Source organism: Gobius niger (assembly GCF_951799975.1).
Source record: "Gobius niger genome assembly, chromosome: 19".
Classification (NCBI taxonomy): Eukaryota; Metazoa; Chordata; class Actinopteri; order Gobiiformes; family Gobiidae; genus Gobius; species Gobius niger.
This window is the reverse complement of record NC_136870.1, coordinates 18,207,856-19,139,255: the sequence shown is the minus strand read 5'-3', so window position 1 is coordinate 19,139,255 and position 931,400 is coordinate 18,207,856. Positions and strand designations below refer to the sequence as shown.

The following is a 931,400-nucleotide window of genomic DNA, read 5'->3' as shown; positions in this document are numbered from 1 at the left end:
CTGGCATTCGCTTTTGTCAGACATCGCCGTTACGGTATTTGAAGGGACTGCTTTGTTAGGCAAGCTTCTATGGTGTTTTTTCTCCTTCTGTTCTACGGAGGACGGGTAAGCTGTGCTGCCAAGTGGAAGCTGGGCAGGGGGTTGGAAGCTTCCTGGTTGTGTAGGGAGAAGCCCAGGGGAAAATAGGAGCAATGTTAAAAATAAAAAAGACAATTTGATTTACATAGCGCTTTTCATAGACACAAGTCACCCAAAACAATTCAGGACAATATTGTCTCACTCCATACTCACTGGATTTAAGCTACTTAAAGGAACAGGCCACAGTTCTTCCATACTGTGATATGTTCTTACCTGAGCTTAGACGGGTTAGACGGGTACATACCTGTCAGTCTTTGTGCGTGCCCGTGGAAGAGCGTGGTAGCTTCCAACCTCACCCCCGTTTGGAGTTATAGGAATACATTGGGAGGAGCCAAGTGCTAACCACAACTTTGGTCGTTTTGCGTGACTGAGCGCATGCGTAAAAAACAGACAGGTACGTATCAACTCGTCTAAGCTCAGGCAAGAACATATCTCAGTATGCTCCCTTAAAGCAGTACTAAGTAACTTCTTTACCTGAATAAATCCTTTTCGTGGTCCCTCTGGGGGTAATACAAGTGTTAATGGGATGATTGGGGGGTCTTTCATGTCCCCCTGGTGTCTCTGGCCAGAAAACCACAATTGCAACTTTGCTGCCACCGGGTAGGTGCCACCAATACACATTAATCGAATCACCAAGAAGAAGCTAACAGGGCTAACCGTGTCATTGGGTTGTGGCACAATGTACAATATCCCTCTCTCCCTTTGTCTTTTCTGTCAACGTCGTATCTACTCCCATGGACCATTAATGAGAAAAAACCGTAACATGCTACGACACCTGCAGTGGCGCTTACGGCCTCGAGGGGCTTACTTAGTTCTGCTTTAAGAATAAGAATTATTAATAAGGAAAATAGGAGAAATGGTAAGGCATAAGCGTGGAGCGAGTTGGCAAGAATTGCAATGGCGAATTTGTGGTGCCTAAATGAAAAATCCAAACTAGCCATTTGAATAAGTTGTTGTTTTTTTCCCATTTAGATTCAGACCGAAGTGTGACAGTTGTGCACTGGGTGTGAAGTGCCGCAGCTGTGGTTGTTCAATGTGCATGTGTCCACTCAAGCGCTGGATTGTTGCAGTAATCAGTCGTCTCCACGGGGGGCGGAGACTATTCTGATTTCAAACAGGGCTGTCTCCTACCTCAAAGACGCACTGGGGAGAGCGCAGGGAAGCTCTTATAAAGTCCTGCAGCGGATTTTCAATTGGTTACGGGATAATGATGCATCGTTTGTCTTAAAAGGTACAGAGTGTGTTCCTTTCTGGTTGCGCTGTACTTTACAGCACAATAACTTTGCAAAGGGATAGAAATCACACGATAACAAGGGACAGCCATGGGTAACGCTTTCTGAAGCTCTGTGTCCATCTTATTGAATACACTAACTGTGTTTCCTGCTAAATTGGCAGTCTTTGTTATGGCTTAGGGTTAGTTGCCCCTGGCTCATGGACCAGAGGGATCCATGAAGGAGCCCATTTTCTATTATTTCAGTTATGAGGGGCTTCCTGCAAGTCTGTCAATGGCCCTGCTTACATCTGCATCGTCTGTAGATATTTAAGATTCATTGCTTTGCCAAACTGAAAACAATTGTGAAAGAACCCTAAAGTAATTTACCAAAAGTTATAGAAAGGTCAAAACTATCCCGTGGCACACACCCTGTTTTCCTGTGAAGAAAGTTAAGGAAGAAAGAGACACAGCAGAAGGTACTTAATCACAGACAAATGTTGCTGCCAAGGCACAATCCCCAATCATGTTATCTGCTGAAGTAAGCACATAGGGTGGTCCCGGGTATTCCCTTCATCATGACAGCAGACAGCATCTCATGTTGGTATAATGTTGCTGAGCTCTTTTTCTTTCAGATCAAGACACAGGAAACTTCAATCAATCTCGCAATGTACATACTGTAGAAGTGCTGATCCCATTTGTCCAAACTTCATCTTAATTACTTTCTGTTCGCCTCACAAGTCTGACCCCATGTAACGTTTCCCGTTGGTTTGGTCAGGCCAACGTGGCAGTTTGAATAATGCCTGCAATAAATTTTAGCACCGCCTCAACCCAAGAGTGTCGGAATTATTTTCTTCTTTTGTATTAAAGCATAAAAAAGTTCAGGAATAATACTCATTGGTGACTTTCACAACTGCGGCGACTTTGGGCTTATCACAAGGACACTGTGGCCTTATACAAGATATGCCCATGACATATTAGTTATGGGTCAAATTTAAGTAAAGAACCGCCGCAGTTGGGAGTATAGTGGTCAGGGCTGCTGTCATGTACTGTTCTGACCTCAGTGCTAGATGTCTCTCCCCACTCTTTGCACCCTTTCATCCCATATGCCATATAAGCAGTGGCACATTCTTTTAACTTTTTATTGTAAGACATCTTGCCGTGAATCCCAAAATGACTGGAACCCTTATCCATTAAATTTTAAGGGCCACTTTAAGGATTGCACACCTATAAAGCACGGGACTCTACTTTTAAATTGAAAGAGATTCTACAGTCTACCTTCCTTGCCCCAACTCTGCCGTAACGATGAGCAATCATTTTCTTTCAAAGTTCTCCAAACTCGCCTTTAGCCTGGACTCCTGCTGTCTTTTCAAGTAGCTGCTTTGTATTGTGCTCACCAAGCATTGTCCCGGGACCTTTTTGAGAGACACAAAATCTTTAGGGTTTTAGCAATGCTCTTGTCTAACCCGGTTCCTGTTTAATTATGTCCACTGCATAAAGCTCTGTTTTGGTGAATTTTAAGTAACGCTCACTGGGGGCTTGTCGGACCTCACTGGTGATGGATTTAACTTCCTATTCACTTGTCAAGGTGACTCTGTCCGCATACATTTGGTAGCTCTGTTTCAGATGGATATAAAGCTGTAGCTGTTGAAGTTGTGCCACAGTATGGACAGTTCCCTAGCAGATTTATCTACAATCTACGTCATAAAGGATTACTGATGCTTTATGATGCCAAATTGTTTATGTGTTAACTTTCAACTTTGAAGGCCTTGGTTATTTACTTGGTCATTTACTTATCTATATCTTGTGTGAGTGTAGTGATGGGGGATACCACTAATCTTGAAATCAATACGTTACCAATACTTTTGGGATCATTTTAGTTCATATCGATACTGGCCATTTCACATTGGTGAGTGATTATAAATTAATATATACTTCTACGTAAATCTGGTTATTAAAGCTGTATTAAAGCAGAACTAAGTAACTCATGCCCCTAGAGGCCATAAACGCCACTGCAGGTGTTGTAGCATGACAGAAAAAAACAAAGGGACAGAGGGATATTGTACATCCAATTAAACAATGGAGATTTTTTTTTTTCACTCAAACTTGGCTGTAAATACTGTTTAAGTGGCGCTAGCCCGCAGTTAGCTTTGCCCGTTAGCCTGTTAGCTTCTTCTTCGTGATTCTATCATTGTGCATTGGGGTCTCCGACATGGAGGCAGTTAAGTTGCAACTGTGGTTTTCTGGCCAGAGACTCTGACTACCTTTTAAAAAACATTTGCTACACTAGCCAGAAATTTATCAGCAACATTTTACCAAAATCTAAATGCACTGATATGCAAATGTGTCCATCGTTTTTTGGAGCTAAAACAGCTGGGAAAAATTTGCAACAAATTAATCTTCCTGGCATACTTTCGGTGACTCATCTGGGTGTTGAATTAGCATTTCAGAAAAGTTAAATCTGTATTATTAATCACACAATTTATTGGCTCACTGCAATTTTGTGCTAATGCCATCCTCACATTTTTCCAAGGCTTTAGCTGTTCCACCTTTTCGCTGTTGTGTTTCTGCATCTTAAAGTCAAACTAATCATTTATTGCCTGTCTCAAGCAAGGGAGGGCAGCCAAAGTAACAACAGATTTATGACATACCAAAATAGAAAAACAGAGGCAAAAGTCCAAATAGTTGCAGTCTTTGAGCAAAACATCTACAGAATACTTCACCCCTTTACAGTTCATTGTACAGAGCATAAATTGCCAGACGTTGTGAATGTGAGGCTTTCAGGGAAGTAAATGAGACATTGCAAACTCCAACTGCCTGCTAATGCATGCCCTTGTACTAGCACTTTGCAGAACGTCAGAATATATATGCTTTAAGTCGATTTAAGAGTTGTGTCTGGACCGTCTTGTTATTGGCAATAAAGACCTTTCGTTTCTGTCTAACTTTGTTCATGGTGAGAAAACTCTAAGCAATAGGTATTATTCCATTACTGTCAGAATCATTCACTTTACAATGGCATTGCTGGAGGAGGTTTAGCATTTCAAAAGATTTCTTAATTAGGGATTTTTCTTTTTTTGTTTTTGTCTTAGCATTGGGAAAGCTGTCATTGCATGCATAAACACACTACGTAAGAGAGACATACCCTACAATTTAGTCACTCTTTCACAGTGAAGAATGGAAAATCGTTTGAGTATAACGTAATCAATAGTCATAAAGACCAGACCATGGCACGCTACTCATTTATGCTAAATAAATTAATTTCAATTCTGTTTTCCATCATTAATGTATGTGAAGTGTCTTGCCCAAGAACATCAGTAGCCACTGTGATCTGAACAGGAATAGAATGGCCCCGCTTTAGTGGGCAACCTTCGGTGCCGTTATATCGGTGTAATGTCAGTCATCTTATGTTCACAAGCAGGATCACACCTCGCACTAGCCTTCTCTGGTCTCTACCATATAAATATCCCAGGTCCCACTCCTTCTTTCACTCGTCTGCCTCCAACCCTTCGCTCTTTCTCTACTTTCTCATTCCTTCTATCCTTCGGGTATTCGGGGGGGATGAAAAGCCTGAGAGCTCATCTATTTTCTGAATTCCCACAACAGCCATCACCTACAGCTTCCTGCAAGTTTTTTTTTATAATCATCATCCAGTAAATACAGTGAGAACCAGATGTTTACATACACTTCATAAAAAGACACGCATTTTTTTCCCCTCACTTTCAGGTATGAAACCAGAATTAAATTTTAGTTATTTTTAGTTCAATTAGAGTTTTAAAAACATGTCTATTAGTCAAATGCCAGAAGAATGAGAGTGATAATTTACTACATAAATTTCATTAATATTTGGTAGCCTAGCCTTTAAACTGTATAACTTGGGTCAAACGTTTTGGATTTCCGTCCACAGGCGTCTCATAGTAGTTGGCAAGAACTGGTGCACATGCCTTTTCAGCTCTGCCCGTACATTTTCAACTGAATTGAGATCAGGACTTGTGATGGTCACTTCAGAACACTGACTTTGTGATCCTTGAGCCACTTTGTAACCAGTTTGGCAGTATGCTTTGGGTCATTATCTATTTGGAAGACCCATCTGCACCCAAGCTTTAACTCCCTGGCTGATGTCTTGAGATGTTGCTCCGATATTTCCACATAGTGTTCTTTCTTCATGATGTCATCTACTTTGTGAAGCGCATCAGTCCCTCCCACAGCAAAACAGCCCCACAGCATGATGCTGCCACCCCGTATTTCACAGTTGGGATGGTGTTCCCAGGCTTGCAAGATTCCCCCTTTATCCTCCAAACGTGACGGTGGTCATTATGGCAAAAGCATTTTTTCCCCCGTTAGATCACAGGATATGTCTCCAAAACTTAAATTCTTTATCCTTTTATTATTTGCAAACTCCAAACTGGCTTTTCCATGTTTCTTTTGGGAGCTTCTTCCTGGCAGAGTTCCCTCTCAGCCCATGTCGGTACAATACTTGTTTCATTCTGGATAATGACAAACTCTTTCCAGGCTCAGCATCTTCACCAGGTTTTATGCATTTTTTCTTGGGTTGATATTCACATTTCAAACCACAACACGCTCATCTGTGGATCTCGCCTTCTTTCCAATCTGTATGATGACTGGTCGTTTACATCATTGTTTGAACCAATGAACCTGGCACCTTTAAGTGTCTTATAATTGCACCAAAGGATGAACCAGACTTGTGCTTCCAAGGTCATGTAGGCTTTCCCAAATTGTTTAAATATATAGTAATATTAGTGTATGTAAACTTTGGGTTTTGTAAAAAGTAATACAAATCTAAATTATGACCAACCTGGGGGTAAACCATGTCTAAAAAAAAATCAGAATTTAAATGAATCACTATGGAATGAGTGGAAAAAATGCATTTGTTATTGTGTACATGAAGCATTTTTTTTTTCTTTTTTATTGCAAGCAACCCATTATCAGCCTCCTATCATAATCACCTGTGTCATATTTTGAGGGTTTGCGGAAAATGGACAACAAACAACTTCAAAACCCTCACGGGAATGACTGTTTAGTTGTAACAAGCCTCAAGTGGCGGAGTTAGCCACTGATAAAGATAGTGTTTAGAGAATAGAAAGAAATATGAATCCAAATTTGCTCCAAAAACTACTTAGGCAGTTACTCAACGAGGCTGACGCTGTGTAACGTCATTATCTGTTGGTCATTTGTACTTTAGCGGGGAATTGAATCTAAGTTTGGCTAGTGTCAGAAAGGGAGTACATATCAGGTAGAGCCCTTGATCTCCACAGCGCTGCTACACCCTAATTGCCATGTAGCGGGGACCGCGGCGAACGCGCCAGTCCCCCCTTTATCCGCACAAAGCTTCTCATTAGGAGGAGCGCGGACAGCGGGCACAGTGCCGAGGTGACCATGCAGGTGCTCGGATGCCCGCTCTAATTGACAACACAAGAAGAAAGCCATGAGATACTTTATGAAATCCACTTCTGCTTTCTACTCTCTCCGGCCCGCTGTATATTAGATCTGCCGGGAAAAAGTTGGGAAGTCGTTTGAGAAAGCTATACTCCTCGCAAACTTTCTCTGTCCCTCCTAAAATTACGATTTCCACTCAAAGAAGTGACAGTATAGAGAGTTTTCTCGTGAGGACTGTTGACTAATTAAATCTAAATCCCATGAGTTGGACTCAAGTGTTGAGTTTTAAAATGTTCACAGTTTCAGTTGTAGAATAATCTCTGTGATAAAATTGGATTATGTCTTTTTTTTATGAAAACAACTTTTTTTTTTTACTACAGTCACTTTTGATGCAAAGCTCACCTTTTGCATAATGACGTATCATGCATGATCAAGTTCTCTGAGCTCTCACCAAAAACATTATGTGCAGTATGTTGCTTCATTCATGCAATTTTGAGTCCTTTCTTAAAGGTTGGCTGTTGTCTGATCTGTATTCCTGTATTCTGTTGCGTATACAGCAACAGAATACAGGAATTATGTTGCTGTGTAAATAGATGCGTTTATCACAGCACCACCTATTGTCAGTGTTGGGCAAGTTACTTATAAAATAGTATATATTCTATATTAGTGATTACAGGTTTAAAAATGTATGTTTGTATTACATATTCATGTTTGAAAAATGTAACTGAGTTACACTACATTGAGTTACTTTTGAGTTACTTTTGGCAAAATATAAACTGAAAATAGTAATAATGCCACCAAGAAAACGTACAGTCGGAGATTCCCTTTTCCTTCACTTTCTCCATTCGCTCATGTTTTGTTTTGACGACATTAACTACAGACTTCAGATCTTATGCAGCAACCTCCAACTTGATTTGGTGCTGCATTTTATTTGGTGGGAGTTTGGCATTTTTTCATTCATACATTTTAATGCGCTTGTAACTCGAGTTACTTCCCTTTCCGTATTCTGTTTAAGTAATATGCTACAATCCTTAGTTACTGAAAAAAGTGATATATTTTTGTGACTCGTAACTCTTGAAATACGTTACCCCCAACACTGCCTTTTGTTAGCATGCCTTTGGCAAAAAATGGAAGCTTGTGTTTACTCCCCCTGCAGCTCGCAGAGAGCGGTCCAAGCAACATACACGATTCTGCTGAGAGAACTTCTTTTTTTCAAATTTCTGTTTCTTTTGGCCTTGAAAGCACCATCATGCTGAGTATGTGTGTGTGTGTGCGCGCGCGTGCATGTGTACTTGTACACTCATTGTTGTAATGCTATCTTAGTGAGGACACTCATAAACATAATGCATTACCCAGACCCTAAGCGCCTAACCTTAAAGGAATAGGCCACCGTTTTTACATACTGAGATATGTTCTTACCTAACCTTAGACGAGTTAATATATACCCGTCTGGTCTTTGTCCGTGCGCTCTGTCACGCAAACGGAGCACATACGCAGCCTTTCCCACATGTCATATAGCTCCAAAAAAGCTCACGATAGAAGCTACCAAGCTCTTCCATGTGTTCCCTATTTAAATAAAGTTACGTGAAGTGTTTTCATGCGAAGTATATTTACACAGAAATGTAACTTGTCGATTTTATAAGCAGATAAAAAGGGGTTCTATATTGTGAGGAGGAGGATACAGGAGCACAACGTCCGCGCAGTAACTCCTGAAAACACTTCACGTAACTTTATTTAAATAGGGAACACGTGGAAGAGCTTGGTAGCTTCTATCGTGAGCTTTTTTGGAGCTATATGACATGTGGGAGACGCTGCGTATGTGCTCCGTTTGCGTGACAGAGCGCACGGACAAAGACAGACGGGTATATATTAACTCGTTTAAGGTTAGGTAAGAACATATCTCAGTATGTAACAACGGTGGCCTGTTCCTTTAACCTTAACCCAATTCTAACACTAAACCTAATCCACATCTTGACCCTTAAACAGTCCTTCAAAGAAGTGAGGACCACCCAAAATGTCCTCACTTTCCAAAGATGTGCACGCGCTAAGGCTTTCTTGTATTATCTTTGTTTATTTGTATCTACTCTGTTCTGTTCTATTTTCTTTGGACATGATCCTGAGAACCCCCTTGAAAGCGAGATGACTCAACTCATGGGGTTGATCCTCCAATAAAATGTTCATAAATAAATCAATAAATACACACACATTCAGTTCAAGTATAGGTTTTCAGAACATCAGAAGGAAAGTTTTTTTTTTCCGTCAACATTCATTCGGTGAACAGTGTATTCCTGAAGGAGGGAGGAGTGTGTGTTTGAGTGTTGTCTCACGTGTTGTTTAGTGTTGTGCAGCAGGTTGATAGATCCGGTGCTATGCAGAACTGACTGAACCGCAGCTCCCTTTGCTTTGAATGGTGTCTATTTATTTGAAGTGGTGGCTTGAATCTGTGTGAAAATCATGCACAAAAGTACTAATTAATGAATATTTCGCCCGTCGACAGTGACAGAAGAAACCATTTATATCAAGCTGCTTCAAAGTGATTTGTCCTTTGCTCGTATCAAAGATCAGACATGTTGGGCCACTTTGCCTCTTTCGCTTTATTCATATCAATAATTCATGATATTTGTCGAAACGATTTCTGAAAAAAAAAAAAGCTTTACAATTTAAAGCAGACAGCTGAATGGCAGTGACAGAAGTGCTGTAGTTCTCAAACCCCTTCAGAACCTTTCACTTCACAAAACCTTGATTTTTATAACCAGTTTAAACTTTTCAGATCAGTATCAATGTTATTTCAATAATTTGTTATCTATTTTCCATTTGAAAATAGTTGTGTGTGGCACTCGAAAGCCTTCATGTGATTAGGAGCACATACAGCATTATTATTACATATTTACTTATGTTTAGGTTTATGGCTGGACAGTATAGTATTTTTTTCTGACAATTACCCGACTTTGTGCAGTCTTTGTATGTTCTCGAATGAACCTAATATATACACAGGAGTCGGATTCTATACCTGGTTCAAGTTTAAGTGATGGATCCCGGGCGCTGCTCTGTGGTCGCCCAGTCACCCTCAGGTCTCCGCTGGTTGCCCCACTGCACTTGTTCAGTCAAATGCAGCATGGCATATTTTCCTAAGGTCATAAATAAGTCTTTTTATTTATTGTTTATTGTGGGTTATAAGACAGGTAGAGACAGACAACAGTGACAGCAAAATAAGTCTAAATGCTACATGCATGCAAACAAAAGAAGGGGGGGAAAGCGTTCCCAGAGCCTGAAGCTTAAGTCAAAAGACCTCTTTCGTAAAGGATTAAATCAATGCTTTGACATTTTTTAAATGAATACACCTCTTAATAAACCTTGAAAGGTCTTTGCTGCAATATAAAATATCGATGCTTAAATACTGATTGCATCAGATGTGTTTTCTTTTTTCTTTTCTGCAGAAGAGTGTCAAATAAACACTAAAAAGTGACTGACTTTAAGATGGGTCTCACCACATCCGCTCTAGATTTGTTGGCACCCCTGCTCCCCAGAACGCCATTGACCATGGGTGGTATGAATTATAAAGACATCTTTGAAAAGTTGCATAGCTTGTTTCACTTACTTTCAGATCCATTTTAATTGAAAAAGTATTGCACTCTACTTCAAGCACAAGCACCTTTGCTCTCTTCTCATGGCAACCATCAGCAGCACAGTTTGCTTTGTATGAAGTCATCTTGACTTCTTGACATCTTCTAGTGTCAATTATTTGATCACATATTTGTGTTATTAGAAACTTAGGTTATCAAAGACAGTGTGGTCAGGTCAATGGCAACTACCACAGCACTGATAGAAGCTGCACATTCTGTACCTCAAAGGCACTTAGTCTTTTGTGTGTGGTAGAATTTTTCATGGGCATTTACAAGTTAAACAACAGTTCTTTGAATAGACTGTATACAGCATAATTTAGTTTAACATTTGACACATTCCTAAGCCTTGCTAGAACCACCGCAGATGCTGAAGACATGAATCCATTACATTCTCTGTTTCATTTTAGTTTTCGTAATGGAATATTTGACAATTATTCTACCAGGTCTAATAACACTAACAGTGTTTCAAGAATAAAACAATTTAAAATCAGTGTCAAGTTAAAGTCTGTGAAGAGGGCAACACACAGTGCATGAATGCATTGCTTAACAGTGCCTGGTTTATATTCAATGCAAAAATAAGGCATTAGCATTTTGACTTGAAGTGTAAGTCTGTGACAGGGAAATATCTTTTGCCATATTGCTTTAAAACTTTCTGAACTCATAACATCACGGCAGAGGGTCACAGCTGCTGTAGACACACTTAATGATTTCCCTTCACGTTTTATTACACCAGGTCTCAAAAGTTTCCCATCTGACATCTGTTAAATGTCAGCTCTACTCAGAGACTTTGATTTGGAAGAGTTTGGAACCCATGCAAACAAGTTATGAGGTCTTTAATCATTTAGCAATCAGGCCAGACAGTTTTGAGTTTCACTATTTCACCAATGTTCCTACCTCGGACCATGTTTGATCGACGGCGGATCGAGACCACCCCACAAGAGCTGTATAGTCTTGGAGATCATCTCAACTAGTCATTAAGCTTTTGCAATTTGTGCTTTTGCAACTAAGCTTTTGCAAACTAGCATTGCCACATTGGACATCTTCTACATCGCCTTTAAGCACTAAATCTACACGTGTGACATGATGTCATTCATTATGAGAAATGCCATTGGCCTTATCTTACAAATGTAAATGAAGAGTTCATTTGCAAAAGGCTCGAGATCAAAAGTACATGGCCAATGGTACCACAAAGTGCGTTTTCAGTCGGTTAAGCGGCACTGGCGGAGTCAGCACCAATTGGCCAATCATGGAAGAGACACAGACAAAATATCACCATCTATCACTACACTCATGATGGATATATTGTACAGCGACATGAACGGCAGCAGCACATAAGGAGTGTGTTCACATTTGTTAACAACCTATATGAAAAGTGATATATAAATAAAGTTCTTCTTCTTCTTCACTTGTTCGACAACAATGGGGACGGGAAATATGTCTTTTTCACTAGCTAAAATCTGCGTCAGCCCAAAGACATATTAATAATAGACACCGTCTGCTTACCCCTCCCCGTTTGCCATAATAACCCCGCTGGAGGGGGAAATCATGGCGGATTTACGGACTCCTCCTACCCTGCTGTGACGGAGCATGTTCCTAAAAATGGCATAAGGGCGGGACCTTCCCTGTAGACTCGGCCCTCGATTGTAACCGCGCCTGCGCCATTAGCTTTAATGCTAACGGTCTGTCAATCAAAGTCCGGCCCTCATTAGTATACCAGATTTCTAAAATTGTTCTTACGAAAACCAGCCTGGTTTCTTTAACACACACATCATTATCACAGGAGCAATACCTTGCTGTATAGAATTAAAAAAAAAATAGAAACCAGGCTTTACAATTGCCTTGTGTTGAAAGTGCAATGCTAGCTAATGGAAAATTAGCTTGTTTTGCCACCCACATATGGGGCTACTGCAGCAATGGCAGACAATGTTGGCTCCTAGTGCAGTCATTACACAGTGTAACCAGTGGTCATTGCATCAGCCACATAAAACTTACAACTTGATGTTGCTGCTTTATAAAATCCCTGTGCATCCGTTTTCAAATAAAGGACTTCTTTCGCCGCTGCTGCTCAAGGTGCTTCCTCCTTTTCCTTCTCTGCTCCTCACTCCCTCCGTACACCTCAGATTTTGGGTGACAAAGCGGAGGATTCTCTCCTCCGATTGGTCAAAGAGCCGTCTTCTTATATGAGCGTGGAGCTAAACCTGGTCCAGAGCAGGTTTTGCGCTAAGGGCATGTTTCCATGGAGATCTACCCAGCTTTGCAATACGGCAAAACCAAGGTTTAACCGGATCTTACCCCACTAACTCTGTAATCCAGCTTCATAATACACCCCTCTGGTCAGCTGTTGATACTGACAGTCACTATGCACTACACTACAATAGACTCTATTGTCTATTAAACAAGCTTAGCCCCCCTGGATCAATATATTTTCAACCTGCTGCTAAAAGATCAATAGCTGCTTACAAAGCTTCTTGACTTGAGCTGTCAAATATCCTCAACACCAAAGAAACCCACAACAAATGCCATCTTAAGAACTTTAATCTATGTTGAAAAAGTACAAACATCCATATAGTATTTTACAAAAAACGTCATAGGCTTGACCCAATTCCCTGATCTTCTTCAAAACATCGAGCTTTGCCATTACTCTGGATGTGCGCTTAACATCCCCACACATACAAGTCAGACAGTATTGCACTTTGCCTACAAAAGGGCACAGAAATCCATACTAAGGCAATCAGAGCCGGGGAAAAAGTGCGGCTCTACACAGGCACTGACATTATAAAAAGTACATTTAAGCTGTGCCAGGGTGCATTAGACAACAAGGACTATTTCCATCTACAGACAAAAGGTCAATACAGGGAGGACAGAATGGATGCAGTAGGGTGCAGCAGCAGCAGCGGTCACAGACAGAGACAAACTGTGGTGCCAGCTATCAGCACACAGGCACCCGCGATCGGAGCGAGGGATCAATGTAAACTACTCCCACTCACTACGGGAAAGTCCATAAAGGTGACAGCGGCGGCGGCTGCAGGGCACTTCTGTGGAGATCAAATTTACCGAAGAAGAGTAAAGGTTTAGAAGAATGGCATTACTATATTATTGTGAATGTAACTTTATTGTTTTGAAGTCTTTCATGGTATGCGTTGGCTATTTATCCAGTTTAAATCAATTTCATCAAAATGTGGAAGGTGTTAATGTTGGCTTTATTCATCATTCACAGAAAACTTGCATAACCAGGACACACAAAAACTATAGAAAACTATTTAGTATGTAGTAAAGAAAACCATTTTGGCCAGAAGTGCTACTTCCTTCCAAACTTTTCCCGGGTAAACATCCCCACTATAGCAGCACTTGGCACTGAGTTGGAAAGGTCTTGGACACTTGGCACTCATCAAAATGGAGGTCCACAGCTGCCACTCAAACTCCCACAGCGCTGGTGAATGGTGACAACTCCTCCATAGTTTTGCATTGGGCCGCTTGAGGACAGAGGCCAGAGCAGAAAACCCTAGAGGAAATATGGAAAAATCTCTATCGCCGCCGCTGGGGAGAGATGCTAAACAATCCTCGTGTCTTTCGAGAAGTTTGTATTCTCTCCTCATGACTGAGTGGGTCCCCTCCGGGTGCTCCGGTTTCTCCAGTCAACCGAGATAACCTAAAACACTCACAATAGGTACTACTAACCAAACTATATCCAGAGATAGGCCTGTGTATGGGAAGGTGTGGAAAGACATAAGAAAAGTGTCTAGCACCTTTTGGCTTGAAGGTGAAGGTTTTGGCTCAATGTTTTTCCAAATTGTGGAACATGTACCACTCATGGTCATGCAATTCATACTTTAATCATGTTAATTAGAGATAATTTCATCATGCTTTAGTTATGCATTTGGTTTACACATCAGATCTCTTTCAGACACTTATTTTACTCCTGATTTAATCTTGAGGCCCAGTGGTAAATTAAAAATCTATTGCTGTTAAAGGTTTGAAAGGTTAGAAACTGGATTTTGACTTGGCCAAATGTACACTACAGTCCAAGGCTTTTCGTATCTCTCAGAAACAGAAAGAATTGCGGTGTTTACATTTTTGACGAATGCGCTCGCCTTGATGGGAGACTCACCTGAGAAGCGATTGCATCTGGCTGCATCAGCCACAGACTCCCGCATCTCCCTTTTCTCCCCAAACGTTCAAGAGACTGCAGAATAAATGATGAGGCTTTGACTAGAATCTATTTTCCTTAAAGGGTTGCCTCACCATTACGCTCTATACATATGTTTCAAAAGACAGATGGAGCTGAAGAGATTTGAAGAGAAATCCCAGTGCACTTAGGGAAAACTTTTGTGAAATGATTTGGAAGACAGTTCTTTCACGGAACAACATTGACTCATCAGTTTGTCTTGTTCCTGACTTTACAAAAAGTCTACATTGTCTGCAGGTGGATGTACTGTCATTACATAAACAGAGTGGGTTTGCATTTGCTCCGTTGTATCACTGTGCGTTCTGGCAGGGTGTGACTTTCGATTCAGTATGGAAATGGTGCAATTTGCTACGATCACTCTCACAATCTACCTTCTGGCAGCGCCTTCATAGAGCTATTCAGAGTTTTCCGTGACATTTGAAAAGAAGCAACACTGGCAACACATTGTATACCTTCATTCATTGATTTATTTGACATAGACAATGCAATCAGACGTAGTTACAAAGCTGCTTATCCTCTTTTACACATGCTACTCGTTCATTCATTCATCCACCCACCCACACCGGTGAAACACTTTCTAAAACCCTCGCATCCAATGACCCAAGACTATCCATGAGGTTAAGTCTGCTGTTAACTGTTCAAGCCTCAGCATTGCGAGATCCGCTTTTGGCTCCGACGATGTGCTGAATCTCTTTCCGCTCGACAAATCTGAAAGTTGAAGATATCTTTAGCAAAGGATAGACCGAATTGCCTTTGCAGACAAACGCGTTCTTTCCATCTGACCCATTCCACATAGCTATAGGAAGAGTCGAAAACCACTGTGCAGCAACTTCATACAATGGCGGGATCGTGCCAACTGCTACTGCCTTCCAGCTTCTATTGCTTCTATTGCATGTTTAGCCTTTTTCTGACCTCTCTTCCAGTTTGGCAATATTGCTTTTCCTCGGTCCGCTCTATAGGATTGGCCATGTTTATTCCTGGTTCTTTGACCGGCTGCCACACCGCACTGACCATGTAAACTCCATTCAGACGCGTTCAACTGCATCCTCCACAGTACAGAGGAGCGCCAAGGAGAAATTGGCACCACTTAGAATATTTCTGTTCTGTTTTGACCATCTGTCTTCCCTTTTTTCGACTGATCTTCTCTCTACTATTGGATTTTCCTTTTCTGCTAATCTCCATCTGCCAAACGCTCGGCTTTAATAGATCTGTACATAAATTACTCCACTGTCCATTTTTCCCTATTTTTTTTTCCCCGTTTGTTTTTGAATGAGAGGAGAGCATTGCAGCCAGTGAAAGATTTTCTTTCAAGGGTAGGCTTTTAAATTAGCAACGGTATTCAATGGAGGCCGTCAATATCCACAAACTTAAAAATCTATTGGCAATTACCCTCAACAAGGACAGCCAAGAGTCCAGGCCCAGCATTACAACAGTGCTACTTTACAATTGCTAATACTTTTACATTTTTCATGTATTTGTTTGCTTAGTTTAGCTTATTTGAGCTACATTGTAAGACGCATACATACATACATTATCATTAACACACTAACTGTGGATTCTATAAATAGCCTATAATTTAAACAGCAAGGTAGCACATATTTCTTTTATAATTAGCACCGTCACATACTGTATAACTTAAGGCGAGACACTGCAGGTGAATAGGGAAAAAATGTATATTTACAGATATCAATTTGAAACTTTAGCTGTCGATCACTGGCATAAATGTGAGAAAAAAATACAATGCAAGTTTTCTGTCATTTTATCTTTTCATATAAGAACAAGGTGTTTTATGCCTAAAAATGCCCCAAATTTCCCATCTTTTCGGCGACGAAATCTGAATAATGGATAGAGCTACATTCAAATTTATTGTTTCACTTTATTGATGAATGAGTTACCAAGACTTTCTCAGGGGGGATTTTGGATTTCTTGTTTAGTTTTAAAATAAGCTGTTTTTTAGTGGAAAAATTCGTAAAAATGTACTTTTCGCCTTATTTTTTGACATTCAAAACTCAATAAATGGGGCTTCGGGATTAAATAATAAAAAATCCCTCTGAAAAAATCTTCCAAATATTGTTCAGTCCAAGGCTGGAAAATCTGAAGTCTTTAGGTCCGACTGACGTGGACATAGTGTCGCCACAATGACAGAAAGATGTGTTTTGAGAAAAAGACCCTCCCATATAAGTCTATGGGGGAACATTGAATCAGCGCAATATTTAAACATGTTATTGTGAAGATTAGCTATATTTTCTGTTTCCGGGTGAAAGCTTGTATGTTCAGAGACCAATTTGGCCCAAAACCTGAAAACTGAAAAAATTTAGTTTTGCCTGTAGTGTCTCCCCTTAACATAAAAAAATGTTTGACATATAAATATAATACATAAATGGCTAGTTGAACAGGGGTAGTTGGATGCCAATCCTGGCACAAGGTCTGGTGTAGAGAACAAGAAAACAAAGCTGCAAATACAATATATTCTCGATTGTGCCCCAGGTTGGGTGTCCCATGTCAAACAGGTCCTAGGTGACGGGTAACCCTAACCTCTAATCCTTATGAGAGGCCGTCCTTCTGTTGACCCACCACCTGCAGGAGGCGCCATAAGGGGCAATGGAAAAGTGTAAGAATATGAATGGATGGATATAACCAATACCTTGTCTGGTGAGAGCCACAGCTGTAGTTTTGTTTTTACTTATTGGAGATTTTGTTGATATACACATTAGGAGTGTGACAATACATCAATTTTCCGATATATCGCGATATTTTGAGGGATCATACTTTTTATTCCGATATCGATACTTTTGATGACATTATGCATATTAATGAGCAACATCATGGATATTAATGAGGCAGCAGTGCTTTCACAGTCAATAGAGGCCAATAATGGTCAAGAATTCATTAGTACTGCCAATAGAGGGCAGCACTACTGAACTAAGCACTACTATTCTAAGCACTTGGGACCAAACACTCACACAAATATGTTACTTATAATTACAAAAAAGATTAATTTGGGGTTGACTGTGGTTTCTTGTTTATATATATATGTATCGATTATCACAGTATTGGTGTGTCGTGAGATTATCGTTATCGTAAGCCATGTATCGCGTATCGAATCGTGAGGTACCCAAAGGTTCCCACGCCTAATACACGTACATATGTACACACTTAAGATTTTTTTTCATCATTTCCGTTGAACCCTGTTTCCCATCATATCCATTCATCTTCTTCAGCTCCTCCTTTGAACAATTTGTGAGAAGGTAAAAAAAAAAAAAAATCCTGCCAATTTTGTTAAATAAACCCAAATGCCTTGTCAGTGCACCCAGATTTAGCAGAATCTACATGAACTTGTTTGCATTCAGATGGTCAGCCGAGAGCGCAAATATCCATCAGCTTTAGCCTATATGACAGATCGCGCCTGTAATTGGCCTTAGAGGTAATAAGCTACACTCATCACCCCACTGGTCTCCCGCCGAGCGCCCGATCTCCATTATAGAGCCTTGTTCCAATCCATTAAACCTGAAGCAAGACGACAAGCAAGAGAGGGTGCGATAGTGGTGCCTCATTCTCCGCATTTATTTTGGTTACATCGAACATCTCCGCAGCCCCCTCCTGTTTCGTCTGATGATGCCTCCCTCCAAATGAGCGCTAATTGATAGAGAAATGCTAATGGCCTGTGAAGTGTTTGATAAATACTAATGAGGCCTCTTAAGACCGACACTTAAATCGCCTCGACCTCGGCGGAAGCTATTTGGCGTTTTCTGAAAGATTGTCGCTAAAAGGATCTAGAACTAAAGGCAAAGTACAGACGAAGGTTAGCCCCGGAACAAGGCGCATTTCGAACAACATTTCATGAAAGGATGGCTGTGTGCTAAGAAGTTACATGCCTGTCGTACAATACAGAACTCAAGGAGAAGCTTTTATTACAGTACCGTAAAATAAAGTTATTTAATTTCTATTGAAGTGGAAGTCAGGCTCAGTTAATGCATTAGGAGAATAAAAAATCTGTTGAAAATGATAAAGCCAGTTCAGTTTTGAATGTATGACTGAATAGGTTTCACCATCTACTGTATACTGGTCAGTGTAAATGTGAGAATTTGGAGTAAAATGACAGTTATTTCATGTTCTGTCTCTTTAGTTTAAAAAGAAACAACAACAAAGAAGTCTGAAATTTTAGTGTCTTTGTATGGACTGAGGACCAATTGTGGAGGCAATATACAAAACATGAGTGTGATGCTGGTACAACATTTGTACATTTTGTTTCTGGGGGTTTCTTGCAGGAACTGTCTCTCTCCCGTGGAGTTGCCCTCCATCTGAGATTGTGACATAATTGAGTTGAAGAACATGAACGCCATCTATCAATAACTACTGTTTCTCCCCAGCCTGGGAATACCCATGCTGCCCCCCCACAAGTAACCCTCCCACCCCGACTCTTTATTTTATTTTATTTTGTGTTTATGTTGATTGTCCATGGTCAAATTGACACTGGCGGAGTAGTTTGTATTTATTTTTTATTTTTTTTATGTCTTGTCTCTTTAATTTGAAAAATTGTTAATGAATGAAAGAAAGACAGAAAGAAAGAAAGAAAGAAAGAAAGAAAGAAAGAAAGAAAGAAAGACAGAAAGAAAGAAAGAAAGAAAGAAAGAAAGAAAGAAAGAAAGAAAGAAAGGTATTGTGACTGTAATTGCATATTTACAACAATATTTTTATCTTATTTTTTATTGTTATTGTTATTAGATGGAAAATGTGCCCTATGCAAGCAGGAAATGACAAGTATAGGACTTATTCTTTTATTTTTTCCCCACATGCATGTGCCTGATGTCCTGCTCCTGAGGCATAATACCACTGGCAGGGAGTGGCCACCCCATCCAATCTCACTCTATCTCACTCTCTCCCTCTATCATACATCTTTATATTGCATCTTTGGGTCTCACAACTATGTGAAAATCCACTGCTGCCTCTGTAGGCAACAAGGGATGACTGTGCATCCCAAATAGAAAATTACAAAAGTAAATCATACGTTAACCTGTCCTATAAAATACATAGTTTGAACCTTTACACATAGCTTCATCATTTATTTTCTGAGGCTTTCTCCTGTTGCGGAGGGCATTTCACAGAAGCTGATGGTGGAGGTGTGCAGCTCTTATGTCCGTGGGTTGCCTGGCTCTTTGACATATTTAACCCCTCAACCATCTGCAGCCTCCACACTCTTCTTGCTTCTTACTTTCCACCTTGCATGCTTCTTTTTTTTCTTCTGATCTTCCTGTATCTCACGGGCTCCCCTCATGGCCCATAGTAGGTGAGTAAGATGACTTTTGAATGTATCTCTCATGACTTCAAAAGCATCTTTATTCTGCAAGGATGATTTTTTTTCTTTTCCTTCTGTGTTTACCTTCCCCTCTCGCACTCTTTCTCTGCCCTTAGAAGATGCTCGTTGCCTTAAGGTTTATTGATGAAATTGTAATCGGAGAAGGAGCTCTGTTGTTTTATCAGTACAAGCTCGAGAATCCACTTTCGAGTTTTGAGCTCGTTGCAGCAGCACGACTGTGTGTCAAAGATAGCTCCAACAAAGAAACGTGCAGGTTTTTGTTTGATCTACGCACAGACCTAACACACTATAACAACATATCGATCTCCCTTATCCACTAAATTGTTGAAGCTCTTTAGATCTGTGAATGCGTTGCCAATATACTATGCAACAACTTAAATTGACCAGCCGTCAGTCTGTTTCAAGTGTGGAATATATTTAACTTTAATTTAACCAAAAACCTGTCCATAAAATAAACCGATGATTTAACTTTTCAACGGTGGATACTCCCTGGATGAGCTTTCACAAACATGTTGCATACAATTTGTGCCTGGACGTAGGATTACTGCTAACCAGTGTTTCCTCAGTACTTTTCCCATACCCATTTTTTTTACCCGTTTTTTGGTAGGCTTATAAGTAAAGTAAAAAATTGTATTCGTCCCAAAAAGGCAATTACAGTGGGAGGAAAAAGTATGTGAACACTTTGGAAGTTCTCACATTTCTGCCTAAATATGTCATAAAATCGTATTTTCATCAAAATCATAAGAATGATTAAACAGTGTCTGCTTAAACTAATACCACCCAAACAATTCACAGGACAGCGTGGAAAAAGTAGGTGAATGTCCAGAAATCTAACTGAACTGCAGCAGTTTTGTCAAGACGAATGGTCTAGATCAGGGGTCACCAACCTTATTTCAGCTGAGGGCTACTTTAAGCGCATTAAGTTGTTCGAGGGCTACCAGTTAAAAACAAATCCTAAAGACTTAAACGTGCACTGTTCACTGATATTGACCCCATTTTATATTAAAATAGCTTTATTTTAAACTCATACCGAGTCACAAGAACCGAAATAACTGTAATTTTAAGAATTAGATTCAAGAAAATGAAGTGTTTTACACTTTAGAAAAAGTCCCAAGGGCTACTGGACATGCCCCAAAGGGCCCCTGGGCGCCCGCGGGCACCACGTTGGTGACCCCTGGTCTAGATCCTGATCGTTGTGAGCGTCTCATCTGCAACTACAGAAAAGCAGTTATTGCAGAGTCAGCCAGCTATTGAATACAAGGTATTCCACGCTGTTGTGATTGTCTCAGGTTTTTCTGCAAAATATCTTCAGAAACTTGTGAATAAATTCTTCTATTGATGATAGCACGTTGTCCAGGCCCTGAGGCAAAAAACAGCTTCAAACCATAATTTTCCCTGCACCATACTTCACAGTGAGCATAGTGTAAAGATGTTGGTGCTGTTCCATTTTTCCTCCTCACATGATGTTGTACTATATAGACTATTCAACTCTGGGTCCAACAGTCCACTGAATATTTCTCCAGTAGTACTGTGGAGCATCCAAGAGCTCTTTCGCAAACCAGTTGAATAGTTGGGGAGGAACACACAGCACATTAATCCCAAAACCGTATGCTCACTGTGAAGTATGGTGCAGGGAAAATCAAGGTGTGGGGCTGTATTGTTGCCTCAGGGCCCGGACAACGTGTTATCATCAATAGAAGAATTTATTCACAAGTTTATGAAGATATTTTGCAGAAAAACCTGAGACATTCACAACAACGTGGAATCCCTTGTGTTAAACAGCTAGCTGACTCTTCTTTTGCAGCAATAACTGCTTTTCTGTAGTTGCAGATTCTTGCAGGTTCTTTACAAAACTGCTGCCGTTCAGCGAGATTCAGGTGGTGTACTTACTTATTCCACGCTCTCCTGTGAATGTTAACATGCTATGGCCAATAAAAAATATGATCAAATGTAAATGTTTGGGTGGTATTAGCTTAAGTAGACACTGTTTAATCATTCTGAGGAAGATCAGACCACATTTTATGACAAATTTAGGCAGAAATGTGAGAAATTCCAAAGCGGTCACATACTTTTTCCTCCCACTGTATGTTTGTAATACTTGTATTTGATAATAAAAGTGTTTTTCTACAAGGAATATATATTTTTTTTTTCTGAACAATGTTTACCGCAATTCAATGTCAATATGTAATAAGCAAGAATGTAATTACCTGGACTGAATGCAAAGATTACAATCTGCTTTAAATAAACTATTCGCAACCCGACGGCTCTTCATAATTGCATATTCTATTATAGCCTATTTTATAGACATTCACATCAATTCAAGAGCATCTTGCATATTTTTTGTACTGCGCTGAAACTGGTCTACCTTCTTGTGCCAAAAATGTCCAAGGCAGAATGTAATAAGGTCCCCCAGTGTGAATGCCAGTTTCTTAAACCACTTGCAGCCTAACCCTAAATTACCATTAGCAATGGGGTGTGTGATGTAAAAAGCTCTGTTGTGAAAGTAAAGAGAGCTAACACGCTAAGCTGCTTTAGCACCTGCTAGCAAATGCTCAGCGGTGCAGACACCTGGTGGCATCTGCACAGGTTCAAAATGGACGAGTCTCAGTAGCCAGCTCTCTCGCTGTTTAACACAGGGGTGAGCCAAATTACTCCCATGCAGTGGCAGTAGGTACTTTTAAGGTGTCATGGTAGGGAGTCATAATGGCTGCAGTCTGCACTTCCTCCAATGTCCTCTGAGCCTATATTTGTATGTGAGAACGGCAAAAACACCTATGTCAGAATATAATGAATTCAACCATGTAGCTGTCAGGATAAATGTTTTATCCATTTTTTAATATATATATTGCATTAAAAAAAAACTATTATTATTTGAATCAATGTTCAATAATTATAGGATTGTGATTCTGATGCAATGCCGAAAACCAAAGCACTTTACTTTAAAAATGAGCAGAAACAACAAAGACTTTAAATGTTGTCAGAATCGTTAATCTCGTTGACTGGACTTGGTTGATTGAGTTGAGGATGTTTCACTTCTTCAGAGGCTTCTTCTCACTTTGTATTGAGTTTGTAAAACTAGGACACGCGAGGCTACTCATACTGCTTCTTAGAGGAGTGATCAGGGCCGAGTTCTGCATTGGAGTGGAATTGGGATTGGTAATTTCTCACATTTCTGCCTAAATTGATCACTAAATGTGGTCTGATCTTCATCAAAATCATAAGAATGAATAATGCTGCTCCAAGTGCCGAATAGTTTGGGAGGAACACACAATGTCATGTGTGGAGGAAAAATGAGAGAGCACACCAACATCAAAACACTATGCTCACTGTGAAGCATGGCGCAGGGAATATCACGGTGTGTGGCTGTTTTGTTGCCCTGAACAACGTGCTATCATCAATAGAAAAATTATTCACAAGTTTATCACGATATTTTGCAGAAAAACCTGAGACATTCACAACATGCATGGAATAGGTAAGTACATCCCTGTACTAAAGGGACTATACAGAGTTCAAAAATGTTAAAATAATGTATTTTCGTCCCCCTACATGTTCTAGCAATGTTCTAATGTGCAGAATGAGCCCAGAGCTGTTCACCACAACTGCCTCTAAAATCCTGCACTGTCACTCAAAAAGTTATTACTTCGGGTCCGAACTGCCGTCATGCACGAGCTTGTTATAGAAGGTGCAGTTACACGTATGACCTGAGGTGGCAGTAGTGAGTGTAAAATGGCCCACTTGCATCTAGCCCCTTTAAATAGCTGGCTGATCCTTCTTTTCCAGCAATAACTGCTTTTCTGTAGTTGCAGATTAGACACAACGATCAGGATGAATCTTTACAAAACTGCTGCAGTTCAGTGAGATTCAGGCGGTGTACTTACTTATTCCACGCTGTCCCGTGAATGTTTACATGCGATGATCACTAAAAATGGGATCAAATGTAAATGTTTGGGTGGTATTAGTTTAAGGAGACACTGTTCAATCATCCTCATGATTTTGATGAAGATCAGACCACATTTAGTGACCAATTTATGCAGAAATGTGAGAAATTCCACATGGTGTACTTACTTTTTCTCGCCACTGTATACAGGAGTCAGTGAGTTATGTGTCTTTCCCAAGGACACAACAACAGTCTGCACCAATCGAGGCCACTCTATCAACTGAGCCTCCACTTTTTAAACCGTAACTAAGACCAACTACTACCAACTGATGTAAATATAGTTCCAAATTGGTATCTGCATATGTCTCAGTTCTGAGTCCTTGATCGGTTTACTCATCGTTTTTTTTCTCATTGTGTACTATGCATTATCTTGTCTGAATTTGGCAATGCAGAACATTTACTGAAGGTCTCATTGCAGCGTTGGAGCCCCTCTCCCATCATTCCGCAACTCCCCTGTTATTAACTTCAGTGTATATGGTACATTTGTGCATAAGAAGGACAAGCTCAATGGAGAGCTCACATCACGCTGAGAAACAACACAAGCCATTACTGCGCTGTGTTATTTGCTCTGGGCCCTGTGGTGGTTTAGATGAGACTTGCCATTTACAAAAAAGGGGGGGAAAAAAAAAAACACCACCACATTACTAACATTAAGCTCTCCCACTCCGCTTTTCTCTCTGGCAGTCATTTTTATAGACAGGGACATTTGCTCACTCACTCTTTTTTGGCCTTTTACTTTGGCAATTTTGTTGCTCCCAAAAAGCTAAATTTCCCTTTTATTGCGCGTCCTTCACGAGCCTGCTCTTGCTCTCAAAGTGAAAGGACAAAATTGAGTCCGCACAGAAGCATTCCTTCATCTGTCTATTAGGTGTATTTATGTAGCTCAACTACAGTTGTAGAGCCGTAGTGGAAATTTCAAGTGTAGGTTTGCAGAAGGCAGCACGGGCTAGAGTTTGCAATACCAAAACATCTATTTTTCAGTGGTTGGTGGCTGCAGGACAGGAGAGGAGCTAAGACATCTATTACAATTGAATCTGAATTTAGTAAAAAAAAAAAAAAAGAGTAGCGGCTTAGCATCTAGACAAGCTTCTCAGAGCACTACAGTGTGTTCATTCATTTATACTCACAGCTGTCCTGGTGGTAACCGACGGAAGCAAGGCTGACAATCCCTCTAACTCCCACCAACCACTCAAATCAAAACATGAGTGAGGCACTGCAGGTGAATAGGGAAACCTTTTTAAATTTAGAGATATTAATTTTAAACGTTTGCTGTAGATTACTGGCATAACTACGAGACAAACATGTACTGCAAGTTTTCTATCATTTTCTGTTTTCATATTAAAAAAAAAAGACAAATATTTGGAGACAAACTCTATCAAGTAAATGTTTTGGATTTCGTCTTCAATTAAAATGTTTATTAATGGAAAAATCTTACCTTGAAAGTTCACCTTTCAATTCAAAACTCAATAAATCAGACTTGGAATTAGATAACTACACCTTATTTAGCCTTAATAAATAATGAATTAACACATATTTCACCATGAACAATTCATTAGTTAAATGTGACTAACACACACAATAACTCTTAAAGCAATAAGATGCAAGTTGGTCATTTTATACTCACTACTGCCACCTCAGGTCTTACATGTAACTGCAGGTTCTATTCTAACCTCGTGCATGATGGCACTTCGGACCCGAATTAACAACTTGTCGAGTGACAGTGCAGGATTTTAGAGGCAGTTGTGGTGAACAGGTCTGGGCTCATTCATCACATGTGCGTGGAGGAAAATACTTCATTTTAAAATGTTAAATTCAATTTTAAAGGAGCTATACATGACTTTCTTTTTGTAAGGTAAAATTATTTTTGTCCCATGAAAGTATGTCGTACAAGTAGTCATTTGTGAGAAAAAAAAATCAGCCTGGTGCTTGAAGTTTGATTTGTTGATGTATTGTCAACCCAAATAGTCAATATGTGACGAAAAGGGGTTTACATAAAGACTCCGAAGGACGGCCGTGACAGTAAAAACACCCATTTCTTCACATTTACACTAAAAATGTTCAAAATTAAGTATTGTCCCTTTGACTACTACAGTTGATGCCACACTTAAAGGAACAGGCCACCGTTTTTCCATACTGTGATATGTTCTTACTTAAGCTTGAGTTGAAAGACCTGACTGGTCTTTGTGCGTTCCCGTGGAAGAGCGTGGTCGCTTCCGACTTCACCCCCGTTTGGAGCCATAGGAATATTCAGGGAGAGGCCAAATGCTAACAACATCTTTGCTTGTTTTGCTTGACTCAGGGCACGCACAAAGACCAGACAGGTACGCATCAACTCGTCTAAGCTCAGGTAAGAACATATCTCAGTATGGAAAGACGGTGGCCTGTTCCTTTAACTAATGAATTGTTCATGATGAATTAAGTGTTAACTCATCATTTATTAAGGCTAAATAAGGTGTAGTTATTAAAAAGTGTTGCCAAAAACGTCCAAACAATATTATTTTTCAGTGCAGGGCTTTTGGAATTACAATTTCCCAAATAAATCCATTGCGAGACATTGAATCAGTGACATAATTAAACATGCTATATACTGAAGGTTAGGTTTTTCTTTTTGTTTCTAAGTGAAAGCTTATACAGGTATGTTAAGAGACCAATTTGGCCCCAAACCTGAAAAAGAAAAGAAAATAGTTTTTACCTGTGTCTCCCCTAAATAAATGAAAAAGCAAAGCAAAGTGTGTGCTTTTAAAATATCATTCTATGCTCGATTGTGCTGTGCAAAAGCCATTTCTGAAAGGCCTACGTCTGATACTTTCTGATATTAACTGGACATCCACAATAAACCGAAGAATCATTCACACCTGTGTGTTTTATATTATGATTATGAAAGGTAAAAGTGGCTTGTAGGTTTAGATTCATATTGTAACAAGATATAGGTTAAGTGACATTGCACAGCGCTTTGAAAATTAACCTGCGTCCTCAATGATCAAAGGGAGTGTAACTCTGTTAGTCCACACATGAGCATTATCCTCAGACAACAGCCCTCTCTGACGCCTTTGAAACACGAGCCCAACACGCGTCCTTTATCATTCTAACAAAAAGGGCCACGTTCTCTGCACCTTGATGTAAGCCACACACAATCCTCTTACACCAGTTTCTTTTTCCTTTTTTCTCGTGCGACGGACACTCACGCTGCGCTCCCCTGCTCTTCCGCGTGGTGGCGACGCGCACTGCTCTCCCCCTCCTCTCAGCCTCTTTTGCCCACTCCGCCGCTTCCTCCTCCAAACACAGAACGCCAAACCATCCTCCGTGGCTCAGCACCGGTCCGCGCGCGCACACACACGCCGGCTGGCAATGGCTCCGTGACTGCACGCTGCTTCAAGTTTCCCCTTCAATCCCTTTCTCCCTTCCTCCGTATCATCCCCTTTTTGACACACACGCGCGCGCCGCCGAGGAAGAAGGGAAGTTCTCCTCCGAGCCTCGGACCGCCAGACCGATTCGCCGACCTTGACAGCGCGCGCTACGGGGGGAGCAACTTTTACGCGGAGAGTGGATGTGTCTCGCTCGCCGCATGTGACGGTCCTCTGTAGAGAGAACTGAGAGGCGGAGAAGAAGAAGAAGAAGAAGAAACTGCGCGGCGCGAGGCTGTCGCTACTAAAGGGAAGTTTGAACAAGGCAAAAACACCGGTGGAAAGACTTTTTCTTTACGCTCGGATGGACTATTTCTGGATTTTGCTTGGAGCAGTATTGAGGAACTGAATTGACAAAAAAAAAAAAAAAAAAAAAAAGAAGCTGCGCGTTACTGACTTTTTCGATCCCACACGGACCAGGCAGCGAGGGAAACCGGATCTGGACAGTGTCTTCTCTCTCCACGGAGCACCCGGGGGCACTTGTTGTGTCCACTCCCCCCCCCACTCTAGACACTGATGCACGCTTCTTCACGCGCTGGGACCATGTCGGCGGGATCAATGTGGCGCGCCACATGGATTTTAATTTTCTCGTCACTCATCCGCTCCGCGCCAGCTCAAGGTATGGCACACGGACCACGGTCCACGCGCGCAATGAACGGCAATTTGGCCTCGCGAGGGTCTCCAACCCTTTCCCCCCCGTGTGCTACTTTTACCAAATAAAAATGTCAGTGGGCTATTTGTTAGAGAGACTAGTGTAACTGTCTAGGTGGAGAACACAGGACAGGTAATGCCCAAGCTGATGATAGAAGAATACCTCAATGTCTGCGTATAGGTGCTCCAGGAAAAAATGCCCCTTGATCGGCTACTAGTTGTTGTTTGCCTCAACAAGCCACGGCAGAAGTGTATGAAACCTTTTGGGGGAGCTTGTTTGGACTGATGGCTTCCGAGCCTCGTGCTCCTCCAGTGCTCGCTTCTCGGCTGTCCCTCCTCCTCCTCCTCCACTGACTGTGCTCATTTTTGCCGTCTGAATTCAGTAAAGTTGATAATAATTGCTTCCCATCTTCGCAAATATCTACCCAGGATTGCTTCCCCCCATTACTGCTGGGGGGAGCATGTGTTGCCAATATGTCAGCGCAAGCACGCCTCTTAAAATGTTAATATGGTTAATAACCGCTAATGGATGCATCAGGCGGCTTCTATGGAAATTCAGCTTGGTGGTGTAGACACAAACACATGCATAATGATTCATGAAGCGCAGGGCAATTAATGCGTGTAATCAGTGGCTCATCTAGGACTGTTTTTTTGTTGTTGTTGTTTTTGTTTTATTGCTTTGTAGACTAAACAAGTGGCTCTTTGGTTTTGAAGAGGCGTTTTGGATTGGTTTTGGCCAGAGTTCCTGGCTTGGTGGATGGAATCCTCATGGGATCTTTTTCATTTGGAGACTCGAGTGCGTGTGGCGCCCAGTAGAGAAACTGCCTTAACCTCAGGATAGCTTTCCCGCGCAGAGTAATATACCGGTATATGTTTTTGTAAGTCTTGCAATCACTTTGATTTTGTTCTATTGAAGGTATCAAAAACATAATTTAAGAATGCAATTGATATTGATCGACTCTATATTAACATTAGTGGAAGTTTCCTGCTGAGCGTAAATGCTAGATGAATTTTAGACAAAAATAAATACAGTAAAAAATAAAGTAAATACAACTCTTGCTATGTGTCCATGTCCTGCAAAAATCAGATCTGATCTTTACATGTGTCATTGAACACAAAAAAAAAGCCAATTTGATTAAAAAAAAAAGCACTATTTCTCTGCGTATGGCACCTGTAGTGGTTTGTGCATAGTCTTATGTAGTGTGATGAAGAGCCAGTGCCTGGTTTGAGATCGCTTGACTCCCATTGCTTAGTCCGAGGCAAAGTCTTCTTTAAAGGAATAGGCCACTGTATTTCCATACTGTGATATGTTCTTACCTGAGCGGAGACACTGTCTGGTCTTCGTGCGTGCCTGTGAAAGAGCGTGGTAGCTTCTAACACTACCCCGTTTGGAGCCATAGGAATATATACTGGGAGGGGCCAAATGCTAACATCATCTTTGGCAGGTACGCATAAGGTTAGGGTTATGTCTTATTACATTATGTACCTTCAAACTACTAATACATATTCTTCCATTGTGTATCTAAACCGTATGGTACGCATCAACTGGTCTAAGCTCAGGTAAGAGCATATCTCAGTATGTAAAAACGGTGGCCTGTGGTGCCAATTATGGTTATGTCCTGTTTTTTTTTTTTTGGAAACCCTTCTCATCCCTGATATTTCCAGGTGCTCCTTAATTCAGCTCACTCTAGTGTAATTGATGATTAAACATGCACATTTTGAAACATTTCATCTCGCGCACTTCGAGATCCGTTAAACTACTGGACATCGCGGACTCCGTTCCCAAGCCCTGTCCATTTGAACCTAACCGTCTGCTGCCACGTGGGTGAGGGGCTGCTCCGGTTCCCCTGGCGCTCGCCGGGAAATTGCGATTCAGCCACGGCCACCTCTGTAAAGCAGGGAGAATTACGTCTCAAGCCCTGGGTGGCGTCGAGTCAATAATACAATGTAGAGGAGATGGAGGAGAAAAACACACAAACAAGGGGAGCAGATATCCATCATTCATGAAGGCATCCCGGAGCCTGACATTTACAGGATAACCCAAGTGTTCAGGGGATTAACCCTTGTGACATTGGAGACTGCCATATCTATCTTCGGGTTGAAACTCCAAAAGTTTATGCAGTTGTATTTGGTTCCTTTTGTCTTCTTTAATTGACTCAACTGTACACATTTATTATTTGGATAATATAATCTGTGCCAATGATGACATAGCTTAGAAAATACATTATTGGATCAATCCTCTCCCTCCAGCATCGCATATTACTGTTTCGCTCCCCCGCTGTCATTGCACTGTTGTGTTTTTGTAAGCTCCCAGACGTCCAGAAACGTTCCCTCGCAGTGAATATTTTTCAAAATGATCAACTGGACTGGGACGCTGGAGTTGGAAGATTCGCCACTTCTCAACAAAAATATACTTGTCTGTCTTCTCTAGCACAAATTGAGGGGCACCTTTCGCAATATTGGTAGTAACATGTTTGTGTAGTCCAGGAGTTTTCCATTGAATTAGAGGCGAAATGTGCTCAACCCAAAAAACCCAGTCCAGCTGAGGATTATAAAAAGTGTTTTGAGCTTAAAGGAACAGGCCACCATTTTTCCATACTGAGATATGTTCTTACCTGAGTTTAGACGAGTTCATACGTACCTCTCTGGTCTTTGTGCGTGCCCGTGGAAGAGCGGGGTAGCTTCCAACTTCACCCCGGTTTGGAGCTATAGAAATACACTGGGAGAGGCCAAATGCTAGCAACATCTTTGGTCTTTTTGCGTGACTGAGCACACGCAACAAAGACCAGACAGGTACGCATCAACTCGTCTAAGCCTAGGTAAGAACATACCTATGTAAAAACGGTGGCCTGTTGCTTTAAATTGAGGCTTTTTATCATTGCGAGATGGAACTATCGCCTTGGTAGGGGTCTGTAAACAACGCCATTACTGTTGCATGTGTAATTATCCCTATCTTTTCATGATGATCTTGCATGTAGGCCTGTCACGATAACAAATTTGAAGTTCGATATATTGAGGCAGGAAAGTATCGCGATAAACGATATTATTGACTATAACGATACTAGATACTGTCAACTAAAAATGGCAGTAAACCTTTCTTCATATCCTAAAATACCACACAAGCTGCAATAAACATGAAATATAATGTAAATAAAACTGTGAAATTTCACAAAGGAAAAATAGGGGGGGAAATACACATGTACAGATGATAAATAGTGAGCAGGAAAATGTATAGTTTGTATGTTATATATTGAACCTACTTGAATGTCTTTTATTTGTAAGTTTTGACCAAACATTAAGCCTTTGTCCTGTTGACATGCTATGTTCGCCACATTCACACATATGCGCCCCCGCAGGCTAAAGTCCTGGTTAAATCAGGGTTTTCTTCCAAAAATGTTACCAGGACTTAAGCCTGCTGGGGGCGCACGTGTGAATGTGGCTATTCTTTTTTTTTACGTATTTCTTTACCTGGAAGACTCCACTTAGACGACTCTGGCACAATTTCGGCAGAGAATGTTTAAAACTCGATATCCCATCTTATCTGACGACACAGACCGACTCGATTTTAGCTCAAATGATTCCAATCTTGAACTTCCAAAGGCTGATGGTGATCAGGGGATGCGGAAAAGTTTCCACCTTAAAAAAAACAACCTTGCCCACTTTACATGCTAAACTGTTTTTAACCGCACCTAAAGTGAAATCTTTTAATTACACTTGATATCTGCTCCTCCCTAAAATCCCTCGGTTTCCTTTGCCCCCCGTGTGTGTGTTCTTTTTTTCTTCCCTTTTACTGAGCAGGTGGGCTCGCAACGCCATTCTTTATTTACAGCTGTTGAGGGAGGCTTTCTGATTTGCTATTCTGATGGGACTGTGGCTGTGCATTTAGTGTGTGTGTGTCTGTGTGTGTGTGCGACTTGGCAATGGACCTCGCCAGTCATTTTCTCCGCGCATCTGTCCCGCTAACCCCCCCACCCTCGCCCGTCTCTCCGCTTGCATTACGTCCGTGGCTCGTGGGTCAGAAAACGTGGGATCTAATTGGGCTCTCTTCAGACCGTTCGGAGAGGCTGCTCGTTGAAAGTGTGACCCCGCGTGGGCTGTTGTCCGCTCCACTCTGCGGCCCGATGATTAAAGAACATGATGAGGCCGGCGCGATGCCTTCTGGATGGACATGTCTTTGCCCGCCGCCTCGTCCGCAATTTAATGACCGGTCGAGCGAAACGGCTTTTTAACGACAGGAAAACAGCCTCCATCAGAGCGCGGGGCTGTGAAGTCGAGCTGTAAGGATTTTGCCGAGCCCGAGGGAGGGAGGGAGGGAGAGAGATTTTTGCTTGTTTGGCTGTATACATCATCATTGCGAAAAAAAGTTTCATTGCGTTTGTGAAGATCTAAAGACTGCATACACAGGAGTGGGAGTCCCTATGTTAAGCTTTGAATCATCTGAACATTAAGAATCCAAAAGGAATCGAATGACAATAAACTGCAGCCCAACTATAATTGTTAAAGTGCATTTATGTAATAGCGCAGGTGATTAATCCTGGCTATATTTATCCGCTCAATTACACTTCATTGAAAGTAGAGCAAAATAGTATTCTGGGTGTATGGTTGTTGGTGTGATTAACACTGAAGCAGTGCACGAACACCGTTTATTCAGCAATTAAATTTCACTTAATTTTAATTTTATTCATTTGAGTTTTATTTAACCAGGAAAGTCCCATTGAGAATTAGAATCAGACGTGGGGAACACATTCCAATGCTACACAGAGAGGCCCCGATCGTCCCGGGACCTTCGTTTTGCGCATAAATGAATGAATGAATAACTTGATTGTCGTTATACAATGCAAGGAAATTGCGTAGATCAGATGTTGGGTTAGTCCTGAGCCGTTGCGCCTCCGCTGTGGGCCAACCTGGAGCTAACCGAGCACCCGGGGCAAACCTATACTCAAACACGGGGATCACATGCAAACTCCAGACAATCAGGTCTCACAGCTTGACATCATTGTGTTACACGCTGAAAAAAATGGACTCCTGATGAAGCTACCAGGTTATAAGACCGGGGTCCTTCCCACTACCACGCTTGTGTGGCTCAGCTGCGAGTCTTGCCCGGATAGCTCGTTGTTTCCCCCTTTTTTGATTCCTGAAAGCCTATTGAGCAAGTCATTTCTGATTTTCTGGGGTCATAACGTGAAGGGAGGTTTTGCATTGTAACTATGAATGCTCAAATGTATGATCATGTTGCTCTGCTTGTTTGGTCATTATACATCTGTGTGACGTTTTCATGCTATCATCCTGTGAACCTAGTGTCCAGAGTAGCAAAGGCACTGTCATTTCTTTGCTGGAATTCTTGCCTTCAATCTGGACTGGTCTATTCCTGGCAGCTGACAGAGGGGCCGACACTTGCTCAAATGGGCTAAAACAGGCCCCTCTGCAGTCAGCCGCGCGGATGTTTAGTTTAAAATGACAGTTATAGAGGCTGCCTGCTCGGCCCATTCATTTCCACCGGAGTTGTACCAAGACGGTGCCGCGCCCGCCTGCTGCTTTTGTCATTTGTTACACTGCTATTTTGAAACCACGGGGGGGGGGGGGCTCGGAGGAAAATGGCTGTGTCATGTTTGGCATACATGCTCCATATCGATTTGGCCAACTGAGGACATAGCAGTGGAAGTCTTCATTCTGTCACCAGTGGGTAACATAGCAATGGCTCTAGATAGATAGAGATAGACAGCAATGAAGTACTTCTATTCTAGTATAGTAGAGTGGTAGTATTTCTGTGAAGTACTAGTAGCTTTTATAGCATAATTAATTGGAGTATATTTGCACACGGGTAGTAATTTACAACCTCAGGGTTTACGGTCACCAGAACTGCATAGAGGGTCGACAGAGCCTCTGAACAGTCCCAAACAAGGCGTACAGAATTATAATCAAGAAACAACACTTAATGTAATTTATATCGACTATTATTTTTATGTATTGTCTGTTGAAAGTCACCCAAGGCTCTAACACTTTGTTTTACACTACCTTGATACACTGTACTAAACTGAATTTAGTACATTGTAATCTGCTTTGTAACAACCTGTAATAATTTGTACCTATGTAGTATCACTTTATACAACTTTATACAACTTTATATCACTTTATATGCCTATACATCTGTAAATACAATCCTACAATACCATGTCACTTTTCATTTTATTATATGTATGTAATATTCTTAATGCATGCCCCATAGCCTTATAGGTGTTTAGTTTATTTTTTGGATCTTAATTCTGTGTTATATGTTGGTAACACTTTATTTTACAGTACCCTTAATACATTGTACTAAATTCAGTTAGGCACAATGTATGTATGTAATGCTCTTTAACAATATGTATTAACTTGTACATATGGTTTAGATACACAATGGAAGAATGTGTATTAGTAGTTTGAAGGTACATAATGTAATAAGACATAACCCTAACCTTAAGCACTAACCCGTAGGGTCTCGTGTCGTATTACATTATGTACCTACAAAGTACTAATACAAGTTACTCCATTGTGTATCCAACCCATAGGTACAAGTATGATTCTGCGTTATTTGTTCTATGTTGCACGATTATACCGAGAAAACTTCCTAGTTCGTGAAACTGTTCTCAAACAATGGCAATAAAAACTATATTCTGATTCTGATTCTACTAAATTTGGCAGGTACAATGTGTCAATGGTAGTGTAAAATAAAGTGCTTCCCATAAGTCTTATATGACTTTCAAAATTGATTATAGAAAAAAAATCTTTTCGATGAAGAACACAGTTTGGGACGGTTTGTGTTCACTGAGAGAAAAAAGTTGGGACATACTGAGCAGTAGCAAATGTATCGATGCTTAGGCCTGTATACTACTTGATTATAATTGGTACTTTTGTAATATTTTTGACATCCTACTCTCCCCACCTGCAAACAGTTCATTTCACACTGTCATTTGTTGCCTGATTTTTTGTTCAAGCTGTGCTGCATGGGACACTGACGTCGACAGAGCGAAGTCAAGGATGTCATCTTCATTTGGAATCTCTTAGAAGATTGAATTGAAATTGTGCAGTGGGGATAAAACGCGTGCACTTTGTGAGCACCCCTCGACTGCTTCAGTGGGAAGAGGCAAAATTGGATGCAGTCTTATCAGAGGCAACAAAATAGGGCACATAATCATCAACAGGCAGCGGAATATTTCAGCGAGACAGCCAATGCTTTCAACTGGCAGCAAGAGTCTGGTGCAAGGAGAGCGGCAATACTTTTGTTTTCTCTGCAGTTTTTACCCTTCTCCACCCAGCTCCACCATCCAAGGCAGTTTGACACAAATTTACTGGACCACAGGAAGATGCCCTGGCTTGAAGCACTATTTGCACAAAAGACATTTTGAAGAAGAGCGAGGGCTGAGCAGTTAATTGATTTTTAATCGAATTGCAATCTGAGCTATGGTGCAATTATTGCCATGGGGGCTTTTTGAAGATGGCGTAATCAATTTATTTTCTTGTTGCAGAGTACATTTCCTTTGCTACTACACTTTGGAAACAGAGCATTTTGTGGAAAGAAGAGATTTGTGTGTTGAGATGAGGTTTATTTGGGTTTTAATATGACAAAAATAAAGAACGTTTGATCAGTTTGAGGGAAAATGACTGATTTTTCTAGCCATATCGCCCAGCCTCAAGTTATCTGGTACAAAAATGACAACAGCCACATGTTCTTTATGCATGAAAGGCATAAATTTGGAATATTGCGGTTTATGTTGTTCATTACTGGATGAAATGCAAGCACATGCCCTTTTTACTACAGGAGAAGGTCAAACATGCTTTGGATTTTCCATAGTGGTGATAGGCTATAGGACATGGAACCAAATGCTTCCATTGCTTATCGGGTGGAGAAGGTTCGGATGATTCTACGTTGAGGTGTGGATGGAGAATGTTTTGCGGAGGCAGGTGATGGGGCAGTTGTTGAGTTGCCGGTGACTTGGTGAAAAGGTTTAAGGCAGTGATGAGGTGGAGAAGAGTGACATTTTCTGCTCATTTGCTTATGAGGCAAAGAGGGCTCACACTTTGTACCCTGGGATAGGCCTATATTGGAGGCGTTTACTCCTCACAAATGGAACAGAGCTACAATTTTAAGGCCTCAACCAATATGAGACATACATAAATATATTTGGTGGTATGTACATTTTCTATGTCCACAATCACTGAAGAGCGAGGCAGCCGGTAGAACGTTTGGTGTCATCCACAGCAATCAATGTCTCTCCCCCAGAACTTTCGAATGTTCAATTATATGTGAAACAGTTTCTCAGTCAAATCGACGTCCAGCTCGATACACCAGCGCCATAATATTTAGTTTAATTAACACCTAAGTGAGCTTCCCGCTAACTCATCAAGAGCGCCGAATCCTGCAACGTTACCAAATAAACGCTGTCCCTTTTACAGCCATCTGAGTTTGATCGAGATCACTATTAAACAAAAATGTCGACGTTGCACAATTTGGGAAAATCTTTTCGAGTAGGGAGTTCCTAGACAACTGAGAGCCTTGGCCTGCACAAACATTTAGCTGGAAAAGTATGATGTTTTCCTTTCTACTCTTCTGCCACAGTATGATTCCTCCAGCTTCTAATGCGCTTGGAATCAGAAAGTTTTCAAATAGCCATTACCCCAATGTCATCATGTAAGTGGTCTTGTGGAGGTCTTTGTTGCGGGATTATCCGTCTCTCCGGGCGCGCATTGGGAAGACGGTGCAGGGAGGGGGTCTGCTCTACACTAAAGCACAGGCGAGTGGAGCACTGGTACACAAAGTGATTGGTCTGTGAGTGATTCGTGCAGACAGTGGGGTTGACTGGCTGTCTCCAGACTACAAATGCTCCCATTTGTCACTCATCGTAATTGACAGACAAGAGAGCTCCGGTAGCCACGGCGGTACAATGCGCAATGATTTGCAAAAGAAAGAACGGAAGGTGGGAGGGGGTCTCGCTGTGCCATATTGCCACAGCTCTTCAATAAAGGTCACGCCGTAGAATTATTTCGATTGTGGTCTAAGAATAGTGAGAGATTTTTTCAGAAAGAATAAAAAAAACACAATAACAACAGCAAAAGGATATCTTGGAATGAATCAAACAAAGTACATGAGCAGCTCTTTGTCCGTTGAGTTCTTAGGAGTCAACCTGTTTTACCTCTCAATCTTTTCAATCTTCACAATCTAATGCCTTTATTGCGAGAGTGCTTCTCATGTATTCATGTATGTGCTCTTAGACTTAAAGTACTATACAGGTGTTGTATTTTCTTGCTAACTGTATAGCGAAAGAGCGCGACGGTGCAGGTGTGAAAAGAGAACAGATAAACGTTAAATGGAGCTGATAATTGCGTGTTGTTTCAAAAGTTTATATGAAAATTTTCCCCTTGACACTTGTGATGCACGTTTTATCTTGCAGGCTTCTATGGTTTGAGACAGACAACTCAGGAGGTTGTGGGTTCAATCTTCGGTATATCCTCCTTCATTTGTGTACTTAGTGCATGGTCTCAATAATTGGTTCATTGTTTTATTGCTAGTACGTTTGCTTGTATTTTACCCACTTATGTTTTCAAAGGAATGTTGTTTTAGTGAAGGAAATCATCATTATTTAATTTTCTTTATGGCAACTTGTCTGTTATTGAAGACATCGTTGAGTACATTTAGAACTAAAGTTTATTCTCATTTTCATGCTTTAGGTTTACTGTTTCTGTGACTGAAATGTGATGTTAGAAGGCTTCAAATGTTATTGTGACAGGCCTAACGGGAGGGGGCGATGTTGACACAATGGCCATCCCTTGCAGGTACCATATTTTCCAGACTATAAGTCGCACTTTTTTTTCATAGTTTGGCTGGGGGTGCAACTTATACTCCGGTGCGACTTATATATCAAAATATATAATTCCACAATGCTTGTTATTTAGTATCTACTACCTCTGTACCACTGAGGATTTAAAAACGGGTAAAAGCAGAAAGCAGAAAGAAAGCAGAATAACTTGTGAGGGACTGGTGAAAAGCGGAGGTTACTTTTACTGCCATGAAGAAAACAAAAAAAGCTAATCGTGGGCTACAAATTAGAGGAACGAGTTCGCAAATGAGTGCTTGAACAACGTACTACTGGGAGAGGCCCAGGTAGTTGCCATGCCTAGTGTGACTTATACTCCGGAACAACTTAGACTCTTGGGCGACTTGCATATGTTTTTTTCTTCTTCATTTTGCATTTTGTTTATACTCCAGAGCGACTTGTATATGTTTTTTTCTTCTTCATTTCGCATTTTTTGGCTGGTGCGACTTATACTCCGGAGCGACTTAAATATGTTTTTCTTCTTCATTTCGCGTTTTTTGGCTGGTGCGAGTTATACTCCAGAGTGACTTAGATATGTTTTTTTTCTTCATTTTGCATTTTTTTGGCTGGTGCGACTTATACTCTGGACTTATTGTCTGGAAAATACGGTTATTACCATTCTGTTGTATATATGCTTTGTCATCAGGGACACAGTCTGTATCTGGTCTAACTGAGGGTCATGGTTCACGTTTCTTATTGAAGTGCTACACTGTTATCTCTCTCTGTCTGAGTGATGCCACTGGCAAAGCCGCGGGGTGATCGCTCTTAAAGAAAACATCTGAAGGAACTACAGTATGTGCGAACGCCCGTAGCCCTCTGATGACCATAACAACTGCAGCACAGACTCTTTTCATCAGTAACTAAGAAACTCAAGTAACTTTCTCCACCGAATACTTATATTTTCTAAAGGTTTCTGACTTAAATATTGTGGATTGCAGCGGCACAGTGGTGAGCACTCTTGACTCTCAGCTAGAAAGTCGTGCTCTGTCCTGAATCTGGTGATAGTTATTGAGCCAATGCAACAGCGGATGCATTCTGCAATCAAAGTTAAAGGCAGTCCAACGAAATACTAGTGACGAGGCAGTGTAAAACAGTTGCTCCAGCTTGGTACTCAGCTTCCCCATTGAGAGGATGTTCAAAGCGCAAAGAACAAATTCCTCAAAGTGAAAAACGAAATTGCCGTGTTCTTTTATTCTATTATGAAACGTTAAAGATGCAATTGAAAGTAGCCCTTGATGAAGAAAGCTTTTGTTATTTATCAGAGCACCTTCTTCTTGTTTAGTGATAAAGTCCACAGTGTGCGAGACAAAGCCCCAAGAAACACGGTGTTCTCCATTATTGAGATCAGCGCGCGAGTGTGTATCGCAATGCAAAGTGCTGAGCAGGCGCTGTCCTCGTTTTACCAAGGTGTTTGTAATAATGCGGTAATGTAAATTCATGGAGGGGGCTGGAGAAACACGCGTGAATCTGTGTCAAGCCTTTTTGTCTGGAGTTGATCAAAATTTAATGAAACAACTTGGCAACTTCAGTCTAATTTACCATCATTCATTATTCTGCGAAGACGACATCCAAGACGCAACCTCAGCAAACCCCGAACCTTACGCGGTCCTAAATGCATCTCACTGGAATTGCTATGAAATTTGTTTAGGCAAAGTGTGCTGCCGGTGTGACGGATCTTCAAAACTATGGTCCACGTCCTGGTGAAGATTACTTAGGGACAGTGCAATGGTTCACTTGCTTAAACTTAGTGTATTTACTGAAGGGTAAATGCGACAAGGTTCAAGGCAATGTACATTCTGTGTACTCTGAGCGTATCGCAGAGCCACAATGTGATAGTTTGGGAATGTGCAAAGCGAAAACGAAGGACAAAATTGTTGTGACGTTGGCAGTCCTTGCTGTTAGATTCAGTCGTCAATTGTTGCTTTAACATCATAGGGATGTAAAGTCCTCGACTATAAAAAGGCTTTAGCATTAGCGATAATACTGAAATGCCCAGACGCAGATAAGGTCAGCTAAAGTTAGTGGTGATAAAAGTGGAGATAGAGGCTCCTGAGAGGGTGACAATGAGAGGATAATCAGTCTTCTGTCTGCACTGCAAAGTGACCATACAGTGACCCTGTCTGGTATGACAGTTATTCTTGTTATCTCGTATATTAAAATAACAGATTTCTTGAAATCAGCTGAACCACGTCAAGTCAGGGATTGTACATCTCTGTTAATACGTGCTCTTTCACAAAAATAAGAGTTTGAATTGGAAGCAACACATGAACAGGTGGAAAAACATCCAAGTACATCCTGATATTGATTTATAAATAATTACGTTTTTTCACCTTACGAAAAGCTTTCAAAATGAAATATGGCTGGATGTCTGAGCGAGTGTGTTTCAACCATCTTGATTCATACATTTTACATTTAAACTTCAATAAATCCTCTGTTTCACACCAAGCAAACACAGCAAATCCTCCTTATTTTGGCAGTATAGTCAGACTCAGGCTTACATCGAGATAAAGCTTTTTTTTTTTTTTTTCCCCTCCACAAATACTCTCCTTTCCCGTCGCTGTCATCTTGCCCGTGCACTGTCTGGAACATGTCACAATGGAGTGTAGTCCTCCGTGTTTGCCAGGACTGTCCTATTTTGCCTGTCCATGCTTATTAATGTAGGCAGTGTTCTCATTGTGGGACAGAGCGGGGAAAAGAGGCCACCCAGACCAACCGGAACAGGGCACAGTGTGTTTTGATGGACAGAACTGAGAGCAGAATGACCTAAAATTCGGGGACTATTTGTTTACGGTGAAAACAAAGGCTGTGTTTGTTTGGTTTGGAAAGTGACAGGCTGATTATCACTGCCCGAGTGAAGTGAACTACATAGATTGTCTCTCCATTAAACAAGTGAGTAATATCCTTTTCCCCCAAAGCATGCATGCAAAAGGGAAATATTGTTAGAGCGAGAAGACTTGGGACTATTTTCATCCTGAAAACCATTGCATTGTTACCTGGGGTATGGCATTTTTGCTTCATTCATGTGGTTTTGAGTTGAGCAGCCCAGTCTCCCACTCCTTTTTGTGTTTTTCTTTACATAGACTGGCGAAATATAAGCCCCGTGTGGCAGCCCCATATGAAAAGAAAGACTGTTCTCAGGCAGATGCGATCACACATTGTGAAGTCCAACAGCAGCGACTTTCTAGATGAGCAAAACCGCCGACTGCAACGTTCTAAATAATAAAATTCAGGGACCAAAATGAGATGTCAACACACCACTGGACAAGAAAAGTGGTCCAAAGCACACACAATGGTAAAGAAACATTGATTGATCCAATCCATTTGAACCACAGCAGCTCAATTGTTGATACCTAAAGCTAAATTTGATAGAAAGGAGTCAGAATAGACAAAATACCCCATAGTTTGTTGCATAGTAAACCAACTCTTATAACACTACTTTACTGTATGTAGCCAATAATAAGTGGGTGGTCATAATGTTTGCCTGATCAGTGCAGTATATCCAGGCATTGCTCTTCTGACTTTCACGGATAATTCACGTTCCTTTCCTGTCTTATTGCTGGGAATAATCTCGACCGCTCTTTGATCATTCAGCTCCACGCAAGGCCAGGCAGGATTATTTGCTCAGGAATTACTGCTTTATCTGTAATGGCAACTGTATGTACAACAGGCTTTATGTTAAACTAATACATTTTCTCCATAGAGGCTAGGGCCCCATGTGCAGGTGGGAGAATTTACCCTTTGATGTACTGATGGAGATAGCGTGCATGTTGGTTCTGCTAAGCTTTTCAGGAACTGCAAAGCGTATCTTTTTACATTTGAAATCTGCGGATTAGGCCGGATTAGTTCCTTGGTGAAGTTGTCGTCAAATAAATGCTCAGCAAAGGAATGTTTTTTTGCCTTTTTTTATTGGACTGGTATAGTTACAAAAGAGTCTCTCAAGTGTTGTGTTCATTTCATTCGAACTTTGCTCGTGTGCTCGTTGTGTCCCTGGATAGATTCAGGAGGTTGTGTTATACTCAAAATTATGCCGGGTCGACTTCAACAACATTATGTGCCAAAAGAATGAGGTCGCTTGACTGCCTGAACATCCTTAATGACTAGGTTATTCTATCAATGGATTAGTTTCCTTCCCTAATGGCATGAGTGTATTTAAAGATGACAATTCCAGGATTCATCAAACTCTAGTCGTGAAAGAGTGGTTCAGGGAGCACGTGGCATAATATGGATTGGTCCAGACCTTAACCACGAGGAGAATCATTGAGAATCATGTTGTGGACAAGGATTTGTGAAGTGGTCTGTCGCTCTCCCATGACCAATGCAATATGTCGGGGAAAAAATAATGCAACACTGGTCAGAATAAACTGTCTGACATTGCAGAACCGTGTCAAAGCAATGCCCCAGCGAACACGTAACATAATCAAAGCTATGTGTGTGACTTTGTGGCCGGGCTGTGTAGTATCGCCACGTTGAATATCGCTGGTAATGCAGTGCTCGTAGTATTGCAAACATTATTATTACCGTAGATTCCGGACTATTGAGCACACCTGAATTTAAAACGCACTAACAAAATTCATAAAGATTTTTATATAGGCCACACTGGTCTATAAGCCGCAGCTGTCCAGTGTCCACGCTGTTCCAAGCGGATTTGAAGCCCCATCAGCCACTGGAAATACTGGACTTTTCCCGGTGTTTGAAGCTGCTCTGAGCTGGGTTCGTGGTGACCGCTTGAGGCTGGCCTCTGATACCCGTGCATCGCCGGACCCTCCATAATATTTCAGCAGTGAGAGAATTCAACACACTTATCGCAGGGTGGCTGGGCGCACCCTTCGAGATTGGGTGAGGAGCTCAGTCACCCGGGAGGAGCTCGGAGTAGAGTCGCTGCTCCTTCACGTCGAAGGAGCCAGCTGAGGTGGCTAGGGCATCTGTTTCGGATGCCTCCTGGTCGCCTCCCGTTGGAGGTGTTCGAGGCATGTCCTATTGGGAGGAGGCCTCGTGGAAGGCCCAGGACACGCTGATGGGACTATGACTACGCCTCGGGGTCCCCCCAGAACAGCTGGAGGAGGTGTGCATGGATCGGGAAGTCTGGGCATCTCTGCTGAGACTGCTGCCCCCGCGACCCGGCCCCGGATAAAGCGGAAGAAAGTGGATGGATGGATGGACGGATGGATGGATGGATGGATACAAATCTACCTAGCAAGCTGTAAGGTTCAAAGTGTGGGAAAAAGTAGCGGCTTATAGTCTGGAAATGAAAAATCTATTATGTCATTCCTTAAAATTTGATCAAACCCCAGTCATGGTCTGTGATTTCAAAATGATGTACTCCGTTGTATAAATTCAAATGTTTTGTTGCCTAATGTGCGATAACATAGTATTACAACACTTGTGAATCCATCCTTGTTATATGTACTATTTAAAACTGAGCTGTGCTTGTCAGCCACCGCTCTCCATGTCCCTGGAGAATGTCCTCTATAATGATCTCTAAAAATAATAAGGCTCGGGCTGAACATTTGATTGCTCGACTTGATCTTTTCCCCGCTCTCGGAGAAGGCCATTACGCATGCTGCGACGGGCAGGGGGCACTCCACAGTCCACTCTTGTTTACCTGCTACATCCCTCATTTGGCCCAACGAAAATGAGCACGGACCTTATCCTGACTCTTGAGCTTTGGGGAGTCCACTAGTCAGCACAGCGGTCTTGCTATGCCACATGCGGTGTGTGTTTATAATAGAAACGCACTCATTTGCCGGAGGAGCTTGGGAAATAACCTCTGACCCTTGTAATGGCTGTTCCCTTTGGGGGATGTGTTTGGGGTGATTGAGTGTGCAGTGGTAGCTTAAGCCAGGGCAAGAAAAAAAAACAACATTAGTGGTTTGAGGGGACAGGCAGGAGAGTTAAAATGCTGCCCCGAAGTGGGAGAAAACCTTTGGGAGAAGGAATGGATCGGTGACAATAGGTAATGGTTCTTAATCTGTTCTCATTACGAGTGCACATGTACCAGTGTTTGGTCAATGCCTCATCTTGTTCCACTGATGGGGACTATCTATAGCTCTATCAATATACTTGGCAATATTGACCGACCGGTTAAGCCATAAATCTTACCGCTAATAGACTTGTATGGCCTCTGTATTTTACAAGTTTTTCTCAATTGGGGAAGACGTATGGGCAATACAATAAATTCAATGACCAGGTCGTCTTCTCTCTTTCTGCTTCTTGACGTATCATGGTTCAATTAAAAGTTTTTGAGTTGACTCTCCTTACAAATATTTGCTGCGGAACACCTTGTGTCAGATCCTATATTATTGCTCTCCAATTAAAATTAGTTTGAGATTGCCGGCTTGTTCTCATCAACATTTGACCCATCCCTCAACATGCAAGCCCCGGCTGTGGACCACCTCCAGATCATGAGATTGAAAGATAGACTATTGTGCATATTTTTGGACCGATGGTAGCAACTGGAACACCAGCTTTGCTCGCTGAGAACAGGCAAACTACACAGATGAAGATCTACACGGTCCGGAATTTGAAAGCCTACTGTGACTCAAGAACACTCAGCCACTCTGTCGTTAGATACACACTTTATCTTCCTCTTGAGTCATCCAATTATAAACTGGTCGTGAAAAGTTGTATATCCATGCATACAAATTCTTCTAAAACCTGCATGTTATTGTTTGGTGGCAGAAGCAGGAGTGAGAGATAATGAATGGACTAAAGGATCTGCGCTGTCTGAATCTACGACCTCAGAGCAGAGAGGCAAGAGGGCAAACCACTATGCCAGTGTGCATCTTCATCATATAGATTTGGTTCGTCTAAGCTTCTTCTCAAATCCATATATGCATCCCTTTAACTATCACAGCTACACGGTCTCTCCCATGGGCTGTAACGGCTTCCTTTCATCGTTTTTTTTCCCTTGAACAAAACAAGACGCTGAACTAAAAACCTTTGCAACTCCAACGGACATGAAAATGAAAATGCACACGGCGATGCTTGGTCAATAGATGCAGCCCAAATGCTCCTTTTAGTTTAGCATATAACGGTTTTGCTCTCTCTTCCCCCCCAGAAGACGCTGGGGGACATGGAGATCAATTTAATAGCTACCATAGGGGCGTGTAGGGTTTGGATCGATCTCGAAAATTACCCCATCTTTAACAGACGTCCCATCAAAGGCCCATTCCAGGCTTCTCTTTTTTCGCAATCCCATTACCCTATCTATCCCAATGGCTATTTTCTCCTATCCCATGCAAAGGAATGATGCCGTCTTCACCCCCAGTTGGATTAATCAGCCATAACCATATGCTACCGTGTGCAATTACGTGGCAATTTTGACCAAGGGAAACAGCTGTTGCCATTTGAAAGGGTGGAATAAGATTGTAATTGCCTTAACTTTGATTTGTAGGGTGCTTTGATTTGATGAGGGAACATGTTTTATGCTTTACATAATAATAAGCGCGAATGAAGAGAAGTATTAGAATGGTTGAATTTTCAGCGTCTGGAGCCCGCAGATGCGTTGAAAGGATAACCTTCCTGTTCGACGCCATTACTCCCACATTATGAAGCAAGCGCCGTATGTTTGTTGGCTTGGCGGTGAATGGGCTCGCCGCGTTTCGGGTAGCTGTTTCGGGATGAGTTGCAAAATGACAATGCATTTCAGTACAAGAAAATTCTCTGTGGCTGTTGAAATACAAGACAGTGTACTCAGTTGATACCGAATATTGAAACCATACCATTTGTATCCCTATGGTTAATTAAAAAAACATGTTATTCCCTTCTATGGATTCATTGTTTTCTCAATTGATACTGATGTAATTGCTTTTATATTCATTATTTCTGACAGTTTCAGGATCCTTCTCGTCTAAGCTGGGTCCCACTGTAACCTTGACTGTATTGTATTGCATTAGAAAAATGTTGTGAAGACATTTGTTTCATGCAACCTTGCAACTGCTCTCTACCTACTTGCGGGAGAGGCTGTTTTGATCTTCCCCCCTGGGTCAAAAAAAAAAAAAAAAAATTGTGGGGGGACCAGTGGAAGTCAGTGGAAACATCAAGGCTGCACCAGTTCATTGAGGACCCCACAGATGTACCTGATCAGCATGTGCCCCGTATGCAACGGACCACAATCGCCTCAGGCCAGACGAAGAAGCATTAAAATCAAGTAGTACTAGCAGCGGAAATCAAGTCAGTATTGGCAGAGTAGTATTCATGTATTATGGTTTTACGAATCATGATTGTTGAGTGTGGTAAATAGTCTCAACTTATATAGACTAGAGCTTAACCTTCATCGGGCCCAAAGCGCTTTACAGCAAGGAACCAGTCACCCACACACACTCTCATTCATAACCAATGTATGCAGATACTGGAGGCAAGGAGGGTCAAGGAGGGATTCGAACCCCCGACTTTCCCATCATGAGACAGCCCGCTCTTGTATTATTACTTACAGCTAATAGAAACAGTAATTACTATATTGTTGGCCTCGTACCACATCATAAAATACTTGACCTGACAAGGACCAGCAGGTCATACCGCCTTCGCTCAGCCCGATCCCGTCAGATCTCGGAAGCTAAGCAGGGTGAATGTAGTGTGTGGGTGAGTGGGTCCACGCATTAGTCAACAACCCATTGGTGCGACGTCTCATTATTACAAAAATGAATGTGTAAAACTGAAATTGTCCTTTCCAAAATTAGGTTAAGGCAAGAGGCCACTGACCTTAAGGCTAGAGCCAATGGTTGTATATGGCTCTCTAATCCACAACACAACTGGGTTAAACTCATACCGCCTATGCTATGCCCAATCCCGACAGACCTTGGAAGCTAAGCAGGGAAGGGCCTGGTCGGTACTTGGATGGGAGACCGTTTGGGAACACCAGGAAGCCTAGCGAATGTAGTGAGTGAGTGAGTGGTTGGTGGTGGTCGGAAGGGCCGATGGCGCAGACTGGTTGCCTCGCTTCTGTCAGTCTACCCCAGGGCAGCTGTGGCTACAATAGTAGCTTACCACCACCAAGTATGGAATGAATGATTAATGCAATGTAAAGCGTCTTTGGGTGTCCAGAAAAGCGCTATATAAAACCGATGCATTATTATTATTATTAAACTTAACGGACTAATGGCACCTCTGCTCTGTGGTAACTTTCGGAATAATGAGGCGTCGGACTAATGGGTTGTCGGACCAACGACATGGCACCGGTCGGAGGGGGCGATGGTGCAGATTAACAACCTCGCTTCTGTCAGTCTACCCCAGGGCAGCTGTGGCTACAAGGATAAGCTACAGCTTATCTCCACCCTGTATGGAGTGAATGAATAATGCAATGTAAAGCATCTTTGAGTGTCCAGAAATATATAATGTATATAAGCAATGCATTATTATTATTATTATTATTAGATCACAATTAAATAAATTCTAAAGCAAGTCTATAATAACACATATTTTTGTCAAAACCAGAAAGAGAAAAAGTGTCACTAAAGCATGAAATTTGCAGATGACCCTGTACCGTCTGAAGAAGCACTTATCACAGTTTGACTATGAGCTTTTTTTTTGTAGATACTTAAGTTTATGTGATAGATTTTTACTTTGTACAAAACACAGCACTCTATTCGATTGGTGACTTTGGGCACTGCTTTTAAATGCACTTTTTTCCCCCATTATTCCTTTAAAGTCTGAGGACATTGTCACAAATGCAGATTAAAGATACTTTCAAGAATAATGTACACCAGACCCAGCAGAAGCACACTAACGGGTAATGGTTTGTGTTATTACAAAGGAGTCGAAAGGGCAATGTCCCATAATGCACCAGGGTAAAAGGTCCACTACTTTCAAACTGTTAGAGGCTACAGTGCGTTGAGTTTCCAGCTGTGAGATACTGTATGTACTCATGTAATCATTAATGCTGTTGACGGGGAAACGCGCAATTTTCCCGCGAACTTGTCTCTTTTCCCTGTAACCAAACAATGAACTTTGCGCTCAGTTTGTTTGAGATATTAATATGAGAAAAACAAGATGTGTTTTAGTTGTAATTCAATTTGAAGTTGAGTTGTTTGCTTGTCCTTGTCGACACAGCTGGACAGGCTCCTAATTGAAAATGCCTCACATCACCAGAAGAAAAAACAGGGAAATGCTAATATCTGCGGAATTTGATCATGGCCGAGTGAGATGTTGTTTTTGAAGTGTTGATTTTGACTCCTGCCACCCAACATGTAAAATAGTAACTTTTCTTTTTGTTCCGTTCATTGCGCGTTTACAGATTGGACAGACGAGTAAGACTGAGCCCAAAAAGAAACGAAAGGCAAGTTTGTAGTGCTATTTATATGGTTGAAATTTTTTTTTTTTTTTTACTGTAGTCTTCTGGTATATTGAGTCATCTAACCTCCTACACACAATTTACATTCATGATAGCGAGTTATTTATTTTTCAATCTGTTCATGCCCAATGAACTACAACATTGGGTCTATTGAGTTACAGGATTCGGATATACATTCATAATTCAGAGCATAATTTGTTATTGCTGGCACATTAAAGCTATTTACACAGTGTTCTCTGTTTGTTGTAGGGCTGGGCGATATGGACTAAAAGTCATATCCCAGTATATTTTGGTTGAATATCGATATACAGCATATATCCCGATATTTTTTTCCGCAAAGTGAGAGCTGTGAAATGAAATGTTAAGTCAAAGCCAAATACGAGTAGTTTTATTGAAGACTCGCTATAAATTGTAAGCATAAACGCTGTATAACAAAGCTCTATATGGTGCACATTTAAATAAAAAAAATATCTTGAACAAAAATAGCCTAGAAAATAAAATAGGGCAATCTTTTTCTGAGGGCAGCATTTACATATAAAGAGATAACAAAATAAAGTGCTCAGTTTAAGGTAAACTTTTTAAAAATTAGCTTTAGATTACCCGTTTCTTTTTGTTAGCTTAATAGCTTATCTGAATTTGAACTATCCCGATATATGCGATATGGTCTAATTCCATATCTCATTGAAAAATATATCGATATATCTTCAAAACCGATATATCGCCCAGCCCTAGTTTGTTGTAGTTTTATAATCATTTTGTAATAATCACCTTTCGCCACAACCGTTTGCTACAATTAAAATGCTCACAGATTGATCTTGAAATGATATGCCCTCTAACCGTATTTTTGCAAGTAAAGCGACGCCTCTTCAAATTTAAGAGCACTCTCCCTAGCACCTTGTTAGCAACCCCGTAATTATATACGTTCCGCTAACACCTTGATTGTCATTTGCTCAGATGCACTTCACACTTGACCAAGCCACTTAGCGCCCGAGCTAATTGGAACGACCCAAAGATAATGCAAGGTGACAGACTTGAGATGGATGTTTAGAATGGGCCCGCTGTGCCCCGCGACCCCCGTGACCTCTGAATGCTACGCGCTAACCGAAGCTAAACCCGCGCTTGTTTACGTTAAGCGCTTTCCCACAGCACCGCCCCGCACACACACACAGAGGAGCGCGCGGACCCCCGTGACACCGGGATAATCACTCTTCAAAGCCATGCGAACTGCCAGGAAGTGCCCCATCCGTCTTGGTTTGTCAATAGTTACCATTTTAATTACACCTGAGTGCTGTCCGCCTGCCATGCTCAGTGTGGGGGGGCTATCGATTCGCTTTGGCTAATTTATTAATTGCGGCGTTTAAATGGGAGGCTTCTCTCTTTGACCGCAACAGACTCCAATCTATCTCCACTGCGTTTTTCCACCTGCAAGCAGATACGTCTACCAGGTGCATTTAAGAGCATTGAATATACTAATTCAATAGTTTTTATAAGTAGATTGTGTTTTAAAGTAGATTGTGTCTGCATAAGTTTACTATATGTACTCTACTCTGCCCTGAAAAAGAGATTTCAGTTGCAATTCTCTAAATATAACTCAAATAAACTAAGTAGTAGGGGAGACCGGGGCTATTTGTCACGTGGGGTAATTTGTCACATTGCTCTTTATAGCCATACTAGAGGGCGCTGTACACTGGTGCTGATATAAAGTATGTATATTGGTATTCCTCTTCTCTTCCAATAATAATTTTCTCATTTGGACTGAATTGTTTTTATGCCTTTTCCCAAACTTTAATGTCTGGGTTATTTTTGCAGTGAGAGCTTTCCTCTAGTTAGTGCCTTAAACCAGGGGTTCCCAAACTCTTTTTGGCTGGGACCCCAAAATTGACAGATAAACAACTTGGGGCCCCCATTGTATAAAGCTATTGACTCTTACGCTGCTATACTGAAGAAAAAAAATCATGTTATAATCAAGTTAATATGTATCTAAAAAGTTTATTTAGAGTAATTGAATGGATTTCACCAATTATAGGCTAGTTTACACTAAAAAACGTACTAAAAACAAATCTTCTTCTTCCATCTTGAAATCATTTGGGGACCCCCACCCACGGCCTCGCGACCCCCTGGGGGGTCCCGACCCCCACTTTGGGAACCACAGCCTTAAACAAAAGACACGCATCTGAAAGACAGAGATGTTAGCTTTGATTTGAGCCATTTTAGAGCGAGCATGCTAAAGCCGTTTTTTTAGCTAGCTTACATTGTTGGTAAAGCGGACCCTTGGGGTTATTTGTCACACGGGGTTTAAATTGTGGGACTTTTTTTTCTTTTGTGTCTAATATGTGTTTATGATCACTTGATTTTAACATTAGCTTTCATAGAGGCCCATAGGTTTGAGTCATTTTAGTGAATTTTGTACATTTAACACCAATTTGCAAAAAAAAAGAAAAAAAATCAACAGTTCAAATGAGCGTTATGAGCACATCTGGCATTGCTTTGCAACTGTTTTAAAACATATGTTGTCCTTTTATCTCAAAAAAGCCAAAAAGTTACAAAAGTTTATCAAATTTCATCATAATTAACTTAAAACTTAATTTACTTTTTTATTTAACTTAAAAATAATAGTGACAACTAACCCCACAGTTATTGTTGTCACATTAACTTTCCCCGCATATGGGGCACATTGTTACAGTCAATTTCATTGTGTTTGACGGTTAATAACAATTTATCACAATATGATCGAAAAGGTGCGAGGTCTCCTTCAAGCTTTCATTAAATGCAGGTCTGACTCTTGTGGGATTTTCTGTTGATGAGCAGTGAACTCTAGTGAAAAAAAGTGTGACAAATAGCCCCGGTCTCCCCATTTTAAGTACTTCTCCCACCCCTTCTGCTGTGAGAACCCTTTTGTTTTCAAAGCTTGCCTGTAAAAACGGCCTATCATACTTTTACAGAATAGCAGCGGCACATTAGCGAGGACAGAGTGCTGCATCCAAAGCGCTACATCACCGCTCCCCGCCGTGTGACAGTTACAGGGGTCTGAAAGATTAGGGGCCAATACCAAGCAGGGACCTCTCTGCTTACGAGCCATGTCTTAAAATTGCCGACTGCCTCTTACAATAGCCCGCTACTTTTTAAATGCCATTTTCGCAGGCGATGTACACCCCTCGCGATCTGAGGAGTGCGGACAGCTTATATTGAATTGGCTCGCCTTCTGTAAATCTTAACTTTCCCTCTGGCACCGGTGTTTTCAGGCACTCAGAAAAAGGGACAGAAGTTTGAAGCTTGCGGCGTATCTTGGCCGAACATACTCTTCCTCATACCTCAGCAGCTTGCATGAAAAGTGACATCCGCAGGAGCTAATTTTGTTTTAGTTTCTAAAAAAACCTCGAAAAACTCTAGAACTCATAAACTTTCTTGGATTTGGATTTGGGTGCAAACCATGTATAGTCGAAGTCAAGATATTGCGAGGTTGCCGTTTAAATTTATTATATTTTTATTGTTTCAAAGCTGTGTTGGATACTTCAACCTTAGTTCCTGTCACTTTCTTCTAGCTACTGGTCATAAACTACGCTGTGTAATTAGTGCCTATATAAAAAGCGTTCATTTTGACCTCTAACCAGCAGAGTTCGTGACTCGCCCTATGCGTGTGGCCAGCTGTAGCATGCATATGGCGGCCTGTAAATACCACTCTGGTCTCTTAACTGCATGTTATAGGCTCATATTTTAGACGCAGATGCTGTAGACTCAGACTGTGGAGGTGAAATTATATCGCGCAGCAGGATTCTGTTTTATTATGATGTTTACACTTTCACTGTAATGTGCCTCTTAACAATAGCAGTTGATTGAATAATGTCGGATTGGTGTATGTTGTTATATTTTCAGAGTTGTTGTGTTGTTGTATTGGATCTTGCATCAGTATCTCATGTTTGGTGTGAACAACATCATCGGACATACAGTATGCGAAGCTTGTTTGAGTTTCATGGAGCTAGTTTTTGCAGATTCTTTGAGTCTACGTCTCATGTTGCCACACAAGGAATGCTTAAACTACAATAGTAGCTTACCACTGCCAAGTATGGAGTCAATGAATGATGCAATGTGACATTTTGACATCTTTGAGTGTCCAGAAAAGCAGTAAGTAAAATGGATGCATTATTATTATTATTATTATTATTATTATTATTCACTACAACAACTACTCCAATTAGGGCTGAGCGATGGATGGATGGATGGATATTCATGCCAGATATCCCGATATCGATTCGATACGATATAACAATGGGTTTGGCGAAAACCAAGCATTTTTCACAATAAGAAAAACATAATACAAAAGAGTGCAGTTTTATTGATGAAAATCTATATGGTTTATATCTTGCTTTTTCGATTTTAATATTTTGAATGTTCATATCTCGATATCAACACGATAACGATACATTGTTGCTTTTTCGATATTAATATCTTGAATGTTCATATTTCGATATCGATATGATTACGATATATCTTTCAGCCCTAACTCCAATGACTTTGTGTGCTGTCGTATTTCTGTAGCTCCTTCTATATGATTACAAATGCAAATCCTTTTAGATTAACTACTACTAGCTTTAGTAGTAGTTAATTTTGTGACTTTGACTACCATTTAATGGTATACACCCTAAACCTATTAAAATGACTACAGAGAAAAATAGATACATATAAAGTCTCGCTGGTTTCTTTTAAACATATAGCTTGGAAAAAATGGAATGAAGTTGCAAGGCAACCCACTACCTGTATCCGTGTGTGGTTGTTGTTACGCATAATGGTTTTCTATAGTGTCTCCACAAAAAACAAGACAATTAGCATAGGTAGTAGCCTCTATATCGGCGGGTATAGTTGCTTCACTCAAAACAAGGCGATTTTCCGAGTCCGCGAGATATCCTACTGTAGCCAATTATCCTTTCTATATTCCCGCAGGAAGCTGGAAAAGTCAACAAAAGGCCCATATGTGCGATATATCCTTTGTAATGCACACAGGCAATTGACATGTGCTCACGTGAAAAATACTGAAGAAAGGTGGGTGGTGGTACATTTCTGCTAGTTATGTGGGAAAGCTTACGAAACATACACGAGGCGTTGTGATTTGAATATTCCTGCACGCACATACTTTACATAGGAGTCTGTATTTCATGTTTGCCCTAATGGTAGATTTGTACAACGGGCATGATGGCTAATGGAAAGTCAAGTGTATGTCATATCTCTACACTTGCAAGTAAGTATGAGAGTTACCAGCATATTTCGAACAGAGAGGCAACAAAATGGCTTCATATATTACTTAATTTTCATATTTTCGTGAAAAATATCTAAGCGGAGCAAATAAGATCAGAGTTAGTATGAGTCCTTAAAGGGATATTTCAGGATTTTTGACATAGGGCCTCATTTCCTAGTTATCAACAGTGTTGTTGATTTCTGGAGATTATAAATTGTTTTAAATTCATGCAGTCCTTATATTTGAAGAGTTCAGTGATGCTAGGCTAGTGCTAGGCTAGCGCATGTCTATGGTAACTAGTAGCCTGCATTAAAAACCTTTTCATAATCATCGAGTAGTCCTCCAAATGTTGCCATAATTATTCAGTCAACACAGACATTTATATCGGTAGTCTGTTGTTATAAGTGATTTGCCTCAGGTGCACTGTGCTTGGGTGAGACTGTTTTTAATGCAGGCTACTAGTTACCATAGACATGCACTAGCCTCGCACCAGTTCAGTTTTACCCAACTCTAAAAGGTTAGTGGAATGCCTCATTTGAAAGCTAAGACCTACAAAACTCATCTTAACTGTTTTTTTTCCTTGTGTTTATTCAATTTTTTACCATTGCTTTTTTGTTGTGTTTTCATTAAAAAAAAGTATCACATTTTCATTGCTTTTAGTCACTTCTCCGTCACTATTTTGTTGCTTTTTTGTCACGTTTCAGTTGCTATTTTTTGTCTTTTTGGTTGTTTCTGTCACATTTTTCGTCACGTTCTTGTCCCTTTTCTACTGCTCTTGTGTGGCTTTTTTGTCGCTCTTTTGCTGCATTTTCATCCTTGTTTTCGTCTCACTTGTGTTGCTATTTTGACACTCTTTTCAAGAACCCTTAGAATTGGGTAAAGGCAGCCTATTTTTGTTTAACTCGTACTAGACAGAAATCAATTTTAGCCCCGAGTCCTGGTTTCATCTTCGGCATAGTTTTGTTAAAGCCTTGTTTTTTTGTACAGGCCTGAAATGCTCCCGGTTCGGTTTGGCTGTGATTTAATACGTTTTAGACGTAGTTTGGAACTCTGCAAAAGACTTTCTTATATGGTCTTAGCCACATGCTGCATACAAGCAGGCAGAAAGCGTAGTCCCTTTTGTCAAATGTAGCATGCTCAGGCAGACAGCAAGCCGCTCAGTTCCCCATCTGTTCGCCTCCCTCCTCTGGGATGCATAGAAACGATTGTACGCGGATATGGTGGTCTTTCCAAGCCATGGAAACATTTGCACTTGCTTATACGAGGAGACAGAATAGAGGCTTAATCCCAGAACAAAACTCATCCTCCTGTGCCACTTTGAATTTTTTGAAACATTTTTATTTTCTGATTTTTTCTTTTTTTTTTTTAATGAAGACGCGGTACGGAAAGCTGAATACTTTGGGGAAATTTTCAGACTCTTCAAACCGCAGTGAGACGGAGAAGATTGGTATCTGGCACACGGGGTTTAGCGCTATTACATAAACGTCCTACATAAACAAGTGGCTGCCTTTTGGAAAGTATCGCGCCGGTTCTCTGTAGTATTATATATATTTAAATCATTTCAATAATTCAGGATTCTCACGTCTATTAAGTGATAAAGCTAAAGTCGCTTCCAGTGTAGCAATATAAAAAATTCGTAAAAGCAGACGCCGTCACAATGAGGAAGAGAAGCTTTTCTGTAGCACGAGGTGAAGTGAGGCAGAGTTTATTCCCCCCTCAGGGAAATTTGGTGTATATTGACTCCACCCACCATGTCAATACTACTTGGGTCTTAAGCCACCTCTATCTATGTATCTGGAGGCTTATTAGCAGGGGGCGGACTGGGACTGAAAAAACGGCCCTGGACTCTGACCAGCCTGGCTCAAATTAGCGTAAATGCGACACTTCCACAAAGACACATTTTAACCTCTTACCCCTCGTCTTAAAGGGATATTTCAGGATGTTTGACATAGGGCCTTGTTTCCTAGTTATCCAGAGTGTTGTTGATTTCTGGAGATTTTTTCTTTTAATTCATGCAGTGCTTATATTTGAAGAGTTTAGTGGTGCTAGGCTAGCACATGTCTATGGTAACTAGTAGCCTGCATTAAAAACAGTCTGACCCAAGCAAAGCACACCTGAGGCAAATCACTTATAACACCAGAATACCAACATAAATGTCTGTGCTGACTGAATAATGTTTGATATATAACCATTTTGCATTTAAAATAACTTGTATTTGAGCAGCATCAGCTTCCTGGTTGTAGCTACGCAGCGGCGGAGTGATCTGTTAGGTTACCGGATCTACAGTAGTTTGTTTACCTGCGGCCGGCATTACTACACGTGGAATTCACGAAGGAGCTTTCTACAAATCAGATATGGCAACGTTTGGAGAACTACCTGATGATTTTGAAGAGGTTTTTAATGCAGGCTACTAGTTACCATAGACATGCGCTAGCCTAGCAATAGCCTAGCACCACCAAACTCTGCATGAATTTAAAAAAAATATATATACATCTCCAGAAATCAACAACAACAAATAAGGCCCTTTGTAAAAAAATCCTGAAATATCTCTTTAACCGAGTCCATTTTCTCCAGTTCGGCTTCACCCAAATCTAAAAATGTCTTGCCTGGAGAGCAACAGCCTCATTTGAAAGCTAAGATCCACAAAAGTGAACTTTCTGTCACGTTGTCGATGCATTTTTGTCACATTTTTTGGTCATGTTTTTTATTGCTTTTTCATCGCTTTGCCATCGTGTTTTCGTTGTGTTTTCATCATGTTTTCATCACTTTTTTGTCACTCTTTTGTCACGTTTTTGTTGTTTTCTGGCATATTGTTGTTCCGTTGACCAGTGGCCCTAAAGCCAGTGGCCCTTCTGTGCTCTTCCAGAATGGGCATATGGCCAGTCCGCCCCTGCTGTTGGGCATGTTTTAGGTTGCAGAAGGGAAAAAATAAGGCTAGACACAGAAAACATGCACTAATGGCCATTTGCAAACTCCACAATAATACAAAACGTGTATTATCTTACTTACCGCTGTCACAAAATCAGTTATAATGACAAACTACGACGTTGTATCATGAGTTCCTATAGGTAATGCCAATGGAAGTGAAGACAAAAGTTTGCGCCTTTGATATAAGTTTCTCTAAATCCATTGTCTACAAAACAGTATAAGACACAGACTCTTCCAAGGAAAACAGTAAAACAGTACCTGCACAAAAAGGCCGCTTTAATAACTCCATCAGAGAACGCCTAATGCTTTCAGAGGGGCAGAGTGTGCGGGCCCGCCTTTGATCTTCCTGCTTCTCCCTCCACGGTCTGCAGTAAAAGTGAACACAGAAGACAGACAGACAGCGGAGAGGAGAGGACTCAACAAATCCCATTAAAAAACTGTGGACAGAGAGACTCGAAGCCTTCAGGCAAAAGAAATCAAGCTGGTTCTTTCCTCGCCTGACTGTACATACAATGGACAGTTGACAGCCGACCAGTGCCTGCTGCCCGGGGAAGTGGAAACGTGGATTTGCCTGAAGATGCCACCAGCCACCGTGCGACAGATTGTCTCCCCGAGCAAGACAAATACAGGCTGTCCGTCCTGTCTGTCAGTCCAGCTGCCGAGCGCTATATAACTGCGTTTAACCCAGCGCCGCAGCCCGAGAGAAAAAGGGAGTTTTTCTGATCAGAGCTGCCAATCAAAATGTGAAGAGGGGGGATATCCATGCGCGGCGATCAGAGGTAGAGGAATGCCAGTCAAAGGGAGAGCGGAGTGGAACTTGTGTTTGTCAGCATATCATGTTGTATAGATGATGAAGTCTTTATCGTTGAAAGCATGTCAGACTAGATCAGTTGTGCTGGACCGACGGTAACACAGCTATCAGGTCTCACCTTGCACATTCAGGACTGTTCCAGAGGCTGTTTTTTTCGATGGCATTATCTGTTATCGCGTGTATCGTCCGTAGCTTTACCGTGAGGCCTGGCGTCGCAGTTTCCACGGCACCACCCTCTCCCGATTCAGACATCCCTCTCTCCCTCCAGCCGAGCGGAGTGCACCGGGACCTGCCCTCTGTTCCATGTCACTTCGGTTTTGTTCTGATCTCCCTGTGCTGCAGCTTCACACCGACGCGGTGGTGCGGCGGCTCGGAGGCCCAGAGTGGAACTGTGTCACTAACTATAAGTGCAGCGTGCATGTGCAAAGGTCGCCAACCACCTGCTGCAGAGAGACATAACTGCGTCTATGGCAGCTACCTGTGAGAATAGGAGGTCTGCGATGGGAAATGCAGTACCTGTAGTCATGCATTATGAGAATAAAGCTTAGACAGTGTGTGAAACCTGTTTGTGATGGTATATTTGTCAGCATCTAAGCACTTACCGAAGTGTTAGAACTGGAAAACCTTTGTTGTTACCAGTCTGCAGTGGCCAGTATCTTCCAAAAAGAACAAAGATGAGCAAAATACTCTCTACAAATGTTTTGATGTTTCCACAATCTTGTATTTGCAATCGCCGCAGAGCAAGCGAGTGATTGGGAGTGAAATTCTTAAAAGTAAATATTTATAAATCATTACTTAAAAATACACCAAAGCTGGCTGGTGCAACATGTGCAGCGCTTGAGATCTATGTTTGATTTGACGTTTGCCAGAACACAATGTGAAATGTGCGAAGGATTACCAGTGGATTTGTAATCGACTCTCCGACTCTGTGCCTTAATTTGTTGTTCAACCACACAACAAGCAGCTCTATTCTTCAAAATCAATTTGAGTACATACAAAGTACTGATATAATGTCTTTACCATTATCGCTGCTGTTCTGCTACTACGCTCCATGACTTCCGTAAATGTTATTGTATCAGAGATAAGGAGCTTTTTGTATAATTTATCGATGTTTATTTATCACGAGAAAGCATAAAAAACGGAATTGTTCACAACCCTTTCAAAATGATGTTAATTTTATTGTCATTTTTGTTTTATTTATTACCCTGGCATTGCGTTGCTAAATTGGCTGGCATTACATCTGTGGTGGCATATGTTGTTTGCGGTGCCAGGGCTGGAATTGGACGACGACAAACAACATGGCAACGGGCATCACGAGGCGTCAGCGGAGCCATTAGCTCACACCTGAATGTTTGAATCGCTTCTCAAAGTCCATTTGTGCCACAAAAATAGATATCCCTTGTGTGCTTCTCCCCCTCAACCCCCCCTCGCTTCTTATACATGGGCTGTTGCCTCGCTCATTTGGCCCGCAGTGGTCCTCAGCTGACGGACGATTTCCGATTTCGTACGCATGTCTATGGCATGAAATTCGAGCCCACACAAGTTGACTCCAAGAAGGGGGTGGAAAAAAAATGTTGCTCGCAAGATGGAGGGATTGAAAGATTGAGAGAGACAGGAGGAAAAGGAGGGAGGAGTGCGCACAGTAACCGAATCTATAAAGGATGAAAAGAGGCCTTGGCATGAGTCTTAAGGGGCTAATAAAGTAAAGTTCTCTCAGATTAGTTAGCTAATAGAGCTGTAACACAGGGTTGCGCCTTAATGCTATGGGGGAAACGGGGTCTCCTGTGTGTGTCGAAGAGTGGGGTTGTGCTGGGACTGATGAGGCAGGCAGAGTGGGCTATTGGGAGGGCTGGAGAGGTGGTGTGAACAGAGCCCCAGCTGTGAAGATGGACTAAAGGGGTCTGGGGAGACTGGCACAAGAGCCAACTCAGTAAAGAAGTGACCAGGCGGCTGCATACAGTATGTGGTTTCAGTGTTTGTTGTTACGGTTTGTCATCCATTCATCCATCCACCCATTTTCTTCTACTTTTCCGTTGCCAGGTTGTGGAGGCTTCTGTTTTTGTTTTGCTGCCCAAATCACATTGCACCAGCCCCATATGGCTCCTCTTGCAGGTGGTGGGTCAACAGAAGGACGGCCTCTAGATTCAAACTGGGCCTGTTGGTCTCTCTTTTGAACCGCTCTTTGTCTGACCCGTCACCTAGGACCTGTTTGCCATGGGAGACCCTACCAGGGGCACGAAGCCCCCGACAACAGAGCTCCCAGGATCATTCGGGTGCTCAAACCCCTCCACCACGTTAAGGTGGCCGTTCCAGGAGGGGAGGTTTGTCATCCATGAATCACAAACATCTCCGTAGAAGACATTTCCGTCCAAGTTTGCTTCAGCAGCCCATGGGTTTCAAGTGATACCAAATTACTGCCACGTCGAAAGAAAATTCAAAACATTGCTTTTCCTTTTTTCAGCCGACGCAGTTTACATCGACTGTTCAGTGAAAAACACCTTTTCGTTGGCGATGCAGGTGCTTTCTGGTCATGTAATCCTTGTACTGATGTCAACCAGCCTCTCTTCTTGATACAAGAAGGGATACCAAGAAGTAGCATTTCAAGGTCTGCTCTCGAGTAGTTTGAAGATGGTTGTTTACTGTTTTTCCCTTCCTTTCCTTGCTAGTTTTTTTTTTTATATTTTTCTCTCTCTTCACTCTGCCGCAGACCGGGAACATCCCAGAAGAGATGTCATTTCAAAGATGCTGTGACCCAGTTAACTTCAGCCATTAGAGTTTGCCCCTTTTGCCAAAGTTCTCCCACGTCTATACCCCCGCAACGGAAACTTCAAGGACACATTTTTGCCGCTTCATTCAGTCTGCACGCTATATGGTACACAGCAATTATAATAATCTAGATCAGTGATGCTTGTTTTATATTCAGGTCTGTTAAATAAGTACAGATTACTCACATACTCAAAATGCTTTTATCGTTCTTGTTAGGGAAATTCTAAAGGAGTCAGGAGGAGATGTGGATGGAGAGACGGGACACAGTCTGGATGTCTTACATGGAAGAAGTTTATTACCGTATTACAGGCCTGGAGACATTTGAACAGTCAATACAGTGTTCGGGGCATTGATCATTCCGAGTCTGGCCATACTTCCACATGAAGAGAGTTAAATGGCCTCGGTTACAGTCTACCTCACAGACAATGTGCCACGTTGACGAGGCCACAAGTCATTTAGAAGGTCGGCGCCCAAATGTTCCCCATTTGACACTACAATATGATAAGGTTTGCAAGGCATGTGTTCAGGCCGAATTAACCCTGTAATTCTCCATCAGTTCTATTTTCTTCCATTCTCCCTTGTCCGAGCATTTTGAGAGTTCGCCATCCTCATGTGAACAATGGGCTGTTTTTTTGTGTGTGAAACAGTTAAGCACAGTTGAGAGAGCCTCCTGTGTGTGGTCTTTTTCGATAAAAGACAATTCCACGTGGGGTATTCTTCCCGGTTGTTGTTATGCACGAATCGATCAAGCCATCTTCGTCACTCTTCCTCTGCTCCGTTCTAACAGCTTGAATATATATAGTTGGGTCTCTGTCCCACTTTCGAGACCAGGCTGCCTGACTGCCACAGCGGGTGAACAGTGGGTGGGCGGCGCTCCTGGGTGGCGTTGCACTCAGCAGCGCCCCGAGTGAGATAATGGGAAGAGGGCGCGAGATGGGGCTTGAGAATAGAAGTACCTTGTCTGTGATAACACAAGCGCGAGCGGATTCGTCTGTGCTGTCATTATAAGTGAGAATAGTTAATGAGCACCCTCCAAGTGTAGAGACTGATTGAGACAGAGTGCCATCTTCATCTTTTCACCATCTCCTCATCCTCCTCTACGAGCGCGGTTCGCCCGGAGCTGACTGATTTCTAAGGCTCTTGTTCGTAATACGGTACTATGCAACAAAGCTTTGAAGGTGTCTTCAAGAAGGCCGATCATGCAAACTCGACTTTTTATTTGATATTATTAGGCTTTTAACCATGTTCCCTAGTCTAAAACATACCTGGAATATTTCACATCTGTCTTGCAATATTGATTTGTTTTTTGGTAGTAATTTCTTAAATGCCTGTGTTTTTGCATCCGAACAGTGATCTACTTAATACAAAAAGTAATCAATATGTCTTTAACTTATGATTGATCATTACGGGAATTGGTTTTAAAAATGTCGCTTTCATTTTAAGAAATCAGCTCTGTGCTTTCATGTCTTCCTATTGACTGCACTCCCTATTTTTGCTGCCTTTAGTGGATCTCTTAGAATAACCGTCCAAATGTGTCAGTGTGTCTCTGTACCACTCTAAAGCAAGCTTATTTATAGTTGCATTATCCTTCTTTAACAGCCACTTGAAAGTGGAACCAATATAGGGCTGTAATCTTTCGGAAAATTAGGTCACTTTATTTTACGCAGAAAATGGAACACCCTTTTACTGGAGTTCAGCACAAACATTGTGCTTACAATAACAGGCATTGGGTAAACAGTGTATCATTTGGAAGGATGATTGACGACTTGTAACAAAAGGCATCCATTTTTCAATAACTGTGTTGTGGTTGTGGGTATAAAATACACCCGTATGTTCTTTACCACATTTCCCCAAGCTTGTCACAATTCAATGATATGGTTTTGTTTTTGTTGACATCATTATAATTAATTCAAGAAAGCCACCATTGACATTTTTAGATGTCTGCATTTTGTCCAAATGTATGTACAAAGTAGCTGTGTCAGGTTTTATCTGGCAGATGAGACAGACCCCATAGTAACAGCTGTGGAAGACTATTACTTCTAAGTAAGTAACGAAGGATAGAAGTCACATTACTTTTTTTGTTTTGTTTTTACTATTATTGAACAAGAAAAGTCGCAATAAGTAAGTAAGTGCTTTATTTGTCATTGTACAACCATACAACGAAATAGTGTTCAGGTGTTAGTCCTGAGCCACTGCGACTGAGCCGCACCACTACTGTTGGCCAACCTGAGCAGCATGTTTTTGGAAACCATAGCACCCGGAGGAAACTTGGCTGGCTGCCTTCAGTCTCCTCTGATCCTCTGAAACGATGCAGAGCCTCCTGGGTTTGTCCCTGTTTCAGAGCGTGGTGTCCTGCACTGGTCAGCTCCTTCACATCCTCCTTCTTCTTCCTGCGCAGCTCCCTCCGCTCCCCCCTCTCCACAACAGTCTTTCACCGTCAATCTGTTTTATTCTCCAGTCAACGGCCATTAGCTAGAATAATAGAAGGCATGTGTGGCTTAGCTGTGAGTCTTGTCGGGATACCTCCTCATTTGTCCCTTCTTTGTTTCCTGTAGCTAATCTTGTGACACCTCCACTGTGCTGCAGGTGTGGGGGGCTCTTGGTGCCTTCAGTTTTCAGTTTGCTTCTGATGATCCTCATTTTTAGGGGAGTCTTAGCCCCAGTGAGGACCCTATTGTACATATTTTTGATGGTAGGAGAAGAAGAATCCTATAGACATGGGGAGAACATACAAAATCAACCCGGTATGATAATCAAATTTAAGGCCCAAGCCCATCGGAAGAGGACGGGCATGTGGCATAATAGAACACACCCCATCAGATTTTATACACGCCAATATAATGTGCAGTCATTTTGGCCTTTATCTTACAAAGGGAAAGAGGTTTCTGTACTCGCTTCGATGACCTCTGAAAGAAAGTGAAAAGATTCTAAGCGAGACAAGCTTAAAAAAAAAAAAATGAGTTAAACAAACTGCTTATGCACTACCAAACTTTGCTTGGGGCACACGTCCTAAAATAGCTCTTTGAAAATTACAGTTTTCTGCCACCACATGCTTATGCAAAACCGTTTCCCCCGAACTACACATTACATGGCTTTGCGGCCCCTTATCTAAAGTGCCGAGCACCACTTTGCCAGCCCCAGATGTTCCCGCAACTGCCTCCAACAAACCCCTCACCTCAGCTGCCCCCGGGGCTTTTGACGGATGGGGCTAAAACCAACCCTGAGCTTGTATTTTAAGACAAGCCCTCCCAATAAAAAGAGATGATTGGAAACTCGGCGATGAAATCCTAGCAGTTGTTTTATGTGGCCCGAGAAATACTCACCCCGTACACACTGCCTTTATATGTGAACAAAATGGAACAGCAGCAATTTACAGCTCCACGCTCAAATCACTCTGTAATCACTGAGCTCTGGGCTACTCCAGGTTTTTCTATTTGCCACTTCCACATTTCTTCCCCCCCCCCCCCCACGCGTCCCTATCCCTCTCTTCGCGCCATTGCAAATATGATAAACGCTGCCCTTTTCTTGCATTGTACGGCACCAAATGAAAATTAGTAGAAGCGTGCAAAAGGATCAATAGCAGAGAATAACCGGGCTGAAGCTACCCAGGGCTGTGAAAATAAATCGACTTTTTTGGGGGAGGGGGTTTCAAAATGAGTGCAGAAGCTAGTGTTTTTGTGTAATGTGCTGTTTTGGTAAAAGAGAGAGAGACAAAAGTAGAAAAGAACAATTTGAATTCGCATGCACCTGCGTCTAAGAGCAGGTGCCAAAGCGCTCACAGAGATAACTGAGGGGATGGGATTCTGACTGTGAATAAGAATAGACTATGTGCAGTGGCATGCTAAACAAGTAGTTTCACCACGAGAACACAGCAGAGCATTTGACTATTTTGTCCTGCGATAATAGCGCTTAATCGAAGTCGAGGAAAAAGCGACAGGGGGACTACCTTGGTGCAATCATTCTACTGGAATAAGCATCATTTTGATTTACATTTGCAATTTACATATTAAAATAGAGATTGGGTTTGGAGTGCACACTTTCACCACAGGGTCCGAACACCCAGGCCACCGACTGGGCTTCCGAAGTGATTTCCAGAAAAATGACTCTGCTTTCATTTGAATAAAAGTTTTTTTAAAGGGGTTATACAGGGTTTAAAAATGTTAAAGGAGCAGGCCACCGTTTTTTTCCATACTGAGATAGGTTCTTACCCGAGCTTAGACGAGTTGATGCGTACCTGTCTGGCCTTTGTGCGTGCCCTCAGTCACGCAAAACAACCAAAGACATTGTTAGCATTTAGCCTCTCCCAGTATATTCCTATAGCTCCAAACGGGATGTTAGAAGCGACCAAGCTGTTCCACAGGCACGCATAAAGACGAGATAGGTACGTATCAACTCGTCTAAGCTCAGGTAAGAATGTATCTCAGTATGTAAAAACAGTGAACTATTCTTTAAGATTCTGTATTTTCCTCACATGTTCATGCAGTGTCCTAATGTGTAGAATTAGCTCAGACCTGTTCACCACAACCGCCTCTAAAATCCTGCACTGTCACTCAAAACGTTGTTAAGTGCTGTCATGCACGAGCTGAATATAGAAGCTGCAGTTTCGTGTAAGACCTGAGGTGGCAGTAGTGAGTATAAAATGACCAACTTGCTTCTAGACCCTTTAACAATCAAACAATCAAATACAAAGAATGAATATGATTTTTATTGTTACGCTGCTTGAAATGATTACTTTTTGCTCTTGTTACATGTGGGTCGCGGGTTATTGGCCATATATCTTGTAGAAACTACAGTATAAATTTTAGGCTTAGCAGGTTTAACATGTGATATTTCCATATAAAGATTATGTTAAGCATATCATTGCCTTAAGTCTTATTATTTGCAAAAAGCTAACCACACTCTCTCCCGAGTATCTGTATATGCTCAAAAATGATATTCAACCATCGTATCGCTTTTTTTTTTTATATGCAGGGCATTCAGAACTTTAGATGAATTGCAGTTTTGCTGTTACTTTGCATAATAATTTTCATAAATCTTCAGATATTTCGCTAAGTCTTGAAGCAGCGCTATGAATAATTTGAATTCATTTAGAAGATCTGTTTTACAAAACAATTCCGAAAGCTGTGGCAATAGAAACGATTGTCATTGCTCATTGTCTAACATGCCGCTAATACCATTGCAATGCTCATATACATATATGCATCGCCGCTATGTCCTAATTGTAGTAAATTTCATAAGGCTAAGAAAAGAAATGCAAAATAACCTCCTTAAGCACTTTAAATGTGTGTCAATGATGTCTTCGCTGCATATAATTCCCTCGCCTCCAATGCCCAGCCATTCCCCCCTCCTCTATATTTAGCTAATCCTTTATCAGAGAGAGATGGTGTCTTGCTAGAGCGGATTAGCCTTATTAGAGCTGCCGGGGCTGTGCTGGTCGCTTCAAAACTAAATTAATAGAAAGCATTTGCGCTCATTAATAGCTGGGGAACAATGGAGGTTAGTCAAAGCGAGAATGAGAGGAAAGGTACAAGACAATGACAAGACAACGGAGGGATAGACAACAGGGGATTTTTCGACAAAAGGCTTTTTGGATGAGAGGCAAAACGTCACATGTTTGAAGTATGGTAGTGCCGGGGCAACATGATGTATAGTGCACAACGGTGGGTCGGTCAAACTCGCTTATGGACATTTACACTTGAGAGAAGGTGCGAACATCGACCAAGAATCATGCCTTTCAGAACATGTTTGGAGATGTCGTCACTTTAGTGTCATCAAGTCTTATCACAGGGCCCCATTGGAGACAGTTTCTTTTCCGTGAAGGATATTCCGCTTTCAAAATAATTGCAGTCTTGCACTTTGCTAACTGCAATTTACAGTCATTTGCGATTAGTAATTGTGAAGTCCTAATGAACACTCTTACCAGCTGAGCCACTGCTGCTCAATTGATGGTTAATGAAGATGAGCTGTGGATCAAACTCAGAATGACGTCCTCAGTGGGCCAGCTCCTGGAGTAGTTTTAGTAAAAGAGTCAAAGAGGCCAGACTGACAAGGTTTGGACTTGTTAGGATGAGACACAGTGGATACCTTCGCTGAGTTTGAAGGAGGAATTAACCTAGAAAGGGAGGTGGTATTTGGCGATTTGGAAGCCTGTGAGGGAGTTGGAGCAAGAGCCTGGATTTCGGACTGAATGATGCTAAGGCTAGAGCTGGAAGACAGCAACATTTTGGAGAGGCCGTGAAAGAGCATAGATTGATTGATGCAGACGATTCCCCCATTGCAACCTTTGAAGTGCCTCAAATAGAAATCATAGGAGCACCAAGCGGCTTCGGCTTTAAATACCCCCTTGACCACTCCGCTCCGTGACCCGGGCGTCGACCTTGGCCGCGTCGCGCTCCACCACAAACAGCTTTAAGTGGACTGCCATTAATAAAGACCTGGATGCGCAGCTGATGTTATGGTGATAAATGGCTGCCCTGTATTGGCCGGAGCGGCGGTATCTCCCTTGTATTGGCCTCTTGATTACGACCGGCTGGGTCACACATGACTAATGGCTCCAGGGTCTAATTTATCCATCTGCCGAGCCAGGCCATGCGGAATAACTACTGCGAGTAAGAGGCCTAGCTTGGATGCAATGATCCTAATTGTGACTACACTGAAAAAAAAAAATATATACACTTGTTTTTATAAAGAATTACACAAAATCCAAATATGTTCATCATGATCATAATATGATGGGGTTTAGGTCCACAAACCAAACTCCTGCTTATTTTGTTCTGTTGTCCAGAATTCTGCCTTTGAATAAAGTCAAAAGCTTTTCCCACTATTGTGAGAAAATAATACTACTTCAGTTCATTTACTTGGAAAGAGAAGACTTTGAACCACAACAAGCTCCTAGGTTTGATTTCAAGCAAGGTGTGGCCATTTTGTGTGGTGTTTTCATGTTTTCCAAGTATCTGCGTAGGGTTTCTTTAGGGTGCCGCGAAAAACATGTACAAAAGGTTCCCTGAAAAAGAGATTCGGAAATCTTAGTGGTATTTTCCTGGTTAAAAACATGGATGACTGTTTTTGCAGTGCATGCCTGTGACATTGCCCCACTGTTTACATGCCGCTCCATAGTCTTCCTCCATGTGGCTTTATTGGTCTTACAATGTGCCTCCAAGCCCTCGAGGGGACCACCATTTCTCCACAATTAAGATTGCAACATCAAAACAAGCCAATGCCGCGACGCCTATACTTTGCAAAAATACATAGCCTTTCCCCGTAGGGTTTTCATTCATGAAATATGGCTTTGTGTACTCATTATTGTTTGGTTTGTGTAATAATGCTTCACAGGAAACAAGCAGTGGTTAATTTGAAAGAACGTTAGTCGTGGCCTTTGCTCCTTCAGAATGGATTTGAAGAAATTGATTTATGTGAATACACATGAAGCCGTAGCTGTGTAGTTTTTTGCCTCGAGAGTCAATCCAAGTTCTTTCATGGGTTGAGTAGCTCTATAGATTTCTGTTATTTCGATTTTTCCCGGTGGCTTTTTGACTTTCAAAAGCGGCATAACGTTTTGGCCGTATTCATACATGTACACAACTAACAAGCCTTCGGGAAATGAACCGAACCATATTGTTACTGACCAATACACAGAGAATAACAGTCAAAAAGCTGGGCAGGATATTACATGGATACTTGGATATTTATGTCCGCTGTATCATTGTTAAGGCGATTCCATCAAGTTGTGACAGAAGCATATTCAGACGCAGGGCACATCCACATGTAAGCCATGAAGCCCACTAATGAGACCTATAGGAGTAGCCCGAAATGGCAAGGTTTTGAATGCTTACAACAAAAGCCAGCGTGAAAGCCTCATCCCCCAAATCTTTCTTTTTTTCTCCTTGTTTCATCGTTTTTTCTTTTTTTTTTTCCTTCCTTCCCCGCCACAAACCTGTTATTCTTCCCATCTGCCTATCCCCCCTCTTATCTCTCTCCATCCTTTGACTTTCAGTATAACAAGCTCTCTGACTTCCACTCCGCGGTGCATGTCTTTTTTTTTTTTTTGTCCACGGGGGTGACAAATTAGCCCAGTAGAGAGCCACGCTGCCACCGAGCTGTAAACAACAAGACCATCTAAGTAGAAAAATACAGGTTTTTTTGTGAAGGGAGCAGCGAAGGGACGATCCCCAAATCCCCTCCCCACCCCCCGCACTGTCACCGCCACGGCCCACTTGAGTATAGCCTGTCTCTTGCCCCAATGATTCCACATGGCTAGTGCCCAGTAAGTGATGCCACGGTGCAATGAGCCACGGCCTAACACCATCTTGGATACTGGCAGCGAGATTGGCACAAAGGAAGGCGGGTAAGTGGAGCGGAATGATAATGATGATAATGCGAAGGAGCCCAAATGACAAGTCAACAGGCCGGAGAGTGGGCGGTGGGTAATGAAACAGCGGTGGATTTTGTGGATGGCGAGGGAGCCAGTTGTCGCACACGGGAGGAAGATGTTGACCACACGGGGCCGAGTGGGGGATTTCTTAACTAAGCTGACCAGAAGCACCACGTTACAGAAGACGTATAATGAGTTGTTGTTGTTCTTAGAGAATAGAATGAAACTCATGACGGATGTTGCATCACAAAGTTGTTTTCTTATAAGTATTGTTAAAGATACACACACATCTTTCCACTTTCCAACCCAGTTACGCCGTGATCCCGGCCCCCACATTGTTCTAACTCTAGTGAAATCCCTTTCCCTGACCCTAAGATTAACCCTATCCTAACCTTAACCCTAATCCTAACCTTAACCCTGACCTTAACCCTAACCTTAACCTTAATCCTAACCTTAACCCTTACCTTAACCCTAACCTTAACCCTAATCCTAACCTTAACCCTAATCATAACTTTAACCCTAACCTTAACCCTAATCCTAACCCTAACCTTAACCCTAATTTTAACCTTAACCCTAATCCTAACCCTAACCTTAACCCTAATTTTAACCTTAACCCTAATCCTAACCCTAACCTTAACCCTAGTCTTAACCTTAACCCTAATCCTAACCTTAACCCTTACCTTAACCCTAATCTTAACCTTAACCCTAACCCTAATCCTAACCTTAACCCTTACCTTAACCCTAATCCTAACCTTAACCCTAATCCTAACCTTAACCCTAATCCTAACCGTAACCCTAACCTTAACCATAACCCTAGCCTTAATCATTTGTAAAACACCAATACTAACTTAATAAAGCCAAATGAAAAGCTGCATTTGGAGTGACATCCAATGAGAATTCGCGGGGGCGAGTATTGGACCACTTCCTTCTTGGAGCTTCTAACACTGAGGCTGGAAAAAAACATTTCTTGTACTTTTTCCTTGTTTTTGAACCGCCCACCAATTATATTAGTGCGATTTCATATTGAATAAGGGTAAATATTGTCCCCAGTGTAGGCATATCGCATTTACACACAAAGAAAGATAATTTTCCAGCCATCCCATTTTTTCCAAAGCTGTATATTTTCATTCTCTGCATCTCCCTCCTCTTCCTTCCCTTCACTTATGTTCTCATTTCACGCCTCCATTTCTTCAAGGACTTTAGCTGGTTGCTTTTTCTCTGTCTCTCTCTCTTATCAGTGAAGTATTTTCTTTTCTTTTCGCCGCATAATGAAAGAAAAACCTCCTCTTTTTGCCAGTGAGGTTTGAGAACACAACATGTTGTGCTGGCAGGGGCTGTCTATAGAAGTTACACAGTGTGTCTCTCTGAGGTGAAAGCATGATGCCTGTCTTAGGTGCGAGAAAGGCAGACCCACCTGCGGTTGTGGCTAATGAGTCACTTGCTTACAATGGTGAGATGGCCGAAATGAAACAGAAGTGATCAGTCACACAGAGGATTGAGGAACAGCGCCACCTTCTGCCAAATCAACAGGTGACTCTCGATAAACTCTTGTTAATTACGGAAGAAGTTAAAGATTCCCTCTGAACGAAAAGGTATTTGGTATACCGTTAGTCCTCCCATTTGTGGGAGTAAATGATTTGCTGTGTTCCAGGTCCCAGATGCTTCTGCTTTTGAAACAGAAAGTAGGAGTGTTTCTCTGTCTGGACTAATGTGTGTAATGCAATGTGCAGGTGCAGCATTTTTAATTGTTTTATGTCCCATTGCATTAAGACAGGCAATGCGATATATTAAGACAGTGAAGCAATGTACGCAAAGCAATTCAACATGCCGCGGCTTGAGGTTAGCAGATCTGGATGCCGACAATTTGCCAAATGGCTCGCACAATGTGGAGAGGGTCAGAGCGCTATTACGTGTTGTACTTCAGCTTAAATTACATGTTTGACTGTTACCTTGAGCTGCATTAACAGCACCTGCCTCGACCGCGCTGCTAATGCCTTAGACGCAGAACAAAATAGAGTATGTGGAGCATTAAATAGAGCGATTCCTGCATTGCTGTTTCTTATTTTTATTCCCAAGACTTAAACATGAAATCTCGTTACTGGATACTGGAAAAAATACGATAACGGGTATCGGCTACAAATATCCCATACTGAACCGATGCCAGTTTTGGCTCTCAACGCCTTAAAAACACTACTTTTACCACTTAAATCTAAGTGAATATGGGCATGCTGTATATCATTGTAAATAATAGCCAGGAGAATTCATCGCTGAGCTAGTTTTGATCGCCACGCAAAATGCAGCGCTAGTAATAGCATGTTAAAGCTAGCGAAAACTAATCAAGACTGGGTCAGAAACTATAATAGAAATGCCTAAAGTAAACAAATACAATAATATAACCACTGCTGAAGCCAAGTGTTTGTATTTTAGTTTAAGAAATAACTGCTCTAACATATTTGCAATGATAACTTCATTGCTTATATTAATGTAACCTAAAGCTTGTCATTTACCCAAGGACAACTAGTGTTTGAAACATCCAGTGATCCTTGTTAAATGTTTATCCATTAGTTTATCAATAGATATAATTGATATTTGATCCGTAATATCATGACAATATAATATGACTTTATTGATCTTAAAATGGAGAAAAGGGTCCATTACATTTTTCACTCAGAGAACGCTACTTTTAAGAAAGTCTCTTGGTATCAGTAAATATCGGATATCGGCAGATACTCAAAACCCGGTAAACTCGGTGCATCTCTAACGAAATCCACAGTATTTTGTTTAATTAAACAGTTTTAATACATATCTTTTATGCAAAAAACAGAGCACATTCTGAAGCACATTTCTCGTTTGGAGCTGTTGGAGACACACAATTACAAAAGAAGAGGGTTTTTTCCCCCCATAAATCAATTGTGCTTTGAAGAGTTGAGTTGAAGTAGCGAATCACAGCAAGACACAACTCTTCCTAATTGAAACAAGAAATGGCGAGGGCCACATGAAAGATAGCTGTTATAAATCTCTCCCCAAGCTGCAAACTTCAGTTCTCTTTTTGCGGTCAAGGCCTTAAGACGGCCTACACGAATCATCTGTTCAGTTCTTTCTGACTGGAGTACACAGTATCATACATGAAATAACCTAGCAAGGCGCAAAGGTGACTGAAAATCATTGTAAAGACCCAGACACTGCACCGAAATGGGAGTTGTACCCATTCAGCAAAGTGTAATTAAACTCCGGTTTGATGATACCCAGAGTAAGACATTGCCGGGCTAATTCATTTACATAGAGAAGAGTGCGCATATTAAAAAATGAGCTTTGGATTCGTGCGGCGCTGATAAAAGGGTCAGGTGAGCTCGGCGTACTCCGTTCTACAGTGCACACAGACAAAAGGCACATTGATTAATATTGTTATTCATGAGAAGGAGCCCAGCTAAGCGGCACTGCCAGTCTTAGATACTACATGTACCAAAATTCATGCAAAACCAGTGGGGGAAAAAAAAAAAACCCTCCTCTCAAGAAACAATTGAATAATTATGTACACGCTGTTCTGAAGCCATCATGGGTCTCATTTAAATTGGATGTTTTATTACAGACGTGTCAAGTATTATAGTCATGCAAATTAGACCCAGCACTGTCTGTCATTCGGCGTCGCTATCAGGATATTGGGAAACGTAAGAAGCCTGTCTTCTTTTTTTTCTATGGCGCTATATAGGCTTCTGCTGGGGCTGTACAATAGTTTGCCATCAATTCAAATACACATTTTCTATATATAATGTAATGTAATGTATTTTTTTTTACATAAGAAAAATATGAATTCAAAAGTCTCAGTGTCAATATAAAAAACAAAGGGAGCTCGACACATATGGTTTCTTAAAAGTTAATTTATTAAACCTTTACTGCAAATTTTGTGTTCATAGTTAGTCAGAATTTGAACCTCTTGACCCCCGCCTTAACCAAGGGCATTTTCTCCAGTTCAGCTTTACCCAAATCTAAACTTTTACAGCCTGTAAGCCAGTGTAATGCCACAACGAAGACCTACAAATGTGATTTAAACTGATCTATTCCCTCACGTTGTTGTCACTTTTTTGACTTTTTTTTTTAAATCTTGCATTTTTGTCACCTTTTTGTGATGTTTTTCTTTCAATTTTGTCCCTTTTTTTTGGCATTTTCATCACACATTTTTGTCGCCCTTTGTTTTTTTGTCTTTAGTTGATCCGTCCTTGTTTTCATCCATTTTTTTCAAGAAGCTTTTAGATTTGGGCAAAGCCAAACTTGAGAAAATGTGATTGGTTCAGGTGGGGGTTAAGAGTTTAATGTATACCTACCCATTTCTAGCAAAGTATATACTTGGCAAAACGGTAGTTGTGAGAGACAATATTTATTAATGACGTGGTGGCATTCTTCCTCCAGTCTCAAAATCACGTGGCATTGGCTGTTTATGCGTATGGCAGTGTTGACATCTCCCAGTGGTAAGTAGTTAACCGATTACATGGCCTTCAGTGGTTTCTCGAAGTTTTCAAAGTCAGACCTCCATGAGAGCGGGCCTCCCAAACGCCCATCTCCAAGTTTGCCGCCTCTTACCTAAACCAGTGCGGTTTGGAGGTTGGTTGGCAGTGGGTGGTCCAAAAAGAAAAAACAAAACGATTTACTAAACTTACCTAGCTCTAAACTTACCTAAAGTTCTGTTTGATATGTATTCTGGGTATTAAATTGTCATCTTGATATCTTGAACATTCTGAAAAAATTGTATCTGTAACATAGTGAATTTCCCCTTATATAGTATATGTCCGAATCTGAATACGAGCATAACAAGACCACAATGCACCTTTACATCAAAGTAAGTTATTATTAACATTTATCTTCATCTTCCACTTACTTTTATCCAAACAACCATTGGTGGATAGGTGGATTCAATCATAAACAGTGGCTGTAGTGCAGGTAACACAATATCCACCACTCTGTCGCCCTCTTTCCGATCTGTATAGTTAGTATTTTGACCCCTCCGGCCCTCCATACGGGCTTCTAGGCTTTTTTAGCGTCACTTCAGCCTCCCTTCTCATCGAAACACAAACACATTTTTCCAAACATCTCGCTGCTGACGTCCTGTTTCGTCTGTCTTTCCCGGAGTTAAATAAACACTTGATAATAGATGGTCACCCAGCCCTGCACCACATAGCTGTTTGTGGTCAGGAATGTACACACCAGCTCCTCTGGGTGTGGGCAAAGAGAGGGAAGTCACACCAGCGGTTACGACTTCATTGTTTTCTTTGGATGAAAACGGCCGAGTCGGTAGAAATATATGAGATATTTGACTAAAACACTGGTGTCTTTGTCTTTGAGTTTCTCAAAGTTTTACCATATGACAGCAATGTGGTATGAATGACCCCGTGTTGTTTTTAAGTTGAAAGTATTTGAATGAAAAGGATTATTAAAAGTGTTACTTAGATCCCACGTAACTTAGACATGTTTTTCAACTTACTGAAGTATAGTTAGAGCTGTGGAAGGACGATATCCAGACATGTTTGAAGGGAAAACAGTCAAAAGGTGGTACATCATGGCCATACTTAGAGCACATTAAAAAATAAGACACTGCTTTTATTGAACCAGGTTCAGAACAAAGTAAATGGGTTCATCCACGCAGCTAAATTGCAATGACGAATGAACATAAATCATTAAGCAAATTAAATGTAATAACAGCTTTTGATGGATAGCTTTATGTAGACCCCCCAGTGCAGTATTGATTCGCTTTACCATTACACACTGAGGTGCACACTGTTACAACGTCAGCCATTAGGGTGATCACCTCGTATGGTTAAACCGCACAGCCATTTAGGTCTTTGTCGCTTTGTCCCACTCTTTTATTCCCCCTTTTCAATAGCCAAGTGATTGGTATTTTTATCAGCTTACATAAAAAACATTATGTTCATATTCCATACATACCAAATGAACCTGTTACCTGCCATATTAGGGTTAGGATTAGGTTTAAGGGCAGAGTTAGGGTTAGCAATTGTGCATATCCAAATTTTGAAGCGTATTGACTTGAGACCTTACAGCCTATATGCCAGTGTGATACCTCAGTTGAAAGCCAAGACCTTCTAGTTTCTAAAACTATGTTTAAGAGCTGTGTGAGTGAAACACAACTTACATCACATTTGCCGTTCCTAACCCTTATCGTAACCCTAACCCTAGCTCCCTGATAAGGGGGGACGGCAATCAACGGGTTAAATGATTCCTCAGTCCATCCTACCATTTATGTATTGACTCACTGGAAGTGAAACACCTTAATGTGGTGGAGGGGTTTGAGCAGTTCAGACGCCCCTTATGAGAGACCAACAGGCCCGGTTAGAACCATGAGGTCATCCTTCTGTGGACCCACCACCTGCAGGAGGAGCCATAAGGGGCTGGTGCAATGTGATTTTGGCAGCTCCAATAGCTGCCCCCACAACCCGGAAACGGAAAAGTGGAAGAAGATGGATGGATGGATGGAACGAAGTGATACACTAAAAACGTCAATTGTAATGCTTAAAAACACAACTGAAGCGGGGGATTGAACCACCAACCTTTTGGTGAATAAACTGGCTCACAATATCACAATATCAATTCATTGTCTGCTTAGGAATATTGTCTATCTCTTAATTGTCGTTCCAGATTTGATAACAAAATGCCGGCATAACTCTTCATATAGCAAACTCTTCTCACTGTGCATGTCTTTGCTTCATGTTGACCTAGTGGGAGAGCGGCATGCTGTCTCTGGCTCATATCTTCAGCTGCCGTAACCTGGGGCTCCTTTGGACCTGGATACTGCCCTAGTAGGTCAATGAGATGCGTTCCCATGTATGCCGGCACGTATTGGCAGGGCCCTGGCACCTGTCCTGTCTGGGGGTGTGTTCTGCCGCCCTCGTGCCAACCCGCCGTAATGAGTGCCCAAGAACAACAGAAGCAGATGGAGCCGGCCACTGGGATGTTGAGGCAGGAAGACGGTACAGCAGGGGCGGTTTGGGGAGCGATTTAGTGCCATGTGGTGATGTGGTGGTGGCGTGCCCGTTCCGCCCTCCGGTCATCTCTTGCAGCTCTTGCTTGGTGGTCATCCAAGCGCACACTGGCCTGCCAATTAAAGACGGGCCCAGAGTCAAGCCCGGAGGTTTCTTAAAGCTCGCCTGTCTTCATCTCTCTCTCTCGCTCAGCTCTTTGCATCTCCCCAGCCAACACCCCACTGTGTGTTCAGCTTTGTGTCTGATATCTAACTCAAGGGATCCAAGAGAATTCATTAAGCAGATTTTTCCCCCAAACCCCAATAACTTTCTGCAGGCTGTAAGACAAACTTATTTCTGACAAACTTGTCAAAACTTTAAATCAACATTTTGTATCTGTAGACATTTAAACACCTAGACCTCTGGTTTGAGTGTTTAATAGTAATACTATAAGAGAGCGAGAAGAAGCTTCTGAATCCAATCCAACTTTATTTGTCGAGCACTTTAAAAACAACAAAGTTAACCAGTGCTGAAAAGATAGAAGATGAAGACAGAACTGAAGCATCCTCTATTCGACTAAACTAGTCCAGTTGATGATAGTTGATCATCTCTATGACAGGGAAAGGCAAGTTTGCTTGGTGGAGGGCCGATCACTTTGTTGTACATAATATGGCCTAAGAGGGGTTCTGCTGAGAAATGTTAAAACAATTGGCAGTATTTTTCACACACTAGAGTACTTTAAAAGGCATTTTTATCAATCATACACTTCTCAAACCGTCAAAGTAGCCATTTATTCACCCACTCACAGTGTTTGTTGGTGGAAAGCTGTTGCTTAAGCTACAACTGCCTGACAGATATGTGGGTGATCTGATGTGATCTTTAGGAAAGGCCGACTTTCATGGGAGTCCTGGCCTTACATTTTGGATTTCAGATGCCCTTCCACAGAAACATTTTCACTGCCGTAGATTGACACATTTACAGCTCCATATAAAACCCCAAACCCTGTTCAGAAACAACTAAAAATACTGCCTTTGGAGCGTTTTGACCCTTCTGAGAGCCCTTAGTCCATGACCAGGGTTTAAGCAGTCAATGCCGCATGTCACAGGTTACTGTTCTGCCTGGCTTTACTCGAGTTGATAACCTGTGAGAAAAGGTCTACAGAGGGGGGATGTATAAAGGAGGTAGGAAGCCGGAATCAGGCCACTGCTGTGTAGGGGCTGTCAGCGGAGCGGAGAAAACAGCTGAGTGCGGGAGAATAGGAGGGATCACAGGGATTAGGGAGCCTTGTTAGGGAGCCTCCACAGTCCAACCTCACTATCTGCGCTTGTACCTGCCTGAGGGGGGAGAGATAGGCCCCGCCGCATTTCCATATAAAACATGGCAGCGAACATCAAGGGGTAAACAGAGTGACAAAGATTTACGCCCCCGAGTGTCCCCATACTACCTGAGACAGCCTGCACGAAATGTCAGTAATGTTTTGCCACATAGTTTTTCCGCCGAAAAGCCTCCGTGCTCGAAAAGAGACCACTGTGACGGAAGGACACATCAATCACTCAAGGAAAAGCACCGTTTCTTCAAAGTATAATTAACTTTTAAGGTTCAATAAAAGTGTTACTTTCAAAGGCTGCAGCACTTACTAGATTCTTCCCAAAAAGTAGACGTAATTTCTTTTATTTAAATTGCGGTTCAAACAGATTCTTTACGCTCCAAATGTGAATAGCACTTCTACGGTTACTACTACTGCTACACTTCTTGCATTTATCTCTACAATTAATTGCAAAAAAATATCAAAGACTGTTTCCCCGCTTGTCTTATGTGTGTTCTATACTTTAGTTGATGGATGCCGTGCGTTCCACTTCTCAGCGCGTCCACAGAGACCTGGATGCTCTCACATCTGTCCCGTCCAGATGCGGAGGAACATCAAGAGCTCTGATCTGATCTGGAGTTTCCTTCAGAAGGCGAAGGGACATCCACAGCAGATGTCTCCTGTTTGGATGACATCTCGCGCCTTTGACAGACGCTGCATTTAATTTCTCCATTGGCCTGTGGGAGTGCATAAATGAGGATAATGCAAAAGCTTCGGATTTAGTCATTTTGTGTAATGATTTTTAGGCCTGACAGTTAGACGGTAGAGTGAATATGCAAAACTGAACGACTAAATACTTTTTTCATCATACACACGAATTACAATAAATCAATACAGAGCTAAATAAAGGGATGATGAGTGTTGGACTTCCGTATGGGGGTGAGTTGTATCGATGCCCTTCCCACTTCTTTTCTTTAATGATTCATAAAGGGACCATTTACTCTGACTCCAAGAAAAGACTAATTATTTTAAGAATGCAAAAAGAGACTTGGGGACTGTCTGCTGAGATTTGAGCTGAAGCCTCGAGGCTAAGGCAAAGATATTTGTTTTTGATCGCGTCACGGCTCGGATCGTTTTGCGAGCAGAGCTGTAATTAGTCATTTAAATTGCCACAAAAGAAGTGTCAAACTGTGTAAAGACAAATCGCAGTGGGGATAAAATTAGTGATCGCAAGCTGTCACTTTAATGTGTCTTAATAGCTGTCGATGCACCTGCTGGAAAATAGCTGCAACAATGAATGACAAGATAGACAATGCAGTACCCTTTTCCCAGGAGATTGGATGGGAGTTTTGGCAGTTTTGCTTTTGTAGTATTGCCTTTGTAGTAGAAGTTTGCAAAATTAGGTCACTTTTGAGTCACAAAGTTTTCGGTATAGATCCGTGCGTGAATATGTTAAACTTTAATGCTGTAAACCATACTGCATTTTGGTAAATAGTATCAAGATTTGGGAGTATTTGACCTTGTAGTGACCCAGCGGTTGAATGCGTGGTCAGCATGGCGCCTTTACTTTCGATCCCAGAGGTCTCTACAACGCTCCGGGATCAATTGTTTTGTAGGTTTTCTGGTGAGAGGGTCCGTCAGCAGTGAAAACCTGCCAAACAATTGCTCCTGGAGTGTCCTAGAGACCACTGGGATCGAAAGTAAAGGCGCCATGCTGACCACACAAACAACCGCTGGGCCACTACAAGGTCAAATACACATAAATGTCAACTTTTTTTATCCACATAAGAAGTTGCATAATGCACCTTTAACGTCACAAATGGCCTCATGTACTCCCTTCAGCATTTATTAGGCTGCATCATTTTCAAGCTCTCACAGAACAAACTACGAATTTCATTCCACTGTGAGTTCAACACTGGCCGTGTTCCGAGAGAAAGAGAACATACCGCTGGCTCTGGTATTGAAGAGAGCCGCACGGGACTCTACACGCCGCAGAAACAACAGCATCAAAGCACTAGCACGTGCGCCCCCCACCTCCCCATTCACCCCTCCTCACCCTCCCCCACCCTACTCCATGGAAAACACTGGTCTGGAGGAAGAAAAAGCTTGGGGAGGGACCGCTGTTTTACATGACTTTGCCATTGGCCTTGGGTGTCTGTCCAGCCCATGTACAGCCCCCGTTCTACCCACTTAGTGAGTTTAATCTGGAGTTGACAACTACACAAAGTCCTCCTCTTCAGCGCAAAAGTGTAGTCTAGAGTCTGTAGTCCAGTACAAGATGTCATAGTACAGCAGTAATTGGCCTAAACGCAGTATTTGTCATTGTAGTGGCAAAAGCAATACCAACAGTAAACCCAATGGCACATTTTGTTTTGTAAATAATAGAGAGTATGTCTACATCACCGCCAGAGAAATAAATAAGTAAAACAATGAAAGATTTTTGGTTATGTTTTCGATATTTGGGACACGGATTTTACAACTTAACAAATGGTTTGTGTAATTCATGACATCTTGAATATATCATTTTAAACTGACAGTTAAGTGCCCTGATTGCAACTGGAGTCAAAATCATTTCCATCTGCATATTGTACGCATTTGCAGAAACACAAGTCCTTTTATCGAGCAGAGGCGTTCATGACTAGCTCCTGCGTCTTCTCGCCATTGATCGCCGGCTGAAGCAGAATTGCGTGAATTGATTCAAGTTGACAAAGTGAGGCTCCGTAATTATGCCGGTGACACACGGACTGTCATCGGGATCTGCTTAAGTTACAACCAACTTCCTTCCGGTACCGTATTGTTTTCTCATGCGGAGGAATCCTTAGGCCCAAAGTACAAACCCATCCATCACTCTGATAGAAAGCAGTATCTTATTTTTACGGAGGAAGATTGCTTTAAAATATCTTTTGGTTGGACATCGGCGCAAGAATGGCCCAAAGGGGCGGCCTTGAAGTGTCTTGAGCTGTTGTATTTTAGAATGTATTGGAAAAGGTGCCAATTTTGAGGAGTTTTTGTCAAAAGCCATAAGAAGTCTAAAGTTCAAAGATCAAGGAAAATCTCCCATTTTTGCTTGGAAATGCCATTACTATGTATTCAATTTAAAACTTTTCCTGCCTCAAACTAAACAGCTTCTTCGTTTACGCGTTCTTTCAACAGCGTTTGCCGCAAAAACAGAGGCGTGATAGTGACAAACTTGTATCTTTAATGATGTTATGAAACTGTCTATGTACTTTGGCTCCTTTTTGTGCACCATGTTGATGCAGAACGTAGGTTATGATGCATACGGAGTAGTTCTCAGGAGACCATAAAAAGATCTGTCCTTTTGATCTGAATCTGCCTTTGCTCCTCTCGCAAGTAGCATCTTTAAAATGGGGGCGCATATTTGTTTACGAATGAGGGGGCTGACTTAAAAAAGACTCCCAGCCAATCACGTTTGCTTTTTTTTTGTCTGTTCTGTCATGAGCTGTTGTCATCTTAACACCGCGGTTCAGCCTCCTGCAGTGGCTTTGAAAGATTAGAACTTCAGACAATAAAAGAGAGATGTTTCGGATTATAACAGTCTCTGCTTATTGTCAACAAGAATGATTATTGTATTGTTTACGCAAAAATTGCAGAATAAACCTGTCATTTGTTCGAAATGACATTGTGAGTATAAAACAACACGACTTACAGGTGGTGGATGGTAGGGTTGGGCGATGTTCCCTTAATTGGCCGTTGACGATGTTTACAGTGAACCATCGTGATGGACGATGATATCGTCCATTTCTCATTATAAGCATTTTTTTTAAAGACATTTACATAGCCTATATATGCTACATATTACTATGTATGTTAGGAAAATGTGAGATTGCAGGATAAATGGATCTAAACTAAACATGATCTGAACAGAGTCACGGAACACGACTTTTGCAAAAGAAATGTGTTAAAACTCGTGCGTAAAGTCTGAGAGGAGAACGACTTATTCAGCGCGTGAACTCCAAGGCTCTTATCACACTAATACAAATGTAAATCGGAGCTTTTTTATTTGCATTTGCTCAATTTTAACGTAATGTTTAAGAAACAGTGGGTGACCGGGACAATATTTTGAAGTTTGCGTCGTAGCCTACATTTTTTAAGCCGCTCCACGCGCCGCCCGGTCCGTGTGCTCTAACCTCTTAACTCTTGCACCGCGCCTTTCTCTCTCCTCTCTCTTTCTTCTCTCGGTCCTTCGTGAGAATAGTCCGTGCGCTCAGCTAGCTCCGATGTGAGAGCCATCTCATTTTAAAACGGTTTAAGTTTCAATACGCAGCAAAGCAAAACAAAACCACGCGCTGTTAAACTCTGAGCTGCAGAGAGAGAGAGAGAGCCCCGCGCGTCATAAACAGAGCAGCTGCGTCTTTACGTTAATAATTACGGCTAACACATCGTGGCTTCTGGCAGGCTACTGACGCTAGCGCGCATATTATATCCGTGATTTAATTTACAGTGCAATCCCTGCAAAGTTTGTAGGTTTACAAGGCCTACAGAAGACCAGTGCGTGTTTTTGACAGGAGGGGGCGTGGCATCACGATGGTGGCTCTCCATCGTGATGTTGCTCGTCCATCGCCAACCCTAGTGGATGGCAGGTAACTGAACAATGCAAGGAACTGCAGGTGAAATGGAAAATGCACCGATCTGATACTGGTATCGGATATCTGAGCCGATACCGGAAAAAAAACTATTTCGGGTTTTGGCTGCAAATATCCGATACTGAACCGGTGCCAGTTTTGACGCCTTAAAAACACAACTTTTGCCACCTGAATCTAAGTGTATATGGGTATGTTGTATATCGTTTTAAAGCTAAGAACCTGGAACCTCCGCAAATGTATTTTTGATCGCCATGCAAAATGCCACGCTAGCAATAGCATGCTAAAGCTAGCGGGTGAATGCTAATGCTAACAAAAACTAATCAAGGCTGGGTCAGAAACTGGGTAGAATACATAAATAGTAAATAGATTTTTTTTTATTTTTATAGAAAAATACCGTAAGAAGCTTAATACAATAAAATAACCACTGCTGAAGCCAAGTATTTGTATTTCAATAAATAACTGATCCAACATATTTGCAATGATCAGATCACTTCATGTGAGTTGTTTATATTAATGTAATATACCCAAGGATAATTAGTGTAGAAAGGTCCAGTTATCCTTGTTTAATGTTCATCCATAAGTTTGTCAGTATATATTTGATAATTGATCTGTAACATCATGATAATAAAATTTGACTTTATTGATCTAAAATGGAGAGTCAAAGAGAGTCAATTAAAAAATTAATTCAGAGAAAGACACTTTTAAGAAAGTCTCTTGGTATCAGTAAATATCGGATATCGGCAGATACTCAAACCCCAGTATTGGTATCGGTAGCAAAAAAGATAGATTGGTGCATCTCTACTTTGAATTATGTTGAATTAACATATCCTTTTGGACACTTTCATACAACGCTTTGCCTCATGGGACTTGCATGCATCATGAATATTCCCCTATAGGACTTTGTGCTGTTCTGAGAATAAAATAACAAGCAGCTCCTGTCGGTCCCACTTTGTTCATGTGCTAAAATCAAGAAAGATAGTGCACATTCAGTACCTGTTAAATCCAATGTTACCCATGAATTAGACTATACAGTGTAAAAGTAGTGCTGTATAAAGTAGACTGTAAGAAAATCAATATGTTGTATTAGTATACGAGTTCAACACATACATTATGTGGGGATCACATGTGGAGATATAGGCAGCGGTGCATTATGGGTGACTGAGGCAGGGGGCTTTGAGTTTAATTAAAAATGAAATTGAAGATTAGAGCACACGCACTGAAGATTGCGACACGATTTATTTAATCCCATTTGAAAAATAATTACATTCACAGCACATTGTTAAGAGCAAAGATTGATGAATGGGAACCCTGAGCTTAAGAGATTTCATTTGTGCCGAGCAGCTTCTGTTGGTAAAATTACGGCTTTGCAGTTTTAATTTACATATGGAATAAAAGGAAAGATATTATATATTTTCTTAAATACGCTGTTTTAACACTGCTAATTAACGGTATACCATTTGTCCGCATGAAGGGAATTGAGTGTGACTTTGTGGTCGGAGAAACCGCTAACGCAGATGGCTGCAACTTTTCTCTTCTATTCAGCCCAAGGGAACTGTGGCTATAGGGTTTGCCCTTACATCGTTTTCATTCTCAACGTTCAGGATTGAGCTTCAAAGAAAATATAACACATTTCATACCTCTACTTTGTTACCATGCTTTGACAACATCTGCGTAACTTTTAAAGCAGTAGCCGACCACCACTAGGGTGGATCTGATATCACCAATGTTAGGGTTAGGGTTAGGCGGATTGGCTGGCTGACATTTGTCCTGGGAAAACAACTATACATTGGCCCTGGACTCTTAATTACTTGGTAATATCAGATCGACCTCGGTATAGGAGTAACACAATGAGACAGCTCCATAAATTGGATATGAAATGAAGAAATATTTCAAGTTTTTACCTGTTTTAGTTCATTTAGTTTGACATTAGAACATACAGTGTAAACAGTCATTTATGTAAGTATAACCAAAAGTTTTTAACCAAAAGTTGTATATTGAAAATATGTTTATATACATTGAAAATTATCTTCACCACTTGTTAAATACATACAGAGAGTACACTCAATCCTCTTTCCAAATATGAACCTCCAAGTCTATGAAATTGTATAATGACGTTTGAAGCTTTCTCTCATGGACACTGCAATAGTCATCACCATAAAAGACACACTTGATCCAGGATTACCCGGGCTCTCATGTGGTTTGTATGTCTCGACCCAAATCGCTGACTCTTCCTGAGAGTCCAGCCGCTGTGGCCCGTTTGAAGAGGGACGGCCGCAAAGTTTTCGTGCGCTGCGACCGACCACTTTCTGCGTCATTTTCATCTTGGTCAGCTTTCTATTTGCTCTCTGTGGAACTTGTAATTATTATAGCCTGACTTTCTAATAGACAACCACTGCAGTATTTCTGTGTTGACTTGAACTTTTAGAAGCAGTGGACGAGTAGAGGATTGATTGAATGAAATAATCTCCAAATACATGAACAGCCACTAAAATTCACTGTCAAGAGAGAAGCTTAAAATAGCTTCTCTCTTGTTTACCTGTTGTCTTGACCTACCGTGGAGTGTACAATGAAATAATTCCAGTCCTCGAGTACCGAACCATGCCATATTAAGCAAAACCTTTCAATTAGCGACTCGCGTTTGAGACACATGGGGCGGGGAATGGACTTTAATCTCCACGGCAGCGGGAACGCAATGAGACGAGCGATTTAACACATGGCCGAATGAAAACCTACTGGACCTTGTAACGCGAAAATGCCGTTATCGTGTCTTCGTTGGACGGAGGTGTTGCATGAGTGAGCCCAGAGACGCTGCTAGTTTGATTTGGTAAAGAAGATGGAACGGAAGATAGGCTCAGTTGCTGCTCGGCTTTATGAGGAAGTCAAATGACAAAATGGAATTGCATATTAAAACTCCGGGTGTAGAGAGTTTGTCTCTGCAAAAATATCTGCACTAGTTTGGGAAACTGCAGGTCCCTTGATGCACTGAACCCTTAAGAATCACTGGACTAGTAATATAAAACTGAAAAATTGCTAAGTTGTCCCCTCCTGGAACCGCCCCCTTAACGTGGTGGAAGGGTTAGAGGACCCGAATGATCCTGAGAGCTCTGTTGTCGGGGGCTTTGTGCCCCTGGTAGGGTCTCCCATGGCAAACAGGTCCTAGGTGACGGGTCAGACAAAGAGCGGTTCAGAACAACCTTATGAGAGAGACCAACAGGCTCGGTTTGAACCATGAGGCCGTCCTTCTGTAGACCCACCACCTGCAGGAAGAGCCATAGGGGCTGGTGCAATGAGATTTGGGTTCCAACAGCTGCCCCCACGACCCGGCAATGGACAAGTGGAAGAAAGTGGATGGATGGATGGATGGATGGATGGATGGATGGATGGATGGATGGATGGATGGATGGATGGATGGATGGATGGATGGATGGATGGAATTGCTAAATTGTGGGTGGACTTCTAATTCTTACAAAATATGTGGCTGAATATATGCCTCAAATCCATGTTACAGTCATTTCATTTTGCCAAACAATCAACAATAAAAGCAACATTTCATAAGAACAAACATGTGCTTTGTTCAGTACCCATGACACTGAGATCCACGCTCATTTCCACATGGCAGTTGTCGTCTTTTAAAATGTACATCGGATTGCCCTTCTGGCTGTGATCTCTGCTATTTCCGAATGTCGTAGGAGCCCATTACTCAAATTAGAAGCACAAAGACTGCTGACAGTGGTCCAGATGTCAAAGGCGTCTCTAAAAAATCCCTAATGTGATTCAATCTGATGCCTCCGACAACGCGCTCTCGTGTTTCGCACAAACACAATCAGAGACGCGCTGATTGCCGCTGCTCCGCGCCTCATTATTGACAGATAAACAGCGCAGGCAAACGGCTGACAGCAGCACAGACGTAATACAATAAAACCACATGAGTGTCAGAAGCACTTGCCTTATCAAATGTACTGTAAGGGGCGGAGATGTGAGGTAGTCATTTGGCAGGGGAGGCTTTTTGGAAGGACATCAAAGTCTAAACAACATTTTCAAAAAAACAAAAGAGGTCACAAGACACACCGCACCGTGCAGGTCCTAAGCTTAGATAAATGAAGCGTTTGCATTAAGAAGGGTATTCATCAAGGTTTTCCTCAGTTGATGGAACACGGCTTCTGACACATACAGCACACATTTCCCTAAACAATACAATTTCACAAAGCACTCAGTCAGGTTCACGATGTAGTTTCGCTGGATTGTTGTGGAGAGTATCAAAACTATACATTTTTGAAAACTGCTCCGATACGTAAAACAAAGGTCCGATAACGGCACTAATAAATTCAATGAACATATATGGGGAGTAAAAAACGTAGTTTGGCGGAAATGTACAAAATTTGGCAGAAAGTTCCATTTGGTCGTTCCAATCAAAAAAGTCATTGAAACCCTTGTCATATGTTTCATGGCGTTACCGTAGCGATGACCAGAACTCCCCCATTTACTCTAGTGGGCAGTTATGACAAGGGCAAATGGAAACAGTGTTTTTCTCATTGCTTATACCATAAGGTTTCCAAAAAATATATAGTTTTTATTCTCTCCACGGTTTGGGATCTGTGTACAAACCATAAATGGTGCGCACGATTTTGAGAAAGTAGTTCATGTTCAATATCATTTGGTGTTTGAAATTAATTAGACCAGTTTTGATAGACACTGACTCTGATCAAGGATGATGATTCTATTAATATTTCCTGTTTCGACTTTGATTAAAGGAACATGTAGTTACTGCCCATTATGAAACGTTGCCATGATGAAGAGGACTTTGTTCATGTCATCTGTCAGTGGTCGTAATGTTTTGCCTGATCAGTACAGGAGTACACTCTCACGAGTCGCTCATCTTCACTATACCTGCCCTCCAGCGACACACATTGCATGGCTTCAAAGTCGATTGTGATAAGATACATTTTCTTTGATGGATCTCCGAGGAAATTGCACAGGACACCAAGCCCCACCTTAAGTACTGCTCCTGTTGTTTTACCGCCACTTACTCCCGAGGCATTTTTATAGACCGCCGGTGCTTTCTGACACGGCTTTTCCAGAAACTCTTCTTAAAATCCACATTTTTTTTCTCGACCCTACCCTGTCCACGCGTTGTCTTCTCTTTTTTCTTCCCTCTCGCGAATGCTCATCTCCATATTTCCGTCAAACCTCTTATGGCTTTCCACAAATCCACCAGCCGACATGCCGGCGAGCGAAAACGCAGGGACAGCGCGGCGCACGGGACCAGCTGCGGGGCTAAATGAGAACCATTCATCACTGTAAACTGATTTAAGAAACCCAATGCATATGCTGACACTGCAGATATGCCGATTAGCTCAATAATGCCCCGATAAGACCAGAAAGCCCCATGCGGAAAGATGTATTTTTGTCCGAGATTTGAATTTCAGACAAAATATGAAAAATGTTCACGGCTCTCGAAAGATGTGACTGGGGCTATCATAAAATATAAATGACAGAGAATAAGTCAGAGAGCTGCAAATGTGTCGCCGGCTAAGTATAGCTTCATCTTGCTCTTTGGCATTGTTCTGGGCTATAATCATATTAAGGAAGTGGCTGGCTTTACTGGCTGTTTTAGGGTTTGGGTTTTGAGGTCCCGGCACCGTACGGCCTTACATGGGGGTGAAGGCTAAACCATGCGATTTCATCTCCATATTTAGTCAGGCAGCTTAACCGTGGTGTGTGGGTAGACTGGCTGTCTGGAGTGGACTGGGTGTGGCGGCAGCGTAGAGCGGGGCAGGAGAGGCTAGAGAAAAGTCACGGAAGGCTTTCTCTTTCAAAGCACCTCAGTCACTAAGTCAACATGGGTATCTAATCATTTTGGACTTCCTGCATATTTCATAGCACAGAGCTGTGACTTTCTTTGGAGACCACATTGGAAAATATTTAACTCGCAAAGTTGCATGACATGGAATGAGCCTACCGTTCACAAAAGAAGTAAGAAAAATCAAGAAATACAAAACAGGACCTCACTAAAAAAAAAAAGTCAAAAGCAAACACAGAGAATAAATGAAATGTTGCTTTTATTTTGTCTTGTTAATACTGAACCAAGCACAAAACCAAAGTGACACCATGGGACTGAATAATGACTGTACCAGGATTGAAATTGATTTCCAACTGAATTGCATCTCACTACAATAGATGACTAAGGAGAGATATTGCAATATTAAGGACACACCGCGGAACATTCCAAGTTATTTTGAGGTTATATATTGCTCTGTGATCATCAGCTAAACTGTCATAAGATTCACAGAAAATGCTATTTTTAATGTGAGTTATCAAAAATACAATAATTGTTAGAGGAGCTAATAAAAACTATAGCCTACCTTGTGTTTGGCTCCTGTAAAAAAAAGGGAAAAGCAAAATATCCATGGAGACAAGCTGGTGACATCCCACTGCCTGCACTGCACTTTTGAAAATTTTAAATTATTTGCTTTTAATGGCAGACTGTTTTGGTGCTTCTCGATCTGGCTGCAGCCTTTGATACAGTGGATCATGAGATTTTATTATCACGCTTGGAATCCTGTTTTGGGATTAAGGACACGGGTTTAAAATGGTTTCAGTCCTACCTCACAGGACGGCAAATCTCTGTCAGCCTTTTCATCTGCAAAAGCCCCTCTCACCTGTGGAGATCCCCAGGGCTCTGTTCTAGGCCCAGCTTTGTTCTCCCCTTATATGTTGCCACTGGGCTCGATGTTTAGAAAACATGACATTTCCTTTCATTGCTTTGCTGATGACGTCCAAATTTACATGCCTTTTGAGTCAGAAAGCAGTTCTTTGCAGAGATGCCTCCAAGAAGTGAAAGACTGGCTGAAGCTAAACTTACTCAACCTAAATGAGAGCAAAACTGAAATTGTTAAGTTCGGCAGTACAAACCAGACCTTTGATCTTGGTGTTCTCTTCAACTCCCACGTAAAAAATCGTGGAGTCATGATTGATAGCTCTTTTAAACAAATCAACTAAATATAAGCTTGTATTTAATCCTATTTATGAGAGGAAATGTGACATAGTATGGCTTTAAAGTGAAGTTAAAAAAGACTAAACTTCAACAGTGACAAAAGGCCTCACAAATCGAACAGTTACCGACAACCACCGTCAATTATGGGAAAGACGCTGTTGAAGGAATCCAGTGGAACGGACTTTGGACCAGAGGAATGCCTAATTGGATTAAAATATGAGAACATGAGTTGTGGGGTTTTTGCAGGATGACACATTGGAGTCTGGAATCCATCGGCTTTGAACGAAGTCACACACACTTGGAGTAAAATGAGAAGCCCATTGTGATACGGCTGGGCTAGATCACACACATTATAATGCCCCAGCTGTTGTGACAGGAATAGGCTGCTGAGGATGAAAGCCGTCTGCTGGAGGTCCCATAGAGGCGCCATAATCTCCCCCAGTGTCCCCCCCCCTCCTCCCTCTCGGTGCCCCTGTCCCATTGCCCTCCCCCCCCCCCCCCTCTCCCCGCTCATGTGCTAATGCCCAGTTGGGATGGGATGCCACAAGGGGCCAAGGTTAGTGTCGTGAAATGGAACAGCGGGGTCCCTTGAGAGGACAGCACTGGATTGCGTGTTCACTCCAGCAGCAAAGATAGCACACTTCCACGGCCGATTTACTGTAAGCCTGTTATTTACTATGCAGTCAGAGGTTCACTTTAACCTCTTAACCCCCACCCGATCCAAGGCACATTTTCCCCAGTTTGGCGTCACCCAGATCTAAAAGCTTCTTGAAGAAAGCGGCGAAACAGCGACAAAACACGAGAAGAAAACGAATGAACCGAAGAAACTGGGGCAAAAAAGTGACAAAAATCCGGAAAAAAATTACAAAGACTCAACAAAAAAACAAACTCAACATACAAGTGACAAAAACTCAACAAAAAACCCACAAAAACTCAAGAAACAAGTGACAAAAACTCAACAAAAAAAGTGAAAAAAACTCAATAAACAAGTGACAAAAAAGAGTGACGAAATCTCAACAAAAAGGTGACAAAACAAACAAAAAAAATTGACAAGGACTCAACAAAAAAAGCCACAAAAAGTCAACAAACCAATGACAAAAAATAGTGACGAAAACTCAACAAAAAAAGCGACAAAAACTCAAGAAACAATTGACAAAAACTCAACAAAAAGCAACAAAAAGTCACAAAAACTCAATAAACAAGTGACAAAAAAATAGTGACGAAAACTCATACAGTCAAGAAGCTTTTAGATTGGGGTTAAGATGAACCCCAATCTAAAAGGTTGGGGTTAAGGCGAGTATTAAGCATGTAGCAAAATCTATTAGGTCGATGGGAGGAAACCAGATCACCCGAGGAAACCCATGAGACACAGAAAGGTCTCACCTAGTCTAGTCATTGGACCTGGGACCTTCTACCCATTATGATTGCTACTTTTGTATTATATCCAGCTTTTTGAAATGCACATGACTAATATCCCTGACGTTTTTCATCCGTGCTTCCAGAAAGCGGGTGAATTTGGTTGCACATCTTACAAGTCACTTACGGTAACCTCCTTTGGGGAAAAAAAGGGCACCTATAACAGAAACAGCATTTTGAATAACCTCTGCCCGTGAGAACATTGAAATGTGTGACAAAGTTGCCAAGGAAATTGTACCCCGCTAGACAAGATTACATTGGATGGGGTCGCGGGGGGGGCGCGCCGGGAAAAATAAAATGGCACCCAATGGCAGTGCTATGGAAGAAGAAAAAAATAATACGTCGAGAATAAGTGATTTCTGCCTGGCGTAAATTCCAGGTGACGGGAGCTCATTTGGTTCCCCTGCAGCCTATGAATTCATAATGCCCCTCTCCCTGCACCTCGAGACGTCAAGTAGCGGATAGCTGTGCCAGTTTCAGCCAATACAAGCCTCCCGCAGTTATAGTCCCTATCTCTACCAATCCTTAAAACACTGCTGCTGCCAATACTTATTCCCCTTTGAAAAAAAAAAGGTTGGCATACGCTTTAATCCCTTTTTGGAACGGGGTGACATTTTACAAGTCAAGTTATAAGGCACTTTTATCCGCCGAGGCACAGAGCAAGTCGACACGCTAATTCTTGCTAGTTTATGAAAGTTGTCTCCGCTGTCGGCTGCTGTCTCTACGCTTGTCGTCTCGGAGACTTTACTGGAAAGAGCCCCGGGGAGAGGGGTGGCGCGAAGAGAGGAGATGAAAAGTTCACATGCCAAGTTATTTCGAGGATATGCATTCAGGGACTTCTTAATTCTCTTTTTGCATCGTCAATCAGTGCGTCTTCTTTTTTTATGTAGCAAGTTGTACAAATTCGCTCTGTCCCTGTAACTCGTGTGACCTCCAGTTTTGGGATTGTCACTTTCAAATGGTATTTAGTGCGAGTGTTATATATTTACGATCTTATTGAAGTTGAAGTCAAAGCGCAGTATGAATACTAACAAATGAGTCACACGTCCTGTCAACCGAAGGGCATTCAAAGAAGGAAAGCTTAGCCCCGTGGTTGACTCCGATAGGGCAGAGAATCACACTATGTTCACGTTATGATGGACTACTAGGATCTAGAAATTTTAAAGAGGTAAAACCAACAAGAACTAATACTACCTTATTTTTCTAACTAGAAGTCGCACCAGCCAAAAATGCATAATGAAGAAGACAGAAACATATATAAGTCGCTCTGGAGTATAAGTCGCACCAGCCAAAAAATGCATAATGAAGAAGAAAGAAACAAATATAAGTCGCCCCGGAGTATAAGTCGCACCAGCCAAAAAAATGCATAATGAAGAAGAAAGAAACATCTGTAAGTCGCTCTGAAGTATAAGTCGCACCAGCCAAAAAATGCATAATGAAGAAAGAGACATATGTAAGTCGCTCCAGAGTATAAGTCTCACCAGCAAAAAATGCATAATGAAGAAGAAAGAAACATATCTAAGTCGCACCAGCCAAAAAATGCATAATGAAGAAGAATGAAACATAGATAAGTTGCACCGGAGTATAAGTTGCACCAGCCTTGGCAACTATCTTGGCATGGAGGCATAACTGCACCGTTTTACAAGCCTCTCCCGGCAGCAAGTTGTCAAGCACCCATTTGCAAATGCTAGCTGTGGCCATCGAGCTTTTAGCCCGCAGTTAGCTTTTTTTGTTTTCTTCATTGCAGTAAGAGTGACCTCTGCTTTTTGCCAGTCCCTCACAAGTTTCTCGCTCACTCCAAACTTTACTGTTTTTTTTATTTTCAGTGATACAGTATAAGTAAGTGCTTTATTTGTCATTGTACAACCGTGCAGGAGTAGCAGATACTGGTATACAGTCCTAGAGTGCCTTCTAGCAGATGTCAGTGTGAAATTAACACAACGTTAAATTATATTTTTTTATATAAGTCGCACCTGAATATAAGTTGCAACCCCAGCCAAAATATGAAAAAGAGTGCGACTTATAGTCCGGAAAGTGCAATACTACTTCTACTGCAACTTGCCCTATAAGTCAAAACTTTTACTTCCTAGCGAAAAGAATAATTGCATGAAGGTACCATTTCTACCTTTGCTGTTTGTCATTTTTACATATGACCTCCATATTGGTGTTCCTTCTCTTTCTGCTTGAATGAACAGCTTGTACAGCTCGGCATGTGCCTCCACTGAACGTGCATGCATTGTATTGATTGTGAGGAAGTCATCGGTGAAATTAGAGTGGTGTGCATACTGTACATGTGCGCTGAATTGAAAAAAAAAAAAAAAAAAAGTCAATGCAGCTGCCCGAGAGAAGCCGCGTGCATCTCATGGGTTTGTGCTCTCTCTCTCTCTCTCTCTCTCTCTCTCTCTCTCTCTCTCTCTCTCTCTCTCTCTCTCTCTACGGCTAAGGCTTTCTCAATACAGCCAAAGCAAATATGTCTTCCCAATCTCCAATCCCAGCTTTTCAAGAATATACTTTAGAAAACCAAGCAGTGGCGAAACAGGGCCAATGACATGCAAAGAGGTATGGCATGTTTTTCTTAAGCCTCAAAATAAGCAGTGGGAATTGAGGTTGGGGTATTGATGCGGCAATATTAAACGGCCTGCACACTTAGTTCTGACAAATCATCCAAGCCAAAAAACATGCGGAGGTGGTAGAGAGGCCATGTTGTTATAGCAAGGTGTGAGGTGAGCATCAATAAAATAGAGCATTAAGGGAAAGGCAATCTTAGCCAGGAAGGCATTTACAATGGAAGAGATGGAAACTTCGGGCCAGATGAGAGCTGAGTTCCTTCACAAGTGTCTTCTTCAAAATATGTTCGTGCTCGGATTGTGACTTGATGGTTTTTGTAGCGGGATCTCAAATGCTTTTGGCGTTCCTGTATTTTGCTACTCATTGGGTGACTTTCTTGCAATGCTTGAATAAGATGTACAGATTTGAGTTGATTTTCTATAAAAGCAAGCAAGGACATTTAGACATAAAGGGAAGGAAATTCTTGAAAAATGTCGATGTTTCACCATTTTATATAATTTATGCCTATAACACTTGCAAAATGCTGGATTTGGCATATAATAGTCAAAAAGTTACATGCTACTATGTTTTATCACTTGTTAATTTTCCTGATGTTCATGTAAGCCAGGCGTGTCAATCCATTTTCCCCTCCTTTTCCAAATAAACACGACAGAGAGCTATAAAACTTCTGCTTTAGGATGCTTGAGTAACTTTGGGACTTAACTGGAGTACATCCTTACAGTATGTCACAAAGATGGTATTTTAACACAAGGTTGAAAATCAATTTACTTTCTTCTTAGTAATTGATTGATTTTTGATTTTGTGATATGAAAACATAATCCTCAGGGGAACAATGTGAAAAAGCATCTGCAAATCGGACTCATCAAGCTTATGTAGGATTTTATTATTTTACAGGACACCAATATTAAGGCAATTGGAGTGACTGCCTTTTTTGCAACTCAATTAAGTTAAAGGTACACTGCGTAACATTTTGGACTATGTTGTTCAGAACAAAACATGTTCCTAATGAGCAGCTCGACACAGGATGCTATTACTGCAGTGAGAAATCAATGAATGGATTTGGATGGCAACCTAACCTGTTTAAATCTCAAATTCTGCTGCCTTTAGTTGACATCTCCATGGAAACGAGCTGGAGACGTACCCACTCCCTGTAAAGTTATGTCATGTCTTAGGAGAGCTGAGCCGCTCACAACAAAATTACATGTTTGTTTGAGGTATTTTTCAACGCTGAAAAGATCTGTTATAAAGTAAAAGCTTGTATTTCAATTTTATTTTTTGGGGTAAAATTCTACGCGGTGTGGCTTTAAGTTGTACTTTTTTAATCTCTGTAAAGAAATCTCTGCATTTGACCCATCCTCAATGCCAAACTGGAGAAAATGTGCTCGGTTCAGGTGGGGATTAAGACGTTAAATTGTCAGTATAACAGAGTAAAGACGAAAAGTCACCAACTCTCTTCAGTCCCTAGAAGTGATTTAGCCTCTGACTACACTATATATCAATGGGAGTTTTCCACTCTGCGGCTTGTTAGTCCCTTATTTTCTCCACACTTCAGACTGCCCTAACCTCTGCGAATTATTCCCTAAGGTCCCAAGGCCAGCCACTTCAACTCCCCGTGTGAATACAGTCTTTCCCCCCACACCACATGGGGCCCTCTAAGTACCGCATTGTACCGCTGGGGCCGTTGCTCTACATGTTTAGGAGGTCAGTCTTCTTGGCACAGATGTTTCCTCATGGACCTTTTTTGTGTGTTTTTTCTCCAAACAAACCTAATCCTCCAAGCAGCTCCGCTCGTCTGGCAGTAGTCGACTCCGCCAAATTTACTCAGGTGCTGCTGTGGTTTCTGCATTTACTGCCAGGAATGCAGTTAAAATCCCACCCCGACACACATTTTTCCGCACGGAGGGGAGAACGCGAGGAGATAGATGGATTTGCTAGCTTGCTTTTTTTTAAGGTCCCGGGGTTAAACGCGGTCTAAAGAGACACGCTTTTGAAATGTAAATGGCCGTGTTGCGGCGGAGCGGGCGGCGAGTTCACTACAAGTGTGAGCAGTGATCGTGAGGTCTTTAAACGGCGCGATGGGTGAAATAAATTAAGAACTATGGACTTTCTGCTGACTGCTCTAATCGGATTGTTAAAGCCATGAATGGCGATGGGGAAAGATAGTTGGACACGGTCTGCTGCTTCTCCGTGATAAAATATAAGGCTGTGACGATAAATTTAAGATGCTTACTTGAGATAGTATCACGTTAGAGTGGCGGTAATTTCATAAACTTCGGCTGAGTGGCCAACACAATAGTGAACGGGCAATTTAAAAGCCAGCCAAATAATTATTAAAACCAGATGACGGAATAGATAATGACAGAAAAATGTTGGTAATTCTGAATGACTGCTCATATTCGATAATTGTCAGACTTCACTTATTATTGGCACCCACAGCTTAGTTTAAGTTGGATTTAACTAGGACTGGGTACCATTAAATGATACCAGTATGATATTGAAAAATGAAAGTACCAAAAATAAATCTTCTATCTTTTGATACAAGTTTTGATGCTGATGGTCCAGGCACACCATTAAAGGAAGTGACTTGGTTGTATCAGCTCAAATAAACACACACTTTACTTTTACACAATCTCTCAGAATTTCTCCCATTTCCCCCCAAAAGTATTTCCCATTTTTCACACATTTCTTGACATTAGAGATGAACCCAATATTGTAAATTTGCATATTTTCCGGTTCTGTATGACCAACACTTTCTGAAAAAGTCTTGTTCAGGTATCGGTATTGAAAACCAAATATTGTTAAAGTACCGGCATTGAAAAAACGGTACCCATCCCAAGATTAACGGTATTTTCCAGACTTTAAGTCACACTTCCTTTCATAGTTTGGCTGCAGGTGCGACTTATAGTCAGGTGCCACTTATATATCAAAATATAACATTTTACATGTTTGTTATTTTCACACTGACAGCCGCTAGAGGGAACTCTAGGCTTGTGTACCAGTATCTTCTACTCCTGTATCAACGATATTCGAGCAGCAGAAAGAAAGTTTTCAAAGTGAATGAGAAACTTGTGAGGGACTGGCGAAAAGCGGAGGTTACTCTTACTGCAATAAAGAAAACAAAAAAAGCTAATTGCGAGCTAAAAGCTAGATGGCCACAGCGAGAGGAACAAGTTCGCAAATGGGAGTTTGAACAACGTGATGCCGGGAGAGGCTTGTCAACAGTGCAGTTACGCCTCCATGCCCAGGTAGTTGCCAAAGCTGGTGCGACTTATACTCACAAGCAACTTGTAGTCCAGAAGATCCCGTATCATCTGGACTATAAGTTGCTTTTGAGTATAAGGTCCGTCGCATTTATAAATAAACACATTAATTTAGTAGCCATACGGTGCAGTCCTAAAGTCTTTGAAATAGCAATCATTCTCAATACAAACTAAACTTTCCCGTGTGTCCTGTGATGTCATTGAAACCACGAGTGCTTTACAAAACATTGTCTCCATAAATAAACATATGTATCCACTCTTTATTCCGATTCATTCTTCTCGATTTATTGCCTATTGTTAATGTGTTTGTTTTTCCGCTGTCAGACTCGCCGTAATTATTTTTCTCATCAGCATTTCAATGGGGCTTTTTTATTTTACTTTTCACAGGTTGCGATCCCCTCATAATTGATGCGCTTAAGCCGGGATGATGAATCTATTAATATCCGCATGTAAATTACTCTTGTGTCAAGCAAAGCCACATATATTTATCAACCTGGCGCTCTTCTAATGAGGGGGAAGTTAAATTAAAACGTTTAAGCAGACAAAACATTGGGCCGAAATGCTTTATGTGTTTTTTCTTCCATTTGGTCGTGAAAGTTGGTGAAAGAAGAAACACACAATAAAACAATGACATGAAAACGCGAGCAAGTTTTGTTTAATCGCTCGGAGACGCAAACGCGAGCTGATTGAAAAATCTAGGACGAATAAAACTCAATTGTAAGCTGTCAGGAGAGCTTTTTGAGAGCTGTTGTTTTTAGATCCAATGTCCACGATCTACTGCATCCGTTATTTTATGTAGTGTCTTCCACAGCCTTTAATGTTAACTTGCAGTACTTTGCTCTTCAATCCGGACATATTTTTGATTCAACTGGATTATTTCACATATCCTAGGAAAAAAGAAAAAGAAAAAAATGAATCACCAAATCAGTGGTTTTGCTTAAGAGGTTACATGTTAATTCACGGGTCACAAGGATGGACTTTTAATAAGGCCACCCACATATTTTAATACAGCCCCTCTGCTTTTATTGACTCGCAAGTGCTTAGCTTTCTATTAAGTCGGGCCGCGGGTAAGTCGCATGTGGTCAGCACCGAGCGGATTGACCCTTCGCCTTTTTATTGGTGATTTTTTTGACCCGGCTGCACCGCTCGAGCTGGGCAGCCAACGGATTCTCTTGGCCTCAACCCAATCAATTACAAGAGAACCCTGTTGGAGAGAGAACGTGCTTTGACCCGCAGAGTCCTACGCTGGTTTGCATGGCAAAACGTATAAGATCTTACGACTTTGCATTTGTTATGGCGTGAAGGATTTACATGTTGGAGGTCATCGGGTAAGGAATTTTCTTTATGCATGGATATAATTATGAGCAGATGTTGTGAAAATTCATGATTCAAGTTGTTGCTGGGCAGTGATGGTCAATAATTCAAATGTCTATGTCTTTGCAAATTAGGGATGCACCGATATGGCTGGCGCTCCTACAGAACGCACCTCTCCACTGTGGAGAGAAAATAGCAACAAAGTGGAGAATTTTTTAGTGGAAATACAATATTCCACATAGAGCTGACTTTATTACAGACTACACTCCCTAAATCAGAGTCTGTGCTGGATTTAACCAGAGCTAAATGTTGTTAGAGCTGCAGCGTGGAGTCTGCGGTGTTTACAAGATACAGGCTAACGTTGCTAACTAGCCGCTAACTCGCAGTTAACAGTTTTGGCGATTCTTACGCCGTTTTATGCCCAGGGGCTCATTCATCTGAAAAACTAACCCGGCGACTAAAAAGTAGAAAATCCAAATTAAAGACCGCATGTGTCCATATTGAGCAAAAATGAGCTGCAGCGAAACCATGAAAATGCTGTAGCTACTGAATAAGTTGCTATAAACACACGAGAAAATCCACACGGAGCTGCAGTAAAGGCGAAAAGAGACCATTTAGCAGTAAGTAACCATGTCAATACTAATGTTCAATAAAAATACATACATGAATAAAGAACAGGCATTGAGGCGCTTTTGGACATGGGCTGTTCTGTCTATGATGGACTGTGCAATGAAAATGAAAAAAATATATTGAATGAAAAATAATTAAAATGGCATCTGTACAATTCTGGTATAACTTCTCTTAAAAGTGTAGTCTACTTTACTCAAGGAAATGTAAATGAGTCAATTAACAAATTACTAACCAATCTGCTGTGAAAAAGTCAATCTATAAACCGTCTATCCACTTCAAAAAGTCTGTTGAAGAAAAGGCCTTTTTTTCTTAAATCGTCCTCGTATTGGTTTTAAAAAGAAGTGGTATCGGTGCATCCCGATTGCAAATTCATGGTTAAGATATGATTTAGTTCTCGTTTAAATTATGTCTGTTTGAAATCCCAAGTATAGTCTAAGTAATCAGTTTTATAGCCTATAGCGTGTCAAATCTTCAACGACATGGGATCAGTCATGTTGCCCTGTGCTTATCTATAGGGATGTAGGTCAAGGTTACTCTATGGGATTGTGACGTTCCCCAACTGTTGAACACATGACTGCTGGTATTTCAATCAGGAATCCGCTTCTGTCGTTTGCTCAAGCCCAGGTCAAACAAATGCGAGCGCCATATTTCATTGTGGGCGTTTTAATGGGATGACCTTCACCGCTGCATCCTATTCTTTTGTTGTTCGTTGTCTCTTCTTACACAATAAACCGCCGTAAGTTGATTAAAGCCCCATTAAACGAAGTTAGCCCCGGCTGTTAACTTCCTATTGAACTCCAAAACCTTCATGATAATACGGTTAGTTTTACGATGCTCTCGATAATGGCGGGAAAAGTATTATATTATATCATATTACCTTTTTTTTTAACGGTTTTGTAGACATCAACAAAAGCGAATCCTTTATTGCAACAACAACGCCTCTGGGATTGGTGACCACACAATGCTGTTGGTGTCCTTGATCAAGATGCTTCCCCTATGTAGGAATGCGTTGTATAAGAGGCCGATTCTGAACGGTGATAGTAGTCGCCCGCAAGGCAGCTTTGCTCATCACCGCAGACTCCGAGCAGCAACTTCGAGAGTCCGCGAAAGCCCTTTGACGGACTAATGGTTTTATTATTCTTTGGGAGGACACCCACCACACACAACATCACCTTCAGGAGTGAACTTTCAACTTCACCCTGGGTGCACACACTGAACAATTTTGCCCGTCTGAGAAGAGAGATCACGTCAGGTCGCAGGTCGTACAGTGAGACAGAGACAACGGGTAAAAATAGAACCAGAGGCAAGCTGCGACGTATGTCAAGCAGTGTCTGATATTTTTTTTGGAACGCTATAGTCACAGAGTGAGACCTCTCCTCGCTTTAAGCTGTGATCTCTGTCAAGCGTCTTTGGTCGTAGCTACAAGTCAATCTTTGAAAGATCACACCGCGGAGATGAAAGCGGGGCTTATTTTACATTCCGCGGTCCCCACACGACTCGCAATGCGGCGTCTAAAGAAATGCGCAGCTCAAACCCGGAAAACAAAGGAACATTTGCTATCGAATTCAAAATCTGTAAATTTACACGTGCGACTGTGTCAATTTGATCTTTTTCTTTTTTTTTTGTCAGCGTACTCACTTAACACCTATCTGCGATTGCCTTTTGTGTGGAATCTTTTATTCATCAAATTTGCCATCTGCCATTCGCACAAAAGCCCTAACCTGCTGCTTTTATTACATATTTGCTCAATTGCACATTACTTTTGATTATACTCATTACTTTAACTGGAAATGAGATGCCAAACGTGCAAGTGCCGTCGTCTAGGTTACGCAACAGAGATGTTTGGCTTTATTGTTAAACGTCTAATTACTGATGCGATTGTAGAAGGCCTGTTATGCTATTGAAGGGAATAATTACAATTTGCACATACAGAAGTGGAGAAACAGAAAGATAGCCCTTGCTTGTTGTGCGCTTGTTTTGGAATACTTTATTGGCGGACGTAGCGCATCCGATCTCGTTTTTCTTTACGAGGATACTTTTTGGCAGCTTTGGCCTGTCTGCTTGGTGCAACATCAAAGACGATAACCAAGAGAAAAGAGAGAAAGACGCATGAAGAACCTTGAGCAGACTGCAGTGCCAAGGCCTAATGATCTCCCCAGGTATTGTAGCCGCCTCAATTACGGTCAAGACGATTTTCATTGGATTTGTACAACAGAAGAAAAAAAAAAAAAAGTTTGGGAGTGTGCCGTGCGGGGAAGGTCGCTGGAATGTGCATGTGATAGTTATGAAGCAATTTGAATACATTTTGACAAATACATGCTAAAGTACTCATCATTAGTCCACAATTTATGTTTTATTCATCTGCAGCTTTTTCCCATAAGGGTTTGATCCTTGCTTGTTCCTGTAACACTGAGCCTTAGGTGGAGGTATAGTCTGAACTGAATCTACTTGTTGCGGGGTTGACACGAAATGGAAAAGTTAAACTCTTGTCCCTGCGTTAAACCAGTGTTTGAAAGCTGCAAAGGGGCGGCCTGTGAGGAGCAGTAGCTGACCACACCTGTACACTGCAAAAAGCAATCTCGAAATAAGTAATGTTGTCCTTCATTTGTGTCTAACTTTAAGAAATCTGTCCACTTAAATTAAAAAATCACCACACTCAAGACTAGATGAACAATCTTACTTACTTATTACGTGTAAATAAATTGCCTCATGGACAAATTTCCTGAAATTAGACTCACAAATCAAGGACATGAACTTATTTCAAGAAAATGTCACTTATTTCAAGAACATTTTTGCAATGTACAACTTATAGCTTAGTGTGAATGCTAACAGTATTTCTCAAACTATACCCAACAGGGCCGGCGGCCCATCCGCTGGAGCAGAAGCAAAAGTGTAAATATATTGCCCTATAGACAGATTTCTTTAAATTAGACTCTCATATCAAGGACACAAATACTTATTTCAAAGCTATTTGACGTATTTCAAGATTGTTTTTTGCAGTGCAAAAAGTGATAGCAAAACTAGATATTCCAAGCGTTCAAACAAGCCCTCCCTGGTCCTTCTACGCATTCCTCCTCCAATATAACTGTTGTGTGCACATTTCATTTCATTATTTTTTTTTTTTTTTTAGGAATAGGTAATCATAATATAAAATAAAACTAGCCTTTTCCATATCCACAGTGTGTCCAACAGGATTGGGATAGAGAAACAACCAAAATAAACTATAGAATGCTATTTGGGTCAAGAAAATTCTGAAAAGCCTTTGTGTGATAGATAAACACACATGAATATAAATGGAATTTAATACATGTTTTTGTTTTTTGCAATCTTGCCTTGGGCACCAAATTGGCGAAGGGCCGGCCCTGATTCCCAAGGATCCTCTTCTCCAATATGTAGTTTAGATTAAACCATATTATTTTTCCTTCCTCCATTAGGTTTAGCTCTTGTGGTACGTCTGAATTATAAATACCTTGTACGTAAGAAATTCTGTATAATATATCTCTTTCCTCTTTCTAATCCAACGCTACAAAACCATTGTCCTTTGAAAGGATGTTTCCTTTTTGGCTGGCAACCACTGAAAATGATTGAAAATTTGGAGGAAAGCCATTTTAGTGTTTAGTTTTTAGCTTTAGCAGTCAATAAACCTTTAGGTTTGATGAGAAAATTAAAAGCATGTCTGCATCAATAAATAATCAAGATACAGAATTATTAAAGATTTGTGTTGCAGCTGATTGATACTAATTCTTCTAATAAATATAGCAATAAATTTCTCTATTGAATTATTATTGAAGTGGCTGTAGTCCACCGCACATTCATCTAACGTGCACCTCGACTTTGCACAAATTGATCCACTGGTTTTCAAATGTCAATTAGCTGCGGATATGAAAACCCCGATTATGTTATCGGTGAAGACAAAGCAAGGCAAGTAAGTGCATTTGAGTTGAAAAAGCTGTCCCGTGGTCGTCTGACAGTGAAAACAAGGGCAACAGATGTGCTTTAAATTAGCCACACGCAGGAATGCAGCCCCTGAAAGAGGCCAGGAATTGAGTGACCCTCAACCTTGCAATATGATCCCCCAATGGCAGTGGGGGCGCAGACTTTTCACACCAAATACCATTTCAGATCAAAGTTGGATTAAGTGCTATGCCCTGTTGAGTTATGAGAAGGACTAACCATGGAGAATTGATAGTGATACGTTTAAAGTTCAATCTACACAAAAGGGAAGTCGACTTATTATGGCTTTACCCTAGTTGTAGCTAAAACTACAGCAGGCCTTTTCAGTGAGAACTTTGCTGGGGTTTGTGTGACATGAGTTTTCCCTGTAAAGGTTTGTCGTGAAGGGGAGCGAGGGAAGGGGGCAGGGAGAACTTGAATAGTCTTGAGTTCAGTTACCCGGGAGGAGCTTTGATTTGTGTTGGCAAAAAAATAAAAAAAGGAAAAGTACGAGCAGAGCGAGACCACATGCCACATTTCGCCAACCACTGTCATCTCGCTCCACCTCCCCCCTCCAAACACGCATCCCTCCCACAAAACACGGGAACAATGCGGTCTGGGCCCCCGCTCTTCAGACCCTCTCCAATCAGTGCCCAGGAATAGCAGCGCGCAGGAATGCCTCTGCCCCCATAATGCCGGCTAAAAGCTTGCTCAGCTCCCAAGTGCTCTGCTCCTGCGTGCTCCGCTTCAGCCTTCGTTAGCCCCAAACCTGGCATCCAACTAATGATCACATACAACTCCGCCGTAGTACCCTTTTGTAGTACTACAGCTGACTAGGCAGTACCTCGAACTCGAACAGATTGTCTTCGTCGCACAATAGCCCCTTCATTTCAATGAATTAGGCTGCAATGTCCTGGCCTAATTATCCTCCATTTGTTAGGAATATTTTAACAGGAGGGATTCTTCCTGCTGTTAGGGTCACGGTTTTCTAAATTATTGCTCATTATTGGTCAGAGCGCTTTTATGCTTTTTCAATACAGGTACCTTGGACTTCACACGTCGTAACCTCAATTTGTAAAAGCTTTTCACCTTGGTACATAATGTTCATAATTTTATAAAAAATGACTAATTTAATTCTATAATGCTAACATAAAGTTTTTCATTACCTATTGAAATATGTACCAGCTATAGGTTTTTAATTGAATTTTAAAAGTTAATTAACAACATCAAAATCCGACCTTGAAAAATCCCAATTTTTTACTATCTTAAGGGCCTACCTCACCAGCAGTGTAGACTAGATGAAGACTGGAGTTGCCGCTGGTCACGGAGAGATAAGGCGAGTCTCCAGGTAGTCTCGGTGACCACATGGAGAACGGTCTTCCCATGACCCCTCAGAGGTCTTTGCATGGTCTCCACGAGGTCTACGCAGGCTCAAGCAGTTGTGTCGCAGACAGTATTTGTTGTCCTCAACCTGTGAGACGTTTCGGTGACGTTCCTGCAATCTCTCTGATACGGATACGAAGGAGATCTCAAATAGACTCCATGCATCTCATACGCAACATTGCCACAGCCGCTTGAGACCACAGAGACCTCTTGGAGACCATGGGTATTAGACCGTCGCAGTTTTACCCAGCTGATGATGTGTTGGTGCATGATATTCGTTTTCATCGAGACTACTTGGAGACTCGCCTAATTGCCGGGGGAAGGATCGGCGACATCTCCATGACTAGCAGCGAGTCTAGTTTCCAACTAGTCTCTACCTCGTCTATAGGCTGATGAGATAACAATATGGGACTTGATGTACCCCTCCTGGAAACACCACCGTAACCTGGTGGAGGGGTTTGAGCGCCCGAATGACCCTGGGAGCTCTGTTGTCGGGAAACAGGTCCTAGTTGGTTCAGAAGGTTCAGAAGGTCATTATGGGAGACCAACAGGCCCGGTTAGAACCATGAGGCCGTCCTTCTGTGGACCCACCACCTGCAGGAGGAGCCATAGGGGCTGGTGCTTGTGCAATGTGATTTTGGCAGCTCCAACAGCTGCCCCCACGACCCGGCAATGGACAAGTGGAAGAAAATGGATGGATGGATGGGCTTGATGTAACTTCATTTGACGATTTGAGCCTAAAATCAATCTTGGGGAGGCTTGGGGCAAACCACTTATTTGTCAATCCATTTGTTTTTGTACAGACCACAATCTCAATAAACGTCGCTCTATTTAAATATACTGTATGAAAGCATTAGATCGAGTAATGCTTCAGTTAAAATAATGAAATTACCGCACTACTCTCTCCTCCCGCAAGTACAGAACACTTTGAAGTTGCATGCGTTGTTCCTCACCGTAACATTGCTGAAGTTCCCTTCAGTCAGACTCCTTATGCATGCTTCATTAGTTCTGTGTGCAGCTGTTGTCTGTCCTTGCACCTGTTGTGTCTCAGAGCGCTCCCCTGTGTGGCCCGTCATGAGCTCATTTCCCAGAATGCCACGGGGCCGTAGCTAAGCTCAACATCTCCAGCCTCTCCGCATGCGTTCCCCTTTGCGACTCATCCATCGAGTGTGATAAAGGGGAACTATGTGACTATGGCAGTGGTGAAGAGAAGGAGAATCTGAGGAGGATGACGGTTCTGCTGGGTTGACAGAGTGCATTCATGGTTTGTGGAGAAGGAAGAAGACAATGGACCAGAGCAATAGCTGTAAAGTACAGGAGATTCAGTAATGCAGATTTGGAAATTATAGATTTGTTTTACAATTTGAAACTTCTTTGGGGATAAGAGTTCTTATTTTATCACTGTAAAGCTTTTGTCAGTCGGTGTAACTGAAAGTATTTGAAAAGAGACTGTCGCACTTTACCAAGGAGCAAAAGTTATCACTACTGTATTAGCATAATGTGCATTTGCATAGGGCGCCACTGTCCCGGCTAATTCAATCTATATGTAAAGCACAGCTGCAGGTGAGGCAGGGGGCAGCGACAGCGCGGGGCCCACGCAGAGGATAGCATCTGTCTTTGTATAATTATCGGATAACTTCATGTTTAACGCTGGACAACTGACCCAGACAGCATCACTAAACATTACATTGAACACTTTTACAGTGTTTGTAATTTGACATCCTTCCTCATCACACTGACATGTTAAAAATCAAAGTTGGCTTACAGAGGATAGAAATTGTGTTTCTTTTACACCTACAGAGAAACATCTGGGGCATCATCAGAGCATCTTTGGGAGCTGAGGTGGTCCAGGAACACAAAAATATCAGTGTTATGGGGTCATGTTCAAAGATTATGCATCAATCGACAAAATACATTACAAACAACATATCTGTCCTGGACCGTGATTGGCCCACGGGCTGTACTTTAGACACATCTGCCATTGTATCACTCTCATGCCAACAAACACACACATCCATTTATCTTGGCCGCTGTGTCCAACGTTGCATTTACAGCTCGCTCTTCTCTCAATAACTTAAGGATTACTGTCTAATATGCTGCCCTATTTATAGCCGCTTGTTTCGCAGCACCACATGTTTTCCACATTGCCTTTGCTCTTGACGACATGTTTCCGCTCTTAACACCATGCCTTTACTGTCGCCAATCACATTATCATTGGCAACGCTGCCGCTCGTCGCTCGCAAGTCGTCACCGCGATACGCTCGTAATACCGCAAGTGACAGTTGACTGTTTTTGACGCTTCCGACGGGATTCTGACAGATTTATTTTTATTCCCTCTTCTCACGCAGTCCATTGTTTCATCCCCAACTTCCCGTTTCGCCGTCCATACTTAGCCGTCGTCAGCTTCATGAATAATGCATCCCGAGTCGTACATAATTTAGCGGGAAGCGGGGGAAGATTTGCACGGCTCTTTGTGTCAGTGAGTTTTGTTTGGTGGCATATTCAATAATTGTTTAATATATCAAATTGACTTGGAGTCGGGAGAGAGGAAATTTCCCAGTGTGCAGCAGGGTGGTGATATGTGTGATTGTAATGTACGCACATAAGAGCCTCCAGCGCATAGTGAGAGCGCCAGAGTAGATCATCGGTGCCCCGTTTCCCTCTATTTAGGGCATTTACTGCTCCCGCGCCTTCAGAATCGCCCCAATTGCGTACGGTGTGTATAGTTTTGAAATTTCGCTCAATTTGCAAGAAGGTTATTTCACTGAAAATTCTGCAGTGGCTTTAACTTTTATTATATTTTTAAACTTATGTTGCCTTCCTGGAAAGAAGAAAAGCACAAACTTACTTAAAGCAGAACTAAGTAACTCATGCCCCCAGAGGCCATAAGCGCCACTGCAGGTGTCGTAGCATGTTACGTTTTTTTACTCATTACTTGTCCGAGAGAGTAAATACTACGCTGACATAAAAGACAAAGGGAGAGATGGATTTTGTACATCCAATTACACAATGGAGATATTTTTTTTCAATCAAACTTGGCTGTAAATACCGTTTAAGTGGTGCTAGCCTGCAGTTAGCTCTGCCCGTTAGCCTGTTAGCTTCTTCTTCATGATTCCATTAGTGTGTATTGGGGCCTCCGTTTAAGTAGTGCTAGTTGTAGTAGTTGTGGTGTTAGTAAAAAGGCTGTAGTAATGGTAATGGTAATATCAACTACAACATTGGCAACAGAAGGAGCAGTTGTAGTAGTTTTGTCTGGGGAATAAAAAGCTCAATACCTTTAAATTCTAGGAGCACAAACATACTTCATAGTTGGAAGCGACCACAATAATAGAGGCTAGTATTGTAGTCGTAAATTCATAGTTGTACTCCAGTTGTACGAACTTATCGCATGCTGTGTGACTTAGTCTGAAAAAAAAAAACTGTTCTTGCCCTATATTTCATTTCCTTTGTCTTTCTTTCTTTTTTTTTTTTTTTGCTTTTGAAATTCAAACACTTTACATTGCTAAATCTCCAATGCACATTCCCATTTATCCCACTCGCTTTTTGAGGAAACCACTGAAAGTCTCTCATCTCCAATGGGATGTTGGACATGACTGATCCCCCCTCGCTTTAGTTCTGTCACAGGCGTCCTGCTGAGTACTGCCCCATTTGAGTCCCCGTCTTGGGAATCTTGGTCCCATGTAAAAGATTTACTTTGCTTTTGGAAATCTGGTGTTTAATTTTCAGCACAACACACAACTTGTCCCCCCAATGCCTCACTTTGCACAGTATTATTTTTTCTATCTTGCTTTACGTTGATTGTAGTAATAGGATTATTTTGATTATAAATAAAGTACTGAACATCTTGTCATGTCATCTTGTTACCTTTTCCCCAGTGCACAACTAGTTATTTTGAATTTGGTGTGACATATCCGGAACATGGACACCTAATTCAATTGACTAAGCTTTCCCTTTCCACTATGTTGCATCCTATTCGAAATCTCAAGTCAATCTGGGTCACAGAGTCGTGCTACTGTACTGCCTGTGATATTCCCCCAATATTTCATCAAAGCATTACACTTTTTAAACCCTACAGATACCAATTAAATAGTTTTTAGTTTTAGCTCTTGACAGTTTGAAGAGTCTGATGTTTTAGCCTGATCAATCCAACAAAGCGAGTCGAACATGCCTTGGAGTCGTCCAGCTCTTAAAATGTCGGGCTTCCAATATTGACTTGCAATATACACTGACCGGGATTTGACTTTTATGATCTGGGGTTGCTGGAGTTGATAAGACACTGTATATGTAATAATATCCCAAACCCTGAATCTAAAAAAGGAAATTCCACACTTTTTAAACAACTTTTATAGTGTTTTTTTTATTCTCCATGTGACATTAAGGACTGCCCCACAGTGTTGCATATTAACAGAATAAGTATTCAGACAAAAAAAAAAAAAACATCTGCAGTGCGTTTACAAAGTTTATGCATCTGTACAAGTCTGCAAGCATCCATAATCTCTGCCTTTCCAAAGTGCCTTAGCCCTGGGATACACCTTTGTTTTTATACCTCTAAATAATGAAGTGCGTTCTGTTTTCTGGCTACATCCCCAAACAACAAAATCATTGCATACAGACATTATATGCACTCACACAAGCCAAGCAATAAAGCCTGATCCTCTGGCAGCGTTACCTTACATCACACAGCCATTGTTAGCCCCCGGGCGCAAGCTTATGACTTTGGGGAACGCCTCTGCCAAGTCCTTTATAATGAAGTACTTTTTCAACTACTTCTTTGGCTTCATAAACCGACTCGTCAATTCTTGCGCCTGCGTGTCTCCAAGCTAAGTAATTTCAGTGCTTTGTCTGGTATGGGTTTTGCATATTTTCTTCAAAATGTGGAGGTATAGATTGTAGGAGTGTTGTAATTAAAATGGTCCAGTGCCTTTAAGGTGTAATACGCAAGTTTCTCCTGGAAAATGAGACGCATTTGCACTCAGTTCTGTCTGATCTATTGGTTGTGTAAAGTATGTTGCTACAGTGATTTTCAGTAGGTGTATCCAGGGACTTAAAAGTGGCTCAGCTGTATGTTATTTCAACCTGGATAGACTCAAACAGACAAAAGCAATGATTAGATCAGACCCCGGCACTAGAAATGTCATATATGAATTGAATTTAGTTTGGATGGGCAAGTTAGAGTTGGAGATCTCTTCCTCCGGAGCCTGGACACTGATGGTGGTATGGTAGTCGTAGATTAGAGAGGCGGAGACAAGGTAGAGGTGGGCCACAGCACAACTGGGAAGCGAACAAACCATGAATCCCAGAGGCTTAAAATCAGAACCGAGGGCGATGACTGGCTGCTACGAAGGTGTGGCTCTGCGCTGATAGGCTTAGGTGGAGGTGTGACTCTCGCAGACACGATCGTTAGCTGGAGGTAGGTATTGCTGAAATTGGTCTCCCATAAGGTTGAATTTACGTCGAGGCTGCATTTGGTTTATCCTCAACCAGAATGCCCCAGGAGATTTTCTTTTTAGGGTGCATACAAAGTTTCAATAAACTTTTGTATTTACACCTTGAGAAGCATTACATTATGTATAGCTTAACATTCGCCGTGTATATATGAAAGTCCTTAAATCTTGGACATGTTCATGAAAATTGCCTATAAGGGTCTGCTGTGACCACTGACAAAGCAACTATTCTCTCTTTTGCTTAGTTTGAAGTCCCAATGGCGCCCATAACCGGAAATGGTCACTTGACTGAAACGTAGATCTTATGTTACATAGCATTATGCTACAGGAACTACAGGAAACAAAAAAGGGACAAGTGAGGAGGTAGCAAGACCGAGCAAGCCTCACAGCTAAGCCTCACATGCCTTCTATTGTTCTGGCTAATGGACGTTCACTGGAGAATAAAACAGATTAACTGCTGAGCTCTTCCCAAAAGATGGTGAAAGACTGAAGACTGAAGAGGAGATGGAGGAGCTGACCAGTGCTGGACACCACGCTCTGAAACAGGGACAAACCCAGGAGGCCGTGCACTTTTTCAGAGGATCAGAGGAGCAGGCAGCCAGTCAGGTTTCCTCCAGGTGCTACAGTTTTCTCTACCTCCAAAAGCATGCTGGTCAGGGCGACCCACAGTGGCAACGCGGCTCAGTCGCAGTGGCTCAGGACTAACACCTGAACACTATTTCGTTGTACGATGACAAATAAATCACGTACTTGCTCACAAGCATGGTCCAACAGGAAGCGAAACTGAAATAGGAAAACAGTTGTCCGACATATGTTTTCATTCAACATTGATATGAGACACGCGGTGACTTATTGTGTGTAAATATAGACCCTTTAGATGCAGTTGGTATAGTATGACCTTGTACTATGTTTGCCACCTTCAACAAACTTTCGAAAGGCTTATCTTACAGTCACAAATCTCTCATGAACTACTATGTGAGGAGAGCTTAGACAGTCTTTTTTTTCCCCCTCCAGGGCGTCATCATTCAGTAGGTTTTCAAGACCTCAAGACCTCAAGACCTCGTGCCGATAGAATGTATCTGTGCATGCCAAGTTTGCCGCTACACTTATGTCAATGGATTGTATGGAAGCTAAAGAGGGGGGAAAAAAAAACGCATATGATCTGACAACAGCTGCAGATCACAAGCCGTCTTTGCAGATTGCTTTTGTAGATAGACATTGCTTTCTTTGGCGTACGTCCCAAAAGCTGTCAGTCAGTTCATTAATCTGCCGTTTCAAATCAAAGTTCAAAACACCTCAATAATATAAAGTCTTGATCCACACATGAGACCTTCTTGCACGTACAATGAGAGCCTAACCAGCAGGATTTTCATTGACACAGGCAGGAGAAATATGTTTTTTTCAAAGCCAGAAGTGCATGCTTTGGTTTGATGGTGGAACAACAGAAAGCAACAGCAATTGGACATGTGAAGGCCTCTGCTGTCATTTGGTCCACGTCAGTTGGAGGAGACAGGTGGAGGGACTGAGAACATCGATTTCGATTCAAGCGTGGCCAGCAGCAGGTGTTCATAGAAGCCATTATGAGGAAAAGGGGGTATGGTGTTGTGAATAACAAAGCTCATAGACACATTGTCATGATCAGGAGTATTGAGATCGAGATGAGACGCATATTGTTAACGTCTCGGACCGAGAAGAGACTCGGGACTGTGCATAAGACATGGCGAAGGAAATCAAGGACGAAACAAAAACAAATACAAAGCGTTAAGCCTTACATCAGTGTGTATTGGCTGGTCTAAGCTTTAGTGACTAGTTAACCCTTTTTGTCTTTGCATAGAAAGTTTCATCTGCTTTGGATTTTTGGATAGATTTTTATTAACTGTATTGATTATTAAACTACATTAATTAGTAGGGGAAATAGGACAACATTATAAGAGGTAAACCATCTCTGTACAGCAGAGATCGACAGGTGTCCCACTTATACTTCAATAAAAAAGCAAGATTTGGTCATAAATAATGATTATGATCATGCTTCCAGCTTATGGTCATGAATGATGATGATAAATGTAGTTTAAGTGTAACCAGAAAATTGATTTCTAAAATAATATTCCACTGTTTTATATTGTATCAGTAATTTAATTTCATTTGACAATGCTTCTCCATCGAGGAAACTGTTGACCCTCAGGCATATATAATCGGTGGCCTCTGCAATACAGCAAATTAATTGGAACTTTGGAATGGTAGTGTACCATTCCAAAGTTCAGGGTCACCAACGACAGTTCTATAGCTTCTCTAATCTAAACAGTTTTCAGCAGTGCTAGCATAATTGCATAATCACCCTCTAACATGATTAGCTAACCCAATGTACCGTTAGAACACTGGAGCGATGGTTCTTCTGCACACCTATTCCATTAAAAATCACCCGTTTCCAGCTCTAATAGGCAGTCACAGCATTAACAATGTCTAGACTGTATTTCTGATGCATTTAATGTTATCCTCATTGAAAAAAAACAGTGTTTTTCTTTCAAAAATAAAGACGACCGCAAACTTTTGAATGGTAATGTATTTGATATGGGCAGAAATGTTAATAAACAGAAATAATACAAGGATGCAAACATGCCGGATTGTAGATAAAATTTCCACCCGTAGTCCCACGAATGGCAATTTATCCTGTTTAAATTTGCATTTAAAAGCAAAACTTTGCAACTTTGGCCCTGAGACGGGACGCACACTGTGCAGTGTTATTATAGTCCAAACGACCACATCTTCTGCTCTCACCGGACGTCATCTGCCAGCTACACTGTGTGCTTTCCCTTATTTACAGTCCACAATGGCGTGCAACCCCTTAAGAGCAGTCGGCTCAGAGCACGACGTCTGCTCCCGATTTCATACAGAAGAATAGGAACAGAAGGTTACCAGGATGTGTCCGGAAAGAAAAGAACAGGGCCATGTCGGTGTCAAAATGAGGAAAACTTAGTAGTGGGATTTGAAGAAAGATAAAGGCTTTGGAGAAAAAAAAGGGAAGGAAAGCAGAGGAGTGATACGACCGTGACAGCCGCGGCATCATTAGCGCATTTTGAGACTCTTGTTTGTAGCTCACACACAAGGCCAAGGTCGGGGCTATAAGCAGCTGCTCCTGCGTGTCCTCCACATGTGTGATCTCCGTGCATTCCTGCTGTCCTCACGTCGGACCATTATCACGGTGGGATTTCTCTCATGTTCTCGCAGGATCGGCCTCGTTCTGATGCTGCCGGACTGATCTGGGGCCAGAGGGTAAACATATGTAGCGCCAGGGTCGTTTTTCTTCAGCCCTTTTTAAGATGTTGACACCAAACGGAGCAGCAAGGCCAAAGGCGTGAAGCGCCGTGATACTGCTCATGGACACTGTGGGAGCGCGGCAGATACGCTGCTGAGAACAGAAAATAAAAGATAACAATGAATGGACCTGCTATAATCGACCTTCGTCTCAGGCTAAGCATTTTTTAATTTGTTTCTGGAAAAGGCAAGCAAATTTCACAATGTCATTTATTCATTTATTTCAGTTTTATTGGGTTTAAGCCCAGGCACATTCATTATATTTTCTAACTGAAACTAGGCTAGTTAATTTCCAACTGGTAGTTGTGGTACAAACTTATTCTTTACTTTTCTATAACATTCCTAAGATCCTGATTCTTCAACATGACTTTATGCTCGTTTCACCACTTTCAAGGAGTGACTCGGTAAATGTTTATAATCTTAGATCCTTTTAATGTATTGTATTTTAGCAGATTTTGAGTGACGCCCCTGATACCATTACAAGAGCCTAATGGTATCACCAGCACATTTTAGATTAATGGGAGGATGCAAAGACCCCATGCATGGCACTGAGATATGAACCAGGGACCGTGTAGATCTGAGCGCATGTAAAGTATTGTTTTTCCTTATTTTAATAAAAGGAACCAGTGCTGCAACAACACAGCAGTGAGTCACTGATGTTCATTAGTTGACACATTTTCCGCCACATTATTATTATCTCCGTTGGAAATAAGATGTAATTATGTACTTTTTGTCTATACTGTACCTGCCGATTGAATCTGTACCATTATGTAATTAAACTGAATGCGTTCTTAATAAAACAGCATAGAAGTAAATATTATTGCCGTCTGGGTTAACATGGCCTTTTCAATTATCTGCCACTTCATGGATTTTCTTACTTATGTTTAAAAACTAACCAATTAACTGCTATTCTTTGAAAATGTAGGTTTTTTTTTCCGCTCTGCTGTCACATATGGCGCCCTCTTGGTCCAAGAATTTCCACAGGCAATTTCCGAAGTCTAAAACCACAGTGAAAAGAGCAATGTATTACATCATACTATCGGTTCATTTCTTTTTTAATGCTCCAGAAATACAGTCATGCCGATGTCATTTCCTTTCAAAATGCAGTTTTTTTATAGCTGATCTTGGGGATATGCGAGCGGCTAATGCAGAATAGGGAAGTAACGGACTATATTTACTGAAGTTCATTTGGTTCCGTCTACAAACATTCCTGGCATGACTAAAGCACTCCGGTGAATGGCCGTTATCCTAAAAAAAAATCATTGAGTACAAGATCACAGGTAGCTGTTCCGTACTGGTGCACATATGGCCACACACACACACACCATATTTCCAGGCAGGAATGTTATAATTAAGAGGACCAATGGGTCTGAAGCAGGATTAAACTAAATCAAGACCAGTCTGAACCTGGACTAATCCACAACTAAGCCAGAATATGAGCAGTACGATTCCATTTTCCAGCAAAGCTAAACCCCAGCGGTGAACAAACATTTGATTGAACCAGGCACTTACTGTGTTCAAGCCAGTAGTCTTCGGTCAAAGTTGCGAAGCTGTTGACACTCCCTGCAAATGACCCGTTTTCTGTGGATTCTAACTTTTTCACCTCTGTTCCAATGTCCATTATACATTATAAACTGTATACGAGCAGGTAAATGGACATGTGGCCCAGCCGTGACCAGAGACAGTGGAAGACTGGAGCTGCGTTTGGTCCAGTCTGGTTTGACCCGAGGCGTAGTCCAATTCAAATGGCTTGATCTCAGACTGTCTTCTCAAGCATCCCATACATGGAGTAGTCAGGCTGGCTTGCTCGTTGGCAGGCTAGTTATTTTTGCGTTCTCTGCAGATCAGGTATAGAGCCTGTGCCAGCCTGCCCTTGAGTAAAGGGGAATTTACGGACGCATCATGTGAGGCCTACTTTATGGACTGTGCTGAAGTTATTGTATACCCCATTGATTGATAGTCATGCTTGTTTGCCTTTCCTGACTCATCTCTTGCATGTATGTTCTCGCCGCTCATTGTGCTAATGCATGCAACCTTGGTGCGCCTTTTCACTGTACTGATCTACTGCCTATTTGACTTTCTGAATGACGGATTATAATATTATTTGAAACGGAGTCAAAGTCACTGCAGGCACTAAGCCCTTGTACATAGAGGCATGCCCCAGGATCCTCTTATCGGCCCACACACTTAATCTAGGCCTCTTTTTTTTTTGGTTTGGTCTTAGCAGTTCAAGTTTGTACAGGCGCGCACCAGTCACGTCCCATTAGACCGAGAGGAAAGACTCGTGATCAGTCAAAACTGAATGGAAATTGTATACAGTGAAGAATATGAGTCAAGCGGAGTTTGCCGTCCCATTTACCACACACGTCTTTTGACCAGCGTGTCTCTTGTCAGGCTTTGTTCCTTCCCACTGGATCTTTTTGTTTTAGGTACTTGGTTGTCTAATCTACTGAAGCCAATGATGATGCATCTAACATGTTCTATAGCACACGGAGACACATTTTGTCAGCTTTGGAAGGGGTTTTCAATGGTTCTGTGGTATAAAGCGTGAGATCTTTTGTCTTCTTGAAGACAAAAGCCAACAATGTGCAATGTGTACCTCGGTTCTTTAGTGTTCCAAGTGTTCATCGTCAAAGCATGGCAACGAACGGAATCTTGAAGAGCTGATTATATCATAAGGAGGATGCTCTAATTTGGCTTTGTTCAGACATTTGGCCCTTCCCCACTGAAATACTGGCATATCAGAATGATTAGTGTTTTATTTTATACAGTATGCATCCTCTGCTTTTAAAGGAACAGGCCACCGTTTTTCCATACTGAGATATGTTCTTACCTGAGCTTAGACGAGTTGATATATACCTGTCTGGTCTTTGTGTGTGCCCATGGAAGAGCTTGGTTGCTTCAACTTCCCCCCCGTTTGGAGCCATAGGAATACATTGGGAGAGGCTAAATGCTAACAACATCTTTGACCGTTTTGCATGACTGAGCACACAGTTCTTTCATACTGTGATATGTTCTTACCTGAGCTTAGACGAGTTGATACAGTATATACCTGTCTGGTCTTTGTTCTAGCCTGTGGAAGAGCGTAGTAGCTTCCAACTTTATCCCCGTTTGGAGCTATAGGAATATACTGGGAGAGGCCAAATGCTAGCAAACATCTTTGGTCTTTGTGCGTGACTGAGGGCACGCACAAAGACCAGACCGGTACGCATCAACTCATCTAAACTCAGGTAAGAACATATCTCAGCATGGAAAAAAACGGTGGCCTGTTCCTTTAATAGTTTCAGAAAGCAAGCAAGAAAGGGAATCACTTCACAGCACACATTTTAAACACATCCAGGAGCACTTTTTTCAAAAAGTCCAAAAAGGTTGGCGGGTTTTATAAGGGCACATTTTTGCAGACGTTACACAACCAAAGAAATTGCATCTTCGAATCTTTTCCACAGCCCGGTTTATTTCACTCGTTGAACTTTTCCAAAACATTCCCACGTAAGCCATACATAGTTATTGTCCACTTTGATGACCTAATAAATATAAGTAATCGCATGTGCTGCCGCCGCATTCTTCAGAAGTGCCAAAGCGAGACAGCTCAGCTCGGTGGCCAGAGCCCTTTCGGAGGAGTGACTCAGACCATTTTCCCTCTGCCGCGACTGAATCACCGTAATAGCCTTAACAGCAGCTGCGCCTTTGTCTACGACGTGTGTTTTCTATGTGTTTATGTCTACGGCGGCCCTCTCTGTGTGTGCCTATGGCCCACAAAACCCCTGCTTTTCTCTTCATCTCTCCGCCAGACGTGTGCAGCCCTCCATCCGTCTCTAATTGCCTCGGAGCTCACACATCATTTGTGTATCTGCAGTAAAAAAAATCAAAAAAACAACATTGAAATGCAACCACCAGGGATCCATAAACCGTTTTCGAGACTATATGCCTTTTTTATTGCCGTATTTAGAGCCTTCATAAATATAGCGCAAAGCATTAGGGGAGGGGGGTGGGAGAGAGGGACCTACTGAACAATCGCAGCCAAGACACCTGCTGCTATATCTGTGGGTGATCAGACAAAAGGAATAGAAAGACAGACAGTCGCACGTCCACGCGCCTCTATATGGAAAAAGAGGACGCATATTTCAAAAAAGGGGAAATCACTCACAGTAAGCACCGACATGGGATATTAACTTGCATAGAGAAGTGCTATATTTCCAAGCAAAACAAGCTAAGAGTGCTGTGCTACAAAGCTATAGCTGAGGCTTTGGCAGATACAGTCTTCCAAGTATAGCAGCAAAAACACAATCTCTTGGGGCAGTTGAAGGTAACTTAAAGGAACAGGCCGCCGTTTTTCCATACTGAGATATGTTCTTACCTGAGCTTAGACGAGTTGATCCGTACCTGTCTGGTCTTTGTGCGTGCCCGTGGAAGAGCTTGGGCACTTCAAACTTCACCCAGTTTGGAGCCATAGGAATACCTTGGGAGAGGCAAATGCTAACAACATCTTTGGTCGTTTTGCGTGACAGAGGGAACACAGTTCTTCCATACTGAGATATGTTCTTACCTGAGCTTAGACGAGTTGATGCGTACCTGTCGGGTCTTTGTGCGTGCCCGTCGAAGAGCGTGGTAGCTTCCAACCTCACCCCCGTTTGGAGCTATAGTAATACATTGGGAGAGGCCAAATGCTAACAACATGTTTGGATGTTTTGTGTGACTGAGGGCACGCACAAAGACCAGACAGGTACGCATTAACTCGTCTAAGCTCAGGTAAGAACATATCTCAGTATGTAGTGGGATGGGCACCAGGGCATCAGTTCGAGGAGACTGTGAGGTTCCACATAGGAGAACCTCCTTTGGACAGACTACGCTCTCTGTAAAAAGGCACTAAGCACTGGAATAGTCTCCCTTTATCAGTCAGAGAGACTACAACTCTGGCCACTTTTAAAGCACGTTTTAAACTGTGGCTAAAGGAAACCAGGCCTGTAAACACTTTTAGTTGTTACTGCATTTATTGTTGTCACATTATGTTAATTGTAAATTGTAAATTGTGTATGTGCTGCCTGCCTAGGGACTACAGATGGAAACTAGCATCCCTGCTATAATCTGGCATATTTACAGTGTTCATGTGCAACTGTTCATCAATATGCATTGTCCCTATCAAATAAATAAATAAATTAAAAAAGCAAAATGGTGGCCTGTTCCTTTAAACGCTGGATTTTAGGCCTTACTGCAAACTTATCCTAGCACGATCAACTTCTCAGCACATTGCAGTTATTTGGCAGTCATTTCAACAAATAAAGCGTGTCCTCGACTCATAACTCTCCTTCCCTCCATAGAAAGCAACCCAATTTGATAATTCCCCCCAAATCCCTGAGTTAACCCCGAAGTTTATCCAGTTTCAGGCTGTTACTGTTTTTCCCCAGACCACAGGCGCAAAATTAATCACTCTCCCCCGCTCCCGCTCCCTCTGCTGTAAGTCTGTGTCTTGCAGCTTGTGCTGATTATGCACAGCCAGGTTCATATAGTCCACAGCGTACGCCTCCGGATTGTTTAGCATACAGCAGGCACTCGCTCATTGTTCCGCGGGAGTTGCAAGGTCAACAAGTTCCCTTTTTCCCTGATAGACTCAACACGGAGGGGGTGACGAATGAAACAGGGCGAACTTAAAAGGCACGCGAAACGCCATCACGTCGGAAAAGTCGCGAGGCGGGTCCACATATTAAAAACTATGAGGACAGGAATCCATCTCGGCAAATGCTGGAGTTTAGCGGGGATGCGCTAGGCCCTCTTAACAAGGTAGCCAATAAAATATTTATATGGCCTCCTGCCGTACCCAAGCCAAAGTATGCACCGGCAGCAAAACAGCTACCGGAGAATTATGGAAATATTGAATCATTATCAAGCATTGGATTCTAGTTTGTGTACAGCGATTGTATTTATCAAGGGCTTTTATCCAACTGTGCTTCAAATATAACCTTGAAGTAAGAGGGATATGGCGGAGAGTGTTCAGTGGCGCACTGCGTTTTGGACTAGATTTAGGCAGTTCATTAACAGCCAATGAGAAAGAACACAGTGTGTGCGCCTACATCACTCCATGAATTGGGTGTGAAGTAGTGCAAATTAATCTCTAACAAAATATCACCTGCAAGACATTGTATGAATTGGTGGCAATTTGAGCACCAAAACAATGACAACAAGAAGCTGTTTGGAGCTCGATAAATTATATATAAGTTCAATATATTGAGGCTGAAAAATAAACAATGGTATTGAGGACCACTTGATACCACTGAAACTAACTGTAAAAAGGGAAATACCTAGGTTTTAAAGCCACACCGCATAGAATTTTACCCAATAAATAAAATTGAAATACAAGTATTTATTTTATGACGGATGTTTTCATCATAGAAAAAATACCTCATAAATGCACAAACAAACATTTATGAGGCTCACCCCTGCTAAGATATGGCTGTAAACTTTACTGGGAGTGGGTACGTCTCCAGCTCGTCTCCATGGAGATGTGACGAAAGTCAGCAGTATTTGAGATTTAAACAGGTTTGTTTCTCTTCCAAGTCCATTTTTTTTACACACTGCAGTAACAGCATTTTCTATGTCATTAGGAGCATGTTTTGTTTTGCCACAACAGTATAGTCTAAAATGTTACACAGTGTACCTTTAAAGTGAGCTTCAACATTTATCAATAACACACGAGTTGCAATGAATATGAAACAAGATAATGACAAATGTAAATAGATGTACTGACAATAAATATTGAGTTCGAAGTTATAATGTCATTTATGGAATTATAAATCGATATAGTGATTATCGGGGCAGGCCTACTCAGGTACTTTTCATGAGGGATTAATTAAAGTAATAGTATGGGACCGGTAATGTGCAGTAATGAGTTAAGCATCTGGGTTAAGTATAACCCAGATGCCCTACGATGCACTCATGGCTGACGACTTGCACGCCAAGCGATTCATCCTGTATGGCAGATTTGAAAGGAAACGTCATGCAATTCAACAAACACAGCTTTAAGTGATAAGAATGAACAATGAGACATTTGGCATAGTCACTTTTCTGAACGTACTTTTAATGAGAGAAAGTTGTGTTTATTGACCCCGCTTTCCCAACTGCAGGAGACCTTCTCATTGAAATGCTTTGTTCGTGTTCTTGCTCTCCCATGGTCAAGTGGAGTCAGTTGTTATTGGCTTAGCCCTTGTGAACGAGTGGCAAGGTATAACAGGTCGAAAATATGGAAACCTTGAGTTCAGTACAATATCATTTTGTGTGAGAGCGATTCTAAAACTTTTTGTTTGTTTGTTTTGTTGTCAATATTTTCAACTTTTCGTTCCTCCTGGAAATTTAATTACCGTAAATGCAAAAGAGCAAAGATATTATTGTTAATGCCATTTTTTGTTGACACGCGCAGTCTCATGTTGTATTTTTTGATGGCTTGCAACACTAATATACAATAACTGTCACAACAATCTAGATTAAAACTGAATTATTATCATTATCATTAAAGCAGAACCTTTGCTCATTTCATGTGTTACCATAACATTAAAAGATTTTCTACATTTGCAGTCAAGTTGGAGCTGGAATGTATGTATTGCTTTAGTTAAAGTGAAATAAGTACCATAGCCTTTAGCTCTTCAGTGTCTCTTCTGTTTTTTTGTGATTGGGAGATAAAATATATTGCACGGGTGTCAGCAGCGAAGAAACTGTTTGAAAATCTGTTGCTGCTTTCAACACCATTAGGCAACACCTGACTTCACGCCAAATACACAGATACATACAACACAAGAGGACACAACAAGATATTCTGAACAGTATTTGCTGACGTTTGCTCAGATTGTATGTCATTTGTACCACAGTGTAGCTGCATTTTATGTTTTGAAGACCAATTATTTATAGGAACTGACCAGAAAACGAGAGAGCAAGATGAAAAGTCCCACTGAGAAAGGCCTTCCCTCTGGAAATTGAACTCCGGACCTTCTTGCTGTGAGGCAAGAGTGCTACCCGCTATCGCCCCAATAAGAAGTCATTTAACAAGATTGTTTATTTTAAAATGTAATTTTCTCTATTCAATGCTTCAAGCTTAGCGACTTAACCGATGATTAAGGCTTCTATACAGGCTAATAAGCTTTGTTATCCTAAATGTCATCACGTTTGAATGAACGATGCAGAAGCAACAATGCATTCTGTATTAACGAATAAGCATTAGCCAAAGGTGATCACAAAATGTGGCATGCATTTCTTAATCTAGCCTTTTCTATGTGTTGAGATCACACCATGCGCTGCTGGACTGTGTCTTCCATCTAAAGCCCATATAGTTCATACAACATACACTTTTCAAATCTATATGCTCTGCTTCACTGTTGCTGACACAAAGCCACTTTGTTCGTGACAATGTTTAATTGTACAAAACTTAACAGGGCATTGTCACATGATATTTTTAGCATGCTCTATTCTCATGTTCACAAACTCTTAGCCCTTCCTTGGACTGCCTCACACCCTCCTTCTCACTTCTCTTTCTCTCCTTTCACTCTATTCCCTCATTGCCAATTCTAATTAAAGACAAGAAACGTCATCTTTTATTAATGACACCTTTAATGAAACAGGGGCAGCTTTTGTCAGGGACCGACGTTTCCACCAATTAATTCAGCGCAATTAAAGTCGGAGGGGAAGATGCTCTCACAGGGGCGCTTTGCTCAGACTCCCATGATGCTTTTGCTTTTTTTTTTTTTTTTTTTATCAGCAAAAAGTGCTAGCCCCTCCGAAATGGGAGAAAGTGATCATGCCTCTGTAAACGGAGTAGGTCTATTCCTTCTTTGATTTGTATTTGATTCCTTATGAGACAGTGATAGCGGAGACGTTCTATTATGATCCTTTTTTAGTGGACGTGAACAAATTGAATGAGTTTGCAAGGATTTTCCACAAGTCCATTGCAAAACAAGTCTTATTTTTAGATGCACTCTGTCGAAGACTAATACTGAATCATGGCTCCAGTTACAGGATTAAGAAGCCACTGCTGGACAGGGGCCTATCGGACTGGTCCTAGCATGTTCGCATGGGACTGTGCCGATCTCTGCGTCATGAGATTGATTCCCAGATCTGATACTGTGCTGAATATGTTCTTCCACTCAAGATCCCTTTTCACACTCAATTGTTCAGTTCAAGATATTATACACAACTCGGCCAGTATCCTTTTAGGAATAGGCCACCGTTTTCGAATACTGAGATTAGCTTAGACGAGTTGATGCGTACCTGTCTGGTCTTTACGCATGCGCTCAGTCACGCAAACACACTGAGCATCTTGTTAGCATTTAGCCTCTCCTCCTCTCCTTATGGACTCAAATGGGGGTGAAGTTAAAGCGACCGAGCTCTTCCACGTTTTCCCTATTTAAATACACTTACATGAGTAGTAATCCAAGTATGGTCACACAAAATTAAACATGTCGATTTTCTAAGCGGATAAAAAGGGTAACTATATTGTAAGGCGTAATAATACCTTTGAAGCACTTCAACTCGTCTAAGCTAAGGTAAGAACATTAGATATCTCAGTATACAAAAAACGGTGGCCTATTCCTTTAATGTGGCCCTTTGAGGAGCATGGATTCCTCTAGCCCATTTCTTTTTTTAAGAAAAAAAACAGTTCAAATCCAGCCACTAGGGGGCAGCTTAAATAAAAAAAGGAAAATTCCACACGTGTCCTGTAGAGGATGCTGACATAATAAGAGATCAGGATATAAACAGCATATTATAGCCATGTGGTAAATGGTCAGTCTGCCCCAGGGCGGGAGTGAATGAATTATGGCTTCACGTAGCACTTTGAGAAACATGTGACAAAGGCTGATGAAGTGCAATACGTGTAAGATGTTGTTATTCATGAGGCCACAGTCCTTTACAATATATGCGGCCCACGACCCGCCATGGGGGCTGAATTTGGCCCTCGACCCAAAACGAGTTCGACACCACTAGTGTAAATGAATAATCTTTTCTCTCTGTAAATTAGCACCAGTTGTTGAGGTTTGCAAAAAAAGTTACAGAAACTATACGGTTTAGCAGAAGAGCACTGCTTTTGCTCTTTATGGCTCTACAAAAGCACGGTGAAGCTGCTTTAAAATGCCCCTTTGCTTTCACTTTTTCCCTGGCACTTATGCAATTAATATCATCGAACAAAACAAAAGCTTTGAGACAAGGCTTTTGTATTGTTGGATGATATTAAGAGAGCCACTGTGGATCTGAAACCATCCCAACCTCCCTCAAGTGGAGTATTTCAGAGGAAAAAAGAAAAAAAAAGAAGCTGTTTATGATTGTATAGTTTGCCAGAAAGAAGCAAGCCATTTGACCGGCTCGCACGTGCCAAAAAAAGCATGTAGCGCTCGAGACGCCACACTGTGTCCCAGCAGTGATCCACATTCATCCGAGTAGCTGCTCATTGGCTTCACGTGGCGAGGGAAGAATGGACGGACCTACTGAGAGTCTAATTAACCCTAATTAAAGACCAAAATTATAATAGAAAAGCGTGTTCTTGTGCCAAGTCTTGCTGGAGACTGCCACATGCCGCTGTGTCTTTCATCTCGCTCGCTCTGATATGATTTCTGTGGAGGGAGGAAAGGAGTTTGTGAAGAAAATCAAATGCTCTTCAAGTAAAAGTGGACAGATTCAGCTTTATTAAAAATAATGTACTTGCATGTCCAAACCATTGAAAAGTGCTACATGGATTGTGGTACATGTGGGGCGGGGGAAATGATTATCCTTGTCTTTCTGGCTTCAAGTTGCATTTGTCGGAAACTCTGTGTTTTCAAGTATGTTCAAGAACCAACCGATCCCTTATAGCCTTTTTCCATTCACAATACAATGCAGTGTTCCTCATGTCTAACCCTGTCAAGATCCCGAAAATATGCGCCATCTATTGCATCTTTGCACATAGGAAAACAGTTATGCGAGCAGATGTGGCAGCCTCATTATTTAGCCTGGGCTATAGCGTGTGATAAGGTCTGTTGTTTTGGCTCAGCACAGAGGCGGCCCGGCGATGATAGTGTCCAAATTGGTGATTCATGACACCAGTTCGCCACCTTGCCTCTCATCTTCTCCTCGGAGCACAACCCTACATTACAGGCTATGGACTAATGACTGTCCATCCGGATGAAGAAGCGCTGTCAGTGCCACCTCTGCTGGCTCTCTGTCTCTTCTCAGTAATGATCAAATCAAGATGATAATGCTTTAGAGTTATATACGCCGCCTTTCCGAGATGCCCAGCATGGAATTCTGGATAAGAGATCATTGCTCTACCAACAAAGCCATTGTTGCTCCCAAGAATCACCATGTTGTGCATATTTTAGACGATTGACGATTTGCGAGAGGTTCAACAACAAGAGCATTGAGCACTTCAGTAATGGCCATCCTCCGTGGTTTGACAAGGTTCGATTCGGCTCCTGCTTTGTGCTTATTGTAGATCGGGGCGGTGGTGGGTTGGAAAAAGATGGGAGGTGGGTAATGTGATTTGTGACCGAAGCGTAGCGAGAGTAGGTTGGGAAATTTGATGTCTCGCGGGCCGCCGGGCATTTTGAAATGTGTGTTGGTTTTTGTGTGGGTTTAAAGATTCCCTTTTCAGGCAGGCATACACAACATGTAGAGGCATTGCGGTGTGAGGGAGTACAATGGCATTTTAAGAATGGTTGGGGACAGATTGACTTAATTTATGTATTTATAAATACATATGAAAGACAGTCTGGAATTGTGGTAATAGGACGCAATATCCAAATCGAGACTCGGGCGGGGCTACCGATCGCAGTTTGAACAAGAGAGAACCAATCAAACACAAAGCGACTTATGCTTTGCGTTTACGTCCTCCGCCATGATTGTTTGTAGTCCACACGTGCAGGCGAGTAAATGTTCTGGTGAAAGCCCTCAGAGCTAGCCCTTATGTCTGGGTGGCTGCGTTACATCGGTTGAATTTCAACCTACCATTCAGCAAGCACGGGAAGGCGGGCGTTGTAGGTGACGTCAAGCATTTGTGCCGCATTTGCTGGTTGTAGTTTGGCAATGGCGGCGGATACGAAAGAATTGGAAGCTCTTCAATCCGTTCTGGCTCGGTTGCCAAATATCCAGAAATTAAAACTGATACCTTGGAATGTGCAAGGAATGCTCCCAATAGATACTCACTCGGGCGAATTATACATCACGACCAAACGCTAAAATCAGATCCAATCGTTTCAAAGGAGTTCACCCCTCCCACCTGATAACGGAGCCCAACTGTGAAGATCCAGACCCTTGTACGAATTAAACGAAACGAGTACGAAGGTCTTGTAAAACCAGGCTACCTCATAGCAGCTTTAAGGACAAGTCCAGCTCATTTAAAACAGCAGAAAGGGCACGGGTATCGCGGCCGCCATCTTCACTGTTTTGGTTACGGTCCGGAGGAGCACTGGTGTTTGATGGGTAATCCAAGCACGGAAGACGACGCACCATTAACTCCCACCTACCGTGCTATGATTGGCTCGTCTTGGTTTTGCCAGAGCTAAGGGACGTGAGGGAAATGGCAGTCAAAATATCCACACATCTTTACTGCATTAATATGTGATGCAAAATTCATATCGCAAGAAGCCAAAATATATTGCAGCACAATTTGATGTTTCCCTTTCTTTGATAAGTTGATAAATATTGTAAATGACCAATTGTTTATGGTTGTTTTCTGCACATAAGTGAATATATGAGATTTCTTATCCACTTCACGCCACATTCAGAATCTGGCTTGTGTGACATGTGAACTGTCCTTGCCCATTTACACAAAGCAACATCATTGGTCAGTCCCGCAACAAATGATCCCTTTCCTCGCTGAAAAGTGTGTTCTAACAGCCCTCTCTTTCCTTGTTTCACACATGTCCCACTTGACACCAGGGGCATAGTTCTGATGTTCTGCTATCTGATTTGGACACTCTCTCATATCCATTCTGCCCTCTGGAAACAACACACAAATGTTCCACTCCTGCCATTCTTTCTATCTATTGCCCTTTTATGCCTTAAGGGTTCTCAACTTGCGGGTTTCGGTCCATCACAACGCTGGAATGATTGTCCGGAGATGCCATTGCTTCATCCCTTCAGGCATCAAAACGCGACTGGCGCAACGGGATGACAGTCGTACATATGCGGCCTTTTCCTTTGTTGAAATTCATCCCATATTGATGCCATATATCAATCTTTCTTTTGTCGTGGACTTTTTTTTCTTTTTATCTATGATTGTGTGATATCATTGACTGGGATCTGATATTGCATGGCGTGTCACTTCTTAGACTATCTTTTACTGCGCATCTGTGCTTTTGCTGCTTCTTGCTGTGTGGGATAATAGACAGTTTTCATTCAGCTGTCGGTGAAAAAGTATATAGATATAGAAATGTATTCAGGTCTAATCCTGTCAGTCCAGATCAGATTATGGGGGGTTTTAGTCAATAGGAGAAAAGTGATGCCTGTTTTTTGGTGCTTTAGTTGTCAGATTGAGTGTGCAGAGTGTTAAGTTGAGGCAAAAAGTGGGGGGATAAGTCACAAATGGAAGACACATCATGGCATGGGCAATCCTTGAGTATTTGGTAGCTTGTATTCATGAGGTGGGCATTCATAAATTGTTGAAATTTCCCTTTTAACCTCCTAACCCCCACCTGAACTGAGCACATTTTCTCCCAGTTTTGGCTTTACCCAAATTCATAATGAAAGAAATGTCAAAATAGCGACAAACTCGGGTATGAAAATGGAACAAAAAAATAGATTTTAAAAAAAAAAGTGCCACAAAACAGCCAGAAAAACAAAAAACGTGCTGGAAAAGCAACAATAATAGAATAAAAAAGTGTAAAAAAAACGAGCCAAAAACATGAAAAAGAAGCGTCACAAATTACAGATACGCAAAATATTGCTTAAAATTGACAAGGACTCTCATTGAAGTGCTTATGGCTGAGTTTTTTTTTTTTTTTCATTCTTCAGACTACAAGAGCGAGGGAAACTGTTCTGCTTTCATAAGTGAGTGCAGACTTCAGGCTGGAGTTGGAGTGGAGCAACCAAAACACTCAAGAATTATTCTAAATGGACCCAAATAGACTCATAGAGTGCCATTACTGCTGCAAATTACCCAAGATGCATTGAAACAAGACCAGAGCGCAGTTCAAAACCCAGGTGGTTATCATTAGGTCACCGGGCCATTTCTGACTTTTACTGCTCTGAAATGAGCGCTTGATTGCTGTCAGGCCCCACTCGGCAGCATTTGATTGTGCACAATCGCTTTGCTTTTTTTAACAGGTCTAGGAGCTTAGCATTTCTCAACGGGTAAACAGAGGTGGAAACTTTTGCTCAAGTCTTTGATTTGATTGTTCTGCAGTTGAAGTTTTTTTAGGAGTGTAACTGGAGTGTTACTTTGGGTCAAGTAAAAATTAATTCAACCTGGATAGACTCAAACAGACAAAAGCAGTGATTAGGAAGATTTATTGACATGTATTTTAGTTTTGGCGGTCAGGGGTCGTGGAGGTGGGTCGCAGCACAGCTGGGAATCAAACGAACCATGATTGCTGGGGCTGAAAAGCGGGACCGAGGGCGATAATTGGCTGCTACGGAGGTGCGGGTCTGAGGTGGAGGTGTGGCCCTCTTGGAAGCGATCGTTGCCTGGAGGTAGGTGATGCTGAAATTAGTCTACCAGGTTGAATTAACGCCTAGGCTTCATTAATGAGACTCGTGTTCCTTTCATGTCAGTTTCAGTGTCAATGTGACAACACACACTCTTCAGTAATAACGCAGTTGTACGGGGGGTTTATCAAATAAAATATAATAGGAACAGTTTGTAAACCAGCAGTGATAAAGTATTACTATCAGCTGAAAGGGTAGCAATCCTAATCGAATTTGGGTATTTCCCGGATATGTACAAGATGTGTTGTTTGAATTACACCAAAGCTGTTGGCATGCATTCAGCAGACGGTGTGAATATCCTCTCCAAACACCGCCTTGGCCGACACTTGTTTTACCCCAAATTGTGTCTCTGACTCGACTTGTAATTACCTTATTGCTCTTGGAGAGCCGCTATCATTTTCAGGGCTACCAATGATATGCATAATTGCCCACTGACTGAAAATGAATGGTTGTGCACAGGTGTGGGCGGATGAAAATTTCCAAATTAGATCAAATCACAGGGTCAGGCTGGTGGATAATTGATGAGCCTGGTCCGGAGCGGTGCATATCACTGCTCAACTTTGCATCTCATAAACTGGTATCGTTGGCTGGAGTGGAAAGAATTCCTGCTTTGCTGAAAGAAAGTGCCAGGAGGGGAATTTCTCGTTAGAGTTTGCATGTTCTCCCTGTGACTGGATCGAGTTCCCTCTAGATTGATATTCCGCATGCAAACACACTCCACAAAACAATCCAGTATAAATGACGGCTTAAGAAATTCGGTGTACAATGGGAAACCTCTGCACGGATGAGAATTTGCACATAAATGTCCAATGTTTTTGAGAATACTAACCCAAAAAGCAACTTATACACATGCTCCGAAATATTTAGCTGTGCACTATTAATTAACGACCTTTCCCTAAATCAACTTGACCTTGCTGTCTCGCCAGTTTCCCATCAGTTCATACAGTATCACTTTTAGATTCACCCTGAAAGCCCGCTTGTTTTGTGTGCGCTTTCAACAAATCCTTTTATTTTGCCTTTTTATCAAAGAGAAATTCGCACGTAGCGCCGAGGCTTGAAAACACCTGCACAAAAAGAGAAAACAAAGCAGTGAAGTGCGGCACGCCACTCTTTGTTTCCTCATCACAGCCGCCGAATATCACAGGCGAAATAGATGAAACAACTGCCAGACATGGTATAGACATTTTTGGACTTTGTAGTTTAAAACCAGCGGACATTAAAGCGATACAGAGGCCCGGGGACCCTCCTCAAATTGCCACATGTGTCTTTATATGCGTGTGTGTTTTAGGATGTGATTGGCTGGTTAGCAGCTGGGCCTTTAGTCTATGTGGGAGGTAGGTCTGGATGGACAGAAGCAGTGTGTTAAAGGTCCTATATCATGCAAAATCAACTTTTTTGGAGCTTTTAGCCATGTTGTTATGCTATTACCTTCCCAGAAACACCCCCAGGAAGAGCACAACTTCTGTAATGTAGTGCCTTACCGCCTGATTTTAATTTATAAAACAGTTTAAAGGGGCTAGATGCAAGTTAGCCATTTTATACTCACTACTGCCACCTCAGGTCATATGTGTAACTGCAGCTTCTATATAAAGCTTGTGCATGACGGCACTTCGGACCCGAATTGACACCTTTTTGAGTGACAGTGCAGGATTTTATCTGGGCTCATTCTAGGACATTGTTGGAACATGTAGGGGGAGGAAAATACTTAATTTTAACATTTTCAAAACTCTGTATAGACAAAAAAGGAAATGCCTCCAGGTCAGGGCTGAAAACAAACGCAAAACAACCGCACCCTCTGAGCGTCTGAACTGATGTCATGTTTGCACTGAAGGATGTGAAGATGGAGCTCTTTCTAAACTATTCTGTTTAGCATGCATGGGCAGATCCGCTCGGAGAGAGAAGGGGCGGAGTTAACTGAATCGAAGCGTCTTGTCTTCCGCGTTTGGAAAATACCCTCAGAAAATACTTATATTTCTCACAAATAAAAAGTACTCCATAGCGGAAGACGTACAACATGTCATATAAATGCCTATACTTTACTTTGGGATGGCTAAAATAGCATGATACAGATCCTTTAACATTTGAGTTGCAAAGGAAAAGTATTTCATCTTTTCTCTGGTCTTTATATTGGCGCTGAAATAAACAGTTTAGAATTGAACTTCTGACAGGAGACACGGAGACATTATAAAAGGAAATTGCACATTGTGGGTGGAAATGGGCAGGTTTAGAGATTTTATTGGAGACAAATGAAAAAGTTGAACATTGATGAACACAGTTTGAAATGGTTTGGCAGCTTGGATATGGCATATTATAAAACTACTACTGGAAAAATATGCTGCCTAAAACTTTATAACTAAATACTTTTTGAGGATTTTATAACTGCTACTTAAAAATAAACCAAGCCTTTATTTAGGTGATGCTAGCATTAGCATACTGCTGCTAGCTGCGACATTGTATAACAGCACTTTTAGCGTAAAACTAACTAAGCAATTGGATTGTTCAGGTGAAGAGCCTCAAAATGTGGTGCAGCGTGTTCATATGTTCCATATTCACATACATTGAAAAAAGAAGTTGTGTTTTTAAAAGGGTGAGAGCCAAACTGGTGTCAGGTTCAGTATTGGATACTTGGACTCAATACCAGATTTTTTAAATTGAATTTTTATTGTTTTCAAGATTGGCTCCGATATCCGATAAAGTGTTGGATTGTTGCTGTTTAATATGCAATAGCCCATATCAGTCCCTCCTGGATTTCACTGGCGTTTTTTGTGATTGTTGCAGGCTAAAATGCCTGATTGTGCTGGCCATTTTCCAAACAGTTGCGATAAAAAAAATCTTTATAGCATTTTAGCATTTTACATAATTTTAAACCAAAAAGACTAAGGGAATGAGAAAAGACTTACATTTTATTTTCAAATATATGTTGTGTATATATAATATAATAATATAGTATAATCTAAAAAAACAGAAGCATGTGGGTCTCCCCCCTCCCCCTGTCCTCCGCTCAACTGTGAACAGTGGGCGGAGCAAACAGGCACCTGTCTGTCGCTGTGAGCGCCAGGCTCTGAGTCCATATAACTCTGAGAAGAGACCTAAATAAATGAGACTCCGAGGAGAACAGATCAAAGGACGAATGTCTGTTTATTTTGCTCATTAACATTGAGCTTCAGTCGGCTACGGTTCAAGAGAACTGTGACTCCTAAAGTTCGCGCAGCAAAGAAAGCACCAGCACCTTTCACAAACGCCACCGCATCACGGGGGAAGGAAATGATCTAAATACACACGCAGCGTTTATTTGTCAGAAAAAACCTATATCGCCAAATAAAGATCCAGTAGCAGAGAAACAAAACTCGGAAGGCGCACACAGCGGCGCACGTGGTAAAGTCAGTACCAGGCGAGTGAGAGGAAGGCGGGGAGCAGAAGCGAAAGTCCTCGCTTCAGTCTGAATGACTTTACTGTAAAGTAGGTTATGCAACAACATTTAAAAGCAAAATATCCAACTCCATCTATCCATCCATCCATCCATTGACACGTTTGCATAACACTTTGTCAACACTTCATCCTCCAATTCAAAATATTTAAATTCTCGCAGAGATCTGTACAAAAAAGTACTTGAAACCTGAACAAAATGGAGCAAGTAGAGAGAAGGTCATTACTTAAACATTAATGCCAACCGACTCAAGGATTTTTCTGTGTTTGTTATGGTGAATATTTGATAAGTCCTTGAACAAAAACACATACAACTCACTTAGCGCTCAACCATATGCTAACAATGGCATTATGAGTTGGCAGCCATGACAGGGGCTCCCCTAGGCTCCGACCCACACACCCACGCTCACACACATATTGTCAGAGGAGCTCAACACAACCGAGGAGGATGACACTTCGGCTCCAAAACAACACCAGGCTGCCGTGATATTATCCGCTGCTGGGACGGGACCCCTGTCTGCCCCCTCTGCCTCTCTGGGGGGAACACGCGCCGAGCCACTGCATCACTCAGGCATCCACAACACCTGCTGCCGAAGAGGGTTAGGTGTCCTTCAGAGTGGCTCTATACGCAGTTCATTTTCACGTCTCACTGACTTAGAGCTTTAAGGCGGGGGTAGAACTAGCCGTCCCCCATTGTTTAGCCTTCCTGTTTTGTGTAAAGTGTCGTCTTTCTTCCTGCAAATTATTACCACTGAGAGACTCATTACGCATGCGATGTAAACTACATTCAGGCTGGGTGATGCTGGCTGATGGGTTAGACGAAAGACATTAGACTTATAATGTTTTGGGCAGCCCTTTGGACAAAGTTTTTCCTTTCATGCATGAAAAATGTCGAAATTTAGATTGAGTTTTTGTGGGTTGAAAGAGGGTTCCATGGGTTTACCTAGACTGCATCGGTATGTATCACGATGCCTCCTTCACGCTCGCGATAAAAGCAAGCGGCCGTGTTATACAAGTCTATGGATCGCTGGATTGTCCCAGCGCTCACATCTGCCCACTGTGTCCTGGCCATAATTGCTGCAGCAGCTCATCGTGTCTGCCTTCAGTGTCTCTCCATCTCCTGCTGCCTTGCACTAGTCTGCTCCCCGCTGCCGTCTTCTTTAAAGCCTCTCCCCGCTAATTGCCTCTTGCCCGTGTGGCCGTGCTGTGACTAAATGGCGGTGGATGGAGGATGTCTGCTCTTTTTGATGGCCGTCCCTGAGCTCCGCGGCGTCAGTGTGGTTTGACATTAAGCCTGCCGCGCGCTCGCCAGGGGCCCCCACCCAATGGAAGTGTCACTTAATTTGAAGCGTGCCGACTAAGGGCCTTTCCGGTTCGTTCCCTTGACTGTCTTTGGACTGCAGTTGTGTGACTTTGCAAAGTGAGGGGTGATGTCAGAAGATGGTTCGAAAAGGGGACTGTGTACTGGTGGGTCATGACCCAAAAGTAAGTCGCGGGGCCATTTTTTGGGGACTGCGAGACTTTTTCTAACTTGAGCCACTGGTCTCTTGAGGAATCACTGTCTTGTATGACTCCAAAGGGCCAAACTGCCAATTGCTTTCATTAGAAGTTAAATTACTATAATTATTCATGACACAGTTTGTCATGATCCACTGGTATAGACCAAGAGGGGCGGGAGCAAGGCCACTTAACCCTTTCATGCATAGTGATCACTACAGAGGACAGCTATTCAATTGTTGTGTTCTCCTATGTGAATGAGACTTAAGTAAGTAAGTAGGAAAGTAGGTGCTTTATTTGTCATTGTACAAGCGTCGGGGAAACGGTAGCACCCGAAGGAAACCTGGCTTGCTGCCTTCATTGCAACGGTGCAGCGCTTCCTAGTTTTGTCCCTGTTTCAGAGCATTGTATCCTGTACTGGTCAGCTTCTCCCCTTTCCTCTTCGTCCTGCGCGGCTCCCTCCGCTCCTTCCGCTTTACAACAGTCTTTCACCATCTTCTGGGAAGAGCTTAGCAGTAAATCTGTTTTATTCTGCAGTGAACGTCCATTTGCCAGAACAATAGAAAGCATGTATGGCTTAGCTTTGAGTCTCTCCCGAATACCTCCTTGTTTGTCCTTTTTTCGTTTCCTGTAGCTCCTCTTGTGACACCTCCACCGTGCTGCAGGTGTGGGGGGCTTTTGGTGCCTCTTCAGTGTCTCAGAAGAAGAAATGTGTAGGTCTCAAATAGGGCTGGGAAGACAAACAGCAATATCGTTGATTGCGATTAAAAATGCGGCAATTAATCGATGGCCACATTTTTTGATTATTGTGATTATCGTCATAGAAGATAATCGTTAAATCCATCAGACAACCAGTGTCGGTAGCTTTACCGGGAGTGAGTATATCTCCATGGAGATGTGACTAAAGTCAGCAGTATTTAAGATTTCAGTAGATTAGATCCTCATCCAAACCCATTCTTTGATTATTCCCTGCAGAAATAGCATTTTCTGTGCATTTTCGAGCTGGCCATGAGCTGCATGTTTTGTATTGATGTCAACCAAATAGTCCAAAATGTTATACAGCATGTCGTTAAATCCTTACCTTATGTCTCACTCAATATGACATTTACACCAGACAAGGAAGCGGAATATTTAATAATTGCCCAATCCCTATAATTCCTGCAGTTTCAGTGAATTTTTAAGCCATCGGCAAATATCGTGATGATATCGTTATTTGCAATTATTTTGGCCAATATAAAATTTCACTATCGTCCCATCCCTAGTCTCAAATGGGTTTTGCTGATATGCTAGCTTTTTGTTTACTTATAAAAAGCTGCTTTCTTCAGGACCATTGCAGCAAAAAAAATCCACGGAATCCCACAAAAACACGGCAAAGACGTACAAAAGTATGCAGCTTGCAGAAAAAGGCAAAAAGGGCAAAAAATGCAGCTGTAGCAAGAGAGAGGGAGGTTGCTGCCTGTTTACGCCTCGCCATGGCAGCTTAGTCATCACTACAGTGAACGCTAGTGTGTTGCACCATGCACTGCCAACCACTGGTCAGCTTTTGAAAGTCCATTCTTTTTCCTCAAAAAACAAAATGGCAAGCATGCAATTTTCTCGCTGATTGTATTATCTTTGTGTTAAAATTGTTTATTTCATGCTCGTCCAAGCAAGTCCTTTTTTTTTTACAACCAGCTGTGTATGTTTCTTTTATGACCTCATATAAATATTACATGCCTCGCCAAAGACGAAATGAAGGTGGATGACAGAAAGAAGGGGAAAAAAAGAAGCGTGCTGAGATATGAGAGAATCGCATAAGAGGGAATAAACTCAAATTGAATTGAAATGTCTTGAACAAATCGCATTAAAGGGAGACGCGGCGACGAGGGGTGGCGCGGACCGACGACTATACTGGAGACGACAATGGCGCAGAACAACAGAGGAACAAGAGGCGCTCGGCAAATGGAATAAAAAGAAAGAAAAAAAAAAAAAAGGCAGGCAGAATGAAATGGCTTGATTGAATTGCAGTGATTTGAGTCGAATTAGCGTGGAAGAGGAGAGGATACGAGGAGGAGCGAGCCGAGGCGAGTGGAGAGGGAGGAACGGCGCGGCGTGAATGTTGATCAGCCTGGAGTGGTCGGACTGAGGAGCCCTTGTTTTCGGAGACATGGTCAAGGCTAAATTTGCAACTGCCTTCTGTAGGCCGCTGATTGAGGTGGCGTTACGTGCGGTCCAGTATTGTTGAAACTATAATGAGCATTTAAGGTTTTTGAGGTAAAGCATGCAAACAATTCCTGGAGCTTTTCATGCTGTGAAAGCAATGGGGATTTTAAAATGTGAAAAACTGTGTTATCGCTCACATACGCTCCTCCTGCCCTTGTTGTTTTATCATGATCTCTTCTTTGTCCGGCTTCTTACCTTGACAATAAAGCTCAGCGCGAAGTCCCCTTGGGGAAAAAGTGGGGATGCATTTTGATCGTGTTCGCAGGCAACAATGACCAACATTTGAATTGAAAAAAAAAAAAAGAACATGTTTGATTATGGGGCACCGGGGGTATTCTGCCTCGTGCATACACAGTGTTGACTTTGTAGAATAAAAGAACGCCGTGCCCAGTAAGCCATTTCAAAACCAAGAGCAGCATCCAAATGCAACATGTATGATGCCAAACCCTGGAGACCGCACATGAAGGAATAGGCAAACACGAGGCCCGTTCTCATGGGGGGATTGCCGTTATTTACTTAGACGGTAGACGAGTACCTGTACATGTGGGACTTAAGGGGGTCCCGGCTGTGCGTAGGCGTGTGCGTAAGATCTGAACCCTCCCCGCCTCTTTCCTCCACCGAACATAACAACAACACGGGCAAACCAAGAGAGACGCGCCGTACCTCTGTAGACGCTAACGCCGCGTGTTCCTACCACCACTGCTGCGCTGCCTGGTGCGAGCTGTAACAGTGTGGTCTCATGATAGCCGGCCCGAGGAGACTGAAAGCTCTTAGCTATAATTTGGAAAGGAAAAATGGTCCGCGCAAAGAAATAAGGGTGAGAATATAGCAGGCTGTGCGTCTGTGGGAAAAGAGCTGTTGCGATGTGAGCGTTGCAAGTCTTTAGATTTGCAATTCATGTTTTAAAATTCAGTTCAGCACTTTTTAAAAACGTTTGTCATGTTTGTAGGTCTAAACAACAGAGTTACCAGGTCTTTATCGTGTAATTTTGGAAATGTATGAGTTAAAATCAAGAGTCTGTTGTGATTTGGATTCGATCGCCATTAATTGTTCAGCCAGCAGCCCTGGAGCAGTAGCGGCAAAGGCTGTAGCCAAGGATATTCTTTTCAAGACGACTACAGAGCTTGCAATCCAAGTCTGTTTATTCCCAGCAGCTACGCTCATCATAAATTCCACTATTAAAATTAGAAGAAAATGGGAATTATTCATGTGCGATGCTGTGAGGACAAATGTCTCGAAGGCCCATTGGTTTTGAGCGCGCTCGCGTCTGCGTTAGTGTTTCCCTGTTGTTATGTTATGAACAGAAATGAGCCGTGCACGCATCGAGTTGATGGAGTTCAAAATCCCGTAGATTGGACAACGAGGCCGAGGGAATAAATCCACCGTGACAATTGCGGCCTTTTTTTTCTTTTGCTGATTTGAATTACCTAGATATTCAGTAATTTAAATCTTGCCATGAGCGAGTCGGAGAAAACCAGGACAGTTATGGAAGGAGAAAAAAAAAAAAAATACATGGAAATTTCAGTAGACTTTTATAAAGCCTCAATGTCTGGATGGCTTAAAATGGGTCAGCCATAATCACAGACTTTTAGCATTTTTATTAGGCTTCTACAGTGCCTTATAGCATGATGCCCAAGTCGTTGTTTTTTAAGGTTCTGAACCCTCGAGAAGACTCACATGGACAGCATTTCTTTGCTCTGTGGGAATTCCCAAACAATTATAAAGGATAAACTGGAACAAATGGTTTCCAAATCAAAAATGGAAGAACTTTTCTGGAAAATTTCTTTGAGAATTGAGATAGCCCAGATCTTGTTCATCATTGTCCATACCATTCCTCATTTGGTTTGTTCCACCCAGACGCGCTGACCTGTATTGGCTCATTGCTGTAACTTGCTGTCAATCCCCGGAGTGTGGCAGTATGACAGAGCAATAACATGGACCTGTCACACGCTCTGCAATCTTGGTACACGGCCGACAACTCTGCTACCGCCTCCGAGCTGCCCTCCCCTCAGGTCCAGCGGTGTGCTTTCCAATGGACTCAGGTGGATTTGGATGGTTGCATCTGAGCACCCGTGAGTGTATACGGTAGCCCACAAGTGTCAAATACAGTCACTGCTCTGTACTTTGCAAGGTGTTGGGTTCATGTTGCCGTCCCCGCTGTGAAGAAGAGAGACTTTGGCGTCTGGTGGGTTTTGAACTCCATAGAACTACTACTACTTACTATAAAGTATTGCTTAGTATCTTCTTCAGCAATTTTTGAATGATTATCGTTCTTTTTCTGTTTGCAAAAGGTGAAGCAATAAGCTATATGTTCCTTGCTGTAAAGCGCTTTGAGTGCCTAATGTTGGTGGAAAAGCACTATATAAGTTGAGACCAGTTCCATTTACCATTTACTTTTCTTGTTGGTCTGTTGTAAATTCAAACCCCTCAATCTGACACTCCGCCGAGCGTGAAACGTAATTAAACATACTTCACAGCTCCAGACGGCGGTTTGCTTTTGTTTATGAAAAAACATTGACGATTTGTAGCACTAATGATTTCTTCTAGCAACAGCATGAGAGGTGAAAAAAGGATTTATGGAGCACTAGTTTAGACCTTTCTTATGTCATATCAGGCAAGATGATTGCGGGTAGTCTGGCAAAGGTGTCCTTGTGAATAGCCCTTCTATTATAACTAATGCTTCAGAATTTGGAAGTTGGAACGGTGGTGCTAAATGCAACCCAAAGTACTGTATATAGGAGCAGCATTTTGTATTGTGAACTCAGTACTCAAAGTCACTTTGTTTATTGGAGTCACACTGGGCATACTTTTGGGCTCTTTTGGATTCAAGAAATTGCTGTATTATTTTCTGCTGTCAAAAAGGGCAAAAGAAAAATAAACGCATAGCATTTAAATGTGCTGACACGGCCACTTCACTCTGTGATAATCAACTTCACTACTCAGCAGCACGCCCTAATGGAATCTATTTATCTGCCTTTGCATTTTTAACTCTTGGGGTCAAAATTTACCCCCTCAAAATCTGCTCTATTGGGCTGTTGCTATTTTTAATAATAGCACATACTGTAGTAAACAAAGTTGTTGAGCCATTTCCAGGGTGGAGAGAGTGCATTTACGTGAAGAGCCAGGTTTAGTGGCAAAGGTAGAATGTGTGATTGGCTGACAGTGACAGACAAGTGAAAAGAGAATTAAAAGAAGCAAGAAATACGGTCTTCCTGGTTGACAAGAGTGTTTGCCACTGATCCAAAGGTCAGTCCAGCACTTATTGTTGTTGACACGTCACCCATCTTGCTTCCTGTGTTAAACACAGGTGTGAGCTAATGTATGATGTTGACAGGTCATTAAAGTAGAAGCACTTAGTGTCCAGAGCTTCAGGGATTGTTCAGGCCTATTCATTTAATTCATTCTGCTGCTGAGATTACGAAACAAATGAGCTAAAACACTTTTAAAACTGAACTTGTACATATGAATAACAAAAACAGCACAACTGACTTTAAATCAGCATGATTTATGTTATCTGCCAGATTAGAGTTAGGTTTAGATGTTGGTGTTATTTTCTTAAATGATTTGTATCCAAATCTCAAAGCACATAGACAGGAGTGCTTAGAGCCATTATGTGATACCTCATTTGAAAGCCAAGAACTTTCTAAAAACATGTGTGAGATCTGTTTGACTGAAACACAATTCACAACACATTAGCCCTCCCTAACCCGAATCATAACCTTAACCCCTGACCCCAACCCTAATCCCCTCAGGTAGTCCAGATTAGGGTTGAACAATATGGACAAAATTTCATATCTCGATATTCATACCAGATATCTCAATATCGATACGATTCGATAAATGAAAAATGAAAACATCATAATACAAAAGAGTGTTTTATTGATGAGTATCTATATCGTTTATATCTTGCTTTTTCGATATTAATATCTTCAATGTTCATATCTCGATAACGATATACAGTATATCTTTCAGCCCGAGTCTAGATGCTTTACATCAACTGCAGACCCAATCCATTGTTCTTGTGCTGTTTTATAATATGTGTATTATACATTCCTCTCTCATTGGCCATGATGCAGAAACGTACAACCTCTGTATAATCTGCCAATGTTTATTTTTTCTTCTTCCAAGAATAGAAAGAGTCATTTGAACATTTTACATTTATACTCAAAACTCCAAAACCCAGCAGCCCGATCACTGCGAAGGCCACAGTTCCCATGTCCCTCACCTCCTGAATATTCAAATTAATGAGGTGCATTTATACTCTTACCTCTGCACCTTTGTCGCACAGATGGCCTCCACGCTATGCTGCTTTCAGGTCTGTGACTTTATGCACTGAGCGGCCGGTTCATCAGAATTAGCCTGGTAATTTGGCGCAAATTTGGACGATTGAAAATCAGCATTGCACTGTTGGGTACGCTGCTTCCAAATCAACAGCACTTTCCCCGTTTGCCAAGTTACAAGCGGCCAAGAACAGGGCGCCTGGTGGTCGTGGTCTTAATCAGCCACAACTCAATTATTTTCAGTCAATTAATATGTTACAGGCAGGCCATACTTCCAGCGTTTAAAAGACTATTTGGACCTTCACTTGCTATAGACCATTAACTGTAAATTGTACATGTTTGATGAGTTGCCGTTGGCTCCATCTGGTGCTTTGCTTTCCAGCCAATAACAGTAAATAATTGTTGCATCTCAAATACCTTGTGCTAAATAGGTATAGAGACAAAGTACTGTGATGACAACCTATAGCGTTTTTGTATTGCAGTATGATTAAGCTCGCACGGGCTACTTAAAGAAAGGTGTTAATTTGTTTTCAAGCACCAAAAGTAGTTCGGTTGTCCCACACTCTACAATTCATCCATGTCATGTCTTTGGCGCGGGTGCTTTCAAAGGCAATCTGCAAGTCTCTAACAAGCTTTGTGCATTATTCATTCACCCTCGAGTTACACATGCATCGATGTGAATAGCCACAGCTGTCCTGGGGCAAACTGATTCATGGATAGCAGTGTGTGCCCGCAGACCACACCTATGTCGGGAACGTTGTGAGTGGACTGTCAAATATGCAGTCCCATTTCCTGTTTGCCTTAAATGATAAATAAAACTGGCCTCCACATTTTTAAAGAAAAAAAATTGCATCACTGGATCTGCAGGCAGTTGATACAGCTTGGTTACGCTTCTGTTCTCTTTAAAGGAACTGAGTTTAAAAATGTAAAAAATTATGTATTTTCCTCCCCCTACATGTTCCAGCCATGTCCCCTAATGTGTAGAATGAGCTCAGACCTGCTCACCAAAACTGCCCTTTAAAATCCTGCACTGTCACTCAAAAAGTTGTTAATTCGGGACTGAAGCTGCAGTTACATGTAAGACCTGAGGTGGCAGTAGTGAGTATAAAATGACAAACTTGCATCTAGCCCCTTTAACTTGCTGTCAACTTCCAAGTGAACAAAGGAAGACACAAGCAAATCTTTAGCAGATGCTGTATTAGTCTATTTATATAAAAAAAAAAAAAAAAACGCTGTATTGCCTTAAAGTGATAGTCTGTAAGATTGCAAAGTGAGGAGAGAATGAGAGAGGAATTTGAAAGGAAACAATCAGGTTCCCCTTCCCCTCCTGACTGGACCAGAAAGCCACTCCTAGTTTGCAAAATGAATAAAGTGGGCTCAAAAGTAAACAATCAAGCCCCTCCCCTTCCCTTCTGATTGGGCCTGACAGGCGGGCTCACAGGAACGCTCGCCTCATTGGTCAAAGTGACAGCCCAGTGATTCTGATTAGTGTCTGAGATCAGCAAAGGGAGGGACTTAATTATTTAATATTTTTTACATAACATCAAATTTCACACCCAGGCGCTCAATTATACACAATTTATTCAATTTGTAAAACATTTAAACTTACAGACTATCACTTTAAACTACCATGCTTGTGAATGCATGTTTCCCTGGCACAGCTTATCTTCTCCTAAATAAACACATTGCTTTAACCTTTTGGCCTTGTGTCTCATATCAAATCACTGAGTTGCTTGAAATAAAACACATTACAGTAGATGTGTGCGAATAGCAAGAAAATGCTGTACACTTCCTCCTTGAAGCGTTTTCCATGTTGAGCACCCGGGATTTGCCCGTGAGCAACTGCACTGTAAATTCCCTAATCCCATAAATAGCATGGAACAGGCTCAGAGTGTCCCTCAAAGTATTCCGCTCATACATAATAAACGAGCCCAATACGACTTACATATGATAACTAATATGTCCACCGAGCTAACATTTAATTACCATTAAACTTTAATATGCGTCCATGTGGATTTTGGGTGCATAATTTAGTGCGTATAGGAATGTCAGTTTACGGTCATGCTCGGATCTGACAAATAGGATTTACATGTAGAACTGCGTACGGTGCCGCGCTGTCTTACTCGTAGGTGCAAATGCAAAATGACACGGGGAAGGAACCGAAGACTTCCGACATAACGCCCGTCGATGACAAGGCCTTAATTATTTGTGTACTTTGCTGCTGATGAGCTTGACGCTGGCGACCTACTTAGAAGCGTGTGTTCTCATTTGCTCACTGTACAGCATTGGGTATTTACACAATACGCTGGAAATCACTGTGGAGAAAGGCTGCGACAGTCACTTCCCACAAAAGATTCTGGCTGAATGCTGTGACGCGGTCACCCACAGACCCTGAAATATTTCCCATGGGGTCAAATGCCGAGAACTATTCTCAAATATAGAACAGAAAGAACATGTGGTACCTAAAGGTTTAAGGCTTTCCATACAAGTCAATATATGTATACACCAATCTTAACCTCTTAACCCCCACCTGAACCGAGGACATTGTCTCCAGTTTGGCTTTACTAAAATCTGTAAAAAATAAACTAAAAAAGCATCAAAATAATGGCAAAAACAAGGATGAAAACGGAGGTAGGACAACAATGCGACTAAAAAGGGTTACAATAAAGCACCAAAAATCCACCAAAAAAGAGAGGAAAACACGACAAAAACACTTCAATAATGTGACAAAAACATGACGACAACGTGACAAAACAGTTGCGATCACTTTCGTAGGTCTTAGCTTTCAAATAAGGTGTTGCACTGACCAGTAGGCTGTAAGCTCCAGTCAAGAAGCCTGAACTGGAGAAAATGCGCTCGGTTCAGGCGGGCAGTGCTAAGTAACTCATGCCCCTAGAGGCCATAGGCGCCACTGCAGGTGTCGTATGTTGCGTTTTTTTACTCATTAATTGTCTGTGAGAGTAAATACTACGCTGACAGAAAAGACAAAGGGAGAGAGGGATATTGTACATCCAATTACACAATGGAGATCATTCTTTTCACTCAAACTTGGCTGTAAATACTGTTTAAGTGGCGCTAGCCCGCAGTTAGCCTTGCCCGTTAGCCTGTTAGCTTCTTCTTCGTGATTCTCGAGGCCAGAGACACCAATCATCCCATTAACACTTGCATTAACCCCAGAGGGACAACGGAAAGGATTTTTTAAAGTAAAGTTACTTAGTACTGCTTTAAAGGTAGGTGTCTTCTTTTTTGGTAAAGAGAAAATAATAGTCTGTGTAAACATAATGATTAATTTAGTTATTTACTATATAATAGAGGCTATTTAACGAGTCAAGAGTGGCTTTTTAGATAGAATATAGGTGGTACCAATAACAAAGTAAAAAAAACCTTCAGGTAAAAATCCTTTTTTTAATCTGCCTTCTCATATCCTCAAGACTAAACCCATGAGGGATTAAATACTTATGTATATGATGGGGAACTCCTGTACGACTGAAAGCTTGCATGAACAAAGTTTTTTTTAAATGTCCTCAGTTTTTGCTCACACTCTTTGTTAACTTTCAGTAAACACTTGTACCCATGTCTATTTTTACTTGTATGACTCTCGGTTGACGTCTTTCTCTGTCATCTTTGAACTCTGAGATGACACAAGTTTCTCAGCTTTAAATGCAAGTCCCAGTGTGTCTGCTGGGATTCGCTACAGTGTGGAGGGAAAAAAATGAAGGAAAAAAAGCATAAGTTCAACCCAGGTTCCCTCCACTTTGCAAGTCCTTACACTTTCTGCTCTCTGATGATAGTGGGCTTAACCCGCGCACAACTTAAACATATTGGCCACTTCTTTTGAAGCACATTCTGTCCACCGTTTGAACTCACAACCACTTCAGCACTTTAGTTTTACCAAGGTGTTTTTTGAAAGGGCACAATAGCCTGTTTTCCATCTACTGAAATTATCCGAAGGTTCAGTCACACTACAGTCATTACAAAAGGCATTACTAAATCATGACTTCAGCAAACATGGTGGTTCATGGATGACTTTATCCCTGAATAAAACTAATGAATGTACATGAAAATCTAACTGATTCCTCATGATCATGACATCACATTAGAATACCATGAATTCACTAAAACGGCAATGAAATTACAAGAAAATAAATCAACCAATCATGATTATGAGGACCCTAAACATTTTAACCTGTTAAAGACCACCTTAGTCCTGAAGAAGAAGCAATGATTTTGGGATTGTTTCCTCAATTGGAATTTTTGTATAGAAAAAACAATTGAAAAACTTTTTTTATTACAAATTATTACAAGTGCAGCAAAGCCAAATAAGATCTCCAGAGCTGTTCTTTAACAGGTTAAACAGTTTAGGATAATGCACCACTTTAGTAGAAGGCACATAATCATAATGCAATCATGTATTAAGGTTTAGCAAATGATAAGTTCATGATTGCCGAAAATGTTATCCTATAAGGTTTTACTTTGTGTTCTTGTCCATAATTTACAAGTAGATTTCCGCCATTTGAGTCGTTAAGCCCGATCTTGTGTGTCAAAACACAGACTATAGTGTAACATGTTGCGCTAAGGAGGAGCACACTTTGTGATCTTGCCACTCCAGTACTTTTTCCTTCAACCAGATCGACTCCGCAGCTGGGAGGGAGAGGGGTTGTGGGGGAGTGCATTTGTTTTGTTTCGCGTTTACAGCCAACCAAGGCTGTAGCTCTTTCTCTCCATACACTGCGTTCCAAATTATTATGCAAATGACATTTTTCTAAGATTTTCTAAATTGTCAACTCAAATGAGAGTCAGCATAATTTTCAAGTCTTTACCTGGTAGAGGATCATTTAAATGTGGTGGAAAAAAGTTCCTAGTGATAACAGTATTTTTTTCAAAAATAAATATAGTAAAAACCTCAAAATCCACTGTTCCAAGTTATTATGCAACTCATCGTTTCAATGCATTTTAAAGCTTGTAATTAACTGAAAATGGTCATTTGTTGTATTTGTAGCATTAGGAGGTCATACTTACTGAAATCAAAAGCTATTTCAATCAAAAAAATATTAACAGGTCAAGTTATATTTTAACATAGGAGCCCTTGTGTGATAGCAGCTTCAAAATTCTTAAATCCCTTAAAATTGTAAGTTTTTGGACAGTTTCTGCTTGGATTTCTTTGCAGGATGTTAGAATAACCTCCCAGAGCTGCCGTTTGGATGAAAACTGCCTCCCACCCTCATAGAAGTTTTTTTTGTTGAGGCTCCAAATGTTCTCAACAGGGTTGAGGTCAGGAAAGGAGGGGGTCCACATCATGAGTTTCTCTCCTTTTATGCCCATAGCAGCCAGTGATGCAGAGGTTTTCTTTACAGCAGGACATGGTGCGTTGTCATGCATGAAGAGGATTGTGTTAGGGAAAACACGGCTCTTCTTTTTGTAGCATAGAAGACAGTGGTCAGTCAGAAACTCCACATATTTTTCAAAGGTCATTTTCACACCTTCAGGGAGCCTAAAAGGGCCTAATGGGGCCGACCAGCTCTCTCACCATGATTCTGGCCCAAAACATGACTCCGCCCCCTCCTTACTGACGTCACAGCCTTGTTGGGACATTGTGGCCATTCACCAACTATCCACTACTCCATTGATTTGACCATCCAGGGCTACACGGCACTCATCAGTGAACAAGACTGTTTGAAAATGAGTCCTCATGTATTTCTGAGCCACTGCAGCCATTTCTGTTCATCAGCATTCAATTAACAGTTTAGGGGAGGCCCGGATAGAAGGTTTATGCACAACTGCAGCCTCTGGAGGGTCCTACACCTTGATGTTCGGGAGACTCCAGAGGCACCAGCAGCTTCAAATACCTGTATGCTGCTTTGTGGCATCTGTTCTCCTAATCTGATGTGTTTGTCTCGCAGAAACCGTCCATATTGTGCCTTTATCTGCACAAAGCCGAGTGTGCTCTGAATCATCCACAAATCTCTTATCAGTACGATGATTACACTTAATCTTTCATGAAATATCGAAGGTTTTCATACCTAGACCAAGGCATTCAACTATTTCACGCTTTTCATCAGCAGAAAGTCCCTTTTTCTTTCCCATATTGCTTGAAAATGATGATCTGCATAATAAAGTGGAACACCGTTTTCAGCAGTTTTTCCCTTAACTGGGCTTAACCTGAAAACTAATCATCCCAGGTCTCTGAGATTAATGTCAGTGATTCATAGAGCCCCAAGACACGATACCATCCATGAGTTTCATTATTATTGGTTTTTTTTTTACCTTTTTGACACAAAAATCCAATTTGCATAATAATTTGGAACGCAGTGTAAACATATATGGGGTTAATTCAGTTTTTAGTTAGACCTGTGAGAGCCGATCATGCTTAAGAGTGAACACAAGGCGATGTAAACGAGGAAATGAATGTCAGCGGTTCTCCCATCAGAGCAGTCACCTCCTCTCACGACGCCCTCTCGCAAGTGGTGAAGGCGCAAAGGCAAAAGCTCCGCCACTCGGAAAATCTCAGTTCGCCAGAGGCCTGAGCATCCTCATGATCCTGATTGGTTGATCATTTTATTGTCATTTCATTGCCGTTTTAGTGAATTGATGGTATTCTTATCTGATCCTCATGATCATGATGAATTATTAAGATTTTCATGTACATTCATTACAGTAATTTAATTCAGGGATGAAGTCATTCATGAACCAACCTGTAATCATGTTTGTTCCTGAGGCAATGCTTGAATGTATCATGAAATTATGCATGAACTCATATACCATTATTATAAAGTCTTACCAGTAAATTAGTATTAAATGATTATACATGAATGGCATTCCTTCCGTAATTCTATCTACCAACCTACGACTGGAACTCTTTTTTTAGAAGCTTTTGGGGACCCCCTGTGAAGTTTTGGAGACCTCATGACCTCCACATCTGATAACAGCCCAAACTCTATGTGTTCCCAGTCTGCAGCATTCCTTATCAAAAGTAGTGAAAGGAGGGGGGAAAAAACAGTCCTATTACATCGACAAACAGCTTGGATTGTTGCTTTGCTCGTATGGGGGTAAACATTGTGTCCAAAATTCAAATGGTCTTTGTACGGCCCCATATCTCATCAGCAGTTATGTTCACAGTACTCACAGTGAAATGATAGGAAAACCAATAATACGCAGGCAGTGACGATGTTACGGCCGGATTTTATTATTTTATATTCTACCTTGGATATGCCTCTCAGCAATTACACAGCAAAGCGCACCCTGCTTATGTTTTACCACTTTATCCGGGGCTATCACTTCACTGGCAGTTAGTGCTCGTTTGTGATTTTGCCAAAGTACAGCCATTAAAACATTATGAGAGATAAAATGCCCCCAAACCCAGGCATTTTTTTATTGACTTTACTCCACTCCCTCTCTCTCGCTTTCTCCCTCCTTTTTTTTTTTTTCTTCTTTGGCTGATGGCAGACCCCACGTCCTCTTGCTCATCACCACCAAGTCCAAAGTTTTATGTCACAAAAGTTACTTAAATTTGACCCGCTCCCTGGCAGCACACAGTTATAGCTAATGGTATCGAAGACTGCGACATATTTTCTTTTGCACTTTATTTAACAGTAACTTCCTGGGGATTTTTTTTATCCCTTACAAAATTTCCCCGCGGTCTTCCCGTGCACTAAATGTCGAGAATGGCAGGGGCAAAAGCTTTGGGGTGGCTTATGTAAGATTCCATTAGCTCTTGCTGGAGAAGTGGTCGGCGCTCGCTAAGAGGCGGCAGCGGCAGACACCTGGAGATAAGTAACGTCAGGGGGTGACAGTGACACGAGGAAGGCTTTTTAAATTCATACGGGACATTAGTTTGAGTGAAGCGCTGACCCAATTTGACTTGATTTGGGGGGGGTTTCTTTAAGCTTGGACATGGGGAAATTGGAGTGACTTTGCACCCAACTTTGCACCTGAAAAAAGGCATTATTTCCAATTTTTTACCCCCATTTGGCAAGTCAGAATTACTCAAATTAAAGTCACGTATCTTGAGTTCCAGTCATTTTAAAGCGGAACTAAGTAACTCTTGCCCCTTGAGGCCATAAGCACCACTGCAGGTGTCGTAGCATGTTGCGTTTTTTTACTCATTAATTGTCCGTGAGAGTAAATACTACTCTGACAGAAAAGACAAAGGGAGAGAGGGATATTGTACATCCAATTACACAATGGAGATCATTTTTTTCACACAAACTTGGCTGTAATCACTGCTAAAGTGGTGCTAGCCTACAGTTGGCTTTGAATGTTAGCCTGTTAGCTTCTTCTTTGTGAGTCCATTAGTGTGTATTAGGGCCTCCAACCCGGTGCAAGGAAAGTTGCAATTGTGGTTTTCTGGACAGACACACCAGGGGGAGATGAAAGACCCCCCAATCATCCCATAACACTGGTATTACCCCCAAAGGGACAACGAAAAGGATTTATTAACCGTCAGAGCCCCAGAGCATTGTGAACAACGCCAAAGATAAAGTTTTACTCACCGGCGGAAATCTTCCAATCCATAAATGATAGAAACAAGCTCTTTTTCTTCGGAAAGAGGAGAGGCATAGCTACACGATGATATGCGGGATGTCCATGTACGTCACTCCTATGACGACATCAAGATCTCCAATAGTAGCGCCCCCTTCTGTCACATGGTGCGTTAGCTGCAGCTAGTGCAGGGCGGGGTGTTCTGCAAAGAAAGCTCCTCTCCGTTTTGTGCATTGTGTCGAAACCTAGTAATTCAACAGCTTCTCCAATTAAAGGGTCCTATCTCCTTATGCCTCAGTGGGCGTTGCCACTTCTGAGGCCCAGAGAACTACTTAAGCTGCTTCGGCAATAATGTCTGACTTCTACTGCTGTGAGGTCTGCCCCGCTTCCGCCGTTGTGAGATCACCGTCGAGACACCAACTTCCGGAGACACTCACCTCGACCCCCTCAGTCTTAGCAGCTTGCCTTGTGTTTGGTTTCGTTGTTGTCAGAAGTACCTTTTAGTGGCCAGTTTTGGCCCCCGGGACATAAGTTTTAGGTGGAAAGACTGTAACAACCTATAGAACTATTTCTAAGCAGAAAGGGGAACTACCTAACAATTTACCTTCAAAAGACTTTGTACCAAAGAATGACATGAGAGATTAACTTACGATTTGGTTATTTTAATGCAGGAAAATGTTAAAGTACAGCTCATTTGCCAAATAATGATTCACATATAACACAACATAAATTGACTATATTAGGTTAATATAAATGAGGACCTATGACTAGATAATATCAATAACTTCGCAGTCCTTAAGATGACTAATGAACGTTGAATTATGGCACTTCTTCTTCTGTTGGTTTCAGGGAGAGGGAGAATGTCAGCTTCATCTACAGCAATTTAGACGCGTCGTGCTTGTAAGCCCGACTGAGGTATGCACTGAGGTCTCCTCCACTCAGCCTCGACAGTATCTAGTCTCACTCCTCGTTGTGAGCTGCCGTAAGGGTATCTCTTCTGTGGTCTCATACAATTTAGCGGTGGTACTCCGGAGCCAGAGTGACGGCCTTTCACAGTGCTCCTGCGAGTCTCCACCGTGCTCCTTTCAAAGTACGGGGCACGAGAGGTCGAAACGGGTGATTTCCTGTCACCAGCGTACTCTCACTCCCGCTCTCAACCGCTGCGTCAGCGGGAGGATGCAGCTGTCTGATTCAGGAAAGGCCGGTCGCCTTCTTCCTCATTTTCGTCCCGTCTCTGCGTGGAGCAGAGGAACTTCTGCAGTCCGGTGCGTCGAAATCTCTACTCGGCGTGTCTTGGGCTATACAGCGCCGTAGTCTTGGTAGATCTGCGTCCTCTATTGATCTTCTGGAGGTGCTTCGAAGCAAAAACCCCCGCTAGGCTGCTTGTGCTGCCCTCTTTTATATTCTCCAAAAGCCCTTAATTTCCTCCCCCTGTTTTGCCCCTTGTTGATTTGGCCCAATCAGTATGGCTATTCCCTTTAGGCCCTTATTCGGTCAAGATTTCCTTCCGAGCTAACTCCTCCTCCCGTGTACTGTCGGCTATGAATGAATTCCCCATATCACATTATGGCAGCATACCCCCACCCAGAGCCTATCTTTCGCCACAATCGATCCAGTACTCATGGCCCACTCTGGTCGCAACAGACATAATAATGTCTTGTTTAAACATTTCAAGTTTACAGGTAAACACGATTTCTATTCCCCTCTGGCTATTCCAGAAAAGACTTTTAAGCGTTGCAGAGGCAGACAAAGGGTCATATCCTTAAGCACTAGTCTGAATGATCTCATCTTTTCTGACACCCCCTCCATGAGGTTAATTCAGACTATAGGAGCTTTCCTTAATCAAAGGTCAAGTCCTCCGGTGGAAATATCTCCATCCGGTCTTGCAATTGCCCCTCTTCCAGGTTTTGATTCATATTTAAGCGCTCTCTGTGGCTCTCTACTCTGTTTACCAGTGGAAATGTCCCTCCATATCTTGGTCTGACCTCATCCGCACCACTTCTCATCCCTCCTTCTCTCTCCCTTCTCCCATACCCCTTCTCCTTTCTCCCTAACCCATGTCCAACCCGATTTTTGAATCTAAGCCCCCAATCCCCTGGCCCCTCAATATTTCTTTGATCCTGACCTGCTCTTGCCGCATCCCGATCCCTTCTACGCCCCCTTCCTTTCCACCCTGGCTCCTTCCTCTCGTCTCGCCAAATCGGGTGTCGGGCCATTTCCATTTTCGGCCTCTCCAGCTGAGGAGTTGGGTTCGACATCCCGACTTCAGGAGTGGCATTGTCTTCTGGGTCATTGTTGACGTTTAACCCTTGCCGCTGTGTTTTTCCTGAATCGGGTGCGACTGGTCCAGGAGTAGCCCCTCCATTCTTTTCAGCCACTCGTTGAGCAATCGGGGATTTCTCGCTTCCTAGTTCTTTTTCTACTTTCGCGGTTGACACAGGGTTGGTCTCAGCATTGCCATCCGGCTCTGCGACCATCATTTCCGGGTCTCGAGAGAGAGACAGGGAGTCCCCCAGCTGCAACTCAACGTTGCTGAACTCCATGATGGGCATCGGGATCTTGGGCTGCCCAAGAAGGAGAGTTCTCCCATCCTCGCGATGGACGGACATGATACTCAGTCCTTCATCATTCTTCCATTGTCGCGTGATGGTAGGAATCCAGTTCCCTTTCACCACCAATTTCGGAAACACCATTTGACTGGCTGAAGTCCAAAAAAGCTTCCAGTGGCCCTCTAGATGCCTCAGCGTCGTATTTGGCGTCTCTGGCAGCTGCGTATCCTCCCCGTTCAGGCTTATCAACCCATTGATCTGTAGTCCGTCGTTGGAGCTCAGGTAGCACCTTGTGCACCACAGGCCAACCAGAGAATCCCAGAGATGTTTGGTCGATCTCAATGTGGTATTACAAATGCCACACCCCGAGTTTTCATCAATAACTTGACTCGATCGGTTCATGTTGACACCCTTCTGTCTTAATGTCTCTCATCCAAGGGTGCAGATGCCTTTATAGCAGTGAACAGCCTCCCCTCGTGACCTCTGTCCACACTATACGCCAGACATCCTGTCATCACTGAAAGACACTTTCCCCTACAGCCCCCGTCTCCATGTGTCACTCTTATTTTTGCATATATATATAATTGTTTTTTTTTTTTTTTTTTTTTTCCTAGTCCATAGTTCTCTTGCGCAATCTCTCCTGCAGCCGTTGGTGACTTCCGGCACAGCTTGGGCAACAGTTCTCTTTCGCAATCTTCTATGAATCTGTTTTTCTTCCACAATTTCATATCCAAGTGGCTCAGGCAGCAATCTCTATCGCAGGCATACAGCAATGGAAAACTAGCAAAGTAGAGTAGCAAAGTAAGTCACGCCTTGTATAGTGGCTGACATACAAAAAATCAAATGGAAAAAATAAAAGATGTCCAGTTAGCGATTCTCTCTGTCAACTGGATCAGGCCCCGGGACTCACTTTCTTCGTTGCTTATATTGAGTAGGGAACTTCCTCATAAATCCTGCTAACCGTGTCCCACGGTCTTCGGCGGTGGTCCTGCTGCTCCACTTCCGGTTCTTGACGAGGCACGGGGAATAGATACCCGTACATAATGAAGAGCACGATTATGGGAAGGGTTCCAGTGTGCTTGGTTAGACAGAGGAAGCTCAAGACTCCCCAGAAAAATCCCCAAATCAGGAGTCTGACCAGCCTCACAGCCCAGAAAGGACTGTGCGATGTTCTCATCTGCTTGACTTGTGAATAAAAGTATAGCAGTATCATGCAGACCACCACACCTTCCACCACCTTCAGTACCCAGAATACGATCCGCGACCATAGTGCCGCCACGTCCAACGCGAGCCAGATTGCCAGGACGGAACCCCGTAGCAGTCCTCTCCTGGTTGTATCAATCTTCACTCTTGACAGTAAGTAGGTGACAAAGAAGGAGGTGGTGTACGTATTCTCATTCCTCCAGATGTTCTGAACTCCCACCTGGAAAAAGCCGTTGATGATCGTCACCACTCTCCATGCCTGGTTGTGTTTCCACAAGCCCGTGCATGAGTAGAAAAACCACAGTATTTCCACCGTGACAAATTCGGTTAGTTCCTCCTTCGGCCCTGGGTACCATGGTGTGGAGTTGGCGTTAGCTTCGGTATTATTAGCGGCGGGCATAGTAAAGTCTATTCCCATCTTGAGGTCTGCTTGTTCCCTTACTCAGAGCGGTGAGTCTATGAGCCCCGTGACCCTCAGTTCCGCTATATGAGCTGCATGGCGGTTTCACCCGGATATCTAGCGTCGTTACGCCATCCTCCTTCACTTCTGGCCACAGTTCTTGTTGACCTAGTGAACGCCCTCACAAATGCAAAGCTCAGCATTATCAACAGTAACGCCCCGAGTCCAATGAGCACGTACGCAGCTATTTTTTTGATAGTGTGCCCAACTTGGTCTGCTATCAAAGTCACTCCGTCTTCGGCCGCTTCCCAAACTTCCTTCGGGAGTTCCACAATGCCTTCGGTAAGGGTCCTGCCATATAGTTCCAAGACATAACAGTCCCTTCCTCCACATTGTAGCCAGTGCTCTGTGGGTTCTTGGCAGCTCCCGTTGTTATATATCTTGTTCGGGCCCATCCATTCAAATCCTTCCAGCATCTCTCCATCACACAAACTTTTCCTGAAGGCATGGCCCTCCATTCTGGTTAGTTCCGCTGGATTAACTTGAGGGACGGTTGCCCCGAGAGGCTTTTCTCGCCTCCTCATAGACCCTAACAGGTCTTTTTTACACCCGCTGTCTCCGGTGACATCTCCTCTCCGCCACTCGACAGCACCACTGTCTGGTCTTAGGTGTTTTTCCCACACCACGCCCTGCTCGTAGTCCTTATAGTGACCATTATACCATTTTGCACAGGTTTTCTCCCAGTTGGTCAGCTTTGTGCAGGGTTGTCTTGCCAACGAGACTTCACAGACCGTTTCCTCCAGATTACACATCATTTTCCAGGGACGTGGGGTCATTACCACCGATGGGCGTACGCCTGTCCAACCAAAAAAACTAGCGACCCCATCCGCCGCTGAGTACATGGTTGCCAGAAATTGATATTTCACCCAATAGTTGGTGGTCAGTTTCAGGCACGGGAGCACCCAGGCTTCCACTTCCTGTCTTTGCAGCCCCCACCAGGGTCGTGTTGAGGTTATTTTACCCCAAACGAGAGGCCATTGTTCCAATACCCCTTTCATCGTCCCCTGGGCTTTCGTCCTGGAGCAGTTGTACTTCCAGTATCCTGTCTCCCATATCCCTGTCTGATAGATGTCACAGCGGGGAGATGCCCATGCATACGTTCTTGGCTCGTCCCACGCGTATTCCTTGCCATGCAATCCTTCGTACATGCGATTCAGTACACACCGATCAATTTCGGAAAAGTCATTTCTTGGTACTGACCATAATTCTTCTGGGGTGGGCACTCTCTGCACATACATTTCTGTCTTCAGAGGACCTTTTGTTATCATGGCCCCCCCAGTAGATCTCTTTTTAGTTGACTTCTGTACATAGCTCACAGTCAGGTCAGTTAATGACTCTGTATAGATCCAGGGCAATGATTTATTCAGCCATTCATCAAATAGAATCTTCCCCATTCTGGGTGGCTGCCCTACGGAGCCCTCATTGTTCTCTTGTACATAGCTGAGTACCACAAAATGCTCTCCATTGCAGGTCAATGGTCCCAAATTCCAATAACATGGGTTCAGCTTCAACGTTTCCTCCTGCATACATTCTTCACTGTCAGCATTACCTCCTCATTTGGAAGTAGAATTTTCCGTGGGCATGCCCTGGGTAGTACGTTGTATACTGCTTGAACCAGTACTGGCATCATCCTCGCATGTCAGGTTCAAGTACCCAAAGAACACCGTGTTCCGTGGTACTATTTTCATGCAGGTTTCCCAGTGTTCCTCTGCCGGGAGTATTACTTCATTTGCCCAGTAGGTTAGATTTCTCTGGGTAACGCAGGCCTTCGTATAATACCATGATGGTCTGCTCTCTTCTGTCTGCACATAGTTGACTCTGACTTCCCTTGTCACCAGCTTCTGTGGTATGAGCAACCTTAGGACCAATTGTTCACCTTGTGCTGATATGTCAACAAGGGTACTTCCATCTTTGTAGTGTGGGTGTGAATCAACCCATCTCTGAACCTCAGGGATGGCAGCTTCACTGTTGTTCTGAAGATGATCCAGCTCCTTCCAATCATCCACAGTTAGATTTAGTTTTATCCATTCTTCTTCCACCGTCCAGCAGGTCAGTTTCAGAGTCCTGGTATTAGCATGCCTTATTTTTACATGCTGGTTACTCAATAGAAGACGCAAGACAAATCCAACGACCAATCCTGCTAACCCCAAGGCTAGCCATAAGATTATCTTAGCTTTGGATAAGCCCTCTCCCATCCCTGCTCCTCCTTTGGTGTTTCTTGTCGACTTATCCTTGTTGGAGCAGGGGGGTTATCTTCTCGCTTTTTAGTCCTCCGGCTCCTCCCCCTCCTCGGGGGTGGGGACCAGCAGTCCTACTATTGGTTGGCTCACATGAGCCCTCATCTTTTTTGGGGGCGCGATCCTTTGTTTCATGAGCTGGAACCATAACTTAGGAGGGCGTTTCCCCCCATCAACTCCCTTGAAACAGGAACATTCCGGAAGCGCCGGATCCAGGCCTTTCCACATGTACTTGAAGTATCTCACTTCAATACGACGAGTGTATTGCATTGGACCGATACTCTCCATCTTGCCCTCATCCCTAGCGATTCTTTTCATCCTCTCCCAGTCACGGTTGTACCTATCACAGATACAACCAGATACATTGATCAGTTCTGCATACACTGGTTCTCCGAATCCATCCACCAATTCGACAACCTTCCCCCAAACATCCGAGCGGATCGGCTCGTTTGTTTCCCAGCATCCAACTGGACCTTTCAACCCCTCCATGCTCCCTTCCTGCGGGTAATAATGTTTTACCACTTTCAACGGCACTGTTTGATTTTCAATTGTCGTTCGGGTAGGTTTCTTAATTCTTTCCGCCAAGACTTTGCTCATGGCTGGGCTGGATGTCCACATCATATAGGATGCAATGCAAATTTCAACAAAGTCTTCTTGTGAAGGATCTTCATAGTTTGGGCTCCATCTTAACTTTATTAATTTTCCTTTTACGGTGAAATACACCGTATTAAGTATCCACGGCATTCTGGATGGACACCGTGGCGCTCCGTTATATGGTCCCACAAGTTCAAGCTCATGCGGTCTGTTGGGTTTTCCAACCGTGATATCTGACGGTCGTCTGTAGAAGCCAGTGGAGCAAAAGTAATTCCTTGTTACTGCGTTTTGTTTTATATAATCAAAATCCTTCTTCGGGTAATTCAATTTAATTTTAGTTGGTCCTAATATTATGTAGCAGGGGCGTTCCTCTCCTCTCTCCCCCCTCCTTGCTTCCTCCTGAAGCCGCCGTGCAGGAGGACGCAACTGCATCCCTGCTACTCCCGCATACTGCTCCTTCTCCGCCATGGTCCAAACGCCCAGTCGAAGAAACGATCCCACCAGCCCCGTGGCGCGTTACGTCGTTCCTCGCAGTCTTGAGCGATCGGGGTGACCTCCACACCCATCGAGAATACTCCTTCGTATGGTACGAGCACTGTTTTGACCGTAACTCTAACAAGCACAGCTTCAGCCCTCCCTCCTTCCGCTGAACCGATGAGGAAGTCCCTGTACCTCCCTCGAGTGCAAGCAGCGTTACGACCGCATGCGTCGAGAGTAGTACAGTTATAGTAGAGGGTATTGCTTCTAACCCCCTCCTCTACCGGGATCGGGCCAAGATCAAAAGGCCGATTCTCACTGTCAGTGAAAATAGTCAGCAGAAGTTGGTACCACGTGCACAGGACACCGTATTGAGCCTCCAAGGCCGTAGCACAGAAGCCAGTAATGACTAATGTGTCATCCAAAGAGGTTGGATAAACTTTAATGGACGAATGAACAGGAGGACACATGGGACCTGGAGCCAGATTTATGTAGAGTAAGTTAGGCCAGTTCATCTCCAGAATATCCTTCCATTTTCTTTCCAGGGTTTGTAGTTTGCCCTGTTTGCGCTGGCTGAAAATCCCAGGAAACCCAGGGATAACGCTTGAGTCATCCGTGCTTGAACCAGGCAGGTCCACTGTTCCCGATAGCGTCGGGGCTACAATGTGGATGGGATCCAAGAATCGTCTCACCTGCCAGCCATCTGCGCCTGCCACTTGGACTAGGCAGCCACTTTTCTGGAGGGTGATGCAACGGCCACATACATGTACTCGTACACCATCCCATCGGCACCCACACTCAGCAATGGCACCGTTGTCATCACCGGAGTACCATTGAGTAAGTATAACCATTCTGGGAGAAACTGCCAGTCTGCAGTCTCCACAGATAAATGCATCCAAAACCTTCACAGGCTTGGTTTCCATGCCCTTGAACTCTGAACGGTTCGGCATGAGTTGGACAGGCTTATCCTTCCCCTGTCCTTGCCACTTCAGCTCCAATCCAGTAGGGGCTGTACATATGGCACAGGTGTTCTTGACGTCACTCCACGTCAACGTCTCCAAGTCTTCCGAAATCATTCCTAACTTCGCATACTCCAACATCCCCAGGGCTTTTCCTGCGAAAATCCTTGTCGCGGCACGTCTGATGATAACCACCCCTTTTATCGTAGCGACTTTGATATAGGGTGGTAGGTTGTTTCCTAAGTTCGCCATAGTTGTTCCTAGTTGTCAGTCAAAAAACTGGTTTTAGTTGCTCTACTCCTTGAGTCCCAGATTTCTTCAATTGCACCGTATTCCGGTCCAAAATTTCCACCACTGTGTCAAGTTTGTCGTATTTTGCTTTCACAGCGGATCCCGTCGACAGGCCCTGAGCCTTGATCCACACTCTCTGTCCCTTTGTGAATGAACGGTGAGAGTGATCGACGTCAGACTTATTTGGTTGGCTCCGCCCCACTTCCTCTGTAGTGAAGGGGCGGGCGTTCAGCTCATGTGAGGGAGTCTCTCGGCCCACACGAAATCTATCGTTCAGCGCTCTAGCTAACTCCAACGTCTTTGTACTCCAATCACGATCGTTAGAATTCTTTGCAATCCATGCCTTAACCAGTCCCACTGACCTCTCCGCAACTCCATTGCTAGAGGGTGTGTATGGAGGGGAATAGACACGTATTACTCCATGACGTTCGCACCACTGTGTGACTGCTGCACAGCGGAAATGTGTGCCATTATCCGTACGTAGCTCTTTTGGTACTCCAATAATGCTGCACGTCTGATCCAACATAGATACCACAGCATTACCGTTGGCACTTCTAACTGGTTTCGTGATGGTATATCCGGACATAGAGTCAACCAGAACGATCAGATATTTTTCACCCTTGCGTCCGTTCACTCCCATTGGTCCTGCAAAGTCCATACATATAGAACCCCATGGTATAGTACTTTTAATTGTGAGACCAGCAGTTCTTTTGCCTCTTTGTCCCGCATTATAACGGCCACATGTCTCACAGGACTTCACCACCTTCCGAGCATATTTTTCTGGGACATAGAGCCGCAACCGTTCCAGTTCTCTCCGTGTTGGGACAAGGCCCACATGGCCCAGGGCCTCATGCACTGCCATGACCGTGTCCTCCACACTATTTTGGGGGACTATCCTGCCTTTTGCAGACTCCTCCCATTCCTTGGTGCCAATCACAACAACCTTTCGCATCTGGACAAATTGATCCACCTCATCATTCTCTGCCCAATGCTTCCCGGTTTTGACGTGTGCCCTCTGATGGCACACGTCAATCTGCATGAACATGTTCAATTCAGAAATTTTCTGCCACAATTCTTCATGCATAACCTTCTTCCCTTTAGCAGTTTCATATCCATTTTCCATCCAAATGGACAAGTCTTCCTTAAGTGCTTGTGCGCAATAGTAACTGTCTGTGACAACAAGGACTTCTTTTACTTTCCGTTGTTCACATTCTAATAGACCCTCCAGTACCGCCATTACCTCTCCAGCCTGAGCACTGCCAGGAATTTTTCCACGTTTCCGTGTAATTTCAACCCCTTTGTGCTTTAGGATGTAGCCCCAGTAAGCAGTCTCGTCGGGTCCTTTTTTGGATCCATCAGTATACACAATCCATTCATGCTCTTTTGCGTCAGTTTCACTGACGTTGACGCCCTTTTTAGGGGTTTCACGTTTCTCGGGTCCAATATCGAGTTGATCATCACATAAGAAATACTCGTAGGCCGACCATCTTTGATTACTGGCCTTTGAGTTTTCAACAGTGGCTTTGCGAAGAAGACGATGCACAGCGCTCTGTGTGTGTACACGTATGTCTTGTCCCTGTGCCAACTCTTTCAGGACACTCCAGTAACGTGCCAGAACAGCAAGTTCTTTCTCTGCTAGGGGGAACTTTCTCTCTACTGATGATAAAGTATAGCTCCAAAGAGCCACAAGACCCCCTCCATGGTTGCATACTTTTACCATAGCATCATCTTCCTCGCAGAAAATACTAGCCTCTAGTTTAGCGGTGGTGCTCCTTGGTTCCAACCGCATTGCTCCATTGATAGCTTCTCGTAGAGCCTGTAAATTTCCTTGGTCTTCCGCAGTCCAGTTCCAACCAGAAAGAGAAGCGTGTTTCTTTAGCTTCCCGTACAATGGACGTGCGAATCTCTGAAAATGTGGCACATGGTCTCGTACATAATTGCACAGCCCCAAAATCTTCTGTAGATCATTTATTGATTTCGGAGGCTCAATCTTCAGCAACTTTGCGCGATAACCATCAGACACGCCTAGGTCTGAGGAAACCTCAAATCCCAAGTAGTTCACTGTGTGTCGTGCAAGCTGGCATTTTTTTAGGTTCAGCTTCAATCCCGCGTCCGTCAACCGTTTGATGACCTGTTCCAGGCGGTCCAAATGCAGTGTCTCTTCCTTATCGCAAATCATAACATCGTCGATGTAGACAGTAGTGTCCAGGCCGTCCAGGATGTTCATTATCGTTCTACTGAAGAAAGCGGGTGCCGTTTTTACTCCCATCGGCATTTTTAACCATACGTATGAACATCCTCTGTGACTGAAGGCTGTCTTAGCCTGTGAAGCCTTCGCCAAGCGCACAGAAAAATAGCCGTTTGCTAGGTCGATGCATGACTTGAAGGGTTGTAACTTTAAAGTCCTCAAGGTCCCTTGAGGATTTATCAGGCTCACCCGATCCGAGAGGGTGCGACGGTTTAATGCCTTGAAATTAACCACAGGTCTCCATCCACCTCCTGACGATTCTGGCTTTTTTACTGCTTGTATTGGACTGTTTGTAATCGGGTTAGGTTCTTTCCTAATGACGCCCAATGCCGTTAATTCTCGCACGATTGTGTCCATTTCTTCCACAGCAGCTGGGTTCAGCGGATACTGCCGTACAGGTGGGTGCACTCCTCCTAGTATGGAGTAAACGTAATTTTCCCCCAAATCTCCTGTATCATTCTTAAATCTCGCCACATTGGCCTTTGAAAGGATTTCCTTTAGCCTTTCCTTCCCAGCTTGCGTTAAGTCGCTTTCTGCCACCTTTTGATCAATCACGGCAGGCACGTCCACCGGCTTATGCCATGGGAGTGTCTGTGGTGTGTCCGCAGTTGACGGCAGAGTAATCAATCGGGCGTGCAGTACTTTCAGCCTTTTTCCCAAGCCCTTGCGTCTTCTAGAGGGTTTATTTAGTTCTTCCAAATCTTTTATCGTTATCAGATTATAAGCTCCCAAAATCCATACAACTCCTTTCCATACTCCATACGGAATTTCTGCTATGGATTGGTCCGCCATCATGACTTTGAGGCAACCTTTTGGTGTCAGGCTTCTGCGAGTCATTGATACCTCTGCCCCAGAATCAACAAGATACGGCACACCCTCCACTTGCGTGTAAAGTTGGTCTCGTATCCGGTAGACATTATCTAGGGTGACCCGCGCCTGGATGTCCATCAGTGCTGCTGTTCAGCGCTTCCCGCAATCTGGCGAGCAGCGCGAAGGGCAGATTTTTGCTCTTGCGTGAGCTTGTTGTATTCTTCTGGAGGTAGGTAGCCAGGTTTCTTGTCCTCTGGCTTCTTATCCTCTTTTTGTTCTTTGTTACTTTTAGGGGGCGGACCTTGCCCCAACGAGGAGGATGGTCTCCGTCCGTTGTTCTGACCCTTCTGAGGATTGCTTTTTTGATTTTTTTGCTGTCCTCGATCATTCTGGGAATCCCCTTTGTTTCCTTTACTCAGCTTTTCTTGATGATATTGCCTCTTTAGATCCCACTTTCTTACGACAGCCTCAATTTCCTCCGAGGTTCCTGCCGCTGGGTCCAGCTCTGCAAAGTCCATCTCATACTCCATGCCATCCATGACTTTCCTCAACACTCGGACTCTCCTGCCTCGAGGGACTGATTGGCTCAGTTTATACCAGACTTGGGTTAAGGATAATCCTTCCCCCAAATTCCTGCGAGCCCTTCCAACTTGTGCATCTTCATCTTCCAAGTGGTCCAAAACCACCCGCTTATAATGACTCTCCGCACTTTCGTTCATAGCCTCGGCATCCCCAGTGGCGTTAGTCATCCACAAGCGTTTGGCCTCCTCTGTTTGTGTACAACCGTTCACAACCTGCCAATTCTTTTTCAGGTAGTCCTGCAAGCTCTGGTCGGGGTGCCGATCAGGCACAAGCATCTTGATCTTTTGGAACTCTACAAATGGGTAGGAGTCTGATCGCACCGGGTCACGCTTTCTGTCTGTAGTTGCTGGTTCAGGACCTGGCTTGTTTAGTGGCCCTTCCTTGGGCAGCCTTACCGACTTCTTGAGTTGTTCGCCATCACTGTCAGATATTCCAGACTTTGCGCCTTCTAGCACCTCCAAGGATGACTTATAAGCCGCCTTTTTAAGCCTCCTGACCATCACATCGTACGCTACAGTCAGGAATGCATGCCGAAAATTGTTAGTCAACCGCTGACAATTCCTCAGGGAGCCGTAGGTGGGTAACATAAGGAAATTCGCCCACTCCCGATATGGTGCTCTTATCACCAAAGAGTGTTCCTGCTCTAGGTTGTTTTTCCAGGATTGCGGCACCTCGTACTCTTTTTGATCAACCTCAGGAACATAGCTCCTTCGTCCATCACTCGTTTCCAGATAGCCACAGGAGGCATCTCGGGCGATTCTCATCGAGGCTTCTCCTATAGCATATATCATTTCTTTTTTCTTCTCCACACGATTTATCGATCTTTTTAGTGGAAAGTTTGCTGCCGGGTTTTCCTGATGTAGGGATCGCAAGGAGGGCATGCTCACGTTGGCTTCAAACACCCCTTGTTCCAGGGTTTCTCCCAGGTCTTCAACGCCACTCTCCTGGTGGAAGATTACTCTCTCGCCCTCAGGTGCATATGTGTATCGCATGGGAGCTACACCTTCCACATGTCCAAGCCCCGTGGGGCCGGCTGGCACTGGTCGTCCTCCAGTCCCACCAGGGGGTACTCCTTCACCAACAGGTGAGTTCGCGGCTGACGTTCTCATAACTGGCCCCTGCGTTTCCGATTCCCAAGCCTCTAAGCTCACACTTCCCATACTCCTACCGCTGCCGAGTGGGGAAGCGCTCAGTGACCTTGCCACTCGTATCTTGTGGCCAGGAACCTCAGGCCCATCCAGCTTTTTCACACAATCCACTTGCCAGTTTCTGGCCTCCTCTAGTTGTCTAAGGCTCTGGGATATTTTTGTAGATCTTTCTTCTTGTTGCACTTTGGAGGTTACAACCACAAGCTCCCGTAAGACCGTCCATCCTGCCATTTCGATCATATATTGGCGGCCAGCTCGTATTATAGCATCCTCTGCCATGGTCCAATGCAGGCCGTTTGACTTGACAGCCTCTGCACAGAATACCACTCTTACAAAACCAAGCAAATTTGCAAACTTGATGCCCTCGACCAAGAGTTTTGCCAAGTAATCTTTGTAGCTCGGCGTGTCATCACCTTCTTGGTAGCCCTCACATGGCACATGCAGAATTGAATAGTATTTTGAAGTGCCTCCACTGATTACCACAATTCCATCCGTGTCGGCGTCTTTACAAGCCGCTCGCTTCGCATTCCATTCCGACCCATACTCTCTTCCAGCTTCCTGGAAGAGTTTGTTACGGAAGGTAATGTCATATGGGACTAGTTCAGGATTCACCAGGACCATTAGAGCATGGCCTTCGATGTCCCAAGGCTCACCGATGTAGTTATACATAACTAGCCCGGCTTGGTTTTGCCATTTTGTCGTTCCAGCTGGCAGGGCTGATAAGGCAGGTAGCCATTCGGATGTGCTGCTTTCTCCTCCTGCCGTGGCCGCCAGCGCCTCCTTCACCTTCCCTTTTTCCATGCTGTCCAATTTGTTCTTGTTCCCACTGGAAGCGTGTGGTCGTTCTTTCTGGGTACTGCGTTCCAAAGCCCACCGTGGCAGAGGAGCGCCACCACCTCTGAATTTTTGCTCCAGGCATTCCTTTACCACTTGGGGGGTTTGAGAAACCCTTTCCAGCTTTAAGGGAAGAGGTATACGTTCCCCCTCGTCACTGGTATTATTGAGGGCTTTCCCAAGTTCCCCCAAGTAACTTTCATCAGAACTTAACTGGTACACTTCATCTGCCACTAGGGAGCCAGCACCAGCCTTCTCCGAAGGACGCGACTCCACCACACACTCCCGTAATGCCGCCAACCGTCCGAGCAGATCTGCATGTGCTCTAAATCTTGGTGCGGCTTTAGTTTTAGCAGACATCAACAGGAAGTTGATACCACATGTTTTGGCGATCATTTTCACGATCGCATCCAACTCATGGCTGGGGCTGACCAGAGTCTCTATCAGTATCTGTGTTCCTGGTCCTTTGATTAGTAGCTCCGATAGAGCCCACTCGATCCATCGTTTGATGTTGTTTTTGTCCTGACTTGGTCCGGGGGAGGGGGCTACTCTCACCACGATTTTCCCCAGGACTGCTGGAGTTTGATATATTTCCTGGTTGTCACAACATCTGTGAATTATGCTGCCCACTTCCTCGGCGTCCAATCTCGGGCAGCGCTCAATGACATGCGCCCGAATTAACCCTTCCCAGCTACTCCATCCATTACCCCAAGGGATAAGGTGATAGCTGACTCCAAGAGTCGGCGGATCAGTCTGTTCTGTATCCGTATTGTCGTCGCCGTCGATCTCTACTGTCCTTTCTACCTCCAGCTCTGCTCCAGACGGTCCAGCATTAATGCTGACGTTGTCCTGCCCCGTCTCAGCCTCGTGCTGCCTCTGCTCGTCAAGCTGTTTTACTTCCTCCATTGGGAAGCTGAAGGTGAAACTATTTCTAAAGGTTGGCTTGGCACTAGGTGCTATCCCCAACCGCCTCTTACCTTCCGGATGTAGGTGAGGGTGTGGGTCTTAGCCGTTGTGTCTCGTAGCAACTCAGTTTGTCCTTCTCTTGCGAGGTACACTCACATCTGCTGCTAGTGTCTGGCTCCGCCTTCTTTTTGCAAGGCTGGCTCAGACCGAGTGATTCAACTTCCGTGTAGTTTATCTCACCCAGTGAAGCGTCTTCCACTCCGTGTAGAATGCTTCTTCAGGTTTCCGGCACAAAATGTTCAGTAGCCTCTGCGGCTATCGGGGTTCTTAATGCAGTAGAGTTCTCAGAGCATCTGCAGATACTCCTTTTTACTCCCTCCTGCAAACACGTTGGGCGCCATGTGTCGAAACCTAGTAATTCAACAGCTTCTCCAATTAAAGGGTCCTATCTCCTTATGCCTCAGTGGGCGTTGCCACTTCTGAGGCCCAGAGAACTACTTAAGCTGCTTCGGCAATAATGTCTGACTTCTACTGCTGTGAGGTCTGCCCCGCTTCCGCCGTTGTGAGATCACCGTCGAGACACCAACTTCCGGAGACACTCACCTCGACCCCCTCAGTCTTAGCAGCTTGCCTTGTGTTTGGTTTCGTTGTTGTCAGAAGTACCTTTTAGTGGCCAGTTTTGGCCCCCGGGACATAAGTTTTAGGTGGAAAGACTGTAACAACCTATAGAACTATTTCTAAGCAGAAAGGGGAACTACCTAACAATTTACCTTCAAAAGACTTTGTACCAAAGAATGACATGAGAGATTAACTTACGATTTGGTTATTTTAATGCAGGAAAATGTTAAAGTACAGCTCATTTGCCAAATAATGATTCACATATAACACAACATAAATTGACTATATTAGGTTAATATAAATGAGGACCTATGACTAGATAATATCAATAACTTCGCAGTCCTTAAGATGACTAATGAACGTTGAATTATGGCACTTCTTCTTCTGTTGGTTTCAGGGAGAGGGAGAATGTCAGCTTCATCTACAGCAATTTAGACGCGTCGTGCTTGTAAGCCCGACTGAGGTATGCACTGAGGTCTCCTCCACTCAGCCTCGACAGTATCTAGTCTCACTCCTCGTTGTGAGCTGCCGTAAGGGTATCTCTTCTGTGGTCTCATACAATTTAGCGGTGGTACTCCGGAGCCAGAGTGACGGCCTTTCACAGTGCTCCTGCGAGTCTCCACCGTGCTCCTTTCAAAGTACGGGGCACGAGAGGTCGAAACGGGTGATTTCCTGTCACCAGCGTACTCTCACTCCCGCTCTCAACCGCTGCGTCAGCGGGAGGATGCAGCTGTCTGATTCAGGAAAGGCCGGTCGCCTTCTTCCTCATTTTCGTCCCGTCTCTGCGTGGAGCAGAGGAACTTCTGCAGTCCGGTGCGTCGAAATCTCTACTCGGCGTGTCTTGGGCTATACAGCGCCGTAGTCTTGGTAGATCTGCGTCCTCTATTGATCTTCTGGAGGTGCTTCGAAGCAAAAACCCCCGCTAGGCTGCTTGTGCTGCCCTCTTTTATATTCTCCAAAAGCCCTTAATTTCCTCCCCCTGTTTTGCCCCTTGTTGATTTGGCCCAATCAGTATGGCTATTCCCTTTAGGCCCTTATTCGGTCAAGATTTCCTTCCGAGCTAACTCCTCCTCCCGTGTACTGTCGGCTATGAATGAATTCCCCATATCACATTATGGCAGCATACCCCCACCCAGAGCCTATCTTTCGCCACAATCGATCCAGTACTCATGGCCCACTCTGGTCGCAACAGACATAATAATGTCTTGTTTAAACATTTCAAGTTTACAGGTAAACACGATTTCTATTCCCCTCTGGCTATTCCAGAAAAGACTTTTAAGCGTTGCAGAGGCAGACAAAGGGTCATATCCTTAAGCACTAGTCTGAATGATCTCATCTTTTCTGACAGCATGGATGCATCCCGGAAAAAGCCGTCACATGCAACTTCCTTTGTTGTGGAAATGATTCATCTTGAGGTGGTTTACTACAGAAGAGAACGAGTTTGTAAGTAAACTACATTTCATGACGCTCTTTTCACCGGTAAAAATATCAACATATTGTGCCAAAGCTGGGTGAAATAATTGTGCTCCTTGGTCCACAGGGCCCCTGGAAACGTATTTCAAATGTCCATTAAGTTTGTTATATATGTTGTTGACCTTGTTTAGCTATCAAAATTTGTAAAAAAAAACTAAAAAAAAAACTCCTAAATGTTTCTTTGGAAAGGCCAGGTTGTCCTGAAAATCACCTAAAATATCTTTTGGGGTCTCTGAGGGTGAAGGAAAACAAGTTAGTACTGCTTTAATTCAGCGAAGTAAGTTTTGCTGTTGCTACTCTTGCGACTGATGTTACTGTAAATACTATTAGAATACTTTGTTACACTCCTTCCCGCCTTTTATCTAGGTCTCCTGCCCCTCTGTAGTTGCATATCTTTGGCCAAACGCTCCACATTTTCCGCTGACTTGGCTCTCCTCTTGATCACCACACAGCCTCGTTCTTCTTCTTCACGTGTTTTAATGAGGCCTGCTTTTTATTCCGACCGTACGTGCCGTCCATTTTGTTTAGCAGCTTCGCCGTGCAAGCTTTAGCCCCGCAGTTGTAATTGTTTCACTTTAGTGGGTAACTGTAGGCTCGCTCAATTAGAATGCAAATGGAAGAGTTCTTTGGTGCCGCACATGAAGGCAAAGTTGTCTTGCAGGAGAAACCACTGAAGCGCGGGTGAAACATTCGGAATAAGTTGAGGTGTGCAGTTTTATTTGGAGATGACATGCTGCGCAAAGTCTCAATTCTAATCTTTATTCTTGTATTTTGTGCGTGTCAAGTTTGTCAAGGTCTCTCAGCGAGCGCTTGGTTTTAATTAGCTCTTTGGTACTGGCCTTTGGCAATGGGCTGCTCATTACTCCACTGTGTTGGACTGTTGGAACGTGTGTCTATTATTATACCTTAACAGTTGGCTCTTATTATTTCTCCGATTTTTGCATACCAGCGGTTTTCTTTCCCTTTCTCCTCAGATAACTCCCAGGACACTATATACACGGAGGGTTTAATGCATATATTAACATGCTAGAGGTGGAAGAGGCTGTTCACATCCGTGGGCCGTGCAACGGAAAAATGTAAAAGTACACAAAATGCTGAAATAGGAATGGTATAAAAAGTGAGTCCAGTCCTTTTACATTGCAAATAATTCATCTTTAATCATTTACTTTCAATTCATTACCCTTACTTCCGAAATATATGCTTATGTGTCCACTAGACCGACATTTGGGGATTTTATAATATTAGCTATCGACCGATCTAGCGGTGAAAAAAGCCAATATTTCCCGTTTTTGCATTGAAAAGAGCAAAGTCAGGGCTTGATATGGGTCGACCTCTAATGTCCACAGTGGAACGCAGTAACTAAATTCCAAATGAAGATTGATCTCATCCAGGTAGATACAACATTTAAAAGTTTAAAAAACTTTGGCCCTTTGAAGAAGAAAACTGGATGGTTCTCGAAATGTTTCGAGAATCATCTGTGTTTGAAACAAATGTCTTGTTGAAATGTTTATAAAATTTTCAATGTAATAAGTTGGTAGAACTTTCATTGCAAATGGTTATGGCGCCCTTGCCCAGGACACTTTTGCCTTTCCTTTGCATGATTGTGTGTGTAAATAAGTTCAATGAAACTGAAGTGAGCGATTAAGAGATAGTGGATAACCACCTCATTTTAAACTACAAAGTTTAGTTCAAATCATAGTACACACACTTTGAGAACTTGTATCTGTCTTTTCAGTCTACACCAACGGTCTCCAACCTTTTTTTTTATCCACTGAGCTACTTTTCAGCAACAAAAATGGCAGAGAGCTACTTAAGCTTCACAGATTATTGTGTAACTATGTGACCTCGGTTTCCACTTTGTACTTTTCTATATTTACCTACATGTTTACCAGTTATGTTGAACATGTTCAGAGCTACAATAAACTTTGTATGCAATGTGACTCATAAGTCGTATTATAGAAATGTAGCTATAAGCTCTGGAGAGCTACTGTTTGGAGATCCTTGCCTTGCAGCAGAAAGCCTTAAACATAAGTGGCTGCATAATGTTGCAAATGATCACAAACAATGAAATGAGAACTTATAAAATAATGTTGATCCTGTATCTTGATATTGTAATACCCTTTATACCCTTTTATCTTAGTATATCTACAGAAATCAATTCTCGCCACCTGCAGAATACAGTAATCACCGTGTAACCTTTAAACCCACTGCAAACAACTTCCACAATAACCCACATAGCTGATTAAAATGACATTTCTTTACGTATTTGTTCTGACAATGCTGAACAGCTGATTTCATATCCCATTGCTTCTTTGACATTTACTGGAGCCGCTACACTGTGCACATAATTACCGCTCTGCTCCACCACTCCACTTCCCCCGTCAATAATTAGTTGTCATGTATATCGCAATTATGCGCGGCGCTTATTATTGCACAAAGTCAATGAATCATAGCAAAAGTATAGGCTTCAGATTAGGCAAGTGGCTGTATAAGTACAATATATGTAAACTGTCACTGTGTCAAGTAAGTTGGAGATGGGAACAGAACAGAAAGTAATGCATAAAGTGTACCGTTCAGGGTGAAATGTAGAAAAACAGTACCATACAAAACTGTCAGTTTCTGGGAACTAGGTGAGATTAACTAAAACAGTCTAAAGAATAGAGAAAAGAGAGCTGGAACAACTCCAATAACTGCTGGGTCATGGCCGGTGTCAAAAGGCTCTTTATGTGAACAGAATGTAGTATTTCACAAGACAAAATCCATTCATTCACTATTATGGAATGTGCCAGGAAACAATAAATCTTTGTACAATGTAATATTACAATAATAAGTAAGCTTTATTTGTCATTGTACCATTGTACAGTGAAATAGTGTTCAGGTGTAAGACTAGTCCTGAATCATGAGTGCACAACTTGACCCACATACCGCTTTTACTGTGCCCGATCTCATCAGGCCTCGGAAGCTAAGCAGGGAAGGGCCTGGTCGGTACTTGGATGGGAGACCATTAGGTAACACCTGGCGAATGTAGTGAGAGAATGAGATGTCGGTGGTGGTCGGAGGGACTGATGGCGCAGACTGGTTGCCTCGCTTCCGTCAGTCTACCCCAGGGCAGCTGTGGCTACAATAGTAGCTTACAACTACCGAGTTTGGAGTGAATGACTAATGCAATGTAAAGCGTCTTTGAGTGTCCAGAAAAGCACTATATAAAACCGATGCATTATTATTATTATGGCATGTTTTTGGAAGTAGCGGTGCACCACATCCTGGGCTTGTCCCTGTCTCAGAGCGAGCGTGGTGTCCTGCACTGATCACCTCCTCCTTCCTGTTCCTCCTGCACAGCTCCCTCCGCCCCACAACAGTCTTTCACCATCTTCCTTCTTTGTTTCCTGTAGCGCCCCTTTGTGGGGGGACTCTTGGTGCCTCTTCAGTGTTTGAGAAGAAGGAACATAGGTCTCAAATGTCTTTTAGCTCATAAGCTAGCTGTTTACTTTTAAAGAGTTGTTTCCTTCATGGCCCGTATGGACTCTCGGTCACGAAAAAATCCACCGAACGTCACATAAACACAGCAAAGAAGCACAAACGTTTCCAACAAAGTGGAGCACAGAAATTATAAATGCAGTTAGCAGAAAATGGCCATGACAAGCTAGAGTACTATTTATAGTAATAGAGAAATAACCATTGCTTCATATCCTCCTCCGGTCACTTTGATATGACAAAGACAATTGTTTACTTGTTTGGGGTTGGTTCTCCCATTCTTTCAGAACTTATGAGAGTGGAAAGCTTCATCCACTTTACACATTCAGCCGATGGACTCGCTCTGAAGCGGTTTATTCAAGGTGAAAAAAGTTTCCTGCTTTGCTTCCCAACAGCTATATATATATGTTGACCATGAAGAGAAAACTCTGAAGAACTTCCACTTACGTAAGATCTTGGCTAAATAATTAATTGAGAGTTCTGTTTATTGCGTCGGAAAAAAACAATCCTTGTAGCCTACCTCTCAAACAGGTAGGGGACAATAGCATCTGCCGGTGATAAATGATTCAATACTTCGATAGGGTATGTGCGGAGGAGCTCGGTGAGATTAATTTAAATTAGACTCTTTCACCGAAGCAGTCATTCGAAACCCCAAATCAAAAAAAAAAAAAAAAGAGGAAATGCTTTCATCTCCTCTTCTCTCATGTGGGGTTGGTGATATGCCTGCAAATGTCTCGGCGCTATGTTAACAAAATCTGAGAGAATCTTTTCTAAGGGTAAGTCTGAAGATGAGATTATGTGATTTCTTAATATGATGCATGTTAACTCTAGTCACTTTGAGGGTTAGTTTGAATCAATTTGTGAGCTCCTTTAATCCATTTTTCTTCTATTGAGTGGTAAAAAATGCATGCATGGGGCTAATTCTCTTACTGAACAAACACAATTCATTCAAAGTTTATTCATAAATGCATTGGTAGATTCTTTATCCGTACAAATTGCGTTCCTCAAAGTTTCTTCCTTTCCCTTTTGAAATTCTCAATGTTATTCAAATTTGTACGTCGATAAAAAAACTTTTCTTTGTCCGTAGCTTTTGGATTTCTTTTGCACAAAATGTCTGACAACTCTTAACTCCTCTGAGGTCTGTAGGCAGGATTATGAAGTTCCACAATTATAAGACTCTACAATAGAATACAAGACTTTGAAAAAACACCTAGATTTTCTTGCTTCTTTCTCTTTCAAAATGATTTTTTCAAAAGTCACGCTGAAGTTAAGATGGGTGCGTGCACATTGAAGGACAGAATAGGCCTTTTCCGGGTGAATAATTCATGTTTAAAAAAAAAAAAAAAGTGCTAATCAGGCCGACAATTTAGGAAACTGCTTCTTCCCCCAAAGATGTATTTGGGCTCTGCATTCATTCCCAGCTTTGTTCCTCCCCAATTACAGTATCCTTTCCCCCACCTTCTCTCTCCTCTTCTCTCATTATTGCAGCAACTGACATTTTGTTGTATAGTTTGGCTTAATTGCCTGTGAATTACTGCATAATCGAGAAATGCTAATGATTTGCTGAAATAATAGGGCTGGAAAGTTCCAAAGGAGGATGATATCACGCTGTCAGATGCTATTAGTGTTAAATGAGATTTTCTGGCTTTTGTAGCTCAAAGGTTGTAAACGTTGAGAGAAGACAAGGACGGTATAGGCCTCTTTATATGCACAATGTACTCCTTCCACGGATTTCTTACGTACACGTTTTTTATTGGTTTTAACACAATGACTTTGCACACCGTTGGCTTATTCGCCAGTTAAGTGACTCTATTGTTTTGAATAGTTTGAAACCATACTGGGTTTTTGTTTGAGGCTTCATCTTTTAATAGGGATTGTCAAGTGCACACACTGTTAGGAGAGATTTCTTCACTTGGGGCCTTCCCTTTAACCTCTTGCATGAGCCAAGCACATTTTCTCCAGTTTGGCTTTACCCAAATGTAAAAGATTAAAAAAGGCATCAAAATAGAGGCAGAAACGAGGATGAAAACGCAACAAAAAATAGACAAAAATGCAACAAAGAAGTGATGAAAACATGACAAAAAGCAATAAAGAATGCAACAAAAAACGACCAAAATATGACCAGAAAAAACGACAAAGAAGAGTCGAAAACGTGAGAAAAACGCTTAAAAAATGATGAACATGTGGCAAAAACGTGATGGAAAAAAGCGTCAAATAAACGAAAACCTGATGAAAAAGCTGCACAGATGTGTCAAAACGTGACGAAAACATGACAAAAGCATGACGAAAATGTGACAAAAACACAACAAAAATGTTACAAAATCATGACAAAATTGTGAGAGAAACGCAACGAAAACGTGGCGAAAACATGACAAAAACGCAGCAACAATGTGACCAAATAGTTCCGATCACTTTTGTAGGTCTTAGCTTTCAAATGAGCCATTGCCCGCTCGGTTCACACCTCCATGCTAAAAAAAAACAATAACCTGTAAGAAATACAGGCACTAAACTGTTCTCGCAGTGGTTTTTACAAAAACATACTGTCAATCTAGCAGCGGACATATTGGATTTGATTCTATAGTTTTTCCTTTAATATCTCTTTTGTCTTAGGACCCCTGCAAAAAAAAATAATAAAAAAAAACATATGAAAAAGACTTTTACTGTATACTTTGCTTGACGACCGTTACAAAATTGGCCAAATTGGTTTTGGGACAAACTAAATGGTTTGCACAATGCAGAGGTCTGAAACTGTAAGTGCAAAGTGAAATCTGCTGCATGCATTCATGTCCACACAATTCAGCTTTGTGCAAATGTCCGTGACCATTTTTCCCGGTGAATAGACGAACAGTTCATACAGACTTGAATAACATAATGATTTAATGGCAGCGCTACATGTGGCGGCCCCTATATGTGCCAACCAGGGCCCAGTTTTTTTACCAAATGGCCCATGCACAAAGCCTGCGACTGCGTAAATGTGTCCTATTGATACCACAAAATTGTTCCTCCTCCGTTCTTTTTCCTCCAGCTATTGTGCATCCAGTAGATGCTCAAACACATGTGTAAGCAGAGGATCCCCGCTGAAATCACTGCAATTTCAAAAGCAGCTTTGAGATTGCGAGGGAGAGGCCATCTTCGGCTTGGCGTGCACTGGTTTGAATTAACAGGCATGCATGCGGTTTGTTGTACCGTTTTCTCTCACAGATATTTGAGAATTTTTGCAAGGTTTGGTTGACCTCTGTGGTCTGCGAGGAAGAAAAAAAAAGTGGAATTACTGTAAACAGAGACATGGAATCACATGCGCCAGTCAGGACCAGGTTCTGGTTCTAGCTTTCAGAGCCGTGCATGGTCAGGCTCAGTGACCTGATCCTGCCTTACACCCTGTGCGGGTCTGAGGTCTGTGGATCAGAATCTGCTGAAGGTTCCACGTACTTATTTTCCTACTAGAGGTTACCGATCCTTCCAGGCTGTTGCTCCCAGGCTCTGGAATGATCGTCCACCCTTTTTGCACTCTTTTGACTCTGTTGATACTTTCTAAAGCAGCCATAAGACACATTTATTTGTTCAAGCTTTTAATTAGCTACTTTTGGGCTGCTGTGATTTCTGTGTTGTCTTTCTTGACCCTTTTTATACCGTCTGTAATTTATGCTTTTTAACTGTGTTGTGAAGCACTTTGTGGCCTTTGTCTGTGAAAGGTGATACTTACTTACTGCTTACTTACTACCCTTCCCCTGCGGCCCCTATTGTTTATTTCTGATTCTGTAATTTAAATTGTTGGTATGTGTGCAAACTGTTGTCCTATTTGTCATTTTGTCGAAGAGGACTGATTTTTTTCTAGCTTTCTAGTTAACACGGTTAAGACACTCTAATGCACCTTATGTGTGATTTTGGTAGCTCTGTGATAAACAGAAGTGACGATCAAAAACTTGTAAAAAGTCACGATCTGCACATTTAATATATTATAGCATTTCTTTTCTTTTTTTGTTTTAGTCCAAGGGGGTGTTGTGTTGCGTAGCGAAGTGCTGTAAACCCGACACTGCTCTCTCGCTCTTGACAAAGCAGAGCAGCTTCCCATGGAAAGATCAAAACAGTCGAGATTTTAACATTTCTCTCAGTTTGATTAAAATCAGTCCAAGGACGGCTGAGAAACATCCTGTTAAAGTCTTCAGTCCAAGAACAAGGCTGTTTAAATGCATATGTGATAAAAAAGCGATCAATCTGTAGCAACACACAATGTTGAAAACTGACTCGAAACTGAGATATTTAGGCATTTGCCTCTTCCCATAACGTTAGTGCCTGAGAGAAGAGAGGAGGAGAGAGGAGTTAATCCGAAAGGAGAGTGTTTCAGAAAACACGCAATATCTCCGTTTCCAGAAAAAAAAATCTGTGATTTTAATCAAAACTATATTTCTCAGGAACCGAGGCATAAAGAATTAAACTGTTTTCACCTACGGAGAGCTTAGAGTCTCCCCTTTCAAACAAGCCATATCATGTGTCTGTAGCTATAACATAGAATAGGGTGCTGTGCTACAAATATCATTAAAAAGTGTCTGGATTGTTGGCACTCTACAGCTAAATCCCCCAAACAGCACTCAATGTGTTAATAGAGCACAGTGGCCACCTTAAATATGATGAGCCGTTGGTCATGGCTGGTGTTTTGGATTCAATATTTCTTTTTCAGAGCATCTTTTTTGTTTCAGATGAGGATTATTTTGAGGTCATAATCATCAGCAAAGCATAGAGGGTAAGAAATATTCTGAGCATTCTCTAAGCCGTAAATGTGTTTATCCATTCAATTCTGGTCCCCGAAGAATGTTTTATCATAGGGTTTCTTTGACCTCGGCGCTCTGACAGAAATATGTGCAATTGAAAAGAGTGGTTGGCACACTTTTCCCTTTCCATCCAAAATGCCAGTCTAGTAAATTTACATGAACCAAAAGAAAAGAGCGCTCAGTTTTCAGGGTTTTCGTGCGCCGGATGTGAGTCGTTTGTCAAGTGCTTGTTGCAAATGGCCACCACTTGCCCTTGTATAATAAAAATAGGAATGATGGGATCAATAAAGCTGGATTGTCATCATGAAGTTTATTGGCATGCACTGTGTTGGCCAGAGTTTTAACAGAGGTCTGTTTTATGGAGCAAATTGCGCCAGTCTCTCTCGCTCTGATCAAATGGTCCTGCATAGTAGAGTACACATAGTACAATGAAAGCTGAACAATGTCCAAAGTGCCAGAAAAGATGAATTATTAAAAAAAAAAAAAAAAGATAAATGCATTGTTGAACTTAATGCTGTTTTGGGGGGTTTCTCATAGTGGGATTGTTTCCTTATTATCTGCTTGGCTGCTCCTAAAGCAATGCAATCAGTCTGTCTGACGGTGAAAATTAAAAACTATACTGCATGCAATTTGTATTAAGAATGATGGAAATAGTGCTCTTTTCAGCCAGGAATTGATTTCTTCTGAAACTTGCAAGAAAATGGTTACTTTTAAAAGTTTTGCCAACATTTCTCATGTCTTGGTGTTTTGTCTTCGGGGCACTGCAACAAATGTTCTACCTTTTGAGTGCATCATTTTGGCTTTTGAGAAGGGAAACAGCCCTATTATTTGTTTTACCTTGAGACAATGTATTTTCACTTGTATTTGACGATGAATGATGCAGCAAGTTCTGTTTAGATTTTAAAAGCTCTGAGCAGCATCGGGGGCTTATGGTGCGTTCATCTGGACTGGGTTGCTTGTTTACCCGAGAGGTGACATCATTGTCCACAGTTTGTTTGTGTTCATGTGGTTTTTATTTGGGAAAGTGGTGATTTTGATGGCATCAAATAAAAACTGTCTTTTATCACTGATTAGCGCGTTGCTCACCTAATCATTTAAATGTGTTGTTAGCATCTCAAAACGTTTGTTTGGGTAGTTCTAAAACACATCACTTAAATTCACTGTTTCCTACCATTGATGTCAGGCATTTCACTCAATTTCACTCAATTTTGTTACTACGAGGATGACGACAGCTCACTCTGCTCAAAAAAGTAGCAGTGTTGAACTTAAAAGCTCACATTAGACGATAAAAGAACATATCAGCTGATTTCCACAGTCAGGGGCGGAAGTCGGAAAGCTCGTATTGACCCGAGTCCCCCAGTCGTTTTCCCCAGTTGAGTGAACGATCAAGTCGTTCGCCCGAGGACCACATGAACGCACCACTAAAGTGCATATGACATTTTAGACACAATTTTTGCTTAAAGGAACAGGCCACCGTTTTTCCATACTGAGATATGTTCTTACCTGAGCTTAGACGAGTTGATACGTACCTGTCTGGTCTGGTATACCAGCTTCCAACTTCACACCCGTTTGGAGCTATAGGAATACATTGGAGGGGCCAAATGCTAACAACATCTTTGGTCTTTGTGCGTGACTGAGGGCATGTGTAAAGACACCAGACAGCTGTGCATCGACTCGTCTAAGCTCAGGTAAGAACATATCTCAAGTATGGAAAAATGGTGGCCTGTTTCTTTAAACATAATTGACACAATTATATTTCAAATTTGGCTAAATTGTACCCAGCTTTCTTTAGTTTTGCCATTTTTGTGATGTTAATAGTTTCACTTCCTTATAGGACACTGACAGGAAGATAGAGGAAAACATTTTTACCATGGAACTTTACCTCAATGTCACTTCCTGTAACTTTTCTTCCCAACATTTCTTCATTAAATTGCTGCTTCACTGAAATAAAATTATAATTATTTACTTGCAACATGTTATTCATGTAAAGTGACATTTTCAAAGCACTTTAACAACTTATATGTTTTTACAACTCACTATGACTTAAACTGTGGCTTGATCATGAAAATTACCGCTTTGTTGACTGAAATTCTCCATTACCCAAGCCCAAGAGCGAGTAGCACATCCGAAAATTCATCTTTCACTCATGTCTTTTCAATGGCAGAACTATGAAAGGCCCTATTTAGAGCTGTCAGCAGAGCCTGTTCTCTCCTCGCCGATGTTCTCCTCCCTTCTTGTACTTTTCTACCCCCCGCTTCTTAACATGCGCTCTGCTTGTCTTCTCCGCTTCAGCCTGTACTTATTGCTTCTGACTCGCGAAGATAGTTTTGCGATGCCAGCCCCGTTCTTTGTTCCATTGAGTTTACCAAGCGAGAGTTTTTTTCTTGAGAACTGAAATAACCTTTTTTTTTCCCCTCTCCGTGTCTTTTGTATGCCAAACCGTTTTTTTTTTTTTTCCAAGCCGTCTCATCTTCAATTATCATCCTCCGAAGTGCTACTTTTCTCCTCAAACCTGGCATCTTGTATCTCTTACTTGCCGCTAATGGAATCCTAATGGAAGTCTAGGAGGATGTAGGTATAGATGGGATGGTATAAACGATGCTTCACCTGATGATACACATTGTGTCTGTGTTTTGATTGTAAAGCGTTTAATCTGTAGAAAATGCTCCAGTGGTGCTTCCGAAGCCCACTTCAACCATCATTACCCGGACCGAGATGAGATACTTTTTGGAGGCAAATTAGGGCCTTGCCAAACTAGTGCACGGGATGGAGCTAAAATACAACACTATAGTTGAATAGGGATCTCTTTTTTGCATATTAAAACTAGGGATGCACCGATCTGATACTGGTATTGGATATCAGCGCCTTAAAAACACAATTTATGCCACCTAAATCTATATGGGTATGCTGTATGTCATTGTAAACTTTAGAAATTGGAGAATTTGCTGATTTAGGTCCGCAAATGTATTTTTGATCATCGCGCAAAATGCTGTGCTAGCAATAGCAGGCTAAAGCTAGTGGGTGCATGCCAATGCTAGCAAAAACTAATCAAGGCTGAGACAGAAATGATGATAGAAATACCTGAAGAAGCCTAATACAATACAATAACCACTGCTGAAGCCAAGTGTTTGTATTTTAGTTTAAGAAATAAGTGATCTAACATGTAATGATCATGTTATTAATGTTACCTAAAACCTGTCACATACCCAAGGACATAAGTGTAGCCTACAAAAGTCCTGTGATCCTTGTTAAATGTGTATCCATTAGTTTATTAAGGAGAATGGAGAAAAGAGTAAATTAAACTTTTCAATCAGAGAAAGGTGCCTCTCTAATTAAAACAATACCATAGAATTCAATGACGATTAATCTCAATGTGTCAGCAGCACCCACTTTACCACCTGGGACTAAATATTGAAAAAGTCCTTTGAAAAAGAGAATTGGATGATTCTTGAAACATCAAGCACTTGACGTTCCCACTTGAATCAATGTAGTGGGCAACTTTAACGTGAGCAATGTGAACTTTTTCCAAATCGTGGCTTTGGCTGGCGTGTCTGCGCTTTGCGTCGACTGTAACGGAAAGCCGTCTCGACATGAATCATGCCTCAGAATTATGGAGAGTATATTAAAAGTATAGACCTGCCGATAATTGAGCTGTTAAGATGCACATAACATTGTGGACACTGGCTTAAGTGAGTTCCCAGTACTACTCTTGTTTGGCAAGCGCTCCGGTGTTGCCTCAATTTGATTTATGCGGTAATCTCAAAAATGGACTGAAAAATAAGATTAACGAGCCACCAATGCTTTTAAGATGTAATGATAAAGGTAATATAATATAAATCTGGCATCTGGGGTTAAACTCTCTTGGAACCATCATGTTTGCACCGAGCAGGGCCACTTCTCCATTGCAATTCTGCGACTTTTGAGTTCAGTAATTTGCTAAATTGTTGGATTAGTTTTAAAAGAGAAACAAATGACTTCAGAATTTATTCATTTGCTGCCGTCTGTTTTTCTAATCATGTTTCTCTTTCTCTTTCCCCCCTTTGGTGCTGCTTAATCTGAAAACCGTTCTCCATAAAGGTAAGACCTTTCATTTACTTTGCATGCATTTTGTTCGTTGTGTCACTTTTGCACGAGTTACATATGGCTTCGGGGATTTGGTAACACCTCTTTGGATAATTACTTTAAGAAAAAGCAATTAGCAAAAGAAGAAGAAAAAACAAGTGGAAAGCAAGTAAACAGGCTTGTGGCATATCAAAGGACCATTATTCTTAAAGTAATTGCTGTGATTTATGACTTGAAGGTCGCACAGCTGTCTGCTTTAGACTGTGGGACTATTATATTTATCAACAATGCAAGAGCTTGAGTTGGTTGACAGTTTTGAAAAATATATATCTTTTGAGACGTTCTGTAAGATCAACTTTTCTTACTTTGTTTTAAATGGAAAAAAGAAGCTTAAAGTACACCACCAAAAAGCATGTTAACAATGTTAAGCATGCCCAAGTAAGTAAGTGCTTTATTTTTCATTTTATAATTGTTCAACGAAATTGCGTTCAGGTGTTGGGTTATATATTTAGCCTCTTAACACCTGCCTTAACAGAGTGCATTTTCTCCAGTTCAACTATACCGAAATCTAAAAGCTTCTCGACTGCAGAGCAACAGTGTAATGCCCCATTTGAAAGCTAAAGCCTACAAACTGATTGTAACTTTTTTGTTACAATGTTGTTGGCGCGTTTTTGACACTTTTTTGCCCCTCTTTTGCCCCATCTTTTGAGGCTTTTTTGTTGCTTCATCACTTTTTGTCATTGCTTTTATGTCGGGTATTCGTACATTTTTGTTGCGTTTTTATCCTAGTCTATTTTGATGCTTTTTTCAGAAGAACTGGAGAAAATGTGCTCGGTTGTATACTGCATATCTTATGAATACAGAACTTCAAGAGACTTCAAAAAGAGAAAAACATTACAATGGTGTGAAAAAGACACTGAACCCATACAATTCCATACAATTCCATACAAATGGTTGGTTGGTTGGTTGGTTGGTTGGTTGGTTGGATGGATGATGGATGGATGGATGGATGGATGGATGGATGGATGGATGGTTTGGTCGGTCGGTCGGTTGGTTCGGTTGGGTTTGAAGTGAACATGTCTTTCAATGTCAGCATGTAACACTCCTGACTCATCGCAAAAGGTCCAGCCATAGATTTTTTTGGTGAGATGCCGCCTTTGTGTTTAGGTGGGTTTTCAATTCCATCATCAGCCCAAAACATCCACTGTAGTCAAGGCACTCCTAACCAAGAACCTGGCTCAAAATCTGGGGACAGGTCCCTCCGCACTCTGCTGCACAGTCGCTGACTGTTTCTTGACAGGTTGCCCGGAGGCACTGTTGAAGAATGGATCAAATGTAGAGTTCAAATTAAGATTTGCATAATATGTACCCCTGTACGTGTCTATCTTCAAACATACTGAATTGAAGACGAAGCATGTCTACCACAAGCTTGATATATTTGCACACAGAGGTCCCACTGCACGTCTTGCTCCTGTAGCTTTTTTTTATGTTTTTACAATGTGCAATTTCTCTGTTCCTCCACCACCACCTCTGTCCCAGTGCTAAGAACATGATTCGTGTCAGCAACAAGTTTAAAAGCTTCTCTCAGCACTCCTGCCGCGTGGTGTCAAAATGTATTGTCAGGTGTATTTTACGTAATAAAGTGAAGAAACTTAAAGCGTGCACGGATGTCAATTATATCCACGTTATGCAAGGATTTTTTGATGTCTTGACAAGGCAACTTTCATGTAAGATGTAGCACACTACTGTATGTAGGTAGGAAAAATGTTGGAATAAATGGAAAAAAATGTCTTGAATATTGTGCACTGTATTGAGACGGCACTGAAGGAAAGACCATGACGGAGAACTGAAGATGCTGAGGATTTCTTTTTGTGTGGTAAGGAATACGCTATTGTGCCCATAGGGAACTTTGTAGCCAGCATGACTATGTTGCAGCACTCAGGGGACCTATCTCCAGATCTTGAGCTAATTTTGGTCAGGAATATGTTCCTGGAGGATTTGGAACAACAAAGACAGGTAGGATTAGACATTGGATAATCAGAGGAAGGCAAGGTAGAATTTTAATAGCCTATTGACGCTGAAGTTTGAAGTTCTTGGCAGGGGCCTTAATGTCAAACAAAACATGGATTGGCTTTAACTTAACCACAGCCCAGGTATTACCACCCCATTGTCCATTTTCTATCTCCTCCTGCAGCTAGGATTGGCTAAAGATTGTACTTCTTTGAGAGGCTTGACTCTTTCCTGTTAGATTTGCTTAAGTGCTGGTGACCTCAAAATCCCTACACAACTTCTGCGGGAAGCTAATCTAACTTTGGGGAACTTTCGTCACCCGACTATTTGTCATATGTAGCTCATTCCGCTCTTAGTTCCAGCAAATGTGTTTGTAGCAGCATGTATTTCTGGCTCCTGCCGGTCGTAAAATGGACCTGTGTGAAGTCCAGCCTTTCAAACTCCATCTAACAAAGCTCAAGGTATGCAGCATAGGTTACCACCGGTACAGGCAAGGACAATGTACCGACTCTGTGCCAGCAACTATAAGTCACCCAAGGAGGCGCAGTACGTATAAGAGGAGGGCCCGGCATTGTAACCGAGCCTGTCCATATGGGAAAAATAGCCTCTCTAATGACTACCCCTCCGCTTATTACCGCCGCGATTACGAGCCATTTGTTTGCTTTATCATGGCTGTAAACCTCCAGGGGATTTAATGAGAGCGTGGATATAAAAACGTCTCTCTCCCCTAAGGATGGGAAGGTCACGGAGATGGTTTGATGCAGAGGAGAAGGTTGGATATTTTAGTAATGTTTTTTTTTCTTTTTTTTTTTTCTTACCTCTTCTTGTTTGCTGAGTTTGTGAGTTTTCTATTTCCATCCGCTGTCAAAAAATATTCAAGCCACCTGCTGGGGCGGCAATAGGTGCAGGGTGTAGCGAAGCAAGTCGGGAAGCATAGATGTTTATGTGACAGGGGAGGCAAAGAGAGTCATTTTAGTCAAAGAACTCTTGCTGTTGCCTTTTACATTATCATAAAGTAATGCAATCTATACACCAGCAGACTTAGAACAAATACTGAACCTGGGCCAAATAACAAAGACTGGCTTGAGTGGGTGAGTTGGTGGAGGTAAAGGTAAAGGTAAGAGAATGAAAAAACAAACAAACAAACAAATGGACGTATCTCCAGGGGGCAGATAAACAAAGCTCAGGCCTCAGCAGTAGATTAGCAATGTGTATTTATTTGTGGCACTAAGTATTCGGAAAAGCTGTCCAACACTGATCTCCCAAGAATAGGCCTCCCGGAATAGCTGAAAGGCACTGCATTGTTGTGGCTATCGAGTGCAAAGCTGCGTAATTGTTCTCATTACGGCCCCATCACACAGCGTATTGTTATTACGTCTGACTGCATCACTGTGCCATTTCCCCTTCATCTTTCAGCGCGGTCTCGACGGGCTTCATTATCAATAATTAAGAAATGGCAGGCACACCCGCGTATGCTGCAGCCACCTGACGAGATGCAGCGCCGCTAAACAACAACAAGGCAGCGGCACAAGCGCGGCGCCGGAGTGGGAAGGACTGCAGGGCTTAGTCACGGTTTTCAAAAATATCAAAAATGATTATCTTGAAAGACAATGACCTGAAGTAATCCAATACAGTATTTGCTGTCAAAATCCCCCACTGGTCGGAGGCCTGGACATTGTTTAGGCCTTCATACCGCGCCGTTCGTCATTAACCTTTCTGAGACTCGCGCGGCAGCTGGCGATATAGCCTGTAAATAACCACTCGTGAATCTGCGTAATTAATGTTTGTTTGGTCGCTCCCATCTCCAAAGCGTCCGCGGATAATTTGCGCTCGCCCGCGTCGTGCCCCCGGCGGGTCAAGCAATATGGCTGACATTTGGGCTGGCACTTTTTTTTTTTTTGCCGAGCAGCCTCCTCGGGGGGGGGGGGGGGGGGGGTGGACCTCAGATGTAGTCACCATTAGTTGCGTCAAACTTGTACGTGGCCATGGAGCGCCGGTGTCAAACAGTAATGAGACATAACTTCGTTAATTGGGGTGGTGTATTGATGAGTAGGTGGCAATTGCTGCAGCTAACTTCACAAAGTTGCTAATTACGGCACTTTGAACATCACCGTTTGCTAATATTTGCTGCTTACACTTTCTGCTTATTATGCAAGCCCCATCAACAATAGCTCTATCATTATATCTGGCACTTTTATATTATAGCCTGTGATTTGACCCTGTTTTCGGACACCTTCACTTATTAACATATGCATCTCCTGTCACTAATGCTCCTTCTTTGCAGCTTGGTTGACACTGACCACTGGAGACAGGGACACAGACATACAGTGGGTTTATGCCATTTCCCTACACACAACTAAAGTTTAGTTTCGGTCCTTCTGAGTGCGGTTTTACTTGGGGTGACCTGTGCTACCCCTGGTCTCACACCTTGACACACCCGTTCACCTTGGAAATCCCCAAAGTCTGGTGCAAACTTATATTGTAACTTCGTCTCACCAGAAGCAATAAAACAAACCTCCAAAATCTAAAATTCATTCTACTCTGAGGTTGGATAGGAAAATCCTAGCTTCTGATGAACAAAATGTTCCCTGAAAAGCTTTTTTTCTAATTTATTGTCATTTCTTATCGTCGTTCAGTGACTCTTGGGTCAGTCTGCAGCCATATTGTCCTGGACGGAGTTCCATTAGGTCCACAGTGAATCATCTCACTGTCTGGCCTCTTAACCTCCTCATTATAATGACTAATTGATCATGAGCCGAGACCACAGTCAGAGAAGCCTGCTATCAATTATTAAGCCGCATTAATAGATTAAACTTGAAGAATGTGCCAGGCATTAAACATCAGTAATCCAGTGGAAGTGGAGGCAATTACGGAGTGCCTCCTTGACCTGACCCAAAATGACGTCCAAAAACTTAGCACTTCCGCATAATCCGTGTGGAAGTGTGAGGAGTTTTGAATCTTCATTTTGTAAATTTAATTCAAAATGAATTCATTTTCATCTCATTTCTAACATCCCATTTCTTCACTGGAATTATCCAAATTTAATTTTGTTTTGTATAGATATTTGAACCAAAATCTAATAATTATAGGCTTAAGAATAATGGAAGAATGTGTAACAGTTGCCAGTTTAAAGAGACTAGATGCAAGTCATTATATCCTCACTACTGCCACCTCAGGTCTTACGCATAACTGCAGTCTTTATATTAAGCTCGTGCATGACGGCACTTCAGACCCGAAGTGACACCTTTTTGAGTGACAGCGCAGGATTTTAGAGGCAGTTGTGGTGAACAGGTCTGGGCTCATTCTACACATTAGGACATGGCTGGAGCATCTCGGGGGATAAAAATACTTAGTTTTAACATTTTTAAACTGCATTGTCCCTTTAAGCTTTAAAATATTGTATTATACTGAACAAAGAAAAGAAAAAGGTCACATACTAGTTGCCTGTAGCTTTACTCCATGCTGCATTGTTTCAATAAGCTTCAAAAGATAGAGTGTTGCATTCACTCTTTTTTTTACCAAGATCTTGTATTGATGATGGGAGAGTGTGACCAGTGACCACTCAATGGGGTTAAGATTTTTACTCTGTGGAGGCCAATCCATGTGTGAAAAGGATGTCTGATGCTCCAATCTTTCACAATATGAGCCCGACGTATTCTGGCGTTGTCATCTTATATTCCCGTGCCATCAGGGAAGAAGAAATCCATTGATGGAGTAATCTGGTCAGTCAGGATGTTCAGGTTGTCAGCTGATCTCTTTGGGCACATATATATAGTGTTGCTGGTGGTGACTTTTTGTGGTTGTTTTTGGTCAGGCAGTAAAGATTGAGAGGAAAAGAAAAAAAGGCCTGACTGTACTTCAATTCACAACTTGACCGTGATCGTCTTTGACTTAACGCATAGTGCCGTAGTTAAACAGCCTCTCAGTAATCCCAGTGTTTAGCGTTTTTGCAGGTACAGGGAGCCAGTTGGCCTGATATGACAAATGCCACGTCAGTCAGTGGGGGCAGCTTATTGATCGCGCGGCCTCTGGACAGGATTTATGTCTGCCATTCCTCTCCCATCTGAACGGGCCCATGTCACAGACTGACAGAGTTATGTGGAAGGCCTCCACATGATTGGTGACCCAAGGTGGGCTCCGAACCAATCTCATCGTCCCATCTTATTGCGAACAACAGCAGCAAAGATGGGAGAAACACTCCAGAATGTGAGCAGGAAAGGTACTGTTACATTTTGCTTTGGATTTTTCTCTTTTATAAATGTCTGCTTAGCTATTTGAGGAGCGAATGTGTCTTACAAGCAGTGTCCTCGGTTTAAAACAACTTGCAAAAACATGGTCTTCACTGGCTACAGAGCTGGAAAGGGACCACAATTTTCAAAGTTCGACAATATTTTACTCACATGGTGTTTGTGTATGTTCTGGAATTGTTGCTGTGAATACCTGGAGTCTTGCCGGGTGCACATGTTGTCCATTGTCGAAAAAGTCTTCACCATTGTAAATATTGAATACGTTTTTTCCTTAAGAAAGTTAAAAAATTGAATTGAACATCTTAACCCCCGCCTAAACCGACTTCATCCAAACAAAAGCCTCAAAATAACAACAAAAGCAAGTTGTAAATGAGGGTGAAAACGCAGCAACAAAAAAGTGCTGAAAAAGCAACAAAATAGGCAACAAAAACACAACAAAAATGTGACAAAAAACACCAACACATATGACAAAAAGTGACGACAACGCAGTGACAATAAAAGGGAAAATCTTTAATCAGATTTGTTGGTCTTGTTGCCTATAGGCTATAAGTTCCACTCAAGAAGGTTTTAGATTTGTGTAAAACTGAACTGAAGAAAATATAAAAAGAATAATGAAAGAAAAAATGATACATTCATTTTTCATTCATCTACCTCAATTTAAAGGGACTAGACAGAGTTTAAAGGCGTTTAGGCGGCACGGTAGGACAGCGGTTAGTGCTTGTGCTTCACAGCTAGAAGGTCCGGGTTCGATTCCCACCAAGGACGGGGCCTTTCTGTGTGGAGTTTGCATGTTCTCCCCGTGTCTGCGTAGGTTTCCTCCGGGTACTCCGGTTTCCCCTACCACTAAAAACATGTACAATAGGCCAGGATGTATGAGAGTGCGCATGGGGGACGACGGATGAAAATTAGCCTAAGGCTACAATCCGGTGTGGCTTGTTCATTAACTTGCACTGTCCCTACCAATTAAACCATAAATAAATAAATAAATAAATAAATAAATAAAAATGTTACAATTATGTATTTTCATCCCCCGACTTGTTCCATCCATGTTCCAATGTGTAGAATGAGCTCAGACCTGTTCACCACAACTGCCTCTAAAATCCTGCACTGTCACTCAAAAAGTTGTTACTTCGGGTCCGAAGTGCAGTCATGCACAAACTTAATATAGAAACTGCAGTTACGGATAAGACCTGAGGTGGCAGTAATGAATATAAAATGACCATCTTGCATCTAGTATCTTTAATATAGAAACTGCAGTTACGCATAAGACCTGAGGTGGCAGTAGTGAGTATAAAATGACCATCTTGCATCTAGTATCTTTAATATAGAAACTGCAGTTACGCATAAGACCTGAGGTGGCAGTAGTGAGTATAAAAATGACAATGCATCTCTAGTCCCTTGAAACCGGAAAGTGCCATTCAGAATATCTTTTTCAGGGAAGTCCTGACCGCTGCTTGAACCCTGTTGTACATGTTTTTATTGATTAATGTTTATAAGCACAAAGTAGTGTAATGAAATAGACTTCCACCACCTCTACTACTGAAGTCGCTTACAAATCCATACAAACGTGTATTTCTTTTTCATCTTTGGTATCTTCGCTGCTGCCCCATATGACCCAGCATTTCCTGATGATGTTAAATGAAATATAGTCTACTATCGGGCAAAAACCAGCATGAAAATAATAACCCTCTCCTCTCTGATTACTGAAACTTGCGCTCGTGTCGCCGTTGCCTTGATTAAATCCCACATCTTCGAATGGCTTCACGTGGCACCGAGAAACGGGGGATGAAATGAAACTTTGCTATTTTTCAGCCGCGATTGTTTTATTGAACCTGGCAATGCTCACTTGCGAGCGGGCGGGCACGCTGGGGTTCGCCAAGCTTCTCCAAATGAATAGAAACTAAAAGGACACAAATACAGTATAAAACGGGTTCACCTCCAGTGTCTCGCCGTCGCTTTGAATAAATCAGCCGAATTCATTCCCGAGAAATGTTTGGTCCAATTGCGGCAATCAGCACAATTTCCCGTAAAAACTGTAAACGAGCCTGCGCTTCTGTTTAATTCGATTCGGGCTGTCAAAGCGGGAAGGTTGTGCGGAAAGAAAGTGATCAGTGTTTAGATGCATTTTGGCAGACACTTCCTGTAATTCAGCGGGCTGAAAGAGCGGAGCCGATAAGTGAATTGGTTTCGTACAGGTTGGATGGGGCCGGGGGTTTTGAGATGAGCAGGCAAAGGAACAGATGTGTAGAGTCTGACATCGACATTGTGGTTTCATGGCTTTAGTCTGTGGTGTGCTTTGGTCGTGTTTCACCGTGAGGAAATGAAATAAAAACGTATAGATGAACAGTCGTGAGTCTTAAGAGAGCACGTATTCCCACTGTGCTAGTCCACGGATCGATACTTTTAAATTTGCACCTTGAAACATTTTACGTGCAGCGTCTACCCGAAGTAATCATTTAACCCAAATCTAAAAGCTTTTTACTGCAGGCCAGTGTAACGTAAGATATCCATGACTTTGTCATATTTTTGTTGCAGTTTTGCTGCGTTTTTTGCCACATTTGTGTATGTTTGTTTGCCCTTTTTTTTTTGCTACATTTGGGTTAGTTTGTTGGTACTTTTTTGCCATGTTTTGGCCACAATTTAAAAGTTTGTTAGCACTTTTTTTTGCCACGTTTGGCCGACGTTTTTGTATGTTTGTTGGTGCTTTTTTGACATGTTTTTGTTGTTTTTGTATGTTTGTTGGCACTTTTTTTGCCATGTTTGTGTAAGTTTGTTGGTGCTTTCTAGCCATATTTTTGTTGTGTTTTTGTATGTTTGTTGGCACTTTTTTTGTTGTGTTTTTGTATGTTTGTTGGCACTTTTTTTGTTGTGTTTTTGTATGTTTGTTGGCACTTTTTTGTTGTGTTTTTGTATGTTTGTTGGCACTTTTTTGTTGTGTTTTTGTATGTTTGTTGGCACTTTTTTGTTGTGTTTTTGTATGTTTGTTGGCCCTTTTTTTTACGTTTTGTATGTTTGTTGGTGCTTTTTTCGTTGTGTATTCATCCTCTTCTCGTCTCATTTTTGTCGCTATTTTTAGAAGCCTTTTTCAAGAAGCTTTTAGATTTGGGTAAGTGCCCGGATACCAATAACTGGAGACAATGTGCTCGGTTAAGTTGGGGGTTAAGAGGTTTATCTTGAGTGCTCGGTCTTTATTTCAATCTCCTCTTTGGTCTAAACAATTATGTAGATGTGGCCTTCTTTTAATACATCCCTGTTTTGTAAAGAGCTTTTAATGACTTTGTGTCCAACTGGTGCTCTATGTCCAAACCTGCCTTGCCTTGTATTTGCAAAGAAAGCCTCTCCATATTCAATACCGCTCCAAATCCTCCCCGAGATGAGGCTTGATTGTTTGTTGCCCTTTAAAATGCATGTCTGTGACTAAGCCGGCGTGTCACCATGTGTATACCCTTATCCGCCCAATCAGAGCACGGGCACTTCAGAGCGTAAGCCAATTAGCAGCATGTAGGCCTGGGTCTTTCTCTTTCCCCCCTCTGCCATTAGCGCCAGTCAAAGTCAATACACAAACACTTGATGCTTGGAGTGCTTGGTCACATAACTGTCGAATGAGGGCAACCACAAAAGCCAGTCATCCCTTTTGAGACCCGGCAACACTGGTTTGCCAAAGACCAGGAAAAATAGCTTTGTAAACACTCACCATAATCAGCCAGGCTTTGTCATATACCAGGGGCTAAAACAGGGACGGCCAAGTTTAGTGAAAACCTTTATAAATGTATATAGAAAGTAGTAGTAGTAGACATTAAATGCAGGCAAAACTCAGATTTTGAGGTGTTGGGCTATTTTTACACTCTTAACCTCTTAACCCCCACCTGAACCGAGTTTGGCTTTACCCAAATTTGAAAAACAACGATGGAAACTTAACAAAAATGTGACAAAATAAGACAAATTGTGACCAAAAAGCAATAATAAAGCAACACAAACACAACAAAAAAGTGACAAATAGGTGAAGAAAACATGGCAAAAAAGCAATGAAAAAAGTGATGAAAAAGCAACACGAAAGCCACAAAAAGTGACAGAAACATGACAAAAACAAGACAGAAAAGCAATGCAAAAAGCAAAAAAAAGGCAACAACCAACGAAACCCCCCCCAAATAATGCTTCAAAAATATGACAAAAAAGGGACAAATATGTGACCAAAAAGCAATGATAAAGCAACAAAAAATTGACAAAAACAAGAAGAAAACGACACAAAAAGTGATGAAAATGTGACAAAAATGTGGTGAAAACACCACAAAAAAGCAATGAAAAGAGCGATGAAAAAGCAACAAAAAGGCCACAAAAAGTGACAGAAAAATGATGAAAACAAGCCAAAAAAGCAATATAAAAGGGTCAACAGTGCAACAAAAACATGACAAAAACGTGGCAAAAACACACAACAAAAAAGCAAAGGAAAAAGCAATGATAAAGCAACAAAAAAAGTTGCTAAAAGTGACAGAAATATGACAAAAGCAAGACAAAAAAGGAAGAAAAAAGCGTCAAAAACAACGTGGCAAAACTGTTATGATGACTTTTGTAGGTCTTAGATTTTGGGTAAAGCCGAACCTCTTTATAAGCTCACGAGTCTTCAGATTTAATTTCGCTCCATCGATTTTTAATGGAAAGAGCACCTACAGACACCAAAGTCTTTCCACACTTACCCTTGGGGACCTACTAACACAGGCTAAGTAGGTCGCGGTGCGTGTACCTCCAACAATGTGCTGACTAGTCAACTCCGAAGTATTTGTGTTTGTCAGAATATTTATTCACACAGTTTCTGGAAAAGAGAGAACAAAGACAGGAAAATGTCGAGGAATGGCCGGTGGCTTTAATCAGGGACCAGACGTGACGTTCGAGTTCAGAAATGCAGCTTTGAGTTTGCCTTGGTTCTGGTTTTTAGCTTTCCAAGCCAGCATTGTGTTTTATCTCTCACTTAAAAGTTTGCATTCTGTGCGTGGAAACGCGGAACGATCGTCCGAGCTTGGTGCAAGCCTCTTACAACCTTTGCGACCAGCTGCTAATGATCCCTTGTGCCCTAGAGTTCACGCTCTTGTTTATTGTTTATTTGGACGGGACAGAGCATTTTAATGAGCACACATGAGACTCATGCATGTAAACTGTGTAAATGTGGTGTGTGAGTGTGTTGGAGGTGGTCGGATGGTGCAGATTAGCTTCCCAGATGCCGTGTCGACTTTTGAAGAACAAAAAGTGAATGTAGAGTTAGAAAGAAAAACAAAACAGGGAGGGAAATAAACCTCTTAACCCTCACCTGAACCGAGATCATTTTCTCTATTGTATTAAAGTTAGCAAATTCAGTAAAATGTTAACTATGCCTTTTAATTGAATATGCTTAAAGTAAAAAACAGCCTTCATCACAGCTTTCTATTGAAGCAACTTTAGTAACTTGTTTACTAGAATAAATCCATCCGTAGTCCCTCTGGGGGTAATACAAGTGTTAATGGGATGATTGGGGGGGCTTTCATCTCCCCCTGGTGTCTCTGTAATTCAACTATATATATATATATAAAAAATATTTAGAATTTGCAGTGGGCCAATAAAAAGTGGGCCGCAGTTGGCCCGCGGGCCATAGTTTGGACACCCCTGGTTTAGAGGATTTTTGCAAGTTAGGGTTAGCTTCCAAAGGGCCTATAGGCTGTAACCTTTTAGATTTGGGTAAATCTGGACCGGAGAAAACGCACTTGGTTAAGAGGTTAAAGTTTGCGCAATGTGCATGTGTTTACAGTCCACATACCGATTGCATACTGCCGTCGATTCACTGCCAAAAAGTCTGAGTGAACAAGATTAACTGCCAGATACAGTCCCTTCTCGCTCCAATCACGATTAGCATGCATCTTTTGTTTTTGTTCGACATGTTCATTTGTATACCCCGGTGTGGCTCACCTGTTGTTCTATCACTAAACCTCTTTGCCCAGCCAAGATCCGTTGTATTTGTCTTCCTTAATTAAAACCGTGTTGTTTCGTCTGGGCACGTCTCCACTGTCATTTCCTCAGCTCCTATATCAAGACAGCCGTCTCCTTATGCCCCGGACTCGATCGCCTTCACTCCTGTTCAGCACTTCTTATAATCACAGCACTAAATATTATGAATATTAATGCTCTCTACTACAGGAGTTCTGTTTACCCGGCCACCTCTTCCAATCTCTCTTTGTAATTAGCGGGATATCAACATAGAGGTATGTTTGAAAGTCCCCCCCAAAAGATGTACTTTATTTGAACAGAATGGTGAGTAAGGGGGGAGGACATGTGGGTGTTGCAGGCTTTTTTCTAATTAAGCGGTTTTCAAAAAGAGGGATCAGAATGCAGCGCGTAAATAAGCCTTAAATAGATATATGTGCAAAGGGATAAGGGGTGTAAGAAAGGGAGCACTGAGTGAGGAGAAACAGCTGTAAACAAGATGCGCTATAAAGGAAATGTAAATGAAAGCAGCAATAGGCAAAGCAAGCATGCAAAGTATTTAAGGGCTTTCAGATGCATTGCTGAGCTAAGCCTTTTCGAGGGAGTTTAGCGCTTGTTTACACAAAGGTCACAGTTTGCATGGAAAGCAAATGTAATTCAGCTCTTATAAATGCATTTAGGATAATAAAAGCAATACAAAATGGTAAGAAAACACATGTACTCCCATTTATGATGTCACTTTTTGTGATATTGTTGCCCATCAAAGCAGAACAAAGTAACTCATGCCCCAAGGGCCATAAGTGCCACTGCGGGCGTCATAGCACGTTGCGTTTTTTTACTCATTATTTGTCCATGAGAGTAAATACTACGCTGACAGAAAAGACAAAGGGAGAGAGGGATATTGCACATCCAATTAGACAATTGAGACATTTCTTTTTCACTCAAACTTGACTGTGAACACTGCTAAAGAGGCGCTAGCCCACAGTTAGCTTTGCCCGCTAGCCTGTTAGCTTCTTCGTCGTGATTCTATTAGTGCAGGGGTGGCGAACACCGCATGCGGCTCTTGGCCAATCAGAGTGCGGCTCTTTGCATGATTGGAGATGTACAATGCGGCTCTTTGCAAAATAATTGGTAAATATTTCCCATAAACTGTAACAGTCTTTGACCAAAAATCCAACCATAGTCCTACAGACCCTGTTTCCATCTCTACACACTTGTGAGTCCGTATCTCTCTCCTTTTGTAAAAGGAGTCCGCGTGTAAAAGGAACCCGTGCAGCCTCACTCAAAGCGGGATGTAGGTTGAACAACAGGCAGGCAGATCGTGGCTCTGGGATCAGCTTCTGTGCTTTTCAGGTTTCTGATCAGCCTACTCTTTATTTGATGTAATTTGGCCTCATATTCACAGAAAAAGATCAAAATTAGGATCGTAACGCGGAAATACGCAAAGTCTCTTTCACATGTGACTGTAACTGTAACAAATTCAACTTAAAACACAATCTCAGACATCCTCTAGAGGCTCTTGGTTAAAGTTTATGAACTTTGTGCAGCCTAGAGTGCGTTCTCTGCACAGTCCAGTCAAGACGAAGCTGCAGGCACAGAGCGCACAGGCCAGGGGCTCAGTGGGCAAGGCCCCCCCCACACAAACACACCCCAGCATTAAAAAAAAATATAAAAAATCTAATTCTGTCTCAGTCAGAGCAGAAAGCACAACATTTCAGTTAATGTACATGTATTTCAATCTTGGTGAGGAGTAAAACCATTAAATCTAACACAATTATTGAACAAAAAAAGCAAAAGGCCAGGCATAAAGTTATAGTTTATTGTGATTAAATATAACGGTCACATTCTATTTAATCACAATAAACTACCGCCCTGGGATCTCGCTAATGGTCGGTGCCTTTGTGGCTCTTCACGGGATCAAGGTTGAACATTTCGGCTCTTGGTCTCTGACTGGTTGGCCACCCCTGTATTAGTGTGTATTGGGGCCGCCGACCCGGAGCAGGGAAAGTTGCAAGGGCGGTTTTCTGGTCAGAGACACCGGGGGGAGAGGAAAGACCCCCCAATCATGCCATTAACACTTGTATTACCCCCCGGACGAACTACGAAAAGGATATATTAAGGTAAACAAGTTACTTAGTTCTTCGTTAACGTCCATTTTATTAAAGGAGACACACATCAAGCCCATACTGCATACCACGAGAGGGGCATGACATGTAGAGAATCATTTTGATTAAATTGTAATTTCAGAATGAGTACAATAGAAATAGGATGTAGAACGATTGTACGCACATTCACAGCAACTGCACAACAACAGAAAAAGCCAAGTGAAGAAAGAAAAACGACTGAAAGCCTTATATGACAGTGGTAATTAAAGTGAAGAAAGTTGTGGATGTTTTCAGACAACCGTTGGCAACGAGAGCGCAGGGTGACGCTCGGGGACTTCGATAAACTGTTGTCTTTTCTGTTTGTTGCGGATACAAGGTGATTCTTGAGGGAATTTGTTCAAATGTCGAAAAATAAAAAGTGAAGTCTTGACATTATTTTCTCGCAAGCCGCCATCCGTCTCCTCGCCCGGCCTTGTTTCTCCGGAGAAAAAAAAAAAACACCACAATTTCAGCCTTTAATTAGTAGCTCTCTCTAGACCTTAAGCAGCGTCTCACAGTTAATGAAAAGTGCTGGTTTGTATTTAAAGAGTATAGACGTTTTTTAATTGAAGCCGAAATTGTGATCCATATAAAAGCCCTGTATGTATAATGTTTGCTAATTGGACAAAACAAACGACTGACAGCTTTCTGCTAAACTGCTTAAGCATTTTGTGTAACATCTGAAATAATGACTGTCCTATCCAGTTAAGCTTAAAGAGGGATGGCAAGTTTGGGCTTATGGGAAATCCTGTGGGGGTGGAATGTAAAAGAAATGTGTGAAAGGTGTTTGCTTTGGTTAATTTCAAGAAAATGTTTGTGAGAGGGAATGGTCGTCTTTCATATTGTCACCCCAGTTGCAAATAGCTGACGACTTCCAAATAAAAGGAATTCAGCTCCATCCACCATATCCTACAAGCAGGAATGCCCGCAAGAAGATGAATGAAACAATCATCTCTTTCCACTGTCTTTTCCTTACGTTCAGTATTCAATTCCCTTGTATCCATTGATTTTTGGACAATTACAAAATCCATACTCTAACTCTTTAAACATGATTCACTCGGCGAGTCAATTTTAGTGACTGTTAAATCAAGTTTAATATTTGTCCGACCCGGCTTTCTTCGATTATGTAAGTGTGTGTGTGTGGAATGAAGAATCTGGCCTTTTTGTAGTGAAGTTGGAAGCAGGGATTCAGAAACCCGAACTTCACTGCGGTCGATAAACCTTTTGTTTATTAATTACAGGCAAACTCTGGGTCTGTCCAATAGGTAATTTCGGGTTTGCCAAGCGTGACTACAGTAGCAAGTGTTCGAACCAGTAATGCACAAAACTCTGATGGAGCAAAACGTGTTGTGAATCGGGACTAACTTCTGCCTATTTCATATTACTGTAGATCAGGAGTCTCCAACAGGCGGCCCGCGGGCTGGAAGTGGCCCGTGGGATGATTCAATCCGGCCCCTGACTCTAGCAGAATGAATAAAACCCACTGGGGCTGTCAGAATAACAAAATTTGAAGTTCAATATTTTGAGGCAGGAAACTAACAATATTGTTGAGGACCATTTTACACCCTCAAACCTGCAACTCTGAGGCATAACATGGCTGAAAGGTTTTGTTCTATGTTTACCTACGTTTTTACATACTGAGATATGTTCTTACCTGAGCTTAGACGAGTTTATACGTGCCTGTCTGGTCTCAGTCACGCAAAACAACCAAAGATGTTGTTTGCATTTGGCCTCTCCCAGTGTTTCCCTATAGCTCCAAACGGGGTGAAATTAGAAGCGACCAAGCTCTTCCACGGGCACGAGACCAGACAGCAAACATTTTCACACAGTTTACTTAACCTCTCAACCCAAGCCTTAATCCAGTAGTTCAGCTTTACCCAAATCTAAGAGGTTAGAGCCTATATCATTTGAAAGCTAAGACCTACAAAACTCCTCTTAGCGGATCATTTTTCCTTGCAATGTCGTCACTTTTTGGACTTTTGTTTTCATCGTTTTTTTAAATTGCGTTTTCATCCCATTTTTGCCACATTATCATCGTTTTTTATCACTTTTCTGTTCTGCTGTTTCTGTTCTGTTGTGGCTTTTTGTTGCATTTTCGTCACACATTTTCGTCCGTTTTTCGTCACACATTTCCATCATTTTTCTATTACTCCTTTGTTGCTCTATTGTTTTTTTTTTCTGTAGCGTTTTTTGTCACTTTTGTGTTATGTTTTTGATGCGTCACCTTTTTGTAACGTTTTTCTCGTTCTTTTGTGGCATCTTCATCCTAGTTTTTGTCTCATTTTGTGTCAGAAAATGTGTTTAGTTCAGGTGGAGGTTAAGAGGTTAAGTAAAACATTACAATATTATCAAACAACATGTATATAAATGTACAGACGATAACTATTGAGGCCAAAAAATAAACTATGACTGTTCCTTCAGTGCAAAAGATCAAGTCACAGATGGCGGTGAGTGAGAGGCTATTGAGGTCAGTGATGCTACAGTGCACCGGGCCATAGGGCACGAGATTGAGTTTTTTTTATTTTTTCCTTGTTTGCTCCCCAGTTCTGGAATCTGTCAACTCAGGACAAATGGTGGCATTTGGAGGGGTGAAGCCGGGCGGCGTGCCAGGCAACATTGTTATCAACAACAAGGGTGGCTGAGCTTTAGAGGGCAGACACAGAGAGAGCACAGCCTCAGCCAAAAGCACTGCGGTCTAATCAAAAGTGTGGTAAACAGATTTAATTACGAAACTTTTTTTGCCGCTCAAAATCCATGGTTCTTTTTGTGAAAGTCAGATGTGTGCCTTGAAAACCCAGACAGGTCAATTCAGAGCATTGATCATCCAATTTCTCTGTCACTTGTAAGGCGCTTTTAGTGGACCATTTAGCTCTGAAAGCATGAAATGAAATGCAAAGAGCGTAATGAAACTTAAAGAACATTGCAGTGACAAGTGGGTTTGATTGCTTTCAAAACAGGATGGCTCAATGCAAGTGCAAGAAAACATGATGTAAGGATCTAACTGTTTGATATAAAGTGATTAATTCATTGATATGAATTTATTGATTTGGATTCCAAATTAGGAATGGCCATTTCAGTGCTTTGTTAGTGTGGATTTATGATTCTTTCTGAAAGCTATACAATGTGCAAAATACACTCGGTGCAATTATTATTCCAAATGCATGGGATATTTTGGCTAACTCCCACAATCAGTGCCTTTGCTCGTGCTTTGGCGAGTGGCCAGGCCCAAACTGGTCAGGTATACGTTTTGGCACTGATCTCTGGCTGTGGCCAAAGTGCACTAATCCGTGACTAACATGAACACACTCTGGCCTCTGATTGGCTAACGAGAGTGGACAGCCCTCACTATACGTTTGTTAAGTGGTGACGTCGCAGCTCTACTTCTACACTACAAAAAACTCTTTAATACAACAATCGATATTTCTGAAACTCAATGGGGAGTGACTGAACATACTTTTTTCTATTCTATCTATCTATCTATATCTATATCTATATCTATCTATATATAATCTATATTGATTGTTGTATTAACGAGTTTTTAATTTTTTTTTCTCTCATATTAGCCGGTGTGCTAGGACCCGGAAGCGGAAGTTGTGACGTCACACTTAACAAACGTATTGACACACAGTTTATACAGATTTAATATTTCACAACATCATACCGGGGATTTTGCAGATAATAGACTAAGCCGCTGTTCGCATAACTTTTGCTGGTGTTAGCATAACATCTCATTTATTAGCCTTGGCCCCTCTGAATGATTCCATAACCCCCACCAGAAGGCAACATTTGCCCACATTTGTTCTCATCGCGGCTTGCAAAACTTTTAGTGACAATCTGTACAGTGTGATCATCAGTGGGGACGCTGCCCACAACAACTGCGGTTGTGTCGTGTAGTGGAAACACAAGTGTGTGCTAGGTAGAGTCGATACGTGCACGTAGATTGTGTCGAATAGTGGTTGTTTCAAGATCTGGAGAAGGGTCTCTGTTGCATTCACATCACATACGGTATTTTTTGTTTCTTCTTTGAAATGTGGCTATACTTTTCACCAAATCTGCTGTTGTTCGTCATGTTTATTTTGACCAAATGTCGACAATCACTGCTCATTCCCGAAACACTGGTCAATGTGACCGCTCAGAAAGAATTACCAATATAGTATTCAACATTTCAGCGAAATCATCCCTTTATATTTTCAGATTTGATGATGTTGTGCTAAGATCCCATAAACGCCTTGGTCTGGACTGTGGCCCGGCCCAGTTTAATGTGAGCCTGTGGTGTCCTGACAATTACCCTGACCGAAGTATTTCTGGCCTGTGTGTCTTTGTTTGTTCGTCTTGAGCGAGGCACCGGGGACTGAGGTTAAGAGACTTTGACGTCTTAGCGGTGGGGAGACCATTGTGAAACTAGGCCAGTTGCACGGAGCCCAAAATGGAGTAAAACAATTGTCTGATAGAGGAGAGTGGGGCAACTGTGTGTCAGGAGGGCAAGAGGCAGACATCAAGATGGTCACTCTTTGTGCCGCAGGTAAAAGGAGCGATGGTAGAAAAGCACAGAATTAGCAGGGTGATAGGATCGACACAGTTAGGTACAAAGAGCGTATAACACACACCGAATTTTATTCATAGTAATATTATGAATTGAATGTAACATAGATAGTATCTTCTTGATTTGCAAACAGAGCTCTCTTATCTACCTTACTTCCACCCTGTTGTCATGTTGTTATTGGGCTGTAAAGTAAAGTGCAACTTGAACATAATAGGGATAGAATAATAGACAATACAGTACAATAAGAACAATGATTAATAGATTGCATTATGGCTACTCTATTACAACTAGTTAAGCTATCTTAGACACCAAAAATGTGTCTTGATAGGCTTGGCATTCTATAGAGTTTATCCAATCAAAAACTAAATCAAACCTATATACAGTAAAAGACAAAAAAGGTTGTGGAGGAGTACACTGTAAGACTTTTCACTTATTCATTTCATTTGCTAATTTCTATCTGTTGTCCTCGGGGTCAAAAGTAGAAATACAAAGTGCAATATATATAGTGCAAATAATCATTCAGTCAATACCATCACATCCATAACAGAGGCTAAAACACATCATTCCTCAATCTCTTCATGTTCATGAAATAGACTACCATAATCACACACATCATCACATATACAGTCATACTACTAGGAGAAAACTTACAAAATATATTTATATCATGTCCTGGTAAAGGAACAGATAATACTCACTTCTCTGTTTCTTCATAAACCATCCTTTCACTCCTTTGGTGAAGATCTTGTAAGCTCAATATTTCAAAGGAGAGCTTGTTCCATGTCTTTATGGCTATGTAAGAGAAAACAGACTGTGCCAATGCGGATTTGCATCTGGGAAGACTGATCTAAACGCTTTTTTTCCCCCTCCGTCCCAGTGTAGTCCGGCCTAAAATAATAATACTAAAAGATTTTTTTTTAAAACACTGTGGTTTTGTTTTCTTAGAACGGCGTTGCTTCCACATTACCCTTGTCCCACTGCTCCACGTGCACAATACATTTCTAAAAATGTCAGGAACGATTTATCCATCCCACGGTTGACAACGAGAACCATTACTGAAGCGTGATGAGAGTGTGTCTGATGGATAGCGATCGCGCATCAATGTCAGAAAACAGATCAGAACTCCAGCCCCCATCCCTCTTGCACCACTTCTGTCCATCACTTTAACCCAGAGAGCAAACCCTGGTGTGGGGTTGGATGTCCGGTGGTGCAGGGGGAGACGGGGTGGGGTCAATAGGTCAAAACACAACAGTCAGTTATCTATGACCTGCATCCCACCACTGCGGCCATCTTTAACCAGCGCTCCACGCTTCCCCGCTGGATCCAAACAGAGGTGAAGAGGTTAGGTAGTCGCTACGGTAGTTTGATGTATGACTCGGTGTTCGGGATTGACATGGGGGAGATAGGGAATATAGCAGGGTCCAGTTAACAAAAGGGAGGTTTGGACGACCTTACTTTCAGGTTTTGCTGTGGTGCTAAAACTACTTCACCCTTTGTGGTTTCCTTGTGTGAAGTGATTGGCTTACTAGTTGGCACTGATGCCCTTCCCGATGCAACCATCCCACAGTAATCGTTTTGATCCAAGGACACAATTCCCTCCGAAAATATCAAATCTGTACCTTTTAAGAACTGGATGTTAACCTCTTCACCCCCACCGGAACCGAGCACAATTTCTCCTGTTTGGCTTTACCCAAATCACGGTCAAAAAAACGGTCAAAATAGCAGCAAAAATTAGACGAAAACAAGGATGAAGGAATGGAAGAAAAGAGCAACGAAAACGTAAGGAAGAAAAAGTGTGAAAAGTGACAAAAAGTGACAAAAATGTGTGACGAAAACGTAACAAAGGCCGCAAAAGAGCAACAGAAAAGTGATATTGACATGATAAGAAGCGATGAAAACATGACAAAAAAGACACAAAAATGCCACAAAAACGTGACAAGAAAAGCCACAAAATAGCAACAGAAACGTGACAAAAAGATTTTTGTTTAGACGAGTTTTGTAGGTCTTCGCTTTCAAATGAGGCGTTACACTGGCCTCGAGGCTGTAACCTTTTAGATTTGTGTAAAGCCGAACTGGAGAAAATGCACGTGGTTAAAGCAGTATTAAGTAACTTGTTTACCTTAATGGGATAATTGGGGGGGTCTTTCATCTGCCCCTGGTGTCTCTGGCCAGAAAACCATCCTTGCAACTTTCCCTGCACCGGGTCGGAGCCACCAATACACACTAATGGAAACACGAAGAAGAAGCTAACAGGCTAACGGGCAAAGCTAACTGCGGGCTAGCGCCACTTAAACAGTATTTACAGCCAAGCTTGAGTGAAAAAAATGATCTCCATTGTTTAATTGGATGTACAATATCCCTCTCTCCCTTTGTCTTTTCTGTCAGCGTTGTTACGACCTCTTTGGTCTAGGGAACAAAAGGACGGAACACAATAGATTTAAAACTAAAACTGCGTATTTTATTCTTACAGAAATAAAGGAAAAAGGGAACAAAAGGAAACCCAACGGGTAAAACAAAAATAGCTCAAACGAAAACCAAAAGATGAAAACGAACAAAACAAAAACTACTTAGAAAATGTACCAAACAAAGATTCTAACGAATATGCAAATTAGTTCCCAACACAAACAACACAACTGAAGGAACTAATACTAACAAAGCGTCTGAACGAAAACAAACATGTCACTAATAAATGTCAGCTAGCCATAGTGACCGAACAGAATGACGCTAGGGCGAACTGAGTTTCTCAACCCCCAGCCACCTCGAACAAGGCAAAAGTCCATGGCTTTATTGGGGAGTGGCCTTCCAGGTGCTGCTTCTGATTGGCGAGCCTGATCTGTGGATTGGTCCGCCGTGGTGTCGGTTGTCCAATCCTCGGCCAGCCGGCGGAACAGGTGCGGACCAATCATACGGCGGGCCTCGCCAAGCGGTTTCGCATATTAAACAAAACAGAAATTATAAACAGAAATAACGGGAGTGCACCGAAGCTGAAAATCCCCATCCGTAACAGCGTAGTATTTACTCTCACGGACAATTAATGAGTAAAAAAACGTAACATACTACGACACCTGCAGTGGCGCTTATGGCCTCTAGGGGCATGAGTTACTTAGTACTTCTTTAAGGCGGGGGTTTAAGAGGTTGATGTATGTACTGTGTTTACTGTGAATGTGTGGACTGAAGCCGGTCAAAACAAGGACTGATTCCAAATTAGACCATGAACTTAAAGCCTGGTGCTCAAGATAGTCTAATGCGTCACATATCATTACACACATGTACACGTTATTAAGCACAAAGATCTTTTTTATATGCCAGTGAATTTATGCAAAAGATAATGTTAACATGACATGATCAGTGCTTTGATGTGATTGTGATAACGATATGCCACAATATTCTTTAGTAGCTCGGCTTGTAACCTCCAACCGCCGGAATCGAATGACGAAAAGTAGTTCTGTTTTTTTGCGCTTGGGGCGTCTTTGTTTTGCAGCCGCCGCCGTTTCCAAACCCCGTAATGTCATGAGTGAAAACCTCAATGTTCTATTATGTCGACGCTTGCCGGCGGACTTAGCATTATACTCCTTTTTACTTGTTTTAATTCTTTGCGCCCAAAGGCAAGACGGCGGCAGCGGCGGTATTAAGTGCCGATACATCCACTTTATCACTTACCAGCCTACAGTTAAAACACCAGATAATATTTCCTCCCATATACTTATGCCAGGGTCCCGACTATTCATTATTTATGATCTATTCCAAATTACATTATCTTTCAGCGGGCTTCAATTACACCCTTCCCTGAGGCTGGCAAAATGACTCGCGGTGTGTGCAAAAGAGCGGCGCAGCGGAGCGACGGGGAGAGGGAGGAGGGCAGGGCTCATATGCGCAGCAAGAGGAACCTAATTTTTTTCCAATATCCAGACGTCCAGAATGACAACTTAATGGATTGGACATAAGGAATAAGATAGCCAACCACGTAGACCCTATAATGTGGTTGTTATTGATGAAGGGGCGAGAAAGACGAGGGAGGCTGGATATAGTAGAATCAATTAGCATTACTAATTATAATGTATGCAGTCGGTAATGAGAAGCAGAGGTTCTCTTATATTAATATGGTCATTGGTATTGAAAGAGGTTTTTCTTCTGCTTAAGGCTAACCATGCATTTCTAAGTACAGAAAAGTAACTTGCTTTGCTCCAAGGTTGAGGGGGAGGTTACGCGTACTGTATTCCGGAAAAAAAAAAACATCGACTTCGTAATCTGGGGGATGATAAGGGAGTTAAAGAAGAATTGAAGGAACAAAACCAGCACATTTAATTCCTCTATTCAGGGTTGAGGAGAAACGGAATGTAGAGTATTTTAGCACTTACTTTCTTAACATTGCATAAGTGCCTTTTCTCCAGTTCAGCTTTACCCAAATCTAAAATCTTATAGACTGGAGCTTAATGCCTTATTTGAAATCTTAGACCTACAAAACTCATCTAAGATTTTTCCTTACTTTGTCGTCGTATTTCTGGTGCTAATTCTTCACTTTTTTGCCACGTTTTTGTAATTTTTTTGTAAACAGTTTTCTTTCCGCATTTTAATGCCTTTTTCAAAAACATTTTTGATCAAACTGGAGAAAATGTCCTTGGTTAAGACATGGGTTAGAGGTTAAAGTCAAAAGAATATGTTGCGGCGCTCAAACATTCAATTATAGCTTTGTTTTGCATGATAAATAGAGTGAAAAGATTAAATTGACCTGGGAAAAATTCAGTGCCCTGCCTCATTCATGGCTTTCTTGTGTCTCTTATTAGTGGTATAGAAGTTCAGAACAGGGTGGACAACAAGTTTAAGCCAACACTGTATTCATACATAAATATAATGGAAATGAATGCATATGAATACATGTTTTCATAATACAGTATATACACCATATTTGGACAAATCAATGTGGATGTTTACTCAGTATTCAGTTAAAACAATACTTTGACTGGAAAAACTAACAGAATGTGCTTACATTTTAGGGAAGTATTCCGTATTCTGTAACTTCCGACACTGTTCTTTGCAGACAACATGCTTCACCACCCTTTTATCCAGGTCATGTTGCATTGATTTCGGTATGTGACCATTGGTGCATTCCTTGAATAGCGTGCCATAACCAGAAACAGAAACCTAAACCAAATCACAGTGTTGTATTTTTTAATATTGTAACACACTTACAACAATGACAGTGAAAGTATACGTTTACATGGTAATCATGGTCCAAACCCTTTAAATTAACAGTAACTTGTTTACCTTAAAGAGACTAGATGCAAGTTGGTCCTTTAATACTCACTACTGCCACCTCAGGTCTTACACGTAATTGCAGCTTCTATATTAAGCTCGTGCATGACGGCAATTCGGCCCCAAATTAAAACCTTTTTGAGTTTGAGTGACAGTGCAGGATTTTTAGAGGCAGTTGTGGTGAACAGGTCTGGGCTCAGTCCACACATTAGGACATTGCTGGAACATGTAGGGGGAGGTGCTAAACTCTGTATAGTCCCTTTAACAAATCCTTTTCGTAGTCCGTCTGGGGCTAATACAAGTGTTACTGGGACGATTGGGGGGTCTTTCATACCCCCTGGTGTTTCTGGCCAGAAACCCACCCTTGCAACTTCCCTGCCTCCGGGCCGGAGGCGCCATACACACTAATAGAATTGAAGAAGAAGCCAACGTGCAGAGCTAACTGTGGACTAAAGCCATTTTTTTAAGTTTGAGTGAAACAAATTATATCCATTGTGTAATTGGGTTGTGGCACAATGTACAATATCTCTTTCTCTCGTTCTCGTTTCTGTCAGCGTAGTATTTACTCTCATGGACAATTAATGAGTAAAATGAAACGCAACATGCTACGACACCTGCAGTGGCGCTTATGGCCTCTAGGGGCATGAGTTACTTAGTTCTGCTTTAACCACCTGGTGCTTTATTATTCGAGTTCAAAATAACGTGCAACTATATTGTAAAAAACTCTTTGTGACATTTTGCCCACAATAACTTTGACAAGCACGTCTCTCAATGTCCACACGCAAATAGAGAAGTCGGCCCAATGGCCCAATTGTCTGATCCAATGGAGCATAAACTTAAATGATGACAGTCTTAAAACGAAAAAAAAAAAAAAACAGCTCTCCCAAAAGTGACCATCTCCGAAACACGTGCGCATAAAACAAAATGAAAGGGGCTGCCTATTACTGCTGCAGCACTCCCCTCACATTAGACCGTAACTCATTCTGACACATCTGACTGGAAAATGGTCTCGGGTAGAATTGATAATAAGATTGCATGGAGTTTTTGTAGTGCGCTTGTCAACACAGTAAGGTCTTGCTATTTTTTTTTTTTTTTTTTGTTAGAAAGAGGTTAAGGTGAGGTTATCAGAAAAATGGACAGCACTTTTTTGCAACCAGCGGCTTTTTCTTTGATCTTGCTACTAATGTGTAACAGTAGCCATGTGAAAATGGGCAGGGCATGACAGACGTACAATGAGATGGGGCACGTAGATCACCCAGGAGAGGCAGAGAGACCGAGGCGGCGTGTTTAACATATTGTATGAGTATCTAATTACCTGTGTGGCCTTGTCATACTCCCAGACCAATGTGTTCAGACTCTATAGCCCACTGTCCGCCCTGTTCCCTCTCTGCGCCCTATATATAGGACACATGAATATAATACTGGTTGGGGTAAAACTGTGGGTTTCGCTGTATCTCGTGGTACTGAGGAGTTATTTCACGGCGATTTCTCTTTGACCTGACTAAGCGATGAAGGCTTTCGAGACATTCAGGCAGTTTAAAAAAATCGACTGTGCTTGCATTAAATAGCACCGATGTTTTGCGCGTAAAACCCAAATCTGTCTGGAAGATTGGCTTAGATTTTAATTTATATACAGCCGGTCCATCCTGAAACCTTATGTTTTTTTGTGTCCAGATTTAGTCTTGTTCTGTTTAGGTTTGGTTTAGCATTATTTTCCAAGTTAAAGGAACAGGCCACCGTTTTTACATACTGAGATATGGTCTTACCTGAGCTTAGACGAGTTGATGCGTACCTGCTCTGCTCTTTGTGCGTGTTCTCAGTCACGCAGAAAGACCAAAGATGTTGTTGGCATTTGGCCTCCCACAGTATATTCTTATGGCTCCAAACGGGGTGAAGTTGGAAGCTACCACGCTCTTCCACGGCACGAACAGAGACTGGTGTGTATCAACTTGTCTAAGCTCAGGTAAGAACATATCTAAGTATGGAAAAACGGTTTGTCCTCAGTCATGCAAAAAGGCCAAAGATGTTGTTAGCATTTGGCCTCTCACAGTATGTTCCTATGGCTCCAAACGGGGTGAAGTTGGAAGCTACCACGCTCTTCCACAGGCCAAGCACAAAGACCAGACCTGTGCGTATAAACTTGTCTAAGCTCAGGTAAGAACACATCTCAATATGGAAAAACGACCAAATACCAAAACGAAAATATCAAGTTGATCAAAGTGACAAGTCTCCGCATAGCCACGCTTTCACATTGGACACATGGAACGCACAGTCAGTGGACCTTGTTCTTCAAACAAATCACAGCCTTTCTCTTTATTTATCCAGTTTTTACACATAGTTGGTGTATCCAACTTCAAATGGTATCTTCCTATTGCAGGCTGTGCAGTGCGATGTGATAACAGTGTTATTTATCTTTCTCTCACCTCAGATTTGCATGAAAAGCTTTTGTGTTACTTTTACTTCTAATGTCTAATGCATTGACTGTGGACCAATGAAATATTTGCAGCCGATGTGTGGAAGTCCTAAGGAAAACTTTTTTTTAGCCCTACTTGAAGTCACCTCCACGTGTCAGTTAACACACAAATCATCCTCTTTTTTCCCGCCATTTCTGTATTTGCCGGGAAAACGTCAGGCTCTCCCGATCACCCACCATTCCAGGGGTTTCATTCAAGTCAAGTCATGTCCTGGTTTATTCTTTTCTAAATCTTGACTTCATCTGCCTTAATCCAAGTTAGTTCTGGTTTATCTTGAATGATTTGAACCCTTTTGATCTTGATATAACCTGGATTAGATTCAGTTAATTCAGTTTATTCTCGCTTTACTCCTGGTTTCAGACCTTGGACAAGACCTGTTTTATTCATGCGTTGTTGATCCCTGCTGTATCTCTCGCTTTATAGGCTGTAGCCAGTCTTGATTTCGGCTCATTTCAGTCCATTAACCTGAACCCATGGAAAGCAAAATAATTTCTTAGGTGATGCTTGGTGTGAAATTTTTCAAGAATCGCAGTGGTAAGGCCAATGAACCGCTGGTGAATAACTGCAAGACGATTGGGAAAGCTGGATAATGCGACTCAGAAGACATGAGACAGCTCTGACAGGTTTTAGATGAGTTTGCTTCTATGTAAACAGGGCCGGTGTGTCTCGGATTTAAAAGGTCAGGTAGAATCTCGTCATGTATGCAGACAAAATAACCTTCACAGCTGTCTTCTATGCATGCAGCTAAAATATTATGAGTGCAGATGAGATTAGTGATTAAAATATGTAATTATGTTGGGATCTTCTATGTATATGATGGTGCCAAAGTGTCACCTGGGGATGTCATAGAGCATGGGAATGTACACAAGACATAAGACAATGCGTCGATCTATTATTCCGACATCCCTCCTCATTATGGTGCTATAATGCATAAATAAGTGGCAGATTCTCCTAATTATCTGGATATGGCTTCGAGTTTGTGTGTGTCCTCCAGGCCACGAACACCTATTAAAATGTGACATATGATCAGGGGGCAGCTGGGCTGAGAAGAGTAACATGCTATGCAATGCAATTTTCCCATAAATAAATATATTGCATTTTTAATTTGTATGTTTACTCTGTTTGGGGTCACAGGTGTGAGAGAATTCCAGCTTAAGTCAACAGATTTTCAGATTTGTTTGTGTGATTGTTAAGCATTTTTAAACTGATCATGAATATAGTTATTCCCTCTCTTTTTTTTTTTTTTTTTGATTGGATAACCATGTATTCAACCGAGTGTCAAGTAATTGGTTGAAAGCATACATATAAAAATATTAAAAAGGTTAGGAGAAGTTAAAGGAGCCATTTCACACAAAATTAACTTTTGAGCTTTCATCCATATTAGAATGTAATTCCCTTAGTAAAATACATACCTGAGTAATGCATCGTTCCTGCAGTTCACAGTTGTTGTTGCAGCTTTATAACATGTATTATTGGCACTTCTGAAGAGGTTGCTCTTTAGGGGTGTCAACAGTGCGGCCCGCGGGCCAAATTTGGCTTGCCGGAACAATTCCGTTGGACCGACAGAGGGTGACCTTTTGTGGCCTCGTAAGGTCAATACTAAGTCTTTTCCCATTCATTCTCAATGGTAAGCCCTTACAGTATGGATGCAGTACACTTTTAGGCCACCAGCATCATATTGGGGGCGCAGTTTCACTCCTCCCGCAAAGTCAAGGAAACTGTTGTTTCTAGGTGTTTATCAATCGCAGAGCGTCGTAGCACATCGACTTTCCCAGTTTTCCATTTTTGCTGTTGTTGACGTCAACAAAGGTACATGTTAAAATTTAACTTCCAAAATAATTGACACTTTCAAAATTATCCAATATCGCATTTTTTTGAGTTAACAAATGAATTAAGTAAAGTCACTGTAGGTACTGTAGATATAGGTGTTTTGTTGTGCTAAAACTATAGGCATTTGCCATAGTTAACATTTGTTTTAATGTAGCACGTTTTTTTGCACAGATAGAATAAAATGCAAATGTATACCAAAGAAATATACAAAGTAACTATTATTATTTGAGGTTATATGCGTTTCACACTTGAAGGCACAGTTTCAGCTTGGCCCTTGGAGACAGTAAGTGTGGGCACCTCTGGTCTAGACCTATTCAAAATCCCAAACAGCCCATTCTCCACCTGTTAGGGGCTTTTCTTTACATAGCCATTATTTACAATTTTAAAGCATAAAAGCAGAAAACTCTTCACGTACCGCTGTAGATTCTTATGAATGTGGTCCACTTTGACACACATGACACTTCCACACTGGTTCCTTGGTTTGTATATTACTTTCACCGAACATTGTTTCCCATAGATTCCCAGGTTGGTCCCCTATCCCCTTTAGCGTTTGAAGCGGTGACTTGCAGAGGATTACAAGGTGGCGAGCGTGTCTGTTAGCACTGGGTTCAACAAAAGGAATACCTAATACACAGCTGACAATGTTATGGATGTGCGCCTGATGTCTTCCCATAAAGTCATGTATAATTCACGTCCACCTCTTTAACTTTTTATTGAGCCGAAAGAGCAGCATATCGTCCATTGTCATCAACTTTGTTTCTCCTTTTTCCTCGGCTGCAGCTCCGTCTTCTCACGCTTCAGTGTCTCTTTGCGGTATTGAAGTGGTTTTCAAACTGTGGTGTGCAGGCGTCTTTCCAAGTGCAAGTTGCTATATTCTCTGGTTTCGTCCTCAGTTTGACCTGGTTTAACACGGATTTAGATTTTGCTTTGAAGCATGTATTGTCCTGGTTCAGTCCTGTTACTGCATCTGATTGTTTGTTTTTGTTACTGGTTTCGTCGACTCCTGGGCTCAAATGCAATACGCTCACAGTTCTCTCATTTTGTGTCACTATTTAAAACAATTTTGACAGTCCTACCCCTTCCAACAATAAATAAAACATCCTGTCATGGGAAACACAGCCTGAAAGTACGAATCCATTATACCTGCGGCTGCCAGCCATTTGTTAATGCTGGTGACAATGTGCCTGATTGTGTCCACTTTCCTCACTCATCTCGGCTCCTTTCTGCCACCTGCAGCTTGTCAGGGTCACATTAAACAGCAGGGGCGAAGTTGGCTGAAACAAAAAAAAAGAAAAAAAGAAGACTTGAAGTCCCAAGCCCTATTGTTGTCCTGTTAGTGTTTGCGTCTATTATTTAACAGTGGATTCAATAGAAGGGCTTTCAAGATCGCCTTTAAAGTGGCTCTATTTCACAAACAGGACAATATCACAGCATACGCCCGATGCACTTTTTTTTCTTGGCAATGATTTGACGCTGCGTGTCGCCTTCTTCTTGGGCTTTGTCTCTATCGGTGTTGACATTTCATGCTGTTGTGGCTGCTGTCTGAAACGTGAGAAACACAGAGCTACTAAGACGTAGAATGTGGTATTCAATAAATGATTGGAAATATCGTGGGGAACTTTTTTCTTTTGCTCTTCGGAATAGCTTTCCTAGATGCCCAAAGACTCACTACATCTATTAGGCATTGGTAGAGCGAGATGTTTGAACAATGTCACTGCATATTTTGAGATACACATTTAAAGCCACAATATCAAAGGCTTGAAAGTCTCACAGGATACAATTGTGTTAAGCCCTTAGTCACATCCTCTCCCTTCTTCGATTCCTGCTTCCTCGCTATTCTCCTTGATCATGTGTGCAGGATATACTGATCTTTTAGTAAGGAGTTTGGCTTTCATCCGTCTCCTAATGTAATGTTTCTGCCTCTGTCTCTCTGTAACATTACCACATTCCCCCCCGGAGCATTGCACAGCCGCCGTCTTCAACGACATCACTAAAGCCAAATCTGAATAACTGCAAACGGGCTATTGACGACCATCCCATCACTTTTTTACACTGCACTTCGGAAACAGAGCATCTCGCGCGGCAGACTGGAAAATTACAATGCTCTATATTGGGCACCTCAACCTGAAAAGTGGTAAATCGCTCGCTGCCACATGCGGCTGGGCTTTCTCCACATATCATAGTGCGTGTCATTGAGAGTGAAGGCGAGCCGCGAGCGTGAAAGGAAGAATTACAGTGTCGGGGCTTTAATAGACTTCCACCGGTGACTATGCTAACAGTTGCACGCCGCGATGCAAGAGGCCGAAAAAACTGAGGCATGAAATGTCAACACCAGGGTGCACAAAGTCAGTGAGGAAAAGAGCAAGACGGTAAGAATGGAAGGAGGAAGGAACACACTGTTGTTTTTCAGGAGTCAAGAGTATATAAGACTGTCGAGTACTGCTCAATAGGGTTTTGATTTCAAGGTGGAAGAAGCACAAGGTAAACCAAATGGAAATGTGAATGCATAGACTTTCATAAGAAAGAAAATACTCTTAGATTTGATGACACTTGGGAAGGAAAAAAAGATTTTAGCATACAAACATCCATCCATCCATCCATCCTTAAATCCATCCATAAATCCATCCATCCTCTGTTGCCGGGTCGTGGGGGCAACCGTCTGAGCTGCCCAAATCAGCCCCAGCCCCTTATAGCTCCTCCTGCAGGTGGTGGATCCTCCCGTGGACCCAACGGGCCTGTTGGTCTCTCACAAGGGGCTTCTGAACTGCTCTTTGTCTGATCCGTCACCTACGACCTGTTTGCCATGGGAGACCCTACCAGGGGCACGAAGTCCCCGACAACAGAGCTCCCAGGATCATTCGGGTGCTCAAACCCCTCCACCATGTTAAGGTGGCGGTTCCAGTTGGGGTATATAAACATGGTGAATTAAATATTGTACATGGTCTGGAAAACGTGCTGACACCACAGAACAATGTGAGATGTGCTGAAAGCTAAAACAAAAACATGCAATTGCGTTATATGAATGTACTTATTACTTTCACTGCCTCATTGCACATCTCATTAAATTTCTATACCGCCTCAATGTATTGTTATATGCTCCAAACTTCCCCTGCCTATTTAGAAGTTAGCGCAGAACAAATGTAACTTTATTGTGGAGTTTTAAAAGGTCAGCAAGCCACATTCTACTGGCATAATTAGTCTCGTTTTATATTCTAGACAGCGAGTTTATATTTTATGCAAAATGCGTTTTATGTTCAGGACTCACATTGTGTACTTGATAAATTGGGTTTTGTGTATAACCGAGGCTCGGATTCCTGTTTTCTCAGTGCCAAATGATCTTAATCTTAATAGTGCCCCATGAATAAAGAAGTACTCTGTTGTTTTGGCCATGTTTGGATGTGCTATCAACTCGCAAGATTAGAGTTTTGAGTCATAATGGTCAGGTGTGCTTTCAAACTGTGCGTGTTTATTGGGGAAGCTGGAATAAACACACCCAGATTACAAACTTTACAGAGAAAAGCTTCCACTGGTAAAAACAAAAAAAAAATCAACCCATAACCTGCGCAGTGAGGCAAGAGCACTCCCCACTCGGACGCCTTGTTACCAACTGTTACTGTTTTCTATTACTTGGATTTGAAAGAGTGCTCATGGAAGATTGTTGTAAAATCCTACTAAAATAAACACTAGATTCACTCCCACCACGAGCTTCCTGCCATGTCCTATTCTGCATGATTTCTATGCATCACAAATTACATATCCCACCTTCCTATATCTCCCCGCTCTCATCACGGCTGTAACAAAAGGTAGACGCGTTCACAAGTCGCTTACTATGCGCCCATGGTTGCCTCCGTCGTTCCCTCTCTCGAAGTCCAAGACGCTTCAGTAGATGTTTATTATGTATAGTTTTTTCTCTTGCCGTATACCGAGATTATATCCTTTGGGGGGGGGGGGGGGGGGGGTGGATTGAGCGGAGATGGATTGTGGAGTGTGCGTGTTTGCAGAATGGAGAAAAGAAAAAAAAAAGAGAGGATGATTTCTTCCCTGGATTTTCAGCCCGGTGCATTGCCATGGTGAAATTGCATTACGGTCCCCTTGCCCCTCCATTGTTTTCCTTTGCATATATTGGGTTAGCGAGGTAACGCTAGCAAGTTGGACAGGCTTGGAAAGAAAACACGCAAATTCTCAGATATATACTGTTCCCGCGGATTGTTGCGCTAATGTAGCGCACGGTGCCAGGTTGTCTAGTTCAGGTGTCATTATTGCATCTATGGCTCACTGTGAGTGAAGGTGGAACAAGCTGAAACAAGGCAGTGCAATGTTATTCATGTGTCAAGTATTCTACCAAAGCTACAGCATATATGATTTTCTCTTTATGCCAGACATCATTCTTGTCACCAGCAATATGTGCAAAGTGTGTTGCCCGGGAACACCACAGCAGCGAGCATTATGCTGAACAAGATGAAGTTGGAAAATCCTACAATATATTCTAAACACATGTTCCCACCTGTACTGGCTGGTTTGTTTTCCTCTCATATCAGGAGAAACTAATGATAAATACTTAATGGTTTCTGCTCTAGTAGGGAATCGAGCAAATTGGTAAGAGGTCTAAGCCCAAGCCGAATGTGAATCAGCGTCCACCATGACATGAAGCGTCCCAATAGTGTTGTAGGAAGGAAGTAGGGAAAGGAGCCTGTTTGCTTCCTCACCAGCAGTTAGGAGCTCTGTGCCATCCCATAAGCCACCACATCCCTAACAGTTGACCTTATTAATGAGGCGATAGGAGCTAGGATCAGGACATAAGAGTTATTGTTCGAGGAATTCGGAAGCAGCCCTTGTTTTGTATCTTCACTGTCCTGTAGGCGCGTAGTGAGAGCACCTGAAGATCATCGGTGTCCATCTTCCGTCCATTCAGGACCTTTGCTTCACCTGTCTCACCTACAAAACCTTCAGAATGCCTATTACACAGTCTCTTCAGTGTGTTGCCTTCAGGGACAATACTGAGGAGCCTCTGAGCCAGGTTCAGCTGACAGAAGAACTGCTTCATCCACCACGCTGTCATGCCATCCATCCATCCATCCATCCATCCATCCATCCATCCATCCCGCCATCCATCCATCCATCCATCCATCCATCCATCCATCCATCCATCCATCCATCCCGCCATCCATCCATCCATCCATCCATCCATCCATCCATCCATCCATCCATCCATCCATCCATCCATCCATCCATCCATCCATCCATCCATCCATCCATCTTCTTCCTCTTTAACTGGGGCCGGATCGCGGAGGCAGCAGTCTCCGCAGAGATGCCCAGACTTCCCGATCCACATACACCTGCTCCAGCTGTTCTGGGGGGACCCTGAGGCAACACCAGGCCATCTCAAAGACATAGTCCCACCAGCGTGCCCTGGGCCTTCCACGAGGCCTCCTCCCAATAGGACATGCCTGGAACACCTCCCGAGGGAACAGATGCCCTAGCCACCACAGCTGGCTCCCTTCGACGTGAAGGAGCAGTGACTCTACTCCGAGCTAATCCCGGGAAACTGAGCTCCTCACGCAATCTCGAAGGGTGCCCCCAGCGCCCAGCCAGTCCTGAACTCCTTCTTTCCCTAAAATCCACACTTACTCAAAAAAGCGAGCAGTGAACGTCATCCTATACCATTGATATGAGAACCTAGAACAGTGACGTGAAACCTCAAGTTATTCTGCTACTTTTATATAAGGAGTCGCGCAAGTTAGATCGCTCAAATTAAATATCAAACCACCTCTTGTTTCCTTGATGCTCAGAAGCTGTCTGTACATTTCCTGGCTCGTCTTTCCCTTGGTCCTATACCATGTCATGTATGTCATCATGTCCTCGTGTGATGCCCACCAAGAACTGCTTGCGTTTCCCATTTTGCTCAACATGAAACGATTTCTCCCCTTCCCATGCAAGCGCTCCAATTACTCTTTCAACTCCGCGCGCTTCACACCGGGCCTGGATTATCATATGGATGCACACTGACTTTTTTTTCCCCTTCTGCGTGAAAAATGCATAATCTCTGCTTTCCGAGCCCCCCCTCCCCCTTTTCTACAAGCACTTTTATGTTAATTATATGACTATTTACACTGTGACTGCTGGGAGCCTTTTGCATTTAACGCGCCGCAAAGTCTGGTTCGAGCTCGACTATAGAAGGTGGAGAGATGGGATTTGGGGCTCACTCGCCGCCGGAGAAATTGTAGCGGTTGCAACGTGTGGTTATGCGCCACAGATGACAAAAGACACTCTCACAGGTTGGAGGTCTTCCGGGAATGGTCGGCGTGTGCGCAGCTCAAAGAAAAATGGTTTGGAGTTGTTTGCGTGTGTATTTGAATGCGTGCGTAAATGGTGACTTAAGAGTGGCTTCTCCATGTGGATTTTTTGAACAGGCATACTGCTACTGTCTGGCATTAAGGCATCTCAGCAATTTAAGACGCACAAATCCCATAAATCCCCGCACCTGCCTACTGTAACCAAGCGCGTCAGAATTCACAAAGGCAGAGTGTTTACACGGAGATCCCGTCACGAATACAAATGATGCGTGCAAGCCAAATATGTGCTTTTGGAATGTGCTAAACTTTTGAAAGGAAACTTATTGTCAGCTTTTGTTTGACAATATTTTTCTCCTTGAAAGAAGAGCAGCTGGTGCGCTCCTCACAGCGAATCATTTCTCCCAAGAGTTTGGTGCCAAACTGTTCACAGCCGTTAACTTTGCAACTTCTCTCACCTCTGATTTACCGCTTTTAGTGCATCGCTGTTGAATTGGTGAATGGTTGAAGACGCTACCATTCATCATATTTTGCTAACTGAAACAATTAGATTGTGCAGTTTGCCTCAAACTTCAAAGCAGTTGTATTTTTGAACATACATTCCCACCAGGGAACCAGTAAATTGTCTAATCTACACAATGAGGTGCTTCATTATTGCACTGATGTATCTCCATAGATTTAATTAGGGCATTTCAAAGGCTTTTTTCAAAAATGTATTTTTCTCACATTGAGAACATCTTTTTCATTTATTTATGCTCTTCACTATATGCACGGAATGGAGCACAAACTTAAACAACGTCACATTGACAACTACTAAACTACTACTAGACAACTAAAGTGAAACCAAAAAAGACCATTTTTACCCTCAGTATTGGCAAATATTGAAGGCATTCAGAGAGATTTGATCTAAGCAATTCATTGTTCGAATCGAAATTGATTCTCTCAAACCCTTGGTGTGAGGCGGTGGTTAGGGGTGAGGGTTGGAAGCACAGTGGGGCAGGGAAGGGAGGGAGTTCAGCTTCCTGATAGCCTGGTGGATAAAACTGTTCTTCCGTTTGATCAGGCTTTGTTGTTGATATGTTTTTCCTAGCCTCATTTACTAAGCAGGTTTGGTCATATATATATATATATATATATATATATATATATATCTTTGTAGAAACTGTCTTCAAAAATATGCTCTTTGTAACATTTTTGGTGTAGTTGAACAAAAACATATTTTTTTTTTCACTCATGGTGTGTAAACTTATCGGCACAACTGACTGTTCAGCAAATAGGCAATTGCAAATATTTATGCTCATGCAGAAAAAGTGAGAGTACTGAAAAAGAAACTCTTTCGTGTGCTGACACTTGACTAAAATCCAAAATGAAAATGTGTCTCTAAATGTTGCATACTTTGACTAGCGGGCTCTGTTTCATCTTTCAGCATTTCGTAATTCACTCTGACTGTACATCACCGGTGTACATCAAATGCAAATCCATCTTTTTTGATGCTGATTTTGGCAGTCCGCTACGAGCTCGCAGCCATTGTATATCGCGCTGACCCTGAGTGAGGAGATGTCAGAAACTATTTGGGAGATGGATCAATTACCTGACCAATTCTTAACCTTTCCGAGAAGTAACTCCAGGTCAGTATCAAGTTCACAGATGTGGAGGAAAATGCCATCAGACAGTTACGGCAGACAGAGAAAAGGGCAGAATATGAGGCGCCGGAGATAGATAGACACATGCTTGGTTTGTTATGAATTGGGTTTTGACTTTGCCATTGGCAGGAGGTCTATGTCCAACTGGTTTGGGATTTGCCCTAGACCCAGTTGCAAACCTCATTCAACTGTACTGGGCACCACATTCAATGTTTTTTAGTTATAGTTGTGAAAAGAAAACATATTTGATGGCAGCAACACATCTCAAACAAATAGGACAAATACATTGTCTGGCTGCAATCTAAATTCATGCCTTTTGCCCACTTCTAATGCACTATAAGCTTGAGGGACTTGCAGAGACAATATTCATAAAAAATTCTGTTAGACACTCCAGGATCAATACTTTTTGGAGGTTTCACAGCTGATTGAATCGCATCCATGGTTACGTGGATGCTTTCCATTCCGAAAATCTACCAGAAATCATAAAAAAATCTGAAATAAAATTGGTCTTTTCTTTTTACATAAAAAGTGGCATAGTGCACCTTTTAGATATTATGAATAAAATAGGAATGTTTCTATTTCTGTTAGCCGGTTTCTGTATGAATCATCATTATGCATAATCGGCACAGTAGCACAGCGGTTAGCGCCTCCGCTTCACAGCTAGAAGGTCCCAGGTTCGATTCCCACCAGGACGGGGCCTTTCTGTGTGGAGTTTGCATGTTCTCCCCGTGTCTGCGTAGGTTTCCTCCGGGTACTCCAGTTTCCCCTACCACTAAAAACATGTGCAATAGGTGAATCCTCCAGCCAGGTGATTCTGATCAGCCTGGCTCCACATCATGGAGATGGGTCCTCGGGCGCGGCACTGCCGTCGACCACTGCTCCTTACGGGTTGCCCCAGCGGCATCGAAGGATGGGTTAAATGCAAAGGACAAATTTCCCCACGGGGACAATAAAGTATACAAACAAACAAACAATTGCAACTTCGCTGCCACCGGGTAGGAGTCACCAATACAAACTAAGAGAATCATGAAGAAGAAGCTAACAGGCTAACGGGCAAAGCTAACTGCGGGCTAGCACCACTTAAACAGTATTTACAGCCAGGTTTGAGTGAAAAAAATTCTCTCCATTGTGTTATTGGATGTACAATATCCCACTCTCCCTTTGTCTTTTCTGTCAGCGTAGGACTTACTTTCACGGACAATTAATGAGTAAAAAAACGCAACATGCTACGACACCTGCAGTGGTGCTTAAGGCCTCTAGGGGCACGAGTTACTTTGTACAGCTTTAAGTGGACCACGTCTAGTCATCAAACACCTTGAACGGCCGACTTCCTGGACCCTGACGCTAAGGATGTCAATAATCTTCATGTTGGTATGCAACAAAGCTTAAAACAGGAACAAACATAAAAGGCCATGAACACTCTGTAGTCATTGCCTTGTATGTATTTCACACTAGAAATCCATTCGTTTGCTAGCCTGGCTAACACCAGACTAAAATCACAAGTGATATTTAGTCTGGGGACCACCAATGCATTTTCTCGTAGGAGAGGTGTGGTTTACGATCGTCCATACTCGTTTATTGGGCGATACGAAAAAGAAAAAAAAAGTCTATCTTGCGTCTGCACGTAGCCATAGCCAATCGTATCATCGCATGAGATGACGTATGACGTACCCGCTGTAAACTTTTGAGCTAAACTATTTAGAACACGGTCTAAAGCTTGATCAAAAAATACCATCGTGTCTGCTGCTGTCATGTTGGATCCGTAAATAAACTTTTTTTTATTTTTTATCCGTAAATAAACTACAAGCTTCCGTGCGTCATCGTCTTGCCGTCCTTCCTCGCTCTGTGATTGGTTCCCAAATCCACCGGAAAATTTGGGCCATGGTCCCCAGGCTGTTGTGCAGTTCGAAATAATTCGAGCGCACACAGCAGCCTGGTGTTAGCCAGGTTATTCGTTTGCATTCACAGCTCAACCAACACCCCACTTTTTTTTCCCTAAATGTAATTTTCCAGGATGATAGATTTCAGATGGCCAAGAGACACTACACCTCGTTGGGCACGCGGCCTATCAGCCACAGGATACACTGGTTTGCATTACCGTCGGGGACGCTAGTATTAGCTTTTAAATTCATCTTCTTTATCTTTGCGTCAAATTACGAGGCCGTTTTCTGAGGATGCCATTCATCACAGTGACTGGCCAATCTCTTCAGTAGACTCAATATTTCTTTAAAAGCCGTGCCACTGGGGAGCATTTCCATTACCCCCTCTGCATCTCCCTCACCCCCTTTTCATTTTCCGCCCCTTTTCCGAAGCATCGTGATTAAAAAAAACGAGACATGTCTGATTAATTATAAATGCTCTTTCATCTCCTTTTGCAGGTGGTGTCACAAACAATGATTTTTTTTCCTTCCTTTCTTTTCTTGCCTCTCCACTTTCATCTTGGATTCGTCTTTCACGCTATATGCAAATAGCTGGCCACACTCGAAAGCGGTGCAACAAACACGCAGCATTTAATTAGGAGCTCATTACTGAAGCACTTTTATGATGTTATTTTTACCACTTTGACCCTCTAAGTGTTTCATCAAGACGCTAAAACCAAATTAGCTGGATTTAGCTGCGACAGCATAATTCAGGGATTAAAGCAGTGTGAAGACAATAGAATGGCCCAGAGGGAATAGGAACCTCATTGGTTATTTAATATTTGTTGCGGGTGTTGTGGTTACTTCAAACATAGGGCTAGTTTTAAATGAATAAAAATAGCAATACGTCTTTTAGATTTATGGACAAAATGAGAAGAAACCAGATATCCATCCTGTGTTTCAGATGAGCAAGAGAGGTGCGTTTTTTTTTTTCACCTTTGAGAGCGAGGTGGCTGCAGCACCTGGGCCTGAGATGCACCGATCTTGCTTTTTTGCGTCCGATACCGATACTGGGGCTTGAGTATCTGCCAATATCCGATTTGAACCGATACTAACAGACTTCCATAAAAGTGAATGTTCCTCTTTTCTCCATTTTAAGATCAATAAAGTCTTGTCTTTTCTTGTCACAGATCAATTATCTATTAATAAACAAATGGAAAAAAAAAAACATTTAACAAAGATCACTGGACCATTTCACATTGATATTTACTCACATAAAGTGATCAGATCATTACAACTTTTGCATTACAAATGTGTTATTCTTTTTAACAGTATTTCATAAACTAAAATACAAACACTTAGCCGCTCCAGCAGTGACTATTTTATTTTATTAGGCTACTTTAGGTATTTCCATCTTAGTTTCTGACCCAGCCTTGGGGAACTTAGCGATTGAATTCTCCAATTCTCTCGCATGTCCATATTTGCTTAGATTTAGTTGGTGAAAGTTGTATTTTTAAGGTGGTTAGAGCCAAAACTGGCATCGGTTCAGTATCGGATATTTGTAGCCGATACCCGATATCATATTTTTTCCAGTATCCCTAACCTGGGCCATGCGGAAGTTGCTTTTCACCACCCAGGCTCACCTACATGAATCGTACAGGGATGATGGGGAATTAAGTGCAGTCAACACGTGTGCTCATTTCTGAATTCTCTTTTGATCAGAAACATATCCTCCTCTCTTCTCTTGTCTCATTACAGCGATCTACTTTTGCTCTGCAGAAATGCTTCCGATTTGGGAGAAAGTGCCAAGGACGTCGTCCAACATGAACATTGAAATAAGTCGTTTATCATCCATTTAAATCCTAAACTGTAATCTATAAGAGGAGCAGTCTTATCTTTGCCCTGATGATGCCGGTGGTGTGTGGGATTATCAGAAATGCGTTCATAGATAGTTTTTTTTCACAAACTCTTTCTAGCAAACGCGAGACTTGTGCTCTTAGTGAGACTGTGCTTGATCTGAGTCCTCCTCTCTGTGCTCTGTGCCGTGATGTGCCCGCCTTTCTCCGCCCTCTGCTGCAACTGTCTGGTCTTCAGAACTTCATAAGTATTAAGTATTAACAATGTGAGTAAAATGTCTCACTCAAGGATACAACCACCATGGCCATTTTTAAACACACAGGTAAATGTAGTCAATTTGAATATATTAAGCTCACATCAAATTCTTGTGTTGGTGTATGTCAGTCTTTTTGTTAATTTACCCTTCCTAAAGTCCATATAGTTATCCCCCTGATAATACAAGATGCTGTTAGTATTCTTTGCCATGATCCTGACAAAAATGTATTCAACATCAATAGTAAGCAACACTTTATTATATGCTTGCCACCGCATAGTAATAGCTTCCTCTGATAAATGCTCTCCACGTCTCTGCTTGGCTGACATTCTTCCAGAACATCTGTTTTTAAAAAATATGTATATCGCGTTAAATGTCAAGTATTAGTCGAAGGCGGTAAAGTTCACCATGCACTAAAGAAAGTTATCTCTCACGAAATTAATTTCAAGAACTCGGTCCCAAGGTGCATTGATGAATTGGTCAGAGGTTTACTGTATAATACAGCTTTTCAAGACTGTTTAGACCTTAATTCTAACCCAACATTATACAGCTCACGGCTCAGTCGCTCACTTTTTCTTTTTCTCTACTTTGTTATTTATTTATCTCACATCGCAAGCTGTAAATTTGCATCCATTTGATCCAAAATTATCCCACCCTCTGTCTTGATGTACTGAGTCGAGGGCGCCGTATAATGTTGGCCTGTCCTTTTCATGTCTGAAGCTTCCAACAGGAAAATCTATATTCACAATTACTCTCGACAAAACAAAGCACTCTCCTGCCACGCTCTATTTTGACATTTTCATCTCCTGACATCGGCACAGTAAACATTAAACATTTGCTTTGCGCTCCCCTCCCTTCCCTGTCTCCCTTCAGTTCACGTTAGCGTCTCTGAGTCCATTCATGCTTGTAGATTGTCAGCCATTTCATCAGGGTGATTATCTTACCGCCACACGCTGAAATATTTATAAGAACAAACCACGAATTGGCCACAGGTACCTGCACACAAACTCATGTATCCGGTTACAGGAGAGGAGGAGAGGCGCTACTTTTAGAGAGTACTTTTAACATGTTGGATCGGTGCTAGTTTTTCATTTAAGCGCACCAGGACATCATTTAGACTCTAGACACTTTAAAAATGCCATTTAAACACCCTCAAAACAGGTTCACTGCAAATACTTCAAAGGTACTTTCTCCATCTATGCTATTATTGTATTCTACATAACATATTATTATGTAAATCATTTGACCATTCATTTAATTACTAGGGCTGCCATCTATATTTTAGGCTCTTAATCTACCATTGCCACTGATGCAAATTATAAGTAAATGCTTTATTTGTCATTGTCAAAGCGTACAATGAAATAGTGTTCAGGTGTTAGTCATGAGCCGCTGCGACTGAGCCGTTCCGCCACTGTGAGTTAACCTGACCAGCATGTATTTGGAGTTACTGGAAACTGTAGCACCTGGAGGAAACCTGGCTGGATGCCTTCAGTCTCCTCAGATCCTGGGAAACGTTGCAGCACCTCCTGAGTTTGTCCTTGTTTCAGAGCATGGTGTCCTGCACTGGTCAACCTCCTCCACAACAGTCCTTCACCATGTTATTGTTATAACAATCATCCCCTTGAATCTGTGTTCCAAGGCTCGTTGTAATATGTTCCTTTGTACTATTGTGATATGATAATGTTTTAGTGTAATGATTTGGGGCGCTCATCAGCTTTTGCCCACTCCTTTTGAGCAGAATTTTAACTGCTCAAATAAACAAATAAACTAAACTAAACTAAACCTCCTAAACTAAACACCCAAATGATCCTGGAAGCTATGCTGCCGGGGGCTTCGTGCCCCTAAGGTTTCCCATGGCAAACAGGTCCTAGTTGGTCAGACAAAGAGCGGTTCAGAAGCCCCTTATGAGAAACCAACAGGCCCGACAACAACAGGAGGAGCCATAAGGTGCTGGTGCCATACAAATTGGACAGCTCGAACGGTTGCCCCTTGACTCGGCAACGGACAAGTGGAAAAAGATGGATACACCAATCATTATGACCAAAGTTTCACAGTAAAGCAATTGTGTTGTTTTTTCTTCCCTTTTTATTTCAACAGGTCGCTATTTTGCTATCAGTTAATTTTCTTGCTCTTTTTCCATCTTTGCCAATAATAGATTGGCCAATAGCTTTGAGGAGGGACCAATTACGTGGACCTCTTTAAAGCGTGAGATAGGGTGGAATACAAATCTCTCAATATAACTATCTCCGCCTTTGTTACTCCGGAGAACTTCCTGAGTATCCAATTTCCTGTCAACCGCACCGTGATAATCTTGTGTATACTTGTCGTCTCCTCTCTCCTTTCCCTTTCAATTTCCCTGTACTACCTGTGCCGGTCTGAATTACTTCCTGTGTATGAGTGATTCACACTTAGCCCCAGTGTTTGGCCCGGTTATCAGCCTCTCGATCCATCTTGTGCACACGCATCAGCGAAGCAACAAAACATCATAATCTGATACCATAAGGGGTCCAAGGTCTGACATCTCGATTTATTAAAAAAAAAAGCAAGAAGAACAGGGGGGGGGGAAGCCAGCCGAAAGATAATGGCCGTATTTGGACCGCAGAATGAGCCATCAAAGGGCGAGATTGAAGTTGGGCAGCGGTGGTCAGGTAGTTTTTCATCTGATCTATGTACATGCGCTGACGTTAATTGCAGCCATCACTTACTGCCGAAGCTTCCCACTTGGCAACGAAACTGCACTGTTTTCATCCAATTCATCGCACAGAATGGCCAGTAGACTTTTTTTTTTTTTTTTATGTTGGAGCTACACAAAAGTGAAGCCCGGAGTTCAGTGTGAGCAGCTGACCAGTGCCTTTCGATCAAAATAGATAGACTGACCTCGAGACTTTGGTGTTTGAAGGACAGTTTAGAAATCTTAGTCTTTTTTTGGGCATAATCCAAATGATACCATTGAAAACAGTCTATTCAAAAGTTCTTCGACCGTCATCTGCACTGCGTTGTTTTTGTGTCAAGGACATTTCCCCTCCTATACCAGAAGAGGCTTCGTCAACAACTAACACACACTCATCCAACATCCAGAAAGTTATTTTTCACACGTCTTCAATTCTCTCCCTTCCACCTTTATTTGTCAGAAAACTTTGACAAGCATAAGGAGTTAGTCTGATCATCCTTCTTTCCCAACAGTTTTGTAAAGGCCTTTTCTGAAAGTTTCGCGAGTGGATTTGTCTCATCGGCTGCTGTCAAATTCAGTTACCGGCAAATCGAAGAACCCCGGGTCCGCACTCACTCAAACGCCTGTGAAAAAGAAGCTTTTACAACGCATCGGTTCAACAATATTTTGCCCTTGTACACTTGGATCTGGAAGGCAGCGGATCTCAGAGTTTTGAGGCAGGACTTTTTTTTTTTTTTTTAAACTCTTCAAAAATTCATTACTACTCTCCCGCTTTTTTATTCATATTATTCCATTTTGCCCTGCCATGTCTTCTGGCTGGTTCTAATAGTCTAATAGCCCTCTTTCGCCGTTTAGTTGTCGTGGAGACAGAAGTCATCCCTCTCTCTTTGCCTCTGCCGGTCTCCGAGGATTTTCTAAAAGCAGCCTGTGAGCAACATGACGAATGTGTTGCTTGCTGTTGCCTGTCACAGTGGTGGACATACTGTGCAGTCTGCAGACCCTGTGAAAAAGACCTGGCCAAAGTACATTTTATAATTAATAACTTGAGTGACCTTAATTTATCTTCACTGTGTTCGCCTCAATATATTTTGAGGAGCACCTCCTAATTCGGGAGGAAGACTCAAAAGAGCAGGTGTCCGTATTACAACTGCTTGGCTTTGATTTCCCTCTTGCTGATCTCTCAATGATCAAGCATTGCGGCTTTATTTTTGAAAGGCCTGACACTTTGATCCAATCCTTCAACTTTTATCTTATCTCGTCGAGATGGTGGGAGAAGATATAGGATACAATATGGTTGTGTAAAGGTTGATTCCATATGCAAAAGGTGTCATGTCTTGGATATACCAGAATCCGACAGACATTATTAGATCAAAGCTGTTCATAAATTGTTATTCTATTGCCCTCGCTTGAAATGAAAGCTTTAAACTTTGCATAGTGTAAAATGGATTGCAGTCCGAAAACAGCGTGATTGATATGTCCATACCGCATGCTGCCTTCCATTGTGGACACAAACTTTGAAAGGGTTTTTCGAAAATGATCCGGCCAAAGCTAAAGGAAAGAGCAAAGCGCCCGGAGTCGGTGGGGCGCCTGTGACATCAGAGGACCCTGGTCACCCCTCCCGTCGGGGCATGTGTTTCTCCTCTCATCTCTCGCTCTCCCCAAAGGCCTTTGGAGTTCAGGCCTTTTCAACTGGCACCGTCATTCAGCTGTTGACCTATAAAACACACCGCCTGTCAACATCTGCTTGAAAGACACCCCGAGCGTGTGCAGTGATGGGATTTACATTCTATTAATGATCCGAGTGAAAAAAGGGATCGCCGAGTTAAGGGATGAAGGGGGGTCGGGCTTGTGGAACGTGCGAGAAGGATGTTTCAAATGTTAATGCACCGTTTCAGGAGCAAAGGCTTCCAAATGGACCGAGGAACGGAAAGTTTTCTGTGGTCCAAGGAGTTTACGGTTCTTAAAAAGATTTGTATAAGCACAGGACAAACTCAAAACCAGAAGCCCTTTATGTCCTTAAACCTGAGGGGTTACGGGAACCACCACTTTCACTGGTCTGATAGGTTTAATTATCTCCATTGGTCAAGCCATCTGTCCACTTTTCAGCTCACCGTGCTCCCATCATTTTTGCTAACTGTTGTTCGAGCGAGACACCTTGCTCTGACTTGCCGTCTTCGCACAAAGTTGGGTGAATGTGTTTATGCAACAAGAAGAGAGCATCATTTATTCATGTGAAGTTCATTGAAACCACAGACCCTTTTTTTTAATTCAATGTTTTCCAGTAAAGCTGTTTCCAAACACAAAGAAGCAACGTGGTTTGTGGCGAAAAACATCAGCCCGCAAGTCAACACAAAATCCGCCTGGTTCAGATGATTAGACTTCCAGCTATCATTGTTTGGACATGCTTTTTCCCCCCCTAAAACTTTTGCGCAATGCTTCAAGGTTGAACGAACTCAGCCTTTCTGAGCTTAATCCTTTACACTACATCATTTATCCTTTTGTATATTTCATAACTCTATACATATATAAGCAGACAGGTTCGCCCACTCGGGGTCGAGCGAGCGGAATTACATTGGAGCGTGTATGTGGTTGTTCTAACATGCTATAAATCATAGTCCGCACCTGGCTGACATTGTGCTGAAAGGGGACACGGGACTGAGAACGTGTCATCAGGCAATTTGAGAGCAGACAGTCCCAGAGTATGAGGTATGCGCAAGTGTCCCCATGGGCGCAGACGGGCTGACAGCTGCAGTTTGCGTCACTTGGACTCCTGTCTCGTACTTACTTTGTTATCCTTCACACACAGACTTTTGCCCATAAATTCACTAGCACGGCAAAATGTCAAGCTTTTCAATAATTTAAAATACGAAGTTCGTCTTTGCCTAGCGGTTGGTTGGTTGGTTCTGAAACTGGTGCCCACGTACATGCTTCTGGTGGTGCTTTCTTGTCCTGGGTTTGTCCATTGCTCAGTAAAAAGGCTTTGAATCCATAGGTAATGTTTGGAAAGCCAATACGATGGGAATTTGTTCAATGTCAGCGCTGTTCTTTGGGTTTTAATTCTACTCTACTTATATTACACTCTTATCACGAGGCGTTACGAAACAAAAACAGCACCTCAAACTTCCGTGCCAATCCAAGTATCACCACGTTAATGTTCCCCCACGGCTGTGTTGTTTTTTTCACTTATGTCATCATGTCAACATTACCAGTGGATCTGAATGAAGAGAAGCGTGCCGCAGTGTAGTACGCGCTTTCAGCTTACCATTCTGATGGTGCATTGCTGTATAATTCATGTCTTGTTGAATGGGGTACGATTTGAGAGCCGAGTGTGTTTCGGCATTGGCAGCGCAGACGTGCTGAGTGATAGGTGTGAACATGTACATAGTGGCACATTTGGTGTGCAAATTGCTGCCGTCACCGATGGCTGTCAAAAACGGCGTTATGGTAGCAAAGGTAATTCTGTGAAAACATATTGAGATGGGCTATTTTGCACGGGCAATCCTCGTTGAATTTGAAAACTCTGAATTTCAGCATCATGGCACGTGATAGTGTGTAGGATAGTTTCAGAAATAACACACTCAATATGTACATCCCCAAGACATATGAGTCATAAATGATCTGTCTCAGGAGAAGAAGTCTTGTAGAATATGGATGAAATTGAGTTGGCCCCCGTCCTTCATTTTTAATATCTCTTTCAACATCTCATTTGCAGACATTTTGACACCACAGCCTTTGGTCATTTGTTTTGTTGTTTGTGACATCTTTTTTGGCTTTATACCTGAAGAAACGAACGCTCACTCTCTGAGCTGTGACCACTGGAGCAACTCTTTCTGGCATTCTGCTCCAGCAACACGTCCATTTTTCACCTGACTCCCCAAAATTACCTCATTTCCTGCCGGTCCAGATTTCTCCTCTCCCCAATGACCCAACCGCTGTGACCCGGGTCGCCAAAACCATAAAACTCCCTGCCCTGCCCCGCACACAACCTCGCTTTCAACTCTGTGTTTGGCCTCCTTTGCTCTTTTTGCCCAGATTCCTTCTCTATAGTCCGGGTTGTTGGCAGCAGCGTGATGAATGGCCTTCACTAGGCGAAGGTTTTTAGGAAGGGTCACGACTCACTTTCAAAGGTTTCTGGAAGGTTTTTCACAGATGAATTGAGAGGAGATTTAAGGCAACACGAAATACTATGCGGTGGTGTTTCAGCGTGACAGTGTGTAACTTTATAGTGATGTACAATAGCCTTGAAATGCTTAAAATGTGCTCGCTGGACGTTATATTTTACAGTGGCTGACAGTACTTAAATTTGAGAGTGAAAAGGCTTCTAGTGCCTATCAATAATTCAACAAGTCCTTTGTAGTACGTTGTTCAGGATCATACCTTTTCAAGGAAAGGAAGAGTGCGTACTATGGCACAGAGGCATTGCACAGAGGCCTTGCCACAGTCATAAGATCCCTGGTTCCAACTAGGGATCTTATTTTGGAAACAAAAATGATCATGATTACTTTCCCCATGTTGATCAATATTCGATTTTTTTTGTTTAAAAGAGAAAAACACTTAATGTGGTCTTTCCCTGGACAAGCAAGTAAGCAGATGCTGGTCCAAATAGCAATTGATAGTTTTCCTCTTCGAAGGTTTAAACTCTTCATCTCCGTGTGCGCGTCCTGGTCCTTTTGAGGCTCCTCACATGTTTCTGTTCTGCCCACCAGGTCCTCTCCTCTGGCTGCCGCATGTGCCATCCTGTGCTTCCTGTTTGTTTGGGCCGAGTGATCCCTGGGATTGCATTGCGCCGTCCATATTTTTTTCCAGAAAGCGACAGGACTGGCCAATCCTCCTGTCGATTAAAACGCACCACGCGATTATCGTGATCGTCCTTCATTAAAATCACGATTTGATTAAAATTCGATTAATTGCCCAGCCCTAGGATCATTTATATGTCAATGTCTGTCTACTGGCACGTCAGAAGGATATAAGTGCATACACGCTTCATGGAGCTTTGTCTACAGTTGTGAGATCTGTTTAAGTCCTCTCCTCTCCTTTATTTATTCTGAAAATGTGTGTTTGTGTAACTGAAATCCTTGACAAGATTGCTTTTGTCCAAAGTTGTGAGTTCTTCACTATAAAGGCACCTATAGCGCAGTAGCCCGGTGCCACTACATCCTCATTCCTCCAGACAGGTTATAATTGCGGGATAGAAACACCACAACAAAATGAATTGCAGCTTGTTAGTATCGCTGAGCGCCTAAACGTCACATGGAACTCACTCATGCCAATATCTCTCTGCCATCTAAACCATTTGGCTAATGTTTTTATGTGTGTTTCATGATAATGAAAGAAAAAAAGTTACCTAGCACTTTCCTACGCCGCCCTTTTTTCCTCCCTCCCTCGCCCCATTCTTCCCGTGTTGTCTGCTGTCACTAAAAATCGACTGGGGACCGCTGTGCATTCTGGATACACACCGGTATACTGCTGCCGGAGTGTGCTGCTCACTAAGTATTTGTTTTGGGCTGTCAAGGTTGTCTCCCGAGAACCTGCTTGGCTTCTGTTGAATATTTATCACTTATTTTAATGCTGCTCCCCCTTGGAGAGTTGGACTGCTTCTAATGCCTTGCACACTTGTGTATTCCCTCACATATACTGACATTTCCTTGTTGCCCTTGCTTTTTTTGGAGGGGGGTTTATTTTTGTCGCGTTGTCCCGTCTCTCATAGGTGTGTTATCCAGCCGAACTTTCAGTCAACCCCAGATGTCTCACTGAAGCTAGTTGCATCACAGGCGGCCAATGGAATTCCCCAAACAGCGGTGTTTAAAAAAGCACTATACCTGTCTTTCTTGTGCCGACTGGAGGCTTTTTCTTGTGGCAGATTGACGCGTTACAAAAAGCTGAAGGGAATGCTTGTTTGTGGTAGTTTGAAACACTGCATTTTCATAGGAAAAACGAGTCCCCAATGCTTATTTCCCCTGCCTCTCCCCAGTGCTATTTATTCCTCTCACTCAGACACGAGCTCAGATAGGTGGAAGAACACAGCGTTGCAAACTAGTAAAACAAAAGTGTGATTTGTCACCCTATAAAAGATACAGTAGATGTGTCCAACGAGTTGTCACCGCGGGTCAGATGATTGGAGTACAAATATTACTCAGAATTAAAGCAATATCCAGATTTGATTCACATAGTAAGTTGAAGTAACATTCATTTCACTCTTCTAATGAGAGAACCTGGGCTAAACTTGGGCAGGCATAGGGAGAACGTCCAACTTGCAGGCCTCACCATGTCGGGGAGTCAAAACAGAAACAGGTAGGAGTGCTAACTTTTGCCCCTAGAGGCCACAAGTGCCACTGCAGCTGTCGTGGCATGTTTTTTTTTTTACTCATTCCACTGGAGTAAATAAACGCTGCTAGAAAAAAAAAAAAAAAACGTGAGAGATGGATATTGTACATTGTGCCACAACCCAAATATACAATGGAGGTATTTTTTTCCCCTCAAACTTGGCTGTAAATACTGCTAAAGTGGCCCACTGTTAGCTTTGCCCGTTAGCCTGTTAGCTTCTTCTGATCGTAATAAACCAAATAACAAAGTTTTTCAACAAAACGAAAGCTGCAGACACAATGCAGTCAGAACTAACCTAGCCGCCATATCATAAACCTCAAGAAATTCGAGCCAAAAGTGTTTTTTTATTTTTTGACAGAGAGCAGTGATGGAGATGTTTTCCATTAGTGTGTATTGGGGCTGCCGAGTCGGAGGCAGGGAAAGTTTTGAGTGTGTTTTTTTTGGCCAGAGACACCAGCGGGAGATGAAAGACCCCCAGTCAATCCATTAACATCTGAATTACCCAAAGAGGGAATACGAAAAGGACCTATTAAGATAAATAAATAAGTTACATACAGTAGTTCTGCTTTAAATGAATGTGTGTGTATGGAGTCTTGCTTGTTGCTTGGATTGCCCTCTGCTGGCCGCACTGGAAATTACAGCACATACAAGCCATCATAATGTAATAAACATATGAAAGGTGCAGCGGTTTAATTGCAGAGCAGGTCTGGTGATTTATGGGCTTTAAAAGATCCTCTGACGCAATGAAATCTAATAAATGTTTCAGCGGTAAATAAAGACAACATCAAAGTGAACCGGGTTGCTTTTCAGTTTACTGTGTTTCTAAAATCGAGCTGTTTTGTTTTGATCTTGACAATATTGTGGGAATGAATAATGCTTATACTTTTCCAGGTATATGTTTTGGTTTTCACATTGTTAGAAGCTCAAAAAGATCGATGACGTGCCTCCTTAAAAATCACTTTATTCTTTCAACAGTTGTATTATTTTTGCCTGTCTGCCCCCCCCCCCCCTTACAAAATGTGTGGAGGGCAGCGGCGATGGGCAGTTTTGTAGGTAGCCTTGTTGTGAGATAGACAGAACAATAAAAACACAGCAACAATGGCTCTTTGTGATGCCTCCCTTTGTTATTGCAACCCCGCATTACACTCGCACAGATATTGCTTTTACGGCGCTCTCCAAATCCCACTCACTGGTCACTCCGTGTCATCTCCGCTGCTCTCTTCTGCAGATCAAAGTCATGCACAAATCCAACAAGAGAGGCAAAAAATTCTGAAATATAATAAAATATTCAGGTTGCATCAGGGCACCTGTGTGAAAGTGTGGAGTTGAGGGTGTTTTCCTGTCAGTTTGCCACAAATGTGTAGAGAACAGGGACTTCAAGCAGCTATGTGGTTATGACAGTAATATAACATCATCAGTGTGTTTACTTTGTTGGGACTACTGTTAAAATCCAAGTAGTAGCAGTAGTAATTAGATATTTACATATTTTCTCTCAAATCTACAGTGCTTCACCACCTTTAGTCTCAGAGATATTAGTTTCACTTATCGTCCAATTGGAATTACTACAAGAGATGAATGAACGCGGTCTTTTGGAAGTTCCCTTCAGTCGCTCTGAGTCACTCTGGTCTGGACAGTCGCCCCGATGGCAGGAGCTCCTGGAAGTGGCGAGGCCAGGCCCGTCTAATTCAGGCTTATTTGTCCAAATCATCCACCAGATGTGTTGTGGGCGGAGCGCCGTTTTAGCACACTGACCAGAACGAACTGCTGATTTGCAAATGCTCTGACCCAGTTGTTTAGTCATTACTGTGTGGGCAATGTGGCCAATCCGAAAACACGTAGTCCCCAAAAAAACAAAACAAATGAGTCTCACACACCACGCCGTTTGATTTGGACTGGGATCGGAATTCCACTAAAGGACTTTATTGCACGCGCCGTAAGGGTAATCGACAGAAGGTGCACCCATATGCAGTCAAGATCAGAAGTGGAACATAACGACCTCAATTTGGGCCCTGCCGCTCTGTTTGAGAACCACTATTCATTTGCCATTGTCATACTCATGCTGTTTTTCTTCATAGGCCCGGACATGTCTATCTTCTAGACCAGGGGTTCCCAACGAGAGGTATGAGGACCCCTTAGGGTACTCGAGGACTTCACAGGGGATACTTGGAGATTTATATTTCAGATTTAAAAAAGAAAGTGAACATTATTTTAAAAGAAGAGGCTATAATTTTGCAGTAAATGTATAGTTTTGGGAGTATTTCCGATTTATTTTGAACATAACATTGTCGTTTTTTTAGTCCTTTTAACCCACCTTAACCGAGCACATTTTCTCCCTGGATCTCACATCTGTAGCGCCTCATTTGAAAGCTAAGGCCTACAAAACTGATCTAAGATTTTCTATGATTGCTTCTAACTTCACCCCGTTTGGAGCCATAGGAATATACTGGAAGAGGCCAAATGCTAGCAACATCGTTGGTCTTTTTGCGTGGCTGAGGGCACACAGTTCTTCCCATGCTGTGATATGTTCTAACCTGAGCTTAGACGAGTTGATGCGTACCTGTCTGGTCTCTGTGCATGCCCGTGGAAGAGCGTGGTAGCTTCCAACTTCACCACCGTTTGGAGCTATAGGAGTACATTGGGAGAGGCCAAATGCTAACAACATCTTTGGTCGTTTTGCGTGACGGAGGGCACGCACAAAGACCAGACAGTTACACATCAACTCGTCTAAGCTCAGGTAAGAACATATCTCGTATGGAAAAACGGTGGCCTGTTCCTTTAAGTACTACTTTTTTTCATAAACTGCAACAAATGTTGGGGGAGGGGGTACACAGAATACCACTAAAGGGTCCAAGTGGTCCGCAAAACATAAAAAGGTTGGGGACCACCATTTTCTCATCTCTATCTGGTCCTGTTTACAAGGACACTTCACTCCTCATTTCAAATTATGCAGCTGCTATAGGCTAATGAACAGCTTTATCGCTAAGCTAAAAGATAAAATATACCCCGTGGTCACTTACCCACAGTTTGGGAGATTTAAAAGAAACTGTTATTTTTATCCTTCCATTGAGATTTAGCCTGATGGCAATTTGTTCAATACCAGGCTCATTCATAGAACTGAGGGGCACATCAGAGTCACTGAAATCAACTGTTGCTGCGGGGGCCCTAAGCAATTTGCACAGTCTATGTATAAGATCCCACTCTGGGACCCACCGACCTTCCAGTTATCGGGCTTCCACTCAACATTCTCTGCTACTGTCGCTCCACACAGTTAATATTGAAAAAAACACACTCATCAAAACTGTTTTTCTTGTTGGAGCCATGTCTTAATAAGTAGCTGCCTGTCAATCTCTGATAGAAACATGAGTTCTTGCTGCACAGCCGCTGTCTCATTATTTTTGTTAAGTTTGAGATTGGGACCTAAAACAGCATGTTAAAACATTCAGGGTCTTAAGGTCACAGACTGGTGCAAAAATAATTGACTGTCTGATGATCAGTTCAGACAGACATGTTTGGTTCAGTCTGGGTTTCCTCAAATGGGCGAGATTGGACATTAAATTACACATAAGGATGGAATATTTAGCAAATATTCTCGCCATAGTTCAATCAGCTATAAAGAAGTTGGTCAAAAGTTGCCTATATATATTGCCCATTCTTTTCAGGCATTACATTTACCCAAAGTGATTACAATGAAGCCTTTCCGTTTGCAGAGCCACACAAATATTCCTTCCTTTACAACAACTATACTGCTAGACCTATACTGCACCTGATTTGCTATTTCCATGATATTAATTTGTTTATGCAGCATGGCCCTGTGTAGCCCACTGTGCATTCTCCTTTGATTCTCATTGGCTCTATTAGCAGCGCGGACGGTAGCGCCGTCCCTCCATCTTGAAGCCATTCTGTGAGGAAATGGCATAATTCCCTCATCTGGTTCCCATTACGTCCAGGCGCGCTGCTATTCCTGTGATGCCTGTACTCTGTAATTAAGGTCTTTGTGTCTCCAAGCCACAAGTCCTGCCTTTCTCTCTCTCTCTCTCCCGTTGTCCTCTTTTCACTGTTTAACCCTTAACTGTTTCTTCTTCAAGGGAGGTGTACAAAGAGCTGCATTGCTCTCACGGCTATGGGGACATATGTGGACATTAAGAGTGTTAGGAACTCAAGGTCTCTCAAATGGGGGGAGCTTAGCTGGTTGTTATTTAAAACATCTGACCCGAAATGAGTTGCTGGAATGGACTGACCGCAGGAGTAATGCAGTCAGCAATTCGAGAGGGGTTTGAAAAGATAGCTCTGTTTGACGTAAAATGACTTCTTTCTTGTTTGTAGATGGATTGTATTTACGAGGTCGGTTGGACTCGTTTTGCAGTTTTAAATTACAGCATGCACATTTGAGTAAAGACCCAGATCTAGATTTAATGAGCCGTTTCGTTAGTGTTTGCCTGGCATGTGGCACCATGATGAACTTTGTCGCTCAAGCAAACGGCTGTCAAACTCCAAAGGAAGGTAACTGTCAGAATGGACACCAGTGATTACTACAACCACATGTTATGACATCCACAATAGCTACATTTGAAGCAAGAATGATTAGGCCTAGGGTGTTGACAAGTAATTAGTAGCTGCGATGGTACAGTAATGCACAAACTATCATCTTCAAGCGAGTGAAAAATAGGGTGACTGAAAACTTGTTTGATCATATTGCCCATCCATCCATCCATCCATCCATCCATCCATCCATCCATCCATCCATCCATCCATCCATCCATCCATCCATCCATCCATCCATCCATTTTCTTCTACTTTTCCGTTGCCGGGTCGTGGGGTCAGCCATTGGAGCTGCCCAAATCACATTGCACCAGCCCTTATGGCTCTACCTGCAGTTGGTGGGTTCACGGATGGACGGCCCCATGATTCTAACCGGGCCTGTTGGGCTCTCATAAGGGGTGGTCTGGGTGACGGGCACCAAGCCCCCGACAGCAGAGCTTCCAGGATCATTCGGGTGCTCAAACCCCTCCACCACGTTAAGGTGGCGGTTCCAGGAGGGGTGACCGTATTTTGAATAGTCTGATAAGTCCACGAAAAGCTGTCGGTTTGGTGCAAAATGGCGCTTACCGCTCTGTGTTTATATGAGATAGAGAGTAGGTCAGTATGAAACGACTAGGTACCTCATGTAATGGCAATTTTCTTATATGGCACAGCAACTTTTAGGTTTGAAGCACATACCCATGCAGGTGCACAGGTGAACTGATAATATAGTGAATAAATGTTTGCTATAGATACTTACTTACTTCGCCATTTGCTGAAAACAACTACCAGAAACAGGATGTTTGAAGGGCAAAAACCTTAGCAAAAGCAAACGCGCTCCATTAATTGAATACAAAAAAGTAAATGAAATTGACAGATAGCTTTCTCAGACACATGCTCTTCACATATGCCCCATTACACACGCGGTGGTTAAACCCCATCCACTAGTCACTAATTAATTGCATGCAAAAGCAAAGCGTATTGATTTTCCAATGACACTGATGGAGTTTGAAGATCACAGCAGGAGAGTGTCTGTGTGTGCCTGTTACTGCTAGACTGTACACACTACTGATGTTGAAGTACTCCAAAAATAATTAAATGGAAAATGTCTGACACGACTACTGGCTTAAAGGAGTCATTGAGCTTTATCTAATGATATCCTCGTCAATAACATAGATACATATTATTAGCTAACAGTGGCTGTCTATCATGTGTTATGAGGGGACTCCAAGCCAATTAAAATAAAATTAAAATCCTGACCAGCCTAGTCTCACTCCTTAATGTACTTATTGGATTTTTAAAGAAATAATCAGTTTGCTCACTCCAGCCACTAGGGGGCAGCTGAAATTTAAAAAAGAAAAGAATTCCACATGTGTCCAGCACTGACATAATAAGAGATCAGGATATGAACAGCATATTATAGCTACATGGTTAATGGTCAGTTTGCCCCAAGGCGGCTGTGGCTTCAATATTAACTTACTGCCATCGAATGTGGAGTGAATGAATAATGACTTCATGTAGCACTTTGAGAAACATGTGACACAGGCTGATGAAGCACAATAAGTGTAAGCCGTTATTTATGAGGCCACAGTCCTTTACAATATATGCGGCCCACGATCCGCCGTAGGGAGTGAATTTCGGCCCTCGACTTAGACACCCCTACCTTAATGTATTTTCCTTTCTTAGAAATATTACCAAGGCTTTTTTTTTCAATCAAGACGGTGCATTTCACCAAAAAGAAAGTGCTTTACAAAATAAATAATCAAAATGGACTTACTTCCTGTATTGATCCAGCGCACCAAAATAAAAGCACACAGCTCGTCTCACTGATTAGTGCAGCAGGTACTTGCTACAATACAAGAATATAATTAAATACACACATTTTAAGTGTTTTGTCTGTCAATAGTTTGGCAGAAAAAAAGTTGAACTAATGAACTGCTGAACTAATGAATAAGATGCTGCTTTTATTTTGGTGTGCTGGATCCAAACAGGAAGTCACTTCTTGGGCATCGCTGCTATGATTTGAAGTTATGCACAATTGGGGTTCTTACATCAACTAAAAGTGTCTCCACAGAAACCTGAAAAGGAAGTGAGTCAAAATGTCTATAAATCAACGGAGAATTGCAAAAGTTTCTATCTTGGGGTCAAAAGTTACACAAGTCTGACACATTTGTAAAGGGCACTGTGTACATTCCTTTATACCCAGCTTATTTGAGCTATCTGGAACTGCCAGCGCTCCATGCCCTTATTTGGATTCGTGTTGAGCAGGTTTAAACAGTGCGACGTGTGTCATGCCCGTAACATTTCACATTCACCAGCCGTTAAAGCGATGCCACCCGCTCTCCCTCCAGCCCAGACTGTTCCGCTTTGGGATTTGAAGTGGTTTTCGGGACCGGGGGGGTCTGGTCTGGGAGGTCTGGTCTGCAGGGCGGTCTAGAGGGGGACCTATTTTAACGGGATTCCATGACGTTAGCTCCTTATCATTCCTTGGCAGCAGACTGTTGTGAGAAACAGTACATGAGCACTTGGAAATGGGGGGCCTCTGTACCATTCATAACTTCTCGAGGAGGTTTTAGTTTGGCTTGTTGCTGCATTTAAACGGCGCAGTACTAAAACAACACTATTTGGAGCCTGTGGGAAAACATGCAAACTCTGCTGTGAAAGATTGGTCTGTGGTCAGCATTCAACCTTGAAAAAAATGTACCAAAAATACTAGCAAAAATGTAATTAAAAATGTATGAAAAGCGTTTGAAGAAGTTGAAATGTTCCAATGTACGTGTGAGCCATTGCCTTTGTGTGACCATGACTGAAGCGCTTTTCTTCTCTTGTTTACCTATAGCTGCAGCCCTCTCATTCATGTGACCATAATCGCTCACCTAGTCCAGGTCACAGCATGTTGCTGTTACAGCGACGGCAGCACAACAAACACATTAACCACGGGTAGACTGATGGCCAAACATAAAGGAAGACATAGGAATACATACAATTACAAAGAAAAGACAAGTGGACAAGATGCTGTGAGTGCATGTGTACTATGTGTGATCATGTAGCTTTTGAACACAGAGGTTTCTCTGTTGTAATCAGTAGTTAAAGCCGCAGCCGCAGTATCAGGTTAAAGGGACTAGATGGAAGTTTACATTTTTATACTCGCTACTGCCACCTCAGGTCTTTACGCATAACTGCAGCTTCTATATTAAGCTTGTGTATGACGGCACTTCAGACCCGAATTAACACCTTTTTGAGTGACAGTGCAGGATTTTAGAGGCAGTTGTGGTGAACAGGTCTGAGCTCATTCTCTACGTTAGGACTTTACTGGAGCAAGAAGGGGGTGGAACATACATCATTTGAACATTTTTAAACTCCGTCTAGTCCCTTTAAACAGTGTTTGTAGTATCGGTAGACGGTCGTCAAAGAAATTGGTTATAGCATTCATTCATTTTTTTACGGATCAGTAAATGTGTTCTAACTGGAGGTTGTGGCCTATTGTGCATGTTTTAGATCAGCGGTTCTCAACTGGTATGCCATCAGGACCCACCATAATCCAATAATATGTGTAATAAAATGTATTATTTATCGTGTAAAATACTGTATTTTCTTATTGTTGAATAAACCTTAAATAAACCTTTGAAGCTGAAACTATGATCAAAACAACTGTCATTATTAATTATTCATATGTGTCTATACTTTTTTTGAAGAGAAGTATTAAAAGATATGCACTCTGGAAAAGGCTTGCGACCATAGATATAATATACAAGAGATAGCCGGTGTTCATCATTCACATAGTAATGATCCCGAGCGGTCTGTGAAATTAACATGGCTGCCCCATGTCCTCCTACGAAGCCTGTTCCTTAAAAGGGCAAAAAGGCGGGAAACCCCGGTTCCAAGCCTCCATCATAGTTTTAGGCCTCCACTTTTTAGTGCTGTTGCACAAAAAACAGCGTGGTTGAAAATATGACACCCACCCCAGCATTGAGTCACATGGGTCATAGCAATTTCTAGAAAAAGAAAAACTCTTTGGAGCCAGGCTTTAAGCAGTGCGAGGGAAGGTCAAAGTGCTCATAAGAACGCTGTTTAGTGTCTTTTGGAGTCACCCCTGGCCACAAGGGGGTGGTATTACAGCAATGTCAGCTCCCTGCTATGTTGACCATAGGGAAGCACGTTACTCGGCCATTGCTGAAAATGGCTCCGTGACCCACTTTTGGGTCCCAACCTACCAGTTGAGAACCACTTTTTTAGATTGATGGGGGAGAAACCAGAAAAGCCCAGGAAGCCCCACCTCCCAGCCTTGATGCTATCTAGATTTTACTGGGCGTCAGAATACAATGAACAAATAATAACCCAATTTAAATTATATGATTAAATTATTTTATGATTATGTCTGAGATCGATTTTCTCCCACCTAACTTTTTGTGCCAAAGGACAAATGAAGGTCACATATGGGCCTATTGAAGTAGCTGTGCAGTAAAAGCTTTTTTTTCATCTATATTTATCATGTAAAAGACCTACAGTACACACCGCACTGCTCTAACCTAATACAATTATAGTATAGTGATGAAGACCTTTACCAATCAGTTCCACTCGCGACCCAGAACTGGAGACGCAAGAGTTTATAGAATGAAAAATTAATGACATCAAATATTAAATGAAGTCTGTGTGTGCACAGCAAGTACGTGGGGCGTGAAAATTGAAAAATCCAAATATTCCCTTTCATGTGGAAAGAGCCTGTAAAGACGAGGATTGTGTAATATAATTAGATCTGCTATGTATATGAAGAAAAAGGCACCAACGCTAAAGCAAAGAATTAACTGACATTATGAACGTATATATCAGTGTGGGCCCAGGCATTTCTGTTTTGACCATTGCCATCTGAATTTCTTCTGAGTAGCACCTTACCATTGTCATTTCCACTGTATCGATTAGCAGCCTTCTCTCAAATTTTAACCTGCAATGTCATGCTTCACCAGAAAACATTCAACCCATCCCACGGAAACCCTTGAGCATAATAGGCGCGGTTATGTCCCAAAGTTTGCCACGGCGTTTTGGTCCGTCCTGACAGTGACACACTAACATCCTCATTAACTTTGACTATCAATAACAGAATCCATTTTTGTGCCCCGGTTCACCTCCCGATCCGTGAGCACAGCCATTTACCCATGGTGCATTGTGTGGATGGATGAGCAGTGGGTGGAGTGTGTCCCTGGCTCGCATTTCTGAGGCCAGCGCGACCAAACGGCACTTCAGAGTTAGAAAATCAATAGGCGTCTGGGAATATATGGAGCACATTTGCACACTGTCCAGCGCCGCTCCTGTCCTGGTTTCTCAGTGTTTCAAAAGATTTTTAGAGCAAAGGAAGAATGCATTTGTGTTGTCAAAGTTTGAATCTGTCTGTGTGTGTATATAGCATAATACCAAAATAGACAGTCTCTATTGACTGCCCCATCATTTTCAAAACAGGATCAGGCGAAACATTATGACAACCTCCAAAACACAACCCTGTAGCTCGTTCACTTTTGAATTTGGTGCTGATATCTTTACAAAAACTTACAACTCAGCCTTATGACAGAGTGGCCTCCTCCATGTGGCTTCTGGCAATTGGACTTCTTATGGTTTTCTTTTAAACATGGCTTCTTCTAGCCACTCTGCCATAAAGGCCAGATTTGTGCAGTGTACGAGTAATAGTTGCTCTGTGGACAGTTTCCCCCACCTGAGCTGTAGCTCTCCGCAGTTCATCCAGGGTCATCATAGGCTTCTTGGTAACAGCTCCGGTCAGTGCTGTCCTTGTTCGGTCAGTAAGTTTAGGAGGATGGCCGGGTCTTGGTAGGTTTGCAGTGATGCCATACTCTTTCCATTCCTGGATGGTTTGAGAGATGTTCAAAGCTTCGGAAATCTTTTTTTATAACCTAACCCAGCTTTATACTTCTCAATAACTTTATCCCGGACCTGTCTGGTGTGTTCTTGGACTTCATGATGCTGTCTGCTCCCCAATAGTCTCTTCACAGACACAGAGCAGCTGTGTTTGAACTGACATTAGATCACACGCAGGTAGACTCTATTTAGTCATTGGGTCAACATGTGATCATTCAGAAATCATCAGGCAAACCCACTGTATATGCACAGGATTCGTCTGTATACTACATTTGTATGAAACAAATGAGAATCAAGTTGGACACTAAATATTGCTAATCTTATTCATGGATGGAAAACACGTCGGCAGCTCAGACTAGACTGCTGCTACGACGCAGGAGTCTAGTCGCAATTACAGCCCCGAATGTGACGTCTGCTCTAAACTTTCAGAAACCAGGTAAATGATGATTCCAAAGTGCATCAGGCGCCTCTCTTTTCAGCTTCTAGTTGTCATCGGCACCTTTTTTTTTTGTTTGCCCTGACATTTGAAAATATGACAGGTATTTCAGAGAATTTCCAACAAATTACTGTCTAGGTTCCTCTCTTTTTTTTCTTTTTTTACTTCATAATTTTGTTCAGAAGTGTCGGGATTTTGTCATTCTGTGCACGAGTAACCTCTGCCTGCACTCTAGTTTTCTTGTCAGTTTCTTTCATAGCAGACATCTTTGTGTGTGTGTGTGTGTGTGTATGTGTCTTGGCAAAAAAATAAAAGGTGGAAAAGTGCTTGAGATTTCTACTTCTATGCGCTTGTATTCATGTTCAAACATATCCTGTTGCATTAGGAGGATTCTCAGGGTACTTAAACTCACAGCACATACGATTAAATGAACATTTCCTAGACATGCCTTAGAAAGAGCCTATACATGCCTAAAGTAGAGCTTTTAAGGCTATTTTTTCATGTATTTATGGCACATTTGTTTCTTGCATTTCTTGATGCTCTTATGGTGCTTGAACCAAGATGATTTCTTCTCTCTGTCAGTGTCAGCGAAGGAAGCCCATTTCAATAAACAGCATGCGACTTAAAAAATAAATTATCCCAAACATGTCAACTTTCAGTCCCTTCTACGATCATTTCTACACCGCATCCTCGAGATTGTGTTTATTTTGAGTTGAACACGGTCTCCAAATTATCAATTTTTGCGATAGTAGGTGAAGCTGTGTTTCGGTCCTGATTAGTTTAAAAGTTTAAAGTAATGGAACGTACTGTGTTGAAATGGTTTCTTGTAGTAAAATGCTAAAATGCCGACGGTAAATGTCTCTCAATGCCCTTCAGCCCCTTTCACTCTTTCACTTATCGTCATATTCCAAACAGTTATGAAATATTGCAATTTTCGTCTAATATTATGGAGCCCTATTCATAGTCTTGGTCAGTATCTAAATGTCAGCACATTTCTGACTTCGTAGCGCCGTGCTGGTTGCTGCTGGCGTTCCCCTCTCTTCCCCTCCTGAGTTTTCACCCGCAGTGGCTCGTGCCAGTCTTTTGTCCATCTCCCCGCTTCCTGAGTCATGCCTGTCACTTCACCTGAGAATACCTTTACTTTCTATGGATTTGTTCCTCCCACGGGACGAGCCTTTTCATTACTTCCTCCAGCCGTCATATTCAGCCAGCAGGTTTATCCCGCCTCCCCCGGGCCGAGTAAATCTGGCAGTCGCACCATAGAACAGCGCTATAAAACGGACCCTAATCGCTCGCGCTGATATAAGTGCTTCACCTTCAGGGAGCTACCCGCGCTCCGGACAGACATGGGCGAGCAGTATATGAGCAGTATATGAGGCCGCGACCGATAGGAGGATTGCAGTGTCATGGAAAGGCAATAGCCGTCTGCAGTCAGTGACCTCAGACCCCTTTCATGTCACGCGTCTTGCTGCACTGACCCTGAACTCCAGATGAGCAAATAGATGTTTTAGTGACTAACAAAAAGCTTTCCTGTTGGAGTCTGTTGCCACACTCGACAGCAGCCTCTATAGAGGGGAATGAACGTCCAGACTTGTTCCAAAATGAGAGTCAACATGAGGTATTTTCATCAAATGGATCAACAGGGCTTTTTTCTGAGTGGTATTATTATACACAAAGCCTTGTCTGTTACCATATGATGCCTCAGGTTTAGTTGGCTTGGTTTGTTAACAGCAGGGCAAGATGAAAGACACTCTCTCTCACACACTCAGCCCCAAAGCAACTCATTTAAAGAGACTTGATACAAGTTGGTCATTTTATACTCACTACTGCCACCTCAGGTCTTACGCGTAACTGCAGCTTCTGTATTAAGCTCATGCATGACGGCACTTCAGACCCGACGTAACAACTTTCTGAGTGACAAAGCAGGATTTTAGAGGCAGTTGGGGTGAATAGGTCTGGGCTCATTCTACACATTAGGACATGGCTGGAACGTGAAGGGGGATGAAAATACTGAGTTTTAACATTTTTAAACTCCATATAGTCCCTTTAACCTCTTACCACCCCCCATAGCTGAGCGCATTTTCTCCAGTTTGGCTTGACCCAAATCTAAAAGCTTCTGGACTGGAGATTACAGCCTTTAGGCCAGTGTGACGTCTCATTAGAAAGCAAAGACCTACACACTTTGTTGTCGGATTGTCACCGATTCTTGTTGATTTTTTTGTGGCTTTTCCAGCACATTTTTGTCACTCTTTTGCCACTTTTTTGCTTTTAGATTCGGGTAATGCCAAACTGGAGAAAAATGTGTTCAGTGGAAGAGCTTGGTCGCTTCTAACTTCGCCCCGTTTGGAGCTATAGGAATATACTGGGAGAGGCCATATGCAAACAACATCTTTGGTCTTTTTGCGTGATTGAGGGCGCACCGTTTTTCCATACTGAGATATGTTCTTACCTGAGATTAGACGAGTTGATACGTACCTGTCTTGTCTTTGTGCGTGCCCATTAAAGAGCATGGTAGCTTCTATCTTCACCCTAGTTTGGAGCTATTGGAATACATTGGGAGAGGCCAAATGCTAACAACATCTTTGGTCGTTTTGCGTGACTGAGGGCACACGCAAAGACCAGACAGGTACGCATCAACTCGTCTAAGCTCAGGTAAGAACATATCTCAGTATGGAAAAATGGTGGCCTGTTCCTTTAAGAGGTTAACACATTTCAATTGGAACTTTTTCTTTGTTTTGGAAGGCGTTAGATTGACTAAACCTTGTCCTGAACTTAGTCACAGCGCAAGTTAACTTTTCCTCATCAAGGCGTGCAGTGACCCCTCCTGTCCTGTAGAGGCAGGTCTCTTCCTGCTAATTACTCACCCATCTGCTTGTAGCTCTCGGAGTGGTGCGTGGTGATTTGAGGTAATGGACTCCATTAGAAGTCCGCTCCACTGTTGTACCTGAATGCCGATGTTAATTACTGCCTTAATAGACTGTGCGTTCCTGTGGTTTTCTCCTCTGACGCCAACCTTCACGAGCTTAATTGAAACTCATCCCCCATTCACGAGAGGGAACGCCTCAGTTCACCTCCCCCAGTGGCGTCGCTGGTCAATTACACCGGCATTTGTTTGATGCCAGCGTGCAGACCATATGTTTAATCTAAAGGTGGAGTAGAAGTGATGGGATTAAATCATTTGAGGGGGGAGAAGAAATGATGTTGTCTTTGTGGTGATGAGAACTTTTGAAAGCCAAAATCTTGTTCTCCGTATTTTCTCCAGTTCAGCATTACCCAAATCTAAAAGCTTCTTGACTGGAGCTTAGAGCCTAGGCCAGTGTATTGCCTCATTTGAAAGCTAAGACCTACAAAATTGATTCAAAGAGATTGTTTCTTATTGCGTTGTTGCCTTCACTTGTCTTGTTGCTCTTTTGTGGCTTTTTTTTATTGCGTTTTCATCACTTTCACGTTTTTGTGGCGTACTTGTCCCATTTTGTTGCTTTGTTGCGGTTGTTGCACTTTTATCCCTTTTTTTCTTGCATTTTCAACCTTGTTTTCGTCTTGTTTTTGACCCTTTTTTTTTAAAGAAGCTTTTAGATTTGGGGAAAGCCAAACTGGAGAAAATGTACTTGGTTCATGTGGGGGTTAAGAGATTAATTGGCTGGTTTTGGGATTGGATGCAGTTGGTTAGGTCTAAGTTCAGCATCATTATGTCTCCAAAATATGAGGGCACCTGATTACTTGGATATACAGAATGACCAGATTTCCTGAAATTCCATAATATTCCAAGATGACAATGCCAGGATTATTTGGGCTCAAACTATAACAGGGTTCAGGGTGCAGGAGACCATAATCAAAGCTAAAGGTGCCACAACAAAACTTGTTTTCATCCTGGTATCACCACTGACTGTGGAATCGGTTGTGGTGGGTATCGTTACATTTTCAATACCAGTACTTTAACAATACTTGGTTTTCGATACCGATACCTGAACGATACTATTTCCGATGCCAATACTCTACTACTATTTGTTTTCTAGAACCAGAAAACGGAACAATGATGTGTGAAAGATCTGCAAATTTACGGGTCGGGCCCATCTACAATGTCAGGAAATGTTTGGAAAATGGAGAATGATTGTGGCAAAACTTGTTGGAAAAAAAAAATAAAACCAAAAAAATTGGGGACATTTCTGGAAAAAAACAGGTAAAAAAAAATAATGATGGAAAAGAATTGTGAAAATAGAAATAATGTGGCAAAAAATAAGAAAAACTGTGTGAATAAAATTGGTAAAAATGGGGCAAACATTGGGTAGAAAAATGGGGGAAAAAATGTGTGTGTGGGGGAAAGGGAAAACAATCATTTATCTGAGCTGAAACCATCAACAGCATCACAACTTGGATGTAAAGATATCTTATTGTTTTGTTCTCGGTACCTGCTTTCGATGCTTAGATTTTTTCTATACCAGTAGTACCTACACTTTTTTCCGATTAGTAGTACCCAGTACCCAGCCCTACTTACCAACAACACCAGCTTCCACATTCCTACCTCTGCTCTATTTCTATTACACACAGTGAATTTCTCCTTTGTGAGATCAATATCTTAAACCAATTAAAAACACGAGTCGGATATTTTTCCCCATGATCAATTTTACTTTTGCAAATGAGTTTTTAGTTTACTGTTTCAAAGTAATAGCAATATTCTCTCATTTCGGTGGCTCTGAAGTTCTTTGAAACACTAAATTAAATCATTCAAATCTAGTTAGTCGCATGTACAAATCTTATTCTTGTACATTTGCCATTGACAGGTGCTTCCAATAGATCAATAGAGACCCCCCCCCCCATCAGAACAGCCTTCCCTCCCCGTAAAGTAACACACTCATCCAGATTGGAATTCTGACATTGAGCGCCAGTCGATTTCAATCCGCTTTTGCATTCCACCCTATCCACCTTCTTTTTTTTTTCTTTTTTTTTCCCTCCCGCTGCCTCTCCTCCCATCTCCCCTGTACCCACTTATGCGGCAAAGTTTGATCTGCCTCCTATTGAATGAGACCAATTGTCCTTCAAAGAGAGGGGAGAGATGGGGGAATATAGACAAGCGAATGACAGGGGCGGCCACTGCAGGAAGATTGGACAGAAGCAGTGCTAAATGGTACGGCTCAAAGCAGCCAGCCAGCCAAAAAAAAAGAAGAAAAAAAAAAAAAGAATGACAGAATGGATGTAGGTCACTGCAAGATTTTTTCGGGGGAATGTACAAAAAAAAAAAAGCATGTCAAGTATTTCAATGCTTTCAACCTTTTATACAGAGTGTTTGAATGACTTATTAGGTTGAATTTTGGAAGAATGAAGACAAGGGTTTTGCAGGGGGATTGTAAAAGGGTCAGTCCTTGGTCAGTATGCAAACAGAATTCGAATAGCTTGGCTCTCAAACCCTTGATGTAAACGAGTTGCGACTATACTGGAAAGAAAGAATATAAAAAAAACTATGTTTGGGGATCAGAGTTGGTTAACCTCTTAACCCCAGTCTGAACCGAGCACATTTTCTCCGGTTCGGCTTCACCCAAATCTCAAAGCTTCTTGAAAGAAAAAGCCTCAAAATGGTCAAAAACAAGGATGAAAATGCAACAAAAAAGACGTTAGAAAGAGGTGCAGGAGAAGCAACAATAGCACAATAAACATGATGAAAAAGCCCCAAAAGAGCGATGTGACACAACCAAAAAACACAAAAAAGAGACAAAAAGATGGTAAAAAATAAATAAATCGAGAAATGTTTAGATTTAAAGGGACTATACAGAGTTTAAAAATGTTAAAATGATGTATTTTCCTCCCCCTATTTGCTATAGCCATGTCCTAATGTGTAGAATGAGCCCAGACCTGTTCACCACAACTGCCTCTAAAATCCTGCACTGTCACTCAAAACGTTGTTACTTCGGGTCCGAATTTGCCGTCATGCACGAGCTCAATATAAAAGGTGCAGTTACATGTATGACCTGAGGTGGCAATAGTGAGTATAAAATGGCCAACTTGCATCTCGCCCCTTTAAGGCGGCGGATAAGAGGTTTTTACATGTGTCACAGAGGGAGGGAGAGCAAAGAGCGTTCAGCTTCTTGTAAGCCTGGTGGACGGAGTTTTTCTTCAGTCAACCGTTTTTATTTTTGAGCACAAAAAATATTAAAAGCATACTGTAGCTATGCGACCACTGTGGCTTATTACCGTTGCTTGTATTGGTTGGTGGTGGTGAGCTAATATTGTAGCCACAGCTGCCCTGGGGTAGACTGACGGAAGCGAGGCAACCAGTCTGCCCCTCCGACCACCACCAACCACTCACTCAGACACTACATTCGCCCCAGGCTTCCTGGTGTTCCCAAACGGTCTCCCATCCAACCGACCAGCCCCTTCCCTGCTTAGCGTCCAAGGTCTGACGGGATCGGGCATAGCAAAGGCGGTATGGCCACCATGGTATGGCTTGTTGTCCTGAATGCCACCCTTTGCCACCGACGCGGACCAGGGAGCACCGGGGGAACGTTCACTGGTGGGAGAGAGGTGCTAAAAGAGTTCACTGATAGTCTCTTGGTATCGTTTATTCAAGGCTTTCCATCACAAACACACCTGTTTGACGTGTGGGTTTGAAAACCAGCAGTCTTTAACCTCTTAACCCCCACGTGAACTGAGCGCATTTGCTCCAGTTCGGCTTTACCCAAATCTCAAACCTTCTTGAAAAGAGTGTCAAAATAGCAACGGAAATGAGAGAAAAACAAGGATGAAAATGCAACAAAAGAGCGGCAAAAACGTGAGCAAAAAAATCAAGGGAAAAGTGACCAAAATGTGACGGAAATGCCACAGAAAAGGGACAAAAATGAAATAAAAGAAGTGACAAAAAAGCCACAAAAGACTAACAGAAAAGTGACCAAAAAAAAAGGAAAAACAAAACCGTCAGCGGGACTTGACAGGGTCGGTGTCTTGGAGGTAAACAGGGCGCACTCAGAGGAGGGACGGTGAATCTTCGGTGAGAACAAAGATGAGGTTAGAGCTCGCGGCCGAGAGGAAGACCAAAAGTTGAGATATAGATTTGGCCGCTTCTGGGTGTGAGAAAAGACGATGCGGAGGGTGGGGTTAGATAGGCGCGGATGATTCACCGTGCCGACCCTCGCGCCAGATTGGCTTGTTATCAGTTCACAGGGAGCAGCACGATTCGTCTCTCTCGACTGCCCGCCGAGATCACACTACACACACACACACACACACACACACACCGCTTTACTAAACACAGCAACAATGTACAAGTTGGCTGGTTTCCAAGACAAAAAAAAAAAGTACAAAATAAAATGCATCACCTACAGCTACAGCGCAGATAATCCCCGACACCTGCATGTGGGTAGGTTTGGCTAAGATAATGATGACTGGAAATAGTGTGTAAAGGCCAGTGTTGAAGCATGGAAACACAAGTAGCAAGGGCTGATAAGGAAGAGCAGATACAGAGAAGCACTCCTACTACAACTTTTTAAAAGCCTTGTTCAAAAACTAGCAAACCATGTCCGGCTTTACAGTGTGGAGAAAACATCTAGTGGTCCTCACATGCTCCGGCTGGGAAGAGTCCAACAGGGAACATGCCCTTCCTATGGCCACGTTTGGAATAAAATGGCTGTTGTTGAACTTAATCAAATTGGGTTGGACTTTTGGACGGTTTTGTTTCCCATGTCAGAAGCTTGACTCAGAAGCTCGAGAGCGCCAGCGCCGTTTAAACATATCCAATTGAAGAAGGAGCGGAGTCGAAAAGGCAAAGCGCTCGGCAATTATTGCAACTGTGATGTAGCTCCCGCTCCCTCTTCTGTTGAACTTTACTTAAAATGTTTAGATATTAAAGGGATATTTCAGGATTTTTGACATAGGGCCTCATTTCCAAGTTATCCAGAGTGTTGTTGATTTCTGGGGATTTTTTTTTTGGTAATTCATGCCGTTCTTATATTTGAAAGGTTTTGTGGTGCTAGGCTAGTGCAAGGCTAGTGCATGTCTATGGTATCAGCTAGCCTGCATTAAAAACAGTCTGACCCAAGCACAGTGCACCTGAGGCAAATCACTTATAACAACAGACCAACCAGATAAATGTCTGTGTCGATAGAATTTTAACCATTTTGCATTTAAAATAACTTGTATTTGAGCAGCATCAGCTTCGTGGTTGTATAAGCTACGCAGCGGCGGAGTGATCTGCTCGAAAACAGTCCCTCAAAATGCGATCATTCATGTGATGCAAGGTCAGTTATATTCCAAAAATTATTCTATTGACATTTATATTGTTAGTCTGGTGTTATAAGTGATTTGCCTCAGGTGCACTGTGGAGCGGGTCAGACTGTTTTTAATGCAGGCTAGCTGATACCATAGAAATGCACTAGCCTGGCACAAGCCTAGCACCACTTCAAATATAAGAACTGGATGAATTACAAAAAAACATATCTCCAGAAATCAACAACACTCTGAATAACTAGGAAATGAGGCCCTATGTCAAAAATCCTGAAATATCTCTATAAGTGTAAAAGCCGGATCATTTATTTATTCATGTTCATGTCATGTCATGCTGTTACTCAATATTTTTTCATCCATACATGACCAAAAAGGAACAAAGGGAAGATTAATCTTATATTATCTGTTCCCATTAGCAACATTGCAACAAAATGAAATCAGGACACGCGCACAGGGATGAAAAGTTTACCTTTGAAGAGGGAAACTATCGCTATTTGGACCACGTGGATTATTTTTTGAGGCTGCAGCTGTGGATTAGCTGGACTTCTTATAAATGCGCTGTTTACTGGTGTTTATTTATTTATGTACTTTACATAGTTGTACAAGTTGTTTGCTCTTCACTCCGTAAGTCGTGGCCTTGTGATGCTCAGCACTGAACTCCTTGCTCTAACTCTCACTGTCACATTCTTCAAACCTTCCACATTTCTGCGTCTCCTTTGCAGATGTTTGTGTGTTGTTGTGAGGGGATGTTGTGAGGCTAGAAGTACAACATTTGTCTTTACTGCTGAGTTAGCTGCAGTTTTCAGTTTCGCTGCAGCATCTGTTTACTTGCTAAGCCAGGGAAGACCACATTATTGTTTTTGCTTTAAAACAAAAAAATGTAATCGAATGTCGAGATTGATCAATATGGCGAAAATATAATCGTGATTATTTTTTTTCCCAAATCATCAAGCCCTACTAAAGCTTTTACCTTACATGATTGCAATGCAAGGTCCCCAAAATGATGGTTTAAAGTCAATTATACAAGATACGTCCACTTTAACATATGAAGCAGAATGATAGACCAGCTCTGAGATCAGAAACTTTTGGGCAACTACTTTAGCTGTGGTGGACGTGGACATGGATATCTAAAGGACATCTCGGTGATGTATGAAGGGGCCAGTCCAACCCGGAAAAAGCCAATTTCCAGCCATTTTCTACAACGATCAGCTCCGAAAAGACAAATGCGGTGCAGAATGGGGCGCCATTTGAGAAGTCAGGTGAACTTTTTTTGGGGGTCGATCCGTGGAGATTGGTATTATCCGGCTAATCAGTGACACCTCCCGACTCTCGGATGGAGCGAGATAATGGACAGACAGTGAACAAAAGGGAGCCGTGAAACCGAATGAGACACAGAGAAAGTGGTGTTGACTTTGAGATTTGTCTTTATATTATCTCCGGAAAGAGGAAAGAGACAGCTACAATTGTTCTGGCAATGAAACTTGATTTAGCGATGCTTCAAACGTCGATCAAGCAATGCCCCTGAGGTCTGCGCTCATAACTAGGCAAGTCACGAACAGTCATGAATCTCACAAGTAATTATGAAATATGTCACCAACCATTTTCTGAAACCTTTTCTATTATAATATTGAAACATGAAAGCCTGGCTATGACTTACCCACAATGTAATAAAAGGACATAAAAGAGTTAGTATTATTCAGCTAGAAGCCACTTCTTGATGCCTGATTGCTAGAAATAAAAAGAGTTGCACAGGCATTGCCATGTACACCTCCGACCCCACTTATACAGTGTACCAAGAGCCCCCACACCAGCAGCACAGTTGAGGCGTCACAAGAAAAGCTAAAGGGACAAACAAGGAGGTATCCGGGCAAGACTCGCAGCTAAGCCACTCATACCTTCTATCCCTACTAGTGTTCTGGCGAATGGACGTTCACTGGAGAATAAAACAGATTCACTGCTAAGCTCTTCCCAGAAGATGGGGAAAGACTGTTGTGGAACTGAGGAGGTTGAGGAACTGACCAGTGCAGGACACCACACTCTGAAACAGAGACAAAGCCAGGAGGCGCTCCACCGTCTCAGAAGATCAGAGTGGACTGAAGGCAGCCAGTCAGGTTTCCTCCACGTGCTACGGTTTCCTCTATCTCCAAAAAAATGCTGGTCAGGTTGGCCCACAATTGCGGAGCGGCTCAGTCGCAGCGGCTCAGGACACTGAGAACACCTGAACACTATTGCGTTTTACGGTTTTACAATGACAAATAAAGCACTTGATTACTTACTAAAAGGGTTATGTGGATTGTTATTTAAGGCACTATACCTGATTTTCTTCTGGAAAGGGAACAGCATTTGTTTTACTGACCAAAAAGTTTTGTTTGGTTTCTGATTATTGCTTACTTCTCTTTCCACCTATATCCTAGTGCCTATCGCTATGGGTAAAAAGTGCAAAAAGCCATTATAGTTCATCACTTTCGATCTGTTTTTGAAATCACAGCTGGTGCCTGTAATTAACATATAGTCGAAATGTGAGCTAATTTCAGTTGTTCCACTACCGTTTCTCCTCCATGTTGTACAATACCCTGGACTCACACTGAGATGAAACGATCCAGGAATCCGATGCGCCGCTGTTTCTTTGCCTTTGTTGTAGAAATACAGAAATGTGCAAATCAGATATAGGAAAAAAGAGACCCACTTTGAAATGATTCACGCCGCCACTGAGCAGATCATCCTCATGCGCGTCTTTGTACTGTACACTGTTGCCTAATGTTTTGCTTTACCATCATGTTCTGATCTGTTTGTCTCTTTTTCTTTCTCTCCACATGTTTCTGGACGTCTCCATCGGGATGCATCAACAGGTAAAACAAGTCTACTTTTATTTCATATAAAGCTGGGTTCAATGTCGAAATGTAATGTGGACTGTACTGCGCTTAACTCACATTGTGGTTTGAGATTGACATGATCTCTTGAAAGTTTTCGATCAATGAGTTGGTTTGGTGGTAGCGTTTGGGTGGCATCATGTTTGTTTTGTTGCTATTGTTTGAAACACACACTGTTGTTTGGAGATTTTTGTTTTGTTTTGCACTAAAGATTGGAGAAGGCCCACAAACCACTCACACACACCCGGCATCGCTCAAAACATTATTCACTTCTCCTTCCAATTGTTGGAGCATTGCACCAAAAACTGTTGTGGAGGTGCCTATAATTGAAATAATTTCTCAATAGTGCTGTATTATTGCTTGCAATATCCTGTTTTGCTCTCAAGGTGACTTTTTGTTGATAGTAGAAAATAGAAAATAAAGACTTGCTAGTCATGGATTATTGTCTCTCAAAGACAAAGCTTGAATGCTGTTGTTGCTTTCCCTTGTGGTTTTCAGTCTAGCGATGGGTTCATTTTGAATATTTTTTTTACAACAACTATACATGCCTTTCGGTCATGTGACTATACCGAAGTAGAATTATGTAGTACTAAAACATGTAACAACATCTCTACTCAGGATATAAAAGAAAGACAACTGATTGACAGTGGCATTTTTATGTACTGGTAGTCATTGCTCAAGAAGATAACAATTAAAACACGGCCTTAGAGATGCATGTTTATGTGAAGAAACCAGTGAGTCAGTGTTTAAGATGTTAGCATGCTACCGGTTAGCATTTAGCTTCATCAGCTCAGGTCTAACCTCTCCAAGAGAAAGCCCTGGCCCACCCTCCAAACCTTGGCTACAACATGTGACAGAGACCAGAGCTGAGCTGTTACTGCATTGACAGCTGATTGTCAGTGGCTGACAGCTGCTAACCGGTAGCATGCTAACGTCTTGAGCAACTTAAACACTGACTCAGACTGAGACTCATGACAAACTGTTTCCTTTTTGCTGTGTTAATTTAGTCTGAGGAGTGAAGCAGATCTTTAGTCTTAATCCTGCTGTGGCTCGACAGACAGAGCTGCTTTGTCTGTGCTACGTTTGCTGGTTATATCACATAAACGTGCGTCTCTTGTGCTGTGTTTTATCTTCTTGATTACGAGTACATAAAAATGACACTGTCAATCAGTTGTCTTTCATTTTCATCCTGAGTAGAGATATTGTTACATGTTATAGTAGTGCATAGTGCTACATCGGTATTAAAGATGGCTGCCGGAACTATGCGTGATGTCACTTACGCATGTATAGTCACTGAGAGGCATATAGGATTTGATCGCGTGGCTAGTTTTTACCATTTGAAATATGTGCATGAACATTTGTGCCACAGTTACAGGAACTTGAGTACTGCTACTATGGCAAATATTATTTTAGTACAAAAATCTTATCTTGCCTGCTCTGCTGTTTTCCATTTGTTGAGTTCCTATAGTGTACATCACTGCAAAAATAACACAAAACCCCGCACTTTTCTCAAATAAGATCTGCTTCGAACAATTCAATTTTAAAGAGACGTTTTTCTCACTTTCCCATATACCGCAGCTGTGGCACAAAGTCAGTCTCCAACTTTCATAAAGGTGCATCCCTGGAAGCACAGTATTGAAAGCATTCTTTTGTTTCACCGCCATATTTTCTTTAAAAGAGGAGAAAAGAAGAAGTCCTCCATCAAAGTGAGGGTCACGTACTGCCTCGCCTGTCGCTGAGTCAGCTCTTTGGACTTGTTCACCCGAACGGAGAGGAAAATAGAGAGAAAAAAAAAATTCAATAATTCGCATAAAAGCAGCCGGTGCATGATGCTGATAAAATGCCAAGCCAGCAGTCTGCGAAGTTACATTGCGAAGACGACAAGGCTTTTAACGTACACTGTATTTATTTGAAGCTGTTCTCCAAAGAAGCAATACCTGCCTGACTCTGTGCGGCACATGTGAAAGGAAAGTGCACTCTCTGAGACTTCATCACTATGCACCAAGCCATTTTCACTGCATTCATCTTTTGATAACTGTTGAGCTTGACTTTCAAGAACCAAAAGCATGTCGATTCCGCCGAGCTGGGCCGCAATCTTTGTTCCACCAAATGAACTGGAAGAAGAGAAAAAGTGAATGGCTTATGTGCAGAGACAGCTTTTATCTTGTTTAGCCTTTTACGTCTGGCTAGCATTTGCCGTTATCCTGTCCATTAATCAGAGAGTGATAGTGACAAAAAAGGTCTTGAAAACAAACATTGGGAAGGATTTCAATCAAACAAATACCAACTCCAGTCACAAAAAAATATATAGGTATCAATAAAATGAAACAAAACCTCAGTAGCTTTGTCTGCTTTATCTTCAAAGTCAAAGCTTTGTATTATATAAAGTTTTAGTTTGTTTGACGCCTTTGTTTTCCAGGAGTTAGTGCAATAACACAACTTTCAGTCAAAGACACCTCTGACTCCATACTCTAAATCTGATCAAATTGCTTTTGTATAGCCCAATATTACAACAGCTGCCTCACAAAGCTGTACAAATATGATTTACAAACAAGAACAGTTTGCAAACCAGTGATGACAAAATGACAAAAAATAGCTAAAATAAAGGTTTGATTACGTGATGAATGCATTTCCCCTCTTGCCTTTAACTTTGTCTCAATGCATTGCACTGTTTTAATGTAGTGTTTGTAACCTCCTTAGATGTCTTTGCTTGATGCATGACAAGTTGACCTTTTCACGACCACAGGATGTACCTTTCGGCACGGTTGCCCAAGAAACAAGAAGCAACTCATTGCCGTTAAATAACTTAATGCCATTTGGAAAATAATAAAATTACCCCATAGGAGGCTCTTACCTATTCTCTGCCTCAGCCTGACGACGTGATGCGTTTATCTGACATATTCAGTGCTATATAAGGAACATGTTTCAAACTCCACCACTCGTTTTCTTTTTTTTTCATTCTCCCCAAAATAACAGCTCTCGCGGGCGGTGAATTATTCCGTAAATGAGATTTTTAAAAATTTGAAATTGAAATGACTCGCAGGTGATACATCTCATTTCTTCGTCGTTTTCCCCTTCCTCTTTGATGTACGCTGACTGGTAATAGGCTGCTCTGTTGGCTGCGTGCCTCTGTGCATCTGTCTCCCCGCACATGTTATTTTTCCATATATAGCTTCGGCAACACATCCCGACCTCTATGCCCTTGTTTTGACAAATCTCAGTCACCACAATTAGCACCGTGTACGGCATTGCGAAGCGTTTTACTACATCACTTTTACAACAGTCTATTGAGGCTTAAAGGAATTAGGCCACTGTTGTTGCATACTGAGATGTTCTTACCTTAGCTTAGACGAGTTGATGCGTACCCGTCTGGTCTAATACCTTAGGAGCACTTTGACTTTACTGTGTGGACGTCTCAGTGCTCCTAAGATGTTATAGCACCTTACAATATAGCACCCCTTTTTTTTAACCGCTTAGAAAACTGAATTTTGCGTGACTATACTTGGATTGTGTAACTACTACTTTAAATAGGGAAAACGTGGAAGAGCTTGGTCGCTTCTAACTAACGCATAAAGACCAGACAGGTACACATCAACTGGTCTAAGCTCAGGTCAGAACATAATCTCAGTATGCAAAAACGGTGGCCTGTTCCTTTAAGCATTAGCCCTATCCCCCAAAATATCCCTGTCCTTGATAGAATATAGTCGAACATATATTTAGTTTGATATATTTAGGCAAGAAAATATTGCGATAAACAATGTTATTCACTAGGTACTGTCAACTCGAAAGCATACAAATGTATATACAGTGTAAAGTAACCCATTGTTCAGTGACAAATCTATGTTTTACAAAGACAAAATAGGGGAAAATTGCTGATAAATGTTCAGATGAAAATGACTGAGCCAAAAATGTATTGTTTATCTGTTCTTTATTGAACGATTTGTCGATGTAGTAATGATCGTGATAGCCCTACTTCTCTAGCAGCAATTCAACCTGGATAGACACTCAGCGACAAAAGTAGCGATTACAAAGTTTTATTGACAAAAGTATTTTGGTGATCAGACCCCGGCAGTAGACATTGATATACAGATTATAGTTAGTATGGATGGGTAGGTTCGAGTCAGCGATGTCTTCCCCCAGAGCCTGGACACTGATGGTGGTATGAGAGACCAGTGAAGATGGTAGCAGGGTGAAGCCACGGACAGAAGGGTCGGTGAAGGGGTGGAGGTGGGACGCAGCACAACTGGGAAGCCGACGAGCCATGAACTCTGGAGCTTAAACGCATGGACCGCGTGACGATTGGCTTCGACAAAGATGTGGGTCTGCGCTGATTGGCTGAGGTGGAGGTGTGACCCTCTCAGACACGATCATTAACTGGAGGCAGGGTGATGCTGAAATTAGCCTTCCAGGTTGAATTTGTGCCTCGGCTTCATTTGATGGAGATTATAATGGCTTAAACCTTCCACCTGCTGAGTCGTTCAGTAATACCAAATGCATCTGGAAATGACCAGCCTAATGTTGGGAAATAACATTGTCAGTGTTGAACAACTGACATTATTCTTTGTGAAGCAAAACAACTTCACAATCATTTCAATCATGTTCTTTATAATTACTGTCAATGGTATTCTGCTGTGAAATTAGCACTTGTAATTCTATCTTTATTAGTTTATATTCTTGCTCATGTCAAAACAATGAAGAGAACGTTCGCTCCTTTACTGACATGACATCAGTGCTATATATATGAAGTATTCAAAAAAAAAACAATGCTCATGTTGATTGAATGGCTGTTGCATATACAGTAAGTCATTTTCCTGAGAAATCAACATTATTATCTGAAGATTGATTTAAATAGACCAGACCAGATTGCGCAAGTTTGCCTGGAAGTTGTTTGCAGATCGGCTAACTTGCAAAAACTGTCGACAGTGATCTTATTTATCGCTGTTAAGTTTAAGGAAGTCTGGTCCCCCCGTAGACAAAATAAAGGCGATTACTGCTAACCTTTGAGGGGAGTTACATCCTGTTCCAAGCTGTAAGCCATAGCTGCTTTCTCCAGTCTTCCTTCAAATCCCATTACCAGCACAAGTCTTGGAAGCATCTCTGACTGTGTGTGTGTGTGTGTGTGTGTTAGCCTCTTGGGTTTAGCTGCGGATATGTTCGGATTGTAATGGCGCTAGATAAAATGTACTCTCTCTCTTGTTTGGCAGCATGTTTCTTGGCCTATACACCAGAGTTTTACCTCACAACATTTCACACAGAACTTCTGAAGTGACTTTTTTTCTTCTTCTTCTTGCGCTTTCTTTTACTTTTCTATCTACTTTTTGTCCTCTTCTGTCTCTGTCCAAGAAGAATCGATCTGGTATTCGGATGTGCCAGCTAAATGGGGCTATAGAGAAAAGGGCTAATGGAACTCGATGTGAAATGTTTTATCTCGAAACTAAAGAACAATGCAGGACGGCTGGCACGGAGACAGTAGTCTGGGAGGTGATCATTAGCAGGAATTACATCTGCAGAAAGACTGGCAAATTTGTAAGGATTGTATTGAGGACATTTTGTGGATAATGTAATGAAGGGGGGGAAAAAAGGATACATTTGCAATCAGCCAAGTGCCAAGCTAAAAAAAAAAACTTAATGCAGCATAATAGAAGGCCGTTAAATACATAGAACTCTCATCAGAAAGACCAGACATGGAAAATCTTGTTGATTTGCATAAGGCCCTGGACCTGGCAAGAGGAAGATTGATATCACAGCGTCGATAACTTTTGCACAGATATCAGTCTGGGATTCCACTGGCTTAAATTGTTCGGTAAGAGGACAAACTTTTGGCGCAGCGTTTTGCTCCTGATTGTTTATATAGCGCGCCATGTTTTAGCCAATCCCAGCCAAGTCTCGGATCGCCAAATCTATCAAAACGGTTAATATGGAAAACGTTTTGTGTGAGTTTGTAAGTGTACGAACAGACCTCACATGTTTCTGTCCTCGCCACGTTGTTAATTAGTGTAAATAAAAATGTGTGTTGTTGAAGAAGAACTAAGTAACGTATGCCCCTAGAGGCCACAAGCGCCACTGCAGGTCTTGTAGCATGTTGCGTTTTTTTTTTTACTCATTAATTGTCCGTGAGAGTAAATACTACAATGACAGAAAATAAATACTGCTAAAGTGGCGCTGGCCCACAGCAAGCTTTGTCCGTTAGCCTGTTAGCTTCTTCTTCATGATTCCATTAGTGTGTATTGGAGCTCCGGGTCGGAGGCAGGGAAGTTGCAAGGGCGGTTTTCTGGACAGAGACACCAGGGGGAGATGAAAGACCCCCAACCATCCCATTAACACTTGTATTACCCTAGAGGGACTACGAAAAGGATTTGTTAAGGCAAACAAGTTACTTAGTTCTGCTTTAAATGTTGCACATTTCTTTGCAAGTACGATATGTTTCTCGCCATTGTTATGACCATCGGGGGAATGCACAATGCAGGGACACAGTTTGCACAAAGGGGAGAGATCATTGGATCGGTGAGCCTGTCCTTATCACAAACTCGTGATTGTGAATCTCCCCTCTCTAACACACACAGGGGACCAACGCTTTGGCGCCAACCCCTTGTGGCCATTCGACAAACTACAAGATCTATTGGCTCCATTTCCAGACTTCATTTATCGTGCGGCGATGCTTGCCCGGCTATAAAATATCTCTAGATTAAACAGAATTCAAGTGCAGGCAGAAACAAAGAGAGTTATGGCATTAGGAGGAGGGGGAGTGCATGGGGAGAAATGATGTACGATTGAGCTCACTTTGCATTGAATAGGTCTGCCGAGAGATGCAGATTGAAGCTCGTAAGTCGTGTGAGCCGGCCCGCAGATAAGAAAGGAAATTACAAGCTGCCCAAATAGAGAGAAGAGAGGCTGGGAATGAAATTGAAAAGGAGCCATTATTCAAATAGGGGATTATTAGTTGGCTGAGTGGTCTTTTGCTCACTGTGGAAGACGCGCCATTGACCTGAAAGAACCCGGCTTATTTTGGGGTTGTCGCAGGCACTGACTGAGATTTAGCCATCTAAATGTGACTAGACACTGCAAAGTGACTGAATGCAAGGGATTTACCAAAATTAACCAAGAAAATGATGCTTTAGAAGTGGGCTCGCTTTGTTCATTTGCATGCAGTGTTTTATGGCATACTCCAGGTCAAATCCAAGTGAAGTCATGGCACTTTTTTTTTTTCAATTTGTCACCCATCTCCGGGCGGCGCTGAACCCCCGTGTGCCCGCTCCTTAATAAGTGAACATTGGGATAAACCTCTCCTCCTCTGCCCCGTGTGTGTGAAGGGCCCAGAGGGAGCCGCGGCGCCGTCACATCTCTGTCCCCTCTTTTATCTGATGTAATGGATTCGCAACAGCCACAACCCAGAGCTAAGACACAGACGGATCGGCTTTCCAAGTGCAAGACGAGGAAGGGAGAAAAAAAAAGAAGAAAAAAAAAAGAAAGAAACGTGGGAGTGAAGAAATATTACAGGTGGGAGAGAGAGAGAAAGACAGAGAGAGAGACTTATCTGGACATGAGTTACTCCGATGAGGCTGTGGGGTAGGCTCAGTCGGCTTGTCCATCTCTTTGTAACTTTATCTTCACAGACACGGAGAACCACTATAAAAGGCAACAACAGGAAGGCGGAGGTGGACAGTTGATGCTGAGAACATGTACTGCTGTTTCTGTACTGATTACCGCAGGCACATTTCTATAGAGTGCATTTAATGTGAAATTGTGGTCTTTTTTTTTTATCTTTGTGAACTCTGATTTGGACAGTGAGGCGTAGTAGGATTGATAGATATGGCAGTATTACACAGTAGTCTCATTGAAGGCATTAAACTATGACTGAACACATGGAGGAAACCAAAAAGGGGGAAATAACACAAAATATGCTTTATATTTTAAATACTTCGAAAATTGCCAGCTTTCATTCTTGGCGTTTTCTCAGTGAGCTTCATAAGGTTGTCAAATGAAATGTTTTTCTATAGTCTGTGAAGTGAAAGCCATGTCACAAGTGTGCAAAGCAAAGAAAAAGACGTCTATTTGACAGGTCTATTGCACCTTTTTTTTTTGTTTAACCCCTTAACTCCCACCTGAACCGAGCACATTTTCTCCAGTTTGGCTTTACCCCAATCCAAAAGCTTCTGAAAAAGGTGTGAAAATAGTGACAGAACTGAGATGAAAACAATGATGAAGATGTGACAAAAAGACAAAAAAGTGACGAAAAAATGACAAAAATGTGACATAAAATGACCAAAAATTTACCAAAAAATGACAAAAAAATGACAAAAAATGTGACAAAAATGTGACAAAAAAGTGAGAAAACCTTGACAAAAAAGTGACAAAAATGTGACAAAAAAATGACAAAAAAGACAAAAAATTTACCAAAAAATGACAAAAAATGACAAAAATTTGACAAAAAAGTGAGAAAACTTTGACAAAAAAGTGACGAAAAAAAGACAAAAATGTGACAAAAAATGTGACAAAAAATGTACCAAAAAATGACAAAAAGAGACAAAAAAAATGACAAAAAAAATGATTTAAAAAAAATGACAAAGTGAGTTGAAAAAAATGAGTTGAATACCCCCCCCAAAAAAAGGATGGAAAAAAATCTGATGACGGGAGGAAAAAGATCCATTTAGATGAGCTTTGTAGATCTTAGCTTGAGGTGTTACACTAGCCTACAGGATTTGGGTAAAGCTGAACTGGAGAAAATGCTCTCGGTTCAGGCGGGAGTTAAGAGGTTAAAACATAATTCCATAGGCAAACGTTGATGTTGACTTTGTTGCATTTGACCCATCATTCTGTCCCACAGGGAAGATTTGAAATGGACACGTGAGGCAGAATCAACATTGTTTCCTCATCAAAAGCTGGACTGGTATATCACTTCATTTACCTCTACAGTATTGCCGTAATCTTGTTCTTCAAGGCTGCTTTTTCTTTGGCAGTATAAAGTATATTGCAAAGTTATGTGCGCTATGCAAATAGGATTACTTTCCAGTCATAAACATTATTCGAAGCTATAAAACACGGACTTTCAATGCTGAGTATAAGCCACAATGTTGCAAATGTCCAGTTGAAATGAATCCACCCTGGCTCACAAGTTTCCCTTTAGATGTGCTTCTATACTGCGCCATACAGCACGGCTTTATTGACTCCCAGAGTTTGTGTGCTTCCTCCTCCTCGGATTTAGAGGTTAACTTTGAATATAAATAAAACAGCCTGACGATGAAGTTTCTCCCCACAACATATTCCGCTTTTCTGCTGCGTCATCCAAACCAACCCGTGACCTTGCCGCGCGCATCCCTTCTCTTCTGGGACGTCCTGGTACCTGTATCAAATGGCCCCTCTGATGTCTATCACATGGAAAGTGGCCACAGAGAGCTGTAAAAACGCCATCTAATCTGCCCATTGTGGTTCAGTGAGGGAGATCCTCCTTGTTTTTTTGTGTTTTTTTCTTTTGGTGGCTCGCGCGTCATTATTTATCACAGCTCCTCGCTTTCATCTGCGCTCTTATCTCCGGAGCCAGAGCATCGTGCCAGACCCCCGGAGCCAGGAGCGCTGCCAGCTACATAAACATTTAACTGACAAGGACGGTCAACTGTTTACTGACGAAGCACAAGTCTTACTGGCAGTGGGCTCCAGGCGAGTGCGGACGGTGCCAGCGGTGGTACTTGTCTTTTTACTTTTTTTTTTTTTTTTTTCACTTTGGGTGGTATAGTGAGGAGGTTTGATGCAGTGCTCCGTGTCCACAGCAGCAGCCTTAACCACACGACCGGGCCAACTATTTCTCAAGTCTTTTCATTTCATAACAATTTACCGCACGCCTCCACTGCCCGACATGAGACAGGGAAATGGAACTGAGCCGACCGAGGATGACAAAGAGTGCGTCTAATGTGCAGCCATTTTTGGATGGGACACCTACAGGTCTCACTGCGGGGACACATTTGTCCCGGGCGCTTAACGCTGACTCTGGCCGTTTGTAGCGAGAATGTTCTGCTGCCAACGCCGGCGCACTCAGAAGATTTCTCTGACAAATCTCATTAGTGTATTGTCTTTAAAGTCATTGGAACGAGGTGGTTTGGACATGTGTTGAGTATTATAATGTTGTATACCGTATTTTCCGGACTGTAAGTTGCTCCGGAGTATAAGTCGCACCAGCCAAAATATGCATAATGAAGAAGAAAAAATAATAATAAGTCGCTCCGGAGTATAAGTCGCACCAGCCAAAATATGTATAATGATGAAAAAAAAACAACATATATAAGTCACTCGGGAGTATAAGTCGCACCAGCCAAAATATGCATAATGAAGAAGAAAAAAACGTTCATAAGTCGCTCGGGAATATAAGTCGCACAAGCCAAAATATGCATAATGAAGAAAAAAACATATATAAGTCGCTCCGGAGTATAAGTCGCACCAGCCAAAATATGCCTAATGAAGAAGAAAAAAAACATATATAAGTCGCTCCGGAGTATAAGTTGCACCAGCCAAAATATGCATAATGAAGAAGAAAAGAAAGAGAAATGGAGGCGTAACTGCATCGTTGACAAGCCTCTCCCGGCATCACGTTGTTCAAGTTCTCATTTGTGAACTCGTTCCTCTAGCTGCGGCCTATATCTTTTAGCCCACGATTAGCTTTTTTTGTTTTCTCCATTGCAGTAAGAGTGATCTCCGCTTTTCGACAGTTTCTCGCTCACTCCAAACTTTCTTTCTGCTGCTTGATTACCGTTTTTTAAATCTTCAGTGGAACGGGAGCAGCAGGTACTGGTATACAAGCCTAGAGCGCCCTCTAGCGGCTGTCAGTGTGAAAATAACAAACATGTGACATTATATATTTTGATGCATAAGTCGCACCTGAGTATAAGTCGCACCCCCAGCCAAACTATGAAAAAAGTGTGACTTATATTAATACGGTGCTCTTTTGTTTTGCATTGCACAGCGACGTAGGAGTTAGATCTCAGCTCAAAGTAACATGCCTGCCTTTCCACTGCTGTCAACGTCTCTCCCCACTCTCACTCCAATGTCATGCTTAAGTGTCTAATAAAGCTAATGTATGACCATAAATGTTTTAGCATGGACGTGAATGCAATAACACCTCACTGTAGCCTAATGTCCATCTGTTGTCCCACATCCGCAGCCACAATCACGATAGACAGTGAGGATGAAGTGTCTTGCACCAGGACACAAAAGCAGAATGCCTTTGTCTGAGCCGGGATTGAACCACCCAGCCTCTGACAAAGGCATGCAGGACCCTTTGATCAAACATTTTTCACATCTTATAAAATAAATTGCGATTCTCTCTGCAGTTAGCTCATGTTTTTCACTTTCTTTGTTTGCCATTTCATATTGAATACCTTGTTTTGCTGGCAGCACTCTAAACTTTAGATAGTTATTAATCTTTCAAATACTTTGAATCACTGCTTTTTTCTGGTAAAATAAAATAGCCCGCAGTTTGTCCAGGGTTAAGAGTTCTGTGCTAACCACTTCAAGTTTTATTCAACAAACTCAATATGTTATTGACTGTGTTTTGTTCAAAGCGGTGCCACAATGCTAGGAGCACACTATTGTCTAAAACATTATTTACTACAATGGCAGCAAGCTTCTGTGGAAGCGTAACTAAGTGGCAGAGCACAAATAAACTCCTCTGTAAGCAAACAGCAGAATGTGTTTGGCAAAAAGAGCTTTCGGGATGATTGCGTTTTGTATGCGGATTCTTTTGCTATGTGTTTACGTCTTTGACCTAAGCATTTATTTTAGTTGACATCCTTCTGTCTGAATCTATCTGGAATTGCAGTTTCTTTTTGCACCAAGCCTTTATTTCTCATCAATTTTTTACAACAGTCAGTCAGTTTTATGTTTAAATTGAATAAATCTGGTCACAAAGTCATATCTTTGCTTTACATCTACAGCGATGATTATCTACATGCCATTTTAAAACTACTAAAACGTTTTCTTCTCAGATTAGCTCAAATTTGACATTGTGATTTCCTTTCTAGCCACACACCGTTTAACCTCAGCACGCACACGGCGGTCTCAGTACCCGTAGTAAGTCAGCTCACCCCGACCTATTGATCGCCTACAGTGTTGACCGTGTTTCCAGCAGTCCCTCGCCCCTCGCTTTGGCCGATGACGGCACAATATGTCTGGCTTTAACGGCTTGTGAACAAAGCAGCTGGCGCCCATAGATCCTGCAGCGCCGCGCGACCCCTTCTGACAAGTGTGTGGGCATGGGCCGAGTTCGCCAACGCCAACAGCTGTTCTCACCTGCATCGGTATAAACTGCAATTTGGACCAAGCATCTGGAGCATTATTAATACCTCTGATTGACCAAGTGGGCTGAGGAGCATTTGTCTTCAAAGCGCTTTCAAATCATCTTCCTGGTCAACGTAATTACAGCTATGAGAGACACAGAAGGAGCAATAAACCAGAAGTCCATTGTGTTCAACATGGACATATATCCTCACTATGCACCCTAAGGCAAGAGTGCACTGCGCCACAACTCAGCATTTTCCATTTTTTTTTTCTCTCTCCAAAGCAATATCTTTCTGACCCACCTCCGGCTCCGCTCTGTGAAGATCAGGGGATGTTAGTAATAAGTGAACAAGTCCATTGAACCCAGAGACGCCCTCCAGGACAGACTGTGTCCAATTGAAATCATTTGTTTGAAGAGAATGGCGAGCTACAAGGCTTAAGCAACAACACCGGGCTATGAATAGACACTTGGTCTCATTCAGCAGAGGCTTGAAACATGTCGTGCTAATTCTTTGTTTTGGATTTTAAGCACTACAGATTCTCACTTCATATTGAGTAAATGGTAAATGATCTCAACTTGTATAGTGCTTTCCAACCCGTATTAGGCCAGTTACCCATTCGCACTCTCATTCATAGACACTGGAGGCAAGGTGGGTGAAGTGACTCACCCAAGGACACAACAACAGTGTGCATCTTCAGGAGATGGGATTTGAACCCCTGACCTTCTGATCATGAGATGACCCGCTATAACAACTGCACCACCGTCACCCGAGTAAAATCAGCTCCCTTCACAGAAGATCCGACTCTTTGCTCGCAGTAACAACGTAGTAGTAGTAGTAGTAGTAGTAGTAGTAGTAGTAGTAGTAGTAAGTTTTTTGTGTTCTCCCCAAACCTGGATGAGTTGAAAGTTGGGTCAAAGGTATTTAGCATATATTTGATACATGGGACAGGGTTTATACAGGCAGAAGCAAATCAAATGTAATGCTTTTTAATGCCATTTTAATGCCTAAATAATATATTTTAATGCCCCAAATGCAGGAAAAAAATGGTACATATTTCATTTCTTAGGATTTGCAAGCATTTGACCTTATACAGAAGAAATTTGTCAATTTCTGGCAAAAACTGCAGCCGAACATGTTTGAGAATAATTTTGGTAATTAACTTGAAAACTTAAAATAGTTAATTTTCCAATAAATGTAGATTTAATGCCAGTTTGAAAACAATTTAATGCTTTTAATTACATTTAAGGCCTTGGCAAAATGTATTTAATGACTTTTAATGTCCCGCAGTAACCCTGTAGGAGTCCACTAATTGCCGATGTTGTTTACATAATTGTAGTTTTTCTATTACTTGAATTAAAGATAAACTAATGCCACTTTTCAGACTGATGACATCATACCCTTTATTAATCCTAACTTCTCACCATCTTCTCACTTTCTTTTTGTTTGTTTGCTTCGTATTGTTTGACTCCGTCCCAAAGGAGAAACATTACGCTGGTTGTCAACACCGTACTGGAGCCAGTTTTTGCTAAAAGCCAACACTGGTGCCTCGTTTTTTTGGTCGGGCTCTCGGTGCACACTCTTGCAATTACCCCTCACAGTTTTCGCCCGCTAATTGAGAAGTGTGCTGATGTGTGAAGCAAACAACTAAGTCGATGCCAGTTGCCCGGAGGAGCTCAGCCTATTTACCAGCCGCCCAATGCCACAGCGGCCAGTCCAATTCCATGGATTTAGCCCCCTTATTGGCGTATGCTAACGTGGGCCGCTGGAATAGCTGTTTTTCAGAGCTGGAGTTCTGGTTAACCCCCGTGAACCAATTTAACCTCAGGGCCACGCGGACAACAAGTGTCGATTCGTTTAACTTAGTTTTCTCAAGCTGTTAGTGTTTGTGGTTAGCAAACGTGGATTTCTTTTTCTCGGACAGCCTTCTTTTCCTCCCTTGGTCATTGGTGTGGAAAAAAAAAACAATGCCAAAATCCTGAAAATTTCGAAGAGAGAGCCTCATTGTTTTTTTCTTCCTGTTTGTTATTCAATTTTGCACAGTTCCACCATGACCCAGTACGAAAACCGGTGTGAAAGCAAAAACAGGGAAAAACAAGTGAAACTGTATCTGCAGCCCCTCTCCATTATCCGAGGTTTATTTACATACATGGTTTTCAATGGGTGCAAATAAGTCCCACTCTAAGTTGGGGCCTTTTTAATTGAACAGCGTGCCTGGAGTCTCAGCAATTAGGGAATGAGCGGATCCCGAAGAATTGGCTCCCATTAAAAAGCCGTAAATCCCATCCCAAGTAGCAGTATCCATGTGGAGTCGAAGAGCGCGGTGTTTGCTTTGAAGAGACGGGGGAATTTACTGCTTTTGTTGAATCCGAAACAATGCCAAGGGGGTAACGTTATGAGATGCATAATATCCAACTTTAAGACCCACGAATCCCGTCGCTTTGAGTAGATTTTTCTGTTAAAATATATACTATTTTTATTACCTCCATTTCAGAACTGCAGACGTGAGGACTTGGTCAGAAACGGGGACAGCGTGGGCCGTAATGAAGCTGCAGTCCAATCAGCTCCTTTTGACATCTCACAAGGCGCCTCTCCGTTCTCCTCGGCGCGAAAAAAAAAAGAAAAAAAAGGTCACAGATACCTGATTGAGCCTCTCCCGCTGAGAACAGGCCGCCGACAGCCCGGGCTCTGAAGAACAGCTCTGAGAATAGAAGATGTGACAAATGTAGGACGAGATGAGACGCTCCAAAAGAGAAATAGATAGTGGGGCGGGAGAGCCAGCCGCTGTAGCAGATCCGCAACAGTGATAATATATTAGTATTTCCCGTTTCGTGTCACATGTGTTAATGAGAGGAGTGTGACATTTCGTTTTTGATGATAATACTGAGATGGACTTTAATTTGACATGCTTCTCTGGAATTGCTGAGCCTATACATGAAGCTAAAAGCCTTGTATAGAGTTAAATGTCTCCGTCAACACAAAATAAATATTGCTATCTCTATCTAATCTAGTATTAGGAAGTGGTGAGGTCATTCAGTTACGCTGTAGGCCTCAACATCACCACTAGCTCCTGTTAAATAGGACTTAACCTTTAATGAAAAACAGCATCCAATTCTTTCTTTTTCTTTCCATTCATTATGCTACACAGTGGGAGGAAAAAAGTGAGTACACTCTTTGAGATTTCTTACATTTCCGCCTAAATTAGTCATAAAATGTGGTCTGATCATTATTAAAATCTCAAGAATGAGTGAACAGTATCTGCTTAAGCTAATACCACCCAAACAATTACATGTTATAATATTTGTATTGGCCATAACATGTAAACATTCACAGGACAGGGAGAAATAAGTAAGTACACCCCGTGGCTATAGATCCTCCAAGAGCTAATTGAACAAATGTATGCAGACATTATAGAGTCAGGTGTGAGCCAACCTAAAGTCCAATCACTGAGGTGTTCTGACCTCTGACCTCAAGAAAGCTATTCACCAGACATCCCAGGAATCTCACTGAACTGCAACGGTTTTGTGAAGAGGAATGGTCCAAGATGCATTCTAATTGTTGTGCATGTAATCTGCAAATTATTGCTGCCAAAGGAGGGTCAACCAGCTATTGAATCCAAGGGTGTACTCACTTTTTCCTGGCTGTCCTGCGAATGTTTACATGTTATGGCCAATAAAAATATGACAACATGTAATTGTTTGGGTGGTATTAGTTTAAGCAGACACTGTTTACTCATTCTTGTGATTTTAATAAAGATCAGTCCACATTTTATGACCAATTTAGGCAGGAATGTAAGGAATTCCAAATGGTGTACTTACTTTTCCCTCTCACTGTATATCATTGTACATGGAAATAAATCATGGTTAGACATCTGAGGACCCAATTCCAATAGGCCATAGTAGTATTTTTCACATACAGAACAAAACAGTGGAATTAAGATTAGCCATATTCAGATAACTTTCTCTTCTAGCTACATAATGCATGATAATATATGGGTAACATGCATGTGCCCTTGCCAAACGTGCAGTTTTCTTACCAGTTTCTTTCTCCATCTCCTCCCACCTACACACATGTGCGAACTCACACCACTGCAATTGCTTGACTTCCGTGACTAATACAGAACAACGCTGCCCCCTCATTCATCAATAGGGCCAGAGCTGAGGTGAAAGATCAGCACGGTGCAGGAGAGGTAGAGGTTTAGCAGCCAGGAAGAGTTAGCCTAAAGCGGTGCTTCTCAAAATGATTTTTTTTTTTACTGCATTATCTTTTGTAGTTCATTATATTCGTCCTGTGGTCCTAGTTTTCCTTCCTAGTTTTCTCACATTTCAAATGTTTAGACTGGTTTAATAGAAAGTTTAAGAATCTAATCTTGCGGAAGAACCCTCCTATCCTTCCCATGACTCTTTGTTCCATCAGCTGCTGGGGTGATGGCTGAGCTAAAGGAAGTGTGTGGGGGACTTTGATATGCCCCTTCAGCCCACAGCCGTGCACCTACTGCACCTGGCTTGTAGTGTTCTGTGCAGGCTGCATGGAGGCTTTGGGAGCCCAACCTGGCAACGCAAGGTTAGGTTGTTAGATTGCCAGGTAATTTTCTTGAATGTAGCTATCATGATCCAAAAGTAGCCCATGACATGTAGAATGGAGCTGATTTTGAAAAAAAAAAAATACAAATAGTGCTTTTAACCTCTTAAAGAAGAACTAAGTAAGTTGTTTACCTTAGTAAATCCTTTTTGTAGTCCCTCTGGGGGTAACACAAGTGTTAAGAAAATACACTCGGTTAAGGTGGGTGGTAAGAGGTTAACTTAAGAATGTATTAGAATGGGTGTTTATTTTGTTTCCATTGTTTTCTTTTTGACAGCGCTTGGACGAATAGAAAAGTCATTTTATTTTTGACAGTCGCATCAAAATGTTTACAGCCCAAATAGTAAAAAAAAAAACACTCAATATAAAGAGTTCAATAAAATTTCCAACCAGTGTTGCAAATCCCAAGAAAGGGTTAGCTATAGCCAGATGAGTGAGGGTGAATTTAAACCAAAGTATGAAAGTTTTAATCCGTTTAGACACTCAGGCCAGAGCATTGAGAGTTCTGTTTAGCCCCAAAACGACGTGAATTAAAGTGCTTACCGTCTGAAGAATTCCTATCGAAAAGCGCAGCAGAGAAGGCCGATGACTTGGTGATTCCTGAAGAAAAGAGATAAGAGATGTCGCTCTTTTATTACACTGACGATCCGGTTTTACAGTGCGGACCTTTTCTAACTCTCCCTCCCTCTCTGTGATGTCCACGCGTGTGAGTCCATCTGGTGGGTCTAACAGCACAAAGGCAATGGAGCCAGTTGGCACTTTCAAACAGTGGCGTGTCCAAGCTCCCCTCATGCATTTCTCTGCTCTCACTGTCCTCCAGATTGTCATATAGCAAAAGTCGAGCCATCTGTGCTGAGCGAGGCCAGTAATATATGCTTTTTTCCACAAGCAAATTACGTATAGATGAATGGAGACCAGCGCAAAAGGAACAATAATTCCCTGCAGACTACTATTTGGCGTTTGAAGTTTTCTCAGGCGGAGTGAATAAGTTTTCTTTTTTTCTTTAGTCGCTTTTTAATCTATGTGTTCAATGAAATAATTTTCTAGCTTGAGACTGTGTGTTCTTGTATTGTGTCAGGCAGTGCCAAGTCATTACTAATGTTTCGTTCTTAGAAGCAGATAAATTGCCAAGAAGAAAATCAAAAGACCAGAATGACAAATGGGTAAAACACACCTCTAATTGATCTAACAATAGGCAAGGCTAGCGCGTTTCTATGGTATCAGCTAGCCTGCATTAAAAACAGTCTGACCCACTCCACAGTGCACCTGAGTGCACTGTGGCTTATAATGGCTACACTTTTTGGAATATAACTGACCTTGCATCACATGTATTACTGCATTTTGAGGGACTATTTTCTATCAGATCACTCCGCCGCGGTGTAGCTTATACAACCACGAAGCTGATGCTGTTCAAATATAAGTTATTTTAAGGGGAGACACTACAGGCAAAACTCAATTTTTTCAGTTTTCAGGTTTTGGGCCAAATTGGTCTCTGAACATATAAGCTTTCACCCGAAAACCAAAACTATGCCTAATCTTCACAGTAACATGTTTAAATAGTGCGCTGATTCAATGTTCCCCCGTAGACTTATATGGGACAATGCAATTTCAAGGGCCTTTTTCTCAAAACACATTTTTCTGTCATTGTGGCGTCCACGTCAGTCGGACCTAAAGACTTCACATTTCCCAGCCTTGGACTGAACAATATTTGGAAGATATTTTCAGAGGGATTTTTTATTATTTAATCCCTAAGCCCCATTTATTGAGTTTTGAATGTCAAAAAAATAATTCAAAAATTAAATTTTTACAAAATTTTCCACTAAAAAAACAGCTTATTTTAAAACTAAACAAGAAATCCGAAATCCCCTCTGAAAAAGTCTTGGCAACTCATTCATCAATAAAATGAAACCATAAATTTGAATGTAGCTCTATCCATTATTCAGATTTCGTCGCCGAAAAGATGGGAAATTTGGGGCATTTTTAGGCATTAAACACCTTGTTCTTATATGAAAAGATAAAATGACAGAAAACTTGCAATGTATTTTTTTCTCACATTTATGCCAGTGATCGACAGCAATAGTTTGAAATTGATATCTGTAAATATACATTTTTTCCATATTCGCCTGCAGTGTCTCGCCTTAAATGCAAAATGGTTAAAATGATTCTATCGACACAGACATTAATATCGCTAGTCTGGGGTTATAAGTGATTTTCCTCAGGTGCATGTAGTGTGGAGTGTGGCAGACTGTTTTAATGCAGGCTAGCAGGCTAACCTTGCACTAGCCTACCATAAGAACTGCATGAATTACAAAAAAAAATAGCTCCAGAATATAGCAACACTCTGGATAACTAGGAAATGAGGCCCTGTGTCAAAACTCCTGAAATATCCCTTTAATATTGTCTGAAACTGCAGATGATCCTGAATGCCAACCCGAAAATCCACCAGTATCAGTCCCAACGCTCCACTTCTCCTCATGTTTCCTTCTGTGTCCTCCAACTCTACAAAACCCAACGTGTAAATCTCTCGCCGCCACTTCTGTAAACAGCACCATTTTACCAGGAATCCGATCACAGTGACAGCTGCGCGTAGTCGTGCTGCCTCCTGTCATCGCTTGCGGCTATAGCGACATGCCTGACATACCCCGCGTGCTGTAATAAAATTCTGCCCCCCCGATATGAAGACGTAATTAAACAGGATAAACATATAGGTAACCATAGACTGCGGGGATCGATGTGGCCCCGCGCGTTGTCATACGAGAGCTGCAGAGAGCGGGACGGCGTCGTGGCTGGCGGTGTATTTTTAGCGCTCGGTTCCTCCCAGGTGCTGCAGACTGGAGGGTGCCTGTGTCTCATAGAGGTAACAGACGCATGCAGGGAAATGGGTCAGGAAGTCTTCTGTTTCAATCAGAAAAGGAAGGGGAAAAAAGTCATAGAGGATAGATTTGATGGAGCAAAATGCAATGCAACGGGGAGAGCAGCCGACTGAAACTGGTGATCACATGCTGGAAGATCAAGTGATGAACCAACTTTGACTAGGAAACAAAAGTCAGTTTTGGCATGATGCCCTTCATTTACACCCCGCTTATCCCGGTGTTAGGCTGTCACGAATATTAACCATCTTGTGTCGCCGCTTTTGTCTTTTGATCATCGACTCCATCCTCTCTCATTGTGCACCCGGTTGCTTTTTGCGGCCTCTCCCCCTCTTTCCCCAGCGCAGGTCCCCCCCCTATAAGGCGCTGTTGCTTTTGTGCTAACAGCGGCGAGGCAGTGTCTCAGCTATCTCCCCCTGCCAGGCCTGTGAGTGTGGAATCGCTCAGTCTGGAGCGTGTCATCTGCATGTTCGAGGGGAGTGACGGGGACGCGGCGAAACACGGAGGACACGAGACGGACACAAATGTTTCGAGACAGCAATTTGAAAGAGGCAGGGATTAAAGAATAAGAGAACGCATGGTTGGGTTTCAGACAGTCCCTGTCGGACAATGTAGCTCATTGCACTAAGAGCTGCTTTGACATAGTAGATAGTAGTGCTAAGTAACTTGTTTACCTTAATAAATCCTTTCCGTAGTCCCTCTGGGGGTAATACAAGTGTTAATGGGATGATTGTGTGTATGTGTGTGTGTGTGTGTGTGTGTGTGGAGGGGGGGGGGGTCTTTTATCTCCCCCTGGTGTCTCTGGCCAGAAAACCACACTTGCAACTTTCCTGCCTTCGGGTCGGAGGCCCCAATACACACTAATGGAATCACAAAGAAGAAGCCAACAGGCTAATGGGCAAAGCTAACTGCGGGCTAGTGCCACTTAAACAGTATTTACAGCCAAGTTTGAGTGAAAAAAAATATCTCTAAAAATATCTCCTTTGTGTAATTGGATGTACAATATGTACAATATCCCTCTCTCCCTTTGTCTTTTCTGTCAGCGTAGTATTTACTCTCATGGACAATGGAGTATAAAACCGTAACATGCAACGACACCCGCAGTGGCGCTTATGGCCTGTAGGGGCATGAGTTACTGAGTACAGCTTTAATGTCTAGGTCAGGGGTGTCTAAACTACGGTTGGCCGGTGGCCCACTTCTAATTTTTTTTTTTTTTTTTTTGGGGGGGGGCTTAGTTGAATATATAAATAATAAATTAAATAAATAATATATTAAATAATGAATTCATATTCAATTAAAAAGCATAGTTAACATTTTATTGAATTTGCTAACATTAATACAATAGAGGTGAAGTTATCTGACCTCTACTGATTGCGACCCAGTTGTTTGTACATTTTTCTGTATGTGGCCCTCAGTGAAAAAAAGTTTGGACACCCCTGGCCTAGATGATCTACACTTTTCGACGGACTTAGACTTTTCTTTGATTGATTACCATTCTGCCATTCATGGTCTTTCCACTCAAACAGATGCATATTTGGAAAGCAGGGACAAAACTCAAGCCTCAACAAATCCTCATGGACAGATTTGATCAGAACTTCAATGAGGGAAAACGTTTGGAATGTGTGTAATTGTTCAGAAAGCCTATGTCAAAATTAAGTTAAGTTTCCATTAAGAATTCTGTATCAAGCCAACACGCCTATGACTGCATTTGCCCAATGTACAAACAGAAATCATTCAAATGGAAGTCTGGCTTGGTACACGGCATTTTCTTAAGTACTGCCTCTTTGAAAATGTTTCCCTCTCTACCCACGTTTGGCCCGGAGATAAACAGTTGTAGTCCGCCTTTGGTTCCCTTCGTAACACACAAACGGTAACGAAGAAGTAAGCCAAGGAGTGCTGCGGAAAGTGGACTCTTTGAAGTTTTTTTTTTTTTTTCTTTCTGATTAAAAGGAGTTTTAATTCGTCCATTCTGTCGGTTCTGCTCCGCTCCAGGCCTCCTCCAGCGCGTCTCCAGACACATCTTCCTTGTTGTTTCGCCTCGTGTTTCTTGATGTTGATTTTTGCGTTTGATTCCCTTCTCCCTGGCTGAGCGCTTCACTCCTAATGCGAATGGAGAGCCAGGCACCAAAGGCAGAGGAAATTAAGGAGGGTTTGAATCGAAGATCAGTGGAGATGTTTGTAAAAGGAGAAGAAAAAAAAAAAAAGAAAGTTTTTCCCCTCTGGCTGTGTATCTAAAACATGTGAAGAAAACAAGATTCTCAATCTCTCAATATTTGTATTCGCTTTCGTCTTCTTGGCTTCAGAGCAATTGGGCGTTAAAGGCTAAAAGCAGTTGCTGGCAGACTTAACTGTATTTTTTCATGTATATAGCAAAAGATGCGTAATGTACAACTGTTGTGAATTTGACCCATGTGACCAAGTCGATAAAGTTAAGATATTTCAAAAGCACACAGTCATCTTACAACACTAGCCTATAGGTACATACATAAGAGGCTCTTATGATTGTTAAAAGAAGAGGACAAAAACGGGAATATACTGTAGCGCTACTTTAGTTGTAAAGGTCTGTGCTGGAAAGGCTTTTGACCTTGCTGTATAATTACTACAGTAGCGGTGCAATGTGTTGAAGCACTTGGTCATCCTTTGTTGTTGTTTTAAATGGACATCTCAGAGAGTGGACAGGCCTTGGGAAACTGACCGTCTGAGAGAACAAGTCGATGCATTTGGAATTGCACTTACAGTATACTGTGTTACACTGTAATGACTGAGGCAAGGTTTCTTCATAAATGTCACATTACGTTTTCAACGTTTCTGTACAGCAGCTGCATAAGCTCCATAATGATACCCACCTAAGAGCCGTAGATACAGACGGCATGTTTGGAACTGCCCATATTTGGTCATGTTTGAAGTAGCCAGAGGGGAAAAAAGGAGAAGAGAACATTTTTTACTTTCTACCATTTCTCCACCACTACTTTAACCCCTTACCAAGCACATTTTGTCCAGTTTGGCTTTACCCAAATTTGGTAAAAGAGCTGGAAAAGCAACAATAACACAATAAAAAAGCGACAAAAACACTGAACTGAAGAGTGATGAAAAAGTGACAAAAAGTGGCAACAACTTCACAAAAACATAACAAAAAAGCCACAAAAAAGGGACCGAAATTAGACAAACATGCTACGAAAAAAGCAGGCAAAAAAGTGATTAAAAAATACAAAAACACAACAAAAACACTTAAAAAAAAGGTGACAAAAATGTGCTGGAAAAGCAACAATAACATGACAAAAGAGAGATGAAAAATCAACAAAAAAATCAACAGGAAAGGTGACAAAAACACGACAAAAAATCTACGAAAGCGACAGACATGCTTAATAAATGCGGCAAAAAAGCGGCGACAAGTTTTGTTGGTCTAAGCTTTCAAATGAGGCATGAGACTGGTCTATGGGCTGTACGCTCTGAAGGCAGGAAGCTTTTAGATTTGGGTGAAAATGTGCTCGGTTCAGGTGGGGGTTAAGAGGTTAACAAATGCTGAATTATGTATTTGTTTTTCTACTAAACAAAGAGACAGAGACAGGGAGGGGAGCAAAGTGGTTCAACAGCCCATAAATACTTAAAAATGGACAATGCTAACCAGAAAGCTAGCGAAGCTAATGTTAGCTTCATGCTACGTTAGCTAACGAGTGCCGTTTTTTTGCTTCTGCTGAACTATTTTCTGTGAAAAAACATCCACATGGACCCGATTTTGGCTTGACTTTAATGATGTGTGATAAATATGTTTATATTCTGCTAGAAAACGGCTGAAAATAGTGTAAAATTGCGACTCTCGTGAGAGGTTTTCTCCCCCCTGGACTAGGCGTCGCCCCCTTGTATAACCACCGTCGACTCGTAACAAAGCAAAAAAAAAATTAGCAAAGTGCAATCCAGTTTAATTTGCTGATTTTTTTCTTCTTCTTTTTTTATCAAACCGACAGCACATTCATATCCCTTTGTTATTCTCATTGTATAAGAAGCAACAGTCTTTAACGGAGCTGTGCCTTGGCCTATTGTTAATTAATTAATGTCTTAATCATGCTTTTGTAGCAGGCACAAAGTAACCCTTACTTAATCTCTCTAAAAGCAATACGAATCCTGATTGCCTGCTTTACAGTAAACACTCCGCTTAATTTGCTCTGTTTTGTGGCCTCTTTGAATCAGCGCTGCGCCGACTTACTTGACATCATTGCAGGCCACTAACTTGCTTTGGGAAAATTGCAAGGGGTATAAAGGGAACGAGAACGACCAAAATGGAGCCTGCTCTAGACAATATGTCTCATTATTGTGTTGATAACATTGTAAAAAAGAATGTGGAGCACACATGGTAGATTTTTTTCTGAGCACTGGACAATGTTACCCCCTATTATCTTCTCTGAGACTATTTTTTTAAGCTGAGGTCGACCGAGATGGGTTATTCTAAGGTCAATGACATTTTTGGGGGGATTTTTATTGGCCGATGGTCGATATGCACGGCCAATATTTTTGTCTTATCCTGTGTATGATGCTTCTTAACTGTAAAATTTGTCAGTGTTAAACTGTGACAGCAGGGGGCGCTTTAATTGGAGCATAGGGCTGATTTATTCAAGACTTGGTGCTTCAGAGGGAGCTGATCTTAAGGATAAAAATCAGCAGATTCCAAAACAAAAATAGGTATGTCTCTGGGCCAGATCTCGTGCCTTGCGCAAGAACAGCGCAAGCTCCAAATACAATGGTATCTTCCATGGCATTGGGCACTGCAGTTGCGCAATGTACGTGTCCAGAGAGAAAGAGATGTAGCCTACAGCGGGTCCCAATGTGGCCCGGGTCGGCACTCGCTCGGCCGTAATTGCATTAACGTGACCAAAACAAAAGCACATGTTCTCCCCCACAACCCCGTTCCCCTCGCAGCGGAGTCTAAGACAGCATGGCAAAGTAATGAACCCTTTGCTTGTATTTGTCTCTACATGTCTTGCCCAAGGACACAGTGAGCAATGGCAACCTTCCTTATTGTCATTAACTGAACACACAGACTAAACTGTGCACGGAAATCCCTAAGCTATAGGTCTAAGCCAGGACTGCGGCAAGACAAAACTAGATTCAAATCAGGTCTGGACCAGCGCTGGTGCCAGATAGCATTATCCACTTCAGCACCACGGACAGCTCTGGCGGCTTGTATTGCACCTGCGCTCTCTAAGATGAGACTTGGGATTTTTTTTGAGCCTCTCTTTCGCTCAGCGTTTTTACACACGAGCAGCGCTTTTGAAATGGACTGAAAGAAACTTGATCTGATGGCGGGGGCCCGTCACCTGTGGAAAGTCTATCCCTCCTAATCCGACGGCTTGACCCCCATCCCTGCTTCACCGCCGAGTCACTGCGGCAATGGATTGAAATGTTACACTGTTTACAGGACAATAGGGAGCCAGCCCGAGTATTGATATTGCATTTTAGCATCGCATTGTAGTGCGGTCATCTCAGTCCGATCTTCTTTCTCTCCGGGCTGCCCCTTGTGTGCACAGGTTTGCATTTGGATCTTACATTCATTTCCGTCTTACAATTATAGACATTATACTTACAGCTTGGAATCAGGGTTCACTTCTATTGCAAGTTCATGCTTGTTCACTGGTGCACTGACAGACAAGTCTATATGTCCTTGTGTTTGTAAAGTGTCTTCTTGAATAACACTGCATAGTCTGAGCAGTTCTTCCAAGCGTAATAGAGAACCTTTAAGGCGGCAGGATCAAGCTGCAGAAGTCGACTATGCATATTTTAGTAGATTTCAAACTTTTCACACCAAAGCACCACCTAAGAACTCGCACACTATATCATCCCTCGGGGGCAGCGGAGAGTAAAAGCCGACAGGAGTACATCGCCCTCCTCGCTGGCCTCTCCTCCCGGTGAGCCCCCCAACATAAAAATCTCCACTTCTGACTCCGGGCTGATCGATCCCACGCTATAGGGGAAGCCGTGGAAGTCTGGGTCGATCTTAACTGCTGCCGCGAGCTACAGGACACAAGCGAGAGAAAACCTTAAAGCTATATGAAGTATGTATAGGGTCTAAAAGCTGCAAAGCTAAAACCACGCTGGGAACAGAGGTAACATGCCAGACAATGACCTGGATATCTAAATACTAATAAATGACTGCTTTCCGATGATGCACTGGGTGAAATGATGCACGACGTGGCTTTGAGGTGAAGTTTTAAACAGCTATGCATGCGGCGTGTTATTACGGGGAGTTACATGAGTCAGAGGTTTTTATTTGCGGTAATTAGAGCTCAAATGTGGGTCAAAAGAGACCAAGGGCGGAAAATGGGTCCTATTTTGTCGGAGCACCTGCGCACTACAGGTGCAGCATCTCCTTTTGTTTCGTGATGCATTGTGTTAGAAAGTAATGCCGGGGAAATAACACTCTCTTAATAGGCTGTCCATTGTGGGGAAATTGGTGCTTTGCCTTTCAGTGTTTCGGCGGAGAGTTCATTGCAAGTATTTTCCAGTTTGAATAAATGGTGGGATTTGCTGTATATAGTGATTTTTACAAACAATCTGAATGTACCTTATAGCAACAACTGCCAGGAGGAAGGAGGTGGACATGAAGAGTGTCTTGTTGTTGTCTGCTCCTCAAAGTTTTGTGAACTTTCAAACTCCCCAACTACTTTTTGTTGCTCCTGCCAATGAACGCGTGGAAGAGATAAACCTTAGTGCCAGCACCATTCAGCTTCTCAGCTCCACTTTCCTCACTTTCTGTCCACTACCGTTTTGTTTACTCTGTCTACTGACACAACTGAAAACAGCCTAATTAAACCAAACTCCAATGTTTAAATGAACTAAAGGAGCTGAGATATAAAATTATGTTTGTACAACCAATGGAAATATGTTAAAGCAATCTTTACTGAAATTTTGATGAAAGAATCTTGAATATTTAAAAAAAAGTTCTGGTCATTTCTCTTTCTAGGTCACACTGATCTCCATTCGTTTCAATGGAATAGGTGGGACTAAAGATAGATGCTGATTTTGAACTAGAAAGCGCTGTAACTTTCTTCATACTGAACATTTACACACACGTTTTATTGTATATAATAAAATAATAATAATAATAATAATAATAATAATAATAATAATAATAATAATAATAATAATAATAATAATAATAATAATAATAACAATAATGACCTTTTTTGGTGTAGAATACGGAGCTGGTTCTCTTTGCACCAAACTCTTAAAATCAAAGTCAACTCATCATGCTATATCCATTCATGCCTTCTCCTGAAATAATATCCCCTTTGTTGATGTTGTTCCTTCTCTTTTAAAACCAATCAACATTTTGTTTAATTCACTTCAATTCATCCTCGATAAAGTGGCGATCGTGTTGTAAAACTAATTTCAACTAATTTGCCGTTAGGTTCGGCGTGACAGATTGTCGCTCGTCCCACATGAATATGCAATTTGAGCAGTCTTTGCTGGAACTTAACCATCTCGATAATAGAGGCAAATGAAATGCACGATTAAAATCACAAATTACTTCACGGGCGTTTCAGTAGGCGGGTTGTTTGTGGATAAAACATACATAGTCCAAACAACAACAGCCAACATGTCGTGTTAGCAATCACCCACTGCTTGCGTTCTTTAAATCTATAGATTGTTTGCTGAAAAAACACTTTGCACCACTTTGTTTTTAAAGTCAGGCTCAAAAGTAGGTCAACCAATTTCAAGATGCACATCTTTGAAGAGCTAAATTCCGCTTTCGATGCAAAGATATGGTAAAATCAAATTGCAAGTACGGACCCAAGGGTTTTTCTACTGTTCAGAGCAGAGCCGGTGCTGGCCCTTTTGGGGCCCTAAGCAAAAATCCACATGGGGGCCCTACAGTACACATCCCATGGTAAGTCGACGAAGAGCAAATCCATTTACGGCCACTGTGCAGTAGTACAGGGCAGAAGTGTAGAATAATGACCTCAATTCAGGCCCCGTCCCTCTGTGCTAGAACCACTAACCACTAAGCCACTGTGAGACAGGGATTTAGGACAACTACTAGTCTGTTTCCCAACTTTTTAAAATGGTAAATGATGAATGGTCACATTCTCTCACCTCTGTTCCCTGACCCACAGTGTGGGAATTTATTTAAAACTGACTGACACCTGCACCTGATGGTTATTTCTGTCTGACCACTGGGAATTAGCCTTTGTAGCCCAATTCGTTTTAGAGTGTGCACATTCAGAGAACCAGAGTTACTGTAAGTAACTGCACGCATTGAGACAAATAGGCCACGGACAACATGTTGATTAATCAGCGAAACAGCATAGTTTGCCTATAGGAAAAAGCGGCTCTGGTTCAGAGAAACAGCGGAGTTTTCGTGACGGCCCTGCACTGTTGACCCGGCCTTTATTCACCAGTAAACCTCCAGTTTAGTCCGGCCCCGTGAGTGATTCCTGAAATATTTAGAGCTATCCCCTGTCAACCTGAATCAATATCCCCACTTCGCCCCCCAAACATACGCTCACAAACTCACTTTCTGACAGCGGGTGTTTTTGATGATGTGAAAAGAACATGAACCGCGCCTTCGGGAAGCGGCTCACTTTAAAATGAAGTGGTGTAATCGATTCAAGTATCACAGTATAGAGTGATGCTGAAAGCCGTGTTCAAAAATAAACTCGGAATAGCGCAGTCTCCAAGTTTCTGTGTTGGATTTATTTCTTAACATACTTTTTGTTATTTGTTTGTTTTTTCCTTGTTAGTTCCCAGACACATAAACAAAGCAGTAGACCAAAATGTACTTCAAATTAGAGGAAGTGTCTTTAGGCTTTTTACGTTTTGTAATTTGAAATAATCTTGCACATCTGGAGTAGTGTGTATAGCAACATCCCTGCCATTGTGAGTAATCCTACCTTTTTAAACATTTGTGCAAGCTCTCTTAGTCATTCATGCTTTGTATTCCATTGCATTAAAACACTGGTAGTGGCATGCTTCGAGATCCACAGGGACTATCTGACCTTTGCTGAGTGAATTGTTTGGCTCCTTTTTTTGAAGCTGTAGCCTGAATATAAGCTTCCTCTTCCTGTAGCGTCCTGTAGAGTGATCCTGCGCCTCGGGCCGACGTGCCTCTTGCCCCAAAGTGAACCATCTTCCCTTTCATTGTCTTTCTCCGCGGCACTCCTCGTCTGTGTAGTGCTGCCAGCTGCGTGCAGCATCTGGCATTTTGCAACAGACAACACAAAGGAGAGAAAGAAAGACAGAAAGAAATGAAGAAAGCGGAGGAGTGGGGGAAAGAAGTGTTGTAGGTGTCCAAACGGCACTCGAAATCACAATTGAAATGATCACAATTAGCAAATCGGAAAGGCTGCGCGGAAATAAGTCAGGTTTCCTCTGCGAAGACTCTGAGCTTTTGCATGAAACGTAAACCTTGATTCGACGTCACCCTGTGGTTTTCAAATGCGTGCAGTGTAGATTTAAAAAAAGAGGATTGTAATATCAACACCGTTGTTGGTCACACTTTGTTTTACACTACCTTGATACATGCACCAAACTAAATTTAGTACATTGTATTCTGCTTTGTAACAATGTGTAATAACTTGTACCTATGTAGTACATAGACAATGGAAAAATGTGTATTAGTACTTTGGAATAAGGCATAAGACCCTTAAGGTTAGGGCTTAAAGGAACAGCCCACTATTTTTACATACTGAGATATGTTCTTACCTGAGCTTAGACGAGTTGATGCGTACCTGTCTGGTCTTTGTGCGTGCCCTCAGTCACGCAAAACAACCAAAAATGTTGTTAGCATTTGGCCTCTCCCAATGTATTCCTATAGCTCCAAACGGGGGTGAAGTTGGAGGCAACCACGCTCTTCCACGGACACGCACAAACACCAGACAGGTACGCATCATAATCGATTATTGAAATAGTCGACAACTATTTTAGTAATCGATTAATCGTTTTCTGGTTCACACAGACTAAAATGGAGCAAAAATGACATAAACATGTAGTATTTTTTATGAAATCCTACTTTGTTTATATAGTTAGGGTCTGTGTACATTTTGTTCATTGTAAATTTCATGAATAGAGCCTCCAACAAACATTTCCCTTTAGTTTACTCCATCAACACATCTTCAAGCAGCGCCACTTAAGCTATATGTGATAAAAAAAAATAGAAAAAATACAATTTTCCTACACCATTCACAGCCAAGCGAGTACTCGATTAATCGTAAAAATAATCGATAGATTAATCGATTACAAAATAATCGTTAGTTGCAGCCCTAGAGTTAGACCAAAGTGCTAATACACATTATTCCATTGTGTATGTACTACATAGGTACAACTTATTACAGATTGTTACACTTCACATTACATTGTACTAAATTTGGCAGGTACAATGTATCAAGGGTAGTGTAAAATAAAGTGTCATCTTAAACGCTATCAGCTACTGTGAGCTGAATGCAGCCTAATATTCCATGCATTATTCAGAACACTATAGCAAAGAGGTCTGCAGAAGCTCTACGCTACAGGTCAGTAGCTGCATCCTACTTTTGTATAACTGCACTCCAGGCTGCGAGCTGTTGACTTGGTAATGTATGCGGTTTGTATGTTGAGTGATTTGGAGATCTGGATTTCTGAGCAAAATGAAACCTTGCCTTCCTTGAACATACAGTATTGTACAAATACTAAATGGCGCAGATGGAAGAGTGGGTCGTCTCAATGTGCACACTGTTGCCGTGTCCTTGGGCAAGACGCTTCACACCCTGAGTGTTCCTTGGGTGTTTCTCCATTGTGAGATACATAAAAAAAATCATCGTATGTTTTCTTATGAACGAGAATGGAGGTTCCTTGCGCTTTTAGTGCCTTTTTATAGGTGGAAAAGTGCAGTGTAAGTTGACCATTTGCTATTGTTACAGTTAAATTGTATATGAAGTGTGTGGGTTTTAGCCTCAAGCTGACATACACAATTTCGTTGTACAATTGTATAATGACAGTAATGTTTTCTTATAAATGTGCATTGGTATCATTACAGTTGTTTCCTATGTTGTAAGATGTGTTCTGCCTAAGGAACATATTTCACTTAAACTCCCATGACTCCCGTGGAACATATATAATGAATGGACATAACATTGACATCAATCAGTCTCTGAAACCATGAACTGTTTGAAATTGGGCATTTACAACCATAGGGCATGCACAAAACAAATAATGGGTATAGTATCTTTTGCCACACAACATTAAAAGCCATGAAATTGCAAGTCTAAAAAGTCCAGTCTAGTATTTGTTTTCCCCCTTTTATAACATGGCAGTGCAAACATACTGCAGATAAATGGAAAGCTGTTTGTATGTCACAGTTTGGGGGCCACACTGATTACATGTTGTGTTCTTCCATTACCTCCATAAGCCATGACAGCCGCAGTCCCTTCCATTATGTAAATAAGTCAACATTTCGACTTGGCCTACGAGCTTTGAGCATAATGCTCCATCTATCTGTCAAAGTAATGGCTTTTGAGCTGCCATATACAGGTCTGTATTATGCGCCCCCATGACAGCACTGATATGGACGGATGTGACAATGTGTCATGAAAGCTGTAGCGTCGACCTGTTTGTATTGGAAAGAAAAACTATTTTTCATTTTAAACTATGTTTTATTGTTTTATTTATTATTTTGTGTACTGAGCAACTAAAAATATGTACTGAAGGCGAGACACTGATGATGTATAGGAAAAAAAAATAGACTGAAAACTTAAATTAGAGCGATGGGTTAAAATCAGGTTAAAATCTCAATTAAGGTCAGGAATTAGTCTTGGGGAAAAGTTAAGTATGAGATTGTATATGAACTTCTTCAAACCTCACTAAACCTCAAAATTTAAAACAGTGGCCACAGTGAAAAGGCAAAATGGTTGTCTGTAAAAGAAGGTCAATCTTGTTTTTTTTTTAAAAGTGGTCATAGCAATTGTAGTATTAGAAGTTGTAATAGTACTTGTAACGGTAAAGGTTGCAATGCATCCGTCTCCTTTTGGGAAACATTGCTGTATATGACAAATTCCTTTTCAATGAGATATAAATAAAATAGATAAAGACATACGAGAATACTGTTGTACCGGAGTAGTAGCAGTAGTAGCAGACTTAATAAGCAACAAATCAGATTATGTGCTTCTTTCTCTGGTTTCAGATGGTGAGGGAGAAGCAGTGAGTTGTAAAATGATGCCATCGATATGAGTCCGGAGGATGGTTTACTCTGGCCTCCGCATTGATTAAATGTAGAGCGTAGTTTGGATTGAGCTGCACTGGGGAGGAGTCCTCTTTCGACTTCAATAAATACATTAGCTGTTTAGGCGCCACGTTAACTCCAATCCAAGTCCAGGTCAAATTCATTACGTTTGACATGAGCTGTCGTAGGTCCAGGCTGGCTACCTCATACCTCTATCTGCGCCATCGGCTCCTTAAGGTGAAGTTTTATGAGCATCAAAAGAAAAAGGAAAGCCGGGTGAGGGAAGCGTTGATTCGGTCTTCTGTCTCATTTGTTTTCAAACTCTTATGCCAATGTCCAGCTTTTAACACATCAACTAAAAAATATACACATGGAGGTTATCGCTTGATTTTCATTCTAAACCAAAGCTGTATTAAACTCAAGATCTTCAGTAACCTCATGTGTCTATTGTCGACTAAAGTATCCCCTTTGCTTCTTTCACAAATGCCATTACAGCACAGATTCACTTTGTAACTTGATTCTAAAAAAAAAACTGCATGGAAACTCACATGGAAAGTGTCCTATCCCTTGCAGACTACATAAATGGTGTGCCTATAAGAGTAAGTTGCCTGCCGGGAGAGTTCGCTGCAGCGGGGTTGTCAAATCCACTTATCCAAACGCCTTCCACAGCCATACGGATGACACAGTAGTTTGCTGGACCTTTTAGAGACCTTTCCGACCCAGGCCTGTCCCAATAATGGCACCCCTGCAGAGGTGACCATCTCTGGGCATTATCTTCCCATCGCACTCCTACGCTGCCATCAGCCCATCTCGGTATATGTCACATCGGAACCACTACCTTCATCCAACATGCCTTTGAAAAGCAGGGGTTTCAGCGTAGGGATTCTCACTGCCTTATAGTTGTTACTGACGGCCTCTTCCAGCCGTTTACTGGCTATTTATATTGATTTTTTTTCTCTTTTTGCCAGAATTAGACCTCTCAATGCTGAGATTATAGATGCTATGATACAGTATTATTATTCGATCAACTGTAGCCGTATTAGATGTTAATTGGCCAGGTAGAAATGCAATTGGAAATGTGGTAAAGCAAATTATAAGCTTGGAATATAACCTGCAGCAAAACCGCCTTAAAGGGATATTTCAGGATTTTTGACATAGGGCCTTATTTCCTAGGTATCCAGAGTGTTGTTGATTTCTGGAGATACATTTTATTGAAATGCATGCCGTCCTCATATTTGAAGAGTTTAGTGGTGCTAGGCTAGTGCTAGGCTAGCGCATGTCTATGGTAACTAGTAGCCTGCTTTAAAAACCTCTTCAAAATCATCGGGTCGTCCTCCAAACGTTGCCATATCTGATTTGTAGAAAGCTCCTTTGTGAATTCCATGAGTAGTAACGCCGGCCGCAGGTAAACAAACTACTGTAGATCCGGTAACCTAGCAGATCACTCCGCCGCTGCGTAGCTACAACCAGGAAGCTGATGCTGCTCAAATATAAGTTATTTTAAATGCAAAATGGTTATATTTAAAACATTGTTCAGTCAACACAGACATTTATATCGGTAGTCTGGTGTTATTAGTGATTCGCCTCAGGTGTGCTTGTGTCCGACTGTTTTTAATGCAGGCTACTAGTTACCATAGACATGCGCTAGCCTAGCACTAGCCTAGCACCACTAAACTCTTCAAATATAGGGACTGGATAAATTAAAAAATAAATACATCTCCAGGAATCAACAACACTCTGGACAACTAGGAAATGAGGCCCTATGTCAAAAATACTGAAATATCCCTTTAAGAAATTTCTATAGTTGTCTTTGTAGATTGGCAAAGGGCCTCTATAAACATGTAACCAGTGAGACAGGTCATCAAACTATTATTATTTCCTTGAATTTTCATCTTCATTTACTGTTTGGTAAAGTGTCTTCTATTAAATTTGTGGTTACATGTTGTTGTTTCAGAGGACCCTCTATTTTGCATTGAGTCCTGTTTTTGGACAGTGCACCCAGACTACTGGATACACACGTCATAATTATTTATCTGATGTTGGAAATTCATGATACCCTGTCCCGTAACACCGAGGTGCAAACAACTAACAACACATTATTTTTTTTCGAATTCAATGCCACACTTGGATTGGATGTGCCCCTGCTTCTACTGTCGGTTTAATGATTAACATTTTATTGGAGATAACAGCCCAGGCACGGCCAACAACAACAATTTATGCATTTTTGAGAAATCATTGGCATCACGCATTCGCAGACTGCCTGATTTACCAGAATAAAATAAAATGTTTTTGAATGAGAGCTTCGAATATGGACTGTAGATTCAAAGACACAATTGTTAGCAACCTGTCAACCTGAATTAGATGGACGCTATCATACGTGATTTTAACTTTTTGCAATCAGTACAATATGCTTAAGTGGAATTGGTTTTTAAATTATGAGCTTCAAGATGATAAATGAAGAAAGTTCCTCCTGTAACTTTTCCTAAACTAAGTAGTAATTGGCTTCTTCTCTTCCACTTATAAAACATGTTTCAATGCGGTCCAGAAAGTGCGCGCCATTGTCGTTTAAGTGGCTCAGATGAGACCTCTAGCTCTTGCTTTACTGTTTATCATGTGCATTGTAAAACTCAAGGCTAAGAATCCAGTTGCTTTGACGTCGCCTTATCACAATTTTATGATGTGAAGTGAAGACGTCTGATGATATTGTTTTTTGCAAGGACGCCGTAGAATCTCATGAGACGTCTTTGCTTAACATACAAATAGATACTCAAAACCACCACTATTTTCCATTATTTTAGCTTTACTGTTCCAGAAATGCCCTTAAGATATTATGTCTACATAGATATATGACTAGAGATGCACCGATCCAGCTTTTTGCCCATACTGGGGTTTGAGTATAACCGATCCCAAGAGACTTTCTTAAAAGTGCCTTTCTCTGAGTAAAACATTGACTCTTCTCCATTGTAAGATCGGGTGCGTACCTATGTTCCCCAGGTCCTATGTTCCCTGGATTTTTTATTCGTAGGGGAGATGGTACATCAATCGATCATCAATGTATCAGTCAGCTTAACCCTGACCCTGCCCTAGCCACTAACCTTAAGGATAGTGGGCTGGTGCCTAATCTTAATCAATAGTAGTGGGGGAACATAGGTACCGGGGAACATAGGGCTGACCCCGTAAGATCAATAAAGTCATATTTTATCGTCACGTTACAGATGAGTTGTCAATTATATCTATTGATAAACTCTTGGATGCACATTTAAAAAGGATGACTTTTCTACACTAAATATCCTTGGGTTACATTAATATAAACAATTTACATTAAATGATCTGATCATTACAAATACGTTAGATCAGTTATTTCTTACACTGAAACCCTTGGCTTCAGCAGTGGTTATTTTATTTTATTAGGCTACGTTAGGTATTTCAATCATAGTTTCAGCCTTGATAAGTTTTCGCTAGCATTAGCATAATCTACCCTTCATTCCGACACATTCCCTCCATTGTGACGTCCAATCCGACATTTTTTGATACACACATAGCCTGTTCAGTTTGTAAACTCCACTATCCTTAAGGTCAGGGCTAAGGTAAGGTTGGAGTTAGTTCTAGTAGGAGAAATGCCCCCACTCCGACAATTAGACCTCAATGTCGGGGTGGCGGTGTGTAAGAGTGGTGCGCACTGAATGGGTGCTGCTGCCGGATGCTCTCTCATCGAATGCAATTTCTCCATCTGTGAGATCAATAAAGTATCATCTTATCATCTTATCTTAACCATGCTCCCACTAGCTTTAGCATGCCATTGCTAACCGCAGAGTTTTGCGCGGCGATCGAAAACACATTTGTGAAGGTTACAACTAACTCAGCGACTGGATTCTCCAGGTCATAGCTTTACAATGACATACAGCATGCCCATGTTCACTAGATTCATTAAATGGTGAAAGTTGTGCTTTTAAGGCGTTGAGAGCCAAAACTAGTATCGGTTCAGTATCAAAAGGTGATATCCGATATCGTTTTCTTCCCAATCGGATCGGTGCATCCCTATAACGCTAACATAAATCCTTCCCTGTCCCTAAAATCAATCAAACTTGCTGAACATGTAGTTTAGACTTGTATTTTATTACCAGTTCATATTGCAGTCTTCTCTTTGGTGGCTTCTGAACTTGTCCGAAACGTGCTCTCAGATCTGAAACTTTATTATCACAATGCATTTAGACTTCATTGTTGGCGATGCAGGCGCACACGAGGTCCCAACAAAGTTCTCCAAAGCCTCTTTCTTGTGTCCTAGTCCTTTTTTAAAACCTCATAACTGTGATATTTACGACGCCTATTCATTCCAGCGAGGCGCGGCGAGGTTTTGTCCGAGTAGAAAGGGTTCAGTGGACCCGCACCCCGGGGACCATATTGGGTGTGCTTTAGTGATGCATGCTGGGAGACCGTGGGGGAGATTGTGGATCTATGGCACTTGAAAGACGCAATGAAGAGGGGTTTTTGAGGAGCTGACCTTCTCAGTACTTTCACCCCCTCCTTCCATGCAGTATGATCAGCCAGGTTGCTTTTGTGAAAGCCGTAGGCAACCCCTTTCCGTGATCCATGGGGGTTAACGGGTTAGCGCGGTGTAGGGGCAAGAAGCAACCACCACTACCTCGCATTCAATGAAACTATGGCCCTAAGTGGTTGGGTAAACTCACATGGGACATCCGCATGCATCAATATCCAAGTATGCGCGATGCAACACAAAAAAACAATGGGAATTTTCAATGCGCACACATTTTGTTTCAAAAGGCTTTATATCTCCAAGAATGCAATACACAGCAGATCGCCCGTGCAAAGAAATTGAAGCCATTAGAAGCCCTATTACTTTTTCATCAGAACCTGGAGAATAAGCTTGTAGAAATGCGGGCAAGAGTGGAGGGGAAAATGCGCCGTGCGAAAAGATGTAAAGGTAAGAGTATGGAGGCTTGCAGAAGGATACAAGTGCGAGTTGCTGACTAAAAGGGAAAATTAAATGAGAATAGAACCTCGCAGGGTGTAATCAAATTCTCTCGCTTGAGCCGCGCGGGTTTCAGTTGCATAAAAAGTCAAGCGATTGGCAAGAAACTGCGTCTCCCCCGGTCTAATGTCCCCTGTCTGTATCCTATCCGCCGGCTCAGAATAAGGAAGTGTGCAGGAGTTGGCGCGCCTGTGTGCCTTAGTCTACTTACCTTTTAGACTGGAAAGCGGCCCGCACGGCTAATATTGATAAATGAGGGCGCAGCGGATGACTCATGGGACAAGGGGTCGATGGCTGCACAGTGCAAGTGTGGGCTCTGTTTGTGCGTGTGGGCGTATTAAAAAATATAGGGCCATTTGGGTTATTTCAAGGTCTGCTATTCAGACCAGAAATCTATCCGGTAAATCCGTCTTTGTTATGGAAAAAGTGGGTAATGGAAGGTGGATTCAAATGTCAGGCGATCGCATTGTGCCGTTCCCCGTGGTCAGAAGGACTTAATTTAGATGTTGGCTTGATTTTGTGGCCGAGCTTTAGATCTCTTGAATTCTTCTTGGAGCTGCTGTTGTGTCCTTGGGAAAAACACATCGCCCAGCTGGGATTCAGTGCTTGCAGCAGTGTGATTCAGAATATCTTTTTCAAATAAGTCAATGTTTTTTGTAGTGGCAGGGAAACTACGCAGGAGAACATGCAAACTCCACACAAAAGGGTCTCATTTGGCCTGGGAGCGAAACTGGGCCTCACTTTTGCATGGTTGATGGTTGAAGGTGGTCAGAATGTCTTTAGTTGCTGATTGCCTGCCATACCTTTTTCCGTCCATTCCCCCGAATTCAAGATTTGTAACATCCTTTGCACGGTCATATGACGCGATATCACTGAGGAAACAGTCTGTGGAAGGAACCCGGTTGATCTCGGAAAGCACTCTTTATCTGACATAAAGAACCGGCTGTCTCAATCTCAGTTTTGTGACGAGAACTCCCCATTATTTCCTTTTGGTTAGTGCACTTCTTGAAGATGGCACAAAAGCAACCCTCCAACCTTGAAAAGCTGGGCTTGAGGACACGCATTGTTATCTTATAAACGCATTGTGAGTATTCACCTCACAGAGACCGGAAGAGCATTGTCAGACTTGTAAGACAAATTATTCTATTTGCATGCATTAGTAACACTGCCTTCCACATCTGATCTATCAAATAAATCTTATTAGCTGGTGTCAATTTGTTGGCAGAGACAACTGTTTACTTACTTCAGGCAAGACATATCATCCGTGCATGATTAATGTGTGCTTTATTGTTCAAGGAGCTTTCAGTGCTGTTGTAGATTGTGAAAAGAAAATGCAAGTGTTGTTTGCGCACAGGGGTCAGGGAGGAGGTTAAAGTTTCCTTTCTAGCCATTAACTTGCATGGAAATAGCGCATATTCATCTGCATCCATCAGTCATAACCCAAGTGTCTTTCTATTCGCTCACTCTCTCATACAAGCTGGAGGGCACGTATCATCTTCAAATAAGGAGACATCTCATAGGAATTCAGAGGAATGGTTCTGAATGCTAATTGTCCTGCCATGAAAAAATAGTAATAAGTAATGGAATCAGCCTGCAGACAGGCATCCTACTGTGGAAATGCAAACGGGCTGCCCATTTGGATAAAATGTGGGCCAGTATTTTGCATACTGATAGCCGAAGCAAAGAGGTCGGCGAATGACAGAAATAGCCTCTCAAAATACTTCTTGCTGTGTTGGGGCTTGAGATAGTAATGACACTATAACCTGTGTGTGCCCATTAGGCGTGACTTAGAGAGAATTGCCCAACTCCGATGGGGTGCGGTGGTTAAGTGGGTCTAATAAAGGCCCTAAGTGTTTTGGGCAAGTGTGAGGCGCAGAGGCCATTTACAGATGAAAAACATCGGCAATAGCCTTTCCGCTTGGCGTCCTCGGGCAAAAAAAAAAAAGTGATTTTAGAGGCTTTTGAATTGCCGCATTTGAATGTTTTGAGCTATGATTGAGTGCTCTTTTTTGTACAAAGACAAGCTAAACAGAGAGAACTGTGTCAGGAAGGGCAGCCAGCATTTAAACTCAATGTATATGCAAATCAATGCACAAAACCTTGCATTCCTGTCTTAAAAAGTGGAAGAGTTATTTTTTTTCCCTTTTGTGTGTGTGTGTGTCATATCTCATGATAGGTTGTGTTTAAATAATATAAATTATGGATGCAGCGATGTGGAGGTTACAGCTCCGAGGTAAATTCATATTCATTTGACAATTTTCACTTGCGTTTATCCACTATCCAGGAGGAAACCTGCGGTTGGGGTGTAAAAATATATCATTGTAATTCCATCTGAGTTGTTGTTTCTTTGATCAGGCGGGTTGGCGGTTCGAACGAGGCACCTCGATTCGACAGATGACTAGACAGGGCAAGTTTCCCGCAGGCATTTCCCATCTGTGTTGTTATTCAGCCTTTTATCCCGGTTTGTTATAGTGGCTGTTCCACCTCGAGGCGTTTGTGATACGTGCGGGATAGAATATGACATATTTTATTGTTATCTGAATGCGTAATTCAGTCGATGCAGTGATTGAGTTCCGATTGGTGATGACGACATAATTTGCTGTGTAACTCAATTATAAATACAATATTTTAAAAGAGTATTTCTTACACCTAAATGAACACATGAAAATATGAAAGAAGTGATTGTGTTTAAACAATTGTGAGCTATTTAATGATATACAATACAATTAGACTTTCTTTTTTTTTTTTTAAGTTAAGATAAGAAGTGTGGCGGAAGTGAGTGGTTGTTGGTCCTGACAGGACATGATTGTGACTGTGTGACCAGACTGTGAGCCAGGTTTTGTTTTCATGTATTTTTTTAATGTAATCCATTCTGTTGTGAAAATGGGGTGGGGGAGAAATCTGGCAACATGATGTCTGTCTGTCGTCCTGTAAAAAAAATTGGTCCTGCAAGCTGTAGCGTAAGTCATCTCAGGATGTGATTGTGACTGTGTGATCAGACTGTATGCCAAGTTTTTACACGTGTAACCGTTGTTGAGATGGGGAGGGCCAAAATCTGAGATCTTGCTGTCGGTCATCCTGGTCACATCGCTCTAAGGAAATCATCCAATTATTATGCCCAAACAAATCCCTTGTTCATTAAATCAAAAATACTAAAATTAAATGACTTAATTGATATTAGCACAGCTGTTGTTATGTATAAGGTTCATAACCATAAGCTTCCTGAATGTATTCAAGAAAGGTTCAAACCCAGAGAGACTGGCTATAATCTAAGAGGAACTCATATTTATCAGAAAGGTATGTTTGGAACAAACACCAAAGCCAGATGTGTCTCAGTCAGAGGAGCAAATGTTTGGAAAAGTCTGAATCCTTAAAGGGGCTAGATGCAAGCAGGCCATTTTATACTCACCACTGCCACCTCATGTCATACACGTTCTATATTTAGCTTGTGCATGAAGTAACACCTTTTTGAGTGACGGTGCAGGATTTTAGAGGCAGTTGTGGTGAACAGGTCTGGGCTCATTCTACACATTAGGACATGGCTGGAACATGTAGGAGGAGGAAAATGCATATTTTGTGCATTCTTAAACTCTGTATAGTTCCTTTAAACGCTTAAAAAAAATCAAATCTAATGTAATTAGACTTAAAATATAATTCACTGAATCGAGCCAAATTTATTGATGAATGTGTGACTTGTGTGAACTAACTTTGTAACCAATGGATACAAACTGCTTTATGCTTAGCGCTTTAAGGTGTAATTAAGCTATAAAAGGGTTTGACTGTAGATAAGTGTTTCACCTCAACCAAGACACTTTTCAGTCATTGTTTCATTGTTTTCACATTTGTAGTTAATTGTGTCTGTGTGAAGATACTGACTGAAATAAACTAAACTAAACTAAACTAAACTAAACTAAACTAAACTAAACTATTTGCCTGGCATCTCTGTGGGAATGAGCTCATTGAGTGACGTCACAGCGATCGCTCGTATGGTTCCCATTAAGACGGCTCTGGAGCTGTGTACAGAAGTGACATAAGGGAGCTGGTTTGACTTGTTCTACGCAATTAATTCTGTATTGATTTGTGCATTAGCGAAGTGTCTACAAGGAGCTTTAACAGTGTGAATAATACATTATGCAGGTCCTTTAATTTTCTTGTTAACACTAGGGGGGAGAAAAAATAGAAATTGCAATATTATATGGTTAAGTGGCGTGTCAACGAATTCCAAAGCATGCATGCAGAATTATATAGTACAAGATGGGCTATTAACCAGAGTCTGTATTCGAAAATGCAAGGTTCACGGAGCAGCCGAGAACCATAATATTAAGAAGGGCCCGAACAAGAGGTCACTTGACTCTCATTACTATTGCGCTCTCGGTGTCTATCTCCATTTCACATACCCTCGAGTGGCTGAGGATTTAGGCTTGTATTACCCGCCTTTACTCAAATCCTTCGCCGCTGTTAATCTTTACAAGGAGCAGGTTATAAAGCTCCTGCGGCCCGAGCGGTCAGACACCAGGTACGGCGTCAACGGTGAAAATGCCAAATGCGAGTCGCTAAACCAGGTCGTGACTTGCATTTGGTATTCCACACCTTTTACTTTGTCTTCCTCCGCACACGCATTTGTTGAAGTTAATATTATTTCATTACGCAACTGATAAGATTGTGCCTTTGCCCCGGTAGCTCCATTCCCATAAACATAACTACATTACATATGGTCCCTATAGGATCTTCGGTATTCAGCTGTAGCTTATTTGCCTCATACATCTTCCCCAAACCCAGTGGGGCGTCTCCTCCTCGCGCAATCGTCTATTTCTTTGTGGTTTCCTGTGCGTCATGGCTCTAATTGATGAAACCACCCGGCAGCGCTGTTCCACAAGAAGCAGCTAGAGGACATGGTGGCTATACGCGCTCCCTCTTATGTACACAGACTGCTCTTTGAAGGTTTAGTGTCTAAAATAAATAACTGCGCGGGTATGATATGTGCGGATCATAATGTGTGGATTGGAGGATGCTCACTCCAGGCTCAGCTGTGTTTCCCCCGGCCCAAGATAGTGTCTGATTTGTAATGTATTGGATTTTCTTGGAGCTTCACAGGGTCCTATTGGCTTAGTGATATCTTCTGAAGCAGTCCAAAGAAGAATGGCAATACGGCTAAACGTAATTTAAAATGCTTTTTCTGCACACTTGGTATACGCCACGGTGCAGACTATTGGGACAGTTCTCGTGCTCTGCTCGACTACTGCAAAGAATATATTCTGATAGTGACATGATTAATGGAGGGTAATGGGAATTTCACCGCCATACCCTTTGTAAGATACGGAAACTGACTCAATGGAACCATTTGTACACTCTTGAAAAGTGGTCTATCCTGGGGTACTACCACAAATACTTTATTACATTTAAGTAAAAATGCTACAGACTTAGGCATTCACAGAAAAAAAGGAGAAAAATAAGTTTATTAAAAATCTAGCAATAGGAAAACACTATTCAAAATCAGCTTTCTATACATTTTAGGCCAAGGACAGGTCTGCTACGCCTCCATGATTTCTGTTTTCACTTCTATGAGCACCAACACTATACACGTAATTAAAATTGACCTCATGTTATTTGGTATTTCACCTCCCCTGGTGTCTGGCCAGAAAACCACACTTTTTCCACACAACTTTTTCTGCCTCCGACCCGGCAGCCCCAATGCACACTAATGAAAAACATCTCCTTCGCATTTCTGAGATTTAAGACGTGGTACAGGTAAGTCCTGACTGTTTTCTGTCTACAGCTTTAGGTTTGTTGATGAACATTTTGCAAAAGGTAGTCATTTGGTTTATCACGATCAGAAGAAGCTAACAGGCTAACGGGCTAAGCTAGCTGTGGGCTAGCGGCACTTTAGCAGTATTTACAGCCAAGTTTGAGCGGGAAAAAAAATATCTCTATTGTCTTTTCGGTCAGCATAGTATTTACCCGGACAATTAAAGCAGTACTAAGTAACTCTTGCCCCTAGAGGCCATAAGTACCACTGCAGGTGTCGTAGCATTTTGCGATTTTTCAACGTATTAATTGTCCGTGTGAGTAAATACTACACTGAAACACAGAAAAGGTGAAGGGAGGGAGGCATATTGTACATCCAATTACACAATGGAAATATTTTTTTTCACTCAAACTTGCAATTAGCTTTGCCTGTTAGCCTGTTTGCTTCTTCTTTGTGATTCTATTAGGGTGTATTGGTTGCTCCGGGCCGGTGGCAGTAAAGTTGCAATTGTGGTTTACTGGCCAGAGACACCAGTTGGAGATGAAAGACCCCCAATCATCCCATAAACACTTGTATTACTCCCAGAGAGACTAGTAAAATGATTTATTAAGGTAAACAAGTTACTTAGTATTGCTTTAGTGTGTTACAAAGACAGATGTATCTTACACAACAGATGCAGTGGCACTTGTGGCCTCTAGGGGCAAAAGTTACATTGTTCTGCTTTAATAAACAAAATTCTGAACTTTATTGAAATGATGCAGACAGGCAGTGGTTAATGTTTTGACTTGCTTAAACAAAAAGTTTGTGCCTCACTCAATTGAGCCATTCTTTTCAGTACAACGGTAACAAACATATTTTACCAAAACTAGCAAGCCGTTTCTTTTTCTCATTCTTTAACAAAATAAGTCAAAGTGAAATTTCCAGCCTTGTTCCCCCCGAGTCAAAGCTCTTGCGTGTCCTGAGACGCGTTGAGTAACCGCAAATCCCAGTGAGAAGAGGATTACCCCGACCGTGGTGTTTTAGTCAGCGCTCGGTCTTTGAGCTCGCCCCGTGGACAGTGTCGAATGGAAGGGGGATTTTTAGGACACCCGCTTTGTTGGAGCGGAACACACCAGAATGGCCTCTATGCTATGCCAGAGACGGGGGAAAAAAAAAAAAAGAAAAGGAAAATCCAGATTGTTAATTCTCCTTTTCTTCGCTCATTCTCTTTTTTGTCCTTAGCGGTTTTCTCATTAGCTGCGTGCCCTTGTTTAATTATTAAGAGTCAAACAATATGAATAATTTGTCAAAGGACGGACTCATAGATTTGCTTTCCCTTTGTCTTTGTCAGAGAGCCGTTTCTCTCCGCGCTAAAATGATCTGAATTTGGGCCAGTGCATTCTTTCCTACAAGTTTTTGGCTCGTCACGGGCATGTCCTTGACCAAACTGCAATGGCGAACGAAATCAACGCCTGACCATAGTTGCACTAGCGGGAAACGGGAAGAGAATGAATGGATAAAATGTAAAAGGCCTTTGCAAAGAACTTTTGACCATGTATCGTATCCTCGTCAAAAAACATACCTGGAGTGGTGTTTGGTTTGGTTTAATCTGTGTGTTTCCGTAACCCTGCCTATTTAGTCGGTCTCTCTCTTCCACTCGCAAAATGGTGCACTTTATTTTTGACGCTACCTGTGTTTTTTAGCCTTCATTTTGAATTCTTTTCGCCACTTCTGCCGCTGAAGGTTCTGCTGGTTCTTTTATAAAACTGCATTTCTGAAAGGCCAAACGGAATCTTCGAGACAATATTGTCAGTGATGAAACAAATTACAAAAGCTTAGGTGTACAAAATGAGTTTAAAAAGCCAGAATAAAGCATGATATAGGATCTGAAGTCCAACGGGCAGAATGTACAATATATTGCTAACTACATGTTGAGTTGCCAAGGGTCCTCTTGTGGTAAGGCTGAATGGTTTTGCAGTATCCATAGCTGTTTTTTTTTTTTTTTCTTTCTCTTGACCGCAGTAAGTATGCAGCCTAGTTTTGACATGAGTTTTAAAAAGCCAGGACATTACATCTTCGGTTTCTTGCATGCTTCACACGGTTACAGTAAATTGAGGAGGAGGAAAAACCCTCTGGCACAAAGTGAAATGGGGAGACTGAGAAATATCCAGCCGATTTATGTCGCCACGGCGGTAATGGTTACAGTATATAATCTGGATGTGTATATGCGTGTATATACAGTATAACAGCATGCATCACGAGTCAGAACTGAAAGGATTTTAACCATGATGTATATGCCTGCCTGTCAAACTCTGATGACAGTGCATATTCTGTATTATGTAACGTATTATTTATTTGGATTACGGTTAGGGTGCATTTCTTGAATACTGTGTTTTGCACATTTTGCAAGTTCGGAGGGCGGTACGTTTAATGCATTGTGATTTCTGAATTCACAGTACCCTGTCTTAAAGAGACTAAATACAAGTTGGTCATTTTATGCTCACTACTGCCACCTCAGGTCTTACGTGTAGCTGCAGGTTCTATATTTTGCTTGTGCACTCAACAACTTTTTGAGTGACAGTGCAGGATTTTAGAGGCAGTTGTGGTGAACAGGTCTGGGCTCATTCTAGGACATGGCTGGAACATGTAGGAGGAGGAAAATCCATAATTTTAACATTTTTAAACTCTGTATAGTCCTTTTAACTTAAACCCTATTGGAGGATGTTTTTAAAGGGCCTATATCTTGCATGGTCCACTCTTTTTTTTTTTTTTTTTACCTTTTTGCCTTAATATAATGTATCCTTTTAGCGCTTTTCTGGACACTCAAAGATGCTTTACATTGCATTATTCATTCAGTACATACTTACTACTATACTACTATTGTAGCCACAGCTGCCCTGGGGTAGAATGACGGAAGCGAGGCAACCAGTCTGCGCCATCGGCCCCTCCGACCACCACCACCCACTACATCCGCCGGGCTTAGTAACTTTTGAGTCGCAGTGGTTGAAATAAACTTAAGTTACGAATAAAAAATGTCAAAACGCATCTCTAATTTGGATGGCATATTTATTCAATATTTCCAGCTTGTCTCTATTTGTCACTACCAGTTCATAAGGTTGTCAGTGGAATCTAGCAAAAAAAATCTGCCACTGAATACACATTTATTTTTTTTAATTTCGTATTCATCACCTATCTCCGTTGTAAGGTGGAATAAAACCTTGTCCGTCACACTGGCCTTTACGTGTTGGCATGTACATGTGGGAAAAAAAAGAAATGTCCATTCAATTCGCGGCTGCAATGTCTTTCAGCCGTCTCCGAAAGAACCAGGGACCTTGCAGAAAGCTTAAACAAAACATCCACGTCGCGAGCCGCCTTAGCTGCATTCCTGGGCGCACCACATTCCCTTCATTTTGACTTCATAGCCACAGTCCATGAAAGGGAGCAGAAAGAAAAACTGCCTCAGCCCGGGGTTCAGATAAACAGCGAAAACAATAGCTTGGCCTAGAAAGTTGTCATTGGAGATAAGCGCGGAGGGAGAGAGATATGGTGTGCCCTGTCATGAGCCTTGTGTATGTCTATATAGATGTGTATGCTTTGTGGTAAAAGGGGTGGGCCGCTGTGGTTTAAACACTGTTTGGTTTGAACTGGGGCTGTGTAAGCAAAGATATACAGAGTTTTGACCTTCTAAGGGTGCCGTACAGCGGCTATTTTCTATTCTATCACAGTGGTGCAGATTCAGTTTTGCATCTCTGAATACCGTATATTCCGGACTACTGTATAAGTCGCACCAGCCAAAAAATGCACAATGAAGAAGGAAAAAACATATATATGTCTTTCCGGAGTATAAGTCGCACCAGTCAAAAAATGCATAATGAAGAAGGAAAAAACATATATAAGTCGCTCTGGAGTATAAGTCGCACCAGTCAAAAAATGCATAATGAAGAAGGAAAAAACTTATATAAGTTGCTCTGGAGTATAAGTCGCACCAGCCTTGGCAACTACTAAGGCATGGAGGCGTAACTGCACCGTTGACAAGCCTCTTCCGACAGCACATTGTTCAAGCACCCATTTGCAAACTCATTCCTCTAGCTGTGGCCATCTTTTTTTTCTTTTACCCGCAATCAGCTATTTTTTTTCTTCACTGCAGCAAGAGTGACCTCGCTACCGTTTTTTTTTTTTACATTTTCAGTGGTACAGTACGTAAGTGCTTTGTTTGTCATTATACAACCGTACAGGAGTAGCAAATACTGGTACTAAGGCTTGAGTTCCCTCTAGCAACTGTCAGTGTGAAAATAACAAACGTGAAATTAGATATTTTAATATATAACTCGCACCGTGTATAAGACGCATCCCCAACCAAACTATGCCACAGGCCAACTGTGTGGATTTGGATGTATTTCTTTTTTTCACTTTAATGGGGCTAGATGCAAGTTAGCCATTTTATACTCATTACTGCCACCTCAGGTCATAAGTGTAACTGCACCTTCTATATTAAGCTCGTGCATGACGGCAATTCGGACCTGAAGTAACACCTTCTTGAGCGACAGTGCAGAATTTTACAGGCAGTTGTGGTGAACACGTCTGGGCTCATTCTACACATTAGGACATGGTTGGAACACGTAGGGGGTGGAAAATACATATTATATATATTTAAAGATTTTAAACTCTGTATAGTCCCTTTAAACTGGCTGTTGTTTTATTTACTTTTATTTTCCGGAACCATTTTTACATTTAAAATATATTTTCTGAAGGTCCTCTTTTGTAATTTATAACTATTCAGAAATATATGACACAAAAACAAGTGGCACTTTTCCCCAAAGCTAAATACAAACGATTGTGTTCTGAAGTAGTTTCTGCGAGACAAAACTCAGCGCGTCTTTTGCATTTAGGAACGCTCTGGCGTGGATTACAGCTCAAGCTTGCTACGTTGCGCACGCAAGACTGCCAACAGACTGAAAATGCTGGCTTTGAATTGGGCCCGATGAAACACCTTCTCGAGAGACTGCTCATTTTTTCGCTGTCTGATGCACAATAGACACTCGCTGCATGTAACTCTGCAAATAACAGCCAGGGAAACAGCGCAGAGGGGGAAGGAGTGAAACGGACGGATACAAGACAATGGGACGGGCGCAGGGAGGGGAGAAGTCAAGCGGACGCTGAAGAGATGGCGTGTCTGAGGGTGCTTTATAGGACTGACTCGGGAACAGTTTTGGAACAGTGCTGTATTTGTGTAATCAGCCTGTCTGTCTATTTCTGTGCTCTACAGAAGTAAATCATGTCTGAGTGGTTCTGCTGCCATAAGGTCAAGGGCACTGAATGGAACACAATTGGAGACGTTAAATATTAATGCGGCCCTATCTACAGTGCATGTTGTATTCTCTGTGGCTTGTGTCCAAGTGGAGAAGTACATTTATTTACTTAATCGGTATGTATTCTTTAACCTCTTAAAGGAACAGGCCACTGTTTTTCCATACTGAGATTATGTTCTTACCTAAGCTTAGACAAGTTGATGGGGTCTTTGTGCGTGCCCGTGGAAGAGCATGATAGCTTCCAACTGCACCCCCATTTGGAGCTATAGGAATACATTGGGAGAGGCCAAATGCTAACAACATCTTTGGTCTTTTTGCGTGACTGAGGGCACACAGTTCTTCCAAACTGTGATTGTTCTTACCTGAGTTTAGACAAGTTGATGGGGTCTTTGTGCGTGCCCGTGGAAGAGCTTGGTCGCTTCTAGCTTCACCCCCGTTTGGAGCTATAGGAATACATTGGGAGAGGCCACATGCTAACAACATCTTTGGTCATTTTCAGTGACTGAGCACGCACAAAGACCAGACAGGTACACATCAACTCGTCTAAACTCAGGTAAGAACATATTTCAGCATGTAAAAACGGTGGCCTGTTCCTTTAACCTACACCCATTCACCTACAGAATCCAAAAACTCCTGAAAAAAATAAAATCAAAATGGCGACAACAAAACAAGACGTAAACGAGGATGAAAAAACAACAATAACATGAAAAAGAGTAACAAAAATGCAACAAAAGAGTCACAGAAACGCAGCAAAAACTTGACAAAAAAAGCGTGAAAATGCAACAACAAAGATATGAAAACGCAACAAAAAAAGACCACAAAAAAGTGATGAAAAACAAACAATGCAACAAAAAAGTAACAAAAACGGAGTAAAAACTTGACAAAAAAAGACACATGGAACACAAGGAAAAATCTTAGATTTTAGATTTGGTAAAACTGGAGAAAATTTGCTCTGTTAAAGGGACTATACAGAGTTTAAAAATGTTAAAATTCTGTATTTTCCTCCCCCTACATGTTCCAGCCATGTCCTCATGTGTAGAATGAGCCCAGACCTGTTACCCACAACTGCCGCTAAAATCCTGCAACGACTCTCAAAAAGGTGTTAATTCGGGTCTGAAGCTCCATTATGCACATGTTTAATATAGAACCTGCAGTTACGCATAAGACCTGAGGTGGCAGTAGTGACTATAAAAATGACCAACTTGCATCTACTCCCTTTAAAGTGGTTTAAGAGGTTAAACTCGCACAATCTAAGAACTTTAAAGTTGTTCATGTTCCTCTACATCTTGAATCAAAGGCGCAAACTTGCCGATGATACCAACCCCAAATAGCACTAGCTTGGGAGAAATATGTTCAAGCGGAGGCACACTTAATAAAATGTTCATGATCTTTCATCTCATTGAAATTCTTTTACATGATCAAAACCATCTTTATAGTTTAAAGGCATCCTCAAAATCAAGTCTGGCAAGCAATGTTTAAAAAAAAAATGTGAGGATCTAAGATGCCAATGTCAATGTTGTAAATAATTTGCTGCACAATAGGTTGTGGCTTGAATTGTGACCTCTGCTTTTATTAAGGAATTGCACTCACTAAACCTTAAATAATTCGCTTTTATCTTTCACCCTCATGGGCCCCCATAGCTCCTACTGCAACTGATTAAATGGATAAAAAAAGGCTGTTGTTTTATTCCAGCTTTGACCCTCTGAAGTTGCTGAAGTGCCGATATTAACAATGCCGATGTGCTACAGTTTCTTTTTGGACCACCGTAGTTTTTGTTTTCGGTCCAAAGGTGTTCGCTACTTGGACAGAAGTGTAAAAATTCAACAGCAAATCGGGTCAAGAGAGACACAGACTTATAAAAGCGAAAATATCACTCTGTTGTGAATCCTACGACAGTTTATTTGATATTTGCCTCTGGGTTGAAACTTCAGAAGCCAATTTTATTGAAAAAACTCTGAACCTTCTCGAGTTTACAAGTTGTCTCTGAATGCACTTTTGAAAGGCGCATTAGGCCGCCTTATCGTTTCAAAGTTGAGTAAAACGCATTGTACTTTTTTCCGCGGATTAGAAACACGGATTCCGAATGTACACTGGGCTATGTGGCTATAATAACGTTCCCTGACAGTAATAGCCTGTATCGTTCTCCTGCACACGGCGCTAAATCTCGGGCTTAAGCTAACACAAAAAGGCAAGTGCTCAAACTGTCACATTTCAGTGGCTTACACAAAATACTCTCTCCGGCCCTTGGACCTCTCATATCCACGCGCACAGAGGCGGCTCTTCACACTCCATTAAACGAGCATTAATGTCCCCTTTTTCCCGCTCGCTTCACCTGGCCAATTAAAATTCTCCTCAGCTCCCGTGCCGGCTCTGTATGCTCAGCGTCTATCCGTTTTGGAGACAGGCGGGCGTGCATGCTGGTATAAACATGGATATCAAGTGTGGCTCAGGCTGCTGTGTGGTCGTCTTATAACTGGAGGGTTGCCACTTAGATCCCAACTGCTATGGGTTTACTGTTGTCACGGCCTGCATGCAAAACACTCACCTTTGCCTGAGTGTGAATGTGTTTGTGAGTGAGTGATTGGGGGATTGGTTGCCAGGTTTCCTGTGATCAAATTTCAGAAGCTGAATGAGGTACGATAATATAATATTATTTCAGAGTTAATGGGACTATACAGAGTTTAAACATGTCAAAATTAGTTCCTCCCCCTACATGTTCCAGCCATGTCTTATGGTGTAGATTGAGCCACAACTGCCTCAAAAATCCTGCTCTGTCACTCAAAAAGTTGTTACTTCGGGTCCAAGTTGCCGTCATGCACAAGCTTAATATAGAAGGTGCACTTACACGTATGACCTGAGGTGGCAGTAGTGAGTATAAAATGGCCAACTTGCATCTAGCCCCGTTGAAGTGTTTTGAAAGCAAAATGTGAATCCAAACAGAATAGTTTTGACAACTGGTTATTGTGTGTTGGGCCTAAATAAGAATTAAACAACTTTTTTTCCCCTAAATAATGTTTCTTGCCATTTTTGTATTACACACACACAAGACAACAAAAAAAAAAAAATGAATGCAGTAATAAGTAATTGAACACATTTCAAAATACAAATGCCCATACAACAATAACTGAGGCTTCCAGTCCTATATGTAAGGAAAACTACCAAGTCAAATATTCAAGGGAATATTGTATTTAGTCCCTGTCAGAAATGCTGCACTTTTAAACTCGATTTCATATTTCTTCATGTAAAAAAGCAAGCGCAACACATTTTACACATTACACATTTTGTGCTAAGTGGTGTCCCTCGAATCCGGATTAATTGAGTTACAACTGACAAGTGTGAAACTGGAAACAGGGAAACGTGTGTCAATTGTTGTAACTGATACAGGGACATCATCACCGTGACAGGGTCATTAGGATTGATATTGTTGGAATTGTTTTGTGACCGGGCCTGTGAAGGCGCATGCATCACTGGAATAAAATCTATATCCTGGTTTAGCGAAAAAAATATGCACATCCCAGTCTTCTCAATCAGTGTGCGGGATCAAACATGACAACAGAGTAAAAACAAGACAGATCGGCTCAGGCTGTAAATGCTCACCGATTTATAGGCACCACGGTGACGTTTGGGGCATTTCTTCATCAGACAAGGAAAGAGGCTCGGACTCTCCTGTATATAGACACATGACCTAATGAGTCACATGATCGTTAGTGGTCACATGACATATATACATAATAAGTCTTTTTACAATATGCAAGATGATCACATGACAGTTCATATAATAATAGCTCTTTACAAAATACAAGAGATGAGTCCTGGCTTGACTCAATGTTCTGAACTAAAACCACTACCTATTGACAAAGGTATCTAGATGCTTCATTACATCAAGAAAGAGATGATTAAAATGTCTCACAAACCTGTTTAACTTTAATATATATTTTTGCCCAGAGTCGCCTGGTCCACTTTTCGCTTTGATTTCAGCACATTCGCTGTGTCATTGTTTCAATAAACTTCTGCAATGTCAAAAGATCCAGTGATGGCAGGAGAGTGTGACCACTGCGCAAACCCTTGTCCAGCACATCCCAAAGATTCTCAGATCTGGACTCTGTGACGGCCAGTCCATGTGCGAAAATGATCTCTCATATGCTCCCTGAACCACTCTTTCACAATGTGAGCCCAATGAACCTTGGCTTTGTCATCTTGGAATATGCTCGCGCCATCAGAAGATCTCATTCTTCGGGCACACAGTGTTGCTGAACCTGGTCCTGACCAACTGCAGAAACCCCAGATCATAACAGTTAGTTAAATCCAGATGCCGACCTTTTTTTTTTTGTTTGTCAGGCAGCGGACTGAGATGGATGAGGTAAGTCATGTCTCCTAACAAGGAGTACGGGGTAAACAAAACCTCCAGAATTCTCACCACTATAACAAGCTGAGGCCAGATAGAGCTATTTTGCTGTATGACACCAACATTTTCTTGAGCGGCAGAAGGAAAAGGGACTTATTTTATCTGTTGTTTCAAACCAGCTGTTATAGTTGAAAGTGATTGTTGGAATGACTTAATGAACACGACAGGCCGAGATGAAGACACTCTCTTAAATTGCCCATTTCTTCTGGTAGCAAATCTCACTGAACCCAGACATTGCATAATTGGACTTTTTTTCTTTCTTTTTTTTTTCATGGCTTCCGACTTTTTCATTTAATAGGATTAGCTGGGCTGTATTGATGTCCCAATTAGAAAGCCATATTTTTTCTTAAAGTGAGCTGAGATACCAGATAATAGTCTTTTTGGATGTTTCTTGTTTTGAAAGTTTCCTGATTGGACAAAACTTTCTATTGTCACACTGTAAGTTCCGCTTTTTTTTTTTTATAAGTGGTAATTATTGAAGAGGGGCTAGTCACACTGCATGTAGCACAATTGTCAGATTGTTTTCAATTTGAAGGTGTTAATTTGGCACTTTTTCATAATGTTTTGGTTGGCAGTATTCGGCTCTCATTGGGATTTATCGCTCGCGCTCGTGTGAACAAGTATAGAGTCAGGTATTACAAGAATAATTGTTTTAATCGCTAAAAAAGCATTCTTCTTTCACATTTAAAAATACACCGTTGTCTAACAAGTTGAAGGCAAACTTTTTTCTCTTAGGAACAAACAAAGAAACTGCACTTTAAAGCTACACTGGCATCAATGTACAGTGTCTCTTTTTCAGCTTTCTAGTGCTATTCCGATAATCCCTTTCATTTTCTGAAGCATAAAGAAAATACATTTCAACACCAGCTTACCCCTCCCCCTCTTGTGAGCCGCTTCTGTCTGCAACTCTTTTCTTTCGGATTTTGCCATGATAAAAAAAAAAAAAAAACATGCCAATAGGGCAGCAGTTTTCCCATTCTTACAAGGCTGTTTCCTTTTCTCTTGCTGCACCCTTTTCTTTAGGATCGCAAACTTTGTCTTTACATCTCTCCTTGGGTCAAAACACACCATACACAGTACACAAGGCCATGTTGATAGAGCATGTGGGTAGGAGTGGAGCCAGGACCAAGGCCAAGAAGCATTATCTCCAAATGAGAAGCCGCGAGTCGTGGGAGTAACTTCTCTAAATGTTAGAAGGTTTGACCTTTCCCACGGAAGTTTAATTTATCACTTCTAAATCCGAATACGAAAAACTGAACTGAAACAACCACTTGGGCTGTTACTGTTTTTGTTTTGTTTTTTTCAAGTAAGACCTTCTGCCCAATAGAAAACGAGAAGTATTGATTTTGCACCCTATAGTCCCAGTTCAGAGGAGATCATGTTGGCTGCTAACAACTTTGAACCGCGCAATGCCATAGCTCAAGCCTCTGGGGTGGCATGGCAGTAAAGATTCTGTGCTGCTTATCAAAACCTCATAGTTAATGGAGTCTGGATGGAATGATATTGTCAGAAGACGAAACCACCAATTCAACACCACAAGGAAAGGATTGAAATAGTACATTATTGGCAATTTGTCCCCTATGTAAGGATTGTATGGAAATCTGAATAAGCTTCTGACTTTGCTTACACGCTACAGAACATGAAGACCATGTCATTGAGGTTAGCTGATTGATAATGGTCAACACCATAATCATTTTGAACGTGAAGTACAGATAAAAGAGAAACACATAGCCACGAACAACTGGATAGGCACTCATCCATTTCTGCGTAGATGAGCAAGACTAGGATAAAAGGGGACTGTCAACGGAGGTCTGGACTTCACGTCTTCTCTCTCTCTCTCTGAAGTCATCAGCTGGTTTTACTTCTTTGTAACTAGTAACAATGGCAATAAACACCTTATCTTTGAGACAACTTCTATCTCCAGTGTATGCTTTGGCTATTTCCAAAAATCTATTCTCGCTTTCTAACAATTGGTGCCGTGACCCGGATCTGAAATGTGCATAATTTCATACGCGATGGTCATAGAGAGTTCCCTGTCTGGATCATCTGTCTGGAGAGTTATATTTGTGTGTGTTCAAACTTTTCAGCTATTGAATTACCCATTTAGTCGTAACTCTTTACCTACTGTATATCTTTTGAGGGAAACCAGAGGGACACATAATAAGGGAGCAGAAGAAACGTGCATGTTTGTAGATTATTTCTTTAGCAAACGGCCTGCACATTATGATATTATTTCCGTTGCTCATAATCTGGAAACTCAATTAGATAGATGTTTTATTGTTTTGTTGTTCTCAAATTTAAAGCCTCTTATCCACAAAAAGAGACACTTATCAAAGTGCCATCTGCCAGTGATTTAGCAAATCTGCACAGACAATAAACTTCAGAATGATAAGTGATTAGCAAGAATGCTCTCTTTATGTACTGTGTGTGTGTGTTACAGTCAGAGGCCTTTTGTGAATGCATGTGTGTTTTCTTTTCTTAAAGATTTTGAATACTCCCATCTTTCTTGGACTGAAAGGTTGCTTCGTTGATCTTAAGTAAATCATCAGTTGTGGAGATTGGCGCTGTCAGCTGGTAAAGGGTTGTCTGCCTCCATTGGCCATGTAACAATGAATATTCACTCAGTTTAGTATGCTGGGTGCATGCTCCTTGATCTAACACTTTGTTCTCGAGGTTGCGACCCTTTCCCGAGTCTGACAAACTATCTGCTTGTTCACCAACTCCCAACACCACCATGCAGTATTCACTGTGTTACATGTCTACTCAATAATGCCCCCACCCCTGACCTCTCTATACCTACACATGCCACATCTTATTTCGCATTATAGAAAAAACAAATTAAAAAGGACAAACTGCATGCTCTTCAACTTTTCATACAGCCCTGGGGCTAAATTTCAAGCGCGCCGGTGAATACGCAAACGCCGAGGCAGCTCCTTGTCTCTGATAGCCGCTCCTTATATGTTATTTTCTGAAGAAAAGTATGTGTCTCGTTTGCAGAACAATTGATTTTGCCGGACGCAGTTTACACCGACCACAAGAGCGGGGGAAAGAAAATAACAAGAGTCCTTTCTTCTGAGTGACCCTTGTTTACAGTCTTTGGAGATTGTTTGCGAGAACAAATTTCTCTCGTCTGCCCCCGGCCACAGATCTTTGCCAACACTGAAGACAACTGTTGAAACGATGAAACAAATCTTGACATCTGAAGTTGTGCTATTCAGAGAAGGGTTGAATTATTTGTATTATGCTCATCTCCTGCTAAAACAACATACGTTGCCATGGTAAGCTTTGTACAACACTGTATTCCAGATCTGCCTAAAGACGGGTATGAAAATAATATGAATTTGAGACATAAAATAACAGACAACCTTCAAAATAATGTTTCTAGGATGTGACCTCGGTGGTTTGGCAATCAAAAAAACACTCTTGAGCTTGGGTTGCATTAAGCCACATAATATTGGGACACACGTTTCCCAACATGTGGATATGCAACTCCTCATTTGAAAGCTTAGAACCTCTGTGCTTTTTTGGAAGCCTGATTGTGGATTGTGGAAGTAGGAAAGAGTCCCTTTATGTTCATTTCCAAACTAGTGTTAGCCATAGGATCTACAGCAACCCTAAGTGTGGGGCCCACTGTCTGAATTCTGGATAACTCTCCTAAGAACGAAAACAAGACATACAAAGATTACATGAAGCACTTTTACATTGTTCACTTCATATCTGGCAGGTGTAGACAAGAATTAAACTTTTGTTATAAGTGACCTAAACCAGGTCAAAAACAGGAATAATCCAGGGAGTAGTTACTATTAAGGATACATTGAATAAACTGGGTGTTAGGGTAGGGCGATAAATCAAATGAATTTGATGAATTCATGCTTTTAAAAACAGATGATGTGGAAAATGGCTAAATCGTAAAATCGTGTCCGCCGCACCATGTCCCACTCCCATGCAGCATGTTGCCAATTTAGCAGCGTGTTTCTGACGATCTCTGCTGCTTTAAAAAGGCCGCGTGTTGTGTTTTTGGAGTGACTTTTCCCTTGTCTGAAACCTCGTCCTTGTCTCACTCTGAGCGGAGATACACAGCAGCAGCTAAACTCCGCCCCTTTCCCCTTGAGTCTGCATGGAGACGGCTGTCAATCACAGTAGAGGCATGAGGATGGTAGAACTAAAAATGCTTTTGAAAACTCCATGGCTTATTAAGAAGGTTTAGTTTCTAAAGCAGACAAGGAATATTTAAAAGAGATAATAAAATAATGTAATGGGCCTAACTGTAGGCTATATGATGGTCTGGAATAGTTTTCTTCATATGAAAGATCAGGCGAACTGTAAAAAAAAAATCAAATAAAATCGCAATCATCCAAACTGAGTAAAACAATTGGAGATTTACATTTTTGGCCATATCACCCAGCTGGGTCTACATTTTCAAGAAAAGAAGTCTTCATGCGTTCAGTTCTTCCTTCCCATCCCCAAAAAAGAACATTTACTTCAATAGTAACAAGAAAACATTGGATTTTCAATTTAGTATTTGTTTACATTGATTGATGAACAGCCTGTGTTGTTTAATGATTTTCAGGTAAAACACTGCCATGTTATTTCCCAAACTTGTACACAGTTTCCTGAGATTGTTTTCAAGTAGAAATGGTGCCCATCTGCACTAGACCTCAACCCTTTGCTCTCTCATAAATAACAGTCGAAATGACGACACAGAAATTGGGCTGGGATTATGGAATTGTTGGATTAGGGCCATCTCCCTCTGTGACAGCTGTTTTAGTACAAAGGCTGGTTGAGATTATTGTAGAAACCGCATGCTCTGTTACAAACACACGGAGCAAAGATGTAATCTTGTCAAGTGATTAGAAAACGCCATGTGAACTGAAAGAGAACAAAGAAAGGGAAAATACAGAGATGAAATTGCTGAGAGTGCACAGTCTGAGAGTTGTTTTTGTTTTTTTTCCCATGGATTTACGAACCAGACTGTGGTTTTGTGTCTTTTAATTAAAATGCCAGTTTGTAGCAGCTGTGCGGCGCATTGCAATATAAAGGCGTCCCCCAGGGTTCTGCATTAGGACAACTGAGGATCTGGTAAAGCTAAGAAAATGTTGCTTATATTGGTAAATGTTTGTGTGCCTTTTTTTAATCCTTGAGGCAATGTTAGTGTTGAAACTTTGAAATAATACGCAGTGCTGTATAAAGTCTTTTTATTGCTTGTTTTTTTAAAGCAAGGCAAAAATAATAATAATCTGAAAGTTCATAAATCTTTTCTCTAAGACTTTGCTGGAGGATGCTTGGTTCATAACATGTTTTGTCTTGAAACAAACAGCTTGCACAAATAAAAAATATGAGATTTGAATGTGAGATTTGAGATGAGGTGTCTGTATCTGTAGTGTTGTAGTTGCATTGTATTGCCTCTGTTATATCTATTCCCTTCTTGAGCAAATGATCCTTCATTATAGTTTCAGCTCATTTTCATATGTAGGGCATGGGGCAGTTTCTTGGGCTCACATCTAAGTTATGACCAGGAATCGCTGGTATCAATGGGCTAGTTGAGCTAAGCCCCTCCTGTCCTTTTTTGACAGGAGGGGCGGGAAGAGAAAGAAGTTTATTGTACATTGTATTGTACATTTATTGTAGTTAATTTTATATCAAAACTAATTGTCTAATGTCATTACTGTTTATAATCATTGTAGTTTTATACATATGATCACGATTTTTACCAGAAAAACAAACAAAAGGGCTAGTTCTGATTAGTCCCGAGATGCGCATGAATATGACATTGATCGATAGACACACATGAGCAGCACACCACACTGAAGACTACTTTCACTTAAGCTGCACTCTTCAAACACTAGCTGGGAAACTAGCAAACATCGGTGGATTACTCACATATTCTTCGTTTTTTTTGGACGACTCCTCACAACGGGACTTTTCGCCGGCGACACTTGAAGCGAGGAAGCCGCCATGTGTTTAAGGAATTTCAAACAGGCGTAAGGAGGACGTGATGCTTCTCAATGCTACAGGTCCAACGGCTTCCTTTATGCTCTCATATTATTGTGCTGAGGGTAAACTTTTGCCTTGTGGTAGGTCTGATGCTCTGGAAATAGGATGTGTTTGTGTCTTCCGTGTGAGTACATGCTTCTTTTTAGTCTTACAAGTGGTGGCAAATGCGTTAAGTAGAGCTGATAGTAAAAACAAAACAAAAAAACGCCTAGAGTTTACAACACCAGCCGCCACTGGTTATGACTAATACCACATCTCACTGTCATTTATTCATCTTGATCCGGAGCGCTTCAGAAGACTTCCTCCTCTCTCCCACTGCTCTGTTTGAAGATTGCGTCTTGGTCTACTGTTTCTTCTTTCTTCCGTCTTTATAATCTTTTTTTTTTTTTTGTATCTCCACGACAACTTTTATTGCATTGAGAATTGTCATTGATACACATAACTACCATTTTACCAGCGCCTGCAGCATCTGGTTTTGATAGGACATCACCATTTCGCAGCATCCACAGTTTCCCCGGTCAACCATTTTCAATAACCACCGCATCATTTCTGCAAACGACACACCGATTGGGTTTACCCTTTTAAAGCACACGCAGACATGAACTCGCACACAGACAGTGCATGTAGTCCCCACTCAGAGCCACTAATTAGGAGCTCATTACGAAGGCAAGTGTAAACAATCTCAGCAGATGGTAAAAAGCATGACATTAGTCTAAAGACCTTGAGCGGTGAGGGGCCGGGGGCAGACTCTTGTTATGGTATGTTATTATGGTTAAATATCACACAAACAGTGGGGTGATTGTGTGCAGCTGCTACCAAGCTGCAAATGCGCATTGTTAGTGAGTTTGTCCATAGAAAAGTTTTCACTGAGGTCACCGTTTGGTCCGGAAAAGTTAATTTGTGAGTTAAATACCGAGAGACATAATGCAAGTGTTTTTTTGTTTGTTTCTTTTTTTTTTTTTTTACTACGGTGGATTTCCATCTGTGCTGCTGTTTTTGGAAGCATTCGCAACATTGAACATATTGTGTTTATAATTTTCACATCGCTTGCCAGACATTAAAAAAATATATACATTTCCCATTGAAGCATTAGGATTGTTCATTCATACATTCAAATTTCACCATTCAGATTTACAAAACACATGCATAACTTTAAGGGGTTTCGTTTAGCAGCTTTTCACTTCAGAGTCCTAAATAATTGAGCGCCTGGTCTTGCCGCGGTAGAGCGTGGTCGCTTCCAACTTCACCCCCGTTTGGAGCTATAGAAATACATTGAGAGAGGCCAAATGCTAACAACATCTTTGGTCGTTTTGCGTGACCGAGGGCACGCACAAAGGCCAGACAGGTACGCATCAACTCGTCAAAACCATAGACTGTAGAAAAAATGGACGTCTTATGCTCATTCCTCCCCGTTTACCAGAATGACCACGGCCGTGGGGCAATTCATGGCGGATTTACAGGCTCCCCCTCCCCAGCTCTGACGAAGCATGTTCCTAAAAAGGACATACGGGCGGGATTTTCACCGTAGACTCGGCCCTTGCGTGACGTGTAGCTCGTGCTGCTCCAATGCTAACAGTCCGAGCCTCATTAAGTACGAGATTTCAAAAATTCATATTACGAAAACCAGCCTGGTTTCATATATTGTTATTAACCCAGCGTTATCTCAGGAGGAATATCTAGCCTCGTCTAGTGTTGAAACAATTGAAACCAGGCTTTAAAGTAGTTTTTAACGTGTCTAAAGTCCAATGCTTTTCAATGGGGGCCTAGCGGCGATATGGAGGTACTGCAGCAACGGCGGAGCAATGGCGGCCCCCACGTTTGTGGTCAAAAAGCAGGGCAGCCAGCGGCCATTGGTCAAAACGCAGCCAAGAACATATCTTAGTATGTAAAAATGGTGGCCTGTTCCTTTAACTTTGTGAAAGGAGTGAAACAGCGCCACCAATTTGGCGCTGGTGGCCAAAAAGCGTATTGCATCCATATTTACCATTGAGAATGAATGGCAAAAGTCGGTCACCCTTCGGCGGGCCTACGTAATTGTTCCACTTTGGGCACCCCTGCCGTAGACACTGAGCATGTACAATCACATCCTCCAAAATCACATGAAATCTGTGTGTCTTGTGGTTTCTCCCACTGCTGACCAGGCTGCGGTCAATAATAGATCCAGAGCACCGCATCATTAGAGGCACGGAGATATGTGTAAGATCCAATCCTGGTCAGAAGCCTCAAAAGGTTTTTTTGTTTCCAAAAAAGTCTCAGAAGAATGTTGTCCAAGAACACGAGCCTCAAAAACACGCTGTTCTGTGAGTGCTTTAGCCGCCGTGTATGGAAAGGCTTACACCGTGCTGCTTTTTTAGACTACAATTTTGTCTTGTATTGTGAGCCCAGAGGCACATTTTATGATAGGCTAAAGCAACTTTGAAAGCATTGCCAATTTTATTCTGAGACCATGATTACGAATGATGAACATTGAGGCTATTTTATTTCAAATCCAATTCATTACTTTTTATACTGCACTTACACCGTGAACCGAAACCGTACCGTGAGAGGCGTTTAACCCCTTAACTCCCACCTGAACCGAGCACATTTTCTCCAGTTTGGCTTTACCCCAATCCAAAAGCTTCTGGAAAGAAGGTGTGAAAATAGCGACAAAACTGAGACGAAAACAATGATGAAAATGTGACAAAAAAGTGAGAAAAGTTTGACAAAAAAGTGACGAAAAATTTATGAAAAAGTGGCAAAAATGTCACAAAAATGACAAAAAAATGACAAAAAATGACCAAAAAAATGACACAAAAAAGTGATAGAAAATTGACAAAAATTTGACGAAAAAATGCCAAAAATGTGACAAAAAATTACAAAAAAATGAGTTACAAAAATGAGTTGAATACCCAACAAAAAAATGATGGAAAAAAAATCTGATGACGTGAGGAAAAAGATCCTCTCGGTTCAGGCGGGAGTTACGAGGTTAATAAAAAATAAAATGATATGAATGGAGCATGTTGCTTGAGAAGCTCATATTTGTGAGGAAAGAGCCCAGGCTCTACGTCTTCTATGAACTACGACAAGTTGGAACATCGCCTAAGTAGCTTGCTTTCCTGAGCTTGATACTGTAATAATACTTAATCATCTTCCATTATCTTCCAGATGGAGGACGACCCACAGATTTGAGTGATTTTAGATGGATAAAAGAAAAGAATAGCTTTGAATTAAAAAAAGGTAGAAAGTGCTGCACTGCATCAAAAAGAGTAAAGCCTAAAGCCAGTGTAGGCTAAAGTAGAAAACTTCATGTGAAAAAACTTAGGTGCTCCTCAGGCTTAGTGGGCATAGAATCTGTGAAAGGCTGTATTGAGAAACTGAGACGAGTCCTGATGAAGACCCTGTGAGTCGAAATGTGTTGTCAATAAATCTTTTGCAAATTCAGAGTGCCTCAGCTTCTCAATAAAGCCTTTCATAGCTTTAAATGAATCTGCCCCATCAGCTAAAGGCGTAAAGTATTTTCTCAGGTGTCAGTGATATCGCCAAATATATCATTATTGTCATATTACTTTTTATGTCTATGCACTGGAGACACACTAGACTTGGATATGAACACGATTTCCCTTTTCCCCGAGTTCCGGCATGTGGCACGACCGGCGTTTCTCGCAAGCGATTAGTCATGGCACTTATGTGTGCTGTCAGTGGAATAGTGCTACAACTCAGGGGTGTGGTCTCGCACTCAGTCTATTGGTCTGTGGCTTCATATGAGTGTGAGCTTATTCACTTCTCATTAACTGTTGACTGCTGTTTTGTCTTTTTAGTTCACACAATATACACAAGGTACACCAATCTGAGCAAAATAATCTACCTGCTCAAGCATTTCTCCCCCGCTGATCTAGAAATAGTTCCTCTAATTAACATGAATGTAATTGAACGATACGCGATACTGAATCACAGCTACGATGCGGTGAACATACTGTACTCACCGATGCTATAAATAGTAGCTTATTAGTTCAGGACATTTCAGTGTCAATTTGAAGGGGGAAAACGAACTATGAGGAAGTCTATTGTATAACCTTCGCTCAGCGTATGCACTGGCACAGTCTTGGCCGACGCTCCCCTCTCACCAAGGTGCAAATCTCCCCACGGACCCGGCGCTGCTAATGAACCGCACACTGCACTTGTAGCAGCCTCCAAGCAGCTCTAGACTCTCATTCAAATTGGCTCCAGAAGTGTCCGCTGTCTTCTGCCGGCTCTCATCTTCATCAAGGCAAAATGTATGTTGACGTCGCTCGCCACTGCTGTTGGAAAAAAACAAAAACAACAACACAGAAATAATGAAAATAAAGCTCTTGTTGATTGTTGCGCCATTCCTGATACATGCCCTTCATTGTTTGTCTTCACTCTCCATTGAATACTGTACACATCCCATTTCGACATTTATCTTTCATTCTTTGCTGGAGGTTCACGTCAGTAGTTAAGCTTCACACTATAGTCTCCCCCGCATTGCTCTATTTGGATAAAGCAACGGCGCCTTCGAGTCATTACAAAAGAGGCGGCGTTTTGGTCAGCTTTCAAATCGGACTGCAGTGTAACCTCAACCCAGGAAAGTCTACACCATTACATTGAAATCCCAATTCCAAAGTCAAATAAGCGACGTTTGGAATATAGACTCCGCGCCGTGTCCTGAGGGAAGAGCTTTTATCACTCAGACAGTTCAAAATGACTTTTTTTGTCTGCAGGTATCGTCCATTCCATTTGTATTTACTGCAAATTATTGATGATGTGTCACTTTATGGCTCTCTCTTATGACTTTGACAACTCATATCCAAGTTCGCAGTGATTCTCTCCCCCTATATCTATGCTAAGGTCAAGCAAAGAAGTGCCATTATGTGGCTGTATTACTTTCTGATCAACAGTACCATGTCCTTGTTAAGTTCTGCTCCGATCTCTTGCGGTATCTGTCTATTTGCGTCACAATGTCAACTTTTTTTTCCCCCTCTAAAGATGCACCGCATGACAATGACAGGGCAAAGTCCGGATCGCGTGGCATTCGTGATTGCTTTTCTCGCATCGGGCGCAAAACACTTTAAACATCCTGCTGTTCTCTTAAGCTCTGTAAAAAGTCATTGAAGGATAAGCAAAGCAATGAATGACCAAGGTCTAAAGACAGGACGGAATGAAAAGGTTTTTCCAGCATGGGCCTTTACACAATGAGACCTCGCAAAGGCAGTCTCGATATGGTGACCTCTTGAGGCACATGAATAGCGACGGCGAGCGGCTTCTTGGTATCTCAACTTCAGTCAAACCCGAGCCCTTCATCGCATCACGGACACAGCTTGCGAAAGGCCACTCTGCCCCCTTTTTTTTTTTTTTTCCTCCTTCAGTGACAACAGCCATCCAGCCAGGACAATGCAGCATAAGGGCAGCGTTTTGCTCTGATCTGCATTATAAAAGAAGTGGCATTAGGAATAGCCCGGGTAATGAGCTAATTGCTCTGAGTGCCTGTGGAGGTAACGGGGAAGAGGGAACCGACATGCTGAGCTCTTCAAGTCAGAACTAAGGACAGAGGAATTTTCTTCAATAACGAGCCAGGACTCAACAAGAGAAAAGAAGAAAGCGGGTAATTTGAAGAAGTTGGTCTGTAACAAAGGCTAAGATTATTTCAGTGATCACTGGCATGATTGTCAGTACCTTTCACTTTCCCCGTACGGTTGCTCTATACCGTGATTCACTGGTGCGTGGCTGGCACAAAAGTGGATTGCGGTACCATGTCATTATTTCAGCTACATGGGATTATTCAACCTTTCGATCGATTTGAAGTAAAGAGCAGTATTTTACATGATTTTGACAGATTGAAACTAAAGGGCATTTTGCGGTTTGTAATAAATATTCTTGTTTGGGTCTTGTCTTGTAGTCATCAGATGATGCCACACCAGTTTAGAACCACTGCTCTATAGTACCGTATTCTCTGGACTATAAGTTGCTCCGGAGTATAAGTCGCACCAGCCAAGAAAAGCATAATGAAGAAGAAAAAGACGTAAGTCGCTCCAGAGTATAAGTCGCAGCCGCCACCCTGGTGCACCATTGACAAGCCTCTTTCAGCAGCGTGTTGTTCAAGCACCCATTTGCGAACTCGTCCCTCTCACTGTGGCCATCTGGCTTTCAGCCCGCGATTGCAGATCATAGCAGTGAGAGTAACCTCCACTTTTCGCCAGTCCCTCACAAGTTTCTCGCTCACTCAAAATGACCACTTTTTGGCTGCATATTTCACTACTTGCAGCTTGTGAATCTGCAGAATGTGTTTTTCTTTTTGGGATATTTGTGTTCAGAGATACTGGTATACAAGCCTAGAGCGCCCGCAATTGTGAAAATTACAAACATGTGAAATTATATATTATGATATACAAGTCACACCTGAGTATAAGTCGCACCCCTAGCCAGATTTTGAACAAAAGTGAGGCTTGTAGTCCGGAAAATACGGTATACAGTGGGGAAAAAAAGTATTTGGTCAGTTTCACATAGACATTGTATTGGATTTTGGCCAAATACTTTTTTTCCCCACTGTATATATCTATAAAAAAGACTAGTACAGTTGCTTGGTGTCTGTGTAGGCTCCCCATCGTCCAGGCATGTTCCATTGTAACAACATTTTATTTTTATTTTTTTATTTTATTTTTAACAATGAATCTATGCCAGTAAATAATTAAGATGCTTCACCTCTCAGGTGGCCTCGGAGGCTTGCTCTTCCACTGCTAAATATGGTCTAGATCCACTTTTATAGTCTGTGTTAGTTCTGTTTTGTTTTAATCAACTGAGCAAACAGATTATTTATGCGGTACTTCATAAAATAATTGTTGCTGTGTCCTTGGGTAAGACACTGCGTACATTGGTTTTTGAATGAGAGTGTGAATGGGTGACTGGTTCCTGATGAAGGTAGGGCCTGAAAAGTGCTATATTAGTTGAGAGTATTTTGCAGGATGATTTTTTTCCATGACTTTACTTTGACCACAAGCAATCGTACAGTCACACAACGGGAAAAAAGTTGAACTGTCTGGCTCAAGGACACAACAACGGAATATGCACTGTCAATAGCAAGGACACCGCCACCACCAGCTTTTCAGTGTCTCTCCAGAACTTCGACCATCTTTACAAAATCGAACTTGACCCCACAGAGAATTGTGTTGAATGCCTACAGCAACCCTTTGTGATGCTCTATACCTTATTTCTTTGACAAACACTTTCCCCCCTCCCCCCACATATTAATATCCGGTTCTTACTGACATATTCTGACACACCTGATTGAGTTCAAGGGGGCCACCAGAGTCCTCTGCGGAAAAACGGGACTATTATGAAGGCACAAAGCATCTGAAGGCGGTGACAAAAGTGCATTGGCGTGACTGACTTCTTCACCAAGGACGTAGCATTCTCTTGGTTCTTCCTTTCTTTAGCGCTCATGTAGAATTTTCTTCCATTTTGCTTTCAACCCACCACACGCGCCATGCTGTAAAGCCCTTTCTTCCAGATCCAGCAGCATCACCAGTTCCAGTATGAAAAGCTTTATGAATAGAACGTTACTCCACCGTTTGGCAAACATATTCGTAATTGTGAGTATGAGAGGAGTAGAGTCTATCCAAAACCTTAGCTCCTTCAGACAAGAATGTAAGCCCCATCTGATGTTTTACAGTAATCCTAATGTAAAATCCTCCATGTACTTTTATGACTTGGCCAGGTGTGTTGTGGACGAATGAGGACGTTAAAAGACAGCTGATGGGGTGTCAATCACAGGTGCGCCGCTGTCCCACACAGCTCCGGGGCGTCTCGGTGAGGGATGGGTTTGACCTTCAGAGGCGACAGGGGAGAAAGTGGCTGCTATTAGGCCTCCTCTGTCTTCTGCCGCTCACAGACAACAGGTCCAGCCCACTCTCTCAATGTCACCCGCCCCGACGACTGTCCCGAATCATGTTGGGAAAAATGACAAGTGGATGCTGACAGTGGAGTGATGAAGTAATAGAGAAGAAATAATGTGAGGGGCAATGCAAAATGGCACCAGGAGTCAGGAGTCCGCTCCATGTGCGCTCTGTAATCTACTGTATGCGTATTAAAGATGAGGTATATGCTGAAGTTGATATAACAGATTGTCATTCCGCCACATTGGCTGTAATATTGGGACTTGCTCTTGGCAATGCAGCACTGATGTTTATTCAATACATTTAAAAACAAGTTTGTATTATTAATTGGTATGACTCCATAGAGAAACAATTAACTAATATTTACATGAATCTAATATAAAAATACAAGTTGAGGTTACGCTGCACTTTATGTCTTGTCTTGTCTTGTCTTATCCGTCCTTCGATGCCACTGGGGCTGCTGAAGACCCATCTCCAGATCGGGAGCTTGGCTCATGGTCAGAATAGATTAGCCTATTGTTCATGTTTTGGGATGATGGGGTAACCCACTCAGCAAGGGGAAATCATGCCTTAGTCTTTTGACGAAAATGTAATTTAATATTTGTCAAGATTTAGTCAAACAATTCTCTTCAATTTCAGTCTAGTTTTAGTTGACTAGATTTTCATGTAATTTTACATTTTTCGGCTAAATTTAAAACAAATTTAGTCGACTTTGCATTTATAATATTTATTATAATCATCATCTTTAATCATGGTTTTCTGCTTCATGAAGCTTCTCCCACATGAACAAAGCTCAGAGCTGCGACAAAATTAACCCTGTTCTACACAGAATGGCCCAAACTGTCTCCAAAGACCTTCTTGCTGTGTGACAAGAGTGCTAACCACTCAGTTACTGTTGAGTATTTCACGCTCCAAACTTTTGACTCCACTTTTTTGTAAATGAATTTAATCAATTGACATATAAACATAAATAACTCTCTCTCCACATTTGGTGTTGCTTATAGCGACGATCTGTCAATCTGCCACCGACCACCACAGATCACACTCACGCCACATTCAGACAAGGTAGATGAAGTGTCTTGCACAAGGGCACAACAATAATAGGCACCAGTCAGAGCTGAGATTCTAACCACTGACCTTTGACTCCATGGATGAATGCTCAAACCTAAAAAAAATACAGTGTGTAATATATGAGAAACCTCAGTACACATGCATTATTCTAGTTCAGCTTTTACCAAAGTGCCGTGATAACACTTTCCAAGCTCTTACTTTTTTTTTTTTTCCTGAACTAGGAATGATGCAAACCACATTGTTCCATTAGAGACATTTTCTAAACCTACCCCAACCCCTGAGCTGCTCCCAGATAAACAGGCCAAACGTGCTTATGCAAACATATCGCTGTTGTGTTGAACATTGCGCTTCGGGGGAGAATGCAAAATGGAAAAGCCGCTGCAAATGGGAGGCTGGGAGGTCGCCGCTGAGAGGCGATGCCGAGCGCTCGGGAAAGGACAGGTGAGGCCTTGTGGTGCGTTGTGGGTAATACGGGAGCGGCAGAGGGATGGCAGTGGAGATGAATGGAGCGACCTTGGCCCCTCTGAGCAGTGTCATTAGGCAGAGAGCTGCAGCATTCTCGGACTCATTGCATTGTGTAGTTTCACAGCCTATTGATCATATCTGGGATGTGAGCAGCATGGGGAGTTTTTGTAGATCTCACGACGCTGTTCAGGGGAAAACTGTTTGCTATTGTGAACTGAATAATCAGAATGGAAATTGTGTTTGTAATATGATTAAGCTGATAAATATCCAATGCTATGTTTGACATGAAAACGGATGGGATGTCATTCTTTTTGCACATGTTTGGTGATCAGTAGTAGAGATGCACTGATCCAGCTTTTTTGCTACCGATACCGATACTGGGGCTTGAGCGTCTGCCGATACGTTCGCGAAGGTTAAAGGAATAGGCCACCGTTTTTACATACTGAGATATGCTCTTACCTCACTTTAGCCAAGTTAATATATCCCCGTCTGGTCTTTGTCCGTGCGCTCTGTCACGCAAACGGAGCACATACGCAGCCTCTCCCATATGTCACATAGCTCCAAAAAAGCTCACGATAGAAGCTACCAAGCTCTTCCACGTGTTCCCTATTTAAATAAAGTTACGTGAAGTGTTTTCATGCGAAGTATATTTACACAGAAATGTAGCATGTCGATTTTATAAGCAAATAAAAAGGGGTACTATATTGTGAGGCGTAATGATACGAGGAGTAAAACGTCCGCACAGTAACTCCTAAAGACTTCCCCCCGCTCACTTCCGTCAATAACCTTTAGGAGTTACTGCGCGGACGTTTTGCTCCTCGTATCATTACGCCTCACAATATAGTCCCCCTTTTTATTTGCTTATAAAATCGACATGCTACATTTCTGTGTGAATATACTTCGCATGAAAACACTTCACGTAACTTTATTTAAATAGGGAACACGTGGAAGAGCTTGGTAGCTTCTATCGTGAGCTTTTTTGGAGCTATGTGATATGTGGGAGAGGCTGCGTATGTGCTCCGTTTGCCTGGCAGAGCGCACGGACAAAGACCAGACGGGGATATATTAACTCGGCTAAAGTGAGGTAAGAGCATATCTCAGTATGTAAAAACGGTGGCCTATTCCTTTAAAACTAACTAGCGGCTAAATTCCCCAAGTTCTTAGCTTTACAATGACATACAACATGTTAGATTTAGGTGGTATAAGTTGTGTTTTTAAGGCGTTGAGAGCCAAAACTGGCATCGGTTCAGTATTGGATATTTGTAGCCGATATTTTTTCTAGTATCGGCCCCGATATCCGAAACCAGCATCGGATCGGCGCATCCCTAATCAGTAATGTTACATTTGTTGGCTCTAATATGTTGTATTGACCTAAAGCGGCTGATTCAAAGTTTCCCTTGACAAAGCTGCGAATTGCCTCTCATCCAGTTGCCCTCGTTCTCCTCGAAAACTAGCCTCCGCTGCCTCTTTGGCTCCCTGCATGTAGCACACGGTCACATATTGGTGCATTTTGATTGACTCTGAAAACGATTCAAGGAGTCAACCGTTCCATACAGTATGTCGGTGGATACAGTTGAATGTGGGCGTCACAATATTGTTCTGTGTTGAGGTTTTGGTTGGAATCTTCAGATATCTCCCCATTAGGATTCAGCCCCGACTTTGTCTTCTTCTGTCTGTTCATTCAGCCACCGGCACCTCGCAGCGCTGCCTTTATCTCAGCTCCTTTACTGCAGTTAGAATTGGCTGGCAGTGTATGGCACAGATACAGAGCATGGAGGGCAAACTCATTTTCCGTGTGCGTGGAGGCCTCGCTGGCCTTGGAGAAGATTACAACAACAAGAAAGCAACCCTTTTTTTTGTACAGTGATGGGAATTAAGCCGTGGTTTTGTCTGGTGTTTGTGTTTGTGTGGGAAATGAGTGGCGTTGTAGGGTTATAGTCGGAATATAGAAGAGCTGTTGAGGGAGTTTCAAAGATTGCTCAAACATTTATGACACAGGTTTTTGATATAAGGCACTGGCATTCTAACATGGTGGAAAGTTCTGAAAAGTCATTATTACTCATACCCCCTACCTCACCCTGACGCGATAACAATATTTGCAACACAGATCTTGTCAAAATATAGATCTATTTCGCACCCTGATTCTGTACATGTAGCAGCAAGCATCAACTGACATGGCCTTCGCAAATCCTATATATTGCATTTTGTACCACACGCCGAGGATCAATTTTGTTCCGGCCCCTGCCTCAGTCCTGAATTTTTGAACTTGTGTACTTGCTCACATATATATATACTCAACTTCTTCCTATCTGAACATCTCAAACTTAACGCCATGCTTGTCAAATATAAGCTGCCATTCCATAAAATCTCTCCACATTACATCACGGATGATATTAGCTTCTGCAAAGTGACAGTCTTGGATACTGATGTGTTGATAGCACGTCCTGTATACTCCGTCGTAAAACTACTCGAGACAGGTTCACTACTTGCAGCCATCGAAGAGGCTTAGGATGAGTTTAAGAGTGTCCACTTTCTTGACATTTGTTCATCAAACAGTAGGTGGGACGATGGGTTGTCAATCTTCGCCGTTCCCAACACTCCACCATTGGAGTTGGCTGTCAATCACTGGAGATGTGCGCAGTAATGGCAGAGTTGTCACCAAACAGAGCAGCCGGGGTCCAGGCAGAAAAGCGGGAGGGGTTGGGGGAGGTACAAAGATTTTCGTTAAAGTTGACAGAACTTCGCTGACAGCGTTCTCAAAAATGATTCCCAGAGGGTCCGGACAATTGCTACGGGAGGTTTTGACTGATACGGACACTCTTGCCACGGGCTGAAACGAGGACATTTTCTGCCCGGGGAGAATCTCGGCCACCAAAGATTTTAGGCGGGCAGAAGACTGGGAAAGTGTGTCAGTTATGTTAAGTTCTAATTGAACGATAGAACGGTTTGTTGAAATAGGTCAGAAAAATAAAAAAGTGCAATGTCTATGTTGGCAAGGTTCATTTTGGGGACTAGGGATGCAGGGTTTGATTTCTGAACTCTTGAGGGTTTTACACATGGTTTTAGACAGAGAGCAAGAGACAAGACACAAAGTGCTCAGGAAGTCAATACCATAAAGTTGTTGATTTTTGGGGAAGGTGCTCTTTGGTGTTTGGGGAACAGAAACTTAACAGTAAAAGAATGTTCTGGGCTTGTATTAAAATCTTTTCAAACACATATAAGCCCCAGACAGACTTTGTCAAGGAGAACAGTTGGCATTACTTTTAAACATTGGTTCACAATTGTTTTGACTTTGGGACCCACCATTTCCCTAGGGTGTCAAGCCAGCGACCCAATTCAAAATGTAATTTGTCATATATCTTACAAAATATTGTATTTTTCACAAAAGTTTATTATTGAACAAGCCTTTACGACTGAAGTTATGATCAAAACAACGCAATTACAATAGCCCCTCCTGGAACCGCCACCGTAACGTGGTGGAGGGGTTTGAACACCCGAAAGATCCTGGGAGCACTGTTGTTGGGGGCTTCATGCCCCTGGTCGGGTCTCCCATGGCAAACAGGTCCCAGGTGACGGGTCAGACAAAGAGCGGTTCAGAAGCCTCTTATGAGAGACCAACAGGCCCGGTTAGAATTGTGAGGCCATCCTTCTGTGGACCCACCACCTGCAGGAAGAGCCATAGGGGGCTGGTGCTGCTTCAATGGCTGCCCTCACAACCTGGCAACGGACAAGTGGAAGAAAATGGATGGATGGATGGATGGATGGATGGATGGATGGATGGATGGATGGATGGATGGATGGATGGATGGATGGATGGATGGATGGATGGATGAACCTCCCAATAACATTCATTTGAACAGACCCTGGTGGTGTTTCCATGCAGTTTCAGAAGCAAAATATTGGATCTCGATCAACGGAAGAATGTTGTGGAGTTGTTTGGTTTAGTGTTTGATTCCACTTCAAGCAAAAAAAAATAAAAAAAATAATCAATTATCAGAGCTTGCACCAATGTTTTTAAAGCCCCTTTTGCTCGAGAGATATTTTGATGATCTTTGACCTTTTGACCTTATTAAAAGCAGCACCAGCTATTCAGTCACTCGCAGGAGCAGCTCACTGAACTTTGCCCTGGTCATGTTTTTAGCTTGAAGCCATTTCTACATTTGTTGAGTTTTAAAAGCACATGGCGGTGAATCGAACAGTTGCAAGATGCGGGAAATGTTTGTACTTTGAACCCATGACCCCAAAAGAGCAATTCCTGAAATGATTATCCATTATATTCTTTTGACTACACAAAAGTTACTGCAAGTATGTAGTCAATGAAGCTTCACTTTTTGAGATGAAAAATAATAATTATTAGAAAAGCCCAATAGTTTGAGCTTGCATAACATCATATCATTTTAAGAGCCAATAGTTTAAATCTGAAGCTATGGTTGTAACTATGGTAACCGTCAAAATGTACTGGACCCATATACATTTTCATTTAAAACTGGTTCAACGTCTTTATCATGAAGGTGTCCACACGATTTTCTGCTTGGAGATTTATTTCAAAAACTGGACCCTGCCCCCATCTGAGATTACGCAAATCAACACATTACAGCATAGAAAGTGAACACAACCTATTCAATGACCAGAGAATGCATTGAAATGTTTGTGGGAAATAGCCAAATAGTTATTTTTGCCAAACCTGCTGTTTACAGTTCAACTCTGCCAACTTTGAATAATTGCTCTTGTATGATTTATAACATTCGAAATAATTATAGTCAGGTAAAAAGAACATTTAAAACAAAGTAGCAATTTGGCAGGAATGTGTTGCACTTGAAAAATCATCAAAAAATCAAGCCAGACAGAATACAAAGGAAAAATAAACTATATTTTACAGTGCCTTCATTTGCAAATACCACATAAATATGCACAGATAATTATTACTTTGTTTCAAAAGACTTCTTCAAAGGCATATTGTCCAACTATCTTGTGGCCACTTTTTTTTTTTTTTTTGCTATGCTAATTACGTGGACTCTGTGCAATGTCTCCCCTGTTTTGTTTTTAAAAAATTATGTTATTTTTAGCATCAACTTTCTCTTAGCTCCGGCAAAATGGAGTCACAGTACTTTCCACAAAGACCTCAGGTGATGTATTCATGAATAGAATCTGCGTACACACAAATGGTTTATAACACCTTAAAAAATATGCACAAATTACTTTATTTCAGCATGTTAGCCCAATATGTTTTTTTTTTCCTTTTAAACTTTCTTACTTTTTCATCTTTGTTCCGCAGAAAGTTCTTTCAACAAGACGTCACAAGATGATAATAAACTTGGTTCTCTCCAACAACCCGATCCACACATTAGCTTCATAATAGCCCCATTTTTTCCTCTTTGACCCTGGTACACAGGCTTTGTATACTGAAGCGCTAATAATAAAATGAGGAGCTCATTACTCGCAAATGATGGTCCACCTCTAAAAATCACTATAGGCTGGATTAGCACAAAGAAGGGCGTATAATTGAAGCCAACATTGACCTCTGCAGGAGAAGAAAGGCGCTGTGGCAGGGCTTTGAACCCCGTGTACGCGGCTTTAAGTCGTGACCTGGACAAAGAACTGAGAACAAAAGCTGGAAAAATATATAAAGTACACTGAAAATGGGATTTTGAGCGGTGTAAAGAGTATTGACATAGCAATTTTCAGTTTGTTCGTGGAGAAAGGAACATTTTGAATTGAATATTTTCCAGTGAAAGGAGTCATTTTACTAAATTAGGGGTATGGGTGTAAAACAAAACTGCTACTGCCACTTTTTCTCCTGCTTCTGAAAGTCGTTTTCTTTAATTGTGTTTCGTTATCATCGCAACTTGCTGTTTTTATTAAGTAAAAAGCTGTTCACAGGGGTTGAAGGGAAAAAAAAAGTGCGCCAACAAAACTCTCTTCAGTTCCACTGGCTGCATCCTTCATAACAAAGCGACAAAAAAAGCGAAACCAATAGATAAACGCTCATGACTTAAATTAAAAAAATGGAAATGAATGCCCGATTAATTAATGTTTTAAGCAGCTTGTGCGTGAATACTCGTAAATATGCATGGTCTGTTTCCCTAAATACATTAAAAACAACGCGCACACGCTTCTATTTACTCGTGCTCTTAAATCACCGTTTGTTTTCACTCCGACATGAATAATCATTAACGATAATTAAACGGTCGCCTCTGTCAGCCGTGCTGCTTTTAAACGTGCCATGAAAGCCACCAGGACAAACTTCTGGGTCAAGAGAGGACGTAAAGTACAAAATGAAAACTTACCGAAGCATTCAGGTATGACCGATGAGTGGTGCACCATGAGAAAAAGTGAGTACACCGTGTGGAATTTCTCACATTTCTGCCTAAATTGGTCACTAAATGTGCTCTGATCTTCATCAAAATCTTAAGAATGATTAAACAGTGTCAACTTGAACTAACACCAGCCAAACATTTACATTGTATCATATTTTTGTAATGGCCATAACATGTAAACAATCACAGGATAGCGTGGAATAAGTAAGTACACCGTCTGAATCTCACTGAACTGCAGCAGTTTTTTAAAGAGGAATGGGCCAAGATTCATCCTGATCGTTGTGAGCGTCAAATCTGCAACTACAGGAAAAAACCTGACACATTTACAACATGCATGGAATAAGTAAGTACACCCCTGCATTAAATAGCTGGCTGATCCTTCTTTTGCAGCAATAGCTGCGATCAGGATGAATCTTAGACCATTCCTCTTTACAAAACTGCTGTGTACTTACTTATTCCTCCCTCTCCTGTGAATGTTTACATGTTATGGCCAATAAAAGTATGATAAAAGGTAAATGTTTGGATGGTATTAGTTCAAGCAGGCACTGTTCAGTCATTCTTGTGATTTTAATAAAGATCAGACCACATTTTATGACAAATTTAGGCAGAAATGTAAGAAATTCCACTTGGTGTACTCACTTGTTCCTCCCACTGTATGTATTGTACTGTAAAGGTAAGCAAAACAAGCCTCTTTCTCTTTGTTTCAACCAGATTAAGTATATTAAGAAAATATCTGTTCTGCCATTCTCTTTTGGAAGTCGTTCCTCCAATTTCTTCCAGGAAACATTCAATTGTTTTACTTTTAGGCAACAATTTTAATGAATCCGAGCATACGTAATTTAGCTTAGCCCCTTTTTAAGCCAGATCCTCACTTGAATTCGGAGAGAGCTATGTGGGTAATGGCCTCACCTTGAAAGCGCCTCGGTTATCAGCAGATCCCAGTATTGACCCGCACTAATCATCATCTCTAAGTGGCAATTTAGACAATTATCTCCCCGATTCCTCTTTTAAAACAAGCACCCTTTTCAAAATGAATTCCTATTATCTCTAGCACAAAGCGCCAACAGACTGTCTGCAATGAATCTTGGCAAAAACAATCCCAACAGCTTTGATGGAGAAGAAGCAAATCAAGACCGAAAATAAAAAAAAGTTGTGTTACAACAAAAGTACTTGCATTCTTGTGCATTGAATCTTTCCATGTCTCTATATACCGTATTATTGTTTTGTTTTGTTGGCTGGTCATTGTGATAGTGTCCTTGAACAAGACTCTTCCCTCACTTTGCCTATTGTTGTGATTGATTAACGGCGATGTTGTTGATGCACATAAGCGACTGTTGCCGCCAATGGTCATTTTATCACCAATAACCTTGCAAGTATTCTGCCAAGATTTTTTCCAATATGATCTTTTTTATTGATGGGATGTTGGAGCTATTTTATGTAAAAGGCTGTTTGGATTTGCAAGAGTTGTGGTCGTTTCCCCTGGTTCGAGTCCAACTATGAAAAAGCATGAATAAAACATACTGTATTTAATAACAGTTGGGGTAGTGTTTTACTCAAACGCAATCGCTTTATTTTGGCTTCTGAAGATTCCTGAAGTTTCTCAACCAGCTAATCAAGTCGCTAAACCGTCAATTAAAACAGTATCAATACTGTGAGTGCTAAAGCGTTAATTTGTTATATGAATCCAGCCGAGACTAGCATGAAACGTGTCATCTTTTGCCTTCTACAAAATCACCGCATGAGCAACTCTTTCATTATCGCATTGAAACATTGACTTGGCACCAAACACATTTCGTTATGTGTTGTTTCCTAGTTTGCAAAGTTACAAGTGTGAGTGATGTGAACAAATCTTTAAAGCAGTACTAAGTAACAGGTGTCATAGCATGTTGCGTTTTTTACTCTGAGAGTAAATACTATGCTGAAAAACAAAGGGAGAGAGGGATATTGTACATCCAATTGCACAATGGAGATATTTTTTTTTCACTCAAACTTGGCTGTAAATACTGTTTAAGTGGTGCTAGCCCGCAGTTAGCTTTGCCCGTTAGCCTGTTAGCTTCTTCTTCGTGGTTCCATTAGTGTGTTTTGGGGCCTCCGACCCGTCGGCAGCAAAGTTGCAATTGTGTTTTTTTGGCCAGAAACCCCCAATCATCCCATTAACACTTGTATTACCCCCCAGAGAGACTACGGAAAGGATTTATTAAGGTAACAAGTTACTTAGTTCTGCTTTAAGGTGAGCGGTTTGAACTGATCTCATTGATGAGATGTCTCAATCTTTTCTTTTTTTCTTCAATGGAATTACGCTGTTGAAATGGTTTGGTGAAATATTATCAGCAGTTGTTGCCATTTTTCTCTACTCATGAAGCCCTAGCGCACATAGTTCATAGTGTAATAAAAACTGTCCAGCTGTGAGGTTGGATAGTAACGTAAATTATTTGACTGGGTTTTTGAAATGAATACAAAATTAAACGGTGTATTGATATTATGTGCTCTGCTGAATGGGAATAGAGAAAGCTAATGTTGGAATTGCATTTTTTTTTTGGCCAGTCCATAACCTAGCCATACATAATTGAGGAGTGGAGAACATTGTTTCGCGGCGTTAATTTTTCAGGAGAGCGGAGGCGGACTGCGGACCCACCCGTCCCAGAGCCTGGGGGTGAGGCAGGTCAGCTGTAGAGAATGGTCCGTGCATATCCGTGTGTGAAGCATCCATTGACTGAGTACTCCTTAATTTGTTCCCCCTGAATGAACTTGCTTTGTGTTTTTTTTTCCCCAGTTCCGAAGGTTGTGTTCTATTTCAGAATGCCCACTGACAAATCTTCCTCAAGACTTATGTTATTTAAGGGCATGCCACTAATTCATTCGGTCTATAGGGTAGAACGTGTAACATTGGTATCATTACCACCTATTATTGATTTATGTCAGGTCATGACTTAAAACGTAAACTTTACAGAAATAACTAGGAGTCTAACTGGAGTTATTTAAGTGTGGAACAAGGTCATTGCTGTTTGTTGCTCCATAGCTATTACTTTTACCTGCTCTTGTGTTTAGCTTCATGAAATGTGGAGCCTGGGTGTGTTTTTCTTCTTGCAGTCCACATATTTGTAAAGCCTTGCCTCATGACTGATTTCAACATCAGCCTGATCCAGACTCCAGCTTCACTGTGTCCCATAATGGCAGAATTGATTTGCCTCCATAAACATAATAGCATAATATGCTCAGTGCACTGCGCTGCACTCTGCTGCGCCGAGGAGATTTTTCTTCCTAGATCTTTTGGGAAATTAAACCTGTGTGCCCCCTTTACCGGTAACTCAGCCCTATACTTTCACACACACTGCCACAAATCTGCTTAGCAAGAAAAAAGACAAAAAGTCTATGTTACTCTTTGGTTTTTTCCATTTACATGACAAAAACTAAGTTCTATAATAGGTATTCAGTATAGGTATTCTGAATCTATTTTGACTTATGTATATTGACATACCTTTCTCGGTCATATATACTCCCGTACATACTTCACAGTTGTATAACCTGTAAGTATCCATGTTGCTATTTTTGCAGTCATTATAGGAAGTGCGGATGGATTGCTCGCTGAGAGGTGTAAGTGATAAAAGCCAGCATGCTGTCTGAGAGCTTAGCTTGTCGCAGCTAAAGGTTAGCATATAGATTTATGGCAGTGGCCCCTCTCATCCTGCCTGTTTAAAGAGCTAGACACTTTTAATGTTTGAGCTGCACTGATTGATTGCGGACGGACGGTGCTTTGTAACCTCCAGACATGAGCGAACAATGGGAGGAGACGGAAGAACCTGAGCTTTATCAGTCGCTGTAACATTTTGGCATCTCGATCTCGCTTTTACCAAATGAGATCACAAATCTACAGACCAGAAACACCAGCTCTCGTCTGGAGTCTAGTGAATAAACCCAAATCAATATGGTCCCTATATGGCCTTGCTGTCTTTTTAATGAGCGGCCTTTGCGGACAGTGCAAAGGGGTCGTGCTTCAAAAACCTCCCCTAACAAAAGCTACACAGAGCCAAAGCGAGGCTGGAGCATGTACTGTCCGGAGTGCAGATTAGTGGCAGGCAGCGGCAACAGCGCGGCCTCCTGGGAAAGGCAGTGCTGGAGGCTAGGAGGAGGCGTCACTGAGCCATGAATGAAACAAAACGGGTTGACAGTAATAACCTGGAGACTGGCCAAACGTCGCGTCTTGGAGTAATGTGAGTGAATGTACAGTGACTGCGAGCGCACACAAAAGCCTATTGCACATGTACACATTTATACTGCGTTTGGGAGTAACTGTTGACATTTTCATTGGCATAGATAATAAGGAAACTTACAAGCTGACCGTTTAAGCAGACATCAGCCTTTCCAAAATGTGAATATCAATACTTTTGTCATGAATTTCCATATTGTTTCCATTCGTTTGTACATACCATCTGTGAATAGAATACGGAACGCCATTCTGAACTACAGTTGACGTCAGGGTCCCCGTCTGAAACAGTGGGAACCAGCAGCTGGCCCCGCTTTGAGTGCCTCTGAGGGAACGCTAAATATCAGCGAACAAATGGCTCGGCATATATACGGCACTGTGCCAAAGCCTTGAGGAATTTCGCGAACAAAGAGAGTTTAATCAATAAGCAAAATGCACAAAATCGCAGAATAAACTAAACTAAAACTTGTTCTGGGGAGAGAACTCACTGGTCATTGACAATAGTTAATTATATTTTAGAACTAGTATTAATTCAACATGGAAAGACTCAAACAGACAAAAGCAGCGATTAGGAAGATGTGTATTAGTTTTGGCGATCAGACCCGGTGGTAGACATCGATGTATGAAAGTCAGTATGGATGAACAGCTTGGAGTTAGGGATGTCTTCCCCCGGAGCCTGGACAATGGTAGTGGTATGGAAGACCCGTGAAGATGCAGCAGGTAGAAGCCATGGACGGAATAGGCGGATATGGGGTGGAGGCGGGTCGCAACACACCTGGGAAGCGAACGAACCATGATTGCTGGGGCTTTTAAGCAGGACCCAGGGCGATGATTGGCTGCTACGGAGGTGCGGCTCTTACACTGATGTCTGAGGTGGAGGTGTGACCCTCACAGAAGCAATCATTGTCTGGAGGTAGATGATGCTGAAATGAGTCTACCAGGCTGAAGTAACGCCTTGGCTTCATATCCATTGTGTCACAAAAGCCTTTCCCTTTTTATTGAATTGATGCATTTGTAAAGCTGTTTGCGTATGAGCCAGATTTAGCTCTCCCATCTGTATTTCAAAATATTGCAGAAGTTCACGGAACTTTTTGAAAGGATTATGAATCAAGCATAAAGAGTTGTTTCTCAGTTGTGTTGTAGCACGTACAGCATCTACATGTGATGATCTCGGGACCAGTGCTGCGTGCTGAATAAAGACAGACACTACAACAGATTTTCTCACCCAGCGGGGCCATTAGCTGCACAGTTGGGCCACCAACTAACTTTCACTCTCATCAGCACACAACCAGACACCTGCCATCAAAGAGTCACCCACCGACAAGCAATATGTCTATACTCCCAGTCAGACGACCATAACTAAAACTTAATAAGACATTCACCCAACCAAAACATTATGACCACCCACCTATTTCCATGCCTTTTCTTGAACTTTCTGAGAGAGAGAAACTTGTTGGATCAGTGTTGTTGCATTACAATAAAAGGCCTGTTTTCTGAAGACTTCAATGTCATCGTATAGGGTTTTGTTTACTGCATATGGCCCATCACTCAACCAGTGTTTCAGGAGTCGCTTGAGGAAAAGCTTTCTCTGCTGTTTTGGGTAGACGGTTGAAGAAGAGACTCAAGCCCCAGCCTCTTTTCCTTTAAGGCGTCTAAACTGTGTGTGGAGATACTGTGCGTCTTGTCAAGCCATGTCTCTGCTCAAACACATCAGCAGTGTCGTGTTTCCTCTGCCAAGTGTTCATCCTGAAATTATTATCGCCTCCACCTGTCAGCGGTCATAATGTTTTACCTAACCGGACGTATTTTTGAATTTGGTCAAAAAAATGCCTCTTTCCCTTGTGGAGAGGGGAGCCCGTAGGCTGTTGTTGAAATATGTATGCCGTGTCCAGAAACGCAAAGCCCCCAAGGACTGGAAGCTGGAAGGAGAGGGTCGGTTTGGCTTTCTCACTTCGTAAGAATAGCAGCCTTGAAGGGGGGGGGAGTAGTCCCTATGTGGTGCGTAAGGCTATCTAGCTTATATGTGAGTATGGACTACTCTACTACACTTCAGCCAAGCCATGTGTGAAGATGCAGTGTTCAAAAACATGAGAACAAGCAGAGCTCCCGTTCTGTAGTAGACATACAGTACTACTATATACTGTAAGTAAACTATCATACATTTTACTTCTATGCCAAATACTCGCCTTGTTGTAAGTTAATTGCCTTGCTTAAAGACATTATAATTAATTATGCTCATCGGAGTGCGGGCTGGCATTTTGGGTCCGGAAAGGGGATGCAGACAAAAGGTAAAAACGTAAAAATGTATTCTGGAAGTTGTAGTCAATTATGGATATCCACCCCAAGGGCAGACATTTGTACCTGGCCCTGTTCTCATAATGAGGTGCTGATTTAATTGACCGTGGTAGGGTATGGGAGTGGCCAATTTGACATACTAACCCGCGTGCACACACTAAAGTGGGGGGTTCTGCGAGCCGTGGTACGCCATCGACCCGGGACCACCGCCCAAGGGAGTTCCACGTGGGCTATATGTAAATGAGTGGCCCCGCGCTTATGCTGTAATTGCTTTACTTGATGGCCCCTGCAAGCAGCCATTTGCCCCTGGATACATTTAAAGAAAAAAAAGTATTTAGAAATTAGGTTATAATTGGGTTTGTGTTCTTGCATTTTTATAGGAAGTGCAGCCAGGTATTAATTTGTCATAATCCAAAGTACATCTCTGACATGTTACAGCTGTATGAACCATCTCGGGCCCTGAGAACTTCAGGGAGGGGTCTCCTGGTGGTTCCCAGAGTCAATAATAAACACGGTGAGGCTGCGTTTCAGTTTCATGCAGCTAAAATCTGGAACAGTCTTCATGAGGACAGTTCTGTTTGCCCGTGCATATGACTGAAAGTATTTTATCTACACTCTTGCCTTTTACTGTAATTGATTAATTTTAGGTTGATGTCCAGAGGAGAAGGAGCGACAAAAACAGAGGTTAGGTAACTTTGTGTGAACGAGCAAGAAAAATAGTGATCAAGACAGAGCGAAATAGTGCTCAAGACAGAGCGAGTCAAAACAAGACTTAAAAATAGTGCTCAAGACAGAGCGAGTCAAAACAAGACTTAAAAATAGTGCTCAAGACAGAGCGAATCAAAACAAGACTTAAAAATGCATATAACTGAAAGTATTTTATCTACACTCTTGCCTCTTACTGTAATTGATTAATTCTATGTTGATGTTTTTATTGATTGTATTTGTTTTCTTATATTTATGCAACTGTGAAGCACTTTGAATTGCCTTGTGTATGAATTGTGCTCTACAAATAAACTTGCCTTGCCTTGCCATAATCAATATATATATATCTAAGACTTTTCTATGCTTCTATAGATTTTTGTGTAAGCTTCAACTTTATTTTTGTTCTTATTTTTTTCTGACTGGCAACTCTTCATTTATAGGTTGCATTCACATTCTAGCTTGTTAATGTCATAATGTATATTTAACTTTAAACTATATAGGGTCTCGCTACTATTTTTAAACCTATTTTTAGGCATTCCTGCAGCATTATGAACAAAACTCTTCCCAGCTTAAACCCCCTAAATGCCAATAGTAGCGTTTAGTAAAGCAGCCCCAACGGTGTCGAGTGAGGCTATAGACAGCATTGATCAGTGATGAGTATCTGTGCTGTGGCCTCATTAGGAAGTGCCCGAGAGCTCATCAGTGTTATCTAAGTTTGAATCATGGAGGAGCGGGAGAGAAGCCTCCACCTGCTGTAGGGATTGAGAGTGCAGACAGTTTTATTTATGGGAGCATAAGTCTCATAAAAAACTCCCACCAATTGCTATATGTATATAGAGCCTACAGTCTCTATGGGATATTAAATTGGTTTGCTGTGGTAAGCAAATATATAAACACGCAACTAAAACTGTTTCTGAAGTAATGTTGCAGAGTTTAACTTGAAGCGACATAGTAATTCTTGCGTGAAAGGCTATGGTTCCTGCACTGTCTGAAGCATTGTTAACTCAATAGTCTGGGCTTTCTTATTATACAGTCTATTCAGAAGCAGGAACTGACTAGGACATTGATTGATTTAGGCCAATATTGTATTCGAGCATCTAAATATGATTACAGATTGTGTCATAGATTTAGATTTATGCGAAAAAACAGGCAGTATGGCTAAGCTTGCTTTCCCTATACTTCAAACCTCTCCTAGCAATTTCGCTTAACTATTCCCTCCCAGCTCTTATACTCTCCCCTTATCTCACCATCACAGATTAAATCAAATCTTTTGGCGCCGGGGAAAAATTCGCTTCGGTCTTGTCCAATCACATTTCGCATCTCCCTCCTCCCAGATCCCCTCTTTATGCCAAGCGCCCGTGTGACCTTCATTGCTCCCAGACAAACGCTCAACTACCTTAAAATCCCTTACATTTTTTGCTATCTATCCATCGGTTTAAGCTCGCTTTCCATAGTTATATTACTTAACCCGGAGATTGCACGCTTTCTTAGACTCATTGTGAAGTCTTCTTGCAGACAAACCTTTCGGGTGTGCTGTGTGACTTTGCGATTAGCCGTGCGTGCTTCTTATTCCTTTCCTATGCTGAGGCTTTGCGCTTGCTCCGCACTGGCTCTGGGGGATTGGATTTTTTTTTTTTTTTTTGCAACAAAAAAACGTGAGATCTGAATAAAAGAGAATGAAAAAAAAGAAAGCACGCCGTTGGAGAAATAGGAGTTCGATGCGTCGAATCAATGCCGAGTATTTGACGGTGTTAACTTTTGTTCAAGTGATTCATTCAGGCTTGGCTCACAGGCCGAGCAGTGATCGGGTTGTTGAAGTGTGAATTATTATTTTTAAAGGTCCTAGATCACACAAATTGATGTTTTTTTTTTTTAAAAGCTTTTAGCAAAGTTATGATATTACATTGCTGTCCAAAACAGACCTGAAGGCCACACAAAGTAATCTATGAAGTTTCTCTGTCTTTGTCTTTTAAAGTCTATAGACACTTTCATCAAATTTGTTTTGATCCTGTCTAGTCAAACCATCTTGCGTTCCTGACATTACTGCCTTTTCACTGCAGTAGAAAGAAGCAGCTTTGAATGTCTCATGTAAGCTATCGCAATAGAGTATACTGCTTGTTTAGTTCAGGGGGTCCTCAAACTTTTTTTTCCTGGGGGCCACATTATCATTCCTGACTGTGATGGCGGGCCGGGCCAGGTTGGCTATAACATAGAATTGCATGACCCAGAGCAAAATGCAGCAGGCCTCATTGTTGAGATTACAAGCCTGGCACAGTCATCCCCACTACTACTACTTTAAAATAAAACATAATTGCGTAATGTGACCCAAGTAAGAACTGCTTACACTTGTATTGTGCTTTACAAGCCTGTGCCTTAAGTTTCTCAAAGTACGCTGTCGTCATTATTCATTTACTCCACACTCTGTGGCGGTAAGCTTCATTTACCACGTGGCTATAATGTGTTGTTTATATCTCTTCTTATGTCAATGCCCCTGCTGGACACGTAAAGAATTCTTTTTTTATTTATTTAAGTTGCCCCTTAGTGGCTGGAATGAGTATACGGGTTATTTAGTAAAAAAAAAAATCCTAACTCCGCACAGGAATGGTGCATGATAGAGCAATCTATATTTTTAAAAAACATTCTTCTCTTTAACGGTATTATTCAGTTACGTGGGTTCGCATCTCACTGCGTAATTTTCTTTACCTTCCTCCACACTGTTCCTCTCGTTCCCGCCTACCTCCGTTACTGCCATCCGTGGTAGCGCACCAAATATCACAGCTATAGATCATTCTGACAGTTTAATTTCGACTGCTGATTATCATCCAATCTGATAATTATATTAACCATCCGTCCAATTACTGTGTGCTATATTTACAATGATCATCAAGAAGGGCTCTTTCACTTTCTTGACTCCTTCATCAATGCTGGGACATTAACGTCACAAAGAGCCCCGGCCGTAAGTGATGGAGATACAATAGGAGCGATATATCAGGCATAACATTACGACCATTTGACTGCTATGGATCGTCTTGCTGTTGTGCATTATGGCCGCATGCCCAATATGGCGTATAGTGAACCCAATAATGACTGCTGATAATAGCTTTGTTGGATCTTAGTTGTCTGTTTATGATCAGTGCTTGAATAAACAGAACCGTGTGATGAAATACTGCGCTTTGATATTCCCTACAGCATCACGGTCCACTCGTACAATGTTTTTTATTCTAAGTTGGAATTGGTAATTAAATTTAGCTCGCGGCTTGTCAGTACACGTTGAAGGTGGGTCCTGAAGCAGCTGAGAATCACTGATAGCTATTCTGAAACTTCCCACACACAGTACCGCCTTACAATGTGTTGCACATCCCACGTTCCTCCAGGACAAATCCGGGATGCATACAGCCTTAGTGTGGAGTAACCTAATCTAATTGAATAAAGTTAAACCTACAGCTACAGCTTTTCTTGCTGCAGTTTGAGAACCGCTGGTCTGGTCCCGCACTTGGTTCTTGTCAAAGCTCACTTGTATTCTTGTCAGCTTGCCTTGTACAGCTGACCTTTGTGAACAAAATTGTTTCTATGTCCCATCGAACTCACTGAATACCAAAATGAAGAGACAACCTTGCATTGGTCGTGACAATATTATCTGTTTTCGCTTTGGTTTCCGTACTAGTGCTGCTTCATCCCTTCCTAGAGTGAGTGTCAGAGCGCAACAGTACGTAGGTGGTGGAGTGAAGAATGGATTTTATGCCTTTCTCTTCCCCCTTCCCGCCTGCTCTGTCAATGTTGTGCCAGAGAAAGAGACAGACACAGGCTCGAGATCCAAGGCCAATCCATCTTAATTCTGAACTTCTCTTTTCAGTCGACATCATCGGATTCCTTCAATGGAGCATGCTTTCTCTCTCGAGTGTGGCTGCTTGCATTGCTCATCATGGGCCAGCATCAGGGTTTGCTTTGCCTTCAGAAAGATCCGTGCATCTGTCGAGCCTGTTGCATTGCACAAAGAGGCTATTTTGCCGTCCGTTCAAGAGGTTCGGTTGTGTTTGCCAAGTTTGTCAAAGGAAAGAGTTTTCGAGTACTTTTTACCCAAGGCCGAATGTTTCAGTCTTGCCAAAAAAATCTCATCTTGTTTTATGCAGGTAATTATGGCATTCAGTTTGTTTTGAAAGGGAGCAGTAGGCGATGTGAGAAGCATTCTCTATATTTTCTGTTCGGTTTGGTCAGGACTAGCTGGAGGTGTTAGCCCATTGTGCCCACTGTGTTTTGGGTGGGTGGATAAAGAAAACGGATAACCCAAAGGAACTCCATGCAAACACATCCTTCGCTGATTCTTGATTACTTGCTTGTCTTCTTCATTTGCTTATTTGTTCAGTGCTAGTAAAGCTGTATGTATTTACCAACTGAAATAACCTTTTACATTCTGGCCTTTCTTGCAGATGATGTGCCCCCTTACTTCAAGACGGAGCCGGTTCGAAGTCAGTTGCACTTGGAGCGCAACAGGCTGGTGCTCACGTGTATGGCCGAGGGCAGCTGGCCCCTGGAGTTCAAATGGATCCACAACAGCACTGAGCTCACGCGATTCTCACTGGAGTACAGGTAAAAATCACAAAGTCTCAAATTGACATCAATGTGAAAGAGCGTCGAGATCACGCACCGCTGTGTATTCCACCTCATTAAGCTGTGGTTTGTCTTTTGGCTGTTCAGGGCACTGTTTATTGTAAGCTAGTGAGGCTTCAAATGGCCCATTACTTTGCTTTTTTAAAACCTGAAAGGTAATTATGAATGCACTGCCCCAATGTCAATGCAGTACAGAAATATCTCAAGGAAAAGAGTATCCGTTTTTAGCACTAACCTACAATTTGAGTTTCCTGCTTGGAGTACCTTAGATCGAGTAGAACAGCAGCGAAACGATGACAAAAAAAATGCAAACAAAGTCCATCTTAACCAAATGTAGTTTATTGTTCTTTATCATTATAACACCTTAAGACAAAACCTATGTCAACAAAACCCTTTCCCTATTCAGATTTTGTTTTGTTTGTCCCCCTGCACTGTCTCGCCTTAACTAATATATTTCATGGCACAGCTGTGTGTCCCTGTCCACCATTTTGGATCTCCTGGTTATACATGCGCTCTCCATGGGGACGTCTTACCAGGAACGACCATTCATCCTAATCTACTGTATCAATGCATAAAAAACAACTTTATGGTATGAGAAGAATAGGAGACCATTCATACACATTTATCTTGAAAGGTTAGGTGTCCTTTCCTATTCATGTTACTGGTTTATTTGCGCCTCTGCCCACTGCCATTTTTCACAATACGCCGCGCTCTGTTTTTCACACAGATCCTGTCATAGGTCACCAAATACTAAATGAAGAAATATCTCCCCTTTTTTTTTTTGGTTGCCTTTTCTTCCTGCGCTTTTCTCTGATTTGCACACTCTTGGGTTCCCCCTAGTGGCCCGGTGACCTCTATCAGCCCCAACGGAGAGCTGTGAACAACAAGGAAAAAAGCAGGCAAAACCTGATCAGATTTGGCGATACGTTTCTTGAATGGTTAAGATGGCAATCGCTTGGTAAACATTGGTCTTATCTTGGCGAAAGGCAGTGGGAAGTGTGAGAGGGGCCCAGCGGTATAAATGAAGCCTCTCGGGGATTGGGAGCGGGGCTTGTTGACACACGTATTGCTGATCCGGCTGTAGCATCTTGGGCTGCAGTGAGGGAGATGTGACATAGTGTTATTGGGGTTGTTGATGGAGTTCAGGGCTTTTCCAAATCGTCTTGAGAGGGAGATAAGATCAGATGAGTTTTGTAGACGGACAGTGTAGACATCAAGATGCTACTGAGATAGCAGATAGAGGGATGGACCGTGGATTTGCTACAGGCACATGTCAGTCAATCAGAGCAGTGGTCCAGGAGGTACACCTTAAACATTATACACTTCCTGACAAACCAAAAAACTGATGATGGGAGAGTGTGACCACTGCCTTCTACATCACATCCCGAAGATTCTCAATGGGGTTTAGATCTGGAGTCTGGGATCATTTTAGAATATGCCCTTCTATCAGAGATCCATTGATGGAATAACCAAGTTAACCCCAACCCCAGGTCATGATAATTAGTTAAATCGAGGTCATCCACCACCAAACCCCCCCCCCCCCCGTCAACGTCTGGTGGTTGTGGTTGGTCACCAGAACCTGCCATGTAGCCAGATGGGGAGTGAATTATCGTTGTTGAATTGAATTGTTGAATTGAATTGGATACATAATTTTGACTCTAAATGAATGTGTCTTTTACTTTTGAACAAAAGTAATCTACACTCACTTTCCCAAATTTCATTTAGTGCATGTAGGATGTAAACCGTGTAACGTGGGAGTGTGCGGATGCTGCTGAGAGCCTTCTGACACCGACTATAAACCATTCATTTTCACTTCCTTCAAGACAGATGGTAATTAGAAACAGCGCGACTTCCTTTACTACTTTGTGGAATTAACTACTTTGGACTATCCACCCAGAATGAATTTCCTGAATGGTGGGATGGGATGCTAAATTTGGTCCTACAAAGGTTGAACTGTATCAATTTTCAACTTTAAATGGACCAGTTTTATTATTCTGAAGCTATCCATCCGTCCATCTATTTTCTTCCGCTTTTTCCGGGGCCGGGTCGCGGAGGCAGCTGTCTGGGCAGAGATTCCCGGATACCCGATCGACACAGACCTCCTCCAGCTCAGAAACACAGTGATATCTCCTGAGGGAGGCGACAAAGAGCGGGCATCGTTTCGGATGCCTCAGCTGGCTCCTTTTGACATGAAGGAGCAGGGACTCTACTCCGAGCTCCTCCCGGGTAACTGAGCTCGATCTCGAAGGGTGCGCCCAGCCACCCTGCGAAGGAAGCTCAGTTTGGCCGCTTGTATATTGTCCTTTCGGCCATTACCCAGATCTCATGACCATAGGTGAGGGTAAGAACCTAGATCGATCGGTAAGTTGAGAGCCGCACCGATCCGTCTGTCGATCTCACGCTCCATCTGTCCCTCACTCGTGAACATGACCCCAAGATACTTGAACTCCACTTGAGACAAGGACTCTCCACTGGAGAGAGTGGAGAGGGGAAGCCAATTTTTTCCGCTGGAGAACCATGGCCTCGGATATGGAGGTGCTGATCCTCATCCTGGCCGCTTTACACTCGGCTGCAAACCGCCCCAGTGCACGCTTAAGGTCCCGATTTGATGAAGCCAACAGAACAACATCATCTGCAAACAGCATAGATGATATCCTGAGGTTCCCAAAGCGGACACCCTACGGCCCCCTGGCTGCGCCTAGAAATTCTGTCCATAAAAAGTAACGAACAGAACCGGTGACAAAGGGCAGCCCTGACGGAGACCAACATTCTCAAGCAGTACTGCAAAAATAATAATAATAATAATAAAATTAAAAAAAACACATACACAAATAAAATGGGGAAACAAGTTATTTAGACTGGTATTTCAACAAAGCGTCAAATGGACCGGGTTGTTTGACATTTCACCTCTTCATAGGGCAGTTAGTATCACAGTCTAGTTACGCCTAATTGGTTATTTGCAATCGAAAACACAGCGCTCCGCTCCACCAACTCTTTATAAATGGCTGAATGTGTTTAAATTCACATTTCGCAGTCCTCCCAGTTTCTCCACTCAGCCCACGTGTAAAAGCAGTCGACGTAGACCATATTAATGAGGCTATGGCAGAGGTCCCCAGTGTCCCGCGCAGCTTTAAATATTGACACCGCGCGACTTGACCCTGTGTCCTCTGGCAGCCCATCGATCGGGGGAGTTGTGTGTGGGCATTGCTATTACCCACGATGCCGAGGGACTTGATCCGCGCTGAGGGGAGTGATGCGGAGTGACACATTTTATCGCTGGATACACACGTTTGACCAAATCTAGTTTAACGCTTCGACGGGCAATGTGAAGCATGTATTTTTTAATCCCCTGCATGAGGTTTTTGTGAAAGTTTCTGTCGATCAAAAGTTTTATTTTCAAGACAGAGCCGATGCTTAAGGGTTTGGTAAGGTTCAGTTCACCAACGCTTTAATAATCTTCTGGATCGTTTCGCACATATACAATAGAAATGCAACCGGGAGACAAAAAAAATGGTCGATAGATGAAATGAAAAACAGCCCAAATTCAGTCATCGGGTTTGGCTTTACGATGTGTGAATTACAGCGATTGTATTTGATTGTTTCAACTGTATGAATTCCAAATAAAAGTTGTCAGCTGCTGTTTTGAACTGATGATGTTTGGCCTCTCGCCTCAGTTTACGTCAAAACAACTTCGACAATGGGCAACTCCTGCACAGCTTTCCCGCGAACTCAATCGGTTTCAACCGGATTAATTATCTACATTTGTGCTAATCTGATCTATCTTTTGATCGTGCTATACAGACACAACGCCGTTAAGACCATTATTGCACTATGTCAGATGGACAGACAACCTATCGCTAATACCTATTACTGCTAATTTAGCCGCATTGCTGATTTGCATCCCAATTAACTGCATCTAATTTTAAACCGCTTTCCATTTAAGGGTTAAGTCCTATCTCAGTTGCTAATCTCTGCGTAATTACCTTTTGTTGCTTTTTTGTTTTGAAGCAGGCCGTGATTAATTAAACTCACATGGAAGCACACATACGTGGAACTGCAGCGCTTTATCACATGACCAGGAAACCTCAGGGGCACTTATCCTGGCACAACACCACTCTCCTCTCTGCCAATTAACCCACAAACTCTATTAAGGGACTGCATTATTAAGTCGTCCTCCTGAGTCACTTTGCTTGTCTTTTTAGCCTGCCCTGGACTTTACCGCAATGAAAAGAAAAATCTGGGTGCCAGTTATTGAGACTTGTGCTAAATAGCGAGTGCAAGCAGGGAAATATCGTACAGCTATTTGTGGGGATGTGGCACCTAATTTATTATTTGAAATTACAAGGTGCTTCAAATCTGATAAATGAAAGAATGCTGTGTGAATCAAAATGCAGTAATGTCTCTGCTGCTGATCCACTTTTGTGCGTGCTACTCATTTTGCACATGAGCAAATGCTTGGTGATCTACGCCCTTTGAATAAAGTATCATAATGGACCGAGGCAGTCACTTCACCCCTTATGGTAAATCTAAATATTCTCTCTTACTATAGCCGGTAAATGAAGGGTCAACGGATGTGAAATAAACCAATTCGAAATGCAACATCGCGAATACAAGCGGCCGAAATGAGTTTCCTTCGCAGGGTGGCTGGGCGCACCCTCCGAGATCGGGTGAGGAGCTCAGTTACCCGGGAGGAGCTCGGAGTAGAGTCGCTGCTCCTTCACGTCGAAAGGAGCCAGCTGAGGTGGCTCGGGCATCTGTTCCGGATGCCTCCTGGTCGCCTCCCGCGGGAGGTGTTCCGGGCATGTCCTAGTGGGACAAGGCCTCGTGGAAGGCCCAGGACACGGTGGTGGGACTATGTCTCCGAGCTGGCCTGGTGTCGCCTCGGGGTCCCCCCAGAACAGGTGTGTGGACCGGGAAGTTTGGGCATCTCTGCTGAGACTGCTGCCCCCGCGACCCGGCCCCGGATAAAGCGGAAGAAAATGGATGGATGGATGGAGAAATGCAACACACAAGAAGATATAAGAAGGCATGTGGTGCAACTTCTTGTCTGTGGTTTCTGAAGTGATCAAACCTCCCGGTACTTACAGTCAGACTTAATGAAAGGACCTTAAGCTAAAACTGATACAGATGCAATACCAATGCTCTATACAAGCATTTCAAGAATAATCTAATAAATTGACTTTCAAATGTAACTTTCCCTCCTTGTAGTTTCACAGACCCTATTAGAAAGAACTCAGTGTGAAAGGAATACATTTGAAAGTGCACAACCCAGTACATTTGAAAGTGCAGAACCCAGCGAATCAAAGAAATGTCACTTTGCAATGTTTTGACAGCGACGACTCGTTGTCTCTGATAGACTTGTCCCTCTGTCAAATTACAATGAGTTTTTTACATTTTTATTTTCATACTCCCACGGCAAACGCATGCCTTTGAGATGACCTCCGCTTCTTCACGAGCTCGAGAAACGGAAACAGAGAAAATTAGATTAACTTTTTGACAGGCAGGATAATGGGATGTCACTTTGCAGTTGTTAGGATGATTGGAGTGTGGGAGTGTGTGCGCAAATAGTTACGATAAATACAGGCTACAGTACTTTGTGGACAGTTTTGTTCGAGCTTAAAAAATGAGATAATAGCTTCTTTTTTTTTCCGTGAAATCGGCAGGTCTCCCTTCACTCTTGAAAATCATCTATGTTCATGTGTTTTATCTGAAAAAGAAAACACATTTTGATATAATGTCATAGGGTGGTAGGCTTTCTGAATTTCTACAAAAGAAATGTGTTTACTGTCTGGAACAATGCATATTAACGTTCCAAGTCACATTTATAGATGCATTTTAATATGCATGATCAAACATGTATAAAAAGTATAGTAATGCCAGCTCCCCCTCTCAAAGTGCTCCACTGATTTGAGCGATCAACTGAATGGCTACATGAAAAGATTGTACAACCACGCTTCCGTATTATCTTGCCCAATTGGAACAAATCAAGCGCACAATAGCGATATAAAAGACAGTTTGGCCATGGGTTATTTCCACAGACGCCGCCCCCCATCTGCCACGTGCTTCGCGTTGGACATATAACATGTGCAGTTGTCCCACTGGGCCTGTACTCAATCTCCGGACATCGATTTTCATTGGACAACGCCGGTATTCAACCCTACCTGACATGTGTCTTACGGAGGCAGAAGGTCTTAAGGTGGCGCTCTCAGCAAGGGGGATTTAAAAATGGCCCCACAGTCATGTCTGAAGAGGGGGTGACACATCATGCAGCATGAACACGAAACTGTCCTCAAGCACGTAATCGATCGGCGCACCCACTCTTGAGCAATTCTGCGCAGTGTGTTTGAGGATGTGTCCCCGTAAATAATTGATGCAAATATTGAGGCAGCTGAGCAAATGGGGGTCTGTCGGAAATATCCAGTCAATCAAATATGGAAATGGCGGGGGGGTAATGCTGATTGTATGTCATTATAAATTTCAAAAGCAACTATAGCTGACATATGGCAATTACTAGTTGGTATTTACATAGCATAAACAGCATCCATCTGCCATTTGGCGCCACATTTCATATTACCGACGGTTATGTAATCAATGCATCATAATTAAGATGTTGAGCGCTTCTGAAATTTTGCACATGCGGCCTCGCCTGGAAGGAAATCTTTCACCTGCACAAAATCTTTAACGGATTCGCTCGGAATACATGACTTGATTTTAAGGCTTCAGTGTTGGGACGGTGTAACAAATGGACAACTGTGTAACCGGCATCACAGAAATCAAACACGTCCTCCACCCATCTGCCGCTGATTAAGTGTTTTGTACGTGTTTTCGGGCCGAATTTGAAGATCTTCCATGTTTAGTTTTGTACCTGACGGTTCGTCGTCACCCCTCATCAACAGGATGAAAGTGTTCAACTGTCAAACATCATCTCCGTGAGCAAAAAAAAACAAGGCGTGATACTCCAATGATGGTAGTAATATTCACTCACACGGGCCTGGTTGTTGGCCTCCATGCGCATGAATCAAACCTATCCATGGATACTAGAACTGTTGCTGTTGTGTTTAAAGCAGAACTAAGTCACTTTTTACCTTAATAAATCCCTCTTCGTAGTTCCTCTAGGGGTTAATACAAGTGTTTATGGGATGATTGGGGGTCATTCATCTCTCCCAGGGGTCTCAAAAAAACACACTTGCAACTTCCCCTGTCTCCGACCCGGCAGCCCCAATACACACTAATGGAAAACATCTCCCTCACTCCTCTCAGCTGTCTTCAAAATCACTTTTGGCTCACATTTCTGAGGTTTATGACATGACATATGTAAGTCCTGACTGTATTCTGTCTACAGCAGGGGTGTCCAAAGTGCGGCCCGCGGGCCAAATGTGGCCCTCAGACCAATTTTTGGTGGCCCTCGGGCTGCTTGCTGAATCGGTTCACATCATCAGAGATGGTTTTAATATGTAATAATTTAATATGTAATAATTCTACACAATTCTAACCTAACAACTAGCATTTTATTGTGAGACAGATCTGGCATTAAGGTTTTAAGCATAAATAAAGGCATGAGGCACAATTTAAACCTCTCGTACTCGAAAGTTTCGTGGAACTAACCACCGACCCATGGCCCTTTACCCCGTGTACGCTCCAATATGTGGCCCCCCATGAAAAAAGTTTGGACACCCCTGGTCTACAGCTTTTGGTTTGTTCATGAACATTTAGCAAAGCGTAGTGATATGGTTCATCACTATCAGAAGAAGCTAACAGGCTAATGGGCTAAACTGTGGGCTAGCGCCACTGTAGCAGTATTTACCATAGATATCATATAATATAGGCTAGATGTCTCGAACGCGCTGCTGGTCAATGGAGGTCGACGTCCGCACACGGTGGCCATCTTGCCACAGGGAGCTCGCTCACTCGTAACATTGTGTTTTATGGTGCATGTACTGAAAATCTGCAATTTCAGCATATTCCATTCAGAATTATAGCCACGTTAACAACATTTGTAAGAAACCAAACCGTTTGTAAATCTGATTTCAGAGAGATAGGAAGATTTGTATTCGTACCTTACTTCAGATACCACAGAGCCCGCCAGAAAGCTTCCCTGTGGCAAGATGGCCGTTGGTGATGATGCCGGAAGTGACTCCGCCTTAAAGGAATAGGCCACCGTTTTTACATACTGAGATATGTTCTTACCTTAGCTTAGATGAGTTCATTTGTACCTGTCTACTCTTCACGCGTGCCCTCAGTCACGTAAACACAGCACAGGGCCCCACATACAAACACACCCCAGCATTAAAGGTCCTATATCATGCAAAATCGACTTTTTGGAGCTTTTAGCCATGTTGTTATGCTATTTCCTTATCAAAAACACCCCCAGAGTGGTTTGTGGCTTCATTCACGCAGCTCTCAGCAATCCTCCTGAATCCTGCTCTCTGAGCAGCTGCTCCTCTCTCTCCTGGTGAACGACTGAGTGTTCAGTTGTGTCGTAACAGCGGAACGGAAGTGCTCGACTTCTGTAATGTAATGTCTTAATTCTATGCTTACGGCCTGATTTTAATTTGTAAAACAGCTTTTTCATTATTTCTGTCGTAAGAGAGAAACAAAGAGTAAAAAATTAAGAAAAGAAAAAAAAAAGAAAAAAAAAAAGAAAAAAGGATGTGCCCGAGGTGCTTCCAGGTCAGCTGTGGCCAAAACAAACACATCGCGTCTGAACAGATCAGTCATGTTTGCGCTGCAGCTGTGAAGATGGAGCTCGTTACCTACTCTGAACACACCTGTTTTTTATTCTCAACTAACGATAATGTCACGGACGGAGAAAAAAAGCGCGTTTGGCTACGAGGACGAGGAGTTTATATTCAACCCTTTTCAGGAAGAGGCCACTCAGCTGTTTTTTTCTCCGGGATTCAGCGACTATCACCAAAATATTGTTTTTCTGTGACTGTCTCTGATGGATGTTTGGTGAACCTTCGCCAGAATCAAAGTGGATTAACTTTTATAACCAACGCGAGTCCCATAATGTAAACAGCGATGGACCAGAGCGGTGAGTCAATCCAAACGCGGGTTAGCATATTAGCTTGTGTGTTAGCATATTAGCTTGTGTGTTAGCCATTTATGAAGCTGTGTTGCAGATGTCAACTCCGTATAACTGCATCGTGAAGTAACTTCACTTATTGTTGTTTATTTATATTACGGTAAAGTTGTATGTGCGGAGAGAGGGGGCGGAGTTAACTGAATCGAAGCGTTGTGTCTTCCGGGTTTGAAAAATACCTCCAGAAAACACTTATATTTATCACAAAAATGAGTGCTCCATAGTGGTAGAGGTACAATATATCATATAAATGCCTATACTTAACTTTGGAATGACTAAAATAGCATGATATAGCCCCTTTAAAATAAAAAAAAGAAACAAAATCTAATTCTGTCTCAGTCAGAGCAATTTCCGTTAATATACATGTATTTCGATCTTGGTGAGGAGTAAAATCATTAAATCTAACACAATTATAGAACAAAAAAAAAAGAAAAAGGCCAGGCATAAAGTTATAGTTTATTGTGATTAAATATAACGGTCACATTCTATTTAATCACAATGAACTACCGCCCCTGGATCTCGCTAATGGTCGGTGCCTTTGTGGCTCTTCACAGGATCAAGGTTGAAAATTTCGGCTCTTGGTCTCTGACTAGTTGGCCACCCCTGTGTAACACTATAAAATATAATTGCACAAAATGAAACAATGTGGATTTTCTGAGCTAAATGAAGCCATGTGACTGAAACCAATCAAATGGAAATGTGTACTTTCTGATTGAAAAGTTTGCGTGCTTATTGCCATACATACATTATCTATCTGCTATGTGGCACATCAATGTCAGGCCACACTGTCGGTAATAGTTCATTAGTTGCGTAGCTCACGTAGCGCTCAGGTACAAGGCGTTGGAGGAGGCTCGATTGAATCTGAACAAGGGAAACAAGCACCGACCTTCCTGCTATATTGGCAAAATACGCCGTGTGCCCTCGCTACATCTTTACATGAAATACTTTCAGACAAACACAACGGTGCTCACTTCATTATGTACACACCGTAAAAAAGGCAACAAAACCTGTTTTTGTATAGCAGGCTTCCATTTAGTGATTTTACATTGCGATTAGGTTCATTGTCCTTATGTCGGCGCTAACCTTGGCCCCACCTCCCTCCGCCATGTCTTTCTCGCCGTGTCCGAGGGATTATAGTGTTGCCAATCACGCTCTATCGCCTCATCTTCCCCTCCTTCAATTACACCCTCTCCGTCGCCCCGACTCCTTCTTCATCCCATTCAGAACCCTCTCTCGCTCCCCTCATCATGCCCCGCTAATTAAAGGGGATCTGACGGAGTGCGCTGACCAAGGGAACATCAATCAATCTCTGTCGAACACTCTCGCTCTCTCTCACCGGCTCCCCCTTCCTCCCACCTGCTGCCACTGCGCGTCGTCTCGGCAAAGGTTAATGGTATTCATTATATAAGGGACAGCGTGGCGAGAGGGGAGTGAGGGGAGCGCTGTAAAGTCGCACTGAAGGTTAAGGCTGAGGGGTGAATTCTCCTTAGGCCCTAAAGAGGTTAAAACAGGGGCAAAAACAGCTCCTGTCAGACACTGGCTTTTTACCAGACAGTAAAGATTTCATTTCAGTCTTGCTGGTGTTGTTAAATAGTTAACTTTGGTAAACATCTTCATACCTGTCAAGACTAAAATAGAGCGTCTTTGAGATTCTTCGGTTCAGCTACGGTCAAATGCAAACCAATTAACTCCATCTTTTTCAACACAAGGCAAACATGACTGGCAGCAAAAGGTCTTTGCCTGTAGCTTGCACTGAGATCAGTTAAATGGCCTGATTTACTACGTGGTTGGTCAATTCTGAAAATATAGTTTGTGCTAAAGTAGTGTAAAAAGCAAGAGGTGGTGAGATTTTTGTATCACAAAACTCTGAAAGGCCACTAATCTATAAATCAGGTGAAAAACACTACAAAATGACATGAAGTCGTACTTGCAATCCAGCACCAGAGTTAGTAAATCAGGCCCATATTTACTAAGGAAGGTTACTTTGTTTCGGGCAGTGTGATTATCGAAACCTTACACTTAACCAAAAGGTACTGGGTTTGATCTCCAGCCAGAAGTGACCTTTCTGTGTGGAGTTTGCCTGTTCCCCCCATGCCTGTGGAGGTTTCTTCCCGGTACTCCCGGTGCTTATTTTCTAGTGGTAGGGTTTGGAGGTTTGGACTAGCCTGGCCTTAGCCCTGCGTAAACTCCGGTCAATTATCATTTCCCTACATGTTACGACTGGGCCTGATCTCGGTGGCCGCGTTACATCGGTTGAATTTCAACCTACCATTCAGCGAGCGGGGTAGGCGGGTGTCGTAGGTGACGTCAAGCATTTGCGCCGGATTTGCTGGTTGTAGTTTGGCAATGGTGGCGGATACGAGAGTAAAGGAAGCTCTTTGAATCCGTTCTGGCTCGGTTCCCAAATATCCAGAAATTGAATTGGAAGGCCGCTGCCCCCAAGAGTTATGATAGCTTGCTTTACTCACTCGGGTGCATTGCATATGTAAAGTAATGCACAATTGGGTAAAATCAGATCCAATTGTTTCAAACTTTAAAAGGAGTTCACCCCTCCCTCCTGAAAACGGAGCCCAATTGTGAAGATCCAAACCCCATGCACGAAATGAGTATGAGGGTATGGTCAGAGCAGGATAGGTTTGGACGCACATATAGTATCTAACGATGCAGGCCTGTTTATAAGAAGCAAACAAACCAAAAAATTAAAATGTGTTTGATAAAGTCCTCTACCCTTATTTAACATTAAAGGTCATGCTGAGATTCAGAATGCCTTTTACACGGTGAGTCCAAGCCATCCACACATATGTTTTCAGAGGTAGGAAAAAGCAATGCGCCCGGAGGAATCCCACGCAGACCCGGGGGAACATACAAACTCCACACACGCAGCCCCCATTGGGACGATGCTGCGGTGAGGCGAGGGTTCAACCCGCCCCTGTGCCTTCGTGCATACACTCAGATTATGCTCTAACCGTATTTCCGGACTATAAGTCACACTTTCTTTCATAGTTTGGCTGGGGGTGGGACTTATACTCAGGTCCGACTTATATATAAAAATATAGAATTTCACATCTTTGTTATTTATGTATCTAGATGATGATTGGGGGTCTTTCATCTCCCCCTGGTGTCTCTGGTCAAGAAAACACACTTGCAACTTCCCCTGCCTCTGACCCGGCAGCCCCAATACACACTAATGAAAAACATCTCCCTCACTGCACTCAGCTGTCTTCAAAATCACTTTTGGCTCACATTTCTGAGGTTTATGACATGACACAAATGAGAGCTTGAACAATGTGATGCCGTGAGAGGATTGTAATCGGTGCATTTACGCCACCATGTCCAGGTAGTTGCCAAGGCTGGTGCGACTTATACTCCGGAGCGACTTATAGTCCGGAAAATAAGGCACATTCATTCACTGGGGGTTATTCTAGCACATTCAATGTTTGGGGACAGTGGTAAGGGGCCAGAGTGTGGGAGCAAGAGAACAAATTATGTTACCTGAACATTAAACCCAGAACCTTCAACACATCAGTGTGATGTATTGCTTGTTTGATTGCCCTCAGCAGATTTATGAGTTGGTCAGGATCATGATAATTGCTATATCTATTTTAAATCAAATCCCCATTCCCGTACTAAAACAGCTCTCCACGACACATCATTGCACCACCTTATCATCTCCACCCATGCATTACACACATACATAATTGTGTTAATTTGGCTGATGGCACATATGACAGGCCACACATCATCATGGCGCCTCGTGATCAGTTGATTAAGGCTTCACAGACTTTGGGCTGAAACCCGTTTGGTCCCCCGGGTCCGCACCACGCTGCTGCTAATGAGCTTTGATAGCGCGCTGTATTTTGTTGATATTAACAGGCTTTCAGCACGCCCTCCAGCCTGCTCATGGGGAGTCAGTACTTGTATGCATCAGCTTATACGAGCAGAGTGATATTTCAAGTTGTATACGCTTGCGTAAGTGTATGACATTGTATAGAAGTTTAAAATAGTGCAATAGCAGGCCGGGCATGAAATATATCACAGCTTTTTGTGCAATTTGTGTCTTGTTATTGGTTGAATTGATCTTTTGCTTGAGATTTTTTGATACTAATTGGTTTGGAGTGAGAAGTAGAGTGGGGCTAAAACTGCTCAATGCACTTGCTCAATGCTTGTTTGGGACGACAAATCCTCCACATTTCCCCTATGGTCTGGAGTCCTTTCAACTTGAATAATTTGCCATCCATCTAAAATTGAAAACTAAATGCCAGTTTTCATTCCTAAACACAGGCCTTTTCATTTCAGAAATACTATCCATTAGGAATGTCCGTGTCCAAAAAGAAAATTTGATTTCAATACAGCCTGACCGTCACCTCAGTATTAACCTCTTATCCCTCGCCTGAATCGAGCACATTTTCCCCAGTTTGGCTTTACCCAAATCTAAAAGCTGCTTGAAAAAAGTGTCAAAATAGCGACAAAAACGAGACGTAAGAGAGCAACTAAACATGACTAAAGCAAACAAAAATTTCTGCAAAAAGAGCAACAAAAACGTGATGAAAAAGCAACAGAAAAGTAACAAAAACGTAGTAAAACAGGCGATGAAAAAGCAACAGAAAATCGACAAAAACTCACCAAAATGCGTGGCAAAAATGCGACGAAACGGGCGACAAAAACGTGATGAAAAAGCAACAGAAAAGCAACAAAAGGAGTGACAAAAACCCAACAAAACAGGCAACGAAAAAGCAACATAAAATCAGCAAAAATCCGACAAAACATGACAAAAAAGCAACAAAAACATGACATAAAAGCAACAAAAATGTGACAAAAAAGTGGCAACAACGGAAGGAAAAATCTTTTGACTTTTTGACTTTTGTGGGTCTTAGCTTTCAAATGAGGTTATTAACCTGCGCTACAGGCTGTAAGCTCCAATCGAGAACCTTTGGGTAAAATTAAACTGGTCAAGTAAGAGGTTTAAACCCTGTGAAGTCTAGGTTTCAGACATCACACACAAATGTTGGGTCCACTGGTGAGGAGGTGGACATAAAGGTTGTTTTTTCTTTGTTGTCTCTCCTTACCCTTTCCGCCAACTTTTAAAACCCTGTTCAAACCAATGACAAATCACTAACTTGAGCACGAAATTGCTCACAGCTTGTGGAGAGCTCTTTTGAACCTGCAAAAATGCCCTCCTTCACTTGTTGCCATCAGCGTTCGCTCATCTCCAAACTTTATTATTCATGGAACCAACTTCTGAAACAAAAAGGTCGTTAAATCCCCTGAAAACTTTTTGTCAAACACGCCGCATGCGGTTACTATAGAAACTCTCAGATCCCGACAGCAGAGATGGCAAATGGTGGCAAATGTTTCACCTCCCACTACAAGGATTTGTTTTGACAAGTGTGTTGGGAGAGAATTTCAAATTAAACAAGTTGCTGTGGGCTAATTTCTTCATTCAGTGATATTTGACTTTTTATCTGAGGCAGCTTTTGAAATAGCCCAAGTGTCCGTTTATATCTAACTCCATTGCTGATCTATGCATTTAAAAGTGACTGAATTGTTGTGAATAATTCTCTTTTGGTTTGTACAACACATATTTTGAGCTCCTAACATCAATAGGGAAGTAACACCGGGAACCATATGTTTGCATACATTTCATGAAAAGATACATTTGCATTTTTTCTCACTGTCAACATTAAACCTGAATTGACTTTTCTTTTTTTAGGTCAATCTGAATTTTTAAAAATTATTTCCATTTGTCAAATTCGAGAAGAATGAGAGATTTTTTATTACTTTTTACAAATGTTTACATACACTAAGATTACTTTACCTTTAAACAATTTGGGAAAGCCCAGATGACGTTGTCATGACCTTAGAAGCACAAGTCTGGTTCATCCTGGGGTGCAGTTTCAAGACACTTGAAGGTTCCAGGTTTATTGGTTAAAACAATGATGGAGATGACCAGTCATCATACAGATCAGAAAGAAGGCGTGTTCTGTGTCCCAGAGATGAACGTGCTGTGTCTGAAATGTGAACCTGGTGAAGATGCTGAAACTGGTAAGAGGTCGTCATTATCCAGAGTGAAACAAGTACTGTGCCGACATGGGTTGATAGGGTACTCTGCCAGGAAGAAGCTCTTACTCCAAAAGAAACACAAAAAAGCCAGTTTGGTGTTTTCAAATATAAGAAGGATAAAGACTTTTTTGGAGACATATCCTGTGATCTGACAAAAAAAGAGAACAAAAAAAAAATTGTCCATAATGACCATCGTCACGTTTGGAGGGAAAAGGAGGAATCTTGCAAGAACACCATCCCAACTGTGAAACAGTGAATATTGGAAGCACTGCTCACTGGAGGCACATGTTTGCTGTGGGGAGCCCAGAAGCAAAAAGCTAAAGTTGTAGTAAAAGTCAAGTCTCCGGTGGTTTCTATCCTCCTGACGTTTGCTGGGAAGAAATACATCTGACGAAGTTTGCACAGAGGTCAGTGCACTGTCAACTGCAAACGAAACTCAGGTTAAACAACTACTTCGACTGTACAAATTCACTGTGATACTATCAACTGTTGCACAGCCATGCAGTGGATAAATCCAAATGATTCATCTCTGTGCCAGTGCAGCTGGAAAACACAGTGGTTATGTTTATTTCAGCTGGTTATTTAGTTATTTGTTTCAGCAGCCTGCCCCTGCTGCACGAAAGAAGCCTGAATGAATTGTTCGAATTTGTTTCAAAACCAGTCAGCCTTTTATTATTGTGAAGCGCTTTTATAACAACCAAATTTGACAAAAGTGCCTCACAACAATAACAATAGGATGTGAAAAAAGCTCTTCAGACTGTCTTCAGACAAGGGTAACGTATCTCAATGGGTAAAGCATTGCAGAGTTTTGGATCTGCTATCGCAAAAGACAATTTTAGCTGTTTAGTATTACTTTTTTTTATATAATTCTGCAAAGAATTTATTGAACCTTTTACCTCCCACCTGAACTGAGCACATTTTCTCCAGTTTGGGTTTGCCCATATCTAAAAGCTTCAGCAAAAAAGTGACAGAAAAGCAACCAAAAAATAACAGTAAAGTGATGGGAAAACAATGAAAAAATGACAAGGAAGTGAAGGAAAAAGTGACAAAAAAATGACCAAAAAGTGACGAAAATGTGACGAAAACACCACAAAAGAGCAACAGTAAAGTGACAAAAAAAGCGACGAAAAAGTGACAAAAATGTGACGAAAAAGTGACAAAAATGTGACGAAAAAAGTGACCAAAGTATGACGAAAATGTGACGAAAAAGTGACAAAAATGTGACAAAAAAAGGGACAAAAATGTGACGAAAAAGTTACTAAAATGTGACGGAAAAAGTGACAAAAATATGACGGAAAAAGTGACGGAAAGATGACAAAAACGCCACAAAAGAGCAACAGTAAATTGACAAAACTGACATGAAAAAGCAAAAAAAAAAAAAAAAACGCTGCAAAAGAATAACAGAAAAGTGGCAGCAAAGTGCCAAAAAAACGATGAAAATAAATGTCAAAAATGTGACTACAATGCGACAAAAACGCAAGGGGTTTAAATGAGTTTGTATAGGTCTAAGCTTTCAAATGAGTTACCCAGGCCTATTGGCTGTAAGCTTTTAGATTTGGGTAAAGCTGAGCTGGAGAAAATGCACTTGGTTTAGAGATTAAAAGAACAGTGACATGTGACGGTACATGTTTTCATTCTCTTTTCTTCTTTTTGCATTTTGAAGAGAACCATCTCGTCCTTGTATTGAATGCTTTTCATAATGGCTTCTCTTATGCATGTCACTGTAGCTTACTATAACTGGCATGTTATTATTTTGATGCACAATGCTACCGTATACTGATGAATGTGCATTGCCCAAATTCAATATAGTCACCATGAATATGCTAACGAAACTATCATGTCCACTTTCATGCATGATTAGATTTAATTTTTTCCCAAGTTACATACAAAATCCCATTTGCTTGTTCCCTCTTCTCCCTCTCGTGCAAATGTGGCCAAAACACTCCTTGCAAACAGATAGCGTCCTCACTCCCCTCGTTATATCATTATTAGCATCTCTGGCACGGGTCCTAATGAGCTTTCCCCCACTTTATCCATCTTTACCTGGCCTTTTCAACGCTCCCGGCGTCAGCTGCGGATCCAGATGCGACCGCCAATGCAATTTGCCATAGCGTGTGCCGCCCCCTATGGGCTAAGTGACGGCATTGCCTGAGTCAAGGTCATGGAGGGAAGTTAATGCTCCTTCAGACATCATCCTATGGGGATTACTCATGTATGTGTGTGTGAGGATAGGTAGATCAGGTGTTTGTTGTTCCTGCCTTAAGTGCGTCTTTGGAGAGCTAGCTGGTTTAGCCTCCCGAGCGCATCGGAATAAACAATGGCTAAGCTCCAATGTCCTCAGCGCCCTTGTTAGACTATTAGATAAAGTCTGTGTGCATATTGCAGGCCAGGATTTTTATGCAAATATTTGTTGTTTCTCTAGATTCGTGTTTTGGTTGCAATTAGCCGTGCAGAAATGACTAATCAGTTGTTGTTGTTGTTTTTTTTGTCTGTTTGTTTTTGGAAGGTACCTAATCCCGTCGCTGGACCTATCTCACGCCGGATTCTACCGCTGCATTGTCCGGAACCGAGTCGGGGCGCTGCTGCAGAGACGGACAGAGGTCCAGGTGGCATGTGAGTATCCATTTGGTGTAATAGATGCATCGTGGAAAGACAGAGTAGTGTGGAAAAGGCCAAGCTCAATTATAAAAACAGTGCCCACGAAAAATAAATGATCATGGCATCCTGTCATGAGGTAGTAAAGGAAAAAAAAGAAAGAAATAGCAATGAATTAAAATAAAGATCCAGGAAGTCATGGAAATTACAACATTTTACTCAACAAAAAAAAACAACTTTGCCACACAGCACACATCTAAATATTGTTACTGTTTGAAGAGATATCAACATTATAGAGCAGGGGTGTCAAACATGCGGCCCCGCGAGCCTGATCCGGCCCACGAGATGATTTAATCCGGCCCCTGCCCTGTAGAGCATAAATTCCAGAGTATGTAAAAAAAAATTCTCCAGCCCATTCCTGGGCAGAGTTATGATTTTTTTTTAAAGAATAACCAGAATGCTCATTTAAGCCAATAGGGGGCATTAAATAAAATAAAAAAAGAGGAAAGAGTTCCACACGTATGTAGTACTTTGAGGAACTTGTGACACAGGCTTGTAAAGTGCAATACAAGTGTAAGCCGTTGTTATTAATGAAGCTACAGTCAAGTTGGGGCTTTGACCAAATCACAGCTTATTATTATTCATTTATTGAAAAAAATAAAAATGATTACATGTGGCCCGCGGCCCGCCATGGGAGCTGACCCAAAATGAGTTTGACACCCCTATTATAGAGGAAATGTGAATGATTTCACAGCTTAGCAACGCCATTGCAAAGAAGCAAAATGAGTGGCAAGTATCATTATACTTTTGTTTCATATACGGAAACATTTATTTCAGAGTTTTACCTATATTTTGGAGCAAATGTTTACATACCTTTTAACCCTCCTGTTATGTTATGGGTCAAACTGACCCGTTTTAAAGTCTGAAGATCTAGGAAAAAGTATTTTTTTCAGTATGAAACTTCTTCTGCTTGCCTTATTTAGTGCAACCAACATATAATATGAAAATGGTTCATCTCACATATTTGCAACCGACCCCTGCATGTTTATGTCACATAGATACTGTTCGGGTCGTGACAACACTAGTACAAAACATATGTGGTGTTGTTATAGAAGAGCAACAACTTCTGTGCAAAAGAAAATGTGCAAGTTGAGAAAGTAACTGAAAGGGAGTGTTTGTCTCAGACCTCAGGCCTGATCCACTACAAAGAGTTCTGTGGTTTGGTTCCTCTTTCTTTCCTGGGGGCCTACAGGGAGCGCCATCTGCTGGAGGGGTGAAACATCCACCCGGCATTTTCCCCGAGAGCGGCACCAACCCCGACAGCTGTTCCACTCAGCGTCTCGTTAGACTCGCGTTGTTCTCCGTGGTTGTTTTTAACTTTGCTTCATTTAAATATGACCGCTGCCTATTTGATTCTCACGCCTTTGTCAACAACATCTGTCGCTCCTACATGGCAAAGAAACAAAACAAAGGGGAAAAAAAATAGCATGTCGTTTTGATTTACTTAAGCCTCCTCATCTCGTTAACGGCGATGTTTCGGAGATTGGCTCCTCTGCGAAGGTCCGCTGTAGAAATACATTAGCCTGCTCTCACCTAGAGTTGGTTAGGGTTAACGTTTGAGAGATGTTTAGTGGATGTGACAAACTTGGATTAAACTTGGATTAAACACTACAGCCACCCAGACAGAAATAGAGAGTAACTTTTTGGTATCAAAGTGCCTCAGATGAATCGCCTTATATGTTGTTCTTCCTGTTGTAACCCTCTATAGACGAGTGTCAAAAAATAGCACATGTGGTACATAACACCTAACCCAAGAGTCATACCAGCGGCTCTTGGCCAATCAGAGTGCGTCTTTTTCCATGATTGGGTGTATTTAATAATGCGGCTCTTTGCATAAGAATTGGATCTCACAGACCCGTTTTTTACACACATGAATGAGAGTATCGTATCTCTCTCCTTTTCGAGGCGGCGTGTAAAAGGTGCCCGTGCAGCCGCCTCGCTCAAAGCGGAAAGCATTAGTCAGGCAGATCGTGGCACTGGGAGCAGCTTCGGTGCTTCTGAAGTTTCTGATCACGCTTTTTATTTGATGAAATTTGGCCTCATATTCACAGAAAAAAAGATCAAAATTAGGAAATGAAAAACGAAGCGTATGATGCCAAGCCAAGGAGTCTTTTTTTTTCCTCACATGTGCCTAAACTTTACATTGTCGTGTTTTATACCATTGCTTTAATGTGTGTACAGTCCATTGAGGCAACTCCTGTTATGATGTTGGGCTACACAAAACGATTGATTGACGTGTTGTAACTGTAACAAATGCAACATCAAACCGAATCTCAGGCGTCCTCCAGAGTTTCCTGATTAAAGTTTGCAAACTTTGTGCCGCCAGAGAGTTCTGCACAGTCCAGACAGGACCGAGCTGCAGGCACTGAGCGCACAGGGGGCCTCAGTGGGCAGGGCCCCCCACACAAACACACTCCAGCATAAAAAAGAATAGTCAAAATAGTTAGTTAATGGATAAATTAAATCTATTAACTCTATTATACTAATAATAACTACTATTATTATTATGCTTTCCCAGACTGAAAAATCAGGTTAGAAATCTACTAGGAGTAATCACGGACTCAGACCTGAACTTAAACCGCCGAATCAAAGCCATAACATCAGCAGCTTTTTACCATCTGAGAAACATTGCTAGGATCAGAGGAATAGTGTCAAAACCAGACTTAGAGAGACTTATCCATGCATGCAAACTAAGCTACAGAACATCCTGGACGCTGCTGCTCGAGTCCTGACAAGAACCAACAAATACAACCATGTTAGTCCAGTGCTCCGGTCTCTGCACTGGCTTTGTCAGTGAATGTAATTTAAAACAGCTCAGCTTGTGCACAAGTCTTTTCATGGTTTAGCACCAAAGTACATCTCTGACATGTTAGAACCATATGAACCGTCTCAGGCTCTGAGAATGTGTCAATAATAAACACAGTGAGGCTGTGTTTATGGAACAGTCTTCATGGAGATGTCAGACAGGCCACAAATCTGACGACGTTCCAATCGAGGCTGAAAACGAGTTCTTTTTAGCCGCGCTTATGACAACTGAAAGTATTTTATCTGCGCTCTTTGCCTTTTACTGTATATGTTTTATGGATTGATTTGATCTGCCTCCTTGTAATTTTTTTGCAACTGTGAAGCACTTTGAATGACCTTGTGCTCTACAAATAAACTTGCCCTCCCGACTCTGAAGTTTGGCCCATACACATAATGCGTTTTAAAGCCAAACTCTTGCACAAAGCCTGGTCATGAACTCCCGTCATCGCTATAGTATTCGCTAACAGCTGCTGTGCAGTAATGAAGCGACAGAATAAATAACCTGTGTAACAAATGAAGTGTATTAGCAGATAATGGGCCACAGCAGCCCCCGTCGTTCACCACGCTGAGGGATGGAGAGGGACTGGGATTGTATGGGCATAGTTATAAATATGCAGAGGCCGGGAATGAATTTGCACACATTTGCACACCTCTGTCTCCCCATTTAAGTCATTACCCATATTGTTCTCAGATCAATAAAAAACACCCTATGAAAACATGGTGATAATAGATTACATTGCATTCAATTAGTTCCGCGCAAAACATTACAGCAGTGTAGGTCTTTCCTAATAATGTAAAATGAATACATAACAACATATTCTATCCTTTGAATAGTGAAATGTCCTCAGATTGGCACCCTTGACAGGGAAAAGTAATGTGACCGCGACTCGTCTTAAGGTACATTGAGCTATAGAAAGTGTGGCTCAATCGTGTGGGCGTTTCAGGGTCAAACCTCGAAGACCATTTTCTGATTATTCCTTGCGTATTGTATTTTTAAGAGACATGTAAGAAGTGTGAAGCAGAGAGCTTGTACAACAAATAGGTGTGTTTTCTATACTTTTTTGAGTTTGAGTAATGAGTTAAGATAAGATTGTTTTCATTTCATTAGTGGATAAAGTTTCTTAAGGCTGCATGCAACCAAAAACAAAAGGCCCAATTTAAAAAGATTATTTTTAAGAGTGAAAGGCAAAAAGAAGTAAATTGCCCAAAAACAAAATGTTCAATTAAAAAAAAGGTTATTATTTAAAACAGTCAAATGTAAAAAGTAATAAATTACCAAAAACAAAATGTCCAATTAAAAAAAAGGCTAGCAGAAAGTAGTAAGAAGAAGAAGAAAAGAAGAAAACTGTACTGGGAGGTTTTGCTGAGAATTAAACAAACTCTGAATCTGATTCCCGGTGAATTTATCCTCTGTTCTGTGTGGTTTGCAGTTATGGGCAGTTTCGAGGAGGGCGAGCGTTCTCAGTCCGTCTCCCAGGGCGACGGCGCGGTGATCCCGGCTCCGCGGATACACAGCTACCCACAGCCTCAGGTCACATGGTACAGAGACGGCCGCAAGATCCCACCCAGCAGCCGCATGTGAGTCCCACTCATCGCCGGTTGATTTACGTGGAAGGTCGTGATGTTTATGTGAATTTCAGTATCACTATGCAAATGTTTAGACTGTAATGACAAGCTTTGCTCAGTTACATGTATTTCCTCCCCTAAAGTTGAATGTTTTACAAATGTGTTGTTGGGCAGAGCGTGACACTATCTTCCCAGATAGTATAAGCATTTTAATTCACTTTTATTTCTGCACAGTTTTGACTTATTTCTACTTCTGAAGTGCTCTATTCTGGTCTTCCTGGGTTTTGTTGCATCATAGAAGGAACATTGAAGTGTCCTCCACATTTATAAAGCCCTTAATCCGTATGTTCTATGACATGTTCTAAGCATGTGCGATTAAAATGTGTTCATCATTGCGCCATATATTTGCCAATATGCTTGCGGAACAACTCGTTTTTGAGTGGGGAAAAGTGAAATAAATGACGATCAAAAACTTGTGAAAAGTCATGATCTGCACATTTTATATTATTGCGTTTCTTTTCTTCGTTCACTTCTCTCTCACTCTCTGGAGCGTGTTTGGCAAAGCAAAGCGGTTTCCCGTGGAAAGAGCAAAACTGTTGAGATTTTAACGTTTCTCTGAGTTTTTAAATGGTCAAAATTGATCCAAAGACGGCTGAGAAACATCCTGTTAAAGTCTTCAATCCGAGAACCACGCGGTGTTTCAAAACGTGTCAACAATGTTGTTGTTGAATACTGACTTGAAATTGAGATATTTAGACATTTGCCTCTTCCCATAACGTTAGTGTCCGTCTAGAGAGGATAGACGAGGAGAGAGTTGGAGAGAGGAGTTAATCAGAAAGGACAGCATTGCATAAAATCTGTGATTTTGATCAAAACTAGCCTCTGTTTAGCTTAGATTTCACCTTTCAAATGAGCCAGAAGCAAGGCAACCAGTCTGCGCCATCGGCCCCTCCGACCACCACCACTCACTCACTCACCACATTCACTAGGCTTCCTGGTGTTTCCAAACGGTCTCCCATCCAAGTAGCGACCAGGTCCTTTCCTGCTTAGCTTCCAAGGTCTGACAGGATTGGGCCTAGCAAAGGCGGTATGCTGTGGTGTGACAAATATCATGAAAAATGGTCTGGATTGTTGTCACTCAACAGCTAGATCCCCAAAACGGGGCAGCACTCAATGTGCTAAAAGTGAAAGCTTAGTCATTCCCACTACTGCCATCAGAGGGCGCCCCAGGCCAATTAGAAATCCTGACCAGCCGGTTCTCTCACTCCTTACTTGTCTAATTTTTCCATAGACATTGTTTCAACTAGAATTTCAAACTTGAATATCAATGCTGAGGTAGGCATGTGTTTTAAGCCATTATTCACGACAATGTATGCAGTATAGCCCAGATGGGAGGACTTTTGGAGGGTTGTTGCTTTACTGAACAGATTTGCTTCCATTATATGCCCTGAGTGTTAAGAGTTTGTCAGGTTTGAGCACATCTCCTATTCTTGGCTCAAGGTAATTGTAGTTCTTTGCTTTAAATCCTGTTGCTGTGCCTTATCATCAATCCTCATTTGTCCTCTCTTTGTTCCCCCCGGGGAGGAGTGGATAGTCTTTTTTACCGAACAAGGCCCGACATCAAAGCGGCCGTGGCACCGCGTAAAATCAGTCTGGCGTTTTGTCCCCCCCACCCCACCCCCGAATCTCCCACACCCCAAACAGACCAATTTTACCTGCGCGCCGTCTGCTTCACCCCTGTCGCTCCTAATTCGCTGGGAGGAGGGGGCCAGCTGTCTTGGGTCACCAGTTGTTTCTGCCGTCGCTGCCTGGCGGGGCTAGCAGGTGCATAGCGGTGCCACTGACAGACTTAAGTGGGATGGCTGTTTCGCTTTGCCATTGTCTTTACTTAGAGAAAAGAGTACTAAATTGAGAGGTGCTTTGGAAAATAACCTTGTTTCTGTTGGCGCCACTTCAAAAGGCTTTGCGGGAGGCCAACTTTCAGGTTTTGTCACTTCTTCAAATGAGCAACAAAACGAAGAGTCCTCATCATCCAAAAAAGACACACAAACAAAAACGTTAAAACCTGAAAAGAACACGGCACAGAGGATATTACTGTCCACTTTGCTCATTCAAGGCTGATGGTTGGTTTTATCCCTGCTACTGATGTTAAATACTATGGCAGTGGGCAAGACACTTCCCCGTCCCTGGATAAGTTTCATTTGCTTAGGGCTTCTCATTTATTCAGACTGTGGGTAATTGTCCTTAAATACTCCAACCTAGAAGTAAATGAAGTGCCAACCTGACCAGCATGTTTTTGGAGGTCGGGGAAACCGCGTCACCCAGAGGAAACCCCGGCTGGCTGCCTTCAGTGCCCCTCTGATCCTCGGTGCACCGCCTCCTGGGTTTGTGCCCGTTTCAGAGCGTGGTGTCCTGCACTAATCTGCTCAACCTCCTCCTTCCTCTTCCTCCTGTGCAGCTCCCTCCAATTCCACAAGTCTTTCACCATCTTCTGGGAAGAGCGCAGCAGTTAATCTGTTATATTCTCCAGTGAACGTCCATTTGCCAGAACAAAGGAAAGCAGGTGTGGCTTAGCTGTGAGTCTTGCCCGGATACCTCCTTGTTTGTCCCTTTTTCTGTTTCCTGTAGCTCATCTCGTGACGCCTCCACTCTGCTGCAGGTGTGCAGGGCTCTTGGTGCCTCTTCTGTGTTTCAGAAGAAGAAATCTGTAGGTCTCAAATGTCTTTAGCTCTTCAAGGGACTATACGGAGTTTAAAAATGTTAAAATTATGTATTTTCATCCCCCTACATGTTCCAACAATGTCCTGATGTGTAGAATGAGCTCAGAGCTTTTCACCACAACTGCCTCTAAAATCCTGCACTGCCACTCAAAAAGGTGTTAATTCGGGTCCGAAGTGCCGTCATGCACGAGCTTAATATATAAGCTGCAGTTACACGTATGACCTGAGGTGGCAGTAGTGAGCATAAAATGGCTAACTTGCATCTAGCCCCTTTAAGCTAGCTGTTTAGTTTTAAACTTTCTTCACGGCTCGGACGGACTCTCCGCAGTAAAAAGATCCGCCAAACGCCACAAAAACACGGCAAAGACGTACAAAAGGTATCCAGTAAAACAATGTGGAACGTAGAAACCACAAATGCAAAAAACACAGCTGTACCAAGAGACAGGGAGGTTGCTGCTTGTGAATTTTGAAGATTGTGATATTGTTATTGTTGTCATCTAAATTTGACAAAAATGTTGGCCCAAACAAAGTATCACATAACATTTTTGTAGCTGCAACTTGCCGTAAAGTCTACCTCTAAAGGTCACAACTTTCCAAAACACTCCCCAACTTATTATTACTTTTTTTTTTTTTTACAATACTTAGTCTATACTTAGATCGTCTATTTTCCACCCCAAGGTGAAAAAAATAAAAAAAAATAACAGTTTGTTCGACCTCCCCCTCTCCCGCTTCCTGGAGGTGTGGGACGGGCGCGTTAGGAGGCACTTATCCTGCTCTCATCACATCTGCATCCGTGCGCAGTGGGAGGTGACCTTGCCCCCGGTGAGACTGAATCTTCCTTATCAGCTCCTCATCATCAGTAATCACAGGCTGACCGAGAATGACAATGAGAGCTGCTATGTCCGCGTCTGATTGAGGATTGGGAGGGCGGCGTTGGCTCCCCATCCCGGGTCGAAGCGGGCACTTTCTTCCTCCTCTCCCTCCTCCTCCTCGGTGTGGCGGTTTCGCATTTGCGGTGCGGGGACATGGAAAGTTCATGATCTAATCAGCTTGAATACGCCACAATAAAAATAAAAAAATGGAGGGACTTGATTGATTATATGTTTTGATTGGGGGGGGGGGGGGGGGGGGGGGATTTTTTTTTGGCAGTAGCAGTAGAGGAAGCACTATTAACCAAATGGGTGTGGATTTGTTTGATTTATTTTGTTCATTTCTAAAATATATAAAACAATTACCATACCCTCTAACTACACTGCATGGAGTCTTTAACACTATGCCACGCCACAGAGTAGTCAGAGTTAACTCCTGATACATTTTTTTTAATTTTCTGGTAGCTTAAGGCTTCAGTGGTGCTGCATGTACCATACTATAGCATTAAGGTCTATAGTTATCCAAGCCCGCGGCACTTCTCTCAAGTTTTGCCAAATTAAAACTTTGCAAAGTGCATAAATGCCATGTGAATATGTTAGCGTAAAAAGACATGTTTTTTAAAGTAATTAATACGGAATAAACATTTGCACTCAATGGTGTGCTAATTTAAGGTTTTGACAGAGAGGGTGGAATTAACCACACATATTCCATTAAGCACTCTGCTGCGGATGTTGGAATGACACTTCTTTTTTTTTGCAAATAAAGTGCCGCACATGTAAAAGTACGTGTTGGAGAAAAAGTCATTATTTGATGTGGTTGTTTTTGTCGATCTTTTGGCATTCAAAAAAGCCAAAGTGACCGCTGAATTGTCAGGCCATGGTGACAAACTGATCCGAAACTGATCCCACGAGATGAGTCAATCCAGCCCCTGGCTTGTAGAGCACAAATTCCTGAGCGTGTCAAAATAAAAAGTATGTCTCTAGCCCATTCCTGTGCGGAGTTATGAATGTTTAAGGAAATAATCAGTGTGCTCATTCAGGCCACTAGGGGGCAATTTAAAGGTGCGTTATGCAACTTTTTATGGGGGAAAAAAGTGTATATTTGTGCGTATTTGACCTTGTGGGGAACCAGCGGCCGTATGAGTGGTCAGCATGACGCCTTTATTTTTCATCACAGTGGTCTCTAGGACGCTCCAGGTTGAATTGTTTGGAAGGTTTTCTCTGCTGACGGAGCCTCTCAACCTACCAAACAATTGACCCTGGAGCATCATGGAGACCACCATGATTGAAAGTAAAGGCGTCATGCTGACCACTCATACAGCCGCTGGCTCCCTACAAGGTAAAATACGCACAAATATCAACTTTTTTTCACATAAAAAGTTGCATAATGCACCTTTAAATAAAAATAAAAAAAAGGAAACAATTCCACATGTGTCCAGCAGAGGGCACAGGCATAAAAAGAGCTCAGGATTAAAACAACAAATTATAGCCATGTGGTAAATGGTCAGTCTGCCCAAGGGCGGCTGTGGCTACAATAGCTTAACCACCTGTCAGGCTCATTATTATTCGTTTATTGAAACAAGTTTCCTCAATAGCATTTTCCCAATAAAAACATATTTTACTGGAGTTTTTCTTCATGGACCCCGGCAAAATGTACTTGGAGACCCCTGTCCTAAGTGGAAGTGGGCTTGCAGTATAAAGGTGCCCCAGAGGCTATATGCTCAAGGGCTGTATTGGCGTTGCCTACTCCTGGTCCAAAGCTTACATGTGGTTTAAGAGTTTTCTTTGATGCAAATGTGGCTCTATTATGCAAACTGTGCTTTTTAAAAGGTCTTACACTTCACTGCTAATAAAACCGCTCCTTTCTCTGCAAACGGGGTTACCACATTCAAAGGAGGGGCGAACAATTCAAGAACTGAAAAGGCATTTCTGGGTTATCTCCTTACAACAGTAATCCACTTCTAGTTTTGCATTAATTACCCACCGCTTTTCTCGCCGACTCCGGTCCTGTTTTTTTTTTCTTCTTTTTTTTCCCCCAGCCGCATCCATCCCATGTGTCTATTTGGTGTCCTACCTTTTTCCCTGCTCTCCTCTCAATTATAGGCAACCCGCTGTGCATCGTTTGCCTCTCTTCATCTTCGCTTAGTCGCCTCTAGCTCTGAGAATGCAAATTTTTTTTCCCTTTTTTTTCTTTTTCCCCCTCCCAACGCCGCGCCAAGGTCACTGTGTGCAAATGAGCGCGGTTGATAACAGACGGGCCCTTTTTATTGAAAATCATTTAATTGAATTTGATTAATGCCACGAGCGGTGACTCTGCAGAAGCATCAAAGTCTGGCTCTCGGGCAGACTTTACCCAGAGAAAGGACTATGAGCTATGTTTAACCGTGAATGTTTTTGCTCTGATGGGGATACTTGGAGAGCAGCGCACTTCAGAATGCCACGATTTAGGGTCAACATTGAGTGTGAGATATATATCGGTTATACTGTGATTCGACCTCTTTCCCCAATGGCAATAATGTGATATCGGGGCTGGAGTTTTGAGTAGAGTTGAGAAAGCAGCTTCCTTTTTTTTCCAACTTTGCTCACAACAAACAAAACAAAGCAAAAAACAAAACAAATATTAGCCGCAATGTGCCGATGCTCACTGATGAGTTATCCAGTCAAAACTCCAAATGGTACCGCGTCTGCATTTCCAGATGGCGACATTATGACGGTACAGTATATGCCAGAGTCGTGCCATGTTATGTCATTTGCGATGTCTTTCCCAGAGTTTCCTTTAATACCTCTCCCCCTACATCAGCATCCTTTGCTGCTTCCTCAGGTGTCATAACTTTAATTTACAAGCTCACCGGGGGTCCGCCTTACATGATCCCCTGGTACTACGTCTAATCACACCTCTGCAAGAGAAGAAAAAGAAAAAGAAAAGCAAATGCCACCCATGGCTCAGAATAACTGCGACGCATCACTTTTGGATAATTGGGCATCACATGCAAAAGTTTTTCTGCGCTTTTTTTTTTTTTTTTAGTTGTGCTATTTTGTTTTCCGCTCATTTAGCCTCAAAGCAACAGCGGTAGGGCTGGCTGGCTTTTGATATTTTCATGGAAATTTGTTGGCACCGACGAGAAAGAAGCAGCTTGAAGTGGACTCTGGGCTAACACCTGTTGATTGCAGTTTGATTGTGTGCTGTTTATTTAGTATAGCTGTGCCCCAGGTCCTATATCCACGCTTGGACGTATCGCGGTTGATGACGAGCATGGAGCTAAAAATATGCAGATATGATTGCCTGCCACAGTAGGAGGTGCTTGGTGGACCCATTATGAAATCTGTGTTAACGTCACGGCCAATTGTGCAGCGGAAGAGTAGAGGAGTAAAGATCATGAAATGCTGTTTTATAAATGGCCGCTGGAGGCTGACTACTCTAATTCAACCTGAAAAGACTCAGAGACCGAATGTGTTTGGAAGTTTTATTGAACATGGATCATGATTGGGGCTCGGACCCCGGTGGAAGATTGCGTTGACGATATGGAATACATGGCGATGATGGATGATAGCCAGAATCTTCCCCCTGAGCCCGGACACTGGTGGTGGTAGAGGATGAGACCCAGGACGGCCGGTCGACACGCCGAGCCGAGGCCAGGTGGAGGAGGGGCGGAGGAGGGTCGTAGCACGGCTAGGAAACGGCCAAGTGATTGACCGGAAAGCTTATGAATGGGATCCCGGGCGATGAATGGCTGAAGCAGGATGAGCAGCTGCGTTGATTGGCTGACTCAAAGGCGCGGCTCGAGACGGGGCCGTGACTGGATGATTGGATAATGAAGGCTGCAGGTCGGTCTTCCAGGTTGAATTTGCACTGACGCTTCATTTCACAGTAAAAGGAACAGGCCACTGTTTTTCCATACTGAGATACGACTTCACCTCGTTTGGAGCTATAGGAATATCCATGGAGAGGCCAAATGCTAACAACGTCTTTGGTCGTTTTGCGTGACTGAGGGCACACAGTTCTTCCATACCGTGATGTGTTCTTACCTGAGTTTAGATGAGTTTATACTTACCGGTCTGGTCTTTGTGTGTGCCCGTGGAATAGCTTGGTTGGTTCCAACTTTACTCCTGTTTGGAGCTATAGGAATATCCATGGAGAGGCCAAATGCTAACAACATCTTTGGTCGTTTTGCATGACTGAGGGCACACAATTCTTCCATACCGTGATGTGTTCTTACCTGACTTTAGATGAGTTTATACTTACCGGTCTGGTCTTTGTGTGTGCCCGGGGAATAGCTTGGTTGCTTCCAACTTTACTCCTGTTTGGAACTATAGGAATATGCTGGGAGAGGCCAAATGCTAACAACATCTTTGGTCGTTTGGCGTGACTGAGGGCATGCACAAAGACCAGATAGGTACGCATAAACTCATCTAAGCTCAGGTAAGAACATATCTCAGTATGTAAAAACGGTGGCCTGTTCCTTCAAACCAAGAAAATAGTACTAAATCTTGTGGACGTGTAATCCTAGATATCTGTTACGCAAAGTCTTCAGTGTAAATTGAGTAATGAAAACACTGATAAACTTGTGAAATCCCTGGTTTTTTTTTCTCCCTCGCTGCTGCAAGTGGTCCCTCTGGCAGTGCAAAGCCTGGCTGTGCTCCCTGTGCGCCATGTGGCCCACGCATCTGCTCGGCTCGACTCACTACACACATGAATCTTTCGTTACCACTCTTGATCACGTTGGTTTCCTCTGCTTTCAGTAAATGCAGAGGGAGCAACATGATCACTGACAGCAGAGGAGGCGAAGAGCACACCGGGTCATTTTTGATCATCGTGGCACCTGTTAGAGTGTACGCCATCCAGCGGCTATATGATTAAGGTGAAGAAACGAGGGGAAATGATGAAGGAAATCAAACACTGTGCCACCCAGTAAAGAGGAATCACGCAGAATGAAACCAGCGATGGGCGATGTGGAAGTCCGATCCAACAGAACCTTGATATACTGTATATAAAATGTATAGGAATATAGAGTTCATTCCAGTTCATTTTGTGGGGGCTGCATTGTTGTATGGTGTTATATCTGACCAACGTGTGTTTGAAAGGCTTGGATCAAGGAACAATAGCTTTTTTGTGTTGGTCAACAGCCAGCACAAAGCAACTACTATAAAGACTTATTTAACTTTGAGACTTATTCTTCCTTTACTGAATAGAAATGCGTCTGTCTGAGCTCTTTCCATCGAGCCGTGTGATGTATCGCGCTCTACTCCTACTTCTTAATGCTGCGTATTAAAAGAGCTCTTCAGCAGATACATTTGCATGGTCTAGACAGCTGGGTGGAAAAAACACAAAGCAAAAGCAGTCTAGACAGTATAAGCATCTTACCAGCGATCTGAAAAGGTGGGTGCAGTTTTCAAAGTCGATGACACATGTAAACACGCCACGCGAGAGTGTAACCGCTGTTTAATTTACATTTGTTGTCCCACATTTGTACTCACAAGCTCTGTCATGCATCAGTGTACACGGACACTGAGTCAACACATCACGCAAGCGGTCAGGGCTGGATTCGAACGCCAAACCATTTTTTTTGGATTGAATCTCTCCTAGAGCCTGTCCATTGATGTACAGGCAAGAATTTTAACTGTCCAGGGGTGGAGAGACAGTACATGCACCAAGCTGCCCCGCTGGACTTGGTGGGAGGACAGGCCTGACATGTCCGCCGCAGTTCCCAGGAGTGATCTGACAGAGAGGCTGATCAATTAATGTCCCCCTGCCTGTGACGCTGGGCTCCTGTCAGTGTCCTATGGATTCCCCATTAGTCAACCTGACCAGGGAATAGCCCGCGCCGTCCTCCGCGTTTTCCTACATCACCGACTGGCGTTGTAATGGACCCATCTTAGGACGCAGGCAGTTAAATGTTAAACTGAGGTAATCGTCTTTGTCAGTATCAAATTAATAGTAATCAATGGCTGTAGTATTTATCTTTCTCATTACACCCAGGAACCTTTCACTTATTGACCTGTCATTGCAAGCGGGAATCGGATCGACGACCTCTGCACCAGTGGGCGAGGACTGTAAAAAACGATACCGCTGCCCGATGAGAATCCTTTTTCCTTTAAAGAGGGGGTATTATGTTTTTTTCAATCACATAGCAGCAGTCTATATCACACTACAATGTTGACGAAACCTTCTGTTGGTCTGTAAATGCAGTAAATTAAAATAACTGCCTTGTATAAAATTGCTCTCTGGCTGTAGTGAATGTCTCGAAATAGGCCTCTGTCTCTTTAAGAACCTCTGACCCTTTCCGACACGCCCCCTCCTCACGCTGTCTGTGGCATCAGTGGGGAGGGGGTTCTGCTGAGGAGCAGTGATTGGTTACTTGGCTGGTGACGAAAGCTCGGAGGCGTCTCCAGGAGGTGGGGGCGTTCCTAGGAGGACTCAGGCAAAGCTACACCTAAAATGGCCGCCATCAGAGTTTTTACAGATGACTCAAAAATATGCGAATGTGCCAAGGCAACACTTCAGGCATGTTTTTAATGAGGGAATGACATAATAACATGATGTAAAGCTTGAAAAAGTCGATTTTGCATAATACCCCCCCCTTTAAAAGTCATGGTTACAATCAGCTACAATCAATCATTGAAAATCAGAATGTGGTGTGTTGTAATGGATAATATTTGTGTGCTCAGTAGGGTGCATGTTTCTATCTATTACTCTTATAACATATCATAACAAGCCACCCCACCGTTTCTACACCAGTGTGTCTTGAGACCTCTGCACAAAGCACGTGTGCAGGCCCTTTAAATGCGTACCGGGGCTATTTGTCACACTTTTTTTTCTGGAGTTCACTGCTCATCAACAGCAAATCCCACAAGAGTCAGACCTGCATTAATGAAAGCTTGAACCCTTGACTTGAAAGAGAGCTCTTAACCGTCAAAGACAACAAAATCGACTGTGACAATGTGCCTCATATTCGGGGCAAGTTGTCACAATGCGGTTGGGGGTTGGTTGTCACTGTCGTTTTTAATTGAGTTTTTTTTTACGTTAAATTTGACAAACCTTTGTAACTTTTTGGCTTTTTGAGATAAAAGGATAACATGTGTTTTAAAACAATGCAATGCCAGATGTGTTCATAACATTTATTTGAACTTGCAAAATGCTCTATGAGGTGTAAAATGTACAAATTCACTAAAATGACCCAAACATACAGCCTCTATAAAAGCTAATGTAAAAAAAAAAAAAAAGTGTTAAAAAAAAAGAAAAAAAGAAGAAAAGAAGACAAAAAACGTCCCACCATGTTTTACCCCATTAGACAAATGACTCCACAGTATTTGTGACAAATAACCCTGAGTGTCCACTTAACCAACCATGTAAGCTACCTTGCAAACATTTGGCATGTTAGCTCTAAAATGGCTCAAATCAAAGCTCACATCTCTGTCTTTCAGATCAGTGTCTTTTGTTTAAGGCACTAACTAAAGGAAAGCTCTCACAACAGAAATAACCCAGACATTGAAGTTTGGGAAAAGGCATAAAAACAATTGAAATGTGTCCTCATGTCTTCAGTCCAAATGAGAGAATTATTATCGGAAGAGAAGAAGAATACCAATACACATATTATACATCTGTATCAGCGTACAGCGCCCTCTTATGGCAGAAAAACATATGGACGGTGCTGCCTAATTTCGTTTACTTTGCTGTGGGTGCATGGATATGGTTTGCTCTAACAAAGTGTCATCATCGAGTGTTATATTCTGTCCATGCCCCTGGCAGGTTTACTGCACTCACAACTTAAAGTTGCACATTTCTGTCAAATTTCTGACTCAATTTAAGGGAAATGAAAACACTTACGATTGGTGGAAAGTTTCAGTCCCATTTTTCCACTTGCTTGCTGGCACTTTAAAGCTGCATTTCTTTTCTGGCACAAAATTCAACTATGGTCAGCTAGAAAGTTTGCTTATATAGAAGTCAAGAGACAAGAGAAGACCTAGCGAAGCTTAAAGGAATAGGCCACCGTTTTTCCATACTGAGATATGTTCTTACCTTAGCTTTGACGAGTTCTATAGGACCTGTCTGGTCTTCACCCGTGCCTTCAGTCACGTAAACACAGCGCAGACGGCGTTAGCATTTAGCCTCTCCCTCTCTCCACTATAGCTCCAAAACAGGTCAAGATAGAAGCTATCAAAATCCGCGCAGTAATCTTCACTTTACTGCGCAGTAATCTTCACTTTACTGTGCGGATGCCAAACTCCTGGTATTATTACGCCTTACAACATAGTTCACCCTTTTTTTCCGCTTAGAAAATCCACATTGTTTAATTTTGTGTAATTATACTTTGTAGTGTAACACTTCACGTAACCATATTTAAATAGGGAAAACGTGGAAGAGCTTGGTAGCTTCTATCTTGACCTGGTTTGGAGCTATAGTGGAGAGGGGGAGAGGCTAAATGCTAACGCCGTCTGCGCTGTGTTTACGTGACTGAAGGCACGGGTGAAGACCAGACAGGTCCTATAGAACTCGTCAAAGCTAAGGTAAGAACATATCTCAGTATGTAAAAACGGTGGCCTATTCCTTTAACATACTGTTTCTTATAGTTCCAGTTACCCTATTTCTTAAAAAAAACAAAAACAAAACATTATTATCATCATATAAACTGTATCTTGTACCTTTTATTGAATTAAATCCCAACTCTACATGATGTCTTATGGAAATTGCCAACACAGTTTACAATGAAAATGAGATTGGCTAACAGCTGCAATTCAATTTAGAAGTAGCAATAATAATAAAACAAGATGAAGGAAACAGCCAGTGGCGAATTCTTTTTAAAACCAGCTCCATACATCAATCCTTCTTATCATTATTGAATAAAAGGCCTACAGAATCATTACGGGTCTAGCAGTCATTAAAACTAGCCCTGGATCTCAACATAAATAAATCGATTGCGGAGAAAGTAATTGCGTGCGATGGTGATGTTGTTTTGCTGCGAGGGCTGTCTGTGCAGCGTGCGTTTGGCCAAGACGCTTTTTTTTTTTGGAACAGCTGTCCGGCCCGCCAGGCTTCTCTGGTGGACCGCGACGTTTTCAGGAGAATAATAATGGAAAAGGGAAATTGGTTTGGAATAAGAAAGACAAGATGTGGCCATAAAAAATAAATAAATAAATAAATAAAAAGGCATGCTCTGACGTATCTGATTCGTGGTTGATAACACCTACACCAGGCCGGCTACATGCTAAGAAGTTGTGAAAGGAAAAGCTTTTGACAGCTGCTCTTATCAGCACCGGGAGATAGGAAGCATGTGAGAAACAAAATAAACAAAAAAAAGTGAGTGGAAAAAGTCTTATGTATCACCTCCAGGTAACAGTATAACATCATCCCTGGTGTATGAATGCTGCTCCAAAAGCTGTTAATTGTTTCTTTGGTTCGTCCATGTTAATGAAACACACTAATAGAACGAAGTTTATCGTAACTTTGTCCCCTTAGGGAAATTGGTTTGCAGACATAAGACAGAACACGGAAATTGACAATTAGCAGCGTTATTTTCAATCCTGACGTCCAGGCGCTTTATCAGTTGAGAGATGAGACACTCATTCAGACACTGGAGGGGCCAGAGCTGGGATCAAACCGCCAACCTTTTACTAACCTGCAGGATGTCCGTACACCATCGCTACCGCTCAAGACTTTGGGTTAGTCCTGCTGCTTGACTTTGAAAAATTGCTGAAAGGCTGGTGCGTAGCGAAATCTACCCAGTTAGCTTTGCCAAACTATTTGTAATGACTTTGAACCTCCCAAAAAAAAAAAAGGAACATAATTTTGGGGTAATGGCTTAATTTGAAGGCTCCTCCTGAGATTTGTGGCGTGATCCCTGAGGCTTGGTAACACAGTTCACCTATGACGCTCCCCGGCCCCAAGCTTTGATTACCAGCCAACACCCAGCAGGACAACACAGCTAATTAAAATTAAATCAGCTAATTAGAGCCAAAGCACCTCCTGCTTTATAATTAAGACTCGCCGTGTGCATAAAGTTTGGTTTGTACAATATTTAGTTTCTTCCAGCATGGTCGTTTATGGTCATACTGGGTCACACATCTCTGCACGATTGGTCTCGAATCCTTGACTTGGTCTATTTGTGAGTTTTGCTCTGCGCTTTAATTGGTGTACGTCTGGGAACTGCACTTCTCTTCATACATCTTGCCATTTATATCTTTCTTATACATGCAAGTATAAACTTTTCTGTACATAAACATCATCAATTCAATTATGTCCTTGTCGCTGCTGATTTCTTGACTATTGGTTGAGCTTCAGCACAATTCAACCTGGATAGACTCAAACAGACAAGAGCAGCGATTAGGAAGATTTATTGACATGTATATTAGTTTTGGCGATCATGCCTCGGTGGTAGACATTGATGTATGAAAGTCAGTATGGAAGAACAGCTTGGAGTTAGGGATGTCTTCCCCCGGAGCCTGTACACTGGTGGTGGTATGGAAGATCCGTGAAGATGCAGCAGGTAGAAGCCGTGGACGGAAGAGGCGGAGACGGGGTGGAGGTGGGTTGCAGCACAGCTGGGAAGCGAACAAACCATGATTGCTGGGGCTTAAAAGCGGGGCCGAGGGCGATGATTGGCTGCTATGGAGGTGTGGCCCTCTCGGAAGCGATCATTGGCTGGAGGTATGTGATGCTGAAATTAGTCTCCCAGGTTGAATTAATGCCTAGGCTTTACAACATGGCTGCTCCTCCTACGAAGCCTGTTCCTTAAAAGGGCAAAAAGGCGGGCGGAGTCACCCCCTTTCCTCGCTTATTGGTTTAAACACAAACATTCACGAAACAGTTGACACGTATCACACAGTGTAAGCAACTTTGTATTAACTTTGGCCACAAGTAAAAAAAAAAAAAATGATTTGTTCTGTCTGAAGTCTTTGGTTCATTTGTTGGATAGATCTGTGTTGCTCCATGAAAAGGGGGAAGTGCACATATTCACATGCAAGATACAAGGTCGCTGTCTAGACCTCTTTGAAACCAAAAAAGAAGACGTCACAAAAAAAACGGTGGCTATATTTTGTTGGACCGCCTTTAACTTTGACTACAGCACGCATACGCTTCTGCAATGTCTAAAGATCCAGTGTTGTATTCCTTTTTCACCAGGAGAGGAGAGTGTGAGGTTAAGTTTTGGACTCTGTCGGGCTCAATACATGTGTGAAAATGATGTCTCATGCATAACAAATCCATTGATGAAATAACATGGCCATTCAGGATGTTCACGTCGTCAGCTGACCAACTACAACAACCCCATCATAACCGTTAGTGAAATCCAAGTGGAAATTCTTTTGTTTTGCCTTTCTTTCCCCTTCGCTCAGACAGTGTATTAGTACTTAGCAACTCCTCATGGGAAGATGCTTATGCCTTGCACTTGTATTTCAAGGTAAGAATCATGACGCTGATATCCCACAATCCTCTGCTGCTCTCATGGCTCATCGTTGAGTGCTGTCTGGCCCTGGTTACCGTCTTCAAGTGTGCAACGCTAACTGACGTTTATCTTCATTCTATTTGGACAGGTAAAGGAGATTCAAAAACGCGTCTCAGGAAGTGTCCCGGCAAGCCACCTGGGATTCATTTAGTGCTTTGGATACTTCCCGCTCGGCCAGCGTCCCTGAAGGCATCCATAATTCATCGGCATGTGTCCAGGATGTCACCATTCCAGCGAGCTTGTATTAAATATTTACTGCAGATCATAAGCTGCAGCCACTCAGGCCTGCCAGCTCCTTAAGGAAGTCGGGAATCCCAAATGAGGACAGAGTTCGGACTCTGCTCAAAGATATTTGAAATCAATCAATCTGAAGAGATCTCATAGGTTATTGCGCTGTACGTGTTAAAACGTAACTAATATATATATAAAATATGCACATGGCGAGCAGCATTGTTGCACTTTTGTGTGGAAGCATAAGTGTGTGTGTGTTTCTTCAGTGCATCCATTTTCTCTTTTGCACTTTTGCAACACTTAGAAAATCTCAGCAGACACACAGATCTCCCTCTGGCCGAGATGAAGGTCAAAATACGTTAATGAGTCAACAGAGAAGTGTGGAACTTCGGGGGGAAAAAAACTGCCTATCGTGACGGGGTGACATGTTGGAAGAGGAAGTGTCTTCAGCCTCGCAGCAAGGATGCTGAATTTGATTTGTTGCTAAGTTTGAGAATGTTGCATATTTTCTGTCTCACAAAGCGTTCATTTACCACATACCTAGAACCATGTCATTGTTTCTCCTTGCTAAATTAAATTCCGAATTGGACGTTGCTGGTTAAAACAAAAGTTAAACCTATTATGGCTTTAGTCGATGTACGTGAGTAGGAGGTATGGAAGCCGGATCATTGAATAGATTGTTGGGAGTTTAAGTCTGCAGACACTGTCTTAGCCATCGTGAAGGTCAAGATCAAAATGTCAAACAAACAGTGTCCAGTCCAGTTTAAAAAAAAAAAAAAAAAAACTATAATCTTCAGTTGCCCCTGTGAAAAAATAGGGCTGTACATTTGTACAACAAACAATGATTGACCAGGCAACACTGACTTTGCGTTTGCAATCGATCACCTGGATCACTACGGCAAAGAAAACATCAATGTCTCGGCGCACACTGGGGGTTGAAGCCAAAGCCACACATTTTGTATTGTATTGATCTGTTTCTCTGTTTTTAAAGAAAAGACAGCTATGTGTTTTGGCGGGTTGTTATAAGGGTGCAGTGGCACACAGTTAGTGGGCCATCTTTTATTGGATGTGACATTTTTCCTATGGCACACTAGGAGCCACCGTTACTGCCCGCTCACCGTCATTTACAGTTTTCTTTTTTTTTAAGACACTTTAAATATTGTGCACAAGGAGTTTTGACTGGTAAGGTAAAACATACAGTGTTTGCCAGACAAGTATATGCATATTATACATTTCTTTATCAATCCCCACTAAGCCCTTTTGGCATATCATTCATGCTTAGTTGTTCTTGTTAATGCATCAGAGCAAGAGATTTCAGAAGACAGAAATAGACCGGACTAAGGCGGAGGAGCAGAAGCCCTTAGATGTGATAAGACTGTGGGAGAGACATAAGTGGAACAGCGCACCCAGCTGGAACGGACAATCTACCTCCAGATTGTTGAGCAGCCTCAGATGATAGGAAAATATTGATTGTAAACATTGTCGGGGGCTGTAACATCAGGCAGCGGGGGGCGAGGGAGGGGGCTTTCTCCTTCACTGGCTGCTAAATTGACATGGGAAGTCCACAGGAAGATTTGATTGAGACAACAGGACAGCGGCGTACATTGCGCGGCGTATGGAGGGCCCTAGAAGACAGAAAGCAGATGGCAATTACCTGCATTCACAAAGGAGGGAATCGCATTATATTCACTCAAATTACACCATGACCCGGGCAGCGATTGTGTGTGAAATACTGTATTAGGGTCTGGGTCATTAGCGTCCTTTACCCGCACAGCTGTAAATAAGAAATATGCTAAATCCTATGCCTGTATTCCTATTTTCTACAGAGTTTGTCAGTAACAAAGTAAATTTACTAAAGTTACTTGTTTTACTGTACAGTATGTTTGAAAGTTTGAAATACTTTCTTCTACATTTCTGTAAAGACCCCAGAGTGTAAAGCTGATTGTATGTTTTGCCTAACAATACACACTCCAGAGCAGTAGGTGGCGGTGTGCAGATGTACTGTCAATACCACGGACTTACAGGGTTGCCCAGTCCATAGTTAAAGGAACAGGCCACCGTTTTTCCCATGCTGAGATATGTTCTTACCTGAGCTTAGACGAGTTGATGTGTACCTGTCTGGTCTTTGTCCGTGCGCTCAGTCACGAAATAAGACCAAAGATGTTCTTAGCGGGTTTTGGACGGTTTTTCAGTTATTTTGGGGCGGGTTTGGCTGCTGAGCCCTGAAAACCTACACGTTTGTCAGGTCTCAACTTTTCTTTTCATCAGAGTGGTGGTCCATTGTTTGCTTTATGGCTTCTCTTCTTCTTGTGTCATCACATTGACCAGACACTGATATAGCTAATTTTGTGTCAGATGCCCTTCCATGTCATTCCTTTTTGGACCTGGCTGCTATAAGCGTGTGTACCAATGGCCGCTGGCTGCTCTTCGTTGTGAGACACTAGAGGCCACCATTGCTCCGCCCTTTCTGTAGTACCTCCATATAGCCGCTTGTCTCCCATTGGAATACATAGGACTTTACACACGTTAAAAACAACTTTAGAACCTGGTGCCTAATGTTTGGGAACTTCATACAGCTAGATATTCCTCCTGTGATAACGCTGGGTTAGCTACAATAAAAGACACCAGGCTGGTTTTCGTAAGAAACATTTTAGAAATCGAATGAGGGCCGAACTGTTAGCATTGGAGCTGCGCGAACTACACGTCACACAAGGGCGGAGTCTACAGTGAAGATCCCGCCCTTATGCCCTTTTTAGGAACATGCTTCGTCAGAGCTGGAGAGGAGGAGTCTGTAAATCTGCCTTGATTTTCCCCTCGAACGTGGTTATTGTGGTAAACGGGGAGGAGTGAGGAGGAGCTGTCGATTTATATATACAGTCTATGGTGTGTACCCACAGCTGCGCCAATGGCCTCTCCAACCGCTCACAACCCAAAAAAGTACTCAAAGTGGGAGTCAGTTGTGCCTTTTGATAGTCAGGCTTGCATTGGACAGCGTTTTTTTTTTAGTCTACAGATAGTCTACAGTAAGTGTGACCAAAGAAATGTAAAAACAGGCTTTTTTCGTCACTGGAATGGAGATGTTTGCGTGTTTCTCCAGCGCTACCGTGGATTCTCAGCGGATCGCATTTCATTGGTTAATTTGGGTCAGACTTGCGATCCGCCGACCAAATTATCTCCTTTGGATTGCTTGCTGAAAAATGGCAGCGCGCCTATTTGCTTTGAACAGGGGAAGGCATTATTGTTTCCTGCCAGAACCGTTTGCTGCCAAAATGCCGTCGAGTACGTGAAGCGCGGGGGTACAAAGAGCCAATTAAAACGCGATGGGTAATTACGCGAGGCTATCATATTTCAGCGCCGGCCATAAGGAGCAATGCGAACGGAGGCGCGTGTCGATATTTCTGCCCCGCGCTCTCAGCACCAACACATTGTTTACACATTGTAAATCGATACACCTAATGCTGCTTGAAGAGTGTAATTAAAATGCTAAAATGTTTAATGCTTGTTACAGCCACGGGATCAAGTGTGGACATACAACAAGACTTTTTAGCGCTAATTAACTTGTACTTTGAAGAATGAACATGCAGTCATGTTTTTCTATTAACGTCTTGATCTCAATAAACCCCCTGTTAAGTGTTTGGTAATTGTTTGTTTCCTCAAGACAATATCCGGAGACTAAATGCATTCACTCTGCATGAACTATTACTTAAGATTGCTAAGTGGTGTGGCGTTTTGTGTCTCCCTTTTTTTTCCCCCAGAGCGATCACGTTGGATAACACGCTGGTCATCCTGTCCGCCGTGGCCCCAGATGCGGGACGGTACTACGTTCAAGCGGTCAATGACAAGAACGGAGAGAACAAGACGAGCCAACCCATAACCTTGTCTGTGGAAAGTAAGTGCAAAAATAATGGAATCTCAACTTCTTAGCTGTACAATCCGGAGCAACTTTACTTCGTTTGTGTGGTTGATGGTACCGTCTGCCATGGATGTGTGACTTTGTGATGAACACCTAGATCATCGCAACTCCTTTTCACTATTGCGTTCCTGTTTCTGTTGGTTATTGGAAACCATACTTAGAATAGCAAGAAATGCTTAGAAAAGTATGCTCTGCCATTCCGCATACTGTATAGTCAGCCTTCTGGTATTAAATGCCTTTTCTTTAATAGAAATTTTTCTTCATGCTACTCAATCACTGCTACATTGTTAGTCATCAAGAGTGTATTTTTCTGATTTATCCCAAAACCTTGAACATTCTGCCACTAGTTCAGAAACTGTGGGGGTACTTGGAGGTGTCTCGGTTGTTACTGTGGGTCATCTGCAACCAGACTATATTCAGTTTAGCTTTAGTAGTTATAATCATTTAAAGGGGCAAGATGCAAGTTGGCCATTTTATGCTCACTACTGCCATCTCAGGTCATACGTGTAACTGCACCTTCTATATTAAGCTTGTGCATGATGGCACTTTGGACCCGAAGTAACACCTTTTTTTCACAGTGCAGGATTTTAGAGGCAGTTGTGGTGAACAGGTCTGGGCTCATTCTACATATTAGGACATAGCTGGAACATGTAGGGGGAGGAAAATACATAATTTTTAAACTCTGTATAGTCCCTTTAAAGGTAGGTTTATACTGTATATGATTCAGACATGGTTTATGACAGGGGTAGATATTCAGTAAGTATTATCAGACACTTTTTAAGTTCACCGTAGGACAATTTTTGTACTTGAAGGCAAAATATTTACTTTCAAATAATTAATGAGCCGTTTTATGGTGTAAAATGTGTGAGAACCACTGACTTCAGCCATTATGTTACGTGGGTCTTTGAAATCTATCTTAAATCAGTACTAAGTAGCTTGTTTACCTTGATAAATCTTTTTCGTAGTCCCTCTGGGGGGGAATACAAATGTTAATGTTAATGGGATGATTGGGGGGGTCTTTCATCTCCCCGTGGTGTATCTGTCCAGAAAACCATGCTTGCAACTTTCCCTGCTCCGACCTGGAGGCGCCAAAATGATCTCCATTGTGTCATTGAGGTGTGGCACAATGTACAATATCCCTCTCTCCCTTTGTTTTTTTTTTCTGTCAGCGTAGTATTTACTCTCACGGACAATTAATGAGTAAAAAAAAGAGAAAATGCAACATGCTACGACACCTGCAGTGGCACTTATGACCTCTAGGGGCACGAGTTACTTAGTTCTACTATAAACTTTTTTTTTTCTTCATTTAGTTTGTGTTGAGCTGATAGCTGATGTTAGATGTTTATTCAACGTATGCGTAAGGCGCTAGAAATAACTTTAAATTGCTTGTTTATGCGCTGTTTTATGTCAAGAGTGCTCCCAATCAGGTCACCCACGCAACAGCAAACAGCTTTAATAATTAATTTCCTCGCATCACAATGTTTTGTCGTTGCTGTCATGGACGCATTATATTTCCTCGCACTGGAGCGGACTTCCTTCTCCGAGAATAAACTCCGAGCAAATGTCTTAAGATGAAGTGTCGAGACTGGACTTTACTGCTGCCAAGTACTTGTTAATATTCAGCTCCCTGCGTCTTTAGCCACAAAAACAAAAAACAACATCACAAATCAAACCAATTCAGCTGGCGCGGGCTCAGTAGTGAGAAATAGGGAAGGGGAGAGCGGACAGGCAGCATCTTATGACATGCAAGACTGGAGTTCTCTGTGGAAGTGAGCGAGGAGGGTGGGGGGGGGGGGGGTTGCGAGGGGTGAGATATTACACAAGACAAGACAGGGAAGCATAAATAGCCTGCGGCGCATTGGAAGAACAGTGGTTCAGTTGATTATGCTAGTCAGGGATGGTACACACACATACTGTACTGGGGAGTTCAGGATGCACACAGGCAGCCAGTGGGACGTCTTACCCCCTACAGGTATCAGGCAATGATACTGTGTGAAATTGCATTGTCTAAACCTATATCACAGGATATCAAAATGTGTAGAAGTAGTCTATACTGATTAAGAAAGTAGTAGAACATATTCAGACCTTATACACCAGCTGCAGACTCATTCCATTTACCATATTTTCCGGACTATAAGTAACACTTTTTTTCATTGTTTGGCTCGGGGTGCGACTTATATATTAAAATATATAATTTCACATGCCCAGGTAGTTGCCAAGGCTGGTGCGACTTATACTCCAGAGCAACTTATGTAGGTTTTTTTCTTCTTCAATACACATTTTTTGGCTGGTGCGACTTATACTCCAGAGCGACTTATGTAGGGTTTTTTCTTCTTCAATACACATTTTTTTGCTGGTGCGACTTATACTCCAGATCGATTTATATAGTTTTTTTCTTCTTCTTGAATACACATTTTTTGGCTGGTGCAACTTATACTCCAGATCGATTTATATAGTTTTTTTTTATTCTTCAATACACATTTTTTGGCTGGTGCGACTTATACTCCAGAACGACTTATATAGGTTTTGTTTCTTCTTCATTACTCAATTTTTGGCTGGTGCGACTTATACTCTGGAGCGACTTATAGTCCAGAAAACACAGTAATAGTTGTGCTGTTTTTTCATAAAACACGTGTCTGTTGCTAACTTCTATTATTGCCCATACTATTGAATAGTACAGTCCGAGATGGAGTACTTTAAGAATAATTAAAGTATTTTCTTTACTGAAAAGAGGAGAATACTTCCTAAACCCTCTGTACTTTATGTTACAGTGAAAAGTATCGTCTTAAAACTCAAATATTTTCACTTTGTCTTTTATGATGACTTTCTTAAATGTGTTCCCGGATTAGGCTTTTCATGACTTGTTTTGAAACATTTTGATACACTACAAATTTAATGTAATATTGATTATTTTAGTAAAATATCACAATAATATAGAAACATTGAAAATGCTACTGAATATTGAAACATGTCATATACCACTGCTCTAATTGGTAGCTGCTCTAATTTATATTTAGCGTATGAAAAGGACCTAAAGCCACCATCACTGAAACAGTCCTTGCATGTCTACTCCCACTTTGCAAACATATTGACGCGTTTGGAGTGGGGAGAGATGAAGATGACGGATGAGTGTTGCCAGAGCTTGGCTTTAATATGTGTGTAGCTGTCAGTATCTGCTCCGGCAGCTGTTCCCGTGGAGACGCCTCTGATGCTGCATTTCCCCCGAGCATACCTGGCGCCTGCTCCTCGACAAGAGTGAAGGACACGGAAGGAACATCTCACGCTATAGGCTCTCATCTTCATATAGAGTTCAGTAAGCAGCTGGAAGTTATTGAAAAGCGAACGTGTTTTTTTTTTTTTATGTCTCTCGGTAAAGCAAACTTGAATTATTAACACCATTCAAAATCAGAGGAATGAATATCAATGCTGTTACTTATGTCCAAGCAAAGAAGTGTCCTTGCCAGATGATTCTACATTGATGATATGTTTATATCTTTATTTGGGCACAGTCGAAAGCTTGAATCATACTCAAATAATAAAGAGCAAAAAAGGATCTTTATATTAGAGCACTCACCAGTCTGTATATAAATTACAGTTCTCCGTATTCTGTTCTTTATCTGGAAGCATTTTTCATTATAATAGGGGGAACACAATGTAAGCCAGTTAATTCAAGATTGGACAACTTTATTGACTCAAAACACAAGAAATAATTAACAATCCAAAATAAAATGTGGAGAACAAAGACAGCATGTTGGAGTACAGGAGTTTGTTTAAATATCAAACATATCGTCCTGACACCAGAGAGTTGCGAAGAAGTCAGTTTAATTGTTTGTCCTCAGTCTGTTAAGTGTCAGAGTATGACACAGTACGTGATGACTTTTTTTCAAAGTAGCGTCGGTCTACATCCCCCCGTCTAAATCGTACTCACAATTATTGCAATGAAATCCGTCCCACTTCTGCACCATCCACATCCTGTCCTCGGCGATGTCGTGTATGCATATATGCAGTTTGCATTGCCCCGAGGCCTCAGTGCACTTTAATCGGATGGCCTGCAATGGTGTAGGATTGAGTTGTGACAGCCCCCATAGCGCTGTCTGACATGTGCAGCCATGGGCACACTCCCGGGGCTTCCCTGGATTGACGTATCACCGCGAGTTTATCACCAACATGACACATCTCCACAACAACACGCCCATATCTCTGCCATAGGCCTGTCTGTCTGCCTTGCTCCCCGAAAGCAGACTTCTTACCACTTTAAGCTTTGCGTTGGACTGCCCAAAGTTTGCCTCGTCTTGTTGTCCCCCCCCCCCCAACCCCGCCCGCACTTTGGGCTTTTGCAGAAGGCATGTTAAACACACAGCCTTCGCGTTGTCTCACCCGGTTTGCCCTGCCCTGTCAAGGCCAAGAGAGACTATGTGCCCTGGTCAGTTTCAATATTTCACATCAATGAACACCCACAGAGTTCTCCCGCTGGAAATTAAATATATGACGCATCGCTGTCCAGACGAGAAGACCGAAGATAACTCCACAAAGCACTTGATATTCTCTGGAGATAGAGGTTGTCCTTTTTTTGTTTTTCCTTTTTACCTCAGATTTTGTTTTTCTTGTGTCTGCCTGTCCAGATGTTGGAGGCCCGGCTGACCCCATCGCCCCGACCATCGTCATCCCGCCCAGGAACACCAGCGTGGTCACAGGAACATCAGAAGTTACAATGGAGTGTGTGGCCAATGCAAGGTAAGCCAGTTTGTTTGATTTGTCCATAGAAGAAGAAAGTTTCCAAATTGCTCTTCTGTTTCATCAACTCAGCCATATTTGTGCCGCCTTGTGAGGGCAACTGTGACATTGGGCTATACAAAAAGAACAAAACTGTCCCATCTCATAAAGCCTACAGTTCAAAGACAAAAAGAAAAAGCTGCTAAAGGGCCCTACCCGCAGATAGCAAGGTTTTCACTGACGCCTCTCTTGTTAGGGCAACCTAATCAACTGCTGCTATTTTTCTAATCAAAAAGATTGTATTGTTTCCACAGTCATGCACGTTTTGAAGTAGTTAAAATGGGTTCTTGGCATGCACAGTAGCAGAGTGGTTAGTGCTCCTGAATTTTAGCGAAGAGATAAAGAGTTTAACTTCAAATGCTGGGCTAGCAGCCAACGATCTATCCGAGAGGACTGTGTGGACATACTTGCGTTGAGTGAATTTGAATATGCAAATCTGCCATATAGGTGCAACTCAATTGCATTTCTTGTCATTTTAGCCCTGTAGCTTTGCCACCATTGTTTCTGGGTGTCTGCCAACCAATGAAAGGGCAAAAAATCTCAATCCATGTAAAGCAAAAGTTTCCTTGTTTCCTATGTAGTTGTACATCAGTGTCAACATGCAAAGCAAAAGTTTCCTTGTTTCCTATGTAGTTGTACATTAGTGTCAACATGCAAAGCAAAAGTTTCCTTGTTTCCTATGTAGGTGTACATCAGTGTCAACATGCAAAGCAAAAGTTTCCTTGTTTCCTATGTAGTTTTACATCAATGTCGACATACAAATGCATGGCCATGGTCCAAAAACGCTTTTGCTTGTGTGAACAAATTGGCCTTACTCCCGACATCCCAACAACACAATGTCGAATTTCATTGATATGACAGTTGGTTGTGCGGCTCACCATCTGTCCGTGGTGACAGTAAATAACGATTACTGTACGCTTGTTAAATATCCGCTCCAAAACATCTAATGAGTCTCTTGATTGATATTCGTCATTAAGAATAAATTTGATAAATGCCGCTTTGTCTTTAAAGGCTTTATTGGATAGGACAGCCCAGGGTGTGCAGTAGCCTTAATCACTGCTATACCATCGGTGGGTTAATTTTGTTTAACTTGACTTGATTTAGGCCACTCATTAAGTTGAGCATCACATGGAGGAAAAACGGCGTCATAGTGAACGCTGGGCTGAGCGACTTCAGCCGCAGACTGACCATCCTGAGCCCAGTGGTGAGCGACGCCGGGTACTACGAGTGTGAGGCCATTCTCCGCAGCAGCAGTGTGCCCTCTGTCAGCGCTGGAGCCTTTCTACATGTACTAGGTAAGACTGTAAAAGGCTACTTGTGGTGTGCACTCTTGGGGGTATATCATGGAGGCTTGCTCTAGCACTAACTAGGACTTGATCGGCGACAGGTATAGTGATTTCTGATTTGATAATCAACCCCCATGAGCTGCCACCTTAACGTGGTGGGGTTGTTTGAGTACCCGAATGACCCGAGGAGCTATGTTGTCTGGGGCTTTATGCCCCTGGTAGGGTCTCCCATGGCAAACAGGTCCGAGGAGACGGGTCAGACGAAGAGCAGCTCACAAGACTCCTATGGACAATGAAAGAACAAGGACCGTGACGCCGCCCGGCATGGCGCAGCCGGGGCCCCACCCTGGAGCCAGGCCTGGGGTTGGGGCTCGAACTCGAGCGCCTGGTGGCCGGGCCTTTGCCCACGGGGCCCGGCCGGGTACAGCCCGAAGAGACGGCGTGGGCCCGCCCTCCTGTGGACTCACCACCCGCAGAGGGATCCGTAGGGGTCGGGTGCAGAGAGGACTGGGTGGCAGTCGAGGCCGGGTGCCTCGACGACCTGGTCCACATGCGCAGCTTCTGGCGTTCGGGACATGGAACGTCACCTCGCTGGGGGGGAAGGAGCCTGAGCTTGTGCGGGAGGTTGAGAGATACCGGCTAGATATAGTCGGGCTCACCTCCACGCACAGCTTGGGTTCCGGATCCCAACTCCTGGAGAGAGGCTGGACTCTCCATTTTTCTGGAGTTGCCCGCGGGGAGAGGCGGCGGGCTGGGGTGGGTTTGCTCATATCCCCCCAGCTCAGCCGTCACGTGTTGGAGTTCACCCCGGTGGACGAGAGGGTCGCGTCCCTACGCCTTCGGGTCGGGGACAGGTCTCTCACCGTTGTCTCGGCCTACGGGCCCAACATCGGTGCAGAGTACCCGGCCTTCTTGGAGTCCCTGGGAGGGGTACTAGATAGTGCTCCGACTGGGGACTCCACTGTTCTGCTGGGGGACTTCAACGCCCACGTGGGTAACGACAGTGAGACCTGGGAGGGAGTGATTGGGAGGAACGGCCTCCCCGATCTGAACCCGAGTGGTGTTCTGTTATTGGACTTCTGTGCTAGTCACGGTTTGTCCATAACGAACACCATGTTCGAGCACAAGGGTGTCCATAAGTGCACGTGGCACCAGGACACCCTAGGCAGGAGGTCGATGATCGACTTTGTAGTTGTGTCATCTGATCTCCGGCCGCGTGTCTCGGACACTCGGGTGAAGAGAGGGGCTGAGCTGTCAACCGATCACCACCTGGTGGTGAGCTGGATCCGCTGGCAGGGGAGGAAGCCGGTCAGACCTGGCAGGCCCAAGCGTGTTGTGAGGGTCTGCTGGGAACGTCTGGCGGATCCCTCTGTCAGTGGGGTCTTCAACTCCCACCTCCGGAAGAGCTTCACCCAGATTCCGGGGGAGGCGGGGGACATGGAGTCAGAGTGGACTCTGTTCTCCTCCTCCATTGTCGATGCGGCTGCTCGTAGTTGTGGCCGTAAGGTCTCTGGTGCCTGTCGCGGCGGCAATCCCCGAACCCGGTGGTGGCGCCCGGAAGTAAGGGATGCCGTCAAGCTGAAGAGGGAGTCCTACCTGGCCTTGTTGGCTTGTGGGACTCCTGAGGCAGCTGAGAGGTACCGGCAGGCCAAGCGTGCTGCAGCTCGTGCGGTCGCAGAGGCAAAAACTCGTGTCTGGGAGGAGTTCGGGGAGGCCATGGAGGAAGACTATCGGTCGGCCTCGAAGAGATTCTGGCAAACCATCCGGCGCCTCAGGAGGGGGAAGCAGTGCTTCACCAACACTGTTTACAGTGCGGGTGGGGGGCTGCTGACCTCGACTGGGGATGTCGTCGGGCGGTGGAAGGAGTACTTCGAGGACCTCCTCAATCCCGTCGTCACGTCTTCCAATGAGGAAGCAGAGGCTGGGGGCTCGGAGGTGGGCTCGCCCATCACCGGGGCTGAAGTCACCGAGGTGGTGAGAAAGCTCCTCGGTGGCAAGGCTCCGGGGGTGGATGAGATTCGCCCTGAGTACCTTAAGTCTCTGGATGTTGTAGGACTGTCTTGGCTGACACGTCTCTGCAACATCGCGTGGCGGTCGGGGACAGTGCCCCTGGATTGGCAGACCGGGGTGGTGGTCCCTCTCTTTAAGAAGGGGGATCGGAGGGTGTGTTCCAATTACAGAGGAATCACCCTCCTTAGCCTCCCCGGTAAGGTCTACTCCAGGGTGCTGGAGAGGAGGATCCGGCCGATAGTTGAACCTCGGATCCAGGAGGAACAATGCGGTTTTCGTCCTGGTCGTGGCACACTGGACCAACTCTATACCCTCCGTCGGGTGCTTGAGGGTTCATGGGAGTTCGCCCAACCAGTCCACATGTGTTTTGTGGACCTGGAGAAGGCGTTCGACCGTGTCCCTCGTGGTGCCCTGTGGGGGGTGCTCCGGGAGTATGGGGTCCGGGGCCCTCTGTTAAGGGCTGTCCGTTCCCTGTATGACCGCAGCAGGAGCTTGGTTCGCATAGCCGGCAGTAAGTCAGACCTGTTCCCGGTGCGTGTTGGTCTCCGCCAGGGCTGCCCTTTGTCACCGGTTCTGTTCATTACTTTTATGGACAGAATTTCTAGGCGCAGCCAGGGGCCGGAGGGTGTCCGGTTTGGGAGCCTCAGAGTCTCATCTCTGCTGTTTGCGGACGATGTTGTTCTGATGGCTTCAACGAACCAGGACCTCCAGCACGCTCTGGGCGGTTTGCAGCCGAGTGTGTAGCGGCCGGGATGAGAATCAGCACCTCCAAATCCGAGGCCATGGTTCTCCACCGGAAAAAGGTGGCTTCCCCTCTTCAGGTCGGTGGGGAGTCCTTGCCTCAAGTGGAGGAGTTCAAGTATCTCGGGATCTTGTTCACGAGTGAGGGACGGATGGAGCGTGAGATCGACAGACGGATCGGTGCGGCGTCAGCAGTGATGCGGTCGCTGTATCGGTCTGTCGTGGTGAAGAGGGAGCTGAGTCGGAGGGCAAAGCTCTCGATTTACCGATCGATCTACGTTCCCACCCTCACCTATGGTCATGAGATTTGGGTAATGACCGAAAGGACAAGATCGCGAATACAAGCGGCCGAAATGAGTTTCCTTCGCAGGGTGGCTGGGCGCACCCTCCGAGATCGGGTGAGGAGCTCAGCTACCCGGGAGGAGCTCGGAGTAGAGTCGCTGCTCCTTCACGTCGAAAGGAGCCAGCTGAGGTGGCTCGGGCATCTGTTCCGGATGCCTCCTGGTCGCCTCCCGCGGGAGGTGTTCCAGGCATGTCCTAGTGGGACAAGGCCTCGTGGAAGACCCAGGACACGGTGGTGGGACTATGTCTCCGAGCTGGCCTGGTGTCGCCTCGGGGTCCCCCCAGAACAGCTGGAGGAGGTGTGTGTGGATCGGGAAGTTTGGGCATCTCTGCTGAGACTGCTGCCCCCGCGACCCGGCCCCGGATAAAGCGGAAGAAAATGGATGGATGGATGGATGGATTTGATAATCGGCTTCTGAACAAATACAATGTAAAGTAATTGTCATATATTTGATTGATTTGATTAAAAATCTTTGCTTCTTACCAGCCAGGTAGGTAAAGTTAATAAAATATTTACACAAACACATACATACTATTTTTTTAAATACTGCAATTCTGATTTAATTCGCCGTTTATCATCAACAATTGCAAATACAATTAGCATCGGGACCAGTGTTGGGGTAGCCTATTACAAACGAGTTGCAAAAATACATTACTTTTTTCAGTAACTAAGGAACATAACATATTACTTAAACAAAATACGGGAATATATATTAGTCATTGCAAATCAAGAAACTCAAATGCAGCATGGCCAATCAAGTTGGACACTGGTGCATAAGATCTGCAGTTGCAGTTGCAGTTTAGCTAATCAAACAAAACAAAACACAAGAGAATGGGGAAAGCGAAGGCAAGGAAATCTCTGACTGCACTTTTGCTCATTGGCATTACTATTTTCAGTTCATATTTTGCCCAAAGTAACTCAAAGTAGTAGCCTGGCTAACACCAGACTAAAATCACAAGTGATATTTAGTCTGGGGACCACCAATTCATTTTCTTGTAGGAGAGGTGTGGTTTACGATCGTCCATACTCGTTTATTGGGCGATACGAAAAAAAAAAAAAAAAGTCTCATGCGTCTGCACGTAGCCATGGCCAATCGTATCATCGTATGAGATGACGTATGACGTACCCGCTGTAAACTTTTGAGCTAAATTATTTAGAACAAGGTCTAAAGCTTGATCAAAAAATACCATCGTGTCTGCTGCTGTCACGTTGGATCCGTAAATAAACTTTTTTATTATTATCCGTAAATAAACTACAAGCTTCCATATATCGAATAGCGCGTCATCATCTTGCCGTCCCTCCTCGCTCTGTGATTGGTTCCCAAATCCACCGGAGATTTCGGCCATGGTCCCCAGGCTGTTGTGCAGTTCGAAATAATTCGAGCGCACACAGCAGCATGGCGTTAGCCAGGTTATCAAAGTAGTGTAACTCTGAACATTTTTCAAACAGTAACATGTAATACCAACATATTACATTTTTAAAGCTGTAGTCACTAATGTAAAATATATTAACATTTTTAAGTAACTTGCCCAACACTTATTGGGACAGAGTCTTGGCATTTATTGGTGCTTTACTTTCGTCTACTCTATTTTTGGTCGTGCTGTATTGTGTATTTCATCTACTTTTCTTTTGCACCCTATATGTAAATGGCTTGAAATGAGACAAATCAAATGTGGCCTTTTACTTGAAATGTCTAAATACTGTACTAGAATGACTCATCTTAGTATTTTGGTGATGCATTATCGAACAATTGCAATTACATCTTTGTATGAAGGAAAGACAAGTTTTTTTTATTTTAGTTAAAGTGGAGTTAAAGCTAGTTTAGGTGGACATATCATGCATCATGTTTTAAGGTCGTTCCAAAGACAGACCTGGTGTAGTATTTCACAACATTCACGCAGTTGGAGTAATCCTCAGACAAAGCTGTTAAATGTAGCTGTTTCTTCTTCTACGGTGTCAGCGCCTCTTTCTGTACGATAACAATTGTGTCCTTGTTCAAACCCAAAAACTGTCCTCCACCTCTTTCGCCCATAATCCAACATCATCAATTCTGAGATACATATTTTCAAATTATAAAATGTAAAATATCAAAGTTGAGGCACCCATAATAAGGTTTTTAATTATTTTTAGGCTCCATATGCATGACCTGTCCACTTAAAGGGATTGCCTGTGACGACAATTACTAATTTCATTATAAAATATGAGAGTAATTCCAGCCTGTAACTGTGTTTAGTCTGATCTTGAGAAAGTGCACATTTAGCTGGTCATGATAGCTTTGAAAAAATCCTTCTATGCAACAAATTCTTTCTGTACTCACAAAAAATAAACAGCCAGCAAGCCCACTGGTTTAATGTGTTCCACCGATCGCTCTTCTGACTCAGTTTTGTAAGCCATTTTGTTTTTGTTTTCACCTGTTTGTTGGAAAAAGCCCAAAAGCTCAGAGGCGCTCCCGCAGAAAGCAGCGCAGTAGGAAAGCTTCGGTATCTTTACAGAAAATAGGTTCATTGTTTCTCGCCCCCAGTGGCTTTTGTAAGTGTAAAATCCGCTCTCCGATGATACGATATTCATCTAAATATAATTTGTCTCGAAGTTGTCAGAGGCATAGCAGCGCGGTTGTGAGGCAGCGAGGGGAAAGTGGTATTGATTTAAAAGGAGAAGACTAATGGCTGGCCTCAAGAAACTGTTTAATAGCACAGCGCCAGTCACTTTCATTGTGGGACTTTGATGTTTTCAAGGTTGTGACGTGATTCAAAACACAACTGGTCCCTTCTCAAACGCACAGAGTTGAAAGGATACATTTCAAACATGATTCACTGGGCTTTAAACCGGGTTGTATGCTGTGGAACTTGCCTATAATGGAGTTGTGCGCCATGTGTTGATGGTTTCAAATGACTTCACAACCTGCCAATAAACTTTAAAGCCTCTGTGCCCATAACTTTTTTTTCTCCTTGTAGAAGAGTGAAATTATTTGCATTCTCATAAAGGAGGGATCTCCGACTACAAGCTCGAAAGATAACAGAAGCTCTCTCGCCCTTGATATAGTACCTCACAAACAACTTTCTACACTTCTATTTGGATTGGAAAGCAGGTATCGTTAAAGTATGAACCAAATTCACACATGTGCCCTCCTCAGGACAGGTCAATCGTAGTGATAAATTAAAATAAAAGAAAGAAGATTTGTGGGTTGTACTGGGATACTGGGAACAGTTGTTTTAAAGTTCTTCTGTTCTGTTTTTCTGTCCCACAGAGCCGCCTCAGTTTGTGAAGGAACCAGAGAAGCACATCACTGCAGAGATGGAGAAGGTGGTGGATATTCCATGTCAAGCCAGAGGTGAGAACAGGCACACACAGTATTTACACAAAAGATTAAAACTGAGAACATTTTATTGTTTTAATCACCCTTTATGAACATTATAAGACAAAAGGAAGCCAGTGCCTATCTACGTAACTCTTCCTCAGTGTCTGCAGTTTCTATCAGATGAATGGGAGCTTGAGGGTTCTGTGCTGAATCTTTACTGCACTTTTCTAGAATGAGATCTCTAACGTGTGTCCAGTTTGGGGGTTACTTCCCAAGTGCACAAATGACCACAGGCACCACTGAGGCCTGCCCCCTCCAGGCCTTTTCCCGCTCCCTCCTGTGCCCTGGTATTATTACTCTAGTTTCTCCTGTTCCTTTTTCCTGATGTTGCAACAGCTTTTCTCGTCTCTTTGTCCATCACCCCAATGTCCGATTGGTTCACCGTCACGGTTCTGTCAGTCTGTATCTGGAAGCCCCACAGGATCTTGGCTCACTCATCCTACATTACAAGCTTTCTTGCTTCAGCCTTCTCCTATTGAGCAGAATGTATACTGCTCAAATAAATAAACTAAAACTAAACTAAACTACTTTGACCTTGGGAGTTCCAGCCCATACGCTGCACAGATGTTCCTCCGCACTATGCCAGACACTTGGTCGTGGCGATCCCTTCCAGCATCTTAACACCCTGCAGTTAGAGTATGTGCTATGTGGGACTGTACCCTTTGAGAGATCCTCCAGGTCAGGATTGTGCGCCTTTCGGTCAGCCATTAAGGGTGAGTCCCATCTCCTGGCAGCGCGTTTGTTTGTGCTGCCAGACACTTCGGAGTGAGTTTCTTTAGCCAGTAGGCTTGGATCATGTCAAGGCCTGGTGCTGTCCAGTTTTTTCTAAGACTCCTTCTTGGATGTCTGCCACTATGATGGAGACTGGATTCTGCTCATGGATGCCACCAGCCACTGTGCATTGCTGCTGTGTGACGCCTCCTTCTTCCAGATGCCATTCCAGTACTGTTCAGTTTCCAGCCTTGGTTGGTTTGCTACTCTACGGCCATTGAGCGCAAACTTTCGCCGGCTAAGTCGAGAACAGCCGGTTCATTCGTCTGGCTTCTTTTCCTCTCGTGTACCTCTTTAGGTGGCTGGCCAAGGTTTGGAGCCTTTGTTTGGCAGCCTCCAGTGCTTCAGGTACGAGCATCTGGCTGGCTTGTGTACTTGCACCTTTCTGAGCCTCTGCCAGTTGACTCGCCTCTCTCCGTGCTGCTTTGATTCGAGCATCCAAACTTCTTTTCCAATGATGGTGTTGTATCATTGCTCTTCCAGTAGCCAAGCGTCTCAAGGATCACTTCTGCTGGAGTGTATATCAGCTCATATGCTACCCTTATATCTGACTTTCTGGGGCTGCTTTATATCAGAATTGCTCAACTTGAAGTAACAGTAAAGATGCGCAGCAATACTGATATCTAAAACCATACCTTCGTGATATAACCATTACTTTGTTCATGTAATAATACAAAAGAATGTCCATTAAACTGACTTGAATCCACTGAGTTATGTGTTTCTCTTTTTGAAGGCAGAATAAGCCTTCCACACAATTTCCTTTTAATCATACAATCTCTTGAAATTGCTCTTTGAATGTTCATATTGCCTTGATGCTACACACAATGGGCACACGACTCAACAGGATAACTAAAGGAGACATCAATAACCTTGAGTATGAAGCCAAATGAAATGTTCTTCAAAATGTCTATTTAATGCAATCCTTCTCAATGCTGTAACAACAACCGCGTTCCGCTACACTTGCTACATAAATGTGTATTGCTAATTCCTTTAGTCTTTTCTTGGAAACAAAAGAGCATGTTTGTGAAGGTTACAGACAGTTTGACCTTTAAAGTTATGCACGTCCCAGTACTGCTGCTTCCATGGGAGCTTAATGAGGTTTAAAAATTGCGTAGCAACATCTAATTCAAACACTATACATCATGCTCCCGCTTTTCTTTCTGAATTATTATAACCTTTTCAAAGATTGTTATGCACTGCTTATTTATAAATGGCACACAATGTATTTTATATTTTATTCACTTGGTGCTTACCTCTCAGTATAATGCAAGATACTTTGAATTTCTCATGTGAGTCTATGTGTTTTTTGAATAAATCCATTTTAGTCCATTGCATTCAGATTAAACAAATGAGTACAATGTTGGCTGCTTTTATAAGTGTTCTTTTATTTCCAGGTAGAAAATGTTTACTTTTATTTCCTGCTGATTGCCCTTGTCGTTTCCACAAAAAACAACCACATTACGAAGACATCTGTGTTGCGAATCTTTAGCGGCAAATTGTAGCACAGTATAATATTTTGCTGTATCATGTGGAGAGTGTGAATTCAAACCACCATTTTTCTTCTATCCATCCATCCATCCATTTTCTTCCGCTTTATCCGGGGCCGGGTCGCGGGGGCAGCAGTCTCAGCAGAGATGCCCAAACTTCCCGATCCACACACACCTCCTCCAGCTGTTCTGGGGGGACCCCGAGGCGACACCAGGCCAGCTCGGAGACATAGTCCCACCACCGTGTCCTGGGTCTTCCACGAGGCCTTGTCCCACTAGGACATGCCTGGAACACCTCCCGCGGGAGGCGACCAGGAGGCATCCGGAACAGATGCCCGAGCCACCTCAGCTGGCTCCTTTCGACGTGAAGGAGCAGCGACTCTACTCCGAGCTCCTCCCGGGTAGCTGAGCTCCTCACCCGATCTCGGAGGGTGCGCCCAGCCACCCTGCGAAGGAAACTCATTTCGGCCGCTTGTATTCGCGATCTTGTCCTTTCGGTCATTACCCAAATCTCATGACCATAGGTGAGGGTGGGAACGTAGATCGATCGGTAAATCGAGAGCTTTGCCCTCCGACTCAGCTCCCTCTTCACCACGACAGACCGATACAGCGACCGCATCACTGCTGACGCCGCACCGATCCGTCTGTCGATCTCACGCTCCATCCGTCCCTCACTCGTGAACAAGATCCCGAGATACTTGAACTCCTCCACTTGAGGCAAGGACTCCCCACCGACCTGAAGAGGGGAAGCCACCTTTTTCCGGTGGAGAACCATGGCCTCGGATTTGGAGGTGCTGATTCTCATCCCGGCCGCTACACACTCGGCTGCAAACCGCCCCAGAGCGTGCTGGAGGTCCTGGTTCGTTGAAGCCATCAGAACAACATCGTCCGCAAACAGCAGAGATGAGACTCTGAGGCTCCCAAACCGGACACCCTCCGGCCCCTGGCTGCGCCTAGAAATTCTGTCCATAAAAGTAATGAACAGAACCGGTGACAAAGGGCAGCCCTGGCGGAGACCAACACGCACCGGGAACAGGTCTGACTTACTGCCGGCTATGCGAACCAAGCTCCTGCTGCGGTCATACAGGGAACGGACAGCCCTTAACAGAGGGCCCCGGACCCCATACTCCCGGAGCACCCCCCACAGGGCACCACGAGGGACACGGTCAAACGCCTTCTCCAGGTCCACAAAACACATGTGGACTGGTTGGGCGAACTCCCATGAACCCTCAAGCACCCGACGGAGGGTATAGAGTTGGTCCAGTGTGCCACGACCAGGACGAAAACCGCATTGTTCCTCCTGGATCCGAGGTTCAACTATCGGCCGGATCCTCCTCTCCAGCACCCTGGAGTAGACCTTACCGGGGAGGCTAAGGAGGGTGATTCCTCTGTAATTGGAACACACCCTCCGATCCCCCTTCTTAAAGAGAGGGACCACCACCCCGGTCTGCCAATCCAGGGGCACTGTCCCCGACCGCCACGCGATGTTGCAGAGACGTGTCAGCCAAGACAGTCCTACAACATCCAGAGACTTAAGGTACTCAGGGCGAATCTCATCCACCCCCGGAGCCCTGCCACCGAGGAGCTTTCTCACCACCTCGGTGACTTCAGCCCCGGTGATGGGCGAGCCCACCTCCGAGCCCCCAGCCTCTGCTTCCTCATTGGAAGACGTGACGAGGGGATTGAGGAGGTCCTCGAAGTACTCCTTCCACCGCCCGACGACATCCCCAGTCGAGGTCAGCAGCCCCCCACCCGCACTGTAAACAGTGTTGGTGAAGCACTGCTTCCCCCTCCTGAGGCGCCGGATGGTTTGCCAGAATCTCTTCGAGGCCGACCGATAGTCTTCCTCCATGGCCTCCCCGAACTCCTCCCAGACACGAGTTTTTGCCTCTGCGACCGCCCGAGCCGCAGCACGCTTGGCCTGCCGGTACCTCTCAGCTGCCTCAGGAGTCCCACAAGCCAACAAGGCCAGGTAGGACTCCTTCTTCAGCTTGACGGCATCCCTTACTTCCGGGCGCCACCACCGGGTTCGGGGATTGCCGCCGCGACAGGCACCAGAGACCTTACGGCCACAACTACGAGCAGCCGCATCGACAATGGAGGAGGAGAACAGAGTCCACTCTGACTCCATGTCCCCCGCCTCCCCCGGAATCTGGGTGAAGCTCTTCCGGAGGTGGGAGTTGAAGACCCCACTGACAGAGGGATCCGCCAGACGTTCCCAGCAGACCCTCACGACACGCTTGGGCCTGCCAGGTCTGACCGGCTTCCTCCCCTGCCAGCGGATCCAGCTCACCACCAGGTGGTGATCGGTTGACAGCTCAGCCCCTCTCTTCACCCGAGTGTCCGAGACACGCGGCCGGAGATCAGATGACACAACTACAAAGTCGATCATCGACCTCCTGCCTAGGGTGTCCTGGTGCCACGTGCACTTATGGACACCCTTGTGCTCGAACATGGTGTTCGTTATGGACAAACCGTGACTAGCACAGAAGTCCAATAACAGAACACCACTCGGGTTCAGATCGGGGAGGCCGTTCCTCCCAATCACTCCCTCCCAGGTCTCACTGTCGTTACCCACGTGGGCGTTGAAGTCCCCCAGCAGAACAGTGGAGTCCCCAGTCGGAGCACTATCTAGTACCCCTCCCAGGGACTCCAAGAAGGCCGGGTACTCTGCACCGATGTTGGGCCCGTAGGCCGAGACAACGGTGAGAGACCTGTCCCCGACCCGAAGGCGTAGGGACGCGACCCTCTCGTCCACCGGGGTGGACTCCAACACGTGACGGCTGAGCTGGGGGGATATGAGCAAACCCACCCCAGCCCGCCGCCTCTCCCCGCGGGCAACTCCAGAAAAATGGAGAGTCCAGCCTCTCTCCAGGAGTTGGGATCCGGAACCCAAGCTGTGCGTGGAGGTGAGCCCGACTATATCTAGCCGGTATCTCTCAACCTCCCGCACAAGCTCAGGCTCCTTCCCCCCCAGCGAGGTGACGTTCCATGTCCCGAACGCCAGAAGCTGCGCATGTGGACCAGGTCGTCGAGGCACCCGGCCTCGACCGCCACCCAGTCCTCTCTGCACCCGACCCCTACGGATCCCTCTGCGGGTGGTGAGTCCACAGGAGGGCGGGCCCACGCCGTCTCTTCGGGCTGTACCCGGCCGGGCCCCGTGGGCAAAGGCCCGGCCACCAGGCGCTCGAGTTCGAGCCCCAACCCCAGGCCTGGCTCCAGGGTGGGGCCCCGGCTGCGCCATGCCGGGCGGCGTCACGGTCCTTGTTCTTTCATTGTCCATAGGAGTCTTGTGAGCTGCTCTTCGTCTGACCCGTCTCCCCACCATTTTTCTTCTCCATTCTTCAAATTAATCTCCGTAGGACGCATAAAAGGCAAACACCGATGTTGTTACCCCATACTGTGGATGTTAATGTCTATATGTCCTCTCCACAGGAGTGCCGCAGCCGGACATTGTGTGGTACAAAGACGCCGCGCCCATCGACCCGGTGAAGACGCCCCGCTACAGGGTGCTGGCAGGGGGCAGTCTGCAGGTCAACGGCCTCCTGCCCGACGACACCGGCATGTTTCAGTGCTTCGCCCGCAACGGGGCAGGCGAAGTGCAGACCAACACTTACCTGGCTGTTACGAGTGAGTATAATAAATGATGGTAATATACTGTTACCGCATTGGAACACTATTTGTTTGGCTACTTAATACACCAAGCCCACTACTTAAAGGATAAAGACATAGGGAGTCACAGCATGTTTATGGGTATGTTGCACCGGATTTAGCATTTGAAATCATGTCTCATTAGTGCCCTAAATCTGTTATAAGCCGCATTTTTTTTGGTGCAACTTATATTTCAAAATGTATAATTTCACGTGTTTGTTATTTTCACACTGACAGCTGCTAGAGGCTTGTGTACCAGCATATGCAACTCCTCTACTACCAAAATTTAAAAAAACGGTAATCGAGCAGCAGAAAGAAAGTTTGGAGTGAGCGAGAAATATGTGAGGGGCTGGCGAAAAGCGGAGGCTAGTCTTATTGCAAAACACAAAAGCTTGTTGCAGGCTAAAAGCTAGATGGCCACAGCTAGAGGAAAAAGTTTGCAAATAGGTGCTTGAACAACGTACTGCCGGGAGAGGCTTGTCAATGGAGCAGTTACGTCTCCATGCCCTGGTAGTTGCCAAGGCTGGTGCAACTTATACTCCAGAGCGACTTATATATGCTTTTTTCTTCTTCGTTTTGAATTTTTTGGCTGGTGCGACTCATAGTCCGGATAATATGGCACATGAGAAAATGCTGCGTGTGTGTGAATGCTCGTCTTTTGAGGGTTCACACTTAGCTGTGATCGATTCAGTTCGCCTGTCACTCGCCTAGAAAATGACCAAGACTGACTCACAGGGAGCAGCTGGGGAGAGAAGACGCCATGTATTTGTGTTCGAGCATAGAGCTACATTGATCAGAAAAGTGCAAAATAACAACGTAAGAATCTCTCTGGATAGTCCGATTGCACACAATGCCTTATCATTTGGTACCACCACCCACTACTACTCTGTATAAATGGAGAGGGCTGTGTCAAAATTGGTATTGGGAGTAACAATTATTTCTAGAGGGTGGATTGTTTCTCCAAATATCACTGGGAAAAGGATTAAAATGGCAAACACTGTGAGAAAGTGGGCTCCAATAAAGGATCACAACAATTGCTTTTACACCAGAGTCCCATTAAAAGCTCACTGCGATCAGTAATTGCTTTGCTAAAGTTGAAACGCGTAAGCGCCAAACGGGGAAAGCACGTTTACTCATTTTGATTTCCTTTCACCAAAGTACAAGTGACACAAAATGTTGAAACAAGTAATAAATTGTGCAAAAATAAACAAAAGCTGTATCTTGTGAGGAAAGTGCTTGAAAGGGGGTGGGTTAATATTGTGGCTGATTGTGACTCTTCCCGGCTCCCGCTGTGCCATTGTAACTGTTAGAGGCATCCCACTGTTGCTGAGTAACAAGCCCCATTATTCACTTCAGTCCCACAAAACACGAGTCGTTCATTTTTATCGCGGCGCCAGATGCACTTTTCAGCATCTTTACATTTCGATGAAAGAGTCTAAACCCATTTGGGCTGCGAGATTAAACTAAGTATCATTTACACAATTTTAATGGTCGGAGATATGACATCACACCAAGCCTGCAACTTTTATATTTGTACAGTTCTTCGCAGATACATAAATGATCCATTTATTATCTAAGCATCATGAAATGGATTTGAACTATTTTTTTTCTGTACATGCCAACCATAACTTTAACACTTTTAGTAAATTGGAGCAATGTTTTGGAATGGCTTCGGCTAGAATTCTTCCTCCACCACTTTTTATTTTTATGGATTTTACTATTACCATTACTCTTTTTACGTCTCTGTGTCAAAAAGAACGCCTCTTCCAACCTTTGTTTCACCCTTTTCAGTCCATCCAGGCATGTATACATTACCCTAACCCAGTGTCTTTAAACCGTCCATAATCATTTTACCTGCCGCGCCTCAATTTGGTATTTTTCTGACATCTAATTTTCTTCACTTTGTCTGCCTTCCCTCAGCCTTCACTCCGGGCTCTTATCAGAATTCATGATATTCCACTCCACTCCTCTGTCCCACTTCTGCTGCCTGGCAGTCTTCCCTTCTCCCCTTTCCTTCTCTTCCACCTCCTCATCATCTCTCCTTCCCTCACTCCCCTCGCTGTGTGTCCTGATTCGGTGCCAAGCTTATTCTTCCACTATTTCGCTATTTCCTCTTGGGACCCATACCGTTTCATTTCTGACTACCCATAACAGCTTTGATTTATTGCAGATCGGCAATAGGAATTTTGGCTATGCGCATTGCAGTTTGCGACCCACTTGCTGTAACTTAATGGTATTGTGTTGGCAGCATGATGGCAGAGTGGTAAGCACTCTTGCCCGGTTTTTGTGTTCAGTTTGCTTATTCTTTTGTGTCAGTCCAAAATATGCACAATAGATGAACCTGTAGCTGCACTCAATAGGTTTCCCCATGTGGTACTGCAGGAGGGGTCAAAAGTAAAGAACACATTTCCCTAATGGGACAATAAAGTATGCTCATTTGTTGTTAATGCATTCCCTCTTTGTGTAAGCACTTTGTGTGGTTTGGGATTTCCTTTGTAGCAAATGGAAAAGTGTGCGGAAAATAAAACTTTCTAAAAAGCTCTGAGGAAATAAGTTTGCCTCTCCTCAGGCTGATCACAGAGCGGGAAGATTAAATGGAAAAGTGACCTCAAATTACTTTTAGTGATTTTTGATTTTCTGTTGTCTCTGCGTGGATGGTTTGGCTGTGAGGAACTGGAAAGGACCGAAGCCGATCAATATATTAACACTGCGGTTTGTCGGAAATCAAAAACAGAAATCAAAGCTGATGTCAGCTCAAGTCAGACCTGCAGTTTGGAAAAGCAAAGTCTTATGTCTCAAATTTAGGCTTAGTTAAGTTGTCCAGGGACTACAGATGAAAAATAGCCTTCTTGGCTTATTGTGGTGCATTTACAGAAATGTTCATTAATGCACAATGTCCCTGTCAAATTAACTAATAAAATAAAATAAATACATTTAGTCTGAACTTAATTTTAGTAGACTTGGTAAACTCTCTTTAGTCACACCTGGTTCAATCCTGGTTTGTAGTTAAAGCAGTACTAAATAACTCATGCCCCTAGAGGCCATAAGCGCCACTGCAGGTGTTGTAGCGTGTTGCACTTTTTTACACAATAATTGTCCGTGAGCGTAAATACTACGCTGACAGAAAAGACAAAGGGAGAGAGGGATATTGTACATCCTAGTACCCAATGGAGATATTTTTTTTTCACTCAAACCTAGCTGTAAATACTGTTTAAGTGGTGCTAGCCCGCAGTTAGCTTTATCCGTTAGCCTGTTAGCTTCTTCTTCGTGGTTCCATTAGTGTGTATTGGTGACTCTGACCCGTTGGCAGGAATGTTGCAATTGTGGTTGAGACACCATGGGGAGATGAGAGACCCCCCAATCATCCTAGATGCAAGTTGGTAATTTTTATACTCACTACTGCCACCTCAGGTCTTATGCGTAGCTACAAGGCACTTCAGACCCGAATTAACAACCTTTTTGAGTGACAGTGCAGGATTTTAGAGGCAGTTGTGGTGAATATAGGTCAGGACTCATTCTACACATTCTACACATGGCTGGAACATCAGGTGTCATCTGCAATGACACCTGATGTTAAAATGTTGAAAACCGCTGCCTGTTCTGACACTGAGCTGAAGTCCATGCCGTTCAGGAAAGGAGAGGAATTACTGCGACAAAGACATCAACTAACCACTAATCTCTCCTTAGACGCCTATTATGTGCACTTTTACAAGCCTCCTCGCCCTCTCTCCTCTGTCCTGAGTGCACTTTGTCTGTGTCCTCCAGGTATCGCCCCGAATATCACCGCCGGGCCCTCGGACAGCACCGTGATCGATGGCATGTCCGTCATCTTGCACTGCGAGACGTCCGGAGCTCCCAGACCCGCCATCACCTGGCAGAAAGGTCTCTTCTCTGACTTTATTATGAAGCGGAAGTGTGTGATACGCCTCAGACCGCCAACGTAGCGCAAAGCCTATGACTGCCTGACATCAAAAGTGGTGCTATGTAGTATTTTCTACAGTAAAAAGCGATATGTCTTACAAGCTAGAACAGCCCGTCTAAGCAGATTTAAAAAAACATGAAGCACATTAAAATCCACCTTGGATCAAAAAAAATAAAAAAAGACATTTCGTTGTGAAGTAGTCCACGTGTGTTCAATGGCAAAGTAATTTCATTTTAAAAAGAACCTTGTCATTATCTTTGTTTCTTTGCTGGCACATGCCCCCATCAACAAGCATAATCTCTGATGCAAAATTACCCCAATCTTTTGCGCTATCTCGTATTCACTGCAAACCACTGTAGCAAATGAAAGCAAAGCCGCAATTTCCAATACAGTCCCTGACCTTCTTTTTATTGTTTCACCGAATAGCTGAAAATGCTTCTTTCTTTAGTAAATTGTCCCCCAAATATGGCGGGTTAAAAAGTTTTGCCTTGCTTGGACGTCCAAACTGTGCATTTAATTTACAAGTTACGACTATATCCCTTGCTCTGGCAGCCTCATACTTTTTATTGTCTTAAGTTATGCCACGTTTAAAATTCAAAGGCTGTCCGGTTGTGAACGCCTCCACGCAAATAAAACCTGATTAGCCTTCTTTACCATGCGCCGCGTCGTCCTGTCACAGCTCAGGATGTTGCCTCTGAATAATGCTCTGCCTTTGCTCTTATCTCCCCCCCCCTCTCCCGGGCACAAGGTGAGCGCGTGCTGGCCAGCGGGTCCGTGCAGCTGCCGCGCTTTACGCTGCTGGAGTCGGGGAGCCTCCTCATCTCCCCGTCCCACATCTCCGACGCGGGGACCTACACCTGCATGGCCAGCAACTCCCGGGGCATCGATGAGGCCTCGGCTGACCTGGTGGTGTGGGGTGAGTGAGCAAAGATGGGACGCGATATGAATGGGTAAAATGGGTTGGAGGGAGGGGTATGGCGAGATATCAAGCGCTTCATTCGGGGTAGTGGTAGGAGCGTTGGCTTCCTGATGTTATTACACCAAACATCTGCTGCTTTTTAACCAGCAAAAACGATTGCCAGGATCACTACACTAATCCAAGTGTACGCCAATGTCAGCGATGATACTGACAGTGATTTGTAATGTGTGTTTTAATGTTTTGTGCACCTGCCCGGGGACTGCAGAAGGAAATTAGCATTAGCAAAGCCTCTTCTCTTTAGGATTCGTATACAGTTGTGCTCAAAAGTTTACATACCCTGGCAGGATTTTTGATTTTTTTTGGACTATTTTTCAAAGAACATGAAAGATAATACAATAATAATAGTTAGTGGTTTTGTGAAGCCATTCATGGTTGCCAACTGAGCTTTCTATCTTTAAATCATAATGAAAAAAGAAAGTACCAAATTGACCCTGATCAAAAGTTTACATACCCCAGTTCTTAATACTTTAACATCAATGACAGCTTGGAGTCAAGGCCATGATGAAAAGTGCACCATACCTACAGTGAAATACAGTATGCAGGTGGTTCGCTGATGCCACTGGCTCCAGCAGAATAAAGTGTTAGTGTCCATCTCAGTCTCCTGACCTCAATAACATTGAACCGCTGTGGGGAGAGCTCAAATGTGCACTTCATGCAAGACAGCCCAGGAATTTATAGGAACGGGATAGGGCGGAAACAACTAATCGATTAATCAACAACTAATCGATTATTGAAATAGTCGACAACTATTTTAGCAATCGATTAATCGTTTTCTGGTTCACAGACTCAAATAGAGCAAAAATGACATGAAAATTTAGTATTTTTGATGAAAATCTACTTTGTTTTTCATAGTTAGGGTCTGTATTGTTTTGTACATTGTAAATGTTATGAATATCTGTCTGTGTCTCATCCAATCAGAAAGCAGAATTAGCACTAAGAGCCCCCTACAAACATTGACTTTAAGTTTACTCCATCACCACATCTTCGAGCAGCACCACTTTAGCTTATGTGATAAAAAAAAATAGAAAAAATAAATATTTCCGACACCATTCACAGTCATGCGATTAATCATAAAAATAACCGATAGATTAATCGATTACAAAATAATCGTTAGCTGCAGCCCTAGAACTGGAGGCTTTTTGCCGAGAAGAATGGGCCGCTTTACTATCAGAAAAAATAAAGAACATCATCCACAAATACCACAAAAGAATCCAATCTGTCATTGATGTTAGAGGGCGCAATGCACAGTATTAAGATCTGGGGTATGTAAACGTTTGATCAGGATCATTTTGGTACTTTCTTTTTTCATTATGATTTTCAAATGGCAAACTCAGCTGTTTGACCATAAATGGCTTCACACAACGACTAACTATGAGTGAAAAACAAACTTTTTGTGTTATCTTTCATATTCTTTGAAAAAAAGTCAAAAAATTATGTATGTACACTTTTAAGCACAACTTTTTGAACATATTCCATGTCAAATAAACTAATATGGCAGCACTGTAGCTCTGCAGATTTGTGCTTCACAGATAGAAGGTCCTGGGTTCGATTCCCGACTGAACGGGCCTTTTTTGTGTGGAGTTTGCATGTTCTCCTCACATCTGCGTAGGTTTCCTATGCGCTCTCAGGTTTCCAATACCACTAAACACATATACAAGAGAATAATCCTCCAGCCAGGTGATTCTGGCCTTCAGCCTGGTCCCTAACCGCCGGCCCGAGCTGGCAGCTCACTGCTCCTACAGTTTGCCCCAGCGGTATTGAGGATGGGTCAAATGCAGAGGACAAATTTCTCCACGGGGATTAATAAAGTGTAACTTAACTTATTAAACTAAACTAAACTAAACTAAACTAATGTGTTTGTCTCCAGCAGATGTAGTAGTTGTAATAATAGCAAATTGTATCAGATCTTAGAAGTAGTTTGTAGTTGTTGTGATTATCATCAAAACAGAACTGCTATTGCCTTCTTGGATGTGAGGCAAAACATTTTCAGCTTAAAAACAGCACTATAAGTAATCAGTACTTCAATAGTAGTAATATTAAAATGGTACTAGCTTGCAGTAGTAGTAGTACTTGCCTAGTCATTGAGGCACTGGGAGTTGTAGGCCCGTTTCCTGTTAAAACAAAACAAAAACAAATGTAATGCTATCTGGAGTAGCAGCACTCCAAATTTTAAGTGACAGTACTTTTACGTGAGTAGTACTTCTGATTCTCTTTGGGAACTGCTGTGGAATTGTAGTGTTGCAAAAATAGTTATGCTTGCAATCAAAAAGCCATTTTTTCCCTGACACAAAAGCCTCTTCTCTGTGCAGCGAGGAGTCATCAAGCTCCGAAATCCATCAAGGAAACGGCAACATGTCGTTTTGTCTGAAATTACTTTTTCAAAATGCGTTTGTCATGTGTTATCCCCCGGTCGTTCCGCTCTAAAAGGGTATTTTCAGCGCTGTTTTATCGCCTATGTCACTTTTCTGTTGCTTTCTGCTGTGCTTGTGTGTCTGTCTTTAGCCCGCACCCGCATCACCACCCTTCCACAGGATCAGAGCGTTATCAAGGGCACCAAAGCCGTCCTAACCTGTGGAGTGACCCACGACCCCAGCGTGTCCGTCAGGTAAGCACCGATTACGGAAACCAAAAAATACAAGCGCCGCAAAGGCCGGGGTCTCTGAAAGGTGCTGTGTAAGGGATTTGGGTTAGATCTGTTTGAACAAGATAAATAAAAGAAAGACGTGTGTGTGTGGGGGCCATTTTGAAAGACATCTTGTAGAACCTTTATTGAAAAAAGAAAAAAAATGTACTAGTAAAGTAATATAGTTGTTTTCTATTCTATACAAAGGTCACCTGTATAGAATTGTATTATTTGCATTTACTGATTTTTTTATACATCTGTTATGGCTGTTTTGCTATTCTATGACAGGAGTGGTTCCCAAACCTTTTGGAGACGTGTACCCCCTGAAGCTTTGTGAACCAGTGTTAATTTTGTCGACTAAAATATTTAGTCTTAATTTTAGTCAAAGTTATATTTTTGACGACTAAAATTGGACCAAAACTAAATTAAAAGTTTCTGATGAGACTAAAACTATGACTAAAATGTCCAGATATTTTAGTTGACTAAAATAAGACTAAATCAAAATGAAAAGGAGAGAATAAAATCATCCAAACATCTATTGACCGTCTGAAAGAGCCTCAGATCACTTCAATTCACTGCCAAATGAACAGGTTTGTGCTTTATTCATGTGGAGCAGCTCCATGAAGTCGAGCACCTTCATTAAATATGATTATAATGAATATTATAAATGCAAAGTCGACTAAATTAGTCTTAAATTTAGTCGACTAAATTGACATGCAATTTCCGTCTACTAAAACTAGACTAAATAGTGTATTTCTCCTTTGTGAGATCAATAAAGGTTTATCTTATCTTATCTTATCTTATCTTATCTTATCTTATCTTATCTTATCTTATCTTATCTTATCTTATCTTATCTTATCTTATCTTATCTTATCTTAAAATTGAAAAAATCATTTTAGACTAAAACTTGACTAAAATTAAATTACATTTTAGTCAAAAGACTAAGACTAAAACTAGAATAAAATATGTTGTGAACCCCCTACTTTGACACGATTGAAAACACTGGAAATATCACATGTAACATTATGTTTATTGCCTCCATTATAACAGTGAACTCAAGTAGGTTTTCCAAATTCAATATTTGTTTTGCTCATCTAGGTAATAGACTATTAGTAGAAAAAAAAAAAATGAAAATGCCAGTTTTTGATTCTTTTGAAAACGAAGCTGTTAAAGCTGAGTGTTTTGCTTTGTCCCCGTGGACCAGGACTCTGCTGCTTTTGTCACTCATTCTGAACATCATGGTTTGGACTCTGGCCCCGCCCCCTCTGAGTCTCCCTCAGTCGCACTGTCAAACCACCGGTACAGATTCAAGTAGTTTAAGCTTTTGTTAAAGGGGATATTTCAGGATTTTTGACATATGGCCTCATTTCCTAGTTATCCCGAGTGTTGATGATTTCTGGAGATATTTTTTTGTAATGCATGTGCAATGGAATATAACTGACTTTGCATCACATGAATGATCGCATTATGAGGGACTATTTTCTAGCAGATCCCTCCGCCGTTGCATAGCTTATACAACCATGAAGCTGATGCTGCTCAAATATAAGGTATTTTAAATGCAAAATGGTTAAAATTACTCTATCGACACAGACATTTATATCGTTAGTCTGACGTTATAAGTGATTTGCCTCTGGTGCACTGTGGGGCGGGTCAGACAATGCAGGCTAGCTGATACCATAGAAACGCACTAGCCTCGCGCCACGAAACTCTTCAAATATAAGTGTTAGGGAAATACTAAAGGAGTCCGGAGGAGATGTGGATGGAGAGACGGGACACGGTCTGGATGTCTTACATGTTAGAAGTTTATTACCGTATTACAGGCCTGGAGACATTTGAACAGTCAACACAATGTTCAGAGCATTAACTCTATAATTCTCCATCAATAAGAACTGCTGGAATTCCCAAAAAAATATCTCCAGAAATCAGCAACACTAACTAGGAAACTAGGAACTAGGAAATGAGGCCCCATGTCAAAAATCCTGAAATATCCCTTTAAAGCGAAGACAACGTATACGCAGGACATTACCATCGTTGCACGTGCCGCCGCACATCAGCTCGTACATGTAAATGTGTCGGACACAAAGCCACAGATTTAGCGGCAGATGGGGGGGGGGCAGCCACAGACGCTTCTCCTTCTCCCCTCGCTCCTCGGGTCAGAATGAGAGGAAAATCCTGTTTCAAATCTGACAGTGAAACAGGCTGACAGATAGTACAGAAATTGCTACTCGATCAAACGTTGGCGCTGTTCACGTTAAAGGCACTGCCGGTCTTTTACGCACTCGGGTCCAAAGCGGCTCTAGAGGTTCTGGAGTGGACACACTTAGGTCCAGAACAAGCTCATCCACGTCTGAAGACTCTCGCCTGTATAAGCGTGTTTCCCGTGCGGCAGTTTTAACGGGACAATGTCGATCAGATTGTGATGAAAAACAAAAAAAAGTGTCTCCAAAATGTCTTTTTCGCCCCCGGGAGTACGCGTAACACAGTTTGGGAACCCGTGTATTTCAGTATCATCTATTGCTGTATGAAATGTGCCCTATCAATAAAGCTGAGATTGTATTTGAAATAGCCTGAGGGGGGCAAAAAACAGGAAGCAGGAACAAGGTAGAAGTAGGATCCTGGTGGAATTTGTCTTTTTAAGTTAGTTTTCATCTTTTAACCAAAAAAGTTTAGTATTTGTGCTTATTTTTTTGAAGAAAGCTGTTACAGTTTAGTTGCTTAAAGCGTCGCGCAACCTTTGAATAGTACAAAGTGCATTTGAAATCATGAATAAATTGATGTGTTTAGCATGAAGTTTACAGAGGAAAAGTTCCCCCGCTGTAAATTTTATTCTTACTGTTGTCTGGCTGTCCCTGGAATGTGCCGGCTCCAGAGAGAATGGATATGTGATTCTAACAGTGTGCCGCCTTAGATGTCTTGCTTATTTGAACTTCAACTGTTGTGTGATGCTACATATCTTACCACCATTAAGAGTAAGACTGTTTTGTTTACACTCCCCGCAGTTTCAAAAGCCATCTGTAGAATAGAGCAAATGCATTCGTTTGCATGCAGAAAGTTGCGCGCCTTGTTGATCTGCCGAACTATTGAGAAGCGCTCGTAAATTCAAACAAAAGCCCTGTCGATGGGGTGACTTTTTTCTTTCTCTTTGCACTTTGAATTCATCCTCTTGTCGAACACAAATGGCTCGTGTTGCAGCTCGCCCCTCATTATCCTATCCCAAGACTTGTGTGTGTGTACGAATCTAGTAATGCGTTCGCCAATTTCCATACGCAACCTTTACTTCGAGTTTACAAGTCCAGCACCACTACTGCGAACTAGAGCGACGACAACAAGCGTTTTATCTTTTTTTTTTTCTTCTTTCCTCCTGGTGAACTCCGGGGCTCTTATCAAACATTGCGAGTGATCAGTGAAGCATTCTGTGTCGCTTTCTATTCAGCGCAGGGGCCCCACATCTGAGGCAGGCTATTTGAGTTGTGCAGTTCTGATGAGCGGCAATCGGGACTTTTGATATGCAGACATCAGGGGCCTGTGATATTCTGCAAGGCGCGCTCTGATGTAGGGGTTCGAAAAGGAGACTCCGGGGGAGAAGGAGAAAGAGAAAACGCCGCGGCTAATAGTGGATTCTGCAACCGAATCCCCCTCCCCAAAGAAAGGGAAAACAAGCAAGACCTAGGCGTACTCATTATTGAATGTCGAAGCTAATTAAACTAGCCTCCATTGCTGTCGCGGGTAATGCAGCCGACTGCTCCGCGCAGGTGGGTTCGTGGGGTATTTTTAGAACACAAGTTGACAGAAATGTTATGGTGCGAAAGCAATTAGTCATGAGTGTAAATCGCACCGCTCAACGCTAGTCTTGTTATGTCTAGTGCGAAGTTGCGCTGTTAAAGCTATAACCATTGTATTCAAAGTGGGGGAAAATGTTGCTCGTAATGCTTCCGTGCCTGTGTTTTTTCCCATTTCCCAAGTTGAATTCGAAGTGTTATGGAACAAAGTTACTCCATTACAAGGAGCAAAACTAATAAGTATAACGCTGAGCTGTTCTGAACCAGCTCTGAACCATCCTGCACTCACACATTTACAGCCCCATTGATTTGTCAGCATGAAAAAAACACCATTTCCGATTAATTCCCACTGTTGCCTGCAGATTATATTCCAACTACCATATTTTCTGGACTTAAATCACAATATTTTCACAGTTTGCAGTGGCAGAGAATTTACATGATATGAGTCTCTTTCAGATTGTCAATAGAAGTTTGGATAATTTAAATAATAATATAATAACTAAAATATCTGGACATTTTTGTCATAGTTTTAGTCTCATGAAAAACTTTTAATATCACTTTGACTGAAATTAAGACTCTCAAGAGTTTCAAGGCCCCGGCCTGAATTAGAAACTTGTGAGGGACTGGTGAAAAGCGAAGGTATATCTTACTGCAGTGAAGAAAACAATATAAAGCTAGATGGCCACAGCTAGAGGAACGAGTTCGCAAATGGGTGCTTTAACAATGTGCTGCCGGAAGAGGCTTGTCAACGGTGCAGTTATGCCCAGGCTGGTGACTGGCGACTTATTTTCCGGAGGAACTGATATATGTTTTTTTCCGTCTTCTGCATTTTTTGGCTGGCGCGACTTATTGTGCGGAAAACACAATTATTCCGGTTATAAAACATAAAACGTCAATGCTGAGGTTACCAAAAGCATGTTTATAAGCGACAATTATGCACAATGTCCTCTTTCAAATTCCAAGTTTGTGAGTCCTCACATTATTCAATAGTCAGTCATTTTTTCCTGACCCCCTGTGATTGGGGTCAGTATCACAATGAGTGTTGAGATGTAAAAACCTTTTACTTAAACTTAATAAAAAGCTGCTGAGGCTGAGCTCTTTTGGATGGAGTTAATATCCTTGATCTTATACCCTTAAAAATAGTGCTATAAAGGTTGTTCATGGGCCTGTTACAAAGGGCTATTGACTGTCTAAGACTTTTTTGGGACAGCTATTTGTTTATGAAGTATGCGACTATGATACAAAATAACAGGTTTTGCAGGCAAAAGTGCAGGCCAGGTATTGAACACAGCTGTAGCGCAGCGTCAACAGATGGTGGTGAAGTAGTCGACCACATTATCAGCTGCTGACAATGGAGCCTGTGCAGATGTTCAGGTGAGCTGCAAGAAGCCCAGCACCCACTGACTCCCACTTAAAGCTGAACCAACTGTTTTGATACACAAGGTGACATAAAAAGTCTTTTTTTATTATTAAACTTTTCTCATCTTGGGAGATAAGCGTTTGCTAACTGACACCTTTTAAAACTTTTGTGGGTGGGTTAATTTACAAAAAGCCACTTAGTACATTCAATTTCTCCGTACATTAATATGGAAAATTGTAAAATTTGTAACATCAATGGCCATTTTTCAAGTACATTTCTCTCATAAGAAATGTTGCAGTTTTTTACTATTAATTGTCCGTGAGATTAAATACTACGCTGACAAAAAAGACAAAGGGAAAGTGGGATATTGTACATCCAATAACACAATGGAGATAATTTGTTATCAAAAAAAACTTTTGATAAATACTCAAACTTGGCTGTAAATACTGTTTAAGTGGTGCTAGCCCGCGGTTACCTTTGCCCGTTAGCCTGTTAGCTTCTTCTTCTTGATTCCATTAGTGTGTATTGGGGCCCCCAACCCGGGGGCAGGAAAGTTGCAAACGTGGTTTTCTGGCCAGAAACATCAGGGGGAGATGAAAGACCCCCCAATCATCCCATTAACACTTGTAACTTAGTACTGCTTTAAAAGATACGACCAAAAAGCGGCGACAACGAGACAAAAATGGTGCGATCAGTTTTGCAAGCCTTAGCTTTCAAATGAGACGTCACACTGGCCTGAAGTTTTTAGATTTGGGTAAAGCCGAGTTGGAGAAAATGCACTTAATGTGGGGGAATCAAACAGCTTGAGAAACTATAGTAACACAATTAGCGAATCATTGTATGTCATTACTGTTTTTTTTTGCACAACTTTAAACAACTTTTGCAACATTTCACTTACAGTAGTTTTCTTTTTTTTGTCAGATTTTGTTTTATGGCCTGTTTATTTTAAGAAGGATCCCATCTGTGGGCAGCAAAGCAAAGGGGTATCATTTAAATAACTTGTAAAATAGCCTTTGAATAAGCATATTCAAATGCAGGAATGACCTGTTTATTGCATGATTTATTCTACTCTCTCAAAGCATTGACCCAGTATTTAAAGATGTGAATTTCAGATGTGACACGTAATGTTACCGCCCGGAGCAGATATGCATATGTTAACGGCCTCTCCTCTCCATCTGTAATGCGCTCGGCTGCGATGTAAAACAACCTTGGGCCTCATTGTGGGAAACAAATGCCGACACTGATCCGCCTGGTTCTGCGTCTCTCTTCCCCAAAGGTCAGCCCGACGGCGTGCTCATGATTTGTGGTGTTTTGATGCTCCGCAGACACGTTTGGGAGAAGGAGGGCTCGGTGATCAATGTCCAGTCCATTCCGCGGATGAAGCTGGACGCGAACGGGACGCTGCACATCTCCCAAACCTGGTCCGGAGACATCGGGACCTACACCTGTCGGGTCACTTCTGTCGGAGGCAACGACTCACGGAGTGCCCACCTCCGAGTCAGGTCTGTTGAGATGCAATGCTCACTTTACTCTTGTCTTAACATTACAATTTATCACCATTTCATTTTCACACAGTCGGTTATGTCTTCCTGCATAATAAACACAAAATATAAAGCAAAAAAAAAAAAAGGGACAATGGCCCTATTCTCAGCTCCCAGTGAGGTGTGAAGTGTGTTGTATTTGTGGGAGAGGAAATAAAACAAAAACATTGTATCGGATTTGGCGGGTTCTCAATTTTATAATGGTCTCAGATTTCCATGACAGAAACAACAGGCCCTAGGTAATGCAAATGAGTTGTGAGAGACCCAACAAACTGTGGAGTGACTCCAGCTCCAAACAATAGTCAGGTTAAAGGAACATGCCACCCTTTTTCCATACTGAGATATGTTCTTACCTGAGCTTAGACGAGTTGATGCGTACCTGTCTGGGGAAAGGCCTCGTGGAAGGCCCAGGACACGCTATGGGACTATGACTCCGAGCTGGCCTGGTGTCGCCTCGGGTCCCCCCAGAACAGCTGGAGGAGGCGTGCATGGATCGGGAAGTCTGGGCATCGCTGCTGAGACTGCTGCCATGGATGGATGGACTATATTGTAAGGCGTAGTAATATCTTCACTTTACTGTGCAGACGTCGACGCATCAACGCGTATAAGCTCAGAACATATCTCAGTATGGAAAAACGGTGGCCTGTTCCTTTAATGACTGGAACTGTCAATCTTTGCTGTGAGCAAATGAGTATTCTCTGGTGCTAATCTATAATATCCATGTAGTGTTATATGTGGCCTTATTTTGCAATACTATTGTGTCTAAACTTCACACCATGCCAAATCTGTGAGTTCAGAGGTTACTCATTTGGTTTCATTTTGTTCCTTTAATTAACAAATAATCAAAAGCTTTTCCTATTTTTTCGTTCCTCTGTTAGTTCAAGTCTAATGTCCTCTCCCTGGGATAGAGTCCTCACTCCACCGCTGTCTTTTTCTCATCTATACTCGCTCCGTCCCACACTATATTGTTTTAGTCCACACGTACAGGGCTGAGCATGTTCAGTGTCTGCAACACCAAGCGCCTTCCTTAGCAACACCTCTGACTCATTCCCACCTAAACGCCGGCATCTCCTCACTTTCCCTGTCCTCATTCTCACCCAGCTATCCACAAGAGACCCCCTCCCCCCCCCCATTCTTTCTATTCCCTGTAGTCTCCTGTCCCCATATACTTCCTCTCTGCAGTGTTTTTGTCATTTCCAATGCTCTTTTTTTTTTTTACTCCACAACTTTGCCTTGTTATTTTTATTTTTTTCCTGTAGAGTCGATGACTACATTTCAAGCCAAATTGAATATGAATGAGATGTCTAGCTTCCTGTCGTCTTGCGCTGACGGATGTTGACGTAGTCCGTGTTGGCTGGATGCTTTTTGACAGAGCTGCTCTATATGTATCAATCACACTCCGGGATCACGCGCCTCCAGCAAATTAATGGGTCTTAGTTTTCGATTTTTTTGTTTTGCAAAGTTCACTCTCTGCCTCTTTAATCCTTTGGGTCTATATTCGAATACATTTGAATCCCTCTAGCTTCACAAAACAACTAATTTATCTATGGGTTAAATCGTTTTTCTTTGGAATAACTTGAAGAGCGCATTTGATAAGTAATTATAGCTAAGTTTGCTTTGGGGAATGTTATTGGCCTGTGCGACGTTTACATATTTATTATTGTGCCTGTGTAGGTTTCATCTGGGTCTTCACTTTCCCCTACAATTAGAACCATGTACAATGTTTTTGTCTGTGTAGGCTCTCAGTCGTACAGGAGTTGTCCATCTCCAGTGAAGGTTCTTGAGTCGTCTTCTGTACTCTGCAGTTGAACGTTTCGCCTCTTCATCCAAAAGGCTTCGTCAGCGACACTTATTTTCCAGTTCAGCTCCCCAGATGAAGACCACAGGGAGGTGTTCAGCATGGCTCAGTCCATCCCCTCTATAAACAGTTACTCTCACCTGTGGCTAAAACTTCTTTCTAGTTACGAGTCTTTGTCCTGACGACCTAACTCACACCTGAATATCAGTCTGAGCGGCAGTTTTGGTCTTCTTGCCCTTTGTGCTGTAGTGAATGCCCAATTAGGATAGCCACAGCCTGAGAGGGCTCGCTGGACATGTTGCTCCTCTTTGGTCTTTCCCTCTGCACTGGTAGGCACCAATTTGGCTCTGTGTTGGAGCGGCCTGATGACCCCCAGTTTGTGCTGGAGTGGATGGTTGGAGTCAAACATCAGATATAGGTCTGTGTGCGTGGCCTTTCTGTAAACCTCTGTGTGGTGTGGAGTTGTCAGTTTCACCCTATGATCACTCTATAGTCTAAAAAGGAAAGTTGGTTCTCCTTAGCGTCCTCCCGAGTACATTTAATGCTGGAATCCACCGCATTGGTATGATCTGTAAAAGGTGCCACTTCCTTCTCTCTAATTTTGACCCAGGTGTCATACACATATCATAGGGCTGTCCAGACTGACACTCAGGTGTGAGTTAGGTCGTCAGGACTTAGAACTACAAAGACTCATAACTACAAAGACATGTTTTTCACATGTGAGATTAGCTGTTAATAGATGGGAGGGACTGAGTCAAGCTGAACTCCTCCCTGTGGTCTTTATCAGGGCTGTGAGCTTAAAGGGATATTTCAGGATTTTTTGACACAGGGCCTCATTTCCTAGTTATAGTTATACCGCGCATTTCGTACACAAGGCAACTCAATGCGCCTGAGTGTTGTTGATTTCTGGAGATATATTTTTTTTAATTCATGCAGTTCTTATATTTGAAGGATTTAGTGGTGCTAGGCTAGCGCGTGTCTATGGTAACTAGTAGCCTGCATTAAAAACCTCTTCAAAATCATTGGGTCGTCCTCCAAACGTTGCCATATCTGATTTGTAGAAAGCTCCTTGTGAATTCCACGTGTAGTAATGCCGGCCACAGGTAAACAAACTACTGTAGATCCGGTAACCAAGCAGATCACTCCGCCGCTGCGTAGCTTACAACCAGGAAGCTGATGCTGCTCAAATATAAGTTCTTTTAAATGCAAAATGGTCATATTTAAAACATTATATGAACATTTATATCAGTAGTCTGGTGTTGTTAATGATTTGCCTCAGGTGCACTTTGCTTGGGTCAGACTGTTTTTAATGCAGGCTACTAGATACCATAGACATGCACTAGCGTAGCACTAGCCTAGCACTAGCCTGGCGCCACTAAACTCTTCAAAGACTGCATGAATAAAAAAATTAAATTATCTCCAGAAATCAACAACACTCTGGATAACTAGGAAATTAGTCACTATGTCAAAAATCCTGAAATACCCCTTTAACTAGAACTTTAGTATGGCTGACAAAGCCTTTTTAATGAGAGGCGAAACGTTCGACACTTAAACTACAGAAGATGACTCAAGAACCTTCATTGGAGATGTTTTTGTGTATTTTCCAGTAGAACCAAATGAACAAAAAGATAAATAATCACCCGTTCAATAAGAAAAGCATCTCATATGTTTTGACTGGGAAATATTGTACAGCTGCCAAGCAAACATGCCTACGCCGGTTTAGATTGGTCTGTGCAATATCATCAACTTATGATACATTTTAAGAACAGCATTTGTTGTATAACAAATCGTTATCTTGACCATTGTAGCATGATAGTGTGAATGTAAATGGAAGACACATTATCCTTCTGAAATCACTTCCATTGTGTGATAGTGCTTTGGCTGACGACGTCCTTCTCTCCAAATATTTCAAGTTTGAATTTAAGTATTGTGAATTCTTTTAATCCAGTGTTTTCTTTTTAAACCAGCCAAAGAATGTCCGCTCTCCTTGTCCATCCATCCAAAGTCTATTTTATGAAAAAAAGAAAAGAAAGAAAAATCACCAAACAAAACGCCTGCTTTGTCCTGTAAGCCCTTGGCGCTGAGGTAGAGGCCATTCTTTTATTCCTCATGAGTTGTCCTCGTTGTCCCCTTCAGGCAGCTACCACACGCTCCGGAGAACCCCACGGCCCTGCTGAGCGCCTCTGAAAGGAGGGCCATCGACCTGTCCTGGGCCAAGCCATTTGATGGGAACAGTCCGCTCATACGCTACATCCTGGAGGTGTCCGAGAACAGTAAGACAACCTTTTACCCAGTCTGACAGGCTATTTTTGTGCTCAGGCAATGCTACATAATTTATAATAGCGGGACTTGAAAAGAAAAAAAGAGCAAAAGTTGGATGGTGTGTTTTCCCTTGTAGCTCAGTTTGTGCATGTTTACAAAAGTTTCAAGACAAAGCAATAGTAATAGCTTATACTATGTCTGACAGGTTATTGGAGTCCCACGTTTGTACTTGGGCAAAGCTACACATGATTTACTATCGTCGCACATCCAACGGTATTGCTAAAAAAGATTTGATTTTACATTTGAGTTTTCGACTTTACAGCGAGGCTCTATTTGTCGAAGTCTCGGACTTACATTGTTTAGAATAGCTGGATTTTAATATGTAGCTCCTTTTATCCATATTTGCCATTGGTCAAAGTGCAAGGACTTTCAAAAATCTAGCAAAGGTAGTCATGAAAAGGATTTAGTTTGATAAATTTGCACATTATGTACCTGATCTTCAATTGCCTGATTACACCCACTGAACGACACAAAATCTACAATCTTTAGCTTTGTATCTTAATGTGAGGAGAAGAAATTGCAGTTATGGAAATGTGGTCTGTCGGGTTTTTGAATCAAGGCCTATGGTTAATGTACAAATTGTATATTTGGTTGCGGCAGAATTCATCTCAACCAAATCGAAATGTAGACACAACATCTTCTCTCTGTAAACTTGGACGTTTTAGCGTTTTAGCACTAGAGCTGGGTACCGCTAAACGATAACCAGTACGTTTTTGGGAAAAAAAAAGTTTCGGTTCTACTGGTAATGAAAAAATAAAAGTATTGAGAACCGAAAAAACAATTGCTGATCATGTCGGTCTTCAAAACTTGAGGAATAAATGGGAAGAAAGTAAAAAAAAATAGAAAAGCTAAATTTGGGATAGAATTGGAACAAATTTGGAAAATTTTGTCGAAATTGTGAAAAATTTAACATTTTTGAAGAAAAAAAAAAGGCAAAAATAAATACATTTTGGAGTAAAATTGAAAAAAAAAAGGGAACATTTTGAAAAAAATTGGTAAAATGTGAAAATTGGGATAACATTTAAAAAAAGGGTGGGGGAGTGGAAACATTGGGGGAAAATTGAAACATTTGGGAAAAAGTGGAAACATTTTTGGGAAAAAGAAAAAAAATGGGGAATAAAGTTCAAATACGGTGAAAAAGTGAGAAATATAACAACGTTTTGGGGGAAAATTTAAAATTTGGCAAAAAAAAAGAAAAAATTGGGATCAGATAGAATTTTTTTTTTTTTAATTTTAAAAATAAAAAAGGGAAAGTAGAAAAATTGGGATGAAAGTGGAAAAATGGGTGGGGTTGAAAAACACGGGGGGGGATAAAGAAGAAAAACTGTGAAAAGTGGAAATATTTTGTAAAATTTTGGTTAAAAAAAAAATAAAGATGGGGATTTTTTTTCTTTCTCTCCTTTTGTAGTTAAAGGAAGTTTCACCTCAAATAAATTATACAAATGTAAAAGAAATTCAATGGAAGGAAAAGGAATAGATATTGTTTCTGTTTCCTGGTTCTAGTTCACAAATATTATAGTACCGGTATCAAAGACCTAGTATCGTTAAAGTACCAGTATCGATATAAATGTAAATGTACCCAGCCCTATACGTGCAACGCAGCTCCAAATAACCTGCCACATCTGAATGATCTTCCCCCCAGACGCTCCTTGGGCCATTCTGCTGGCGAACATCGAGCCGGAGTCCACGGCGGTGACGGTGAACGGGCTGATCCCGGCGCGCTCCTATCAGTTCCGCCTGTGTGCCGTTAACGACGTGGGCAAGGGACAGTTCAGCAAAGAAACAGAGCGGTGAGCTACTTAATACCTAACGCCACTACAGAGCCCGGCTTCTTATCGAGCGACTCGTCACCCAAGCAGAACGGACTGTACAACTGAAGGGACACAATTAGCCCGAAGTTTATGAGGAAGAAACATTTTTACATCTTATTATGGGCTGATTTATTTGGTATTTATGTTGCCTCAGTTGTTTGAATAGAGATGTGGACAGCTATATTACAGCCCAGTGGTTCTTAATTGGTGTGAATGTCATTTGTAATAGTTTCCCCGTTTATTGCTTATCGCTGTTTGTAGCCAGTAATTAAATTGAGTAGGATTTCAAAACAATGCTGTATTTGTGCCGGTCTAAAGCCTGGATAGACAAATTTAAATTCGGGATGTAAAATCCATGTTTCTTAAAGGGACTATACAGAGTTTAAAACTGTTAAAATTATGTATTTCCCTCCCCCTTCATGGTCCTACAATGTCCTAAGGTGTAGAATGAGCCCAGACCTGTTCACCACAACTGCCTCTAAAATCCGGCACTGTCACTCAAAACGTTGTTACTTCGGTCTGAAGTGCCGTCATGCACGAGCTTAATATAGAAGGTGCAGTTATGCGTAAGACCTGAGGTGGCAGTAGTGAGTATAAAATGGCCAACTTGCATCTTGCCCCTTTAATCTCGTAACCTCTTACACTAAAATGATGAAAAAGGAACAAAAATGTGACGAAGAAGTGAAAAACATGTGACAAAATAGTGAAAGAAATTTGACAATAAAGCTACGAAACTGTGCCAAAAAAATGACAAAAAAGTGACAAAAAATGTACAAAAAAGCTACAAAAAAATTAACGAAAAAGTGACGAAAATTTTACGTAAAAATTGCAAAAATGTGACAAAAAATTGGCCAAAAAGTGACAAATTTTTGATGAAAAAAGTTGCAAAAAATGTACGAAAATTTGACGAAAAGGGGACAAGAAAATGTATGAAAATGCGTCAAAAAATGTAACAAATATTGACAATAAAGCAATGAAAAAAAAGTGATTGGCACCAATGAGATCCGTTTCGATCAGTTTTGTAGATTTTAGCATTCAAAAATACTCACTTTTATGCATCTAAGTCTTGAAGATGATTTTGTACCAAAGATTTCTGTAAAGCAACATTGTGTTTCTTATGGCGTATGCGACGTCACTAAGCTTTCTGAGCAATGCTGCTTCAAAAACGCCACTTTAACAATTTGAAAACCTGAGAATATCAAAATAGACAGCTACCTGCCAGAATCAAGTATAAACCTCTGAGTCAGTGTTACATTACGCCGCCATGACACAATCCGATCGCTACCTTGACAACCGTTTTGACTGATCCGTCTGAGGGAAGTGAGGGAAGAGGGGGCGCGTAAGAGGACACACAAGTACCCGCCGCCCCGATGTAAACGTAAGCCTTCATCTTGAGCCGTCCAAAACCTCAGCGGGGATTTGAGGCCACATTGGAGCCTTTCAAGACGTTTTACAGGTCTTACTTAGGGATTAGACCGTGTCAAAATTCACAGCTAGAAGGTCCCGGGTTCGATTCCAACCTGGATGGGGCCTGTTGTATAATGTATATAACTAATAAAAAGCTCTGTCCACGGATTAACATTAGCTAAAACAATGCTGCGTTAGCTGACAGATTATTATTGGTAAATCCACCTAACCCGCTGTTTCATGGGAATGATATGTTACCTTTATTTTACACTTAAAACTCCAATTTAGTTTTGTATTTATACAGTAAATGTGACCAGAAGCCCACACATATTACAGTCAAATTTTGCATATTAACTCCAATCCAGCTTTTGATGGATTTTTTAATCAGTTTTTTTGAAAGATAGCAAAATATTTGTTGTAATAGTGTATTTCTTTGCATGAATTAGGTAATAATCGTCAAGGAATAGGCAGAATATCATGATTTTAGTTCTCTATTATGTATTTTGTAAGTAATTGTGCATGATGGTTGAATTGTTTGTCCATCTCTTCACCGAGTCAATTGGAACCTCAGAAGTTCCAAGCGACTGGCACAGATTAGTGTCATATTTTAGTTTTTTTCTCTAACATCTTCACGAAGGGGTCACAGTGAACACAATAACCATGCAAAGAGATTGCTGCTACTTATATATATGATTGGTGGCATTATTTTCTTTTCCTGTACAGAGTCTCACTGCCAGAGGAACCTCCAAGTGCTGCTCCCCAAAACGTCATCGCCAGTGGTCGCACCAACCAGTCCATCATGATACAGTGGCAACCTCCTCCTGAGAGTCACCAAAACGGCATCCTCCGCGGCTACACTGTCAGGTAATGAGACCAACCATACAGTCAAATATACAACATCTGAAAATGTGCCTTATAACTGGTACGCAAACTGGAGCAAACTGCCAGGAAACTAGGAAGAAACTAAAATGATCTGTTATAGGATTGCTAAAGTCATTCTTTTTATGATCAAAAAGTGCCAAAGTACACAGCACATTTTAGCACTTTCCAACATTTATATGTGGTGTATGACATTGATCATTTGTGATATTCGTTCTTTACACTTTCTATTGAAAAGCATGTCCAGCATCTGTTGCTGTTTTGACTTCAGACTGTTTACTAACTATGGTTGAGGGAATTCAAGCCCACGCTTTATGATTAATTAATTGAAGGCTCCTTGTAGACTTTCTTAACACCATGTTCTCTATGATCCTACTTCAAAAGTTTTTATTGAAAGTGTCAGCAGAGTGTCAGAATGATAGTGAATGTAACACATAAACATGTAATTAGTGGGATTTTTAGCTCTTTTTCATCATACAGTGGACAGTAACATGTTTTAATTGTGACTGTGTGATTGTCTCCCCCTAAAGGGCCTGAAGTGTACTGCAGGACTCCCATAAGGACAGTGCATGGTGTAACGACTGTGTGCTTTGTGTACTGCAGATATCGGCTGACCGGGCTCCCCGTGGACTACCAGATCAAAAACATCACCAGCCCAGATGTGACCAATCTGCTACTGGAGGACCTCATCATCTGGACCAACTATGAGATCGAGGTGGCGGCGTATAACGGGGCAGGACTGGGCACGTTCAGCCATAAGGTGACAGAGTGGACACTGCAAGGAGGTGAGCACTTGTCATAATGTCTTTCTTTTAGTACGCCTTTTTTCTATATTGCTTTACAGCAATACACATTTGTTGATGTTATATAAGCCTTTCTCCCTCCTCAAATGGGTTAAACGCTGTAGGGCAGCAATAGGCAATTTGATTGGCAGGAGACAAAATATTTTCCTGTCCGGTGGTCAGAGGGTCAGGGAGTAAGTCACTAAATGCAAGTCTCCAGTCAAGTCCAAGTCATGAAGGTCCAAGTCCCAAGCAAGTGGTCATGGGGTCAAGTCAAATCGAGTCATAGCTTTTGTCAAGTCAAGTCAAGTCTTGCTTTGGCCGGCCAGTCACCTCAAGTCACAAATGTCATTATAAAGCCTAAGTCTTCTTTTTTTTAAATCTGGATGGATTTGGATTTAAAGTCTAATTAATATTTAATTGCCACAAAACTATATATATATTATATATATGTTGAATGTTCCAGTCTATGTACAAAATTACTGGGACAGCATTTTAAGGAAGGGGGCCCGGGGGACCTACTTCAGAAACAATCTTTTAAATATGAGCTGCTTTTCCCTCCAGTCTAAAAGAAAAATTTAAAATAATATTTGTATTTGTGTTGTTAGTTTCTTGCAATTTTTCTGTCAGTGGTTCCCCTGTAATGCCCCAGCCCCTGTATACTCGGATTCGCCCCTGCTCAAAGTAGATTCCCCTGCCCTAAGGGTTTGGTCTTAGAGCATCAGGCACAATCGCTGTCTCAGAGTTGTGAGTCTTGCTGCTGTTTAATAACTGGCTCCAATAACTTGCTGAATGTTTCTCCTCACTCTTCACCCCCTTTGTTGAAAAGGTCGTAGAAGAAAGTCTGCCACATCTAGATTATTTTGTCTCATAATTTTGTAACTACGACAGCCTGGAAAGGAAAATTAATAGCTTTGGGTTACAATATAGCACCGCAACAGCCAGAATATAAGTGGCCATTTGACACCTCTGTCTGTGGATTTTTGCTGCGATGAACAAATGGGCATCAAAAACATATTATTAGCAGCTTGAAATAGAATTCACATTACAGGCAAGGCAATATTTGAGTCTGCAGCGCTCCCTTTATGCCCTTAGTATTGACTTGTCATTTGCACTGGTCCTGAAAGCTCCCCTTAAAAGCTGTATTGACACGGACGCATTCAGACTGGAAAAGAATTGCCTCCGAATACAAATAAATCCAAGTTTGGTCTGAAAGCCGGTTGATATTTTGACATCCTTCTTCAATCTATAACCAGCTCACACAGGCTCACAATGGTCTTACTGTGAGTGGCATTGGGAACAGAAAGATATCAGTGTCTCTGCCCTGACCCGTACAGGGCCAATCAATACTGTCATCAAAACAGATACAAGCCGACAACTCCGGGCCACGCTCACCTCTGCTATCTCTATCATATGACATGGAGAGAATACTGTGCGAGGTTCTGTGAAGGTGATAGGTAAAGAAAATGTAACACAATACACATAAAAAGAGGAAACATAAGATCGAGAAGTGGATATTTGTCTAAAGAAGAGGAAAATGGGCGAACTTAGACAAGATGATACAGTTATGGGGTATTTTTATTTTTAAAATGGAAATATCAATGATGGGGGATGTTTTTGCATGTAGGCCTAGCTCAAAAGTGTAAAGATCTCAAAAAGTTCTTTAGATTAAGGCAGCATATATGCGCCATCTGTGCCTTTAGTCCTAGCTTTAACAAAATATTATGCCATTTGATCTCAAAATTTTGAATGTAAGACAATATCTATTCCTTTAATGAGAGAAATTGATAATATTCATTTGTCACATGCTCATGACATAGCAGCATCTATAGGTTTGTTAAGTGATGATGTCATCACTCTACTTCCGGGTCCAACAGAGCTTTATTCACTATGATGGGATTTAGCTGATTTTAGCCTGCTGTAGAGCCGACTACAAGGCTCTTCAGATGGTTCTGATCACAAAGAAATATTACATTTACTCTGGATTTTCATTATTGAGGCTTTTCTGGCATTAATTGTCACTTTTGTTTTCCCATACACAATGAAGGCTTATTTTACATATAAAAATACCTTCATTTTACCTGGAGAAATGGTGAGCTATATGTTCGAATGAGGTGTAAAACAGTTTTTGGCTTTCTATCTGTTTTTTATCTGAGATTTTGATCACTTCCGAAAAAATCTGAGTATCAAATAAATTCTTGAGTTTTTATTATTATTTGCAATATATCTCCTCTACAATTTACAATTTTCAATTTCACCTGGACTCTATATTTTCTCCTTTATTTTCCCCCAGTGCCGACCATCGCTCCCGGGACCGTCCGAGCCGAAGCAGTCAACTCCACGACCATCCGTTTCAACTGGGCAGCCCCGAATCCGCAGTTCATCAACGGCATCAACCAGGGCTACAAGGTGCGTATCTGTCACCGCGGCGACCGTCGGCGGAGCTGTCAGCGCTGACGTTGTCGTATGAAACTTCCCGCGGCAAGCAGGGGCGCCATGGGGCAGGAGATATTCCCCCTGAACGATGGCCCGCGTCCCGCCATTCGTCAGTTTGAGGCCGGAGTCTTCATCTCGCAAACATTTGTCATACGCTTTATTATCGTGTGGGAATGTGCAGGAGAGCGCGGTGATGGATGCCTTCATTATTTGGTCACTTGAATATGGTCCATTTCGGCGTCTGCTGTGTTTTCTTGTAATAAAGGAACCCTGGTGGGAGTCATAAGGTTGCAGCTATAAGGAAAAAGCTTTATTGTTGTCATTGCTTTTCCCCCTTTTGAATAGTTCCACGTGAAGGCGCAGAATGTGTTCCTTGCAGACTTTATACTGACACAGCTCCAGATCTTGGGCACAGATCTTAATGGAGGATTAGCATACATGTTTTGCATGAGCTTATGTTCCGTTCGTTCCCAGCAATAAGTTCCTGGGTTTGATTCCTGTTGGAGTCCTTTTTGTATAAGTGTAAGTTTGGCTGTGTTGGTTTCCTCCAGGGGTGTCTGACACTTAAATCTATTACCTAGCACCTTAATCTACTTATAAAAAAGCACTTTACTTGAAAGTTATTGCCAGGGAGCAACCTCCAGCTAATTCTTGGAATCTGGACTGTTTTATTTTTCTTGTCGCATCTTCTTTCTGAATTAAAACCTAAAGTGGGAGTAAAAGTGAGCACACTGTGTGGAATTTATTACATTTCTGTATAAATTTGTCATAAAATGTGGTCTGATCTTTATTAAATACACAGGAATGATTAAATGATTTGTTCTTGAACTAATACCACCCAAAAATTTACCTTGTATCATATTTTTATTGGCCATAACATGTAAACATTCACAGGACAGGGAGGAATGAGTCAGTACACCGCTACACAAGATTCATCCTGATTGTTGTGAGCATCTAATCTACAGAAAAGTAGTGTTTGCTGCAAAAGAACGATCAGCCAGCTATTTAATACAGGGGTTCACTTACTTATTCCATGCTGTTGTGAATTTCTCCGGGGGGTTTTTTGGTGCAAAATATCTAGTCAAACTTTTGAATCTTGGACCACTCCTTTTTACAAAACTGCTGCAGTTCAGCGAGATTCAGACGGTGTACTCACTTATTCCTCCCTGTCCTGTGAATGTTTGCATGTCATGGCCAATAAAATTAAGATAAAATGTAAATGTTTGGGTGTTATTAGTTCAAACACACACTGTATGATCATTCTTGTGATTTTCATATAGATCAGACCACATTTTTTGACCACATTAGGCAGAAGTGTACTTAGTTTTTCCTCCCACTGTACATTTTATATCAATGGGCTCACGATATTCAGCGCGAGATAGTTGCACAAGAAGCTTTCCACTGTCCAGGCAATATTCCTCTCCAACTTATGGCAAAACCAGGGAACAACAAACCATTGGGGACTTATTAGCGGTGCACCTAATTGGTCATTCTAGGCCTGAGTCCCAGCTGTAAATACTTAGAACAACATGCATGATAGCTTCCTCCACTTTTGTTCTGAAACTGCTCAACCGCTCACGGCCCAACGCGTCTTCAGGGATCCCATTTCTGAACATTTAAAGAAAAAAGACAAACACAAAAAAAAAAAAAAAAACAGCATCAGCAATATATTCAGTATTGCCAAGAAGGTCCTGTGTGGCTTGGTTATACAAGAGAGAAAGAAGTGCGATTGAGTAAATAAACGAGTGGGAATATAGTTACAGGCAAAAAAAAAACAACAACAGCCACTTCTACTGTCCTTTTGCATAAATGTGTTTTTCTTTTTCGTCTTGGTTGTTTGTTGTGAACAAAGAAATGCGCAGCCATGTATAAAACTTGATCGCAAACAAACAAACCAAAAAGTATCTGGAGAACACCGCGACGTCTGGAAAGGCACATCATGTTTGCAGTGTTAAAAATACTACAATCCCCATAACTGGATTGAAGTTTATTTTGGAATCAGGAGGTAAAAAGGTGGGTGATGATAAAAGGGCACAATGACAGTATGATTTGGGGTGCGCCGGGTTCAAAGTAGACGTTTTGTTGAGTTCTCTGTGAGTAATCTTCCAAATTACACACACCGTATACCATCCAACGCTTTTCACGCCTCTCACTGTTCTTTCTTCTCTCCCCGGTGGTGTCCGCTGTTATTATAGCTGATGGCCTGGGAGCCCGGGAGAGAGCAGGAGGTTTCTATGGTAACGGTGCGCCCGAACTTCCAGGACAACGTTCACGTGGGATATGTGACAGGACTCAAGAAGTTTTCCGAGTACTACACCTCAGTGCTTTGCTTCACCACGCCGGGAGACGGCCCGCGCAGCCCTCCCAAACTTCTCCGGACGCACGAGGACAGTAAGACGCTTTATATAGCTCCTGTTTTTAGCACAAGTCATTTTTTTGGTTGGGCTTTACATTGCAGCAGAGTAATTTCATGGATATGTATATAGATAGATATATAGATAGAGACTGTAACTAGAATAAGGACTGACGGTGCATTTAGCTGCCCTGCTTTCTAATTATTACAAATAAAATACACATCCATGGCTAGATAACAAAACAAGTTCTTTTGGTTAACACAAATTTTATGTTTGCATGATTTTATTCTTCTTCAATCAAAATACACAATTTTATGGACTTTCTCCCACATAAGCAAAGCCCTAGACGAGCTCCTTTAGTCCACAATTTAACGATACTAGATACAAGTTGGCCATTTTATACTCACTACTACCGCCTCAGGTCAAACGTGTAACTGCACCTTCTATATTAAGCTCGTGCATGACGGCACTTGACGACCCGAATTAACACCTTTTTGAGTGACAGTGCAAGATTTTAGAGGCAGCTGTGGTGAACAGGTCTGGGCTCATTCTACACAGTAGGACATTGTTGGAATATGTAGGGGGAAGGAAAATACATAATTTTGACATTATTAAACTCTGTATAGTCCCTTAAAATTACACAAAGCTCTTTCAAACTGTCATGTCGAAATAATGACATAGATAGATAGGATTTACACTAGTCACACACTTTAATCACGGCATTGTTTCAATAAGCTTCTGGAATATCATAAGATTCAATCCGCCCAGTCTTATGCAAGGACAATCCAAAGACTCTCAATATAGTTAAGGTTCTGTTGTGACCCGATAAACCCTGGCATTGGCATCTTGGAATAAGCCTCTGCCATCAAGGAAGAAAAATACATTGATGGAATAACATGGTCATTCAGTGTATTCATATCATTCAGCTGAAAAACATTCTTTGACCACATAATGTTGCTCAAGATCTGACCAACTGCAACAACCACATATACGGGGGGTGACTTCTTGTGATTTTGAATATTCTCATTTCTTAATAATATTTATATTGATACTTTTTGCCCCTTGATGGCAGAAAGCGGTATCATTGCAGCAGCACATCCAAAAGTCAAGATGCTGTATTATTCATGCAGAGTTGTAGAGCAAAGCACTAATGAAGTATATTCTGAATCTAGCCCGGATCATTATAATTGGGGCTCATGCAATAGTTGCCTTGGAGATTATTAACTGGAAAAAAAAGTGTTTACTTTGACTTGTCATCAGCTAATTTGACACAGCAATTAAGTTGTTTTTGCTAATGTGTTCATAAACATGTCGTAAAAAGGCATGAGTGAGGGAGTTTGTTTAAAAAAAAAAAAAAAAAAAAAAGAAAGCGCTGACTTATTATGCGGCTGTCTTTCTTTTCTTTCTTTTTTTTTTTTCTCAAATTTTCGCAGCAAAGTCTTATCTTTTCCCGTCGTGTTTCAACTAACTTCGTGTACTCTCCCACTCCATCCATAAATATGCCTTGCTAAATCTCCTTCCCTCCACTTGCATAAGCACTTCTGATCAAATCTATAAATGTCTGCAACCTGCAGTTTGGGAGACTTTCTAAATGCCAGACTAGGCTTCAGCTGTAATTGGTGAAGAGTTTTTCATCGCATTAACCGTCCTCCTGACAGTTAAGATAAGACAGACGTGGTTACTTTCCTCACTGTTTCAAGTCCTGTCTGGGATTGTTGCTAATTCTAGGTTAAGTAAAGGTTATTGTCCCTTCTTCTGTTCGTCTTCAAATTGCTCAGTCTGGCTTCGGCCGACTTGATCTCTAAAACATCTATGTCCCTGCAGTCTCATTCATGATCTTCTCAGCCCTGTCGCTCACTTCTTCTTCTTCAGCCCTTCTAACTCTTAACTTTGTCTTTCTTTTATCCAGCTCCCGGCCCTGTTGGACACCTGAGTTTTACAGAAATCTTGGACACGTCTCTCAAAGTCAGCTGGAGTGAACCCAGTGAGAAGAATGGAGTTCTGACAGGTACGCGGCGTATAATGATGTCCCAGAAAGTACAGATTGGTGAGATATATGGATGTGCAGGTTTGGTGGCTGTTGTAAATGACTGTGAAAGAAGTTATTTTGTAGCGGCGCTTGCGGGACTTTTTTCCCCACAACATTATTTGATCAATATCAGATTTTGGAAATAACAAGCGGTATAGCAGGTATTACTTTATACATTCCTATATGTATTTTAACTTTAAGATCCTAGCCCAGAGTTTCCCAGTGAGTAAAAGCCTTTAGACTGCCTATAGCAATATCCATATCGAAGAAGCCTCAATATATTGTAAAATCACAGGCCGTTCTTCTGACTGACCCTCAGTTCAGTTTTCGGTCATGATTTTCCAAGTCCATTGCAGTGTTAGTCTTGCTTTAGTCTGGATTTTGTCATTTCTAAGTCTTGCCCTAAAGGGTGTGACAATATATTGATTTTGCAACATATCACGATATTTTGCGGCATGATACGATACTTTTGATTCCGATACTGATACTTTTGATTCTGATACTTTTGATTTTGTCTTGAATATTAATGAACAATACAATTTTAAGCACCTGGAAACACTGTCACACAAATGCATTACTTTTATTGATACAATCATTTTTTTGGTTACCGTATTTTCTGGACTATAGGTCACTCTGGAGTATAAGACGCACTAGCCAAAAAATGTCTAATGAAGAAAAAAATAGCCTGAATAGCTAACACATTGATGGTTAGCTACGTGAAGATAAGATTACTACAGATAGACAGATAGATAGAGCATAAAGAACATACCAAACTCTGAAATCTTCATCCCCTGTGTCTCTTCTGAACAATCGCCTTGGCAACTGCCTGGGCCTGGAGGCGTAACCGCACCGTTGACAAGCCTCTCCCGGCAGCACGTTTTTCAAGCTCTCATTTGCGAACTCGTTCCTCTAGCTGTGGCCATCCAGCTTTTAGCCTGTGATTAGCTCTGTTTTGTTTTCTTCTTTGTGGTAATAGTAACCTCCGCTTTCTCACTCACTCCAAACGCCAGACTAAGAAAAAAAGTGTGACTTATAGTCCGGAAAATACGGTAATTGTAGCCCCAGCAGGATCAAAGGATGGGTCAAATGCAGAAGACAAATTTCCCTCCATGGACAATGAAGCATATCTTCCCTTACCTTTTAGTCCTGTTATTTTGATTATTGCAGAATCGGCATTGCGTGAGGTTATTGTTATCGTGAGCCATACATTGAGTGTTGTATCAAATCGCGAGGTACCCAGAGTTTCCCACCCCAGTGCCAACGCTGTGTTTGGCTTCCATACCGCAAATAAGCTTTAACTCAACCTGCTCACGTCTTAAAAATATTTTATTGCAAGCGCAGTGTAAAAAAAAAAAAAAAAAGTGCATAGTTAGAGTTTGGCTTGCAGGCTCACAGCTCATCAATTCTAGCAGATGTGTTTACACGTTGATATTCACGTGTGATGAAATATGAAATATCTTTCTCAGCCCGTTGCCTTTGGGGGGATGCGAGGTTTGGTGGAGCGGGCGGTAATAGCAGGAGGGGGCATCGGCATGTCATGGGGAGATATGTGTTGCACTTTAAGCAGGAGGCCAATTTGGAAGATGGTGTGTGAGCTACATGGAGAAGGTGCGCTGTAAAACACACAGGAGCCCGGCCTATCTTGTGATAGCCTTAAAAGCTTGGGTGTACATTTGTTTATCTTATTGGATATTTTACGCCAGGATTTGTTCCAAGTTGTAATGAAGACAAAGATACATTCAGTGCTGCAATCAGTGTTATGTAACAGTGGGAGGAAAATGTATGTGACCGCTTTGGAATTTCTCACATGTCTGCCTAAATTGGTCATATAATGTGCTCTGATCGATGTTAAAATCACAAGAATTATTGGCCATAACATGTAAACATTCACAGGACTGCGTGGAATAAGTAATTGAATGCAGGCATCTCGCTGAACTGCAACAGTTTTGTAAAGGGGAATGGTCCAAGATTCATCCTGATCATTGTGCACATCTGTCTGCAACGACAGGAAAGCAGTTATTGCTGCCAAAGAAGGGTCAGCCAGCTATTAAATACAAGGGATCACTTACTTATTCCACGCTGTCCTGTGAATGTCTCAGGTTTTTCAAAGCACCCCCACACCATGATTCTCCCTGCACCATACTTCACAGTGAGACACTATAGAGTTCTTTCTTTTTCTTTTATTTTTTTACCTTATTGAGTATTCTGTGCTGTGCCCTTAGAGTCATCTTTACAGGGCGGCCACTCCTTGGAAGTGACCCAAAAGTGCCAAACTGTCTCCATTTATACACAATTTTTCTAACTGTAGATTTATGAACATCAAGACTTTTAGAGATGGCCCGGTAACCTTTTCCACCTTTATAAAATCAACAATTCTTGATCGAAGGTCATTCAGACAATTCTTCTCAACAAGAGACAATTCTTAAAGGGACGATACAGAGTTTAAAAATGTTGAAATTAAGTATTTTCCTCCTTCTACATGTTCCATCAATATCCTAATGTGTAGAATGAGCCCAGACCTATTCACCACAACTCCCTCTAAAATCCTGCACTGTCACTCAAAAAGGTGTTAATTAATAACCTGCAGTTACACGTGCGATCTGAGGTGGCAGTAGTGAGTATAAAAATGACCAACTTGCATCTAGTCCCTATAACTAAGCTTTAAGCCACACCTCAGTGATTGGACTTCAGGTTGCCTCACACCCGACTCTAAATATCTGCATACATTTGTCTAATTAGCTCTTGGAGGATCCTTAGCCAGGAGGTGTACACACTTATTCCCCCCCCTGTCCTGTGTATGTTTACATGTTATGGCCATTAAAAATATAACATGCAATTGTTTGGGTGGTATTAGTGTTTACTCATTCGTATGATTTTGATGAAGATCAGACCACATTCTATGAGCAATTTTGGCAGAAATGTGAGAAATTCCAAAGCGTGCACATACATTTTCCTCCCACTCTATGTCATAAGTCCTTTGCTTTATTCTGACTTTTTTTTAAGTGCTTTTGGAGACAGCGGCAAAATAACACAGATGTAGCTTAAAACAAGTTCAAGTCATCCAGCTCTAATTGGACTCTTCCTCTGTTTGGCACAAAGCAGGAATGATCAGTCAGTCCGAACGTTTAAAAAAGCGGAGGAGCACCACCTCGTGACACAGCTCTTTTGATCTTTTAGGAGGTGATTCAACATAACGCTTTTTGAGAGATAAAATATTCATTTCAGCTTCTTGTGGGTCCTTTAAAGTCACTATGCGAGTTAAGTGGGATACATCTTTCACTGTTATTAAAACCTGCAGTGTGTTGAGTGGTAACACATGTACCCTTCAACAGAAGCAGAAGAAGACATACTCTCAGATGCATTTTTCTGCCAATACATTATCTACAATTGGCATGTTGATTTGGAATTTCGATGCTTTTCCTTCCTGTGTTTCATTTTCTGCTCCTCAAGCAATGTCTAAATGGCTAAACAAGGCTGAAAAAGACAGCCGAGGCAATTGTTGACACCGATATCCTCGTGATTAGAGAGGTTGAGATTGTTGTCCCGAAACATATGAAAGTGCCGCACGCTCCCAGGAGACTAATGCTGCCAATGCCATGTGAAATTATCGATTTGGCAGCGAATTTCCCTTAATGCCTTACGCAATCACATGAAAAGAGCTGCTGGCCAAGAAGCAAATTGCATTAACTTTGAGAGGGTGAGTGCTCGTGTGTGGACCGGAGTGGGCGGGTGTAATCGCAGCCTGATTTAATTTGCTATATTCAATTTTTGATGAAGTTAATTTAATATTTCTCTTTGCATGCCAGCCCAGAGCCGACATTGCGGTAACGCTGCTGTCCAATATCCCCTCGGAGGATGGTGTCTGTCAGCTCCTTTTGTAATTTATATGCTTTGCTTGGGTTGGGGAAAGCTTAAAATATGACTTGTTGTATCTGTGTTTATTTAGGCTACCGCATTTCCTGGGAGGAGTTCAACCGCACCAACACCAGAGTGACCCACTACCTGCCAAATGTGACCCTGGAGTACCGCGTCACCGGGCTCACGGCGCTCACCACCTACACCATCGAAGTGGCCGGGATGACCTCAAAAGGCCAGGGCCAGCTGTCCTCCTCCACCATCTCCTCCGGGGTACCGCCAGGTCAGTCCAAAGCAAACTGCAGATATTTTTATCTTCCTACAGAATGAACAAACATACATGTGTGTTTGCTGTGACCGGCTCACCTCAGACCTGATTCTAACTTTACTGTGAGCGGGGACGTCTCGGGCTCGTCTCCATTGAGATGTTGACTAAAGGCAGCCAAATGTGAGATTAAAATAGGTCAAGCTCTCATCCAAATCCATTATTTGATAACCTGATGCCAAAAATAGCATCACAAGGAGCATGTTTTGTATTGATGGCAACAGGAGAATCCAAAATGCTATGAAGTGTGCCTTAAAGGGATTATGGCTATACAAATGTTAAAATTAAGTATTTTCCTCCCCCTACATGTTCCAACAATGTCCCTGTCACTTAAAAAGGTGTTCATTTGGGTCTGAAGTGCCGTCATGCACGAGCTTAATATAGAAGCTGCAGTTACACGTATGACCTGAGGTGGCAGTAGTGAGTATAAAATGGCTAACTTGCATCTAGCCGTTTTAACCTCTTAACCCCCACCTGAACCGAGCACATGATCTCCAGTTTGGCACTACCCAGAAATGAAAACGCGACAAAAAGTAACCCAAAAATGTGACTAAAAACCCCCAAAAGCCACAAAAAGTCAAAGAAAAACGATGAAAGTGCAGCAAATAGTGACAAAAAACTCAACCAAATAGTGGCAAAAAGGAGATGAAAAAGAAAAGTGTCCGACAACACCGCAACAACGCTAGAATAAAGGCCTTAGCTTTCAAATGAGGCGTTACCCTGGCCTGTGGGCTGTGAGATCCAGTCCAGAAGCTTTAAAGGGGCTGGATGCAAGTTCGCCATTTTATACTCGCTACTGCCACCTCAGGCCATATGTGTAACTGCACCTTCTATATTAAGCTCGTGCATGACGGCAATTCGGGCCGAAGTGACACATTTTTGAGTGGCCGTACAGGATTTTAGAGGCAGTTGTGGTGAACAGGTCTGAGCTCATTCTACACATGACATGGCTGGAACATGTAGGAGGAGGAAAATACATAATTTTAACATTTTTAAACTCCCTATAGTCCCTTTAAGATTTGGGTAAAACCGAACTGGAGAAAATACACTTGGTTAAGGCGGGTGGTAAAAGGTTAAAGAAAAACAATATTTTTATTTTCCAAGTGGGGTTCCTGATCCCCTGGTGAGCCTCAACCCTACAGCAGGGGATACCAAAATCCTTTGACATATTTGTAATCGCTTTAGTCAAATTCCCACTAGACCTGTTTCTATTCTAATTTGATGTCAAGGTTAAGGTTAAGGGACACAGGATACAGGAATGTTCTTATTAAATCTATCAAAGGCAATCTCCTGCAGAAATGGAAACTCAAGGTGATATATAAACTGAATGAAAATTGACATAGATAAATAGCAGAAGATGTCTGTATCCAGTTCTATTGTGTACACGAGAGTCAACCACTATGCAATATGCGCATCTCTACACAGTAGCATTTCCTGTAATTTGTGATTGGAAGTGCTTCCATAAAAGGCACTAAGCTCAGTCTGTGCAACGGCAATAGATCCATAAATGTTTCTTTGTTTTCCGTTAATCTGTGGTATGTACTGTAGCTCTTTTATTTCAACACAGACTGAGCTGCAGTTGAGTTTTCGTGGGTTTGCTGTGCCAATTCCTGCCCACTCTGTTGCCACCAGACCTGATCCTGCCGGCTAACACCCATGGTTGCTTGCTCTGTCCTTATTCCCGCGAGACGTCTTATAGGGGATATGTCTGCTCCAAGTTTTCTTCGGTGCTCTTACAACAGCTAGACAGTTTTTTTGGACTTTATGTGTCAGCCATCTTGTCTGCTTTCTCATATCCTTGTAGCCCGCACATATAAACCCTACTTTATTGTCTAGAAATCCCACTTTCTCCACCGCAGGAGCGCATAAAACGCCGACCTGGAGCCTAGTTAAGCTCTAAACTAACATCGCTACTTCTTATTCTCTTCTCGAGTGGACAGCGGAGTAACCTTTTCACAGCCTTTTCCTTTACAGAGGATTTACTGCCTTGAATTAGATTTTTGTGCGCGATTGCTTGATAGCGAATGATGCAAAAATGGTCTCCAAACTCAGCTGTTAATGCGTACTTCTAAATGACAACAACAACTACAAACGACTACACATGTCTTAAATGTCTCTAAATTAGTTTTTTTTGTGTCTTTAGTGGCAATGTGGATGAACTGGGAAGTCATATTTAGCAGTGGCATTATTTTGCTGTTTCTCTCGCTCCATTTAAAGCCACACCACGCAACATTTCACTCAATAAATAGAATAAAAATACAAGCATTTATTGTATTACAGATATGTTTATCGTTGAAACATAACAAAAAAAAGAACAGACAAAAATTTCCCAGCTAACTCGGAGACCTCAGGACTGCTACGAGTTCAAATGCGAGATGAAGACAGTAATGGCGCCCCCCCCCCCCAGTGGAGGCGCGCAGCTAGTGATAAAACGGAAAGAAAACCACTGCATCAGTGAAGCGAACGTTGCTTTTGGTCATAGCTTGCAACATGGCGTTATGTCGGACGTTTTTCACTACATCTGGTTTGGAGAAATGTTCCTATAACGTTTGCATTATATGAGCTAACAGTTGTAGCATGAGCCGCTTTGTTACATATGAGTTTATTCACCTGGAAATCGGAATTTTCAAGTGGGAAAGATACCAGTTACTAGTTGGAACGCACCATAAGACCTGATTGTAACTTAAAGGGACAGGCCACTGTTTAATTCATACTGAACTATGTTGTTACCTGAGTTTAGATGAGTTGACGCGTACCTGTCTAGTCTTTGTGCGTGCCCATGAAAGAGCGTGGTTGCCTCTAACTTCACCCCTGTTTGGAGCTATAGGAATACATTGGGAGAGGCCAAATGCTAAGAACATCTTTGGTTGTTTTGCGAGACTGAGGGCAAGCACAAAGACCAGACAGGTACGCATCAACTCGTCTCAGCTCAGGTAAGAACATATCTCAGTATGTAAAAACAGTGGCCTGTTCCTTTAACTGGGACGTCTCCAGCTCGTTTCCATGGAGATGTAGACTAAAGGCATGAGATTTAAATAGGTTAGGTCATCATCCAAATCCATTCTTTGATTACCCACTGCAAAAATATAATTTCCTGTTTCTAGCTGGTCATTAGGAGAAATATTTTATATAATCCAAAATGTTACATAGGATGCCTTTAATTGTAGTATGTAAATATGTATTACTTGTAGCAGCATCAGTCTTTTTAGCAGTATGGTATAATGTATGTGGTAACAGCTGTTAAAGTCGCCGTTATAGTCACACAGAAGTCTTTTGTAGTTGTAGTAGTTGCAATGTAGTAGTACTTTTTGAAGAATATAGTGTACAGTTACACAAGCTGTAGTATAATTCACATCACTTAGTATTAGTAGTTTTAATCAGAGTATGGAGATCACCAATCAGAAAATAGTAGCAGATAGCAGTATATCAGTATCAGAAGTATTAATGGTACAGAGTGTACTTGAGGTTGCAGTTCAGCTATATTATGTGTTACCTCATCAGCACTTTTAGTCATTTCTACACCTCTGCTGAGCACATGTGAGACGATGTCGCTCTCGTGCAGCCATTTGAAAAAACGCCCAACCATGTCATTTCGCCGAGGCGCACGAAAGAGGAAGCCTTTCCACATTAATTACTGCGCTCACATGCAGTGTTTACACGTGTGAAACCTGTGAAATGATAGGCTGCGACATCTCCAGCCGCCGTTTGGAGTAATTACAGCTATTGTGCTTGCAAATGCTCTGGGCCTGCCACTGTACCCAAACAATTTAGCTAAAAGCCGCCTCTGTTATCAGTCAAGCTAATGATTTAGAGCCAGACATTTAACTACATTATGTACAATCTGCGTTTTGTTATGTTTAGCAGCAGTGTGGAGGAGAGAAAAAAAAAAGAAAAAAAAAAAGAGCTTATTGCACCCATGGGAGTCATTATAGTAAATTGAACTACGCACGCAAGACGCTATCTCACATTAATATCTGTTGCCAGGATTTATGTCAACCATAGCGTGTGTGAAGTTGAGGTATGTAATTTTGAGTTAATATTTACCTTAAGGAGGGATAAAAAAAGACAAATTACAGATTTGGGACGGGATTTAATGTGTAAGAAGAAGAAATCCTAGACAGAGGAGAAAAATGGTTTGAAGTTTTGAAGATGCAATTTCCAGGTTTGTGTCACCCCGGGGATTTCTACACACAGTAATCCTGCTTATTATTTACTCAGCCCCGGTGTAAACAGTGAATATCAGATTGAATCGTATCTCCGGATAACGGCAGGGTAATTGGCATTCAGCGCATTGTCTCTTGCCTGCGCAGAGCGTGTAAGCATCTTTTACTTTGGGAGATAATCTACTTTTGAGGTCTTATCACCAAAGTTAGGCGCACAACAAGAGGGAGCGCTAAATTGTAAATGAGGGAGATAACATGCCAGAGATGGAAAAGTATTCAAGTATCTGTGCAAGTGTATTGCTAAATAAAGCTGCAACGTCTGACATATCTAAACCTTGTACTTCTGTGTGGTATCTGTGCGTCCACCAGGGAGCGCTGTTGTTGATGTATTCTCCTGCCTGAACTCTCGGCAGCCTCCTCTATTCCGTGGCTGTCTCTGTGCTCCCCAGACAGCAACCAAACACAGACTATAGTGTAACTTTTCTCCCTGTCCTCCCTGTGACTCCCCAGAGCTGCCCGGGCCTCCCACAAACATCGCCGTCTCCAACACGGGCCCGCGCTCCGTCACCCTGCAGTTCAAGCCGGGCTATGACGGCAAGACTTCCATTTCGCGCTGGCAGGTGGAGGCGCAGGTACACAGCCTCATTGTTGTCATTGTTATTCCAGGGTTGTGTCTTTTTGTATTGTGGAGGCTGAACTGTGTTGTTTCGCTGTTGCTTTTGGTTAATATAAAGCGTGTTTATTTTGTTTGCCTAAGGTGGGGGCGACCGGAGAGAATGACGACTGGGAGACGGTCCACCAGGTTTCAAATGAACCAGACGCGAGGTCCTTGGTGGTACCAGGACTCAATCCGTTCACGTTTTATAGGTAATGCTATGAGAATTAGCTAGTTTAGTTTAGTTTATTTGAGCTCACATTTTCCTAATTTACAAAATACACATTAAAAGAGTCGCAGATGCTCAAAAGGAGTTGGCTGAAGCAAGAAGCTTATGAGCGCCTACACCACATTCAACATAAGAAACAATTGCATTTCACTGTAATACGTCACTGTATCCACAACAAATAAGAATTTAGCGCCAGAACAAACAGTCTATTCCTTAAGTAGACAAGTGTCCTCAAAAAGGCATTACGTCAGAAGAAAATAAGATTACATGACTGCTTACATTTTCCATACGGAGGAATTATTTACATTAATAACATCAAATCTTAACACAGTTTAACTTAGCAATGCCATACTAATCAACTGAATTACTTTCAAACATAAATGAAAGGAGTGTAAGGAGGAGTGATGGGTGTTACTACAGATTATAGATTCGATACCGATTTAATTTGGGGGTCATTTTAGCAATTATCCTTTATTATAGGAAAATTATGGGAAAATGTTCCTATAACAAACTCCCTGTGAGGAATTGGGACGTTAGAAATTCCTTAGAAAATTTAGGAATGACTTTGGGAAACAAGTAGCAATTTAAAAGTCATACAGACCCTCTTTTATTGTTTTTAAACAAATAAACAGGAGCTGTTTGGCTTATATTGAGGGAAGAAGGCTATAAAATCAATGTTTTAGAATATAAAGAACATTAACTTGGATGATCAGTTAGGCTCTGCTGGGTGGGTTGCTTTGGTACAAAGTACTTAATTTGTCTGTAATTGATACAAACCCTTTCAATTCAATCCAGTTCAATTCATTTTTGTCCCAGTTACAATACCCAAATGAGTACTTGCTGGGTATTGATATTTCATCATCGTAATATGAATCTTCCCATTACTAGTTAGGAGTAGCACAGGGTTTAGCCTTTGCCACTCATCAAGGAGGTTGTTCCTTCAAATTAAGCCACTGTTGGCTACATAATACCAGGCTACATGAGTGAGTGCCGTCTAAAACTGCAGCTCTTTTGGGTTTTTTTTGGTCTGTAGTGGCCAGGAGGGAACAGTGGTGTACCAGCTACTTGTGTGACTTTATTAGAATAATCGCAAGAAAATACATAAATCATAATCTGCTGATAAAATAACATTACCCAATACACGCTATTACTTTCAGAAGCCTAATAGCATTTTCGGCCTGTGCCTACTCATTACTTTTCCAATAAAGTGCCAGGTAATATAAAATTGAATGAACAACCTGCTTACACAGCAGCTAGGTGTATTTCTGCATCAGTTTATCCCAGGAGCGCTTTTTCCCCCCTTTCCATATTCACCAACTTGCTTCCTGTGATTCAGACACTATATAAGCCTATAATGACGTGATTATTTTTACAGCAAGCGCATGAGTTTTTATCTTGTAGCCGAGCGCTTGTTTTCCCTAATCAGATCCGAGGTAGCCAATTAACATTGCACTAAAAGCTGCCTCCCTAAAGATGAACGCCAAGAGACGGCAACTTTTTACATTTTACTAAATCGTTCTTGTCGGATTTAGGATTTCTCGCACATAAGCTCTCCACGCGGCATAAAGCAGATTCATAATAGCATTCATATCCCCCGCTCTGATCGTGGTTCAAACCCAGTAAGCCCCATGTAAGCAGTTCTTACACAGGTTTTTAAGACTTGCCAGATTTTCTGCCCGTTTCATATTGTTTTGGATATTTTTCCACCATCTGTTTTTCCCTCCGTGCCGTTGCAGATTCAGGATGAGGCAGGTGAATATTGTGGGCGGCAGTCCCCCGAGCCAGCCCTCCAGGAAGATCCAGACTCTCCCAGCTCCTCCGGACATGGCCCCGGCAAATGTGACGCTCCGCACGGCCAGCGAGACAAGTCTGTGGCTGCGCTGGATGGTAAGGGTGGACAGAAATGGAGAAATGTTGCTTTATTGTGTACTCCTTCGAATTATGGAGTAGAAATGAAGTGCTGTGTAGTTTGGGGGTTATCATAATCATTTATTATTTTAATTTTCCCAAAGGCTTTCTGCAGTTTGACAGCAGCTTGATGAGTCTAATTTGATTACCGTATTTTCTATTTGACTATAAGTCGCACTTTTTTTTCAAAGTTTGGCTCGGGGTGTGACTTATACTCCGGTGCGACTTATTTATCAAAATACATCATTTCACATGTTTTCAACTTATATGTGCGGCGTATATATATGTTTTTTTTTTCTTCATTATGCATTTTTTGGCTGGTGCGACTTATACTTCGGAGTGACTTATATGTTTTTTTCTTCATTATGTATTTTTAGCTGGTGCGACTTATACTCCGGAGCGACTTATAGTCCGAAAAATAGAGTTCTCCCTTTGGAATCAAGTCATATGTACCAAGTCACATTCATACCTGCACGTACATACAGTAAATCACATAGTTGCTCAAAAGTACTGTCTTCTCAAAGCATAAGAAGCTCGCCACTGTTTTGAAAAAGTTTTGAGATCCCTAGTGTAGTGGTTCAGCAATTTTAGAATGGGTAAAGCATATAGACCACGTATCATATTTCACATTTCTATAGGTATTATAGGATTTGAATTTACCCGTAAACAAGGAAAGCTTTCAGTGCCTGTGGGGAAAATGGCTGTGAAAAAGTCAGTAAAAGTATTGGCACAGGGAAAAAGATACTGAAGTGAGACACTGCAAAAAATGAGATAAGCATTTGCTAAGACTGATGTTTTACAAGGCAGGAGATAATTATTAGTTCACACAGTAAATGCTAAATTTAGAGCTAACAGTTCATGGTAATTGGGTTGCCACTTTGAGTTTCGCACATTTTATTAAAATAAATGCAAAAAAGAATAGCCCTGCTGTGGGTAATTTGTGCCAGACCGAATGTTGTGTTACATTGTGGCTTTAATTGTATGCCTAACATATTTTAATTTATCACATTTTCCACAGACAACAGCTTTTGTGACATCAACGAATTGCAAATGATTGTGGGAGCACCAGTGTGAAATTGGTAGCATATGTCAGAGTGAAAATAGCTTGTCTCACACCATTCACTTCTTTCGGCATGAGTCCGGGGTTTCCAAGACGTGATTTGAGTCATCATTATGACAATCACGCACTAGCATTAGTCTCCAGAATTGCTTATTTTGAGCAGGCAATGTAACATCCGCTCTTATTTGACTATAAAGAAACTGCAATTTCAACTCAACACAGGTTTAGCTGAGGACACAAGCACACACTTTACCTGTTTCTTTAGATGAGCTTTTACGAATGGAGGCCTGCACTACCACCAATTTGTGCTTGATTGGGGATACTTTCAGGTTTTAGCTACTGGTTTTAGCCATAAAATCTGACAACCCAATCATTTTACACATCATCGGTTTGAGAAACCCCCCAAAAAAGTTAACATAAATCAAAATCCTTTGTATTTTAAAACCAATTATGTGTTCAATTTGTATCGAAGCAGAACTAAGTAGCTTTTGCCCCTAGAGGCCGCAAGCGCCACTGCAGCTACCGTGGCATGTTGCCTTTTTAATACTACGCTGAGAAAATACAAAGGGAGAAAGGGATATTGTACCTGTACATTGTACTACAACCCAATTATACAACATATTGGTTTTCCGCTCAAACTTGGCTGTAAATACTGCTAAAGTGGCCCACAAATACTGCTAAAGTGACAAAGCTAGCCCACAGTTAGCTTTGCCCGTTAGCCTGTTCTGATCGTGATAAACCAAATATCAACGTTTTGCAAAATGTTCATCAACAAATTGAAAGCTGTGGACAGAATACAGGCAGGACTTGCCTGTATCATGTTTTCCATTAGTGTGTATTGGGGCTGCCGGGTCGGAGACAGGAAAAGTTGCAAGTGTGGTTTTCTGGCCAGAGACACCAGGGGGAGATGAAAGACCCCCCAATCATCACATTAACACTTGTATTACCCCAGAGGGAATACAGGTAAAAAAGTCACTTAGTTCTGCTTGTTGAGAATATATGGCCACGTAACACACTGTCAGAGAATATAAATGTACTGTAGGATTTAGTAACATCCCTGGCTCTTGAAAGTAAACCTTTTAATCCTTTTCATTTGTGCTTGTTATGTATGTTCTTGTTATTGGATGGACCTTTTGGAGTTTGAAATACAGATTATCTGATTGTTTTTCTTCTCCTTCTTCTTTTTCCCTATAGCCCTTGCCTGAATGGGAGTACAACGGAAACCCGGAGTTGGTGGGATACCGGCTGCAGTATTCGCGGGCCGGCTCACAGGGGCGTGCTCTGACCCACGTGATCGCAGACCGCCTGGAGAGAGAATTCACCATTGAGGACCTGGAGGAGTGGACCGAGTACGAGGTCCGAGTACAGGCCATCAATGGCATCGGGACCGGCCCCTGGAGCCAGCCGGTCCGGGGCAGAACCAGGGAGTCCGGTTAGTCATATTCACTTCTCACACACTATTGCTGTGCTCAAGGACTTTTTCTTGTTCTGCATACATGCAACATTCAAATGACTATTATTTCACATTTCATGTGCAACACAGTAGGTTATGATTCTTGTAAGCCTAAAAAACTTAGTGTGTTGGTTTTTTTCCCCCAGTGTAGAACCAGGCAAACCCTTAGATAACATAATGTAGCTGTATTGTGTGTTGCAGCTGGTCTTTCTAGTTCAAAGTAGGTTTGAGTATAATATTACTCCACAACAGTCTTTCACCACCTTCTGGGAGATGGTGAAAGACTGTTGTGGAGGGAGCTGCACAGGAGGAAGAGGAAGGAGGAGGAGGTGACCAGTGCAGGACACCACGCTCTGAAGCAGGGACAAACCCAGGAGGCGCTGCACTGTGTCAGGGAATCAGAGGAGACTGAAGACAGCCAGGTTTTAAGTGCTTTATTTGTCATTGTAAAAGCGTACAACAAAATAGTGTTCAGGTGTTAGTCCTGAGCCACAGTGGGCCAAGGTCGGGGAAACCGTAGCACCCGGAGGAAACCTGGCTGTCTTCACCAGGTAGGAAAGTATCGCGATAAACGATATTATTGACTCTAGTGATACTAGATAATCTTAACTCTCAGGCATAAAAATGACAATAAACCTTTGTTCTAAATGTGCATCATCATATCCTACAGCACCACACAAGCTGCAATAAACATGAAATATAATGTAACTCAGTTTGCTTCAGTTAGGAGTCAAAGTTTTACAAGAAAAAATGAGGGGAAAATACTAATAAATGTACAGACGTGTCCAAAAATGTATTGTTTATCTAAAATGTATTGAACGATAAGTCGATATAGTAATAGTGACAGGCCTATATGGGACGATATAGTTTATCCTTCTCCTTTCTATCACCGACCTCTTGGTTACTGGACAACCTGCGCTACCGTCTGAGTCATTTTCGGCCCATGGTATATCCACCCACAATGTACTTTAAAGTAAACTTTTTTGAATAATTTGAGCAAAAAGTAGTGACGTCCTATCTTTCCTGACTCGATCGAGTGTGGCATCCTTGAAACAAACATTTATATCTGAGGTGTTACCAACCGTAAATAGCTACCCACCAACTTCTGAGTTATTGCCACAAGCTTTTTTGGTATTTTCACAACATATCGGAAAAAAAAAAAACAGCTCATTACTTCCACAACACCTTGGTCTGTCTAAATTATTACTCATATCGTTTAGACGGGGCCATATGTTTTATTCATGACCGCGAGGACCTTGCTTCGCCGATGCTTTGCGGGATCTTTTTCAGCAGCCCTTTTTTTTTTTTTCCCCCTCACTGCCAGACGCCCCGAATGGTACAGAATAGAAGCAGTGAGGAAATTGGGAACACATGGATCCCAATGTTGGAATTCCGAGGCTTTTTTTTTTTTTGTTCCACAAGCTGCAGCAAAGTCTCGCATTATGTGGAGAGATGAGCGCCAGTGCAAAGAAAGAGCCTATTCTCGTTATTCTTAGCGAAAAACCAGACAGGCAGATCAGATACTATAGCAGATGGTGGATTTGCTGTGCTCTAAGCAAATACATAGGTGTAGGTGGAAAGTAAGTTTTATTTTTCACATTTGGACAAAGAAAAGGTTATTCAAGTGAATTACAGCAGTTTGAGCGTGCTTTTGCCAGAACGCACTGCATTATTGCGACTTAGACAAAGACAAAGAGACAGTAAAAGTATTACTAAAAAAACATCTATAATAAACTCGGACTAATTGCTGCTGTTCATGACCTGAAAGTTTTGAAATGTGATGATTTTCATCCCTGTGGAAATGGGGATGTTAGAAAAATGTTTGGAAAGTCAGGAGTTTGGACCCCAACTTAACACATTTTCTTCAGTTTGGCATTACCCAAATCTAAAAGCAGAGAAACAAAGTTGAAAAAAAAAAAAGCATCAAAATAGAGACGAAAACGAGGATGAAAACAAATCAAAAAAGTAAAAAATTGACAATACAGCAACAAAAAATGTGCTGGAAAACACGTTTTTTTAGTAATAATGATAATGCATCGGTTTTATATAGCACTTTTCTGGACACTCAAAGATGCTTTAAATTGCGTTATTCATTCACACCACACTCGGTGGTGGTAAGCTACAATTGTAGCCACAGCTGCCCTGGGGTAGACCAGTGTTAATTTCGTCGACTAAAATATTTAGTCTTAATTTTAGTCAAAGTGTTATTTTTGACGACTAAAATTGGACTAAAACTAAATTAAAAGTTTTTCATGAGACTAAAACTATGACTAAAATGTCCAGATATTTTAGTCGACTAAAATAAGACTAAATAAAAATGAAAGGGAGAGACTAAAATCATCCAAACTTCTATTACAGTCTGAAAGAGCCTCATATCATGTAAATTCACTGCCAAAGGATCAGCTCTGAGCTTTGTTCATGTGAAGCAGCTCCATGAAGCAGAGGAACAAGATTAAATATGATTATAATGAATATTATCAAAGCAAAGTCAACTAAATTTGTCTTAAATTTAGTCGACTAAATTTACTTGCAATTTTAGTCGACTAAAACTAGACTAAAATTGAAGATATTTTTTTGACTAAAACTAGACTAAAATCGAATTACATTTTCATCAAAAGACTAAGACTAAAACTAAATTAAAATATCTTGTCAAAATTAACACTGGGGTAGACTGACGAGGCAAACGGTCTGCGCCATCGGCCCCTCCGACCACCACCAAACACTCACTCACTCACTCACTCACTCACTCACTCACTCACTCACTCACTCACTCACTCACTCACTCACTCACTCACTCACTCACTCACTCACTCACTCACTCACTCACTCACTCACTCACTCACAATATTCGCTAGGCTTCCTGTTGTTACCAAACGGTCTCCCATCCAAGTACCAACCAGGCCCTTCCCTGCTCAGCTTCCAAAGTCAAACGGGAATGGGCCTAGCAATACCGCCTACCGCATAACATGACAAAAAGCAATGAAAAATGCAATGAAAAAGCAACAAAAACATAACAAAAAAACACAGCGACAATGTGACAAAAAAGTTACAATCAGTTGTGTAGGTCATAGCTTTCAAATGAGGCATTACAAAAGCTTTTAGATTTGGGTAAAGCCAAAATGGAGAAAGTGCGCTCGGTTCAGGCAAGGCAAGAGGTTAAGGGAGTGCATTGTGAGTTGACTTGGAGTTTAGAGCACTTTGAGTTTTGAGACCTCACTCTATGGCTTGCTTTACACAGCTTGTTGTGAACTAATACCTGAAAGTGCAACTTGTCTCATCCTTGTTTACAGTCCCCTCCTGCGGTCCAACCAACGTGTCTGCCTTCGCCACTACATCCAGCAGCATCCTAGTGCGCTGGTTTGAAGTCCCCGAGCCCGACAGGAACGGCCTTATTCTGGGATATAAGGTTCGTGTGTCTGAAGTCTTGCGCCGTTATATCCACCCAAACAACTTTTAATTAGTCTTCGAGATACTGTATGTCACAGTTGTTGTTTTTTTTCCCCCCCTTTGAGTTCACTGTATACTTTTTTTCTCCTCCTCCGTGTCAGGTGGCGTACAAAGAAAAGGATTCAGATAATGGTGTGTACTTCTGGACAGTAGAAGGCAATGCCACCCACAGTGTACAGCTCACCGGCCTGGGGAAGTACGTGCTCTATGAGATACAAGTCCTGGCTTTCACACGCATCGGAGACGGGCGACCAAGCTCCCCGCCGATTCTAGAGAGGACGCTGGATGACGGTAGGTCACGTGGTTACAGTACAGTTTATTACGGCAGTTTGGCGAGCATTTTCCCAGTTATTCCTCAAAGAAAAGCAAGTGGATGTGAAATATGCCTGTAGATCTGCGTGGTTCAGACACAATTGTATTCATTATTATGTCGCTAGTGATTAAGCTGCTGCTGAGAAGGATTCTTGGATGAGAACGAAACATCCAACACTTAAATGACAAAGTACAGATGACAGCTCAAGAACCTTTTGACTTCTGTTCCATCACGCCATACTGCTGTCTGCTCAAAGCACTCCAAGTTAATTCGAAGTCCTTATCAGCCCAGTAACTTACTATTTGCTGCTTTATCCACTCTTCTTCATTTCAATTTTTAAATGTAACATGTCAGTGCTCAGGATGTATTTAAAGTGCTTATGACAGGTTTTAATGCTTTGGAAAATATGACTTATTTGAAGGAAAACATCAGATGCATAATTATCATTTTATTTCAGTGAAGCAGCAATTTTTTATTTTAATTCTGTTGGGCAAAAACGTTTTATTGATTTGAATGTTTAGGCTGCTGACAGGAAGTGACTTAGAGTTTGTTAAGTGTGACGTCACGACTTCCACTTCCGGGTCCTAGTACCAGCTAATATGCGAGAAAAAAACATTAAAAACTGCTGAAATATTTCTGAAACTCAACGGAGAGTTACTGAACCAACTTATTTCTCAGACTCATTAGCCAAAAATGCTGCACCGACTGCTAAAAAAGTATTATTTACTAAAGTCGGTACATCCTGGGTTAGCATGGCTGTTCCGCCGTTAGCATTTATCGCCGCTAAACCGGAAGTACCAATTTTGGTAAATATTACTTTTATAGCAGTAGGTGCAGCCTTTTTGGCTACTGGGCTTGATAAATAAGTATGTTCAGTAACTTTCTGTTGAGTTTCAGAAATATTGATTGTTGTATTAAAGAGTTTTTTTGTAGTTTCTCACACATCTACGACCACAGAAGTAGAGCTGCGATGTCACCACTTAGCAAAGGTATAGCAGTTTGACACAATCATTTCCCCATTGACATAACATGGTTGGCACGGCAACAGTTTAAAATTGCTTGCCTTTATCTATGTCACTTCCTGTCGGTGTCCAATCAGGAAGTGAAACTATAAACATCACAAAAATGGCCAAACTAAAGAAAGCTGGGTACAATTTTTAGGAAAATCTTAAATATAATTGTGTTAACTACTGTATGTTTTAGCAAAAATTGTGTCCAATGTGTGATGTGCACTTGAAGCCTCATTTATGCATGATATGTTTAAATCATTAGAAAATTTCCTTTACAAATGACACAAAGCTAACATTGTTTGCAGTGGTGTGTTCACACATCAAAGGTACATTCAACTCATTCTCTTCTTACCCACTGTCCCCTGCTCTCCCTCAGTGCCTGGGCCTCCGGTGGGTATCCTGTTTCCCGAGGTGCGGACCACTTCAGTGCGTCTCATTTGGCAGTCCCCGTCACAGCCCAATGGCATTATTCTAGGTATGCAGCTTTTAAAGTCATTTTACTGCAATTTTCTATTCTCGGAAGAAGTGTTACGCTCTTAAAAGTCTCCGGCTGAAATACTCGAAGGCTCACTTATGTGACTTTAATAGAGCCCCGGGCCCAGAGGTGCAGTTTGTGTCGATTTATGATGAGGAGCTGAAATTAGAAGGTCAATCTTGGTTTAAGCCACAACTGGGGTGTTTAACTTTTCTTTTAAGCATCATTTCTTCTTTGTGCATTTATTCAGAATGTTTCAATAAGATTTGAAACTGTGGTGGTGCTAAAGCATTTTGCACTCAGGGTCATCTTTTAACTTTGTTATGAGGGTTTGAAAAGTTTGACAGACATTAATCTAAAACATTTGCTAAAGCAGTGTGATGTTTGATCTGTTTGGGCATCCTGGATGAAAATATTAAAAGTACGACTCTATGGAATCCATTAAGTCTGTTTGCCAATCCATAGCGAAAAACACTGACAGCCGTTGCCCACTCTTCTTGCTAATAAGCCAATTAGTAGTTTGTGCGGCTTTTGTGTTGTAGTTTTAAAACTCTGACGGACGCCATTCAAGACCGTGTTGTGTCTAGCTTTAATTTAGCTCATCCCTAATCTGCCTTTCAGCCTACCAGATCACGTACCACCTCAACTCCACCAACAGCAACGGCGCTACAGTGGACGTGCTCAACCCCAGCGCGCGTCAGTACACTGTCACCGGGCTCAGAGCGGAGTCGGTGTACGTGTTTCGAATCACGGCACAGACTCGGAAAGGCTGGGGCGAGGCTGCGGAGGCTCTCGTGGTCACCACCGAGAAGAGGGGTAAGAAATCGAGATGGTTTGCGCAAGATGTTGTACGCCTTTAGCTGTGGACAGTAAGGTTTTGTTGTTGTTGCCATTACTGTGCGTCCAATCTGAGGCAAATCACTACTGACTAACCCATATTCAAATCTTTATTCTTTTATTAGCTAGCTGTTGTATATATGTTTACATGGCTACACAAGGTTATAGAAGGTTTTTTCCCAAAAAGCAAGCCAACAAAACAAATGTAATTAACTCCCACAGTAACCGAGCACATTTTCTGCCTTTCAGTATTACCCAAATCTTAAAGGAACAGGCCACCATTTTTCCATACTGAGATATGTTCTTACCTGAGCTTAGACGAGTTGATGCGTACCTGTCTGGTCTTTGTGTGTGCCCATGGAAGAGCGTGGTCGCTTCGAACCTCAACCCCTTTTTTACGAGACTGAGGGCATGCACAAAGACCAGACAAGTACACATCAACTCGTCTAAGCTCAGGCAAGAACATATCTCAGTATGGAAAAATGGTGGCCTGTTCCTTTAAAGCTTCTTGACCTGAGCGCTCACAACCTATAGGCCAGGGTAATACCTCGTTTGAAAGCTAAGGCCTACAAAACTCATCTAAGCATCGTCCTTATTTTTCTTGTTAAGTTTCAGTCATTTTTATCGCTTTTTGTAAGGTTTTTCACCACATTTTCGTTGTCTATTTTTTTCTGGCCTATAGCATGCAATCTTCAGTAGAAGCTTTTAGATTTGGGTAAAGCCAAACTGGAGAAAGTGTGCTCAGTTCTGGTGAGGGTTAAGAGTTTAAGGCACAATGGAGGCTAATCAGGTATGGTAACCACTGACAGAATTTACCCCCCAGCTAAATGTCTTTGGATACAGGTCTGGCCACTATATCTGTGTGCCATTTTAATTGTCTTGGCAGTTGTACAGTGGAGGCTGTATTACGCTTGTGGTTTATATTATCTCCCCTGTTTTTGTACATTGATATACCCTACTTCATCTTGAAACCTTCATCTCTACCTTTGTTCGTAAACTCTTAAAACCTATGACTTTTGCTTATGTTTACACCTTGATACCCGCACTCAGGAGGGGACTATGTCAATAGAAAACTCCTCTTGAAGATGTCTGTAAGAGGACTTGAATGCACTTCATTTTAGCGCACAATCCGGTACGCAAATGTATTTTCTAAGCAGCCTCTTTGGCCCGTGGGTGTTTATCAGTAACACTCAGATGCCGTTGTGAGAGCGAATCAATCCATCTGCCTCCCCCCCAAGGCACGTTCAACACTGTTTATTCTGCAACTTTCATTTCTCTTTCGCTACTTCTCATTCATCAGGATCACAGTTCTGTCCGTGATACATCGCCTATGCAAATTCAAGCCAAAAGGTGGAGGTTTATTTTCATATTTTTGTTTTTTTCTTTCTCTCTATGCATCATCCCGCTGATCTTTGATACAAAAAGGCTTGATTTCCTTTCAAAAGTGTTTATAGAGGGCCTTCTATCTCCCTACCTCCCTCCTCTCTTCGATTTGATTCTCCCTTCACCATGCATTTTTATTTGCATTTGGTGAATTGTCTGATCTCGCTGTGTCCTGGTTTTCAATTTTTCATTTCGCTCTTATCCAGCACCCCTCTTACCCAGAGTTCACCTTGTTTCTTTTTAACATTTATCGGTGGTGGGCAGAGAGAGGTGAAAAAATTGGCAATGCTACGGGATATTGATTAAGATTTATATTATTAGCATTTTAAATAGTGTGAAAAGCCAAAGACAAAGTTGGCAGGATAACTACAGTGGGAGGAAAATGTATGTGAACGCTTTGGAATTTCTCACATTTCTGTCAAAATTGGTCATAAATGTGGTCTGATCTTCACCAAAATCATAAGAATGAATAAACAGTGTCTTCTTTAACTATACCATCCACAAACATCAAAACCCTATCCCCACTGTGAAGTATGGCGCAGGGAGAATCATGGTGTGGGGCTGTTTTGCTGCCTCAGGGCCTGGACAACTTGCTATCATCAATGGAAAAATTAATTCACAAGTTTATCCAGATATTTTGCAGAAAAACCTGAGACATTCACAACAGTGTGGAATCAATAAGTGAACCATTGTATCAAATAGCTGCCGACCCTTCTTTTGTAGCAATAACTGCTGTTCTGTAGTTGCAGATAGATGTGCTCAACGATCATGATGAATCTTGGACCATTCCTCTATAAAAAACCTTTGCAGTTCAGCAAGATTTCTGGGTTCACTTACTTTTTCCTCCCTGTCCTGTGAAAGTCTACATGTTATGGCCATGATAACATGTAATTGTTTGGGTGGTATTAGTTTAAGCAGACATTGTTTATTCATTCTTATGACTGATGAAGATCAGACCACATTTTATTACCAAAAAGTGTTCATACATTTTCCTCCCACTGTATGTGGCTATAATTTCTAATTCCAAGACTTATGTCATTTGGAAATCTACAAACAACAAAAGTTTGTTTTTGCTAAATTAATATAGTTTCAAGAAATAACATTTCTAAATAGTCTCACTTGTTTCAGAAGCAGCTTAGTGTTTGTGATGCCAGAACAAGAGTTGCCAAAAATATTTTCAAGTGAAAGAATTAGACTTTTTGTCTCCAAAGAAAATTGAATGAAGACTTTGTGTTTCGGCTGTGCACATCCAAAAAACAACACTCTTTTTGTCAACTTGTCAACAACAAAATCTGAATGCTCAACAGACTAACTAAGTTTTGTTATGTGCACCATTATCCTGTATAACATGTGAAACATTTTACTTTATTTGACATCATGTACAATGCATGTTGCATTAACTGAAAAAAAAGCCACATTATTTTGGAAAATATCTAAGTGTGTGATAATAGGTAATATGAACATCATGGAGAATTAACATTTAGTTCAATACAAGAATGTCATGCCTTTTGGAACTTGTTAGAGGTCTAAACCATAGAATTTCTTCTCTTTTTCATCTGCAGCTCGCCCTCAGCCCACCAGTCGCCCCGCTGTGCCTCAGAAGAACGTCTTGGCTCGGCAGGTCTTGTTGACGTGGGAGCCGGGCAGCGACGGTCTGTCTCCTGTCCGGTACTACACTGTCCAACTCAGGGAACTCCCTGAAAACAACTGGACTGTCCACTCCGCCTCTGTCAACCACGAAGCCACCTCGTACATAGTGTCAAAGTAAGTGCTTCATATGGTCTATTGTGCTACTACATATTGTTAATGGGAAATCTAATACTACAACTACAAACGCCACACAAATGCATCAAATAATCCTATGCATATTTAATGTTCTATGATGTTTATCTTCTCTCTGTAGGCTGAAGCCATTCACATCCTACCAGTTCAGAATCAAAGCCACCAATGACATCGGTGACAGCGAGTACAGCGAGGAGAGTGAGGCCATCACAACTCTGCAGGACGGTAAGAATGACATAAGTTTAATTGTGTTACTAAGCTGCTTAAGAGCTGCTACATTATTTTTAGGTGGCTTGCGTGAAAGAACAAAAACACAACAGTTGTTATTGTAAGCCTTCAGAAACTGAGCATTCCAGATGTAAAAGCAGATTTTTTTGCAGACGCCAGCTACTGTTGGAGTGGCTTCTCAAAATGCATCCATTGTTTTGTTATTTAGACAAAAGCAGCTTGACCTACATTACACCTCCGCACATCCACACCTGGGGCTATCCCATTGGTGCGGTTCACCATTAGCTCCGGAGCTCAGGACAGGGTTACTCCACAGTCCCTCCCTGCTGCTGGGATGACACGCTGATGTCATGGGAACTGCCTTAAATTACCAAAATTGAGATGACTTAGATCATCCATGTCCATGAGCAGTTACAACCGAGGGTACGCTCTTACATCACTGTGTATAATAACAAATGTCATCACTCACTGTTGCCATGCTGTGACGAGACATGCACATTGACACATGTTTTTTTTTTTTTTTATTGTTATTGGATGTATACTTGTAATTTCTCCTCTTTTATCTGTTAATATTTTCACAACATTGTATATGAACAACAGTATCTCCTATGAAGAAATAATTATGTCTTGCCTTTAAATATATATTGAATTAAAGCAGAACTAAGTAACTCTGCAGGTGTCGTAGCATGTTGCGGTTTTTCACTCATTAATTGTCCGTCAGAGTAAATACTACGCTGACAGAAAAGACAAAGGGAGAGAGGGATATTGTACATCCAATTACACAATGGAGATAATGTTTTTCACTCAAACTTGGCTGTAAATACTGTTTAAGTGGCGCTAGCCCGCAGTTAGCTTTGCCCGTTAGTTTCTTTTTCGTGATCCCATTTGTGTGTATTGGTGGCTCCGACCCAGAGGCAGGGATGTTGCAATTGTTGCTTTCTGGCCAGAGACACCAGGGGGAGATGAACGACCCCCCAATCATCACTTTAACACTTGTATTACCCCCAGAGGGACTACGGAAATGATTTATTACGGTAAACAAGTTACTAACTACTGCTATAATAGTAGCCGTAAAGATCAATATTATAGTAATTCTGAGTAGTGGACTTTCAGTTTCACTTTTGGTAACCCATGGCTGCATCTGAGAAGTCTTGCCTATGCCAGGAAACAGCACTGGTTCCCGCGATACAAGAAAAAAAAAGCCCTTTTGGCAAACACGGTTTGTTCTCCCCTTCGCCGCTGCCATGTCCCGCCGTGGCTCTTTCCAGCTGCTATTTCTGCCTCAGCTGATGTGTCTTCTGTGTCGCCGCATTGTTTGTTTACGTCCCATGAATGCCACCGCACACGGGTGGATTAAGCATCTTAAGTCGTGCACATTTTCCGGTCAATTTAGCTCATTTATCTCCCTTTTTTTTTATTGCCCTGCAGCGCCAGACGAAGCTCCCACCATCCTCTCAGTCACGCCGCACACAACCACGTCCGTGCTGATCCGTTGGCAGGTAAGGAAAGAAGAAGAAAAAAAAAAAAACAGAACGGAGAGAAAGGAGACACTTAAACGGCTTTTTTATGCATCATTGTGAGCGACATAAAGAAGGATGAAAAATCGCACTATAATGGCAAGCAGGCAAAATGCACTTTCGCTAGGCACATCCGTGGAGTGTAATAAAAACCTGCACACCTGAATTAGCAGATCATAAAAGAAAATGCTCCAGGCCACTATCCAACTTTTACGGGGAACACTTGTAGAGTTTATAAGCATACATAGACAAGTACTTATGTTTTTAGTCTGGGGGTCCCCTCTGGGCATGCTCTCACCGTCGACTAAAGGGGATTCTTCTGTCTGACTCACTCCAGCAGGGGAGATAGGTTATTATTTTTGAGATTTATGACCCCGCTTACAGTAAAGTGCTGGCAGGTACAGAGAGCGGGGAGGTGAGGACACAAGCGTTGTTTTGGTGTAATTATAAATGGTTGACTGTGAGAACCATCTTTAGTAATTTTTTTTGTTTTTTTTTCAATGTGTTTTTCTGTTCCCCTCAGCGTCCATCGGAGGAAAAGATCAACGGGATTCTCCTCGGGTTTCGGATTCGTTACCGGGAGCTCCTGTACGACCGTCTCCGCGGTTACTCCATTCGGAGCATCGCCACTTCCTCATCCTGGGCTGAACTTAACGGTAAAGACAAGTGTTTGTCCCACTCCCTTCACCTAAAATGTTAGCAGGTTCAAAACATGGGATTTTCTTACATGCCAATGTTTTAAATCAGATAAAAGAAGTTGGCATCTGACATAAAAAAACAAGAATGAGACAGTTTTACAATTTATATAAGTGGCCCTAATAATTGGCATTCTGGCAATCCAAACTCGCTTTCCTTGTAAATTCTGTACAGAGGATGTATCTGGTCCGTTTGTCCTTGATAGCGGATTATGTCAAAAAGCTTTTTTACAAACTAGCCAGTAGAGGTCGACCGACATGGGTTTTTCTAATGCCGATGCCATTTAAAAAAATATATATATATTGTCCGATGCTGACATGCTCGAAACATAAATACAATTTTATTACTTTAGGTCAGGGGTCTCAGCCCGCGAGATGATTCAATCTGGCCCCTGGCTTGTAGAGCGCAAATACAAAAAAAAAAAAAGTTGCCCAATCTAGCCCAATCCTGTGTGGAGTTATGAACTTTTAAAGAAATAACCAGAATGCTCACTCAAGCCACTAGGGGGCAGCTTAAAGAAAGAAAGGAAAGAATTCCACATGTGTCCAGTAGAGGGCACTGACATAAGAAAAGATCAAGATATAAACACATTATAGCCACGTGGTAAATGGACTGTCTGCCCCTGGGCGGCTGTGGCTACAATAGTAGCGTACCACCACCAAGTGCTGAGTGAATGAAAAATAACTACAGTGTAGCAGAAACTTGTGATTTGATTTGATTAGTTGCCATTAGCATTAGCATGCCTCCGTTGGCATTAGCATACTATTGCTAGCTGCTGCATTTTGCGCTTCGATCAAGAATACATGCAGCATGTCCAAAATCACCAAGGTTTAGTGAAACTAACTAACTTAAATCAAACTTGTAGCTCGCACAATTTTCATTGCGATGTTTTGGATGCTGCGTAGGAAGTTGTGGGAGAACTCAAAGTCTCTGTCACTTTCAGTCCTGGAGATCTCGGCTTTTATCGGCGCTAGATCGGTCGACCTCTACAAACCGTGTGTCACTTCAAAATTAGTCTTTTGGTGTGTTACGTAAAGTGCTAGTCTGCGTAATCTACGTTATCTTAAACGGCCTACTCAGGAATCCTTTGCATCAGACAGGTGCTTTTAAATCCATTGCCAGTGGCTTACCAGTTCTGCTGGTATGAGGAAATTTTGTGCAATAAGTGCTACTCCTTCACTTTTGCATCCTCTTGACGGGGACCGTTATATGAACCCAAAATGACAAACTCCAAAAGGAAAGTAATTGCTTATTGTTCCACAGTCAGTTCTGCCTTGTCACTTCATTAAGTGCCTACAGTTCAGTGTAAAATGCTTAATATTCAGGAGCTGCGAGTGAAGATCTAGCCGTTCCAGCTCTTAACTATGTATTTTGTTACAAATAGGCTTGTCGTAAACATCCTGATTTGAGGAATATGAGTGCTTACCACGGTTTAAAGCAGTTCATCCTTGCTTATTATCCTAACACTCTGTCTTTATGTGTCAAGCGGCCCCATTATCTCCATCAAAGACCAACTTTCTCACAACCTCATTCTGCTTCCACAATTTACCCGCCGGTCTTGACACTTTTCAGCAAAACATTTCATCTTGAGATCAGTGGCTGTGGGCTGCAGCCTGTTATTAGCTTCTGCTGGGGAGCGCTGTTTCCCCCCTCGTTGCAACTAAAGCTATAATTTCTAGTCCAGTTGCATCATTTCTCTCGGGAGCAGTGATTACAGCGATTGTGTTGACTTAAACAACCGTAGTACAGCTCTTGTTATAGCATTGAAGCCATTACAAGGAATGCAGTCGCCTCCCTTTTTTAAGCGTTTTCATTTCTTCTTCCCACAGCACCGTACAGCATCAGAAATCTGAGCGATCCAATGATGACGCAGTTCGAGCTGGACAGTAAGTAGTGCCTCAAAGCGCAAAACAACAGTAGCAAATCCCGAATGAGCTAGCTTTGTCTGTTGTACCATATGTTGCAAGCATTGCGGAATTTGTTTGGCTGACTAAACCACAATAAATGGAACGCATCCACCAAGGCCAAGGAAAGTCGACACAATCTTGGACGCCAAATTTTGTTTTGTTTGGCTTGTACGTGTGGCTTTAATTGGAATTGTGCAAATAATAAGAGAAAAAAAAAACAGATGGCTACATTGACCAAGCATAACTTTGCGCACAGTATTGGCAGTGGTTTGACATTATGCCATCCATCCATCCATTTTCTTCCGCTTTATCCGGGGCCGGGTCGCGGGGGCAGCAGTCTCAGCAGAGATGCCCAAACTTCCCGATCCACACACACCTCCTCCAGCTGTTCTGGGGGGACCCCGAGGCGACACCAGGCCAGCTCGGAGACATAGTCCCACCACCGTGTCCTGGGCCTTCCACGAGGCCTTGTCCCACTAGGACATGCCTGGAACACCTCCCGCGGGAGGCGACCAGGAGGCATCCGAAACAGATGCCCGAGCCACCTCAGCTGGCTCCTTTCGACGTGAAGGAGCAGCGACTCTACTCTGAGCTCCTCCCGGGTAACTGAGCTCCTCACCCGATCTCGGAGGGTGCGCCCAGCCACCCTGCGAAGGAAACTCATTTCGGCCGCTTGTATTCGCGATCTTGTCCTTTCGGTCATTACCCAAATCTCATGACCATAGGTGAGGGTGGGAACGTAGATCGATCGGTAAATCGAGAGCTTTGCCCCCCGACTCAGCTCCCTCTTCACCACGACAGACCGATACAGCGACCGCATCACTGCTGACGCCGCACCGATCCGTCTATCGATCTCACGCTCCATCCGTCCCTCACTCGTGAACAAGACCCCGAGATACTTGAACTCCTCCACTTGAGGCAAGGACTCCCCACCGACCTGCAGAGGGGAAGCCACCTTTTTCCGGTGGAGAACCATGGCCTCGGATTTGGAGGTGCTGATCCTCATCCCGGCCGCTACACACTCGGCTGCAAACCGCCCCAGTGCGTGCTGAAGGTCCTGGTTCGTTGAAGCCATCAGAACAACATCGTCCGCAAACAGCAGAGATGAGACTCTGAGGCTCCCAAACCGGACACCCTCCGGCCCCTGGCTGCGCCTAGAAATTCTGTCCATAAAAGTAATGAACAGAACCGGTGACAAAGGGCAGCCCTGGCGGAGACCAACACGCACCGGGAACAGGTCTGACTTACTGCCGGCAATGCGAACCAAGCTCCTGCTGCGGTCATACAGGGAACGGACAGCCCTTAGCAGAGGGCCCCGGACCCCATACTCCCGGAGCACCCCCCACAGGGCACCACGAGGGACGCGGTCGAACGCTTTCTCCAGATCCACAAAACACATGTGGACTGGTTGGGCGAACTCCCACGAACCCTCGAGTACCCGATGAAGGGTATAGAGTTGGTCCAGTGTGCCACGACCAGGACGAAAACCGCATTGTTCCTCCTGGATCCGAGGTTCAACTATCGGCCGGATCCTCCTCTCCAGCACCCCGGAATAGACCTTACCGGGGAGGCTAAGGAGGGTGATTCCTCTGTAATTGGAACACACCCTCCGATCCCCCTTTTTAAAGAGAGGGACCACCACCCCGGTCTGCCAATCCAGAGGCACTGTCCCCGACCGCCACGCGATGTTGCAGAGACGTGTCAGCCAAGACAGTCCTACAACATCCAGAGACTTAAGGTACTCAGGGCGAATCTCATCCACCCCCGGAGCCTTGCCACCAAGGAGCTTTCTCACCACCTTGGTGACTTCAGCCCCGGTGATGGGCGAGCCCACCCCCGAGTCCTCAGCCTCTGCTTCCTCATTGGAAGACGTGACGACGGGATTGAGGAGGTCCTCGAAGTACTCCTTCCACCGCCCGACGACATCCCCAGTCGAGGTCAGCAGCCCCCCACCCGCACTGTACACAGTGTTGGTGAAGCACTGCTTCCCCCTCCTGAGGCGCCGGATGGTTTGCCAGAATCTCTTCGAGGCCGACCGATAGTCTTCCTCCATGGCCTCCCCGAACTCCTCCCAGACCCGAGTTTTTGCCTCCGCAACCGCACGAGCCGCAGCACGCTTGGCCTGCCGGTACCTCTCAGCTGCCTCAGGAGTCCCACAAGCCAACAAGGCCAGGTAGGACTCCTTCTTCAGCTTGACGGCATCCCTTACTTCCGGGCGCCACCACCGGGACATTATGCTCTACCTAATAATATGCAGCTATTATAGATAGTTTTCATGTGAGGTTCTTCGAAGTTGAAGCACTAGCAAGCGGCATGGCAACACTTGTTTGGAAGAATTCAACTCACAACTCACAGTTTGGGAGATGCTTTGACCAAGATTGTTCAGCTATACGTTTGTAAAGTGGTGATGTCACAGCTACTTCCGGGTCCACAGATGTACGAGAAACTACAAAAAACTCTTTAATACCACAATGAATATCATTCTGAAACTCAACAGAGAGTTACTGGACATACTTATTTATCAAGCCCAGTAGCCAAAAAGGCTGTACCTACTGCTATAAAAGTAATATTTACCAAAATCGGTACATCCAGGTTAGCGGAGAAACATGCTAATGGCGCAGCAGCTACGCTAACCCAGGAAGTAGCAACTTTAGTGAATATTACTTTTTTAACAGTAGGTGCGGCATTTTTGGCTAATGAGTCTGAGAAATAAATAGGTTCAGTAACTCTCTGTTGAGTTTCAGAAATATTTTTTTCTTTTCCACTTAAAGCAGTACTAAGTAACTTATTTACCTTAATAAATCCTTTCCGTAGTCCCTGTGGGGGTAATACAAGTGTTTATTGGATGATTGGAGGGTCTTTCATCTCCCCCTGGTGTCTCTGGCCAGAAAACCATGTTTGCAACTTGACTGCCCCCGGTGCGGAGAAAGCAATACACACTAATGTAATCACGAAGAAGAAGCTAACATGCTAACGGGCAAAGCTAACTGCGGGCTAACGTCACTTTAAACAGTATTTACAGCCACGTTTGAGTGAAAAAAATATTTCTATTGTATAATTGGATGCACAGTAACCCTCTCTCCCTTCGCCTTTCCTGTCTACTCTCCAAGACAATTAATAAATTAAAAAATCGTAACTTGCTACTACACCTGCAGTTGCGCTTATGGCCTTTAGGGGGAAGAGTTACTTAGTACTGCTTTAACAAGTCTGACAATTCAGCAATTGTCAGACTTACTCAATAGACTAACCTTTCTCGTTTTCCAAATCTTTACCATGTCAACTCTGAGCCCAAAATGTTAAGATATCCTCCGTAACCAATGCCATGAGGACAAACTGAATATGTTTGTGTTTGTTTTAATTATTGTATCATTTAGCTGTTTGAACCACCATAGGAGTACATTTGCAAAGACATTTGACTTCCTAGCTCAGTCGATGATAATATTTTTTATTCATTTACTTCATTTGGCTCTTACAAAGTGCATAGCAGATGGTCAAGTTACAATATCATTACCAATTGTAATGTTGGCAAAGCGGCATCTACTTGTCATGCCAAAGAAAATGTCACTGGTGTTATTATCATCATTGTGTTTTACATTTCCAAACAGTTTAAATAGCAGAGAATACTGCTTTAAAACTCTATTGTGTCTGCATGACCAATGCCACTGTATAATATGGCTTAAAGCAGGAATAAACAGAAAACAGGAAATGGCAGATGAGATTTTGGTGGCTGTGTATCTTATATTGCCTTGTTTACCTCCCATACAGAGCTGAGCAAACACAAGCGCTATGAGATCCGGATGTCTGTTTACAATGCGGTCGGTGAAGGGCCAAACAGTCCTCCCCACGAGGTGTTCGTCGGAGAAGCAGGTATTTACAAGATGTCCCACCCAACCGTATTTGTTAACACCAACTACAAACACTGTTTATGTGTCCACAGATGTGTTGCATCTCAGCTATTAAGGCTATAAATATCAGCTGAATGAATTATAAATAGCACAAGTCAAGGTTCTGTAGGGTTAGGACACCAGGTCAGGGGAAGCTATTGAATTTGCATGAAGGAAGTGGATTTTCCCAAAGTATTAAAATATTTATTCGCCTGTACTGTCTGTACACATTTAAATGAGACAACATGCCCCGAAGACATGCAACTCAAATATAAATAATGAACTAGAAAATGCATGTTTTTGTGTGTGTTTGCAAACGAGTAATACATTAACGATTAATATAATTAAAAACGCCTTATCTTTTTTTTAGCTCAACTTATTATTATTTTTTTTTTGTTTTTATACAGTGAGTGGAATTGGTACTTAATGTTCTACTAAAGGTGTAGCTCCCTTGCTTCTAAACAGAGACTGAGAAACTAGAAACTGTAGGCCCCACGCTAAGCCATGAAATCCAGTATTAAACTTTTGGACACCGCTAGACTAAACCCCGCCAAAACATGCACAATAGGCTAAATTATCCAGCTAGGTCCATGACTGTTTCTGACAGGTTTTCCCCATTGACTTTGAAGGAGAGGACACATGTTATCTACAGGGACAACAAAGTATACCTTAACCTCTTAACCCCCGCCTTAAAGGGACGATACCGAGTTTAAATATGTTATAACAAAGTATTTTCATCCCCCTACATGTTCCAGCCATGTCCTAATGTGTAGAATGAGCCCAGACCTATTTACCACTCAAAAAGTTGTTGCTTCAGGTCCGAAGTGCCGTCATGCAAGAGTTTAATATAGAAATTGCAGTTACGCATAAGACCTGAGGTGGCAGTAGTGAGCATAAAATAACTAACTTGCATCTACTCTCTTTAACCAAGCACATTTTCTCCAGTTTGGCTTTACCCAAAGCTAAAAGCTTCTTACAGCCGATGGAACAGTGACTCATTTGAAAGCTAAGACGTGCAAAACCGATCTAAACGGATCTTTTTCCTCTTTTTTTCATGTTTTGGTCATCATTTTTATCTCATTTTTGTTGCTATTTTCATGCTTTTTTCAAGAAGCTTTTATTTGGGTAATGCCAAACTGGAGAAAATCTGCTAGGTCAAGGCAGGGGTTAAGAGGTTAAAGTGATAGCTACTGTATAACGCTGCCAAATGAGAAAAGAAAGAGAGAGAGAAATATCAAAACTAAACTAAAGAGTAAAAAAAAAAGACCTGCCATAATAACCTTTTTCCTTTATGTTTCATTTCTTCCTTCTTTCTTAGTGCCCACTGCCCCACCCCAAAACGTAGCAATCCAATCCGCGACTGCCACCCAGCTGGACGTGATGTGGGACCCCCCTCCCGTGGACGCCCAGAACGGGGACATTCAAGGCTACAAGGTAAAAACTTATGCTGCATAAATGTAGCCACAAAACAGAAAACCCTAGACATTGCACTATAAGAATATATTGTTATCCATAAATACCATTATGGCCCCGCGGGGACTATATTATGTGTGAATGCAATTAAATGCACATTTTACCTTAAAACATCCAGTCTGCGCCGTTATCCAGCGGGGGCCATAATAAAAGTCTATTGCACTAAAGCACGTTTATGGGGAATAGAGTGAAATAGCAGCTCGTTGCCTTTGGGGAGACGGAAATAGGCTGGAGATTTATTGCACAACACGAGCAGCTACATGGTCCCATAACGTCGGCATTAATATTTATTTACTCCTCTGCTTATCCTCGCGTAGGTTTACTTTTGGGAGTTTCAGCGCAAAAACGAGACCGAGCGATTGCGGACGCTCTTCATGCCGGAGGGAGGGGTCAAGCTGAAGAATCTGACCGGATACACCACCTACATGATCAGCGTGGCTCCGTTCAACGCGGCGGGGGACGGGCCGCGCAGCGCACCCACGAGAGGACGCACTCAGCAAGCAGGTAAACACAAAACAATATACTTATGTGTACATGTATGCCAGATCTGATCAGGGCTATAACAGGACTATAGTCGGCTTAAAGGAATAGGCCACCGTTTTTACATACTGAGATATGTTCTTACCTCACTTTAGTCGAGTTAATATATCCCCGTCTGGTCTTTGTCCGTGCGCTCTGTCACGCAAACGGAGCACATACGCAGCCTCTCCCACATGTCATATAGCTCCAAAAAAGCTCACGACAGAAGCTACCAAGCTCTTCCACGTGTTCCCTATTTAAATAAAGTTACGTGAAGTGTTTTCATGCGAAGTATATTTACACAGAAATGTAGCATGTCGATTTTATAAGCAGATAAAAAGGGGTACTATATTGTGAGGCGTAATGATACGAGGAGCAAAACGTCCGCGCAGTAACTCCTAAAGGTTATTGACGGAAGTGAGCGGGGGAAGTCTTTAGGAGTTACTGCGCGGACGCTGTGCTCCTCGTATGAATACGCCTCACAATATCCAGTAGTTCCCCTTTTTATCTGCTTATAAAATCGACATGCTACATTTCTGTGTAAATATACTTCGCATGAAAACACTTCACGTAACTTTATTTAAATAGGGAACACGTGGAAGAGCTTGGTAGCTTCTATCGTGAGCTTTTTTGGAGCTATATGACATGTGGGAGAGGCTGCGTATGTGCTCCGTTTGCGTGACAGAGCGCACGGACAAAGACCAGACGGGTATATATTAACTCGACTAAAGTGCGGTAAGAACATATCTCAGTATGTAAAAACGGTGGCCTATTCCTTTAAAATAGGGCTTAATATGACCAAACCATGACTAGGTAAACAATACGAACTAAAATGGTAACGTGAATCAAATCGAAATCAAAGTTATAGGTTATAGTATAGATTAGGGGTGTCGAGCTCATTTGGGTCGTGGGCCGAAATCCAGCTTCCTTGGCAGGTCACGGGCTGCATATAATGTAAACAGGAAACTACTATTGAGAAAATGTTTTTGAAATAAATTAATAATAATGAGCTATGATTTTAAAATAGAGCTGATTCGGTAAAAAGCCCGAGAGGACCATAAGAACACTTGTATTGCGCTATACAAGCCTGTGCCACAAGTTTCTCAAAGTGCACTGTAGTCATTATACTGTAGTCATTATTCATACACTCGACATTCTGTGGCGGTAAGCTATTACTATGGCCACTGCCGCCCTGGGGCAGACTGACCATTTACCACGTGCTGTAATGTGTTGTTTATATCCTATCTCTTATTACGTCAGTGCCCACTGCTGGACACGTGTGGATTCCTTTCCTTTTTTAAATTTAAGATGTCCCCTAGTGGCTGGAGTGAGCATACTGTTTATGTCCTTAAAAAAAAAAATCATAACTCCGCACAGGATTGGGCTAGAGACTTACTCTTTTTTGGGGGGGGGTCAAACTCAGGAATTTATGCTGTACAAGTCAGGGGCCAGATTAAATCATCCCGCGGCCAAATCTGGCCCGCGAGCCGCCTGTTTGACACCTGTGGATTAGAGTAACACCCTAGATGTATACATATGTTAGACTAAGATACACACATTAGAATTCATATATGACAATAGAAAGGAAATAGTATATGTTCATATTATATAGTCAACATCTACTAACTGCACCAATTGTCTTTTAAGAAGTATTGATTTCTAATGGTTTTTAAAGACAAAATGTAACACATTTCGCAAATTTCATCCGTCAAGTTCACATGTTAGAATGTCTGAATTGCATGTGGACTTTAATAAAGCTTAAGGGAAGATTAGACAATTGTTAAGTTCAGTATCGCAGTGGTTCAAGGAAGGGAAAGTGAGCAACAGGGCATTGCTAGTTTGGATAGAAATGTGTCACAAATGCACAGGTCACAGTTCCTCTTTTCCTCATGTAGGTGGTCATAATGTTCTGCCTGCCTGAATCAAGCGCTCTCAGAGAAATAAAACTAATGCACCGGTGTTCAAAATTATGCGGTGCAAGCGAGAGCTCAAGTTAAATGAATAAAAAGCCAGCAATAATGTGGTATTTACAGCCCTGTTTACTCATTTGTCACCTTTATGGGCTGAAGCAAGTTTGGAGAACCTTGAGAGTTTAAGAGGGAGACATCAACCGCTGGGAAGGAATTCACTGGGAAGATGAAGCTAATCGTTTCTGTCAGCGCGCCAAACGACGTTAGCCTAGCCACATGGTGCATAGCTCTGTAATCTCCGAGCCGCTCACTCAGCCTCATGGTATGTTTGATAAATGGACAGAAAAGTAGTGTTTAAGTTCTCTGAGCACGCTTTGTTTTGGTCTTTATCGTGAGGAGGAAGGAAGCTTATGACCAGATGATTGCACAAAGGCGAAGGAGCAGGACAAGTCACCCTTCTTTCACTAGACAAATGGCCAGTGTGCGGACTCTCACATATATTGTTTTAAACAGAAAAGTAATTATTAGTAAAGCTATGTCACGTGTTAACCTATTGAAATACTTACTACAAATACAATACTACAAAATTCATGCAGAAAACCAATGTGAGCGACGTTACTATATTTAGTTCATTGCCTTTTAAGGGGTAAATAAACCACAAAGATTTACATATAAAATATACAAAAAGTACTTTCAGGTCTCAGAGGGTGCTGGGGTTCAGGAGGTGTTTTGTAATATTGATGTTTGAATGATCACACCTGTCATAGTTTTTGTAATGTGGGCGGGGTCAGTCACCTGCAATATTGTTTGTATTGTTTACTAAAAATAACCTTTGGTAACATAAAAACATAGTCCTAATGTTTATTGGTTATTTTGTCAATAAAGTACTGTAAGTATGAATAATAGGTGCAATGGGCATGGTTTAAGGGAACAGGGCATATGATCAAATATGGTGCCTTTTTCATGCTGTAATTTCACTTATTTCATTACTTCTTCCAAAACCAACACATGTATCACCACTTAGCACAATTATTCACCAATAAAATGTGTGAGTTTCATCAACTTACCATGATTAGTTTTCAAGTTATGTCAAGAAATGTACCATGAATTTAGCCAGACTTGGGTCTTCTTCAGACTTCAGAGAAAACAGGAAGCTGAGAGCGTGACCGGTCTCTGCTGATTGGTCAAATGCCATAGTAGTGTGATCTGTGATGTAGGGTGATCTCTTCTGATTGGTTGACTGAGGACTATGTACTTCTTTACCTTACTGATGTGCAGCAGGGAGGCCATATGTAAAGTGTGCGGAAATTACCAAAAATAGTCACTTGCCTTATAAAGGGTTAATGCTCTGTCATTGAGCAGCATCATTATTTTATAGGGTTTGTCATGGGTGACCTTTTTGTGGTCAGAATAAATAAGTAAGCCTAGCAGTAATCTTTCAAAAGATAAAAAGACTTTTCGAGTTATCTTGCTATCAGGCTAAATAGATATTCACAAAAATCATATAAATAGAGGAACAGCAACTCGAAGCATCAGCAAAAACTTTTCCAAGCTTCCTCAATGTTTTTTTCTCTTTTTTTCATGCAATTATACTCAATGGATTCCGACCTCAGATTGGCCTCTCAAAGTCCGTCAAAAACTGCTGAAAGTTCTTTTGAAAATCTTGCTGACTTTGTTTGTGCTCCTCTGTTGTAGCCCCCAGTGCCCCCAGCTTCATCCACTTCAGTGAGCTGACCACCACCTCCGTCAACGTGTCCTGGGGAGAACCCACCTTCCCCAACGGCATCATAGAGGGCTACCGTCTCATCTACGAGCCGTCCACACCGATCGAGGGTATGGGACATTTGCAGCTCCTATACTTCCCACACTGTGAACCAATGCTGCGTTTGCTTGTGATGCCCTGTTTGTGTATTAAAAAACCTGCTCTAAATGTGTTGTGTTTGCCCAGACTCCTCAGTGGCCTGTCCCGAATGCCTGCACTCGCCCTCCCCCCCAGGCGTCAGTAAGACCGTGACAGTGGACGTGAAGGGGACCGGCCCACTGTGGCTCAAACTCAGGGACCTGGCCGAGGGAGCCACCTACAACTTCAGGATCCGAGCCAAAACCTTCATCTACGGACCGGAGGTGGAGGCTAACATCACCACTGGCCCAGGGGAAGGTACTCAAAATGATGAAATGCAGGAGTGTTGAGCTTATTTAGATACTGAAACTAACAACAGAAGTTTTAGAACACCCCTGAAGACTTCCTAATTTGGTATTTCACTGACCCAAGCCATTGTAGTTTCCTCCCTATCAAACTGGTATGACTGACCATTTTGTATTAGCCTGTCTCTTCATCCGGGGCTATAATGTTATGCTTGATCGGTATGTTATTATGGCAGTGTCTAAATGATGTCCTGTCAATGACCAGGAGCCCCAGGACCTCCCGGAGAACCCTACATCACCCGTCACGGTTCAGCCCTGACGATACAGTGGAGCAGTGGAGACCCCGGACGGGCCCCCATCACCCGCTACGTCATAGAAGCTCGCCCATCAGGTGTGTACTGGTCACTTGGACAGGGGTGGTTGGTTTTATCATGGAAAAGTCCCACAACAACATACAGTAGTAGTATAAATGTGGATTTGAATATCCAGAGTTGATTTTAGACAGATTTTCAAGATAATAAGATATAATTTACACTAGTTATTAATCTTTCTATTTTTTATTCCAAAATACGCCAGTCAAATAATATTCATTTATTTTTATTCATATGTATCTATTCAAGGGAAAAGGGGAGAACAGCACATACTAATGAACATTTTCCGAAATGTAAATATGCTGACCACCTGACAGGTTGATTTTACACAGAAAACAAACAGAAAACAGAAAAAAAAGGTGATACAAAGACACTGTGTGCACATATGCAGTTGAACCACACAGGGGAATAAGAACATACAGAGACAATATTGATCACAGATAAGGAACAAATGAACCGGGAAATGACAAACGGTGAAAAAGAACCATATTTTTCTGTATTTTCCCCACTCATTTCACTTATCTCCATTGCACTAATCCCTATTGATATCCCTATTTACCCAAAACCGAACGACCCTTTTAACACAATAAAGAATATGATGAAAATAACGACCAAAAATGGTTAATTAGGACTTAGACATAAACGAGAAAAGATTGCACGTCTTAATCTTATTAGCTTTTTAATTCTATCCTGATTGGGGTGACTGACAGATAAAATGGCTAATCTTCCTTGCGAATCTGTCAGTGAGCTGCTAATTGACAAGGCCCGACCCTCCACTTTCTTCCCATTTAAGGATAAAAGAAACATGGCCGCCCCCGTCACTTTGATTTTCGACTTCACTTTTTAACAATAACGTCTCTGTCTGTTTTATTTATAGCCGAGCTTCCTTTACTCACAAATTAGTTTTTACGGTGCGCTTTTTTTCTCTCCCCAACCCCCCCCCCACCGCTGTGCTTAGGGAAAGAGGTGTCATCGCTCGCTGCTTTAGCGTCCCGTGAATGTTAATGGCTTATCGATTGGAGCGCTGCAATGGAGACAAATGGCATCTGGTTACACGCGTGATTGGCAGGTCTAGGCCGGGTTTTAAAAGGCTTAAGGATGACATTAAGGTTCGCGGGGGAGATGTGTTTAAGCACTTGGGATGGGGCTAATTGAAAAGGTCAAGCCCGTAGATTAACATTGGCGGGGCATCGGAGTGCGAGTCACAGCCACAAAGTGAAATTGCAGAGAGATGCGTATTTAAGATCGGAACTGGTTTGGAAAGAAATGTTTTAGATGAAAACAATGTATATAATCATTGCAAAGGTTTTCAAAAAGTAGACCAGGGTTTATACAGGCAGACGGTGGTCAATTTTAATGTATTTAAAGCAGTACTAAGTAACTCTTGCCCCTAGAGGCAATAAGCGCAACTGCAGGTGTCGTAGCAAGTTGCGATTTTTTTTGCTTGTTAATTGTCTTGGAGAGTAAATACTACACTGACAGAAAAGGCGAAGGGAGAGAGGGATATTGTACATCCAATTATATAATGGAAATATTTTTTTTCACACAAACATGGCTGTAAATACTGTTTAAAGTGACGCTTGACCGCAGTTAGCTTTGCCCGTTAGCATGTTAGCTGCTTCTTCGTGCTTCTGTTAGTGTGTATTGCTTTTCTCCGTTCCAGTGGCAGTCAAGTTGCAAGCATGGTTTTCTGGCCAGAGACACCGGGGGGAGATGAAAGACCCTCCAATCATTTTCCGTGAAATTTAGATCTAATGCCAGTTTTAATCAAATTTAATGTTGTTCCTTTCTGTATTATATTTAAAGGTGCATTATGCAACTTTTTATGCGGAGATCTCTTGGATGCTCCAGGATCACTTGTTCCGTAGGTTTTCTGGTGAGAGGATCCATTAGCAGAAGAAACCTACAAAACAAGTGATCCTGGAGCGTCCTAGAGATCACCGTGATTGAAAGTAAAGGCACCGTGCTGACCACTCTTACAGCCACTGCGTCACTACAAGGTCAAATATGCACAAATATCAACTTTTTTTTCACATAAAAAGTTGCATAATGCACCTTTAAGGCTTTGATTTTGGCGCAGTTCGTTTCATGCTTTTTACTGCCCCGCGGAAGTAAAAACAACCCAATACAGGTGTTTTTTGACGACATGGAAAACTCCTGTATGACTGAAACCTCAAAGTAAATGGAGAAGTAGAGCATCTGGAGTAATATCCATGTAAATTCACTGAACTCTAAAGGGCACATTGTTTGCTTAAATGACTATGGAAAGGGAAAGCTGCCAAGAAGGAAAGAAAACAGGGCCAAGTTTAACTCATCAGCTATGCAACATTTTAACTTGAAAATAAGCACTAAATCTCAGTGAATTGTACCTTACACTCTGTTCTTAAACTTCTTCAAATTTGAGAAGCCGCATTCTGTTTTTTTTAATTTCACAATGTCCCAACTTTACTTCCCTTTGAAACTGGGTTAGCGCAAGTGATAACCCACGCAGTGCATTTCATCATATGCAAATGGCCGCTGCGCTCTCTCTTTAACAGTACAACTTTTCCAAATCAAATTACCTCAGCTGCTTTTCTAACTTCCCAAAGTCGTCCGCGGCAGTCGGCGTGACAGATGAACTGTGCTCCTTGTTTATGTCTCCATACTCCATTAAAACAGTCAAACTTACATCGATGTTTACAAGCGCCCCCCGCGTAATGAATGTCGTCTGGCAGCGTTTCCAAAAAAGCACAGCAGCAGAACATCTACCATTAGTTCACTTGAAATATGGCCCGTACAAGTATTTATGATGTACATTTGGTGGCTGTAAATTTTACGCCAGCGGTGAAATTGATGAATTGGGTAATATTGCTTGGAATTATGAATTGGTGACAGGGGCCCGGAGTTTTTATTACACAAACAAACAGCTTGTTAAAAAGAAAAGGCATAGTGAAAGCCCAAACTGTTGCCTGAAAATGAAAATAATAATCACTTTAAGATAAGGTACAGATTGCCAGCCATTTTTCTGACTGTCATGTTCTAGGGCAGCTATGTAAAGGAACATACTTAAGACCAAGGCAAAGTGTGGAACGTAGGCTAGATTAAGTCTAGGGATTGGTTTCTTTCCTGTTTAGACCTATCAGTGAGCTGAACTCTTTCTCTTCCCTGCCCTTCCTCAACTGCCTATCAATTTGGACCCCCACCCCAAGAATAATAAAGACAATGTGTATATAATTTACCGTAAGTCACACTTTTTTTCATAGTGTGCCTGGGTATGCGATTATACTCAGGTGCGACTTATATATCAAAATATATAATTTCACATTGTTGTGGTTATTTTCACACTGACAGCTGCTAGAAGGCGCTCTAGGCTTGTGCCCCAGTATCTGCTACTTCAGCACCACTATAAACATAAACAAAACGGTTATTGAGGAACTGAAAGAAAGTTTAGAGTGAGCGAGAAACTTGCGAGGGACTGGCGAAAAGCAGAGGTTACCCTTACGGCCACGAAGAAAACAAAAAAATCGTGGGCTAAAACCTATATGGCCACAGCTAGAGGAACAAGTTCGCAAATAGGTGCTTGAACAACGTGCTGCCGGAAGAGGCTTGTCAATAGTGCAGTTACGCCTCCATGCCCTAGTAGTTGCCAAGGCTGGTGCGACTTATACTTTGAAGCCACTTATTATGTTTTTTTCTTCTTCATTATCCATTTTTTGGCTGGTACGACTTATACTCCGGAGCAATTTATACTCAATACAATTTATACTAATACAATAGACTGACAGAAGCGAGGCTGCTGATTTGCACCATCGGCCTCTCTGAATACCACCAACCAACCACTCACTCACGCTCTCACTCATTCTGGCCTATTGTATTTAGTGTACTCGAACTTGAACTCAACTTTATCTCATGATTTAATGCCGCACGTTTACTGTACTTTACATAAAATGTTCTCTTTTTACAGACGAGGGGCTGTGGGATATTCTGATTAAGGACATCCCGAGAGAGGCCACTTCACACACCTTCAACATGGACATCCTCAAACAAGGCGTCAGCTACGACTTCAGGGTCATTGGAGTCAACGACTACGGTTACGGCTCGCCCAGTCTGCCCTCTCCCTCCATATCAGGTGATTAATGTGGATTCTTGTTTTATAATTCTCACAAATTCTTATTTAGAGTATATAATTTCTCAAAACAATAGACAAAATATGCACAAAAAACACAGTAATGAGTAACATAGTAAAGACAAGACAATGTATTCTGTAATAATCTGAAATTGGAGGCACAGTATAGCTGAGGAAAGCCTAAGTTTCTGCCTCACTAACCATCCACAGATCAAACTGCTTCTTCTCACTCGCTAATAAGAGCTCATTTCTCGGTTTTAGCCCAAAAGGTGCCTCCGTTTTACGAGGAGTGGTGGTTTCTAGTCGTCGTGGCGCTGGTCGGCCTCATCTTTATTCTGCTGCTGGTCTTCATCCTCATTATAAGAGGCCAGAGCAAGAAGTACGCCAAGAAGTCAGAATCAGGTGAGCGAGCGCCGCGGCATGCACAATGAAGACGGGTGTTTATTAGCCCATGCATCAACTTCACGGGCACCCACTCAGGTTGTATGACATTGAATATGGAGAGACATTTGTATATATTTCATTGTGACACGTGTGTGAAGTTAAGTCAGAATGCTTTCCATTCAATTACTCTTTATTACGGACATAAAAAACGGACTAAAGAAACACGTACATTTTCAAATGTATAAAGAAATGGATGACAACTAAACAAAACCAGGTCACACTCTTAATATTTCATTTCTATGAGCTTTGGTTACAGCACCCACTCGCTGTGGGGTTGTTTCAATAACTACTGTATGTCAAAAGATTTACTTCTGTCCAGTGTTGCATTCGTTTTTCATAAAGAGCTTGAATTGATGGGGTTATGCTTTGGAATTGGCCTTGGCCAAGTCATATGTGAAATTTCTATACAGGAATATATGCATGAATCAGGGAAGAAAAAATGGCCTTTCGGTACATTCAGGTAGTCAGTTGATCTCATTCTTTAGCCACACATTGCTGGGCCTTGTTTTTTAAAATTCTGACTATAGTAAAGGCCACTCTCATACAATGTTCCCTATTCATCAATGGCTTATACCGTGGTGCTGTAAAAAAGAAAAAATATATACTTTTTGCACATAAATCATTCGTCTTCCCCCAAAGACATGAATAAAACACATGTGACTTTATGAATATAACATATGGGTGTATCGTATAACACATCACTACCAGAAGGATCGATGAAAGTATACATGTATAATTGAAAATTTCATCAAAATCTGACCAGAACTCCTAATGTTATGCGTATGTCAGTCAGTCTGCCAGGAAAAACAGTGCAATCGACTCACATGATGCTACATTGCAAATACAGAAAAAAGCTACAATAATGAGATCATTCACACAGGATGGACTCGAACTCGAAGAGCAGATTCAAACCCCCAGTCAGCTGCACTATTTACCAACCTCTGCCCCATGAAATAGTACCAGTTGAAAATAGGCAAACAAGATAAATCCGTACACAATTTTTCATTCAATTAAAAGCTATAGTAGGGGGAAAAAAGTGTTAAATAATAATAAAGTCCTATCTTATCATATTTTATCTCAAACACATGACCCAAACATTACAATAATAGAGTAAAAGTCTAATCATTAGCTCCATTACAAAAACAACACCACTTTAAGACAAATTCTTAATACGGGACAGGAAGCCCTCGTTGCCTGGGGTAACTGTTGTTGAAACGAATCCAGAGATTGACAGATCACATTTGAATAGGCCTCATATGGATCGTACAGTCTTTCACATCAGTGGGCATTTCCCTGAGCTCAGCACTTCAGTAGCTGCCTGTAGAGGGGGGGTCCCTGCGGGTCAGTGCCCATCTTTCTGACTGACATAGAGAAAACAAGGAGGTCCACTCATTCAAACACAAAAGCAGCACTCAATGCCTCCGTTTCCCGCTTTAGGAATCTGGCCAGGCCACTCACCCCGGTGGTGTTCCCGTTTTTGTACTGCATATTTGTGTAACCAGCGATTGACCCGAATAGGCATGTACAGTTTAGATATACAGAATGTTTATTTTGGCCGTAGAAACAGTAGAAACATTTTAGTTTCTCGATGCATTCCTATCAAAATCCCACTTACTCACACAAGGTAGATCCATGTCTAAAACCACGGCTTAACAACATAAAAAATGCATTTCACAGGTTTCCATGTTTTTTACAATTATTACTTAGTTTGATGGAATAATGCTGTGCCGTTTCTGAGGAAGTGAAATAATAAAAATGAAAAAAAAAAATGAAAAAAAACAGAGGACAGTTGAGGAAAGCCAAGACCAAACCCAAAACTAATTTGGTTAACACAAAGGCTTAAAGGTGCATTATGCAACTTTTTATTCGGAAAAAAAGTTGATATTTGTGCATATATGACCTTGTATTGACGCAGCGTCTGTCTGAGTGGTCAGCATGGTCCCTTTGCTTTTAATCACGGTGGTCTCTAGGACACTCCAGGATCACTTGTTTTGTAGGTTTTCTGGTGAGAGGGTCCGTTAGCAGAGAAAACCTGCAAAACAATTGATCCCGGAGCGTCCTAGAGATGATTGGAAGTAAAGGCGCCATGCTGACCTCTCATGCAGCCGCTGGGTCACTACAAGGTGAAATACGAACAAATATCAACTTTCTTTTTTTCTCACATAAAAAGTTGCAGAATGCACCTTTAATTTGAGAGGTATAAGTCTAAACTAAGATTAATCAGGGACTAAAAATGATCAATTAAACTAGGCGTGAATCAGACTAAATCTGTTCCAAAAAGCAAATTGTCCCCTATAAACCCGTTGTTCTTACCTTTGGTGTAACTTCAGGACCCACCATCACCTTTGAGGCAAGCCACGACCCAAAATCTCTACGTAAAAACAGAACACACTGCAAATGGTTCCACCGGTGAAGAACCACTGCTATAAACTGACAAAGCCCTGTTCCCGTTATTACAGTGTGTTTTTGTAGCCACACATTGACCCCTCTAGGCCCCCATAGAAGCAGCTGCAGAGGTCCCGGCTTACAGCTCTCCTCCCTCTCAGACTGTAGTTTTAACCTGTGTTCCAACTTTAGCTCTGCCCCGACATTAATCTGCTTTACAGCGCAGACTCCAGCCCCTGTCCTGAGGTTTATAGGCCCAGACACTTGATCAATATTATGAGTGATTCATATCCAATATTCACACAAAGGCCCAGTCCATTTTTATTGTCAGTTTATAGTAGGCTATTGATATGGATGCATCCAGAGGGCTATAATAAAAAATAAGAATAAAAACCGGCTTTTATTATATATGTGGAGTTGTTTGGCATTCATAAGCTAGTTGTATATCATAGTTTCCTTGAATTGAATTGCTCAAAATAATTCAGTCACATATACATGAAAATAAATGAAGAAGAAGAATGCACATAATGGTCATTGTTTTTTCTTATATAATTCATAAAAAGACGTCCACTTCTGTAGCATGTCTTTTATAATTACCCTCAGAAAGTGTAGCATTGAATTGTCTTCTTCAAAGCTTGTGACAGATGAGATATGATTTAATTGGCTTGTTATATAAGTTTCAAATTCTAAGGAGAGAAATCATTTCCTAATAAGCATCAAGGGCCCTTAAGAAACTTTTGTGATGTGACTGCTTTTCTCCCACTTTCATATACAGTTCATATACATTATTTTTCAAGAGACAGGTATGTCATTATGTCTTTTATATGAAACTAACTGAAGTAATTACAGAATACTGGCTTTTAAATCTATAAAGAGTTTTATAGATTTCTCTCTGGGTTATTTTTTTTTATCCTTTTCACATTTTTGCTACAAAGGATTTCACTTCCCTGGCAGCTAGAATGGTGAAAGACATCATTGATTCACAAGGAATTTACCGAAGCACGGTTTAAAAGCAACTTAGCTACTTAGTAAATAGTTCTACACAATAGCCTAGGGGTTAACTGTACGTGTACTGGCCTAAGTGTTGTGAGTTTTGTTGTGAGTTTTCGTCCTTGCTCCAACCATTTGCTGAATGTTTCCGAAATCTATCTAATGCCCTGTCTGTAAAAAGAAGAAAATAGCTGTGAATTGCCTGGCTGGTATTGGATTTGGAGACCGTTTAGGAACACCAAACCGATACCTAACATCTAAAACATTTATAAACTACAGCATCAGCAAATCTCCATTAGCTTATTAACCACAACCCCAATCTTGACTGACTCTGAATGTTTTGCATCTGTTTAGCACTGCACTCTCTGATCCGCTAACCCGCTCCCTGTGTGCCGACTGTGGTGACACAGTGTCTCTGTACGTCTGTCCAGGGAACAACTCCAACTGCAACGCTCTGACCCACGGAGACATGGTCAGCCTGGACGAGGGCCGCTTCCCCGCGCTCGAGCTCAACAACCGCCGCCTGTCCGTCAAAAACTCCTTCTGTCGCAAGAACGGCGTCTACACCAGGTCCGTACCCCGCCTCAGAACTGATCAGCACAAACGCACAAAAGATGTAGAAGCAATGGTGGGGTGTGTCTTTTTCTTGCCAACACGTTTTCACAGAGAAATGATTTTGAATATTCAAGCTCTTCTCATTTGTTTGTTCTAATTTGTAGCAACCTATTAGTGTCAAGTGATGAAAATGAAATACTGATGTTCTGTCTTGACTGGTTAGTCTGCATAGGGGCATCCATAACACAGAAAGACCCATGAAATACAGAGGATATTTTGCACATGGTATTAGGTTGACGAAAATGAACACTTTCAAGTCGTTCGACCATCTTTTAAAAAGTAATAGAAGGATTAACCCAAAAAGATCAAAAGTTTGCCCCATTACTAACCCTGCACATTGTTGGAGTGTTTGATTCTTCAGTAATTTAAGTCTTTCTACTGACAGAATTAGCATGATTAGTAGCATTCGCCACATTCTGGTCATGCGTGTATTAAAAATGCTCACCTTTTATTTGGATCACTTGTAAATGTGCAAAATCTGAATATATTCAATTAAAGCTATGAATAGCCGCCGTCATTAGCAATTCTTGTTTAATCTTCTTTAGAAGTAAAGGCGAGACACAGCAGGTGAGAACATTGATTTTTCACGCTGTGGTCAACGCTCGTTTTCTCCCTTCACATCTTAGTTTTAATGTCAGAGTAAAAAAAAAGATGATGAAACACACCCTGTGCGAGCTGGAGATTTCCTGGGAATAACTAAAACATTGTGGGGCACTGGCCCGTCTCCCTCGTGTATTAAAGCAGTACTAAGGAACTTCTTTACCTTAACAAATCCTTTCCGTAGTCTTGGGGGGTCTTTCATCTCCACCTGGTGTCTCTGGCCAGAAAACCACAATTGCAACTTCCCTGCCACCGGATATGAGCCACCAATACACATGAAAATGAAATCACGAAGAATAAGTTAACAGGCTAACAGGCAAAGCTAGCAGTGGGCTAGCACTAACCTAAACAGAATTTACAGCCAAGTTTGAGTGAAAAAAAATATCTACATTGTGTAATTGGATGTACAATATCCCTCTCTCCCTTTTTTCTTTTCTGTCAGCGAAGTATTTACTCTCACGGACAATTAATGAGTAAAAAACCACAACAAGCTACGACACATGCAGTGGTGCTTATGGCCTCGAGAAGCATGAGTTACTTAGTACTGCTTTAAAGGGACTATACAGAGTTTAAAAATGTTAAAAGTAAGTATTTTCCTCCCCCTACATATTCCAGCCATGTGCTAATGTGAAGAATGAGCTCTGACTTATTCACCGCAACTGCCTCTAAAATCCTGCACTGTCACTGCACAATCTATATATAGAACCTGCAGTTACCTGAGGTGGCAGTAGTGAGTATAAAATGACCAACTTGCATCTAGTCTCTTTAATTCACAATGTTGACATATTTGCTACCCACATGTAGTACCTATATCCACCTGAAATGGCATTTTCCAATAACTCACTACTGATTATATTGGTTGATATATTTGTCGTCAGTAATCCCATTCCTTTAACTGTGTTATCAGCCCATCAGTCGGCCCTCAGTGCATCGTGTTGTGGAGCTGTTGTTGCATCCCAGCTGTTAAACATTCTGTCCCTCTCAACGTATTTCAACGCCACGGCTTATTTAGAGCTTCTTTCCTTTAGCCGACACAGGGCTACAGGCTGGTTTGAAATTTAAATTAAAAAGCAATCGCTGCCATAATTGTGTTTTTGTGGGAAAACTTTACCTGGAGCCTCAAAGCAAAAAACAGTGGAAGGAGAAAAAAACAACATTGTCTGTCATTCCAGGAATGTTTTTACCACAATTTAAAAGTAGTGTATAAGTCGACTTTGCGAGAGAGAATCTTTTTTAATGAGCTTCTGTATTTGGTGAATGTCTTAACTCGGAGACGTGCCGACGACGTGGCGCGTGTAAAACCAATCACTTTGACTGACACTTGAGCTGAGCAGCCTTACTCATACGCATTCAGTCCAAGTTTGCATCCCATTACTTTGCATTAAAGAAGTGTGTCTTTGTAGAGGGAAGGATTTTAAGCCCGTGTGGAAGGCTGACGCTCAGTTTGTCTTCAGAGACTGTATTGCACACAGGCATATATATATTTTCCACCTTCGAATAATAAAGACATTGTTTTGTTTTGGCAGTATGTATCAATTTTAATCGGTGTGCATGTGAGCATGTCCTTGAGGCGCTGATCAAAGTTGGCCCTGGTCTTTTGAGGGGCTTCCAATTATGCAGCAACTTTGAGCGGAGCGAGAACCAGAGGAGGGGAGTGAAGGAATGCACAGATGTACTTTCTTTTTCAAACCTTGTCTCTTTGAACTCCGCCGCGCTGTAGAGACACCCAAATCCTCTCACCTGAGCCGCCGATTAGACATTAATGCAGCACCCCCGTCTCCAGAGTGCGCATACAAAAGACAGGATAAAGTCTGGGGTCTTAGACGAGATCAGAAATCAAACAGCTTCCCCAATCCCACTGTACTGAGCGCTAATCCAGACCTGTGTATGACAGAGGCAGCTAATGCCGTTTATGGGTGAATTTGGAGAGAGATTAGAGCCATATTGAGGTCAAATAGTGTGCGAAACAGCAAGGGCAAAGAGGGAGGAACAGATTTTGAGAACTTGATTTTGGATGGGTAAACAGACCGCAGTTTGAGTCTTATTTGCATCACACTGCAGGGGCAGGCAACGCCTAGAAGCTCTGGCCCTCAGGATTTTTTGAATGATTTTGAAGATGATAGAGGTCAAAGGTCAAATGCCTGTTTGAATACTCTAAGCATTTGCAAAATACAGTCAAATCTTTCAAAATGTCTAAGCAAAACACCCAGTTGGGTCATGTATAAGGCTGGGTACCGTTCAATATCTGAAAGATGCTTTATCCGATATCTATACTAAAGTATGTGTTGTCGAGAACCAGAAAACAGAACAATAATGTGTGGAAGATCTGCACATTTACAATGTCGGGTTCATCTCCAATGACAGGAAATGTGTGAAACTTGGGTAATAATTTGGGGGGAAATATGGCTAAAAATAAGGACAAATTATGTTAAAATTATTTTTGGAAAAAAAACGGGGCAAAAATAGGGAATCAATTTGGGGAAATTAGTAAGAAGGAAAAATCTATTGGGAAAACAAGAAAGAAAGAGAAAGAAAAAAAGATTGGGTGAAATGGGGCAAACATTGGGCAAGAAATTGAAAAAATGGGAAAAACATATCATTTGATTTGAGCTGAAACAACAAAGTGTCTTCCTTTAACGTTGTCCCTGGACTAATGGCATCAAAGCCTGTTTTTTTTTTTTTTTTTTTTCATGCCTGCTTTAGATATCAGTGGAGCCTTAACTTTTCCCGATACCAAACTGGTGTCGTTTAACAGTATGGCCATAATCATGAACAGACAGTGCTGGCATTTGTAGAAAAAGACCAAGGGCCGGACTTGCCAATTTTAGCCCAAAGTAAAGCACACTTTGGGCTAAAATTGGCAGGTCCGGCCCTTGGTCTTAATACAATGAAGAAAATCTGCCCTCCACCAAGCAAACTTGCTGGTGGTGTCGTTTCCACGTCAGTATTCAAGAAAACGTAGTAGTCACGTCCTCTCTCTGCTTTTACCGTATTTTCTGGACTATAAGTCGCTCCGAAGTATAAGTCACACCAGCCGCCTTGGTGCACTGTTGAGAAGCCTATCCCGGCAGCACGTTGTTCAAGCACCCATTTGCGAACTCGTTCCTCTAGCTTTTTGATATATAAGTCACACTTGAGTATAAGTCGCAACCCCGGACCAAACAATGAAAAAAGTGCGACTTATAGTCCGGAAAATACAGTACATGAAAATGATGAGGTGTCAACAAAACCAATGGAACTTCTGTAGAAAGACACCGTTTATCTGCTTCTACTTTCTTGGACGTTGTGGCTTTGGAAGACAACTCTGCAGCTTTCTGAAGTAGAAATAAGACCGTACAAACTATTTACAGACTGTTACATGAATAAATGTAAGAAGCTTCACAACACGATACACTGAGACTGTGATCTTACAGTGTTCAGGTAGGGCTGTGAAGTGACCGTTCTGCGTTCGTTCTCAATCTTCTCGGCTGAGAACGGCCTCCTGCTGAGACCTCCTCCGGAGTTTTCATCGACGCTCCATGTCAGGCGATACCATGTGCGTTTTACTGTAAAACATACGTGCGTGTGTGTTCCCAACATACCACTGTTTTGTCGCCATGTCAACTGCGCCTAATTTAATGACGAGGATCTCTATTTGCCCTGCTTTGAAACTCGGAAGCTCCCTCAGTCCGTTTTCTCTGGAGCCGGTGCTGAATCAATACTAATGCGTCCCCTGTGGTGAAAGATTCCAATAATCTGAGATAAGAATGGGCTTGTTTGCATCAGTAAAGCAGAATTGACATTAGCATTTTGTGCAAATCCTGTTTTGTTTTGCATTGCGTATGGACTCGAGTCAAGAGGTCCTCGAACACCATAGACATGATAAGTCCCCACTGGCAGTACTATCCAAAATACACCTCAAAGAGAGGTATCTTATTTCCTATAACAATGTACTGTGCACCAACTGAATTTATAAGCACAAGTGGATCGAGTGGACTCTTCTATGCCCAGGCCCGAGCGCTGATAAATTATTCATGCCACTCTCAGACATGTTCAGGACTCAGCTAGATCAAGCTGAAGTAGTCCCAAGTAAGTTCATGATTTGTTTTTTGTTTTTTTGTTAATCATAATGTCCCAATCCTCTCTCAATAAGATTCCGACTTTGTTTGTTTTTCTGTAAGTGGTGCTCGGTGCAAGGACCCGCCGAGGAATGCCAGATGTTAAAGCGGAGAGAGCCCTTTCGGGGATTGGAGAGCGCGGGCAGAAATCTCAGGGTTGCGCTGAGACCGCGTTGTGAGGTTTGCCCGAGTGGGATTACATCAGTGAAAAGTGGCGCCTCCAGAGACTCGTCCGTGTCAATTTCTACATTTTTATGAAGCCGACAAAAAAAATCAAAGCCGCCCACTTGAAGATTGCACTTGTGATCTTGTATGGACGTTTTGAGAATGCCAATACACGCTTGCGCAACACAAAAAGAAGGGATGGAAAGGAAGATGGTACATTAATATTTGAAGCTTCACAGTCTTCAGGATTTCATACAATGTAATTAGATTTCCTATTTTATTTTACTTTCTATGGCTCACTTACATTCTGTGCATGCAATAATAGTAAGCGCATTTTCTCCAGTGCGGCTTCACCCAAATCTACAAGCTTCTCGACTGGAGAGCTTTGCCAGTGCAACGACTCATTTGACAGCCAAGACCTGCAAAACTGATCGTAACTTTTTTTTCGTGTTGTTTCAGCGTTTTTATCAACATTTTGAAGCGCTTTTGTCATGTTTTAGTCTCTCTTTTTTTCGTGTTTTCATAGTTTTTTTGTTGTGTTTTGTCAGTTTTCCTTTGCATTTTTATCACTTTTTTTGTGATGTTTTTTTTGTTGTGTTTTTGTCACATTTTTGTCACGTTTTCGTCACGTTTTTTGTCACATTTTCGTGCATTTTTTCAAGAAGCTTATAGATCTGTGTAATTCCAACAGTGCTTGGTTCAGGTGGAGGTTAAAGGTGCACTATGCAACTTTTTAGATGAAAAAAAACGTACTATTTGCACGCATTAAACCTTTTAATGACTCGGTGGTGTTATGGGTACAGCCTGGCACCTTTTTTTCCCTCACAGTGGCCTCTATGATGCTCCAGGATCAATTGTCGTTAGGAGTTCGTACCAGAAACTGTCCAGAAACCCCAAAACAATTGATTCTAGAGCATGATAGAGACACTGTAAGGGAAAGCAAAGGCGCCATGCTTCACCCATAACGCCACCAAGTCAATAAAAGGTCAAATACATGCAAATGTCAAGTCTTTTTTTCACATAAAATGTTGCACCTTTAAGAAGTTAAGTATGTTATAAAATGCCAATCTTTATTTTCCCCTTTACCCTCATGGAGCTGTTTTTCTTTATCTAACAGACTTATTTTTTGACATACATGTATAATTTCTGTGATCATATCTACCAAAATTATGAGCTCATGAAGTGGCGTAATGTTTTTAATGATCATCTATTTTCATTTAGTCTCAAGTCAATTACCCTGAATCCTGCTTTCTGTAGCCTAATTGAATTACAGCTAACTTCCTGATTTCCCCAAGGACTTTTTCATATTTGTGCAGCCTGAAAAAAAAGAAAATTAAAAAACATGGCTATGCAAACCGCTGGAATCCACCCACCGCATTTTTGCGATGCTCTGTACTGTACAGGGATGCTTATGCAAATGCGGTATAATGGGCAAAGCTGCTGTGTTAAAGCTCCATTGGCAGACCCTTACTGTGGTCTGGACAGTGAGCAGGAGACTGGATGTCCCGGGCCGCGCGGCCAAACCAGCACCAATCAGCAGAAACAGATGGGGGTTTGTTTAGACCGACCGGGTACAGCGGAAAGAACGGGGCAGCTCAGGCAGAAAGGACAAGCCTGCGTCGTGTTTACACAAAGCACTCCTGGCTTCCAAGCGCCATTTTTGGACAGATTTTTACCCGGAGTTCACAGTTCACCGTTTTCTAAATAGATTTTTTTTTTTTTTTATCTTTATGTCTGGCAATATTATGCAAAACTATTTCCCACTGCTGCTCGATTATCATATGCCGAAGGAGGATTTTTATTATCCAGTTCTTTTCAACAGTCGATTGGAGTTTTACCAGAGATAGGGATTCTTTTTGCTATAATAGGGTTTCCGCGAGGCATTCAAATTCATTAAAAGTCTTTCAATGAGGGCTTTAATATTATTAAAAGTATGAAATTGGATTCAAACTGGCACTAAATCTAAATTTATTGGAAAATTATGACATAGCTCTAAACGTTTTAGTCCTGTATAAGTCTGAAGCATATTGAGTTGCAGATTTGGTTGAAACTGGACACATTTTTTTTTTTGCTTTAAAGTGTCCAATTCTTTTTCCTCTGTTTGATGAAATATTCTTACTGCACTTGTGGCATTAAAATATGGTATCTGGACATCAAAAATGGCATTAAAGTTGACTTGCTTCTGCCTGTATGAACACTGTTTAGGTAGTGAAGCTTAAATTGTCGAGCTTCATAATGACGAATACTTCCCAGACGAATGAGAGCCTTCACAAACTTCTTACCAGAAGAACTATATTGTTCAGTTGGTTATTTGCTTGTTCCATTAAATACCCCAAACAATCATTAAGGATAGATTATCTCATTAAAATACATATGTTGACGTAAAACACTTTGAATGCCTAATGTAGGTAGGAAAGTGCTATACCATGTGACCATTTGGCCATTTTAACTCCAGCCCAATGGGGTCAGTAATTGAGCAACATTTTGATTTGAACCCAAAGCACTGAGGGGTATTTGGTGTCTATCTATGTATGTAAATGGAAAATGGACTCAACTTATATAGCACTTTCCTACCTTAATCAGGCCCAAAGCGCTTTACAGTAAGGAGCCAGTCACACTACATTCATGCACCAATGTACGCAGACCCTGGAGGCATGTAGGGTGAAGTGTGTTGCCCAAGGACACAACGACAGTGTGCATTTGCGGGAGCTGGGATTCGAACCCACGACCTTCCGATCCCGAGACCACCCCGCTCTAACTATGTGATTAGTTAGTTAGTTAGTCAGTTACTTATTTTCATCTCGAATTCAGACATAGATCATTTTGAGGTAATTGAATGAATGATATACAGCAATGCAACATGGTTTACACCCAGTTTAGTCTAGGCATTTTGAGACCTTATTTAGTCCTGATTTGTTCTTGACCTAAGGTTGGTGGTTCTTGGAAAGTCAAAGCACATTTAAACTATGTTATATCAACTGTTAGAAAGAGCTAATGCATTGGCCGAGGTCTACACTCCTATCCCCCACGACCCACACATCACAGTCTGATTGACATATTTGATCACAGCGCATGCCTCTGGACAGTTTTTCCCCTCTGTGATTTCATTTACTGCTGCTTGGCTCAGTGTCACGTGTGTGTGTGTGTGTGTGTGTGTGTGTGTGTGTGTGTGTGTGTGTGTGTGTGTGTGTGTGGACCGATTGACTGCCACACATTATTATTTAGTCACAAGGGCAAACAGTGGTTGGCCATTCCTCAGCCCACAATGAGGTTTCAATGAGGAAGAATTATTCATTTTAGGCTGTAGCCATGGAATGAGTGTCCCATGATTCTTATCAAGCTACACTGGCGCACACAGCGATACGGGCAAACTTCAAAGAATACATTCGCGTCGAGCCCTGAATCTCACGGGCCGAGAGATACTCAAAATCCCCTTACAAATTAACAAAGTCTCAACAGGAGGGTAAAAGGGAATATTAACTACATGTGGGGTGCATAATTAAAAAAAAAAAAAAAAAGCTTCTTTCTAAAGAAGGGAATAGGAATTGTAGTTACCCGAGCTTCCCCCGTGGTGGGAATTGATGTGGCTGTGTCTCAAGGCTACTTGTATTTCCAGAGGCTAATAAAAAATTACCAGCACGGTCCTGGGTTACCCTTAAGGGTTTGTGAGTTATTTTTTAGCCTCAGTCTATTTTTGTGTGCGAACTATCCACTAGTCATTATGTTTTAGAACTTCCTCTTTACCCTGTCCAGCAGACGCAAAAAGTTATGTTTTCATGAGTGTGTTCAGTTGCATCACTTCTTGATTCTTTCAGTAAATACTTATATATTCTCATATAATATTCTCAACACAAGAAAAACAAAGTCAGGAACGTCAAATGTAGACACAGCTGCTCTTCAAGGATTAGGTATCATCACTCAGAAGTCAGAAAGAACAGGAAAAGAGGATCCGAGGTAACCTGGCTAACACCAGGCTGCTGTGTGCGCTCGAATTATTTCGAACTGCACAACAGCCTGGGGACCATGGCCGAAATCTCCGGTGGATTTGGGAACCAATCACAGAGCGAGGAGGGACGGCAAGACGATGACGCGCTATTCGATATATGGAAGCTTGTAGTTTATTTACGGATAATAAAAAAAAAGTTTATTTACGGATCCAACGTGACAGCAGCAGACACGATGGTATTTTTTGATCAAGCTTTAGACCTTGTTCTGAATAATTTAGCTCAAAAGTTTACAGCAGGTACGTCATACGTCATCTCATACGATGATACGATTGGCCATGGCTACGTGCAGACGCATGAGACTTTTTTTTTTTTTTTTTCGTATCGCCCAATAAACGAGTATGGACGATCGTAAACCACACCTCTCCTACGAGAAAATGAATTGGTGGTCCCCAGACTAAATATCACTTGTGATTTTAGTCTGGTGTTAGCCAGGCTAGATCCGAGGCACTCTGACTCAAACTGCTTTGTTTTAAACATGGACATGAATATATTCTCAACACAATTGGTGGAGATCCACTGGTGTAAGTCTGATGGTGTCTTGGAGTGTGAGGGAATATCGTTATTATTTAGCCCTTTAGCAAATGTCAGAAGTATGTACACATTTGAACTGAATTTAAAATGAAAAAGAGAGCAATAACCAAAAAACAATGACCTAGTGACCCAGTATCCAAAGAGTTCTTAAAAAGGGATTTGATACTTGTTTGGCTTCGGTGAACATTTTTTGGCAAGATTTCAACTGTGATTGCTACATACACAGCTCAGTCAGAGTATCTCCAAAACTGAAATTGCATTTTTGGCAACTTATTGTGATCTTGTGCCCGAACATGGGCCTCAGAAAAAATATTCAGGCTTCTTTTCATGAGCTATATTTTATTATGTAGCAGTTTGCTACAACAATTTAAATGTTGTTTTGAGGCATGTATTTTATTAATTAAAGGGACTAGATGCAAGTTGGTCCTTTTTATACTCACTACTGCCACCTCAGGTCTTACAAGTAACTGCAATCTCTATATTAAGCTCGTGCATGACTACTTTTTGAGTGGCAGTGCGGGATTTTAGAGGCAGTTGTGGTGAATAGGTCTGGGCTCATTCTACACATTAGGACATGGCTGGAAGATTTAGGGAGAGGAAAATAATTAATTTTAATATTTTTAAACTCCATATAGTCCCTTTGAGTTAAAATGTAAAAAGAAACAAAAAATATGAAGCAAAAAAAAGAAAGAAAAAGGCACTCAAATCCCACCCCTCCCTCCTCTAAAAGACCAGCAAGCCTTGAAAACAACAAATGCAGCAAAATAGATTTCGGTGCTCAAGTCCAGTTGACTTAAAATGTTCAAAATGAGGAATCCTCGTCATCTTTTCTCCCTCTGACCAAATGCAAAATGTTTTTGAGTGTGAAAAACACGATTATGGTTCGTCAATTGTTTCTGTCTGGTGTCAATTTGAAAAATAATACAAGGATATCAATTCCTATGTTTCAGCTCATTGTGTGTTACTGTTTTTGACCAGGTCGCCTCCAAGACCAAGTCCAGGCAGCCTCCACTACTCAGACGAAGACGTCAGCACAAAATACAACGATCTCATCCCCGCTGAGAGCAGCAGCCTCACTGAGAAGCCCTCGGAAATCTCAGACTCCCAGGTACAGAAGCCTCAATCGACTGTTATTCCCATCACGGCCTTTAAACTTCTGCCTGTACTAATCACGTTATATGTTTGTATCAGTCCGCGTCCCCACTCTTCATCTCTTCGAATTCTCCAAACGAATTCAGTCTTGCATTGTCGGCTTGTCGTGTCTATGTGTGATTGTCCTTTTCTCCCTCACTCACCGTAATGCATCAAACTTGTGAACAAAAAGAAATAGCTGATGGAGAGAGAGAGAGAGAGACTGAGGGAGGTGAGATTAATGACTCCCTAAAGTGGTTCTAGCATCAGCCGGTGACCTGTGGACAATGTCCCTCTGTAAACACTCACCTATGATCCAGGCCATTGCCTTCCGTCACTTCACTCGTTATGTAAGACCAGACTGGCTTCCATGTGTTGCCTGTATTAAAGCTATTTCTGAACAAATGACGTATTGGGAGTTTATTTTTCCAAAGCAGAGGCAGGACAGTCCAACTTTCCCTTCTCAGTTTCAGCCCCTTACAAAGTCACAAAAACAATAACGGCAGGGCTTTGACAGTATCCAGCCTGGCCAAGTACTGGGAGAGCTCGGAATGATCTGCAGCCTCACTTCTGTCATTTTACCCCAGGGTAGCTAAAGTGTGGCAAAAAATGAATAATGGCAAAAGTGTGGAGTTTCAAAAACAGCTTCAAACGGACTAAAAGTCGCTCCGGAGTATAAGTCGCACCAGCCTTGGCAACTACCTGGGCATGGAGGCGAAACTGCACCGTTGACAAGCCTCTCCCGGCAGCACGCTGTTCAAGCACCCATTTGCGAACTCATTCTTCTAGCTCAAGGGTGTCCAAAGTGCGGCCCGAGAGCCAAATGCGGCCCTCAGACCAATTTTTGGTGGCTCTCAGGCTTCTTGTTTTATTGCAACACATCTCCAGAGATGATAATTTTCCTGCAATTTTAATAATTCCACACAATTATAACCTCAAAAATATTTTTTTTTTGTGAGACTGAGCTTGGTTCCAAGCCTAAATAGTAAATACAAGTGTGGGGAATGGTTTAAACCTCTCTTAAATACACACAGTTGAATGTTTGAATGTATTGACCACTGATCTGTGGCCCTCTATGCCTTATACGTGTCAATATATGGCCCTCGGTGAAAAAGGTTTGGACACCCCTGCTCTAGCTTTAAGCCCGCGATTAGCTTTTTTGTTTTCGTCATTGCAGAATAAGTAACTCTGAACTTCCTTTCAGTTGCTCAATAATCGTTTTTTTTTTTATATATTTACAGCAGTATAGGAGTAGCAGATACTGGTACACAAGCTGAGAGCGCCCTCTAGCGACTGTCAGTTTGAAAATAACAAACATGTGAAATTATATATTTTGATATATAAGTCGCACCTGCGTATAAGTCGCACCCCCAGGCCAAACTATGAAAAAAAAAGTGTGACTTATAGTCCGGAAATTGCGGCAAATGCCAAGTCTTCAGTGCAGTTTATCATTTCTTCCACTGAAATACAGTGACTCTTATGGCAGAAACACATCTCAAGAGACTGAAACAAGGTCAAGGAAAATAACCGGAACAGTGTTTCCCTTTTTTGTCCTGCTTAGCCTTGCTGTTTTGAGCATTGAGTTACATTGTCAATATAAAGACAGCCAAACCTTCAAGACAAACCACTCTTTTGATAATATTTCTTTTTATTCACCTTTTACACAACTTCGGAACTTTTCATATAACTTTGTCGCTGGTCAGTCACCTTTGCCACTACGGCTTTCTTTCCTTCTTTACCTTTTGAAAGTCCACAGACAAACAGCGATCAATAGCGTTCCTCTCCATCTGCCTCTGCTGCGTCGGTCCGTGCCACCCACCTCATGTCTCTAATTCGCTTTGAATCTTCCTCCACAGTCTGCTCTGTTATACGTCCATGCATACTGTATGTTATTTCTGTTTTCCTCCACGTCCCAACGCTAGTCCTTTGTGTCTTTACACTTGCTGTCTGGTTTTGATCTGACTCGACTTGAAAGCGTTTTTGTTGGGGGGTGGTGGTGTGGGGGCGACATCTCGGGGAGTTGTATTAAATTCCCTCAGTTTCCTTGCAGTTTCCTTTCATCCAAGAATTCTTTTACTCCGGAGTTATCTGCCGACATCTTTTAGCCTAATACATTCCTTGTCGCAAATCCTTCTTCACCTCGGCTTATCGGCGCCCCCCAATTCCCCATTAATGGATCAAATGAAATGAGCTTTTAGCGACAGGACGTTTTCACGCTATCCCCAAATGAATCGACCTCTCTTGGCATATCTGTCGCTTGCACTTGTCAAACTTTCCCTTGATTTCCTGTCCCTGGCTCGTCCTCATCTCTGCTTGGGACAGTAATGCGTCCCTGTGAATTGTGACGATTCTTTGAAGACACAAAAACTGAAAATGCTTTGCCCCTGACAGGTCGCCATATCAACCATCCCTCCCCCCAAAAAAACTACCCATGAATTCCCTTTGAAGCCTTATTGAGCGGATAACTTTGCACTATCTGTATTCCATTGTGCTGTCTGTCCCGCGGGCCTATCCCAGCAGGTTGAAGTCCAACTATTGTACTCAAAAACGGTAGATTTAAAGCACATCGACTCATGGCATGACAGCAAGGCCACCATTACCGCTTTGCTCCCCTGCAGGTTGCAACCCCATTGACTTCTCCTTCCTTACTGTAGATTGTCATTTTTTCTCCCCCACCCAAGGTTTTGGGTTATGTGGCAAGCAGGCTTTTTGTGTGTTGTTTTAAACCGGGCGCAGACGGATGATCTAATCGCAGAGGCAGGGATGGATTGCAGATGCTTGTCTCTTTGCGGAGTGGCATTCAGAGAGAGAGAGAGAGAAAAATGACAGTGTCAGGGCTCACATGCACTACTTCTCTCTCTACTCCTCTGTCTGTCAGACTTCCCTGGCAAAACAGACGAGGATCTATGTGGTAGTGCGCTGTGTGTCTCGTAACGGCGCGCACCACTTTGTTTAGACTGGGTCGAGCCAACGGTGATGTCATGGGTGAGGACTGGAGGGGCAAATATGTAGTACTCTTAAGTGTGGGTTTCTTTGGTGGAGGGTTAGATAAGATGACGGGGTCAGGTTTTTTAGACCTACTTATATTTACACAAATGTTCCTTGTGCATTCCACCAAACAAGAAACCAACACACTTTACAGACACAATACACTGGACTAGAAAGATTGACCAATGCATTATTGATGGAACTGGTAGACTGTGTTTAACCCTGTACTAAAAGCTTTATTTAGCGCCCAGACATGAAATCAAAATCAATTGTACCTGGTATCGCAAAATCATATTGTCAAAAATGTGTCTTAAAGGGGCTAGATGCATGTTAGCCAGTTTATACTCACCACTGCCACCTCTGGTCATATGCGTAACTGCACCTTCTATATTAAGCTCGTGCATGGCGGCACTTCGGACCCGAATATGTCTGGGCTCATTCTACACAATAGGACATTGTTGGAACATGTAGGGGGAGGAATACATTTTTAAACTCCGTATAGTCCCTTTAAAGGCCCTATACCTAATTGTATGATTGCAAACAATGAAAGGGGAAGACACTGTAACTTTCCTATTATATTGTTGCATCCAAATTCTTTACAGGGACAAGTTTATCGGCACATTTCACAACTTGCAGGGTCACTTTCACAAAAATGCTATAAAAATAGCCAGGAAGTTCATAAAATGGATGCAAATGTTTTATAATTTGATGCACACTGTTTTCCCCACAAATGTATGAGTTTACAATATACTAAAGGAGGGTTAAATACATTTCATTCCATTTCTAGAAGTAAAATCAGGTATAGCTCCTTTAAACTTAAACCAAACTTGGCATCTGCTTCAAACTAACATAAGATTGATTCGTTTTGCTGATGATAACTGCCAAAAATTAAACGAAATAATGCATTTTATAATATAGTGCAGACAAAACGTTGAGAACAGCTGCATTACGGCACAAAGCAGTTCACACATGTATCAGTGCTTTGGATGATCTTGTCTATTACAGTGTATATTGCATTCTACTTTCCAAAACTCTACTACAACTCACGCTGAAAGCTTACATAATGTATTGTGAGCGCAGTTTCGTACAGCATAAAACTTCTGAACGAGCTATCACTGCCTCCTTCTTGTTGTAAGTGCTCAAGTAAAACACTCTTCGTTGGCCAAAGTTTAAAGATGAAGAGACTTTGACAACTAAACCCAACTTAACTTTAAATTGATATCCGAGCATGCCTCGGTGCGCTCATCCTCCTGCCCTTAGGTTCTTTCTCGAGCCACAAACCGAGATAAACAGTTGAAAAATGTGTGCGCTCAAATGTGTCGGGATTTTTATAATCTCCCTCCAGCCCATAAACTGTTATTGTCTGTGGGTCCCCTGCTGCGCTCACCAAATCAATAGTGGCGTACACTGCACCCCATCAGCCCCGCTCCCCCTCTGTCCCCCTCGGTTGCAATAATCCATAACTTAAGGACAAAGGACTGACCCGCTCTGAGTCACTCGTGAGTCCTTGAGTTCATTTGAGGGGGATGGGTGCATATTTGCCCAAAAATCTCTTCCCACTACAGCCTTAAGCCACGTTACCATTGGGTTTTGGTGTGAGAGCTGAAGAGGCCCAGACTATAATATACTATAAAACTGTGACATCATCTAAGTGGGACAGGATGACTTCATTGGTGTAGCAGCCCTTTGACTCACAATTCATTGAATTCTTGATTACGACTTTTAATTGAGATGCATAAACCTAAAAAAGTATACAAATATTTGCCTATTATTGTCACAAATATCTCTGTATTAAATCCTTTGTATATGTAGTGCGTATGTGTTGAGAAACAAAGCCCACATACTGCATTAATAAAAGGAAAAGGAAAAATAAAATAAAAAGTTATCTCAGTTTATCTCGCAATGGTGCAGGTTAGAGCAGAGTCCCCAACTAAATCAGCTCGAGGTCCGCAAACCTTTCTTTCATACCTTTATATATGACATATACAGTCATTACTCTTGAAAATGTTAAAACATGAGCACAGGTTGTCTATTTACAAACCAGAACTGATTAATGAATCAAAAATGTTGCCATTGTATCTCAATGTTATTCATATTGTATATATATTTTTTAATTCAGCCATAGAAATTAAGTATATTGAGAGGATAAAAAGGCTTTTCGATCCGGACTAAAGCCTCTGGAGATCCGGATCTGGACCCAGGTCTGCCAGTTAGGGACCCCTGGGTTAGACGGTTTCCAAGCCACACCGTCGGCTGAAGAAGGAATCTATAGAACTGCATTTAATATCTCCATTAATTTATTTCGATTAATTATGCATAACGCTAGCTAAGACTGTAGAAAATGTTTGTCATCTTGGAACCTGTTCTGATGTGCAACAGATTTTGTATTCATCGTCTAGTTAATATTTCAGGCTTCTCTAAAATGTGAAATGCTTCTTTAGAATTAGCACTAAGAACCGAATATTCAATTAATGAATCAATCAATCAGTTATTTTGTATAGCCCAATATCACAACAGGAGTTACCTCACTGCAGACTGCAACATTTAAACAATGAGACAAAACAATAAACAAGACAATGTAAGGTTCAGGTAAATAAAGTATCCAGACAAACATAATGTTAAAAATAAACGTCAGCAGCAGGTGGTGACGAGCCGCATGGGCGTCCCCTGTCCTTAGACTCTCCTGCACGGCAAGGAAAAACTCAAAAACCCAGTAAGAGAAAAAAGAAACATCGGCGAGAACCACAGAAGGAGAGACCCACTCCCATGGACGGACAGGCTATAGACAGACCCAGGCCCGAGTCCCTCAGCAGACGGGCCAAGACGTCCAGTCCTTGTTGGAGCTTCAGTTCTTGTCGTAAAGTCCCTGCAGACAGAAACCTGAAGACTGTGATACTATCTGAATCATGATTAAAAGACAAAGTGTGCAATATTGATCTTTAAATATAAACCTTTAATCAAATTGCTATTGCTGTACTCATCAAAGAAATTTCAAGGATACAGTATCTTTTGTTTCCAAAACTGTAACGCTTAATCAGCCACATTAAATCAAAGTTGATAAATGACTTACCAAGGCCTGCAAAAGCATGAAGCTTTAAAAAAACACGTTGCCGATTTGCCTCGTAAGTGAAGAGCACTGCAGTCTGACATAAACGGTAGAAGGCTGCACAAGTCTAGTGCTTTGACCTCTCTCCACTAGCTGACAATGAAAACCCCTGGCGCACACGTGACCCTTTGCCGTGCCGCTCCAGTGGAAAAGGTGCAATTGAAGTGATGATTTTTTTTGGGTGGCACATTAGGAGGAAGGTTGAGTGAGGTTCTTATCAAAGCCTGAGCTACGAGTGCCAGCAGACATAAACACATTTGCTTTGCAGTCGGGCCAGCACACTCCATTGAGAAAATTGCACTAAAGTTTTGCTGTCTCATTTCGCACCGCAGTTCCCTCAGAAGCACCTTGATGCAATTCTGTAAATAAAAAAGTCATGAACATTTTCGTTGGAACAAAAGTTTTACTCATTTCTCGGTGGAGTCTGGAGTTGCATTTGGAAAGTGCTAAAAAAAAAAAAAGGAAATTCCCCCATCGCGGCGGCATTTCACCTAGCATTGATTTCTGCCGTTTAAGACATCTGCCTTTAGCAAAGCGCATGTTTTATTTATATTAAGTCCACCTGCCTTTTATGAAATAGGGATTTCTTCAACATCATCCCCAGAAACCTCAAATATCTTATGCATGCTCAAATTGGTATACATAAAGAATTCATCACACTATAGCTGCTGTATAGTAACTCTGCTGAAGGTGTCGACAGTCTATGGATTATTAACTAATCCAAATGCATGTAATATAATAGATACAATATTTACTGATTCTCGGGTTTTAAGAACTAAAGAATGTCAAAAGTACATTGTATCATTTATAAAAAAGTTTATAGCAAAAGTACTGATTGTTGTACAGTTTAAGTAGTTTTAAGAGTATAGTTCTTGGAGTCATGAGAAGTCCATGATAATAATAGCAGTTGTTGTGGTAAAGTACAGACAGTATTGGGTACTTTCTCATTTGTTTAAGCAGTAGTCAGCATATTGTCTTCTTGTAGTTGACATTTGTGAAAGAAGGACTGTCCATGTGCGCCCACATTTTCCTCCAGCATCAACCAGGAGGTCAGAGGCTAAATTAGCACAGTGGTAGCTTTAGCGGTCCGCCCTGTTCGCAAAAAATATTTTTCCTGGGATAGTTGGTCAACGGTGGACATTCATCATCCAATCAGAGATTAGGCACCAGCCCACTATCCTCACGATTAGTGGCTAGGGCAGGGTCAGGGTTAAGCTGATTGGTTGATATGTGTGACGTTTCACTCTCATGACTTGTGACTGGTTGATCTACCAACTATCCTGAGAAAAATATACTCGCGCCCTGTTCACGTCTCAACTCTGTCTCACTGAGAACTCCGGCTGAGACGAGCTTCTTATTAACTCATTGAACAATCGGGACAGCATCTGTGAGAGCTAGGCAACAGCTGAGAGATTTTATTCAACCAACTCCAACTTTCACTGTTTGATGACAGAGTAACAAGGCGGGTAGAGTGCGGCTAAAACTCAAAAAAGAGTCACGTCACTTCAAAATTACAGGGGGCCTCATTCATGAACATCTTAAGAAACTTTGCAACTGTGTTCTCAAGCTTGTGAATCCCACCTTGCATGTGAGGACTGAATAGCATATTATGTCACCGCCTCTGATTGGCCATATAAGGACAACAAAGTGCAAAGGCAGTAAAGGAGGAAATGAATGACCCAACAGTAACCAACAAACACCCTAAATAATCGGCGCCACACGCTCAAGGACCCACCTAACCCTTTGGGCACGCGAATCCGCTCTCATTACAAAATGTCTAAATAGATATAACTTGTACATCACGGAAGGGTTTTCCTTTTCTGCCTGCGGGTCAGTCCTTTAGATAGATGTGGCGGCGGTGTGATACTCCGCCCGGTTAGCCCATTGAGCAGACTGCGCCTGTCCTTGTGCCTCGGGGGCCCAAGGACAGAGGATCGAAGCCCACGTTCGTCTTTATCAAAAAAAAAATCATGCAGCGCGTTTAATGCTGCTTTATTTGTGAACGGCAGCATCCACACCTGTAAGAGTCCTACAGAGGAACGTGTTCAGCTAAGAACACGTTTTGTGAATGCCAAAAATCTTCCTAAGAAGGCCTAGAAGAACATGCTGTGAACGTTCGTGAATGAGGCCCAGTGTGTAAAAAGCTTTTACTCAAATACATGCAATTTATTCAAGTTTAAATCCATTTCAATTTGAACAGATTTACTGCCAGTCGAAAGAAAGGCCGAATAGTTTACGCAAGTTTGAGCTATTATTTTATAAGTTACATTGTAATACAGTGACTTCTAAAATGTATTGGAGTATTACCCACTTCTGTTTATTCTCTATTTTTTTGTATGTCCTTACTTGATTATCCAGCTGTAAATTAGTTTATCCATGATAGATAATAATATATTTGGCGACTACTCGACGAGACAATAACACAGTAACGGCGACTGTACAGTACCGTGCTCAGTGTCTGCTGTCCGTCTTTCGCTTCTTATTCTCGGGTAAATAAAACTGAGATTCTCCCTGGGGCGGGAGAGCAGCTCTGCGTCTTGTGCCTTTAGGCTGTTTTTTTCCTGAGCATTTCAGCTCATAATTAGCTTGTAATGAGAGGAAGCAATGAGCGGTATATGGCTCACCTCCAAGCATCCGTGTATTACTGTAGAGACATCTATTTCTACTAGTTTCCCTCCAAAATCGCACAGGAGGGACGGTTTTTTATTTTAGCTGATGAACTGGTTCGACTTCATTTTCTTTCCCCACAATATTGTCAAAGATGTTTGTGATAAAAATGACATTATTATTCTCGGGTCGCTTCAGAAATCTGTCTATACCCTTTTGAGCAGTGGATTGCATATTGATTTGTCACACTGTACTTGTTATGGCATATGCAATCCGCACACAACCTGGCAACCAGACAAAGCTCTGGGGGCCCTTTCGTCTCACCCTCCAGGTTGGGAATCAATGCTATAGGCAATAATTCATTTCTGATGAGCTCTCAACAAAACATAAGAAGTCCCTGTTTGAAAGTCCTCCACTCATCTCTATCTCTATTTCCAATACTGGTTTTGTTCCAAAGTTTGAAATTGGATTGCGTTTTCGAGAGCCTGGCATCTGCTTTACATGAGGACAAGGCCGCTCTGAGTAAAAACTTGTATTGTACTTGTGCATAAGTGTCGCGCTGCCAGTTCATCTCTCACTGCTCCGCTAAATCTTTCAGAGTGAGGTACTCCGAATAGGCCAGGACTCTTGTTGGCTGGCTGCGAACGGATCTTGTTATTGTGTTGTCGTGTTGTTATATGAGCTGACAATACGTTTCATCCGTGGTCCTATGTAGGCCAACATGTTACCATCATTATAAGGCTGACTTACGTGAACATGAACTGCCTATATAGCCAGTCTTGAAAGCCTTGTTTGGGAAATTTTGATCTCCTAAACGTATTCCCCCAAAAAAATGAGATAAAAAAAGCTTAGGTCTGATTTTGTTGTAATGAAGGTGATAGGCACCCAGAAGCTGTGAGAGAGTGAAGAAAGAACAAAAGTGCTGTTCCTATGCTGTACATATTCTAGTGGTTCCTACTATTAATACCTGTAGTTTTATAGTTTAATTCTATTGCATTTTGTAGTCTACCAATGTCTTTATTTTCCACCTAAACATATTCATTTAGGTTTTATTGATCATGTGGCTTTAGGAGGCTAAAGCAGCTGGAGCCATTATCCCTCCCCCTTGCAGTCACTTTCCCTTCAAGGCCAAGCCACGGTGCTAAACCAGATACGGACTGAGCTCCTTGGCTCATATATTGCATAACACTGACTTTCAGAACAACTGCACACACAAATCCCCTCCCTAACTATGCCCCAGCCGTTCTGCGTCTGGCCCAACATGTTTCCTAAGCCACCCACCCCCCCACCTCCCCCCGTAAATGGCCAGCCATCCTTCCTGTCCCCAAGAAAGAATTCCAAACGTGACCTCGTGTACAGTGTATTTCCCATTTCTTGATGTTTTTATGTATATGCTTTGCCTTAACTTAACCTTAATCTTCTTAAGGCGCATTTAATTGAATATATGCATAACATTCTCCATTTATTACAGATATATACGTTTATTTGCTGTTAAAACAATGCCTTTTCTCCATTGTAGGTCAAATAACGGCGCATTGAGTTGCCTTGTGTACAAAATGCGCGGTATAAATAAAGTTGCCTTGCCTTGCCTTGCCTTTTCCTATCTTTGTAAGAGTCACAAGCCAGTCCCGCATATTCATTGTGGTCTTTCCCAAACCCGGGTAAAAGGATGGATTGTCTGATGCAAGGCCTGCAGTGTAAGACTTGTGCAAAGCAAAATGCAAACACTTTGCTGTGTCAGAAGGGAAAAGCCAAAAGATTTGAAAATACAAGTAATAGACATGTGCTTGTTTTCTTGGTGCTTGGATAGAATCTGAGACTTGTGCTTTTTTATTGACCTGCTCAGATATTGTGCAGAGTTGTATGAGGCAGAGCTCTTGTAATATAGGGGGATGGCATAAGGGACGCGCTGAGAACAAGAAACACACAAGAAACCTGAGCCCAGATCCATATGCGCCACATATGTGCTGAGCCGGAGAAACAGGCCGGAGATTCTCCCAAGTGGCTGCCAGCAATCCCCCAACAATCAGAGCTGAAAATAACAGAATAAACAAACGAAATGGCATATTTATGAAGCAACTTGCAACAAACTGATGTAAGCCTTTTGTGTAGGTTTAGATACCGTGAACCTGCCCAGCATTGAAGCATCTTGAAGCCATTAAATCTCGTCATGTTTTCATTATACTGAACATTTCAATTACTCGTATGCTCTAGGTTCAAATTTGTACCATACAGACTTCATGAAATTGGATGTACTTAAAGGACATGGACAAATATAAGTAGCTGATCGTCTAATATGTAGGGCTGCTTGATTTTGGAGTAAAAATTATGAGATCAAACAGTGATTTTTCTGACAAATACAGAGAATGGGACTTAATTTTCGATGTACTTTTTTAACAGTGCAAGATTTGGTTCAAAGTTCAGAAACAATAAAGGGACTATACCGAGTTTAATAATGTTAAAACTACGCATTTTCCTCTCTACATGTTCCATCCATGTCCTAATGTGTAGAATGAGCCGAGACCTATTCACCACAACTGCCTCTTAGTATAGAGACTGCAGTTAGGTGTAAGACCTGAGGTGGCAGTAGTGAGCATAAAATGACCAACTGTCTGACATTTTTATTTGCCAAAAAGAACTAAAATTACTTGTTGGTAGCATCTAGGAAAAAAGATAGCATCCCACTTTTGCATCAGGAAATCTATGTTGACCTGACATAAAACTTTGCTCTGTTCAAAGACTTTATTATGGTTATTTTTTTTTTTTTCATCTGTTGGTATACTGTATAGAAATCAATTAATAACTTATTTTTTTTAACTTTTGACCTTACCTGGTCATTTAAAACATACCTGGAGTATAGTATTTGCTTCATTCACGCAATGTTGAGTACACTGTTCACTTTGGTCGTTTCTTCTTCTACTGCAGAAGCGCCCCCTATCATCATATATCAGTATTTCCTGGATTGTGTCGCATCATAAAGGGAACCCGACACTTTTAAGCGAGAAAAAAATACCGGTAAATTTGAGTTTGTGCAGCTTAAAGTATCTATTGTATCAGAGTGCATGTACCTTACCTCGATTGAACCTTGATTTCGCTCTTAATTAACAGTTAAACATCTACACTACCGTCACTGACAAAAGAAGTATAAGTGGTCCCAATGAATCCTTTCAAGTGAGATCGGACTGGACGTGGTGAGGAGAGTTTTCAGCAGAGCACGAGCATGTAGCGTGTGCTCGCATTATTTCACCAGGTAATTAATCTCAGTCCTCAAATAGCAGCGTCCTTTCATTGGAGTTAGTTGACCATGAGGTGCTAGCCCCGAGTACTGCGCCTTGGCGATGCTTTTGCTTCGACAGATGGAATGTTACTTGACACGAATACAATAGTGTTTCAGCAGCAGCAGCCTGAAGCGAGATGTCGGGGGTCAGAATGTGCCGGCGGTGCGCATACGGGTGAAATGGAAACCGAATTAACTTTAGCAAGCATTAAGGCATGAAATAAGAAACTACAAATGTGTTTTTTTTTTTCACAATTAACTAAAGGGAAAGCTTATTTGAGGGATGATTTTGAACGGTTAACGCCAACAATGAAGATTACCGATGCGTGATGTGGATAATGTCTCGCAACGCCATCTGTTTCAAAGTTGAGGGGTTTTAGGCAGCGCGTTGGCTAGGTGTAGAAAAATTGGAAAGATTTAAACAAGTTTGACAACGGCAAAATTGTGTTGGCCAGTCGACTAGGTCAGGACATCTCCATCTGCAGTGGTCAGTTTCAATCAATGTAACCAGCCACAGGTGATGCGCATGGGGAGCGAAAGATGGCCCATGTCGTCCAGTGCAAGCTGGTGCCGCGGCCCACATTATTCAGGAGGTTGTGCTCGTTCCAAAGGAAAGGCGTCGGAATCCATGGTATATTGCAGTTTTGTTCCGTGTGGTTTTCAATGGTTTGATCTTCATCCATAAGCTTTGTGTCACTCTTACGGTTTTAAGGCAAGACAAGGCTCAGATTCAAAATAATAGTCGCAATTAGCAAATCGTAAACAGTTATTTCGGCATGTCCTCTGAAAAGCAAAGAAAAAACCTCTCCATACGACATATAAGGTCGACATATAAGGTCGCATTCACAAACCCCTCTTGATCCGAAGCCGGGCCAGTTTGCTCGGATCGTCTGGTTCGTTTGAGGTGTTGGGAACGCGCAAACGGGATTCTGATCCGGGCCAAAGAAACGAATCCTGGTCCGGCTGAAAACGTGGGTCTTGGTCCGGTTCAAACAAACTCTGAAGCGGGTCATTTGGTTTGCGAACGCAACTGAGCCAGAGAGCGGAACAAAACCAGGAAGAGAAAGTTGTAGGACGTTGTGCGTCTGTTACAACCAAAACAAACGAGTAACGCAAAGACAGAACAGCGCTGACAATCACGACATTCATTACAGAATGTAAATGAAAACGCATGTGCAGACACTTTAGAGCTAACAGTTAATACGAAATTTGCACCAAAAGCCATGACTCGTAAATATGAGGAAGAAACCATTGATATAAGCTGCACCAGAGGCCAGAGATTTTAGTACCTTGCTCCAGTCGACAGTCGTCATGAGTAGTTTTCGATGTCTCTGCCCGGAGCCTTCGCAGTTGTCATGTGAAGAAAAAATATCTCCGGGGTCCGCCAGTCCTGCTTTAGTCCCGCTTTAGTCCTGGTTTAGTCCCGGTTTCGCCTCGTCTGGCATCATCTCATCTCATGATGAGTATCGGTTCATTTATCTCCCATTTCGTCCGGAAAAAGGTCAGTCCGTTCTGAACGTAGTTACAGTCAAGAAAGACCAACACAGACTGATACCGCTCCATTTTGTAAACAAAAGACAGAGCAGGAAGTGGAGTTCAATCGACCAATCAGAGAAGCGTGTTTCTTTTTCACTGTTTTTCCTGTAGAAGGTTTTGATACAGCGCCCCCACAGGCTGCAAAGGAGCTCTGCATTTAGAATGTTAGTTCGATTGACAAAAAAGAGTTGTAAACGCAAACCGCACCAGTTTGAGAGCTGAAACAATGTTGCAACTTTGGTCCCCAATCGAACCGAATCCCAGGTGTGAATGCGACCTAAAACTTGATAACTCTGTAGTTCATCCCTCTGCAAACATGTTATCAATCGCCTGTTTGTGAAAGGTCTCACGCGTCCAGGAAGCGTTCATCGTGGTGAAGTTTAAATCGTCGACAGTATTGGTTGGGTTGAGGACGTTTTCGCCTCTAGTATTTGCAGAAGCTTCCTCATTAGCTCTTGTGGTCAGAAAGCGTGACGACGAGACACCAGAGCGGTCTAATGGGTCGTCACAGCCCGCTGTCACTGGATTATAGACTCGAGCGTAACAAAGACTTGCTAATATAGTGATTCTGTAAACAATTTCAGTCGATGGGTGTTGTCAGTCTTGTTCGTGGGAGGGGCTTGATTCTTATATAGTTTAGCAATTCACATTTCAGTTTTCTCTCAAAGGTTTACACATCTGAAGTTATCGAAAGTGTGCACCATTAACTACAGTTTGAAACATAAATCAAAAATCTACTAGCAATTGCAATACTCGCAATTATATATATATTTTTCCCCTCAAAGTGGTCCAGCCCTTATTCCATAGTAGCATTGCTTGCTTAAAGGAACAGGCCACCGTTTTTACATACTGAGATATGTTCTTACCTGAGCTTAGACGAGTTGATACGTACCTGTCTGGTCTGCGTGCGTGCCCGTGGAAGAGCGTGGTCGCTTCTAACTTCGCCCCGTTTGGAGCCATAGGAATATACTGGAAGAGGCCAAAATGCTAACAACGTCTTTGGTCGTTTTGCATGACTGAGGGCACGCACAAAGACCAGACAGGTACGCATCAACTCGTCTAAGCTCAGGTAAGAACATATCTCAGAATGTAAAAACAGTGGCCTGTTCTTTTAACAATTTACAGTTGACACCTGTGCTTACAAGACAGGGACTGACTTTTTTTATTTTTTTATATTTTATGTTAACCTCTTAACCCCCACCTGAACTGAGCACATTGTCTCCTGTTTGGCTTTACCCAAATCTAAAAGCTTCTTGATTAAAAGTGTCAAATAGCGACAAAAATGACGAAAACAAGAATCAAAATGCAACTAAGGAGCGACAAGAACATCACAAAGAGGCGATGAAAAAGTGACAAAAAAGAAAATATGATGGAAGAAAAGTGACAGGAAAGTGACAAAAATGCAACAGAAAAGAACAGCAAAGGAGAAAAAAAGTGATGAAAATGTGGCAAAAAATACTTTTAAAAAGCTTTGAAAATAAGTCAAAAGTGACAACAACGCGGAAACAATGCAAGGACCCGGTTAGATGAATATTATAGATTTGGGTAAAGCTGAACTGGAGAAAATGCACTCAGTTAAGGCTGGGGTTAAGAGGTTAAAAAGTATTCTTAAAAGTCATACAAATCACCACAATGATTTAATTCATTTCATTTTAATTTTTTCTATTTCTTCAAGTCTTCAGGTGGTCGCGCTGTTCTACCTGATGGACTTCTGTAACTTTTCTCAAGCCATCCACTCACTTTCTTTACCATGACAACATTCAAAGTGATTATGTACTGTAAACCCCGTTGTTTTGTCCACCCATAGGAGGCGCTGGTGTTTTCATATGGGACAGGTGGCCTACATACACTTCCACTGCATTTGGTGAGGTTCCCGCGGCTGCCTGCTTTTCAATGTTTACCCCCATAGACCCCCCCTCTCCCCGAATCTCTCTGTCCTACCCGCTTCCAACTCCCATATCAAACCCCCTATAGCAAGCCTCTCCATGCCGGTGGTGCTGTGGATGCAAAAACACGTTGAAAAGTGACACGTTTGGATTAGGGTTTTACAGCCCCTTGACAATGAATAGTCCTGTGTTGATGGTCCATTGGCAGTGCACGCTCATGCTTTAAAGTCCATTCCTCCATGCTTCGTCCATGTCATCATTCGGTGTCCGTGTGCGTACGTGCTGTTGTGTAGTCGAAGTGTACGTCAAAGTAGTTGGCCGCATGTCTGTGTCAAAATGTATGTGAATTTGTTTGGAATTTATCTATAACCTCATACCATTTGCATAATAAGCGAAGCCCAAAATGATTCATGCTCTCTGGTCAAGTGTTTTGGGGGTTTTTTCCACAACAATGTTTTATAAGATACAGCAAATCATATTTTTGGTTGTTGTTGCCAAGAAACTGTAAAAAAAAGATATGTATATATATTGCATCAGCCGTTTGGTTGAACTTCAGGTTCTACAGACTTCATATAGAAAGTCAAAAGTTGAACATGGACTTACAATGGCCCCATAGACTTACTATAGCCAAGAATAAATAAAAAGTCATCCAATAAATCTTTAATGTGAATGTTCTTTTGAGATTTTTATATTTTTTAAATCAGAATCAGAATTAGTTTTATCGCCATTGTCAGTGAAGTTACATTCACAAACTAGTGTTTTGTTTTTGGTGCACTGTACATGAAATATAAAGTAGTCTATAAGTCTATAAAGCCATGAGATATAGTCTCCAAATCTCCATTGTTTTACCAGTACTGGGATTTTGATGCTGCATGATGACGACACAATCCCTATAAATCTATAATTCTGGTCTGAAGTTCCTTTAGTTTCTACCTCGTCTCCCAGTCCAGTTCTTTATTTTGCCTGTGGGTTGAAGGTTGTTGTCCAGGGGCAAGAATAATCTTGGGCTTCGCTGTAGCATTTCTAACTGTCCCATGTGAAAACACTGCATAATCAGAACGCGGTGATAACAATGTCTCAAACTATGCCGTCTGTCCACAGGGGAGCGACAGCGAGTACGAGGTGGACCCCAACCGCCAGAAGACCCACTCCTTCGTGAACCACTACATCAGCGACCCCACCTACTACAACTCGTGGCGCCGCCAGCAGAAGGGCATATCGCGCGCGCAGGCCTACAGCTACACCGAGTCGGAGTCGGGCGAACCGGAGCACTGCGCGGTCCCCCCTCCTCTGCCCCCCCTGCCCCCACTGCCCCCCCAGCTCAGCTCCCCCACCCCCCAGCCACAGCCGCCGCCACAGCAACAGCAGCAGCAGCAGCAGCAGCAGGCCCAGGGGCAGCCTCAGGGCCAGGGCACCCTCTTTAGGCCCAAAGGCAGCCGGACTCCCACCCCGTCCCAGCAGAGCGCCAACACGCCCAGCCAGCACAGCACCCTCTACAGGCCACCCAGCAGCCTTGCACCCGGCTCTCGGGCGCCCATCGCCGGGTTCTCCTCCTTCGTTTGAAGAGTAACAATACGGACTTTTAGATTTGTGGAAAATACGGAGGATGTGTTTTGGAGGAAAGCAACGCAATCAAGTCATTTGCCTTTTTTTTTTTATATATAATTTTTTTTTTTTTTCATTTCTTACTTTTGTCTGAACTGTAGTTTTACGAGCACATTGTGTTACACTTTCACTGTAGCGTTTGAGTTTTTTTTTCTATCAGTTTAACTTTGGAAACATGTTTTTTGTTTTTTTTTACTTTCACTTTGTTCTGTGCATGGATTTGTTTTTCCTCATTCTAAAAGTTGTCTTCGATTCTGTACAAAGTGGCACCAATCTGAATCACAAGTATATAAATATATAAATATATACTATATATAGTACATAGAAGACTTAAGAGCAGCCTCTGCCCCAGGAACCTATGGAGACTCTAATAATCTGATGGAGCCATATTGTGGAGTACAAAAGAGACGTTCGCCTGGATTTAAATATGAACATGGATGTATAAAAAAGGTCATGACAGCCTCTTGGATAATGCCAAATCGAACAATTTTAAATGTCTTGGCCTGGAGACTCGGACTTCGGTGGTAAATGAGGATATAATCATGGGTTTCCGTGGAAACCGCTCTATGGCCACGAGCGCACACAAATCTAAAAGTCTTGACGACGAACGGCCAGCGCTGGTCAAATGTCAGCAACTGCGCGGCGCCCGAAGGATCAAAGGGATATAAAACTACTGTATATCTGCTCAAGTGGAAATGTCTTTTGTGAGTGTTTTACAATGATGCCTTCACAGAGTCACACTTATTTATGTTATAGCACCAAAAGGACAACTGGTGTCGTCGACTTGGGCATCTAATCGTTTTCAACTGGGTTTTAATCCGACCGGCGCGGGTTGTGTGTTTGATTCGCAGACACTTCCCAGGGTTTTCCAGACGCTTCAGTCCGGTAAAGCCTAAGGACCTTTTAGCAGAAATCACAGACTGCACCAAAATTCCAGCTCTTCTCAAAAAGTACAGTTTTATTGAGTGGATTTTTCCTGCTTTCGTTTCTGATGGTATAATTGTTCACTTTAAACATGCTCACAATGCGGCGCCAAGTGTGTTTTTCTTCTTCTTCTTTTTTTTTTTTTCATTCGTTTCGCGCCAATGAGATGATGTCATCGAAACGCTTTCACCCCCTTTTTCTCCTTTGTGTAATCAATCTCTGAACTCCACAATGCTAGTGTATGCCAGTGAAAGAAGAGAGCGTGTCGGGAGCGGCTGAGATTTATAGATCACTCATCGTGCGTCTGGTTTTCGCGAACAACAGTCCCGCAGCAACTGTAAAACCTGCCTAGAGTAGCGCCACCTAGAGGCTGGGCAACCGTCCCCGGCCCACGGCGCGCTCGTAATTGCTATAGTGAAGACTCAGTGGTGTGCTCTAGACTTCAATGCTTTGAGAAAAAAAAAAAAAAGAACAAAAAAAAGAAGAACAAAAAAATAAAAGGCTCATTGACATTCTTTTTTCTCTGTAGGGTGATTTCATTGTACGCATCAGCTTATCATGCCGAATCTGAATGAATATACGAACACAGTACATTTCTGAAATAAATTATTTTTCAATGTTGCCTTGTCTGGAACTGCTGCTTTTGTTTTCTTGAGTGTAAACGTTTTTTTTGAAGGTTGCGAGAGAAAGACATGGAGTTGATTGGGATGGAATCTTCTATGCACTTCTGGACACAGCAGGTACTTGGAGGTTTCAAAGCAATGCCGCATGAGGTAAGAAAGAGTTGCATAATCTTCTCCATGGAAATTCCAACTATCGATCCCAAAGAGTAATCCCACTAAGGCGCCTCATGTGTGTTTTTTTCCCCCCAAATGAGCTGATTTGTATGCCAAAAAGCTACAATTTGCTTTTTGATGTTACGTCTGCACATTTCGAAAATGGAAGTCAGTGGACCCAAGGATCCCAGAGGTTTTCTTTACAGAATTTGTGAAACACAGCATGTTTTTTTTTTTTTAGCCTTGCCGTAGAGTTTTGCATTGAATGTTAAAAAAAACATTGTCCTTAAAAAAAAAAACATTTAAAGTAGTGAAAAAGCGATGGAACAACTGTAAATACAAACCAACTGCAGTGTCCAAGTGCATTTATGTGAACATTCACTCCAGGATAAGCTTCCTTGGTTTGTTATTATGGAATGGGCCAGGAATCGCAGAAATCTTTGCAATTTTGATGACAATCCTGAGCTCAGCTGTCTGACGAGTGCCAAGCACGGATTTAACCAGAAAACAATGTGTGTATCCTGATAATTTTCAACAATACAAGAGGAGACAGCTGGAGATTACATCAAAATCCATGAGTAAATTCATACATGTTGAACAAAAGCATTTAGATTGGCCACTGGATCTCTTCCAAAAAACAGAAGCCCCTTGGCACACAATAGGATGTTTTGAATGCTTTGGGGGTCAATGCTTCAGACACTGGATCTGCTTCTTCCACGCTGTACCCAGAATGCACTGGAGTGAAAGGAACAGGCCACCGTTCTTCCATACTGAGATATGTTCTTACCTGAGCTTAGACGAGTTGATGCGTAGCTGTCTGGCCTTTACGCGTGCGCTCAGTCACGCGAAAACACCAAACCTGTTGTTAGCATTTAGCGTTGGTTTGCATTTAGCATTTACACGATCCAAGTATAGTCACACAAAATTAAACATGTCAATTTTCTAAGCGGATAAAAAGGGGTACTATATTGTAAGGCGTAATAACACCCTTTTTATCTGCTGAGAAAATCGACATGTTTAATTTTGTGTGACTATGCTTGGATCGTGTAAACGCTCACGTAACCATATTTAAATAGGGAAATCGTGGAAGAGATCGGTCGCTTCTAACTTCACCTCCGTTCGCCTCCGGTCCATAGAGGAGAGGGGGAGAGGCTAAATGCTAACAACATGTTGTGTGTTTTTGCGTGACAGAGAAAGACCAGACAGGTACGAATCAACTCGTCTAAGCAAAGGTAAGAACATATCTCAGTATGTAAAAACGGTGGCTTATTCCTTTAAACCAGGAGGAGTGACAGATTAATACTGTAAGTAAGTAAGTAAGTCAGGCGGCTAACCGGGCCATGTGTCTTGGGTTAAAAGAGACGACTTCTCATATATTATGCTATTAATTTCTATTGCCCTACCAATCAGAAAACAATTGATTTTCTACGTTCATTTTCTACAATACAAAAGGAGACAGCTGGAGATTACATCAAAATCCATGTGTAAATTCATACATGTTGAGCAAAAGCTTTTAGAGCGGCCACTGGATCTCTTCCAAAAACAGAAGCCCAGGGGCAGCCACTGTTTTGGGGGTCAATGCTTCATGTTGTTAGCATTTAGCGTTTACACCATCCACGTAGTCACACACAATTAAACATGTCGATTTTCGAAGCAGCGTGTTTGGTGTTGTTGAGTGACTGAGCGCACGCGTAAAAGCCAGACAGTTACGCATCAACTCGTCTAAGCAAAGGTAAGAACACATGAAGCCGAGGCGTTAATTCAACCTGGGAGACGATTTTCAGCATCACATACCTCCAGCCAATGATCGCTTCCGAGAGGGCCACACCTCCACCTCAGCCATCAGCGTAAGAGCCGCACCACCGTAGCAGCCAATCATCGCCCTTGGTCCCGCTTTTAAGCCCCAGCAATCATGGTTCGCTCGCTTCCCAGCTGCTTCCATCCACGGCTTCTACCTACTGCAGCTTCACGGGTCTTCCATACCACCACCAGTGTCCAGGCTCCGGGGGAAGGCATCCCTAACTACAAGCTGTTTATCCATACTGACTTTCAAACATCGATGTCTACCGCCGGGGTCTGATCGCCAAAACTAATATACATGTCAATAAATCTTCCTAATCGCTGCTTTTGTCTGTTTGAGTCTATCCAGGTTGAAATCTCAGCAGGCAAAAACGGTGGCCTATTCCTTTAAACCAGGAGCAGTACCAGACTGCAAATTGAATACAATGGAGTAAGTCAGGCGGCAAACCTGTCTTGGGTTAAAAGAGAAGACTTCTCATATATCATGCTATTAATTTCCATCGCTCTCCACTTGAATATAGCAGCTGCACATGCATATTACATAAGATAAAAGCGATCATGAAGGTACAGTGCGGCACAATCAAAGCAATCTAACTAATTAGTTGATGAAATTCCAGCTAACCCTATGTTCTTCTCAAGGCGACGATAAATTGGATGAGTGCGGGCGGTGTGAAATCCTGTTATCTGGTTACAAATGTCCCCTCATGACTTGGCCCCGGCTGCTCTTAAACCCCACTATTCATTAACGCATTATTTGTTCCGTGGGCCGGTTCACTCTCTCCGCTGTCATCTCCAACAGCACATCAGGGTGCGAGCGAGTGAAGAGGCGGTAGTTAGTAAGCTCTAAGAGGGAGGAGGTTCAGAGGGTGTAACAAGTAAGCGGAGATGGTTGGCTTTTTGAAGACCATTAAATCGTCTTCTCCAAGGCAAAAAAAAAACGTTAAGTCTTGCTTTATTGATTGACTGGACAATTAAACTGCTACAACTACTCCCAGCGGTCACTTGACTGGACATGTAGGGAGCTTTTTATTCGCCATCACTGTCAAGAACTATTTATTTCAAGATTTTCCAGAAGAAGTATGTTTTCTTCCTTGAAAACCAACACTCTAACACGCTATCAGATGGTGTTGGATGCTAATTGGATAAGAGTCTAGTCGATCCAGCCCTAACCTACTAAAGACAGGCGCGGGAGAGGAGCAGATTAGATGTGCCGCGACGGATCGGGGAATTGGAACATCCAAGCGCTAATCCCTTTTTTGAAAACACATGGGAAATTTCCCTCTCTCTGACAGAAAGTACTGCTCTAGTGTTCGTTTCCTCTTGACAGTCTCGCCCCTCGCATGAACGAGAGACACTATGGAGTGAGCTGGTGGTCCCCGGTATAAAGGAAAAGGGGGCCTTGGGTCCGAAATAGCCCTGACGAGCTTTGAGAACCCACAGTTGTTGAATTAAAGGATCCGAACCAAGGTGGAGAAGGAAAAAAAAGGGAATTTAATTGCCTCATTTGTGAGCTGCGCTAGACTGAATGCAGTGAGTGGATCAGAAGTGGATATTACAAGTCCTCTCATTGAAAGAACACCAATGGAGTTGTTCCCTAAGTGCAATGAATTTCCAATGTACTGTGTGTTGGTGATGCTTCAGTTAGTTTTCAAGCTGTTGCCAAAAGTGGAAGAAGTACTCCAGTAAAAGTACCCCCAAAGAAGTGCTCAAGCAGAACAAATAGTGGACCTCCTTGCTTTACAAAACTGCATATTTCATGTACTATTTTGCTGAAAGTGGTAGTATTCAAAAAAGAACAGTCACAGAAACTAAATGAACATGACCTTACCAGATAGTTAGTTAGTTTAGAAATCCCTTGTACTGTTTTAATTGTACTCATTTTCAAGCTATAGAAAGCCATATAATTTCGCCGTTGACCACCGTGTTAAACTATCCACTTCCCCAGCAATTTGGGAGATCCAGGCCTCGAAATGGAAGTAATTTTAGCAGCCCTTTCCGTGCAGTTGACCCAATTCAGCTTCAAAAGACGGTCTTTGATGGCCCAGATTCATTCTTGCTATTCAAACTGTACCTATTATATAACACACAGGCACAGAAGGAAGCAATAACGGAATAAGAGGCCCAGTCTGGGGAATAGTGCCATCAAAGTCTTTGTTAAAATGGTTTCTGGGGCTCCAGAATGGAGCCGCATATATGAACGGTGCGGCTAATTGGTCCATGGTGTTGCACTATAAATCCTGATGATGTTTACAGGTGGGCGTCTGCGGTTTGTGAAGTGAGTTATTAACCTTTGCGCTTGAAAACCAGATGACGGCAACAGCACCCATTGGTAATAGACCTGTTGTTTTCACGTCATTTATATTCTTGTTAGACTTATGCTAACTGTTCAAATAGAGTCATTGTGTCAATAAACTTGTGAATGAAATTGACAAAACTAATTTATGTGCTCTGTAATCTGTGGAAACATGCTTCCTTTCTGTCACAAATATGTTGCTAAACTTGAACAATACAGAAATTCTTTGCTCCCATAAATATCTGTCATGTTGCAGGGTCCTACAAAACATCATCCATAAACTAAACTTAATTTAAAAAGTAGAGAAAAGAGCCATGGACCAACTCCGTTAGCAGCTGAGTTACAACTAGTAAATGCACACACACTTGCGTCTGATGCTTGTACTATGCGAACAATGTCTCACATTTTAAAATCTCCATTGATCTATTATAATGTAATGCACCAAGATTGTAAGAAATCTCAATAGTTTTGATGGCAAAGTCTATAGAGCTCTCTAAAGTTTTCTTTAATAAGGACTTCATTGGATTCCCTATAGATATATTGTAATTTATGTTCATTTAATCCAATGTGATATATCACCCAGTTATTACTTGACATAATGAAATAAAATGTGCTCAGTAAAACTTCAAGGGAAATGTTCATCACAGAAAACGCTTTGGCAACAACACATCCAGCTGGATCTGAGGAGTCTGTACGTCACTGTCAGAGGTGGGTTACTTTACTTTGGATATATATATTGGATAATTTGACTCAAGTAAGAAAGTAGTGAGCAACACAATTACTCATGTAAGAGTAACAAAAGTACCTCCTGAAAATGCCACTTGAGTACTGTGTACTTTAATAACTACACCTTGTTTAGAATTAATAAATGATGAATTAAGCATGAACAACTCATCAGTTAAGTGTGCACTTAATAACCACTTAACTACTACAGTTAATGCCTAACTCATAATGAATAGTTCTTCACATACTTTTCGTATTCATTGTTAAAAGGACTGGACGGAGTTTAAACATGTACAAATTAAGCATTTTTCTCCCCCTAGTGTGTAGAATGAGCCCTGACCTATTCGCCACAACTGCCCCTAAAATCCTGCACTGTCACTCAAAAAGTTGTTCATTCGGGTCCGAAGTGCCGTCATGCACGACCTTAATATAGAAGCTGCAGTGACGCATAAGACCTGAGGTGGCAGTAGTGAGTATAAAAATGACCAACTTGCATCTAGTCCCTATAAGTAGTTATCAAGTGCTAGTCACACATAACTAATGAATTGCTCATGATGAATTAAGTGCTAACTCATCATTTGCTAAGCCTACATAAGGTGATACCAGTACGGTGAGTACTAAAGTAAATGTTTGAAAGTCTGATTTACGATTCAGTAGTGACAAAAATTATGAGAAACAAAACATGAAATTAAAATTTGAAAAATGCTAATTATTTCCAAGGAAATGCCAGAATAAAATAAAATTAAAATTGTTCCAGCCATGCCCAAATGGGTAGAATGAGCTCACACCTGTTCACCACAACTGCCTCTAAAATCCTGCACTGGCACTCAAAAAGTTGTTACTTCGGGTCCGAAGTGCCGTCATGCACAAGCTTAATATAGAAGCTGCAGTTACACGAATGACCTGAGGTGGCCAACTTGCATCTAACCCAAATTTAAACAAAAAAACATAAGATCATAAGAACAATAAAACACACACGATTGTGTCACTGTGGAAAAGAGTGCACATATGTCACTATGATATTACTCAAGTAATAGTAAAAAGTACCATATGGTAAAACTACCCTAAGAAGTGCAATTGCTTAAAAATGTTACTCACGTACTTGAGTTAAGCTCTTATCACGCCTTAGAGCTGTGGTTTAAAGACCAGCCTAATACGTGCCCCTCGTCAGCTAGAAATCATTTGAAGTCGCTCCTCTGTTGTTATTCATAAGTAGATGACTGTCTCTTTAAATCGCAGCATGGGGCGGGTGCTGTCCCGCGGTGGGGGAGGAGGAGGAGGAGGGTCGGCTGATGCCTGGCGCTTGCTTTTGTGCGCCACACGGACACAAGACGCGCACCCAGGGCCATTGCGCACCGAGTACACCTTCTCCTGCCTGCGATCAGCCGAGGACACTAAAAGTTGAAGCCGTTTGGAGGGTTTTACGACAGTGCGAGCTGCCAGGAAGTTGAGACATTGGCTGGAACTTCCTCGTGGACTCCCCTCAAAGCAAGGTAACTTTTTCGCGAACTCATCTTGCTATTGTTTAACGTACGTGCGTAAAGTCCAAAGTTAACTGGGCTTTCCTGACAACTGCTGGTGATTTCTTAATCCCAAACAATGTCCAGATCTGTATTTAAGTTAGTTCTCCTGTAATAAGTATCTTTGTACGAATCTGCATCTCGTTTGAATCTCGTGTGTTATTATTGGCAATGGGGACTCCGGGTTGCCCCATATGGAGCAACAATGGGGGCGCATCTGTGTGTGTGCTGTCACGTTGGAGTGGGAGGGAAATGTCGCTTGTTTATGTCTTATCTCCCCGCTCGTTTAGCTTGTTTATGATGATTGACAGTTAACGACTAGTCACCATGAAATTATATTGTGCCATCATTTACTTTTTTAACTATTTCAGCATGATATTAGTCCAACTTCTGGGCAATGGATGCTATGCACAGAGCATTGATTGAAAAATGTGGATAGCCTTAAAGTCATAAACCTTTATATGGATCTTCTGTGTTACCAACTGGGCAAAGGATTTTGGAAAATAAAGAGGGAAACTTGGCAAACCACATGGGCAAGCTTTTCTGTAGAAATGCAACACCTACCAAAATAGTTAATTTTGCTTGTGGTACAAACCAAACGAGCTACTTTTATATTTTCAGGTAAACAATGATGACCACCACATTGCAACACATTGTAAAAGTTCTGTGTTGGGCATGTTTATGTTTCTGCAGTTTAGGAATTTAATTCAAAAGGAGACATTCATTGCCTCTACAGCTATTCGCTCGAGGCAGTTGCGTGTTTAAAAATGCTAAAAGTAAAAGCATATTCTTAGTGTTTATGTTTCACCATCATTAAGTCAAGTTCTAGTTACAACAAGAGAGCTACGGCCTCTCACCAAGTTGTTATTGAGTCATTACCTGAGCACAGCCCCAGCTCTCCAGAGGCCCAGCCCGATTGCACACTTTTATGGCTTCATAAACCCTTCGAGCATTTATCAATATAATAATAACCTCTTCTTATGCAGTGGGTTGCAGATTGAGCTGGCTTGGAACCGTGTCCCAAATACCTATTTCTGGATATGGCTTAATCAGACAGATGGAGCATGAGGCGGCAGTTCTCGTTGAAGGAGTTACGTAATGATAATTCTCCATGGAGGCACAACACACTGGGCCGTTATAGTGTCTCCGCTGCTCATGTGTAAATCCATCAATCATGTAAAGGACGTGTCCGCGTTACCTTGCCATCGTTTCAAGATTGCAGCGTGTCCTCTTGTGGTCACCGTGCCTCATAAACCATACCATGTAGTACCAGAGTATTGGCATCACTCCTTTGCACCTGCCCGTTGCAATTCATCAAAGCTAATTGGAGCGTGCTTAGTCATCGCTTCACAGTAACAGCTTTGCCCATAAAATCTGGAAGTCCATTTTATCCCAATCACTTTCATTGTTTGGTACTTGTAATCAATCCACTGTCGTGTGAAATGGAGGCTCTTAGCCGGAGTGCCTAACGGCGTTGATTTGTTTGTGTGACCTATGCCCTTTGACCCCCCCATGCTCAGGCGCCACGTTTCCACACCTTAGCAACAGAGCGGGGTTTATCATATCAGCTTAGTGACTGAACCACACATCAATAGCAGCTGCAGATTAGTCATGAATGTATTGAAGTTGGCTTCATTGTGCCGTATTGCTTGTGTTCCATTGTTTTTGTAGTTGTAGCTGTAGCTATGGTCAGCCAGTCTTTCCAAAGCGTCAAAAGTTAAGTTTAGAATACCGGCTACAGTAGCATTAGTCATACTGTATTTGGTAAATGACAAATTTTGAGAGATGTCATTTACCCCCCCCCCCCCCCCCCCCCCCCCCACACACACTCATGGTTTGCTCTTTTTTAAATCACAATGAAAAGAGAAAGTACCAAAATGACCCTGATCCGAAGTGTTCTGTGTATTGCCCCCTTTTAACATCAATGGCAGCTTGGAGTCTTTTGTGGTGGTTGTGGAGAAGGTTGTGTATTTAATCTAATGGTGAAGAGGCCCATTCCTCTTGAACATAAACTTTTGATCAGGGTCATTTTTGGTACTTTCTTTTTCCATTATGACTTAAAAAGAGCAAATTCAAATGGCTTCCCACAACCAAACTGTTTGTGTTGTCTTTCTTTGAAAAAATCTGCCAGGGTATGTCCACTTTTGAGCACAACTGTATTATAGACATTGACCAACTATTATAATTGTAGCATCATAATATGGGCCTCTTTTTCCTCTGAAAGTTTTGAGGTCCTGATCCCTTGATTGGAAATCATCAAGGGGTCGAAGCTGACATATTATCCATGTTTAGCAAAAAGTACAAATTATAATTGGATTTTTTTAAAACAATTGAAAATAAATGAGTATAACTAAGGCCGGCCGTTCCTTGTATTTTAGTTTAGCTTCATGAAGAAAGGAGAAATTATACTGTAACAACCCCAGTATAGGTGACAACTTGGGCAATTGTTCTCTACGATGGAAAACTCCTATATGACTTAGAACCTCTACAAACACATGAATCAAAATACTTATTTCTCCCATCAAATTATTATCAAGATTAGATTATTATCATGATTTGGATTTAGAGGCAAGTTATTTCTAACCTGTGAGCATGAGAGAGAACAGCGTGAGAGCTGAGGCAAGCTGATTTCGTAGATTTTCAAATACAGCTATATATAATAAATACATAAATGTCAGTTATAATGCACAGTAGCAATAACAATGTAGATTTCTGATAAGTTGCTGTCCCCAGTTAGAAAAAATTATAAGCAATCTATTGAATTGAACTTTATCCAGCCCGCACTGGATAAAGTTGTCAGTGTCAAGAAACAATGTTGAATATTGTAGAAGGTCACATCCTAATATTTTTCTTGTCAGGCTAAATAGTGTTGTCTGCACTTTCTAATCCAGCGGGCCTCATTGCCGGACTTTTCCTTGAAGTTAACGGGAGCAATTTAGTTCCAAGGTCGAACAGTTGGCTCAGCATCACGTCACCAGCCTGAGTCACCCCGGGCTTAGTCTAAAAATCCTCCTTTTCCCTGTCCCTCTTGCCACAGTAGCGCATTATTACACACACACACGTACTTCCATCTATTCAGTGCCATCTTATATATATATATATATAGCGCTACGACCGTTGGCTGCCAGGCACATATCTCTCCTGTTACGATCTATTGTGTGCAGCTGGACAGGGGGGGGGGGGGATTTCTGCATGTGTCATCTGGGTTTTTCTGATGGTACTGGATTTTTAGTGCGCTCCAGAGGCTGCTGTTGTGAGTAAGCTGGCTGCCTGCCCAGCTATGAGGTCATCACTGTTTTATATTGGAATAAGGGAGTAGTAGTGGGGATTGGGGGAGAGACAGACAAGTCCATTTACAGTCATGGAAATGTGTACTACCCATTAAGTTAAACCTAATAGCCGTGTGTTCATATAGTCACAGCATGTGCCGTCTCATAACATACTTTATTTCTCTCGTGCTCTGTTTGCAAACGACCAGGGAACTATAAGGAACAGTAGGAAATACACAACAGCGCATTTTGAGAATCACTACTAATTACTTCCTGTCCTGTAGAGTGCAGCGCTTTACATAGAGAACAAAAACATTCACGTATTTGGCAAACACTCATTAGTTTCTCATGCAATCTTCTTCGCAGATAACTGCAGCTTCCCATGCTACAGGAAATGCCTATGTAAATTATCTTCAGTTCGTCTAATCCACCCACATCTATTCCAAAACTCTACAGGGGCACAGGGATGGAACAACCATGGGGAAAGCCTTGGCATTTGGTCTTATTGGCAAGGTCACTCTTCACTGGCAGAAACAAAAGGTCAGAGTGTGTGTTGGTAAAACTTTGTCAAATGGTCTGGAAGCGTTTAGCTTTGAAGCGCAGTGGTATCGACTGCGAATTCCTGTTCAGTGTCATCACCGCTTCTTTCGACTTCATGCCAGCTGAAACTGGATAGTTTCAAGCGAGAAGAATTAATTGACGCAGATGCAAGGACGAGACGCATGTAGTGTGTACAAACAACAATGGAAAATCACTACTGTTTTTTTTTCCGGACTATAAGTCACAGTTATGGGCTGGGTATGCGACTTATTTTCAGGGGCGACTTATATATGTTTTTTTTTCTTCTTCGCTATGCATTATTTGGCTCGGTATGCGACTTATACTCCGCAGTGACTTATAGGTTTTTATCTTCTTCACTATGCATTATTTGCCTAGCACGACTTATACTCCGTAGTGACTTATATACTGTATGTTTTAATCTTCTTCATTGTGCATTATTTGCCTAGTGCGACTTATACTCTGGAGTGACTTATATATGTTTTAATCTTCTTCATTATGCATTATTTGGCTGGGTATGTGACTTATACTCCGCAGTGACTTATATATGTTTTTATCTTCTTCACTCTGCATTATTTGCCTAGTGTGACTTATACTTCGGAGTGACTTACATATGTTTTTTTTCTTCTTCTTCATGCATTATTTGGCTAGTGCGACTTATCATGTTTTTTTCTTCTTCATTATGCATTATTTGGCTAGAGCGACTTATACTCCGGAGCGACTTATAGTCTGGAAAATAGGGCAATCTGAAATCCTAACATTTTAAACACTGTACAAGTTAGAATGTCTCTTTTACAGATACAAATAACTGTATATTACCTACAAACGTTTGAAAACATTTACTCTCACAGTAGCTTCTTATATCTTATATTGGAATACATGTGTAAAAAAAGAGGCTACTCTGCTTCTTGACGGATCGAGTGGTTTCCTTTCCTCCTGATATAAAACAACTCTAGCTTTTGAACTTTAGCCCATAATATCAATCTTCTCGTGAAGTGATAAAACTTTCTCTTCTGCTTTCACTCTGCGCAACAGTCCTTGGGCAACAGATTGCAGTCCTCGGCCGTAGGTGGAGGATCAGTTTATTATGGCTGTCGTCCGTGTGACCGGCCGCCCCATAGATAAATAACCAGTCGAACAGGAAGTTTGTTACAATGAAGTGGAAAGAAGCAACATGTAATTCCTTTTCTGCGGTTGATGTAAAGCCATATTCTGATGCTCGCGTCAGTGGTAATAACCGTGCATCACTCAACAATAAATCCACAATGAAATAAAGACATGTTGAGTACGTGTTAAGTATCGTCACTCTTGCAGCACCCGTCGTTGTCTAGGGGGTGGCCTGCATTGTTGTAGCTGTTAAACAGGTCGGTATTGCTGTCTTGTCACGTCTGTGCTATATGCGAGTTTTCAAATGTGACAGGTTTGGCGGGTCTGCGTAAGCTTCTCTGAATGTGGTTCCGGAGCAGGGTTATCACATAGAAACCTGAGTCTGTCATCGCACTTGCCTCTTTTTGATGGGAACCAAACAGCGAGAATGGGTGTGAGTTGAGTAAAGCGTAGTATTACATAACCAATACCTCTGTTCTATTGCAAACATCAGATAAACACGTTGAGAAAGAAGACGTTTGTCAGTCGATCTCAATGGTTTAGGATTAGGGAGGCTAATTAAAGGGCATTTAACAGGTATCATTTGTTATGGCAGCTGTTGAGTTCACAGGCCATTCATGGGATAATCCTCAGGAAACCACGAACCACAATCGACGTTATTGTGGCTAATTCATATGGTTCACAAAAAGTAATCCCAGACACCCTTTTGTCAATGCGCATTACTGGTACTAACTTCTTAACCTCCGTCTGAACCGAGCACATTTTCTCCAGTTTGGCATTATTGAAAATCTTCTTGAAAAAAAAAAGCCTCAAAGTAGCAATAGAAACAAGAGGGAAACGAGTATGAAAACACAACGAAAAAAAGCAAAAAGTGACAAAATAAAGCCACAAAAGAGCAGCAAAAAAGTCATCAAAACAGTGGCAAAATTGAGATGAAAAAAAAACTTGAATAAAGTGACGACACGGCAGCAACACGAGGAGGAAGATCAGTTTAGATCCGTTTTCTAGGCCTTAGCTTTCAAATGAGGCATTACTCTGGCTGTAAACTCCAGAAGCTTTAAGATTTGGGTAAAGCTGAACTGGAGAAAATGCCGCCAGTTAAAGTGGGTGGTAAGAGGTTAAACACCTTTGTGAATTTTAGGCAAACAAGCGAGCACAGAAATATAAATAAATAAGCAATTCTGAAAAAATGTAAGTAAACTCCCCTTGTACAGTAGATCTAGGCATAAACATTTTACTCTGTTTACCCCAACAAAGCGCAGAACATTTTTTTTGCGGTGGCACAGCAACTGTTGAGTTCACAATTTAAAAAAAACGAAACCCAAAAAGTTGCCATTTGGTCCTGCTTAGGGCTGCTTTTGTGAAAATCTTCCTTTAAGCTTTGTTCAGTTTTATCTCAGTGTGTAAAGTGAAATTCTCAAATCTCTTGGCGCCGCTTTTCTTTGGTCTCGGGCTCTACTGAAATCCTATATCCAAGTATAATCAGCGCTGCCTGAGCCATGCATCTGTACTACATTCTGCCGTGCAACACAAAGTCAAGCGTGAGCCACCAGCGCGGGGATATCACTGCCTGTACAGAATCGTAAGACTTTGGCAGATTCCAGATTTAGCCCCGTTATTGAAAACACCGCCGCCGCTCCGCTATTGGCCTGGGACTGTTTACGGTCCAGTAAGCGCCCTTTGTTTTTGCTGGGTATAGGAACAGGTGGTCTCTCCCGAGCGTGCACCGCGGAGACAAAGACGGACTGTTGGTTTAACCGCGGTCACCTCTGGGCTATACGTGACGCAGCCATGCGAGCAAAAACATGGGGGGGGGGGGAAGCAACATCATGGATACTTATCGAAGCTAATCCTCTGAAAGTAATGTCTGTTTGGAGAAAATCTGCTTTACACATGTTCTTTCCCACACACACGCACACACACACGTTTCCAGGTCAGCAGGCAGGTTTTTGATGTACTGGCAACCCCATTATACTGTATATCGATATTGAAAGTAAGACTCCAGAACAAATTCCATCCTTGTTCACTTCATAGGGCAAACCAGGACATTTCCAGGTCACCAATCCCTGCACTATGAATGGACCTGGACTTTAGTTTGATGTTACAGCACGTCCTGAGATAATGATCAGGCCTTTTGTCGTCATAAATGAATGAATGGCTGATCACAGTAATAGGAATTCCTGCGGGACTTGTGCGTACAGTGTTTTTTTGTTGCCATGTTTGCGTGCGTGTTGGGCGTGCCGAATGGGTTTGGTCCCCTTCTTCCTCTGAACTAGAAACAAGGCTTTGTTTTTTTGTACTTCGGCCATTGTTGTGCTTGGTGTGACGGTGCAGCTTTGCCCATTATAGTGTTTTTGGACCAACAGGCCTTGGACAGTGTGTCCGTGTGCCACTGCAGTTTATAGAAAAAGGTACAATGTGTGGAATAAAATCTACGTACTGGCAAATATGTTATACAATGGTTTATGATTTTATTTTATGTTCAACAAACACATTTTTGTATCCCTTTTCATTCAGTGTCTGGCCTGAAGCGGGTGATTAAGGTGAAATGTCTTGAATAATGAAACAACATAGATTTTTTATTATTAATATTCTACACTTTTGTTTTTATTCAAAACAAAAGTGTAGAATATTATAGAACATGCAAACATAAAAAAAAGGAATTAAGACATTTACTAGGTTTCAACAGGATTCAATAAGATGACAGAAAAAATCATAGGCGCTGTACTTAGGGTGAATTACTATACAATAATTACTATATCAACTTATAGTTCAACAAATGACAGATCAGCAATACATTTTTGGGCTCAATATTGCATTCATTGGCATTTTTCCCCCCATCTTTGTCCAATGTATGTTGTGTCTCATTGTGTGGAATAATTCAAGACTACGTTATTTAACTGTCATTTTAATGGCCACTGTTTTTCCATACTGAGATGCTCTTACCTGAGCTTAGACGAGTTGATGCGTACATGTCTGGTCTTTGTGCGTGCGCTCAGTCACGCAAAAAGACCTAGCATTTAGCCTCTCCTCCCCTATATGGACCCAAATGGGTGTCTCGTCTAAGCTCAGGTAAGAACATACCTCAGTTTGCAAAAAACGGTGGCTTATTCCTTTAAGAGCTAGTTTCTGTGGCATCACGTATAGTTTCCTGGATCAAAACACCAACCTTTAGTTTTTGTTATTGTGACAGGTCTAGGTATGCCGTATGGTGCGCTATGGTATTGTACAGAACATCTGTGCAAATCTATGTCAAGTTAGAATATTTTTCCTCACTTTATACTGTGCACAAACTCCTTGGGGTATAGGTTTGTTGTTTGTATTGGGAAAGACGCTGTCAGGGAGCCAGCTCTCCCCGATGACCCTTGAGTCTTTTTTGTTTTTTTTTATGGTCTATCTGACAGCAGCACACGGCAGCTCGAATGGAGAGCTCACAAACGGACAGCCACACTCTCACTGTAAATATATGTAAACACGGGCACAAGAGGGCCATCTGTAGCCAGCTTTACGAAACATTGCAATTCCAGGAAGTTGCAAGTCGACTGCCAAAATCCCAGAGACGATGATGAAAGGAATACCGCTTTTTAGAAGAAAAAGAAACAGCCATATGACAACACTAATGACACTGATGGGTTCCTGACGAGATGTGGAGATTAGTTCCTCGGAAAGCCCCACAAGTTGGCGTTGCCTTCTGCTACTTGTTGACGTCTGGAGAGTACACTGTATTAAGTTTAGCAGATGGAACGACTTTTTGGATGAAGTATAAAACTTCTCTGAGCCTAAAAACCCAATCCAGATGGCTACTGATTTATTGATTTAGAATGTCATGACCAGAAGAGGAAGACAAGAAGACATTTGATATGATGGAAGTTGGGAGAAGGACCCACAACAACACTATTTTACCTAAATAAGCAATATTGCTTATTGTGTGACAGCCAATTTCACCAATCAGCCTTTCAAATCCAACAATCAAAATTGGTGGAATTGCAACATGAAAATGATGTCAAAGTTCAAATGTTCTTACAATGATTGATAGATAGATCACAGCAATGAAGTCTGCAGTTCTTGTTTAGAGCCTGGATACTTTTGTCACTATATTTGATCATCGTTTACTTCTTTTTTCCTCCCAAAAAACGTAGATTTCTTTTTCTTTTCTAGGTCAAACAAGTGTAGTACCAGCAAAGTGAAGTTTAAGTGTAACGAAAATCTGAAAGTGTTTCGAAGCCACTGCAAGTTCCACTCGAAGTGAAAGCAACTGCCTTTTCACTTCTAAATATCGACTTGCTAATGCTAATATCATCTCTATAACTATACATTGCGTCACTTGCTCCGCGGTTGCAGGCGACGTAAAACTGTTGAGTCAGCCTTTTGGTATGTAGCCAAATGTCGAGGCAGTACTTAGCAGATTGCCGCGCACGATGTCACCCAACTGCCCTTCCATCGCTCGTCGAAGTGAAACTTATCCGTTTGGTGATGTGAGCTCCACACACACACGTGACCCGCCCAGCTGCCCTTAGACATTCCTGCAAAGTCACATCGGGTAACTCCAGCTTCCACTGAGTCTAACAATAACAAGGCTATCCCAAAGTTTCCACATGTATTCAGTCTGGATTAAGGCAATTTAGGGAGTCTGGTATAAGAGGTTGATCTTTCTTTTCATGGCCAACGCTGATACTGATTTTAAACTCGAGAGCATCCGAGGGATCTCCAAACTCTTTTTCTTTTCTTTTTTGCCCTGGAGCTACTTTTAAGTTAAAAAAAAATGTAAGTGAGCGAAAAAATACATAAAAAGATGAGAATTCCCTTCTAGATGAATGGCTAAAAGAATCACTGCCTTCTTTGCCAGTCAAGCTAAACCAAATCAAACAAGGAAGTAATCACGCTAACAATGCGGCTCTGTCGACACACGCCGGTCTTGATCTTTGTGTCTTTTCTGCCATTACCGGCGTGAAGTGCTCTGTTTGTCGTCGGCTGTTGGCTCATTAAAATTAGGACCATGGGGTTTATGAACTCTACGTGTTGGTTCAGTGCTTTGGAGCCGGCTGTGACTTTGTTCGGCTTTTAGGCCCTGCGGATCATAATAAAAAAGGCCAGAACGTGCTTCAGAAGTTGACATAGTGCGGGAGAGGTTACTTATCTTTTGAAGTTGAGTGAAAATATATCTCTATACTTGCTGAATGTGACAAAATTGACTTGAAAGGCGTCATACGGGAATTAGCTGACAGCTTTTTTTTGTTTGCAAAAAAAGAGTAAACCTCTTTACTAAGGTTTACTTAGTTAAGAGTCCATGTAAGCAAAATTTGGGGTTCCATTATTGAACAAATTTGTAAATGTGCTGACCTTTCCCATAAACAACTTTCCATGAGTGTTGCAAACTTGGAAGCTGGCAAGATCTGCAACTTCCTTGGCAGTGCAACTATCTGTCATGTCCAGTTGCTCTTGGATCTATCCACCTGGCTCCATCTTTGGTCTCTTGGTGACCGAAAATGCTTGGGAGGATTCCCATGATTAATTAGACATGTTTCCTCAATCCCACAGTCCACCCCAGTCCTTTTGCTGTAGTTTTAATGAGGATTGTTGGGTACTTTTCCTACCGGACAGGGTGAAAGAGCGTCTGTTGCTGTGGCTTGGCACGGCCCGCCACAGATCGGTTCCAAAGAGTTCTGACACCCCTTGGTCACCCCTTTGAGGCGTTGCTTCTGTCCCCTTCCTCCATCTGTGCGGTTTCTCTTGTCAAACTCCCAGTGGTCATGTTGCCTGCGAAAGATCGTGGCCTTTTTTTTAACATTTTCTCTTCCGGACATTTTCCCATCTTCAAAATAAATCAGAATCTTAATGCAATGGATTGAATTTTTAGCAGCCTCTGCGACCCCAAAGGCATCGGCTGCTTGGAGTTTTGATGTCAAACTTAACCGGTTTCACGATCAATTCGGATATGAAAACGTTCCCACGTAGCACAGCAACGATGAAATATACTCTACTTGCTGCAAGTTTAGTTGGGACAACCATTAATTCATTTAAAGAATATTCATTTAGAGAATATCCTAATGGTGATGGAATGAAAGTTAAAAAGAAGTGAAGCTGGTGTTCCTTAACACTTAAAGAATTTGGCAACTAGTCACAGAGGTCAGATCATCCTTGCTTACATCGTTGGCACAAGATAATGTTGAGTACTGTGCTGTTGGCGCTTGTCCGTTCTTGGTAATTAATTATAAGATTTTACATTTTTAAAAAGTATTCTGCAGTCTTGATACTTAAAGTTACAGTGTTAGCCTCTTCGTGTGGAGCTTGGGTGAAGTATAGAATAAGGCTGACTGAAATGTTATTCTTTATTATTGCATCATGTGACCAAATGTGTATATCTTTTGATATGTATCTTACATGTTGACTGTTTTTTGGAGCATTTGACTATAGCATTTAAATCAGATGTTAGCTTTAAAAGGCTCCATTATCATGCTAAGTGACTGTAGTGTCTAATCATAATTGTTTATTTGATTAATCCTGACATCCCACTGTGATTTGTGTGTTTTTTGGGAGGTGTATAATTGGCATCCCCCGGTCCCAGAGCGGAGGCCGGCCCGGGCATGCTGCTTGTGTTTGCTCGCTCCGATCACGCTGCCCTTAATCCTCCTGTGGTTTTGTTTCTGCCTGTGTGGCATTGGGGCCCCGGAGGTCGGTGCATTACAGTGTACACACACAGAGGTGGTACTTTGGCGGCAGGACTGCTGATGTCGGGATATTTGCCCAGCATTCGCTCTGTTAGGACCTGCCTTCTCGAATCAATGTGACGACTGTTCATCTTCCTGTCAGGACCTAAATCAAATAGTCCTTTGACCCTTGTGAAAGACCCTCTTTAGGCGAGTTTCAAGGTGAAATGTGATGTGTAGAGCAAGTAGATTTTTTATTCTGTCAGCCCTTAGATTTATTTTTAAAATATTAGCTAAAAACATGGGTAGAAACCCGGGTACACAGAAAAGGTTATAGCCTGAAGGAGGCCATACTGTGCCCGAGGTTCTGAACAGGTTTGGCATCAGTACCCACTCTCCAGAAACACTCTTTGCAAACAATGAAAGTGGGAGCACATGCATTTCTTTTGTTTGCTGGAGGCCAAACTCCGACATAACTTTCTAAACATATTTCTCACATTCCAATTCTACCCAGGGATGAGTTTATTATGAGCTAAGGATGTTTTACTTCCAGTTGCCAATACTGCCTCAGTAATGTAAACAACAGTCACTAGCTTTCTAGTTCACAGTCAATAAAAAGGTATTTTTCACCAATGTCTGCTTTTACAAGAAAAAGAAACTCGGCAAAAGGCTCATTTAGCGTTTTCCCCCCATTTTTGTCCTATTTGATCACTGGGGAAGGCTCAAGAGTCACGACCGACTTTTGTGTCCCGGCCCCCCAGCTGAGAACCACTGACCTTTATGTCAAATCGATATGCCATCATTACAGAGCACAGAATGACTTGTGATTCTGCCCAGCGCATCAAATCATATGCCAAAGCAGTGACATTCAAATTTGTATGCATACAGCAAATCGTGACCCTCTTTATCTGTGCTTGAGGATCCCAAAAACTTTAAAAAAAACTCTACAGCATTTGGCAATGGAGTGAAACGACAACTTTTAGAAGGATTAAATCTAAGCAAACCAAATCAATGCTATATTTACTGTAATACCTTTCTTCTTAACCTAGGGAGCAGTTGGAAAAAAAACTCATTAAAAACATTTCCACACACCCAGTGTTTTGTTCTGCTAAATTAACTTTCGTAATCCAATCCTGTCATTGCCTAGTGTCTAGTCATGGGGACAGTGTGTAATACATTTTTGCCGTGGTGACTGTAAACAGGGAGCGCTGCATATTCAGAGTGGCCCCAAGCGGCTCTACCTGTCATCCTAGCGGCGTTTCGCTCCGATTTGTGTTGGTTAATAACCAAACTTACCTGGGTCAAGCAGCTCCTCAACTCCGCCGTTCGGAGACCGGGAGGCCATTGTGTTGATGATATTTGTGCCATTTGTCCCTGTGGTTTGAAGCTTGGGAGCTTTGTGTTGAAATCGGTGAGACAAGTTTAACTGGTTCTATGGCGCGCTTCGACTTCCTCTCATTCACTCTAAATGTGTTCAGCAGCAACTTGAGGACAATTAGCAGGAATTTGTATGCAGCGAGGAGACGTTCAGAACTTAAATGAATTGCGCTCGCTTGCATTTTTATAGAGTGCGCCGCGTTCCCATAACACTCGAAGCAGCTTTTAGTCCTGTTACACCTATCTACCCAGCGCTTTGAAGCCGCGCTGTAGAAATTTCATGGCAATTTGGCAAATGTTGAAGCATAAATCAAGTCACTCAATTGAAAATACAACTTTATACGAAGGCAGAAGATGTGCTCGAAATGGTATTGAAGTGGAAGTGAAATTAATCAGCAAAAGTAAATTGTGGCAAAGTATGAATTATTATTTTATTTTTTTTAACAGACACCTCAGTCATTTGAATTTCATGTTTTGGGACGTTCAATGGAAAAGCTTAGCCCTTATTCAGCGAAATGCACAGATTGCAAGTGACTCAACTTCCTGGTAAGATACTACTCATGGTCTAACCGGATTCTGTGTCTTGTTTTGAAGCTCGTCTCTCTCTCCCCTCCCCCCGTGAGAATCTCCACTTTGAGTTGCAGGATTTTGGGCCTCATAACGCTGGGCCAAATTAAGTTTGTCCTCCCCCTTTGTCCCGTATATTCCATTCTTGCGCAGGCCCCATTGATTAATTGATTATGAAATGTTGCTCGGGCTAAGCTAACTTGTATACTCATTAGCACATCAATGGAGCGGGTGATGGCGCTGCATGGTCCTATTGTTATGGACCTGAACAATAGAGGAGATTGTCCCGAGTTCAAGGTTGTGTTAAGGCTAGTCCTGATTCAATATATCTTGGGTCAAAGTTGCAATCTCACTTGCTATCCCAAGGACTTTCTTCATGGCATTTCTTGTCTCTCAGATTTAAATACGAAGAATACTGAGGCACCAGTTTGTCTATCGATAACACAAACTCGGCTCTGGGGTCAAACATGGTCACCATTGTATAAATCTTGACAATATTTCTTCTCAGGCTACAAGCATTTGCTAAATGCCCGACAGACAGACATCTTCACAATTTCACAATCCTTACACAGAGTCACATTTAAGGGCACCCGCCAGAAAAATAAAAGTTGTATTGCCACATCAACACTTTTGAAAACTTTGATTCTAATTGAGACAGTAGTAGTTTGCATATTTATACAGTTTTAGGTTGCTAGTAAATGCAATAATTTCCTTGAAAAACCGTCCCAATAGATCCAACATTTCAAAAGAATAATATGAGTGGTGAGAGGTTTATTTACTGAACTTTAGGAAAAAATGTTTTAAGAGCAGTGATCCTTTAAACTGCCTTGGCAATTGAGTTTTTTTTTCAGAAAGCTTTAATAACATCCACTTTTTTTTCCATTTTAGCCCCAGTTGTTTTGCCTTTGCCTCAGCTTCTCAGACATCACCATTTACCTGACACACTTTCACACTCACAGGGAGACTTCCACGTAGCATAAATAAATGATAGTCCCCTTCCTTCCTATTGAAATATTCAGATGTTGTTCAGACCATCCCTGTTGGCGTAACCCAAGGGTGTTGACTGCCTAATCCAACCACGGCCAGTTTAGGCTGCGTATTCTGCTGGGGGGGAAAGTGCTCAGCAGACGACTGTGTACTGTCTGAAGCTGTGGATTACAGGAGGAGCCCGGATGCCTCTGGAGCGAACTGGTGATGTCACTGCTGGCTTTTAATCATTCATGGAGTCGTGTTGCTATTTCAGGTCTTCCGTTACATAAAGGTTTTGTGCAAGACTGGGAACTCGACGAAAAAACATATTTGAATCATGGAGCAGCTCGATCATAGGAATCCATTTTCTCTGACAAAAGTACCTTAAATCATGAGCAAAGGAGTAAATATCATGAAGATGTAAGATAGCAATGTGTTGTTTACTTCACAGGGAACATCAGTTTACTTAAATAATTCACATGTTCAGGTGTTGGGTTAGTCCTGAGCCGCTGCGACTGCGGGCCGACCTGACCAGCATGTTTTTGGAGGTCGGTGAAACCGGAGTACTGCTGTCGATGCTCCCCTGTAACAGTGCACCACACTGACGGCGGGTGTGTCTATTTCAGAAGATGGTGTCCCGCACTGGTCAGCTCCTCCTCCTCCTTCCTCCTCGCTCCTCTTTCACCACCCATGTGGCTTAGCTGTGAGTCTTGCCTGGATACCTCCTCGTTTGTTCCTTTTTTGTGTCACCTGTAGCGCCACTTGTGACGCCTCCTCTGTGCTGCAGGTGTGGGGGACTCTTGGTGCCTCTTCAGTGTTTCAGAATAAGAAGGAATTTGTAGGTGTCAAATATCTTTAGCTCAGTTTGTTTACTTTTTAATTTTTTGGTTTTGATGGTAATGGAATTCAGCGGATCCAAAGAAACAAATTGACTCGACCGAACATTTTTCTTGCCCGCCTACAGTTTATGCATAACTGTTGTGTAAACCTTAAGGTGGGTTTCTGTTTAAGCCTGTGTTTCTCATATAAAACTTTGACTGTGCTTTGTTGAGTATTTTTCTCAGGTTTGCAGACTGTAAAAAGTAGCATCACACGAAAGACTTTATATGCTAAACACGCACGAACATTTACAATCAGTCCACACTGTTTTAAGAATCGCTCTTTGAAACAGTCATTGCCCTTGACATTGCCTTTCTTCTCCCAAAACTGTATTGAAAATAGAGCGTGAGTGGGACTTTTTTTCCCATTTTTTTTCCCTGCAGGGCTATTCTTCATCTTTCGTTTCACAATATGGCCGTTTTGATGATCCTTGGGGAGGGTCGTCTTTAAACTCTGCCTCATCACAAACCGAGTGGCCCCAAAAGACTTTAAATTACTCCATTGCTGCAGAACGGCCGGGGTGCAAGTAGGGACCTTTTGATATTTGAGCACCAAGTGACACCTTTTTATACCAAGTTTGAATGTCCCCTGACAAGCCACTTCAAAAGCATTCCCGGTAACAGTAGCATTGTGCGGGCTCCCTCCTTTTGGCCCCCCATGAAAGGTTAATCCATCTCCTGTGAAGTGATCTTTCTATGTAGGGGATAGAAGAAAAAAAAAGAAAATCTGAACTGGCCCCACTGTAGCTCAGAAACAGGAAACCTTGGTTGGATGACACTGCTCATGTTGCCATAGAGAAGTACAAAGCATGTGCCAACAGGGGGCGGTATTTCCAACAGGGGCCTTTCTTTAGTGGGCAGTCGTACATTCATTGGCCTTTGTGTGGCATAGAGTAATTGGCCGTTGCACAAGGCATTAAGTAATAAAGGATTTAGCTAACGATGATTCTATGTTAATGTACCCGCCACGGACCTGCTCCCAGGGCCTTGCTTGGCATTTGCGCTCAGCCATAATCTTTCAAGTTGGCAAAGTTTACGCAGCCTAAACAGCTTTTGATACAATAATGCTATAATTACGCGGCAAGCTTGTTATACACGCTGAAATCCAGCTCTATTGTTCCAAGTTGTTGTGTTGTTCAAAGCGTCAACAAATACACAATTTGAAAAAGAAAGGTTAAAGGGATATTTCAGGATTTTTGACATCGGGCCTCATTTCCTAGTTATCCAGAGTGTTGCTGGTACCTGGAGATAGTTTTTTGTTGTAATTCACGCAGTTCTTATGTTTCGTGGCGCTAGGCTAATGCAAGGCTAGCGCATTTCTACGACGTCAGCTAGCCTGCATTAAAAACAGTCTTACACACTCCACAGTGCACCTGAGGCAAATCACTTATACTTACGCCAGACTAACCATATAAATCTCTGTGTCGATAGAATCCTTTTTGGAATAGAACTGACCTTGCATCACATGAATGATCGCATTTTGAGGGACTATTTTCTAGCAGATCACTCCGCCACTGCGTAGCTTATACAAACACAAGGCAGATCCTGCTCAAATATAAGGTATTTTAAAATAAAAAGTTTAAAATTATTCTATCGACACAGACATTTATATGGTTAGTCTGGCGTAAGTATAAGTGATTTGCCTCAGGTGCACTGTGGAGTGCGTAAGACTGTTTTTAATGCAGGCTAGCTGACATCGTAGAAATGCGCTAGCCTTGCATTAGCCTAGTGCCACGAAACTCTTCAAACATAAGAACTGCATGAATTACCAAAATAATATCTCCAGGTACCAGCAACACTCTGGATAAATAGGAAATGAGACCCTTTGTCAAAAATCCTGAAATATCCCTAAATTTAATTATTCAGGAAATCACTGAAAGACAACCAATCTTACAAGGCCACTTATCTCAAAATGAAATGTCAGTCCTTGGTGCGATTATTTAAACAAAACTATAAAAGACACGTATTTGTGCATGTTTCTGTGTATAGCTATGATGTCATTCATCCCTGAAGTAATATAGTTTGGTCTATCCATTTTACAAATAAGATATAACGCTGTATTTTGACAACTTGTCACAGTATAGTGTACATTTCTTATCTCGAAATTGTCACTGACGCATGTTAAGGCCCTCAAGTGTACAGTATTTGTCAAACTTTTCACAGTCCACAAAGGCACCACCTTTATAATGTACAGTATTGTACTAAATCCAGACTTAACCAGGTCTGAAAGTAGCTTATGCTTGGACTAAACCATGACTCAACTGATTGTAAAATGACAAGACAACCTTTGACTTTAAGCGCTAAAATTTTATTCAAGACCCTGTGTACCACATTAAGAGTTAGGGAAACACTGATTCAAATTCCACGTTATTAAACTTTATTTGTCTCTGGACGCTTTCTCAAAGTGGGGGAAATGTCTTGTGCAATGTCTTGGCTGCATAGATTTTGACTATCGTGTGAAAAGTCAGCTTGTATCACTTGTTATTCATCTCCTTTAAAGACTACCTCTGAACTATCTAATTACAGTGCCAAAACACTCGTGGCACTGCGGCCCTATCTAGTGAAGATCTCTTGAATGAACTTGTTGAGCGTGGAACAATGCCCCTTGTCATCCGCGTTATTGAGTGTTCATAGACACACTCGCAGTCTCTCAAATCCCCTCTCTGTTCCCTGTAGTGCCACTGTTGCCTTCCCAACTCAATGGCGTCTTGTTGAGCGATGCAAATATTTTCTCTGCTGACGTCGCTGCTTTTTGATTATTCTCGAAGAAGGCCCATTCATGGACAGGCCCAAGAGCGTGGGTATCTGGCTCGCTCTTTCGAAAAATACTGGGGAGGGATGGCCTGGCTGTCTGCATGCTACAATCGAGCCCCTTGTTAACGGTGCACGAGGCCAGTGGGCGGTGGTTAACGGTGTGATTTTGTTAAAGATGCATGCTGGGAGCTGATGTCATCGGTGACTTAAGGACACTTGTGTGAAATCCTGCTGAAGTGGGTCATATTAGTTGGTGTAATAGAAAGGGAATACTGTTTGCAAACCTTGTCTGCTGAAGAGTCGTAGCTTTGGTAAATGTTATCAAAGTCACTGAGCTACTGCTTTACACAGTTCAAGATTTGATCAGAGTCATCATCACCAAATAAAAATCAAGTTGGTAAAGTAGGTTACGATCGTGCGTAATCTGCTGGAACTGAATGAAACCTGTCTGTACTTGGCTCTTGCGGTGACATTGTTGGTAGCCATGTTTTCCTCATTACGCAGCTGTGTCTTGAAGAGTGCTTTAAAAAGTGTATCGTCATAGCAGTCCTTTTGTTGATCTAAGACTCATTTTCTACAAACCGAACCCAGATGACTTCTTTTAACCTTGTTGATTGAGTGTTGTCAGACAGTCATTTATCAGTTCAGTGTGAGTTCGCCTCATATCACTGCTGAGGCCGACTTCCACAATACACCACCGTGCCGATGTTAAACTACCGCTTGGGGAATATTATCTGTTTGACCAAATCCTGCACTGTCTCTTTAAACAAACGAGATAAAATGGTGATGATTGCTGTGAGATATTCCGCTGGACATGTCGAAATATTTGCTGAAAAAACAAACAGAAATCTTATCTCCTGACGATAGCACAGTTTCAACACAGTGCAGGCGATCTGGACTTCTTTTATTTTTTGCCGCTAATGCTGTCCCGCTGTATTTTTCCCCTCTCTCCGCTTTTCTTTTATTCCTGCCAGCGTGAACTGCTCAGACTGCTGGTATCCTGTGTCTCGCTGGTTATGTAACAGCTAGAGGCCTGAATGGATTATAAAGCACAGTAGTGGTACTCCGTTTGGAAATATGAAAGCGGCATATGAAAGGTTTAAAGAGAGACCCCAAAAAATGTAAGGAATGGGATGCAAACCAGTTTGAGGCTATTTCTGGCTCAAAGCGTTGTGAACTTTACCCTAGAGAGAGCCTTTCTTTGCCATTATATAACATCCTTAAAAGCCACTGAATAAAACAACACACCCAAGTGCGATTTATTGGTGTTCAATGTCCCGGTTCAGATTGAAGTGTTAGTAGTTTTGAACGTGTGAAAGCCTATGGAGGCTCCATTACATGCCATCTTAAACATATTCAAGATGACTGGTTTCAGAGCAGCTTGCAATGGCTTTTCAACAGGGTAAACAATAACTTGGACCAAAACGAGACAGAGGGGTTTCAAGGACCAAGAGAATTATTCATGGGATTTGTTTTGAGACAGAAATTGTTATTGATAATCCAGTGTTCCAATCAAAATAATCTTAGAAGGTAGAAATTAAGATTGATTACTATTTTGATTAAGATCTAAACCATGACAAAAACTGAAAAGTACTGCCCCACCGTAGTAAAGGCTTGCTTATTAGTTTGTGTATTTGGTTAGAACAGTACATGTTAATGAACCCAACTCGCACTCTCAAACACAATCTCGTTCATCCTGGCCTAATGTACATGTGTAGCCAGAGGAAACCTACGCAGGAACATGGAGAACTTGCAAACTCCACACAAAAAAAGCCCCATCCGGCAGGCAAATATGTAGTTTTGGGATGTTTTTTTAGCACATAGGCTTTATTCGACAGGACTGCACTGGGTGAAAGGGGATAAAGTGTGGGGAGAGACAATCAGCAAATTTTAGGAGTGTTCTGCCTACTCGATAATCAACCTGGGGGTCGCGAGAAAATTTCAGGGGGTCACAAGATCATATGAAGGAGTTATTTTCTATGTATTTTGAATAGAAAACATGCCTTGTGCAGGTCGCGAAACACTTGCAGTTGTTTTAATGGGGGTTGTGACAAGAATAGGTTAAGAAAACTGCTCTAGACTTTCGCCTGCACCACCATTTGTAGTCAGGAGTTCTAATGTAGCCCTCTTGTCTCTTCCAGGTCTGCCTACCCCGATCTCTACCGTGTGGACCACAATGGATATACGTCATCTCCTGGGATTCTTCTTGTTTTGAGGACTTGAACACTCACCAATCGGAAGTGAACCTACTCTCCTTCATTCCTGTGCGTTTTTCTTCCTTAAAAGACTGCCATCATGCCAATCCTCAAGCAGCTTGTGTCCAACTCCAACCAGTCAAAGAGGCGGTCTCGTGCCGACCTGACCGCTGAGATGATTAGTGCCCCCCTCGGAGACTTTCGCCACACTATGCACGTGGGGCGAGGGGGTGACGCATTCGGGGACACATCTTTTCTCGCCACCCGATCAGGGGAACCTCCGAGAGAGCAGGAGACGAAACACGACTTGACCAGCTCCAAACCGAGTCTATTGTCCCGCACTTTCAGAAGCAGTAAGCGCTCCCAGTCTGTAAACCGCGCAGACAACTACAACATGGCAGCCCCCAGTAATGGTTCCTCTGCTTATGTGAAAAACGCGATATCTCTGCCTTATCTTAACAACGACGATGTAAGCAGCAATGGCGCTAACCGAATCCCAAAGAGCGCCTCGTCGAGTCCAATGAAGAAGCTAGGAGAAGTCGATCACAAACCCGCCAACGGAGCAGCGGCTATGGCCTCGCTAGACGTCGAGTTTGACGAGCGGAATTTCGGCGAACTAACAGATCTGCCGCCGTCGATGCCCAAGCCAGTCGGGATGAAGCATGCGGAGTCCATGATGTCTTTCCACATCGACTTGGGACCGTCCATGCTCGGGGATATCCTGAGCGTGATGGAGAAAAAGGGATGGGAGGAGGACGATTTGGGATTCGAGGAGGACAAGATTAGCGACGGAAGAGCTTCGCCGTCTTACATCCCGCACATCGACGACGATGACGCCGAAGTGAGGGCGCCCGCCAGGCCTCCGAGAAGTCTGAACAGCTACGCGCAAGAGATCCAAGCCAGAAACGACCACAACAGCCACGACGACAGCTGCTCCGTTTCCAGCTCCGAATCGGTCGGCAATGAGAAACGGCAGTACATCCACGAAGATACGGATAGCGCAAAGTACAGCTCGCCGCGTCACGGAGAAGATGGCGAGTTCACCTTTATGGATGACGACGATGACGACGAAATCCGGGTGTAGGCTTAACATTTATATTGAACTCTATTTTGAAGTATCTAAAGACCTTAAGACTTGGGAAGAGGTCGAACTCGCCTCTTGAAATCATACCTTGACATCAGCAGTAAACTTTAAAGCCTTATTCGCAAGGGAGATTGACCTCGTTGAAGAATTCTTGTTTTAATGATTAATAATTAAAAAAAATGGACTCTATTTGAAAAGCGCCCTTCTCAAAAAGAGCAAAGACAAGGATAGTATTTGAACGAGCCATCGGATATTACTGTGACAGTAGCTCATTTGAAGCGAATGATTTTTTTTTAACTTTTGATCACACGGTTAAAGAACTGTGGCGGACTGTCACATGAAATCCATACGGACACTGTGAGATTGAAAAGTCATGTGTCAAGCTTAAAAATCAAGATTTACGAACTGTACACACTACGCAAAGTGGAAGTGAAACTAAGAATTGTAACTTCATTCGGCCTCTCGGGTGTTGCTACACTTTGTTTATGGACTTTTATTTAGTAACCAGTTTACTGCATTCCTATCAGCACAAAGAATATGGTATAATTAATAAGGGACATGTTGTATCTAAAATGTAGGCTGTACCATACTATCTTAAGATTTTGTGGGTTTTCATTGCTTACATACTAGACATGGTCAAAGTGGACACAGGGGTTGCACGATATGAGAAATATGTGATTTGAAATGTATTAAATAACACTTAATACTAAATCGGCACCATACAACAAGGCTAAACTGAACCTTAATTAGAAAAAAAGGTGCAAATCTAGTCAGATTGAAGATATATGGCGATACATTGTGCAGCCCTAATGGGTACATTATGGCACTTACTTGACACAAAGAACACTCCTAACACTATCAGGGTATTTGAGCCGAGATGTCTGAAATCACTTGCTGCTGGTGAAATTTGAAAAATGTGAATAAAAAAGGACGTCATTGTCAAAAGTACCCAAGGACATGTGGTGGATACGCGTTTTATGGTGAGCAGGTGAAAGTCAAACGATAGACAACAGGCAAGTGATCAGGAGCGGGAACGCATACAGCATCAAACATAATCATTAAACATATCGAGACGTGTTTGTGTAACGGCAGAGTAATGCCGCTCAAAATGTTATGAAAGCTTCAAAGACGGCGGCAGCAAGAGCAGAAAAGATGCTGTAAATATGTGTGTCTTATTTCCACAAAATCAAACATTAATCGATCGATCATGCGACAGTTTTGACCGTTACAGGCTTTGGCGCTGTTCCAAAAAGCGAAGGACAGGTGTGCACTAGTGTTATTTGGCACTCAGCTTTTTTTTTTTTTCATTCATCACACTGTAGTCAATAATTACAGGTTTTTACACAGCACGTTGGTATTCCGATTGATGCCCTGTTTCCTCATTTTGAGTTAGAAAAAAAAGCTCTAATTGCAGAGTATAAAAGTAGGCTTTGATGCTACTTTGAGTATTGCGGCCTGTTGGATGAAAGATGTGTCTTAAAGGTGATATGGAAAAGTAGCCAAGTGTATTTTTAACATTGTGGTAGCAAGACTATGTTTATTTTTCTACGTGATGTCTAGATAAAGCAGTCTTAAATTTTGTATCGGGCCAAATGTACAATGTTTTTCTTATGATCCTTGAGATCGCTTAGACAGCTGCGGCCATTCTGCAGAATATATGTACATACTATGGAAAACCGTATACATATTTTCAGCTGTTTCTAAAGCTTGTGAATGAATAACAGCGAACTCTGTTATCTGCTATTTGACCTTGCAGTGCTGGCACGAGAAGCGGCGGGAGGAATGCCATGTCTTTTGTAACACTAAAGAGCACACTTCGCGGCCAAACCTTTTTTTCCGGGAAAGAACTGTGCGTCTAAACGTGCGGACTTGCCGAACTCGTGGAGATAACATCTAGGAAATAATATGTTTTGAATTTCTTGGTACTTGGGAAAGAAAGTAAGAGAGAAAGTCGACCAAAATAATGTATATGAGGAATATACAGTAAGTGCCCCAATGGACTGAGCAAGATGGCCCATTGTTAAAGCTATAACATGTTTTTTTTGTTTTTGTTTCGGCAGCAGCACTATGCCAAGTTTGTACTGTTTCCTTTCCTCCGCTCTGGTTTTACATTATGTTAATATATTCATCTCTCTCACTTTCCTCCTTTTGACTTAACAGCTCTATTTTTCAACAAATAAAAGCTGGTAATCTTTCACTATGCCTCCGGTGTTTTGAATATCAATCAACGTTAATGTTTGTTCTGTTCATTTTTAGCATGCCCTCATCCAAAATATGCAGACGGGGAATGACATATTTTACTTAAATGTTATGCTGTAACCTTTAAGTAAATATCTATCAATATGTATCAACGATTTATATATATTTATGTCTTTATTTCCACATTAGCGCTGGTATTTCATGTTAACTTCAAGTAGAGTGCAGAAAAAGCGTGACATCAGCAGTAGGTGGGAGATGAGTGTTTGGAGCTCTTGGATGAACAGTTTTTTTAAAATCAATTTTGTAAACGTTAAAAAGCTCAGAGAAGTCAATAGGCTCCCTAGTTCTTTGTGAAGTGAATATTGAGGTTATTAAAGCAGTATTAATATGTATTTCCTGACCTAGATGAAAGCATTTGCAGTTTTACGTGAGTCCACAGCAGCTGAAAGTCGATATATAGACCTGGCCGGGATCCATTCTAAAATGAGTATTGCATAACATTACCTCACATTACATCACAAAAAAAAAAAATCTTGTTAGTGCAATGTCATAGCAAAAATATGGCATCAGCCGTTATACTGGTCAAAAATCGAGGTTGGGTACAGGAGATTAATTGCTGTGAAGCTGAAGGAGTTGCAGTAGAAGTAGGGATAGCTTTTAAGAGAAAAGTAGAAATTGGAAATAAAAACAAGTAATTGGTGATATGTGGTGTAAGCATTAGTGGGGTATATACATGCCATAGAATAGATGATATTTTCTTTACACAAGTCATTCTTTATCCAGATGTAAATTCATCAAATGCCTGCTTCACAATGTAAAACTAAAAAGTTGAGGTTACCAGAATTCTACCATTAAAAAAAAAAAAAATTAAAAGAACAGGATTCTTGTATCGTCTAAGCTATTTTGGTTGTTCTTTCCAGGTAATTTTCTAATCACCCGAGACTGAAGTTTTAATCATCTTCAAATGATCCGGTGTCGCATTTGTTTTTCAACATCTCGTCTTGATGATGGGAGAGTGTGGACCACTGCGCAAACCTTTCTCCAGCACATCACGCAGATTCTCAGTGGGGTTAAGATCTGAACTCTGTGGCCAATCCATGCGTGAAAATAATGTCTTATGCTCCCTGAACCACTCACAATATGAGCCCGATGAATCCTGACATCTCGGAATCTTGGAATATGTCCATTGGGGAAGAAGAAATCCATTCATGGTATAGCCTGGTGGAGTCGGGGGGCAAAGCGCTCGATTTACCGATCGATCTACGTTCCCACCCTCACCTATGGTCATGAGATTTAGGTAATGACCGAAAGGACAAGATCGCGAATACAAGCGGCCGAAATGAGTTTCCTTCGCAGGGTGGCTGGGCGCACCCTTCGAGATAGGGTGAGGAGCTCAGTTACCTGGGAGGAGCTCGGAGTAGAGTCGCTGCTCCTTCACGTCGAAAGGAGCCAGCTGAGGTGGCTCGGGCATCTGTTCCGGATGCCTCCTGGTCGCCTCCCGCGGGAGGTGTTCCATGCATGTCCAAGTGGGACAAGGCCTTGTGGAAGGCCCAGGACACGGTGGTGGGACTATGTCTCCGAGCTGGCCTGGTGTCGCCTCGGGGCCCCCCCAGAAAAGCTGGAGGAGGTGTGTGTGGATCGGGAAGTTTGGGCATCTCTGCTAAGACTGCTGCCCCCGCGACCCGGCCCCGGATAAAGCGGAAGAAAAGGGATGGATGGATGGATGGATGGATGGATGGATGGATGGATGGATGGATGGATGGATGGATGGATGGACGGATGGTATAGCCTGGTCATTCAGGATGTACAGTACCTGATCATTCAGGATATATAACATTCAGGATGTTTAGGTTGTTAACTGATATGTAACCTTGTCAGTCAGGATGTACAGTACCTGGTCATTCAGGATATATAACATTCAGGATGTTTAGGCTGTCAACTGATATATAACCTGGTCATTCAGGATATACAGTAATCTGGTCATTCAGGATGTACAGCACCTGGTCATTCAGGATATATAACATTCAGGATGTTTAGGTTGTCAACTGATATATAACCTGGTCATTCAGGATGTACAGTAACCTGGTCATTCAGGATATATAACATTCAGGATTTTTAGGCTGTCAACTGATATAACCTGGTCATTCAGGATATACAGTCGCCTGGTCTCTTTGAACACAGTATTTATTTATTTTTTTGTTCAGGTAATGTATTACCTTTTATAAATACTCAGTTAAAGAAATAACCTTTAAACTTACATATTGCAGGTGTAAAAGCTAAAGATATGAACCGTAATCCGTGTAAATAAACTGTATTTTAAACAGGGCAACACATTCATATTTACAGTGCACAATCAGTATCTTTCCTCACTGTTCATCCGATAATTTATGCGGTAGCGACTAAACGATATGAGCTGACTTGTACACACACGAAGAAGAGTTACGACCTTTCCCAGCCTTTAATCAAATATTACGGGCAAGTCATGGCCTGTAGCTGAAGCTCATCAAAGTGCTCCAGATTAATGCAGCATAAATTTAACACTTTAATTTTTTTTACAGAAGAGAGTGATTTGTGTAGGAAACTGAGTAATACTTGAATCTATTAATCTTGGGTAGAATTTTGTGGGAAATCCCCAAGCAACATTTAAAATCAAAAGAGCAATGAAAAGAGCAAAAAGAAAAAAAGTGATGAAAACAAGGTGAAAACACGACACAAAAAGCAATGAAAAGGCCACAAAAACGCGGCGAAAAAAAAGACGAAAATATGTTAAAAAAAAAATTAAATAAAAAAAAGTAATGAAAAAGCAAAACATTTAAAAAAAAAAAAAAAAAGATAAGTCAAATCAGTCATAAAAACGCAACAAAAAGCGACAAAAAAAGCAATGGAAAAACAATAAACGCTTCAAAAAAGTGACAAAAACGCGGCGACAATGTGACGGCAAAGTTACGTCATCACTTGTGGAGGCTACGTCTTACCTTTCAAATGAGGCGTTACACTGTCGCTCTCCTGTCGAGAAGCTTTTAGATTTGGGTAATACCGAACCGGAAAGAAATGCACTCGGTTCAGTCGAGGGCTAAGAGGTTAACATCCATGCAAACTGTAGTATAGCACAAAGGGGGACTGAGCGCTGCCAGATTTTACGGTGTTCCTCGACCGCCCTCTAGTGGTGCACTGGTTGAATTGTCGAAAAGAATAAGAGGACCATAGTTTTTTTTTTTTACTTTAACAGCAAAGACAAGGCAGTGATAATCTTGTTTGGAATGGGACGGTCGTTCAAATTGGTTTGGGTAACTATGGGATAGAGTATAGGAAATTACAAATCCTAATATTTCCTTACCATTTTCAGTACGGACAAGACAGATCATTTTGTTGCTACTATGTTCCTTTTACTGATGAGACTTTAATTACATTCTTCATGTTTACACCTTTGATATCTTTGCCTGTGTCGAACGCTATGAACCCTCAAAATAAAAATACAAAATATCTACGTAGCCACTAGAGGGCACCAGAGAGCTTCACTGTCCACAGTTCAAGTCCCACTTTGCATTGGTTGCTGGTCTGCCTGTTCTCATGTACATCTGTTCTGCCTGTTCTCATGTACATCTGTTACCGTTTGTACTTTATCCAACACTTCTTATTTTCTCAAATTATTCATAAGCAAAATGTCCATCATTATCAAACTAGTGTGCGTGCCTGAATGCCTGGTGTCTTATGTGAATAAGACACCAACTATAGCCACACCCTGTTTAGTCTGAAGGTGTAGATCCCTTGTAATCCCGAATTGAGCCCTATAATAACACAATGAAGAAGTCATAGTTATCTAAAAAATATATACATATATAAATATATATGCCATGCTTTAAGTCAAATGTATAGGATTTCCCTCCGCATGATTGCATTGTGTATTCTCAAAAGCGTTGGTTGTGTTAGCTGACAAAGTGCAGCTCATCACAGGGTGATTTAAAACCGTGCACATACCTCTGAAAACTCAAATATTTATTCTGAGTCACACTGAGGCGGTACGACGGACAATTCATCTCTGTAAAATGAGACCTTGGTCAAACAGAGAGATGAAAGTATAATGAAATAGCCTCCGAGCATAAAGGCAACCTGAAATCATAGCTTAAAACTGGTTTGGCTAGTGTTTAGCTGTAATGATTGAGTTGATTGAGCAATTTAATCAAGTGAATTTGATTCTCCCCTAAAAATGTAAAAAAAAAACAGACAAAAAGCTGAATAAGTTCAAGTTTACTATGGGCCACTCTCTGATGTGTTGTCTATGCTTTCCACATCTTCCCATGTTTCTTATTTAGCCTTTTCTGCTTCAGGCCAGATGAAAGGGCATATTTTTGCATTTTCCTTTCATTTCCTCTTTCTATGTATTAGTCCATTTGACCATAATGCCGTCCGCTTCCGTAGCAACGAGTGCTGGACGGACAAATGTGCAAGTTTTACATTTCCTTGAATCATATCCAACAATTTTGATGAATTCCTTGTTGACAGAACATTGTTTTATGAAGTTTACATCTGTTTTGTAACCAATTCAAGTGCTCTTGATTTATGAAGGACATCCATTACATCGTCAAAAAGGTTCACAAGTTGTCATCTGTACTGTTTTAGCATGTAGCACAACCTTATAGGCCTCTCATCTTAAGAGACTTCTTCAGCAACCACCATTGTTTTAAGCAGCAGGCTAAGATTAATGGAACATACTGGTACCATTTTCATTCTACTACTACTTTTTTTCCTTTGTGTAGTCTACACTGTAAAAATGAAGTACACGTTTCTTGAAATTGGTGTATTTGCCCTTGATTTGTAAAATAAAAGAAACATCACGTTGCACTTGAAACTATATGATAAGGTTTTTTTTTCTTTGTTCTGTTTTGTTGTTTTCATTTTAAGTGGAAAATGACTCTACATGGAGAGTCTTCTACTTGGCAAGTCAAAATGACTTAAAGCAAAACTAGGGGCGACAGTGGCACAGATGGTAGAGAGGGTCGTCTCGTGATCGGAAGGTCGGGGGTTCGTTGTGTCCTTGGGCAAGACACTTCACCCACATTGCCCCCAGTGTCTGCGTACATTGGTGTATGAATGAGAGTATGAATGGGTGAGTGGATCCTTGCTGTAAAGCGCTTTGAGTGCCTAATGTAGGTGGAAAAGCGCTATATAAGTTGAGACCATTTACCATTTACCATTTAAATAACTCATGCCCCTAGAGGCCATAAGCGGCACTGCATGTTTACTCATTAATTGTCCATGAGAGTAAATACTACGCTGCCAGAAAAGACAAAGCTAGCTCACAGTTAGCTTTGTCCGCTAGCATGTTAGCTTCTTCTTCATGAGTCCATTAGTGTGTATTACCCCTCTGACTCGGAGGTAGGGAAAGTTGCAAGGGTGGTTTTCTAACCAGAGACACCAGGGGGAGATGAAAGACCCCCCAATCATCCCATTAACACTTGTATTACCCCCAGAGGGACGACAAAAAGGATTTATTAAGGTAAACAAGGTACATATTTCTTTTTTAAAAGCTTAAACAGTCTTTATTTGAGCCATTTTAACACATTTTTTTTGCAGTGAAACCAGTAAACCTCTCTCAACAAGATTTAATAAAAATACATCCTGCAGCTAAAAGATTGTTGGTTGCTGACAAAGCCCCATCATATGGTGAGAGGCAAAACATCTACAATTCAAAACATTTAAAAAAAAAAAAAAAGTACAGCTGACGGCTTGAGAACCTTTTTAATCCATTTTACTACTTGCTGTCTGTGCCTGGCAGCTGTCAATCAAAGGTATCGGCTTAGTTCCTTGCTTGGCCCCGTCCTCAGCAATTCTCTTTGTAATGAGGAGGCGGAAAGAGAATTCTGAATTTACTACTATGTGTCACCAAGAACAGGGACTCTCCATAATTCTTCACCTCTCTCTGACCTGACGTGTCCTGCCTGTTGTTATTTAAAAAAACACTCGCACTCTTCCTGTCTTGTTTCCTGCAGCCTTCCCGCTGTCAGTCCAGGTTTTCCGGGCCAACTCCCTGCACTTCCTGGCCCTGGGATCTAACCCCTGCCTTGGAGTTCCTTTGTGGGGCAATAGGGCATAGATGGCCAGTGGCACTTTCAACTTTTCTTTTTTTTCTTCTCATCCCTACAAAAAAACATGGGCGTTTCCTTCACATTTGGTCCTGTTTGAATGAAAAGTCGATGGGTGGAGTTGAGAGATTCTACAATGAAAAACATAGGAAATAGACAAACTGGGCTTCACTACTGGAGCCCCTCCCTTCCTCTTTAGTGTTTGTTTTAAGCCAGTTGTATATGTTCATTTGTAGTATAGGCTTTCCCTGCGCACAGTGAGTCAGGACCCAAGGATGTAGTAGGAAGTTTCTGGGATCCGTAAGTCAAATGGTGTGTTTGCAGTGAGAGACTTGCAATGGTGGTGCATGGGCTTCAGATCAAAATCTAATATCAAATCTAATCAATCCAATGAAATGAGCACAAAAAATAGGCAATACAAGTCCTACTTGAAAACATAAGTTAAATCCACACTATACGTAAGAACGTTCACAATAAACACAACAAAATACAGCCATTATTTTGTCAAGGTTACTTTTAATGGTAAAAAATACAACGAGGTCATCTTCCTAATTTTGTGACAGATCGTTAGGAGAATGTTAAGTATAATTTTTCTTGCCTTTGACTTTTTGTTGTAGTCCCATTTCATGTGTTTTTGTCTTGTTTAAGTGTTGTCTGTTGTTCTAAGTGCAAATTAACATATTTGCAGTGTTGGGAGTAATGTATTACAAAAATATAACTTTTTTCTAAGGAATATAACATTAATGTAACAACATATTACTTACTCAAAATACCGGAATACATTAGTCATTACAATTCACGTGACTTGAGTTATAAGCGCATTTAAATGTACAGGTGTACACACTGGTGGGTGTCACTTTATTTTACAGTACCTTGATACATTGTACCAAACTAAATTTAGTACAATGTAATGTGCTCTGCAACAATGTGTTTAACTTGTAGCTACGGGTTAGATAAACAATGGAATAACTTGTTTTAGTACTTTGTAGGTACATAATATAATAGGACATGAGACCCTTAGGGTTAGGCTTTAAGGTTAGGGTTAGAGTTATGTCTTATAGGTACAAGTTATTACAGATTGTTACAAAGCCCATTACATCGTACTAAATTTAGTTTGGTACAATATATCAAGCGCAGTGTAAAATAAAGTGATACCCACAGGTATATTAAGATGCAGATGTGTGTAGCTAACATCATCAAACAAAGCAGAGGGAATGGGGGAAAGAGAAGGAAAAGCAAATATTTTTCTGCAGTTTTTCTCAATGGCATTATTACTATTTTCGGGTTTATATTTTGCCAAAAGTAACTCAAAAGTAACTCAACGTAGTGTAACTCAGTTACATTTTTGAAACAGCAATATTACATTTTTATAGATGTAACTACCACAGAATACATTACAATGTATTACAGTTTTTAAAGTAACTTGCCCAACACTGCATATTTGTAACACCCCAATTCTTCACAGGAATGAGTTTCACAAATAGACTTTCCAAGGTCATTGTCACAGAAATGCTACAAAATTAACGCTTCTTCCTTTGGCAATCTTATTTCACGACAATCCAAAACCTACTAAAAACCAGCATACAGTAAATGTCCTTAACTCAAGCACTTTATAAACCATTTACGGTATTCAAGATAAGGCGGCATTTTTCCCAGTTTCTCTTGTGAACGTATCCCCTGGGAAGCTCCGCAGTGTAGCTTTCCATGATCTGTTTTACATGTTGACATATGCTAATGGAGGGACTACAGAAACACTTGAGCTTCCTAAAAAAAAAAAAAAACAGCTCATAGATCAAGTTCAAAGACATATTGAATTGCTTATGTAAATGCTCACATCTGTGGCCCTTCTCCTGCCTTCGGGACCACTGCCTCTTCTGTGTTATTCGAAGGATTTCCTGTCGAGGAGAAGTTGGATTTAGTTTAGTCGTTTTATTAAAGGCTTACAGTAGGAGCAGAGTAAAGTATCGTTCTGGAGCTTTTACAGTTGAGTGCCCTGTTCAATAATGTCTTAATAATGCTTTTGAAATACTACGGCACTTATACAGATACACAGCGTATGAGAGGGTATTGACTGGCAGTGGTCAGAGCTTTTGGCAGATAAATGGACCATTACACCAGCCATTAATAATCTTTTTACTGCTTTCCTGTGGTGCTCCAAGTCTGAGGGAAATGCTCAATGCTTAAGGAAAAACGGATTTGCTTTGAAATGGGCACAGAGTCAAGATCTCCTTTTTACACTTTGTAAAAAAAGATGATGAAAAGGTCATGTTTACATTGTCCACAGGCTCAGTGTTTGTTGTTGTCATTGACCCTGAAATGTGCAGTGAGTGAACGGAGCGATGATACAGAAGTGGAGGAAAACCTCAAAGAATGTGTCAGCCTCCGCAAAAAAACCCTCGTCTTTCCAAGAAGCTTTCTGCGGAGTTTGCACGTGGTGACGGTTTGGAGCGCGGACCACACACACGGCGCTAACCCACTTCTTCCATTTTAGGAGGAGGGTTTATTTACAATGGCACAGCGAGGACCCGGAGGAAACCGGCTGAACATCTGAAAACGACATCTCTCATTTCCACTTTTCGTTTGTCTTAAAAGGCACACTGTGTAACATTTCACCTGATGACTAATAAACCTCAAGCATTTATTTTGTTACAGGTAGATATGGTTGCAGCTGCCAAATCCCTAAAACAATAGAAAATAATTACCAAATGTGTCACCACTCCTAATACTTGACTTAACTTGACTGGGAGCGGGGACGTCTCCAGCTCGTTTCCATGGCGATATCGACTAAAGGCAGCCAAATATTAGATTTAAACAGGGTTAGGTCCTCATCCATATCCATTCTTTGATTACCCACCACAAAAATAGCACTTTCTGTGTCATCAGCATGAGCATGTTTTGTATTACTGGCAACTGTATTGTCCGAAATGTCACGCAGTGTGCCTTTAAATACACTTAAAGCTTGTTTTTACTCAATGTGTCTCAACTGTTTCACGATTACTAATTGGAGGAACATCTTTCCTCATTGTTTGGGACAAAGTCATGCATTTTTTGTTTCTGTTAAAGCAGTACTAAGTAACGTATGCCCCTAGAGGCCATAAGCGCCACTGCAGGTGTCGTAGCATGTTGAGATTTTTTACTCATTAATTGTCCGTGAGAGTAAATACTACGCTGACAGAAAAGACAAAAGGGGAGATGGATATTGTACATCCAATTACACAATGGAAATAATTTGTTTCACTCAAATTTGGCTGTAAATACTTTTCAAGTGGCGCTAGCCCGCAGTTAGCTTTGCCCGTTAGCCTGTTAGCTTCTTCTTCGTGATTAGTGTGGATTGGTTGCTCCGGTCCGGTGGCGGTCAAGTTGCGATTGTTGTTTGCTGGCCAGAGACACCAGGGGGAGATGAAAGACCCCCCAATCATCCCATTAACACTTGCATTACCCCCAGAGGGACCACGTTAAGGATTTATTAAGGTACACAAGTTACTTAGTACTGCTTTAACCTCTTAACCTCCACCTGAACCAAGCACATTTTCTCTAGTTTGCCATGACCCACATGTGAAAGCTTATTGAAAAAAGTGTCAAAAATAGCGACAAAAACAGGGATGAAAACGCAACAAAAATTGATGAAAACATGGCTAAAAAGTGATGAAAAGCCACAAAGAAGCCACAAAACAGCGTCAAAAACATGCTGGAAAAGCAACGATAACGCAATAATAAGACTGACAAAAAAGTGACAAAAACATGACGAACATGCAAGAAAAGAGGCACAAAAAGCAACAAAAAAAAACTATGAAAACACAACAAAAATGTGAGAACAAAGAGACAAAAATGCAACATAAGAGACCGACAATAAAGTTCCCAGAAAAGCAACAAAACCAAAAAATGACACAAAAGCAACAAAAAAGTGACGAAAAAGCAACGGGAAAAATCGACCAAATAGCAACAAACAACAACATAAAAACCTATGAAAACACGGCAAAAACACTTCAAATATGTGACAACAAAGCGGCGACAATGGGACAAAATGTTGCAATCAGTTTTGTAGGCCTTGCTTTCAAATGAGGTGTTACACCGGCCTAGAGGCTGTAACCTTTTCGATTCAGGTAAGGCCAAACTGAAGAACATGTACGTGAGGGTTAAGAGGTTAACTTTAAAGTGTAAAAAAGACGATGCACCTCAGTGACCTCTATAGACATTCATCTTTAGTACCTTTTGCATATTGTGGAAAGCTGCAAATGAATGAATATTGAAAGTGTGGCAAGAGATATTTTGCTATAAACTTTGCAATGGACTGCAACGGTAACAAAACAAGTCGGCGTGAGAACCAAACAACATATTGTGCAGCCATCATGCTTTGATTTCCCAGTGCAGTGTCACGTTCAGGTGTTGTCGTAATTGAGCTGTCCAAACCGAGGTGTAGAAGTGACCTGTGATTCTCCACTGGAACAAGGAGTGAGAAATATTTCCCCTAATCCAAAATGGCCGCCCCCTCTCCACGAAATGCCCACCCACCAATCGTAAATCTAAATGGCCGTTCTGCTGTCAGACTGACCTGCCCGATATTTTGTCGAGAGGAAGCCCTGACACGAGTGATATCCGAACACTGTTTTTGTTTTCTGTGTTTTTTCACTAAATATTAAGTGTAGCTTAACAACACATAATAACACACTAAAATGCATTGTGTCTATTTTGTTCTTGTAAATCCTGCTGTGATTTGTCCGGCTGTAGCAGTGCACAGTCACAGAGTTGACATTGGAGAGGGGGCCGAGGCGTGTCTGGTCCGGTCCTGCTGACTGATGAGATGTTGGATTCCGGGAGGGGGGTGGGCAAGGCTTTCCTCTTTAGTGAGCGGCCAAAACCACTCCCCACTCCCCTCTCCGGCACTCACCGCGCACATTTGGCAACGCATCGCCAAGCGGAGTTTCCATTTCTCCAGCTGTGGCTATAGATAACACCATTAAACATTGTAATAAGCAGGTGGGCACCGATGATGGATAGAAAGCCCATTGGATGTTGAACATAGAAGCTAGTAAATATGTGTACTTTAGTTAAAAAGGCTAAATATTTTAGAACTTCTGGGTAAAAATGTGAGGTATTACAAGGGCTTAAACGTTAGGTTGCAGCACCTAATGTCACATTGCCAGCCTTAGCACAGCCTCCAACATGTTGCACTTCCCTCAATGATGCACTATAACACATGTGTCAAGGTCCACAGGAAGTCTCTAGCCCATTCATGTGCGGAGTTATGGGTTTTAAAGGGGGGGTATTATGCAAAATCGACTTTTTCAAGCTTTACATCATGTTATTATGTCATTCCCTCATTAAAAACATGCCTGAAGTGTTGCCTTGGCACATTCACGTATTTTTGAGTAATCTGTAAAAACTCTGATGGCGGCCATTTTAGGGATAGGTTTGAGTCCTCCTAGGAACGCCCCCACCTCCTGGAGACGCCTCCGAGCTTTCGTCACCAGCCGAGTAACCAATCACTGCTCCTCAGCAGAACCCCCTCCCCACTGATGCCACAGACAGCGTGTGGAGGGGGCGTGTCGGAAAGGGTCAGAGGTTCTTAAAGAGACAGAGGCCTATTTCAAGACATTCACTACAGCCATTTTGAGAGAGCAATTTTATACAAGGCAGTTATTCTAATTTACTGCATTTACAGACCAACAGAAGGTTTCGTCATATAGACTGGTGCTATGTGATTGAAAAAAGCATAATACCCCCTCTTTAATGAAATAACCAGTTTGCTCACTCTAGCCACTAGGGGGCAGCTTATTTATTTATTTTTTTAAAAGGAAAGAATTCCACATGTGTCCAGCAGAGGGCAGTGACATAATAAGAGATCAGGATGTAAACAGCATATTATAGCCATGTGGTAAATTTTCTGTGGCTAGTAGTAGTAACTTATTGCCATGGAGTGTGGAGTGAACTTTATGCAGCACTTTGAGAAACATGTGACACAGGCTGATAAAGCGCAATAAGTGTAAACTGTTGTTATTCATGAGGCCACAGTCCACCCTTGCACTACAATGTCCAGTAAGAAAAATTAATTAATAGAAAAACCCTCGTGAAACACAGCGAGCTTCACTGAGTGCGGTTAAATCACTTGAGTCTGAATAGAGGCATGTTAATTGCGAAGATCAACAGTTGTGGCCACTGTGCCTGCAGCCTCCGCGGAGTCCCAGACAATGTTGAGCTTTGTAGAATAAAGTAGTGACTTTGAAAACTCTGTCTGCGGCTCATTACAGAGTTAATGACAGAGCAGGTGCCTGTGTCCGCCCACAAAATCCAACCACTGCAAGTTAGTTTGGCTTTTCGGACCACCTTTAACAGTCAGGCTCAGCGCGACGACTAAAGCAATTGGAACAAATGGGAGTCCAAACTTAAGGGGAATTGTGTTTGTGAAACCTCTCAGTCAGTCCGAAGTTTTCTAACATAGAGAAAGGTTTCGCTAATGAGGAATTCTGGAATTACTGTGATAACAAAGCAAACCTGATCATTTCCTTGACTGTGCTTTGGGGGTTGTAGGACGGTGGAATGACATGAATCTGCACATTTCTCATCGTGGGAGTGGCCATTGTCTGCTGAAATGTTGGCAGACGGCGCGGTGACAGTGGAGGTTTGGATTTATGAATTCTATTTTGTGGTAAAATAAATGAAAGAATGCTTTGTCACAACTTCGAAATAAGTCCACAACTACATTTACTATACAGAACTACAGAGAGTAACTGAAGTTTTAAATTACCTTTAAGCGATAACTTCAATAGAGGAAAAACGTTTTTGTACACATTACAAGTTCAAAACCATATATGCTTTTATAGTATGTGTACTGCCTTGTGCTGCATGTACTGTCATTGCGAACATGCTCACAGTAAACTGCTAATGCAAGTTCATTACGTGTACCTTTGTTCTTGTACATTTCATTCACATGTCCATGCCCAGACCAACCCCTCATATTCACAAGAGGAAGCTAACTGCAATTACATTTGTATGTTTTGTGCTAATAAGGCGAGACGTGTCCTGTTGTTGAATTAGTAAATCAAACCTTATCCAAACATGCCCCGTACATGTTTGGATAAGAAATGAAGTAGAGATGTGTGTCTTTTATTGCCTCTAAATCCTGCTCTCCCCATCTGACCTGCTTTATAAATACACGCGAGCCGCCTCGCTAAATGGACAGTGATAAGTGGATGAGCCGAGGGAGAGAGCGCTGCAGCTGTCTCCACTGCAAAGAGGTTCTCCACATCCTGGAGGGCAGCTGTGCTAAGGCTAATGCTGTGTGCACACGTGAGCTATAGGGAAACACTGAGAGAGTGATCAAACGGCGGTAAAATCGGGAGATTTGTTGCTTTCATCGATTAACTGCTAAATAACTGTTTATGCCAGGCAGGTTCAAACAACTACGGACATTACTGTTGACACAATCCATGTTGTTGACTTTGAGAGACAATATGGCAACCCTTCACTGTAATCTAATTAGATTACAGTTGAAATTTCACCCACACAAACATATCGCCAAAGGACAATTATGTGGAGAGAGAGAGCTTAGTCATTTCAGAAAAGGAAAATAAATCTAGCTTCTGCAATGTCAAATGACTCTGTGTTGCATTAAAGGAAAAAAAACGCTTAGAAAATCCACAATGATTAATTTTGTGATTTGGATTGTGAACACATCACGTAGCCATATTTAAATAGGGATAACGTGGAAGAGCTTGGTCGCTTCTATCTTCACCTCTGTTTGGACCTATAGAAGAGAGGAGGAGAGGCTAAATGCTAACGCCGTCTGTGATGTGTTTACGTGACTGAGGGCACGCGTGAAGACCAGACAGGTACAAATCAACTCGTCTAAGCTAATGTAAGAACATATCTCAGTATGTAAAAACGGTGGCCTATTCCTGTAACTTTTCACCAAGATCTCGTATTGATGATTGGAGAGTGTGACCACTGTGTAAAGCCTTCTCCAGCACATCCCGGATGTAGCAGTGCGGGGTTCACCTTACCAATTGGTCTATAAAAGGGGCACTGCCTTCACTGATCTCCGCCCTGTCGGGGGAGACCACGCACCCATAAAGGTTGAGTGGTCGGCTATCTCCCAATCCACTTCATTACCTTGCTGCGGCAGGGCTAGCGGGTGGGACGTGGGGTATGTACGTTTGTGACATGTAAGGAGCTGCGATACCCCGGTATGCGATCCATGTATGCAGTTAGGCTTTCCATTGTACGATTCTAACACTGTAAAACTGTAAGCCATGGCAACAGTTTAACAGCCTGCCTACAGCGGAAACATGTTATGTTAAGGCCATGGTTACTCTGATCACCAGCACATTTCTCCTATTCAAATCTATTTTAATATTCTTGTTATCATGTCTCTGTCACCATCAAGCTAGATGAACCTGTGTTTCCCTTTCAGTTAATAGTTGTAAAAATCGGGGTCAATCATAGGCAACCAAGATCCCCCTCTGGTCACACAAAGATTCTAAGATCTGGACTCCATGGTGGCCAACCTATGTGTGAAAATGATGTGTCTTGCTCCCTGAACCGCTCTTTCACGAATCCAGACTTTGTCATCTTGAAATACACTCATGCCATCAGGGAAGAAATAATCCATTGATGGAATAACCTGGCATTCAGGATTCTGAGGTCATCAGCTGAACTCATTCTTTGGGCTCATAGTGTTGCTGAATCTGGACCTGACCAACTGCAGCAACCCCAGATAAGAAAAATAAAACTCAGGTAGCAACTTTTTTATTGTCAAGCAGTGTAACAAGTTCATTATCTTTATGTTTCCTTGCATTTGTCATTATCAAGACTCTATAGTACAATCAAGAGGACTTCAATCACAAAAGGTTGGGAACCACTGATATAGAACATCATGGATAATATAAGAAACAAGATACATTTTATTCTCAATCTCAAATTCGATGAAAATTGTAAAAAAATAAATAAATAAATAAATAAATAAAAGGAACTTCAAGTATCTCTGAATGCTGTGAGAAGAGGTGTACATGTAAGTCTAACAATAGGACACGATTTACGTCTTACGAACCCTCAACATGGTGCAAAGGTCTAGTCCCACTCTGACCTCAGTCCTGCTGATCTCAGCTTCACCCTGCAGGCCTGCACGGGCCGGGGCGCATTCCCAGCTGTTGCAGGACGTCCCATCAGCACCGCTCAGGCCTGGGGTGTTAAACATGGAGCTAAAATCACCTCACGTGGGCCATGCACCTGACACATATGAACATGTTTAAATAGCATCATAATTACAGTGATCACAGTGAAATGAGAGGTCGCATTGGGGTATGATGAGACTGAGAGAGAATTCTTGTAAACATTTCTCATTCAAGTCAAATTCCAAACTATTACTGTATACTATGTATTACTATATACTTCCAAATTATGAAACTATGGCCATAGATTTGTAAGTTTTATTTATTCATTTGTCAAAAGCCAAGATGCCAAGGCCAGAACTGCAGGTATGGGTTTCTCCCAGCCTCCAGTGAACAGTAAGCATCTATCCAGTTAAGGAAGGCAGTGTTCACCCTTTCTGACAACCTGTCGTCAAATCTATCTCAGACAAAAAGTCCAAATACAAAAAAAAACATAGTTTGTGGAATATTGGCCTTTGATACTTCAGATGAACTGAATTCTCGCCTCATGCAGGAGCACGGCTGCTTCTTCTATTGGTCTAAAAGAATTTCAGAATCGTCCGATCAAGAATCTGCCCCTGAAGACAAATTATCTCGCTGTAACCAGCCCATGACAATAGTGTCATTCTACTGCTGCCCATCATTACGGTAAAGAGAACAATTTGCAAGCTTGTGAGGAGCTGTCGGACCAGAAGCCTTTGGCATTTCACAGCGAGAGGGAGGAGTAGAGGTTGGAAAATGTCTCCAAACAAAAATGTCTTAGTTTTCCATCTTCATCTGGCCTTTTGTGCTGCGCCAGAGTGAGCCATTAACGAAGAATTCAGACACAGTATGAATGAGGCAGCAATCAGTACAGTTACAGGCAAAAACGTGATGTTGGCGCAATTTGTCAGTGTTTGCATAGAGACAAAACGGCTCCACACAATATAACTTTCAAGAATCAGAAAGAACTCAGTGTTTTTGTAAAGGCAATAGAGAATATTAGGAAAGGTCAGTTATGGGGCAACCATGGCTCAGATGATAGAGAGGTTCGTCCAATAACTGAGAGCTTGGCGGTTTCAATCCCGACTCCTGCAGGTGCAGATTGTCATTCTGACCATGGACAAGTAGTTGAATGAAGCGTAATGAGTGATGGTGGTGGTCGAAGGGGCCAATTGCTTGGATCGGTCAGTCTACCCCAGAGCAGCTGTGGCTATAGCTTACCACCACTGAGTGAACGAATAATGACTACAGTGTGAACAGCGCTTTGAGAAACTTGTGACACAGGCTTGTAAAGCTTCCATGAAGGTTCTTGAGTCGTCTTCTGTGCTCTGTAGTTGAAGTATCAAACGCCTCTCATCCAAAAGGCTTCATGAGCGCACTAAAGTTCAGTTGAGCCCGCAGCCCAGATAAAGACCATGGGGAGGAGTTTCGCTAGGCTAAGTCCCTCCCCTATATTAACAGCTACTCTCACCTGTAGGTAAACTGTAGGTAAAATCTTTGTAGTTTAAGAGTCTTTGTTGTTCTGAGCCGTAGCGACCTACCTGCCACATGAGTTTCAGTCTGAACAGTCCTAATCTCAGCTGCTAATGACCTGCCAATTGATCTGTCCTGGGCTGAGTTTCAGCCTCACTAGCATGACAGAACCCTGCCGAACGGGCACGAAGAAGATTGTTGTAAGAGGAGGACAAATGAAATTCAACACTTCAACTACAGACGACAGAAGACATCTCAAGAACTTTCATTGAAGATGGACAACTCCTCTACCAATGTAAGCCATTATGCTTTGGACAAATTGCTCTTCATTTCGGACCAGATCCACTCTTTAGGTCCAGGATTTTCCAAAGCGATTCGGAGCATTTTGAGGTATGGACCAAATACAAACCAACTTAACGTCCAGGAGTTTTCCATTGTAGCAAAGCTTAGAGGTTATTTCGTCTGACTCTCATCCAAGAGACCGCTTCAGCTCATGACGTGCGGTTCCACTGGTTTGCACACAGGAGTCGATTCTGCAGACCATTGTCCTTAGCATTTGAAAACCTTTGAGATGAGGAGCAAACGGATGAAAGAGAAGCTCACACTAAAAGAAATCAAAGACTCCATAGATGAATCTTTACAATTGCGACACAGGCTCTCTGACGGTTCTATTTTTGATATTGTTGGTTTCTTTGCTCAGATTATTTATTTAGTAACCTTTGCTGAGTATGAGCGAAAACATCATGGAGTTGCGTTTAACCTACACCAGACTGCACTTGAGGCATTCATGTGATATCATCTTGAATCCTGTTTGCAGCAGCCTGACCTTCAGCGGTGTGCAAACTAATGTAAGGCCCAGGAATGCAGTAACCACAGCTGAGAGCAATGAACACATATGGAATGCAGGCCACACAGCAGCGTACATGAGGGGGGACAGACAGTAACTTAAATGTGGGCTTAAAGATATTTTATGTTGAGTAAAGCATCACGACACATTGATTTGTTGGAGCTTCCACTTTAAATGGTCCGCCTTCCAGTGAAACAGCAAAAACAATGACACCCTGCCCTGTCTATACACACAAAAATGGAAACTACATTCTACAATTTTCCTTGTAAACTAAAAAACAAAGCAAGAATTGGCTGGTGACGGTGACTAGGAGTTGCCAGAAACTGTGGAAACTGGTCCGAATTCAAATAGTAAAAGTGCATTGGCCTTGAGGGGCTGAAGTCACCGGGTCCATCTGGACGTCCAGCATCACTGCAGTTCCAGTTCTTTTTTTCCCCCCCTTAATTCTTAGCACCAGCTGCGTCTACTACAGTCTGCCATCATTTAAGCCGCTGACAGACACCTCTTTGTGTGAAACGACATAAACAGTGGCAATAAAGAAAGTCTGCAGGAAAAGTGGAATGTTTAAATGGAGATTAAATGAGTACAATATCTGAGGAGACGCATGAAGCGGGACATAATGGATTTGGGGAAAAAAGCTGTTTTGTTATTTTTGCACATAGGAGTTCGAGCCATATGAATGTTATTGGAAAATGATTTAATATTGTAAAATCCCAGCCGAGATGAGTGGCAACAAACTCAATGCTTTGGTAGTATATTTTGTCCATACTTCCAGCAACACCCTTCCGTAAAATGCATGGCGGTGATTCACTGTGAAATGATTTGATTCATCCCGCACTGCATTGTCTGAGTCACTGTAAAACCATGTGAGGTCTCGTGGGTTCAAGCTCGTTCCTGAATTTCGGAGATGACAAGTACAAGCTGCAGTTTCCCTAATTTGGGGCGGAGGTCTGTGAGCCGTCCGCACAGCCCGCGTGAATAATGGGGCTCCTGACTCAGCACGGAAACATTACACTGTTCTCTCTCTCTCTCTGTGTAAACGCTCGGCCCAGAATAAACCCGATTCGCGGGCTGCGCTTTCTCTTGAAGACGCAAGAACGAGAACTTAAAGGTGGATGTTTTGAATGACATTTGGAAGGAGCAGTTTGGTGATGCAGTTCTCAACAAGACTGCTCAAGACTGGTGTTTCAAACTCGGCTCCTACCAGTAAATGCTGCCGTTGTGTCTTTGAGAAGAGCAACATAACACCAGAGGTCAACTGGGATCAAATCTATAATCTAGTTCTTTGACATCCAGTTAAGATCAATAAGCAAAAGCAATAGAAACAGCAGCCAAATCCACAGTTTTCCTCTCTTTATCTCATAATCCACCAGTTTTTTGTTTGTTTTTTCATTATCAAGCAACACTGGGAGGATATAAATGTTTGAAATAGTGCTCCACAGTGGCCTAAATGTTTCCCTGTCTAATAATAACCTCTGGGGGCACTCTAGGTACAGACCTAAAGAGAAAATCCCCTCTCACACCTTTCCTGCCACTCTGTTTTGACTGATGGATCGTAAACCCTGTGATGTAGTGAAGTCCAGTCTATCGCAGAAACGCGATCCTCTGCTCGGTAAGTATCAGTTGATGTGATCTCGCCCTGCTTTTCGTTCCTAGATCGGGCTCCCTTTGCCCTGAGCTGCCCTCTCCTCCGCTCGGCTGCACGCTGCTCTCTGGCTCCGCTGGAATGTGATGACCAGAGACGGGACAAAGCTCCGCATTCATGCCCCCCTCGTCCCACTGTGGAAGTCCGAGGGCGGGAGACCAGATCACAGAGAAAAAGGGGAGTCCAGCCGCCGCTCGTCTGTCCTGTCCAACAAGCTCTGCACACACTCCTTGCAACAGCTCATTTTTGTTTGAGTACTTTCCCTTTGTCTTCTGTAAGTTGGGGTTTTATTTCATAGCTGTTGCACCAGATCGTCTTCCTTGTATGCCGTCATTTGCATACTTAGATTAGAAGCCCGCTGGAACGGTGTTTATGAGGGACCGTGACAGGCACAAAGGCACCACTGGGAAGGGAACATGCCCTGGTGTTGATCATGTTTCTGCTGCAAGGAGAGCCTATAGCGCCCTTTGATACCAGCACCAAAGCGGATCATCCCTATATTCAGTGTCTCTCGGAACCATGACAGTGTTAATCTCAAAGTGGGATGAGCAAAATGTATAGTTTGTCCTGTGTAAAGGGCGGCAAAGGAGGAAGAGAGCCAGGTGGAAGATAGGGCCCACACTCCAGCATAGTGGGAATGAACTTTAACACCAACAACAACAAAACCTTTCCTGGGGTAGACGGATGGCATAGAACATTAGCAAATTCAAATCTAATCCACATATGGTCAATAGGCAAAGGCACTGGAGGCAAGGTGGGTGAGGTGTCTTACCTGTGCACATGCGGGAATCAGACCTCCAACGAATCTACCCGCTCACATTACGTTTCATTTTTCACTTCATTTCCCTCTCTCTCTCTCTCTCTTGCAGATGGTTTTATGGTCTATTGTAAAAAGAAAGATCAAAACAAAAACAAAACTCACACACAAAGGGGAGATGGCTGCGTAAGTGGAGATACTGTGCTTAAAGCGGTTCCTGTTGACAGACACTAAATGGTACACAGTCCTCCTGTTGCCTTCCGGTCTGTCTTCCCATATGCTCTCCATCGGAGTTTCCAATAGGGTCCATTTGGCGTCTTAAATTCATAATAGAATCAGGTACTGATGGTGCACTTAAGGCTGCAAAGACTTTCCCCACAACACATCAAACAACAATGCACTGCTCCAGAATGGGGATGAATAGGAGAACGCTCATAGGCTCCCTTAAAAAAGTTACAAAACGGCTTCATAAGAAACGCAAAAAGTATGCATTGATGAACTGGCGAAGTTTGGATGAAAGGACTAGGCTTATATTCAGTATTCAGTATTGGATACATCCTTTGTCCTGCCATGCTTAGATGGTAAGATACACAGAAGGAAGGGTAAGAAGAAACCAAATCATAAAAATACTAAAACATCACAATCCAGAGAAGACACTGACAGTTGATGCAATTTTGTTGATTGAATTGTTTGTTTTGTTGCTGTGTCCAGGTGTGGTCACCCTCCTCAGTGATCCACATCCACAATTCATGAGAGGAAACTTAGTCCATCTATTTCAACAGTCTGTGCGCCTGTGCTGAGAGATGTGCATCAGAGGCGCACGTGGATCCATTTAAAATCATAGTTCATCTATTAAGAGAAAGTGGAGTGAGAATGGATTTAAAAGGAGCTTGTGTAAAGTGGTCTTGTGAATGTGCTTCATGGTGTCCAAATGTGGATGTGGATGTTACAGCTACATAAATGAATGATGTAAATCGATGGATGCTATAAATGGAGATTATGAAATTGCTAGGAAATTGAATTGCACAACAGAGCCTTTAAAAAAATACATTACTATACTTTTACAGGTTTATTTCAGATTTTGGAGCAAAGACTGAAACAAAAATACAACTCCCATCGCCAAGGGATCAGTAATGAACAGGCTATTGCTGCACCATTTACTACTTGATTGACGATGCATGTGTGGAGTTCAGGAACATAATACTTGACCTTTGTGTTAATTTCCCAATGTTTTACCTCGAATAAACTTTGCCTTCGGCTGTCACACTGCTGTCATGTTTACAACTAGCTAGTCCTCTCCGTAATACATCATTGCCTAATTCACATTGCTTTTTCCATTACTGTTTCTGGCCTGAGTGCAGCCTAAGTGGACTGGACGACGTGCTTGCTCCCTCAGACATCTCCACTATGCAGAAACTCACAACACACTCTTGTGGGCCACAGTACAGCAGTGTGGCCTTGGACACTGGGAGCATGATTGTGTTTAGAAAGCCTATACAAGGTGCTGGGTTTTCATACTTTTTGGGGTATTTATATCAGCTGAGGTCAGGCGGTCAAATAGGTTGGTCTTGGGGCTTAAGAGACACTCAAGACATAAGAAGTGGAGCTATACACAACTTAGTAGCAGGCTGTAGCTGCAACACTGAAGTCACTTCTAATGCCTGCCACGGTTCAACTTAGCTTAGGTGACTAGGTTTCAGGGTAAGATACTTAAGCTAGCACCTGCAATTGCATCTCATCAGAAATGGATATCTGTGACCTGGTAACCGTTTAACTTTTGGAATTCACCATTACTCTAAGAGGGCTGTTTTTTATTGAAAGTTAGCACAATCTTATACATGCCTTTCAGTCATGTGACTTATGTTGTTTTGGTGGCCATTTTGAATACCAAAGTAGAATTATGCAGTACTACAACATGCAACAATATCTCTTCTCAAGATATAAATGAAAGACAACTTGACAGTGGCATTTTTATGTACTCGTAATCATTGCTCAAGAAGATAACAGTTTGAACACGGCCCCAGAGACGCATGTTTATGTGAAGAAACCAGTGAGTCAGTGTTTAAGCTGCTCAAGATGCTAGCATGCTACCGGCTAGCATTTCACTTCAACACAATGAGCCTCTCCAAGAGAAAGCCCTGAACCACACTCCAAACATCTAGCCTTGGACACATGTGACAGAGGTCAGACCTGAGCTGTTACTGTAGTATTTCCTCAGTGTTCATAGATGTGAGCCACAAATGTTTATCGTGTTGTAGCCATTGACAGATGATTGGATCAACTGTCAATGGCTGACCGTTGCTAACCGGTAGCATGCTAACATCTTGAGTAGCTTGAACACTGACTGACAAATTGAGGCTCTCTTGACATGACAAACTGTAGAAATCGCAGAGAAAGGTTTTCTGTTTTCCTCTTTGATGTGTTAATTTAGTTTGAGGAGTGAAGCAGATCTTTAGTAAATCCTGCTGTAGCTTGACAGACGTGCGCTCTCTGGGGCTGTGTTTTAACTGTTATCTTCTCGAGCAATGATTACGAGCACATTAAAATAACACTGTCAATCAATTGTCTTTCATTTTCATCCTGAGTAGAGATATTGTTGCATGTTGTAGTACTGCAAAATTCTACTTCGGTATTCAAAATGGTGGCCGGAACTATGCGTGATGTCATTGGAAACGCATGTATTGGCATGCTACCACTATCTGAAACAAACATTTTATTTTTCTTAAATTTGAAGAAGCAGCATCTCTGTATTGAGATGTATAATTCATTGGTCTCTGCTCCCGTGTCTTCCCATGGCACGCTGCTTCTCTTTTGTTCATGTGCAAAAAAACCTGATGTTCCCTGTACTTTTCTCACATGTACTGTACGTACTACACAGAGCTGGGGAAGGGCTGGAGACAGCACCCAAACATGTCAGTCTTGGTTTGATGCAGTTCCATATTGTAACAAAATGCAAAAGTGCAAACAGAACGCAGTCTCATACTGTAGAGCGGATATGATGCCTGTCTTATTTGTTTACCAGCTGAGACCCCCTGGTGAGAGCTCCTCTGGGCTTTGTAGTGGAAACCGAGCTATCGTCTGTCCGGCTCGGCCCCTTCAGGAGAGAGAGAGAGAGGAGCGTAAATGATCCTGCGCTCCAAAGGTAGGTAACACTACACAGATTATTATTCTGTCCTACAGAGGTTTGTGAGGACTCTTCCTGTGCCATGAATCTTTAAACAGCTCACTGTAATCCATACAGACAGGCAGACAGGAGCAGAGAATGAGCCTGGGCTATTTGATGCTATACACATAGACCGACTCAAATCTATGGCCCCAAAGACAAGGCTCAGATTGCTGTCCCGCAAATAGAAATCCAACCAAGATACTTTCATTATTGGGAACTTGGGAAGCAAGCTAATTTTTGTCCCTTTGTCGCAAATAAGTCATTGGAGAGACAAACAGAGGTAAACAACCTCTGTTTGTCATGGAAAGGAAGGATTTTGCCAAAATGTGCCTCGCAGGCAAATGTTCCAACACTATGATATAGATTGACATGTTGTCCCTGAATTTGAACATTTACACTCAAGTAAAAGTCTATACATAAACAAGCTAACTCACCTTGCCCACATTAATTTTGTAAATCGGACACAGAGACCAACTGTAGCCAATAGCAACTGCTTCTGTGTCAACAACAGAAATCTTGGACAGGCTCCTGTAGCCTAGCACTGTGCCACAATTGGCTCAGTCACTGAATGCTTAAGTAACTTGTCCATTATTCATGCCAGTTCACCTTTAGAGAGGTCTTGAGCTCATTTTCAGGTAAGCACTGACCACAGGCTGACAGCGCACAGCAGAACCTCAACCAGTTTTTGGTAAGTTATAATAATGAATGTTTTGTTCATGATGGCTTTAAACTATTTCGTGTGTTTACCATAATGTACTCTGCTATGCACTAAATTTGTGTCACAAACTCTGCTGAAGTTTAATAATACATATCATGTATAAAATGTGGCCAGCATATGACCATACACCAACCTTTTCATGTGATTTATATTTATTGGATTTGTTTCATTTTTATGGTAACATTTTGACAACCAGAGCTGGTATTTTTTCTAAATTATTAGAAACAACATTTTTTGTTATTTTTTATTTAGAGCAGCTAAAGCATCCAGACGTAACCTGTTAGTCGAGCATTTGGCCATTATCCAAAGGTGAACAGTTCGATCTTAATTTCATTCAGCACCGCCGTGTTCTTGAGAAAACAGTTCAACCATCGTGATATTGTGTGCATGTGAGTGATTGAAGAGATTGTTGGCCCAGATTGCAGCCACACTTCCATCAGTCAGCCTCAGAGCAGGCAAAAGTTACAACCTGTAACCGAATCAATGAAAAATCCAATGCAAAAAATATCTTCTTTCTTTTAAATGCATTAGAAATGTTGCAACTTTTATGATCATTTACTTTTTTGTTTACTACATTCATTTTGAAACCAGCAAACCACAAACTCTCTAAGGGACAGTTATGGAGCTGATGGGATCCACCCTGACTGCCACATATGCCCGTCCAAAAACCAGCCACTTCCTCCCGGCCATCTCCACCATGGCTGCCAGTTACCGCGGCACCCAGCCCGCTTTGGCCACGAACCCCAGCGCCAACCAGTGGAGGACCAGCAGCTACTACAAGAGCAACGGCGCCATTCCATCACCGATATCCATCCAACGGGACAACCTCGACCTGGTGCGGGCCAAAACCATGTTCTACCCGTCCAACAGAACTGCTCTGTCCACTCGATACACCCCTGAAGACTGGTACAAGTCCAACCAGAGCAACTACAGGGTGTCGGAGTCCTCACGGAACAGCGCGGAAAGGCTCAGGAGAGACACCATTCGCTTAATGCAGGACAAGGATCAGCTGACCAGGAGGACGCAAGAGACCACGAGCAAGAATTTGGGAGAACGTGTCACTGATATCGTCTTTTGGAAATCGGAGCTGATCCATGAGATCGATAACATGGTGACGGAGATAGCAGCGCTCAGTGAGGTCAAGAGGCGGCTGGAGAGAGCGCTGGCCGAGACGGAGGGGCCTCTTCAGGTAAACGGTCAATGAGTGCGTCGGGATTGCATCGTCAAAACTGTTATGACTTCTGGGATCAGTGGCGTATTACAAAAAAACGAATAACAGGGCCATTCATTACTTCTTCTTCTGGTTTATATGAATCTGTACATTGCTGCCTGTTGCCAACGAACATGGCTGTTTGTCTATTATGTTCAGTTTCAAACAGCAATTCCCAATCTTTATAGCAGTGGTTCTAGAATTGCGGGGTCAGTGGTCATCAAAGCCTTCTCCAGTTTGGCCTTTGGTCAAAAGATTGAGGCTTGAGATGAGACCTGATTTACACCAATAGGTTAGTGATGCATCCAGTAGTCTTGTTAGAGAACTGGTTTAGTGTGTAAAAGTTCAGTGTAGTCCTGGAAGTCCCTGTGGTACTGTGGTACTCAGAAAGCCAAAAATGTATCAGATTGTACTTTGGATGAGAAGTTCAAAAAGTCCTGATTTTATGTTAATGCTGTATCAACACAAAAGAGATTATGTCTAGGGATAATTTAGCCATGCATTTTTATTAGTATTATACCAGTTCCAGCTAAATTGTTCTAGGGTTATCGGTGGAATGGATAAAATAGCAAGTAATATAGTATTTTTAGGGAAATGTAAAGCATCCATATACAGGAATGTAGTGATTTTCTACTACTACGGTAGGGTCTTGTAGACTTCGAAATCCCTTTGAAACTAAACCGTTCCAAACCCAAACAAATGAAGGTATGAGAATTCACTACTTGAAAGGCTTTGCTATTGAAATCCAAAACGAAAGGCAGGATCCTGGACAGACAATTCCACACCTGACCTTGTTTGTTCATACATGTCGCCCAACAAAGACAGAACATAACTATCCCGTATCATGTTGCCACTCTCAAGCGAAGATGTTTTGACTACGGAATCGCTTGTAGCAACAGTGTCGCTCCATACCTACACGTCACCGGGACACCTCTCGAAAGCAGCAGCAACTATTGAAGCTGTCAGCCCATTTGAACTAATGGTCTAACGCACCACGACACCGCGCCAATGCTAGATCGGGTAGCCGTAAGGGTTTCTCAAGGCGCGGTAACCAGACCTTTGCAGATGATACCAAGCCACTGATACATAATGCATGACATTGAAACAAACTCTTAACTGTCTTTCATCTTGTCTTGTTTGAGTCACGATCACTTTGTCAATAGGTGTCTCAAGAGTGTTTGTACCACAGAGAGAAGCGGATGTCCATTGATCTAGTACATGACCACGTGGAGAAAGACCTAATTAGGGTAATGTCCGAGCACTATGACTAGATACGGATCTTTGCGCCATATCCAAACGTGCATAAATTATTCACGTTTGGGTCGACAGGAAGTGGAGGTGATCAAATCCTGCCAGGAGAGGATGAGGAGGCATCTGGAGAGGGCTGTTGCACAGTTAGCGTGAGTATGGCAAAGTATTGAAGCGAAATCTACACGATAAACAATTGAAAGAAGGACGATCCAAAAGAATAAATGAAGTGACACAGACATACAGTATTCGATTGCTTTAAAGTGAATATGATCTGTATAAAATATGTTTCAAGGATAGTGGAATTGAAGAGATTTATTGTACTCCAGGCCAAGGTTGCATCAAGATGTGAAAATGGGTCAGCTAAAACTGATGTGTTAGTTAAGGTCTTTGACTACACGACAAATAATGACTATGGAAGCCATGGGAAACACAGCTTAACTGCTTAACAGATTTGTCAAACATTAATATTCAAGATGATTTTACTCTTTTTTTGTTGGTTGCTTACATTTTTGTACGTGCATCTAGATCAAACCGTGCAGCACAACATGAACTGGAGAGGGACATGAGCGACAAATTAACCGCTCAAAGGATCGATGACCGGTGTCACCACCTGAGGAACACGTCCAACGGGATCGGCTACTACAGAGGCATCGAGAGACTGGACCCATCGTGAGTACACACTTCAAAGCCCAGCCATGGTTTAGCATCAAGTTAAAGGTTTGGTGGAAAGATGCAGGAATATGCGAGAGAAGCACATAAATGTATCGAAAATGATGTTTCTGTGTCCTCGGACAGACTCTCTCTTCCCGACACCTGGTCCAAATTCACAGACGACAACATACTGCACTCCCAAAGCGAACGCGCCGCTTCCCACAAACTGCGTGACGAGATCGAGATCCTGCTCAACACGACCTCCAACGAGATGTGGAACCAATTCAACAACGCCAACGTGTCTTTCACCAACCGCATCTCCGAGACTGCAGACGCCAAAAACAGTCTGCAGACCCACCTGGCCAAGGTGGGACGCTGTATATGGACAATTCAATGGTTTCTTGAATATATTTTGTATGTTTTAATCAAAGCAGCAGAATACTACATTTAACCCCTCTTTACATTTGCAAAGTTGGTCAGAGTTGTCATGGACTTCTAGAGTGGAGTTTGCATCAACCCAGAACAGGCACAACAGGTTTATCCTCCAACTAGTTGCTCCTGACCATGACCTGAACTTTCTCCTTTGTGTTGTTGTAAAGTGCTATACAAAAAATGTTGATTGATTGACTGGTTGGTTTGAAACTCAGAACAAATTTTACTTGCAGGTACAGCACACTGTAGAGAAATGGCCTTTCTGCATTCGATCCCCTTTTCACTTAATGCTGTTAAGGTCATCTCAGGGGGAAATGAGGGGAAATTTCATTACAAAGGGACCATTGATTTGATACTGAGTCAGAATCTTGGTTGGTAACATCGAGCAAGTGGATGTGATGGCTGTTGATGAGTGAAACCTGAGGTGATACAAACTCTAACCACAGGGGGTTGAAACACATTATCATGTTTTGTGGCTATGGCAATGGATTGATTCATTAAGCTATAATGAGCTTGATAGCACAGATCATTTACTCTTGAACTAGTCCATATCTTAGCTGAGTTTCTAATCCTTATCTTAAGACTAAGCATAATTAATAGCCATATCATTCTTGCACGCCCTAATGTTATCCAGGCTCCGATTTTGCTTTGCATCTCAGCAGAGTCTTCCACAGCAGGGAGATCACATGCTGTTCTGTAAAAAGGCAGAATCCCTCTCCTCTTGCATCAGTGGGTAACTCGATTTTCCACTTATTAGACGATCATGTGCTTGTGCCATTCTCTTTTCCTCTGTGAGCTGAAAACAAAACCAACATAAACCTGATGTGGGTCTAAAGAAAAGGGGGGAAAAAAGTACTTACTGAAAGAAGAAAGCCATAGCCATAAACTTACTAAAAATGACTAACATGTGGTTCCACTATGGCTTCGGTTGTCACACCAGTCGTAATGGGATGCACACAGCCTTAAATAACCCTCGTCTCTGAAGAGCAGCTATTTCCCAAATTCAATTACGTCAAATGTGTTCAGACACAGTGGGTCACTGTTAAGAGACATGTCTCAATGATTTATTATGGCTTCGGTTAGTAATGCTCTCTGTCACTGGGCTTTGAAAAAAATTTGGTATGTTATGAATTTTTATTCAATTTCCAAGTTACATACTGCTGCAATAAAAAGCTGGTCAGTTTTCTGGTCTGGTTTGGAGCCTCGCCAGTCAATATGACATTATTGATTATTAAATAAATTGTTTTCTGTTCAGAAAGACAAAGGCTAATGACTCTATCAAAACAGCATCATGACTATTTTAATGTCAGAATCCTATAATAATTTGGGATTCATAACCAAATTTCATTTAAACTAATGGTATATGTATATTTGTTGTATATCCATTCGCAATGTAGACTCTCCAGGAGATCTTCCAGACTGAGATGCTCATTGAGAGTCTGAAGAAGGCCCTCCGAGACAAAGAATGTCCGCTCAAAGTGGCTCAAACCCGAATGGAGGAACGTATACGGCGCCCCAATGTTGAGCTTTGCCGGGACAACCCACACCATCGGTAACTGTCAACCCTTTCATAAACTTATAGCTATGTTGTCTGTATCAACATCTTTGTAACTGTGTTTTTGTTTTAGACTGGTGAGTGAAGTTAAAGAAATTGAGGACACCATATACAAGCTGCAGGAGAGGTTGATGGAGGCGGAGAACACGCTGCAGAATCTGGTGAAGACTAAGGTAACGCTGGAACACGACCTGTCCGTCAAAGCCAACTCTCTGTTCCTGGATCAAGAGAAGTGCATGAGCATCCGCAAGAGCTTCCCCAGCATGCCCCGCCTGGTCGGATACACATAACCCACACCACAGTTTTACTAGATTAATAAATTCGTTTGCAGTGATTTGCGTTGTGTGGTTGAAGAATAAAGAGTTACAAAAATGTGGTGTTTGTATTGTCGTACAAATTATATAACACAAACCATAACCATAACAAACCAACATGGACTTTAGATAAGTTTACCAACATATCCACACACACATAGAGACATCGGTGAAATAGGGTTAATACAAACATTTTTTATCTCAGTTTATGAGCAGTTGCCAGGAGCTGCCTCCTTATGTTTTCACATGACTGTGCTCAGCGACTGTAAGGGTTCACTGAACATGTTGGTAACCTGCTACATGAAGCCTTTAAAGCTTACCGGCATTGTTAGGGTTTGTTTAATTGAGCAGAACTGACGCATCTGGTATATGTTGCTTAATGTTGCCTGACATTGCTATGCCAAGAGTCAATTCATTTTTACATAAGCAGCACTGAATCTACTGTATATTGCACCACGAGGCTACAAAATATTGGATTTGCTTTGAAATGGCAGAAATGGTAGAAAAAGCCTTGATAGTGGTTTACTCTGTTGATAGCATACTTCCTGCCATGCCAATTCCACTGCCATGTACACAAAACAGTCTCCCTTTAAAATTCACTTTGTGTGTCACTGGTTTCTATTTTCTTCATGGCCACACAGTACATTAGCACTTCTTGGACACTCCCCAACCCTCCACTCCCATTGCAACCTTTGCCTTTTCTCAGGAATGTAAACTCCACAGCAGCTATTCATGCCTCGAGTCGTATTGATCACCATTATCACATGCGTTCAAGATAAACTACTTGTGTGCCAGTTCCTTCATGGCAACATACTATAAAAAGAGCCAGTGTCCAGAGAGGCAGGGGTGGCTGTAAAGATAAAGAACTCAGCGGCTGAGTGTCTAACTTGCACTTTGATTTAGTGTAATGTTTTACAGCGGCATTGTCAGGCCGGTCCCATACTGTGCAAATAGCCTTGTGTTTGACTACGGCCTCAATGGTTCTCAAATGCTGGGGCAGGGACTACTAACAGTACATGCTTGTTCTAGTGGTGTTGATTCTTTAGTGGTTTGTGTCATTGTTTAAGAGTTTTATTCCTTTCTACTTAGGACTTGTGGTTCTCTCAAAACATATTTGACCTCTCAAGTAGATCAAGATCAAATCTAATTTAAACAGGGTCTAAATGGACCTAAATTGGGGGGAAAAAATGCACTTCTAAAAAACTAAATTATCTCTGATACAAATGAATACAGTCCACATTTGCAGATGATCGGACCACCTGAAGAAGCCTACTTCTTGTTTAATCCAGCTTTTATTTCACACACGTTTGAATAATCCTGTTCAATTTTGTTCATTTCGTCTACTACAAAAAGCCCTCTGATCTGTATCTCCTGGATTGTTTTGTGTAATAGATAAAATCCTGAAAGGTCTGTTTCTTATGCCATCAAATAGTTGCCCTGTTGTTGGCAAAATGGTAGCTTTTACCTCATTTTCACCATAGCCAATTATCCTTGTTACCAGCAGATGTTTTCAGGTAACACATAAGATACTACATGAAACATCCATGTGGCAATATGCACAATATGTCCAATTTACATTTGGTTTTAAATCTAGTTTAGTCCTAAAAGCAGAACTAAGTAACTCATGCCCCTAGAGGCCATAAGCGCCACTGCAGGTGTCGTAGCATGTTGTGTTTTTTCTTGCTCATTAATTGTCCGTGAGAGTAAATACTACGCTGAGAGAAAAGACAAAGGGAGAGAGGGATATTGTACACCCAATTATACAATGGAGATATTATTTTTCACTCAAACTTGGCTGTCAACACTGCTGTAGTAGCGTTAGCATGCAGTTAGCTTTGCCCGTTAGCCTGTTAGCTTCTTCTTCGGGATTCCATTACTGTGTATTGGTGGTTTGGACCCGGTGCAGGCAAAGTTGCAACTGTGTTTTTTTGTGCCAGAGACACCAGGGGGAGATGAAAGACCCCCCCAATCATCCCATTAACACTTGTATTCCTCAGAGGGACTACGAAAAGGATTTATTAAGTTATACAAGTTAGTTAGCTCTGCTTTAATTCAAAACTTTACAACCACATTCGGTCACATTGGGTCACTTTAAACAGTTTCCTTTGACCTGTGTTTGTCCAAATTTGGCAGAAAACACTTCTCGAATCAAAAATATGGGAAACTCTATTCTGCAGCATGAGACATTTGCGTGGGGTCTTCTTTGATGCTTCTTTGATGCCTCCATGTCTGTGTGTATAGTTCCTGTCCAACATTAGCACCCCCTACACCGGTGGATTCCTAAGTCCTAGCATCGCAAAGAATGGCCCCCTGTTGTCAAGTGAACATCAAAGATCCCTCGCGCCCTTGTCACTTCGTAATTAAAGTTACTGACGGAGAGACCGGGATTGGTTCGGGTTTCTGCCCTCCAAGCTACTCCCTATCCACAAGTCCCTAAAGTTCCTTACAGAAGCAGATCAAGCAAATTAATTCTCTAATCTCGTAAAGATTACAATTTCTTTTTGAGAGAGACTTTAGTATCTTTGGTCCATATTTAAAGTAGTACCAAACCCATTATAGACACTTCTACACACCATTTCATCCATTAGACTTTTCCTTTCATGCGAACACTGTCTAAATTCTCTAATCTATTTGCTCCTAGCAGTGTTTTTTCACACCTCGCCTAACTTTCTCACACTACTACATAATTAAATTGACCTGAAAAGCCGTTTTGTCCGAGGCTGGGCTTTCTGCCGGTGACACAAATAGCCCCCAAAGTGAGTATATTTGACCCGCCGTCCCGCCCACCGCGTTGAGGGAATCTACTCCAGCATTCCTCCCACTCCACACATTTTGTCAGTTTATTTTTTACCCGGCGCTCTTGTTTTAGATGCCCTGTGCCCCCTGTTATTTTATGGCACCCACATACTAAACATGCCGGGGCTAAAGAGCCGAACGCAGATCACTTGCGCTGTCCTACGAGTCGTCGCCGTGGGAGGGAGAGGCTGGCACTCGCACAGTTGAAATTACACACTTTGACGTGGACCGTGTGCCAAGATAACAGTATAGCTAAACATTCAGGGGGTATATTTGGAGATGCATCACGGGGCTGACGCGGAGGCACGAGAAATTACAAGAGCTCAAAGTGGGGGTCGCGGGGGGCATGCAGCAGAAGGTCACGGGTTCAATAGTGTGTTATTTACTACTACTAAGATTGTTAGATGTATTAGACAGCAAATTGTTTAAAGCGTGATTTTTGCGTAATGGCCAGAAATGAGTCACAATAGTCAAAACTGCTTCTTAAAGGGACAGGCGACCGTTTTTCCATTCTGTGATATGTTCTCGCCTGAGCTTAGACGAGTTGATGTGACACCTGTCTGGTCTTTGTGCATGCCTGTGGAACAGCGTGGTATCTTCCAACTTCACCCCTCTTTGGAGCTGTAGGAATATGCTGGGAGAGGTCAAATGTTAACAACATCTTTAGTCGTTTTGCGTGACTGAGGGTACGCACAAAGACCAGACAGGTACGCATCAACTCGTCTAAGCTCAGGTAAGAACATATTTCAGTATGTAAAAACAGTGGTCTGTTCCTTTAACCTCGTAACCTCTGCCTGAACAGAGCACATTTTCTCCAGTTTGGCTTTACCCAAATCTAAAAGCTTCTTGGAAAAAGTGCCATAATAGCGACAAAAACGAGGATGAACGCGCACTAAAAAGTGACAAAAAAATTATCTATAAAGAAAAAAAAAAGTGCAACAAAAAATGCCACAAAATAACAACAAAAAAACTGACAAAAACGAGACAAAAAAGCGATGGAAGTGCAGCAAAAAAGTGACAAAAATTCAACCAAAAAGGGGCAAAAACATAACAAATAAGTGACGAAAGTGCAACAAATACGTCACAAAAAATGGCACAAAGGAGCAACGAAGCAGGGACAAAAACGGGACTATAAACACTCAACAAAAAGGGCAATAACACAAAAAATAAGTGACAATAAAGAGATGAAAGTGCAACAAATACGTCACAAAAAATGGCACAAAGGAGCAACAAAACAGGGACAAAAACGGGACTATAAACACTCAACAAAAAAGTGCAATAACACAAAAAATAAGTGACAATAAAATAATGAAAGTGAAACAAAAAGTCACAAAAAATGCCACAAAAGAGCAACAAAACCACAAGAATAAAGTGACAAAAGGATGATGAAAGTGCAGCAAAAAAAGTGACAAAAACTCAACAAAAAAGCAAAAACACAAGAAAAAAGTGACAATAAAGTGATGAAAGTGCAATAAAAAAGTCACAAACAATGCCACAAAAGAGCAACAAAAAAGCGACAAAAAATGTGACAAAAAAGCGATGAAAGTGCAGTAAAAAAGTGACAAACACTAAACAAAAAATGGGCAAAAATTTGATGAAAATGCATGAAACGTTTTTTGAAGGTTTTTCTCATTTATTAGCTTTCAAATGAGGCATTACTCTCTGAGGCAGTGATGACTGTGCTAAGGTGGGTGGTAAGAGGTTAAATTAAAAAGTATTTGTGTGTTTTTTTTTTTCATCTTCATCAATGTCTCAAACATGTTGCTGTTGGCCTGTGTGGAGCTCTGCGTCACATCAGAAAGCAGTTAAAAACCAAGGAAACTGCACACTGACAGATAACAGTTTTGAGTTTTCTGTGGTTTTCTGGTCGTAACTGCTTCCCGTCCGGTGGTTGCACTCTGTCACTGTCTTCTGATCTGCGCTCACATGAGAAATCTTTACCTCTGCGAAATTTTGTCATCCACTCAACTTTATCTTTGCTCGACATTCTGTGCATAGCTGCATCAAGATAACAGGACTTGGCACAGTTGCAATGGAGGGAAAAAAAGTCAATATATTCAAATAGATAATCCATTTACTTAAAAAAATAAATGTGATTATCTCACACCTCACATAAACTAGTAGAATATCAGAGTCTAAACCAGGATATGGAGATCAGCTATACTGCACCATTTGTCCCCAGACCACAGCTTGAGAACCCCTTATGTAGGATACAAAAAGCAGAGTCATTCAATAGTGCACGGGCATTACAGGGGTAAAAGATCTTGCGGTTTTATTCTGCTGAATCATAGTGGAGTGAATGGGGCTGAGAGGCCTCTTTATTAAATTTGAGATTATTTATTTATTAATGTGGCCGGCGGAAAGGGAGGAAGGACACTGCTTCAAGAAGGAAATGTCCCGGATTCTCGCAAAAAAAAAGCATTAAAGAGAAAACTAAGTAGCATTTTTGCTGATATCTGCGTCACAATACTTCGGTTTGTGCAGTAATGCGGTCAGGAAATGGCAGTATTTGAGAAAAGCTTTTGTCTGAGTGGTTGCCAAGTGGTGTCGCAGGGACCAATATTAGCAAATGTACACAGCAATGTGTTAAAAAAAATATGCAAATGAGCTAAGTATAAAGATGATCAGAATTAATTGACAGGACTAGATAGATACTCACTCATATTTTCAGCCAGAAAACAAATTGCAACAGCTGTTTTACAATACAAGTCTTACAATATTACCATATTGCTCTACTTTGGATAATTTACCAAAATGCCCCACTAGCTGGGTCGTATTTTGATTACTCCGTTTCCTGTTGTTTGTATATTTCTGTTTATCTGCATGTAGCTATTTATCAGGTGATAGTCAACTGCTTTCATCAAATGACTGCATTTTGTGTTCACCTTAAAAAGAGGTATAACTTAGTTGTGCTTTATAAAATTATCTGTTAAAGTCCTGTTAAAAAGACCCCAGAGTGAATGGCAGACTCAGTGTGAAGGTGCACCCCAAGGCATCCTTTTGGGGACATTATTCTTTGACCAATCAATTAAATACTTATTATATAATTACAAATTAGTAGGGCCCCCTCCTGGAACCGCCACCTTAACTTCGTGGAGGGGTTTGAGCACCCGAATGAACCTGGGAGCTCTGTCGTCGGGGGCTTCGTGCCCCTGGTAGAATCTCCCAGAGCAAACGCAAACAGGTCCTGGGTGACGGGTCAGACAGAGAGCGGTTCAGAAGCCGCTTATGAGAGACCAACAGGCCTGTGTAATCGTGAGGCCGTCCTCCAGTGGACCCACCACCTGCAGGAGGACTGGTGATTTGGACAGCTCAAACGGCTGCCCCCACGACCTGGCAGCGGACAAGTGGAAGAAGATTGATGGACGGATGGAAATGAGTAGGGCGACAGTGGCTCAGATGGTAGAACGGGTCATCCTATAACCGAGAGTTGCTCGAATCCCAGCTTCTGCGGGTGCAGACTGCTGTTTTGTTCTTGGGCGAGACACTTCACCCACAGCCAGTGTAGTAGTTGGAGGGGCTGATGGCACCAATTGGCAGCCTCAGTACTGTCAGTCTACCCCAGGGCAGCTGCTACAAATGCAGCTTGCACTGCAGAGCATGGGCTATTGAATAATGACAACAGGCAACACAGGCTTGTAAAGCGCAATACACAATAAATGTAAATAAACCATAAATAGATGAGATTAATAAGTGAGAATCAGTGTTTTCTTTGATTCGTGTTATTCTTTTTTTAAGGTCAAAGAAGTCAGGAAATGATATACACATTTTAACAATAAAAATGTTTTTTATTAAGTGTTCAGTTGTGTTTTGTACAAACTGGGCTTGAAATGCCCGCAGCTGTATTATATTACATCTGAGTAAGTAAGGACAAGGCACATCATACACTTGGAGTCCATTTTCTACAAATCTTATACTAACAGCATTACGAAGAAAATGCTTCACTTTCCCTCACCTCACTGCCGCATTATTTGGTAAAGCCGCTCTTTCGGCGTCTCGTGTTTCAACCATTGAATGTTAAGGGTAATTTTAAGGGCCAGAGCCTCGTGTAGCAGCCTGCTGTCATCGCCGCATTGGGCCTAATTAAAATGTGTTGATGGCATAATATTCAACGGAAAAACCGAGAGTGTTTACATAGTTTTCCACAAGTACGTTTCTTTTAGATCAGAATGGCTGGAAATGATACCGCTTCTCATTATCAGTGCTTATAAAGATATGGGTTATGCATTAAAAAATAAAATAATAAAAAGTAATGGTAATGATCTTGACTTTATTATTAAGTGATAGACACATCTTTTAAGGAATTGACATCTGCTTTAAGACTTCAGTGCATGCAGGTATGTGGATGGAGTTACAGTAACTGAGAAAGTCGTATGGCCAACATTTAAGACCCATAGCTCTGGTCTTATGTGACAGTGGCATGTGACCTGTCTGAGGTAGAACGCAGCAAGTGAAATATGCATATCACAAATCAAAATGCAAAACACAAAGACAAAAGCGTTGCACATGAACGGAAAAGGTGTATTCTTCCAAACGAGTGCACAGTTGCGGAGTGGTTGCGCAAAACAAGTTAGCCGCTTCAGCGCTCCTACCGGTTAATTTCTTTCCGCTTGTTGCTCCAAGTCTAATACAGCGGGAACCATATGTTTACAGACACTTTATAAAAAGAGACATTTGCATATGTTTCTCACTGTCTGACAAAGAATAAGAGATGGAATTTTCCACACAATTTTGTATCACTTTTTACAAAACCAAAAGCTTACATACATATTAATATTTGGAAGCATTGCCTTTAAACTGTATAATTTGGGGTCACACGTTTTGGATTTCCTTTCACAAGCTTCTCACAATAGTTGGCAGAAGTTTTGGTCCATTCCTCCAAACAGAACTGGTGTAACAGCCACATTTGTCGGCCATCTTGCCTTTTCAGCTCTACCCATACATTTTCAACTGGACTGAGATCAGGACTTTGTGACGGTCACTTCAAAACATTGACCTTAAGCCACTTTGTAACCAATACTGGCCAAATGCATTGGGAATTGTCCATTTGGAAGACCTATCTGCTCCCAAGCTTTGACTTCCTGGCTGATGTCTTGGATGTTACAAAACAGCCCCACAGCATGATGCTGCCACCCCCGTGTTTCACAGTTGGGATGGTGTTCTCAGGCTTGCGAGATTCCCCCTTTTTCCTCCAAATATTATTATATTATTAATAAATATTATTATTTTTTCTTAGCTTTTATTGGAAAACTCCAAACTGGCTTTTTCATGTTTCTTTTGGAGTATGGGCTTCTTCCTGTCAGTGTACCCTCTCAGCCCATGTCGGTACTGTACTTGTGTTTGTCAAACCAGTTTCTGCCAGCATCTTCACCACGTCTTATGCATTTGATCTATGGTTCCCATTGTAGGCCTTTCCAAGCTCCCTCCCACCATCCAAACACATGCAGGTGACTTGAAATGTACACAACAGGAAATAGATATTTTGCCTGCTTAAGTTGTTTTCAGACCTATCATAAAAGCAGATATAAAGTTGTAGTATTACTTGCTATCTTACAAAAGAGATCGCCTATAAAGTGTGTCCTTCACTTCATCCTCACAAATAAAAATTCACCCAGCCCCACTGTCTTTTACACAAATATTGACACAAGGGAAAGGCTGCTTTATAGACCTCTTAAAATGCTCCTTTTTTCTTTTCTTTTTCTTACAGTTGACCAAAGTTCAGATTATTTTTTACAGCTTTTTGCGATGGTGAAATCCTGCCGTTGCACCACGTTGAACACACAGACCTATCGCTGAAGGAGCGACGGTATCAGACAAAGTGGTGCTTGTTTTCAGAGTGGCACATGCATGGTACTCGGCGCATACTTTGGCACGCCTGCATGTTCGAGAGCGCACCCAGAGGTCTTTGGTTCGCGAGGGTTAACGAAACTTGCGGTGAGTGCGGGTGAAGTGGTGAAGAGGAGAGACGTGTACGGGTTAACCTGATGTCAAGTGACTCCTCTCTAATCACATGGAGGGAACAGGAAAGTAAGATAGCTACTGTGGAAGCACCACCATAAACTCCCAACAATCTAAAGTTTGGTCTTTCTGTACATGCATCTGATGGAAATTAGCCCAAAGGTAAACTCAGGTGTCATTGTCCCAGGAAAAACAAACAATTCAGTTTAATTTGCCTTGAGACTGGTGCCAGTACATATGCTTAGTGTGGGCCCATGGTTGTCATTGTCATTAGTTTGTAACAATGTTCAAATCCACTGTGTAGAAGTGCACATGACAAATATTATCTGCACTCTTCACTAAGGATTTTTTACACTTGAGTTTTATTTGTGTTTTAGTATGTAGTTTCACCAATATATAAAAGCACTTTTATATGTGAATCATGCTCTGCCTTGACTGTTTAACCTCTTAACCCCCACCTGAACTAAAAGGCTCAAAAAGTGACAAAAATGTGGCCAAAATATGGCAAAGAATCTGACAAAAATGTGGCAAAAATGTGATGAAAAAGTGACAAAAATGTGGCAAAAATGTGATGAAAAAGTGAAAAAAATGTGGCAAAAAACTGATGAAAAAATGACAAAAATGTGAGTAAAATGAGACAATAATGTGGCAAAAAAGTGATGAAAAAGTGAAAAAAATGTGGTAAAAATGTGATGAAAAAGTGACAAAAATGTGGCCAAAAATGTCATCAAAAAGTGACAAAATTTTGGCAAAAATGATGCTAAAAATGTGCAAAACAAAGTGATGAAAATGTCAAATAAATAGGACAAAAATGTGGCAAAAAAAGTGGCAAACATAGGACAAAAAGTGACAAAAATGTGATGAAAAAGTGACAAAAATGTGGCAAAAAATATGATGAAAAAGTGACAAATATGTGGCAAAAAAGTGGCAGAAATATGACATAAATGTGACAAAAATGTGGCAAAAAAATTGATGAAAATGTGACAAAAATGTGGTAAAAAAGTGTCATAAAAGTGACAAAAATGTGAATAAAATGTGACACAACAGTGAAAAAAAAGTGATGAGATTTTTTTTTAAATAAAGAAACTAAAAATGTTAGTGTAGTCTATTTTTTCTATTTCAACTTTATAAAGTGACCGCATGTATTTGATGGATTGAGAAATGTTGGGCAAAGCCATCATGTCACCATGTCTATGTGATGTGGGTGACTAAAAATCATCACCACAGTCAAAAAAAAAAGTATGACAAAGGCCTTTTATTTGATTACTCATCAATGCAAATCAAGCCACATGTATTCCAAATTCTTAACATTACTTAAAGGGCATTGGGCGGAAGAGCGATAGAGAGACTTTATTGGGAAAAAAAATAAAAATAAGGATAAAACCTCTGCTTCGCAATCAAAGGATTAGGTTCACCGAATACAAGGAGTTGATCAATAACATACAAATCTGAAAAACACCATTACTCAGACTTTCTGTGATTATCAAGAAGGGAGGGAAACTTCTCAACATAGACAATTATGTCATTTTTTTTATAGCAGCCACACCAGCACTAACACAAAAACTGAATTCCATGAAACATTACTCACTTTCCCCGACATAGTTCACAACTAGAGTCATATTTAGCCTCTTAAACTTTCAACATCTTAGACCTCGGTTTGGTGGAAAGAAAGATAACACATTTTCACCACTCCCTTTCCTCCCTAAACAGGAACCCCGTTGACACTACACCCACGGGTCACACTTGTATATTTAACTTTTATCAACGCGCTTTCTCGGTCCAGGGTGGGACGTTCTATCACTCTCAGTGGAAGTGAGTCATGTCAAACAGGGGAGCGCTCCTGATGCTCTCTCTCCTCTCTTTATAGCCCCCCCCCCCCCCCCCCCCCCCTCCCTCTGTCTCTCTCTCCCCGGGCTATCCCTTCATACTTGTCTCTCACACCTCACACATGGGCTGCTGGTCATTAGTCACGTGGGCCGAGGGCATGACTGGTCCAGGGAGAGACCGGCATCATCCGTGTGTTTGTGTTCCCTATTGCCAAGACAACACGAGGCACATCGCGCTTGACACTCACTGACCTGATATAATACTGAATATTTTAAGGAGTCAGGGTGTTAGCAGAAGTGAAACAAGCATCATCTATATTTGTAATAAAAAATGCACGCGTTTGCCAAAGTAACAAAATGAATTCATAGTGGGGGTGGTGGTGATACAGTAAGTCGGAGTAACGTCAGAACACAGTGATGAAAAGTGATGAAAAAGTGACAAAATTGTGACTAAAATGAAGATGAAAGCGCAACAAAAGAAGACAAAGATCTGTTAAGATGAGTTTTGTAGGTCTTAGCTTTCAAATGAGGTGTTAGTCTGGTCTATAGGCTGTATGCTTTTAGATTTTGATAAAGATGAACTGGAGATAATGCGCTTATAGATGGTGGTTAAAGCAGAACTAAGTAACTCATGCCCCTAGAGTCCATAAACGCCACTGCAGGTGTCGTAGCATGTTACGTTTTTTTTACTCATTAATTATCCGTGAGAGTAAATACTACGCTGACAGAAAAGACAAAGGGAGAGAGGGATATTGTACATCCAATTACACAATGGAGATCCTATTTTTCACTGAAACTTGGCTGTAAATACTGTTTAAGTGGTGCTAGCCCGCCATAGCTTTGCCCGATAGCTTCTGCTTCGTGATTCCATTAGTGTGTATTGGTGGCACAGACCCGGTGGCAGCGAAGTTGCAATTGTGGTTTTCTGGCCAGAGACACCAGGGGGCAATGAAAGACCCCCCAATCGTCCCATTAACAGTTGTATTACCCCCAGAAGAACTACGAAAATGATTTATTAAGTTAAACAAGTTACTTAGTATTGTTTTAAGAGGTGAAGAGTTGTATTTGAGGTGATTTACTTAGATATTATTATTAACATCTTACTATTTACTTTTCTCTCTTCTCAGTGCTTTGCGACACCTACTTTGTGAACCCCATAGGCTGCAGTTTAGGGCATAAGAAGCAGGAAAAGTGAATGCTATTACTGAATCTGCCTTATTTATCCAGCGCATTTTCTCCAGTTCAATTTACTTTGAACTCAATTTACTATTTTTGCCACATTTTAGCCACATTTTTTAATCGTTTCTGTCATGTTTTCGTTTTTGTCACCTATTTGTTGCTCTTTTGTTGCTTTTTCATCACTCTTAAGTCATGCTTTTTGTCTCTTCATTATCATGTTTTCGTAGTTTTTGTTCATCATTTTAGTGGCTCTGGTAGCTACACTCTTTTGTCGCGCTTTCATCACATTTTTGTCGCTCTTTTATGTCTTTTTTCCGTTTTTTTTTTCATCATTCTTTAGTCGTACTTTTTTATTGTGTTATTGTTGCTTTTCCAGCGTGTTTTTGTCGCTCCTTTATCACTTTCGTGTTTTCATCCTCGTTTTTTGTCACTACTTTGACCCTGTTTTCAAGAAAACAGGGTCAAAGACTGGGTAAAGACCAATAAGACCAATTAGTTATAACTTTCAGCATTGATTTTAAAATGTGTTTTCCAAAGCATCATTAAGCATTATAAGTTGAACTGCATCTGGACCAAACGCTGAAAACTATTTGTGATCCAGTAACTTAATACGAGAATGCTTCCAGAGTATGTCCTCTCTCTTAACTGTGTCCAGCCACTAGCAACATAAAACAAGTCGGTAACTAAGGAAACCACGCGCTTTTACGCACGCTTGCGTCTATATCGGGAACTCTGACTGAGGGTCAGTGCGTGACGTAGCCACGCTCACGGGGCGTCGTTCTTCCAAAATGAGACAGTTTATAACAGCGCGTCAGCCGCTGGCATCAATCTCTGCGCCCAGTCCGACCCTGCGCTCCGAGCACTGAGGATAACACCGCTGCTACTGGACTTTAGGGAAACTTTTGTATCGCGTTTACCTTGTTTTTCTTTTTTTTTTGTGTGGGGAATTACAGCTGCGAGTTACAAGTAAGTGGACTTTACTCTGTTATAAACTTCCTGAACGGGCTCTCGTGCGGGAGAGAAACAGGAAAAGCGGTTATGAGTGGAAGGGAGTTGCTATTATTACTATTATTAATATGTTCAAACGTGTTTTAACCATGCTGTGTTAACTTTACTGAATCACTCATTAATGGCGTGTTATTTTTGAGAAGCGCGCTCGTTTCACTGGCCTCTGTTTTTCCGTGTGACGCAGAAGAGGCGCGCGAGTATTTTTATTTGCATCACAACAAAGTTTGCCCAGTCACGTCATTTAAAAAATAGAATAAAAATGGAATCTGTAAAGAAACACTCAGTAGAATAATGTTCGGAGCACGGAAACATCACCAAAACTATGTCAAAAATGCCAAGGACGAAAATAGGCAGAGGTCCATAGCGTACATTCTGTAATTGACGCACGTACAGATGAGGTGTCCCGGGCCGCTCTTCATTCTGTTTCAATGTGACACACCCATGTCCCCCCACCACCACCACCACCAGCAGCAGCAGCAGCAGCAGCAGCAGCAGCAGCAGCAGCCCAAATACGCACTCGCTTTATCACAGTGATCCAAGGGCAAGACTCACTGACCGTTTCCTCTCTGCCTCTGTCCAGACGCTGCGTAAAGATGCTGCTGCTTCTACTTGGGATCATCTTCCTGCACGTCGCTGCACTTGTCCTCCTGTTTGTCTCCACTATTGTCAGCGTAAGTCAAGTTTAGAGATTCTTTTTTTTTGTTTAACTATGCATGTTTTTTGAATACCTTTTTCTTTTGAAGTTGCTTTTTGTTCATGTTGGTTGTTTTCCTGTTGTTAGGTATGGACGACGGGACAATCTGGCTCCTCAGACCTTTGGCAAAACTGCTCTTCAACCAATGGCCAATACTGTGTGCCTGCATCAGCTGGTGGTAGGTCCAAAACACATTTTTTTTTACTTTTAATTCATAGTGTGATGCTTTTTTCTATGGGATTTGTAGTCCCCCTGTGACACCTGTAGTCCATGTTACTACTGGAATGGTGGAGCTAAATGCTAGATGAAAGTGGACACTGTTTTCAAAATGCAACACTGCTTGTAATGTGGGTGTGTCTCGCCCTCCTCCGGGAGCGTGGTGCCATCTAGGGCAGAGAATGTGGTACTGTCGGAGCTCATAGGCTGGAGGCTGTATAAATAGTCATGGTGCTATGTCCATATTGAGGGCCGGCGTGTTGTGGTAAAGGGGGTATTCGGGGTGGGGCTGGTGGCTGGCTACTGCCGCCGCCGCTGGTGGCGGATGGTGGTGTGGAAACGGGAGTATTTAAAGTTGTGCATCTATGTGGCGGGACCTTGGGCCACCTCGCGGAGGACATAGCGCATTCAGGGTCACGCCCAGTGTCAGAGAATAGTGCTCAGGGATCATTAGGACAATAATTTAAGGCAGCAGCTGCATGTGTATTTTAAACCAGACAAGCTGGATTAGAAACACCTAAATACTACACAAGGTGGAGAAATAACTGAGCTTAAGTTGGATTTTACATTGCAATTTCTAAATAAGACTTGAGTTGTCTGTCAAGTAAATGGGTTTCGACTTGACATACCACTATTGCTACTAATATTTCTCCCGCTAGATTTAGAGGTGTTTGAGAAGCTTATGAATGTACATTGCTACAAAATGAAGCACTAGTTATTTTAGACTTTGATATTTGTATTATGAAAGCCACAAAAACAGGTTAGGGTGGCCGGAGCGGTGGAGTGATGTCACTGGTGGGGAATGGGCAGCAGTGTGTGTGTGTGTGTGTATGTTTGGACAGGGGTTGTAGCTATTATAACACTCTGCCAGGTCCCGGGACAGCCACAGCCTGGACTCCTGTTTGACCAGCTTTCAGTGACTGACACATACTGTTTGTTCAGGAAAAGTGTCCCTCCTCTCCATCCACCGCAGAGATGGCAGATAGAGGGAGCTTTTACAAGGTTTTGCTGAGGGCTCCGGTTTCTACTCTGATGCGGTTTACAATCAGTTATTCTTGGGGAATTGCGTCAACAGCGTGTGCTTCTTTTTTGCTGTTGAATCTCATGAAAGAAATCAATGAATCACAGTAGATTTTATCAGTAGATTGCATCCTGCAGATTATAAGGTGGGCATGTCTAGTGTTTGTTGGTGATTATCGTATCTTACTGTTGTTAAACTTCTAATGCAGTGTCTTCTGAGATGAAATATAGAATGCGTATTGCTTTAAAAGTGGAAGTTGTCAATGTTGCCCCCAGTTCCATATGTTCTGGGTGGGGAGATGTGAAAAGTACGCTCTGGATTGTAAACCCTTGGGGTTAATGGGCTTTATTATATAATAATGCTCATGAGAATTCAGTCAAGAGTCACATGGGGTCACAAGCCAGTGTAAACCGTATGAGAGTGGATGGATTATCAAATTCTGCAAAACAGAAGCGCTCAGTTTTTGATGTTAAGTATGGAGTAATTGACTGGGCTTGTGTGTTGAATCATGATGGATGTTATATTTGAGAGCACGAGGTTATGATTTCTCGATTTGCTGTGTGTTCGGACTGTCTAAGCTACCGAGTTTAAACATCCTCTCAGCCAGGAAAATGACGTCGCCAAATTCACTCCCTCTCACAACGTGCATAATCATGATGAGGTAGACGTAACTCTACACATAAAGTGGATTTCCTATGTTTGCGCGGCGCGTCGCTCCGTACCTCCCGTCTCTAAGCACCGTCACGACAATACATTATGTCATCGGTGTAAACTCGGGAGCGTGTGTCACATTTATCAGCGATATTTTGAACCCTGGGCCAGGAAATGCCTCATGCCACTGTTTTCCGACCACAACAGCAGCGTCGAAGGAAGGAAGACGGACAAGATGTGTTTATCACATGCTGGCGATGATTTGTTCTTACAGTTGGGAGCGGATGGAACATTTTACCCATCAGTCATAGTGTTATCAAGCCCTATTACATAACATGGGGTTATTAGAAGTAGTGGAATCTAATTGTTTGTCAGATGCGATATAGGGGGGCTGCATGCAGTCGAAGAATGGCTCATGTTTCCAATCTAAAGCACGTGTCATTGAGGTAACTTGATCTGGCCATTGAAGATCAAGAAGTGCTTTGACGTTAGAGCCTTTTATCATATAGAATGTCATAGTAGTTAGCATTATGTTTGGTAAACTGGTGGCGCAACGGTTAATGCTCACGAGAAGAAGGTTGTAAGAGTTTGAGTTCTGGGCCGGGTGGGACTTTTTCTGTATGGAGTTTGCATGTTCTCATATGTGGTAGGTTGTATATCACATGTAGCAAGGTTCCCCCTACCATTTATAAAGTACAATAGGTTCCCTTATGGAGCCTGAACTACTTTGAAAATAGATTCTGACATTCATCCACCATAGGAACCTCAGATCTTGTGTTCTTATGCTCCTGGATGATGGAACAGACTTGGCTTTGCATGACCACCAATAGCAATGCATGACTTTCTCCAATGAACCCTCTACTTTCTTGACAATAGGCAGATCTAAACTTCTCAGGGTGGATTTTACAGGCATTAGCCATCACCCATACGAGTAAGCAGAAGAATATGGACGGATTTAGTGGCGCGTTCATTTCCAAAGGGTAAAATGAGTTGAAAAGAACACTCAAGGTAAAGCTATAATAAATTATGCATTGTGTCTAAGCCATGCATTTAAGTGGTTACCCATTAAACCACACGTGCTGTGATTTACGTAAGTGAGTGGATCAATAGTCTGGGATTTTGTAGGTTTTATAGAATCCGCAATTTGAGAAAGACGTGGTTTATTGGACAAGGGAAGCATATAGTGCTTTAAGTCGCAAAGATTATGGGACTGTGGATGTATAGCTGAAAATGGATGATAGAATCCAAGATGAAATGGAGATATACAGTAACAGGAGGAGGGAATACACTGAGCGCTTATGAAATTTGAGAGCCCGGGCCCGGGGAAGGCTGTGTGCCCATAACCCATATGAAAGAAATAGACCCCGCATAGAAATCTTCGGATTCCTGGCATGGCGCTGCAAATGAGGCTAAGACACTTCTACTGCCATAACAACAACAAACAGGCCTACAAAATAAAGATAGACACCGGAGGTAGATAAATAGTTTGATGGATAGCTCTTAGTCGATACAGGTGTCTAATGGGTTAATGGTCCGGGCCTTGGAGAGACAGTCAGTGGCGATCGATATGGAGCATTGAGGCTGGCTGTAAAGGGGGGCTTTTAGGAACAAGATCTCTGCATGTTATGGATCTATTACACATTCCCAGAAGGAAGCATGTCTGTAGCTTTAGTTTCCAGATCTCCACTGAACAATTTCCAGAGAGTACGTGTGGTGATTTACATTGTATGCATGTTTTTACACATCTATTGCTATGGGTGTGCCACAAGGCGCTGTTATTGGACCATCATTGTATTGTAAAAACAACAGAAATGTTGGTGATGTAAAAATAAATACAGAAAATCAAACATCACTGCTGTTTATTTTGAATTGTTGAAGTCCATGACAAGAACAATCAAACATTTTTGGGGGGTTCAATCAGTTTTATTCATTGTTTATGCAGAAAGCAACTTGTGAGTTTTTTCTTCTGAATGCCCTTGTTTGTGTCCACCGGTATAGAGTTACAGATAAAGCTAATTGGGTTTCGTTATTGGTATTGATTGCTGTCTTGTTGTGTCCATGTACAGAATGGATCCAGGCGGTGCAGGCCCTCATGATCCTGTCCATCATCTTCAGCTGCATAGCCCTCTTCCTGTTCTTCTGCCAGCTCTTCACTCTGCAGAAGGGGGGGCGCTTCTTCCTCACCGGAGCCTTCCAGATCCTGGCCAGTAAGTCTACTCGATATGCATTAAACTGAAATTGTACTGCCCTCGCTAATGAATGAATTTGAGAAAATGGAATTAGGTACAGTAAATGCATATGTGTATTGCCCTCTGGGGGCTGGCTGCAGCATTACATACAGCGATGTGTCCAGATTTTAGAGTGTTTCTGAATTTTAAACTTTCCCGCACCTCATGACCTGTGTAAAAACAGTCCATGTACATAAACCAAAATGTTTTCTCTGGTTATCCCTGTTACCATGCTATTTCCACTTTATCACTGTGCTGTGAAGTGCAGCCAAAAATGTTTTTAAAAAGCCTATATCCTAACTCTTTCCTAACAGTTGTAAATTAAATTGCAATAAATGTCTAAATCGCTCAATTGAATATTATGCTCAGAGACAGGAGAATAAAAATAGCTGTCAAATGCCGCCCCGCACACATCCCAAAGCCTGAGCTAAATCGAAGCCCAGTGCATCCTCTGTGGCAGACAATTAAATTAGGAGAGTCTGAGCCAGTTACTAATGGCTTAGTGCTGCATTTGTCTACTGCGCCTCATGCCCTTTGGCCACACAGTGCCTCCTCTGCCAGTCCATTGTGTATGAGTTGGCAGCCCTTTTCAGCCTCCCAGGTTTGGTCCGCGCATTGTGCCAGCGCGTTGCCTGGCGCACAGATGCCCACTCAGCCAAATACTGGGCCCAGAGCCAGAAGCAGAGTTGAAATGTCAGATGTCTCGCTGAGTAGGGGCTGGACAGACATAATGCCCTGGAGGTGGACAGAGAAAAACGCCTTGAATGTATCTATTTTCATGCAGTATCTTTATTATACTTCATTGGTACCCAACTCAACGTTCAGATCTGCTCGATGTGGTATCAACTGAGACATGTTTGTTGAAAAGGTCATGTTCAACCTTTATCATCTATATTGTAGAGTGAAAATACATTGATGATGTTCATTCTATCTTCTGGATTTTTTGTTACTTTTCATGAGCTTTTATATATCTGACAACTAGGTATGCAATGTGCCAACCAGAAAATCATGTCAGAGTAGAGAAGCAATGGTTCCCAAAGTGGGGTATTTTAGATTTTTGATGAAAACAGCATAGAGTATTTTAGTGCAATTAAGCCAAATATCAAAATACAGTATCCAAACTAACACCATTAAACCAGATTTTGAAAGCTTTGCAGAGTGATTTTGGGGTCACGGCCAGAAGGGTTTGGGAAGCCCCTGCCTTAAACGATCTGTACCCACTTTTATGTTTATGAACAATGAAATACAATGATAAAATTGAAACTCTAACCTCTAAACCCCTGCCTTAACCAAGTGCATTTTCTCCAGTTCAGCTTTTTCCCTTGCGTTGTTGCCGTGTTTTCGTCACTTTTTTTTGGCCACATTTTTGTTGTGTTTTCGTCACACATTTTTGTCACTTTTTCCATCACTTTTCTGTTGCTTTTCTGTTCAGTTTTTGTGACTTCTTCCATCCTCGTTTTCATCTCGTTTTTGTCTCTATTTTGACCCTTTTTTTTTTTTTAACAAGAAGCTTTTAGATTTGGTTAAAGTTGAACTGGAGAAAATGTGCTTGGTTCAGATGGGGGTTAAGAGGTTAACTTTCTTAACATATTTCCGTGGTCACAAATCTGCACAGGGATTTTTATAGAAGTTTATGAGCATGTTTTACAGTGAGCAAAGCGGTGCGTTATTGTCAGGCCAATGCTAACATTTACTATCCTGCTAGTTCATGATCCATAAAAACACTTAATATTCAGATGCGCTGCGCAGAGTGGTCTTTGTTTTGTATTCGCCCATGATTACTGATAGTGATGCACAGAAATTGGTATCGGATATTGGAGCCGATACTGGAACACATATGATATCGGCTACAAATATCCAATACTGAACCGATGCTAGTTTTGGCCTTAGTTTTGGCCTTAAAAACACAACTTTTACCAACTAAATCTAGGTGAATATGGTCATGCTGTATGTAAAGCTAAGAACAAAATGTATTTTTGATCGATGTGCCAAAGTCTGCAGTTAGCAATAGCATGCTAAAGTTACTGGGAGCATGCTAATGAAACTAATCAAGACTGAGGCAGAAACTATGATAGAAATACCTAAATTAGTCTAATAAAATACAATAACCACTGCTGAAGCCAAGTGTTTGTATTTCAGTTTAAGAAATAACTGATCTAACATATTTGAAATGATCAGATCACTTAATTTAAACTAAAGTCTGTCATATACCCAAGGATAATTAGTGTAGAAAAGTCATCCTTGATAAATGTTTATCCAAGACTTTATCAATAGATATAATTGATAGTTGATCTGTAACATGACAATAAAATATAACTTTATTGATCTTACAATGGAGAAGAGTCAATTACATTTTTCACCTTGAGAAAGCCACCTTTAAGAAAGTCTCTTGGCATCGGTAAATATCGGATATCGGATCAGATACTCAAACCTCAGTATTGGTATCGGTATCAAAAAAGCTGGACCAGTGCATCTCTAATTACTGAGCACTCCCCGCTTTGTTTTGCAGGTCTGTTTGTGATGAGCGGCGCCATCATCTACACTGTGATGAGTCCGGAGTGGGCCCCCTCTACAGACTCCTTCGGGTACTGCTACATCCTGGCCTGGGTGGCCTTCCCCCTGGCTCTCATCAGCGGGATCATCTACGTCATCTTAAGGAAGCGGGAATGAGTCCGACGAGTTTCAACAACAACCTAAACCCAACAAGTCACGTGACCCCCCCCCCCTCTGGTTCATGCTCTAACGCCGCTGGCTGACAACGGTGACATCGCAGACGAAGGGGTATATCAGAATCACCACAGAAACCAACTTCAAGAACCCAACGATGAAGGATGTAAATAGTATCTATGGTTTAAAGCGTATTTATAACACTTTTTACATGTATGTACATAGTTTTGTGTTGCCCTGATACTGATGTATGAGCTTCGTTTTAGCGGATTAAGTGCCTCAGTGTTTTGTTTGTGATGAAAAAAAAAAAAGATTTGAAGCTTTTGTTTTTAGCCCAAACGTGAAAATAGATCATACTGAACTCATTAACCAAAGTGCATGATAAGAATTAGATGTTTCTGGCAGATTTGTATCGAAAAGGGCTTGAGAGTTTTAATGGTTTCATTTGCTTTTTTCTTTTTTTTCTTTTTTTTTTACTTTCAACAAAATGGTGCTATGTATTTATCATTCCTATCACTACAACTGAGTTACTCCGACTTTGTCTTTGATTTAAATCAGACACAAGTGCAATTGTACATTGAGTGCTTCTCTTGCGACTATTGTTTGTTACTCACCATTTCATGTGCCTCTCCCAGTACTTTAAAAACTTGTATAATAGTAAATAATAATATCAGTATTATTGCAAACCTTTTTTTTTTTTTTTTTTCGAAAACACCATTGATATTAATTTTGATTAGGGCAAAGATTAACACCAGGGGGCATTCTAGTTTAAAGCCATACCATAATATAGAGTTTATTATGAAGTATTATATATATAAAAGGGCAGAGATTTGCAGAAATCAAGCAACTTTTTTGTTTTATTTTAACATACTTGAAGTTTGAGGTTTTGCAGTCTCGCGCCGACATGTTTCTTCTACTGTAAGATCGACTGTTTAAATGTCAGTAACAGATGTTGATGTCATTGAAGTATAAACGCTCACTGAATAAAACTCACTCTTTCTCAGCTTCATCCATGTGTTTCCCACTGCCGCACTGAAGTAGCTGAAGTAGCACTAGTAACTAAAATGCAAGGAGATTTCTGGAAATGTCTTGTTGTCAATGGGAATTTTGCAATATTTATCTGTTGTGCAAGTACAGCTCTGGAAAGGAAGAGGAGATCACTGCAGTGTTAAGCAAATATGGTGAATGTTAAGAAAATAAACACATTTTGAGAAGAGTTACAATCATCTCAATAAAAGAAGAAATGTAACAATAGCTAGCTTGTGCCTTGTTATCAATACCTTCACAAACCTACAAAAACAATACATTGCAGTGGTCTCGAATTCTTACCAGAGCGTTATCTTCATTGCTACTGTTAAGGTATCACTGGGAATGCCGGTGCCACACTTGAATGGCAGTCTTGCGTTCACGTGTCAACTTGAGAGATGAAGCTGCAGCTTGAAATGTTTTTTGCGAAATGCCAGGAGAAGCTGGGGTTACACTCAGAGGTCCATACCGACTCGGGACGGACGGGCATCAACACGCGCTATCCCAAACGCGCGGCTTGTATTTCCGAGCCATGCGCAGCATTGGAATAAGAAGACATGAGATTCCCATTGCAACCCTGTGAAGTGCTATGTCCAAAGCTTTTACTCTAGCAGATGTGTCGTATAGGCATGAGACTAATGGGTCCAGTTAGAGGAGACGGTTCGCTCTGATGAAAACTGCCCAGTGTTAATGTAAAGATCTGACTGTCCATGTTGTGTTTACATGTAACAAATGCTCTCAATAATACCAATGCTACTTTGAATTTAACCATTAAAGTATGTTTCTTACCACCACCATGTCTCAGTCCATATGTTTGCCAAAGAATGGGAATCTTGTTGATATGGCATGTAGATAGAGGCAGCGACCAGTGTTGCCAGAATTATGTTATCGGATAACTTTATAAAATAAATTAGCGACTTCATTAATTACTTGAGTTTAAAAGTAACAAAGTTTGAGTAAAAGTTACTTTATTAGTTACATTTAACCACTGCCGACAATACCTCCACCAAGAAAGTTAATGACCTTTGAATTAATGACCGGCCCAGTGGCCCATGACCTCCGACAAATCTGGCCCAGTGACAAAAGTAATTGAAGAGCCCTGATGTAGGTGGATGATACTGAACATTTTTAAACTCCATATAGTCCCTTTAATGACTAAACTTAATTTTTATTTTGTATCAAGTAAAAGTGCTGTTACTTCACAATAATACTAAAGTAATGTGTGTAAAAACTACTCTAGGAAGTACAGTTATGAAGTTACTTGCATACATGCACGTGTACACCGCTATGTCAGCAATGAGCCTGGAGTATTTAGGGGAAGGAAAGGTCAGTTATGCAGGGTTCTCATAATAACAACTATTCACTTTCACAGCATTTACAGGAGTTTACAGTGGCAGAGTGGTTAGCATTCCACCCTCACAGTTACCCTATGCAGATGTGGGTTTGATTCTTGAGAAAGACACACTGGATAAATATGAATAATCTTGTCCATTATGACAATGTGGTGATAATGTGTCAAACTTGCTAATGTTTGCGCTAAGAAGGAGTAAAGTTGCAGAGATGTGGCTCCAACACTGGTCTTTTAAATACAAGAGTATAAATAAATATGTCTAAAGTAATGATGACATGTGTCTCTATTAAAGATAACGAGATTATGTTGAAACAGCTTCTTGTTTTAGCTGATAAGAGAAAACAAATATGAAAGATGAAAGAGTCTTCAGAGAGGGACATTCTTGTGGTGGGGCTCATAGGTCACGGCCTCCCACAGCCTCGCCCTCTGACATATCAGCACTGGGTGAACTGGGGACAGTATAAAAGTTGCATTAAGTTTTAGCAATATTCAAGATGTTGTTAAAGTGGCAATTAATGTAACTAAAGGTTCTGCAAAACAACACAGTGGATATGATTAATATTATATATTTAATACAGACTCCATCTTCTGGATAAAAGTAGACGCTACAATAGAAAATGCACGGGGGAATATTGGTGAACACTGCCCCTTTGTGGTCGAACAGAAAAACTACAAATGTTGGCTCCGGAACACATGAAAATAGCTTAATGTACCCGTCTATACCTTTGTATTTTTACCCCCGGAGATATAAACACTGCACAGTCAATAATGTGATAAGATGTGGGATAAAAAAATAAAAAAATAAAACAAGACCAAAATAATGATGGGCAATGGGTAAAAAGACATTACATGATTTTGTGGCGACATCTGGTGGTGGTGAAGATAAAATACTTCTTGTGCTTTTGCCATGGATTGAGTTTGGATGTGATTATGAAAATCCCCGTATTGTTGTATTATAGTGCTTTTATAGTGAAAATCCCCATTTAGTTGTATTATACTGCTTTTATTGTGAAAATCCCAATTCACTTGCATCATACTGCTTTTATTGTGAAAATCCCCATGTATTATAGGGCTCTATAGGGGGAAAATCCCCATTTAGTTGCTTTTATTGTGAAAATCTCCATTTAGTTGTATCGCAGTTCTTTTATTGTGAAAATCTCCATTTAGTTGTATTATAGTTCTTTTATTGTGAAAATCCCAATTCACTTGCATCATACTGCTTTTATTGTGAAAATCCCCATGTATTATAGGGCTCTATAGGGGGAAAATCCCCATTTAGTTGCTTTTATTGTGAAAATCTCCATTTAGTTGTATTGCAGTTCTTTTATTGTGAAAATCTCCATTTAGTTGTATTATAGTTCTTTTATTGTGAAAATCTCCATTTAGTTGTATTATACTGCTTTTATTGTGAAAATCCCCATGTAGTTGTATTATAGTGCTTTTAGAGTGAAAATCCCCATTTAGTTGTATTATAGTTATTTTATTGTGAAAATCTCCATTTAGTTGTATTATAGTTCTTTTATTATGAAAATCTCCATTTAGTTGTATTATAGTGCTTTTATTGTGAAATCCCCATTTAGCTTTGCCTGCACTGCCATTAGCTTGAAAGCTTAAAATGAAATTGTGTATAGGCCGTTCGTGTATAAAATATGAAACAATTAAAATGTTCAGGGATCTAAAGCATACAAAACAAAAGAGGTAGTGAAATTCCCTTTACATTTTTATTTGGACATTTGCTGTACTACCTTTAAGCCCGTTGACTCTATGCCATTAACCCTGTCTGCGAGTTAGCTTGTTCGCATGGGCGGATTCCTCTCGGCATTAGCATCAGATTAGCATACATCCATACAGATACCCACACCATAGTGACAAATGATAGCTCCTTGCCATTATCCTTCAGTCAACTTAATGAATTTCCCTCATTTAGATTTATTACAAAGGGTTTTAATGACACTCTGCATCAGAGCAAAGACAAAAGACGGCTCAACTTTTGATTAAAGACTATAATTCTCAAAGACACACATAATGGCCAGGTCAAATGTTTGAGACAAAAGAAGGTACATTTGAAGTAAATTGGCTATTTTTCCTCTGTTAGCCACTCATTTGATAACTATAAATCATATCGGACAAAGAGGTCACATGCTAGACGTATTTGTCAATGTTAGAGTTCTTGTCTGTCCACTGCTGGATTGAGTCTAGCACAGTCTGCTCCGCCCTGCAGTGATATTTGGCTCCACATGTGTTTTGACAGTTAAAAGAGCTTCATCAAGCCCTGCCTCGAGGCTGTTATACCCTTGATTTCATTAGCGCTTAGATCAGCTGTAATAGCAGCAAATGCTGGGCTTCAAAAGGACTGGTTTGATATGTCCATCAAGACAACTCGTGAATGAAAAGCTAACTAGCAAGGGTAACACTTCACAATACGGCCCCTTAAGTCTATGTCATTACTGCAGTACATCCTCTACAGTGGTACATCAATGGTACATAAAATGGTACTTTTGTGCTCCTCGGATCCTGTGCTCCGCCTCCTGGGTTTGTCCCTGTTTCAGAGCGTGGTGTCCTGCACTGGTCAATTCCTCCACCTTCTTACTCTTCTTCTGTTTAATTCTCTAGTGAACATTCATTAGCCAGAACAATACATTTGTACTGCTCTACTTCCGGGTCCCGAGATGTGCGAGAAACTACAAAAAACTCTTCAATACCACAATCAATATTTCTGAAACTCAATGGAGAGTTACTGAATATACTTATTTATCAGGCCCTAAGCCAAAAATTCTGTACCTACTGCTATAAAAGTAATATTTACCAAAATCGGTACATCCGGGTTAGCGGAGATAAATGCTAACGGCACAGCAGCTACGCTAACCCCGGGAGTAGTGACTTTAGTAAATATTACTTTTTTAGCAGTAGGTGCGTCATTTTTGGCTAATGAGTCTGAGAAATATGGGTTCAGTAACTCTCCGTTGAGTTTCAGAAATATTGATGGTTATTTTTAAGAGTTTTTAATGTTTTTTTCGTCGCATATTTACTAGTACTGCTAGTGCCCTCTTGATATTTGATGGAATTTTCATTTCCTCTGCATTATTTTAAGTTTAGTAAAGTGTACCAATGACCAAATTATTAAGTTGCATTATTAGTCATGTTTAATGGAAATAAAGAAATCTGTTTATTAGAGATGTGGCATACAGTGCTTTTATTTCAGTAGATTTAACCAAAAATACTGGAAAAGGATGGTGAATACAATGTTGCTAAAAGGCTAATGTGTACTTTTTAGATCAGCCTATCACTCTAGTATTACCTGTTTGACAGTAAAGCTAACTTTCATCTTGTATCTGTATTGAAAAAAGAGCCGTAAAACGCATTTGAAAATAGTCTTACAGCCATACCAAAAAAAAAAAAAAAAAACGATGTCATGGTATGGTTTTAACACATAACATCGTATTGTATAGTCGTCTGGGTCAAGGACACGCTTTTAGAATAATCACTTTCCCATTAATCCTGTCTTGTCCTGTCCCGCCCAATGTCACCATCACCTCCACACCCCCCTCCCTTCTTTCTTTAAGGTGTGTGCCAACTGCGAGATAATATTTCTAATTTCCCAAACACAATGCGTGGGACACAAACAGAAGGTCCGCCTTAATCTATCACGACCCCTTCAAGGCCTACAGCGGTGACAAGCACAAAATCGACGAGCCGGTGGGGAGCAGGGCAATAGACGCAATTACAGCTCATGAAATGCAAATGGATCTTTATGGAAGGGGGGGGGGGCTAGAGGAGTCCAGGAGTAGGATTTGGGATTCGGGCATCTGTGGTTGTTGCCATCTGCTTGCCATCACGGCCATCGGGTGAAGCTCTGTGTGGGTAATTTGTAGCTTTAATAATTGCCTACCCCCCACCAAAGGGAAGAGAAGGAGGAGGGGGGATGGGGGGGGACTTGGAGCAGGACATGCAGCTGGGAGAGGTTACACGTGGACACAAGTGGGGTAATGAAAACGATTCGAACTTGGCGAAAAGGTGCAACACAGAAGAGATGGATCCAACTCAACATTTGTATCAGGCAGTCACAGATTTACTGTAGGCGTCTCAATGCCCATTGGCCAATGTAACGCATTCATTTGAAAGCTAAGACCTGCATAACACATTGTAACTTTTTTGTCACGTTGTCTACTTTATATGGCTTTTTTGTCTTTGTTTTTTTCTGTTTTTGTTCGTGTTTTTGTTGATTTTTCATTGCTTTTTTGATGCTTTTTGGTTTGGTTTTGTCTGTTTTTCGTTTTTTTCTGTTTTTTTGTTTTTTTTCGTCATGCTTTTGTTGCTTTTTCATTGCTTTTTTATGCCTTTTGGTTTCTTTTTCATCACATTTTTGTCTCTTTTATATGTTTTTTTTCTGGCTGTGTTTCTGTTGTTTTTTTGTCATGTTTTTTTTGCTTTTTCGACACTTCTTGATTGCTTTTCCGTCACATTTTTGTCTATTTTTTTAGGCTTTTTTTTTTTACGTTTTCGTCACATTTTTATCTCTTTTCTGTGTTTTTTCTCTGGTTGTGTTTCTGTTGTTTTTTTGTCATGTTTTTGTTGCTTTTTCATTGCTCTTTCATTGCTTTTTTTATGCTTTTTGGTTGCTTCTTCACATTTTTGTCTATTTTTTTAACGTTTTCGTCACATTTTTATCACGTTTTTATTCCCTCTTTCGTAGCTATTATGTTGCTTTTTCATCACTCTTTAGTTGTGTTTTTGTACCTTTGTTTTTTGCTTTATTGTTTCCTTTCCGGCACGTTTTTGTCGCTCTTTTGCCACTTTTTCTGTCACATCGTTGTTGCATTTTCCTCCTCGTTTTATGACTCCATTTTGCTTTTTTCAAGAAACTTTTAGATTTGGCCAAACTGGAGAAAATGTGGCCGGTTGAGGCGGGGGTTGAGAGGTTAAACTGTTGACTATAGTATTGTATTGCCTCAAATATAAGTATGCAGAATGGTTATTAGGTTCTTTCTCTCGTAGTAATGACATTAGTACAAGTGCCATATATTCCCCCACATATGCGTCACATGTGCTTGTCCCTACAACACTTTACCTTTAACAATGCTGACCCGTGTCTAAGGTGCACTGTCGGAGTAAAAGTGACTCCATAAATCTCTGAGGACGTCTGGGGGGGGGGGGTTGTTTGGGAACACGATCCCGCTCAATGGGCCCAGACCACAATCCCGACCCGAAACCCTGCCTCTACCTCTGGTTCTATAGACCACTGTTTGAAGCATTCATTTGTCATGGGTTAAAAGAGACCCGCCGTATTGAACCAGCAGACCCCCCCCCTTCCAAAAAAAAAAAGCCCGGTATTTCGAAAAAGGGGCAAACCGAGGGCCAAGGTCAACACCACACATGGCTGAACTTTGACCCCGGGGACGTCCATCAACTCTTTGGGAATGAAAGCGGTGATTGGCAGTTCATGTAGTCCGCGAGTAAATCAACTTCAGCTCCGGCCATGCATCAAAGTCACTCACGCCGACATGCCCCCGCACACAGGAGCTAATCGTGTTATCGCCCGTGCAACGCCCACAGCGCGGGACGGGGTTAGATGGGGAACGGGAAGAGGAACCGTTCCTAAAGCTCAACAACCAACTTTGGCTAAGCCCGGCATGGGAAAAAGTCCGGTGATCCAATTTTGGTTTCTGCAGATCAGGTTTACTTTAGATTAAGACCTGATATCTTACACACGTCTAATGAGAAAACACAACAAGGCCATCACTCATGCAAATAAACAACTTAACTTCATCAATTCATCAAAGTCTTCTGTCAAAAATCCCTTCACTGTCAACCTCTGAACCCCCGACTGAACCGAGCACATTTTCTCCAGTTTGGCTTTGCCTGAATCTAAAAGCTTATTGGGGGAAAAAAAGCTTTAAAATAGCAACAAAAATGAGCCGAGAACAAGGATGAAAATTCAACAAAAGAACGACAAAAATGTGATGAAAAAGTGATAAAAAGCGACAAAAACGCCACAAAAAAGCAACAGACAAGTGACAAAAATGCAGCAAAAAAGTGATTAAAAAGCGAAAAAAAAAAATGCTACAAAAGAAGAAAGTAACAAAAAACGCTGGAAAAGTGACAAAATATTCGTCAAAAAAGCTAGGAAAAAAATAGACAAATAAGCGCTGAAAAAGTGACAAAAAATGTGACAAAAAAGCAATGAAAAAATAGACAAAAAGGCATTGAAAAAGTGACAAAAATGTGACAAAAACACTACAAAAAAGCAAGAAAAAAGTGACAAAAAAGCAAGAAACAAGTGACAGAAAAGCTCAGAAAAAGTGACAACAATGTGACAAAAACACCACAAAAGAGCAAGAAAAAAAGTGACAGAAAAGCTCAGAAAAAGTGTAAAAAATTGAGCGATTAAAAGAGCGACAAAAAAGGGGTAAACAATTGACAAAACAAGCGGTGTCACAAAAATGTGACAACAAATTACAAAAACGACACAAAAGAGCAAGAAAAAAGTGACAAAAAAGCTATGAAAAAGTGAAAAAATGTGACAAAAAAGAGACAAAAAAGTGCTAAAAAATGTGACAGATAATGACAAAAACACCACAAAAGAGCGATAAAAAAGCGATGAAGTAGTGACAAAAACGAGCTGGAAAACTGACAAATACGTCACAAAATAGCGATTAAAAAGCGATAAAAACAAGCTGAAAAAGTGACAAAAATGCGACAAAAAATGACAAAAACAGCACAAAAGAGCAACAAAAAAGCAACAAAAAAAGCCATGAAAATGTGACAAAAACGGGCTGAAAAAGCGTCAAAAATGTGACAAAAAAATGACAAAAATGCCACAAAAGAGAAACAAAACAGTGCTGAACAAGTGACAAAAAGGCGATGAAAAAAAAAGTCAACAAAAGATTGCAACAACACATCAACAACGCGAGGAAAAAGATCCGTTCAGATCAGTTTTGTAGGTCTTTCAAGTGACCCCTTTCAGTGGCCTATAGGCTGCAACCTTTTAGATTTGGGTAAAGCTGAACCGGAGAAAATGCACTTGGTTAAGGCGAGGGTTTAAAACTGTATGCGCTGTATGAACGTGTTCTACTCTCTGCTGCCCTCATCTGGTCAACTCTTTGAACACATTCATTCCCCACTATCAGCAACTAAAACAAAACACGTCCTCCAGTAGAAAAGGACACTCCACATGATTAAATGCTGTATTTCCGGGAATAAAGAAGCATACGCGCATCGAATTACCATATCAATCTTGCTTTGAAATTATGATGGATCTAAAATCGGCTCCAAATGGAAAAGTATCTTTATTCTTTGGGCTGAGTGAGACAGAAAGTGCAATAAAAGTGTCATTAGTGAAGATAATTAGTCAGCCATACTCCAGCAGATTTAGCCTTTCTCTTCATTCACCGACTTTATTAGAAGAACAAAAGCCGTGTAATCTGCTCTCGTGTGAATGTGTGCCAGGGAGCAGATAGCATGTCCCGGGACAGTGGGGTGCTGGAAGTGCCCCTACAGCTCGGGACAGTGCTGGTATGGCGGGACAAAGGGGCTGAGACATAAGATAGAGATGGGGGACAGGGGAGGGATAAATTAGAAGCAGCTGGAAGATTATGGGCACACGATCAGAGAACGTTAGAACAAAGACGACATGGTGTAATGTGTGAGGAGACGATGGGGAGCCCGGCGCTGAGGACGCAGAGAAGCAACACGTTTTTGATGGGAAAGGGTTAAAATATTGAAATGCCTATGAGAATGCTGTATGTTATTTGTAGTTTGGGAAACCACTAAATGAATACCTAATATACCTGTTAATGTATTATGTATTCATTTATTTGGACAATGCACAAAAAATGGAAATTTATGGTAATATTAATGTAGGAATATAAATTTGAAACTTGCGGTGGGATTACTGACATAAATGTGGGGAAAAAATATTCCTACATAAATAAGGAATTTTGTGCATTCAATACAAATTGTCTAAATGGCCTATATATTTAGCGTCAAAGTCTAAATAATGTTCAGCCAGGTTTAGATTCAGGGATAATGGATTTGATTCATTAGTAACACATTTTTTTCAGAGGGGATTTGGAGTTTTGTTTAAAAAAAAAATAAAAATAAAAAAAAAAAAAATAAAGCTCTATATCAGGCTATAAATTAGATATCTAAATACAAATCCCTTAAAAGAGAAAACAAAAAAAAACTTTCAGGATTTTTGACATGGGGCTCATTTCCTAGTTATTTCTGTATTAAAAAAATAATAATAATAATAATTCATGCAGTCCTTCATGCAGCCTGGTGCTAGGCTAGTGCTAGGCTAGCGCATGTCTATGGTAACTAGTAGCCTGCATTAAACAGTCTGACCCGAGCACAGTGCACCTGAGGCAAATCACTTATAACACCAGACTGCCCATATAAATGTCTGTGTTGACTGAATATCTTTTGATATATAACCATTTTGTATTTAAAAGAAGTTATATTTGAGCAGCATCAGCTTCCTGGTTGTAAGCTACGCAGCGGTGGAGTGATCTGCTAAGTTACCGGATCTACAGTAGTTTGTTTACCTGCGGCCGGCATTACTACACGTAGAATTCACAGATCAGATATGGCAACGTTTGGAGGACGACCCGATGATTTTGAAGAGGTTTTTAAAGCAGGCTACTAGTTACCATAGACATGCGCTAGCCTAGCACTAGCCTAGCACCACGAAGCTCTTCAAATATCAGGACTGCATGAATTAAAAAATATATATATCTCAAGAAATCAACAACACTCTGGATAACTAGGAAATGAGACTCCTGAAATATCCCTTTAAGCAACAGTTTGTTGAGTTTGGTCTCATTTTTTTTTAGACTGACATTAAAACTAAAACCTCAACAATGACCACTGCCTTAAAACCATACCTTACATGTCTTGCCCTTAGAAATAACCATTTAAAATCTTTTTGTTGTTGAAAAAGAAAGGGGTGAGTTCTCGCTCTGGTCATTTTTACCAATACTGCAGTTTACCATTGAGCAGTCCTGCTTATTGTTTTCCATTCATTCATTCATCCATCCATCCAAATAAAAGAACGTCATTTTCCGCTTGACCGACACATAGTAAATAGATTTAGCTTCACCGCCACTATTGCAGTGTGTGTGTGTGTGTGTGTGTGTGTGTATTTTATTGCCCAACACTCACCAGTCCACAGGCAGCTTGTTTTAGAGCCTTCTCCGTCACTTCTATGGCTCTGTGGCACTTGTGGCTCGTTGCTGTAAATCACAAACACATCTGGATAATGTCCGCGCTGCCACTCCCACCTTCGGCCGAATCTCCATACAACATTTTGTGGGCCAACCTCACAATCCCCTGCATCTTTCCGCTTTCTTTCAGCCACCTCCAACAAGAGGCCAGATGGCAGACATATTCCTTCGCTCCATTGGGTTTTATGCCTCTGGTTTAAAGAATGGGACTCTTGCTTTTGGGTGGGAGGGGGGTTTCGGGGGCCAGCGTTGAAGGGCAAAATAATGCGGTCTACCCTTGGTCCATTAGAGAGCCTTTATTTGTATTGGTTGAGCCACTGGGCACTCTGGGACCATTGGGACACCTCCACTTAATTAGGGAGGAAAAACATTGCGTGCCGTTAAAAGCAGATACATCAGGGGCGCCGAATTTTCTGCCTTCATACACTCGCTACTTAGCCATAACTCAAATTAGCATAATTTGAACACTTGGCTGCGGCTAATTGCGCATTACTGAGGGACTTAGCAAACATGTAAATGGCTGACCAAGATTTGAAACTCAAAAGTGTGTGCTTTGACTTCAAAGCTCCAGAGTTGTAGGGGGAAAAAAAAATATGTGTAGGTGAAACAAAATCATTGATGAATGTTACCAGGGGAATTTTAGAGCAGGTCGTCTTGTGATCGAAGGGTCAACGGTTCGAACCCAAGATGTGCACACTGTCGTTGTGTCCTTGGGCTTCACCCGCCTTGCCCCCCAGTGTCTGCGTCTACACTGGTGTATGAATGATCGTGTGAATGGGTGAGTGGTTCCTTCATGTAAAGCGCTTTGAGTGCCCAAAAACAAAGGAACCATATGAATGTGACCATTTATTTACCTTTTATGATCCTTCGTTACCAAGTATGGTAGCATGGTGATAGTAGATGCTGAATGCCCTTTCTGAAACAACCAGCTATGAGGTAACTCATGATCATTAAACATACAGTTTAAATTATTGTATTTATCTGAAGCATTATAAACCAAAAAAGTTCTGAAAGCAAACTAAACATGAATGCTACTTGGATAAAAAAAAGTGAGACCCAATAACTCAGTTACAGACTCTGCTCTATTACACTCAATGCACCTGCACATCTGTAAACACGCTGTTGATCTATGTCAAATTGTTGTTGCCTTGATCATAGTTTAAATGTAGTCTTCTTCCGCATGCCCTTATAGTCTTATAGTTTGAAGTTTTTATAGTTTATTATTTATCCATGTTGCTCGATCAACCGAAAAAAAAAAAATTGTAAACCTGTTCATAACCATGGCAATAAAACCAATTCTGATTCTGTTATACTGGTACTTTCCAAAGCTGTCACTTTGGTGCTCTTAAGTTCACCAAAAGTGCCACTGAAGAGCACCAAAGCGACTGGGGCAAACGCAATTAGGTGCGTAGGCGTTTGCGTAGGGAAAACACATAGACGAAGGCCTGCAAGGGCTGAAATGAGTAGGCAATATTTTAATCAAAGGTTTTTGCTGCAGTAAAGGCTTTTTAACCATTTATTTTCTTTGAGTAAAAAGTCTGTGGAAGAGCGTGGTAGCTTCCAACTTCACCCCCTTTTGGAGATAGAGGAATACACTGGGAGGGGGTTAAATGCATCTTTGGTCATTACGCATCAACTCGTCTAAGCTCAGGCAAGAACATATCTCAGTATGGAAAAACTGTGGCCTGTTCCTTAAACATAAAGTTTTATGGTCATGCTTACAGCCGCAACTTTCTGATTACCAGATGAACGCTTGGATCACTTGGTAATCTTACAACCAAATGTCAACCATTGCATGCATTCGAGGAAATGGAGAAAGCTAAAAGTTTGGAATTAAAAAAAACTTGTGGCAACCCCAGCAAAATGAAAGCTCAAGAGAAAGAATGTTTGAGGCCGCTGGCAAAGGCTACAACTTTTTTGAATCTTTTGAGATCTTTAAGTCACCCTTTAAAAGTGAAATGGCCCAAAGATTTAGAGAATAATACCTTCGGGGGGGAACATAGTATGTGTTAAGACAAGCTTATTCACGGCATCTCTCCGTTCAGGGGCGGGCGTCCATATTTCAGCAACTTGGGAGAACGTTAACATGCCACCTAATGCTCTCCGGTGATCCAGAGCAGAGCCACCGGTGACAAGCTTTAGCACTCAAGCTGCCACAACTTTAGCGATTCAGGAAAAAAAAGAAAAAAGAAAAAAAAAGGGCAACTCAGAATAACAGCGGACTCAGCCTTTAAGGAATCCGCGGTTATCGGGCCCATTGTGTGCAAGGTGGAGTCTTTGGGTTCTTTCCGCGGTAGCGTTTTACGGCGGGCAGTAAGTCACTCCGACAGCGGCGCGCAACCCTGCCTTTGACCTGCATCTGGCTAGCATCTGAGGTCAGCGGAGTTAGCCTGACAAGTGCTAAACCATCTGCACACTTCCTCCTTCACTTCGAGAGGTCACTGCGGCGCAAGCGGCGGTGCAGAGGACCTCGGCACTGGAGGGAGAGGGGGATTTTGGGACGTTTTCCTACAAGTATGGTTTGGAGACAGATTTCATGCACTCATTTTTATCCTCGTGGTATTCTACTTCTACATCCTTCTACGTCCTTAGATATGACGGTATCAGGGACAAACATCTTTACTCTGATGAATACCGTAGCAATATTTGAACACTCGCTGTCTTGGACCCCTCTTCAAACACCTGAAAGCCGGGTCCCTCTTGACTGCGATTGGATTTTTGGCTGAAAGAGTGAAACATCCTTGTTCAGGAAGTAAACAAATCCTCTCTATGCGCGGGGCGGTGTGTGTGTGTGTAACGTCTCCAAGGACAAGTGTCGCAGCTCGGGAGGACTGTTGAAGGAGTAGGCTCTAAATCTAGCGATGAGAGAGTTTGGGGAGCGGAAACAGAGAGGAGCCACTGACGAGGAGGACGAGGACGAGGAGGGTGGAGGAAGTGTGAGGTGAGGAGGACGAAATGGGGTGCAGGTGTCTCAGGTGCGGCGCGGAGTTTCTAATTTTCTCTGCACGGCGAGGTGATTGCGAAACATCTGTTATGGCTGAAGCGCTTTCACTAATTGGAAAAGTATTGCATTCTTTCATGCTTCAAACGTTCGTCATTAAGTTAACTGCATCACTGAATATGAAAAGGTAGAACGGTACGATCGTCAAGGGAAACTCTGTGCATACAGCAGATCAATGACAGACGCTAATGCAGAAGAAGAAGAAGAAGAAGAAGAAGAAGAAGAAGAAGAAGAGGAAGAAGAAAGAGAAGAAAGATAGGGGAAAAGAAAAAAGAGGATGGAAAAGAAGAAGAGGAGAAGGAGGACCAAAAGAAGAAGAAGAGAAAGGAGAAGAAGGAGGAGGGGAAGGAAAAGGAGAAAAAGAAGGAGCAGAAGAAGAAGAAAGAGAAACATAGGGGGAGAAGAAAAGAAGAAGAAGAAGAAGAAGAAGAAGAAGAAGATGGGGAAAAGAAAAATCAGGGAAAAAGATGATGGAAAAGAAGAAGAGGAGGAGAAGAAGGATGAGGAGAAGGAGTAAAAGAAGAAAACGCAGAAGAGGAAGAAGAAGAAGAGAAAAATAGGGGAAGAAGAAGAAGAAGAATGATAGGGGGAAAGAAAAAAAGGGAAAAAGAAGATGGAAAAGAAGAAGGAGGAGGAGAAGAAGAAGGAGGAGGAGAAGAAGAAGAAGAAGAAGAAAGAGAAGAAAGATAGGGGGAAAGAAAAAAGAGGATGGAAAAGAAGAAGAAGAAGAAGAAGAAGAAGAAGAAGAAGAAGAAGAAGAAGAAGAAGAAGAAGAAGAAGAAGAAGAAGAAAGATAGGGGGAAAGAAAAAAAGGGAAAAAGAAGATGGAAAAGAAGAAGGAGGAGAAGAAGAAGAAGGAGGAGGCGGAGAAGAAGAAGGAAAAGAAGCAGAAGAATGAAAACAGGGGGAAAAGAAGATGGAAAAGAAGGAGGAGAAGAAAAAGAAGGAGGAGGAGAAGAAGAAGAAGAAAGCTATGGGGGAAAAGAAAAAGGGTAAAAGAGAAGAAGAGGAAGAAGAAAGAAAGAAAAGAAGAGTGTATAACTTTTAATGTATAAATCTCTGCTGACTGCTGCTCTCAAGACTTTTGTGTAACAATTATCGGAGAAAGTCATTTGAACTCAATCGCCGCAATTAACATAACTTCCAAATTCTCTGTGACATCTTCCATCAAACCCACTTTAAAGCCGTGTCTATTAGGAGTCATTACGGACCGGATCATGAATTGTTTAATCAATGAGAGCTTGTGCTTCACCCTTTATTGAGCTAATGCTTAGAGGAGAGACTCGGGCAGCCATTTGCATTAACATAAAGTGGCTTTTAATGATGTTCCCTCTCATTTAGGCTGATGACCAGAATTGATCTCCAGCTCCAGCCATTGTCTTCCCACTCCCTGACCCCTGGGACCACTGTTACTTTGGTTAAACTGTAAACTTAGGTCGTAGAGGCCCCAGCTGCTGGACATCTGCCAGTGTGTCCACGGAGAAAATACTATAGAGACAAAACAGACCAAATTTAATGGGTTTATAGTCACAAGATCAATACTGTAAAATCAATACATTGTGTTTAGGCTATATATATATATCTTTTCTCATTTTTAATTAACAACTATGTGATAATATGGCTGTACATTGTAACTTTATACTATTAAAAGAAGGGAGTAAAAGTATGTTCAAAGAAGAAGGAGGAGAAGAAGGAAAAGAAGGAAAAGAAGGAGAAGGAGAAGAGGGAGAAGAAGAAGAAGAAGAAGAAGAAGGAGGAGGAGAAGAAGGAAAAGAAGGAGAAGGAGAAGAGGGAGAAGAAGATAAAGAAGGAGGAGACGGAAAAGAAGAAGGAGAAGAAGAAGAGGGAGAAAAAGAAGAAGAAGGAGAAGACAAAGAAGGAGGAGACGGAAAAGAAGAAGGAGAAGAAGAAGGAGGAGAAGAAGGAGAAGGAAAAGAAGAAGAAGAGGGGGAAAAAGAGGGGAAAAAGAGGATTCAAAGAAGAAGAAGAATATGGTTGTACATTTTAACTTCATACGATTAAAAAAAGGAAGTAAAAGTATGTTCTATAAATATCTTTTACTTTATCCGCGAATCTAAAACGTTGGAAGTGTATTTTCTCCATTGATGGAGTTTTTTCAGATGGGAAAGTGCATAGTTGTCACACGAGCACACCTTTCTGGCAGAATAATGCCACATCAGCAGAAAGCCGCACTGAAGCCACGTCGTTTGCATTGCAGTCGTGCAATTTTCTCCTCCACTTTGTTCGGCTCATTCACAATTCTATCTTTATATGTGAGAAAATGTAGGCCTATGTGTTATAAAATGTTCGCAGGTGTAGGTTGTCGTACCCGTCTTTGTTGGGATTTTAACAATGGAAACATATTGAAAAGGCACAACACTCTGACAGACAAAATCATCCAGCTGACAGTTGCGCTGATGCTGCACTCCTCAACTTCTCCTGCCTCGGGCGCTGTCTCCCCGTCCCAGCTGATGTCCCGGGACCTGCTTCCCTCCCCAGTGAGCCGCCATTGCCCTCCGGTAGCTCGCGGCGATGACAAATGACTGACGGAGAGAGAGCGGCATCTAGTTCCGTCTGTTGCTCTGTGCCCCGATTCAGAGGCCCCCGCATGCCCCTGGAGCTCACCTCTTTAAATGCTAATGCGCTAATTTGTAACAGGTCGGGCCAATCAGCGGGGAGGCTCTTTGGTCGCCATGGTGACACAGCGGGGAGCGCGTGGTACCGGAGTGAGGCAGGTGGACGGCAGGACTTTGGGTTAGGTGCACGTCAATACCCCTGTATGTCATGCGGGCAGGGGCGTCAGCTGGGCCCCGTGTGCAGGCATCGTGACCCCGAGATAACCGCCAAACGAGAGGTCAAGTCACCGGGTCAGACCGACTGTTCAGCCTTTGGACAGGACAGAGATAAGGGTCAATTAGGCACACAAAGCAGAAAACAAGCAACAGTACAACGGTGCCGCATTTTTGTTAGGGAGGAGATAAGAGACTGTTCAGGGAATTATTAAAGCTAAACTACAAAAAAAAATGATGAAGTTTGTTATGCTCTTTTTAACCCCCAGTTTGATTCGGATTGACTTGGGAGGTAAATTGCTTTCCAATCTTCGTTAACTTTTCCACACGAACTGGACACTATTATGGGAATAATGCAGAATCAACAGAATGAACTCCAGTTTGGTTGGCTTTACCCAAATTTAAAAGTTTCTCGTAAAAAGTGTCAAAACGAGAAGAAAACACAACAAAAAAGCAACAAAAAGTGATTAAAAAAGCAACAAAAAGTGATAAAAAAGCAACAAAAAGTGACTAAAAAAGTGACTAAAAAAGCAACAAAAAGTGACCAAAAAAAGTGATCAAAAAAAGCAATGAAAATTCAATAAAAAAGGTGACAAAAACTCAACATAAATGTGATCAAAATGTGCTGAAAACGCAATAAAAAAAGGCCACAAAAAAGTGTTAAAAAGTATTTTTAAAAAGCCTAAAAAGTGACCCAAAAAAAAGCCTTAAAAGTGCAGTAAAAAGAGTGAAGTGGCAAAAAAGCCAACAACAAAGCAACAACAAAGTGGCAAAAATGAGATGAAAAAGAATGTGAAAAAAGTGACGACAACATTTTTTTTTATTTTATTGACCTTTATTTAACCAGGATAGTCCCACTGAGATTAATAATCTCTTTTTCAGGGGAGTCCTGGCCCCAGAGGGGAATCTATTGTACATGTTTTTAGTGGTAGGGGAAACCGGAGTACCTGGAGGAAACCTATGCAGACACGGGGAGAACATGGAAACTCCACACAGAAAGGCCGCGTCCAGGTGGGAATCGAACCCGGGACCTTCTTGCTATGAGGCGTGAGCGCTAACCGCTGCGCCACCGTGCCGCCCAACATGGAGCTGTTAAGATCAGTTTTACAGGTCTTAGCTTTCAAATGAGGCTGTGAGCTCTAGTCAAGAAGCTTTTAGATTTGGGTAAAGCTGAACTGGAGAACGTGCACTTGGTTAACTCGTGGGTAAGAGGTGAATTAATACAGCATTTCTTGTGGTCGCTTCAAGGCGGGCTGATTCACTACTGTATATCAACATGGTTAGTAATGAATACTGTGTGTATCAATTGGAAGTGCTCAGCTTTCACTTTTAACACTAAAATGTTGCATTTGTCAGTTTACAGTAAAGGTTTAAAGTAACAGAAAGACAGACAAAGCAGCTATTGATCTTACAAATAAATGAACCAATCACACTTGTCTTAAGAATAGAATAGAAATAGCTTTATAACAATACAAAGTGCTTTAACTGACTGCTCACAATGATCTATAGAGAGGATTCCAGAGTATTTCTGAGTGTCTTTAAGATCAGACTGAAAACTAGTCAAATGCAAATGTTTAGCTCCATCACTGAGAGGCTTTTGAGACACTGTGATGTAAATGGTTGTACTGTGTAGAAATAATAGGAGGGGATCCCCCTTCCTTAGTGCCCTAATCCACTCATATCACCTCAAAATGAACTGACTTCCCCATTGAAAACAGCGCAGCTCCACAAAAAGACTCGGCCGTCGACTCAGTGCAGTGTTATTAACGAGTGCAGTAAAAACACATTGTTTTGTAGCAGCAGGGGCACAGAGGCCACTGGGGTGACGGGAAGTTGGGATGGACGGATGAGCTGACAGCCAACTTTCACCAGAGAAAACCCACCTCCATCTCTTTCTATAGACCACCACTCCCACCTCGGCCAGGGGTCCAATTAGTGCAATGAGAGGGGGCTATTTGCCTGGTAAATCACCCACTTTCACCGGGATTGCAGGAAACTAATCTAATAGAAGGGTGTAATAGGGATCCTCTGTGCATATAGTGAGGAAAGTAGCTGGTCTGATCTGGGCAAAGAATAGACACCAAATACAAAATGACTAAATAAAGCAACAATTGTTAGGGACAGTGCGATTCTCGAACTAGCAAGAACGACCAAGGAAGACCAGTGTAGCATTTTCTAACCAACAAAGTGTAAAACGGTGATCAAGATGGGTTTGAAATATTTTACCAAACACCCCTTAAAGGGCAAGTGACTATTTTTGGTAATTTCCTCACACTTTATATATGGCCTCCCTGCTGCACATCAGTAATGTAAAGAAGCATGTAGCCCTCACTCAGCCAATCAGAAGAGATCACCCTACATCACAGATCCCACTACTACTACTATTTGACCAATCAGGAGAGACCGGTCTGGCTAAATTCATGGTACTTTTCTTTACATAACTTGAAACTCACACATTTTATTGGTGAATGATTGTGCTAAGTGATGATGTATGTGTTGGTTTTGGAGGATGTAGTGAAATAAGTGAAATTACAGCATGAAAAAGGCAGGCACCATATTTGATCATACTTCACGTTCACTTAAACCTAAAGTTAATTTTAAAGTTTTGTCCATATTTGGACATGCCCATTGCACTTACCATTCATACTTACAGTACTTTTTTGACAAAAGAACCAATAAACCCTAGGACTATGTTTTTATGTCGCCAAAGGTTATTTTTATTTAAGTTTTTAGGCGAACAATATTGGAGGTGACTGACCCCGCCCACATTACAAGACCTCTTGCTTATGACAGGTGTGATCATTCAAACATCAATATCACAAAACACCTCCTGAACACCAGCACCCCCCGAGACCTGAGAGTACTTTTCTGTGTTCTATATATAAACCTTTGTATTATTTTTACCCCTGAAAGGGCAATGAACTAAATTTGGTAACATCGTTTTTTACCAGTTTCGGGCAAGGATCCAAATATGGTAACTTCACATTGATGTTCTGCATGATAAGGATATATATATATTTTTTTTACAACAGAAATGTTGTGTTATGTCTCCCAATAACACTCTCAAGTCAAAATTATTTATTTCAAAGTATTTCAATGAGTGCCTTCGAACTCCGAGAACATTCTTCCCTAAATCACCGCCACAGAGAGGATAATGGGAGATTGATTGGCCGTAATGGGCTAACTCGCGAGCGGCTAACATTTGCTGACAGTTTTCACTCTTTCATCCTGGAGAAAGTGCCTTCGTCTGCCGTAAATCTCACTTTGTTTTTGCGCAGAGACTAAGCACCCCGCGATGTACATTTGTCTCCAAAATACCGCAATTACTCCTTGAAAGCGAGGCCTATTTGTAATGTAAAAGTGCCATAAATCCTCATTGACCATCATAAACTGGAAAACAAAGCGGCGCGCGAGCTTGATAAGTGATTGATGGCTGCGGACTTGTCATCTTTACTCGCAGCTAACGGCTTCGCTATAGCATTAAGGAAACCCATTTAGAGCTGCGTAACTGCCTATGTGCGAATATAGCTTCCAAAGGCTAATCAATCTCGCTCAAGGGGCTTTGTCAAAACATGGGGAACTTGGCACGGCAATAAAACAGGCAACAGTTCGTACTTATCAGAGATGGAAAACGCCGTGGTATGTTGGCAAATTGGCCTCATTAGCTGGAAAAATGGCGAAGAGAAAAAAAAACAACTTCAAAATACGCGGTGGGAACCTTGCAGTACAAGGTCCGGGGAAAAGCATTCGACCTGACAAGACGCATTAACCGAATGTATTAAATAATCACGAACACCTTCACTTAAAAATAAAGCCACCCCAAGAGCCCGAATTAAGGCCCAATTAGGAGTAATGGAGGTTCCAGTGTGAAATTTATGAGCACATTTGGGTTTGATTAAGCTTTGGAAAGCGCTCGTAGGAGTGTTATTGTAGCGAAGTGCAATGGTTTATGTAAAGGCGAAGAAAGGGTTTGAAAAAAGTGCGGCATGTAAGAGAGGCCTTTGTGTAAATTGTTGAGTCTGTGAAGGCCCTTTGGTGATTCTGTTGTCGCAGGCGGTATATTTAAAGTGAAACTAAGGAACGTGAGTTATTGTGCTGTGGGTTAAGCTTGGTGAGACTCTTGCAGGTATGAGCGTTCCTGGCACTGAGTCATTGATCCCATGAAACCAGTGCTTGCAAAAGAATGTGATTTTACTTATATAATTATTATTTTTTTAACCTAAAGCAGGGGTCCTCAAACTACGGCCCGCGGGCCGGATTAGACCCGCGAGATGATTTAATCCGGCCCCCCACTTGTAGAGCACAAATCCCTAGTTAAAGTATGTAAAAAAAAAAAAAAAGTAAGTCTCTAGCCCATACCTGTGCGGAGTTAGGATATTTTAACTAAATAACCAGTTTACTCATTCCAGCCACTAGGGGGCAATTTGAATAAATAAAAAATAATTCCACAGGTGTCCAGCAGAGGGCACTTACATAAGAGATCAGGATAACACATTATAGCCCCGTGGTAAATGAAGCTTGCCACCACAGAGTGTGGAGAGAATGAATAATGACTACTTTGAGAAACAGGCTTGTAAAGCACAATGCAAGTGTAAGAAGTTATTACTTTGGTCACATTACATAATGATGTTTTATTTGAAAATAAACAAAAATAAATGGAAATTAAAAGAAAGTGTGAAGACTTGATTACTATTTTTGCAAACCACGACAGTGAAACAAATATGAGCCTGAATCAAGTGTTGATCTTGTGGATATAGTAGTGTGTAGTGTAGTAGACTGTGCCAGGCGAGTAATCTCTTCTTCACAAAGAGGCATATTGGTCTGGGTCATACAGACCAATATGCTATAGCCAACCCGGTCCGGCCCCCCGTCACAATCAGGAACAATAATGTGGCCCCCAGAGAAAAAAGTATGAGGACCCCTGACCTAAAGGGACTGTATACCGAGTTTAAACATGTCATCCCCCTACATGTTCCAGCCATGTCCTAATGTGTAGAATGAGACCTATTCACCATAACTGCCTCTAAAATCCTGCACTGTCACTCAAAAAGTTGTTACTTGGGGTCCGGAGTGCCGTCATGCACCAGCTTAAAGGGATGTTTAAGGATTTTTGACATCATGGGCCTCATTTCCTAGTTATCCAGAGTGTTGTTGATTTCTGGAGATAGGCTATTTTTTCAGCTACGTGGTTATAAGCTATTCAGAGGCGGAGTGATCTGCTAGAAAATAGTCCCTCAAAATGCGATCATTCTTGTGATGCAAGGTCAGTTATATTCCAAAAAATATTCTATCGACACAGACATTTATATCATTAGTCTGGCATCATAAGTGATTTGCCTCACTGTGCTTGGGTCAGAACGTTTTTAATGCAGGCTAGCTGCTACCGTATAAATGTGCTAGCCTAGCATTAGCCTAGCACCACTAAACTCTTCAAATATAAGGACTGCATGAATTGCAAAATAAAAAAATCTCCAGAAATCAGCAACACTCTGGATAACTAGTCAAAAATCCTGAAATATCCCTTTTATATAGAAGCTGCAGTTACACATAAGACCTGAGGTGGCAGTACTGAGCACAAAATGACCAACTTGCATATAGTCTCTTTAAGTGTTAAAGTAAAGTGCTTAATAACACATTCAAAAGTTCCTTGACCTCTTGACCCCCACCTGAACCAAGCACTTTTTCTCCAGTTTGGAATTACCCAGATCTAAAAGCTTCTTGAACAAAATAGAGATAAAAACAAGGATGAAAATAAAACAACAAAACCAGTGACAAAAAAAGACAAAGCAAAAAAAAAACACACACAAAAGAGCAACAATAACATAACAAACAGGTGACAAAAACATGACAAAAAAAGTGTTAAAAAGCAACAAAAAAAGTGATGAAGAAAACAACAAAAAACAACCAGAAAAACTACGAAAACAAGATGAAAAAGTGTTCAAACACGACAAAAATGCTCAGCTTTGTAGGTCTTAGCTTTCAAATGAGGCGTTACTCTGGCCTGTAGGCTGTAAGCTCCAGTCGAGAAGTTAGTTGAATTAATTTCCAACCAAGAACAATACATTTTCTTCTTCTTCCATCCTCTTTTTTTCTTTTCCCCTTCTCCTTCTTCTTCTTCCTCTTGTTCTTCTTCATCTTCTTCTTTGTCGTCTTCTTCTTCTCCTTCTTCTCCTCCTTCTTCCTTTTCTCCTTCTCCTCCTCCTTCTTCCCCCTTTTTTACTACTACTACTACTACCACTACTACTACTACTCCTGAAAGATGATATTCCTGCTATCACTTATATGACTACAGTTATTTTTCAGACTCTTGAATAAGAAAGTTATACAGAGTGGAAAGTCACATACTGAAGTTATACACTGGAGTTATACACATACTGGAGTTATACACATACTGAAGTTATACACATACTGGAGTTATACACATACTGGAGTTATACACATACTGAAGTTATACACATACTGGAGTTATACACATACTGAAGTTATACACATACTGGAGTTATACACATACTGGAGTTATACACATACTGAAGTTATACACATACTGAAGTTATACACATACTGGAGTTATACACATACTGGTCCCACTTGGTGCTGGTTGAGGTCAGTTTCCTTCAATATAGTCAAAGCAAGAAGCGTCGGCATTACTTACTTGAGCTTCACTAAACACTTTTATACAAAATAAAAGCTACATTTGTTCCCACTCAGTGCACGAGTCTAATCTTCTCACAGTTTCTCTAAAGTGGTACCAAGCGGATTCACCTGATCCATATTCATGCGCAGGTTTACAGGCAGAGCTGATCTTTTCTTGTGTTGCCTCTCCCTCCGTGTGCAATCACATTAGGATGTGCCGTAAGCCCCGACATCGTGTTTGCATTACGCTCACATCACGGAGTATCAAGTGTGCCAGGATTTAGGGGTTAAGTGTAGCCTAAACGCCGTACCTGGATCACATTAGACATGGCAACGTGATCCGAATCAAATGCTGCGGGTGAAGCGGAGGCATTTGGTTTTCAGGATGAGGTGCGCTTGATTGTCCTGGTTTGGGGACGTGTGGACTCTTCATTTGACCCAGGAAGAGCGGGCGACAGAAGTGCAGTGAACGGGGACCCATCTCCTTATATGAGGATGAGCTTAATGTACATGTTTCAGGGTGATGTGGAAACCCGAGTATCCAAAGGAAACTCGCAAATGGGGAGAACATGCAAGCGCCACAAAGATAAAGGACTAACAGTGTGGAAATCAAACCTGCAAGCCTTTTTGCTGTGAAGGGAGGAAGCCAGAAATCAGAAACTTTGTGTTGTGTTTTTATACAGGGGTTTTGTTCAGTGCTATTTACAATGCCCTGTACCTGAACTGCCCTGCAACTGATAGAGTGGAGTGACTTATAAACCCCATGAGAGTAAATACGCATAATAAAAACAGTCACATGGATTTGGAAAGCCATACAGTAAACATCACCAGTACTGTTTTTCGGAGCAATTCAATTTTTTCAATGTATTTATTTATGATCGAGGACACACATTAATGAACAATCATGCACAAGTTGTAAAGGTGCCAGATTAGAGCAAAACTGCTAACTTACATCTGTAGTCCCGAGGCAGATCACACAAGTAATACAATGCAGGAAGACAAAACAATATAAAAACTGTACAAAATACATTTTAGTTAAAGCTGGGGCACCTGACCTTTTGCTGTTGTAAATTAAATGTATGTTTGCCATCACAAAGTTTGTTGTAAACACTGCAAAAAACAGATCTTGTTGCATCGTCTTCAGCAATGGATGATGGAAGTAGAATCTAAATTAGTGCAGTTTGTTTTGGAGGTGGACCCTTCACTTTGCCACTGCTCAGAGGTGTATACCGGCATGAAACTTCATTTGCTTGAAAAATGTGGGCTAGAAATGAGTTTGGGCCAAAACTAAACTATAAATAATATTTTTTGAGCAGGAAAAATCAGGTACCTCAGCTTTGAAATAAGTGCAGGACTGATTCACTGTAATATAATGGTTAAGCTGTTTTTGCAGGAGCTATAAGTTGAGCATTCTTATATCTGTCGGAAGAAACTGACCTCCTCTGAAGGACAGTACAGTTTGTCCAAATGTTGTTCTTCTGTGTGGGATCTCCACAGCTCCTCTGGAGGAGGCTCTGGTGATGAGACCCCTCACCGGTTTAGGTTTAATGTAGTTGGAGAGTGGGGACAGGACAGACAACAAATTGCTACATTTCATATTTTACCAGGATATTGCAGTGATGATACGACCAAGACTTTTTATGGACTTTTTGAAGAGGATTTCTATGGGTTTGATATTTGTTTCTCCAGTGAGTGACCAGTTTGTAATACAGTAATCTACGTGTGAAAATATCATTGAAAGTAAAAACGTCTTCGCTGAATTTATTGTCATAAATTACCTGATTTGTTTGACGTTCTGTAAACTGAACTTTCTTGTATTTGCAGTGAGTTGGATGTGTTTTTTAAAGGAGAGTGTTGAATCCAGCGTGACCCGGAGCAATCATTCTGTGCATACCAGAATCTGTTTTAATTGATTTATTTAACCTAATACATCTCACTAACATGAAGCTTGACCTTGATTTTCTTTTTTTAAACCATGCATTTTTGACTTGCTTCTTTGCAGGTTTTCCTCCCTTTGGCTTCTCCCACATCCAATTATCTCTCGCCTTTGCTTTCACTTCCTCAAAGCCTTTCTTCCAGATTTACGAAGGCTTGTCCACTCACTTTGATGATGTCCTGTTTTTTTTTACACATATTGTCCTATACTCCCTCACGCCCCTTCTTGGTCCAACCTCCTCCATTCTCCACCCCCCCCCCCCACCCCCGTTCACCACCTGGTCCCCATTCATTCTTATTGATCGCTTCAGGGTACACCATGATCAGCTGGGCCGTGCGCGTTGGTATTTAGCATGTATAATGACCTTTTCCGAAGCTTCAAAAGGCCCCTGTGACAAACACGGTCCACAACCCCCCCCACCACCCCACCTCCCCCTCAGAATCTGCATGCTCCTACCGCTACCGGAGATCAGGTTAACCCACCAGGGAGAGCATAAGCCCTCTCTGTCGGGACTTCTTTCTTCATCATTATGATTTTGTGTCAACACTTCGCCCCTTGCCCTTATCCTCTTACGGGACCAGCCCATTTAGGCGTATAGCGTTGTCATTTCTTTTATTGACATTCGCTGTAGTCAGAGTTGCCAATCAAGGCAAAAAAAAAAAACCTCACAGGTCCTCATTTTCTTGCCATCCTGCCAGAATCCATCACTCATCTCACAATGGGACAAAGGGAGGCTGTCCCGCTCGAGGGGTAGAGGCTATGACAAGGGGGGGGGAGCGCGGGGTGGAGGTGTATGGGACAGCGTGTTATAGCAGGGCAACCCCATTCTCCTACCTCCACAGCTAAAGCATGGGGGTTAATGACAGGTTGAATGTGTACGCGCCCCGAGTCTTTTGAAAAGTGCAGATAGGAGCGTTCATTGTTGCCCCATGCCAAAGTGCACTGAGACAATGAGGGATTCAAAGTCCAGGGTTTACCTCCAAAAGGCCCGAAAAGGGGAACCTATCAGGTTTTCATGTGCAGTGGGGTGTGCTGGCACTCTCTCGGCCCCCCCCCCGGTCAATGCGCCCCTTTGATTCCACTACGGGACAGGAGGGGGGGGGGGGACAATGGAGGAGAAAGTGAGAGTTGATGGGAGGGGCCGGAGATTATAAGGCAGGAATCAATCTTTAACCTGTGAACATAGAAAACAGCTGAACTCTGACAGAAGGGGCCACGGTCCACCTCTGGTCCGCATTGTTACAGCTGAATCACTAACAAATCCACAAAGCATAAGAAATAATGCGAGACACCATGGTAAAGTTGCACGTGCACATTCTGGTATTCCAAAAGAAAGTACAAATGACATGATAGATTGTCAGCATATTCACTTTAACGTTTTTAGCTGTTGATGTTCTGATCTTTGTATATTTTTTTATTAATAATGTTGTGTTAAGTTTGTGTTGCTCAGCGCTTGGAAAGTGACAGTGAAGTGTCTGAACAAAATTGTACAACTTCGTGTATCAATATATTGATTTAAAGCAGAACTAAGAAACCCCTAGAGGCCATAAACGGCACTGCAGTGTCGTAGGTTTTTTGCTCATTAATTGTCCGTGAGAGTAAATACTACGCTGACAGAAAAGCCAAAGGGAGGGAGGGATATTGTACATCCAATTACACAATGGAGACATTTTTTTTCACTCAAACTTGGCTGTAAATACTGTTTAAGTGGCGCTAGCCCGCAGCTAGCTTTGCCCGTTAGTCTGTTAGCTTCTTCTCTGTGATTCCCTTAGTGTGTATTGGTAACTCCGACCCGGTGGCAGGAAAGTTGCAATTATGGTTTTCTGGCCAGAGACACCAGGGGGAGATGAAAGACCCCCCAATCATCCCATTAACACTTGTATTACCCCCAGAGGGACTACGGAAAGGATGTATTATGGTAAACAAGTTACTTATTTAATACAAAAAATAAACAGTATACTTGCATTATACTCAAATAGTGTTTATACATGATCCATCTGTAAAGTTATTATGCCAAAATGTTATTAACGTTATCAGTGCACTTGACACTCTTCACACTGACATGATACAAACTAATGTATTACACTGCTGTTCATATGATTAGATTACTGGCCTCCCTATTTCTCAAACCAAGCACTTACTCACACACTAATGCGTGTTCATTAAATAAATGATCACTTGCACACTTAATTCACGTTGCATTTACAGTTTTTAGTTGTAATTGAGCACATGGCCTTATTTCATATTCTCCATATTGGTATTCCCGTTGGATTACTACATTTTAATGAGCTCCACGCCGTCACTGTAATCACTGTGAATGCTAATCATGTTTCTCGTTTTTTTCCCCCCAATTTAATTACTGGCAAAGAGACGGACGTTTTTTTGTTGGTCTGTGTGACTCATTTCTCTGACTCAAGGATTAACAAGGAGTCTCCCATGGCTGGAGCACAGTGCTGTATTTTATCTTAGTTCATAATCATCATCATCACCAGGTCCGGGTCAATAACTCTAAATCACCTTTGAATGAATTGAACAATGAATACATGAAATAATATACGTTTGCTTTCTTTCGCGGTGCATGCTTTATTTTGAGTTCTCTGTAATAATTGTACCAGACAGATGAAAAGGCAGAGAAAGAGATCCCTCAGTCTGAAGCCTGTATCCCAGCAGGCAGCACCGGCCCTCTGCAGTAATCACAGGCAGAGGCTCCTTAATAAACTCTGGAGCTGGACGATAAGGTTTTTTCTCACTGTAAAACTGTTTGCACTGCACTTTCACAGAGAGGCTCGCAGCAGGAGGCAGCTCTCGGCATCAGTGATCCATGAGAGGAGGACGGACGAGGGAGGGGAGAGCACAGGAAGGGATGGACGAACATGAAATAACTTGTGACTGCCCAACATCGCTGCGCTGTGACAAATTGTTGGAAAGAAATTTGGAGAAAATGTCCATGGCCAGACACATTCTGATTCTTTGAGATTTATCCGTTCTGAACGGGGCTGGGATGAGGGAGGAGAGGAAGGGATTGACATAAAAAACAGCTCGACTAATCCACAACAAAAAATGTAGCATAAAATAACGTGCAAAGAATTCAAAACACAAATGCTTTGTTTCACAGCAGCTCAACGTACAGTTCCACTGGCCTTAAAGGAACAGGCCACCGTTTTTCCATACTGAGATTTGTTCTTACCTGAGCTTAGACGAGTTGATACGTACCTGTCTGGTCTTTGTGCGTGCCCGTGGAAGAGCGTGGTAGCTTCCAACTTCACCACCGTTTGGAGCTATAGGAATATATTGGGAGAGGCCAAATGCTAACAACATCTTTGATTGTTTTGCGCTACAGAGCATACTCACAAAGACCAGACATGTACGTATCAACTCATATACGCTCAGGTAAGAACATATCTCAGTATGGAAAAACGGTGGCCTGTGCCTTTAAATTGCCTGAAATCCAGTTTTATAATGCAAGAGATTGCCAAAATAATCATAGACTTTAGTGTTGGTGGCACGGTGGCGCAGCGGTTAGTGCTCATGCTTTACAGTAAGAAGGTCCCAGGTTTGATCCCCGCGTGGGATCTTTCTTTGTGTCTGTGTAGGCTTCCTCCAGGTACTCAGGTTTCCCCTACAGACCAGGCTGTTTGAGTGTGCGAGTGTGGGACAACAGATGGAAATTAGCCCATGGCTATAATCTGTCATGGCGTGTTTATGCATGAGTCACATGTATGTTCATTAACATGCACTGCAGTGTTCATTTCGTCAACTAAAATATTTATGGTCTTAATTTTAGTCAAAGTTATATTTTTGACGACTAAAATAGGATTAAAAACTAAATTTAAAGTTTTTCATGAGACTAAAACTGTGACTAAAATGATATTTTAGTCAACTAAAATAAGACTAAATAAAAATGAAAAAGGGAGACTAAAGAGTCCATGAAGCAGAGGATCTAAATATGAATATAATGAATATTATAAATGCAAAGTCGACTAAATTTACTTCCAATTTTAGTCGACTAAAACTAGACTAAAATATATAGATATTTTTTTGACTAAATCACGACTAAAATTGAATTACATTTTCTGCAAAAGATTAAATTAAACTAAATTAAAATATGTTGTCAACATTAACAGTGATGCACTGTCCCTACCCTACTAAATAAAATAAATAAATGGTGTTCCTCAAGGAACTGTCTTTGACCCATTTGTATTTATTATGTTTAGATATAAAATAATGCCATTAGCCTCTTATCATAGTTGCCCAAGTAATTTTTTGGAGAAATTGAGGTTGTTATTTCATTCTACTCCCCAAACCAAAAAGCCAAATGAGGTTTGTTCCAATGAAAAAAAATCTTTAATCATCATCTTTTTGCTGATGACCTGATATTTAAATCACTTTTTAAAATTCATCTAAGTATGTATTTTTCTTTGAAGTCAAGCCACACAATAAATTTGAATGTCTGACCTTTAAAGCTGAACTTCCCCCATTTTGTGCTAATAACTCTCAATGACGGCAATAAATCACCACCGGGCAATAAATAGTGTCGACAAGTCACTTTTTATGGATGATTTGAAACTGGATTCAAAGAGCAATTTTGCTTATAATAAAATGGCATTGCTCACATCACAAAACAATATGAACAACAGATTGTATCACTAAATTCCATGTGCAAATGGCGACGGCGGCCTCTTTCCCACACTTCAGTCACGCACATGGCAACGCCGTAAACAGAGAGCGAAGCATGTTTTTATCGGCTATATACGTCGGCACATACGGGCACGCATGCATTTCCATAGACATTCGGACAGACAGCGCTGCAGTCTAACGAAGCAGCGGGAGGAAAAGCGGCACCAGCCCAGTCTCTAAACAGGTTCTTGTTGTCTTCTATGACAGAACCCCCCACTCCACTGCCAAGCTGTCCCACTGAGATAAGCCCGCTGGCATTTCCATCATGGCCGCCGCACTGATTGGACCATTATCATAAGAAAGAGACGGGGGATCCAGAAGGCTTTCCCTCTGGATGCTGATTCATGTTCAAAGTTTGGATTATAGCATCGTGTTGCCCCTCAAATCCCACCAAACAAGACAAGGCCAGGCTGACAAAATGACGCATTCAACAGATAACCGCGAAGAGTCTCAGGGATAAAAATCATATATAGTATTACCTCAGCAAAATGTATCTTATTTATGACTGGAAATAATAACGTACTTTATTATGCATTATCATACAATACATTTCTCTGCAAAATAATGTATGCCACTTGACATTTACTTTTAAAGTACATCGAGTCACACCTCACTAGTTTGCTGGTACGTTAATGATTTGGTCCTCATTAAGAAAACCCCCAGATAATTATGCTACTTGTCAATGATTCGAAGGTGAAGCATATTCTTTAAGACGGGGAAATGGCCTCCCTTTTGTCTTGGTGCGTGTCTCAGGGCAGCCCTCTGGGAGCGAGGCCCGACAGCTGGTCAGTGTGAGGGCAGTGGATTATAAAATGAGAGGGTTTGACTATCAAAAATAATGAGGATGTCTCTGTCACGGAAGAAAACAAAGTCATTCAGAGTTTTAAAAAAAATGGAGAAAATTACTATTTACAACAACTCATTTTAATTAGGATAAGTTGGGTGGATTGATATAGTACATTTCTTTTACGTTTGCCTGGCAAGCTGTCCACTCAGCCATCCACATCTGGAACAGCCAGTCAAATCTAAAAAAAGTTTTATCACACTACACGTTGACATACGAAAGGAATTTCAAATCAACCACAGTGAAATATTTACTTATCTTGTTTGATGCTTCATCTTCTTCTTGTTGCTATGTGAAATTCTCCTATGTTTAAAATCTGAACCGAGTTGCTACTGACTCCTTTACGTTTAGTGGCAAAAACAGCATAGATTGTTAGTCTCTGCTCTTCTGGCTGATGCAGCGTAAAACCACTAACTTCCTTGTTTACCGTCACCGCGTCATATTCAGCTTGTCAATGATGCCCATCAGGAATTAGAAGAAATCCCCCCGATCCCAGATACACGTCTTTGTAAGGAATAGGAAGAGTGTGCATTCTGGTTGGACTTTGTATTCTTTTATTACATTCATTATGTCTTCTTGTTTACAAAATGGTTTTGAAGGTATTTGAACAAAACCTTTTTGTTATAAAAAAAAAACATCTATAACTTTAGATGTTGCGATCATAAATGTTTTAGGCATCTTCAGCCAAGAAGATGAAAAATACCAAAATATTTGCTAAAATGTCCTGGGAGAGGAGAGGATCCCGGATCTATTTTGGTCTGTATGATGTACAATACTATTGATCAGGGGTGTCCAAAATACGGCCCGTGGGTCAACTGCGGCCCACTTTTAATTGGCCCGCTGTATTTGAAAAAAACATAATTGATTTTTTCTTTTTCTTTTTTTAAGGGATTCATGTACAATTACTGTGAGATAAAGATTTCAGTCCGTGCTGGCGAGTAATAGTGTTCTTTTGCTGCCAATTACCTTTTTTCTTTTGTTAAAACTAAATGAAAATCCAGTAATAGAAAGCTGTGATTAAGCCTGTTTTTTGTTTTTCACTTTAAGCATATTCAATCAAAAAGCATAGTTCACTTTAATTTAATTTGACTGAATTTGCTAACTTTACTACCATAGAGGTGAAGTTCTATATCTGACCTCTACTGGGTGCGGCCACATACAGAATTTTTAAAATATTTTTCTGTATGTGGCCCTCAGTGAAAAAAGTTTAGACACCCCTGCTATAGATGAAAGCGGTCATTCAGTTTGATCACCAAGAGGATTCCTTCTATCTACTGACATGGAAAAAAAAAATCCTCCTCCAATCTGTGTATCCCTGTCGTATGCATTGCAAGCCTGTATACAGCCATAAAGCAATCCTCACCACACCCCCTAAATCTGCCTTCTGCTTGTAAAACCTCCTCCCTGCTAAACATTACTTTCTAACTCGCCCGCTAACATACAGGTGTTTTACAAGCATGAGCTAATCTCCACTTGACACCAATAACATGGCACGATCGCTGATGTCAGCCAACGCCAATGTAACGCGCTCCACAACAGGTGCTACGAGGCCAGCCCTTTTAAAAGCAGGTCAATGAGAGGCATTACGCTGTCCGGCACGGTCCGAAATGCGTGGAGGAAGTCACCAGATCAGGATATGGTCCAAACAGCGAACCCGAGAGCTTGTGTTTCAGAAGAGGCATTAGACGTGATTACCAGGCTAAGCAGGGGGCACTGTTTGTCTGGGCTGGCACTGAGGGATGCTGGGAAATTGCAGCTGTTACAGGCCGATCTGCTTGAGACTTTCAGGCGTCCAGTAAAAACGACATGTGTGGTTGTGTCTGTGCTAATATTTGTCTAACTGCTGCTGGGTAATGCGCTCATGTCTAATTACAAATAAGTGGAGTGCGTAAGTAACTATCTACAAAGCGATGGGATCAGGGATGGCCCACAGTGATGCGGTGAGCAGAGATAGAAGGTTATCCTTAGTCTCCAGAGCTGCACTTAAATAATGAGAGGCTTCAGTATAATAGCTCTGGGCTGGTAAATGAGCATTCTTTGGTGCAACTGTCACTACCTAAGAATAGCAACATGCTGCTTCCTTATTACTAATGCTTTACTGTAGAGCTACTTACGCCTTGATCTATACATCTGTATGTTCTTATAAAAAGCAAGGAATGTATAAGTACTAAGGAAATGATTTATCAAATTTGTGGGATACAATGTGCATGCTTAAGATTAGAATATTATGGTAATGTTGGCAGTATGTGAAAACTGTAGCAAATGTTCTTAAGCCTCTATCTGTGGATTATAAGTGCCCAGTATCGATGACAACTTAAGCCTAGGAAGACTCCTGTACATCTGAGTGGTTACACAACCTGATGAATAACACATTACAAACATGTTCAAAACCAAATTAAATACGTTTTAACTCTCGGTATGTATCAGGACTCACTGTAATTGTGCGATGGACAGCCACGACCCCAGTGCTTAATTTGTAAATTTTGGTCTGATGTGATGGATTCGGGGAACAGGCCAAAACATTTGCTGGAACACTCTCATTAAACACCATTATATCAGAGCAGTCGTTTGTCGGATCCTCCTAAATATTTCGCGGATCCTTTACCCTGAAAAACTGAAAATTGGGGAGTTAAGCCATGCTGACCCAAATAGGAATTGAATTCCTTAAATATCATGGAAATCATGTATTTTCTCCACAATTTAATGTTGAATGAACAAACGTTCAACAAACAAACATTGGCGGCACGGTAGCGCAGCGGTTAGTGCTTCCGCCACACGGCTAGAAGGTCCGGGTTTGATTTGTTATACTTAGTGCCTTTCTAAAAGAACCTTCAAAACCATCTGTAACTTTGGATGTTGCAATCATAAATGTATTAGGCGTCTTCAGCCCTACATCCTCTGGCCTCCAAGATGAAAAATGCTAAAATATTTGCAAAAATTTGTGGAGTTTGTATGTTCTCCCCGTGTCTGTGTAGGTTTCCTCCGGGTACTCTGGTTTCCCCTACCACTAAAAACATGTGCAATAGGTGAATCCTCCAGCCAGGTGATTCTGACCATCAGCCTGGCTCCACATCATGGAGACGGGTCCCCGGGCGCGGCACTGCCGTCGACCACTGCTCCTTAATGGTTGCCTCAGTGGCATCGAAGGATGGGTTAAATGCAGAGGACAAATTTCCCTACAGGCACAAACAAATTATGACCAAAACAACATTATTTGAACAGATCCTGATGCTTCTGTCCTTGCATAGAAGACAAATATTGAACAAAATATATTCTTGAAAAAGGGCATTGAAATTGGTTCCATGACCCACTTTTGGATTCCGACCCACAAGTGCTAGATAACTCCTGTTTCGGTTTTCCATTGTCATCTTATCCAAATTCACTTTTGCATTACATTACATTTTGACATAATCATGCATCATCCATGTGTAATGTTGTAGAAAACAATTGGAAAGAAGAACAAAAAAAATCCACATTATTATGGGGAAACAATTTTAAACAATCATTTTTATGTGACTTTTGTAGTTTCTGGACATGTGTCTTCTCGTGTTACAATTTTAACCTTTACAAACTACACACCCGGGTCAAAATCATAAAATGTCTCGCTCCTACACTCTTCTCCCTTCTCAACACAATGCCTGCCAGTCAGAGTCCGCCCCTCGCTGTCAATGCTCAGGACCAATTACCTCAAATCTCTCCACGCCGTTCCCATCTTCTCCCCCTGTTCAATCCATTTCCTGTCGGGCGTCTCTTTTCCTAAACCCACTTTTCCCCCACCGTCTCTCTAATGCCGGCGGATTGGCGTGCCGGGCCCAGGTGGGATCTTGCCTTGTCAGTGGCATCAGCGCGTGAGGATAACGAGCGCTGTAAAGGAATAGTAGTGATTATGGGCAGCTCAAATGTAGCTTAGTCCATTGCGGAGAGGCGAGGTCTGACATCCTGTGCCAGAACGAGACAGAGAGAGAGACAGAGAGAGAGAGAGAGAGAGAGAGAGAGAGAGTGAGAGGCGTGAGCTCATTTTCTAAAAGCAGACGTGTGGAAGGGACGACCCCGAAGGCAGAGCAAGTGTCGGTGTTGGTGACATTTAAAGGCACTGGGGGTACGGTACGTGTGAAATAGTGCAGTGACATCATGTGCACAATCGTTAGTACGAGAGCATATAGCTGACAGAGTTAAAAACCCTATAGCAAACATGTGTTGTAACACATTTCTCCGTTGTGAGATCAGTAATGTCCTATTTTATCTCTATATCTTTAAGAAAAAAAATGACCTAGTGCCTAGTTTGCATCTAATCAAAAAGGAATTTAAAGGAACAGGCCGCAGTTTTTCCCATACTGAGATATGTTCTTACCTGAGCTTAGACGAGTTGATACCATAGACTGTAAAAAATAATGGACGTCTTCTCCTCACTCCTCCCCGTTTACCATAATGACCACAGTCGAGGGGGAATTCATGGAGGATTTACAGACTCCCCCTCCCCAACTCTGACGGAGCATGTTCCTAATAAGGACATAAGGGCGGGATCTTTACCGTAGACTCGGCCCTTGCGTGTCGCGCTGCTCCAATGCTAACAGTCCGACCCTCATTAAGAACGCGATTTCTAAAATTGTTCTTACGAAAACCAGCCTGGTTTCAAAAATTGTGCCTAACCCTGCGTTATCACAGGAGGAATATCTAGCCTAGCCTATAGTGTTGAAAAATTTGAAACCAGGCGTTAAAGTTGTTTTTAAGGTGTCTAAACTCCAATGCTTTTCAATGGGGGCCTAGTGGCGATATGGAGGTACTACAGCAATGGCGGAGCAATGGCGGCCCCAAGTGTCGTGGTCATAAAGCAGAGCAGCCAGCGCCCATTGGTTGATACGTACCTGTCTGGTCGTGGAAGAGCTTGGTCGCTTCCAACTTCACCCCTGTTCGGAGCTATAGGAATACATTGGGAGAGGCCAAATGCTAACAACATCTTTAGTCATTTTGCGGGACTGAGGGCACGCACAAAGACCAGACAGGTTCGTATCAACTCATCTAAGCTCAGGTAAGAACATATCTCAGTATGTAAAAACCTGATGGCCTGCTCCTTCAATCACAATGTGGGAGTGAACGCTTTGAAATTTCTCATATTTATGCCTAAATCGGTCATAAAATGTGGTCTGGTCCTTATCAAAATCATAAGAATGAATAATCAGTGTAGGCTGGAACTAATATCACCCAAAAAAATACACGTTATCATATTTTGAATGGCCATAACATGTAAAGATTCACAGGACAGGAAGGATAAAGTAAGTGAACCCAGGAATCTGGCTGAACTGCAACCGTTTTGCAAAGAGCTTGAAAGTTGAATTGGATTAACCAGATCACATTTTATGACCAATTTAGGCAGAAATGTGAGAAATTCCAAAGCGTTCACATACATTTTCCTCTACCAGTAGCCGGCTCGTTTTTGTTGTTTACATCCCCCTGACAGTACAGCTCCCTTAAAGGTCTGAAATAGCTGATAAACTTATCCCTGTGATGAATTAGGATGTTACAAATGCATTAGGAAAGCTAGGAATTGGTTTGGACCACAATAAAAATGAAAAAAATGTACGTGCCCTCTTTTATTGTTTGGAAACGTAACATCATAAAGGTGGAAAAAACAATATTTAGTCAATTTTATCATTCCGTTTCACTAAGTAATTTGTTCATAAAGCCGTTTCCAGTAAAATAGTCTATTTAGCTTTCTGGAATAGTGATTACAAATTCCACAAATGGTAAAACTCCTTGTTTCAAGTTATAGAAAGGTCCAACATTTAAGAGGAAAAAAAGCAAAATGTGTTTATTAAGTCAATGTAGGCTACTTAAAGGGATTGTTTGCCTTGCTGATGAACTGATTGGAAGTCATAATTGCATTTTTGAACTTTGAATTCGACACAGACCGTATGCCATGGTGAATTTTGAAGAACTCCATCTTGATAAGTCACATTCCTGCATGTCCAGCCTCTGTCAGGTTTCCCCTGTGGCGCGGTGCCAGCATTTTATGGCAGACCGACGGAGACCGCTGGCTGCTCCCTGCCGCTTCATCTACTGTGGACTTCCTCAAACCAAATGGACCCAAACTGTTTAAACAAGAGCAATCATCCCAGACTTTCGACACATCCACACGGGTCTACGGTATGGGCCCAGCGCTCGGGCCTGTGAGAGGAGGACATCTGCGCCGCACACGGTTTACACAGGCACCGGGAACTATTCTTTTTTTCAAACTAATGATCCATAGAACTCCAGCAGGTCCTATGCAACTTTGTCATATTTGAGAAATGCTGAAGTCTTGCATCGCCAGCTCAGAAATGCTAATATTTTTGCAGCTATAGCAAGTCCATTCATAAGACTGCAGTCATTTGTAAATATATTCGAAACAGGCCAGAAATGTGCAGTTCTGGGTGAAGAGCTTACACAAACCTACTTGTATTTGTTATATGTACTGCTTTATATTCATTTTGACACATTATTATAAACTGGCAAATGCATAGCCCTGTCTGCCTTTGCTTTACAAAAAAAAAACATGACCATAGCGTTTATCTAAGGGCAGTTATGTTAAACACAGCATTATTCCTGACCATTCAACTGCAGCTCAGAGACACCGCGATATCGAGCGTTTTGGGGGAATACAAGCGCTCATCAATCACCAGAGAGGTCACCGTTTGATTCGTCAATGATGCTTTGGTTCCGCCCTCGTTGTTCTGGGCCCCGCCCTCTTTCTTCGCGCCAGGTTTTTGGGGGAGCAGGTGTAAAAACAGAAATGCCAAAAAGAGGAAGAGGAGAGGAATGCCATGCTCCAGTTAGACCCGGAGTAAGTCTGTGGTCATTAATCACTGCTATACGCTGACAGGAAACCTGCAACTGTAGCACATACCGGCCTTTTAGCCCCCACGCACACTTGCTCACGCCCTGAACTCACCCAAACATGCCCGAGTGTGGTCCCACCCACGCGCACGCACACAGCCGAGCTATCAAAACTGTCAAGTCATCCATCTTCAGCCCTCTCATCCATCTCTGAGCGCTGATAAGCTCCAGCAGGCCGTCCACACTTTATAATGCATGAGAAGTAATCGCATATGGAATTGTATTCTGTTCAATCTTCACAAACACATTTGTTTATGGCCCGGTGCCGCAAAATATATATTCACAGAGCAACATATTTTTATAACAAAGGTTTCATAAAATAATCTGATTACCTTTTAGTTTCTTTTTGCTACGAATACTTTAATCTGTACAACTTTACATCATGGGAATAACATTTGCTGGATGGAATAGCATAGAACCTTAACCTCCTGACCCCCACCTGAACCAAACACATTTTCATCCAGTTTGGCTTTACCCAAATCTAAAAGCGTCTTGAAAAACAGTGTCAAAAATGGCAACAAAAATGAGCCAAGAATGAGGAAGAAGAAGCAACAAAAGAGACAGAGAAATGACATAAACACCACAAAAAAGTGACAAAAAAAACAGATACATTACAAAAGCAATACAACCATGTGACGAAAAAGCAACAAAAACTGAAAAGGGACAAAAAACGCAAAAGTGATGAAAAAGTGACAAAAATGTGTGACGGAAAAACAAAAATGTGTGACGGAAAAACAAAAATGTGTGACGGAAAAACAAAAATGTGTGACGGAAAAACAAAAATGTGTGATGAAAAAACAAAAATATGTGACTAAAAAAATAATATGTCACAAAAGACCAAAAGAAAATTGATAAAAAAGCAATGAAAAGAAATTTAAAAAAAGGTTTGCGACACTATGGCAACAACACAAGGTAAAACATTATATGATTGATATGAAGAGGTTAAAATGTAATCACGTGCTACTGACGCAGACCGTTGGCCTTTTACCAGTAGAAAGACTGACTGTAAATGACCAGGAAACTTAGTTTGTGTTTTCTCAGAAATGATATGGAAACCGTGTTGTCAAAGGCCTGATCGCTAGTTTTCCAGAAGATACTGTGCGATCAATAAAGTATGACCTTCTTTACTGTAACTTCAGTATTTAATGTAAAAGGCTGTTGCATTAAAATGAGTTCATGAAAATGTCATGAAATCAAATGTAAAATAGCTAATAAACATGCCAACGTTAAACTAAAAGTCGTCTGCACCAGAACACAGTAGATGTAAAGGCAATAAAAGTCGGAATGTGTTTTCTTGTAATATATCTCAATCAAAAGTAAGTTTAAACCCTGAAATACTCCTCCATATACCACAAAATGTATACGCACCAAGGTTTGGGAACCATCAACTTCTGTAATGGTCCCGCCCACCGTCACGCACACGCCCGGGCTATCAAAACCGTCAAGTCATCCATCTTCAGCCCTCTCATCCATCTCTGCGCTGTGATAAGCTCCATCAGCCTAAGTCCTCTCTCTCTCTCTCTCCTCTTGGCACACGTTTAAAGGGAATACAATCATCTGCACGAAAATAAACTCAGGGTGAAACGCTACGTAAACCGTTAATGGACGCCACAACAAAGTGAGACAATAAACTTAGTTTGGAGCAATGATTTATGAAGCAAATGGGCAAAGGGTTCAAAATGTTGCTTTTTGGAGGCATAATATTAGATGTCATTTCAGAACAACACAATCCCTTTTTTTATACTTTGTGTGCAATAAGATAGTCCAATAAAGAGGAGTGGCCTTGGTGCAAATGAAACACTTAAGACAAATGTATAGTTTTGAAGAGCATGTGTGGGTGTCTTATCTTCATAAAAAAAAAAAATACTTCTGTTAATTGACTCTGTGCATCACTTCAGATCATAACAACGTCGCCCAAGAAGTGACTTCCTGTTTCGATCCAGCACGCCAAAATAAAAGCGCACAGCTCGTCTCAGTGATGAGTTCAGCAGGTACTTGCAACATTACAAGAATATAATTAAACACACACATTTAAAAGTGCTTTGTCTGTTAATAGAAAGAAAGCTGAACTAATGAATTGCTTAGCTAACGAACACGAGTGTGCTTTTATTTTGGTGTGCTGGATCGAAACAGGAAGTCACTTGTGTTGCTATGATTCGAAGTTATGCATAGAATCAATTCATAATGCATACTTGTAAAAAAAAAAAAAAACCCGTGCAAAGATATCGAAGAGAGGTAAAAATTAAATAAATAAACAAATGCATAAAATAAAATAAAGAAAGAAAAGGGATACAAAGGATTTAGAAGTGCTCTGTACATTTCCTACAATGACATCATTTTTGTGGAAAACCAAAGTTGAGTTTTTCCTCAGACCTCTTGTAGTATTTTGTCTAATAAGTAAAAGTAGTAGTATTGCTGTGTGGTTTCACTAACATGGACTATTATGTAGAATAGCCTACTTTTACTGTGAGATAAACCTTTTAAGTTCAGCCCGGCTTGGAGAAAGAAAGGCTCCATGTTAAATGTAGACTGCAGTTACAAGGAGCGGCCACTTGAGGCTCTCCACTCCACAGGTTTCTCCTCCCCTCCCTCCTCATGCAGAACAGAACAGGCAGCCGTCAGTCAGCGCTCACACACACGATGACAAAAGGATTTACGTTTCTTTTTCAACACGAGAAAGTGCGCATTTCAATAATAGATTCATCAACGTTTGAATCTAGAGGGAAAGCATTTGGGAGTCTGCTGTGTGTGAGAATAGGGAGCAGATTTTGATTTCACTTTCAAAGACTGTAGCCTGCACCAAATACACAAATTATACCCTTCTGCGGCGTTTAACCCTTCGGTGGAGCTAGAAATGGGGCAGAAAGATCCCTCGACTCTTTGGGTATGTGTTAGAGGTTTGTGAAGCAGCGTGAGACACATCAAGAGTTCCTTAAAGCCACACTGCGGAACATTCAGAGCGATATGTGGCTACAAAAGGAAAGTACATGGAGAAAGACCTTTTGCATTAAAGCCTCATATTTCAGTATCTCCGTGGAGACAATTAGCACTCGAAGCACCTAAAGGGGATAGAGTATCAACTAGGGCTGCTCGATTATTGAAAAAATAATAATCACGATTATTTTTGTCATAATTGAAATCACGATTATTCAAACGATTATTTGTTGCCTTTAAAAAAATCCATCAAAAAAGTGACAAAAATCCAGCAAAAAAAATGACAAAAATCCAGCAAAAAGGTGACAAAAATCCAGCAAAAAAGTGACAAAAATCCAGCAAAAAAGTGACAAAAATCCATCAAAAAAATTGCAAAAATCCATCAAAAAAAGACAAAAATCCATCAAAAAAATGACAAAAATCCATCAAAAAAATGACAAAAATCCAGCAAAAAAGTGACAAAAATCCATCAACAAAATGACAAAAATCCATCAAAAAAGTGACAAAAATCCATCAAAAAAATGACAAAAATCCATCAAAAAAGTGACAAAAATCCTTCAAAAAAGTGACAAAAATCCATCAAAAAAATTTGCAAAAATCCATCAAAAAAAGACAAAAATCCATCAAAAAAGTAAAAAAAAAAAGACAAAAATCCTTAAAAAAAATTGACAAAAATCCAGCAGAAAAAAGACAAAAATCCATCAAAAAAAGACAAAAATCCATCAAAAAAGTGACAAAAATCCATCAAAAAAGTGACAAAAATCCATAAAAAAAGACAAAAATCCATAAAAAAATTGACAAAAATCCAGCAGAAAAAAGACAAAAATCCAGCAAAAAAGTGACAAAAATCCATCAAAAAAATTGCAAAAATCCAGCAAAAAAAGACAAAAATCCATAAAAAAAATGACAAAAATCCAGCAAAAAAGTGACAAAAATCCATCAACAAAATGACAAAAATCCATCAAAAAAGTGACAAAAATCCATCAAAAAAATGACAAAAATCCATCAAAAAAATGACAAAAATCCATCAAAAAAGTGACAAAAATCCTTCAAAAAAGTGACAAAAATCCATCAAAAAAAATTGCAAAAATCCATCAAAAAAAGACAAAAATCCATCAAAAAAGTAAAAAAAAAAGACAAAAATCCTTAAAAAAAATTGACAAAAATCCAGCAGAAAAAAGACAAAAATCCATCAAAAAAAGACAAAAATCCATCAAAAAAGTGACAAAAATCCATCAAAAAATTGACAAAAATCCATAAAAAAAGACAAAAATCCATAAAAAAATTGACAAAAATCCAGCAGAAAAAAGACAAAAATCCAGCAAAAAAGTGACAAAAATCCATCAAAAAAATTGCAAAAATCCAGCAAAAAAAGACAAAAATCCATAAAAAAAATGACAAAAATCCAGCAAAAAAGTGACAAAAATCCATCAACAAAATGACAAAAATCCATCAAAAAAGTGACAAAAATCCATCAAAAAAATGACAAAAATCCATCAAAAAAATGACAAAAATCCATCAAAAAAGTGACAAAAATCGTTCAAAAAAGTGACAAAAATCCATCAAAAAAAATTGCAGAAATCCAGCAAAAAAAGACAAAAATCCAGCAAAAAAGTGACAAAAATCCATCAAAAAAGTGACAAAAATCCATTAAAAAAAGACAAAAATCCATAAAAAAAATTGACAAAAATCCAGCAGAAAAAAAGACAAAAATCCATCAAAAAAATTGACAAAAATCCATCAAAAAAATTGCAAAAATCCAGCAAAAAAAGACAAAAATCCAGCAAAAAAGTGACAAAAATCCATCAAAAAAGTGACAAAAATCCATTAAAAAAAAGACAAAAATCCATTAAAAAAAATTGACAAAAATCCAGCAGAAAAAAAGACAAAAATCCATCAAAAAATTGACAAAAATCCATCAAAAAAATTGCAAAAATCCATCAAAAAAGTGACAAAAATCCATCAAAAAAGTGACAAAAATCCATTAAAAAAAAGACAAAAATCCATCAAAAAATTGACAAAAATCCAGCAGAAAAAAGACAAAAATCCATCAAAAAATTGACAAAAATCCATCAAAAAAATTGCAAAAATCCATCAAAAAAGTGACAAAAATTAAAAATTAGAAAGAAAATTAGAAAAAATAAATAAATTTAAAAAAAAAAAAAAAATTATAATCGATTTTTTGCGATTATGCTGATTTTGTAATCGTTTACTGTTGTAATCGAAATCGTAATCGAATTTCGATTAATTGCACAGCCCTAGTATCAACCACTATGACAACAAATCAAGCGTTATAAGGTCTGTATCGTTGTCCAGTTAATGACTCATTTACCTATTCACCTAATATAAAGGAGCAAAAAAAGCGTGAGTCTTAAAGTGACGTGTCTTTTTGCCGGTGTTGTTACATGTGCAGGAGCCGCCATCTGACTGGATTAGGGGAATAGGATTGCAATGGCTGCCTTTGATCTGCCAGATTACAGGAAATCGTCCACAGCGCACAGTGAAAAGTTAAAAAACACACAGGCACAGGCACGAGGGAGGGGAGAGGGGGAATAGTCTCTCCACATCACAGATAACTCCTGCTTTTAAAACCTTTCAGATTCGGAGAGACACAATCGGGACAGTGGCTGGAATGACAATTGGGGGGAAGGAATATCAGCAGAGGTGCAGCACTCACTTAATAACAGAGGGGGGCATGTAGGTTTTCCTTCTCTATACCGGCCAATGTGTCCCTTATATGTCGGGTTTGGGGCATTCTGTCCTCTTTTGGCTGTGTAACACCTCATTTGAAAGCTAAGACCTTTTTCCTCGCGCTGTTGCTGGGTTGTGTCACCTTTTGTATGTTTTTATTTATTTTTTTATTTTATTTTTTTCATTTTTGTCACATTTTTGTTGAGTTTTTGTCTCATTTTTGTCTCATTTTTGTCACTTTTTGATTGAGCTTTTTGTCACTTTTTGTAGAATTTTTGTAGAATTTTTGTAGAATTTTTGTCGCATTTTTGTAGAGTTTTTGTTGAGTTTTTGTCTCATTTTAGTTGAATTTTTGTCACTTTTTGGTTGAGCTTTTTGTCACTTTTTGTAAAATTTTAATTGAATTTTTGTCGCATTTTTGTAGAGTTTTTGTGACATTTTTGTTGAGTTTTTGTCACTTTTTGGTTGAGTTTTTGTCACTTTTTGGTTGAGCTTTTTGTCACTTTTTGTAGAATTTTTAAAAAAAAATTTGTTGAGTTTTTGTCACATTTTTGTTGAGTTTTTGTCACTTTTTGGTTGAGCTTTTTGTCACTTTTTGTAGAATTTTTGTAAAAAAATTTGTTGAGTTTTTGTCACATTTTTGTTGAATTTTTGTCGCATTTTTGTTGAGTTTTTGTTACATTTTTGTTGAGTTTTTGTCACATTTTTGTTGAGTTTTTGTCACATTTTTGTTGAATTTTTCTCACTCTTTGGTTGAGTTTTTGTCACATTTTTGTCACATCTTTGTTGAATTTTTAATTATTTTTTCTATCATTTTTTGTTGTGTTTTTTTGTCCGTGTTTTTCTCATGTTTTCATCCTCTTTTTCTCGCTATTTTGATGCTTTTCTTTTTAGCTTTTAGATTTGGGTAAAGCTTGGTTGAGGCGGGACTGGTGGCCCTCGAGCCAGTGGCCCTTCTGTGCTCTTCCAGAATGGACATGTGGCCAGTCCTGCATAGAGATAATAGATATATAGTCTCTTGTGTATCTGAAATGGGAAAGTGCTGATAATAGCTGTGTTAATTTTGGATTATTGCAAGTGGATGTAAAAATGGTAAAATACACCTTTATTTTGCTGTTTGTCTCGCCGATGTGTCCCTGACCCAGACAGGAGTTAAGTTATGGGCAGTTTTCACATGACGTCATATGGAACCGCTTGATTACATGTTGATAAATGGAGTTGGCACCACAGTGGAATATCATTAGTCTCGTTCAAATTCTTTACAATCATACATTTGGGGCTAAATGAGTGTTTTTCTATTCATATAATCTAATCTCTATCATAATTTCACGTATGAGACCCACTTTAAAAATGCAATCTTTCCTTTCACTGATTGGTTATGGTCTTGTAAAATCTGCAAAAAGCAAGTTGTGCAATTTCTGTGGGTTTCTGCGCTTGTGCAGCTCAAATCTCCAGCTCTTGCGTCATGATCCTGGTCAGGAGCATGTTGCTTTTTCCCTTCTGTTGTCTTGGGTTGATGGGGGGAAACGGATGCTCCGAGAGAAAACACGCCCCAACAACGGGAGAGCATTCAAACTCCACACAGACAGACTTCAACCCAGCCTGGGAATCCACCACGGGAGCTTCCTTTCTGTGGTATAAGAATTACTTTTGAAAAAACACATATTTGTATTTCATTTTTTAATCATGTATGGCAAATGTTACATTCATTCTAGCAAAACAGTCATTTAAATTGACAATTTGAATTCATTATATACACATAAATATCTGTATATAATGAATTAAATTGAATTACAATTTCAATTCATTATATACAGATACATTTCTGTATGAATTAAAATTGTGTATATACAATTTGAATTGTATTAATCTGTATACAATTGCATATATACAGATACATATCAGTATATAATGAATTCAAATTGTAGATACAAAATGTAGATAAAATGTTAAGTTGCGGGACTGTTACAGATTTTGATGGGGATTTTGCTGTGTGAGCTCTTGACTCTTCATTAACACAGCTATTATCAGCACTTTCCCATTTCAGATACACAACAGACTATATAGATAAATATCTGTATATAATGAATTAAAATGGTCAATTTAAATGACTCTCTTATGTGTTTCAGTGCTGCTACATATTTGTTGTATTGTCTTTTCTTGCTTAAAATCTTAACCTCTACCTTAACCGAGTGCATTTTCTCCAGTTCAGCTTTACCCAAATCTAACAGCTAACACCTACACAACTAATCGAAATGGATCGCTTTGTTGCCCATGTTGTCGCCACATTTTTGCCACTTTTTCATTGTGTATTTGTCACTCCTTTGTTGCTTTTTTTGGTCACTTTCTTGTATCTTTTTTTTTAGCTTGCTTTTTGCGCTTTCGTCTTGTTTTTTTCGCACTTCTGTGGCTTGTTTGTCACATTTTTGTTGCTTTTTTGACACTTTTTTATTTCAAGAAGATTTCAGATTTGGGTAAAGCAGTGTTAATTTCGTCGACTAAAATATTTAGTCTTAATTTTGGTCAAAGTGATATTTTTGCCGACTAAAATAGGACTAAAACTAAATTAAAACTTTCTCATGAGACTAAAACTATGACTAAAATGTCCAGATATTTTAGACGACTAAAATAAGACTAAATAAAGAAGAATTCTGAGAAGGGTAGGGGTGGGTATAGACTATAGAGGAACAAGTTTTCCTTTTATTAAAATGTACTTTTTAAAAATTGTATATAAATGTAAATACTGTCATGAACTGTATTTTTTTATGCTTTTTGTAGTGTTTTGTAATTGTCTGTCTCGGGGACTGCAGATGGAAATTAGCTCCAAGAGCTAAAGTCTGGTACAAAGCATCTTTTCATATGCTGATTAATGCTCCTATACATGTCCCTGTCAAATAAATAAAATAAAATAAAATAAAATAAAAATGAAAAGGAGAGACTAAAATCATCCAAACTTCTATTGACCGTCTGTAAAAGCCTCAGATCATTTAAATTCACTGCCAAATGAACAGGTCTGAGCTTTGTTCATGTGGAGCAGCTCCATGAAGTCGAGGACCACAATTAAGTATGATTATAATGAATATTATAAATATAAGTCGACTAAATTAGTCTTCATTTTAGTCAACTAAAACTAGACAAAAATTTAAACGTTTTTTTTGACTAAATCTTGACTAAAATTAAATTACATTTTAGTCAAAAGACTAAGACTAAAACTAAAATAAAATATGTTGTCAAAATTAACACTGGGGTAAAGCCAAACTGGAGAACCTGTGCTTGGTTCACTTGGAGACACGGGACACATCGCGAGCCACAGTGTCTAAGCTGCTACCAAATATGTGCAGAGCATCACCTTTGATTTCTCATTTTCATCCACGGAACTTGAAGACTTCGGAAAACCAATACATACATTACAAACAACTTAGTGATCGGTGAAACTAACATCTGAACTCAGCAAAGAGCCCACACCTGGCTTTAAACGTTCGCGTTGTGCTCATCGTACTTTTTCAGTAACTGATCCAGCCCAGGCCTCTCCCTGTGATTGTCCGGACACTGGATTACTCATGGGGTCACGGGAAGTCGGGATAATTGCGATGTCCATCTTAATAAACCCAGACGCTTCCCAACATCCTCCCTCTGTCTTTAAACGGGACATTATTTCGCCTCATTTGCATCTCGTGGCTCTTACCCCTTTATCTGCAGCTTAGTAACATTCATTAATTCCTCTTTACCCCGTCCCATTTGGCGGTGTGTGCCCAGTCTTGCGAGCTCGGGGAGAAGTAGCTTGGAAAACATTCAGACATTAATCAGGCCGACGCCAGACTGAGGTGACATCACGGCTCCCCCCCCCCCCCCCCCCCCCCCCCCACACACACACACACCCCCGCCTCCTTCTCCATAAACACATGTGGGACGTCCCGTACACGCATGGCCCTATAACCGCAGGAGCCTGACCGAAAGTCCGGGGATGGGATAAACAGGTAATCAGTCTGCAGCGGGACACTAATAGGTTGCTTTCGTGTGACATCATGAACATTCTTGAGGGGCTGAAGTTTAGAATTGTGGAGGGGGGCAGCTGAGAATTCACGGGACTTGGCTTGTGGTGCGGTATCTCTGTAATTGTTGCACCGATTCGGTACATTTTTCATTTCATTAGTGTTTTTTAAAGCTTTGGTCCCGTCATTGAAACACACACAGGCACAATTGGTTTGTCCGTTGTAAGGAATTCATTTGCCAAAAAGATTTACTTAGGGTTGCACAATAAAAAGTGATATTCCTTAAAAGTGATATTCCATAACTGCGGGTATAAAGGGGTACTATATTGTAAGGCGTAGTAACATAGGAGCACTTCGACATCTGCGCAGTAATATCTCACTTTACTGCACAGACATTGAACGCTCCACTGATTTGAATGTGATTTTCCAACGTTCTACCGGTCATTATTTTCTGATGAAAAAATAATGACTGCTGCCAATGGCAATGGAGTTTGTGCTTGTAATACAGGTTTTTCATCACAGCACATAGTAGTAGCAGACACTATCTCTGTCCCCGTAACTGCGAGAGAAGTTGGGGGAATAGCTCCTAAAGTTAACATGAGTCCGACTTTCATTATCATTTCATTATGCCTTACTTGGAAGATCGACATGTTTAATTTTGTGTAACTAGACTTGGATCGTGTAAAGGCTCATGTAACTTTATTTAAATAGGAAAAACATGGAACAGCTTGGTAGCGTCTAACATCACCCCAGTTTGGAGCTATACCTTTGCTGGGAGAGGCTAAATGCTAATAACAGTTGTGTGACTGAGCGCATGCACAGTGCTACAAAAATAAAGGTTTAATATTTGGATCAGGTCAAAAGACCCAGTCTTGCTTTATTTGCTTTTTCACCATGATCTTGTATCAATGATGGGACAGTGTGACCACTGTGCAAAGCCTTCTCCAGCACACCCCAAAGGTGTGGGCCGGGGTTAAGATCAAGATTCTGTGGGGGCCAATCCATATGTGAAAGTAATGTCTCAGGCTCCCTTAAACACTCTTTCACAATGTGAGCCTGGTTAATCCTGGCATTGTCATCTTGGAATACGCCTGTGCCATCAGGGAAAATGAAAGCCATTGATGGAATAACCTGCTCCTTCAGAATGTTCGTCAGCTGATCTCATTCTTTAGGCTGAACCTAGACCTGACCAACTAGAGCAGCCCCAGATTAAAGTGAGTTACATCTATGTGTTTTTTTCTTGTTTGTAGGGCAGTGTATTTCATGTATATTATGTCAAAACAAGATTAAAACAAGGCTTTTGATTTTAGGCTTTATTAGCAAAAAAGTAAGCTCTACTGCAGATTCTCAATGTGTGTATAGAAAGAATATATTGTAATAATGTATGTACGTATGTACGTATGAAATCAAACTCTTGGATCCCAAACTGTCTACTGTAAGCGCGACATAAAAACAAGCACCTATATGCGACTGGCTGAGCGGAGCAGGGCCATAAACAGGGGTGACCTCATGGGGGTGACCTAATAGCGCGTCCAGAAGGGGAAAAAAGTGTCCCGTGCCAAGAGAGTGGGCATCTCGCCAGCTGTGCAGTCCTTATAATGGCATCAAGGCACTCACTGGATTACTGTTAAATACATTTAGACTGAGGAAAATCCAAACTTGTCTTCACTTAAGCCGTGGCTATTTTTCCAAATGATAAACCCCCCTGCAAGAATATGTTTTTACAAGTTCAGTACGACATAGTATGCATAAAGTACACACTTTCTTTGGAGAAAGTGTAATGATTTTTATCACTTTCATTGGCTGCGTTTACACATCCTGGTTTATTTTGGTATTTTCGCGCGCACATGCAGAGACCGAGAACGCTGCCACAGTTGTTAACACTGGCAGCTCTCGAAGGGGCCACTGTGGTAGAGGCTGTTGTTGAACAAAGAGCAACCCGCCCCCCACCTCCTCCTGCAACCTACCCTCCGGTGACGACCTGACAGGGATTATTTCATTACGGGGCACAAGATTTGGGGAGCACTATAGGGACATGCACGCCGCCATGCACTTCTCAATCCCCCGAACGTAAAAAAAAAAAAAAAAAAAAGCTTCGGAGATGAGCGCTTTAGATGTTTTGAGAGAGAAACAGACAAAGCACTGAGGTTTCCAGGCTGAATAGAACGACTAAGAGGTAGATTTATGGTCTTAAGTGTGATAATCACACTCAGATATGCAAATGTATATATGTACAATTATTCGGACATCTTTCAACCAGATAAGGCAATATCTTGGCACATTACACTTGGACTTTATTTGAATTAAGAGATTGAATCTAAAGTTTGTGTAGGGTTGGTCTAGTCTACGATAAGATATTATATATATATATAATACTGTTATTCAGATTATTTCGTATAATTTCAAGTGAAAAAGACAAGAGAATTTGTCTGATTTCATGGGATTCATGTTTGCTCCATTGGCATTATCATCATCACGCAACACGAAGGACCTTAATTCAAGCGATTTTAAGAATTGCTTGGATTGGGATGAATCTATCTTGCATTAACCTCTTTTTCCCCACCTTAACTGAGCCTATATTCTCCAGTTAGGCTTTACCCACATCTAAAAGCAACAGGGTTTCTGTGTTCCACATTGTTTTTCTGCATACTTTTGTACGTCTTTGCCGTGTTTTTGTGGAGGTTTGGTGGATGTGTTTATTTTGAGAGTCCAAAATGGTCCTGAAGAAAGCAGCTTTTTAAAGGGTTACACACCGCCATTCCAACACCCCCCCCCACTCCGACATTGAGGTGTAATTGTCGGTGTGGGGGTGTTTCCAATTCGTAGTGGTGACACTTTTATCTTTTGTGCAACGTCCCGCCATTCCGACATATGTTAGTTGTTAGTTAAGTTAAGTAGTTAGCCCTAACCTTGGATAGTGGAGTTTACAAACTAACCCTAACCTTCCCTAACCTTAAGGACCAATTGTCGGAATAGCAGTGTCAAAAGTGTCTGATTAACGGGATGTCGCAATGGAGGATTGTCGGAATGACGGTTCGACCCCTTTTTAAAGGAAACAAATGCTAGGTTTTCAGCTAAACCCATTAGAGACGTACACATTTCTTCTTCTGAAACACTGAAGAGGCACCAAGAGCCTCCACACCTGCAGCGCAGTGGAGCCGTCACAAGAGGAGCTACGGGAAACACAAAAGGGACAAATGAGGAGATGGTGAAAGACTGTTGTGAAGCGGAGGGAGCTGCAGGAGGAAGTGGAAGGAGGAGGTGGAGCTGATCAGTGCAGGACACCATGCTCTGAAACAGGGACAAACCCAGGAGGCGCTGCACCGTTTCAGATGATCAGGGGAGACAGAGGGCAACTTTTTGTCATGTTTTTGTTGCTTTTCTGGTACATTTTTGTCGCTCTTTTGTTTGTTTTTTACTTCACGTTTTTGTTGTTTTTCCAGCAGGTTGATTTTTGTCACTTTTTGGTCACATTTTTGTTGGTTTTCTGTCACATTTTTGTTGCGTTTTTGTCACTAATGCTTTTTTTTGTTTTTATAGGTTTGGGTAAAACCAAACAGAAGAAAATGTGCTCAATTAAGGTTAAGGGTTAAGAGGTTAAAGAAGTTTAGACAATCTTGATACAAGATTATGAATGGAACAAGATAATATAAGAGAAAAATACTGAATCCAAGATTGTGACCCAAACAAAAAAACCTTCCCTACCAGCTACCTACTCAAACTCAAGACAATGTATCAAAGTTATAGCAATTTTGAATCATTTTTTCATGTCAGATTTCACTCTTTCTTGAACCATTCTGTTGAAGAATCCTGGCATATGGAGACAGACTGCCATTCACCTATGCATGCTTTACCACAGATCTGCTTATTATATGAATCTGAGTTCAATTTAAACAAACCTGTATATTATTCTTTAGAAACCTCTCCCCAGTCTATTTCCCTTTTCATACTTCCAGCTCATCTGTAAATCCCCCCCGAGCACAAATAAACACTTTGCAGCCGCCCGTTCACCCAGAGCTCACCTCATTACCTTTGGAGGGAGACTAGATCCTATTTAAACCATGTCATCCTTTTACAGCTCACCATTCAGGGTGCAGGGATGGGCGAGAGAGCATTATGACGCCCACAATGAGTTAAATGTGCGTACTGTAGTGTTGTGTATAATTCATAAGCGTGGTAAATGAAGATGACACTGTAATGCTCGGATAAGACGGGAGGAAAATGGCCGCCGGCGATGACCAGAGACGCAGCAGGAAGAGGTGGGAGGTCGATAGGATTTTTACAGTAAAATGTCCCACTGCGCCGCGCTTTGTTACGTCTGTCAAAACGGCTCGTCATTTTGTGAGCAGAACTGACATGTCAATTATGTCACCGTTGAGTTTTTTTTCTTTTTTTTTTACAGAATTAGACGGGAGACATGCCGTTTTGTGGTGACACCGCTTTCTATTTAAAGAGAACTCAGACTTGACAAGAGAGTGATGAAGAACCCTCTAAACACCTTTCTCACTAGAGTTCTAACATGGTATTCTCAAGATGTGCCAGACACTTCACTTACGTGTTTATAGGATTGTGAGATCGGTGGAGATCACAGAGGATGTTGGCACCGTATTGCAGTTGTTTTTTTTAGAGTGTTAACTCCGGGATGAGGATCAGCGCCTCCAAATCTGAAGCCGTGGTTCTCCAACAGAAAAAGTTGGCTTCCCCTTTCCAGGTCGGTGGAGAATCTTTTTCTCAAGTGGAGGAGTTCAAGTATCTCGGGTTTGTGTTCACAAGTGAGGGATGGATGGAGCGTGAGATCGATTGACTGATCGGTGCGGCGTCGGCAGTGATGCGGTCGTTGTATCGGAATGTTGTGGTGAAGAGGGAGCTGAGTCAGGGGGCAAAGGTCTCGATTTAAATAGATCTACGTTCCCACCCTCACCTATGGTCATGAGATTTGGGTAATGACCAAAAACTCGCAATCACGGATACAAGCGGCTGAAATGAGTTTCCTTCGCAGGGTGGCTGGGCGCACCCTCCGAGATCGGGTGAGGAGCTAAGTTACCCGGGAGGAGCTCGGTGTAGAGTCGTTGCTCCTTCACGTTGAAAGGAGCCAGTTAATGTGGCTCGGACATCTGTTTTGGATGGCTCCTGGTCGCTTCACTCGGGAGGTGTTAAAGGCATGTCCTATTGGGAGGAGGCCTCATGGAAGACCCAGGACACGTCTCTGAGCTGGCCTGGTGTTGCCCCCAGAACAGCTGGAGGAGGTGTGTGTGGATCGGGAAGTCTAGGCATCTCTGCTCAGACTGCTGCCTCCACAACCCGGTCCCGAATAAAGTGGAAGGAGGAAAATGGATGGATGGATGGATGGATGGATGGATGAGTTTATGAGTGAATTGGACTTTTTTTTTCAACTGAAGGATGGGCCAAGCGCAGAGGTGGAACATTGGGAACTATAAATTACGTAAAGTATATCCGAAACGCAAGACTCACAAGTGATCAAATCAGTAAAGTTTAAACTGGGTATGAAGCGTTGCTGTTATGTTTTTAAAATCCTATTTATGATCTGGAGAAGGGCTGCACGATATTGAAGTAACTTGGGATGTGCAATACAGCTGTGCAATATCGTGATATTTTACTAAACCATTTCAACACGATTTGGTCCATTCTAATTAAACACAAATCACAAAAACTAATTTTTTCAACAAATGGTGTCAAAAGAATACCTAAAAAAACACTACAAACCAAAAATAACCAAAAAAATAAACCAAAATAAGACTAAATTTAGCTAATTTTGGAGATGTTTAACTAAAACTGAACTTTTATATATGTATCAGTTCAATGCATTGTTTTTGGCAGAGTTTCAAAAAAATGTGGCGATCTCAGTCTGATGTTGCAATACGGACATTGCATCACTTACTATCGCGATACATTATTTTTTCACGGTTTATTGTGCAGCCCTAATCTGAGGCTTTATTCAAGTTTTGGATGCCTAGCCTCGATCGTTTTGTAGAATAACTTTTAAAACTTCATGGACTTGAACATACAACGTTTACTTGAGTTGCTGGCGTTTTGAGTGTCTACGAGAGACATGAACTGAATATGCAGAATTAACGTTAATTATTGAAACAAAACGCCACTACCCCAGGTATGTTTTATTGCTTTATCATGATTAAAAGTACATTTTCAAAACAATGCAATAGGAATGTGGCCTTTATCCATACCATAACAACTCTTATACGTGCGTAACAAACCACATAGTTCCCCCCCGCTCCTCGGTTGCTGTGCTGTGAGTGAGTAATAACATGCCAAATATATATAACACTTTGGCAGGCATCGGGATCGGGGTCTTAATCCGTGTCGGGCCGAGCAGCCAGGTCCCTCATAAGGGCTCTTTCATGGGACGCCGGGGGCCCTGGAGCCTGGGGTGCAGGGACAAACTACCCCCATCCCATTACCGAAAACAACGTCTTCCCGCTTCCCTTTGTGGGCCTTTTCCACTTTGATTTCATGTTCGCCCATCTCCCGGCTCTGAGAAACAGGAGCAGAGGCTCCAAAAACAGAGCTCCCAGCGCTTCCTAAACAACGCAAACACTGTACCTGGACTGATACTGAGGCTATGCAGAATAAGGCTTCAAGAAGGTCCGAATTCTTACTTATTTTTGAGGATAAATTAAATAAACCAGCAACACAAATCCATACCATACCCATACTCTTATCCAAGCCACCATTTTTGCTGTAGTAGTTCCAATTCTAAACATAAAAACCAAACGGATACTGACACGAGACAATCCAGAAGCACTGAAGACCTTAAATCAGCGTCTTTGAGTTCTTTCATTCTATCCCTGTGACAAACTCAAACAACTGCATCATCCGGGGGTCCCCTCAGCTGTTCCTTGTCCCACCGAGCGGCTCAGGCTGGGGGTGCCGATGTGGGGGTCCCGGGGCGTCCTGGTGGGGAGCCCCAGAGCTCGGGGTGTTAGTGTTGCCACTGGGGTTTATAGACTCCCCGCTGAGAGCTTCTCCCGGGGCAGACAAAGGGGGGCATTTATCCCCGGGGGCGACTGAGCTGACCCTCTAAACTCAGTCCCCTAAATCCAGCGGGACAGGACTGCGGCTCCTTTCAGAACGCCTCACACTGGGCCCCTCGGAGCACCCTGTCCCATAAGCACCTAATGCATCACTTCTGCGGGGCTGCATAAAGAGCACAGCGCATGGAGGCAAGTTTTTACTCCACTGTTTAACACGGAAGGTGGAACCAAGGAAAACATCCCAGTATTTTTGGCAAATGTAAAAGATCACTGATGTATTATTTAAAGAATTTACAAAGTACCTTTTGATGACCTTATTATGCGTAATGATTATGTAGTGATTATGATATTGTTCCTACCTCAAAAACGTACCTGGAATAGTCATTTGCTTCACTGATGGAGCTTTGAGTAATCCTGTTTACTTGTCTCAGGACTGAAACATTGACCTAATCATGATCAACTATTTTTGCAAGGTTGGCAGTGTGCGGGAAGTATTATTATTTTTACTCATGTACGCTGGGATTTTCCCTCATCTCTTACGCGCCTGCCTCTAGTAATTGATGTGCAAAGTTTCTCTTCTATTTTGTGGACTTTGTTCCGAAATATGTATATGTATAATTTGTCCTGAATTTTTAAAGCCCTTAACCTCTTGACCCCCACCTGAACAGAGCACATTTTCTCCAGTTTGGCTTATAACCACAAATATCGACAAAAATGAGGCAAACATTTGACAAAAATGTGGCAAAAAAGGTGACAAAAAAAATGACAAAATATGACAAAAAAGTTACAAAAAAATGGGACGCAAAAGTGACAAGAAAGTGAAAAAAATTTAACAAAAATGTGACAAAAAAATTACAAAAATGGGACAAAAATGCGACCAAGAAAATGACAAAACAATGACAAAAAAGTGATGAAAAAATGTCAAAAATGTGTGACAAAAATGTTACACAAAGCCACAAAAGACCAACAAAGAGGCAACAAAAGAGTAACAGAAAAGTGCTAAAAATGTAACTTCAAAGCAATTAAAATAAAAAATAAAAAAAATGCAGCAACAATGCTAGGAAAAAGATCCCTCTAGATCGGTTATGCAGGTCTTAGCTTTCAAATGAGGCGTTACTCTGGGGTTACAGGCTGTAACATTTTAGATAACTTCAGTAAAACTGAACTGAAGAAAATGCACTTGGTCCAGGCGGGAGGTAGAAGTTAAACTATCACTGGACTTGTTCTGAGTAAAGACAGATATATTTTTAAGTAGTAACGTATAAAACATCAATGAGAGGATGCCTAAATGCGGCCACAGGTATCAATAACAACATGAACAAGTCATAGCACATAGGACTTAAAACCCACCTTTTTACAAAAGCTTATTTTAACAGCTAATGCTTTGGTTTTTTTAGTCTTGTCTTTTTACATATGTTGTGTTGTATTTTATAATGTTTTGTTTTTAACTATGCTGTCCACTGTATCACTTTGAGATTTGGTGTCAAATGTAAAGTGCATTATAAATAAAATTTATTATTATTATTATTATAGCAAGAGGTTTGGACTTTTCATTTTCATTTTATTCAGTATATTAGACATCATTTGTGGCTCCGGTCGGTGGCTTTCTGTGCTCCTCCATCCCAAACACATGTCGACGGTCTCAAACCCGCCTCTTGTCTTTGAGCCACTTCCTCCTTCAGTTTGCATTGTTGTCGATTCCTCCTCTCTCTTTCACTCCTTACTTTTCATTCCACCCCCTTTTTCTGAACCCGGCTTTGCTTTCAAGAGCACCGGCTTCAGTCTGATGCCTGGGTTGTTGACCAAATGCTACCAATTGTGTTTCCCCCATCAATTTATCATTTATACAGTAAGCTACTTTCTGCTGCTGAACCTAATCCCAGTGGCACTGAAGGATGGGTCAAATGCAGAGAACACCTTTTAGTACATGGACAATAAAAGGTGCCTTTGGGTTAAGTACTAAAGTTTCTACTTGTTCACCATGTGTATATTGTTCTCCCTGGATGCGAAGAAGTCCTTTGACAGTTTCGAGTGATTATCTCTGTCAAGAAATAATCCCTGTCAAGGTTTGAATTTGTTCCCAGTTTTTTAATCTTTGATTCAATATTTTTTATTATTATTATTAGTTCAACCACAGGCATCTGTTCAAACTAATAATGTGAATTCATCTCGCTTCCCTCTAGGATGCTCAACAAGGCAGGGCTGTCCTTTATCGCCATTGTTATTTGCCTTGGCAATCGAGCCATTGGCCATTCCATTAAGAACAATTAAAGGATATTTTGGCATATTTGTGAATGGGGAATAAATGTATGGCCTGAACCCCCCCTCCCACCTCCCTTTTTTACTTTTTGTTCTGTTTTGTTTCTATTTATCTTTTAATTTGTTTATTTCTGTGAAAATTGAATGAACAATGAAATTGATCAAACTGAAATTATTCCAGGCAATACTGAGAAAATAAATTATGAAAACTCTGTACACATTGCTTTTAATCATTAGCATTTCACTTAATTAGGTTTATGTGTTGAAGTATATCACTTTGCCTTTGTTTCCGCTGATGGAGAGAGACTGTGGATCTCCCCTCAGCTCCAGTTCATGTGCGTATCCTTTTCCGGGGGGACCCTGGATGCACGGAGGAGCGCCCTTTCATCCCCGTTTTTGCATTCCATTGAATCCTATAGACTCCGAAGCAGGCGTTAAATGTGGAGAAAATGGCTTGGGAGCGCGGTGACTGATAGACGTCTGTGTTTGTGCCCTCAGCATTCTTCCCCCAGATCCTATTTACCGGCATAATTCAGCTTTGGGAGACACAGCGCTTTGGGATTTTAAGGTTTGCTTCAGGCCTGACCATCAAAATGAAAGATCTTGGCCACTATAAAGGTCTTGTAAAACTGGTAGATGAAATAAATGAGGTAAGGCCAGTCAGAATTTTGTCATGGATTTCCTATCTTTGGGTCGTAAGTGATGAATAATGAGACCGTTGCCATAGCTATTCAGGATTCAAAATATTACATTTCATGAATGATAAAAGTCCGCAAAATGGCTTCCGGAAAACGCTGACTTCTTTTGCATTTCTTTTTGTGCTCCCTTGTGTTGAAGTTTGTAATTTTAGGATGCCATGTGAAAAAACCTATTTGTGGGGTTCGGTCACATGACAATTTCTTTTTATGGAGGTCATGTTGTGGACTTGGCCATTCACAATATAGAAACCTTTTTTTTTAGTTCTAATTTTCTATGCCATTATTCCATCACTGATATGTGAAAAAAGAGAAAAGACAAAAAGTAGGAGAATACTTTACACTACCTGACGGAGAAAAAGTTGCTACCTGGATTAAACAAACTGTCCTGATCTGGGTCAGTTGGTCAGGTCTACGTTCAGCAACACTATGAGCCCAAAGAATGAGATCAGCTGACTTCCTGAACATCCTCACGGACCAGGTGATTCCATCAATCGATTTCTTCTTCCCTGATGGCACCTTGTATATTCCAAGATGACAATGCTCATGGATCGGCCACCACAGATCCAGATCTTAACCACGTTGAGATTCTTTGGGATGTGCTGGAGAAGGCTTTGCACAGTGGTCATACTCTCCCATCATCAATACAAGAACTTAGTGAAACATTGATGCAACACTGCATCTTTTGACTTTGCTGAAGCTGGTCGGAACAATGCCACGGCGAATGTGTGCTGTAATCAAAGCTAAATATACATATGTGAAAAAGTATATTAGAGAATAATACCTGTTTTTCAATTTTGTGTGGCAATTTTTTTTTTCTATTAAATAAAAATCCGGTTACTTCTTGGATTCTGGATTCACCTTAAACATGTGTGTTAAGGTGGACAATAAAGTTTTCATATTCGTATTTTTGAATATAAAATCATTGCATAATAAAGAATGATAAATCAGTACATGCAAACCTAAATGGAACGATATCTTATTAATAAAAAAAAAATGTATTATTAACATTCACAAGCAAAAAAAAAAAAAGAATAAGAGAAAAAATCTCATGACAAGCCTGCACTGTCTGAAACCTCAAAGCCCACAATTAGCTGGACTCCATTACTATTCCATTGTGTGACCCTGAGGTTACTCGGCTGGCTTTGAGGTTCTGCCTTTCTAACAAACAGAGCCGGAGACAGGCCCTTAAAGGTTAGGGCTCTGCACCCTGTTCCCTCTGCACCTGTGAGAGCGGTGCGTGCATATGTTTTAGCAGTGACCCAAACAGCCCCGGGGATCAGAGCCACACAGGGGCCCGGAATGTGCGCGGTATGTGTGGGGCTTTGGGGGGGGGGCACAGGTTGGAGATGGCAGGTGGAGGGGGCACAGGGTTACGACTGAACAGGTTGGTGCTGCGTGGTGCCATGGAGTGTTAGTGTGTCGATTCTAAAGGGCGGTGGGTTTGGATAAGCATGGAGTGTGTGGGGGGACCAAACATGAGACTATACTATCGGGGTTTAAAGTAGCACAAGCCGTGTCAAATACTGTAAGTGTTTGTTTTAGTGAGATAGACATCGACAGTAGCTCCATCAGCCCAAAAGCACTGACATGAATGAAATGACTTAATTACGGATTGTCGATACCATAACTTATGAAAATGGAACAACGGCCTTAAATCACTGCAAAATGGCGCGTTCCTCGATGCCAAAAGTAATTTGTAAACACACAGCTGAAGTTAATTTATAAGCAAGTGGCGCAATAACTGCTAACTTTTATTGTGCAATTTTAGAGGCTTGTAAAAACAAAAGAAAAGTTTCCTTTCCTCATTCAGCCTTACTAAATAACAGCCTTTGAAACTCGCCAATTGCTTAATCTTCAAGTGGAAAGCTTTTTAACCCAAGATTTTCCGACAATAAAAGCGTTATGGTAAATACTTAAAAGTTACAACTTCACAGGAGTGGATTTGCACTTGTAGCTAAATGGTTGGTTGGAAAATTGTTACTATAGGAAGATTTCAGGAGCAAAACGACAGAAACATACAGTGTTTGCCTTAACCACTTGGCTGCACTTATTTGAACATTTCCAACACTCAAAAAGTATTATCTTTAATCACTTATTTCTGAGTATCCCGTTACTTCACGCTACAATATCGTCCATTGTTCCATAGTCCAGTCCAGATTATGTCCCCACAAGTGCCTTCATAAAGCTGTCTTCGTATCAGTCTAGTATTTCTCCTCCTGTAGCAGATGATATAATTCATATATAACTGCAACCGGAGCGTCTTGGGAATTTCGGTGAGGCCGTAAATCCTTCAGGGAACAATGCGAGTGCCGAGCTCAGCTGCCACTCAAGTCACATGACCAGGGGTATTTCAATATGGATGGTGTATTAGAGGTGTCTGGATATGGGTTATCTAGTTAGTAATGGAGTTTTTTAGTGTTATTTGGGGTAGTTAAAACCACAATAACATCATATTTCTTCAAAGTTTTCCCCCCTTTGTGGCATTTTGTTGATTTCTTGAACAAGTTTTGACATGACAGGAATCAGAAGTTGTATCAAATAAACTGGATTAACACATCTAGCTATACAGTTTTGTCCAATGGTATAGGGCCTAGGCAACATACAATAATTGTTGTTGTCAATAGTTATTGCCAGGGCAGCACCACGGTGGAGCAGCGGTTAGCGCTTGTGCCTCTCAGCAAGAAGGTCTCGGGTTCAGTTCTCTGGGTACTGCAGTTTCCCTATACCACTAAAGATGTGTACAATAGCTTCCCTCTGGGGCCAGGACTCCCCTGAAAAAGCTACATTATCATTAATCTCAGTAGGACTATACAGGTTAAATAAAGATCAAATATAAAAAAAACCTTGTTTAGAGCAGTGGACCCTTTTCCAATCCTGGATCTTATAGTTAGGATTAGTTGGAAAATCTGTGCATATTCTATTTGTTTATATTATGAATATAGTATATTTTAACCTGAAAAGACTGACAGAAACGGAGTGAACCCGGAGCCCGGACACTGCTGGTGGTAGAGGATGAGGGCGGTCAGTTGACAAAAACAAGCAGAGCAGAGCCGAGGAGAGGCCAGGCGAAGGAGGGGTGGAGGAGGGTCGCAGCACAGCTAGGAAACAGTAACGGAATCTTAAGAAGGGGATCCTGGGCGATGAATGGCTGAAACAGGAATGAGCTGCAGTGATTGGCGGCTGTCGCGAAGGTGCGGCTTGAGATGGGACTGTGATCGGATGATTGGTGAAGAGCTGCCGGTGATGAGGCGATGAATGAATGCTGCTGCTGGTATAGGTCTTCCAGATTGAATTTGCGCTGAAGCTTTATTTGTTCAAACAAATTACCACAACCCATTCCAAAAACCAAAAAACCCAGATCCAAGAGCTTTTTGTTGGGTCAATAAAGCATGCTAACAATCTGCCACTGTGCTATGAACCTCACACTAACTCATAGGTCAAATTAAATGTGTTTTTTTTTATGTTTGAGAAATTGAATGCATTGAGGCGGCCATCTCTTCTACCGCAGTGGAAATTTGTTCAAAGTGTTTACTGCATTCGCGCTGCCTACAGGCGACCACAATCTGTTTATCTCCCTTTGTTACCATTCCTCAATTATCACCTTTTATGACTTGTATTTTCCTCTCATATTCCGTAATCAGTAACCTACTTCTCATTTTCAATAAACTCATTCCGTTGGCGTGTGCGGTTCCCAGCTGCCGTAAACACATGGCACATTTGGCAAAGAGAGCGGGCCCTGTTTTGTGATTATTTTTTTTTCCCTTAATGTTTTTCCATGAGGGAGGTATTTGTATAGTCCTGAACTGACCCGTGCGCGATCTGATGGTTGAAGCGGGACGCCACGTCTCATTAGTTTACATAATGAAGATCCACGGCCCACTTTTGTGTTGGCCTCAGCAGAATGGTTTGATCCAGACACTGGGTGCTTAGTGACATAACAGAAAATTAAGAAGAGGCTTCAGATCATTTACACTTAATTAGCATAATACCGCTATCAGATCTATCCACTTTGCCGAGATGAACGCAGTGCCGGGCTGGGAATGGAGAAGAAAGCCAAGTCCCAGTTGGTTGGGCTTGTTTTTGACGACCTATTTTTTTTTGTTTACATCAAGAAGTCTCATTGGTTTGCTTCATTAGTTCTGTAATTCTTTGTATCAACCACCGAAACCCTGCAAAGTTCAAGCAGTGAATGCAACTATATTATTTATGAACAGAAAAAGTATAGAATCACTACACAAGTCTGTTAGAATGACTGTTGTCGGGTTGTTTTTTATCATTTCAGCTTTTTTGTTGCTGTTGTGTCTTATTTAATCTCTTAACCTCCACCTGAGCCGAGCACATTTTCTCCAGTTTGGCTTTACCCGAATCTAATATCCCAAAACAGGGACGGAAACGAGGGGGAAAAAAAGCAACAAAAGAGCGACAAAAACACAATTAAAAAGTGATGAAAGAGCAACAAAAAAAGAGCCACAAAAGAAAACGAAAACACAACAAAGAAGCAACAAAAACATGACAAAAAAGTTATGAAAGCATGGTAAAAAAAAAAAAAATGCGTCAAAAAGCAGGAGAAAAGCGGTGAAAAAAGCAACAAAAAGACAACAAAAAGGGGATGAAAATTCAACAAAAATTTGACAAAAACAAGGCGACAATGCAACAAAAAAGTTACAATCAGTTTTGCAAGTCTTAGCTTTCAAATGAGGCATCACAATGGCCTTTAAGCTGTAAGCTTCAGTCGAGAAGCTCTTAGATTTGGGTCAAACTGTGGTCATACCGCCTTTGCTCTGCCCGATCCCATCAGACCTTGGAAGCTAAGCAGGGAAGGGCCTGGTCGGTACATGGATGGGAGACCGTTTGGGAACACCAGGAAGCCTGGCGAATGTAGTGAGTGAGTGAGTGGTTGGTAGTGGTCAGAGGGGTCAGTGGTGTAGACTGGTTGCCTCGCTTCCGTCAGTCTACCCCAGGGTAGCTGTGGCTACAATAGTAGCTTAACACCACCAACTATGGAGTGAATGAATAATGCCATGTAAAGCGTCTTTGAGTGTCCAGAATTATTATTATAAAAACTGAACAGGAGAAAATGCACTCGGTAAAGGCGGGGGTTAAGAGGTTAATGTATATATTCAACAACAGGAAAAGACAATATTTGGCGTTATAGCATGTAAGTCTAAGTAGCCTCACACAGGGTAAGAACCAAGCCTTCTAGCCAAGATGAGATGCATTGTTCAAGAATGTAACGATAACAGCAACAGTGGCAGCATATTCACTTATCAATTGCCAACTAGCTTTTCTTATATACTCGCTTCACATTATTTGATATTCAAGGCTAATCAAGTGTAGATTTTTAAGCACTTTCCCCGATGTCTTTAGCTTTTAATGAATTCGACACAATTACAAGGCACATTAACCAAATCATATGAAAACTCTCAAGCTCGGAAATCCAAAAGCACCACTCGAAAAACCGGCATCAATTACATCTATTAGCATGAATTACCAAGGTCCTCACAGTCTTCCTGTGCGTGGGCAAACCAGGAAGTGCGGTACCCCGGGCTAGTTAGCAGGAAAACATGTGTGGGAGTGCCCCTACCCCCTATATGCGCCTGTGTGTGTGTGTCACACTGTGTAATACATCATCTCAGCTTGAATAGACCCCCAAGCCAGAAGTTAATGATGCAAAATGAGACTTATTAGCCAAAAAGCTTTAAAGTCCCTGACAGGCAAAATGTGCGGAAATAAAGAAATTATTAATGACAACAGAGGCAGGGGAGGGTCACAGAGGGAGTGTCGGGGCGGGATGAAAGAGACTGGAGGTGTGCAAGCTCTTTGGAGAGAATTCAGATGTGATTTTGACTTCAAGGAATAGGCCGTTTTTAAATAGTGAGGTATGTTCTTACCTTAGACGAGTTGATGCATAGCTGTCTGGGCTTTACGCGTGCCCTCAGTCACGCAAAAAGACTTCATATATTCTTAGTATGTAGCCTCTCCTCCTCTTCCCTATGGCCCCATATGGGGGTGAAGTTAGAAGCGATCAAGCTTTTCCATGTTTTCCCTATTTAAATATGGTTACATGATTAGATGGAGCGTGAGATCGACAGACGGATCGGTGCAGCGTCAGCAGTGATGTGGCCACTGTATCAGACTGTTGTGGTGAAGGGGGAGCTGAGTCGGGGGTCAAAGCTCTCGATTTACCGATTAGTCTATGTTCCAACCCTCACCTATGGTTATGAGAGTTGGGTAATGACCGAAATATGCTGATGATACGACCATCATTGGGCTGATCAGTTCAAATGATGAATCTCATTATTAGAATGTTGTTCAGTGGAGTAGAGAAAACAACCTGCTTTTGAACACTTCAAAAACATGTGAACTTGTTATTGATTTTTGTCACAATAGGAATCAGTTGCCTATTACTATCCAAGATTCTGATTTGCAGATTGTTGAGAAATGTAAATTCTTGGGTGTGACTCTTTCTCATGACTTGAATTGGAGCTCACATACGATGAACACTGCTAAGAAAGCGAGACAGCGCCTCTTCTTTTTACGCAGGCTTCGAGAGTTTACCCAAAATACTAGGATTCTTTTGATATTTTATTATTGTGTAATTGAGAGTGTCCTAACTAGTTGTATTACAGTGTGGTTTGGTAATCTCACTCTGAAAGAGAAGAAGGCTTTAAACAAAGTGGTTCGCTCAGCCAGCAGGACCATTGGCTGCACTTTGCCGCTCCTGGAGGCCACATATAAAGCTCGACTACTGAATCGAGCTTTACAACTTGCAAATGATGCCTCAGGCCACCCTGCTAAGGCCTGTTTTGAGATGCTTCCTTCAGGGAGAAGGTATCGCTCCATCATATGTTCTACTGATCGACATATTAACAGTTTCTTTCCTCAAGCTGTGATCACTTTAAACAAGGCACTTTAAACAGGCACTTCTATTATATTTATCTGTGTGGACTTTTATTGTACAATAGTTTGCCCTTAGGCTTTTAATGTGGCATTGTTTGTTTGTTCTGTTTTTTATATTGTGTCTTTTTACGTGTTTTACCTATCGCACTTTGAGCTCTTTACACATTTTTTTCCAATGTGGTTTTTCAAACTGCAAATGGCCAATAAATGAATCTGAATCTGAAGGACAAGATTGCAAATACAAGCGGCAGAAATGAGCTTCCTTTGCAGGGTGGCTGGGCACACCCTTCGAGATCGGGTGAGGAGCTCAGTTACCCGGGAGGAGCTCGGAGTAGAGTCGCTGCTCCTTCACGTTGAAAGGAGCCAGCTGAGGTGGCTCGGGCATCTGTTTCGGATGCCTCCTGGTCGCCTCCCACGGGAGGTGTTCCAAGCATGTCCTATTGGGAAAAGGCCTCGTGGAAGACCCAGGACACACTGGTGGGACTATGTCTCCGAGTTGTCCTGGTGTCACCTCACGGTCCCCCTAGAACAGGTCCGGGCATCTCTGCTGAGACTGCTGCCCCCACGACACGGTCCCGGAAAAAGCGGAAGAAAATGGATGGATGGATGGATGGATGGATGGATGGATGGATGGATGGATGGATGGATGGATGGATGGATGGATGGATACAGGATTAGTTACATGATCCAAGTCTAGTTATACAAAATAAAACATGTACATTTTCTAAGTGGATATAACGGGTACTATATTGCAAGGCGTAGTAATATCTTAGGAGCAATTCAACGTCTGCGCAGTAAAGTCAAAGTGCACCTAAGGTGTTATTATGCCTTACATTTGCATAAAAGCGCTGCATTCAGAACTGAAGACCTGGAGATCTGAAGCTCCAATTTGGGGTAAAAACTCTCATCAAGTCAGAATGGAAATTTGTTAAAAAGAATTACTCCTTTATGCTGGAAAAAGCAGCCCACGACTGAGCATTCATAGAGGGTAAGCAACATGTAGACAGAATGAGCCAGAGCGAGAGGATAGACAGACAAAGGTTTAAAGAGTCAACAGTAAAAGTTCAATCAAGGTCTTAAAAAATCCTTAATATCTTACACGCTCATCTGATGACTGTATTAAAACAATTGACCTCAGTTTGGGTCAGTAAAGTTGGGCAATGCCCACTCTAATTGTAAAGGAATGACCACTTATCGGAGTGATTACTGCCACTCCTCATCAGGTAACACTGGTTCATACAGGGGTAGTCCCGGGACGTCCCGAATGAAGCACATGATTCAGAGAGGAGCAGGTGTGGGGGGGGCATCCTGTTCCGGCCGGTACCTCTGCGGGGTCATCCAGCGAACAATGACACATCGCTCATCACTGTCGAGATTTGGAGGGAACCATTAGTCCGAGGTTTACCAACCCATGGCAAGACAACGAACTCTGAAGATATCGAGATTAGGATTGCACAAAGATGAGGCAAAACATCACAACTACGGTATTACCTTGATGGGCAAATTACCTCATCTCTTCATCACCAGCCAAGCTTCAATCAAGTCATCAGTGATCTCTCAGTAATCCTGTTCATTTTGGGCTTTTCTTCTTCAGCTGATCGTCCTATGATTTGTGTTCCCCTTGATTTTGTTGCGTAATCAATAACCTGAAAGTCTTAAAGCCATTACGTGACCACGTTTGCTATGGTTCCATTGATTGCTAGCATGCCTTAGCTAAAATAACTGCTTTAAACATAATTCTAGCCTCTGCACCAGTAAGCTCAATAAAAACTTTGAGCTGTTGTTGGCAACCGTTGAAGATACATTGATAGATCAGATTTCTATCTTACTCCGCAGCGAGCCCCAGAGTTGACCCTTGCGTCGGGAGGTGCTTTGAAGCTTGATACATCTGGTTGTTTTTTGTCTTTGGGGCATCCAAGGAGGCACGAGGTGTTCGGGGCCAAAGCAGAGTCACCTCCTGATCCCTGCCCTCCACCGGCCCGGGACGCTAACCCTGTGTTAACCCCAATGCTGTTTGCTTTAGGGGTCATTAGGACTGGGCCGCTTGCTGCAGACACGATGTGACCCCGAGATCCCAAGACTAACAAACTCCGGCTCAGGAAGGCTTTTGTGGATGTGTGTGATAACATTGTTTACCTGTTATACGCAGGAGACCGAGTGGATGCAGACTCACTGTGGGGTTAAATCCGTACCCCCCCAAAGCGAGATCATGGCGGTGATAAGCTTTGAAGAACTATACAAAATAGTTTCTTTTCAAACTGGTGCCAAGATTTTGCCAAGATAGTGGGGTGTATGGAGGCAAAAAGACAAGAAATAATGCTAAAAGTGGGTTCAGTAGACCATCCAAATATAAATTCAATTAAAGCCGCGCGCGGCGATAAAGGCCCTCGCCCCTGGCGCACTCCCCGCTCGCTCTCGTCTCTTACGACCACCCGCTCGCTCTCGTCCCTTGCGACCACTCTTCATCACACTAGGTCCTTGCGAGCCCCATGATTGAACTCGCTCATTTTGATGCGAAAATCCCTATTAAGTTGCATTATTCAGCTTTATATGTGAAAATCCCTATCAAGTTGCATTACAGTCCATTATATGCGAAAGTCTCTTTAAGTTGCATTACAGTGCATTATATGCGAAAGTCTCTTTAAGTTGCAATACAGTGCATTATATGCGAAAGTCTCTTTAAGTTGCATTACAGTGCATTATATGCGAAAGTCTCTTTAAGTTGCAATACAGTGCATTATATGCGAAAGTCTCTTTAAGTTGCATTACAGTGCATTATATGCGAAAGTCTCTTTAAGTTGCATTACAGTGCATTATATGCGAAAGTCTCTTTAAGTTGCATTACAGTGCATTATATGCGAAAGTCTCTTTAAGTTGCATTACAGTGCATTATATGCGAAAGTCTCTTTAAGTTGCATTACAGTGCATTATATGCGAAAGTCTCTTTAAATTGCATTACTGTGCATTATATGCGAAAGTCGCTTTAAGTTGCATTACTGTGCATTATATGCGAAAGTCTCTTTAATTGCATTATAGTGCTATTGTGAAAATCCCTATGTAGTGGCATAATTGTGTTCCCTATTTTGTTGCAGAAACTGTAAAAACTGTTGAAATTGCAGAAACTCTTAAAACTGTATAAACTGTTAAAATCACAGACAGACTTCACTGTATCATAATCCTATTAAATTGCCGGCAAGAAAAGAGAAAGCATTAGAAAAGTGTCACAGCCATATTTGAACCAGCAACCTCCTACACCAAAGACAAGCTCACTATCACTGAGCTGTAGCTCCATAGTAGTTTGATACTGATGTGCGCTACTTTTGTCTATGTTATCGAGCAGAAGTTAGTTCCCAGCATCCCACTGGAGGAGAGAGGTAGCTTCAAGTCATGCCTCCCCCATATATTTCCCCGATTGTTTTCGACATTTTCCCTAGTGTTGCCTCAATTGTTTTCCTACGATCTCCCCATTTCTAGCTCTTTAGTGTCGCATATGAAAGCGTTTTTCATGAGAGTGGGACCGTAGGTGCGGTTAAAAAAAAAAAAAGAGCAAAGGTCAAAATTGACCCAGCAATCTCATGGTTGGAAATCCAATGCACAAGCAATAACGCTACACGGGCACAGCAAATCTTATGAAACGTGCTGTACTCATGTGACAATGTGTGCAGTGGCCCATGTAAAAGGTGAAAGCAATAGAAAAGTGTCAAGGCTGTGTTTGGACTAGCAACCTCCTTCACTTGAAACATGGGCCTGATGACTGCTTGGGTTTTCTAAATTCACAGGCAGAAATTTGATCTCAGCAACACACTGGAGGGATCATTTCCCTGTTTTTAATGAGTGTGGAACCATCGGCGACGATGCATGTTCCTCCCAGAAAGTGCTGAGTCCAAAAGAAAAAAAAATGAAAAAGAGTCAAGGTCAGGATTTGATCCAGCAACCTCCTGTACACTAACCCAGCTCTCTACCAACGGAGCTACTTCGGCTGAGAAAAAAACAGCGGATGTGAAATAAATGTCACGAGAGACTGTGCACTTGTGTGTTTGCAGGAAACGGATTAACAGTTTAGAAAATAATATATTGTATCATTTTGTAATTGGGGTAAATTCCTGGCTGCCCAAAGAGTCGCTGAGAGGGGGTTTCAGCCCTGCAGCACCCTCGATGTTGAAGCAATTATTTGGTAAAACCCATATAGTATGAGGAACACACAGAGAGACGGACAGGAAGCAGTCGAATTGAACTTCCTGTTATTGTACAGTTGAGAAAAACGTGAATTTGGAGGCAAAAACGTCCAAATTAAAGCTGATGTCTGTGACAGAGGGGTAGTATAAGTATATACAAGTCCAAAAGTGTAGTTTTTGTGAAGAAAGGGGGAAATTTGGAAAACTGGCGAATTTCAGGAGAAACCTCTGACAGAAGCCAGCATGCTGCCAGGCTAAGACCTCTGGCGATTTTCACGGAGGATGGGCGGGCCACTTACAAGCCACTTAAAAGACATTTAAAGGACTTTTTGGCGCTAGCGGCTGCGTGTGCCCACCATTAGGTCCAGGTGGGGAATGTGCACGCGCGCCGGATTGGGTCCGTTCCAATCCGGCCGAGTCTGTGAAAGTTATGAGGCTTTAAAATTTGCTAAAAATGGCCTCTCAGTTGCGGCCTTGTCATGACCACGCCCAATAGTTTAGAAAAAATGTAGTTGATGACTTTGAAAGCCACATGGGTTTGGGACACGTTGGCCAAAATTGGAGGCGTTCCATCGAAAACTCGGGGATCAGGGGCCAGAAGTTCAAGAGGTACGATTTTGAAGGTTTGAGGTTCGGGCCAAGATGGCCGACTTCCTGTAGCATTTAGGGCGGGGTCATAATATCATTTTTGACATGTCCTGACGTGGTCTATGTCCCTGGCCAATGTCACTTTTGTACGATGATTTTTTTTGCGACCGCTCCGCCATTGGGTCAATGTAAACTGCCTGTTTGAGGGGGCGCCACAGAGCCAACTTTTATTATTCTCTCTCATGAACCCCACCCAAAATTAGAGCTTGCGGAGCACTACGTTTTGATCCCTGTTACTTGCATATCAGTTCACGTTTGCCACGTGAATTCTTGCGTTTTCGTCCCCCGTTAACGGTTTTAATGAGTCCCTCGCGGGACACTGCGTGTCCGTTGCTCGGGCCTAATTATAAAAGAATAAAGCGAGATAGAGGCATGTTGTGATTGACTTTTTTGATCAGTGTGACATGGAGAATCAGAATATGGACTTTGTTTTCACTTTCGTGAAACTAATTTTTTCCCGTCCATGTAATGTGCACAGGGGGCGCCGTTGGGCCCTTTCTTTCGCAGACTTGAAAATAGTAAATTTTACACCAACTTTGATCATTTGGTCAAATAAAATTGACTTTTCGTTAATGTTCAGGGGGTCAAAATCGAGATTAAAGACGTAATAATAATAATAATAATGGAAACGATTTTTCGGCCATTATTTATCTCCCACAAAGACATTACTCAGAGAGCCGTGGTTTTGATATGTTGTTCCCCATCACAGACAAGGTCAGTATGATTTTTTCCACACCTCCATACCATCACGTTTTTTTAATACAAATTTTTAAAATCCAAACTTTGAGGGGGCGCCAGTGAGTCATTTTTGGCGCTAGCGGCTTCGTGTGCCCACCATTAGGTCCAGGTGGGGAATGTGCACGCGCGCCGGATTGGGTCCGTTCCAATCCGGCCGAGTCTGTGAAAGTTATGAGGCTTTAAAATTTGCTAAAAATGGCCTCTCAGTTGCGGCCTTGTCATGACCACGCCCAATAGTTTAGAAAAAATGTAGTTGATGACTTTGAAAGCCACATGGGTTTGGGACACGTTGGCCAAAATTGGAGGCGTTCCATCGAAAACTCGGGGATCAGGGGCCAGAAGTTCAAGAGGTACGATTTTGAAGGTTTGAGGTTCGGGCCAAGATGGCCGACTTCCTGTAGCATTTAGGGCGGGGTCATAATATCATTTTTGACATGTCCTGACGTGGTCTATGTCCCTGGCCAATGTCACTTTTGTACGATGATTTTTTTTGCGACCGCTCCGCCATTGGGTCAATGTAAACTGCCTGTTTGAGGGGGCGCCACAGAGCCAACTTTTACTATTCTCTCTCGCGAACCCCACCCAAAATTAGAGCTTGCGGAGCACTACGTTTTGATCCCTGTTACTTGCATATCAGTTCACGTTTGCCACGTGAATTCTTGCGTTTTCGTCCCCCGTTAACGGTTTTAATGAGTCCCTCGCGGGACACTGCGTGTCCGTTGCTCGGGCCTAATTATAAAAGAATAAAGCGAGATAGAGGCATGTTGTGATTGACTTTTTTGATCAGTGTGACATGGAGAATCAGAATATGGACTTTGTTTTCACTTTCGTGAAACTAATTTTTTCCCGTCCATGTAATGTGCACAGGGGGCGCCGTTGGGCCCTTTCTTTCGCAGACTTGAAAATAGTAAATTTTACACCAACTTTGATCATTTGGTCAAATAAAATTGACTTTTCGTTAATGTTCAGGGGGTCAAAATCGAGATTAAAGACGTAATAATAATAATAATAATGGAAACGATTTTTCGGCCATTATTTATCTCCCACAAAGACATTACTCAGAGAGCCGTGGTTTTGATATGTTGTTCCCCATCACAGACAAGGTCAGTATGATTTTTTCCACACCTCCATACCATCACGTTTTTTTAATACAAATTTTTAAAATCCAAACTTTGAGGGGGCGCCAGTGAGTCATTTTTGGCGCTAGCGGCTTCGTGTGCCCACCATTAGGTCCAGGTGGGGAATGTGCACGCGCGCCGGATTGGGTCCGTTCCAATCCGGCCGAGTCTGTGAAAGTTATGAGGCTTTAAAATTTGCTAAAAATGGCCTCTCAGTTGCGGCCTTGTCATGACCACGCCCAATAGTTTAGAAAAAATGTAGTTGATGACTTTGAAAGCCACATGGGTTTGGGACACGTTGGCCAAAATTGGAGGCGTTCCATCGAAAACTCGGGGATCAGGGGCCAGAAGTTCAAGAGGTACGATTTTGAAGGTTTGAGGTTCGGGCCAAGATGGCCGACTTCCTGTAGCATTTAGGGCGGGGTCATAATATCATTTTTGACATGTCCTGACGTGGTCTATGTCCCTGGCCAATGTCACTTTTGTACGATGATTTTTTTTGCGACCGCTCCGCCATTGGGTCAATGTAAACTGCCTGTTTGAGGGGGCGCCACAGAGCCAACTTTTACTATTCTCTCTCGCGAACCCCACCCAAAATTAGAGCTTGCGGAGCACTACGTTTTGATCCCTGTTACTTGCATATCAGTTCACGTTTGCCACGTGAATTCTTGCGTTTTCGTCCCCCGTTAACGGTTTTAATGAGTCCCTCGCGGGACACTGCGTGTCCGTTGCTCGGGCCTAATTATAAAAGAATAAAGCGAGATAGAGGCATGTTGTGATTGACTTTTTTGATCAGTGTGACATGGAGAATCAGAATATGGACTTTGTTTTCACTTTCGTGAAACTAATTTTTTCCCGTCCATGTAATGTGCACAGGGGGCGCCGTTGGGCCCTTTCTTTCGCAGACTTGAAAATAGTAAATTTTACACCAACTTTGATCATTTGGTCAAATAAAATTGACTTTTCGTTAATGTTCAGGGGGTCAAAATCGAGATTAAAGACGTAATAATAATAATAATAATGGAAACGATTTTTCGGCCATTATTTATCTCCCACAAAGACATTACTCAGAGAGCCGTGGTTTTGATATGTTGTTCCCCATCACAGACAAGGTCAGTATGATTTTTTCCACACCTCCATACCATCACGTTTTTTTAATACAAATTTTTAAAATCCAAACTTTGAGGGGGCGCCAGTGAGTCATTTTTGGCGCTAGCGGCTTCGTGTGCCCACCATTAGGTCCAGGTGGGGAATGTGCACGCGCGCCGGATTGGGTCCGTTCCAATCCGGCCGAGTCTGTGAAAGTTATGAGGCTTTAAAATTTGCTAAAAATGGCCTCTCAGTTGCGGCCTTGTCATGACCACGCCCAATAGTTTAGAAAAAATGTAGTTGATGACTTTGAAAGCCACATGGGTTTGGGACACGTTGGCCAAAATTGGAGGCGTTCCATCGAAAACTCGGGGATCAGGGGCCAGAAGTTCAAGAGGTACGATTTTGAAGGTTTGAGGTTCGGGCCAAGATGGCCGACTTCCTGTAGCATTTAGGGCGGGGTCATAATATCATTTTTGACATGTCCTGACGTGGTCTATGTCCCTGGCCAATGTCACTTTTGTACGATGATTTTTTTTGCGACCGCTCCGCCATTGGGTCAATGTAAACTGCCTGTTTGAGGGGGCGCCACAGAGCCAACTTTTACTATTCTCTCTCGCGAACCCCACCCAAAATTAGAGCTTGCGGAGCACTACGTTTTGATCCCTGTTACTTGCATATCAGTTCACGTTTGCCACGTGAATTCTTGCGTTTTCGTCCCCCGTTAACGGTTTTAATGAGTCCCTCGCGGGACACTGCGTGTCCGTTGCTCGGGCCTAATTATAAAAGAATAAAGCGAGATAGAGGCATGTTGTGATTGACTTTTTTGATCAGTGTGACATGGAGAATCAGAATATGGACTTTGTTTTCACTTTCGTGAAACTAATTTTTTCCCGTCCATGTAATGTGCACAGGGGGCGCCGTTGGGCCCTTTCTTTCGCAGACTTGAAAATAGTAAATTTTACACCAACTTTGATCATTTGGTCAAATAAAATTGACTTTTCGTTAATGTTCAGGGGGTCAAAATCGAGATTAAAGACGTAATAATAATAATAATTAAAGCCGCGCGCGGCGATAAAGGCCCTCGCCCCTGGCGCACTCCCCGCTCGCTCTCGTCTCTTGCGACCACCCCGCTCGCTCTCGTCCCTTGCGACCACTCGTCATCACACTAGGTCCTTGCGAGCCCCATGATTGAACTTGCTCATTTTGACGTGAAAATCCCTATTAAGTTGCATTATTCTGCTTTATATGCGAAAATCCCTATTAAGTTGCATTAAAGTGCATTTTATGTGAAAGTCCCTTTAAGTTGCATTAAAGTGCATTTTATGTGAAAGTCCCTTTAAGTTGCATTACAGTACATTATATGCGAAAGTGCCTTGAAGTTGCATTACAGAACATTATATGCGAAAGTCCCTTTAAGTTACATTACAGTGCATTATATGCGAAAGTCCCTTTAAGTTGCATTACAGTGCATTTTATGCGAAAGTCCCTTTAACTTGCATTACAGTTTATTATATGCGAAAGTCCCTTTAAGTTGCATCACAGTTTATTATATGCGAAAGTCCCTTTAAGTTGCATTACAGTGCATTATATGCGAATGTCCCTTTAAGTTGCATTACAGTACATTATATGCGAAAGTCCCTTTAATTGCATTATAGTGCTATTGTGAAAATCCCTATGTAGTGGCATAATTGTGTTGTAATTGCAAAAATCCCTATTTTGTTGCAGAAACTGTAAGAACTGTTGAAATTGCAGAAACTCTTAACACTGTATAAACTGTTAAAATCACTGCCAGACTTCACTGTATCATAATCCTATTAAAATGCCGGCAAGAAAAGAGAAAGCATTAGAAAAGTGTCACAGCCATATTTGAACCAGCAACCTCCTACACCAGAGACAAGTACACTATCACTGAGCTGTAGCTCCATGGTACTTGGACTGTGATGTGCGCTACTTTTGTCTAAGTTATCGAGCAGAAGTTAGTTCCCAGCATCCCACTGGAGGAGAGAGGTAGCTTCAAGTCATGCCCCCCCCCATACATTTCCTCGATTGTTTTCGACATTTTCCCTTGTGTTGCCTCAATTGTTTTCCTACGATCCCCCCATTTCTAGCTCTTTAGTGACGCATATGAAAGCGTTTTTCATGAGAATGGGACCGTAGGTGCGGTTAAAAAAAAAAAAAAAGAGCAAAGGTCAAAATTGACCCTGCAATCTCATGGTTGGAAACCCAATGCACAAGCAATAACGCTACACGGGCACAGCAAATCTTATGAAACGTGCTGTACTCATGTGACAATGTGTGCAGTGGCCCATGTAAAAGGTGAAAGCAATAGAAAAGTGTCAAGGCTGTGTTTGGACTAGCAACCTCCTTCACTTGAAACATGGGCCTGATGACAGCTTGGCTTATTTAAATTCCCAGGCTGCAATTTTGTACCAGCAACACACTGGAGGAGAGGTTTTTTCCCCGTTTTTAATGAGTGTGGGACCATAGGCAATGATGCATGTTCTTACCGGAAGGTGTTGAGTCCAAAAGAAAAAGGAAATAAAAAAAAGTTTAGGTTGGGATTTGATCCTGCAACCTCCTGCACACTAGCTCAGCACTCTACCAATGGAGCTACTCAGGTTGAGTGAACTGCTACGAAACGTCCCGCAATCATGTGTTTTAGGCTGTGACAATGTGTGCAGCGGGCAATGGAAAAGGTGAAGGCAATATGAAAGTGTCAAGGTTGTGTTTGGACTAGTTACCTCCTTCACTTGAGACGAACATGCTATCACTGAGCTGTAATTCCAAGCAAACATGGGCCTGATGACTGCTTGGGTTTTCTAAATTCACAGGCTGAAATTTGATCCCAGCAACACACTGGAGGGGTCATTTCCCTGTTTTTAATGAGTGTGGAACCATCGGCGACGATGCATGTTCTAACCAGAAAGTGCTGAGTCCAAAGAAAAAAAAAATGAAAAAGAGTCAAGGTCAGAATTTGATCCAGCAACCTCCTGTACACTAACCCAGCTCTCTACCAATGGAGCTACTTAGGCTGAGAAAAATATAGCGGAGGTGAAATAAATGTCATGAGAGACTCCGCACTTGTGTGTTTGCAGGAAACGGATTAACAGCTTAGAAAATAATATATTGTATCATTTTGTAATTGGGGTAAATTCCTGGCTGCCCAAAGAATCGTTGAGAGGGGGTTTCAGCCCTGCAGCACCCTCGATATTGAAGCTATTATTTGGTAAGACCCATATAGTATGAGGAACACACAGAGAGACGGACAGGAAACAGTCGAATTGAACTTCCTGTGATTGTACAGTTGAGAAAAACGTGACTTTGGAGGCAAAAACGTCCAAATTAAAGCTGATGTCTGTTAGAGAGGGGTATTATAAGTATATACAAGTCCAAAAGTGTAGTTTTTGTGAAGAAAGGGGGAAATGTGGAATACTGGCGAATTTCAGGAGAAACTCTGACAGAAGCCAACAAGCTGCCAGGCTAAGACCTCTGGCGATTTTCACGGAGGATGGGCGGGCCACTTACAAGCCACTTAAAAGCCAATTTAAAGGCTTTTTTGGCGATAGCGGCTGCGTGTGCACAGCATTAGGTCCAGGTGGGGAATGTGCACGCGCGCCGGATTGGGTCCGTTCCAATCCGGCCAAGTCTGTGAAAGATATGAGGCTTTGAAATTTGCTGAAAATGGCCTCTCAGTTGCGGCCTTGTCATGACCACGCCCAATAGTTTAAAAAAAATGTAATTGATGATTTTGAAAGCCACATGGGTTTGGGACACGTTGGCCAAAATTGGAGGCTTTCCATCGAAAGCTCGGGGATCAGGGGCCAGAAGTTCAAGAGGTACGATTTTGAAGGTTTGAGGTTCGGGCCAAGATGGCCGACTTCCTGTAGCATTTAGGGCGGGGTCATAATATCATTTTTGACATGTCCTGACGTGGTCTATGTCCTTGGCCAATGTCACTTTTGTACGATGATTTTTTTTTCGACCCCTCCTCCATTGGGTCAATGTAAACTGCCTGTTTGAGGGGGCGCCACAGAGCCATCTTTTATTATTCTCTCTCGCGAACCCCACCCAAAATTAGAGCTTGCGGAGCACTACGTTTTGACCCCTGTTACTTGCGAATCGGTTCACGTTTGCTACGTGAATTCTTGCGTTTTCGTCCCCCGTTAACGGTTTTAATTAGTCCCTCGCGGGACACTGCGTGTCCGTTGCTCGGGCCTAATTATACAGAAAATAAAGCGAGATAGAGGCATGTTGTAATAGACTTTTTTGATCAGTGTGACGTGCCGAATCAGGATATCACCTTTGTTTTCACTTTCGTGCAAGTGTAATTTTGAAGGTATAGGTAGGGGGCGCTATTTTTGTGAAAATTGTACAATTATCAAGGGTAATCAGTACGATCCACAGAGGGGCTTATGTGGTCCAAATAAGAGTGTGATTGGAATTTGCATGCCCTTGTGAGTTGTCATCAAAGAGGCGGGAAAAAAGCATGATTTTTAGCAGAGCGGTAGAGACAAACCATAACAGATATCCGAACAAAAGAGCTTGATTATTGTAGCTCTACGTCTCTAGATCACACTCACCAAGTTGGATGTCATTTGGTCCAAAACCCTTCGAGTGACTTGACAAAAGATCAGGTTAAGAAATTCAGGTTACAATTTTCAATCCAATATGGCCGACTTCCTGTTTGTCAGAGGGTGGAGTTATAATGATGTTTTAAGTTTGTCTTGATGTGCTCTATCACTGTACTCAAAGACAAAGGTTTAGGCCAAAAAATGCATGCTTCCAAATGAATTGGGGGCATGCTTGTGGGGGCGCCACTGAGGCATTGTTCAAAGTGTTGTCTTGCGAATATCAAAATAGTTAATTTTACACCAACCTTGAACCTTTGGTCAAATAAAATTGACTTTTCGTTAATGTTCAGGGGGTCAAAATTGAGATCAAAGACGTAATAATAATAATAATAATAATAATAATAATGGAAACGATTTTTCGGCCATTATTTTTCTCCCACAAAGACATTACTCAGAGAGCCGTGGTTTTGATATGTTGTTCCCCATCACAGACAAGGTCTGTATGATTTTTTCCACACCTCCATACCATCCCGTTTTTTTTATACAAATTTTGAAAGACAAAACCTTTGAGGGGGCGCCAGTGGGTCATTTTTGGCGATAGCGGCTGCGTGTGCACAGCATTAGGTCCAGGTGGGGAATGTGCACGCGCGCCGGATTGGGTCCGTTCCAATCCGGCCAAGTCTGTGAAAGATATGAGGCTTTGAAATTTGCTGAAAATGGCCTCTCAGTTGCGGCCTTGTCATGACCACGCCCAATAGTTTAAAAAAAATGTAATTGATGATTTTGAAAGCCACATGGGTTTGGGACACGTTGGCCAAAATTGGAGGCTTTCCATCGAAAGCTCGGGGATCAGGGGCCAGAAGTTCAAGAGGTACGATTTTGAAGGTTTGAGGTTCGGGCCAAGATGGCCGACTTCCTGTAGCATTTAGGGCGGGGTCATAATATCATTTTTGACATGTCCTGACGTGGTCTATGTCCTTGGCCAATGTCACTTTTGTACGATGATTTTTTTTTCGACCCCTCCTCCATTGGGTCAATGTAAACTGCCTGTTTGAGGGGGCGCCACAGAGCCATCTTTTATTATTCTCTCTCGCGAACCCCACCCAAAATTAGAGCTTGCGGAGCACTACGTTTTGACCCCTGTTACTTGCGAATCGGTTCACGTTTGCTACGTGAATTCTTGCGTTTTCGTCCCCCGTTAACGGTTTTAATTTGTCCCTCGCGGGACACTGCGTGTCCGTTGCTCGGGCCTAATTATACAGAAAATAAAGCGAGATAGAGGCATGTTGTAATAGACTTTTTTGATCAGTGTGACGTGCCGAATCAGGATATCACCTTTGTTTTCACTTTCGTGCAAGTGTAATTTTGAAGGTATAGGTAGGGGGCGCTATTTTTGTGAAAATTGTACAATTATCAAGGGTAATCAGTACGATCCACAGAGGGGCTTATGTGGTCCAAATAAGAGTGTGATTGGAATTTGCATGCCCTTGTGAGTTGTCATCAAAGAGGCGGGAAAAAAGCATGATTTTTAGCAGAGCGGTAGAGACAAACCATAACAGATATCCGAACAAAAGAGCTTGATTATTGTAGCTCTACGTCTCTAGATCACACTCACCAAGTTGGATGTCATTTGGTCCAAAACCCTTCGAGTGACTTGACAAAAGATCAGGTTAAGAAATTCAGGTTACAATTTTCAATCCAATATGGCCGACTTCCTGTTTGTCAGAGGGTGGAGTTATAATGATGTTTTAAGTTTGTCTTGATGTGCTCTATCACTGTACTCAAAGACAAAGGTTTAGGCCAAAAAATGCATGCTTCCAAATGAATTGGGGGCATGCTTGTGGGGGCGCCACTGAGGCATTGTTCAAAGTGTTGTCTTGCGAATATCAAAATAGTTAATTTTACACCAACCTTGAACCTTTGGTCAAATAAAATTGACTTTTCGTTAATGTTCAGGGGGTCAAAATTGAGATCAAAGACGTAATAATAATAATAATAATAATAATAATAATGGAAACGATTTTTCGGCCATTATTTTTCTCCCACAAAGACATTACTCAGAGAGCCGTGGTTTTGATATGTTGTTCCCCATCACAGACAAGGTCTGTATGATTTTTTCCACACCTCCATACCATCCCGTTTTTTTTATACAAATTTTGAAAGACAAAACCTTTGAGGGGGCGCCAGTGGGTCATTTTTGGCGATAGCGGCTGCGTGTGCACAGCATTAGGTCCAGGTGGGGAATGTGCACGCGCGCCGGATTGGGTCCGTTCCAATCCGGCCAAGTCTGTGAAAGATATGAGGCTTTGAAATTTGCTGAAAATGGCCTCTCAGTTGCGGCCTTGTCATGACCACGCCCAATAGTTTAAAAAAAATGTAATTGATGATTTTGAAAGCCACATGGGTTTGGGACACGTTGGCCAAAATTGGAGGCTTTCCATCGAAAGCTCGGGGATCAGGGGCCAGAAGTTCAAGAGGTACGATTTTGAAGGTTTGAGGTTCGGGCCAAGATGGCCGACTTCCTGTAGCATTTAGGGCGGGGTCATAATATCATTTTTGACATGTCCTGACGTGGTCTATGTCCTTGGCCAATGTCACTTTTGTACGATGATTTTTTTTTCGACCCCTCCTCCATTGGGTCAATGTAAACTGCCTGTTTGAGGGGGCGCCACAGAGCCATCTTTTATTATTCTCTCTCGCGAACCCCACCCAAAATTAGAGCTTGCGGAGCACTACGTTTTGACCCCTGTTACTTGCGAATCGGTTCACGTTTGCTACGTGAATTCTTGCGTTTTCGTCCCCCGTTAACGGTTTTAATTTGTCCCTCGCGGGACACTGCGTGTCCGTTGCTCGGGCCTAATTATACAGAAAATAAAGCGAGATAGAGGCATGTTGTAATAGACTTTTTTGATCAGTGTGACGTGCCGAATCAGGATATCACCTTTGTTTTCACTTTCGTGCAAGTGTAATTTTGAAGGTATAGGTAGGGGGCGCTATTTTTGTGAAAATTGTACAATTATCAAGGGTAATCAGTACGATCCACAGAGGGGCTTATGTGGTCCAAATAAGAGTGTGATTGGAATTTGCATGCCCTTGTGAGTTGTCATCAAAGAGGCGGGAAAAAAGCATGATTTTTAGCAGAGCGGTAGAGACAAACCATAACAGATATCCGAACAAAAGAGCTTGATTATTGTAGCTCTACGTCTCTAGATCACACTCACCAAGTTGGATGTCATTTGGTCCAAAACCCTTCGAGTGACTTGACAAAAGATCAGGTTAAGAAATTCAGGTTACAATTTTCAATCCAATATGGCCGACTTCCTGTTTGTCAGAGGGTGGAGTTATAATGATGTTTTAAGTTTGTCTTGATGTGCTCTATCACTGTACTCAAAGACAAAGGTTTAGGCCAAAAAATGCATGCTTCCAAATGAATTGGGGGCATGCTTGTGGGGGCGCCACTGAGGCATTGTTCAAAGTGTTGTCTTGCGAATATCAAAATAGTTAATTTTACACCAACCTTGAACCTTTGGTCAAATAAAATTGACTTTTCGTTAATGTTCAGGGGGTCAAAATTGAGATCAAAGACGTAATAATAATAATAATAATAATAATAATAATGGAAACGATTTTTCGGCCATTATTTTTCTCCCACAAAGACATTACTCAGAGAGCCGTGGTTTTGATATGTTGTTCCCCATCACAGACAAGGTCTGTATGATTTTTTCCACACCTCCATACCATCCCGTTTTTTTTATACAAATTTTGAAAGACAAAACCTTTGAGGGGGCGCCAGTGGGTCATTTTTGGCGATAGCGGCTGCGTGTGCACAGCATTAGGTCCAGGTGGGGAATGTGCACGCGCGCCGGATTGGGTCCGTTCCAATCCGGCCAAGTCTGTGAAAGATATGAGGCTTTGAAATTTGCTGAAAATGGCCTCTCAGTTGCGGCCTTGTCATGACCACGCCCAATAGTTTAAAAAAAATGTAATTGATGATTTTGAAAGCCACATGGGTTTGGGACACGTTGGCCAAAATTGGAGGCTTTCCATCGAAAGCTCGGGGATCAGGGGCCAGAAGTTCAAGAGGTACGATTTTGAAGGTTTGAGGTTCGGGCCAAGATGGCCGACTTCCTGTAGCATTTAGGGCGGGGTCATAATATCATTTTTGACATGTCCTGACGTGGTCTATGTCCTTGGCCAATGTCACTTTTGTACGATGATTTTTTTTTCGACCCCTCCTCCATTGGGTCAATGTAAACTGCCTGTTTGAGGGGGCGCCACAGAGCCATCTTTTATTATTCTCTCTCGCGAACCCCACCCAAAATTAGAGCTTGCGGAGCACTACGTTTTGACCCCTGTTACTTGCGAATCGGTTCACGTTTGCTACGTGAATTCTTGCGTTTTCGTCCCCCGTTAACGGTTTTAATTAGTCCCTCGCGGGACACTGCGTGTCCGTTGCTCGGGCCTAATTATACAGAAAATAAAGCGAGATAGAGGCATGTTGTAATAGACTTTTTTGATCAGTGTGACGTGCCGAATCAGGATATCACCTTTGTTTTCACTTTCGTGCAAGTGTAATTTTGAAGGTATAGGTAGGGGGCGCTATTTTTGTGAAAATTGTACAATTATCAAGGGTAATCAGTACGATCCACAGAGGGGCTTATGTGGTCCAAATAAGAGTGTGATTGGAATTTGCATGCCCTTGTGAGTTGTCATCAAAGAGGCGGGAAAAAAGCATGATTTTTAGCAGAGCGGTAGAGACAAACCATAACAGATATCCGAACAAAAGAGCTTGATTATTGTAGCTCTACGTCTCTAGATCACACTCACCAAGTTGGATGTCATTTGGTCCAAAACCCTTCGAGTGACTTGACAAAAGATCAGGTTAAGAAATTCAGGTTACAATTTTCAATCCAATATGGCCGACTTCCTGTTTGTCAGAGGGTGGAGTTATAATGATGTTTTAAGTTTGTCTTGATGTGCTCTATCACTGTACTCAAAGACAAAGGTTTAGGCCAAAAAATGCATGCTTCCAAATGAATTGGGGGCATGCTTGTGGGGGCGCCACTGAGGCATTGTTCAAAGTGTTGTCTTGCGAATATCAAAATAGTTAATTTTACACCAACCTTGAACCTTTGGTCAAATAAAATTGACTTTTCGTTAATGTTCAGGGGGTCAAAATTGAGATCAAAGACGTAATAATAATAATAATAATAATAATAATAATGGAAACGATTTTTCGGCCATTATTTTTCTCCCACAAAGACATTACTCAGAGAGCCGTGGTTTTGATATGTTGTTCCCCATCACAGACAAGGTCTGTATGATTTTTTCCACACCTCCATACCATCCCGTTTTTTTTATACAAATTTTGAAAGACAAAACCTTTGAGGGGGCGCCAGTGGGTCATTTTTGGCGATAGCGGCTGCGTGTGCACAGCATTAGGTCCAGGTGGGGAATGTGCACGCGCGCCGGATTGGGTCCGTTCCAATCCGGCCAAGTCTGTGAAAGATATGAGGCTTTGAAATTTGCTGAAAATGGCCTCTCAGTTGCGGCCTTGTCATGACCACGCCCAATAGTTTAAAAAAAATGTAATTGATGATTTTGAAAGCCACATGGGTTTGGGACACGTTGGCCAAAATTGGAGGCTTTCCATCGAAAGCTCGGGGATCAGGGGCCAGAAGTTCAAGAGGTACGATTTTGAAGGTTTGAGGTTCGGGCCAAGATGGCCGACTTCCTGTAGCATTTAGGGCGGGGTCATAATATCATTTTTGACATGTCCTGACGTGGTCTATGTCCTTGGCCAATGTCACTTTTGTACGATGATTTTTTTTTCGACCCCTCCTCCATTGGGTCAATGTAAACTGCCTGTTTGAGGGGGCGCCACAGAGCCATCTTTTATTATTCTCTCTCGCGAACCCCACCCAAAATTAGAGCTTGCGGAGCACTACGTTTTGACCCCTGTTACTTGCGAATCGGTTCACGTTTGCTACGTGAATTCTTGCGTTTTCGTCCCCCGTTAACGGTTTTAATTAGTCCCTCGCGGGACACTGCGTGTCCGTTGCTCGGGCCTAATAATAATAATAATAATAATGGAAACGATTTTTCGGCCATTATTATTCTCCCACAAAGACATTACTCAGAGTGACGTGGCTTTGATATGTTGTTCCCCATCACAGACAAGGTCTGTATGATTTTTTCCACACCTCCATACCATCCCGTTTTTTTTATACGAATTTTTAAAGACAAAACCTTTGAGGGGGCGCCAGTGGGTCATTTTTGGCGATAGCGGCTGCGTGTGCACAGCATTAGGTCCAGGTGTGGAATGTGCACGCGCGCCGGATTGGGTCCGTTCCAATCCGGCCAAGTCTGTGAAAGATATGAGGCTTTGAAATTTGCTAAAAATGGCCTCTCAGTTGCGGCCTTGTCATGACCACGCCCAATAATTTAAAAAAAATTGAAATGATGATTTAGAAAGCCACATGGGTTTGGGACATGTTGGCCAAAATTGGAGGCTTTCCATTGAAAACTCGGGGATCAGGGGCCAGAAGTTCAAGAGGTACGATTTTGAAGGTTTGAGGTTCGGGCCAAGATGGCCGACTTCCTGTAGCATTTAGGGCGGGGTCATAATATCATTTTTGACATGTCCTGACGTGGTCTATGTCCCTGGCCAATGTCACGTTTGTACGATGATTTTTTTTGCGACCGCTCCTCCATTGGGTCAATGTAAACCGCCTGTTTGAGGGGGCGCCACAGAGTCAACTTTTATTATTTTCTCTCGCGAACCCCACCCAAAATTAGAGCTTGCGGAGCACTACGTTTTGACCCCTGTTACTTGCGAATCGGTTCACGTTTGCTACGTGAATTCTTGCGTTTTCGTCCCCCGTTATCGATTTTAATTAGTCCCTCGCGGGACACTGCGTGTCCGTTGCTCGGGCCTAATTATACAGAAAATTAAGCGAGATAGAGGCATGTTGTAATAGACTTTTTTGATCAGTGCGACGTGCCGAATCAGGATATCACCTTTGTTTTCACTTTCGTGCAAGTGTAATTTTGAAGGTATAGGTAGGGGGCGCTATTTTTGGGAAAATTGTACAATTATCAAGGGTAATCAGTACGATCCATAGAGGGGCTTATGTGATCCAAATATGAGTGTGATCTGAATTTGCGTGCCCCTGTGAGTTGTCACCAAAGAGGCGGGGAAAAAGCATGTTTTTTAGCAGAGCGGTAGAGACAAACCGTAACAGATATCCGAACAAAAGAGCTCGATTATTGTAGCTCTACGCCTCTAGATTGCGCTCACCAAGTTGGATGTCATTTGGTCCAAAACCCTTCGAGTGACTTGACAAAATATCAGGTGAAGAATTTCAGGTTACAATTTTCAATCCAATATGGCCGACTTCCTGTTTGTCGGAGGGCGGAGTTATAATGATGTTTTAAGTTTGTCCTGATGTGCTCTATCACTGTACTCAAAGACAAATGTTTAGGCCAAAAAATGCATGCTTCCAAATGAATGGGGGGCATGCATGTGGGGGCGCCATTGAGGCATTGTTCAAAGTGTTGTCTTGCGAATATCAAAATAGTTAATTTTACACCAACCTTGAACCGTTGGTCAAATAAAATTGACTTTTCGTTAATGTTCAGGGGGTCAAAATTGAGATCAAAGACGTAATAATAATAATAATAATAATAATAATAATAATGGAAACGATTTTTCGGCCATTATTATTCTCCCACAAAGACATTACTCAGAGTGACGTGGCTTTGATATGTTGTTCCCCATCACAGACAAGGTCTGTATGATTTTTTCCACACCTCCATACCATCCCGTTTTTTTTATACGAATTTTTAAAGACAAAACCTTTGAGGGGGCGCCAGTGGGTCATTTTTGGCGATAGCGGCTGCGTGTGCACAGCATTAGGTCCAGGTGTGGAATGTGCACGCGCGCCGGATTGGGTCCGTTCCAATCCGGCCAAGTCTGTGAAAGATATGAGGCTTTGAAATTTGCTAAAAATGGCCTCTCAGTTGCGGCCTTGTCATGACCACGCCCAATAATTTAAAAAAAATTGAAATGATGATTTAGAAAGCCACATGGGTTTGGGACATGTTGGCCAAAATTGGAGGCTTTCCATTGAAAACTCGGGGATCAGGGGCCAGAAGTTCAAGAGGTACGATTTTGAAGGTTTGAGGTTCGGGCCAAGATGGCCGACTTCCTGTAGCATTTAGGGCGGGGTCATAATATCATTTTTGACATGTCCTGACGTGGTCTATGTCCCTGGCCAATGTCACGTTTGTACGATGATTTTTTTTGCGACCGCTCCTCCATTGGGTCAATGTAAACCGCCTGTTTGAGGGGGCGCCACAGAGTCAACTTTTATTATTTTCTCTCGCGAACCCCACCCAAAATTAGAGCTTGCGGAGCACTACGTTTTGACCCCTGTTACTTGCGAATCGGTTCACGTTTGCTACGTGAATTCTTGCGTTTTCGTCCCCCGTTATCGATTTTAATTAGTCCCTCGCGGGACACTGCGTGTCCGTTGCTCGGGCCTAATAATGGAAACGATTTTTCGGCCATTATTTATCTCCCACAAAGACATTACTCAGAGAGCCGTGGTTTTGATATGTTGTTCCCCATCACAGACAAGGTCAGTATGATTTTTTCCACACCTCCATACCATCACGTTTTTTTAATACAAATTTTTAAAATCCAAACTTTGAGGGGGCGCCAGTGAGTCATTTTTGGCGCTAGCGGCTTCGTGTGCCCACCATTAGGTCCAGGTGGGGAATGTGCACGCGCGCCGGATTGGGTCCGTTCCAATCCGGCCGAGTCTGTGAAAGTTATGAGGCTTTAAAATTTGCTAAAAATGGCCTCTCAGTTGCGGCCTTGTCATGACCACGCCCAATAGTTTAGAAAAAATGTAGTTGATGACTTTGAAAGCCACATGGGTTTGGGACACGTTGGCCAAAATTGGAGGCGTTCCATCGAAAACTCGGGGATCAGGGGCCAGAAGTTCAAGAGGTACGATTTTGAAGGTTTGAGGTTCGGGCCAAGATGGCCGACTTCCTGTAGCATTTAGGGCGGGGTCATAATATCATTTTTGACATGTCCTGACGTGGTCTATGTCCCTGGCCAATGTCACTTTTGTACGATGATTTTTTTTGCGACCGCTCCGCCATTGGGTCAATGTAAACTGCCTGTTTGAGGGGGCGCCACAGAGCCAACTTTTACTATTCTCTCTCGCGAACCCCACCCAAAATTAGAGCTTGCGGAGCACTACGTTTTGATCCCTGTTACTTGCATATCAGTTCACGTTTGCCACGTGAATTCTTGCGTTTTCGTCCCCCGTTAACGGTTTTAATGAGTCCCTCGCGGGACACTGCGTGTCCGTTGCTCGGGCCTAATTATAAAAGAATAAAGCGAGATAGAGGCATGTTGTGATTGACTTTTTTGATCAGTGTGACATGGAGAATCAGAATATGGACTTTGTTTTCACTTTCGTGAAACTAATTTTTTCCCGTCCATGTAATGTGCACAGGGGGCGCCGTTGGGCCCTTTCTTTCGCAGACTTGAAAATAGTAAATTTTACACCAACTTTGATCATTTGGTCAAATAAAATTGACTTTTCGTTAATGTTCAGGGGGTCAAAATCGAGATTAAAGACGTAATAATAATAATAATAATGGAAACGATTTTTCGGCCATTATTTATCTCCCACAAAGACATTACTCAGAGAGCCGTGGTTTTGATATGTTGTTCCCCATCACAGACAAGGTCAGTATGATTTTTTCCACACCTCCATACCATCACGTTTTTTTAATACAAATTTTTAAAATCCAAACTTTGAGGGGGCGCCAGTGAGTCATTTTTGGCGCTAGCGGCTTCGTGTGCCCACCATTAGGTCCAGGTGGGGAATGTGCACGCGCGCCGGATTGGGTCCGTTCCAATCCGGCCGAGTCTGTGAAAGTTATGAGGCTTTAAAATTTGCTAAAAATGGCCTCTCAGTTGCGGCCTTGTCATGACCACGCCCAATAGTTTAGAAAAAATGTAGTTGATGACTTTGAAAGCCACATGGGTTTGGGACACGTTGGCCAAAATTGGAGGCGTTCCATCGAAAACTCGGGGATCAGGGGCCAGAAGTTCAAGAGGTACGATTTTGAAGGTTTGAGGTTCGGGCCAAGATGGCCGACTTCCTGTAGCATTTAGGGCGGGGTCATAATATCATTTTTGACATGTCCTGACGTGGTCTATGTCCCTGGCCAATGTCACTTTTGTACGATGATTTTTTTTGCGACCGCTCCGCCATTGGGTCAATGTAAACTGCCTGTTTGAGGGGGCGCCACAGAGCCAACTTTTACTATTCTCTCTCGCGAACCCCACCCAAAATTAGAGCTTGCGGAGCACTACGTTTTGATCCCTGTTACTTGCATATCAGTTCACGTTTGCCACGTGAATTCTTGCGTTTTCGTCCCCCGTTAACGGTTTTAATGAGTCCCTCGCGGGACACTGCGTGTCCGTTGCTCGGGCCTAATTATAAAAGAATAAAGCGAGATAGAGGCATGTTGTGATTGACTTTTTTGATCAGTGTGACATGGAGAATCAGAATATGGACTTTGTTTTCACTTTCGTGAAACTAATTTTTTCCCGTCCATGTAATGTGCACAGGGGGCGCCGTTGGGCCCTTTCTTTCGCAGACTTGAAAATAGTAAATTTTACACCAACTTTGATCATTTGGTCAAATAAAATTGACTTTTCGTTAATGTTCAGGGGGTCAAAATCGAGATTAAAGACGTAATAATAATAATAATAATGGAAACGATTTTTCGGCCATTATTTATCTCCCACAAAGACATTACTCAGAGAGCCGTGGTTTTGATATGTTGTTCCCCATCACAGACAAGGTCAGTATGATTTTTTCCACACCTCCATACCATCACGTTTTTTTAATACAAATTTTTAAAATCCAAACTTTGAGGGGGCGCCAGTGAGTCATTTTTGGCGCTAGCGGCTTCGTGTGCCCACCATTAGGTCCAGGTGGGGAATGTGCACGCGCGCCGGATTGGGTCCGTTCCAATCCGGCCGAGTCTGTGAAAGTTATGAGGCTTTAAAATTTGCTAAAAATGGCCTCTCAGTTGCGGCCTTGTCATGACCACGCCCAATAGTTTAGAAAAAATGTAGTTGATGACTTTGAAAGCCACATGGGTTTGGGACACGTTGGCCAAAATTGGAGGCGTTCCATCGAAAACTCGGGGATCAGGGGCCAGAAGTTCAAGAGGTACGATTTTGAAGGTTTGAGGTTCGGGCCAAGATGGCCGACTTCCTGTAGCATTTAGGGCGGGGTCATAATATCATTTTTGACATGTCCTGACGTGGTCTATGTCCCTGGCCAATGTCACTTTTGTACGATGATTTTTTTTGCGACCGCTCCGCCATTGGGTCAATGTAAACTGCCTGTTTGAGGGGGCGCCACAGAGCCAACTTTTACTATTCTCTCTCGCGAACCCCACCCAAAATTAGAGCTTGCGGAGCACTACGTTTTGATCCCTGTTACTTGCATATCAGTTCACGTTTGCCACGTGAATTCTTGCGTTTTCGTCCCCCGTTAACGGTTTTAATGAGTCCCTCGCGGGACACTGCGTGTCCGTTGCTCGGGCCTAATTATAAAAGAATAAAGCGAGATAGAGGCATGTTGTGATTGACTTTTTTGATCAGTGTGACATGGAGAATCAGAATATGGACTTTGTTTTCACTTTCGTGAAACTAATTTTTTCCCGTCCATGTAATGTGCACAGGGGGCGCCGTTGGGCCCTTTCTTTCGCAGACTTGAAAATAGTAAATTTTACACCAACTTTGATCATTTGGTCAAATAAAATTGACTTTTCGTTAATGTTCAGGGGGTCAAAATCGAGATTAAAGACGTAATAATAATAATAATAATGGAAACGATTTTTCGGCCATTATTTATCTCCCACAAAGACATTACTCAGAGAGCCGTGGTTTTGATATGTTGTTCCCCATCACAGACAAGGTCAGTATGATTTTTTCCACACCTCCATACCATCACGTTTTTTTAATACAAATTTTTAAAATCCAAACTTTGAGGGGGCGCCAGTGAGTCATTTTTGGCGCTAGCGGCTTCGTGTGCCCACCATTAGGTCCAGGTGGGGAATGTGCACGCGCGCCGGATTGGGTCCGTTCCAATCCGGCCGAGTCTGTGAAAGTTATGAGGCTTTAAAATTTGCTAAAAATGGCCTCTCAGTTGCGGCCTTGTCATGACCACGCCCAATAGTTTAGAAAAAATGTAGTTGATGACTTTGAAAGCCACATGGGTTTGGGACACGTTGGCCAAAATTGGAGGCGTTCCATCGAAAACTCGGGGATCAGGGGCCAGAAGTTCAAGAGGTACGATTTTGAAGGTTTGAGGTTCGGGCCAAGATGGCCGACTTCCTGTAGCATTTAGGGCGGGGTCATAATATCATTTTTGACATGTCCTGACGTGGTCTATGTCCCTGGCCAATGTCACTTTTGTACGATGATTTTTTTTGCGACCGCTCCGCCATTGGGTCAATGTAAACTGCCTGTTTGAGGGGGCGCCACAGAGCCAACTTTTACTATTCTCTCTCGCGAACCCCACCCAAAATTAGAGCTTGCGGAGCACTACGTTTTGATCCCTGTTACTTGCATATCAGTTCACGTTTGCCACGTGAATTCTTGCGTTTTCGTCCCCCGTTAACGGTTTTAATGAGTCCCTCGCGGGACACTGCGTGTCCGTTGCTCGGGCCTAATTATAAAAGAATAAAGCGAGATAGAGGCATGTTGTGATTGACTTTTTTGATCAGTGTGACATGGAGAATCAGAATATGGACTTTGTTTTCACTTTCGTGAAACTAATTTTTTCCCGTCCATGTAATGTGCACAGGGGGCGCCGTTGGGCCCTTTCTTTCGCAGACTTGAAAATAGTAAATTTTACACCAACTTTGATCATTTGGTCAAATAAAATTGACTTTTCGTTAATGTTCAGGGGGTCAAAATCGAGATTAAAGACGTAATAATAATAATAATAATGGAAACGATTTTTCGGCCATTATTTATCTCCCACAAAGACATTACTCAGAGAGCCGTGGTTTTGATATGTTGTTCCCCATCACAGACAAGGTCAGTATGATTTTTTCCACACCTCCATACCATCACGTTTTTTTAATACAAATTTTTAAAATCCAAACTTTGAGGGGGCGCCAGTGAGTCATTTTTGGCGCTAGCGGCTTCGTGTGCCCACCATTAGGTCCAGGTGGGGAATGTGCACGCGCGCCGGATTGGGTCCGTTCCAATCCGGCCGAGTCTGTGAAAGTTATGAGGCTTTAAAATTTGCTAAAAATGGCCTCTCAGTTGCGGCCTTGTCATGACCACGCCCAATAGTTTAGAAAAAATGTAGTTGATGACTTTGAAAGCCACATGGGTTTGGGACACGTTGGCCAAAATTGGAGGCGTTCCATCGAAAACTCGGGGATCAGGGGCCAGAAGTTCAAGAGGTACGATTTTGAAGGTTTGAGGTTCGGGCCAAGATGGCCGACTTCCTGTAGCATTTAGGGCGGGGTCATAATATCATTTTTGACATGTCCTGACGTGGTCTATGTCCCTGGCCAATGTCACTTTTGTACGATGATTTTTTTTGCGACCGCTCCGCCATTGGGTCAATGTAAACTGCCTGTTTGAGGGGGCGCCACAGAGCCAACTTTTACTATTCTCTCTCGCGAACCCCACCCAAAATTAGAGCTTGCGGAGCACTACGTTTTGATCCCTGTTACTTGCATATCAGTTCACGTTTGCCACGTGAATTCTTGCGTTTTCGTCCCCCGTTAACGGTTTTAATGAGTCCCTCGCGGGACACTGCGTGTCCGTTGCTCGGGCCTAATTATAAAAGAATAAAGCGAGATAGAGGCATGTTGTGATTGACTTTTTTGATCAGTGTGACATGGAGAATCAGAATATGGACTTTGTTTTCACTTTCGTGAAACTAATTTTTTCCCGTCCATGTAATGTGCACAGGGGGCGCCGTTGGGCCCTTTCTTTCGCAGACTTGAAAATAGTAAATTTTACACCAACTTTGATCATTTGGTCAAATAAAATTGACTTTTCGTTAATGTTCAGGGGGTCAAAATCGAGATTAAAGACGTAATAATAATAATAATAATGGAAACGATTTTTCGGCCATTATTTATCTCCCACAAAGACATTTCTCAGAGAGCCGTGGTTTTGATATGTTGTTCCCCATCACAGACAAGGTCAGTATGATTTTTTCCACACCTCCATACCATCACGTTTTTTTAATACAAATTTTTAAAATCCAAACTTTGAGGGGGCGCCAGTGAGTCATTTTTGGCGCTAGCGGCTTCGTGTGCCCACCATTAGGTCCAGGTGGGGAATGTGCACGCGCGCCGGATTGGGTCCGTTCCAATCCGGCCGAGTCTGTGAAAGTTATGAGGCTTTAAAATTTGCTAAAAATGGCCTCTCAGTTGCGGCCTTGTCATGACCACGCCCAATAGTTTAGAAAAAATGTAGTTGATGACTTTGAAAGCCACATGGGTTTGGGACACGTTGGCCAAAATTGGAGGCGTTCCATCGAAAACTCGGGGATCAGGGGCCAGAAGTTCAAGAGGTACGATTTTGAAGGTTTGAGGTTCGGGCCAAGATGGCCGACTTCCTGTAGCATTTAGGGCGGGGTCATAATATCATTTTTGACATGTCCTGACGTGGTCTATGTCCCTGGCCAATGTCACTTTTGTACGATGATTTTTTTTGCGACCGCTCCGCCATTGGGTCAATGTAAACTGCCTGTTTGAGGGGGCGCCACAGAGCCAACTTTTACTATTCTCTCTCGCGAACCCCACCCAAAATTAGAGCTTGCGGAGCACTACGTTTTGATCCCTGTTACTTGCATATCAGTTCACGTTTGCCACGTGAATTCTTGCGTTTTCGTCCCCCGTTAACGGTTTTAATGAGTCCCTCGCGGGACACTGCGTGTCCGTTGCTCGGGCCTAATTATAAAAGAATAAAGCGAGATAGAGGCATGTTGTGATTGACTTTTTTGATCAGTGTGACATGGAGAATCAGAATATGGACTTTGTTTTCACTTTCGTGAAACTAATTTTTTCCCGTCCATGTAATGTGCACAGGGGGCGCCGTTGGGCCCTTTCTTTCGCAGACTTGAAAATAGTAAATTTTACACCAACTTTGATCATTTGGTCAAATAAAATTGACTTTTCGTTAATGTTCAGGGGGTCAAAATCGAGATTAAAGACGTAATAATAATAATAATTAAAGCCGCGCGCGGCGATAAAGGCCCTCGCCCCTGGCGCACTCCCCGCTCGCTCTCGTCTCTTACGACCACCCGCTCGCTCTCGTCCCTTGCGACCACTCTTCATCACACTAGGTCCTTGCGAGCCCCATGATTGAACTCGCTCATTTTGATGCGAAAATCCCTATTAAGTTGCATTATTCAGCTTTATATGTGAAAATCCCTATCAAGTTGCATTACAGTCCATTATATGCGAAAGTCTCTTTAAGTTGCATTACAGTGCATTATATGCGAAAGTCTCTTTAAGTTGCAATACAGTGCATTATATGCGAAAGTCTCTTTAAGTTGCATTACAGTGCATTATATGCGAAAGTCTCTTTAAGTTGCAATACAGTGCATTATATGCGAAAGTCTCTTTAAGTTGCATTACAGTGCATTATATGCGAAAGTCTCTTTAAGTTGCATTACAGTGCATTATATGCGAAAGTCTCTTTAAGTTGCATTACAGTGCATTATATGCGAAAGTCTCTTTAAGTTGCATTACAGTGCATTATATGCGAAAGTCTCTTTAAGTTGCATTACAGTGCATTATATGCGAAAGTCTCTTTAAATTGCATTACTGTGCATTATATGCGAAAGTCGCTTTAAGTTGCATTACTGTGCATTATATGCGAAAGTCTCTTTAATTGCATTATAGTGCTATTGTGAAAATCCCTATGTAGTGGCATAATTGTGTTCCCTATTTTGTTGCAGAAACTGTAAAAACTGTTGAAATTGCAGAAACTCTTAAAACTGTATAAACTGTTAAAATCACAGACAGACTTCACTGTATCATAATCCTATTAAATTGCCGGCAAGAAAAGAGAAAGCATTAGAAAAGTGTCACAGCCATATTTGAACCAGCAACCTCCTACACCAAAGACAAGCTCACTATCACTGAGCTGTAGCTCCATAGTAGTTTGATACTGATGTGCGCTACTTTTGTCTATGTTATCGAGCAGAAGTTAGTTCCCAGCATCCCACTGGAGGAGAGAGGTAGCTTCAAGTCATGCCTCCCCCATATATTTCCCCGATTGTTTTCGACATTTTCCCTAGTGTTGCCTCAATTGTTTTCCTACGATCTCCCCATTTCTAGCTCTTTAGTGTCGCATATGAAAGCGTTTTTCATGAGAGTGGGACCGTAGGTGCGGTTAAAAAAAAAAAAAGAGCAAAGGTCAAAATTGACCCAGCAATCTCATGGTTGGAAATCCAATGCACAAGCAATAACGCTACACGGGCACAGCAAATCTTATGAAACGTGCTGTACTCATGTGACAATGTGTGCAGTGGCCCATGTAAAAGGTGAAAGCAATAGAAAAGTGTCAAGGCTGTGTTTGGACTAGCAACCTCCTTCACTTGAAACATGGGCCTGATGACTGCTTGGGTTTTCTAAATTCACAGGCAGAAATTTGATCTCAGCAACACACTGGAGGGATCATTTCCCTGTTTTTAATGAGTGTGGAACCATCGGCGACGATGCATGTTCCTCCCAGAAAGTGCTGAGTCCAAAAGAAAAAAAAATGAAAAAGAGTCAAGGTCAGGATTTGATCCAGCAACCTCCTGTACACTAACCCAGCTCTCTACCAACGGAGCTACTTCGGCTGAGAAAAAAACAGCGGATGTGAAATAAATGTCACGAGAGACTGTGCACTTGTGTGTTTGCAGGAAACGGATTAACAGTTTAGAAAATAATATATTGTATCATTTTGTAATTGGGGTAAATTCCTGGCTGCCCAAAGAGTCGCTGAGAGGGGGTTTCAGCCCTGCAGCACCCTCGATGTTGAAGCAATTATTTGGTAAAACCCATATAGTATGAGGAACACACAGAGAGACGGACAGGAAGCAGTCGAATTGAACTTCCTGTTATTGTACAGTTGAGAAAAACGTGAATTTGGAGGCAAAAACGTCCAAATTAAAGCTGATGTCTGTGACAGAGGGGTAGTATAAGTATATACAAGTCCAAAAGTGTAGTTTTTGTGAAGAAAGGGGGAAATTTGGAAAACTGGCGAATTTCAGGAGAAACCTCTGACAGAAGCCAGCATGCTGCCAGGCTAAGACCTCTGGCGATTTTCACGGAGGATGGGCGGGCCACTTACAAGCCACTTAAAAGACATTTAAAGGACTTTTTGGCGCTAGCGGCTGCGTGTGCCCACCATTAGGTCCAGGTGGGGAATGTGCACGCGCGCCGGATTGGGTCCGTTCCAATCCGGCCGAGTCTGTGAAAGTTATGAGGCTTTAAAATTTGCTAAAAATGGCCTCTCAGTTGCGGCCTTGTCATGACCACGCCCAATAGTTTAGAAAAAATGTAGTTGATGACTTTGAAAGCCACATGGGTTTGGGACACGTTGGCCAAAATTGGAGGCGTTCCATCGAAAACTCGGGGATCAGGGGCCAGAAGTTCAAGAGGTACGATTTTGAAGGTTTGAGGTTCGGGCCAAGATGGCCGACTTCCTGTAGCATTTAGGGCGGGGTCATAATATCATTTTTGACATGTCCTGACGTGGTCTATGTCCCTGGCCAATGTCACTTTTGTACGATGATTTTTTTTGCGACCGCTCCGCCATTGGGTCAATGTAAACTGCCTGTTTGAGGGGGCGCCACAGAGCCAACTTTTATTATTCTCTCTCATGAACCCCACCCAAAATTAGAGCTTGCGGAGCACTACGTTTTGATCCCTGTTACTTGCATATCAGTTCACGTTTGCCACGTGAATTCTTGCGTTTTCGTCCCCCGTTAACGGTTTTAATGAGTCCCTCGCGGGACACTGCGTGTCCGTTGCTCGGGCCTAATTATAAAAGAATAAAGCGAGATAGAGGCATGTTGTGATTGACTTTTTTGATCAGTGTGACATGGAGAATCAGAATATGGACTTTGTTTTCACTTTCGTGAAACTAATTTTTTCCCGTCCATGTAATGTGCACAGGGGGCGCCGTTGGGCCCTTTCTTTCGCAGACTTGAAAATAGTAAATTTTACACCAACTTTGATCATTTGGTCAAATAAAATTGACTTTTCGTTAATGTTCAGGGGGTCAAAATCGAGATTAAAGACGTAATAATAATAATAATAATGGAAACGATTTTTCGGCCATTATTTATCTCCCACAAAGACATTACTCAGAGAGCCGTGGTTTTGATATGTTGTTCCCCATCACAGACAAGGTCAGTATGATTTTTTCCACACCTCCATACCATCACGTTTTTTTAATACAAATTTTTAAAATCCAAACTTTGAGGGGGCGCCAGTGAGTCATTTTTGGCGCTAGCGGCTTCGTGTGCCCACCATTAGGTCCAGGTGGGGAATGTGCACGCGCGCCGGATTGGGTCCGTTCCAATCCGGCCGAGTCTGTGAAAGTTATGAGGCTTTAAAATTTGCTAAAAATGGCCTCTCAGTTGCGGCCTTGTCATGACCACGCCCAATAGTTTAGAAAAAATGTAGTTGATGACTTTGAAAGCCACATGGGTTTGGGACACGTTGGCCAAAATTGGAGGCGTTCCATCGAAAACTCGGGGATCAGGGGCCAGAAGTTCAAGAGGTACGATTTTGAAGGTTTGAGGTTCGGGCCAAGATGGCCGACTTCCTGTAGCATTTAGGGCGGGGTCATAATATCATTTTTGACATGTCCTGACGTGGTCTATGTCCCTGGCCAATGTCACTTTTGTACGATGATTTTTTTTGCGACCGCTCCGCCATTGGGTCAATGTAAACTGCCTGTTTGAGGGGGCGCCACAGAGCCAACTTTTACTATTCTCTCTCGCGAACCCCACCCAAAATTAGAGCTTGCGGAGCACTACGTTTTGATCCCTGTTACTTGCATATCAGTTCACGTTTGCCACGTGAATTCTTGCGTTTTCGTCCCCCGTTAACGGTTTTAATGAGTCCCTCGCGGGACACTGCGTGTCCGTTGCTCGGGCCTAATTATAAAAGAATAAAGCGAGATAGAGGCATGTTGTGATTGACTTTTTTGATCAGTGTGACATGGAGAATCAGAATATGGACTTTGTTTTCACTTTCGTGAAACTAATTTTTTCCCGTCCATGTAATGTGCACAGGGGGCGCCGTTGGGCCCTTTCTTTCGCAGACTTGAAAATAGTAAATTTTACACCAACTTTGATCATTTGGTCAAATAAAATTGACTTTTCGTTAATGTTCAGGGGGTCAAAATCGAGATTAAAGACGTAATAATAATAATAATAATGGAAACGATTTTTCGGCCATTATTTATCTCCCACAAAGACATTACTCAGAGAGCCGTGGTTTTGATATGTTGTTCCCCATCACAGACAAGGTCAGTATGATTTTTTCCACACCTCCATACCATCACGTTTTTTTAATACAAATTTTTAAAATCCAAACTTTGAGGGGGCGCCAGTGAGTCATTTTTGGCGCTAGCGGCTTCGTGTGCCCACCATTAGGTCCAGGTGGGGAATGTGCACGCGCGCCGGATTGGGTCCGTTCCAATCCGGCCGAGTCTGTGAAAGTTATGAGGCTTTAAAATTTGCTAAAAATGGCCTCTCAGTTGCGGCCTTGTCATGACCACGCCCAATAGTTTAGAAAAAATGTAGTTGATGACTTTGAAAGCCACATGGGTTTGGGACACGTTGGCCAAAATTGGAGGCGTTCCATCGAAAACTCGGGGATCAGGGGCCAGAAGTTCAAGAGGTACGATTTTGAAGGTTTGAGGTTCGGGCCAAGATGGCCGACTTCCTGTAGCATTTAGGGCGGGGTCATAATATCATTTTTGACATGTCCTGACGTGGTCTATGTCCCTGGCCAATGTCACTTTTGTACGATGATTTTTTTTGCGACCGCTCCGCCATTGGGTCAATGTAAACTGCCTGTTTGAGGGGGCGCCACAGAGCCAACTTTTACTATTCTCTCTCGCGAACCCCACCCAAAATTAGAGCTTGCGGAGCACTACGTTTTGATCCCTGTTACTTGCATATCAGTTCACGTTTGCCACGTGAATTCTTGCGTTTTCGTCCCCCGTTAACGGTTTTAATGAGTCCCTCGCGGGACACTGCGTGTCCGTTGCTCGGGCCTAATTATAAAAGAATAAAGCGAGATAGAGGCATGTTGTGATTGACTTTTTTGATCAGTGTGACATGGAGAATCAGAATATGGACTTTGTTTTCACTTTCGTGAAACTAATTTTTTCCCGTCCATGTAATGTGCACAGGGGGCGCCGTTGGGCCCTTTCTTTCGCAGACTTGAAAATAGTAAATTTTACACCAACTTTGATCATTTGGTCAAATAAAATTGACTTTTCGTTAATGTTCAGGGGGTCAAAATCGAGATTAAAGACGTAATAATAATAATAATAATGGAAACGATTTTTCGGCCATTATTTATCTCCCACAAAGACATTACTCAGAGAGCCGTGGTTTTGATATGTTGTTCCCCATCACAGACAAGGTCAGTATGATTTTTTCCACACCTCCATACCATCACGTTTTTTTAATACAAATTTTTAAAATCCAAACTTTGAGGGGGCGCCAGTGAGTCATTTTTGGCGCTAGCGGCTTCGTGTGCCCACCATTAGGTCCAGGTGGGGAATGTGCACGCGCGCCGGATTGGGTCCGTTCCAATCCGGCCGAGTCTGTGAAAGTTATGAGGCTTTAAAATTTGCTAAAAATGGCCTCTCAGTTGCGGCCTTGTCATGACCACGCCCAATAGTTTAGAAAAAATGTAGTTGATGACTTTGAAAGCCACATGGGTTTGGGACACGTTGGCCAAAATTGGAGGCGTTCCATCGAAAACTCGGGGATCAGGGGCCAGAAGTTCAAGAGGTACGATTTTGAAGGTTTGAGGTTCGGGCCAAGATGGCCGACTTCCTGTAGCATTTAGGGCGGGGTCATAATATCATTTTTGACATGTCCTGACGTGGTCTATGTCCCTGGCCAATGTCACTTTTGTACGATGATTTTTTTTGCGACCGCTCCGCCATTGGGTCAATGTAAACTGCCTGTTTGAGGGGGCGCCACAGAGCCAACTTTTATTATTCTCTCTCATGAACCCCACCCAAAATTAGAGCTTGCGGAGCACTACGTTTTGATCCCTGTTACTTGCATATCAGTTCACGTTTGCCACGTGAATTCTTGCGTTTTCGTCCCCCGTTAACGGTTTTAATGAGTCCCTCGCGGGACACTGCGTGTCCGTTGCTCGGGCCTAATTATAAAAGAATAAAGCGAGATAGAGGCATGTTGTGATTGACTTTTTTGATCAGTGTGACATGGAGAATCAGAATATGGACTTTGTTTTCACTTTCGTGAAACTAATTTTTTCCCGTCCATGTAATGTGCACAGGGGGCGCCGTTGGGCCCTTTCTTTCGCAGACTTGAAAATAGTAAATTTTACACCAGCTTTGATCATTTGGTCAAATAAAATTGACTTTTCGTTAATGTTCAGGGGGTCAAAATCGAGATTAAAGACGTAATAATAATAATAATAATGGAAACGATTTTTCGGCCATTATTTATCTCCCACAAAGACATTACTCAGAGAGCCGTGGTTTTGATATGTTGTTCCCCATCACAGACAAGGTCAGTATGATTTTTTCCACACCTCCATACCATCACGTTTTTTTAATACAAATTTTTAAAATCCAAACTTTGAGGGGGCGCCAGTGAGTCATTTTTGGCGCTAGCGGCTTCGTGTGCCCACCATTAGGTCCAGGTGGGGAATGTGCACGCGCGCCGGATTGGGTCCGTTCCAATCCGGCCGAGTCTGTGAAAGTTATGAGGCTTTAAAATTTGCTAAAAATGGCCTCTCAGTTGCGGCCTTGTCATGACCACGCCCAATAGTTTAGAAAAAATGTAGTTGATGACTTTGAAAGCCACATGGGTTTGGGACACGTTGGCCAAAATTGGAGGCGTTCCATCGAAAACTCGGGGATCAGGGGCCAGAAGTTCAAGAGGTACGATTTTGAAGGTTTGAGGTTCGGGCCAAGATGGCCGACTTCCTGTAGCATTTAGGGCGGGGTCATAATATCATTTTTGACATGTCCTGACGTGGTCTATGTCCCTGGCCAATGTCACTTTTGTACGATGATTTTTTTTGCGACCGCTCCGCCATTGGGTCAATGTAAACTGCCTGTTTGAGGGGGCGCCACAGAGCCAACTTTTACTATTCTCTCTCGCGAACCCCACCCAAAATTAGAGCTTGCGGAGCACTACGTTTTGATCCCTGTTACTTGCATATCAGTTCACGTTTGCCACGTGAATTCTTGCGTTTTCGTCCCCCGTTAACGGTTTTAATGAGTCCCTCGCGGGACACTGCGTGTCCGTTGCTCGGGCCTAATTATAAAAGAATAAAGCGAGATAGAGGCATGTTGTGATTGACTTTTTTGATCAGTGTGACATGGAGAATCAGAATATGGACTTTGTTTTCACTTTCGTGAAACTAATTTTTTCCCGTCCATGTAATGTGCACAGGGGGCGCCGTTGGGCCCTTTCTTTCGCAGACTTGAAAATAGTAAATTTTACACCAACTTTGATCATTTGGTCAAATAAAATTGACTTTTCGTTAATGTTCAGGGGGTCAAAATCGAGATTAAAGACGTAATAATAATAATAATAATGGAAACGATTTTTCGGCCATTATTTATCTCCCACAAAGACATTACTCAGAGAGCCGTGGTTTTGATATGTTGTTCCCCATCACAGACAAGGTCAGTATGATTTTTTCCACACCTCCATACCATCACGTTTTTTTAATACAAATTTTTAAAATCCAAACTTTGAGGGGGCGCCAGTGAGTCATTTTTGGCGCTAGCGGCTTCGTGTGCCCACCATTAGGTCCAGGTGGGGAATGTGCACGCGCGCCGGATTGGGTCCGTTCCAATCCGGCCGAGTCTGTGAAAGTTATGAGGCTTTAAAATTTGCTAAAAATGGCCTCTCAGTTGCGGCCTTGTCATGACCACGCCCAATAGTTTAGAAAAAATGTAGTTGATGACTTTGAAAGCCACATGGGTTTGGGACACGTTGGCCAAAATTGGAGGCGTTCCATCGAAAACTCGGGGATCAGGGGCCAGAAGTTCAAGAGGTACGATTTTGAAGGTTTGAGGTTCGGGCCAAGATGGCCGACTTCCTGTAGCATTTAGGGCGGGGTCATAATATCATTTTTGACATGTCCTGACGTGGTCTATGTCCCTGGCCAATGTCACTTTTGTACGATGATTTTTTTTGCGACCGCTCCGCCATTGGGTCAATGTAAACTGCCTGTTTGAGGGGGCGCCACAGAGCCAACTTTTACTATTCTCTCTCGCGAACCCCACCCAAAATTAGAGCTTGCGGAGCACTACGTTTTGATCCCTGTTACTTGCATATCAGTTCACGTTTGCCACGTGAATTCTTGCGTTTTCGTCCCCCGTTAACGGTTTTAATGAGTCCCTCGCGGGACACTGCGTGTCCGTTGCTCGGGCCTAATTATAAAAGAATAAAGCGAGATAGAGGCATGTTGTGATTGACTTTTTTGATCAGTGTGACATGGAGAATCAGAATATGGACTTTGTTTTCACTTTCGTGAAACTAATTTTTTCCCGTCCATGTAATGTGCACAGGGGGCGCCGTTGGGCCCTTTCTTTCGCAGACTTGAAAATAGTAAATTTTACACCAACTTTGATCATTTGGTCAAATAAAATTGACTTTTCGTTAATGTTCAGGGGGTCAAAATCGAGATTAAAGACGTAATAATAATAATAATAATGGAAACGATTTTTCGGCCATTATTTATCTCCCACAAAGACATTACTCAGAGAGCCGTGGTTTTGATATGTTGTTCCCCATCACAGACAAGGTCAGTATGATTTTTTCCACACCTCCATACCATCACGTTTTTTTAATACAAATTTTTAAAATCCAAACTTTGAGGGGGCGCCAGTGAGTCATTTTTGGCGCTAGCGGCTTCGTGTGCCCACCATTAGGTCCAGGTGGGGAATGTGCACGCGCGCCGGATTGGGTCCGTTCCAATCCGGCCGAGTCTGTGAAAGTTATGAGGCTTTAAAATTTGCTAAAAATGGCCTCTCAGTTGCGGCCTTGTCATGACCACGCCCAATAGTTTAGAAAAAATGTAGTTGATGACTTTGAAAGCCACATGGGTTTGGGACACGTTGGCCAAAATTGGAGGCGTTCCATCGAAAACTCGGGGATCAGGGGCCAGAAGTTCAAGAGGTACGATTTTGAAGGTTTGAGGTTCGGGCCAAGATGGCCGACTTCCTGTAGCATTTAGGGCGGGGTCATAATATCATTTTTGACATGTCCTGACGTGGTCTATGTCCCTGGCCAATGTCACTTTTGTACGATGATTTTTTTTGCGACCGCTCCGCCATTGGGTCAATGTAAACTGCCTGTTTGAGGGGGCGCCACAGAGCCAACTTTTACTATTCTCTCTCGCGAACCCCACCCAAAATTAGAGCTTGCGGAGCACTACGTTTTGATCCCTGTTACTTGCATATCAGTTCACGTTTGCCACGTGAATTCTTGCGTTTTCGTCCCCCGTTAACGGTTTTAATGAGTCCCTCGCGGGACACTGCGTGTCCGTTGCTCGGGCCTAATTATAAAAGAATAAAGCGAGATAGAGGCATGTTGTGATTGACTTTTTTGATCAGTGTGACATGGAGAATCAGAATATGGACTTTGTTTTCACTTTCGTGAAACTAATTTTTTCCCGTCCATGTAATGTGCACAGGGGGCGCCGTTGGGCCCTTTCTTTCGCAGACTTGAAAATAGTAAATTTTACACCAACTTTGATCATTTGGTCAAATAAAATTGACTTTTCGTTAATGTTCAGGGGGTCAAAATCGAGATTAAAGACGTAATAATAATAATAATAATGGAAACGATTTTTCGGCCATTATTTATCTCCCACAAAGACATTACTCAGAGAGCCGTGGTTTTGATATGTTGTTCCCCATCACAGACAAGGTCAGTATGATTTTTTCCACACCTCCATACCATCACGTTTTTTTAATACAAATTTTTAAAATCCAAACTTTGAGGGGGCGCCAGTGAGTCATTTTTGGCGCTAGCGGCTTCGTGTGCCCACCATTAGGTCCAGGTGGGGAATGTGCACGCGCGCCGGATTGGGTCCGTTCCAATCCGGCCGAGTCTGTGAAAGTTATGAGGCTTTAAAATTTGCTAAAAATGGCCTCTCAGTTGCGGCCTTGTCATGACCACGCCCAATAGTTTAGAAAAAATGTAGTTGATGACTTTGAAAGCCACATGGGTTTGGGACACGTTGGCCAAAATTGGAGGCGTTCCATCGAAAACTCGGGGATCAGGGGCCAGAAGTTCAAGAGGTACGATTTTGAAGGTTTGAGGTTCGGGCCAAGATGGCCGACTTCCTGTAGCATTTAGGGCGGGGTCATAATATCATTTTTGACATGTCCTGACGTGGTCTATGTCCCTGGCCAATGTCACTTTTGTACGATGATTTTTTTTGCGACCGCTCCGCCATTGGGTCAATGTAAACTGCCTGTTTGAGGGGGCGCCACAGAGCCAACTTTTACTATTCTCTCTCGCGAACCCCACCCAAAATTAGAGCTTGCGGAGCACTACGTTTTGATCCCTGTTACTTGCATATCAGTTCACGTTTGCCACGTGAATTCTTGCGTTTTCGTCCCCCGTTAACGGTTTTAATGAGTCCCTCGCGGGACACTGCGTGTCCGTTGCTCGGGCCTAATTATAAAAGAATAAAGCGAGATAGAGGCATGTTGTGATTGACTTTTTTGATCAGTGTGACATGGAGAATCAGAATATGGACTTTGTTTTCACTTTCGTGAAACTAATTTTTTCCCGTCCATGTAATGTGCACAGGGGGCGCCGTTGGGCCCTTTCTTTCGCAGACTTGAAAATAGTAAATTTTACACCAACTTTGATCATTTGGTCAAATAAAATTGACTTTTCGTTAATGTTCAGGGGGTCAAAATCGAGATTAAAGACGTAATAATAATAATAATAATGGAAACGATTTTTCGGCCATTATTTATCTCCCACAAAGACATTACTCAGAGAGCCGTGGTTTTGATATGTTGTTCCCCATCACAGACAAGGTCAGTATGATTTTTTCCACACCTCCATACCATCACGTTTTTTTAATACAAATTTTTAAAATCCAAACTTTGAGGGGGCGCCAGTGAGTCATTTTTGGCGCTAGCGGCTTCGTGTGCCCACCATTAGGTCCAGGTGGGGAATGTGCACGCGCGCCGGATTGGGTCCGTTCCAATCCGGCCGAGTCTGTGAAAGTTATGAGGCTTTAAAATTTGCTAAAAATGGCCTCTCAGTTGCGGCCTTGTCATGACCACGCCCAATAGTTTAGAAAAAATGTAGTTGATGACTTTGAAAGCCACATGGGTTTGGGACACGTTGGCCAAAATTGGAGGCGTTCCATCGAAAACTCGGGGATCAGGGGCCAGAAGTTCAAGAGGTACGATTTTGAAGGTTTGAGGTTCGGGCCAAGATGGCCGACTTCCTGTAGCATTTAGGGCGGGGTCATAATATCATTTTTGACATGTCCTGACGTGGTCTATGTCCCTGGCCAATGTCACTTTTGTACGATGATTTTTTTTGCGACCGCTCCGCCATTGGGTCAATGTAAACTGCCTGTTTGAGGGGGCGCCACAGAGCCAACTTTTACTATTCTCTCTCGCGAACCCCACCCAAAATTAGAGCTTGCGGAGCACTACGTTTTGATCCCTGTTACTTGCATATCAGTTCACGTTTGCCACGTGAATTCTTGCGTTTTCGTCCCCCGTTAACGGTTTTAATGAGTCCCTCGCGGGACACTGCGTGTCCGTTGCTCGGGCCTAATTATAAAAGAATAAAGCGAGATAGAGGCATGTTGTGATTGACTTTTTTGATCAGTGTGACATGGAGAATCAGAATATGGACTTTGTTTTCACTTTCGTGAAACTAATTTTTTCCCGTCCATGTAATGTGCACAGGGGGCGCCGTTGGGCCCTTTCTTTCGCAGACTTGAAAATAGTAAATTTTACACCAACTTTGATCATTTGGTCAAATAAAATTGACTTTTCGTTAATGTTCAGGGGGTCAAAATCGAGATTAAAGACGTAATAATAATAATAATAATGGAAACGATTTTTCGGCCATTATTTATCTCCCACAAAGACATTACTCAGAGAGCCGTGGTTTTGATATGTTGTTCCCCATCACAGACAAGGTCAGTATGATTTTTTCCACACCTCCATACCATCACGTTTTTTTAATACAAATTTTTAAAATCCAAACTTTGAGGGGGCGCCAGTGAGTCATTTTTGGCGCTAGCGGCTTCGTGTGCCCACCATTAGGTCCAGGTGGGGAATGTGCACGCGCGCCGGATTGGGTCCGTTCCAATCCGGCCGAGTCTGTGAAAGTTATGAGGCTTTAAAATTTGCTAAAAATGGCCTCTCAGTTGCGGCCTTGTCATGACCACGCCCAATAGTTTAGAAAAAATGTAGTTGATGACTTTGAAAGCCACATGGGTTTGGGACACGTTGGCCAAAATTGGAGGCGTTCCATCGAAAACTCGGGGATCAGGGGCCAGAAGTTCAAGAGGTACGATTTTGAAGGTTTGAGGTTCGGGCCAAGATGGCCGACTTCCTGTAGCATTTAGGGCGGGGTCATAATATCATTTTTGACATGTCCTGACGTGGTCTATGTCCCTGGCCAATGTCACTTTTGTACGATGATTTTTTTTGCGACCGCTCCGCCATTGGGTCAATGTAAACTGCCTGTTTGAGGGGGCGCCACAGAGCCAACTTTTACTATTCTCTCTCGCGAACCCCACCCAAAATTAGAGCTTGCGGAGCACTACGTTTTGATCCCTGTTACTTGCATATCAGTTCACGTTTGCCACGTGAATTCTTGCGTTTTCGTCCCCCGTTAACGGTTTTAATGAGTCCCTCGCGGGACACTGCGTGTCCGTTGCTCGGGCCTAATAATGGAAACGATTTTTCGGCCATTATTTATCTCCCACAAAGACATTACTCAGAGAGCCGTGGTTTTGATATGTTGTTCCCCATCACAGACAAGGTCAGTATGATTTTTTCCACACCTCCATACCATCACGTTTTTTTAATACAAATTTTTAAAATCCAAACTTTGAGGGGGCGCCAGTGAGTCATTTTTGGCGCTAGCGGCTTCGTGTGCCCACCATTAGGTCCAGGTGGGGAATTTGCACGCGCGCCGGATTGGGTCCGTTCCAATCCGGCCGAGTCTGTGAAAGTTATGAGGCTTTAAAATTTGCTAAAAATGGCCTCTCAGTTGCGGCCTTGTCATGACCACGCCCAATAGTTTAGAAAAAATGTAGTTGATGACTTTGAAAGCCACATGGGTTTGGGACACGTTGGCCAAAATTGGAGGCGTTCCATCGAAAACTCGGGGATCAGGGGCCAGAAGTTCAAGAGGTACGATTTTGAAGGTTTGAGGTTCGGGCCAAGATGGCCGACTTCCTGTAGCATTTAGGGCGGGGTCATAATATCATTTTTGACATGTCCTGACGTGGTCTATGTCCCTGGCCAATGTCACTTTTGTACGATGATTTTTTTTGCGACCGCTCCGCCATTGGGTCAATGTAAACTGCCTGTTTGAGGGGGCGCCACAGAGCCAACTTTTACTATTCTCTCTCGCGAACCCCACCCAAAATTAGAGCTTGCGGAGCACTACGTTTTGATCCCTGTTACTTGCATATCAGTTCACGTTTGCCACGTGAATTCTTGCGTTTTCGTCCCCCGTTAACGGTTTTAATGAGTCCCTCGCGGGACACTGCGTGTCCGTTGCTCGGGCCTAATTATAAAAGAATAAAGCGAGATAGAGGCATGTTGTGATTGACTTTTTTGATCAGTGTGACATGGAGAATCAGAATATGGACTTTGTTTTCACTTTCGTGAAACTAATTTTTTCCCGTCCATGTAATGTGCACAGGGGGCGCCGTTGGGCCCTTTCTTTCGCAGACTTGAAAATAGTAAATTTTACACCAACTTTGATCATTTGGTCAAATAAAATTGACTTTTCGTTAATGTTCAGGGGGTCAAAATCGAGATTAAAGACGTAATAATAATAATAATAATGGAAACGATTTTTCGGCCATTATTTATCTCCCACAAAGACATTACTCAGAGAGCCGTGGTTTTGATATGTTGTTCCCCATCACAGACAAGGTCAGTATGATTTTTTCCACACCTCCATACCATCACGTTTTTTTAATACAAATTTTTAAAATCCAAACTTTGAGGGGGCGCCAGTGAGTCATTTTTGGCGCTAGCGGCTTCGTGTGCCCACCATTAGGTCCAGGTGGGGAATGTGCACGCGCGCCGGATTGGGTCCGTTCCAATCCGGCCGAGTCTGTGAAAGTTATGAGGCTTTAAAATTTGCTAAAAATGGCCTCTCAGTTGCGGCCTTGTCATGACCACGCCCAATAGTTTAGAAAAAATGTAGTTGATGACTTTGAAAGCCACATGGGTTTGGGACACGTTGGCCAAAATTGGAGGCGTTCCATCGAAAACTCGGGGATCAGGGGCCAGAAGTTCAAGAGGTACGATTTTGAAGGTTTGAGGTTCGGGCCAAGATGGCCGACTTCCTGTAGCATTTAGGGCGGGGTCATAATATCATTTTTGACATGTCCTGACGTGGTCTATGTCCCTGGCCAATGTCACTTTTGTACGATGATTTTTTTTGCGACCGCTCCGCCATTGGGTCAATGTAAACTGCCTGTTTGAGGGGGCGCCACAGAGCCAACTTTTACTATTCTCTCTCGCGAACCCCACCCAAAATTAGAGCTTGCGGAGCACTACGTTTTGATCCCTGTTACTTGCATATCAGTTCACGTTTGCCACGTGAATTCTTGCGTTTTCGTCCCCCGTTAACGGTTTTAATGAGTCCCTCGCGGGACACTGCGTGTCCGTTGCTCGGGCCTAATTACTACTTGAAGTGATATTGCATTTTGTGGCATTGTTTGAGGGAGACTTCCAAGAGAAAAGATCATTCAAGTCTTCTGTTTCAAACAGTGCATTCTCCAAAGTTCAACTACAAATCTCTCCCCCTGCAGTAACCCCACTTACTTTTAAATCCCCATTATGATAAATGATTCAGCTGCCCTCGAATAACTCTGTCTGACCTAATTCCGTGTCCTCCATTCAATTTTGGACCTCAACTTGCATTTCTTCTTGCGAACGCGAACAAGGTGCAGCGTGACGTCCGGAAAAAAAGCCGAGACGCTAAACTGGAGGTGAGACGTGAAAAGTTGCCACAAGGTAAGTTTCCAGGCGTGCGCCGCGAGAGAGCGGGGCACCATGGGAAATGTGGTTTGTCTGTTGGTTAGGGGCCACAGACATGCCTTGGAAACGGCCTTTGATCATCAGTCATCACAGACTTTAGAGAGAAGCGGGAGATGGCATGAATCACCTAAACGAATGCCTGATGTTTGTATTCTAGGTCATGGAAAGTCTATGGAGCAAAAAGGTTCAAGTCAAGGCTCGTATTTTGATGTGGTATCTGTGCCCATGTGGCCAATAGAAAGTTATAAAAGGTCACAAGGAGATTTTTTTGTTTTTTCAAGTCAAATAAAAACCTCTAAGGCTTGATTTACAGTACAGATGTACAGAGTAAACTACTGAAAATAATGAAATGTGTTACTTTTATCATTAGGGACAAGATCTTGTGCCACAGATCTCGCTGCATCCAATATATGCATTGTAGACGCCTTAAAGGTAAGTAAGTGCTTTATTTGTCATTGTACACTTGTACACACCCACTCTGGATCAACCTGACCAGCATGTTTTTGGAGATCACCTGGAGGAAACCTGGCTGGCTGGCTTCAATCCTCCTCTAATCCTCTGAAATGGGGCACCGCCTCCTGGGTTTGTCCCTGTTTCAGAGCATGGTCTCCTGCACTGGTCAGCTCCATCTCCTCCTTCCTCTTCCTCTCCTGTGCAGCTCCCTACACTCCACAACAGTCTCTCACCATCTTCTAGGAAGAGTTTAGGATTTAATCTGTTTTATTCTCCAGTGAACGTCCATTAGCCAGGAAAATAGAAGGCAGGTGTGGCTTAGTTTTGAGTCTCACCCGGATACCTCCTTGTTTGTCCCTTTTTTGTTTCCTGGTCAGTCCTTGGATTGAGATTGCTTAGATCAGTGGTGCTCAACTGGTTCAGCTTTGGAACCCTCCTTCAACCTATACTGTAAACCTGAGCCATGACAAAAATAATGCATTAATTGTAACTTATAAAATCAAAGTATGGGGCTTAGCCGTCAGGCATTGATCATTCATGGATCTAAAGGAAGATTTTGCTGAATATACTGTATATATTGAGCATCTTTAGCAGTGTTAAGATGGGACTATGAGGAGACTTTCTTCCCCTTTCATCCATAAATCATTCCAATGTGCCACATTTCTATACAACATTGGTAAATTACATCCACCGGTGACACCCACCCTTGATAATATCACCCCGTAATGTGGCACAACCACTGCTACACATGAACAACAAAAAACCCTGTGCTGCCTACACCACTATTCCTACACATGGGACTGGCAACATGGTGAGTAATATATGATATGGGGAGGAAGAGTATTTTATTGCCCCGCTATGAATCCCCAACTAACCATACGTTAATGGCTCCTGTGTCTCCAAGAACCAGACTCTAAGTACCATCCATTGCAGCCTTCGGGGTAGAGGGTGCAGGGAATATCTGGGAGGGAGTGACTGTGCTAAGCAGGATGTAGTATGGAGCCAAAGTGTGAAACAGCATCCATGCACAGAGCAGATGTGCCATACTTCATTTGGACAATAATGTGGAACTTTTGGGGAAGAAACGGCACATATTAATGGGATTATAAAGTGAAAAATGACTCGTGGCATCGACACAAAGAGGGCCAGATTTGGAACTGCAGGGTTTTTGGAGAAGAGCTGTTTGGGTGGTCGCCGAAGTTAAGGCAGTTATGCAAGTTTTCGGGTTAATTACAAAAGCAACAGTGTGTGAAAGAAATAATGGACCAAAGTTAAAAAGTATGCCCAAATGTCAGGCAATATTTTGAGTCAGCCAAAACGGGGGTGGAAATCTCTCTCAAGAGATCAGTAAAAGCTTCCAGAATAGTGTAAAGTTATTTGAACAATGAGGTTGATTCTCTTACCACCGAAAAAGTCGATCTGAAACAAATTGCCCAAATGACACCTTTCTCTGTTGCCTTATAGTTTTATAGAGTGGAGACAAGCATCAATGCCATCATCACACAAATATGATGCTAAAATATGTAGATTACTTTCAACCGTATTGAACATGTTTATGATTTACTAATGAGCGATTCCGTGTGAAGAAACTGCACTTCACACACATTGTCCCAGGGAACATGCAGCCAGCCTGAACATCTGTGAGGTACAAAAGAGTGGGAGGAGTCTGGTGTTGCATAGACCTCAGGGAGCAGGAGATCTAACACCTAATATCAGCAGCGTTCATTTCTCTTGCTCAAAATACTGATACGCGGGATTATACTGACTAAAGTTGAATTGACACGCTTTGTGAAGAAGCGCCTGAACTGCACAAAGCATTGCCAGACTGTACCAAAGAGGCGCTAATGGTCTAATATAGTCAAGATAGAGAGGTGTAAAGTTCCCTTAAGGTTACTGAGAAACGCACTGGGAGGATGACTGACTGATATTGCCACATGAATGGACAGACGAGACAGCGAGCAACCTTTGGAGCCATTGATAGCGCCTCGAAGTCCCTTTGAAGCGTAACACCGGGGCTTCCTGAAGTAAACGTGGGCTAATTGTCCAGATCAAGTCGCGATTCTTATCTTAAACAGCCCGTTCTGCTCCCCACAACGCCTCAGTACTTTCCTTAAGCTGTGTCCCAATCGGTTTCCCGAAGGTAGTAATGGATGACGCAGGTGCTTTGATTCATCCGCCGTTTGGTTTTTGTTTTTTTTGGGACATCTGTGGCCCCAATGCAAATATGCGGTGACCTTTTAATCCAGCGAGCGTTGGCTGGAGCGAGATAAACGGAAGGCTGATAAGAAATAAGTTGCTGGAGCTTCTTTTGGAAAACATTTTATCTCGCCGTATCTTTTAATTGCTTGGTGAGCGAGCTTGAAGAGAAGTTTACTTTCAAATAGAGCTTGGGCATCCATAATCACTGCATCTCGCTGAAGTAGATACGCCTCAAGTTATGAATAATGATGTTTGTTGTCTTCTGGGCCATTAAAAAAGGTGCAAACAACCGTGGATATGGGTATTGCGGTATAAACACAACCATTTGGAATAAATTGTGAGGGGTCGTGTCAGGAAAGACTTTAAGAAGTACTGCATTTGTCATACATACACATTTACAAAATGATCATATTGACAGTTAGTCGAGAGCCGTGCGGGACATCCCAGGATTCTTGGCAAGGCAATTAACTGCTCAGCCCCACCAATCGCCCGGGGTGCAATTGAAATTATTAACTCTCCAAAATACCTCTTACTTAGCTATACATTACTCAAACATTACCACAGTCAATGGCCGTTTCTCTAATTAAGACCAGGCCAAGTCAGAATAAACATCCAAAACAGGAAGAAGCACATTGATTTTTGACCCAGGAATGCCGAATCACTTCAGGGAGCTGTAACAAGGAATGAATGATGTCCTTTTAAAGTCCCATACATAAATATTGGCGTTTTTATAATGGGCCTATTGTGTGACCCTCCTCCAGACCTTTCTTTATAGTGCTCATGTGGATCAGGTCTGGCCTCTGACCCAGCGAGCTCACGCTATAGTCTTTGGGGGGAGATAGATCAGACAGCATCACGGTCACTCCAAGCCTGACTGAGTTTGGGCGGAGGCCGGAGCTCGCAGCAGCGACCGAAACACAAAAAAGTATGTCTAAGATAGATTATATTTTATAATAGGGAAGCCAGTCGAGTAAAAACTCCATTTTGCCTTTGTTAAAATAGCATTTACCCAGGCTGTGCTGGTTTATGTCTGGGCACATCAACATGGAGCATTGCCTTGTTAGAGGTCTCGTCCATTGAAATTAAAGGAGGAAATAAACTCGTAGGAAAGTCTATGATGTTCACATAGAGTAGGATGGTTTGTGTTTACAAGTGGCTCTCTGAGATCTAACTGTATTTGATGCTGTTCTTTTACAAAAGCTTTAATCCAGCCATGCACCCAATTAAGGAGTTCCGTCTCTAAAGCAAGTAATAAGTGTTTTATTTGTCATTGTATAATTGTACAACTAAATTGCTTTCAGGAGTTAGGACAACCCGGCATGTTTTTGGAGGTCGGGGAAACCGGAGTACTGTCTTCAGTGCCTCCTGGGTTTGACCCTGTTTCAGAGCGTGGTGTCCTGCACTGGTCAGCTCCTCCACCTCCTCCTTCCTGTTCCTCATGCGCAGCTCCCTCCGCTCCACAACATTCCGTCGCCGTCTTCTCCTGTGATGCCTCCACTGAGCTGCAGATGTGGGAGAGCTCTTGGTGCCTCTTCAGTGTTTCAGGAGAAGAAATTTGTAAAACACTGAACATCACAAAAACTCAGCAAAGATGCACCAAAGTATCCAGTAAGAAAATACAGAATGCAGTTCGCACATAAAGGCAAAAAAAAAAAAAAACACAGCTGTGCCAAAAGAGAGGGAGGTTCCTGCTTGTTTACACTTTTAAAGAATGTAATGCACAGTGAAATGTGATTGAGTTGAGAAAGGAATTGGTCAAAAATAAAGTAACAGCGAGTAAAGTTAATGACATTTTGAATGCTATATGTTGTTGGTGCCAAATTAGGAAACATTAGAGTCATACTCACAGGCTAAGTTTCACCTGAAAGTCTCTAAACTTAAACTACAAGTTATACTGAGTTTAGCGTGAAAGGGTTTAATTGTGTTCATTCAGTTGTGTTAAAAAAAACAGAAAGAAGAAAATGGGCTCTTTCCACAATTGAGATCGATGAAGTGAAGTAACCGCTCAAAGGGTTCGAGTTGATATGGTCGTCAAGATCACATCACTGGCTCCAGTCACTCGAAAACAAGGGCCTTGCAAACAGTTCTGGCAATGGGTTAATGTTTTCTGATGCTTTGCTACATCTCCAATGGCATGAGACTGACAGCGTACGCCTCTCCCCACTGTTCTGTCTTGTCGATGTATGGCGGTATCCCTGGCCTATAGACTCCTGCTCCCGTCCGTCACTCCGAACCACACAGACGGAGGCGGCCCCCGTGTTCGCGGCGTACAGCGGGGGGAAATCGCCGCTCTGCCACCGCCTGTCACTGCGCCTTTGTCCCCGCAGTCTGCCCCAAAGCTGGCAGCCGCGAGCCGTGAGGGGACGTCCTGTCAGGATCAGTGACAGAATGACAGGTGATAGGTGAAGGCAGCCACACACGGCACTTAGACACGTCCCATAAGGTTTACTATGGGTGTGACAGTGCCAGTGTTTAATATGCAATGTCAGTGTTTTTGCTGGCTGTACTCGAGGGACTGTAAGGTCATGTTAGGGTTCAATTTGGAAGTTTTAGAGTTTTTTCTCAAAAGTGGAGGCGAGGCAGCGGGAGGTCAAGTCAAAACCCACGGTGGAGAATATTTCAGAAGAATAACTTTTTTATGAGTAATGGGGGCTTTTAGACATGGAGTTCTTGGCTCTTTTTGTGAACTTTGGACTCCTTCTAAAACACTCACACTTGTATATGACTACAAAAACAACTGGACTTATGTTTAAAAACACACCAACGTTTACTCCCGATCTATCATGGCAGTTTGTGATGACCGCCACCTGGCCCCATATAGTAGTATATAGTGTAGATGTTAAGGTTATGGTGCTTTATTTGTCATTATACAACAACTGTACAACTGAATTTAACCTCTTAACCTCCATCTGAACTAAACAATTTAAAAGCTTCTTGAAAAAAGTGTCCAAATAGCTTAAAAAATGAGTCAAAAACGATGATGAAAACGCAACCAGAGCACGAACAGATTGACAAAAGAAACAATGAAAAAGTGACAAAAATGTGACAAAAAGCGACAAAACAGCAACAGGAAAGTTATGAAAACGCAACAAAAAAGTGACAAAAAGCAATGAAAAAAAATGTCAAAAAAGTGACGGCAATGCGGCACTTAGATGAGTTTTGTAGGTCTTAGCTTTCAAATGAGGCGTTACTCTGGCCTACGGGGATCAGAGTGAAAATGCACTTGGTTAAGGCGGGGGGTAAGGGGTCAACCCATCCTTGGACGCCGCTGGGACGACCCGCGAGATGGGCATATGAGAAACCTTCCTCATTGGCAATTAGAGAGACATTGCCAGCGTCCTTTAAAATGTTAGTCCAGTTGTATCTGTTTTAATCTAGTCTGAATTAACTAATACGATAACCAGTATGGAACCTTAAAGGAACAGGCCACCGTTTTTCCATACTGAGATATGTTCTTACCTGAGCTTAGACGAGTTGATACATACCTGTCTGGTCTTTGTGCGTGCCCTCAGTCACGCACAAAGACCAAAGATGTTGTTAGCATTTGGCCTTTCCCAGCACATTCCTATAGCTCCAAACGGGGAGGTGAAGTTGGAAGCTACCACGCTCTTCCACGGGCACGCACAAAGACCAGACAGGTACGCATCAACTCGTCTAAGCTCAGGTAAGAACATATCACAGTATGAAAGAACTGTGTGCCCTCAGTCACGCAAAACGACCAAAGCTGTTGTTAGCATTTGGCCTCTCCCAGTATATTCCTATAGCTCCAAACGGGGTGAAGTCAGAAGCGACCAAGCTCTTCCACGGGCACGCACAAAGGGGGAGGAGCTCAAGACATCAGATATACTGTATAGTCAAACTAAGTTACACGGCAAGTAATATTGTTGTTGGAACCAATCAGAAAAAAAAAGCTGGAGCTGCATTTTCATAGCAAAAGTCAACGGTAATGGGTTGTCACAATCAAACTGTCAGATAATTAAAGGCAAAAGTGGGGACCAAGTATCGCTAAAGTTCGGGTATTGGGAAAAAAAAATTAGTGCTAGCCCCAGAATTAACCGCCTAAAAGTAAGTTGATGTGTTCAATCAAGCTGGATTTTTTTTGTATCATTAGCACATTAGCAATCAGCCCTTTCCAAATGTGTTTTCCTTTAGCTGCGCTGCATCTAAATGATAGCAGCGCGAATACAATGAGACGCCAGGTTATTTCCTGTAAGTGAATTACTGCCACCATACGTGCCGGGGCCAATCCTGGATTAAATTTACAGCTCCCTTTGTCAGCGAATGGACTTTTAATGGTCATTACTGCCTCCCGCGGTCTCAAATCGAGCATTAGATCTTCAAGAGCTGCTCAAATCGGAAACGCCGCCCGGAGGTTGCACCCAAATCATTGCGTTTGACCCGGCTCTCCCATTCCATTACCCCGACATTCCCTGTGGGCGCAGTCCTGGGGTCCCGCGGCATTTGAACTGTGACCCCCACGGCCCCATCAGGAGAGCAGGAAATGACAGGCGCGCGGGTTTTATACGAAGCCAATTGTCCGGCGCTTTGTCTCAGAGGAGATCCAGGCGTAAAGACGTCTACGCTGCAATCGGCCGCAATGTGATTTACAGACGATTATGGACACACTGCGGGAGTGGACCTCAGGCTGGGCTTGAGACGAGACCAAGTTTACCATTATTTACTTAAATCGTATTACTTGCAATAACCTGGAACCAATATAGTACAAGGTATTAAAGCTGTGGGGTACCCAATTTCTTTTGTCTTATGGTAGACGCAGCAAGAATTGAGCGGAATGTATATTTATAATGGTTGACCTTACTTCGCCCTGCCATGATAGATAGATAGATAGATAGATAGATAGATAGATAGATAGATAGATAGATAGATAGATAGATAGATAGATAGATAGGTAGATAGATAGATAGATAGATAGATAGATAGATAGATAGATAGATAGATAGATAGATAGATAGATAGATAGATAGATAGATAGATAGATAGATAGATGACCAGCTCTACCATTTACGCCACCGTTGTCCCGCCGCCCCTGGTGTCTCTGTCCAGAAAAGTACACTTGCAACTTCCCTGCACCGGGTCGGAGTCACCAATACACACTAATGGAATCACGAAGCTAACTGTGGGCTAGCGCCACTTAAACATTATTTACAGCACAGTTTGAGTGAAAAAATTGTGTTCTCCATTGTGTAATTGGATGTACAATGTCCCTCTCTCCCTTTGTCTTTTCTGTCAGCGTAGTATTTACTCTCACGGACAATTAATAAGTAAAAAAACGTAACATGCTATGACACCTGCAGTGGCGCTTATGGTCTCTAGGGGCATGAGTCACTTAGTTCTGCTTTAAGGTAGATAAGAATGTGCAGGAAGTATTGGGAGGGCTACTCATGAACTGAAAATGTTTTTGATATGCAGCTTTAGAAGAAGCTACTTCCATGATATAGTGACACAATGACGTTCCTTCATCATAAACATCCATTTGTGCTTTATCCACACACAGTTTAGAATAATCCTGCTCTCTCTGGTTATTTCTTCCACAGCTGAAGCGCTCAAATATGTATTTCCTGAAACACAACACAATCCTACAAGGCTCATAATCCACCATAAAACTGTTCTGTGTTCAAAATGTGCTCTTCAATGTGCCATGGATTTGTTAGCAAGCTGTTTAGAGAAAAGTGAAAGCTTGTTTTCTTGATTTTATATTATCAGCTCAGTCTTTCAATCCGTACTGTAGTTTCTTTACATAACACATTGTTTCAAAATCTCAAAAGAAAGGTGCCTAAAAGTATATGTCTCAATTATGCTTATTTTTCCGCTTTTCAGAAGAAACCCATTATTTTCAACTGTGGTCAACACAATAACAATCGAATAGGAAATGTATTAATAATGTCATTTTCACATCCCTCAAGTATTTCCACAAGAACTGCTAGATCTGAGCACACAAGATGAAACACTCTCTGCCTTTATAGGGAGCATGTCTTGGTGAGTACAATGCAACACAATGTAAGAGAAGGAAGTCTGTTTGCTCTGCTCTCAAAGTCCTGTCTCACCTGAGGGATTTTCAGAGATCTGGGGGCTTTGAACAACAACAGAAACCACAAGTTTAAGAAGTTTGGAGATGTAACAGCCGTACTTCCTCTGCCTCAGCCTCCTCGGATTTAGCCCTCATTTTTTTCAAAGTTATTCAAGTCTACAAAGGATTTTTTTTTTTTTTCTCCCTTTCTCTTATCCCTACAGGACCCCTGACATGCAGTGGCAGGTACAAGGAGCAGAAACAGGAACACAGGAGACAGTGGAGTCAAGTACAAGCAAATGGCAAAGAGAGAGGGATATGATGAAACAAAGAGGTAAAGGGCTCAAGAATCAAAATGACCTTTCCTTTGGGACAAACCATAAAAACGAACATAAGGTTCTGAAAAAGACTAATTTAATCGAGGACCTATTTTGTTAAGGTATACACTTCCATTTAGATTTTAGATTCTTTGCTCTGACAGAAACATGAGGTCCGGATTCACCCCCAGATTCCACTTCAGGCGTCTCCACTCTGCCCCGCACTTCGCAGTAAATAGGTCACTATTGCGGTAACACCAGCGCAGGTCGGTGTCTTGTGAGAGAGTAGAAAGTATAAATGCTGAATGAAAGTGAATGAGGTGGTAGTGTGTGATTCTAAAGGACGACGAGGGAGGAAGGGATGAAGAGAAAGTGTGAAGGGAAAAGAGAAAGCCAACGTGGTGCAGGTCCTGTGAAAACCGGAGGTATAGGACCTGCAAGACATTGAACACTGGCTGTGCTAATTTTGTCGATTTTTCTCCATTTCGGCTTTACCCAAATCGAAAAGCTTCCTGACCTGAGAGCTTACAGCCAATCATTTGAAAGTCTAAGCTCTTTCCTCGTTTCTTGTCGTCACATTTGTTTGTTATTTTCATCACTGTTGACTCTTTTTCATCACGTTTTCGTGACGTTTTTTCTCACATTTTTTGTCAAATTTTGGTCAAATTGTCACATTTTCGTAACTTTTTCGTCACATTTTTGTTCCTTTTTGTTACATTTTTGTCAAATTTTCGTCAAATTTTTGCCACTTTTTTGTCACGTGTGACACGTTTTTGTTTTTGTTGTGCAAAAAACTAAAATAACAAAAAGACTAAAACTTGACAACAAAAACAAGGAAGAAGCTTAGTTGAGTTTTCTAGGCCTTAGCTTTCAAATGATATTGGCCTATGGGCTGTAAACTCTCAGGTCAAGAAGCTTTAAGATATGGATAATGGCGACCTGGAGAAAATATGCTCAGTTTTGGTGGTAGTTTAAGGGTTAACTCCAGATCACTGTATCCTCTGATGCTCCACGAAGGACTTAACGTTAGACATATGAGATGTCCGTCCATGGGATTGAATCTCTCGTAGTGTGGTTCTCCTTGAGGTTTCTCTTTGTTTCCACTGTTATTTTGCTAAACAAGAGGTTAAAAGATAAAATACTACATAATGTATCACACATATTCAACCATATATTCCCTTTTTTTGCATTATTCAGATTTATAAGCTTTCCTGAGAGGTTTTCATCCCTCAAAATGATATAGTATTGATCTCAATCTGTCAAAGTCCAAATCAAAGTCAGGTGTTTGAGGCCGGTCCCAGTTTGCGGAGATGAGCTATTACTGCGTTTGTGGATCCGACAGTGATTTGTGCCGTGGACTGAGGTCAGGCTGAAGGGCACAGAGCCAGTGGTTATAGTTAAAGATCATAAATATCGCTGTGGCAAGATGAGCAGACTTGATAGATAGTGGAGTTGGCCGTTTCTTTCTCAATGCCATGTGTGCCGAGGTGGAAGCACAAAACAATAGCAGAAATAATGTTTCAAATGTGGAGGTACTGGAAAGCAAGAGTGAAACAGGAGGTTAAACAGGCCACAAACTAACATGAGCTTTGTTTTAGTGTCATGCTCTCTTGTAAGATACACACACATTTTCTTTGATTCAAAAATGTAATTAGCTACAACATATACAGAGAAAATGTAATAATAACTACCATATGCCACTAGTGTACACAGACAAAGTATATTTTGTTTGACTGTTATTTACTTGAAAAGTCCCAATGAGATTCACAATCTGTTCTGGCCCCGTAGAGCAGTGGTTCTCGTCTGATATGGCGTCAATGAAACAAAATACAACTTAGACTTATACAATATCATGTCAAATAATGTCTTATCTATAAAAAAATGTGAAATAAGTATTAGATTAGGCAAAAAAGTTTAAGTTGTAATAAAAAACAACAATAACAGCCATTTTAATAGACTCAAGCTGTGATTCTGCAACTTTTTGTGAGAGGGTTCCACATTCCCTTTTTGGGTCCAGTTGTGAACCACTATTGAGGACCCTATTGTTCATATTTTTCATGGAATGGGAAATCAGATCTCCAGGTGGGAATACACAAACAAAGCGAGAACAAGCAAACTCCTCACAGAACGGCCCCACCTGACCCGGCACTCAAACCAAGAACATTCCTGCTGCTAAGCACCACACCATTGTGCTGCCCATTGTACATTAGGGAATATTTGTAAAATTGTCACTATCAGTTTACTATTAGCATATTTCAATCAAATATAAGTAAGTGAGTGAGTGAGTGAGTGAGTGAGTGAGTGAGTGAGTGAGTGAGTGAGTGAGTGAGTGAGTGAGTGAGTGAGTGAGTGAGTGTGTAAGTAAGTGCTTTATGTGTCATTTGTACAAGCGCACAATGAAATAGTGTTCAGGTAATAGTCCTGAGCCGCTGCGACTGAGCCGCGCTACCTTTGTGGACGAACCAGACCAGAATGTAATATTTTTGGAGGTCGGGGAAACCGTAGCGCCCGGAGGAAACCTGGCTGGCTGCCTTCAGTCCTCTTCTGATCCTCTGAAACGATGCAGCGCCTCCTGGGTTTGTCCCTGTTTCAGAGCGTGGTGTCCTGCACTGGTCAGCTCTGCCTCCTCCTCCATCTTCCTCCTGCGCAGCTCCATCAGTCTCTCACCATCTTCTAGGAAGAGCTAGAGGCAGAGGCAGTTAATAATGTATACTCCAGTGAATGTGTCCATTGGCCAGAACAATAGAAGACATGTTTAGCTGTGAGTCTCGCTCGGACACCTCATTGTTTGTCCCTTTTTTGTTTCCTGTAGCTCCTCTTGTGACGCCTCCTCTCTGCAGCCGGTGTAGGGGGCTTCTGGTGCCTCTTCACTCTCAGAAGAAGAAATTTGTAGGTCTCAAATGTGTTTAGCTGATAAGCTAGCTGATTTTTTATTTTTAAAAAGATGCTTTCTTTTCTTATGGACTCCACCGAATATATAAAAAGCATCCAGTAAAACAATGTGGAACACAGAAACCACAAATGTAGTTTGCAGAAAAAGGCAAAGAATGCAGCTGTACCAAAGAGAGGGAGGTTTATTGCCATAATGAAGCGTCAAAAATCTTTCCTTCTTTGAACAGGTGAAGAAAAAAAGTCCTTAGGTTGAGCTGCTTCTAAAGGGAGTTAAAAGTTCAGCCACTGCTCTGAATGGGATCTTTCATAACCATTAAGACTTCGATGACACTGGGGGATAATAAGATTGATTTAGCACCGTTCCGGAACAGCTTGGCCCATCCTGAAGATTCATCTGAGGCCCTAATGAAAGCCTTCCTGCCCCGGCGTTTTTTAAACCAAAACCCGCCCGTTTTTATGCCTCACTTTGATTGCTGTAATAGTTTTATTTATAGGGTCATTGGTGAGAGTCATATTTCACTGGTTCTGCTTCAGTCGTAGGAAGGGACTGAAATTAATCTTTAAAATCTCAAAAGCCGAAGACCATTTTTCAAAATTTGCACCCTTGCCCCTTAAATCGATAAAAGAGTTAGGATAATGCCAAGTCATGATGGAAAGCACAATCTGTCTCAGGGGTGTTGGCAAAGCACCAACAGATCGCAAAGAGTAACGACTTTCTAAAAATTTGAACACGCTACAAAGTTGTACAGCACAAGACTGTCTCGCCCCCAACAAACTACACAGATTTATACCTCCCTCAAAATGTGAGGATTTTTCATCCCATTTAAGTTTGGAAATCCTTGTACTAAAAGATAAAAAATTGCAAAATCTGATAACTTTCTTGCACAATATTTTTGCATAGTACTTTCATTTAATAAGGGGAAAAAACATGTCTTAAAAATCTACTAAATCAGAGTCCAAACAAGACTAAAAAAGGAACAAAGTCAGGAAAATCATGACTAAAACAGCTTTTGTATTTGTATGACACACTGCAGACAATTTTGAATTATATTGTTGCCAACAATATTACCAGCTAGACACAGAATTGCATTTTTTGCTGTGGATAACCAACAAATGGGTTTGGATGAGGACCTAACCTATTGAAATCTCTTATTTAGTCAACATCTCCATGGAAACGAGCTGGAGAAGTCCCCGCTCCCAGTAAAGTTAAGTCAGGTCTAAAGGTGAAATGGTTGCTTGGTCATTTTTTAGGTAAAAATAAATGCTTGCAGTTTTATTCTATTTTTGTGTAAAATGTTACGCTGTGTGGCTTTTTTGTTTTAGACCATGTTAGCAAATTTCAACCTGGAGAGACTCAGAGACAAAAGCAGCGATTAGAAAGAGTTATTGACATAAATATTTTGAAGACCTCGGCAGTAGACATTGATATATGGATTACAGTTAGTATGGATGGGTAGGTTAGACCCTGGACACGGGTGGTGGTATGGGAGACCGGTGAAGGATGTAGCAGGGACAGAAGAGGCGGTGGAGGGGTGGAGGTGGAATGCAGCACAGCTGGGAAGCTGATGAGCCATGAATGCTGGAGCTTAAAAGACTGCAGGCAATGATTGGCTGCGACGAAGATGTGGTTCTGCGCTGATAGGCTGAATGTGAAGTGTGACCGTTGCATGCGCGATCATTTGTGGTAGGTGATGCTGAAATTAGTCCTCCAGGTTCAATTTGTGCCTAGGCTTCATACTATGCAAATCCCAGTCAGATGGAAGTCGGCAATGATTTTTCAAAACATTGTTTCTTCTGATATGGAAATTGCATCACTAACATTATAAGAACAATAATTTGGGTTATAATAATTTCGAGTTTTGGAAAGTGTTGAACTAAAAAATGCTATTGTCACTGAAGTCTCTCTGGCAGTATAGTTATGTTTGGTGTGCATGTTTCTCACATGATCGAAAGTACCCATTGATAAAATTCCATGCAGGCTAGGCCCAGACCTTAACATTTGAAGTCTGCAAACCTGTAATTCCACTGTCAAAATCCTCACCCCAGCACAGTTCTCATGTCACAGTGAAACAGTGGCCTCCCTAATCAGCTACAATCCCCCCGGTCACTGCACTTTCCCAAACCAGAGGTGTGGAGGGCTTAGTCCCCCCTGTCAGAGTTGGACAAACTGCTCATTTAGCTTCCTCCGCTAAATAGAAGTGGACACGCTCTGACACTGAGGTATGAGGTTTTGCTTTCTAATCATAGCTGGGGAGAACAGGGCGGCCATGTTGAGAAGGGATCCAGAGTTCACCTTTGACCCCACGGCGATGATGACCTGTATTTCCCCACGGTGATTCATTTCCTCTTACCCGCGACAAACGCTACTCAAACGCACACTGGCGTTACTATGGGGATATATATACAAAGGCGGGACAGGGGCGCTCAAATCTCTGCCATTAACCCCAAAGGCAAGAGCAGCAAAGCCAATAGAGGGAATTGATATACTATGGGAGAAGGCGATAAGAGGAAATCGCTTGAATGTCGGCCAGTAATGTCAGAAAAAAAGGGCCTAAAGGTGCAGCTATATGAACTGGACTGGCTGGGAGAGATAGGAAGGGTTTATCAATGAAGTCTGGATGTGGCAAATCAAATAATGCAGGGTGAAGTCAATAACGGAGTATCTACGAACTGCAACAAGAAATGACAACAAAATGGCAGAAGAAATCCACTGCAGATGACCTGGATAACCTAAACTAAAAGAACCAATGACCAATATGCCAATTAGGTTCCTCTAGAAAGATATCAGGTATAACAAATGTCTTACATATGTCAACGTAATACCTTTGCTACACCTAATAGGCTTTTTTTCTTTTTAAATCAGCAGGGCATGAAGAGTGTTTTAAAAGAAAAATAACCAACGACAATTTGCTGTCACTGTCCTGTTTTAGAAAGAGATAATGCCTTAAAGGAACAGGCCACCATTTTTCCATACTGAGATACCTGAGCTTAGACAAGTTGATACGTACCTTTCTGGTCTTTGTGCCCGTGGAAGAGCGTGGTAGCTTCTAACTTCACCCCGTTTGGAGCTATAGGAATATACTGGGAGAGGCCAAATGCCAACAACATCTTTGGTCATCTTGCGTGAGGGCATGCACAAAGACTAGACAGGTACGCATCAACTCGTCTAAGCTCAGGTAAGAACATATCTCAGTATGGAAAACCGGAGGCCTGTTCCTTTAAGCCTGGGCAATGGTTTTGGTTCGTGTATCACAGGTGGTGCTTTGGCTTCTTCCGATACTGAGGGTCGTCTGAAGTTTTAGACTGGATTCATTTGAACAATTTCACTTAAGCTTTTGTTGTGCATTTGTCTGGTTTTGTCCAATCTTAGACACCGGTCTGAGCTAAACCTTAGTGCGCTGACGAAGCCTTTTGGATGAGAGGTGAAACGTTCGACACTTCAACTACCGAGTACAGAAGATGACTCAAGAACCTTCATTGAACATCATAATAATAGCAACAATGGTGGCTTGGTGTCTCCTGAGTTCCTCCAAGTGCTACGATGACCAACTCCAATAACACAATATTTACAAAAGAGGTTGAGGTTAGGGATTCGAAACCACCAACTCTCCAGCTACGACCAACAGTTATCCATCTCTAAAAGTTATCATTTCGAGAGTAATTTACTAATTTCACCCATCTCTTAACACAGCAACACCCATCTAGTCAACAAATTGCAATCCCATACGGTGCGGTTGGCGGTGGCCTCCCTGATCAGAGCACCACACACTTTCACAAGATCTGGCCAAACGAATCCCCTCACGCTCCTTCTAGACATGCATTATCCTCCGCTGTCATAAACTTGGCCGTGTGCGTGATTGACCGCCACATTTCTCTCTCCCTCTCTCAGTCATAGCCTTCCCCTGTAACTCCTGTCTGCACGGCCAAGACCTTGACCAACAGAAATCTCATCTTCGAGAGTCTATACCGAGCTAAAGATTGATTGCCAAAATGTGGTAGCAATATCACGAAAATCTTCACAGATAAAAAAAAAAACTCCAAATGGTGGGATGGACAGGAAAGCCAAGGCAATTAGATGATTTTCCAATGAATTACGATCTTGATCAGAGAGAATTGGGACGGGGCCCAGGGTTTTCCTAATTACTTACAATCAAACAATGGGATTCAGTTTCGATCTCCCAAGTTGGCCGAACATTCACAGTTACATCACAGCACATATTTTGCAGCACGGATGAAAAACTATAGGTCATAGCGGCGCTCCCATATCATGACCCAATGTGAACTCGAGACAGTCCAAATTCAGTCCAAATTCAATTATGTGGGGATTTACATTTTCATGCTCTTCTAAAACATGGAAACTCTTATAAAGAAGACAAAATGGTAACACTTTATCATAATGGTACATGAGTTCATGCATGATTTTCATGATACATTACATTACTAAATCATGACTTCTCTGGCTCATGGATGACTTCATCCCTGAATTAAACATCTAACTACTGGATGAATGTACATGAAAATCGTAATGATTCAGCATGATCATAAGGATCACATGAATACCATAAATTCACTAAAATTGCAATGAAATTACGATAAACATAAAAAAAATAACTTTATATGATAAAATGTACAGCAATCATGAACTTAATTTGCTAATCCTTAATACATCATGATTTCATTATGATCATGTCCCCTCAGCTAAAGTGATGCATTATCCTAAACTGTTTAACCCTTTTAAAGACAAACTCTGGGGATTTTATTTGGCTTTGCTTCTTCTTCCAGACTAAAGTGGTCAGGTTAAAAAGTTTAATCATGCATGAACTCATGTACCATTATTATAAAGTGCTACTGACAAAATGTTAACAAACAACATAACAAAATGCTATTGGCTTTTTTGTCTGGTGGTGCTACTCAAACACAATTATGTAAATGCCTTGGTCAGTGGGACTATATATCAATCCTCTGCCTCAATGCACACATTTTTTGTGTGTTTTTTCTCTGATAACATTACAGTTATTGGAACCATTTTGCATAGTTCTTTCCCCTGATGCTTTGCAGATTCAATCCTTTATCATATTTATAGCGACAAGTCTTGTGACCAATGGCAGCTTAAGTCTTTCCCTTTGCTTGTTTAGCACATAGATCATGTCACAGGAAAAGCCCCTCTCTTTTGCCAATCCACTTTGAGCGCCAGAATCCGAGCCGAGGTTATGAGTTGCAGGACACGGGCCGCTCTGATAGAGTCCTCCTGCTGCAGAAGAAGTGTGTGTGTCCTTGGGCCAACCACCAACGCACACCTATACAGCTCACTCCTGCAACTGCCATTGTTCTGCCATGGTACGTCCATAACAAGAGCTTTCATAAGAGAAGTAATCACAGAAAAGCATGAGACTCGGCCGTTAAGGAGAGGGCGCACAGATGCTACTATTGCAGCTGGAATGGGTTTTTATTTCCTCCTTTCACTCCAAACGTCTCTGAAATTTAATTTTGGCTCCGAAATAGTAGAAAGTGGTTGAAAGCCAGAATGGCAGTATAGGGAAGCCTTCTGGAGTAGATGATTTAAAGACGGATTGCATTCATTTGTCATTATTTGGTGGCTTTGACTGCATATTTTAGCCATAGGGTTTGGCAACAGCGCGGGACAAAATGTAAACATGAACAACTAGAGTTAGTTTCTGTACAAGTTCCATTTTTATGCCTCTAATCCGTGGGTTTGTCCAGATTTAAGCTAATTTTCCAAGGTGCTGCTTGGTTTAATGCTCGTCATAGTGACTTTTTTGAGTGGATTCTTTGTTTTCGTCAGTTATTCTCATCAGACTTTCCAGTAGCTTCAAGGTATAAACTCAGGTGTCCCGTGAAAAAAAAAAAAAAAAAAAAGTGCTTCTCGGCGGATGTTTAGCTGATATTTATTAATGTTTCCGAGCAAAATGAAAGCTTCCCCTCAGGCGGGAGTTCAGCCGCAATTTGCCTGATTAGATGGACAAGGCCGGCACTTACAGAGGGATTTGGACTGATCTGTCGGCTCGAATACATAAGACCTTTGGGGGAGGAGGAGAGGAGGGATTTTTTTGGGGGGGAAATGTGAACATGAGACAGGAGTGCATTTCTGGAACGCAGTTAGCAAGAAGGGCTCTGAGCACAAAAAAAAGTTAATATGATATGAAGAACTTGACAGTCCACATTCATGCATGCCATAATGTAATCATTTATAATTCAAAAGATGTGATTGAACCTTGCTGGCAGACGGGTCGGTAAAGCCGTCTTCCAGTGGGCAGTTTATTTTTGTTATTTAGGCCATATAGCATTTTTTTAAAGGGGAGACACTATAGGCAAAACTCTTTTTTCCCCATTATGGGCCAAATTGGTCTCTGAACATATAAACTTTCACTTTGAAACAAAAAAAATATACCTAATCTTCTTAATAACATGTTTAATTATGGCACTGATAGATTTATATGGGAAATCATAATTTCAAAGGTTATTTTCTCACATTGGTGCGACATCACGTCCGCCACCGACATACTTCCTAGCCTGATTTATTGAATATTCTTCTTTTTTTTTTTTTTTTACCAATTTTTCCACTAAAGATACAGCTTATTTATAACCTAAACAAGATATCCAAAAAACCCTCTGAACAAGTTTTTGTAACTAGTATGTCACAAAAATAAAGCCATACATTTGAATCTCGATCCATTATTCAGATTTCATTGCCGAAAAGCTCAGAAATATGGGCATTGTTATATGAAAACATAAAATGACAAAACTTACTATATATATTTTCCTCATATTTATGCCAGAAATCAAGAGCAAAAGTTTCAAATTGATATCTTTAAATTGAAATCTTTTTTCTATTCGCCTGATGTGTCTCGCCTTAAAGGAACTGTTTTTCCATTCTGAGATATGTTCTTACCTGAGCTTAGACGAATTGATGTGTACCTGTCTGGTCTTTGTGTGTGCGCTCAGTCATGCAAAACGACCAAAGACAGGTACATATCAACTCGTCTAAGCTCAGGTAAAAACATATCTCAGTATGGAAAACCGGTGGCCTGTCCCTTTAAGCCAATTGTTAGATTACACTTAAAGAAGATATATTGAAATACAGTATTTCTAAAGTGGTGCGCTAAAAGTATGTCCCAGTATACCTATGAAAAACTTGGATACACTGGTGAAAACAACCCAAAATGTTTGCCCTGAAGCCATTACTAAGGGCTGCACGAACAATACTTTGGGTTTTCTTTTTCCATACCTGCATTCCCTATTCAGCTCAACACGCCTGGGAACAACAACATCCCAATAAGAGACGCATCATGCACGTCGGGAGACGCCTCTGACGAAGACGGAAGTAGTTCCCTTGTCCGTCGAAACGTGTAAGGTAATTGAACAGCTTTTGTTTGTTTCAACCTAGTGTCTTTTAAAAAGAAACCAAAAAGTTTACCCAGTGGTCTCATCTTTGCATGTCAGCTCCGCAGGATCACCTTGTTTCTTCAGACTTTTTCTTCTACAAGCAAAACCGGGAGCCCCCCTGTTTTTCATCATCTTCCGTCCCTCTCTTTTTCTGAAACCTCTTGGGCCTGCACCCCTTACTGCGTCGACAACAGTTTTCCAATTCACCGCCGCATACCCTCGCATAAAACAGCGTGTCGTAAAAAAAAGAAAAGCCAGACTCTTGGAAAACAACACGCGGCTGCTATAATGTAATACGACCCTCCAAGCCTTTTATGATGTATGAACAACTCACAAAACATGATTAATTAATTACTCCCCGGTGACTTGATCTTTGCTGCCGGATGATTTTCAAAAGGAAGAAGGCAGTTAAACATCACCGCCAGCAGAGGAGTCACATAGGGGAGGGGGGCCCACACAGGGAGAGGGGTGTCTGGGTGTCTTCCCCCTCAGCAGTCCCATGGCCTATACTGTTTACATGCATTCCAGTCTGGGATGTAGCTCCATCGGGAAACGACACGTGACCGAGGAAGATCTGCAGAAAGTACAACACACAGAAAGAGGTAATAAAAGGCTAATGATGTTTACTGCCAGACGCTTTTAAAGAATGAGATTCAGATTCGTGGCCGATCTCATAAATAAACGATAAAGCAGATCTCTTGCAGAATGTATCAAAGTGCACAGCGAGAAGGTCCCGCGTTTGGAGTTTGTATGTTTACCCCATGTCTGCGTGTAGGTTTCCTTGGCGTGCACTGGTTTCCCTGACCGCTAAAAACATGTACAACAGGCCCAGCGTGTTTGTGAGTGCGAGTGTGGGACGGAACGGATGGAAATCGGCTCATGGTGACAAGTTTACACGCATGGGTCCCATGTGTGATCACTGTCCCAGACCAAATAAATAAATACATGTGGTATAGTGGGTATTTCACACACATCATTTTTGATTCCGAACAGATCTGATGAATCTGATGCCATGTTGTGACATCACTGCCATACCCTCGAGATCAGGGGTGTCTAAACTTTTTTTTCACTGAGGGCCACATACAGAAAAATACGCAAACAACAGGGCCACACTCAGTAGAGGTCAGATATATTACTTCACCTCTATTGTATTACAATTAGAAAATTAAATAAAATGTTAACTATGCTTTTTAATTGAATATGCTTAAAGGAACAGGCCACCGTTTTTCCATACTGAGATATGTTCTTACCAGAGCTTAGATGAGTTGATACGTACCTATCAGGTCTTTGTGCATGCCCTCAGTCACGCAAAACGACCAAAGATGTTGCTAGCATTAGGCCTCTCCCAATGTGTTCCAATAGTTAAGAACATATCTCAGTATGGGAGAATGGTGGCCTGTTTCTTTAAAGTTCCAAAAAAAATTTTTTTTATGGATGTTCATTTTTAATATATATATTCAATTCAAGTGGGCTGCAGGCCGCAGTTGGCCCGCGGGCCATAGTTTGGACCCCCCTGCTCTAGATGATATGGGTGGCCAGCTGTTCCTTTAAACTGAAATCCCTTCTGAAAATGAGGTGCTACTAAATGAGTAAAAATAAACTTAGATCTAAATCTCAGATAAAGTTCTACTCCACGTGTCATCCATGTGCTGCAGATGCTCCTCCGCCTGACTATAGATCGGCCTTGTGTGTTCACAAATATTCGGAGAACACAGATGTGAAACCGTATCTCAGCGCCGGCTCATATGGTTCGCAGGTTTGTCAGATTGTGAAGACACATAACACTTATCCGCTGCCCACATCTGAAGATCTGAGCGCTGAGGTCGGTGCATCTCCAGAATAACCTCCTTATACACGGGCACGGTTAAAGGAGAGGAGACCACAGCCAATCAACATGTGATGAATCATTGGAGCTGGGGCCTTTAGCTGTGGCTAAGGCACCAGAGATTGCAGCTTTAGTTACTTGCAATCTCTTGATCCTACTGATTTAAAGGGATAGGAAATTGGCTTGTGGACTCTGATCTCTCGAAATATGTGTATGTTTGAGCGTGTGCAAGATGATCTAGGAAAGGAGGAGGTTGAGGTTAGCTGAGGTGAGGATTAGATACACTTTTCAACAGGAAGCATTTGGCGAGTGTCCCAATTCATGTCGGATCCAAAGAGGGAAGCACTGCAAAGCCTTTGGATATATGTCATCTTTGTCAAAGTTTCAAAAACGTAATGTTGCCAACTGCGCAATCTGACCCTACACTCGTGTTGCACCTTACAAGCTTTTCAAACTTCTCACAGTAATCATTATCTGTTCATTCTGTACTTGGAAGTGGTAATCTACTATCGTGAGACAGCTGCAGTACATCCAGAACGCTCCCGCTCGAGTCCCCACAAGAACAAGGAAATATGAACATATTAGTCCAGTGCTCCGGTCTCTGCACTGGCTTCCTGTGAGAAGCCAGTGCAGAGACTTTAAAACAGCTCTGCTTGTGTACAAGTCTTTTCATGGTTTAGCAGCAAAGTACATCTCTGACATGTTAGAGCCGTATGAACCATCTCAGGAAGGGGTCTCCTGGTGGTTCCCAGAATTCAGAGTTCAGCTTCATGCAGCTAAAATCTGGAACAGCATTCACGAGGAAAGTATTTTATCTGCATTCTTGCCTTTTACTGTATTTTTTGTTGTTGATGTTTTATTGATTTTATCTGCTTTCTTGTCATTTTAATTTCATGCAAACTTGAAGCACTTTGAATTGCCTTGTGTTTGAATTGTGCTCTTCAAATAAACTTGCCGTGTTTGTTTGTGATCTTAGTGAGGACACTCATATACTTAATGTATTACCCAGACCCTAACCCTGAACCCTAGGCCCCTAACCTTAATCCTAACCCTAATCTAAACCCAATTCTAACCCTAATCCTAAAACCACATCTTGACCCTCAAACAGTCCTTGAAATGAGTGAGGACCACCTAAAATAAAAGGTTTGGAGTTCTGTTGGTTAAAAACTCAAACTGGTCCTCACAATGTCGTAATTACAAGAACACACACACACACACACACAGGGGGGTTGGTAAAGTGTCTAGCCCAAGGACACAACGGCACACCATGGCTCTATTGCGTATGGTAATGTACTAAACATTTGTATCTGTGTTCTATCAGTGAAAATCTGACTCACTATAGTAAAAGTAATACATCACTGAGACGATCTTGCCAAATTAGACTGAAATTACTGATTATGTTATTCACAGTATTCACAAAAATGAATACACAGCTGAGTTTTTGTATAATTTTTCAGAGGCTTATAAAGTCTGACTATTTTGTCTTGAACATCTGGCTACTCACTTCCTTTCCTAGTTGCTATAACTCGCATTGCACCCCCCCCCCCCCCTCCACCTAAACAGATTCTTATACACGCCGTATCGTCATCTATCATCAGGAAATGTTCCTATGAAGACCACCCATTTGTTTAGATACAGTTCAAGCAGCTGTTCGCAAGTTATAGCCGTGACTCACAGTTTCTGAACGTTAAAATATTACAGTAGCGAGAACCTCTTCCAAGGCCTTCTCCCCCCGAATGTTCCGTCAACACTAGCTTTGCCAGAACATTACTACGGCCAATTTAGTTTTATGCTTTAATGACTCCGGGCATGCACAATGACTGATTCATTTGCAAGCGCGGGTGGGGGTGGGGGGGGGGGGGGGGGGGGGGGGGGGGACGACACCATGTAGTTGCTAAGAAGCTGTTTAGCCAATGTCAAGATCGGTCCATAGCAGGTGCAAGACAGTAGCGCTGACAGAAGTGAAAGCTAGGGACCGCTAAGTGGTAAGGCGAAGCTAAAATGGAAACGCGCAGTGTAAACATTTGCACAAGCCTGATGAGACCTCTGCCATATATTCCAATCACACGCTCCACGCCTCCGCCGCATTCAAGTGCCCAGCACCAAATTTTTGTCCCTCGTTTGGCCATCTTACAAACCCGCGAATGAGCAAAAAACGCTGCAATTGTAACATGAGGTTTCGGAAAGTTTAGTTTAAAACGATAACATCGCATTTCGAAAGGGTTTAAGAGAGGGAAGAGGCAAAAGTGGGATCATCAAAGAATGGCTTTAATGGCGATGGGTAGTTACTTGGCAAGCTTTGAAAGACCATATCTTGCAGTGGTGAGGATAAAGTACACAGGACCAAAAGTAATTACTGTTGTATATCAAGCAAAAGAACAAAATAGATGTGTTGGGAGTCCTACAAATAATATACCATTGATACACCATTGATCCTTGGGCTATATTCACCGAACCCTTGATATTTTCCACTGAAAGGTATTGAATAAGCAGGTCCTGAATTTGTTGAAATATGTTGCCAATGTTTAAAGCAGTACTAAGTAACTTGTTTACCTTAATAAATCCTTTTCATAGTCCTTCTGGGAGTAATACAAGCGTTAATGGGATGAATCGGGGGTCATTCATCTCACCCTGGTGTATCTGGCCAGAAAACCATAATTGCAACGTCCTGCCTCCAGGTCAGAGGCCCCAATACACACTAACAGAATCACAAAGAAGAAGCTAACAGGCAAAGCTAACTGTGAGCTAGCACAACTTAAACAGTGTTTACAGCCAAAAAAATTATCTCCATTGTGTAATTGGATGTACAATATCCCTCTCTCCCTTTGTCTTTTCTGTCAGCGTAGTATTTACTCTTACGGACAATTAATGAGTAAAAAACCCAACATGCTACGACACCTGCAGTGGCGCTTATGGCCTCTAGGGGCATGAGTTACTTAGTACTCCTTTAATTGTGAAAGTATGAAAGCGTTTTTCTCCAAGGGCAGCGTAAGCTCTGACAGCCAAATGTATGACTTATCAGAGAAAATGTATGAACATATTATACAATTTTGGCAAGTAAAAAGACCACAGTCCTAACCCTATACCCACAGAACTCCAGATACAAAAGATTAATATTTCTAATCCTATTTACTGCATGTTTTCAGCGTTTCGGGGCGGAGAGAAGCTGTTTGAGGGGCTGCATTGCCGCACCCTCCATGTGGATTCTCGCCGTCACGACTGAGGCTTCAGCTTCAGAGAAAGTGACCACATTAGTCAGGCTAATCAGAGGGGAGACTGAAGCGCCTCTCATGCATGCAAAGACTGAACCATCATTTGTACACAGCCTTATCTGCAATAAATGTGTTTTGTTACTGAACAAAGTAAAGTAAAACCATTAAACATATCGTAGTTGTTGATTAGTGATTTGATTTCAGGAGAAGAGGTTGTGTTTATTGTACGTGTTTGTGTCGAATGCAAGAGTGAAGTCAAACAATGGCAATTTACATAATAGTGAAAAAACTTCACTCATTCTTTATTGATGATGGATTGATTTCCGCCTCTTCCTCCCTCTGTATATTTTCTGTACGGTACGGCTCAAGTGCACTTCTTCATAATTGTCATGCAAAGCTGAGTGCTGGGACTGTCAGGGGAAATAAGTTGAATGGATTTATGCCCATGGCCAAACAAAGACTGTTATTGTGTGATTAAAAACATATCGGTCTGATGTGTGCTCAATGATATTACCTCGGAGTAAAAGGACATGTGACCACCAGCCTCTCTCTGGACATCAGCTAAACTTTCGGCAAAAATGTCTGTAGGATCTGATCTGTATCACAGTGGTAACGAATAGTAACATGTGTATCGTTTTAGTGATTATCCTCATGCGGCCAAAAGCATAAACGGCAATGTGAGAAAGTCTTGAGCAACGTTTCATGGACTTGGGCAGAGACTCAAATTGTTTTGCTCTAAAAGTTAAAACAAGCAACCTTTTTGGTTGGCACTACCATCTTTTCAGAAGGTAATATTTCTAGACTATTTCGACTGTATAATGTTAGACCTAAAACTCATCCTTGGAGCAAGCTTGTTTGTTTGCTCTTTTAACCTCTTAACCCACCTGAACCATGCACATTTTCTCCATTTCTGCTTTATACAAATCTAGAAGTTTCTCGACTGGAGCTTACAGCCAGTGTAACACCTAATTTGAAAGCAAAGACCTACAAAACTGATCTAAATGGATGTTTTTCTTTGCATTATTGCTGTCACTTTTTTCACTTTCTTTGTCATCTCTTTTTTGCGTTTTTGTCAGTATGTTGCTGCACTTTCATCACTTTTTGGTCACATTGTTGATTTTTTTGGCTGTTTTTTTGTGGCTTTTATATTGTGTTTTTGTCACATTTTTGCTACTTTCCTTGTTTCCTTGTGCTGCTCTTTCTCTTTTGTTCCCTTTTTGTTGCTCTTTAGAGGCTTTATTTGGTGACCTTTCTGTTTTCATCCTTGTTTTTTTTTTGCTATCTTGACAAATTTTTCAAGAAGCTTTTAGATTTGTGGAAAGTCAAACTGGAGAAAATGTGCTCAGTTCAGGTGGGGGTTAAGGGGTTAAAGAAAGAAAAGCTTTAATATCATGGCGGCAGGTGGTGGTTTGTACTGAATGCAGAAACTTTAAGCCAGTAAATCAATGTACCTAAGACTGGAATATAAAACGTACAAATGTATTCACCCCGTTGCATATACAAGTGCATAAGTATATAAATTATATATTAATATGCACATATTTAAAAGTGCAGCAATATACAGGCCACAATGACAGCTTTAATATAGAGGGAGCAGATATTGATAGGAATGTATTAAACCAGGCCAGGGGCGCACTTTGGGGGTGGTGAGACATCTGATATGGGGTTTTCCTCTAATCAGCCAGGGGCACCTCACTCCTCCAGGCAAACAGGATACGAATCACCACCAGAGGAAGAGAGAGAGCGAGAGAGAGAAAGGCAAAGACGAGGGGAGACAGACAGACAGACACAGACAGGCAGACAGAGGTGGAGGTAGAGACAGCCAGCAGCATCTGGATAAACCTGAAACAGATGCAGATTTGCTCCACGTGGACCAGGCTATTTCCGGAAAATGCAGAGTGTCTGTTTTTTGACAATGTCCAACTAAAGTGGCTCAGTTGGAATTCAGAGAAATGAGTTACAGAAGAAAACACATGTATTTGTTCAAAAGCAACGGGAAGAAACTTAAAGTAATTTCATATAAGCTCTAAACTGGATTCATGTGATTACTATATAGTCTTGAATCTTGAAGCATTTTCAATTTGTTTGCATACATATTTTCAATGCCGTACTAACCTGCACCTTCAGCCTAACTCTTCTCCGACTTGAATAGATGATTGTAATGGCCCACCACAGCTGGAAAGACGACGCACTAAACTACCGCCAAATCTGCTTGAAACGCTTTATAGCCCGGAGTAACGACAGGGACCAATTAGTCTCCCCCTTGTGCGAATTACAGACCGGAGCTCTCAACTGTCTTTATGTGGGAGCCATCTTGGATCTGCCCAGAGTAGACGCCGGTATTTGGGCAAAAGCGGCCAAAGCCAACAGCTCCTCATGGGTGTTCCTTCAAAAATAATCACCGAAGAGGCTTGCATGAGAGCTGCTGGACATGTCTAATACGGTGTCAGGCGTCTGCTTTGTTTTATCAGTGTCAGCGGTGTTTGCGCAGTCATCCCGAGCTCTTCTGCACAGTCAGAGAAGAAGTGAACACAAATAGAGCCAGGTTTCCACTGCCATTCTTCATTAAAAGGACGTTTACATTGAGTAGGCAGCGCTTCGGTGAGGGTCCTGGCAAGCGCGAGTAATTTCAGTCATGATTTATTAAAGGGTACGATTTCAGCCGCGGTGGAGAGAAACTATAGACTTTGACTGGACACATTTATTAAGAAGAGGTTTCAAAGAATGTAATGAATAATTTTCTAGTGTTTATATCAATAGAATTATACAGGATAAGTTGTTATATACTTATAGATTTAAGAGAGGATCATCAAAAGTGCACTGCCGGACTGAAGACAAAAAAGGGAACATACTCTAATGTTTTGTTGGACCGCCTTTAACTTTGATTACAGCACACATTCGCATTGTTTCAATAAACTTCTGCAATGACAGAAGATCCAGTGTTTCGCTCATTTATCACCAAGATCTTGTATTGATGATGGGAGAGTGTGACAACTGAGCAAAGCCTTCTCCAGCACATCCCAAAGATTCTCAAAGGGGTTAAAGGAACAAGCCACCGTTTTTCCATACCGAGATATGTTCTTACCTGACCTTAGACGAGTTGATGCGTACCTGTCTGGTCTTTGTGTGTGCCCGTGGAAGAGCGTGGTAGCTTCCAACTTCACCCCCGTTTGGAGCTATGGGAATATGCTGGGAGAGGCCAAATGCTAACAACATCTTTGGTCGCTTTGCGTGACTGAGCGCACCCACAAAAAACAGACAGGTACACATCAACTCATCTAAGCTCAGGTAAGAACATATCTCAGTATGTAAAAACGGTGGCCTGTTCCTTCAATATCTGGACTATGTGGTGGCCACTGTGTAGAAATGGCATTTTTTTTCTTGTTCAGGCTGTGTATTTCAGGAGAACTGGTGGAGGGACACACCCACAGTTAGAGGAGTAGGAACAGTTACAAAAGTAAAAGAGGCAGCAGCGGCGTACAGGGGAGTGGCTTAGCCAATGGGCGAAAAAAGCCCTTCTCTTTGGCCCTCATAGCGGGGAACTGACATTGCTGTAATACCACCCCCTGGTGGTCAGGGGTGACTCCAAAAGACACTCAGTAAACAGAATTCCAATGGTGACTTTACACCTCTCTAGCACTGCTTAAAAGTTTGACCCCAAAGAGTTTTTCTTTTTCTAAAAATTGCTATTACCCATGTGACAACGCTGGACGAGGTGTCATATTTTTAACTGTGCTGGTTTTTGTACGTCAGTAATAAAAAGTGGAAGCCTAGTCTATGATTAACAGGACCTGGAGCTCTGTGGAGGCTCATAGCCGGTCCGCGAGGGCGGGGCTTCCCACCTTTTTAAGGAACAGGCTTCGTAGGGGGAGATTTGGCAGCCATGTTAATTTCACAGACCACTCGGGATCATTACTATGAAAGGGGCTGAATGGATCACCGGTTATCTCTTCTCTCTTATATTTATGGGCTTAGCAGAGATCTTTGGCTACTGACTAATTGAAGCCCTGCTGTTTGAGTCCTGACAGCACGTTGTCATTGGGGACTTCTCCAAAACACTTCACCCACGCTTTTTTCAGTCTCACCAGTGATGGTTGTGACAAGAATGTGGTGGAAATGTACAAAAAAAAGGATTTTGCTCCTCATCTTATACATTATACATATATGATCAAGTGTGTACTACATTATTTAGCAAAATTGTGACATAACAATTTCCCCGCCATCAGTAAAGATGTACAATTCTGGGGAAATATACGTAAGGCAATTGAATGCATTCTGTTTGTTACAGTCATTTTTATCTCAAGGACCACTAATGTCGTGCCCTCTGATGTTTTTAATACATGGGGGGTTGTTTTCCATTTAGCTGCACATGCATGGCGAGGCGTGTTGCGTGCCATGGCTGCCTCAGCATTAGATGAGTCACTTGCTGGACAGGCCAACTCGATTCTTGTGGAAGTGAAAGCATCTCCTGATTTATTTATAACACCATATGCATTCGGAGTAAATAAAGCATGTGCAAAGCTAAATGCACATAAACACAGTGCGGTTCTGGCCAATGTCTGCGGGCTCTCCAGACACAAATAGTCCGGAGGGAAACCCAACCTCATCAGCCTCACAAGAGAAGAAAAGACGGAGCGATGTTTTCACTTAGCCATCATGCTAATTATTTTAAACAGGAATTATAGTTGTTTCTTGTAGAGGAGGATTTACGTCTAAACAATAGATTGTTTTAAGTACCTTACAAACAAAAAATTAGAGACCAGCATCACTTTATGTAAGAACTGTGGGATGGCTGATCTACTGAGAGGAAATATGTTTGCTCCATAAATGTATTGGGACATTCGATAACTGAGTGGAATATTGTGTTAATGTTATCGTTGTAATAGTTTACTAACCCATTTAAACCTCTTAACCCCCACCTGAACTGAGCACATTTTCTCCAGTTTGCAACATATGCAACAACAAAAAGTGACAAAAGAGCAACAGAAAAGTGATCAAAAGCAATGAAAAATGGGGCAAAAAAGTGACAATGTGCCAACAACTCGAGGAAAAAGGTCAATTTAGATGAGTTTTGGAGGTCTTAGCTTTCAAATGAGGTGTTACACTGGCCTATAGGCTGTAACCTTCTAAATTTGGCTAACAAAGAGAAAATGCACTTGCAGGGTTTGAGAGGTTAAAGCCACATCACATGGGGGCACAGTCGGGAGAGCGGGTCGTCTCACGATCGGTATAGGTCGGGCGTTCGAATCCCGCCTCCTGAAGGTGCACACTGCTGTTGTGTCCTTGGGCAAGACACTTCACCCGCCTTGCCTCCAGTGTCTGCGTACACTGGTGTATGAATGAGAGTGCGAATGGGTGCGTGGTGCCTTGCTGTAAAGCGCTTTGAGTGGCTAATGTAGGTGGAAAATCGCTATATAAGTGTGGAGACCATTTACCATTTACAACATTTCACACAATGAACAGAACAAAGAAACAAACATTTAGCAAAATATGAGTTTTGAATAGGTTAGGTCTTCATCCGAATGCATTTCAAAAATACGATTTTCTGTGTGTAGCTGGTCGGAGCATGTTTTGATGGCATCAGCATAATCCAAAATGTAATGCAGTGTGCCTTTAAATAACACACGCTCAATTAAATGTGAACAAAAAATCTTAAGCAGTTTTGTGCTTTTTATTAAGGGGTGCTAATAAGGTATTAATAAGCATCAGTAATCTTCTTAGGCTTAGGGCAAGGCTTAAATTTAAGGTTAGGATTAAGGCCAATAATAAGCATATTATTAGCAGCATAACTGTATAATGAGCACCTTAATAATATTTTCACAAGCAGATATTTATAATCACTATGCTTATTAATACTTGACGACCACCCCTTTTTATAAAGCGTGGCCTTCTTATATATATATTAAATTGTGTCAATGCAGGGGGGGAAACCTAAGACACTAAAGACACATGATTTAGGTAAAGAAAAGTAAAAACTGTAGTGAAATGAATGCTTGTATTCTATGTATTTGTCAAAATGTTCCACTGTATGGCTTTAAGTGGACCCCACAGTTCCCTTTCATCCGTCTGCTGGTTTCCATATCAGTTTTGCGAGTCGCTACAAGTCCTTCTGCTGTACTCTGCCGTCTCCAGTCGATCAGAGTCTGTTTGATTTTCCCCTCACATCCCGCGCCCCTGTGGCCACTTAGCTCATCATGTCCGCTTGCTCCTCGCTCCAAATGGGTTAATCACCGGAGGGCTCCACTTTGAAGGCGCAAACAGACAAAATGGCCGCCTGGAAACAACTGGGAGGAAAGTGGATGCGTGTGGGGGTGAGATGTGATCCAGTTGTAGCCAAAGCGACGGGGAAGCGTTTCAATGGCGAGTTCCTGGCATGGACCGAGTGGCTTAAGATTCTTGGCGTTGGCGCGAGCGAGTCGTCGGGGGGTCGTTTTTTTGCGTGCCCGCCATGTTAAGGTGGGCCAAGATCCATTCGAATTCAGCCCATATGCCTCCACCCCCTGCTCCCAACACAGCTAGCGATCTAACAACCAGGCCAAAATATACAATCTGTCCCCATTACCCGCCCTTTGATACTGGCCTCTGCTAAAATATGCATGTGCCGGGTTGTCTCCGAGCCGAAATGACCTAAATGTACTCCAAACTGATCAAGCATTCATCTGTGAAACTCTTGAATACTACCAGATATGTTCCTTCAACAATACACACTCTACTGTAAAACCGGTTAAGTAATTTATTATGCAGCCTTTATTAACATTAGCAACAGGAAACCTAAAAAAAATGCAGTCCATGAAAGAGCAGAGAGGAAGGTGCCACGCCCATCTCACCTGCCGTCAGGGAGAAGAGCGCACCCACCTCACAGCCTGTTCAGTTCTGCTGTCTGGGAGAAGACCACGGAGTCTCAACCCATTTCAGGTCCAACTGACCGATGAGCAGCTTCATCTATGCTTTCAGAAAGCTGAGCTCTCCCCCCTGTTTCTCCCTATTTTGGACACTTCATTGTGATATTGCTCTGTTTTTGTTAACTATTGTTGCACCAAGGCAGGGGTGCCCAAAGAGTGGCACGCGGGCCGAATGCGGTCCTCAGTTTCCCTCGGGCCTCTTGTTCATTTAACACACATTGCCAGAGATGGTACTTTTTTTTATTACTAAGGTTCATAATTCTACACAATTGACTGTGTGCATAACTCAAATCACAACAACGCTGCCCAAGAAGTGACTTCCTGTTTCGATCCAGCACACCAAAATAAAAGCACAGAGCTCATGTCATTGATTAGTTCAGCAATTACTTGCAACATTCAACAATATAATTATATACACACATTTTAAGTGTTTTGTCTGTTAATAGTTAGGCAGAAAGAAAGTTGAACTAATGAATGAAATAAGATGGTGCTTTTATTTTGGCGTGCTGGATCGAAACAGGAAGTCACTCCTTGGGCGGCGTTGTTCTGATTTGAAGCTGTGCACGCAGTCAATTATAACCTCAAAAACGAATGAGCTGGTTTAAAGGAAACGTGTGTGACATTTTGGATGATCAGCTAGACACAGAAAATGTTATGTTTGCAGTAGTTGTTGTTCTTAAATGTCATACTTGGCCGCCTTTTGTCAACATCACCATGGAGACGAGCTGAAATAAAGGTACGGCCGCTCACAGCAAATTAATTAATTTGTTTGTTTGTTAATTTTGGCATTTTTCAACGATAAAACATCTGTAATACAATAAGTGCTTGTATTACATTATATTTATTGGATGAAATGTTACACAGTGCAGCTTTAAGGTTCCTAGCCTAAATAAAGGTGTCGGACAAGGGTTAAAACTCTGCTAAACGGACTCAGTTGAAAATTCCACTGCTTTGACCACCGATATGTGGCACTAAGGACTTGAGATTAACGCAATTTCAAATCTTTGTATGTGCTTGACTTGTGGTAGAACTGACCATAAAGCCAACTAAACTGAACAAATAAAGTTGATTACATTTACAGCTCCTGCCTTTTGTGAGTGGCCAAACTAATCATTGTGCTGCATAATCACAGGCAGTTGTTTACCAAAAGTAAACAGATTTACTCAGAATGCCACATTTTTTCCATATTTCATTACAGAACTTGGCATTATTTCCAGTGCCTTTCTTCCATGACCCCCGGTGGCCTGGTGTAATGATCAACAGCGTCATTATCATTGAACAGGCGCTGGTCATTGGCTGGTCATTAGAGGTGCATATAAAGCCACAGCGTGGTCTCCCGGTGCCATCTGAACTCCGAGGCCAGACATAACATTAGCTCAATCTGACCTGAGGAGCAGATGCAGCAGCGCCATTAAACAGCATGTCTCTAATCACCGCTGTACAGTACGGAGACGGATGACTGCAGCAGGTGACGACAGCCGTGCACTTCAGCAGGGGTCTTTGTTGGCAGCAAGTAGGGTATTTGCAAGATTATTATTAAGTTTTTATATCAAAAACACTGTACCCGTTTTTTTCATCATTAAGAATTGGTGCTTAAAAGGAAACGTGATCTGATAATCTTCCTTCAATAAATGACAAAAAAAAAACTGTTTGATGCAAAGCAAGAGTCTTTTAGGAAATGACATTAATTGCTCCAACACTCATATTTGCTGCTTACACTTAAAGCCACACCAAATTTTACCCAATAAATAAAATTGAAATACAAGCATTTATTTGATGACAGATATTTCATCATTGAAAAATACCTCATAAATGTACAAACAAACATGTGCTTTTGCTGTGAGCGTTTCACCTCGCCTAAGACCTGACTGTAACTTTACCGGGAGTGGGTACGTCTCCAGCTCGTCTCCATGGTGATGTTGTCCAATTTGAGATTGAAGTAGTTTAGGTTCCCACCCAAATCCATTTTTGATCACCCATTGCAAAAATAGCATGTTCTGTGTTGACCTGGTCATGTTTTGTACTGAGGCAACAGTATAGTCCAAAATGTTACGCAGTGTGCCTTTAAAGCAGAACTTGTTTATCTTAATAAATCCTTTCCGTAGTCCCTGTGGGGGTAATACAAGTATTAATGGGATGATTGGGGTGTCTTTTATCTCCCCCGGTGTCTCTGACCAGAAAACCCCACTTGCAACTTCCCTGCCTCGGGTCAGAGCCACCGATATACACTAATAGAATCACGAAGCAGAAGCTAACAGGCTAACAGCAGAGCTAACTGTAGGCTAGCACCACTTAAAAAGTATTTACAGCTAAGTTTGAATGAAAAAAAATAATCTCCATTGTGCAACTGGATGTACAATATCCCTCTCTCCCTTAGTATTTACTCAGTTAATGAGTAAAAAAACGCAACATGCTACCACACCTGCAGTGGCGCTTATGGCCTCTAGGGGCACGAGTTGCTTAGTAGCATCTTTGAATACCATAGTTTATCATAGTTTAAATCTAATCTTCTTACCCTTTTAGTCTTTTAGTTTAAAGTTGGTATAGTTTATTATTTATCTCAATTAGAGTATATGTTATATGTTTTATGTCTCATGCTACACGATCGACCGGGGAAAAAAATCCTAGTTGTGAACCTGTTCATAACCATGGCAATAAAAACAATTCAGATTCTGATTCAAGGTTACCAACAAGTATTCAGCTATAGTTTCCATTATTTTCCAATTAACCCCGTGCATACGCCGTCCTCTAAGTCCATTGCCGTTCTCCTTTCTCCTTTTAATTGCCAAGGACAGGCGCAGAAACTATAACAGACGTACCTTGTGTTACCGAGGCAGCCTCTCCACCGCTGTTTACCTCTGCTGAGTGTAGCAACGACCCGAGTGTTTGTCAGATGACGATGATGGCGACATAATAGACTCAAGGACAACAAACAACCTGACAAAAGCTGGTTCAAAGGAGCTAATGAGTAACTGCAGGCCAAACAGAGCTGAAATATGCCTCTTCTGTGATTCTTTTTTTCCCTAAACACAAACTCCTCACGGCGCGGTCTCCGCAAGTGCCATGTTGAAGTACTTCCTCTGCTCTTGCATGCTTTCATTAGTGCCTGAGTGGTCATTAATCACACAGGCTGCTGGACGGGGCACAGCGAAACGGGGACAGGCTTAAATAGTGGTTTACGGGGGAGAGCGCCATTCACACGTACGAGGGGGAAATAAGGGCGATAAAGAGCCACAAGGAAGTGAAGGGGATGTGCAGTGTGTGGTTACAGGGGCTTTAGGAGATAAACACAAGTCTAAGCAAGATGGGTTACGGTCAAAGAGATGTGTGTGTGATTTATTTTGCATTTGAAGTTGTTATGTACGCCACAATATTAGGTTGCACTCTACAGCACAGTGATACGCTGCCTCCCCCCCCAAAAAGTCACCCAAAAAAAAGTCTGGTGGTCATTTTATTTCACATTACCTTGACATATTGTACCTGACCAAATTGAATACAATGAAAATGGCTATGTAACAATTTGTAATAACTTGTACCTATGTTGTACATACACAATAGAATAATATGTATGGTATAGTAGATGGAGGCACAATGTAATAAGACATAAATAAAGGAACAGGCCACCATTTTTTCATACTGAGATATGTTCTTACCTGAGCTTAGACGAGTTGATACGTAGCTGTCTGGACGTTGTGCACTCCCGTGAAAGAGCGTGGTAGCTTCCAAATTCAACCACTGTTTGGAGCTAAGGGAATATGCTGGGAGAGGCCAAATGCTAACAACATCTTTGGTCGTTTTGCGTGACGCACAAAGACAGGTACGCATCAACTCGTCTAAGCTCAGGTAAGAACATATCTCAGTATGAAAAAACAGTGGCCTGTTTCTTTAAGGTTAGGGGTAAATTTAGAGTTACAGTTTTATGTAGGTAATGGTCCAAAGACGGACCTGTTTTTGTACAAAGACTGATTACCGCGTCATGTGACGAAGTATTTTACATTGTTTACAAAAACATGTATTCAAAAAAGACAAATCGTAAATGGTCTCAACTTATATAGCCATCAGGTATCAACCTTCAAACAACTGTGCATGAAAATTGTACAGATGCATCTTGGCTCTTGTAAATAAGGTGATATGTATCACAACCAAAGCAACAGATTATATACAGCACATTACATCTATGTTGGCAAGAAATATATACATTATTTACATTGACATGGTCCTTTACAGGAGAGAGATACATCCGCTGGAGTGTGAACATAAACATGGCATTGTCTGAGATCAAAGTCTTCATTAAGACCTTGGGGCTGAGAGTATTTAATGAAAAGATCCAAAATGCTTCACCTCTTCAGTAACAGATTGTTTACGTTCAGCACATAGTGTTGCTGAACTTAGACCTGAACAGTAAGTTAGATCCAGGTGTTAATTCTTTTTGGCAGTGTATTTCTCCCAAAACAATTACATTTTACATATTCAAGGCATTTATTTTTCTACATAATCCCGATTGTTTAAGGGTTTTAAACAATGAAGCAGTCTTGAAGGAGATCCTGTGTCCAATGTGGAGTTTTATCTGTGTCTTTGAGAAAATATCTCTGAATCCCTCCTCTCAATACAGCGAGATTCTAAAAAATGTAAATGATAAATATCAAATACATTAAAAACAGAGAAAATATACATTAGTATCATATGCATATGTGCTTCAAAACTCCCGTGCTTTGGTACCATTATTCACAAAGACGTAGTCGTTTATTTCCAGAGCTCAGATATGTCCACCTCAAGCCTGTTGGAAAGACTTCCTCCCTGTGCATCACCGAGGAATCCTGTGGCCACGCTACCACACAACCACACCATTTCAATTTCAAATGGAAGAGTCACAACCAGTCTCTGTGTGCACCAACCCCAATGAAGTCATTTACCAGAATATCCAAGTTATCAGTCGATGTCAAATTGTCTCTTCACGATTTATATTGGAATAGACAGGAAGGCTAATTACGTACGATTTCTTACATCTGGCCCAGTTTGAGAAATACAGCTATTTATCTGGCCATTTTATTTCCATTTATCTGTTAGATATCAAAACACTAAACGTCTTAATCTGCCAATAGTGTGTCAGGATCCTGATGAGCAGCGTCTGTGGAGAGTCGAGTGCTAAGAAAATGAAGCATGCTTTGTAGGCACTTGTTGGCATAGTCAGCCCCAGGAAATAGCAATATTTGAGTTGACATTCCTCGCCTGGAATCCACCTGAGAGCCACTATTCATCCCTTATATAACGCCAGAGATCAACATCTGACCGAGGCATAAAAAGGAATTTATGGAGAGCCAAGATGGTATTTTTCAACAAACTGGAATGATTCAGATACTTCTAACCTTGTGCAAATTTGCTTGAACTTTTGTTGACAATTCTTGCTAATTCTAGGGTTTCCAAAGTGAAAGAGTCTATGCAAAAACTATGACAGGGAACAACCTGGAGAGTAGTCAGTGAGTCGCCTGGTAACAGCATTCTCATGTTCAGGGACAACTTAAAGCTACCCAACGCAGCATCATCACATTACTATTTTGGCTCCTGCCACTTGATCCTGCTTTCAATTAAAGTATGAATTGTGGTATGCATTCCTATCTCAAAGTGGGAAGGTTTTGGGTTTGATTTCTGAGCCAAGTGGCGTCTTTCTGTGACATTTCATATCGATGGTTTTCTATAGGTTCTCCAGTGTCCCCCGTCAACCTTGAACAATGTTGGCTGGTGCTTCGGTGCTGCACTGCGGTCGCCATTGCTCCTGACAAGTCGCTCCAGCAGCATTGAAAGATGATCAAATGGGGAAATGTACTGTATATTAACCTTACAGCTTGTATTTTTTCAACTCATGCCCCTAGAGGCCATAAGCGCCACTGCAGGTGTCGTAGCATGTTGCGGTTATTTACTCATTAATCGTCCGTGAGAGTAAATACTACGCTGACAGAAAAGACAAAGGGAGAGAGGGATATTGTACATCCAATGACACAATGGAGATAATATTTTTCCCTCAAACTTGGCTGTAAATACTGTTTAAGTGGCGCTAGCCCACAGTTAGCTTTGCCCGTTAGCCTGCTAGCTGCTTCTTCGTGATTCCATTAGTGTGTATTGCGCCTCTGATGATGAAAGACCCCCCAATGATCCCATTAACACTTTTATTACCCCCATAGGGACTACGAAAAGGATTTAAGTTACTTAGTTCTGCTTTATCACAAATATAAGAAACTACCCTACGTTTATAGCTGCACGATACGAGACAAAAAGCAGAAATATCACTGAACACTGGGATGTAGATGTTTTGCAAAACCTTTTTCAACACAGCATGTTTCTTTGTTTTTAAGGATGGTTACACCTAAGATGTTGAGGACAAAGGACAGCAGCTAGACCAGGGGTATAGAGTTCGGGAATGTGATGTCATATCGCTAAGCATCATGGGATTAGCAGCAATTGTAAACTAATGGATATTTTAATAGTTAAAATACTGGAGTTACATTAAAACACTTGGACACCACAGTGTGTTAGATGTATTTACCAGCAGTAACTCAGCAGCTAACGGAGTTGTTCAACAGCTTTTTTTCTCCACTGTTTTTAGCTAATGTTAGTCAATGGAAATGTATGCTAACAGCTGCAAAGATGGCGGATCTCCATGGTAACTGTGGATTTTCCGAACTCTATAGGCAGCATCAGGCCAAATCCGGCCCTCCAGCATATTCCCTCTGACCCCCAAGATGATTTTGAGAATTATAATGACAGATCTAATTGCTGGTTTAAGTAAATAATACCGAAATATTGTCAATTCCTTGAAAAATTTCCTGGGGGACGACCCCGAGACCCCCTTGTAGGTCTATATTATGTATGAAACAAGTAGAAAGCGGTCCTTCAGCGTTTTTTTATCGACATGTGTGATGACAATTGTTAAAACGCTACTGTATTACTTCTTCATTTTCCTATAAGGTGCCGTGGAGAGCATGGGCGTAACTTCTGTGCGTCATCCAAAAGTTAACGCTTCGTATTTGATGTGCTGCCGTTTCAGGTGAGGAGGGGGAGATTTTGTTGGACGGTCTTCATTTCAAGCCCTTAAAACTGTAGGGCCGTATATTACGAGCCCCATTAAACTCACTGTGCTGTGATGATCCAAAAAGCACTACGCCCAGGCCACCCAGCAGAAATACCCTTTTAACCATGGAAAGAAAAGGCAAGAGAATGATCGAAACTGCCATTTGGGATTAGAGACCATGCAACTGTAGCTATGCAGTGGAAGATCTCAGAATGAATGTTGATGGACCACTTCAGTTTTGTTTTACTCAAACAGAAAGCAACTGCTGCCAAGTCATTCAAGTAAGAGGGTAAAATGTAGGCTAATGATTATAATTTGAATGAAAGTTGATGATTTAGATTAGCAACTTTGATTAAACAGGTCAATAAAGCACAGACCATAGTCTTCGAAGGACTGAAAAACAGAGTGTCTGAAAGATCCTGTACATATGTTTTAGTGCTGCAAATACCATTTTGCTCTTTTAATCTCTTATCCCCCACCTTAACCGAGGGTATTTCTCCAGTTCAGCTTTACCCAAATATATAAAATGTTACACCCTATAGGCCAGTCCTCAATTGAAAGCTAAGTCCTACATAACTGATCTAGAAGCTTTTTAATCACTTTTCTGTCACTTTTTCATCGCTTTTATGCTTTTTTGTGGCTTAGTTTTCGTCTCATTTCAACACTGTTTTCAAGAAGCTTTTGGGCAATGTCAACCTGAATTAAATGTGCTGGGTTCAGGTGGGGGTTAAGAGGTTAAAAAGGCCTTCATGTGGATAGAAATCGCCATTGTCTCCGTATCCAAAACACAATCTTTTCCAGCCATACAGATCCGCAGGAACCTTTGAAGATAAATTTGTGTGGATTTGAAAAGGTCATCATTCCCGAAAAGCTTGTTGTGCAAAAGAAAAGTAAATTATATATGCTTACCTAAACATAACTTCATACTATATACAAACTAATAAAACTTTAAAATCCCACCGCTTTAGGTTATTGTATTGCAAGCCTTAAGCAAAGGAAAAAATCAACACGCTGCCGAGCGTCTGAGCCTGCAGGTGTGATATAACTGTTGCCAGCACAGCGTGAGAGATGTCATTTCGCTTTAAGGAGAAAATAATGCAAACCAGCTCAAATAGGAACTTCTGTGCTTCGGTGCGATGAAGACTTCAAGGATGAGGCAGAGGGCTGTGTGCAAGAGTGAAGCGTCACTGATGAGGAGCAGTCGCTGCAGCCGACGACACGTGATTTATCTCCATTAAAACATGCGCCTCTGCTTTGAACTGACATCTGACTGGAGTAGTGTACTTCTGAAGATACCGACTGTATAGCGCAGAGTTTAGGGGAGATGCTGAATACGCGGTACCCCGGCGGAGTCATGAGGGTTTCATCATGTTGCTAATGTCTGTCCCATAAAATATAAGGGATGGATGTAGTAAAAGAAAACGTCAGGAATGCAATTAACCCATATTGTTGATGTCAAGGAAAGCAATAAAATCAACCGCAGTTAAAAATGACATTGCTTTCAGTCAGTTATGTATAAGTAATATGATGAGCAAGGTAAATCTGAGCCCAGTACGTCAGTGCAACTTCGTGTTCTTGGACGAGAGGTAAAATATCTTTAGAAGTGAAAGAAACAACCTAGTCAATCTCTTTTGTACATGTTTGCAGTGTGTCTGTTTTTGTCATACCCAAATCGTCTTGAAACAATCTGGGTATTTTCCACCCTCCACTAGTCTTAATGATGTGTGAGTGGGATCGGTATAGTTTGCAGGACTGATGATTCCCGTGAATCGTAATGGCCTGTTTTCTCTTTGGACACACTGAGGGAGAGCCAGTGATTTACGGAAACAGCTGCGATGCATCACGCTTTGAGAAATAAAAACTGGAAAGTATAACAAAATACACAAAGGACACAAAGAAACCGTTAACTGTTCAATTCGGTCCCAGTAATCCACACTATCTGTATCCACCTGATGCGTTGGGTTCTTACAATAAATGAAATCCTGAAAACATAAATAATTAAAGGAACAGCCCACCATTTTTACATACTGAGGTATGTTCTTGCCTGAGCTTAGACGAGTTGATGCGTACCTGTCTGGTCATTGTGCGTGCGCTCAGTCACGCAAAACGACCAAAGATGTTGTTAGCATTTGGCCTCTCCCAGTATATTCCTATAGCTTCAAATGGGGGTGAAGTTAGAAGCGACCAAGCTCTTCCACGGGCACAAAGACCAGACAGGTACGTATCAACTCGTCTAAGCTCAGGTAAGAACATATCTCAGCATGTAAAAACGGTGGCCTGTTCCTTTAAGTTCAGAAATTTCATAAAAGACTATTTATTTGACCAAAACCAAAGTCTTGACACTTTTCAGTAGGGCTGCAACTAACGATTATTTTGCCATCGATTAATCTATCGATTATTTTTTACGATTAATCGATTAATCGCTTGGCTGTGAATGGTGTAGGAAAATGTTATTTTTTAGATTTTTTTTATCACAGAAAGCTAGAGTGGTGCCGCTTGAGGACATGTTGATGGAGTAAACTTAAAGTGAACGACGTTTGTTGGAGGCTCTTGGTGCTAATTCTGATTTCTGATTGAACATTTTCATGTCATTTTTGCTCTATTTAAGTCTGTGTGAACCAGAAAACGATTATCGATTAATCGCCAATTAATCGATTAGTCGTTTCAGCCCTACTTTTCAGTACCTTCTACAGCTGAACATCCTGAAAGACCAGGTTATTCCATCAATGGATTCCTTCTTCCCTGATGGCTCGGGCGTATTCCAAGATGACAACGCCAGGATTCACCGGGCTCACATTGTGAAAGAGTGGTTCAGGGAGCACGACACATGATTTTCAAACACCACAGAGTCCAGATCTTAACCTCTTTGAGACTCTTTGGCATGTGCTGGAGAAGGCTTTGCACAGTGGTCACAGTCTCCCATCATCAATACAACATCTTGGTGAAAAATCAGCTAGACATTACATAAGCTTACTGAGACAATGCCACAGTGAATGTGAGCTGTTATCAAAGCTGTCCACCAAAATAATAGAGTTCGTAACATTATATTTGTGGCAAATTTTATTTTTTGGGTCATTTCCAGGACCTTCGTATTATGTCGATGCAAAACTCTTACAAAAGAAGCAGATGTGGTGCTAAACAGTAGCTATCCCTTCACTTCGCAGCCGGTTTATGAATAACAATAACTCAGTGCGAGTAGGATCAGATAAAATACCTATAGCGCAGACTGATATGAGGCACATGTATCAGTATCAGTGGCAAAAGCGCCTAAAGGGTAAGTATTTTAGGGTTTTTTGCGTTGGTAGAAAAGTACCCCGTCTGAGAACTCAGGCGCTCCCAAAGCTGTCAGTCCATACATCATCCCGCTGCACGCCACTCCGCCCCGCTCCTCAGCGCTCTTCAGTTACAATCAGGCTTTATACTGGAGCTGTGATGGTTAACACAGACACAGGAACAGACAGAGGAGCAGACAGGAGCTCCACAGTGACGCTCACATGGATGATACACATTACCGTCTGCATCTGCCAGTTGTTACTTTTCAAGAAAATGTGACATCATTTAGTATCATCTTCCCAAATAACAAATTCACTGATGTTGTTCGCATTCTTCAAATATGTAAAAGAAAGAAATGTAAACCTGTTTCGCGCAGAATCTTTTTACATAATGTGGGGATACACAATACAATAAAAACTCTGAAAGAAATAAAACATTGTATTCATTGGACGAAATGTTACGCAGGAAAATGAGTTGGATTGTTATAATGTTATTTGGCATTTAGTGGAACTCACAAATCACTAAAGAAATCACTGAAGCATGTTTACAGCCAGAAACCTTGTGTAAGTGTTAAGGCCCTTTCACACCAACGCGATAATCGGCAGTCGGGAACATGTGCTGGGGGTTGGCTATGAATAAGCGTATTATTGATGGCCTATTAGTATGTCAACAGATAAAAGTATTATAAGCAGGGTGTTAATACTTTACAAGCATATTATTAATGCTTATTAGTACCGTATCAATACTTAATGGGAACACCTTAATATAAAGCATAACCCATGTGTTTGGTGTGGACAGCTCCGTTGGTCGCAGGCTGCCGTCTGTGGAGGTTGGAGAAGCCAGTTTTGGCCAATTGCGTCTAGTCGCCGCACTATAGGAGCAACGTGACACGGGACTCTTTGAGAAAAGAATTCACTCGCCAGAGACTACCACTACTCAGCGTTTGAGTAAAGACCGAGGCATTTTGTTACAATTTACGCTTAAAATGTACGCTACAAACATTATGTCCACCCATATTGTGCAGCTATCAGGCTTGGTCTGGGGTTCAGGTCGCTTCAGTGTAGATGCAGCTCTTAGCAGGTGAGACAGGGCGGATGAGAGGAAACCTGAGCAGACAGTCGCCCTGCCCCCCTAAACCGCGACAGGGCATCAGGTTGGTGTGAATCCTCCTTTACAACAACATACTGTATCCTCTGGTCGCCCATGTGATTTGGACAAAAATGGTTGAATGACCTGTTTAAAGGGACTATAGTGAGTTTAAAAATGTTAAAATTAAGTATTTTCCTCCCCCTACATGTTCCAAAAATGTCCTAATGTGTAGAATGAGCCCAGACCTGTTCACCACAACTGCCTCTAAAATCCTGCACTGTCACTCAAAAAGGTGTCACTTCGGCTCGAATTGCCGTCATGCATGAGCTGAATATAGAAGGTGCAGTTACACATATGGCCTGAGGTGGCAGTAGTGAGTATAAAATGGCCAACTTGCATCCAGCCCCTTGAAGTACTCACTGTAAGTATGGCCAATTTCTTTAAAGAATTTGCAGAGGGAAAGCCCCCAAACATCAGAGTAACAGGAACTATTGGGACATTTAACAAGGGCAAAAACAAAACCTCCCACCTCCAAATAAAGTTGCCCCCCCCCCCCCCCCCCCCCCCCTTGTCACGATAACAGATTAAAATTCACTCCCATTTGTACTTTTCAGCAAAGGGTCTGTTACCGTAAGTACAGTACAGTACAGTACACACCTGTACGTCTGAAACGTGACATCTGACCAGCCTCGTGAGTGCTCCCTGAAGGCACACTGAAGAAAACCAGACAGATCGCTCTTTCACCCTTCGCCCATGAGAGTGACGCAAGTTAATGGCAGAAGTCCATAAAAGTAGACAACACTAAAATTAGAGGTTTACGTATTTACCAAAAGCCAAGGCAGGGAAAAGCATCCAAAAAAGATAGCCTGAGATATGAAAATCTTAAATCATTCCCAAAATACGTCAAGAGAAATTACAGTTAGGAAATGCTCTAATGACAGTCTGGGTAAGTAAATCCTTTGATGGACTACCTCAGCGCTTCGAGGATTTTTTCACACGGTAAGAGGAGAAGCGAGGCGAATCTCCGTACCTGTCATATTAGGACCGCTCAAAGCTCCCGGGACGTGTTTTTAAAGAGGAGGTTCAAAGCTGTAGGGAGATAGGGACGGTTGTAGACAAACCCAAACACAGATGATTGCTGATAGCTCACAGCTCCAGCAAAGTTTGGCAACCAGGAGAGTCTTATGAAAGATAGACAAGGAGCTCCTTTCTACGAACAGTGGTCTGAGAAGAGATAATAATAGATCGATCTCAGAGTAAGCGTGGAATATTTTGAAGAAAGTCCTATTTACCTTCTAGTATTTCTGTATGGAGTCGACTTTAGAAAGGGCATACAGAAGTTACGGGGAAAAACAAGAACGAAAATGGCCGCGGGAAATCATTACCCGCTCAGACTTTAAAGGAAAAAGGGAAACCCACAGAAGGATTCCTCGACTGTAAAATCAGCTACAGGGGCTTTTCTGTAATTAAGCAATTTGCTGCAGACGATGGATTTCACTGGAGAGAAAAAAAAGTGTAAGAAGATTGTAGCGGAGAGGTTTCTTTGTTTGCATTTTTAACATAGCTTTGCTCAAAAATATAGATTACAGATTCCGTTTGGAGAAGCCGTGAAAAGCTTTTATCACAACCCTTGGCGAAAGAGGAGTTGTTGACATGAGCTCAAAGGCAAAACAAGACTTCCAGATGTGCAATACTGTGAAAATAGTTTCACCGTTGTGGAAATACTGGGAAAGGTCAGTTATGAGCGCACAATTAAAATAGAATATGTGAGTTTATGCACCGTCAAGAGATTATCTTCTTCAGACCACTACAGCATTAACCTTTAACTGCAGTCATTATAGCCAGCAGGTCAGTGGCAATGTGGTTATTCGTGCGCTTACCTGACAACAAAAAGCCCCTGGGTTTTGCCCCCGGGTTGTCTACTTCTTCTGAAGGTTAGACATGAACCATGAACCTATAGCAAGATCTGGTAGTGGGTTCCTGGTCCCTAAAGGGCCTATCTCAGACGTTGTGGTGTTGTGGTTGACTGGCAGTGTTCTGCAACGCCTCTGCAACTCAGACAGATTGCGCGAGAAAGACAGTCGCATGGAGTCTAGTTGAGTATCCGAAAGGTCTCGAAGACAATGCAGGGACGTCACCAAAATATCTCACAAGTTGAGGACAACAAATAATATTCGCAAAACACATCTTCAATGAAGGTTCTTGAGTCATCTTCTGTACTCTGTAGTTGAAGTGTCAAACGTTTCGCCTCCCACCCAAAAGGCTTCGTCAGCGACACTAGCTGGATAATTTTGGATGACAGGCGAAACGTTCGACACTTCAACTACAGAGTACAGAAGATGACTCAAGAACCTTCATTGAAGATGTACGTCTACACAGACATATTCTCAACACAACTGCTTGAGACTGCGCAGACCTCATATAGGGCTTTTCCACCAATGTCCTGGTTCAAAGCTGGTTCTGGGCTGGTTCAGAGCTGGTGCTGGTGCCAGGTTGGTTCCGTAATGACTTGGTTTTCCACCAAAATGAGAGCTGTCATTGTGCCTATTACCTTAGTGACGCTTTGGGAAGTCAACTGTCACATAAAACAGGGATAGTAACATCTTACTACAGCCATTTCTGGTTATCAAAACACAAAAAATAGTTAACATTTTTTTTTCTAACTTTCTAACTGCTCCCTCTTGTTTTAGCTGTAGCTTAAGAGCAGCAAAACAACAGTTAGTTTCCTCCACAGAGACTGTTTTGGCTTCTCCAGGAAGTTATAAGCACTAACTAACTAATATTGGTTGTTTATCCGAAGAGAAAGGCACACCCCCATCACTGGTGCTCGTTTCTTGGTCCAGCTTTTAACTGGTTCCCAACCAGTGGCAAATGAAAGAACAGGTTTTGGAACTGGAACCGGCCCAGAACCAGCACTGGCACCAGCTTGGTGGAAAAGCCCGAAGAGAGACCTCTCAGAGATGTCGCGGAAACCATGCGGAGACCACTTGGAGACTTCTCCCCATGTGGTCAGCTACAATCGAATCCGGATGGTTTTCACCGAGACTGCTCTATCTCCAGGGGACGTCTCAGAGACATCTCTGTGACCAGCGGCAACTCGAGTCTCCAACTAGTCGCCAACTAGTCTCCAGGCCGGTGAGATAGGCCCTTAAACTACAGTCACCCACTGCCTGGTCCCCTGTTCCCATGCTTCAAAGGATGGGTCAATACAGAGGCCTTTGCAAAAGCCATTTTGTCCGAGCGTCATTTTAGATTTCGTTCATTGTTATTTTTCTGCCTTTTGTTCATTCAAGTATAGTCTTCAGCAAAGAACATTTTGAAATTCCTACATTTCATTCGCCGTGTCCCTGTACGTCAAGAGGAGTGCACATTCATATCTGATCATCCTGAAGCCCCGCACGCCTTGTCGTCTTCTTCTCATCTGGCTCGGAGACAACGGTATCTGGCTCCGATTCCAGATGTCAAGCAAGAAAAAGAGGGATAAACGCTTCGTGAAAGTGATGCTAACCTTATGACAACTGCTAATACGATGATTTATAGCGGGACGGCATGTGGACGCGGGTGTATGGCGAGGTGCTGCCGGGCTGGCTCCACAGTCCACGTCAGGTCCACTTACTGTAACGCGATGATGATGAATAAAAGATCTCATACCTTATTGATTGCATAGCTGCTAATGGAGTGCATGTGCCTGCATTGGGGAAATACCAAAAATGACCAGCCCGCGATGGCCGCTAACAAAAATCCGTGGTCATACCTTGAAAGGGGGGAACTTCGTAAAATGATGCATTGGCAAAAAACATTTTGGCGTCTATTTGTACTCAATAAATGCCAAGTCCTGAGTCAAAGAGAATGAAAATCAAAATTGACAGCATATTTTTCAACTCCGCAACTGGCGTCTATGTTATTATATTCATCTGCAAATAGTAAAGTATTTGACAGTTGGCTCCGAAAGGCGAATAACCTAAGTGACCCGGAGGAAATTTGGATCTCTCTTCATTACTGCCAAGGCGCCAAACTTTAATGTGTTGCTGTGGTGAAGCTTGTTGGAGGTCTGATAAATAAACCGGTAAATAAGATGGTGTTGAAGACATAATATCACAAAATAATAGAAAAGTTAACATCAAGAGTTTATCATTCTGTGTAATCATAACGTTAATACTTCCAATGTGGTGCTTTTACTTGCTGCATACTTTCATATCAGCCAACTGTATTTCAGCTTGTTGGGGGAAGAGGATGTATTGCATTTATCATCTACGAGGCGTCTGTTGGGCCATTTTGTGACGTTCTCTGCGACATGGGCAGATAACCTCGTAGGCCTTGTCGTATAAATCACATACATGTAAACAACTGCCCGTTCTATTTTTGTACAAAGTATGTTACTGATGTTTTCACTGGGGCCTGAACCAGAGAATGAAGTCCAGTAGATGACCTTGTTTCTTCCCGTTTCTGTCCGTGTCCTGTAGTCGTCTTGTCTGACCTCTGATAAGGACCGACTGAGAAGAATGACCCTTTTCCCATGAGTACAGTGAAGTTCTTCTCAGATCTTGGTTTAGTCGGAGATTTCACTAGAAATTGTAAGGTGTGTTTTGAAATACACAGCAAAATAAGCCACAAAAGTGCAGAAACGATCACGCTCTTGTCAATTTAGTGTCCAAGGCAAGGGTGGGCTTTAGCGACCATCGTCCCTGGGCAAGGGCAGCATCAACATGCTTTCAAAAAAATGACAATTCAGTGTTCAATTTGGCACGTCCTCAAGCAGGCACCCAATTCAGCCACCTTGGTTGCCCAGAGCTGACCCTGGACAGAAATAAAACCTACTTGCCCAAATATAATCTAGCCTCAGTAGCGGCAGTAGCGATATCTCCCACTTCTATCTTCCTGACTCCATGTCCTGTAGTCATCTCTTCCTGTCTGGCCTTATCAGCTCTGTGATAAGGACTCTTGCCCACTCTCCCCGGGAGCAGTGCGGACCTCCAGGCCTGTGCAGGGAACAGAAGCAGCTCTCAGGGTTTATCTCCACTTCAGCCAAGGCCAGCCAGGTGGACTTCCCACCCGACAGTGTCTGGACCGGGCCAACTCCCCCTCCCCTACCGCTCCCTCGGCTGCTCTCCTGCACCTCCCCACCTCCTGTTTCCACCGTCCTGCCAGAGATGGCTGCACAAGGCCAGGTCAGCAGGAGGAACTGGGTCCAGGGCGGAGATCACGTGTTGCAGTCAGACGAAAAAGCAAAATGATCCTGTTATATGTAGAGTTTGATTTATAGTTTGATAGATTTGCATAATAGTAACATGCAAATCACTGCATGCATAGATGCAAATGAATTCATTTCTCAACTCTAAGCGGAATAGCTGAAAGCAAAGATCAGAAAGGCACATACTGGGCCATACTTTTAAATGACTTAAGATCATTGGATAAGTAAACAAAGATGTTTGCCCTTCCTGGAGTTTTGCACAGTGTTGTCTATTCAGAACTTAACAGCAGTAATTGTCTATTCGGTGAAAATTCCCACAAATCCAAACACTAATCAGACAATTATGTGCTGATGGAGGCAGATAGTCCGTGTTTACATGTGGGCAGGCTCTGATTGGGCCCCTCCAGTGACTTTCACATCAGGAGACATTCATTAATGATCATAACCAATTATTAGTCTGCAGGGCAAAATATGTTTCTGCACATCAGCACATCGACCAAGGTGGGCCATGAAATATTCAGTGTTTGGAGCAGTTTTCAACAGGAAAGTGGAGATTTTTCGGGAAAGAAAAGAGAGAAATAAGTGAGAAGAAAAGAGTAACAAACCCACATGTTCAGAGGAATAATTACGATGGGCCTATACTTCCTGTAGATCCATGTGAAAACGTTGATGCAAGCCCCAGTCTAATTCTTTTGGTACATTACATTTCAGGGGTGAGCCTTAGTCGCTAACAGCAATACTCATGTGTGTAACAGCATGTACCGTACCGCTCATTTCTCTTTCCTCGTGGAACCTACAAGAAATATGCCAAACACATGGGGCTGCACATGTAGCACCCTCCGCACACCCGGCCCATAACGTGACATGCCTCAGCTACATATGCAGCACTGAATGGAGAACATGAAGCACTACATGTACTAGAAAAACCTACCTGTTGTTTCAACCTTCTGTTTGCACTTCCGCCAATCTGAACACAGCTTGTTGTGTTATCAATTTGAAAACATTCAGATAAAACAGTAGATGAATGTCCCATAAGAACTCAAAATCCCTCCAGAAAAGGTGATTATCGATAATACAGTGGGGAAAAAAGTATTTGGCCAAAATCCAATAGAAGGCCTATGGGAAACTGACCAAATACTTTTTTTCCCCACTGTATATGATATTTCTGTTCTGTGATGAATGGTTCGTGCCCAATGTCTGTTGTAGAAGTGAAGAACTGGAGTAATGAGATTGAGGAAATCAGATGCAGGGCCTATAATTATAAAATGTATCTTAATTTCAACATCTGAACTAAAAAGTCAGGTCTTCTGCATTTATTTTGACCTTTTGGAGTATTTACACATCTGCGATATAGCTTTACCCTCGCTCTAAATAGTTATAAATAATGTCAAAATGATTTGGTTTTGCCTTACCTCAATGTACAAATTGGAACGCATGCGTATCTAATCCAGGCCTGAATTACAAAACAGACTTCCAGTATTTTGTGGTCGCACTGCTGGCGAGAAGACGTCAGATGAACGAAATGCCTTGGTTACTCATTCCTTGCATTTGTTTACCACATTCACTGCCAAGTTCCTAACTGCACCTCTCGGTCGACCGTCGCACAAACAGACGGAGGTGAAGGAGGACATTTTTATGGCTTCGGTGCCACACTGGAGCTAAAAAAGTTGAGGAAACGTCAGACATTTTCACTGGAATTCTTCGTGTTTTACGACAGGCCTCAGACGAGCTCCAAAACACAGCAACCATTGGATAAAAACAGTGCGTTACTGTACAAGGAAAAGGCCAGAGGGTGGATCTCCGAGTAGGCTTGATCATATCATCATCAATACTTAATAACTACTAATTTATCTTATTAAAGCATCAGCCAGATTGAATTTTTAATATGATTTAATATGTTATGGCTCCTATAGGAAGCTGGTAAGGCTGCCCCTGCACCTGCCTTGGCTGTAAATACTGTTTAAGTGGTGCTAGCCCACTGTTAGCTTTGCCCGGTAGCCTCTTAGCCTTTTCTTCGTGATTCCATTAGTGTGTATTGGTGACTCCGACCCGGAGGCAGTAAAGTTGGAATTGTGGTTTTCTGGCCAGAAACACCAGGGGGAGATGAAAGACCCTCCAATCATCCCATTAAATGGATGAAAACGATTCATTAAGGTTAAACAAGTTACTTATTTTTGTCTTTATAGGTGCATTATGCAACTTTTTATGTGAAAAACAAAACTTTTCATTTGTGCATATTTGATCCTTTAGCAACCCTGTGGTTCACACGGTGCCTTTATTTTCCATAACAGTGGCCTCCATGATGCTCCAGGATCAATTGTTTTTAGAGTTTCTGATTTCACTGCTGACGGACCCTCTCACCAGAGGCATCCTGCAGCACTGGACAGTAAAGGCACCATACATCACCCATAGAGACATTCACAAATATAAAGTTTGTTTTGCTATAATGCACCTTTAAAGTAAAGGTCTTCAAAGTAAGGTCTTCATTGGGAGATGGTTTTCCTATTGTTTTTGCTGTTTGTGTAACTAACTTGAAAGAAGGCGTTTTAAGTCTACAGCCTCTTCTTCCTCTAGCAATAGCAACAATAAAACAAAAAACAAGGATGGGTGAGGCGCCCATCCTTGCCCTAGGACACCATCACATGAGATGATTTGAACCAAAAACTCGAGATGATGGTGTTTTAAAACAAAAGCGTTAAATTATCCAGGCTGCCACCAATCAAAGGAGAGCATCTCGCTCTATCGTCTCGCCCATGTGGAAAAGATGAGAAGGCTTTAAAGACTTTTATGGACCTTCACATCTGGGAGTTTGATTGACAGGTGCGGACGGGGATCAGAGCTACAAGTGGACTGTGGTTACTTCATACGGGCCGTGGTCGGGACAGGAATGAGGGGTGGGGCGACGGGGCGGAAAGGTCCCTCAGCTGTGACAAATCCAGGCACCTCCGGAGTTCAAGAGGTCCGCACTCGTAAAGAGCAAAGAGGAGCGTGTTTTTTTCCGTGTTTGTGTGAAGTGTAACACAGCAGATGTTGGTCTTGGCAGGAAGTGAGATGTTTCCTTTGAGGATGTATTCAAGCTAACACAGATTTTATACATTGCTCTTTGTGCTTCCATATTATACATTATTTAGGCACTGTTTGCTCTTGCATGCAACATCATCTTTCTATTCTATAGGTCAATTGTGCAGTAAATTGTTCAAAGAGGTGAATGGCCATTAAATGTTCACACAAAACAAATCTTATTGAGAATATGGTTGTTTATTAGTAAAATCCAGATTCAGTTCACTATGCACATGTCGGACATTTAACTGCTAAAGGATCACATTTCAGGGCATACATTATTTGCAGTGGTCTGAACCAGGGGACCCCAAAATTGACATGTAAAAATACTCAGGACCCCCATTACATAAAGTTATTCCTTCTTTTCAATTCAAATATAAAAACTAAACTGTTTAAATACATATTGATATGCTGTTGTAAACTCAAAAATGTACTAAAAGCAGTAGGATTTTTCCTTTTATCTCATCTTGAAATTATCTGGGGACCCCCACCCCAGGCCTTGCGACCCCCTGAGGGGTCCCGACCCCCACTTTGGGAACCACTGGTCTAAACGACAGAGTTAGCAGGTTTTTAAGATTCCATGAAGAGAAGATACTTTGTCATTTGCAGAGAACTAATGATACCAAAATCAGTGGTTGTCAACTGGTGGGTTGGGGAACTTTTTAATTCAAGGGCCTCATCGGGTTTTTTAACTTTTTATCTTTCTTTATGTCGGGCTTGATTAAATTTTTGCGGGCCGGATTGAAAGGCGAGGTGGGCTGCATTTGGACCCTGGGCTGTTGTTTGCTCACCTCTGGTACAGAATGACTACCTGTGTCTTAAAGCAGAACTAAGTAGCCCCCTAGAGGCCACAAGCGCCACTGTAGGTGTCATAGCATGTCACGTTTTTTTACTCATTCATTGTCCATGAGAGGTAAATACTACGCTGACAGAAAAGACAAAGGGAGAGAGGGATATTGTACATTCAATTACACAATGGAGATATTTTTTTTCACTCAAACTTGGCTGCAAATACTGATTAAGTGGTGCTAGCCCACATTTAGCTTTGCCCGTTAGTCTGTTAGCTTCTTCTTCGTGATTCCACTAGTGTGTATTGCGCCTCGGACCCGCAACAGGGAAAGTTCCAATTGTGGACACCATAGGGAGATGAAAGACCCCCCAATTACACTTGTTTTACCTCCAGAGTGACTGTGAAAGAATGTATTAAGGTAAACAAGTTACTTAGTTCTAAAATAAAGTATTTTACATTATATTTTACAACTTTAAGTCGTATTTGGGTGGTGGCTTGTTATCCCAGGGTAATAGTGGTTCATGACACCATACCAGTTGAGAACCACTGACCTGAACAACTGAATCCTCAGTTGGTTTGCTGCCCTTAAAAAGCATGCTAACTCATCTTGTCACTAAAACCAAGCATTACGATTCAAATATGCTCCATCAGTCACAAATCATTGCAGATGTCAGCACCACAGATATACTATTTCACTGTTGGGTCCATAGCTGTAAACTCAAGTCATGTTTGTTGGTTTTGCGTGTAGCTAATCCAACCCGTGCCGCCATAAGTCTATTAAGTCAAACCTCAAATTTCATATCATCCCGTCCCAATGCGCCGATAGCATCAAAGAATAGCAATTCGACGCATGCCTTCTACATACCTCTCTGACACCAGTAGTCCCTTTTGAAATGAAAAATCAGCAAACACATCTCCAAAGCAATAAGTGTCTGAGTCACGTTTTCAGACGGCCCGATTCCGATTACATTTTTCTTTCTGTTTTGCTTGGCGGGGCCGCTTTCAATCCTGTAACGCAACCGCAAATACCTCGGTGTGCGACGGGGCGAGCTAAAAACCCCAAAGGAGGGACACCTGAGCGGGGATAAGGCGGCCCGAACCACCACCCCCCCAGCTAAAACACAGACTGTTTAGGAAGGAATAATACAAAAAATCAGTAACCTTTTTAAGTATTAGGGCAAGTATTCTCAAAACATCGAGGACGTTGGGGAGGCGGCAGAGCTTATGTTAGCAGCACGGCCTTTGCAAATGCCTCCAGCTAGAATAGATTGACTTGCCTATAAGCTGTCCAAATAATACGGGACTAGGCAGTGTGAAATGGCGAGAATGTTTCAATCTGATTTGACATAAGGAGCGGATTGTTACAGCGGCCCCTTTTTTTACTGCGGTCTTTGACACACTGAGACACGAAGACTGCGCAAGACAGGCAGTAAAAAAGAAAAAAAGAGGGAAATAGCGGTTTTATTTTTCGGCTTTGGAAAGTCGTCTGCGCCGTAATGGGTATCTGTGGCCCGAGGGATGCCGATAATAACTGTCTGGAGAGGAGCGGCTCAAAGAGAAATGTTTAAAAGTCATTACCTGAAATTAGATTGGGCGATTTGGGTAAAAACTCCAAATCTAGAATGCACAATTTGATGTCGCGTGTACGGATCTATTGCTAGCTAATCGAAATAAATGGTCGCAATTAAGAATTTGTGAACATTGCAGTTATTTAACAAAACATCCCATCTTCATGGAGTCCCAAGTAAAATATGCATTCTCTGTCATTTAGACACAGACATGTATTAAAACGAATGGGTTTCTTGTATCATCAGTTCATATGTCAGTCACTTCTCGAAATAATCTCTATTTCAAATCATGAATTGCAAAATCTAATGGCAATATATTGTCAACATATTATTGTAGATTAGTTTTATTCTAGGAAATAATCCTAACTGACAGATGAAGAATGTGTTGACAGAAATGCCCATAATGAGGACAGAGCACAAACCTCATCCATGTAGATTTAATCTCTTAACCTAGTGCATTTTTCCAGTTCGGCTTTACCCAAATCTAAAAGCTTCTCGACTGAAGCTTGCAGACTAAGCCAGTGTAATGCTTCATTTTAAAGCTAAGACATATAAAACAAATTACCGTTTTTTCTGTACTATAAGTCCCTCCGGGGTATAAGTTGCACCAGCCAAAAAATGCGCAATGAAAAAGAAAAAAGCATATATAAGTCGCGTGGTACAGGCGTAGCAGATACTGGTACACAAGCCTAGAGCGCCCTCTAGTAGCTGTCAGTGTGAAAATAACAAACATGTGATATTCTAATATTTGATATGTAAGTCGCACGTGAGTATAAGTCGCACCCCCAGACAAACGATGCAAAAAAGTGCGACTTATAGTCCGGAAAATAGGGCAAGCTTCTTCCTCGTTATGATTGCCCCGTTGTCATCACTTATTGTTGCTTTTTTGACATGTTTTGGTCACATTTTGTGGCTTGATCACAGTTACATTACACAAATATATTAAAAAAAATTTTAAACGAAATGTGGCCAAAACGTTACAAAAAAAGCACTGAAAACATGACAATAATGCGACAAAAAAGCAATAAACATGTGACAAAAACCTGATTAAATAACACAACAAAAATGACTAAAACATGATAACAAAAACATGGAAGAAGCCTAGATGAGTTTTGCAGGTCTTTCAAATGAGGTGTTACACTGACTGTAACCCTTCAGTCAAGAAGCTTTTAGATTTGGGTACAAGTGGAGAAAAAGGGGCTAAATAAGTAAGAACACCGGACAAATTAATTACAAATACCTAAATTGATATTGAAATGTTATTGTCAAAAACCTGGAGGTACCATTTTAAAACCACTGTCAACCACTGTTGTATTGACCTAATGCGCCACACACATCTGCTGCTTAAGATCTGACTGCCACAACTCATCTTGAAAGATTATGGACACGACAAAAAAACTTGAAAACTAACCCGGCAGGACAACATAGTTATGTGCTTCCATGAGCCTGGTTGTTTTCTGCGCTTTTTCAGCTTTGCGTTGCTGTTTTCCGTGTAATTGACATCAGTGGCCCGGGGGGGATCTTTGAGGAGATAATAACTGTCTGTCTGGAGTGGAGCGTCTCAGTCCAATGTGCTAAATTCATTACCTGAAGGCATTATTCAATTACTGCTCTCTCTATGAGGACATCAATTATTTGGAACAGCGCGCAGAGGAGATCGAAACCAGCACAGACGCAGCAACGCAGCGAGAGGATGTGGGTGTTGTAAGTGTGAAAGACAGATTGGGACGTCCCGATGATTAATGAGATTAGACGCGGACAGAGAGGTTACAAATGAGTGCGTGTCGCTTTCCGTGCTCCTCATAATGTCGTTGGATGGGATGACAAATAGAGCCAGGTACAGATTGTCACATTTAACTGTCTATTAGGAATGCAGGCAAACACATAATCCCGGAGTGTTCTGGAGGCTTAACACGACTTCAAAGGTTCTATGCTTTACACGCCTTTGCCTTGGTTGCCTTTTGAACCTAAAAAGATGTATTCCTTGCATCTGTGCCTTTATAGGGTGCACCTTTACGTTTTGTAAAAGTGCTAAAAGTGCTCAAATGAAATGTAGTTCTCCCCAATGTGCGGCCCGGGGACCAAATGTGTCCCTCTGTCCAATTTTTGGCGGCCCTCAGGCGTCACACTTCACGGGAGCTGGTACTTTTTAACCAAATATGTAAAAATCTTACAATTATAACCACAAAAACTAACACTTTATTTTGTTGGCATTGGTATTTAGAGCCTGAATAAAGGTTTGGGGCATGATTTAAAGGCACTAGATGCAAGTTGTCATTTTTATACTCTCTACTGCCACCTCAGGTCTTACACGTAACTACAGTATCTATATTAAGCTTGTGCATGACGGAGCTTCGGACACCTTTTTGAGTGACAGTGCAGGATTTTAGTTGTGGTGAACAGGTCTGGGCTCATTCTACACATTAGGACATGGCTGGAACATGTAGGGGGAGGAAAATATATAATTTTAACATTTTTAAACTCTGTCTCGTCCCTTTAAACTTCTACTATATGTACCATGTAGAATGTGTCACTGCATTGACCACCGTCTGTGTCCCCTCACACTGTATACATTTCAATATGCGGCTCTCGATGAAACGTTTGGACAGCCTTGGGTCACGGCACCAATTGCTAAGACCTGGCTCTTTTATATCACGCGAGGACAGATATTTGGATATAGCCAAAGATTAAACAGGAGATAGTAGTCGTCTCAAAGATATGGCGTTCCTAGTTGCAAAGAAGTGTAACCAGCTGCTGACTTCTGAGAAAGAGAAGAGGTGAAGTCCTGACCTCCTTTGACAGTTCCTTTTTATCCTAGTTTTGCACACCTCTGCGCAGAGAGGGTGAGTGCCTGCCAATGAGTCGGTTATTTGTTTGTATTTAATCTGTATATTTATCTAATCTCTCACTGATATGGTCTTCGTGTTCTGTAGCGAGTCAGAAACTAGTTCAGATTTAGTTATAGCCGGACAAGGCCCTTTCATAGACAGCTAAAAAGTCTAAAATCTGAACTTCGTACAGCCATATCTGTGTAAATCCATACATCTTCCAAAAACTTTTATATACAGGTACAATTTTGTAATAATTTAAGGTTTTTTAGTTGCTCAAAAATGGCAAAGCAAAGTTTACACACACACACACACACACACACACACACACACACGCAATTTTGCACTTCTAACTTAGTGAGGACACATGTAGTATAATATATTACCCAGACCCTAACCCTAAAGTTAGGGCCCCTAACTTTAATCCTTGCCCTAATCTAATCCCAATTCTAACCCTAACCCTAAAACCACTTTACCCTCAAACAGTCTTTCAAATAAGTGAGGACCACCCAAAATGTTCTCACTCTGTTGGTTAAAAACTCAAACCGGTCCTCACAATGTCATAAGTACAAGAACACACACACATGACTCATTGCAGCAGTAATTCGCACCATCTGATATTGTACAATCTTTATTTGTCAAAAAACAATGTCAGGTAGTAGTATGACCAGATTAGATTAGTAGTATTCTGGGGAGTATTCTGTCCATATGCGCCCAGGGAATAAAAGAAGCGAAATTGAACTTTTTCGACACAAAGTCAAATCAAAAGTCAGGTCATTGTTTGTTCTCAAAAGACCAGCTGCTAGCTAAAATCTATATTCCAATTTGGCAACTCCAGAGCCAGCCTACCGAGTGACACGGTCCCAGTGGAGTGCACCGGTGCTGGGTACAGAGAAAGGGGCGCGTGGGGGGGCAGGTCCCGGAGCTGCAAAAGCCACACAATTTCATGGTGCGTTTTGTGCAGATGTGTCTGTGCTAGCTCATGCAAAGGGAAGCAGCGTGGCCTCTCTGACAGGTTTGATAGATAAAGTCAGGTCCCAATGTGCACAAAATACTTTCTGGCAAGTCCGAATGAAAACAAACTAAAAAAGAAAAAGTGAGGGGCCATCTCCTGACAGTCCGTCCACAAAATATACCAGAGCCTGTCAATGTGGGCAGTGCGTCAAAAATTGCGTTGTGTCAAATGAGTTTTACAGACTTATTGACAAGACAAAACATCAATCATTTCTTTATCTAGATTTAAATTAGACTCCGTGATCAAAACGATAATCAATGGGTCACTGATCAAAGAAAGGAATTACTTTATTGATGCTGATGAGAACTTCATTAAGACCTATCAGATCTGTTAAAAAATGTTCAATACATGTATCTTGACCTGCATGTTTGACACAATAGTTCCTAAAAGCTAAACAATGGATCAATACCCAATTAGTACCTGTGTTAATTGTCAAATATGGCACAAAATGGTGGAGGGCCATTTTTTGTCCTCAAAATACTGAGGGCCAAACCACAAATGCCAGTGCTGTACGTCATAAATGACCCAATGGAGTGTTATACCAGAAACTTTTAAAGCAGTCAACTTAAGCTAGCGGCCCGCGAGCCAAATCCGGCCCGCAAGATGATTTATTCCGGCCCCTGACTTGTAAAGCACACATTCCTCTAGCCTATTTCTGTGAGGAGTTATGAATTTAGTAAATAACCAGTTTGCTCATTCCAACCATTAGGGCAACTTAAAATTAAAAAAGTGATACGTGTGGAATTACGTGTTCAGCAGAGGGCACTGACATAAGAGATCAGGATATAAACAACACATTATAGCCACGTGGTAAATGGTCAGTGTGTGGAGTCACTTAATAATGACTACAGTATAATGATGACAGTTTACTCTGAGACCCTTGTGACACACAGGGTAGTAAAGCGCAATACAAGTGTAAGCCGTTTTTATTTATTACAGTCCTGTTGGGCTTTTATTTTAAAATCACAGCATTATTATTCATTTATTGGAAAAATGTTTTCTCAGTAGTATTTTCATGTTAACATTATATGTGGCCCGCGACACGCCGAGGAAGCTGGATTTCGGTCTAAGACCCAAATGAGTTCGACACCCCTGTTTTAAAGGAATTTACAGTATTTTCTGCATTTTTAGAGCTCTTTTTTACACATTCATTGTCCGTGAGAGTAAATACTACGCTGACAGAGAAGACAAAGGGAGAGAGGGATATTGTACATCCAATTACACAGTGGAGATATTTTTTTTTCACTCAAACTTGGCTGTAAATACTGTTTAAGTGGTGCTAGCCCTCAGCTAGCTTTGCCCGTTAGCCTGTTCTTCTTCATGATTCCATTAGTGTGTATTGCACCTCTGACCCGATGCAGGAAAGCTGCAAGTGTGGTTTTCTGGCCAGAGGCACCAGGGGGAGATGAAAGACCCCCAAATCATCCCATTAACACTTGTTTTACCACTAGAGGGATTACGGAAAGGATTTATTAAGGTAAACAAGTTACTTAGTACTGCTTTAAAAGTAAGTTTTGTGTCCATATGCAGTAAAGGCAACCCAGGAAGCGTGATTGTATCGTGCCTTTTTAACCAGTAAGAGAAGCTTATAGTAAACAAAAAAGGAGGGCCAGCTGTGCAATCGTTTTAATTTACATAATATTAATTATGATTTACTAGTCCACTTGGGGCCTGGACTTTCCTGTAAAAGAGATTCTTAATCTCAGTGGGACTTTCCTGGTTAAACAAAGGCCAAATAATAAAACAATTCAAAGTCATGCAACCTAAGCCAACTGCTAGTTTTTTTTTGTCCTGCCAAAAGTTTCTCAAGTGCAGACTAATATCAAAAACATATTACGTTTTTTGGAGGGCTGCTCCGCCTGAATAATTTCCCCATTTACCTGAAAGCCCAGCGCGATTTCCCCCTGTAGGTGTGAATTTCCCTCAGGAAGAGCCAATAACATGCTCATAACGCGTGATCGCTGCAACCGAAAAAACCACCACTGATGTTTTGAAACTAAATCGGGTACACGTCGACTGTGATTCCGCTCAGAAAGCCGGGTTTTGAGAAAGCCGCTGGATTACGCCACATTACATGGAGAGATAATTGGGGCCCAGAATGAGATACATTTAATTAATTTGAGACGGAAATGTGTCTAATTGCATTAATGGCTCGCAGTGGGCAGGTCTGCGGGGAGCCACTGGAGCCACCGCCTTCTAAATGAATAAGACGGTCCTTATTTATAGAACGAGGACTTTTAAAACACGACTTGAATAATACATTGAAAAACAAGGAAAGACAGAGACTCTATTATAGGCCATACAATTTGACTAGATTCAGACATTTTTCAGATTCTGGATCGTTGCGAGATAGAGCAATACTAACTCCAGCCATAAGGGGTCAGTAACAAGATAAATAATCTGAAAACTAATTGTTATGATGCCTTGGGGTGTGTCGTTGTTTTATAAATATGAGACAGTCACGCTCTAATGCGACTCATTCATGTCATTTATCAATGTTTAAAAGTTAATACGATCTGTTTATTGTCATTTTCAGATACAAAACACCAAGCTGTGGTTACACTTAATAGTAGCCTAGCTTAAATGCCCCTCTTGTTTGTTTTCCTTTGCCCTGTGCCTGTCCTGTCAGGAGCGCGTCTTTATAGTGCCACCTGCAGAAGCCAAAAACACCCCGGGATTCCCCTCATTCCTGACGATTCCAGCGCTCACTTCCTACACCTCCGACTGCTCCAGCTCCTCGGGCTAAACCCGGGACGATCCTCTTCAAGTCTGCGTTTTGTTCCAGACCTCAAACACGGCTGAGCACCTCTTGGGCCAAAGACAAAGACGTATCTGCCAAATAAGATGATTAAATTAGAAGTTCGGTTTGACAGGAAAGAGCCCTGGAGCCTCGGCTGCACCTGTCTGTTGCAAATGCTGGAAACGTAAGCTTTATTCTCGGGCTGGTCTGTGTCTTATTCTTGCATCATTTGCATTTATTTTGGAAATATGATGCAGGTGTGAGTAAGAATATTCTCGGTTCTTTATTGTGCTTTATGCAGGATTTGAGAGCAGCAAATGTTTAGCTTAATGTATGCGTTTAATACCTTTAGGACTGAGGATGTTATTAAATGTAATTGTACAAAACCTAAGGTGAGCGCAAAGTCATGTAAAGCTTTGAGTTAATGAATTTTTAAGTACATTTTGCATTTTAGGGACCAACTAAGGTAAACTTATTTGAGAACACAGAAGATTTCACATAAATATTCATGATTTGCACTTTTTGGATATGAGAATGAAGTAATGAAATAGAAGTTTTTCTGCACAGTTAACTTTGTTTCTCAAGACAATATCAGGTGATTCTCAATTAACGATATAAACTCGTCTCATCTGGAGTCATAAGTAAATTAGTCTTAAACTAATTTTTAAACTTGTAACTTTCCTGGTTAAATAAGGCATAAATAAATAAAGTAAAAGTACAGATACTACTGGTCGAATATTGTTCAGTCAAACTATTGCTCAAGTGAAAGTACTGTCTTAAAAGTAAAAAGTGCAAATTTATTTAAAGTTAAAAAAAATAAAATAACATTGTCCTCAAAAACATACAAAACTGTGCTCATATTCACGTCCTGTAAGGCAATATGACGGGGACAAACAATCTTCTTTGTTGTGAATCAGTAGCATTTGACAGAACATCTGCACAGCGCCACCTACAGTTCATAGAGTGTGCATTATTAGGTGTTTGTCGCATTTTTGTCACATTTTTGTTGCTTTTCTGGCACGTTTTTTAGCCTTTTTTTGGTCACATTTTTGTTGTGTTTTCGTCGCTATTTTGAAGCTTTTTTTTTTTTTGAAGCTTTTAGATTTGGGTAAAGCCAGACTGGAGAAAATGTGCTCAGTTCAGGTGGGGGTTAAGAGATTAAAGGGATATTTCATGATTTTCGTGTGTTGTTGATTTCTGGAGATGTATGTTTTTTTTAGATTCATGCAGTCTTTATATTTGAAGAGTTTAGAGGTGCTAGGCTAGTGCTAGGCTAGCGCATGTCTATGGTAACTAGTAGCCTGCAATAAAAACCTCTTCAAAATCATGGGGTAACGTCGCCACATCTGATTCGTAGAAAGTTCCTTCGTGAATTCCACATGAGTAATGTCGGCCGCAGGTAAACAAACTACTGTAGATCCGGTAACCGAGCAGATCACTCCGCCGCTACGTAGCTTACAAACAGGAAGCTGATGCTGCTCAAATCTAAGTTATTTTAAATACAAAATTATTCAGTCAACACAGACATTTATATCAGTAGTCTGGTGTTATAAGTGATTTGCCTCAGGTGCACTGTGCTTGGGTCAGACTGTGTTTAGTGCAGGCTACTAGTTACCATAGACATGCACTAGCCTAGCACTAGCCTAGCACCATTAACCTCTTCAAATATAACGACTGCATGAATAAAAAAATCTCCAGAAATCACACCCTGGATAACTAGGATATGAGGCCCTATGTCAAAAATCCTGAAATATCCCTTTAATAAAGATGACACAATAGAGCTTTTGTATTGATCTGAGACCCTCAGTATAGCCTCCCCATCAAACAATCCATCCAGCACTACAAGGGCTTTACAGCAGCTTGACTATTTCGTAATGAAGCTTCAGTGCTGATAAGACTTGGCCCCCTGCGTGCCACTTTAGAGCTACCGTAGTGCTCTTTTGGGCTGTGGACTAATGGGGCAGGGGGGTCCATTAGGTTTAGAGACGGGCAAAGGAGACATGAGTATCCAATTGGGGAGGGGGAAGCCAGACAAAGACAGTATAGATGAAAAGTTTACCAGATCATAGGGAGTCATAAAACTGTTAGACGTTGGGCTATATTGAGACTAAAGCTGGATTTAAAGGTTGAAAGGGGTTAAGGGTAACTACTTTGAGAGATTTATAAAAACGACAGACTGTTTAGGGTTTAGGAGATCAAAAATGGTCCCAGTGCTACTTTACATAAGACACAAAGCAAATTCAGATTGCATAGGATTGCGGGCGAGTTCTCCGAAATGCTCGGATATGATGGGTTGCATTTGAAAATACTGGATTTGCGTTGGATGAAAAGATCCACTACAAGTCGCATAGTAGAGGCAAATATAACTGGTCACCTTTTCAGCCTTAGACCAGCAGGAAATCAGAAAACCTAATCTCACCGCTTACGCCACAGGTCCCTGAAATATTCATTGCAAACATATATTAAAAGCCGACGCATTTCCCCCCCTTAAATTAAGCACATAAACCTCGCAGCTCGTCTTGGAAGCGTTGCTCGAGCAGAAGTAACAGCGCGCTTTCCATAAATATTTCACCAAACTCCACTTCCACAAGTGCGTTCCGTGAAGTATCGTCAAACTCGGCGTAGACACTATTCAACATCCCACACACAGACGGCTCTGAACGTAGAGGAGGCAGTGTATACGCGCTGGAGTTTTTAGAGGTGCATAATTTGACGCGATGCCGGAGAATCTGTGCTTTGAGTGCCGCGGCGTACACCTGCTGAGAAGAGACGTGTGAACTAGAGGTGAACTTTAGACTGAGGCAGAGCTTTAAGGGAAACGTCTATTTAAAAAGGTGATCGCGAAACACCCACGCTGGCTGTGAGGTTGTGTTTCTTTTACGCATTGTATTAAGAGTAACAAAATGAGCATCGACTCGGAGACAAAGGCCCAGGAACGCTTCTTAGCAAACACTGATTTTCCCTAAGCCACTTCTTTCATCATCGTAATGGAAAACTTTGGCATTACTTGGGTGTTGTATTAATTACAATGAGCCAATGAAGCCGAAATGCTACAAAAAGTCAGATGTTTGACTTGATTTCCTTGAAGGGGGAGCTAATATGAGCACATTATCGCAATGCTAACGTACTCAGTAATAGCCACGAATGCTAATCAGACCTTTCCTTACAACATCAAGCAAATGTGTCTCATTTATTGCAAAGAGGGAATTTCTGTTTACTGGTCCCACATCAGGCAGAAAAAATAAATAGTCAAGTGAAATACACATATTGGTTCCCTGCAGACAAAGCAAACTTTAAACCAAATCTGCATCTATTTGATCAACTATGGGCTTAATAGTAGGACTGGGTTTGATTTGGATTTCCCACATCGACTCGATTCTCTTTACAAGGGCCTGATTCGATTCACGTTTTAGTTTGATTTTCTTCAGTTCAGTTAAGGATATCACACTGTACCAATTATACTTGGATATTGGAGCCGATGAAAAAGGTGAATTTCTCCATCGTGAGATCAGTAAAGACTATCTTATCTTGAAAACATTCTCAGAAAAACTAAGCTGCAAATAGTAGACACTAAGTTGATAAATTTGTGAAAATATAAATATTAGGGCAGGGACAAAATATCAGATCGGACTTAGATCGCAGTACTTTGTGCTGCAATACCAAGTATTGAGTCTTTATCAAAATACTTTCAATACTTGTGTATTGGCATTTTTCTCACTCTTATAACACTCCTTTGTTTTCCAGTAACAGTTACACAGCACTTTGTTACTTTTTGTGTTAATGCACTTTTCAATCTTAACACTTCAGTAAATGTCAAATGGCATTTGGTTTGTAACTTTAGACACATGACTTTTTACATAGTTTGAGGTAAACTTAACACTTATAATTAGTTGCTGTATTGCAATACATATCGGATCGGCCCCTGAGAGCAACAGGAACGAGCAAGCACTCAAAATAAAGAACAGAAAAAGTAAGTCTATCTCATTTAGTTCTGAAGTCATTGCCGATTGAAATACACTGCCTTAGAATCAACCTGTTCAAAAGAAAATCGATTAAATTTCAGTTAATCAATTAATTAAACCCAGCCTTACTTAATAGACGAAGGAAAAGCTATGGAGAAACTTATATATATATATATTTTTTTTTTCTGTTATTTTTCATTGCCCTCATCGATCAGTGAAAGTTAAATCTAAAAGCAGTGAAGTAACAATGAAGCCAGAAAACACCATTGACCGATCTCTTCTATTTGAACTGTTTTGAAAATGTCTCGTCTGCACAACTTGGATGATATAAGTAATAGCTCTTTTTCTTTTGTTAGACATCTCAAAACTTTGTCTGATATTTTTAATTAAAGTGCTTTTTTTTGCTCCTGTAAGTTTACTTGAAGTTAATTAAATTACTTTGAGCACTTTTCCCTCATTAGTCATTAAATTTCACCTTGACATGCGTGTCTTTGTGACGCTCCTGTTTACCAGCAGTTATGTGTCTATTAAAACCTAAGGACGTTGTGAATGCGTTCCCTCTCATGGCCCTGACCTCGTGACCAGACATTTTAGTTACAACACACGATTGAGCAACACCCTCCGTAAACGCTCCGAACATAAAAATCCCACTAAAACTATTTCAACTTGAGGGCCGTTGAGCAATTATACGCATCTATGTGTGGAAAGGGGATTCAAATTGCAGCGCATCCATCAACGCACCTATAAATCCGTAAATGCGTTTCTCGCCAGGTTGGAATATATATGCTTCGAGCGGTGAAATGAGCTGGAAAATGAGGACCATATTGGCATGTTTTAGCTTTTATTGGTTTGAAATTATAAGCTGGGGGCGAATGTAGAGATGGTTTGAATTGTTGCAGAAATCTTGGCACTGAGCAGGAAGTGAATTTCTGTGACTATGTTTGCATGCCGTCAATATTAAGGTCAATATTCCGGTCAAGAGACTTCCCTTTTTTGCAGTGAAAGAGCAAAGTCAGGGATTTAAAATGAGTCCTCCCACAACTCCCTCGACCTCCGGGGAACAGAGAAACATCGCAAATGAAAATTGGTTAGCTACAAGTTTCACTAAGTCTATTTTGGACCACCGCGCAAAATACCGCGGCTAGCAACAGTATGCTAATGCTAACGGCCGTGTCCTAATGCTAACGGCAACTAATCAAAGCTGGGACAGAAACTATGATTGAGTCACCTAAAGTAATAGAATAAAAGAGGGACCAAGTATTTATGTTTATACAGGATTACCAGACATTTGGGAAAACATCGGCTGAAAATATCGGCCAACCATATCGGTGTATACGTTTGTTGTTGTTCCGGGTCCTAGCTGACCGGCAAATATGCAAGAGAAAAACAAAAAAACAACAACAACAAATCAATTTTTCTGAAACTCAACGGTGAGTTACTGAACCTACTTATTTCTCAGACTCATTGGCTAAAAAGGCGCACCTACTGGTAAAAAAAAGTAATATTTACTACTACTTCCAGGGGTTAGCGAAGCTGCTGCGCCGTTAGCATTTTTCTCCGCAAACCCGGATGCAGCAATTTTGGTAAATATTACTTTTATAGCAGAGCACATTTTGTCCAGTTTGGCTTTATTAAAATCTGAACTGAACATTACAAAACGAGGATGAAAATGCAACAAAAGAGCGACAAAAACATGAGGAAAACATAAATGAAAAAGTGACAAAAGTGACGGAAAAGTGTGATGAAAATTGAGTGAGAAGAAGCCTCGCAACAGCTACATCATCAGAAGTCTTTGTCAAATGTTACTACTTATACTCCTACTACTATTGTTGCTTGTAATACTAATGATTATTACAGCTTGCTACTACCAGATGCCCTTCCTCTCAAAGAGCAAAAAGTACAACCCAACCCTCACGGCAGAATTTCCTTTCCTTCACTCATGCTATGAAGAAAATAAAGAAATGTATGTAATGTTTATTTACACAATCATCCAAAGGCCAGACCGCAGTGTTTGTAATTTGCATTGTTTATTAGCCACTATTTATAATATTGAAATGCGGCAGATGTTTTACAGTGGTCTTGGTAAACAGGACACATGTGCGCTGCCTCCAACTGTTTCAAAAAAAAGGCAAAATGGCAGAAGGCAAAATGGAGACCAACATGTCATTAATGATTTATGTGGACAGTGTTTTAAATACCGCCCTGAGGATCACAAGGCACAGTGTTTACCCAGCTTTGAAGTGAAGAGAAGTTCACCGAGTTTGTGAAGAAAATAATGTTTTGATGTGGAAAAATAATCATCGTGGATACATGTTTGGAGTAATGGCCATCGTGAATGAGATAAATGGCTTCACCTCTAAAGCCGCCTTAACCGAGTGCATTTTCTCCAGTTGAGCATTACAGTGTACCGCCTCATTTGAAAGCTAAGACCTGCAAAACTAATCTAAGCTTCTTCCCCGTTATGATAGTCACGGTTTTGTCTTTTTTTTTTTTTTCATCATCACAACAAACAGTGACGAAAATGTGACAAAAAAAGCAACAACAATGTGATAAGAACGAGGTGAAAATGACTAAAACGCGGAAACAAAAACAAGGAAAAATCTTAGGTTAGTTTTGTAGCTTTCAAATGAGGTGTTACACTGGCCTATAGGACGCAAGCTCCAGTCGTGAAGCTTTTAGATTTGGGTAAAACTGGAGAAAATGTGCTCTGTTAAGGCGGGGTTTAGGAGATGAAATATCTTGAATTGAGATCATTTATATTGGTTTTGAAATAAGAATGCCAATGGGAATTATGCTAAATTAAAACAGAACTAACTTGTTTACCTCAATAAGTCCTTATCGTAGTCCCTCTGGGGGTAATACAAGTGTTAATGGGATGATTGGGGGGTCTTTCACCTCCTCCTGATGTCTCTGGCCAGAAATAAAAACACTTGCAGTTTTCCTGCATCGGGTCGGATGCCCCAATACACACTAATGGAATCACGAAGAAGAAGCTAACAGGCTAACGGGCAAAGCTAACTGCAGGCTAGCACCACTTAAACAGTATTTACAGCCAAGTTTGAGTGAAAAAAAATATCTACATTGTGTAATTGGATGTACAATATCCCTCCCTCCCTTTGTCTTTTCTGTCCGGGTAGTATTTACTCTCACGAACAATAAATGAGTAAAAAACAGCGACATGCACCGACATAAAAAATATTTGAATATGTAAGAAAATCAGCCAGTGTACTCAATTCAAGTGTTTTCTGACGCCAACATTTCTTGATCTCATTGTGGGACATTTCCTTTGACAGTGATGAGCTCAGCCGTGTTCCCACAGCCCCCCCCCCTCTCCCTGCACGCACCACTGTCCATTAATCTCCATCCCAAAAGAGGCCGTTTCACCCCTGTCCCGAGTGCTTTGGACTGTCCTGACCCCGTCACCCCTCTCCTTTCTGTGGGCTACACAGGGAGACCTCGGCCCATTGTGGTCCCCTTTTGTCCCGGGGCCTCTGGAGAGTGACCACCCCGGCACTGGCCACAACTGACCAGTGCAGGGACTGTCCCAGAGACACAGCGGGACCGGCGGACACAATTAGGACAAAATTTGTTCCGTTCACGATCAACAGTCCACTTTCTTTGTCTTTACAGTCACAGAAAATGGCCATATAAGTTCTGCCTTGTCATGCTCTCATTTTCTTGTTGTCCCACCTGAAGAAGTACCTCAGGAAGTGTCCCTAAACCCCATGTCGCCTTCCCCACATCCCGTCCCGTTGATAGCTGTCATCACTCCCCTCCCGAGCCACTAATGCCTCCTCTCCGTTTCGTTTATGCAGCGATAACACTTCTTTTCCACCCCGGGACCGTCTCCAACTCCCCACTCGGTACAAGGATGTGAAGTGATGGGAGGGTCCCGGGACGGCCTGGCAGCTTGTACAGTTACGGTCTATTCCATTTAGTTCTCTCTTAACGCCTTGTCATTCATGGGACACTTGAGCTAATGCCTCGCCATATTTCTCTCTGTCCCCGCTAAAAATAGAGCTCTCTTCATTGCGGGAAGTCAAAAGACAGTTGCGTGATGAAAAAGGTTTCTCCGAACTTTGTTTAATGAAAGGAATCTACAGAGAAAAGGGAGCGCCTGAAGCAAATAGTGATTACAAGATTGCAAGTTTGTGGTAACTGTTTGTTGTCTAACTCTGGGGAGAGGGATGCAAGACAACACAATACAATAGAACCCTTTAAGTCGAGACAAACCACTTTTCAGGATACTACAGGATACAGGCTAATGTTTGAAGACTTCGAATAATTCTTTGGCAATGCTTTGAACCATCAGGATCTAGGACACTGTGCGAAAGGAGAAAACATGAAACAAACAGAGATTGGAAACAGTGCTTTACTTCTTAATCCCGGCCTTCACCAAGTGCATTTTCTCGATTACCGGTTACAGGCCAGTGTAATGCCTCATTTGAAAGCTAAGACCTACAAAACAGATCTAAATTGATCTTGGTCCTTGTGTTGTTGGCGCGTTATCACCTTTTTTACTTTTTTTTGTTTGCGTTTTTGTCACATTTTTCTGTCACTTTTTCGTTTCGTTGTTGTCGCTCTTTTGTCGGCAAATTTCACTCACACAGATCTTACACATATTTTTAGAAACTCGAAGGTCTTGGCTTTCAAATGAGGCATCACAATGGCATATAGGCTGTAAGCTGTCGTGCCAATTCGCTTTAAAAGGAACAAGCCACAGTTTTTTTCATACTGTGATATGTTCTTGCCTGAGCTTAGACGAGTTGATACGTACCTGTCTGGGCTTTGTGTACGCCTGTGGAAGAGCTTGGTCGCTTCCAACTTCGCCCTTGTTTGGAGCTATAGGAATACATTGGGAGAGGCTAAATGCTAACAAAATCTTTGGTTGTTTAGTGTGACTGAGGGTACGCACAAAGACCAGACAGGTACGCATCAACTCGTCTGAGCTCAGGGAAGAACGTATCTCAGTATATAAAAATGGTGGCCTGTTCCTTTAAGATTTAGATGCGCATACTTGCCCTAATCCTAACTTTAACCATAAACCTAACCCTAAGGTGGTAGGTAGCAGGTTAAAAAATTGGTAAAAACAAAGTGCAATGTGACAATGGTGCAAAAGTTGACGTAAACTTGGGCTGGGATGCCATCTTGCCGCCTATTGAACCGAAAGAAAATCGTGAAAATGCGCAAATGTTATTGGATTTGATATTACCTTCTAGATGATAGACCAGTGTTACGCATGCGCATCCATCACGGCCCCTGACATGACAGATGGACCCGACGACACTGGGAGCGTGGACTGCGGTTTAACCCCAGTGTGCTCCCGTTGACCCCCTATCGGCCGGACGACCTGCCCACGTCACTCACAGCCTCTCCGGGGGTGGGGATGGGGGGGGGGGGGGGGGGGCAGGCATCACCACTCAAGACCAGCACACTTTGAACTGCAAGAATCTGCAGCCATAAATTACTGCGGTAAAGTGCTCTGTAGACAGGCTTTCACTTTTTTACATTCTAAAAAAATCGTATAGGAATGGGTATGTCCATGAAAAAAGCAAAACAGGGATGAACAAGTACTTTTCGCTGGGGGTCATTCAAAGCTTGTATTCATTGTATTTAAAGAAGTAGCGGATACTTGACTAAACAAACAGGGGATGACAGTAAAGCGCTGGTGTAGTCACTTCAGCTGTTAGCACTGGTTTAACTCTGACGTCTCTGTTGTTTTAGGAGATAAAGGGTGTTTGTTTGGGCCGAGTCAGGCTACTTCAGGACACTGTTGTCACGAAAGTCTCAATCCAAATAGTAACATAAGCAGGTTATTATAAGGTTGGATACGTGAAATACATTAGCAGCCAAACACATTATTTTGGAATCAATGGACAAATCTAATTAACTCCAGCTCCCACACACACACACACACACACACACAAATGTTGCATATATATTGTGTTTATCCATTTACACAACAAAATGAGTCCAAATGAAAGTATCGAACCAGATTTGTATTATGCCCTGGCTTGTGCCTGCGCTTGATGCCAGTTTTCTTTGCAAAAGCAGCTACGTATTGATTAGATGTTTATCTGTCAAGCTGTCGGGGTTCAGTGAGGTGGTCTTTGGAGGACTCGTCACAAACGGGGGCGCTGTCCCACAGGAAGACTGGAGATCTGCAATGAAGAACTGCGTTTAACCTCTTAACCCCCGCCAAGTGCATTTTCTCCAGTTCAACTTCAGCCAAATCTATAAGGTTACAGCCTGCAGGCCCAGCAAAGACCTACAAAAGTCATATAAATGGATCTATTTCCATGCGTTGTTGCTGCGTTGTCATCACTTTTTGATATTCTTTTCATTTTTGTTGGGTTTGTTATTTCATTTTTGCCACATTTTCATCTCTTTTTTGTTGCTATTTTGACACTTTTTCAAGAAGCTTTTAGATTTGGGTTAAGAAAAAAAGAAAGCATTAGAGAACAGGACAACAAAATGGCAGAAATTCAAAGTTAAACATGAAGTTAGAAGACTTGGGAATGTATCTTTAAACGTGACAAGTACATGCACAGAATGAGATATTGTAAGTACAACTGGTTATACCTACGATTTAGATTTGGTAGCAACACAAGAAGAAGAAATGAAAAGAACAAAATGCTGGATTTCAAAATTGACTTTTCTCTAATATTGCTTAGAAATAAACAAAATAAGCCTTGCTCAGATTACCTAAATGATTTCAAGCAACAATACATCTCAATCGCTGCTCATTTGGCCTGGAATCCCGTGCTGCTGGTCGAAACAAAGGCTCTGGCATGAACATGAAAGGGCCCCGTGCCACTCTGTAGGTCCCTCCTCAGTGTGATGTCTCTCTAATGGTTGGCTCAGCAGATGGAGGAGATGTTCCCCGGGTCTGCTGCTGTCGCCCGCTGCCCTGGCACCGAGCCGCCGGGTGGCAGGGATCTGGAATAGAGCTCAATTCTGAGAGAGTTCGAGTTGGAATTTTGAATATTGTCAGGTGTCCTTATCATCAGTGTGGTTTGGGTGGACCACAGCATTTGCTTTTGACTTGAAAAGGGCACTAATCCAGCGGGCAGTCCGTCAAAACAGAGGCGCAGAAGGGTTTACTTCAACAAAACGAGCCAATGAAACGACACCGAACTGTAAAAACTTTTGAGTAAAACACCAGGAATGTCTTTGAAAGCTGTCTACGAGAAAGAATCCTGGAGTCGGAGGTTATAAAGGAGCACATATAGGCCAAACCCTGCACCTGTCCCCCTTCAGCAGCAGACTGGGCTTTGTACCACACACACACACACACACACACTCTGGACTGTGTGGGGCAGCTGCTTGGAGAGGGACAACAGAAGGGGGACATACCTCCAAAGGCTGAGGCTCACCTATAAGGCCTGCATTGGGACAGGAGTGCGAGGAGATCAATGGGATATTTGTGTAGCTGCTGACAATGGTGTTTGTGGAGCCGCAGACTCTTGCTTGTGTCTTGGGTTAAGAGAGTAAAACTAATACCCGACTCCATCCGGCGCTGTGTTTTTCAAACTGTGGGGCTGGTGTCTTTGGAGGTTTGCCGGGCTCTTCTTCCGCTGCAGACATGGTTTGAGATGCCGGTTCCTGAATGAGACTATTCAGTTCTTTTGCATCCATAAAATATGAGTATTGCTCATGAATTCCCTAATGAGTTTATTGAGCAAAACTAGTACCTGATATTTTTCCCAGGTAGTTGAAAGTTTTTTTTTTCCCTTCCTGAAGTGCATTGTGAAAGACATTTGTGAAAAGACACTGTACGTATTACCATTTACTATATTGACTATTGATCGTTTTGTAATTGAAAGATATTTATCGTCTGAATATGGTCCTCAATATTATCGTTTATCAAGATATTTGAATTGAAATATTTTGTGACAACAGCTTGAGACTCACTGTTCAAAATTCATTCACTCTCTCTTGGCTTGACTTGGCATTTTACAAATTCCAACACTATTTTATGACTCTAGACTTAAACAGCTGACATTTCACTGAATCAGGCAAACCACTTTAAACTATGCTAAAAAAGAGATGCTAAAATAGGCTTTAATGGTCCCAATGATCTCACAATTACAACACGCTCTTCGAAATGTCAGCGGTTTAGGGTCAATGATGACACAATGAGGGTGCATCGCATTCATATGATAAGCCTTGTTCTTACATTCGCTCCATCAGCTCCTCTCATGCTGTACTTCAAACACATGTTATTTCTACTGTAGCGCTGCATAATATCATAACACATTATTAGGCCCGAGCAACGGACACGCAGTGTCCCGCGAGGGACTAATTAAAACCGTTAACGGGGGACGAAAACGCAAGAATTCACGTAGCAAACGTGAACCGATTCGCAAGTAACAGGGGTCAAAACGTAGTGCTCCGCAAGCTCTAATTTTGGGTGGGGTTCGCGAGAGAGAATAATAAAAGATGGCTCTGTGGCGCCCCCTCAAACAGGCAGTTTACATTGACCCAATGGAGGAGGGGTCGAAAAAAAAATCATCGTACAAAAGTGACATTGGCCAAGGACATAGACCACGTCAGGACATGTCAAAAATGATATTATGACCCTGCCCTAAATGCTACAGGAAGTCGGCCATCTTGGCCCGAACCTCAAACCTTCAAAATCGTACCTCTTGAACTTCTGGCCCCTGATCCCCGAGCTTTCGATGGAAAGCCTCCAATTTTGGCCAACGTGTCCCAAACCCATGTGGCTTTCAAAATCATCAATTACATTTTTTTTAAGCTATTGGGCGTGGTCATGACAAGGCCGCAACTGAGAGGCCATTTTCAGCAAATTTCAAAGCCTCATATCTTTCACAGACTTGGCCGGATTGGAACGGACCCAATCCGGCGCGCGTGCACATTCCCCACCTGGACCTAATGCTGTGCACACGCAGCCCCTATCGCCAAAAATGACCCACTGGCGCCCCCTCAAAGGTTTTGTCTTTCAAAATTCGTATAAAAAACACAGGATGGTATGGAGGTGTGGAAAAAATCATACAGACCTTGTCTGTGATGGGGAACAACATATCAAAACCACGGCTCTCTGAGTAATGTCTTTGTGGGAGAAAAATAATGGCCGAAAAATCGTTTCCATTATTATTATTATTATTATTATTATTACGTCTTTGATCTCAATTTTGACCCCCTGAACATTAACGAAAACTCAATTTTATTTGACCAAAGGTTCAAGGTTGGTGTAAAATTTACTATTTTGATATTCGCAAGACAACACTTTGAACAATGCCTCAGTGGCGCCCCCACAAGCATGCCCCCAATTCATTTGGAAGCATGCATTTTTTGGCCTAAACCTTTGTCTTTGAGTACAGTGATAGAGCACATCAAGACAAACTTAAAACATCATTATAACTCCGCCCTCTGACAAACAGGAAGTCGGCCATATTGGATTGAAAATTGTAACCTGAATTTCTTAACCTGATATTTTGTCAAGTCACTCGAATGGTTTTGGACCAAATGACATCCAACTTGGTGAGTGCAATCTAGAGGTGTAGAGCTACAATAATCAAGCTCTTTTGTTCGGATATCTGTTACGGTTTGTCTCTACTGCTCTGCTAAAAATCATGCTTTTTTCCCGCCTCTTTGATGACAACTCACAAGGGCATGCAAATTCCAATCACACTCTTATTTGGACCACATAAGCCCCTCTGTGGATCGTACTGATTACCCTTGATAATTGTACAATTTTCACAAAAATAGCGCCCCCTACCTATACCTTCAAAATTACACTTGCACGAAAGTGAAAACAAAGGTGATATCCTGATTCGGCACGTCACACTGATCAAAAAAGTCTATTACAACATGCCTCTATCTCGCTTTATTTTCTGTATAATTAGGCCCGAGCAACGGACACGCAGTGTCCCGCGAGGGACTAATTAAAACCGTTAACGGGGGACGAAAACGCAAGAATTCACGTAGCAAACGTGAACCGATTCGCAAGTAACAGGGGTCAAAACGTAGTGCTCCGCAAGCTCTAATTTTGGGTGGGGTTCGCGAGAGAGAATAATAAAAGATGGCTCTGTGGCGCCCCCTCAAACAGGCAGTTTACATTGACCCAATGGAGGAGGGGTCGAAAAAAAAATCATCGTACAAAAGTGACATTGGCCAAGGACATAGACCACGTCAGGACATGTCAAAAATGATATTATGACCCTGCCCTAAATGCTACAGGAAGTCGGCCATCTTGGCCCGAACCTCAAACCTTCAAAATCGTACCTCTTGAACTTCTGGCCCCTGATCCCCGAGCTTTCGATGGAAAGCCTCCAATTTTGGCCAACGTGTCCCAAACCCATGTGGCTTTCAAAATCATCAATTACATTTTTTTTAAGCTATTGGGCGTGGTCATGACAAGGCCGCAACTGAGAGGCCATTTTCAGCAAATTTCAAAGCCTCATATCTTTCACAGACTTGGCCGGATTGGAACGGACCCAATCCGGCGCGCGTGCACATTCCCCACCTGGACCTAATGCTGTGCACACGCAGCCCCTATCGCCAAAAATGACCCACTGGCGCCCCCTCAAAGGTTTTGTCTTTCAAAATTCGTATAAAAAACACAGGATGGTATGGAGGTGTGGAAAAAATCATACAGACCTTGTCTGTGATGGGGAACAACATATCAAAACCACGGCTCTCTGAGTAATGTCTTTGTGGGAGAAAAATAATGGCCGAAAAATCGTTTCCATTATTAGGCCCGAGCAACGGACACGCAGTGTCCCGCGAGGGACTAATTAAAACCGTTAACGGGGGACGAAAACGCAAGAATTCACGTAGCAAACGTGAACCGATTCGCAAGTAACAGGGGTCAAAACGTAGTGCTCCGCAAGCTCTAATTTTGGGTGGGGTTCGCGAGAGAGAATAATAAAAGATGGCTCTGTGGCGCCCCCTCAAACAGGCAGTTTACATTGACCCAATGGAGGAGGGGTCGAAAAAAAAATCATCGTACAAAAGTGACATTGGCCAAGGACATAGACCACGTCAGGACATGTCAAAAATGATATTATGACCCCGCCCTAAATGCTACAGGAAGTCGGCCATCTTGGCCCGAACCTCAAACCTTCAAAATCGTACCTCTTGAACTTCTGGCCCCTGATCCCCGAGCTTTCGATGGAAAGCCTCCAATTTTGGCCAACGTGTCCCAAACCCATGTGGCTTTCAAAATCATCAATTACATTTTTTTTAAACTATTGGGCGTGGTCATGACAAGGCCGCAACTGAGAGGCCATTTTCAGCAAATTTCAAAGCCTCATATCTTTCACAGACTTGGCCGGATTGGAACGGACCCAATCCGGCGCACGTGCACATTCCCCACCTGGACCTAGTGGTGTGCACACGCAGCCGCTAGCGCCAAAAATGACCCACTGGCGCCCCCTCAAAGTTTTGACTTTAAAAATTCATATAAAAAAAGCGGGATGGTATGGAGGTGTGGAAAAAATCATACAGACCTTGTCTGTGATGGGGAACAACATATCCAAACCACGGCTCTCTGAGTAATGTCTTTGTGGGAGAAAAATAATGGCCGAAAAATCGTTTCCATTATTATTATTATTATTATTATTATTACGTCTTTGATCTCAATTTTGACCCCCTGAACATTAACGAAAAGTCAATTTTATTTGACCAAAGGTTCAAGGTTGGTGTAAAATTAATTATTTTGATATTCGCAAGACAACACTTTGACCAATGCCTCAGTGGCGCCCCCACAAGCATGCCCCCAATTCATTTGGAAGCATGCATTTTTTGGCCTAAACCTTTGTCTTTGAGTACAGTGATAGAGCACATCAAGACAAACTTAAAACATCATTATAACTCCGCCCTCTGACAAACAGGAAGTCGGCCATATTGGATTGAAAATTGTAACCTGAATTTCTTAACCTGATATTTTGTCAAGTCACTCGAAGGGTTTTGGACCAAATGACATCCAACTTGGTGAGTGCAATCTAGAGGTGTAGAGCTACAATAATCGAGCTCTTTTGTTCGGATATCTGTTACGGTTTGTCTCTACCGCTCTGCCAAAAATCCTGCTTTTTTCCCGCCTCTTTGATGACAACTCACAAGGGCATGCAAATTCCAATCACCCTCTTATTTGGACCACATAAGCCCCTCTGTGGATCGTACTGATTACCCTTGATAATTGTACAATTTTCACAAAAATAGCGCCCCCTACCTATACCTTCAAAATTACACTTGCACGAAAGTGAAAACAAAGGTGATATTCTGATTCAGCATGTCACACTGATCAAAAAAGTCTATTACAACATGCCTCTATCTCACTTACTTTTTTATATAATTAGGCCCGAGCAACGGACACGCAGTGTCCCGCGAGGGACTAATTAAAACCGTTAACGGGGGACGAAAACGCAAGAATTCACGTAGCAAACGTGAACCGATTCGCAAGTAACAGGGGTCAAAACGTAGTGCTCCGCAAGCTCTAATTTTGGGTGGGGTTCGCGAGAGAGAATAATAAAAGATGGCTCTGTGGCGCCCCCTCAAACAGGCAGTTTACATTGACCCAATGGAGGAGGGGTCGAAAAAAAAATCATCGTACAAAAGTGACATTGGCCAAGGACATAGACCACGTCAGGACATGTCAAAAATGATATTATGACCCCGCCCTAAATGCTACAGGAAGTCGGCCATCTTGGCCCGAACCTCAAACCTTCAAAATCGTACCTCTTGAACTTCTGGCCCCTGATCCCCGAGCTTTCGATGGAAAGCCTCCAATTTTGGCCAACGTGTCCCAAACCCATGTGGCTTTCAAAATCATCAATTACATTTTTTTTAAACTATTGGGCGTGGTCATGACAAGGCCGCAACTGAGAGGCCATTTTCAGCAAATTTCAAAGCCTCATATCTTTCACAGACTTGGCCGGATTGGAACGGACCCAATCCGGCGCACGTGCACATTCCCCACCTGGACCTAGTGGTGTGCACACGCAGCCGCTAGCGCCAAAAATGACCCACTGGCGCCCCCTCAAAGTTTTGACTTTAAAAATTCATATAAAAAAAGCGGGATGGTATGGAGGTGTGGAAAAAATCATACAGACCTTGTCTGTGATGGGGAACAACATATCCAAACCACGGCTCTCTGAGTAATGTCTTTGTGGGAGAAAAATAATGGCCGAAAAATCGTTTCCATTATTATTAGGCCCGAGCGCCATCAGGGCTGGCGAAGGGCCTCTTGTAATCGTATAGAGTGCGCGGAGCGAAGCGGAGCGCACTCCCCCAAAGTGCGCGGAGCGCACAAAACGAGCGCGAAGCGCTCGCCTCCTATCAAACATGCACTAACGCACTCCTCTCGACGTGCACGTTCCGTGCACGTGCACATGTATAAGAAAACAAACATTGTAATTGGACAGTGCGCGGAGCGAAGCGGAGCGCACTCACCCAAAGTGCGCGGAGCGCACAGAAAAAATGAGCGCAAAGCGCTCCCCTCCTCTCAAACACTCACTAATGCACTCCTCTTGTCGTGCACGTCCCGTGCACGTACATATATAATGCAAAAATCAACATTGTAATTGGACAGAGCCCATAAAAGTCAATGGGCGACTGGTCACTGACGGGCACGAAGTGCCCGTCAGTGACCCAGGACCTCTACCATGAGGTAGGAATGCGCGAGCACTTTCCGAAAATATATAGTTTATGGCGCCCGCGTAAGCGGAAACACTGTTTTCGTGTGAGAATATTATTCTTTCTTTCTTTCTTTCTTTCTTTCTTTCTTTCTTTCTTTCTTTCTTTCGCGCCGTCGCGATTTTCACCCAGTGAACATCGACGAAAAGTCCCAGATTTTGGCCCAAAATTCAAACCCGATCCGACGAAACTTTTGACTATTTCCAAATTTTTAATTTCAAAATAATGGCGCGTTAGCGCCACCTCCGTTTTTTTTTAACATTGCGAGATAGGACGCGGGCAAAAATGAAGTTTGTCGTAGAATCCTAAAAATCGGTGCAGACGTGCATCATGACAAGTTGAGCAAAAAATACTATTACGGCAACGCCGTCGGCCATATTGGATGTCGGCCATTTTGGATGAAAGCCCGCGAAGCGGGAATCTGCCTCTATTTTTCACTTCGTACAAAATCTATCTCCTCCTAGAGCGTTTATCGGAACGAGCTAATTTTGGGTGGAAAATAATCTTGAGAAGTAGAACTTTAAAAGTTATCCAAATTATTTTTCTAACTTTTACGTTTTTTATGCGGCGAAGCCGCAAACTGGACGAAGTATTTTGCGATTTTACGCAAACAATAAATGGCTCCCATTTGCACATATGAAGCCTGATTTCGTTCAAATTTTGGCCCAAAATTCAAACCCATGCGACGAAACTTTTGACTATTTCCAAATATTTAATTTTAAAAATAATGGCGCGTTAGCGCCACCTCAGTTTTTTTTTGTATTGCAGGATAGGACACGGGAAAAAATGAAGTTTGTCGTAGAATCCTAAAAATCGGCACAGATGAGCATCATGACAAGTTGAGCAAAAAATAGTATTACGGCAACGCCGTCGGCCATAATGGCTGTCGGCCATTTTGGATGACAGCCCGCGAAGCGGGAATCTGCCTCTATTTTTCACTTCGCACAAAATCTATCTCCTCCTAGACCGTTAATAGGAACAAGCTAATTTTGGGTGAAAATAATCTTGAGAAGTAGAACTTTAAAAGTTATCTAAATTATTTGTGTAACTTTAACGTTTTTTATGCGGCGAAGCCGCAAACTGGACGAAGTATTTTGCAATTTTTCGCAAACAATAAATGGCTCCCATTCACACATATGAAGCCCGATTTTTATCATTTTTTTGTCAGGTGTTAAAGTCACAGTCCTAAACACTCTCATTAGGCAAAATTCAAATTTGGCGCGATAGCGCCCCCTATAGGAATTATATGGTGAGTACAAATTTTTGTTTCACGAAAATTAATATAATTTGGCACAAAATTCTATTTGGTCGCTCCGATCAGAAAAGTCAATCACACCTATGCCATGTTTTTCACGGTGTTGCCATAGCGATGACCAGAATGTCCCATTTTATTGTGATGGAAAAATGTTAAACTCCATAATTCAGCAACATGTGCTTTTTCTATGTCCTCCGAGGAAAACCTGGTGAAGAAGTGAGGAACCAAAGGTTATCCAAAGTACTTGGACAAACTAAAAGTATTTTCAACCCTTAGTAAAATTTAAAAATATGCTTCAGTTTGCAGATATAGCGTGATACAAATTCATACACCACGCTCCAAATTATTATGCAAATTGTATTTCAGTATCAAAAAGGTAAAAAAAAAAGTTTCAATGAAACTCATGGATGGTATTGTGTCTCGGGGCTCTTTGAATCACTGACATTAATCTCAGAGACCTGGGATGATCAGTTTTCAGGTTAAGCCCAGTTAAGGGAAAAACAACTGAAAAAGGATGTTCCACTTTATTAAGCAGATCATCATTTTCAAGCAATATGGGAAAGAAAAAGGGACTTTCTGCTGATGAAAGCGTGAAATAGTTGAATGTCTTTGTCTAGGTATGAAAACCTTCGATATTTCATGAAAGATGAAGCGTAATCATCGAACTGATAAGAGATTTGTGGATGATTCAGACACACACGGGTTTGTGCAGATAAAGGCACGATGAGGACGGTTTCTGCCAGACAAACACATCAGATGAATAGAACAGCAGCTACAAAGCAGCAGACAGGTATTTGAAGCTGCTGGTGCCTCTGGAGTCTCCTGAACATGAAGGTGTCGGACCCTCCAGAGGCTGCAGTTGTGCATAAACCTTCTATCCGGGCCTCCCCTAAACTGTTCATTGAAGCTGAAGCAGAAACGGCTGCAGTGGCTCAGAAATACATGAGACTCATTTTCAAACAGTCTTGTTCACTGATGAGGCCGTGTGACCCTGGATGGTCAGATGGATGCAGTAGTGGATGGAGGTGAATGGCCACAATGTCCCAACAAGGCTGTGACGTCAGTAAGGAGGGGGCGGAGTCATGGGGAGAGAGCTGGTCGGCCCCTTTAGGATCCCTGAAGGTGTGAAAATGACCTCTTTCTGACTGACCACTTTCTTCTATGCTACAAAAAGAAGAGCCGTGTTTTCCCGAACAAGATCCTCTTCATCATGACAACGCACCATGTCCTGCTGTAAAGAAAACCTCTGCATCACTGGCTGCTATGGGCATAAAAGGAGAGAGACTCATGATGTGGACCCCCTCCTCCCTTGAACTCCGCCCTATTGAGAACCTTTGGAGCCTCATCAAGAAAAACTTCTCTGAGGGTGGGAGGCAGTTTTCATCCAAATGGCAGCTCTGGGAGGCTATTCTAACATCCTGCAAAGAAATCCAAGCAGAAACTGTCCAAAAACTCACAAGTTTAATGGATTTAAGAATTTTGAAGCTGCTCAAAGAAGGTCCTATGGTAAAATATAACTTGACCGGTTAAGATGTTTTTGATTGAAATACAGTGCCTCTCGAAAGTATTCATACACCTTCAACTTTTGCACATTTTGTCATGGTTACAACCCTAAACATAAAGATTTTATTTTTATTTTTTTACTGAACGTTCACACACAAGTAACAGACAACTGTGAAGTGAAAGCAAAATGATACATGATTCTGTTATTTTTCAAAAAATAGAAAAGTGAAAAGTGGGGCGTGCATAAGTATTCATACAGCATGCATGAATACTTTGTGGAACCCCCTTTTGCTGTAATAACAGCACAAGTCTTTTGGGGTTTGACTCTACAAGATTTGCACATGTAGAGACTGACATTTTAGCCCATTCATCTTTACAAAACAACTCCAGCTCTGTCACATTAGAAGGAGAGCGTTTGTGAACAGCAGTTTTCAGATTATACCACAGATTTTCAATAGGATTTAGGTCAGGACTTTGACTGGGCCATTCTAACACATTAATATGTTTTTATTGAAACCATTCCATTGTAGATTTAGCTTTGTGCTCCAGGTCATTGTCCTGCTGAAGGTGAATCTCCGCCCCAGCCTCAGTTCTCTTGCTGACTCCAGCAGGTTTTCCTCTAAAATGTCTCTATATTTGGCTCCATCCATCTTCCCAACTATTCTTACAATCTCCCCAGTCCCCGCTGAGGAAAAGCAGCCCCACAGCATGATGCTCCCCCCGTATATTTGACACTGGGGATGGTGCACTCAGGACCATGAGCAGTGTTAGGTTTGCTCCATACATAACGTTTGTCTCATCTGACCAAAGCTCCTTCTTCCACATGGAGCTGTGTCCTCCATATGACTTCTAGCAAACTTCAAACGGGATTTCTTATGGCTTCCTTTCAATAATGGCTTTCTTCTTCCACTCGTCCATGAAGGCCAGGTTTGTGTAGATACGACTTATAGTTGTCCCATGTACAGATTCCCCCAGCTCAGCGGCAGGACTTCACAGCTCCTCCAGAGTGATCTTGGGGCACTTGGTTGCATTTCTTACCAGTGTCTCCTTGTTCAGTTTGTTAGTTTACATGAACAGCCGTGTCTTGGTAAGTTGGCAGTGGTGCTTTACTCTTTCCATTTCTGAATGATGGATTGAACAGTTGCTCCGGGAGATGTTTAAATCTTGGGAAATCTTTGTATAACTTAACGCTGCTTTAAACTTCTCCACAGCTTTATCCCTGACCTCTCTGGTGCTCCTTGGCCTTCATGATGTTGTTTAGTGACTGATACACTCCGACCACAGCTCTGAGGGCCTAAAAGAACAGCTGAAATTATACTGAGAGTAGATTACACACAGGTGCCTCTATTTAATGGTTAGGCCAAGGTGTGAACATTCTGGAGTCATTAGGAATGTTTTAAAGGTGATTTAATGCACTCAGAAAATGCTGTATGAATACTTATGCACGCCCCACTTTTCACTTTTCTATTTTTTGAAATATAACAGAATCATGTATCATTTCGCTTTCACTTCACAGTTTTTTGTTACTTATGTGTGAACGTTCAGTAAAAAAATAAAAATAAAATCTTTATGTTTAGGGTTGTAAACATGACAAAATGTGCAAAAGTCCAAGGTGTATGAATACTTACGAGAGGCACTGTATCTTTGATTTCCGTAAATATGACCTCCTAATGCTACAAATACAACAAATGACCATTTTCAGTTAATTACAAGCTTTAAAATGTATTGAAACAATGAGTTGCATAATAGTTTGGAACAGTGGATTGAGTTTTAAATACCGTTTTCACTGGGAGATTTTTCCAACCACATTTAACCCTTGTGTGCCCCATAATTCAGAGTTACACTCACGGTCACCTGGGGTCATTTTTGACCCCATTTTGTTTCTCTAATATCTCAGTCATAAAATAACCTTTTTCAACAAGTTTGGGTTCTATCATTAGTGTAGCTTCAGACTAATGGCCTGATACAAAAATATGTGTTTTTTATTTTTTTTCAGTGTATAGGCCTTGTTTATGTAAAAAAAACACCAAATCCTGAACAAACAACAGTCATAAAACATCAAAAATTGAATTCTGAGGATAACTCGGACTCTCTGGTCAGTTTCCAAGTGGAAATAGTCAAACTTTTGTATTAATGCAATTTTTGAATTTTCTCATACATTTGAATGAGAACAAATAGCTACACTCGTGGTCACCTGGGGTCATTTTTGACCCCATTTTGTTTCTCTAATATTTCACTCATAAAATAACATTTTGAAATAAATGTGGTTCTATCTTTAGTTTGACTTCATAAAAATGCACTGATAGTAAATTTTCCAGTTTTTATTATTTTTTTGGTCGGTGGGACATGTTTATGTAAAAAAAGTCAAATTTTGAGCCAAAAATGGCCCTGTAACACTGAAAATCCTGAAGTGGATGTAACTGAAGTATTTGGTGAATTGGGCACTGGGAGAGGCTCAAAGGTAGAGCAGGTTCTGTTTTTGAAAAATGTTTCATTTTTGAATGAGAGCAAATAGTCACACTCGTGGTCTCTGGGGCAAAACCCCATTCATTTCAATGGAGATGAGCCGATCCTGCATGTTTTCTGTCTTTGACCTTTTGTACCGACTTCATTTGTGCTTCAGATATGAAACCATTATTATGTTTCCATCCCAGAGGACCTCCTCTACATGCACATTCACCAGATTTTTAATTCACATATTTTTACTATAGTTATAGGGCCTAAAGCCTGAAAACAGCAGCAGCTCTCCATTCATTTCAATGGCAGTGTCCTCCATGTCTGTGATTCCAGCTATATTTTTGACTTTTGCCTTTCATACAAACTTCATTTCAACTCCAAATCCATAACTTTTTTAAATATACACTCCACAGAGCCTCCACTACATGCACATGTACCACATTTTGAATTCAGTCATTTTTTCATAGTTTTAGGACCCAAAAACCAGTGCTATAACCCAGTTTCCAAATATAGCCAAACTGTGATTCTCACTCTCTTATTCCAGGAAAGTCTCTATATTCTCATCAAAAATCTGCTCAAAGCAGAGTTTACATCTTAATTCATGAACTTTTATCAAATTATTAAATGTTCAGTGCAGTTTGACAGTGAAAGTAAAGTACAGTAGAGCAGAATGTGTTTGGAAAAACAAAGCTGTAAAAGTTATACAAACAACTGATATTCTATAAACACCAAACAAATGCACATTTATTTATACAAAATCCTCTTTTTTGGTCATGATCTCTCCTAAAACTACTCAGACACTGAAATGCATCAGATTTTATGATCTGTGATAAAGTTTTGAGTGTTTACAGCCTTTTGTCTCTGCAGGTGAACAGTAGAGCAGCTCATGTTTGGTTCAGGTGACGTTTATAAACAATCAAACTAAACTGTACTAAATACAGCTTCAGCTCCAACACAGAGACAACACATCACAGTGAACATGTTCCTGGACCTTTAGAGCAGATAAAAACACAATTCAAACACAGACACATCGTCCAACACAAACGTTCCTCCATCACAGCTCAGTTTGAAAAACAAACGTCGAAAAGAGAATCTCTCAGGTCAGTCCCGACCCACAGTCCACATCTGCACCAGCTGCTCTTAGAAACATTTATTCATATTCCATTTTATATGTCCTGTTATTTTTGTGAATATTTATAATGCTTTCATTATGTTTTTTTCTGAATTTGACCATATTTCCACATTCTGAGGTTGTATTTGACACTGTAAGTCCGAGGGTCCACACAGGTTTACATGAACATAACACATGCTGTTCACCTGCAGAGACAAAAGGCTGTAAACACTCAAAACTTTATCACAGATCATAAAATCTGATGCATTTCAGTGTCTGAGTAGTTTTAGGAGAGATCATGACCAAAAAAGATGATTTTGTATAAATAAATGTGCATTTGTTTGGTGTTTATAGAATATCAGTTGTTTGTATAACTTTTACAGCTTTGTTTTTCCAAACACATTCTGCTCTACTGTACTTTACTTTCACTGTCAAACTGCACTGAACATTCAATATTTTGATAAAAGTTCATGAATTAAGATGTAAACTCTGCTTTGAGCAGATTTTTGATGAGAATATAGAGACTTTCCTGGAATAACACAGTTTGGCTATATTTGGAAACTGGGTTATACCACTGGTTTTTGGGTCCTAAAACTATGAAAAAATGACTGAATTCAAAATGTGGTACATGTGCATGTAGTGGAGGCTCTGTGGAGTGTATATTTAAAAAAGTTATGGATTTGGAGTTGAAATGAAGTTTGTATGAAAGGCAAAAGTCAAAAATATAGCTGGAATCACAGACATGGAGGACACTGCCATTGAAATGAATGGAGAGCTGCTGCTGTTTTCAGGCTTTAGGCCCTATAACTATTGTAAAAATATGTGAATTCAAAATCTGGTGAATGTGCTTGTAGAGGAGGTCCTCTGGGATGGAAACATAATAATGGTTTCATATCTGAAGCACAAATGAAGTCGGGACAAAAGGTCAAAGACAGAAAACCTGCAGGATCGGCTCATCTCCATTGAAATTAATGGGATTTTGCCCCAGAGACCACGAGTGTGACTATTTGCTCTCATTCAAAAATGAAACATTTTTCAAAAACAGAACCTGCTCTACCTTTGAGCCTCTCCCAGTGCCCAATTCACCAAATACTTAGAGTTATATCCACTTCAGGATTTTCAGTGTTACAGGGACAATTTTGGCTCAAAATGTGACTTTTTTTACATAAACATGTCCCACCGACCCAAAAAATAATAAAATCTGGAAAATTTACTATCAGTGCATTTTTATGAAGTCAAACTAAAGATAGAACCACATTTATTTCAAAATGTTATTTTATGAGTGAAATATTAGAGAAACAAAATGGGGTCAAAAATGACCCCAGGTGACCACGAGTGTAGCTATTTGTTCTCATTCAAATGTATGAGAAAATTCAAAAATTGCATTAATACAAAAGTCTGACTATTTCCACTTGGAAACTGACCAGAGAGTCCGAGTTATCCTCAGAATTCGATTTTTGATGTTTTATGACTGTTGTTTGTTCAGGATTTGGTGTTTTTTTTTTACATAAACAAGGCCTATACACTGAAAAAAAAAAAAAAAACACTTTTTTTTGTATCAGGCCATTAGTCTGAAGCTACACTAAAGATAGAACCCAAACTTGTTGAAAAAGGTTATTTTATGGCTGAGATATTAGAGAAACAAAATGGGGTCAAAAATGACCCCAGGTGACCACGAGTGTAACTCTTTCTCATAACATTATAATCACTTAATCAAAAAATGTAAAAAAAAAAATTACTGGTAAAAGTCATGGATGTTAACGCATATCCGAAAATTCAGACCATTTGATAAAACTATGACAGAGATACGCATCGACAAAGTGGCCACGACACAAGGGTTAAATGATCCTCGACAAGTTAAAGACTTTCATTTGAGTTGACAATTTAGGAAATCAGAGAAAAATGTCATTTGCATAAGAATTTGGAACGCGGTGTACACATTTTTCTCTGTATAATGTATAAATTAAGAGCAGAGTTCTCAGTATTGTCTGTTCTGACAAAAACTTTGTCAGATACCGAGGGGGCACATTAGCGCATTCCAAAAATCCTAAAACTAAGACCCTCGGGAAAAAACATAAAAAACAAACATAAAGGCAGTAGCAATACCGTAAATTTTGATTGAGGGAGACAAAGGGGGGCAGGGCGGTCGGCGAGGGCCGCTAATCGCCGCTTGCGGCTATATTTATTATTATTATTATTATTACGTCTTTGATCTCAATTTTGACCCCCTGAACATTAACGAAAAGTCAATTTTATTTGACCAAAGGTTCAAGGTTGGTGTAAAATTAATTATTTTGATATTCGCAAGACAACACTTTGACCAATGCCTCAGTGGCGCCCCCACAAGCATGCCCCCAATTCATTTGGAAGCATGCATTTTTTGGCCTAAACCTTTGTCTTTGAGTACAGTGATAGAGCACATCAAGACAAACTTAAAACATCATTATAACTCCGCCCTCTGACAAACAGGAAGTCGGCCATATTGGATTGAAAATTGTAACCTGAATTTCTTAACCTGATATTTTGTCAAGTCACTCGAAGGGTTTTGGACCAAATGACATCCAACTTGGTGAGTGCAATCTAGAGGTGTAGAGCTACAATAATCGAGCTCTTTTGTTCGGATATCTGTTACGGTTTGTCTCTACCGCTCTGCCAAAAATCCTGCTTTTTTCCCGCCTCTTTGATGACAACTCACAAGGGCATGCAAATTCCAATCACCCTCTTATTTGGACCACATAAGCCCCTCTGTGGATCGTACTGATTACCCTTGATAATTGTACAATTTTCACAAAAATAGCGCCCCCTACCTATACCTTCAAAATTACACTTGCACGAAAGTGAAAACAAAGGTGATATTCTGATTCAGCATGTCACACTGATCAAAAAAGTCTATTACAACATGCCTCTATCTCACTTACTTTTTTATATAATTAGGCCCGAGCAACGGACACGCAGTGTCCCGCGAGGGACTAATTAAAACCGTTAACGGGGGACGAAAACGCAAGAATTCACGTAGCAAACGTGAACCGATTCGCAAGTAACAGGGGTCAAAACGTAGTGCTCCGCAAGCTCTAATTTTGGGTGGGGTTCGCGAGAGAGAATAATAAAAGATGGCTCTGTGGCGCCCCCTCAAACAGGCAGTTTACATTGACCCAATGGAGGAGGGGTCGAAAAAAAAATCATCGTACAAAAGTGACATTGGCCAAGGACATAGACCACGTCAGGACATGTCAAAAATGATATTATGACCCCGCCCTAAATGCTACAGGAAGTCGGCCATCTTGGCCCGAACCTCAAACCTTCAAAATCGTACCTCTTGAACTTCTGGCCCCTGATCCCCGAGCTTTCGATGGAAAGCCTCCAATTTTGGCCAACGTGTCCCAAACCCATGTGGCTTTCAAAATCATCAATTACATTTTTTTTAAACTATTGGGCGTGGTCATGACAAGGCCGCAACTGAGAGGCCATTTTCAGCAAATTTCAAAGCCTCATATCTTTCACAGACTTGGCCGGATTGGAACGGACCCAATCCGGCGCACGTGCACATTCCCCACCTGGACCTAGTGGTGTGCACACGCAGCCGCTAGCGCCAAAAATGACCCACTGGCGCCCCCTCAAAGTTTTGACTTTAAAAATTCATATAAAAAAAGCGGGATGGTATGGAGGTGTGGAAAAAATCATACAGACCTTGTCTGTGATGGGGAACAACATATCCAAACCACGGCTCTCTGAGTAATGTCTTTGTGGGAGAAAAATAATGGCCGAAAAATCGTTTCCATTATTATTATTATTATTATTATTATTACGTCTTTGATCTCAATTTTGACCCCCTGAACATTAACGAAAAGTCAATTTTATTTGACCAAAGGTTCAAGGTTGGTGTAAAATTAATTATTTTGATATTCGCAAGACAACACTTTGACCAATGCCTCAGTGGCGCCCCCACAAGCATGCCCCCAATTCATTTGGAAGCATGCATTTTTTGGCCTAAACCTTTGTCTTTGAGTACAGTGATAGAGCACATCAAGACAAACTTAAAACATCATTATAACTCCGCCCTCTGACAAACAGGAAGTCGGCCATATTGGATTGAAAATTGTAACCTGAATTTCTTAACCTGATATTTTGTCAAGTCACTCGAAGGGTTTTGGACCAAATGACATCCAACTTGGTGAGTGCAATCTAGAGGTGTAGAGCTACAATAATCGAGCTCTTTTGTTCGGATATCTGTTACGGTTTGTCTCTACCGCTCTGCCAAAAATCCTGCTTTTTTCCCGCCTCTTTGATGACAACTCACAAGGGCATGCAAATTCCAATCACCCTCTTATTTGGACCACATAAGCCCCTCTGTGGATCGTACTGATTACCCTTGATAATTGTACAATTTTCACAAAAATAGCGCCCCCTACCTATACCTTCAAAATTACACTTGCACGAAAGTGAAAACAAAGGTGATATTCTGATTCAGCATGTCACACTGATCAAAAAAGTCTATTACAACATGCCTCTATCTCACTTACTTTTTTATATAATTAGGCCCGAGCAACGGACACGCAGTGTCCCGCGAGGGACTAATTAAAACCGTTAACGGGGGACGAAAACGCAAGAATTCACGTAGCAAACGTGAACCGATTCGCAAGTAACAGGGGTCAAAACGTAGTGCTCCGCAAGCTCTAATTTTGGGTGGGGTTCGCGAGAGAGAATAATAAAAGATGGCTCTGTGGCGCCCCCTCAAACAGGCAGTTTACATTGACCCAATGGAGGAGGGGTCGAAAAAAAAATCATCGTACAAAAGTGACATTGGCCAAGGACATAGACCACGTCAGGACATGTCAAAAATGATATTATGACCCCGCCCTAAATGCTACAGGAAGTCGGCCATCTTGGCCCGAACCTCAAACCTTCAAAATCGTACCTCTTGAACTTCTGGCCCCTGATCCCCGAGCTTTCGATGGAAAGCCTCCAATTTTGGCCAACGTGTCCCAAACCCATGTGGCTTTCAAAATCATCAATTACATTTTTTTTAAACTATTGGGCGTGGTCATGACAAGGCCGCAACTGAGAGGCCATTTTCAGCAAATTTCAAAGCCTCATATCTTTCACAGACTTGGCCGGATTGGAACGGACCCAATCCGGCGCACGTGCACATTCCCCACCTGGACCTAGTGGTGTGCACACGCAGCCGCTAGCGCCAAAAATGACCCACTGGCGCCCCCTCAAAGTTTTGACTTTAAAAATTCATATAAAAAAAGCGGGATGGTATGGAGGTGTGGAAAAAATCATACAGACCTTGTCTGTGATGGGGAACAACATATCCAAACCACGGCTCTCTGAGTAATGTCTTTGTGGGAGAAAAATAATGGCCGAAAAATCGTTTCCATTATTATTATTATTATTATTATTATTACGTCTTTGATCTCAATTTTGACCCCCTGAACATTAACGAAAAGTCAATTTTATTTGACCAAAGGTTCAAGGTTGGTGTAAAATTAATTATTTTGATATTCGCAAGACAACACTTTGACCAATGCCTCAGTGGCGCCCCCACAAGCATGCCCCCAATTCATTTGGAAGCATGCATTTTTTGGCCTAAACCTTTGTCTTTGAGTACAGTGATAGAGCACATCAAGACAAACTTAAAACATCATTATAACTCCGCCCTCTGACAAACAGGAAGTCGGCCATATTGGATTGAAAATTGTAACCTGAATTTCTTAACCTGATATTTTGTCAAGTCACTCGAAGGGTTTTGGACCAAATGACATCCAACTTGGTGAGTGCAATCTAGAGGTGTAGAGCTACAATAATCGAGCTCTTTTGTTCGGATATCTGTTACGGTTTGTCTCTACCGCTCTGCCAAAAATCCTGCTTTTTTCCCGCCTCTTTGATGACAACTCACAAGGGCATGCAAATTCCAATCACCCTCTTATTTGGACCACATAAGCCCCTCTGTGGATCGTACTGATTACCCTTGATAATTGTACAATTTTCACAAAAATAGCGCCCCCTACCTATACCTTCAAAATTACACTTGCACGAAAGTGAAAACAAAGGTGATATTCTGATTCAGCATGTCACACTGATCAAAAAAGTCTATTACAACATGCCTCTATCTCACTTACTTTTTTATATAATTAGGCCCGAGCAACGGACACGCAGTGTCCCGCGAGGGACTAATTAAAACCGTTAACGGGGGACGAAAACGCAAGAATTCACGTAGCAAACGTGAACCGATTCGCAAGTAACAGGGGTCAAAACGTAGTGCTCCGCAAGCTCTAATTTTGGGTGGGGTTCGCGAGAGAGAATAATAAAAGATGGCTCTGTGGCGCCCCCTCAAACAGGCAGTTTACATTGACCCAATGGAGGAGGGGTCGAAAAAAAAATCATCGTACAAAAGTGACATTGGCCAAGGACATAGACCACGTCAGGACATGTCAAAAATGATATTATGACCCCGCCCTAAATGCTACAGGAAGTCGGCCATCTTGGCCCGAACCTCAAACCTTCAAAATCGTACCTCTTGAACTTCTGGCCCCTGATCCCCGAGCTTTCGATGGAAAGCCTCCAATTTTGGCCAACGTGTCCCAAACCCATGTGGCTTTCAAAATCATCAATTACATTTTTTTTAAACTATTGGGCGTGGTCATGACAAGGCCGCAACTGAGAGGCCATTTTCAGCAAATTTCAAAGCCTCATATCTTTCACAGACTTGGCCGGATTGGAACGGACCCAATCCGGCGCACGTGCACATTCCCCACCTGGACCTAGTGGTGTGCACACGCAGCCGCTAGCGCCAAAAATGACCCACTGGCGCCCCCTCAAAGTTTTGACTTTAAAAATTCATATAAAAAAAGCGGGATGGTATGGAGGTGTGGAAAAAATCATACAGACCTTGTCTGTGATGGGGAACAACATATCCAAACCACGGCTCTCTGAGTAATGTCTTTGTGGGAGAAAAATAATGGCCGAAAAATCGTTTCCATTATTATTATTATTAGGCCCGAGCAACGGACACGCAGTGTCCCGCGAGGGACAAATTAAAACCGTTAACGGGGGACGAAAACGCAAGAATTCACGTAGCAAACGTGAACCGATTCGCAAGTAACAGGGGTCAAAACGTAGTGCTCCGCAAGCTCTAATTTTGGGTGGGGTTCGCGAGAGAGAATAATAAAAGATGGCTCTGTGGCGCCCCCTCAAACAGGCAGTTTACATTGACCCAATGGAGGAGGGGTCGAAAAAAAAATCATCGTACAAAAGTGACATTGGCCAAGGACATAGACCACGTCAGGACATGTCAAAAATGATATTATGACCCCGCCCTAAATGCTACAGGAAGTCGGCCATCTTGGCCCGAACCTCAAACCTTCAAAATCGTACCTCTTGAACTTCTGGCCCCTGATCCCCGAGCTTTCGATGGAAAGCCTCCAATTTTGGCCAACGTGTCCCAAACCCATGTGGCTTTCAAAATCATCAATTACATTTTTTTTAAACTATTGGGCGTGGTCATGACAAGGCCGCAACTGAGAGGCCATTTTCAGCAAATTTCAAAGCCTCATATCTTTCACAGACTTGGCCGGATTGGAACGGACCCAATCCGGCGCGCGTGCACATTCCCCACCTGGACCTAATGCTGTGCACACGCAGCCGCTATCGCCAAAAATGACCCACTGGCGCCCCCTCAAAGGTTTTGTCTTTCAAAATTTGTATAAAAAAAACGGGATGGTATGGAGGTGTGGAAAAAATCATACAGACCTTGTCTGTGATGGGGAACAACATATCAAAACCACGGCTCTCTGAGTAATGTCTTTGTGGGAGAAAAATAATGGCCGAAAAATCGTTTCCATTATTATTATTATTATTATTATTATTATTACGTCTTTGATCTCAATTTTGACCCCCTGAACATTAACGAAAAGTCAATTTTATTTGACCAAAGGTTCAAGGTTGGTGTAAAATTAACTATTTTGATATTCGCAAGACAACACTTTGAACAATGCCTCAGTGGCGCCCCCACAAGCATGCCCCCAATTCATTTGGAAGCATGCATTTTTTGGCCTAAACCTTTGTCTTTGAGTACAGTGATAGAGCACATCAAGACAAACTTAAAACATCATTATAACTCCACCCTCTGACAAACAGGAAGTCGGCCATATTGGATTGAAAATTGTAACCTGAATTTCTTAACCTGATCTTTTGTCAAGTCACTCGAAGGGTTTTGGACCAAATGACATCCAACTTGGTGAGTGTGATCTAGAGACGTAGAGCTACAATAATCAAGCTCTTTTGTTCGGATATCTGTTATGGTTTGTCTCTACCGCTCTGCTAAAAATCATGCTTTTTTCCCGCCTCTTTGATGACAACTCACAAGGGCATGCAAATTCCAATCACACTCTTATTTGGACCACATAAGCCCCTCTGTGGATCGTACTGATTACCCTTGATAATTGTACAATTTTCACAAAAATAGCGCCCCCTACCTATACCTTCAAAATTACACTTGCACGAAAGTGAAAACAAAGGTGATATCCTGATTCGGCACGTCACACTGATCAAAAAAGTCTATTACAACATGCCTCTATCTCGCTTTATTTTCTGTATAATTAGGCCCGAGCAACGGACACGCAGTGTCCCGCGAGGGACTAATTAAAACCGTTAACGGGGGACGAAAACGCAAGAATTCACGTAGCAAACGTGAACCGATTCGCAAGTAACAGGGGTCAAAACGTAGTGCTCCGCAAGCTCTAATTTTGGGTGGGGTTCGCGAGAGAGAATAATAAAAGATGGCTCTGTGGCGCCCCCTCAAACAGGCAGTTTACATTGACCCAATGGAGGAGGGGTCGAAAAAAAAATCATCGTACAAAAGTGACATTGGCCAAGGACATAGACCACGTCAGGACATGTCAAAAATGATATTATGACCCCGCCCTAAATGCTACAGGAAGTCGGCCATCTTGGCCCGAACCTCAAACCTTCAAAATCGTACCTCTTGAACTTCTGGCCCCTGATCCCCGAGCTTTCGATGGAAAGCCTCCAATTTTGGCCAACGTGTCCCAAACCCATGTGGCTTTCAAAATCATCAATTACATTTTTTTTAAACTATTGGGCGTGGTCATGACAAGGCCGCAACTGAGAGGCCATTTTCAGCAAATTTCAAAGCCTCATATCTTTCACAGACTTGGCCGGATTGGAACGGACCCAATCCGGCGCGCGTGCACATTCCCCACCTGGACCTAATGCTGTGCACACGCAGCCGCTATCGCCAAAAAAGCCTTTAAATTGGCTTTTAAGTGGCTTGTAAGTGGCCCGCCCATCCTCCGTGAAAATCGCCAGAGGTCTTAGCCTGGCAGCTTGTTGGCTTCTGTCAGAGTTTCTCCTGAAATTCGCCAGTATTCCACATTTCCCCCTTTCTTCACAAAAACTACACTTTTGGACTTGTATATACTTATAATACCCCTCTCTAACAGACATCAGCTTTAATTTGGACGTTTTTGCCTCCAAAGTCACGTTTTTCTCAACTGTACAATCACAGGAAGTTCAATTCGACTGTTTCCTGTCCGTCTCTCTGTGTGTTCCTCATACTATATGGGTCTTACCAAATAATAGCTTCAATATCGAGGGTGCTGCAGGGCTGAAACCCCCTCTCAACGATTCTTTGGGCAGCCAGGAATTTACCCCAATTACAAAATGATACAATATATTATTTTCTAAGCTGTTAATCCGTTTCCTGCAAACACACAAGTGCGGAGTCTCTCATGACATTTATTTCACCTCCGCTATATTTTTCTCAGCCTAAGTAGCTCCATTGGTAGAGAGCTGGGTTAGTGTACAGGAGGTTGCTGGATCAAATTCTGACCTTGACTCTTTTTCATTTTTTTTTTCTTTGGACTCAGCACTTTCTGGTTAGAACATGCATCGTCGCCGATGGTTCCACACTCATTAAAAACAGGGAAATGACCCCTCCAGTGTGTTGCTGGGATCAAATTTCAGCCTGTGAATTTAGAAAACCCAAGCAGTCATCAGGCCCATGTTTGCTTGGAATTACAGCTCAGTGATAGCATGTTCGTCTCAAGTGAAGGAGGTAACTAGTCCAAACACAACCTTGACACTTTCATATTGCCTTCACCTTTTCCATTGCCCGCTGCACACATTGTCACAGCCTAAAACACATGATTGCGGGACGTTTCGTAGCAGTTCACTCAACCTGAGTAGCTCCATTGGTAGAGTGCTGAGCTAGTGTGCAGGAGGTTGCAGGATCAAATCCCAACCTAAACTTTTTTTTATTTCCTTTTTCTTTTGGACTCAACACCTTCCGGTAAGAACATGCATCATTGCCTATGGTCCCACACTCATTAAAAACGGGGAAAAAACCTCTCCTCCAGTGTGTTGCTGGTACAAAATTGCAGCCTGGGAATTTAAATAAGCCAAGCTGTCATCAGGCCCATGTTTCAAGTGAAGGAGGTTGCTAGTCCAAACACAGCCTTGACACTTTTCTATTGCTTTCACCTTTTACATGGGCCACTGCACACATTGTCACATGAGTACAGCACGTTTCATAAGATTTGCTGTGCCCGTGTAGCGTTATTGCTTGTGCATTGGGTTTCCAACCATGAGATTGCAGGGTCAATTTTGACCTTTGCTCTTTTTTTTTTTTTTTAACCGCACCTACGGTCCCATTCTCATGAAAAACGCTTTCATATGCGTCACTAAAGAGCTAGAAATGGGGGGATCGTAGGAAAACAATTGAGGCAACACAAGGGAAAATGTCGAAAACAATCGAGGAAATGTATGGGGGGGGGCATGACTTGAAGCTACCTCTCTCCTCCAGTGGGATGCTGGGAACTAACTTCTGCTCGATAACTTAGACAAAAGTAGCGCACATCACAGTCCAAGTACCATGGAGCTACAGCTCAGTGATAGTGTACTTGTCTCTGGTGTAGGAGGTTGCTGGTTCAAATATGGCTGTGACACTTTTCTAATGCTTTCTCTTTTCTTGCCGGCATTTTAATAGGATTATGATACAGTGAAGTCTGGCAGTGATTTTAACAGTTTATACAGTGTTAAGAGTTTCTGCAATTTCAACAGTTCTTACAGTTTCTGCAACAAAATAGGGATTTTTGCAATTACAACACAATTATGCCACTACATAGGGATTTTCACAATAGCACTATAATGCAATTAAAGGGACTTTCGCATATAATGTACTGTAATGCAACTTAAAGGGACATTCGCATATAATGCACTGTAATGCAACTTAAAGGGACTTTCGCATATAATAAACTGTGATGCAACTTAAAGGGACTTTCGCATATAATAAACTGTAATGCAAGTTAAAGGGACTTTCGCATAAAATGCACTGTAATGCAACTTAAAGGGACTTTCGCATATAATGCACTGTAATGTAACTTAAAGGGACTTTCGCATATAATGTTCTGTAATGCAACTTCAAGGCACTTTCGCATATAATGTACTGTAATGCAACTTAAAGGGACTTTCACATAAAATGCACTTTAATGCAACTTAAAGGGACTTTCACATAAAATGCACTTTAATGCAACTTAATAGGGATTTTCGCATATAAAGCAGAATAATGCAACTTAATAGGGATTTTCACGTCAAAATGAGCAAGTTCAATCATGGGGCTCGCAAGGACCTAGTGTGATGACGAGTGGTCGCAAGGGACGAGAGCGAGCGGGGTGGTCGCAAGAGACGAGAGCGAGCGGGGAGTGCGCCAGGGGCGAGGGCCTTTATCGCCGCGCGCGGCTTTAATTATTATTATTATTACGTCTTTAATCTCGATTTTGACCCCCTGAACATTAACGAAAAGTCAATTTTATTTGACCAAATGATCAAAGTTGGTGTAAAATTTACTATTTTCAAGTCTGCGAAAGAAAGGGCCCAACGGCGCCCCCTGTGCACATTACATGGACGGGAAAAAATTAGTTTCACGAAAGTGAAAACAAAGTCCATATTCTGATTCTCCATGTCACACTGATCAAAAAAGTCAATCACAACATGCCTCTATCTCGCTTTATTCTTTTATAATTAGGCCCGAGCAACGGACACGCAGTGTCCCGCGAGGGACTCATTAAAACCGTTAACGGGGGACGAAAACGCAAGAATTCACGTGGCAAACGTGAACTGATATGCAAGTAACAGGGATCAAAACGTAGTGCTCCGCAAGCTCTAATTTTGGGTGGGGTTCGCGAGAGAGAATAGTAAAAGTTGGCTCTGTGGCGCCCCCTCAAACAGGCAGTTTACATTGACCCAATGGCGGAGCGGTCGCAAAAAAAATCATCGTACAAAAGTGACATTGGCCAGGGACATAGACCACGTCAGGACATGTCAAAAATGATATTATGACCCCGCCCTAAATGCTACAGGAAGTCGGCCATCTTGGCCCGAACCTCAAACCTTCAAAATCGTACCTCTTGAACTTCTGGCCCCTGATCCCCGAGTTTTCGATGGAACGCCTCCAATTTTGGCCAACGTGTCCCAAACCCATGTGGCTTTCAAAGTCATCAACTACATTTTTTCTAAACTATTGGGCGTGGTCATGACAAGGCCGCAACTGAGAGGCCATTTTTAGCAAATTTTAAAGCCTCATAACTTTCACAGACTCGGCCGGATTGGAACGGACCCAATCCGGCGCGCGTGCACATTCCCCACCTGGACCTAATGGTGGGCACACGAAGCCGCTAGCGCCAAAAATGACTCACTGGCGCCCCCTCAAAGTTTGGATTTTAAAAATTTGTATTAAAAAAACGTGATGGTATGGAGGTGTGGAAAAAATCATACTGACCTTGTCTGTGATGGGGAACAACATATCAAAACCACGGCTCTCTGAGTAATGTCTTTGTGGGAGATAAATAATGGCCGAAAAATCGTTTCCATTATTATTATTATTATTACGTCTTTAATCTCGATTTTGACCCCCTGAACATTAACGAAAAGTCAATTTTATTTGACCAAATGATCAAAGTTGGTGTAAAATTTACTATTTTCAAGTCTGCGAAAGAAAGGGCCCAACGGCGCCCCCTGTGCACATTACATGGACGGGAAAAAATTAGTTTCACGAAAGTGAAAACAAAGTCCATATTCTGATTCTCCATGTCACACTGATCAAAAAAGTCAATCACAACATGCCTCTATCTCGCTTTATTCTTTTATAATTAGGCCCGAGCAACGGACACGCAGTGTCCCGCGAGGGACTCATTAAAACCGTTAACGGGGGACGAAAACGCAAGAATTCACGTGGCAAACGTGAACTGATATGCAAGTAACAGGGATCAAAACGTAGTGCTCCGCAAGCTCTAATTTTGGGTGGGGTTCGCGAGAGAGAATAGTAAAAGTTGGCTCTGTGGCGCCCCCTCAAACAGGCAGTTTACATTGACCCAATGGCGGAGCGGTCGCAAAAAAAATCATCGTACAAAAGTGACATTGGCCAGGGACATAGACCACGTCAGGACATGTCAAAAATGATATTATGACCCCGCCCTAAATGCTACAGGAAGTCGGCCATCTTGGCCCGAACCTCAAACCTTCAAAATCGTACCTCTTGAACTTCTGGCCCCTGATCCCCGAGTTTTCGATGGAACGCCTCCAATTTTGGCCAACGTGTCCCAAACCCATGTGGCTTTCAAAGTCATCAACTACATTTTTTCTAAACTATTGGGCGTGGTCATGACAAGGCCGCAACTGAGAGGCCATTTTTAGCAAATTTTAAAGCCTCATAACTTTCACAGACTCGGCCGGATTGGAACGGACCCAATCCGGCGCGCGTGCACATTCCCCACCTGGACCTAATGGTGGGCACACGAAGCCGCTAGCGCCAAAAATGACTCACTGGCGCCCCCTCAAAGTTTGGATTTTAAAAATTTGTATTAAAAAAACGTGATGGTATGGAGGTGTGGAAAAAATCATACTGACCTTGTCTGTGATGGGGAACAACATATCAAAACCACGGCTCTCTGAGTAATGTCTTTGTGGGAGATAAATAATGGCCGAAAAATCGTTTCCATTATTATTATTATTATTACGTCTTTAATCTCGATTTTGACCCCCTGAACATTAACGAAAAGTCAATTTTATTTGACCAAATGATCAAAGTTGGTGTAAAATTTACTATTTTCAAGTCTGCGAAAGAAAGGGCCCAACGGCGCCCCCTGTGCACATTACATGGACGGGAAAAAATTAGTTTCACGAAAGTGAAAACAAAGTCCATATTCTGATTCTCCATGTCACACTGATCAAAAAAGTCAATCACAACATGCCTCTATCTCGCTTTATTCTTTTATAATTAGGCCCGAGCAACGGACACGCAGTGTCCCGCGAGGGACTCATTAAAACCGTTAACGGGGGACGAAAACGCAAGAATTCACGTGGCAAACGTGAACTGATATGCAAGTAACAGGGATCAAAACGTAGTGCTCCGCAAGCTCTAATTTTGGGTGGGGTTCGCGAGAGAGAATAGTAAAAGTTGGCTCTGTGGCGCCCCCTCAAACAGGCAGTTTACATTGACCCAATGGCGGAGCGGTCGCAAAAAAAATCATCGTACAAAAGTGACATTGGCCAGGGACATAGACCACGTCAGGACATGTCAAAAATGATATTATGACCCCGCCCTAAATGCTACAGGAAGTCGGCCATCTTGGCCCGAACCTCAAACCTTCAAAATCGTACCTCTTGAACTTCTGGCCCCTGATCCCCGAGTTTTCGATGGAACGCCTCCAATTTTGGCCAACGTGTCCCAAACCCATGTGGCTTTCAAAGTCATCAACTACATTTTTTCTAAACTATTGGGCGTGGTCATGACAAGGCCGCAACTGAGAGGCCATTTTTAGCAAATTTTAAAGCCTCATAACTTTCACAGACTCGGCCGGATTGGAACGGACCCAATCCGGCGCGCGTGCACATTCCCCACCTGGACCTAATGGTGGGCACACGAAGCCGCTAGCGCCAAAAATGACTCACTGGCGCCCCCTCAAAGTTTGGATTTTAAAAATTTGTATTAAAAAAACGTGATGGTATGGAGGTGTGGAAAAAATCATACTGACCTTGTCTGTGATGGGGAACAACATATCAAAACCACGGCTCTCTGAGTAATGTCTTTGTGGGAGATAAATAATGGCCGAAAAATCGTTTCCATTATTATTATTATTATTACGTCTTTAATCTCGATTTTGACCCCCTGAACATTAACGAAAAGTCAATTTTATTTGACCAAATGATCAAAGTTGGTGTAAAATTTACTATTTTCAAGTCTGCGAAAGAAAGGGCCCAACGGCGCCCCCTGTGCACATTACATGGACGGGAAAAAATTAGTTTCACGAAAGTGAAAACAAAGTCCATATTCTGATTCTCCATGTCACACTGATCAAAAAAGTCAATCACAACATGCCTCTATCTCGCTTTATTCTTTTATAATTAGGCCCGAGCAACGGACACGCAGTGTCCCGCGAGGGACTCATTAAAACCGTTAACGGGGGACGAAAACGCAAGAATTCACGTGGCAAACGTGAACTGATATGCAAGTAACAGGGATCAAAACGTAGTGCTCCGCAAGCTCTAATTTTGGGTGGGGTTCATGAGAGAGAATAATAAAAGTTGGCTCTGTGGCGCCCCCTCAAACAGGCAGTTTACATTGACCCAATGGCGGAGCGGTCGCAAAAAAAATCATCGTACAAAAGTGACATTGGCCAGGGACATAGACCACGTCAGGACATGTCAAAAATGATATTATGACCCCGCCCTAAATGCTACAGGAAGTCGGCCATCTTGGCCCGAACCTCAAACCTTCAAAATCGTACCTCTTGAACTTCTGGCCCCTGATCCCCGAGTTTTCGATGGAACGCCTCCAATTTTGGCCAACGTGTCCCAAACCCATGTGGCTTTCAAAGTCATCAACTACATTTTTTCTAAACTATTGGGCGTGGTCATGACAAGGCCGCAACTGAGAGGCCATTTTTAGCAAATTTTAAAGCCTCATAACTTTCACAGACTCGGCCGGATTGGAACGGACCCAATCCGGCGCGCGTGCACATTCCCCACCTGGACCTAATGGTGGGCACACGAAGCCGCTAGCGCCAAAAATGACTCACTGGCGCCCCCTCAAAGTTTGGATTTTAAAAATTTGTATTAAAAAAACGTGATGGTATGGAGGTGTGGAAAAAATCATACTGACCTTGTCTGTGATGGGGAACAACATATCAAAACCACGGCTCTCTGAGTAATGTCTTTGTGGGAGATAAATAATGGCCGAAAAATCGTTTCCATTATTATTATTATTATTACGTCTTTAATCTCGATTTTGACCCCCTGAACATTAACGAAAAGTCAATTTTATTTGACCAAATGATCAAAGTTGGTGTAAAATTTACTATTTTCAAGTCTGCGAAAGAAAGGGCCCAACGGCGCCCCCTGTGCACATTACATGGACGGGAAAAAATTAGTTTCACGAAAGTGAAAACAAAGTCCATATTCTGATTCTCCATGTCACACTGATCAAAAAAGTCAATCACAACATGCCTCTATCTCGCTTTATTCTTTTATAATTAGGCCCGAGCAACGGACACGCAGTGTCCCGCGAGGGACTCATTAAAACCGTTAACGGGGGACGAAAACGCAAGAATTCACGTGGCAAACGTGAACTGATATGCAAGTAACAGGGATCAAAACGTAGTGCTCCGCAAGCTCTAATTTTGGGTGGGGTTCATGAGAGAGAATAATAAAAGTTGGCTCTGTGGCGCCCCCTCAAACAGGCAGTTTACATTGACCCAATGGCGGAGCGGTCGCAAAAAAAATCATCGTACAAAAGTGACATTGGCCAGGGACATAGACCACGTCAGGACATGTCAAAAATGATATTATGACCCCGCCCTAAATGCTACAGGAAGTCGGCCATCTTGGCCCGAACCTCAAACCTTCAAAATCGTACCTCTTGAACTTCTGGCCCCTGATCCCCGAGTTTTCGATGGAACGCCTCCAATTTTGGCCAACGTGTCCCAAACCCATGTGGCTTTCAAAGTCATCAACTACATTTTTTCTAAACTATTGGGCGTGGTCATGACAAGGCCGCAACTGAGAGGCCATTTTTAGCAAATTTTAAAGCCTCATAACTTTCACAGACTCGGCCGGATTGGAACGGACCCAATCCGGCGCGCGTGCACATTCCCCACCTGGACCTAATGGTGGGCACACGCAGCCGCTAGCGCCAAAAAGTCCTTTAAATGTCTTTTAAGTGGCTTGTAAGTGGCCCGCCCATCCTCCGTGAAAATCGCCAGAGGTCTTAGCCTGGCAGCATGCTGGCTTCTGTCAGAGGTTTCTCCTGAAATTCGCCAGTTTTCCAAATTTCCCCCTTTCTTCACAAAAACTACACTTTTGGACTTGTATATACTTATACTACCCCTCTGTCACAGACATCAGCTTTAATTTGGACGTTTTTGCCTCCAAATTCACGTTTTTCTCAACTGTACAATAACAGGAAGTTCAATTCGACTGCTTCCTGTCCGTCTCTCTGTGTGTTCCTCATACTATATGGGTTTTACCAAATAATTGCTTCAACATCGAGGGTGCTGCAGGGCTGAAACCCCCTCTCAGCGACTCTTTGGGCAGCCAGGAATTTACCCCAATTACAAAATGATACAATATATTATTTTCTAAACTGTTAATCCGTTTCCTGCAAACACACAAGTGCACAGTCTCTCGTGACATTTATTTCACATCCGCTGTTTTTTTCTCAGCCGAAGTAGCTCCGTTGGTAGAGAGCTGGGTTAGTGTACAGGAGGTTGCTGGATCAAATCCTGACCTTGACTCTTTTTCATTTTTTTTTCTTTTGGACTCAGCACTTTCTGGGAGGAACATGCATCGTCGCCGATGGTTCCACACTCATTAAAAACAGGGAAATGATCCCTCCAGTGTGTTGCTGAGATCAAATTTCTGCCTGTGAATTTAGAAAACCCAAGCAGTCATCAGGCCCATGTTTCAAGTGAAGGAGGTTGCTAGTCCAAACACAGCCTTGACACTTTTCTATTGCTTTCACCTTTTACATGGGCCACTGCACACATTGTCACATGAGTACAGCACGTTTCATAAGATTTGCTGTGCCCGTGTAGCGTTATTGCTTGTGCATTGGATTTCCAACCATGAGATTGCTGGGTCAATTTTGACCTTTGCTCTTTTTTTTTTTTTAACCGCACCTACGGTCCCACTCTCATGAAAAACGCTTTCATATGCGACACTAAAGAGCTAGAAATGGGGAGATCGTAGGAAAACAATTGAGGCAACACTAGGGAAAATGTCGAAAACAATCGGGGAAATATATGGGGGAGGCATGACTTGAAGCTACCTCTCTCCTCCAGTGGGATGCTGGGAACTAACTTCTGCTCGATAACATAGACAAAAGTAGCGCACATCAGTATCAAACTACTATGGAGCTACAGCTCAGTGATAGTGAGCTTGTCTTTGGTGTAGGAGGTTGCTGGTTCAAATATGGCTGTGACACTTTTCTAATGCTTTCTCTTTTCTTGCCGGCAATTTAATAGGATTATGATACAGTGAAGTCTGTCTGTGATTTTAACAGTTTATACAGTTTTAAGAGTTTCTGCAATTTCAACAGTTTTTACAGTTTCTGCAACAAAATAGGGAACACAATTATGCCACTACATAGGGATTTTCACAATAGCACTATAATGCAATTAAAGAGACTTTCGCATATAATGCACAGTAATGCAACTTAAAGCGACTTTCGCATATAATGCACAGTAATGCAATTTAAAGAGACTTTCGCATATAATGCACTGTAATGCAACTTAAAGAGACTTTCGCATATAATGCACTGTAATGCAACTTAAAGAGACTTTCGCATATAATGCACTGTAATGCAACTTAAAGAGACTTTCGCATATAATGCACTGTAATGCAACTTAAAGAGACTTTCGCATATAATGCACTGTAATGCAACTTAAAGAGACTTTCGCATATAATGCACTGTATTGCAACTTAAAGAGACTTTCGCATATAATGCACTGTAATGCAACTTAAAGAGACTTTCGCATATAATGCACTGTATTGCAACTTAAAGAGACTTTCGCATATAATGCACTGTAATGCAACTTAAAGAGACTTTCGCATATAATGGACTGTAATGCAACTTGATAGGGATTTTCACATATAAAGCTGAATAATGCAACTTAATAGGGATTTTCGCATCAAAATGAGCGAGTTCAATCATGGGGCTCGCAAGGACCTAGTGTGATGAAGAGTGGTCGCAAGGGACGAGAGCGAGCGGGTGGTCGTAAGAGACGAGAGCGAGCGGGGAGTGCGCCAGGGGCGAGGGCCTTTATCGCCGCGCGCGGCTTTAATTATTATTATTATTACGTCTTTGATCTCAATTTTGACCCCCTGAACATTAACGAAAAGTCAATTTTATTTGACCAAAGGTTCAAGGTTGGTGTAAAATTAATTATTTTGATATTCGCAAGACAACACTTTGACCAATGCCTCAGTGGCGCCCCCACAAGCATGCCCCCAATTCATTTGGAAGCATGCATTTTTTGGCCTAAACCTTTGTCTTTGAGTACAGTGATAGAGCACATCAAGACAAACTTAAAACATCATTATAACTCCGCCCTCTGACAAACAGGAAGTCGGCCATATTGGATTGAAAATTGTAACCTGAATTTCTTAACCTGATATTTTGTCAAGTCACTCGAAGGGTTTTGGACCAAATGACATCCAACTTGGTGAGTGCAATCTAGAGGTGTAGAGCTACAATAATCGAGCTCTTTTGTTCGGATATCTGTTACGGTTTGTCTCTACCGCTCTGCCAAAAATCCTGCTTTTTTCCCGCCTCTTTGATGACAACTCACAAGGGCATGCAAATTCCAATCACCCTCTTATTTGGACCACATAAGCCCCTCTGTGGATCGTACTGATTACCCTTGATAATTGTACAATTTTCACAAAAATAGCGCCCCCTACCTATACCTTCAAAATTACACTTGCACGAAAGTGAAAACAAAGGTGATATTCTGATTCAGCATGTCACACTGATCAAAAAAGTCTATTACAACATGCCTCTATCTCACTTACTTTTTTATATAATTAGGCCCGAGCAACGGACACGCAGTGTCCCGCGAGGGACTAATTAAAACCGTTAACGGGGGACGAAAACGCAAGAATTCACGTAGCAAACGTGAACCGATTCGCAAGTAACAGGGGTCAAAACGTAGTGCTCCGCAAGCTCTAATTTTGGGTGGGGTTCGCGAGAGAGAATAATAAAAGATGGCTCTGTGGCGCCCCCTCAAACAGGCAGTTTACATTGACCCAATGGAGGAGGGGTCGAAAAAAAAATCATCGTACAAAAGTGACATTGGCCAAGGACATAGACCACGTCAGGACATGTCAAAAATGATATTATGACCCCGCCCTAAATGCTACAGGAAGTCGGCCATCTTGGCCCGAACCTCAAACCTTCAAAATCGTACCTCTTGAACTTCTGGCCCCTGATCCCCGAGCTTTCGATGGAAAGCCTCCAATTTTGGCCAACGTGTCCCAAACCCATGTGGCTTTCAAAATCATCAATTACATTTTTTTTAAACTATTGGGCGTGGTCATGACAAGGCCGCAACTGAGAGGCCATTTTCAGCAAATTTCAAAGCCTCATATCTTTCACAGACTTGGCCGGATTGGAACGGACCCAATCCGGCGCACGTGCACATTCCCCACCTGGACCTAGTGGTGTGCACACGCAGCCGCTAGCGCCAAAAATGACCCACTGGCGCCCCCTCAAAGTTTTGACTTTAAAAATTCATATAAAAAAAGCGGGATGGTATGGAGGTGTGGAAAAAATCATACAGACCTTGTCTGTGATGGGGAACAACATATCCAAACCACGGCTCTCTGAGTAATGTCTTTGTGGGAGAAAAATAATGGCCGAAAAATCGTTTCCATTATTATTATTATTATTATTATTATTACGTCTTTGATCTCAATTTTGACCCCCTGAACATTAACGAAAAGTCAATTTTATTTGACCAAAGGTTCAAGGTTGGTGTAAAATTAATTATTTTGATATTCGCAAGACAACACTTTGACCAATGCCTCAGTGGCGCCCCCACAAGCATGCCCCCAATTCATTTGGAAGCATGCATTTTTTGGCCTAAACCTTTGTCTTTGAGTACAGTGATAGAGCACATCAAGACAAACTTAAAACATCATTATAACTCCGCCCTCTGACAAACAGGAAGTCGGCCATATTGGATTGAAAATTGTAACCTGAATTTCTTAACCTGATATTTTGTCAAGTCACTCGAAGGGTTTTGGACCAAATGACATCCAACTTGGTGAGTGCAATCTAGAGGTGTAGAGCTACAATAATCGAGCTCTTTTGTTCGGATATCTGTTACGGTTTGTCTCTACCGCTCTGCCAAAAATCCTGCTTTTTTCCCGCCTCTTTGATGACAACTCACAAGGGCATGCAAATTCCAATCACCCTCTTATTTGGACCACATAAGCCCCTCTGTGGATCGTACTGATTACCCTTGATAATTGTACAATTTTCACAAAAATAGCGCCCCCTACCTATACCTTCAAAATTACACTTGCACGAAAGTGAAAACAAAGGTGATATTCTGATTCAGCATGTCACACTGATCAAAAAAGTCTATTACAACATGCCTCTATCTCACTTACTTTTTTATATAATTAGGCCCGAGCAACGGACACGCAGTGTCCCGCGAGGGACTAATTAAAACCGTTAACGGGGGACGAAAACGCAAGAATTCACGTAGCAAACGTGAACCGATTCGCAAGTAACAGGGGTCAAAACGTAGTGCTCCGCAAGCTCTAATTTTGGGTGGGGTTCGCGAGAGAGAATAATAAAAGATGGCTCTGTGGCGCCCCCTCAAACAGGCAGTTTACATTGACCCAATGGAGGAGGGGTCGAAAAAAAAATCATCGTACAAAAGTGACATTGGCCAAGGACATAGACCACGTCAGGACATGTCAAAAATGATATTATGACCCCGCCCTAAATGCTACAGGAAGTCGGCCATCTTGGCCCGAACCTCAAACCTTCAAAATCGTACCTCTTGAACTTCTGGCCCCTGATCCCCGAGCTTTCGATGGAAAGCCTCCAATTTTGGCCAACGTGTCCCAAACCCATGTGGCTTTCAAAATCATCAATTACATTTTTTTTAAACTATTGGGCGTGGTCATGACAAGGCCGCAACTGAGAGGCCATTTTCAGCAAATTTCAAAGCCTCATATCTTTCACAGACTTGGCCGGATTGGAACGGACCCAATCCGGCGCACGTGCACATTCCCCACCTGGACCTAGTGGTGTGCACACGCAGCCGCTAGCGCCAAAAATGACCCACTGGCGCCCCCTCAAAGTTTTGACTTTAAAAATTCATATAAAAAAAGCGGGATGGTATGGAGGTGTGGAAAAAATCATACAGACCTTGTCTGTGATGGGGAACAACATATCCAAACCACGGCTCTCTGAGTAATGTCTTTGTGGGAGAAAAATAATGGCCGAAAAATCGTTTCCATTATTATTATTATTATTATTATTATTACGTCTTTGATCTCAATTTTGACCCCCTGAACATTAACGAAAAGTCAATTTTATTTGACCAAAGGTTCAAGGTTGGTGTAAAATTAATTATTTTGATATTCGCAAGACAACACTTTGACCAATGCCTCAGTGGCGCCCCCACAAGCATGCCCCCAATTCATTTGGAAGCATGCATTTTTTGGCCTAAACCTTTGTCTTTGAGTACAGTGATAGAGCACATCAAGACAAACTTAAAACATCATTATAACTCCGCCCTCTGACAAACAGGAAGTCGGCCATATTGGATTGAAAATTGTAACCTGAATTTCTTAACCTGATATTTTGTCAAGTCACTCGAAGGGTTTTGGACCAAATGACATCCAACTTGGTGAGTGCAATCTAGAGGTGTAGAGCTACAATAATCGAGCTCTTTTGTTCGGATATCTGTTACGGTTTGTCTCTACCGCTCTGCCAAAAATCCTGCTTTTTTCCCGCCTCTTTGATGACAACTCACAAGGGCATGCAAATTCCAATCACCCTCTTATTTGGACCACATAAGCCCCTCTGTGGATCGTACTGATTACCCTTGATAATTGTACAATTTTCACAAAAATAGCGCCCCCTACCTATACCTTCAAAATTACACTTGCACGAAAGTGAAAACAAAGGTGATATTCTGATTCAGCATGTCACACTGATCAAAAAAGTCTATTACAACATGCCTCTATCTCACTTACTTTTTTATATAATTAGGCCCGAGCAACGGACACGCAGTGTCCCGCGAGGGACTAATTAAAACCGTTAACGGGGGACGAAAACGCAAGAATTCACGTAGCAAACGTGAACCGATTCGCAAGTAACAGGGGTCAAAACGTAGTGCTCCGCAAGCTCTAATTTTGGGTGGGGTTCGCGAGAGAGAATAATAAAAGATGGCTCTGTGGCGCCCCCTCAAACAGGCAGTTTACATTGACCCAATGGAGGAGGGGTCGAAAAAAAAATCATCGTACAAAAGTGACATTGGCCAAGGACATAGACCACGTCAGGACATGTCAAAAATGATATTATGACCCCGCCCTAAATGCTACAGGAAGTCGGCCATCTTGGCCCGAACCTCAAACCTTCAAAATCGTACCTCTTGAACTTCTGGCCCCTGATCCCCGAGCTTTCGATGGAAAGCCTCCAATTTTGGCCAACGTGTCCCAAACCCATGTGGCTTTCAAAATCATCAATTACATTTTTTTTAAACTATTGGGCGTGGTCATGACAAGGCCGCAACTGAGAGGCCATTTTCAGCAAATTTCAAAGCCTCATATCTTTCACAGACTTGGCCGGATTGGAACGGACCCAATCCGGCGCACGTGCACATTCCCCACCTGGACCTAGTGGTGTGCACACGCAGCCGCTAGCGCCAAAAATGACCCACTGGCGCCCCCTCAAAGTTTTGACTTTAAAAATTCATATAAAAAAAGCGGGATGGTATGGAGGTGTGGAAAAAATCATACAGACCTTGTCTGTGATGGGGAACAACATATCCAAACCACGGCTCTCTGAGTAATGTCTTTGTGGGAGAAAAATAATGGCCGAAAAATCGTTTCCATTATTATTATTATTATTATTATTATTACGTCTTTGATCTCAATTTTGACCCCCTGAACATTAACGAAAAGTCAATTTTATTTGACCAAAGGTTCAAGGTTGGTGTAAAATTAATTATTTTGATATTCGCAAGACAACACTTTGACCAATGCCTCAGTGGCGCCCCCACAAGCATGCCCCCAATTCATTTGGAAGCATGCATTTTTTGGCCTAAACCTTTGTCTTTGAGTACAGTGATAGAGCACATCAAGACAAACTTAAAACATCATTATAACTCCGCCCTCTGACAAACAGGAAGTCGGCCATATTGGATTGAAAATTGTAACCTGAATTTCTTAACCCTCGTGTCGCCTTCGCGGGTCTTTTTGACCCGCTGGTATGTTCCTGGCATTTGGATGCAAGGTGACACAAGGGGGCGCCCTTCCAACAAATGTGAGTTGACTTTCTTCAGAGTGAGACTTTAGGTCAGACACCATGAGTGACAGTAACATGACACTAAACACAGTGAGCTCTTTGTTTACAGTAAAAAGTCAGAGGCCTCATTGCTCTTCAGTCACAGACTGAGAGGTGAAGAAGGAAGTCATGGAGCTTCTGCTTTAGTCAGAACTTCAGACTTCTGCTGCATGTGAGAGTCATATCATGTCATATCAAATGTAATCTGTAAAGCACTTTGTGATAACTTTTGGTATGAAAAGTGCTTTATATTGATTGATTGATCATATTCTGAAACTCAAATCTGTAGTAGAAACATAATCTATGTAAAATTATTTTTACAATTACAAAAAGACAAATATTTGAAAATCATGTATCTAGTCAAAAAAAAATTATTTATTTATTTACCCTCATTCTTAAAAAAAAACAAAAAAAACAAAGCCAGGTAATTTGTTTCTGCTGTAGGTCATGTTTGTCCCAGTTCCTCTGAGTCGTGGTGCAGCAGGACTGATGTGGACAGATGTTACAGAAGAAGCTCATGAGGTTCATTTCTTCAACAGTTACTATAGTAACTATTTTCTCCAAAGTAAAAGTAGATCTACCACAGTCCTGTCCACATCTGTCATGGTCCACCAGGACCCACCATGACTCAGAGGAACTGGGACAAACATGACTTTACAGCAGATACAACTGGTTAGGGTTTGTTTGGTTTTTTTTTTTAGAATGAGAGTAAAAAAATAAATAACAACTTTATTTGATTAGATACAGGATTTTCAAAGATTCTTCTTTTTGTAATAATAATGTTCCATATATTATGTTTTTACTACAGATTTGAGTTTCAGAAAATGATATGACTCTTACATGCAGCAGAAGTCTGAAGTTCTGTCTAAAGCAGAAGCTCCATGACTTTCTTCTTCACTTCTCAGTCTGTGACTGAAGAGCAATGAGGCTTCTGACTTTTTACTGGAAACAAAGAGCTCACTGTGTTTAGCCTCATGTTACTGTCACTCATGGTGTCTGACCGAAAGTCTAACTCTGAAGAAAGTCAACTCACGTTTACACTGAGAAGGTTGGAAGAGCGCCCCCTTGTGTCACCTTGCATCCAAATGCCAGGAACATACCAGCGGGTCAAAAAGACCCGCGAAGGCGACACGAGGGTTAACCTGATATTTTGTCAAGTCACTCGAAGGGTTTTGGACCAAATGACATCCAACTTGGTGAGTGCAATCTAGAGGTGTAGAGCTACAATAATCGAGCTCTTTTGTTCGGATATCTGTTACGGTTTGTCTCTACCGCTCTGCCAAAAATCCTGCTTTTTTCCCGCCTCTTTGATGACAACTCACAAGGGCATGCAAATTCCAATCACCCTCTTATTTGGACCACATAAGCCCCTCTGTGGATCGTACTGATTACCCTTGATAATTGTACAATTTTCACAAAAATAGCGCCCCCTACCTATACCTTCAAAATTACACTTGCACGAAAGTGAAAACAAAGGTGATATTCTGATTCAGCATGTCACACTGATCAAAAAAGTCTATTACAACATGCCTCTATCTCACTTACTTTTTTATATAATTAGGCCCGAGCAACGGACACGCAGTGTCCCGCGAGGGACTAATTAAAACCGTTAACGGGGGACGAAAACGCAAGAATTCACGTAGCAAACGTGAACCGATTCGCAAGTAACAGGGGTCAAAACGTAGTGCTCCGCAAGCTCTAATTTTGGGTGGGGTTCGCGAGAGAGAATAATAAAAGATGGCTCTGTGGCGCCCCCTCAAACAGGCAGTTTACATTGACCCAATGGAGGAGGGGTCGAAAAAAAAATCATCGTACAAAAGTGACATTGGCCAAGGACATAGACCACGTCAGGACATGTCAAAAATGATATTATGACCCCGCCCTAAATGCTACAGGAAGTCGGCCATCTTGGCCCGAACCTCAAACCTTCAAAATCGTACCTCTTGAACTTCTGGCCCCTGATCCCCGAGCTTTCGATGGAAAGCCTCCAATTTTGGCCAACGTGTCCCAAACCCATGTGGCTTTCAAAATCATCAATTACATTTTTTTTAAACTATTGGGCGTGGTCATGACAAGGCCGCAACTGAGAGGCCATTTTCAGCAAATTTCAAAGCCTCATATCTTTCACAGACTTGGCCGGATTGGAACGGACCCAATCCGGCGCACGTGCACATTCCCCACCTGGACCTAGTGGTGTGCACACGCAGCCGCTAGCGCCAAAAATGCCTTTAAATGTCTTTTAAGTGGCTTGTAAGTGGCCCGCCCATCCTCCGTGAGGATCGCCAGAGGTCTTAGCCTGGCACCATGATGGCCTCTGTCAGAGGTTTCTCCTGAAATTCGCCAGTTTTCCAAATTTCCCCCTTTCTTCACAAAAACTACACTTTTGAACTCGTATATACTTATATTAACCCTCTGTCACAGACAGAAGCTTTTATTTGGACGTTTTTGCCTCCAAATTCACTTTTTTCTCAACTGTACAATCACAGGAAGTTCAATTTCACTGTTTCCTGTCCGTCTCTCTGTGTGTTCCTCATAATATATGGGTCTCACCAAATAATTGCTTCAATATCGAGGGTGCTGCAGGGCTGAAACCCCCTCTCAACGTTTCTTTGGGCAGCCAGGAATTTACCCCAATTACAAAATGATACAATATATTATTTTCTAAACTGTTAATACGTTTCCTGCAAACACATAAGTGCGGAGTCTCTCATGACATTTATTTCACATCCGCTGTTTTTTTTTCAGCTGAAGTAGCTCCATTGGTAGAGAGCTGGGTTAGTGTACAAGAGGTTGCTGGATCAAATCCCGACCTTGACTCTTTTTCATTTCTTTTTCTTTTGGACTCAGCACTTTCTGAGAAGGACATGCATCGTCACCAATGGTTCCACACTTATTAAAAACAGGGAAATGACCCCTCAAGTGTGTTGCTGGGATCAAATTTCAGCCTGTGAATTTAGAAAACCCAAGCAGTCATCAGGCCCATGTTTGCATGGAATTACAGTTCAGTTATAGGATGGTTGTCTCAAGTGAAGGAGGTAGCTAGTCCAAACACAACCTGGGGTGGGGACATGACCTGAAGAATTCTAAACTGTAAATCCGTTTCTTGCTAGCACTCAAGTACGGGATCTCTCATGACATTAATTTTACATCTGCTTATTCATTCATTCAACCTGAATAGCTCCATTGGTAGAGTGCCGAGCTAGTGTGCAGGAGGTTGCTGGATCAAATCCCAACCTAAGCGGTTTTTATTTCCTTTTTCTTTTGGACTCAGCACCTTCCGGTAAGAACATGCATCATTGCCTATGGTCCCACACTCATTAAAAACGGGGGGAAAAACCTCTCCTCCAGTGTGTTGCTGGTACAAAATTGCAGCCTGGGAATTTAAAAAAGCCAAGCTGTCAACAGGCCCATGTTTCAAGTGAAGGAGGTTGCTAGTCCAAACACAGCCTTGACACTTTTCTATTGCTTTCACCTTTTACATGGGCCACTGCACACATTGTCACATGAGTACAGCACGTTTCATAAGATTTGCTGTGCCTGTGTAGCGTTATTGCTTGTGCATTGGGTTTCCAACCATGAGTTTGCTAGGTCAATTTTGACCTTTGCTCTTTTTTTTTTTTTTTACCGCACCTACGGTCCCATTCTCATGAAAAAATGCTTTCATATGCGTCACTAAAGAGCTAGAAATGGGGGGATCGTAGGAAAACAATTGAGGCAACACTAGGGAAAATGTCGAAAACAATCAAGGAAATGTATGGGGGGGCATGACTTGAAATTGCCTCTCTCCTCCAGTGGGATGCTGGGAACTAACTTCTGCTCGATAACTTAGACAAAAGTAGCGCACATCAGGATGAAACTACTATGGAGCTACAGCTCAGTGATACTGTGCTTGTCTGTGGTGTAGGAGGTTGCTGGTTCAAATATGGCTGTGACACTTTTCTAATGCTTTCTCTTTTCTTGCCAACATTTTAATAGGATTATGATACAGTGAAGTCTGTCTGTGATTTTAACAGTTTATACAGTGTTAAGAGTTTCTGCAATTTCGACAGTTTTTACAGTTTCTGCAACAAAATAGGGATTTTTGCAATTACAACACAATTATGCCACTACATAGGGATTTTCACAATAGCACTATAATGCAATTAAAGGGACTTTCGCATATAATGCACTGTAATGCAACTTAAAGGGATTTTCGCATATAATAAACTGTAATGCAACTTAAAGGAACTTTCACATATAAAGAACTGTAATGCAACTTTAAGGGACTTTCGCATATAATGGACTGTAATGCAACTTAAAGGGACTTTCGCATATAATGGACTGTAATGCAACTTAAAGGGACTTTCGCATATAATGCACTGTAATGCAACTTAAAGGAACTTTCGCATATAATGGACTGTAATGCAACTTAAAGGGACTTTCACATATAAAGAACTGTAATGCAACTTAAAGGGACTTTCGCATATAATGGACTGTAATGCAACTTAAAGGGACTTTCGCATATAATGGACTGTAATGCAACTTAAAGGGACTTTCGCATATAATAAACTGTAATGCAACTTAAAGGGACTTTCGCATATAATAAACTGTAATGCAATTAAAGGGACTTTCGCATATAATGGACTGTAATGCAACTTAAAGGGACTTTCGCATATAATGGACTGTAATGCAACTTAAAGGGACTTTCGCATATAATAAACTGTAATGCAACTTAAAGGGACTTTCGCATATAATGGACTGTAATGCAACTTAAAGGGACTTTCGCATATAATAAACTGTAATGCAACTTAAAGGGACTTTCGCATATAATGGACTGTAATGCAACTTAAAGGGACTTTCGCATATAATGCACTGTAATGCAACTTAAAGGGACTTTCGCATATAATAAACTGTAATGCAACTTAAAGGGACTTTCGCATATAATAAACTGTAATGCAACTTAAAGGGACTTTCGCATATAATGGACTGTAATGCAACTTAAAGGGACTTTCCCATATAAAGAACTGTAATGCAACTTAAAGGGACTTTCGCATATAATGTACTATAATGCAACTTAATAGGGATTTTCGCATCAAAATGAGCGAGTTCAATCATGGGGCTCGCAAGGACCTAGTGTGATGAAGAGTGGTCGCAAGGGAAGAGAGCGGAGGTGGTAGCAAGGTATGACAGCGAGCGAAGGGGGTCGCAAGGGACGAGAGCGAGCGGGGTGGTCGCAAGGGACGAGAGCGAGCGGGGTGGTCGCAAGGGGGGAGTGCGCCAGGGGCGAGGGCCTTTATCGCCGCGCGCGGCTTTAATTGCAAATTATTGTTACCACAGTTTCACTATTATCACTGAGATCTTCCATTTTTTAGAGATCAGAGTTGCACATTTTTTGCTAACACAGCCCATAAAAGAACAATGGAACGTACCATATTTTCCAGACTGTAAGTCGCACCAGCCAAAAAATGCATAATGAAGAAGAAAACATGTATAAGTTGCTCCAAAGTATAAGTCGCACTAGCAAAGAAATGTATAATGAAGAAGAAAACAACATGAAATGCTTTGGAGTGTTAGTCGCACCGCATAAAAAATGCATAATGAAGAAGAAAACAACATATATATATAAGTTGCTTCGGAGTACAAGTCGCACCAGCCAAAAAATGCATAATGAAGAAGAAAACATGTATAAGTTGCTCCAAAGTATAAGTCGCACTAGCGAAGAAATGCATAATGAAGAAGAAAACAACATATGTACAAGTTGCTTCGGAGTCTAAGTCGCACCAGCAAAAAAAATGCATAATGAAGAAGAAAACAACATATATTCACTCCGGAGTATAAGTCGCACCAACTAAAAAATGCATAATGAAGAAGAAAACAACATATATAGTAAAGTAGCTTCGGAGTATAAGTCGCATCGGCCACCCTGGTTCACCGTTGACAAGCCTCTTCCAGCAGCACATTGTTCAAGCACCCATTTGCGAAATGGTTCCTCCAGCTGTGGCCATCTAAATCCTACATTTAGCTTTTTATGTTTTCTTCATTGCAGTAAGAGTAACCTCCTCCTTTTTACATCTTCAGTGGTGCAGGAGTAGCAGATACTGGTACACAAGCCTAGAGTGCCCTCTCGCAGCTGTCAGTGTGAATATAATGATATATTCTGATTTATAAGTCGCACCTGACTATAAGTCGCTCCCCCAGCTAAACTATGAAAAAAAGCTTGACTTATAGTTCGGAAAATACGGTAAAATTTTACAAAAGTTAATAAATATATTTCCATTTTAACATTGTTTAGCCAGATATGATATTTCGAATCCTTGTCCTCGGGCCATAATTTATTCCATCACCAAAATATGTACATCACGCTTTGAAGGCTATCACTTCCAAAGCCACTGAGATGCAAGTATTCTTGTTCACTAATCTTCGACCTGTCATTTCGCTCTAAGCTTCCCTCCCCCTTTTTGCGCTCTCGTATCAAGACCTAAGCCGCTTCTACGTGTCGACACAAAAGAGACAAGCAACAAGCTAAGACATTTGCCACCGCTAGTCCCACCCAACACAGCGTTTAGTCAGCATCCTAGCATCACCACAAATCGATTTCTTTATTTATTTACTTCAACTTCAGTCCTTTCCACTCTTGCCGCCTGCTCTATGGTCCTATATGTAACACCAGGGATCTTTCTCTCTCTCTGCTCGAAGTTTAATAATTCATGAGAGCTCGGGCCGCTGCCGTAATCCTGACTGACACTAAAAGTCTGTCTAGATTTAGCGCCATGAAATTTTTATCCGCAAATGTACATGGGGAGAATGTGTCTTCGCCCTCCCAATCTTCGGGATTTTTTTTTTTTTTTTTAAAGGAGTGCTCTGGCTTTTAACAGTGAATCTCCATCGCACAGCCTGCCACAATATACGTCCAGACGCGGATATTCTTTCGCAGAAACAAAGGCTGGCATGATTTGACAGGGCTGTTTACTCAGTTACAGCCAGACTCATTTGTTAAACAGCCCAAGTGAGAAGAAGCAAAGTGACTTGCACCGACGTGGCTGCCCACTTAAGTGTTGACATCTCCCCCCAAAGAGATCACCATTATGTCAGTGTGTCAGCGAAGGCCACATTACTGTAGGGAAGGCATCATTATCTTTTATATTTGCTCTGACTATACAGGTGACAGATTGGCTTACACTGTGATTTCTGTGTTTCAAGTCCATAAAATGGCATCCAAAATAGAAAAAATACATTGTTTTATACACTTTTATACACATTTTTTTTTGCTAAAACACCGTTAACACAATTACATTTAAGATTTTGCTAAAAATGTACCCAGTTTTCTTTAGTTTGACAATTTTTGTTATATTATTGGACACTTATTGGACACTGACAGGAAGTGACATAGATAGAGGCAAACAATTTAAAGCTGTTGCCGTGCAGACCATGTTGAGTCAATGGCAAATGAGTCAAACTGCTGTGGAACTTTACCTCTATATGTCACATCCTGTCAGTTGCTTAAAAAGGGACGAGATGCAAGATGCCCATTTTATACTCACTACTGCCACCTCAGGTCATACATGTAACTGCACAACAACATTTTGAATGACAGTGCAGCATTTTAGAGAGAGTTGTGGTGAACAGGTCAAGGCTCATTGCTGGAACATGAGGAAAATATATAATTTTAACATTTCAAACTCTGTATAGTCTCTTTAAAAATCCAAATAAAATAACTTTTCTGCTCAACATTTCTTCATTAATTTGCTATATAAATAAAATTAGATGAAAATGAACTTGCAACTGAGGTTATTCATCTAAATAAGGCATATTTTCAAAAGCATTAAAACCTGTAATATGAACCTTAACCCCTGCCTTAATCAAGTGCATTTTCTCCTGTTAAGCTTTACCCAAATCCATAAGGTCACAGCCTATTAGGCAAGTGTAACGCCTCATTTGAAAGCTATATTACTCATTGCGTTTTCATCGCTATTTTGACACTTTTTTCAAGAAGCTTTAAGATTTGGGTAGAGCCAAACTGGAGAAAATCTGTTCGGTTCAAGTGGTTAAGAGGTTAATATCAACTTTTTTTTCCCCTTTTTTTTTTCCCGCTCAAGCCAATGAATAGCCTTTGTAATGCAACAATAACAGAGGACATTTCTATTTTATTGATATATTCACAGTGTATACTCTGGTAGTGGAGCATGAAGAACTGTTCTCATACAATAAGGCTCCATTTTGAAGCCTTGCTAACCCACAACTTGTAATTACATTCAGTTTTTTTTTCTATCAAGACACTATGCTTTAGGAGTAAAGGGAGATCACTGAGGTTGGGAAAATCCCGCCATAAAAAAAAAAAAAGATGTCTCTCGCATCCGATTGCGGCCGAAAGAAAGATCATAAATGCTGTAATTTAAACTCCATAAAAGCGACGACTCTTCCTCTTCTTCATTAAAAACTCACTTGATGGTTTTCGAGAGCAGTCGGCTGATAAGGCGCCCTCAGTGCAGCCTCTTGTGATATCAGCGCAAACGCAGTTCAGGCTGAAGAAAGAAGTGGACTTGATAAACTTTCACTGGCGTTCATCTTTGTTAAGTACTAGCCAGAGTATTAATAGCCCTCTTATCAGGAAGAGGGGGGATTTTTTTTTTTTTTTTTTTAATTGGACTTTGCCATAAACTTCATCAGTATCAGAAAAGAAAGTGTCGAGAGATTTGCCGATAACCCTTGGGTGAGATGACAGTTTGTAATTACCACTCACTTTAACCCCTGAGCCGATCGCATTTTCTCCAGTTCAGCTTTTCCTAAATAAAAAGGGCAACAGTGTAACGCCTCATTTAAAGGAACAGGCCACTGTTTTTACATACTGAGATATGTTCTTACCTGAGCTTAGACGAGTTGATGTGTACCTGTCTGGTCTTTGTGCGTGCCCTCAGTCACGCAAAACGACCGAAGATGTTGTTAGCATTTGGCCACTCCCAATGTATTACTATAGCTCCAAACGGGGTCAAGTTTAGAAGCGACCAAGTTCTTCAACGGGCACGCACAAAGACCAGACAGGTACGTATCAACTCGTCTAAGCTCAGGTAAGAGCATATCTCAGTATGGAAAAAACGGTGGCCTGTTCCTTTAAAAGTTAAGACCTACAAAAGTGACCGTAACTTTCTTGTCCCGTTGTCACCACGTTTTTGTCACATCTTTGAAGCATTTTTGGCGTGTTTTCATCTCTTTTTTGTCACTTTTCTGTGATGATTTTGTGGGTTTTTTATTGCCTCCTTTGTTGCTTTTTTGTGCTGTTTTCATCACATTTTTGTCTCTTATTTGTTGCTTTTTTATTGTCGTCTTTCTTGTTGCATTTCTGTGATGTTTCTGTGGGTTATTGTTGCTTTTTCAGTGCTTTTTATGTTGCTTTTTTGTAGTTTTATCGTCACATTTTTTTGTGTTCCTTTTCCGGCAAGTTTTTTGTCGCTCTTTTGTTCCTTTTTCATTGCTCTTTTTGTTGCTATTTTTGTCATGTTCTTGTTGCCTTTTTGCTACCTTTTCCTGCACGTTTTTTCGTCACTTTTTTATTGGGTTTTTTGTCGTGTTTTCGCCACATTTGTGTTGCCTTTTTTGTTGCATTTCTGGCACGTTTTTTGACGCTCTTCTGTCGTGTTTTTGTCACATTTTTGTTGTGTTTTTTTTTGCTTTTCTAGCAAGTTTTATGTCACTCTTTAGTCATTTTTTGTTGCTTTTTTGTCGTGTTTTTCGCCATGTTTTCGTCACTCTTTTGTTGCGTTTTCTTCACGTTTCGTCACTATTTTGTCACTTTTTTTTCCAGAAGCTTTTAGATTTGGGTAAAGCCAAACTGGAGAAAACGTGTTCAGTCAAGGTGGGGGATAAGAGGTGAATCGGCTGCTCCAGTCAACTCATCTGCTTCACCAAAATACTTCCCTTCCAGAGCTTATAATATACATAGACCCATCGAGACCAGACTGTCCCTTTAACAACAACTCTAAAGTCTCCCTCGTAAACTCAATGCACTTCCATACAGCTGTAAAATATGCATGGCAACGCTGATTTTAGCCTGAATTCATTTCACGGCGTTAACTGTTGGACTCAGAGACACACATAAAGACACACCGCCCTTCACCTCTGCAGCAGCCCAGTCCAGCCCATTTCATTTTATTAGCGCCTATTAAAATGGGCCCACTCATCCTCACTCACAGTTGCGGGGTTTTACACGTCTGCGTATTCCAGATTCCGATGTTTTTCTGAGCTACACAAGTATACATTTTATATAATTCCCGTAATCTTTAAGAACTAACGCATTAAAATTTTACAGACTTCTAAAAATACACCGCCCGGCATTAAGGGCACCGCGTCATTGGAAAGAACGGAGGCGGCGGTAACAAAAGCGATATTAAATATGCATGGTGGAACACTGAAGACTTGTAGCGTCGTGTCACCTTCACTAAACAGCACCTGCCGGACTGATTAAAGGTCAGCGAGTGCATTTGACCTCGTGTTTGCAAATGAGTTCAGCACCGGTGACTGCTGCTATTTCAAGAAGGCCCTATACCCTTCGAATTAGCAAAGTTTTAATCATTTAGATTTAGTTTTGGAGATAGGGAAAAGGGAATCGATATTGTGGGAAAACAAGTCATTAAGACTGTTTTGCAGGGGTTGACGAAGGGAACTCCAACCAGTAGCTCAGGAGTTACCAATAGCTCGCCACACTCACCTATTAGATGTTCTGCAAACCTATACGGTAAACAAAGTCAAGTATGAGGACAAAATTCAAGTCATATTTTGTAAAAGTAGCTCACGGGGTAAAACAAAAGAAGATTGTAGACTCCTGGGTTAAGTTTGTGTGGTAAATCGGTTCACTTTTACCGACTGGGGGGAGTCATTTACCAAGCATTTGTGCGTGCAAAAGTGGATCAGCAGCAGAGTAAATGACACAATGTTTAATCACGCAGCATTTTCTCATCTACATATCAGATTTGGGGTCCTAAATCTGTTATACAGGCAATTTCCAAATGGTGTATTTGGTGGAACCAAGAGCCCCCTACACATGCAGCACAGTGGAGGCCCAAGAGGTGCTACAGGAAACATGGAAGGGACAAACGAGGAGGTATCCGGGCAAGGCTCGCAACTAAGCCACACATGCCTTCTATCCCTACTGTTGTCCTGGCTAATGGACATTCACTGGAGAATGAAACTGCTAGCTTGACTGCTAAGGTCTTCCCAAAAGATGGTGGAAGACTGTTGTGCAGCGGAGGAAGTTTGCGAAGGAGTAAGAGGAAGAAGGAGGTGGAACTGACCAGTGCAGGACACCACGCTCTAAAACAGGGACAAACCCAGGAGGCGCTGCATCATTTCAGAGGATCAGAGGAGACTGAAGGCAGCCAGTCAGGTTTCCTCTCGGTGCTCCGGTTTCCCCCGACTTTCAAAAACCATGCTGCTCAGGTTGACCCACAGTGGTGGCGCGGCTCAGTCGCAGCGGCTCAGGACTAAAACCTGAACACAATTTCATTTTACGGTTCTATAATGACAAACAAAGCACTTACTTACTTTATACTTACTTACTTAACATGCAATCAAATAGCTATTATGCTACTTTCCAGCTTGCACTCGCTGTTTTTCACCTGTCTTAATAAATTATCCCCATGGGTGTTAATTGTGCTGCAATATCCCAAGTTTCCCTCGAGTAAAAAGGCAGTGAGGTTCAGCTGTGATTGTAAAACTACAGTCCAGATTTACCAAACTAAACGAAAGAAAGAAAAAGAAAGATAAAGCAGCTGCACACACTGTAAACTAAATGCTATAAACTGCATCATCACACGACTGGTCTACTAAGGTGCTCTCTGACCAAACAATTGATGCTCTTACCTCGCAGCTATAAGGTCCCAGGTTCAACTCAGAGACTGTGTTGTTACCTCAGCTGAGCGGCACTGGAGGATGGGTCAAATGCAGAGGACAACAGTGCTTTACCTGATTGGTTTGCGCCCACAGTTGACCACATACCAAATGGACAGTCAAATAGAAGGTATGTGGATAAAGTCACAACATGGCCACAGAAGCCAAACAGATTGTCAGAGTCATGAACTGTGACATTACTTGTTTCGACACTGCTCACAATGAATACGATGCGCCTATACCCTCCACACAACATACAGTCTTAATCCTTTTATATTCTGCTCTTGAGATGAGCCTCCGCTGTGACTCAGTCCCCTTTGCTCGCCTATGACTATATTCCGTGTAATGCAGATACAATCAAAAGCATGAAAAAATCAAATGCATAGCTCCCCATTTGATATTATTTTGTCTTTTGAAGGCGTGTGAAGAAACCACGAGGCCCCGAAGGAGGCGCAGCAGTGAGCAGTCGAATTGAGGGCTTCAAAAATGGATAAATTTAGCCCGCTGAACTGCACATGACACCCGGCATTTGATCCGAATGATAACTAATGATACCGCATGTACGAGAATGGCCTTTTATGTTGCCCGTGCGGCGCCGGGGCTCGGAAACGCGGCGCCCCGGCCCTTGATGCAATTATAATAAGCGAGGGGGGGAGGGGGGGGGGGGGGGGGACTGCGGCGACATGCGAAGATGGGGGAAGAAAAATAAAATGGAGCATGTAATGAAGTGTTGGCATGTTTCGTATGTTGATGCCGCGCGATACATGTGTGCCTATCGGAGGGGAAAGAACAACATTAGCGGCGGGAAGCGCGAGCCGTCACACTGGCTGAACGCAGGTACGCGGTTGCACAATGATGCCGACGCTAATTTGTGCCGTTCCAATTCTGCGTCAGCGGCCCGGCATCGGAAATTAGCTCGTATGTGCAACGATGATAAACATACGTGACGGTTTATGCGGGCCTCCGTGTGTAGGAGATAGTCTGACGGCCATTTTTTTGGAAAGCAACTGAGTTATTGAAGGTGATGGCCACCAATTACACCACCAAAGGCTATGAATAAAATTATTACATGGAGCTTCAACCCTTAGAGTGTGAGTGAAATAGAAAGCTAGCACTGTACATTATAAGAAGTGTGGAAAACATAAGAAAACCATTGAGTTTAAAGCCAACAAGTCCTCCAAATCCATACGACACAAGTGGTCGTTTGTCTTATCCCTGAACTACGACCATATAAGACGTTTGCTAAAACAGCGCCCCCAAGCTCCCATTGAGGGTATGTACATTAGGCCTACATTCAGAAACGACTTTATTGTACGTGGTGTATCTGATCAATTGAAGAAATTAATTACAAACTTGCAAAATTAGCCCCACATGCAATATATGAGGACCAAAAGGAGTCCCGGGTGTTCAGCCCTGTCACAGCTGTGGAGGAACAGAACGTCCAGCTGTGCCAAATGCTCTCCAAGTACGGTCTGCGCTATTACGCATCACACCTCCATAACTGCAGCAGCAGGCATAATTCAACACTGGCATAGCCTATTATATGGGTAGGCTCGGCTATTGCCATTTTACTCACAACAACAGCGACACCAAAGCACAACTTACCATTGATGTCTTTGTGAGTCCTTCTTCTCCTCCATATGCGTCACTGCCAACTCCATAAACTCTCCTGTCACTTCCATCGCTGTCCTCAAACGTCCTCGTGTTGTCAGACTCCGTGTCACCCGTACGTCCGGCTGTCCGGTGACCGCGTTGAGCCTAGGATCCGCACCGGGTTCCAGAGCGTCTGATGCGGGGAAACACCCCTCGTCTTCCCTGCAAAGTGGGGCCTCCGCTCCCGCTGCTGTTCTTCCCAAAGTCCTGCGTCTCTTTCAGAGTTCCTCTTGAGAACGTGGTGCCAAATGTCCGTGATCAAACTGATGTAGTTCATTTTCCCGCAGTTTCGTCATTTAAGGATAAAAATATATTACAGCTGTGTTTAGCTCGCAGATTTTTGAACTATTTGATGGACAGTAGCTGTCCAATGAAAACATGTGTATCAGCTCGAGGGCATTTGGGCAGGTGAGCCTGCGCCTCTGATTGGCTGAAGGGTCAGCTATGTCATAATGTCATATCCAGTAGTATGTCTTAACAATTATCATCATTATATTATAAACAATCTGAAATAAACTTCTGTAAATCATTTCTTCTGATGCCTGGGATTTATATGGACTTTAGCAGGATTTTTGTAGAAAAACATTCTAAAATATAGCGAAAAGTGTACAGGTATATGGTTTAGAGTTTAATGATGGAAAGAAAAAAGAAAGGGGTTTATGTATTTGATTCTATGTATATATATTTATACATTTATGCATTTATGTATTTATCGCAGCAGTAGCTATTCTTCCTGGCCTCCATTTATTTGTATTATTAACTGTTATTTGAGTTTTATCACAATTTTTACTTTTACTCAAGTAATATTATATTGAAGTATCTGTACTCGACTGTATAGTTCTCTTTTTACTGAGTAAATCTGCAAGCAGCAAACTGAATAAAAAATAGAAAATTAACCAAAGTGCAATGAATCTACACCTCCACCACAGCCATCAGTGTAAGAGCAGCACCTCTATAGCAGCCAATCCTCACCCTCGGTCCCGCTTTAAAATGCCAAAGCAATCATGGTTCGTTCGATTCCCAGCTGTGCTGCGACCCACCTCCACTCCATCTCCACCTCCTCTGCCCACAGCTTCTCCCTGCTGCATCCTTCACAGGTCTCCTATACCACCACCAGTGTCCAGGCGCCGGAGGAAGACATCCCTAACTCCAAGCTGTTCATCCATACTGACTTTCATACATCAGTGTTACCGCCGGGTTCTGATCGCCAAAACTAAAATACATGTCAATAAATCTTCCTAATCGAGTGTATCCAGGTTGAAATGCCATTTGACAGTTAGTGAAGTGTTAAGTGCATTAACACAAATTGTAACAAAGAGAAAACAAAGGAGTGATGATAAAAATGCCTCCAAAGACAAGTATTGAAAGTATTGCGATATTTCAAAAAGTACCGATACTTGGTATTGCAGCACAAAGTATTGTGATCCATAAGTGACATAGATAGATAGATACATAGATAGTAAAGGTCCATGGTGGTTTGACTCATTTCCCATTGACACAATATGGTTGGCACGGCAACAGCTTCAAATTGTTTGCCTCTATCTATGTCACTTCCTGTCAGTGTCTAATAGGGAAGTGAAAAATAAACATCACAAAAATCAAACTAATGAAAGCTGGGTAAAAATTTTTAACTAAATCTTAAATGTAATTGTGTCAACTATGTTGTAGCAATTATTGTGTCTAATGTGTCATGTGCACTTTAATATAGAATCTCCAATCTGTAACTGGGGAAGTGCCAGAAGCTACTGTCCATCACTTTCTCTTCCAAAGGCTTTTAAGATACGTTTGATGAGTCAAATTAGATTACCGTCTTTCACAAACAGCTCGTATGTTTCCAAAATATATGTTACACTGAGGACATGCATCAAACGAATGAGTTATGGCCACGTTGAATGCAGGCTGCAAACATTTAGCGAGCAAGCTAACTGCACATCTCTGAAAACCATAGAGTCTGCACTGGCATCACCTAAACAAGAGCGAAATTGGTCCCCCCCTCAGGCCCAAAGTAGCAGCTGATGGTAGTGCCGGGTTCAGAGCCACATGTGGAAGCGCTGCTGGGTGCACATCTGCCCACAGTTGTTGTTTTTTTTCCCCCTCCTCTATGATGCACAAACGCACGCAAAGTCCAAACCACAGCCAGCGTTGTCAAAGGAGCGGCGGATTACGCCAAGAGACGAACTAAGCCACAAGCAACACAGACACTCCCTGGCTGTCGGCTTCCAAAACGCATTTATAACTGCAATTAGGTAAGCTCATAACACCTGATGACAGAATGATAGTAAGCATAAAAGGACAAGCACGTCATGCGTTTGTTTTTGGATAATAAATTGAAGAGCATTGAAGCGTTTGATTTATGTGCGACTACGGTGGATTTACTTACCTCGATCCATAAACTCACACCTAGAATAAGGTTTGTTTTTTAAGGTGAAATTGCAACCTAACGCTAACAAGAAACAAGACTCTTTACTTTTAGTGTTTGGTCATTAAAACGGTGCAAATCTATCCAGGTTGCACATTAGGGTAAACCACGAAATTAACTTGATCACTATATTAGAGCGCAGGTCAGAACAAGCTACAATATGTGGCACAATTTCTTCCGTCTGTTTGGAAGTTTTAGACAGGTTTTGCCCACACAGCCAAAAGGTAACGTAAAAATGTGCACAAATTCAGTTTCATTTCATCCTTGTGTTTGGTTCTGATTTACTCTGCAAAAAGTTATCTTGAAATGAGTCAATTTGTCCTTGATTTGAGAGTCTAATTTCAAGAAATCTGTCCATGAGGCAAGATTTTTACACTTAAATTAAGAGTAAAGTCAATTAAGATTTTTTTTTAATCTAGTTTTGAGTGCAGTAAATTTAACTACATCAAGGACAAAATTACAGATTTTTTTTGAAAATTTTACTTATTTCAAGATTGCTTTTTGTATTGAAGTTATGACTTTATTTTTTATTTTGATTCAACGTTTCAATGTTTTTTGGGTTTGTTACATTTTTTAAAAAAAGTCCTTAAAATCCAGTTGTCTTTACTGAGTATGTATAAGGCAATTGGTTTCTTGGAATTGTATAAGTAACAAGAATGTATTTAATGAAGTAACACAAAGTTGAAATTCGCAAGTATTCAGCAATAATAATGCTCAAATGAACAATACTAGAAATAAGTGAGTTAACAGTACAAGAACTAAGTGAGTTAATAGTACTTGAAATAAGTGAGTTGGCAGTACTGGAAATCAGTGAGTGAACAGTACTAGAAATAAGTGAGTTAAGAGTACTCAAAATTAGTGAAATAACATTACTGGAAATTGGTGTGTTGCTAAGACTTGTAAATGATAGTCATATTAGCTTGACTTTTTCAAGGCAATCAGTTTCCAAGATATTTTCAAGTAAAGACCACAGATCATTTGTTTTAGTACAAACCCTTATCACAGTATTTGAGACAGTTATCGAAGAGTGCAAGTTTTTTCTCATCAGCCCTAAATCTATGTTTTTAGATAATATGTTTGCATCAATTTACAGACGTTTTCAGACATCAAATTATCCGTGGCTTGAAATTGTATTTAAATCTATTTAATTGCAAAAACATACAGTATAGTCTGTGTTTTCCTTTGACCTAGTTATAAGCCCTGGTCTACCATTTCAGAAAGGCCTTCAATGTCCGTTTAGCTTTCCGCTATAGCTCTTATAGTCATCTTTTGTTCATTTGTTCATTTCCCTCCATATGCTAAAGAGACAAGTGCCTTTAAATAATGCACAGATTTTGACACTGTGCCGTGAATTACAATGCCTCCTACTCCACAGTTAAGTATCTCTTGGCTCTCATCATCCTTCTTCCTTCTGTGTCATCAGGGCAACAGCTGGGTCCGCACTCCCGCTGACTAACTGTGAGCTATGGCCATCTTAGCACGGACGCTTTTGCCATTAGAAAACCCATCTTCGGTGAGGGGAGGAGAGAAAAAAAAGCTGCTTCGTTGTGGGACTTCCCGTTAATAATCACACATTACGGTCCTCCTTCATGCACTTCATACTTCCAGGACGGGGCTGAAATGGGACACTTTTGAGCGGGATATTGAAACCATTTGTCTGGGCAGCTCGCAGCAGGGAGTCAGTGGGCGACGGGTGCCCGGGGGCAGTGCTGCTGGCCTGATCCCGTAGCCGTGAATGTGCATTATTGATGATAGTGAGACCGGAGGCTGTCCGACCGCGACTAAGTGTCTCAGCGGGAGGCGTCGCAGTGATCAAAACACAGGAAAACAAATCAACAGAGCCAGGACGGGCAGCCGCAAGAGGTATTTCATGTAAACAAATGCAAGGACATGGAGAGAGTTGAGGTGAATTGAATGTGGAGAGAAGCTTTGTTCAGTAAAACAAACAGTTCACATTGATATCCACTAAAAGCACAATATACAGGATTAGTGCATGTAGAACTGAGTCAAATTACTGCTTTTAAATGCCATTTTAATACCCATATACATCATTTTTAATGCCCAAAACGCAAAACATCTGTGCATATTTCATTTCTTAACATTCCATCAAACAGAGGAATCAGGAGAAATGTCAATACAAAGGCAGTGGGCAACTTTTGAGCAAAAAACTGTTTACAATTTCAACCAAAACTGCTGCTAAATGTGTTTTGGACAAACTAATGCAGTAAATGTAGTAAAGAATTGTCAAGAACCGTATTTTCCATGCCAGTTTGTATCCAAGTTAATGCTTTTTAATCAATCAATCAATTGCTTGGTATAGCCCAATATCAGATATCATAAAACAGGAGTTGCCTCACGGGGCTGCACCAAACATTAAAACACTGTGACAAAACAATAAACAAGACAATGTAAAGTTCAGGCAAATGAAATATCCAGGCAAACATGACCCCATGACCTTAGACTCTCCAACACGGCAGGGAAAAACTCAAAAGTGAGAGAAAAAAGAAACCTCAGGGAGAACCACAGAAGGAGAGATCCACTCCCATGGACGGACAGGCTATAGATAGACCCAGGGCTGATGGGGGTCCCTCAGCAGACGGGCAAAGACCGCAGAGTGTCCAGCCCTTGTTGGAGCTTCAGTTCTTTTTGTCCAGTCCCTGTAGGCGGAGTTCCTCTGTTCCTCTACGGATAGAGCTGAAGACTTCAGAAAAAATAAATATTGGATCACAATTAAGAACTTTTTAATGCCATTTAAGGCCTGAATTTGGGCACAATTGATTTAATGATTTTTAATACCCTGTGGAAACCCTGATTAAAAGCATAATAAAGTAGTTGCAGTTATATTTCCCTGTAGTTTCCAGCGGATGCTCCTATGTTTACCTTGTAAATCCTAGTCCAGAGTACACGCAGTCGTAGGCTGTTGATCGCCAGAGAATCCCACCTCGATTACCTGTGTTAGGCGGCCCACGCTGACAAAAGGGATATGCCGATAGAGCCCCATTAGTCACCATCCATTCAAACAGCCGGTACAATGTGTCACAGTGTCACAGTCAGGCTCATCTGTTTCCGGTAAATAAACGTGTGTCTGCAGACAGACGTACACCAGCAATATTAAGCTTAAATCAGCTGCCCGCATTTGTTTTATCTGCTCTAAGTAATCTGTCCTATACAGTAGTTCCCACCTGGACCACATTTCACCATGAGGATAAACAACCGCCTACACTCCCCCTGCTCCAGAAAGACAGGTGTGAGTACAGTTCATGGCGCATGTCAGAGGTGTGAGTGGAGCAGGATATTTATACGTGCAGAGCCGCTATTTCCATCAAACTGTGTCATAATAAGACAAAAATGTGAGAAGTATTCAGGTGAAAAAGTCTCATAATAGGTATGAGTGCATGACAGAAAGTGTGATGTTTCCAAATTCAGGAAACAGATAACATTCTCTGTTTTGTATCCAACGCCGATCGATAAAAAGGGTTGTGTGCGCAAACTGGAGTTTAAACCCTGGATGGGATTTCTTTTGATGCGATATCACGATTGGCCACTGCCTTGCATATATCAAATGTTGTTTTTGGCCCGCGATCTCAAAAAGGAATTTTCAAACGCACCATGGCGGCGCTTTCTTGAGTCCCGGTTGACATCATTGCTCGGTCGATATGGCCTCAGGTGACAGAGCACAAGAAAAGGACAGGCAAAAACACGATCATTGCTTGAAGAAAGGGTCTCAGGATGAGGCCAATGCAGGAACTCAAACACAACTTAACTTACTATCATCTCTTTTGTCTGTAACTGTGCTCAAAATAGATTTTCATTTCAACCCCCGACATATAAAAGTGAACGACAAGACTGTTATTCTGAAAGGTCGTGTAAAAATGGGCTTAAATATATCTGTAAGTAACAAAAGGAGGTCATTTTCATCTTGTCAGTTCGTTTTGGTGACTGTTTGAATGTTAAGAATTCCACCGAGGCAGCTTCAGAAGAGCGTCGCAAAGCAGTTCCATTTTCACTTAAATCCACAGACACATGTCCGCGGTTCTGATCAAATAAGATATTTATAGAGCCATTTAAACACGACCTAAATATAACCGGGCCATGACAATGCCTTTTATAAGCAAAATAAGTATTTTGCCGCATTCGGTATATTCACACAATGGTCAGTAGTATATAAACTGAGTAGCTTCCATTGTCCATTTTAACTGTGATTTTTGAAGTCTTAGGGAAAAGTGATTATGGCTTTTATTTCCAGAACCACAGTGGGATTTGGGCAGAACCAATGAGCTCTATACCACTTACACAGCCAGTAATTTGTTTCTGGTTAGCACACACTTGCCTCACAACAGAAACAATTCAAGGTTCGATTCCTGGATCATGCGGAGAGTCTGGAGTTCACAAACTCTCCCAAAGGAAGCCCATACTCCTGTTCCCCTCACCAAATTCAAACAAACACGATATGCAAAGTCTACAGCCAAGTACTTTCCTGTTTAGGTCTCTGGTTGCACACTTTCGAGATGATATTTTGTACAAAGTTTATGTTAGCGCTAACTAGTTTACAGTAGCATGGTGTGTTTCCATGTTATAGCAAGAAATGTGTCACTGCCAGTGGGGATTGCTGATCTTGTTAAACTGTGCCACTTAGCCCTCAATGGAAAATGCCCTGAGTAAACAGCGGCCCGCATGTACTGCTTCGGCTTCACCTGACGCTGTGTCAACGCAGATATCTGAGGCTGTTCCTCTGTGTGAGCAGGCAGGGACTCGCCGCCTCTCATCAGAAATCATCACAGATAGTTGGAGAGGCATAGACCCCGGGTAATTGCTCAGCTGCTGCATTGAAAGACACACCTGAGAGGAAGCAAACAGGATGTGGTTTGGATGGAGCGATGAGAGAAGAAAGAAGATGGCACGGCAACGTGGACCAGAGCCAGCGCCAGCAACCCCGATAAACCTGTCCGCAAGTTTATCATATTAGATTGGATTATTGGTGGGAAGAGCAGCTATAATCAGTTCTTAAGTGATTTATGATATAAATATATACAACCATTAATAATTAGAAAAAAAACATATGGACATAACACCAGTGTGATGAGACAGACAAAACACAGTGTAAAAATATGACCATTGAAGTTTTGAGTTGGAGTTTCTTCATAATAAACAGTAGGAAAGAAAAACACTGGAACTCCTCAGGGCTGTGTACTTTCCCCCAGGCTCTTCTCCCAGTACTGGCTGGAACAGGCCTAATGCCTATTTACCTAATGCACCTGCACATCTGTGAATGCAACATATTTTAAATTTAATCTTGTCGTCTTATAGTTTTAAACCTTCTTAGTTTATTATTTATCTAAGTTATGTGTTTAAGTTTTATGTTTCATGTTGCACGATCGACCGAACGAAAAAAAAAAAAATCCTAGTTGTTTACCTGTTCATAACCATGGCAATAAATACAATTGTGATTCTGAACTTCTGATGTTTTTCCTCACAGTGCAGGTGGGGCCGACATCTTGTAGGATATGCTTTGTTAAACGAACAGTGCAGCAGGATAGCGGGGGGTAATTGTAGCGTTTGCAGATGATGTCTTATTGTCTACTCCGGTGCCTCAGGGCTGTTGTTGGTGCCGCTTTGGGTAGTGGGAGGGGTGAAGACACCTGGCAACGCGAAGAAGAAAGCCCTATTGGCACCTGCTGTTTGCCATATCGTGCCTCCCCCTAGACAGCGCAGAAACAGGTTGCTATGCGTTTGATCGTGTTAGCTTCGAGGTGATTAAAAGCCATTGAGCGCGATCCAAGCAGCCTTGTCACAGTAGCAGGAGGTATGGCACAGTGGCGAGAAGGATGCGGCGTCAATAATTAAACTGTCTGCCAGGCTTTACTTTTTAAAGGGTAAAATACGGGGGTCTTGGAGAGTGGCTTGACACGCAATGCCCTTGTTGAACCTCATGCTCAAGCAGATCATGTCTGGCTGGAATAGGTTTATAGGTCATTTTATCTTCAAACGAAACATATTTAGGATTATTGGCAATATTCAGCCATTGCTATAACTTCAATGTGACAAGTAGTCCATTTGTTTTATTCGTATAGTTGCCAAACAGTGCTACAATGCCAATACTCGCCAGTGTTTTGACTTGTCCATTCCATTGACTCAAAAGTATTCAAAGGAATTCAAGATGTATCAACATGCATAATGCGATTGCGACTATGAATTCTCTCAAAACTCATCTTTGGCCCTAAGTTGATTTCAGAGACCCTCCACAAATGGGTACACTACAAAAAGTAAATATGAAGCATTGGCTCAAATGACTTGAATTGAAGATGTATCTTGTCATGAGCGGTTTTCATTCCCTTAGACTTTTTTTTCCTGAAGTTTACTTTGCTAGTTTGATGACATTTCAGACTAGCTCTAAGATAATATTGCTTGAAATAAGAAAGAGTAAAACTGCAAGTAGGATCAGGCCAATTTTCTTACCCCATTGGCAAAGAGAATTACCTGAAATAAAGACAAAATGTATTGAAACGAGTCAGAAACATCTCGGAACAAGTGAAATAATCTACATCAAATGCCCTACTACATCTTAACTAGTCAAAACAACTCAAGATTTGGTTTATTTTGCTCACATTCAAGCTAATCTAGTGCATTAGTTGTACACTGTTTAGCATCCTCTTAGTTCAACAAACTTCCTTTATGGAACATCAGCTGCTTCTCGCCCACAACTAAATCTCTTCAAACCTTCTTGTGCTACAGTGGCAAGTTCAACATAGTGAAAAAAGAGGTTTAATCTCACAATACCTTTCATAGAGGTCCATGTATTATCTATATGTCTGCGTTGGGCCCAAAATTGTGTTTAACCTAATGCAACAATACATCCGGTTGATTTAGTCAGTACATTCTCAGTGCAGGGGCAGTGCGGTACTACGCAGAAGTATTTTAAACCTGTTTCTGGCTATGTCCCTCATGGAGCTGTGAGCTGGTGCGTGTCTCTTTTTTGTGGTTGTTGTTTTAAGTTCGCAGTGATGTAGCGCGACACAGAGGGATGCGCCTGTCAGATATGGAGCATCCGGTTCCCCTGGGGCCAAGAGAAAAACAATGTTCACAAGCTAAATTTAACTTTTGGAAATCTGGATCAGTGAAACACCAGAATGTTCTGCAAATAAAATAGGAACATTTCAAATACGAGCAAATTTTAATAAACTCACAAATCTAGCATAAACATAGCTATGAACCGCACTGGCGACTGGCGACCTTTAACATGCCAAACTTCACCTGCGCTTTTGCGTCAACATCTTTTCAGGACAACTCAGTAAAAACATCTACTCCGATAATATGAATGGGGCCTTGTTGATGCGCCGCGGCGTCCGAGGAGCCATGCAGGTAAACAGCCATGTTCTGGAGGTCTATCTCATTATGGGACGAGGTGGAAACGTTGGTGTAGGGGGGGGGCATTTCCGATCAGCTGGCAGGACCCACAGCCGCAACCTCCTCCCTGGGACACCTGAAACCGCACGGACCACCCCGGTTCAAGGGTACCCGTGCCAGGCCTGGGCAACGCAACAGCAGCACAGGAGCCAGACTGACACACGGAGAAACCACAGACTTCGGTAAACACCGGCTTGACAAACTTGACATCTCAGAATGAGTGTGAAAAGGGCCACAGATTTGAGTTATTGACAGAATGTGGCTGAATGCATAAATCACAACACCAAACAATCTGTCCTGTGCACTTAGATTCATCAAATTACAAGATAAAACTGTCAACAAGTTTCCCCGCCATCACACAGGATCACAGCTGGAAAGTGAATTGTGTGTTAGCTAATTAGGCAGTACAGCAATGGTGTTCAGTCAAAAGGATGGACAACTTAGCGACTGCTCAAAGCACATGTCAAATGAGTAATTCACACTTGTGTAATGTGTTTAATTAGATGCATAAATCCCATCCCAAGTAACAGACTCCCATCATAGTAAACAAGCACCTTTGCGGACACCAAACCAGCAATAACTAACCAGACACTGCCTTTTGAAGAGACCATCCACACAGCAATAGAGAGAGAGTGGCTTTTTCCATTGTGTTCAGTGCAGGCTAACTGAAGCTCGTTAATGCTAGCAATTTGGCCGGGTTTCTGGAGCCTGTTCCTAAATTTACAAGACAAAGACAAACTCGTGGAGGTCTGAATGACAAGCCTGTGTTCAGTAATCACGAAAAGACAGTCAAAAATGTCCATTACAGCAAGGAGCTTCCGGAGCCGGCCCCCACTTCCTATTAGGCTTCAGGAGCGAATAGCAACGCTACGTCCATGTTTTTCCACAGTCCTTGAGTTTTGTCTTTTCTCCCACTGGGGTTTTGAGTTTTTCCTTAGGAGGATTTAAGGGCTGGTGTCGCCTGGGGCTCATTTCCATCTGTTGTTGACTGCTTACTCTAAGCATTACGTCTGTTTGGACATTATATTTGCCTGGACACTACATTTGCTTGGATATTACATTGTTTTTTGTTTCATTGTTTCATCAATGTTTGGTGCAACCCTGTGAGGCAACTCCCTTTTGTGATATTGAGACATAAAAAACAACCTGATTGATTGAATATGTAAAACTATGTGTTATTGATCCTCTTAAATTTACAGTAAATACAAAGTTGTCTTATTTCAGCCTATTTCATGAACTTTGTTGGAACAAAGGACACTTCCTTTTGCTGGTTTCATGACCACAAACACTAGATAAAAACTACCCCATTTCTGAACATCTTCCCAGTGAAACAACATAGAGGTGGAACTTCTTGTTATGTGCATTTGATGGTCCAGGTAGGTTTTCTTATCTCCTGTTTGTGAGTGAACATGAATACGATAAATGTAGATCCATGTGAAGGAATAAATTAACAGTGCATGTTTGCAATAACTCTTTTGTATAAGATAGAAGCACATGCAGACACATGAAGATTTGGTAAAATATATACTTTTATTTATTTCTTCATACAAAGAAATATTATGAATGTTCAGTATTTAATCATCTAGAAACATCTCTCCCATTTCGCTCTTGCATTGTGTAAAATTAATTCCTTTGATGTACATACCACAAAATACTTGATTTACATGTCCTCTTTTGTACATACCGATCTTGCTAGACTAAATACATATTATATGCGGGTAAGACAAACATCTTCTAATGTTTTAGATCTTAAATCTGGCTGAATAAAACTCAACCGTAACAGGTGCAGCAACATGGAACAAACCCATGAGTGCAATATTCTGAATTTTATAGGAGATATTCACTCAGTTACTTGCTCCATCCATCCACTGGGACTTTCGGGCATGTGAACTTAGATGCAGACCATCATAAATGCTTAATCTGATTCGAACATTGCACAAAAGGGGAAAAGGGGGGCGATGGAGGCTCTCAGCTGATAAAACTCTGAAACTACAAAAATAAAAAGGAAGTACAGTGTGCAAAGCCTCCATTACCCCGACTCCCAACACATTGGTTTGAGGCGAACCCAGTCGGTGTTTTTTTTTTTTCTCGAATGGAGAACAAAATGGCTGACTGACATTGTGAAGTGTTTGGCTGAGCGGTGAAAGAGGCACAACATTTGTTCCCGGTATTAAATAAAGTTGAACAGTGATTTGTGGTTACTACGGTGTACATTCAATAAAAAAAAAAAAACACTCTGGACCTAAAAAAAAAAGAAAAAATCATCATCCTATCCCTTTCCGTGATCCCGATTGGAGATGCATAGCACAAAGTAGCGCCCTTACTACACATACTGTAATTCGCCCGCCGCGCCCTGAAGACTAGATAACTACGCCTTGCATATCAAGCGATTTCAAGTAGAAAGATAAAACACAAAGAAGCGATGCGTGAGAGACCACAGACTGATAGTGAAATATGAACCAGGCACGCTGTTCTTTATTTTCTTTTTTTCTTTTTGGCTACACGTAAAGGTTTTAGGGGGAGGGGTGAGATGCGGGGCGATGACAGGGCAATAAGGCATGAGGCGTACGGGCCGACACGGAGGATGGCACGGCAGGTTTTGGGGAAGGTGACACTTGCAATAACCGCGGATGTAAGCCTTCCCTTTAATCTTTTAATCTTGACGTTTTGACACGGCGGGCTACTGCATTTGACTAAATCCCTTATAAGCTTGCATTGCTTTTAGGCTTTGATATATTTTTACACATCAAAGCTAATCACAAAGCATTAATGGTAGGTATAGCAGCGAAGAAGTAATTTCAATTTCTTACGTCCCCACAGAGAATAGGAAGACATGAGGATGGCGGGAAATGTGATAAAACGGTTTCTTCTAGAGACAGTAACCAAACATCGCATTTTTGTGTCTGGCTTCGAACAAAAATCAGCACGGACATTTGCCACAGATGAAACAGCTGAGTTTTAGTTTTCTATCCCGGGCTTACATGGGGATTCCTTATCTCCCGACACCGGATGGAAGGACATCCATGGTGGAATTGGATTAAAACGGGAACCGCTCTGAATACCTGCAGCAAATGAAATGGCTATCAGTAGGATCTGATTCAGACTTTGCCTGACCTTTGCACTTCCCGAGAGAAAGGGGCAGGGGCCTGGGCCTGGATCTGCGCCGGCTCCCCGCTCCTAATGGGAAGTCAGCTAACAGAGAGTATTGATCAGCCGGGTTACCTTTATGAGATTAGCATAGCCGCTAACACGGCCCCGTATGCGGACAGAGCTCGGAGTTTGATGGATGGGACGTTCATTGGAGCGGGCAGTTGGGAGCGCTCCGAATGCGAGGGCAGCTGTATACTTTAAGCACAAGTGACACAATGAGGACCAATTAGGCCTATTGATCCACCTGCGAGCGACGGGGTGGGGGGGCCACGTGGAGCAGGGGAAAAATGTGAAATGCTTTAAGAGATGCACTTAGCGTAATGTGATGAGGAAATGATCAAGTCAAACGCACCCACACACACATATGGACTCCTCTGTACCCGTAATACGATGCTTTTTTTTTTTTTAACATTACACCTTCAGTCTGCGCTGATTATCTGCATTTTCAAAGCACCATTTAATTCACTGAGTTGACAGGACAAGAGAGAACCGCAAGGATACAAAACAAAACGGAGGAATGTTTCAAAACAAGACGCCAGGGCCGGATGTTATGTACAAATATGGTTAGGCAGCTTAGTGAATTAATTGCTTAAAAATAAAAAATAAATTATTATAAAATAGATTTCTGTACATTTTACATATATATAGCAATATCTCCACATCTTGCCATTGTTGAACAGAAAGAAAAAAAATGAAAAGTAGTCCTGCGATTTCACATCAATCCCAACCAAAGTCATGCCCCGTCATCTGATAGAACTTCAGATTGAAGGGCCTGTAGAAGTCCCGTAGCCTCTGCACCACCTCGGGGTCTATGTTGGGATGGGTGCGGCCTTTGGTCTTGCCCAGGCAGTGGGGCTTGCTGCTGCCCTCGGCCTTCTTCAGGCACGGGAAGCCCTTGGTCTGGTTGAAGTAGAAGTGCTTGTCCGTGATGATGCGCTTGAGTCCCAGGAAGTCCTGCACGCGGCCCAGCTCTCCGGCCGGGTCGCTGATGAGCCGCTCCCCGCTCACGAACAGCAGCTGCTCCATGGGGAAGTACTGCAGCCAGTTGTCCAGGTGCTTGGCGTATATCCCGATCTGCACGGCGCTCCACGAGGTGTCGATCAGGCCCGTAGTCCTGTTTTTGAAGGTGAGGCTCTCGAAGGACGGGATGTCGGGCTTTTTGGACAGAGTCTGGGTGTAGTCCGAGATGGCCCTGGTCACCGGGTCCCGCACAACCACGATGAGTTTAGTGTCCCGGGACATGGCCGAGATGCGCGCCGGAGCCTCCCGCGTCACGAAGTAGCTGGGGGTCTTCTCCATGGTGATCTGGCCCTCCAGCGTCTTGGGCATCAGCTCCCTGGAAGGAAAAGAAACACATAATGGGAGGTTAGCAGGAGGGTAAGGCCTGTGCATAATGTAATCAGTTTGATGGAGAGCGCGGAGTTCTGTAATCAATGACTCACTGGGCCCGTTTAGCCGTATTACAGCGCTCAAAAGGCTATTAGTGCAGGCCGCGCTCCAACGTCAACACGCTCAATCACTCAAACTATATCAAACTCCTGATGCAGAGCAGACAGACCACAGAAGGCGCGTATCTGACTTTCTGAGCTCAACATAATCCAAGACTAGGGCTGTACTTGAGAGCAATCAGAGAACCACTTGTAAAAGTACTTGGTAACTTGCATGAAACTGGGGACGCCCTAATCAGATTTAACTGCATTGCAATTTTGCAGTCGTACATTGTGGATGTTTTGATTGCAGGGAGGCTACAGTTTGAACATTTTGGTTCATGTTTGACTTTGCAATCCCTAACCTTTTGCGTTTTTATATCCATGGATTTCAAATGTAAAATTCTGATTGTTGTCAAAGCGGAAAACAATTGGAAAAGAACTGCTGATCTATGTTTTTAGTCCTCGATGGCGTCTATAGCAAAAAAAGATAACGTGACTCAAAACCTTCTTTAATCTGCAAGTTCATTTGACTTTTATCATTGCAGACCCAGCCTTGTTAGCATTTGCATGCTCCCGCTAGCTTAAGCATGCAATTTTATTTATTGGTTTATTTGGTCGGGACAGTGCATGTTAATGAATATACAGTACATGGGTCTCATGCATGTAAACAAGCCACACCGGATTGTAGCATTAGGCTAATTTCCATCCGTCATCCCCTATGCGCACTTTCAAACACACTCGCATTCATCCTGGCCTATAGTACATGTTTTCAGTGGTAGGGGAAACTGGAGTACCCGGAGGAAACCTACGCAGACACAGGGAGAACATGCAAACTTCACACAGAAAGGCCCCGTCCTTGGTGGGAATTGAACCCGGACCTTCTAGCTGTGAAGCACGAGCGCTAACCGCTGTACTGCCGTGCCACCCTGGTTCTTAGTTTTACAATGACATACAGCATGCCCATAATCACTAAGATTTAGCTGGTAAAAGTTTTGTTTTTAAGGCGTTAAGAGCCAAAACTGGTATGGGTACAGTATCAGACATTTGTAGCCAATACCCAATATCGTATTTTTTCCAGTATTGACTCCGATATCAAACCAGTATCGGATCAGTGCATCCCTAGAATCTCTTTATGTTTGTGTTTTTAGTGGTAGAAGAAACTGGAAGACGTAAAGGAAACCTTCACATACATGGAGGACCTACAAACGCCATATGCCGCACCCGGTCAGGGAATCAAACCTTCTTGCATTGAAGCAAGACCACTATGTCATCTTCAGCGTGAGGCGTGTAGCTTGGAGGTTTTCGGAGGCACACTTTTTAGCCCCGAGTTTGACCGTAATATAACTCAACTCGGAAAAGATAGCAACTAAATGGTAATTATCTTGACAAATGTTGATCATCCTTCAAAAAGCCTCGCTCCAAATGAATCCGCCGCATGTGAGCAACTCCATTTTTCCGCTTTGTCTTCCTCGAGATAAACTCCCAGACCTCACAACTTGATATAATGTTTAAAAGCGCTCCGTCTCTCTCGCACAAAAATATACAACTCGAAATTGCCATGCTGCCTGTCTGTCAGCGCTGCCCCGCCAAGGAACATGTTTTTGCTCCTCGTTTTGGGTGAGGACCGGCGGATTTGTTACACCCAAACGTATCATTAAGAAGCACTCGAGAGCTGCGTAGGGGAAAGTGAACATGCCCTTCTGTTTTGGGTTGGGTTTCAAGACGCGGAGGCCAACTGCAAAGGCGTAGATTATAATGGCTGAGATAAGACACTTGGGTACACGGATCACCTTTCTAGACTTGGCCTTAGCTCCGTGGAGGTATGTACTATAACTGTATCGAATGCGGTTCGGGGAGTTTTGTTTTCAACACAGAAAGCTGCAATAGACACAATCCTGGAGCTAGCGAAGCGATTCACTTGAGAATACTTGCAGTGCATTTAAGTAATTTGGAAGCAACAATATTCTTACTCTCCCCAGCTCTTGGCAATAAGACTGAAGCAATGAACTAGCCCTTTGCAGCAGATAGCACAGGTAGTGTGAGATAACAGGTCAGCGGTGTATCAGGCTCAGCACTCTGTCTGATAAGACGGCTGTAGCTGTTAAGACAAGGACTCTAATGTGCCATTGTGTTGGTTTCACTGGTGTAATCCCATTGAACTGCGTCGTAATCTCTCCAGCTCTACAGCGTGTTTATGTTTGCGATAGAAGGCATTAAAGGGACTGTAACCGTTCTTCATGTGAATAGTATCGAGTGCGTTGAATCAATATGGCAATTAACTGAACAAACCAGAGATTAGAGAGTACCCAGTTACTTCAAGCGTATAGGGAATAATGTTAGCTTGTTATTAAGGAGCCAAAGATGTAAGAAGTGGCTTGGTAAGAGATGAAACATGAGCTGGTAGGAGCAGGACTTGAACAAACACCCTGCCATTTCAGATTACATGATGGGGTACTCTTTGTGCCAGTTCCAGGTCTGAATAAACGCTAATAGTAGCATTAAAGAATGGAATTGCGGTGAAACTGGTGCAGAATCCATATAGTTCACAGTAAGATGGTCTCATGAGCAAACTCCAAACAGGAACAAATCATAAGAAAGAAGAGAAAGATTGTAAATAGTATTGTTCATGATTTGATCTGACTCTTTTAAACTCTTTTACAGAGGCGGCCTTGCACCAGAGCCGATGGGACCGTAATTGGACAGGGTTTTGGAAGGAAGGAAAACCCTACTGAACCGCTCGGACACTTCGCCATATTCAAATATTTTCCTATATCCACAACAAATCTCAATGTAAAAAATACACTGACTCAACAGTCAAGGGTCTGGAATTGCTTGCCAAAGAAGTGTTCTTATGGAGACCCCTCTAAAAGCTTGAATCTAGTTCACGTCCATTGCCCTCATGGCTAATTCATGCCGTCTCCGTTGGCGTGTGCAAGAAACACCCTTTCAAGAAACGAACAAGACTGAGTAGGAGAGGGGGGAAAAAAAGAAGAGAAAAACACTGGGTAGTTTTAGGTAAGTAATAAAATGCCTTGTAAAACGTGGCTGGCAGATTTGTGTAATCCGAATGCAGTGCCAGTGATCTAATTATGATAATACGGTCTTGATTGCTGACACATCAGAAGGGTCGGCGCAGGGAAGCAGAGCAGTTCGCGAAAGCTCATTAATACGGCATTGCAATCAAAACGGATCGAGCATGATGCCGTTTAATGCAAGATTGCGGGGCATTCTAGTGCCAATATCAACATTATTTGAATTTCTGGGCCACAACATGAGTGTGTTCTCAAGGAATAAACCATTTGTCACTGTGTCAAAGCTCAGTGTTGGCTTTATTGTCAATTCTACTGCATGTAAAGGGCATACAGAGAACTTGAATTGCATTACTCAGAACCTTTGAAACAGGAGCTATTGTTCTTATTTTGTGCCCAGTCTTCTCCCAAATGTAAATGCTCTTGGACTTGTTGAAAAATGTGCAGAGTGAACTGAACTGCCGATCGCAATCCTCGTCAGAAAAGGCGCAATTACATGTTTGTCTGAAAAAGTGCAGTATGATACGTCTTGCAAGTGTTTTTTGTTACTTCTTTCAAACATCCACATGGAGTCAAATGGCGTCGAGCTTAATCCGATTTCGAGAAGACAATGCGATGGAAAAAGCGGTGGAAAGGGGGGGGGGGTCCGAGTTACAATGTGCATAGTGATAGATTATGCTTATCCGAGCTTAGGGAGTCCCGTTTAAAAATCGAGAGTTGGGGGGTTGTTGCATGGCGCATAAAACATGGATGTGCTTGGACAGCTTGTGAGAAAGAGGAATTTTGGGAAGGAAACGGCCTTTTAAAAAAAAGGCGCCAAATTTGCAGAAAAGAAAAGTCATAAAAATCCAACCTTTGACTCGGGCTAGTGTCTCGGTTAATGGTTGGTGCAGAGTTGAAGAGGCAGGGAGAAGACAAAAAGGTGAAAAGTGGTGCTTAGAACGACAATAGCTATTCTGCCCCGGTGTGATTTATGGGGCTGCTGCTTTTGGGAGATTCCCTTAACAAACAGGCAGTTCTGTGACACAGCGGCAAGACCCCCTTTTTTCCTGCGTTTCTTTGAAAGTGAGCTATTGTCCCGGGGCTGCAGGGGCGATCGGGGCAGCGGGGCAGGGCGGGAGGGGAGAGGAACGCGGGGACGGAGGGGTGGGAGGGGAAGAAGAGAGGTGCTTATCACGACTGGAGTGGGCCACTTCTATACTCGCTCAGGGCCTGTGGAGGGGACATGTTTGGAGAGCTCTCGAGAGGAGCGAACGAGTGTCCAAATTACTCAACATGTCCCCGGGAGAAACTGGGGCCAACTCAAACTGATAAAAACATTGTTCATTAGCTTAAACATTTTCTTTCATTTAGTAGAACAAAGAATTCTCACTTTGTTGTCTTCAGACGACTATATATTACCTATTAATTGCAGCCTTGAGTATTTTAAATCTTACCGAAACAATCTTTAATGGATTGCGTTTAATTGTGCAGCCCTACGCCAGGAGGAAAACATTTGAAGTGGGACAAGAGGCGCAATCTAAAAACTTTAGCTTGTAATGTCTTGTGTCTATGTGGGGCCAAGTGCACTTTCAAAGAACAACCCAATGCGGACACATTTTCACTTTATATCCACCCTTATTGTAAATATCTTCCATCTTGACTGATCTGAAGTGTCTCGTTTCTTTGCACCTTTGTCCACTGAGCGCATACCGCCGAGTTGAAAGACATGCCAGAAAGCAGCGATAAGACGCAAAACAGACGGCCTTGTCACGGGACGGCATCAAACGGGGCCAGCCTGGTGGCCCTTTGCCCCCTGTTTAAAGAGCCCCCGTCCCAGCAGTGCAGATAACCGCAGCCAGGAAAAGGCCTATTTCTGTCTGTTGCTGCTGTCACTTTTGATTTGATGATAACTGCCCGCCCCTGTCTCTCTGACAGCTTCCCTCACAAAACAGACAAAGGAATGAAAGCTATTTGCTCGATTTCCTACTGGATATAAAAGGATTCCAATTGTCTCACGTGTCTGCATTTGGCAGGCATTTGAATCACAAATTATGGCTTGTTTATTTGAATACAGGCAAATGCAGCTGACATTGAAGTGTGCTTTTACTCTCATGGGTATTAAAGTGTAAAGCCATGCTGCGCACCCAATAATTCCAATAAAAACACAAGCACTTATTCCAATTTGGGCGTTTTTATTGGTGGTAAAATACTTAAAACATGTGAGGGGCTCGGCACCTGACATCATCAGCTTGTCTTCATGGAGAAGCTGATATGTTTTGACTACAGATACATTTAAAGCCTTTGTTCATTTTTCAATTGCTGTTTTGAAAGCCCACCTTTAAAATAGCATTGTCGGGGGTCGAGTGGTGCACTACGAGCTGCATGTTTGTATTTTCTGAAAGCTCGTTCTTGCAACCAAGGATGTTCTGCAGTGTGGCTTAGTTATATAGAAAATCAAACAAATCGTCCTCTCACTGAGCTATTATCAACCCCGCCTCGCCCTTAGTGCACTCGAGGTCTGCAAAACACTCGTCTCTCCATTGATCTCAAGTCGGAGCGGCCCCTGGCATGTCGGCCCCGGGCTCCTCTGATAGCAAAGTGACACTTGAGGGAGGAAATGAGAGGAGCAGCCGCACTGAAAGACTGCCTTTCATTTGTGAGGGCCACTTCAGATGCAACGCTGGGCGGGCACAGACCAGCGACTTCACAAAGTACAAAGGAGCGACTTTACTTGTTTGGGATAGATCAAGCTCCACTTAACCACTTTTGTGTAAGCTTTTGAAAAAAAAGATAGAATATGCCAAAGAAATCACAGAACTACCGCTAGCTATCTGAGCCTGTTGCTACAAATGTGTATCTATTAGTCACAGATCGAGCATTCTGTCCACACACAAATGAGTAGTGACGGCTTGTTATAATTTCTGTGGTTTCTCAATCATTAACAAATAAGATGATGTTTTGTGGCTATTGGAAGTGGATCTGATTCCGACCCCACAAAAAGCAGAAACTTAACTGACTGTGATTTAGCATTTAGCTCAGAGGCCTAAAAAGATCGTAAATGTTAATGTATTAATGATTTGTAGTTAGGCTTTGACATGACCTAAATGTAGGGCTGGGTACCGTTTAACGATATCAATACGGCGTTGAAAAAAATGTTTAGGTACTACTGGTATCGATTAAAGAAAGGTATCGAAAGCAGGTACGGGAAAAAATCTTCAATCGTTAGATCCAAGCTTTGATGCAAGAGGTGACTTGGTTGTTTCAGTGCCAAAAATAAAAAAATGTTTCCAATTTTTTTCCTAATGTTTACCGAATTTTTACCAATTTTCTCACCATTTTTTCCAGAATTATTCCCCACTATTCACACATTTCCAGACACTGGAGATGAACCCTATGTCAGATCTTCCATAAATGATTTGACTGTTTTCTGGTACTAACAAATATTTTAGTATAGGTATCAGGAAAAGTATTGTTCAGGTATTGGTACTGAAAGTATTGTTAAAGTACCGGTATCAAAAAAAAATTAACAGTACCCAGCAGTGCCTAAATGTGGTTGATGGGTTGACAACAGCTGAAAACATCTGGAACGTAATTTGCGATGTTTGATGGCAAAGTGCTAACGGGTGGCTATAGGGAAAATACATTAAACATGCTAACGAACTGGCATGCTAACTTCTTCTTCTTCTTCTTCTTCTTCTTCTTCTTCTTCTTCTTCTTCTTCTTCTTCTTCTTCTTCTTCTTCTTCTTCTTCTTCTTCTTCTTCTTCTTCTTCTTCTTCTTCTTCTTCTTCTTCTTCTTCTTCTTCTTCTTCTTCGATTGTTGTATTATTTGCTGTGGCCGAGACAGGCTAGGTTACATTGTCCGACAAGTATTTCCAGCTGAAAACCCACCACAGAGCCTTAACCTTAAACGAGTGACCGCGGATATTTAGTAGTACACACCTGCCCGTAACTAAACTCCTTCACGTCGAGCTAAATGACGACAGAGGCTCGTTAACCTGCAGCGCGGCGTCTGTCGGCCTGTCGAGCTGCGGTTTCACATTAACGGGCTCCACTGAATAATGGTGTCATTGGAAACTCGGGGAGGCGGCTGAGTACTCATCTGTCTCCCACCTCCATCAATAATGCATACGGGGGCCTGGATGGCAGCGCAGCGCATAAAGAATATTATATAGTATTTCTGATGGCATTCTGTTTTGACATCCATAATTTAAGCTGCCGATCTCGTTGATTATTATTGACAACGCTCTGTCGGTAATAAACTTTAATGGCTGAAAAAGGACAATGCATTTATGTCATCGAGATCTATTAGCGAAAGACCGTTCTGCCATTTTAGATCGTCTGCATCTTAAAGGCTGGTCCGGGAGCAAACATTTCCTCTAATTTTAATGGAGTTGGTGTAATAACATCCCAAAATATGAATAAGCATTACAGAGCGCACCCAATATTAGCGGTTTGGTTTGACATAGCAATTAGCACTAAAACTTAGCAAAGCATATGCTAACCGCTACATATTTTGCATTCCTCAGATTCAAAGTTATGCAATCCAAATTGTTACATGCATAAAAAGGGTCAATGGGGTCAGCGTTAGCTACTAAACATCGCAAACTATAAGCATTGTTAGGGACCATTACAGACAGCACACAACTATAGCTATTTGTTTGACGTAGCTATTAGCACTAAAACTTAGCATAGCAGCTAAGAGCTCCATCATTTGCCTTTCAGAGATTTTAAGTTACGCTGGACAAATTGCAACATACATAGAGAGTAGGGCTGAACGATATGGACAAAATTTCATATCTCAATATTCATGCCAGATATTTTGTAACATAATACAAAAGAGTGCAGTTTTATTGATGAAATCTATATTGTTCATATCTTGCTTTTTCGATTTTAATGTTTTGAATGTTCATATCTCGATATCAATACGATAACGATATATTGTTGCTTTTCGATATTAATATCTTGAACGTTCAGACCTCGATTTTTTTGTTTTGTTTCATCAACACAAATCCTAGTTTGTAAATGGAGCAGGGGGACAGATCTTGAAGCTTCCTACACATTGTAGACGTTCACAAAAATATAAACAATGACTAATTTCCACAGTCTACAAAAGAAGTTCATGTTTTTTGTACGAAGTTCCAAACACTTCACTTCTAGGTTGAGTGATTACAAGCAATTGCACTTGTCAGGAATCTTAACATATGTTTAGCTGTCTTTGTCTGAGAATGAAAACACGCCATTAATCCATATAAAATAATATCTGGCCTTGTTCAACATACATGGGATGTACACCACAGCACCCCTTTTTTTTTTCTTCATTTAGTGCAGGACATTGCATTTGCTTGTTCTATGTCCAAAAAGCAGCCTGGGAATATAGTGACCTTCTCTGTACTCACAACTTGACCAACGCAACCCGTTCATCCATCACTTCACGCTGGATCCATGGGAGATACGCTCTGCATAGAAGTCAAATTTAACATACAATTTTCTGTCGACGAAAGTGAATGCCAGAACGGAGGAGAGAAACAAAGCGGAGGCTGTGGAGGGAGGGGGCACTTCACTTGTGGTTGCAATGGTTTTCGGGCGAGAATCAAGTCTGACTTTGGGGCAAGATTACACAGAAGCAGAGTCGAATAAATAAACAAAGAATAAACCACTACTATAAAGTCGTAGACCACATTATCAGCATTAAGCGCTCCGCAACTTTTAGCATCAAGCCACAACTGACGATACCACCAAGTCTGGCGCAATGGGATGCCTAACCACACGCAAAAGTCAAAAATCCATTCTTCTTTCCGCAATTCTTTACATTTTTCTTGGTCTTTGGCACGTTTGCAAAGACAAGAATGTGCATGCAACCCCTCCAAAAAAGTAAAAAATAAAATCTCTCTCTGGAACTTGCGTCGGGTCTGCGGCCAGGGGCGTCTGACTGGAATTACCGAGTGTTAATATCCCTGCAGCGAAGCGAGGGAGCGCCATGCGGTATAAATAAAACACGGGACAGGAGGAGACTTGGTGAAAAGATGATGGCGGAGGGCACCGAGTCCAAACCCTCTCCCTGTTCTGCTCTGCTCATGAATGTGCAAAAAAAAAAAAAAAGTAGGAACCAGGGCGAAGATTTTTCGACCGCAAATGCAAACAGCGGGGTACCAATTTGTTTGACACGCGATACAAGGAGAGCTACTTGACACGTACGAGGAGTGAAGTTAGCATTGCATGTCACTATATTTAGACAATGTGTATGTGTATGCGCAGCTTTCCTGGACACCTGGATAATTCGGCTGACAGTTTGTGAAAGCTGTCTACTGCTGAGTATTGGAAAGGGGATGGCTGTCGGAACATAATATATGGCAGATTTTATTGTTTTGGTCTGGTTCCATAAAGTTAAAGAGTATGGCTGCACAAAATCAATGAAGCTGAACTTTTTTTTGTAAGAAAGCATTAAGAAAGTGTTCGGAATTTTATTGCACTTAGAAAAGATGCCGCGAATTAGCTTAATTAGCTTAGCTTGAACTCGATCGAACAAAAGCATACCCAGTTAGACAGCTTAATCAAGTTACCACCATAAGCTGTGCACGAACTGATTCGCTCCCACCACGAGTCAATCCACTGCTAGCAGATTAGCTTACATTTGTTTAATACCGCTAATCCTCGCTAATCAGTGTTTGCCTTGGCTGTTTGCGGAAGGTGTTAGTGACCTCAAAGGCCTATAGCATTCCAGCAGAACCGTACACAGCGATCCGAGGAAGCGCTTCAGACCCTGAATGAGCTGAAGTGAAGCGTGAAGGCATATAAAAAAAAAAAAAAGAAAACAGAAAACAAGGGAATTTACAATGAGGGTCTGCAGGTGAGGGGAGCGTGCGGTATCGGCCACCTCTCAGCCATTCTGACTGATTCCCTGACACCTGACATGCACCGAGAGGCTCATGACTCCTTGATCTGGCAACAGGGAAGATGAATAAAAGATGAAACAGACTGAGGAAGAACATGCCACCACCAGCCACGGACCAACCCCCCGCCTAGACGCACTCGCACACATACAAAGAGGAGGTGAAGCTAGTTTGCATGTGTTTTGAAAGGCTGTCATCCATAACTGGCTACATACCTTTCTGCAGAGACAAAAATACCAGGGGTCTCCACTCTTATATTTTGCCACCAATAAGCTACTTTTACCGAAGAAAAAGAGCAGAAATCTACAATAGCACTTAGGTGGAAAAGAGTTTGAGCCCAACACGTGCTGCTAAATGCTTTGAGGACACAATAGTGCTTAGGTAGAGTACACCCTAGCAGATAGTCGGCAGAATATTGTAGCTCAAGGAGAGAAAATTAACTAAGTTTACCCATAACCACATGCCTAGTTGTTTGCAGATTGTGTTCAGCTCAGCAGCTTCATGACTCAACCATTCAGTGTGCATAGAGAAGATAAATGCGTAAATGCAACTTGATGTGCTTGAGCTGCTTCGCCAACATAGAAAGCAAATATGACTCATCAAACATTGGTAGATTACCGAACAGAGCCTTTGGGAGTTACTTGCGGATCTCTATCGAACAAGCAAGTCTGAAAAGCGCTTTGCAATTAACCTGTGGAAAAGCATGGACGGGGGGAAGAAAGAGGTAGCAAAAAAATCATACATTTTCTTTGGACCGAAGCCTAGATGTTGTCTCGGAGAGTGCGGCGAAGACAAGATAATTACTGAAGCAATAGGTTTGAGTTGTAGGATCAAGCCGGAGCTGCAGGTTTAGTTTCAGGGTCTCATTAAATCCGTGGGTCCTCAGCAGTCGGGGGAGCGCAAATGATAAATGTTTCCCCCTTTTTAACCCGCTCCGTGTCTGTCTCGGAGTGAAGGCAAAGCGGAAAGTGGTCCTGCTTTGTGCCAAAATGCAGGAAACTAGACGACGAGGGAAAGATTTGAGAATATACCAGATAAGGACTCAACATCAATTTCTGGTCTTTGGCTACGTATTTAGTAGGAAAAGTGTTGTCGTAGTTTTGTCGCAGGTTCGAGCGCTGTCCTCCTTTGCAGTATTTTAAGCAGCAGAAGGTGATGGAGAATAATTGGAGCTGAGTGAAGCGCTGCCTGGTCGTCTTGGCTCCGAAACGCGGAGCTCTTGAGGGAGTACATCCGAGTGTGAGTGAGCGGTGCCACAGAGGTGCTCCGGGACGACTCGGGCCTTTAATGAGCTGCTCTTTTACAGCCGGTTCTAATGCAAACCTCTGGAGACCCCAGCCACATCTACAGTGTGTGTGTGTGTGTGTGTGTGTGTCCCAAAGGCAGCGCACTCCTCACCGGCACATAATGGCCACCTCTGGGAGCTCCAACCTGGACAAGTGAAGCTCTGCCAGTTTGCTGTCAAAACTTCCACCTCTTCTCTTGTTTCCGAGTCGCCTTTTGCAGTTTTCCAGAAGTGAGCACTTTTTTTTACTGCTCTGTCTTTACAGGGAATTATTAACTAAATTATATGAGGGCCTCTGGGGCAGTATTTTAGCACCATGGTGTTTTTCTTAACTGCCGGTGAATGACCATTAACACTGAAGGGAGCGGGTTGTTTTTGTTCTGACATGTGCTTCTACATCTAAATTATCACCTTGTTAAAATAGAGCTAATTCACAAGAGGCGGCTCATAAGGGAGTTTGTGCAAGGGCTGCACAATCCCAACATCATCCTCCTTGTTGTAAGTGCTCAGAACGGGAGAACGGACTGGAGTCTCTTCACTTTCTCTGTCCGGGTTTTGTTGGAGCCCACAAAAGAGCAGTGTGAGAGTTTGACAGTGAGATCCTGTCAGGCTCAGTGGCTTTTATCGGCCGTTCCAGCAGGAGGTTCCTGAAGGTGGCGGGTATATAGTCTTCTAAAGAGCGAGCAGCGGACACTAGTGAGAGTGAGGAGGGGGTGAGGGGGCGCAGAGGGAACCACTCCCCGCTCCACAGGTCTCTGCTTTCACAATTAAACTGTTGTAATTTGCCAATGAAAGCAGCCTCCTCCCACCAACACTCTCCGCTCACTGGCCACAGGGAGAGGGGCTACCCGTGGTCAGCAAGGCCGCCCCAAGGATCGGACAAACCGGGTCTGGCATGTGACACTATTCTTGCGACAGGCGCGCAGCTGGACAATGGCAGAAAGCGGCTCACGAGGAAGGCATTCAGGGTGTTTTTTTTTTTTTTATGACACAATCCACTCATTGAACTCTCAGCAGAGGCACGGACACACTGTTTGCAAACTGTCTGCGTTTTTGGAGAAATTGAGGAGAGGAAGTGAACCTGCTGTCAGCTGGACGCTTGGCTGGTCAGACTGATAGTCCCCGTGGAGCAGGGGGCTTCCAGGAAACAACTGACGAACCAAAACAACTCTGAGGCAAAACAAGAGAAACCTACAACACTACAGCAAAAGTATCAAATGTTGTCAGCATAGGGCCATATAAAACTGAAGCACTATTAAGCATTTTCCAACATTTTCTACTATCTTATTGTCTCTTTTATGGCTTTTCTAGCATTAAGTCTTGCTGTAATGTGTGCAAAACCCCACTTTTGTACTTCGGGTCTTCCTCTTTTTTGTAATTTGACCAAACCTACAACACTACAGTATAATTACGCAGTCATGTATACTTAAGTCCGCTGATCCCCAGTGGCCTGTAGCCTGCAGCCTCCTCCAGCTTTGCAGATGGTCTCCACACTGAAGCTGTCAGCAGCAGACGTACCACTGACCCCAGTCAAAAAAAAGCTCCTAACCCGTTTCTACACATTGCCTCCTATCAGGCTTGACCAATCAATAGCGGCCATCCCAGGAGGAGCCAGACCATGGACGCATTTGTGAGCGCCGCCGTCCCTTTGTGATGCCAGATAAAGATTGTTTGTGGCCAGCTGCTGTGTGTCTGCATTTCCCTACTAACAAAGTTTTCTCCAATTACGGTATTCTCACGTTAAGCTGAAAGTTGGATCCTGAGATATAAACCTGCGCTCGCTTATGTTACTGTGAAATCCTAGCTTTTCTTTCTTCGTATTTGATGCATTGTCAAACATTAAAAAAAAAAAGTATTGTTGAATGTAATATTGTTGGGAAATCAGCATTGTTTTCAGCGATTGAAAGCGTTAAGACTGTTCAATAATAAAGTTTAAAGTGGTCTGAAAGCTTGTCTGGTCCCACTAAATGTTACTCATCCTGTGTTTACAGACTCACCCAGACTCACCGCGGGGTGTTTTTCAGTTGTCAATATAAGAACCAGGTGGCCTCTTTTTGGTGACAAGGGGAGGAAGGAAGCGGGCCATGGAGAGTGGCCTGTTCACCTACATGGAAATAGGAGCGCCCCTGTGGCGAGTAGATAAAAAGACGTGCACCCATCCAGAACTGTCCCGGACACGGCCAGCCAGCCAGCGACAGCCCAGCCGCCTGACTCCGGTATAAGGAGCTGGAGGAGCATTAAGATAAAGCCTTTTTTTTTTTTTTACAAAATGGCACACTGCACTTCCGCCGCACAGTTTGATAGTGATTTTCTCAGCTTAGCCATTTCCTAACAATGCCCCGCTTGTCCTTTTGTTGAATGGCAATACAAGAAGCCTCTTTTTTTTTTATTGCTGTGGGATTCTGTTTACCGCTACTGTGCGCTTTATCAGGGACGAGATACAAAGGTTGAGTGGAGAGACATCCTGCTTTGGGATGACGCCAGTTTTAGTGCTACCAGTCTGGGACACTGTCTGACCTAACCTACGATCGCACACAGACTCTGAAAGTTTGCTATGAAAGAAGGAGGGCTGCACACTTGGAGGGGTGGGGGTTGAAGAGTTTTACTGTGATTTCTCTGACAGGTATTGTAATTAGGTTTCCACTTGGTGTAGTGATGGTCACAAATGTAATGCAGAAAACAAGTCCCAGGGAGGAGCCAGCAAAAGCAGGCCCCGACTGGCAGCTGAGAGGAGAGCCCACGACACGACAGCAAAACCGCACTACAGTAATTATATATCAAAGCCCCATCAGAGCCAATAGGCCAAAATGGAGTTCGAATGGCTGCAATGTTACGCAGAAGTACTAATAGTAATCGTGGAGGGCTAAAGTCGATGACAATTAAGAGTAAATTTGGAAAATGTAAACGGGGAACTGTTTGATCAGCTCAAGCATTAAGACGTGAGGAGGATAATCTCGACACAAAACGCTCCTTCTAAACGCTGAGCTGTGTGTGGGTTGTAACTAATCTCGTTCGATTAACCCCATTATTCATTAATGCGAGCGTTCGAGATCATTAATTTCCCCTGTCTCGCTCCTATCAGATAGCTCCCACCCACTGCAGCTCTGCACTCTAAGCAGGTGCCAACAGAAAATAAAGTCATAAATTTAGATTGTCTGGGGCCTTGGTACCACGGCTTTTTACACTCTTTGTGCGAAGGCCACTTCATGCATGACCTCACACAGAAAATGTGCACCTCAAAAGCATGTGTTTGTCTATGGCACAGAGAAAAACTGTCAAAGTCCTTGAACCGAGACTGTACAATTGCAGTAATTAATTGCAAAACTTCAACAACTTCTACTTGATTTCCTTCGGGATAATGTGCATATCAAATGTGTTAAAACAGACAATCTTATCTGTGATCAAATATGTTTTAAACCTCTACCAGTTTGACATACTTTGGTGGAAAAAAGCTATATTCCCCTACAGCCTCTGAAGTCATCTCACAGTGTCATCTTCTGATGGACCAGACTTTATAGTAGGGCAGGGCGATATGGCCTAAAATCTTTATCACGATATAAAAAAGAAATATCACGATAACCATATAATTGACCATGGACAAATTACTTCAAAATCCCAACCTTGGCATCTGTCACCATGTTCTACACAGTCAGTGTTTATGCTGCTCTGATGGAGCTGAGCGTAACATAGATTATATCGCCTCCACAACAATATAAAAAATTACAACATTATAAAAAAGTCATATCACGATAATGATATACGACACAATATGGCCTACCCCTACTTTATAGAGACCAAAAACAAAAGTTTTCCACAAACACCAATGGGTACTTAACCGGCTGCTTCAACAAGATACAGCCTCGTTTTCTTATTATGCTTCTCATAAACCAATGTCATAACAAAACCAAGGACACATTCATGTCAGGCAATGACTCAATAAAATGCCAGTTTCAGAATTGGATACTAAAATAATATTGGTAATGTAGTAAAAGTGAGAGACACCGGCTTCACAAAGTGACATGCCAGACTCAATCTTGTGGCTGAAGGGCAGAGTAAAAACTCGCAAACTTGCTCAGCTGCAATGTGGGACAAACATTCAAAGCATGCTTAATTCACAAAAGAAATCCATCCAAATGTTCTTATTTAAAAAAAAAAAAAGACTGGTAATTAAAACTTTAGAGCTGCAGTTTGTCGGATAAAAGGGGAGCTAATAATCTAAGTGCAAGTTGATGTCATTAAGGCGCAACTTTAATGCATTTAGGCTAAAAATTAATAGTAGCTCTGTCTCTACCCGCCTTTCTAATTATTTCAAAGAGAGAAGAAAAACACCATTATTTAATTATGCAAGAACTTTAGAAGACTAATGGATGGAAAACAAGTAAACTGGGGCACTTAAACTACAGTTAAGAAAACCCTCACACTGAATTCTACCTCAATGCTAATTAGCTAAACAACGGCAGGAAATGTGGACGTTAATCGATTTATTAGTTTATTAGATTTTTTTTATTTATTTTTTTACTATTTGTATAAGAACACTTTGGTAAGTCGCTCATTAAATAAACTTGAATAATTAAAAAAAAAAAAAGCTAGTCTATATTTAATGATAGTAATTACAGACGAATAAGAAGCAGATATAAAGTGTTTTGCTAGGGGGGGGGGGGGGGGGGGGGGGTTTAGCTAACTTTGACCTACGCTCCGGTCATTAGCGAAAGAGCTTAACGTTTTACAACCTTGTAATGTAAATGAACGGGATAATGTTAGTGTGGTCGGCTCAAAAGGACCTTAAGCGGTTTTGTAGAGGTTTTTGTTCCCGGATAGAACCAGGACTTTTTGTCTTGCAGATGTTATTTCTCCCAACGCGTTCAAGCTATAAGGCCCTACCGATCCCACACGGCATTTGAATGGGCAAAAGGAACACAAAGCGACTTTTCTTTTGGAGGAAATGCTAGTAAGTAAAGATAAGTTAGTAAAGAAATCACTGAAAATAAAAAGTACACCGGTTAACTTGTGTTTATGACTCATTTTCCGATTTCATCTAGGGAGAGAGGCACTGCTTCAAGGTGCAATATGCTCTGTGTCCAATAGAGATCAGTGCACGTCGCAAAACGGGGCAAGAGCGACTGTGCCCTTCTCTCAGTCTGCACCAGCTTCATATTATCGCCCAGGGCAAGACTTAAAAAATACATACAAACAGCTATCAGACTGCAAGCTAAAACACAGAGCCACGACGCAAAAAATACATACATGCATGTGGGTTGAAATAAAATGACAAGCTGTTCTCTGTACAGCTAGGTCCCCTATAAAATTGTGTTGTAATTTGTCGAATGTGTTAATGTATACGGCTAATCGGTGGTTTTAATTAGGCCAATGTCGACTAATGCATCTGATTGAGAGAAAATTGCAATTTTAATTTGCACAGAGAGAAATTGCAAGAATATTTGAGACCTAAATGAAGAAAAAAAAAACCTCCAAGACTACTTTTTTAAGACGTGATTATTAAAATTGATGAGTTTTTAATGATTTTACTTTCTTTGTGCAATATCATTCGTGCAACTATCCTTAATTAATCTGCTATTTCACAGGATCTGTCAAAAAACTGAAAAAATGTTCCCAAAAAAATTGCCCGTTACCTGTACCACTCCAGCCCGTTCTCGTAGTTGCGGTCGAAGAAGTGCGGCTCCGCTCCCACGGCTCTGATATCGGGATGCACCCGCAGAAACTCCAGCAGAGCCCGAGTGCCTCCCTTCTTCACCCCGATGATGATGGCTTGGGGCAGCTTCTTGCTCCCGGCCCCGGAGGAGAAGCTGGACATCGCGCCGGGCTCCGCGGCAGCTCTCATCCCCACCAAACTCCCCCCTAGTCTCCCCCCCTGTGATGGCTCGTCCCAGTCCTCGGTCCGGTCAGTGTCCAGGAGGTCTCTGGATGATGTCCGCACGGATGGCTCCTCGTAGTCCGACTCGATATCCTCCCAAGGCTGCGGTTTGGTCAGAAGTCTGGATGCAAGACCACCACCACCACCTCCTCCAACACCACCACCACCACCGCCGCCGCCGCTCTCTGTCCTCTTGCCCAGCGAAGCGCTCTCCTTGCCCCGGTAACTGTCCACCACCAAACTTGGCATGGTGGAACAGTAGCCCACGCAGGAGTACAGCATGTATACCCAGATGAGAAACATGATGCTGAGCAAAAGTAGCTTCTTTTTCACGGGGCTCGACCAGGCGGCATACACGCTGTGGCAAACCGGGCTATATTCCATAAGCCTCCCGGTGTGAAAGCATTTCCCAGCGGCGCATATTGCCCTCCTCACTCCCGGTGGCACCTCGGCGGCAATCCAGGCAAAAATTGACACATGCTACCTACCACCTAGCAAAAAAAAACTAAAAATAAAATTGAGCTAAGTTAAATAAACTCGACAAACATCCGAGGACGAGAAGATAAAGGCGTGTTTTCAAGCATAGTTAATGTTCAGAAAGTGTCAGGCTGCCGTAGACTTACATCTGCCCCGCTCAGCTCTCATCTCAGGTTTGTTGAAGAAACTGCCGAGCGCCAGTCCTTATACAGCAGGGGGCGGGAAACAGGCAGCCGCGACAACCAATCAAATCGCGTGGAATTCGCGAACCGCCAGTATGTTGTCAGAATGAGGGCCAATCGGCGGCGAGTGCTGGGCGGGCCGAGCCGTGGGAGCGTCACTATGGAGATGAAGCGCGTGCGGGGCCGGGGGCTCTGTTGTTGAGAGTTTGGGAAAGTTTCTTTACTGGACACAGAGAGGATAATGATGAAGTGCTGCTTGCTAAAGCGTGGCGCGAGTGTGTTGCTTGAATAACGTAAGTTTGAAAACCAGTATCGATTTTGTTTAGTTTTGCCGAAAGAAATGGAAGAAACTCAATCACCACTAAAAGGTTGCGATAAGACACAAGACTTCAAAATGAGAAAAAAAAAAAAATCGAACGAATTTAGGAATTTGCATCTGCTAAATTAGCCTGCTTGCTCTTTGGAATAAAAAGCATGACAACTGTTCAACTTATCATAGGTCTTGTATAATTAAAAACAGCAAATAAAATAATAATAAAAAATAGTATCCAAATTTGGCTGATAATTAAAACACAATTGATTCGCTCATAATTTAGCCTCTTGTGTTTTTCCTTCTAAAAAGTGAAACAAGTGAGAAGTCCTGCATTTACATTCAAATGGAACCATTCATTAGGCACAATCGACTGACCATGCCACAGAAAAAAGAAGCTTAAGACCCAGTTTTCAAGTCTCTTCCTGAATATTGTAAGCTGATTTAATACATTAAGACGACATTAGCTACATTCAAACTTTAAGTAGGCTACTCTTTGCAGAGTGGTACGAATTGGTTTTAGAAAGATCATCCAAAGATCCCCAGTTCGGGTTTGTCTTTGGAGCGCTTCAGAACCGCTAAGTAAAACAACAACAAAAAAGACAACGCTACTACATCACTTCCAGTATGTGTACGGGGGGAAAGAGAAGCAACGAGGATATTTTTTCTCATATGAGACAGGAGATGACTCAAAACAGATCTTGTAATTTAAAACTCGTGGATTTGGGGCTCGGATAAAGCGGGCGCAGTGACAGGGTTTCTTTCTCGGGGTTTTGGAAAGTGCGCTTTGAAGGGGGAAGCAGATGAGTGGCCTAGTTTTACAGTAGACTGCTTAAAAACTACACGTCCCACATTGGGTTTTTACTGGACTCGAATTAATACGATTTGTTTTTGTACTAGTTTACTTCCGAGTCTAGATAAAATTACATATAGGTTTGGATAATTCGTACACGCGGACTTTTACGCACATTTTACGCACATTTTACGCACATTTTACGCACGTGAGTCATATTGTTTAGCGTAAATATTGCGTTACGATGACGTTAGCGTATGGAATCTACGTGATTTTGCAATGAATACACCAGCTTTGAGGAGGGAGCAAAGGCCACGTGCGCTTCTCTATTAACTTCTTACTCGAGTTCTATTTAGTTTGTGATTGCAAATCGCAGTTTTGATTTTGCTTTCCCTCGTCTAACTTTAGATTTAATTTTGGACAAACCATGATTTACAAATAGATATCGCATTATTTATAACAATTAACACTTTTTTTCCCCCCCAGTATGTGCTTTTGTATGATTTGCATGAACTTTACACACCAGTGCCGGAAAAGTGTTATAACACGGCAACATAACTTTTTTGTAGATAAATGTATAAATGGCGTCTACATGTCCAGTTTTATATTTGGTAATTTTGTGTAAACTTTACGGTGGCCACTAATCTCCCTATTTCCTTTTATCCACCAAAGGAATTACACATTTTCTCTTCTGCTGGGAGTTCCTGTCACCGCTCTTTGATGGGTCTAGCCGAGCGGATGTTGTAAACCGTGTCAAGACCGTCTATCCGAAACCTTGAGGTTGGCACAGACATTTAATCCAGGTTGAGCATGTTTATTCTTTAACTTTCCGCCGTGTAACAGCTGGCTCAATCAGTCCTCTTTCGCCTTGATATGAAAAACTATCCGGTCGTGGGACACTTTACGAGGTGGTCGGTCGGGCCCGGGTTACTCGGCCTTGGGACAAATCCCATGCTGCCCTATTATGGACGGAGTGGTGTATTGGGATGGGTCGCTTTGCTCTGAAACGTAACCGAATACCAAAACTAAGGAACAAACGGAAGAGAACTGGTGACTGATAAGACTATGCTCAATCTGTGAAAGAGGTCATTGGTGGATGTGGTGAAAACATGACAATACTCAGAATAAGGGAGTACAGTAGGAAATAAACAAAACACAATGACACAGGCAATGATATATTACATTTAATGAATCACTTTTGTCCTGTCTGAGGAGTTATTGATTTGGTAGAAGCAAACTGTTATGAATAAAACCAACATGTAAAGGCATAAAAAGACACATCAGTGCAAATGCTGCAAAGCGAAGTACAATGAGGCTTATTCAGAGTCCGGAATATTGAAAGAATTGAAAGAAGTGCTAGAAGGAGTGTAAAGTGTTGTAGCTGCTCCGTAAATAGATATTTATTCCTATTTTTATTGACTTTATACATCACACATTATCTCCACCTTCCTCTCCTGTTCTGCATTTGATAAAATGCAATACGGACAACGTTGCAACCAACACTTTACAGTGTAATTTAATCCTTTTTAGCACCGAAATCAGTGACCTCTATAAATAAATACAGAATAAACAGGACACATTGAAATGATTACAGCCTGTAATAATTCAGTGTGTTTTCTGTAATCAGCTGTTCGGGTCCACAACATTTGCAGCTCATTTCCTGAGCAGCTCTCAGCAACCGCTGGATTGAATTAAAATCACTGTTGTCTCATATGTCTGTCATGTGTTCCCCCCAAGAGTGAGCGGTGCCCTGGTGGTTGAACATGGTTCTTATGGATTCACTGGCTTCACACAGGGAGTGCAGCAGAGTCTGGAGAGGGGGCGTCCTGTTCACGGCGGGGCTTTTTACACGTGAGGGCGAGCAGCAGCAGCATGGGCAGGTGCCACAAGCTGCAGAAGAACAGCTTGCGCGCACTACTGCGGTCTCCTTTGCGGTAGAAGCGGAAGGCCAGGAAGCTGAGGTACAGGTTTATGGGGAGGGAGATGATGGGAAAAGTCCATGTGGTGACGTCGAGCACAGGCGCTAATGTGGACAGCCCGACGAGGCCCACGCTGTGTCGCAAAGCCACTCGTCGGCACATGGCCGGGTGGGTGACAGACATCATGCGGTAACCCCCTCTGGAGTAGTCCTCCCTCAGGTTCCAGCTGAGGGCGTTGAAGTGGGGGAACTGCCAGCTGAACAAGAAGGCACCCAGCAACAAAGCACCTAGAGTTCAAAGAGAGCAATGATTAAAGAATCAACTCTGTGTAATTACAGTTTCAGGGGCAGGCTTTTAACTTTTGATCAAGTGTGTGCAGGACTTTGAAGTGTTTTTCTATATTTTATGCAATAATAAAAAAGAAGAGCATGAAGTTACATTCCACTTTTTACTTAAAAGGCATAAAATACACTCTAAAAATAAATAATCCAAACACAAAAACACCCAGTTACTTATTTTCTTTGTACTTTCTAAAGCCTTTAAAAAGTGTAATTTGAGTCTTCCAGAAAATAATAGTTTGCATGTATTAGTGTGGCATTGTTTTGATAGGGTGCGACAAAGTCGTTTCTATATTTCATTGATGATGAGAGGGCCAGACCACTGTGCAGACCATTCTCCAGCACATCCCAAAGCTGCTCAATGGGGTTAAGGTTTGCAATTGATGTCCCTGAACCACTCTTCCACTATTTGAGCCCGTGCCATCAGGGAAGGTAAAAAAGTACATTTGGGAAAGAAAAAATGTGAATTCAGGGAATTACCTTGTCCGTCAGTTTAACCAGCTGACCTCTTTCCTTAAGCACATAACACTTATGAGCACGCCGAAATAATCCCATAGTAGCCTCGCACCTTTTTGCTTAGTTAAATCCAGGTGGCAACTTTCTTTTCTTCTTGGGGTTGGGTTTGGGCAGCGTATATAGATCTGCCCCCACTAATTGATCATTAGTAGAGACCTACCGGGCTCCAGTGCACCAGTGGCGGCGGTCCAGCCCATGATGGGGGGTAGTGCGCCCACGACCGCCCCCACCCAGGTGTTGGCGATGCTGAGGCGTTTGAGCGGCGTGTAGCAGCAGGTGTACAGGAAGATGTTGAGCGCCCCAAGAAAACCAGTCAACGGGTTCACAGCCAGAGTGAGCAAAGCGATGCCAGAAACTCCACAGGCCGCGGCAAAGGAGACGGCGTGGAGGGGGCTGCGGACGGAACAGACCGGAGGTGGTTAGTCAAAAGTTATATTCTCTTCCTTTATTTTTGAATAAATTGTAAAAAGTTCAAACCACATTCATTTGGGTAATGGAATTGTGACGTAACTAAACTCCCTTGAAAGTTTGGTGTGAAGTTGATTTTCTATTTCTGCTTTATAATCATTTTTATTTTCCATCCAACCATACAGATGTGGAAAATCAAGTTGCTGATAAGACTGCATGAATATTGCAAAGGTGTGGCTCAGGCTGGCCACAATAAAAGTCCACATTGAAATGTTTAGCTTAACACACAGCACAATGCCACAGATGTACGTTTTAATGCAGCAAAAACAAAAGTGTAGTTTCTTACTATTCTACCCTTATCTGAAAAAAAAAAAATGCTTTTGAAGGAGTTGAAATATTTGAACAAAAAATATCAAACAGGACCTGATAAAAATGTATTGTAAGTGTGTCATAAGTCAGTCGGCAGCACTTTGCAAACGTGAGCATGATAAAAGTGCAGTTGGATTGTGTACACAGACACAGGGGCCACACACTGACGGAGCGGGAGCGTGGCACGGTCTCAAAACGGGAGGCTTAGAGGCGGCTCATCTGATAAGAGTTTGTCGAGGATAAAAGTAGCCTTGCGAGATGAAGAGCATGTGCGCACGCCGCGAGATCAAAACTAGCCGAAGAAAACCGCCGAGGCGAATGCTTTTAGTCGGATGAGAACTTCCTCCTACTCCCCCCATTTAGCTCATCTTCTATTGAAAGCAGGGACGGCTTAGGTCTGGTTCAAATTCACCAGTAAACGCTCCCTAAATTAAAGAGGTTTGATTAAAATCTTGGCCAGAACGCAGGCATTTTCTTCAAAAAGCAAACAGCGCTTTTCCTCTGCTGGTAGCATTAATGTGATTAGCGGTGTTGTGTCTGTTTTATGTGGCTGAGGTTGGGGGTGTGCTAGCTGCCTGTCGAGAGGGGTCTTTTGGCGATGGGAGGCCAGGGTAGAGGACGCCATGTGGCCCGCGGAGCCTGGGATAAGTGGCCCGGCTTACGGAGCGGGCGGCCGCAGTTATAGCGTCAGGTGGCGAATGTCAACACACAGAGAAAACAGAGGCTTTGAAGAGACCGCATCCAAGGCCGGGCACTGGAGTCGCAGAGTAAATAAAACTCCTTCAAGTTTAAGTTTAATAGTGACCAGTATCATGGAGGGGAAATGATATCTGAGCTTTTATTTACAAAGGATTTAATGACAGGGCCGTACAGAGTGATAAGTGGTGAATAGCGAGGTGAGACACTTGGGGTCGATCTCAAGATGGACAAAGGCGGATTGAATGCCCGATCTATCAGAAAACGCTTTTCTGATCTTCTCGAGTCAATTGAGCTTTTGGAATAGAAGCAAAGAACTAATTTTCGAGTTCTATGTATGGCATTGGTTAAAACAATGGCGCACAATTGGTAATCTTAAAAAAATATGTTTTAAATTGTGAAGCCCTTCTCTATTAAATTCTTAATTCTATAGTGCAACCAAGCGTAGCATTTTTCATTTTCAGGGCTTGGACGTTTTCTCACAATATAACAAATGTATTACAAACGCTTACCCTGAATGAACTGAAAAAGAGTATGGCGTATTTTCCGGATATATGTCACTTGGACCAACCAAAAAATGCATAATGAAAAGGAAAAAAATACAATAAGTCGCTCCAGAGTACAAGTCGCACCAGCCTTGGCAACTACCTGGGTATGGAGGCGTAACTGCACCGTTGACAAGCCTCTCCCGGCATCACATTGTTCAAGCTCTCATTTGCGAACTCATTCTTCAAGCTGAGGCCATTTAGCTTTTAGCCCACGATTAGCTTATTTGTTTTCTTCATTGTAGTAAGAGCAACCTACGCTTTTCACCAGTCCTTCGCTCACTCCAACCTTTTTTCTGCTGCACGATTACCTTTTTTTTCCTTTTCTTTTTTTCAGTGGTACAGGAGTAGCAGATACTGGTACACAAGCCTAGAGCGCCCTCTAGTGGCTGTCAGTGTGAAAATAACGAACATGTGAAATAATATATTTTGATATTTAAGTCTCACCTGAGTATAAGTCGCACCCCCAGCCAAACTATGAAAAAAAGAGTGACTTATAGTCTTAAATACTATTGAAAACTGACTTGTACCGTAATAAACCATATATAAATCTGACATTTGGTGAAAAAGTTTTGTACGTAGATGTAGACCTACAGTGCTACCTTCTCATGTCCTGGAAGAATTCGAGACCACTGTAGTATGCTTTTCCACTTTCAGAGCAAACAACACCGCCTTCTATACGGTGGTATGGCATTCCCCCTGTTGTACAAATTAAGTATGGGACAATGCCTGAAAGCCGAGCTGAGGACCATCATGTGACATATACAAAGCCTCACGCTAAAAACAACACGGAGCGAGAGTAAAAGGTGTCCTTGTGATGGGTGTTTGACAACCCTCTACAGCGTCCCATCTGCCTGCCGTCGGACGCAAGAGTGAGAGGCAACACGGGACAGGCCCAGAGCCCGAGAGACTTTTAACTGTGTCTTGAATGGACCCAAACACGGGTCTTGTGAGAGTCGGGCTAAAAGCTGGAGAAGACGTTGTGTTTACAGAATATGTGAACAGCTCCACTCACCAGCTCAATAACATCACAGGACATTTTAAACACCGTGTCAGACATAAATTCCTCAAACTGGACGAGACCGCTCGTGTCCGAGACTCCAAGTATGGGAACACACTACTTGGGTCGAAAACGCCTTTGTTTAGAGTTTGTTTTATTAGGCCACACAAGCATTCGTCTCAATGGGCTTTCGGTATAAGCTCTTAGCATTCATAAATATTGACATTTTTATCTGCAGTGGAGGCTTTTGTTCCATCTAGATTTTAGTTGTACTCTACAGCCTGAATTAGGTTATTTGGAGTCCTGCATTAGCTCAGCAGCAAGCAATCTTTAAACAAGTAAATTCACAGTAAAATAGTACAGTAAGTATAAATAAACATCTACTGAGGTATAGCAAAAAAGCATGTACCTGATCTGTCCTATCACCAGGGGGCGGTTCTTGGTGCGGCTCATGTTGGAATCAAACGGTACTTCGAAGTACTGTGGAAAAGAAGAAAAAAGCAATTAATTTAGACTCAAAACCTCTTTATTTACTAGTTAAATACTTTGAACGGGAACAAGACTTGTCTCGAACGCAATGTACAGCAAAATATCTTTCTGAAGAAACACTGTATTCACCCCTTGAGGCTGGATTTTTAAGTTTAGTATGACTGGTTCTGGTTCACACTCGCACAGAACCATTTGACCGTTTAATCCTTTTTGAATTGTGAACAGTGCTGTGGATCCATAAGAAGACAATTTAGACATCTATTAGGGCCAAGTAAACAATCGAAAACATAATCTCATCTTTGGTCAATTTAAATTATCGTCATGGGGCTTGTAAATAGTCAAGTCTATAACCAATTTCGTGGCAGTGACAGCACCCAGGGGACAAGGAAGGATTTATTAGTGCTAAAAAATACTGGAATGAAAAGCTTTTCTTTAGCTGAGATAAAAGCTATGTTTTTAATCTCCTAACCCCCACCTGAACCGAGGACATTTTGTCTAGTTTGGCTTTACACAAATCTAAAAGGTTCTTGAAAAAAAAGTGCCAAAATAGCAATAGAAAGACGACAAAAATGTGACAAAAAAGCGACGAAAATGTCACAAAAATACGACAGAAAAGCTATGGAAAAAGTGATGAAAAAGCCACAAAAAAGAGCAACAAAAAGTGACAAAAGCAACAATAATACAACAAAAAAGAGTGACAAGTGCAACAAAAACATGACAAAAAAAGGCGACGAAACAAAGCTCTAAAAAAGCAACAAAAACATGTTAAAAAAAAACATAATAAAAACATGTAAAAAATGTGACAAAAACCTAGCGACAATCCGGATCACTTTGGTGGGTATTAGCTATTAAATTAAGCATTATGTTGCTCTCCAGTCGAGAAGCTTTTAGATTTAGGTAAAGCTGAACTGGAGAAAATGTGCTCAGTTAAGGCAGGGTGTTATGGGGTTAAAATGAAAAGAGGGGAAGCCTTTTTCTTTTGTGATTATTTGCTTTTTTGCCATATTGTACATCCTAAAGTAAGGTTGGTACTAAACTTTCATAAAACTTGTTATTTCACACCAAACCGAACTATATTTGACACAGAAGACATGCTCCTTTCAATGTCCAAAACCCTCTGCCTGGATTTAGAAAGTTCACACAATAAGCAGCACTCCGGTCGCATTTCTCTAAACATCTGGAGCAGCATGGTCGGGCTAAACCTCAGCGGTCGCACTTGTGAAGTGAACGGTCTGGAGGTTGAAGGTGGTGGAGGTGGCCAGGCCTGCTCTGCATACGACTCTGTGAAAAACTCCTTATCCTCCCGTTTTATGGTCCGCTGTGGAGGAGTGCGCTTCAAAGTGCTCCCATGAGATTGGCAATGTGTGACTAAAATACAAACACATGCGGCGCTAAAAGGCAGGAACTGGCTAAGCTACGTGTGTGTGTTGTGTGTGTGTGTTTGCGGCCGCCTTCTGTAAGAGTCTCTAATGATAAAAACAGTGCCCAGAATGTGTTACATCGAGATCCATCTTCTCTGAAATATGTCTCATAAAAATATCTAATAAGCAGATCTAAAATCCACTTTTCTCTCCCTAAACTTCCACTGTCTAAATTTACTGCAGATGTGTCATTGAAAGGCCAGAATATTATTAAAAATCCTTGGCAGAAAGTATTGAGTTTCGTATTCAAAAGCTCCACTTTACAGTAAATGGTCGAAATATGCAAGACGGATCGTGTCCAGACAAAAGCAAAACAAAACAAAAAGTATGTAATGATGATTTATCGTCTTCATTCATTATAATATATTAGACTTTTCATAATGGCGCTGGATATTTTAAATGAAGCCTTACATAAATATGGTGTAAAAAATTGTCTGATTTTATTCATCATCTTTTAAAAGCCCACATCTGGTTTTATCTAGACTTTTCCATAGCTAGGCTGAAAGTGACAAACTACAGAGGCCCCTGAGGATCAAAGTTCAAGTTACCCATGGGTTCACTAAAAACTTGGCAATCTTTCCAAGACATTTTTAACTATTTTTGAGGTATAGCTGACTCATTTAATTTCTTAGGAAACTACAGTATGTGAAGGAAATTTCAGATTCAGATTTTTAGAGAATACATAATAAGAACGATAACCCTAACATTACACGCAATGAACAAAACTGACCAAAAACAAATCCCACTTTACTCGGGCTCATGATCGACATTTGTTACTCAAATATTCTCAGGTTGATATCGCTGCTTTTATGGCAGGCCTGGGCTGACACACAGCTGTGTGCAGCACTGGGACCTCAAGGTTGAGCGAGGTGTTAATTCTATTTCCTGGGTCAGGAAATGCGTCAAAGGTCAGGGGCCGCAGGAGTTAAGAGAGCCACTTTGTAGCCGAGCCAGAGCAACAAGCTGCAGGCTCTCCGCCAAGCTCCGAGCAGCACCGCGCAAATAAAGAGTCCACTTAGTTCCCAATAACATCATCGATTGTAAAGCACTTGTTGTGAAAAGCTGCTTGTGCATTGTGACTCAACAGGGAGCGAGGACTTTGAGACCATTCTGTTTGGACAAGGCCGTGTGTGTGTCGGAGCTGACGTGAATATAACTGTTTGTTGTGTCAGTTTGTCCACTCGTGCTTTTGTTTGCGCCTCGGAGCTTGTTGAGCCACGGCAGTACATCTGGATCCCATCAGCCGCCCTTTCAGTTATTATATTTATTCCCTGCACATCCACCACGTGTTGCGGCGGTGGCATTAGAATAATTGGGCCGTTCGTGTTTATAGGTGCTCCGGAGCGTTGTCACGGCTAAGTGTCGAAACTGCAAATCAGCAAGTTGGAAATGGATGGCGTGACAGGGAATTATGCACGTTTACACCTACATTAGGTTGTCTGTAAGAGGTAATGGACTGCATTTGCTGATAATGGCTTTTAGAGCAGTAAAAACAGAACATAAAGGCGGGTACATATAGTTGTTATTTACCATAATGTAGAAGTGCCGGTGAAAATAGATGGAAATGTTCAATATTTTAATTCAAGGTCAACACTACAATGAAGACTATTCACATGTTTAGATTCCTAGCATAATATATAACAAAATAACTTGGTATGGGAATGGAACTGGCTTTCTGGTTGTGAGTGAACGAAGGTCACATCCTCTCTCGGTATATGAAAGTTCTCATGGAAAAGAGTCCAATCCAATATCCATTAATGCAACTGATTGATAACAGACTTCTGTACACTTGTTTATTGGGTGAATATTTCAGTGGGAAAACAAAGCCAACCGCTGATTCAAATCTGCTTCATAAATGCACAACAGGGTTCAGAAATCACTGCTTTGGATTCATACTCTAATTTAATCAAACGCTTGGAAGAACCCCATATTTTCTGTTGGGGTCCAGCTTGAGACATTTGTAGAGAGGCGTTCGGTGGGATTTAAAAAAAGGAAAACGGAAGTGGCTGCTGCTTTCAATTAGGGCCACAAACACATGTACTCGCTCACACAAAGCCCATAACTGTAGGAACAATTATCCGCCAGATGACGAGCAACGGAAAGCGGGACCAGAGTGAGGAGCGGAGGAGTGCGGCTGCCAAAGCTTCAGCAAAATCAAAGACACAACGCCAACCGCCAGGGCTCGATTGATAACAGGCCGCAGGGAGCCACTTCCTATTGTGGTCTACCGTGGGGCTGGGGGTTACAGCTTATGGAGACTCCGAACCCAGAGAATGAAGGCGTCAGCGGTTGTACAACTCAAAGCTTCAGAGATGAGATGAAGTTTGGCAGTTTAAATAGAAGGTTTGGACAGAGGGGATTAGTTCTACTGTTGGGGTAAATATTTGCAATGTTGACGAGTTTTCACTTGGAAGAAAAGCTTCATGCATGGTAGCAATGCTCAATGTCTGGACACAAGTGAAAAGCATGTTTACAAGAAGAAACAAAACCAATGACTGAAGAAAACAAAGTACAGAATCGTCAAATGTATGAGTTTTAATGGGTTTATTTTCTATTATGAAGACTTGGGATGCACAATATATTGCAAAAAATATCGAAACTCGTATTGCAAGAAGCTACAATGCTGTATATCGCAAAACCACAAGTCTTCCATCTGACTGAGACACATTTCTTTCTGCAATCTCAGCATAAAAAAAAACAAAAAAAATGCACGTAACTTATAAATGTTCAAAAGTTATGTTTTCATTTTCCAAATTAAGTTTTGGTTTGACACAATTATCTGAAAACAAAACAAAATGACTTGATTTGTTGTTAAAGGGGCACTATGCAACTTTTTAGGTGGAAAAAACCAATATTAATTAATATTTGCGCGCATTTGACCTTTTAAAGACTCTGTGGCATTATGGGCAGCTTTGCTGTCTCTCAGAGTGGCCTCTATGACGCTCTAGGATCATTTGTTTTAGGGGTTCGTACCAGAAACTGTCCAGAAACCTTAAAACAATTGATTCTGGAGCTTCATAAAGGCCACTGTGAGGGAAGGCAAAGGTGCCATGCTGCACCCAAAACGCCACTGAGTCACTTGAAGGTCAAATACACGTCAAGTCTTTTGTTTTTCACATAAAAAGTTACATAGTGCACCTTTAAAGTGAATGGAACATACAGTGTTTAAACAGTTTAATAAAATGTCACAATGACATCGCTCTTGCACACCCGCATTGTCATAATGTCTATTTTCATAAATAACTAGTACTTGTATTTGATGACTTTCTAAATAATCAACAACATCTATCGGAATGGGGTTCTCGAGTAAATAAAACACTCAAGGGGAATGCGAGACAAAAAAGTTATGAATCACTACTAGGGTGTTACTAACGCTTCATGTTGCGCTCCCTCCTGCCTTATTGACCATTTAGTTGATCAATGACCAACCAAAGTTAACCTCAATGTCAACGATCAAGATTGTCAACGTTACCTTTCTGAACTCTTGCTCTCCACTAAATCAAAGCGTCGGTTCAAAGCAGCGCTGCAGTGACGACTCCTCGTGTTTACTGGGGTTTCGAGACACGGGCCCAAACACAGACGCGGAGCACAAACAGCGCAGCAGCTGCATGGCCCGGCTTCAGAGGGAGCTCGGTCGGCGCTAAACAACATGTCTCTCCCTCCTCTGTCGGCGCGGGCCCAGGTGCGCCAGCTCAGCCAAAACAAAAGGCCCGACTCATCACCTGTCAGTGTCACCTGTTTGTACAGCGCTCGTAATAAAACGGCAAACGCGTCTGTGTGCGTTCGGGGGACGAGAAATGAAAGCAAACACGGGGAAACTTTGAACTAACGTGTGGCGTGATCTGATAAAAAAGATGTTCGCAAACTGTATCCTCTGAGGTCAATCCAGTTTCAAATCAAGGCGTGTTGGAGGCTTTGGAGTCGGAATGAAACAAATGCTACAATGTTTGGGAAGCATTCATGTTTCTTTCAATGTTTCCAAGAAAAATGTGCACTGCTGCATAGACAAGGTTTATCTTTCAAGGCACTTATCGTAGCTATGTGGCAAATGCTGCTGCTGTGGTGCTGTCCCAACGAACCTGTTTAACAATCTCAAAGTCTTCATTAAAGCATCAACACCGACTGATTCACGTGTCTGCAACAAAGCCTAAAGATTTTCTGAGGACGGAAATTATATGCTGCGTGCGATGAGTTAAAAGCTGTGGTGAGTGACAGACAGTATTCCTGCTCAGCTGTGTCAGTTTGAAATACCCTCTCAACACGGACGGGAAACAGGATGTATTTGACAAACAAGTGTTGAGGAGTTTTGCAAGAACACGTTATTTGCGCCTCGGGACAGTGTGTACCATGGTTTGTGTATTGTTGGCATTCACCAGAAAGTGACTCAACAGCAGAAGGTTCGTCCACGAAACGAAAGACTGGCGGTGTCATTATGTCTTTGAGCGAACAAGTTCATTAAGATACACCAAAATTGATTAAAACTGTCATTGTATACGGTTATTTCGCTTCCATTCTGAAGCACTTCAATAATCCGAACTCAGAAATCTCTCAAATACGCCTTGATCTCGACAGAAAGGGTCAGATTTCCTTTCAGAATTCTAATGTCTTTGAGAAGGGATTAGTGTGCAAAAGGATATGCAAAGAAAAGAAACACGAAGAGATCAGTGTAAAAAACTGTCCGAACTCGTGGAAATCATGCGAAACGGCTGTCCTCGCTGTTCTTGACGTTGTGCTCAAAAGCTTGGGGTTTGTTTTTTGGAGAAGCGTGTGTTGGGTTTAAGCTGCTGTGCTCCCCTCTCTCTTCTCAGAGGTGGATGCAGAGCTTTTGGACGGGGTTCAGCTGGCACGCCCCGGCCCTTGATTAATGCTGCGAGTGTGGGACAGTGAAGTGCTAAACTGTCCTCATGTTAATCAGCCAATTACCTCTGCCCCGCCGACAATCAGTCCCGTTGGCGGTGAGGACCTGGGACGACTTACTGCACCGTGAAAACATGACTAACATTCTGACGATGCTAAGAGAAAGAGAAAAAAAAAATCTGGAATAGGAGCAAGGGAAGGTTTATCAGCGTTAGTAGCACTGGCAAAAGTAAAAGCAGAGATTCGACTAAAAACACAGGAAAATACGAACCATGTGGAGAATGTCTTTCTGGAAGCGAGAGATATAAAAAATTGAAATGACAAAAAAAAAAAAATCGATTGAAGCTTCGCGGCCCCTTCATCAGCGAGTTAAAAAAAAAAAAGATCCTTGTTTTTGCTCCGCGGCTGAAGACGGATGAGCGGCGTGTATTCCTCAAGGGGAGTTCGTCTGCAGTGTTGGCAGTGGGGGGCTTTTGAAGAAGTGGCTGTTTTGAGGAGGCGCCATATTTGATCGCGCATATTCCAGCGCGTCTGTGCCACGCATTGTCACAGCGTATTACGTGCATCATCATTTATGCCGCTTTGTGCCTGTGCCATACTGCCTCCTAGTGAGAGGGAGGACACGAGTTACCCACCAAAACTCTTGATGACGGCTTTGAGGTTGGAAAAGGTTATTTTTGTAGAATAAAAACAGTGATATTTAACTTTCATCCCCCTATTGCAAAGGATTCACAGGGTTACGAGACATGGGTAGGATTCATCAATATGACAGCTTTCAATTTTGTATGTCACAACAGCGATATTTAACTACTTGGGTGACTTAGAAGTATATAAAAATACACTACATCAAGATTTGAGCGGAGGTTTTAAAGAAAAAAAAACACATTTGCACTTGCATTTGACATGTAATAACTTAAAATAAAATAGGTAACAAAAGGAAAGCATTAATTTCTGAGCCATAATGCCTGCCCTGCCCAGTTTAATCACAAAAGGGAGTGAAGCAGTGAGATTCAAGCCAAAACAAACAATGAGTTTGCAGTATTAGTAAGTCTTGCTTTGTATCACTGAGGCAATGGAAATTTGAAATACGGCATATGAAACAGCATGCATTCTTTCCTCTTTTGCTCCACTTCCAGTTATAATATAGACGAAGTTTTTGATATTTTTAAGACATAAATATGGCGAGAACCATAACCCATAATCCATAGACTGTGTGTGGTCATTTGCTTACAGAGAAATAAACAAACTTTTCCTCCATTGGCAGGCGTTTGCAAATATCTACGAGGGTGTGACCGGCGTGACATGTGCTCGACGGCTTTTCAACGGGCTGGCGGAGTTGAAAAAGATCTTTGACTGTGACTGTGTTTAGAGAATACAACGCAAGTGTTTAGAATTTTTCTGCCCAGCTGTGTCCGACCGCAGGGAAATAGGATTGGGGTTCGGGTTTGTATGACAAGCCTGTGGTCCAACAAACAGGCCATTGAAGCTCTTGGAAATACGCAGGGTGATAATTAGCAGTGATAATGAGTGGACAGGTATAAGGGCGCTCCGACATGACGGGAGGTGTCGGCACTTTGGTCCGTCTCTGTGTTTGTGGCGTCGACCCAGAGCTAACTGCACTTCTTCATCGGGACAGGCTCATTCATCAGGCCTTTCCAACCAAAATGAGGAGTTTGAGAGAAGACACGAAACATTGTCTGGGAGTATCCAAAGACTATCTACGTCCAAGGTCATAAAAAAAATGAAGTGCAGGATCCAAGAGATTATAATGTTAAGATGTAACTCGTACAAGACACATTTTTAAAAATTATTTTCACATTTCAAGGAGATTCATACCCTACATACTTGTGGCTTATGAACCCGTTATTTGGCACTTCAGCATTGATATATTATGTCTTTATCACTAATAATAATTTCTGTGTATGGACAGGGCTCTTGAGTGGAGAAACCTGTTCAAGCAGCAAAGGGGAATTTTCCATCTTGAATTGAATATATAAGCTTTCATTTTTTGCAGCATGATGACAAATTGATGGCACTGAGATGAATGCAGATTGAGTGCAAAAAGTGCTCAGAACAGATCCCAGTGGTGGTTATGGGCTTGGACAGTGGTACAGCTGGTAGAGCGGGTCACTCATGATCGGAAGGTTGGGGGTTGTGGGGTTCACCAGCTCCTGCAGGTGCACATTGTCGCTGTGTCCTAGGGCAAGACACTTCACCCGCCTTGCCTGCAGTGTCAGCGTACATTGGTGTATGAATGAGAGAGTGAAGAGGTTCCTTGAGCGCTTTGGGCCTAATGAAGGTAGAAAAGTGCTGAGACCAAAATGCTGAGGAGTCTTCCACGTCATATGTTCTGTCTATGTAAAAAAACAAATCCAGGAAATATACATTGAAGCACTTCAGCAGAAACAACCAAATCAAAACCACTGTGAATGAAACACAACATTAATCCAGGTAGGGTTTTGGTGAGTGAACATTATGGGCAAGTTGTTTGTTCTACATGATTCTAGTGTAGAAATACAGTATGATATCCACCAAGGAAGTAATGTTACTGATATTGGTCTCAGGAATTTCTTTCTTTCCTGGCAGTGCATCTCTGCCAGTAAACATATTTTCACTTTCGAGGATGTTGGTAGTAGCTCGCTGGCGGATTAGCCTAAAGTGCATTTTTGGTGGGTGTACTTCAACAAAGACCAAATTGAAGGCAATTAGTACCATTTACTACCAAACCACTATATCACAGAGGCACATTTCAACTGTTAAAGTGATTTTTTAGCAGCTTGTTCCAATCCAGCAAAGTTATCCATAGGCACTGGCAGTGACCACTTTCTTTTTTTGTATGCTTGTTTATCAATTCAAGTGGCTGCTAAAACGCATTCATCATATCAAGAAATTGAGATCCACTTCATGTTGCTGGACTAGAAAGTTGAGAAGCAGCAAGACGACTAAATAATTCAATAAGTAGTAGACACAAGCTCTCTTTGCTTTGCTGGAACAAATTGGAAGAGATGGAGGCAAGTTTGCTCTTTCACTGCTTTGACTGCACCCGCGAGAGCCACTGCTTCCACCACTCTCCGCAACCCATCATCTCGCAACATCATCTCAAGTGGAAAGTCGTCCTGTTGGCTTTTTGACAGGTTCCACCATGTGTCCCGCTAAAGAAACAGATATCCGGCCTGACAGCGCAGTACTCGGGATACTGAACCTGAAAATGGTAAGAGAGAAACCTTGGGGGGGGGACTCAAAAGTGTGGGAGACTGACAACCTCCGCTCACAGTACAGAGGATGGCTGTGTCGAAAAGCTAGAACTTTGAAGACTATGTTATTCGCACTGAAAATGGTTCCTTTCTATGAAACTAGTGAAAGACGAATATAGTGAAGACTGCTTTATAGACAGGTTCAATCATTTCAAAAACTTTGCAACTAGTAAAGTCAAATACAACCTTGGAACAGTACAAAAGTAGACGGGCTTGTGACGCTTTTTTATGTTCTTGACTAATTACTGTCTGTGCCAATCCTTTAAAAAAATCCAAGGATCTGACAAAAAGTTATGACAAGGCTAACAAAGTGAAAACGCAGACAGACAATGTTGAATGTCTTAGTCAATCATAATGACTGTCTCACAATTATGTGACTAACGATGACAGCAACTAAATTATCTTAATATGCTACAAGCTAAGAGCACTGTAATTTTGTGTTGCAATCTGGTAATTCTTTGTCAAAAGCCTCAACAACATCTCAAAATCTCAGGAAGTAGACTAGACATTATTGGGTATAAAAACAAAACAACAGACTGACATAAAACAAACTCCACCATGGAGAATTGTCAAAACATAATAAGTGTTTTATATTAAAAACACTTAAGGTTACATAATATCGTTAGCCACATAGCATAATTGCCTAACTCATTTTTGTTTTGATTTTGGAAAACATGTAAAAAGACGTTTTATAGGAAACACATTGTTTTTCTCTTATTGCCATTTTAACAATACAATATGACTTAGGCAGTTATGCTATGTGGCTAACGATATGTAACTTAAGGTTGCATATTATTACAGAGCAGATTCTTCTGAAGAGCATCTTGGGCCTAAATTGAAGAGCCAGGGCCAAAGGGACCAACACCCAAACTAATGGTTGTCTGAGAGGCAGGTGAGAGCCAGCAGGTGAACATTTTAGACTTCAAGGCCAATGCTAAGGCTTATTATTATCCAAATGTATGTGTAGAGTGACAGAAATGTAACGTTAGCATGGGAGTGGGCAATATGATTAAGAAAACCTGCATTTTTTTTTTTTTTTGCTGATCTTCCATTTGGTAGCTTAGTATTGCCTTTATTGAGTAACATTCTTTTTACAAGAGCTGGCATTTCACAGACATTGGTTCGATGTACCCGTCTCTCATGCAGAGCGTGACGGAGCCAAACCAATAGGTAAGGTTTTTTGAGATGAGGACGCTGGCGTGTTTATGAGCTTAAACATGAAGCTGCATTGAACAAGAAACAGTGAAGCACAATATGATCTCTCAAATTGACAGCTTTTCATGAATGTACAGGTTTCCGGAGACTCAAAAGAAGATTTTCAAAGGGTTAGATTCAACTTCATAGTGACATTTTGACAGTTACAGCAACAGTATGATTCTCCAAAAAAACATTAATATTAAATTTGATAGACGCGTTTGAAATGCTAGAGATCCAAGTCATGTAATTGGGAGTCTGACACCTATAATAACAACATTTTACCCCAAACTAAATTACCAAGGACTGAGCAGGTTGGGAGGGGCTCCGCCTGCCATTAGTCTGGTCACCTTTAGAGGCAGACAGCTCTATTGTGGCAAGGGATTTGCCCAAACATGCTGCAGCATCGAGCTCTGGCACACTTCGCGTGTGAGGAGAAGTGTGTGCCTTAAGTATTAGCTGCACAAAGATGACAACATGTTGTGGGGCGCGTCAATGAGAAGTCACGCTTTCTGCCTCTTTTGAAGTGTTTGGGTAAGGCTTACTACAGGCTCACATCAAAAGGACATGTCTGGGGAAGAGCCATAGGTAACGAAAATTTCAACTAATGAACACACAAGAAAATACATTCGCAATTGTGCCATGTCTTCTGCATAACACTATACTCTTAAAGCTATATTTTGCTTGCTAAATATAAAATACATTTGTGAGCAACTGGTGTGGTGCCAATTGGATCTGCTCTCTGTTCCCCTTTGGCTTTTATCTGCGGGGCATCTGAAACGTGGCTTTACCCTGTAGCCTTTATCACAGCAAACATCTGCCTCTGTTGTGATGCAGCAAAAGAGCCCATTTGCTCAGAGTGAAACAGACACAAAGACAAAAGGGCCAGGAAGAAATTAACTATTTAAGAGCACGGTCTTGTTAAATATTCATTCAAATCCAGCACAGAATGAGAGGTGCCCATCAAGCTTTTCTTTTCAAGGCAATTAAAGGGGATTTGCATCGTTCTCTCTGCTCGGAGCTTGATGAGGCCTATCAAAATAAAAAATTTAAGCTGTCAATGCCAAAGATCGCCTTGACGTTTTGTTTTAACTAAGCTCCTGGAAAACAAGCTCTTTAGAATAAGTAATGACAGCTCGGAGCTACGGCGCTAAGCTGATCTTCTGATGCGATTGACCCTCCGGCCCAAAACAAGATCCAGAGACAAGTCAATTATGCAGCCACTGGAACGGATATGGCAAGGAATAACACAAGGACTGGATCTATCCTGTGGTTTTGAAGGAAGCGACGAGGAATGGACATTGGACTTGGACAAAGAAGTATATTCTACATCAAGTAAAACAAAATGCAGTGATTCATAAATTAAATAAACAATTTATGATAGCAGTACTTAATCTCTATTATTGTGACGGGACAAAAAAAAAATTGGTGAAATGCAAAAAGTAGTGCCAAAACCAGCCCATTTGAATACATCCACAGTTTCTTTTTGATTGCTAAAAAAATATCTTTATATAATGTTTTCAAGGTTGTTACATCAAAGTGTATATGAGCATTGTATGGAAGCATGATGAAAGGTCCACAATAGCATTGATAGCCATGTCCTCATGTTGAAGGTATTTGGAAGCGTTTGAAACCGTATCTTCTGTCAGTGCCTCTCGGTGTGGAAGCATTTCATCATCTTTGATCAGGGTTTAAAATGAACCGGCCTGGGCTTTAGTTACAACTAATGGTCCTCCCAAGAGGTCCCCTCAAAACTTCACATGGGGCAACCCTGTAGGGGCAACCTTGAGAAATGAGGCCTGGCGAATCAGCACCAAAGTCTGGGTAAAGAAGAGTCTCTGGTGCGCTGACCGGCCGACATTAACATTGTCAATCTGATGAAATAACAAGCAATTAATGTATAACTGAAGGTTGTTAGTTTCTTCATAGTTTTAACCCCATTTTTCATAAAAATCAGAAAACGTATATGGTCCTTTATATCATTGCCTTTGTGATAAAACTATGTCAAATAGTTTAACGCGTAAACAGGTAGCAACCTCCTTCTCTCTTGGTACAGCTGAATTTTTTGCCTTTTTCTGTGAACTGCATTTGTGGTTTTTGTGTTCCACATTGTTTTACTGGATACTTTTGTACGTCTTTTGCTGATTATGGGGTGGATGTTTTTACTGCAAAGAGTCCATAATGTTTCTGAAGAAAGCAGCTTTTTGTTACTTCTTCTGAAACACTGAAGAGTCTCCCCCACACCTGCAGTGCAGTGGAGGCTTCACATGAGGAGCTACAGGAAACAAAAAAAGGGACAAACGTGGAGGTACACGGGCGAGACTCACAGCTAAGCACACGTCTTTTGTTGTTCTGGCTAATGGAATAAACGAAATGGAGTATTTTGTTGTACACTGTACAATAACAAATAAAACCCTTCCTTCCTTCCTTCCTTCCTTCCTTCCTTCCTTCCTTCCTTCCTTCCTTCCTTCCTTCCTTCCTTCCTTCCTTCCTTCCTTCCTTCCTTCCTTCCTTCCTTCCTTCCTTCCTTCCTTCCTTCCTTCCTTCCTTCCTTCCTTCCTTCCTTCCTTCCTTCCTTCCTTCCTTCAATATCAACTGTGTCGATAAAAACGACTTTCCTATCATAACCCGCCCACTTTTGCCTCTTTTTGCCACTTTCGGCTTTTCCATTGTATTGACACTTCCAGTAGAGCGCAAAGCCCGTTCATTTAAACTGAGAACGAGGGAAAAATATGACATTAAGTAGATGGATTTGTGCAAAACATCCAATGGTCACTTGCACCAACAAGTCAGCACGGCACCGTTTCTCTGCGCCGCCTGATATCGGCTTTGCTTTTGTGTAGTAACTGATTTTATCTGGACTTCTCAATCCCTATGTTACCTGCGAAAAGGGCGGGCACAATTCATGGAATAAGGTGAATGGTTAAATCGATTAAGCCCATTATGACTGAATTGATTAACTTATTACATATGAACACCCCTCATTGAGTAACTTTGGGTCTAAAAAGCATTAGAATAATTTCAAGGAATGCTTTGCCTAATATTCTTGTTGAGATAATTTCATGTTAAAAAGGAGAAATGTCTCCAGTGTCAGGCATTTTCCATGCTGAATATCTGAAATATTTAGAGCCTCTTAAAAGGACATTTCCAAAATAGCGCATAAGGTGATTGACAAATATTTATTCCAATGGTATTTAAAGAAGACCAAGTGCCACATCGAATTATCTGTTTGACATAAAGATGAAGGAAATGGGACTAAAAATACAACATCACTTGGACGTATTCAAATTACGCAGCCCCAAAGAATACAGTATACAAGAATACACTGCCTAAAACGGGAATATATTTTTAACCACGTCTTGGCAATGGGGACGAATGCTAATGACTGACAGCCTGCGGTAAACCTTAAGGCTGCATACAATTGTAAATAATACATCCCTATGCAGGACGGGAGCAGCGCATGGGACGGGTGAAAGGGTGAGGGGCTGGCAGGGGTCCTTAGATCTGTGCCACTTTCACAACAGCTCACCGCAGGATGCAAAGGGAAACTGACCGTCACAGTTACGCACCCAGGAATTCCCCAAAACAAACATTCGCTTTGGACATGTGACTTCAACCAGACACGATTTAGGCTTGTTATGACGGCTGGGACCCCCGGGCTTCTCAAAGGTCTCAGAGGGTCCCGCTTCAACTCCCGACTGAAACAATTATCCAATTAGTAAGAAAAGGACCGGCTGAGGCACCTGTGTGGGCTCTGGGAATTCAAGACACAAACGGATTTTTAAATATAATATAAGAATTGTGCCGCAGGAATTGTGTTGTGACTTAAGTGAAATTAGTGGAGGATCTGTGGCCCAAGATTCGTTTTGATTAAAAGAAATGCCAGTGGTTTAGGTTACAATTTAATCAAAACAAAACACGTAAAGCTTTTGTCCAATGCGCAAGATGGGAAACAATGCAAGCACCAATCAGAGGTCAACCGATATGGATTTTCTAAGGCCGATGCCGATTTTTTGGGATGTTAATTGACCGGTGCCGATATGCTTGGCCAATATTTTTGACCTATATTTTTGGACGATTTTTCCAAATGTCTCGTCTATAATCCTGTAAAAACACAAATATTTGGCCACTCCAGCAGTATTTTATGTTATTACTTAAGGTGATTCAATCAAAGTTTCTGTCCCAGCTTTGATTAGTTGCCATTAGCATTACTATATTAGCATTAGCCGCCGCATTTTGCCCTGCGATCAAAAATACAATTGTGGAGGCTAAAACTAATTCTCCAGGTTCTGTGCTTCAAAAAAAGACATACATCATGTCCATATTGATTAATGTTTAGTGAAACTTAAAAATGTATTCAACAAACTTGTGGCTAACCAATTTCCATTGCGATGTTTCTCTGTTCCCCTGAGGCCTATGAGGACTCGTTTTAAAGCCGTGACTTTGCTCTTTCCAATGCAAAGGCAAAGGGAAGTCTATATCACTTTTGGTCCCGGAGATATCAGGAGATAGCAGCGACTGATTCGAGTACCGATATTTTACGTTTTAAAACATAGGGACAGTATGTGTGATTTGACTGGGTAGGATTTCCAACAGGCCGTGAGCCCCCGCAGGCACTAACAGGAATGACAAATTATAAATCAGTAAAACTTTCACTTTCAGCTAATGGCATGCAAGCACATCGATGGCTCAGAATGGGTAGGTTGATGGATAATGAGTTCTTATAAATGTTAAGGGCAGTTTCTGTTCCCCCCGATGCAAAAATCTGTGTGCACATCAGCAGTAGAAGAGGAAACGGCAAAAGTGAACAGGATTATTCAAATCTATGTGAATAATATTTACTACTAACTACAGGTGTCTTTTTGACAAAGGAATAATGCTGCAAAAATGATTAGACGCTCCAAGTGTATTTTGTGTGATACGTCTCTTTTTAAAAGCAGAAGCCACAATACTCTCACACCACTCCCAAGAAGAAAAAAAAAGAGGCTTGGCAGGTCTCTAAATTCAAAAGATTAATTCCAATAATCCATGTGAATCAAAATCCTACTACTTAAGGTACTAACAAAGAAAGCTGTCAACAAAAAGTCTTAATGACTCACAGCAAACTGGTACTTTTCAAAATTAGAAAATTGGAACAATTAGATTTTTGGACGACGCCCTAAGTATGGTGAACATTGATTTTTTTATGCCATCTTTGATATTCACAGCTCAGTTTCTAAAGAGTGTTATGATTGAATTACTCTATTTCTAAACGACCACTGTTTCAAAACAAGTCGTGCTCATCGTGCATTTTAGAGCCACATAAACACTAAATTGCAAAGGTGTCTGGCAAAAATGACAGAAGATGTGTCCACAAAACTATAATTGCTGCAGCGTAAAAGCCACTTGCTCCAAAGCTTCAATAATTACATCCTTCAGCGTAGGAGATGACTGCACCATCACAGACATGACAGCATCAGTTGTGCGAGTGACTGCAGTGAGACACTGGAGACATGCCTTTGTTACGTGACTCTGGGTGCTTTACTCCTCTGCGTCAGTTTCCTTAACGCTGAAAAGAAAACAACCACAACTTTTTCTGTTTGGCCTGAAGGTACTTCCCAATGGGACAAAGAGCAGCCTTGGCTTACAGTGACAGCTCTGCCAAAGGTCTGGCAGCTACTTCTAAATGCTAAAGCATATTTCGCCCCTTTGGGCATTCTGTGTGTGGTAATACAGAATTCAGTACTCTTGAGGTGGGTAGAATAGCCGAAATATTTACACAAGAGTGATTTAAGCAGAAGTACAAAGTGTAGGTGACGGTCTTAAAAGCTTTGTCCACGATGGAAAACTTATGCATGAGTGAAAGTTGAAAAGTTATAGGATTATACAAGGGAGGAGCAAAACAAAGTCAATTCAAACAGGGACATGACATGCACATTTTTATTTTCTTGTCAAGATTTTTCTTTAAAGTCATTACGCTTTGATCACAATTAGCCGCAGTAGTAAGGACTGTAATCTGCAGATGAAACACAAAGCATTGGCAGCACATGAGAGCGGGACACGATGCGTTGCTGCACCGCGTGTCGTGGGTTTTGAAAGACAAACACAAAACAATTAGATCAGTTCTGCCGTGCAGGTGAACAGGGCGGGCCTCAGAGAGAATCTACGGCGTGTCAAAACACTGTGACAGACGATTACACACATGACGTCCCTGCTGCTGCGGTGGCTATAATTACACACAGACAAAAACACAAGTACTTATACACTACATATAACTTAGGTCACAAACATGACAAGCCGTGGGAATGTACCTTTACCAGAGCAAACCAACTTAATACTTCCCAGAGTTAAGCCAGCAAGTTGTGCAATATTAAACTCTGTTCTTTCTGTTCAAAATGAGAAAGTGATATTTTCCTGCGGTATTATTCATCAATAAAAAAACGTAATGAAATAAATGCTTCTATTTTATTTAAAAGGTGAACGTTTATTCCGCATGGCTTTAACATACTGTTTATTGATTAAATCAGAAAAAAGGAAGCTGGCAGAAATACCTCCCCGTAAAAGAGGACAACATAATATGAACATTTGTCATTTTGAGGTGAACTTCATAGGTAGCACCTTGAAAATGACCCAAGACACAAAAGACCTAAGACAAAAAGGAAGTGCCAGAGGGAGTGAAGATTTTTCAACAAATACCAAAAACACTGCCTCGTCTTTGTCCTGAGGCTGAGTAATAGTCCAAAATGAAGACTGGCAGGTCCAGCACCAGGACGGGCCCACACATAGAGGGACACCCGCGCTGCAGACGGGACACCGGCCTCTTACATCATTCAACACCATAATTGACAGTGGCTTGGTCCGGGACAGACATTTTTCAAATACCTGAGGGCTATTTACACACCTGCTCAGTGAAAGGAGGGGGCACCGGCTCGGGACGGGCCACAATCAGACCAATTACGGCACAAGAGATGCACTGATTGACTGTTCAAGCGCGACAACGTCAACAAAGTTAGACATGTTTGTTTAAAGCAGAGGTGTCGAAGTCAAACAAGGCTTATACAAAATAGAGACTGAGAATTGAACTTTGTTTTTTAGAGTTGACATGTAGCAATAACAATGAAGATCTATGTTCGATGTGCAAAAAAGCCTTGCTTTTACTGGTGGTCTAGGATTTTTTGCAACAGAATTGAAATCACTCTTGAAATCTCAATTAGCAAAGAGCAAAAGCAGTTCATTTATGCGATGTTTTCAAAAAACAACAAAATATTTGGTGTCCATAGGGTCTTATTGTGTACAAACCATGTACTTTAAAGATCTATAAAGGCACTTGATTAATTGAAAGAAACAGTGCAATAAGAGCCACAATACATTGCAGCAATTAATAATACAAAAAAAAACAGCAGGTCAAAAGCCCCAGAGGGATTGAGGTTTTTGCACTAGACCAATGTAGCATCAGAATAACCTGCTGAGAAACCTGACCATAAATACATCCACACATTTATAGACCCTATTTGAGATTAGGCACTAGTGACCTCATCAACATCATTGTATTTTCTATGAAGTGGCCAGTAACTCCAAAGAGGGCACTCGTTCTGCGGAACAATCTAGATAAACTTGGGACTAAAAAAGAGGGAGTGTGGGTGGCCCTCGGGGTGAAGAACCGGCAGTGTAATCAGGAGGGCTGCATAATTACAGGCCACTAACACGACGACGCAGAGTTCAATTTGGGGTTGAAAGTGAGGGCAGCCATTACGCTAATATTCATATCTCTCGGAGAGAATTCCTTAGTGCAACGTCAACGCTAAACTAATAGAGAAGACCCACTTATGTCAGGCATTTCAAGCGTGCAACCACTCTGTCTCTTCTTTGTTAGCAGTTGCAAAGAAAGCTTTCCACGAGGCATAATAATAGCATAGTACAGTCTTTCGATGCATATTTGAAATACGTAGCCAGAAAGGTATGTGAGAGACGTTTAAAAGGCGGCTGCGACCTTTGTGAAACTCGAGTGGAAATAGAAAGGTGCATGCAAGAAGGATAATGCCAAACTGCGGTTCCTACAGGAGTTCAAAGAATATGTAATTACGTGTTTGTTTATTTGTTTGGTAAAATAACAAGGCTTTTGTTAGTGTCACTGGTTAGCCTTTACATGATTCAATTGAAGAGCAGAACAACAAAATAACTGACCTGGTTTATGGAGTTGGCAGTGCATGAGGAGAGGCCAGTTCCCAGAGATGAGACAAAAAAGATGAGTGGGTCAAAGGGGACTGGAGCCATGGCGTATCCGGCTGCTGTTGTCATTACCACCAAGGCTAGATGAAGTCAATAACAACAAAACCATATATGTTAAACACGAAAATAACTGAAAACACAATTACACACATATTGCTGGGTTGCGGGTTCTGGTATAGGATGATGTCATCGGACCCAACGGGGGGCAGGAGCCATTTTTTTTCCTATTAACAGCATTACACTTTCACAAGTCGTAGCTAAAAAGAAAATATATGAATTTAAAAATTGATCATTAATATCAGTCACTGGGTCCATGATCTCTCTGTACAAGACCAAAAATTGTCCTAAAAAAAATATGTTTTTTCCTCTATGTAATAGTATAGGCCTTTAGAATGCTGTGATGTCACCTGCAACCCAGCAATACACTAATAACATACTTATTTGTTGTATTATGTGCTACTTTTCATATTTTAGTGCATTATTCTACAGTATAAAAACAATGCAGGATTTCTAATATTAAATTGAAACAGTTTGAGAAGATTTAGTGTATGCATGGAGTATAAACAGGTTGCACTCTACCTGTGAGCTTTATTTTGGACAGTCTTGCATACACATCTGGCAGATCACTCAGTTGCACTTTTAACTGTTTCCACTGTCTATCCAGCCGCGCCTCTTTAGACAGATTGGTCTCCGCTTGGATGTGGGGATACTCCTCATCTAGTGCAACCGCATCACTGGTTGAAGCGTCCGAAGATGCAACTTCAAATTTCGTATCAGCGGTGACATCCTCCTTCTCTTGGTCTATCGAGCGGACCCTCTGCACCTGGCGCTCCAGCGTGTCCTCAGCCTCCTCAAGGACAGTCACCACCGGCACCTGTTTGGGGGAGGCTCTCTGGTGCAGTCCACTTCTGTTCTTTGTGACATACTGACACAATAAAAGGGAAAAGCGGTGGAATATCAGTCGGTATGATATGCTGTTAAAAAAAAATTCTGGGATTAAAAAGATCACTGTTTTTTGTTGTGTTATTGATGCTGTTTCAGCGTGTATACATCTTTAAGATTTGGGTATTTATAAACTGGAGAATTTGTCTGGGCTCACTCTATACATTAGGACATTGCTTGAACATGTAGGGGGAGGAAAATACATAATTTTAACATTTTTAAACTCTGTATAGTCCCTTTATCTTAAAAAAATGTGTCCAACTATGACATATTTATCCTCCAAACACAGTGCATGTTCAATGAGGGGATCGTCGTGTTGTCACGTCCGAGGCACTGATGGGCAACATAAATGTATTAAATAGATATTAATAGTTATACGGTGGGTCAAAGCATTATTCACAAACAGAGCATTGCATCTGTGAAAAGATCGGTGCTGTACAAGATCTGTGATTTCAATAAACAGCTCTTCAAGCTCAGGAAAATAAGGACAATAATAATATGTTTGCCCACCACCAGTCACCAAAACATCCGGTGAAAATCGCGGAAATAAACAACAACAGTCAGCGATCCTCCCTATACACAAATCACTGTGTACTGAATATTATGCACAAAAAACAACATTAGAACGAACACATTACAGCAATAACAAAAGGTAATGTTAATCCAAACATACACGCATCACTATGTAAGCCTAATTTTAGGCAAGGGCAAATATCAGGTGACACAGAAAAAGCAACAGCTGGCGCAGAGGGCACATCAGGACAATGTGCTGGGTTACCTGTCGTTTGAGAAAGTTGAGGTGCTGGTACGTTAGCCAGTTTGTAGGGTCTCTTCTGTAAAGTTTGATGATAGTCCGAGTACTGTGGTGGCATCGAGGAACATTTTGAAGGAGTTTCTGCTTCAAACTAGCACCAATCAAACCTGCAGCAACACAACACATCAAACTATCAGATCTATTGCCTCGAAAGGACTCGCAAATCGGCAGCCTATTCATAAGATGTATTTTGATATGTGCTTTCAATGTTACTTTGCTTGTTAGGTGACCCCCTACATAACATACAGCTAGTAAAGCTAAGCTAACTAGCATTGTTGTTAGCATCTCTTGGGGTTTTAGTCCAACGCAAACAGAGATGGCACTCTGGTTTGTCGATAGTGTAAAACGGGTGTCGGGTATTGGACCGGTTTACCTGACAAGCGACAACATGGTGATGTATACATAGTCTTGAAGCAGATAACCGGCGCCGGTCTCTACAATCTCTACCCTTCACATGTAGCGAGCCGCCATTTTGACCTCCTTGTGCAACACATATTTACTTCCGGGTGCAAATGTAGACGTCTTCATTTCCGTGCCCGCCCAGAAACTCAAAATAAATAAAAGTTTAAGAAAATAAGCTCCCATAAACTACCACAGACATGCACGTGATGTATATAAACCTTTGAATTCAACTCAATATTTTGTATTATTTATTTGCCCATTGTTGAGCAAAAATAGGCTGTAGGCAATTTAAAAAAAACAACAACAAAAACTGCCAATGACTATAATAATTCTTGAGATTAAAAAATATGTAAATAGCTATCTATGTAAATATCTCAATATTAAATTAAAGTAAATTAAACAGAGTTTTCCAAAAATATCTTTTTATCTTCTGTGTTCTTGTCCACTGATAGCTTGTATGTGTGTCTATGGTGCTGGCTCTGCATGCCGGTACCTGCTTGATGAAAACAGTCGGATATTACCTTTTCCCTGTCTACACTTTGCTGCCTCACCTTATTCAAACAATGAAACAATGGGATTGTTTACACTTTTGAGTTTATTGACCCCGAAACTGAGGAGGAGAACTGGAATGGGCATATGCAGCATATACTGCTCTGATTAACAAATAAATAAATCTTGGAAACATTTTACTAATTATCTCTCATCTCCCTTAAAATGGGGTATGTGTTTTGTAAACAATCCTGATTAGTAATAAATGCACTAAACATTATAGGACATGCATGATTGGTTTATGGGTGGGATCAATATCAATAGTAGACAGTGTGAAAGGTAAAATTCTCTATTCCTTTCCAGCAGGACTCACAGATTGCGGTCTTCAGGTATTCAGTAGATGCAGTGATAAACAATGCACACAAGGCTACCCCCATCGCAGTATTTTTATTGCTGGAGATAATGGTTATGTGCTTGCTCTTCTCCGTTTCAATCCACTCTGACCCGGTCAACCTCTGCCGGTTAGCTCTGCCATACAGTAAGCTTTATGATGTGAGTTAACCATTCCACTATTCCCCGATTGCATTACACATCCTTTGAGGAGGTTTATGGCTCTATGAGGCAAGTCTGTGACCAACGTTTTGAGTTCACTGACTGGCCGACTGTCAGAATTTCAAACCTTATTGCAGACATGAAATTTTTAATGCAAGCACGTGTTCATGGCACAGGTAAATTGCAGGTCTACATTTCCAGTGGTGCAAACAATCGTCCACAAGGTCAGAGAACACTGACCGTGACCATCTTTGACTGGATTGTTGTTATGGTGTAATCATTTGGGGGGGGGGGGGGGATTATTTGAATATAAAAAAAAAAAAACATGGTCCAGTGCACATTACATATTTTTTGCACTTCCAGGAACAAAGCTTTAGAGAGAAGACTGCTAAACCAACAGATGGATCACATGTAGTACAGAATGTTTATAGAAGTCTAAACAACAGAGTCAGTAGCTTTATCATAGAAATGTGTTTGCAGGGAACATGTATACTTATTCTCATTTAAACCTTATCAATATCAAATGTAGAAGTCCCAAAGTCATCAGCTGGATTGTACCCTGGTTCATGTATTAAAAAATAATACTGATTTTGTTTGATTTCACAACTGCTAAGTCAAGCTATGTATTTATATCTTGAACTATTGCACCATTTTGTATTAGCGTACACATTTTTTTTTTCTTTGTTAATTTTGGAAAATGTTATGGACTATCCGGAGCCAACCTAAACAAGAAAAAGAGAACATTTCTTTATAATCCTCCATGACCGTCCTTCCTGTAAAAGTGTATAGCCCAGCAGGCCCTTATAAACCATATGTCATCGCCCTCAGACAATGTAAGCCTTCTCTGTCTTTGAGTCTCTCTGGGGAGTGTGTTTACAGCCATTTTGCTTTTTTCAAGACGCAGTGAAAGGCGTGCGGTCGAGTAAAAAGCCCGCCTCATACCTCATACTGAGACCACCACCGGAGCAAGAACAACTGTAAAGAGCCCCACTGAAAGACCCCACGGACTCCTCCCGCTATTGTTGCACAGACACTCTCTCCATCTGCTCCCCAGCTTGTGTCTTCAGGTCAACCGTATGGGCAGGAGCCATTAAAAAGATGTCCGGGGGTTTTTCAATTCACTTCAGTGATGCAATTAGCTTAACAAGAGGGGCTTCCTGACTCCAGTTTTTAGCCACTTATCCACAAATCTCCAAGATCAATAGATGGATTAGCCGATGGGGTCAGTCAGGAGTGTACTTACATGAGTGGATAAAGAGCCTTTGAGTTCAGTCAAGGCTTACAAGAGGGTATCATTGATTGATGCAAATGTATAGGCATCCCACAAATCTGCTATGTTTATTCTTGTGGCTTAAACCATAACAACCATCCTTCACCTCAGTATTGAATTATAGGCTCTTCAGGATTCTCCAGTTTTGAACGCCATTTTAGGGACTTTTCACAACTCAAAAGACAGAATACTTTGCTTTTAATTCTTAAATGCTATTGAAATAGTCGTCACATTTCATCCCTTACCATAAATAATTTGAATTGAAATATATTTAGCACTTTATAGGTCCTGTGACTATTTTTGGTAATTTCTGCACACTTTACATAAGGTAAAGGTAAGGGTAAAGAAGCATGTCGTCCTCACTCAGCCAATCAGAAGAGATCACCCTATATCACAGATTCCATTACTATGGATTTTGACCAATCAGCAGAGACAGGTCACACTCTCAACTTCCTGTTTTCTCTGAAGTCTGAAAAAGACCCAAGTCTGGCTAAATTCATGGTACATTTTTGGTGTATAATAATAAAGTGATGATATATATGTTGGTTTTGGAGGACGTAGTGAAATAAGTGAAATTACAGCATGAAAAAGGCAGGCACCATATTTGATCATACGCCCTGTTCACTTAAACCTAAAGTTAATGTTACGCCCACTGCACGCAAAGCACAATCACATTACAAATCATTCAAACATCAATATCACAAAACACAACGCCTACCAGCACCCCCGAGACCTGAAAGTACTTTATGTATATTTTATATTTACAACTTAAAGGGCAATGAACCAAATATGGCAACTTTGCTCACATTGATTTTCTGCATGATACTGAAAAAATGAGAAAATGTTACAACAGAACTAAATTTGTGTTATGTCCCCCAATAACACTCTTAATTTGAAGTAGAAGTATTTCAATGAGTGAGAGAAGGGTTAAGACACATTCCTTACGGCATTCAATAAGGAAAAGGATTTGTGTGGTGAACAGAGAAGATAAATGTTGAAGGAACCTTTAATGAAAACTATTTTTGTCATCATAATTTGTCAGATTTTGTTACCATAACTTGGTTCAATAGAACAAAGAACAACATGTACTTTTTATCAAAAGCTTACAAAACAAATTCAAAATCAAACCAGTCTCAATAAATAACAACTTACAAAATTGAATTGCGAGTCATTCATTAGTCCAGATTAAATTGGATTAAGAGTTACCTTTTTTTTTTTTCATATGGAGAGAACTTTTTCTAACCGGTATTAAAAGGCCAACTGTATGTGGCCATAATAAAAAACTAGACTGATTTTTTAAGACATACTGATTGTCAGATAAATCGTGCTAATACTATTCCTTAACCTCACTGTAAAACTATCCAATCCTAACGAAACAAATGGCCACACTTGCATCTCAGAAGTTTATCCAGGAGAAGGAAGGAGCTGTCATGAAGATTGATGCCTCTGAGCGGTGTTTGGATCTGCGGCTGTCTGCGGCGCTGTGAGCTTTGTCTCATTAGCGATTTCAAAAGCTGCAGAAACTCAAAGCCGGGTTTGTGTTTCGCACTCGGCTTCTTGACACGTTGCGGTGAAGGGGTGACATGTTGGATCGATTTTAAAGGTAGCACATGGCCCCGGGTTTGTGCAAGTGCAGCGCTGGAGAGACAGTAATGGACGGAAACGGGAATATAGGCCAGTACACTACAATAAGTTGATCTAACTCAAAAGAAGTAAGTTAAATAATTTGCTTTTTTACTTAGTTTACAAATTTAGATGTGGAGAAGAAGAAAACAAACAAACTGGATAACTGTGTAAATTTAATCAAAACATTGTCATAGAAACAATGCTACAACATGGGTAAAAGCTCAAAAAAGTTCATTGTATGTAATTTATCCTTCAAACGAGAGTGATAAAGTTTTTATACTTCACCAGTTTGACAAAAGAGACCTTGTTGCGTGCCTTCACATATGGAACCCCACAAACTGACCCATTCATCTTTTACTTTCTCTTTACACATCTCTCACAGTCGGGGCAAAGCACTAACCCTCCATAATGAGACCCCCCTCTCCCCAGACGCTTCAGTAAACGGCCCGGTCACTCACCGAAGCCCTCACAGCCCTGTCATCGCAGCAGTTCTTCTTCTGTGATTTACAAGCGCCATCACTAATCCCGCCGGGACCCGCATTCGAACGGCCGTGGAGTCGGACAATCTTTAAAAAAAAAAGAAAAAGAGCGTTAGACAGGCCAGCGGCACATAACTACGAGGAAAAACAGATGCACATATGCCGGGTGTTTTGTAACTCATTTTCAAGGGCAAGCGGCTTGTTGTCATTGTTGGTCTAACGAGGGTCCGACTGGCGCCCCGGAGCTCGTGAACTACAGGGAGCCAGTCCAGTCTTAACGCAAATGGAAACATACAAAACATTGTCTACTCTGTAGGTTTACAGGCAGAGGGTTAAGGACAGAGCTCATGACTAGAAGGAGCCACCCAACTGGATTTCTAATTTTGGACTAGGCTTCGCTAGCTGTAGTTATCACCAAGAAAGTCTATATATTAGTAAATCACACCAATGTGGCAAAAACAATAATTCTGGATTTTATCCTTGTGATCTCAGGATATTTTGTACCAAACAGAGCCACAAGATAGAGAGGTGTCAAACTAATTTCTGTCGCAGGCCAAAATTCTGCTCCCACGGCGGTTCACGGGCCACAGTATAATGTAAACAGGAAAATACTAGAATCCGGGAAATTCCACAGTTACCATGGAGATCCGCCATCTTTGCAGCTGTTAGCATACATTTCCACTGACAAACATTAGCTAAAAACAGAATAAAAAGTGGAGAAAAAAAAGCCATGGAACAACTCGGCTAGCTCCTGAGTTACTGCTGCTAAATCCATCTAACTCACTGTGGTGTCCAAGTGTTTGAATGTGAACAATAACTCCAGTACTTTAACTTTTCAAATCTCCATTAGTTTACAATTGCTGCTAATCTCATAATGCTTAGCGATATGGCATCACATTCCCCCCATGATATTTTTTCCATTAAATGAATAATAATTATGAGCCCAACTTGACTGTTGGCTAATAAATAACAATGGCTTAGTGCTACATAGTAGTAATTATTCATTACAAAGTTACAGCCGCCCTGGGTCAGACGGCCACGTGGAAATTGTTCACATTTACCACGTGGCTATAATGAGTTGTTTATATCCTCATCTCTTTTTACGTCAGTGCCCTCTGCTGAACACGTGTGAAAATCGTTCCTTTTTATTAATTTAAAGCTGCCCCCTAGTGGCTGGAGTGAGCATTCAGGTTATTCTTTAAAAATTAATTACTCCGCACAGGAATGGGTTAGACTCCCACCTGTTTGACACCCCTGAGATAGAGTAGACTATGTGCACGTCATAGTCTTTTGATTAAAGCAGATCTGAAGAGCCAAACGAAGGCAAGTTTAAACCAGAGAAATGTTTTATCATTATCATTTTTGGGGTCTGAAACCTGACCAATTTAGGTTATTGCATATTCATTTTTTTTTTAAATAGCCAGGCTCTTCTTTGGGCTTCACCAGCTCCACAATGTGCATCATATTATGCGAGCCATTCTTATCAGTCACTGTCTGGAAGTGAAGCATTTTATGATTTATTGAAATTTATGAAGAATCATGACGTGGAGAAGCTGAGAAAAACATATACCTCCTCCTGTAGCTTTTTGAAGTCAGACACATGGGTCTTTAAATGTTCTATTCATTCAAGACAATAGTCCCAAAGTCAGATTTAGACATATACTTTCCAATCACACTAAGGGAAGTGATTGAATTTTTGTGGGCCTGTAAAATACTGCAAGAGCCCTGTCTCTATTTAAATCTCTTATCTCTTGTCGTAGATATTTGAAATTCCTAACGCATCCCAAACAATCGTAATGTCCCACAGCTGCTGGTCTGGGCTTACCCTCTGCCTCAGACAACAGGTATAGGACTCACAGCCCCCAAAATGGCCGCCTCTGTTTACATCTGCGATAGTGGTGTCTTCGCGGGGCCTCCCAGACTTAAGCCTGTAATTGGTCACGGCTCATCAATCACAGAGCGAGCCCTTTCGCCCCCAGTGTATCATCCAAAGAGTGGAGAGCAGAGGGACCGGAGGAATGGGGCTGTTCTATGTCTCCCAGTGGTAAATGTGAGGCGATGGGAGGGGCAAGTGCTTTTGGGAAAGACACACTTCCAAGTTCATGGAAAAAATACAACAAGAAGCATCAAAGAAAGGGATACCTTACAAAACACTTCCACAACCAGTCGCTTACACTCGACTAATGTGTGTTAAAGTGATTTGGATTGTCCTGGAGTGCCCTCTGCAGTGTGAAACAGAAGCAACAGCTTACAACGGATTTGGTGACACATTGAAGTTGATAATGTGATAGACAGTTCTGGGTTCTGGGTTTATGAAGTGAATTGCTACTCTTATACTTTAATGAAGGTGACATCAAAAAGTTAAATTGCCTGACATTTCCCCTTTAAATCTTGTGCAAAAATCATGAAATCCATCCATCCATCCATCCATCCATCCATCCATCCATCCATTTTCTTCCACATTTCCGTTGCCGGGTCGTGGGGGCAGCTGTTGGTGCTGCCCAAATCACATTGCACCAGCCCCTTGGCTCCTGGCTCACAATTCTAACCTGGGCCTGTTGGTCTCTCATAAGGGGCTTCCGAACCGCTCTTTGCCTGACCCATCACCTTGGACCTGTTTGCCATGGGAGACCCTACCAGGGGCACGAAGCCCGACAACAGAGCTCCCAGGATCCTTCGGGTGCTCAAACCCCTCCACCAGGTGACGGTTCCAGGAGGGGATCATGGAATCATGAAATCTGACCACAAAAAACGTTTTCCTGCATTAGAACAGAAACAATTTGCATTAATGACTTATTGGTAAATGTGATGTCGGCAACACCTCATAAAAGGAAAGGGATCAGCAACAAAAGACTAGACAAGTAGCCTAAGAACAACTAAATCAATTCTCAAGCTTTGGTTGGTTGGCAAATGCTCAAAACAATCAACGACCCACCAATTTTAGCTAACGGGCATGCACTAACAAACCGATGTCGCCATGATGTGGATGTGGATGCTGAACTGCTCAGAATACTGTCCGGTTATTGGGGACGACTGCCTATTTCACATCAAAATCAGTAAAATACAGCTTATTTCACCTCAATATCCAATGTGCCCCATTGTGAAACAAAACGATTTCCTGATTTCCTAGTCTTGCAGTTCAGAGTTAAGATTTGGACAAGTGTATGAGGAAGCTCTTGAGGCTGGATCGGATTGAAAAACTTCCTCGGAAACAGTCATTTGTGCATTTGTTTCATGTTTGTGTTTTCGGGTGAACTTGATAATAATGTGATTAGCTCGGAGGAAGGACGAGACAGGGTGTTTTGACTTTTCACTGTTGGTTCGGTGCTGGGGGGGGGGGGGGGGGGTGGAGAGCAATTAGCCGTTGCATCAGACAAGGTGACACGAGTTGTAGCAGAGACAATCTCCAGACAAGGTCATATCTGGGTCACAAGGACTTCTTAAATAAGACCGTGCGTCCGTTATTTGGTCTGGCTGAAGTCAGAAAGTCCAGGGTTGTGGCCAGAACCTAACAATGTGCGTGCACACGTTCATTTGTCAAAAGGAAGGGCCAAAGGGTGGTATGGCTTTTAGGGAAAGTTGGACTGCATTTCTCCACAGCCAAACACACTAGATCACTCAAATGTTTGTACATTTCTGATGTTAATTGAAGAATAGTTTGCATTATTCAGAAGTCCAGAGACAGTGAGACGGCCTAATGTATTAGTTGGTTAAAGATGTAGTATCTGTAAGCAAAATGGTAAACTTCAGGGCGAAAGAGAGTTGAAACAAGGACAAATACAGAATGGATCGTCCCACAGCATGGAATGGACATTTCAAACCAACTTTTGACTGGAAACATCACTTCTGGATTACAAGAGGAAAATATAACAGTAATGGGTATTTCTGTGGCTTTTGTTATGTATTGTTAAGTATTACAGAAAACGACTTTTCTTCCAAGCATTTGTCTTGTCAAAAACTCACGCGATCCCCTTTTCCGACCGAGAGCGTGTCCGATTCTTGTAATAAATCTCAGTCTTGGACAGTGGCCCTCGTCTCAAATGGGACCGTCCCGATTTCTGTCTTCGTTCCATGTCGTAAATCTACAAAGCATTCTCTCAAGATCCCTGCATTTTGTTTTTTTGCATCTTCTGCCATTTCAGCCCGCAGGGAAGCTGAAGACACTGAAACACAGCAGTCTATACGAAGAAGTCAATTTAGCAAATGTACTGTCTCTCGCCTCCCGCTGCAATAATGGTAGGTTCAGCAGCCAATTCGCTCATCACGCAGCGGCTTTTGCATCTTATAGCTTAAATCCCTCTACAAATCAAAAGAACAGTATGCTAGCTACAGATATGGCTCTTGCTCTTTTTGTTAATATCTTCAGCAGCGATCGTAAATTCAGTGAATGCGTTCGTTTGAGATGGGTACATGGAAAACAGAAAAGCACGCTCTCATGAGCCTCCCATGGTCAAATAAAATGGATTGCCAGTCTACATCCATGGATATAGACAATAAACATAGACAGAATCTGTCATCAGAATTATGCTATTAATAAAGTCGGTGACTTCAAGGTTGACCCATGTCACTTTCACAGACTTTTAATGGCAACACGATTTAATTTACATCTTTAATTTACTATATCGTCAAATTTAAACAGCTCGTTGTCTTGGAAGTGGTAACTCATCTTTAAAGCAGAACTAAGTAACTCATTCCCCTAGAGGCCATGAGCGCCACTGCAGGTGCATGTTACGTTGTTTTGCTCCTTAGCTGTCCATAAGAGTAAATACTACACTGACAGAAAAGATAAAGGGAGAGAGGGATATTGTACATCCAATTACACAATGGAGATTATTTTTTTCACTCAAACTTGGCAGTAAATACTGTTTAAGTGGCGCTAGCCCGTAGTTAGCTTTGCCTGTTAGCTTCTTCTTCATGATTCCATTAGTGTGTGTTGGGGCCTCCGACCCAGTGCAGGGAAAGCTGCAATGGTTTTCTGGCCAGAGAAACCAGGGGGAGATGAAAGACCCCCCAATCATCCCATCAAGACTTGTATTACCCCCAGAGGGACTACGAAAAGGATTTATTAAATGTAAACAAGTTACTTAGTTCTACTTTAACCCATTTCTACCGTCTTGATTCTTCATAGGTTTGAATTTATAAACATGTTTCACAGCTCTCATGGAACATGTGTTACGTGATCACTTAAAATACTTTTTGTATCTTTCCACAAATATCAGCTTTTACAATACACTGAAGAGAGACACAATACATTTAATTCTAGAAACAATATAAAGTGAAGGGCCTTAAACTTAAACAAGCTTAATTTATTTTCTCACTTTATCCCTGTGCACCCCTTTTACATTCTTCATTAATCAAAGTCCAGTTTAGGACCCTCCTGGTGACTGTGCACGAACAATATGGCACAGACACAGCCGCTGAATTCCAAGGCTTTTTCATAAAAAATAAATTAAAAAAGAAAGCACTGGCCAATTCTGTATAGAGTGCATTGATCGACTCCTTAATGTGAACAGTTCTTCATAGATCTTTATTTTGATACTCTGTTGTTTTACAACACAATAGTTTTCCAATTTGTCCCATGTTTTAAAAAGAAGAAAGTATAATAATTACCAAGTTACAAAGTTTGCAGTAATCCCGAGTGTAGCATTTAGAAAGTGCCAAGAAGACAAAGTGCACTGTAGAGGCACCGTGGCAGAAAACCAGGGAATCCTATCAGTGCGTGAATTTAATTACAGTTCAGACACAATGAACAAAAGGTGCTTGTGAGAAAGACTTGTGTAATTCATTGTACTTTTCTCATTTAAACTTGTCCTATAGTCTCTGAAATAATGTACTCACCGTTTGGGTACCAAGCCCTCAGATTTATCACAGCTCATTCTGCTGTGCTCATTCTTTCCTTTTCACTTTTTAGCAAATACTGCATACATGATGAATGTTTTGTGCACTCGGAGTCTCTAAACTTTCTCATATAAGGGAGATTCAAATGGAATGCCACCAGTCGAACGCCAGATGGAAGAGGAACGTGAAACAACACCTTTAGAAATCTTTCGTACTTTGTCAAGTAACAAAAAGCTCCTGACGAAAATTCTATAGCACAATACAGCCCCGTATCCTCCTTGAAATACTGTGTATATTTTAAAATGGTCCAGACTTAGAATGCTGGCGACAAGGGTGAGCTCATAAGAGGCTTGTTCCACAAAACAACAGGCTTATAGTAAAATGGCAGGAATTCAGTGCAGTGAAAGCTTTAAAGAGCCGTAAATGAGTTCAAGTGACCACAGGGTTTTTCAAAGCCAAAGACCTACTGAGGCGATGGACCGCAAAAACATCTTCATTATCACACCCCTGAAACTCAAATCAAGACGTAGATAATTTGAGTCTACAAACACCTTGATAATACCATTTGAGAATTGAATATCATAGCCTACATGTTAAAAATACATACATTTACAAGAGTAGAAGCGTACAAACACTCTATGTTCCAACCCTTGAGTGTTTATTTCTTTTCCATCATCACTCCTATAGGACAAAGAGCAAAAGTCCCAAGAAGCCTCCAGAGGTCATCCCCAAATGCAGGATTTATCCACGCTATACACGGTCTCACATCGCCTTAAACCTGACCCCCTTCCCCTCCATGCTCCAGGTGGGATAGCCATTACGGGACGTTTAGGAGACAGTTGCTCAGACCGGAGGAAGACGGGCGGGATTCACGGATAATCCCGGGCTCGTGGAATGCCGGGATACTTTATTGGACTTGGGAGCTGCCGTGGCCGTATCCATATAACTTTAACCGTCCCACAAAAACCGCAGCATGTTTCGAACGGTGTCTTCAAGTCGAGCGCTGCAACACGAGCGTCGATGCCTGGGAATAAAAGAATTGGATTATATTTCATGTCGACAAGTCCGTCGGAGGATTTGAATGATAAACAAGACGCATGTGTTTGGAGACCAGCTGCGTATTGTTAAGGCGTTGTGGAAATTCAGGTGCGCTTTCAAGGCCCTATAAATACAGTAATTTGATTTAAGCTGAAATGAAAAACATGTGAAGACCGTTGGATAAAAAACAGATGTATGGAGGTTGTGGTGGCCAAGTTAGGAAGTTTGTCTCTTATGCATACAGTACAGTAAATGTGTAGGTGTTAGCTGGTTCTGGAAACTAAAATGAAGATTATTGCTTCTAAATACTTTGCAAATGTTCAATAAATTATGTGTTTACCTTTGCTTTACAAATGCTTAAGAGTTTGGGATCAAAAATTTTACCTTTAAGTTATCCACAGAAATGTTGTGATAGTTGTGGAGTCATTTCTAGTACCATAATTTCCGGACTTTAAGTCACACTTTTGTTGATAGTTTGGCAGTGGGTGCGACTTATATTCAGGTGAGACTTATATATCAAACTATATGATTTCACACGTTTGTTATTTTCACACAAACAGATGCTAGCAGTGTTAATTTTGACAACATATTTTATTTTAGTTTTAGTCTTAGTCTTTTGACTAAAATGAAATTTAATTTTAGTCAAGATTTAGTCAAAAAAAAAGTTTCAATTTTAGTCTAGTTTTAGTCGACTAAAATTGCATGTCAGTTTAGTCGACTAAAATTAAGATTAATTTAGTCGACTTTGCATTTATAATATTAATTATAATCATATTTAATCGTGGTCCTCGACTTCATGGAGCTGCTCCACATGAACAAAGCTCAGAGCTGATCCTTTGGCAGAGAATTTAAATGATCTGAGGCTCTTTCAGACGGTCAATAGAAGTTTGGATGATTTTAGTCTCTCCTTTTCATTTTTATTTAGTCTTATTTTAGTCGACTAAAATATCTGGACATTTTAGTCATAGTTTTAGTCTCATGAGAAACTTTTCATTTAGTTTTAGTCCAATTTTAGTCGTCAAAAATATCACTTTGACTAAAATTAAGACTAAATATTTTAGTCGACGAAATTAACACTGGATGCTAGAGGGCGCTCTAGGCTTGTGTACCAGTATCTGCTACTCCTGTATCACTGAAGATTTAAAAAAAAAAAACGGTAATTGAGCAGCAGAGAGAAAGGTGTGAGGGGCTGGCAAAAAGCGGAGTTTACTCTTGCTGCAATGAAGAAAACAGAAAAAGCTAATCGTAGGCTAAAAGTTAGATGGCCACAGCTCGAAGAACGACTTCGCAAATGAGAGCTTGATCAACGAGATGCCGGGAGAGGCTTGTCAACAGTGCGGTTACGCCTCCATGCCCAGGCAGTTGCCATGGCTGGTGTGACTTATACTCCGGAGCGACTTATGGATGTTTTTTTCTTTTTCGTCATGCATTTTTTTGGCTGGGGAGACTTATACTCCGGAGCGTCTTATAGTCCGGAAAATAAGGTAACACTGTCGGTTTCAAATGCATTTACGTGAGCCTTAGAAGCAGGCCACCATTTTTACATACTGAGATATGTTCATACCTGAGCTTAAACGAGTTGATGTGTACCTGTCTGTTCTTGAGTTGAGAGCCAATGAGCAAAGATGTTAGCATTTGGTCTCTCCCAGCATATTCCTATGGCTCCAAATGGGGTGAAGTTGGAAGCTACCACACTCTTCCACAGGTACACACAGATACCAGACAGGTACGTATCAAGCTCAGGTAAGAACATATCTCAGAATGGAAAAACGGTAAACTATTCCTTTAACTCCAGTATTTTAGAGGTAAAATCTCCACTGGTTAATTTTAATGGATCGCACCGGGAAATCTCAGAAATATTAGCGGTTTTCGACGATTCATAAATGGTTGACTGCGGTTTCTTGTGCTTCTGGTTTGCGAATAAGACATTTGCGCACAATTTCAGAACACCTGTTTCTCTTTTGACTGCATCCAGGGCATCAATCTCAATAACTAAATATTAGACTGTGATTGATTTTTCCATTTCCTTGTTATTTCCAAAGCAGTTAAGGCCGATCACTCAGTTGTTAAAGAGACAGTTGGCAATTTATCTTCATATTGTTAGGGGGAATTCAAAGGGCTGTTGTTGAAAGTTGGTCTGAGGACACAGTGTTTGAGACACCACTTGGAATTAGGGCGTGAAATATTGTGTGGCACATATTTCTCCTGATCATCTCTTGTGGGAATTGAAGGTAGTAGAGCTGAAGATGATGAGGTTCTCCTTTGTTCCTGATGGAGATTTATGGGTTTCATCAGTGGGAAAGGTCATATTGGAAGTCAGAAAGACCCAATGGAGATGTTTTGGACATGTTCAGAGGAGCGCTAGAGAACATAGAAGGAAGCCAATGTTAGAATTGTCACAGGAAGCCTATGAAGACCTAAGATTGTTGAGTAAAAGGACAGACGAACTGATCAACAAGCTTGCCGTCGTCCAGGAGTTCATTATAGTAGAAGTAACCAAAATTGACAACATGACTTTCAAAAAGCCTTCTTCTGATGGATGGGTAGTGGACAGATTACTGCACTCTCTTTTCTGAAAGCATATATCTTGATACCCCTACAACTGAAATTGATGTCATTCTCAACCCACAAACACCAAATAAACGCATTAGTGTGTGACTATCTACTGACATGGATGAAGTGCATTAAGCCTCTCCTTCAGTGTTATGTGGGAAAGCCAGCCCTCAGCATCTTCTTTGGCTCATGCTCAGTCTCTCCTGACCGCAGACCGTCACTCACATGTTTTTAAGCTGTGTTTTGACCTCTGCTGCTGAGTGTTGGGAATGCTGGGCAGACACTTAAAGATTGTTTTTCCTCATGAAGTGTTTCCAGTTACGCTCAGGCCATCTCTACTGTGTACAGCTTGTCTGAGGAGATGGATGAGAATGCATTCATCTGGTTTTCCCATGGAGTCTTTCTGTTCGTGGCGGACGTTTGACTCCATAAAATGTGTTAACATTTTGTCGAGGGTTATTTAGGCCTGTTGTGACTTGGGCATGCACTAGTTTACTATCAAACATTAGCACTGAAATTTGTTCTTCAACTTGTTGTGAAGCAGAAAAGCTCTGGTTGATGTTTTTGTCTCTTGTTGCCTGGAGGTCTGCAGAGAGCTTCCTCATTATAAAGAACCATGGAAGAAGCTCAGGGGGAAATGGAATAACGACAAACACAATAGCAGATATGTTTTGGAAGGGTGGCCAACATTTTAACTTGATTGAGAGCTTCAAATATATATTTTTTTAAAGCAGTACTAAGTAACTCATGCCCCTAGAAGCCATAAGCGCCACTGCAGGTGTTGTAGCATGTTGCGTTTTTTAACTCATTAATTGTCCTTGAGAGTAAATACTACGCTGACAGAAAAGACAAAGGGAGAGAAGGATATTGTATATCCAATTACACAATGGAGATTTTCTTTTTGGCTGTGAATACTGTTTAAGTGGCGCTAGCCCACAGTTAGCTTTGCCCGTTAGCCTGCTGGCTTCTTCTTCGTGATTCCATTAGTGTGTATTGGGGCCTCCGACCCGTAGGCAAGTTGCAATTGTGGTTTTCTGGCCAGAGACACCGGCGGAGATGAAAGACCCCCCAATTATCCCATTAACACTTAACACCCCCAGAGGGACAATGAAAAGGATTTATTAATGTAAACAAGTTATTGAGTACTGCTTTAAGCAAGCAAGTAAAAACAACAGGTGCCTTCTTCTGGAGGTGTTTCAATGACTTGTGCCAAATCAAAATATTGACTCATCTTGATTGATAGCAAGTACTTCCTTCCATAAGGGGTCAAAGATCAACCCATCATAAATAACTTGCTGCTGCTAACCCACTTTTGCTTTTCATTGAATGTATTAGCAAATGAGGCATGTGGCTGGGACTTGTACAAATCAACTAATAGCTTTCAAATCGAACGGAGCTCTTTCTAGATTTAAGCTGTTATATGCGTCATACGTGGCACAATTACCACCTGACTTTTAATGTATGACATACGTAATATTATTATTAGCAGTGGCGTACAACCCTTTGACCGTATCAGCGTTTTTGTGTCATGGGGTCATTTGGGATTTTGCAGCATTCCTCTGTAAGAGCTTTTCCCAACGCGAGCCTCCGTTTCCTATAAACAAAAACAGTGTTTACAGGCAGCTGCTGCGGATCCAAACAACACAACATGAGGTCACACCTTTTAGCCCCGAGTGGCTAATTTCAGAGCGGTTACATGTGGCACGAAAAAGAAACGGAGACACAAAACAGCTCCCGCCACAATCTCCGCTGCTCTTGACCATTTCGGGACATTCAGAGCAAGGAAAATGAAGTTCTTTAGCGGTAGTTAAACAAAGGCAACGATGTAAAGCTGAACTGAACTGGGGATCTTCTAGTTCAGGGGGAAATCCTACTCCATCTATATTCAAAGTCTTTTTATATACAAATGCTAGACCTGGTTCAGCTAAGGTTAAATGCATATGAATGGATATCTTTGCAGTGGCTTTCAGCGTCCGGTGCACTCTTTGCCCTGCTGTAGGAATGCACAGTCCGGACACACTCCCATCATTAGGTGATTGGGGGAGTCTCAGCGCTGCGGTTTTGGGAATAGTTTAAATGCATCGCTTGAGAGGGTTAGACGATGTTCGGGAGACTTTATGGAGACGGAGATGACTTTTTTTCCTCCCCGCTACGCTGCACTTAAATTGTATGATGCTGCAGGATGTGAGGAGGACTGGTACTTTGAGGTGTAACACTCCTCGTTGGCTTAGAAGATGAATATTTATTAGTGCTTTACCATGTAAGAAATGCTATGTGATGTTCTTGCTTGGGAGGGAAACTCTAATACAGCAGTTTAGAACGGAAATGTGACTGCATGTAAGTAAATGTATGAAGGCACAGGGAAAACCAGTAAATGTATTCCATAAGAGACTACTTCCTTTTTTAATATGTATCATTTATTAGGTCTGAAACCATTCTATTCTTTACTAGGATAACAGTCAAAATGGAATAGATCAGAATGTTACACATTTCATAAAATATACAATCATAAGAAACATTGGACATTATACTTTTTTTTACTTTTACTCTGAGCTAATTGACATTTTGCTTTCAGCTTGAAATGTAGTTCATTCTTAGTGTTTCTAATATTAAAAGGAAGCGGGTTCCAGGCATTAACTTTTTCATTGAGTTACTATTGGTTGGGGGAACAACCAAAGAGTTTGTTGTCACTTGGCAAATCACATAACTGTGACAAAACCTGCTGAAGAAGAGTTATTAAACAAAAAAACTGGCCTCTCTATCCATCAGAACCTTGTGCATGAACGTGAGGAGACTGGCCTGCTGTTTGGCCTCAACCGTCAACCAAGACAGTTTCTTGTGCGTCTCATGGACATTGGTTTGAAAAGGACAGAGCTGTCCTTTAATGCTGTCCTTTGACCCAACTGGCATCAAAACTTTTTATTCGGTACCTTGTTTTTTTACCTTGTTTTGGTACCTGCTTTCGATACTTTTATTTTTTTCTTTCCAGTAGCACCTAAACTTTTTTTCCACAATACAATACTGGTATCGTTTAATGGCATCCAACCCTAGAAAGACCACTGCCATGGCATTGTTTTGACCAAGATTCTTATTCCATTTAAGAAACATCCTCAAATTATTGACCTCTTGTGGCTGGAATGAAAACATATTTTGCAATTTCATAACCTATAAAACCATTGGCAGCATCTCCTGAAGACATAATCGATATTCAAAAGTTATCTGCCTCAAGAGCTTAAAAATTCTTCTTGCTCACCATCAATCATCTTTGTTTTATCTGGACTCAACCTCTGACCTTATCAGCCAGATCCCACACATTTTTGGCATTTGTTGGCTTGTTCATATCCACATTATGATTTAGGCACCTCATCCTGCCCTAAATGCTGTTCGCACATTGCATGCTAAACGCTTGGTTCAACTTGATGCCAGCCCAGTCTTAACCCCTGCGCTCCTCGGCCGAACTCATGAATTACGCAAACACTTCGTTCATGTTTTATTCACTCCAGGAGCTGTTGACTGCAGAGTGGCCCGGTAGCTTTTAATACACTTTTATTGGCACTTTGAGAGCGAATGAACTGGCCAAGCATGTTTTTAAGTGTGGGCATTACAAAACCACCTCTGTCAGCACGGGGGAATTCCTACCTGCAATTTCTTGTGTCGATATCACGCCGCAACATGTAATTGCTTTATGTCAAAGTGCTCATGTGTGTCCCAACCCAATCACCGCAAGCAACGCTCAGCTGTATGTGTAAGCAAAAACAAACATCAACGCACAATTTGGAAGATTAAATGTTGACGCGGCTGACAAAAAACGGTGAGTGAGATGGTGAAATTGCATTTGGTTGAGATTATGCACGAAAAGCCATTAACAAAGTCATTAAATGTGTGTGTCCAGTAAATATGTTCGGTTGGATATTTGGCCAGGAGTGGTCAAGATATTATTTGTTTGAAGAGAATTTCAGACAGGTTCTAAATAAGAAAGTAAAACGGCCAATGGGGCAAGTGTAATTTTCTAACCCCATTGGCAGATAAATCAAAATGTATCAAATCGAGTCAGAAACATCTCAGAACAAGTGAAATATTCTAGGTCAAATGCCCAACTAAATTTGAACTAGTAAAAACAAGTCAAATTCAAAATATTATGCAATTTGAGACGTTGAAACTAAAATATGTTGGAGTGCAAGTTGCAAGAATTACACTGCAAAAAGTCATTTGGAAATAAGTGAAATTGTCTTCTTTTTATCCTTGATTTGAGAGTCTACTTTCAAGAAATCTGTCCGTGGGCAAGATATTTACACTTAAATTATTATCAAAAGTAATGTCTGCACTCAAAACTAGATCAAATTTACTTGAAAAAAAACTGCTGTTGTTGTTTTATCTTAATTGAAGTGTAAATTCTATTGTCAAGTGTCCAAAAAAAGTGCTATACAAGTTTGATGCAATATTAAATATCTTGCCGCATTTACAAATTTCCTGAAATTAGACTCTCAAATCAGGGACAAAATTACTTATTTCAAAAAAATGTCACTTATTCCCAGATTACTTTTTGCAGTGTGCTGTGTTTAATGCATCATTCTGTGATTGGCCGTGGCTGGAGAGGCCTTGGCACAGATTAGGAGCCATGTTCCCATTGGTCAATATCTTACCACCACCAAACTGTAACTGAAGAGTGAATCACTGCATTGCAATGTAGAGCTTTGGGTTATCTTGAAAAGAGATATGAATCTAAAGCGTTTTTACAGTAAATGTTTTTAATTATAGGAATGATTTCAATACAGGAGATTCACAGCGGTACAGTGATAAGCATTCCTGTGTCTTAGCAAGATCTACTACTTACTTGTCTGTAAACATGCAAGTTCAATTAGAAACATAGAATCCCTTTATCACATGAACTATTGCCTTCACTGTAAAATGTAAACTATTGTGTCAACTCCAAAAAAATAATCAAAATCACTGCTGAGAAATGTTGCGTTAAATCAATTTCAAGTTTGCATCGTAGTCGATTTGAAGTTGTTGATTCATTAAACTCACAGCTATAAATCATCATAATTTTAGAAGTTTAATACAGTAAACCCCCTTCAGACAATTCAGTTCATTTGGATTCTTAGGTTGACATAATTGCTTTTAGTTATCTGAAGTGAAAAACATCCTTTATATCAACGACCTGTAGCAACTGACCAAATGTATCACTATAAAATCATAGAAGTCTTCTTCAATTCTTTTAAATCTATAAATTATTTTATATTAACTATTTTAAATTAACTCCAGTGATCGGTAAACGGTGAAAGGTCATTATATATAGCGCTTTTCTACCTACATGGTTACTTGATGTTGAGTGCTTTTGAGTGCCTAATGTGATATAAATTGTTTTTTTCAATTCAGACAATTGAATGCAGGTAGGTCAGTGTATGAATCCAAATGAACTGAGCTGTCTAAGAGGTTAACTGATTTAAAATTCTCATATTGTGACGATTTATTGCTGTGACAACAACTTCAAACTGACTACAACGTAAACTTGTAATTGGTTCATTTCTAGCGAGCCCGTGTAATAATTTTTTTGAGTTGAACCGAGAGTTTACATTTTGCAGTGTACTCCTCATCTTCTTGACTTATCTGCAAAGAATTTCCGCGGTTCTATATTTTCCTTCACTGTGACTACTCACTACTAACCACTGCACCACATGTTTGGATATTAAATCAGTGTCAACATTTCTCTTGACATCATGTGTGTTTTGTTAGCCTATGTCATATGCTTTCTCAACCTTATCCACCCTAAGAAACACTTCTACCCCATGGACATTGTTCTGCTTGGGTGGGCCGAAGACTGCAAGCTAATCTATGTCACGCAGATGCCACCTGCCTCTACATGAGTCTCAACCCGAACATGCGGATTTGCCATATTTAATGCTATCCTATCTCTGTAATTGGAAATGAAAAGTGAAAAGGCTCAAGACAGAGCCACATAAAGATAAGAGTGCATGCATTTAAAGGCATATGCAGGACAATAAAGAGCTTTGCAAGGCGCCACCCTGGTACACGTGCGGTCAAAAAGGTTATTTATTACAGCTTGACCCACGACCTTACAGGGAAAGAGCTCTCACTGCGGATAATGGGGTTTGCTATTTAAAAGGAGATAGCCGTGAATGGATTGTTGGTTGGTGCCGACTATTACGGCTTTGTGATGAAATATTTGACATCCAGGCCTATATGGTTCCCCGCTTATGGTATGAAATATGCTCTCTGGAAATAAGTAAAAGAAATTAAATTGTAAATCTGGTGTGGCTGTGCGGCTACAGGACAAAAAAGAGCACATTAGTTATATGTAGTTATATCTGATATACGTACTATGCAATTTTTAGGTAGATGGTGGAAATATTGACTGCATTCATTTATTTTCTATTTTCTTTTTCACTTCAGCCACATGTGCATCTTAATAGCTTTTACTGTGTGTCCTTGGTGTCATGCAAAATGTTCAAAGTAATCTTATATTTTCTTAAAATTAAAGCTTTTAGCACATTGAAGAGGGTGGAATTAACAGAAAAGGAAAGGGATGTGTCCTTGCCTCTCATTTCAGCTGCTGAGTATGAATCCATTGGGTGTATACTTATTCATATAAACATGATTTATTTTCTGTCTGTCCTTCACTCTCCGCTCTGACTGAAAGACACATGGGCTCAGGCGTATAGTCTTTCCTCAAATGCCCTTCTCTTCTGCGTCCTGGGTCAAGAGGAATTTAAATCCACTTTTCAAAACAAAAACAGTTTGGAGACATTTTCATTTCTTTGCAATTGAGGCAACGTCGAACTGGAGGAAAGGTCACTGGAAAAGCTTAAAAAATAACTATCGTGTAATGAAAATACAAGACTTTTATAATATGGTTTGTTCATATTTCTTCATCTTCAACCTATACATTTAACCCATTTGTCAATGCTGCTGATGAAATCTATCAGGAAACAGGGCAACATCACTGCAGCACCTTCTGGTCTTCAGCAAGGTTTGGTTTGGAGTGCCCTATTTTCTGGACTATATGTCACACTTTTTTCATAGTTTGGCTTTGGGTGCGACTTATACGCAGGTGCGACTTATATATCAAAATATATAATTTCACATGTTTCTTATTTTCACACTGACAGCAAAAAAAACGGTCATCGAGTAGCAGAAAAAAGGTTTGGAGTGAGCGAGAAACTTTTGAGGGACTTGTCAAAAGCAGAGGTTACTCTCACTGCAAGGAAGTAAACAAAACACGCTTATCACAAGCTAAAAGCTAGATGGCCACAGCTAGAGGAACGAGTTCGCAACTGAGTGCTTGAAGAACTGGGTTCAAGCACTGCCGGTAGAGGCTTGTAAACGGTGCAGTTAGTTGCCAAGGCTGGTACCTTACTCCTATACTCTGGAGCGACATATGTTTTTTCCGTCTTCATTATGCATTTTTGGGCTGGTGCGACAAATACTGCGGAGCGACTTATACATGTTTTTTTCTTCTTTATTATGCATTTTTTTTTGGCTGGTGCGACTTATACTCCGGAGCAGCTTATATGTTTTTTTTCTACTTCATTATGCATTTTTTTGGCTGGTGCGACTTATACTCCGGAGCGACTTATATAGGTTTTTTTCATCTTCATTATGCATTTTTAGGCTGGTGCGACTTATACTCCGGAGCAACTTATAGTCCGGAAAATACAGTACCTAGTATTAGGATTAGTTTATTGTGAATGTTTCAGGTTGGAACAAAAGGCCAAATCCATTGCGACCTATGACCTCTTGTTATGTGTGGATTGATTCATGAGCATGCTAATCCTTTGTTCTGGTGTGGAAATAATGAATTAGTAAGAGTTGATGTCATCGTAACTGGGCATGACAAACTCTGCAGCCAAGTCCAAATGCAATTATCACTATCTGAAGTGAGAGAAAGTCCATTCACATCTGAGCACGCCATTCATTTTCATTACCCGATAACTCCGAATCTCTATTTCTTCTTCCCTTCCACTAACTCAGCCATGTGTCGTATTGAGAGAAAAGAGCTAAATATCAAGAGTTTAATTAGATCAAGTGAATGGGTTATGAAAACAGTTTTTGCTGGAGCTGATAATATCCAACACAGAAAGTCACTGTGCCAAAGAGGTGTAATTTCAGTCCGCCGAGGAGCGGCAAAGGAAGTGGTTTGGACGACAGCCAGGACTCTTCCTGCTCACGCCGATTACTGCGCTCGCTAATTGATTTTCAGCCAGGCACGACTCAAGAAAACATGACGCAAGGAGAGAAGAAGCAGGAGAGAGAGAGAGAGCCATGGGGGATGTTTGTGGTTGAGCATTTCTGTGAGAGTAGGACAAAAGAGTGGATATGAGGTTGTGTTGTTTACACTTTAGGAGTCTGTTAAGATTTTCACTTGAATTTGCAGCAATTCCTTTCAAGAAAATGTACAAAAGAACCAGATTCGGACGAAAGACGGTGCTTGTTAATGGACGTACAGGAGACTCGCACAAGAAAACACACCACATACTGTAAATTTTAGGCTGATTTCAATTCGTAGCCCAAACACTCATCACTCATTCTCCCAGGACAGATGGACACTATTGTATATTATTTTAGTGGTAGTGGAAGTGTGAGGACTTTGAAAAAACCTACAGGCACAGGGAGAACATGCCAACTCCACCCACAAAGGCTCTTTAACTCTAATCAACTGGAAATAACTAACACAGCACAATAAAGTAACTAGCAATGAAACAAGTGTCTTGACAAAACTAAAGCTAGCCCAGTGGCACCATAACCAAAGACTCAACAGAACGGGTGGCGCGCTGGACCCCAACTGAACCCAGCCGCCCCGAGCCACTGATGAACAGGCAGTTTTATTGGGGCACGGAGCACAGGTGTCCAAGTCCCCCAGACTGGAGGAGCAGAAGCAGGCCTGGCCAATCCGGGGAGAGGCGGTTCCATCCAATCCTGGTGAGGCGTAGAAGAAGTCCACCAATCGGGCTCCAGGGATCATGAACAGTGTGTGCACATGCAAATACAGAGCACAGACAGCATTGTACAGAAGAGATAGGTGGGAGCCTAAACAACAAAAAGAGCCGGGGCCCGTAGCACTAGCGATACATATAGCTTTGCCCTCCTGTGGCTTCTTTGATCTCTACCAAGTACAATTGTTCACATTCTTAACATTAAGTGGTGAATGGTCTCAACTTACATAGTGCTTTATAGCAATGGACCAGTCACCCATTCTCACTCAATCATACACCAATGTTCGCAGACACTGGAGGCAAGGTGGGTGAAGTGGTGAACAGCATGCACCTGCAGGAGCCGGATTTTCCGATCACGAGACGACCCACTCTATTCAGTTTGTGTTTTGTTTAGACTTGATCTGTGCAAAATGTCTTTCTTATCCTGTATTCCTGCTTGCCAAGGGCCATCTAAATGTTAATGTGTAGATAGTCGAAGCCCGATAAGTGCCTTAATGTTGAACCATTGCTGTCGTGCTACAGTACCGGTTAAAAGTTTGGAAACTTCGCTTTACCTGAATTTTCAACCTTTTTTTGTTAATTCCAAACTTTTCGACCGGTTCTGTATTTCTCAAGCGAACTCCAAGACAAGGTAGGCAAAGTTACTCCGCGCAGTTCGTGATCTACGGCGATGCTTTTGGCCTTTTGCTGTTGTCATCATCATTACTGTCCCGGGACACTGGCCTCACCGGTGATGGAGGGGACCAACGGGGCAGCCAAAAGGTCTCCTCCCACCGCCGAGAGCTGCCATTGATCACCTGCAAATGCCGAAATGAGAGCAACACCAAGAAGATCGTTTGTAAAAGCTTGGTCACGGAAAAAAAAAAAAAAAAACACTCAAGGTAGCAGGAGGTCGACGGAGAAATTAAAAGAGAAGCAGGGGGCGGGGCTTAAAGCAATGAAGGGGCAAGAGACCATTAGAGACCCACACAAGCTTTTCAAAGAGAGCGATGTGACTACAGAGGAGAAAACATATCTTTAAAAAGAGCTGATGAAGACGATGTGTTTAAGTGTTAATCCTCTGTTTTCTTTCACTTTATGGAATAGCTCAGGTGACTTTTGTCCAGGAACCATCGTAGAGAAACGTTTCCAAAGTTGTCATGGAACCACAATTACTCAACCCCTTCAAGGACGCTGTTGCATCTCTAAGACGCGGAGGTATTGTGCTATTACAGGGTGCAGTGCTGATGCAGGCGGCTTGAGCTCGTGTCCCGCTCTGTCTTCTCTCCCCCCCCCCCGTCTTCAAACATCTCCCTTTACGCTTGTATTACTTTCACTGTCTGACAGATCAGGTTTCACAGCCCATTGTCCCTCGTTTCAAAGCCACCACAGCAGGAAATATGGGGTCTTAGCCGTGTTATTTAATATTTTATACGATGGTAAAACTATAGATATTGCAGTTTTTTTTAGATCGTTTTCATTTGCAGTTGTATACAGTTACTGATCTTAATGGGATTTGTTTCCGTATGGGGTCAGAAACAGTCAGTGTTTTTCAGCAATGGAGCAGGGATAAGATGAAAGAATCACCAGCGGCTCTAATATGAATTCACAATGTGTTTCCTCTAGGGCTGTCAATGTTAAATGAACTCACGATTAATTAAACACATAATAATTAGTGCATTAATCATGATTGAATGGCATCATATGCTGTATATTTTGACCAAACACACTCTGTATCTGAGCCTACACATTACCTGAAAGACAAAGTACTATTAACTACATATTGTGAGCCGGGGGCCTCCAATCTTTTCACATGATGAGGTACTTTTTATGTAACAAAGCGACGGAGAGCTATGCATCAAAGAGAATCCGTGTACCTTTCGATCATTAGTTATTCCGTTTCAAAATAAAATCAGAAAAACAACATTTCCATTTGTTTTTTTGTTTTTTTCCCTTTCTAAACTTGAATTAAAAAACGAAATCTTGAACACGTCAATGTCAATGTGTTTGTTTTGGTTCTAGTTGTTTTTAATTCCCTCCAAAATTATGACGTTACTATTATTTCGTTTTATTATTGTTTGCGACACAGGAAGTGAGGAGAGACCTCAGCTCAGAGCCGCTCCTACACTTGTTTGGAAAGTTTTATGCAGATACTTTTTAAAAATTGGGCAACACATGCAGAGATCAGAGATGCTTTATATTACCACGGAGGGAATGGTTGCTCAGAAATATCCGTGAGGAGATTCTGCTTGGAAAACAACCTTAAAAAGCTGGGCAGACACTGTGCGTCTCCATACCCTTCGCTATGGGCGGGCCATAGGGGGCCGTGCCCGTCCCCCAAGATGCTTGTGCCCCCCCAGACACAGATGTGGTGTCGTCTACGTGATACGCAGGTATACGCCGTGTAACCACGAGAAGCCACTACAAATTGGGCAAAGATAGGCTACGTATCACTCATTAGCGCAGTGTTACTTTTGCGCTTTCTGCCCGATTAGACCAGCCCAAACTCCACAACAAGTAACTATTTCCTCCCCTGACACCGAGAGAGGGGAGCGCCGGCATTTCATCCCTCTCTCTCTTTCTCTGGCACGGTTCCCTCTAAGCTGCGCTCGTGCGCAATTGCGCACGGCTCCCGTGTTGTCTGGGCACAAAATAAAATATAGCTGATATGATAGAGGAGCATTAACGATCATCCTCCGCTCTGAGAGTCCACGATGTCGGCCTCTTTACGCTCATTTCCCGTCCCGGCTTGTGAGAGGCAAAGGCAGTGACAGGTGCTCGTGTGCATTTTACAACAAAGCGCTGAAGTCTGACGAAAAGAGCCCGCGTTCCAAGTGTGCGTTTTACACTCAGACACTGGAGCTTTAGTGAAGGCTGAGAGACACTGAAAAGTGGACGCGGCCACAGCACTGACCGAGCCATATTCATATGTATGTAATAATAAATGTGTCCCCCGTGGAGAGACTGACGTCTGGCGACGGGACTGTGCGTCTCTGTCGTGCAGTGTACAGGGGGCTACGAGCCACGAATAGCTGCTCACGACGAACGTACGAGTGAAAATCGCGCGGTCACAAGGTTTTCACACATGTTTGATATTTTTTGCGAGTCGTGCGGTCCTGGCCCTGTGGCAGCGACACTGAAGCCGGCGGAAAGCAGCGCGAACACGGGGAAATGCAGCTGCAGGCGCCGGGAGGAGAGGACATGTCAGGAGGAGAGGACGCATTGGGCAGGGTTGCTTAACTTTAATTATACTTTGCTTGTTTTGGTTGCATGTTTTTATTTTCATATTTGATTTGAAGTGTTTAAGTGCACCCCTGCCACAATGGTTTGACCCAAATTGCCCAGCCAATCAGAGACTGACATCTGAACGCAGTAATCAGCGAACTCCGTTCTTAAACACAAGGAAGTGAGACCGGAGGAGGGCAGTCACCGGTGGACGTGGGGACCGAGGGACAGCTCAACAGACCGGCACATCAACGCAGGAGGACAACCGGACAACGCAGCAGGACCGTGGACAGTGGGCCGCAGCAGCAGCATGTGACACGCCATTACCAGCTAAGTGAAGGGACGAACCCATGATTGCCGCTTGTGTGTGCGTGTGGGCTGAGGGTTTGGGCGAGTAGTCTACTGACGGCCACTGTTACCATTTACAGCTGCACTGTCCTACTACTGCACGGAGGGGTGTTGCAGACCTGGGGAAGAGTCGCGGGACGTTTGCGGAGGCGAACTCGCATGATATGCCTGGAACCAGAGGAGTAAAGGGACGCACCCTGAGTTATCGACTGCCTGCGTATTTGCCCTTCAATCTGCCCCATACCAATTATTGCACTTTGTTGTTGTAGCTGACGGAGCATCAACACAGCTGAGAAGCGGGACCGGCGACTTGGCGCTGCTGTTTTCACTGGACTCGGACGGCTAGTACCTCTTGACTGGTCTCATCACTGGGGACTCGCATCCCCTAATTGTCATTGCCCCGGACGATCTTGGACCCCACTTTTTACCAACGTTTTTATAAGAACAATTTTTATGAACGGTTTTTATCCCTAGAAGACTTTTAAAAATAAACTTGTACATATTCTTCAACTGTGTATTGTGCTGTGTGGCCCGGGCTTGAACAAATTCAAACTGCGACATTTTGGCGTTGTTGGCAGTAGCCCTTACCACACGGCACAAACATGCCTGAAGCAAATAATGCACCTGTGGACATTCAGGCTGCACCGGCAGGCAACCAAGCTATGGTTAACACGATGGTTATGCCTTGGTTTATGGGGGTGCCCTGGGTGCCAAAATTTTCAGGGGAGTGTGATCAGGTGAAATTTGGAGAATGGGTTTGGCAAATTGAGGCCATGTTGAGAGCCCAAGGTCTCAGTGACCAACAAAAAGCAGACTTTGTCATTGGGGCACTAGAGGGCAGTGCACGCAGAGAAATTGTACTACTTGATCCCAACCTCAGAACTACTGCTGCACAAATTTTATCCCATTTAAAAGGTTTATATGGGAAACGGACTTCTTTAGCACAATTACGTGTCCAATTTTTTAAATGCCAGCAGCAGGAGGGAGAAAGCGTAGGGGCATTCATTTTACGTCTCCGTGAACTTTTTAGTAGGTGGAGAACAGAGGAGCCAGGTGGCAGTGCACAGGATGAAATCACTGCTCGTGACCAACTGATCCTGGGTCTGAGGGCAGGCCCCATCCAACAGGAGCTCCAGAGGCTGGTGCGGCGTGACCCCGACCTTACCTTCACCAGGGTCTGTGATGAAGCCCGCGCGTTAGAGGACGACCATGCTGGCTCAGAACAGGCTTGGACATCAAGGGTACAAACACCTATCACATCTACCCACACACCTAATGCCCCGTATGATTGGAAGGAAAAATTTAAAGCTGAAATACGCCAGGAAATGCAGGAACAACTGTCAATCCTAAGCAAAACTCTTGTTGACGAGCTTAAACAACAACTACTACCGAGTCAAGCCTACGCTCATCCTAATAACTCATTTAGGCGGAGACAGCCTGCAGCTCTGAGCCATACAACTGAATTCCAGTGGGACGATCAGGGGAGACCTATATGCAAACTGTGTAAACAAGTGGGTCATATTGTAAGATACTGTCCCAATAAAAAACAGTCACCACCTACTTTAAACTAGAACCCCCAGCCGCCGTAGGGCAGGTAGCTGGGGAAAAGTCACCGGAAATTTTAAAGGATAAGATGGTTGGCTCATGCCCAGGGGTAGAGATAATGGCTTCAGGTGTAAAAATTCCTTGTGTTCTGGACACTGGCTCCCAAGTGACATTGTTTTCAGAGACATTTTTCCATAAATGGTTTAATAATGTTCCCCTTCGGAGCACGGGAGAACTGAAATGGCTGACCCTTAAGGCTGCTAATGGACTACAAATTCCATATGTAGGCTATGTAGTCTTAGACTTTGAAGTGGCTGGAGTGGAAGTGCGGGACAAGGGCGCCATTATAGTAAAGGACTCATGCCTTGGAGCTGACAAGGCTATTCTCGGGATGAATGTCATATTTAGCTGCTGGGAGTCTTTGTTTCAAGGAAACCACCCTGGGACTACAGCCTTCAGAGTGACTGTAACCCCATCAGCTTACAACCACTGGGAGAGAGCCTTCGTAGTTTGTAACAGTGTGGCTCAACACCAGTTGACTGATGGGAAGATTGGTGTTGCTCGTCTGACCAAAAACACCACTATTGAGGTCCCACCACAAAGTGAGATGGTGGTGTGGGCAAATGTCTTGGGGACAGCACAGCTCCCTCACGGTGAGGTCCTGGTGGAAGGGACAACTGGGGGGACGGAGTGGCAAGTGGCACGGACGCTCTGCAGCTTCAAGGGGGGACCTGGTGTTGACTGCAACTGATCCAGGCACGGTGGAAGTGGACGTGAGAACAACCCTCGCCTCTCCACCATCAGACAACCCGGTGTGCACTCTACGTGGTGAAAACCTCAGCCCAGAACAACAACATAAGATGGATAACCTTCTGCGGCATTGGAGCTCAGTCTTTGCAGCCGATGAGGATGATTTTGGGCGTACCAGCGCAGTGTTGCATCAAATTCCCACAGGAACCGCACCACCAAGCAGAGAAAGATGCGAGTCTGGAGGGACTAGGTGCAGTCTTATCCCAGGTTCAGGAGGGACGTGAAAGGGTCATTGCATATGCCAGCAGGAGTCTGCACCCCACTGGAAAGAATGACCAAAACTACAGTTCTTTTAAACTGGAACTTTTGGCACTAAAGTGGGCCGTGACGGATAAGTTTAAGGACTATTTGCTAGGGGCCACTTTTACAGCTTTCACTGACAATAACCCATTAGTCCATTTAGATACCGCTCAGTTGGGTGCAGTTGAGCAAAGGCTTCCACAGAACTGTAGACCCGGCACAAGTGTTGACTCTAATCCTGTGACTGCAAAGCTTGACGAAGTGACTGAATGGCGTGAAAACCAGCAGAAGGATGAAGCACTCAGGCTGGTTTGTGCATGGCTCCAGCAGGACATGAGACCCCTCAAAGAGTCGTTCCCCCGGTATGCCAGCATCTACTGTGGGAACGCTATCATTCCTCCTGTGGACACATGGGAGCTAATCGGATTGAGGCATCATTGAGAAGATCGTTCTTTTGGCCACATATGGGGGAGGATGTACGCAAGTGGACAATGCAGTGTACCGCCTGCTGTGAACACAAAGCCGGGCCAGAGGAAACCCCCAAAGCCCCTATCCGTATGTCTTGGTGATGACTGATCTATTCTCAAGATTTGGGTGGGCCGTGCCAACAAAGGATCAAACTGCAGTCACCACAGCCCAAGCCCTTTGGCGACATGTGATCCAAATATGGGGCTGTCCCGAAAGAATCCTGTCTGATAGAGGATCAGCATTTGAATCCACTGTACTCCAGCAACTTTGCAATCTTTACGGCTGCAAGAAGGACGCCACGCCCGGCTTCCGGTAGAGATGGCCACAGGAGCTCCAACAGAGTCCCAAGCCTACAACATGCATGACTGGATTGCTAATCATCACCGGACACTGACTAAAGCTTATAAACATGTTATTGCGCGAACAAAAGCACAACAACAAAAGGATAAGGACAGGTATGACAGGAGAGCTCAGAATGTACCTCTACTCCCAGGAGAAAGGGTACTGCTCAGAAACTTCCGTCGCCATGACCAGGGCAAGTTGGCTCCCCGTTGGCAACGGTCACCCTACGTTGTTGTGTCCCAACTCCACCCTGATTCGCCTGCATATGAAATTCGGCCTGAAGGACATATGGGGCCTATAAAGACTATGCATCGCAATAACCTCAGACCATGCCCAGTAGAACCCGGGGAGCAGTTGGTTACTGAGCCTGCCCAATCGATACGCTCTGTGCCACCAAATTCTATGCCACTTTTCCTACCTGTTATGTTACCTGTTGCAGAGACTTGTCCGGCACCCGAGCCAGAAGGAAATGTACAATTGCCAGCACCAGGGCCCCCTCACGAGCAGCCACCCGTAAGACGCTCCCAACGTCAGAATTTGGGCAATCCACCATTACGGTACAGAGTGCAGTCGCTGTAGTAGTCGGGACGACTATCTAAAAACTGGGGGGAGATGTCAGGAGGAGAGGACGCATTGGGCAGGGTTGCTTAACTTTAATTATACTTTGCTTGTTTTGGTTGCATGTTTTTATTTTCATATTTGATTTGAAGTGTTTAAGTGCACCCCTGCCACAATGGTTTGACCCAAATTGCCCAGCCAATCAGAGACTGACATCTGAACGCAGTAATCAGCGAACTCCGTTCTTAAACACAAGGAAGTGAGACCGGAGGAGGGCAGTCACCGGTGGACGTGGGGACCGAGGGACAGCTCAACAGACCGGCACATCAACGCAGGAGGACAACCGGACAACGCAGCAGGACCGTGGACAGTGGGCCGCAGCAGCAGCATGTGACACGCCATTACCAGCTAAGTGAAGGGACGAACCCATGATTGCCGCTTGTGTGTGCGTGTGGGCTGAGGGTTTGGGCGAGTAGTCTACTGACGGCCACTGTTACCATTTACAGCTGCACTGTCCTACTACTGCACGGAGGGGTGTTGCAGACCTGGGGAAGAGTCGCGGGACGTTTGCGGAGGCGAACTCGCATGATATGCCTGGAACCAGAGGAGTAAAGGGACGCACCCTGAGTTATCGACTGCCTGCGTATTTGCCCTTCAATCTGCCCCATACCAATTATTGCACTTTGTTGTTGTAGCTGACGGAGCATCAACACAGCTGAGAAGCGGGACCGGCGACTTGGCGCTGCTGTTTTCACTGGACTCGGACGGCTAGTACCTCTTGACTGGTCTCATCACTGGGGACTCGCATCCCCTAATTGTCATTGCCCCGGACGATCTTGGACCCCACTTTTTACCAACGTTTTTATAAGAACAATTTTTATGAACGGTTTTTATCCCTAGAAGACTTTTAAAAATAAACTTGTACATATTCTTCAACTGTGTATTGTGCTGTGTGGCCCGGGCTTGAACAAATTCAAACTGCGACAGACACACGCGTTATTATATTTTTATTCCTCTTCGTCACTTTAGTTGTGCATGATTACTTTGCAAAACAAAAGTCACTACTGAAGTGGGGTGGACGGAGAGAGGAGTGGCAGAGGGACAGTTTGGGAATGCACGATGGGAAAGGGTTTTAGAGCGCGGCTCTGGGGAAACAGAGAGAGAGAGCTCCCGAACGCTCCCGGCACCAGCTCTCCCGGGCCATGGGAGAGAAAAAGGCGCGTGAGGTGGCTACACGAGCCCCGACACTCACATCTTCCACCTGTTCGCTCAGCTCCGCTCTCGGTCGCCTCTGAAGCGACATCACCGCACACTGCCTCCTCCTCCTCCGCCCCGGTCACCTCGGCTGCTGCTGCTGCTGCTCCACGAGGAGCTCAAAGTGAGCAGCAACGAGTTTGAGAAATAAAAGTCCTAATGAAATAATAAACAACGGTTACAGAGGAGATCGCGTTGAAGCTCGACCTCTTATGCTTAAGTTTGTTTTTGTTTCCCTCTTGCGCGAGGGAGAGAGAGGCAGAGAAAAAGTTACTCATAATTTCCCGTAGCAAATCAAACCGAAGCAGAAGTGAACAAAATAACGGAGGTTGTTTTAGCAGTGTTTGTTTCCACTGCAGAGCAAAGAAATGGGTCAATATTTTATTTAGAATTTTTTGCCTTTCCAATTTAATTTAGAAAATGGAAATACAATAAAACAACCACATAATTAGTTTTTCTGATTTTATTTTGAAACGGAATAACTAATGATCGAAAGGTACACGGATTAAAGAGGCTTGTCTAATTATGCTATTTCATTTCATTTTTAATTTATTATTTTATTTAATATGGACATAGCAATTACATTGGACAAACCAGATGCATTGTTTAAAGTGTTATGGCACATGTGCTAATTTTCAACACCTGTCCATTGGGGACTTTTAGGTTTCAAAGATAAAACACATTATAAATTTCAAAGAAAATGACTTTAATTGTGTCCTTATATTCTACTTTCTGTACCTAAAAGTACCCCCTGGAACTGCCACCTTAACGTGGTGGAGGGGTTTGAGCACCCGAATGATCCTGGGAGCTCTGTTGTCGGGGGCTTCGTGCCCCTGGTAGGGTCTCTCATGGTAAACAGGTCCTAGGTGACGGGTCAGACAAAGAGAGGTTCAGAAGCCCCTTATGAGAGACCAACAGGCCCGGTTAATCGTGAGGCCGTCCTTCTGTGGACCCACCACCTGCAAGAGGAGCCATAAGGGGCTGGTGCAATGTGATTTGGGCAACTCCAACAGCTGCCCCCACCAACGGAAAAGTGGAAGAAGATGGAAGGATGGATGGATGGTACCTAAAAGTTTGCCGATTCTGTTCAGCATCCATAGAAAATGTATCTAAAATGTGACTTATCAAACGCGTGTAGAAATGTTGAAAGACTTGGGCGAGCGACCAAGAAAGGGCTGGAGAGCAACTGGAGATCCCCGTTATTGGGTTGTTGTGCTTTTCCTATAGAATTATGAAACTGTGAACATTTGGTTAGAGGAAAAATAACCGCGATTAATAACGATTAATCTCATTTCTTAAGTTTGATTAATCCAATAAAAAATTACACTGGACTAAATAGAAAGATCATTGCACATTTTATGTTGCTATACAACACAATATCAACCGAGCTCCCGGGTTGACTTCCCACGTGGACGGGGCTTTCCTGTGTGAGTGAGTTTGCACATTCTCCCTGTGTCTGCGCAAGTTTCCTCCTGGTACTCCGGTTTCCCCTACCACTAAAACATGTACAATAGATTCCTCTCTGGGGCCAGCACTCCCCTGGAGATGAGATTCCTATAAACTCAGAGGGATTTTCCTGGTTAAATGAAGAATGAATAAAATTATAGGACTTTATCTCCATGGACACGAGCTGGCGGCGTCCCGCTTCCAGCGAAGTTACGAGTCAGGCGTGAGGAGAGGCGAGTTTTTAGGGATATTTCTCACCAATAAAAGCACCTGTAACGATACTATCTCTTTTATTCATCTTAATATGTGACACAGGCTAATACAGACATGCTTCATTTCAAACACATTTCTGTTTAAATGCTTGATGCATACACTTTAGCTCTAGTACTGAGTTCATGATTCATGTTATTGTCTTATTTACAATTTAAACATTCAGATAACGTGTCTTTGAGCCAACTTGTTTCTAACACAACCAGCAACAGAGCAGTTTATTCAGGTGACGTCAGAACATAGATGAAAAAGATCCTGTAAGACCTCGAAGGTGCCTCTGTATGTATCAAATGAATGGGTCAAATGCTTTCAACTTTCCCCCAAAAAAACACTGTTACAACCCATTGATGATGTTAGAGTTGACTGTTTGCCTATTTCTCACTTCATCTATCAGCCGATAATTGATGCAAAGCAAAAGCTGATATCACTGTCTAGGGCTGACTCAGCACTTGGCTTTAAACACACATGACTTAAAAGAGGCTTATGCACAAGATGTCTTTATAAACAGGATGCTCTCTTTCGCCAGCGTCATCAAAATGTCCGGCTTGTAATTGGACTCTCGAAACCCCTCGGCGTTCCAAGTTCCCCACAGCTCCGAGAAAACCCACTTATCTGCTCCTTCAAGCTGTTGTAAACAAACGCTAAATATGCAGTTTGACCCGTGTTTAGGGCCCATATGGTACGTCCTCCGCTATCGCTGAAAATCCACCGTCTTTTTTTTGTGTCATCCATTTACAGCGCGGCATCAGCTGGTGTGTTGCGTCAAAACGAGGAGCCGGTACAATGGTCCTCCGGGCAAAGCGGTGTGGCACCACGCCTAATAGAGACATCGCAGAGGCCTATTAGCGCAGATGGTTGTCATATGTATGCAAATAAGGAGCAAAGTGGATCACACGCGCTCATCGGCACCACCTGTCTGCACCGCACACTCGCGTCGGGCTGGTCCAAATCCCATCGGAGAGGCTACAGATGTATATTAATTAGACACAAGCATCCATCATCGTTTTGGTCTTTTTTTTTATGAGCGAGGAGGCTGATAATAGAGACAGAGAGAGACGGGGATCAGGTTTGTGGGATGGACAAGGCAGACATGTGCGGCAATCTGGCATTAATTTATATTTTGATCTGTTTGAGGCAGGAGGAGGATTATAGGGAGACTTTGAGGATTTGTCTTGGTTTGAAGTAGTTTTGTTGTGGTCAAATGGTGTTCAGAAACAGTAAAAGTATTCTACATGACCTCAGGGCTCAAACCATAACGTTATCTGAAAATAAAATGTTAACTTTTTGAAGGTGTTCAAAGCTACATTTTACATTTTTACAATCAGCATTTATAATGTGCCTTATTCTTCAACTTATATACCCTTGGCCAATAATGATCAGTATGTCTTAAAGGGACTATAGGGAGTTTAAAAATGTTAAAACCAAGTATTTTCCTCCCCCTACATGTTCCAGCCATGTCCTAATGTGTAGAATGAGCCCAGACCTGTTCACCACAACTACCTCTAAAATCCTGCACAGTCACTCAAAAAGGTGCCGTCACGCACAAGCTTAATATAGAAAGTGTAGTTACACATGTGTCCTGAGGTGGCAGTAGTGAGTATAAAATGGCCAACTTGCATCCAGCCCCTTTAAAAAGAAGTCCTTAGTGTAAGTAAGTAAGTAAGCGACTTATAGTCCGGAAAATACTTACTTACTAGTAAGTATATTCCGGACTATAAGTCGCTCCAGAGTAGTGTAAATATAAGTCGCACCAGCCAAAAAAAGCATAATGAAGAAGAAAAAAACATATATAAGTCGCGCTGGAGTATAAGTGCAAGTATAAGTCGCACCAGCCAGAAAAAGCATAATGAAGACGAAAAAAACATATATAAGTTTCTCCGGAGTATAAATTGCACCAGGCTTGGCAACTACCTGGGCATAGAGGCAAAACTGCACCATTTACAAGCCCATCCTGGCAGCACGCTGTTCAAGCTCTTGTTTGCGAACTCATTCCTCTAGCTGTGGCCATCTAGCTTCAAGCCCGCGATAAGCCTTTTTTGTTTTCTGTGAAAGTATATTTTTTGATATATAAATCACACCTGAGTGTAAGTCGCACTGCCAGCTAAACTATGAAAAAAATGCGACTTATAGTTCGGAAAATACGGTAATGTAAGTAATCAATCGCCTTGCAGGCACAGTTTATACTGCGTGGTTAGCCGGACTCCTCGCCCTTTCATAACAGACGTGCTTATACACTTGTAAGTATTAAATGTGGATAAATAAACTTTGTAATCCTTACATCCTTAACAGCTACACTTGTATTAATCCCATGTCGGACTAATAATCCCTGTTCAGCTAAACATCTCCAGGCATAAGGCAGGATTAGAGCCGAGGATATAGGACTTCAAAAGCTACATTTTGTAAACTGTGAATATCTTTTACCAGAAAACACCCCTGAAAACTAAGGTCTGGTGTTACTTTCTGTAATATGGACATCATGTACATGTTTAAGAAAAAAAAATCCAGTATACTCTTGTGTCTTTGACCTTTGTCCTTGGAGGGTCACTCCCATCAGATGACTCAAAGTTGTTTTTAGTATCAGAAATATCTCTAAAGTGAAGGGCATAATAAACTGACTTCAGATTGCACACAGGTAACACCCAGAAACTCTTCATCGACTTCCATTCAGTTTGCACATTGACTTTAAGCTTTAGTCCTTATTTTCTAGGCATGGCATTGTCAGGCTCCCCCTGTACATTGCTGACTTGTTGTACCCCTGCTCCTCAGGGTGCAGCCTTCAATATTCAGACCAGAGTCTCCTGAAGGTCCCAAAGAATCATCAAGGGAGAAAGGTTATTCTGAACATCCTTAAAGTGACCGGGTATCCATGTTGTTTTATAACATTTTTCCACGCCAAATGTTATTATGCCTATAGAGCTCAATGTATCTGTCAAAAATAAAGCTTACGACAGTTTATCATCTTTGCCAAAAACTGCCCAACAAAGGATCAATACAAAACCCATAAAAAAGTGAAGGATATATTCATATTTTCCAAACCCCAAGAGCATACATTTGCTTGTCATCTTCCCGAATAGACCATTATATTGCATTACTTATGTCTTTACACAGCTGCGGCGGGCTCCCTCAGTGCAAAAAACATTGTACATAATTGTTAATAGTCACACTTGGCCTCTCACAGGTGGGACGTGTCTCCACCTCCAGTTGACTCTGTGGACGTTTTCCAGAGGCAGCAGCTGAAACAACAAGTCAAAAGCGTGACCAATTGAGTGTCTTGTGGCATTTTGACAGCGCTGGATTTCCAAAGCCTACAAAATATTCTTTATCGTATACAGAGCCCTACCCCGGGACAGTGTTGCAATTGATCCCCCCATAAAGAGCATCAATCATTCATACGGTGTTAGAGCGTGACCTTGTTTTGACTCGGGACGTCCCGGCGTCAGACAAAGCGCCACATTGTTGGGATACCTGCGTAATCGGCAAAGACTGTGGAGCTGCTTCTTGTCTTTTGACCCAAACTGTATTATCCACTATTCACTCCCCACTTCTTCTCCAAGTGTGCACTGAGGAAGAGTGTCAGCTGGAGCAAATGCTAAGAAAATAAAACAACTTAGCACTTTGACTTGTGTCATTCATTTTCTGAGGAAATAGATTTTTTAACATACTGTACATTTTGAACCTGTACATTTCTGCTTTCTAGCACCATTCTTGTAAAATGACATATTTGTTTAGCGATATAATAGTTTAAGCAAAATGCAAATGAGCGTTACTAATGTGGTCAAGTGGAATGGCACCTGGTGCAGTCAAGTCCCAGAAGTGCAAGTCCCAAATGGAATATTTCTTAAAATATCTCTTCAAAGTGTGCAAGTATAGCAAGATCAGTGTATATCTGTTGGTAGAAAAAAAATGCAGTGATTGTAGAAGTATTTGTAGAAGTAGTGCCATCCATCCATTTCCTTCCGCTTTATCCGGGGCCGTGTCGCGGAGGCCACAGCCTGAGCAGAGATGCCCAGACTTCCCGATCCGTGCACCCCTCCTCCAGCTGTTGTGGGGGGACCCCGAGGCGACACCAGGCCAGCTCGGAGACATAGTCCCTCCAGCGTGTCCTGGGTCTTCCACGAGGCCTTGTCCCAATAAGACATGCCTGGAACAGGAGCCAGGAGGCATCCGGAACAGATGCCCTAGCCACCTGAGCTGGCTCTTTTTGATGTGCTTGATACATGAATTAGTGCTGTTTGTGTAAAACATTTTTTTTTAATTAAACTTGAATGTTATACTGTCCTGTACTTCAGTTACATGAATGAAGAACCTTATTGTCATTATATGAAATTGCGTAGATCAGATCTGGGGTTATTCCTGAGCCACAGCGACTGTGCGCCGCCACTGTGGGCCAACCTGACCAGCAAGTTTTTGGAGAACAGAGAATACCTGAAGGAAACCTACGCAGACACGGGGAGAACGTGCAAACTCCAAGTTCCAGACAATCAGGTCTCGCAGCTTCACATCCTTCATGATGTTACATGGCTGTGAGTCTTGCCCGGATACCTCCTCATTCGCCCCTTTTCTTCTTGTGATGCTTTCACTGTGCTGCAGGTGTCTCTTCAGTGTTTCAGAAGAAGACGTCTGTGGATTTTGTAGGTCTCAAAGGTAAGTATGTGCAGGAAAATTGCATTCAGGTGTTGGGTTAGTCCTGAGCCTCTGCGACTGCCATTGTGGGCCAAGCTGACCAGCATGTTTTGGAGGTACAGGGGAAACTGGAGCACCTGGAGGAAACCTGGTTTGCTCCTTTGAAACAGTGCATCGCCTCCTGGGTTTGTTTCTGTTCCAGAGCGTGGTGTCCTGCACTGGTTAGCCCCTCCACGTCCTCCTTTCTCTTCCTCCTGCGCAGCTCCCTCCGCTCCACAGCAGTCTTTCACCATCTTCTCCTCATTTGGCCCTTTTTTGTTTTCTTCTTATGTAGCCTCCACTATGCTGCTCATCATCAGCATGCAGTTTGTTTCCTTTTGAAAAAGCTGTTTCCTTCACAGTCATTAAGGACTCTCTGCAGCAAAAAATCTGCTGACCCTTAAAAAAAAAACATGGCAACGATGTACAAAAGCATCTGTAAATAATGTTATACTGTACTTTGCAGTTGCAGTACTTTTGACATTGTGAACATAATTGCCGGGTAGTACTTTATAAATGACCCACGGCTCACACATTGACCTTGGCTGTGAATGCCACTGGAAACAGGAAGCACCTCCCCATTCCTCCAAACACATTATTTAGTGTTTGAGTAATATTCAGCATAGACAGAAAGATGATGGATTGCACCCCATATGTGCACATTATGTACAGTAAATTGCAGTTGTTTAATTTTTCCTAAGTTGTCACATACACGTACAGTGAAAATAATAGGTTTTTCGAGTCTGGGCTCAGTTTTGGGCAGTGCAGTGGCAGTTCTTTGGCAGCTGCTGTGGATTGGTCTCAGTGCTTAATGTGTACAGCAACACCTCAGGCTGAAGATACAAGCCCCTTGTAAAAAGCAAACCTATATGTAGTTTAACACAACACCAGCAGAGGGAGCTCTTCAGTGAACAGAGCAAACAGGAAACTTTGTAAATGCTTATATATGTATCTCTGGGTGTGGGCTGGTGTTTTGAATGGGGAAAAGGGAGCTGGACCGAATATGGAGCTTCATTGTTTCTGATTCACGGTGCCTCCACTCCAAATGCGAGCTCAAATACAGACAACATTTCCTCCTTCACGTCTGATTTAAATTAATATCAATCCCCGCTGCAGCAGCCAGTTATTGATAAGCCATTACCACACATTTCTCCAGTGAAGTCGACAGTGAGCAGTAACCTGTTGTCTCCGTAATGCAAAACGACAAGTGTGCACATCGGCGTGATTGATTGGTTCACGCAATTACTGTCTTTGGCATCGGGCGCCGTGAAAAACAACTGCTGTAGCCGTAGCTTCCTCTGGCTGCAGCTGACGTTTTAATCTAGCGCAGGATTAATGGCGCGGAGGGAGAGTGAGGAATATCCCTCCATTGATTTTTTTTCTCCTGATGAATCAAATGCATGTGTTTTACTGACAGAGCCGTCATATATCTCGTCGAGTTTGCTGAGAGCTTCAATACAGTGAGGATGAATTATTTTATGAACATAGATTTATGAGGAAGTGTAGTTAAAGACACAGCATTGACTGTACTGTACAGTGCTGGTCCGATGGGAATTAAAGGATCAAAACACGGTGAAAAGCACCTGTCGTTCAAATGAAATTAAAACCTATAATAATAATATGATAAGAGTTTGTCTCAAAACTGACTTTTCATATTTTGGCTTTTATTGTTTCACATTTTAACCTCAGCCCTCAATACAAAACATGCTCCTAATGATAAGTTTCTGGTGGGCAAACAAAGAATGGTTTAAAGCAGTACTAAGCAACTTGTTTACCTTAATAAATCCTTTTCGTAGTCCCTCTGGGGGTAATACAAGTGTTGATGGGATGATTTCATCTCCCCCTGGCGTCTCTGGCCAGGAAACTACAATTGCAACTTGACTGCCACTGGACCGGAGCCACCAATACACACTAATAGAATCACGAAGAAGAAGCTAGCATGCTAATGAGCAAAGCTAACTGCACACTAGCACCACTTAAACAGTATTTACAGCCAAATTTGAGTGAAAAAAATGATTTCCATTGTGTAATTGGATGAACAATATCCCTCTCTCCCTTCGTCTTTTCTGTCAGTGTAGTATTTACTCTCACGGACAATTAATGAGTTAAAAAAACAACTTGCTAAGACACCTGCAGTTGCGCTTATAGCCTCTAGGTGCAAGAGTTACTTAGTACTGCTTTAAGATGAGGACTTTGGTGGACTTTAGTCAGGTCTGAGGTTGCCTGGCCAGCCAGACGCTCCTCCTTCCTGTTCAAAAGGAGAAATCGGCCCGTGGTCGATTTGACCACTATCGGACCACTCACGGACCGAGAGGCGTGAGTTCATCGCACCAAGAGACGGAAGCCGTCACCGCACTCTCCCAAAACATCAAAGATGGCGTGCATGGCGACTGATACACTGTTTTCTTCTGCTCTTTCGTCTGTTTTAAATCATTTGGAAAATATAAAATCCCTAAAACTGGAGCAAGAAACTGCGTTGGAAGCTTGTGAAAAAAAGTACATTTTTGAAAAGGTTTCCTGACGCTTGTTCCTGCATCATATCCAGAGTTTCTCTGATCCCGTCTGTGAATCACACCCACCAGGAAAAAAGCTGAGATCACGCTTGTTCCCAGACTGCATGTCTCTACAAAAGCATGCTTCTATTTATTGGGTGAAATGTTGCGCTGTGTGGCTTTAAAGAATGCTATAAGGCCTAAGCTTTTCATAGGATCTCTGTTATGTTTCCCCATAAAAAATACTTGTCTACCGAAGATAAAACAGTTGTTTTAATCATGTAAGTTGACGTGTATGGCAACAATATATATATTTGGTTTGAATGGTGCAGAATGGTAAACTGTCTTGTCAGTCTTAAAGGGAAAAAAAGTCGCTTATCACTGTGACCACAGAATGACTGAATATTTAATTAGTTGAGAAGCAAATCCTCTTTAACCTCCATGTTATGACATTGCAATTCTTGCCAGACCCTTGACAATAAACACCCCTGTGTGGTAACTTCATGAAAACACTTCTGGTTGTTGTACTTTTCTGGTACAATTCGACTTCTCCTGTACTTGTCCTTTACCTCAGGGGGGTCTTAAATATCACCAATGCGCTTCATTGAGGGAGAAAACGCCTTCTCCGGACCCTCAGATTTACTACGGACCTTTAATTGGATTGTAAAATCACATCCACAGTTGTTTCTGGAATGCCAAAGCAAGTCTGCGTGAGCTTGTTTACAGGAGTAACCCGGCAGTCAAGGACGGAGAGATAGCGAGCGGGAGAAAGTCCGATAGCGCGAGAGGAGGATGCACGAAAATGGTGGGAACATGCAAGATAAGCAGCTTGTTAGAGAAAGGAGTGGATGGAAGAGAATGGAGACAGATGGAGGAAGGAGAGGCAGGAAGTTTTGGCCTGGTTTGTGTCACTTTGATTAGCAGTTTGTGATTTATTTCAACGCTGTGTTAAGCAGCGGTCTCAGAGGAGGCAAGAGCCTGAGTGAGACGGAGAGGCCCACACTGAGAGCAGCAGGCAGGGACAGCGGGGGAACTCAAGTGGATGGGACACAGACATGGAAGTGCTGGGACAGGAAAAATACTTCAAATGCAAGAAAGAGAAACATGACTTTGAAGGACTACTGTATTATTGATTTAAAAAAGACTTTCACATACTCATTTCTTGATGATGGGAGAGCCTCTTTTCTATTGGCAGACACTACACAGTCCAGTGCTTGGTCAACCCGGTTGAGCTTTTCTGACAGCCAAACCGGTCTGACCTGGTATGAGTTTTGGCACCGACGTCTGGCTGTGGCCAAAGTGCTAAACTGTGACTAACGTGACGTGAACAGACGCTAGCCTCTGATTGGCTAACGGGAGAGAGGACATCCCCCACTATTAACATGGGGGACATACAGATTTAATATTTTACAACACATGTGTCAAGGTCAAGGCCCGTGGAATGCGAGATGATTTAATGTGGCCCTTTGAGGAGCATGAATTCCTGAGCACGTCCATTAAAAAAAAGCAAGTCTCTAGCCCATTCCTGTGCGGAGTTATGGATTTTAAAAGAAATAACTAACTTGCTCACTCCAGCCACTAGGGGGCAGCTTAAATTTTAAAAACTGAAAAAATTCCACACATGTCCAGCAGAGGACACTGACATAATAAGAGATCAGGATATAAACAGCATATTACAGCCACGTGTTAACGGTCAGTCTGCCCCAGGCCACACCCGCCATCGAGTCTCAACTGAATGAATAATTACTTTATGTCGTACTTTGGGAAACTGTCTCATGAAGCACAATAAGTCAAATTATTGCAATTTAGTGCATATACAGTCATAATTGTAGAAGCTAATAAAGAGTAATATCCACAAATTTTCACATATTGACATACATTTCAAAATAAATGTCTAGATCTTAAAAATAATGGTTGCAGTAAGTTGCTAGTATGATAATTGGTAGCTAGTGTAAATTTGGCGCCACTACAGTGAACACTGTTGAAGCTATTGAAGAGTAACATCCTTAAATTGCTATATTTTGGTATGGATTTCAAAATAAAGACCTGAAAAATAAAGGTTGTTGTAAGTTGCTGGTATGATAATTGGTAACTGGTATAAATGTGGCGCCGCTGCAGTGAAAAAATGTAGAAGGTATTGAAGATTATCCATACATTGTCATATTTGAAACTTATATAAACATATTTGTTGATATACATTTAAAAATAAAGGTCCAGACCTTAAAAGTAAAGGTTGTAGTAAGTTGCTAGTATAATAATTGGTAACTGGTGTAAATGTCACTATATTGAAAACTGTACAAGCTATTGAAGAGCAATATCCATAAATTGTTATATTTTGGTATGGATTTCAAAACAAAGGCTCAGACCTGAAAAATTAAGGTTGCAGTCAGTTGCTGGTATAATAATGAATACCCCTGGACTCCTTATGCAGTCATGTTTGATTGTTTTTAACCATTGCTTAAATAATACCACTTATGACCTGACCCCCTGACCTCCTGACCCCCTTCCCAAGTTGGGAACCACTTATCTCAGAAAGCGTTGAAGTCACTGTCTGGCTATTTCTCCTCGCCAGTGTTTATGAACAGAACAGCGAACCCCCCAGACAGTGACTAGATACAATGTTGAACTTGGACCTGGCAGTCGAGAGAAAAGGTTTCTCAGCCAAAACTCTCAGTGCCTCTTTAATACATCTGCAAACACAAACAGAGCGTATTCCCCCCCCTCCTAAAATCAAAATAAATTCCTTCTTTGCTTTTTTTTTCCCCCCATCCCGCCGTCCTGCCTCTGTACCCGGCCGTCCTGCTTGAGAGCCGCGAGGGATTCGTGGATTTCATCGGCGACGAGGGGCTAATTTACACATGATTAAGAAAACACACAGCGCGTAGTCTCTCTACCAACGCGAGTGACTCAAACCGGAGGGAGGGAAGCGTCTCGGGAGGTGCCGGACAGAGCGGATGGGAGGATGGCTGTCGGAAGTGTATAGGCTGGGATAAGCGGGAGTACCTTGAGCGCCCATTACCGAGATTTATTGGGCTTAAGCGCTAGTAGTAATGGCCCGGATTCTTCTGGCATTCAAGTGTAATCTCCGTGAAAAAATCTCGAGCTAATATTTATCTTCATGTTGCGCTATTAAAACGCCATCATGCCAGGGGATGGTATGGAAAATCGATATTCAATCAACAATATCGGTCTCAAAGCTAAGGGCTCTAATGCTTGGGTTGAACTTGTGAACCCGCGTTAACCAATTTAAACGCACAAGCCCCGTTTTGATCATTTACATATGTTATTATTCTGTTATCATTACCCCCCCTCTTCTCCCTGGCCCTCATTGCACTTAGGGTTAATTAGGTGTAAAGCTCTGAGCGCCCGAAAGGTCCCAACACAATTGCGGGATTATTGCGCGTTTATTCGCTCGCCCCCCACCCCTTCCCTCGTCGCTGTGTGTGTGTGTGTGTCTGACGCCATCGCTCCCCCGGGTTGACTCTTCCCCTCGTTGTTGCACCATTGATGAGGAGGAACAAGGCGTTTGGTCTGGCTCGAGTTTGAACCTGGAATATTCATACAGCCTCATGCGAAAGATAGACTTTGGGAAAAAAAGAGTGTTGTAGGCCTTATCTCGTAATAGCATACAAACACAAACCCAGATAAGGTCTTAAATGGGCTCTTGGTATTCAAGGGAAAGTACTTCATACATATAGAAACAATGGACCCCTCAGACCACATGACCAGAAGGGTTTTGTTAATCATAATGTGACCCAAGAAGCCAAGGACACAGAGTACAGTATAGACACTGATTTACGTTTTTGCCTGTGGGTGCCCAGGCTAAAAAAAAGAAAGAAAGACGATGAAGGTCCGGATCGATCTCACAAACTTGTGCTTAATTTGCCTGGGTGCCCATAGATTTGGGTGGGTGTTAGAAAAGAAACACCCACCTACATGGATCAAGGAGAACTATGCTCCAACATGGACTGGATGTTCTTCTGAGGGACTCCCTTCAACCCTGGGTCTCTTTAGCCTGTCCGTCCATGGGAGTGGATCTCTCCGTCTGTGGTTCTCCGCGAGGTTTCTCTGTTCTCCGCTGGGTTTTCCAGTTTTTCCTCGCCGTGCTGGGGAGTCTAAGGATCATCACCTGCAGCTGACATTTAATCGGACATGATGTTTATGTTTGCCTGGATACTTCACTTTCCTGGACTTAACATTGTCTTATTTACTGTTCTGTTTTATTGCCTTAAAGGATCAGGTTTTTCCATAATGAGACATGTTCCGTTTGGAGCTATAGGAATATGCGGGGAGAGGCCAAATGCTAACAACATCTTGGTTTTTTTTTGCGTTCTTCCAGTTCTTCCATACTGAGATATGTTCTTACCTGAGCTTAGATGAGTTGATGCGTACCTGTCTGGTCTTTGTGCGTGCCCGTGGAAGAGCGTGGTAGCTTCCAACCTCACCCCCGTTTGGAGCCATAGGAATATGCAAGGAGAGGCCAAATGCAAACATCAACTTTGGTTGTTTTGCGTGACTGAGGGCACACACAAAGACCGGACAGGTACGCATCAACTCGTCCAAGCTCAGGTAAGAACCTATGTCAGCATGTAAAAATGGTGGCCTGTTCCTTTAATGTTTCGTGACTCTTGACTCTCGTGCGTCAAGAGCATTTTACCATTCAGTTGTAATTACTACAGTAAAAGCACATAGACAGTACCAGAGTTTTGTCATTCATAACCCTGTTAGAATATTAACGCAGAACCGTTCAAAGCACTGCAACAACATACGTCGTCCACCTTTCGCTGATCAGTTTACTCCACTTCCTGTTTGCTTGTGACGGTTCCGCTCTAGAAATGTAGTGATGATACCAGATTCTGGTGCGATTCATGAGCGAGAGAAAGTCTCTTATGAGAGAGCTGAAACATTCTCTGTACTCAGACAACAACCTAGACCAGATACGACTGGACCATGACTGAGAGCTTACACAAACATATTCCAGCATTGAGGTTTCTCCGTGCATCAAAATCTCACAATAATAAAGAGTAATACTGAAAAAATCCTTGAATTAGCCTTAAACCCAACACACTCTCTCCATTTAACAGGATTTGTCTGGACTGCATTACCAAAGCTGTCAAAAGATAATTACTAAGCATATTTATGTTTGTAGAATATCCACAAAACACAGTAAAAATCCTACTAATCATCCTGGTCTGACTTTCATATGTTGATCCTGCGGCTCGTTTTTTGTTGCCTTTGTCGTCAACTCAATGAATTTGAGAGCTTTGACCTAAATTGCTTTTAAGCCCACTCTGATGTGTGTGCCTCCACGATTGTGTATTAACATGAAAAAGCTATGTAATCTCGCATTAACCTGTAATCCCCGTGCGTTCAACACATTTCGACAATAAAAAACACGCAAAATGAGGCCAGTGAGGACAATTTCCTCCTCGGCTGAAAGTAGGCCACGCAGTTGTAAAGGGTTAATTTCAATGTCCTTTGAGTGGCCTACTGACACTAAAACTCGGAGATGAGCCGCAAAATAGTTTACATTGCGCTGCTCCATTTGCCAGATAAGCTCAGTTCAGAGGTCTGTGCTGTCAGTACAAAGCAGGCTCAGATATGGGAGGAAGAAAAGGGCTAAAGCAGCATCCAATTAGCTATGCAAATCCCGGCGCGTATGACGGATTGAGACCAAATTGCTCCGTTGGATCTTCAGGACTTACTTAGAAAATGCTGCCAATGTGAGCGCTTAAGCACCGCTCGGAAAAGTGAGCAGACGAAGGAGAGGTCTTATTAGGTTAAGTCCTTCTGAGTATAAGACCAAGGAATTACTATTAGCTCTAACAAACGTGCGAGCTTGGTTGAAAGGTAAAGATGGAGTAAAGTTCCTATACGATGCCTATTGCGTATAGTAATTGCTTTGGCATTAATTGTCTGTGTACAAAAAAAAACAAGCAGAACAACTTCCCTCTGCTGCCTCCTATTGTGAACATATAGCCTATATTTTAAAATAAATTCAGAGATTCTCACCTGTGATGCACTCAGGACCCACCCTAATCCTAGAATGACAAGCCATGACCCAAAAAAGAATTGCATTTCTTATGTATCATGTAAAATACAGTAGATTTCCCACAGACTTTTGTATTAAATGAGCCTTAAATCTGAGAACATGATCAAAACAACCCAGCAACATTCATTTTTGATTGAATGTTTTGTCTCTGTACGTCATTTAGAGATAGATAATGAGGGAAATGTTCTCAGGGAAAGACCCAAGACTCTCTGAAAATGGTTCCGTGACCCACATTTAGGTCCAGTTGAGAACCACTGGTCTGAATGTCTTTTGGGACTTGGAGATGTGAATACTCGGAATAGTGCAGTAGTTTGACCCTGCAAGTCAGCTATAGTTGCCACTGTAGACGTCGTTATAACCTAAGATAATGCAGTTCATAGGCAGTTATGCGGGTGACAAAAAAATGGACTTACACTCATCATTCATTCTTCAATCCATTATACTCCCTTTGTAGATCTGGTGTAGTTTTAACCCTTTATAGGGCACTCATTGAAATACTTTGAAATAAGTAATTTCACCTGAAGAGTGTTATTGGGGGACATAACAAGTGTATTTCTGTTGTTAAATTTTTCAAAAAATGTCATTATAATGCAGAAGATCAATGTTAGTGATGTTACCATATTTGTTTCCTTTCCCTAAACTGGTAAAAAATACAAAGTTACCATATTTAGTTCATTGCCCTTTAAGGGGTTAAAAAAATGACTACATTTATATAGAAATTATGCAAAAAGTACTTTCAGGTCTCGTGGGGTGCTGGTATTCAGGAGTTTGTGTTTTGTGATATTGATGAATGATCACAGCTGTCATAGGAAAGAGCTTTTGTGATGTGATTGTGCTTTACGTGCAGTGGGCGGGGTCAGTCACCTCCAATATTGTTTGCCTAAAAATTACTAAAGATATCCTTTGGCAACACAAAAACATAGTCCCATGGTTTACTGGTTCTTTTGTCAAGAAAGTAATAGGTGCAACGGGCATATCCAAATATGGACAAAACTAATTAACTTTAGGTTTAAGTGAACAGGGCATATGATCAGATATGGTGCCTGCCTTTTTCATGCTGTAATTTCACTTATTTCACTACATCCTCCAAAACCAACACATGTATCACCACTTAGTACAATTATTCACCAATAAATTGTGTGAGTTTCAACTTACCATGGTTAGTTTTCAAGTTAAGTTAAGAAATGTATCATGAATTTAGCCAGACTTGGGCCGTTTTCAGACTTGAGAGAAAACAGGAAGTTGAGAGCATGACCGGACTCTCCTGATTGGTCAAATGTCACAGAAGTGGGATCTGTGATATAGGGTGATCTCTTCTGATTGGCTGAGTGAGGACAACATGCTTCTTTACCTTACTGATGTGCAGCAGGGAGGCCATATGTAAAGTGAACGGAAGCCAAAAATAGTCACATGCCCTATAAAGGATAAACGAGGTGACACCTGGTGTGAAATGTTCTACTTAGAAGCTTGTCAAGCACGTAAAATGCTAAATAAATCCAAGCCATTATTATTTTTCTAAGATAGAAAATATGTCACTTTCTGTAACTGAGTTCTAATATATCAGTGTTTGATACAAACAGGTGCCAATTCATAGCTGTCAATCAAATGATTCTTTACGCCAAAAAAAAGTATTTGACAGACTTGTCCTTAAATGGCTCCAAATGCAAATGGCTTACAAACTCATTCTCAGTTTCAGGACACTGTTTTACTCTTTCTCTAATTACACATTTTGATATTTTCTCACCGCTAACATTTCCTAAAAATGCTCAACCTCAAACCCCAAAATAATTTTCATCTCGACCAAAAAAGCTAATCTCAGTGATTCTGCAGCACAATGTGTAATTTGAAAAGGAAGTCTCCATCTTAACAACTTAACATCACGGCTGGGACAGAGGGGTTTTCGAAAAGTCACTGACCTCATGTGTTGTGGCTGAAACCTTAGCAGCTCCTGTGGTGCAGGCTTCAGTCCTAACGGGCCCGGGGTTAGAATTAAACCCTCTTAAGAAGCCAAAAAGTGGTTGTACATTAATAAGAAGTTGCCAAGTCAATTTTCCCCCTGAATTACAATCCTTGCTTCAGCCACTCTGAGAATTGAGTTGTTTGAAAAAAATACATGACAAGTAAATCAATCAAAATGTTCGTCAATAGATCAAGCACTTAATACATGGCTTTACAAGATGATTTGCTTTCAATTGACGGCGAATTCAAACCTCCAGGAAGCTCAGGAAAGTCACCACCACATGCTTTTGGGGATAGAAGAAGAAGATGAGAAGTTTAGTCTTTTGTTTCCATGTGAAGAGTTTGTTTTACATTGTTTTGTTCATACTTATTCTTAACCTCTTATACCCAATTCTGAAAGCATCTTGAACAAAGTGTGAAAATAGTAACAAAGATGAGACAAAAACAAGGATGAAGATGTAACAAAAGAGGGAAGAAAGAGTGACAAAAATGTGAAGACAAAGAGACGAAAAAGTGACAAGAATGTGGAGGAAAAGTGTCAAAAATATGAAAAAAAAACAGTGTTAAATTTGTGAAGAAAAAGTGTAAAAAATGTGAAGAAAAAGTGTCAAAAAAATTTGATAAAATTTGATAAAAAGTGTCAAAAATATAAAGAAAAAGTGAGAAAAATGTGAAGAAAAAGTGACAAAAATGTAAAGAAAAAGCGTCAAAAATGTGATAAAAAAGTGTCAAAAATGTGAAGAAAAAGTGTCAAAAAAATTTGATAAAATTTGATAAAAAGTGTCAAAAATAAAAAGAAAAAGTGAGAAAAATGTGAAGCAAAAGTGACAAAAATGTAAAGAAAAAGTGTCAAAAATGTGATAAAAAAAAGTGTCAAAAATGTGAAGAAAAAGTGTCAAAAAAATGTGATAAAATTTGATAAAAAGTGTCAAAAATATAAAGAAAAAGTGACAAAAATATGAAGGAAAAGTGACAAAAATATGAAGAAAAAGTAACAAAAATATGAAGGAAAAGTGACAAAAATATGAAGAAAAAGTGACAAAAATATGAAGGAAAAGTGACAAAAATATGAAGAAAAAGTAACAAAAATATGAAGGAAATGTGACAAAAATGTGACAAAAAGTGATAAAAATGTGATAAAAATGTGACGAAAAAGTGACAAAAAGTGGAGAAAAAGTGATAAAAATTATGAAAAAGTGCCGAAAAAGTGACAAAAATGTGATTAAAAAAGTGTCAAAAATATAAAGAAAAAGTGACAAAAATATGAAGGAAATGTGACAAAAATGTGACAAAAAGTGACAAAAATGTGATTAAAAAAGTGTCAAAAATATAAAGAAAAAGTGACAAAAATATGAAGGAAAAGTGACAAAAATATGAAGAAAAAGTATCAAAAATATGAAGGAAATGTGACAAAAATGTGACAAAAAGTGATAAAAATGTGATAGAAATGTGACGAAAAAGTGACAAAAAATGTGACGAAAAAGTGAAGAAAAAGTGATAAAAATTATGAAAAAGTGCCGAAAAAGTGACAAAAATGTGATTAAAAAAGTGTAAAAAATGTAAAGACAAAATGACAAAAATGCAACAAAAATATGTGATGAAATTTTTTTTTTTTTTTTTAAGTAACAGCAACGCGAGGAAAGTGATCCGTTTAGATGAGTGTCATAGATTTGGGTAAAGCCACACTGGAGTAAACGTGCTTTGTTAAGAGGTTAAAGACCTCCTTCCACCTCTCAAAAGCACTGTCTCTGGTAAGAATATCTGTTCCTCCACTGGACTGAGGAGGGTGCTGAGGAGGGCGCTGAGCTGCACTCGTGTGTGACATGAAGCAGCCCTGTACTTTTAAGTTTGTTTAGGGAGAGCTGACATGTCTCGGAGTCGCCCCAGACCTGAGCGGGAGACGTCCCATCTGTTCACACCACGTCCGCACCGGCAATAAAAACTGATTTAAGTCTAATGTAAACTGTTGTGTGGCACTAGCGCGCTGTCAACAATAGTTTGACTTATAGGAACTCAAGTACAGGAAGTGTTGAGAAAAAAGACATAGCAGACACAGCCTTTAGATTTAGAGACATGTGTGTATTTTCCATCCACAAACTGTAATCCCCAAGTCTTTAGCTCGTTGTTATTTCATGCCACGGGGCCCCCCACTCCTCGCTGTCAATCAAACTGCTGTCATTGCATCACACGTGACACTGGAGGCTCCGCACGGACTGGAAACTATCAGCTCCACAAACATTTGAGCGCTCAACCAAGCAAGGGCCGCCATTCTTTAGAGTCTTTCTCGCATTAGCCCGGTCCTGTGCTAACTTTAGACTGCAGGAAAACGCTTCAGTGCAGCAACGCAAACGTCTAAAAATTGCTCTCGGGTCTGGAGATAAAAACAACACTGTGGTAGCTGTGTTTATGAAGCGGGCCCCTAACTCATCGTGTAGAGCAATGACTATTAGCCTTTTGACATCGGCCAAAGGGATGCTAGGGAGCTAATGCAGACGATCCTTGGTGACAATGGCGGTCATTTATTGTCACTGATGGGGAAATGTGAGGAATTTAACACAACAGGCTGAGGACAAGGCCCATTGGACGCTAAACATCTGAAGCTTTCTCTCAGTGGAATGACTTGACTCAACATGGGCTCGATATAGTGTCATCGTGATTGATTCTAGATGCTGTAGGAACAATTTATTTAGAAGCCCCTTTTCCATCGTTCGTCATGGTCATAGGGAATCAAAGATTGGCTCAAGAAAAAAAAAAAAAAAAGGCACAATTCATTTCGAGACACCTAAACATAGTTCTTGCCGCGAAATCACTGGTTGGCCCCTTCTCTCCGTCTCGTGATGTCTGGGCCTTAAGTTTTTAAATACACACATGCTGATATCTCATTAGAGGACAGCCAGGCCCAGTGATAAGCTTCAGTCAGACAGGGTGAATCCCAGTCTAGTCCCGGGCCCCTCACACCACCGTCCACGCCCGGCCCGGGGACGTCCCAGTGAGAATGAGCCTCGCATCGCCGTCGCCCAGCTGTCGTCTCCGGGGCAGATTTACAGTCTTTCCTTTGAAAATGCGCAAAGCCATGAGCAGGGCTGAGGAAGGATGGGTGTATTTGAGAACAGTTATAAAAGTGTTCAAGACCACATACTGAGCTTTGAAATATCTTCAACATTAGTTTGCTCTAGAACTCTTTTTTACATGTTCTTATCCAGTTGCATAGGGATTGGGCAGGTTTTTAATGTATAAGTGTAGTGTATAATACTGATGTATCTGGGGTGCGCAATGCATGTTAAGTGTCTACACAGGAGTTTTTCATTCAAACTAGAAGATATACCTTTTGATCCGGCATCTCCAAGGAGGTCCCAACACCCAGATTGAGAAATATCGGTCGACAGGGACTCGGCAAAAGTACCTTGTGGTTTATATTGAACTTATGCCCTCTGGTTGGATCGCTAATACCGACCATCTGCATCACTGTTTCCTAGGGCTGGGTATTGTGACATTTTTGTCGATTCCAGTACTTTAAAGGTGCACAACGCAAGTCTCTGAGTTTTCGCAGAACTATGCCCCCTTTGGCGAAAAGCGGAACTGCACTCAGAGTTGTGCACGCTCCTGAACCACATGCACGCTTGCACGAGCACGAGCTGATCAGAACCAAAGGAGAGACACCTGAACGATACTTTTTTCGAAACCTATACTAGCCTATTCTATACCTAGACTATTTGTCATATATACAATCATAAAACCGATTAATGATGTTTCTTTTCCTTCCATTTCTTTTGCATTTGTGTCATTTGTTTGAGGTGAAAGAACCAAGAAACGTCCTTTAACTACAAAAGGTCAGAAAAAACACTTTCCAAGATTTTCATGTTTTTTCCCTAGTTTTTCTATGTGGTTTTCCTCCTATTTTCCTGAAATAAAAAACATTAATTGTTTTAATATTTCTATTTTTTCCACAAAAAATGTCCCAATTCCCAATTTTTTCTCTACATTTTTTCCCCTTTGTTTTTCTTTTTTTTCTCCTAATTTTGCCCCAACATTTCCATTTTTTTTTTCATGTTTTTTTCCTATTTTCCCGCCCCACAATGATCCCTCCTTTTTTCATTTTTTCACCTTTTTCACCGTTTTTCCCTTCTTTTTCCTTTTAAATGTTGATGATCAACAGCATCAACACTTGAATTTAAACATTTTATATTTCTTTTCGGTACCTGCTTTCGATGCTTATATTTTTCCATACCAGCAGTACCTAAACCTCTTTTGTCGATACCAGACTGGTATTGTTTAATGGTACCCAGCCCTACTGTTGATTACGTTTCACAGCCTACTGGTTCAGGAAGACCTCAAATTTCTGGGATGCAATTCCCGTTTTGTTTTGTTTGTTCCTTCAAGTTGTTTCAAAAGCTAAATGCTTTTTCAGTCCAATAACTTGTTCAGCTCCTCTAATGGCAATAATACTATGGGGGTAATTTACCAAGTGTTTGGTCATGTGTAAAACGATGCACAAGAGTCATTTGTGCATTTTACAAGCAATATCAAATAATAAATTAGGTGCAACATACCCACAAAATGTATTTTTCAAACAGCAGTGGCTATTTAGCACCTGTCGTGATAAATGGTGTAATTTCATAATTTCTCTTCCAATTTGCTCCACATTATACAGCGACACGTAATGCCACGTCAGTTTCTCTTGGACATTCGCACTATATTGCTAATCCGTCCCAGAGCGAGACATCTGGGAAAGCCCTCATCCAAACAATCTGTGACACCGGGGCCAGAGACTCCCAGGTGTGAAGCAGCCATGACATCACAGGGTCCTGTGTTCCAGCACAACAAGGACTGCATTAAGAGCAGGGGAAGCCCAACCTTCCCACGTCAACAAAATGGCAGTCGTTTATAAGAATATGGAAAGTAGTTAGCCAGGCCAAAGCAGCCTAAGTCGAAGCCTGGAAAAAATTAGACAAGTATTCGTAGGTGTCGGTGCGGGTGGGGAAGTACGTATTAGCCGTGACATTACAACCAGTGACAGGTGAAGTGACTAACGCCCATTATTTCTTTAATTTGGCACCGGGTTATTTGGCAGCGAGTGAGCATTTTGTTGTCAAAACTGATGGGAAAAAAATGATTCAGACAACTGTTGTATCCCGCATGGGGCAATGAGGATTTTACAGAGTTTGACGAGAGTTAAGGAGTGGTAAAAGCATCTGAAAAGTGAAGCTCTTGTGTTGTGTCGTCTGACAGGAGGAAGGAGGAGAGGAGACTGGGTACGTTTACATGGAGACTGACAATCTGATCAAAATTTGATTACTGGTGTTTGCAGATTATTCAAGAGACATGTCAACAGCATAATCTGATATACATGATCTGATATTCATTTAATCTGATTTCTTTCTGATCTTTCACACGTGTGCATAATCTAACCAGGAAAATACAGCAAAAAGGCCGACATCAAGATTAAAAGATATAACAAGAAGACTAAATGCACTTTTCTTAAAATCAAAAAACAAAAATAATCACAAGCAGACAGTTAAATAAATCTCAAAATAGATTGCAGATTAAGTGGGCTCTACAGTCGCGTGGTTTAGGCTGCTGCACATATGCAGAACATTACGACCACTGTAATGTTGGGAGTTCAAGTACCTGCTCTTATTATTTACGGACTGTCTCTCCATTCCCCTCACCCTTACATTTTCAATAGAAGATAAAGTTTGTGTTATTTGTGTTTTAATTTCTTGAATTACTTCAGAAAATAATGAATAGTGAACTGGATTTGATTCATAGTCCTTTGAGTTACTAACCCGTACTGTAACCACTTGGCTACCGAGCCCAAGACACTGCTGTCACATGGACGGTAGTTTGACTCCAAATATGGAGGTTTATTCTCCACCTGGATCTGGTTGAAGAGGGGATGGAGATAAGTTCAGTTGCTCTAAAAATCCAAATCCGCACTGGCTCATGTAGAACCCAGAGTTTTGGATCCTCCGATTTCTGAAGAGAATGTAAACGTATCGGATAATTGGGTTATCTGACTTCTCCAGTTATCTGATTTTTCAGACCATGTAAACGTAGCCGGTCCCTCAAACCATCAACGGCCACACACTTATACTGTCAGGCAAGGAAGTATCTTTGAAGAAACTAACTATACGTTTTTTACCCATCACAAATTGTTTGTAATATAGTGCCATGACTCACCGTGCACTGGAGATTATGCATGAAGTTTAAGTCAATCAGAATATAATAATAATATAATAGAACTTAATTATTGTGCCGAATTTTTGACTGATGATTTTTGACAGCAACAAATGAATAAAAATGACCAAATATCCAATCTAAAAAGCCGGTCTATTTTCCTATTTGTTGATGTGTGGTGGTATGGGCCTTTCCTTATTAAAACGCCATTGGCCCCTGAAGCCTGTATTTATGTTGTGTTAAACAGAGCTGGTGGTCCCCCTGACAGGCAAAGATAAGCCTTATAACCCGGCGTATATATGCACGGGCCGGTTTGATTGATGTCCCCCTATTATTATCATGTTCGGCCTCGGTAATGTATTCGGGACGTCCATAAAAGACCAGTTCTAAATTACTTGTGTCAAATTGTAGCGGCGGAGGTGTCGGGGCCTATCTCCTCCATCTGTACATTCGAATGAGGTTGGACTGACATTGGGGAAAGGGAGACGACGAGGGAGGGGCCGGTATTTCAGTAATTATGAATGTTTTATTTGGGCTTTTGTTGGTGCAAATGTGGTACAAGTAAAGTCATTATATTTTAAGTAATAAGAATAGGGAATGGGAAACTAGTTCAGTATGAACATTAAAGTAGACATTATATTCATATGTAGCCTAAAAGTAGACTTAAGAACCTTATTTTGGATGCATCTACTTTGATATTTTACATTTGATAGTTTGAAAATATGTCTTTGTGAGTCTTTGTATTAAATAAAAACAATGAATTGAAGGTGAAAAAGCAGGTGAAGATCTTGACTGGGGCTCCTCCTGCTGGCAGCTAGAGGAATAAATAACGGAAAAAATAACTTCCAGACAGGATACGCCGTGGTTAGCAACTCCAGCAGTGTGTGATAAACACACGTCGAGCACAGAACGCCTCAAAAAAAAAGTTTGATTATGCGCTTTAAAAATGTGAGGACAGTCTTTGGGTTGAACAATCACGCAATTGTAATCAGGAGAACGAGGCTGTGACACCGTAGAAGAAGAAACAGCTAAAGTGAACAGCTTTGTCCGAGGATTGCTCCAAACTGCGTAAACGTTTTGAAATACTACTCCAGGCCATTGATGAGGGAACAACATGGTTTAAACCTTAAGAAATTAAATTTTGCACGATATGTCCACTTTAAGCAATATGTCCTCATGTTTACATCAACATCGAGCGTTAGCCTCATGTGCTTCACTATATTGCCTCATACATCCTTTTTAAAGGAACAGGCCACCATTTTTACATACGGAGATATGTTCTTGCCTGAGCTTTGACGACTTGATGTGTACCTGTCTGGTCTCTGTGCGTGCCCTCAGCCATGCACAACGACCAAAGATGTTGTTAGCATTTGGCCTCTCCCAGCATAATCCTATAGCTCCAAGCGGGGGGTGAAGTTGGAAGCTACCAAGCTCTTCCACGGGCACAAAGACCAGACAGGTACGTATCAACTCAGGTAAGCTCAGGTAAGAACATATCTCAGTATGGAAAACACGGCGGCCTGTTTCTTTAAGGACAAACAACAAACTTTATTTTTGTCCCGTTCTGGCGCTGGCATTGACGAGGGTGGGCTCCCCACACTGCAGAAACGTGATCAAACACCAGCATGTGCAACGTTAACCCCCCACCCTACCAAATTCTACGAATCTGGTTTGGTCTGCAAGAGGAAAAATCTTGGAGAGGGCTGAACATTACAAGAGCTAGACAATACAGCTTAGGTCTAGAGGACAAGATTGGGTCCACAATTACGGATTGGGCTTGTCAATCCATATCCAAAATCCATATCTAAAAAGTATGCACAGACCAAAACTGCTAAAAAAAATAGTTAGAGCGTGATATATTTAATACATTAACTGTGCATTACAAAGCATGAAGAGATTCAAACACTTACACTGTGCAATAGAGACAGCACAAATTCTTCTGTGTGCGACGTTGTGCCTAAAAGCATCACTTCTGCAGTAGCTGAGTTAGAAACACCAATTCAAAATAGAAGAAAAGCAGAAAAGCAGAAAAAGCACGTCTCTTAAAAGGTTCCTGGTTAATACAAAAGCAACAATAATAGACCAGGTGTCAACACCGTCCACATTTTCATCTAAAATCACTTTCTAACCAAAAGTGTATTTAAGATTCTATTACCGCCGCTGCTTTTATCCTCGTTCTCCGACAGCTCCTCAAAGTGCGAAGTGATCTTTTCCTGATACTTGGCCAGATATTTCAGTGACAATATAGCACATTTTGCGGGTCGAGAATAAGCGTATAGAGTGTGCGGATGATGGTTTTGGAGACAGCTGGAGTATTGAGGAGCGCACTCTCGGGGAAGAAAAATGCCGGTAACTATCAATCCAGATGCCGTGCCATTTTTGACGGTCAGAATGGCAACATCTGTCTCCGTCTCCGTGTGTGGGAGGGGAGGGAGAGTATATGTCAGTCCAAATGTGTTTTCCTACTTCATTGTCAGGCATATGTCGCCTGCCTATACGTGTGTATGCAGTTTGGCTAATGTTGTGTAGCGCTGGGACTCTCGCGGCTTAATGGCTTTAGCAGTTTGGGAGCTAAACAGTCCACCTGACGTCCGCAAATCCCTCCGCGATCACAATGCTAACACGTTTTTGCAACGTTTACTGCTCCGAGTGGGGAAATACTCAGAGGTGATTAACTCTGAGAGACTGTGCGGCGTGTAAGGAGGTCCATTGTAAAGTCTTTAGTTTGTTTTAGGGCTGAAGGAAGCCACTATGGGCTTTAGGCAGGGTGTGGTCTGAAGAATAGTCGTTTGCAAATGGCTCTCCAATTCACTGTATGAGAAATAATGAGAGTCATCAATTCATATAACCTACTACGAATACCACCACTACTACTATTATTCAAGTATATACCCCAGTCAAAACACCGCAATAAAAAGCTTTGAAACCGGACAAAAATGTGGCAAAAAAAATGCAACAAAAAAATCGATAAAAACGTAATAAAAACTTGATACAGACAAGGCAAAAAAAACATGACAAAAGCAATGAAAATGTGACAAAAATAACCAAAAATATGGAAAAAATGTGGAGAAAAAAAAGCAATGAAAACATGATAATAACATGATAAAATCGTGATAAAAACGTGACATAAATGTGGGGGAAAATGTGCCAAAAACGGGACAAAAGAGCAATTATAACATGACGAAAATGTGCTAAACATGTGCTAAAAACATGCTGAAAATGGGACAAAAAATGGGACACAAATGTGGCAAAAAAGCAATCAAAATTCAACAAAAACGACTAAAACGATCTAAGGAGCTTTGATCTGCTCTGTAGGTCTTAGCTTTCAAATGAGGCATCACACTGGTTGTGAGCTCCAGACGAGAAACTTTTAGATTTGGGCTAAAACTGTAGAAAATGTGCTCAGTTAAGATGGGGTTTTAGGGGTTAAAAAAGATCCAACACAGCATGCTAAATTTGTGACTTTGATAACAAGTATTGAAGTAAAGAAATATGTACAAACTTCACTTAAATTGGATTAGAATGTAACACATCATCAGGAATAAGCCTTTCCCATGGTGCAACTTCGCATTTTGCACTATCCCAGTCTCAAGTCTGGGTCTGGGAGCTCCCACCGAGTATGAACAGGATGAAACCTGACATATAACACAGATCAGTGGAAATAAGTTGCTCCCTCCGGTAGATTTTTATGACTTTTACATCAACGTAAGGAGACGTTATTTTATTTATTTATTAATTCAGGAAATGACACTCAGATGAACTATATATAACACACAATGACCACATTTTACTTTGCAGCACAGGGATGGAATACACCGCAATGTATGCTGTCATCTGCGGGGAACGTAAATGACACTCCTGGCTGTCTTCCTGAGCCGGCCGCCGTCCCTAATGCGCCGCACTTTAAATACCGCACCTCAAACCTGCTTTTAGCGCCGAGTCATCACGATTCTCTCTCAAATTAAGCTGCTCTGGAGGGGAACAATTACAGAGTTTATATCCCGTTTAAGTAAAGGTGTGTGAACCCACTTTGAGATGAAATGCCTGAACAACACAGCGTTAGACGGTGATTGGAATGAAACTAAAACAGTCATTTTGGAAAGTGGCTACAGGGTTAGAGCAGGACTAGACAAACTATCAAAAAAACTGTGACTTATAGTCAGGAAAATACGGTTCTACACTGAAACATATCTCATCGTGCTTTTCTCTGGGGGTTAAATCATGCATGCCCCATCTTATTAATGGCGTATGTAGAAATGTAATTAAACTGTTGAGGTTGATGAAAGAGCAGTAAATGGGAGATGGCTGAAATCATCTTAGTGACATTAACAAATAACCTTCATTAGAGATTTTCCGTTTGACCAGCCAAGACTCAAGATTGGAGGAGGGGTTAGGTGTTCACCAAAGCATTGAGATTATAAATTTCATTTGATGAAATCCTGTCATGCACATTCAGATGTTTTGCGAAACATAAAAACACGATGTCTACTAAATTTACTATGAGCCTCTAGACAGCAGCTTCAACTATTCCTATGCATTAGCACCAGTCTAATTGAATACCTTTTTACATATCTGTTCTTAGCATCAGATGAAACCCACTCCTTTGGTCACTGCCCTGAAATCCCTGTCTCCTCCAGTCTGACAGGGAAGACCACATGCAGGTGTTTGCACAGCGCCTGTGGTTTCCAGCTCAGTTGCACTAATGCCACAAAATGTCTCAACTTTGTCAGATATAAAAACACACAAGTATCGCTGCTGGAAATGATAGCTGCTTTAGGTAAAGGAATAAAGTCTCGACAGTCAAATGAATGGTGATCAATCACTCCCTATAGTCACCTTCGTTTCACTCAATCCAATCCATTTGTCATTAGGCTTCTGCGGCAGTAGAGCAATATCCGGCACATTCAGATCGTGCCTTGTCTCTCGCTGGATCTTGGCTCATGGGCCAGTTTTCAGTTCATTAAAAGGGATGGGGCATGGTTAAAATTATTGAAGAGATAATTGTTTGTTTGTTCTAAATTGGAAGATATACATTGCTTTGCTTTTCCATGGAAAAGAGCATTTACCCTGGACAGAATCATGTTTTATTGTTGCAGGATGCAGAGCCTCAGCAAAAGCCTACAACTGTCTCCATCTTCAATTTTGCTTGACAACTTTGTAATTTGCCTGTTCTTTGAACCTGTCAAAGCTTTAACCACAGAACAAGTGGCCCATAGTGTTGAATCAATACTTGGACAGAAGCTACGGTGCCACTTCTGGATTTGCTTTCGCTCAGAATCTCACTATATGTGGAGTAATCACAATATAGGCTGCTGTTTGTTTTGGGCGAGCGCCACTCTCCCGCCCTCACGCAGGTTCGTCAATGTCAAATCCACGGCTATCCTAGACCGAGCCAAGATATCTTTACAGACAGGGGTTTTGCTGGTCGAGTACAGGGTGAGGCACTCCAAGGTTCAAAACAGAGAGAACCTTTTGTTTTTTGCAAAGCAGGTTGTGTTGATCACAATGATATTATCACAGAGAGTGGTTGTGGTCGGGCCTTGAAACCGCAGCATCCCATATTGAGAGTTGTAGCTTTTATCATTTCCATATGTTCTGTGATAGAGCATAGTGTGTGCTGTTTGACAGGAAACATGGTCATTTGCCAAAATAAAGCTTCACTCCTTTTACTGTGGTGCAGCAGAAACACAAAGGCCACACCAACGAGGCATGATGTTGTAACCACAAATGCATGACTGTGTATACTGTATATCCAATATGTAACTCAGATGCAAGTTTCTTTTACAATGATGTCCACAGAGGGCGCTCCAACCAAACACTGAGACACAACTCAACACAGTCCCTGGTGATAAAGTGTCCTTTTTATGCAGTGAAATTGCTTTAAAGCAGTACAAAGTAACTCTTGCCCCTAGAGGCCGTAAGCGCAACTGCAGGTGTCATAGCAAGTTGCAATTTTTTAAAACTTATTAATTGTCTGAGAGAGTAAATACTACACTGACAGAAAAGGCGAAGGGAGAGAGGGATATTGTACATCCAATTACACAATGGAAATATCTTTTTCACTCAAACTTGGCTGTAAATACTGTTTAAAGTGGCGCTAGCCCGCAGTTAGCTTTGCCCGTTAGCCTGTTAGCTTCTTCTTCGCGATTCCATTAGTGTGTATTGCGTCTCTGGGTCGGAGCAGGGAAAGTTGCAAGTGTGGTTTTCTGGCCAGATGCACCAGGGGGTGATGAAAGACCCCCCAATCATCCCACTTGTATTACTTGTATTACCTCCAGAGGGACTATTAAAGGAATAGGCCACCGTTTTTATATACTAAGATATGTTCTTACCTCACTTTAGTCGAGTTAATATATCCCCGTCTGGTCATTGTCCGCGCGCTCTGTCACGCAAACGGAGCACATACGCAGCCTCTCCCATATGTGACATAGCTCCGAAAAAGCTCACGATAGAAGCTACCAAGCTCTTCCACGTGTTCCCTATTTAAATAAAGTTACGTGAAGTGTTTTCATGCGAAGTATATTTACACAGAAATGTAACGTGTCGATTTTATAAGCAAATAAAAAGGGGGACTATATTGTGAGGCGTAATGATACGAGGAGCAAAACGTCCGCGCAGTAACTCCTAAAGGTTATTGACGGAAGTGAGCGGGGGGAAGTCTTTAGGAGTTACTACGCGGACGCTGTGCTCCTCGTATCATTACGCCTCACAATATAGTCCCCCTTTTTATTTGCTTATAAAATCGACACGTTACATTTCTGTGTAAATATACTTCGCATGAAAACACTTCACGTAACTTTATTTAAATAGGGAACACGTGGAAGAGCTTGGTAGCTTCTATCGTGAGCTTTTTCGGAGCTATGTCACATATGGGAGAGGCTGCGTATGTGCTCCGTTTGCGTGACAGAGCGCGCGGACAATGACCAGACGGGGATATATTAACTCGACTAAAGTGAGGTAAGAACATATCTTAGTATATAAAAACGGTGGCCTATTCCTTTAAGGTAAACAAGTTACTCAGTACTGCTTTAAAAATGTAAAATATAATAAGAAGTGACAATTTCACTGTCTAATCTCAAAAGGCTTTACAGAAACCAACCTAACAGACGAGTTATTAAGTCCCGCATGACGTTGAGACTCCATTGACTGTCTCTATATTGAAAGATGATAGCTGTGTCATTGGATCAGAGGCGCAAAAAAGACTGGAGCAGATAGAGATCTAACAGGAAATGGCACTTCGCACTTTCACATATTGCCTTTTAATGAACCCAGGAGCTGCCGGGGAGTCCAATGGGGCTCAAAGGGGCAAAAATGTGGGGCACATTACCTGAGACAGTCTTTTGGAAGCTAATATAAAAAGCCTTATCGCAAACACCATCTCAGAAAGGGACAAAAGATGGACCTGTCCCGAGCTGGACGGGTCAAAGATCAGAATGAGGTGCATATGACCCTGGATGTCCGGCGTTTTTTGGCCATTGCTGCCATGTTATTATTAAGTTTGATTAAAAACAAACAAAAGAAAACCAATAAAGGAGCTGTTTTTTATCAATATTTCAAGGTCATGTAATCAAAAGTTTGTTGGCTAATATTTAACTTTGGCCAATACAATGTAACACAACCCCAAATTTCTCAAAATTGTAAGCCATTGACGTTCAATACTATGACAAATATATCTTATTGTGTGAGTATGTGTGTTACATTCAGAGTATAAGCAGGTCTCCGATTACTACAAGTTTCCTCCGGTGTCATTTTGCCTTGGCCTTGATCACGTATCCAGTTTCAAACAGTTCATTTATGAACTACACCAATCACAACATCATCCCATTACAACTGTGCAGCCTCTTAATAAAAAGCCACTTCCTCTCACGCCCGCGGCTAAAATCAACCACTCCACATCTAAGCACACAAAGCACTTGACTAATTAAATTCAATCAGGTTCTATACAAATGGCCGGGTGTTGACATTTCTAGTTTATTTAAAGGAAGAGTCACATGAAATGAGCATTAATCTGATTAGAAGGATTATTTGAGTTTCCGTGACTGATGTAAAGAGAGAGAGAGAGAGAGAGAGAGCCTTCCTGTTGAGGGCACGGCAGACCAGAGGAGACGGGGGAATGATCCACAGCTGCAGACAGAGGAGGGATATCTTCTCTGAATTCACTTTAAATTATAGGACAGATTCTGTAAGACAAGACCATGCTTTTGACAATGTCAAATGTAAACATATATACACATTTGATTGAACTTCTAAAGCTGGACAATTTATCCCAGTGACTATGAATCTTACAAGATACAAGATAATACTTAATAGAATTTTCTAATTTCAGAAACTTAAAAAATATGAAACAAAACAAAGGTAAATTACTTTAATTGACGGTGTTTTGTATCTTTATTTGTCATGTTGTCCAGCAGTTGAATAATAATATTGATGTTTCGGTTTTAACACTTCTGAACACTTTGGACCTATGTTGGGGGTAACGTAAGTAACAAGTTTCAGTACTAAGGAATATAACATATAACTTTAACTCGACTTACAAGTGCATTTAAATGTATGAACGAAAAATAGCCAAACTCCCCCCAAAATAACAGACTCTGAGTATGGGGAAAGAGAATGAAAAGGACATCTTGCTCTGTGGCATTCTTACTATTTTAGGGTTTATATTTTGCCAAAAGTAACTAAAAAATAACTCAAAGTAGTGTAACTCAGCTACATTTTTTTAATGTGTAATACAAACATACTACATGTTTATAGCTGTAACAACTAATACAAAATATATTACAGTTTTAAAGTAACTTGCCCAACACTTCTCTGGACAGTGGACACACTTTATTCATCATTCATTCACGCAACAACAGTGTGCACCTGCAGGAGCCAGGATTTGAACAACTCTACCGTCGCTGTCAGCACTGTCAGATGCTGGTGTTTGCTGGTACGTTGGTGCAGTAGTTCGGGTACGGGTTCGATTCCCACCTGGATGGGGCGTTTCTGTGTGGAGTTTGCATGTTCTCCCCATGGCTGTGTACGTTTCCTCCGCGTACTCCGGTTTCCACTAAAAACAAAAAAAGAAAAAGTACAATAGGTTATTCCTCCAGCCAGGTGTTCCTGACCATTAGCCTGGCTGCACATCTGGAGATGGGCCGGCCCACGCTGGCTGCTCTCTGCTCCTACAGGTCGCCCCAGCGGCATTGAGGATGGGTCAAATGCAGAGATGAGTTTCTCTACGGAGATAGTTATTGTCATTTTGGCCTTTAGAGACGACACACAGAAGCTAGCACAATTGCTATTGTTACTCATGTTTACAACAATTTGCTCTTGGTAAATGAAAACACCCTTTTTGATCAGAATCTTAATAAACAATGTCCCGCATTAATTGAAACTACG

General features: G+C 42.0%; 6 protein-coding genes across 10 annotated transcripts; 4 read left to right on the top strand and 2 right to left on the bottom strand.

Moving 5' to 3' along the window:
• Window positions 1–27,084: 27,084 nt before the first annotated feature.
• On the top strand, window positions 27,085–496,065 carry sdk2b (sidekick cell adhesion molecule 2b). Of its 4 annotated transcripts, none has more exons than XM_079577056.1 (46): window positions 27,085–27,828; window positions 332,411–332,570; window positions 350,240–350,346; window positions 354,624–354,771; window positions 373,773–373,906; window positions 378,553–378,664; window positions 379,808–379,998; window positions 386,331–386,414; window positions 392,135–392,329; window positions 396,116–396,232; window positions 397,021–397,188; window positions 399,754–399,856; window positions 406,339–406,515; window positions 410,489–410,625; window positions 412,317–412,464; window positions 414,616–414,756; window positions 415,375–415,556; window positions 417,847–417,962; window positions 420,185–420,380; window positions 422,253–422,351; window positions 426,319–426,510; window positions 431,226–431,347; window positions 431,473–431,582; window positions 433,336–433,486; window positions 435,762–435,999; window positions 439,311–439,426; window positions 439,569–439,758; window positions 441,167–441,265; window positions 441,887–442,081; window positions 445,048–445,249; window positions 445,389–445,492; window positions 446,924–446,994; window positions 447,536–447,668; window positions 449,538–449,594; window positions 453,381–453,482; window positions 454,818–454,933; window positions 455,290–455,476; window positions 459,097–459,234; window positions 459,350–459,559; window positions 459,812–459,937; window positions 463,861–464,025; window positions 464,284–464,424; window positions 468,273–468,411; window positions 478,835–478,964; window positions 494,309–494,365; window positions 495,489–496,065. In XM_079577056.1, exons 1-46 carry the CDS (start codon window positions 27,726–27,728, stop codon window positions 495,948–495,950), a joined length of 6,771 nt encoding a protein of 2,256 aa, XP_079433182.1. In that variant the 5' UTR covers window positions 27,085–27,725; the 3' UTR covers window positions 495,951–496,065. The 4 variants fall into 4 exon arrangements, with proteins under 4 accessions (XP_079433182.1, XP_079433181.1, XP_079433184.1 ...); XM_079577055.1 differs by having other exon boundaries at window positions 468,252–468,411; XM_079577058.1 differs by lacking the exon at window positions 494,309–494,365.
• Window positions 496,066–524,227: 28,162 nt separating this feature from the next.
• Window positions 524,228–527,588, top strand: cdc42ep4b (CDC42 effector protein (Rho GTPase binding) 4b). The gene has a single exon (XM_079577266.1). It carries the CDS (start codon window positions 524,450–524,452, stop codon window positions 525,431–525,433), a length of 984 nt encoding a protein of 327 aa, XP_079433392.1. The 5' UTR covers window positions 524,228–524,449; the 3' UTR covers window positions 525,434–527,588.
• A 19,088-nt stretch (window positions 527,589–546,676) lies between these two features.
• On the top strand, window positions 546,677–556,903 carry tekt3 (tektin 3). Of its 2 annotated transcripts, XM_079576724.1 has the most exons (10): window positions 546,677–546,775; window positions 548,927–549,066; window positions 550,588–550,707; window positions 552,061–552,638; window positions 553,823–553,906; window positions 553,989–554,059; window positions 554,436–554,579; window positions 554,706–554,928; window positions 556,391–556,545; window positions 556,622–556,903. In XM_079576724.1, the coding sequence occupies exons 3-10, from the start codon at window positions 550,689–550,691 to the stop codon at window positions 556,836–556,838; spliced, it is 1,491 nt and encodes a 496-aa protein (XP_079432850.1). In that variant the 5' UTR covers window positions 546,677–546,775; window positions 548,927–549,066; window positions 550,588–550,688; the 3' UTR covers window positions 556,839–556,903. The 2 variants fall into 2 exon arrangements, with proteins under 2 accessions (XP_079432850.1, XP_079432849.1); XM_079576723.1 differs by lacking the exons at window positions 546,677–546,775; window positions 548,927–549,066 and having other exon boundaries at window positions 550,455–550,707.
• A 12,518-nt stretch (window positions 556,904–569,421) lies between these two features.
• pmp22b (peripheral myelin protein 22b) lies at window positions 569,422–578,290 on the top strand. Its single transcript, XM_079577303.1, has 5 exons — window positions 569,422–569,587; window positions 570,210–570,300; window positions 570,411–570,501; window positions 574,278–574,418; window positions 576,949–578,290. The coding sequence occupies exons 2-5, from the start codon at window positions 570,223–570,225 to the stop codon at window positions 577,107–577,109; spliced, it is 471 nt and encodes a 156-aa protein (XP_079433429.1). The 5' UTR covers window positions 569,422–569,587; window positions 570,210–570,222; the 3' UTR covers window positions 577,110–578,290.
• A 239,900-nt stretch (window positions 578,291–818,190) lies between these two features.
• hs3st3b1b (heparan sulfate (glucosamine) 3-O-sulfotransferase 3B1b) lies at window positions 818,191–838,898 on the bottom strand. Its single transcript, XM_079576958.1, has 2 exons — window positions 838,018–838,898; window positions 818,191–821,105 (listed from the first exon to the last, which is right to left on the bottom strand). The coding sequence occupies exons 1-2, from the start codon at window positions 838,641–838,643 to the stop codon at window positions 820,487–820,489; spliced, it is 1,245 nt and encodes a 414-aa protein (XP_079433084.1). The 5' UTR covers window positions 838,644–838,898; the 3' UTR covers window positions 818,191–820,486.
• A 2,339-nt stretch (window positions 838,899–841,237) lies between these two features.
• On the bottom strand, window positions 841,238–867,483 carry cox10 (cytochrome c oxidase assembly factor heme A:farnesyltransferase COX10). Its single transcript, XM_079577214.1, has 7 exons — window positions 867,365–867,483; window positions 866,956–867,098; window positions 865,815–866,160; window positions 865,191–865,315; window positions 846,222–846,292; window positions 842,955–843,187; window positions 841,238–842,227 (listed from the first exon to the last, which is right to left on the bottom strand). Exons 1-7 carry the CDS (start codon window positions 867,393–867,395, stop codon window positions 841,809–841,811), a joined length of 1,368 nt encoding a protein of 455 aa, XP_079433340.1. The 5' UTR covers window positions 867,396–867,483; the 3' UTR covers window positions 841,238–841,808.
• Between the last annotated feature and the right edge of the window lie 63,917 nt (window positions 867,484–931,400).

Coding starts and splice junctions, on each gene's coding strand:
- cox10 (XM_079577214.1), bottom strand. CDS start 867,395: ATGTATACATCACCATGTTGTCGCTTGTCAG. Junction 846,293..865,190: donor CTGCCAACTCCATAAACCAG/GTCAGTTATTTT, acceptor TCTTTTCCACAG/TACTTCGAAGTACCGTTTGA. Junction 842,228..842,954: donor CACTGGTGCACTGGAGCCCG/GTAGGTCTCTAC, acceptor TTTGAACTCTAG/GTGCTTTGTTGCTGGGTGCC.
- sdk2b (XM_079577055.1), top strand. CDS start 27,726: ATGCACGCTTCTTCACGCGCTGGGACCATGTCGGCGGGATCAATGTGG. Junction 379,999..386,330: donor AGCCTTTCTACATGTACTAG/GTAAGACTGTAA, acceptor TCTGTCCCACAG/AGCCGCCTCAGTTTGTGAAG. Junction 439,427..439,568: donor GCCTTATTCTGGGATATAAG/GTTCGTGTGTCT, acceptor CCTCCGTGTCAG/GTGGCGTACAAAGAAAAGGA.
- cdc42ep4b (XM_079577266.1), top strand. CDS start 524,450: ATGCCAATCCTCAAGCAGCTTGTGTCCAACTCCAACCAGTCAAAGAGG.
- hs3st3b1b (XM_079576958.1), bottom strand. CDS start 838,643: ATGGAATATAGCCCGGTTTGCCACAGCGTGTATGCCGCCTGGTCGAGC. Junction 821,106..838,017: donor AACGGGCTGGAGTGGTACAG/GTAACGGGCAAT, acceptor TTTTCCTTCCAG/GGAGCTGATGCCCAAGACGC.
- pmp22b (XM_079577303.1), top strand. CDS start 570,223: ATGCTGCTGCTTCTACTTGGGATCATCTTCCTGCACGTCGCTGCACTT. Junction 570,502..574,277: donor TGTGCCTGCATCAGCTGGTG/GTAGGTCCAAAA, acceptor GTCCATGTACAG/AATGGATCCAGGCGGTGCAG. Junction 574,419..576,948: donor AGCCTTCCAGATCCTGGCCA/GTAAGTCTACTC, acceptor TTTGTTTTGCAG/GTCTGTTTGTGATGAGCGGC.
- tekt3 (XM_079576724.1), top strand. Junction 553,907..553,988: donor TGGAGAAAGACCTAATTAGG/GTAATGTCCGAG, acceptor TTGGGTCGACAG/GAAGTGGAGGTGATCAAATC. Junction 554,060..554,435: donor AGGGCTGTTGCACAGTTAGC/GTGAGTATGGCA, acceptor ACGTGCATCTAG/ATCAAACCGTGCAGCACAAC.